Source organism: Geotrypetes seraphini, chromosome 17 (genome assembly GCF_902459505.1).
Source record: "Geotrypetes seraphini chromosome 17, aGeoSer1.1, whole genome shotgun sequence".
Taxonomy (NCBI): Eukaryota; Metazoa; Chordata; class Amphibia; order Gymnophiona; family Dermophiidae; genus Geotrypetes; species Geotrypetes seraphini.
The window spans coordinates 19,721,288-20,742,645 of record NC_047100.1 but is presented as its reverse complement, the minus strand read 5'-3'; the positions used below and the strand labels follow the sequence as shown (position 1 = coordinate 20,742,645).

Below are 1,021,358 nucleotides of genomic sequence, written 5' to 3'. Positions count from 1 at the left end.
TACCCCCTTGTAACTTTTTTTTTGAAAATCGTAATACCCCCCCTTTTAACTTTTTTTTTTGAAAATCGTAATACCCCCCCCTTGTAACTTTTTTTTTGAAAATCGTAATACCCCCCCTTGTAACTTTTTTTTTGAAAATCGTAATACCCCCCCTTGTAACTTTTTTTTTGAAAATCGTAATACCCCCCCTTGTAACTTTTTTTTTTGAAAATCGTAATACCCCCCCCTTGTAACTTTTTTTTTGAAAATCGTAATACCCCCCCTTGTAACTTTTTTTTGGAAAATCGTAATACCCCCCCCTTGTAACTTTTTTTTTGGAAAATCGTAATACCCCCCCCTTGTAACTTTTTTTTTGAAAATCGTAATACCCCCCTTGTAACTTTTTTTTTGGAAAATCGTAATACCCCCCCTTGTAACTTTTTTTTAAAAATCGTAATACCCCCCCTTGTAACTTTTTTTTTGAAAATCGTAATACCCCCCCTTGTAACTTTTTTTTTGAAAATCGTAATACCCCCCCTTGTAACTTTTTTTTTGAAATTCGTAATACCCCCCCTTGTAACTTTTTTTTGAAAATTCGTAATACCCCCCCCTTGTAACTTTTTTTTGGAAAATCGTAATACCCCCCCCTTGTAACTTTTTTTTTGGAAAATCGTAATACCCCCCCTTGTAACTTTTTTTTTGAAAATCGTAATACCCCCCTTGTAACTTTTTTTTTGAAAATCGTAATACCCTCCCTTGTAACTTTTTTTTGAAAATCGTAATACCCCCCCTTGTAACTTTTTTTTTGAAAATCGTAATACCCCCCCTTGTAACTTTTTTTTTGAAAATCGTAATACCCCCCCTTGTAACTTTTTTTTGAAATTCGTAATACCCCCCCCTTGTAACTTTTTTTTGGAAAATCGTAATACCCCCCCTTGTAACTTTTTTTTGGAAAATCGTAATACCCCCCCTTGTAACTTTTTTTTTGAAAATCGTAATACCCCCCTTGTAACTTTTTTTTTGAAAATCGTAATACCCTCCCTTGTAAATTTTTTTTTGAAAATTGTAATACCCCCCCTTGTAACTTTTTTTTTGAAAATCGTAATACCCCCCTTGTAACTTTTTTTTTGGAAAATCGTAATACCCCCCCCTTGTAACTTTTTTTTTGGAAAATCGTAATACCCCCCTTGTAACTTTTTTTTGGAAAATCGTAATACCCCCCCTTGTAACTTTTTTTTAAAAATCGTAATAACCCCCCTTGTAACTTTTTTTTTTGAAAATCGTAATACCCCCTCCTTGTAACTTTTTTTTTGAAAATCGTAATACCCCCCCTTGTAACTTTTTTTTTGAAAATCGTAATACCCCCCCTTGTAACTTTTTTTTTGAAAAATCGTAATACCCCCCCTTGTAACTTTTTTTTTGAAAATCGTAATACCCCCCCCTTGTAACTTTTTTTTTTGAAAATCGTAATACCCCCCCTTATAACTTTTTTTTGGAAAATCGTAATACCCCCCTTGTAACTTTATTTTTGAAAATCGTAATACCCCCCCTTGTAACTTTATTTTTGAAAATCGTAATACCCCCCCTTGTACCTTTTATTTTGAAAATCGTAATACCCCCCTTGTAACTTTATTTTTGAAAATCGTAATACCCCCCCTTGTAACTTTATTTTTGAAAATCGTAATACCCCCCCCTTGTACCTTTTATTTTTGAAAATCGTAATACCCCCCTTGTAACTTTATTTTTGAAAATCGTAATACCCCCCTTGTAACTTTATTTTTGAAAATCGTAATACCCCCCCTTGTACCTTTTATTTTGAAAATCGTAATACCCCCCCTTGTAACTTTTTTTTTGGAAAATCGTAATACCCCCCCCCTTGTAACTTTTTTTTTTGGAAAATCGTAATACCCCCCTTGTAACTTTTTTTTGGAAAATCGTAATACCCCCCCTTGTAACTTTTTTTTTGAAAATCGTAATACCCCCCCTTGTAACTTTTTTTTTGAAAATCGTAATACCCCCCCTTGTAACTTTTTTTTTGAAAATCGTAATACCCTCCCTTGTAAATTTTTTTTTGAAAATCGTAATACCCCCCCCTTGTAACTTTTTTTTTGAAAATCGTAATACCCCCCCTTGTAACTTTTTTTTTGAAATTCGTAATACCCCCCCTTGTAACTTTTTTTTGAAATTCGTAATACCCCCCCCTTGTAACTTTTTTTTTGAAAATCGTAATACCCCCCCCTTGTAACTTTTTTTTGGAAAATCGTAATACCCCCCCCTTGTAACTTTTTTTTTGGAAAATCGTAATACCCCCCCCTTGTAACTTTATTTTTGAAAATCGTAATACCCCCCCTTGTACCTTTTATTTTTGAAAATCGTAATACCCCCCCTTGTAACTTTATTTTTTAAAATCGTAATACCCCCCCTTGTAACTTTATTTTTTGAAAATCGTAATACCCCCCCTTGTAACTTTTTTTTTGAAATTCGTAATACCCCCCCTTGTAACTTTTTTTTGAAATTCGTAATACCCCCCTTGTAACTTTTTTTTTGGAAATTCGTAATACCCTCCCTTGTACCTTTTATTTTGAAAATCGTAATACCCCCCTTGTAACTTTATTTTTGAAAATCGTAATACCCCCCCCTTGTAACTTTTTTTTTGAAAATCGTAATACCCCCCCTTGTAACTTTTTTTTTTGAAAATCGTAATACCCCCCCCTTGTAACTTTTTTTTTGAAAATCGTAATACCCCCCCTTGTAACTTTTTTTTTGAAATTCGTAATACCCCCCCCTTGTAACTTTTTTTTTGAAATTCGTAATACCCCCCCCTTGTAACTTTTTTTTTGGAAAATCGTAATACCCCCCCCTTGTAACTTTTTTTTTGAAAATCGTAATACCCCCCCCTTGTAACTTTTTTTTGGAAAATCGTAATACCCCCCCCCTTGTAACTTTTTTTTGGAAAATCGTAATACCCCCCCTTGTAACTTTTTTTTTGGAAAATCGTAATACCCCCCCTTGTAACTTTTTTTTAAAAAATCGTAATAACCCCCCTTGTAACTTTTTTTTTGAAAATCGTAATACCCCTCCTTGTAACTTTTTTTTTGAAAATCGTAATACCCCCCCTTGTAACTTTTTTTTGGAAAATCGTAATACCCCCCCTTGTAACTTTTTTTTTGAAAATCGTAATACCCCCCCTTGTAACTTTTTTTTTGAAAATCGTAATACCCTCCCTTGTAAATTTTTTTTGAAAATCGTAATACCCCCCCTTATAACTTTTTTTTTGGAAAATCGTAATACCCCCCTTGTAACTTTATTTTTGAAAATCGTAATACCCCCCCTTGTAACTTTTTTTTTTGAAAATCGTAATACCCCCCCTTGTAACTTTTTTTTTGAAAATCGTAATACCCCCCCTTGTAACTTTTTTTTTGAAAATCGTAATACCCCCCCTTGTAACTTTTTTTTTGAAAATCGTAATACCCCCCCTTGTAACTTTTTTTTTGAAATTCGTAATACCCCCCCTTGTAACTTTTTTTTGGAAAATCGTAATACCCCCCCCTTGTAACTTTTTTTTGGAAAATCGTAATACCCCCCCTTGTAACTTTTTTTTTGAAAATCGTAATACCCCCCCTTGTAACTTTTTTTTTGAAAATCGTAATACCCCCCCTTGTAACTTTTTTTTGAAATTCGTAATACCCCCCCCCTTGTAACTTTTTTTTTGAAAATCGTAATACCCCCCCTTGTAACTTTTTTTTTGAAATTCGTAATACCCCCCCCTTGTAACTTTTTTTTTGAAATTCGTAATACCCCCCCCTTGTAACTTTTTTTTTGAAAATCGTAATACCCCCCCCTTGTAACTTTTTTTTTGAAAATCGTAATACCCCCCCCTTGTAACTTTTTTTTTGAAAATCGTAATACCCCCCCCTTGTAACTTTTTTTTTGGAAAATCGTAATACCCCCCCTTGTAACTTTTTTTTTGAAAATCGTAATACCCCCCCTTGTAACTTTTTTTTTTGAAAATCGTAATACCCCCCTTGTAACTTTTTTTTTTTGAAAATCGTAATACCCCCCCTTGTAACTTTTTTTTGAAAATCGTAATACCCCCCCTTGTAACTTTTTTTTGAAATTCGTAATACCCCCCCCTTGTAACTTTTTTTTGGAAAATCGTAATACCCCCCCCTTGTAACTTTTTTTTGGAAAATCGTAATACCCCCCCTTGTAACTTTTTTTTTGAAAATCGTAATACCCCCCCTTGTAACTTTTTTTTTTTTGAAAATCGTAATACCCTCCCTTGTAAATTTTTTTTGAAAATCGTAATACCCCCCCTTGTAACTTTTTTTTTGAAAATCGTAATACCCCCCCTTGTAACTTTTTTTTGAAATTCGTAATACCCCCCCCTTGTAACTTTTTTTTTGGAAAATCGTAATACCCCCCCTTGTAACTTTTTTTTTGGAAAATCGTAATACCCCCCCCTTGTAACTTTTTTTTTTGAAAATCGTAATACCCCCCTTGTAACTTTTTTTTTTGAAAATCGTAATACCCCCCCTTGTAACTTTTTTTTTGAAAATCGTAATACCCCCCCTTGTAACTTTTTTTTTGAAAATCGTAATACCCCCCCCTTGTAACTTTTTTTTGAAATTCGTAATACCCCCCCTTGTAACTTTTTTTTGAAATTCGTAATACCCCCCCCCTTGTAACTTTTTTTTGGAAAATCGTAATACCCCCCCCTTGTAACTTTTTTTTTGGAAAATCGTAATACCCCCCCTTGTAACTTTTTTTTTGAAAATCGTAATACCCCCCCCTTGTAACTTTTTTTTTGAAAATCGTAATACCCCCCCTTGTAACTTTTTTTTTGAAATTCGTAATACCCCCCCTTGTAACTTTTTTTTTGAAATTCGTAATACCCCCCCCTTGTAACTTTTTTTTTGAAATTCGTAATACCCCCCCCTTGTAACTTTTTTTTTGGAAAATCGTAATACCCCCCCCTTGTAACTTTTTTTTGGAAAATCGTAATACCCCCCCTTGTAACTTTTTTTTTTGAAAATCGTAATACCCCCCCTTGTAACTTTTTTTTTGAAAATCGTAATACCCCCCCTTGTAACTTTTTTTTTGAAAATCGTAATACCCCCCCTTGTAACTTTTTTTTTGAAAATCGTAATACCCCCCCTTTTAACTTTTTTTTTGAAAATCGTAATACCCCCCCTTGTAACTTTTTTTTTGAAAATCGTAAAACCCCCACTTGTAACTTTTTTTTTGAAAATCGTAATACCCCCCTTGTAACTTTTTTTTTTAAAATCGTAATACCCACCCTTGTAACTTTTTTTTTTTAAAATCGTAATACCCCCCCTTGTAACTTTTTTTTTGAAAATCGTAATACCCCCCCTTGTAACTTTTTTTTGGAAAATCGTAATACCCCCCCCCTTGTAACTTTTTTTTTGAAAATCGTAATACCCCCCCTTGTAACTTTTTTTTTGGAAATTCGTAATACCCCCCCTTGTAACTTTTTTTTGAAATTCGTAATACCCCCCCCTTGTAACTTTTTTTTGAAATTCGTAATACCCCCCCCTTGTAACTTTTTTTTGGAAAATCGTAATACCCCCCCCTTGTAACTTTTTTTTGGAAAATCGTAATACCCCCCCTTGTAACTTTTTTTTGGAAAATCGTAATACCCCCCCCTTGTAACTTTTTTTTGGAAAATCGTAATACCCCCCCTTGTAACTTTTTTTTTGAAAATCGTAATACCCCCCCTTGTAATTTTTTTTTTAAATTCGTAATACCCCCCCTTGTAACTTTTTTTTGGAAAATCGTAATACCCCCCCCTTGTAACTTTTTTTTTGAAAATCGTAATACCCCCCCCTTGTAACTTTTTTTTGGAAAATCGTAATACCCCCCCTTGTAACTTTTTTTTTGAAAATCGTAATACCCCCCCTTGTAACTTTTTTTTTTGAAAATCGTAATACCCTCCCTTGTAAATTTTTTTTGAAAATCGTAATACCCCCCCTTGTAACTTTTTTTTGAAATTCGTAATACCCCCCCTTGTAACTTTTTTTTGAAATTCGTAATACCCCCCCCTTGTAACTTTTTTTTTGAAAATCGTAATACCCCCCCTTGTAACTTTTTTTTTGAAAATCGTAATACCCCCCCTTGTAACTTTTTTTTGAAATTCGTAATACCCCCCCCCTTGTAACTTTTTTTTTGAAAATCGTAATACCCCCCCTTGTAACTTTTTTTTTGAAAATCGTAATACCCCCCCCTTGTAACTTTTTTTTGAAATTCGTAATACCCCCCCTTGTAACTTTTTTTTGAAATTCGTAATACCCCCCCCCTTGTAACTTTTTTTTTGAAAATCGTAATACCCCCCCTTGTAACTTTTTTTTTGAAAATCGTAATACCCCCCCCTTGTAACTTTTTTTTTGAAAATCGTAATACCCCCCCTTGTAACTTTTTTTTTGAAAATCGTAATACCCTCCCTTGTAAATTTTTTTTTGAAAATCGTAATACCCCCCCTTGTAACTTTTTTTTGAAATTCGTAATACCCCCCCTTGTAACTTTTTTTTGAAATTCGTAATACCCCCCCCCTTGTAACTTTTTTTTTGAAAATCGTAATACCCCCCCTTGTACCTTTTATTTTGAAAATCGTAATACCCCCCCTTGTAACTTTATTTTTGAAAATCGTAATACCCCCCCCTTGTAACTTTTTTTTTGAAAATCGTAATACCCCCCCTTGTAACTTTTTTTTTTGAAAATCGTAATACCCCCCCCTTGTAACTTTTTTTTTGAAAATCGTAATACCCCCCCTTGTAACTTTTTTTTTGAAAATCGTAATACCCCCCCTTGTAACTTTTTTTTTGAAAATCGTAATACCCCCCCTTGTAACTTTTTTTTGAAAATCGTAATACCCTCCCTTGTAAATTTTTTTTGAAAATCGTAATACCCCCCCTTGTAACTTTTTTTTTTGAAAATCGTAATACCCCCCCTTGTAACTTTTTTTTGAAATTCGTAATACCCCCCCTTGTAACTTTTTTTTGAAATTCGTAATAACCCCCCCTTGTAACTTTTTTTTGGAAAATCGTAATACCCCCCCTTGTAACTTTTTTTTTGAAAATCGTAATACCCCCCCTTGTAACTTTTTTTTTGAAATTCGTAATACCCCCCCTTGTAACTTTTTTTTGAAATTCGTAATACCCCCCCCTTGTAACTTTTTTTTTGGAAAATCGTAATACCCCCCCTTGTAACTTTTTTTTTGAAAATCGTAATACCCCCCCTTGTAACTTTTTTTTGAAATTCGTAATACCCCCCCTTGTAACTTTTTTTTGAAATTCGTAATACCCCCCCCTTGTAACTTTTTTTTTGGAAAATCGTAATACCCCCCCCTTGTAACTTTTTTTTGGAAAATCGTAATACCCCCCCTTGTAACTTTTTTTTTGAAAATCGTAATACCCCCCCTTGTAACTTTTTTTTTCAAAATCGTAATACCCCCCTTTTACCTTTATTTTTGAAAATCGTAATACCCCCCCTTGTAACTTTTTTTTGAAAATCGTAATACCCCCCCTTGTAACTTTTGTTTTGAAAATCGTAATACCCCCCCTTGTAACTTTTTTTTGAAAATCGTAATACCCCCCCTTGTAACTTTTTTTTTGAAAATCGTAATACCCCCCCTTGTAACTTTTTTTTTTTAAAATCGTAATTCCCCCCCCTTGTAACTTTTTTTTTGAAAAATGTAATACCCCCCCTTGTAACTTTTTTTTTGAAAATCGTAATACCCCCCCTTGTAACTTTTGTTTTTGAAAATCGTAATACCCCCCCTTGTAACTTTTTTTTTGAAAATCGTAATACCCCCCCTTGTAACTTTTTTTTTGAAAATCGTAATACCCCCCCTTGTAACTTTTTTTTTGAAAATCGTAATACCCCCCCTTGTAACTTTTTTTTGAAATTCGTAATACCCCCCCTTGTAACTTTTTTTTGAAAATCGTAATACCCCCCTTGTAACTTTTTTTTGGAAAATCGTAATACCCCCCCCTTGTAACTTTTTTTTGGAAAATCGTAATACCCCCCTTGTAACTTTTTTTTTGAAAATCGTAATACCCCCCCTTTTAACTTTTTTTTTGAAAATCGTAATACCCTCCCTTGTAACTTTTTTTTTGAAAATCGTAATACCCCCCCTTGTAACTTTTTTTTTGAAAATCGTAATACTCCCCCTTGTAACTTTTTTTTTGAAAATCGTAATACCCCCCCCTTGTAACTTTTTTTTGAAAATCGTAATACCCACCCTTGTACCTTTTATTTTGAAAATCGTAATACCCCCCCTTGTAACTTTTTTTTTGAAAATCGTAATACCCCCCCCTTGTAACTTTTTTTTTGAAAAATGTAATACCCCCCCTTGTAACTTTTTTTTTGAAAATCGTAATACCCCCCCTTGTAACTTTTGTTTTGAAAATCGTAATACCCCCCCTTGTAACTTTTTTTTTCAAAATCGTAATACCCCCCTTTTACCTTTATTTTGAAAATCGTAATACCCCCCCTTGTAACTTTTTTTTTTGAAAATCGTAATTCCCCCCCCTTGTAACTTTTTTTTTGAAAATCGTAATACCCCCCCTTGTAACTTTTTTTTTTTTTTTTTTTTTTTAAATATCATTTTTATTAAACAAGAAACGCATGAACATCCACAAACAACAGTGGTACATCGAGAAACAGTGGTACATCGAGAAATCAATGCAGAAATACAACAGTACTTAGCTATGTACCTGGGGAGCGAAGACACAACCCGAGAGGTCAGTGAGCTCACCCACACAAACAAACAAAGTAAATAAGAGCAGGTGATAAGCATGTGCAGGAACAGAATATGCTCTTGAGAGATAGTACAAAAGAAATGCCCAGCACACCGTGGAGTAGTAAACAGTGGAGAGAAAGAAAAACAGTGAACCGTTCAGCATTCCTCGTTCATAGTTTCTAGGTAATTAAACTATGACAGCAGCAAGGATCCCCAAACGATCCTCCACAAACGCACAGCAGGCATACCACATTCAAGCACACACAACTCCAAGCGAACCACAATCAACCCAACATACGCACTCTTATACTTCAGCATAGTATTCAGAAGAGCTCTAGCCGCCTGAGCAAGAATGGAATGGCATTCGATTATACATAACAATAAGATTCAATGAAGCAGACGTGAACTTGCTGCACCCTGTTCGAGAGAGGAATTAGAGAATGACACGGTGAAAAAATTGGTCCCCGTCACCGCCCCGTCCCCGTCTCACCATCCCCGTCACCGCCCCCTCCCCGTCTCACCATCCCCGTCACCGCCCCGTCCCCGTCTCACCATCCTCTTCACCGCCCCGTCACCGCCACTGCCACCCCATTCACCGCCCCGTCACCGCCACTGCAATCCCATTCACTTTTCTTTATTTACGTATAAAGGAAACATTCTTTAAAACTTTAAAACTTTAAAACTTAGTTAAATATTAGTTAATAACTATACAAAAACAAAACACGCAGAGAAAAAATTAATTAATATAAATTCTCAAAACTGACACATTTTGATCACTAAATTTAAAATAGTTATTTTTCATACAGTTTTTCAATCACTAATCTTCCACCACCCCTGGGGCTAGCAATGCAAAAACAAACACGACATGTACTTTAAATGCTTACAAAGTCCCACCTCTTTACTAGAGATCTTACTGAGCTCCTTCAAACCCCCAAGCTCCCATCCCATACACCTCATTTGGGCCAAAAGGGTTTCCGAAAGTACTTTAGCCCAAAGAATGTAGGGCCTCCCTTTAGGTACAATTATTCCAAGGAACCCCAATGGCCAAAATTAGAACCCATGAAGGGACACAGAGCGTGATCTCTCTCTCACTCCTTCCATTCAGCATGATCCCCTCTCTCACCCCTCTTCCATTCAGCATTATCCCTCTTTCTCCATACAATACACCTAAAGCGCCACTCAACCTCTTCCCCTTATCGCACCATCTCCCTCCCTTCCCCTCACCTTCGTGGACGCTTTCCAATTTCCCCATAGAATGTGTGTCATTGAAACCTGTCTCAATTTTCTGTAACACGTGTATACTGATCCTGTAAGCTCGTTATTGTTCTTGTAACATGTGAGTTGTTGATCCTGAAAACTTCTGTGTACTTATCCTTGTAACCCGTTCTAGGCTCCTGGGGAGGATGGGCTAGAAAATTAAATAAATAAATAATTTCCTTGATCCCCCCCCCCAACGAACCCTCCCACCCCGGAACCCCCTTAGTCTTACTTTCCAAGTTGGACCGGACGGCTCCTCACACGTATGGCCAGCAGGCTTGCCTCCGTCCAAATGAGGCGGGCCCGCCCCTACCCTGCCCAACCCACAGGATCCTAGGGCCTGATTGGTCTAGGCACCTAAAGCCACTCCCGCTATAGGAGGGGCCTTAGGTGCTTGGGCCAATCAGGCCCTAGGATCCTGTGGGTTAGGCAGGGGAGGGGAGGGGCGGGCCCGCCTCATTTGGACGGAGGCAGGCCTGCTGGCCAGACGAGCGAGGAGCTGTCCGGTCCAACTTTGAAAGTAAGACTAAGGGGGTTCCGGGGTGGGAGGGTTCGTTGGGGGGGGGGTCCAGCAGGAGGGGTTGGGTACCCTCCTGCCGGCGATCTTAGGGGAGGCCATTGGGAGGACCGGCAGGAGGGGTTGGGTACCCTTCTGCTGCGATTGTCGGGAGGGCCGTTGGGGGGGTCTACAGGAGGGGTTGGGTGCTCTCCTGCCGTGATCGCTGCCTAACCCACAGGATCCTAGGGCCTGATTGGCCCAAGCACCTAAGGCCCCTCCTATAGCGGGAGTGGCTTTAGGTGCCTAGACCAATCAGGCCCTAGGATCCTGTGGGTTGGGCAGGGTAGGGGCGGGCCCGCCTCATTTGGACGGAGGCAGGCCTGCTGGCCAGACGAGCGAGGAGCTGTCCGGTCCAACTTTGAAAGTAAGACTAAGGGGGTTCCGGGGTGGGAGGGTTCGTTGGGGGGGGGGTCCAGCAGGAGGGGTTGGGTACCCTCCTGCCGGCGATCTTAGGGGAGGCCATTGGGAGGACCGGTAGGAGGGGTTGGGTACCCTTCTGCTGCGATTGTCGGGAGGGGTTGATCTGACAAATGAGGAGCACGGTGAAACACAGGTAAATAGCGGTTCCTAGAAGGGGGTACATTGGCCCGCGGGGACAAACCTGTTCACCGTTTCCGCGGTCGGTGAATGGCCTTGTCCCCGTCACCGCAGCGACTGCTAGTTTTCTTCCCCGTTTTCGGCGGTGACCCGCGGCTTAAATGCGGTGGCCGCGGGTAAACCGTCACCGTGTCATTCTCTAAGAGGAATACATGATATAAACATGACAGTGCATTGTAAGGAGATACAGAGGTATGATACACAAAAGTGGGAGTCTTGAGGGACTAGGATGGAATATATAGGGTCATGTAGTACAGAAATGCAATACAGAAATACTTAAGCACTCTATCCACCGAAAAGCTAAGCAATCCGAGCCAAAGATTCCCTCCAAAGGGAGCAATACTGCTTCCAGTGGGGCTGGGGGCGGGACTCATAAGTGTCCAATTCAAATCGTGCTTGGAGTTGCATCCTCGCTGTCCACATACAATAGGTCGGAACCTCTGCGGCAGCCCAGAACTGTAGGACGAGTTGTTTGCCCACGAGGAGCGCGTGGAGAATGTATTTGTGGGCCGGAAACTCTAGTCCATGGTGGGTAAAATCCGTGATATCTCCCAGTAACAGGGCGGGTGGGTTCCACGGTACGGCATGAGGGGGGTATTACGATAAAAAAAGTTACAAGGGGGGGTATTTCGATAAAAAAAGTTACAAGGGGGGTATTACGATAAAAAAAAGTTACAAAGGGGGGTATTACGATTAAAAAAGTTACAAGGGGGGGTATTACGATAAAAAAAGTTACAAGGGGGGGTATTACGATAAAAAAATGGTACAAAGGGGGGTATTACGATAAAAAAAAGGTACAAGGGGGGGTATTACGATAAAAAAAGTTACAAGGGAAGGAGCCAGGTGCCAAAGAAAAGAATTTTTCATAAATAATGGTATATTATTTTTTGATATATTACAAAAGATTTGCATAATACGGGCTGGTGATGGAGCAGTTGCGATTAGCTACACTGCTGCAAAACATTGAAGGTATAAACCAAATACCTACAGTGGAATAAACATGAGGAATTGTACAATGAACTTGGAGAATCTTGCTGAGTTAATTGACTTATTTTGTTTGGATTTTGCATTGCAGACAGTCTGTGGGTGCGGGTTCCAAAATCTCTGAAAGGACACAGCTACAACTTTACAGGAAGGTTGGCAGTCCATATGTGTAGTAAGATATTTATGACCGTCAAATGATAAAATGAATGGTAGTGATTGGTGAAGGAGAAGTTTAACTTAGGAACCGAATTATACACCAAACGTAGGTCTTGCATCTGATCTTCAGCAGGGACTGTTTGCACTCTTTTTATAGGAAGCATTTTGATAATATCGATGATGCATAGCCTTTACGACTGTAAATGTCACACAGCACAAGCGATCTTGATATGGGGAGAGACCTATCTGTAGGTCTGCTGCCTTTTGTGGAGCTTGAAATATGGGGAGGTTTCAGGTCTTATTAGGAAGCTTTGGTGTGACCAATGATTGGCTCTATAGCGTGTGTTCTCATTCCACGTGTAAATCCATGCGAGAATGAGATTTAAAGGATTTGTCTTTGGTTGGAGTGAGCAGGATTATGATGTGTTGTGCAAAAGCAAGCAGGGTTGACGTTGAGTGTTAACGGGAGTGATCTACCTTACTCTCACATGGCTCTATGCTGTCTGGTACTTGGCAACGTTTCTTGCAGGACTTTTCTTTGTGGTGAAAGAGCCCAAAAGTGTAAATTTTAAAGCTGGGATGGATCAGCATGAGTCTTTAGTACATAAGAAATGTATAAAATGAGCAGAGGCTTTCTCGCTGACACTTTACATGGCTAGAAGATAGTTTCAATTTAAATCAAAGATCTTCAGGTGTAGTTCTATTAAAATCAGTTTTCAATAGCTATACAAAAGATGGAAATAAGGCAATACCTTTTTTGTTATTGGGCTAACTAACTAACTAACTAACTTATTAACTCACTCACTCACTCTCTTGGTAAAAAGGTAATACCTTCTTTCGTTTGTTACGTGAAATAGGCTAAACCTATTTCCTATAAATGGTAGCAGAAATGTATAATTCGGTCTTAAAAGTTGGAGCTCAAAGATAAAGGGGGGAGGGTGTCTTATAAAGTGTCAGTGAGCTTACCTCTATTGCAGAGGAGGTAAGGGAGTGGCTGTAGGGGAGCTGTGGAGGCCACAGTTTCCTCATCCTGATCCACCCCCCACCCCCTTAAAATCTAGCTGATAAAATGAGGCGGTGCTTATTTAATTTCATTAGTCGTCCTCTAAGTTATAGATTATAAAATGTAGCCTCAAATGTATGAGCACATTATGCCTGGAATTCATGCTAATAAATAGAAGAGCTGAAATTCCAAGAGATATGTTGGCCATAAGCCATGTGTGTAAGACTTGTGGTTGGCTGCCTTGTACCGGATGCACTGCCATGATGGGATATGGTTTTTCTTTTCTTTGTGAGGGTGTCGATTCCATGGTAGTTTCTCCAAACTTCAGGTATCTGTTGTGCCTAGCTGTTACGCATGAAGGCAAGGGAGGTGATGAGGGGTTTCCTGCTTGGCCTTGTAGATCTCCAGGAGGAGGATATGAACAGCACGTGGACCGTGTCCTGTTATTCATCTCGGTCGATATGCAATGTAATATAGGAAGAGTAAGGAATTTGTTACTGTGGTCTGCTAGTCAATTTAGCACATGCTAAGCGCTAATGTGCCCATTATATTCCTTGGACGTTTTAGCGTTTAACGCGCACTAATGGCTAACACACCTTAGTAAAAAAGGGGGAAAGTTTCTTGGAGTTAAATATACCTTTTTTGTGCCGGAACAACTTCGGATATTCTTGGATAAGAGGAATCTGGCAAATGGGAAAGTTTAGTAAAATCCAGATAGTTATAAAAAGATAAGATGGGATTATAAATTGCCATTAAGCCTGTTCATTGTATTTTATTTACGTTGTTCCTCACTTATTTCTACGCCCCCTTCTGCGATTGTTATCTAAGAAATAATTGAAATGGTTTCCTGATGGATAAAAAGAATTTACTGTCTTTTAAAATTTTCTTTCTGTATTGCTTGATCAATGCATATCTTATGAAATTATGTAAAAATTCAATTAAGAAATAATAATAATAAAAGGCAGAGCATGCCTGGACTTCACAAACCCACTTTATTAGCAACCAACAATAAAATCTATCTAAAACAGTCTTGTCAATCATAAAAGCATGTGGCAAGTCGTAGACTCGACACAGACCATGTTTCTGCTAAGACACTTGCATCAGGAGTCCCAAATAGGTCAATGACAAACGAATAATGAAATCCAAATCCTTGAGTGTACAAGGTTGAACAAACCGTGTCGCAGAGGGTTTCTTGCAGGATTTCACATGCTTCCTAAAGTAGCAACTCTGCCTGTGAGTTCCAGAGTGTGTGGGCTACTCCTGAGAAGGTTTTTTTATAAGTGTCATATCGTATGATAGCCTTTGGTGAGGGTATAGTTAGACATAGGGTTACCAGATCTCTGGGATTTTGAAATGCTAACACCTCGGGACAGTGTTTGAGAGGGCACCAGCACATGTGCGGATGCAACTTGGTGACATCACATGCATGTGCAGATGTCCTCCCGACGTGGTCCCGAGGACGAGAACAGGTTGATGTGTAGGGATGGGGGGGTCAAGGTGGGGCAGAACGGGGCAAGGCTGAGTGGAACTGGGCAGGCCTAGGGTTGGGGCTATAGGTCCGAATTTTACAGGAGTAAACCTGGTAATCCTACCGTGTTTCCCCCAAAATAAGACCTACTCTAATCCTGGGATTCGCCGGCATCAATTCTTCGACCCGCCCTCCCGCCGCCGCCGCCGCCCCTACTGCGCAGCTGAACCCCCGCTGACCTTCCATCCTTCCTTCTCTGCCGACCTCAAGCGAGCCCTACTTTCATTCAACGCAGCATCAGGCCGTCAGCACTCTAAGCAGGCTGCTTCGGCCTTGTCCGTCGGGGAATTCACTCTGATGATGTACTTGGGGACAACGGGAAGGTTCCGTTCAAAACGGTAAGTATGGTCACGTTACTTATATACACTAAATAAGTGGTGTATCAAATTTTAAATAAACTTGGAAACTAGGCACAGTCTGTTGCAGCAGTCGAGAATTTCTCTTTAAATTACCAGATGCTGATAATTGTACATTTTTTTCTCAATTTATTATGCTAAAGATAAGAGCAGGTCCCTGCTTATAATTATCTTAGAATATATAATGCACAAAGAGCCTTCATAGTGGAAACTGGGAAAATGATTTGTTTTTAACTCTAGATGGCAGCTAAACACAAGCATTTAAAATGAGTAAGGTGGTGTTTTAGAGAAATCAGCAGCTTCTTAAAACCTTCTGATAAAAGAGGAATTTGAGATGTCAAGTGACTCCTTTTTGTATTTGCCTTCAGATGCTGCGAATATGGCTTCTTACATGAAAGCAGTCCTCGCTATCACTAAACTTTTGCAGGGTTACTTTACAGGAGGACGTAGGCACCTACTGAAGTGGTGGTTTTATAACGATATAGAGTCACATATATGTCTCTATAAAATCCTAAGGTTCATAGCAGAAACTGTGCCTTTCTTGCAGGCGTGGAAACATAGAACTGCTCTCAGGTAGGTGGAAATATCCAATCTAGATTACCGGTATTCACATTTGCAAGTAGATTAGCATATTTTATAAACTATGCATACACTTGCAAACTCAGCCCCCTCTACTAGGGGAGTAGCCAGACACCCAATTTAGGGGAGGAACTTGGGCAGAGCAATGGGCATGTTGGGGCAAAGCAATGGATGGGGGCATGCAGGGAGACAATCCTGAATCTCCTGCTGAGTGAGTCAGCCCCTGTGGCAGCTCTGGGCTTAGGACCTTGCAAAGGGTCTATGGTTAGAGCGACACTTTAGCAGGCTGAACCACTGGGAGGGCCATCCCACTTATAGGTGGGGGGCAGCAATTGCAGAAGCGGCACAATGAGGAGAGGGTGGTGTTAGATTTGGGGGGATCCCAAGAGGTGCTTTCACCCTTGGGGAGGATGCTTTAGACAGGTTACGTCTGGTCTGCTAGTGCCTTCAATGAAATGCCTGAGAGCATCAGGTCACACCGTGAGGGCCCGATGCTCCTAGGACGATAGACCAACATTGCTTGCGATGTGACTCACAGGCAACTTTAATCCCCCTTTTACTAAACTGTGATAGCGGCTATTAGCGAACTCTATGAGCTTTGGGAGGAACTCTGTGAGCATCGGGAGCAGCACAGAGCATTCAGCACAGTTCCCTGTGCTAAAAACCGCTATCACGATTTAGTGAAAAGAGGGGGGAGGGGTTCTTTACCATAGAAATCAGCATAGATTTGCTGCCTCTCAAAGCTGTTTTTGACCTATCCAAAAACACTGGGGCATTTGACTTTTTTTTGCTACAACACTATAACAGAATCCTTCCCATCTTGCCATCCTCCCTCCTCCCCCCCCCCCCCCGCCAATAAATTGAATTTATAATTCGTGATAACCAAGAGGGGACATACCAGATAATCTAACTGAAGTAAAAAGCAAAAGTGAAGTAAGGAAATGCCTGACAAAATCCAGCTTAATCTGAAAGATAAATAAGATAAGATAGAGAACCAATCTGGTATAAAATTAAACTCTAAGCAAGACAAATAACAATACTTCAACAGGGATTTTGTGAAGAAAGCAGATTTAAAAAGGTAAAGCAGACATTTTCTTTCAAATTAATTGAACACGGCGTGTCAGGAAAGATTGTTCTGTGTAGCAATGTTTCTCAAAGCTTCATAAGGTCACTAAGATATCAAGGGACACTGATTGGCAGCAAAGAGGAAATATAAACCAAAAATGATCGATAAAATAGGTAATGTGTCAGGCTTTGAAATTCAAAGAGTGGGAAAAAAATGCCTGGGGATTTAAATCCTGTGGCTCTGAGGTCCAGGCGCCTTACAGCTGTTCGGTACTGATTTTAATTGCTGTAGTAATAGACTTGAGCAAATTTCTTTTGCATTTCAAACTTCACTTATAAAATGCCACTGCTATTTTATGACTGTTTAATGTAATAATTAGAAAAACCATGACATGCAAAATGTGCTCTTTAGAGGTGTGAACATTTGGGATTTCCATCTAAATTCTGGGCTATTAGGCTAAATGAAAAACCTGTCTTTTGTATTCTTGTTTAAAAGCTGATTATGAAAGATTTCTCAAATATTATAATGTAATCGGGGGCCAGAGTTTTGTTTAAGTTTGCTTGTATTTGTTATAAATCAATCTTTGGCTTGTCACCTGGATACCTTGTTTCCCATTTTTCTTTGAACCACTCAAACAAGTTCACACGAAGAGTTTGCTTACATTTCCTTCTGTTAAATTATGTTGTTATAAAAGATTTCTTGAGAGAACTCTCTCTTTTCAGGCTGCTAAATTGAATGGTTGGTTTGGAAAAATTATGCTAGGGGCATCTTCCTATTTTGATTTTAGAAAATTATTGAAGACCCAATTATTTGATAAATTTGTATCCTAATGGTATTCTGTCCTCTTTTTAAAATTCTATGCATTTCTTATGTTTTATTATCTGATGTATTTCCATTTTAAATTGTACTCTTCGCTGTATGACCAGTTTTCATTTGTTGTGAACCACCTAGAACCATTCCTGGTTAGGCGGTATATAATAAATAAAATTATTATTATTATTATTGATATTTCAAGCAATTTAACCACTAAAGACGTAGCTGACTATTTTTGTGGGCGGCCTGGGTTTGAATCTGCATTTATGTGGTTAAGTGCCAATATTCAGCTTTTAACTGCCCAAGGTGCCCTTAGGTGCTAACAGCGCAAGTACTGCAGAAAAAATAGAGTACCTTGGGACACCCACAGGCATCCTGGGTGTAACTGCACTGTGTGCAGCCCCTGAGGGTTATGGGGAAACCCCAAGTATGTGCAATCCCCAAGTGTTAGGACTAGGGGAGGTCCTGAGGGTTAGGGTTATGGGGAGATTTTGAATGTTAGGATAAGGTTTTATTTTGGGGGTGTTTTGTGGAATGGATGTTTTTTTTTAAATTATCGAATATATGTCTGGTAATGGAGGGGAATTGTCCATTACGAGTAAGTAGTATTTGACTTAGGTAGCAATTTTCCACGTGGGAATTGGTAGGTGAGAACTGGCAGAAATTGTCTGGGTGGTTACTGACCTAGAATCATCTTGGGCATAGGGTGAGCATTCCTGTGCTTATAGGAGCCTGAACCTCCAATATTGAACAAATGTTTTAACTAAATCTAAAGAGAGATAATTTCTGGTGCATTTAGCATTTCCAATTATTTTGAATGTTGGCTCATATGCCTGCGCTAACCAATTAGCACAACTATATTAACGAAGATTAGACGATGAGTGCATGGATATTTTGTGAGCCCTTACCTCCTACAGAATGAGTGGTGATAAGCGCTCACACTGAAATTTAAAAAAAAAATGGCCGTGTGCTAATAGCAATATTAGCACATGGCCATTAATACCAAAAAAAGAAAAAAATCAATTTCTGTGGCTGTGGTAAAAATAGATTTAGTGCACAAGAAAGACCAGTGTAAGGGTCACTAAGGCCTATTTTTCTTGCAGCTTAGTAAAAGGAACCCTAAGGCCCAGATTCACTAAGGTTCCGTGAGCGATCTGATCCGTGGTCGGGGGACTGATTCACGAATCGTCCTCAAGCAAATGAGGGCGATCAGAATCACACCCCCAACCGACCGCCCGTGGGTTAAAACCACAGGCTTGCACTGCGGGGAAGGGCAGGAGAGTCGGGGCAGAGAGCAGCAAATCGGGGCAGAACCACTGGAAATATATGGACCCAATACGGTCCGTGTTTCGACACTATTGTCTTCCTCAGGGGTCCGTGTAGGTCCTATGAGCAGGCTTGTGGATTAAATACTAAAAACAAACTCGATGAACTAGTGCGCTGATGAGACGTACTCAAAAGCGAAAATGAATGGCTTTTGAGTACATCTCATCAGCGCAGTGGTTTATCGAGTTTGCTTTTAGTATTTAATCCACAAGCCTGCTCATAGGACCTACAGAGACCCCTGAGGAAGACAATAGTGTTGTAACACGGACTGTGTCGGGTCCATAGGTTTCCAGTGGTTCAGGCCCTAGACATTTTTATGTGGATTATTTATTTGATTTTATTGTTATAATAAAGCCTTCATCTTGGACATCAACTCTCCACAAGTTTTTTGTTTTGGTTGTTTTTCTTTTTGTGGAGGAATTGGGGTCAATTCTTTTGCTTTGCCTAAGTTAGAAACATAGAAAATAACGGCTGAAAAGGGCCACGGCCCATCAAGTCTGCCCACTCTAATGACCCACCCCCCTAACTTCTTCCCCTAAGAGATCCCACATGCCTATCCCATTTTTTCTTAAAATCTGGCACACTGCTGGCTTCAATTACCTGCAGTGGAAGATCATGCCAATGATCAACCACCCTTTCGGTGAAGAAATACTTCCTGGTGTTGCCATGAAATTTCCCGCCCCTGATTTTCAGCGGATGCCCTCTTGTGGCCGTGGGTCCTTTAAGAAAAAAGATATCATCTTCCACCTCGATAAGTCCCGTGATATATTTGAACGTCTCAATCATGTCTCCCCTCTCTCTATGTTCCTCGAGTGAGTATAGTTGCAATTTACTCAGCCTTTCCTCATACGGGAGATCCTTGAGTCCTGAGACCATCCTGGTGACCATTCGCTGAACCGATTCAGCTCTCAGCACATCCTTTTGGTAATATGGCCTCCAGAATTGTACACAATATTCCAGATGAGGTCTCACCATGGATCTGTACAACGGCATTATGACTTCGGGCTTCCGGCTGACGAAACTTCTACGGATACAACCCATCATTTGTCTAGCCTTGGATGAAGCTTTCTCCACTTGATTGGCAGTTTTCATGTCTTCATTAATGATCACTCCTAAGTCTTGTTCTGCTGCAGTCCTAGCTAAGGTCTCACCATTTAGGGTGTAAGTTCTGCACGGATTTCTGCATGACCTTACACTTTTTGGCATTGAAGCTTAGTTGCCAAGTCGAGGACCAATGTTCCAGTAAGAGTAGGTCCTGCGTCATACTGTCGGGCAATGTGCTTTTGCCTACTATGTTGCATAGTTTGGTGTCATCGGCGAATAATGTTAATTTTACCTTGAAGCCCCTGAGTCAAGTCTCTTACGAAAATGTTAATTAGGATCGGGCCCAAGACCGAGCCCTGCGGCACTCCACTGATCACCTCTGACGTTTCAGAGAGGGTACCGTTAACCACCACCCTCTGAAGTCTACCGTTTAGCCAGTCTTTGATCCATGCAGTTAATGTTTCAACTAATCCCATCAAACTCATCTTGCTCAATAACCTGCGGTGTGGGACACTATCAAAAGCTTTACTGAAGTCCAAGTGCACGACGTCCAGGGACTCTTGTTACCCAGTCAAAGAAGCTGATTAGTTTGGATTGGCAGGTCCTTCCCTTTGTAAATCCATGTTGATGGGGATCACGTAGATTCTCCTCGTTCAGGATCGTATCTAATTTATGTTTAATTAGTGTTTCCATGAGTTTACTCACTATTGATGTGAGAATCACCGGTCTGTAATTCGCAGCCTCCATCCAGCATCCCTTTTTGTGGAGTGGAATGACGTTAGCTGTTTTCCAGTCCAACGGGACTCTTCCTGTACTTAGGGAAAGATTGAAGAGCGCGGATAGAATTTCCCCTTAAATGCTAAGATGCCCATAGGAATACGTATAATGGGCATCTTAGCGTTCAGCATGCACTAATCATTAGCGCACAATAACAAGGTTAGTGTGTGATAAATCACATTGCACCTGGCTGATGAATTTCCCTCTTAGGCAGTTAAGCGCTGAATATTGCACCTTTACAGGAGAAGGGATAGCCAGCCGTACGAACCCAAATATGCAATGTTGGAATATCGGGCATAACTCTATCTGCAGCCAGAAATAGTCTGACTGCTGCCAGCTGAATATTTGCCTATTGTATTTAAACAGAACTTAATTGTTGATGTTACCAAATAAAGATACTTTTAGATAATAGAAAAAAAATGTATTTAAGTAAAATCTAAATTTTATTCCATCAAACTGAATGGCCTGTGCTTGACGGAGTCCGTCTGCGTATCTAAAATTAACAGGTTTTGAAAATCTGGGAAGCTGTCAGTCCTTCACTCGAGTAAACACTCACCCTGTCACTGTGAATCCTCCTACAGATTTTCTTAGCATTTTGCCTGAAAAGTCAAGCGCGTAATTAGTGGAACGGGGTAGGGGCTCCATTCAGATGGAAGATTTGTTAGTCACCATGCAGTTTAAAATAAGCTGAAAAAAATAAAAGCAAGTACCAGTTATGTCATGTTCGTTAAAGAATGTTGGCGTTTCAAGGCTGATTTGTAGCAAATTTAATACCCTCCCCCCCCCCTTTAAATAAGCGTCAGAGCATTTAGCACCCCGGGCCATTTTAGAAATCTCTATTGTGGCTTAGTAAAAGGGGGGGGTGTTAGACGTATTTTGTACTTTTTGACTAAATTCAACAGACACGAAAGGCTCCGAGGATGCACTGCATCACAGAATATTGCTCATTAGATGCAGGCATTAATAAATATGGCGAGTGTGCTTGGGAAAGGGGATCCCACTCAGTTTGTCCCGACATCAGGGCTGGTACTAGACAGGGCAAAAATTTGACAAGGATACTTCAAAGCCTACCAGGAAGCTGTATCTTCTTTAGCTTCAAACAGGCTTGTGCCCCCTCCGTGGCATGACCACGCCATCCACTTACCAGCCCTGCCTACTGGCGATGGATGTTGTTAGAGACTTAAAAAGATAGGTTTCCTTTTATTAAACTGCAGTACAGGTTTTTACTGTTGGCTGGCGAGGTGAACGCTCCGCTGCTCATAGGAAATGAATGAGCTGGCCCCGCAGTAAAACCCTCTACCGTGGTTTGATAAAAGCCAGCAAAAATGATTGGTGGGCTCAAGGCAGTTACAACATACATTTTAGGGTTATTAGAACTTGTTATAGCGCTTCAGCATACGATAAATCTAAGCAGTTTACAATACAAATATTTTAAAGAAGGAACTCTATTAAAGATAGGAAAGTAAAGAGATAGGATAAATATAGCATAATGGAGGTTAAAAAAAAGTTTCTAAACTGACTCAAAATGTTGAATCGAGTTCAATCAATAAATATGGGAAATACCTGATAAGGATATGTTAGTTCCAAATGACTCCTTAAAGTAGAAGGTCTTAAGCCTAGTTTTGAATGCCTTTATGGTTACTTCTAATCTAATATTCTGTGGTAGATGATTTCGTAATTGTGGACCAATGAAATAAAAGGCTTTATTTCTTGTCGATTCCCATTTTGCTCTCTTTGCTGAAGGGAGGATCCGTTTAAAATCCTCCATTGATCTCAACATTCTGCTAGGAGAGTTAGGTATTATTAAAGAATGTAAATATTCAGGTTGCTGATGATAACTAGAGTTAGTGTTTTGAATTGTATCCTAGAATGAATTGGCAACCAATGGAATTTTAGATATAAAGGTGTAACCCTGTCAAATTTCTTCTTAAAGCCCAGTATTTTAATCGCAGTATTTTGAATTGTTTGTAATCTCCTTAGATTACTTTTTGTAATGCCCATTTATATGATATTATAATAATCCAATTTGGAGATCAGTAAAGCTTGGATAAGAGTGTTCAAAAAATATATATATTTTACTACGTGTTAAACATTAATTCAGACTTCTGATCATGTCTTCTGTGCTAAAGTAGAGCAGCCACACTAGTTATAATTCCACATTAGATGCTTAGATTGGCATGGGCAGGAGCTGGGCATTTGTTCACGCGCCATTGTTTTGTTTCTTTAGACTCCTGAAGCAGACCTAACAGCCGAAACACAGCTCATGTTGAGTAATCATACTTTGTTCATACTTTGGACTGGAGGAAGCCGATAATTAGTTCTTCAGATATTCCTTCTGGACTGTAATTTATTACTACTGCTATTAATTATTTCTATAGCGCACGCAGCACTGCACAGAGTCACAAAGAAGAAGAATCTGTCTGTTTTGGCTGTTTAGATTGTAAGCTCTTTCGAGCAGGGACTAACAGGATGCCATGGATTCAGTTAAGGGGAATGGTTAATCTGCTAGCTGAGTTGGAGGGCAGAGGGGAGTACAGGACAATCAAGCCATTGTGACATCAATGATGAGGTTGGCTCTTATTGATGGAATGAGGCATTATGACATCACAATCTCAGTTCTGCTTTCTAAAGACTGAAACTCTTCACACTATTACTACAACTATGAATTATTTCTATAGCACGACCAGCCGTACGTAGCGCTGTACAGAGTCACAAAGAAGACAGTCCATTCTCGAAAGAGCTTACAATATAAAGAGGACTGTGAAGATTTACAAAGGGACCTGAACAAACTGGGAGAATGGCGAATAAATGGCAGATGAAGTTTAATGTAGAGAAATGTAAAGTCTTGCATGTAGGACACAGAAGCCCGATGTACAGCTACAAGATGGGGGGGGGAGGGGGGTCCTGGTAATGGGTGAAAGTAGCCTTGAGAAAGACAGGGGTACTGGTGGACAAAACAATGAAGCCATCGGCACAGTGCGCAGCAGCTTCAAAGAAGGCGAACAGAATGCTAGGTAAAATAAAGAAAGATATTACAACCAGAATGGCAGAAGTTATCCTGCTGCTATATTGGGCAATGGTGCACCCGCATCTGGAGTACTGCGTCCAATTTTGGTCGTCGTACCTTAAGAAGGATATGGCGATACTCGAGAGGAGAGCGACTGATAAAGGGTATAGAAAACTTATCGTATGCCGAAAGATTGGAGAAACTGGGCCTCTTTTCCCTGGAGAAGCGGAGGCTTAGAGGGGACATGATAGAGACTTACAAGATCATGAAGGGCATTGTGAAAGTGGAGAGTGACAGATTTTTCAAACTTTCGAAAACTACAAGAACGAGAGGGCATTCAGATAAGTTAAGAGGGAACAGATTCAGAACCAATGCAAGGAAGTTCTTCTTCACCCAGAGGTTGGTGGACACCTGGAATGCAATTCCAGAGGGTGTGATACGACAGAGTACGCTACTGGGTTTCAAGAAGGGATTGGATGATTTCCTGAAGGATAAGGGGATTGAAGGGTACTGATAGAGGATTGCTATGCAGGTCCTGGACCTGATGGGCCACCATGTGAGCGGACTGCTGGGCGGGATGGACCTCTGGTCTGACCAGCAGAGGCACTGCTTATGTTCTTAGACAAGACAGACAAACAGGGTGTCATGGATACAGTTAGGGAGAACGGTTAATCAGCCAGCTGGGTTGGTGAGCAGAGGGGGGTTAAGGATCGAAGGCTATATCAAAAAGTTGGTTTTTCAATCTGTTTTTAAGGGAAGGGGCTTGATGGACAAAGTTGGGTAATTTATTCCGGGCATAGGGGGGAAGCTAGATGAATGGAATGAAGTCTGGAATTGGCATTGGAGGAGAAGAGTACAGCTAAGAGCAACTTATCTTAGGAACAGAGTTCTCTGGGAAGTGTAACATAGTAGATGACAGCAGATAAAGACCCGAATGGTCCATCCAGTCTGCTCAACCTGATTCAATTTAAATTTTTTAAATTTTTTGTTCTTAGCTATTTCAGAGCAAGAATCCAAAGCTCTACTCGGTACTGTGCTTGCGTTTCTACTGCCAAAATCTCCGTTAAAACTTGCTCCAGCCCATCTACACCCTCCCAGCCATTGAAGCCCTCCCCAGCCCATCCTCCACCAAACGGCCATATACAGACACAGACCGTGCAATTCTGCCCAGTACTGGCCTTAGTTCAATTTTTAATATTATTTTCTGATTCTAGATCCTCTGTGTTCATCCCACGCTTCTTTGAACTCAGTCACAGCTTTACTCTCCACCACCTCTCTCGAGAACGCATTCCAGGCATTCACCACTCTCTCTGTAATGTAGAATTTCCTAACATTGCCTTTGAATCTACCACCCGTTAACCTCAAATTATGTCCTCTGGTTTACCATTTTCCTTTCTCTGGAAAAGATTTTGTTATATGTTAATACCCTTCAAGTATTTGAACGTCTGAATCGTATCTCCCCTGTCCCTCCTTTCCTCTAGGGTATACATATTCAGGGCTTCCAGTTTCTCCTCATACGTCTTCTCGCGCAAACCTCCTATCATTTTCGTCACCCTCCTCTGGACCGCTTCAAGTCTTCTTACGTCCTTCGCCCGATACGGTCTCCAAAACTGAACACAATACTCCAAGTGGGGCCTCACCAATGACCTGAACAGGGGCATCAACACCTTCTTCCTTTTACTGACTACGCCAGAAGTATTTGTTTAGCACATTTGCTTTTCCCTCATCACTCTCCACATATTGGTTCCCAGCATCTTTTAGTTTAGCAATTCCATTTTTCTTTATCATCCTTTCATTAATATATCTGAAAAAAATTTTGTCTCCCTTTTTTACATTTTTAGCCATTTGTTCTTGTAAAGTTAAAGTTCTGTCCTCAACTGCCCAAGCCTCAAACACTTTCAAATCCTAAGTAGCAACATTCTAGAGCTGAGATTGTGATGTCATAATGCCTCATTCCACCAATGCCTAAGCTCCGTCCTCATCTGCGCAAGCCTCAAACCCTTTAAAATCATAAGTGTTCGAGGTTTGTGCGGTTAAGGCAGAGCTTACAGGAATGGGGCAGGGACAGGGACAGCAACTAAACTCTCAGACATGGGACGGAGAAATTGAGTTCCTGCGGGGATGGGAACAAATTTATAGCCGTGTCGTTCTCTAGCCCAGACAAAAAGAGACTGAAGGTTTTCTGCAGCACGGGAATCCCAGCGCATACTCATTGTGGAAATCTTGAAAACCTGACTGGGATGTGGCTCTCGAGGACCGGAATTGCCTACCCCTGTCATAGCCTATTATGCCCATTTCCAGTTTAAATTTAACCCTAGTTTATATCAATCAGAATGGAAAATATAAAAACACATAACCGGCATTTATTTTTTTAAACCCTTTCTATCCCAGTTGATGATAAGTCAATTGATGCTATGCCTGACCTTTCATTTAGCAAATGTCCAAATCAGAGGTGTTAAATTCAGTGGGACTACAAGTGGAGTATTTCATTTTACCATGCCAAAGCATTCCATTATTAACTACCCATCACTGTCTGTTTCAGGAGTTACTGCAGAAATGGCAGCAGTAACTGAACATTTTAAGGTTTACCTTAAGGAATATCTGTCATTTCACCTTCTCAGCATTTAGACACTTACTTTTCAGATCTTGGCAGCGTTTCCAAGTTTTAAGACAAATGTGTTCTATGGAGCTTGACAGGACCTGCAATCAAAGTACATTTCAAAAAACTGGATGGAAAAAAAAAAAAGTTCTCATGATTCTCTTCTTTTGATCCAGACTATCAATTTAATGCAGCGGACTTAGAGGCAATATTTGGGGGATGTATTAGGAAGGGATCATAGCAAGAAAATGACATTTGTTTTTCACTATATCACTAGGAACTTTGATGACCGATAACGGCACAATCGCAAGCCAGCCCTTTACAAAGCCGCGCTAGCGTTTTTAGCGCTGGCTGCTGCGGTAACAGCTCCGATGCTCATAGAATTCCTCTGAAGATAGAGTTTGTAAATCAACCACGTTAGTCTTAACCTGATTAAGGTCCATATTGAAATGTTCTTTAGTACCTTGGAGATTTTCGCCCATGGTATTAATGGTACTTACAAGCGTTGCAATTTCTTTTGAAGAGTTGCTAACTGTAGTGTTGATCTTCATGAGATCTTCCCATATGCTCTCTAATGACACCGATAGTACTCTTGCAGCTACAGCCCCTGCTGCCGGGGTCTCCCTCATAGATAACTTAACGCGAGACTCCTCCGGCTCAGCCACAGTGGACACCGGGTCGGCAGTGGAGCTGACATGGGGAGGGGAAGAGAGTGAAACCTCCAGCCTCTCTTCCAGCTGGGGAACCGCCAGACACTCCTTCAATGTTACAAGAACCTGCTCTGATGAACTCAAGCATGGAGCGTTGTAAAAGAGTAGATGTTCAAACTGCAGGGGGGGGGGGGGGTCGGCTCAAACAATTCCTTTACGTTTGGAATGTGGCATAATTGTCTCCAGTGAAGATATATCTCAAGAAGAAACCAATTGCTCCCTCAGCAGATAGAAATCAGAGACGCAGTTCGGCTGATTTTTGGTTTATAAAAATGGGAACATATTACTCCCTATTATCAAAAACGACATTGGTTACTGATGGAGGCAAGAGTTTGTTTAAATTTTCCTGTATCTGTTTTAAATCAATATCTGGTATGGCTCCTGAGTATCTGGTCCTTCATTTTTTTCTAGACCGTTTTAACAGGCCTACATGCAGAATCCATATGTTTTCTTACTCAACAGTAAATGCTTGTCGTTTCAAAAGATTTCTGGATAGAACTCTTGCATTTCAGGCAGGCAAATTGAATCACTGGTTGGGTAATATTATTATGCGTGCTCCATCTTATTTTACTGTTAGAAAATTAGTAAAAACATAGTTGTTTGATCAATTTGTAACCTGATTCACTGTTTTTAATCTTTTATCCTTTTATCTTGTATGTATTTCTGATGATTTGTATTGTATTTTTTTCACTGATTGTCCAGCTCTTCAATTGGTGACTTTTCCGACCATGAAATAGAGAATTACGCAGGCCTTAGGCCTCACGGACAGTGGGTTGAAGTCCTTTGTCTGCTTTTCAGACAGCCTCCCCGCTTATTTGGGATTATTCAGGGCTCAAAAGGGGGTGGGGGGTTCAGGAAACCAGAAGCTAGCCGCGACTAACAGATAGTGTTCAGGAAAGAGAAGTTAGCATTGACTAGCTGGAAGAGACTCTAGCCTTGACTAACAGGGACCAGAAGTTAGCTGTGACTAACGGGAAAGTTTCATTTTTAATAAAATTACTCTTGACGTAGAAGGCATTGACTGGCGGTTAATCGTAGCCAGCTTTGACTGGTAGGTAAACGTTTTTTGGTGGTCCAGTGCCACGCATGATGCAGCGCTAAAAAGGTACCTGCTTTTCTGTGATCACATTGCACCATTTTGTAAGTATTCCTTCTTCTCCTTTTTAAGTTCGAAAAGGCCTTTCTTGTTTTCAGTTTACTGTTTCTGTTAATAACAGGATTTTATTTAGCTGCATTTTGATTGCTTTTTATCATGATCCCTTTAGATATTATTTGCATTAATCCTGAAAGGGATCCTATTTCTATCCAAGATCCACGTTTTGATCTAAACCCTCCAGGTCCTGCTATGGACAATCCCATCCCACCCCCTTATCCCATGCCCCCTGCATTTTTCCCTCCCCCCCCCCCCCAGCATTGTAAACCGCCTCAAACTATTATGGCTTTGGCGGTATACAAGAATAAATTATTATTATTATTATTATGCTGCGCCATCTTGGATCCTCTGTAGTTTCTCATTTGCTTGTGTATTTGATTGTAAACCGGAGTTGTTTATGACAGACGCCGGTTAGAGAATTCTGTTTTTAAGTGAAGGACTGGCCCCTCCTTTGCCTAAAAGGTCTTGTTCTGGGCGTTTAGAACTTGGGCAATTTTGTGGTCTAGAATGTGTTGTAAGCATAGATGTAGTGTCAATCTGGGTGATTAAATTGCTGAACGTAGAGGTAGGCCATTCTCATTTTGGACGTTTTCTTTATTATTATTATTTCCCTGCTGCCTACTTTCTGCGCCAAAAGGGGACTTAGACGTTTCTTTATATTATGCCCCTCCATGTGTATAAATGAAACAATAAATTAGATAGAAGCCAACAACTAATATAAATATGTATTATCAAAATCTATCTCAAAGACAAAGGGGCCCTTTGACCATGCAATGCTAAAAAAAAGTAGCCTGCGGTAGCACCAACAGAGGTCTTTCCAACACGCTAAGGCCAGTAAAAGGCAGATTTTTCTATTTTTCCAATAATGGCTATGCTAATTTCTCCATTAGCATGTGAGCCATTACTGCAGTGGCATACTGAGGATGAGTGGTACTGGGGTGGTGGTGCTCCAACCCTGCTATCTTCTCTGTCCTTCCTGACCCTCCCCTGCCCTATGCATGCCACCTTCCCCAATACCTTTTTAATTTTCCAGGCGGGAGCAGCATCACGAATTTGCTGCCTGCATCGCGTTGGCTATCCCTCTGATGTCACTTCCTAGGTGCGGGGCCCAGAAGTGACATCAGAGAGAAGCAACAACGACATGAGCAGCAAGTTCATAATAGTGCTCATGCAGGGAAAATTAATGCGGTATGAGGGGAGGGAAGCTGTGCACAACAGCATTGGGAAGGAGCAGGGGGTAGGTGGAGAGGAGAACGGGTGCCAGCACCTCTACCAAAACCATGCTCGGGTTGCTAGCAGGAGCACCGCAGCTTTCACAGGGTTTATTTTGCAGCTGACTTAGGTCGCTGTATCCCCCGGCTTCCCTGTTTTCAGGGTTCTACACGTTGGGAGTGTTTCAATAGCTTTTGCCACTGTTGAGGTGATATATACCTTGTGTGTGTGTTTTCCCACTTTCTCTACTTGGAAAGACTTATCTACTCTAATTGCAACTGTACTGTTATGCCTCACGGTGCTTAAGAGATTTTACCCTGTGCTCAGCCGCCCAATCTTGTTTTTTTGCAGTTATGGGTCAGCAGAAGGCAAATTGCTGCACAGTGATGTCAGCGGCATGAGAGTACCATGTGTTTCATGCGGGTATCTTCTTGTCTCTCTCGGGGTCCCTGAAGGGTGAGTCTATGGAAGTTTAGAGTTTTTTTTAAATTCTTTGTGCCTCTGTGCAGTGCTGTGTGTGTCTGGTAGCACTATAGAATTGATTCCTGAACGTAGTACGAATAGATTGCGAATTGGGGGGAGTCTTTAGGGTCATAACGGCACTTCACATCTTTCTGTGGGCAAAACTGTCTTTTCTATTTCTAGGATGCCAGGGACTGCAAGTTTCAGATCTTCTCGCACAGATTTCTCAGGTCATCTTCTCGTGGCTCCTGCTAGACAGTCCCTCAAACTGGCAGAAAGAACTGTGTAGCTCCTTCTAACCAGGGACAAGTTACCTATTCTCCCAATCCCACAGAGTAGCAAATGCTGTGTGACTGTTGGAATCATCCCTGAAGCTCTCTTTAGGGATGTGAGCTTTATCTGATAACAATTAGGGTGCAGATTGTTTCCCATGGGATCATGGAGTTAGTACGGTTTTCAGAATTCCAACATACTCCATCTTACATCGCAAAGCTGGATTTTTTGTGGGAAAAGTTCCTTACTATGCCACTGCTTACCACCACCTAGTTTGTAGACAATATGGGCTCCCGCGGCTAATCCTGCTCTAATCAGTTAGTCCGAAGTAATGCCTACATATGTGCAAAAAACATCCAAAAATCAAGTGCCAAACATGGTAATTTTTGAATCGGAGAAACAACTATCTTTTTGGTTTGAAAAGCTTCGTATTTTAGATGTTTTTTTTGTGCTCTGTGCATCTTTAAGAGCCATTTTCAAACCAAAAGCATCCAAGGGAAAAATGAAAAACAAACCCCCTCAACCCAAACAACAAGCCATCGATGTGATGATGTCACATGTGCACGTGATGTCATCACATCGACATCTGTGCATTTCTGGGTGCCCTCCAGCCGCAGCCCCAAGATTAGTGCACCAAAAGGTTTGTGACACGCTGCTCTACTGGACCAACCACTAAGCTAGGCTACTCCTGCGACCTGCTTGCTGCTCTTGAGATGAATGGTCATTATTATATTGTTTATTTATTTTAAAAACTTATATTCCACTTATACCTAAGCAGATCACAGAAAAACCAAAAACCAACAAACATTATATCTGCAGCTGTTATATAGAATATGATATGTACTGTCACTTTCAACTTTTTGGGGGGGTCTTGCCTTTATCTCTCTAGTGGTCATCTGGTCCGTATGGGCATCTTTCTGGCTCTTAGTGGTCTAGCCCAAAATGTTCTTTTTTTTTGGCCTTGGATGCCTTTACAATGTTCTATTACTGCAGAAAAACATCCAAAATCGTAAGCTTGCCCTAGCCCCATCCAAGGCAAAAACAAAGAAAAATCCAACCAATGTGCAGTGAAGGGAGAACACCAGAAACAAAAAAGAAACGGCAGAGAAAAATATACAGGGTACAGGAACCTTTATTAAAAGTCAATAAAATGTTATCTTCCAAAGGATGGCTCTTGTATACATGGAGACCGGATTCAACGCGGTCCATGTTTTGGAGAAGCACTCCTTCCTCAGGGGTCAGAGTTGTTAAGTGCTTCATTAATAGGATTTTATACATTGTTGCATTCCACATTGGTTCTCTTATAATTCATTCAAAGCAGGTAATGCTCCTGTTGGACTGTCGCTCAGTATAAAAACTTTTGCTCTGCAGTTTCTTTTTCTTTCGGCTAGTCCCATCCAACACACCTCTCTCTTGAGTTAGACAAACTGCAGAGAAAAATTAATTTTGAAAATAGCATTAAAAAAAGTCCATCTGCAGAAATAACTCTTTCTAATAGCTCATCAAACTTACTGCAGTCCAAGCCCTTTTTTGTTGTGCTTCAAAATGATGGCCTCCATCGGCAGCTCTTACCTTGCTTCAAATAAGTGCTCATGCAGTTCAAAATTTTTGTTCAATGCCAATTGTCTTTCTTTAAAGTTTAAGGAAGTGGTAGTAAGTTTAAATGAGATGAAGGTTTTTTTTAAAGCCTGTGAGGATGTTTGCAGTAGAGCATTTTTGGCTCACTTCGTAAGGTTGCATGGGTGTGTGCTTGTGACATCAGAGGCATTTTCTTTCACATTTATATTTTTGTAGTATTTAATGGAAGATACATGGTGAATGTTGGTGTATAACTGGGAAGTCTACTGTGAACTGAATATTTTATATCTCCATTCTTTCTGTAGTTTGGTGTTTTCTTACTCTGCATATGTACAAGTAAATCCGGGTATGGTCACTTACACCTGTTCGATGGCAGATATAATTATCCATGTCTGCAAGGAAGGTGTGAATTCTGCCACTTACACTAGTATTTTTATAAAGACATATAGATAAATAAATAGATCCCTTTTAAATTAAACCCCTATCATAAAATTATCCTCTTATATCCTTTATTCAGATGTATATAGCATTGATGCAAAACTCCGCAATCATCCTGGTTAGTATGGGAGGAAGAGACTCAAACCTTTGCAATGACCATAGAACTCAATTCATTCAAAATATTTATTATCAGAACATGATCAAGGAAAATGAGACCCTTAAAATGAGATATTCAGTATTAAACACACTGTTCGGGAAAAATAGCTACACTCGAAGAGTCGCCACCATAGACGGGTTAATGCTCTCAAACTTTGTTCAACATGCTGCCTCTCTTTAATTGGCTCATTCAGAGTTTCCAGTTTCTGGTGCATCCAAGCTGCGGTAAGCTGTGGTAGTTTTCAGATTGGCGTGTGCTTTCCACACACTAACAATGCTTTTTATCTGTGGAGGTGTGTTTGAGGGTGGAGAGTAGGTATGAAAAATGCTACATCATTGTTTGGTTAGCCTGGGAACCCTTAAATCCCAATTCGATAGTCTGTCTAAAGTTAGTGTAATTCTATAATGGGCGTCTACGTTTTATAGAATCGTTGCCAATATTAGTGCCTGCTAAGCATGGTTAGGTCCATTTAGGCACACCATGTTAACGCCCAGGATTTCTTTGCCTGAAGTTAGGTGTCGACGTCGGAACCTAACGCAGTGTGCCCCAAACTTTTTAAATTGCGGCGTACTAATCTCGGGGCTGTGGCTGGAGGAGAAGCGCGGACGTCATCAGGTTGGCATCCGTGGCCAGCGAGGGGGAGGTGTTGCAGAAGGAGCAGAGGCACTGGCGAGGAGGAGAGCTGCAGGCGCTGGCTGACTGACTACGGGACTATTTGGACTATGCCTCCAGTAAGCACTCAGCTGGCGCCAGTGCTACTTCTCCTCGCTGGCATCTTCGGGCACATCTGGAATCTGGCGTGGCACGCAGTTTGTGATACACTGGCCTAACGGCACCTAATTCACAAAGAGGCACCTTACTAGAAAACACACCCACGATCCACCCCCTAACCATGCCCACTTTTTGTGTAGGCACTTTGGTCCAGGCACACATTTTTATAAAATCAATATTTTTGAGTTAGGTGCCTCCCAATCAAGTCCAATTAAAGCCAGTTTTGAGGTGTTGACTGCCAACATCGGCACTGATTAAGCCTATTCATCAATTAAGCGCTGATATCATTGCCTAACTTCAGGCAGATTTTATAGAATCAGGGCCTTACTGCCTAGGTGTTGGTAAGGGCTACTATACTAATGGCCATGCGCTAATTGGGGAAGTTAGTGCGTGGTCATTGAGGAAAGTAAAATACACTTCCCCCTCCCTATTCGCGGTTTCGATTATTTGTAGTTTTTTTCCTCAGGCCTCCCCCCTGAGAATTGCTCATTGGCATAAAAAAAAACCGGCCCTAGGACTTGGATCAGAGGTGGCAGGAGGCGAGCGGAGGGGAGGGGAACGATCGGAGCATGGACCTTACCAGTCTAGCGGTGACACGGGGCAGGAGCGATCTTCCTACACTCCTGCCCCGTGCAGAGCCGTGCTGTGAGTTCCTATGGTCTCGCGAGTCTGCAACAGGGAGTTCCTGTTGTAGTCTCATGAGACCATGGGGCAGGAGTGTAGGAAGATCGCTCCTGCCCTCCATCACCGCTAGACCACAGTTCTTCAACCGCCGGTCCGCAGAAAATTCCTTGCTCTGGTGGTGTTCGTGGAAATCTTCTGTTCCTCCCAGCCTCGGGCGATCAAGACAGGCTGCCGACATCGGGCATTCCCTCTGTCTCGCCTATGCAGAAACAGGAAGTTGAAACAAAATAGGTGGGACTCAGAGAGGGAATGCCCGACGTCGGCAGCCTATCTTGATCGCTGCCCCTGCCGAGTCACCAAAGAGGGCCCTGGGGAAGGTGCAGGTAGAAGGGAGATGGTCAGCGTGCGCGGGGAGGGGGGTCAGCGTGTGGATTGGGGCCATCAGCAGCGTCTGTGCTGAGAGTCTGCCCACGTGCAGGATGCGGCGGGTAGGGGCCTCCGGCTCGTCTTGGGCAGCAGGGCCTGCGGTGGAAAGCTGTTTTTGCCGGCTTGGAGGGGTCGCGAATGTGCAGGGCACAGCCGGAGTAAGATCATGGGGAGCCTTCAACAGTGGCTGTCTCCTCTCCTAGCAGCTCTGTACTTACCAGGGCAGTGATTCACTTCGGCAACTTCCCCTTTCCTCAGAGACGGCAACGGACCCAAGGCTGCCTAAGGAAATCACTGCTGCAGGCAAGTACTGAGAGCTGCTGGAAGGAGAGGAAGCCACTGTTGGAGGCTGGGAAGCTGCTGGATAAAGGGAGAGCTGCTACTGCACCTGGAGGGAGGTAGAAGGAGAGATGCTGCTGGGAGGGGAAGAAGGAAAGGGATGGGAAGAGAGCTATTGTTGGATAGGGGGGAGGAGGGAAGGGATAAGGAAAAAAAAGGAAGGAAACAGCTGGCAGGGAGAGGGGAAAGACAGGAATGAGAAAGTAGAAAGAGATTGATGCTGGAAAGGGGGTCAGCAGAGACACGAGAGAGGGATAGAGATCTGGTGTAGGAGAGATAAAAATGAAGAAAGCAGTGAAGCTGGAATGAATAATGTAAAAAGGAGAGAGGAGGCATAGGCTGGATGGAAAGGGGAGAGGGGCATAGAAAGAAGTCAAGATACATATGGAAGGGGAAGAGGCCAGACAGTGGATGGAACGGGCAGACGCTGGAAGGAAAAGAGTGAAAAGAAGATGAAAGCAGAGATCACAAAAGGTAGAAAAAAATCATTTTATTTCTATTTTGTCATTACAATATATCAGATTTGAAATATATATCCTGCTAGAGACATAACTGGAGACTGCAAAGCCTAACACTATTCCTGTCATGTGTGACTGCAGTATTCTGTTAGCATGATATTTCTGTGTAGCATTCTGTAATAATTTGGCTTGTTCAGTTTTCTTGATAGTAGAGGGGATGTGAAGGGGAGGGGAGACAGGGGTTTTGTTGGCACTCGGAGAAGCTGAAAGGGGACAGGTTTAGAACCAATGCTAGGAAGTTCTTTTTCACTCAGAGGGTAGTGGACACATGGAACACACTGCCGGAGGCTGTGATAGGACAGAGTACACTCCAGGGTTTTAAAGAAGGATTAGATAAATTCCTGAAAGATAGGGGGATTGAGGGATACAGATAGAGGTAGAGATGGGATATAGAGAGAGTTTAGTTAGAGACCAAGGGGATTTAAGGGTTCAGACAATGATCACCATACAGGTCATGGGCCTGATGGGCCACCGCGGGTGCGGACTGCTGGGCGCGATGGACCTCTGGTCTGACTCAGCAGAGGCAACTTCTTATGTTCTTATGGTCCTTGCTCTGAATATTTATATTTATAAAATGACAATTGTACAGAATATTGTTTCTTTTTATACTTTAATAAAATACGTTCAATATAAAATCATAACTGAGGCTTGGGCAGATGGGATCAGATGGTTTGTGGGGACCGAGCTTGCGGAGATGGGGCGGAAATGTGTTTTTTAATTTCGGTCTTAGTAGTTTGCCGGTCCACAAAATAATTATTTTATTTCTGCCGGTCCACGGGTGTAAAAAGGTTGAAAAACACTGCGCTAGACCACTAGGTAATGTCTGGGGGTGGGTCAGAGTCAGCCAAAAGTTATTTGCAAATTTTGCCTATTCGCATGCCCCTAACCCCCGCAAATAGGAAGGGAGAACTGTTCAACCATTTTACAACCATGCCAAAAGTGGCCTCAAGGCACAGGGAACCCACACGCTAGTCACAGCAAAGGCCACTTTTTAGTGTAGGGCTTCTTAACGTGGTAGGAGCCTATTCTTTTAACATCACCTGGGCACCCAGGTTCTGTCAGAGACTACTAGAGCAGTGGTTCCCAACCCTGTCCTGGAGGACCACCAGGCCAATCGGGTTTTCAGGATAGCCCTAATGAATATGCATGGCGCAGATTTGCATGCCTCTCACTTCCATTATATGCAAATCTCTCTCATGCATATTTATTGTGGATATCCTGAAAACCTGACCTGGTTCCGGCTCTCGAGGACCGGAATTGCCAACCCCTGGCCTAAACGCAGCAGGAAAAAATGCAATTTATTTTGTTAGTTATTCCCCAAATTCTAGAAACTGCTAAAATTTGCATGCACAATTTTGGTCATGTACCCAAATTATGTGCACAATTTTATTCAATAATAAGCAAATTAGCACCAATTGTCTTCTTAACAATTACACTGGCCAACACTCATTTTGGGAGAACGAGAGGGCACTCTCTAAAATTGAAAGGGGATAGATTTCATACGAACATAAGGAAGTTCTTCTTCACTCAGAGAGTGGTAGAAAACTGGAACGCTCTTCCGGAGTCTGTCATGGGGAAAACACCCTTCAGGGATTCAAGACAAAGTTAGACAAGTTCCTGCTGAACAAGAACGTGCGCTGGTAGGACTAGTCTCGGTTAGGTTGCTGGTCTTTGACCAGAGGACCACCACGTGAGCGGACTGCTGGGCATGATGGACCACTGGTCTGACCCAGCAGCGGCAATTCTTATGTTCTTTTGGTGCCTCAAATGTTAAGACCTTTTTTTCAAATGTTAAGACCTGCTGATTCCAAAAATGGCACCAGTTTTCTCTTATCTGCTCTACTTTTTGAGATATAAAACATGTGCCATAACTCTTTACTCTGCTCGCTCATTAAAAAAAAATCAATATTTAAATGTAGTATTTAAATTAATATCTTTTAAACATGAAACATATTAAAATTTAAAAGAAAAGTGGACAACATGAAAATCTACCTATTTCATACCAAAAGTTTATGATGCACACTTTACAGTCATTCGCCACACAAGAAGCTCCTTTTGTAAGACTTCCGAGAGTGGGATCTGCCAGGACAGTCCTTCATAAGATTCCAACAATAGTCTGCCGTCGTGTGTGCATCCCATCTTCCTTGGTATCTGGCTGTTATTATTTTTATGTCTTGGTGAAATTTTCACCTTGTTGTTCGCTTAACTCACTAAGGTTCTCTGGAAAGCAATCTAAGTGACTGTGCAGATAATGGACTTTGACATGTTACAGCCAAGCCTGATGAAATGAAAAAGCATATCCTCTACTAATCGTGCGTAGTTGACTGCCTTCTTGTTGCCAAGAAAGTTTTTCACAAGACCAAATAAGGACCAGGCACATGATTCAATTTCATTTATTGATGCTATGAAATGTGGATCATTTATAAGTTGTCTATCTGTGGACCATCAAAAATTCCGGCCTTCAGTTCTTCCATGGTAAGTCCAAGTAACATATGCACTATGCATTCTATGTGTGATCCGTCTTTATTCAAAGCCTATTTTCATCAGGCCTAGCTTTATATGTAGTGGTGGTAGTATAGCCCAGCTATTTACCGTAACAGGAGTTATGCTGGAACAGCATGCAGATATTCTCACATTTGGGTGGTCAACCACAGAGTCGCGGTACGGAAGGGCTTTGTGGATGACTTCACCCTCATGTGAGAATATGCTGCCTGCTTGTCTATGGATAAAGATTCTATATTGTGCTATCAAAGTTTATTATACATGCATAATTCTAGAATGCAGGCATCTGTGCCTAAATCTAGGCACAGGAATTTTCACCATGTTTTCCTTGGTGCAAATGGCTATGCCTAAATTTAGTTGTGGTTCCTGGTTGTAAGCGCCATATAGAACATTCATTTTTTTCAGAGATGATTTTCTTGGTGTCATATATAGAATTTAGCCCTAGGTGTGTAAGTTGGAGCCTCACCTGCGCCTTGCCCATCTCTGCCCTTGTGTATGCCAACTCTGGCATTTTACACAGCTGTGCAAGTTAGGAATGCCATTACAAAGCAGTGCTTAGTTGCCTTGCTGGTGCTTTTATAGGAAGACACCAAAAAGGGAGTCCAAGGAGGCCTCAATGACGAGACAATCAAGGCACAACAAAGAGTCGTGAGGATGAGATGTCAATAATTCAGCCATGGGTATAAAGTTCACAGTTCACTTAACTGATAGTGGCAGTGCGAGGACTCGACACTGACAGTGTTTCAGCATCTATGCCTTTGTCAAGAATGGCTGGTAGTTCTATCACTTAAATAGAGCATTCAATAGAGGTCAAATTTAGAAGGACACCAGAAAATTTATGTGATAGAACTACCAGCCATTCTTGACAAAGGCATAGATGCTGAAACACCGTTGGTACTATCAATAAAGTGAACTTTTTTACTTTACACCCGTGGCTGAATTATTGACATCTCGTCCTCATGACTCCTTTGTTGTGCTTTTATAGGAAGGACACACTTATGTCCATACATGCTACCATTCTATACATTTAAATGTGCAAAGGGGCATGTAAATGAAGCATCAAAATGACAGAACTGCTCTTAAGAAAATGACTATAATAATTCTTTTGTCCGGATGGGAAATCACTGAATTTCACCATTGAACCGTTGACGGATAAAGATATTACTGAAATTATGAAGTACATCAAAAACCATACTTTATTTTTTTATGTATAGCAGTACAATTTACATATTAAATAACACTAATAGAATGATTTTATATAGTTTTTAAACAGAATAAAAACAGAATTCTTCAAGTTACCAAATTAAAAGAAAAAGACACCACATTTTTCAGATGGGTCAATGAAAAACATAATCAGTGGCTGGCTAGGTCTACTCTTATTGCACATACTGACAACAGAAGAAAAGAAATTTCCAACATTCACAATCACTGCCCCAAAGAAAGAACATGTTGAATTCTTCTGGAATGTGATGATAGTCACTACTTCAGTAACACAGAGGTTTTGTATTCACATATCCACCACAAAAACTATGAAGGAGTTGAAACTAGAAAAAAATTAGCTTTATATGAAAATATAAAATTCTATGATTATATACCATAGATACAAAGTTCTCAGAAGATGCTTATCAAAGCAACAAAATATTTACATTTTTTAATGGTTTTCTTTCTGTTGCTATTTAAAAATGCAAGACATGAGTTGTGGGTAAATATGAAGGTTTAGAAACAAAATGGCTGTTTGCTAGTTTCAAATGTTCTAACAAAATCAAAACAAAAAAGTCACTACCCCAAATGTTGGAGAGTTTTGATATAAAATTGAAAATCTCCTTTTCTGGAGATTTTATTCTTAAAACTCAAGCTAGTTTTCTTTTATAGAAAATGTTTCCCTTTGCAAATATCTAACAAAAATACAAAAAAACAGCTCAAGAGATAGGATATCTCATCCAGCACAATTTCTGCTTTCTAATTTTAGCATGGCTCGGGGGGGAAAAAAACCAACACAACTCATCCTTTCATCTAGCTAAGATTTGCACAGTCTCTTTAATGTTATGGCATTAATGAGTACAAAGAATCCTTCAATTGTATTTTTCAAAAAAGGAAGAAAAGAAAAAAAAAACGGAGCTGCTTGAAAGATTTTTCCTTCATATAAAAAATTAAATGGCGTGATTTTGAACATAAACTCTTAGAATGGAGAAAAAAAGGTTTGGAACATTTGAAAACATGATTGCTAAATCTTTAATGCAACTCGTGCTCATTGAGGACCCCTTTTATCACTGCATTAGGGTTTTTATCACAAGTCACTGCAGTAAAAGCTCCAATGCTCTTAGGAATTATATGAGCATTGGAGCTTCTACTGCAGCGGCATGACATAGAGCCCTTACGCGGCTTGATAAAAGGGGACCCAATTTTTTTTTTATCTTTACATTAGTGTTTTTGCTGTGAATTAGTAATCCATATCTTTGGTAAAATTTTGATGTCTTCATTTTAAAACGGGTAACATATATAACACAGGGGAAATAGAAGAAGGCAGATGGACTTAAACACCAAAAACCTGATATTTCAATATTTTGTTCTGAGATTGCAGTCAAAAGGTTGGAAATTTTTCTAAGTATTTAAAAATTCACCCTGCTCTTATTTTACCACCTGAAAAGGCTGCTCTTATTTTACCACCTGAAAAGGTCCTTCATTACATCAAAATGCTGAAGCCCTCCCCACTCAGAAAAATACACAAATGAACCTTAACCTTGGACAGTTTTGAAATTTCATAGCAAAAACAGGCATATTTTATTTTTTTTTTTAAATCGGGAAGTGCTCTGCTGCTGTTTAAGATTATGAATCACTTTACTGCTTAAATTTAGAACATGGCTGTTTTCAGAAGGAAATAGATTTCATTCAACCAACAATATTCTACTTAATTGTTGGTCTTAATCTGCAGGGTTGGGGGCCTGATTTACTAAGGCCTCTTATTTCAAAAGCACCTCCATGTGTAAATAGCAGCATTTAAATGTGTACATCATATACATATGAACATGGTACTTTGGGAAAGATGCTATTTACATGTGGAGATCCACATGCCTGAAAACATAACCTATTCAGCAAGGCATTTGGGGACCAGATGGCTCTCAATAATCCAAAACTTCAAATTCACAGATCCATACTATATTATTTGTTATATCCTTTTGCATTTTTATTTTTATTTTTTTTTTAAATCAGATGCCTTTTGCCTTCTCTTATATTTACGAATGTTGCATGAATGATAGCTTCCTACCTTATTTTGGATTTCCTCTTCAATTTCTTTCTTTTTATTGACTTTATTATGTAAACCACTCTGTGATGTTTGCAGTAAGGGTGGTATATTAAATGAAATAATAAACCTTAAACCACACCACACAGAGGTTTGTGGTGGGATATGGTTTGGGAGGGGCTTTGATGCAGCAAAAATCTATACACATATTCTCTATTTCACAAAAGGAATTTGTTTATGGGGAAAAATTTACATGTTGGTTTTATGCCAGCTTAGACCCACAAATAGATGTTTTAAAAGTGCTCATTTTCAGCCAGGGCTTTGCACGAGGGATGAAGGGAGCCATGTTCTCTATTGTGTCTTTCCACCTCCAAAATGAAACCAAATTACAATTTATAGGCCCACAGGTTTAATTGGTGGCACTTACCTACACATGTAAATGTGGAAAATAGGTCAGTTACCCAGAGAAGTGAGCCAATGCTGCACTCTCACATGGAGGCTGCCAGGTCCATATCATTCAGTTTATCCATGTGTATATTTCTAAAATGGCTATTCTGGCATTCATATAGCAAAGCACTCATGGAGTTGAGCACACACTAACTTGGACATCTCAATTTCCATGTCTACATTCTATGTAAAATAGGCCTTCAAGGCCTTTCCCCTATTCTTTTTAAATGAGACAAACAGCTAGAGTTAATAATGCATGAAATCATTTAACATAAGAAATGAAATCTAGTTACTAATAACATATGCTAATAGAGTAGGTTTGTAACTAGCTGGTAATCTAGCCTCTCAGTTTGTTTCTCTACAGGGGTGTCAAAGTCCCTCCTTGAGGGCTGCAATCCAGTCAGGTTTTCAGGATTTCCCCAAAGAATATGCATGAGATCTATTTGCACGCACTGTTTTCCTTGTATGCTAATAGATCTTATGCATATTAATTGGAGAAATCCTGAAAACCCAACTGGATTGTGGCCCTCGAGGAGGGAGTTTGACACCTCTGCTCTAAGAAATGTGCCAAATTCAGCTCCTGTTCTTAATTTCATTTTGGCTAATAGGCAATACAAGAAACTAGGATGATTTGCAAGTGACAGTTTTACTTTTTGGCTGACTTCTTTTCTACACTTAGGGGGATACATGGGGCTACCATTACGCTGGGTTATTTTTACTGCTCCTTCTAAGCTGTGCAAGAGTCCTCCACCCTACAGCTCTGCCAGTGGGAGGCGCTGCTTCACTACCTCATTTTCAACAAGCTTTGCAGGAGACCAGGGAACCTGCCCGTCTCTATTGATTGAAAACACAGCAGTAAAGCACCACTTGTAGCAAAGCAGTTGGAGGCCTCTTACTCAGCTTACAGGGGGGGTTATTTTACTGTTATTAGTAACTAGGTCCCATTGCAAAAAATGGGATCCATGCTTAAACAGCACAATTTGTGGTAAAATAGCCCATCTTAAAAGTAGATCACGTTGTTAACTTTTCCCTCTAGAATTTGAGAGTACTATTAAATCCTAATTGGGTTAAGGTATGATCAGATCTGAATGAATCCACAAAACTCTAAAATACTTCACAGGGGATTTTAAATCTGAACCTGACACCCCAATTAGAATAAGTGTATGGAACAGACCTGGTTCAATGCCTTCACAGAACCACTTTAAGAGAGCATACTTAAGGGGAACTGAGTTTATTCCACACACTGCGTCACACCTAGGGTTGTCAGATTTTACTATAGCCAAATCTAATTCAATTAGGGAATCATTTACTAATAGCACATGCTAACACTGTTAACATGCACTATTTACTGTAGGGCCCATACCGAATGTGTATTAATGGCATTAGCAACATGTGATTAGTAAATTATCCCCTACCTATTTATTTTGGATTGCGCACGTGTTGAAATTCCCTAGTTGACAACTTAATCATATTATATTTTTGCACAGTAAAAGTGTAAAAACATTTTTCTGGGCTAGTATTGGCAAGTAAACTGGACAACTGTATAGACTTGAATAAGGATATATATATCAGACATTAATAACATAAGACAGAAATCTTTCATCACTTTAAAGGAGCTTGAGTCTGTAGATAGGAGCAGTTCTGAACATGTAGAGCCCTTCAATATCCAACATTTATGTTTGGATTGGATCCTAGGGATATTGCGTTATAAAACAGGATAAATAAATTTGAAACTTATTCAAGAATAATTCATAGGCTGCCGTATAGATGTATTAAATGACTCAATAGTGACGTGAAAGGGGGTGGGGGCAAGACATATGATTTGACATAGCTGTTTATGAATGAAAACTGGTGTAAATAATAATTCATATCCATACTGACTTCTTAACCCTACACATTTCCAATGTTGTAGGTAGCTATTTTAATATCCAACTGGAAAAATTCCATAAAAGGAATCATAAAATGTCTGAGTAAGCTACTTCCCCCATGATCTAAGCTCTATGAATGGTTGAACAGTCAAAGACAATGAAGGTCATTCAAACAAATTAAAGATGTTTTTTATACTAAGACATACTATACATAGACATTGAACCCTGTTCCCCTTTGTAAATACAACTTCTGAGAAGTGGGGTGAGCATTAAAAAAATCGGTACAAGAGCAGAAAAGCAATCCAGAGTTACAGTGCCACATCCATTGTCCTTTTCATTTGTAAAGCCATGTTGAAAATCAAAAGCAATGCATTAAGAAATGGACAATTTTAAATACCCCCCCCCCATTCTTTTGATAATTCTTAAACTAGTATGTTATTGACAGCATTTAAATTTGTTTTTAAGGATGTGGAATATATTTTAAGTAATGAATGCAGTTTGTCTAAGCAATTCATAAAATTTGCGCTTAAAGAAGTTGTGCCACTAGGTAGACTTGAGTGTCTCCCCAGGATGGGGGCAGAAAAGCATCATGCAATCTCTTCACTGTCATGTCCAGCATGCTTTTTCCCCCTGCTGCTCCTACCATTGCATCTCTTCCCAGTCTGCTTCAAAAGTACTCTATGATGGGCAAAGAGTACAGGTTTGAGTACAGGTTCACCATCTTTAAGGGAAGTTCATTAGGGGAGGATGGGATGCAGGGGTCTGAGGTAAGGAAAGAAAGAGATGATGTACTGGACCTGGCTGGGGGATAGTGCGAGATGGAATACTGGATCCACAAAGAGGAATGTAGGAAGGGAAAGGAGAGAGATGCAGATGGGTAAGGAAAGGGAGGGGAAGAGGAGACACTGATGACTGTGAGTTGCCCCCCGGGAGAACACAAGACTGAAGATTCACCTAGTGTGTAAGATACCCTTGAGCTGGACCCCAAAGCAGTTTATGAATGTCTAATTTTATCTAGTTGGATATCAAATCATCTACTTTGTATGGTTAAATTTTGCATTTACCACACAGTAATTGCCGGGGATGTTCCTAACATCCATGCAGTTGCCACAAAGATTAAAAAACCTCTTCTATGCAGTAAGTGCAGCAGTGACAGAAAATAATATAAGATCTTAAGAACAGACATACTGGGTCAAACCAATGGTCCATCTAGCCCAGTATACTGCTTCTAACAGTGGCCAATCCAGGTCACAAGTACTTGGTAGAAACCCATATAGTAGCAACATTCCATACAGAATCCCAAAGAATAGCAAGATTCTAAAATCCCAGAGTAAGTAGCAACATTCTTTGCTTCTGGTCCTAGGGCAAGTAATGGCTTCCTCTATGGCTGTCTAAATAGCAGACTATGGACTTTTCCTATAGAAACTTGCCCAAACCTTTTTAAACTCAATTGCTCTGAGATTCATTGCTGGCAATGAATCTCAGAGCTTAACTATTTGTTTTGTGAAAAATATTTGTTTTAAAAAATATTTTCATGTAACTTCCTTGAGTATCCTCTAGTATTTGTAATTTTTGGAAGAGTACAAAAATCAATTCACATTTGCTCATTCTACATCACTGAGGATTTTGTAGACCTCAATCATAGTTCCCCCAGGCCATCTCTTTTCCAAGCTGAAGAACCCTAGCCTTTCCTCATATGAGAGGAGTTCCATCACCTTTATCATTCTGGTTGCTGTTCTTGAATCTGTGCTAATTCCACTATAACTTTTTTCCAAATACAGTGAATAGAACTGAAAGCAATGTTTTATGTTTCTTATTATTTGCAGCCAAAAATGCAAACAGGATGCTAGGGATTAAGTGTACTGTCTACAGTGACATCTAGATCATCTTCTTGGGTGCTGACTTGCAGGATCAGGTAACTATAATTTGGATTATTTTTCCCAAATGTGCATCACATTGAATTTGTCCACATTCAATTTTAAACTGCCACTTGGATGCACAATCTTCCAGTTTCCTATTTCCTGTAATGTGAATAGTTTTATGTTATCTGCAAGTTGCTGTATACTAAATGCAAGGTTTATACCTATTCCTCACCAACTTCCCTCCCCATTCCATATCTGCTGTTAGCATATGAATTATTGCATGCTGTCATGTCAAATGCACTAACTGCTTACCACACCATAGTAAAAAATAGAAATGAATTCATTCACCTAGACTAAAATATTTGTCTGCCACCAAAATTACTCCTGTAGTCTGTAATATAGAACTGGCTGTGTAGAAGTCTCTGTACCAACAAAAATAATCTTTGAAAAAAACTCTTAGCTCTCATAATGTTAAACCTCGGAGTCAGCAATGTACTTATCTGTCAACTCATAAACCAAACTTAATGACACTTTTCTGTCAGCAAAAACCAAATGCTTTCTAATGGTAATGGATAACTGCTAGACATCTTTGTTTTCAATAAATCTATTGATGCCATGAACAGCAGGAAATACAGTGCTGCCAGATTTTAAGGCATGTAGAAATTAAAAAAAAAAAAAAAAGCTGCACTTCTATGCAATACTGTATATACTTGAATATAAACCAGGGTAACATTTTCTCCCCCCCAAAAAGGGGAAGAAAAGGTTTACTCAAAGATATACCAAACTCAAACAGTCTTGCAAAGTTACTGTGGGAGTGAATGGCCTAGAGGTTAGAGCCTGTTATCTCGAGTCGAATCTAAGTGAGTGGTGTCTCTCCTAAACATAGAAACAGGAATAGACGGCAGATAAAGGCCACGGCCCATCTAGTTTGCCCACCCCAATGACCCTCCCCTACCTTTCTCTGTGAATAGATCCCACATTTGGCCTTAAAATCAGGCACGCTGCTGGCCTCAATAACCTGAAGTGGAAGACTATTCCAGCGATCAACCACCCTTTCAGTGAAAAAGAATTTCCTGGTGTCTCCGTGCAGTTTCCCACCCCTCCTAGCTTCTGATCTTCATCATAATCCAGAAGGACAGTACCCTCAGAAAATCTATTTACTTCTATACTAGTCCTGGATGTCTCTTAGAAGCAGTTCTGGCCTGAGGGACACCATAAAGTTTAAATTTTTCATTTTTTACAACAGAAATTGAGAGGTTTTTAAAAAAATTAGTATTAGCCCTTCTCTCCATGGGCTCAGTTTCTAAATAAAAATGATGCCTATCCAGATAAGTATTATAACCAGTTGGCACATACCGGCTTTTAGTAATTTCAAAATGAAGTAATGTCCACCTCTACGGTAGATGATCACATTTTTTCCAGCTTGATTAGCTTGGCGTAAGATAAGGTGAACAAAGGAACTTTAGAAGTAGTTTGTTAGCAGTTTACCTCCCTGTTCAAAAGAATAGGAACTTAAGTTGAATTTAGTTTCAGACTTTTAAAACCACATGCCTATAAATATGGTGTCTAATTATTAGGTTAAAAATGTCATTTTGCAGGCCACAAATAGGTGGAAAACCCAACATATTGCTCAATGTTTTGCAAGGAGAAGCAAATTAAATATTTAACAGCTTAGCTGTATACAATGTTGCTACTTTTGTGTTTCTCCAAATGGATTTGATTTGGGGCTATAATAATTTTCATTATACCAAAATACGATGCAGATAAATGAAGTTAAAAACACAGTTTATTTTCCCAGTATGGCAGTTTTCAAATATATGAAGGGGAGTTAATAGATAAGGAGACTAAGTACAGCATCAAAACTGTAAAAATTTGTCTTATTTATTAACACCCCCTTATAAAATACTATATTAGCTTATAAAATAAAAGATTGGGGACATCATCCCAGACTGGGCATCCTGCAAGCATGAAGTATTTTACAGACTTACGGAATGTGACTCCAAAATTCTGAAAGACGTTCCGTTTGATGATGTTTTTATGCCTCTAAGAACGCAAACAGAAAGCAAAGAACAACTCTTGCCTCGTTTCCCCACTTTGCACTGTACTAGTAAACACCTGTTACATTTTGTATTAATAATAATAATGAACATTAGAAATAAAGAAAAAGCTATAGGCTGCTATAGTGTTTCTTATACCAAAAAAATACATATCTGTTTTAGCATTCAAGATTTAAGATTCAAACAAAACTTGATTGCATTTAACCAAAAAGAGTCACATGTGTCGGACGTTGTCATGGAACATCCCTTCAGGGTATGCATTTGTATTAGAACATTATAGGCAGTAACACTGATCATATAGTGCAAACTAGATAAACTTGTGTTTCACTGTGTGAAATAAACAGAGGTGCAAATGCTCAGTAGGATACCATTAAGACATAAAATGGCAAAAAATAAATATCAAAACTTTTTATCAGTGTAAAAAAGTAATTGGGTTATTGTATAACCTAGAGTCAGGCAAAAAAGGCCTCCAAAAAGTTCACTCAGTCTTGAGAAGTTTGTACAAAGTAAGTGCCTTTTTTTCAAGGTTTCAGTTAAACAAGAGATTCCATGCTTTCGGCTGGATCCGATTCGTCGGCAACCACTACAGTGCCATTTTTGTCCAGCGTCATGGGGCTGTTTCCATTTTCTTTACTGCTAACCAAGCTGAGCATTGCTTTGTAGAGAAACTGGTACTGTTCCTGAAAGATAAAGTATAGTGATATCACTGAAAGTACATTGCCTTGTGCAAGTAACTTAGATAAAAATTTTATATCTGGGTGCCTCTATTTAGGCGTCCCAAGGCTACTCAGTAGGAGCATATTCCATTAAGGTACCTGGCGCTGCCACCCCCACTGAGCATCAGTAGGCCCTTCCTGCCTAGCTTCTCTTTGGAGGCAGGAAAGAACCCACTCTTCTCTGCCTACTGCTGCCACCGAGACTGTCAAGGGGGGGTCCCAGCAGCCATATTGTAATTGAAGATTGCTCTCACTTATGCCAGTGCCAATTAATATGGCTGCCAGGACTGCCAGCGGCATTCTCATGAGACTACAGTGAGAAGTCTTGGCAGCGGTAATGGGGTAATGGGCAGAGCAGTGGGGGGGGGGGGGAGGAGACTAACGTTCTTTCCTGCCCCTGAAGTTGCGTCAGAGGAGAAGCTTCCGCCCACAGATGCACGCGACTTCAAGCAGGCTCTGGAGGCTTCAACTAGTTACTCTGTAAACTCAAAACTTGTCGCAAAGGTGAGGGAGATGCTCAGACTGCACGAGAGGTGCTGAACGGGCAGTGGAAAGGAACAGATGTTGAAAAGAAATGGGGAAGAGAGAGTGGGGAGAAGACGCTGAAGGAAAATGAGGAACAGAGAGAAGACGCTGGAAGGGAAGAAGACAGAGATACCAGACTATGGGGGGAGCGGAGAGAAGAAGACGGGTGCCAGACCAATGGGGGGAGGGGGGTGAAGGGAGAGGCACAGTAACAGAGTAAATGGAAGACACAGAAGACAGCCAGTGGATGGAAGGAATAGAATGAGAAGATGAGTAAAGCAGAAACCAGACAACAAAGGTAGAAAAAAATTTCTATTTATTTTCTTTAGGATAAAGTAGTATATTAGTTGTATTGATAAAAATTTATAAACAAAGCCCTGCCAGCTGAACATCTCTTTCTCTAGTTCAGCAGCCAGAACTTTGATTTATAAGGAAGGAATAAGCTAAATATTGCAGTACTGAGGCTTGTATGGATGCTGTGGAGTAGTTGTGGGGATGGGGTGGGGACAGCGCTCACGGGGATGGGGACAGGGCGGGGACAGTGGTCGCGGAGATAGGGACACATTTTTCCCCTGTGTCATTCTCTAATGTCAATCTCCTACATGCACTTTAGAAAGCTCCTCTTCCTCAAACAGGATGACCAACCTTAAATTTTTCCATGAATAGACTCCCCACCCACTGACTATTTCACGTTGCTGCTCTAAGACTATAAACATTCCTACCTATGTATTTATCTCCCTTTATGCAATTTATACAATTTTCAGTTCTTTCTCCATTGCTGTAGCACGTTGATTCTCAGCCACTTTTCCTGTAAACTGCCTTAAACCGGATTTTGCAGTATATAAAAGATTTATGTTATATTAAGATATGCAACATGTTGAACACCCCTGCGGGAGTAAGTAGAATGAGTAAAGATTCAGTGCAAAAACCATACAGAATCATGCATTTGGCATGTGGAAATCCAAGGGATGAGATACCAAGTTACATCAACCAGAAGACGTGGAAATGATAATTTTTGATAGTCTCAAGGTAGCAAACCCATGTGATAAGGTGGTGGACGGAAGCAGATAAATGCTAGGTTTTCTAGGGAGAGGAATAACCAGTAGGAAAAAAGGAGACCATAATGTCTTTGCAAGGTCATTTTTAAAACCTCATCTATGGTATATGTCCAGTTCTGGAGGCTGTATATCAAAAAAGAGACAACAAAAACTAAGGAATCCAAAGAAACACATACAAACATTTTAGTAGTTTAACTTGCTAAGCCACTTTGTAGTACATCACAATCAATATACAAATGAAAAGATAAAGATAGTTACAATCATCAGAAAGCTTGAAAGAAATGAAAGCTCAAAAGTAGAAGGAAAAAGAAGAAACTCCTTCTACCACAGAACCTGTAAACACATCCATAAAGCTCCACAAGTTTCCCCAAATATCTGAGAAAAAAAGATGGGCCTTAAGAGCTCTTTTAAATATTTATGGTGTAGAAGACAACTGAATGTGTCACAATAGTATATTCTTTGAAAAAGGGGCTGGCTATTAATTACATTCCAGTCTTATTCAGGCAGGATGGCATATCAGTGATCAATTGGTGGATTGGGATCGCGGAGCTCTAGCTGGAATATAAGGTATAAGAATGCTAGACAGAAAATAGTGCAGAGTCTACATCAAAATTCCTGAGATGAAACTTAAGGACCTAAATATGTAATGCTCTGGTGAAAGGAGAGATAAGAGGGAATGATAAACATCCAAACACCACAAAGGCATTAACACAAGAAGAAAACTCTTTCCAGAGGTCTCAGTATTTTAGAACAAAGGGTCATGGTAAGAGGCTCCAAGGAGACAACATCAGAAAACATTCCAATATGAGCGCAGTGTGAAGAAGTGAGAGGAAAACCAGAGGATCATCCGGAGTCTACAGGATTACACCAGGATTGAAATCGTGCGACTAGACCAAGCCTTATTTTTCTCTTATCCTATGCTTCTATGTTTCAACAAATGTGTAATCATGTCAGTTATCTCGTATTCCAGTATATACAATGATAGCGATACTCAAATAATGAATAATAATTATTTTCTCTAAACACCGGTCTGCTGGCTGAAGAAAGCAGCTGTGCTAAATCACTGGTGTGTGGAATGTAGCAAGAGATTGTACGTAAGCAGTGACTAGTGAGCATGAATCTTACAACCCATTATTATCCTGCTACTTAAGCATTAAGGAAGAATTGTGGGTATAGAAATGCATGGACAAGTCGCCCTATTGGATCCATAATTGACACTAAGGTACATCCCCCTCCACAGAGCAGACTTCTTTTTTTTTTTTAACACGCTCTGGTATTAGCTGAAAATAGGTTGAAGACTGCCTTAAAAAAGGGTTTCTCTTTCTGTCCTTGAAACAATGTAAATTGATGAACAACAGTCACTACACAAGCATATCAGCAACATCAATAACAAAACTCATCAAAACATTGGCCTGCCACGAAATGATTGCAAACCAGAACACGGTACTGGAAAGAAAAATATTCTGTCATTTTTTTCTGGGCTGCATTTTGATGCTATATCACTGGCATGCCACGTGCCTTGTAGGCGGAGCCTGCATGTCTGTTATAGTCAAATAAGATTACAGCTAAAAACGGCTCTGGGACCAAAATAGTTGTCCGTTATATCCGAAAGTCCGTTATATGCGAAAGTCTGTTATATATGAGTCTGCTATATCCGATGATTTTCTATATGTTTTTAATGGTGCTCGGCCGGGATCAGCAGACCTTGTCCACTATAGGCGAGGTTCCGTTATAAGCGAGTCCATTATAACGAGATTATACTGTACCACAAAGCTGCCACTAGAGGACATTGCAGCCGTTTTAGAGAGGCTGTCGCAACAGGCAAGAATGAGTGGGTATCACTCCTGCTCATTTCCCTACTGGACCACCATAGAAATGGGCATGTAAGCCTGCTACCACTGGGGGGGAAGTTTGTATTTCCAAATGGGATAGGAATGGATAGGAAGCAGAAGAATCCAGCAGGCGTTCTTTCTTTGCATCTAGGGGGTCAAGGAAAGCAGGCATCAGAAGGGGCACATCTACTTATGTGGGTCTTAGCCAAGGCCCGTATAAGCTCCAGTGGCTGGCACATGAGGAATTAACCTCAGATATTCAATGCTGGTGGCCAGATATTGCTCAGCAATGAACATCTGAGGCTAATTCTGACTAAGGCTGAATATTGACTGGACGGTGTATAACAGGCTCCCAGAACTCTCTCCCTAGTAGTGCACAAATGCTCTTGCATAAATTCACACATTTATTCACACATAAATTCTGAGAGCTAGGTGCAATTATGTGCATGTACTCTATGCCAGGAAATGTGTGGATGTCACAAAATGTACAACTCTTTTCCAGCTCCTGTGCACACTTACCAGCAAAGCATGCTTTTACACTGGCTGAAATGTTATATAGTAAAAATCCACATATGCATGGAAATATAAAATGTTCTCTTATATCTGGCAAGTCCGTATTCTAGTGAACTCCCTGAAAATTAATTCAATTTTCAATGCTTTTGCTTATAGTTTATTTATTTTCATGTTAAGACTCACAATATCTGTAAATACACCAGGCCTCATAAGGTTGATCATCTTTGCCACCTGGTACACATCAACAGCATTTTCATTTTCCAACTGCTGGGACAAAGTGGTTAGGGCACACAGCATTCCTGCTGAAACCGCTCCAAACCTGTAGAACGAAGATATGCAAATCGTAAATCAGAACGACCACTGGTCACTTTCAGCATGAAACTCTACATTTCTTTTGTTTGTTTAATGTATGCAATGTAAGCCCCTTAGCACTTAATAAAACCTTTTGAAATATAGGCTCTGAAATCAAAGATTATGTCAATGCTAAGAAATATTTTTTAATGTACTTTATTTCAGCTTCAGGTATTGAAGCCTCCAAAGTTAATTTTACAAAGCAATGCCTATTACTGCTACTATTTATTATTTCTATAGCATTGAAAGGCGTACGCAGCGCTATACATTTTAACATACAAGAAGAGCGTACAATCTAATTTAGACAGACATTTCAGGGTTGGGTAGATTATAGTGGGTCTAGGTATCTGACAGCAGTGAGGGAGAGTTAAGAGTTGAAAGCAGTTTCAAAAAAGTGGGTCTTTAGCTTGGATTTTCAGAAGGCGTTCAACAAGGCTCCGCATGAACGACTACTTTGGAAAATTGCAAGCCATGGAATCGAGGATGAAATACTCACGTAGATTAAAAACTGGCTGGAGCATAGGAAACAGAGAGTGGGGGTAAATGGACAATACTCGGACTGGAAGAGCGTCACCAGTGGGGTACCGCAGAGCTCGGTGCTTGGACCCGTGCTCTTCAACATCTTTATAAACAATCTGGACATAGGTACGACGAGCGAGGTGATTAAATTTGTGGATGATACAAACTTATTTAGAGTAGTGAAGACGCAGGGGGATTGTGAAGATCTGCAACGTGACATAATCAGGCTCAAGGAATGGGCATAGACATGGCAGATGAGGTTCGAAGTGTAAAGTGTAAAGTGATGCATGTCGGTAACAAAAATCTGCATGAATACAGGATGTCCGGGGCGGCACTTGGAGAGACCTTCCAGGAAAGGGATTTGGGCATTCTGATTGACAAGTCGATGAAGCTGTCCATGCAATGTGTGGCAGCGGCGAAAAGGGCAAACAGAATGCTAGGAATGATAAAGAAGGGGATCACAAATAGATCAGAGAAAGTTATCATGCCACTGTTCTGGGCCATGGTGCCCCATCACCTGGAGTGCGTACAGCACTGGCCGCCGTACATGAAGAAGGACACGGTACTACTCAAAAGGGTCCAGAGAAGAGCGACTAAGATGGTTAAGGGGTTGGAGGAGCTGCCGTACAGCGAAAGATTAGAGAAACTAGGCCTCTTCTTTCTCGAACAGAGGAGATTGAGAGGGGACATGATGGAAACATTCAAGGTACTGAAGGGGATAGACTTAGTAGGGTTGTTCACCCTCTCCAAGGTAGGGAGAATGAGAGAGCACTCTCTAAAACTATTTTTATATAATTAGTTTCTTTCTAATACTTTATTAAATTGGTATGTATGTTCTATCTTTAATAGTTTGATATTGAAAGTTTTATGTATTCTTGTTAGGATGCTTTATATCTCATTTTCGCTATCTTTATTTTCCTATCTACTACTTACTAATTAAATTATCCTTGGTACTTTAGTTAGATTGTGAGCCTTCGGGACAGACAGGGAATTTCAAAGTACCCATTCTTTTATCTATTTATTTTTCTTATTTTCTTATATCTTTTATCGTATATTTAATGTATATTTCTTTGTAAACCGCTTAGAACTTAATGGATTTAGCGGTATATAAGAAATAAATAACATAACATAACATAACATAAAATTGAAAGGGGTTAGATTCCGTACAAACGTAAGCGAGGGGAGATATCGGGGGGCTTCAGAGCGAATGCACTTGTAAGTCAGCAAGAGGAGTTTAAACTGTATTTGGAAATGGACAGGGAGCCAATGAAGCGAGGAGAGGGTTAATGTGAGAATAGCGGCTCTCATGGAATATGATTTATGCAGCAGCATCTTGAACAGATTAAAGAGGTGAGAGACGGGCGCACGGGAGGCCTGAGAGAAGTACGTTGCAGTAGCCTAAGCTTGAGGTGACAAGAGCGTGGACAAGGGTTTTGGTAGTGTGTTCAGAGAGAAGAGGATGGATTTTGGTAATAATATAGAGGAGGAAGCGACAGGTTTTGGCGGTCTTTTGGATCTGAGCAGAGGAGAGAGAGGAGTCAAAGATCACTCCAAGGTCACGAGCCGATGAGACAAGGAGGAGGATAGCATTATCCATATCAATAGAGAACGACGAGAAGGGGAGCCTGGTTTAGGCGGAATGATAAGGAATTCAGTTTTAGCCATATTTAGTTTGAGATAGCGGCAAGACATCCATGCAGCAATGTCGGCCAGGCAGGCTGAAATTCGGGTCTAAACCTATTCATTTGTCTAGATTTATTAGCCTAGTGCTGAAAATCAGTGCTAACCTATCTTCTTTTCCCTGACCCCAACAGATAGGGAAGCTACCAGGCCAGTTGAGCCACTGGATGGGGAATCTCCCCTTACCTACACTTACTGGTGTTTAAAATTTAAAACCAGAAGCCATAGATAAATCCTGAAAGAAGCAGCCAAGAATAACTAGGCAAAACGAATGGCTTTAAATGTCTTTTACAGCCATCATCTGTTATGTTAGTATGCAGTATTGAACTGTTGAAAATACCACTATGGAAAACTTAATTACAGAGAAGTAGCAGAGTTCAGAAATCAGCTTCATTAGGAAAGGCAAATACAGTATTCATCTAATGCAACATGAAAGAATTCTGGAAGAAGGAATAGTACTTTCATATATCTGTTTAAAAATATAGAGTATAAAAAAGTAGTAACATACTCATCGTGAACGATGGTGGGACCATCCCTTGTTAAGGCCTCTTCCTTGATTACGTTGATAAGTTCAAAGGTACTACTTATGGGAGCATCTGGATTGGGCCATTTTGGACACTGAAAATGCCGTACTTCCAAAACATAATCATCCTAAAACAAAAATGTAGTCATTTTACATGATGATATTTAATACTCATATTAAACAAAGAAAACAGATTCGGATGGCAGATGAAGACCATATAGCCTATCCTATCTGCTTATCCATACCAACTACTCTACTATCCCGTCCTCTCTCTTAGAAATCCTTTATGCTTGTCCCATGTTTTCTTAAATTTAGATAAAGCTCTCGTTTCCACCACCTCCACTGAAAGATTATTCTTTGTAATCACAACCCTTCCCATAAATTTCCTTAGATTACTCCTGAATCTTCATCTTATGCCCCCCTCATTCCAGAGCTTCCTTTCAAATGAAAGAGGCTCTTCACCTGTGACTTTATGCCATGGAGGTATTTAAATGTCTCTATCATATCTCCCCTCTCCTGCCATCTGCCTTTCTTCCAGAGTATACATACTAAGATCTTTAAGTTTGTTAAAAGGTGAAGTGAAAGAGCCAAGAAAACATCCTTTAAAGAATGGAATGGAAAAAGGATCCGAATGAAGAAAATAAGAAGAAACACAAGCACTGGCAAGTTAGATGCAAAGCATTGATAAAAGACAGCTGAGAAAGAATATGAAGAGAAACTTGCAAAAGAGGCAAAAACTCATAGCAATTTTTTTAGTTACATCAGAAGCAGAAAACCTGTGAGGGAATCTGTGGGACTGTTGAATGATCAAGGAGTGAAAGGGGCACTCAGGGAGGATAAGGCCATAGCGGAAAAGACTGAATGAATTCTTTGCTTCGGTCTTTACACAAGAAGATGTAAGAGAGCTACCTGATTCGGAAATGGTTTTCAAGGGCGATAATGCGGAGGAACTAAAAAAATCTCGATGAATCTGGAAGATGTACTGAACCAAATCAACAAGTGAAAAAGTGATAAATCACCAGGACTGGATAGTATACATCCCAGGCCACTAAAAGAACTCAAACATGAAATTGCTGACCTGCTTTTAGTGATCTGTATAACCTGTTGCTAAAATCATCTGTAGTACCTTCAGATTGTAGGGTGGCCAATGTTATGCCAATTTTTAAAAATGGCTCCAGGGGAGATCTGGGAAATTACAGACCGGTAAGCCTCACTTCGGTGCCGGGCAAAATGGTAGAAACGATTATAAAAAATAAAATTGTGGAACACGTGGACAAACATGATTTAATGAGACGGAGTCAGCATGGGGATAGATTCTGTACAAATGTAAGGAAGTTCTTCTTCACCCAGAGAGTGGTAGAAATTTGATTTTAAGGCCAAATGGGATAGACATGCGGAGACTGAGAGGGGACATGATAGAAACTTATAAAATCATGAAAGGCATAGAGAAGGTGGAGAGGGACAGATTCTTTAGACTAGCAGGGACAACTAAAACAAGAGGTCATTCAGAAAAACTGAGAGGAGACAGATTCATAACGAATGCAAGGAGGTTCTTCTTCACTCAGAGGGTGGTGGACACCTGGAACGCACTTCCCGGAGAGGTGATAGGACAGAGTACAATTCTGGGGTTCAAAAAGGGACTGGATGACTTCCTGGAAGCGAAGGGGATAACAGGGTACAGATAGAGGTTTACCTTACAGGACATTGAGCGAATAGGGTATGGATATTTTAGGTTAGGTAGGGAACACTTTCAGGTCATGGACCTGGGGGGCCGCCGCGGGAGCGGACTGCCGGGCACGATGGACCCCTGGTCTGACCCGGCAGAGGCAACGCTTATGTTCTTATGTTCTTATCTATTCACAGAGAAAGGTAGGGGAGGGTCATTGGGGTGGGCAGACTAGATGGGCCGTGGCCCTTATCTGCCATCTATTTCTATGGGTTCAGCTGAGGGAGATCTTGCCTCCTAAATTTGCTTGACTTCTTTGAAGGTGTGAATAAACATGTGGATGAGCCGGTTGATATAGTGTATCTAGATTTTCAGGAAGGTTTTGATAATATTCCTCACGAGAGGCTTCTGAGAAAATTAAAGTGTCATGGGATAGGTGGCAAAGTTCAGTTGTGGATTAGGAATTGGTTATCAGATAGAAAACAGAGGGTAGGGTTAAATGGTGATTTTTTTCAATGGAGGAGGGTAAACAGTGGAGTGACGCCGGCATCTGTACTGGGACCGGTGCTATTTAAATTGGTACGACAAGCAAGGTGATTAAATTTGCAGACAATACAAAGCTATTGAGAGTAGTGAGGACACAGAAGGATTACGAAGACCTACAATGAGACATAAACACACTCAATGAATAGGCTGCGAAATGGCAAATGAGGTTCAACGTAGATAAGTGCAAGGTGATGCCTATCAGTAACAAAAATCATATACACGAATACAGACTGTCCGGTGCTGTACTCGGAGAGAGCCCCCAGTAAAGAGACTTAGGAGTACTTGTAGACAAGACAAAGAAACTGTCTGCGCAATATGCGGCAGAACGAAAAGGTCGAACAGAATGCTAGGAATGATTAAGAAGGGGATCACTAACAGATCGGAGAAGGTTATCATGCTGCTGTACCGGGCCATGGTACGCCCCCACCTGGAGTACTGCATCCAAAACTGGTCGCCATACATGAAAAAGGTCATAGTACTGCTCGAAAGGGTCCAGAGAAGAGCGACAAAAATGGTTAAGGGACTGAAAGAGTTGCCGTATAATGAGAGGCTAGAGAAACTGAGCCTCTTTTCCCTTGAGAAGAGGAAACAGAGGGGACATGATCGAAACATTCAAGATATTGAAGGGAATTGACTTGGTAGAGAAAGAGAGATTGTTCACCCTCTCCAAGGTAGAGAAAACGAGAGAGCACTCTTTAAAGTTAAAAGGGGATAGATTCTGTACAAATGTAAGGAAGTTCTTCTTCACCCAGAGAGTGGTAGAAATCTGGAACGCTCTTCCACAGGCTATTATAGGGGAAAGCACCCTTCAGGGATTCAAGAAAAGGTTGGATAAGTTCCTGCTGGAACAGAACATACGCAGACAAGGCTAGACTCATATAGGGCACTGGTTTTTGACCTAAGGGCTATCGCTTGAGCAGACTGCTGGGCAAGATGGACCACTGGTCTCACCCAACAGTGGCAAATCTTATGTTCTTATTCATTTCCTCTGAAATTTTCCCTCAAACAATATATTTATATTTATAATGAGAAGTGAGCACATCATAACAAATTGGAAGATCAGATCATAGGACCACTTATGATCTGTATATCATTCCAAGTCCACATCCAAAAAAGAAGGCAACACTTAACTCAGGTGAAACCTGCCACAGATCAGCGCCGACCATGGCAGGTTCCACCTAAGATAAGTGTTGCCTTCTTTTTTGGATTTATTCAGTTATAAGGACAATGTCAAAAGGTTTTTTGAAATGATATTTTTGAGTAGGCATAATTGATTTGATGAAAATATTAAGGGATGGGAAGGAGAGAGCATAAATGATTTTGTTTATTAAAAACTTTATATACCGCATAATAGTCAAAAAAGGATCCAAGCAGTTTACAATCCAGATTTCAAAACAATTTAGAAAAGAACTCCATTCTAAAATAGGAAAAGAAAGAAAGAAATAAAGAACAAAAAAAAATGTTTTTAATACTTAAAATTCTATAACAATCAAATATCAATAATAAAATTTAACCTTATTAATACAAACTAAAAATATTCTTAAAAAAATAAATGAATAACTACATAGAACAGATTACAATCCCAAGCTCATTTCTTCAATTTGAAAAAGCTAGTTAAAAATAATGTGCTTTTAGATGTCTTTTAAAGTTTATGTACGATTCTTCTTTTCTCAAATCATTCCATTATGAATAGGAATACACAGGATGTGGACTTGGAATGATATATAGATCATAAGAGATCCTATGATCTGATCTTCCAAATATGTTATGATACGCTCATTTCTCATTATAAATATAAATACATTGTTTGAGGGAAAATTTCAGAGGAAATGAATAATATATACAAATAATTCACTAATTAGCATAGAGGAGTTTCAAATTGCAAGGTTTTTGTAGTTATAAGTAGTTTTGAAAAGATTTCTTGAAAACATAGCTGTTTGAGGAAGTCAGCATTGTTTTCCCAAAGCCCACATTTTCCTTCTGTGTTTTGGCCAAACATGCTTTACCTGCGTGGCTTCCAAGATGAAGTCATGAATGATGATCTGCTCTTCATTCGAGAGGCACAGTCTGTCTTTGCTAATAAGGGTTACCGTAAAGGCCTCGCAGTTCATGGACTCTTCGCGACTCGGCCAATAGACAAACTCATCCTCGGCCTGAGAAGATAAGCAAACAAACTGTGGCAGCATTTACATATATATATATATTTTTTTTACATATCTACTGTACAAAAACATTTGTTTCATTTCATGATCAGAGCTAATCAAACATGCGTCTAAGCAACTGATTTCCAAGTCTCAAATAGTATTCCTGTAATTTGTCAGTATGCTCACCACTTTTCTCCAGTTGACAGAAGACTTATTTTAATGTTAAATTTGAAGGGAAATGGATCATTTGGTGCTTGGATAGTGCAACGCTGCAGAGACACAGCGGCACTGTTTAGACTTGAATAAACTCATTATAGGGAAAGGGATTGGGACTTGATTACTGCCTTTTTGTAGTTTTATAACCACACTCAAACCAGTTTACATACAGGTGCTTCAAGCATTTTCCCTATCTGTCCTGATGGGCTCACAATCTATCTAAATGCACTTGGGGCAGTGGAGGATTAAGGGACTTACCCAAGGTCACAAGGAGCAGACAGGGTTTGAACCCACTACCTCAGGGTGCTGAGGCTGTATCTCTAACCACTACACCACAATCTCCTCCACTACAATATCAGAAGTGAGCCAAGTATAGGACAATGAAACCATTGTGACATCACTGATGAACATAATAACATAAGCAATGCCTCTACTGGGTCAGACCAGGGATCCATCCTGCCCAGCAGTCCGCTCACATGGCGGCCCATCAGGTCCAGGACCTGTATAGTGATCTCTATCTATATCCTTCTATCCCTTTTTTCTTCAGGAATTCATCCAATCCTTTCTTAAACCCTGATACTGTACCCTGTCCTATCACACCCTCTGGAAGCACATCCAGGCATCCACTACCCTTTGGGTGAAGAACTTTCTAGCATTGGTTCTGAATCTGTCCCCTCTTAATTTTTCTGTATGCCCTCTCGTTCTTGTAGTTTCTGAAAGTTTGAAGAATCTGTCCCTCTCCACTTTCTCTATGCCCTTCATGATCTTGTCTCTATCATGTCCCCTCTAAGTCTCCGCTTTTCCAGGAAAAAGAACCCCAGTTTCTCTAATTTTTCAGCATATGAAAGGTTTTCCATACCTCTTATCAATCGCGTCGCTCTTTTCTGAACCCTCTCGAGTATCGCCATATCCTTCTTAAGGTACGGCGACCAATATTGGACGCAATACTACAGATGCTGGCGCACTATTGTCCGATACAATGGCAGGATGACCTCTTTCGATCTTGTTGTAATGCCTTTTTTAATAATACCCAGCATTCTATTTGCCTTCTTAGAGGCCGCTGCGCACTGTGCCGATGGCTTCATTGTGTTGTCCACTATTACCCACCAAGTCCTTTTCTTGGGTACTTTCACCCATTACCAGCCCTCCCATTGTATAGCTGTACTTCGGGTTTCTGTTTCCTACATTTCTCTACATTAAACTTCATCTGCCAACTCATCGCCCACTCTTCTAGCTTATTCAGGTCGTTTTGTAATTCCTCGCAGTCCTCTTTAGTCCCAACTCCACTAAATAGTTTGGTGTCGTCTGCAAATTTTATTACTTTGCACTTCGTCCCTGTTTCTAGATTGTTTATAAATATATTGAACAGCAGCGGTCTGAGTACTGACTCCTGCAGAACATCACTCGTGACCCTCCTCCAGTCAGAGTAGTGGCCCTTCACTCCTACCCTTTGCTTCCTATCTGCCAACCAATTTTTGATCCATCTATGAAGCCTCCTTCCACCCCATGGATCTTCAGTTGCCATAGTAGGCGTTCATTGGGTACCTTGTCAAAGGCCTTTTGGAAATCCAAGTATACGATGTCTATCGGATCCCCTTTGTCCATTTGTTAATTCCTTCAAATAAGTGCAATAAGTTTGTTAGGCACGATCTTCCCTTGCAGAAGCCGTGCTGGCTTGTTTTCATCAGTTTGTTTCTATCTAGATGTTCATCAATGCTTTCTTTTATCAGTGCTTCCGCCATCTTCCCCGGAACCGAGGTCAGACTTACCGGTCTGTAGTTCCCCGGGTCACCTCTCGATCCTTTTTTAAAGATGGGTGTAACATTAGCTATCTTCCAATCCTCCGGGATCATGCCTGTTTTCAGGGATAGGTTACAAACCCGCTGTAGTAGTTCTGTTATTTCCACCTTTAGTTCCTCTGGCTCTTAGGCATTATGACATCAGAGAAAAGGATTTGTATACTGCCTTTTTGTAGCTTTACAATTACACTCAAAGCAGTTTACATACAGGTACTTCAAGCATTTTCCTTATCTCACAATCTATCTAATGTACCTGGGACAGTGAAGGATTAAGTGACTTGCCAAGGGTCATAGGGAGCAGCGGAGGGTTTGAACCCCCTAACGCAGGGTACTGAGGCTGTAGCTCTAAGCACTACACCACACTCCAAGGACATTAACTAATATGATGCCCAGGAACCAGCAAATATCCTCTTCAGTCGTCCTGATGCTAGACTAGACTTATGCTGGTAAATTATGTTACAGAGGACATGGCAGGTTCAGAAGTGCAAGTCTGGCAGGGATATGCATTTTCTCACACAAAAGAAACCGTATGCTGTAAAACCTTCTGATTTTAAATTATGTCTAAGAAAATGGACTTAACGAAAGTCTATTGACATACGTGAAGTGGTGTTTGTCAAAATTCATTGCCTAGCTACACAGCCTAATGCTTTCTTGTATGGGAAGGAGAAATCAGGTACATTCTTGACTGTAATGGAAATAACATACTGACCTCAGAAAATTGCTTTTCTTGTGCAACGGAAACAAACAGATTACTGGAGCAAAAAATGCTGAAAATTATTTTGATCGGAGAGGTGTTTGATTAGTTTTGACCTCTCCAGTACATTGCATGCCATGGCTAAAAGCTGCTAATCACTAGCCATAATCGGCGGTCAGGTAACAAAGGGCAGGGACCGCGTGATCTTAAGCACTGCAACTTCCCGCCTTGAACAGATACAATACCCACAAGTGTTCTGCAAAACAAGATGCTGAATTACGAGAGGCTTGAAGTACTAGAAAGAGCTCCAGTCTAAATAGGATTTCAATTTGAGGATAATGTTCAAGAGCATTTCTGTGTGATTTTATCCATGGAAATGGGATTTTTGAAAGCATAAAGCATGTGTAAAGACAAATTTTATGCAGATCATCTATGTTTATGTTTTTACTGTACTGCCCGTTAGGAAAATTCAAAGCGGTTTACAATGATATAAACACAAATATACATTAGAAAACTGCTAAATGTCCATGCACAGCTCTAAGAGAAGCTTTTACCGCATCAGCCCTCTAGTCTGCACTGTCTCATTCTTTATGCAGTGCCACAGCCAACAGTTGGTCTCTAGGGTTCCTTTTATTTCTTCGCACCTAAGGCCTCTGCACCTATGCCAGGCACAGTTCTTTCTAAAATGAGTGGGCATCCTCCATCTGCAGTCCTGCCGCCAGTGGAGGTCAATGTTTCACTATCACATTTTCAATAGTAAGGGGACAGGCAAGCTCTGCAGGTTTCCTTGGAACCTGCCTACCCTTAGTGATTGACAATATAATATTGAAGCATTCCCCACCTCCCACACACACTGGCAGCAATGCAGTTAGAGGATTCCCGCTCAGCTTAGAGCAGCGGTCTGAAACACGCGGCCTGCAGGCCGCATGCTGCCCCCCCAGAGACTATTTTGCAGCCCGCAATCTGTCCTTGACTAAAGCAGGGGTCTCCAATCTACTTCCCTTCCAACTGCCCTCCCCCAAGCCACCGCAATCGGGGAACAGGCCAACGCCCGAGATCTTACTTCTCCCTGCCCTCCCCAAAGCCACTACCATCGGGGAACAGGCCGCACCGAGGTCTTAACTCTCCCTGTTTATATTCCCCAGCTTGGAGCCGACCAATTCTCGTCACTCAAGGTCAATTCTAACGTCGGGGAGGAAGTTCCGGGCCAGCCAATCGCTGCCTGGCTGGCCCGGAAGTCCCTCCCCGACGTTAGAATTGACTTCGGGTGGCGAGAATTGGTCGGCCCCGCGCTGGGGAAGATAAGCTATACTTTTGTCAACAGTTTTAAACTTAAGCTTTCCGTCAGAGAGAGAAATTACTTGTCATAGCCTACAGCATTAATAGTCTCTGGAAGGCAAAGCAAGGTCTAGTTCAGTCTTCGTGTGCGCCCACCCTCCCCAAACCCCACCCACTCCTAGCACAGGGTTAGAAAGAGTATTGGTCTGATCCGGTATGACTATTCTTATGTTTTTAAGCACTCTTGAACTGCTAATTTTTGTCCTGTCCCCCCCCCCACACACACACACAAACACAGCCACTAAAAGGCCAGTCATGTACCCATTACTTTCATGGAAAAAATGTTTTCTGCCCTTACTCCTAAATCTGTTTCTCTCTCCCACCCCAGAGTTTCATATTAAAGAGAAAGGCACCAGAGGAGGCAAGAACAACATCTATGGGTGTGGGAAATGGCAGGGAGAGAAGGTCCACTCAGCCTGCATGTCCTCTCCTGTCAAGTCACACTAATCTCAGGGTGAGCAGAACTCAAAAATCACTAGATATGGCCATGTGGTGAAAATGGAGACAGCGCATATGAAAAGCTGAAAAAAATGCCATCCATATATATAAATAGTCTGCACCCCCCTCCTCCCGAAAGATCTTGCACGGATGGAGTAGTAGCCCTAGTGGTTAGGACAGACACTTCTTGTAACCTTGGCCAAGCCACTTCACCCTCTATCGCTTCTGATACAACTTGAGCTGGCTTTAGCAGGGAAATAATTTGGACATCCGAATGCAACTTGGATTTGGCAAAGGCAAATCATACATCTAAAAATCCAAACCCTAAAGCTGTTCTGTACCTATCACTCTTTAAAGAAACCTTTTACTTTTCAGAATTTGGCACAATACAACTTTGGATCTTTTTCATGGCTCTTTATCCCTTCACCTATCTTTGTAAAATCAAACTTGTGTACTGATTCCTTTTGGAACATGCTTCTAAAGTCTAGTATGAATGAACAACTCAAGATGGTAAGCTTCTTTATTTTATCAGAATTAATCTATAAGAACTCTGATCGAATGCTTTAATAATATTGATTTTCTAACAACTAACAATAATCCAGAAGGAAGCCCTTCCTGAGTCACATTCAAATTTGCATTCTAGTCAAAGATGATTTCTTTTATTTTATTAGGTAGGAAGTAATTGTAGAAGGGTTAGCTGCCATTTAGAAATATAAATTAGAATCAGAAGTTATTTTATGAGGAAAGTATTTAAAAAAGCTTCATCTGTATTTCTTAATTCTTCACAATTCGATGAGCTGATTAGAGTCATACTCAAAGGCTTCCTTCAGGCTGCACTGGATCTTTCCTTTTCAAAAGAGTGAGATGGGTCAGAGGGAAAGGCTCAGTGCAGGCTATCTTTGAGTATGGTTGCTGCAAAACTGTAGACATGCTTTTCAAAAGGTACACCAAGAAGAGATGGAGACCTGAGAGAGAGCCATGGACAGGCACAGGAGGGGAAGGAGAGATGCTGGACCATGCAGGGGGGTGAGGGAAGGAACTGAGATTGAACCATGGGCAGGGCCAAGAAGGGAGGTAGAGATGCTGGACTGTGAAGGGGGGAGGGGAATTAGGCAGATATATATGCCCAAATCCCTATGGTTGGCTCCATCTTTGGCAGTGTTCAAGGCCCAGTAAAAAGCCCACCTCTTTGAGACTGTTTTCAACTCCTAACTCCTCTCACCTTGGGTTCTGCATCTTTAACTCTATATATCATGTCTGTCTGTCAAAATTAGATTGTAAGTTATTCTGAGCAGGGACCGCCTATTAAATGTCAAAATGTACAGAGCTGCGTACACCTTTCAGCACTATATAAATGATAAATAGTAGTAGTAATACCAAACGGAGGGAGAGAAGGATGGAGGGAGGGAAGTAGAGGGAGAAGAGAGAGGGAGCTATGTTGGGCTCAGAGGGAGGGAGAGTTGACCCTGGGGCAGAAGAAAGAAAGATATTTGATCAGTAGAATAGCCACAGTGGGGGGCTTTAAGACCTGGGCCCTCCACTTTGGACTCAGACCCTTCCAAAGCTGCAATATCTGTTCAATGGCCGGTGGGGTAGCTGAAGCCCCACCAGCTGAAAAAACTCCGCTGCCTGAGTTGCCCTCTTCCTCCTCGTACTATCTCAGGAGCAAGGAAGTCAGCGGCATGGCTTCCAGAAACTGATGTTTGCACTCCCCAAGCTGCTCAGGTCATGCTGGTTTTGATGGCTGCAGGCACCCCTGACTTCCTCGCTCCCGAGGCAGGACAAGGAGGAAGGGGGTGGGCTTTGGTACTGGATTTCTTTGACTAACAGCACAGTACGATATCTAATGTATATGGAAGTGAAGGTGGGGGGAGGGAAAGAAAATGCATGCCCTCTGGTCCACTGCTGACTATGCCCTGCCTTTAATTGCGTGATTAGTTGTGAGATTAAAATTTTTAATTGCACGATTAATCACAATTAAAAATGTTAATGGAAATGCAACCCTAATTTATTTTTTCACAGACAGTCTATGGAGCTCTGTGTATTTCCAGTTCCCACATTACATGATATTTTGGCCTCCACCAGGGATAGTATTGGCATTTGTGTGGCAAAGGTTGCCCTCTTCTGTTCTAGAGGAATGCATTCTGTATAGTATAATATTCCTTGTGGAATCATTTCACACAGGTATGTTAAGAACTGTAGATCCAATAAGTCCAGTCAGTAGGCACTGCTGTGGAGCAACAACTAGCGTTCCCTCCCTTCTCTTTGGCATTACAAGCTCTGGCCAGTCTTGGGAAAGGAAAACCTGACCCGGGAATCAAATGCAGGTCTCCCGAGATTTAAGAGAAGAGTTCTGCACTTACCAAGCTCTGGTTATCGGGTAACATGACAATGATCTGTGCATTGTGATCCCAGATCATGCGCCAGAAATCCTTAGTAGTGTGTGGCAGAGGATGTTGAGTTATAATAAACTCATTGCTCCTGTAATAACCCTGCAAGAGAGTTGTTTAAGGAAGAGAGAATGGAGATATCTTTTAAGCGCTACTCATTTACAACCAAAGAAATTACATCTTATTGCAGGGAAACAACAACTGGCTAGTGGTTTCCTCTCTAAATAGTTTTCACTCTCACAGGAACTAGTTTGATTAGTGATATAGCACAAGAAAAATTATATGCTCTGAAGCATATAAAGGGCTAAATTCACTAAGCAAACTGATTGTGTACCGATCGGTTTGCAACCTGATTTTCCTCTGACCCGATTCACTAACCTCTGTGCCACTCTGATCCGTGCATGCAAATGAGGGAAAATGGCATGCAAAATAGACAGGCAGCAATTTACTAAACAAGTCCAGCCCTGCAGCCCTGAAATAAACCTGCTCTCTGCCGTGACCTGCCCACGTGCGAGCCCATGGGTTAAAACCATGGGCTCGCATTGCAGGGAAGGGTGGCAGAGAGCAGGAAAGTCAGGGCTAGTAATAAACAAAAACACAGCAAACACATGCACAGGTAAAGTAGATGGTCTGCGCATGTGTCGGGATTTCTACCCAGCGATCTATGTCGTCGGATGGGGTGTGTGCCTCCGATCGTCCTCATTTGCATGAAGATGGTTGGTGAATTGGTTGGCCTGCCTCCAATCACCCACGGATCAGACACGGATTGGAAGTGTTTCAGTCAGCCCTTATGCTTTACTAGACTACCAGAAGTCATGCAGACCTATTTCAAGCTGTTGATGCTGGTGTCTAAAGAATTAAATACACAAAACAATTAGACTGTGCTACTACTAGGCTCCAGTAGAATTATCACTTGAGTGGAGTGGAAAAATCACTTGTTTACGCTTTCCAAAGAAAATACAAGAACTAAGACGGGGACACAATGATGATACTAAGTAGTAAATTTAAAACAAATCAGAGAAAATATTTCTTTACTCGCGTGTAATGAAACTCTGGAATTCATTGCCAGAAAAATGTGGTGAAAGCAGTTAGCTTATCAGGGTTAAAAAAAAAAAAATGTTTGGCTAATTTCCTAAAATGGACTTGGGGAAAATCCATTGCTTATTTCTAGGATAAGCAGCATAAAATCTGTGAGGAAGAGGGATTTCACTTTGTGAGGAACTGGACAACGTTCTGAGGCAAGAACAAGCTCTTCAGGAGAGATGGACTACACCTGAGCATGGCGGGATCTAGACTACTAGCAAACAACGTCAGGAGAGGAATAGAGCAAGCTTTAAACTAGGAAGATGGGGAAAGCCAACAGTCGACCAGGCGTCGATGTTTTGGAAGACAGTATCCCAAAAAGATACTGAGTGGGGAAAGTGCTGGGAGAAGACACAAATGACACAAAATAGGAGCTGAAAAACCAACGGAGCCGGACGAATCAAGAGGAGGTTAGGAGGAGTGTAATATTTATTATAAAGTATGTTGTATATGGGGTGGGAAGGGATTAAACTCTTTTCTGTGAGAATTGTAGATTTTCAAGTGGAATTGTATATTATATGAATGATTTTCTGTACACTTGTAAAATTTAAAATGAATAAAGATTTATATAAAAAAAAAGAAGACAAATTGGAATAAGAGGAAGAGAAGGAACAAAAGGAGGAAAATAAGAACGTACCACAATGGGGTGACAGGAGATTCAATAATCAGGAGTCTGCAGGACAGGAAAGGGATGGAAAGAAAAATGAATCGCAAGGGAAAATAACAAGAAGAAAAAAATATCAAGACCTAAATTGCATGTACACTAATGCAAGAAGCCTGAAGAACAAAATGGGGGAACTAGAAATCATGGCCAAGGATGAGAACCTAGACATCATAGCGATCATGGAAACATGGTGGAATGAGGAAAACAAATGGGACATAGTACTGCCAGGGTACAAGCTCTACCGAAGAGACAGGACACACCAGAAAGGCAGAGGAGTAGCACTTTACATAAGGATACCATTCACTCAACTGGAGTGGATGCAGCAACGACAAATGACCAACTGGAATCACTATGGGTTAAAATACGAGGAAGAAAGGGAACCGAGATAAAGATGGGACTGTACTACCGCCCACATGGGCAAACAGAAGCAAGGGATGAAGAACTAAGAGCTGAGTTGAGGCGGGAATGTAAAAACGCAAACACCATAGTTATGGGAGATTTCAACTATCCCTGGATAGACTGGAGCCATGGAGTTTCAAAATGTTCAAAGGAAACGGAGTTCCTTGAGGTTGTACGGGACTACTTCTTGGAACAGCTTGTCAAAGAACCAACGAGAGGGACAGCTGTTCTGGATTTAATCCTCAACGGCTGAAAGGACCTGCCCAGGAAGTGGAAGTAGTGGGACCATTAGGAAACAGTGATCACAACATGATCCAGTTCAAAGTGGAAGTAGGAATGCCAAAGCCATTGCAACAACATTTAACTTCAAGAAAGGGAACTATGATGCCATGAGACTATTGGTGAAAAGGAAACTCAGGAACAGCTCCAGAAAAACGCAGACGGAGCAAGCCTGGACCTTATTCAAGGACACGGTAAATGAAGCGCAAAGCCTGTATATACCCAGACTTAGAAAAGGGTGCAAAAAAAATCAAGCAAAAGACCCAGCACGGATAACCAATGAAGTTAAGAAGGTGATAGGAGACAAGAAAAAATCATTCAGGAAGTGGAAAAAGGATAAAACCGAGGAAAATTAGAAAGAGCACAGGAAGCATCAAAAAGAATGTCACCGTGTGGTCAGAAAAGCAAAAAAAGAGTATGAAGAGAGACTTGCCAAGGAGGTTCGATATGTGAAAGGAAAACAGCCGGCGAGGGAGGAGGTGGGACCCCTGGATGAGGGAGACAGGAAGGGAGTGGAAAAGGAGGTGGCAGACAGATTAAACACGTTCTTCTCGTCGGTCTTCACAAAAGAGGACACGTCCAACATGCCGGAACCGTAAAAATTCTTCAAGAGGAAAAATTATCATGCATGGAGGTAAGCCTCGAGGACGTACTCAAACAGATAGATAGATTAAAAACTGACATATCTTTGGGCCCAGACGGAATCCACCCGAGAATACTGAAAGAGCTCAGAAACGAAACAGCGGAGTTACTACAGCAGATTTGCAACCTATCCTTGAAAACAGGGGTAATCCCGGAGGACTGGAAGATAGCGAATGTTACACCTATCTTCAAAAAAGGATCGAGAGGTTACCCAGGGAACTACAGACCGGTGAGCTTAACCTCAGTTCCGGGGAAGATGGCCAAATCATTAATCAAGGACAATATCAATGAGCATATAGAAAAAAAATAATCTGATGAGAACAAGCCAGCATGGTTTCTGTAAAGGAAGATCATGCCAAACGAACCTACTGCACTTCTTTGAGGGGATAAACGAACAAGTGGACAAAGGTGACCCCATAGACATCATATATCTGGACTTCCAAAAAGCCTTCCACAAGAAACCCCATGAGCGCCTACTAAGTAAACTGTGGAACCACGGGGTGGAAGGGGACGTGCACAAATGGATCAGAAATTGGCTGGCAGACAGAAAACAGAGGGTAGGAGTAAAGGGACACTACTCTGACTGGAAAGGGGTCACGAGTGGCGTCCCGCAGGGGTCAGTGCTGGGACTGCTGCTGTTCAATATATTTATTAATGACCTGGAATCAGGGACAAAGTGCGAAGTTATAAAATTTGCCGACGACACAAAACTCTCCAGTAGGGTTAGTACTTTTGAGGAATGTAAAGAACTGCAAAGGGACCTGAACAAACTGAATGAATGGGCAAATAAATGGCAGATGAGCTTCAATGTAGAGAAATGTAAAGTCTTGCACATAGGGAAAGAAAACCCGATGTACAACTACACAATGGGGGGGATGGTACTGGGGGAAGAAAACTTAGAAAAGAACCCGTTGTTCAACTACAAATTGGGGGGGGGCATTGTTGGGAGACAGCAGACTTGAGAGAGATTTGGGTGTGCTGGTGGATGCATCACTGAAGCCATCTGCACAGTGCGCAGCAGCCTCGAAAAAAGCCAACAGGATGCTGGGCATCATAAAGAGGGGCATAACAATCAGGACGCGGGAAGTCATCATGCCATTGTATCGAGCGATGGTGCGTCCACATCTGGAATACTGTGTTCAGTATTGGTCGCCGCACCTCAAGAAGGACATGGCGGTACTTGAGAGAGTCCAAAGGAGAGCAACGAAACTGGTAAGAGGGCTGGAACACTGCCCATACGCCGAGAGGTTGGATAGGCTGGGGCTCTTCTCTCTGGAAAAAAGGAGGCTCAGAGGAGATATGATAGAGACCTTCAAGATCATGAGGGGCATAGAGAGGGTGGATAGGGACAGATTCTTCAGACTGAAGGGGACAACAAGTACGAGGGAGCATTCGGAGAAACTGAAGGGAGATAGGTTCAAAACAAATGCAAGGAAGTTTTTTTTCACCCATAGGGTCGTGGACACTTGGAATGTGCTACCGGAGGAAGTGATCAGGCAGAGTACGATACAGGGATTCAAACAGGGATTGGACGGATTCCTGAGGGATAAAGGGATCGTGGGATACTGAGGGAGGAGCTGGGATGTAACACAAGTATAGAAAGCTAACCAGGTAATAAGTATAGAAACCCAACCAGATCGTGCATGTGCAAGACCGGAGGGTTAGGACTTCGATGGGAAGATAGGACTTCAATGAGAAACCAAGGTGGCAAGGGAGCCCCTTCTGGTGATTCAGACAGGTCGTGACCTGCTTGGGCCGCCGCGGGAGCGGACTGCCGGGCAGGATGGACCTATGGTCTGACCCGGCGGAGGCACTGCTTATGTTCTTATGACTTGGGGGTTTTGGTGGATAAAACATGAAGCAGGCGGCCTCAAAGAAAGCAAACAGAATGTTGGGCATAATCAAAAAAGGTATCACTACCAGAATGAAGGAAGTTATCCTGCCACTGTATCGGGCGATGGTGCGCCCGCATCTGGAGTACTGCGTTCAATACTGGTCGCCATACCTTAAGAAGGATATGGCGATACTCGAGAGGGTCCAGAGAAGAGCAACAACAAGAATAATAATAATAATAACAGCTTATATACCGCAATACCATGAAGTTCTATGCGGTTTTCAAAGATTAAGCAAAGGTACAAATTGATTGACTTTAAGAGGGGAGGAAGAAAGAGGGTTAATAGGACAGGAAATCCATTTTTGAGGAGAGAGCGATCAATAGAACAAGTTAATCGCTATAGAGGGGAGAGAGAAGAGAGGATCAGTTGTCTAGATACTTTAGGAACAGGTGTGTTTTCAGACGTTTCCTAAATTCCTCATAAGAATGATAAAAGGCATGGAAAACCTTTCATATGCTGAAAGACTAGAGAAACTGGGGCTCTTTTCCCTGCAGGAGGGTGGTGGACACCTGGAATGTGCTTCCAGAGGAGGTGAGCAGAGTACGATTTTGGGTTTCAAAATGAGATTGGACGATTTCCTGAAGGAAAAGGGGAGTGAAGGGTACAATTAGAGGGATACTATACAGAGCAAAATGTTTTTAAGTAAAAGATCATTTGCAGGTCATTGACTTGGGACGCCCGCTGCGGGAGCGGACTGCTGGGCATGATGGACCTGTGGTCTGACTCAGCAGAGGCGATGCTTATGTTCTTATGTTATGTTTTTACTCTATTGGAATCTTGCCAACCACTTGTGACCTGGCTTGTCCACTGTTGCGAACAGGATCCTTAATGGACCTGTCCCATTATAACAGTGCTTATGTTCATTTATTTTCTAGTCAAGGGTGCCGCTTGTTATTAATTTTGACAAAATGTATTGGGCGTAAAAAACCTGTTGGCCAGTTATAGCATTTTTTGGTTATTGCCCCAGTGTTGTGGAATAGTTAACCCATATGATCCACAGTCAATCTAATCTGTTAGCCTTTAGGAAAAATTTGAAGGCTTATGTTGATGAGACCTCAATGATTTTTGTAGCCCGCTTTTTGGGGGGTTGTTTGTTTTATTTTATGTTGCATGTTTGATTGTATATTGCTTTGAATAACAGCTTGTAGATTGATGAATAAAATACAATTGGCAAAATAAAACACATGTTTAACCTTCATTCAGAACAGAGTTAAAAGGATTGCTCACTCACCATGATGTATGAAGCATTAATGTAATCTGTTCCTTTCGTTCCTGGTAATGGTGCAAGTCCCACCCTGGCACGTTCAGCTACCAACAGAAAATAAAAAGCAGAAATAAATTGGCACTGCAGGAAGGGTATCTTTGGTATATGAGAAATAACACCCCTGCCCTTTCACAAAACTGCAAAAGCGTTTTTTAGCTCTGGCTGGTGTGATGAATGCTTTGGGCTGCTCCCGACACTCAGAGCACCAGAGAGCATTCAGCGTGCTGGCCTGCGCTAAAAACCACTTCCACAGTTTTGTAAAAAAAAAAAGGGGGGAGGGGTAAAGTTTCTGCATATCGTGCACATCATAACCAACCATGCCACTGGCTAGTACAGTATAGTGAAACACTTAAATTATGATGCCTTTACCTAGGATCAGTATACAGCAACTTTCAGAGAGCAAATGCTGCTTCTGGAATGTTATAAGACAATCCCATATGGTCACTCTGTCCAGAGCCACAAGAAAATATCCCCTAATTATGATACACCTTATTTGCATTTATCTAGATGCATTGCATCAGTCCATTTAATTAATAAATTGTATCTGACTTTTGAATTCAGACACAGTCTCTGTCTCTACCACCACCCCCCTTGGGCAAGTCTCTCGTTATGAGAGGCCCAATTTCAGGTGTATTCGCGATCGCATGCTGGGCCTTTTAAGTTCACCGACACTGTACATCACTTCAGCATGATGACTGGATTAGGTTGCAAATATGAATCCAAAGTTATTGTCAATATTCACGAATGATAGAAGCAGGGGCAGACTGAAAAATGCATGACACGGCATAATGGAAACCTTACATGGCACAACCGATGAATTCCTGTTCTTCTCCTTGTTACACTCTTTCTGCGCACTGAAGCATTCCATGTATCTTGCGTTACACTGCGTGACCAGCTGAACACAAAACAAAACATCTAGTTGACCTTCACTTTATTAGTCAAAATAAAATGGCTCCATAATATATACATACAGGCAAAATTAGGTTCATGAGACATACCAGACTGATTTATCAGAGGTTTATTTATATTTTGTAGTCACAGGATATATTTTCAAAAAATATGTTGCATACCAGTGCTACGGGCAGGGCTTTGGGATCCTGGGGTCCCCCCATTCCAGGCTCAGGCCCTCTCCAACATTGTAGCTGATGGGGGTGCTTAAGCCCTGCCAGCTGACTAGTTTCCCTGCCAGAACCCAGCCCACATGACCAGAGCAGCAGCAGAAGGCAGGCTGCTCCAGCCTCCGACACCCAGCACTTCTGTGCATTCTCTGTTTACATATTTGCAACGAGCATGTGCGGAAGCATTGGGTTTCATGCTGCAGCACCCTGCCAAGTTTCGATGCTGCTTAGGCTGTGTGGTTTGGGCCCTGGCAAGGAAACTTTGGCTGGCGGGGCTTGAGCATCCTCGTCAGCAAAGGTATGATGGGGGGGGGGGGCGGTGTGTGTGTGTGTGTGGAGGTTGGCAGCAGCAGCAATTGCAACAGTGGTGAAGGGAGGGGGGGGAAGAGGGCAGAGGAAATGCTTGCCCCTCCCTCAATCCACCCTTGGATTTTCCCCCCAAATCAACTGGCTATGCCTCTGTAGCAAACCTAAATTTTAGGTTGATATTTGGGTTTAACTGATAAGGAGAGGCTCCTGGCTGTTTAAAACTCGATGAGCTAGCCAGCTGCCGATATTCAGTGGCACTTACGAAGGCAGAGCCACTAAGTATCACCACTAACCAACCATCCGCTATCTGAATATAATGCCCAATTAACTTCCAGTCAGCGGACGTACTCAAATATTCAGTACTGGATATGTGCATGTGTTATAGTTAGTACAAGTCTGGTTACGGTGTTGAAAGAACAGCCCATATTACACCTGATCTGAAGAAATTGCATTGGCTACCGATTGCATTTCAAGTCCAACAAAAAGTGATTTCTGTAATTCATCAAACTGTCTACCACCAAGCTAGTGTGGTGGTACCTTATCAGCTTAATAGAGTTTTGAGTTCTGAAAATCAAAAGTTGTTGGAACCAATAATGAGAGGAAGATAAGTTGAAAATCAGAGCTGCTGCTGCTTTTTGTATTGCAGGCATGGAACGCATCGGTGAGCCAGTTATGGCTGTGTTTTGACCAGTTAAGATTTTAAAAAATTATTGAAAATGAAATTATTTGTCGCAGCATTTTTGTGAAATGTCCAAGGTTTTTAGTGGCGCAGTGGGTTATTTTAAGAGTAGTTGTTTTTAAGATTTTGCTTTGTGATGTTTATTCCTAAGTTTTTATGTTTGTACTCTGTAAACTGCCTAGCTGTAGACGGTAGATACATTTTTAAAATAAATAAATACCTCCTTTTACAAAACGTGTAGTGTGGTTTTTAGTGTCAGCCACGGCGGTAACAGCTCCTACCCTCATAGGAATTCTATGAGTGTCAGAGCTGCTACTGCCTTGGCCGGCACTAAAAACCGCACTACGCTTTTGTAAAAGGGAGGGCAAATTTGGGGTTAGTACAAACTGCGGCTGGAAGCAGCTTGCTACCACTGGCAGATCCTCGCATGTTTAAGAAGCTGTTTTCACTAAAGTTTGGTAAAAATTTATCGGCAAAAATTAATGCAGTATAACTGCAAAATCTCTGGAGTAATCTAGTATGTGCTTAGCATCTTTCCATAAAGGCAATTTACCCTGTTAACTGCTTTGAATCTACCGAGATGACATTCAGTCATTGTGCTCTAATTGTAAGAAAGTGTCATTGTGGATATCATGGAAATCTTAATGTGTCTCGAGGACTGGCTTAAAAACTATTGCATCTGAAGGATTTAGGGAACCTTCCACTAAAATAAAGAGCTCCTTTTACAAAGCCGTGTTAAATTGCCCTGCGCGCTAGCCGCTACCTCCTCCTTTTGAGCAGGCGGTAGATTTTCAGCTAGTGCGCACTATAGCGTGTGCTAATCCGGTGCATGTGCTGAAACGCTTAGCGCACCTTCGTAAAAAGGTAATTTTACATATACCATACATTTAATTACCAGATGGTAACTGCAAAGCTTCTGTGTTAACTGCTGGGGGTATGCTCATCATCTGATAACTGCCACAGCTAATGCAGCTCCTGATTATGTGTCATAGTTCTAAGATCACTGTATTTGATTCTGATTTATGTAATTTACATTGCCACCTACTTTGAAGTGTAGGTTGCTCAATAAAGTCGGTATATAAATGCGGATAAATAAATAAAATTCACTTGCGTTTATGAAATAGGCTGTGTAAACTGTTAAGGTTGTTTACAGCTATTCTGCATGCTGTTTTAGATTCTTTAATTGGTAATTTTTCAATCTGTATTTTGTATTTATTATCTTTTTGTTCCTTTTTATTCTTTAATTTTTTTAGGGATGCATTTCATTTAAAATTTGCTATCATGATTAAAAGTATATTATTTATTTTTCCCCACTACAGTCTCTTGTGACTCTGAGCAATGCAAAGTTAAGTGACTTGGCCAGAGTCACAAGGAATTGATGGGGGAAAAAAAATAACATACCTTTAATCACACAATTAATTACAATTAAAATTTTAATCAAAATGCAGCCCTAAAATAAAACAATAAATAAATAATGTGTTCTACCCTGCACAAAGTCCACAAAAATGCAGAGGGAGTAAATCTTCAGCTTATCATCTACTATAATAAAACACTAAGTACGCATGTGCACCCTGATTTGTCGGGCTGTGGCCGGCAAGAGTGCACATGCATGCTTACTACAGCACCACACAACAGCCATAAATGGCCTGCACCTTACCTTCTTGAGACCAATGGCCGACATGTCGCAGTCCAGCTCGCGAGACGCCATCAGGCTGCGAGGAGACGCGGATGGCGGTGGAGGGAGCGAATGAGGAGTCCTGCTGTCGCCTTTCCGAGCCTCAGCCATCAGTCTCCTCCTTCCTGCCCGCCTCCGGCCTCTGCCCCTCACCATGGCAACTCGGCTTCACTCTTTTTTTTTTTTTTTTAAATTATATATAATCTTTAAAGTAAACTTTCCGTCCGGAACAAGTTGAGGTGGCGAGATTTAATTATTAGGAGTGCTAAGTCGAGAGGGGGGGTTGGGCGGGCGAAACATGGAAGTTCAGGAGAGATCCGCCTCTAATACGTCACCAGGTGTGCTGTGACCCCCCCCTCGCATCCAGGCTGTCCTGCTAGACGCACAAACCTCCTGGCTCCAGCAGCGGCCGCATCATACTAAAGACGCTGCTTCGCGGCCTTGCCATGCTCTGCTTTCCTCTGCCACATCTCTGATGACATCATCAGAGATACCGGCAGAGGAAATCAGAGCATGGGAAGGCCGCAAAGCAGCGTCTTTAGTGTGATGCGGCTGCTGCTGGAGCCAGTAGGTTTGACGGTTGTTTCGAGGTGGGAAGAGGTGCTGCTGGACAAAGGGAGCAGGGAAGAGGTGCTGCTGGACCAGGAGAGCAGGGAAGTTGGACAGGGGGAGCAAGGAAGAGGTGCTGCTGGATAAGGGGAGTAGGGAAGAGGTGCTGCTGCACAGGGAAGTGGGGTGGGGAGGGAAATGCTGCTGCACAGGGAAATGGAGGGGGATGGTATGCTTCTGCTACTACTGCACAGGAAGTGGAGTGGGGAGGGAAATGCTGTGAAAGCCCATTCATATTTTAATCACCAGGTGAGTAGGGCGGGGGGTAGGGGTGCAAGAAGGAGGGGAACAATTTCAAGGTTATTCCTTCTTATTGTTACCGTTTTAACTTTCTTTTGTAAACCACATAGAACTTTTTAAGGTACTGCGGCATATAAATACATTTTTATACTATGTTGTTATGACAAACTAGCAGAGTTTGTAAATTATCCTCTAATTATTGGAGTCAGGTTCAGATCTGACACGTGGCATTTGGTGCAAAGATTACATTTGTACCTTAAACTGCTTCTCTAATCTTGTCCTTCCTCCTATTGCAGGTGTGAGGATGCTGTTGACATAATTATGCAGCTGGCTTGCAGATACTTCTGTCTCTTTGCCAAGGATGGCTTCTAACAAGGCATCATGAATGAAAACATACTGCTCCTGAACAGAAAAGGTAGGCAAAACAACAGTGAGAAACATTTGCTTTAAGAGGGAATAAAGAACATTTTTCACTATTCATTCTGTTCTACAAAATGAAAGCCGCCATATCCAACTGGTGTATGTTACCTGGCTGCATAATTTTGTAGATTTGGTTGTCATAAAACAATGGTAGGGGTTTTTTTTTCAAAATATATTTTCTTTTTATTTTCACGACTCAAAATATAGAAGACAATTGATTCTGTGTAACTAAAATAAAGTAACCACACACTTATGATCTCATAGCCACCTTACTCACATAAACAATTAAAAATGCATAAATTATACTGATAAGTGCTCAGAAGTGCTCAGACCCACAACCTAAGTGCTCTAATAATGTTACTATTTGACTACAGAACCTTTATTCAGCTAAGTAATTGGAGGGACAAGTGATTAACTCTTTATCTCCTGCTTCGGTTAGTGGGTTTGGCATTCGGGGCATTGCAGGACAGGGGACTTTTTGTCTTCCACCTATATACAGTCAAACCTAGGTTTGCGAGTAACGCGGTTTGTGAGTGTTTTGCAAGTCACTTAATCCTCCATAGCCCCAGGTACGTTAGATAGATTGTGAGCCCACCGGGACAGAGAGGGAAAATGCTTGAGTACCTGATTGTAAAAACCGCTTAGATAACCTTGATAGGCGGTATATAAAATCCTAATAAACTTGAAAACACTAGAGCAAATCGTGCCTCGCACACTGAGCATTGACTTGATTTGCGAGCACCCCTCTAGAACCAGCTTCACTCCCCCTTGCCCGCAAATGCCTTCCCCCCCCCCGTGAACTGGCATCGCCCGCTCACCCAAACACAAGCCCTTACTCTGATCTGGCACTGGCACGCAGCACCAACACACAGGATGTGCTGGTGCCCGAAGATCCTGCCACTTGCATGAGCTGGGCCTTGAGCATCTGCGCATGCTCAAGGCCTTTTGGCTCCCGCTCTCTCTGAGATTCTCAGGGAGAGCGGGAGCCAGAAGGCCTTGAGCATGCGCAGATGCTCAAGGCCCAGCCCAGGCAAGAGGCAGGATCTTCAGTCATCAGCACGCCCTGTGAGTTGGTGCTGCGGGGTAAGGGGTTGTGTTTGGGCGGGCGATGCCGGTTCTCGGGGGGGCGAGGGGGGGGGTAGAAGAACGTCAGTGACCTCGGGGGTGGAGGGGTCTTTTTGGGATGTGAAGGTTCCATTGTATATTTACTGGACATTGTTTGCACTTAATTTGCACTTTAAAGCACACAGGAGCACCCAGATGATGGTGTGCGGCTGGCAAGAGTAGTAATTTCTGCTCAGTGCTTGCTGGCTTTTGCTTTTCTAAGCATTAGAGCTGCTTTATTGAGCTGCTCTTTAAAGCTTTTAAACCCATGCTGAGGATGCTCCTCATTTCAAAAATTTAAATTTGAGGTTTGTATTTTATTCAGTGTGGAGACTATGGAGTCAACTTGCCTGCAGTGCCCTAGGACAAACCCAGTTCATATCTTGGTGTCTTTCAAGGATTTATTTTTTCTCGGGGTTTTTGCTGTACTAATAATGGAAGCAGAGGTTGTACAAGGGACCATCGTAGCTGCTTATCATTCCCTGACCGCTCCTGAAGAAGTGTCTTTTTTTGCAAAACTCGAGTAGAGGGAATGCAATGGTTATAGAGATGCACAAGTGGTTACACAATTTTTGTTGGAAGTGGTGAGTTGCACATGAAGGAACACCCGCTCCAGTGTACAGCTAAGTGAAACTGTTATCAATTTCATTGCCATTATTAAGAACAGTAGGAGCGGTCAGGGACTGATAAGCAGCTATGATGGTCCCTTGGACAACCCACTTAGGCACGAGGTGCCGCTGGGTGCCAAACGATAGGCCCTTATCTTATATAGAATCAGATAGGTGCCTATTGCCAAATTAAATTGTTTCCCCAATTGAAGCAATTAAGGGTGCTTTGCCAATTAACCCCTCCTTTTACAAAACCATAGCGAGGTTTTTAGCACCAGCCATGGGAGCTGATATCTGCTGCGGCTGGCGGTCAAAACCGTGCTACAGTTCTGTAAAAGGGGAGGGGGTACAATAAAGCAGGGATAACCAGATCACATCTTACATAAGGAATCCCAAAAAGGTGAAAATCCAGGGCTTGGTATCTGATGACCCTGGATCACCCATTCATCACTAACCATCCGATGAGGAGGTTTTGGAGGGGCGCTAATCTAATAATATCACTTTGTTCATGTTGTATCTTGTAGTCTGGTGAAGCTATATTGTATTTTTTACTGTTTTGTTCTCTAAGTGTACTGTTCTTGCTATGCGTTGTGTCTTCTGAAAAAACACTGTTTGAACGTTTAAAAAAAAAAAAGGGGGGGGATGGTAAATTAGGTGCTTTTTATAGAATCAGCCCTATGTGTTTGTATTCAAATGGGATATGTTTTAAACATCCAGGATATTATACAAATTCTGATTCTGATATTTACATGAACAGCTTTTAAGTGAACTGAACATCCTTCAAAAAAATTAAAAATACCCAGCCATTAATTAAATTATTCTAGCACATTATTGCCTGGACATTGCTAACTGTCCAAAAGAAAAAAAAAATACATTGGTAAATATAACAATTGTAGTTGTCTTATTAGGCTCAATTGATATGTGATTAGTATTAAAATCAGCTCCCTCTTATACATTTACGCACTCCAAAAAAAAACCTGATATCTAACTGCATAGAGGAATAAAAGGAAAACCATTGAACTTTGATGTGGCGCCCTTAGTTTGTGGGTTCAAATCCCACGTTGCTCCTTGTGACCCCTGGGCAAGTCACTCAATCCTCCATTGCCCCAGGTACATTAGATAAATTTTGAGCCCACCAGGACAGATAGGGACAAAATGACTGAGTACCTGATTTTAAACCACTTAGATAACCTGATAGGCGGTATATAAATACCTAAATAAATAAGTATCACAATAAAGATTTTTTGTTGTAGGAAGCTTACCTCTGTCTGGACGAGGTAGTTGCGCTGTGTCCTGATGTGTTTCAGAAAACCCAGGGCATTGACTGTGCTTTTGTCCTTTATCTGTTGGAGCATGCTGTCTATGACAATGTAGGTACCAGTTCTTCCCACACCAGCACTAGAAAAGACAAAAAGCACAGTTTGGCCCGCTGACCCAAATTTGACTCTGTTACTTCTAAAGCTCTCCATTTTATTTATTCATTGAAAACATTTGCTAAGATTTCTTCTTTTTAGGTCAAAGGTCAATGGCTTCCAATTTCAGCTAGAATTTTAAGTTTTCGTGTATTCTATTTAAGGTTTTGTATGGATTGGCTCCCTTCTATCTTATGGATCATTTTATTTTCTCATTACCACAAGGTCATCTAGTCTTTTTGATTTTCTATCTGCAAGAGTTGGAAACCCCCCCCAAAAAAAAACAAAAACAAAAACAAAACACTGCAATTGCTAGGAAACCTCTTTTCAAGAGAGCGCAATTAGAGCCCCTTTCACAAAGCCACGGTAGAAATGCTGCCCGGTAAATACACCGAAGCCCACAGGAATTGATTGGGCTTCAAAGCATAATGCTACCACGGCTTTATAAAAGGGTCTCTTAGGTAGAAAAATATCCAATACACTATTAATTGCTAAGAATTACGAGGGGCCGCTGAAAAGTTCTCAGAATGATGTGGAGCCATGAAACTTATAAGTTATTCCATACTTTTCTTAATACTTTTCATTTCAATGATATGAAATGAAGATAAAAGTGTCAAGAAAAGTTTGGGATAACGTGTAAGTTTCATGGCTCCACATCATTCTCTTCTTGGCTGGGCTGAAAACGCTTTACGAGCCCCTTCTATCTTGATTTTTAGCCATCAGATGAAAACTTCCATTTCAAAAATTTCTACTTAGTTAAATTAGTTGAGAACAGTATTAGACCAGCAGTCTACCAAATTGTTGTGAACTTTTATCTGTTGTTATTTTATAATTCCGGTAATATAGCCAGCTTCTTATATTGTAATCCGACTAGAAACGTGAGGTTAGGCAGAATATACATTTTACTGTTATGTTTTATTTGTGAAAGATTACATTTTCTGTTTGAGGACAGGAATAGTTTCATTTTGGAATTTATACTCTGCGTAATCCATAAGAGGCCCATGGCTGATTACATTAAAAGATAATGCAAACGATAAAAACAATAGGGTTGATATTCAGCCATTTTTTTTGCCATCTCTCCAAGCCTGACACATCTTATTCAAAGTCTTTTTGCCTCATAATTAGCAGGATTAACCCTCCCTCCCTTTTACAAAACCACAAAAGCAGTTTTTAGCGCTGGTTGGCATGCTGAACACTCTGCGCTGCTCCCGACACTCATATAGTTCCTATGAGCGTTAGGAGCAGTGCAGAGCATTCAGCATGCCAGCCTGCACTAAAAGCTGCTTCTGCAGTTTTGTAAAAGGAGGGGTATGTTATGATGTTCTGCCTCTCCCGCCTTACACTTGTGCATATGCAAATGAGATTCTAGTATCTTATCTTTAACTAGACGCTCTGCATGCATCGTATCCTTTTTTTCTATGCATGTGTGGGAGTGATAAGCAAGAGTGGTAAGTTTTTTTTTTCTTGTTTTCACTTCCCATGTATTCATTTTAGCCCAGGGACCTTTTATTAATATAGATCAAAGCAATTGGATCATTTCATTGTTTAAAGACTAACAATAGTATTTTAAGGTTAGTGTGATAAAATGTAGGTTTTGTTTAAAGCTTTCATTCTCCGTATAGTTTTTAAAAAAATCGCATGTGTATAGCTTTTCGACTTCTACCTTTTATAATCATTTGAGTCTTCGTATAAATACAATAGATACCACTTGAGTGATAATATTTCCACTGAGAGACATCTTTTTGTTTTGATCTCTTCATTAACAAATAGTCTGTTATTAATACCAGATGATAAGTGTGCTCAATACGTTAAGCACAGAGGTGCAGCATTAGATGAGTATGCAATATTTTTAGTAACAATCTCTATCCAGTTTAGTAAGATATATCATTAAAATGGCTGTACTGCTTGAATGACTTCTTAAAAATCTCTTCTAGGATGGGAGTATATCCCCATTTATCTGGTTCTGTCACTGAGTGGTAAAGCCTGTGCAGCAACCATGAGAAGGGTCCTCTTGGTGGCATGTTTGTTGTCATATAGGAGATGGCTTCTTTTATTACCTCTTTGGGCTTTATCATCTTTATTGGGTGTTTATTGGACTCTTGACGAAGGATTTTGTGCCCATGTTGAGACCGTACCACTCAATCATTGTACATCATAAGGTGTTTTAAATAAAATGTTTTATCCTGGAGATTCCTGGATCATCAATTTTAAAAAAAAATGTTTTTCTGCCACTTTTAGTGTTGTAGGAATTCCATTTTTTTGTGGCTTTCCAAGCTCTTCTAGCTCTCCAGTCTTTGGGACCTATGTCCCCCTCCTCTGAGATCTGCTGCCTGGTCTTGTGCATGGCTGTCAAAATCTTAAATTTAGCCCTGAGACTGTTGCTACAGTGGCTGGGTTATATAAGTGGGTGAAATTCTGCATCATTGCTAATGAGTCCCAATGGCACTGGTTCAAGTTTAACTCAATGCAGGCTTAAAAAATAAAAATGGGGTATAACAAAAAGATATCTAGGGTTTGTAGGATAAGCCATTATCACAGGCTCAAGAAATTTGACACAATATTGGACTATTACCACAAATTACACTGGCTACCCATTACCTCTCAAATCTCATTCAAAATATCCATAAACGTTACACCAACTCATCTGAGACTCTACTTCACATATTCTCTTGACGTTCCACTTCTTCTCAACCAGAATATCTAACATCTTGTAGATGATCCTCCCCTCACCTGAAGGAGCTAAATACAAATCGATATTCAGCTTTCTGCTTACTTATGGCGTCATCAAAATCTGGAACAATCTGCCAATAAACACAAGAACAGAATCTGCTACCTAAAATTCAGAAGAAAGCTGAAAACATTTCTATTCTAAGAAACCACCAGGACCGGTCGCATCCTCCTTCAACCCCTTACAAAACCACTAACCAGCTCAGCTCTACCAGCACCAATGATCAAAATTATAATCTTAATCACAACAAAAGACTCCACAGCTAAATCACCAGACCTCTAGCTCAACGGACAAGGCACTACACAAGGCATAATCACTCAAGACTACTTTGAAATGTTGACAGTTATATTGAATGCTGCACCACTTATGTAATGTATAACAGATTTGATTAAATATATTTTATTAAGGTTTTCAAAAATAACACAAAACAGCAACGTAATGTACAACAGAAATGAGAAGTTAGTACAATAGTTCAGCCCATTTCCACTCCCGTTCCCGTCTCCCCCCCCCCCAACAACAGGAAATCACTAAATACAATAGAATTATTCAAGTCCAGCGTGTCTTATACCAGTGGAGATCATACATTCAGTAAATGACTATGGGCTCTGGGTGTCAAAGTATTCCAGAATGGCTCCCAACGAGTACAATACGCTCGCCCCAGCGCTGTGTCCAGGGATGAAATGTGCAGGCATTCCATGGAGGCTTGTTGTAATATCAGAGTACGCCAATGTGCAAGTATAGGAGAGTCCGAAGAAATCCAACAGTGAAGTATCATTTTCTTCCCCAACAGCACCACACGATCCAGAAAACTCCGGAATCCCTTCGGGGATGATCTAGGAAGTGACTCCAAAGTAAACAACATGACCAGGCGAAACGTGTAATGATAGTGCCACCTCGCCATGATATGCTGATGTACATGTTGCCAAAACCTCTGCACCTCACGTAGGACCAAAACTGATGGCCAAGTGTAGCAGGAGAAAAATGACATTTAAGGTATCGGTCCGAGGGGCACAGTTTCGCCTGATACATGTAAGAGGGAGATCTGTAAAGTCGTAACAAAAATTTATAATTCATTTCAATCAGTGTCACTTGTGGTGTCAAACGTGCAACTCTATAAAGCCCTCGTTTAAGTACAAAGGAAGAGACCTCGCAAGACAAATCCATAGACCATTTAGTGGCATAAGAGTTGTAAGAAAGTTTACCCAGACCTCCTGAAGATGATGATGATGAAACCTCAGATGGATCGGTAACTGTGCAGCCAACTTAAAGCTTCAGAAATTAACTCCATGTGCCTATCTGTGAAACAGTCCTGAGGCAGGGAGCGGATATAAGAGGATAACTGAGTGTAAGAGTACCAATTTTGAGAAGTCCAGTCATGCTCCCTCTGAAGTACTTCCAAGGATTTCAAGGTTCCATTAGAATGGAACAGTTGAAAGATATAACGATTAGAGTCCATATGGAGGAGGATTCCGGAGACAATCTGGGGAGGAAGTCTCCACTGTCCAGCAAAGGCAAGTATGGTGTTACATGGTAAGAAATATGAAGGTGTTGACAAATAATCCTCCACAATCGTTGCAACAGCAATAAGAAAAGGTCCTGTGCTGATGATGTCTTCGGAGGCAAATATTTAGTATGGAGTAAGTAACTGAAGTGAAAAGGAGCACAAAGGGAGAGTTCCTGACTGGTAGCTGAAAAATGTCAAGTTCCCCAAAACCAGTCATTGAGGTGTCTCATCTGGCAAGCCTGAGACAACAGTCTAAGACTACACAAACCCAAGCCACCTCTGTCCTTTGGCCGGGCCATATGAGACAAAGACATAGCTTTTTTCCCATTCCACAAATACAGTTGTAAATTTTTCCCAACTTCCTTGTCATGTTTTGCAGATAACAGTATAGGTAGCATTTGAAATACATAAAGCCATTGAGGCACCAACACCATGTTATACAAAGCAATCTTCCCCATCAAGGACAGCGGGTGCACCCTCCAATTTTGCAATTTTTGCTTCGTGGCAATCAAAAGGGGGGTCTATATTTAAAGAGTACAGTTGGGAAATATCAGGAGAAATAAGGCTGCCCAAATAAGTCAAAGATCCCGGGGCCCAAATAAGAAGAAAGTCACCCCGCCAGACATTTGGGAACTCCGGAGATAAGGGCAATACTATCAATTTTTGTTTATTTAATACCAGGCCTGAGTACATTCATCCAGTAAGTCTAACGCTGGAGTAAGGGATCTCTGCGGGTCTCCTAAAATCAATAAGAGATCATCCGCAAAGGCCAGAACTCGCAACTGCGAAACACCCTCGGGTAGACCTTGTAACTCATCATTGAGTATAAGCGTGCATAAAAAGGGGTCCAAATAAAGGAGAAAGAGAAGAGATGATAATGGACTACCCTGTCTGGTACCTCTAGCTATCGGAAATGTAGATGTGCGAGTGCCATTTACCAAAATGCAAGTAGTAGGGTCTTTATATAGCAATCGGACCATCCCATAAAACCATCAAAGCCCATATAAGTATGCACCTGAAAAAAATATTTCCAATTTACTTGGTCGAAAGCCTTAGCTGCGTCCAGGCCAACCAAAATCTCTTTAATGTCAGTATCCTTCACTCTTTGCATAGCAGTTAATAATCTATGGACAGAGTGATGATGTTGTATGAAACCAACATGTTCCGGTACAATTTAGGTAATAATAATGCCAGCAGATTGGCCAAAATTTTGTCCAGGATCTCAATGTCCACATTAATAATAGAGATCGGGCGATAAGATTCAATATCCGCCTCCAGTTTTCCCTGTTTAGGTATTGTTATATGTGCATGATATGCTCCCGGGAGGAACCCACCCCTTTCCAGGTCCGCTGATACTATTGGGGGATTTAAATCAGGTATTTATACATCTGTGCAGATGTCCATACTAGGTGCAATTATAATCTAGGCACCTGCATTTGAGTGTCCCTAATACACGTAAATGTCCGGAATACTAGCGCTCAACTGTGTAAAGTGATAGCAGGGTACCTAAGAGCTACTCTGTATAAAAGAACGTAATTTACATAGTGCATATTTGCAAGGGCGAAATACACAGGGGCATAGCACAAGTGGGCTCCCAGTTGCACTTGTTACTTACTTTCAGTGAATTGCACTTTTAGTTACTTGTGCTTAAGCCAAATCTATGACTGCTAAAACTGAAAGGATGTAATTGTTAGACGTGAATTCTAAAAGGGAATGTTCGGTTGCTCTAGTAGTCTAGAATGGAAACTGGGCACTCAGGTTCCATTGCAGAACAGACTTCTGCTATGCATCTTCAACGCTCTAATTGGAAGCGATCAGTTACATGCCTTACTTAGAAAATATTTTTAGGTGGGGGGTCACTGGCACCTCTCCACCCCTCCCCACACACCACGCTCATGCCCTCTCTCCCCCCCAGTATCTCTTTAAAATCTTTGCTAGCTTGAGCAACTACTCTAGCCTGTTGCTTGTGCTAGCCTGGCTCCCTCTGAAATCACTTCCAGGTCATGGGGCCAGGAAGTGACATCAGAGGGAAAGCCAGTGTGAACAGCAGGCCAGAGAATCTGCTCATGCTGGCAAAGATTTAAAGAGGTATGGGGTGGGAAGGGAGAATGCAAGTGTGGTGTGGGACCTACCGTGCATTTTTGGAGTGCTCATATTTATATTTAGGTACTCAGTTATAAAATTGCCACCATTCTACCCTACCTGCAATGGATAACTACTGGTCCCATATCTGGCATTCTAGTTGCTGATGACCTCCTTACAAAGGTCAGTACTGGCAGGGCATACTCTGGCACACCCATATCAGGCCACTGCGTGTAGTGATACTGGATTACTGTCCTTTCATTCTGACGCCCTTTCGGATTTCCTTTCTGCCCCTACAAATGAAACAAAAACAGAAGTAAAATGAGTGGCACGGTTTGGAATTCTCTGTAATTTATAGTTTTGCAATGCTTAAATTATCGAACAGTTCCAAGAAATCAGACAGTAATCTAAATTCACAGGCATCAGGAATGATATTTTTTCTTACATCTCATGCAGTAGGCTTAATTTAGTTTATGGATTTATAGCTTGCCTAGAGTAGACCAAAGCAGATTATACATATACAGAAGTAAAATCATAGAAGATAACATAAAACAACACACTTCAAACTTAATTAAATGCCACATTTATCTTCAAACATCATTGCTACGTGATGCAAATTATATCACACTACTGTATTTATTGAGTCAATTTATAGCTTTTTACAGCTTCACTTCAGTCAGTCCACTGAATTTGTTTCTGAAGTGAGAAACAACAGCAGGATCTGGATAGGCCCTGCTGTCCGCCTGTATACTCACACCCACCCCCCATCATAACTTTCCCCCACCCATTTTTTCCACAAACAACTACAGTCTTTATGATGGTAAAAATTAGCTGCAGCTCAGTTTATTAATCCATAACACATAAAAACATATCTTAACTTCAATTAAAATCATAACCAAAAGAGCTCCTCCCAAGCTACCAAAAATACATAGTTTCACTGCCCTCGACCCCGCCACCATAGCAAGGGTCAGAGGAGTAGCATGTCCCTCATGCCCCTTTTATCCGGGTCACCTGACCCACCAGGCACAGTTCCCCGCCGGTCCTCTGCTCATCACCTGATGAGCCCCATGACCCAGTAGGAAATGGCTGCATGAGCTCCCGTAGTCTCGCGAGACTACAATGGGAACTCCCTGCAGCCACTTCCTATGAGTGATCTGCACGGGGCAGGAGGGTAGGAAGATCGCTCCTGCCCCGAAAACCCACTAGACCACCAGGTAAGCCTTAAAAATAGATCAAAAAATTAAATTCGGCCCCCCCCCCCATAAAAAAAAAATTTGCGAATAATCGAACATGCGGATGCTGAAACCATGCATTCGGAGGGAGAAGTGTATATGTTTTGAATCCTTCCATCCTTGCTCTTTCCCATTGATATTGCTTTTATAAGACATCCACATCGGCCATAGGTGTCAGCTTTGCAGGTGCTTGAGCGACCCCAGTATTAAACAAATTCCTTTCCTATGTTGAGTTTAGCACTACTGGCGTATTTCTCATTTTACCATTCTTTAATCGTCTTTCACTGAATTTATTTTTTCTTTTCAATGCCCTATTTTCAAATCTACACCATATCTTGAAGTCTTAGAAACTTGTCAACAGATAAAGGCCACATGGCCCATCCACAGCATCCATTATCTCCTCCTTTACTTAAGACATCCCACATGCCTGCCCCATGCTTTCTTGAACTCAAGCAGTCTTTGTTTCTAATACCTCTAACAGAAGACTATTCCAAGCATCTACCACCCTTTTTGTAAAAAAGTATTTCCTTAGATTACTCCTCAGCCTATCACCTCGTACCTTCATCCTATGCCCTCTCATTCTGAACTTCCTTACAAATGAAAGAGACTTGCGACTTATTCACAGTTATGGTTTACTTCAGGTCAGAGTGTTATATTGAATCATATAGTACAATAATCACAAAGTCCTAAACGTTTTCCTAAATGACAGTGCCTTCATTTAAAAGCAAAGGTTTATCTCGTACCTTTTTCGTTTTGGTGTTCCTAACTGTGAAACGGCGAACAGTATAGCATGCATGCACTTTTGTGCTCTTCAATGTGACAATGACATTTCCATATTCTTCACTGTTCTCTGTGGGCCAGTACTGATCGCATTTCCTCTGTAAAGACGACAAAAGTTGCCACAGCAAACCGATTATTAGGGAACAGAATAGTCCATCGACTTATTTGTCCTCTTTTACTCAAGCTACAAGCTTAACAATGGCTCTTTATTTTTCATTATTTGCACTGCAGGCTATTTGCAAAACACATGGGCACAAAAAGTATTGCTTTAAGACACAATAAAGAGAGGTTTTTGGAGTTGTACATTTCCCAATAGACAGTAAACATATAATAGTACCCATTGTGGAGGGGTCAAAATATAAGGTACTGTCTAAATCAGTGAATCGCAAACTGTGTGTCAAGGCAGATTCCATGTGTGCTGCGAGAAGCCGGCGAGGAGAGGCGCCAACTGACTGTATACATGGTGAGAGGCACGTCCTGTAGTCAGTCAGACGGCGCCTGCACCTCGCTGATGCTTCTGCTCCTTCTCCTCACCTCTCCTTCAGTAAAGGCATACCAACCTAAAAACTAAAAAATGTGTGTGAGAGGCTGAAATATGAAGATAAGAAGTGCAAAATTAAACAAAAACTATATAACGTTGAAACAATAAAACAGTATAAGAATAATAAAATATAATAAGAGCAACTTTAAAAAGGGAATTATCAGTCAATGGTCTGTGACAAAACATATCAGAAGATAAAGAACTACTTTAAAACAAACTTAAGAGAGCAGCTGATGGCATGCATAGCCAAATGAGACATGAGTATATGGCAGACATGAGTTTGGAGAATAGTTTTGAATGGGAAGAGAGGAAACACAAAGAAACATGAATATGAATAATTTAAAGTGGTATAAATTACTTAGTCAATAGAAATGCATGACAAAGATGGACAATTGATATAAAACAATGTAAACTTGAATCATAGTGTCAAAAAAACATCATGATACACAAATATATAGATAAATCTATCGATGTCAAAAAACTTCATCAGGTGTCACAAAGCTTAATCTATCGGTGCAAAAATAACTGCACAACATATCCTAAAACATACAATGTACATATATAAAAAGTTGTAAAGTGATGAACACTATATAGAAATCATATATATATATATAGTTTATGTATGGATATATCAAAGCAAACTTGATAAAAGTACATATTGTACAAATTGTATCAATAAAAATATTCTATAATGATGAGTCAGACATTAATAAAAACAGTATACACATAATGAAATGCATGATGAGATGATGAAAAAAGTATACACATGATGGATTACATAATAATGAGATGATAAAAAGATGAAAAAATGAGATAATGAAAAAAATGACACTTCATACATAAAAACAAATACATATTATGAAATATATAAAAATAAGACATTGATACAAAATAATATACCCATCATTGAATACATATATAAAATGATAAAATAATAACTATGCCTGCATTTTAATAAATATATAAAATATTAAATTGAAAAATTTTATTAATAACAATAACACGATGCATGTAAACTTAAAGACTATGGGGTCCTCTTATCAAGCCGCGCTAGCAGGCTTAGCGCGTCGGACATTTCATCACGTGCTGACCCCTGCGGCCGGCTAAAACACTAACGCCTGCTCAATGCAGGCGTTAGCGGGTAGCACTGCAGGCGGTTTTAACGTGTGTTATTATGCGCGTTAAACCCCTACTGCAGCTTGATAAAAGGATCCCTATATCTAAAAGATAAAGAGAGGAGCAACATCCAAGCATGGAGAACCATTGTAGCTCCTTTTCAACCTAACCCTGTAAACCGTGCCGAGCTCTACGCTTGTGGAGATGGCGTGGTATACAAACCTAAGGTTTAGTTTAGTTTAATCAATGTCAAGATTAAGTTCTGCGGGGTGATGGTATTCATTTCAAATATGCCCCTCTGTCCGCTTGTAATAAAATATGGTCTATAACTCCACCTCTCCATCTAAGTTTAAAAGTCTTAAAAACGAAAAAAAATGGAGATCATTAATAGTGTGGCAAAATTCTTTCAAATGTACCACTAATGGAGCTGTTTTAACTTCTCTAAGGATGCAGCTTCTATGTTCTATAATCCTGGTTTTGATTTTCTTCTTTGTTTTCCCGACATAAAGAAGTTTGCAGGGACAAACTATGATGTATAGAACGTGTTCTATATTACAGTCACTGTTGAAATTGAGCTTGTATCTCATGCCAGTCTTTGGATGTACAAAAGTTGTAGGCTAATGGTATGTCTACAGACTGAACAGCTAGAGCAAGGTTTGATGTCCAGTATGGTTGCCTTGAGTACTAGTATTATGAGGAAGGGCAGACGGTACTAATTTATCTCTGAAATTGGAATTCCTGGTCAGTGCTATAGTTGGTTTTGTATTTCTAAAACATTTATGCAATTCTAAAATCCGCCAGTTGTTCATGATGATACGCTTTACATCACCGGAAAGACGTGAATGTCTTAAGACACAAGTAAAGTCTGGTGATTTACGGTCTCTTTTCCGGTATTACGAAGATCTTCTCTATGTAATAGTTTAGACCGAGTGTATCCACTAAAAATGTCTTCCAAAGGATATCCTCTAATGGCAAATCTATGGGCCATGGAGGGAGCCTGCCTTTCAAATTCCTTAGGTGTCGAACATAATCTCTTCAATCGTAATTCCAAGGCCCGAAACTAATTATACTTTCCACCTTGAATCTCATGTACTGACATAATGTATCTTTATTGTAACCCACTTGCATCCCATGTACTGACAAAATATATCTTTACTGTAACCCACTTGTATCCCATGTACTGACAAAATGAATCTTTAATGTAAGCCACTTGCATCCCATATAATGACTAAACATATCTTTATTGTAAACCGTTTCTATCCCATGTACTATCAAATGTATCTTTATTGTAAACCGCTGCGAACTTCACGGTATAGCGGTATATAAGAAATAAATTATTATTATTATTCTTAAGAGATTTTTGATGGAAGCTAGTGTGGTGCAAATAATTGTTCTTATCCGTAGGTTTTTTATAAATAGTATTTTGAAAGCTGTATTGATCCTTGGAGATCATGATATCTAAAAATGTGATATGATTATCATTATGATCCATTTTGAACTTAAGATTCCTATCACAGGAATTCAACCAATCAAGAAAATAATATAGCTTGGTAATACTGCCTTTCCATAAAATAAATACATCATTCTATATAACGTTTATATTACCTAATTTCTTCTTGATATTAATGTGTGCTTAAGAATTTCTTTTCAAATTCGGATACATACAAATTAGCAATGTCTGGGGCCATAGAAGCTCCCATGGCGTTCCCTTAATCTGTAAAAAGAACTTGTCTTGGAAACAAAAATAATTTTTTGTGAGTGCCAAAGTGGCAATTGTGATGATGAATCTATTTGGTATCCTATCATATGCATTCCTATCTCGCAGCGTGTTCTCAATGACTCGTATAGCCTCCATTTGTGGGATGTTGGTATAAAGTGATTCGATGTCCAAAGTTACCAAAATCAAGTCATCTAAATCTCCATCAAACTCATCCAGAATATTGATAATATGCGCTGAGTCATGTACATAGGAGGGTATAAGTAGGACATATGGGCGTAAGAAGAAGTCAGTGAAATCTGATAAGGGTTCTAAAATGGATCCATTGGCCAAAATGATGGGTCTTCCTGGTGGGTTTGTGATTGATTTATGAATCTTAGGTAAAATGTATATGGTGGGAATTACTGGATTTTCATTTAAGAGAAAAAGTTTTTCTTTTAATGTGATATAACCTGCATGGAAAGTGGTGTCCACTAATTTTTTAATCTCTTCTAATAAGCCTGGCATGGGGTCCCGATCTAAAGACATATAGAAAGTTACATCATTAATCTGTCTAAGAATCTCTTGTATATATTTATCCCCGTCCATAACGATGATACCTCCACCTTTATCTGCGGGCTTGATCACTATACTTTGGTTTATTCTAAGATCATTAACTGCTTTTACTTCAAGTGGACTAAGATTCTGTTGGTATTTAATATATTTCTTCTTCCTCTCCATTTTTTCTATGTCCCTGAGAACGCATTCATAGAAAGTAATAATAGTAGGGTCACATTGGTCCGGTGGAATTGATTTTGATGAATATGTAATTTCCGTTTGAATTTAAAAAGGTCAACCCTAGTTTGATATGAGTCATAATGAGTAGTGGGAACGAATGACAGACCTTTCTGGAGCACATTGAGTTTTATATCTGACAGTTCAAAGGAGGAAAGGTTGATGACTGGAATGTCATTCACTAATTCTTCTGATTGTATGTGGGGCATCTCCTGCCCCTGTAAGGGCCTCTGTATGTATCTATCCCCCTCCGAGTTCCTCTTTAGATGCCTCTGTGACCATACATGCCCCTCTGTATCGAGCGTGGACGTGTCGTTGGGTTGGTTACATTCTAAAGTAGATCTAAAAAATGGTTATGGTCATTGTCAATTGGTCTGTCATTTGGAGGACTAGAAACAATAGATGTATTCGTAGGATGGGGGCTAGTAAGGGGAGAAGCATACTGCTCTCTTGAACAGCTTCAAATTTGTCTACGTCCTTGGTAGAGAATGACACGGGGAAAATTTCTGTCCTCGTCACTGCCCCGTCCCCGGACCACCATCCTCTTCACCGCCCCATCCCCTTTACCGCCCTGACCCCATCTCTGCCGTCCCCTTCACCGCCCTGTCACCGTCTTCAGTGTCTTCTCCTCTCCAACCCCCCACCCCCAGCACCCTTCACGCGGTCCAGCAGCTCCCTCCCGCCGGCCAGCCGTGCATCTTTCTCTCTCTCTCCCTCCCTCTTACCTTCTCTTGTGGCAAATCTGGCAATTTGTATAAGGCTATGCGCTGTATTACAGCCGAAGCCTTGAAGTCTCGTCTGGTTGCCTGCTAGAAAAGTCGGAAACAGGAAGTTGCGTCAGAGGAGATTTTTCCAACAGGTAACGCGACGCAACTTCAAAGCTCCAATACAGCTGTAATACAGCTCATAGCCTTATAGAAATCGCCAGTTTCAACAAGAAAAGGTAAGGGAAAAGGAGGGAGATCCATGGCCAGCGGGAGAGAGGGAGCTGCCGGATCGAACGCTCGTTCACCGCACGTGCTAACCATTCACCGCTCCACGGGGTGGTGAATGGCCTTGTCCCTGATCTCGCGGTGACCTTTTTTTTTGGTCACCTTTTTGGCGGATTACCCGCGGCTAGCCGCGGGTAACAACCACCATGTCATTCTCTAGTCCTCGGTTTGATATATTGGTCCTCTGTGGTATGTAAGCATGGTTATTATTTCTATATGGATGACTCTGTATTCTATTATGCCTTGATGTTGATCTATATAATTATCTTTTTTTCAAACCCAAAATTCATTAAAAAAAAAAATGCTTCCATAGCTTTTCAGTGTTTTGGTTACTCTGGCATGTTAGTTGGACCGAGCTTTGTTTTATCCCAGAACTGTCATCTGTGAACATATACGCCACAGTGACCCCTGATGTAGGCGTTCCTCAAACGCCGAAACACAGTGCTCTGTCGGCTCCACAGCTTCTGCTTGTGAACTTTAATGAAATATACAAGTTGGTTTTAAATCAGTGTTCTTCAGTGGAGTGTTCATTGTCCTGTCTTGTATATCGTTATAATCATCTATGTCCACCACCCCCTACCATACCAATTAATTATTTTATTTAAATTTTATTAGCTGTTATTGTCATTAAGTTCTATTGCTATATAATTTATAAAGAATTGATTAAAATAGTCAATTTATTTTCAAGTACTTAATCTTATTAATTCATTTTAATATCCTAAATTTATATTCTATTGGAATTTGATAATTAGATAGACAATAGAAAAGCATGTGAAGAGCATAAAGTACATGTGCCTAGGGAAACTTAAAAAAATAATTTAATTAATTAGTTATTTTGTTTAGATTTTTGAACCTATTATTGTCACTAATCTTTGTTGCTATATACTCTATGAAAGATGAAATAATCAATTTATTTTCGAATGCTTCAACTTATTAGTTCATTTTAGTGTCCTAAATTCAGTTATTGAATTATAAATATAATAATTTAATAAACATAAAGAAACATGTAGAAAGCTTAAAGTGCATGTGTCTAAAATATCTTTAAAATATAAATAGATCGTATTCAAAGAGGCAACACTTTGAATATGATCTATTTATATTTTAAAGATATTTTAGACACATGCACTTTAAGCTTTCTACATGTTTCTTTATGTTTATTAAATTATTATATTTATAATTCAATAACTATGAATTTAGGACATTAAAATGAACTAATAAGTTGACGCATTCGAAAATAAATTGATTATTTCATCTTTCATACAGTATATAGCAACAAAGCTTAGCGACAATAATAGTTCAAAAATCTAAACAAAATAACTAATTAATTAATTCAATTATTTTTTTTAAGTTTTCTTAGCACATGCACTTTATGCTCTTCACATTCTTTCCTATTCTCTAATTATCAAATTCCAATAGTATATAAATTTAGGATATTAAAATGAATTAATAAGATTAAGTACTTGAAAATAAATTAACTATTTTAATCAATTCTTTATAAAGTATATAGCAATAGAATTTAGTGACAATAACAGCTAATAAAATTTAAATAAAATAATCAATTGGTATGGTAGGGGGTGGTAGATATAGATGATTATAACGATATGCAAGACAGGAACCTGGAATGGTATATATCTTAAGAGTTCCCAAAAACTGACGTCTGTATAATTCTATGATATGCCTACCACTGCTTTTATATACTCAATAAGGAACTTAATTAACATTGGTTCTAAAGTAGATATATTAATGTTGAACATACATTATGAATTCATTTATCTAATATATGATTCATTAGATGCTACAATGGCTATTATCAGTTAAAAATTTCATTGAAACTCATTACTTTATTGTATTGTTTATTAGATTATCTTCCCTCTCTCTCTTGTCACACTCCTTGGGTTTTGGTCAGGTACTAGTGACCTGGATTGACCACTGTGAGAATAGGCTACTGGGCTTGATGATACTTAGCTTACGGAAGAACTTAATACCTCCTATTTAGGAAGGAATAAGTAATCCAGCAATATCTGTGAGCTAGTTAGCATGTGTTAAGTGCAGTGCATTCAGTGCCAAACGCTCTCTATGCCCTGCCAAGTTACACCCTTCCAAAAATGGCATTGATGCATGATTTACCACGTCTAATAAATAAACTGAGTGCCCTTAGGATGGGTCCTAAAGTGACGGGATGGGTGAAGAACTGTTGAGTGGAAGGCGACAGAGGGTAGTGATCAAAGGAGATCGCTCTGAGGAAAGGGATGTTACCAGTGGTGTGCCTCAAGGTTCTGTTTTTGGGCTTGTTGGAGAAACTGGGACTTTATTCCCTGGAGAAGAGGAGACTTAGAGGAGATATGATAAAGACTTACAAGATCATGAAGGGCATAGAGAAAGTGGAGAGGGACAGATTCTTCAAACTTTCAACAAATAAAATAACAAGAGGGCATTCGGAAAAGTTGAAAGGGGACAGATTCAAAACAAATGCTAGGAAGATTTTCCTCACCCAACGTATGGTGGACACCTGGAATGTGCTTCCAGAGGGTGTGATAGGACAGAGTACGTTATTGGGGGTTCAAGAAAGGATTTGACAATTTTCTGTTGGAAAAGGGGATAGAGGGGTATAGATAGAGGATTACTGCACAGGTTCTGGACCTGTTGGGCCGCTGCGTGAGTGGACTTCTGAGCACGAAGAACCTCAGGTCTGACCCAGCGGAGGCACTGCTTATGTTCTTATGATATTGCTAAATGGTTGTCGGGCAAGATTTGCCTCTTTGCAGATGATACCAAAATCTGCAATAGAGTAAACACACTGGATGGTGTGAACAACAAAGAAAGATGTGGCGAAGCTTGAAGAATGGTCTGAGATTTGGCAGCTAAAATTGAGCGCTAAGAAATGTAAGGTCATGCATTTGGGCTGCAAAATCCAGAGGGAATGGCACAGTTTAGGGGGTGAAGAACTTATGTGCATGACGAAGAGCGGAACTTGAGTGTGATTGTATGTGATGATCTTAAGGTGGCAAAACTGGTTGAAAAAGTGATGACGAAAGCTAGAAGGATGCTAGGTTGCATAGGGAGAGGTATGGCCAATAGGAAAAAGAAGGTATTGATGCCTCTGTTTAAGACTCTGGTGAGACCTCATTTAGAATATTGTGTACAATTCTGGAGGCTGCACCTTCAAAAAGAAATAAAAAAGATGGAGTCAGTCCAGAGGAAGGCTACTAAAATGATGTGTGATCTTCATGATAAGGCATATGGGGACACTTAAAGATCTCAATCTGTATACTCTGGAGGAAAGGCGGGAGAGGGGAGATATGATAGAGGCGTTTAAATACCTACATGATGTAAATACGCATGAGTCGAGTCACAAGAACATAAGCCGTGCCTCTGCTGGGTCAGACCAGAGGTCCATCATGCCCAGCAGTTTGCTCATCGGCGGCCCATCAGGTCCAGGACCTGTATTGTAACCCTCTATCTATACCCTTCATTTGAAAGGAAACTCTGCAGTGAGAGGGCATAGGATGAAGCTAAGAGGTGATAGGTTCTGGAGTAATCTGAGGAAATACTTTTTTATGGAAAGAGTGGTAGATGTGTGGAACAGACTCCTGGAAGAGGTGGTGGAAACTGAGACTGTGTCTGATTTCAAGAGGGCCTGGGATAGGCACATGGGATCTCTCAGAGACAGAGAGAGAGAGAGATAATAGCTACTGTGGATGGGCAGACTAGATGGGACATTTGACCTTTATCTGTCATCATGTTTCTATGTTTGAAAAGGGAAAATACACATTGTCTTTGAGTACTGTGGGTTCACATACCCCACTACAGTAGAAACTCTGAAAGACACTTACTCTTCCTTTTTCCACAAGGTTTGTGATCATGATAATGACTCCGGTATTTTGCTCCCAGATCATTCTCCAAAAGTCTTCAAATGTAGATTTTAAAGGTCCTTGGGTGGCAATATAGGCCTTTGCTTTGTTATAACCCTTGAAAGGCAAAATAATAGAAATAAAAAAATTAAACAATTTCATGGAAAACATTCATAAACTAAAGGGGCATATGGGTAATTTATCAGGTACAAATTTATAAGCAGGCTTAAGCTGTATTGGTCCTGAAAAAGACATTTAAAGCAACATAAGCATTACCGAAAGATAATACTGTATATGAAACTTTTGAGCACACATGGCCAGCCTGAGAAGTGGCCTACAAAGTCTCAAAAGCTCATGGTGGGAAAACTCTTGTCTCGGTTTCATAAAGAGGTGATACAATCTAGAAAGAATTCAGAGAACAAAGCAGAAAATTCCATGTATAGCATAAAAAAATCTGAGTTCTCAAACTGAACACATTGGATTTAATATTTTCTCCATCATACCAAAGTATTCCACTGTAATCATAATTAACCCATTATTTGGCATTGTTGCTTAGAAGCAATATGTGTCTTCTATGGCACTGTTGCTCTCGTTCAACATCAAGTTACGTAAAGCAACCATTTCACCATTTGCCAATTAAAGGGTTAACAAAATCTCCTATACCTTGAATGTAAAGTAATTTTGCTTGAACCCCATGGCGAAAGATAAGTTGCAAGTGAAGGTTTTGACTGCAGATATATAAGCAACATCCAGACAGCAGAAGGAGCTCATGGATACATGTGTATTGTTATTTGAATAGGTTTATTGCCTATGTTTGGCTTATTCATACTGCACACCACCTTAGTTAAATTCCTTCAAAGAGGTGATAATCTTGTTCTTTGTTTGTATGAAAATTTCCTAATAAATCTTAAATCAGTCAATAAATATGTCCTAGCAGATTGGCTTGTGTTCCGTTATTATCCTTATCATGTAAAAGGTTAAGAAGGAAGGGGGGGGGGGGAGATAGACATACATACATCAACATAATTTGCATTAATGTAGTCACTGTGCTTTGAATCCTTTCCTGGTAATGCCCGAAGTTTCACTCTACTGTGATCATCTACGGATTATAGAAGGAAAAAAAAATACGGCATGATGAGATCAGGATAATAGCTATGCAAAACAGTTTTTCTACTCTTCATAGCATGAATAAAGTCAATGGGGCCAATTTATTAACCCCCCTCTTTTACAAAGGTGCGCTAAGCTTTTTAGCGCGCGCTAAATGCTAACGTGTGCATTTTATCCTATGGACATGTTAGTGGTTAGCGCACATTTTAGCATGTGCTAAATCCGCGCTAAGATACTTAGCGTGCCTTTGTAAAAGAGGGCCTAAGTGGGCACCCTATTGCCATGGAACGAAAGCCTCCACTACCATAAAATATTAGCATAATTCAGCATTAGCACGCTATACCATCCACCTGGTATAACTGTTGATGCCTAAATGTGGCAAGTATCCAGCTAACTTGTAGGAATTCTGTAGGGTACATATGTAATTAATAGCCCCACCCATGCCTCCTGCATTTGCATTTAGGCATGATCTCCCAAATTTATAAATGACACTTAAACTTACGTGCAAAGTTATAGGACAGGGCCAGTTATGTGCATAACTAATTGACAAACTGATCTAGCAAATAACTGGTGATTAACTACCAATGTTTGGCATTATTCTGTAACCAGCGGGGGTGATCATGTGGGAGGGGCATAGGCTTGTGCATGCTATACAGAATAGTTGCATTTAGCTGCTGCCATTTATGCCAGCTATAGACATGGCGTACGTAGTTGTGCCTAAAGTTAACTGCAGAGTTACGCTAGTATCCTAGACCAGATTTGGCGTACAACCCTGCCGTTACACACTACTAGTGTAGTGCCCAGTTTTTTTGTGCCTATCTTCTACCACCACGTCCAGAAATGCCACCTATGCCTGAGTTGGGGAAGCAGAACCCAAGGCCTTACATGATAGCGCTTAGTCTCTTTGCTGCCACTGAAACACATAGGTGTTCAGCTACTGTATATACCTAAATACAAACCCATCCAAAAATAAATCGAGATACCATTTTCCCTTAAAAAGGGGGCAAGCAAGGCAACTCAAATATAAACCAAGGGCTTTTATACCTCCATTCCTCCCCTTACATTAGGCCTGTTTATAAATTCCCTATGATGTCAGGCATTCCTAACACCCTCTCTCCCAGTGGTGTCCCCCCTCTTCCTTATCTGGCCCTCATCCCCCCCACTGGCAGAGTTCTCCAGCCATCAGCGCCCCCCCATGAACCAGTAACAGACTTCCCCACCTCCCCCCCCCCCAAACCAGCAGTGTTCCCTTCCTTCCCTCCTTCTGAACATGATTAACCCCCCTCCTGGACCCTGCTGTGGTTCCCCTGTGGTATAGCAGCGCTTTGGGGCAGGTGTGATTCCCACTCGCTCCTGCCCATGTTCTCTCCATGGTGAAAATGGCTGCCGAAACTGCCTAAATTTAAGTTGTGTGCATATTCTATAAACCACGTCAAACTCCAGACTCTGTTTGTAGAACAGTGCTAAGTATGGATTTTTTTGGCACTTATTTTTTAGGCTACATAAATGGAATTCCTCCCCCCCAATATGTGTGAATTGTTATTTACCCAATTTTGTGTGACATCATTTGAAGTCTAATGGCTGCTTTCTAACCTATCAGATCTCTCAGAGAACTGTTTGTGCAGCAAAGAGTAGATAATTCCTGACTGCTACAGTTGTCTGGGTAGGTAGAACTGACATTTCGGTCATCATGGTCAAGAAAGCCACAGTATGATGGCTGAAATGTCTGAAATCCAAAGGCACAACAGTGGAAAAAACCAAAATGTATCCAGATGAAACCAGGAGTCCAAAATAAATTATTTAGGTCCTGTTTTACTAAGCCGTGGTAGAGGTTTCTACTGTGATCCAGAGCACTAACTAAATGCTCCAACGCTCTTCGGATCAGTGTTGGAGCATTTAGCTCTACGGGCCACAGTAGAAACCTCTACCACACCTACCCCCTCTTTTACAAAGTTGCACTAAGCTTTTTAGCGTGCACTAAACATGCACTAAATGCTAACGCGTGCATGTTATCCTATGGATCTGTTAGCGCACACGTTGATTTATTGCGTGCTAAATCCATGCTAAAACACTTAGCGTGACTTTGTAAAAGAGGGCCTAAGTTAAAAAAAAAAAAAAAAAAAAAAAAAAGGTGTGTGTGTGTGTGTGTGTGGGGGGGGGGGTTATTGAGTATAAAAATATATATAGGCAGCAAAGTCCAGACGCCAAAAGGTATATACAGGACCCAATATGGTCTGTGTTTTGGCAGCTTGTGCCTTCTTCAGGAGTCCTTGTGTTTATATTATGTCTCGTTTACCATATGAGTATCAAATCACAAAAAAAATGTGTATAAAAACACATCTCACATGCAGCAAAGCTAGAAACTGGCACACAAAACAGTGTCGCACATACCAACACATGGCAAGGTATGACAAGACTCAGATGACTGCAATAATCATTCAGCCAGGTGAGGAAATCTAAGAGAACATGGATAATTCCTGATCTATGGGATGCTAAAAAAGATGGAAGAAACCTTTTTATTATAAAAATGTTTCTTTTTTCCCCTTTTATTGTCTTTATAGTACCATATAGTGTGTATGTATACAGTATATATATGTATATATATATACATACACACACACATACAAACTCTTCCCTTGCATTTGGAAGAAACTCTTTATAGGGTGCCATAAATGAATAAAAATGTCAATCAGTTATTTTTATGATGACCTGATATATCATCTAGAAAAGTCCACATGCAGTAAAATATTTCCAAGCAATGTTCCAAGAGCTTACTTTTTTGTGTGCCATCTTTAAACTTTTTAAAAAAAATGGTGCCACTCATTTGTGCAGCAGGATATCTTCCCTTTGGGTTTTTATTTTTTTTTTTTTGGGGGGGGGGGGGTTTGCTCTACTTAAAAACATTCATAGAGATTTGGCTTTGCTACCTATACACTGATACAATACTTTGAAAATGGAGTTTCAGAGATAGTATATAACATGTTTACATACAGGCTACAATGTTGATGTATCTGTTTTTGTGCTTGTTATCTGGATGATTGGAATGTTCTGCCGTGATGTTCATATCGGCTGTACAGCGCTGTACTTCCTGCAAATGGAGATAACACAAACAAATTACTTACTGATGCTGATGACTAGGCAAAAAGGTAGCTTTTCTAAAGTTATCTTATATTACGTTACATTAGTGATTTCTATTCCACCTTTACCTTGCGGTTCAAGGCGGATTACATAAGAATTGCTATGATCTTAAGAAGTACATATTGAAGAGATATGAAGAAGTATTTAGGAATAGATTGAACATTATCTAAATTGCTAAGGGGTAGTTGGTAATGTGGGTGGGATTTAGAACATTATTGGTTGTGTTATATTGGTTTTATGTATTTTTTGAACAGTAGTGTTTTTGTTGGTTTTTTTTTATTTTTTAAGGTTTTCTAGTCTGTGGTCAAAGTCAGCAGGTTGGTGAGTTGTAGGTCCAGTTTCGCTGCTCTGGTGACCAGTAGGTAGTCATACATTTTTCTTCGTTTTACATTTTTGGTTGGTGGGTGTGCAAATATTGTGTGGGTTCTTTTATGTCTGTTTGAGGTGGAATGAATTAGTTGATTGTTCCAATAGGTAGGGTTGTTTCCGTTTATAGCTTTGAATAGTAGGCAATGAAATTTGAAGTGTACTCTGGCTTGTATTGGGAGCCAGTGTGAGTCGTGCTATGCCTCTGTGATGGGGTCGTATTTTCTCAACAAATAGGTTTTGCTGTTTTCAAGGAGGATGAAGTTTGTTTTGTCCGATGAAGATATATTGCAACACGCCATATGTAAACCTTATATTGTAACACTGTGAATGTAAACTGTAACCCATTCTGAGCTCTTTGGGGGGGGGGGGGAAGGGATATAAATCTAAATAAATAAAATAAACAATAAGTTTACAAAAATTATAAAACATTTTATTTGCTTTATAAACTTTTAGGGAGAAATTCTGTAAGAGAAGCTCATAAGTGAAAAAAATAAATTGTATAATAAGAGTCTATCTTCTTAGGTGCGATTCTACAAAAGATATGTGCTTATCGTATTGCACCTAATGGCGTATAACTCCAAAAAGGACGTTTATGGGCGGAGAAGGGTTTAGCTGCTGCTAGGCGCAATGCTCTAAAGGACTTAGGCACGTATAATGTAGGCCTTTAAAACTCTGGCGTACAAAGCTTCTAAGTTTTGAGTTAGGTGCGATTCTGTAATAGGCGCCTTGACAATAGGCACCTTTATTATAGGAGCCAATTTCCTCCCTTAGCGGCCCTTTTCCCAAGTTGCGCTAAAAGGAGGCCTGTGCAGCTCTCCTGTGTGTTTTTAGGCTTTTAGAGGTCCTTTTATTAAGGTGTGCTAACCAATTTAGTGCACGCTAAAGATTAGCGTATGCTAAGGCATCCATTATATTCTATGGGCGCCTTAGCATTTAGCGTGTTCTAAATCAGTTAGCGCGCCTTAATAAAAGGACCCCTTAATGCGGCAGTAAAATAGCCCCATTTTCTATTATTCCATTAATTTCCCTTTTAGTGTGTGTGTATGAACCAGTTGTTTTCTAGGCAGTGAAGGGCTCATGTGCTAATTGGTTAGTATGTGGCGATATAGCTGCGCTAACTTATTAGCACAGAACATGCCTACTCTCCACCCCCAGACAAGCCCCAGTACTAAAAAATAAATTCTAGTTTTTTGAATGCATGGGTAGTGCACGCCGATTCCAAAATTACTGCGGAATGCTTGAGTGCATCCCGCGCTAGTACTTTTCAACCTGCGGTAGCCAAGCATTAGTAAAAGGGCCACTCAGTAGCCTCCCTCAGAGGCATCTGAGAGCAAGGTTACTGCAATATAAACCTCAGTCAATCTTTCCCAAACTCAAATTCTGGAAATTTCACAAAAGGAATAAAGTTTTTCATGATATTCATGAAGAACATTCCTGAGGTACGATTTGGTCTAAGAACCACATTAATTGGCATATTTTTAGTTCTGAAAAATCAAGGTCTTTTTGAGTAACATTTCACATAGCCCAGTGTACATAGAAAATATGTGTGAGAAAATTCACCATTAAGAATAAAACCCCAAGTTTCTGTACTCTAGGGATGTTGATCTAAGATATTTCATTTTATTTCTTCATGGAATGTTACTAAATATGACTAAGAAAGAGTGTGGCAAATTTCCTAATTTCCTTCACAGTAGGTTCCTTGCCTCATGATGCCTTCAGTTCTGGAGATTTAACAGAATTATGTTTCTTGGTACATTTGTAGGGATATGCATATGGAATAGATTTTTGTTTGGGTTTTTTTGTTCTTTTCTAGGATTTTTAGTTAAAAAAATGTTTCACACATTCACTTTGCAAAACAGTGAAGGCAACCCAATATAGCTAGGATGCTTTATTCTTCAAATAAATGACTCTACACCATTGATGGGGAAGGCGGTAAATACAATCAGCTGCATTTGATACCCTAATGTGTGTCGCCTCTTGCCGAAATGCAGTTACAATGTCCTCTTTTTTTAGCAAATCTTTCCCATGCAATGGCTAAACACTGAGCTCTGCAACTAAAAAGACTGGCATCCTTGAGAAGTACCGTCCACTGTAGATGATCCAGACTTGTCCCTTGAACAAGATGGGAGGTCTGGAGCCACCAATGAAGACTGCACTGAGCCAAGCCCGGAAGTGGAACAGGATGATCCAGAAAGAGCAAACTGAAGAGGACGCATGTGGGCCTGAGACCATCTCCCCACATCGAGGGAAGCCACCATCGACCCCAAGACTTGGAGGAAATCCTGCGCCCGAGGACACCGGAACGCCATAAGCAGGCAAATCTGAGATTGCAATTTGCTTACCCGGGCATCTGGAAGGAAGACCTTCCCCCAAGGAGGTGTCGAACAGCACTCCTAGATAATTCCAGATGCTGAGATGGAGATAACCGGCTCTTGGAAAGGTTGACCACCCATCCCAGCGACTGCAGAAACTCCACCACCTGAGCCGTGACCCGGGTGCTTTCCTGGAACGACCGCACGCATCAACCAGTCGTCCAGGTAGGGATGAACCAGAATGCCATCTTTTCGCAGCCCCAAGGTCGTACGGATCCCCACATAGGATCCATCCAAGCTCCGTCCGACACAAAAGGGGAACCCAGGGGTCCAAAACAAATTCCAACAGTACCAATAGAGGAGCCGAATTAATCTTACCTCCTGCTGCTGGAGACTAAGGAAGACTGGATTGCTAGGGGGGAAGCTAGCCTGATATACAAGTTTGTTCTCAGTCTCCATCTGCTGGTAGCAGTGAGGTATATAACCCATTCGTAAAGACTATACCACTGTACGAAGCACTACAGAATTTTCAATTATACAAGATTGAAATTAACACATTTATAGGATTTGAAGAGCATCTCAGTCAACTGTTCGAGGGCCGTAATGGAAACTTCGAGGGCTGCAAACAGCCTGAGGCCACAAGCTGGACACCACTGCCCTAAGGCAGTTAAGTAAAAGGGCCCCAAAGTGACTTGCCCAAGTTCATAAGGCACTATCAGTAGCAAAAGCAAGATTTAGACCTGGGCTTTCCAGGTACTCATTCCATTGCTCGAATCTTAGAGGTTCTAACTGTATAAAAAGAATAAATTGGATTTCATCCTGCTGTATTATATGTCACATCAGAAGAAATATGTTACTGAGCAGTGCAGCAAGGCTGTCTTGCTGGTTGACATTACCGAGATGCTGTTTTTAAGGTTATGAAAATGCCACATGGTTTCATAGTTTCTGCTTCCAAAATGAAGTATTGGATTAAGATAATAAAGGAAGTCATTAGCAGGGCACAGCTGCTGTAGCAAGGAACCGGAGTGGAGTGGCAGGGAAAATTATCAAGAGAAATGTTAAAGGGACAGCAGATGCAATTCATTATACTGCAGAACTTAAAATAGCCATTTCTTTCTGCTTGCCAATGCCACACAATACATTTTCTCTGTCTGGCAGAGTTCTCATTTTGGCCAGTCAGTGTTTCAACGGGAGGAAAACCTTCCAGACTAAAGAGGCCCTGAGAAAATCAAAATAAAGTGCAGGGAGACTAAGAAAAGAAATAAGGTGGAAGCTAACACTATCTGATAGAAGCTTATTTATGCTGAATTCCCTTTTTTAGTTTCCATTTTGACATGGTGAACACTAAGTGTTGACAGTACATTAGCTGTTAACCATCAGACTCCTGAGACAGGCCGCTTGGCTGAAACATGTACGTGTCGAGTCCCTTTTGATGCAATAAAGTACCTTAGCACCTTAGGTTGCCTTGTGACTCTCAAAAAGGGAAAACCTCTTCTTTAAGTAAGCGACAAATATTTGTTTATAACAGAATCATCTGAATATTTTTAATCTAAGCAGAAGAGGGGGTTGGGTCAATGAATGAAGTCTGATGAAAGCTTAAATGTAGGCATCTATTTTCTGCAAGAAAATAAGCACCTAAATTGAAGTACTCAGCATTGCTTGAATAATGAGCTCTAAGTGATATGAAAATGGGGCTTTAACACATTTTTAATGCAGGCATTAGCTGTAATTATAAAAATTTAATTAAAGGGAATTAGCAAATTCAGCATAAAAACTGAATTAATGCTCCTGGCAGGCCTAACATTAAGGTGGTGCATGCATGGGAAAAATGTACTGCTGCAAGGCCACCTTAACATTCTGTGCCACTTTTGATTTAGAGTCCTACCCCATGAGGTTCCTCGTGTGCTGGGGAGATCACCCATAATGATTTCCTGAGTTGGAAGGGAAGTTCTCAGGTAGCTTGGCAGCTGACATCAGCGAGAAGCAGTCTGCCTGAATACTATCTACATCTGTGAGCTTGTTTAGGGGTGAGGTGGCGATGGCTCTAAATTATCTGTTTAACAGCGATTATTTGAGGTCACCATACTACATATCCATGCATCAGCTACCTATATGCATAATGTGGGCATACATCCCGTTTTTAGATCCCCTATCCCGTTGTCCCCACGCACAGCTTCAGGACGCCGAAATGTCCCAATTTCAGGGACAGCGTCCCGAAGATGTGCGGAGGGACAACGGGACAGGCGATCGTGTCCCTTCCCTCCCTGCCACGCCAAAGTCTGCCTGCCTCCTTCCTATGTCATTAATGCCCCCAGTGCCTCCTTCCCATGTCCTTATTGCCCCCAGTGCCTCCTTCCCATGTCCTCAGTGCCTCCTTCCTATGTCCTTAGTGCCTCCTTCCCATGTCCTTAGTGCCCCTTCTTAGGTCCTTAGTACTTCCCAGTGCCAAAGCCAAAGCCTGTTCCCCCCCCAGACCAGCCCCCACTGCAGCTACCTACCCACCGAAGCCTGGCCTACCACCGCTTCAAACACCACCCCCCGGCTGCCGCCCCTGCCGCCCACCGCAACTAAAGAAAAGTAAAGTCCAGGCGCCGGCCCACAACCTTCTTCCTGATGTCAATCTCTCCCTGGCTGGCCCGGAACTTCCTCTCCAATGACAGAATTGACATCGGGAAGAAGGTTTGTGGGCCAGCATCTGGACCTTCTTTTTCTTTAGTTGCGGCAGGCGGCAGCAGACCAGGGGGAGAGGTTTGAAGAAGCGGTAGGTCAGGTAGGTAGCAGCAGCGAAGGCCGGTCCGATGGGGGGGGGGCAGAAGGGAGGGAGGCTGCCTTTAGCATGGAAGGGAGGGAGGGAGGTAGACTGGCTGGATTCGGGGGTGGGACATAGGCTGGAAAGCAGTGAGGGGGGACATAGGAAAGAGCACTTGGGGCATTAATGACATAGGAAGGAGGCAATGGGAGCATTAAGGACAGGAAAGAGGCACTGAGGGCACTAAGGACATAGGAAGGGCCATGAAGACCATAGGAAGGAGACAATGAGGGCACTAAGGACATAGGAAGGAAGGAGGGAGGGAATAGAAAGGGACAATTGTTGGGCTTGAGTGCAGAAAGAAAGGATACACAGTCAGAAGGAAACGCAACCAGAGACTCATGAAATCACCAGACAGCAAAGGTAGGAAATATTTTATTTTCAATTTATTGATCAAAATTTGTCAGTTTTGAGAATTTATATCTGCTGTCTATATTTTGCACTATATTTGTCTATTTTTCTATAGTTACTGAGATGACGTTGGGTATTTTAAAGTTATCTGCCTTGACATCTTTGAAAAAAAATCTCAAATATAAATGATAATGAATATTTTCTCTGCTTTGTGTTGTTTTTTTTTTTTTAATTTTATGGTTACCATTATAATTAATAAGATATGTGTACATGAAAAATGAATGGAAGAAATTGGGGGTGGCACTGACAATTAATAGATGTCCCGTTTTCATGAAAAAAATAAATGGTCATGTTATATATGCAGAGTGGCACTTGAACATGGGAGCTCTTTTTGAATAAGTCCCCAGGTAGATTGCTGTTTGTGAGCATGCTAGCATTGGTGGCTGTGGGGAGGGGCTCAGCAGAGGACAACCTCAGCTGAAGGGGCTTGGGAATCCCTGCCAGCCAAGGTATTTATTTTAATGCATGAACTTCTAGCTATGTTACTGCATCGCACCCTTCTCCAAGGGTCAGCATGGCCAGGAGCAACTGGGAATTGCTCCTGCCCAGATGAGGTCACTAGACCACGAGGGCTTCTAAGATAAGCCTGGCGAGGACCTACAGGTGGTAGGAGTGAGTGGGGCGTTTGTGGTCCTGGTGGGGAGTTGGAGATGAGCAGTTCTCTGCCAGGGTAACCCAGTTTCTGTTGGGGGGGTTGACAGTTTTGGTTTCGCTTCAGTTTCAGCTGAAACCAAGAGGCAGATTTCCGCAATAGATTTGGTTTCAGTTGAAGTCAAAACGCCTGGTTTCAGTCACCCTATGTTTTACACTTCTTACAATAGAAATTGTTGGTAACACCTTCCTTTAGACATATTCATTTAGCTACAATTTGTAATTGTCAGTGTGCAGGGCCCTTCCCTTTCAAATTATCTACTGAATTATTTTACATTTGGAAATATCCCTAAGATTTAGGAGACACCTAAAAGTATTTTTGTTTAAAGATACTTTCATCTTGTAATGTCACTATGTGGAAGCTTGGGGGATGGGCAATTTAAGTGGGTCTTGGAACACATCGTAAACTACGCTTTACATCTTTATCCTTTTTATATAAAATAATTGTAGTTCCTCTCTTTTAACTGTCTTTTATACTGTATGTAAAACACAGTTACTTACCATAACAGGTGTTATCCAGGGACAGCAGGCAGATATTCTTAACTGATGGGTGACGGCACCGACGGAGCCCAGGTACGGACAATTTTAGAGTGATTGCACTCTATGAACTTAGAAAGTTCTAGTTAGGCCGCACCGCGCATGAACAAGTGCCTTCCCGCCCGACAGAGGCGCGCAGTCCCCAGTTAGGATAAGCCAGCTAAGAAGCCAACCCGGGGAGGTGGGTGGGATGTAAGAATATTTGCCTGCTCTCCATGGATAACACCTGTTACGGTAAGTAACTGTGCTTTATCTCAGGACAAGCAGGCAGCATATTCTTAACTGATGGGTGACCTCCAAGCTAACAAAAAGAGGGATGGAGGGTAGGTTGGCCATTAGGAAAATAAATTTTGTAAAACAGATTGGCCGAAGTGTCCATCCCGTCTGGAGAATGCATCCAGACAATAATGAGATGTGAAAATATGAACTGAGGACCAAGTAGCAGCGTTGCAGATTTCTTCAATAGGAGTTGATCTGAGGAAAGCTACAGACGCTGCCATAGCTGTAACCTTATGAGCTGTGACAGAACCTTCCAGTGTCAGTCCGGTCTGAGTATAACAGAACAAGATGCAAGCAGCAAGCCAATTTTCAAATTTTCCCCATCTCTGCAGGATCCCTCTATCCTTGTCCCGTCCCTGTCCCATTTCTACAAGCTCTGTCCTCATCTGTACAAGCCTCAAACACTTTAAAATCATAAGTGTTTGAGGCTTGTGTGGTTAAGGCAGAGCTTATAGGAATGGAACAGGGACAGAACTCACAGGGACGGGACAGAGAAAGGGACAAAATTGTCCCCGTGTCATTCTCTATCACTATGAAGTTTAGGCGCATGTGTTATAGATAGGGTGTAGGGCAGATTCACGTGTTAACTCCAAGCTATTGCCAAGTGCTTCTTAACTCCAACTGATTGTTAATTTATGTGCAGATTAGTGACTAATTTGACTAATTTATGTGCAGATTAGTGATCCATGTCAAAACTTGGACAACATGTACAGAATTTGGGGGGTTTGTGTCTATTTTTGCATGTAACCAAGAATTCAATCTCAACATTGGTATGGTAAAGAAATTATAATAAAATTCATGATGTGTGCCCAGAAAAAAATGTGAATGTGCCCCAATATGTATAGTGTGAATAAATCACACTTATACAGATGGACTGGTGTATTCTCCAATCATCGCACATCAAGGAGACATAAATATACCCATTGGATATTAGCAGATGAAAACCAGTACTTAAATAATACTTCCCATACGCTCCTTGATGAGAAAACAGTGACAACAATGCACTTTCCAACCATAAAGGTTTTTTTCAATCTTCTGTCATTTATATAGAGTCCCGGCACACCAATAATTCAATTACAATTCTTTTCTATTTGTGCTTTCCATATTTGCATATATTTGTCATTAAATGACTGAAGAAGGTGGTACAGTCCATTCTCGTTATTCGTGCATTCCCAAAGCAAATTTTTCATATCTCCGGTTGCATCCATTGTGACAGATATTTCCCCATTTGTGCTGTTATGTTTGCATATTCGCAGACCTGTTCTTAAAAATCCCCCCCAGCTTTCACTTCATGATCTGGCATAGAGAATGACACGGGGAAAAATTTTGTCCCCGTCACCCCCCCATCCACCGTCCCAGTCCCGTCCCCGCGACCACTGTCCCCGCAGCATCCATATAAGCCTCAATACTGCAAAATTTAGTTTATGCCTTCTATATAAATCAAAGTTCTGGCTGCTGAACTAGAGAAAGAGATATTCAGCTGCCAGGGCTTTGTTTATAAATTTTTTATCAACACAATTAATATACTACTTTATCCTAAAGAAGAAGAAAAAAAAAAAAAGAGAAAATAAATAGAAATTTTTTTTCTACCTTTGTTGTCTGTTTCTGCTTTCCTCATCTTCTCATTCAATACCTTCCATCCACTGTCTGTCTTCTCTCTGTGTCTTCCATTTGCTCTGTTACTGTGCCTCTCCCTTCACCCACCCCCAATTGATCTGGCACCCATCTTCTTCCCTCTGCTCCCCCCATAGTCTGGCATCTCTGTCTTCTTCCCTTCCAGCATCTTCTCCCCAATTTCTGTTCCCCATTTCCCTTCAGTGTCTTCTCCCTGCTCTCTGTTCCCCATTTCCCTTCAGCATCTTCTCTTCGCCCTACTGTCTTCCACATTTCCCTTCAGCGTCTGTTCCATTCCTTTCCGCCACCACTCTTTCCTCTCACTACCCCCTTCAGCATCTGTTCCTTTCCACCACCCTTCGTGCCTTCCGAGCATCTCCCTACTTCCCCCTTACCTTTATGGCGTGTTAGTGTAATTTGTGCAAGCCGCCGGAGCCTGCCTGAAGTCGCGTGCGTCTGCAAGTGGAAGCTGCGTCAGAGGAGAAGCTTCCGCCTGCAGATGCATATGATTTCAGGCAGGCTCCAACGGCTTGCACAAATTACACTAACATGCCACGAAGATAAGGGGTAGGGAGGGAGGTTGACAGATGCGGCCAGTAGGTAGGAAGGAGGGAGGTGACCGTGTGCATTCCCTCCCTTAATGTGGAGACAAGGCCATTCACCACTCCACAGGACGGTGGATGGACATGTCCCCATACCCGCAGTGAGCACTTTTTCCCCCCCACCGTTTTGGTGGGTTAGCCGCGGATAACAGCCACCACGTCATTCTCTAGTCTGCCATTTGCTTCCAGATATGGCCCCCAAGGATCCAAAGAGTGAATTACAAGCATCTATAAGTATTCCAAGTACTGTTCCATATAGGAACCTAATCTTATTTTCTTAATAGGGTCCATAGTTCACTTTCTGCAGTATTGAGGCACAATGCGCACTGCTGGAACCTAAACTCTACTTTCCCATAGACTCAGCTTTTCGTTATTTGAAACTTTGCGGTTCGTAAACATTTTCAGGAACTGTACTACTGCGAATAACAAGAACAGACTGCAGCTTTGGAATGGGAGGTGGAAGTGGCCCTAAAAAAATCTTCATCAGTCTCTACCAGCTAAAAAAGATCCTTGTGAACTTTATCTTCAAACACACGAAGAGAATACTAGAAATGTGTGCGCGTGTTTTTTAAGGGACAGGAATCCATTAATGAATGGTTTCTTCCATTGACAATAGAGTGCATAAGAAAATTATCTCCAGTTTCTTTAATGCCAATGATTTTGGCACAGTGAAGCAAAGCCGCTGTTAACACAGATCCAATTTACAGATGTGCAGCTGATTATTTTGAATAATTAAATGGTGTCAAAACCAGCTGTGAGGAATAGCACTGGGGTTTCAATTCATAAATAATTGAGGAGATGGAGCTGCATTTGATCATCCCGATCAGATTGTGCTCTCTGGAGAAATAATGTTTGTCCTGAATACGATCCACACCGTTACATGCTTCAATATTCCTGCTCAACCATGCAACCAGCAGACAATTGGGCTAAATTACTTCAGCAATACACATATTCGAATCTGTCATGAACAAGCAACATATATGGCCTTCTAGTACATTTAAGGGGTCATTTTTTAAATTTTTCCTAAATGTAAGGTATGTCTCACGTAAGGAAAAGGGCTCTTGCAAACTGTGGGACGTAGTACAGGCAGAGTTGCAATGTGTGCTTCTTCGGAGGTGTAAATTTGTGCATCTGTGGTTGTGCACTGTGGGGAGGGTAGTCGAGTCATGGTAGAAGCACCAGGAATGGTGTTAGAAGGGCTGGGGCCCAGGAAAGAAAATAAGGTGGCCCCCCCAGGGCCAGATTAAGGCTAACTGATATCCTAAGCACAGCTCAACAATGGTACCCGGATTAAGGCTGATACCTCAGTCCTGATAAGATATTAATCTAATCTAAGCAGAATTTCTGAATCACATTTATCCAGTACAGGTTCAAGGCGATTTACAAGATAAAAGGCCTATGCAGAGACATGAAGAAGTTTACAATACATTGTAGTGTAAAGTTTACATTGTTGTAAAAGTCAATAAGTGCTGATAAATATGTTAGGTTCAATCATTGGAATTCAAGGCAGGATACAAGCAGCATACATGCTACATAAAATTATACATGCAATGCAAGATAAGACATCTAAGAACAGCAAGTAACCACTAATATTGTTGTTCTATAGATAAAACATTTATAATAAAGTCAGAGTCCCTTTATATATATTTATGCTGATTAGAAACACACTGAAATTCATGTTTGGATAGGCGAGGCAGACGGCAGTGAAAGAGTTTAGAGAGGAGGGAAAAAACCCCCTCTGTGCTGCCCTCCCTCCTTTGGAGCCCTAAGCACATGCTTATTTTGCTTAATGGTTAATCTAAGGCTGGGAAGCCCTAAAGCCAGCCAGCAGATTATACCGACATCTGTTCCAGGGAGGTTTGGGGCCCAGAGCAAGTGCCCTGTTCCCTCCACCACAGCTAACACCAGCTTGGAAAAGCACATTTTATAAAGATACAAAGGAGCTCATGTTGCCTTTATAAAACAGATAAAAAGTTCAGACCCCAATCAAAACCACTAATTGAGCAGTTCTGTGCAAAATGTGAATGAAAAGGATTCTACAAGAAAAGAGCCTTCATAAGCAGATGGGTTGTAAATTTCCAGAGCTATCTCAACCATTAAGAGGTCCCAGATCTTCGAGCTTTCATGAACATTATTTAGGTAAAAGTAATCAAATAAAGCAGCTCATCTTTCAAATGCTGCAAATGGTTTCCCTAAGTGTGTGTAGCCACTTTTGAGGATTTTCAATTGCCTTTATAAAACAGGTATAAAATAAACGTTTTTCAAATTTTTTCTATAGGTGTCCCCTAATAAAATTGTCCCTGTATTGCATACACAGATTTTCATAACAGGATGTGGGGGATAACTTTTTCTTTTCTTTTTTTTAACCCAGGGCAAAGGCCTTTTATAAATTTATGCAGTGGTATATGTGTGTATAAGTATGTTTGGTTACAGAATGATACATGCAAATAAGCCTGCTACATACAAGCATTTTGGAAGGTATTGTTTGGGTTGAGTTGCAATATGCACATGTATGTTATTATACGAGTACACATGTAGAGAACATAAGAACTTAAGTGTTGCCATACTGGGAACAGATCGAACGTCCATCAGGGCCAGTATACTGTTTCCAATAGTGGCCAATCCAGCTCACAAGTATCTGGCAAGACCCCAAAGAGTAAAACAAGATTTTAAGCTGCTATTTCTTTAGCTGGCCCAAAACTGTGTAATGCATTGAATGGACCATTAAGATTATGTTCTAACTTTGTATGATTCAAAAAATTATCAAAAACTCACTTATTTGTAAAAGCCTTCCATGAATAAGGAATTCCTGCTTTGATGTACTTTTCCTAAGATCTTTTTATGTGCTGAATTAATTTTTTTACTGAGTTTGTATTTTAGTATGTTTTAGTTAAATTTGTATTATTTCTAGGTCTCATTTTATGTGCGTTCATTTGTAATCCTTCTGGTTGATGGGCGGAATAGAAATTTTTAAAATAAATTATTTTGCTGTGGATTTTCCCATCTTAATAATGGTTTATGGACTTCTCATGCACACAGTTGCACCTGCTTCGGCACTTGCACACTACAGGGGCTGATTCTGGGTGTTTATTTTATAAAGTGGAGTGGAGGGGTCGCCCTAGTGATTAATGAAGTGGCCTGAGACCCTGGGGAACTGGGTTGAATTCCCACCGCAACGCCTTAGTGACTCTGGGCAAAATCACTTAAAATTTCATTGCCCCACATGCAAAATAAGATCCTGTATGTAATATGCATACTACCTTGATTGCAATCACAGAAAGGCCCATCCCCTTTTGCTAAAGGCACAGAGTTGCCTCTGTGTACTTAAGATAGGCATTTTTTTGGATTTTCATATGTGTCCTGTTATAAAAATAGGCCCTAAATTATTCTGCTTGTCCTGTGTAGGGTTACCAGACATCTGTATTTCTCCGGACGGCTTTTCAAAACCCAGCACTTTGTCTGGGTTTTGAAAAGCTTCCAACAGATAGCTGTCAGGCAGGAATGCATTTATGCATGCGCGCGTGATGCCATCGCGTCGCATCCTGACAAGAGGCGGCAGCAAGGGGGCAGGGATGTGGCGGGACTGGGACGTAACAGGGTGGGGATGGGTGGAACTTGGCTGGCCTGGGGGTGGGTCTAGGGCTCTGGATTTTCCGTTTGGAAAATCTGATAACCCTAGTCCTGTGGAAATAAGAGTCAAGCAACTAAGTTGTAGCTAATACCTTTTTATCGGACTAAATGAGAGAATCTACTAAATTGTGTTAAAACAGCTGGCGAGGGTTTTACCATGCTCTATATGTGTGCTGTCTAACGCATGTTAACATCAGCAATACAGAAGCACTAGCTGCATAGATAGGTTGTAGGTGTGGCTGGCGGTGACAGGTAGAGGTGGGTTGAAAACATTCACTACTCGCTGGCTAAATTTAGCCAGTTTTAAAGAGCAGGCTTAAATCTACTCCCTGGTAACATTCACATACAATTTTATCTGCCCCATCATTTACCCCCTCTGTGGTTTTTAAAAAAAATCTGCCTTATGATAGCATTTATAAAACAGCTGTGCAAATACAAGTTGTGAGCAGGTGTGCCAGCTGTTAAGATTACCGAACTATGCCCCCCCCTTTTATTAAAATAATACTGGGATAAATAAATCAACAGAACCCAGGTGTATTATGCTATACAATAGATATAATAAAGAATCCACTCTAGGCGTATATCAATCTTTTCCATTTACAGAGGTCACTTATTTGGGCTCAGAGAACTGCTGATGGGTGTAAACCGTATAGTGAGCTAGAGAGCCCACCGCTGAAAACGGCTCGTTTCTCAGTCACTGCACAAAAAAAGCTTCTTTTTTTATACTGCTACTTTTAAAGTGACTTTCAATTATTTCAACTTTAAATAATATATAGAGACTTAACTTGATGTGAACTTATGAAATGATTTATAAGCGAGTCTAAAGTCCTGATGCATTGGCCACTGTGGTAAAAGCAGGGCATAGGGTTTGTGTGTTTGGGGTTGGGTTGTTGCTGCAAGGGGGACTGCTTTGTTGGATTGGTGGTGGTGGTGGGGGGGGGGTGCTATTTAGTTGATTCAGGGATGCAGAGCAGTGAGATTATTTATTGAGCTAGAGCAGGGGTCTCAAACTCAAACCCCTTGCAGGGCCACATCTTGGATTTGTCGGTACTTGGAGTTAATGTCTTATTAAAGAAATGATAATTTTGCATGAGGTAAAATCTTTATAGTTTATAAATCTTTCCTTTTGGCTAAGTCTTAATAATAAAGAGACATATGATCAAGAAACGGTTTTATTTTACTTTTGTGATTATGATAAACATACCGAGGGTCTCAAACTCGTGGCCAGGGGCCACATGCGGCCCGCCAGGTACTATTTTGAGGCCCTCGGTATGTTTATCATAATCACAAAAGTAACATAAAACAGTTTCTTGATCGTATGTCTCTTTAGCTATAAATGACAATAGTATTATTAAGACTTAGCCAAAAGGAAAGATTTATAAACTATAAAGAGTTTTACCTCATGCAAAATTGTCATTTCTTTAATAAGACATTACCTATTTTTTCTGAGGCCCTCCAAGTACCTAACAAATCCAAAATGTGGCCCTGCAAAGGGTTCGAGTTTGAGACCACTGATGTAGGGGGTTAACGACTTAGTGGGATCGGATGCTACTGGGGGATTGGAGGAGAGACACAGAAAGGGGGAAGAGTGCTGCTGTGGTAAGGCTAGACTCAATTAGGGCACTGCTGGGCACGATGGACCACTGGTCTGACCCAGCAGCAGCAATTCTTATGTTCTTAGCTGTCCCAGCGCTGAGTTACACATGGAAGCAGGTAGCACAGTTGCTAATGCGCTATCCACACCTGCCCTCTGCTGTAAATACAGGTAGATGCTGCATATACCCCTCCCCCCACTTTTACCTCAAAGGGTTTGCAGTTACCGCACACGAGTTATAGGGTCCTTTTACTAAGGCGCACTAGTGCGTCTTAGCGCGCGCTAAATGCTAACGTGTAACAACGTGTCCATAGGATATAATGGATGTGTTAGCATTTAGCGTGCGCTAAGACGCATTAGTGCGCCTTAGTAAAAGGACCCCTGGTCTGAATATAAGTAGCATCAGCCAACTTATACTCAGATATTCAGCAATGGCTGGCATCCAAGAATTAAAAATCCACAACGGTGGTATTTAAAAAAATTGCTGACTGCTGTGTGGTCAATATTGCCCCCTTTGATTTTTTTACATGCCTCAAATTCTTATAATACAATAAAATGGAACAGCCATTTTCCTTAAATTATTTCACACTTAGGTTGTAATGTGATTTTTTTTTTTTGGGGGGGTGGAGGCAGGGGAGACCTCTGACAGATAAGTGCCGTTAGCATTCTGCAGAAATATCTTAATTACATCGACTTCATTGACCCAGGGAGCTTTTCATTCTTAGATCTCGGTCCCCCAGACAGAGGACACAGCTGCAGAGTGTCAGAGGACTAATTCAGAGCTGGGTAATTTAAGGATGCAGTAACAGGGTAAATCGAACAAAAGGTCCATATAATGCATTATAATGTATCGGTAGCAATGGGGTTAATGCAGCATCACTGCAGCTGTTCAGCATTTCTGATACCTCACAGATGATCCCAGAACACAGTTCACATAGGGGTTGGTAATTATCATAAGAAAAAAAAAAAAAAAGATTTTAATGTGGAAGCATACCTCAAATTCTTCTGAGAATCCGTGCTGGTTATTAGAATATAGCTCAGAGATGTGTTTAACAAACTGTTTGACAGGAATGGCCTCCATGTCGTCTGTAGAAAGAGACACACAAGCAGAGTTGCTAAGAAACAGTTCTCAACAAGAAGCCTATATTGATAAGTAACGCTCAGTAATTAAAGCGAGACATATCAGGTACAATATTAGGATATAATGTGAAAGATAGGATGTCAGCCATGAGGCAGGAGGTCATTATTTTTATGATAAATGTGTGGGCCTCCATTATTTTCAAGTCATCCATTTTACCTCGCCACTCATTAAATTCCAATCCCTTTCTGAAATTAGTCAGAAGGGACAGGAATGTCTCTCCCTTGCCCACCCCCACCCCCACCCTCTAGAGACCCAAGGCAACATCAACTGCTATACAAGCTCTGCTTCACATGAAAGGGAAAACATTTGAACTGGTTGTCAGAAGCCAGGCATCTCATGTAAATTATGAACATAAGAATCGCCTTACTGGGTCAGATCAGTGGTCCATCAAGCCTAGTAGCCCGTTCTCACAGTGGCCAATCCAGGTCATTAGAACTTGGCCATAATCCAAGGAGTAGCAATATTCCATGCGACCGATCCAGAGCAAGCAGAGGCTTCCCCCATGTCTTAATAACAGACGATGGACTTTTCCTCCAGAAATTTGTCCAAACCTTTCTTAAAACCTGCTATGCTATCCGCCTTTTCCACAACCTCTGGCAATGCGTTCCAGAGCTTAACTATTTTCTTGAGTGGAAAAAATATTTCCTCCTATTGGTTTTAAAAGTATTTCCCTACAATTTCATCGAGTGTCCCCTAGTCTTTGTAATTTTTGATGGAGTGATGTATACATAAGGCCTGATATATGAAAACAGGGCTTTTTTTTTTTTTTTTTTACAGTGAGAAAAAATTAAAAAACTAACACGTGGTCACGCGGAATAGTCTGCACAACAGAAAATTGAATGCAGGTCACTACAGGTCACAGTCTTTGTCCTAGAAATTGTCATCATTACTGTAAGCTTCACTGAGAAGAAATCTTTAATAAATGTGGCTTCTTAGTGCTGGCCCTGTGGGTCAGGCTATAGAACTGTAGTGCCGGAAATCTGGTTTAGATTCTCTGTCCATTGTGATCGAGGTAGTGTGTGCAACCTCAGGACAGAAGGATGGCTATCGCTACTACTTCTGTGAGGGCCTCCTGCGGCCAAAGAGCAGCATGAATACCTTGGGTCAGCAGGGGTTTCACAGAGTCAATGAGGCATGGAGTTTGGATAAGGGGGTTAAAAACAGAGGCATGAATAAAGAAGGGGGGAAGATGGAGCAGAAATTATGATTTATTTAAAAGGTTATAACCTGCTGTTTTCAGGATTCAAAATAGTTTGAAATAACAAGTTTGAGACTAAAAACACCAATCAAGATCAGGAGTAATCATAATCAACAGAAAACTCTTAAAAAGTAAAATAAATGTGAAAACAAGGAAAAGGACCAACAGATACGAGGACTGCTCTATGTTATAGCAGCCATTCGTAAATTGTGAACTTTAGATCCTGACCATTTGGTTCTGATGTAGTGTCAAGAAAAATTCTTATGTACAGGACAGAAGTTAAAACACTTTTTGATGTCTTTATGAACTGCACTGCTTTTCCCATGTTCATTTCTGCTCTTTGAAAGTCCACTATACAACAGAAGCCTCCATACGACTGTGATCTTCTTTCCTTCCCTCTATTCTTCTCAATCCACGCAACTAAACCAAAATCACACAATTTTCCTTCAAATATACAAGGTGAAATTTGTGAGATAAACAACGGTCATGGCATTTTAGCGCATTCAGAAAGAAAAGGATTTCTCTTTCAAAGATGATTGTCAATTCAGCAGAGCCTTTCATAGCAAAGAGGACGAAGATTTATATGTGTAAATGAGATTTTACTTTGGCAAGCCATTTAAAGAGCTAGGTGCTAGCCATCTGATTTCTTCAGAGCTTGGTGACAATATCAACTATGCCATAGCTCCCCCACTTTCATTTTATAGAACAGAGTTCGGGACGGGGGTTGGCTTTTTGCATCTATTGACATTATCAAACTCGAGTTGGTCTTAAAACGAAAATATCACCTTTCATGGCTGTCATTTATAAATGACAGATACAAGTGGTATGTTTCCAAAGACATTGTTCTAGTGAATTATTCTATGTAGCAAATTTTTTAATCTTGTAACTATATCAGAAATCCCATTTCCTTTCATTTTACAGTGGAGCAAAACTATTATAGCCAAGGCCCCGGGTTTTTCACAGTTTCAGAGAGGTGGCGAGGGCCACAAAATCCTGACTACCCCCTGTATTTCTCATTCTCTATAGAGTGTCCTTGTACCATTTCCATCTTTCAGTCTTACTCCCATCTCAGTCTATTGGGAAGATGATAACTGTAGTACGATGCCTCAGGTCAGCCATTCCCAACCCAGGCCTCAGGAAACACCTAGTCCCACGAGTTAGATCTTCATGCAATTGAAGCAGTGCATGCAAATCTATCTAGGTAGGGAGAGTGAGGCGCAGTGGTTAAAGCTACAGTCTCACCACCCTGAGGTCGTGAGTTCTACCCACCCTGCTCCCTGTGACCCTGGGCAAGTCACTCAATCCCCCCAATTGTTCCAGGTACATTAGATAGATTGTGAGCCCACCAGGACAGACAGGGAAAAATGCTCAAGTACCTGAATAAATTCATGTAAACCCCTGGGAGAATAGTATAGAAAACTGAATAAATAAATGAATCCCATGCATATTCTATGTAGATATACTGAATACCTGATGGGACTAGGTATGCCCCAAGGACTGGGTTGGGAATGGTTGCCTTAGGCCAGGGGTCAGCAACCTTTTTACAGCAAAGAGCCAATTTATATAAAATGTTTGACCCACGATTCACAAAGGGCAGCAATTGAGGCAGATTCTCTCTCCCTCCAACCACTCGCAGGTCTCGGCACCTCTCATCCCTCCCTTCCCTCAACCTATTGTCAAGGTTCTCTCCCTTCTCCATGCCCCGACCCTTTAATTTCACTCCCAAACCCACGATCCCCCTCCCCTGGGTCTAACGAGGTGCCTGGTGGTCCAGTGGGAGTCTTTGTGGCAGACGCACGGCACTCTTGCTCCTTCCTCCTCATGGCTGACTTCTAAAATGTCTGATGCGACCTCTCATGGCAGCTTGTGGTATTACAGGAAATACAGCAAACAGCTGCAAGAGGTCGTGGCAGCTATTTTAAAAGGCAGCCGTGAGAGGGCCGCACTCCTGCCACAAAGATCCCACGCTGGACTATGAGATACCTCGGCAGCAGGTACGGGGGTGGGGTGGGGATCATGGGGTTGGGAGGGAGATTAAAGGGTCGGGGCCTGGAGAGCTGCATGTATCTCACGAGCCGCAGGTTGCCGACCCCTGCCTTAGGCCATGCTATCTCTGTTGCCAGGCCTGATGTGTTGCAGTTTTAACAGGACAGCAGTGTTCTCCACTGTTTCAAAGGGCAATACCAGCCCCGGGCAGCAAAGGAAGAGGAGGATTTAGTGTGAGCTGCTGCACTGTGATAATAAGATAGAATGGGGGCAACAGTGTGAATGAGAGGATGGAAGCAATGGGGAGAGAGAGAATGAATGAGGGCATAAGAAAGGAAGGAGAGTAAGATGATATGATGAAAGGGCTAAAGAGTGAGGAGATACAAGGGAAGGTAGGGAAAGAGAAAGGGGATTGGAGATGTAAGGGATATGTGAGGGGAATCAGAGGGGCTGTGCGTCAGAAAATAAATTAGCATCAGAAGGGGTTGGAATGGATTGTCCCTTCCTCCTTCAACTGGATCCCAGATCTTCCCTTCCTGATTTACCTTTCTCTCTGCATTTCCTCCTCCTCTCCCTGCATTTCTCCCATCCTCTGCTCCAGAATCCCCTATCTAGAGGACGAGTAAGTACATAGCACGAATCACTAGCATCTAGACTTATCGGGGTGGGTCAGTAGAGTGGGCAGACTTGATGGGCTATAGCCCTTTTCTGCCGTCATCTTTCTATGTTTCTATATGTTTCTATATAGGGACAGATTTAAAGATCTTAATATGTACACTATGAAACAAAGGTGGGAAAGGAGAGATATGACAGAGACATTTAAATAATTCAGAAAAACACCAAAATGTTACCAGCCAGCGGTGGGAATGTCACAGGAGAGACACATTAATTATCAATTGTGGAGAAAATGCCTATATACCAGGGGTTTCAAAGTCCCTCCTTGAGGGCCACAATCCAGTCAGGTTTTCAGGATTTCCCCATTGAATATGCATGAGATCTATGCGCATGCACCGCTTTCAATGCATATTCATTGGGGAAATCCTGAAAACCCGACTGGATTGCGGCCCTCAAGGAGGGACTTTGAGATCCCTGCTATATACTGATATGAGGCTTCGGCAGCAATCACCTCGAATTTCATACTGCACACTTACTTGTCATAGGCATAAAAAACTCCACACGTTTTAAATGGTCATATCACACTGGGGAGAAAAGAGAAAGCTTTCACTTAGCCCCAAAGCGTGGGGTGCACCAACTTCCAGCGTAGTTGCTGTAAACCACAAGCAGAGTAACATTCACGGTCAACATCCATACTGAGCTGGCATCCTACAAGAACCTTGTTTCACTGTTAACCGGCTCCCTCAAGGATTTACAACTGAAGCCCTCTGTTCATAGCCATGCACTAATGGCGTAAGAGGCACCACTTGATCAAATAGGAGTATCACCCTTGATTTCCGGCATGACTTATGGCAATGACATCATCATGCCAGTGAAACACACAGTCCAACAGGGAGTCCGGGCAACAGCTGACAAAGACATACCCACAGCTGACAGAGATTTAAAAAAACAAAAAACAACCACCCCTCATGCCATTCTATGCGCTGATTCAAGCCATTCGGCCACAGAGTGTTCAAGAAAAATATCCATCTCTGTTCATGCTGATAAAAGATCCCTCCCTCCCCCTGTGCCAGCATCTTTGCTTCCTCCCCTGTACTCTCTTCTCCCTAGTCAGACTTACTTCATCGGGTTGCATTATCGGCAGCGATTCTCACATGTTGCCTGCCACTTACCCAGAAACCTTCCCTCTGCCACGTAAAGACTTCTGGGTTAGTGGCATGTGGGAATCACTGCTGATACCACAACCTGATGAAACTGACAGCATCTGAGATTCTACGCGAGAAAAGGGAATTCTGCATGACTCTGCAATTCTGCATAAATTGTGTTACGCAGTCATACAGAATTCCACCAGGAGTAATATATACGTATATCGTTTCTATTACTTATTTCAGGTCACTCACCCCCTCCTCTACTAACGCCTAGTGTGGGTTTTAGTGCCGGCAGCGGCAGTAAATACTCCGATGCTCATAGAAATTCCTATGAGCATCAGAGCAGTTACCGACACTGCCAGCGATAAAACCCACGCTACGCATTAGTAAAGGAAGGGGTCAGTCATTTTGAAGCTGAAAACTCCTCATCTAATCAGGTTTTTCTCAAACAAGAGCTATTCTATCCCCTTTATCACTTTTACTAAGGCCAGTACCAGGCAGACTTGCACGGTCTATGTCTGTATATGGCCTTTTGGTTGAAGATGGGCTGGGGAGGGTGTAGATGGGCTGGAGTGAGCTTTGACGGAGACTTCAGTAGTTGGAACCTAAGAGCAGAGCTTTGGATTCTTGGCCAGAAATAGATAAGAAGAAGAAAAAAAACCAAACAAATTTTTAGATTGAATCAGGTTGGGCAGGTTGGATGGAGCTGAACTGGACTTCCCTTCTTGATACCTCCTATAAGTTGTTTTTTTTATGCACCATCCCTGCCATTAGCTCTACAGTTTACAAAATAAAAGGGTCCTTTTATTAGGGCATGCAAAGCGATTTAGCGCATGCTAAAGATTAGCATGCGCTAAATGCTAAGGCATCCATATATTCTATGGGCGCCTTAGTATTTAGCGCGCACTAACTTGGTTAGTGCACCTTAATAAAAGAACCCCAAAATGAATAACCAAATTACAAAAATAAGCAAAATAAAAACTAACTACACAAAATTATCCTAACAAACAATGCAAAAAAATTTCCTGATTAACATAGTAACATTAGTAGATGACAGCAGATAAAGACCCGAATGGTCCATCCAGTCTGCCCAACCTGATTCAATTTAAATTTTTTTCTTCTTAGCTATTTCTGGGCAAGAATCCAAAGCTCTACCCGGTACTGTGCTTGGGTTCCAACTGCCGAAATCTCCGTTAAAACCTACTCCAGCCCATCTACACCCTCCCAGCCATTGAAGCCCTCCCCAGCCCATCCTCCCCCAAATGACCATACAGACACAGCCCGTGCAAGTCTCCCCATAACTGGCCTTAGTTCAATATTTACTCTTATTTTCTGATTCTAGATCCTCTGTGTTCATCCCACGCTTTTTTGAACTCTGTCACCATTTTCCTCTCCACCACCTCTCTCAGGAGCGCATTCCAGGCATCCACCACCCTCTCCGTAAAGTAGAATTTCCTAACATTGTTCTTGAATCAACCTTAAATTATGTCCTCTGGTTTTACCATTTCCCTTTCTCTGGAAAAGATTTTGTTCTACGTTAATAACCTTCAAGTATTTGAATGTCTCAATCGTATCTCCCCTGACCCTCCTTTCCTCTAGGGTATTGATACAAGGGATTAAATAGAAGGGATGAGGAAGAAAGCGGGGAGATATCAATAGCACTATAATAATGGGGAATTTCAATTACTGTGACATTTATAGCGTGTGATAGAAAACAAAGAATATAAGTATAATCTGCTACTCAATAATATTTCAATGGAACATTTTTAAAACAACATAGATTATATGTTTGATGTGGAGAAAATAACCTCAGTGTAGATATATAAACATTTCTGATGACAAACCGAGAAAAATCATTATAGGGGGAAAAAATAATCCACACTGCGGGCCAGATTTGGCCTGTGAGCCTGAGTTTGACACCCTTGATCTACAGGTAAGAGACCTTAGAACTTGTCTAGGCAGCTATTATAGCTCTGGATAATTTGCTTTCTAAATAATTTGATGAAGAAAATTAACCTGGCTGTGTGCCGACAGTTTTATCTTTTGGGGCTGAGTTTTCCCCAAGCGATTAAGTATTTACAAGACAAATGTAACTTCCTAGAATGTAAGCACTTGAGAACTTATCTTAATGCCAAGATCATCCAGACCTGTAGCTGATAATGCCTAGATTAGTATTACAAGTGAGCGCTTGATAAACTGCCATTGATGGCCAAAGACATAACACAGCAGTTTACTGAATCTGCATAAACAGGAAAAGAGGAAAGCAGAAACCTGATTAGAGAATGGGGTGAAATATCCAGCTTATCAACCAGGAGATGTTTGTTTATAAATGGTCGCTCATATTGTTTGTTTTTTGCTTTGCATTTACTACTACTTGTTATAAACTTTTTTTTTTCTTTCATCATTGATCTTCTAGGATTTTCCATTAGGCTTTCCCCATCTCTTATACCATGGGACATGTAGAAAGCTTCCATCCATTAACAGTGGTAGTTAGAGAATGACACGGATCTAGGGGGGTCTGGATTTTCCTCATCGGCATAAAAAAGTTTCAAAAGGAAGAATAGAAAGATTGCAAAGACCTACAACAAGACATAAACACACTCGAAGAATGGGCCGAGAAATGGCAAATGAGGTTCAATGTAGATAAGTGCAAGGTGATGCATGTCGGTAACAAAAATCATATGCATGAATAGAGGATGTCCGGTGCTATACTCGGAGAGAGCCCCCAGGAAAGAGACTTGGGAGAATTTATAGACAAGTCAATGAAACCATCTGCGCAATGTGCGGTGGCAGCGAAGAGGGCAAACAGAATGCTAGGAATGATTAAGAAGGGGATCACAAACAGATCTGAAAAGGTTATGCCGTTGTACCGGGCCATGGTACGCCCCCACCTGGAATACTGCGTCCAACACTGGTTGCCGTACATGAAAAAGGACATAGTACTACTCGAAACGGTCCAGAGAAGAGCGACTAAAATGGTTAAGGGGCTGGAGGAGTTGCCGTACAATGAGAGGTTAGAGAAACTGGGCCTCTTCTCCCTTGAAAAGAGGAGACTGAGAGGGGACATGATCGAAACATTCAAGATATTGAAGGGAATTGACTTAGTAGAGAAAGAGAGATTGTTCACCCTCTCCAAGGTGAAAAGAACAAGAGGGCACTCGCTAAAGTTAGAAGGGAATAGATTCTGTACAAACGTAAGGAAGTTCTTCTTCATCCAGAGAGTGGTAGAAATCTGGAATGCTCTTCAGGAGGCTGTTATAGGGGAAAACACCTTCCAGGGATTTAAGACAAAGTTAGACAAGTTCCTGCTGAACCAGAACGTACACAAGTAAGGCTAGACTCAATTAGGGCACTGGTCTTTGAACCTAAGGGTTGCCGCGTGAGCAGAGTGCTGGGCACAATGGACCCAGCAGCGGCAAATCTTATGTTCTTACAAGAAATATTTGGAAGTTGTCACTTCTGCTAAAGGTATTAAAAATTACGGAATGAAAGTGCATTCATATTTTTTCACCAGCCATATTTACAGTTCTTTTTACTTTTAATTTGTAAAAAAAAAAAAAAAAAGAACCCCTGCAAATAAATAGTAATTATGCATTAAAATATGCAGAAAGATGTCATATTTTAACTTTGTTCCACACAGAAGTTGTGTCAACTTCTGTTCACTTAGGGATCCACTGAAACATACATTTTGACCAGGAGTACCTAAATGTTTTCACAGACTGTAAATCTACAGATTGATAAATAAATAATGGACATCAGTATGAGCCCTTCGTACATAAACGAACATAGACCTCTGGCTCAGGCGATATCTCAAGAGGTGACCAGCACCAGACCACAGTCTAATTGAGAATTGCCTCATACATCATGTAGTCCATATGTGTCTAAAAATGTAAACTGTGTTATACAACCTCCCAAAACTGGATAGACTTTTTCTCACCAAGGAAAAGGGGGGTTTAAATGGGCAACACATACATACTGTCCCTAAATACACACCTTGTGAGAGAAACAACAATGAATGTAATAAATATAATAATATATATAATAAATATAAACACACCTTGTGAGAGAAACAACAATGAATGTAATAAATATAATAATATATATAATAAACCCTATAAATATATGTATAAAAGAATATGTGTGGTGTACCAGAGTCTATGTGTAAAGTGCGAATGAATAATATAAATGCATAAATGCTTAATAAATAAATAATCATGCAAAATACAAGGTGCTTCATAAAATACAAAGTGATAGAGTGGTAATAGAGTGTATCACCACTCTATCACCTCTTGAGTGGTGATAGAGTGGTGATATTCATGAGTGATTTCTTAAACAGAGTTACTATTGTTCGATTGGGCTTCATTTAAGCTGGTGTATGAGTGAGTGTACTTGTGTATTTGTGTGGTACACGTGTGAATGTCTAGCATTTGCTAGTCAAGTATTTATTATTTACTATTTTTTGCTCGGTGCGTGTGAGTGTGTGTTTATGGTGCTTATAACCTATAGTTAGTGACAAATTGCACTTACATTCTAAATGGTAGGATTTGCATCAGCACTTTATATTTATATTCTTCTTTATATGTACAAGTGTTTTTCTGGTGCTATAGACTGCATTTGCACTTTATATTTCATCCTTGTTATATTTTCTGCACTTTATATATATTTTTGTGATATTTATTGACTAGGTATTTTTCATTACGGTGCTATAGGCATTTGCACCTTATGTTCTTTTTCTGTTATATGCTTTGCACTTCATATATATTTTTATACATATTTTCGTGATATTCATTGACCAGATATCTTTCATCATGGTGCTACAGGCTGCATTTGCACTTTAGATTGTATTTTAGTTACACACTTTGTATTTTATGAAGCACCTTGTATTTTGCATGATTATTTATTTATTTATTTATTTATTAATTATTTATTAAGCATTTATATTATTCATTCACACTTTACACATAGACTCTGGTACACCACACATATTCTTTTATACATATATTTATAGGGTTTATTATATATATTATTATATTTATTACATTCATTGTTGTTTCTCTCACAAGGTGTGTTTATATTTATTATATATATTATTATATTTATTACATTCATTGTTGTTTCTCTCACAAGGTGTGTATTTAGGGACAGTATGTATGTGTTGCCCATTTAAACCCCCCTTTTCCTTGGTGAGAAAAAGTCTATCCAGTTTTGGGAGGTTGTATAACACAGTTTACATTTTTAGACACATATGGACTACATGATGTATGAGGCAATTCTCAATTAGACTGTGGTCTGGTGCTGGTCACCTCTTGAGATATCGCCTGAGCCAGAGGTCTATGTTCGTTTATGTACGAAGGGCTCATACTGATGTCCATTATTTATTTATCAATCTGTAGATTTGCCCCATCTCTTTAGACTTCTTCTCCCCAAAGATCAGGTGAGTTAGCCATTTCCTTTTTATCTTGATTATCTTTTGGATTTTATTGGCTACGATCCAATTAGGGTTTTTCACAGACTGTAGCCATTTTTAAGCTGTCTGAAAAGTTCAAGTACAGCAAGTATTTTTTGTACAGTATAAGAATCTCAGCCTTCAAAGATTCCAGTTTTCTCCAAGTCTACTATAGTTAATCAAACTCTGCTTTACACTGTTGCCCAGTAGATTTTTCTTGTCCAAGACTATTTTATCTTAATTAGAAATGTAAGAGAACATAGATCTTTTGAAAAGATTAATGAAATACTATAATGCCCAATTAGGTCTCCTAAAAGCTCTTTAATGCATATTATACCTCTGTTCCTCTTATCTTTCCTTCAGCAAGCAAAAAACACTTTTGATTTGTCATTTGGACCCTTTCCACCAGGCTTATTGCAAAACCTGTTCAAATTCTTTTGATCAAACCACAAAGTAAGATTATTTCACATACTGGCATGTAAATAAGCAAAAGAAAACGCATACGAAGGGTATAGTTTAATATGCTTAGTAATACAATATCATTTGTTTTTTCTTGATCGGATGCACTAGGAAATGTTTGGGCCATAACGTTGTTATGAACATGACAAATGATGAAAAAGAGAATGGAACTCAATCCCGTCTATGGCAATCATAAAGTGCTGTAAACAAATTATGTTCGAGCAAACATGCTATATGCTTCTTTGGTAACCAGTTCACAACTCAATTTACATTAAAAAAAAAGACCCCTCAAAGAAGAAGTTAATAGTAAAGTTGAAACCATAAGATGAAGTATAACTTATGCAAGGTCAACCATGTGAATGAAGCATGTAAAAATGGGCAGAATTCCTCAATTTCTTGGTAAAAAAATGCTTTTCCAGCCTTCACATGCTGATCCTGCTTTCATCAAAAACACTTTACCGTCCTTGTCCAATCCATCATCCTTTCCAGATTGGACTATTGCAACTCTATCTACTTAAGCCTAACTAAGAAAAACCTTCATAGACTCCAGCAGATTCAGAATGCTGCGGCTAAGCTTATCTTTGCAAAAAGTCAATTTGACCATGTCTCTCTGCTTCTGTCCGAAATTTGTGTATTCTATTCTTGTCTATAGTGATTATGGTGACTAGTAAACTATTTAGTTTTGATCAGGCCTGTTATGCGCCTCTTTTGTAAATAGTTTGCAACTCAACTGGTACAGGATGGGGTAATTTTGTAAGGCATTTATGTTTACAGACAGAAATGCCCCACAGTCATGATAAAACAACTACAAACAGTATAAAACACAGCTCTCAGACTAACCTATTTACTGAATAAATACAACCACATCTGTATACCTAGGCTCACACTGGCTCCCAATACAAGCAAGAATACTATTCAAATTTTACGGCCTATTATTCAAAGCCATGAACTAGGACAGCTCAAACTATTTGAATAACCGCCTTATCCAAACTAACACAACTAGGCAAAAGAGAATCCAGAGACCATTCACTCATCCCCCCCCCCCCCCGATCAGAGGCATTCAGCAAGAGGCAGAGGCATTCAGCAGAGGCAAGAAAATGTACGATGGGGCCTACTGGCCACGCAGGCAGCGAAAATAGACTACCAACTCTCCAATCTACTGATTACAACACCAGACTACAAATCCTTCAGAAGAGAAATAAAAACCCTACTATTCAAGAAATTTATCAAAACATACTAACACCGCATGGATCATTTCTATCTTCTCCAGATCCTATAACTTTCTAGTTAAATTATCTACCTTGTAATGACCCTGAAAAATGCCCAGATCTCCCCTGAAGTAAACTGTTCTACTTTGTAACTCTCCTGGAAATATCCAGATAACCTCTTATGTAATCCATCTTGAACCACAAGGTAATGGCGGAATAAAAGCCTTTAATGTAATGTAATAATAGTGGTAATTTTATCAGGTGTTTGACATATGAAGCAATATCTGGGCAGACTGGATGGTTCAACTGGACTTTTGCTGCCATATTTTATCGAATTATGCAAGAGAACTTCAACTACTGTGAATCATACATTAAAAGGTCCCTTGCTAAAGCAGGTATCTCTCATGAAAAAAAAAAAAGAATTTTTTAAAGGGAGCCATATAAATATTTAGACTTACCGTATCTTTCGCTCTAGCTATAGGGGAGGAAAAACCAAGAAAAAAAAATTCTAAACCAAATGGTGTACCCTGTCGCACCGCCCTGCCCCGTCTCCCCTCTGGTGGTCTAGTGGCAGGCCGGGACAGGGCAGGCAATGGGGTCTGCCCTGGAAGTCTTTTCACCTGTCAAACTGGGACAAGCAATGCAGCATGTAAGATACCATGACATTTTGCATGAATGGTATTCCTGAGGTACCGTAGTTGTGCAAAATCCTTTCCAGTCATCTTGAACTGCTGCCTAAAAACTTTGCAGTGGACACTGGAAGCTTCAAATAAAACAATTTTGCTGCAAGTATAGCCATCATCCCTAGCACCGTGTTGGCCTGTCAAATTCCTCCTGTTCAGTGCTGCAGTCTTTTATATGAATTTGAATGCTCACTTAAGAAGGCTTTGCCTGCACTCCCCTTCCTCAACTAAAGATAAAGACTTTCACAGCCCCACAGTTTTCTTGGGATGGAAAAGCAGACACGTTGTTGGCTATTTTAAGAAAGCAGGAAGCTGATGAAAATTACCATAACCCCCCCCCCCGGCGTACCTTTTTTAAATACCGGCAGTCCAGCGCTCCTGCCCTTCCCTTGCTCTGCCTCCTGCCGCTCTTTGAATGGCTGCCCTTGGTTCTCGTGAGTCCCACAAGAACAGACCGCAGGCATTCAGAGAGCGGCGCGGGACCAGGCAGGCCGTGAAAAGCTCGTGCCTGCCTTGTGCCGCTGACAGAAGAGCAAGGGAAGGGCAGGAGCGCTGGACCACCGGGACTAAATAAAGGTACGGGGGTGGGTGGGTTGTTATATTTGCTCCATAAGACACACTCTTATTTCCATCTACTTTTTGGGGGGGAAAAAGTGCAAATTATGGAGTGAAAAATGCGGTATGTTTTCCTATTTCATTCTTTATTAAGAGGCTTGCTCTTCTTTTCTACCCAGCACTGGATGACAGAGCCAATTCAAGGTTACCTGACACTCTAGAAGAATCTTCAGCCATGGCTCTCTCCTCCATTGCATCAAGTGATTCAAAGCCCCCCCTCCCTCCATGTCTAGCATCTTTTCTTCCTTACCTGTATTAGAGCATGTTTTTCCTTCCCTATCACCCTCAAAGGTGTCCAGCATCTCCACTTCTCTACCTTCCACCTCTGTTCAAGCAAACATGTCATCTCCCCTTCCTTACTTACCTACCTTCTGTCTATAAAGTGTTCAGCATTTCTCCTTCCCTCACCAAAGTGCCTAGCATCTGTTTTTTCAAATTTAATTTAACACACAACAAAACATGTTCCATTTTCAAAATAGTCTCCACGGTTTTTTTTCCATTTCCACCCAAAACATTCTCCTGAAAGCCTCCGTCAAATGTGGCTAAGAGTGTGTGCATTGCACGAAGATAGAGAAGGGGGTTTCCATTAAAGCAAATTGAACTCTTGTGGGAGTTCAATGCAGAAAATTTAAATTTCTGTGGACAATATTTTAGAATGTTGCAAAATTCTGAAGATTTTATTTGCCTACACAACAACAATACTCGTATGATCACTGCTTCCGAATAGTAATTTACAGAAGATGCAATATGGAAAAAAAAACGTTATTCCTCAAAGATGCAGAATATTGTAACTTTTTTCTTTACCATATTTCTGATTATTCTACAATGCTGTTAAAAGTGTTTATTTCTTGTACTATTTTAAATGACCATAGTCCTATTATGACATTTCAATTCACCATTATCAAGTTTACCTCACTGATTGTATTTATGCTTGTATTTGGTCATTTTACTACAGTTATGCTGTTAAGAAACGTTTAAGTTGAACTATATCTGATGTACACCACTGTGGGCAAATCTATATATAAAGGTGGTTAATAAATCTCAATAAATAAGCAAAACTTCTCCTCCTCTCTTCCTAACCACGTTAGAGGTTTCTACTGCAGGCCAGAGCGCTAAATTTTATGAGTGTCAGACCATTTAGTGCTCCAGGCCGTAGTAGAAACATCTACCATAGCTTAGTAAAAAGGGGGGTTGTGCATTAATTTCTCCATCATAAGACCCGATCTTTTTCCTGGTTCTTCCACTCTATTTAGCTTTTCCTTTTCTTGCTCTCCCCCAACACACACATGCACCATCACTTTTAGTCCCCTCTAGATTCAGAAGCCCCCATCCTAAGTTTCTCTTCTGCTCTCACAAGATCATCAGCTCTCTTCACTACTATTTAGCTTTTCCTGTGCCCCGACTTGAAACCTCAGCCCCAGTTTTCTTTCCTCTCCAGCGCTAGCAAGAACCCCAACTTGCTTTGCACTGGCTAGGCTGCGTCTCTGGTTTTTTATCTGCCCCCTCCCCCCTGTTTGTTTTTCTAAGTTACAGACTCTTCCCCAGGCTCAGCAATTGAATAGTCGTACCTCAGTGTTAAGGAGCCAGCAGCAAACTGAATGAACCTGCTCCGTCCTTAAAAGCCAGAAGGGGTCAGGGGTCAGGGCCAGTGCTGGGCTTGAATAGAGGACACAGTGATTCAGGCTGCAGCTCCTTAACACTGAGGTGCAGCTGTTCAGCTCTCATGGAACCTCAAAAGATAGGCAACAGTCTTAAATATGAAAAAGTACATGGGACAAGCTATGCCACAGGTGCTCCCTTTTTTCACTCACTCTCCCATTCACTAGCACAGGCCAACACTACCACTTGCTTGTCTTTTAGGCTGTGCAGCCAACACCGTCACTGCTTGCTGCTACTTCACTTTGGGATGCAGGCGGTCAGATAACAACACTGCTGCTGCTTCTTTGCGGTTGCCCAGCGCCAATGCTGCTGCATCTTGGCTCCCATGCTGAATTTTCCCAGCAAATGCAGAATTCTGCACAAATCCTACATTGCACAAAATTCCCACAGGAATTAAAAGTTACATAGGTAAATCACTATTAACCTATGTAAATGCTTTTGAAAATTGCTCTCTACTAGGGCTGTGCTACTTGCAAGGCCAGAGTACATCTCAATTGTGGGCCCCGCACACAGTATTGAAAACACAAATTGGCTGGCGCCATTAGTACCTGTGGCCGTGGCGCCTGCACTGAAAATGAAATCCTTGTGCGCTGTCAGCTGGTCCCACCCTCCTCCAACCGCCATTTTAGTACAGGTGAAAGTAGTCAGAGCGTGAAACAGTGCCAGCACTTTATTCCACGGAGCAGGATCACAGTTTTCAGCCTCCCAATTTAATTACATTAACTCTTAAGCTACCAGTGTAAAATCCTCTGAAAATCACTCTGTTTTGTGGATTACACACTAACTGGGTACTATGTCCTCTCCTGCTCCCTGTATTCTTACATCTGTTGCTAGGATGCATTTGTTTACTTCAGTGTGTCATCACTAACGGTACCCGCCTCACTGCTTTCTGCACATTCAAAACAGGAAGACTATCTGTAAAACATAAATCGTTTTAACTGAAATAAATGGTCGATGCCTTCGATGACAGCATGTTTTCAGAATGTAAATAATGGCCGATGATCAGAACGCTGTCGCCAGATGATAAATAAAGCCACAAATTAGACTGCTGCTTTCTTCAGACCAGAACCGCCCTGACTTTTGCGTTCAATAGAGATCAGACCGTTTATGAATAATAAAATAAGGTAACACAGTTGGGTTCATCCCAAGAGTCTTCATGCTGCCCACTGAAAGCTCTTTTAAATGTTGGAACCATGCTGACAGCAGTGACCTTAGAAGTACAAAGCTGAATTGCTATTTCTAGGAGTTAACAGGGGCAATAATATCTTATGATTTCTTGAAACCAAATTATATGCGATGGTTAGCATTTCAAATGAGAAGTCTATCTTTTGCAGAAACAGTATGTTTTTAACCAAAAGTATGTGTCACACTTGCTAGACAAGGGCCTCATATGAGTAATGAAACAATGCCCAAAGCATTAGCTTTTATGAGCAGTTTTCATAAAGTCATTACAGCACGTACGTGGAAATATATGAATGTAACATGGCTCCTGTAAAACTAAGAACAAAAGTTAGCCCCCAAAAGAAAGAAAATTCTCAAATATTTAAAAGATACAATCAAGAAAGCTAGAGCATGCCACGTGAGAGCAATGGCTTCCACAATTTAAATAACTCTTAACTAATATAATATAAATTCTAAGGAGCACCCTCAGAGTGAAGTTGAAAGCTCTTTAGAGAGGCTCAAAAGAGCGACTCTGTGCTTTACAGAAAGCAGATCCGGCAACGCAACGCGGGTCAGCTGTACCCCACCACCTGGGCGCTCCCTTGTGCAAATTAGTGCTCAAATCAATCAACTAGTGAAAACCCCCTATATATATCCCAAGCCTTTTTCAATTCCATTACGATTTCAAAAGAGCATGGACAGAGAAAGGAACCAAGCACTGAGCGTATAAATTTGTAATATCCTAGTTGGCTTCAAGCTGTGATTATTTCTGGTCACAAAAAATAACCATGTTTATCGCTTTTTTAAAAAAATTTGAGCGATACACGCATGAGAATTATTTGATGCAATCCTTGGAACTGATTGGATACGTGATTATAAAGAAAGTAGCTGCAACATAATTGTATTTTAACTTCCACAGAGACATGTTTCCATCTAATTAATAGAATGAGTATTAATCATCTAGAAATGCAGAGAACTGCAACAGGGCCATTTAAATGTGCCCTCCTGCAGCATATCGATGAAACAATCACATTGCAGAGACAAGGGAAGGATGAACAACACATCAGACACCTATAAACAGAGCAGTTTGTGTTACAATGGACTCCGCTTACATGGATTGCTTTATCTTCTAATCAGTTATGCAAATTTAATAAAAACCTTGAAACCTGAAACATCTTACGACGGCGAAGTTGTGAGCCATGGGACAATGAATGGTGAGGACGCATTTGGACATTCTGCCCTACCTTTCTGTTCTTTGTCAGTAACTCCTCATTGAAATTTGCTGCAGTGCAGAAAAAAACCTCATCCTCTTTTGCAAACTACAAGAAGCAGAAGTTATTGATGATGGGAACGTTATCGAGAACCAGAGCTTTACTGACCTAGTTGAGAGTTTAGGCCTTTCACCCACAAGAATACTAAGGAACAAGAAATTGCTAACCTAGAGATAATTCCTGTAAACAATGACATAGTGGGGGAAAGAGGTGCCCGGGGCGGTGGCACCCCTCCCCTGCCTCTGCCCCCACTTTTATCCTGATCCCCCTTGCCACATGTACACACCCCCTGTGGTCACAGGGATGAAGCGGGAAACTACAGGCTGGTAAGCCTCACTTCGGTTGTTGGAAAAATAATGGAAGAGTTGCTGAAAGAAAGGACAGCGAACTTCCTAGAATCTAATGGGATACAGGATCCGAGACAGCATGGCTTTGCTAAAGGTAAACCTTGTCAAACTAACCTGATTGAATTTTTTGATTGGGTGACCAAAGAGCTGGATCGAGGAGATATGCTAGATGTAATTTACTTAGATTTCAGCAAAGCCTTTGATGCAGTTCCTCATAGGAGGCTCTTGAACAAACTTGAAGGGCTGAAGTTAGGACCCAAAGTGGTGAACTGGGTTAGAAACTGGCTGTTGGACAGACGCCAGAGGGTGGTGGTTAATGGAAGTTACTCGGAGGAAGGAAAGGTGAATAGTGGAGTCCCACAACGAGAATAGACCTCACTGGTTAGGATTCAATTTCAGAATGGCATAGGAGCCCTCAATACATCAACTCATTATAGTTATTCTTCTTGGGCTCATATCCTAGCCTTCTGGTTAAATGTAGCTGGTGTGCTTACTGCTGTTGAATCTTAGGCTTTTCTTTTTCAAAAATCAAGACTGAAAATAGCCAATAATTCATTTATTACTTATCCTTTTAATGCAGTGTCTCTAGCATGCCCCGACGGGACCCGTTTAGCCCAAAAGGACTTTCTCAAGGGTTCATAGAGGAACTCTGCATAATACAAAAAGTCAATTGAAGCATATATTATTGATACCTTAAAAACTGTGTTTTAACTTCAAATCAGTAGATCACTCATTATCAATATATATCACAACCATTTAGAATACTGTGCAAAACATATACTCATTAGTCTATACTTCATTAATTGAGAATCCTGTAACATTAAAATAGAATTGTTATATGGATAATCTTAATCACCAATTAATTACCTACTTTAAAAACTTTCAAATTATAAATCTTATTACATACATTCATTTACCTTCCTTAAAAATAAATATATATCATTACTATAATTTAAAATACCATGCAAAAAATATATAATCTTCATATTTATACTTAATTCTTTAAAAATCTTATTGTATTATAGTGAAATAGATATTCTTAATCAATCATTAATTACCTATTTAAAACTATCAATTCATGAATCACATTTTTAAATACATTCATTGACTTTAGTAATTAAAAATGAATTCATATCCACCCAATAATTAAAGTGTCTACCATTAGTGCATTCACATATATAACTACATAAGTACAATTAAAAATTTTTAAACCTTTTAAATTTATACTTAATCATTTAATATGAATACTATACTGATAATATAGTGCAATTAACTTTTAAAATCTATTCACTATTCAATTACTTAAAACTTACAGTATTCATTTCTTCATTGAAAAAAACTTTTAAGTTCAAGACATTTCATAGTCATCTACACACATAAAGTTACTTAATACATATTGTCATTCTAGTACTTAATAAAGCTTAAAAATTTTGATTGTCAATCATTGGAGACTTACTCATAACTATTATTAATACAAAGCTTGTCAGACTTATACTATTTTAAATTTCACTACGTTCTGGATAATTTTAAACAAGATAAGCATTATGAGATACGTTTCAACCTAAACAGAATACTAACAATCATATGAATTTTAATTGACTGTTTCAAACTTATAGGCTTAATTAATCAAAATATAAACCGATTGCCTTGATTTAAAATTAAATTTGATCTCTCAAGGTTAGTTCAACTTATAACGATATGTAGTGCTATAAATTGAACTAACCTTGAGAGATCGAATTTAATTTTAAATCAAGGCAGTCAGTTTGTATTTTGATTAATTAAGCCTATAAGTTTGAAACAGTCACTTAAAATTCATATTAATGTTAGTGTTCTGTTTAGGTTGAAATGTATCTCATAATGCTTATCTTGTTTAAAATTATCCAGAATGTAGTGAAATTTAAAATAGTATAAGTCTGGTAAGTTTTGTATTAATAATAGTTATGGGTAAGTCTACAGTGATAGACAATCAAAATTTTTAAGCTTTATTGAGTACTAGAATGACAATATGTATTAAAGTAACTTATGTGTGCAGATGACTATGAAATGACTTGAACTTAAAAGTTTTTTCAATGAGGAAATGAATGCTGTAAGTTTTAAGTAATTGAATAGTGAATAGATTTTAAAAGTTAATTGCATTATATTATCAGTATAGTATTTATATAAAATGATTAAGTAAAAATTTAAAAGGTTTAAAAATTTTTAATTGTATTTATTTATTTATATATGTGAATGCACTAATGGTAGATACTTTAATTATTGGGTGGATATGAATTCATTTTTAATTACTAAAGTCAATGAATGTATTTAAAAATATGATTCATGAATTGATAGTTTTAAATAGGTAATTAATGATTGATTAAGAATATCTATTTCACTGTAACACTATAAGATTTTTAACGAATTAAGTATAAATCTGAGGATTATATCTTTTTTGCATAGTATTTTAATTTATAGTAATGATATATATTTATTTTTAAGGAAGGTTAATGAATGTATGTAATAAGATTTATAATTTGATAGTTTTTAAAGTAGGTAATTAATTGGTAATTAAGATTATCCATATAACAATTCTATTTTAATGTTACAGGATTCACAATTAATGAAGTATAGACTAATGAGTATATGTTTTGCACAGTATTCTAAATGGTTGTGATGATATGTTTTGATAATGAGTGATCTACTGATTTGAAGTTAAAACACAGTTTTTAAGGTATCAATAATATATGCTTCAATTGACTTTTTGTATTATGCAGAGCTCCTCCATGAACCCTTGAAAAGCCCTTTTGGGCGAAACAGGTCCCGTCGGGGCATGCTGGAGACACTGCATTAAAAGGATAAGTAATAAATGAATTATTGGCTATTTTCAGTCTTGATTTTTGAAAAAGAAAAGCCTAAGGTTCAACAGCAGTAAGCACACCAGCTACATTTAACCAGAAGGCTAGGATATGAGCCCAAGAAGAATAACTATAATGAGTTGATGTATTAAGGGCTCCTGTGCCATTCTGAAATTGAATCCTAACCAGTCAGGTTTATACTCATCGTGGGATTTTTCCAATTTGCCTCACATTTTCATCTTCACTATCTTGTAGCATAGTGAAGTCCCTCAGGGTTCTGGCTGGGGCCGATCCTGTTCAATATTTTTGTCAGTGACATTGCTGAAGGCTTAGAAGGAAAAGTTTGCCTTTTTGCAGATGATAACAAGATTTGTAACAGAGTAGACACCGAAGAGGGAGCGGAAAATATGAAAAAGGATCTGCAAAAGTTAGAGGAATGGTTTAATATCTGGCAGCTAAAATTCAATGCGAAGAAATGTAGAGTAATGCATTTGGGGATTAATAATCGGAAGGAACCGTATATGCTGGAAGGTGAGAGGTAGATATGCACGGACGGGGAGAGGAACCTTGGGGTGATAAGTGTCCGAAGATCTAAAGGCAAAAAAAGTGTGACAAGGCAGTGGCAGCTGCCAGAAGGATGCTGGGCTGTATAAAGAGAGGCGTAGATAGTAGAAGGAAGAAGGTGTTGATGCCCCTGTACAAGTTGTTGTTGAGGCCCCATTTGGAGTATTGTGTTCAGTTTTGGAGACTGTATCTGGTGAAGGACATAAGAAGACTTGAAGTGGTCCAGAGGAGGGCAATGAAAATGATAGGAGGTTTGCACCAGAAGACACATGAGGAGAGACTGGAAGCCCTGAATATGTATACCCTAGAGCAGAGGTGTCCAATGTCGGTCCTCGAGGGCCGCAATCCAGTCGGGTTTTCAGGATTTCCCCAATGAATATGCATGAGATCTATGTGCATGCACTGCTTTCAATGCATATTCATTGGGGAAATCCTGAAAACCCGACTGGATTGCGGCCCTCGAGGACCGACATTGGACACCCCTGCCCTAGAGGAAATGAGGGACAGGGGAGATATGATTCAGATGTTCAAATACTTGAAGGGTATTAACGTAGAACAAAATCTTTTCCAGAAAAGGAAAATGGTAAAACCAGAAGACATAATTTGAGGTTGAGGGGTGGGAGATTCAAGAGCAATGTAAGGAAATTCTACTTTACGGAGAGGGTGGTGGATGCCTGGAATGCGCTCCCGAGAGAGGTGGTGGAGAGGAAAACGATGACTGAGTTCAAAGAAGCACGGGATGAACACAGAAGATCTAGAATCAGAAAATAATAGTAAATATTGAAGAACTAAGTGCAGTACTGGGTAGACTTGCATGGTCTGTGTCAGTATATGGCCTTTTGGTTGAGGATGGGCTGGGGAGAGCTTCAATGGCTGGGAGGGTGTAGACTGGCTGGAGTGAGATTTGACAGATACTTCGACAGTTGGAACCCAAGCACAGTTCCGGGTAGAGCTTTGGATTCTTGCCAAGAAATAGCTAAAATTAAAAAAAAATTAATTTAAAAAATTTAAATTGAATCAGGTTGGGCAGACTGGATGGACCATTCGGGTCTTTATCTGCCATCATCAACTATGTTACCTCTACTTGTTCACCATCACGAGCAACAAGAACTTCAATGTGCTCCTCCCCACCAACATGGCGCCCAGGGCAGACCCCCTCCCCCCTTCTATGCCACTGCCTGTCAATAAACATTTTTTAAAGAATGAAAAAGAGCAGACCGCCATGACAAGTAAGTAATTCTTGGCAGTTCATGTTTCAGTCCGGATGAGCCTAACTTTCTGCTAAGTAGAATGCCTGCTTAGATTTTGTTTTCAATTTTGATGTGTAAAACAAAGTTCAAGCTTCATAACTGTTGGGCACCTCCATTCTGTGTCAGTGTCAGTGATATCACCATATCTGCAATTCAAATGAAGGAGGTGAATGAGCATCACAGAGCAGTGTCGACTAGGAATAAAATTAATGCAACTTGCAGTTTCAGAGCCTGACTTGGATTTTTTTTTTTTTTTTTAAACTTAATTACTTGCCTTTGTAGAGATGAGTTACATTCAGATGCACTAGGTCTTACCCTGCCCAAGAAAGCTAACACTTAAGGTTTTATACCTGAGGCATTGAAGGGTACAGTTGCTTGTCCAGGGTGTGTTACAAAGTATGTTAATGGAAGAAGCAGGATTTGAACCTTTGCTTTCTTAGTTTTCAGTCTGCTGCTCTAACGACTACACCACTCCTCAAGGCATTTTACCATCAAAACACACTGAAGAATGCAGAACCTGCCTGAGTGTGTCCTTGTGCAGACAGCGCCCCCTTTGGAGACCAACAGCATTGCCAAAAACTAAGCCATGCTAGATTTCGTTCTTCTTTTAAATTTATGTACTCTACTTACATTATTGTAAACCAAGTCAAGCACCTTTTGGTTGAAGACCCGGTCTTTAAAATTAAGTTTTAGTTTAGTTTAATATGACTGCTGAATGCTCTATATCTTTCACACATAACTCAAAGAAGATTAAACTTGTGTACCACATTTTCTTAAGTACATTAATGTGACACCTTCATGATCAGATATTTCTTGCATTAAATGGATACCCTCAGACATTTTTAAATCTCTTGTAATGCACAAATTATTTAACAACACTAAAATCTATGGTCTCTGTCCAAATTTATACAATGAAAACATGATGAATTACGGTAGTGACAGATTAACTGCTATTCACTGTAATAGGGTCTTCACTTTGCCCTTCAGCTCACAGATTTTCTGCTTGAGGCCTAATATAAAATTTTACTGACCACCAGCAAATTACTAGTTAGCAAAATACTAATTCCCAGCCTTCACTGTGAAAAAACCATGTTATAATTCTGCTCCCCAGCACTTTGCATAGCATTTATATGGCTCAAAATTCTTGGGACAGTGCCATCCTTGAAACATTATAGTGTCATAAAGCCAATGAAGCCATTTATTATTAAAGAATAGAGAAGAGAATAAAGTTGTTTCAGAGACTTAGATCCCTGGAACAGAAGGTTGGTCCAATTAATAATACACTAAGAAGACTGTAAAAGACTTATTAAGAATGGAAATGGGATAATAAAGCTCAGTTTAGGTGTGAGGAATTTGGACAGATTTAGAAGGTGCTTCAAAGCTTTTAATATTTAACTCTGCATAAATTAAGCAACTTCAGTTATAATGTCTAACCTTACATTATACATTTTGGATGTCAGCACCATCATACAAATTTCATCTGCATTTTAATACTTTTTTAATCATTTTTTGAATGAGTATTTATTGATTTTCTATATAGCTTACATTTTAAATCAACAGGATTACTGAAATATAGTAAACCGGTGTCTCTCAACCGTTTTTAGCTCTGGCACACTAAAAACGGAGAAAATGTTTTTTGCAGTACATTAAAATTGAAATTATAAAACTGCAAAACCACCAAAAAATTAAATTTGAGAGTTATTTATTTAAAGTTCTTAAAGTTATATATGGGTAATTGTAACAACAGTGAAACTAAAATAGAATTGCTAATCAAACTTGAAGGGCTGAAGTTAGGACCCAAAGTGGAGAACTGGATTAGAAACTGGTTGACGGACAGACGCCAGATGGTGCTGGTTAATGGAACATAAGAACATAAGAAATGCCTCCGCTGGGTCAGACCTGAGGTCCATCGCACCCAGCAGTCCGCTCACGCGGCGGCCCAACAGGTCCAGGACCTGTGCAGTAAATTTCTATCTATACCCCTCTATCCCCTTTTCCAGCAGGAATTTGTCCAATCCTTTCTTAAACTCCAGTACCGTACTCTGCCCTATAACGTCCTCTGAAAGTGCATTCCAGGTGTCCACCACACGCTGTGTAAAGAAAAACTTCCTAGCATTTGTTTTGAATTTGTCCCCTTTCAACTTTTCCGAATGCCCTCTTGTTTTTTTATTTTCTGAAAAGTTTGAAGAATCTGTCCCTCTGTACTCTCTCTATGCCCTTCATGATCTTGTAAGTCTCTATCATATCCCTTCTTAATCTTCTCTTTTCCAGGGAAAAGAGTCCCAGTTTTTCCAATCTCTCAGCGTATGAAAGGCTTTCCATCCCCTTAATCAGTCGTGTCGCTCTTCTCTGAACTCTCTCGAGTAATGCCATATCCTTCTTAAGGTACGGTGACCAATACTGGACGCAGTACTCAAGATGTGGCAGCGGCAGGATAACTTCTTTCGTTCTGGTTGTAATACCCTTCTTGATTATACCTAGCATTCTATTTGCTCTCTTAGCGGCAGCTGCGCACTGTGCTGTCGGCTTCATTGTTATGTCCATCATCACCCCCAAGTCCCTTTCTTGGGTACTCTCATTCAATAACATCCCTCCCATCGTATAATTATACCTCGGGTTTTTGCTTCCCACATGCAATACTTTACACTTCTCAACATTGAATTTCATCTGCCATCTCTCTGCCCATTCTCCTAGTTTGTCCAAGTCTCTTTGCAATTCTTCGCAGTCCTCCTTTGTCCAAGCTCCACTAAATAGTTTGGTGTCGTCTGCAAATTTTATTATCTCACACTTCGTCCCTGTTTCTAGATCATTTATGAATATGTTAAAAAGCAGCGGCCCGAGCCCCGAGCCCTGCGGAACACCACTCGTGACCTTTCTCCAGTCTGAGTAGTGGCCCTTCAACCCTACCCTCTGTTTCCTACCTTCTAACCAGTTTCTGATCCATCTATGCACGTCTCCGTCGTGCATAGATGGAAGTCGCTCAGAGGAAGAAAAGGTGAGTGGTGGAGTCCCTCAGAGTTTGGTGCTGGGGCCGATCCTGTTTAATATGTTTGTGAATGACATTGCTGAAGGGTTAGAAGGAAAAGTTTGCCTTTTTGCAGATGTAACAGAGTAAGCACCGAGGAGGACGTGGAAAACAAGAAAAAGGATCTACAAAAGTTAGAGTAATGGTCTAAAATCTGGCAACTAAAATTCAATGCAACGAAATGCAGAGTAATGCATTTGGGGATTAATAATCGGAAGGAACCATATATGCTGGGAGGTGAGAGGTAGATATGCACAGACGGGGAGTAGGACCTTGGGTAATAGTGTTCGAAGATCTAAAGGCAAAAAAACAGTGTGACAAGGCAGTGGCTGCTGCCAGAAGGATGCTGGGTTGTATAAAGAGAGGTGTAGCCAGTAGAAGGAAGGTGGTGTTGATGCCCCTGTACAGGTCATTGGTGAGGCCCTACTTGGAGTATTGTGTTCAGTTTTGGAGACCGTATCTGGCGAAGGACCTAAGAAGACTTCAAGCGGTCCACAGGAGGGCGATGAAAATGATTGGAGGTTTGAATCAGAAGACGCATGAGGAGAAACTGGAAGCCCTGAATATGTATACCTTAGAGGAAAGGAGGGACAGGGGAAATATGATTCAGACGTTCAAATACTTGAAGGGTATTAACGTAGAACAAAATCTTTTCCAGAGAAAGGAAAATGGTAAAACCAGAACATAATTTGAGGTTAAGGGGTGGTAGATCCAAGAGCAATGTGGTGGTGGATGTCTGGAATGCGCTCCTGAGAGAGGTGGTGGAAAGATTTATAAACTATAAAGAGTTTTACCTCATGTAAAGTTGTCATTTCTTTAATAAGATATTAACTATTTTTTCTGCGGCCCTCCAAGTACCTCCAAATCCTAAAATGTGGTTGTCGGAAACTGAGTGGCCTTCCTAAAGTGAGCAGGTAGGTGGTGCAAGGTCATTCAACATCAAAGAGAACTCCACATCACACATACTGGGCTCAGCTGCTTAATCTTGTTGATTGGTTTAGATCAGTGGTCTCAAACTCGTGGCCCAGGGGTTGCATGTGGCCCGCCAGGTACTATTTTGAGGCCCTTGGTGATTCTTTATGGAAAACTTGTGCCTTAAGTGTCCGGCGGTTGTGTCTGGCAGTCGCGTTCTGGAACGTTTCCGGCTTCACTGCTGTAATCTCACGCAAACGCTTTCCTGCTTCTGTATGAGATTGTCCTCTCCACTCCACCTCACAATCGTGGACAGACGCAGTAAAGCGCTTGCGTGAGGTTACAGCAGTGAGGCGGGAAACATTCCAGAATGTAAGGTAACCATTGGAGGCAGTGCAGCTTGTTAGTGTCCGGTGCTGGAGGAGGTGAGAGCTGAAGGCAGTTGCAGACGCGACCACAGGACACTTAAGGCACAAGATTTCCATAAAGAATCTTTCTTTATAATACCGAGGGCCTCAAAATAGTTGGTCCAAAATCTTGTCTCCTGCAGTTGATACTTTTCAAATTCTGCAAATTGCACTGCTTTTAGCTGTGTATAGCTGAAATTATCAGAAGCAATTAAGGAAAGATTTATAAACAATAACGGTTATAGTTTATAAATATTTCCTTAACTGATTCTGATAATTTCAGATAATCCACATATTGGATGTGTAGGTACTTATCCCATGCAAAATTGTCATTTCTTTAATAAGACATTAATTATTTTTTCTGTGGCCCTCTAAGTACGTATACATCCAAAATGTGGACCTGCAGATGGTTTGAGTTTGAGACCGTTGTGTTAGATGGTAGGTCCCCTGAAATTTGGAGAAGGAGCTCTTCCTAAATGTACTGTAGAGGGAAAAACAAGGAGTGGAGAGTAGCAAGGGCTAGGAGTTTCCCCCTATTTGGCAGGAGGCTGTGTGTGCCGACCCCCCCTCCAGGTGTCACAAAGGGCTCTCAGGTAAATAGGTTGGCAGCATCAGAGCAGAAGGGCCCAGTGACAGAGGCATCCATGTTTCTCCCAAAATAAGACAGTGTCATATTAATTTTGGGTCAAAAATACACAGAGCTTTTTTTGAGGGGATGTCTTATTTTTTTTCATGTATAACAATCATCTCTTCCGTCCTCTATTTCCTCCCCTCTCACCGATCCCCTTGTGCAGCATCTTCAGATCTCTACCCACCCTCCTACCATGAGACTGACATACCTCTGCTCCAAGGCCTCCAAAAACACCAGCGGCAGCAGCACTCTGAACTGGCTGCTTCGAGGCCTTCCCCGTTGGGGGCCTTCCCTCTGTCACATCAGCGGAAAGGCCGCGAAGCAGCCCGTTCAGAGTGTTGCTGCCGACGATTTAGGAAGCATCGAAGTGGAGGTATTTCAGCACTATAGAAATAATAAATAGTAATATTAGTAGTGGTGGGGGGTCACTGAATTGACGAGTCTGATTTTTTCAGTGAATCAGGCCACATTAGTGTTGGGGACATTCGATGGAGGAGGGGCATTGGGGGTCGATCTTAACTAGGACTTATTTTTGTGGTAGGGCTTATAATAGGAGCATTTTAAAAAATGATGCTAGGTCTTATTTTCAGGGAAACAGGGTAATAAAAACACCCAAAGGATCAGACATCATAGCTAAAGGTAAAGAAGCGCTGACAGTCTTGCTTTATTTGGTGGGCTGCCTGGCAGATCCAACCTCTCCTGGGGGACCATAAAAACAAAGGTCTTCCTGAGCCAAGCAGACATGCGAGCTCCAAGGGCTTCTCCTGGCAGGGGCTGAGGGTAATAGACATTAAACAGGCTAGAGCACTCAAATTAGATTTCATTGTTAGGTATCTAATAAATACTCTGGTTATTATTACTCACTGTACAGAATGTCTGTACATTTGATTTGTCTGGTATATATCTGTGTTTGAAAGGGTGATGAGGCCTGTTATTGCTTTGTTGAAAGTGAAGTATTTTACTTTTATAATTTCAGACTGCTGTAGCTGTACCGATACACATTCCAGCGTGAAACACAATATTGGTGTAATTTTCAGTGGTGATTTTGTGCCAGGTCGTCAGTCTGGAACTTTCCAACATGAACATGGAAGGAACTTGCCTCCTCATCTCTATTACAGATTGATGGGGAACCCTTATCTAGTACTATTTTAATAAAAACTAAGAGAGAAAGAAGTTGATCACTGGCCTTAACTACACTTCTCCCTCCGAATTTGCGTTTTCAGCATTCGCAGTTTTGATTATACACGGTTTTTAGCTTGTTGGCTCCTCCCCCCAAATTACATCAGCTTGCACAGGGAAATCGTTGATTCCAAGCGTTTACAGAGAAAATCACTGATTCCCAGCACTTTCTTCACCATGTTTTGCCTCTCCTTCAGAAACAGGCCAGGTCTCCCACCAGGTTATTCGCGGTTTCACTATATTCACGACGGTTTTTAATAGAAAACAGCAAATAACATATAAAAAAGTTATTCGCGTTTTTTCTATATTTGCGGTTCTGTTAATCTCCTATCACAGCGAAAACGGAGGGAGAAGTGTAGTAATCTCTTCCAAATAAACTACAAGAATGTGAAAGTGTTGCTTAAGAACATAAAAACACTTTCTTCCTCATTCCGTACGAGGTCACTTAAATTTCTGTGTCAATTGTGTATGACAATTTATAGAATACCCTCATCCAGGTGGGCAAAGATACCCTTAGCCTTGTAAATGGCAATATTGTACCTAGCAAACGAAACAGAAAATTTGGCAAAACTTCAAGTCCCCTCTCAAGACGAACCCGGCAAAGATCCAAACATTTTTTTTAAAACAAAGGGACAAATCAGTTTGGGCTGAAAAAGTTAAATAAATAATTAATAAATACTTTTAAAGCCCCAGGCAGGAAACTTATAGGTGACCAGCACCAAGTTTATAACCTAAATAAGTCCTGCCCCATACATCATCTAGTCCAGGGGTAGGCCATTCCGGTCCTCGAGAGCCGGAGCCAGGCCAGATTTTCAGGATATCCACAATGAATATGTATGAGATGGATTTGAATGCACTGCCTCCTTGAGATGCAAATCTATCTCATGCATATTTATTGTGGATATCCTGAAAACCTGATCTGGATCTGGCTCTCGAGGACCGGAATTCCCTGATCTAGTCCAATGCAAAGTGCAATCAAAAGCTGCCAGTGAAGCAAGTGTTCAATGTAAATATTGTACCTAACCAGTATTCTGAAATTAGGTGCTCAAATCACACAGCCTGTAACTGTGAAAGGTGTGTTCATAGGGGAGGGGCATGGGTGGGCCCTAGGTGGGGCCAGCATTAACACAGGCCACTTACAGAACATTTTTCCTTGTGTATATCAATGTATCAAACTTTTATGTGAGGCATAGATCTGTCATAATAATTCACGCCTACATTCCGGTACAATGTCAGTTAATAAGAACATAACATAACAATAGCCTTACTGCGTCAGACCAATGGTTCATCTAGCCCAGTATCTTGTCTTCAATGTGGCCAATCCAGGTCACAAGTACCTGACAAAAATCCTAATAGTAGCAACATTCCAGAGCAATCAATTGCTTCCCTTATGTCTGTCTCAATAGCAGATTATGGACTTTTCTTCCAGGAACTTATCCAAACCTTTTTTTAAACCAGCTACTTTATCCGCTCTTACCACATCTTCTGGCAATGTGTTCCAGAGCTTAAAATATTTCCTTCTATTAGTTTTAAAATTATTTCCCTGTAATTTTTGATAGAATAAAAATAAATAAATAAATCGATCCACTTGTATCCATTCTACACCACCCATGATTTTGTAGACTTCAATCATATCTCCCCTCAGCCGTCTCTTTTCTAAGCTGAAGAGCCCTAATTTCTTTAGTCTTTCCTCATACGAGAGGAGTTCCATCCCCTTTATCATCTTGGTCACTCTTCTTTGAATCTTTTCTAGTTCCGCTTTTTTGAATCAAGGCTCAATACATGCATTATTAGGCCGCTTGAATGCTGTACTTTCTTATAGACTTGCCTACTTATGTAAGATATACTTATGTAAGATCACATCTGAAGTATTACTGTTACTGACCATTTCTAAGCCTCCCGTCTCCTGTCCCGGCCGACTAACAATTTTTTTTGCCTCTCCCACATACCTTTTAGAATCTCTGGAGGTCCAGTGGTATACCAGGCAGGAGCAAGCTTTCCGTGCTCCTGTCCTATGCTGAGCCCCTCCCTCCCTGAATGGCTGCTGCCAGTTCTCATGAAAATTGATGTTAATTGGCACTTATTAAAATTTGCATACACATCTGGCTGCATGCTATTCTGCTAGAGTGTAACTGAAAAGGGGATGTGGGCACAGCTGTGTCAGGATAACTCCAAAAACATTGTGGGGCAGATTCTGTATAGGACGCCGGTCTCAGTAGCTGCCTAAGGAGCGGCTGAGAATCACATACCAATGTCCTATACAGAATCGCGTTTCTCTGTAAAAACAGACACCTTACCCCCCCCCCCCCACCGATTCTATAGTCTTAGGCCACTCCCAGTGCATCCCAGGATGCACTGAGAAGGAGAAGGCCTGCCATTTGAAGAGGCGGCCTTCCGGCCGGAGGGAGTAAACATCCCTCCTGCCAGACTTTCTTACAGGTGTGTCTGTGTATGTGTCAGGGTGGGCGTCTGCAGGTTTGGGAGGAGGCCTTGATGTTCAGGGGGTGTCTGTGATTGGGAGGTGTCTTCAAGAGGGTGATCGGAGGTTCTGGGGGGGTCACAGCTTCGTGGGGGGGGGGGTTGGCAGTAGGGGCATCCCTCCTGCCAATCGCAATGGAGTGGGCATCCCTCCTGCCGATTTTGTTGTGGGTCCCCTTCCACAGCTGCTCAGTTGATCATGGCAGGGGTATTGTCCCCCAGATCAGCTGAGCCAATATGACTTCCCGAAGCCATGGCTTCAGGGAGGCCTGCTGGCTCAGCTGATTGTGGATTCCCTTACTGCAATCAGCTCAGTCGGCCGCTTCTACTTTTATCTTTAGAAATATAAGCCAGAATTTTGCTGGCCTACATTTCAAGGGAGACGCCCAAGGTCACTTCTGGGTGAAACCATGCCCAAGCCCAGCCTTAGGTGAGCTTAAGTGTCCCTAGGTGTTTTCCTGCACCCGCAACAAACCCCTACAGCCTGCCTCTCAGGGTTTGTTTTTTTTTTTTTTTGTTGTTGTTTTTTTTTTTTAAAGCTGTGTCCAGATTAGCTGTCAGACAGTGGTAGGACGCTTACCACAAACAACAATTAGGACGCCCGTTTAGAGAATCAGCTTTTGTCTGCCTAACTTGGGCACCAGCATTTACACCGTGTTTCAGTAGGCATCTAAAGATAGGCATGGTGACAGATCCTAAGTGTAATTCTATACAGGATACTCACTATTTATAGAATTGTGCTTAGCGCCAATTTTTTTTCAGTGAAGAATTTGTGTGCCATTTACTGAATTCCAGTCCAAAGTGCACATATCGTATTTTTCGCTCCATAAGAAACACTCCCCCCCCCAAAAAAAGAGTGGATGGAAATAACCTCTCCCCCCTCCGGAGCCTTTATTTAATCCCGGCAGTCCAGCGCTCCTGCCCTTCCCTCGTTCTGCTTCCTGATCTCTTCTGGCAGCGGCACAAGGCAGATGCGAGCTTTTTGCGGCCTGCCTGGTCCCGCGCCACTCTCTGAATGGCTGCTGTCTGTTCTCACGGAACTCATGAGAACCAATGGCAGCCATTCAGAGAGCGATGCGGGACTAGGCAGGCCGCAAAAAGCTTGCACCTGCTCTGTGCCGCTACCGGAAGAGATCAGGAGGCAGAGCGAGGGAATGGCAGGAGCGCTGGACCGCCCAAATTTAAATAAGGTACGCCGGGGAGGGGGGGGGGGGTAAGGTAATTTTCATCAGCTTTCTGCTTTCTTAAAATAGCCACATACAAAAAGAGAGAGGAACTCCAAAAAAACTGCCAAAAACCTCAAATAGAAACCCACAAAGAGGCAGAGTAGTCTGAGGTTCAGAGAGTGGTCGCAAAAGACCAAATACCTGGAAGACACAACGCAAAGAAGTGAGTAAAATAATGATGAAGTGTTAAGGTGCCCTCAGTGTAAAAGAACAGCGAAAGGAGACAATGCTCCAGCGCTTCTCAATATCAATCTCAAGAAGAGGTAATATACCTCCGCCCGCACACCATCATCGGGCACCAAAAGTGTGCAAAGAATCAACAGTGAAAAATCACAAATCAAAACAGTGAAAAACAGGTAGGTCAATCAACGACCACTCTATGAACCCCCCCAGCCAACTCCCAAAAGCAAAAAATCAAAAGGCAAAAACTTAGCTGAAAGATTTAAAAGTTGAAAATAGTTCATCCAAGGAATGATAGTGGCACAAATGAAAACACCACCGGATACCAGGTCCAACCAGCCTGGTTTCGGGAACACAATCCCTTCCTCAGGAACCCATGATCACAAATCATTAAGCAGCACGAGCCATCAAATTGATGTAAAAGACTGCAGCACTGAACAGGAGGAATTTGACAGGCCGACACGGTTCTAGGGATGATGGCTATACTTGCAACAAATTGCTTTATTTTATGTTTCCAGTGTCCACTGCAAAGTTTTTAGGCGGCAGTTCAAGATGACTGGAAAGGATTTTGCATAACTACGGTACCTCAGGAATACCATTAATGCAAAATGTCATGGTATCTTACATGCTGCATTGCTTGTCCCAGTTTGACAGATGAAAAGACTTCCAGGGCAGGCCCCATTGCCTGCCACTAGACCACCAGAGGGGGGACAGGACAGGGCGGTGGGACAGGGTACACCATTTAGTTTAGAATTTTTTTCTTGGGTTTTCCTCCTCTAAAGCTAGGTGCATCTTATGGTCAGGTGCGTCTTATAGAGTGAAAAATACGGTAGTTTGATTTTTATGGTAAGGGTAATGGGATTTGATATTCCGTCATTGGGTGGTACAGTCAGAAGAGTTTACAATCACTATATGCGGGTACTTTCTCTGTCCCTGGTTGGCCCACAATCTAAGTTTGTGCTCTTTCCTGACAGTACACACCTTTTTTGGCAAACAATTCATCTCAAATGTCAGCTCAGGCCTAATATTAGCTGCCTGAATGCACAATTAAGTCAACCAAAGCAATAACAGACACGTTAACTACTTCCAAGGACTAGAAAATTTGCTGAATGAAACATTTAACGAAGGCAGCTGCTTCTCATATATTTACATATTTAGCGTAGCAAATCAACTCTAACTATTTTATGGTCAACTAAAGTCACAAGGATTCAAAGGAAGATACGTATGACTAAAATTTCCTAATCATTTTACTCTCTCTCTTGTACTAACACAAACTGCTTTTCAAAACATACAATTCAGTATCTTACTATCCTAGCAAAGAAGCTGACTGATTCGCACAGATTCAGGCAGACATACTTTCCCTCGTTTACTAGGTATCCCTTAGGGGTGGGGGGCCATCTGTGAAAGTTTTTGTTGCAGTCAACTGGGATTGTCATTAAAATACACCCCATAGGTGCTGAACCGAGACGGCAGAACAAAGAGAGCAAGGGGAAAATAGAGCACAGAGAAATACAGCAACTCTTTTGAGGGAATGGGATAACTTATACATCATACTAAAATTGCTAGGGTTCAGTTTTACCTCTTTTTCAATTGAACATTCATTCATTTTGCAAACTAAACAGTTATATAAATGATTCCACCCTTATAGAACATCATGAGGTCCTACAAATACATTGAACAATACAAATCAGCAGCTTCGATATTTTCTCAGTACTTTCAGAAAGAGGATTTCTTGGAAGTATTTCAACATCACCGTTGATTTGTATCAGTTTGTACATTATGAAGTTTTCTACTTGGGCAAAAATCTGGTTATCTGCCACTACTGACGCTTTAAGGACAACGACACAAACAGTACAATGTCTCTGGAATGAAAACAATCCACTTGGGGGGGGGGATTAAAAACTTCACAGAGGTTGCATACACCACATCCAAGTAAATGGATAAGAACGTATGCAATACAATACAGTTAATTATTTTCAAATACCAATTAAATGGGAGCAGTCCTCACTCACCTGGAATAGGGATAATGGGAATGCTTTCATTGGGGACCACACGGGGTGAACTGCTATCTTCCACATAGAAATGAGCAGTCTGAAAACACTTTCTGTGGAGGAAACACAGCAAAATGTGGTCAAGGTACGATGATACCAAATAGGCCCTCAGAAGTCATTTCTATCCATAGCTAATATCTGCCGCTGTTATTTATTTTTGTTTTAAATTGATGGTATATACAACCTCGTCTATAATACGTGAGATTAAAACAGTTAAGAACAACAGCGTGGATGTGGCAGCATTTAAACTAAAGCATGCTCTTGAGCAACTTTCAATACAGGCTAAACTATGGCTGCATTTCTAAACTGCCCTGTCATAGTAATTGCACCGTAGCTTAAAACTTGCAAAGGAACATAGCTTCTCTGAACACAAAGGGCCCGATTTACCTTAAGGTTTCTTTTTATCTTACAGTAGCAGAAAGGCAGAGACAAAGCGAGCTCAAAAGGTTTAATGGAAATGACAAAAAAAACACAAAACCCCCCCCAAAAAAACAACCCCTAACAAAACAAATATAAAAATCAATAGATGTGTTTTAGTATCAGGCTGTAGAAGCTGACTGTGCCAAGGCCCAAAAGGAAAAGCTAGATACTAAAACCTAATACAATCAAGCCACATATATTGTATGACAAGAAAATGCTCTTTGGGATTTTTACCTGTACTTAAAGCAAAACAGAGAGCACAAACTGGTCATCACAGCCAGCGCACTGAGCAGGAAAACACTGAGTGCTGGAAGCAGCTTTTGCATGGTGATGCCGACTGGGGCAGGGCTCTCCAGCATCCGCGTCACTATTCATTGCTGATTTAATGAGCTGCTTGAGGCTGGAGCTGAATGTTTAATGAGCCACTGCTCAACGTGAGCGGCTAATGTGAGGAGAAGGGTCTGTTAGTGACTCTCAACAATAGCCGTACCCGGACCCAGAAAGACCCCTTCCACCCCCCCCCACCACACCCTTTTGTGAGGCATGCCTCCTAATGAACTGCTCTGCTCTTCAGCACCTGTCCAGCGACCATGCTGCTCCCTTTATCCGTCCGAGCCGATTCTCTTGCTGAAAATCTGTTATGCAATGGCTTGTGACATTCTGCTCAGCAATCTGTTTTGCTCTCTGGCCACACAGAAGCGCACTCGGTGCAACAGGCACTTGACACAGGCTGCTTTATTCGGGTTGTCACATTAAATAAACACTTGAACAGCGCAGGCCCGACAGGGTGGTAAGCTGAGTGACTGCCAAGGGCCCCACACTTTAGGACACCCTACTAAATTGCAACTAATTATTTGGGGAATGGAAGTTTTGTTCTGTTTTCTTTCTTTTTTTTTTTTCAAGAAGTGCCTTTATTTCCATTTTAACACTGAACTGTGGGGTTCTTTTACTAAGTTGCGGTCAAAAGTGCTCTTAGGCCCGGATTCTGCAAATGGTGCTGTTCTCAAGTTTTCTCTTTATTAAAAATTTGATATACCGTCTTAATATTGTCATGACATTAAATATAAAGTTTAAAACGAATAAAAATCTCACTAAAAATTAATAACAAATCTGAAAGAACGAGAGGGCAATCGGCAGAATTAAAAGGGGACAGATTTAGAACCAACGCTAGGAAGTTCTTCTTCACCCAACGGGTGGTGGACACCTGAAATGCGCTTCCAGAGGGCGTGATAGGACAAGGTACAGTATTGGAATTCAAGAAGGGATTGGACAATTTTCTGAAGGAAAAGGGGATAGGAGGGTATAGATAGAGAGTTACTATACAGGCCTTGGACCTGGTGGGCCGCCGCGTGAGTGGGCTGCTGGGCAGGATGGACCTCTGGTCTGACCCAGCAAAGGCACTTCTAATGGTCTTATGAAAAATCCTAACGCAAGCTCTATGGAGGCGTTAGCGTTTAGCGTTTGCGGCATTGTAGCACGCTCTAAGATCACTAGCGCACCTTAGTTAGGCAGTGGTAGGATGCTTACTGGCACCTAACTTATGATGTGGTTTTTAGAACCAGGCCCTCGGTGTGCTCTTACCCGGGGCCATTTTTACCGCTGTCCTAAAATGGCCAATTTTTTTTGTATTAATGGCCATGCACTAATGCTGTCATTAGAGCGTGGCCATTAAAAAAATTGAGTGTGCCAACCACGTTGTAGATGGTGATGTGAATGTGCTGTTTAGTGCCCTGACATGCTCTTCCCAAATAATACAATAATTTTTAGCAGGTGGATTAAAGCTTGTGCTAATTTGGCAATTACCGCAGGATGTCTGAGTGCGTCCCTCAATATGCCATTTTAAGCTGCAATAGCCATGTTAGTGCCTAATGCAGTTTAGTAAAAGGGCCCCTATACAACTAGTGTAGTTTCATGAGTAGGACAAAATCGATGGTGAGCCCGCCAGGACAGAGGGGGAAAACTGCTTGAGTACCTGAATAAATGCATGTAAACCGTTCTGAGCTCCCCTGGGAGAACGGTAGAGAAAATTGAATGAATAAATAAATAAGTGTCCAGCTTGCTTATATACCATCCAAAGTAAAGCCTTTATGGAGCCCAAATGATTCTCTTGTCCAGAGTCACAACAACCCAAAGGTTGCCTCTAACTTGAATTATTGCAAATTTGCTACCGAACCCCCCCCCCCCCCCCAAATTCCTGTGTCCTAAAACTCCTGTATGGTCAAATAAAAAGAAATGTCAATCTACTATCGAAGAGCAGAAGACGCCCTTACTAGTAATCAAACCACAAGATTGAGGGTCAAACTTAATGTCATGGGTTCTAGAGCCAGCAGCTTAGCGCAAGCTACGTTGCCCCGCGCGCTCGACCATAACGCCAGCATTGAGCTAGCGCTAGTTCTAGAAGCGTAGCGTGCGGTAATTTCCTGCATGCGCTAAAAACGCTAGCGCACCTTAGGAAAAGGAGCCCTTAGTCAATATTTATTAAATGGACCTCAAAATCCACAGGATATGCTTAAGACAAAGATACAGAACATCTTATTGCTAAGTACCAAACATTGATACAGAAAATTCAGATGAGAACTACTAAATTGTACATGATTTAACAGGGAACAGACATATTTAGGTTATCTTATTTTTTTTTCCTTGTAGCTTTGTGAATTGTATTTTAGGGGCCCTTTTTTTTTTTTTTTTTTTTTTACTAAGCAGCATTAACAACTGGCCAGCGCTTTTCCCAGTGCAGGTCTTTCCCTTTTTTCATGGCAGTAAAATGGACCTGTTTCTATTAATTGTATTAATGGCCACATGCTAATTTCACCATTTACAGCACAGCTGATCGTGTACTAGGCCTTACCACCATTATGTAGGCAGTAAGGCCTTGATTCTATAAAATATGCCTACATTTAGGCGCCTAGATTGGCATGCCTAGCCAATCCAGGTGCCAATCTTAATTTTTTTAATTGGCCTAATCAGTGCCGATAATTGAAAGCACCATTAAAAACCAATGAAAAAATTAATTAGCCGGTAGATGCCTAACTCAGTAGGTGCCTACCGGCAAATAGGCATGTTGGGGGTGGATTTGGGCATGGAATGACATAGGTGCACTCATTTAGGCCATGAAACCCCTAGCTGAAATGGCAGTGCGCCTAAGGATGTAATGCCTACTGGTGCCTAAGACACCGCTAGGTAAGAGTCTATAAACAGAACCTAGCAGTTGATTGACAATCGCACCAAATGACGCCTAGAAGTTAGGTGCCATTTATGGAATCAGGACCTAAGGGCCCACGCGCTAACATCACATCATAACATTGTGCTTATTAACCGCGTAACCATAAGTTCAACAATGTTTACAAAAGACTATAAACGAAGAACAATATCATTAAGAACAGAATAAATTATTTAACCAAGTATTTTGAGAAAAGATAAGTTTTCAGCTGAATTCTAAGTAAGCAATAAGTAGGAATAAGCAATAAGCAACAACGATCAGAATTCTTTATCATGGGAAGCTACCTGAAATTCCAAAGTATGGTCAAGAAATTTCTTGCTTTTGCAGCCTTGTACAGAGGGAAAATTAAACAAAGCAAGAAATTTTCGACTATGTTTGTACGATTCTATAGAAAATCTATTAACCAGGTAGAATAGAGCAGTGCTATATAAAACCTTATAAGAAAAACAACCCAACTTAAACAAAACACGAGCCTCCATCGGCAACCAATGTAACCTGCAATAAAACGGCGTAACATGGCCATACTTCTTCAGTCCATAAATCAGTCTAACCGCTGCATTCTGAATCAGTTATAATCTGGCCATGTCTTTCTTAGTAATTCTAATCTAATCTTCCATTTGTGAGTCATACATACCTATACAGGCTCAGATAAACAATGTTACAGTAGTCAAGAAGACTCAATAACAAAGACTGAACCAAAAGTCTAAAAGCAGAAAACTCAAAATATGGTTTGATAATAGGCAATTTCCATAAAGTACAATAACCTTTAAGTACCACCATATCTATCTGCTTTTTTCATGGTCAGGTGCTGGTCCAGAACAACTCCTAATATTTTAATTGTTGGATGAATTGCATACAGTATCATTCAGCTACGCAGATGATATAACTATCCTCCTCCCCTTTAATATTCAAGACCCCTTATCCACAAACCACCTGAAAATGATAATGGAAACGGTAGAAAAATGGATGTCAAGTCATAAACTAAAACTGAACTCGGAAAAAACTAAATTCCTACTACTGGAAAGGGAAAAAAAACCATCTCTCACAGAACTAGAAGTAAATACAATCAAGTACCCAATGCAAAGCACACTCAAGATCCTGGGAATTCTACTAGACAGAAACTGCACAATGCAGTCTCAAATCCACAAAATCATCCAAAGAGCATTCTTCACAATACGTAACCTAAGAAAAATAAGAAAATTCTTCAACAAAGATCAATATAAGATATTAGTACAATCCCTAGTACTGAGTATTGTAGATTACTGTAACAGCCTATACCTATCATGCCCAAATTACATGATAAAACAATTACAGACAGTTCAAAACACAGCCCTCAGAATCATCTACTCACTAGGCAAATATGACCACATCACCAAAGCATACCTAGACTCACACTGGCTACCAATAAAAGCAAGATCCCAGTTCAAATTCTATTGTCTACTATACAAAGTAATACATGGAACAGCACCCAGCTACCTAAACAACAGACTACACCGTAACCTCTCACACAGATTAAGGAGAACTCAGAGCCTATTCACTCACCCCCCTCTCAAAGGAACACGACGAAAGAAACTATATGACAGCCTTTTAGCGACACAGGCAGCAAAGATCGATACTACCATCACCAATCTACTGACCAAATCAATAGACATTAAAGCATTCCGAAAAGAAATCAAAACTCATCTCTTCAAAAAACACTTCCCATCATCATAACCTCACAAAAGTATTAGAAAATGCTCTCATGACTACCCTAACACCACCACCAGCAACACCTCGAATCCGGACAGTATTAGCTCTATTCGTCTAAACAACAGAATCCGGACAATATTATCTCTATTCGTCTAAACAACCTATCACTATCTACTACCAATCTATCCTGGAAAAGTCCAGAATAACAATTGTAACTTAACGCATTCTTGATTATATGTACTGCAATGCTACTGGAAATGTCCAGTCTTCTAACTTGTAATCCGCTTAGAACCGCAAGGCACAAGTGGAATAGAAATCACTAATGTAATGTAATGTAATTTATACTAATAGAGGGCTCATAAGAAATTTTGTAAGGTGACGCAACAAAGAACTTTGTCTTATCTAATCCATTAGCGTGCAGCGATGTAGCTGTGCTAAACAATTAGCACAGAACACGTTTACTATCCACCCCCAGACACAGCACCAGTGCTAAAAAAAAAATCTATTTTTTAGTGAATGGGAAGTGCACGCCAATCTCAAGACTACTGTGGAGTATACTCAGGCGTCCAGCGGTAATGCTTTTTAACCTGCGGTAAACCCATGTTAATGTTTTTTGCAGCTTAGTAAAAGGATTCCTTACAGAAAAAAATGAACATCTTATCAAATATAGAAAACAGCACTTGGCAGAAACATTATGCTCTGCGATTGCCATTTAAAACCCCATCTATATCTGGAATTTTCCCAATTGTGATCATGGATCTCAATTTCAAAACAAAAAACGTAAAAATAAAAAAGCAGACGTTTTAGGGGCCAATTGCAAAAGCATGTTACCGACGTAAAATATACATCATGTTTCTAAAAAGTACACAGAATCGTGCCTGCGAAGACAAGAGGATATTTCTTTTGTGCGAGTTGCAATTGACTCGGTTTCCTCCTTGCCCTACCCTTCTCTTTCAGAGAATGCACACCCTGGGGGAAAGAGGAGAGAATAAATCACGCACATTAAAAGAAGAAGCAATGAATAAAAAATGGGAAGCATTTTCACGGTTTTGCAGCATCTTAGATTTTCTTCTCTGCTGTAGATCCCAAAGAAAATCAGTGTTCTTGCTGTTAAGCTTTTAACAGTGGAAGCCCCTAATGATGTGTGGAAATTTCAGCTCAAGCATGACTGAACACAACCCATGCGAACTGGATTGTGCACCAAGACTGTTATACAAGCTCAGTCTCCCTACACACCAGCATGACTGGCACATTTTTAAAAGGCCAAGAAAAGTTAAGATTAATATTCTCCTATACTGTCCAAAAAAATTTCCATTGAAAGCATATGATGAGACAACTAAGGTTCTATTTCATTGAGGATAGCAGAGACCTCTAGTGGTGTTCCTTAAATACTGCACTTTAACTTATAACTTTAAGTTATACCCTCACAGCTTCTGGAATATGAAAAAGGCTCTCCTGACCAGTGAGAAGCAATGGTGGGAGGAGACCCCTCTTGGAGAGAAACTGTGGCTGGCATAAAACCCCAGCCCTATTTTAATTTGTCTTTGGCTTCCCTGCTTGTCATATTATGTTACAAAGAGAAGAGGGTGCTTGGTTAGCCCAGACATTGAACCTGGAGAAACAAGGACATGGGAACTAGCCCATCACCACCTTCTGAAGAGGAGGATTAAGAAGAAAGAAACAGGATAGATTATTTATCATCTATTTCCATTTATTTGCTATATAGACAACCAGATAATCTGCCTTCTCATTTTATGGTCCTTAAAAATGGGCTGTTTTTTGTTGTTGAAGCTTGTCCGTCCTACCAGTTTTTAAGTCAGCTAAATGGTCAAGCTAGTTCTCCTTTAAATGCATTATTCCCCAGATTTTTTAAATGGTGCACACAATTCTAAATGCAAAATTGCCCATGATCCTAAGAGGCATGTGCTAATTTAATCAGTACAAATCTTATAGGACACAACTCAAAAGGTGATGTGGCTGTGGGAGGGGCATGAGCAGATCCAGGGCATTCACTATAGATACTGGGGATCAAGGCTGACTCAACCTATGGACCAGGTGAGGCCCTGGCCTTACAGCGTCAATATTAGTAATAATAATACATTTTATTTTTATACCGCAGTACTTCTCAGTTCTATGCGGTTAACAATGAAAAGCCGAACAAAAACAGTGATAGTACAGCAATAGCCAAAATCCCAGTCAAGGTTACCTTCAAACTTCTAGACTGGGATTTTGGCACCCTTTATCATCAGTGCCCTCAGGTCTTGCCTCACCTGGTCCAGTGGGACTTAAGAGGGAGGGGGGAGATACTGGATCACCAGAAAGGGGGAAGGACAGATATACCAGATTGTGGGGGAGGGAGTGCCAATGAAAAAGTTGACTCAGGCCACCACAGTCCCTTGAGCTGATCCCGTCATGGATCCACGCCTAACTTACGCCTGGTTTAAGTGGGTGTAAATCCTTGTGCTTTGCCCTAATACATTGAACCTGAAGTGTCATTTATAGAATACTATTCAGCACTGATTTTTTTCAATGACAAATTCTGAGCGCTATTTAACAAATCTAGCCTTATTTGTCTCATCACTTGCTCCCTGTCTCTATCATGCTTTCCTCCAGGGCATACTTATTTAGATTAAGCCTTATTTCAGTGGACTTGAGATGCAGTGCTAGCAGGACTTGAGTATGTCAGGAGAATTCCAATATAATCTAATCTGAGATTTCTGGGTCACACTAAGCCTAACTAGGTTCAAGGTGACTTCCAATGCTATTTAAATGGATACAATTTAAAAAAATAATAATACAGAAAGTTCTTGGAAGTACACGATAATATAGATGTGAGGGGGCTAATACAATCAGAGGGTTAATACTGTCTGTAAGGGCATGGCAGTCCATGGCAGAAAGATGACTTTCACTGTTGTGGTGACCCCCAACAGGTCTTGAAAATAAACCTGATAGGAGACCTCTTTCTAGCTATTGGGACTTGGGAAGTTGCGTAAGCTTGCTGGCTAGACAAGAGCAGAGAACAAAATAAATTTAGAATAAAACAACAACAAAATAGAAGGTGTGTATTTAGCTGCAACAGTAAACCTAAGTCTTAGATGTGTATATACGTAGGACGATTGATTTGGTATAACATGTGTATATAAGTAGGATGATCAATGTGCCAGTAACATAAGTAGGATGATGAATTGTGGCATAATCATGCTGGTATTAATAATTCTGTATCGCAACACCGCCAGAGAGCTCCATGTACTTTGGCATAGAGCCCATGTATTATAACAGCTCTACAGAAGCTCATATATTGTAGTGCCTTTGCAGAGGCTCATATAGACCGTTCTGAATCGACTCCCCAGTCATTAGTTATAACACTCATTCCTACAGCCAGCTAGTTTAACACCAAGCAAATCCAATTTTCAATTCTAAGAAGCAGATAACACAGAATATTCACCAGGTTCCTTTACTAGACATTATAATTGAATAAATCTTAGTTTAACCCAGAACAAACACGTTGCTTCCTTAATCTGCATGAACAGCATCTCTTGAGAAAAGCTAAAGCAATTGCAAAATCTTGTTTGTGAAGACACAGGACCTTGGAATGGTTTTGTAAGTAATTACTCTTCATCTTGACCTTTGCCATGATCAAAAGAAGCCAGAATCTCTTCTACCTCCTCCCCCCAAACCATCCCTCCTTAATCAATACAGAGAACATCTGTGCTGGTTCCACTCAGGAGCTTCAGATGTGACCTACTGGTGTCTCTTATTAGCATCTTTCACATATACTGAACACATTTTTCTGTCGCTGTTGCTTCCTCTCCCTTTAACAAAACTGACTAAAACTCCAGTGAGCATCAAACTATTCCATCTGGTCTGAAAAAGAAGAGAAACAAGACCGACAAATGGTGCTATAGGAAGATAAATACAAGATGCCCCAAATTGGGTCTTTATATCTGCTTTTAGATAACAGTACTATATCAACAGTGGTATTAATTATCTGTTGGAGGCATAGTCCTAGATGTGAGGTTTTAAAACTTTTACCTATAAGTATTCATGACAATGCCATGGCAAAGCTCTCATTTTGGCAGTTGTCTCTCCTCTTGGCTCCACCCCCCACTGTCATTACAGTATCAGCATCCATTATATAAGGGTAGCATTTTCTACCACCTTTCTACTTCCTACTCAATTTCTGAGTCACTTTAAAGCTCACACCATGGGAACTCATTTATTTATAAATCACTTATGTACAACTACGTCAAAAGCCTTGCTGAAATTTAAATACAGCATATCTAGCAGTCTACTCCCAGCCCAAGTCTCTGGCCACCCTATCAAATAAAGTCATCAGATTAACAAGACAACTCTACTCTACTCAACTCTAGTAATGGATTCTGTAATTCGCAGAATTCTAGAAATTTCATTAACCTCTGTTTTGGCAGCCGATTTACAAGAACATAAGAATTGCCATACTGGGACAAACCAAAGATCCTTCAAGCTCAGTATCCTGTTTCCAACAGTGGCCAACCCAGGTCCCAAGTACCTGGCAAGATCCCAAGGAGTAAAACAGATGTTATGCTGCTTATCTTAAGAATAAGCAGTGGATTTCTCCAAGCCATTGTAATATTGGCCTAAGAACTTCCCTTTTAGGAATTTATCCAAACCTTTTCTAAACCCTGCTAACTGATTTCACCACATTCTCCGGCAACAAATTTCAGAGCTTAATTACACGTTGAGTGGAGAAATATTTTCTCCGGTCTTCTTTAAATCTACTACTTAGTAGCTTCATCGCATGCTCCCTAGGCCTAGTATTTTTGGAAAGAGTAAACAAACAATTCATATTTACCCATTCTAATCCAGTCAGTATTTTATAGACCTCTGTCATATCACTCCTGAGCCATCTGTTCTCCAAGCTGAAGAGCCCTAGTCACTTCAGCTTTTCCTCATAAGGAAGTCGTCCCATCCCTTTTATCATTTTTTTGCCCTTCTCTGTACATTTTCTAATTCAGTTATATCTTTTTTGAGATATGGCAACAAAAATTGCACACTGTATTCGAGGTGCGGCTGTACCATATAGTGATACAAGGGCATTATAACATGTTTATCTTTGTTTTCCATTCCTTTCCTGATAATTCCTAACATTCTATTTGCTTTCTTAGCCGCTGCTGCACATTGAGCTGAGGGTTTTAATGTCTTCTCAACAATGACACCAGGGCAGTGATTCCTAACATGGAAACCTGCATTACATAGCCATAGTTCGGGTTCCTCTTTCCCACATGCATCACTTTGCACTTGCTCACATTAAATGTCTTCTGCCATTTTGAAGCCCAGTCTCTCAAGGTCCTCCTGCAATTTTTCATAATCCTCTTGCAACTTAACAACTTTGATCTACTTACCAATGATGTTAGACTAACTAGCCCAGAGGTTCTCTACTTAGTCCTCCAGACATAGCAAGCCAATCTGGTTTTCAAGATATTCACAATGAGTATGCATGAATAAATTTGCATACATTGCCTCCATTGTACACAAATCTATCTCATGCATATTCATTGTGGCTATCCTGAAACCGTTACTGTCCCAAAGACTGGGCTGAGAGCCCCTGAACTATCCTGTAGTTTCCAGCATTCTCTTTATTTCTGCTTTTGTGAAGAACCACTGAAACCACCCTCCAGTCCTCTGGGACCATTCCTAACTCTAAAGAAGTGTTTAAGAGGGGAGAGTGTGGCTTAGTGGTTCAAGCTATAGCCTCAGCACCCTGGGGTTGTGGGTTCAAACTCACACTGCTCCTTGTGACCCTGGGAAAGTTACTTAATCCCCCCCCTCCCCCCCGGTACATTAGATTGTGAGCCCACTGGGATAAACAGGAAAAAATGCTTGAGTACCTGAATAAACTCATGTAAACCGTTCTGAGCTCTTCTGGGAGAATGGTATAGAAATGTCAGTCATCGAGGGCCGCAATCCAGTGGAGTTTTTAGGATTTCCCCAATGAATATGTATGAGATCTATTTGCATGCACTGCTATCATTGTATGCTAAAAGATCTCATGCATAATCATTGGGGTAATCCTGAAAACCCAACTGGATTGCGGCCCTTGAAGACCAACATTTGACACCCCTGGTATAGAAAACTGAATAAACAAATAAAACAGACCCTTCCATGTATCCCAAGCAACCCCAAGTTAGCCAGGTGAATATAGTCTTCTGAACACATGTTCAAGATCAACTTGATTTCCACCTCTTTGCATTTGTTTTCTGTGGTTCAACTCCCAATTTTTCATCTATAAACACAATGAACAGATATATTTATTAAGCAATTCTGCTTTGCTTCATCAGTCTCTATGCATTCCTCACCTTCCTTTTTCAATAATGCCATTATTACACTTTTTCCTTTGAAGTACGTATCTACGAACGTATCTACAAAAATACTGTCCCTCCCTCATTAGCTATTTTTTCTTCCATTTGCATGCTCACTTTCCTGATTGCTTTCTCTGCTTCTTTTAACTTTTCCAGATATTGTTGCCTATCTGTGATCTCTTTACTTTAGGAATTCTAACGACATTAAAGAAACACTCAAAATGTCAATTATTGGGTTTTAAAAAAAAATATGTCTCACTTTTGGATTTTGATTGGGTTATATTCTGGAGGGCTTTCATTATTTCCCTATTTGAGTCACACTCACAGACTGGCGCTAATGCTATGTCTTCTACTGACTGATTTGTCACCGTTATTTCCTATTAAGGATAACTCTAATGCTGCTCATTGCTCAGTGATGAGCTATCATTATAGAACAATATTGGTTCTACCTTCTTCTATTTAAAATATTTATTTATTAATTTATTTTAAATAAAACACCAAGTGCTCTTACCTAGAATCAGGGAGGCCCAGGGAAGGAAGGAACAGGCTTCCAGAGCATGTAAACACTGCTCAGGGACAAGTACTAGATGAATGGCCAAGGCAGGCAAAGGTTCTTGACTGATTACAGGTACTCTAGATCTTGACGGCTTGACAGGAACCAAGCCTTTCACCTGGGTGTTATCACCCACATTTATTTTTATTTCCTGTGCACCCTGTGAATTCCCCGTAGTCTGGCAGAAAACCAGACCCCTTTTATTTGGTGCACAGAGGAACAGACTGTAAATGTTTTCTGTTTGAATCACACTATTAAAAACATTTTTGCTCACTTTAAACTGAGTCCTTGTGTTTGTGAAGGTTTCTTAGACCACACCTGCTCGTGTTATCACAAGCCTATTTCAGTAGGGGGCCAAGCTATAGTCAACTGGAGCAAGCAGGTTTGTCTGCTTAGAATCTAGTTCAGGTCTCCTACTTGCCACAGTATACAGCCTTAGTTGACACCAAATTAAGGAAGAAAACTAAAAAGGTACAAGATATCTAGTACTAGAGAATGACACGGGGCCAATTTTTTCCCTGTCCCCGCAGGAACTCAATTTCCCCATCCCACTCCCATGAGTTTTGTCGCTGTCCCTGTCTCATTCCTATAAACTCTGCCTTAATCCCACAACCCTCAAACACTTATGATTTTAAAGTGTTAAAGGCTTGTGCAGATGAGGACAGATCTTTCAGGAATGAAGCAGGGTCGGGAAAATGAGTTTCCATGGGAATGGGGAAAAATTTGTCCCCGTGTCATTCTCTATCTAGTACTATTATAGAAATATATTGATCTGTTCCATTTTAGTAATAATTTCTTCTACTGCCCTCTTGCAATGTACCACTCACTGTCAGAATCTAACGAACAACCTTTGCTCCCTGGAACATTAAAATCTTATGCATAGAAATATTTAGCAGAAATGATGCCTTACTCTTGCATCATCCATGCATTAATTATGACAAGTTTTTGTCCATGGCAAATGATGAATGAAAATGGCCTACTGGTCAGGTACCCAGAAATAAGCCTCTCCAATATATCTAGAGGAGGTGTTGAAGAAATGAACAGTGCATATAATGCTGGAACATATCCATGCCCCAGTTCAGTTCTTCAACACTTATATGCTGGTCTCGATAAACATGCTTTCAGGGCACCAAGATCAAAAGCACTGCAGTTTTATATGTGCAGTGGATGGAAGTGAATAAGCTGTGTCTGATCATTCCAATTTTGGCTGCAATAAAAGGCAGAGGAGATGATGATGCTGTTTGTTTTTTTAAAAGCAGATAAATGCATTGTATGATAGATAATTGAAGGTAGGTCTTTCATTCCTAAGGAATGAGCCAATTAATATAATATGTGCTGAACTGCAGAGACATATAAGCTTGCAGAGCCCTTTGTCTGTTTGCTGGCGACTGCTTCCTTTCTCCTTGAAAATCCTGCAACAGTTTAGAAAGGCAATCTAGCCTCCTGAGTTCTGAGCATATCTGACACGGCTGCCCTAAATGGACCTTAGGCATGGGCTTAGTTTGCCTATGCCCTAATCTGACCCCCACTGAGACGCCTACATTTACTATTAGCACAGTGAATGAGATTTTACCTTCTACATTCTATAACGAGATACCAACAAATTACCATATTACTCCAATTTGTGCAGAATTCCCCAGGGATGCATAATTACCCGAAGTCTGCGTATTGGTATCGGGTCATACTCCCTCTCCAAATCACTACTACCAACAACTTTGGCCAGCCTGTGTGGACTCTGCAGGCTTCCTTCTACCGTGGCCCTGCCTTCGAAGATGTCACTTCCTCTTTCTTTGGCAGGATTGTGGTAGAGGGAAGCCTGCAAAGCTAGCAGCAGGGTGCCATTAATTGGGGGAGTTAGATATGTTGGCTGGGGGGAGGGGGAAGAAGTTAGAGAGATGTTGGCAAGGGGGGCCAGGAGTGACAGAGATACTGGCTGAGGGTGGGGGGAAGAGATGCTGGCTGGGGGGGGGGGAGCAAGAGTGAGAGAGATGCTGGCCGGGGAGGGGGGGGAAGAGGAGCAAGAGAGATGCTGGCTGGGGGGACAGGAGTGAAAGAGATACAGGCTGGGGTGGGTGGTAGGAGTGAGACAGATGCAGGCTGGGGGAGAGGGGGCAGGAGTGAGAGGGATGAATGAGATACAGATTTGTGGAGAGGCTGGCTCAGGGGTGGAAGATCCTGCACAGTGAAAGGTACAGAAACATAGAGAAGAGATCCTAGATGGGGACTGAGCAGAGAGACAGACAATGAAGCAATACTGAGCAGAAAGAGGGACAGACATAGAGAAGAATGCTTGATGGGGAGAGAGCATTGAGACAGGAGCATAGAAAGACTGTTAGACACAGGGACATTGCTTGAAAAGGGGTGATTCTGAGGGTGGGATAAATGGATGTTGGGAAGTGGCGAGGGACACAAGAGGGGAGAAGCTCAGGATAGAGACGGGGGGACAGATGCTGGACAGGACAGATAGGGACAAAATGTAAAATGGACAGGCATAGGAAGACAGTTATGAAAATAACAAACAAAAACAATGAAAAGCAGAAAAAAGGATCTGGGACCTAAGTGAATGGAAAAATGAACTGCTCAGATAACAAAAGATAAAAAAAGGATTTTTTAAATTCAGCTTTCAGGAATGTTTTTCAATAACATAAAGGCAAAGTGAAGAACTAGGAAAATGGACCAACCAAACTTTACTAAGGTGGGCTTTTACAAAAGTGCTGCTTAGAAGACAGTCACTAATCCCCCCCCCCCCCTTTTATGAAGACGTGTTAGGCTTTTTTTTTTTTTTAAATCACTGGCTGTGGTGGTAAAAGCTTTGATTCTCATAGAATTCCTATGAGCGTCGGAGCTAATACTGCTGTGGCCAGCGATAAAAATGCCTAGTGCGGCTTCATAAAAGGAGGCCTAAATGAGAAAAACTTGAAGGCTCTTTGTTTTCTCGAGTAATTTAATGAAAATACTGAATTGTACTGAAATTCTGAATAATAATTAGCAAAAATATTGTTTAAATAAACTTGCAGAATTTTCAAAATTTCCCTCCCTTTTACTAAGTCATGGTAGAGGATTCTACTGTGGCCCAGAGCGCTAAATACTTCGACGCTGCTCCAATACTCATAGAATTCCTATGAGTATTGGAGCATTTAGCACCCCAGGCCATGGTAGAGGCCTCTACTGTGGCATACGGCCTCATTTACAAAGCCGTGCTAGCAGCTGCCGTGCGGAAACACCCCCGAAGCCCTTTAATTCTTTATGGGCTTTGGGGACGCTAGCGCAGAGCAGCCGCTAGTGCGGCTTTGTAAAAGAGGCCGATAGGAAAAGATGGCCTTTATGTACAGAATTTGGATTTTTTTGGCCCTAAATTTCAAATTTTGGGGCGCAGAAATCCACCAGGAGTATTATATGTAGTTTTACCAATTGTGCAGACTCCCCCCCCCATACGGGTATATTTTTACCAAGATGTGCTATTTGCAAAATTTATTGATTTGTTTGTTATGCCATTTCTTTTTAATTTTATGCAGTAATAACACCTGCAAGAACCTAAAAATAAAAAGCCTTAAAAATGATTCACTATGGGCTCCTTTTACAAAGCCGTTCTAGCGGTTTCATCGCGCGCTAGTTGGAAATCTACCGCCTGCTCAAAAGGAGGCGGTAGCGGCTAGCGCACACGACAATTTAGCACACGCTATTCCACGTGTTAAGGCCCTAGCGCGTCTTTGTAAAAGGAGCGCTATATGTGATAAAATGGAAATGCCAATAGAGATGATTGAACTTAAAAACAACAACAAATAAGCTAATTTTGCAATTAGTACATCTTAGAAAAATAAACAGGGATTTTGCATGTGACTTGTGTTATATTAGTTTAATTTTACACAGACATGCACTTTGCGCACTTGATATGCATGGCACATTATATGCATACAAATATGGTATCTGCTGGTGCCCAGCTTGTAAATCAGTAATTAAAAAATTATAGATTCCATATTCCCAGTTATGCATTAATATTCCTTGACATCACATAAATGTAGGTGATAATCAGATTGCTAACAATGAATAATTTTGAATTCTGGAAGAAATCTTATGACATTCAGCTCAAGATGATGGAGAATCCCTGCACTGAGAGCTAAATGAGATATCGATAAACTGAAGAACATTTATCTTGACTAGATTGTGATATCTAAGGGGCAGGGACTCTTCATTATATGTGTCTGAAAGTACTGTATACATTTTGTAGTACAGGGACAAGATCCTTTATTCAAAATGCTCAGGACCAGAGACATTTCAGATTTTGGAATGATGTGGCCATCGTGATTTGTGATTGTCACCTGCTGTGGTCCTGCCTGCCACCTCCTGCCTTGCTGACACCACTTCCTCTTTTCTTTCCTGGCTGGAAGTGGGTGTGCGGGGGATGCAGTGGGTGACGAGTGCGAGTTGCTGTGGTCACTAGTGACACCTCAGAGATACACCAGTGTGAGGTAAGATGAAGGAACTGAACTTTGAAGTGACTTTGGGGCCAGGTTTCACTTTTGATGCTGAAAGTGAGGTTTTTTAAAGTACATATTAGTAATGCAACTATGTTACAAAAAATTTCAGATTTTGGAGCTTTCCAGTTTTGGAATTTTGGATAAAGGACCTGTATTATACAAATATGAGCACTCACTTAGAAGTATATTCCCTCTGATAATGTTACTTTACAAAGGAAAAAAAAAATATATATAAAAAAATACAGTCTGAAAGAAAACACAAAGGCCAAAACTCTTTAACAAAGGAAATGGCCTATGAAAATTATATGACACCCTATGTAAACTACATTGGCTGCCTATAAAAATCTCATTTTGAATTTTTGTTTTGAAAAATCTTTATGAATTAGTACCAGATTAAGGGGCCTTTTATTAAGCACTAATGCGGGTTTACCACAGATTAAAATGTGCTATCGTGAGGCGCACCACCCATACACTAAAAAATAGCTGTTTTTTTGGCACTGGGGATGGGTCTGGGGACAGAAAGTGGGCGTGTTCAATGCAAATTAGTTAGCGGGTGCTTAACATCTTGGAGGTAGGTGCCAGTATATTAGGTACCTACTTCCAGGGCCTAATTTACCAGTGCTTAACTTGGACACCTAGCAACACCTAAGTCGACCGCATCTCTTCTTGGCTCTTAACCACACCTACTTTACGCATCACTAGGCAGCCAATTACAGCACGTGGCGGTGACCATCCAGGGCGCCATTTATATAATCCAGCCCTTGTCTATAAAATAGGTTACGGTAAGTGCTTAAGTGCTAATGGCCGCATACTAATGGGAAAATTAGTGTGCGGCTGTTATTGCCGAAATAGAAAATTTCCTTGACTAGTCCTTATCAAGTAGCACTGAAAAGGAATTCTCTTCCGCTAGATATACATTTAGAAAGAAATTATCTGAAATTTCATAGGAAGCTGAAAATTGGTGTTTTTGTAAATAATTTTGTTAAATATTAGTAATTTTATAAAAGTGTCATTTCCCTTTACATATTATCAAGTTACTGTGGGTATTCTGTAGGCCCTTTTGATTTGTACTTAGGATTATTTGAAAACTGCTTGAGTAAAAGTACATTCACTACTTTACAATGCAAGTAATTTAACTCAGTTTCAAGGCAAACATTTCTGGAGGTGGGATTAGAGTAGAGACGGAAATAACGTGTTTTAGAAGTATGCCCAAACAGCACTCGCAGAGTATATGTATCTGAAGGTACAGAATGATACGCAAACAAATTTGTCCCCGTAGGAACTCAATTTCCACGCCCCGCCCCTGTGAGTTTTGTTGCTGTCCCTGTCCCTGCCCCATTCCTGTAAGCTCTGCCTTAACCGCACAAGCCTCGAACACTTATGATTTTAAAGTGTTTGAGGCTTGTGCAGATGAGGATGGAGCTTGCAGGAATGGAGCAGGGACAGGAAAAGAACTCGTCGGGATGGGGAAACGGGGAAACTTTTGTGCCCATATCATTCTCAATCTGTAGGTATACTTTCCTTCAGCTATTTTCAAATGTCAGGGCCTTGCATACATTGCCTTTGAACACTGATGCAATGGACTTAGCAGCAATAAAGGCAATGTGCCTAAGAAAACTAGATGTCCGGGTTAACCCAGACATGTCCTCTTTTTAGGAGACTGTCCAGGTGTCTTGATGGATTTAAAAAACCCGGAAGTTTATCCTGGTTTTCAAAGAGCTCAGGGCAGTGTCTGGCAGGTCTCCGAGCATGCGTTGATGCAATGTGATGATGTGCATGTATGTGATGTAATTGTGTCGCATCCGCGCATGCTCGGAGGCCCTCCAGACGTGGCCCGAATGAAAGGGAAGTAGAGACGAGGTTTGTGTTGGCGTGGGCCTGGGGCAGAACGGGTGGAATGGGTTGGGGCCAAGTGTCTTCTTTTTTTTTTTTGCTTCAACAAATCTGATAACCCTTAGTGGCTTCAACATTTTGGAGAAAAACAGTAAAAATAAAGCGCCTGCCGGTGCCTAAATAAAAGATATGAGAATTATGCTTATGTAGGCGCCTTACAGCACTTAATGTCATTATGGGCATAGTTGACGCTGGAAGTGGTGTTAGGCATCATAAAGCGCCTGCGTAGGCGCAAGTCACAGAAATAGATAGGCGCCGCAAATGTAGGCCTGGAAAACCCTGGTCTAGATTTCTGGTGCCTTTCTGTCCCAGAGGCGCGATTCTCTCTGTGGCACCGTCGCGTGATTGACACACGATCGGCAGCTGCTGATATCTGGGCCTTTTGTCTTTTTTCTTGAACGGGGAATCTCTCATATACTAATGATACTCCTAAATTACCTGTAGTTTGTTCATTTGACTTTAATTGGGAGTCTTGCAGCTTGCCACTGATTCTCATCCATCAAGCGAGAGCTCCTTAAGGTCACAAGAAAAAGTAATTAAACAAAGGTGTAGGGAGGACGTTGTGAATGCAGGTGGCGGGGCTTAAATTCTCAGAAACCATTTCCTGGAGGCGCTCTTCTTGATGTAATCATACCTCCTTGGAGAAAAATTTTTTTTTTGGGGGGGGGGCGGTATGAGGGGAATTTCACAAGAAAGCCTATCCAAAACTCATGGGTTGGCACCATGAGATTAGCACAGCCAGCCTCACAGGTTGTGCTGGGCTGGCATTATTAGTAAAAACAGTTACTAGAGCTGAGGCTGAATTGATTGCCTGGTTAGGAGCATTGAAGGGGACAGTTTCATTCATTTTTACAGAATGTGAAATTAAATGATTCAGTTGATTCTTTTTATGCAAAATCTATAAATGGTGCCGAAAGCTGGGTAGACAGAATAGGGTCAGTTACACATAGAACATAATTAGCTACATGGTGCTAAATTAGTACTTAATTCGAGAAAAGTTGGCACTAACTGGCACTAGTTTGCAGTTCTACACATAACTGATTTAGGGGTGAATTCATGAAAGGGCACTAAGGCCCCGATTCTATAAAGGGTGCCTAAATCCCGCGTAACACTGAGCAGGACTTAAGCATCCAAATTAAGAGGTTAATGAGCCATTTAAGTGTCTTAACGAGCGATAATTGGCACATGAACATCCAAAGGATGTGGACATCACTTTGTAGGCGCATCCACAATTTTATAGACACTCATTGGGAAAACTTACGTCTAACGAAATAGGCGTGGAATGGTATGGATGAGGCTTCAATATAGGTGTCCTTTGATTTATTTGCACAATGCTGAGCGACCTAAGGCGTCCATCTCATGCCTACATTGTAGACGAATGAAAACCAGGTCTACTTTTGAGTATTAGAAAAGGTTCAAAGAAGAGCGACCAAGATGATAAAGGGGATGAAACTCCTCTTGTATGAGGAAATGCTAAAATGGTTAGGGCTCTTCAGCTTGAAAAAGAGGTGGCTAAGGGGAGATATGATTGAAGTCTACAAAATCCTGAGTGGAGTAGAATTGTTACAAGTGGATCGATTTTTCGCTCCGTCAAAAATTACAAAGACTAGGGGACACTCGATGAAGTTACAAGGAAATACTTTCAAAACCAATAGGAGGAAATATTTTTTTTACTCAGAGAATAGTTAAGCTCTGGAATGCGTTGCCAGAGGATGTGGTAAGAGCGGACAGCGTAGCTGGTTTTAAGAAAGGTTTGGACAAGTTCCTGGAGGAGAAGTCCATAGTCTGTTATTGAGAAAGACATGGGGGAAGCCACTACTTGCCCTGTATCGGTAGCATGGAATATTGCTATTCCTTGGGTTTTGGACAGGTACTAGTGACCTGGATTGACCACCGTAAGAATGGGCTACTGGGCTTGATGGACCATTGGTCTGACCCAGTAAGGCTATTCTTATGTTCATAGTTTGGGCTTCAGATAGACCTGAGTTCTATGGATGGAACATAGGCACAATTTGGATGTCCTTAATGCAATCTGCTAAATAGCTCTGTGGGTTTTTATTTTTGCTTTATTAAGCTTAAAATACATTTAATAAGGCACCACATAAACAGGGCACATTAAAACATATATATTGCATGCAAAACCTTCTATTTTTGTGGACAAACAGCAATGTTATTTGCTAATTAGAGGAAAACATCCATTAACTGAAGCAGAGCATCTGAAAAAAAAAACCCCACAGCTTTAGTTTTCTTGCTACCATTTTTTTCTGACTAAACAGTGCTCCAATCAGTTCATTCTTGAAAGCACATGAAAATGATATAGATTACATACATAACTTCATTTGCAAAAGCTTACAAACAGGAAAAAAAAAACCCATATACAGACCTTAGCATGGCTTCTACTTCATTGCAAATGGGGATGTGCAGCTGCACAAAGCTGACCTCATTGTGATATCATCAAGTTGCACCTGCAAGGTAGAATGCCACAATTAAAATATGTGCTGGGATTTGAACCCATGACCTCTAGAAGATGAGAACATGGCTTTTACCCATTGAGCTTCAGCCGCTTGCTTTCAGTTGTGGGGGTTCCTACTATGAGAAGATCGTAGCTTAGGAGATCCCTAAGCTATCATATCAGATGTGAGGAAGAAAGACATTAGTGGAAGCTGCTGTGGCTCAATACATAAAAGCCCTGTTCCCATCTTCCAGAGGTCAGAGGTTCAAATCCAAGCATGTATTTTAATTGTGGCATTCTACCTTGCAGGTGCACTTTGATGATCTCACAATGAGGTCAGTATTGTGCAGCTGCACACCCCCATTTGAAATTAAGTAGAAGCCATGCTAATGTCTGTATCTGTTTTTAAGCTTTTGCAAATGAAATTATGTATGCAATCTATATTTTTTTGAGGGTGAGCATTATGAAATTTAGGCACGCATATTATAGAATAGGGCATTGCAGATGCACATAAAACTCCTAATTACTGTCAATTAACTCAGTGCCTAATTGACTAATATATTTATGCATATATCTGGGATCCGTGCACACAATGAAGCACTCAACTTTGAACAACCTTTATCGAATCTTGGAGAACATGGAGAAAAGTACTTGAACACTACCCTCACCGGGTGTCATTTACCACTGCATCACAAAAATGAAAGAATAATGTAAGTTCTTATTTATATTAAAGAAAACAATTTAGAAACCTGAAAAAAAAGAAAAAATTCATCCACACTAACTAGTTAAAAAAAAAACTGTGAGGTGGAAGAAAAGAAAATCAGAAAACTGTACGCTGAAAACAGAACATTAATTTAAGCAAAAACTTTAAAGAAAGGGAAGTACACATCTAAGGAAAAGCTGTTCTAGTGTCTTTGGCATGCATACAAGCCTGTCTTTCAAGTAGCATCCAGCACATTTAAAATAACAGCCTTCAGTGAGTGAATCTTTTCTCGTTTTCCTTTAATGAGTATGAGTTAGTCTGTTCAAAAGCCCAAACAGGCATCTTAGGGCCAATTCCGCAGCGGGGGATCCATCACCATAGCAACTGACAACTCCTGTGAGTTTTGAAAAGGCCTGAAGTAGCCACTGGGGAAAACAGTTACCCAATAAAAAGTTGCAGAGCGCTCTCTGAACACAGCTGCACTTCGCCGTGTGGAGCATTCAGGCACAGAAATAAAACATGTCACCAACCATGAAGAACAGCTGGGGACACCAGAAAAAGCTCCTTTCAGTTGCTAACAGAAGGGAGTAAACCACTACAGACCTAAATGTGAATTGATACTTCTGCAACAAATTGAGTTTTAGCCCCCAAAGACCCCCCCCCCTCAACTGCCAATACATGCTTACCTCCATCTTTAAATGCCAACTACCATCAGCCTGCTTAACTCTGAGTAGCTCAAATGTAAACCTTTTTTTTAATGATGTTTTGGTTAATCTTTGCTCTGTTGGAAGAATGCTAGTTGCAGGATATCAGAATTAACATTTGCCAGCTGCTTTGGGTTTGAAAAAGCCAGATCAAAGCCTGTCAAAATAATTACTTTTTTTTTTTCTTTAATTGAAACCATTTTAAAAATTTTATTATGCAATAGAAAAGGTATAAATTAAACTATCCAGGTTTTTTGACAAATAAAGCTCAATTTTATATAAATCATTTAGGTAAGAATTAAGATGTCCAGGTTGGCTCATTCAAAATTCCCCTTGTCCTATACAAAAAGCTCTTTGTAAATCCAGTAAAGCTTTATGTGGAGAAAAATAACATCCTGCTCTCCCCAAAATCTGCATAGATGAAGCCTTTTGGAACTGCGCATGGATCCTCCCCTCATCCCCTTCCCCACACATCTAACAATGACAGAAGCAACCCCCCAAACTACCTCCACAGCCCCATGACAATAACGCGGGACACCCCCAAACCCCTCTGACAAAGACACAATCACCCTTGAACCCTCATCCCTTGACAATGATTCCTAAGGGAGGGGGGGGTGTCTTCCTGGTGTCTAATGGGGGCAGGAACAATCCCCAGCTGCTGTTGCTCCTTCTTCTGCCAGGTTCAAAATGGCACTGGCTGACCCCTAGTGATATTTCATCCGGCTGCAGGTATGCCACCAATTTTCCGGCACCCCAGTTCCAAACATTTGCCGGATTAACAGTTTTGCCGACCAATGGTGGTCATCTTTAGAACACAGTCTAACCCTGGCACCTCTCCTCTTCCCTTTTCCCTCATACCAAATGATGATACCAAAACGATAGAGTAGACACCCAGGATGGTGTGAATAACGTGAAGAAAGACCTGGCGAAGCTTGAAGAATGGTCTGAAATTTGGCAGCTAAAATTTAATGCTAAGAAATGCAAGGTCATGCATTTGGGCTGCAAAAACCCGAGGGAACGGTACAGTTTAGGGGGTGAAGAACTTATGTGCACGACAGAAGAGCGGGACTTGGGTTTTCCGTACAGACAAATAAAAAAATGATCTTTTTTGGGTTACACTAAACGTGTTGACTGAAAAATCAAACATTGCATGACAAGTAAGAATTTCATCTTGTCATAGTGTGGAGCTACTTTGCTTCATCAGATCCTAGATGGCTTATCTCTGACAGACAGCCACTATATTTAGGAGTCTAAAATCAACAAAATCCTACATGAAATGACCACAATAAAGACATGAATATATAGGCTGTGTTCCAAATAATCAAATAATTGCTGTAGCTCAAAATTCAAAATAAATAATACTCATACAATTGTGGATGTGAGCCGCTAAAGAGTTTTCATGGGGACCATCATCACACTCCCCTGTCCTCTATGAAATGTGTTATAATTCAAACGTCAAAATTAGGTTGGAGCCGGGCACTTATCTGAATGGCAGCAGGTACTCAAACGCCCCAACTTGGAATTGATGGTCACAATCAGGGCTGCCCAAGTCCGGTCCTCGATATCTACTGGTAGGCCAGGTTTTCAGGATATCCACAATGAACACGCATGAGAGAGATTTGCACACCAAGAAGGCGGTGCAGGCAAATCTCTCTCATGCATATTCATTGTGGATATCCTGAAAACCTGGCCTGCCAGTAGATCTCGAGGACCGGACTTGGGCAGCCCTGATTGTGACCATCAATTCCAAGTTGGGGCATTTGAGTGCCTGCTGCCATTTAGATAAGTGCCCGGCTCCAACCTAATTTTGACGTTTGAATTATAACACATTTCATAGAGGACAGGGGAGTGTGATGATGGTCCCCATGAAAACTCTTTAGTATTATTTATTTTGAATTTTGAGCTACAGCAATTATTTGATTATTTGGAACACAGCCTATATATTCATGTCTTTATTGTCATCACTGACGGACCCATAAATTCTGTTCCAAGTCATAACTTATCTCTCAAAAGTGTGTGAAGTAGAAAGACGGCATTCATCAACATTCAGTCCAATCTACTGCAGGATAATGAAGGGAGAGATTTCATGCTTTGGAAGGGCCAAGCCAAAATCTTGACCTAACTTCTGCAGAAAAATTTTGGTTAAGACTCGGTGCAAGCAGTTCATTCAGGGAAAGGAAGCCCTCAAGCACAGGGAAGAATGGTCCAAAATTCCTCAACAATGATGCGAGACACTTTTCAACACTTAAGGAAATGCTCACTTGAAGTTTACTGCTGCCCATGGAGGCGCCAAAGGATTCTTCTACCTTTTTTTTTTTTTTTAACATACTCACGACTGACATTTTGTTGATCATAATACAACTTTTTATGTGAATTATTTATTCATTCCCTCGTCTGGATTTTGGTTAAGTATATCAAATGCAGGCCATACTGTGCAGTTCACAAACTTTTTCTCAGCATTCTAAGATGACTTTTGGGAATTCATTAAGTGTTTCTTGAAAGGGGTGTATGCTCTGGACTGGAATGTCCTGGATCACCTGAGACAAATGATGTCTTGCATCAGTAGTTCAAGCATTTTGCTCACAGCATGCCATGGAAAAATTGCTTTAGTATATTTGTGTCAAATCATCTGGTTGTGATGGCACCACAAAAGCAATTTGACAAGCACACTGGAGAGATAAGTTACTAAATGTGCATTCTATATTGGCTTCTGGGCCTGTAGATTCCGGTTTAATACGTATGCATAAACCTGCATCGGTGCCCCTTATATTTATGCTCCTGCAGTTCAGCAGCCAAAGATCTGGCACAACTACAGGCATCTAAATGCGACACGTATAGTTTACAGTATTTTACAAGCGATCCACTGGATTGTATATCTGCTGCCCAGATTTGGATGTATTGCTAAGATGCAGGTTTTTAAAAATTAGGTCTTCTCCTATCTTTTCAGCGGCCCACCGGAAAAGGATACCCGTCCTACCGCCCGTAGTCAGTGCACTGCCGGCGTAACCTCCAGGGCAGCAGCCGAGCTCGTCGCAGCAGGCAGGATTGGTGACCCGGGGGCCATGAGATGAGCGGAGGGGGATCCATGTAGGAGGAAGGGGACTAGGATTTGGGCCACTCTAAAGTGAGGGCTTCTACTCCTAGATGGCTAATGAGAAACCCCTCTTGGACGGAGGGACACACACCCGAGAAGTGCCCTGCGGTACCCATTCGCTTGACTGGCAAAAGTGGGTAGGAGCAGTCAGCGGGGCTCGAGATCATTGGACGGTGGCTCGGGCCAAGCGGGAGTGGAGCAAGGTTTGAACGGCAGTGCCTACCAGAAACACGACAGCAGATAAAGGCCAAATGGCCCATCCAGTCGGCCCATCCACAGTAACCATTATCTCTTTCTCTCTCTGAGAGATCCCATGTGGCTATCCCAGGCCCTCTTGAATTCAGACACAGTCTCTGTTTCCACCACCTCTTCCGGGAGACTGTTCCACACATATACTACCCTTTCTGAAAAAAGTTTTTCCTCAGATTACTCCTATACAATCAGCTACACGTTCTGAAATGACTAATGTAAATGGCAGCGACCACAGTTTTCCCCTGCTTTGTGCAATAGTGTGGCCTCCCGGGTCTAGATTAGTGATAGATAAATAATTATACCTATAGAGGAATTAAGTTGTATGTTGGTGATAATAACTGTATTGCTTATTGTTATGTAACCATGCTGTGGCCTACAATAAACTCTTAGCGGAAAATTTACCATGGATTCAAACTGCGGTTTGTCAGGAAGGGGGAAGAGGCAGGAGCAGGGTAACCCGGCTGAAATCCCCTCAAGTGCTGTCCCTTGGATTAGTAGCATGGAAATTTGAGACTGTATGGCTACGCTTAGGTTCTTATATTCTCCTTCCCAACAGCATCTCCGGGGGGCTGTTTTGAAGACGCTGGAGTTGAGTAGAGTTTAAAATGGGATACTCAGGACCTGAACACTGTTTCTGCATTTTCTTCTTTCATCAGTATGGAGAGGCACATAGAAAGGATTTGCCTCTGCTCCTTCTGGCTCATCCTAGCCTCAGTCTTCAGTAGGGGCTAGGAATTCTGCAGGTAAGAGCTGGACGTGGGATCGCAGATGACCAGAGGCCTTGCAAACATGTGCGATATGGAATTACTAGAAAACAAATGGTAGGAGCGGGTACCACACTACTAAGGAACCTTTATACTGATGACAGCTCTGTAAATTAGCTCAGGCCTAGAAGTGCTTAAAGTCACCTGGAAACAGCTTTCATCCTCATTATACTAAATGGCCAATTTGCATTTCAAATATGTTAAAAATTTGCACTTTAATGGCAACATTCACTTTTCCCTAAAGAACACTGAAGTAGGTTGTGGTGTTTAGCAGTCTCGACAAATAGGATCAAAGCAGGGAAGGCCCTTGAAAAAGTGCCTGCAACAGCTCATAACCTGTCGTATGCAGGAAACGGCCTCATTTGAAACACCTATTAAGATGGTGGAAAGTGGCACACTTCATCACCTACCTCTCAAAAAGCCATCGCAAGCCTGGCCCCACACTCTGAACAGCAGCAGCTGTGTTGCCCTAAAATTCTCGTCCGAATTGTAAACACATTAGCGCTGTATAAACAGCTTGATTTCACAACCTACCTGTTTCGCCTTCCATCACACCGCGTTAAGCACTGTGACAATTCAAAGGTGAATTAATGTACCCAGTGCAAATAAACATAAAAATAAAACATAAAAAAAAAAGTATAAAACAATCTCTCAACCGCTGCATTAATCTCCCTAGCTAGTTGGAAATGAAAAATGGCTATAATTTAGTTTTCATTTGAAGGTTGCTGTTGGCTAAAACTGGGAAATGATAATGTTTCCTTAATATACTCTTTTCCCCTTTATTCTGTGCACAATGTAGGACGTGGAAAGAAAGATTTATCAGAAGGCAGTGATTAAGCAAGCTGGCACTCAAAAATACACTACGAACACAGCAAAAGTATGTTTATCGCGGGGTGCGCTCGGGCAACCTGCAGTAATTTTTGCATGTGCATGCCCTAAAAGTATAAACAAGTTTTTAGTGCTGGGGTGGGTCGGGAGGCAGAGAGTAGGCATGTTCTGAACTAATCAGCGCAGCTACATTGCTGTACGCTAATCGGTTAGCGTGTGCTTGACATGTGAGCCCATGCTTTAGCAAAACAGGTGTTGGATAAGTGCACTAATGCTAATGGGAAAACTAACGCATGGCCATTAACTTAAAAAAAAACCCAAAACAACCCAGACCACTCGGCCATTTTACCCATGCGGCAAAAATAGCCTTCGCACATGAAAATGACCCAGGTAAGCATGTGCTAAGGCCGCTTTTTTACCACAGTTTAGTAAAAGGGCTCCAAGTTTGTACCTCAGGCAGTGGAATCCTGTAGGGAACGAATGGAACTAGTGCTTAGATGGCAACTCCAATAACTGGGAACAGCCCCTCCCCCGTCCTCTTCTCCACTCTCCAACCTCCACCCCTCTTCTGTCGTGTGCCGCTTCCCTTCCCCCGTACCTCTGTAACATTCCTTGCATGAGCAGCAACCCCCAAACTGCTGTTGCGTCAGCTCTTCTTTTGACGTCACTTCCTAGGCGTAGTTCAGGAGCAGGCCGCACGTAGGAGCCTTTTCCCACAGCTTTGTGCACTGCAGCACTCAGGGAGCCGGCCCGAAGACGGCACGTTGATCGTACCATGGACTGGCGGCTGAAGAACGCTGTCTTGGGCCCCATGGACGTGCCGGCCCTACGGACCGGCACCGGTCCATGGACCAGCAGTTGAAGAACATTGCCTAAGACCATCGGAAATATGTGTTTTCCAATGGTCTTAGGCAAAGGGGTTGCGACCCACAGGTTGAGAACCACTGCTTTAAACCATGAGAGTACTTTACCTTGGATTCCTAAAGAATCCAAGAACTCAAGCAATTTACCATGGTCAACTAGATAGAAAGCGCTGCTCAGATCAAACTGAAGCACCAACGCATTATTACCCTTACTCAGAAGGTTGTTCAGAGGAAGAGCCAACACTGGCACAACAGCAGGTTGGGGGCAGGAAAGGAACGGGAGGAGGGGCGGACGATGCCTGCGCCCTCACTAAGATGGCACTTGGGATGGACCCCCCCACTTACTACGCAATTGACTGGGAAATGAAGACAATGTTAGGTGGATTTCTATGGTCTGTGTCTTGATCATGGCTGGACAAATTTGGATGGGCTGGAGTGTGGCTCTCATGACAACTTCAGTTGTTGGAGTACAAGGCCAGTGATGAGCTGACTTCTACCAGTCTATGCCCTGAAAATGGCAAGGACAAATCAAGGTCAAATATGCATCATTCCTTACGCTATCAGTTTATCTTATTAGGCAAATTGGGTGGCGTGTACAGGTCTTTTACCTGTCGTCATCTACTGTGTTACTGAGCACCTCCAATATGGTGGTGAACATCTCTATATCCAGATTTTAAACACAAATATCTAGACAGTATTAGTACTGAAAATCTGGGTATAGCTTTAAACGCCGTGACTGGCATTGAAGAAAAAAAAAAAAACGCTGACAGCAGATTATGAATTTTCACCTGCCGGTGGTTTTTGTCATCAGGCAACTATGAAATCCAAAAGAACCAGATATCCCTATACAAACTATATAATGGAGGAGTTACACACTCAACTGTACAGAAGCACTGTCTTGAATATCTTATCTTCCCTGTGTCTGAAAGATTAAATTCTTCCTACATTTTCTGAAGCCACGATGCCATTCATCACTAGGGGAATAGCTAGGGTGGTTTTTCCCCAAACCAAAATTGATGAGGCCATTTTTAATTGCATTGCTCTTCTGACTGCAATTTTTGGTTAAATAAATCTACTCCATAACTGTGCATTAATCTTAAATTGCTATTCTTCAATGGTCTCATTACCCTAGCTACTGTAGCAGTGGCATACTAAGGGCGGGGAGAGGGTGGACCACCATGGATGCAAGAATGAGGGGGGTGTTCCCGGCCTTGAAATCATGGTCCGGGAACTTCCCCTTCTCACAGCCTGGCCCCAAGCCTATGGGTGGTCCCCATGGCCCAGCATGTTCTCACCCGATGATGCCTTTAACCTTCCGTCAAGCTGAATAAACTGCCAGCCTCAGCAAGTGATGCTTCCTGGGGCTCTGCTTTCTGCATCTGCCTGGTCTTTCTCAAATGATGCAACTTCCTCTTTCCGCCCAGGTGGACCGCGGCAGATGGAAAGCAGAAAGGGGAGCTGCGGGCAACATCGCTGAATCACTGCCTAGGCTGGCAGTTTTTTCTGCTTGACGGAAGGTAAAGGCGACATTAGTCCGGCCAGGTGAGAAGGGTGAGAACATGCTGGGCCTGGGCTAAATGATTTTTTTTTTTTAAGTACAAAGCGGGGGGGGGGGGGGGGGGAGAGGGGGAGAAGGGGGAGAGAGGTGTTAAAAAATGATCGGCCCCAGAAGCCACATACCCTAGGTATGCTACTGTACTGTAGGATTAGATGTATAGCTTAAATGTCCAAACTGTTCGACAGGCACCAAAAAGACTAGACTATCTACATTTTGAAAACAATTTTAGGATTATTCATAAATCTTCAGAACCTATACAAAACAAATCAGACCTGTACTAAGAAAAAAAATCAAGAAGACTCTTTGGTACAGAAACAGAAACTCATGCATACGTCACAAAGCTAAGTTTCTCTCTATAGACTAATACATTTCCCTAGTGGTGGTAGTGTCAAGATTATACTCTTGAAATTCATTTAATATCAGTTGAAGACAGATATTTTGCAGATGAACTCCAGTTTCCACATCACTAGATAAAAGTTGAATAACATAGTAACATAGTCATATCTATCAAAAATCAACAGAGTAGCCCAGTTTAATTTCTAAATCTGTTACTAATGTGAGATGACAACTAAAATTTTGAGGAGCCCTAAAACAGATTCCATCTTTGAAACATACTATATGATGAGAACTGAGGTTACAGTCATTCAGTGAATTATTCTATTAAAACCCCTGGTTGAAGGGTTGTGCTTGCTATTCTTTTCAGTTTATATTTGTAGATTGGATAATTAGTAGCTTATTGTACCATGATGATTTATTGATCTGCACCTTGACCAATAAAGGAAACATTAAATAAGAAAAAAATAAAAACTGTAGATGATTGGCAGACAAGAGGTAAAATGACAGAATCATAAAATGTATCTGATATGTTCTAATACAGGGATTAGCAACCTTTTTTAAAGAAAACAGCCAAATATCCTAAAAATTTGAACCAAGATTTACAAAGAACCAAAAGGAGTAGAGAATGGAGTTTGAGATATTCCAGGACCTCCCCAAGGTCTAGCTTCTCTCCCCTCTTTCTTCCTTCCAACCCCCTGCACCTCTCTTCCCTCCCTCTTTGCCCGTCCCACTTCAACAATTCATAGCCAAGGTTCTCTTCCCTCTACAGGCCCCGACATTTTAATTTCCCTCCCAATCCCACGAAACCCTCCCACCCACCCCCGGTCCTACCGAGGTACCCAGTGGTTCAGCGGGGTCTTCTTGGCAGAAGCACAGCCCTCTTGCTCAAGTCTCCATGTGGCTGTCTTCTATAAAGGCTGTCATCACTATTCTCGGCTGCTTGCAGCATCTTCTATAGTACCACGAGCTGCCTTGAGAGGCCTCGGCAGCCATTTTAGAAGGCAGGAGTGAGAGGGCCACGCTCCTGCCATGAAAACCCCCCTGCTGAACCACCAGATATCTAAGAAGGTCCGGGGTGGGGAACTGTGGGGTTGGAAGGGAGATTAAAGGGTCAGGGCTTGGAGAGACACAGCCACATGGCAGAAGAGACGGATATGGCTCACAAGCTGCAAGTTGTCGACCCCTGTACTAGTATACCATTGGCATACATTAGTCTTAAATGTTTGCACAGTCAATTATCTCTGCTCCAGAGACCACTTTGTACAAGGACGACAACTGTCAAAGAGTCAATATGAGAGTCAACATAAAAGTAGTTCTTAAAGCCTATTACATGTCTTGTCCTGATTTATACATTCCTCACACAAATGAAAAATGAATCCAGGCACTGTAAAACTGGAAACTGCCACGACGAGACATCTAAAGAAATGACCTAGCTTGGTGGTTTCCAACCCAGTCCTCCTCGACTACCTGGCGAGTCGAGAGAGAGATTCAAATACCAAGAGAGTGGAACATGCTCTTTCTTTATGGATACCCTGAAAACCAGACTGGTCAGGTGGGTCCTTGAGGACTACGTTGAAAGCCATTGATAGTTTACCAGCATTAAGTCGGGCAATGACGTACTAAAAAGCGGAAGAGCACGTTGAAAATATTCTTACAAGAAAAGGAAAAAAAATCATGAATGGAAAACAAGCTCACCTCCAGTACACCAGCACAGCAATCAGGAGAATGAGACACACAAAGGTCAGGGAAGAGACAATAATTAATGGAATGATCCACTCCATCTTGCCAGTGGAAGCGCGGCTCACCATGCTGGAGCTGTTCTCATCTGCTGTGTGGCAAATGCAAAAAAAATTAAAGAGATCTGTAAAATACAGGTGGCTGAGAAACATAGCACTTTTCTATTAACAGATTAGAAGTACTTCATATAACATTTCATTAAAACTCTTTACGCTCACAACAAAAAAAAATAGATCGTATTTCTAAAATACCATGCCAGACATAAGGGAAAGAACACACAGTAGCTAGACACTTAAAAGGATTCATTTTCTGAGACGTGGTGAGCCAAAGACAGCAGGACCATCAGGAAAGCATGATGGCCCTGCGGAGGGGGGTTGGTCAAAGAATAATAGCTGAAATTCTACACGAAAGACTGAACTACAGAAATAGACTACCGTTTACCATTGCCCATGTGCCATCTTACCTGTGCAGTTCCATGCCCACATTCTGTAATGCATTATCAGATCTTCTGCGATAACAGCAAATCCTTACCAGGAGAACACAATTGCCTTTTCTCAGTAGGAAAGCAATGTACTTAGATAATAGGAGCCTCTGGATGTCACATAATATATGAGGCCACAGTCTGTTTTAATAACATTTAGATTATGCTCCTGCACAGACCGGAATAAAATTCAAACAGTATGAATGCAAAGGTTAATTGTGAATGCTTTGGTTGGACAGATTGAAATGGAGCAAGGCTGTAGGCTTTTGCTAGCACAGCAAGAAATCCCTTTTGCTCTTAAAAATCTAGGCCAGTGCTCAGCTGATGAAGGTCTGCCCTTTAGCAGACGAGTCTGGCCAAGGTGCTAACCAGCCTGATGCCTGTAGAGGGGAAATTATCATGTACAATGCTGACTACAGAATGATACGGGGATAAATTTTTCCCCGTCCCCGCGGGAACTCATTTTCCCATCCCTGTGAGTTCTTTTCCTGTCCCTGCCCCATTCCTGCAAGCTCCATCCTCGTCTGCACAAGCTTCAAACACTTTAAAATCATAAGTAGCAACATTCTAGAGCTCAGATTGTGATGTCATAATGCCTCATTCCACCAATGCCTAAGCTCCGTCCTCATCTGCACAAGCCTCAAACGCTTTAAAATCACAAGTTGCAACATTCTAGAGCTCAGATTGTGATGTCATAATGCCTCATTCCACCAATGCCTAAGCTCCGTCCTCGTCTGCACAAGCCTCAAATACTTTAAAATCTTAAGTGTTCGAGGCTTGTGCGGTTAAGGCAGAGCTTACAGGAATGAGGCAGGGACAGGGACAAAATTTGCAAAGACGGGTCCTGCCGGGACGGGGGAAAAATTGTCCCCATGTCATGCTCTAGTGCCAACTCAAGGAAGAGACAGCAGCACTATCTCAAAACATGTAAAGCCTCCATCTCTTGCCCAAAAAAATTACACATTTAACTACACATGTTATAGATGCAAGGGGTAATTTTATAATTTTGCACACAGGTAAAAAGTCCATGCACAGTTTTTTCTAAGCAGAGCAGACTGAATTTTTGAAGCAAAAGTACATGCACACTTCCATTTTGAAATTTACCCCAGGAGAACTATGCACTTAAGAGTGACACCTTCTGTTTTGTATACATATTTCTTTAGGGTTCAAGTATTTAAAAGTATGGGTGTAAACTCCACTCACAGAAGTGTCTCTGCTCAACATGCAAATACATTTAACTGTATATTGAGAACTCAGATTTAGAAAAATAATTTCTGCAGGTTTATTCAAAAAAATGATTCTGAAAATTAGGGGTCCTATTAATAAGCTGCAATAAGTGCTTACAACTGCTTCCTCTAAATTGAACGAGAGTCCTCCAACTGCATTGCTGCTCAATATTTAAGAACATAAGAATAGCCTTACTGGGTCACACACATAAGTGGAATTATAGTCTATAATCTGACAATGACTAAGCACGCGCAACAAACAGTATAAAAAGACCGTGGGATAAGAATAAAGAGATTTGGAACGAAAGCAACAATACAAACAGAGCTTTGTGAGAAGCGATACAGCTGCTGATGCCGCCTGCATCAGCTGCACAAAAAGTGTGCTGTGTTAAAATGGAAAGCATCCACATTTCACTGAAGAACGAAGAGCCTATACACTACGGATTAGCATTACTGGGTTACTGTTACTTCTTAACATTTTAAGAGGACAAGGGGCACTCATTGGGCGGGATTCAATAAAAGGTGACAAAATTTGAGCGCTGCAAAAAAAGGAGCACCGAGGTCCCAATTCTAGAAAAGATGCCCAAAGAACAGGCGCCAAGGAACCCAGTGTCACTCTTCAGTTAAGCTCCATTTATAGAATCGTACCTAGCGATGCCTTAATTAGACTTAGGTGTTGGTAGATATCTAAATCTTAGGCTCTGGTATTTAAGTGAAGAAAACCCTGGCATAAATAGGGAGCACCCCTATTTATGCCAGGATTTTCTTCACTTAAAATAGCAGCGCCCAAGTCCAGTTTAGGCGTCTACTTGCAAAACACGCCCACAATATGCCCATAAATGTGCCAACTTTCTGGTAGGCACCTACTAAGTTTGGTGCTTATGGCCCAATTAATTTTAATTTTTGCCAATTATGATCTCATTAAAGGTGCCGATTAAGCTAATTAAAAAAATGTAAGTTAGGCGCACCAATCTAGACACCTAACTTCAATGCTTTTGCACATAATATCTGAAATGAAATTGGTTTGTGATCTCAGTCATTCAGTAAGTAAGAAAAGATTATTAAAAAAAAAATAAAGAAATTTTGGTGTGTCTCTGTGACCATATTTGAAAAATTGCAGTTGTATACCCCCCTTGTATATGTATACACACACTTGTATACCCCCTTTTTGTGGTTAATATATATATATATATCTCTTTGAAAATGTAACCACAAAAAGGGTGTATCCAAGTCCCACCCCCTTTCCCCATTTTAAGTGAATTTCCATGATTTGACCCCTCCCCCATGCCGCTCCCATGGCATGCCCCCTTTTCACCTGCATGTTGAAAAACTTGCCAGTTGATTGTTAACACCCAATCAATGGCACTAGGAGTCTCGTTACTCAATTAAATTGTGCGTGCAATTTTGAGAGCCACTTATAGAATTTGGGAGATTCCACCAATTTTTTTCCCCCCAGGAAACATACGCATGGACTTTCCTTTTAAAAATTACACCACAAAAAGTAGCTCAAAGAAAATTACATCTGCTTTTGGCACACAAATTTCCCCCTTTTTTGCAGGCAGGTATTCCTGAGGAAAGACAGTAGGTGGGAAGGAGTTGTGATGTACACATGTATTTGATTGGAACAAAAAAAATGTAGGCACACGCAGAGAGTCCATGCGTGTAAATTTGTGCAGGGTGGTTCCGAGAGCCTGTTTTTTAAAGGCTTACAGAAGACTATGTTGCCTTTTTAAAATAAGTACCTTTCTGGACTTTCAACATAGGCACCCTGTTAAAAAATAAACTCCTTCCCCTCATGTTAAATATTTATCAACTTGCATGCTAAATTATTTCTAATGTGAGATTTATTGCATAGGCTGGTATCAAATTATCACCTTGGCCTGATTTGATTCCATTCATCAATGATGTTTCCGTTACACTAAGAAAATCAGCTACTTCACAAAGAATTAAATTTGATAACATACTCTTCCTTTAGACCACAAATCTCTTCTGTAAAGAATCTGCCTCTATAAAGGAATAGCTCAGTTAATAATATATTGAATTTGCATAGTTTGAAGATCCTGATTCACGCTTTTCTTATTTCTAGGAAAGAACACCAAGTACCATCCAGATATGGAAAATCAAATCTTATTTATAGATAGACCCGACACGGGCCGTGTTTCAGCAAAAAAAAAAAAAAAAAAAAACCCAAAAAAATAAAACACCCCATTTCAGGGTCCTTTTAAAATTCTCTCAGCAATGTTCAGGAAGCATCCAAATAAGGAGGCTAAAACTGATACTTTACCACCGAAGTCGAAAAGAGTGAACTCCTTTGAGTATAGCACAAACCAATGATTTTAGCTTCCTTATTTGGATGCTTCCAGAACACTACTGAGAGAATTTTAAAAGGATCCTTAAAGCAGCCATTTTTTTTTTTTTTTTGCTAAACCATGGCCCATGTCAGGTCCATCAATAAATAGGACTTGATTTTTCATATCTGGATGGTCCTTGGTGTTCTTCCTATGTGTGATGCACTTTGAGCCTCTTCTACATGTTTCATGTTTGTTATTTCTAGAACAGACTATTATTAATTCCCCATACAATGGACAATCTCTCAAACGGTTGCAAATAATTCAACCATGACACTCCACTTCTGATTAACCTTCACTGGCTGCCTATTAGCTATAGAATAAAGTTTAAAATGTCACTGTGCATTACATACCAATCAGCCTTTTCATCTCACCTGTAACTCACTCCACATGTTCTTTCTGGACTCTTACAACCCATCCCTGGCTCACTTTCTTGTAATTCCTACCAGCATTATCATTCACTCTAGATTTACTCGTTACTCTGATCTCTCATCTTTAACCTTTTCACTGTGGAAAGTCCATGATGATGGAACTTAGAACTGGATTATGTTTCAGGAAGTTTACAACAAAATTGAAAGCTTGATTCTTCTGAAAGGCCTACAAAGATAGACGATGATGGAGAGCAGTGATAAATCTTCTCTTTTACCTTTAGTTTTTTGTAATCCGCTTTCATGTTGTGGAACATGGTTTCCAAACCTAAATCAACCTCAGAACGTACCTTTTTTTAAAGTCTATGCTTTTCTCCTGCATCTAGAATAAATCCCAACCACATTTCCTTTATTAACAAAACACAGGTTGCTTTAATGCATTTGCACACTTAACAACTTTTTACAGAGTACATGTAATACCTCCAGAATACAGACCTTCTTACCCATTGATTCACTAATGAGGCGATTTCTTTCAAGCTTTAAACAGAAAGGTGAAATTTAATTGTTGGAATGAAGCAATGTAACAGCAATGAGGATAATGTAATTGAAGTCTACCGAGGCAAATTATGTAAGGAGGGGGTGGCTGCCTTGATTTGATGATAGTACTTTCAAGATGAAAGGAAGTAGGTTTGAGAGAAGAACATTTTCTGTCTGGATTTAATCTTGCCCCAAGATGTGGCTGGGAAAAAGAAGTAGAATCGCTGAGCATTTAGGAGGTGGGGTGTTAGCATACACTGTTCACAATTCCAGAAGACGTGGCCCACACCACATGGCACTAGTGTGGAGGAGACAAACCACTGTAAAGAATTCAGAAGATTTTAAAATCTTATGTGGTAAGCAAGGGAAAGTCTCCGTTAGTTTTTTTTTTTCTTTGGATTCAAATAGAGTACTGAAGTACAACAGAGTCACTAAAAGTTGATGGGTTATGGTTGCTAATTCCAGGAGTGGTAACAGGTGTCCATCCAGGTACCAGAGCCAGGAAGCATTTGGAAAAGCAGGATGCTGAGGAATCTGAAGAAAGATTAGGGGAAATGTAAATTGAAAAAGAAGGTGTAACTCTGTTGAGCTTTACAATTTTTCTACTCTAAGGGAAACAGATCAGTTGAGGTCTGCCCTCTGATGGGCAACTCTTGAGAAATTTTTGAAAACTCATTTACAGAATTCTGTTTAAAGAAATGCAAACAGTTTTTAGGTCCATCAATGAATTAAGGCTGGCTGCCACTTGGAATTCATCTCAACTGGAAGGAGAATAAAGACCATGGCAGCATATCAACACATGGAGAACGCCCATAAAATAAGTACAGACTCCTTAAGATGCACTCCAATATACTGGACTGCGCATGTGGCCAGAACAACTGTGTTAGAGAGCCAGAATATCATCAGTGGCCATGAAAGACGGGGCAAGAAATACCTCAAAAACAAAAATATGGGTCTCCCCCAAAATAGTGTTCTTCTGAAAGAGGGAAGAAAGGAGACCTATGAATTATGAATAAGTACCCTGTTTCCCCAAAAATAAGACCTATCCCGAAAATAAGCCCTAGCATGGTTTTTAAAGATACTCCTAATATAAGCTCTACCCCCAAAATAAGCCCTAGTTAAGATAAACTCCCAAATTGCCCCTACACTCCCTGACTCCATCCTGAAAAAAATCAGACTCGTCAAAGTAGCAACCCCCACCCCTGCTGCTTTAGGAGGCCTCGGAGCGGAGGTATGTCAGTTTCTCGGTGGAAGGGTCGGTGGGGTTATGCTGCACAGGGGGATGGGAGGGAGGGAGGCATAGAAAGATGTTGCACAAAGGGATGGGTAAGAGGAGAGGAGGGGGGGAATGAAAGAAGAAGAATTGGGGTTGAGGAGAGGAAGAGAGAGATGATTGTTGTACATGAAAAAAAAAATAAGACATCCCCAAAAGTAAGCCGTAGAGCGGTTTTCGGACCCCAAATTAATATAAGACACTGTCTTATTTTCTGGGAAACATGGTATGTGCATCTTTTCAGAGCTTATGCTTTCCAGCAGCTGTAGATCTAAAAGACATACATGTCTTACTCTTTACAAATAAAATTATTCAATCAGAATTAACAGAGCATGCCCAATAGAAGCAATGTGATTGTATTCTTATTCACTTACCCCCAACAGCCTAAAATATTAAAAAAAAAAAAAAAAGAAATGCATTCATTTTATAGCTATTCATTTACTTACTGGGGAGTCTATAAGCCAAGGTGCTTTATAACATTTAGAAAGCACAAAACATGTCATAAAATAAGTTAGCGGATAAGCTAGAAAACCCAGCAGCGCTGGAGGTCCACATAGCCTGCAAAATTCCCCTGCCCTTTATCTCTACCTTAAGTATCCCCCCTTCACAAGCAGAGATAAAAGCATTAGACACTGAGCACAGAGAATATTCACAGTGCCATGTGCATAATAATACAAGGGTTCCATCGCTGTTTCGTTCTCTTGGCCACTTACACTAAAGTAATAATCAATATCTTCTTTCAGCATGCAAAGCCAGTGTTATTTTGTGATCAATGTCAATGACTCTGGGGAAAATGCCATTCATTAATATCTACTGACTCTGGCTATGATTCATTGATTAAAACTACAATGCGTAATCATATCTTTTGAACAAATACCCTATATATAGATTAATTCATTAAGTTTCAAGTTTCAAGTTTATTTAATTCTTAATATATCGCCTATATAAACATTCTAGGCGATGTACATAATATATTAAAACATAGAAACATTAATATACTTTAAAAACAACAAATTTCAATAATGACTAACAAGAAAGCGGGGAAAAAGGGGACAAAGTTACAATAGGGGCATAGGAAAAAAAGGGAAGAAACAAAAGGTTGGGTAAATTGTTACAAGGCACTCTTTATGAATATTAATTAGAACAAGTAGATACGTTAAAATATTAGAGATCGTAGGCGTCCCTAAACAAATAAGATTTTAAAAGTTTTTTAAAAGCTGAGGTATCATGTTCCATTCTAATATACTGAGGGAGGGAGTTCCATGATTGTGGGCCTGCTACGGTAAAGATGTCTGCTCTTCGCGTACCAATGATTTTTAAAGAGGGGATAGTTAGTAAATTCATTTCTGATGAGCGTAAAGAGCGTTGTGGTTTGTAGGGGATTAGAGATTTTGAAATGAATTGTGGCTCGCTAGATAATAGAGTCTTAAAGATTAGAAATATAATTTTGTACAATATCCTGTGGTTAATTGGTAACCAATGTGCGTCAATCATCAGTGGGGATACATGATCGAATTTTTTTGCGTTGTAGATGAGTTTAATGGCCGTGTTCTGAATTATTTGGAGTCGCCTTCGTTCCTTCTGAGTGATATTTAAGAATAGTGCGTTGCAATAGTCGATTTTTGCAATGATAAATGAATGTATTAAGATATTTATGGAGGAAGGATTTAGAAATTTGGAAATGGCTCTTATCTGACGTAATTTGAAGAAACAGTTTTTGACGACAGAGGAAATGTGATCATGGTAAGATAAGCTGTCATCAAGTATAACCCCGAGAATTTTAATTGATGCTTCAGAACTGATAGGGAAATTATTAAGAAGAAATGGTTTTGCAAGACATATATCTTTTTTCCAGTTGAACAAGATGGATTTGGACAGAGAATGAAGCCTACTACTTTAGAAAAATCCTTAGTTATCAATGGCTAAAAAATACATGATTAAAGGCCCCTTTTTTCGAAGCTGCATTGGTGATGCTGCCGCGGTCATTTCCTATGGGCTTTGGTGCATTTACCATGGCTTTCTAAAAAGTAGCTACTAATATGAATTAAGAACACATATTTGGTTGTTTGACCCTTAGTAATAGCAGCGTGAGTCTACCACTAGGAGTTGACTGGTACCCATTTGAGTCTGGGAGCCCAACATAAAAGGAATGACCTCATATCATGCCTGCTCCACATGTTAGACATCAGGAAACTTCTAAGTAGCTGCTAGAGATCAGAGGTTGGGGGTAGGCAAGGATGTGGGTGGAGGGAGAGCCGTGGGGAAGGGTAAGAAAAATGTTGGGGTGGATAGAGGAGAGAAGGGTGCCAGGGTATATGAAAGATGTTGAGGGGGAGGGGGTTTGAGAAGCATGCTGGAGGAAGGCTAGGGAGATTTTGATTAGTTATTTTTATTTTACACTAGGGGCCTACTATTTGCATTGCTACAGCCAGGAATGCTCTATGATTCCAGCAGCAATGCAAATTTTTATGTATTGCAGGAGTTACTAATCTGCAGTAACAAAATACTTCAGTGACTCCCACAGTAAATATTGATGCAATAAAATACATCAATCTAAGGGTGTTGACGTTTTATCACAAGTACATAATGGGAAGAAACAAGTCAATATACAGCGGAAATAATGTGCATTTTAAGAAGAATTGTATATTCAGGGTCAGTGGGGAGGTTGGTGCCCAGGGCGGTGCACCATGCTGTTATTTGAGCCCCCCCTCCTCCTCCCGTGTGCTTCTTATAATGTTCGTCAGTGTGAGCAACTTCCACCTGCTGCTCATGTTGGCCTTGACTCCCTTCTGATGTCACAACCTGATGCTGCGACCAGGAAGTAGTACTGCCTGATTCGAATCTATTCACCAATTCACTTCGGTGAATTGATTCGTTATCTGAAAAGATCAGACTCACTGATTCAGCAACTAACACCCCTCCACCCATACTTCCAAGGCTTCCTACAGCAGTAGCGGTGGCTGGTCAGCAGCGGCATCACTCTGAATGGGCTGCTCTGTGGCCTGATGTGTCACAGATGATGTGGCAGAGGGAAGCCCTAGCGAGGCAGGCCGTGGGTAGTCCATTCAGAGCAATGCCTCTGCTGCTTTAGGAGACCTTAGGGTATATCAGGTCTCACAGTGGGAGAGTTGGTGAGGTGCTGCTGCACAGGAGTTTGGGAGGGATGGAAAGTTGCTACACAAGGGAATGGGTGGGAGGGCAAGTAAGCTACTGTTTAGGGGGATGGGAGGAGAGAAAAGATGCTGCACATGGGGGGGGGGAGAAGAGAGGGGAAGAATTGTTGGGATGGGGAGAGGAAGGAAGAGAAGAGGTAGAAAGGGTTGAGAGGGTGAAATCCTGCATATGATGGAGGGAGGGAGACAAGCATGGAGAAGAGAGAGGAAGAAATGCTGGACATAGAATGGAGGACGGGGAGAGATGGTGCCTGGGGAGAGAGAAACAAATATTGCACATCGTAATCATAATGAAGGGGAGGGAGGGAAAGATGGTGTATAGAGGGGAATAGAGAGGTTTGACCCAGGGCATAAGGCAGGGAGAGAGAGATGGTAGACAGTGGGGAATAAACAAATGTTGGATATGGCAGTGGAAGGTTAAAAAAAATATATTTTCTATCTTGCGATTACAATATGTCAGATTTGAAATGATTACTCTGTCAGAGCTGGTGTTAGCAAGCATGAGCTAGGACCCAGTAGAGGAAAATATTTTTTTGTTTATTTTGTTTACATCACAGGAGTATAAGTGGGGTGTGGGGTGGAAAGGGTTTAAAATAAACCCGCCAGGACGTTTGAAATAAACTACCCGATTGAAAAAATGAATTAAAAAATTGATTCAATAGGCCAAATCGAATTGAAAAACTTTTCCCTGAATCGGGCAGCACTACCAGGAAGTGATGTCAGAAGGAAGCTGAGGCCTGCATGAGCAGCAGGTGGAAGATGCTGCTCGAGCCAACAAACATTTCAAGAGGTACGCAGGGGGTGGGGAGCAGAAGAGGTGACACCCAGGCCCGTCCACTCTCCCTGGCCCCTTTACTATGCCACTGTTCAGGGTCACTATTTATCTTTCTCTCTCTCTTTCTACACATATACACACCATAGGTGTGTGGTTATGAGAGGGGCATTGGTCGGGTCAGGGGTGTTCCGAAGAATTACATGCAGTGTTATAGAATTCGGGACTATGCTCCCAAGTTGTGCACCAGGATTTACACCAGGTCTCAGTTAATACAAGTCCTTCTGCCCAAAGTTGACAATGTTCTCTGAAGAGGACTGAGCCAAGAGCACCCTTTCCAGAATAATGCTGAGCATGAATTTTTTCCAATGCCTACTTTTCGGGTGTCATTCACTGTCTCTGACCCTTAAGCGTGCAAAGTTGCATGCACAAGTTATAGAACACTACTAGTTATGCACATAACTTAATTGTGAAACCAGCTACCAATTGGCGTTAGAAACCAATATTTGGCTATAATTGAGTCTAACAAACTTACACACATAACTGTCTTTAGTATTCTATAAACCAATTGTGCAAAAACCATAAATCGCAACTGCAAGGGGTGGAGGGGACATGGACTTAAAAGGGTCATAGGCAAGTCAGGGGCGTGCCTAGCACTTATATGAACTTAGACACAGGAACAAAAAAAATTGATCCAGAACATCGGCCACGACACTGAACTTCCGAAAAGGGAACTACGAAGGGATGAGAGTCATGGTGAGGAAGAGGATAAGCACTGTAAATACGCTAGACTAAGCATGGACCCTTTATAAGGAGACAGTCACAGAAGCGCAAAATTTATATATACCGCGTATCAACAAGGGTTCCAAGAGGAAAAAGAACAAGGAACCAGCATGGCTCATTTAGCAGTGAAGGAAGCGATCAGAGACAAGAAGACTTTGTTTAAGGAATGGAAAAGGGCAAAAATGGAAGAAAACTGGAAAAAGCACACGCAACAACAAAGCAAGTGCCATAAGGTGGTAAGAGGGACCAAAAGAGACTACGAAGAAAAAATAGCCAAGGAGGCCAAAAACTTTAAGTCATTAAGGGAAAATGACCCATGAAGGAATCAGTGGGGCCGTTAGATGACCAGGGAATAAAGGGAGTACTAAAGGAAGACAAAGCCATCGTCGACAAACTGAACACATTTTTTGCATCTGTATTTACCGTAGAGGATATATCCAATATAGGGGAAGCCGACAGGCTATACACAGGAAATTAAGACAGAAAACTGACAGGGACGACAGTCAGTCTAAAAGAGGTATGCAGACAGATTGATAGGCTTAAAAACGATAAATCCCCAGGATCGGACAGCATCCACCCGAGGGTAATCAAGGAACTGAAAGGGGTTATAGCAGAACTGCTCCAACTAATAGCCAATCTGTCGATCAAATCAGGAAAGATTCCTAACATTCTGTTTGCGCTTTTTGCCGCCGCTACACATTGCGCAGATGGTTTCATTGACTTGTATACAAGTACTCCCAAGTCTCTTTCCTGGGGGCTCTCTCCGAGTATAGCACCAGACATCCTGCATTTGTGCATATGATTTTTGCTACTGACATGAATCACCTTGCACTTATTAACGTTGAACCTCATTTGCTATTTCGCGGCCCATTCCTCGAGCATATTTGTCTCTTTGTAGGTCTTCGTAAATCCTTCCGAGTCCCACTACTCTGAATAACTTTGTATCATCCGCAAATTTAATCACCTCACTCGTCTTGCCAATTTCTAGGTCGTTTACAAATATGTTGAAGAGCACAGGCCAGATCATCAAACTCTGCGGCATTCCACTCGTGACGCTTTTCCAGTCTGAGTATTGTCCATTCACCCCCACACTCTGTTTCCTATCCGCCAACCAGTTTTTAATTCACGTGAGTATATCACCCTCGATTTCATGGCTCGCAATTTTTTGAAATAAACTTTCATGCGGAACCTTGTCGAATGCCTTCTGAAAATCTAGATATACGATGTTGACTGGGTCCCCTTGTCTATCTGCTCATCTACTCCTTCGAAGACGTGCAGTAAGTTTGTCAAGCAAGATCTTCCTTTGCTGAAGTCGTGCTGGCTGGTCCTCATCAGTTTGTGCCCATCAAGGTGATCGATGATGCGGTCCTTTATCAGCACCTCTACCATCTTTCCTGGTACCAAAGTCAGACTCACTGGTCTGTAGTTTCCCGGATCTCCCTTCGAACCTTTCTTGAAGATCGGCATAACATTCGCCACTTTCCAGTCTTCTGGAATCTTTCCTGATTTGATCGACAGATTGGCTTTTAGTTGTAGCAGTTCAGCTATAACCCCTTTCAGTTCCTTGATTACCCTCGGGTGGATGCCATCTGGTCCTGGGGTTTATCGTTTTTAAGCCTATCAATCTGTCTGCATATCTCTTCTAGACTGACCATCGTCCCTATCAGTTTTCCGTCTTCATTTCCGGTGTATAGCCTGTCGGCTTCCGGTATATTGGATATATCCTCTATGGTAAATACAGACGCAAAAAATGTGTTCAGTTTGTCGGTGATGGCTTTGTCCTCCTTTAGTACTCCCTTTATTCCCTGGACATCTAACGGCCCCACTGCTTCCTGTACACTCTCTCCTGCCAATAGGGTTGCCTCTTCAAAATGGTGGTCCTTCCCCCTCCCAGTGCATCTTGGAATGCACTGGGAAGGGCCTAAGTCCCTAACTCAATCAGGGCTGCCTTAGGCCCCTCCCAGGGCACCCCTAGTCAGCGCCAATTTTTTAGGTGCACTTTAAAGAATTGGGTCCATAGTGCGGTGGTGCAGGGGCAGTGCTGGCACTTACAAATACAGCTTACAGTATTCTAAGTTACACATGTCCTTCTTGTATTTAGTGCGATGGCAGTAATACCCAGACTATGGCTGGCATATCTTTGCAGATGCAATTGTTGGGCAGTGGCGTAGTGAGGGTGAGAGGCACTTGGGGTGTGTCACATGCTCCTTTCATGGGTCCAGGACGCGATGACAGAGGAAGAGCCGACACTGGCGCAACAGCAGGTTTGGGGTTTCTGCTCACGCCAGGAACGTTACAGAGGTATGGAGGAAGAGAAGCGGAGCTCACAGAGGGCGGGGAAGGAGCGGAGAGGAGAACGGGTGCCTGCGTTCTCAGCAAGACGGTGCCCGGGGTGGACCACTTCCCCCTCTTACTATGCCATTACCCACGGGTCCATGCTAATTGTCAGCACATGGCAAAAATTGCAATAGCTGCTTAACGCAGCTTAGGAAAAGGGCTCCAACTTTACAAGGTTGCATATTAAGGATCTAATGAAGGCAATTTGGGGAAATTGAACCAGCTTCCCTCCCTTTGGTCATGGTTCTGCAGTGGAGTATTTGGCCGGTGAACACACTGGCCTTCCAACCAATCGCTTTGCATAGTGGGAACTGCACGCAGCCAGGCTGCTCTGTGATGGGTGGGTGGGGGTGGGAAATAATTTTCTTCACAACAACAAAGAAAAAGAAACCCGTGGAATCTAACACAGTTTTACAACAAGTTTATATGGCATGTGCCAATGCACAATGGTATTACTGTTGCAATGTGCCACACAGGACCACCGCAGTGTGGGAGGAATCCCACACTAGGCGTATTAATTTAGACTGTAAGTTTGCACACTCATTCATGCAGTTCGAGGCAAGAAGTCGGCCTATTCTTTCCGAGAAGAAAAGCTACTGTAGATCTCAGTGAGAGAGAGAATATTAAGTGGCAGTTCTCATAAAAAAAAAGAAAAGTAAATTAGATCACTGCTCTTTTAATCTATGTAAATGGCCTTGGCAAAGATCCAGTGGAAACAAATGACATTCATTATGGAAACAGAACTAGAAGCAGTATAGCAGAGTGACCATAACAAGTCCTGGTTATCAAAATGAATTGTGGCTCCTGTGATTTTTTTTTTTTTGCTTTGCGTGTTACAGCAGTCAAATTCAGCTATAAGTAACTTTTGTTGTTTCTCAGCCCAGAATGTGGCCTAGTGGCTACAGCAGTGAACTGAGAACTGGGAGAGCCAGAGTTTGCATCCTCCTCCTACCTCTGAGACTCTGTGTGCTCTTGGATAAGTCACTTAAGACTGTAAGCTCTTAGTGCAGGCACCTAATGTGCCAGAACACTTGTCACCATTGTACAATGCTGAATACATACAGCAGCTCTAGAAAAATGGTAAGAATTATTACTAAAAGAAAAATCCTGAAGCAACAGATGTATAAACCTGTTAGTTATGGTCCTCGTCTTTTAAATCCTATTTGCATTTGATATGTGCATAAATTGGCGCACTTAAATGTTTATCTTGCATAAACGTCCCCATTTTATAAAGTCAGGATATGCACATATCAAACCCAACAAGGGAAGTGTGATCTGGGCATATCATAAGCGAGATAAAGGCATAACAAGTTCAGCAGCTTCTGTTCTAAATTACTGGTGAAACTTGAGGTCCATAGACCTGCACATTAGAGAATGACATGATGACAAAATTCATCACCGTTCCCGTCCCCGCGGATAACCGCGGGAAATAATCCCATGTCATTTTTTAGTGTCTATTTCAGCCTCAGTCCTTCTACACCAGCATTCTTCAAAGCAAAGCTTTTGGGTCAGTGGTTGTGGCCATTCATACTCTGATTCTTATGGGAGCCAAGGATAATGAAGCCATTGTGACATCACTGATGTGATTGGCTCTTAGGCACTGGTGGAATGAGGCATTATGACATCACAATATCTGCTCTGGATACCAGAGACTGTCATTCTGTAGTGTCTGTTTCAACCTCAGTCCTTCTACACCAGCATTCTTCAAAGCAAAGCTTGCAGGTCAGTGGTTGTGGCCATTCATACTCTGATTCTTATGTGAGCCAAGGATAATGAAGCCATTGTGACATCACTGATGTGATTGGCTCTTAGGCACTGGTGGAATGAGGCATTATGACATCACAATATCTGCTCTGGATACCAGAGACTGTCATTCTGTAGTGTCTGTTTCAACCTCGGTCCTTCTACACCAGCATTCTTCAAAGCAAAGCTTGTGGGTCAGTGGTTGTGGCCATTCATACTCTGATTCTTCCCCTGTCCTTAACGAATGACATGAAGATGATTTCCCGCGGTTATCCGCGGGGACGGGAACGGTGATGAATTTTGTCACCGTGTCATTCTCTACTGCACATCTCAATGGCTTTTTCTATGACCCGTCTACAACGAAGCTGCAGACTTTCATGCAACCAACACAAACCCTCCCCCCCTCCCCCAGATCTCTCACTACTGGTTCAGCTGAGCTACAGAGTCTCATGGCAAGAATTATAATTAGTGCCATGCACACTGGGTTTTTAATAATAATAATAATAACAGTTTATATACCGCAATACCGTTAAGTTCTATGCGGTTTACAAAAGATTAGTGGGGTACAAGTTGAGTTGACGTACAAGTTGAATTAACTTAAGGGATGTGGGGAACAATTGGGAGAAAGGGCAAGAGAGGGAAAGAGGGAAGTGGGTCAGCTGTCTAGGTCTTTCGGGAATAGGTGGGTTTTGAGGCGTTTTTAGGGGGTGGAGGGGGTTCTTTTTATGCATTTCATTTCTGGTTTGGCCCATGCTATTTGGAAATCGCTCAAACAAAAAAAAAATTAAACAATTTGTATTCTTTTTTTGTTTGTTTCCTTTTGAAATGAAGCCAGATTAATTTCACTGCATTTTTTATTTTGCTTCAAAACAAATGCAGATCTCGACACCGGATGGGTCATACTGGTCTTTATCAGTGGCCATTTGCTATGTTGCTATGCGAGCGTCAAATTTTTGATAGAACTTGGTTTTCTGTCTTGCACATCGTGCAGGCTCCAAGTGTTGATTGAGCCGCTAACAAAGACGGACGCCGCTAAATTGGATTTAACTGTGGTGTGTTAATTGATTTAGCCTACGCTAATGGTAAGCGCTCACTAAATACTATAGATGCCCGTTATACTCCTATGGGTGTCTTAACGTTTAACATGGACTAACTCGGTTAGTGCACCTTAGCAAAAGAGCCCCAGAGAGCGATCACCACCGATTTTTGTAAGAACTCCCAGTCTGTACAATATTGCACCAGTCAGGATGTTGTTCTCGCATACTGTGTGCAGTTCTGGTCATCGTGCCTCAAAAAAGATATAGCAAAATTAGGAATGGTACAGAAAAGGTTTGGGACGACTTCCCTATGAGGAAAGGCTAAAGCGGCTAGGGCTCTTCAGCTTGGAGAAGAGACGGCTCAGAGGTCATATGATAGAAGATTTTATATACCGCCTATCACGGTTATCTAAGTGGTTTTACAATCAGGTACTCAAGCATTTTTCCCTATATAATAATGGCGTCTGGTAACCCTATTTGTTGAGATTTTGTATAGTATAGGCGTTCTGACTAGTCTTAGGTGCACGTTATAGAACAGTTGTAGGCAGCCACCGATAGCGCGCTGTTTACAGAATCTGGCCCTAAATGGGTAGAATCTACAAAAAAAAAAAATATACCTAGTATTTCCATAAGTAACCAGACATTTCCAGGGAAAATTTGAGGAAAAGTAAAATTTATTATCTTTATAGAAACCTTGAAAATATATAGTATGCATGATGTTTCAAAGTATAAGCTTTCTTGAGAATGAATTATTTAATGCTTTTTATTCCTCAAGATTAAAAAGACTCCATAGAATATTTATTAAGCAGTTAAATTATAACTGTCTTTCTATTCTAAACTTTCGCACCATACTATTACTTGAACCTCTTTGTGGCCAAAACAACTTGACTTCTCATTGAAATTGGGATTTCTACCAGTCTCCATATTTTATAAAGAAAGATGAAGAGTCAGACAGAATTTTGCAAATATAACTATCAACTTTCTTAGGGCAAACTCTCAAGACGATAGTGGCAGTAATGCGATTGGAGAGTGTGGTGTAGTGGTTAGAGCTACAGCCTCGGAACCCTGAGGTTGTGGGTTTAAATCCTATGCTGCTCCTTATGACCCTGGACAAGTCACTTAATCCTCCTCTGTCCCAGGTACATTAGATAAGATTGAAAGCCCACCAGGACAGATAGGGAAAATGCTTTAAGTACCTGTATGTAAACCGCTTTGAGTGTGGTTGTAAAACTACAAAAGGGTGGTATCCATTTCCCCGATGTCACAATGTCTCATTCCACCAGTGCCTAAGAGCCAGCCTCATCAGTGATGTCACAATGGCTTCATTATTCTATACTTGGCTCACTTTTGATATTGTAGTGGAGGAGAGTGTGGTGTAGTGGTTAGAGCTACAGCCTCAGCACTCTGAGTTTGTGGGTTCAAACCCTGCACTGCTCTTTGTGACCCTGGGCAAGTCACTTAATTACCGTTCTGAGCTCCTTTGGAAGGATGGCCTAAAAAATTGAGGGCTCCTTTTACTAAGCCGTGGTAGGTTTATACTGCGACCTGGAGAGCTAAATGCTCCGACGCTACATTGATGCTCACAGGAATTCTATGAGTGCCAGAGCATTTAGTGCTTTGGCCTGCAGTAGAAACCTCTACCGTGGCTTAGTAAAACCCAGCATGAATAAATAAAATAAAATAAAAAGAACAGCTTGTTGGTTCTAGGCGCAACAAAGACCAAACTGCATGACAGTCTATAATATCATAAATGATAATTTGTTTTAAGTTATTAATACAGAGTGAGAAGATGAAGTACCTAACATGACCCCGTGCGCATTACACAATTACAAGAACAATTTAAAGAATAGGCGTCTAACTTGGTAGGCGAGATGTAGGCGTATCCCGAAAAAAGCTGCCAGACATAAAGGAAAAAGACAAGAAAGCTTGCTCATTTTCTTAAATTTTAGGGAGAAAAAATGTGAATGGAAAAGTACTGAAACGTTTTGTTCTCAATTTCATTTCTTGCTCCTAAAACAAAGGCCTGGTGAAGGTGTAACAGGTCTCTATGAGCATTTTGTAATTCTAATTCGCCAATAGCACATTTGGAAATTATTATAGATTCCTGACATCAAAAGAAAAGAAATTTTCATATTGATTTGATCAATGAATGTGTCCAGTGTCGCCAAGAGAAGATAGTGCTTATACAGCACAACCAAAGAGGAACAACTGCATTAGTAGTTAGTTAGCAGAGGGTTGTTCCAAAAGGTAAGAGAACCAGTAGGAGTTGCTGAGATAAGAAAACTAAAGAATACCCTGACCAAGTGTGGTGGTGAATATAGACAATGACAATATGGTTTTCCCTCCTTAAAAGTGTACTCTACATCAAACTCTTCTACTGAAGCAGTTGACTTGATTTTATTTTGTTAGAACATAAGGTAATATCCAGGATTGACTGATCCCAAGGATCTTGAAACAAAGCACTCCTCTTGACTGAGAATAGACTTTCTCCTTTAGGCTCTAGCCTAAACTGCCCTTTTTTGTAGTAAGCACACAGAAGAATGGGTTATTCCTACTTAAGAACATAAGAATAGCCTTACTGGGTCACACCAATGGTCCATCAAGCTCAGTAGCCCGTTCTTACGGTGGCCAATCCAGGTCACTAGTACCTGGCCAAAACCCAAAGAGTAGCAAGATCTAGAATCCCATGGAGTAGCAACATTCCATACTAACGAAATAGGGCAAGCAGTGGCTTCCCCAATGACTTTCTCAATAACAGAATATGGACTTTTCCTCCAGGAAATTGTCCAAACCGTTGTTAAAACCAGCTAAGCTTTCTGCTCTTACCACAACCTCTGGCAATGCATTCCAGAGCTTAACTATTCTCTGAGTGAAAAAAAGTATTTCCCTGTAACTTCATCGAGTGTCCCCTAGTCTTTTAAATTTTTGACAGAGTTGTCTCCAATCTCTAAATAGAAAACCTTTTTCACAAATAACGCAGTTTATTTTAAAACAACACTCAAGGTATGCTATTTGCAGAACTGTTGCAATGGGATGAAAGAAATTTGGTAGGTGTGATGAAAAGGTGACGTATAGATGATGTTCTTTTTTTCCCCTCTAATCTCATGAATTGCCTTCTTTCCCTAGCATTTCTTGGGCATTGTCTGGTCTCCTGAACAAGGGATATTGATTCTGTTTTCTATGCCATATCAATGCTGCAGGACTTGGATATTCACACTTTTGCCCTAGTTAATGAAATTACAAGTTTCCAAGTTTATTTAAAATTTTCTGTCCCGCCCTAGGGAAAACCGTGAAGGCTTCTTACAATCTAAAAACATGTTCAAAATACACAATGTACAAAAAAATAATCAACACATTATTAAATTCTAAACAAATCTTAGATGTCTAGAGATTGCCAAACACATATTAAACATGGGATGGCATGAACGTATAGCAACAGTGAAACTGCTGTTCCAGAAGACTGAAGGTTTTCGACAAAGCCAACAAAAAATGAAATGTACACTTCTCCCTCCAAATTCGCAGGTTTAGGACTCGCGACTTCGGTTATTCGCAAGTTCTAAACCCTGACCCACATTTTACCATGGTAGTTTAGCAGTGAAGTGGGGCAGGAGTGATCTTCCTACGCTCCTGCCCCATGCAGAGCCATCAAGAAAAATGGGAATTCATGGCAGCCATTTTTGTGGACAGGTCTGCACGGGGCAGGAGCGTAGGAAGATCGCTCCTTCCCTGCTAGACCATCAGGCAAGGTGTGGGGAGGTCTGGGAGGCAGGAGGGAGGTAGGGGTGGATCAGAGTCAGCCCTAAAAGTTATTCACAATTTTTCCATATTCATGGGCTGGCCCTGCAAATATGGAGGAAGAAGTATACCTTGATCAGAAGATGAAGAAGGAAGGTGGTCAAGAAAATGGCAACAAAAGAGAAAGACATACACTTATCTGTCAAAGAGATCAGACAGATGGACAGAAAAAGAGACTTTTGGAAGAAGGTGACAGGAAAAGTTGAAGTAGAAAGGGTGGCTAGAGTTTGATGCTGAAAAAGAAGGGACTGGGATAAACGAGCAAGGAAACAAAATCTTTTAAAGCATTCAGCTATTGAGAAAGGAAATATTCTGATCACTTTGTAAGCAAGAGAAAACTATAATGATCCCAATTGATCCAAGTGGGCTAAGTGCAATGGCTTGATTTTCATCACACATTTTCCTTGGTTTAATATGCTGAACTAGATTCTTTTTTTCAGTTTCTAAATAAAATTTCTATAAATAAGCAATAATGTCAAAACAATCTTTTTTTTTTTTTTTTTTTAACAAGTTTAATACAGAACAAAATAATTTCTATCCTGGTAAAGAGAAGTTCAAATTAGAGACATCAAGCTGAATAGATCTTGTAACAGGAAATATATCACTAACCTGGATCAACTGTGATAAATCTGTTGTCAGGTGAATTTTCTTCTTCCGTGCTGTCGTCTGTAGGCATCTCAGGTCTCCATGGAAATGTCCTTGGCCTGAACTCGCTATCTGTGAACTGCAATGGCACTTCGGTGGGCGTGACAGCATCTGATTTGATTTTGCCTTCACTTTCATCTGTTTCATTTGTCGGAATAACAGTTCCCTCTTGCTCCTGATCAGTTGTAGTTTTGTTTTCTTCCTTTCGTGTGGCCCTTGTAGAAGAAGCAGCGGTTGCTGTAGCCTCTGTTTTATTTTGCACTTCAGCGGCGTCTGTGGTGGTGCTTTTCTCTTTCTTCTCTGAGTCTTTATCTCCCTCTTCATCGTGTTCTCTTTCCCCATCCTCACCTTCACTCTTCTTCTCTTTCTCCCCTTGCTCCGCCCCTTCGCCGTCTTTTGTTGGGGTAGTATCACTGTCTGACCCTGGGGAGGACAAAGGCTCAGTAGTAGAAAGAACTGGCTTTGCGGCCTGTTTACTGGAGGAAGGGGCAGAGGGAAGGCGAGTAGGCCACACAGTGCTAGGAAAGGAAGAAATACCACCACCGCTAAACCCAAGGCCAGCAAGCAATGTGCTAGTCACAACAGAAGCCACAGTCGCTTGGCTTCCGCTGGATGAAGAACCCATTCCAGTTGCCATAGAAACAAAGGAAAAGGGAAGACCAGAGGAAGTCCATGTAGAAGATCCAGAACTGATGGGAGCCATGTCAGCTGAGGAAGCAGGAGAAGCTGTAGGCTTGAAGGGGGTCACCGGGGGAAAAAGATGGGGTGGAGGGGCAAATGGAAGACAAAAGGAAACGAATCAGTGAAAGCACATGAAATGCTACCTTGTCTTTGCTTTCTTTTTGCTCTCTGTTTTGCAGTCATTTCATGCTTCACCTCATTCTGTTTAAATAAGACAAGCACCACTGACATTAGCAAAGGTTAAAATCATCGAAACTAGGAAGGATCAGGCAACATAAGCATTTTGCTGTAACTTCTGCTCGCAAAAATGAATATATTTATTTTTCCATTAAGATATTTTGCTAATTTTTTTGGTATCTTAGTTTTACTTATACTGTATCTTGGTATACCAAGAATATTTAATTTCTCTCAGGTCTGTCTATATTTTCAAATTTAAAAAAGCATAAGTGATGATGTAAACATAACTACTAATTGCTGTTCTCTTGAATAAACAAGACCTTTTAATTGTCTCTCTGACTTGAAGGTCATTTTTTTCAGTATGATGCCTAAATACCATTTTTAAAATGCACACATTATTTTGACCTCTAAAAATACCTTAGGATTTGGAATTATATTTTTCCAGGTATTGACATCATTCCAAGAATAATTGTCTTGTTATTGTGCTTGTCAACATCTAAGCTATTTATGCCCCGAATTAAGGGTTTTTATTCCTACAGATTATACTGGAGTACAGCACAGATATATTATTATGCTATACATTATTAGTGCTGTTATGGGTTATTAATGTAATTGTTAAACAGATTTCTCAGGATCGCTGTCTGTAGCTCACTTGTGTAAGCTCTCAATCCTTTTCAAATCCCATTATGATGTGAATATTCTGAATGGTTTAAAATAAAACCAGAGACATTAGATATCATTTTTTATTTATTTACCCAATGGTTCCCTGGCTTCCAGATTAATCAGAAGTCGCCTCTACTAGACTATAGACATTACTATAAGCTTTCATTCACAATTGCCTGGGGTTATTCTCTTCATTTTGTAATTCATTGACCCAGGACTTTATTTATTGGGATTTACTAATTGCCTTTTCGTGAAGAGATTCACCCAATGTGATTTAAAATACACTGAATAATAATTAGGTACTCTTAAGTATTTTCTCTATCTGTCCTGGAAGGCCTACAATCTAACTCTGGTACCTGGAGCAACAGAGTGCTAAATGACTTGCCCAATCACAAAGAGAAGGTTGGGAGACAGCAGCTAAAACCATTTGGCCACTCCTCCCCTTGACTGTCTTTGGCCAGATCCCACAGAACACAGACTATACTTCCGTACAAAATGTGGTATGTGTGAACCCTGAGTCTGGCCAGCAGGTATCATCAATAAATGACTGAGAATTTCTCCCCCTCCCCCTTACTCCATTTCAACTCCAGTTCCAGCCAGCCTGGAGAGCGGAAGCTATGGGAACACCATGAAAGAGAAAACAATTTTAATATTTGTAAATCAAATGAACAGAATTAAAAAATAAAAAAACAAGGACTACAGATCTCTGAAGTACCATATTTCTAGAATTGTATGGATTCTTCCATATGCTAAAAATTAAGTTTTACCCAGATAAATATTAATACCATTAGAAATGTTATACTTAATTGTATTTTCACAAAGGGGAAATTCTATAAATGGTGTCTTAACTTAGGCACTGGTAGGTGAAAGGTAGGTGCAGGATTTGTAGGCCTTAAACACCCTGGCACCTACCTTTGCCGGAGGTGTGATTCTCTAAAATGGCACCATCACATGACTGACACTCAATTGGCGGCCACTTTTAAGATGGCGCTGCTTAGAGAATTGGGGTGAAATTGCTGAAACCAAAATCCGAGAGTACGAATACCTTAGTATTATATTGATTCCAAGAACAAAAAGTGTTTTGGAATTTCTGTATTTAGGTGGAAGGGGTGGTCCCTGGTTTTGTCTTTTATTAGCATTATATTGGCCATTTCTATTTTGCTTGCTGGTCAAAAAGGACATATCAGCTTTGTTTTTTAAATATGGAATTAATTCAATAATTGTATTATGTTATGCTGCCACCTAGTGATGAGGCTGCAAGAGTAATAAATCCGAGACAAGAAACGACCATCGCAGTTACTGCGCCCAAAACATGGAATTCTCTTCCAGCATTCATCAAGGAAGAAAAATTGATCATTAAATTTAAGGGCCTGTTAAAAGGCTGGCTGTATAAGGATACCTTTGAGGTATAACTCATGCTTGGGATCTCCTTGCTTCTTCATTCTGCAGAAAAATTGGTTCATCCATGCTAGGCCTCGAGAATTTATAGCTCTTTTAATTCTCTTTGTACCTTTTTAAGCTCTTACCCTCATATTGTTTTTGCCTTCTATGTCCTCCTTACTATGCTTATTGTAGATCTTCCCACTTCCCTCATGTGTAAGTTTGCAATGTCTACATTTTTGTTGTATTCAATAATTTGGACCCCATTTTAATTGTAAATCGCTTTGAATTTTTGATATTGCGATACATCAAAATTTTAATAAAACTTGAAAATAATATTTAGGCACAGGCCTACTACGAGTAATATTCACAAACTTACCACTCCAGTCTTTACAATTCTGGTTCCTTCAAAAATCCGTGTCGTGTTAGCTGAGAAACAAAAAAAATATACGTTCTTAAGATGGATAGTGAATATCCTTTGGTTGCAGTATAAATAACTTCAAGTGACCATCCTTCTTTCTGGGGGGGGGGGGGGGGGAGTTGGTCTAGGATTATCACATTTGTCATTTTTTTTAGGTCATAAAAGTTTTATGAAATTTCAGTAACAAAACCGATGCTTTTCAATGGAAACTTAGTTCCACATAAGAAAGTAAACCAAAATTATGTACACACTAATTCTATTTATAGCAAAAGCTGCCCCATGCAGACACATACACTATCAAAGCACATGATGGCCTTTCAGGGGTACCTTGATGACAAATCTATGCAGAGAGTATTCATATAACAGCCATTAATTTTATAAACAGGTACCGTGTTTCCCCGAAAATAAGCCCTAGCATGATTTTTGGGGTAGGTCTTAATATAAGCCCTACCCCTAAAATAAGCCCTAGGTGAAATGCTTCCCCCTGCCCCTCGCCACCCCTTCTATCTCTCCCTCCCAACCTGTCGGATCGCTTAAGCCGCTCAGTGCAGGAAGTTTGGCAAGTCTCGCAAATGGCGCGTTTACTACCTTCCTGCTGCTGCCATTCTGCTCCCTGTTAGCTTAAGAAGTGCGGTGCAAGAAATTTGGGCAGGTCTCGTGGTGTAGAATCTCACGAGATCTGCCTGAACTTCTCGCACCATGCTACTCAAGCTAACAGGGAGCGGAATGGCAGCTACAGGAAGGTAGCAAACGCACCATTTGCAAGGTGAGGAGAGTAAGTACCGCAGGAGATGAGAATGTGACAGGGTGGCTGGAGGGAGGGGGAGAGGTGTGTGTGTGTGAGAGACAGTGAAGATTGGAGAGCAATATAAGAGACTGACAGGATGATTGGAGCGGAGACGTGTGAGTGAGAGACGCGCACGCAAAAAGAGAACACTGGAAGGCGATTATAAGAGAGCGAAACAGGGTGAGTGGAGAGGGATGTGTGAGAGAGATTGGGTAAAGGCATGGGGTATATATCAGAGAAATAGAAACACTGGGTTGAAGGCTGGAGGGGAGTATGGGCGTGAGAGGTAGTGGAGAGTCACAAATGGGTCCTGGTTCACCTAAAATTGCGGTACCTTTGCAATGGCTAGAGGGGATCCCCAAGCCCCACCAGCTGAGAGGTGGGGTGGGGAGAAGTAGATAAGCAGGTTGTTATGAGAAGCACCTGACAATTTTTCATTGTTCAGGTTTTTAATTTGCCTTTGAAATGGCTGCTGAAATACTGTGTTTCCCCGAAAATAAGACTTAGTGCGTTTGTTGAGCTCAAAATTAATATATGACAGTGTCTTATTTTGGGGGAAACACGGTACCTTCTATTCAATGCACAATCTAGGCCTGCAGCTTGTGAGGAATTTAAGGAGATGCATTACGAATACATTTTGGGGAGGGGGGGGGGGCAGTTTTTACAAAACATGGATGACAGATATAAAAAACTCAGTTCTAGTTATTGAAGTTCTGAACACCATCTAACACGGCAGATGAGAAGCTACAGCACTTTCCGAAGTCTCTAAACTCCTCGTTTAGATCCAAGTCAGAGGTTGCCTCGAAAGCAGCAAAGTGGCGACATGGCTTTAGGCGTACACAGGGACTAGTGACGTGGCTGCGAGAGCATGCAGGGACTGGGAGTTATTACCTTTGGCTGAGCTAATTCACTAGGATCCAGATTCACAAACAAGTCACCTTATGTCAGGCGACAGAGGGCACCTTTTACTAAACTGTGCTAAGAAATGGGCTTAGCATGTCCTTATCTGGGATTTTCCCGCATATTACGCCTATTTTTAGGAATTTTTTCCTATTTGTTGAATATACAGTACGACCATGTGCTAATGTTAACATTAGCATGTTGACATTCAAAAGAATTAAAGTGGGATCACTTGCCACCTTCTAGTTAGGGGGTGCTAAGGGCTTCTCTGATATGCATGCAGTGGTGATATTTACTACTACTATCATTTCTATAGCGCTGAAAGGTGTACACAGCACTGTACATTTAAATGCTTACATTCTAATTTGGACAGACAGATAGGACATCTCAGGATTGGGGAGTCTCTGGCAGAAGGGGTAGGTATCTGACAGTGAGTGTTAAAAGCAGCTTCAATACTGATAGAGATGGATTTGAATTTGATATTAGCGAACTAGCTGATCAGTGCATCCATTAGGTGTGTGCTAACGTCTAACACAGCTTAGTAAAAGGGTCCATAATTTTGGTAGTTATTTAGACTGATTGTTTTGTGATAGTATACGTTGGGGGTTTAATATGGGAATTATCACATGAGGGTAGAGAAGCAATAAGGAAAACAACAAGAAGTGACAAAGATCAGGAACAATATTCTACCTACGATCTTCAAACTTCCACGGTTGGCAGCTAAGCTACATCCTCGGCAACGAGAACTAGAGGAGCTTGTCCTTATCCGTCATCATCTACTATGTTAAGTTGCTAAGTTTTAATTTTTCCCAAGATAAAGCCTCCATACGCCATAATCTTCCCCAGGGCCAACAACAGATGTGTCAATTAAGTTTAACAGTTTTGATTTAAGATTCTGGATGAAGACTTGAGTTTTCAGCAACACATGGCCCATTACTCCTCTGTAGGGGCTGGTGATAGAAACCAATCCAGATTAATTTTCTGGTGTTTCATCCATGAACCTATCAACTTTTGCAATCTATCACGCAAAAGAAAGGAGGTGGGGGTGTCTAGTAAATAGGTTTACTCAGTAGATTGGTTTAAATACAGCAAATTTGTTGAGGTTCATAAAAATCATTTCCTTGAGGCTTGGTAGTCCAACAGTTACTTTTACTGTGTAAGTAAATGGAGCATTATCATCTGTAAAGCATAACTCAAGAGACTGCTCACTTTGGGATGTGAAATCATCGCAGTAAATTAGGGCAAACATCATTTTCTTTTGCCAGATGTTTAATTCAACAAGCAGATTTTAAAAAAGCTGTTTGAAACTAGCTGACTTCCAAATGTCAACTAAGTTGAAATATTAACAGGAAAAGCTAGAGATGTACAACATCCAACGGTAAAAATAGCTTGCAAATTTAATTTGTTGACTGGTGTTCGCCAAGGGAGCATTTAATTTCTTGCATGCCAAGTCTCCCCGGACTTTAGTCAAGGAACAACAAAAAGAGCAGCCTCACACTCCTATTAAAACGCCAACAAGATTTGTGCACTGGTAGGTAGGATCATTTTCTTTCAGGATGACTAGGCAGGAAAAGCACAAAGGCGCAGGTGTGGCCCTATTATATAATGGCAACATGTATGTAACATAGTAGATGATAGCTGATAAAGACCCGAATGGTCCATCTAGTCTTCCCAACCTGATTCAATCTAAAATTTTGTTGGAGGGTTTTTCTTCTCCTTATCTATTTCTGGGTAAGAATCTAAAGCTCTGCCCGGCACTGTTCTTAGGTTCCAACTACTGAAGTCTCCGTCAAAGCTCACTCCAGTCCATCTACACCCTCCCCAGCCCATCCTCCCCCAAACGGCCATATACAGACACAGACCGTGCAAGTCTGCTCTTATACAATAACCTGTTTTACAAAATACATGCATGGGTGGCAATCCTGTCCCTGTACCACAAGCTCTGCCTCCACCTCTCCGAGTGCCTACATGATCCTTGATGCTACTGCTATGAGTACCCATAAACCTTATTGTAAGCCACAATGATTCCTTTGCTGATATGATACATTGTACATCAAACTGATGGAAGGTCTCGTAGCAAAAAACTTAGCCTCTTACCTAGAGAATCACAACATACTCTACCTAACACAATCGGGATTCAGAGCCAAATACAGCACGGAGACACTACTAGGAACACTAATGGACACTGCAAGACAACACCTCTGTACAGGCAAGAAAATCCTGCTGATACAACTAGACCTTTCTGCAGCCTTCGACTTGGTAGACCACAACATGCTTCTACAAATTCTCGATTCAATAGGAATCTCAGGCAAAGTACTTGCATGGTTCAAAGGATTCCTACAATCAAGAACTTACAGAGTCAAAACAATGCAAGAAAAATCAGAACCATGGTCCAACCCCTGCGGAGTTCCCCAAGGATCACCCCTATCACCTACATTATTCAATATATACATAGCCTCCCTCAGCTACTACCTAGATAATCATGGCATAATTTCATTCAGCTACGCAGATGACATCACTATTCTCCTACCCTTCGACCAACCAGAACCCGTCATGACAAGCACAATACACAAAACTCTCGATTCAGTTGCAATTTGGATGACAGAGCACAAATTAAATCTTAACCCTGACAAAACAAATTTCATCCTATTAGAAAACAATAAAACTCCAACATTAACTAATCTTGTAATAAACTCGATCTCATACCCAATACAACTTACACTAAAATTGCTAGGAGTCACAATTGACAGAGGCTGCACCATGCAACCCCAAATTAACAAAAATAATAAAGGCATCGTTCATGACCATGAGATATCTAAGAAAAATCCGAACATTCTTCGAAAAGAAGCAATTTCTACTATTGGTACAATCTCTTATCCTTGGGATGATAGACTACTGCAACATACTATACCTACCTTGTCCTGCAACCATGATGAAGCAATTGCAGACAATACAGAATACAGCCCTGAGACTTGTTTATTTCCTAAAAAAATATGACCATATCACAGAGGCATACCATGACTCGCACTGGCTTCCAATAGAAGCGAGAGTGCACTTCAAATTCTACTGCTTACTTTACAAGGCTCTCAACGGAGAAAGCCCAATCTACTGGAATAACCGACTAAATCAATTCTCCTCAACCAGACACAGAAGATCCCACTCACTATTCACTCACCCATCATCCAAAGATGTCAAACGAAAAAAACTTTATGATAACTTAATAGCCTCCAAAGCAGCTAAACTGGACAGACAAATCACCACTCTGTTATCTTCGACTACAGACTACAAAGCCTTCAGGAGAGATATTAAAACCATACTCTTCAAAAAACACATAAAACCTATCCAGCACAACCAATCCCAACCCAAAATCCAACACTCTATTTACCCTTAGATCTCTCTAATACTCTTATCTACCAAACGTTATCTAAAACCCATAATTTCACCCTATTCTTATCTCCTAAAGACCTCCACTTCTCTTTGGTAACTCTTTACCCAACATATATTACCTTAAAAATTCTATGTCATCACTTATTCTAGTCCTTCAAATTTTGAATGTAATTTTTATTTTAGTTTGGATGTAATCCGCCTTGAACCGCAAGGTAATGGCAGAATAGAAATCACTAATGTAATGTAATGTAATGATAATTGCGGGGTATAAGAAACTGTATGGTATGGTACTTCTACGTGCGTATAACCCTGGCAAGTTTCCTAAATGCGGGTCATGCACTAATGCTGCTATTAGCGTACAGTACCTGCATAAATATAGCACAGGAGAACACTTTAGGAGGTACTAAGAGCTCTTGGGTTAACCCTGCGTTATCCAGTTAGCAGGCTATAATGGGAATGCGCTAGCTGGATAATGTAGAAACGTCCACTCTGCCTGTAACATGATCCCTCTTAAAAGATATTTTTTTAAAAAAAATTGTTAATGTGTGCTTATCCCCTGATTCTATATATAGCGCTCAACACTACACACACATTCAGGTGCAAGCATGCAATCTAATTGCTTGACAAGCCAAATAGCAGCAATAATTGGATGCAATCAATAAACTCAGGCACTAGTTGGCAATAAGTTGAATTTACGCGCATGTCTTTAGAGTCACTATTCTAGAAAGATGTGCGTGCAAATTTTTCCATTTGGATTGGAGAAAGAGACGTGGCCGCAGGAGGGGCATGAGTGAGTATGGGATGATTCTAGGCATGCAGTGTTATAGGAGTTGGGATTTACACCAGGGTTTAGTTAAATCTAAATCCTTTTGGATGTTGATCCCAGTACTAAGCATTATTCTACAAATGGTGCCTCAGAGAGCTGTTAATAGACTACCACGTAGGCCTTGATTCCATAAAGTCCGCCTAAAGTTAAGTGCTAATATCAGCACTGATTCTATACAACTTAGACACTCATTATAAAATCACACTTTGCGCTGCTTAAGTGTCCTAACATTTAGGCGTCTCAAATTGTTGCCAGGGGTTTCTCTGCTTAAATTAGGTGATAGGCTCCAGAGTAATCTAAGGAAATACTTTTATACAAAAAGGGTGGTAGATGCATGGAACAGTCTCCCGGAAGAAGTGGTGGAGACAGAGACTGTGTCCGATTTCAAGAAAGCGCGGGACAGGCACGTGAGATCTGTTAGGGAGAGTAGGAGATAGTGGATGCTGAGGATGGGCAAACTGGATGGGCCATTTGGTCTTTATTTGCCATCATGATTCTCTGTTTCTATACACCCAAACAGGAGATTTTACCTCGTCACAGTAGAACAAAAGGAAACAGAAAAGGCGACCTGTGGTGCTCAATGTCTTTATTCACAATCAAGACCCGACACATACGTGTTTCTGCCGTAAGGCCTGACTCAGGAGTCTGACTCTCAATGTAGAGCGCCTTACCACATCAGTCTTCTTATGATCAAAGTGTTCAAGCCAATTATCACAATAGGCAAAACAGATGATCAGAAAATCAGACTCCTGAGGCAGGCCTTAAGGCCGAAACACGTACGTGTCAGGTCTTGATTGAGAATAAAGACATTGAGCACTACAGGTCACCTTTTCTGTTCTCTGCTTCTATAACCATAAAGCTCTATGACTTTCCAATGCAAGTGTTAAGAGACTTAGCCTACAGGGAGAGGATGAGATAGTGTATGCTGCAAATGGGCCATATAGCCTTTATCTGTCATTGTGTTTCTATGATATCAGAGCCCAATGACACCCAATTCACAAAGAGGCACCTAGCTAGAAAACACGCTCAAGATCTGCCCCCTAGCCACACCCACTTTTAATGTTGATGCTTTGAGCTAGGCGCCTACTTTTTACAGAATCGAGGTTTTTGAGTTAGGCACCTCACTTTCAATTAAGTCCAATTAAAGCCGATTGTGAGGTGTTGAGTACCAGTAGTGGCACCGATTAAGCTTATTGCTGAATTAATTTAGGCACCTATATCAGCATCTAACTTTAGGTGGACTTTAAAGAATCAGGGACTTAGTGCACATTTTTGGCACCCAAATTTGGGCTCCATTTACAGAACCGAGTCCTTAGTGTGTGCAAAATGTTTTAATGCGTTTTGCGGTAGCCTGTGTTTCCTGCGCTAAGTGCACGTTAGAGCGCAATGTCCTTCAGTAGAAGGGCCCCTTAGTAACCTATGGATTTAGATCTTGGTGGAATATGCACACTGCACAAACAATACAGAAGACCTGCTAAAATTTGAGTCCCCTCTATCGAAAAACAGTTACTATAAAGTTACTGTCATGAAAAAAGTTGCTTTCATTGATCTGCTGGTTGAAAGTTAATTACTAGGCAGTGAGAAATTAACTTTTTTTTGAACCAGTAGTTCAATAAAATTAATTTAACATTAGCTTGGATTCCCCCCCCCCTCCAAATCTCTTGTGCCCATACAGTAACACATTGAATGATGGCAGAAAAAAAGACCAAATCGACTGACTGGGTCAATTTTTTTCCTGCCATCATACACTCTATTACTGTGTGAGCATAAGAGATTTAGAAGAAAAATTACGAGTTAATGTTGAATTAGTTTTATTGAGCTACTGGTTGAATGTTAATTATATCTGTCTAGGCTGGAACTAAAACCCACAAAATAAAGCCAGGGTTATTCTTTGGTCTTTGGTGCATCTACCGTGTTTCCCCGAAAATAAGACAGTGTCTTATATTAATTTTGGGTCCAAAAAACACACTAGGACATTTTCATAGGGCTTATTTTCAGGGATGTCTTATTTTTTTCATGTACAACAATCATCTCTCCCTTCCTCTCCTCTACCCCAATTCTCCCTCTTTCCTTTTCTCCCCCCCCCCCATGTGCAGCATCTTTCCTCCCCTCTCACCCATCCCTTTGTACTGCATCTTTCTATCTCTCCTTCCCTCCCATCCCCCTGTGCAGCAGAACCCCACCGACCCTCCCACCATGAGACTGACATACCTCCACTCCGAGGCCTCCTAAAGCAGCAGGGCTGGGGGTTACTGAATTGACGAGTCTGATTTTTTCAATAAATCAGGCAGTACTAGTGTCAGGGATGGTGTCAGGGAGTATCGGGGTGGCTTCAGGGGTCAATCTTAACTAGGGCTTATTTTCGGGGTAGGGCTTATTTTTAAAGAAACAGGTACTAACGCTAATAGGCCCTGAGCTATCATTCACCACCTCACTCAAAGACCTATCTTTGAGGATCATGGTTGAGATGACTGGGACAGATTAGGCAGAGTTCTGAATAAAAGCACGGACCGAGATTGTTTATATTCAAACACTAATACAATAACACAAACGAAGAATATGCAGGGAAGAACTGGGCATCTTTTTCAATTTATTTTATTTTATTTTTTACCTTGAAATAGCATCGTTTGGCTAAAATCACTGCGCATGTCATTTCGGCAAACAGCTTGAACTCTGAACAGATAAAGGATGTCAGGTGAAACATGATTAATGATGGCTTTCTGTATAAAAAGGAAAAACAAAAAGCGCTTAGTTTTTGCAAAATAAATTTGGGAGACCGTCTTGCAAAATATAAATTGCGTTGCAGCATCCCTGTGAGCAAACAAAAGATACTTAGCAATGTAGACTCTATAATCCTCCTTCCCACTCACAGGTTAAAATTCTAAAAGGCCCAATTTTGGGGTTTATTTGCCACATACTAAAACTATCCGTCCACCCTTAATATTTTTTTTATTTTTTTAGGGGGGTGGGGGGGGGGAATACAAATTTGGTAAAAAAATAATGGGTTAGACATTGAAAGCTAGTTCTACAGTTAATTCTGGGAATCAACTAGATAAGGGGGGAATTCATCAACACTAAGATACCCATAGGGATATAACCAAGTGTAACCCGGTTAGTGCATGCAAAATTGACTAGCACCTTTGATGAATTCTCCCCTAAATGTTTTGTTTTTAAAATTCATCTCCCCCATCACCCAGAAACACTGATATCCAGCCAAAATTTATCTTGAAGTATGGGAGGAGTAACAGGCATTCTAGGGGTAGAGTCACTATCTGGATAACTTAAACAGATAATTTATGTGCTTCAAGCCTGGGATTGCACATTTATCATTCAAACTTAAATTGGTAAGTGTTTATGCCTGAACATTCCCTGATATTGTGTAATGTGTGTGTGTGTGTGTGGGGGGGGGGGGCACGGACATTTCTTCCCACTCTTTTGATCCTATAGCCCAAGGGTGAGCAACCTTTATACACAGAGAGCTGCATGAGCCTCAGTACAATTTCTGGCAGGCTACAAAATTATGTAGTATTGGAACCAGAAGTGTACAGAGCTCCATAGACCTTCTAGCTAAATAATACATAAACATTTAACAATGGAAACATGCTGCTAGAAGCTATTCTGAAATATTTGTGAAATACGGTATTTAGAATCAGTAAAACTCTGGTTAATGACGTTTTCCGGGAATATTTCCCATGATCTTGTCCACCCCTGCACTAGTGCAATTGGAACCAAGTCATCTTGGCTCCATGAGTTTTAATTGGGAACAACCTAGGAATCTTCTCTGCTATTGTAGAGTCTTTTCACTTCCCTACCATGTAACAAATCTGATCATTCCAATGACGGTCATGCGCAATCCACAAGGTATCATTCCTAAAGGATGACCAAAATCGTTTCTTCCAGGAAGCTGTGGTTGCTGCTTCCATATCACCTTCACTAACCAGAAGAGTAGAAAACCCGAACCCAAGGATCAAATTGAGGTGCTGCCATTAAACCCATATAGTTGATGTTCTACTCAACTTCTCCTCCAGAGCTTTCAGGCAGAAGTGTATGAAACATGCAGTATTTAGTTATATTGCGTAATATTGTGAATCTCTGTCTGTTCTTACTATTTTCATCTCCCTATTCCTGAAATAAAGGCATACAAGTCTTCCCTGTCTTCAACCCTCGACAATGCCTAGGCAAGTCCACATTGCAACTTGCTACAAGTTATCAGGTCTTCAAATAAGCCACAGAGTTAATGATTTATATTTTTTACACAATGCCTCCATTTTTTCACATGGAGTAAGTTTTTGTTGATTAGCATACCAATTTTTTTTTTTTTTTTGGGGGGGGGGTTGCTAACAAAAAAATCTCCGTTAAGCCCATGGAATTTTGATACGAGAAAGGTTTGATTGCATCACAACCTTGGGTGTCATTCTTTCGATTCCTCTTTGATTTCAAGCAGCACATCAACGCCTAATGTGACCCAGATAACAGTGTCTAGTGGGGAAATTGAAAATATAAATGGAAATGAAGTAAAACAATCTTCATCTAAACGGAATATGCAAAGTATTATTCTATAACTGATTGAACAGGCCCAGAGGACTGTGAATATGAAGAAATGATGGGTAACCATCATTAGAAATTTCATTTTGTGCTACTGCATCTTTCACATGCATACAAAATTACCAATTTCATTATTCCACAGGCTTCTTTTGATTAACAATAAACGAAGGCCTTTCAAACCTGAATATGTGACTTTGATTTTTATACGCCAGGAATTTTAAGCACTAATGCGGTACTTACTTTCATTTAGAGAGAAGAATGTTAAACAGACCCAGTCTTCAATTGAAAGGCTGGAAGGGCAGAGCATTTTCACATCACATTAAATCTGCCCTGACCACTCAAAATTTGATATGCATCTTAGGTGCAAAACTGAACCTCTTCTTGCTTAGACAAAAAAATAAAATAAAATCAGTTTAGGAACTATGTAAAGCGGATTAATATATGAATTTGCCCTCCTGAGGGAGCAATATTCTCCAAGTATCTGTAGGCGTTCATTCAGCACTCTCTTTGAATCTCTTTTGAGGGGGCCTAGTTATCAAACGCTTCTGTGTTAACACATACTGTTAGTAAACAAGTCCCACTAATCTCATTATGGTCTATTTACGGACAAGAAGCATTAATGCATGCCATCGCATTTTCATATGTGCTTCAGTTATTGTCTTCTGGGTGCTACATTCTGCAGTGGCATAGCTGAACTCAGTGGGCCCTGGGATGGAGGACCAAGAAGCCCGCTACTGCCTGCTGATTCTTCGCACACTACAACAGTTGAAACGGTGCTAAAGGCCGCCTCTCTGGCTGGCAGGACCTTTCCTCTGCTGAGTCACGCCTACAGGAAGTTGCATCAGAGTGGATGGGAAATAGCGTAGGAAAAGATTCTGCTTGTCAGAGAGGCGGCCTTTAGCGCTGTTTCCACCACCGTAGTTGTTGAGGACCCAGCAGGTGGGAACGTAGCCAAGCACAGGGGTAAGGAGGTGCCAGACCCAGTGGGGCAGTAAAGGAGGGAGAGGCAGACTGCCCCAGGTGCCATCTTTATGGGGAGCACTGGCACATCTCCTCCTCTCCGCATACCACCAACATCTTCCATTTGCTGCTTGCACCACCCCTCGGCTCCCTTCTGATGTCACATTCTGGTCATGGGACCAAGACGTGATGTCAGGAGGGAGCTGGGGCCGGTGCAAGCAGAAGCAAGAAGATGCTGCTCACGCCAGTGAACATTTCAAGAGGTAAGTGGGGGGAGGGGCAGGGGGCACTCAAGCAGCAGGGAAGAGTTTAGGGGGGGTTCACAATGCTGCAATGCTGGACGCCAATGCCCTAGGCACCAACATCCTTCGCTACGCCAGTGGCTGGACCTAGGTGTGTGGAAGGGTTCAGTCGATGACCCGTCAAATGCGCACACGACAATTACGCCCTGACATTTGCACCCCGACAAAATGCACGCACAGTCAAATGCGCCCTTGCCCCAATCACAATCCACAGCGGATACTTTTTTATCTTTTTTGAGGTGGGGGGATCCCCCCTACACTTAAAACATTCACTTGGTATCTAGTGTTAGGGCTAGGGTTTAGATGATGATTATGGGAACCCTTTACATAACTGGATATCTGGAAGGCCCTGATTTGCTCAGACTCCTTAGGCCCCATCCCTTGGGAGGGGCTTGAGGCGCCTCAAGCCCCTCCCAAGGGACGGGGCCTAAGGAGTCTGAGCAAATCAGCAGATTCAGATTGGTGATGGAGTGCAATTGTCGGGGCACAATAGTTGAGCGCGGATTTGTCGGTGTGCTATTCAGTTATAGGCAGCCCCTACCATTGGGTGGCTTTGGGCATTTTGCCGGATTTGCCCAATGGTAGCTATGCCCCTAACATTCTGGAGTTTTCCTGGAATTCATACTTAAAAAAAAAAAAAAAATTATATATATATACAAATCTTTGTAACAAAATAAAATAAATTCTTTGAAGAAAAGGTCTCAAATTAATATATAAACAGAATGCAGCAAAGCATTTTACCATCCCTTATCTTGAGCTTTACAAGGAAAAGTAGTCTAAAATTAAATAAACAAAATAAAGCATTTCCAAATCAGGGGGCTTCAGTTTTACCAAGCTCTTGTCATTGTCCTTGATGAACGTTCTTTCTTTCTCTTCATCATTCTTCGTCCAGCTGTAGGAGACAACGTAATTCATAATAGGAGGGTGGTAGATAGTTTCTGGATGTTTCCAGGTTACCACTAAGGCTGTTCTGTTCACGGGTTGCACTTTCATGTTAACTGGAGGAGTGCTGCAAACTAAAGGAAAAAGTAGAAGAAGACTATATGTTAAAAAAAAAAAAAAAGGTAACTGTGTTCTAGTGATAAATACTTTGAATTCAATTAGAGAATGACATGGTGACAAAATTCATCACCATTCCTGTCCCCGCGGATAACCGCGGGAAATAATCCCATGTCATTTTTTAGTGTCTATTTCAACCTCAGTCCTTCTACACCAGCAATCTTCAAAGCAAAGCTTGCGGGTCAGTGGTTGTGGCCATTCATACTCTGATTCTTCCCTCTCTCCTTAAAGAATGACATGAAGATGGTTTCCCGCGGTTATCCGCGGGGACGGGAACGGTGATGAATTTTGTCACCGTGTCATTCTCTAAATTCAATCTTCATAACAATTTATGGGCAGAAACCTGACCCCTAGTGATAATATTGCAAGACTACCACCAGGGGTCACCTGATGCTACACGGGCAGAAAAGATTACTAAAGTTCTATAAATTAACCTTCACAAGTGCTAATTGGAGCCAATTAATAGCTACACAGGGAAACATCTTACAAGGTATTCTATGAGCACCATGCTTAACTTCAATGGCATGCTACTTCACAGACAGCATGGCCGTGGATGGGTTGGGCAATGAAGAAGAAGTCAGCATGGTGTTTCACAGGCCAAAATTCCTTGGGAAGTAAATATGACCCAAAAGTAATGAATAAACCAGAGAGAAGTTGTTAGGCAAGACTTCGGATCAGGACTCCTGAGGAAAGGCGCTGTATGCCGAAAGACAGACCTTGTTGGGGCCCTTTTCACATCAATTATTATTTTCATTGATCTCGTGCATATATTGATAGCTGCAATCTAGCTTTTTGACAATAACCCCCGTCTTTTACTAAGGCGTGCTAGCCGATTTAGCGCAAGCTAATCGTTTGATTGGGCGCTAAATGCTAACACCCATTATATTCTATGGACGCATTAGCATTTAGCGCTTGAGCTAAATCGGTTAGTGTGCCTTAGTAAAAGGATCCCTAAAGGTTATCTGGATATAGAGTTTTACTTATCCTGCTTCTCCTTTTGCCCATTACCGTATTTTCGCGGATATAACGCGCACCCGTGTAAAACGCGCACACGGGTATAGCGCGCGGGGAACACAAATCTATGTAAAAAATTTTTAATATAGCGCGCACACGCGTATACCGCGCATGCTAAAACCTCTCCCGCCTACTCCGAACCGACATCCTCCCCCCCGCTAGCTTACCCGCGTTTTACAACTTTTTTTTTTCAATCCGATCCGGCATCCCCCTACGAACCGGCATCCTCCCCCCCCCGCTCACGTCACACACCCCTCCCCCGCGATCCTACATCCCCCCCCCCAGCACCGCAAAACATGTCTTACCCGATTGGGCACCGGCACCAGCACCAATGCACAGGATGTGCCAGTGCCAGTGCCCGAAGATCCTCCCTCGTTGGTTTGGGTTGGTTTGGGCTGGGCTGAGCTGGGCGGTGCAGTGCAGGAGAGATCCTCCTTCTTCCTGCGCCGGGCTGAACTAGGCTTTGAGCATTTGCGCATGCTCAAAGCCTTCTGGTCTCGCTCTCTCGAAATCTCGGATCGCGGGGGAGGGGTGTGTGACGTGAGCGGGGGGGGGGGGGAGGATGCCGGTTCGTAGGAGGGATGCCGATCAGATTGGAAAAAAAAAGTTGTATACCGCGCTCACGCATATAACGCGCGAGGGGTATGCGCGGTACGTAAAAACGCGTATAACGCGCGCGTTATATCCGCGAAAATACGGTACATGGATACTTTTGTCCCTTTTTGTTTGTCAGCTAATATTAGGCACTATTTACTGAATCTGACCCTACATGACATTTGCCTTGGATCTTATCGCTTCTTTTGTGCTCTATTCACATTCTCTCTCTCTCCAGTATCCATGAAAATGTCTAGACATAATTTAGGAGTACAGCAGGGAAACAAGGCTTTCCAATCTTTCATTTCTTATACAGTACCTTTACTTACCAGAGAGTTCATATTAATAGTTTACAACTGAGACGCACCAACTTTTACTTACATAAATCAAGAGATTAAATTCTCATTTAAGCTCAGTAGGGAGAATCAGCATCCATGTTTTGCCCATAAAACATGAATGTAATTTACGCTACTCTGAACATCAATTTGCTCTGGTAGAAATTCACAAGCAGTCGGAGCTTTGAAAATAAACAATACCAGCTAAACTTCAATTTTACAAACCAATCTGACGCACCAAATTATTACCAGTAAACAGTTAGTGCCAGGTGTACATAGCTTCAGAAAGAAATTTAAACTTATAACTTGAATTCAAATATAGTTTTAGTAAATATGTATTTCTTTTTAAACTGTGTTTTAATGTAAACCGCTTAGGTTGTTATAAGCGGTATATCAAGCACCGAGAAACTTGAAACTACAAAACCAAATGTACTTGGAGAAATGCTCCAGTGTTAGTTGGTTTAAATGATTTAAAAATGCAAACAAGGTCTCAAAATACCGATTCAAATGTTTCTCCAGGATCCTTTGAAAGTCATAAACATGTTTGTATTTATTAAAAAAAAAAAAAAAAATCAATACATATGGCCATTTCTATGGCAGCTGCTAAGTTATGGGATGAGTTGCCAAATAGATTCCAACAAAAGAAACACGATCTGGTTTTTAGGAAAACACGTTAAGTCATGGCTCTTCTAGTTGGTGTACTTAGCTGGGATTTGTCGGTGAGTCTGTGGAAATAGAGAAGGAAGAGAGTCCATCTTTTAAAGATGTCATTGTTCTTTCATAATTGTATTTAATGTTGTATGTACAACATAGACTGCTTCAGATAAGGCGATTCAGATAGATATAGATGCATGTGTATATTCATTTAGCAATTTGTCACCGCCTATCAAAGCGGTTTACGTCTTTATCAATCATAACAGAAAACAGGAAAAGCTGAATTAGGATGGACAGCAGAGAAGGAACTAACCCAACTGCAGCTGTGGTTGACGACACTCAATTACACCATCAACACTCCAACTAACAATCCTTAAGTGCTATGGGGAAAAAATATTTCCAAGCCCTTTCTGAAATGTTTAAAATGTATTAGCATCTGAGGTCCTGGGAAAGTGCATTCCGCAGTACTGGCACCAAATGGAAGAATGTGGATTGATGTGTGGTCTCAAGGCTAACAGTAAACAGCAAGTTGAATAATGCATGTTTACAGTACAGTGGAGGGGTAGCTTCAGGATTAGAGCACTGAGCTGAGAGCCTGTAATTCAGCTTCAGGAGGAGACCATCTTTAAACTCAATGGAGAATCTCCTATTCTACAGGAAAAAAAAGACCAATGGATTTTCCCACCCAAATCCAAATTTGTGACCAACCGACTTTCCCACCGAAACTCAAATTGGTGACCAATGGACTCTCCAGACTCACCATAAACTGCAGTCATGTGTGCATGGAACTCCTTTTTCTTCTTCCCTTCTTTTGTGAGAAAGGTGCTCCAAATTTAGCAGTTTCTTACTTGATTCACATAAGGACTCTTTTGAGATCCCGTCTCTTGGAATGTTAGACACACTGAGCCGCAACTGTGCATGAGTAACCTTGAGACATGGGGCAAAGGAGGGGTAAGTGACTTGTCCAGTGTCGTAACGAGTTATAGTGGGAACTGGACCCAGTTCCCCATCTTCATTAGGCTAGAGGGTTCTTTTAATAAGGAATGTTAATGGATTTAGCATATGCTAATGATAAGCATGCATGAAGCACCTTGTAGCCCACTGTAGACCTAATTCAGACACTAATTCATTAGCATGCCTTAGTAAAAGGTCCCCAAGGTAATACATATGAAATGCTTGACCCTAACACAGTGTTTCCCCTTCCTTAGTTGTCAAAGTGAGGTATAACTGGGTGAGGGAATTAATGGTGAGAGGCATGGTAATGTGCATCTCAGTAGGTTGGCAGGGGTGTAAGAGGGTAAGAAGCAGGTATATCTGCAGGGGGCATAATGCTGGACATGTGGGAGATTCAGTGTGATAAAGACAGATAAAGTCCCAAAACCGTCCATGCAGTCTTCCCAATAGTTACATGCATGATTAAATTAAATTGTCCGCCCGGTACTGTCTTTAGGTTCCAACTACTGAAGATGCCATCCCAGCTCACTTTATCTAACCATCTCGTCATTTGCGGGATATAGACCGTAAAAGTCTGCCCAGCACTATCCACATGTTCCAAACTACTGGGGTTCCCGTTGAAGCCCTCCCCTGCCCATCCTAAACCGAACTGCCATATACGGGACACAGACAGTGCAAGTCTGCCCACTATCGGCCTTAAACCATTCATGTTCTAATTACAGATCCACTGTGTTCATCCTACACTTTTTTGAATTCCGAACCATTTTCTTCTCCACCACCTCCCTCGGGAGAAAATTCCAGGCATCCAACACCCTCTCCATGAAAAATAATTTCCTAACATTGCTCCTAAGTCTACAACCCCACAACCTCAATTAATGCCCTATAGTTTTACCATTTTCCCTTCTCTGGAAAAGATTTGGTTTTATATTAATACCTATCATATCTCCCGTCTCTTCTCTCTTCTTTTCTCCTCTTGAGCAAACCTATTCTCAAATAACAAGAGAGACTGTTTCACAAAATATATATATATATTTCAACCCCCCAAGCTATGTACCTTTTGTAAGCTCTCTTCAGCATAGGATCAAGATTAATTGTGGCAAAAACATTTTCTACGACATTTTCATTATTTGTAAGTTTGATACACCAATTCCATGGATTTAAATTCACACAATTTAAAATGAAAAACTGGGAGAGGGGGGTTGAGTGGTAAAAGATATGCAAGTCCCTCAATATCTCTCCTCACACACCTCCCAGAGAACTCCATTCCTCAGATAAGTCACTCTTAGCGTTACCCTTCTCCTCCACTGCCAATTCCAGACTTCGTTCCTTTCATCAAGCTGTCCCATATGCCTGGAATAAATTAACCGAGTTTGTCCATCAGGCCTCTTCCCTTGTTTAAAACCCATATTTTTGATATAGCTTTCAATCCTTAACCCTACTCCTCTGCCCTCCAACCTAGCCCATTGATTAACCGTTCCCCTTAACTGTATTCATGATATCCTGGTTGTCTGTCTTGCCTGTTTAGATTAGAAACTCTTTCGAGCAGGAACCGTTTTCTTCCTCTTTGTGACTCTGAGCAGTGCTATGTGTGTCTGGTAGCGCTATAGAAATAATTAATAATAGTTGTAGTAGAATGAGCATTTCACTGCTCAACGTAGACAACTAAGATCTTTCCCCCTTAATATACATTTTTTATGTTAATTGAAGTGGTATTGTGTACAAGCATTTCACATATGTTTTGTTGTCTGTTTCTCACTGCTCTTCACTGTTTGGACGGCAGACCCTGGCCTCAGCACTACCCATGGTTCTTTCTATTGCATCTCTATTACTGCATCTGTCACTGTTTGCATCAATCCATTCCTCCATTTCAAACCTTAACCTGAACATAAGACGTGCCATACTGGCACAGCCTGAAGGCCCATCAAGCCCAGCATCCTATTTCCAACAGTGGCCAACCCAGGTCCCAAGTGCCTGACAGAAATCCAAAGAGTAGCAACATTCCAGAACTAAGATTGTGATGTCATAATGCCTCATTTTACCAATGCCTAAGAGCCAACCTCATCAGTGATGTTACAATGACTTGATGGTCCTATACTTGGCTCACATAAGAACATAAGAATTGCAATACTGGGACAGATTGAAGGCCCATCAAGTCCAGTATCCTGTTTCCAACAGTGGCCAACCCAGGTCCCGAGTACCTAGCTAAATTTCCAAGTAGTAAAACAGATTTCATGCTGCTTATTCTGATGCATGTTTACACATAAGCAAGCAAGCACACATATATGATCTTGTTCCAGAAACGATTTTGAAAAAAAAAGAAAAATAGCAGACACTAGATGGAGCTAATGTACCATTTTGTAAAGTACATTGTAATTCTTTACATCAGAGTCATTAATGTTTCTAGCATTCAAAGCATGAATGAAAACATTACTTCAGCTAGTTTTGAGGCACTATCCTGTAATGTGGATTTAAGATCATGAACATGATTTTCATGATGGCATATTTTATGCACATAAAAGGTTCTAATGCCACAATGACAAAATGGCAACAGTAATACAGTGGTACCTCAGAATCTGAACTTAATCTGTTCCAGAACCCCGTTCGAGTTCCAAGGCAATTTTTCCCATTGAAAATAATAGAAACTGGATTAATCCGTTCCTTGGTCCTATAAACCCAGACAGCAAGATCGGGCCCCCCTGGCATAGATAGCAAGATCGGGCACCCCAACTGGCATAAGCAGCAAGATCGGCACGCAGTGCTCAGCCCAAAGCTTCACTCTGACGCAAACCGCCCAGGCGGAAACAGGAAGCTGCTTCAGAAGGGAAGCTTTGGACTGATCAACGCTTGCAGTTCAGGTACAACTTTGGATTCCAAAGCAGCTTTCGGATCCGGGGCAAAATTTAATTAAAAAAATAGTTTGGATTCCAAGTTGTTCGAGTTCTGGAGCGTTGAGATTCCGAGGTATTTATTTAGATTTGGCTCATGCCTTTTTCTGTTACAGCTAAAGATGAGCTACATTCAGGTGTAGTAGGTATTTCATGTGAACCACAAGTAGGTGTTCAGTGTTGTAATTTGGACTAGGCCTGGGTGGAATATTATGAAGCATAATTTATAAAATTCATAACTACACATATACTGCAGCCAAGTACATCCGCTCTGGAGCTGGTGTAAATGTATACAACTGCAATTTAGTCTAATTGTGACAAGATTTGTCAGCCTATTTTATAAAGGTGATCTTGCTGACCCCTCAGCCTAAGTGAACTGCTCCAAAATTACCCTCCATAAATTGAGGCAGCGTGATCATTTTGTGGGCTTTTCACTACAGGCAGTGGCATTGTAAGAAGGGGGCGGGCTGCCCCAGTCACTGTCACCTCTCCTCATTTCCGCACCCACCCCCCGTCCTTACCCACATAAGAACATAAGCAATGCCTCCGCTGGGTCAGACCTGAGATCCATCATGCCCAGCAGTCCGCTCATGCGGTGGCCCAACAGGTCTAGGACCTGTGCAGTAATCCTCTATTTATACCCCTCTATCCCCTTTTCCAGCAGGAAGTTGTCCAATCCTTTCTTAAACCCCAGTACCGTACTCTGCCCTATTACGCTCTCTGGAAGCGCATTCCAGGTGTCCACCACATGTTAGGTAAAGAAGAACTTCCTAGTATTCGTTTTGAATCTGTCCCCTTTCAACTTTTCCGAGTGTCCTCTTGTTCTTTTATTTTTCGAAAGTTTGAAGAATCGGTCCCTCTCTACTCTCTCTATGCCCTTCATGATCTTGTAGGTCTCTATCATATCCCCTTTAAGTCTCCTCTTCTCCCCTGCCATGTGCTCACGCCTTTCCTTTACCCCTGTGCCTCTAATTCTTCGCCAGCGCAAGCAGCAGCTCCAACCTGTTGCCAACGCCGGCTTTGGCTCTCCCTCCGAAGTCATTTCCTTGTTGCAGGATCAGGAAGTAACATCAGAGGGAGAACAGACTAAAACCCTACAATTTCTTCTCACTATCGCCCTATTGCTAACATGCCTTTATTGACAAAAAATGTTAGAATCAATTGTAGCTGATCAACTTACTGACTATCTAGAGAGATTTTCTTTAGTTTAGTCATTTCAACATGGATTTCGCTCTAATTTTAGTACTGAAACCCTATTGATTTCTCTTCTTTCAAAAATTCAACAAATCCGTTTTCAAAATAAATATTCTATTTTACTCCAGTTTGATTTATCTACAGCGTTCAATATTTTCATGCTGTCATCTTGGGAAACTCTATTCACTTATGCGGATGATATTTTTATTTTGATAGCGATAGATCTGGACATTACTGACTTATCATCTAAAGTAAATCTTTGTATTTCAAAACTTCAAGCCTGGGTTCAGTTTGTCCAGATGAAGCTTAATACAACAAAAAACAAATTATTATGGTTAGGCCCAAAATTGGACTGTCTTCCTCTTTCTGTAGCTTTAGTTTCTGGATCCTCTCTACAGATTGAGTTCTCTGCCAAGGTATTAGGAGTTTTTCTTGACTTCTCTCTCTCTTTTAAAGATCAAATTAACTCCGTGGTCAAGAAATGTTTTTTTTTAAATCTACGTATGCTAAGGAAGGTTAGACATCTCTTTCATCATTGTCACTTATGGTTGGACAGTATATAAAAATAAAGTTTATTTATTATTATTATTTGCCCTAATGAAAGTTTTTGAAGGAAGGAATGGCCTAGTGGTCACAGCTACATCCTCAGCACCCTGAGGTTGTGGTTCAAATCCCATGCTGCTTCTTGTGACCCAGCGCAAACCACTCGATCCTCCACTGCCCCAGGTACGTTAGATAGATTGAGACCCCATGTGGACAGATAGGATAAATACTTGCATACATGATTGTAAAACGCTTAGGTAACCTTGATAGGCGGGCGGTATATAAATGCCTAAAATAAATAAATAAATAAAAGCCAATAAAGATCATCCCTGCACGTTGACATCTGAAAAACTTACACAGAGGGTGCAATCAGTAGTTTGAAGAATATAAATGAGTTGCATCAACGAAGGAAGAACACATTAAAGCTGTTTCATCAAATACCCTATCTGAATGAGACAGCAGATAGAATGAGATTTATAAAATTGGATACTAAGATGTTCGCTGCCTCAACGTCCTTCAATAAGCCCACAAACGTTCTGTGGGTTCTCAGAAGAAGCACCAAATTACTGCCATTAACATCACACACATGTTCCGCCTTTCTCGTACAGCTCAGCAGCATTCACTAGTAGAGGTCACCCACTCCTAGGGCACAAAAAATGTGAATTCTCAGTAAATCCACTACAAATCCAGTCTTTAAACATAGGAGCTTGCTATAAGAAAAACCATTAACCTTCAAATCAACATAAATTCAATTACACAGAGTAAATGCAACTTAACATTTTATGAAACAGCTTTTTAAGGTCCGTTCCTTAAAATGGCAATAACAAGCTACATTTTTTTGAGTATCAACCTCCCCGTCTCTTTCTTCTGGTTCTATTCTTTTCATTTGTATTTCTAGGCCTGTACGTTTCTTCCTACTGACTTCATTTCACAGACATTCTCACCAAGGAGCGAGGGTTAACCCTGAAGTGCTGCATATTTGGGGGGGAATTCTATAAAAAGTGCTTAGGTTAGGTGCTGCTAGGTGCCCTTATCGATGACGCCTAGCTGAAATATGCACGTGACTCCAATTTGTTAACTGAAAATGCCACGAAAAGTTTACAAAAAACCCAACATTAATTAAATGCTGAGGTTGCATGTGGAGTTCAGAGTGGCACCTACTGGAGCACCTCAAAAGCGGGTGTGGTTAGGGGACGGAGAACAGGTGTGGTATGACTTAGGCACTGTTAGGCGCCAGTAAATTAGGCCAGGAAAACCCGGTGCCTAAATTAGGCCCCCGTAGCAAAGCCTAAGTCAAGTTAGGCACGATTCTGTAAATGGCACTGTGGCAGAGTTCAGTCCAGACTCACCCGGAGCACAAAACAGCACAAAAAAACCTCTGTAAAAAGGTGCAACAAGAAAGCTTTTATTTTTCTAGAGAGCTGAGTCTGTTTCCTCACAGACTCAGGAAAGGCACAAACAGTTGCTTAGTTTTCATAGCCTAAGTCACTTCCACATTTATTTTCCTTATGGGCTTGGCTTACAATGCTTCAGTAAAGACCAGTTCCCCCTGGACGTTCTTGAACAAGGTCCCAAACCTTTCCAAGGCTCCTTCAGCCTACAGCTAGGAAAGGGGAAATCTCTCTCCTTCGTTCCTCAGAGACTTTTCTCTCTCGTGGGGACCTCTCTCCAATGATTCTCCTTTGTGGCAGACAAACACCTTCCTGCTGAACCCCGCCCCCTGACTCAGCAGGGTTATCTTGTTAAGGCAGCTCGGCACTGAGATGTAAAGCCCAGTGCAGTCTGGGACATGTAGTCCGCTCAGTCTTGGGCTGGCAGCCCCAGCTGTATGGAGGTGGAATGGTAGCATTAGTGGAAGATGAGCCCTTACTCTTCCATAGGCACCTAGCGGTTGATTGAAGATGAAGCAGAGCAGTGCCTAGGAGTTAGGCACCATCAGATGCTGTTTATAGATTCAGACCAATTTTATGAAGTGCTGCATTCCAGTTCTAGTGTACAAATCTGAAAAGGGCTGTGGCCAGGGGAGGAGAATGCTACAGACCAGTGTATCGCAAACTGTGGGCTGTGGCGAGATTCCAGGTGTGCCGCCAGATGCCAGGGAGGAGGAGAGGCACCAGCACAGGCTAATTGGCTACAGGACGTGCCTCTCGCTGCAAGAGGCATGTCCTATAGGCAATCAGCTGGTGCCTCTCCTCCTCTCTGTGCCTCTTCTTTTTCAGCAGCACCCTCTCCCGTTAGCGTCTGGAGGGCCTCCGCGCAAGCGTGGATGTTAGCGTGATGGCTCACGTTGATGTCCACACACATCTGGATGCCCTCAAGCCATGGCCCCCAATTTAGTATGCTGCCGGCTCGCAACGTTTGCCTAAATTTTTATTTGATTAGGTATTTATATACCCTCTATCAAGGTTATGTAACTGGTTTACGATCAAGTACTCTGTTCCATAAAAGTATACAAACCTCCCATGGGTCATCTTGCTCTTAAATGCGTCTTTCTCTCCTTTACACTCCTCATCCTATCTGAGTTTTAGAAAACGAGTAAAAACAAACTTGTTTAACCAATTTGTAACCTAGAACTCTTAAACCCTTATCTCTGTATTCTGCTTACATGTACTCGACGACTTTTCATTGTGACTATTTTGCTGATTGTCCAGCCTCGAACTACTATGGCTTTGGCGATACATAAGAATAAAATTATTATTATTATTATTACACAACAAGACTTATTGACTAAATCTTAGCCCCCAGTCTGCATGATGATATCCTAGCTTCCTCGCTAAATTTGAAGCTTAATTAATCCTAATTGAGTCAAACAGTAATGTCAACCACTTAGTCATGTGAAAAAATTAGGACACCCCTTGAAATGTTCAGGTCTTTCTTAAGAAACGTACGCATATCGATGCCAAAATAGTTTTTTAAATTTATGTCTGGAAAAGAAAGTGATGCAATTGCAGGTAAACAACAAAAATTTTCCTTGATTTACTCATGAACCAAAATTCTAACTGAGGAATAAATTAGGACAGTGGAGGCATGAGTGATTTTCACTTTTGGATGTCTATGTTACAAGGTGGCTCATGGACTTGTAACAGATGGACCATTTTATGTTTGTGGATTCTAGACCGGTGAATGATGTTGTGCGCATGCATGCAACTTTGTCACGTCAACATCTGCACATGCTCAGAGGCCCTCCAGATGTGGCCCCTAGCATAGGGAAAACCAGATGAGGTTTGTGTGGGGGTGGGGCTGGGGGGATGGGGTTGTGGGTGGGATTGTGAGTGTGCCACCCAAAAATATTTGCTCTCTTAGTGCGTCTGAGCAAAAAAAATAAGTTTACAGGACACTGTTCTAGACATTTATCACAAAATTTTACCACGTTTGCTTTCCCCTCCGTAAAAGCTTGTTCATACAAAAGACCTTTTCATAGTTCATCACCTTTTCAGGCTGCCATTTGGGACAAAGATTTCAGCAATCTGACAGTAAGTTCAATTTCCTATCAGCACTTCAGGAAACCATTGAGAAATTTCTGGAAGGCCTGATTTTGTATGTCACTGTGTTTGTTCAGTTTTCTTTTATTTTGTCAATCCCATAGAACTGTAAGATTTTGTGGTACAGAAATACATTTTAATGTTATATTATCAGATCATTGCCAAATGTGCTAAGGACGTGGTCTGCATAAACAGACAAAATTTAGACTACATTACTGCACTGTTTTCAAATCCAGCTTGCAATCTACTGATGAATTCAGACAACACCATTCCTAGCTCATTTGGTCCTGACCTGAAGAAGGGAGTACAGCTCTTGAAAGCCAGTCACAGAGGTATTGAGTCCAATAAAAAAGGATCACCTGCAACTTGTTTGTTGACCTTTATTTCTGCAATAATTGAAGTAAAGATAAGGATGTTACTTCAACCGGCTTTAGTATAAATCTGTTTTCTATCTACAATAGAAGTCGATATAAAGTGAACTGATAGCACTGTACCAGAAATCCAATAATAGAAAACAGACACTGCAAGGTCTATAGTTGAATGGCAAACATAAAATACTAGGAGAATGGTAAAACGTTAATCTAGTTTAAGTCAGATTATATTGACTAGAGGCCAAGCATTTCTCAGACTCAGTAAGCAAACACTGGGAATTCATGATTGCAATTAAAAAAAAAAAATAGCTCAACACTGAAATAACAATTAGAGGCTATTCTAAGAGTAAATATTTATACTGATTTCTCTTCTTTTTTTTTTCAGTTCAATCACTGGAGATCACATAACTTTAAGCTGCCCCTTCATCTGAGTGTTGTAGGAAGAGTTGAGGGAGACATTGCAAAAAGCATACATTATTCACTTCACAATGATCATTAATTGAAGCGTCTGTAACTCTAGACCAGGGGAGAACTGACGAGAGGGCATGCCACCTTGGACTTGGTCCTAAATGGCATTACGGGTCAGACTAAAGATGTAGAAGTCACGGTCTCGCTAGGGACGAGCGATCACAACATGATCAACTTTAAACTTGACATCAGGAAGGGAAAACGTATCAAAGCCTTAACCATGACCCTACTGAAAAATACTTATCACGGAAGCACAAAATCTCTACATTCTGCAGATATCCAAAGGACGGAAAAATAAAAGCAAAGGAGAACCAGCATGGCTTACTAATGAGCTGAAGGATGCCGTAAGAGATAAGAACTCCTTTAAAAAATGGAAATGCGAAAGAACAACCGAAGCATGGAACAGCCACAAAGACGATCAGAAGAAATGTCACAAGGCGGTGAGGGATGCCAAAAAGGTCTATGAGGAGAAAATAGCGCAAGAGACCAAAAACTTCAAGCCCTTTTTTGGATACATTAAAGGGAAAAAAACCTACAAAAGAGGCAGTGGGTCTGCTGGACGACCAGGGAAGAAAAGGGTACATCAAAGAGGACAAACAAATTGCAGACAGATTGAACTCCTTCTTTGCGTCTGTCTTTACGAAGGAAGACATTACATCAATACCTGAAGCAGTGAAAGTGTTCAAGGGAGAAATAGAGGACAGCCTCACCACAGTAGAAGTGGATTTGGACCAGATATACTACCAGATCGACAAACTTAAAAGTGACAAATCCCCTGGACTGGATGGAATTCACCCGAGAGTATTAAAGGAACTGAAGGTAGAAATCGGAGAACTACTGCAAAACCTTGCTAACCTGACAATTAGAACCGGACAGATACTGGACGACTGGAAGATAGCATATGTCACCCCAGTTTTCAAAAAAGGATCAAAAGGAGAACCGGGCAATTACAGACCAGTGAGTCTTACGTCTGTCCCTGGAAAAATGGTCGAAGCACTGATCAAAGATAGCATAGTCCGGCACTTGAATACACATGACCTGATGAGAGCCAGTCAACACGGCTTCAGGAAAGGGAAGTCATGCTTGACAAATTTACTACAAATCTTTGAAACAGTAAACAAACAAATCGATAACGAGGAACCAGTGGACATAATATACTTGGATTTCCAGAAAGCGTTCGACAAAGTTCCACACGAAAGACTTCTCAGGAAATTACAAAGCTACGGAATAGAGGGAGACATACTAAGGTGGATAGGCAAATGGCTGGAAAACAGAATGCAGAGGGTGGGCATAAAAGGGAAGCTCTCAGACTGGGAGAAAGTGACTAGCGGTGTGTCCCAGGGGTCGGTTCTTGGGCCCACCTTATTTAATATTTTCATCAACGACCTAGAAGAAGGAACGTCCAGTGAAATCATCAAGTTTGCAGATGACACGAAGTTATGTCGGGCAATCAGATCACAAAAGGACAGCGAGGAACTACAGAGAGATTTGAGGCAGTTAGAGAAATGGGCAGAGAAATGGCAGATGAAGTTTAATGTGTAAAAATGCAAGGTAATGCATTTGAGAAGAAAGAACAAGGAGCACGAGTATATTTTAGGGGTGGATTATCAAAATGGCTTATGGTGGTCTTTAGCGAGTTTTCTAGCAGTCTCTGACACTGCCATGCAAATGGGCTCTCGAATACTGAAACGAGCACACCGGTAGATTTTTAAACATCACCGGGCCATTCTCTAAGAGCGGAGTCGGCTTTTGGTGACAAAGATCAGTGACTGTTCTTGGGGTGCCGGTACAGTGACAGCACTGTTAAAAGTGCATCTTGTGGCGTGTGTTTTCAATGTGGCTAATGGAAAAAAAATAATTTACACGAAGAATCAAATTGTCTATTTTTTGTGGGAATAATAAAAGCTTGCTTCCCTATGGGAGGAGCCTTATGTATCTGGGCCAATCAGAGCCTTAGGCCCCTTCCTGTTGCATCCAGGGAGGAGCTTGAGACTCTGATTGGCCCAGGTTGTTTAAGGCCCCTCCCATAGGAGGTTGGGGGGTGTTGGTTGGTGGCAGGAGAGATTGGGCATCTCTCCCGCTGTTGTTTTTTTTTTTTTTGTTTATTCTGCGCATGTGCCCATCACTATCACCTGCGATGGGAACATGCAAATTTAGTGAGTCTTTGCTACTGCCAACCTCATTTGCATGAGTTTTTTTGGGGAGACTTGAATCGCTTTTATAAAATCGCTGCATCAGGTTGGTTTTTTTTAAATGAATCTAGCCCAAAATACAATGACTGAGGTAAGGTCAAAATCAATAAATTGAAACTTAATAATTGGACTACCATGAAATAATTTCAACAGGATACTTATTAACAATGCTGAAATTCAAATAAGAGAGACAGAATACATACTTAAAGGGAGACATAATCCTTATGAAGCATCTAATAAGCACAAATCAGAACATTCAAATAATATAGATATGATGCTAATGGTTTTATAATACAGCTTTTCCTATAACCATGGGGTCAAACGCAAACATTAGATGGGGACCAGATGGGTGGTGCAGAATGCATTGGAATAAACAGATAGGAGACTAAACTCAAAGCAAGTTGTTTAATGTATAAGGAACTGGGTGCCTCAAGCTTCGGCCACCACCTTTCTTGAGAAAGTTTGCCGGACCGTGCAGTAAAGTATTTACAGAATTACTAGCTTAGTGCGCATCTTGCACCTTACTTTGGGTGTGGCACTCATTTATTTATTGTAAAAATTTATAGACCGCCTAAAACTAATCTGTTTACTGAAGAACATACACAATGTAAAAGAAGAAAGCATATAAATCAAGGACATTGTCTATCATAGTCTCCTATCTGTCATACATTACATAACATGGCAATGTCAATTAGCTATCCTCGTCTAGAATATTACATGAAAGCGTCAACAGATAAGCTGAGTTTTCAACAACTTTTTGAAATTCACGCACACTTTGTAAATGTTGGCACGCAACTCACGGCAGCTGGGTGTGCAAATGACCCTATTGTATAACCCTGTGCCTAATTTCTGGGGAATGCCCCTCACCCGCCCATAAACCTCCCATTGCCACGCTATAAAATTTAGGTGTGCATTTCATCGAAAAGGTCTGCACGAAAACTCAAATTACTGACAGTTATCATCAGTTTTTGACTTGATGGCTCATTAACTAGCTAGTTTGCACGTGGATCTGGGATCCGTGCACAACCAGTTTTGGGCAACTTATATATAGAATCCGGGAAATAGTGCAAGCAATTGTATTAAGGCTAGTTTGGCAAATAACGCACTGTTTTTACCCAAATACGTATTTCCCTTTTGAAATGATCCCCTTAACTGTTCTGCCCGAGTTGTACTTAACTTTGCAGCTTTACTTGGGCTACGTTAAACACAGAAGGAAACATTGGATAGTAGATGCATTTTCATGCTTAATGAACTCATTTTAAATATTGCCTTGGTAATTTACATGTGCATTAATGTCAACATTCAGATACCAGAAGGAAAGCTTACATATGAGAAAATTAGGTATATTACTGGCCTTGGTACAAGGTCGTTAGCGTTAATATCTTAAGTTAAAAATGCATCAACTCGTGGTGATTAGCACACAGGCTCGGAGGTAAACAGGCCAGTGAATTTACTCCTTTTTCTATTTATTCATTCAATTTTCTATACCATTCTTCCAGTTTACATTAATTTAATCAGGTATTCAAAGCATTTTCCCTGCCTGTCTTGGTTAGCTCACAATCCATCTAATATACCAGGGGCAATGGAGGACCGCGTGACCTGCCCGAACTCAAGATGTTACCATTTGCAAAAAAGGTTAAAGGGTAAACTTTGTATCTTACCCCAGTTACTTCTGATATGACTACATCCTCTGGCCTGTCATATTTACGACCCATCGTTTGCAAGTCAGAGAGTTTGAACTTTTCTGCTTTACGCAACACGGATCATTTTCACGTTGCTGATGGCTGCCGAGACACTTCGCTATACTGTGAAGCTGGAATTTTAGGTTATTTGCACCGAGTAAAGTCTCTTCAAGAAGGGACAGCAAAGCCATTATGTGTTTCAGGATATCCATCCATGTCACATTTAAAAGGCTTGAATGCAAGGAAATAGCATTTATATATAGAAATCCATGCATTCAAGCCTTTTAAATTGATTTTTATGTATTCATTCCTACAATCTTACAAAGCTGAATACAATAATAATCATAATTAATCTTGAAATAGAAGCCATGCATTAAGAAGAAAACATTCTGCGGTGATGAAGAAGCTAACGATATGCAAATTCAAAGCGTGCAGATCTTGCACACTAATCAGACACACGCACATACAGATTCTGTGGTAATAACGGCATCACTGTGCGAATGCCCAAAGGAAACCAAAAAGCACAGCACACGTCTGTGCGTGAACTAGAATGTTGCTAAAGTCACAAAAATTTCTTGCATATACAATTTTGTTAGGCTAATATTTGTGCACCGAAGATTCTGGTTCATGGCATGCACACAGAGCGATTACCTACCGTTTGTCTTTGAAAATTGCAGGTGTTTGCTGTGGTTGCTGAACAAAAAAAACCCAACAACCCAAAACACTGGCCTTAAATCGTCTCCACTAAGCCTCCTTTGCTGGTGGTGAATTTCAGGTTTATCTCCAGAAAATCTAGGAACTCTTTCAGAAGCACAGAGCTTACGTTATAATCCAAGTTTATTATATAATTTGATTAATCGCCTATTCCAAGTTCTTGGCGATGTACAAATTGTTAAAATAACCAAATATAGGTAACAAATCACACAAACATAAATCTTAACAAATTAAATTTGCAAATACGAACATTCTTATACAAAATTTAAATCATTTAAATTAAATAATTTATACATACGACATCAAAACAAAAGGGAAAATTATTAAGGGATTACAATCAGTGTTAAATTCAATATATTCCTTATTTTCTTAGTATTAACTACATACTGTTATGATGTAAACAGATAGAGCAAGACAATGGCCATCTCTTGTAAAAACCAGGTATGGAAATATTTGGGTTTGAGTATCTCTCTATATGAATGAGAGTTTTAAACATTGCTGAGCCCTCTTCCATTAGAACATTGTCTGAAGAACTGCTGGAAGTTTAAAATAAAGTCCTGAATTCTCTAACAGACAGATCAAAACCATTCTGTAGATGACACCTCCTTAAAAGACATTTCCCGACAAAATCCGTCTCCCATATGGTAAGAAGACATATCAGAGGTGATCAAAGTATGGCCTATGGCTCCCAGCACCATGGGAAATTTCTGTATCTTTCTGCCACATTTTCTCTTCTCTGATGTATTTCTTGGTAGTAGAGGATCTTGTGTCGCTCCACACGATAAGGAGAATCATAATTTGCGATGGCACTTCTATCATTCTCTCCAAGTGATCACAGTTGACTCTGTGTGTGTACATGGGGCTGCTCAGGTAGGACATGCGACAATTTCAATATGAATATTGTTTATAATGACAGGTAGTGTGAAATAGCGAACTTGAATTAAAATGTTCTGCTTGGGTAGAAGTGTGCCACTGACATGATATCTACATTTTATCCCTCCCGTTTACAAAGCCACGTAAGGCTTTTTTTTTATTTTTTTTAAATCGCTGGCTGCCCACAGAATTCTTATGAGCGTCGTAGCTAATACCGCCGTGGCCGGTGATAAAAAAAAACCTAATGCGGCTTTGTAAAAGGGGGAGGGGGGTTAATGATTTATTTCTATTTAGCTTAACTTTTTAAAAATGTATAGTTTATTAAAAGTTTGTACGAAATACAAGCTTCATAACAAAAACATAAACCAAAGAGAGGAAGAAATAGCTAATTAACCCACCTCCCTTTACAAAGGCGCTGACTACAACGCTCACAGAATTCCTATGAGCGTCCGCGCTGTTACCGCCACGGCTGGCACTAATAATGCTAGTGCGGCTTTGTAAAGAAGGGGGTAAATATTTCAAATAAAAACAAACAGATATAAAGGTTTATGGCTAGAGAAAGAGAACCACAATAAGAAACAGGAAAGCAAGAATGCAAAAAGGAACGTGTCCCCCCAAAAAAACAACAATAAAACATTACATTACAAAACCCTGAACGTGTACTCATAGCTACACCATACGTCACCTGTTCAAAGTTAATTAAGAAAATGCCCAAAGTATGAGGGAGTGCTGAAAAGTTTTCAGCCCAATCAAGAAGGGAATGACGTGGATACGGTTCAATCAATGATCTGAAACCATGTCAGAACAGAGAATTTTGTTTCTGCAGATTGGCACTTAACAAAATAAGAAAACGCTCCTTTCAAATGCTCAGAATTTAGGAAGTTGGTTGGCTGGGCTGAGAACTTTCCAGCACTCCCTCGTACATTCCAATTCCTTTTACCAGACATGCAAATTATTGTTCATCATATTGCCAAAAGGGGGGGGAGGCTTCTCTATTTCTAAAAGGTCTCTTATTTATATTATTAAGGTCCACTAACTGTGGAGGATTAAAACAAAAAAAAAAAACAATACACACAGCACTACAATATAGCAGGATATCTTAAAAAAATAGATGTTCCAGTTTTAAAAAGATCTACGCTCTATTTGTCTATAATAAAACTTTAGTACTCAAATGTCTTAGAAATATTTCTGCAGAAAGGTTGCATAAAACATTCTTTATTAGGTTCCAAAATAAATGTAACAAAAAGTGTTTCAGTGGACTTAACATTCTCCAATGATGTTTCCAATTCCCGCGTACGCAACATCTCCGATCATAAGTCTATACGACCCCCCCCCCAAAAAAAAAACAAACAAACAAAAAAATGAAAGTCTTTGCCACAGGTGGAAAAATCTCCCTGGGAAATGCATGGCGGTCCGCATAGTTCTTGAACAATTCCAATCCTGAAATTGCATGCCTAGATCAAAGAGAGTTTTTGAATGGTTTCCACTTTTCTACTCAAATTTGTCATTATCCACATCAATATGGGACAGAGGAGTAGCCTAATGGTTAGAGTTGCAGACTGAGAATCATGGGAGCCTGGTTCAAATCCCAATGCTGCTCCTTGTGAGGTTGGCCAAGTCACGTGATGAAACCCTCCATTGCCTCAGAAACAAACTCAGATTGTGAGCCCTCTAGGGACAGAAAAACACCTACTGCATACTGTTTCAATAGCCTTTGGGCTTGCAGTTGGTACATAAAAATAAAAATACAATTTAATAGACAAACTCAACATTAATCCTCAGCTTTCTCATGGAGCTATTTAATTTTCTCAGAAATTTTCTTAAGAGCCATCTGCACATCCACTTTAATTTTAACAACTCCCACTTTATAATGCTGCATTTGTAAGTCAGGTACAAGAATTTTCTTCAGATCATATATGATAAACCATAATGTCTACAAAAATAATCTTAACAGGTGGAAACACACCTACGTCCATAACAGAAAAACTGCAGTACCTTAGGAGTTCTATGCGGATTACAAAAGAAAATTGAAACAGTGCCAATATAAACAAATGACCTAGAAGTTACAAAAATTTCTTAAATAAGTAGGTTTTTCAATAATTTCCTGAACTGTTGGCAAGACAGAGATAACTAACAGATTTGCAAACTTTTTATCACAAGAAGCTGCCTGAAAAGATAGGAGTCGTTGAAAATAGCTCTTGTGTAAACGACCCTTTAACGATGAAAAAGCAAACAAATTACAATTACAGCTTGGGCGTTGTGAATTAATGAATTAAAAATAATCCACAAAATAATCAAGCGCTAAACCATGTAAGACTTTATAGCATTTACAACCAAATTTAAATAATTAAAAATCTATGAATCGAAAAAAAGAAATTGTGAGTGCTGCAACTGGTTGCATCTCGATTGGTCAGTTAGATGGCAGTAGGATGCCTACCGTTGCCTACAATTGGGATACCATTTTGAGAATCAGGCCTTTAGCCTCTAAACGCAATAGTTTTTATGCTTTTGGCATACTTGAAAAAGGTACTCAAGTCAAAAGGAAAAAGAGAAAGAAAGCCCAAGCAAACCCCGCAATAAGACTCGTGTTGCACTTGGCGCCCATCTTGGTTCCCCTCAGCTCATTTGTTTTCAGTAGTAGTTCAAGGCAAGTTACACATGCGAGGGTGGTTTGAAAAGGTTGGTAAAACAGCAAGCTAAAAAACATAGTCTCCATTAAGGGCTATACACTTCATCCAGCGATTTTCCAGTTTTTTCGTATCGTAGGAAAAATAGCTTATGAAAAAAACTGGAAACTCGTTAAGACTAATTTTATAGTCCTTGATGGAGACTATGTTGTTTAACTTGCTTTTTTTTTTAACCACTTTTCAAACCACCTTCGTGTTTTCCTGGCCCTGCAGGGCTCACACCTCTGGCAATGGAGGATTAAGTAACTTGAAAAAGGTCACGAGGGGTGTCAGTGGGATTTGAACCCTGGCTTTTCTGGTTCTTAACCTGCTGCTCTAACTACTAAATTATGTCCTTCTTTATTAAGATTACTCAACCACCTTTGAAACAAAGTGCAAAAACACTTTAAGAACTTTGCATGACTCAGAATCATTGAATATACCATCAAGGAATGTCTGAACAGGAAAAAGAGGTACATGCAGAGGGATGAAGCAAATCAGCTGAACACTGATTTGGAATCAAGAGACATTAGATGCACTAGTATAGACAGGTCTAATGATTATTTAAGCCAGATATCAGATCATAATGAAAGATGGCACTCCAAGGCCAAAATCCCAGCGTTCGCAAGCAACATCATATATATTAGACACCTGGGAAAAGTAATCAAACACCTGTGGGAGTTTAATCAGACATCTGTGAAAGAGAAATCTGATGTCAAGAGCATATCTCAAGGGGAATTTGTTAAGAAAGTGCTTTTGTTTAATGAGAACTACGTGGATGGTTATAAATATTATATGGTTTCTCTGCAAACTGTCACACCTTAGTAAAATCCTATCGATTGCACAAAAATTGGTACTTTTAGTTGTAAATTTATATGAGAGAGTAAAAGAGACTTCAGGACCCCTTAGAACTAATAGACCTCTTTGTTGGACATATATGTTTAATCCTGTGTATAGGGTCATTTTCAATCATCAGTCTCCAAAAAACTCTCTCAATGAAACTGTGGCTTAATTCAGGTATAAAACATTCAACTTTATAAATTATTAGTGCACTTAGGGGTCCTTTTACTAAGGCACGCTAAAGGTCTGGAGATATAAAAGTCTGATTTAGATTGTTGTAATATACACATATAATTTAATGGGACATTGGTGAGCGTGTATACATTTGAAGAAATGTATTAGCATAAGTGCTTTGAATACGAATTTCCCCAAAAGATAAACAGGGAGTTGTCTAAAAGCCAAAATACCAACAGGACTTTGTGGTACCAATTTCTCTGTTATAAGGGAAAGTATGTGCCTACTTTTCTAATATCATCTTCTTGCCTGCAGATGATATAAAAATCTAACAGAATAGATATTAAAAAAAAAAAATGGTAAAAATAAAAATCATTGAAAGCTCAAAGATCTGGTGAGATATGATACAATTCTACACAATCCTCAGTGGTGCATAACAGGTAAACGTGATTCAATTTTTTTACTCTTTCCCAAGGGTACAAAGACTGGGGGACACCATGAAATTTCATGGTAATACTTTTCAAACAAACAGAAGAAAAAAAATTTTTCATGCCAGAGGATGTTGCAACCAACAGTTAGTGTATTGGGGGTTGCAAAAGGTTTAGATAAGTTCCTGGAGGAAAAGTCCTTCATCTGCTATTAAGATAGACATGAAGAAAGCCGCTACTTATCTCTGGGATTGATAGCACGGGAATCTTTCTACTCTGAAATTCTGCCAGGTACTTGTGACCCAGTTAGGGCGCTGTTGAAAGCGGAACACTGGGCTAAACAGACAGCTGGTCTGATCCGGTATGGTTATTCTTATAGTGTGAATGTTAAATAGTAAAAAAAAATTGGGCATTTTGGTATACAAAAATGAATCAGACACAGATCAACTGAAAAAGAAGAACTTTTAAACAAGACGTACTCTCGACATTTAAGCAGCCAACCAAAGTACTAAAGCACCTGGATAAGCAAGTCTGCTTGGTTGATGAAGTATAAATTTCTCAGAGAGCATCTGCTAAGCCCAACCCCAGGGAGGGGTAGTTATATGACAAAACTACATATAATCTAACCTTTGATTTTGTATCCCAATTTATCCCAACAGGCGGGCTCAACTCAGTTAACAAAATATTAATAAAATTATACAGGTGATTTGAACAGAAACTATATCTTTTACGCCAGAATTTTATCTTTTATGATTGATTATTTGAAAAAGAATCCTTTTCCTAAACCCTGAAGTATAATACCTCTAGCAGGAGAAAAGGAAGCAATACTGTACTTTCTCTGCATGAAACACGTTGCGTGGAGTTCAGTTATCGATACTATAGTTTTGGGAGGACGCTATAAGGACAAGGTTAGAGTGTGGCACAGAGGTTAAAGCTACAGCTTCAGCACCCTGAGTTTGTAGGTTCAAACTCACACTGCTCCTTGTGACCCTGGGCAAGTCACTTAATCCCCCTAGATAGATTGTGAGCCTTCCAAGACAGATGGAAAAATGCTTGAGTATCTGAATAGATTCATGTAAACCATTCTGAGCTACCATGGGAGAATGGTATAGAAAATTGAATGAATAAATAAATAAATAAAATTGTACAGGTAAATGTCTAGAACAGCGGTTCCCAGTCGGGTTTTTGGAACAGCCCTAATGAATAGAGAGATGAGAGAGATTTGCATATAATGGAGGTGACAGGCATGCAAATCTGCCCCATGCATCTTCATTAGGGCTATCCCAAAAACCCGACTGGCTTGGTGGTCCTCCAGGACAGGGTTGGATGAGTAAAAACTAGTAGTGGACACTGCATCTACAGAGCAGCAAGAAAATTGAGCCATGTGGTATTCTAAAGGAGAAAAAACAACAGTGGTAGCCAAACAGCTGCGGAAACGCTGAGAGAACATCTAACCCAGCTCCACGGGGAGAACATCTTTAAACCTACCAGAGACTTTTTCCATTCTATGGACTTTCACAACAAAGCTCAAATTTCTGACCAACTTGACTTTCCCGCCAAATTTCAAATTGGTGGACTGCTCTGTTCCCAATCAGGTCAGTGAACCCACTATTTTCAAAGTCATACTGCAGACTTCAGAGCAGGCTGGAACGTCGGTTTCTACCGCAGCAAGACCCAGAAACCTGCAACAAGTACACACGCCAACCACTTTCTTTCTGAATACACATTGGAACTTCCACAGTAGACCAGTAGAAGTTATCCCTAGCCAAAACAGTGTAGGTAGGGGCAAATGGGCAGAATAGACCTGTGTGTGTCTACGTACAGTCCAGTAAGTACACACACACATATGCATATATGTAACTGAGTTTCACAAAGCTTGTAGTTAGCCCCTCTTCTGGGCATGATGGATATTGCAGTGAAGTCTGTACCATGGCATCAGCATGATAATGGTAAATTTCTCATAAAGTATCTGCTAAGCCCATCTATCGGAACATATGAACATAAGACTTGCCATACTGGGACAGACTGAAGGTCCATCAAGCCCAGTGTGTCCTGTTTCCAACAGTGGCCAACCCAGGTCCCAAGTATCTGGCAGAAACCCAAATAGTAGTAACATTCCAGAGCTGAGATTGTGATGTCATAATGCCTCATTCCACCAATGCCTAAGAGCCAAATTAATCAGTGATGTCACAATTCTTGATTGTGCTATACGTGGCTCACATAAGAACATAAGAGTTGCTATACTGGGACAGACCGAAGGTCCATCGAGCCCAGTATCCTGTTTCCAACAGTGGCCAACCAGGTCCCAAGTATCTGGCAAGATCCCAAGGAGTAAAACAGATTTTATGCTGCTTATCCTAGGAGAGGAGGTTATTTGACGAGACTACATATACTCAAGGTATTGAAAGGAAAAGTATCTTTTTCATGAACCCTGAAAGTCTGAAGGGAGAAGCTCAAGTGAAATTCACAAGAAAATTACATCATATTCTGCATTACACAGGTTCATTATGTTGGAAGTAGCTATATGGGGGGAGTTTTCTAAACCTTTAGACAGTGAAGACATCTGAATTTAAATAAAAAGGGGAGATATTGTGTTTGCAACTGACAAACAAAATTATTTAAAAGACAGAAAGAAAAAAAAAACAACAGAAACACATTGCCAGCAGGGAATGATAAAAACAAGACACTCAAAATGATGATGAATTAACATGAAATAAAGCAATCGGTTTTACTGATTAGGGGCTATCAGTGGGATATAAATACACCTAATTTGTGACAGAAGTCCTTTGTCAATTCTTTAGATGTTTTGAGATAAAAAAAAAAAGGTCTCTTCTCCTTTGTGAAGTACTACAAATTCTCTCTCTGGCAAATATTCGTCTGATGCAGAATAATAAGTTCCCAAGAGCCCTGGTCTCTCTCGACGAAATCCCTTGGGGAGCACATGCTAAGTCGCGTTGTTTATCTGTGGCCAGCTCAAGCAGGCAAGAAAATGTAAGACTTCACACCTGGGCCTGCTCGGCTTAAAAACCACATTTTGTTTTTCTACAGACAAACGATGGCCGTCTTACATTTTCCAGGGCAGGGTCAATGCAGATCCCTAAGGAGATGATGTTAATGCATTATTTTCATATCAAATCAGGATATCAACAGGATGTTAACCTTTTTACTGAGGTTCTGTTACCTATTTGTTTTACTGCTGTTTCCCCAGCTGTGATTCAAAGCTCAGAAAATGGGGACCGACACGGCTTGCATACTAAGAACTTGACAAGAGACTGCATGCCTTTTGGTCACTCAAGGGCTAATTCTATAAGAAGCACCCAAAAGTTAGGAACAGAATTAGGCACTGTTCAGCGCGACCCAAGTAAAACTGGCTGCTTTTTAATGAATTGCGCCGAGTGGCGGCGCCCAGCTCTAGGCACAATTAAAAGTTAGGTGCCTATGCGAGCGCCTAAGCACGCTTAAGACTAGCGATTCTGCAACAAGGCGCCTCACATGTAGCCACGCCCACGCCTAACGTGCACAGTGTCTATTTTTTTGAAGGCCGCCTAAATTTTTAGAGGCGCCTTATTACAGAATCGCTCCTTCTTGATAGGCCACCAAAGTTTCAATTATTGCTGATAAAAAGGTTTGAGCGTGTTAATCAATTTAGACAGGCGCCTATCTAGTTGGGCGCCTACGAAATTGGAGCCTAACATTTGGGCCTCAGGGCCTGATTCTGTAAATTGTACCATAAGTTAGGTGGCAACTGGCGCTGTATCACCATCTAACTTAATTGTTTTAATTGGCACAGTAATTGACCACTCTATTAAAAACCAATTAAAAATGCATGTTAAAAAATTAGGCATCTACACAAAGCCGCCTAATGGCGCCCAAGGTTAGGCGCCAACAGAAGCGATTCGCAAAAGAACCTAGGTGTCTGCTTACACTGCAGACGCCTAAGTTTTGTGGTGGGCGACGTTAGCCGTGATTCTTTAAATGACACCCAAGCGTGATTGACACGCGGCCAGCGTCGGTTCTGTAGGCAGTTGCCGATTATAGAATCTGGCCCTCAAGAGTTCATTTTGGTGCTTTTAGTCAGCAATAAGGGTTTTGAGATTGGTTCTGGGCACCACCATGTTCACCAGAGAAACTCTAATGGCTGTTTCAAAATGCAGCAAAATCAGATATCTATAAATCACACACATGAACACACAGTAAACCCTTAACTGTTCAGTCTCCTGTTTTGTGTTTAACCACTGTTGGCTCTTCGGAATAAAACCTCATTTTGAAAATTGCAAATGTCAATTGTTCAGCTAAAAACAAAAAGAATTGACCCCAAGATATCCACAGAGAAGAAAATCCAGAGAAAACCAAAAAAACTCTGTGGAGTGACAATGTTCCTAAATGGACTTTATTTGAAAGAGTCATAAGAACATAAGAATTGCCATCTCTGGATCAGACCCTGGGTCCATCAAGTCCAGCGATCCACACACGCGGATGCCCTGCCAGGTCTACCCTGGCATAGTTTTAGTCCCCATATCACTATATGCTTCTCAAGGGAGATGTGCATCTAATTTACCCTTACCCGTATCACTCTATGCCACTCTTAAGGAGATGTGCATCTAGTTTACCCTTAAATCCTAGAACGGTAGATTCTGCAATTACTTCCTCTGGGAGAGCATTCCAGGTGTCCACCACTCGCTGCGTGAAACAGAACTTCCTGATATTCGTCCTGGACCTGTCCCCCCTCAGCTTCAGTCTATGTCCTCTTGTCCGTGTCACACTGGACATTGTAAGTAACTGCTTTCCCTGTTCCAAAGTTACACCAAAATCATCTACATAAAAATAGGTCATCCACACAAAAGCCTTAAAGGACCTAGTCCGCTAGGGATACAGGACCCAACACAGTCCGTGTTTCGACAAAAATTCTTCTTCAGGGGTCCCTGGGGGTCCTATAAAGGTGAATACGTGGGAAACAATTGTGTGGCTATAAGAAAAGACACATTAAGGGAAATTCTATATTTTGGAATGTAATGTTAGACGCCTCACTGGCACCAATAGTATGTATTTCCATAGACGCTATTCCATAAAGTATGTAACCTCCAAATTCTATATATGGTGCCTAAAATATCAATGCCAATCAGAACGGCACTTAATGCGATTCTATAAAAAGCACTCTCCATCTATAGAATCACGCTTAAGGCCTGCATGTTTGACTAACATTTAGGCAGACCCAATTAGGCCAATGAAGTCCAAGCCTAACCACCTGCGGCTAAGTTGCGTGCAGATCAGGCGTATTCTATAATAGCGCACCAAACTTTTAAGAATGCCCACGATCTGCTCGTGCTCCTCCCCTTACTATAGTTTCCAAGTTTCATTAAAATTTTATATACCGCCTAAAAAAATAGTCTAAGCGGTTAACATCAATCATATTTCAAAATTTCGGGGGGACATAATTAAGACTCAGCACTAACAGGACTCATAGAAACGAACAGGGAAGGGGAGAGAAGTACAATATATGACAGGAAAGCAGTAAATAAAAGGTTAGTACACGAGGGGGAGGGGAGGATGCTCTATCTTCATTCGTTTTATTCCATGGGTGGGAGTTACATATTCTAGGCATCTTTAGATGAAAATGCTTTAAAGTTTGTTTTAAATCTGTCAGTATTGGTGTCTTCACATCAATGCAAAGACAATGAGTTCCAGAGGCAGTCTGGATTTCAATCAAAACTAACATCTCTTCCCAGTTGATTTAAAACAAAATAAATTTGTAATATGATGCATGTTTCTTCAGTTATAAAGTAATCTGCATTTCCTTGAGTATTTAGTGGTTGGATATTTCATGCCATGGGAAGGACTATTTGAAGTTGGTGCTTGTATATCAGCAGCTTTGGGTTTTGCCATTAGGGTTCTTACCACACCCCATTTTGAGATTTGTGCACTAGAATGTACTCACACCACTTTATAGAATGCACTTAGGGATAGATTCACTAACCTCCATTGCATTCCCAATCCTTGCAGGCCCAACGAATTTCCAAAACAAAAAAATTTAAATGAGGGCAATCGGAGGAACACCCCCTTCTGACCACACAGATCGCTAGCGTGCGATCCCGAAGCATGTGCAGACCATCTGTAGATGGTCTGCACATGCATCTATGAGCCGTCTGAGCCGCGACTTTTAAACAAAAACAAAACTTTAACTTTACATTTGCTAGCCCAGCGAGCCCTTGGTTTTAACCCGCTTTAAACCCGTGGGTTAAAACCACAGACTCGCAGTGCGGGGAAGGGCAGGAGAGATTCGAGCCAGAGCACAAGATCGGGGCAGATAGATAAATATTGTTGAGGCAGCAGAGAGCAGGGTGGAAATGGAGCTGGAGAGTCGGAAAGGATATTTGCGACTGGTCTCCAGCAGTCGCTTCTTGTGTTGATCAGCCAGCCTAGTTGGTTTGCAAGATTTGTTTAGTGAATCAGATTCCTACCTACTTTGCATGCTGTTCTCCTCATTTGCATGCACAGATTGGTATCAGATCGGCAGAGAGGTAAGTGAATCAGGCCGGAGTAAAATCGGGTCGCAAACCGATTGGTACACGATCGGTTTGCTTAGTGAATCTAGCCCTAAGAAAGTTGCGTGTGTAACTTCCAATTAGCACCAATTACTACTTGTTAACGACCTACTTATTGGCATTTATTATCTTGTTAAACAGTTAAGTTGCATGCACAAATCAGCAGTGTGCACCAATTTGCATTTGCAACTTTGGTCACACTATACAGAATCTGGCACTTAGGGAAAAATTCTGTATAGGACGCCAGTCTCAGCAGCTGCCTTAGAAGCAGCTGAGAATCTCAGACTGGCATCCTATATAGAATCACATCTGTCCTAATGGAAAGATGCCTAACCCCACCTAACCACCCCAATTCTCTAACCACCACCCATGTCAGAGGTGCCGGCTACAGAATCATGCATGATCCCTTGCCATCAGCTGATCATGGAAAGGAAATCTCCCTGCTGTGATCAGCTGAGTGGCCGCCTCAGGGAATCCCCGAACACTCACACAAAGTCAGCTGGGATGCCCATTCCTTTTCGCCACAACCTCTCCCCCCAAGAAATCACTCAGCAGGAGGGATTCCCACTTCCTTCCACTGCCGACACCCCCTCCCCCCAAGAAATCACCAGGCAAGAGGGATGCCCTCTCCCTCCTGCCACCATCCCCAGGAACAACCCCCCACCCAGTGACACCCCCTTTCCAGAGCTCCTCCCATCTGTAGACCACTCAGCACACCCCAACCGGTAGAACCCCACAGCACTCCCTGCCTGTTCCGTTTAAGATGAAAGTCCAGTTGGAGGGATGGCTTACACCCTCTGGCCGGTAGGCCCACCATTCTAAAATAGTGGGCCTTTCCCTTCCCAGAGCATTCTGGGATGCACCAAGGAGGGGCCTTAGGCACATACCTGGGCCAACCGGAGTCTTAACCCTTATTCCCAGTGAATCCTATGATGCAGTGGGAGTGGCATAAGACTCTGATTGGCCAGATACCTAAGGCCCTTCCTCGGCACATCCCAGAGTACACCAGGAAGGAGAAGGCCCGCCAATTTGGAGTGGCAGGCTTACCATCGGTGGGTGTATGCATCCTTCCAGCCAGACTTTCATCTTAAAAGGTATGGGGGGGAAGGTGAGTTAGGGGTGGGGGGCTACTGGGGGGTCTACAGGTGGAAGAGAGGGCTCTGGATCATGGGTGTGTAACCATGTGACATGCATAACTTATAGAATACTATCAGTTGGAACGCTTTGCATGTTGCACTTAGGCAAGTCAACTTACACCTGCCGTAAGCTGGTATGCCAAACTTTCAGCGCACTTTTATGTTAGTATTCATGCCTAAGTGCCTAAGTGGGAATAACGCTCTACACTGTGGCATCTATATCAAGTGCCAAGATATACAATTGCCCCATAAAGCCTTTAGATCACAGATAGCCCCAGCATGAGATAAATTATTTTGAGAAACAGAAAGCATTCCCCTCCCCCTGAGAACGCTCTCTTGCTAAAACAAATACCTTTTTAATTTCAAATAACTATTAGTTTATTGGAGAATATCTTTTTTCATACAGCAGAAAATCATATTGACCAAATGTACCTTTTGAGGCTTCTGTGCCAAGTGGGTTTTCTAAGAAGCCGGTGATATCTTGGCTCCAAGCGTCCTTAACTGCAGACTTGAACACCACCCTGCCATTGAGATCTTGCTGGGGCCGGAAGTTGTTCCTCAAGTACTCTACAGACTTGACATGGTCTTGCTGCTCAGTGGTAAATATGGAATAGAATGCCTCCAGCTGAACACAAGAGTTCATATGCAGAAGAAAAAGAACATTTATTAGAAAACAATGTGGTAGAATCTGGACGGCTGATAAGGAGGTAGAATATGGCAGGAAGTTCTGATGCCAAAACTGATAAGTCATACAGGAAACCAAGCTGCCCGCTGAATTTACTGCCAATAGACTGATCTAACAGCTCTGTTGTCCATCCTGCCAGAAACTGAGTGGGTACAGTTCAATCTGTGCACGGATGTATTAAACATAAGTATACCAAAAGCAAAGGAAGTTTCATTCTTGGTTTGATCCCATTAAAACATATTAGATCTGATTTATACAGAGATGTCTCCTATTTAATGTGGGTGGGAGAGAAAAATCTTCCACAAATGAAAACTCATTATCATAGAAATAAGAATTTGTTATTATAAAACTGATGTCTTATTTTGAAGGAAATATGTCCTATTTTGCAGAGAAAATCCATCCAGGCCCGGCTTCTGTAACCGGCACCGTTGCCGGTGGCTGCCGATCACGTGTCAATCAGACCAGTGTTTCTCAACTTGGTGCTTGCCAGTCAGGTTTTGCATATAATGGAAGCAATGCATGCAAATCAAGTTTATGCATATTCACTGTGGATAGCCTGAAAACCTGGCTGGCAAGGGGGTACTCCAAGACTGAGTTGAGAAACACTGAATCAGACGACGGTGCCGGGTACAGAATTGCAGCTCCGGCAAAGGTAAGCACCAGAAATGTAGGTCAGGGTTTCCCAGGTCGACATTTCAGGCACCCACCTCTGATGTGAATTGAACCTCCATAGGCGCTTTAGGCTGCCCAACGCCACTTCTGGCGTTAACCACGCCCAACAGTGATGTTAAGCAGCTTAAAGAGCCTATGGAGGCACAATATTCTGGCGCCAATTTTATAGGCGTCAGTAGGTACCTTAAACTCAGTTATAAATGTCATTTAATCAGCATTTGTTTTACAGAATTGGGGCGCCAGTTAGAGAATCCAGGTCCAAAATTTTCCACTACATCCACATAATTTTTTTTTTTTTTACAAATTCTTTTTCTTGGAAAACATGGGCTATCATATATTTTCTGTTACTTCTCTTATCAATAGAAGAAAATGCATGAGAAGCAAAAACATAACATTGGTATCATAAAGCTGTTGATATAAGGCACCGGTCAGGAAAAGAAAATTAGACAAGTAAAGAGAGATGCAAGAATAACCACTTTAAATCTCACCTGTTTCCATCTATCCCTCCCCTCATTCTTACCCCCCCCCCCCAGTGTAGACTGGTCCCCAATGAGAAAAAGCCTGACCCCACCCCCATCTCTAATGTTACATACAGGCCCTCCTTGAGTACATGACTGAGTTCAAAGAAGCATGGGATGAACACAGAGGATGTAGAATCAGAAAATAATATTAAAAATTGAACTAAGGCCAGTTCTGGGCAGACTTGCACGGTCTGTGTCGGTATATGGCTGTTTGGGGGAGGATGGGCTGGGCTTCAATGGCCGGGAGGGTTTAGAAGGGCTGGAGTAGGTTTTAACGGAGATTTTGGCAGTTGGAACCCAAGCACAGTACCGGGTAGAGCTTTGGATTCTTGCCTAGAAATAGCCAAGAAGAAAAAATTTAAATTGAATCAGGTTGGGCAGACTGGATGGACCATTCGGGTCTTTATCTGCCGTCATCTACTATGTTACTATGTCACTTCCTAGGCGCGGGGCCTGAAAGTGATGTCAGAGAGAGGCAACCCCCAAGTGGGTGGCAAGTTCGAAATGCTGCTCACGCTACGAGGGACGGGAAGGAGCGCGTGGCAGGGGGTTTGGGAAGGAGGGGGGTAGAGAGGCAGATGGACACCTGCGCCATTTAGAAAGACTGCACCTGGGGTGGACTGCCCCCCCCCCAACTATGTTAGTCCCCCCATTTACCTTCCATTTTTACTAATTTTACTTTGATATATTTTAAAAAAAACTTTCCCCTCCCCAACTTCCCTTTTGTTCCATGTAAATCAATGTGAATCCATCTAATATTTTTAATATTTGATAAAATATTGTTTTTATTTACCTATTTTATTGCTTTCTTCAATCTTAGTATATTGTACACAGTTTAGACACTTGTTTTGATAGACGGTATATCAAAAATAAAGAAACTTGAAAATATCTGCTGATGATTTATGTGCCATGCAATTACTATTTGCAGCAGAACATCCATGAAAGGATTATGAACATTTTTTCCTTCGCTCAGCAGAACACCTGTACAGAAATGCCAAGACTGGACCCATCCCAAAGAGTAAGATTTAACGCCTCACAGACTGACACTGAAGGCCACAGAGTAAGATTTTTCTGGCAGCGTGTCCGGGCTATAAATCTAGAAAGACTTAAGTGTCATATTGCTTCGCAAATGGAAAAAGCAACACAAAGTGCCATTTCGCTTTCTTTGGTGCCCATGAAATGATAACAACGAGAACGGAGGCAATACAAGGACCAGTTTCAATTGCTAAGGTTACTAAACGGTTATCTGGGTAAATTCTTAGTCCTGAACAATTTCTTCCATTGGGGGGGGGGGGGGGGGAGGTAGTTGCAAAGTTTTTAACGGAATAATGCATGATATTTGACTCTTAACATGTATTATGGTACGTGGTACATGGAATTTATGGGGTAGTATGGGGAGGAAGACGGACCACCCTGGGCTCTGTCTTGGTGGGGACCCCAGCACCTCTTCGCTCCCCATGCCATGCTTGCACTCTACCTTCTTCGACCTCCCCGCCCCCCCCCCGTACTTCTTTAAAAATTTTTGCCAGCGCGAGTAACTATTCTATCCTGCTGCTAGCACTGGCTTGGCTCCCTCTGAAATTACTTCCAGGTCGCTGGGCCCGGAAGTGATGTCAAAAGGAATGCCAGCACGAGCAGCGGGCCGGAGAAGCTGCTCGCGCAGGTGAAGATTTAGAGGAATGGGGGATGGGAAGGGAGGGTGTGAGTGTGGTGGGGGGAAGGGGCATGGAAGGAGTGGGGGGGGGGGAGTGGAGAGGAGGGTGTGGGGGAACGTCACAGCCCCGGGTGCCTCTTATCCTCGCTACGCCACTGCAAGGACTTGTTGTGTCACTTGGGCTTGCGTGCATCTGAGAAGCTGAAAGCTATCCTGTCGGTAGTTTCACTACCAGCAGGGTCTCCCAAGGTGGATAGGTTTCAGCGGAAATGTCAGACTAACTATGTACCACCCATCTGGGCAGTGCTGGAGGCAGAGGATCACATTTAATGCGACAACGGTGACAACATTGAATTTATACTGCGCAGAAGAAAGGCTTGGCAATCTACCTCTGTATTCTGTCACAAAATCTTGATGATGTTCATCAAGTCGATAGGGCTCAAACACGAGTCAAATGGCAACATTATGAATTATTTACAATACATGTTGGTTTAAGTCACCAAAGGCTGCATAGTAGAGATGTAAAGCGTATAAATGCATGCAAAGCACCTCATTCTTCTGCAAATCGAATAACAAAGCTTGAGTTTAACTTTTCAGGCTATGATATTCTTTTTTTTCTATGTATTGCCTTGGAAAGTGGACGAACACGGCCACCACACCATTTCACTCTAAATAAAACTTGAAGCCTGAATTCCTTAAGTAGCATTGAAAAATGGGCGCCCAGAAAACCAGCGGGCGCCCTTTATGGACCAGTGTGTAGCGTTGATTCCCATGCCTAACTCGGGGCGCCAGACTTACTCCTTCTGAAACCTGGTATAAGTGCTGGCTCGCGTCAGTTGCGCTTACCCGGTATTCTATAACTATGCCCCGCCCATAACCACGCTGCACTTTGGGACACCCGCTATAGGATTAAGGGCCCTGCCTATTAGAACAGCACACAGCCGGGGGACGTGTGCAAATTTTAATGAGCACTAATTAACATCAATAATTGGCTGCAGAGGCACATCCTGCGAGCAGTCAGCCGGCACTGGCGACTCTCCTCCTCGCCGGCGTCTCAGTACGCAGTTTGTGATACATTCCCCCTCTTTTACAAAGGTGCGCTATCCTTTTTAGCGTGCACTTAATATTACCGTGCACTAAACACACGCTAAGCGCTAATGTGTGCATGTTATCCTATGGATGTGTTAACAGTTAGCGCACGCATTGATTCAGCGAGCACTAAATCCACACCTTTGTAAAAGAGGGCCATTGCCTAAATCAGGGGTGTCCAATGTCGGTCCTCGAGGGCCGCAATCCAGTCGGGTTTTCAGGATTTCCCCAATGAATATGCATATTCATTGGGGAAATCCTGAAAACCCGACTGGATTGCGGCCCTCGAGGACCGACATTGGACACCCCTGGCCTAAATCCATTGCCATCGCTCTCTCTTTCCTCCCCATTCAGCATTATCCTGTTTTTATCTCTCTCTTCCATCTGATATTGCGCTCTCTTTCCCCTATCTATTATCCCTCTTTAGCCCATCCCCCCCTCCAAATCCAGTATGGAACTGTCTCTTATACTTTTTTATCTCTACCTGTATCCCCAGAAAATATTTAAACACTTAGGCCTTCTTTTACTAACCGATTTGCGCGAGCTGAACGCTAACACGTGCATGTTAAGTCTATAGACGGACGCATTAGCGTTTAGCGAACCTCAGTAAAAGAGGGCCTTAATTTAGACAGATACATTTGTAAAATGTACAGAATAACCAATAAGAGTTTTCAACATTATTAGTAGGATTAATTTCCATGATTTAAGATATGTTCTTTATCTAAATAATTTAGAGTACAGCATCATTTGATATCAACTCGTATTTTTCATGGCTGCATGTCCAGCTAAAACCACTTTTAATAACATTAAACTCAGCAATTACTTGGCAATCAACAATACTAAGGAAATCCATGTACAATCCTAGCCAGCCAGGGTCAACAGAAAAATAACTTTGAAACTCCCTAAACAGCAACAGCAGAAAATCCATGGATCACTGTCTAGAGCTGGTAAGTCACCTAGTTATACATAGTTTCCAATTTATAGCAGCTCTTCTAATTCAGCGCTCGACTCTTGACTTAGAGAGAGATTTTTCCTATAGGCACAGAATATTTTAGTTCCAAAAAGCATCTTCCCGTGTTCACACACGTTCCAGAGCTAAGCTGATCTGAATGGAAGAATCCTGTTCCTTCGAAAGGGATTGAAACTAAAAATCTCAGAGGCTTATTAAGTGAGAAAGCAGAACTTTTCTTTAAAAAGACAACCTGCTCCCATAATTTAACATATACTAGGAGACAGGATACAACCTTAGATACAAAAGCAAATAGGATATTGCAATGTTCAGATCAACTTTTCATTAACCATTCAGAATGTCAAGGACATAATTTAAATCGTCTTTCTGACTAGTGACTTTAAATCATGATTTAAAGTCAATTTGATTTAAATCAAATCTACCCTGATCAGACATTTAAATCAAGTCTTTCTGACTATTGATTTAAATCATGATTTAAAATCAATTTGATTTAAATCAAATACATCCTGATCAGACATTTAAATTTATTCTGCATTATGTTTAAAATGCGGGCCCAAATATCGTTCATAAATTATAGAGACTATGTAATGTGCAAGTTCAATCTTAACTGGCTTATTTCCCCACATATCAGCAATTTGTAATATTTTCTCAAACACTGAAGAAGTCAGCAATGTGAACAGCTTAATTGTGGAAGAATGGGCTGGTACACCTCATCGGCATTCCTGATCACTGCACTTCAGCCTTGGTGGCTGACAGTACAGGGGTAATATTAAGAAACACACATGCCTAGATGTCTTGGCGGCTTCCCCTCACTACTGCTGAAAGATTTCCCTTGGAATCAGTAAGCATGGAGGAGACATGAGAAGGAGCAGCCATAAAAAGCCCAGAAGCACACGTCTAAGGGCGAGATTCACTAAAGATATCGACTCAGTCGCTGTTGGCCGATTCTCTGGCTGATTTTCCAACAGCGAATGATTCACTATCAAGTTTGCATGCAAATCATTTGCACAGGGGGGGGGATGCAAATCATTTCAATGCAAACCCACCGACTCAATATCTCAGTGAGCGATTGACACAATGCAGAGCCCTAACTGTAATGACAGGGGAAGCAGCCTCTAGTTATTGCTGTCAGGGTGTCTGCTTTTTAAAAAATGGAACAGATGTTCTGCGTGCAATCTGTCCCATTAAAAAAGACACCCACCCCGCCGCGCTAGCACTCCTGAGCCACCGCCCCCATCCCAAAAAGATGGTAGGAGGAATGCCAACTCCCTCCTGCCCAGAAAAACCTCCTGCCGAAGAAAAAGGCACGATGGATACCCACTCTCTCCTGCCCTAAAGGCACCCGTCCGCTCCCTCCCTCTCCCCGAAAAAAACGGCAGAAGGGATGCCCACTTCCTCCTGCCCAGAAACACCTCCCCTCCCTCCCCTGAAGAAAAAGGCAGGGGGGATGCCCACTCCCTCCTGCCACTGTACGCCCCCTCTCCAGGTCTCCTTGCCTTGAAGTTGGGAGCAGGAGGTATTGAAAACACCTCCTGCTCATCCCGCGATGACACTGGGCCTTAGGCCCCTCCCCGGTGCATCATGTGATGCAAGGGGAGGGGCCTAAGGCCCTGATTGGTTTAGATGCCTCAGGTTAGTGAATCGGGTTGGTTAGCAGCGATCGTCGCTAATTTAGCAACGATCGCTGACTTTAGTGAATCTAGACCTAAATCCCTTACCTTCACTGCTTCCTCCACATATTTTCCTTTTGCCTTCCATCTCCAAGAAGGGTTCATATTTTACCAGCTTTCGACAACCATAAACACTTCTGTTGCAAACATAAAATCTTTTACATAACGTGAGGTTGTGGTATGGAAGATTTAGGTGTAACGTCAGGAAATACTTTTTCATGGAGAGGGTGATGGACGCCTGGAATGCCCTCCCTTGTAGAGGCAGTGGAGGCAAAAATGGTGATGAGAGTTCATAAAGGTGTAGAATAGAAAAAGCAAAGCCCTGACACGAAGTCAACAAGATCAACAACTGTAACTTCATTTTGAATGCACCAAGAGTAATGCTTAAATGGAAGCCCCAGTAATGGGAAAGTGAAGTTTCAAGTTTTATTATATTTGATATACCGCTTATTGAAGCCTATGCGGTTTCCATACAAATTTTACAAGAATAAAAAATAGTGGAGATGCACAGGGATTGCTAAAAACCATGGACAGACATACTTGACACAAAAGGGAAAAATGATATGGGGACGCATCATATTACAATAAATGGAGAGAGGGGGGTCACAAGAGAATGATAAAAGAAAAAAATAGAACAGGGGTACCCAGAAGGTTGATTGCGATCAACCAGTAGATTGCAAAGGCAACGTGTTGCCTTTGCGTTCTGTTCTCCCTGCTACCCCGATGCCAGGCCATTCGCATACCAGCGCCGGGCCCACAGCCTTCCCCTTGCCTGGCTGGCCTGGAACTTCCTCTCCGATGTCAGAATTGACATGGGGAGAGGGGGGGGGGAAGGCTTGTGGGCCCGGCACTTATATGTACCTGGCGTTGGGGAAGCAGGGAGAAAGACAGACAGAAAGAAAGACAGAAAGGGGAGGGGGCAGGGAAAGAGGAAGAAAAAGTTGGACTCATGGAGAGAAAGAGAGAGATGTTGGTTGGGGAATGGAATGAGGTCTTGAGGCAGAAAGAAAGAAATATTGGATTTACTGTCAGAAGAAGGAAGTGCAACCAGAGACCCATGAAATCACCAGACAGCAAAGGTAGGAAAAATGATTTTATTTTAAATTTAGTGATCAAAATGTGTCCATTTTGAGAATTTATATCTGCTGTCTAAATTTTGCACTATGGCCCCCTTTTACTAAACCGCGATAGTGGTTTTTAGCATAGGGAGCCTATGAGCGTCGGGAGCAGCGCAGGGCTTTCAGCACAGCTCCCTGTGCTAAAAGACACTATCGCGGTTTAGTAAAAGAGGAGGGTGTATATTTGTCTATTTTTGTATAGTTGTTACTGAGGTGACATTGCATATTTCAAAGTCATCTGCCATGACCTCTTTGACCCCCCCCCCTTGAATATAAATGATAATTAACATTTTCTCTGCATACAATGTGCTTTGTGTTTTTTAAAAATTTTATTGTTGGTAGATCATTTTGTCTTGGTCATTTTAAAAGTAGCTCACAAGCCAAAAAAGTGTGGGCACACCTGGACTAGAAGGAGAAGAGAGAAGTGAAAAAAGGAGAAAAGAGAAAAAAGTTTAAAGAAGTAGATTCTAGTATAAGTGTTGTAATTTAGGTACCAAAAGCATCTTTGAATAAGAAAGTTTTGAGGCCTGATTTAAACTTGCCTGAGGTTAATGCGAAGAGAGTTCCACAATGTTGGCGCTAAAACAGAAAAGATTATTTTTCTGGTGGTGTCGTATACTATTTGGCGCGTGGAGGGAGTGGAAAGAATATATTGTTGGGTGGATCTCAGCTGATGCTGGACATAAGAACATAAGAAGGTGCCTCCGCTGGGACAGACCAGAGGTTCATCTTGCCCAGCGGTCTGCTCCCGTGGCGGCCCATCAGGCCTATTGCCTGAACAGTGGTCCCAGACTAATTTTATAACTTACCTCTAATCCTATCCTTATAACCTACCTCTACTCCTATCTGTACCCCTCAATTCCTTTGTCCTCTAGGTACCTATCCAAACCTTCTTTGAAGCCCTGTAGCGTGCTCCTGCTTGTATGGTCTGTGTCTAGTATATGGCAAGACAGATTTGGACAAGCTGGAGTTAGCTTCTCTCAGTGACTCCAGCAGTGAGGCAGTAGAGCCGATGGGGGACAGATGTCTACGGTCTGGGTCCCGTACATGGCAAGACGGATCAGAATGGGCTGGACTTGGGAATATCTTAATGTGGAACTTAGCAAGTCAAATGAAAAATTACTAGATTGTTGAATCAACATTGCCTTGATAATGAATGGTGACTGTTGGCAGACTGGTTGGACCATGCAGGTCTTTAGCTGCCGTCATTTACTATGTTAATTTCCATCCATTGCTTTAACTTTCCCAATCTGAATTTTCCCCTTCCTTCTTTTGGATACCACTATATATAGGGGATAACATTTGTACATTGACCACATTTAAGTACATTATCATCTCCGATGACCAAATAAGAACTCCAAAGAGGCAGAAAAATCACTAAACAACAAGGACTAGAGCTGGCAACCTTCTGATCCAAGAAGTGGCTTCATTCATCCAACAAAATACAGCCTCTCAGCATCAGTCTTTTTTTCTTTTCAGCTTGTAAGCATAAGGGGGAATCATTACCACTGGCATTAAGGCTTTGAAGAACTGCTGCACCCAGTTGACTCGATAGGCAATTTTCCCTTTTTAGCAAAACAAAAATAGGTAAAGAAGAGAGTCACTTTTCTAAAAGTACTTTTTATATATCACTCCAGCAGGTACTAGTTGAGAGAATTTGGGCCGAAGAAATTGGGTTATAATTCTCGTACACCGTTTAATTGGAAAATCAGTTGACTGCATAAATGCTTGTGCAATATCGACCCCTCAGTTCATACTGGAAGGACGTGAATGTTCTAGTTTTGAAAAGACTATTTCCGTTTTTGCAGTACGAATGCAATACATTTTTTTGCACATCTCCATTCTTCTGCAAACTAACTTCATTTTTCCAACAGAAAAAAAATAATGAGATAGTGGCTTCCATCCAGTTCCTGGCGCACGAATATCCAAATCACACACACAAAAAAGAAAAACATATCTTTGGCACGTTTTCTTTCATTTTAGCAGCACATAAGGACTGAAGGTACATGAAAGCTGAACTTTCTTCATGTCCTAAAGATGGTACCTGCAGTAAACCACAGAAGCATATTACTAAGGCAGAATGGCAGGCATTCTGCTTCTACCGCCCATGCTGTTCTCGCTTTCTCCACAAAGGACAAGAGTTCTCCAGCACTGCCAAGTTGGCACGTCCCAGAAGTCTTAAATACTTTTAAAAAATTAAAAAGCAAATAATTAATTCTGGAATGCTGAAAGACGACAGATTTTATTTTCTTTCATTTCCTTCTAGCGGATGGCCAAGTCGTGATGCGGGCTGCAGTTGGGCAAGCGCCATTTCAAGTTAGTATTGTTAAGACTTAGAAAAGTAAACTGATGGATGTAAACTATTAGGTGCCTTTTTTTTTTTCCCCCCAAACATTAATATAGAACAGAAGGAAGCAGTCATGTGAAAGCAAAATAAAATGTATGAAAACAATGGCTGCACAAGGATAAAGTTGCCTTCAGTTTGTGTAACAGGATTTTAAATGCTATTTTTTTAAATAAATGGATGACTGTGACGCAGTTAAAATCAGTAGAGCTTATTGATGGGGGTAAATTCTATATGGAGCGGCCTGGTTTTAGGTGTGTAAATAACAGGAGTCTGGACACTTGCGCAAATAAATGACTTCTGCAGAATAAGGAAATTCCATGCCACGTTTGCTCATGCATGTAGGTGGAGTTTAAGTAGCGTATCATACCAAGCCACTCCAATCGACTGCCCCCCACAGATTAATGCGTAGCACAAACCTAAACAGGCTCTAGGCGACTTGTAAGAGAAGAAGGGTAGCTAGGTCAAGAGGGGAGGGAGGGGGAAGGAAAGGAAGAGGGCGGAGAGAGAGAAGAACCTAGTCATACTAAGTAAGAGAACATGTGCGAGGGAGATCTTGTAGAAATGAATTGTCAAAGAGTAGAGTTTTCAGTTTCTTCCGGCTTCTGTTCTTATTATCTCTATGAGATTAGATCCCTTGAAGGACTCCTCAGCTTCAGGAAAGCAAAAAAAAACCCATACCTCTTCCCCTAACTCCCCCACTCATGACCGATAGATTACCGATAGATCCTCGGTATGTGTCGCGTTAGGATAAAAACTTGTCTTGAAAAATCTTGCACTGTAACTAAGGCAAATTTAAAACTGTATATTGGTATTAGATCCCAAGTACAGTAAAACCTTGGTTTGCGAGCATAATTCGTTCCGAAACCATGCTTGTAATCCAAAACACTTGTATATCAAAGCAAATTTCTCCATTAGAAATAATGGAAACTCGGACGATTCATTCCACAGGGACCTGGATTGGCTCGCTGTTTGTATTTTGCTGGACTCTGCTCTTCCCCTGGATGGACTCGCTACTTGGGGGTGTTTGGCTCTATTGAACACTTCATTGTTCCCTGTAGTTTTGTTGTATTGTTCTTTTCTTGCCTGTGTTTCCTTGTCTGGACCATTTGCCATTTTCAATAAAAATATAATTTAAACCCCCCCCCCCCCCCAAAAAAAAAACTTGAATACAAAATACTTGTATTGCAAGACCTCACTGATTTAGAACAGTTACTACACTCCTGCAGCGTCAGAAAGAGAAGAACCATCGGCTCAATTGTGATGATGTGATGTGTGTATACTGTATGTACTTGCACTGCAAAACAATGTTTGTTTCTCAAACCAAGTTACTTGCAATCCAAGATTTTACTGTATGTGTCCACTTAGGATAAAATCTTGTCTCGAAAACTTGTACTGTAGATATGGCAAACTGTAACCTAACTGTAACCTGTAACCCATTCTGAGCTCTTTAAGGAGAATGGGATAGAAAATGAAATAAGAAATTAGACATGAATACTGTAAGAAACTCTTCTCTTTAAATCTAGGGCTATCTTATTCTAGTCTTAGAGTTCTGGTTTCAATCAATACCCCTCCCTATTTCTCCTTCCCCTACATGTTCTTCTATACCAGTGGTCTCAAACTCGTGGCCCGCCAGGTCCTATTTTGAGGCCCTCGGTATGTTTATCATAATCACAAAAGTAAAATAAAACAGGTTCTTGATCATATGTCTCTTTAGCTATAAGTTACAATATTATTAGTAAGACTTAGCCAAAAGGAAAGATTTATAAACTATAAAGAGTTTTACCTCATGCAAAATTGTTATTTCTTTAATAAGACATTAACTATTTTTTGTGAGGCCCTCCAAGTACCTACAAATCCAAAATGTGGCCCTGCAAAGGGTTTGAGACCAATGATATATACTATACTCTACTGTAGTTCTTTCCCTTTACTTTCCTGATTATGAAGTAAGTCTAGTGTATGTCTGATTGTATTTGTTCCCGTTTGTTAATTTCTCCCTTTTAATAAAAAAAAAAATATTGTCTATCGCTTAGATAACCGATAAGTGTTCATATCAAATTTTAAATAAAACTTGAAAAAAAAAAACCAAACTTAAACTTGAAATAAATAAATAAATAATTTACATGTGTTGAAGCTAACGTCTAAAGCACCTTAGGTGATCGTACTATCATGAATGCAGGTGCCCAGTTACAGAATTCCCCTTCTAATGTACCACTTCCTCACATCAATTTGTGTCTACTCTATAGCTTTGAAAAAAAAAAAAATGGTAATGACAAGACCCCCTATGAACACCCCCCTCAAAGGGATATTTGAAGGAGGCAAAAACAAGCCTTTCTAATTTTTTTAGAAACCTGTAAAGAGGAAGATGGTGTAGTGACCAAAGAAAACACTACAGTATTATACGGGTAGCTTATCCTATCATGTCAACAAGTACATTTCTAACCATACCACTCTCTGTAGTGGTCCATAAAATTTATTCTTTTTTGGGGGGTTTAGCTCACACCTTTTTCACAAACTGTGGCTTGAGAGGGACTAGTAGTGTGGAAAGTACAAAAATACAAATATCGCATATAAACCGAGATTTTGGGGCTGAAAACAGGCCTCAAAATAGGGGTCTCAGTTTATATTCGAGTCCTCCGATCTGCGCCCTCCCCCTCATTGCAGGCTTCCCGCGGGCCTGCCTTAAGCCCCACATCCTGTCTCAGCCGACTCTGAACCACTCCGTCGTCCAGACCCCTCCACATCTTACCTTTAAAGTCCTTATGGTCTAGCGGTGAAGCGGGGCAGGAGCAATCTTACTCCTCTCCTGCCCCATGCACAGCTGTGATCAAAAATGGGTGCCAGGAGTTCCTGCCCTGCTTCACCACTAGACAACCAGGGTTTTAAAGATAAGGTGCGGAGGGGTTCAGGAGGCGGAAATTATATTTTGAATATTTATACTTTATTTATCAATTTCCATCCGTACTTAACGCAAAGACAGACCTAAAGGGGGGGGGGGGGGGGGGGGGGAAAGATTACAAAAAATAGATCATTTGCAGCTCTACAAGTCCATAATAAGTGGGACCTAAGACATCTTACAAAACAAAAAGATCAGTATTATTGCAGTTCACCAGGAGGAGAGAGTGGCGCAGTGGTTAGAGCTACAGTCTCAGCACCCCGAGGTTGTGAGTTCAAACACTGCACTGCTTCCTATGATCCTGGGCAAGTCACTTAATCCTCCACTGCCCCAGGTACATTAGATAGACTATGATCCCACCGGGACAGATAGTGAAAATGCTTGAAGTATTTGTGTGTAAACCACTTTGAGTGTGGTTGTGAAACTACAAAAAAGGTGGTGTACAAGTCTCAATCCCTTTCCCTTCACCACATATGTATGAAGTTAAATGATATTTTGGTCTTTGGCTGTCAATATGAACTCACCTGATGATAAGAGATTGGAACAGGCCGGCTAAAAACGATCCACTCCACAATCTCACTACACGGAGGGGTTGTCAGTGAGCCTGTATAGCGGTAGTAACTTCCCAGTGATGCTGGCAGCAGATCCCTCAACACAAAGGGATCTAAGAAGGTTTCTTTCTCTGTAAGAAGAAACAAAAAAAAACCCCTTTTAAACTGATGGTTTTGTGTTTCTTTTTATCTCAACCATAAAAAGTTTCTGAACCCATTCATCAGCATTTTATGTGCCTGATAGGGATAGGCTGTTTGCAGTGACATAGGAAGTGTCGATGACATATCAAAAGAAACGAGAAGAAAAAAAATGACATTTTGGATCTAATTCTATAAAGATGCCTAAAGTTAGGTGCCTAGATTGGCATGAATGGCCAATGCTGTGGCCATGGGAGGGGCATGGGCAGGTCACGGGTGTTCATTAAAGATGTGCACAGTATTATAGGATTTGGGGAACCCATATCCAACGGACACTCCCAGGATTTATACCAGGTTTCAGTGGGTGTAAATCCTTGCATAGGCGTTGGAATTTTGGGGGCCATGGCCTCCCCCAAAATTGGCGGCTGCTGGTTGGTGCTCATCTCCCCTCCCATTTAAATCTTCAGGGCAATTGCCACACAGCATCAATGAGCAGGCCTGCCCCCCAACCCTTCATTCTACTTCCGGGGGCAGACCTGCTTGTTGACACTGCACAGTGACTGCCCTGAAGATTTAAAGTACAATGCTGGGAGGAGGTAGGGGTAGAGTTGGAAGTTGGTGAGGGGCCATGCCTCTGGATTCCGCTGGGACTAGGGCAGAGCTTAATCGGCATGGTAATTGACCGCACTGGTTTTTAGCCAATCAAAATAAAAAAAATTAATTGGCACCAAATTCTTAGGATGACTATCAATGTCTAAGTGAAGGCGCCCTCCAATGCCTACCTGAAAAGTGGGCACGGTTAGTGGGCAGAGAATAGGCATAGCTGACTTAGGCATTGCTACACATTTGAGTTAGGTGCTGGTCAATTAGGCCTGGTAAAACCAGGCACCTACCTCTAGGATGCCTAGCAATGCCTAAGCATGCCTAGACGCCACTAGGCATGATTCTATAAGCTGCACATAGTGTTGATTTACAACACCGAGTGGCACCTATAAAATAGGCATGCTTAGGCACAGTTTATAGAATCTAGCTCAGAATGTCTAGGTCTAGATTAGAGGTAGGCAATTCCGGTCTTCAAGAGCCACAAGCAAGTCAGGTTTTCAGGATATCCACAATGAATATGTATGAGATAAAAATCTATCTTGTGCATATTTATTGTGGATATCCTGAAAACCTGACCTGCCTGTGGCTCTCGAGGACCAGAATTGCCTACCCCTGGTCTAGATCAACAAATGGAAATGGAGCCCTTTATAAACAAGCACAAGAACTTGCAGGAGTACATGTCCGCTGAGCAACAGATTAAGAAGAAACAGTCATTTTACAAATGTCCCCCCCCACCCCAAAAAAAAAAGGTCCAAGTGAAGAGGGAAAGAAAATGTAGCATGGACCATGGTTTACAAGATCAGTGAAATAAATACAATGTCCCTTCATTCACCCTTCAAAATCTTAGGTATAAGCAAGTAGTTACCGTATTTTCACGCATATAACGCGCGCGTTATATGCGTTTTTACCTACCGCACATACCCCTCGCGCGTTATATGCGTGAGCGTGGTATACAAAAGTTTTTAAACATAGTTCCCACCCCGCCCAACGCCCGATTCACCCCCCCCAGCAGGACCGCTCGCACCCCCACCCCGAACGACCGCTCGCATGCGCTCCCACCCGCATCCACGATCGGAGCAAGAGGGAGCCCAAGCCCTCTTGCCCGGCCGACTCCCCGACGTCCGATACATCCCCCCCCGGCAGGACCACTCGCACCCCCACCCCGAAGGACCGCCGACTTCCCGACAATATCAGGCCAGAAGGGAGCCCAAACCCTCCTGGCCACGGCGACCCCCTAACCCCACCCCGCACTACATTACGGGCAAGAGAGATCCCAGGCCCTCCTGCCCTCGACGCAAACACCCCTCCCCCCAACGACCGCCCCCCCCCCAAGAACCTCCGACCGCCCCCCCAGCCGACCCGCGACCCCCCTGGCGACCCCCACGACCCCCCACCCCCCCTTCCCCGTACCTTTGGTAGTTGGCCGGACAGACGGGAGCCAAACCCGCCTGTCCGGCAGGCAGCCAACGAAGGAATGAGGCCGGATTGGCCCATCCGTCCTAAAGCTCCGCCTACTGGTGGGGCCTAAGGCGCGTGGGCCAATCAGAATAGGCCCTGGAGCCTTAGGTCCCACCTGGGGGCGCGGCCTGAGGCACATGGGCCCATGGGACCTGAAAGCATGGGTGCAAGACTGGCTAAGCGGCAGACTTCAGAGGGTGATGGTAAACGGTATTCCCTCAAAAACGTCAAGAGTGATCAGTGGAGTACCGCAGGACTCGGTCTTGGGCCCGATGCTATTCAATATCTCTGTAAAGGATCTGACTCAGGGACTTTGAGGCAAAATTATATTATTTGCCAACGACGCTAAACTATGCAACACTGTGGACAGCGCAACCAAGCCGAGCACTATGGAACAAGACCTGCTGTTATTGGAACAATGGTCCAGTACTTGGCAACTAAACTTTAATGCCAAAAAATGTAAAGTAATGCACCTTGGGAACGGAAATCCATGCATAGCTTACACCTTGAACAGGGAAAACTTAAGAAGAACTACTGCAGAAAGGGACCTGGGAGTCCTCATCAGGGAAGATATGAAGGCTGCTACTCAGGTGGAGAAAGCTTCAGTAAAGGCCAGACAAATGCTGGGGTGCATCAGAAGGAGCTTTATCAGCCGAAAGCTGAAGTCATACTGCCGCTATACAGGGCCATAGTAAGATCCCAACTGGAGTACTATGTCCAGTTTTGGAGGCCACATTATCGGAAGGATGTGAAGAGGATGGAGTCGATCCAGAGAATGGCCACTAGGATGGTATCAGGACTTAAAGACATCCCATATGAAGAACATCTGTCCAGGCTGTGCTTATATTCTCTCGAGAAGCGCAGAGAAAGGGGGGACATGATAGAAACATTCAAATACGTCATGAAACGAATTGAAGTGGAGAAAGAAATCTTTTTTTCTAAAGGGTCCCACAGTGACAAGAGGGCATCCGCTGAAACTCACGGGGGGGGGGGGGATTTCATGGCGACACCAGGAAATACTTCTTCACCGAGCTTTTCTAAAATTGTTCCTTACATGTGTATGGCCCTACAAACCACCTAACCCTTTTAAAAATGACTTCCTAAATGTATTTTGAAGTCAGCAGTTCTGCTAGCAAATTAGTCAATTTTGTACTGGAGGGCAAAAAAGAGGACAAGAGAGATATAGGAAAGCAGAGAGCTCTCTGGGGTGATGACATAATAAAATGGTCAACGTGTGAAAACCTAGCTGAAACAAAGAGGAAGTGAAGGACAGAGAAGATGGATGAACCATAATTGCTGATTTCTAGGTTCACAATGGCACATGTTTAACATTCCTTGAAATGGGGCCTATGCTAAAGAACACACTGTAAAATGCCACAAGTGTCCACATCAGTAAAAAGACACAAAGATGCATATTAAAATGTCACTTACCAGCTTATGTAATAATTTTTCATATGTGCAATGTAAATCATTTTCTTAAAAGCAGATACATGCTTTCATCCTTCATTTTACCCCAAAACTACAATGGACAGCTTTTTAAAAAATATTTATGCATTTTTCACATTAAAGACACTTGACAAGGGTCAATTCATATGTTCGTCTCTCCCACACAACTTGGCTGGCACAGAAATTAGGCTGACAGCAAAGAAGAACTACGTTGATGGAGGATCTAACTTCTGTGACCTCAGGAGAGCACCAAAGCTGATCAGTGGTGCATAGAGCAGAAAAATAAGCAAAGGAGTAAGGACAGTGAGAAGAGACAAGAGCGAGTGAAATAGGGAGGAAACAAGAAATGGAAGTAGGGAGAGGAGAAGAGAAGGAGAAAGAAAAAGGGTAAGCAAGGGGAATAGAAGGATACGGAATGAAAAGAAAAGAAAAGGAGGAGAGACAATTTACTTCTCTCTCCTTCTACAGACATACCCAAGCACCCTCTTGCATGCTTTCCCCATCACTACCAAAGCATCCTGTTAATTCATGCACCCTCAGTCATTCAGGCACAACAAAAGAAATCCAACTGAACTGTAGTAGACGTCAAGCAAAAAAATCAAAGAAAAATACTGCAGAGACGATGTACTCGATGCCAAGTCTTTATTTCTATTAATGAACATTGTTTTTTCAATGTGATCCACCCGCAGCCACCCATGCACTATCTCTCCTGAGTCAATGACACACAACTTAAAGTCATATGTAAACACGCATTCACTCAACCATAGCCCTCACCACCACTCACTCAGCAAAACATGCCTTTGTTCAATGGGTTGAGCATGTATTTTTCAACTTGTTTCTTTAAGGTTTAATCCTCTTGCTTTGGAAGTGACTACTATATCATGGCTGTTCCAACTGGGGTAGGTGGCAGGATGCCAGCTCTCACATTTAAGTTTTAGATCTTAGCAAATCGCAAAGAATGGTCTATTTTCAACCCAGAGCTCAATTTGCCTATTATCTTAGCAGACTATAATGAAATAAGGATATGGCAGCCTTAAGACCAACAGGTGATCAATGACGGCATCAATCCTTACAATCATGCTACAGTAATTGATAGTAACTTGCGGTATGACACTTTTTTAGAGATGGAAGAACCTCTGTGTCTACTGTATTCTGTTCATGCTTACTGACAGGAAAGCCTCTTTAGAATGCAGACCAGGTATTGAGCTTTAAGCTGTCAAATAGTAAGTGGAAGAGACCATGTTACATGCAAAAGCCTCAACTAATTATGATATCCCTTAACTTACATGCATGCTAATAAATTAATGACTTTTCCGATTCCTTAAATATGCACATTAAGGCTTCCTTGCATATCCCATTATTAAAGCTCAAAGAGCCAGATGCCAGACAATACAGCCCGAGCTGCATGCACAACTTAATTTGTGTAAGAAGCTAATCGGTGCTGCTAATTGTCATTTAAAACCTAATAATTAATGCTAATTGGCACTAATTAGAAGTTAAACACACAACTTTCCAAGCACAGTTTACAAAGGAATACGTGTAAATTCTAGTGCGCAAATTTCAAAAGGGGGTGTGGCAAGGGCATTCCTAAATGTTAGATGCACTGTTATAATGCTCCACCGCTGCAATCACCTCCGAATCGTTCGAAAATTGTTGCCCTTTCAAACTCTTTTTAAGGTTTGGAAACAGAAATATAGTCAGATGGAGCAAGATCTCATGAGTAGGGTGGATGGTCTATGCACTGAAACTCCAACTGCGTCAAAACATCAATCGTTTCGCCAGACTTGTGAGCAGGTGCATTGTCATGCAAAAAGAGAACACCTTTCCGCAGCTTCCCTCTCCTTTATTCTTTCAATGCCTCTTAATTGGCACAGCAAGTTACAGTAGTATTCTGCAATAACTGTTTGCCCCCTTGGAAGACAATCAGTCATTACATCTTCCTGATCCAATAACAGTGTGGCCCTGACCTTTCCTGCTGATTTGCTGCTGCTGGGTCAGACCAGTGGTCCATCATGCCCAGCAATCCGCTCATGCGGTGGCCCTCTGATCAAAGACCAGCACCCTAACTGAGACTAGTCCTACCAGCTTAAGTCTTTGTTCATTATGAACTTGTCTAACTTTGTCTTGAATCCCTGAAGGGTGTTTTCCCCTATGACAGACTCCAGAACAGCGTTCCAGTATTAAACCACTCTCTGGGTGAAGAACTTCCTTACGTTCATACGGAATCTATCCCCTTTCAATTTTAGAGCATGCCCTCTCGTTCTCCCTACCTTGGAGAGGGTGAACAATCTGTCCTTATCTACAAAGTCTATTCCCTTCAGTATCTTGAATGTTTTAATCATGTCCCCTCTCATTCTCCTCTGTTTGAGGGAGAAAAGGCCCACTTTCTCTAATCTTTCACTGTACAGCAACTCATCCAGCCCCTTAACCATTTTAGTCGCTCTTCTCTGGACCCTTTCAAGTAGTACCATGTCCTTCTTCATGTACGGCGACCAGTGCTGGACGCAGTACTCCAGGTGAGGACTTTTGGGTCTTTACTTTTCTTGGCCTTGGAAAACCTGAGTGCTGCTATTGATTGCATGGATTGTTTTGTCTTGTCTCAGCATCACAGCAGTGTAACAATGTTTCATCAACAGTAACTATTCATTCCAAAAGGTTGGCACCAGCTTGCAGAAAATGCTGCAAAATCAACTTGAAAGTGTCAACTCAACGTTGTTTCTCATCACCATTCAAACATTTGGGCACCCACTTGGCTGAAAGCTTCTGTATAACCAGCTGCTCGTGGATTATACATCCAACATCGCGATCCCGCTGCAGGCTGCTTCTCCACCGTAAATGGTGCGGGGGGAAAATCCGGATGTCGGGGGGGGGGGGGGGGGGGGGGGAACTGGACGCCAAGGCCGAGAGCACCCCCTCAGGGCTTGCACTCGGGAACAGGGGAAGTGCTGCTGCCAGCCAATCCCGGGACTAGGTCTTATTTTCGGGGAAACACAGTAGATACCAGCACTGAATATTCATGCTCTTTTCAGCAGTAGTGAATGTTTTTAAGAAATGCTGACTGCTCTGGCCGAAAACTGACCCATCCCCCCCTTACTTCCCACCTTGTTTGTGCATGTTGTGAGAGGTTAGTATAATTCAGAAAATTATATACACATTTTAGTTGATATGATAAAATATTCTTAGCCTAACTACAACAAAGCTAAACTATTGTCTGTCAAGGAACCTTGAGCCATATGCTGGTTGTACTGTACCTTAATAATTAATTGCTCATCAATGTAAGGGACGAGATAGGAATGTGAAAGCTCAATTCCATATAATTCAAATTAAAACATTGAATAATGCATGACAGTTATATTAAATACACACTATATGACGCAATCTAAATCTCAACTACTTCTTTCTTGTTTCAAATATTTTGAACCACATAATGAATGATCAACCCAGGGAAGCATCTTTAGACAATGGAACAGCTTATTTTAATGCAACCTATGTGAATTTCAGCAGGATTATTGTCTCCCCCCTTATCAATTAGGTACGGTTTTTTTTTCTTCTGAATAATCTGTAGGCACACAGTGAGAATACAGAGCTGTAAAAGGTATTGTCTTTTTCCTGTATCTTTGGTGCAGAGGGAGGGGGAGTGTCAAATGGAAGAGAAAAGCGTGACAATTCCAAAGTAATAGACCAGATGAGATTTTTATTTTTTTTTTTAAATGTAGCTGGTGTGTTCTGCTCCTAAATGCGCCTGCAAAGATTACAGTACTTTGGGACTTGTATACTGCCTTTTTGTAGTTATACATCCACACTCAAAGCAGTTTACCATACTGTATATACTTGATATACTCGAATATAAACCCGGATTTTTGGGCCAATTTAGCCAGACATAATTCTATGTTTCGCAGTTGGTATGAATGTTGAGAAAATGAGCAGGTAGTTATTGATATTGTTGGTATTGTGTAGTATTAGGAGGGAGACCTCCCCTGATTTCAGCTCCTGAAGACGCATTGACTGCGAAACATAGAACTATGTCTGGTGAATTGGTTGATTTGTTCCTGATGACCCCCCCGACCCCCCCCCCCCCCCCCCCCCCCCCCCCCCCCCCCCCGGAGAATATAACAAAATGACGAGATTTGAGAATGAATTCATGATACAGGAGTGAAATCGGAGGACTGTGGTTGAACAAAAAGGCAAACATTTGCAAAAGATTTGCAAAAGGAACTGAACAGTAAAAGAGTGGACTTTGGGGTGATTGAATGGGATGGGAGGGTTTCATTTATAAGAGTGGGGTGAATGGTTATTATATTAAATGTGATTGTAATGATGTAATAATTATAAATATATATTTGAATTATAAATATATATTTGAATTATAAATATATATTTGAATTTTAAATAATAATTGTTGTTGTAATAGCGATTTTGTATATATAACGCATTGGTCAGACCACACTTGGAATACTGTGTCCAACACTGGTCTCCCTATCTAAAGAAGGATATAAAACTGCTCAAGAGGGTGCAGAGACGAGCAACAAAGCTGGTAAAAGGTATGGAGAACTTGACGTCTGAAGAACGGCTTGGAAAACTGGGACTATTCTCCCTTGAGAAGAGGAGACTGCGAGGGGATATGATTGAGACTTTTAAAATAATAAAAGGAATCGACAAGATAGAGCAGGACAAAAAGTTATTTACAATATCAAATGTGACTAGGACAAGAGGTCATGGACTGAAGCTGAGGGGGGACAAGCCCAGGACGAATGCCAGGAAGTTCTACTTCACACAGCGGGTGGTGGACACCTGAAACGCTCTCCCGGTGGAGATTGCTGCGGAACCCACCATTCTAGGATTTAAGGGCAAGTTAGATGCACATCTCCTCGGAAGGCAAATAGAGGGATACCGGTGACTAAGTTTTCGCCAGGTCGCACCTGGCTGGGCCTCCGCGTGAGCAGATCACCGGACTTGATGGACCCAGGGTCTGATCCGGTGATGGCAGTTCTTATGTTAAAAAAGTGAATTTAGCTCCGTGCTATTTGATTGGTCAATGAATATGCATGAGATCTATTAGCGTACAATGAAAGCAGTGCATGCAAATATATCTCATGCATATTCATTGGGGGAAATGCTGAAAACCCGACTGGATTGCAGCCCTCGAAGACTGACATTTGACACCCCTGTTCTAGGTGGTAGGGACTAAACGCTAAACCTGCACAAATTGGTGAGTAAATAACAATATCAACATACCAACCAATTTGCATAGATGCATCCACTCTCTGCCTCGACTTGCCCCTGTACCAAAGAATAAATTGTATTTTATAGCCCATGGATAGCGTACGCATCGGTCAAAATTACTGCAGGATGCCTCAGCTTGCTTCGTGGTAAGAAGGGTCCTTAAATTTGATAAATTACAAAAGTGCAGCTTTAAAAATTTAATACAAGAGAATAGCCAACATCCCCTGAAAGGACAGAAATCACACATCCTTTTTGAGTATAAGCATCAAAATCATGACTTCTCAATCTGATCCTGTTTCTTTCCCATTAACTGAGAGCAGCAGCACAAAACAAATCTCATTACAAATCAATAATTTAACCCACAGATTTCACCTTAACTAGGAATGAATAGTCATTGCCCAAAGGAATCTAAGGAGAACATACAAGATGAACACAGAACACGTATAGGCAGAAGGTTAAAGAATTCCGTACTTTGTACGTAGGCCCTCAAATTCCCAGACAGTGGAGACCTGACCGAGCTTCACTGGGTTTCGGAAAGATCCGCCAGTTAGTCGCACAGTTTAGGACTTTAGATTTAAGAGTAAGGGGCTGCTTCCAGAATCGTGGCTTGGTGAGACCCTGGGCTTGTTTCACAGGCCTATATTTATGGCACTTAGGGTCCCGTCAGAATTGCGGCCGTTGGTTCATCGAAGTCCGGCATCACCCCCTAACCACCCCCACTTCAAGGCTTCGGCGTCGCTATATGCCGCTAGCTGTCAGGGACCTAGGTGCCAGTCCTGAAGGCCATGTAGCGGCACCTTTAAAAAAAAAAAAAAAAAAAAAATTACTTTTTGATTGGTTTTAAACAACATGGTCAATTACCAATTAAAACAATTAAGTTAAGGAGCAGTCGGACATCTACTGCTGCCTAACTTTCAGCATCCCAATGAGAATTTATTATAAAGACAACACTGGCTTCCAGAACCAGCATTAGTCATGCACAGATTCAAACCTGTTCCAAGGCACATGTCTGAAGAGCCATTTAGATGGGCGAAAGGGATACCAGCGGCTTGAAATGGGAACTCATACTTATGCTAACACATAGGGCTCCTTTTACTAAGGTGCGCTAGCATTTTTAGTGCACGCTGCACTGCCACGCGTGCTAACCTCGCGCTACGCACCAAGAACTTAATGCCAGCTCAATGCTGGCGTTAGCGTCTAGCACTCGCTAAAACCATTAGTGCAGCTTAGTAAAAGGAGCCCATAGTTACTGGTATCCTTTACATAAGTATATTGTTCTGTTATTATACAGTGATAACTGTTTTTATCGTGTTTTATATTTTAACACTTGTTCCATTTGATGGGTTTTTTTCATGTTTTTATTGTACATTGTTTTCTTTTATTATGTTATATGCTATGTTTGTTGTGCTTGGGAAAGGTGAGATGTAGGAAAATAAAAAATAACCATAACCAGCATCTCGGAGGACAAATGAAACTTTCAGCCCAAAAAGATGACCTTAATTATTTTGTTTTAACCACTAGATCAGTGTGTCTCAAACTTTTTTTTAGCTCTGACACACTAAAAGGAGCAAATGTTTTTCACGGCACATTATAATTGAAATTATAAAATTGCAAATCCACCCAAAAATTACATTTGAGAGTTATTTATTTAAAGTCTTTAAGCTATGGATGAGTAATTGTAACAACGGTGAAACTAAAGTACATAGAATAGAACTGCTAATCAATGCGTTGGATGTGCTTGTTTTTGAGTGCAAATTAACTCAAAATGTGGCTTGATAGTCAACAAGCAAGCACGCTTTTCATCACCCACCGTCTACAGTCGTCCTCTTTTTCTCAATTTAATTTCCGTCAGAGCTGAAAATCCGAGTTTGCAAAGATAAGAAGATCCAAAAGGTAACAAAGCCTTGACTGCTTTGTTGCTCAAGTTAGGATAACTATTGCATAAAAAATAAAACTAAAATTACTTGCCATTAATTTTCAAGGACCAATCACGTCAAAGAATGATGCTTGTCTGGGCGGTTCTATCCATATGCACACAGATGCTCATCACATGGACAGATTCTTGCGTACACGATGTACATATCATCTATTCTAGTGTATACTTATGGAAGAAATTTTTTAAACTAAAGTAAAAATCTGGCATCTCTCCTGGCACATCCGGAATCTCTTTGGGGCACACTGTTTGAGAGACACTGCACTAGATGAACATGTTAAAACGGCAGTCCTCCCTCACTACCATTCCTGCTTTAATATGGAATAGAAATGACAATGTTAAGAAAATAAAATTCAGAATGACAAGCTAGGTGACCTTCTTTTCACACAGTTATGCTTCCAAAGGCAGATACTGGCCTCCTAAACAATCAGAGTCGAATAAATAGGAGTCAAAAGAGACACACATCTAAAATATATGATCAGGTCAGGCAAGCGTTTCTTCCTCTTGTTCCTTTTCATCCAATACCTATAACTAGTCTCCTGTGTAGCTGCTTCTACCTTTCAAAATGTCAGTGGGTGTTTGTCCTCCAGGCTGCATTTTAAGTACTAAATCCAAAAATAGCCTCTATTCTTTCCACAACTGGCATTCACTCTGAACAGAGAACAAACAGCTTGTCAGGTGGTGTTATGGTCAAAGTTCAAAAGAAAAAAAACAACACCCCAACAACCTGTCACACTGCTAATGGTATTTTCCTTGGGGGCAATTAACACCCCTTGAAACTTTTTATTCCGCCTCTGATGTGTTTTTAGCAAGTTGCCCACTGCCTTTTATCTATGACCCTTCCACTGATTAACAGCTCACCTATTCGCTTTGCCTTTATTTTTTTCTTTGGGTTTTTATTAATAATAATATCAAGAAAAAAAAGATACAATTTTCAAGGCCACATCAGGGGAACCTGGATTAACTTTAAGGAAAATTAACAGGAAGTTCTATTTCCTGAGTTAACCCTGTGTTGGTCAGTTAGGGGTCCTTTTACTAAGCTATAATATAAAGTGGCCCTAGTGCACCCCTTAAGTGGGTTATTTGTCCCCAATGCACTAAGGCTATTTTGCCTCCAGCTGGACAATAGACAATTTCTTTTTTTTTTTTTTTTTTTTTTTACCATTAATGGCCATGCACTAATATTGCAAACAATAAGGGTTTCAACAGATAACAATACTAACTCTACTTTACTGTTGAAGTTTATCCAAGTTTTCAAGATTGTTCGTCACTTGATATACCATTTATCAAGGAATACCTAAACGGCTTACAATGATTTATAATAAAAATAAAAATATGCTTAAAAGAAACATCATATACAAGAATGGCGTGAACAGGGAAGTTAAAAATACATTGACATTGAAAATAAAAGAATAAAGGGGGAGGGGGAAAAGGGAAGGAAAGTACAGTGGGATGGGGGGTCGCTGCAAAAAAGCAGTTGTCATTCGCCGTGAAAAGGATTGAAACCACAGAGAGAGAGAACGACAATCTATTTGCAACGGTAGCAGATGGAGAAAAAAGCCTCAGAATAAAGTGACAAGTCATACACATAAGTGGTATACGGTGGTACCTCGGAATCTGAATGCCCCAGAACTCAAACAACTTGGAATCCAAACTATTTTTTATTTTCAAATTTTGCCCCGGAATCCGAACGCTGCTTTGGAATCCAAACATATGGGAACTGCAAGCGGTGCTTAGCCCAAAACTTCCCCTCTGACGCAGCTTCCTGTTTCCGCCTGGGAGGGAACCTTTGGGCTGAGCACCGCTTGCAGTTGCCGTTGCTGATCTTGCTGAGTCTGTGGGATCAAAGAACGGATTAATCCAGTTTCTATTATTTTCAATGGGAAAAATTGTCTTGGAACTCGAACGGCGTTCTGGACATGGCTGTGGAATCGGTAGATAAATGTTCGACTCCGACTCCTCAGTTTTTTGTTCTTCTGACTCTGAATCCGACTCTAGGTACCCGAAATTTCCTCCGACTCCACAGCACTGGTTAATTTTCAGATCGTTAAAATGGAATGTCAAGTTGAGAGAAATGAGCATTTTCGACACCACCTTCTTTTTGCTTTTAATCAAGGTTCTAAGGCCGCAGAAGCTGCTCGCAACATTTGTGCTGTGTATATAGTGGGTGCTATAGCTGAAAGAATCGCTCGTGATTGGTATGCCAAGTTCAAAAATGGAGTCGGTAGATAAATGTTCCGACTCCGACTCCTCAGTTTTTTGTACTTCTGACTCCGACTCTGACTCCAGGTACCTGAAATTTCCTCCGACTCCGACTCCACAGCCCTGGTTCTGGAACGGATTAAGTTCGGATTCCAAGGTACCACTGTAATGCTGTCATTAAATCAGTCATTGGCATTAAAAAAAACCTCCAACCTGAATGACCAAACCTTGCAGCATAGGCGAAACACTCACAGCTCGGTTATAGGTGCACTAGAGCAGTGGTCCCCATACTTTTTGCCACCAAGGACCGCTTTTATAGAAGCAAATTTTTCCAGGGACCGGTTTGGGGGGGGGGGGGGAGGATTCAGGGTGGGTTCATGGGGTAGTTTTATACACAATATACATTACATTTCTATTATTATTAAGTTAAAATATCATAGTAGAAATTATACAACTTACCATAATGCAGAATCAGTGGGAGCCCTGAGCTTGTTTTCCTGCAACCAAACGATCCCATCTGGGGACGATGGAAGACAGTGACACGCATGCAGAAGAACCCCGATGACGCTGCCAACCCATTTCCCTGCGCAGCACCTTTCCATCTCTCCCTCCCATACACCTCTGTACTGCCGGTGCCCCCAAAAGCTCCTCAAATGGGGCTTTCCAGATGGGATGAAACAGTCCGCTTAACTTGGAAGTAGGGGAAGACAGCTGAAATTGCTCCTTAACCTCAGCAAACTCCAGAATTTTATCCCCCTCTAAAAATTGCCCAAAATACTGCAAACCCAATCTGCTCCACCTGCGAAAAAAACCCCCATCCCTACCCAGCTAGAAATCCGGGGAGTGCATCAGAGGTAAAAAGCAAACGTACAGCAGAACCTCGACGACACCGCTAACCCATCCCCCTATGCACTTTTCCATCTCTCCCTCCCATCTCCCACGTGCAGCAGAATCCCAATGACCTTCCGACCGCGAGGCCCCGACATACCTCCGTTCTGAAAAGCAGCAGCAGTGGCAACACAGGCTGCTTCGCTGCCTTCCCCTCCAGGGCCTTCCCTCTGCCGCCCCATCACTAATGATATCATCAGTGACGCAGTGGCAGAGGGAGGGCCCCAGGGAAGGCAGCGAAGCAGCCTGTTCAGTGCTGCCGCCACTGCTGCTTTTCAGAACAGAGATCGGAGGTCAGCGGGGTTCTGCTGAGGGATGGAGGATCTCTCGTGGCCCGGCTGTCAGACAGCTGTGGCCCATTAATGGGTCACGGACCGGGGGTTGGGGACTCACTAGAGGTCCCTTATCTGGTACGGTCCTGTAAATCCAGGCTTCTTCTCACAGCTATATAGCTTCCAAACGCTGCCCAAGCATCAGTTCCATTCAGATGAAAACCCAACAAAAAATCTTGATTCACTGGTCAAGCTGGCTGCTTCAGGGTAAATCTACCTAGGTGATTGGACCTAGTGGTTAGAGCTGCTGCTCACCCTCCTCAGGTTGTGGGTACAATCCCAGTACCACTCCCTGTGACCCTGGGCAAGTCACCTAATTCCCCCAGGTATCATAGTTAGATTGTGAGCCCATAGTGACAAATCGGGAAAATAGTTAAGAGCACCTGATAGAAAAAAAAAAAACCCTGTACACTGCCATGAACTTCTCCAAAATAGAATGGTAAATCAAATCTTTATAAACCTAAACCTAAAATTATAAACACATAATCCTTTTGGGGAGAATATCATTAATGCAATATTCATATTGTAGTACAGTATAAAAGGGGCGGGGACTTGTATACTGCCTTTTTGTGGTTACATTCAAAGCTGTTTACATACCTTTACAGGTGCTTATTTTGTACCTGGGGCAATGGAGGATTAAGTGATTTGCCCAGGGTCACAAAGAGCAGTGCTGGGATTCAATCCCACAACCTCTGGGTGCCGAGGCAGGAACTCTTACCACTACAACTCCTCACCTCACCGTAAATTTGATTTTAAGCACTGGTTAAGTAAGTATTGATTTTCATATGCTCATATTTCTATCATCATTACTAAGGTCAGCAGCAGTGTGAAGGACACAATTATTTTTAAGTTCCATCAAATTAGGAAGCAATTCAAATCTTCTCACCAAATCTGAAAACTAAAATTGCTCCCTCATTGATGGAAACAGATGTTGACGTTCAGGTTGTCCAGTTATCTTTAGAGGACTGCCTGGAACGGTTATCTCTATATAGAGTATAATCATTTTGCTAACACGATTATGTCAAATAGAGAACGCCAACTTTAAAATATAAAAAAAACCCACCTCCTTTCTGATATTCACGTAGTTTCATGCACAATCTTTAGGAATTCCCTTGACTGGTAAATCTGTACTATTCTTTAAATCTTTTATTTTTAAAAATCATCTTTTCTGTAGGATGAAATATGGGACCTGAATGAGTATGTGTTTAGGGGAGACGCTGGTGGCCTGTTATTATTGTCATGTTTTATGATGGTTGAGATTGTAACTACGTATGTGACTTTTACTTGGTTTGTATTTTGATGTGACCCACCTTGAGAAAGGTGGGATATAAATAAACTATAAACTGACAACTTATCTGTGGTCTTTATTTATAGTCCGCTTTGTACAAAGCGGATTACAAAGCACATATATATTAAAATATATATTCATACAAATGATCATATAAACATACAATATAAAAAAATACCACATTGCCATATTGTAAAATAATGCCATTACACTATTCCCTATGAATAAGCCTCTGGTAAAAACACCTTGCTATACCATATTGCACAAAATAATTAAAATTGCCTTTTTTTTCTCTCTACAGGATTCTGTAACCGGTGTTTTTGACAGATGCCGGTTACAGAATCCTGCTTTTAAGCAAAGGACTGGCCCTTCCTTTCCCTAGAAGGTCTTGTTTTGGACATTTGGGATTTGGGCAATTTTGTGGTTGGGAATGTGTCTTAAGGATGGCAAACATCCCCCCATAAAACCCCCGACCGGACAGCACCCCAGACCTCCCCCTCCACACTCCCCCGCGGACCCTGGTCCCCCCCTCTAACTCCCCCAGTCCCCATCTCTAACATGCAAAGTTGGCTGGTCGGCTGGGTTCTCCCCCCTGGCCAGCCAGCAGGCCTGCTGCATCCTCTGAATGGAATGTCTGCCCCTTCCCAGTGCATTGTGGGATGCACTGGGGAGGGGCCTAGGGCCTGACTGGCCCCGGCACCTAAGACACCCCCATAGGAGGGGCGTAGAGCACCTGGGCCATATTAACAGTGAGTACATTAAAGTATATGAAAGCAGGCTGCAATCTTCAGATATCCCCAATCTATGTGAAACTAAAGATATCCACACCATTGTCCCTAGATTGCAGGACAGACACAAATACCACAGGGAGAAAAAAAAGTCTACTACAGGGGTAGATACTACTGTTTTACAAATCTCTGTCCTATTATTGGGATATTATGCAGCTGTCTTGGGAATGAAGCGGACACACACATCTCACTGACTCAGAACTTAATTAAGCCATTCATATCAGTGGTGATTGCCTGAGTTTTACATCAACATCTCATTGTTATTTGCTGGCTCAAACAGCTCCACCAAAGTTTCAATGAGATTGTATACCCTCCACAACTGCAGAGAAGGTCATTTTAGATGAGAAAAGCATGCTACATGAAAGGCTGACAGTTCCAATGAATGTAGGTAAGCTGAGGGTAGATAGTACAAGGAGAGCTGCCCTTCCCCACAAGTAAAACTGAAAGCGGACCATGGTGAGTTGTATTTGTAACCTCATGGCATCTGATAGCTGCTTGAACACGCAAGACCAATGATACTGGGGTACCAACAACCTGGTGGAATTGGCTAAGTTGGCTCCTGGGAAGTTAGTTTCTTTCTCTGTTTCCAAACATTATACCTCTTCTAAGTGGGTAATATAATATTCAGATTCAAACAATGGCAATGAATAAACACATATACATAATAATAATGTTAATGTACGACCCTGAGCTAGCCTCATTATAATCAAGAAAATCCAATTAAATTTAAAATCTTTCAGGCAGACTTTCTGGGACACCAGGCCGCACAGTGGTATAAAATTATAAGTGAATATGTTAAAAAGAAACCCAAAAATGGTCTTAGAGATATTTGGAGCATTGAGATTAAGCATCAAATTTCAGCATCTCAATGGCCACAAATTTGGTCTTGGAGGATGAGATGTACAGTGTCTGCATCTATGAGACAAACTTGGTTTTTTCTTCGGCATAGAGCGTTTTGGACCCCAGTTAGACTACAAAAGTTAAATAGTTCAAAGTCTAATAAGATGTTGGCACTGTAATCTTGAAGTAGGGACTTTAGATCATCTTTTGTTTTATTGTCCCTTTATCTTAGCCTTTTGGAACTCAATTTGGGATCAAGTAAATTGTTTATTGGAAAAGCATGTGGCATTATCTTATGATACTGTACTATTTGGTATGTCTATGAGGAAAAAGAGCCAAATATCATCACATAACAATAAACTTTTATTGATAATGACAGGAATCGCCATTCAGCATATCACAAGTAATTGGAAAAATTACAGTAGACTCAATTACAATTTCTGGTGGAACTCATTATGTCACATATATAAAATGGAAAGAGCAAGAGCTATACAACAAGGAAGCTATAAGAAATTTAATAAAATTTGGGAGCCATTAACTTCTTATTGTAATGAGTAAACACCATTTTCTATTGTAATATACACCGTCTAATGATTGGGGGGGAGGGGGAGGTATATTTTACATTTTTCTTATTGGGGAAATAATAGAGGGATGATGGGAGGGGAGGGTGGTAATTTTATGTATTGTAAAATAAGTCAGAAAGATTGTCAAGTGATGTGTTTAATTGCATTGGTTTATTGTTTGTGCACTTGATGTAAGATTGAAAACAAATAAAGAATTAAAAAAAATAATAATAATAATAATTTCCTTATAAATTTTATGAAAAATTATAACTCATTGGTTCAAACTCATGGTATTTTGCATCACAAGAACATGTTTCCCCTATATGACCTTTGTATTATTCTTTAGTTTTGAATACCGTGGTCTGGCTGTCATATGAATCCATTTTGATATACAAGATATAACAAGTAAAAAGAGTACAATGGGCTTCCAAGGATGGGTTGGCATCTAAAGTTTATTACAGGACCCAACATAGGCCATGGTTTTCACATAACAAGGTTTTGTTTTTCTTATTTGGTAATAACAAAAATAAAACAATAAAAGGAAAATTCTCCCCCTGAGACCCACTGGATGAGAAGACACAAACACCATGAGTAGATCACCCGATCCCAGGATAAAACATAACATAAAGTTTATTACAGGACCCAACATAGTCCTGGTTTTCACATAACAAGGTTTTGTTTTTCTTATTTGGTAATAACAAAAATAAAACAATAAAAGGAAAATTCTCCCCCTGAGACCCACTGGATGAGAAGACACAAACACCATGAGTAGATCACCCGATCCCAGGATCAACCTGATTGATCTGCCCTAAGAAAAAGTAAAACACTGCACATGTGTGACACTCATCATTCCCTATATCAATAACCATAAATCCCCATGCCCCAGTAATCCACCAAGGCTGGATAAGAGACCCCAATCCCAGCTGCCAATCATTGACTAGCTCACCTCAACCTAGAACTTGACAATACTCATAGAATCCCCTTATTGCAGCCTACATCGTGGAGTGTGTTTCACCAGAGAATTCCTAAATACATGAAGAATGTTTTCTAAAGGAAGGTCTGTGTGATACGAACCATTTAACCCCTATCCTTCACTTTCACAAGATTTACAGGCGTACATAGCTGCAACATTAAGTGATTCTGAAGCCAGACAATTAATCCAACATCCTATTTATTTTAGTCCAAGGCTGTCTCCTGTTCTTAGGTTTCCAGTCAGGAGAGAGGAAAATGTTTCTTGATTTCTGTACTGTCACTGAATGCCTGAAGACAATTCTTTGGAGGACTGTGATATGCGTTTCCAAGCACATTCTCTAACAATATCCAGTGCTGGTTTCCTTGAATTTCAATGCGCCTCTTACAAAGTATACATGGCGGCAATCTAAAATTAAGTTATACTGGTCCTAGACCAGTGGTTCCCTAACCTGCCCTGAAGTTTCCTCAACCAGATATTCACAATGAATATTCATTGAAGATATGCATGCATTGCCTTCATTGCATGCAAATTTCTCTTGAATATTCATTGTGGATATCCTGAAAACCTGACTGGTAGGGGAGCTCCTAGGAAAGATTTGGGAACCACTGCCCTCGACTATAAGCACTTTTGGGTCAATATTCAGATTCTATAGTTGGTGAACATCTGGATATATTGGCAACTGCTGCTCTAATCCAGATCATGACGACTGGAGAGGTGATAGCAAATCATCCCACTAATAGTCTGAAACTGTCGCATAGGTGGCGGTTAAGTCAAAAATAAGTGAGGTGATTGAACAAACAAAATTTTCAGGGCTGAGAAGTCAAAGCAAATATATATAACACAGAAAGAAGACTTCTCAGGAGGAAGGTCACAAACGTATTTTTAGAAAAAGATTCAGTTACTGTGAAGGACACTTAGGCATACACTCAGAATATGTGTAGTCCGACCAAGAGCCAAAGCTCCTATAGCCGAACCCACCGTCCCATCACTGTGTATGGCTATTAAGTGTTGAAAATGAGGTATTGGCTCTTGGTCGGACTACACATATTCTGAGTGTATGCCTAAGTGTCCTTCACAGTAACGGCATAGGTGGCAGTTGCCATAAGTTATTTGCGACTACCTTGACCTTTATCTCTATTGACATATCTCTGATACAGTGATTTCAATTTAAACAAAAAAAAACTTCCTAGAAGAACAAAAAAGAGATCTGCCATGGAGAGAAATAAATCTAGAGATTAACAATCAAAAACCATACCTGCAGATTTTATTTTTAAACCATGAGAAAAAGAATGCCAAAAGCCAAATAACTCCACTATTCAGCCACTCACGGGAGTCATAAATTCTGCAGATTTGAAGCCAGTATATCTAGAGATATTTTCACTGAAAGTGATTTTCTAAAGTATTACAGATAAAGAACTCTGTGGATGCAAGGTTGTAAAACATGCTTACAATACACAGAACTTCTGAAGGAATTTGCTGAAATAAAATGTAGTTTGTTTTGGCTCCACAAAATGCGCCTTTTGCCATTTCCTATTCTATTAATTCATTCATTTAAAAAACATATTTTCCACTTATACCTAAGCAGATTACATAAAACAAAAAACATAATCATAAGGTAACAAAACAAAATATACAGATAGCATTTCCGTTAATCACTTTATTCCTTCAGTTACTGCTTCTTGACCACTTATAAAGCTTATACAGAGATATTTTAAATACATTTTTAAAACTCTAAAAGTTATTATTCATTCTCAGTTGTCCAACCACGTTATTCCAAAGCTTCACCCCTGCCATCAAATTCTGGCAGTAACTGCATATCTCTCATGCTGTAACTCATCGACAGATAAACGCATCGTGTTCTCCATGGTATTTCCTTGGTGAATCGCTTGAAAAATCAGTACCAGCACCTTAAACACTACTCGAGATTTAAAAGATAGCCAATGCGATTTCTGTAGTAAAGGTGTCAAATGATCAAATTTACTACCACCAGAGATTAAACACGCTGCAGCATTCTGAACCACTTGTAAAAATCTACCCAAATATAGGAGTCCTTTTACTAAGGCACGCGCTAATGGGTCCATAGAGTATAATGGACGCCTTAGCGTTTAGCACGCCTTAGTAAAAGGACCCCCTAGTGCATTACAATAATCCAACCTCTGCAATACAACACACTGAACTACCAGACAAAAATCATATGGGGACAGCATTGGTTTTAATGTACTCAAAAGCCGCATTTTAGCTGTTGGACTATGATCCCTGCTGGGTCTTATAAATATCTGACAGAAAGAACATTTGAAAATGCCTCTCTCACAGACAGTAAGTTAGAACAGAAGAATAATTGATAAAGAACTCAGCAGGGTACTTGGTGATGGCACTAGCCAACAACAGCTGGGTGAGTTTAACAATGCCTCATTGCATTACAATTTAATGTCTTACATATATTATGGAGGCAATTTAGAACTGGCGATATCAATGGATGCAACTACTGAACGTAAAAAGGTAAACTATATTCATACATGTTAATTTATTTTTCTCAAATCCTGCTAGATCAGCCTCCTACCAGTAGATGGAGGTAGAGAAACTGAATTCTTCCACTGATTGTCACCAGGGAATTCTGGGAAGGAGGGGGTAGGAAAGGGACAGGTGGAGATTCCACATTGTGTGTTGGGGGAAGGGGCAGGAGGGAAGAGATAGGCAATCTGTGCTGAAATCTATACTAGGGTTACCATATTTCGGGCTGTAAAACCCCAGACACATGGCCACACCCTGTTCTGCCTCCAGCCAGATCCCGTTCCACCTCGGCCCTGTCCCATTCCACCTTCCGCTCCACCCAGTTCTGCCCCAGCCCCTCCCAATTCAGCTTCCAGCCCCGCCCCATTCCTCTCTCACAAACCTACTCTCTTCTTCCCCGACAAGCTCCAGCCGCTTCTGGAATATGCACAGATGTGTGCGACATCGTCCATGCATGCTCAGAAACCCTCCAGATGCGGCCGGAGCTTGTCGGGGCTTTCCAGAGCCCGGACAGATTGCCGGGTTTTGGAAAGTCCGTCCGGGCACCAGGACAGTCCTCTAAAAAGAGGACATGTCTGGGTTTTCCAGGACATCTGGTAATCCTAGTCTATACCTATGAAGAGGGGGCTGTTTTAGCACCTCTGCCTCTCTTGTAGCCTGTTCAACTCCACTGGTCACACATACCTTGCTGTGGCCCTGCCTGGTAAAGCACAGTTACTTACCGTAACAGGTGTTATCCAGGGACAGCAGGCAGATATTCTTAACACATGGGTGACGTCACCGACGGAGCCCTCGGTACGGACCTTTTAACTAGAAGTTTCTAGTTGGCCGCACCGCGCGTGCGCGAGTGCCTTCCCGCCCGACGGAGGAGTGCGTGGTCCCCAGTTAGGATAAGCCAGCTAAGAAGCCAACCCGGGGAGGTGGGTGGGACTTAAGAATATCTGCCTGCTGTCCCTGGATAACACCTGTTACGGTAAGTAACTGTGCTTTATCCCAGGACAAGCAGGCAGCATATTCTTAACACATGGGTGACCTCCAAGCTAACAAAGAGGGAGGAGGGATGGTTGGCCATTAGGAAAATAAATTTTGTAACACAGATTGGCCGAAGTGTCCATCCCGTCTGGAGAATGCATCCAGACAGTAGTGAGTAGTGAACGTGTGAACTGAGGACCAAGTGGCCGCCTTGCAGATTTCCTCGATGGGCGTGGAACGGAGGAAAGCCACAGAAGCAGCCATAGCTCGGACTCTGTGGGCCGTGACAGATCCTTCCAGTGAGAGACCGGCCCGAGCATAACAGAAGGCAATACAGGCAGCAAGCCAATTTGAAAGTGTCCGTTTGGAGACAGGACGGCCCAAACGGTTGGGATCGAAAGACAAAAAGAGCTGAGGGGATGTTCGGTGAGCTCTGGTACGATCAAGGTAGTAAGCAAGGGCACGCTTACAATCCAGCGTGTGCAACGCCTGTTCTCCAGGATGCGAGTGAGGCTTAGGGAAGAAGACGGGAAGCACAATGGACTGGTTGAGGTGAAAAGCTGAGACCACCTTGGGAAGGAATTTAGGGTGGGTACGCAGAACAACCTTGTCATGGTGAAAAACAGTGAACGGTGGGTCGGCAACCAGTGCATGCAGTTCGCTAACCCTCCTGGCAGAGGTGATGGCAATTAGGAAAAGCACCTTCCAGGTAAGAAGCCTGAATGAAGTTGTGGCAAGAGGCTCAAACGGAGGTTTCATAAGGGCAGAGAGAACCACATTCAGGTCCCAGACGACGGGAGGAGGCTTGAGAGGCGGTTTGATGTTGAAGAGCCCTCTCATAAATCTCGAAACCAGAGGATGAGCCGTGAGGGGTTTTCCGAGAATAGGCTCGTGAAACGCAGTGATGGCACTGAGGTGGACTCTGATGGAAGTGGTTTTGAGGCCAGCGTTGGACAGCGAGAGCAAATAGTCCAAGACAGTTTCCACCGCCAAAGAGGTGGGTTCTTGATGATGCCGGAGACACCACGAGGAGAATCTGGTCCACTTCTGATGGTAACATTGAAGAGTGGCCGGTTTCCTGGAGGCGTCCAAAATGAGGCGGACCGGTTGAGATAGATTCTCCGGAGAGGTCAGCCCGAGAGAAACCAAGCTGTCAGGTGGAGGGAAGACAGGTTGGGATGTAGTAGAGACTGATTCTGCTGTGTAAGTAGAGTAGGAAACACAGGAAGAGGAATGGGCTCCCTGGAGCTGAGTTGAAGCAGAAGGGAGAACCAGTGTTGACGAGGCCACCGAGGGGCGATGAGGATCATGGTGGCATTGTCCTTGCGGAGTTTGGACAAGGTCCGCAACATCAAAGGAAGTGGAGGGAAGGCATAGAGGAACCGATCCCTCCAGTCGAGCAGGAATGCATCCGGGGCCAGACGGTGAGGAGAGAAGAGTCTGGAACAGAATTGGGGCAGCTGATGGTTGTGAGGTGCTGCAAAGAGGTCCACCTGCGGAGTGCCCCATCGAGCAAAGATGGAGAGTAGAGTCGGAGGGTCCAACGTCCACTCGTGAGGTTGAAGGATGCGGCTGAGATTGTCGGCCAGAGAGTTCTGTTCGCCCTGGATATAGACCGCCCTGAGAAAGAGATTGCGGTCCGTGGCCCAGGTCCAGATGCGCAGAGCCTCCAGACAAAGGGGGCGAGATCCGGTGCCGCCCTGCTTGTTTATGTAGTACATGGCGACTTGATTGTCTGTGCACAGGAGGAGGACTTGAGGACAGAGAAGATGCTGGAAAGCCTTGAGGGCGTAGAATATGGCTCTGAGTTCCAGGAAATTGATGTGATGACGACGCTCCTGTGGGGTCCAAAGTCCCTGGGTGCGTAGATCTCCCAGGTGAGCTCCCCACGCGTAGGGGGACGCATCTGTGGTGATGATCATAGAGTGGGGGGGCAGATGGAAAAGTAGACCCCTGGAAAGATTTGAGGAGTTCAACCACCATTGGAGAGATTGCTGAAGAGATGATGTCACAGAGATGGGATGAGAAAGAAGATCCGTAGTCTGTGACCACTGGTTGGCGAGCGTCCACTGAGGTGTACGAAGGTGGAGACGAGCCAGAGGAAGGACATGCACTGTCGAGGCCATGTGACCCAGGAGGACCATCATCTGTCGAGCAGGAATGGAGGGATGCATGAGTACCTGACGGCAGAGATGGAGCAGGGTCTGCTTGCGATCGGAGGGGAGAAAAGCCCTCATTAGCGTGGTGTCCAGAACTGCTCCAATGAATTGAAGTCGCTGGGTGGGAAGCAGATGCGACTTGGGGTAGTTGATCTCGAACCCCAGGAGGTGGAGGAGAGAGATGGTGTGATGAGTAGCCTGTAGCACAAGTGGAGACGTAGGTGCTTTCACCAACCAATCGTCCAAATAGGGGAACACCTGGAGGTTGTGAGACCTGAGGAAGGCCGCTACCACTATAAGGCACTTGGTGAAGACCCTGGGTGAGGAGGCGAGGCCGAACGGTAGCACCTTGTACTGATAGTGGTGGTGCAGTACCTGGAATCGCAGGTAGCGGCGAGAATGTTGATTGATGGAGATGTGAGTGTAGGCCTCTTTGAGGTCCAGGGAACATAGCCAGTCGTGTTGAGAAAGAAGAGGATAGAGCGTGGCAAGGGAGAGCATTCTGAACTTCTCCTTGACCAGACACTTGTTGAGGTCCCTGAGATCGAGAATGGGACGGAGGTCTCCCGTCTTTTTGGGTACCAGGAAGTAGCGGGAGTAGAATCCCTGCCCCCTTTGATCTGGAGGTACTTCTTCGATGGCATTGAGAAGGAGGAGGGATTGAACCTCCCTCAGGAGGAGGGGGGTTTGAGATGAGTTTGAAGCAGACTCTACGGGAAGGTTGTCCGGAGGCAGAGTCTGGAAGTTGAGAGAGTAGCCGTGGCGGATGATGTTGAGGACCCACTGGTCCGACGTGATGACTTCCCAACGGCTTGAGAAAATGGTGAGACGACCCCCGATAGGCTGTGGAAGAGGCAGCGAGGGTGGATGACTGGCTATGCCCTGGAGAGAAGAGTCAAAAGGGCTGAGATTGTTTAGCAGGCTGAGGAGGCTTGGAGGGTTGGGTGGCCTGAGACCGAGCCTGGGCATGGTGCTGCTGTTGACGGGGTCGCCGAGATTGTTGGGGAGGCGGATTGAGTGGCCTGGCTGAGAACCTCCGCTGGTAGGATGATTGAGGCCGATAGGGTCGAGCAGGCGGAGCCTTCTTTTTCGGCTTGATTAGGGTGTCCCACCTAGTCTCATGGGCGGAGAGTTTCTGGGTGGTGGAATCCAGTGACTCTCCAAAAAGCTCATCCCCGAGACAGGGGGCGTTGGCCAGGCGGTCCTGGTGGTTGATGTCCAGGTCGGAGACTCTGAGCCAGGCCAAGCGACGCATGGCTACAGCCATGGCAGAGGCCCGAGAGGTGAGCTCGAAGGAGTCGTAGATCGAGCGGACCATATACTTGCGCATTTGGAGAAGGCCAGATATGTGCTGCTGGAATAGCGGGACCTTGCGCTCAGGAAGGTACTTCTGGAGGGCAGACAGCTGTTGGACCAAGTGTTTGAGATAAAAGGAAAAATGGAAGGAATAGTTGTTTGCCCTGTTGGCAAGCATGGCATTTTGGTAAAGCCTCTTGCCAAACTTGTCCATGGTCTTACCTTCTCTGCCAGGAGGGGTAGAGGCATAGACACTGGAGCCCTGAGTCTTTTTTAAGGTGGATTCCACCAGAAGGGACTCATGGGGCAATTGAGATTTGTCGAATCCTGGAATAGGGATGACACGGTAAAGGTTGTCCAGTTTACGGGGAGCTCCCGGTACCGTGAGGGGATTTTCCAAATTTTTGTAGAATGTCTCCCGTAAGATGTCATGTACGGGAAGTTTGAGGAACTCTTTAGGAGGTTGCTCAAAGTCTAAGGCTTCTAAAAAGGCTTGGGACTTTTTGGAGTCAGATTCAAGGGGAAGTGACAGAGCAGCAGACATTTCCCTCAGAAATTTAGAAAAAGAGGACTGCTCAGGTTTAGAGGAGGCATCAGGCGCCGATGGTTCCTCATCAGATGAGGAGGGATCCTCCTCGGTACCGAGAGGAGTCTCCTCCCATAAATCCGGATCCCTGACCTCTGGTGCGTGTCGGGACACCGGGGTGGAGGGTGCGGTGTGGTGAGTTTTGGACAAAGATTTACCAGAGCGCACCGAAACGGCACCAGGGGAGGACGATCGGCGTCGTTCTCGGTCCCGAGAAGAGTGCCGTACCGCCTGGTGCCGAGCAGGATCCACTGTGGTTCGAGAATGAACCACAGGATCATCAGGAAGTTGTTGTGCCGAAAGGATCGGCATCGAGGTGTTTACCGGTACCGAAGGAGTGGACACCGGGGGCTCGGTGCGGGGCTCGGGCCGGTCTGGTACCGGAAGGAGCGGTGCCAGGATAGAGGGTAGCAGTTGTTCAAGCTGTTTCTTCAACTGCTCCTGAAGCTGAGTTTGTAGGATGGCCGAGATACGGTCATCCAGGGGTGGCATCGGAACCGCTTTCTTTTTCTTCGGTTCCTTGGATGCCGCTCCACGCCCCGGCGATGAGGAGGCCGATGACGAGGCACTCACCGTTATCGGGGCGGAGCGTTTACGGGACCGGTGCGATGCCGGTATGGACGGTGTCGTCACCGTAGCTGGAGGGCGCTCGAGGGAAGAGGAAGGCTTCTTAGCCGGCTTACCTGGCGCCAGTGGCGCCGATGCGGGATCGGTCGGTGTCGAGCTGGACGGTGCCGATTTCTGCGGTACCGCCGCTGAGGGTGATGAATCCATCGCCGACTCGGAGCCGAAGAGCAGGGTTTGCTGGATTCTTCGGTTTTTAAGAGTACGTTTTTGTAAAGTGGCACAGCGGGTGCAGGAATCTGCCCGATGCTCCGGACCCAGGCACTGCAAACACCAATTGTGTGGGTCAGAAACGGAGATCGGGCGTGCACACCGCTGGCACTTCTTAAAACCGACCTGCGGGGGCATGAAGGGGAAGATAGCCTCCGCAAAATCGAAGTCCGAGGCCTGTATAATGGCAACAGGCCCCGCCGGGGCAAAAACGAAAGAAACAATAAAAATCAAAGTTTTTTTTTTTTTTTTTTTTTTTTTGTAATTGAAAGAAAAAGGAAACCCGGAGGTAGAGAAAGAAAAAAATATAACAAAAGCGCGAGCGGGAAGGCAAAAAGTGATTTCAACGGCCGTTGAAAAAATACACGCGTCTTCTTCGCTCCGCGGAAACGAAGAAACTGGGGACCACGCACTCCTCCGTCGGGCGGGAAGGCACTCGCGCACGCGCGGTGCGGCCAACTAGAAACTTCTAGTTAAAAGGTCCGTACCGAGGGCTCCGTCGGTGACGTCACCCATGTGTTAAGAATATGCTGCCTGCTTGTCCTGGGATAATATGCATATGTGAAGAAACACACACACATCACACTAGGCATAAACAGACAGAAAAAAATTTGCTTCATGTGACTTCCCATGTTGTTTCTGGGAATGATCATTTTTATGGTTTACAATGGCCATCTTTTTTTTTTTTTTCTGCGGAGTAAAATCATTGAATGCACACTTCTTTCCTAATAGCATGCGAATGCATGATGGCTCACAATGGTACACTATCAGGAACAGTGTGCACATTATTATTGGCAGATGAAAAACATTAATTTTCTTTCTTTTTTTCTGCTCATTTTCAGGTTTTAAGAACATGGGATATGTCATTGTACAGGACAGCCCATCCCTACATCACACGCACACTTCAGTGTCTGGTAATTATAGCATATTTTATCTTTCATAATTCAAAGAAAAGATGCTAATGGGCGAGACAACTGTTTCAGTATAATACCTCTGTATCACTCCATGGTGCAACCTCACCTTGAATACTGCGTTCAGTTCTGACCACCTTATCTCAACTTTTTGATATAGCCTTAATCCTTAACCCTACTCCTCTGCCCTCCAACCCAGACTGCTGATTAGCCGTTCCCCTTAACTGTATCCATGACATCCTGTTTGTCTTTGGGAAGCAGAGCTGAGATTGTGATGTCATAATGCCTCATTTCACCAATAAGAGACAATCTCATCAGTGATGTCACAATGGCTTGATTGTCCTGTGCTCCCTTCTGCCCTCCAACCCAGCCAGCAGATTAACCATTCCCCTTAACTGTATCCATGACATCCTGTTTGTCTGTCTTGGCTGTTTAGATTGTAAGCTCTTTCGAGCAGGGTCTGTCTTCTTCTTTGTGACTCTGTGTGGTGCGCTGTGTGTGTCTGGTAGCACTATAGAAATAATAGTAGTAGCAGTAATAAAGATATAACAGAATTAGAAAATGTTCAAAGAAGAGCGACCAAGATGATACAGGGGATGAACTCTTCTTGTAAAAACTAAAAAAGGTTAGGGCTCTTCAGCATGGAAAAGAGACGGCTGAGGGGAGATATGAATGAGGTCTACAAAATCCTGAGTGGTGTAGAACGGGTACAAGTGGATCGAGTTTTTACTCCATTAAAAATTACAAAGACTAGGGGATACTCGATGAAGGAAATATTTTTTTTCACTCAGAGAATAGTTAAGTTCTGGAACTCGTTGTCAGAGATTTAGTAATAGTGGTTAAGGTAGGTGGTTTCAAAAAAGGTTAGGAGAAGTTCCTGGAGGAAAAATCCATAGTCTGCTATTGAGACAGACATGAGGAAAGCCACTGCTTGCCCTGAAATTGGAAGCATGGACTGTTGCTACTATTAAGGTTTTTGCCAGGTACTCGTGACCTGGATTGGTCACTGTGGAAAAAAGTATACTGAAGAAACACAACCACATCACAGCGGCTTACCTCAATTCACACTGGCTCCCAATAGAAGCAAGAATACTATTCATATTCTACTGTCTACTATTTAAGACCATAAACAGAGACTGTCCAGCCAACTTAAACAACCGACTAATCCAAACAACCACAACCAGACATAGGAGAACCCACATTCCATTCATGCACCCTCTAATCGAAATGTCAAATGAAAAAAAATGTACGATGGCCTCGTGGCCACTCAAGCAGCAAAACTAGACTACCAACTCTCCAATTTACTGATCACGACCCCAGACTACAAAACCTTCAGAAAAGAAATAAAACCCCTGCTATTCAAGAAATCCTTAAAGACAAACTAACACAGCAAGAATAATCTCAATCCCCAATAGCAACCCACTCCACTCCATAATATCGCGAGAAATGTCCAGATAACTCCTTATGTAATCCACCTTAAACCGCAAGATAATGGCGGAATAGAAATCACTAATGTAATGTAATGTACTGGGCCAGATGAACCACTGGTGTAACTCACTATGGCTAGTCTTACGGCCTCTTTTACAAAGCCTTTTAAATCTCTATGGGCTTTGGGGCCATTAGTGCGGCTTTGCAAAAGAGGCCGTTAATTTTCACTCTGCATAACCATGTTTCATTAGCAACTCTCTAAATTAAAATAAAAGATTATTTATGAACAAACTAAACCTTCACCAAGAAGGATTTTTAAACATCAGAAAAACAACCAGTGTGAAATACTAGCACTGTGTAAATATAGCAACATGACTGTTTTGATATATAACTTATGCATTCTAAATCGCAGACGTAAAAAAACAAATTGCTTGCTTTGAACTCAAACCCATTTTCAGGTAACAAATGGGTTTGATCTTTACCGGTCAAATAACAGCTGTAATGCCCTTAAACATCAGTGAATGAAGAATGCACATCTTTCTGCGTCCTTAGAAGGGTGCCCCATTCCCTTAAGGACAACATCCCAGCTATAATACTATTTTTTGCAGAAGGAAGTTGAAGTAGGTTACTTACCATGATGTACGACACCTTTCAACCCATGGATAATAGGACCCAGGGCTGGATTGTTCCTCTGACTGACCTACAAGTGAAGAATACATGATTAGCTAAATCTATTCTGGCATCAAATGGAAGCGATTCAGTTTAATCTTCCAAAGAGAGAAAATAATATGTTATCTGGCAAGCAGCCTATTTCATGTTTTTATGTATACAACAGCACCTAACCAAATGCTAGAAATCTATAACATATTGAAATAAAAATAGATGTAAGGTAGGCAAAAATCAAGAGAAAAATATATTTTCTTCATATTCTAAAAACGAGAGGAGGAGTCTTGTTTTTGTATTTCGAATAGCACACAATTAAATATCAAGAATGCTCTTATAGGCTTCCGTGGCCGGTGTCATGATTAAGAGAATGACATGGGGAAAATTTTGTCCCTGTCCCCACAAGTTTTGTCACTGTCCCTGTCCCATTCCTGTAAGCTCTGTCTTAACCTCATAAGCCTCAAACACTTATGATTTTAAAGTGTTTGAGGCTTGTGCAGATGAGGACGGAGCTTAGGCATTGGTTAAATGCAGCATTATGACATCACAATCTGAGCTCTAGAATGTTGCTACTTAGGATTTTATAGTGTTTGAGGCTTGTGCAGATGAGGACGAAGCTTAGGCATTGGTTAAATGCAGCATTATGACATCACAATCTCAGCTCTAGAATGCTGCTACTTATGATTTAAAGTGTTTGATGCTTGCATAGATAAGGACAGAGCTTTCAGGAATGGGGCAGGGTTGGGGTGGGGAAATGAGTTCCCATGGGGACAGGGAAACATTTGTCCCCGTGACATTCTCTAGTCATGATCATCATAGTAGTCTTATCCAGAATTGTTGAAATCCCACTAACTAGTGTTGAGCTGTGTCTTTGCATGGTGGAAACTGAGAGCTTTTTATGGTGGTTACTTAATAACATTATTGATCGATTTCCCTTTGGATGCTTTGGAAGATCATTCGTCAAACCCTACTTTTTATATACAAGATTCTAAAAAAGGTTAACTTTAAAACAATGAAATAGCTCCAAGTAACAAAGGAGTTAGAAACAGATTAAGGAAGTGCTTCAAACTAGAAGATCCCTGGGCCCTGACGAGTTCCTACTTATTGGCTCAAAAACATCTTCCCAAGACCTATCAAACTGCAAAAATTGCTTAGACAGCCAGACTTACAACTGCAATCACTAATAAGAGCAAGAACACATCCTTCTAATACGACAGAGTAGTAAATTATCACTCACCCATCTATTTGCTGTTCACTGCAACAAATGCCCAAAGCACAATAATATTGATGCCTAGAACATGGCAGTAGAAGAGAAGGACAAAAACAGTGTGGTATATGGACCATAGCTAGTTTTAAGACAGGTCAAAATCTCAATATAACCTGAGTTGACTATAGAAATCTTTTGATACTCTTGGATAATAAATTGCCTAAAATTTACAAAATAACCATGGATTGACTGTATCAAAAGCTTACCATGAATATGTGGCAAATTATACTCTGGTGTAAATTCTATATTTGGTTTCTAAAAAAAATCAGTGCCAATAAAAGCAGTATTCTATAAACTGCACTTAAAGTAAGGCGTAGTTTATGGTATAAAGCTTATACTTGAGAACAGTGCCTAAATTTAGACGTGGCGTTCTGCCCCCATTATATGGGTAATTGCTCAGTTTCTTAATATAAGAACAAGTTTAAGTGTTTTATATTAAGATGTATGAGTAAGGTATGCGTTCTGTGGACTTAATTATCCAGAGGGCTTTGCTTCTCTCAGACAGCTGGCTGAATCCTCAGAGCTGAAGCCCCGCCCTTCTCCTCCAGTGTGAGAAAGAACTTTTTTGCCATATTTGAGACCACATGGTTAGAATTACCAGATATCTGGGAAAAGAGGACATGTCTGGGCTCCTGGACAGACTTTCCAGAACCTGGCATTTGTCTGGATTTTGGAAAGCCCTGACAAGCTCTGGATGTATCTGGAGGGCCTCTGAACATGTGCGGATGACGTTACACATGCTCCAGGCCCTCCACAGATAACTGGAGCTTGTCTGGAAGAAGAGAGGAGGCTTTGTGGGGCGGGGCTGAGGAGCAGAATGGGACAGGGATGGAGGCGGAACTGGTTGGGGCTGGGCAGAATGGGGTGGGGGCTGGATGCGGAATGGGACGGCGTCATATATCTGGGGTCTCCTGGAGAAAATATGGTAACCCTATGCATGGCTGCATGTGAACCTTAGTTCAGCATTGTTCTCACACCAGGTTTTTTAAAACCCTTTATTTCTAACATCTAACACAGTTTGGATTATCTAAGTCTATAGAACAGTGCTATTTCCACAAGGTGTGGACACACTCCTAGCTTGAATAGGATTCAGTGAAATTTGAACTGCCTTGGTGTCATCAATTGTGAGTGTTTATTTTTTATTTCATGTTATTAAAGAAAGTTGCTCAAGAAATACAGAGTCTAGCTGGTAACTAAGATTAGTAAGACCAAATTCTTAGGATGCCTAGTTATGCCTAAATGGAGTTGCCATCCAATACCTAGGGAAGCCTAGCGATGCCTAAGTTAAAAAGTAGGCGTGGTCATAGACGGAGAATAGGTTGACCTAGGTGTCTGATATAGGGGCCGTCAAATTAAGCAAGTGAAAAGCTGGCCTAATGGAGTGGCACCTAAGTCTAGGATGCCTAGCAATGCCTAAGTATGCTTAGGCATTACCAGGTATGATTTTATAAATGGAGCCATTTTTTGATTGATAACCACACCTAGCGCTTATAGAATCTGGCTCTTTGAGCTATAAGCAAGCCTTTAACTCTAAAGATATATTGTGCATTTGCTGTTTGTACATGATTTGAAGCTCTATAGTTCCAATGATTACTGCTTAACAGAACAACTTAAGAAGGATATGTTTTTCAGATGACTTCAAAATAATTTTAGGCCTTTCTAAATGTGCCAATGCAACCTCCATTAAAAGAAAGGTAAGTAAAACTCAAAAAACATTTCACTGATTTAAGACTAACATACAGTAAATGAATTTGAGCAGGATGTACTGAGGCGAGAAATATTTGTTGTGTGCTCCACAAGAAATCTATTAGATATGCAGGAAACCCAAGAGACCATGGTAAGGATGAGTAAAGGTCTCATTTGGAGAACTGAAGTTGTCACTTGTAAGAAGCAAGAAGAAAGCAGAAGCTCAGATGAACGTGACCCTGAATCTCAACATAGAATACTGACAGGTTGACAAGCACACTACCTATGAAAAAAAATGAAGAGATAGAGCCAAGGTCTTTTGATATAAAAAAAATTATGTTTAGAGAAAGCTAGGTGAGCCTAGGGCTACAGAGGCTTGAGTCAGGTTCAACAACTTCAAGGAGAATTCAAGTGAATCATTGCAAACTTGCTGAGGACAATTTGCTTCACAGATATTATTACATATACCTTAATTATTATTATTTTTTTAATACTTTTAAAGGCTTTGATGGGATTTCAATATTTGCCTCTACCACATAGTGGGAACAGCCAATTTAGAAATATACAAGTGAATAAAATGAGGGGCAGAATTTCAGCAGCCTCCACATATAACTGCCCCGTTTTACAAACCTACATATGTTAGGTGCTGCCAAATTGAGGACCCTTTTAATCAAGTTGTGCTAGAGGTTTTTAGCGTGAGCCGGTGCGGTAAATGTTCCTATGAGCGTTGGCGCACTTACTTGCTGACTCACGCTAAAACTCTAGTGCAGTTTGATAAAAGGGGTGTGTGGGGTGGGTTAAGTAGTGAGGATTCAATTTTAATTTGGTTTTGTTCTGGAGGTGAAAATAAACAATGGGCCATAATAAGCACTTAAAAAAAAAAAATCTTCCTATCGCTTTGAGCTGCTGCAAAATCTGACAGAAATATTTTCACTAAAAACTGACTGAATTTTGGTTTCGGTTTTTGACCCTGAAACCAACCTGACATTCATGTTCAGCCTTGTTTCAGTTTCCGCTGAAACTTTAGGGTGGCTCTTCTTGCTCTTCCCTCCCCCATCCCCATATGAACAGAATAAGACCCCCCCATCATGCACAAAGTGATATCCACTCACCTCCACTCCACTGAGAGGGAGTGGTGGCTCGTTCCATGCAGGGGGAAGGCCAGGCTGCCAATTTTAGCTTAACAGCAAATCTTGGCCACAGATTCAGTTTTGGCTCAAACCAAAGAAACCAGTTTTGGTCAGTCTCTAAGTTTCACCCTACATTGTCTGGGCTACTTCTTGGATTGAAAAGATCTGGACAGGGTATGTGGGTTGATCGATAAGGGAGTGTGTCTTAGTACCTGGGCAATCTGAGATAATACATTTAAATACACATAGCCAAATTGATTACCACAAGCTTCAGATGAAAAGATAACCTAATACTTCATTTAATGGATATATTACTGAAATTATTTTCTAACAAGTCCATTGAGGAAAAAAGAACGAGAAGTCCAGATGAAAGGGGACAGACTGATGACAACTTAAGCAGTTCAACAGAATACACAATGGTGGTCATTTTAGACATGTTCTATACATGAAAAGAGCTGCTCCTAAAACAATATGCCTGACACACAAGGATGAGCCTAAGCACATTTTTAAGTGGGAGTTCCAGATATATATGAATACTGCTGGCTTTTCCAGAGCAGGTGAAAATATACACACATTTTTGCTGCTGCAAAATATATGTGCAACTAGCAGTCTTAAAAGGTACCATATACACAAGTGTCCGGATTACGTAACCAGCGCTGATATTGGCAGCTGCTGATCGTGTGTCAATCATGCATCGGTGTCGGTTTCAGAATGGCATCTACGGTAAAGACAGGTCCTAGAAATGTAGGCCAGAGTTTTCCGGGCCTACATTTCATGCGCCTATCTTGGCATGAATAGTGCCTACCTAGGCTCTTTAGGATGCCTAATACCACTTCCGCCATTGGCCATGCCTACTTTGGCATTCAGCGGCCTAAAGCGCCTACATAGATGTGATTCTGGTGCCTTTTATTTAGGCGACAGTAGGCACTTAAACCTTGCCATTTTTGCTGTTTCTAACGGCGCTCTTCAATTCACTTAGCCACCAGTAGGACACCTACTGGTGCTTACGTTTAGACGCTGGTTTCAGAATTTCCCCTATAGTCCCCGATTCTATAAAAGTGCCTAACTCCTAAGCACTATAAAGCATGATTGTCAATCATCTGCTAGGCGCTGTTTAAAGAATCGTACTTAGCGGTACTTAAGCGGTTTTAGCCGGTAGGCATTGAATCCTTAGGCGCACTGCCATTTAGGCCAGGGTTTTCTTGGCCTAAGTCAAACCACATCCAAAATCCACCCTGAATTTAACCCTAACCGTTCCTATTTGCTGGTAGGCACCTTACTGTAGACGCCAACCTCAAAATGCTAGATGCCTACCAGCTAATTAACTTCTATATAATGGATTTTTTATTTTTATTGTTCTTAATGGCGCTTTCAATTATCAGCACCAATCAAGCCAATTAGGAAAATTAAGTTAGGTGCCTAGATCAAATGGGCAAGTTGATATAGGCGCCTTAACTTTAGACGTCTTTTATAGAATCAGGGCCATACTGTCTCCTACAACAGACCATATTTAAATGCTCACCCACTGCATCCACCTATGGGCATGTTAAAGGAAATTGAACAGAATAATAGTATCCTAACCCCCCCTCCAAATGATTGACAAACTCATTTTACCTGAGCAAAAAAACAGGAAAACAAAGTTTTATTTAAAGCAATTTTGATACAATGAGCCACTTTCTCTCCCCAGAGAAAATATTATTTTATACAGCATGCAGCCTACTTATTTAGGCAGCTGTGTGACAGACCTATCAAGCTTTTCAACAGTATAGTGCAATAAATGGAACATCAGAGGGTAACATTTTACAGGGCTGCAGTCTCTCTTAAGAGACAGCCCCAGTAAAAAGCCAGGTTCTCATCAAGCAGTGATATTGATTGTTCTACGACAGTGGCACTGCACAAGGTCCGTTTTTAAAGATAAGCGAGGCAGTATAAACTACAATATTTCACTAAAATAATAATAAAAAGCAAAACAAAACGGAAAAAGGATGGGAAATGATGTAATCAGCGGAGAAGGGATTTACACAGATCAGCAAAGGGATATATTGATCATTCCAGGGGAAAGTCCACGCCTTGTAGCTCAGAGCAAATCAGAAAAACACACACACAATGAAATGATCATCTGCATTTGTTTCAGGTTCCTGTACAGGCTTCAAAAAAGTAATCAAGCATGTAAACTAAGCTGTCAAGATTAAAATTACTATAACAGGGCAAATGACAGCTTGTCCTCACATGTAGAAATAGATGACACAGGTATATAGACACTAGAACAAGAGAGTTATTTTTATGATTTTTTTTTTTTAAAGACACCAAAAAGGGACCCAAAGGAGGCCTCAACGACGAGACAATCAAGGTACAACAAAGGAGTCGTGAGGATGAGATGTCAGTAATTCAGCCACGGGTATGCAGTTCAAAGTTCACTTTATTGATAGTAGCACTGCAAGGACTCGAAGACTCGACATTGACAGTGTTTCGGCATCTATGCCTTTGTCAAGTCTATTGAGCCGTGACAAGTTAAAAACAATAATAAAAATAATAGAAGCACATAATATAAATTACTATGAAAACACATAATAGGGTCCTTTTACTAAGGCGCGCTCTAAAACAGCTAGCATGCCTTAGTAAAAGGATCTCAATATAAACTAATAAAAACTATAATAACATTAATATGAAACACATAATATAAACTAATAAAATCATAACTAATAAAATAACATCAAGCCAAAAAAATGTATGTGTGTGAATTATTGAACAAAGAATGATAAAATCAAAAAGCAAAGACAAATACATTGAAAATGAGATATAACTAAATATATTGTTGGGCATTTATGATCAGATAAACTTCTATTGGAAGTACACCAGTAATAAAGAATAAAATTATGCAGACAAATAATGATACACTTAAAGATACTGACTGTATTACATTCACCTAGCCTTCTACTCTTCTCTACCCTTCTACTTTCTAGTTTCATTTTACTTTTTATGGACAGACACGCGGGGCCAGATTAATCATGGTATAAATAACTGCGCCTAAATTTAGGCGTGGATATACTTATTCTATCATTTTTTTAAAGTTTTATTGATAAGAGTATAATACATATACATATTGGGTCAGGGAGAAGGTAGTAGGCAGGGCATGAATAAACTCATTTGGGTGTTAATTGCATATTGGATTAGGGAGAAGGAAGTAGGCGGGGCATGCACTCATTTGGGTGTTAATTGCATATTGGATTAGGGAGAAGGAAATAGGCGGGGCATGCATGCACTCATTTGGGTGTTAACTGCATATTGGATTAGGGAGAAGGAAGTAGGCGAGGCATGCATGCACTCATTTGGGTGTTAACTGCATATTGGATTAGGGCAGGGGTGTCCAATGTCGGTCCTCGAGGGCCGCAATCCAGTCGGGTTTTCAGGATTTCCCCAATGAATATGCATTGAAAGCAGTGCATGCACATAGATCTCATGCATATTCATTGGGGAAATCCTGAAAACCCGACTGGATTGCGGCCCTCGAGGACCGACATTGGACACCCCTGGATTAGGGAGAAGGAAATAGGCGGGGCATGCATGCACTCATTTGGGTGTTAACTGCATATTGGATTAGGTAGAAGGAAGTAGGCGGGGCATGTATGCACTCATTTGGGTGTTTACTGCATATTGGATTAGGGAAAACTCATTTGGGTATTAACTGCACATTGGGTTAGGGAGAGGGAACTAGGTGGGGCTTGGCTAGAGAACGAGTGTGGACTGCAATGCAGCAAGGGTACAGGACTTAATTCATGCCAACTTTTATTTGGGCAATTAGTGCAGTTTCACTTAGACCTCCTCAATTGCGACCAAGATCTATACGCACTATGAACAAATCTGTGCATTAATCCCCAAAGACATGCCATGCATGCCTCCCCAAATCAGGGCATAGCCTTTGCACATAACGTGCACTATTTCTGCTGTTAGAGAGTGCCAAGTACAGAAACTTAATTCATTGTAGCAAAAGACCCCCAATTTGTTCACTGGGAAAAATAAAGTTACTAGTATGTATATCAAAATATATGTTCTCTGTGTAAGGTCTAGTTATCACAGTAAGAAAAGTAAGAGGTTCAAAAATATACAGGTAGCTTAAACACGTAAGGAATCAATGGAATCCTGAAAAGTCAATATTAGAATTCAACCCCCTGGGTGGGGAGCAGCCAGGTGAAAGACGTTAACAAGACTGATTGAAAAAGAAAATAGACGCACTAAGATCTCAGAGCTACTGGACAGCAAATCACAGACGAGTCAACAAGAAGCCAACAGCAAAATTACAGAGAAAATGCCAAGTTCTTCATCGTTAACCTGCATATAGGAAGAAATGACAAAAACATTTCATTTTACTCAGTTCTAGCTGAAAGCGTCTCAGAGGGGAGCAAAGCCACGAGATAAACAAAGTCAGTTTCTCTAGATAGTCAGGAAAGATTCCACTAAATTGCCAATTTCTCTATTTTCTGCTTTTAGACAACATATTTTAATCTGTTTTATACTTGAATTAATTTTTTTTATTTTGCAAAAAGAAACCAACTGTTTCAGCTTCTGTATATCACCCCCTCCACCTTGCTTCTCCGAGACCCCTTCCCTACTCTTTTTTCCTCTTCCTCTTTGATCTGCTGCCTTGAGCTTGTATAGCAGGGGTGCCCAAAACGTTGATCGCGATCTACCGGTCGATCGCAAAGGCAACACCGGTAGATCGCAGAGCCAGTGTTCTCCCCAGCGTCTTTAGCATGGTCACTGTCTCACCTCTAAAGTAATTACGGCAGCCTGCAGAGCGAACGTAGCAGGCTCCCTTTGCCGCGGTCCCGACCCTGACGTCAGAGGAGGAGCGGGACTGTGGCAGAGGGAACGTGCTACAGAGGCCGACGGCAGCCTGCTATGTTCGCTCTGCAGACTGTACTTTAAACTGAGTTAGGCTCAGAAGGAAGAACGGAGACGAGAACTGACTTAACAGTCACTGTGTGCAGGAAGCAGCAGAGGTAAGGCCCCGCATGCCGGGATAAGACTATGCCTGTCGTGAGGGCCCCGACGGGATAGGTTGCCTTAGAGATGCTGGATCGGGGTGGGGGGGAGAGAGACAAAAGGACCTTGAGGAGGGGCAGGAAAGCAGCCTTGAACCAAAAGGGAGGGGGAAGACAGGGCAGATCCTGGACTAATAGAGGGGTTAGATAGGGGAAACACCCTGAACCGAGGAGAAGAGATGCCAGGCCCTGGGGAGGGGGAAGACAAAGAGAATGAGAGAGACAAAGACCAAAGGTGGGAGGACTCAAAATGTTAGTAGAAGGAAGATAGAGAGAAGGAGAAACCTGAAACAAAGGGGAGGCAGAAGAGAGGGGGCAGATGTACTATGGGAGGTGCAGACAGAAGATACAGGGGAGGAGAGACCCTGAGGAAGAACAGAGAGATGCAAGATCAGAACAGAGGAGGGAGAGAGAGGGAGACATGTTGCCAATAGGGGTGGAGGAGAGAGGAAGAAAAGCTGGACTCCTGGAGGGAAAGAGAGAGATGTTGGTTGGGGGAATGGAACGAGGTCTGGAGGACAGAAGAGGTGCCCTCGGTATATATATAAATAAATATTGGGGGTCTTTTACCAAGGCGCACTAGCTGATTTAGCGCGCTCTAAATGCTAACGCGTCCATAGAATATAATGGACTTTAACACTTAGCGCGCGTTAAATCAGCTAGCGCACCGAAGTAAAAGAGGGAGCATATGTTTAGTATTTTTATTGTTGGTAGATCATTTTGACTTGGTCATTTTAAAAGTAGCTCGCAAGCCAAAAAAGTGTGGGCACCCCTGTTGTATAGGTTTGTGCGACTCACAAATGGAAGATTAGATTAGATTTTACTCTGAGTTTAATTTGTAGACATACATGTAAAGGATGTGCATTTATTTTCCATGCTGTTTCTTAAGTCAAAATGACAGGAAAGGAAAATTCATTGTTTTTCCTGTGCTGTAACCCATGTCATAGCGGGGGGAGAGGGGGGCCGAGAGCTGACCACCCCTGGCACTGTGTTTGAGGCTTGTGCAGTTAAAGCCAGCTTACAAGAATGGGACAGGGCAGAGATAAAACTCACTGAGGAGGGATGGGAAAATTGAATTCCTGAGGGGACAGGGACAAATTTGTCCCCGTGTCATTCACTACAATGGGATTCAAGTAGGAAAAAAATAGGTTTGTTCAATAAGGGAAGGGTCTTTGGATTTACCATAACTCATGCCTTTTTTTACTTTTAGCTCAAAAGAGTTACATTCAGGTACAAAAGGCATTTATGCATGCTGATTCTGTTAGGGCACATCAAGTGCAAAATCTTAAAATGTTCTTTAGTAGAAGACCCCACTGATACTTTTTTCATGCAGACAATGTTCAATCCTTTGGTCCCAACTGAGGAAAGTTGATAGACAAAACTATATTTTTACTTGGAAGACGTTCAAGAGTGGATTGAAGTTAAAACCATCTCAACTTGTCTATTTTGGATTGAGGATCCCTTCCCAATAAGTTGGAGACTCTGTAGCCAGAGAGTTATTGCAGAATAGAGATGCAACACTGTATAATGACAAACGTACAGAATAGTAGGTTGTTGCGGGCTATAGATTTTAGAATAAATAAATAAATACAAATTTCAGCTCCTGCAAGCAACTTCTTTCTGCAATTTTGCCGTATGCATCGGCATCTTCCCTTTTCATCTCAATCTGACCCTTATGGCAGCAATCCATGCATTAATAACTTAGCAATTAGACTGTTCTACTTCTCTTTATGTAAAACTGCCCCTAAAGAATATTAGTAAATTAAAATAATTCAGAATACAGCCAATATTCTTCTGTCAGGCTTTAATTTCAGGAAAATCGGTATGATTTTATAAAACCTACACAGATGACCAATTCATTATTAAGCAATTTAACCAAATAAGGGAAGTCATTTGCTAATGGCTGGAATGTATTATCCACCACAGGGCCACAAAAATAAAATGCACTTCATTATCTCCCAGACCATTTAAGACAGGGGTGTCCAATGTCGGTCCTCGAGGGCCGCAATCCAGTCGGGTTTTCAGGACTTCCCCAATGAATATGCATTGAAAGCAGTGCATGCACATAGATCTCATGCATATTCATTGGGGAAATCCTGAAAACCCGACTGAATTGCGGCCCTCGAGGACCAACATTGGACACCCCCTGATTTAAGAGAATGATTGCTGAGCTATGTCCCACTTGGGATTTCACGATCTTTAGAATGCCATTCTCTTGGATGCTGCTCCAGGAAGTAAAATTAGAACATAGCATAGCAGACAACAGCAGAATGAAGTGCCCAATCTATAGGTAAGTGAGAAGGCTATGTAATGATGTAACAATGGAATATGTCTTACATCATATTTTATTCTGAGTGATGTAGAACAAGTTAAAAAAAAAAAACCCTGATTTTTAACTCTTTTCAAAACGTACAGACTAGGGGGTACTCAATGAAGTTACGTGGAAATACCTTTAAAACAAATAGGAGAAAATATTTTTTCACTCAAAGAATGGTTGAGCTCAGGAACTCATTGCCAGAGGATGCGGTAACAGTGGTTAGCTGGATTTAAAAAAGGTTTGCACAAGTTCCTGGAGAAAAAGTCTATAACCTGCTCTCAAGATAGACATGGGGGAAGCAACTGCTTTTGCCCTGGGTTCAAGTAGCACGGAATGTTGCTACTATCTGGGTTTCTGCCAAGTACTTCTGACCTGGATTGGCCACCGTGGAAACAGAATACTGGGCTAGATGGACCAGTGGTCTGACCCTGTAAGGCTATTCTTCTTCATATTGTTAGGATTGTAGCTGCAGCTATACGCAGGATACCCTCTCTTCCTCCCCGTCTTCTTCAAAATGAAAAAAAAAAAAAAAGTATTTCAACGCTGTTTTGAGAGACGCACCCAATGCTTGGTTGCCATTGCCTTCATCATCTGCTCCATGAGAGCATTCCTGGCATTTAATCTAATCCTTAGGTTTGTATACCGCATCATCTCCATGTTCGTAGAGCTTGACGCAGTTTACAGTAGGAGAAATAGAAAGGAACGACAACAGAGGGTTAGAGGTAGAAGTGTGAAGAAAATTTAGAGGACTTGGGATGCCAAGATTTAAGAGTTTCCTTGATTCCTAAGTTGGAGGGAGACTTACATTTTTTGAGAAAAGCCAGGTTTTCAGATGTTTGCGGAAAACTTGGAGAGAGCTCAAGTTCCGAAGAGGGGAGGTAAGGTTGTTCCAGAGCTCAGTGATTTTGAAGTGGAGGGAGGTCCCTAGCTTTCCTGTGTGGGAAATGCCTTTTAGCGAGGGGAAGGATAGTTTGAATTTGTGGGAGGATCTGGTGGTATTAGGGTTTGAGGAATTCCAAGAAAGAGGGATAAAGGGAGGGAGGATACCATATAGGATTTTGAAAGTTAAACAGGCGCATTTATAGTGGACCCTGGCGATTATCGGAAGCCAGTGGAGCTTGGCCACCCTTTCTGTGAAAAATGTCTTCCTGATGTAGTTCCTCAGTCTGCCACATTGTAGCTTCATATCATGTCTCTTAATTCTACTGTTTCCTTTTCATTGTGAAGGGTTTGTGTCTCGTTCATCAATACCTTTCGAGTAAATTAGATCATTAGATGAGAAAACTCTGTTCAAGATTCTGCTACCTTTGTTTGATTACCCACCAGGGTATACCCATGTAAGTCCTGAAGTCTCATCTCATGTGGCTTTTGGTACAGATTCCTCTCCTTTTGCACTGCTTTTATTACATGGTACAAATGTTTTCTGATGAAAATCATCAAAATGTCCTTAGTGTATCTGATTAAAGGTTGGAAAGATTTATTTAAGAATCATAAGCATCCATACCGAATCTGCTCAAATATATTTATTTGGATTTATCAAATGCTAAGATCCACTCAAGGCAGTGTGCAGTATCAGATTGGAAAGGTTCTCATCAGCATTTGTTTTAAAATGAGATTTCTTAACTTTTTGACAAACCTTCTAGGTTCTTAGGGGTTTACTGAAGTCACCTGAGAATTATTCTTCAAGCCCTTCTTTAGATACGTGAAAGGGAAAAAACCTGCAAAAGAGGCAGTGGGACCCCTGGACGACCAGGGAAGAAAAGGGTACATCAAGGAAGATAAACAAATCGCAGACAAACTAAATTCCTTCTTTGCGTCCATCTTTACGAAGGAGGACACCTCAACAATACCTGAAGCGGAGAAAGTGTTTGCAGGAGAAATAGAAGACAGCCTCACCACAGTTGAAGTGGACTTAGACCAGATATACTATCAGATCGACAAACTTAAAAGTGACAAATCCCCTGGACCGGATGGAATTCACCCGAGAGTCTTAAAGGAATTGAAGGTTGAAATCGGAGAGTTATTGCAAGAACTTGAAAACCTGACAATCAGAACTGGACAGATACCGGACGACTGGAGGATAGCGAACGTCACCCCAATTTTCAAAAAAGGATCGAGAGGGGAACCAGGCAACTATAGACCTGTGAGTCTTACGTCTGTCCCCGGCAAGATGGTTGAAGCACTGAACAAGGATAGCATAGTCCGGCACTTGGACGCACACAACTTGATGAAACCCAGTCAACATGGATTCAGGAAAGGGAAATCATGTTTGACGAATTTACTCCAATTTTTTGAGACCGTGAACGAGCAAATTGATAGTGGGAAGCCAGTGGACATAATATACTTGGACTTCCAGAAAGCGTTCGACAAAGTTCCACACGAAAGACTTCTCAGGAAACTACAAAGCCATGGCATAGAGGGGGATATACAAAGATGGATAGGCAAATGGCTGGAAAACCGAAAGCAGAGAGTGGGCATAAATGGGAAGTTCTCCGACTGGGAGAAAGTGACTAGTGGTGTACCCCAGGGCTCGGTACTTGGGCCGATCCTTTTTAATATTTATATCAATGACCTGGAGGAAGGAACATCCAGTGAGATCATCAAGTTTGCAGACGATACAAAACTATGCCGGGCGATCAGATCGCAGGAGGATAGAGAGAAACTCCAGAGCGACTTGTGTCGGTTAGAAACATGGGCGGAGAAATGGCAGATGAAGTTCAATGTGGAGAAATGCAAGGTAATGCATTTAGGCAATAAGAATAAGGAATACGAGTATACGTCAGGTGCAACTCTGGGGAAGAGTGAACAAGAAAAGGACCTGGGTGTAATGATAGATAGGACCCTGAAGCCGTCGGCACAATGCGCGGCAGCGGCAAAGAAGGCAAATAGAATGTTGGGCATGATAAAGAAAGGAATCTCGAGTAGATCGGAGAAAGTTATAATGCCGCTTTATAGGGCAATGGTCAGACCACACTTGGAATACTGCGTCCAACATTGGTCTCCCTACCTAAAGAAGGATATAAAACTGCTGGAGAGGGTGCAGAGACGAGCAACAAAACTGGTGAAGGGTATGGAGAAACTGGAATACGAGGACAGACTTATAACACTAGGATTGTTCTCCCTTGAGAAAAGGAGACTGCGTGGGGATATGATCGAGACCTTCAAAATACTGAAAGGAATCGACAAAATAGAGCAGAGAAGATTATTTACATTGTCCAATTTGACACGGACTAGAGGACATGTAATGAAGCTAAGGGGGGACAGGTTCAGGACTAATGTCAGGAAGTTCTGCTTCACTCAGAGAGTGGTTGACACCTGGAATGCCCTCCCAGAAGAGATTATTGCGGAATCGACCGTCCTAGGCTTCAAGAGCAAACTAGATGCATATCTCCTTAAGAGAGGCATATAAGGATATGGTGGACTATAAATTACGCCAGGTGTATACCTGGCAGGGCCTCCGCGTGTGCGGATCACCGGACTTGATGGACCGAAGATCTGATCCGGAGATGGCAGTTCTTATGTTCTATTCTCATCCCTTCCCTTTTTTGCTCATGTGGGCTTGAAGGGATCACATATAGAAGAGTTTCTGATAGCTATTATTTGACTATTAATGTTATTGTGGCATATTCTCCAGTTTTTGGATTTGTGATTCCAAATTTTATTTACATATTTGACATCAAAACTTGATGCACTTTTCTACAATAGGGTAAATATTTCAAATTTCTACACCTTCAACAAGAAAATCAAACTCAAGAGCAAATTCAGAAAAAATAAATCAGAAGCACAATATTTGGGATCCAAGAAGAAACCAAAATAAGTGGAGCAAAAGACCATAATTAAGAAGGAAAACAGAAGGCAGCCATCTTACCCAATAAGTATAAAATACCCCAAGACACCTGAGCTAGGCATTAAACAAACTCACTGACACTCCCACCCAGTAAAAATCACAAGTGAAAGACATCCTATTCTCAAGAATATATTTACAAGGGGAACCAAGTATAGAACAGTGAGGCCATTGTGACATCATGATGAGGTTGGCTCTTAGGCATTGGTGGAATGAGACATTATGATATCAGTTAAAGGGACAAACACACTCAATAATTTGCATACAGGCACCTTCTAGCATTTTCTCTATCTGTCCCAGTGGGTTCACAATCTATCTAATGTACCCGGGGCAGTACCCACAATCTCTTGATAAAAAAGGGAGACGCTTAGCTAAGGTGAGCAGCTAAATACTTTCTAAAAATTACATATGCACTGCATTTTCATAAGCAACATTCTTGATCCGTTTCCTATTTCTAGCCCTCTCTGGTATAGCTCTTGAAAGCACTTTGCCACAGGTAATTGACACTATGACAGCTGCATGATATTCTTCATAGGAGAGATGAGCAGGCACAAAAATAACCACTATCTGACAGGTCTATAATACTGCAATGCCCTGGCTCCTTTAAGTATCAAGGCCAACAAATGAGACTGGCATTAAGGAGTCAGTCAAGAAACAGGGCTTTCACCACTGAGACTCTAACTTACCACTCATTGCTGCAAGTGTCATTGGTTCTGTCAAAAGGTTCAAGCTGTTGACTCTGAAGTTAGAGGGAAACAAATGAATGGTTTCCCTATTAATGCAACATAATGAGTTTCTACAACCTTACTTATCTCATTTATATCTGATATACAGTGAAAACTACAGAAAACCAAAATACAAATGGCTCCATATTGCTTCACAGATTTACCTATTCCCAGTGTGGGATATTAATTCTATCCACTGGACTAAGGTAGGCAATTGTGCCAAATTTCAACAAAATAGCTGGCCTGATGATGGCATGGCTAGTTGCTAACAGATGGAAGGGGTGAAACAATCAAATGGATACATTTTGGAGATTACAGAATCCTTGAAGGTTTGTTCTAGCAGTCATGACTGAGAAATTTGGAGCTCTTTTGCTCCTTATCCCACTTTTCATACAACATCTCAAACTACCCCCCCAAAAATGAGACCCCCCCAAAAAACCAAAATCAAGGACTTGACTCTAATGGCTTGCCATCAAAACACGAACAATACAGATCTTAATTGAAGCTAAGTCAGTGCTGGCTGTACTTTTAAAATGTGGCAGAATTTCTATTAAAACTAGATGAGAGAGAAAATTAAACTTGTAGGCCATGATGGATTTACAAGACAAGAATAGAAATGAATTGATCGACTTTTATATATAAAAAAGTACCAATAAATGTGGCATGTATAGTATACCCTTTTCTCTGGTCAAGGTTCCTTCCCAGAAGGAAAAGGAGAGGGGAAACAAACCAGGAGAAAATTCTCCACAATCCAAAACGGAAACGAACAAACCAGAGATGTTGGTGTGCAGTTTATTCAAGCTTGTTCGTATGCATGTAGACTTGGGTGATAGCCTCATCAAAATTCATACTTGGAAGAGGCATTTCATTTATAGTAGACTACATCTTTCGAGTAACTGAATATTCAGATTGAGGCTCCTGAGGCATGCTGTATTGGCCGAAACACGTGCATGTCGAGCCATCGCACAAACGTGTATGATTATTGAATAAACTGCACACCAACATCTCTTTACATCTCCACTGTGGTTTGTTCGCTTCCTTCCCAGAAGAGATTTTGCCTGTGCACTGGAAATCCTTGTAACTACTGCTTTGATTTGACTTTTTTCTTAAACATGGCAGTATATTAAATAAAATAAATCAATATAAAACTAATTGTATAAAATAAGATGAACTTCTTGTTTTCTTTCCAATGTATCTTGACAGTTCATAGACAGTGGAATGGTGTTTCATTACCTATCAGACCAAGAATTTCCTTTATTTGAACCCAAACAGCTGTTAGAGTTTATTGAATCAAAGGAAAGAGGTGTTTCCGTTAACAGATGATGTGTAACTTGCTCTACTGGCTTTAGGTTATGCAGAATATTACCGCTTCCTTAAGTTGTATGTTAATTCTAATTGAGGTTTAATGGCCTGTTGATTCTCTCAAATATTGTGGACTAAATATCCGAATAGTATTGTTGCCTTTTATGATTTTTTTGTTTCCATTATGATGTAATTGATCTGTATTCAAGTTGTATTATGCTTGATTGTAATAAGAAAGAAGTTATAAATACAATTTTTTAATAAAGACAGTGGAATAGTGTAGGCCACTGGGGTCATGGCCAACTAGTATTCTGTCAACAAACAATGGAAGAAGGATCCCACAAAATAAACACAAGTTCATAAAGAGCAGGGATAAACATTGGCACTAGCTGGCAAAGCATCCTTCAATGAAATACTTTGAGTAGACCTCTACTTTCCTTCCAGATGATCTTCATTGACTAGAAAAGACCCAACACGGTCCATGTTTCGGCTCTGAGAGCCTAGCTCAGGGGTCAAATAGTATATCATTAATAATAATGTTTTTAATCAGAAGAAATTGTAATGTGCCTAGAAATATTTCGGCAAAAAGCTGTAGTATAGAAAGCTTTCCAGAAGCTGTGGGGCCAGAGATTGATTTGTTTGGTTTTAACCCTCCAACCCCCATTAACAACAACAAAGGAAAAAGATCTGAATCCAGCGGTGTTCCTTATGCCCCCCAATTGCAGTTCTGGTCTCCTTATCTCAAGGAAGATATAGTGGCACTAGAAAAGGTTCAAAGAAGAGTGACCAAGATGATAAAAGGGAAAGACTATGAGGAAAGACTAAAAAGGTTAGGTCAGACCATAGGTCCATCCTGCCCAGCAGTCCGCTCCCGCGGCGGCCCAAACAGGTCACGACCTGTCTGAATCACCAGAAGGGGCCCCCTTGCCACCTTGGTTTCCCATTGAGTCCTATCTTCCCATCGAAGTCCTAACCCTCCGGTCTTGCACATGCACTACCTGGTTGGGTTTCTATACTTATTACCTGGTTAGCTTTCTATACCTGTGTTACATCCCAGCACCTCTCTCAGTATCCCACGATCCCTTTATCCCTCAGGATTGGACGGATTCCTGAGGGATAAAGGGATCGTGGGATACTGAGAGAGGTGCTGGGATGTAACACAGGTATAGAAAGCTAACCAGGTAATAAGTATAGAAACCCAACCAGGTAGTGCATGTGCAAGACCGGAGGGTTAGGACTTCGATGGGAAGATAGGACTCAATGGGAAACCAAGGTGGCAAGGGGGCCCCTTCTGGTGATTCAGACAGGTCGTGACCTGTTTGGGCCGCCGCGGGAGCGGACTGCTGGGCAGGATGGACCTATGGTCTGACCCGGCGGAGGCACTGCTTATGTTCTTATGTTCTTCAGCCTGGAAAAGAGATGGCTGAGGAGAGATATGATTTAAGTCTACAAAATTCCAAGTGGAGTAGAACGGGTACAAGTGGATCAATTTTTCACTCCGTCAAAAATTACAAAGACTAGGGGTACACTCGAAGTTACCAAATAATACTTTTAAAACTAATAGGGGGAAATATTTTTTCACTCAGAGAACAGTTAAGCTCTGGAACGCGTTGTCAGAGGATATGGTAAGAGCAGTTAATGTTGTTGGTTTTAAAAAAGGTTTGGACAAATTCCTGAAGGAAAAGTCCATAGTCTGCTGTCGAGATAGACATGCGACGACGGTAGAATGGAATACTGCTACTGGTTGGGGATTTTGTCAGGTACTTGTGCCTTGGACTGGCCTCCACGAAGACGGGATATTGGGCTAGATGGACTATTGGTCTGACCCAGTAAGGGCTTACGTTCTTACGATATATCAATGGAAATGTGCATTCTACCTATGATAGTCAACCTATCACCTGCCTCCTCCTAAAATGATTTAACTTTATATTTGGTACAGAGTGCTCTGACACACCAATCTGTCTCATTTTGATTTCTGTTTCAGGATATCTGTCAACAAGTCTTTGCTAGCTCCCTGCTGAATTTTATTCATTATCTAGCTATACATCTCGTAATGCCTTACAGACATTTTATAACAGGTACTGATTTAAAAAAAGAGAAGGAAGAGGTCTTGCGAATGGTAAATTCTCAGGCCACTGCCCCCCCTCCCCATTTTCTTGCATGCTCATACAAGCCAGCAGTCTATAATAATAAGAGTGCTTTATCCACGGTCTCTCAACCCCACAGTATGTCGAGCAAAGCCTGGACGGTTTAATATTGCTCTTTCAGGAAACACCATGGCTCCAACTACATATTAATGTTTGGATACTGCAGTAATATTTCTTTGAAAAAACAATAGCTGATTTTTCATTTGAGCAAAAAGAGAGTTAGCAAGTTCCTGCAAATTAAAGTTAAGGGGCAGGTTTAAAATTCTGCTTAAGTAATTTATCGTATGCTTTCCTACTCTCTAGCCAACATCTTTTTTTATGGCACACAGTACAATTATGCAATCATTCACGAAGAGTTTCTAAACTCCCCTCAGGCTGCATGTCTCATTATGCCGTCTGCTTCACAGAAATCAGTCCATAGAGTTCTGGGGAATGTTACTGAACTTAGAGCATCCACAGAGCTCCGGGTCCCTCCATTTGTTCAAGTTGTTAAAACAAAAGCCTGCATGTTAAATGCTAGAAAAACCTTTATTGGCTGTAGCTGATCTCCTGATGCAGTGAAGCCGACGACGACCCCTGGGGCAGGTGCTCACATTATTTTTGATGTCTGTGGCTATAAATTCAATGTCTCTCTCACCGAACAGGTATAAAACGTACCTGATAGATGACTATGTAATTGGGGTATAGTCTCTGAACAGGCACATAAAACTCGCACTTGGAAAACAACTGAAGGAAGCTGGTAAGAATTAGAATAAAAAGAGAGTGGCACAGTGGTTAAAGCTTACAGCCTCAGCACCCTGAGGTCATGGGTTCAAACCCACTCTGTTCCTTGTGACCCTGGGCAAGTCACTTAATCCCCCCATTGCTCCAGGTACATTAGATAGATTGTGAGCCCACTGAGACAAGACAGACAGGGAATTATGCATGAGTACCTGAATAAATTCATGTAAACCATTCTGAACTCCCCTGAGAGAACATAGAAACATGATGGCAGATAAAGGCCAACTGGCCCATCTAGTCTGCCCATACGCAATAACCATTATCTCTTTCACTCTCCGAGAGATCCCACGTGCCTATCCCAGGCCCTTTTCAATTCACACAGTCTCTGTCTCCACCACCTCTTCTGGGAGACTGTTCCATGCAAAAAAGGTTTTTCTTAGAAAAAAAGTATTTCCTTAGATCAATCCACCTCTTAACTTCATCCTATGCCCTCTCGTTGCAGAGTGTCCTTTCAAATTAAAGAGGCTCGACTCATGCATATTTACATTACGCAGGTATTTAAATATTTATTATATCTCTCCTCTCCCGTCTTTCCTCCAAATTAACAGATTGAGATCTTTAACTCTGTCCCCATACGCCTTATGATGAAGACCACATACCATTTTAGTAGCCTTCCTCTGGACCGACTCCATCCTTCTTATACCTTTTTGAAGGTGTGGCTTCTAGAATTGTACACAATATTCTAAATAAGGTCTCACCAAAGTTTTATACAGGGGCATCAATACCTCCTTTTTCCTATTGGCCATACCTCTCCCTATGCACCCTAGCATTCTTCTAGCTTTTGCCGTCACCTTTTCAACCTGTTTAGCCACCTTAAGATCATCACTTACAATCACACCCAAGTTCCAATATTCTGTCATGCACATAAGTTCTTCACCTCCTAAACTGTGCTGTTCCCTCTGGTTTTTGCAGCCCAAATGCATGACCTTGCATTTCTTAGCATTCAATTTTAGCTGGCAAATCTCAGCCCATTCTTCAAGCTTCGCCAGGCCTTTCTTCATGTTATTCACACTATCCGGCGTGTCTACTCTATTGCAGATTTTGGAATCATCTGCAAAGAGGCAAATCTTACCCGACGATCTACATTGATCACTACCCTCTGTCGCCTTCCACTCAACCAGTTCTTGACCCAGCCCGTCACTTTGGGACCCATCCTGAGGGCACTCAGTTTATTTATTAGATGTCTGTGTATAGAAAACTGAATAAATATCCTTTATTGGACTCTTCCCAAGTTCACCAAAAAGTATAAGGATAGGGGTATGAAAACACTAAGGGGTCTTTTTACCATACAGCAGTAAAAAGCGGCTTTAGTGTTCCCTTGTTTAGGTTTTTCCTATGCAGTAAAGCCATTTTTACTTCTGGGGTCAAATGGCTATACCAGTGGTACCTTGGATTACGAGCATAATCCGTTCCAGGAGTATGGTCGTAATCCAAAATGCTCGTTTATCAAAGCGAGTTTCCCCATAGGAAATAATGGAAACTCGCTTTGATATGTTCCCACCCCCCCACCCCAACCCCCCCTCGCAAATCCCCCCCCCCCCCCGCGTGTTCCGGCACTCCCCGTGAGAACAGGCACCTCCCGCACGACCAACTTTAACTCACCCCCCCGGTCTGGCACCGGCACGAGAACTGCTCCCCCCCCCCGCTCGCAAAGGCCCCCTCCCACTCGAATCGGCACCCCCCTGCAAGAACAGGAACCCCCCGCCCGACCAACTTTAACTCACCCCCCCTTTGGCACTGGCACGCAGCCCACAAGTGCCAGTGCCGCTTGAAGATCTTCTTCTTCCCAGTCTCTGCTGGCTTTGAGCATGCATCTGCACATGCTCAAGCCCTTCTAATTCTCCCTCTCGCCGAGATTCTCTTCCCTGGCCTCAACAGGAAGGATGGACAAGATTAACACCTGCACACCTGACTGCTTTGCCTTCTCTCCCAGAGCCACTAAGTCACTTTTGATACATGACTAGGTTATGGCTCCTGAGGACCATGGTTGTTCACCCCTGCCCTAGTTGGTGCGTCCTTATACATGCTTTTTCACTCTTGGGGACTTTTAGCAGCCCCAATCTCCTCCTAGATACTCTTAGGTACAATCTATTTTTTTTAGACACAGCATAGACTCTGGTCTATCACCTTCCTCACAGACTGTGCAGTTTCTAAGTTCTTGTGGAACGTTTCTATCATCTCTAGGACTTAATACTTCTCACTCTTTATCACATGCTCCTTGTGCTCAATGTCTTTGATCTAGGCAAGCAGGATGCACCCAGGCCTTGGCTTCCTTCTCCTTTCATACAAGCTTCCAAGCATATACTCATAATGCTTTGGGGTTCCATTTCTTTCCCAGTTAAGATGTGGAACAGGTCACATGTTCTCTTGTGTCTCCTTGAGGACAAGACAAGATCTCCCCCCTCCCCTGTTTTCTCCTTTCTCCTCCATAAGACACTTTGTTCCCCATAGTTCAGCTATTTTTTAGATTTCAGTCCTTCCCTGTTTCTTTACGTATGAGAACAGGTCCCATTTCCAATATTTTTTTTCACCACTTCCATGTCTCTAGTCTCTTTGGTAAAAGACTAAGGTCTAAAGGATCCCTGTATACTACATTTTCCTCCATACTAGACCTCTTTACAGATGGAAAACAAAAGTTCCTCTCTAACTTCCTCTAATTCTAAAGGATCTACAGTTTTTAGGCTGCTTATCCACCAACCTTTCATTAGTTTCACTGGCATTACGTTGGAGAAGGAAATCAGAATGTTCTTCCTGCCATTGCATAGGAACTAAAGAGGCTAGCCATCTATAGGAGAAAAGTGAGTCAATGGTCTGAAACAGTAAAGGAAAAGTCAACTTAAAATTGGAACTCAGAAGAAAATTATTGATTGGCCCAAGAATGCATAGGCATGGGGGTCTACTGTTATAGGGCTGCAGTGCTTCATTACCTACTACCAGCTGGCACGGCTCAGGCTGACAGTTGTAAGGGGGAAGGGTTAGGCAAGAGGGCAAAGACATTTCTCGGTTCAAACTCCTCTTACAGACCTACCTCTTTACAAAGCCACACTAGCAGCTGTGCTGCGCTAATGGCCCCGAAGCCCATAGCGATTTAAAGGGTTTCGGGGCTGTTGCTGCGCAGCTTTGTAAAAGAGGCCTTAAGATGCGCTAGCCATTTTAGTGCGCGCTAAACAATAATGCATCCATAGAATATAATGGATATTTAGCACGCACTAAAACGGCCAGCATGTCTTAGTAAAAGGACCTATATGTTTTGTACTGTGCAGTTATTTCAGTGTTCCCCTGCCAAATCTGCATTTTCTTCACAACACAAAGCGTATTGATACCAATTTACTAGTGAAAGAAAACCATACCCTTTAAAAGCGTAAAGCCTCTTAAAAATCTATTTAGTGGTCTTGATGACCTTTTTAAAAAGTGTATACAGTGTGATATTAAATGTGAATAATGTTGGGTTTTACATTTTATTTATTTTTTATTTTATGGTAATTGTCTTATTTGTATCTGCAGCGTGGATTAATGGATGTTTTTTAAGAAAGGAATATACATTTTCCTTAGGGCTATATCTTCTTGGTTACCTGTTCTAATTTCACATCTACTTAGTTCTCTCATTTGAACAATAGCTATTCCTATAATCAGCATTTAAAAGAGTCTGAAGAAGAGTCTCATATCTTAGTTACAATTAGGGTCAATTGTGTTTAAGCACAGTTCATTTCCACTCCATCTGGAGGTTGTTAGAACAACTGCATTTATTTTCCAGAAATGCAGATAGGGAATGCTTATAAAATGCTATTAAGGGCTTCTTACAGCCCTATTCCAATGTTGCTAGCTTCTGTGCGATACTACAGAAAATAATCCTGGACTTCATCTAGCATAACATGATTTCAATATTGCGTTGATTTTGTCGAAAATGCGTTGATTGGTCTAAAATGATGGGATGTATGAAGATAAATATAACTGATCTAAGAGGTGGTGGAGACAAGAGACTGTGTGGATAGGCACATGGGATCTCTTAGAGCAGTGGTCTCAAACCCGCGGCCCAGGGGGTCACATGCGGCCCGCCAGGTACTATTTTGAGGCCCTCGGTATGTTTATCATAATCACAAAAGTAAAAACAAAACAGTTTCTTGATCATGTCTCTTTAGCTATAAATAACAATATTATTATTAAGACTTAGCCAAAAGGAAAGAATTATAAACTATAAAGAGTTTTACCTCATGCAAAATTGTCATTTCTTTAATAAGACATTAACTATGTTTTTTCTGAGGCCCTCCAAGTACCTACAAATCCAAAATGTGGCCCTGCAAAGGGTATGAGTTTGAGACCACTGTCTTAGAGAGAGGAACAGATGATGGATACTGCAGAAGGGCAGACTGGAAGGGCCATTTGGTCTTTATTTGCCATCATGTTTATATGTTTAATCAGCCTAGATACTTTTAAACATCTGTGAACTATTTTCAAAAGCTGGTTTATTTCAGGATTCCAATAGGTCTGCATGGAAACCACTAAAAATATTCAGATACTGATCTTTCCATGGAGTGGGACCATTTTTATCCTCTTCATCTTTTGTATCTCCTTCATGCCCCTTTGTCTAAATTGCTGAGATCCTTAAGCGCAGTCTTCTTTTTCGGTCCTTGTGGATAGCGTGGCACTAGACTCTTCGGTTGTGGAATCAGGACTCCCATGTTAGTGTCCTTTTGCCATTGGTGGGAAATCTAGCTTTTCCTCCGGGTATTGGCCCTTCCGTTTTTGATCGCTGGCGGGCTCGGGGCATGGAGCAGTTAAGACATGTTCTGCAGGATGATGGGTCTCTACTTTCTTGTGCTGCTTTGGAGAGGAGGGGGGTTCCTGGGCTTGGCCTTCCTTTTGCTTATTGTCAACTCAGACATTATGTGGGCTCTCTCCCGGGGAGTTCCCTGAGGGGGATTTTGGGACCCGTTTCTGTGCTTGACAGCGGATCAAGATACTAGGGTCTCCATTTCTTATTTTCATAGCCAGATTATGGCTCTTCGCCCCCCTAGAGTTTTTCCCGGGATTTTGGAAGCTTGGCAGCATGACCTGGGCAGGGACTTGGGGGGCAATTTTTTGCTGAAGATCTTGAAACGTACTGCGGGTCTGGTCTATAGTGCTGAATTGCACGAATGTCACTATCGCACTGTCCTGCAGGCCTATGTTTCCCAAAGTCGGGCTTACTATATGGGTTGTATTGGCACTCAACTTTGTGTCCATTGTTCTGTAGAGATTAACTCTTATTTCCATGGTATCTGGAGTTGTGAGGGGATTCAGCCTTTTGGAAGGCGCTGGCATCCTTCTTACAGGACCTAGTGCAAGTTCCTGTCTCAGTGCTTTCTATGTTGTTTGCCCAGTTTTCTTTACTCTCTGTGTATACTTCTTCAGAAAAACTATTTCTTAGTAAATGTTTTATCTTGGGGAAAAATGTATCTTATGTTGCTGGCTCTCTTTGAACCCCCCTCCTTTTGGCATTGGAAGAATCAACTTCATGAACTTATGGGCTGGGAGGCCTGTTTGGCCTGTTCTTCTCGCCACCGGACCAGAAACTTTGTCAACACTTGGACTCCATACTTGAACATTTTGTCCCCTGAGAGTCGTAGCCATATCCTGAACAGACTCCACCTCGAATTAAGTTTACCTGTTTGATATTGATATTTCCCTGTTTGGGAGTTGTACCGTTTTTCTTGGTGGGGGTGGGAGGGGAAGGGGGGGTTCTTTCTGTGGGGTTGAGGTATTGCTTTTGATCGTGGAGGACATCAAAGTCCAGTCCTCCGCGGTTGTTGGTTGAAATTGTAAACCTTGTTTTCTACTATTATTGTACCTGCTGTTGTTACTGCTTAATAAAAAAGATTTAAATATAAAAATATTCAGATAACCAAATAGCCAGTAATGTACAGGGAGGAGGTGAAACAGGACACAAGGCCATCTAAGTCTAAGCAGAGGCTTCCCGAACCTCTCAAGAGACACCTCTACCCGGCATATTTTCAGGGTCTTCATAATATAGATGAGATTAGTTTGCATATGAAGGATTTCTAGTGCAGTCTTGAATTTTCATCATGGCTATCCTGAAAACCCAACTGGCAGCTGGGACCCTCATGATAAGCCTGGAAAGCCCATCATGAAATCATGGAAATATTAATTCCTTTTCAATTTACTTTCCTAATTTTCATCATCGAACTTTCTGGAAATGGCAGAAAGGTTTGATTTTTTATAAAGGAAAATGACAACTGGCATTCTTAATGATCAATGCTAGGAGACCAGAGGTGAATACGGGTATTTTTAGAAATTAGGCGATAATTAATAAGCCTGGATATGAGTAGTGCAATGTTCATGTCAGTATGCCTCAGTTCTCATAAAAATCCAGAGCACAGAGTGGAAAGTAATTTGTTTAACTTGTTGATTTTAGGTTCTCTGTGCTGAGACTCGTTTCAATCAAGCTGACAACTTTAGCCAACACTCTTTGGTCCCTACCAATGTTCCCTCTAATTTTTCATAGGCTGTGTGCGCAAAAAAAATTCATCTGTGTGCATTTTAAAGAAAAACTAAATTTGTGTGCGCTATAAAAATGATTGCCAGAGGGCCCGGAGTTCAGTTATGGGCATTTATGGGCAGGTCTTTGAGTTTAGTCTGAATTAACGAAAACATAATGTAATTTTAGTTACACTTTATGTAACATAAAGTCTCATTTCAATAAACATAAATTATGTTTCATTGAGCGCTACCTATAAATAAGGTATCATTGTACTTTATACTTAAAATTTAGAAAATAACAGCAATTTAGTTTTCAAAGTTTTTTCCTGTGATCTTTCATATTTATCCAGTCCGAATAAATTCTGTCAAGATCTGTTGAGCCTCCATCTTGAAGGTGACTGAACACGCATCAGCATTTCCAAATGCTCTAAATGTAAACGAGTCCTTTGTTTAGTCTTCAAATTGTTCATTAGACTAAAACCATGCTCACAATCTGAACTAGATGCTAAGAATGTGGCACCAATATCCATCAATTTTGCTAAATCTGCAAATTGATCATTCTGAAATACAAATTTCGTCATATCTGGAAAGCTATTTATCAGATTGCTTTTGATTTTTTCTGCAACAAGGAATTTAAAGTCATTGTATTGCTGAATAATAACACTTTCCTCTGGAAGAAATTATTTATACTTTAAACAAAGAGATCTGATACGTCCATTTCCGAAGTCAGTCGCATTGTGATATTGCTGTACAGTCAAAAGCAGACCATTCCTCAACTTCATTTTCAGGAAATCTTTCACCCAGATGCTAACATAGGATGTTTATGAAAGTTAATATAGCATTAGTATTCGCTGAAACTTTTTCTCCAGACCTCATCCTGTTGTCAAGAAGACTGTTGACTTTATCACTCCACTTAACCTTGTCGCCTAAGTATTGCATTCGAAGTTTGTTCAATTTACCCTGTGCAAGATGATAAGCTTCCAATGGCGTCAAACCACGTTTTTGAAATGCCATGGTTAAGGAAGCCAGTTCTGATAAGACATCATTCAAAACTTCAAGTGTAATATGAAATTGTTCACTGTTCAGCTTCTTATAGCAGTACTTTGTAATAGGATCATTATCTTTGTCTTCCTCAAAATATTTTAACAGGGGATCATAATTTTGAAAAATTGCTTTAAGTGCAAAGTGTCTCGATAACCAGCGCACTTCATTCATAGGTGTGAAAGCAATTGATTCACATTCAGATGCATCTGCTATTTCTTGAAATTTGCATCGTTTAGTAGAAGACCGAAAGAACACCGTGTACACAGTTCTCATTACAGTTTCCACTTCTTTCATCAATTTTACTTCTTTCCATGAATCAGAAAGTCCCAAATCTTCCCGATGTGCAACACAATGTTGCTGCACTAAATGTGGAATGTCTTTTCTCAGCTGTGCTGCAACACCATCTATTTTGCCCAACATAACAGAGGCACCATCAGAGGTGAACATAACCATTTTATTCAGGTCAAGTTCATTTTTCCTATAGAATTCCCTAATTGCTTTTACTATTGATGTAGCATCACATGCTTCCAACTGTAGCATCCCACCAAATGATGGCCTATACTCATTTGAATTGACTGGCCGATACTTAAAGTAGAGTATTAAGTACTTGTTGACAGAAATGTCTATGCTTTTATCAACAGTTAACGTATGATACGTTGCTAATTTAATGTCTTCCATACGATCATCTTGCACGATGCCATTGATAATTTCCAAGAAATTCAAACGCATAGTTTTTGCTTCTCCAGATATCAGGTATACTAACATACTTTGCCATGTGCTCATTGATATCTTGAACAGAGAGCATTGAGATATTCATCTTAATGGCCAGCACAACACTGTCAACAAGGACCTTAATTTCATCAGGACTGGAACGCTTCCGTTCATTATTAATTTGCCTGTTTTCTTTTTTGGTTGGGCTTTCAAGCAACATGTTAACCAGTCCCCCTCTTAATTTCGGATTTTATTTCTGAGTTTCCTAATACTGTCGGTATGAGATTTACTTGATAGATGGCGTTTCAGAAAGTCCAGTTTCCAAACATCATCCCATATTTTTCCAGTAGAGAATTTTCCAGTTGCTTTGGCGTCTTGACAATAACAACACACAACTCCATCATCTTCGTCATAGGTAAATATTTCACACAGTCGAACATGCATTGTATTTCGAGATTCCGGTGTCTTCGTTTCAACAATTTCTTCAAGCCATTCAGACCTAAAAGATGTTGCAGCTCTCTTGCGTTTTACACTTTTCACCATTCGCGGTTTAAACATTTTAAGAGTTATATCTGGTTGCAATTTAATAAACAAATACAGTTATACAACTGCAGTACCACGCTGCACTCTACGATTTCACGAAATAAACAATATGGCGGAATTTTGGGAAGTCAAAGAATCGGAAGTATTTCATATCCTATGGGCCATAGACTATGGCCCTATGGGGCACGTGACGTGTCAAGTTCAACTGCCAAAGATAACAGAATCACGTGAATGACTTAAAATTTATATTATAGTGCTTCAATAAATGTGATAAATGGGAAATCGGAACAACTGGTCTTCTGCAACATTTCATTTTAGCAGTGAAAATCATTTCAGACAAAAATTTCATCCTTCCAGTGATCATCTGGTCAGTTTGGGTATCTTTTGGCCCATATTTGTTTTAAAAACAGGTCTAGCCCAAAATCTAAATTGTGCCCTGGACATTTTGTAAAATGTTTGTCACTGTAAAATGTCCAAGTCTTAAACCTGCCCTGATCCCACCCAAAATACACCGCTAACAAGTTCCCTTAAGATTTAGATGCACTGGAGACAAAACAATCAGAAAGACATCTAGAAAGTGAGCTTCAAAAATGCCCACTTGGAAGGTTTTGACTAGTAAAATAATAATAATAACTTTATCCTTTTATATCGCCATTACCAGAAGTTCTAGGTGGTTTACACTAAGAGGAATTGGACAGTCAGCGAAGTACAGTCATTCAATAAAAATACAAAGTAATACAGAGGTGTGCCACTGGCCCATTTTTCTATTCATGCATTTTATTCTCTCTTAAAATTCTATACACTGCTTTATGCAAAACATGCAAATTGTCCTTTGTAGGTTTTTCTTGTATAGAAAGCAAAATCGCTCGCATACAACATGCAACAAGGCTCAAGTGGGAAAAGCTAGAATAGGTTTATTTGTCCTTGAGAACCCTACAGTTAGAAAATGATGTATTATTAAAAATCCCTTCTGTTAGATTTGGTAAGTTGACAATAAGACACAAAGGACTGAGATTTGACATACCGTTTGGACAAGGTGTATATTAAACGGTTTACAATTAAGTACTCAAGCATTTTCCCTATCTATCCCGGCGGGCTCACAGTCTATCTAATGCAGTCCAGATAATCAGAGAAGGGGACTCTGAGCTACCTTGTTATCTACACCCAGGCACCATGTTCACATTCCTTGTGATTCAGGAGCATCTGAGGGTAAAGGATAACACCTTTGTCATCATGCAGATTACACAAGGGTTCCCAGCATAGCTAATAGGACCCCTACTGAGGTAGCATCTGAGGTCCAGATGCACAGAAAGCTTTTCTTGCAAGTTTTAACCAGTCTTACTTGAAAGGAAACTTTTCTCCCAATGCTCAAAAGGTTTCTCCATGGCTACTACCGATTGTCGGAGCAGTCGCTGAGAACCCTATGCAAATGCATTACAAGAAGCTCATTAGTATTATAATGAGCACTCTGTGTAATACTATAAATGTTTTGTCCATTATTATGGACAAAATTTTCCGGCAGAGTCTGAGCCGTCATAACCTTACTTTCCACTGATTGGTTCAGGCACTGACAGGAAAGTAAGGCTCGAGAGCTCAGAATCCACCCACCCCTAGAAATAATAATAATCAGAAAAGACCCCTCCCTCTTTCCATCTCCCCAGCCATCCATGCCCCCCCCCCCATTTTGCCGGGACCCCCATGCTGAGTACCCCCTCCCCATGCCCCCACCCCTGCCAATCACAGCACTTAAAAAAAAAAAAAATCAGCAGGAGGGATGCCCAGTCCCTCCTTCTGGCAGGCCCGCCTCTTCAAAATGGTGGGTCTTCCCCCTCCCAGAAGTTATTAATTGGCTCAAGTGCCAAGGGAGAAGCCTGAGACGCCTGAGCCAATCAGGGCCTTAGGCCCCTCCCCGTGCATCACATGATTCACTAGGGCGGGGTCTAAGGCCCACAGTGCGCTCCAGGATCTACAACCTGCAAAGAGAGAGAGAAAGAACTTTGTAAACTGTACTGACCCCTGCCAACTTGGTGGTAGGTACTAGGGGTAAAGGAGTAAAGCAATACTGAGATGTAAGAGGAGAGTACATGGACAGACATTGCATATCTTGCTACAGTTATTAATTTGCTTTGAACGTAAAAATAGCCTTACTGGATCAGACCAATGGTCCATCTAGTCCCGCAGCCCATCCAAACAGAGGCCAATCCAGGTCACTAGTACCTGGCAAACCCCTAAAAGTAACAACATTCCATGCTACCTACCATGCAATATACCATGGCAAGCAGTGGCTTCTCCCATATCTGTCTCAATAGCAGACTATGTACTTTACCTCCAGGAAATTGTCCAAACCTTTCTTAAAACCAGCTACACTCTCCGCTTTTATCACAATCTCTGGCAACGAGTTCCAGAGTTTAACTATTCTCCGAGTGAAAAAATATTTCCTCCTATTGCTTTAACTGTCTGCGTGAGCCCTTACCGCCACCCGTTCCAAAGGTGGTAACGGCTCCCACGCTAACCCCACACTAATTAGTAAGTGCACATCAAAGCCCCACAAGCTGATTAGTGCTGTCATGTACACTCTTTCCTCTTTATTATGCGGTCATTTTACCGTGGGATGCCAGCACACATTGTAGGGCAAACCTTTTTAATGTATGGTAAGAACATGCTAGCGCTTATTGTGGTTTTATAAAGCAACTCCATAGTAAGCTGCCATGTTATCTGGACAGCAGAGTAAATACTGTTACTATCTAGACAAATTCTAGGGCTGATCAAATTATCTGCATAGTCTGTGCTAGCCTCTATCTGTACATTGGGTCTGTATATTCAGATATTTATTGACTATGACAGCAGGTGTTTAAAAATAAAAACGTTGACTGCAGCAGCTGAATGCTGACCGTTAGTAAATCAGACAACAGACAAATTCAGAGAGAACATCTTAAGCAAATACATATCCCATCAGCTGAAGCTCTGTGGACTGTTTCCAAAGACACACTTGCGGGAAATCATCCAAGGCAATTGGAAACTCCTCCGCGGCATGAAGAACATCCACCTCTTCAACAGGAACCATTTCATGCTCCAGATGGAGGAGGCAGATTTTGATTTTTCCTTAACCACAATGTACTGGCTACTGTGATATCGAAAGCCAACATTTCCTTAAGTTTTCAACTGAATTATTTCAGTATGGAAATGCTTTCTTTAATCTGCCACTTATGTTCGATATACCGTGTTTCAAAAAATAAAATAAAATTGGGACTGATTTTATTTTTCTCTATAAAAAAATAAATGGCTGGATACGCAATAAAAAAGTTTCATAGTAACATAGCAGATGACAGCAGATAAAGACCCAAATGGTCCATCCAGTCTTCCCAACCTGATTCAATTTAATTTTTTGTTTTTCCTTCTTAGCTCTGCCCGGTACTGTTCTTAGGTTCCAACTACTGAAGTCTCCGTCAAAGCTCATTCCAGCCCATCCTCCACCAACCGGCCATATACAGACACAGACTATGCAAGTCTGCCCAGTACAGGCCTTAGTTCTTCAATATTTACTATTCTTTTCTGATTCTAGATCCTCTGTGTTCATCCCACGCTTTTTTTAACACCGTCATCGTTTTTTTCTCCACCACCTCTCTCGGGAGCGCATTCCAGGCATCCACCACCCTCTCCGTAAATAAGAATTTCCTTACATTGCTCTTGAATCTACCACCGCTCAGCCTCAAATTATGTCCTCTGGTTTTACCATTTTCCTTTCTCTGGAAAATGTTTTGTTCTACGTTAATACCTTTCAAGTATTTGAACGTCTTGAAAGGTATTAAGGTAGAACAAAATAGGCCAAGAGTATCAATCCCAATTCAAAATTCTTCATGTACCACTTAAATTCAAATTGCATAAAAATTCCTCATTCCTAAACAATTCTGGCTTAATGAGTTCACAGCACTTTGTTTATTTATTCATTTTTATAGCCTGTCCTCCCCAGGAGCCCAGAACGGGTTACAAGGATAAATGCACAAAGTTCCAGGAACAGAGATATGCCACTGATTAAAGCCCTGGGTAGCCTTGTGGTGGCAGGCACAGAGTCCCCGTGCCTGCAACACATCAATGCACAAATTGAGTACATGTAACGGTTCATAGACAACCCCGCAAAAGACAAAGGCGCGCGCCGACAACTGAGCGCAAGATGGAGACGTGCGCCGAAGAAAATTACAGTTTTGAGGGGCTCCGACGGGGGGTTTTTAGGGGCTCCGATGGGAGCCCCCCCAGTTTACTTAATAGAGATCGCGCCGGCATTGTGGGGGGTTTGAGGGGTTGTAACCCTCCACATTTTACTGTAAACTTAACTTTTTCCCTAAAAACAGGGAAAAAGTTAAGTTTTCAGTAAAATGTGGGGAGTTGGGGGGTTACAGGGTTCCCCCCCCACCCCACCCCCGTCAGAGCCGTAAAAATAGTGATTTTCTGTGGTGCGCGCCTCCACGCTGCGCTCAATTGTCTGGACGCGCCTTTGTCCTGGCGCGCTTTTGACCTGACACCTATGTAACAGCATGCGCCAACCACTGGATTCCACACTGCATCAGAGCATTTACTTTTTTCTTTTAACTGTATACACACCAGTACCTAAGTTGGCCGGTAACTAGAAAAACAGCTTAGGCGCAGTTAACAGAATCACGGCTACCGGCACCTAAGAAAAAAAGACTTATGTGGCCAATAATGTAGGCCAGGGTTTTAAAGGCCTACATTACTGGTGCCTAGGTTTTTTGGAGAATTCAGGTGCCTACTTTTGTTTAATGAGTTTTTAATTGGTTTTAAATGCCACAATTACCACACTGATTAAAGCCAATTTAAGTAATTAAGTTAGGAGCCGGTAGCCGCGATCAAAGCATGTACCAGTGCCATTTACAGAATATGGTCCCTATTTTTTAAAACCGTGTGTGGTGGGGGCGCCTGTGTATGTTTCCAGAATATTTTGACACTGCCATTTAGGCACTCTATAGATTCGCTCTCACCTGTAGAATTAAGGGCTGCGTCGGTTAAGGAATAGCTACCTAATTCCTTCTTTTATTCTGATAATTATAATCAGCAGATCATCAATCTTTTCTAAACCACACAGAGTGGAAGATTATCTGACTGCTGTGACAGACTACTGTAATTTTAATGCATCAGATACCTAAACACTGTTTGCAAGAATCTGTTAATAAAACTCCCATGGAGCATATGATATTGGTTTAAAGATTTTACTGTAAGCCGAGGGGAAAACCCCCTCCCCCCAATTAATTTCTATTATTTACAGCAGAACCTTTTGCCGACAGCACACAAAAAGGCATTACTATGGTTAAAGCATTGACAGGGCTACTAAGAATGGTTACATATTCACCCAGAGAGAGAAAGAACCAGAACAATTAGGCTTTCCTGATTTAAAAAAAAAAATTACAGTTGAATGCATCACTAAAATAACAGGAACAAAAACATTTGTTTTGTGACTCTGCAGTTGGTGGCTTCCAGTGATAGAATTTAAGCTCATAAAAATACGGGAACCCCCGTTAGGTAAATATTATCTGTAATGAAACCCTGCAATATTAATCCTTCATCATATACAGCTTAAAATAAAAACAACATTTATGCCAAGAACTTATACCAATTCCTTTTGAGCTTGTTCTAGGGATTTAACTCTATGTCTCTCCTCCACCCCCCAAGAGAGTTCTAGAACATTCTATTCTCTGGTCCCCTAGAACTGCATCAGCTGGGGAAGCAAGAGAGGAGCTCTGTAGCACTTGACTTCTTTGGCCCTAGCAGATAGAAACTCAAGTACCCGAACAAGGTTGTCAAACAAAGCTGTGGCTACGTTATTCAATTAAAGGTGTTATATGCTAGGAAAGTAATTGCCTCACTAGGAACAGGAATGCTACGCCAACTGCAAAAGTAGTCAATTAAATTCAATGGACAAAATTTATACACAAATGTCCAGAATGCAAACTTTTAGGCGAGGTCTTGAATTGAATTCAGCTCTGGGTACAGCATCAGTTCATGGCTTTATGTTTCTTTGTAATATGTAAACGATATCGGATCATTGCATGAAAGAGAAAGGTGATTGGCTGAAAAATTGACGCACAAAGGCAGGTACAGTAACACACTTTACTCTCAGAATCACTAGGAGGATGGTGGTGGCAAAAATATCAGCCCACATAGCTAAAATGCACACATGTACTTTCCTGCTATCTGGGGTACAATACTTTGGTTCATAGACAAAACCGCGGAAGACAAAGGAGCGCAACGACAACTGAGCGCAAGACGGAGGAGCGTACCGAAGAAAATGACAGTTTTTAGGGGCTCCGACGGGGGGGGGGTTTGTTGGGGAGCCCCCCCCACTTTGCTTAATACAGATCGCGGCGGTGTTGTGGGTGGTTTGGGGGGTTGTAACCCCCCTCATTATACTGTAAACTTCACTTTTTCCCTGTTTTTAGGGAAAAAGTGAAGTTTTCAGTAAAATGTGGGGGGGGGTTACAACCCCCCACAACGCCCCCACAACGCGGCGCAATCTGTATAAAGTAAAGTGTGTGGGGGGGGTTCCTCCCCCACACACCCCCATCGGAGCCCCTAAAAACAGTCATTTTCTTCGGTGCGCGCCTCTGCGCTGCGCTCAGTTGTCAGGGCGCGTCTTTGTCTTCCGCGGTTTTGACCTGACACCCAATACTTTGCATATGTTCAGATTTTCAAAATCACGTGCCTTCATGCAAACCTGGATACGTCCACATATTCAATACTGGTGCCTGGACATAGCCCTGGAATTGAATATTCAGGCCACCACAAACTTAATCAAGAGAATGGAATCAAGGATAGAGCGTTTCCACTCCAAGCAAACCGTGACCTCCACATTTCATAAAGGGAGAAAACGGTACAGAGCAGCTGCTACGACTTTTACCGCCAAACTGGATAAACTAGATGCACTCTGCTGATCTTTATCTGATATCAATGGCTAATGTTAGTAACCAAGGCCCTAATTCTATAAACGATGCCTAATTCTAGACACCATTGAGCGCAATTGTCAATCATCCATTAGGTCCTATATATAGAGTTGCGCCTAAGCAATCTTAGATGCCGATAGGCATTGAAACCCTTAGGCACACTCCATTTATGCCAAGGTTTTGTTGGCCTGAGTGCATCTACGATAGGCACCTAAGTCAAACCATGCCTAAAATCTGCCCCTAGCCACACCTACTTTCTGGTCGGGTTTTCAGGATTTCCTCAATGAATATGCATGAGATCTAGTATATTTGCATACAATGGAAACAGTGCATGCAAACAGATCTCATGCAAATTCATTGGGGAAATCCTAAAAACCCGATAGGATTGCAGCCCTTGAGAACTGATGTTAGACAACCCTGGTCTATAGTGATAAGAAGTGATTCTTTGGAAAATAAAGTATCAATTCAGCTCCAATATTCTTTGTAAGCTGCAAAGGATTCCTCCCATCTGCATTCTCACCAGTAGGAAGTGGTGCTTCAATCACAGGCCAGCACTCATTTTGGTGCCTCAAATATTAGACCTGTTTCAGGGTATATTTGACCTGCTGATTCCAAAAATGGCACCGGTTTTCTCCTATCAGCTCTAGTTTCTGAGATACAGAACATGTGCCATATACTAATCTTCACTCTGCTCACTCATAACAAAAATCAGGATATTTTAATGTAGCGTTTAAATTAATCTTTTAATCATGAAGAAAACATATTAAAAATTAAAAGAAAAGTATATTACATGAAAATCTACTTATTTCATACCAAAAGCACAAGTTTATGACATAAACTTTCCAGCCATTCGCCGCACAAGAAGCTCTTTTTGTAAGACTTCCGAGAGTGGGATCTGCCAGGACAATCCCACATAAGATTCCAACCATAGTCTGCCATCATGTGTGCATCCCATCTTCTTTGGTATCTGGCTTCCATTGTTTTTATGTCTTGATGAAATCTTTCACCTTGCTCTTCGCTTAAGTCACCAAGGTTCTCTGGAAAGCGATCTAAACAACTGACTGTGCAGACAATGTTACAGCCAAGCCTGTTGAAATGAAAGAGCATATCCTCTACTAACTGTGTGTAGTTGACTGCCTTCTTGTTGCCAAGAAAGTTTTGCACAACAAGAACAAATGAAGACCAGGCACATGATTCGATTTCATTCATTGATGCTATGAAATGTGGGTCATTTATAAGTTGTCTGATCTGTGGACCATCGGAAATTCCTGCCTTCAGTTTTTCCATGGTAAGTCCAGGTAACCAATGCATGAACCAACCCTCTTTATTCAAAGCCTTTAATCTAATCTAATCTAATCCTTAGGTTTGTATACCGCATCATCTCCACGTTCTTAGAGCTCGACGCAGTTTACAGTAGGAGAAATAGGAAGGAACTACAACAGAGGGTTAGAGGTAGAAGTGTGAAGAAAATTTAGAGGACTTGGGATGCCAAAATATAAGAGTTTCCTTGATTCCTAATTGATTACAAATTGTTTCATCAAACCTAGCTTTATATGTAGTGGTGGCAGTATGATTCTATCTCATGCTACCAAAGGTTCATTAATTACATTTTGTCCTCCAACCACCATATATTCCCTCGGAGGCCAATCTTTTTTTTGCCCAATGTTCATGTTTGGTTCTGCTATCCCAAAGGCATATCTACTATCCCATAACCATATCTAAGAAACTAGAGCTGATGTGGTCTTTCCAATGCAGTTTTCTGAATCAGCGCCCCCAAATAACTCTAGGAGCAGGTCAAAAATCCAAGGCACCAATAAATTATTTGTTGTTGGCCTGTGTAATGTATTTTCAAGTCACCCAGCTGAAGATATTTCTTGAGAATAAGCCATGCCTCGTTTCCCCCAAACCATGATTAAAATACAAAAATACTGTGTGCAGGACTGACAGCATGCTTCCTAGACTGAGAATGACTGAAGTCTTTAAATGCACCTGCTTTTTCTTATTCTGAGCAGACTCGCTGTCAGTTTAAGTCTCCCAATGAATTAGTCCCTAGCAACATCTTGCCAGAGCTATGACAATTATTCTCTAACATGTTGGCCCAAGGGAGAGCATGCAGGTCTCATGACCATCTTTTATGCAATTTTTCCAGCCACAGTAGGACATCTTTTAAATCCTGATTTGTCCTTAGATGCATCAAAGAGAAGGTTATCAAAGTCTAACTCGGTAGCTCCGTGAGAAAGAAACAAGCAAGCAAAAAAGATTAAAAAGAAGAAGAGTTCTCTCTTTTCTGTTTTAGTGGTTTTGGAAAAATATGAAGACAATGGAAACTTTTTGCTCCTTGGCTTAATATTTATCTATTATAGATGATGAACCAAGACACCTATACTATACTACACCTATACTATTAAAATTCTAATCTACTATTTAAAACCATAAATGGCGACAGCCCAACCTACCTAAACAACCGTCTCATCAAAACTACATCAACTAGACATAGGAAAACCCACACTCCATTGACGTATCCTCCAATCAAAGAAGTCAAACGGAAAAAACTATATGATGGCCTCCTAGCCACACAAGCAGCAAAACTCGACAACCTAACCTCCAATCTACTAATTACGACCCCAGACTACAAAACATTCAGAAAAGAAATAAAGACTCTACTTTTCAAGAAATTCCTGCAAACGACTTACCAATTCCCAATACCACTTCCCAATACCTTCCCAATTCCCCAAAACAACCTCATCTACTATTTATCTCCTCTAGAAATTACCAGATATCTTCTTCATGTAATACCTTTTTTGTAATTCTTTTGTAATCCGCCTTGAACCGTAAGGCATTGGCGGAATAGAAATCTCTTAATGTAATGTAATGTAATAAAGACAAAAGTCTTGCCTCTGTGTCAGGGAGTCCTCCACTAAGCACACTATTTTTTCACAAACGGACCTTAGAATCCAAGGGATATCACTCACAAAAGCCAAAAGGCGTTAACTTGAACTTATCATTGGTCCACTCCAGGAAAACCGAGACAGAGAGAGAAAAAAAAACTCCCTACTACGAGGGAGGAAAGGTCTCTGGCTCAGAACCCGGGTTAAGTTAAGTACTTACCAATACCAAAAGGAGAACACCCAACACAAAGGGAATTCAAATTGCTAACTAAAGAGGTATATTTATGCGTAAATATCCAGCATTCAATAGGGAAAGGAAATTCAAACTCAGCCTTTTGGCTTTTGTGAGTGATATCCTTTGGATTCTGAGGTCCGTTTGTGAAAAAATAGTGTGCTTAGTGGAGGACTCCCTAACACAGAGGCAAGACATCTGTCTTTATTAGAGTGTTATTAATATTTATCTAATCATGTTTGTTTGAAAGAGTGGAAAAAAGTTGAGGTATCTTCTGAGGAGCATGCTGGGCAGGAAGGAGCACACATGCCTAGAAACCTCTTCCAGCTGTTTCTGAGCTGAGAGAGAACTGAATCCCAGTGCTGCTAGATGTTACCACCCATTTCTGTGGCCGATTCATGCTGCTTGTTGACAGAAAAAAGCAAACTATCTACAAACCGGTAAACTGAAGAATGTGAAAGAACCTAGTTTCACCAGACTGTGTTTACTCAGTCTGATTTCTTTGATCAGGTAACTAGAGAATTAGTTCAAAGATGTGTGCTGGATGTGGTTTATTTGGATTTCAGCAAAACTTTTCAGACTCTTCTACACTGAAAGCTCATTAATTTATGTCCGACGTTTGAATAAAACTTTATGCTTTTTGTAATCCAAAATGTGTTGCATTTTTACCAGAGTAGATTTCATATTGCCATAGGCTAATCAAATTAACAAATTTCTTTCTTTGGGGTATTTTGATCACTTGTGTTATAAGTGTCCACATTGCCTTTCAAATATTTTTTCATATTGATGATTCAGTGGCACTCTTGAGTTCCAAGTATGCTCACATAAATTAACTGAAGCCTTTAGGGAATACTTAATGGAGTAAATTTTTAATACTTCCATGGATATTATTTGGTGTGAAGTTTTTAATGAGTTGCAAGACACACACAGCAAGGAGAAAAATAAGCTGAATGAGCAGGCTTGAAAAACCTAGTAAATCCCCCCCTTTTCTGAAGCAACATTAGGCTTTTATCATCGCTGGCTGCGGCATCTGAGTTTTTACCACCATGGCCACCGATAAAAAAGCCTAATACAGCTTCATAAAAGAGGGGAGGGGGGTAGTGATTATATCTTCTTTGCTTAAAGAGAAATAACAAAACAGATTAAAATAAAATAGCTTAAACGCATCTGTAATCCTAAAAGCACTGAGATATAATTTAATGAATATCAAGAAGTTATAACCAAGGGAAGAGATGGCTTTTGACCTGATAAGCTAAGCGAATAAAAACACAGAAAACTGGATTTTAGCTGTTTGATCTAAGGAGAAAGTAACGATGTAGAAGAAATTAATATGGATCCATTTTAGGATACAATTTAAGATCTTGTTTTTAGTTTATAAAGTAATGAGGTCTAGTTTTGCTACCACTCTAAGTTAATGATGCCTTATGTGCCAGGTAGGGCTTTAAGATCTGATACCTAAAACGTACTTCCTGTTCCTGAGGTCAGCTCTGCCCATTTAATTAGTATACACAATAAATCATTTTTTAAAAACTTTTTATCAAGACCCAATTCTTTGAAATACTCTGGCTTCTTATTTGCGGGAAGAGCATTCTTTAACTTGTGTTCAGAAACAGGTTAAGATACATTTATTTCAGCAAGCCTTTCCAGGTTCACCCTTGGAATTGGTTGTTGAGAGAGAGAGTGTGTGTGTGTAGTGTGTGTGTAGTGGGTGTGTAGTGTGTGTGTGGTTTGTTGGTAGGGATTTTCCTATCTAGGATATGGAGTTATTTTCCAATATGTGATTTTATCTAAAATTGTAAACCACTTAGATTGAATTGTAAGTTTACGGTCTATCAAACTCAAGTTTCAAGTTTATTTGGTTTTGATATACTGCTTTTAAGTACAAAGTGGTTTACAATTAATTAAACAGAAATTTTAAAAAATATTTAAAAAATATAAAATGGTAGCAAACACAATTACATAAACAATACAGACATAACATGCTATGTAAGGGTAAGTGGGGAGGAAACAATGAATGAAACTAAAAGAATAAGCAAGCCCGAGAGCTGGTCTCGACGGGCGACCCTAACGCGGGACTGGGTGGCCCGCTGAGTCGCTCGTCGGGGCTGGCTAGCCGGGGCTAGGAGGGGGGGGTGGGGGGGGGCGGTCCGTTGCCTTGGGATCGCGGCTTCCCCCCTTTATCAGGTCGTCGCAGCCGTGGGGGATTGTGGGTGGGAGGGGATAAAGGGAGGCGTGCTCGGAGGACCTAAACAGTTTGGTCCTCCGAGACTGCTGGGGTCACCACGTGCGGTCCTTGGCTGGGTGCGCGGCCTACTGGTGCGGGTCGACCGGGGTTAGCGGCGCTGCTTCTTCCTGCACTGTCGGTGCATAGTTTCGATGGCGCGCACTCCCACTGCCGCGGCTGTGAAATCGGCGGAGCTATCGATTTTGGCGGGTGACTCCTTCGATGAGGGTGACACAGCCCCGGTAAGTGTGGACGCTGGGGCGGGTCGAGAATTGCCTCCCAGGCGCTCCCGTTCGGCTGCCCGAGCGGCGAAAGCGCTGGAGGTAGGGAGGGAGTTTAATGTAGCTCGGGGATGTGCGGGTTCGACCCGCAGGGGTAGGGGCCGACTTCCTAGGTCGCGCCCACGTGGCAAGGCCGCGGCTGGGGGGGAGGAGGCGGTTGCTTTTCCCGCGGTGGCGTCGGTGCCCAGGGTTGTGTCCCGGGAGGCGGGAGAGGGTCCTGCGGTGCGGGTGGAGGATCGGCATGTTGGGGGTACGTCTCCTTTAGTGGGGCGAGAGAGCAGAGCGAGAGGGTTCCCAGGTGGTCCTGTTCTCCCTGCTACTTCGGGTGAGGCTAGTGGCTCGCTGGGAGGATCGGCGGGAAGTTGGTCCCCTTGGGGTATGTGGGGTTCTCCTTGGGCTATGGGTCCGTGGGCTTCGGTACCACCCTCTTTTCCGGTGGTGGGTCCCTCGTCTCCGTTGGGACCGGGTTTTGTTGGGGGCTTTGGGAGTGGCGAGATCCGTGGTGAGGCTATGGGTTCTGCGGGGTTAACTTACCCTCCTGCTGTTCAGGTTGCTGGCCCCTGTCCGGATTTCTCCCCACAGGCGGTCGCCGCTGGACGAGTTGCCATGGCCGGTACATCTTCTGCGGGACCAGTTCGTGAAGGCCACATTGGAGCGGTGGGGACGAGCGTCGAGGGTCCAGCCCGGAGCGCTCAACGTCCTGCTATGGCGGCAGCTGCGGAGGGCGCCGCTTCTGACGGAGTCGATGGCGGACGTGTACAAGGAGCGGACAGGATTACGGGTAACATGGCCTTAGAGGCTGGGGTTACTGGTCGGGGTAAGAAGGGAAAAAAGAAGGGTAAGGGTAAAAAGCGCCGTAGGGATAGGGATTCTTCTTCGTCCTCTTCCCCCTCTGTAACATCCTCTTCCTCTTCTTCGTCGTCTTCATCTTCTGGGTCCAAGCGGCCGGTATCGAGTGGGGGTCGGGTGCAGGAAGGTGACGATCGGGGGGCGCCGGCATTGGTTGCGTTGTCAGAACTGTGGGAAAAGGTCCCGCGGTCCCTACGGCGTAGAATTAGGAGGCGGGCCTGTGTTGATGTATTCGCGCTTATGGAAGGTCGGGTCCGCAGTAGAAAGAAGAAGAGTAAGAAGGAGGGTGGGAAACCCAAGGTGGGTGTGGTGTCGCGTAATATTGTTAACTGGACGCGTGCGTTTTTACGTTTGGCCAGCGTATGGGGGAGAGAGAAACCTCAGGACTATGGCCTTCTAATGGCTTACGCGGACTCCGTTTTAGATGCGTATCAGCGCTTCGGGGGTTGGGCGTGGCTGAATTACGATGAAGCGTTTCGAGACAAGATGGAGGAAAATCGGCATATGTCCTGGGGCACGCAGGACATTAATCTCTGGCTCACCCATATGGCAAAGCCGGGAGTTTCGGGTCAGGGACCTCCGGGGAAGCAGTTTCAGCAGTCAGCTGGGGCGGGGAGCTCCTCTCATCCGCCCGGGAGCGCCGGTGCCGGGGGAGGTCCAGGCCTCTGCTGGCAGTTTAATCAATCTACCTGCTCCTTTACCGATTGCCGTTTCCGACACGCCTGCTCCCTGTGCGGTCAAGGTCACTCGGCACTTAAATGTCCCAAGAAGGGAGTTGGTGTCCCACCTCCCCCGGGTAAGTGAGTCAGGGTCACACGGGTTGCCCACCCCGGTTATGTGGGTGCCATGCGTCCGTGGCTGGCTTAGTATCCGGATGCGAGGGCGGCGGACGTTTTATTGGGGGAGTTTAGTGAGGGATTTGTAATACCATGTGTGCTGCCTTTCTCGAATGTGCAGGCTGCCAATGCTTCCTCTGTGTCTCATCTTCGGGAAGAGGTTCGCCAAAAGTTGTCTGAAGAAATAGAGTGGGAGCGGATAGCAGGGCCTTTTCGCGCTCGTCCGTTTCCGGTGATGGTGATATCTCCTCTGGCGATCATACCGAAAAAGGAGCCGGGTAAATATCGCTTGATTCACAATTTGTCCAGGCCTGCTGGCCTTTCGGTGAATGACGGCATTCTGCGTGAGTTATGTTCAGTACGCTACGCGTCCTTTGACTGTGCCCTCGGACTCATTCGTCGTGTTGGCCCATCGGCTTTGTTGGCCAAGGTGGACATTGAATCGTCTTTTGGGTTATTGCTGTGCATCCGTCCTCGTATCCGTTGCTGGGTTTTAAAATTGAGGGTGCCTTTTATTTTGATCGTTGCCTGCCGATGAGGTGTTCCGTTTCATGCGCTTTTGAATTATTTAGTTCCTTTCTGCGCAGGGTCACGACTCGGCGTGCGGGGAGGGCCTCGGTAGGGCACTACTTGGACGATTTTCTTTTGTAGGGGGAGCAGCTTCCGAGGATCGCTGGCGATTGAAGACAGTTTTTGAGTCGATGGCTGCGGAATTCGGGGTACCGTTGTCGGCTGACTAGTCAGTGGGCCCTTATACATGTCTCACGTTCCTGGGGATCGAGATTGACATGGCCTATGTTTCTCGAGTGTTTCAATGGTTCGCTTCCCATTCAGCTGCCGGAGGTCACTAATGTGGATCTTGAGCTGCAAGCTGATGCGGCTGGGGGCGTCGGTTTCGGTCTTTACTTCCAGGGCGCTTGGTGCGCGGCGGCGTGGTCAGAGGCTTGGCGGCGGGCGGGCCTTCCCGTAATGTTATTCTGCTGGAACTGTTCCCGTTGTTGGTGGCTTGTGAGTTCCGGACAGGTTGCTGAACAGGCGGGTTGTGTTTTGGTGTGACAACATGGGAGTGGTGGAGGTAGTCAACAGACAGACGGCAAAATGCTTGCTGGTGACTGCGCTGCTGCGTGAGCTTGTCGTGCGCTGTTGGCGACTTAACCTGTTCATTCGGGCGCGACACGTTCCTGGAGTTCAAAATAGCCTTGCTGACGCTCTTTCTCGTTTTCGCCTTTTGCAGTTTCGACATCTGGCGCCAGTAGCACAGCCGGAGGGATTGCCGATGCCGGAGCATTTGTGGAGCCTGGCAGGGAGTGGATCTGGTACCTCCTACAGCGCTCAGTAGCACCATCTATGTGGGTCCGGTACATCAGGGGCTTTGTGACAGTATCGGGTTTTCTTCAGTCGCGGGGATGGCTCCCTGGTCCGGTGTCAGGTTGCTGCTGGCAGAATTTTTGGCCTCGGCGCATCTTCGGGGATGTTCTCGGAGCGCGGTGGTTGGGCATCTGGCGGGCTTCTCGTTCTTTAGCAGAGCATTAGGGTGGACGTGCCCTTCGTCAGGGTTTTTGCCCCGTCGGATGTTAGCGACGTGGGGGTAGGATGGCTCTGCGAGTGCCTGACTCTCGTTTGCCTATTACCCATGCGTTGCTGGTTAACCTTGTTGAGGTGTTACCTAGGGTGACGAGCTCGAGTTTTGAGACATGCTTGGGATGTTCAGGGACTACGAGGCCTGCGGCGCACTCAGGTGTGTATCTCGGGTCCCACGTTGCGAGTTTTCATTGCTCGTTTGAAGGCGGATCTGCTGGGCAGGGGGCGTACGTTGGTCCTAACATCCGCCCGTCGAGTGCGAATCGTATGGATCCGAGGTTTGGGGGATGGGAATAGTAGGTTGCATGGGGGGGGGTCTCGTGTTCGGGGGTGGTGTGTGGTGGTTAGTGGAGTATGTTGGGGGGGGGTGCCCCGGCATGGCTCCCATTTTACTTACTGTTGGTTGTTGGAGGGCTGTGTCGGAATTCCGGGGTTTGCCTTGCAGGTGCTGTGCAGCGGGTCCTGTCTGTCTGGATTTTCGGGCATTCCTTCGTCCACTGGGCTGGGGAGCGTGCAGTGGTCCGACCTGGTGGTCGTCACTTAGGCTTCGGGCATCGCGGCGTAATTGTCTCCTGGTGGGGACAGAGAGGCATGCGATGGCATCAGTTGCTTCCTCTGCTGAATGATCTTCGTCGGCGTCCTCGCCGCCCGGATCTGTTGATTCTTCTCCTGGGGGCAATGATGTTGATGCGCTGAATGGAAAACATCTTATCGACATGGTGATTGGGATTTGGGAGTGGTACAGGGTTTGTTCCCCGAGGCTCGGTTGGTCTGGTCCGATATCATTCCTCGACCCAGCCGACTGGAGTCACGGCGGTGGACCAGGGGGCTCATAAAGGTTAATAGACAGATAGGTCGATGGGTGGAGTCCCGGGGAGGTATTCAGGTGAGACATGACTGGGTAGATGTGTCTTGTGCAGGGTTGTTTTATAGGGATCGGGTTCATTTGTCCGATATAGGTTGGGATTTGTTATTGGATGACTTCGCCACCTGTTGTGAGCGAGTGTTGGTCTCCTAGCCGCAGCTCTGTTCCTTGTGGGGTTGGGCCTGTAACTAGTTACAGGCCTGTGGCGGTATCCCGAGCTACTGGCTACTGGGGCTCATCAAGGGATGAGCGGTGGGCCGGCTGGGCGCCGTGCCTGGTGGGTCGGTTGACCCTGGATAATGGGGCATGTGTGGGACATGCCACCCCTCAGACCTTAGCTTGGATGGCGGGGTCGGGGGCCAATTACTTCTGGTGGTAGCTCGGGATCTGGTAACAATGGTGATACCATTGTTAGGGGTTTTTTGTTAATGTTCTAATTGTGGCTGTTAAATTATGTACATTTAATTGTGTTAATTGTATTAAGAATATGTTATTATTCAATAAACAGGGCTGCGGCCAGGTTTTACCACTTAAGATGTATTGGTCTTCTTGGAATTGGGAAGAGGTTGGACGGGAGGAGGGGGTTATCCTGTTAACTGAAGCGGGTCACTCCAGGTACCGCTGTTATAAGCAAGCCCGAGAGCTGGTCTCGACGGGCGACCCTAACGCGGGACTGGGTGGCCCGCTGAGTCGCTCGTCGGGGCTGGCTAGCCGGGGCTAGGAGGGGGGGGGGGGTGGGGGGGGCGGTCCGTTGCCTTGGGATCGCGGCTTCCCCCCTTTATCAGGTCGTCGCAGCCGTGGGGGATTGTGGGTGGGAGGGGATAAAGGGAGGCGTGCTCGGAGGACCTAAACAGTTTGGTCCTCCGAGACTGCTTTCCCACCCGCCCGCCCATTGGTTTATGGGGGTAGTATCGGTAAGGGTCACGGTATCCCGAGCTACTGGCTACTGGGGCTCATCAAGGGATGAGCGGTGGGCCGGCTGGGCGCCGTGCCTGGTGGGTCGGTTGACCCTGGATAATGGGGCATGTGTGGGACATGCCACCCCTCAGACCTTAGCTTGGATGGCGGGGTCGGGGGCCAATTACTTCTGGTGGTAGCTCGGGATCTGGTAACAATGGTGATACCATTGTTAGGGGTTTTTTGTTAATGTTCTAATTGTGGCTGTTAAATTATGTACATTTAATTGTGTTAATTGTATTAAGAATATGTTATTATTCAATAAACAGGGCTGCGGCCAGGTTTTACCACTTAAGATGTATTGGTCTTCTTGGAATTGGGAAGAGGTTGGACGGGAGGAGGGGGTTATCCTGTTAACTGAAGCGGGTCACTCCAGGTACCGCTGTTAAAGGGAAAGGGAAGAACAAGGAAGTCTTTAATGTTAAGTCAATTGTCTGAGTCTCATAAGCGAAAAGTGAAAAGCCTTAGGAACAGATCTCGTAAGCATCTTTGAAAAGAAATGTTTTAAGGCTAGATTTAAAGTTTATGAGGCTAGTTTCTTCTCTCATAGCCAGAGGTAGGGCATTGTACATTGTGGGGGTAGTTACTGAAAAGATTGTTTTGCGTGTTGTATTGTAAAACAATTGTTGAACGGAAGGAACTGCAAGAAGATGTTGTTGAGAAGAGCGTAGAGACCACTGAGATTTGTAGGGGATCAGCAATTTGTCTATGAATGAGGGAATATGACTAGATTGAACTTTGAAAGCAAGAGGAGTTTTGAAAGTAACTCTGTGGGAAATACGTAACTAGTGAGCTTTTCTAAGGAGAGAGGTGACATGATCAAATTTCTTGAATAACTGTAATCGGTTTACTTGGACTTATGAAAGGATATATTTTTGGTTACGAAAGTTTATCCATAGATCAAGGATGCAAAGGCTCATTTCTGAAAAGCCAAAAACAAGTCTAGTTTTTAGGATACTCCTAATGAATATGCGTGAGATAGATCTGCATAGGTAGCATGCATGTAAATCTCTCTCATGTATACTCATTAGGGATATTCAGATATCCTGAGCTGTTTTGTGCTCTTCAGGACTGAATTTACGCCCTCTGTCATATAGGGCTATCTCCTTTAAAAACTTAAAAAGTATAGATTAGATGCTAATAATCAAGATAAGCTCAAGGCTAGATTATTTTGATCAAGGTACATTAATTTACATTGGATAAGGTTAACAAGGTTAACTCTTAAGAGTTTACAGCCTAATAAATCTCCTGAACCAGATGGTATTCTGATAGAATTCTATAAAGTATTTATGATATTCTTTGTTTTTGTTTTCATGAATAGAAGATACTCTCAATTGAGACATTAAAAGCAATAACTTTTGTTTTTCTCAAATTAGGAGAGGACTCTAAGACTTTGTTACCACCTTTTTAATTAACTAGGCATTTGAATGCTATTACTGAAAATATACAGTATATCAGAACTAATTAGAATTTTTTTCCCATTTAGATCCACTTTTCCCAGTCATGCAAAGGTGTTTAATGAGATGCTATAGAACTGAGAGAACTCTGGAAATGAAAGTCCCGTGCCTGCTGACATGGAGAACGTCTAACTATATATCCTGGTCTTTTCTGTACAAACCAATGAAGAGGTCTATATATTTCTCAATTGGTCTGAACACTGCATACTTCATAGTAAGGGAAATAAATTGGCCTCTAATTAAAGTGTGCATAATTATTTTTTGTTGTTTCAGATTCTTTATCAAATGATGCCAAAGGCTTTATTCAAACCTATGTAGTGCAGAGTTCACACTAATTCACAAATCTGTCTCTCTCTTTTAATCAAACACACAAAAACAAACTCCAAGCTATCATCAAGTGTTCTATTTTGCTTACTACTGCAGGGGGACCTTTTGTAATTAGTCTGCTATCTCTTACTAGTTAACTTGTGGGCCTTTAAAATCAGCTATAAGCTTAAGGTGTCATCGACTCAAGTTCGAGTCCTAGTGACTTGATGAGTTAAAGATCCGAAAAAGAAGTCTGTCAAGCGCTAGTCTGACGAGGTCCTCCAGCATCATCCCTGTCAGCATAGCTATTGTTAGCATTCTTAGTTGGCATTACTAATGTCAGCGAAGGCCTATGGGAAATTATATCAATCTGACTCTGTGCTCCTGCACAGAATTCACATACATTAATCATTCAGCCAGACTGGATTGTTTATCAAGAAGATAGGCTAATGTATGCAGCCACCTAGTTGAAGGTCACTTTCTTCACCTAGTTCCTTCGATCTTCCCAAACATGATGTCCTTCTCCAGTGATCTCTCTCTTCCAACACTGTGACCAAAATAAGATAGTCGTAACTTCATCAGGTGGGTTTCGAGTGACATACCCAGTCTGATCTCTTCCAAAATTGGTTTATTAGTTCTCTTGATAGTCCATAGTACAGTTGGAATTCTTCTCCAGCCCCAGAGTTCAAATGAGTAAGCATTAGTGCATGCTTAATGGAGCAAAAAAATAGACTAATGCAGTACACACTGTTTTCCATGATAGTTTTGATATTTGCAAGTACAGCAATTTTTTTATTTTTTTTTTTCATTTTCTTTGGAGGGGTGTGTCAGAGGCAAAGAATGGGCATGGATGTGTGAATCAGCCAGTGTATGCACATTACCACTGTGCTAACTGGTGAACACATCTGTAACAAAGGGGTCCTTTACGCCTCCTAAACAGAAGGTAGTAAGGGGCAAATTCTGTAAAGACCATCTAAAATTTAGGCGGTTTAGAGTCCAGCAGCAGAATGCTGAGCGCGATTCTATAATACATAGATGCACTATAGAGAATCGTGCTCAGCGGTGCTGAGCGAATCTAAGTACGTTTATATTGTTAGATGTCCTTTACAGAATCGCTTTTTAGGTGATATATAGATGTCCAAATAACGTCTATAAGGTTATCGTGTCTTAGCATTATGAAATCATTAGAATGGCGATTTTATGTTGGTTTTTTTACATTAAAATTGTATGCAGTAAAAGGGTGGCACCACTATTATATTTTACTTATTTATATACCACTTATATCCCTTGTGGTATTTACATTTGGTTCCTTTATAATATTTCTCTTCTGTTATGGTTGCCCAGGGTCATATGGAGCAGTGGGGGATTTGAACCAACATCGCCAGGATACTAAAGCTGTAGCTCCAACCAATGCACCATACACACACACACAAATAGCAAACCGCATGTCAATTTCAAAGCCAAGATAATATCCTCTTGATTTACAAGCAGTCATTTCTCTAGGATAAATATCAAACATGTATTTTCAACACTTGTCCAATTCCTCTTTTGGCCTCTATGTTCCTCAAAGTACATGAAAGAAAAAAAAAAAAAATATATATATATATTATTATTGCATACTAAATCCTCTATTTTTTATTAAGAGGACTGCTTGCAAAAGCAGATCTACTTTTCAGCGTGAGTTGGATGCTAGATAGGCTTCAGTTAAGTGGACGCAACTTAGGTTAAGAAAGAACTGGAATTAAGAACATACAATACCCTTTGGCCCATCAATCTCATTTATGTTGTTAAAGATTTATGAAAACTGCATGCTATTAAGAACATAGATCAGCGATGCCTTTATAAAAAAAAAAAAAGAAAAACATGGCGCGGATCATCAGTTTAAGATTCAACTACTGCAAGGCAAAAAAATATTTTTACTCCCTCCTTTGATAACTTTGCATGGACAGTCTATGCTTGTGCTGTTTGGCTTAGTAATAACAATGTTTTCTCTTTTAGTTCCAAAACTTTCAGAGGTCATGAGACCGATGGCCTCTTTCACAAAGCCGCACGGCAACAGCCCCGAAGCCCTTTAAATCTCTATGGGCTTTGGGGCTATTAGCGCGGCTTTGTAAAAGAGGCCGCGAGTTGCGCGTCTTGAGTCAAACACAACCCCCCCCCTCCCCCCAGGTCCTTCTTGTACTTAATGTTTCTTCTAATGAAAAACCTTTAGGCCGAATATCACAGGGCACAAAATATATATCCCCAAATATCACTGGTTGGATAAAAATGACCTTTGTAAAACATCTATTAAAAATGTCCTCTTACTCTCTTTATGGGGAATTTCAAATCAATAAAGAACATCATGAATCCTAATAAATCATCCTTCACCATAGAATTATTCCTCCCTTGTGACTGTGTATTATAAACCTAATCAGGTAGAGTGCCACTTTCACATAATCCTACAGACAGGACAGAAGGCAGGGCATTAGGTGTCCACGAGTAAACCCCCTTGGGATCATTAAGGTCTGGCTAACAACAGTTGGGGGGGGGGGGGGGGGATAAAATGCAAAAAGCCAATCTGTCAGCTAGAGTGCAAGCACTCAATTTTTCACAGTCCCAGAAAGAGACCCCCCCTCCCCAATATCTAATTTATAAAAATTAATAATGTAGTGCATGAGATGTAGCCAAGGTGGAGAATTTACAATCAAGAAAATATTCCAAACAACATTTGCAGAAGCAATTATTATTTTTGAAGTTTTGCGCATTATTTTTTTCTTCCTGAGGTTGCATGAAATAACATTTTTTTTGCCAAGACACAGCATTTGAAAATTGTGCAAGAAAATAAACTTACAGGCATGCTAGAACCTCTATTATTTTCCTCCTCTTTGCCCAAAACTTAAATCTGGCCCCTTTAAGCCAGTATAAAGCAGTGATTTTCTTCTCAACTAGATGGATTTTTTTTCTGCTATTTTTAACCCCCCCCCCTCCTCCCTGCCTCCATTTTCATCCCAGCCTAATCATTGTAGCAATAGTTATTGTTAGGGGACAAGCCCAAAAGAGAAACAGAAACTTCAGCTCCTTCTAAAACCGGCTAATCTAGATCCCAAGCCTAGCCAACTCTACTGCATCACAACCAGGTCTGTGGAAGCAATTTTAGGTGGGGTCAGAATAGGAGTGAATAAAAATGTATTCACTCCAACTATAGCTTCAAAATAAAATGTTATATCATAATATATGATAAATGTATCATTTTATACTTGCATATATTTTTTTGTTCATGTTCTTTGTTCAAACTTCAAATAAATATGTTTTGTGGTCTAGTAATTCTCATTTTTTTACATAAGGGAATATATTATCCTCGTTATCAAGTCTTGTCCTCTTCTCCTTTCCACTCTGTATCTATTATTTAGCCTGTAAGCTGTCTAAGTGTTTACACAATGGGCAGGATAGCATAATAAACCTAAACCTAGAAGCCTATAATCAATCAGATTTCTCTAAAATTTATTATACATTATTATTATTATTAGTTAGTTAGTTATATACTGACTATCAATGGAGGTTATCTAACTGGTTTACATTCAGGTGCTCCAACATTTTGAAGTGAGTGGCATAGTGTTTAGAGCTAGACTCAGCATCTTGAGGTTGTGGGTTCAAACCCCATGCTGCTCCCTGTGACCCTGGGAAAATCACTTAATCCTCCTCAGCCCCAGGTATATTACATAAATTGTGACCCCACAGGGATAGACAGGGAAAATGCTTGAAGTACCTGCATGTAAACCGCTTTGAGTGTGGTTGTAAAACTACGAAAAGGCAGTATACAAGTCCCAATTCCTTTCCCTGATGTCATAATGCCTGGCAGAAACCCAAATAGTAGCAACATTCCAGAGCTCCTATTGTGACGTCATAATGCCTCATTCCACCAATGCCTAAGAGCCAGCCTCATCAGTGATGTCACAATGGCTTCATTGTTCTATACTTGGCTCACTTCTGATATTGTATTGGAGGAGAGTGTGGCGCAGTGGTTAGAGCTACAGCCTCAGCACCCTGAGGTAGTGGGTTCAAACCCTGCATTGCTCCCTGTGACCCTGGGCAAGTCACTTAATCCTCCACTGCCCCATTAGACAGATTGTGAAGCCACTGGGATAGAGAAAATGCTTGAAGTACCTGTATGTAAACCGCTTTGAGTGTGATTGTAAAAAAACTACAAAAAGGCAGTATATAAGTCCCAATCCTTTTCCCCTGACTGTCCTGGCAGGCTCACAATCTATCTAATGTACCTGGGGCAATGGAAGATTGAGTGACAGCACAACAAAGAAAAATGGGGAGACCCAATGATCCACAGTGAAAACACTCCACCAATGAAAACAAAAACAAAAACTGTGGATACAGATGTTCTGGAGATAATTTATTAAGCACTGACATATAAAACCATGAAAATTCAATTAAAGAAGTACAATGATAAAAAATACAGAACACCGCAGACAAAAAATGCATTGTCTGCGGTGTTCTTTGCTCACAGGTTTAAAGACAATAGAGTGTTTTCAGACCAATTCTTTATATGTGAGTTTGCAAACCATTGGCCCCTTGAGGAAGGCGTGTTCGCCGAAACACGGACCATGTAGGGTCCGGTTGGATTTTTATCACTGTATTTTTTATCATTGTTCTTTTTTAATTGAATTTTCATGGTTTTATATGTCAGTGTTTAATAAATTATCTCCAGAACATCTGTATCCACAGTTTTTGTTTTCATTGGTAGATTGAGTGACAGTGCATGGTTTGAACCTCCAAACTCAGGGTGCTGGGGCTGTAGCTCTAACCACCAGGCCACTCCTCCCTCTAATGTGGGACAGTAGAAAAAATTAAAAGAGTCGGGGTCAGAATCCAAAGTTTTTTTTGTACAGGCTCCAGAGCCCTAATCACAGCTGTCCATCTGAAGCATTCCCAACTCCAGCTGAAGAAGGGAGCAGGTGACCTGACCGAGATATTAAACCCAGTCTTACATATGGCAATGTCCAACACTTGCCCCCGAGCTAGCAAGCCATATTTTAAATTTAGCTCCATAAAGTATGACCTTTACATCGTAATATGAGAAAACATGCAGATTTAACGCTGGATTTATTCTTTGAATGCAGTAAGTGGAGTGGATGACGCTCCTTTGAATTTCCCACGATCCGTTGAGTCGCATGTTTTGATAGGTAAGTTATCAGAAAGATGACGACACCAAATTAAGAATGATACAAGGTTGGCAGCGGGTCTTTCTTAACGGTGCGTGACATTATGGGTTACTAAAAATACACTAGTATTGACTTAAAATTGGATATAATATATATTACGACCAGTATTTTATTCTAATATTCTTCTGATTTTTATTAGTGATTGCTCCTTGAAAAAGCCTATTTGCGAAACGTGGATTCATGTCAGAGCCCCCTTTTCAGCTTTTATATATAAAACATGAAAGATAAGTTAGAGTTTTTTCTACTATTTAAGACTACAAAAATATACAAAACAACTAAAAAAACTAAAAAGTTAAAAAATATATATGGATGGTGGAGGTCAGCTGATGAGGAGGCTAGCTACATTAAGCCTGAACTAAAAAGAAATATTAAGTTCAGATGTCGTCGCTGAGGTTATTCCTCCACTATTAACATTTATATATGTTGATAAGTATTTACAGTGGTGCCTCGCATAACGGACGCCTCGCACAGCGAACGCTGCGCACAACGAACTTCAGGTCTTGCTTCCCACAACGAACTTCGTTTCACACAACGAAGTCACCCGAGCTGCATCTTTAACTGCCCTCTCTCCGCCTGGCTCCCTGTGCAGTGGCGCTACATATTTTAACCCCCCCTGCCGCCGCTGCTGCATATTTTTAAGCCTCTGCCGCCACCGCATATTTTTAAACCTACCCCCGCCGCCACATATTTTTTTAAAAAAGCCACCACTGCTGCAACTTTAATCTCACCCGCTCACTCGTAACTGGTGGTCTAGCAAATTTCCCAGCCAGAAGCGCAGAGATCAAGAGCAAGCCTTCTGTGCTACTGCCTGGGCCTGCACTGATCTCTGAATGGCTGCAGTCAGCTCTCGCGGGACTCGCAAGAACTAACTGCAGCCAGCTCTCGCGGGACTCACAAGAACTAACTGCAGCCAGCTCTCGCGGGACTCACAAGAACTAACTGCAGCCATTCGGAGATCGGCATGGGCCCACACAGGCGTGCAGAGGAATTGCTCCTGATCTCTGCGCTTCTGGCCTGTACGCCACTGGCTGGGAAAGATGGGAGGAATTAAAAAAGGTACCGAGGGGGGATGATTAAAAAGGTACTGGGGAGTACCACAGTCACACATAGCAGGAATAGGGTTAGGGTAGTGCAACTAGGGCAACTGTCCCCCCTGTTCAAAGAGAGCCGTAAGCCTCTGCCTGGACTTTGCAGTCCCCAGTTGTGTCTAACACCAGCTCTAACAAGATAAATTTATCTTTTTTTATGTCATCATAGCATATTTTATGCTACAGAACGAATTATTTTTTTTAACATGTATTGTTATGGGAAAACGCGTTTCACATAACGAACTTTTCGCATAACAAACTTGCTCCTGGAACCAATTAAGTTCGTTGTGTGAGGCACCACTTATATAAATTATGCTATGAAGGTCTGTGGAAGAATATTTAATGATAAAAAATATATACATGAAGAAAATCTAATTCCCTTGAAGCATTTACAACATGTTCAAGTAGAAATTACACGGTGTCAGGTCAAAAGCACGCCGGGACAAAGGTGCGCCCAGACAATTGAGCGCAGTGCGGAGGTGCGCGCCGCTCAAAATTACTATTTTTAGGGCTCCGACGGGGGGGCATGGGGGGAACCCCCCCACTTTACTTAATAGACATCGCGCTGCGTTGTGGGGGGTGTGGGGGGTTGTAACCCCCCACATTTTACTGAAAACTTAACTTTTTCCCTGTTTTTAGGGAAAAAGTTAAGTTTACAGTAAAATGTGGAGGGTTACAACCCCCCAAGCCCCCCATAACGCCGGCGCGATGTCTATTAAGTAAAGTGGGGGGGGGGTTCCCCAATAAAAAACCCCGTCGGAGCCCCTAAAAACTGTAATTTTCTTTGGTGCGCGCCTCCGTCTTGCGCTCAGTTGTCGGCGCGCGCCTTTGTCTTTCGCGCCGTTGTCTATGAACCAATTACACACTAGAGGCTCTTTTTACTAAGGTGCGCTAGCGTTTTTAGTGCACGCAGGAAATTACCACGTGCTACGCTTCTAGAACCAACGCCAGCTCAATGCTGGTGTTAAGGTCTAGCGCGGGGGGAAATGTAGCACCTCAGTAAAAGGAGCCCTAGGTTCCATTAGAGAAGTGCTCTCCAGTCTGTCAAGCAGCAATAAAACCAAGGCAATTGATGTACAAATTCTCATTATGTTTCCAAGCATACTTATTTACATTTTATATCACACATTAGACAATATGAAGTATCCTTCATTAAGGCAGGTGTGAATGAGAAAACATGCAGATTCTCTGTCTGAAACAATCAAGTGAATCAAATAAACTTTGAGCTGATCACGGCCACTTACTTGAAAGAACACAGCTATGGCTCCTATCACCCGTTTTTCCAAAATTGCGGCTCCAAAACTGTCAAAGTCATCGGGGTTGTAAAAATAAATCTGCATCTGCAAATTAATAATAAAAACAGCAGGCATAAAACAACTCATATATGCACTTTGGCTAGGGGCACGTGTGGGACAGACAAGATTCTCATCTGATGATTTATAGAATGGATCCTCAAATGCAGGACCTTGATAAGTAGAAATTTTGTCAACTTAGAGAAGATAACAAAGCCCAATTAAATTTGCATTACTGCAGGTACTTAGACGGGCTCCAAAAAAAAATACTGTATTGCACTCTTGTTTAAATCCCTATACTTCACCTGCACTAAGTGTTATGGAACATTTAATGTTCAGATGGTATATTAAGGATCTTGGCATCTAACGGCATCATCCAGATGGCACCTCAAGCCGTGTTCTGAATATTAGTTCTGTACTGTAGAATCGGCATCTGGGTAGAAGTTCTCGAGAGGGATCAGAATCTATGTTGCTCTGGTTTAGATGTGAAAGTGACATATGCTACCATCTTAGCTGTCATTCTATAATAAAATATTTTCCATATTTGCTAGAGACATGTTTACTTCTGTACAGCAGCTGAATCCATGCATAATAATCTATGCAGGACCAATAACACCCATGAATACTAATAATATTTGTTGTGGTTATGATGCCTTGGCTCTAAAATGTTTACAGCACCTCACCTCTACGCAAAGATCTACCGCAAATAAATTAAAATAAACAAGGGGTTATTTAGACACAGCTACCATGTGTTAATAGAGTAATTGGGGCTTCTTGTTCTAAGATCCATTTTATCCCTATAGGCCCTGTGGCAGATAACTCACAATATCCGCCTTATTGCACATTAACTGTTAAGTCGATGATCCCAAGGTATTTAACCACATCCAGCCATCCAGGTCCTCCATTTTCTTTCCAATCCATGAACAACATGGGTGATGATCAGCCTTCTGTTGCAAGATTCTTACAGAGAGACTGAATGATTCACTACTTTGGTGCTAAAAAAAACATACACCAACTGAGAGGGCTGTAGCAGGGTGTAGGACCCTTTTACTTAAGCTTGACGCACACCAATGAGCATTAACATGTGCTAAGTATCACGTGGCACACTGATATAAAATAAAGAGCTCCTAAGGGGGCCGACCTGCTCAGCGGGAGATTCAGGGTTCCCCCTTCCCCCCTACCGGGCTGCCCTCCGCTCCACTCCATCCATCGCTCCACCCCTGGCACAGAAAATTGTCGGCCACAGGCAAAAGGAGTTGCCTCCCTGTGCTGAAGCAGCATGAAAGGCCTTTTCAGGAAGACATTTCCTGCTGCTGTGGCCTGGGCTATTGGCGGGAGGGAAGGAAAAGACCTGCAAAAGCGGGATACTTAGGTCTGAAAATAGGACACACTGTATTCAGTGCACTCTAACAAGCTTTAGTAAAAGAGCCCCTTTGTGCAGGGGGGGCAACTGTGCAGGGCTCAAGGGCGATGAGGCCCCATCCACTGCCTCCCCTTCTTGGCTATGATGCAGGCGATGGAGCTAGACCGCAGCACCCGATCATGGCAGGGGGATTCCCCCCTCCCCCCATCAGCTGAGCCGCAGGGACTCCCCAAAGCTGCAATTCTGTAACTGGCACCCAGAACTGGGAGAATCCCTGACGTTAAGGGGGAGGGGAAAATTTCCCTGCCGCGATCGGCTGCTGCGGTATAGGCAAAGATAAGCAGCTGAAATGTAGGCCAGGGTTTCCCAGGCCAACATTTCAGCCGCCTATCATGGCGCAATTCGTGGCTGGGTAGCCACTTCAGATCGCCTAACACCACTTCGGGGGTTGGCCACATCTTCTTTGCCATTCCACAGCCTAAAGCGGCTTCCTAGCTATGATTCAAGCAGCCATTTCAGCAGCCTTTTATTTAGGTGTTGGTAGGCACTTCAACCCTATTATTTCTGACCATTGGCAGGGTGCCTACGACGCCTAAATTTAGGCACTAGTTATAGAATTTCCTCCTTATGGGCCCTTTTACTAAGTTGCAGTAAGCACTAAAGCATCCTTACCATGGATTAGAAAGCACTACCGTGGGACTTGCCCAAGCATCCCATAGTAGTTTTATCTTCAATGCATGCTACCCAAATGCTAAAAATAGAATTTGTTTTTTTTTAGCGCTGGGGATGTTTCTGAGGCGGAGAGTAGGCATGCCAAGCGCTAATCGGGTAGTGCAGCTGCAAAGTCATGCACTAAGGCCTGGATTCTATAAATGGTGCCTAACTTAAGTTCAAAACGCCATTTAAAACATTAAAAAAAAAAAATTAATATGTAATATGTGGAATATCTTTTGTTCTTTCGTTTGAATGACACTGTTTTTGATTAAAAATCGATATAGAATTAAAAAAAAAAAAAAGAAACTTATAAGCGTCTACCTACAAGAATCACATCTACAAGAGGCGCTTTACAACACCTAATGCATCAATAGATGTGGCTAATGCCGGAAGTAGCATTAGGTGTCATAAAGCGCTTCCATAGGCACGATTCACGTCACAGGTAGGCGCTGGAAACGTAGGTCTTGAAAACCCTGGCCTACATTTCCAGCACCTGTCTTTTCCGAAGGTGCAATTCTATAAACGGCGCCATTGAACGATTGACATGCAATTGGAGGCCGTTTTTAAGGCGGCTGATGATGACGGCACCGTTTATAGAATCCAGGCCTAACTGATTAGCATGTGGAAGCCTTTACCACCTAGTAAATAGATGACAATAAGGGCTCCCACATTAGTAGCCTCACACTAATTGGGAAATTAGTGTGTGGCCATTAATGGGGGAATGCACTTCAGCAGGCCAATTTTTAGAACGTCTTATTAAAAGTGCCTCTACATAATTAAATTTAACCACCTCACCTAACACCATACTTGCCTTGTGATGACATTACATTTTGCCAGCTGTTTTATGATATAAAATTTGAAATGATTGTTTTTACCTTTGAACCAATGTTCATGCTGCCACATAAATCAGGCGCAGTGGATGACTTAATTATGCTCATTTCTTGAATAGTTTTAAGGAATCTGCCTGCCAAAACACCTAAACCTATCTTTAAATTTGTCAACGTTCTGATGAAAATAAACCCCAAAACCCTAAAGTAGTGGCCTCTTTTTTTTTTTTTTTGTGGACACTGTGTACAACCTAACTACAGATATCCTAGGCAATATACAATGATGAATCAATTACACACACACTATAAATGTGTGACAATACTGTACAGTATTTTGTTTTTCTGATAAACAAAATCGCTCATGAAAACACTACATCTTTTCATCACCTCATCTTTCAATAATCTCCTACCTTCTAGCCCTTTCCCATTTTTTGGCATGGATCAGCAGGGAAGACAAACTATGCTTTACAATTATTGTTCCATGCACACCAGGGATGAGTCTAACTCCAAGGCTTATCTTTATATTAAACCACAGGTGTCAGTCGGTCCTCGAGGGCCGCAATACAGTCAGGTTTTCAGGATTTCCCCAATGAATATGCATGAGATCTATTAGCATACAATGAAAGCAGTGCATGCAAATAGATCTCATGCATATTCATTGGGGAAATCCTGAAAACCCGATTGGATTCCTGCCCTCGAGTTGCCCAAGTCTGGGTTAGTAACTAGAGACAATTAAAACCTGTTCAGCGAAGCACAAACAATAGATCTTTACAAAAACATGCAGATGCAATGATACATGTCATTCACAGTCTGGAGGACAAGGCTGTAAATTCCAGAATCAGGGCTGGTAAAATAATTACACCAATATGGCGAGAAAAATAACTTATTTGTGGACACCTCAAGGTTTAGAATACATGTAACATTGTTGTCAAATTGATATACTGCACAACTGAGAACAGACATAGTTGCTCGGTAAATAGGAACATTCAACTCATACCTCACAATCAAGAAGAGGAAAACAGGAAGAAGAGAGTTCAATTTTGAGAATCCACCAGGGAGATGGAAGCTTCAGAAAAATTGATGTCTGAACTGGCAATACATGATCAAAACCTAGTGTTACTGAGCGGGCTTTCATAGATATTGTTTTTGGATATGTGGTAATTTGGTTATAAATCTAATGTGATAATTCTGAAGTTCAGTATGACACAGGGAATACATGAATGAGACGGATAGGAATGAGGATGGATATGGGGATTTGATATTTGGCCTTTCTCTGGTTACAATCAAAGTGGTTTACATATTGTATACAGGTCCTTATTTTGTACCTGGGGGCAACGGAGGCTTAAGTGACTTGCCCAGATATCTGAAAGTAACCCAATTTTGCATGGCGTCATTTGATTGGAAGAGAAAGGTTGGTGAGAAGGTATCAAAAGTCTGTTTCTCAGCAGTTTGAAGCTGATGCTTCAGATGACCAGGGTTTGATTGATACTGAGGAAGGTGATCGGCTCCATGCAATTAAACAGAAAAAGGAATTCCCTCTGAACGACAACATTATAAAAAGTATACGGCTGAAAGATGAAACAATGTGCTTGGAAGGTACTAGGAAGCAATTCACAAATGGGAAGAAGTACTTCATCTGAAACCTGAGGATTCTATCTTATATGAAATGAAATCACGGGTGCTGATTTCTATGCAGGAAGCATTCCCAGCTGTGCTAACAGCGGAGTTAGCTGTTCAGCTAAACCCATTTTATTGGGAGGAAGACACTGGGACATGCAAAACTTGGTTTAGGAGAGATAACTCTAGCAATCTGAAAATTTCCAAGTAGCTCTGAATATCTGTCCAGTGAACTCTGAGTTATGGAAAGATGACTTGGCCTGGGCAAGACAGTTGTTAGAGAAGCAAAGAAGTCTGAAGTACGAGATAACATTATCTCGTACTTCAGATTTCTTTGCTTCTCTAACAACTGCCATTTGGCAGACTATGATTTTGAAAGTGATGAGGTTGTAGCAGCTTGCGCAGCCATTACACGGAAACAGAAAATGACTTCCGCACATGAAATCGCTATTGTGTCTACATCAGGGACTATGGAAACAATAACCAAGAAGAGGAGAAATGCTTCAACACACGACGATAAGATGTTTGTCAAAGCCTGAGGATTTTAATAGAATTGTTTGCAATCTAACAAATTCTCTGATGTACTTGGATATTGTTTCAGGGGGAGGAAGTGAAATACATGATTACATTTGAAGTTTATTTGATCTACATTTAGAAAGTGGTAACATGCATAGTTTGGTGAAGTGCAGTAGTTTGTACATAATATGTACAATAAGTCAGGTTATTTCTGTGCACCTAAGAGTTTCTGAAACATGCCTATAGCATATGATACCATTCTGTAAAGATGGTGGGTGATATCCAAAAAGATTTATACAGTTAAATTTGGCATTAACCACATACATCTGGGGTTTGTTTGGTTTTTTTATTTGGAGACAGCAAAGACGTGACTTCTGGCCAGACATCAAGATGGCTGGCCAAGTTATACAAATAAAGAGGTAGCAACAATGGGGTTCTAGAGGCTAGGCTTAAATTTAAACAGATAGTAGCGATATTTAGCTGCTATCCAGTTATGTTTATCAAGTCATCTAGGTTAGGAGGCCATGTACGTTTACACCTGTTGGGAGCTGGTATAAATGTACGCAGCAAAGTTCACACAGAGGTGTACTTAGCAATCCCCCAAAATAATATGCGACGATTACAACTAATGCAAAACACTGTGGTCAGACTAATCTTCGGTCTAAAGAAGTTCGATCACGTGACGCCATATTTCAAACAGCTACACTGGTTGCCGATGGAAGCTCGTGTAAAGTTTAAGTTCGTCTGCCTCTGTTTTAAAGTTTTCTACGGTCTGACCCCTAAATACATCACTGACCTATTCTCCTTCTCAGCCAACAAACACAAGAGAAGCTCCCACTCGCACTTCGTTTCTCCCCCGGTTAGAGGATGCAAACTAAAAAAACACCATGAGCATCTTCTCTCACATCAGGCTGCTCCATGGGGTAAAGACCTAGAACAACTCCTATTGCCCACCACTTATGAGGTATTCAGGAAACGCCTCAAAACTCACCTATTCCTGAAATACCTAGACAGCTGACCCACTTCCCTCTTTCCCCTCCCTTGCCCTTTCTCCCCATTGTTCCCACATCCCTTAAGTTAATTCAACTTGTACTCCACTAATGTTTTGTAAACTGCATAGAACTTAACGGTATTGCGGTATATAAACTGTTATTATTATTATTATTTTATAATCTACGCAAGTATTTTGTGACTCTACCAGTGTTCTGCCCAAAGTACACCGCCAAACATGCCTACATCTGGGAAAGAGTGGCGCAGTGGATAAAACTACAGCCTCAGCTCCCTGAGGTTGTGGGTTCAAACCCATGCTAATTCTTGTGACCCTCGGCAAGTCACTTAATCCCCCATTGCCCCAGATACATTAGATAGAATGTGAGCCTGCTGGAACAGACAGGGAAAAATGCTCAAGTACCTACTGTAAATAAATTAAACTGTTCTGAGCTCCCATGGGAGAATGGTATAAAAAATTAAATCTATAAATACTATCAACATCTTAATGTAGGTGGAATACACAAACAGAAAGGGTAAGAATAGTTGGTGGTTTTAAAATCGTCTGGAAGCATTGGATTATTGCAGGTATACAAACTTTAAATGATGTTATTTCAAATGGTAAACTGCTTGATTTTTCACAGTTGAACATAAATATGGTCTTAACAAATCACAAAGTTTTAAATGGTTGCAGCTGAAGCAGGCTATTCAGGAGGGGTTCCCTGAATGGAAAAATCTTAATAATCAGTATAGTCTGGAGTTCTTATGCTTTCAGGCGGATTTCTTGGGACACCAGGCCGCACAGTGGTATAAATTGATATCTGGATATATGAATAAAAAAACAAAGACGGGTCTTAGAGACATTTGGAGCACCAAAGACAGGTTTTAGAGACATTTTGAGCACTGAGATTAAGCATCAAATTTCTGCATCTCAATGGCCACGAATTTGGTCTTGGAGAATGAGATGTACAGTGTCTGCATCTATGAGACAAACTTGGTTCTTTTTGTTGCATAGAGCATTTTGGACCCCGGTTAGATTACAAAAGTTGGATAGCTCTAAGTCTAATAGATGCTGGCATTGTAATCTGGAAGCAGGGACTTTGGATCATTAAATATTCTATTGCCCCTGTATCATGGCCTTTTGGAAATCAATTTGGTCTCAAATTAATTGTTTTTTAGAGAATCATGTAGCTCTATCATATGATACAATTCTATTTGGGACGTCAATGAGAATAAAAAGTCAAATTTCATCAAGCAATAATAAACTTTTATTAATTATGACAGGAGTCGCCATACAACATATCACCAAGAATTGGAAAAATTATAGTAGACTTAACTATACTTTTTGGTGGAATTTGTTGTGCCATATTTACAAAATGGAAAGAACAATTGCCATACAAAAAGGAAATTATAATAATTTTTAAAAGATTTGGGGGCCATTGATAACATATTGTAATGATTAGGCACCTTTTTACACTAAAAGTATAATTATAATAATGGGAAAGGGGGGATATATAGTTATATTATTGGTTTAATCAATATTTTTGAATATAACATGTATGATATGCTTGATTTATAATATTTGTGAAAAGGGAGGGTGGGGGAGGGGCTTAATTTTTGTATTTAAGATGATAATAGAAAATAATTTCAAGTGATGTGTATGATTCAATTGATGTAATATTGTACAGTTGATGTAAGATGAAAAAATGAATAAATTGGAAAAAAAAAAAGAATAGTTAGATTGAAAATACGGGTGACTTAAGGAAAACTAAACATTAAATCAGAAAGGTGCATGAATATGATATCAGCTAGAGTGGGAGCGGATAAGCAAGTCTTGCTATAGAACATGAGGCCAGTATTGGTCCTTGCATGTGTGCCTATCTAGTTAGTTGCTTCTTCCATTAAAGGCTGTTTCCTGAAGTAGAGCTAAAATATGGAGGTGGGATAGGGCGAGATTTTCATCTAACTTTCCAAGCTCAGAGACTACAAATCTCTAGCACAAATGAATGCCAAAGCATTGCACTATTTCTGAGCCATATGATATTCCAACAAAATCCAGTTCTTAACGCATGAGGAGACAGATAACTCTAGCTTGAGTTCTTTAGGGTCAAATTTATTACAAAATTGTACAGAATGCAAAGGGGCTCATAATCGAAACTTAAATACGTCTGGAAACTTGCCCAAGTCAGCACATGGATGATCTAAGAGACAGGTCATCCAAGTGCCAATAACTAAAATGGCTTTTTGGACATATCCTGGGACATTTTAGGCCTCTGAAGTCTGCTGTACGCCCAAAGCTGAAAGGGGTATTTTTGGAGGAGTGGTTAGGGCAAGACATGAATGGGATGTGGGTCAGCTTAGACTTAGCCATCCTGCAGCAATAATCGAACGTTTGATGAAACTTATACGCTCCGAGTTAGATGATGTAAAGACAGGTTTAACTGCCCAAAACGTATACAAAGTGACCAGATAACCACTGCAGAAACAAAATAAAGACCCAAACACACTTCCCCCCGTGTTCACTGACCCCCCCATCACACCCCCACAAAGTTCAGAATAAAAACGTACATACCTACCTCCGAAACATCAGCAACTGGCATAGGAAAGCCTAGTAGAGCTGCACAGAGGTCTGAGGGGTGGGCTAGTGAACCATAGAGAAGAGGACCCAGGCCCATAAGCCACTACATTCTAACCACTACATTCATGGTGGAAAATGTGAGCCCATCCCAACCCAAAACCTACTCTACTGCCATATAGGTGGCACCTGTAGCCAAAAGGGCTACTGGGGTTGTAGACAGGTGGATATAGTGGGTTTGGGGGGGGGCTTAATATAACCTATAAGGGAGTTCTGGTGAGATGTTTATGTGGCACCCTTTTTGTGACGTTCACTGCAGTGCCCTGTAAGGTGCCCCACTGCTCTGTTGCCATGTCTGGGTGGCCAGTCCATCACAATGCTGACCCCTGCCATATCCAAATGGTCTTGTTCTAGGCGTTTGGGACTTGGATGAATTTTTGGTTGAGAAACTGGTAGAAAGATAGATATACTGGCGGTCTGGACGATCAACTGCCTGGACATCCAGATAGAAGATTTTTGGGGAAAAAAATTTTAGACGTAGCTTTCGAGAATGGACATCTTACTGATGCCGACTTTGGGTGACTAGCACCTTACGTCCAAATCGGACTTAAACTTATAATGTTCCATAGTAACATATGTAACTTTGTAAGTCTTTGCGCTTTGAAAATGAGCCTCTAAGGCGCCTATGCATCAGAATGCTACGAGGGGCATAATCAAAACATACGTCTATCTTCTTCGAAAATGAGCACCTTAATGTTTTCATATTGTGAGTCGTAGACCAGTTGAAAATCTATTTGGAAAAAATATTTTATTTACCACCTTGTAAAGGAAGTGGACTTCAACAATATATCTCAGCAACAAGGAACAATGTGAGTATCGTTATTCGGGCAGATAACGGCCATTTCTGTGAAGCTGTATGTCTAAGGTGAAAATAAGGTCACTTAAGCAACAGTCGTTATCGAGTAGATAAACAGCACATAGGAAACTTATTTCTATATGAAACCTTATTCGAGTTATTTTAAAAACGGAAACAAAAATGATCTGCCACTTTTGAAATTTAAATTATGGTCCTCAGCCAGGCGATAAGACTGCTTGATAGAATAAAGGAAGCTTTTTGTCAGCTAGCACGCCACCATGTTTACAACTTTTAAGCAGCGGTGCAATAAATCTGCAGAATAACAGAATTACAGCAGCAACTTCAGGTTTTACAACCAAGATAAACTCTTATGTTTCCTCTAAGCCTCGGTGTTAAGAGAATCTCTAAATAAATCAGTTTTCAATGAATTTCTTCACACTTTGCTTTGCATAGCATTATACTAACAGCAAACCTGATGTAAAACAAATTTATAGTTTCTTGGATGAAAAGCACAATGGGTGTTCACACTTGAAAACTGATGCTGTCAACTACGAACTTATTCTGCTCTCTTTAGCAAAAGCAGGGGTTGATATTGAATTCCGAAGACAAAACCTATCAAAAACCCCATCTGATATTCTACAGTTCCTAATCCTTTCATCTCATGGGGATAATTGTTTTCATTCAAACCCCCTTGATGTACACAAAAGGAAAGATGACAAGCGCCGTTGGAATATATGAATCTCACATTATGGCAGGCAAGAAATGCAACTAAAGTAGACATCTATTATCCTTAACTCTTCTTCATGTGCCACCTACTCAGCTTCTGGAAAACTTCTTAAAGCTATAAGATGGTAGGAAATCATGCAGCGAGCAGACACTGATTTGGGGATGAAAGATAGCTGATCTCAGAGAGTGTGAAAGAAAATAGAAACAGAAAACATAGAAAATAATGATGCATACCCAGTGGGTATTGTAAAGGTAGGGAAGGGGAAAAAATCCTGCAGGGAAAGAATGCCTCGGGTGCAAGACAAAGTAGAAAGTCAATAGAGTGAGAGACATTACGAATGAGAATGGATAGATATTCTGGAGGGAAATAAAGATGGGAAAATTGGGGAGCACTACTGACAGCTCTGAATACAATCAAGGAGCAAGCTAGTTGTGCAATATAGACGAGGAAGCTCTTTTAATAAGCTGTGCAAGCAGCTAGTGTGTTGAATGTTAATTTGAACCCAAGCTAACTTATCATGCATTTAAACATTCAGCATAATAAACAACTTTGCTTAAAACAAGAATTGGCACTGCATGGGCTTGACTAAGGCAGGGTTGGCTGCTGTGACAGCTAGCATGCAGGTTGCCGTGCAATCAGCACTTCAGTAACAGACCCTATATGAACAAGGAGGACTATCGTCCATATGTATTCTCTTGAATCTTCTACAAGTGTCATATCTCAGTGACTTCTTTTATCAGCTTTATTAGCAATATAAGGTAGAGAGTATGCTCCAGTCCCTCTCCAAGATTCAGTCTGGAGACTTCAGTGGTTCTCTTAAGTGGTGTGTTATTAAAAATAGCTTATGCTTTGTTTTTAATGTGAATGTCTTAGACGTGGCTTTGTTCTCAAAATAACCGCTCTACGATTCACCATGAAATGAAGTCTGGAAAATTGTTTTGCATAAATGGAATCATAAATTTAATAGAATTTCAATGACAACTTAGATTGCAATATCCTGCTAAAGTAAATGGTTATAAATCATTGAAAAACCAACACGGACTGAGGAAGAGATCTGAAACAAAAACGTCTAAATCTTCTAGGGGGTCCTTTTACAAAGCTTACACAGTCTTTCCTGTGCATTATGCCCACTTTTTGATGTGGTCTGAAAAAGGCCATTTTTTTTTTTTTTTAAATCTCCGAACTAATGAGCATGGTCTAATATTGTCATTAGTGCACGGCCATTAACAACAATTTGCTTGTGAGCCCTTGCGGCTACCTATGCTGTAGGCATTGTGTGGCAATCTGGCTGCACTAATTGATTTTGTATCGGGCGATGGTGCGCCCGCATCTGGAGTACTGAGTCCAATATTGGTCGCCATACCTAAAGGAGGATATGGTGATACTCGAGAGGGTTCAGAGGAGAGAGACACGTTTGATAAAAGGTATGGAAAACCTTTCATACACTGAAAGACTGGAGAAACTAGGGCTCTTTTCCCTGGAGAAGCGGAGACTTAGAGGGGATATGATAGAGACTTACAAGATTATGAAGGGCATAGAGAAAGTGGAGAGGGACAAATTCTTCAAACTTCCGAAATCTGAAAGAACGAGAGGGCATTTGGCAAAACTAAAAGGGGACAGATTTAGAACCAACGCTAAGACGTTCTTCTTCATCCAACGGGTGGTGGACACCTGAAATGCGCTTCCAGAGGGCGTGATAGCACAATGTACGGTATTGGAGTTCAAGAAGGGATTGGACAATTTTCTGAAGGAAAAGGGGATAGGAGGGTATAAATAGAGAGTTACTATACTGGTCTTAGACATGGTGGGTCGCCGCGTGAGTGGGCTGCTGGGCAGGATGGACCTCTGGTCTGACCCAGCAAAGGCACTTCTTATGGTCTTATGTTCTTAAATGCACATTTCTTTTAAGAAACGGACTGGATGTTCTTCATTGATCCATTTTTTTTTTTTTTTTTTTACAATCTTCATTTTCAAAGTCTTTAGATATTTTCACAGTACACATCTTCAAAAACTTATCGATACTTTCAACTGATCTTGTGTTTTAACTTTGTAGAAAAGTTACAGCAAGGAACAGAGTGACAATTATTGAATTATTAATATTTGAAGCGAGGGCCCAAGGGACCGGAAAGTTCATCTAATACTTTTAATTGGCCCTGAACCTAAAGTGAATATGCCCTTTCATTATCCTCTCCTAAATAACCCTAACCTTAGGCAGGCAATGTAGTCAGGTTAGAAACATAGAAACATGATGGCAGATAAAGGCCAAATGGCCCATCCATAGCATCCACTGTCTCCTCCTCTCCCTATTGACTAAGGCTCTTTACACCTACATTGTGAAGTCATAGGGCTTTAAGGTTATAGAAACATAATGGCGGATAAAGGCCAAATGACCCATCCACAGCATCCACTATATTTTCCTCTCTCTCTTTAGACTAAGGCTCTTTACACCTGCATTGTAATATCATAGAGCATTATTGTTATAAGCTAAGGCTCATAAAACATGATGGCAGGTAAAGGCCAAACGTCCCATCAGGTCTGGCCATCTGCAGCATCCACTATTTCCTCCTCTCCCTAAGAGATCCCCGTGCCTGTTCCATGCTTTCTTGAGTTTCTGAACTGTTTAACCTTCAAAAAATAATGGCTATGGTGCAAGCAAAAAATAATATTATAACTTTCTAACTCATTAAATAAATCACTACAAGGCTTAACAGTATATATCAGTCTACTCGTATCAGGCATTTTTTTTGACTTGTTAACAACAATTAACATCTTTTTTGACCCTACTTACATACAGCACTGAACTATCTGATCTAGCACCTACTTAGCACCATTATAAATTTAGCACATTCAGACTGTTTGTTGTTAAGCTCATTATCGATATGCAAATGAAATGCAATGAATCAACATTTTGTATTCACAATCTCTGTTGTCTTTTCACAAAGGAATTTTAGCATCAGCTGCAGTACGTTTATTTATTAGGATTTATTTACTGCCCTTTTGCAGAAATTCACCCAAGGTGGTATACAAAAAGCCAGATGTAGGCAATACACAATAAAAATAAACAGTAAAAATATTCAAACAAAAGTACTGTATATGTTACAATCTCAACACAAAGGAAGATTAAGTTCTTACCTCAATAATCTTCTTTCTTGTACATAAGAATAGCCTTACTGGGTCATACCAATGGTCCATCAAGCCAAGCAGCCTGTTCTCACGGTGGCCAATCCAGGTCACTAGTACCTGGCCAAAACCCAAAGAGTATCTAGTAGTCCTGAATGCTAGGGTTATGCATCTGAACCTGTAAGTTACTTGCAGAATGATATTACTCATCGTTCAACGCCACCTCCTTCTCAGCAAGCTTGCTCCTAAACCCCTCAGTTTATACAAAATAAGTAAAAAAAAAAACCCACTGTAATGGAATATATCACCAGAAGGAGGGCAAAGGGGAGAACTCCCCAATACTATATTTCTGTTCTGTTCCAAAACAAGTATAACATTATCAAAATTAAACAAAACTGTGTACAACTGGCACTAACATTTATGGAGCTTGTAGCTACTCAAATGTCCTGCTAAGAAGCAGAAACTCAGACTTGATATCCCCCTTTTTTATCCAGCTAAGATGAGAGACAGAAATTCTTCACAATCAGACACAGGCTGAAATCAAGACCAAAGGCAGGTGAAGATCACTCAAAGGATGGGGTTCAGGACTACTAGAAACATCTACAAGAAAGAAGACTATCAAGGTAAGAACCTAATCTTTCCTCTCTAGTGCAATATGTGTAGTAGTCCTGAATGCTAGAGATGCATCAAAGCAGTCCCCTGAGTCTAGGATGGGACTACTTAGCCTGCCTTTAAATACTGAGGACCACAAAGTGGCATCCTTCCTGGCAGCCACATCTACTCTTTAGAATCTGGTAAAGATATGAAGAATAGACCAAGTCGTTGCTCTACAAATCTCTAAAGGGAGACTACCCGAGCCTCTGCCCATGAAGTAGCCACCCTTCTGGTGGAGTGTGCCTTCAATATAATCAGTGGCTGCTTACCAAAGCCCACATACGTGGAGGAAATTGCCATTTTTATCCATCTGGAGATTGAGGCCTTTTATTTTGACCCCATAGGCTGAAAGGTGGGTAAACAGACTTCCCGATTGACCTGAAAGACAGAGACTACTTTCTGTAGAAAGGACTGAACCATGCGCAAGTAAAGCCCTGCTTCCATAATGTTAAGAAACGGTTCCCTATAAGAGAGAGCCTGTAACTCAGAGACTCGTCTCACCACAGTAATAGAAGTAAACACATCTAAGCAACTTACTTGCAGAAGCCTCCTGTAAAGGCTCAAACGGAATCCTATTGAGAACTTACAAAAAGTATTAAGGTTACAGGATGGGAATGGTAGATGCACCAGAGAGCACAATCTGAGAGCCCCTTTAAAGAATCTTGCCACATCTAAGTGAGAGGCCAGAGATGTTCGTTCTCTCTCACTGAGCTTGAAAAACTGAGAGGGCAGGAGCATGCCTACTGGGAAGGAGACGGAGTTGAAATTTGAGTGATGATATTCTGCAAGCAACTTGTGGGTTCAGATGCATAACCCAAGTGTTTAGAACTCCAAAACACATTGCACTAGAATACACATGAAAACACCTAAACAGATAGCATAGAGCAGTGACTCTCAAATTTTCTTGAGCCGGGGCACCCAGAAGTGTGCGTACATCACCGTGATGATATCATGCACATGTGTGACATCATTACGTCGCCATCCATGCATGCGCAGAGACCCTCCAGACAGGCCCTTAAATGCCAGTAGGGCATGCCAGCAGGGAAGTTTAACAAATATCAACTGAGTACCCCCAACCACAAACCTCCTAAACTCCACCCTAGACCCACCCAAGCTCTTCCCCAGATCCAACACCCTTTACTAATTGTAATGCAATTTTTTTCCATTCATTTTTCATATACACACACAATATACACAGCAGCTGTCAACTGAAGTTGTACACTTTGGCTCACAAATATGGTTATTTCCCAGAATATATGTTTATCTTATACTAAGCCAACTAAGGTTTGAATAAGTTCCTGGAAGAAAAGTCCGTAGTCTGCTACTGAAACAGAAATGGGGGAAGCCAATGCTTGCCCTGGGTTTGGTAGCTTGGAATGTTGCCAAACTTTGGGATTCTAGAACCCTGCTATTCTTTGGGGTTCTAGAATGTTGCTGCCATTTGAATTTCTGCCTGGTACTTGAGACCTGGATTGGCCACTATGGAAACAGGATACTGGGCTATATTGACCATCGGTATGACCCAATACTGCTGTTATGGTCTTATGCATCTATGCTGTGAATAATCATAACCTGCAGTGAAGAATTTTCTTCTACAGTAACTAGAGGGGGGTATGGTGGGCACAATTACTGCACAGCCTTTCTGCACTTATCACACATTAATTTTTTGCTGTTTACACCCCTCCCCCTTTATAAAGCCACAGTAGGAGCTGCTGTGTGGCAAATACTCCAATGCCCATTAAAACCCTATGGGTGTTGAAGCGATTACTGCAGCAGGAGCCGCAACTGCAGATTTCTAAAAGGAGCTCTAAGAATGGGAAGTTCAGGAATGGTTAGAAAAAAAGGCCCCTACGAAACATACTGAACACAGTTCTACTACTTTATGTCTATAGAACTAGTTATTAGCTTATGAGTCATTGATTTTCTTCAGGGAATTATTACATTCCATGATTAATATATTCACCTGTACCAATGCACCCATATAATTACACCTACCTAAAAGGATGGACTATTGTTGAACACAGATGAAACTATTCACATAATTTAATTATCCGCTGCTGTAAAATTTAATAGCGAGTTGCTGCTTTGTCAGAAGGATGTAGGCAACATGTAGAAATAGCAGTTTTAACACAGAAGTTAGATCGAAAGAGAATAGCAGTTCCACTCTCCGGGATTGAACAGAACTTTATCTAAAAGTTGTTTTCCAAATATTTATATGAATGTTATAAAAAAAATTGTTCATTTTGGTTTTCAACTTGAGGAAGTTAACGTTAACCCCTGAACGCTAGTCAGCAATCTATTACCTACGACTTCATATTTTAACTTCTATAAATTCTATTGATGGCAAGACTTCACACCATATTGTATTACATCAATGCCTTCAATTTGTATGCTTTTCTTTCATTTCTTTAAATTTGAATTCTATGACTGAGAACAGATGATAAAGGGGATGGAACTCCTCTCGAATGAGGAAAGACTAAAAAGGATAGGGCTCTTCAGAATGGAAAAGAGACGGCTGAGGGGAGATATGATTGAAGTCTACAAAATCCTGAAGTTGAGTAGAACAGGCACAAGTGGATCGATTTTTTACTCCGTCAAAAATTACAAAGACTAGGGGATATTTGATGAAGTTACAGGGAAATACTTTTAAAACCAGTAGGAGGAAATATTTTTTAACTGAGAGAATAGTTAAACTCTGGAATGCACTGCCAGAGGTTGTGGTAAAAGTAGATAGCATAGCTGGTTTTAAGAAAGGTTTGGAACGAGCAATTTTGATGGGAAAGAAAGCGATCCTTCATTGTTGGATATCTTCTGATTCTCCTACCCTAGCTCATTGGCGTACACTGATGTTAGAACTTGCTTCCATGGAATGTCTCCACGTTCCTTCTTTGGGCACGATGCTGGGGAGGGTGTATTGTTTTCGCTGGGAGCCCTTTTGGTCTACTCTGACACCCAGAGCTCGCAGCCATCTTTCGAATGTTTGACTTTTTCTGTTGCTGACACACTGGAATTGGGTTTATGGAGGGTGGGGGGTGGGATGCGTCAGAATTTGGGATTCATTGGTTTGGATTGTACACTGTGTTGCTCTGCATTTTCTTTTCCTTTGCTTTTGAAAATCAATAAATATATTATTCATAAGAAAGGTTTGGACAATTTCCTGGAGGAAAAGTCCATAGTCTGTTATTAAGACATGGGAGAAGCCACTGCTTGTCCTGGATCGGTAACATGGAATGTTGCTACTCCTTGGGTTTTGACCAGGTACTAGGGATCTGGATTGGCCACCGTGAGAATGGGCTCCTGGGCTTGGACCCATTGGTCTGACCCAGTAAGGCTATTCTTAAGTTCTTACGCACAAAAAGTAAGAAGCCCACTGACATTTATTTTGCACATTCAGTGTTCTTGATGTAACTAATATGCGGGAGATAATGGTGCTGGGGCCACCTGATAACATTTACTCCCCCCCTCTTTTTTTTGCAAAACCGCACTAGAGGTTTATAGCATCGGCCAGCGCACTGAATGCTTTGCGCTGCTCCGATGCTCATAGGAACTCTATGACCTTCGGAGCAGTTTAGAGCATTCAGCAAGCCGGCCGGCAATAAAAACCCCTTAGGCGGTTTTGTAAAAAAAAAGGGGGGGGGGGCAGTTAATGTGAGCAAGTGCAAAGTGATGCATGTGGGAAAGAGGAACTCAAACTATAGCTATGTGATGCACGGTTCAATGTTAGAAGTCACCATCCAGGAAAAGGATCTAGCTGTCATCGCTGATATGTTGAAACCCTCAGCTTAATGTGCAGCAGGGGCTAACACTGTGTCTGAATTCAAAAGGGCCTGGGACAGGCACGTGGGATCTCTCGGAGAGAGAAAGAGATAATGGCTACTGCAGATGGGCAGACTAGATGGGCCATTTGGCCTTTATCTGCCGTCATGTTGCTATGTTTCTCTCAGGAAAGAAATGGAAAGCAAAGATGAAAATGTTATAATGCCCTTGTATTACTCTATGGAACGGCTGTACCATGAATACTGTCTGGGGGGGATGGAGGGCTATGCTGAAATGATGCTTTTAGACAAAAATTAATTGGCTAAATTAAAGTTAGTCCAGGAGTTAGAATGTTTAATATAATTAATTTGCTTTGTAGATAGGAGAGGCCAGATTAAATCAAACACCTTGTTGTTTGGTGCTGTGCATTTACCTACCACCTGAGGGTTTCTGACACAATGGTACTGCCGGTCAACCTTTTTACTGCTTTCCTACAGAGAACAACTGCTGATCAAACTCGGTTTAAACAGAAAAAATAGTTCCTTGTTGTTGTTTTTTTACCAGCTACATCTTGGAGAGTCTATTATATGTCTTAAATGTTGTGTATTTTTTTCTTTCAGTTCAGAAGGGGAGCACCTTTTTTTATCCAACAAAATAGCTATAATTGACAATGATGGAGAATAAACCACAAGACAGCATTATGTACAAATCATTCATACATTTCCATTTGGGAAAACTCTCGAAATGAATTATAGTTTTGTAAGGTGAAAATGGATTTCTGCTATTTTAAGAAATATTAAAAGGATACAAATATAATCAACTACAAAAGCCATTAATTTATCTCAATGTAACACTTTTACTTTGAGAGTAGTATGGTATATAATCCTTTAGAAATCAGTAGTAATGATAGTAGGAGGTCAATCTTTCCCCTGGCCACATCAAAACATGATATCTTCTGTTTACTGTATAGAAAGAACATAGAAGGGCAATATCTAATCTAATCTAATTTGAATTTCTGAATCACTCTTATCAGGAGCGGCCCAAGGCAATCTGCTGCTCAGGTGCGCCTCCCTCCCCCCATTCTATCTTTAATTGTTCCAGAGATTGGCGATTCACACACACTGCCCATCCAAGGTCAGCCAAACATTTTCTCTCTAATGCGGCCCACTCAAGCAGAAACAGGTAGTTATGTCAAAGAAGGTGGGCCGCGGTACAGAGATGATGTTGGGCTGGCCTCAGATGGGCTGCGTGTGTGAATCGCCAACCTTTGGAACAATTAAAGGTAGAATGGGGGGGGGGGGAGGAAGGAAGAGAGAAGAACCCTGCTGAAGGGGAGGGAATGTAAGGGGAGATATGCATGGCTTGGATGTACTGGGGAAAGAAGGGTCTCATGCCTTTACATTGTGCTGGTAATTAATGAAGGTGATAGGATCAGTCAGGAGTGGCCCAAGGCAACCTGCTGCCTGAGTTGAATGATTCCGATTCTATCTTTAATTGATCCAAAAGTTGGCGATTCACACATGCTGCCCGTCTGAGGTCAGCCCAATGTCTTCTCTGTACTAGGGCCCACCCCAGCGGAAACAGGAAGTTATGTCAAAGAGGGTGGGCTGCAGTACAGAAGACACTGGGCCGAAAACCCGACTGGCTGGGGATCCGCCAGGACAGGTTTAAGAACCACTGGATTAGGATATTGGTTTGGATGGGCAGTCAAGAAATAGAAGGGGGCCTTTTACTAAGGCACGTTAACCAATTTAGCGCGTGCTAAAGATTAGCACGTGCTACATGCTAAGGGGCCCATAGAATATAATGGGTGCCTTAACACTTAGTGCGCGCTAATCAGTTAACACGCCTTAGTAAAAGGACCCCTAAATTAGCAGTAACTAGAAATAAGAATTTGAGGAATTGGCTCCAATTGAATGAAGTTACCTCTCACAAGGGTTAATCGAAAGGGATCATGACATCGTTAAAAAGAAACAAAAACATTGCTATTCTTTAACTGAGTTATACAAATATAATGACAAAGGAGGTCTGCAATCGCAAAGAAAAGAAATGTCTTAGTTTTTTTTTAGATATTTTATAAGTGGACACATGACTGGAACTGAGATTACACGAATAGTTAACTGATTGTCTAGTTGGGCAATAATTACTTGATCTACCCATTATATTATTCCAGTCCTCATTCTCAATTTTGTAACCTACCTTGACTTTCATGTTGAAAGAAAAGCAAGATGAAAATGCCATATTAGATTAAAATATTAAATTCTATGGTGCTGATGATAGCTAGCCTTAGAGATCAGAATTAATCATGTAAGAAAATGAAATAGAGCATATTGTAATTGAAACCAGACCCCTTAACAGTAGAGCAGTTCAGTAAAGCTGAAAATATTTCTGCAACATCGGGCTATTGGTTTAAATGAATTTATCGAATCAGAGACTTTAGAAGTGGTGCAAGAGGAGGACAATGAGAATCCAGAAAGCAATCGAATTAAAGGAGCACTAAGTGTAAAGGATTTATTTATTTGATATACTTGTTTAATAAAAGAGGTCACAGACCTTGCCTCAGAAAACAGAGACATTATTCAAATAAGAATGGTTTAACGCCAATGAAAAATTGCATTTGCCTTTGGCTCATGAAATATAGATAGATCCGGGAATTAAAGCTATGAGAATATGTGCTTCAGGTGGCTCAAATTCTAGGGTTACACAGCAACTAGAAAAAAAAAGAAAAACAAGTCTTTCAATATATTTCGTAGTAGTGTTTCATCTCTATCGATCAGACCATAAAACTATGGGCCTGTTTTAGAAAACCACACTAGCGGCTGCAGCGCGGTAACGGTCCCGAAGCCCATAGAGATTTAAAGGGTTTCGGTGCTGTTGCCACATGGCAGCCGCTAGCGTGGCTTTGTAAAACAGGCCCTATGTATTGGAAGCTAATCTCCAAATAATTTAATAAGAACATAAGAATTGCCGCTGCTGGGTCAGAACAGTGGTCCATCATGCCCAGCAGTCCGCTCACACGGCGGCCCTCTGGTCAAAGACCAGCACCCTAACCGAGACCAGCCCTACCAGCGCACGTTCTTGTTCAGCAGGAACTTATCTAACTTTGTCTTGAATCCCTGGAAGGTGTTTCCCCTATAACAGCCTCCAGAAGAGCGTTCCAGCTTTCTACCACTCTCTGGGTGAAGAAGAACTTCCTTACGTTTGTACGGAATCTATCCCCTTTCAATTTTAGAGAGTGCCCTCTCGTTCTCCCTACCTAGGAGAGGGTGAACAACCTGTCCTTATCTACTAAGTCTATCCCCTTCAGTACCTTGAATGTTTTGATCATGTCCCTCTCAATCTCTTCTGTTTGAGGGAGAAGAGGCCCAGTTTCTCTAATCTTTCGCTGTACAGTAGCTCCTCCAACCCCTTAACCATCTTAGTCGTTATTCTCTGGACCCTTTCGAGTAGTACCGTGTCATTCTTCATATACGGCAACCAGTGCTGGACGCAGCACTCCAGGTGAGGGCGCATCATGGCCCGGTACAGCAGCATGATAATTTTCTCTGATCTGTTCGTGATTTCCTTCTTTATCATTCCTAGCATTCTGTTGCCCTTTTTGCTGCCGCCGCACATTCCGTGGTTTTCCAACTTACTGCTAGGAACAATAAATTAAGAGATCGCCATGAAACTTTCAACCACTATAAAAGTAATATAATTTGCTCCATTCGGAAATCAAAATAGGACTGTCAAGTGAAGGACCCAGGAAACTACTCATAAAACTCCAGGCAGTACACCAGAAAGCTGCTCCCCAAGCAGCGATGCTGGAACTTCCCCGCTCACCTTGACAGCTATCCATGGGCTGACCCCACAACATTCCAGCATCCCCCCAAAATGTCACAACTATAGCACCAGATTACTCCTTTGCCAAACCTCCTGAACTCCTTCACCCAGACTAGGGTTGAACACAGAGGTCCGTATTCCTCAAGACTTGGGTGACGTCCACAGCTTGAGAAGATGCCATTTTTTCTCCCTGCCAAGGAAAGCTCCCAGTGGCTGGCTTCCCAAGGGCTTCTATTGGACCAGAGGGATGCTGCACAAAACTTATCTAAAAGGCCAACCATCTTTTCAGTGGTTGCTCTCAACTCTTTGAATGTTCTACCACTCCATTTCATGTCTGAACTATCCCTAAATAAATTTTAACCTTCATTAAAAGTTTTTTTTTTTGTTCTCTGATGCATTTCATTCTATGCCTTCATTTACTGTATATGATTAACTTTTTGATTCTTCACAGTCATTTCACTTTTACGCTCTCCAAGCTATTCCTCTATCAATCGACAACATAACAACATCCCCTTTTCCCCTTCCCCTTTTTTCTGTCAAAATAATGGACTTTTCATCCTTATGTTTTCCTCTCATTTATCCCTTTGAATTTGTTTTACTATTTTTTACATGATATTTTATCGTAAACTGCTTAGATATTTTAGATAGGCAGTAGATCAAATTTTAAACTTGAAACTTGAAGGTTTCAGGTTGAAGCCCCAGAATTCGATGGTGTTCTTTCCTCATCGGAGAAAATGTGGTCAAAGGCAAACAGTTGCAGCTCAATAAAGCAGCATGGTATGATCTGTAAGGCTCCACATTGACTTGCAAAACCTCGTTCAATTTTGTGGTCCTGTATTGCAAACACCACTACAGAAGTTCTTTTATTATACAGTAGAATCTCAGTTATCTGGGTCTCAGTTAACCGGGACTCACTGGTAAAAAAAGACCCAAAGACTTATCAACAATAAATATTAATTTATAGTCTAATAAGACTTGATATACCATTCTTTCCACAAAAAAAAAAGTGCACGGACAACCAGGAAATAGTACTATGTAAACAAAAGATCTAGTGAGTGCTTAGCTGCAACTTAAATGCTTCATGGCCTGGTTAAAAGAGTGGATTCCTAGTAGAGAATGACACGGTGACAAAATTCACCGGATAACCGCGGGAAACCATCTTCATGTCATTCTTTAAGGAGAGAGGAAAGAATCAGAGTATAATTGGGCACAACCACTGACCCGCAAGCTTTGCTTTGAAGAACGCTGGTGTAGAAAGACCGAGGTTGAAATAGACACTAGAAAACGACATGGGATTATTTCCCGCGGTTATCCGCGGGGACGGGAACGGTGATGAATTTTGTCACCGTGTCATTCTCTAATTCCTAGCATTCAGCAAGGTTGGGGACTGGAGCCATTGGACCTCCACTGACAACATGTCTGTTTTCTCTCACCATGATTTACCTGAATATAGTTCTGCTAAGCATTTCTTTGAGAATACCACTACATTCTCTAATTGTGAATAAATGTCTCATTAAGCAAATGAAGAGAGCATAAAGGTTATACAATACCAGCAAATTATTAAATGAGGTGCATTTCTGTGCCGTTCCTTTGACATAACCTTGCGCTTCTACAACTAAAAGATGGCAACTTCATAGACCCGAAAAAGAAATTTCCACCTTTTTAGCAACCAAGTGAAGACTGTACTTGCAGCTCCAAAGACATGTTAGATCACAATGCTTTCAGCATCTATGGTGCTTAATATCTCAAATACAGAGCACTCTTTCAAAGGGGGGGGGGAATCTGAAGCCTTCTGGGGTTTTGACACTGGAAGACACCAGTTCCATATAATGACAAACGATGCTATCATGATAAAATGTGAATGACTTCCCACCCTTTTCCTTGCATTAATAAAGCAATTGAAATAGTGATCATGTGGGTCTATGAACGTCAGTAGCGAGGGTTTCAAATCTGTCACTCTGCTGTAATAAAAGGATCTGCAAAATAGTGCTGATACTGAACTAACCATGACCAATTATTTTTCCATCTAGTTAAGGCAAGACAGTGCATATACACAGAGGAGAAAACGGAGGTGATTCCAATTAATCATCCCTTATATTCCCCGGCCCCTGTGACAATTTAATGCATTATTGGAACAATTAGCCCAAAATGTCCTCGAAGGATTACCACACACCTGCCATATTCACGCTTTACTTTTCTAAGAGTGAAAGTTTAACAAGGCCACCTTTTGGACTAGTTTCATAATATTACGCCACCTTTTTACACATTACCTGCTGCAAAGGTATGACACACAGGGTCTTCAACGTGTCAGCCTTCCCTCCCCTCATACACGAAGTAATAATAATAATAACAGCTTATATACCGCAATACCGTGAAGTTCTATGTGGTTTACAAAGATTAAGCAAAGGTACAAATTGATTGACTTTAAGAGGGGAGGAAGAAAGAGGGTTAATAGGACAGGAAATCCATTTTTAAGGAGAGAGTGATCAATAGAACAAGTTAATCGCTATAGAGGGGAGAGAGAAGAGAGGATCAGTTGTCTAGATACTTTAGGAACAGGTGTGTTTTCAGACGTTTCCTAAATTCCTCATAAGTAGTGGGCGAAAGCAATTGTTCTAGGTCTTTACCCCATGATGCCGTTTGGTGCGAGAGAAGATGTTCATGGTGTTTTTTCAGTTTACAACCTCTCACTGGGGGGGAAACGAAGTTGGAATGTGAGCTTCTCTTGTGTCTGTTGGCTGAGAAGACGAAAAGGTCAGTTATATATTTAGGGGCAAGTCCGTGTAGTGCTTTGAAGCAGAAGCAGGCAAATTTAAACTTTACGCGCGCCTCCATTGGCAGCCAATGCAGCTGCTGATAGTAGGGCGTCACGTGGTTAAACTTCCTCAGCCCAAAGATCAGCTTGACCGCTGCATTTTGCATCAATTGTAAACGCTGCATGTTCTTTTGGGAAATTGCTAAATAGGCGATGTTGCAGTAGTCAAGTAGACTCAGTACGAGGGATTGGACTAGGGTTCTGAATGCCGTTGTATCGAAATAAGCTTTAATGGATCTGAGTTTCCAGTGATAACCTTGGAACTAAATAAGTAAAAATTCCTCTTTTCAGAAAAACAGCCAAGTACTCTCTAGTTAGACTTTGAGATAAGGGGAGTGAATATAATTATTAAAATATATTCAAAGTTGCTTCTTGCCACCTTTTTAAAAATTTGATTTCAAATTACAATTTTGCCTGTATATTCTCTGTTCATGCCTTCTTTGTAATTTAATGCCAAAACATTGTTCATTTAGTGTTATTGTATATATACATTTATAGAGGCCCTTTTACTAAGTGAGTAAGCACTAAGGCATGCTTACTGCTTCCTAAAAATGGCAGTAGCGGGTTGCACAGGAGTTACTGTATTTTTCGCTCCATAAGACACACTTTTTCTCCCCAAAAAAGTGGGTGGAAATAAGGGTGCATCTTATGAAGTGAATATACCCCCACCACTCCACCACCACCCCTGGCGGTACCTTTAAATTTTGAAGGTCGGTGGCCGGCTGCCTGATGCTTGTCAGGGCCCGTGGCGCACAAGCGCGCTAATGCCTGGGCCCGCGACACTTCCTAATTGTGCCTGTCGCTGGTGCTTCGCAGGACAGCTGCCTGCTGATTACCGGCACGTCGGGGCCAGCGGCGCACAAGTGCGCTGCTGTGTGGGCGCATGCCACTTCTGAATGGCTGCCTCAGTTCTCATCTCGAGAGACTACGGGAGCTCACGCAGCCATTTCCTATGAGTGATCTGCATGGGGCAGAAGCGTAGGAAGATAGCTCCTGCCCCGAAAACCCGCTAGACCACCAGGTAGGGATTCTGGGGGAAAGCGGGAGGGAGGCAGAGAAGGTCCGGAATACAGCTTTAATTTAGAAATAATATATAAAAAAAAAATCACAAATAACCGAATTCGCGGATACTGAAACCATGGATTCGGAGGGAGAAGTGTATTTTCAGAACAGAAACTGTGTGCGTCTCTTATAATATCACAGTCAGTTAGGCCCACATTTTATAAATGGCACTTGAAGTTAGGCGCCTAGATTGGCGCACCTAGCCGATAGGTGTCTAACTTAATTATTCAATTAGCCTTAATCAGTGGCCTTAATTGAGGGCCGCAATCCAGTCAGGTTTTCAGGATTTCCCCAGTGAATATGCATGAGATCTATGTGCATGCACTGCTCTCAATGCATATTCATTGGGGAAATTCTGAAAACCCGACTGGATTGCGGCAATCAAGGAGGGACTTTGAGATCCCTGACCTATTTGAACATAAAGTACTGTTCTCCCATGTACGGCTACTACTACTACCACTAATCATGTCTACAGCACTACTGCCATTGTGTTCCCAATCACGACATATGGCTGCGAGACATGGACACTCACAAAAGCAGATAAACGAAAAATTGATGCCTTTGAGCTATTGTGCTGGAGAAGACTTCTACAAATCCCATAGACAGCTAGGACCACCAACAAAGATGTTCTTGATCATATAAACCAACAAATACTTTCCTAGTCTTGCAACGGAATATGTATAGACCTGAAAAATTTACTTGTGTAACAAGGTACATCAAACTTGAATGAAGCCAAAGGTGTGAGTGGTATTAGGTGCTGTAAATCATTTAGGCACACAGTTTTTTGCTTAGATATGAGTGCATTGAGTTCACAAGCACTATAAATTTTGTAGAGTTGCTCTAGAGTTATTGCATTGTACAAGGCATTAGGTTTACACTTCTCCCTTCGAATCTGCGGTTTCAGTATCCGCGGATTTGGTTATTCATGATTTTTTTTACACAAAAACTATTTTCATTTTTTGGCTATTTTTAAGCCGTCCAAGCCTCCCCGGAACCTTACCTGGTAGTCTAGTGGTGAAGCGGGGCAGGAACGATCTTCCTATGCTTCTGCCCCGTGCAAAACCATCATCAGAATAGCTTTCGTGAGTTCCCGTTGTAGTCTCGATGCGTGCAAATCATTTGGACACTTGATAATTCAAAGGTTAATGCACACTGATTTGATTTTTGCATCCAATAATTTTTTTTTTTACAGCATGCTAATCCGTATAACTCCTGGGACAGCAGCTCATGTCTCACTGTCAGTTCTCTGAAGCGCCTTAAAAAGTGTAATTCCATTCTTGTTTTATTTCTTAGTCATAAGCTAATAGTCACTGCATAATATTTATTTGGAAAGAAAGTATGGAGTTTAGGTGAGAAATTATACTTCTTTTGTGTAAATAATTCAGATTAAAATCAAATAAACAGGATCTAATGTTGAACAATGTCTGGGCCCAGAGCAAAAATTTAGAAAGGAAGGCCACAAGAGGCTGTACCTTTTTCAGATTTAAGTAGATTTGGCGTGCCCCCCCCCCCCCCCCCCCCCCCCCAATATCATCCTGAACATAAAAGTGGAAGAGAAAATAACCCACCCAGATGGAAGGGAAAGGAAGGGGGATAGGATCTGATATACAGTACTGCATGTGCTCTGAAAACTGAGCACACAGCTTATGAAATACCAATTAAGGCCAGTTATACACATAACTAGCTAACTGGACCTATTTTTGCTTATTAACACCAATTAATGGATCATTATTTCATGAGCTAACCTTATTCTATTATCGCAAATTTGGGCATGCAATATAGAATAAGGAGGTTAAGTCTCTATTGCTTCAGGTACAAACTTAGAGGTCCTTTAACTAAGCTGTAGTAAAAAGTGGCCTTAGCATGCTCTAACGTGGGTTTTTTTCCCATGCATTAAGGCCATTTTCACAGCAAGCAAAAGTCACAGAACTAAAGGTAGTTTTATTATTTGCTGCATTTTCCCCACCGACCTAGACAAACCTGAGCAGTGAAATTTTTCTCCCCTCTCCCCAAAGGCCAATTTTTATAAGAAAGCTTTTTTCAGTATAGCAAAGCCTTTTATTTTCTAAGGTAGTCACGAAAATAAACTCATTTCCTTTTCATAAGTTTTGCAAACATTGCTAGCAAGTTGCTTCCACCTGAAGGCCGAACTCACCCCGGACGTGGCCAAGCCCCTTTCGAGATACACACTATGGCAGTTACAGCATGCAGCAAGATGAAAGCGCAAATCTAATTGGTGCCAATAGCAATAATCATTAACCCCCAATTACTGCCATTAATTGGCTCATTAATCAAGAACCGTATTTTCACTCATATACCGCGCACCCGTGTAAAACGCGCACACGGGTATAGCGCACGGGAAACTGTAATTTATGTAAATAAATTTTTATATACCGCGCACACCCCTATACCGCGCATGCCGCCCCGACTCTCCTCTCTCCCTTGAAGTCCTGTCCCCCCTTGAAGTCCTGTCCCCACCCTGAAAGCCTGATGCCCCCCCCCGACGTCCGATTCACCCCCCCCGCAGGACCGCTCGCACCCCCACCTTGAAGGACCGCTCGCATCCCCACAACCTCCACCCCCCCACATCATGTAGAAGCTGCCTACCGTCGTCCTGCTGCTTCCTCTGCCGGCGGTCCTGCCCCTTCTCTTAGCCCTGCGTCTATGCTGCTTCCTCTTTCGGCGGTCCCGCCCTTTTTCTGATGTCAGAGAAAGGGTGGGACCGCCGGAAGAGGAAGCAACGTAGACGCAGGGCTAAGAGAAGGGGCAGGACCGCCGGCAGAGGAAGCAGCAGGACGACGGTAGGCAGCTTCTACATGATGGGGGAGGGGTGGGGAGGCTGTGAGGGTGCGAGCGGTCCTTCGGGGTGGGGGTGCGGGTGCGTGTTCGAGCGGTCCTTCGGGGTGGGGGTGCGAGCGGTCCTGCGGGGTGAATCGGACGTCGGGGGGGGGGGACGACTATGTAAAAAAAAAAGGGGATAACGCGCTCACGAATATAACGCACATGGTTATACTCGGTTTGTAAAATCGTGTATAAGCGTGCGTTATATGCGTGAAAATACGGTAAGTTGCACAGGCTTTTCAGGATCCCATTCAAATTTCAGCACATAAATTTGGGTGACTTTTACAGAATCTGGGGGCAATTGTGCATGTGAGTTATAAACTAATAGCACCTACAGGTGCAATTGGTGTGTAAGTGCTAGGTATTATTTTATAATATACGCACCATCACTAAGGGGGGGAAGATTTTAATGGGGTGCTAACTGATTTAGCACATTTGATCTTTCTACCCTCCTGAGCCGTTGCTTCAGTAGTATTAAACCCTTATAGTACCATCGCCTGTCTAACTGCTCTACACCTTCAATGACGTGCCATTGTGACAGGTCATTGAAGGCGTAGAGCGGTCAGACAGGCAATGGTACCATAAGGGTTTAATACTACTGAAGCAACAGCTCAGGAGGGTAGAAAAGGAAATGGATCAAATGTAGAACAGAAGAAATTAAGCAAATTTGCAAAAGCACATAAAAATAATACAATGCTGAAATCTGGAACGCAAAAAAACCCTGCTATACTAAAAAGATAGAAGAGACTGAAAATAAAAATAAAATGGACCGTATGTTTTCTCTTCTGAATGGACTGGTTGGAACCACTGACAACAAAGAAGCTAATAATGTACCAAAAGCAGACTTTTTCCATACAAAGGTAATTAATTTAAGAAACATTTTACCGCCAAATTACACATTGATTAATCATCAAGAAGGAGAAGATCACTGACTACCTATCTCAGAGTTAGATCATTTTAATCCATGCCCATTAATAATTCTGGAAAAAAACTCATAAGGGGGATTAAAAACCCATGCCAATCTTTGGATCCTGTATCAGTGAACTGGTCATTAAGCTCAATACATGCATTAAGTACAATATTCCTATTGATGGTTAAAGGGATTGTGTCAAAATGCTGGAAATGTGCTAGTGTTAGACCAATCCTTAAGATGCAACAAACATCTACCACTGATGTTCAAAACTATTGCCAAATCTCAAACTTATGTTTACCAGTAAAATTAACTTAAATCAGCTGACTGACTCTAGAGAAAAACTAACGTGATTCACCCTGGACAATCAGGGTCCAAAAATGTCACAAAGACTTTGAGCTTGGTGACATCTGGGACATTATGAATAGGGGACAACTAGTGCTAGCAGTATCACTAGATCTTACCACAGCTTTTGATCTTGTGAATCGTGGCATATTATTGTCAAGGTTACAAGACATTGGAATAGTAGGAACAGTCTGGACCTGGTTCAAATCATATCTGACTGATAGAACTTTCACCGTTCAGCAAGGACTTCATGTCTCCAAAGAAACACACTGTTATTATTCTTAATAACACCACACTCAATTTAGTTCCCTCAGTTAAAATTCTTGGCGTTTTAATTGACGAAAAATTCACTTACCACGATCATATTTCTCTTACAGTCAGAAACTGCTTTTTCAAATTACGTCGTATTAGATCAATATCCAAATTTCTAACTCCTAAATCTGTTACAATACTAATCCATTCGTTAGTAATATCTAAACTCGATTATTGTAATGCTCTATTCCTTAACATATCATCGAAAGAAAAAAGGAGATTACAACTGATTCAAAATACCGCAATAAAGTTAATATATAATGCAAAGAAATACGATCATGTTTCTCCGCTGTTAAAGGATTCTCACTGGCTGCCAATCAGCCATAGAATCACATTTAAAATAATGCTACTTATCTTCAAAACCTTAGCTTGTGAAGAACCCCAATTTATATCTAGACTCTTGATACCCTATAATACACAACGCTCACTTCGTTCCTCTAACCAAAATCTTCTCTCAGTTCCTTCCTTGAAAATTATTGGTACTAGAAGGGCAGATATTTTTTCCGTGACAGGTCCCCTATGGTGGAATGCCCTTCCCCAATATATTCGTGATGAAAAAGATGTTTTAATATTTAAAAAATCTTTAAAATCTTATCTATTTAGAGATGCCTTCAACGTCTAAAGCAGATTATGTTTTTAATAGCTGAGATTTTTATGTACCCTTACCTATTGTTTTTTTTCCACTTTTTTATTTTAAACGAAAATTGTAACTTTTATTGTTTCCTTCCCAACTATGTTTGTTTTAGTCAAATGTTTGTTGTTAAATTGTGAACTTCTTTTTACCTTATTATATATTGTAATGTACATCACTTAGTGATTACAATAAGCGATTAATCAAATTTTGTTAAGAAACTTGATAAACTTGAAACTTGATATGCGGTGTCCTTCAGGGCCCAGTGTTGTCCCCTGTTCCTTTTAATATCTTTTTGAGCCCATTAATCTAATTGATTCAAGAACAGGGTTTAAATGTCTATTGCTATGCTAGTGACATATTGATCCTTGCCAAAATTTCTCCAGATGCCTTGCATCTGACAGAATTTCAAAGGACGTTACATATGATCTCAATTTGGCTTCAAGAAAATAACTCTTCCCCCCCCCTCCTTTTTACTAAGCTGCAGTAGAGATTTCTACCTTGGATGGAGTGCAAAATGCACCGATGTTGCTCCGATGCTCATAGAATTGTATGAGAGTCAGAGCATTCAGCGCCCCAGGTTGCGGTAGAAACCTCTACTGAAGCTTAGTAAAAGAGGGCCTCAAGTTAGTTCTGAACACAATTAAATCTCTGGCTTGATGGTTCTCAAGATTTAATAAATGCCCAAATGCAATACCTATATCAGGAAAGCCTATCTGCTTTGAGAGCAGTTTTAAATATCTAGGCTTAATACTAGAATCAGCCCTAACCTTTGAAAATCAAATAATTATAGTAGTTAAAAAGGATTTTCTTACCCTTATACAGTTATATTCAGTTTAAAAATATTTTAAAAACTTCAGAATTACAAACATTATTGCATGCTTTGTCTCTAGGCTAGACTATGCAAGTTTCATTTATTTGGAGATTACACAAAATATGTCAAAACGACTCCAAACATTACAAACTACAGGCATTATAGGCTTTTGGGAAACGCTAGCATTTACGATCATGTTACACCTTTATATAAAAGTTTTCATTGATTACCAAATATCTTTAGATGCAAGTTTAAACATTATGGGAACATGAGCCAGATTATCTGAATAGATGGGCAACTCTACATACTCCTGCAAGGTGTTTAAGATCACTACAAGATTTAGATTTGCATCTCCTCCTATTAAAATAACCCACTGGACCTTTACCAGAGAAAGAGTGTTTTTTCTGGCTAGCTCCAAATATGTGGAATTCTCTACCAAAAGACATTAGAGCAGAACTAAACCATAAAAAGTTTAAGTCCTTATTAAAAACATACCATATATAATCAAATATAAACCAAGATTTTTAGGACAAAAAAAATGGCCCAAACATGGGGGATCTCAGTTCGCTGCCACCAACCCCCACAAACCGGCAGACTTCAGTCCATACCTCCATCTGCACCCCTAAGCCCATCCCCACTGGCCGGCAGCTAGCATTCCCTCCTTCCCTATCATGACTTCCTGGTGGTTTAGCGGCACACTGGGACAAGAATGATTCCTACTCGCTCGTACCCATTCTTCCTCCATAGCAGAAATGGCTACTGGGACTTCCAGCGGCAGTCTTGTAAGGCTTCAATTGCTGGAAGTCTTGGTGGCCATTTTTGCTGTGGAGAATCGCTCCTGCCCCAAGACTACCAGGAAGTCACAGTAGGCCTGGGGTGGGGGGATTACTCTTGTTTGGGAGGGAACGGTACATGTGGGCCAGTGGAGATGGTACACACTGAGGTCTGTTGGTTCTGGAATGGGGGGAGGAAGATTACTGGGAGGGCACCACAGGGAAGGCAAGGAGAAAAATAGTATGGTAATTCTAACAATATAAGAATTGCTGCTGCTGGGTCAGACCAGTGGTCCATCATGCCCAGCAATCCGCTCATGCATTGGCCCTTAGGTCAAAGACCAGTGCCCTAACTGAGACTAACCTTACCTGCATACGCTCTAGTTCAGCAGGAACTTGTCTAACTTTGTCTTAAATCCCTGGAGGGTGTTTTCCCCTATAACAGCCTCCGGAAGAGCATTCCAGTTTTCTACCACTCTCTGGGTGAAGAAGAACTTCCTTATGTTTGTACGGAATCTATCCCCTTTCAATTTTAAAGAGTGCCCTCTCGTTCTCTCTACCTTAGAGTGGGTGAACAACCTGTCTCTATCTACTAAGTCTATTCCCTTCATTATCTTGAATGTTTTGATCATGTCCCCTCTCAGTCTCCTCTTTTCAAGAGAGAAGAGGCCCAGTTTCTCTAATCTCTCACTGTACAGCAACTCCTCCAGCCCCTTAACCATTTTAGTCCCTCTTCTCTGGACCCTTTCGAGTAGTACTGTGTCCTTCATGTACGGCGACCAGTGCTGGATGCAGGTGAGCGGCAGAGGCATGATAACCTTCTCTGATCTGTTTGTGATGCCCCTCTTCGCTGCTGCCGCGTATTGCGTGGACAGCTTCATTGACTATATTTGTATAGGATTATATTCAAGTATATATGGCATTTAAGAACATAGGAATAGCCTTACTGGGTCAGACCAATGGTCCATCAAACCCAGTAGCCCATCCTCACGGTGGCCAATAGCAACATTCCAGAATCCCAGAGAGTAACAAGATTCTAGAATCCCAAAGAATAGCAACATTCCATGCTACTGATCCAGGGCAAGCAGTGGATTCTCCCATGTCTTTCTCAATAACAGACTATGGACTTTTCCTCCAAACCTTTCTTAAAACCAGCTACACCAGGGGTGCCCACATTTTTTTGGCTTGCGAACTACTTTTAAAATGACCAAGTCAAAATGATCTAACAACAATAAAATTTTTAAAAAAACACAAAGCACACTGTACACAGAGAAAATATTAATTATCATTTATATTTGGGCTTTTCTACAAAGAGGCCAAGGCAATGCCACCTCAGTAAGCAACTATACAAAAATAGGAAAATATACCCCCTCCCCTTTTACTAAACTGCGATAGCGGCTTTTAGCACAGAGAGCTGTGCTGAATGCCCCATACTGCTCCTGAAGCTCAAAGGCTCCCTGCATTAAAAACCATTATAGCAATTTAGTAAATGTGGGCCATAGTGTAAAATATAGACAGCATATATAAATGCGGACATATTTTGATCACTAAATTTAAAATAAAACGGGCACATTTTGATCACTAAATTTAAAATAAAATCATTTTTCCTACCTTTGCTGTCAGGTGATTTCATGAGTCTCTGGTTACACTTCCTTCTTCTGACTGTAAAACCACTATTTTTCTTTCTTTCTGCCTCCTGCATGCTTCCTCTGTTCCAGACCTCATTCCATTCCCCAAGTAATATCTTTCTGTCCCTCCCTGAGTACAACTTTTTCTTCTTCTCTCCCTGTCCCCTCCCCTTTCTTTCTTTCTCTCTCTCTCCCTTCCCCCCAAGCCACCACCGCCAATTTTTCCCTACTTTCCCGATGTCAGGCCAGGCGCATACAAGCACTGGGCCCACAAGCCTTCCTCCCCCGATGTCAATTCTGATGTCGGAGAGGAAGTTCCAGGCAGCCAGGCAATGATTGGCTGACCCAGAACTTCCTCGCTGATGTCAGAATTGACGGAGGGGGGGGAGGCTATGGGCTCGGTGCTTGTACGCACCTGGCGTTGGGGAAGCAGGGAGAACAGAACACAAAGTCAATGCAAATCTATCTTTGAGCCCAGGAAGGGCTCTGCGATCAACTTTTGTTGCCTTTGTGATCTATTGGTCGATCGCGATTGATCTTTTGGGCACCCCTGAGTTATGCTATCTTCTCTGGTAATGTGTTCCAGAACTTAACTATTCTCAGAGTGAAAAATATTCCCTCCTACTGGTTTTAAAAGTATTTCTCTGTAACTTCATCGAGTGTCCCCTAGTCTTTGTAATTTTTGACGGAGTGAAAAATCGACCCACTTGTACCCGTTCTACTCCACTCAGGATTTTGTAGACTTCAATCATATCTCCTCTCAGCCTTCTCTTTTCCAAGCTGAAGAGCCCTAACCTTTTTAGTCTTTCCTTATACGAGAGGAGTTCCATCCCCTTTATCATCTTGGTCGCTCTTCTTTGAAACTTTTCTTGTGCCGCTATATTCTAATATATACAGTATTTCTTTAGAATGGTGTTTGAGAACTAAACAATTGAAGGGAGTTTTCGGTGAATGTTGTAAAAATCTCCAGAAACTATAACATTGTTTTAAATTATGTTTTAATTGTTTGTATGATTATATTCTTGAATTATTGTGTCTTGAATGACTGGGATAGGTCTTTTCTATTAATTATTTGGAATTCTTGTCTACTGAACTATGTTTTATGCTATTGCAAACAGCTTTGATTTGTTAAGTATATCACGTTTTTTAAATAATAAACAGAAACATACATAATGATTAGCGCGTGCTAAATGCTAAGATGCCCATTAAATTTCTATGATTTTATAAGCACAGGACTGGATAATAAACGTTTTTCACCAAAATTTTATAGGTAAGTAAATGTGAACGCCTCAGTCCCACCACTCCACCGCCGTTCTATCTTACAACTGCGGGAAGAATTACGTGGCAACCTTTCCTCATTGGCTGTTCTGCATTCACCAATTTAAAAAAATTCTATATGACTTTTTATATAGCGCTTTATTATATATTTCTTCTTATTTATACTTTTCTGTATCCATTTAATAATGCTGAAATGCACTTATCTTTGCATCCGCCAAAACCTGGGAGCCAGACCCGACATGTTTCGCGCTGTGGAACAGTATCAAGGGTCTCCCAGGTGGCTGCTGTCATCCGACTCCACAAGAAAATCTTTCTCCTTTAGAACGGCGGTGGAGTGGTGGGACTGAGGCGTTCACATTTACTTACCTATAAAATTTTGGTGAAAAATGTTTATTATCCAGTCCTATGCTTATAAAATCATTGAAAACTGTCGGACGGATGTAAAGGCAAGGTATTAAATAGCCGATCCTATATAGAGCATTAAATTTCTATGGGCATCTTAGCATTTAACGCACGCTAAGTTGTTTAGCACCCCTTAATGAAATCCCCCATTACCCCAGATTCTACATAGGTCACTCATTGCAAATGCACACAGAAATTAATTAGTTAATGAGATGTCAACAATCGATCACTGAGCTAATTGTCAACAATTTGAATTGGCTTGTGCATCTATCCTAGTCTCTATTCTATAACATCCAAGCCTAAATTTCATTGTGCACAACTCAAAAGGGACGTGGCAATGGGAATAGCATAGGCAGATCAGGGGGTGTTCCCAGAATTTAGGTGCAACGCTACAGAATACCATAACTTGCATGCCCGTCTGTCGTAAATTGGGCACTCCCAATATAAACGACTGGGTTAGGTCAAAAAACCTAGTTCCAAAAAACGAGAACACTAATAAACAGATAGAGGAACCAGTTCAAAAAATACTTTCCACTTTTGACGGTGCTCAGAATCCAAGATGGAATTGAAGAACTCAGAGTGGGGGATTAACCCCTACCAGAACTCTTATGGTATCTATCATTGCACCATAACTGTTGTGAAAAGATGATTTGAATCACTAAGTAAAATAAGTGGTACTATGTAGCTTGCACACTTTCAAGTAGCTTGTAGAGTATGAAGTAGCTTGTATTCATACTCTACAAGCTACTTGAAAGTGTGCAAGCTACATAGTACCACTTATTTTACTTAGTGATTCAAATCATCTTTTCACAACAGTTATGGTGCAATGATAGATACCATAAGAGTTCTGGTAGGGGTTAATCCCCCACTCTGAGTTCTTCAATTCCATCTTGGATTCTGAGCACCGTCAAAAGTGGAAAGTATTTTTTGAACTGGTTCCTCTATCTGTTTATTAGTAAATTGGGCACTGGCATTTACAAATAGGTTTTGGCAGGTGTAAATGTTGGCACCAACTACAGCAGTGAATTGCAAATTCTGGATATGCTGCGAGAAACACCCTGAACACGAGTCAGTCGGCGCCGGTGCCTCTCCTCCTTTACGCTTCCCCCCCATGGTGTAGCAATTTCAGGGTTAGCAGATAGAAGAATTTCCAAAACCCAGCAGTTTGTCCGGGTTTCGGAAGTCCCCATGCACAGGGCCTGCATCTGGAGGGCCTCCACGCATGCACAGACATCAGTGTGATGATATTGCACGTGCACTTGATGTCATCGTGCTGACGTCCATGCGTGCACGGAGGCCCTCTAGACGTGGGCAGAAAAAAGTTTGCGAGACACTGCACTACAGAAAAAACATTTTCCCCTAGCAAATTTAGAAGGCAAAAATCAATGATTTAATGCTGTACCTATTTTGTCAAAGATTAAAGGGATTCAAGTGACATGAAATATCAAATATCAATTTTCTAGGAAAATATGGAATTACACAGTAGTTTCATAACACTAACAACAAAAATGGAAGGGCTAGAAGATAATTGGTAGCGAAAAGCTGGTTTACTGGAGAGAAAAAGATTTGACACGATTCCATTTAGCAATGTATCATTTTGTTTGCATAAAATGAACAGTTTAAATGGGCCAGCTTAAAGCACCAAATTGGAGAAAGACATCACTTAGAAGTAATTACATATTTGCTCACAGCATCTCAGCTAAGTTTAAAGCAAACCGCACGATATTATCTATGTCAAAAAAAATAGTACAGAGTAATTCCCCTCCAAATTGTTAAAACTACCTAAATGAGTCAGATTCCAAAGCAAGTCTAAGAGACAGAAGCTGCTCTTAGCAAAATCGATTCAGTAATCAACAAAAGTGCCCAGCATGTCTAAACACAAGTTTCCTGCACTAAAAACCTGGACCGCATAAGATGTGCCAAATGTATAAAAGATCCAACTCAAATCACAACACCTTGCCAGCTCTGATCTCCAGCTTTATTTCCCCTCCGTGATCAGTTGTTTCAATTGAACAAAACCTACTTAGTGGGAAAAAAAAGTGTTCAACTTTCCGGTTCCAGTCAAAGTACACAGGAAAAATCATTCGGGGCTGCCAATCAAAATGTTAAAGAGAGTCCATGATAATGACAGGAGGTGGCAATGCATTTTCTAATATAATCAGACAATTCTCTGCAGGGCCTCCCAGTTCTGCAACTTGAACTGAACTTCCAAGTTTATTTAATTTTTGATATACTGTTTATCAAATATATACCTAAACTTCATGATAAATATGTTACTTTAATAAAACATAGTGCTCTCTGACACAGGTAAATACATATAGTGAATATAATGCATAGCTCCTATTTATTTTATATAGATAGATAGATAGATAGAGAGAGAGAGAGAGAGAGAGAGAGAGAGAGAGAGAGAGAGAGAGAGAGATGCATTTTGTGCTAAATTATAGGAACAGCCTTACAGACTGCCAGTTGAAAAGAAGTTGACAAAGGTTTGCTGAAACAAAATGGACCCAAGTATTTACCTTGGCATGCCGGTTTTTCTGCTTTGATATGCCTGCTTTCAGACAACCCATAAGCATTAGGCACAGCCTTTCAGTCAAGGAGTCAAGTTTTATCAACATCCAAAGTAATAAGCTAGACGTTTTTAAGTGTGTGATCTGGCCCAAGCAGAAATATATTTCAAGAGTGAAGAGGAAGACAGGGATGGGATTCCTACTGCTCAGGAACTTTTTACATTTTAAAGAGGTAGGGAGAGAGGGCAGGACAGGAAGATGACATATTGAACTGCACAATTTTCCATATGCAAAATTTGAATCTGATGATAGATATTAAGGTGGCTACTCAGGTAGCAAATACAAAGGTAAAAATCAAAAGAATGCAGACGTATTCAAAGAGGAGTGGCCAGCATGAAAACGAAAGTGATAATGCCTCTGCATAAATCTGTGATTAGACTTCATTTGGAATATGGTTTACAGTTCTGGAGACAGTACCTTCAAGAGGATACAGACTAGATATGAAAAACAAGATTGAACTGAGTTACATTTAGGCATACAAACTATTGCCCTGCCCATGTGGACTCACAATCAAGTTGTGTCTGACATAATGGAGGATGAAATGGCTTGCCTACAATCCAAAGATCAACAGTGGGAAGAAGAGGATTTGAACTCTTGTTTCCCTGTTTTGCAGTCACCTTCTCTAGCCTTAACTCCCATGAGTTAACTGTCTTCATCATATAACATCTAGGGACATACAAAGGTATAAATGTACACTATGGAGAACAGGTGGAAAATGGAAGATATGATAGAGATATTTAAATAATTCCAAGGAATAAACATACAGGAGTCGGCCTTTTTCAGTGGAAAGAAGAGCCAGGAATGAAGGATCATTAAGATGAGGGTGAAAGTGGGTGGACTCAGAAGTAATCAATAAGAATATTTGGAGGTGGTGGGGACAATAATTGTATCTGAATTCAAGCCTAGAGGATCAATGGGTGGAGAAGAGGAGGTTGGACAGTTATATGTTCTCTTAGGCTTCCACTGCTGTCTGGGTCTTGCCATGTCCGATTAAGCAGATCAAGCATTTCAGCCATCGTCCTATGGCTTTCGTCAGGGTAAGATGCGAGAGCTGCAGTTTGCCTCAATATAGTGGGTTCTCAAATTTGATTGATTGAGGTGGGTAATTTCCTCAGGAAGATGGGAAATTCCATTGGTCAAAAGCTAAGAGGAAAATAAATAGGTTTACTTATGTATCTTCAGTATTATAGAAGGGCAGAGCTGTCTATAACCATTCCCATGCCAGCTAATAGTTTGAAAAGCAGAGGAGGAACAGCCAGGATTTAACACACATTTTAAATTTAGAGAACGAATTACAATACATTCAACACAATGAATCTCAAGCAAAGTTCTCAAGGCCATGATGACTCTGTCATAAGCAAAGTTGTATAAAACATGGAAACACAGGAACATGGAGCAGCATTTTAGAAAGGACATTCAAGTCATTTCATCACATATGGATATCCATTACACAAGTATCTTAAAACAGAAGATGTTCAGCATGACCATAAATTTTACAAAGTGAAAAATATTCAAATTATGAATGAAGTAAACAAGAGATGTTGACATCTGTGGCAGCACGACCACATTACAGAGGCATACCTCAACTCACACTGGCTTCCAAACCAGGAAAGAATACTATTTAAGTTCTACTGTATACTATTTAAAACTATAAACGGAAACAGCCAACCTACCTGAACAACCGTCTCATCCAAACTACCTCGATCAGACATAGAAAAACACACACCTCTTTCAAAGAAGTTAAACGGAAAAAACTATTTGATGGCCTCCTAGCCACTCAAGCAGCAAAAATAGATAACCAAATCCCCAATCTACTGATAACAATCCCAGACTACAAGATGTTCAGAAAAGAAATAAAAACTATACTCTTCAAGAAATCCCTGAAAACGGCTTAATACCATTAGTACCTTCCTTCTTCCCATCTTCTCCCTAACTCACCTATACTACCTGATCTACTCTTTACCTTCACAAGAAATGACCTGTGATCTTACTTTGTAACCCTCCTTATATAACTCTTTTGTAATCCACCTTAAACCGCAAGGTAATGGCAGAAAAGAAATCCTTAATGTAATGCAATCTTTTAAAATGAATCAATATCAACTCCCCACAGTAGATGAAGTTTAAATCAGGATTAGTAATTTCAAATTTCTATCAACTTCTCTTCAACACCATTCATTCAATAATTGATCATAGAGTTCTCATATAGTAAAATTTTAGTATGGGTAGAAAGAGACCTCAGCGGCTACATCTGTACCTGATTTAATCAACTAAGGTAAAAACCGAAGTGTAGCTAGCCTCCTCATTAGTCTCACTCCAACCACCATTATATTATTATATTAGTTTTTTTGTGCTTTTTATAAATATTTTTAAATTTCTTCTTATAGTTATATAACTTATCTTTTATATATAGCTGAACGGGGCTCCGACATAGATCCACGTTTCGCTAGTGCTGTTTCAAGGAGTAGACTGGTCTCCCTTGCCAATTTCACATTTGAGGGAGAGGAAATGGGACAGCATCCATGGGGGAATAGGGAGGTGATGTGCTTTAATCCCTCCAGTGGACAGCTGCTCAATCACACCATCTGTCTGAAACCTGGATGTGCCAAATTGTTGCTAGGTCCATCGACTCATGTTTGAATTCTAGAGACTTGATGATGATATTGAGTTTTTGTGGCAGAATACAGAAGTAGATTGCCGGACCTTTCTTCTGCACAGTATAAATTTGTTGTTGTCGCCGTTGTCATATCAAACGCGATCCTCCGCCTCCAACAATGCTCATCTGCTGCTGCCCAGATTGGTGGTACGTCATTAAGTCTGACATCTCCACTGAAACCTGTCCAACTTGGGAGGCCCTGCTGGTGATGAAACTACCGACGGCATAGCTTTCATCTTCATAGATGAACACAAGCCCAGTGGCATGACAGGCCCATGTATCATGATTGAGGTGCCAAGTACCAATAAATAACATAATCTATATTTTTAGACTTAAGGCGTCCCTTCTGTTTCTGAGATTGGAGTTGGATGTCCATATTTTGAACCCTGAACTCCATAATCCCACCCAGACTGTGCCCCCCTTGGCATATGGACATACTACAGTTTTAGATGTACGTATCTTGGCTTTATAAAAACAGGATTTCGACGTCCATGCAATATAGATATCTAAATGCCAATTTTCAAACAGCCAAAACAAAAATAGGGCTTCTAAAATAACCATTGTAATATAATAATACAGTAACATAGTAAATTAATTTCAGCAGATAAAATGGAACCTGACAGCAGATAAGGACAAGGTCCATCTAGTCTACCCAATTTAATCCCTACTGTAATACCATACACATCAAGGTGATCCAATGCCTTTCATCAAGGCTCCTCTGGACTTAACCTATACCTTCTTTTATTTTTGTACCATTTTCATCCCCACCACCTCCAATCCCTAGTCATGGAAATTAAAATTATTCAAATGTTAATGTAACTGAAAATATGGGATACATTAAAGTGATCTAATTAAAGCTTGAAGGCAAAAGCCTGAAATCAGATATTTAAATTCCCAGCTTTCATAACTTTATCAAAGACCATCACAAAGCTTGTTGTTTCGCTTTTCCCACAAGGGACATTACTTATGCATTTTCCTGTTTTCATCATTTCCTGATACTCTATTTCTGTTCTAGTTATGAAATTCTCTCATATCTATTCTTTTTTTGCTAGGTGGTGAGAGAAATGCATGGAAATAACCTAAACATACAAATTCATTTAATTTTTTATGTTCACAATGGCTGTTTGTTTATTTCCCTTTACATTTAATATACCCTATAGTACTAATCTAAAATGTATTTAGTATAAATGATAACAGTAATAACCATGGCAAAATACTATATAGATTATACATATAGATCTACTCCTTTTAACTTTGAAAACATTATATAAGATGAAAATCCAAACACAAAAAGTCGTAAGGAAGAGATGTCACCAGATATTATTCAATTTTTTGAGCTTTATTAGATCTGGACTCGACACGGCCAGTTTTTCAGCAGCCTGTGCCTTTTTCAAGAGTTAATATGCCTCAGTGAAGATCCATGTTTAAATCGATATATATGAAGATATAACTTCCATGAAGGGCAGCCTAAGGGATCTGGCCAATCGGAGTTTTAGGCCACTCTTATGGGAGGGGTTTTAGGTACCTGGGCCAATCAGGGCCTTAGGCCCCTCTCCGGTGTATCCTAGGATGCACTGGGAAGGGGGAAGAGCCACCATTCTGTAGAGATGGACCTACCGGCCAGAAGGAGTAAGCATCCTTCCAGCCGGCTAGTGAGAAATAGGTACAGGACGGGGTCCGTGTGGGCTTGGGGGTGTCTGGGTGAAGGGCATGTCTTCAGTAGGGGTTCTGGCAAGAGAGCATGGGCATCGCTTCTGCCAGTAATCGATTAAGGAAATGCAAGAGGCCTTTGCTGACAAGTATCCAGGAACAAAGCCACCAGCTAAACATTGTATTCAGAGTCTGGTTCGGAAATGTGGTCAAACCAGCTCTGTCGCACGGGCTCATGAACTGTTTACAGAGGAGCGAACCGTGAGCAAGGGGTTATGGCCACCAAGTTCTCGGACTTGTCCACATGTGATTTTTATCTGTGGGGAAATTTAAAGCAGAAAATGTATGCCAACAATCCACATATCCTGGATGAACTCAAAGGAAAACATCACGAACCCTCTCTGCAGCATCACTGTTGAAGAGGTGCAAGCAGTATCAGCCAACATGATCTGACATGCCCAAAGGTGCATAGACGTGAACGGGGACCACTTTCACCATCTGTTGTAACTTGTGGGTAAATGAATAAAAACAATCCACTTGCTCGTTCATCTTGTCATAGTATCGCCAGAGGTGGGCTACTTTTCCTTGGCCCATTCTGTATAATCAATGTGCAAATGGTGCTTACATTTAAGCGCTAACTCTCAAATTATAAATACAGTGCCCAAACAATTGGTGCCGACTAGAACTCCATTTAACATGATTCTACAAGGTGCACGTACCTTTTGAAAAACTGCATTATTTGTGCATCACATAGCTTTAGGTGCACCCATTTAGACTAGCTGGAACTTATATGCCTGCGTCTAAGTTATGCGCAGATCAGGCATATTTCTAAAACTCTGCTTATAACTTTTAGGAATGCCCACAATCTGCTCCTGGCCACGCATCCTTTTCAAATTCATGCACTTCTACTGCACATACTTTTTATAAAATCACATTTTAAATTGTGCTTGCAACTTTTAATTAGTGACGATTAGCATCTATTACAAGCTGTTAATTACAATATTGGTACCAATTAAGTTGTGCGCGCAAATCAGCTGAGGTATGATTATAGAATTTAGAGGGATGGTGTTTTCTAGGTCCTATTTCTTATTTGAAAGAGTATTTTGAAGTTGCATTTAGAAGTTTGTATATCCAGGTATCTAACTTTAGTCTAAATACACATGAGAGAGACTTGCATGCACACTGCACTTTAGCAGGGAGGGCCTGAAATCTTAAACAATTTTTACCCCTCAAGGATGAGAGTTGACTTGATATCCTTGGGAGTAAAGCCCGTAAAATAAATACAGACAAGAAATCTGACCATACAACCATGAAGCAGTACGATTGAATATCACTCAAGAAAAAGTGGGAAAAAAAATCAAGGCACTCTCTCTAAAAGTTGGCAATACAATAATGGTGTTTTTTTGGTGTCATTAAGTTTTAACATTTCTTCTCTTGAGAATTTAATTTGACTGATATTTAAACTTTTGCTTTGCTTGTCCCCTGGCACAAGTGATCTAATTAAAGAAGAGATGACCTATAAATTACATCTGGATAGTCAAGTGTAATCATTTCAGTGAATCAACTGCAATTATTCATAGCCATTAAAGATTAGACTTCTAAAAGTGGAACAGAGGACGATCTAATCAGTGAAATCAGATATCAGAATTTCATTAGAGAGTTTGGTGTTGGGTTAGTAAGTAGAAAAATATAAAAATCTTTCTTCCTGAAAGAAATAAGCTACAATATCAAGCTATCATGAGGGTGTCTCCAAACAGATGCTGTGAAAAGTCTCCATTCCTACTTTATAATACCTCTCTGATAAAATTCCAGAATTGTTTTGTTTTATTCTACTTTAGCACTGTTTCCTGGTAATATTTACAGCCATGAACAGATCAGGATTTTTCCAAATTCTATTTTATGGCAAAAATACTTACAAGTACAACACAAAAACTATCTGAATTTAGGAAAGCCTGGGACTAAGGTGTAAAGAAGGGCAAGCAATGTTACACTGATTTTTTTATAAAGTATTCCAGGGGAAGATCGGGGAAACAACACATTGGTAAGTCTGACTTTCAGTACTAGGCAAAATAGTGAAAACAATTATAAAAAATAAAATTGTGGACAAACATGATTTAATGGGACAGAAACAGTATGGGTTTAGCCAAGGGAGATATTGCCTCACCAATTTGCTTAACTTCTTTGAAGAAGTGAATAAACATGTGGATAAAGGTGAGACAATTGATGTAATATATCTAGATTTTCAGTAAGCTTCTGGCAAAGTTCATCATGGGAGGCTCCTGAGAAAATTAGAGTCACAGGATAGGAGGCAATAATCAATTTTGGATTAGGAATTGGTTATCAGATAGAAAACAGAGGGTAGGGTTAAATAGCTATTTTTCTCAGTGGAGGATGATAAATAGTGGAGTGTCGCAGGGATCTGTCCTGGGAGCAGTGCTATTTAACTTATTTATAAATGATCTGGAAATTGGAATGACGAGCGAGGTGATTAAATTTGCAGATGACACTAAACTGTTCAAAGTTGGTAAAATGCATGCAGACTGTGAAATATTGCAGGCAGACCTTAGGAAATTGAAAGACTGGGCACCCAAATGGCAGATGAAATTTAATGGGGACAAATACAAATTTATGCACATGCACATTGGGAAGAATAACTCAAATCGTAGTTACCAGATGATATGGTCCACCTTGGAGGTCAGTGCACAAGAAAAAGATCTGAGTGACATTGCAGACAATACGCTGAAACCTTCCACCCAATGTACGCCGGTGGTCAAAAAAGTACACAAGATGCTAGGAATTACTTAAAAAAAGGGATGGTTAACAAGACTAAGAATGTTATAAAGCCTCCGTCACTCAATGGTGTGACCTCGCATTGCAAATTGCATTCAATAAGATAAAGCAGAACTAGAAAAGGTTCAAAGAAGAGTGACCTAGATGATAAAGGGGATTGAACTCCTCTTATATGAGGAAAGGCTAGAGTGGTTAGGGCTCTTCAGCTTAGAACAGAGACAGCTGAGGAGAGAGATGACTGAAGTCTACAAAATCCTGAGTGGTGTAGAATGGGTATAGTTAAATCAATTTTTTTACTTCATCAAAAAATATAAAGACCAGGGGTCACTCGAAGTTATAGAAAAATACTTTTAAAACCAATAAGAGAAAATATTTTTTTCATTCAGAGAATAGTTAAGCTCTGGAATGCATTGCCAGAGGTTGTGGTAAGAGCAGATAGCGTAGCTGGTTTTAAGAAAGATTTGGAAAATTTCCTGGAAGAAAAGTCCATAGTCTATTATTGAGGAAGACATGGGGGAAGACACTGCTTGCCCTGGATCTGTAGCATGGAAAGTTACTACTATCTGGGTTTTTGCCAGGTACTAGTTGCATGGATTGGCCACCGAAAGGATGGGCTACTGGTCTAGATGGACTATTGGTCTGACCCAGTAAACCTATTTCTATGTTCTATAAAGAACAAAGAACTTCTCTCATATGAGGAAAGGCTAAAGAAGTTGGGGCTCTTCAGCTTGGAAAAGAGATGGCTGGTGGCATATGATTGAGGTCTACAAAATCCTGACTGGTGTAGAATGGGTAAGAAGAATAAATTGAGTTTTCACCCTTTCAAAAGGTGCAAAAACCAGGGGACACTCAATGAAATTACATTGAAATACTTTTAAAACAAGTTCACTCCTCCCTCAATATTCGCGGGAGTTAGGGGCAGAGCCGGCCCATGAATATTGAAAATTTGAGGATCTTTACAATATGGAAGGATTAACGCCCTGCCAAACGACTTCATCGAGATACATGGTTATGTTATAACTATTTCCAAAGCAGTTCCTTTTAAAAATGAATAAATTCTATTCATTTGTCTATTCTGGTTGTGTGTAAGCATGCACGTACTGTGTACTTATATGAATTTGTATTAAATCTGAGATGATACTGGTAAATTAAATGTTCAGTCTCAGGAAGATTAAATCCTTTCTAGAGTTTCTACTATTCACAAACATAATGAACCTAGAAATAAAATGAATATTGATTTGGACTGACATACTCATATCGGCAAAACAAGGAAAAAAAGGGAGAAAATTAAATGGCACAATCAGCTAACCATATCAAAGGCTTAGAGTTATCATCTGAACTGTAGAGGAAGGTATTTTTAATAACAGCATCACATTTAGAGTTCGAACAACTGTTTCAAGCAACTTATGAAAGCTAGTTGAGGAACTTAATTGAAAAACTCTGAAATGGAAAAACTCGTATCTATAGCCAATTAATTCAAACTATGAATCACCAAAAATATGATCTAGACAGGCTCCAATGAAGGAAATCAATTAATGTAGGCAGCCTTACCAACTAACACATTAGCTGTAATAATAAAAAAACAAACAGTGCACTTAGACAATAGGGCTCTGCATTGTATGTGGCATTTCTCACGAGGTTTTATAGAAACCAAGAAAACAGCAACAATCAGTACTTGTCTCAAGCTTTCTTGAATTCAGATATACTTTTGGTCTCCACCCCACCAGGAGGCCATTCCAAGCATCTGCCACCCTTTCCATGAAAAAGTATTTTCTCAGGTTACTTATGAATTTATTCCCTTTCACCTTTATCCTATGCCCCCTCATTTCCAGAGTTTTCTTTCAATTGAAACAGACTCATCTCCTATGCATTTATGCCACATAAGCATTTAAATGTCTATCATATCTCCCCTCTTCCACCTTTCCTCCAAAGTATACATATTAAGTTCTTTAAATCTGTCCCTGTATGCGTTATGATGATTGGTGCCAAGTGCAAATTATATCCTGGCGATTAGATGTGTAATGGTTGTTCTAGAATAAGAGCTTAAATCCATAGAGGGGCATAATCAAAAGAAACGTCTAAGTCCATTTACGTCCAACTTGCAAGTCGTCCAAAGTAAAAAAAACAGCTTAAGACACATTTTGAAAAATACGTCCAACTTTTTTTCGTTTTGAAAATCGTCTAATTATATGTCCTACCGATCTGATCGTCCAAGCTGCTAAATCGTCCATCTTTATACCTCATTTTCGTCCAAGTCCAAAATGCCTAGAACAAGCCCTGTTGAACGTAGGAGGGGTCTCCAAAGTGATTGACTGCACACCCAGACATGACACCTAAATAGTGGGGTGCCTTACAGGGCACTGCTGTGAACTTCACAAAAAGGGTGCTGTGTCTTCTCCTCCCTACAGCTCCCTTATAGGTTACGGTGAGGCTCCCAAACCATCTCTAGAATCCCCTAGACCCACTAATCTACCATCCCAATAGCCCTTATGGCTGCAGGAGCCACTTATATGCCAGTAAAAAAGGGTTTTGGGGGTGCATAGGGGAGTGCACATGTTTAAGTATCAATGCAGTGATTACAGGGGCTTATGGGCATGGGTCCTCCTCTCTGAGTCCCTAACCCATCCCCAAGCTGACTTAAGCCGACTCTGTGCTGGACGACTAGGCTTTCCTATGCCAGGTGGTCAGGTGATGATAGTCTGGAGGCTGAATTTTAAAGGTGTCATTAATATTTTTATGGGGATGGGGGCGGTGATGATCATTGGGGTAGTGTGTGGGGGTCTGTGTTATGTGTTTTCAGTGCTTATCTGGTGAGTTTAGGTGGGTTTTTGTGACTTAGACCATGTTTTACATGGTCTAAGTCACAATGTCCAAGTTCCGTCGATCGTGGGCTGTATAACTTTTGCTTATACATGCTGTACGACTAAGTCTAAGCCGGCCCATGTCCTGCCCATCTCCCACCCTCAACACTCCTCCCGAAACGCCCCATTTAGCTTTGGACGTTCAACGGCATTATGAAGGCCTAGGTCGTTTAGAAATACGTCCAAAACCTGTTTTTAGTATCGGCACTTGGACGTTTTTGAGAAATGTTCATCCAAGTGCCGACTTAGGCCATTTTTTGGACGTATTTCTCTTTCGATTATAAGCCCCACAGTTAATAGCTTAACATTGGGGCATGATCACTTAAGTCAGCTCATTAGCTAGAGTACATGCTCATCTTTGGTAGTTATGCTCTCAACTAGTATTCTAGAACCCCTAACTTGCCTATGCCCCTCCCAGGTCCATGTCCCCTTACAGTTGAACTTCATGGATTTTGCATACACAATTTGTAGAAGACCAACTAAAGGCAGTTACTCATGTAGCATTTTTCCTTGCTTTAACTACTGCAATAGCCTTTTAGTGGGAACCTCAAAGAAGCATCTGACAGTCCTACAAGTTGCTTAAAATGCCACAGCTAGAATCATCACTACTACTGGGAAATCTGACCATATATCTCCGACTTTAATCTCACCTCACTGGCTTCCAATTAAACAGCGAATCATCTTTAAGCTTCTCCGCCTAATTTACAAAGCTCTTCATAACTTAGCCACCTCCCCCCCGCCCCCCGCCCTCCCAATTTCCACATTGTTGAAGCGTTACCAACCTACCAGGATGCTACGTTCCTCTGGTGATTTTCTTCTGGTAGTTCCTTTCATACAATCGGTTTGACTAGAAGCTTATAGAAGATCTCTCTTCAGTGTTATGGGACCTAAACTTTGGAACACAATGATTTCAACTCTCCATAACCGCATAGAACTTAACGGTATTGCGGTACATAAACTGTTATTATTATTATAAATTGTCCAGCTTTGGATCTTTTAAGAAGAAGCTTAATACTATTCTTTTCCTTCGTGCCTTTGGGGTCTTCATGAGTGTATCCACTGTCTATCCATCTTGGTTTGGTATTTGTGTTAATTATCACTAACTGTTCATTGTCTATTGTTTCATTTAATGATATATATGTCTGTTGCAATCCGCCTAGAACTTTGGCTAGTGCAGAATAGTAATGAAGAAAATAAATAAAAATGCAAATTAGAATCAATTAAAGCTAATAATTGGTTACTACCAAATAGCAGCTAATTATTAAATTAAGTTATGCACGCTACTGATACTATTCTGTAACACGAGCAAGCATCTTTGTGTCCCAAGTACAAAATGGTGCACACGAGATTACAGAATTAGAGGACAATTTTCAATGCATAGGGTTTTGGGTGAAAACTACTAAAAATATATGAAGTCTTCCATTCAGTGCAAAAAAAACAACAACACATCATTGTGAGGAGTTGTTCCAAGAGGTGTTTAAGCTGTGAGGATAATTATGCATTTATACGGCATTTTCACAAGATTGTAGACTTTACTTACTAATCCTTCACCATTAAGGACTGAGAAGCAACCTGTCACAGCAATTGACTAGATTTCCCCCTCTCCCCTTTCCCCTTCCCAATATCCTATCACGTAATGTATCTTCCTCTTTAACCCACTCTACCTTCCCCTTTCTATCCTTTTTTACTCTCCTCTTGCTACTATAGATATTACCTGTATTTGTGAACCGCTCAGAAATTCCACAATGGGTGGTATGTCAAAATTAAATAAAACTTGGATATTTTCCCCTTTGTTGCTGGATATAGAAAAGCAATTGTTTGGCTGACTATCCAATAGCCAGAATCCAATATATCTAATTCAACATCAAAACTTGCAGCACTTTAATCAATTAGTGATCAATTAAGACCATACATAATGAAAATTTGAAATAAGAATGATCCTCAGAGGGCTAAACTACCCCAATGATTCGTGTGAAACAGATCACAAAATCTGATCTTCACTGGATCATAAATGATTTAATTACATTTTAACTTTTGTTTTAATCTTTTTAAATTTTTTCTACTTTTTTTCTTTCCTTCATAAATCATGTTATTTATACTCCAACATGTCCATGTTTCAAATAACTTCCATCAGGGTTTGGGGCTCCCAATGTTAGATTATCATGCATACGAGAAACCGCTCCTCTCCATAAGGGATCATGCTTTTATACGAAAGAGCATTTTACACGGCTGCTTTTAGCATTCACATTCCATACATTTACTTACTCGCTGAAAATTACTGTAAAATAAACATGGTAAGAGTAGCTGCAGTTGTTAACATCAGGCAAGTTTATTTCAGAAGTGCCACCTTAATAAGATATTGAAACAAAAGTGAAATTAATTTCAAATTTATAAGCTGTCTAGGTTTTAAGGTCATGTAGTAAGTTGATCACATGTGCATGGTTTTTTAGTCTTTAAATTGTTCTCTTACCTCCACGGGAAACCTCTTGCCATTGATGCTGTGCTCAGAGCCAGCTGAAGCATTACTCTGCCCCCAATGGAACTCCACTTTTTCTGCTTTGAACCTGCCTGGCAGCCCGGCACCGCTGATAAAATAATCATCCTTCAGAAGAATAGCAACTGCAAACAAGAGGAGATGGGGGGCATCAAAGAATTGACAATTACATTTTAAAGTTCATATCTGAGCACTCTAGGGGCTCCTTCTACAAAGGTGCACTAGCATTTTTAGTGCACACACGTGCTATAGCGTGCGCTGGCCAAAAAACTACCCCCTGCTTAAAAGGAGGTGGGTGCTAAAACCTCTAGTAAAAGGAGCCCTAGATTAAGAGAATATGATATTTGACACACAATTAAGAGAATGACACGGGGACAAATTTTCCCCCATCCCCACGGGAACTCATTTTCCTGAGTTCATTTCTTGTCCCTGCCCCATACATGCAAGCTCCATCCTCATCTGTACAAGCCTCAAACACTTTAAAATCATAAAAGAGAGCTTACAGGAAAGGGACAGTGACAAAACTCGCAGGGACAGGACGGGTAATTGAGTTCCTGCGGGGATGGGGACAAATTTGTCCCCATGTCATTCTCTACACACAATCTTTTTATCTATATCTATAGATGGATAGAGTTGCTTTTCTTAGTTTTCGTTTCATACGCTGGCAGTTTGAGCCCCACCCAAGGGCTTGGAAACTGGAGAGGTAGCATCAAAGTATGAATACATGAAGCTGCCATAGTAAAGACAAATGTCAAAGACATTTAATTCCCTGGCCAGAAAGCATTTTTTTCCATGGAAATGGACTTCAAAAACTGTAATCAATTCAAAACCAACTATTTGTTTGAAAGGTGCCTAAAAAATGTGCATTAAAATACAGCGAGAAAAGACCTCAGAGCTACTATTACCCTTTACAGCAATTCTGCTGCCTAATCTTTCCAGGGTTAGGAGTTAAAATACATCAGGAAAACCCCTCACTAAAATCAAGCAATTTTTCCTAAACATTGAAAGGGTACTTATGTTAATAACTCAAACTATTTCCTGCATCTTCCAATGACATTTATATGTCCTTAACAAAGGTCACTGCCTCAGTAAGATGTTGAGGATTTCCTCAATGAAAATGCAGAACTGTTTGCATGCACTGCCTCCTCTATAGGCAAATAGATCTCATGCGTGCAAACCTCTAATTGTAACCCCAAAACTTGACTTGATGAAGCTGAACACCCCCCTGCACTACGGAAATCTAGAAAAGGAACTTTAGAATGAAGCTGCTCCAGGTTTCAGGTTCAAGTCTGCCGTGGATTGTCTCTGCCATGGATGCAATATCTTAGATAGCCCTGCTTTAAAAATAGTATTGTGCTTCTGCTCCTATATATGACATTTACATACTAGGCAGATACCAAAAGGAAATGGGGACTTCTGTATGTTCCTACAAGCACCATCATTAAAAAGTGTTTTAAAATTCCATTTGGATACAAGACACTACATAATATCCAATTCTTATTGGGTTTACTATTAATCACAAAGAGCTTCACCAACTGACTATAGATTTGAAGAACTGAAGCAAATGAATACAAATCACATTAATCTCTTCCATGCTCAATGAAAAATGGAATATTCATTACAGAGAAAATATAGAGAATTACAAAAAAGGCCAACACATCTTAATAGGTGTCAAAATAGCACAAAATGAATTACTTCCAAACAGAGCATGCAATGGAAGCTTTCCATTTTAATTCTCCATCCCTAAAAAACATGCACTTGCACTTTTGATAGCACGCAAAGTGTGAAGATCTAGTGACTGTTTATGCTAAACAAATCTGTAATGCTATAAGAATAGTCTTACTAGGTCCAGTCCAGTAGCCCGTCCTCATGGTGGCCAATCCAGGTCACTGGTTCCTGGCAAAAACTCAAATAGTAGCAACATTCCATGCTACCGATCCATACTTACCTTTTTTCAAAGTACCTGGTGAATTAATTTATATGCTTCTTGTTATTTTATTATTAATCTTTTGTTAACCGCGTTGAACTTATGGTTATGCGATTTATAAGTACGATGTTATATTATGTTATATTTATTTATTGGGATGTATTAACCGCCTTTATGAAGAGAGATTCACCCACGGTGATGTATAGCAAGTTTTTAAAATCAAATACTCTTAAGTATTTTTCCTAATCTGTCCTGGTGGGCTCACAAACTATGGTACCCAGAACAATGGAGGGTTAAGTGACTTGCCCAGGGTTACAGGAAGTAGCACTAGAATCAAACCCACAACCTCAGGGTTCCGAGGCAGCACTCCTAACCAGTGGGTCGCATCTCCACTCCATAATGCACTGGTACAATGGACACTGCAGATATAACCAGATCCATGTGTACAGTCATGAAGTATTACTGTATATATTCTGAAGAAAGAAAGTAAATTTGTGTACGCCTTAATATATAAGGCACAAAGGTATTCAGCAGAGTCTTATAAAAACTTGATCAATTATAGATCATTTACGACTAGGGGGTAGTTTATATGGTTTTAAATGACTAATTAAAATGATAATTATAAGGATGCACAAGTCAAAATATTTATATAATTTATCTAGTTTGCAGTATTTTACTTCTTACTGTGCTATGCCCCAGGGCAAATACCACAGTGTCACTGCATTAGCTTCTATACTCTGCTTGAAAATAAAATGCAGACAGCTGATATAACAAAGAAATCCTAAGCAGGAGAATCACCACTAGTAAACTGTATGGAAAGTGTTGCAATTTCATAACTAATTGAACCGCGAATGTTTATGGCTCCCTTCTTCACCTAGTCTATATAAGAGGGCATTTGAGAAAACATGAATTTGTATTTCACTTACTTTTGCAAAGATAAAGTTGAGAGTTAGGTTGACTGAAAATATAGTTATGACAAGAAAGGCACTTTAAAACAACTTATTCGTTGCATGTTTGAGGCTCTTATCTTTCATCAATCCAGTTTAGAATATGCTATCACTCAGATTCAAGATGAGAAATCAACAGATGACATCATGAACTACAACCAAGGTAGGACATGAATTGAGGTCGCAGGGTGCAGGATGATAGACTTAGAAGTAACATCAATAATAATAACAACTTATTTTTATATACCGCCATACCACAAACAGTTCAAAGCGGTTTACAGGGGAAGAGACTGTATACTGACAGTGACATTACAGAGAACTTTCAAAATTATATTGGCATGTTAAGCTTAGTCAAGTTTATCTGGAAGTGTTTTGGAAGTGCATCAAGGTTGAAGTGGGGTCAGAGAAATTTGTCAAAGATAAGTTTTGATTGACTTCCTAAACGTTTGCTATGAAAGAAAAATTTTTTCATAGAGAGGGTGGTAGATGTCTGGAGTATCCTCCTGGGCAGTGGCATAGTAAGGGGGGGGGTGGCGAGGGGGGTGGTCCATCCTGGGCACCACGTTGGTGGGGGCGCCAGTACCCTTCCTCCTCTCTGCCCCCTCTGTCTCTTCCCACTCCTCCCCTCACCACGCGCATGCCCCCTTCCCTTCCCCGTACCTCTAGATGTTCACCACCATGAGCAACTTCAACATGTTCCTCACGACCGCGTCAACTCTCCCGCTCATGTCACTTCTGGGTGCTGCACTTAGGAAACGACATCAGAGCCGCTGGAGTCACGAGGAGCACGTTGAAGTTGTTACTTGTGGCAGTGCACAACTAGAGGTATGGGGGAAGGGAAGGGAGGGCACGCACGGCAGGGAGGGGTGGGAGGCGGAGTCTCCGCCCATGGGGCCTCTCACCCTCACTATGCCACTGCTCCTGTGGAAAGTGGTGGAGGCAAAACCAGAAATGAAGTTGAAAAAAAATGCATGGGATAAACACAGAAGATTCCTAAATAGAAAGAGGATGGAATCAAAGCAAACCTTAAAATAATCTTCACACTTTAAACAGGGTATAGAGGGTTGTAACTTGCACAGAGTGGCAGGTACAACTCTGGCTGTCTTGTTAGGCAGAATGAATGAACCATACAGGTCTTTATCTGCACTCAATTACTACTGTATGTTACTATAGAACAAGCATGAAATTTATTTCTACAGTTCACCTTGGATGCTCTCACAAATTTATCCTACTTCGCTTAAATTGTTGGGTTTCTTTAAAATTTAAATGTGGACCACTAATAAATGCATATTGTTGAATTAATTTACTAGTTAATATTCAGTCTACAGCGGTCATCTTAAAAAAAAATAAAAAAAAGGCCATTACAAGATAATTGAGAACCAGATATTCAGGGCCAGGTCATACCCAAAGACAAGTATCAAATATCTGGTTCATCAGTGAGCACCAGAAGTTTTCTGGGTATGCCACTGGTGCTGAATATCAGCAGTACCTGGATAACATCTGGTTCCTTTTTAGCTCTATCCTCGGTCCACCTGATAATGCTGAGGCAGTCAGGCCTGATATTCAGTAGCACTTTCTGGTTATAAGCCAATGAATCACCAGCCCAGGATCAGCCCAAGTAGGTGCCACTTCTAGTCATCTCATGCTGAATACCAACTCCTTAGTTTACTAGTAGGTCCACCAAGTGAGGTCCCTTATGGCTTACCTGTCTTCCCTGTGTTTTTCATCCAAGTTTTATTGGAGGACTCATTGTCAAAGCCATCAAGTCGCAGTTCTTGGTATTCATCTCCAACCTGCGTGTTCCAATCGGAAATATCTATTGGAGATTGGTGGACGCCTCCACAGTCTATACTTGATATTACCCAGTTTTCAGGCCCATATAAACCTGTTCAAAAGAGAAATCATCATTTTCATTACTGAGGGTCACAGGTCAGGACAAAATCAAGTAAGCACAGCTAAATACAAAATTCCAATTGTCTTCATAAAATTTATTCTCAATCTATACATATTTATACTTTTATTTACTTTTCAAATGCAATAAATGTAATATTTCCTTGAGCGGTAAAGAACAATGCTCGGTTTTTAAAGAGTTTTCAGAAATGCTCTCTCCATAAATTCATTTGTTGTAAAATTGCAAGATACACATACTTATAATTTTACCAGTACATGAAGGTTTCAATTTTGTGTACAAAGGAGTGTTGTTTCTTTCGAAATAAAAACTGCAAACCAAATGCTGCTGTATACATGGAAAATAATAACAAAATCATTAATGGATAAGTAATTTTAATGGCATGACCCCCAAACAGTGCATTTTTGTTTGATCTCACCATTGACCTAGAGCAGCAATATCAAAGTCCCTCCTCGAGGGCCACAATCCACTCTGGTTTTCAGGATTTCCCCAATGAATATGCATGAGATCTATTTGCATGCACTACTTTCATTGTATGCTAATAGATCTCATGCATATTCATTGGGGAAATCCTGAAACCCCGACTGGATTGCGGCCCTCGAGGAGGGACTTTGACACCCCTGACCTAGAGGAAAGAGGATAATTATGAGTTCCTCTTAGATTCGTGCAGGGCTGCAAGGGGATTTTACAAATTGATTTTAAAGGCCTATATTTCAGGGGCCTAGGCTTTTGGAGAATTGCACTTAACGCCACCTAACTCACACTGTGCCCATAAAAACACCCACTTAGGCATTAGGTGCCGCTAAGCGCCATGCGATAGGTGCCTTTTATAGAATCGGGTAGGTGCCTATCACCCAATTAATTTTTTTCCAATTATTGAAGCTATTAAGGGAATTTTGCCAATTAAGTGTGCCTAACTTTGGGCACCCATTAGAGCAGTGTATCACAAACTGTGTGCCGCAGCAAAATTCCAGGTGTGCCACGAGATGTCAGTGAGCAGGAGAGGAAACGGCTGACTGCCTACGGAATGCGCCTCTCGTGGCAAGAGAACCATCCTGTAGACAGTCAGCCAATGCTTCTCCTCCACTTCCAGCACCTCCCTCACTGGCGGCTCAGGACCCTGTCTGGAGGGTCTCTGCACATGCACGGATGTTGACATGACGACATCACACATGCACGTGATGTCATTGAGTCGACGTTCACGCATTTCCGGATGCCCTTTAGCCGCAGCACCGAGTTTAGCGTGTTGCAGTTCCGAAGAGTTTGCGAGACACTGCATTAGAGAATCTGACCCCAAGTGCTACCGGTGAATACAGACTCTCCAGACTAAATTATACTGAAAAGAGAATGACACAGGAACACATTTTCCTTTCCTGTCCCAGAGCGTTCTTTTCCTGTCTCTGCCCCATTCATGTAAGTTCTGTCCCTCATCTGCAAAAGCCTCGAATACTTTAAAATCATAAGTGCCCGAGGCTTGTGCTGTTAAGACAGAGCTTACAGGATTGGGGCAGGGACAGAGAGAGCGACAAAACTCATGGGGATGGGGGGGGGAGGGCAGGGAAATCGAGTTCCTACGGGGCAGGGAAAAATTTGTCCCTGTGTCATTCTCTAATACTGAATACACATACCAGAAAAATACACAATATGCAGCTCAAAGACTTAAAAAAAAATATATATATATAAGAAATTGTTCACTGTTCCACAAACTGAAAATATTCTTTTAGAAATTAAAATGGATTGATGTTTATTAATAGGAAGGAAAGAACCGAGTCTTACTGCAGGTTTATTTCATGTAGTACAAGGAATTTAAACAGACAAAGAAATTCTACAAGTAAGGTCTGTGTGTCAAAAGTGTGACACACCGTGTCTCTCAATCAGGTGACAAATACAGACCTACTTTCAGGAAAACAGTTGCTGTCTTGCCTGTTAAACAACATTCCTTAACAGCTATTCAAACAGCAGCACTTACTAAAGTCATTCCCACAAAATGCATTTCTTGCCTTTTACATACTTACCAACTTTAAAATGATAGAACTGACTTTCTTCGGTAGCTAGAATATAAGGTTGCTGGAATTCTAGCTGAATTAGGGCTAGATTCAATAAGTCCACCGATCAACTTCTGACCACTTTGTGATCCCTTTGCGACCCAATTTCCCTCCGATTAAAAATGGCTACGGACCTTTATGTGAAGAAAATAAATAAAAACAAGAGAAAAAGGAAGCCGATATGGTTCTCCAAACTAGTGGTGGAGAAAATAAAGGCGTTCGTGAAATATAAAAAAAACCAAGAAGAGGAGTGCAGAAAGGTCTAGAGGGTAAAACTGAAAGAAGCCAAGAGATACATCTGGCGAAAGCATAGGTGGAAGAACAAATGGCTAAAAATGTAAAAAAGGGAGACAAAATTTTTTTCTGATATATTAGTGAAAGAAGGAAGATGAAAAATGGAATTGCTAAACTAAAAGATGCTGGGAACCGATATGTGGAGAGTGATGAAGAAAAAACAAATGTGCTAAACAAATACTTCTGTTCTGTGTTCACAGAAGAAAATCCTGGAGAAGGACCGAGATTGCCTGGCAAAGTTACACGAGAAAATGGAGTAGATTCTGCGCCGTTCACGGAAGAAAGTGTTTATGAGCAACTTGAAAAACTGAAGGTGGATAAAGCGATGGGACCAGATGGGATACATTCCAGGATACTAAGGGAGCTCAGAGAGGTTCTGGCAAGTCCTATTAAAGACTTGTTCAACAAATCTCTGGAGATGGGAGTGGTTCCCAGGGATTGGATAAGAGCGGATATGGTCCCTATTCACAAAAGTGGTCACAGGGATGAAACGGGAAACTACAAGCCGGTGAGCCTCACTTTGGTTGTTGGAAAATAATGGAAGTATTGCTGAAAGAAAGGATAGTGTACTTCCTTGAATCTAATGGGTTACAGGATCCGAGGCAACATGGCTTTACAAAAGGTAAATCGTGCCAAACGAACCTGATTGAATTTTTTGATTGGGTGACCATAGAGTTGGATCGAGGACATATGCTAGATGTAATTTACTTAGATTTCAGCAAAGCCTTTGATACAGTTCCTCATAGGAGGCTGTTGAACAAACTTGAAGGGCTGAAGTTAGGACCCAAAGTGGTGAACTGGGTTAGAAACTGGCTGTTGGACAGACGCCAGAGGGTGGTGGTTAATGGAAGTCGTTCGGAGGAAGGAAAGCTGAGTAGTGGAGTCCCCCAAGGTTCGGTGCTGGGGCCGATCCTGTTCAATATCTTTGTGAGTGACATTGCTGAAGGGTTAGAAGGAAAAGTGTGCCTTTTTGCAGATGATACCAAGATTTGTAACAGAGTAGACCCCGAAGAGGGACTGGAAATATGAAAAAAGGATCTGCAAAAGTTTGATGAATAGTCTAATATCTGACAACTAAAATTCAATGTAAAGAAATGCAGAGTAATGCATTTGAGGATTAATAATCGGAAGGAACCATATATGCTGGGAGGTGAAAAGCTGATATGGACAGACAGGGAGAGGGACCTTGGGGTGATAGTGTCCGAAGATCTAAAGGTGAAAAAACAGTATGACAAGGTGGTGGCTGCTGCCAGAAGGATGCTGTGCTGTATAAAGATAGGCATTGGTGAGGCCCCACTTGGGAGTATTGTGTTCAGTTTTGGAGACCGTATCTGGCAAAGGACGTAAGAAGACTTGAAGCGGTCCAGAGGAAGATGACAAAAATGATAGGCTTGCGCCAGAGGACGTATGAGGAGAGACTGGAAGCCCTGAATATGTATACCCTAGAGGAAAGGAGGGACAGGGGAGATATGATTCAGACGTTCAAATACTTGAAGGCTATTAACGTAGAACAAAATCTTTTCCAGAGAAAGAAAATGGTAAAACCAGAGGACATAATTTGAGGTTGAGGGGTGGTAGATTCAAGAGCAATGAGGGGTGGTATATTCAAGGGCAATGTTATGAAATTCTACTTTATGGAGAGGGTGGTGGAGAGGAAATGCGCTCCCGAGAGAGGTGGTGGAGAGGAAAACGGTGACCAAGTTCAAAGAAGCGTGGGGTGAACATAGAGGATCTAGAATCAGAAAATAATATTAAATATTGAACTAAGGCCAGTACTAGGCAGACTTACATGGTCTGTGTCTATATATGGCCGTTTGGGGGAGGATGGGCTGGAGAGGGCTTCAATGGCTGGGAGGGTTTAGATGGGCTGGAGTAAGTTTTAACGGAGATTTCAGCAGTTGGAACGCAAGCACAGTACTGAGCTTTGGATTCTTGCCCAGAAAAGCTAAGAATAAAAAAATTAAATTGAATCAGGTTGGGCAGACTGGATGCTCCATTCATGTCTTTATTACATTACATTAGGGATTTCTATTCCGCCCTTACCTTGCGGTTCAAGGCGGCTTACAAAAGATTTATAAACTGGGTTACAATGGAGGAACCGATGATAAATTAGGGTGGTAAATAGATAATTTCGGGCAAGGATAGATACCGTTTACAGGAAGTGTGTTAATGGAGGTTACATTAGTAGCATAGTTATTATTGCTGGTGTAGTGAGGGTAGATTTTTTGTCTATTTTGGCGTTGTTAATAGTAGGTGAAGTTAGGGCTGATTTAGGAATTTCTTAAAAAGTATTGTTTTTATTTCTTTTCTGAATGTCTTATAGTCTGACGTGGTCATCAGCAGGTTAGAGATCCTGGTATCCAGTTTTGCGGCTTGAGTGGCTAGGAGGCCGTCATGAAGCTTTGATCTTTTTACTTCATTGATCGGAGGAGGTATGAATGGGGAGTGCACTTTTCTGTGCCTGAGTGTGGTTGCTTGGTTGAGGCGGTTATTCAGGTAAGAAGGACTGTCTCCATTTAGGGATTTAAATAGCATGCAGTAGATTTTGAATTGTATTCTTTCTTGGATTGGTAGCCAATGTGAGTTGATATAAGCTTCTGTGATGTGGTCATATTTTCTCAATGAGAAGATGAGTCTCAAGGCTGCATTTTGGATTGTTTGAAGTTGTTTGATCATAGTAGCAGGGCATGGGAGGAAAAGGATGTTGCAGTAGTCTAGCAGTCCTAGGATTAGGGATTGTACTATAAGCTGGAATTGATTTCTTTCAAAGAATTTCCGGACTTTTCTCAGATTTCTCATGATTGTGAAGGATTTCTGGATTGTTTTGTTTATTTGTGGTTACATGGTACAGCATCTATCTATGGTCATTCCTAGTAGTTTTATGGTGGATTGGATGGGATAGTTGATTGAGTTGAGTTCTAAATTGGTTGAGGTTTGGATTTTGTCATTTTCGAAGAGGATGAATTTAGTTTTGTCTGGATTGAGTTTAAGTTTGTGATCTTTCATCCATAACATAACTGTATTAAGTGTTCGTTGTAGGATGTTTGGCGTGGTGGGTTTAGGCTGATCATAAGGTATGAGGATGGTAATGTCGTCCGCGTAGCTATAGGTGCCGTCATCTACTATGTTATCTACTATGTTACCGTTATCTGCCGTCATCTACTATGTTACTATGACCCGATTCACTAACCTCTATCCAGATCATCCTCCAAACTGCACATGCAAATAAGGAGGAATGGCATTCAATTGATGGCGGGCAGTGACTCACTAACAAAAAACCTGCAACACCGACTGGGCTGGCCGATCACAAACAAGCAACTGCTGAGGACCAGTCTCTCAGGTCCTTTCTGGCTGCCCTGCTCTCTGCCCCATCTCCTGCTCTCGCCCTGAATCTCTCCTGCCACCCTGATTCTCCTGCCCTTCCCCGTAATGCAAGCCCGTGGTTTTAACCCATGGGCTTAAAGCGGGCTAAAACCACAGGCTTGGGAAGAAAAGAAACAGCAAAAAAAAAAAAAAAGAAGAAGAAATTTCCTACTCTGCCGGGCACGGAGGGCCAGCGCATGTGCAGACCATCTACAGATAGTCTGCGCATGCGTTGGGATCGCTATATAGCGATCCAGGAGCTCGGTTGGGGGCATGATTCCGATCGCCCTCATTTGCATGAGGGCAATTCGTGAATCAGCCCCCTGGACACGGATCGGACCCCTCACAGATCGAATCCGATCCATGCCCTTAGTGAGTAAAATGGTGTGGTAGACTTGTTAGTGAACTTTTAAAGGTAATATAAAGAAATAAAATAAAACAAAGCATAAAGGAGATAAGCGGATACCTTTTTTATTGGTAGCCCTTCCTCAGAAACAAGCACATGTTGACAAATATCAATATATGTAAGTAAAACCTGAAAGCATTCCAATGACAGTGTCACAAGAAGAGGGAGGGGTGAGCAAGGTGAGAAGCAAGAGGGCTAGGTGGGTGGGAGACAGAGATACGGATGGATGATAGGAAGATGACAAAGCAAGTTCAATTCATGATTTGTAATGCAAAAGTAAACAAAGGTCTTTGTTACATCCTGTCTGGTGTGTGTCGATATTTTGACTATGATAGTTCTAGATCTCATAGCCATTTCTAAGAAAACAGCAATAAGATGGACGGAGTAGGATAGTGGTCAGTGCAGTGGACAGTAAACAATGGGACACGAGTTCGAGTCTCACTTGAACTCTCTAATTTCAGTGCAAATACGCGAGTCTTCCTAGAACATAAATATATCTCTTCTACATGCATATATAAGTGACCTGCGAGCCTGAGGGCTTTTGTAGTGGTGGATGTTTAGGTATAGTAGATGTTCTCTGTTCCTGGAGAGCTGAACATACAATATCAAGGAGTTTAGGTAGCATTTGTACCCTTTACTTAATGTCCACTCCAATGACCACTAGCCCACCCCCTGCACTGCTGAGATGTCTGTGTGGACAGTTTACTAGGAATGCTTCCCCAAAAGACCCCTTAATGTGCTAAAACTATTAAGTGCACAACTGCAGCGTAGCTATAGGTGGGCTCAGGCCCACCCAATTTCAAAACATCTATAAGAAGCATAGAAACATGATGGCAGATAAAGGCCAAATGGCCCATCTAGTCTGCCCATCTGCAGTAAACATTATCTCCGAGAGATCCCACATGCCTATCTCTATAAGGTAGAAGGTAGGGAGTCCCAAGCCTCACCAGCTACAAAATACCCCGAACTCTCCTCCCACGTACCTTTAAAGGGATGATCTTTGCCAGCAGCGAGCAGCCTGACTGAAACACCCTGCTCACACCGGCCCCGTTGCCTTCCTGCTGACGCATTTCACCTCTGCGGACACAACAGGTTGCATCAAAAGGAAGGCTGTGGCGAGCGGCACATATCGGTGGCCTAGTGGTTAGAACCACTGCCTCGGCACCCTGAGGTTGCAGACCGCAATCCCTGTGCCGCTCCTTGTGACCCTGGGCAAGTCACTTGACCTTCTGTTGACTGAAGTTCCATAGAGCCCGCCAGGACAGATAGGGAAAAATAGAGTACGTGAATGTGAAAACTGCCTTGATGGTCTTGTGAAGGGTGCTATATAAGTATCTTAACATAACTTAACATCTTCCTGTATCACTGCAATAGAAAGTTTTTTCCTTCCTATTTTATAAGCTCTTTGATTCTGTCACAAAGATCAACCGGCACCTGAACATACACAACAGCAGTTGTGATACTTCTCAGCATCCTGCTTAATTAGAATAATGGATTTTGTGATCCAAAAAGTCACATTAATCTTTCAAACCATTCTACATACACTTTTCAAAGCACAACTTTAAAGACATCCAACTTTCTGGGTTTTTTTATGCCATGATAAGTAGATAACACGGCATATTGTCCCCTACACATTTCATTTCAACACATCTTTCACATCAATGCAAATATAACCCACCAACCGCTAAACCATAATATAATAGCTTCACGCAAATAGAATTCATTTGTAGCCGGCAGAAAATTCAAGTGCAACCCTCTTGCTTTTTCTCTCCTAAACCGCACGATCAAGTATAGTTTTAATCGAAACTGATCTTCCATTATGAATTTCAAATTAATTCTTCTTCTAAGTGACTCATGCATCAGACACTCTAGCTTTGCAGAAACCCTGCATCATTAGTGAAGGAAATAGAACTCTTTTTTTGCACTTGCAGGTATTGATTAGCTTATATTCTACATGAAAGAACAATTGCCACTCTGCACTATATAAATCTCTTCAGAGTTGGACAGTTTATGAAGTGCACAAAATTATACCATTAATCATTTGCAACTGTTCTTGTCCTGATGAATTCTTTGGTGGGTTTTTTTTAAAAATCAGGAATGAGTACTTTAAAATCAAGTTCTTAAAACAAAAACTTCATTTGGAATAGAGAAAAAAAAAAGGCCTTATGTCACTCTTTGTGTACATCTAAACAAACTGATAAGATTTTTTTGATTCGTATAAACCAGTGTATCACAAACTGTGAGATTTCAGGTGTGCCGTGACACAATGGCGAAGAGGAGAGTCGTCCACTCCGGCTGACTGCCTTCAACAGGGCTGCCCAAGTCCAGTCCTCGAGATCTACTGACAGACCAGGTTTTCAGGATATCCACAATGAATATGCATGAGAGAGATTTGCATACCAAGAAGGCAGGGCAGACAAATCTCACTCATGCATATTCATTGTGGATATCCTGAAAACCTGGCCTGCCAGCAGATCTCGAGGACCGGACTTGGGCAGCGAGAGGCACGTCCTGTAGGAAGTCAGCCGGTGCAAATGACTCTCCTCATCTCCCGTACTTCCCGGATACCTCCACCGAAGCCCTTCACAGCCAGATGGCCTTCTGCACATGTGCCAGCAGTGACGTGACGACATCACACAAACGTGTGACATCATCGCGTCAACATTCGCGCATTTCCAGGTGCCTTCCGTCCGGGGCACTAATTTTAGTGTGTCGCCAGCTGGAAAGTTTGCGAGACACTGGTATAAACCAATACAACAGCTTTAATCAAGAAAATTAGCCTGAGAATAAATCCAAAACACATAACTAAACAAAGTAATTCTAAACTAAAGTTTCAAGTTTATTGGTTCCCGCCTGCATATCACTTTAGGGCTTGACCTGTATATTTCCTTTTTGTAATGAAAAAGGAAATATACAGGTCGTTGTTATGTCTGTTTGCTTTTTGAATAAAAATATTTCAAACAACAACAAAAAAAATCACTTTTGCAAAATTTCAAAGTGATGTACAATTTAAAATGAAAGGGAGGACAAACAACTTAAAATAATATACAAATACAAGAACATGACATTGAACAAAAGTAGAAGGGGAAGAACTACAGTCGTTATAGGAAAGGGCGATAAAGGATTCAACACAAGGTAGGGATATACCTTGCCTTGTTTGCTTTCCTAAGATTCAAATGCATCTTTAAACAGAAAGCTTTTTAGTTTTCCTTTGAATCTGTCTAGATTTATTTTCCTCCCTCAAATATGCCGGTAATTAATTCCAGGATTATGGGGCCATGACTGAGAAAATAGTGTCCCGACGGGTATTGATGATCCTCAATAATGGTACAGAGAGAAGGGTTTTTTTGGCTTCTGATCTTAGGGCCTGTTTTAAAAAGCCAAGCAGCAACAGCCCCGAAGCCCTTTAAATCTCTATGGGCTTCAGGGTTGTTACTGCAGCGGTTCTTGAAGGAGTGTATTTTTTCTAAAAATAGAGGGACTTTTAGACATTTGGACTTTAAAAGTTAGTAAGACTATTTTATATGTGATTCTGTAAATTATGGGCAACCGGTTTGCCTTTTTTTTAGTAGAGATGTGACATGGCCATATTTTCTAGTTTTAGTGATGATTTTAATTGCGGTGTTTTGGATAATTTGGAGTCATTTAATTCTTTTAATGTAATTCCCTTTTATAATGAGTTACAATAGTCAAGTTTTGCTATTACTAGAGAGTGCATTAAGGTGTTTAAAGAAGATATGTCGAGAATATTTGCCAATGACCTAATCATCCACAGTCTATGGAAACAGCTTTTAACTACTGCACTGATTTGTTTGTGGTAGTTTAGTTTTTGATCTAAGAAAATGGCAAAAATTTTGATATTATGAACCTTTTCAAGAGGAACATGATTAAGTCTGATTGGTGAAGAGAGACTACAGGGAAAAATATGGTTTCAGTTTTTGTGACGTTCAAGTAACAGCCACCGTGTCATTCTCTACATTCAACCTTTTATTTTAGTAGCAAGATTTCACACATTTCCCTTTTAGGCACTGTTACTGGCACAAGGTATTGAGTGAAAGATATTACAGTCTATCCTCCAGAATACTCACTCTTATTTCTTTTACACTCTCAGAGATCAATAGACTGGCTTCCTATTTAAACCAATTAACCCCCTGCTAACAGTAGGATGCCTTACCAAAGAGACAAGAGAAACAGGAAAACATACTGAGGAAAGCATAACCACCTCAAGAGGAACAAAACAGATTTCTAAGACTTTTTCCCATTTATCTACTATGGCTTTGGCACAAGCCTCCGATACAAATGAGCGTTTTTATCCATTTTTGCTTATCAAGCTGCAACATCATGGAAAAAGCTTGCCGCCTTCAGTTATCTCAGAGTAATTGGTTGAAAGACAGAAAACAGAGAGTAGGTTTAAATGGTCAATATTCTCAATGAAGGGTAAATAGTGGCGTTCCCCAGGGGTCTGTGTTGGGATCTAGAGATGAGAATATCTAGTGAGATAATTAAATTTGCTGATGACACAAAGTTGTTCAATGAGGACTGTGAAAAATTGCAAGAGGACCTTGTGAGAATGGGAGATTGGGCGTCAAAATGGCAGATAACATTTAAGTGAGCAACAGCATAGAGTCAAGTTGATGTCTGTAGCGGTGGTCCCCAACCCTGTCCTGGAGGACCACCAGGCCAATCGGGATTTTAGGATAGTCCTAATGAATATGCATGGATCAGATTTGCATGCCTATCACTTCCATTATATGCAAATCATTAGGGCTATCTTGAAAACCCGATTGGCCTGGTGGTCCTCCAGGATAGGGTTGAGGACCACTGGTCTATAGCATAGGCCTCTTGGAACTGGAACTTCTAACAAAAGGCCATCATGAACACAAGTAGAAACGTTAAAATAATTGGGTTAGTAATTCTAAGGAATAAAAGAACTACACTGCCTACCAATAAAAAAAAGAATACAGGTCAAGGTGGCATGCATGACCCACAAAACTATATTGTATATAGCGAAACCTCCTACGGACTCACCAAGTTATATCCTCCTTCCTCAACTCAAGAACAATGCAACAGTTCATGATCCCCTTGCCGTCTCTGTAACTACTCCATCGGAAAAAGCTGTTTGAGTCCATTTTTTTAAATTCCAAGCTCCGTACATTTGAAAAACTCCCAACAGCTCTTTGACAGATTCCTTCTTACTTCTGCTTCCAGAAGACACTAAAGACATATCTCTTCTTATAAGATAAGCTGACTCTGGCCAGTATATCTGTCTTTACTGATCTCTATTGCCTCATTAACTGTTTCTACTGATGAACGCTCTACAAAGTTTTTTATTAGTGCAATGAGTCCTTGATGAAAAATTGAGGGGTATAGTATAACATAACATCCTTATTTATATACCAAGAGTGCCTTTCGGTTCAAAGCAGTTTACATAAAAATGGCTGAGAATGGTCAGAAAGCTACATTAGAGTATAGCATGTGGAAAACCAGACAGATAACTTTAAAAGCAATAGGTGCTTTTAGAGGAAGCCAATTAAGTCTCTGAAAATATTCAGAGACACTATCATATTTTTAGATGAAAAATTAATTGCACTGCCATATTTTGTATCAATTGTCTTGTGTCGGTCTTCTTTTCATGCAGTTACTGTTTGTTGATATTGCAGAGATATTACTCATCATTGGGGCATGGGTTTGTTTCCTTGTCCCCTAACTGTAACTGCTCTTTTCCTTAATAAAAATGATTTTATACATAATACTTAACATGGGGTGTCAACTACACACACGTGAGTAGGTCTTTTCTCTCTTCAGCATTGCATGCTTATGGATTTATGTATGATCTAACTCAGGGGTCTCAAAGTCCCTCTTTGAGGGCTGCAATCCAGTCGGGTTTTCAGGATTTTCCCAATGAATATGCATGAGATCTATGTGCATATTCATTGGGGAAATCCTGAAAACCCGACTGGATTGCGGCCCTCAAGGAGAGACTTTGAGATCCCTGACTGGTCCATTACTACTTTGTAGAAGAGGTCCGACTAAAAAGCATATGGGTTTTCTACATTTTTGCATCCTAACATATTAAAAAGAAATATAATTCAACTGCAATGAGAGGCCATGGTTCATACTAGATTTTAATTCAAATCTGCATTAAATTGAACCACTTAATATGATCAAATGTACATGCATTACCAGGCAATTCCCGTACTTCTTTTACACTTCCCCAGGACCTCAATTTCTATTTGTCTTGAAAGAATATTCCTCACTCTGAAAAACCAATTGGAGTCCGCATATATTTTTAAAAGACTGTGAATGGGTCTTAACCATTTCAGAGAACAGGCACATAGTAGGCAGCCGAACTCCAGTCTTGAAATACAGTGGAGGAAAAAGAAAAAGGTCAGTAAAAGGGGTTAGTTAGTACAATGTAAATTAAATGTTATTTAGTGCTACAAATTATCAGCTGCATGAGCTGTAAAAATGACATTTTTTTTGTAATTCAAGGCCTGAAAAAAAGCTCTAGGAAGTACCACATTACATCTAACAGAATGCTTACAACTCTAGACACGCTAAAAAAAGGAGAAAAAACATCCTCACCAAATATGAAAGAAAACAAACAAACAAACAAACAAAAAAATCAAGCTTGAAAATAAATTTTAGTCAGAGTCCAACGCATACAAAAAGAAAACAATGGTAGATCAAGGATCTGACACAGGCCGTGTGTTTTGGCTAGTTTGCCAGCATCAGGGGTCCATGAGAATCTCAATATGTTCCACTAAACCAAGCATGTCAAACTCACAGCCCACAACAAACTTCTTTGTGGCCCAGTCAATGTAATCCAATAAGTCATAAGTAGAGTCGCAAAATTTCTCCCACAATCCATCGGCGCCAAGCAGTCATCTATCTACGCCAGTCAAAAACAACGGTACAACGTAGAAGTATAACCAGTTGCTTATTCTTATTAAGTACTACGATGTGGACGCCTTTGGTACCCGAGACTAGTTTTTCTCTCTAGTCATAATGCACCATTTCCCTCCACTAATACCAGCAGTGAATCAGACGATAATAATACCTACCATGACATTAGTCTTGTATTGACTTGCTTGGTGTGCCTAACAGGAACTATTTTGCCTTTGGAGTATAATAAAAATACGAAAATAGGTTTATTTATGTTACACTTATTAATTTGTGCAATTATTCTGTGTCTGGTAAGTTAATATTTAAGAAGAGATACTGATTTTTATTGAAATGTTTTATTTTTTTGTGTTAACGATTACTCATTTATTTCAGCTCCTTGCATTCAGTATGTCTTTATCGAAACCAAGTGGTAGTAAAACTAAATGAAAAATTGTTGATGAACATGGAAATTTCCAAGAAAAGTGGGAATTGAAGTATTTTTGCTGTGAAGTAAAAGATATGGGGAAGGGGAAAGAAGGTACCAAGCCTTGAAGCAAAGCAAATCCAACAAGAAGAGGCACTGGAGATGTCAAATCCAACTGAGTGATCAAAGTTCCTTTATTAGCAGTTTGTATCAAAGCAAAAATACCAAAAGTCAAAGTCCCACTATGAACAGCATAAATCAAAATATGACAATTACGAAGGATTAAAGAGACAAGAAAAGTTGAAAGAGCTCAAGTTGGAACTGAAAAAAGCAATGTTACTTACCGTAACAGTTGTTATCCAGGGACAGCAGGCAGCTATTCTCACTAGTGGGTGATGTCATCAGACAGAGCCCCGGTACGGACGTCTCACAAGCACGTGTTGCTTGTAGAAACTTAAAAGTTTCTAGATGCCCGCACCGCGCATGCGCCGGTGCCTTCCCGCCCGGAGGTCCGGGCGTGTCTCCTCAGTTCAGGTAGCTAGCCTGAGAAGCCAACCCAGGGGAGGTGGGTGGGACGTGAGAATAGCTGCCTGCTGTCCCTGGATAACAACTGTTACGGTAAGTAACATTGCTTTATCCCAGGACAAGCAGGCAGGTATTCTCACTAGTGGGTGACCTCCAAGCTAACCTCAGTGGGATGGAGGGGGAGTTGGCGACTTAAGAGAATAAATTTTTCAATACTGTTTGGCCAAACTGTCCATCCCGTCTGGAGAGAGTATCCAGACAATAATGTGAGGTGAATGTGTGAACCGAGGACCAGGTGGCAGCCTTACAAATTTCCTCGATTGGTGTTGATCTGAGGAATGCTACTGAGGCTGCCATTGCTCTGACCTTATGGGCTGTGACCTTACAAGGAAGTGATAATCCAGCCTGGGCATAGCAGAAAGAGATACAAGCCGCCATCCAATTAGAGATGGTGCGCTTTGATACGGGTCTTCCCAACTTATTAGGGTCGAAGGAGACAAAAAGTTGAGGAGTGGTTCTGTGTGGCTTGGTGCGATCCAGGTAGAAAGCCAGCGCACGTTTACAGTCTAGAGTGTGAAGGGCCGATTCTCCGTGGTGAGAATGGGGCTTAGGGAAGAATACTGGAAGTACAATGGATTGGTTGAGATGAAATTCTGAGACCACCTTAGGCAGGAATTTCGGGTGAGTGCGGAGGACCACCTTGTCATGATGGAATACTGTGAATGGTGGATCCGCCATCAGTGCCTGGAGTTCGCTGACTCTGCGAGCGGACGTAAGGGCTACCAGGAAAAGCACTTTCCAGGTGAGATACTTAAGAGGGGCCCTGTTGAGTGGTTCAAACGGGGGCTTCATGAGACGGGAAAGGACTACATTGAGGTCCCAAACTACTGGGGGTGGTTTGAGAGGAGGGTTAACATGGAAGAGTCCTTTCATAAATCTGGCGACCACCGGATGGGCCGAGAGGGGTTTCCCTTGTAGGGGCTGGTGGAACGCCGCAATAGCGCTCAGGTGGACTCGTATGGATGTAGACTTGAGCCCGGATTGAGATAGGTGTAGGAGATAGTCCAGCACGGAGGATAAGGAAGCTCGCTGAGGTTCCTTTGATTTAGAAACACACCATGAGGAGAATCTAGTCCATTTCTGGGAGTAGCATTGTCGAGTGGCGGGCTTCCTGGAAGCTTCCAAGACCTCCCTCACTTCTTGAGAGAAGTGGTGAGGGGTTACGTTGAGAGGAACCAAGCTGTCAGGTGGAGAGACTGCAGGTTGGGATGAAGCAGTGATCCTTGATGTTGAGTAAGTAGTGAAGGAAACACTGGAAGTGGTACTGGTTCCCTGCTGCTGAGTTGAAGTAGGAGGGAGAACCAAGGTTGTCTGGGCCACCGAGGAGCTATTAGGATCATGGTGGCCTGTTCGAGTTTCAGCTTGACCAGAGTCTTCTGGATCAGCGGGAATGGTGGGAACGCACATAGAAATCGTTTCCCCCAGTTCAGTAGAAAAGCATCTGCCTCGAGGCGATGAGGGGTGTAGATCCTGGAGCAAAACTGAGGCAGTTTGGAGTTGTGGGGAGCCGCAAAGAGGTCTATCTGAGGCGTCCCCCACTGTGTGAAGATTTGGTGAAGGGGGCTGGAATGGAGAGTCCATTCGTGCGGTTGTAGTAGACGACTCAGTTTGTCTGCTAAGACGTTGTTCTCCCCCTGAATGTAGACTGCTCTGAGGAAGGCGATGTGGCGCACCGCCCAGTCCCAGACTCGTAGAGCTTCCTGGCAAAGGAGGGCCGAGCCCGTGCCTCCTTGCTTGTTGATATAATACATGGCGGCCTGATTGTCTGTGCGAATGAGGATTACCATGTCGTGAAGTAGGTGTTGGAAAGCTTGGAGCGCATTGAAGATGGCTCTGAGTTCCAGTAGATTGATTTGGTGTAGTCTTTCCGCACTGGTCCAGAATCCTTGGGTGCGGAGACCATCCAGGTGGGCCCCCCATGCATAATTCGACGAATCGGTTGTGAGAACTTTCTGATGGGGGGGAGAGTGCATCAGCAAACCTCTGGATAGATTTGAAGAGGTCATCCACCAAAGTAGAGACTGCCGAAGAGCAGGTGTGACTAAGATGTGTTTGGATAGTGGATCGGACGTCTGATTCCACTGTGATGCCAGGGTCCACTGGGGGATCCTGAGATGGAGTCTGGCAAAGGGTGTCACATGTACTGTGGAGGCCATATGGCCCAGGAGCACCATCAGTTGTCTCGCCGGTAGGGTTTGGCGAGTAGACACCGACTGGCAGAGATGAAGAAGAGACTCCATGCGTTGCAGAGGCAGGAATGCTCGGAGTCGGGTGGTGTCCAGGACCGCTCCGATGAAGGGGAGGGACTGGGTGGGTTGTAGATGAGACTTGGAAAAGTTGATCTCGAAGCCCAAATTCTGGAGGAAGTAGGTTGTAGCCAAGGCCGCCGAAGTGACCTCTGGGGCTGACGGGGCCTTGATGAGCCAGTCGTCGAGGTATGGGAACACCTGTAGACCCCTGTCCCGGAGTGCCGCGGCCACTACCACCAGGCACTTTGTGAAGACTCTGGGGGACGAAGATAGGCCGAATGGTAGCACTCGATATTGTAGGTGCAGATTTCCCACCCGAAATCTGAGGAACTTTCGGGAGGCCGGGTGAATGGGGATGTGAGTGTAGGCCTCCTTGAGATCCAGGGAGCATAACCAGTCGTTCTGCTCGAGGAGGGGGTATAGAGAAGCCAAAGTCAACATGCGAAACTTCTCTTTGACCAGAAACTTGTTGAGGGCCCGAAGGTCTAAAATGGGTCGCAGGTCGCCCGTTTTCTTCGGGACGAGGAAGTACCGGGAGTAAAACCCTCGGTTCAATTAGTCTGACGGGACCGGCTCGACAGCCCGAAGCTGAAGTAAGGTTTGGACTTCCTGAAGAAGAAGGGCGGTCTGCGTCGAGCTTGAAGGATACTCTCTTGGAGGATGGTCCGGGGGGACCCGATGGAATTGAAGGGAGTATCCTTCTCTTATGATGGTAAGGACCCATAGGTCCGTGGTTATGGCCTCCCATCGATGGTAAAAAAGATGGAGGCGGCCCCCTATGGGAGAGGCTGAGTGCAGAACGGTGTCGGTTATGCTCCCGGGAGGGGAGTCAAAAGGGCTGGGGAGCCTTAGGTGCAGCCGGTGGCTGAGGTTTTTGCTGAGACTTCTGGGGAGGTTGTCTCTTCGCAGGTTGTCTCGCAGCAGGCGTTTGTCTGGGCATGTAACGCCGCTGGTAAATCAGGGGTGGCCTGGAAGGTCGAGACTGTTGAGGTTTGGGTTTGGGCCGCAGGATGGATTGAAAAGATTTTTCATGATCCGACAGCTTCTTGGTAACAGTTTCGATAGACTCATCGAACAGGTCAGCTCCAGCACATGGTACGTTGGCGAGTCTGTCCTGGAGGTTGGGATCCATATCGATTGTACGGAGCCATGCCAGGCGACGCATGGCTACCGCGCTTGCGGCAGCACGTGCCGAGAGTTCGAATGCATCGAAGGAGGATTGCATCAGCTGGAGGCGTAATTGGGAGAGGGAGGCTACCACTTCCTCGAACTCGAATCGAGCTTGGTTGTCTATGAACGGAGTGAACTTGCGGAGCACCGGCAAGAAGAACTCCAGATAGGAAGAGAAAAAGAAATTGTAGTTCAGCACCCGTGACGCCATCATGGAGTTTTGATAGAATTTTCTACCAAATTTGTCCATCGTTCTCCCCTCTCGGCCCGGCGGTACAGAGGCGTAGACCTGGGAGGGATGAGAGCGTTTAAGAGAGGACTCGACCAGTAGGGATTGGTGGGAGAGTTGAGGGCCCTCAAACCCTTTATGGTGCACGATGCGGTATCGAGCATCGAGTTTGCTGGGAATCGCCGGTATGGAGTACGGTGTTTCGAAACACTGCATGAAGGTCTGATCCAGCAATTTATGCAGGGGGAGCCGAAGCGACTCCGTTGGAGGGTTAGGTAAATGCATGGTGTCCAGATACTCTTTGGAGTATCGGGAGCCCGTGTCAAGGGTCACATCCAGATCATCCGCCATTTGTCGGAGGAATGATGAGAAGGACAATTGATCCGCCAGCGTCGGTCTGTGGGACGGGCTGGAGGAGGAGGAGGCCTCCGGGTCCATGGACATCGGGGAGTGGCAAGGAGAATCGGGCACCGGTGTCTCCTCGTACTCCGGGCCCTCCGGAGGGGACACCTCTGATGAGGAGTATCCCCTACGTTGCAGTTTTTTCTGCGGTGACACCTCCGAATGGCGTGCAGAGTGCCAGGATGAGTGTCTTGATCGGTGCCCGTCTCGGTGGCGGGACGGGGATCGGGATCGTCTGTGCATAGCATGGTCTCCCGAGGCCCCCAAGTGATGGATAGGGCTGGAAGCGGTGGATCGCAACTGGGGTTGCGATGCGGATTCTTGCGATGCTACCCAAGTCTGGTAAGGAGTACGGAAGAACTCTTCCTGACTATGCCCAGGGCTTTGAGTATCGATCGGAGGTCTGGTCCCATGTTGGCGCGGAGGCGTAATGGGTTCTAATGGCGGCATATCGGTAAGCGAGGCTTGCCGCATGGGCATCGCCGCCCTCCCCCGTTCGTCCTCGTCGGTTTTCGAGGTCGAACGGCGTGGAGGAGGGGGAGGGGGGCGGACCGCCCCTTTGGACCGGTACTGGGAGGTCACCCTGTATGGCAGCGATGAGCCCGGGTCCGATGGTCTGCATGAGCTCAACGAATTGAGCTTCCAGCACGGACCGTAGCGAAGCCGATAAGGAGGGATCCGCACCGAAAGGGGGTCCTCCTGCACGGTCATCGCGCTCCTTCGAGGCCGAGTGCTTCTGCTTAGTAGCTTTCGGCACTTTGATGACCACTGGTGGCACTGTGGAAGGAAGAGGTACCTGAACCGAGGAGACCGGGGCAGGCACCGACGTCGAGCTCGTGGATGGTGTCGGGATGAACGATGCCGGTTTCACCACACTCGATGCAGGAGGGGTCGATACCGGTTTCGCCCGAACCGGGGAGGTATCAGATGAAGTGGAGGCTGAGGGATCCTTAGCTGCGTCCATCTTGAACATCGATTCCCACAATAGGCAACGCCGCTTGAATGAGCGTGCCGTAAGGGTAGAGCAAGGCCTGCACGATTTCGGAATGTGGTCAGGGCCCAAACACTGCAAACAGCGCCGGTGAGGGTCCGTGAGTGAAATCGCGCGTTGGCACTTGCTGCACTTTTTAAACCCGGTGATTGGCCGGGACATAGGCCGGAAAATCTCCGCCGCGAGGTCGAAGCCAGTGGGCCTGAGCCACGTGGCCGGCCCGTTCGACCCGCCGGAGGAAATAATCTTCTTCTTTTTTTTTTTTTTTTTTTTACTGAAAAAGAAAAGTACTGTTAACTGTAATTAAAAGAAAGCGAAAACGCGGACAAGGAAGGCAAATTTAACTGAATTCAGCTAGCACATGATGAAGTTGAACTTCTCAGCTCCGCGGAAAGAAAAGAACTGAGGAGACACGCCCGGACCTCCGGGCGGGAAGGCACCGGCGCATGCGCGGTGCGGGCATCTAGAAACTTTTAAGTTTCTACAAGCAACACGTGCTTGTGAGACGTCCGTACCGGGGCTCTGTCTGATGACATCACCCACTAGTGAGAATACCTGCCTGCTTGTCCTGGGATAACAACAGTTTATGTTTACTAAAGTATCACAAGAAAGTGAAGCGGCGGTGCATGCAAGCTACACTTTGTCGGAGTTGATAGCTAAACACTCGAAACCTTTTACCGAAGGTGATTTCACCAAGGAATGTCTAATTGAAGCTGCAGAAATTGTTGGTCCTGGAAGTGTGAAGATTTTTCAAACAATCTCCGTCTCGAAATACAGTTGCAGAAAGAACTACCGATTTGGCCAGCAAAATCATCTAGTTTCGAATAGAGAATGACAAGGGGAAAATTTTTGTTTCTGTCCCATCCCCGTGGGCTTTGTTTACCCCTCCACAAGAAAAGTAGAAGACAATGTTAGGAGCAAGATCATTTCAAGCTACTCATTACATATTTCCATTTGCTTCTCTTGCTCAAAGACTGGGCAGCCTAAACATGAGCTATTTTATTTGCATTAAATTAAGAACGTACGCAGGTAAGGCTAGACTCAGTTAGGGCACTGCTCTTTGACCTAAGGGCCGCTGCATGAGCGGACTGCTGGGCACAATGGACCACTGGTCTGACACAGCAGCGGCAATTCTTATGTTCTTATCTCTCACTCATTAAGAGTGTATCAAACTCATTTGAAAGATCTCTCGCTCTCACACTCTTTGGAGGCCTATTTCTAACTCAGAGCTTCAGTACCAGTCCATTGATTTTGATCACTGCTTTCATGAGGGAAGCCTTAGAGAAACAAACCAATGGTCCAACCAGTAGGAAGAAATCTGAGCACACCTTCCTGTCTACTGTCTCCCCCTGCCCTGAACCCTTACAGCAAGTACATGTGCTCTGTACATACTATTAACTACAGGGTGGAAGACAATTTTCACCACTACAATTCACTCCTTCATATGGTAAATCTCACTCTTTGGGATGGTTTTCCCTTGGCATCTCTGGGACATGGAGAGAAAAAAAAGTGCCATATGGACAAGGAGATTCTGACGAGAGATAGTTAAGAGAATAAACAGGAAAGCAGAAACCAGAGGCTGGAACCAATGTCATTAGAAAAATGTGCATCTGCCAAAACTGGTTTTAAACCTGGTGGGGGCCCACAAGAAAAAAAACAACAACTAACTGGCTTTCAATTTCCAGCATAGTGGTGGTAAATCTCCAGCTTTGGGATGGGCCACCCTTGGTGTCTGTACATTCACCAAAAATCCCAAAATTGTTCTACATCTACTAGTAAGAACAAGTAGGAGCACATAACGGTATATGCATGGTTCACCCTCCCTCAGCACTCCCTGCTGGGAATTATTCCACAGAGTTTGTTTGTTCATTTATATCCTGCCCTTACCCAGGGCGGGTTACAAACTTATATACAAAGCTATAACATTACATCCGGCATTACATCAAATATTACATCAACATTACATTAAACATTACATACACCATCAACAATACAAAACCCCCATTATACAAGTACAAACCATGAAAACAGAGGCGACCTGCACCTTATTATCTTCTTCTCCTTATTATTAATAACACAGTCCTAAACCTTACCTTTCATCTGGCAGAAAAAGTGCCACTTTAACAGTTTTTTAAAGTTTTGTATATTCTGCTGCAGTCGAATATACGCGGGAAGCTTATTCCATTCCTTAGGCCCTATACAATGGAATATACTGTCTCTAGACACTGTCAGTTTCAGCTGCCTGACCAATGGAATTTGTAACTCTAATTGTTCTGCCAATCAAAGGGGACATGGCAGAACCCATGGCAGAATGCTCTCGATGAGATGTTTGGATGCCATATTGAGCAAGCTCATATAGATATTTAGCATTAGCTTAAAATGAATCCTATCAATCAACCTCAACCAATACAAGCTCACACAGCACTCTGTCACGGTCTCACGTCTTCCCAGCCTAAACAACATTCTGATCACCAAATTTTGGGCTACATAGAGGACACCTAACGCTGACATCGGCACCCCCAGGAGTACCAAAGTACAGTAGTCAAGAACCGCAAGAATTGTTGCTTGCAGAACTAATTTAAACAGATGAACTAACAGATAGGCCCCAAGTCCATTCACCAGACGAAATTGAAAGAATACTTTTGGTACTACTGGCAGCCCCTTGAATGTAAGCCCCGAGTCAACAAGAACCACCAAGTATTTCACCTTCTGCACTACCGGCACAGACTCACACAGAAAATCAAGAGAAACTGGCACATCTGGGCCAAATGACCTCCCGATACACATTACCCTCGTTTTAAGCCTGCTGCAGTCCATCCACATCTGTTAAGCTGTGAGGTGGGTGGCACAAACTGTAATCACTTATACCAGCCTCTAAGCTGGATGGGCAGACTAGATGGGCCATTTTTCCTTTATCTGCTGTTATGTTTCTATAATTATAAAGCTCTATGACATCACAATGCAGGTGTAAAGAGCCTTAGCCAATAGGAAGAAGAAATGCAAATGTTAAGAGTCTTAGCCAATAGAGAGAGGAGAAGATAGTGGATGCTGCAGATGGGCCATTTGGCTTTTATCTGCCTTCATGTTTCTATGATATAGGCAACTGGAGGGGGGTGAGGGGACCTGTCCTTTGTGAAAGTGGCAGAAATGTGTTATTGGTGACCTTGGGGGGTCAGGTAAATGGGGAAATGTTGCATTTGGGTTTAATTAATGCACACTCTGTTAAGGCAAGGGCGGTTGTGATAAGTGACATGATTGAGGAGTATGATTTTGAATGTCTTAGGAGTGACTGAGTCATGGTTGGAAGATACTGATATGGTGATTGTGAATGAGTGTTGTCTAGCTGAGTATGCATGGGTTGGCAGTGTTATGGGATAAAGAGGGGTGGAGGTTTACTATTAGTATCTTGGAGAAAATTTGAGTCTTAACTTATTGAAAGAAGTTATCCTGCCGTTGTATCGGGCGATGGTGCGCCCGCATTTGGAGTACTGCGTCCAATATTGGTCGCCGTACCTTAAGAAGGATATGGCGTTAGTCGAGAGGGTTCAGAGGAGAGCGACACGTCTGATAAAAGGTATGGAAAACCTGTCATATTCTGAGAAGCTGGGTCTCTTTTCCCTGGAGAAGAGGAGACTTAGAGGAGATATGATAGAGACTTATAAGATCATGAAGGGCATAGAGAGAGTAAAGAGGGACAGATTCTTCAAACCTTCTAATAACAAAAGAACAAGAGGGCATTCGGAAAAGCTGATAGGAGACAGATTCAAAACAAATGCTAGGAAGTTCTTCTTTACCCAACGTGTGGTGGACACCTGGAATGCGCTTCCAGAGGACGTAATAGGGCAGAGTACGGTACTGGGGTTCAAGAAAGGATTGGATAAATTCCTACTGGAAATGGGGATAGAGGGGTATAGATAGAAGATTACTACACAGGTCCGGGACCTGTTGGGCCACCTGGTGGGCCACCTGTTGGGACTGCTGGGCATGATGGACCTCGGGTCTGACCCAGCAGAGGCATTTCTTATGTTCTTATCTGTATTATTTTATAGGTTGGATTATTTGATGTTTTTTTTAGATGGATTATTGTTATTTTCTAAGGTTGTGGAATTTGTTTTGTTTTAAATTGGTATACTTTTATTGCCTTTTTGGTTAGATAAATTTTTTATTTTGACTATATATGTACTTTTATCACTTTTCATGGGTGGTTTGAAAAGTGTGGTCAAAATGCAAATTAAAAAAACAGTCTCAATCGAAGACTATACACTTAGTCCAGTGAGTTTCCAAATTTTTGGTATCGTAGGAAAATTAGCTTACAAAAAAAAACTAGAAACTCGCTGGACTAAGTGTATAGCCCTCAATGGAGTCTACATTGTTTAACTTGGTTTTCTTACTAAACATTACAAACCAGCCTCATATGTTTGTGGATTTATTGTGAATGTATCTCTGCAACCTGTTCCGGGTTTCTTGGGAAGACGGGCTAAACAATGAAGGAAACAAATATATAAGGAGAGCCAATGGCATTTAACAGTGGGTTAGTAACCCTGGCAGAGCCGTAAACGGGGCAGTTGGAAAGGATAGTTTTTATTGGGGGGGACAAAAAAGAGCAAGTGCTGACAGGTGAGAAAATCAGGAGATGGGTACTAGGCAGAGGTGAGGAGTGGAAGGAGGCCACATTAAAGAGCTGGATCAGTGGATATGAGTTAGTGGAAGGGTTAAGGCTGGGGTGCAGATCAGATGGTTGTTGGATGGCAGAAGGGATGGGGATAGTATGTAGAGGAGTAAGAGTGAGTGTGAGTGTAGGTATTTACGCTTGGAGCGGAAAAAGTGTGGTATGCAATTTGGGGAATTAAATACTCGGGGATAATGTCGCTTCAAGCAGAGGTAAGGGCTTTGTATGGGGCCTAGGTCATCACCAAAGAGACTTAGGGAAAGGGTGGAGATATTGTGTTGAATTTAAAGACGCTCTGGAAGAAAGGGTTGCTTGTATTTGTAGTTTATATCAATTACTTTACTGTTGTTCAAATAAAGCTGCAGGTGAATTATTTTTTGTTCTGGGTGTTTTGTGGGAGTTTCCTGGGTGCAGTGTGAGTGTGAAAGTTATTGGCTATTTTTAACATGATCCCACAGAAAAAAGATAAACCTGATATTCAGGAGCTGCTACTGCTGTGCCACAGCAAAAAGTCACAGGGCAAGCGATAGCCAATGTCCTGGGTCTGTCGTGATACCAACGCCATTTAGATATCCACAGGCTTTAGTCAGGGTTTTTTGGGGTGACTTCTCTTAAAGGGAGACATCTAAGGGACTGGTTACAGTTGATTCAAATGATGAAATGGTACGTCAAGCAGTTAACCCTGAAGACCAAGAGGTCCATGAATATGGAGGGATGACCCCACCAGTCACTGGCTAGGGAGGGTGGGCTGCAGTGCAATTTCAAGATAACTAGAACAATGCAAGCTGGTAAGGGATGAATAATGTAACAGCAGGTGGTACCGAGTAATATATATGTGTTGTATTATTTGGTCCTCTCTTAATTGTGTATGTGATGTTGCAAACTTCCCAGAAGTGTAATGATGGCCGGGTATAAATTTATAAGAGGATATTAGGTGTCAGTCTGACCATGCACAAGAGAAAGTCCAGCTAGATTTCAGTTTATATGCTGCTCAGATGTTAATGAGAATTGTATTACGTCTGCATCCTCTACTAATTGCGTTTCTAATATTTTCTACTTGTTTTAATTGATGTTCGTCTAAAATAGCTATTAAGTATACCATTCTTGCTGGATGGCTGTTAAGGAGGAAGGGCTGTGGATCACTGGTTGAGCTGCTTCAGCTGCTGCCTCTGCACCCAGAGGTTGTGAGATCAAATCCCAGTGCCGCTCCTTGTGACCCTGGGCAAGTCACTTAATCCTCCAGGACCCACCACTTTGAACGTCAGCTGGGAAATGCCAAAGCCACAAAAAAGCAGTACACAAGTCCCCATTCCCTGTCATCAAGCCCAGTATCCTGTTTTCAACAGTGGCCAACCCAAGTCATAAGTACCTGGGTGTCTTGCAGTAATTTTAAAATCTACGCTTGCTAACTGCATGCTAAAATGTTTTTCTAATTTCTTTTCGGGGAGGGGGGTGTGTGTGTTGTGTCAGGGGTAGAGAGTGGGAGCTCCTGCGTTAATCAGTTAGCGCAGCTACATTACCGTACAATTGCTGGTTAGTAAGCAATCACGTGAGCCCTAACCACTTAGTAAGGGCCCAATTCCATACAGCTTGAGCACTCACTAGTGTGGCGCTAAGCACAATTCTCTAAAAGTTAAGTGCACTATACAGAATCACGCTTAACGCCGCATAAGTGGCATTAGGAATCTTAACCTTTAGGCACACCTTATTTATCATTCTCTCCGCTACGGCCTTATTCCTCCCTGAGTGTCCCTTTTGCTCCTTGATCATCCAATGGTCCTATGGATTCCCTTCACAGGTTTCCTGCTTCTGATGTACCGTATATACTAAAAAATAAGTCAATCCGAATATAAGTCGAGACCCCCCTATCCCCCCCAAAAAAGGAGGACAAATGGTTTACTCGAATATTTGGGAGAACCGTTAAGGAAGCCGCTCAGCACTGAGCAGCAGCACCAAATCACGCACCCGCTCTTGCTTCTCAGCGGCCGAAGACACTCACGGCAGCCAATTGACAGCGGGGCAGGAACTTGGAAAGTTCACAACTGCCCGCTGCACCTCCACTGACAATTGGCAGTAGAGGTATGAGGCTAGGACAGGGAGGGCGGCAGGATGCGGAGCCTGGCGGCGGCCTGCAATAATTTTGGAATGGCATGTTTGAAACTCAACAGCAACGCAAGGAAGATGGAGTCTGTTGAAAAAGCCTGGTCTCTACTCAAGGGCACGGTGCATGAGGCACAGAACCTGTACATCCCCAGATTCAGGAAGGGGTGCAAAAAAAATCGAACAAAAAACCCGGTGTGGATAACAACTGCAGTGAAAAAGGTGATAAGTGACAAGAAAGCATCGTTCAAAAAATGGAAAAAGGACCAAACAAAGGACAACCAAAAGGAGCACAAAGAACACCAAAGGGAGTGTCACCGTGTGGTTAGGAAAGCTAAAAGAGAATATGAGGAGAGACTGGCGGGGGAAGCGACAAACTTCAAATCGTTCTTCAGATATGTGAAGGGGAAGCAACCTGCAAGGGAGGAAGTGGGGCCTTTGGATGATGGAGACAAAAAGGGAGTGATAAAGGAGGAAAAAGAGATAGCTGACAGGTTAAATAAGTTCTTCACGTCAGTCTTCACGAGGGAGGACACATCCAATATTCCAGAACCGGAGGACATCGTAAATGGGGATCGGGATGAAAAGCTGGCCCAACTAGAGGTAAGCCGAGAGGATGTCCTCAAGCAGATAGACAGACTAAAGAGTGTCAAATCACCAGATCCGGACGGCATTCACCCAAGGGTACTCAAGGAACTAAAGAACAAAATAGCAGAGCCACTTCGCCAAATATGTAACCTGTCCTTAAAAACTGGAGAGATCCCGGAGGACTGGAAAATTGCAAATGTCACGCCCATCTTCAAGAAGGGTTCAAGGGGGGACCCGGGAAACTACAGGCCGGTGAGCTTGACCTCGGTCCCGGAAAAGATGATGGAAGCGCTGATTAAGGACAGCATCTGTGAACACATAGAAAACAATGGACAGCTAAATCCGAGCCAGCACGGCTTCTGCAAGGGTAGGTCATGCCTCACAAACTTATTGTACTTCTTCGAGGGGGTAAACAGCCAGGTGGATAAAGGGGAATCCATCAACATCATTTACCTTGACTTTCAAAAAGCCTTCGACAAGGTACCACACGAAAGGCTGCTTAAAAAGCTGTGGAAACATGGAGTGCAAGGGGAGGTCCACCGATGGATCAAAAACTGGCTGGCAGGCAGGAAACAGAGGGTTGGAGTAAAGGGCCATTACTCAGACTGGCAATGGGTCACGAGCGGAGTTCTGCAGGGGTCGGTGCTGGGACCGCTCCTGTTCAATGTATTTATTGATGACCTGGAAGCGGGAACAAATTGCGAGGTTGTTAAATTTGCAGATGACACCAAACTCTACCGCAGGGTAGAAACCATGGAAGACTGCGAAGATCTGCAAAGGGACCTAACGACACTAGAAGAATGGGCCAAAAAGTGGCAAATGAGCTTTAACGTAGGGAAATGCAAGGTCATGCATGTAGGGAAAAAGAACCCGATGTTCAGCTACAAAATGGGGGGATCACTGCTAGGGGTAAGTAACCTTGAAAGAGACCTGGGAGTGATGGTAGACACAACCTTGAAGGCATCGGCGCAGTGTGCCACAGCCTCAAGAAAAGCAAACAAAATGTTGGGCATCATTAAGAAGGGTATCACGACCAGGACGAAGGAGGTCATCCTGCCACTGTATCGTGCAATGGTGCGCCCGCATCTGGAATACTGTGTCCAGTCCTGGTCGCCGTACCTCAAGAAGGACATGGCGGTACTTGAGGGAGTCCAGAGAAGAGCAACTAAACTGATAAAGGGTATGGAAAACCTCCCATATACTGACAGACTGAAAAAGCTGGGACTGTTCTCCCTGGAAAAGCGGAGACTTAGAGGAGACATGATAGAAACCTTCAAGATCCTGAAGGGTATAGAAAAGGTAGACAGGGACAGATATTTCAGATTATGGGGAACCACAAGTACAAGGGGGCACTCGGAGAAATTAAAAGGGGACAGGTTTAGAACAAATGCCAGAAAGTTCTTTTTCACCCAGAGGGTGGTGGATACATGGAATGCGCTTCCGGAGGCTGTGATAGGCCGGAGCACATTACAAGGCTTCAAAGAAGGTTTGGATAGGTTCCTGGAGGATAAAGGAATTGAGGGGTAAAGATAGGAGTAGAGGTAGGTTAAGGGATAGTCTGAGACCACTGCTCAGGCAATGGGCCTGATGGGCCACCGCGGGAGCGGACCGCTGGGCGAGATGGACCTCTGGTCTGCCTCAGCGGAGGCAATTTCTTATGTTTTGGCTCGAATATAAACCAGGACCCCCATTTTTGGCCCCAAAATCCCGGTTTATATTGACTATATACGGTACCTAAAAAAAGCTATCTATGTTTAATTTATTTGATTAAATTCCCTCTTTGACATACAGTGCAACCCCTCCCCTCCAATTTCATTTACTTTATACTTGTGATATAATTTGTATTCAGGTAATACAATGTCCCATTGATTGTCCTCTTTCCGCCCGGTCTCTGAGATGCCTATTATACGAGTATCTACCTCATCATTCAGTGCTATATACTCTAACTCTCCTATTTTATTTTTTAAGGCTTCTAGCATTTGTATAGACACTTCAAATTGTGCTTTTCTTCCTTGTAACTACAGGCTCCTGAAAAGACAGGGAAAATTTGAGTCTTTTACTCTGCCTTCCTCTTAAACCTACCAAATTTTCTTTCACCGTTATCGAAACCTCTCTACTGGGACTCCCTAAATATCCTGTTTCAACAGTATCCTTCAAGGAGACTTCACACCAAGCCATCTTTTCCGGGGCGACTGTCGGCTTCCCCCCCCACATCTCAGTTTAAAAGCTGCTCTATCGCCTTTTTAAACGTTAGCGCCAGCAGCCTGGTTCCATCCTGGTTAAGGTGGAATCTGTCCTTTCGGAACAAGCTCCTCCTTTCCCGGAAGGTTATTTAATTCATTCTCTAGCCCGTTGCCCCCAAAGTGTCCAGTTCCTAACAAATCTAAATCCCTCAATCCTTGCACCATCATCTCAACCACACACTGAGATGTCGGAGCTCTGTCTGCCTCTTAGGCCCTGCGCGTGGAACTGGGAGTATTTCTGAAAAGGAAAGGGATGGGGACTTATATACCACCTTTTTGTAGTTTTACAACCACACTCAAAGCAGTTTACTTCAATCGTTTCCCTATCTGTCCCTGTGGGCTCACAATCTATTTAATGTACCTGGGGCAGTGGAGGATTAAGTGACTTGCCCAGGGTCACAGAGGGCAATGCAGGGTTTGAACCCACTACCTCAGTGTGCTGAGGCTGTAGCTCTAACCACTGCGCCACACTCTCCTCCAATACAATATCAGAAGTGAGCCAAGTATAGAACAATGAAGCCATTGTGACATCACTGATGAGGCTGGCTCTTAGGCATTGGTGGAATGAGGCTTTATGACCCATAACATCAGGGTGCCAAGGCTGTAGCTTTAACCACTGCTCCACATTCTCCCCCCTTGCCAGCAATAACAGATGGCTCACATACTGGTTCACTTCTCTCTCTCAGTTTGTTTTTAAATAAGATAGTTAAGACACACATGCACTGGCAGCACGTTGTTAGCTGATTTTAAAGTTACACACCCTGGAGCAGTGTCAGTAAAAAAAAAAAAAAAAAAAAAGAAGTGTGCAAATAAATTCAGTTTCAGAAGGTTTCACAAATTTTTATGGAAATCTAGGCTACAATAATTAGCTCATTACTACTCCTCACTCACCAGGGTGGATCTGATCTAAATCAAATTGATTTAAATCACAATTTAAATCACTAGTCACAAAGACTTGATTTAAATCGTGCCTGGGACATTATGAATGGATTAATGGAATTCATTTACCAAAAAAATTTAAACATTGCATGAATATATAGCCTCATGCTATATCATTAAAAACTAATCCTTATTTCATGATGAATAACTTTTGGACTATAATGTATTTTACACAGAAAACTTTTTAGATAGATTTTTTTTCCCTCAAAAAGCATTTTATTAAATAAAAAAATCCAATTAAATTTTTAAAAATCAATTTTTAAAAATTATTTTTTAAAGAATCATTAAATTTTATCTACCGTCACCAACTACATTGCAAACAAGTCAGGTAACGCACCTTGCTTGACCCTCTCATTCTACATTAAAATTGTACGTACATACCTTCCCAAAAGAGGCCACCTCTTTTTTTAAAATTCATTATTGATTTTCCAAACTGCAATAGTGCAACATACAGATTTATAACATACAATAAATCAACAAAAGCACATTCAACTTACAAATATATATAACCAAATCATTTTCTCCCACCAACCTACCCAATGATTATTCAATACAACACAGAAACATAGATTTTCCCAATAGCCTTACCCTACACAAATTAATAATGCTCTTCCATCCTCCCATCCACCCCAAATGTAAATACTCAAAAGTCAAAATTAGAACAGAAAAATCCCCCCCCCCCACCCTTCCCTGGATGTGCACAATAAACAAACAAAATAAACAAAAGCTGACTCATAATCAAATAACTTCTATAGTGAAATAATATATGATGTCAACGGACCCCAAACCAATTTAAATAAATTACTGTGCATTCATTTTTTCCATATCTAAGGAGGCCACCTCTTCTAATGAATGGCAACAAATCCTACCATATAATAACCCATGCAAATTTAAACACTTAAGACCCAAGTCACTGCTAAGTAACTTTCCAGAGAGAAGCAGATAAGGAAGGAGACAGAGTCAAGTGCTTCATAAAGACAAGTGACAGCAGCTGACTGGGGATCCAAAAGATTTTATTACCTGCATCAGAAATGTCACTTATAGCGCTAATGACAAGGCATTAGCATACAGATTCTAAGGTTCAACTGACAAGCCACCCGAATGCTTGCTTCTCAGCTATGTTATACAATAATTAAAGACAATGAACATTCTATAGCCCTTATATTTAAATCAGATTCTCACCATTAATGAAGTATCAGCAGCAGTCAGAATAAATGATGAGTTCGCTAACATAATTGTACCTCGGGCTTTTCAGGTGGTTTTACGAATTTAGCTCTTGCATCAGGTGTGACTGCCTCCCATATCTAGTGTAACGGCATTGAAATTCATCTAGCTTTCTTGCCTCACACAATCTCAGTGGAAACATGCTTTTTGAATGGTAATTTAGATTGATTAAAAAATATATAAGTGTTCAGCAGCAATATATATATTTCTGCTGAACTTAGGATTCCAGGATTCTGAACAGTTGAAATTTTTTTTTATCCCCCACTATTCCAGTTTAAAATACATGCAGTCAATTTTGTATGCTCCTGGACCATCATCATCTATAGATGGGACTTGGGGGGGGAGGCAGGGGGGTGATTGCAGGTGGGGATTGCTTTATGCTCATATGTGAGAACACTGTTTGCATTTTCTGTTTGTATTTCTGGCACTTCTTTGAAAACTTTAATAAATATATTTAAACATAAAACACATGCAGTCATAAAATTTACATGCCCAAAATATGTTTACAATGGTACAAATATTTAATGCTAGATAAATGTAAACAAATTAATTTTTTCATTTTCCTTCCTGTTTAAATACAGAAAGTCAATAAACCTTTGTTGATAAGCGATTAAAGATACTTTACCAAATAATACCTTGCAGCTGACTTCTCAAGGTAATATTTCTATCGCACAGTCATTTAAAGCACCGATGAGGAGCATTTAAAACTCACTGAATTATTAGCAGTATTATCAATAGTATAAAAAAAAAACATTTAGGAAGGATGATAATCTCTTTTCAAGATTTACTAATAATTTGGCTTGATCAACACTGCTTTTCCACAGGTTCATAATGAAATGGTTATCACTAATTTATCAATAAATTTTATCCTACTCATCATCATAGGCATAGTTTGCTTGCTTTATTTGGGGGGGGGGGAGTGAAAGATTAGGAGAGGGGATGAACCTCTTCACCTTTCCTCAAACTGTCATCAATTAGCTTTCCCTTATCTTCCCCTGTCCGCCTGCTTACACTCTCTCATGTGCACACACACACCTACTCTACCACCATCTCCCACCAGACAAGCCATCCCCAGTCTCAACCATGACAACTATTCAGTTGTACCAGGGTATATAAGAACATAAGAATAGCCTTACTGGGTCAGACCAATGGTCCATCAAGCCCAGTAGCCTGTTCTCAAGTGGCCAATCCAGGTCACTAGTACCTGGCCAAAACCCAAGGAGTAGCAATATTCCATTATCTCAGAATAAGCAAGATTCCGGAATCCCAAATAGTAGCAACATTCAATGCAGAATCCCCAAAGAGTAGCAACATTCCATGCTACTGATCCATAGTCGGTTATTGAGAAATACATGGGGGAAGCCTTCGTATTTCTTAATTATATCATCTTCCTTTTTTATTCTTCTATTTACATTTATTGTCCTCTGGCCTTTCCTTACTACAGTGTATCGCAAACTGAGTGCCGTGAGATGACGGCGAGGAGACTCTCCTCCTCCAGCACCCTCCACTGCTGTAGTAATTGCAGACTCAGAACCCCATCTGGAGGGCCTACGCACATGTGCGGACGTCAACACGATGGTGTCACACATGTGCATGACATCATTGCAATTCCTTTTTCCAGGTTTCCATTAGCATGTCAGACTTGTAAAAATACTGACATGGAAGCACTTACCATCTCCTATCTGGAGGCACTAACCTCAGGTTCTACATATTGCGTCCAAAGTTGGCCATGCAAATTTGGACATGTGTCCAATTTACATACACAATGTAATTTACAAGCCAACTAAGGCCAATAATTTTATCTTTTATCTCTATTCTCTTCGAACTTCACTGTATATCATTTCTTTCCTTTACGTTTTATTAATTTGATTGTAAACCATGTTGAGCTCTGTTCCTATAGAGAAGATGCGGTCTATATGCTTAAGGTTTAGTTTAGTAATCGATTGTTGACGTTATTTGGCAACAATTTGGATGTGTGTGTGCATCTTTCTAAGTGCTATCCTAAAAGATGTGCGCACAATTGTTTTATTGCATGACTGAAAAGGAGGCGAGGCAATGGAAAAGGCATGGGTGGGTCAGGAGCTTTCTTTCACTAAAGATGAAAACAGTGCTACACAATTCAAGGGATCCACAAACTAATTTACATACAAGGATTTACACCATTGTTTTTCATTGTCAGGGGGTATGTGGCGCCGGCACTGTATATCTCCCAACTTACTTCCACCATCAGGTATCTCCTGCCTTCCTTGTCTTCTCTCTCCTGCCTCCCCCTCCCTCCCCTCCCCCCCCCCCCCCGGACCAGCAGCGGCAGCTCACTGTGTGCTTTTAACTTCTTCACAGAGCTTCCGCTATCGTTAGTTTTACCAGCAATTCTATCAGGCAGCCTTGGCCTCATCGGAGGCGGGCCAGCCTAGCAAAGGCCCCGAGGCTGCCCGATGGAATCGTCAGCTCAGCAGTACCTCTCCTCTCTCTAGTGCCAGATCACTGTGTGTTTTTAACTTCCCCACACAGCTTCCGCTAACAGAGAAAGTTGCATCATTGGGGGCAGGCCAGCCTAGCAATGGCCCCAAGGCTGCATGATGGAATCGTGACTAAACTAACGCTAGTGGCAGCTGTGTGGGAAGTTAAAAGCACACAGTGAGCTACTGCTAGAAAGAGGAGAGGTACTGCTGGACAGGAAGAAGAGGTGCTGCTGGACATGGGGGAGGAAAAGGGTAGGGAGAAGAGGTGCTACTGGACCTTGCAGAAGGGGAGGGGACGGGGGAAGTGTGGCTGAACTTGAAGGAGAAGGGGAGGGAAAGGAAAGGTGCTACATGCTGGTGAATGGGATTGGGGACAGATAAGACTGGGGGGTGAGGAGGGATGCCACACTTGAGGGAAGGGGTGAGGAGAAAGAGAGAAAGCGTGCAAAGGCAGAAAGTGGACTCATGGAGAGAGAGAGAGAGAGAGAGAGTGAGAGATGGATGGGGAGGGCAGAAAGGAAGGAAGGAGAAATTTCACACTGAGGGGAAGGGGAGGAGAGGGCAGAGAGTAAAAAGTTAGACTCATGGAGGGAGAGAAAGATGTTGGTTAGGGAGAGAATGAGGACTGAAGGAGAGGAAGCATGCAGGAGGTAGAGAGAATGAAATGTTGGACTGATGGAAAGGAGGGAGAAATTTTTGATGTGATAGTAGAGGGAGTGGGAGAGATGCACCCTGAATCTCTCTCTCTCTTTTCCCACACCCTTTGCAGCAAGGGAGGGAATAAGAAAAAGACAGTGAGAGAGAGAGGGAGACGTTGCCAATGGAGGTGAAGAACAGAGGAAGAAAAGTTGGACTCATGGAGGGACAGAGAGAGATGTTGGTTGGGGAAGGGAATGAGGTCCGGAGGAGAGGAAGCATGCAAGAAGCAGAAAGAAGGAAATATTGGATGCACAGTCAGAAGGACGTGCAACCAGACACTCATGAAATCAACAAGGTAGGAAAATGATTTTATTTTCAATTTAATGATCAAAATGTGTCAGTTTTGAGAATGTATATCTGCTGTTTATATTTTACACTATATTTGTCTATTTTTCTATAGTTGTTACTGAGATGACATTGCAAATTTTAAAGTTGTTTGCCTTGACCTCTTTGAAAAAAAATGAATAAAAATGATAGTTAACATTTTCTCTGCGTACAGTGTGCTTTGTGTTTTTTTTATTTTGTGGTAACTATTATGTATTAATAAGATTATATTGTCTCTATATGAAAAATGGATGGAAGAAATTGCATTACAATTAGTACTATCATTATGGGGTGGGGTCTGGGGCGGAGCTTGGGCAGGTCTGGGGCAGAGCTTGTGTGGGGGTACTCGGCTGATATTTGTTAGACTTAGGGGGTACTTGGCTTGAAGAAGTTGAGAGAAACACTGATTTACACCATGTTTCAGTTTAATGTAAATCTTTGCACCCAAAGTTGAGCATGGATCCTAGTGCTATGCGCTATTCTATAAATGGTGCCCAACTTGGAGCATCATTTAGAGACTAGCACTTAGGCCTAAATTCTCTATTACTGCGTTTAACTTAGGCGTGCTTTGGACGTCGGATATAAGTGAATAATCATGGAGTTAAGGGTCTTAATTAATGTTAATTGGGTAATAGACGACACATAGACGTCCCTAGGTAGTACATAAGGAACTAACGTCTATCGAAAGCATAGTCCCGTCTGCAGCTCTGGACGTGGGCGTTCCGTGGGCGGTCTATGGGCGTGCCAAGTGGGGACGCTGGATAGGCGCTACTTGGGCGAACGCGTGCGTCTAACTCTCGTGAATTATGTAGACGTAAAAAACCCTGGTCTAACTTGGATTTCAATGCCGTTTCAACTATCGTAATTGCGGCTCTTTGTTACACGCGAGGCAGACGTCTGCTGTATTTTGTATCAATAATTCCAATAGTAAATTTCAATAGGTATGTTTCATCTTTTCTCTGTCCTAATAAATAGAATGACACCATAACAATGGAACACATTATATTGCATGGATAACAAACCACATTTCAGCCCAAACCATAATATAATATTCCCATGGCTTTTACAACCCCCTTTTTTGTCTCAACAAACAGCACTGCAATCGGCTCTCTTTTGAAAGCAAAGAAAAACCAGCACACATTATCAGCACTTAAAAAGAGAATAAACAGATACACACCTTAACATTCCAGCTTCCCTCATTGCAAAATGGAGGTGTTCAGTTGCACAAAACTGACCTCATTGTGACCTCATCAATCTGCATCTTCCAAAGTAATATGCCACAATTAAAAGACGTGGTGGGTGTTGAACCCACAACCTCTGGATGTTAGCAGCATAGGCTGGGCTCCTAACTGATAGAGCTACAGCTGTTTGACTGAGCTGTCTGTGCTTCATTAGGTATCATATCAGGATGAACTCAAATAAGTTTAAGCAAAGGAATGCCTAAAGATTTGGAACGTTTTCAAGTAGAAAACAAATATGAAATATGTATTAAAGAATTGCAGCACAAATAACGCCTAAACGGAACAGATTATTTACAGTCCTATATGCATTAGTACAGTGCTCAGAATGAAGATTAGCGTGTAAGAAAAACAGAGCTCCACCTCACATGCATTCAAGCACACTTGGGAATATGGGTTTGGGGCTCAGTGAAAGCAGCGCTTTTAGCCATTGAGCTAACACTCTTTTGTCTCAGCCTACTATGACATTATAGCTAAACTCCTTTTCCCTTAGCACTTCACTAAGATATGATATGACAAGGGAATGAGAGGAATTGGAGGTGTGGGTCAGTGAGGAAAGGCACTCTCTACCAATCGTGCGGCCTTTAAGGGTTCAAATCCCAGCCTGTATTTTACTTGTGGCGTATCAGCTTTCCAGGTGCACTTTGATGATGGTTTCCACTTCTTATAGGAGTTGAATATAACATTTCTCCATTTAAACATGGCATACGTTGTTAGTTTTGATCGTGGTAAAGTATACATTTCTGAAATGGTGAAGAAACAATAAGCGGTATAAGCAAATCCAAACTGCTATAAGCGCAAGAAAGCATTTGTAGCTCAACACGCTAATGCTCCTTTTCTGAGCTTTGCCATCTAAAACTCCCCGGTTTGACTCCCACCTTTGCTCATTTTAATAAGGTCCTCGTTTTTTCCTATTAGATCTTATAACATTTCCCTTTGCAGGCAAACCTATTTTCAACTTACCATGGCTCGGACATCCTAAGCAGTGATAAGCAGCAAGATGACATTTGTGGATCGCCTGGTTAATGTGCTCTCATCACTGCGTAGGATGTCCGAGCCATGGTAAGTTGAAAATAGGTTTGCCTGCAAAGGGAAATGTTATAAGATCTAATAGGAAAAAACGAGGACCTTATTAAAATGAGCAAAGGTGGGAGTCAAACCGGGGAGTTTTAGATGGCAAAGCTCAGAAAAGGAGCATTAGCGTGTTGAGCTACAAATGCTTTCTTGCGCTTATAGCAGTTTGGATTTGCTTATACCGCTTATTGTTTCTTCACCATTTCAGAAATGTATACTTTACCACGATCAAAACTAACAACGTATGCCATGTTTAAATGGAGAAATGTTATATTCAACTCCTATAAGAAGTGGAAACCATCATCAAAGTGCACCTGGAAAGCTGATACGCCACAAGTAAAATACAGGCTGGGATTTGAACCCTTAAAGGCCGCACGATTGGTAGAGAGTGCCTTTCCTCACTGACCCACACCTCCAATTCCTCTCGTTCCCTTGTCATATCATATCTTAGTGAAGTGCTAAGGGAAAAGGAGTTTAGCTATAATGTCATAGTAGGCTGAGACAAAAGAGTGTTAGCTCAATGGCTAAAAGCGCTGCTTTCACTGAGCCCCAAACCCATATTCCCAAGTGTGCTTGAATGCATGTGAGGTGGAGCTCTGTTTTTCTTACACGCTAATCTTCATTCTGAGCACTGTACTAATGCATATAGGACTGTAAATAATCTGTTCCGTTTAGGCGTTATTTGTGCTGCAATTCTTTAATACATATTTCATATTTGTTTTCTATGAGTTAAATCAAACTTCAGAGGGCTTGGACAGGTGTTGAAGAATGATCCAGTTAGGGGGGGATGTTTTTGGTGGGGGGAGGGTGTTCAGCATGAGAGAGAACAGGTTGCATTAACTATTAGACAATGGGCTGCACATAATAAAAGCTGAAGCAAAATATTGATATGTAAAGGCAAGGCTAAAGAGTTACCAGGTGTCCTGGCTGAGAAATGAATATAACCTATTTGCTAACCTTACTCAAGACTTGAACCCCCTGATGTATGGACGATGAAAAAAAGCAATGCCTTAAGGCATAGAGCTATAGAGGTAACTTTGTTTAGAACATAGAGCTTAGAGATGTGAAGGAAATGACTACAACGTCACTACAGCTGTATATTGCAAAACCACATCCAATGCACATCCAATTAGATTTGAATCCTAACGGTTTCTATGACGTCCGCCGCTAATGAGGCGTGCTTAGTATATAGAAAGCTTTGGCACAGCCATTTTGCCTATGTAAGACCCCCTCATGTGAGTTGGTGTTTGTGGTGTTCTGTTTCCTCAATGATGAAACTTTGTGCTATGACTTGCCTGTTCTCCTTTATACTCCCTTCTGCCTTTGACACTCCTCCCCTCCCCCATTATCTGTATTTCCTTAGTTTATGGATTTTTCTGGGTGTTGGTGTGAGGGATTGTTGGGGACTTAAATTTTGTGTTAAGTGTGGAGGGGAATAAATTGTTAGGGAAAAGAAGGGGCCAGGTCAGGTTACACACAGATGCCCACACCCACCACTCTCCCTGCTTTCATAATGTCATTGTCTGCCCCACCTCCATTTTCCATAGTAGCAGAGTACACCAAAAAGAAAGAGCAGAGGGGGCCTACAACATTCAATTAACTCCATGTGGAATGGATGGGAACCTTTGTTTAAATATGGGAAATATGTCATCAACCAAGGCAGCTACTGCACCAGATGGGATACATATTAATGAGATTCTTAAGTTGAATGCAGGAGAGGTGTCTAGATATGGCCAGACTTGGAGGAGGGGGGAGCAGAGATATGCTGGATAGTAGTCTTGAATGAGAAAAGATAAAAGCAAGAGGTGGAGGATGTCATGGAGGCAAGGAGAGATTAGGGATGCAAGGGTATTTGCTAACAGAAAGGGTGAAAGGTTGCCACTGGGGATGGAAGGAGATTAGGGAGTAACACTAGGTTTTGAGGTGGAATGGAGAGATGGCATGTAGGTTCCAGCCCTCTCCTCCCCTCCCCTGGTATGCATCAAGGAAAATAACAAAAGAGAGGGACAGATGTTGATGCATAGGGAGCTAGGTTGTGAAAGGTGGGATAAGAGGATTGTAAGGGATAGCGCTAATGAGCATGCATGAGAGACCTGCATCTAATGGAGGTGTCAGCCATCAAATCTACCACGATGCATATCCATTAGGGGTATCCTCAAACCCTTAACTGGCCTAGTGGTCGTTCATGACACTGTTGGGACATACCTCTGTAAACCACATGATACAGCAATGTAGCTCTGGGAAGCACCTAACGAATACAATATAAGCTGAAACACAAACACACTGTCAGCTATATATGTTTCATTTATTTGATGGATTTTATTGTAAAACATAAATCCATTGACTTGCTGTTGTACATAATAGATGGAAATATGCATAATATAGGATGCAACCACAAAAAACAAAAGGGAACAAGCCTGAAGAAGTATTTAATACCTTATTTAACTCAGATGGTGCTCAGAATCCACGGATGGAATACAAAAAACTCAGGATGGGGAACAAACCCCTAAAGAGATTGGTCATTGAAAGTGCTTCATTCTGTTTAGCATGTCCATAACATAGGTGAGTATTCAATGATTCCAAAAAATATACTTTCAAAACGTGCAAGCAAACTTAACTTAAAAGTCCATACAGCGATGGTCCGGCAGGGTTCAGACGCGTTTTGCCAAGGAGGCTTCTTCAGAGAACCCGCTGTGCTGTGTGCAATTAATTATTAAATGCTTCCTGGTTCAAAGAAAAAAGTTTTTCATTTCCTGTGACAAGGATGAAGTCAGGCAAATGTCCAGGCTGCCAACAGATGGCAACGGGTTGCACCTTAAGATGAAGTCAGGCAAATGTCCAGGCTGCCAACAGATGGCAACGGGTTGCACCTTAAGATGAAGTCGGCAACATGGCTCCTGGAGAGCTACAGATCCTTGGAAGGGTGTAATAGTTATTATCCAACTATGATGCCCTCGATGGGAGTTGAAGCTGATGAAGATTGGCACTCAGGCCAGGATGCTATCTGGATGAAAGATCTGCAGTGACTGAACCGTGATATAGAGGCTGTGGCGTGTACATGCAGAGGAGGTCCAGCGGAGCCCCAGGGTCCATGCGGCATGACTGGCCTGGGAGTGTTCAGAGGACATAGTGGGTCCTAATGGCGGTCCTTTCCTTTTCCCTTTCCCCGGCCACGGCCTCGACTCCGGCCACGGGTGGCCGGGGGGGAACCTTGCCTGGTGGGAGCCTGGCTGGAGGAGGTCTGGGAGGTGGATTGAGGTCCAGGATCCCCATGGGAGGCAGTCTGGGTGATGAGCTGGGGGAGAAGTTGTGAAAGAATGCCACACATGTTCTCCAGCGCCCGGCGAGTCCCTGCCTGTTCTTCCAGGATTGCAGTCTGCACAGCACGTGTTGCAGACTGCTCGGCCACCAGGGAGGCCAGGTGCTGGTTCATTACATGTGTGGCTTCTTTTATCTCAGCCACCTCCCTGATGAGCAAAGTTTGTCTTTGGTGGAGGTGGTTACCCACCTCCACCAATTGACGGTGGAGCTCATCAGGGGGGGCCTCCAGCTCATCACCCTGATGGAAGTCTTCCTCCCCCAGGGCTCCAACCTCATCCACCTCTTCTTCCCCCTCCAACTCTTCCCCCTCCTCTACTGCCCTGTTGTCATCGTGGGGATGAAGGGGGGGCGCCGGTGCAGCTTGTGTAGCAGTGTTCTGAGGAGGAGGGGTGGCGTATGATGTTCCAGCCACTGCTTCCTCCTCCTCCTCCTCCTCATCCCCTTCATCCCTAGCAGCAGCAGAAGGAGGATGGGACGCCTCTGCAAAAAGACAAGAAAATACACATTGGTATTAGTTGAAAGCGGTAACATCTGAGAACATCATTTGAATTGCATCACAGGTCACAATACTGTACATCTGGTCATTTACAAGGTATTATGCAGGCTAACATATGGAACATTAGCAACGTATTCCACATGTTAGGCTTCCAAGAGTATCAAAACAGGCAATGGCTTTTATTATATTACTATGAATTGCATTGGTTGTATAGTACTGTTGTAGTTTAGAAAGATATAAAATATGAGTAAAAACACCAACAAGTCAATGGCTTCTATGTAAAGTGATGTTACCTTGGTGCCCCAGGGAAGTATCAATGGCTCCCACAACAGGACCTATTCCAGGACCCACTATGTCCATCACCTCACTCTCCAGGACAGTCAGCTGGAGGTTGCCGCAAGGACCCTGCGCATTAATTCGTTCCTGCTTCCGCCGGACCTCTCTCCGCAGGGCACGCCACCGTTTTTTCAGAGCCTCTATATCACGGCCCTGATGGTATACAGCATCTATGTCACTGCAGATTCTTCTCCAGATAGCATGCTGGCCTTCTATCCCAATCCTATCAGCTTTCCTCCCAAAGAGGGAATCATAGTTGGCCCCAACTTGGGCCACAAGGATCTGCAACTCTCCATGCAAGAAATTCGATTTTCGCTTTGAAGCCATGTTGCAAGGTGTAGCCATCTTTTCAGGCTACTTATAGAACACGTTCAAAAACACCCCCTGTACAACACCCAATGAGGTGTGATGGGCGTGGTTAGGAAGCGGGCTAAGGAACCGCACCCGAACGGCGCCCAATGGGCATAGAGAAAGTTTTCCCACCATGATGACGTCTCACGCTACATAGGCGTGCATGAGTATAAGAAGGTCCAGGTGAGCAGCGTTTCCTTTCTATACTATCCTATCGCTTATGCAGATGTTTCAGACTTTACTCTGTCTTAGTCTTTTACATTTCTTTCCCTATCTCTGCCTCCCATTTCCCTCTATTCCACAGAGCCATTAATACTGGCCATTCTAATATGTGGTTTTATCTTTTCTAGAAGCAGCTCAGATAGTAAGTCCAGGTGAGAATGATATTTTGTAAGCTACTTTGAACTATCATAGAACTAAAGAAACTAACCAACCAAAAGTGACTTCTCTTTATGGCCTTTCATTGTGTGCTATTGTTTATACTAGTTATTTTATTTCTGATATCTCCTACTCTCCATTCCACAGGGCTGATAAAAATGACTGAGAAGACTGATAAAGACCATACTGGTATATATTTTGCTGGTACACAAATGGATATGTAAGTAAAATGGATGTGTTCATACATCTGAGAGGGTTTACTCAGAGTTAAAGTTAATTCTTTGTAGAATCTAATTACAGGCAAATTAAAATCAGGTGAGGAATGGTTCTGTGTACTAACTCATTGATAAGAATAGGTCGGGTATGTTGGGGGGGGGGGGGGAACACTGCCATTCAATGGATATCCAATCAACATGGTTCAGGTGGAAAACTCCTAATGAGTGCCTAATGGCTGCCATATTTAATAAGGATTCTAAAGGTATGTTAGCAGCTCTGTTACTTCTAGGTGTGTGTTCTGCCACAACTTCAGTGTTTAATTTAGGAGACATAGGTCTTTGTTAACAGTTTCTCTGTATTCTTCATTTCAGACCAGAGCAGCAGCTCAGCACACCAGTTTGCACCTAGCCAAACAGTTGTAGGTGAGAATGATATATGGTAACCTTTATTTGCTTACTCTTGAGTCACTCTTCACACAGGTATCCTTAATGACTTTCAGGAACAATAGTAAATTGATAATGTTGGCCTCATAGAACACCATGGCACGCATTCCTGCTGTTATATGCACACAAACTTTTTGTTTTCAGTTAGTCTATTCCCTCACATGAGTTCTAAACAGTAGCAGTGGAGGATTACAGGTGATACTAACCCACACCATCAGCAAGTTAAGGTTATTGCCTTAACACCTATACCACAGTGACATCTAAACAGCTCAACATATATGAGGTTAACACATTGCTTCAGGGAAGGGAGGACCTTGGGGGTTGAACCCCCCTGTTTGTGAACGTTGTGTAAACCAGCTTCTCCTCTTTTCTGTTTTCAGGTGTCTTAGACAGGCAAGTGCAGTATTGTCAGATGGAGTTTTTATAGTACTGAGAGCAGTGCAGCTGTGAGCATCTTTGTGGTTTCCACACCTGAACCAGGAGGATAGATTGAGGTATCTGGCCTTTACTTCCATCACCTTCCGTGAAATGAAGAAAAACCCACATGTCTCATTTGGATTCTCCTGGTGTGGAGCCAACTCTTACTAGAAATAACCCTATTCCTTAACAACAAATCTACCAGAGTGACTTATATTCTCTTCCTTATGTAGCCATTTACTTTGGAACAGGGACTGGCTTACTTTGCACATCATAGCTGAGATGTTGTCATCTACCTACAGTTGCATATACCCTTGCATTCACTTACTTTTTTCCTAGATTCTGCAATGATTTGACATCAAAGTGGCTAGCAGGTAATAGAATGAATGACAGACCCCAATAAAGATTGTCAAACTTTCTATATGTCACCTTGTTGTTATATTGAAAAGGGCCCATTCAGCAGTCCCTCCTGAACCCCTATCTACCTTGGACTCTGTCCACTAAACTTCTGATGCTACAAGGTTAAAACCACACAGGAAAGTTTAAACCATAACCAACTTTTTAATTAAAATATAAACTTTTTAAAACTTGGAAAACTTTTTTTTTAAATAACTATTTACATACACATAACACAGGGAAAGAGGGTGGGTGCCCCCCAAGAGCAGCTTGAGCTACCTCAGGCGAGGGGGGCAGAAGAGGTGCAGTCATTGAGAGGGTGTATGGCTGCTGGCACCATGCCCTCTTTCGGCTATCAGCCGCAAGAGGGCATGTTCCATCCTCTCCACACACCCTCTCAATACCTGCACCTCCTCCAAGATGGCAGAGTAGGCTGCCATCTCCCTGGCCACCCCCTCCTGAGGCTGGTCGGGCTGCTCCTGGGGGGGAACAGCAAGGAAAGGGGGTGGGATGGGAACAGGAAGGGCAGGAGAGTGAGGGGAAGGGCTATGGGTGGGGGAAGGGGAAGGTCCAACAGGGGATGGTGGTGGTGGTCCTGGAGGTAGTGGTGGGGCAGGCGGTGGGGGTCCAGGGGGCAGTGGTGGGGCAGGCAGTCCAGGGGGCAGTGGTGGGGGCAGTGGTGGAGGTCCAGGGGGCAGTGGTGGGGGCAGTGGTGGAGGTCCAGGGGGCAGTGGTGGTGTGGGCGGTCCTGAGGGCTGCCAGGCCTCCTCCTCCTCCTCCTCTATCTCCTCCTCTATCTCCTCCTCTTCCTCCTCCATCTCCTCTTCCTCCTCTTCCTCCTCCATCTCCTCTTCCTCCTCTGCCGAGGACCAGGGTGGGGCTCCCTCCATCACCTGCGGGGCCTCCTGAGGGGGTGCCTGCGCTGCTGCTTGACAAGAGAGAAATAGGATACAGTCAGATATGTCCACAACACTTTTGAACATGACATTATTTACTACGTTATTTTCTTCAAATGCTAATAACAGGATGCAAAGCACCTACTCCACTGTAAACATCAAAATGTAGCGTAAGTAAGTGAGGCAAGTAGAACACCATAAAGCCATTGTGACATGATATCACAATAGCAGCTTTACTGCAGATTTTATGATTAAGAATGGTTTACAGCTACTCAAGCATTTTCATCTATTTATTCTGGTGATCACAAAGAAACACACACTGGACTCATTACTCACCGGCTTGTGCACGCATTTCCTCCCTCACCCCCTCAAGGAAGGCCCGCTCCTGGCGCCTCAGCAGTCGCCCCCTTTTCCTGAGATCCTCAACCTGGATAATAGAGAGAAAGAAAGAACAGAGAGGGAGGGATATGATGAGTGCCATCTAGCACTATGGCATAACATGTTTACTTAAGTATTGACCTCTATAAGCACAAAAAATGGAGTACACTGCCCTCCAAGAGCCCCTATCCGCTTTGGTGTCTGCCTCCACCCCCTTCTGCCACATGTTTTACATGAATTTATTCACGTACACCAGCATTTCCCCTTTCTGTGCTGGAGGCATCGCTATCTCTCTACTGTACCTGGGACAGTGGGGGGGGGGGGGGGAGGGGGTGTGTGAGGTGACATGGACAGCATCACAAGGAGGAGGTGGGATTGAACTCACAACCCCAGGGTGCTGAGGCTGTAGCCTATCAGCACTGCCCCACATTACAGCATGTCCTGGTGAGCTTACAATCATGCAGCAGGGGCAATAAAATAGTTTGGTCAGAAGGAGCAGCGTGGCTTGAAACCCCTGACGTCAGGGTACTGACGCTGTCACTTTAAACGTCATGCCACTATCTCCCTAGACCAGCAGATTGATACAGGAGTGTTTAAGGTATTTGAAATGACATAGCAGCACTTTGGGAAAGTTGATGTCAAGATGTTTCGATTACAAATGTGAAGCTTGTGACCCAAAAATTAGTTGTGTGCATGTTGTGAATGGAATAGATGCCTTCTAGGAGCTGAATTTGTCATTTGAAATCCTACTACTGCTCCTTTGGGATGTGCTTTAATTTCAGTATTCAATGTAAAAGATTTATTATGCACAATTGTAGTTTTTAAAAGGAATCAAAATTTACCCACAAAAACATGAACAATTTGATTGAGACAGGTTTCCATCATTACATTTTACATGATTATTTGTGAGGGCCTGACTTGGAATACTTACTTCCCTGGGACAGGAGGCTCTACGATTGTAGCGCCGGGTCAGGCGGCTCCAGGAGTCCCTGAACTGCAGGTATGACCTGCGATGGCCTGCCACTCTAAAATAGTGGTGCTCATGTACCAAAAAGAGCCTGGCCAGCAGCCTGGAGTCCTCTGTTGAGAAATTTGGCTGTCTCCTGGCAGCCATTTTAGGAGAAATAACTGCGTATGAAGAACGGGCGATTCTATGACGTCACAACGCATAAAAACGCGATGACGTGTTTGTGCCGCTTGGGCGTGCTTGCAGCAGCCGCTCCGCGTTACATCAACACTATAGATTATATCCTAAACCACGCCGATATAGCTGTTATACAAAAAAGTACAGCAGAACGCTTAGAAGCTTACCATGTAAACCTAATGAAACTTCACCTCCCCCAAACACAATGACAATTTGTAAATTAAATAAATGAAGATTGGGAAGTGAGGTTCACATATTTTAGCTTAGCTATGCATGGGTGGGTGGAAAAACAAAATCATATTCTGTTTTTGGTAACCTTAGTCAGGACTTGAACCCCTGACCTTTGGGGAAGATACAAGCAGTGCTTTTAAGCACTGAGCTATGTTGGGGACTTGGGAATGGGTGTCTCCAGAAATGGCTATAGGTACAAGCTTTGAGAAAGGGTAATCATTGCAAGTATTTACAGGTGTATTTGATCTATGCACACCCAATGACTGTGCAAATAGATTTCAAAATTGTAACGGTTATGACGTCAGACGCTACATCGGCGTCGAGAGTATATAAGGATCTTTAAAAAATCATTATTTTGTCTCCTTTAGACTCCCGTGCGTTCGTGCTTCTGGTGGTTGATTTGTGATAGTGTGACTTTGTACTGTGATTGTATTGTTTCTCCTTTCCCCCATCTTCTCCCTTTTGTTGTGTACTTGTCAGTTGTGTCTTTGGTCTGGTATTGGTTTGAGAGATGATTGATGAGTTTGAGTTTGTCTTACATGTGGTGGCCCATGATAGATTGCTGCGCAGAGGAAGGGGTCTGGTGGCGGCCCCGGCCCCAGCCCTGGCCCTGGCCCCGGCCCCGGGGCGTGGGCAGGTTAGAGGTAGAGGAAGAGGTCCGGCTGTGGCCCTGGGGCGTGGCCAGGTTGGAGGCAGAGGCCCAGGCCGACGCCGACGCCAGGCCCCCAGGGTATATAGGCCCAGGGCAAACTTCCTTGATATGACAGATGAGCGGTGTATTGGTCTCTTTAGATTTAATCGGGAGACCATAGTTCATCTCTGTGAGCAACTGCAGGTGGATTTGGAGCGCACCACTCTTAGGGGACATTCCCTTCCAGTTTATGTACAAGTAACTACAGCCCTGGGGTTTTTGGCTACAGGAACCTTCCAAAGGCCCCTGGGAGCTGGGGCTGGCATCAGTCAACCGTCTGTATCCAGGATAATCAATAGGTTTTTGGAAGTCTTTTTAAGGCGTATTGCTATGTATATCCAGTTTCCAATGAGTGAGGCAGAGCGGCAACGCACAATGAGGGGTTTTGCTCAACTGGCACGTTTCCCCTCTGTCCTGGGAGCTATAGACTGCACACACGTAGCACTCAGACCACCTGCTGAAACTGAAAGGCAATTTAGGAACCGGAGGGCATATCATTCCATGAACATGCAGGTGGTCTGTAGTGCTACCATGGAGGTGACAGATGTGTGTGCCAGCTTTCCAGGGTCCTGCCACGACGCTTATATCCTGGCCCACTCTGGCCTAGGTGGCAGGTTCCAGAGGGGTGAAATCCAAGGTGGATGGCTGGTTGGTGAGTTAACGTACTACTGCAGATAAAGCTTTGCTACATTAACCGCCTTTCTCTCATTTTACCACAGGGTCATGGCTAACTTTGGAGGTGATGCAGAACAATGGACAACAGATATGTGCCCCTTTTCTAATATTGTTTCTCCTTGCAGGTGATCGTGCCTATCCCCTGAGGACATGGTTGATGACCCCAATTGTGCGTCCCCAACAGCCAGAGGAGGAGCGATATAACCGGGCCCTGAACACCACAAGGACCATCGTGGAACGTGCGTTTGGGTTGCTCAAGTCCCGCTTTAGATGTCTACACCGCTCAGGAGGGCAACTGCTGTACAGGCCCGACAAGGTGTCCAGGATGTTTGTTGCCTGCTGCATGCTACATAACCTAGCGCTGAGAAGACGGATGCCAGACCCTCCTGAGCCGGTCCAAGACAGTGACGATGATGAGGACATCCAAGCTAGACGCAGGCCTCTACCTGAGCAAGAAGAGCGTAGGAGAGGGCAGGTGGTCAGGGACAACCTAATAAGAGCCCATTTCTTGGGATAATGGTGAGTATATTTATGTGAACCCCAAACAGCTTCTCTCTCTCTGTCTGTCTCTGTCTCATGTGAGTGAATGTGATGATGCCTCTTTCTCTAGGCTGAAGTTAAAGTTCAGATGTCCCTGACCAGCAAAGCAAGAAGTTATTGGTAGCAGCTCAAGTATTAAAGGTAGAATAATAGGTAAGCTATCTTTGTTTTTGGCCTCATTCACTATGTTGCTCCTGTATATCATTCCATTAGCAGGCTTTATGATGAATTGCCCACATGTCAAATAGCTAACAGCTTTCATACTCTTGTTGCAGGTTGGATGTCCAAGACTTTCATCGTCACCATACAAGGGCATCGTAATGTGCTTCTCGATGGCCTGGTATGAGCTAGCAGTTTAGGACCTCTTGGTTTTTTGTTGTTTTACCAACAACAAATTGTATATCGACACATGCTGGTGTTAGGTTAGCATGTGTGTTGATTGAACACCCCCTTAGTTTTAGGTATAAATGACATCTATATTGGGAGCTCAGAGAAAGCAGATTGGATGAGTTATACTGCTAAAATGTTAAAACTATGGCTATCAGAAGCCTATATGCTGCTCAGCTTTCCACACCTTGTAGGAGTTAATGATGGTATGGGTCTACAAGTTTCTGTGTAGAATAAGACTAGCACCCCCCCCCTCCCTTCTCCATGCTGGTACTTCAAGTTCAACTGAAGCTATAGGATAACTGTAGGTATTGTAACAGTTTGAGGTGGGGGACTTTTCCAATGTATTAACATGCTTCCCCTCTTTGCAGGTGTTCGGGCCCAGCTGATCTCCTCCTCCTCCTCATGTGGCTAGCATCTCATCGTGAAGCTGTTCCTGTGATACGGGCGGATCCTGTGACGTATTCCTGATACTTGTGCATAGGTAGGTATGAGACATTTGTGCTCACTTCTACTAACCTTCAACATTCCAACCAGTGTGTGTAGGTTATTAGCTCACATATGGACTCTGTAACAAGGAGGATGGCTTTTATTTCCCTTGCTTCTCTGGCATAAACCTCTGGCCTTTATTCTCTGACCTCCTTACTTTCCTGTCTTTTTCCTACATCCTGCCTTACCCTACCATGAGCAAATCTTAATATTTCACATGCACTGACATTGTACCCTTTCCTCCTGTAGGCTGGGAGTTGATTTGGACCTAGGAGGGGCTTACTCTGTATACCGGTGTAGCTGTGATCCATCTCAGCAAACTGCAGTTGCATGTGTTACAATTTCACACCGCTTTTCTGGACTTTTGAGTGTCAATGAAATGACATAATATTCTACAATAAAAATCTTAAACCACTTAAGGATGTTGTGATTACTTACCAAAGGAATGCCATTATTGTAGCATATAGGACGGCGAATGTTAAGCGCCTAAACGGAATAGATTCATTCAGTAGTACAGTTCGGTTTTAACACCCTCAACTCCTTCAGCTGACACAATACTCATTTGAATAAAATTACAAGATACACACCAATCACATCTCATTTTCATCTGAAACAGCACATTAGCAATACCAGATACAAAACATTTGAAAAGTTGAATTTGTGTGTGATCAAGACAGCACTTTTGAACTATGTATTCAACCATACTTGAGAATATGGATTTCGAGTCAGTGAAAGCAGTGCTTTAAACCATTGACCTACCACTTTTTTGTGTCAGCTAATTGTGATATGATAGCTAAGCTGATTATACCTTGGCACATCACTAAGGTATGCTATGACAGGGGAACCAGAGACACAGGTGTAGGTCAGTGAGTAAAAGCACTATATCGATCATCTGTAGGTTGTGAGTTCAAGTCCCGGCTTGTCTTTTACTTGTGGCATATCTACCTTCCAGGTGCACCTTGATGATGTCACAATGAGATCAGCATTGTGCTGCTTGCTACTTCCTCTTCCTGTGAACTGGAAGCCACATTCAGGTTGAATCAGTGTTTTGATTCTGTTTCTTGTTGTGACGAATGAGCTGATTGTTGCAATGTTTTAAGACCAGGAGAGTCTTCTTTTAAGCAACCTCTCTGAAATAATGTCTCTGGCAAATCGAAAGAAAGCTTATTGCATGACTTAGGTGCCTTTTCTACCAGTCTTTGTGGAACCTAAACGAAGTTTATATGAGGTCTATATGGTGTTCAAAGTCCTATCCTTTCCACTTCCCTGGGACATGAGGCTCTTCTGTTATACCACCAGGTCAGGCAAATCCAGGAGTTTCTCAATTGCAGATATGACCTGTGATGGCCAGGCACTACAAAGTAGTGATGCTCGTTTGGTAGGAAGAGCCTGGTTTGGCTGTGTCCTGGCTGCCATTTTATAGGAAATAACTGCATGTGAAGAACAAGTATAGAAAAAAACATCGATGACGTATATATGCCTCATGAGCGTACTTGAAGCAGCTACTATACTCTACATCAATACAGTTCATTACATGCGCAACGACGCCGATATCGCTGTTATACAAAAATGTACAGCAGAACGCTTAGAAGCTTACCATGTAAACCTAATGAAACTTCACCTCCCCCCCAAACACAGTGACGTTATAAATTAAATAAATGAAGAGGTTCACATGCTTAGCTATGCATGGGTGGGTGGAAAAACAAAATCATATTCTGTTTTTGGTAACCTTAGTCAGGACTTGAACCCCTGACCTTTGGGGAAGATACAAGCAGTGCTTTTAAGCACTGAGCTATGTTGGGGACTTGGGAATGGGAGTCTCCAGAAATGGCTTTAGGTACAAGCTTAGAAGCTTACCATGTAAACCTAATGAAACTTCACCTCCCCCCCAAACACAGTGACGTTATAAATTAAATAAATGAAGAGGTTCACATGCTTAGCTATGCATGTTTGGGTGGGTGGGTGGAAAAAAAAAATATTCTGTCTTTGGTAACCTTAGTCAGGACTTGAACCCCTGACCTTTGGGGAAGATACAAGCAGTGCTTTTAAGCACTGAGCTATGTTGGGGACTTGGGAATGGGAGTCTCCAGAAATGGCTTTAGGTACAAGCTTAGAAGCTTACCATGTAAACCTAATGAAACTTCACCTCCCCCCCAAACACAGTGACGTTATAAATTAAATAAATGAAGAGGTTCACATGCTTAGCTATGCATGTTTGGGTGGGTGGGTGGAAAAAAAAAATATTCTGTCTTTGGTAACCTTAGTCAGGACTTGAACCCCTGACCTTTGGGGAAGATACAAGCAGTGCTTTTAAGCATTGAGCTATGTTGGGGACTTGGGAATGGGAGTCTCCAGAAATGGCTTTAGGTACAAGCTTTGACAAGGGGTAATCATTGCAAGTATCTACAGGTATATTTGATCTAAGAACACCCAAGGAACGTCCAAAACTATTTCAAAATTCTAACGGCTTCTATAATGTCAGATGCTACTTTATGGTTAGGGTTAGGGCTACAGTTAAGTAGCTTGGTAGCTCAGTTAGTAAACAAGCTGTACCAGTTATCCATAGGTTATGAGTTCAACTCGCAGCTTGTCTTTTACTTGATTATAACATGAGGGGTTTATGCTGCAGGAGGGTGTTGCAGGGGTGTCTAGGATGACACAGAATAGTCACTTGCATTTTCTACAATGCATTTGAATTTCTTAAGATGAAACCTTAGTGAGCCGGGGAGCAAGGTCACCGCAGCCTCACACCTCAGATGAAAAGGTTAATTTATGAGCGATCTGGGACAGTCTTCAGCGACTCGGAGCCCTCCTCCCGCCTGGCCAGAAGGAGGAAGCTTTGGCGGTGGTGATTTTGGTGGTGAGGGAGGGAGGGAGGGAGGGAGGGGGGGAGTCACCTGGCTGCTGCATCTGCACTCCTGCTGGCCACAGACCTACTGATCACAGAGCAGAGATCACAGAAGCACGCAGGTATGTGCGCATGCGTGGCTAGGGTTTATATATATACACGTATCACATCTAATTTTCATCACAAACACATTAGCGAGACTATACACAATACATTAAAAAGTTGAGCTTGGGTTTGATAAAATAAACAGCATAATTTTGACTCTGTATTACATTTATTGAACCATACTTAAGAATATGGGTGTTGCATCCGTGACAACAGTGCTTTACACCATTGAGCCTCAACTGACTGTGATATGATAGCTAAGTAGAGTATACTTTAGCACATTACTAAGGTATGCTATGACAGAGGAATTAGAGACACAGGTGTAGGTCAGTGAGTAAAAGCACTATCTCGATCATCTGTAGGTTGTGAGTTCAAGTCCCGGCTTGTCTTTTACTTGTGGCATATCTACCTTCCAGGTGCACCTTGATGATGTCACAATGAGATCAGCATTGTGCTGCTTGCTATTTCCTCTTCCTGTGAACTGGAAGCCACATTCAGGTTGAATCTGTGTTTTGATTGTGTTTCTTGTTGTGAAGAATGAGCTGATAGTAGGAATGTTTTAAGACCAGGAGAGTGTTCTTTGGAGCAAGATATCACTTCTAAACTATCCTCTCTGAAATAATGTCTCTGGCAAATCGAGAGAAAGCTTATTGGATGAGTTAGGGTGCCTTTCCTGCCAGTCTTTGTGGAAGTTATACGAAGTTTATAAAAAGTCTATATGGTGTTCAAAGTCCTATCCTTTCCACTTCTAATAGGAGGTGAGTATGACATTCCTGTATAGCTTTCTGTATAGCTTTCTGTATAGCACACATCTACTGGTTCCCACCTTCCATTACTGATAATGTAAGTTCAACACCCACTCGGTACGTTTCATTTTCTAGTTTTCCTTTGAAACATAACATATTTCTTTTCCTTGTATTAATGGTAAATTGTACAATTCTGATACAGTGTTTTAGTTATGTTTTTCATCATCCTATACTTATCAATGCTGAATGTGTGATAATAAAGAGTATATATAAAGTATAATTTTTAAAAAAAAAACAAATAACAAAAAACAAACCCGTACTCACGTCTATCACGGGTCCATGAAGGACGTCTATTTTGTGCGACGAGGGACGTCTATTTTGAGGGACGTCTATTTTGCGCGACGAGGGACGTCTATTTTGCGCACGTCTATTTTGCGGGACGTCTATCTCACGCCTAAATATAGTTAATTGTTATTTACGTTTACCGGACGTCCAAAGCACGCCTAAGTTAAACGTACTAATAGAGAATTTACTCCTTAGCGACCATTTTTTTGGCACCCAAATAGTTTCCAAGTTTTCTAAAATTTTTGATATATCGCCTTATCAGAATTCAAAGCTGTTTTTTTACAAAAGTAAAAAATATTATTAAAAATTACAGTACAAGGCCATTAAATAAAGACAAACAAATATACATGACATACTGTAACGAGAGGAGATGGGGAGGAACTACAAAGTTTGGATAATAAAGAACAAAAAACGGGAAAAACAAAATAGAGAAGCCAGAATGGCCAGACTAGTATAAAATTTGAAACATCCTTAAGAGGACGATCAAGCTTCGAAAGCACCTTTCAAAAAAAAAAAAGTTTTTAAAACTGGATTTGAATTTATCTAGGGATGTAATCTCTCTTAAATAGCTGGGAGCTGAATTCCAAAGTGAGGGGGCAGTAACTGAGAAGATATTAGTTCTCATGGTATTGATATACCTTAACGAGGGGATTGAAAGCAGTTCTCGGTTAGAGGATCGGAGAGAATGCTGAGAAGAATGCAGAATCAGGAGTCTGTTTATAAATTCGGGCTGACCTGCAACTCTAGTTTTAAATGTCAACAGCATGATCTTATAGGTGATTCAATATTCGATGGGAAGCCAGTGTGCTTTAACTAAGAGTGGGGTGACGATCAAATTTTCATGCATTAAAGATGATTTTTATTGCAATATTTTGAACAATTTGTAAGCACATGATTTCTTTCTTGGTGATACTTTTCTATAGGGAGTTACTATAGTCCAGACAAGAGATGACTAATGAATGAACTAGGGTGTTCACAGAAGAATAGTCAAGCAACTTGGCGAGTGAATGAATCATACGAAGTTGGAAAAAACATTTCCTAACCACAGCGCTTATTTGATCATGCAAAGATAGTTTCTCATTGAAGAAAACCCCCAGTAACTTAGAATATGGGCACCATTTACTGAATCTAGTCCAAACTGCTCCCATATTAAACCTGTGTTATCCAGGGAAAAGTCATATTCCATATATGGCGCCCAAAAAAAATCAAAGCTGACTAGAACGACGCCTAGTGTGATTCTATAAAAGTACACACACCTTACAGAATTGTGCTAAATACCATTGAATAGGCTAGTATGATTAGCATGAAGGTCACTCCAGTATCAATATATTGCTAATCAATTTCAATTCTTATCACAAATGTATAGACATGTAGACATAAGTTTCATATAACATGCAGGCATAAGGTTGACAGTTATCTGATGATCCATTTGAAACTTATGCCTGTGTGTTATATGAAACTTATGTCTACATGTCTATACATTTGTGATAAGAATTGAAATTGATTAGCAATATACTGATACTGGAGTGACCTTCATGCTAATCATACTAGCCTATTGATATTTTTGAGTAGGACCTTTAAGAAAACTTGAACTAAATACCTACGCCTAACTTTTGAGTAGATTGTGAATATTCTATATGAGTGCATATAAATTTTAGGAATGCTCCTTCTCTAGCCATGCCCCCCCCTTTTCAGATTCACACAGTAGAACTGACACATGGCCAATTAGCATCACTTATGAATTATTAATTGTCAATTATCAGTACCGTTTAGGCTAACAATTAAGTTGTGCAAGCACATCAGCAGAGCGCTCCAATATACATGCACAACTTAAGGCGCCATATACAGAATTTGGGGTATGTGCGCTAATATAAACATATTAGCTAGATAACATTTCCATGGCTTTTTTCCTGCATTAAGACCCTAATTCTATAAACAGTGCCTAACTCCTAGGCACTGATGCATGTAATGGTCAATCATCCACTAGGTGCAGTTTATAGAATTGCACCTAAGCAGACTTAGGCACAGGCAGGCGTTCTGCCATTTAGGCCAGGGTTTTCTTGGCCTAAATGAGTGAGCCTAAATTAGGCGCCTACTGTGTCTAAATCAAACCTTGCCCATAATCCACCCCTAACCATGTTTACTTGCTAGTAGGTGCCTTGGTGTAGACGCCTACCTTGAAGTGATAGGTGCGTACCAAGTTAGGCGCCTACAAGCTAATTATATTTTTTGTGTAAATATATATATTTTTTTAATCAAAGAAAATCCATCTGTACAATCAGGAAACACAGTCATTTAAGAAAATTAAGTTAGGCACCTAGATCAACTAGGCACACCTAACTTTAGGCTTCATTTATAGAATATGTGCCTTCGTGCATATTAGCACTTAATGCAGTTTACTACAAGGGCTCCTAATTAACCCCCCACCTTTTACCAAACCATGACAGCAGTTATTAGCGCAGGCAGCCACACTGAATGCTCCACGCTACTCCCAACGCTCATAGGAACTCTATGAGCGTCGGAAGCAGTGCAGAGCACTCAGCATGACTCCCTGCGCTACAAAACGCTATTACAGTTTAGTAAAGGGGAGGGGGGGGGTAAGTTAAAGATAAAATAAAAAAAACTATGCTTTAAAAACCCATATTCTGCTCTCACTAAGGAATGAATTCTGAATTTACCATGAAAAAACCCCCAAATCAAACCAAAGTAGTTTTTTTCTGTCATCTGAGGCATCTTCAGATCATTAAACTGAATAAATCTGATCTATAATCAATCTTTTGTCTGAGGGACTAGCCTTCCTATCAGTGCACAGCCATACCTGGCTCATGCGTATTATTAATTCCCCCGCTGTTTGCGCAGACTCATCCGCAACCCAGTCTCTGATGCCTAAAGTGAAGCTTCATTCTTCCACTCATTGGAGCCTTGCTGTTTGCTGTTGCCTCACGCTGTGCACACAAGTAATTAAGTTACCATGCTTCACTAGCTCCTGACATTACTTGGCAAGGAGAAATTCACCAGCAAGGTAGATAAGTATATAACGCATTTACAGTCAATCTGTAACTTCATAACAAAGAATTAAAGGAAAAGGGCAAAAGTATAGTTTGTATCATTTCATACTATACGAAGCATTCAAAGTTATCATTTCAAGTGCAGGGTGCCTTGGAATAACAATTACTATTGTTAAGTCTCTTTTTTTCAAACATAAGCTGCAATTATTAAGGAGGAATTTTTAACCTGTCAAGAAGTCAGTGCTTTTCAAAACAATTGGCAGTAGCACCATTCTGCATAATTTCAGGCTTTCCACATAAAAGCCAACCCCCCCCCCCCAAAAAAAAAAAAAAACAACAACAACTTACTGGCACTGCAAGGGATGGCCTTTTGTGGCGGGTGACAGGTTCTCTAGGCCGAGGAATATTTTCTTATGGAATTGTACACTATGGTAATTTTAGACTGTGATCTGCTTTGCAGCTTCTTAAGAGAGAAAGCATTTAATAAATTAGAAGTCTGCGGAATACCAGATCCTCCCCCTCCCCCCAGGATCAAGCAAAGATCATACAGCCCCCAGGTAAATTGAAGAAAGTGCTTCTCACTATCACTAAACCATGGCGATTACTCAGACTTATTTATTTTTTCTCAAAAGCAATTTCATCTCTAAAGAAGCCCCTTTGATTGAAATACAGTAAGATTCTGCACTTACCCTGCAACTAATGTTCCCAGCTGTGCGGGAGGTCCCTCAACCAGGTTCCTGCTGGTGGACGGCGATGCTTCAATACTATGGGCTAGACTCACAAAGCAAACCGATCGTGTACCGATCGGTTTGCAACCCCTTTGCGACCAGATTTCCTTCGGGCCCCTTTCACTAACCTCTCCTACAATCCACTTGAAATCCGTGCATTCAAATGAGAAGAAAGGCATGCAAAGTAGACAGGGACGCAATTCACCAACCAAATTTTCTAAACCGACTGGATTGGCCGATCATCCCAAGAAGCGACTGCTGGGGACCAGTTGAAAACGACTTTACGACTCTCTGAAGCCCTGCTCTCTGCTGCCCTGAATCTCTCTTGCCTTCTGCCCCGATGCTCTTCTCCTGCTCTGCCCCGAACTGCCCTGACCTCCTGCCTGCCCCAAATGCCTCCTATAGCCCCTACTCTCCTGCTGCGCCGGATCGCCTGCCTGCCCCGACTCTCCCACCCTTCCCCGCAGAGTAAGCCCGTAGTTTTAAACTGTGGGCTTAAGCGGGTTAAAACCACGGGCTCCAAAGTTTAAAAAAATTTAAAAAAATCTCTGCCAGGCCCGGAGGTCCAGCGCATCCGCAGACCATCTAAAGATAGTCTGTGCATGTGCTGGGATCGCTATAGAGCGATCCGGGCAGGCAGATGAGTGTTCCTCCAATTGCCCCCATCTGCATGTTTTAGTTTAGGGAATCCATCAGACTTGCACGGAGGGCAGTTTGTGAATCTAGCCCTATGTTTCCTATGGCTCTTATAGGAGATCTGCATCTCCAAATGCCTGTTACTTGGCACTGTTGCTCTCGTTCAACATGAAGTTGCATAAAGCAGCCTTTTCACCACCTGCCAATTAAAGGGTTAACTGCCGTCATTTACTGTTACTATGTTATTAGGGAAGCTGAAGTAGCAAGTTAAAAAGTGAATAAACAGCTTTGCAAATGTGGTTATGTGCAGGAAAAATGACAAACTAATGTTGTAAATCATGTTTGCAAGTTCCATTTTGTCCATATTACACTGTAGATCCCATATACCATGAACTTATTTATATCACAGTCAAGGACCTTGGATTCCAACATTCACAATTATATGGTATACTTTTAGAAGACTTAGAGTTATTCTCGAGTATACCGTATATACTCGAATATAAACCGAGATTTTGAGGCCAAAACATTGGCCCAAAAATGGGGGTCCTGGGTTTATACTTGGGCCAGCACCCACTCAATCACCTCCCAGACTTACTGCAGGCCTCCGCCGGGCCGCCTGGCTCTTGGACCCTGTCCCCACCTCCCTGCCCTGTCCATCGTACCTCCTCTGCCACCGGAATCCCTGGTGGTACAGAGGTGTAGCAGGCAGGAGCGAGCTTTCTACACTCCTGCCCCGCTGCTAACCCAGTCGATTACTGACGTGAGTTCCGTCTTCAGCCACTGAGCGGTACTGAGTAGGAGCACGCTTTGGCGCTGAAACCACTGCTGCTTGACGTTGTGCAATTTCCTGAATGGCTCATGACGATCCTGGCAGGGTAGAGCACTTGAATATTAAGCCGCCCGACTTATATTCGAGTCAACCGTTATTCTGCCTTTGGGGGGGGGAAATGGGGGGTCTCGACTTATTTTCACATCAACTTATTTTAGAGTATATACGGTATATTCAGGTCAGGGGAAAACACCAGCTCATGGCTAACTCTTAAGCAAATAAATTGAACTAGAAGCTTCCATACCGAATTTATAATTTATCATGCTTTCACACTGCCTTTACAGTCAGACTGTGAATCAGTTTATGATGATATTAAAACAGAAGGTATTTCTGCTTCACTTGTTATCTTCTCTTCAGCAATAAAAGCCAAATGCAATAGAAGAAATAAATAAAGGTAGTCTCAGTTATTAGAGCTTTGTTGCAGTTCTTTTTCAAACTGGCTTTAATACAGACTTTCTAACTATTTTACAAATAAGATTTTTGATCTATATAAAGATTAAATTTGAATTTAGGAACTTTCTGCAACCTCTGATTATTCAGAAATGCAAACAGATTTGCTGTGGGACATCAGGAATGATACAGGAACTAATGAACACAATGAAGGCATTTTTTTGTTCACTTGAGAATGACCCTGAAAAACTGCATAAGGTAACCATTTAGAATTTAATTATTTGCTCAGTTCAGGGCAATGTCCTTCCTGCTTTAAATTGGCCTTAATGTGACCAGTTCTTTGGGTGGGCCTGAGTTCTGTTTTCATTTTATATGATTGCTCACGGAAGCTGAATAAAGTTTGCTTTTGATGAAGACCTGGCATTCACATTTTGAAGATAGCTTTTGTTATCCAGAAGCCATCTTTGGGAGGGTTTGAGTTCTGTCTGGACCATACAAAAATGCATGAGTATGCTTAACAGTCCTTTTTCTTTTAACTTTTCTGGGTCAGTAACTTTTTCTGTTTTACAAATATTTGCATATGTGGTAGTCCTAAATCCTTGAAGTGGCGAGTTGCAAAATGCTGACCACCTTTGGTAGGATTTGTGCCTGTCTCAAGAAATGTTTGAAGCTAAAAGTGCTGTTTTTTTGATAATATATTTTGGTTTTAATATTGCTTAACACATAATTATTATTTTTTAAAATATTTATTTAAACTCAATTTAGTATTTGGAAGGTTTTTTGGACCTGTAAAATCATAGAAACTGGACAGAAGATAAAGGCCAAAATAGCTCATCCAGTCTGCCCATCCATAGCATCCACTATCCCCTCCTCTCCCTAAGAGATCCGATATGCCTGATCCATGCTTTCTTGAATTCAGACTCAGTCTGTCTCTATTACCTCTATTTCTCACATCTACCACCCTTTTGGTAAAAAAAGAATTTCCTTAGATTACTCCTGAGTCTATCACCTCAACCTCATTCTAAGCTCTCTCTCCCTAGAGTTTATTTTTAATTGAAAGAGACTTGCCTCATCTGCATTTATGCCACATAGATATTTATAAAAGGCATGGAAAACCTTTCATATGCTGAAAGGCTAGAGAAGCTGGGGCTCTTTTCCCTGGAAAAGCAGAGACTTAGAGGGGACATGATAGAGACTATAAGATCATGAAAGGCATAGAGAAGGTGGAGAGGGACAGATTCTTTAGACTAGCGGGGACAACAAAAACAAGAGGACATTCAGAAAAATTGAAAGGAGACAGATTCAGAACAAATGCTAGGAAGTTCTTCTTCACTCAGAGGGTGGTAGACACCTGGAATGCGCTTCCAGAAGAGGTGATAGGACAGAGTATGATATTGGGTTTCAAAATGGGATTGGATGATTTCCTGAAGGAGAAGGGGATTGAAGGGTATAGGGTTACTATACAGGATATTAAATGATTAGGGAATAAAAGGTTTGGGTAAAGGATCACTTACAGGTCATGGACCTGGAAGGCCGCCGCGGGAGCGGACTGCTGATGATCCGGCAGAGGCAATGCTTATATTCTTAAATAATAAAATTATTTGACACCTACCAAACAGGACTCTGGCTTCCTATCACAATACAGGCCATGCATTTTTACTGCTTTGCCTCCTTCTTGTCACCTGCCCATGTCTCTCACCCACCCAACCCCTTCTGTCTTTCACCATACCCACCCCTCCTCCTCCTCCTCTGAGACTATCACTTAAATGCTTTAATGGTTCACTTACATATACTGGCAGCTGTCAACATTTGCTTATTTATGATCTGAAGAACAATGGTTACCTTTAAAGGCTAACCAAACATGCAATGGCTGCCATGCGGCAAAAGCCCCAAAGCCCTTTAGATCTCTGTGGACTTTGGGGCTTAGCGGCAGCTGCTAGCGTAGCTTTGTGAAAGGGGAGGGTAAGTTAGTCCAATCAAAAAAGGCATCACCTTTATTCCTTTTGTTTTGTTTTATTTCTATATATTAGTGTTTCACAAATTTTTCCAAGCCACAGCACACTAAACTCAGGGCCGTGACTGGAGGGCCTCTGTACATGCGCAGACGTTGACACGATGACATCACGTGCATGTGCAGCATCATCACGTTGACAAGCTCTCCAGACGGGTCTCTGAGCTTGTAAAACCCTAAAATGACTACGCTGGTGGGGAGGCACCTGCGAAGAGGAGAGGTGCTGGTGCCGGCTGACTCGCCTACATGACGTGCCTTTCGCAGTACACCCGGAATCTCGCCGTGGCACATAGTTTGCGATACACTGCTATGCATTATAATAAAATATGAAAACCTGACTGTTCTCTATTCCAATCTGCATGGTGACATTCTAATATATTTTAAAGTTTAATGGAACTCATGCCTGAAACATTAGGGGCTTGATTTGCCGATTTCTGTGCTCAAATAGATGTTTAGGTATTGTTCTTCCACCAAGAAACAAATTAGCCCCAGCAACTCTTTCCAACCTCTCTCACACATAGCTTTTTAGGTAATGGCCAGACAGCCAATACTTCCAATTATCGAACCTATCCCAGATCTCAAGGGGAGAGGGGTCAGAAAATAGGTCAATGCTGCTAAGATAGTTCAAGTTATTAACATGCACTATTGTGTTACTGCTCAGTAATGAGGTCAGTGAACGTTATTTTACAACAGGTCTCATTTATGTAATGAGGTCTATTACCTCGTAACTACTAGAGGTGTGTAGGCCATAAAACTTTGTTTTAATTTCTTTTTTCATTTCATGGCCAATGTGATCAATAGTGTACAGTATTGCACAATAGGGCAACTTTTCAAAAACAAGGTGCATTAATGAGTAATAGGATGTATTATTGCAATACAGGAAAGAAACTTGAATTTCAAATTGTATCCTGTCATTTTGGTTTAAAAACAGGAAAATGATGTGGGAAATGTTTCAAATGAACTAATGCTGCATATTAACATATTTCCACAACAACAGGGACAATGTATCAGCCAGAGTCAGAAAAAACATTAAATGGCAAAATAAAGACTGACTCACTCAGTATAGCCAACATATGAGAAGGACAAGCACTACTGTCTCAAAGCTCAGAGACTTGTAACTCTGAAGAGGGGAAAATGATCCTCTCTTAGGAAAAGAGTTTTACATCCAATCATGGCTAGAAATGCAGTAAGAGCAAGTCCAACTCAAGAAGGCAACTGTTTGTAATGCTTGCAATACTAATATGTAAGTTGATTCGTTTTTTTGAAAAAAAGTAGGAGATTGCATTCAGGTTGTACAGAGAGTGTACTTATCTTGTAAGCATAAAGCTATATTCAGGGTCCCGACGCGGCCCCGTTTCGGCGTCTGCTTCAGGAGACCCCGCCACACACACAAAATACTTGCAAAAGAATCACACTAATAAAGGTGTTCAAACTGCGGTCTGAAATACAAAAACCAAAAGACAAAATGAAATGCTACAGATACAGCCACTGACGCTCAAAAAGCTGCTGGACCTGTGCAAATTTCATAAAAAGTTAACAGCTGAAGCGCATGAAAGGCACATAAAGCATACGTACCGGTCAAACAATAGAAAACTTCTGTGCTGCTTTTCTTTGACAACACCTGTTCGTGCAGCACGTTTGACAGTTTTTTTCATGCATCAGCTGTGAATTGATGACGTCATCACGTCCGTGCGCACGGGGCACCCCTCCCCCTCCTGCTTTTAAATATCGGAGCGGGAGGTGGCGTTCCTTGTTGCACAGAAGTTTTCTATTGTTTGACCGGTACGTATGCTTTATGTGCCTTTCATGCGCTTCAGCTGTTAACTTTTTATGAAATTTGCACAGGTCCAGCAGCTTTTTGAGCGTCAGTGGCTGTATCTGTAGCATTTCATTTTGTCTTTTGGTTTTTGTATTTCAGACCGCAGTTTGAACACCTTTATTAGTGTGATTCTTTTGCAAGTATTTTGTGTGTGTGGCGGGGTCTCCTGAAGCAGACGCCGAAACGGGGCCGCGTCGGGACCCTGAATATAGCTTTATGCTTACAAGATAAGTACACTCTCTGTACAACCTGAATGCAATCTCCTACTTTTTTTCAAAAAAACGAATCAACTTACATATTAGTATTGCAAGCATTACAAACAGTTGCCTTCTTGAGTTGGACTTGCTCTTACTGCATTTCTAGCCATGATTGGATGTAAAACTCTTTTCCTAAGAGAGGATCATTTTCCCCTCTTCAGAGTTACAAGTCTCTGAGCTTTGAGACAGTAGTGCTTGTCCTTCTCATATGTTGGCTATACTGAGTCGGCATATTAACATATTGGCACACATTACTAACTCTAGCTGAGAGCAAGCTTTTAAATTTACCTGGAGAATATTTAAGGTATGCCAATTTTAAAAAAGTGAAATTAATACAATTATAGAATATACAGAAGATTTGAATTTGGAGATGTATTTCCTATTCAGGACTTAAAACCTTTATTAGATTAGATCATTACCATTTAATCTAAGTTGCACAGACATACTGGAGTCAAAATACTTCTTTGAGATCCCTTTTAAATAATGAATACTGAAATACTGCAAAAATAGATGAACACATTCTAAATAGATCCAAGCTTCACACCTATCCAAGGCCCTGATGCTCCAAAGCTTGCCGTGCAAGTAAGAATGTTTTAGCCATTCTTACTTACAAGATAGTTCAGCCTCTAATGCACAAAAGGGTTTTATTGATTGTGGCAGCAGCCACTGAGAGCCAGATGCACTAAACAGGATCGGTAAGTTCGCATGGGTCCGCAATGATCCAATTTTTGGCCGATTTTAAAAGAGCTATTGATGCATTAAAAATTTTGCAAATGATTCACACAGAGATTCGTCGTAATTCCCTACTCTCCCGTCCGATTGATCGTTATGAGAGTTACTCTCATACATGTGCAGAGCTGGCAGGAGAAGCCCTTATAGCTGAGAGGCAGGGGAAGCCCCAAAGCAGCCTCCTGCCACTCAGCTGTTCAGGGCAGAAAACTTTTCTTTTTCAATGGCACAGATGCTGTGTGTTACACATACAATATCTGTCCCCCCCAAAAAAGAAAAAAGCCCCCCCCCCCACCTGCCGATGACAGCCCTCCCCAATGTACCAGCACTGGGGAACAACCCCCCCCCCAGGAAAAATCAGCAAGAGGGAGGTCCACTTCCCTCCTGCTATGCTGCCCCTCCCCCTCTGTGTTAAAGAAAATTGGCAGGAGGAATACCCACTTCCCTCCTGCCAATGGAGACCCCCAAACTATCCCCAACGTGCTACTCATAGGGGTCCTTTTACTAAGGTGCAGCAGCACGCACTAATCTGTAGCACGCCTCGGAAAACTGGGACTGTTCACCCTCGAAAAGAGAAGACTGCGTGGGGATCTGATAGAGACTTTTAAAATATTAAAGGGATTTGATCAAATTGACCAGGAAGCAGCATTACTGACATTTTCAGATGTGACGCGGACACGAGGTCATAGCCTAAAACTGAATGGCAGCAGGTTCAGGACAAATGTCGGGAAGTTCTGTTTCACACAGAGAGCGGTGGGCGCTTGGAATGCTCTCCCGGAGGAGGAGGTGGCAGAAAATACTGTGCTGGGTTTCAAACGCAAATTGGATGCACACCTTCTTGCAGATCATATTGAGGGATACGGGAAATCCGGGTCTCCAAAAAGGAGCACCTAAATGGGCCTCCGCGTGTGCAGATCGCCGGACTAGATGGACCTTGGTCTGATCCGGTGAAGGCGTTTCTTATATTCTTATATCCTATGGATGCGTTAGAGTTTAGTGCGTGCTAAATTGGCTACTGCACCTTAGTAAAAGGACTACATAGTGGATTACATGAAAAACACTGCACAAATATCAGTATTTCAATCATCCTATTCTCTATTTTGACCGAGATATAAATCTTTATCTCCTGCTCTACTAGCTGCAAATGTGTGATCAAATCCATTGTTAAGTGAAGTTACAACAGTACAGATTCAAAAGGCAGAGCTGACCTTGAATTCAAGTATTTCAGCAGTTTAACAGCTAGTGCACTTATTCCAAATTATACACCAAGACAAAACATCTATGAGGTTTTCTATGGGATTAGCAATATTAATGAATCTGGATCTGGGTACATGTTCTACGATTCCTTTCTTTTCCACTCAGATTTTAGCATACTGATATATCTGGGGGGAGAGTGTGGCGCAGTGGTTAAAGTTACAGCCTCAGCACCCTGAGGTTGTGGGTTCAAACCCACCCTGCTCCTTGTGACCCTGGGCAAGTCACTTAATCTCACCACTGCCCCAGGTACATTCGATAGATTGTGAGTCCACCGGGACAGACAGTGCTCGAGTACCTGAATAAACTCATGTAAATCGTTCTAAGCTCTCCTGGGAGAACGGTATAGAAAATTAAATGAATAAATAAAATATGCAAACACAGTTTGCCCAGACTTCTCTACTGCCAACTGGTTTGGACCACAGGAATGAAAATATGTTTTCTGGTGCTGCAATTAGCAAACATCTGTGTATTTTTTTTTTTTTTTTCCTATGCAACTGAACTTGGAACTAAGAAAGTAAGCTCGGTCCAAACATTTGACATTTTTCATAGCAAAAGCAAAATCCAGCCCTCTCAGACCATGCTTCCTTTTTACCGACACCTTTGAAAATTAATTTAAGCCCTGAACAATAGATTTACATCTACCCCCAAGAATAAGCTACCAGCGACCCCATCCCTCGTTGGTGTTTCCCTTGCTCGTTCTTTCTTTTAATGAAATTGTAGTTCTTCCCTTTTACCCCACTTTCTAGTTTGTGATGTTTAATTATATATTTCTATTCTGCCTATTTTATCAATGTATATCGCTTTGAAAATATTATATAAGCGTTTTATCAAATTTTAAAACCAATTTGGAAATTTGGATGTTCTCTCTTCCTAAGATTTATTTACTTGCATTAATTATTTTCTGTAATGTACACTGACAAAAAAAAAAAAAAATGTGCATGTTAGGTTAGCAAATTATTACCTTATCAACATCTCCAACCTATAAAAGATAATTGAAAGATGAGACTCCTATTTCTCATTGAAAGAAATACTTCCATGCCACATTAGCACATGGCAACATTTAGGGGAAATTCATCAAAAGGCGTGGCATGCATTGACCGCTACAGATGCCTACAGGGATATAATAGGAATCCTTAGTGTTTATCATTCAGTAACAGGATTAGCATCCATTGATGAATTCCCCCCTTAGTGAACATGGCCCTCAGTTAGCTAGATTATAAGTAAAATAACAGCTAGATTATAAGTAAAATAACAATATTGGTCATAAGCTATCTGCATTACTCCTAATGCTTAAATTTAAACATATAAATGCATTTTTACATGCTCAAGCTAACAAAATATAACTGTTTTATTGTTCAGAAGATCCTGACTCACAGAATTATAATAAAATTTATGTTTTACAAAAAGTAGCGAGGTGTTTTTGTAAGTCTTCTGAAATTCCCTTAACTTTGATTTATTTCAAAACGCAACCTATTGGCATATAGTCCCCTACTCTTACGAAGCAGAGTAATTTTCCCTTAATGCTCCCAGCGTCAATAGCTTACAAAAATGCAAAGTTCATTAGAGGAAATTCTGCAATAGTTTAAGCTTATTTATAGTCAACCCATATAGTACTGACACACAAGGTCAGTACTTGGCCTTGCTCCACAATATTATCTTGGATGAGTCGCAGAAATGTGCTTGTTAAGAGAAAACACTTTTTAATGTGCCTGAATATACTTTTGATTATAAAACTATTGAGCATCTTGAAACGAACTGTGAATACACAAACAACCGGACAGATTCTGTATAGGACGCCGGTCTTAGAGAATCACACACCGGCATTCTATACAGAACCCCGCCTGACCGTATATCACAGGTGCTGGTTAGAGAATCACATTGCCATCAGCTGATTATCGCAAGGGAATATCCCTGTCATGATCAGACAAGTGGCAGCGGCAAAGACCGCCCCCCCCCCCCTCCGAGAATGTCCGAGACAGAAGAGATGACTAATCCTTCCTGCTGCCATCCCCAAAACAACCCCCCCAACCATGCTAGGCAGGAGAGATGCCAACTCCCTCTTACCAGCAGGACCACCCCCAACTCATGACCCCCCAAATCACTGATACCCCCCACCCCAGCAACCCAGATTAGACTTAAATTTAATTATATAGGGTTCTTGACAAAGGTATGATGAAAGAGCATTCCAAAGAGTGATTGGAAAAAATGGTCATACACGTAGAGTCATAAGTTATATGCCTTGGAGATGGAATGGTTAATACATTTTGATGACTGGAGCAAAATGTCCTAGTCAGAATGTATGGGATGAGTAGTTGATTTATAAATCCTAGGGAACAAGTTTGTCTAACTTTAAATGTGAGAAGTAAGATTTTAAAAGCCACTCTGTGTTTGATGGGCAACCCTCGTGCCTTGTGTAGTAGTGGGATGACGTGGTCATATTTTTTGGCCTTAAAAATAAGTTTATCTGTAGTTTTGTATTATCTGTAGTCTTCACAGTTCTTTTTGAGTAATTCCCTGATATAATGCATTACAGTAGTCTAAATGAGAAGTAATAAATGAATGAATCAAAATACTGAGAGATGAATGTTTCAGTAATGGAGATATCAATCTAATCATTCATAATTTGTGGAAATATTTTTTGATGAAACTGCCGGATTCTCTATATGACGCCAGTATCAGCGGCTACTGACCACATATCAATCATGAAATGGTGCCGTATTGTGAAATGTGCCTTCTGAGAAAGACAGGCGTTGAAAATGTAGGCCAGATTTGTCCAGAGCTACATTTCTGGCACTTATCTTGCCATGAATCACATCTACGTAAGCACTTTACAGCACCTAATGTCATTTCTGATATTAGCCATGCCCATTATGGTGTTAGGCACTATAAAGTGCCCACAAAGGCATGATTCTGGAGCCTTTTATTTAGGCACTTTAAAGTTGCATTTTTTGGCCATTTTAAATGGCGTTTCTTAACTTAGGCGCCAATAAGGCACCATTTCTAGAATTTTCTCCAAATCTAATCTAATCTAATCTAAACCTTAAGTTTATATACCGCATCATCTCCATGAGAATGGAGCTCGACACGGTTTACAAGAACTTAAAATAGTGGGTAGAGAAGAAGAAAAAGGGTTACATGAACTTATGTGTAGAAGGGGGGAGAGAAAGGGGGGAAGGATAGAGCTACAATTTGCTGAAAAGCCAGGTTTTCAGTTGTTTGCGGAATAACTGTAGGGAGCTCAGGTTCCGCAGCGGGGTGGTGAGGTCGTTCCAAAGACCTGTGATTTTGAAGAGAAGAGATTTTCCCAGTTTGTCTGAATAGTGGATGCCGCGTGGATAGGGGAAGGCTAGTTTAAGCCTTTGGGCAGTTCTGGAGGAGTCGGGACTGGAGGAGTTGAAAGACAGTGGGATAAGAGGAGGCAGGATTCCGTGAATGATCTTGAAAGCCAGGCAGGAACATTTGAAATGGATTCTGGAGATTATTGGGAGCCAATGAAGTTTGGCAAGGAGTGGGGAGGCATGGTCAGACTTGCGTTTTGAGAAGATCAGTTTGGCTGCAGTATTCTGGATTAGCTGGAGTCTTAGAATACTTTTTTTTGATAGATTTAAGTAGATGGCGTTGCAGTAATCTAGTTTGGAGAGGATGATGGATTGGACAAGGATGGCAAAGTGTTGTTGGCTGAAGTAGGAGCGTAAGAAGTTTGAGAACCACATTAGGACGGTGGAGTCGATTCCAATCTCGGAAAGTTGGTAAAGTAGTATGTCGTGATGGACGACATCAAAAGCAGCAGAAAGATCGAATTGTAGTAGGACAGCGAATTTGTTACGTGAGTGTAGTTGTTGTACCTTTGAAATTAGGGAAACTAGGAGGGATTCAGTGCTAAAGCAGGGTCTGAAGCCATGTTGGTAGGGGTGAAGAATGGAGAATCTCTCGAGATAGGAGGAGAGCTGGGTAGCAACTATGGTTTCTAGAAGTTTGGTAAGTAGAGGGATATTTGCTATGGGATGGTAGTTTGATGGTAGGGAGGGGTCGAGATCGGCTTTTTTCAGAATAGAAATGGCCCCCATACAAAGCCACAGTAGCAAGTAGCATGGGAATTGCTACTGCAGCACTGTAAAAGGTGTGCAAAGTATTTTAAGTTTTTAAAATTATTATTTTACATTTTTTAAAGCAATAATCATTTCTTTAAAATATTTATAGCTCACATCTGAAAATCTATGTAGTTCAAAATAAAACAGCAGCTAAATGTCTCACATCAATATATTTTCATGAGAGCCCTGCAAGTTACTAATATTGGATCTTATCAATTCATATAGTATTACTACGAGGATCCTAAGAATGCCATGCGAGTAGCTTAACTTACTAAAGGCTCCATTCTTCATTGATCCTCACATTAAATTTTTTTTTTTTTTACATTTTTGAATTTCTGTATAAATATATATATATATTTTACATTAAAATAATATATACAGCAATTCAAAAATATAAAGAAAAAATAATGTGACGATCGATTAAGAATGGAGCCTTCAGCGAGTTAAGCTACTCACATGGCATTCTGAGGATCTGTGTAGTAATATGAATTACTATATGAATTGATAAGATCCAATATTAGTAACTTGCAGGGCTCTCGTGAAAATATATTGATGCGAGGCATTTAGCTACTGCTATTAAATGATTAGCCAGACGTGAGGGTGACTTGTCATTAAAAAAACATGCATAAATAAAACAGAAATAAATATATTACCATCCCCCCACTCTACACAGGTGTGCTTGTCTTTTAGCCTGATAAAGCCTCATTCTGTTTGCCATATTTTAAATGATGCTTCCAACTGTGGCCACAGGCACTATTATGAGATGTTTGTCCAGTCAAGCAGTGAGAAGTCCAGTCTTTTCACCCTGACATCAAATAAGTGAGGGCAATCGCTTCAGGCTAATGCTGACTTCCAAGGGCACTACCTCCATTAGAACAGAGAAATTGGACAAAGTAAAACCTACAGACGAGACTCAGGATAAATGTGTACCAGGTTCCAAGCGACTGCTAGTATAGTAAGTACATAGTTAAGTATTGATTTCATTTAGGAACAAGATAAAAATCAATCTCTGAGCTTAAAATGTGTAATATGATAATGAGCCTTCGACTCTTGACATCATTTGGCAGCATTTAGCACTAAGTAAACCTATGAGAACAGCAGACATCCATACAGAATTTAAGGAGAGGGAGAATGTTTAGCGCAATGGGCTGAGAATTGGGGGAGCCGGGTTCAATTCCCGCGGGTAAGTCAATTAACCTTCCGCTGTACCAAGTACAAACCTTAGAATGTAAGCCTACTAGGGACAGAGAAAGTACCTCTATATAATGTGCTAACCACTTTCGTTGGACACTGAACCACTGAAAATGGCAGATAAATACAACAAATCTCTCTTCTACTCTAGCACTCATTCCAGCTCAAGGATAAGCAACTCCTAACATTCATGAGATAAATTTGCACGCAATACCTCCATTGTATGCAAATTTCTCATTATGCATATTCATTGGGGATATGCTGAAAAACTGACTCATTATAGGACTCGAGGACTGGAGTTACCCAGACATGTCCTCTTTTTAGAAGAGGGTCCGGGCATCCGAATGGAATTTCAAAACCCGGCACTTTGTCCGGGTTTCGAAAAGCTTCCAGCTCAGGACCATGTCAGAAGGGCATCAGTGCATGCGTGGATGCAACACCGTGATATCATGCACACACATGGGTGGGCCTGGGGGCAGGGCCATGGGTCCAGATTTTACAGTAGTAAAATCTGATAACCCTAACCAAGCATGCTACTGCTTCATCAGACCATATGGGACAATCCAGCCATCACAGCTGCTTGTCAGATGTGCTGAACAACTTAGGTTAAAGCAGCAATGAGCTACCAGATACCGCATGACAATGCAGGAGCTGTTGCATCTCATGCTGCAGCAGCCAAAAGGCATACCCGCCATTGGCCACCAACAGACTTCAGCCTATGTTCTTTGCAACGTAAACACGGAAATTTATGGAGCCGTGCATAAACTGCAGGTTAGAATAATCCAAAACTCTAGCATGCAGGATCCAAAAGCCCTCATATACATCTTGTTACACTCTTGTGGTCTCATAAGTCACATAAAGTTTGCAAACTTTTCGTTAATTTAAACCAACTCTACCATGAAGTATGCTAAATATCACAACAAATTTAAATACAATTTGTACATTACCAAAGTCATTAGCTAATGGATTATAACTTGCTTGGGAACACTAAAAAGCATTAAAATTCAATTTGTTCATCATTTACTTCTCATAAAAGAAAAATGTAGCAGTCATCATATTCTGGCAACTATAAGGTACTCTTGAGGGTCACATAACAGATGAGGATCAGGTCTCGGCTATTCTTATGTGAAATCTAATGATCTACAACTATACCTAAAGCCAACAATTATCATTAGGCTGAAAAACAGCGAGAATGATAGTTCATTTCCAAGAGCATATATAGGGCTTAATGTGATATTAATCTCTATGCTCAGTCACAGTGCAGATACCATTAGATATAATTCATGTACTAGTAGCCAATTTATCACATCTTCATTCAGTTATCAGAAAAGTTTCAAAGCCTTCCTAGAGCCACGTTTATATTGTTTAATCAAACCTCTGATGAATGCATTCTTCTCAATTGAATCTGATCTGTTAAATACTGGCGGAGCCTATGTCTTGTTGATGAGAGATCCCTTGTGTTTTCATTCTGTTTATGCTTTTTCCTTGACATTTCAAGGTTTGATATCGGATTGTTTTCTTCAGTGGAGATACACTGACACAGCTTAATGTCTGCACTCTGACATCTACCAGGAACATCGTGGCTAATCTCTTTCATTTCACTGTCCTCTGAGTTAGGGCAAATGTGGCACACAATTAAATATTGCAGATGTAGAGAAATTAAGTGGATTCCAGTACTTAACTAGAATGCTTTATTGACAAAATCTTTTGTCAATAAAGCATTTGATTATTTAAGTAATGGGTTCTGCTTCATATCTCTGCGCCAACAGGACAAAATATTGCTACTTAACAAAGAACATCTTTTGGAGTCTCTAGTTTATCTCTTATTGCTGCAGAGATGCCAAGTAGATAATTTGCACAGAAACAGAAATTTCACCCATCCCCACCTGTTCCCACTGGAATCAAACCCATACTTACCCATTCCTGCTAAGATCCTTTCCATATTCACCCATTAATTTCCTCCATTTCCACATGTACCTGGATGGGGATGAAGAAGATTAACATCGTCTTAGGCCAACTAGAGCTGCCCTTGCCTTCCAGCTTCAAGGTAGGCAGTTTTAGCTTTTCCTGTAAAGCTTTTTGTGTAGAGTCACTTGTTCTGGTGCTCCAAAGACCTCCTTAGTTCATTCAAAGACTCGTTTTGTCACTCCAATTGCCACAGGAACAAATCTGTCCTCGTCCCCTTGGGATCTATCTCCATCCCCAACCCTTTCACACAAGTTCCCTCCCTATCCCTGCCAGCTCTGTCCTCATCTGCACAAGCCTCAAACAGCATTACAAATGCGTTTGGTGCAAACCAGGATACTCTCAATTTCCTCCCTTATAAGTTCCAGTCAATTTTCTAATAAGCTTTTCAAATCCAAAATAATAATAACAAAAGAGCCATTAGGTCAGTTGGACATGTACCATTCAGAAGCAAGCATTGAATTAAGATTTGCTGCTATATATAAACAAAAACTATAAGGAACCATCTCAACTAAGCAAACTAAAAGTACCAGTTATTTTCATCCTTCAAGTCCTTCCACTGCTCAGACGCTTTCAGAAAGTCCTGCTTTTTCTCCAAATTCTTCTCTAGGGACAAGATCTAGCTCATCAAATCACACTGCATTAACTCTTCCTGACGTGGTAAAACTGAGCCTGGAAGCTCTGGGTCCTAATGCTATCTACCACCAGAGTAGGGTTACCAGACATCCAGGAAAACCTGGATATGTTCTCTTTTTAGAGGACATGTTTGGGTTCAAGGATGGCTTTTCCAAAACCTAGCAGTTTGTGAAAGCCCTGAGCTCCGACTGCATCTGGAGGGCCTTCAACAAGAACATGCGGATGACATTACATGCATCCACTCATGCTAGAGGCCCTCTAAACGCAGCCTGGAGGTCAGGAAAAAAGAGATGATGCTATTTGGGGGTGCGGCTGGAGGCAGAACAAGGCAGGACCATCAGTCCGGATTTGTCAATTATTAAATATGGTAACCCTAACCAAGAGCAAAGATTGTCAGCTTACCTAGTCAGTTCCCATAGTAAACCCACCTCTATAGATAGAGGTCTCCTTTTCAATCAGAAACCAAAGAAGAAGAAAATGTGGATCATTCTGGCTTTGTCCCCATGCTCAGTAGATGTTTCTGTTCTTTGACAGCAAGGTGACCTAGTTGCTTCAGGATACACGACATGAGAGGGCACTGAAGCATACACAGCTACAAACATAAGAATAGCTTTACTGGGTCAGACCAATGGTCCATCAAGCTCAGTAGCCCATTCTTAAGGTGGCCAATCCAGGTCACTAGTACCTGGCCAAAATCAAAAGAGTAGCAATATTCCAGCATCTCAAAGAACAGCAAGATTCCAGAATCCCAGAGAGTAACAAGATTCTAAAATCACAAAGAGTAGCAACACTCCATGCTCCCAATCCAGGGCAAGCAGTGACTTTTCCCATGTCTCTCTCAATAACAGACTAAGAACTTTTCCTCCAGGAAATTGTCAAAACCTTTCTTAAAACCAGCTACACTATCCGCTCTTACCACATACACCATACATATCTCCAAGTTAAGGAACCGTTTATAGAATATGGACCTTTAAGCTCATCCACTAACCACATACTAATTGGTTAGTGCGCAGTGCTGTAGTTGCACTAACTGATTAACACAGTGTGCATCTCCTCTCTGTCTCCAGCCCGCCCCAGCACTAAAATATAAATTTTATTTTTTAGCGCATGGGTAGCATACATACATGCAAATATTACCACAAGATGTGTGAGCGCACCAGTGGTAATCACTCTTTTTTTTCTGCAGTATGCATACATTAGCGCTTAACAAAGCTTAGTAGAAGGGCCCCTAACTTATTAATTTTTTTTTATTTAGGATGTTCAGAACTCTTCAATACAAGTATATCAGTCACTTTCACTACACTGCTAGTAGTAGAGACAGAGCATAGTATTTAAGTAAATTAAACCATGCTGCATTTCCTTTTGCATTTTTAACTTGTTTCTACCTGCAATATACTTGTTTTGTCCTCTCCCTTTAACTTGGGGTCTAATGAAAGACCTTGTTCTCTTTTGCTTCCATGGCTGGCATCATGATTGTTGCTATTATATGGGTCTCACCATGTTTCAGCAATCATGCTGTGGCTTTCTTCAGGGTATGCTGTGAGGTCTGCAGTTTGTGTTTATATATAGTGGGTTCACTGACCTGAATGTGGCGGGAAAGTTTGTTGATCACAGATTAAATTCTGCCTCGAAATTTGAATTTTGGTGGGAACATTCATTGAACCCAATTTTTAAATTCTGGTGGGTAAGTGTGTGGTCACATTTTTTAAAATTCTGACATTCAAAAGGGGGGTAGAAACTTTTGTATTCAATTTCTTGATGTAATATTATTTGTTCTTCATATTTCTGAGAACAAATGGATACTTGTGAAATATTTTTCAAAATATTAAAATAAGAGTTTACAAAAACATCCTATAGCTATGTTTCAAATATCTGTGAAACTAGACTAGCAGAGGTCGCATGGACAATGAATGAGGACTTAAGATGCAGTGGGCACCCTATTTTTGGTAAAGTTGATGAGCTATCCATGATCTTTATAATCCACTTTATGGTATTTTTCTGAGGATTGCTTGCATGTTTATTTTATCATGTTTTATTTTATGTTTTATCATGGTTTTATCATGTGTCTATTTTAAATATTATGTATGTAAATTATGTAAACTGTTTAGTTTTAAACGGTATATAAATTTTTAAATAAATAAATAATCATGCAGATAATTTTATAACAGGTTGCCTGGGTTTGGAAGTCTAGTACAACTATTTTGGATCTACTTTATAAAGACGCAGAGGTGCCTGGATGTATTTATAAAACAAAAATAGCCACGATCGTGGCTCAAATGAAGATGCAAACATTTTCTCCATCTCAGAAATAACCTGCACAGAGAAAGAAACAACCCTAAAAATCTTACTAGGCAGCCTGCATGGGCCAGCTAGTCTCTCATGGTGATCAATTATCTATAGTGCATCCACATCAAACAGGTTTCCACACACACCATAGTACTGAACCACCATCACAGCTTTTCTTAGTGAACTTCATTCGTCACTAGATGGTGGTGACATTGTTCTAGTTGTTTCTCTTGACCTATCAGCAGCATTTGACCTAGATCACTCTCTCCTACTTTCTCAACATCAACAAACTGGCCTATCAAGTACAGAGTTTAATTGGTTTTCTTCTTATCTCGACAACTATACCTTCTTTGTTTTCACTCCTTGCACTTCTTTCCCTGACCTGCCCTTACCTTCTGGATTTCCTCAAAGCTCGATTCTTTCATCGTTGCTATTTAATATATTTTGAGCCCCTTAGCAATCTTTATCCAAGACTTTAATATCCAATTTTTCTTCTATACAGATGACATCCAATTGGTCTTTCCCACCTCCCTGATTTTGGCCCCTTGAAAAATTGTTTGGATGCAATTGGCTCCATTTTGCACAAACTGGTTTTGAATTCTACTAAAACAATCACATGGTGAATCACTGGCTCCCATCAGAAATCCTGTTATCCCAATGATTTTCAATATGCCCGTTCTTATAGTAGACTCCTTTCGGTATTAAAGAGTTATATTTGATTCCAACTCATTTCAATTTCAATTAATTATTTCTAGTCCGCCTTTGTTCGAAGTGGATTACAAAATACATACATAATAAAACAATAATAATACATACAAACATATTCACAAAACAGAATCTGCTGTCACTTTGAAACCCAACATTACTGAGCACCACATTTCATATTGCAAAAAAAAAAAGATGGGTTTTTTAACATGCATTTATATTTGTGCACATGTGTCAGACGTCTTAAATACACACGCAGCTGTGTGCTTTTCATGTTTGAAAAGCAGATTTTCCCAATCATAAAGTCTAGTTTACTATCCTTAAGAAGACTCCATTTAATTTGTAACTATCTAGAATTTGCTTTCTTGCATATCTCAATTCATGCTTTTTTAATATATAGATGTGATTATCATAATACTGTTTCAGTGTTATCATCCGCAAACTCCTCAAAACTCAGTCACCCGATTATTGTGTAGAGCTTGGAAGCACGATCATATCTCCCTTTTACTGACTCAACTCCCTTGATTACCAACCGAATATGCAAGAGAAGTGATAACTTACCAATTCACTTGCATATTAGATTCAAAATTCTATGTTATTCACCCATAAAATATTCCACCAAGGCACACCTTCATATCTTTTATTACCGTGTATTCCTTACACTCCTATCTGTGCTCGTAGATCTTGGACATACATTGACTTGTACTCCCACCTAAATATATATATATATATATATATATATATATGCAAGAAAGCAAATTCTAGATAGTTACAAATTGAATCGAGTCTTCTTAAGTAAAGTAAACCAGACTTTATGATGACTTAACATAAGAATAGGTTTACTGGGTCAGAACAATGGTCCATCTTGCCCAATATCTCATCTTCTTCTTTGTCTTAGTCTTTGGACTCAAGGGATGAGGAACGAAGACAGTCCTACTTGGATATACTCTTTAAATCTGCTACTATTCTTACTCTAATCTCTACTGTCTCCCTATAAGATGTAATATTAGCAATCCTGATTACCATTTTATTATGTTCTTTTCTAGATATTGTGTTTTATTCTAGTATTCTTATTTTTTTCTTTTAGCTTTCTTTTAATTTTTATTACATTTGCTTTCCTTCCCATTCCATTTTTTTCTTTACTGTCATTTAGATTTGATTGACTGTAGCGTGTGTAGTGGAAACTTGTGTATGTATCCTCGTAACCCGTTCTGGGCTCCTGGGGGACGGGCTATAAAAATGAACAAATAAATAATAAATATTTGTTTTATTATGTGATCCGCTGTGACCTGGGCCCTAGATATTAAGTTTTTAAAACACACATAAAAATCTATCAACATTTACTATGCAGAAGTGGTTGAATATTTGAAAGGATGCCAAGGAGAAGGGTTGAAAAGGAGAGGTCAGGGGTCAGGGGAAAGAAAAAGTGGAGATGTGAGAGAGAACAGGACTGAAACAAAAGAAAGGATTATCTCATTCCACTCAAACCCCCCCCCCCCCCCCCCAATTCTGTCCCTCATAAGAACATAAGAGATGCGATACTGGGACAGACCAAAAGTCCATCAATCCAGGTCACACAAGTACCTGGCAAAATCCCTCTCCCTTCAAAAACCTACAGCCTGTCCTGAAGTCTAGATTTTGTTATAAGACTCACTTAACAAGAAACCATATTGACAGAAGTATTGATGCACGAAACATATTAATTTTACAAGAGAGATTTTGCTGGCTTTAGTCAGTCAACCAGCAACAGGTAGAGAGATGCATGTTTCCTGAAGTCTGAAATTAAAAAAAAATTACATTTACAAATTGCGTGTTTAGATCATCAATGACATGGTCTCATTAATATTTTATCATTCAATCTGGCACTGATTATATATGTTTTTAGTTTTGTTATTTTTAGTTATAAACTAATTGACTAATTACCTTTATGAAGAGATTCAGCTGAGGTGATGTGTAACAGGCATTTATTATGCTGCTCCCAGACCGTCATACATTGTGTATAGATAGATCATAATTGTTGCACAGATAGTATGCACTTTTAAACTGATTAGAAATACAATTTTCTATTACAACACACAGACGAAAAACTTTCCTCTTCACAGAAAAAAGCAGTTGCTGAATAGCCTATTTTAAAATTATATAGCATACACCAAGTTTCCACCCTGGCATCTGCCCAGGTTTTTATGTTTTCATATGATCAAATTAAATCTTGTTTCTATGGTACCAAATTACTGTCTGTTAGTTAACAGAATATTGTATCATAGAAATACTTTATATTGCACAAAATCTAAGATCTCCAATTAGAGGGGGGGGGAATTATCAATGTGGGCTACCATTAAAAGACAAGAAGTCATACTATACTATACTATCACAGGGTCTCATTGTATAGATTAAGAGATCTAGATGTCTTAGCCGATGGTACATGGAAACCCTCTGTTCAGTGTGCTGTGACGATGAAGAAAGAAAATAGAATATTAGCGATTATTATGAGGGTCTGCTGAAAAGTTCTTAGCCCAGGCAACAAAGTTGGGACAGTCTCCATCGAGGGTTATACACTCAGTCCAGCAATTTTCTGAGAGATTGCCGGTCAACCAAATCATGCAAATGAGGGTGAGTGGAATCACACCCCCAACAGACTGCACGGATCGCTGATTGAGCGATTGAGTCAGGGAGAGCCCTGATAGTAGTGATAGGAGAAGTAGCCTCTTGTCACTGCTGTCAGGACTTCTGCCGGCTGTTTTTTAATGGGCTGTAAAGTATCAGGCCTATAAAATAAATGAAAAAAAAAAAAATCCTCCCCCTACCTGACAAAGCACCCCGTGCTGAACACCCCCCCCCCCCCATGGCAGGAGAGACCGACCCGAAAACCCCCACCCCCCGGGACCTAAAAGTTGGGAATAGGAGGGGTGCTCAGTCCCTCCTGCTCCTTAGGCCTCCAGCAAAGTCTTTAGGAGCAGGAAGAACCACAAAGTCCTCCTGCTCCTCCTTCTGACGCAATGCGAATTTGGGCCTTAGGCCCCGCCCTGGAACCCATGATTGGGAGGGGCCAGAGGCGCTTGAGCCAGTCAGGGACTTCCTTATGGTTGAGCCTAAGTAAGTCCCTGATTGGCCAAAGCAATAGCCAATCAGGGATTTACTTAGGCTCAACCCTAAGGAAGACCCTGATTGGCTCAGGGGCCTCAGGCCCCTCCCAAGGGAGGCCTGAGGCATCTGAGCCAATCAGGGCCTTAGGCTCCTCCCCTTGCAACACATTTGCATTGCATCAGGGGGAGGAGCAGGAGGACTTCGGTACACGATCGGTTTGCTTAGTGAATCTAGCCCTAAAGCAGCTAGGGCTCTTCAACTTGAAAAAGAGACAGCTCAGGGGAGATATAATAGAGATCTATAAAACACTGATTGGAATGAAATGAATAGATGTGGATTGCATGTATACTCTTTTCAAAAATACACGGACTAGGGGACATGCAATGAAGATACTAACTAGTAAATATAAAATAAACTAAAGAAAATATTTCCTCACTTGATGTGTAATTAAACTTTGGACTTCATTGCCGGAAAATGTGGTGAAAGCGCTTAACTTAACAGAGTTTAAAAAGGTTTGCTTTACTCTTTTGAGATCTTGTGACCTGGATTGACCATTGTTGGAAACCAGATACTGAGCTTGATGGACCATCGGTCTGTTCCACTGTGACAATGCTTATGTTCTTATGTGAGCCAGGTATACAATAACCAAGCCATTGTGACATTACTGATGAGTTTGGCATCACTAATAAGGTTGGCTCTTAGGCATTGGTGGAATGAAGCATTATGACATCACAATAGCTCTAGAATGTTGTTACTGTTTGGGTTTCTGCCATGTACTTGGGACCTGGGTTGACCACTGTTGGAAACAGGATACTAGGCTTGATGGACCTTCAATCAGTCCCAGTATGGCAATGCTTATGTTCTTTTGCCATTTTTGCTGTTCACAAAATCACATGCACTGACTATCTCAAAAATTTTTTTTTTTTTTTTTTACATATAATAGACTTCCATGAAGTAGCTGCCAAAGGGCTCTTGTATAGTTACATCACTGCCATAGAGAACTACAATTTAAGAGATTACTGCCAGCTATAATAATAGCTTGTATAAGCCAACTAATTAATTCATAGGCATTTTGTACCCTCAACATAAATGATACATAATTGTCTTGACTTTGATTTGGATGCCATAAGTCAGCATCTCCCAAATTTGCCATGGAGACACATCTAGATTGCCATAAAAAAATATACATGGGATTGCAAATGTATTGCATTATTTATTTATTGTTCACCTTATACAAAGTGAATCATAGGTTAACACACATAATAAACTTTAACATACAAATTGTACAAACAGCAATATAAATCAAATAATAAAATACAAAGCATAAAAAATGATCATATACAGCAAGACCCAAAATCAGGTGCACTGCGCCAAACCATCATTCCTAGAGGACACTACACAAAGCGCACAGTAAAATTTACATCAATCATCACGGTACCTTTATACAATAAGTTAAGACTCAAATTTTCTCCAAGATACTAATAGTCAACCTCCACCCCTCTTTATCCCATAACACTGCCAACCCATGCATACTCAGCTAGACAACACTCATTCACAATCACCATATCAGTATCTTCCAACCATGACTCAGTCACTCCTAAGACATTCAAAATCATACTCCTCAATCATGTCACTTATCACAATCGCCCTTGCCTTAACAGAGCGTGCATTAATTAAACCCAAATGCAACATTTCCCCATTTACCTGACCCCCCAAGGTCACCAATAACACATTTCTGCCACTTTCACAAAGGACAGGTCCCCTCACCCCCCTCCAGTTGCCTATATCATAGAAACATGAAGGCAGATAAAAGCCAAATGGCCCATCTGCAGCATCCACTATCTTCTCCTCTCTCTATTGGCTAAGACTCTTAACATTTGCATTTCTTCTTCCTATTGGCTAAGGCTCTTTACACCTGCATTGTGATGTCATAGAGCTTTATAATTATAGAAACATAACAGCAGATAAAGGAAAAGTGGCCCATCTAGTCTGCCCATCCACAGTAACCATTATCTCTTTCTCTCTCCGAGAGATCCCACGTGCCCATCCCAGGCCCTCTTGAATTCAGACATAGTCTCTGTCTCCACCACCTCTTCTGGGAGACGGTTCCATGCATCTACTGTCCTTGTCCGATAACCGCCGGGGTCTTCTGCATGTCTGGACTCACTGATAGTCCCAACCACAGTTCCAAATACAGGTCCAAACAAAGGAGCAAACCAAGGAGCTCCTTCGTTGATCTATCTTAAGCACAGTCACTGTGGAAAAACCAACTTGCTACTTGTTCCTTCAGGAAAGGGCTGAAGAACACTGCCTGAAATAAATTAGCCCAGTCCTCAAAATCAACCACTGAAGGAAGGACTCAGGTCTTCACAGATCTGTCCTGTGACTGCCTTCCGATTTCTACTGAAATACAAAGTCAAATTTTGAACTTTTAACCAAGAATCATCATCGAGCTTTAATCAAGAAAAATCTAAAACGTGATCTTTTAACCACAAAACCAGTGAAGAACAAAAAATTCTTTACAAACATCAAGGGCTCCTTTTACAAAGGTGCGCTAGCTGTTTTAGCACGCACTAGCAGGCGGCAGTTTTTCGGCTAGCGTACACTATAGCGCGCTAATCTTGTGAGTGCACTAAAAACACTAGCACACCTTTGTAAAAGGAGCCCCAAGTCAGCATAGTATATGCAAATTTAAGTAGATCATAGCAAGACTCATGGACAGGGACTCCTCCATCAAACTAACCTCAACGGAAAGGAACTTGATTTATATATTTTTTATCTTATATAACATTTGTTGGGGTGATGCTAAAAAGAATATTAAAATTGTATCTTCATCCCCCTCACAGAGCTATAAGCAGGAATGATTTCATAAAATAGGGATTACATTCTAATTTAATTTAATTTTGACTTAGTTCATATTTTTTCATTAGAAGCTCAGGGTGAGTTTAGGTACAGTAGATTTTTACCTATCCTTGGAAGACCTGAGGATTAGATGTTATTGTATTCTTTATGTGCTGTCACTGCTGCAGATAACGTTGAGAAAATATCATCACTTTTCAATTTCACTTATAAAACTACATATTAGCTATTTGGTTCAATCATTTGGGTTTTGTTTGCTTCAAAAGAGAAAATAAAAAGGCCCTTAATGCATGATCAGGTTAAGGGTTTTTCAGTAGTTTGCCTGTTTCCACATTAATCTGTACGCTACTGCATTTTTCAGATTACTTTCCTTCAGGGGTGTGGCATAGGTGGAGACTGTTCAGGGAAGTGTTAGCCAGCTAGAGTGTTACACTAACTGCCAATGCAAAGTTAATGTAGGGCCGGTTAGAGGCAGTAATTGGTCCTGCATTCATAGATGTTGGAATGGGGGAGGGCCACAGTGGCCATGGCCCCCCTAAATTGTGTCCGCATGGTGCTCTCTTTAACGGGCGAGCGGCAGAGCAGCCATGGTTGAAACCTTTACCGTGGCTTAGTAAAAGGGGGGAGGGGGTATTTACTCTTTTCTCTCTGTGTATTATTGCACTTTTCACATTGAATATGTATGGTTATCATACTGCTTTGGTTCTAAGTTTCAAACCATAACCCCTCCTCCCCCCAAAAAGAAGTAATAAACCAGAAAATATTAAAAGGTAGAAAACTGGCATTAACATTTTTATTCCTGAAAACGTTAATCAAAATCTGAGAAATACATGTGAAAAATTATAGACCACCCACTACCTAAAGTTTGAATGATATGGAAAAACTTCTGTTAGTGTTACAAGTATAGCACACATTAAACCAACAGCCTCACAAGATCAGAGTAAAATCTGTTGCTATCATTAGCAAATACAGAATTTTTTTTAAAAAAATACTTCTTCAACAATACCAGCAGTTAAACAGACAGATTTCACTTTGATTGTGCAAGGCTGTTGATTAAACATTGCCATGCCTATAACATAAAATAAATTAACGGATATAAGAATAAATTGTTAAAGCTACAGTGATAGCTGCAGATTGTTCATAAAGGGCCAAATTCTCCAAACGGCATCGTGAAGTTAGGTGGCGGTATGCGTCCTATTGCTGTCTAATGAACCAACTGGGAAGGAAACATGTTTTTTTAAAAACGCAGACACCATTCTTAGGCGCCTGTCTCGCACCTATGGAGGTGCATAGGGATGCCTACGGACACCTAAGGCCGGTGTGGGCGCAGTTTGTTCTAGAAGTGCCTTAAGCATCCATAGACGTCCCTATGCGCCTCCGTAGGTGCCTTAAATGTAGACCTTTAAAATGCTGGCCTACATTTAAGGCACCTATGTAAAAAAAAAAAAAACAACAACAACAAAAGACGTGATTCTGGATACGGCGCCTACTGGTGATTGACACATGACAGGCACCACTTCCAGAATCAGGCCCAAACTGCCTTCTGTTACACCATGCATTATAACACTGGACCACTGCTAAAATGCATTAAAAGATTTACATTGGCTTTTAAAAAGCCGCAGTACATGCTTCTACCACGGACTAGTGAGGTAAATGCTCCGATACTCACAGAATTCCTATTAGTGTCGGAGGGAGAGAACATTGGATTCACAGTGCACATATAGACTGATTTTAAGTCATCTAAACAGCATAATTCAGTATTACTCATATATGGTAGGTATCATTACAGGTTTGTAATTTCAAAGGTTAGAAATGGCACAAATTTCAAGAAATTTCCAAGAAAAATGGAACTGCCTATGAATAGCATGTGGTTCTATACTCTGGAGAAAAGGCGGGAAATGGGAGATATAGACGTTTAAACACCTATGTAGCATAAATGCGCATGAGTCAAATCTCTCATTTGAAAGGAAGCTGTGGAATGAGAGGGCATAGGATGAAGTTAAGAGGTGATAGGCTCAGGAGTAATCTAAGCAAATACCTTTTTTTACAGAAAGGGTGGTAGATGCGTGGAACAGTCTCCTGGTAGAGCTGGTGGAAGCAAAGTCTGTGTCTGAATTCAAGAAAGCATGGAAAAGGCATGTAGGATCTCTTAGGAAGAGGAGGAGATAGTGGATGGGCAGACTGGATGGGCTATTTGGCCTTTATCTGCCATCATGGTACTATGTTTCCATAAACTTCTTTACAGTTACTACCTGTAACATTAAGTTAGTCCAAAGACAGATTATTTTCTTTTATGAAATGTTAATTGCTACCATTAAAGTAAAAAAATAAAAATAAAAAAGTATTTTAAATGTTTTATAGAAATATATTGCTTTGATCATTTTATTGTTGAAATTCTACTCTGACTCAATTTAGAATTAGTGAAATTAAAGACATTAACAATTATACATTAAAAGACCTCTACCATACAAACTATATGCAAATATTCAGCCCTGGCTTCAACTGAAACATTTGCCCTTCACAAGCCTCTAAATGGTTCTTTTCTTACCCAAGAAAGAATATTAAATCTTTTTTTATTTTTCTTTTTAAATAAAAGTCATGTAACACCAAGAATACAACTAAAATCTCAGCTCCTATCATTCTTCACAAAAACGGAGAGCAGCAACAAACCAACCTTCAAACCATTACAAATTCATTCTGAATAAAGTCTACATAACCCCACTCCCCTAGGAAATTCACATCTCCACTACAAGACACTACTAAAAGTGTCAGTTACAGGTAAAGTTCAGTCCTCAAGAATGGGTTGTACCCAATAATTCACCTCTTATTTTGAAAACTTGAACACACCTCATGTTGCAAAGGGGGCATTCATTCTTCTCCAATCATAAAGCAGATCTTTTTCACGCATATTAAAGATATCCTGAAAACCTCATTTGTTGTCAGCCCTCGTGGACTGAGTCTGGAAATCCCATCACACCAAATCCACAATAATTCATTTAAAAAATGTTCACTCTTCAATTATTGATAACATATTTATGCTTTGGAGGTGTATATTTTTTAAAAAAGAGGTTCTGGTAAGAATCAGCACTTCTTGAGTCGCTTGAAAAGATGCATGGAAGTCACTGTCAAAACATTTCATACAATGTGTCTTCACAATTAAATAGGTAAGGAAAAACGTTTAAATTTTAGGCCCTCTTTTATGAAGCTGTGTTAGGCTTTTTTCATAGGAATTCTATGAGCATCAGAGCTTTTCCTGTTGCGGCTGGCAATAAAAGAGCCTGATGTGGCTTCATAAAAGGGAGGAGGGATAGTTAGCTATTTCAAAAGAAGCCTGGGTATAAGCTAAAACAAGGGGGGGCAGGATGAGCAGGATAACACCAATACTGGAAAATTTGGGCCCTGGCCACTGTTCCTTCTAAGAGAAGTGGGAGTCCTCCACTTACAGCTGTATGTCCTCTCTAAACTGAGCACGTGAGCAATTGCTCATACATTCTAAGAGTTTCGCTCACAGATCTTACATGGTCACTCAGAAAAATAGTCGCAAGTCGCAAGTTTGCTCAAACAAAAATTTTTTTTTTAGAACTTGTCACTCACGGGGAAAAAAAAAATTTTTGCATGTGGGAGAGGGAGAATTGGTGGCACTGTTTCATTATAACATTTAACAGCGAGGATTCAGGCAAGCTCTTTAGGACCTCAGAGAACCTGCCTATCTCTAGCAATTGATCACACAATATTGAGGCACCTCACTAGCAATGATGCAGCGGGAGGACGCCCGCTCAGCTTAGAGCAGTGGTCTCAAACTTGCGGCCCGGGGGCCACATGCGGCCCGCCAGGTACTATTTTGAGGCCCTCGGTATGTTTATTATAATCACAAAAGTAAATTAAAACAGTTTCTTGATCATCTGTCTCTTTAGCTATACATGACAATATTATTATTAAAGACTTAGCCAAAAGGAAAGATTTATAAACTATAAAGAGTTTTACCTCATGCAAAATTGTCATATCTTTAATAAGACATTAACTATTTTTTTCTGAGGCCCTCTGAGTGCCTACAAATCCAAAATGTGGCTCTGCAAAGGGTTTGAGTTTGAGACCACTGGCTTAGAGGGAACAGTGGCTCTGGCATATCATTAGATCACAGGTCACAAGAGCCACAGTACCCTGCACCTAATACAAGCAGCTAGACACTACTATGTAGCAAGCTCTTCCCTTCCCATTATCCCACAATGTGGTAGGAAATAGGACATTGAGGAAGTGGTCAGGCTATATGAGGCACAAAGGGCAGAATGAGTCCTTCCTGCTACAAGAAGTTTACTCAATTGACTGCTGCAGCCAGATTTCAAGATGTGCTCTAAACACTGCTTTAGCATGTTAATCTAGATTAGCCTGACAGGAACTTACACACATCTTTGATTCAAAACATTATTTCTTGGCGATACCATATGATCACAAAGTTTTCAATTTCCTGCTTTTAATTCTTGTCACTAACTTTCCTACATACTCTTTCCCACCACAATTCAAATTTGAGTACCACCAAACTTTCCTGCCAAAATTTAAATCTGGGACCAACAAACTTTCCTGCCTCAGTCACCTCAAACCCCAGCCAACCAGGTTAGAGGACCCACTATATATAAAGGCAAATTGCAGACCTCACATCATACCCTGAAGAAAGCCACGGCACAATGGCTGAAATGTCAGGTCTACCTACCCAGACGTGGTGAGAACCAGACAACTGCAACCATCATATTCTTTCACTCACAAAATCAGTGAGGTTGATGTTCATAGAAGTTTAACCAGCCAGAAATGGCTCATGGCCCGTTAAATCACTTGTTCAGTGGCATTTAACTGGTTAGTGCTGCTGAAAATGTCTGGTTAGCGTCAAACTGAAAACTGGCTATTTAGGGAGTGTTCCAGAGTAGTACTGCCTGATTCACCGATTCACTTTGGTGAATCATAAGAATAGCTTTACTGGGTCAGACCAAAGGTCCATCTAGCCTGTTCTCACGGTGGCCAATCCAGGTCACTAGTACCTGGCCAAAACCCAAAGAGTAGCAACATTCCATTATCTCAGAGTAAGCAAGATTCCATGCAACCGATCCAGAGCAAGCAGTGGCTTCTCCCGGGTCTGCCTCAACAGCAGACTACAGACTTTTCTTCTAGGAACGTGTCCAAACCCTTTTTTAAAACTAGCTACACTAACTACTATTACCACAACCTCTGGCAACGCATTCCGGAGCTTAACTATTTTCTGAGTGAAAACATATTTCCTCGACCAACACCCTCTGCCCTCCCCCCCCTAGTGAGACCTGGCTTACCTCCAGGCCTCCTAAAGCAACAGCAGTGGCCAGTCAGCAGAGGCAGCCCTCTAAATGGGCTACTTGCAGCTTGCCCTGCCGGGGCCTTCCCTCGCACATCCGATGCATCCGAGGAAAGGCGCTGCCAGGGCTGGCTGCGAGCAATCTGTTTTGAGGCTGCCTCCTGCTGACCAGCTGCGCTTTGGATAAAGAAGGAAGAGAGGGAACGAGGGGGTTTGCGGCTCACAATTGCTGCCTGCTTCTGTCACTTCGGGGTTCAAGAGAGGGAGGAGGGCTTTGCGGCTGAGGACCATTGCTGTGCTGGTGATTCAGGGCAGGGGGAGGGGGGGGGGGGACTGACACATTTGTATAGGGATGTATGTGGGGGAAAAAAATCTGTGCATTTCCAGATCAATTTTGGATTGTTTTGCCAATTTTCAGGCATTTTGGTCAGAAAAAGAAAATTTTGTTAAAAATGTCATGCAAACTAATTTTCCAAAGCAGAAAATTTAATGCCCATCTCTAAGCAGCTGGCTTGCCACTGCCTGCATCATATATACAAAACTGAATCTCATCTGCTGTTGACAAGATATATTAATATAATGAGATTTTCTGTTGTGCATGTTACAATCTCATCCATAATACGGTGCTACACAATAACAGCGTTTGTGTTTTACTTTTTCTACTGTTGCAGGTTTATAGATAATGTTAAAAAGCAGTCACAGTCTGTCTGCATAACTCTTAAAATACCAATCTATAAAAGGAAGAAACACTTGGTGTGACACCCCTCGCACAGTGTGCCAAATCTGCATAACAGGAATGCAGAACATCATACAAGAAACCTGCAAGACCAAGACATTGTGGTTAATGCAACTATCTGCCCAGCATGCTCGGCATTTAAACACTCCATTTCATTCTGAGGTACCAAAATGATAATAGACTCTATTCTAATTGGATTGTCTGCAATGAGCCAATTTAAGTGCTAAATGCTGCAAATTATTCAGCCTGACATAGCAATGCAATGATCTGAACCATTGCAGGGCAGGAGGCTTTGTTGAGAGCTAGCGCTCTTGAAGGATAATAAGAAATTGCAAGACTCAGTTGGCATGGGGCCACCAATCAAATTCATATTGTCTGAACAGTTGCAACGCTCCCACGGAATATTAGCTAATGCTTTAACCTGAATTTCTGCTGGCTTACATGCCTGTTTAAAAGAGAGTTCTCCTTGCTATCTATGGCAAAGATTCATGCTATGATAATTATGGATTTACTGGATTATAAGCATCTGTGATGTTGGATATGAAGCTGTGTTGTACGTACTCAAGCAACAACAGCTTTCAGATTCAGTTGTCCATGTTGCACAGTCAAAACAAAACTAGAAACATAGAAAATGACGGCAGAAAAGGGCTACGGCCCATCTAGTCTGCCCACACTAATGACCCACCCCTAACTTCCTCAATGAAGAGATTCCACATGCCAATCCCATCTTTTCTTAAAATCTGGCACGCTGCTGGCCTCAATTACCTGTAGTGGAAGATTATTCCAGCGATCTATAAAGGGAGCGAGAACAAAACTTTGCAGAACATTCTATGCAATCTCTTCTGAGGCACAGAGGACGGCCACTGTCATACACCAAAATCTAGGCACCAATTATGCGTCTAACCCAGGGGTGGACAACTCTGTTCCTCGAGGGCAGGAATCCAGTCGGGTTTTCAGGATTTCCCCAATGAATATGCATTGAAAGCAGTGCATGCAAATAGATCTCATGCATATTCATTGGGGAAATCTTGAAAACCCGACTGGATTCTGCCCCACTCCTGGTCTAACCTTTCATGCTCAAGTGGAAGTGCCAAAACGGGAGTGAATCAACAGTTACTCAACTAGATGCACTTAGGCCCTACTCTATAACTTGACTCCTAAGTGTTTTAGCACATACCATATATACTCGAATATAAACTGAAATTTGTGGACCAAAAAAAGTAGTCCAAAAATGGGTGTCTCGGTTTATATTCGGGTCAGCGCTGACCCCCCCCCCCCTCCTCCCAAACCTGTTTGCAGGACTCTGTAGGGCCTGCCGTGAGACCTGGTGGCCAGAACAGGAGATCCCTCTCGCCTCATGTCCCAGCCGATTCTAATTATTTTTATCTCCCTCCTGCCTCCCCCACATATCTTTAGTATCCCTGGTGGTCCAACGGTGAATCGTGGCAGGAGCGACCTTCCTTCACTCCTGCCCATGCAGAGCTGCTAGCTGATAGGCTGCGTAGCAATCCAGGTCCAATCTATGACCCACCAGGCAGAAACACAGGCTCAAAACACAGAGGGAGAGAAGGCCTCGAAGAGAGTGAGTCCAAAGGAGGAAAAGTGACCATTCCAGCCAAAACTAGAGCTGGCCCAAAAGGCAAATCTACCGTGCTCGTGGCCAGTCCTACACTTAGAGCCTCCATGCTGTTGCTGAAACCCTAGCTCCGACCCTGCTATCAACGCGATTCCCATCTGAGAGCTAAAGCTAGCCAATTACCATATTTTTCGCTCCATAAGACGCACCCTAGATTTAGAGAAGGAAAACAAGAAAAAAACATTCTGATCCAAATTCTCTCTGCCAGGCTCTGCACCCAACACTACACTCCTTGCCAGGCTCTGCACCCTGTCCCCCTTTCCTGCCAGGCTCTGTACCCTGTCCCCCCTCTGGTGGTCTAGTGATAGGCCGGGACAGTGCATAGGGCAGGCAGGGACAGGGTACATATGTCAAGGCAGATGACTTTTTAAAATATGAAATGTCAGTAACAACTAAAGAAAAATAGACACATATAGTGCAAAATACAGATAGCAGATATAAATTCTCAAAACTGACACATCTTGATCACTAAATTGAAAATAAAATAATTTTTCCTACCTTTATTGTCTGGTGATTTCTTTCTTTCTTTCCTCAGGCCCAACAATTGTCCCTTCCTCCCTCCCTCCTTCCTATGTCCCCCTCAATGCCTTCCAGCCTTTGTCCTCTTCCTCCCCACGTTGTCTACTGATTTCTTTCTTTCTTTCCTTCCTCAGGCCCTTCCTCCCTCCCTCCTGTTCCCCTTACTGCCTTCCAGCCTCTGTCCTCTTCCACCCCCCCAAGCCTGCCCACCCACCCACTGGATTTAAATACCTCCCGCTGTTGCTGTGAGGATACACTGACAAAGCAGCAGCAGCAGGGGGTGGGGGGACTCCTGGCTTAGCAGCACGGCCCCCGGAACGGAAGGAATTGCTGGGAAGGGCCAGGCGGGTGCAGCGATTACACGCCGCCGGCCCGGAAGCCTTACCCCCAACGTCAATTCTAATGTTAGCGATAAGGTCAAAATTGACATCGGGGGTAAGGCTTCTAAGCCGGCGGCGTGCAATCGCTGCACCCGCCTGGCCTTTCTCTTCTTCTACTTTCGGCAGCAATGAGCAAGCAACAGGGGTGGCGGCAGGCCTGCAAGGTAGCGGGGGAGGGGGAGGAGAGAGGATTTGGGTATTCTCTCCATAGGACGCACCCTTTTTTCTACCCAAGTTTTTGGGGGACAAAGTGCATCTTTTTATGGAGCGAAAAATACAGTAGCTAGCGGTTCTGCACAAGATCCTGCCATAATTCACCGCTGGATCACAAAGGATACTAAAGGTACTGTCTGGGGTAGGGGGTGGGAGGGATCTCTCCTATCCTGGCCATCGCTGGACCATTAGGTCTCAGGGCAGGCCCAGTGAAGGCATGCAAGGCATCGGAAAGGAGGGGGGAAAGGTTACAGAACTAGGAAGGGAGGGGGGCTGGGCGCACAGACTGGCAGGACAGGGAGGGAGTGAGGGGGCTGGATCAAAGCAGTGAGGGACGGGGAACAGGGTGCAAAGCCTGGCAAGCCAAGGCAAGGCAAGGCACTTGAATATTAACCTCTCCAGCTTATATTTGAGTCAACCTTTTTTTTTGGGGGGGGGGGAGGTTACCTTGGTTTATATATGGGTCAGTTTATATTCGAGCATATACGGCAACTGTAAAAGGGCATTCATATGGGAGAGGGACGGACAGGCCATGGGTGTTCTGACTATTAAACACACACTTTATTGAATATTGTCAGGTAGAGAATGACACAGAGACAAAATTTGTCACCATTCCTATCCCTGCAGATAACCGCGGGAAATCATCTCCATGTCATTCTCTAAAGAGAGAGGGAAGAATCAGAGTATGAATAGGCACAACCACTGACCCTCAAGTCTTGCATTGAAGAATGCTGGTGTAGAAAGACTGAGGTTGATATAGACACTAAAGAATGACACAGGATGGTTTCTCGCAGTTATCTGCGAAGACGAAGACGGTGAGAAATTCTGTCACCATGTCATTGTGCCATACTGGGCCAGACCGAAGGCCCATCAAGCCCAGCATCCTGTTTCCAACAGTGTCCAACCCAGGTCCCAAGTACCTGGCAGAAACCCAAACAGTAGCAACATTCCAGAGCTGAGATTGTGATGTCATAATACCTCATTCCACCAATGCCTAAGAGCCAAAATCATCAGTGATGCCACAATGGCTTAATTGTTCTATGCTTGGCTCACATAAGAACGTAAGATTTGCCATGACTATTCTCTGTCCCTAACCACACCTACTTTTCAGGTAGGTGTCAGAGGGCACCTTCACTTAGGCACTGCTAGGTGTCCTAAGAGTTTGATGCTGAACTCTTGTAATTTTTTTTTTGGGGGGGGATTAGCTGAAAACTGGCGCAGCCAATTACCATGCCAATTAAGCCCATTAAAAAAAAGGATTTGCACGCCGATTGCAAACTTAGGTGTTGCTAGGTGGGGCCTAATGGAGGTGTCATTTATAGAAAATCTAGCCCCATGACTTCACAGATAAAAAGTCTATTCTTCTTTACTGTCTCAAATGTCTTAAAACCCTTATGGAGCTGGAAATTCTAATTCTAGAACAGAATGCAAAATTAGCTTGTGCTATTCAGCCGGCAGCAGGAAATGCAACAAGAGTTGGCTGAAGTTCAGCAACATTATATCATTGTTCTCTTTCATGCACATGTTACAGTATGCAACATTAAATCGAAACAATGAAAATGTAACTGCTGTGTAAATTTTTAATAATTTCCCTAAACACACAAGTTTCCACACAGGGAAATTAATTTCCTTTCATTTTCAGTATCTAAGAAAAATCAAAGAACCACAGAACAAACAGTTTCTGTAGTGCCCCAAATTTCAGAACACAAAAGGACCTCTGCGACCCATCTGCTGTCTTATCAAAGGCTCATAACACAGGCAAAATTAAGCCACAGAATAAAGTTTCTTTTGAAAAGTTATCATTACAAAGCAAGTCAAAATATGAACATGCAAAGATATGGGAAAACAAAATATTACCTGCAGTAAATTTTCCACTAAAACTATTTTAATCACTGATATTAAATGATTCCAACATTAAAACATAACATAGTAGATGATGGCAGATAAAGACCCGAATGGTCCATCCAGTCTGCCCAACCTGATTCTATTTAAAAATTTTTAATATTTTCTTCTTAGCTATTTCTGGGCAAGAATCCAAAGCTCTACCCGGTACTGATGCTTTACTGTATGTTAAATAACAACGAGGCCCTTCTACTAAGCAGCCTTAGGGGCTAACAAGTGCTTAATGCAGCTTAAAATTGTACAGTGTGGGACACACTCGGGTGTCCTATAGTAACTGACAGGTGATAAGCCCCATTCCTCAGCACCTTTTTTTAGGTCCTGCTTATAGAATTGCGGCCTTACTGCTTACAAAATGAGTGGTGGTAAGAGCTCACGCAAAAATTATTTTCTTAAATGGTGGCAATCGAACGGCAACATTAGCACACAGCCATTAATACAAAAAATAAAAACTTGTCCATTTTACAGCTACTGTAAAAAATGGCTTTAGAATGTAGGAAAAATCTGTATACGGGTGCAATAGGGCCACTTTTTACTACAGCTTTCTAAACGAACGGTGTTTTTTTTTTTTTTTGGGGGGGGGGTGGTTTGTGTACTCCGGCACTGTGGAATCAATTTTCAGAAGATATAAGAACATAAGAATTGCCATACTGGGATAGCCGAAGGGCCCATCAAGCCCAGAATCCGGTTTCCAACAGTGGCCAAATACCTAGAGCTAGATCTCAAGTAGAAACAGACGTCAATTTAAATAATTTAAGGTTAAGTTGAAAACCTATTTTTTTTCCAGAAAGGGGAAAAACCATGCATGACGGTAACCTGCAAAGAGAGAATGGTCTAGGTTTGTATTGCTTTTTCTATCATTTTTCGGAATTCTTTTCTATTAAGTATATTTTATTGAGAACCACTCTGGCCATTGTTCAATCAGCATTTTGTTCCTCCACAAACTAATCATTTATTTTACTTACTGCACAGAAGTTTGATTCTGCACGCTTAAGACTGGCATCTTGCTGCGTCTGTTCCAATAGCTCCCCAATGAGAGTGTTCAGGAGACTGGTGAACCAGCAGCACAGGATCAGACTCACTAGTGTGAAAATGAATTGCTTCCTTTTCCTGTTCTTTGCCCAGAAATAGACAATGAGAGGAAACAAGAGAATTAAAGTTTGACAGGACGATGATTTATGCCAAAATCTTTTAAGGGGCTCCTCTTTCTTTTAACGTAGAAGAGATTGTGGAATAGGAATAGGTTCTTGAGAAGTTGCTATATCAGGAAACAAACAGAACGGTGGGAGCTTAAGAGAATGCACAAAAGGCTAGCTTGGAAAATACCATATTTCTGTAGTTGCTTCTCCTAGTTCCTAGGTGTTCAACTTTATACTGCTGCCTCAAAGTGAAAGTGAATGAGAGTGAAATCTGCCAACAAACAACAAAGATTTTGCCAACTAAAGTTGCATAGGGGAAAACACCCTCCAGAGATTCAAGACAAAGTTAGACAAGTTCCTGCTGAACCGGAACGTACATAGGTAGGGCTAGTCTCAGTTAGGGCGCTGGTCTTTGACCAGAGGACTGCCGTGTGAGCGGACTGCTGGGCACGATGGACCACTGATCTGACCCAGCAGTGGCAATTCTTATGTTCTTATGCACTTACTGCTCTGAGAAGAAAACGTTTAAATGGGAAACTATTTTCAATAGTTTTAGAAGGCTTAGACACTGTTTACACATAGAATCGGGGCTAACACCCCAGTTCTATATACTGTGCTCAAATTTTCACATGCACTTTAATTGATAAGCCAATTAATGGCAATAATTAGATGCTAATAATCGTTGCTAATTGTCATTAACTTAAATTTGCACACATATCTTTAGGCGCTAGGAGCGACTCATAAACTCCATGCGTAGATCTGAAAAGGGGTATGGGTGCATCAGGAGTATTCCTGGAATTTATGTGCAGTTTTACTGAATAAGGAAGATCTGCACATAATTTGCGTGTGAGAATTTATAACAGGTTTTAGTCGGTGCAAATCCTCGCACCCAAAACTAGGCATGAATCCTGGTTCCAAACATTATTCTCTAAACAGCGCCATACTCTGAGTTCCATTTATAGTCTAGCACTTAGCACCATCTACAGTGGTGTAGTAAGGGGGGTGGACCACTCTGGGCGTCATCTTGTTAGAGGTTCCGTCACCTCAACTCCTTTCTGCCCCCCTGCTCCTCCCACCAGTGCGAGCAGCATCTCCAACTTGCTTCCCATGCTGGTGCTCCCTCTGATGTCATTCCCAGGTCCAGTAACTAGGAAGTGATGTCAGAAGGAGCACCGATGCCGGCGATTGCAACAAGTTGGAGATGCTGCTCGTACCAGGGAAGCTAAAGAGGTACAGGGGATGGGAAGGGGCACGCATGCAGCAGGGTTGGTGGGGGCGGAGAATTCGCTCTACCACTGACCATATACAGAATTCAGAGGGAGTTACTCATATGTCTACATAGTAGCACATGGAGATATGAAGATAATATTATGGGCATAGTTTGGGTGATCCTGAAAATATACGCGTCTTCCATGTTTTAGAAGGCAAACACAAGCAAAAAAATCCAAAGGATAGTATGTCAAACAAAAAAGAAAACTGCAGAAATGATATACAAGATGCCACGCCTTTAATAAAAAAGCAAAACTTTACTTTAAAACGCAATACTTCCATTCAAAAGAGGGGGGGAATGGGGGGGGTGTAGGGGTGGGAAGAAATAGGTCATATTGAAATGTATATTGAAGGAATGATAAATTTCATTTTATATTATAGTTTTATTAATTACTTTAATACAATGTGAATAGCAGGAGGGAAAAAGGGAGGAGGGAAGGGGAGAGGGGAAGTGGGTGAAGGGAGGTTAGGGTAGTAGGGGAGGGTTGAATAATAAAACGATTGAGTGGACTGAAAAACAAGATGGGTAAGCACTAAATTGTTTTATTATTCAGTTATAATCCGTATGGTTCCCTTGAAAGTGGGTTTAACACCTTTTAGGACCCCTGAGGAAGTAGTGTGCTTTTGAAACACAGACTGTCAGGTCCCAGTTTTCCACACCATTGGACCATATTTTGGATACACACTGTTCATTGTTCCAAGTATTGCGTTTAAAGTAAAGTTTTGCTTTTTGATTAAAGACTTGGCATCTTGTACATCATTTCGGTAGTTTTCCATGTTTTAGAACAATTCCCAGAAAACAATTATGCAACTTATTTTTCAGTTGTTCAAATCATTATTAATGAAGTACAAGGTGAGAATCTGGTGCAAATGCTCAAGCACTCAACTCAGATGACTAAAGAGTAGTCTATAAATGTTAATGATGGCTTAATTAAAATAAAGAACATAAAAATAAATATTCATTCTTTAGACCTTAAGGTCTTTTTTTTAATCTGTTTGAACCATCATGGCTACTATTGTATAATTAATTGGTGTATTGCAGAAGGCCTCTAGTCACCAGAAAATTATCCAATTTTTCCTTGGATTTTCTTAAATTACCAGATCTAATTATTCCTCCAGCAGCACAGTCCATATTCTCTTTATTTGGTGTATGAAGAATTGTTAGTATCTATTTGTTATCAGCCTCTTTGTCAGCAAAGTGATCATATCATAGATATACTATTCTCACTCATATTAAAGATTAGGATTCCCGATTGATTCAGCCCCTTTAAACTGAGACAACTGAATATCTAATCTCTCCAAGCAATCTATTAAAAAATTCCACATTCAACAGCCTCTGCTGGCAAATGTGTCCCTCATCCCCCTAATTTCTTCCTAACTCTATTAGTAAATTTCCAGCTGTGCTATGTCATCACTGTTGGCGAAATGTCAGGAACTTCATACAGAACTGCGAATGAGGCTTGGCCATGGAACCAAAGTGCCTTAGGGACCTGCTTACTAAAGTAAACTACGTTTTTCTTTTAGTACGTCTAAAGTGAAAAACTCAAAGTGTGATAAAGCGCAAAGCCTGTGCAGAAAACGAAATGGATGTGGGAGGAATCTGCCCTGCATTTACTGCACGTGACTTATGCTAATGCTATTAATGTACATCATTTTACCACAGTCCCCGTTTATCCAATGTGATCTAGTTATTAATAATGTGCATTGATGATTTTAGTTTTCACTAACCTAGTTACTGTAGCTGTAAATTTACAAAACAAAGGATGGTAATAAATTGTAAAAACATCTCTCGATTAAAACAAATGTATCTTGTAAGTACACATGCAAATCTTTTTTACATCATTTCTGAGGCTGTTGAGAATTATTTGTTAGTTGACTATAAACATTTTAAAGCAGTGGATCATCTGTTGTGTACAGCACAGAGAGGAAGAGTTTGAAAAGCCAACATTTCAAACATTTGCCAACTTGTGTGTTCCACAAGGGGTCAATATTCTTATACTGTGATACAAAGCATTACAACAAGAAACTGACTCCCATAAACACATGCTGAGAGAAGAATGCTAAATTCTTATAAATAGCTCCCTGAGAAATTAAAGGACCACTAAAAGAGGTTGTTAAAACGGAACAGAAGATACTTATTTGAAATTGTGATGCAGTGGCAGACGAAGCTTTTCAATACCCATTTTCAACATGTACAGAAATGATTTTCAATTTAGTCTGAACAGAAGCATATTACATTGAATTTCTAATTCAAGGCTGACTGGATATTTAGCTCATATTTTTTTTCACTGGTAGAGAAAGACAAGTTATACTCAGTATAGTATAACCCAGTGTCCTGAGGGCTATATTTACCAACCTGTATTAGGTCCCACTGCAAAGAATGGAACTTTTGTTAAAAATCACATTAACATGTGTTTATAGATCTAGCCTTTAGACAACAGGAAGTGCCCTGACTAGGGTCACAAGGAGCTTCAGTGGGATTTGGACCCTGGCTTCCTAGGTTCTCAGCCTGCTTCCCTAGCCATTAAATCATGAGAAACTGGCTACGAAGATTTCTAAAGAAAAGCAAATCATAGCAACACAGTAGATGACATAAGAACATAAGAATAGCCACACTGGGTCAGACCAATGGTCCATCTAGCCCAGTAGCCCGTTCTTAAGGTGGCCAACCCATGTCCCTAGTACCTGGTCAAAACCCAGTCCAGCATCTTAAACAATAGCAAGATTCCGGAACCCCAATGAGAGCAACATTCCACAGCTGAGATTGTGATGTCATAATGCCTCAGAGCCAACCTCATCAGTGATGTTACAATGGCTTGATTGTCCTATACTTGGCTCACATAAGAACATAAGAATAGCCACACTGGGTCAGACCAATGGTCCATCTAGCCCAGTAACCCATCCTCATGGTGGCCAATCCAGGTCACTAGTAACTGGTAAAATCTCAAAAAGTAGCAATATTCCATGCTACTGACCCCAGTAGCCCGTCTCACGGAGGCCAATCCAGGTCACTAGTACCTGACAATCTGTAAGATTTTCCCACTGACATGGCGTTATTGCCGATGCCTAGAGTTAGGAGCTAAAACATAGATTTATGTTAATATTCTATAATGGCAACTACATGAAATATTGCTCTTACAGAATTGGTGCGTAGTGCCCAATTTTTGGCACCTAAGACTTGGTGCCCTTTACTGAATTGAGTCCTTAAGAGGAATCTATGTTGCCTAAAAAATCAGCACCTAAACAATCCACTCTTAGCGCTATTCAATAAACCACACCTGGAGTTAGGCACGGATTATATAATGCATGTAGCACACGTCCACATGACGAAAATTTAGGCATGGCCATTTATGCCAATGAAAACCTGGCATAAATGTCTGTGCCTAAATTGTGCATGGATTGGGTTTATTATATACAAGTGCACCTAACTTTTAGGAACTACCATGACCCTCCCATGGCCATACCCCCTTTAGGATCCAATAATCCACAGTGAAGATACGAAAAAGTGTTGGTGTGCAGTCGACCATGATCTATTATTAGCCTGTTTGGAGGCCATTGGAATCATTGGAAACATTCAGAGGTGGTTCAAAGGTTTTTTGCAAAGTAGATCTTACCAAGTATATTCCACTGGGACATACTCATCCACATGGAGTAATCCCTCTGGCGTTCCTCAGAGATCCCCATTGTCGCCTACTCTTTAAATATCTACTTGATCTCCTTGACTAATTTATTGCACAACCTAAAAGTCAAGTTTTATATCTACGCAAATGACATCACCATACTATTGCCTATGTCATCTTTCACAGAGGACATAAAAGATCAGACTGCTGTAATTCTGGCAAAGATAAAACTTTGGATGTTTAGATTGAAACTTAAACTTAATTCAGAAAAAAACAAATTTTTTTCTTGCTAGTCCTAACGATATTATTTTAGATAAAAAAAACTTCTAATTAATGATCAAATTTTTGACATCATCCCCTCAATTAGGATATTGGGGGGTTACATTAGATTGTCACAAAATAAAAATCCTAATAAAATCCTTCGATGATCATACAGATCTTATGATAAAGAAATGTTTTACAATCCTCTGTAAACTTCGAACTATTAAAAGATATTTTGACTTTGCTTCTTTCAGACTTCTGGTACAGTCTTTAATTCTGTCTGCTCTTGACTACTGTAATATTATCTATTTGGCATCCTATAAGAAAAATTTAAATTGTATTCGATTATTACAGAATACGGCAGTTCACCTAATTTTTGGCCTAAAGAAATATGACCACATCAGTCCTTTTTACCAGCGATTGCATTGGTTATCTTTCGAAGCACACATCCTTTTTAAATTTGGCTGTTTTTGCTTTAAAGCTCTTTTTGGTCTGGCCCCAGGGTACTTATCCTCCCAATTTAACTTTCACAGATCATCAAAAAATACCCGTAACGATTTTATGTTTATGTACCCTTCTTTTAAGGCTTGAATAAGACATTTGCCTTTCAATTAGGAAAAATGAATTTTTGGTTAAGTCCTTTGATTTCCCAAATGTATTCTTATAATGTTTTTAGAAAGTTTTTAAAAGCATACCTGTTTGATAAGTTTGTTGTATAATTGTACTTTTACTTTCTATTCCATTATTATGCTCTACAGAATTTAATGTATACTTCACTGATTGTACAGTTCTTCTTTGTGAACCACTCGGAACTTTATGGATGGGCGATATACAACAATAAAGTTATTATTTATTATAAAAAGGTCTGTGCGGCAGCTCGACATGCAGGTGTTTTGGCCAATGTGGCCTTCCCCAGGAGCCTTATTTAATATATTCAATAACTTGAATGATATGGCCTATAGTAAATGAAACACCGCATGAAAGTGTTATGGATTCGAATGAAGACACCACAATGGTCTCTGCACACAAAGGTGTTTCATTTACTACAGGCTACATCATTCAAGTTATTGAATATATTAAATAAGGCTCCAGAGGCAAGCCACATTGACCAAAACACATGCGTGTCGAACCACCGCACAGACCTTTTTATGACTGTTGAATAAATTGTACACCAACACTTTTTCGTATCTCCACTGGATCTTGTCTGGATTGTTGAGAACCTTCTGGTTTTTCTAATCATACCCCCTTTAGGCCATACCCCCTTTAGGGATCTGCACACTAGAATTTACACACACATATAATATGCTTAGAAAGTTGGGATTATAAATTCTAATTTGTGTCAATTATCTGTTACAATTACATCTGGTAGTAGCAGCAGTACTTGGAAACTACTGGTGCTGATTGGCTTGTAAATCAATTAATTTGCACATGCAAGTAAGAATGCGCACAGATTTGCATGTGCAATTTTAGCTGCAGTATACAGAATCTGGGGGTTAATGTGTAAATCAGTGCACTGTAATACCACTGTGGTAACAACTGGCACACTTAAATGTCAACTGCTTAATCCACTTTAGTAAAAGAAAAACCTTATATAAGTTTACTTCAGTTCTGATGTCTGAGTTCCCAACTCAATCCTCCACCTCCCACCAAGTTTTGCATGAAGTATAGCCAAATGTTAAAGCAGAATAAAATGAGACACATTAAAAATGTAGACAGCTCATTTGTGACTATTGCACCTTCATGTTTTATGAAATTCTATTTTCTAACAAATTATCGCTTGCACTCAAGTCTTTGTAAGAATTATAGACAAGGCCCATTTTCAAATGGCACATCATTAGTAAGCTTTCTTCTGCATCTTTCCCTTATTAAATATTGAAAACAAAAAAGGTTAAAAAAGTACTTATTCCTTACTGTATATCTTGACTTGGTTTTGCTATTAATAAAAAATGTAACAGTACAGGAACACATTTTGGGGAGTTGATTTACAATATTCGGTTTTATAAGTTAGAAATATGAGGATCAATTTTAAGGTTTCTGGCCTAATCAAGAAAACAATTTTTTTTTTTTTTTTTGGGGGGGGGAATGATATTTATTTTCAACATAATCTCCTTTTACCTCAATACATTTGCCCCAATGTTTTTTCATGCCTTCAGTAAAATATGAAACATCTAAACTGAAAAAATAGCTATTTACAGCATCTATGACCACAGAATTGGAAGAAAATTTTTCTTCTCAGCCATTTTTTCATATTCAAAAACAGAAAGAAGATGCAGGGGGCCAAATTTGGAGAGCAAGGTGGATAGGGAATTAATTCAAACTGCAATTCATGCAATTTCGCTATCACAATTGTTGACGTGCGAGCCAGTGCGTTGATCTGGTGAAAGAGAACTTTCTTCTTGGCCGAATGAGGATATTTCATCTTGATTTCTGCACTTAGACATTGTAATAAGCCAACACAGTATTTGCCATTAATGGTTTTTCCCTTTTCCAGATAGTCAATAAAAATTATTTTGTGGAAATCCCATTACCTTCCCAGCCAACTGAACTGTTTTCACTTTCTTCGCAGTTGGTTTATCTGTTGTTGCCCATTGTTTGGACTGATGTTTTATCTCAGGAGTACGAGATGAACCCAAGTCTCATCCATAGTCGCACGATGCCACAAAAAGTTATTCTCATTGTGCTTAAAGTGCTCAAAATGTCCAATTTAACTTGTTTTTGGTCGACTGTTAGCAAACATGGTACCCATCGTGTACTCAACTACTTCTTGTCTAAATATTCAGGTAGGATGGTGTTCTAATGAAATGCCAGCAGCATCTGCTATCTCATTTAGGGTCAATTAGTGATCTTCCATCACAATTTGTTGAACTTCATCAAATATTTTGTAAGTTGCTACTGTTTTTGGATTTCTGTCTTCTTCATCAACAAGGCTTGTCTGGCCATATTTAAACCCGGTAGCCCAAGCTTTCACCATTGAAAATGAAGGAGATGCATCACCATGCACTACGTCTAACTTAGATTTAATTTTGGTACACAGTTTTCCCTTCAAATGAAGGCATTTTATCACTGCACAATACTTAGTTTTATCCATTTATTTTTATAAAGTGGAGCAGTTGTTCACTTTAAAATGTTCACTGTAGAAAACTCCTTTGAGATGGACATTTGTTCTGCTTTCTGAATTTGCAAACGTGAAAAATTGTTAGCTGGCACCTCCTGTTCTCTTCCTGCTGAAGATCTGTATGGAAGTGTCCCTTGTGGCAGAAAAGTTATCGCTCTCTTTTCTTTATTTTTGAGTTTTTTGCTAAGATATTGAAGTGCTTTCAGAGTATCATGCGTAAGTGTTACTTGCTAATAAGAAGTGAAGTAAATTTGTTTGAACTCAACTAAAAAATCTAAGTAGCGAGTGAAGTTTTTTTGAGACCAAGGAAGTGTCTTCAACTTCAAACTGATTTTTGAAGTCGATATTTTGAAGGATTACATTACATTACATTACAGATTTCTATTCCGCCATTACCTTTCGGTTCAAAGCGGATTACAAAAAGAGTTATGAAAGAAGGGTTACAACGTTAGATCAGAGAAGGTTTCCAAGAGAGGGAAAAGTAGGATCTGGGGTTAGGGAGGGGATGGTAAGAGGGGAGTTAAGCTTTATCATGGTATTAAGCTTTTGTATAAAATAAATCCAATGTGACACTGAGGTCTTTTTCTCCACTATTTAAAGAAACCACAGTGACATCTCTGCAGGACAGTCTATTTTGAATGCATGTTGTGATTTATTCATTTTAAAATGTTGACCTGACAAAACTAGACATCAGACTGACTTAAAAATCTAGCTGTAGATGTTTGTCCATGCCATCTGTCAGACAGTTATAGAATTGTGATGCTAATTTTGCTCTTTCTTGGGCAGGTCAGAAATTTTTAAAATGGCCCTTGCATTCGTAAAAGTTACTAAATACTCCCACAGAACAGGGTGAATGAGCTATTCACCAGACGTTTCTATGAACTCCCGCAACATGTATACGTGCTTGAAATAAGATATCTTAGAAAATAATTGTAAACCACTCTGAAGTTTTTTCAGTGAATGGTGGCATATAAACAAACAGACTGTGAAAACCAGAAATCATAACAAAATGAATATTTAATAATTCAGATACATTTGTTTCCATTTAAGCCATCTATTCTTTCATTAAATTCCAGGTGGTATACAATGAAAGAATAAAGGTCCTTATTTTAGAAGCTCTATTCATGTTTTTGTCCAAATCACAAAGTCAAGATATGGATGTCTAAAATTGTGGTGCGCCTATATAACAAGAGGATGTGGACTGGGCATATTTTAGGTGGGACTAGGGAGGGTCAAAATATGGACATCCAACTCTGACTTCAGAAGAGGGAAGTTTAAGCCCATGTCTAAAAAAAAAATAAATTAGAATGTTGTTACAGGAGTCCAGATGAAACCAAAAGAAATTGTGGAATGACAATGTTCCTTAAAGGACTTTATTTGAAAATGTCAAAGTTCCAAAGGTACACTAAAATCATCCATATAAAAGTAAAGTAATCCACAAAAAAAGCCTTAAAGGACCTAGTCCGCTAGGGATGCAAGCAGCGTCTCACTTCCAGCTCACCACATATTAGCTTTCCCATGTATTCACCATTATAGGATCCCCAGGGACCCCTGAAGAAGACTTTTTGTCGAAACGTGGACCGTGTTGGGTCCTGCATCCCTAGCAGACTAGGTCCTTTAAGGCTTTTTTGTGGATTACTTTACTTTTATGTGGATATTTATGTGGATGATTTTAGTGTACCTTTGGAACTTTGACATTTTCAAATAAAGTCCTTTAAGAAACATCGTCATTCCACAGAGTTTCTTCTGGATTTTCTTCTCTGTGGATATTTTGGGGGTCATTTTTTTTGTTTTTACAGGAGTCCAGATTACAGAAAGGTGCTTTGATTGAACAGCTGTCCACTGGAGGGATTAAGGCCAGGCACCTCCTTAATCCTCCCACTGGTTGCTGTCTTCCTCCCTCCCCTCCCTGAATGTGAAACTAGCAAGGGTTATATGAGTTCTATGACAGCATCAAGAACTACAAATTTAACTATACACCTTCATGGTACTAAAACCTTTATTAAATTACTCAATAGACCACTACCCAGCGTTGAGGAATGGCCTTATGACTAATGCAGTAGCTCGAGAATCAAGTGACCCAGGCTCAAATCCCATTTCCGCTCTTTCCCCTGGATTCCTAGCATCTTGTTTTTATAGCCACCACCGCACAATGGGAGGAAGGTTTCAGTGCATTATCTACAATAACATCCAGATCTTTTTCTTGTGTTCCAGCTCCCTAAGGTGGACACTCGTATCTGGTAACTATGATTTGGGTTATTCTTCCCCAATGTGCATTACTTTGCATTTGTCCACATTAAATTTATCTGCCATTTGGATGACCAGAATTCCAATTTTCTAAGGACTTCCTGCAATTTTTCACATTCTGTATGCATCTGCAAAGTGAATTAAACTTCTACCTCCGTATTCACGGTGGATGCGGGCGGAACACAGCTGCGAATATGGAAAAACCGCAAATTACTTTTTATATTATTTGCAGTTTTTTGTAACAGCCAGTGTTTTTACTATTGAAACCTCAAATAACTTTTCAACTGTTATTCACAATTTTCAGTCTGATAGCAGCAAGCAGCGATTCCCAGTGATTTTCAGAGTAAAAGCGATTTTCTCCATGCATGCTGGGAAGCATCGTTTCTCTCTATGGACGCTGGGAAGCAGCATTTTTCTCTGTGCACACTGGGAAGCAGCGATTTTGAGGGTGAAAGATTTGAAACAGCGATTTTGTGGGAGAAAGCATGGAAGGAGAAATTTTCAGAGTGAATGTTGATAAGCGCTAAACTTTTTTTTATCGGTACAGTAAAGGAAAAGGAACTTCATTCATGATGTAATTTTGGGTGGCAGAGATAGCATATGAAAAATCACGAATAAGAGAAAACCAAGAGTGCAGAAATCGCGAATACGGAGGGAGAAGTGTACCTCACTTTTCATTCCAATTTCCAGATCATTTATAAATATGTTAAATGGCACCAGGCTCAGTACAGATCCCTGCAGCACTTCACTATTTACCCTCTTCCACTGAGAAAAATGGCCATTTAACCCTACCCTCTGTTTTCTGTCCGATAGCCAATTCTTAATCCACAACTGAACATTGCCTCCTATCCCATGACTCTTTCTCAGCAGACTCTCATGAGGAACTTTGTCAAAAGCTTTTTGAAAATCTAGATACACTTCAACCAGCTCACCTTTATCCACATGTTTATTCACACCTTCAAAGAAGTGAATTGGTGAAGCAAGAACTCCCTTAGCTGAACCTATACTGACTCTGTCCCATTAAATCATGTTTGTCTACGTGTACCACAATTTTATTTTTTAAAATTGTTTCCACTATTTTGCCTGGCGCTGAAATCGGACTTATTGGTCTGTAATTTCCTGGATCTCCTCCTGGATCTCTTTTTAAATACTGGTTTAACATTGGCCAGGGATTCAAGACAAAGTTAGACAAGTTCCTGCAGAACCAGAACGTACGCAGGTAGGGCTAGTCTCAGTTAGGGCACTGGTCTTTGACCAAAGGCCGCCGCGTGAGTGGACTGCTGGGTATGATGGACCACTGGTCTGACCCAACAGCGGCAATTCTTATGTTCACCCTCCAATCCTCAGGTACTACAGAAAATTTTAGTGACAGGTTACAGATCACTAACAGCAGATCAGTTGGGCATTCGTGAAGTTTGAGGGGCTCCTGCTCATTGTTAAGAACATAAGAACATAAGAGCATAAGAAGTTGCCTCCGCTGAGTCATACCAGAAGTCCATCCTGCCCAGCGGTCCGCTCTCGCGGCGGCCCATCAGGCCTAATTGCCTGAACAGTGTCCCCAACTAATTTTGTAACTGCCTCTAATCCTCTAATCCTATCCCTATTACCTACCTCTACTCCTATCTGTACCCCTCAATCCCTTTGTCCTCCAGGTACCTGTCCAGACCCTCTTTGAAGCCCTGTAGCTAAAAAAAAGGGTTAACAACATCATTAAAAGCATTATCAAAATAAGCAGTTCTTTATATAATTGACTGATTTAAGTCCTTTATACGACTGACTGATTTGGATTAGTGTCATTTTATTGAGAGTGTTATATTGTTTGGGTTTCACTGACTCACACAAGCACTATGAAACTACCTGATGAAAGATGCAGACCCCCAGATTCTGTAACCAGTGCCCAAGTCGGCGGACGCCTTAAGCGTGGCCGCCGATTGTGTGTCAATCACTCAAGCGCGCTGGTTAAAGAATTGCACCTGATTCAGCCAAGATAGGCAGCTGAAATGTGGGCCTGGAAAACCATGACCTATGTTTCAGCTGCTTATATTTGCTGCTAGACCGCAGCAGCCATAACCTGATTGCGGCAGGTGAATTTCCACCCCCCCCCCCCCACCCCCATATGACTCATTCATACATAATTTTTTCTAGAGAGATAAGTAGAATGTTCCCCAAAAAAAATTTTCGGCCCCTTTTATCAAGCTGCACTAGAGGTTTTTAGCGTTGGCCGGTGTAGTAAATGCTCAGATGCTCGTAGAATTCATATGAATGTTAGAGCACTTACCTTGCCGGCCCTTGGTAAAAACCTCTAGTGCAGCTTGATAAAAAAAAGGGGGGGGGGGTTGTTGTTTTTAATTTTAATTATATATTATTTAAATGAACAAGCATTAGCATTTCATCTGGTTAATTTTGACATAAACTCTACATTAGGTTTGGACTGTCCTTCAGGTTTGCTTGTTCTAAGCAATTATCAGACTTGACAATCCTGATACAGAGTTATCCCAAAGATCATTCTCTTCTTTCAGTAGCATGATCAACTTACAGAGACTTTTCAGAATGGTTTTCCTTGTGGATGAGCCTTTTCTATCATCTCTTTCTGTATGAAAGGCATCTCCATAGTGTGACCAGCTTTCCTGTTACCCTCTGCAATAATACCAGGTTCTACTACACTTCAACAATCCAAATACGTTTGAAATGCTTTTGTCAGTAGAAAAAAAAAAGTAGAACATGATTCTGTTGTGTCGGTGTTGAAGGCAGCATTAAGTTAGAACAAATCTGGAAGAAGTTAAGCAGAGCAATGCTAATTTCTTCCAGTTGTTGGAGGAGCATGTCTGACTCTTCAGAAGGAAAAGAAAAGGCTAATGAACACTACTCAGTCTACTGTTGGATTGGTCAACTAGTTGCAAAATGTATTTAATAGAGGCACCAGGTATTTCACAGTTCAATGGAGCTTCAGAAGTGTATGCTTTGCATACAGATTTTGATTCTTGACCATTTTTTTAAATACAGGATATAATTGAGATACCAAAGTTGCTGGCATTCTCATTTCTACTACATGGCCAGGAAAATCACCCAGTATAGCAATTGCTACTGCTTGATATTAGAAGGTAATTTGTTTTGTGCTTAAGTGAGACCAGCATGCTTCTGTTGAGTAAAGCAAGCTAATTCACAAAGATGCTATAGATTGAGGAATGCAAATGCTTAATTAGATTTTTAATTAAAAATATTGAAGCAAAGAAGAACCGTGGTGTGCAAATTTTCCTTTTTGCTAAATGTTTTTTTCCAGCAATGAAAGACACATCTTTCTACCGTCTCATGCAAGTCTAAACTGTATTTAGGGGTTTATCAAGCACTATTCAAGAGAATGTAAGAGTGTTCTAAAGCAATGAGAAAGGAGAATACATCATGTCATAAGACCAACTGCTATTATTATTTAATTTCCATTTCATTTGTTTGTATTTTGGTCCATTGGTTTCCTCCATTCTAGTTCAACTGGGCTTGGTTTCTATAACAAAATATAGGATTTCTAGACCGCATAACCATAAATTCAATGCAGTTTACAAAACATTATAAAATGAAATGGAAAAAATGCATTAAAGTCTAATCAGTCAGATATGTTGAGAAAACAAAAGGTTTTCAACTGATTTCTGAAATGTTTGTACGAACAAGATGTAATCGGCAAGAATCGAAAGTCTTTGTCATGAAAGGCTGCTTGGTACGAAAGCATATGATCAAGATATTTCTTGCTTTTACACCCCTTAACAGGTGGAAAGATGAAGAGGGCATGTGATCTTCTGCTGTTCTTATTTGATGCTACAAGAAATCTGTTGGCTAGATACAGCAGGGCAAAACCAAAGGCAACTTTATAACTGAGACAGCACAGTTTGAAAATGACACAAGCCTCGACAGGAAGCCAGTGCAGCTCAAAATATAACGGGGGGTCACATGATCATAGTTCTTCAAGCCATATTTCAATCTAACTGCTGTATTTTGAATCAATCCCAGTCTATTTTGGACAGATTACCATGAGCCTTCAATCAGTTACTTTGAGATTCCCTCCATTGTTGAATGCCACGGATCTATTCAAGACTTCTATGCAGCCACATTTGCTTGGTTTGAGGCTGATCCCAAATAAAGAGCATAACTTAACTCCACATTCTGAGGTAACTCTTAGAAGTGAAGGACAGACTTACATGCCTTTGTCAGAAAATAATGGTAAAGTACTGCAGAATTCGACATACCTCATTCAAAATATGTAATTATGCTTCCATTACTCTTGCTGAGAAGGAAGGAGGGCTGGGGTATCACGGAGACAACAAAGAAGCTTTAATATGACAAATAGAAAAAAACGATACTCATCAGGAGATACTCAGACCTCAGAGTTGGGAAAACAAAGAACATTATTTTTAATTTTGGCAACTCTATATTTCTATCCACAGTAATATTAACAAACAACCGAATTAAACAATCACTTATTGAAGTAAAGATCAAACCACGCCTGTTAGAAACACTGTAGTTGGGTAAATAGTGGGCCACCACATCTTGATCTTTCACAATGTAAGTGTGCTCTGCCTTTTAATTATCAACATTACTCCTCCATTATTCGCATACTAATCAAAAGCTCTCTGGCTGTTTGACAGAGGAAATCAGTAGGAGGTTAATGAAAACTGTCTTTTCAAAAGAAGAAGCAGCAGCAGCATTCCCTAGAACTGAAGCTACTCTGAATCCTCAAAAATTCTTGCTTATTCATAAGATTACAAAAAAGATTAGCCTGATAAGAGACTAACATCTAGAATTACAGACACATGTGCTACCAAAATTGGATGGAAACTTTAGTGAAAGAACATCTTCTCTTTCAGATTTAAGTCTTGGTCTGCATACAGAAGGATGGGGCTTAGAAATGACTATATCAGTGGATATATATCTATAGTTAATAGCCATCTGCTGGTAATATTTATACAGAATCACACTAATATCTTTTTGGTTACAGTCCCCTCTCTCTGGAATGCCCTACCAAGTTATTTACGAGAAGAATCTACCTTAATCCATTTTAAGTCCAAACTAAAAACCTTTCTGTTTAATGACGCATTTGGAACATGAAGGTCCTTCTCAGGACAATTGGAAGATCTGATACTTTCTTCCCATCCTTTTGTTTTTTTTCCCCTTTCATGTTTTTTCTCTTATAATTGTAGTTATCCCTTTTTACCCTTGTGTTTATGTACATATAAAGAACGCCTCAGAAAACTGGGACTATTCACCCTCGAGAAGAGAAGATTGCGAGGTGATTTGATAGAGACTTTTAAATTATTAAAAGGATTTGATAAAATAGACCAGGAAACAGCATTACTAACATTTTCGGAGGTGACACGAACACGGGGTCATAGTCTGAAACTGAGTGGCAGCAGGTTTAGGACAAATGTTAGGAAGTTCTGTTTCACACAGAGAATGGTTGGCGCTTGGAATGCTCTCCCGGAGGAGGTTATGGCGGAGACTACTGTTCCGAGTTTCAAGCACAAGTTGGATGCACATCTTCTTGAAAATCATATTGAGGGATACGAGAAAACCTACTACACCCCACCTACCACCCCAGTAGTCCTTATGGCTATAGGTGGCACCTATATGGCAGTACAGTAGGATTTTGGTGGGCTCACATGTTCCACCATAAATGTAGTGATTAGAGTGGGATATGGGCCTGGGTCTTCTTCTCTTTGATTCACCAGGTTACTCCAGACTCCAACTTACTGTTCTACTAAGATTTCCCATATCATGTGCTGCTGTTATAGAGACAAGTATGTACTTGTTTCATTCAGATCTTTGTGGAGTGGGAGGGGGTCAGGGACCATTGGGGGAGTGTTGTGGTTGTGGTGGGGGTCATGCCTTAATCCCTCCAGTGATTATCTGGTCAGTTTGGGTAACTTTTTGACCCTTATTTGCTTTTAAAACAGGTCTGGCTCCAAATATCTAGATCAGTAGTCTCAAACCCTTTGCAGGGCCACATTTTGGATTTGTAGGTACTCAGAAAAAATAGTTATTGTTTTATTAAAGAAATGACAATTTTGCAAGAGGTAAAACTCTTTATTTGGCTATTCTCTAAAATGTAACTTTTCTTTCCCTCTCTGGTACACTAAGCCCTCTAACCTCTCTTTATATTTACTTCTATAATTCCATTGGAGTTCCTTTCTATCCCAACCCCTGTAAACCGTGCTGAGCTCCACGTTTGTGGAGAAGATGCGGTATATAAACCCAAGGTTTAGTTTAGTTTAGTTTATAAATCTTTCCTTTTGGCTAAGTGTTAATAATAATATTGTCATTTATAGCTAAAGAGACATACAATCAAGAAACTGTTTTATTTTACTTTTGTGATTATGATAAAATTCCGAGGGCCTCATGTGGCCCCCGGCCACAAGTTAGAAACCAGTGATCTAGATGGTGCCCTAGTCATCTTGGTAAATGTTTATCACCACAAGATGTTCAAGTGCTAAGCACAACCTAAGCCCATCCATAGCACGCCTCCAACATGCCCCCTTGAACTCTGGATGCACTGCGGACAAGAAGTCTAGTAAGACATCTAGAAAGCCTGTTTCAAAAATGACTTGGACATCTTGGCCGGTAAGATGTCCCAAGTGCCACTGCATGCTTTTTTTTGGTCTTTCTTTTTCCAAAAATGAGCCCCATAATCTTCACTGTAAAATCCTTATCCAGTTCCAGAGCACATAAACAGGGCAGATACAGTTAATTGTTCAGGACCAAATCTCTCCAGGAATTCTGTTAATTCCAAAAACTGGGCTGGCTGACCTGATTTCTCTGCTTCTTTCCACTTAGCTTGAGATACTAAAAAGCTCTAACCAAAGGGGACACAGACTCAGGAGGAAATTCAGGCAATTAATCATTTCATACAATTCCGAAGGTAAAATAGATGGCACTCATGGAAAGTTTAATAAAACTCTGCCATCACGCTAAGGATTTTATCTTCCTGTGAAGTACACCAGAGTATCTCACAAAAGCTCCTCTCTATATTGTGAAATCTTAATTATTTCTTCAACATTGACTCAATGCTTAACAGTTGTTAAATCCTGTTGTAGCTCAGAAACCAACGAAAATCAGTCCTGACAATATTCGTCAACCGGCCTGATAGTGAACGTTTCAACACTAATCCTTCCCATAATGTTTGAAAATCAAATTGATTTGGTATCACTAGAGATGACCCAGCTTTAAAGAGGACTAACATTCCCTGAGGGCTGCTCTTCTTACAGTGCACGCTATACCGTCTTAAACCTAGACAGTTTACAAAATATTACATACATAAAATGTAAAACAAATCAAAAGACAAATTAACATCAATCATTAGATCAGCAGATAATCTACAATCAGAAGAAATCAGACCCTATAAAAAGGCATTTACAAACAGTTGCGTTTTTAAGTAGTAATTGAAGGGCCTTTGCACATGCACTGACGTCGGTGCGCTGATGTCACGCATGTGCATGACATCGCACTTCTGGGTGTCTCAAGCCGAGGACACTAGGTTTAGTGTGGCCGGCTCAAAAAAGTTTGTGAGACGCTGCACCAGGTTATCCCTCTGACCTTTGAGTCCTGGAGATTTGCAGATAAAGTTTTTAAAATCATAAAAATGTCCAGACACGTTAGCCATCTTTTTAGCTTCCCAACATGAATGCAAAAATCAATAGAATCCAAAAATAACCTACGGCCACACCATCCTGAGTGTGCCCGATCTCGTCTTATCTCGGAAGCTAAGCAGGATTGTGCCTGGTTAGTACTTGGATGGGGAAAATCCAAAAATAAGCCAGATAATTCTCAATTCTAAACACCTGAGTACATCTGACAGACCTCCTCTAAACTTTGGACCCTAGATATGTTTCTGGTTTGCCAAAATCTTAAAGTTTATCTGATCCTACGAAACCCATCCAGCCTACCTACAATCTCAACATGCACCTCCTACTACCTGTGCAATCCACCCTCTTCCCTCTCCTTCTCTAAACCTATGCTGTAATCTCCCTTTTCTCTTCACCTGTGGTATCCACCCTGTATTTCTACTTTACTGTATACTGTCTTGAACTGAAAAGGTATGACGGGATATAAATAAAACTATTATTATTATTATTATTATTATTATTAATAATCAAGTCTTACCAAGGCAACATAGCAACCAATTGGAAAGCAGTATAATTCATTTAGAAAGTCTAAAAGCAGAAACAAAGAAAATTAAATAATTTTAACTCCCTACCCCTTTTTTTTTATAAAACCGCAGCATAGTATTTAGCACCGGCTACAGTGGTAATTTTTAGGAAATACCTATTCCAAATATCCAGTAATGCAAGAAATACATAATAAAATTCCAACAATTGTTACGATTACATTCTGCAGAGAAACTAATATACCCTATTTTCCATCTCCAAATTATAAGCTTTAAAAAAATAATAATGTTTTCAATAATGCGTTACATTTTTAAAAATTTGCCTCAGCACACATTCCTTTAGGTAATGCATTGTACACAGATGAGTGTTAACCAAAAAAAAAAAAAAAAGCTTTTGAGCAAGTCAACTCCCATCTGAATATTGACCCACAAGGCAAAACAAGTTTATTATCCTATAAAGATCTCAATAGATGAATAGGAGCATATGGGATCACCATATCATAAAGATAAGAGGGTTGGCATTCATAATAAGCCCTACGTACAAAAACCCAATAAACCGAGTTCAATAAAAAAAAGAATAGTAAACAGTGGGATTTAAGAACAAAGGAGTAATAATATGATCAAACTTTCTCAGCTTACCTAATAATCTCAGACTATCATTCTGCATCATCTGTAATCATTTAATATTACCTTTTGAGAACCCTACATAGGCAATATTACAATAGTCTATTTGAGAAACAAACAATGCATGAATTGGAGGCCCTTGAAGACATTTGAGGCAGTCTGTCATCATTTTGGCTTTTTCCAGATACACTCTTGTCTCTTTACCCAAGCTCACAGCAGAAAAGGGGAAGTGGATAGAAAGAAGAGCCACACTACTTGAAGGACAAGGCATTTCTCAGTAGACAAAGATAGTGCATTTGGAAGCGCTTACCTCATTGAGGATAAATACCCAATGCAACGTTTGAAAACAGGCTGGTGAAGTGGATGCTATTGGCACACACTAATTAGCAGTGGCGAGGACTCACGTGGGAAGATATTTGATGGCTTTCCTTCAGCTCATTTAGATCCAAAGTGGCCCCCCCCCCCATTAAAAATTATGGAAAACCACTGAATTTGATGGTAGGGCAATTGCAGATTAAGCAGTTTTTGGGCATGGGAGCAGTTTTTAGGGTGATGGAGTAGTTGTGGGGGGATAGCTTCTGGTGTGGGGGCAGTTTGCAAGGTGGTGGAAGAGTTGTGGAGGAGTAGTTGGGGGGAGGGTAAGATCAGTGGTGGGTAGTTTGTGGGGTGTAGCAGTTTGCAAAATGGTAGGGTAGTTGCAGAGAGATAATTTAGGGTATTACAGTATGTTTAAGGGAGAGAAGAGAACAGGGAAAAAGACATGTTAAAAGCACCAAACTCCTAGCTGTTATGTTTCATTGTATATAAATTTCTATGCTACAGAACAGGAGTGCCCAATATGTCGATCACGATCGACTGGTAGATTGGGAAGGCAACGCGTGTCGATCACAAAGCCCATCCCGGGCTCCGTGATAGACTCGTGTTGCCGTCCCAATCAGCCTTCCTCTCCCCGACATCCCCCACCGCCGCCTTAAGCTCTCCCCGCAGAAACGTCAGACCGACCAGCATTCCGCTCCCCGATGTCAATTCTGACGTCGTAGAGTAAGTTCTGGGCCAGCCAATTGCTGCCTGGCTGGCCTGGAACTTCCTATCAGACGTCAAAATTGACATCGGGGAGCAGAATGCTGGTCAGCGCAATGCTTCTGCATGGAGAGCTTGGGGCGGCAGTGGCTTGGGGGCCTGTTCCCCGATGGCGGCAAACCTAGTGGCTTGGGGGAGACCAGGCAGAAAGAAAGAAAGGGGGCAGGCAGGGAGACATAGAAAGAAGGGAAACAGAAAGAAAGGGGGACCAGGGAGACAGAAAGAAAGGGGGCATGGAGAGAAAGAGAAAGAAAGGGAGGCAGGGAGTCAAAGAAAGAATGGGGCAGGGAGAAAGAAAGAAAAAGTTGGGGGAGCGAATGAGGTCTGGAGGAGAGGAAGCATACAGGAGGCTGAAAAAAGGGACAAAATATTGAATGCACAGTCAGAAGAATAAAATGTAACCAGAGACTGATGAAATTACCAGACAAAGATAGGAAAAATGATTTTATTTTCAATTTAGTGATCAAAATGTGTCCGTTTTGAGAATTTATACCTGCTGTCCACATTTTGCACTAGCGTTTTTTAACGCAGGGAGCCTATGAGCGATGAGAGTAGCGTGGGACATTCAGCGCAGCTCCCTGCGCTAAAAACTGCTATTGCAGCTTAGTAAAAAGGGAGGGGGTATATTTGTCTATTTTTGTATGGTTGTTACTGAGGTGACATTGCATAGAGTCATCTGCTTTGACCTCATTGAAAAAAAACCCAGAATATGAATGATAATTAACATTTTCTCTGACTTTCAGTGTGCTTTGTGTTTTTATTTTAATTTTATTGTTGGTAGATAATTTTGACTTGGTCATTTTAAAAGTAGTTCACAAGCCCAAAAAGTGTGGGCACCCCTGCTATAGAAGCTGAAACCCCTTCTCCCAAAGAAATGCATTGGGTTACTGTGGAGGATGGCTTATGATCTGGCCCATTTTCTAATGCCATATGACACTTTATCAGTTTCTCCCACATACCAAGTTTCATCCCATTCCATTAAATTTTCACAAAGTTACTCTGCCCCCAGGCAGACATCCTTGACCACTTTTGTATAATTCTTTCCAACTTCCATTGGGCTGGAAAGAACAAGCACAATACAACTACCGAGTAAACCCTCAATTATAAAGACACCAGGCAGCATGAATCATATTTAAATCATAAGCAAGAAGGCACAATTTATATTTCTAAGCAGGAGGAAATATTCAGGAGTCCTTGGCTTCCTGTCTTATTTTCTTTTCTATCAAGTCTAGAAGATGCACGGGGTCATTTTTTTTTCTTTCATGATCTCAATGGAAGCCCTGCAATCTGATTATAAGGATATATTACAGCATAGGTATAATGTATAATGGAAGCGGGAGCCAAGACACATCAGTTTTATAAAAGTGCTATGAAAGCAATGTAATGATAGTCAAGCATTTATTTAAATGGGATTGAAGAACAAAGACTAGAATGTGTAAGACAATTTGATTGGAATAATGGTTTACGCCCAAAAAATAGTGCTGGAACACTTTCATTGCTTTTTTACAGAAAAGGCTTAGATGGCATAGCAACAGACAATAAATTCATAGAACAAACAAGAGGCATTGGCTAAGATTTTGGGGGGAAAGGGGGTGAGGAAGTAATGTATTTTCACAGCTCCTTCTTGGCCAGCCCATTCATAAGGCAAGACTAGGCAGTGACCCAGAAAGCAGCTTTGGGGAGGAGGAGGGGTGCTAAAGAGCTGCTGCAGTCACAGCAAACAACACTTCTCCCTTCGTATCCACGGGGGTTAGGTGCAGAGCCGGACCGCGAGGAGTGAAAAACCGCAAATAACTTTTAGGCCGGTTTGACCCACCCCCACCTCATTCTGGACCTTCCCGCTTCCCTCCCGCATCCCAGACCTTACCTGGTGGTCTAGCAGGCTTTCGGGGCAGGAGCAATCTTCCTACGCTCCTGTCCCTTCCAGATCACTCATAGCAAATGGCTGCCGTGAGTGTCCATAGTTTCTCGAAACTACGACGGGAACTCACGGCAGCCATTTGCTATGAGTGATCTGCATGGGGCAGGAGCGTAGGAAGATCACTCCTACCCCGAAAGCCCACTAGAACACCAGGTAAGGTCTGGGAAGCAGGGAAGTTCTGGAATTAGCTTTTTTTTTAAATAAAAAAAATTGCAAATAACCGAATACGCAGATTTGGAGGGAGAAGTGTATAAGGTCTTAAGAACCACAAAAACCTCAAGAAGCAACATGAGGTATTGCTACCAGATGGGAGAGTGGGAAAGGTAGGCATTTATCAAATAGCTTGTTTACCCAGATTATTCTAGGAGAGGTTGGGTGATCAAGATTTTTTGGGGAACCAAGAGGACTAAAGCTTAACTCCTCCCCCCCCTTTAGAGCCACAGTATATATAAGACACCTAAACACATACAGAGCCAAATTTAAAATCATATGTTTTTTAATAAATAGACCTCTGATGCAGGCAAACGCCTGAAACATGGGCTGTGTCAGGTCTTACAATAAAGATGCTTCCCTGCAATTGTGACTCTGCCAGTTTGTGGCTATCAGTGGCCCTGTACACTCTTCTCATATTGTGGACTTTTGTGTCACATTCTACTTCTCATATGCTAAGTTTGTCATTAGCCCACAGTCATCAGAACAGTCTTACTGGGAACAAAACCAGGAAAACTACCACAAACCCAAGTAACCTAAAAAACAAAAAACACCCTACTTTCCCAGAATGGAGCAAACCTCACCAACCTCACAACCCAACACAGGTATCAAATTTTACAAACCTGAATCTGAACTACTTTTTTTCCAAACATTATAACTAGCTTTCGACCACCCCCAACCACCATCTTACTACCTTCCTGCTCCCAGGCTCAGCTAATGTTATCCAACCCCGAATGAAAACTAGGGGGTGGTCCCTTACTAAAACCACACCAAACAAAAATAATAATGCTGAACACTCAAGTGTGTGCGCTCTTTTCAAAAAAGAATGTTCAATCATCTGGATTTTCCATTATCCGGACTGCTCTCTGCAGAGGTTAGTTCAGATAATCAGCATCCTATTATATTTCCTGTTTGACTACCTGATTTTCTACTTTGTATGTCATAATGTTTTGTATGTCATAATGTAGATTAGGATATGTTTTGTTTGAATTAATAGGATATATTTTGTTTGAATTATTTTTTAAAAATTGTAGGCTTAAAACTAAAAAAAGAAATTTCTAATCAATAACTCTGTGTGATATGATAGACAAAGCTTCTCGACATTATGGAAACTAAGAACTATCAGAAAGTACTTTGATGCAGCATCATTCTGTTTACTGGTACAATCTTCCATTTTAAGCATGCTCGACTACTGCAACATCATTTATTTGGGGTTTTTCAAGAAAACCATTCAAAGACTTCGAATTATTCAAAATTCAGCAGTTCAATTGATTTTTGGAATAAAAAAATGGGAACATAACACTCCTTATTATCAAAAACTTCATTGGCTGCCCCTGGAAGCAAGAGTTTTGTTCAAATTTGCTTGTCTTTGTTTCAAATGTATGCTTGGTTCGGCCCCTTTGTACTTGGTTTCTCATTTTAATTTGGACTTCACATAGAGTTCATATGTTTATCCATCCAACTAACTCTTGCTTTCCAAGCAGGTCAATTGAACAATTGGCTGGGTAACATCATTAAGATCTCCTCATAAATTTTAGAAAACTAGTAAAAACAAACTTGTTTAACTGATTTGTAACCTAAGAACTCTTAAAGCCTTACCACATTATTCTGCTTACATGTACTCAACGACCTTACATTGTGACTATTTCCCTAACTACCTCTTTTCTCTGATTCTCTTTAGTCTGCTTACATGTATTCGACGACTTTACATTATGACTCTATGATATTCCCCTCTGTAAACGCTATTACAATCTCTCAGGAAGCTCCAATTTTCATGTATTCTTTACCCATGGAACTTAAATTAGTATGTAACTTTTCTATTTTAGGCTTCTTGTTATTCGCTGACTGTCCAGCCTTCTTTCAATGTGAACCGCCTAGAAGTCGCTTGACTATGGCGGTATAGAAAAATAAAGTTATTATTATTATTTCTCTGATTGGCCAGCTCTTCTTATTGTGAACCGCCTCGAACTACTATGGCTTTGGCAGTATATAAGAATAAAATAATTGTTGTTATTATTATTATTATTATATTTCCCTTGTCCCTTCTCTCCTTCAGGCTACATAATCAACTTCCAAACCAGTATGCCGGTATACCGGAAACCTAAGAGACTTAGGGCTAGATTCACTAAGCAAACCGATTGTGTACTGATTCCCCTCTGACCCAATTCACTAACCTCTGTCCCGATCCGCGCATGCAAATGAGGGGGGAATGGCATTCAAATGATAGCAGGCAGCGATTCACTAACAAAAAACCCTGCAGCACCGACTGGGCTGGCTGATCACAAACAAGCGACTGCTGGGGACCAGTCATTCATTGCTTTCCGACTGCCATCTCCTGCTTTCTGCCTGCTGTCTACCCTGACTTTCCAGCTCTCTGTCCTGACTCTATGCCTTTTTCTCATGCCACCCTGCTCTGCCCAAAATCTCCTCTCCTGCCACTCTGCTCTGCCCCAAATTTCCTCTCCTGTTCCTTTCCCTGACTCTCTGCCTTTTTTGCCTGCCACCCTACTCTGCCCCGAATTTCCTGCGTGGCTCTCTACCCCTGACTCTCCTGCTCTCTGCCTCAAGTGCTGCCCTGGCCTTCCTCTGCAGTGCGAGCCCGTGGTTTTAACCTGCGGGTTTAAAGCAGGGTAAAACCATGGGCTCGCTGGGCTAGGTAAAAGTAAAAAAAAAGTCGCTGTTCTTTGACGCATGCGCAGACCATCTACAGATGGTCTGCGCATGTGTCGGGATCGCTACAAAGCGATACAAGAGGTCTGTTGGGGGAGTGATTCCGATCGCCCTCATTTGCATGAGGGCGATTTGTGAATCTGCCCCCCCGGACACGGAGCGGATCCCTCACGGATCGGATCGGAACCATGCACTTAGTGAATTAAGCCCTTAGAGCTTGTCTCTATCCCCACCCCTACCCTGCCAGAGCAACCACAGGGTATCTAAAGGCTTTAGTGTTCATTTATCCTAGAAGGAAAGTTACCTCTAAATGAGTTGCTAAGTTTTCAAATACATCAAAGTTCGTTTTTCTAAGATTAAACACACACCAATTTAGGAGTCTTCCAATTAAAGCTTCTTCATCCTACATCATCGTGTCTCGAAGGCATTTACTCTGCACTTTATCAACAGTTGTTGATAATAATGTGCCACCTATCAACATATCACTTTGGATGTAATAACATCTGTTACACTTCTGTGTTAGGAAACTGGGAACATAGTCCTTGAACACATCAAATCTAAACTTTTAATTACCGCACTGAACCTTCTGTTCAGTTATTAGCCAATATTAACCCTTACAGTCATTTGGAAGTCATTTTGTGGAACAGTTCTGTGCATAAGAGAGAGGATTATATGCATAAAGAACTTCTTTTAGACCTTCCCAGACAACATATGTGTAAATGTGGATGCATATGGCCTGTAAACGCATAACTTTTTTTCCACACTGAGTGGAGGCCTTCCAAGGGAAGGGTAGAGGAAGGGTTTACGTTTACATGTATTCCTTCTTCTTCCATGACCAAATTTGCCACTACAAGAGACTGCACCTTTTTTTAGTCCCAACTTTCTAGAATGCTTTATCGAAATCACTTTGCTTTGAACCTTTTTTCCCTCCCCCCAAAAAATTTAAATCAGCTCTCAACACATATCTATTTCAAGAAGCCTATGGATTAGAGCTGGGTTGAGAGGGTTTCCACCAAAAACTATGACTCAGTCCACATTCCCCTGTTACCCATCCTATTTTTAGCCACTATACTATACCTAGCTTCTCCAGTAGTTTCCCATTTCTTCTATATCCTATGCATTTTATTGGTGGTCCTTTCCTTGTTCTCATTCCTTATTTTTATGCAATTGTTAACTGATTTGCTGTGCAACTCATGAAGAACAGTGTAAGAAATTTTAACTATAAACGATGGGGTCCTTTTACTAAGGGGCACTAACGATTAGCGCAAGCTAAATGCAAGGCGGCCATTCTATTCTGTGGGTGCCTTAGCATTTAGCGCATGCTAATCGATCCCTCCTGTCTCCTGCCCCGGCCGACACTAACAATTACCATCCTCCCTCCTTCCTTCCCTTGCATACCTTTTCCCTGGTGATCCAGCGTGTATCCTGTGCTGTGCGGATCGGATCGTGCAGAAGGCTAGTGAATCGGGTCGGGGTCGCAAACTGGTCGGAACACAATCAGTAAGCTTAGTGAATCTAGGCCTATATCAGTTATTACTTGGAACCACTATACCGCCATGATGCCAAGTGGCAAATGATGATGTAATAAATGACACACATACATACAGAAGTAAACAAACAAATCTGTTAATTTGTGACATTTTTCCTTGTGAAAAGGACCTAATATGCCCAAATCCCAGCTGTAAGAAGAGATCTCAGGAAGTATTCCTCTGACTTAATGAGCCTTGGCAGTTGCTCAAATTAAACACTCTATTGTGCAAGGAGCTAATTATGTTGAGATTAAACCTAGAGAATGATGGCGATGTTCATTGTACTTCGCAGCAATTATAACAGCCCTCCATGCTGGAGAGCATATATTGTTATTTCATAAATTTTAAAACACGTTACTGCTTATCCAGTAAAATCATGCAAGTTTCTGATGTTTAAATCCTCATTGATGTTTTGCTATCACGCTGTATCAAACAATATTACTATTACAACCATTACACATCTAGGGGTTTTGCTATATTCATACCTCGGCAGATTCACACGTGTCATGTTACCATTTCTTGAAAGACTATTAAAAACCAAGTAATCTATTTCCCTATAAAAGGCTTTAATAATAGCAGACTATTTGTCCACTTAACATTTTAATTAAGGATATCTACTGATACACTGTGTTAAGTCACAGGAAATAAGTCATTTCTTCTGTTTCCTACTACTACTAATTAGCAGTCTTACAGTGGCTAGATAATTCATCTGAATTATGTACCTCTGGGTGCTAGAAACCCTGTCCAATGCGTAAAAAAATACAAATTAAATTATGCATACTTTAGTGACTTTTTTTTTTCCCTATTGCCTGTATCGCCTATTTCTACACTCTGACATATGCAAAGCTTAAGTTTTTCACATTGTGTTATCTCAAAATAAAATTTATATCCTGTAGAAAAGCTGCATTGCAAGCTCAAATCCAATGTGAACTTAACAGAAATTGAGAACAGGGAGAGCTTCCCTCCACAAAAAGAAAGGACCAGACCAGCCACAGTGAGGGGAAATCAAATGGTAACCTTCTCTTGGGCTGAAGCTGTCTTAAACAGATAATGGTGGCAAGGAGATCCCATAAAGGACTATCCCATGAGGTACAGTTCCCCATCCAAATTTGCAGTTTCAGTACCCGCAGATTCGGTTATTCGCAATTTTTTTTTCAAAAACAAAACTCTACATCAGACCTTCTCCAGACCTTACCTGGTGGTCTAGCAGCGACACGGGGCAGGATCAATCGGTCTTTGCTCTTGCCCCGTGCAGAGCCGTCATTAAAATGGCTGCCATGAGTTCCTGTTGTAGTCTCAAGACTACAACGGGAACTCAAGACAGCCATTTTAATGATGGCTTTGCACAGGGAAAGGAGCGTAGGACGATTGATCTTGCCCCATATCGCCGCTAGACCACCAGGTAAGGTCTGGGGAAGGTCCAGGACACAGGAGGGAGGCGGGGGTAAGTCAGAGCCGGCCCTAAAAATTATTAGCGATTTTTCAATATTCGCAGGCTGGCTCTGCCCCTAACCCCTGCAAATATTGAGGTTCTGCTGTATAAGAATACAGTGGTGTAGTAAAGGGGGGGAGCAGGGAGGCAGTCCGCCCCAGGCGCCATCTTGGTGGGAGCACCAGCATCCGTCCTCCTCTCTGCCCTCCTGCTCCTCCTCCCTACTACCGCACGCGTTCCCTTCCCTCGTACCTCTTTAGCATTCACAATGCAAGCACTAACCCCACAATGCTGCTCTTGCTAGCGTTGGCTCTTCCTCTATGTCACTTCCTGTTCCCACGCCTAAGATGTGATGTTAGAGGAAGAGCCAACACTGGCAAAAACAGCAGGTTGGGAGCATTACAGAGGTACAGGGGAAGGGAAGGAGCATGTGGCAGGAGGGGTTGGGGAAGGAACAGATTGGGGCGGTATATTGGATGGAGTATAGGGGAGGGGCGCCACCGCCCCAGGTGCCTCTCACCCTCACTATGCCACTGTAAGAATAATATATTAAATAAACCTTGTACTAAAAATTTAAAACAAATTTTCAAACATGACATTAAAAACCCAATACATCTTTCCAGTGGCTATGGCGTTAGTAATCAGTTGCGTGGTTTGCTGAGTTCTTAATGGCTGGGGTTGTTGCATCAGTAAAGATATTTTTCAGCTGCAGATGGTTCTTAAACCTATCCTGGGGGACTCGCAGCCAGTTGGGTTTTTAAGATTTCCCTAATGAATATGCATGCGGCAGATTTGCATGCCTCTCACCTCTACGATATGCAAATTTGCCACATGCATATTCATTAGGGATATCTTTAAAACCCAACTGGCTGGGGCTCCCCCAGGACAGGTTTAAGAACCACTGGTGTAATAGGAAGGGCAAGGTGAATAGTAGAAATTATGATGGTTGCCACTTGTAGTGCTGACATTGTTTTGGGCTAACTGTTGTGATTACACCGCTTAAAACATTTTGGCATGAGTGGTATATCAAAAGAATAAATCCAATCCAATCATTGTTCTCAATGTATCCTATTGTGCTGACATTTTTAGCAGTAAAACATTGTCATTTAAAAAAACACCCACCACAGCCATGTTTCAAGCTCATACCTGCATTGGGGTTAATTGTATCATAGCGATGCAGCTTTGAGTGAGTGGTTTATACCACCCTTGTAACTGAAGTTCTCTCTCTCATAGGATATCTATATCTTTAGTGTCATTTAGGTCCTTTCACACAAACTAGTTTAGATTTAGGAGTTTCATTTTTCATTTTGATTTTTTGCTCCTCGGAGGATTGTGTGTTGTTCTATATAACGAATTATATGACATGAGTTTCAAGTAGTTTAGTTCATGAAAAACTAACGAGCTGTCTGTGGAAGAAAACCAAAGCCTTAGGAGGTGAAGATGGAACCAGTTTTAGAAATGAGCCCTGGGATGAAACTCAGGATATTCTTCCCAGGCAAACCATTGGTCAATAAGAAGGTATCTGTCAACAAGGTTTGGCAGTAGAAATGCCTCCTTTTGTTCCTTACATACATCCTTTACAAATAGAAAATTATGATGGAGATTGAAATCAGCGCAGAATTTTGAGAGCTGTCACAAGTACAGGCAACGGAACACTGTTTGGTTTGAGGTGAGGGGGGTGCCCAGGAGCTTCGCCCCAGCAGAATCTTGCGGCACGACTCGTCATCAACTACCGACTCCACCCCCTACCTCCTCTTGGTTTGTACTTTAAATCTTTGGGGCAGCCCCCACACCTCGTCAACAAGCAGGCCTGCCCCAGAAGTAGAATGAAGAGTTCCGGGACAGGCCTGATTGTTGACGAGGCGTGGTGGCTGCCCCAAAGATATAAAATACAACAGCAGGAAACGGGCAGACATCAACCAATTTTTAGGTAGGCCATGGCCCCTGCGGCTCCCCTGTTCCGACACCTATGATCACAAGTAACGTTTGCAGAAGCAAACCAAGTGCAATGAAGTGAAACCAGAGCGATTCAATCTTTCAAACAGCAGGAAACTGCTTTCTCCAGTTCCTTCTTCTTGAACTATATGCCTCCTAAAGGTCTTTAATAGTTCACCGCACTGTCCTATGCATCATTATGCATCACAGTTTAGAAGAGTATAGCTATCAAGAAAAATAAAATGCAATGCTTTACTTTATGAAAAGGAACTTAATTATCCCTCAACTAATGAAACCCCAAGGAGCCTTTTATTAAGCTGAAATAAGAAATGGCTTTAGCACACCCTTAGGCGGGTCTTTCCTACATGCTTAGGCCATTGTTTCCATGACCAAGAAACAGGGTTAATTTCTACTTTTTCAATAAATGGCCGTGTGCCAATGTTAGAATTAGTGCATGACCATTTATTGTATTTATTTATTTAAAAGACTTATAGTCCGCCTAAAAACTAAGAAGATTACAACCATACATACATAAAATATTAAATAAACACAGTAACTTTAAAAGCACAAACAATATTTGGGCTTGGAGGATGAGATGTACAGTGTCTGTATCTATGAGACAAACTTGTTTTTTTTCTATTACATAGAGCATTTTGGACCCCGGTTCGTTTACAAAAGTTAGATAGCTCTAAATCTATTAGATACTGACACTGTCATCTTGAAGCTGGGACATTAGATCATTTGTTATTCTATTGTCCATTAATACTTGCTTTTTGAAAATCAATATGGGGGTCAAATACATCATTTTTTAGATAATCTGGTTGCATTATCCTATGACACCATATTGTTTGGCATGTCAATGAGGGCAAAAAGCCAAATATACTCTAATAACAATAAGCTTCTACTCATTATGACAGGGGTTGCCATACAACAGATTATGAATAATTGGAAAAATTGGGATAGGCTGAATTATAGCTTTTGGTGGAACTCTGTGTCACATATTCAAAATGGAAAGGATAATTGCCATGCAGCATGGAAATTTTAAGAAATTTCAGGTTATTTGGGAGCCATTAACAAGATACTGTAAAGACTGAAGTTACTGCATAGACTAAATATAAATTTTTTCTTTTTTGTTCATACACGTCCAGGGTGAGTTGGGGGCTGGGAATATTTTATGATTTCTTTTGCTTATGAATAACTGTTGGGTATAAGGGAGGGGGGATATTTGATATGAGTTAGAATTTGATGATATATTAAGTGATGTTAAAGAATAAATGTTTGTATTATTGTGTTACACTTATTGTGAGTTTTAAAAATGAATAAAGATTAACAAAAAAAAAAGCTCAAACAAAATTTAAAATCATATTTTGCTGCTTGTCTCTTATTTTTCTGCTATACAAATTTGACTATATGTTTAAGAAAACACTTTCATAAATAAGGTTGATTTCAGCAGCTTTTAAAAATTTTGTATACTGTCCATCATCCTTAACTGTCCAACTAAGTTGTGTCACCCCTGCTATCGAAATCGCCTTCGTCCCAGTCTCAGCATGTTACACTTGCTGCATTCCTTCTAGTGACAAGCGCATGGCCATCTCAGATCTTAGCGGGTAATGTGGGTGACACAATGTCATAGCTTGTGATAAAGACCAAGTTTTCCATTACACACTGCCTGAAAACTTAACACTAAAACTTTAAACAAAATTCTACATTTAACAGGAAGCCAGTGTAGTTGTCGCAAAAATAATTCATGCAGCACCATTTTGGACTACCTGCGTGCTCTACACTTTAGAGGATCCCATCCCCAGGTAAAGGGCATTGCAGTAGTCTAATTTCTCTAATATGCATTAAACTATTATCTGAAAATCATATTTTGATAATAATGGCTTCAGTCTATTCAATAGCCGCATTTGGAAAAATGAAGATTTCACTGTAGCTAACACTTGATCTCTCATTTATAATGTTGAATCTAAGCAAAATCCCAAAACTTTAATTTTCTTCCTTACTGGTATTCTCGTGGTATCTACTATGATCTCTTCAGACCATGCTGGATCTTTTTCTGTTCTCCCTACCATCAATAATTCAGTTTTTGCCAAATTCAAGATCATTTTTTGTTGCATCATCCATGCCTGTACTGTTCTCAAGTATAATACCACTTTACTTTGTAATTCCCAAAAACTATGGTGGGAGCACTTTTCACCACGTATTGGAGGCAGTAAGGGTTCCTGCATTAACTTTGTCCTAACCCGTTAGCACATAGTAATGAAGATGCACTAACCGGTTAGTGCAGAAACGCCTCATCTACATCTCTGTCAATTAACGCGTGCTTACAGCATACCAATGACAAAATTAACATGAGACGTTCACCACATCCTGCATTAGTTCATTTTTGCTGCGTTAAGCAGACGTCAGAACCTAACCCTGCTTTATATAAAGACTCCTTACTATTTTATGAACAAGGCAAAACTTTCTCTACTATGAAATTCCACATTAAGCTTTAGGAACAGAAGCAGCTTTTTTGTTGTTGCTGTTGTAAAGTTCAAGTTTATGCAAATCAGTTCTCAAGCTGTGAGAGGTTGTTTTTTTTTCTAAAGCACTATTAGGCTCAGTCAGGAGCAATCAAATATATTTGGTTTGCTCAAACTGTGAGAGAAATAAAAAAGTTTGTAAACAGAATGAGTGCTGAATCGCGACTCGGTGATTTCTCTCCTCTTGCAGTGAGCCATTTCCCACATCTGGGGGCCACACCTGGCACTCTGCATTTAGCATCTGTTTCATGCTCTTAGGGGTTGTGGTTCTAATCCTCAGACACAAAGGGGATAATTCTACAACTGGGTACAACAAAGCAGGTGCCTGAAAGCCACACACTGAGCACCAATTCTATAAAGGCATTTGAGCACCAATATTCTATTATAGAATACTAGTGTGATAGGCATTGGTCAACTCTATTTTATTGCGCCTACTAATGCCACGTCACTTGCAAGTATAAGCAGATGCACTTAAGTACAGCATGTTAGCCCATGTAACTTACACAATTCTATAAGTTAAGAACAAAGTTTAAGACACGCCTCTCCAATGCTCCATGTATGTTGTTAAAGGGGAGTTTTTTCAATTAAGCTTATTGTCGAGAGTGAGAGATATGATTTCTAGATAAGATTTTCAAACTGTAGTACAGAATATGGTGCTGGCCAGGCTGGACTTCTGCAATTCTTTAATGATGGGTGTTGCAAAAGGCAGTGGCGAGAATGATCACAGTGGTAGCCTGGAACGATCATATCTCACCAGTATTAAAAGGCCTACCCTGGTTGCCAACCATAGTTTGACAGTGGTATAGTCTCATGCCTGTCACATTATTAACATTATACAACCATCTTAAGTGTCTCATCTTTCTCCTTTAGTCACAAGATCCCTTTCTCCAAATCAAAAACAAATTAAGATATGGCTTTTTCAGCTTACATATGAACAATCCAGTCAACTGATCATCCCTTATAGATTACACGGAGCAGCATGATCATTTCATCTGTCTTCCTTCTTCTTTTCCTCCCCTTCGCTCCCTCTTTTCTTTGTTTACTTTTCCACTCCTTTGTGGATGCTTTAGTATTTTTTGTCTTAGTTTGTTATTTTGTAAATTGCTTTGCAATACCTTGGTGCAATCAGGGATATATTTAGACTTAAAAAAATAAATTAATAATAATAATAAATACTGTTTTTAAATTTCTGGTTTCTCTTCCACCCCTAAGCAACTTTCTTTGCCTGGTTGCACACTGCAACACCCTGGATCTTAGGTTGTCCAGGTAGGCTGCAGGGCCTGACGCTCCTCACTGGGGTAATTTCTGAAGCAAAGACAGAAGCCAGGCATCATGAAATGTCTGCCCAACTCCTTGTTTAATACATAATTTATTTTGCAAATGTTATTCAGAGCTGGGATATTTGATTGTGGGTTTAATTTTTTGTAAAGCTGGTAAATATGTAGTTAGTAACAACAGTTTATAGCTAATTACAGAGAAAGGCCTTTAATTGTTACAACTCAAAGGGATAGTTGTAGGTAATTAAATTTTTTTATGAAATAAGCATGCATTCAATGTTCATTGAAAATTAAAGTACCTTGTTTTTTTTCATATCAAACCTAATATTAGAAATTTGTAAAGATGTTTTCACAGAGTAAAAATGTTTTACTAATGTTAATTACAGGCTGTTGAACAACTATATGACAAGAAATACACTTAGTAAAGATACGAGTTCATGTCCTTCATGTATATTAAATTAGTGGTTTATGGTTTTAGGGACATTTTTTAAATTATAATTCAAACATGTTAATATGCATGATCATATTCATAAAAGCATGCATTAGAGCTGCTATAAAATACAGAATGACCTATAAGGCAACTTGTCAATATTCAGCAATGAACATAACATAAGAATTGCCGCTGCTGGGTCAGACCAGTGGTCCATCCTGCCAAGCAGTCCGCTCATGCGGCAGCCCCTAGGTCAAGACCAGTGCTCCAAATGAGTCCAGCCTCACCTGCGTACGTTCCAGTTTAGCAGGAACTTGTCCAGCTTAGTCTTGAATCCCTAGAGGGTGTTTTCCCCTATGATAAGACTCCGGAAGAGCGTTCCAGTTTTCTACCACCCTCTGGGTGAAGAAGAACTTCCTTACGTTTGTACAGAATCTATCCCCTTTCAACTTTAGAGAGTGCCCTCTTGTTCTCCATACCTTAGAGAGGGTGAACAATCTGTCTTTATCTGCTAAGTCTATTCCCTTCAGTATTTTGAATGTTTTGATCATGTCCTCTCTTAGCCTCCTCTTTTCAAGGGAGAAGAGGCCCAGTTTCTCCAATCTCTCACTGTACGGCAACTCCTCCAGCCCCTTAACCATTTTAGTCACACTTCTCTGGACCCTTTCGAGTAGTACTGTGTCCTTCATGTACGGCGACCGGTGCTGGACGTAGTAATCCAGGTGAGGACGAACCATGGCCCGGTACAGCGGCATGATAACCTTATCCAATCTGTTCTTGATCCCCTTCTTAATCATTCCTAGCTGTGGGGGGATTTGATCCAGGTTTCCCTGGTTCTCAGGCTGCTGCTCTAACCATTCGGCTACATCTCCACACACAGACACATACATTAGCAGCAGAGAAATACTGTTCTAAAAGGTGAATCTGGAGCCAGATTCATTTTTCCCACCCTTTACTGAAAAGACCCCTTAGGAGTAAATGCAAGGTAGGCAGCATTGGGAAACAGCAAAACTATAAATGTACTCAACCATTATGTTGCTAATCTGACTGAATAAATTAAAAAAACAAACAAACCCAGAAGCAGGGAAGGAAAGTTTATCTTTTATCACTGGAAGAAACTTGGTGGGGCAACGTCTTTGCTGTGCATAAGAAACTGTTTGTAATGTGCCGTCGGTAGATAACAGGATCCCAGAACATTCCAAAACGGATTCTTGACAATGATGTGCTCCTGGGTTCGAGTTCAAGGAGCATTCAATTTCGGTGGCTGTCAAGAAATTTGGAAGAGATAACTAACGCCCTTCAAATATTCCAGAGATATTCAGATAACAGAATGAAAAACTAATTGAGCTCCTGCCCTTCTTCGTGGCCATCCAAAAATGAGGTCAAACAGATGTTACTAAGATTTGCGTTTTGCTCTCATGCACTTCATCTGGCAGTAAACCTTTTGGATTCTATTTTTTTTTTTTTTTTTATTTCTTCAGTGTATTCCAAGGCAAGATATATAAGACCTAAAAAATATATGAGTCAATATTCAGCTCCCCAGTCAGCATTTTTTTTTTTAAAGAAACTAGCCAAAGTGTTTAGAAAATCTATAGAATCAGGAAAACTGATTAAACTGACTTTTGAAATATGCAGCCACTATAGGACTAAATTCAGTAGATGGCATCCAAATTTAGGCATTCTATAAATCAATGCACTGAGTTAGGTATTGTCTATAGCAGTGTCTTGCAAACTTTCTGGCTGGCAGCACACTAAATCCAGTTCCCCGGCCGGAAGGCACCTGGAACGGGTCCCATTTGGCTGTGACCCGTTTTGGTAGAGGGATCTGGGAGGTGTGGGGGACAGAAGGAGAGACGCCAGCCTGGAGGAGAGTCATCTACGTCAGCTGACTTCCAACAGGAGGCACGTCCTGTAGGCTGTCAACCGGCTTGGACGATTCTCCTCCTCGCCAGTGTGTTGCGGCACACCTGAAATCTCAGGCGGCACACAGTGTGTGATACACTGATCTATAGAAAAGCATTTAGCGACAGGATCTGAGAACAAGGATTTACACCAACCGAACTCTGGTATAAATTCTCAGACCTAAATTTAAATTATTATTATTGTAATCTCCTTTGCGTATGACAGTATATGGAGTTCTTTTCTTAATTTTTAATTAGCATTTGTTCATCGCAATGACCCATTTGTTGGAAATTAGAGTATATCAAGAAACAATAAAGCATAACCATAAATTAGATACAGATCTTCCAAATTGTATAATACTGAAAACCCTTAACCCGTCCCTCCCATGGCCACACCCCTTTTCATCCACACACTGAAAATTTACAAAATAGCACCTAGAAAGATGTGTGTAAATTCAATTTGTTGCCAATAGTGCCCAATTATTTGAGCTAATTGGTTCATTATTCAATTAAATTGAATACATAATTCTGAGCACCATTGATAAGCTTCTACCTGAAATGGTTGAAAATGACAACGTAAAAAGGAGCATTGAGCGAGAAGCAGAATCTATACCCTCACCCTGCAAATCCAAGACCTTTAGGAGAGAAACTGGAAGGGGGTTTGGCACATCCTTGGGAGAAAAGCCATGAATAGAGATTATTAGGGGCAAAAAGATACAACTCTATGAGAGGAGGGAGGGAAAGATATAATGGGGGTCCATAGTATATTCCTGGCGCAATACAGAATTTCTGCACAGAATCTCCTTCCTCTGTGACATCCATTCCTAAAGTGCTGTTTCTAAAGGTCAAGGCAGCGGCAGCGATTCCCATACACTGCCTGCTGCTAACCCGGAAGCCTCTCCTTTGCTGAAGAGAGGCTTTTGGGATAGTGGCAGGGATAATGTGACCCTATGTCCCGTTTTGAACAGGGTCCTGTCTCGTTTTGAGGAAAAAAAATAAATGGTCACATTAGGCAGGAAGCATGTCTAAATAGCTGCCATTGCTAGGACCCATTTCTCAAAGTGGATTACAAAGCTTCCTCAGATTGTCGAGGGTGAACGTTTTAGAGCAGTGGTCCCCAACCCTGTCCTGGAGGACCAGCAGGCCAATCAGATTTTCAGGCTAGCCCTAATGAATATGCATGAGACAGATTTGCCTATAAAGGAAACGACAGGCATGCATGCTCCATGCATCTTCATTAGGGCTGCCCTGAAAACCCGATTGGCCTGGTAGTCCTCCAGGACAGGGTTGGGGACCACTGTTTTAGAGAACTTCTTCAAAACAGACTGAATAATTGGCAAAAGACTTGGAATACACCCATTGTTCTACTTACACAAGTTTCTTCTACTTTATCAAGCCACGTTAGGGTTCTTTATCGCAGGCCGTGGGGGTAAAAGCTCCGCTGCTCATAGAAATTCTATGAGCGTCAAAGCTTTTAGCGCAGCCGCCAGTGATAAAAAAAACCCTAACGTGGCTTGATAAAAGGGGGTCTTAATGAAAATACTGAATTGTACTGAAATTCTGGAAAATAACTACCAAAGTATTGTTTAAATGAGGTGAAATAATCTTGTAGAATTTTGCAGTACTTGCAAATTTGTGTGTGCAGAATTTGGATTTTTTTCTGCAGAATTGGAATTTTTTTGCACAGAATCCTGCCAAGTAGGGACCAACAAGAGCCCAATGTAGCATTTATCAAGTCAAAGTCTTCTTTCCTCCTCCTTTTCCGACTCATCCTGAGAAAGAGAGGTTAGTGCCCGACGCTGGCCATAAAAATATATATCAAGTTGGAATTTTTAGACTTTGATCTGGCGCAGATCTTTTCATTTAAACCAAGGTGAAGCTGTCACTCCTGTATCTATTTATATTTTTGCTATTTCTTGGTGAATCACAGTTGATGAAGATGGCACAGTCCATGGACTCATGAAAACAGAAAAGAATAACATTGCCATAATCAACTTCACAGCAGTGATGCCAGTTTAAATGGAGGTGCTGCAAGGATTTCGGCGAAAGACAGGTAAATGCCATTAAACTGCAGGCGTGGACAATTTGGGCCAGAATCTATAAACAGTAGGTGCTGGAGGAAAAAAACACTTTCTACATGTCAATCAAAATCAGGCGCCATTTGTAGAATCGAACCTAGCGGTGCTTAAATCGACTTAGATGCAGTAGGCAGTGTTTTCTTGACCTAAAATACTGGCACCTGAATCCATGCCCAAACTCTGCCCAAAACTGCTCCCAACCATGCCTATTTGCTGGTAAGCACTGGTAGGTGTCTTGGTGTAGATGCCTACATTGAAGTTGTAACCTACTAGCTAATTCATTTTTTTAAAAATTGTTTTTAATCATTTTTAATGGTGATTTCAATTATCTGCGCCAGTTTAAAAAATTACCCCCCTCCCGCCCCTTTTTATGAAGCTGCGTTACAGTTTTTATCATCACCGGCCTCGGCGATAAAAGCTCCGACGCTCACAGGAATTCTAAGATCATCGGAGCTTTTACCACCACAGCAGGTGATTAAAAAACCTTAACACGGCTTTATAAAAGGTTGAGGAGAGAGGGTAAAATAGGCATCCAGAACGGTAAAGCACTCCAATTTATGCACCTACCTGTAGGCATCTTTTATAGAACCAGGGCCTTTCCGTACACCTACGTAGTTCTGCATGTGGATGAAAACAAGGCCTACAGCACTCATTCTGTTAACGTTTAAACATCATAACAGCAGTACATGATAAAATGTAAATACTATGCAAAATGTCATATACTTCTGTTATGATGTTTAAACGTTAACAGAATGAGTGCTGTAGGCCTTGTTTTCATCCACTTACAGTACGTTAAAATAAAAAAGTAATTTCTTTCCACATAAAACTTTTGTGTCTGTATAAAATTTAACCCACTGTGAGGTCCCTTATTTACAGATCTGCAATACAATTTTGCCTTTAATGCATATTTATTGTAAGTTAAAATACAGTATAAGCAAACCTCTGTTGTAGCTGATAAGAGGATTTCTACACATGCATTCACAAACAACGCTCTCAAACCTAAATCACGGAGGCACTGGATTTATCACATCACACTAATACATCCCACAAGATATACAATCCTTGTAAAACCCACTGGCTTGTGCAATTACAGATGCTTCAGAAGCCTTGATTCGCCAAGTAAACTGCTCCACAACCATAGGAGAATTTGCCTAGCAATCACATCAGCGGAATATAATTTTTGCCCGGCAATGTCGTGCCGATGTGAAATTGAATACTTTTATAGTCATCAGTCTTCACAATGAAATATTTCATCATCTACCAACAATGAGAATATGGGTACAGCGTTATCTTAGGCCCATTCAAGCTTGCTACAAGTGCAGATGTCAAATTATCTCAGCAGCCCACTGTAGACTCATTTTCATACTGAGGCCCATCTATTTATATTTATAGATGTTTACTATTGGCATTTCAGTAGTCACCGAGCAAGACGTTACTTTCATTACAAATTGGCATTTAAATAAACACAGCTATATGTTAAATATTTTACTACCAGCTGTAAAAACTTAACTATTACAGACAGCAGCATAATATTCGTATTGCATCTTTAAATACCATTCTCGCCAGAAGATCTTAACTCATAGCATTATTGAAAACACAGACTCCAGCAAAACTCTTGCAGCAGCCCAGCATTAATCCTGATAAGATTTGTAAGTTAACTTCTGATTGGTTTTTAAAGAGAGTAGGGTTGGACAAACGACTTCCAATAGCTAGGCCTATATAACCAAAGGTTTATTGACAAAGCACCCAATTTTAGAAAGACCCGACACAGGCAGTGGCGTAGTAAGGGAGGAGGGCAGTCCACCCCAGGCACCGTTTTGGTGAGGACTTAGGCACCCCCCCCCAGCCCCTGCCACGCGTGCGCACCACTTTCCTTTCCCCATACATCTGTAACATTCCTGGCGTGAGCTGAAACCCCCCAACCTACTGTTGCGCCAGCGTTGGCTCTATCTCCGACATAACTTCCTGGACCTGCACCTAGGAAGTGACATCAGAGGAAGAACCGCCGCAGGCATGACAGCAGCTTGGGGGTTGGCAGCTTACGCAAGGAATGTTACAGAAAATATGGAGGAAGGGAAGCAGCGTGCGTAGCAGGAGGGGCAAGGAAGGAGTATGTGGAGGTGAGGGGGGTGGAGAAGAGGGTGGGGGAGGGGCACCATCTCCCCAGGCACCTCTCATCCTCGCTACGCCACTGGACACGGGGCTGTGTTCTGGCAGAGAGGATCAAATTGCTCCGTCAACTGTAATTTGAAATGGAAAAACTGATGCTGAAGAAACAAACAAATCCAATAATAAAGCAAAAGTCAGGCAGCTCCCGACACCGATAAAGCCTGGGAAAAACTGGTAAAAACCTGGCTGCATCAAAGGGATGGGAGCCCACAGATGCTTAAGGCCCAGACTGGCCCTACTTGCAGCTATTTTTGTGTCTGTGTCAGCATCCAGACTTGCCGGTAAGTAGAAATGCTACTCACCATGGAAGGTGTAGGGGGGAAGGGGAGGGCAGATGTGTTAACTCGACTATAAGCTGAAATCCCAATTTTTGGCTTTTTTTGGCCTAAGAATCTCAGCTTATAGTCGAGTTTATAGGATAAACATGCATGTTATGTCCAAAAGGCGAGAAAGATAAGCTAAAGCCAAGAGCTAACCCTTATTTATCCATTTGTCTATTTTGATTAGATTGTAAGCTCTATAGAGCAGGGATTGCCTCTTACATGTTTAATGCACAGTGCTGCATAAAAGCTAAATACAGTAGTAGTACAAGAGGTGGCAGTAAAGAGCTGATTAAACAGTTTCACAGGCAGGTCTATTCTTGATCATGCCCCCCCCCCCTCAAGTCCTAGCCTCCAAATGCTGATGTTAAGAAAGCCATTCTCCTTAAAATATCCAGAATGAACTTAAGCAGAAAATATGAGGATGAATCTCACCACACAATGGTACACAATATTATACTCTCTTGTCTTTTAGGAAAATGAGGAGAGTAGCCCCATTAGACTTCCACATACTTTATCAGTGGCCTTAATTTCAATTCATTCAAATACGTTAAGAGCCTAATCTCTTGCTAATTCATACATGGCTTCATATTACAGAATATATTACCACCCTTTTGCTTACTTAAGTAAATTTAATAAATACATGGCTATTCAGCTGTAAATAATTCACCTCATTTGTCTCCAACAAGAATTAAATTAAGAACGGGGACAGTTATTGAAGCAGTCTGAAACTTGAAATGCTTCAGACACTTTCAATGTTTTATATACAAATCAGAACATGTTCACGTGTGGAAAAAAAAACATAAAAATTGTTATCTATTGTCTGCAGTGATGCTGGTGAGAGAAAACAGAACAAAGGCCTCTAGTGGCGAGCACAATGAATTCTTACACTTTTCAATGAAACCAAATTAGAAGACACTACATGCTGAGCTGAGCTGCACAGCTAAAAAAAAAAAAAAAAAGTCAAAACATAAACAAAACATAAAATAAAATTACAGCTGTGTGTTGACTTTTTCTTTCCACCTGATTCAGGTGAACCCCAAAAGGCTGAGCCAAGTCTGGGTTTACTTCACTATATGCATGGAGATGCAAACTAGAGAATGACACGGGGACAAATTTTTCCCCATCCCCACAGGAACCCATTTTCCCATCCCAGCAAGTTCTTTTCCTGTCCCTGCCCCATTCCTGCAAGCTCTGTCCACATCTGTACAAGCCTCAAACACTTTAAAATTATAAGTGTTCGAGGCTTGTGTGGTTAAGGTAGAGCTCACAGGAATGGGGCAGAGACAGCGCCAAAACTCGCAAGGACAGGACAGGGAAGTTGAGTTCCTGCATCATTCTCTAATGCAAAAAAGGGCATTATTGTCAAGCTGGTTCTGGAATCAACCTATTCTCTGTTTTTCAAGATAATTACAAGGAATATACACAGGTCAGATTTGCAAGCAAGGCCACCAATGAAATAGCACAGTTACTTACCGTAACAGGTGTTATCCAGGGACAGCAGGCAGATATTCTTTACGCATGGGTGATGTCACCGACGGAGCCCTCGGTACGGACCTTTTTACTAGAAAGTTCTAGTTGGCCGCACCGCGCGTGCGCGAGTGCCTTCCCGCTCAACGGAGGAGAGCGTGGTCCCCAGTTAGTATAAGCCAGCTAAGAAGCCAACCCGGGGAGGAGGGTGGGACGTAAGAATATCTGCCTGCTGTCCCTGGATAACACCTGTTACGGTAAGTAACTGTGCTTTATCCCAGGACAAGCAGGCAGCATATTCTTTACGCATGGGTGACCTCCAAGCTAACAAAGAGGGAGGAGGGATGGTTGGCCATCAGGAAAATAAATTCTGAAGTACAGATTGGCCGAAGTGCCCATCCCGTCTGGAGAAAGCATCCAGACAGTAGTGAGTAGTGAATGTGTGAACTGAGGACCAGGTGGCCGCCTTGCAGATTTCCTCAATGGGTGTGGAACGGAGGAAAGCAACAGAAGCGGCCATAGCTCTTACCCTGTGGGCCGTGACAGCACCGTCTAGTGACAGACCGGCCCGAGCGTAACAGAACGCGATGCAAGCTGCAAGCCAGTTGGATAGCGTTCGTTTAGAGACCGGTCGACCCAAACGGTTCGGGTCGAAGGTCAGGAAGAGCTGAGGGGACAAGCGGTGAGCCCTTGTACGATCAAGATAGTAAGCCAGGGCACGCTTGCAGTCAAGACTGTGCAATGCCTGTTCCCCGGGATGCGAATGGGGTTTCGGGAAGAAAACAGGCAACACAATGGACTGGTTGAGGTGAAAAGCTGAGACCACCTTGGGGAGGAACTTTGGATGGGTGCGCAGAACCACCTTGTCATGGTGAAAAATAGTGAACGGTGGATCGGCAACCAGTGCATGAAGCTCACTGACCCTCCTGGCAGAGGTGATGGCAATGAGGAAAAGCACCTTCCATGTCAGAAATTTGAGCGAAGTTGTGGCAAGCGGCTCAAAAGGAGGTTTCATGAGGGCAGACAAAACCACATTCAGGTCCCAGACGACTGGAGGGGGCTTCAGAGGTGGTTTGATGTTGAAGAGGCCCCTCATGAATCGGGAAACCAGAGGATGAGCCGTGAGGGGTTTTCCTAGGACAGGCTCATGAAATGCCGTGATGGCACTGAGATGAACTCTGATTGAGGTAGACTTGAGGCCTGCGTTGGACAGGGAGAGCAAGTAGTCCAGAACAGATTCCACCGCTAAAGAGGTGGGATTGTGATGATGACGGAGGCACCAAGAGGAGAACCTGGTCCACTTCTGATGGTAACATTGGAGGGTGGCCGGTTTCCTGGAGGCATCCAAGACGAGACGGACAGGCTGAGATAGGTTTCCTGGAGAGGTCAGCCCGAGAGAAACCAAGCTGTCAGGTGGAGCGAAGACAGATTTGGATGTAGTAGAGACTGATGCTGCTGTGTAAGTAGAGTAGGAAACACAGGTAGAGGAATGGGCTCCCTGGAGCTGAGCTGAAGCAGGAGGGAGAACCAATGTTGACGAGGCCACCGGGGAGCTATGAGGATCATGGTGGCTCCGTCCCTGCGGAGTTTGGATAAAGTCCGCAACATCAGAGGTAGAGGAGGAAAGGCATAGAGGAACCGATCCGTCCAATCGAGAAGGAATGCATCCGGGGCCAGACGGTGAGGAGAGAAGAGTCTGGAGCAGAACTGGGGCAGCTGATGGTTGTGAGGGGCTGCAAATAGGTCCACTTGCGGAGTGCCCCAGCGAGCAAAAATGGAGAGGAGCGTGGGAGGATCCAAGGTCCACTCGTGAGGTTGCAGGATGCGACTGAGATTGTCGGCCAGGGAGTTCTGTTCGCCCTGGATATAGACAGCCTTGAGGAAGAGACTGCGGGCTGTGGCCCAGGTCCAGATGCGAAGAGCCTCCAGACAAAGGAGGCGAGATCCGGTGCCGCCCTGCTTGTTTATGTAGTACATGGCGACTTGGTTGTCCGTGCACAGGAGCAGAACCTGAGGACAAAGAAGGTGCTGGAAGGCCTTGAGAGCGTAGAACATGGCTCGTAGTTCTAGAAAATTGATGTGATGTCGACGCTCCTGTGGGGTCCAAAGACCCTGGGTGCGTAGGTCTCCCAGGTGAGCTCCCCATGCATAAGGGGAGGCATCCGTGGTGATGATCATGGAATGCGGGGGCAGATGAAAAAGAAGGCCCCTGGAAAGATTTGAGGAGTTCAACCACCATTGTAGAGATCGCTGAAGAGACGATGTCACAGAGATGGGATGAGAAAGAAGACTCGAGGTCTGGGACCACTGGTTGGCCAGAGTCCATTGAGGTGTCCTGAGGTGGAGTCGTGCCAGGGGAAGCACATGCACCGTCGAGGCCATGTGTCCCAGGAGGACCATCATCTGTCTGGCAGAAATGGAGTGATGAAGGAGCACCAGACGACACAGGCGGAGCAGATTCCGCTGTCGGTCGGAGGGGAGAAACGCCCTCATGAGTGTGGTGTCGAGAACTGCTCCAATGAACTGAAGGCGCTGTGTGGGAAGCAGATGCGACTTGGGGTAGTTGATCTCGAACCCCAGAAGATGGAGGAGAGAGATGGTTTGATGAGTGGCTTGTAACACAAGCGGAGACGTAGGTGCTTTCACCAACCAATCGTCCAAATAGGGAAACACCTGGAGGTTGTGAGACCTGAGGAAGGCCGCCGCCACAATGAGGCATTTGGTGAACACCCTGGGTGATGAAGCGAGGCCAAAAGGTAGCACTTTGTACTGATAATGGCGATGGTGCACCTGGAATCGTAGGTAGCGACGTGAGGATGGATTGATTGGGATGTGAGTGTAGGCCTCCTTGAGGTCCAGGGAACATAGCCAGTCGTTCTGAGAGAGATGAGGGTAAAGCGTGGCAAGGGAGAGCATTCTGAACTTCTCCTTGACTAGACACTTGTTGAGGTCCCTGAGATCGAGAATGGGACGTAGGTCTCCTGTCTTCTTTGGAACTAGAAAGTAACGGGAGTAGAATCCCCGGCCCCTTTGTTCCAGAGGTACTTCTTCGATGGCATTGAGGAGAAGGAGGGATTGGACCTCCCTCAGGAGGAGGGGGGTTTGATTTGAAAGAGAAGCAGACTCTACGGGTGGATTGTCTGGTGGAAGAGTCTGGAAGTTGAGAGAGTAGCCGTGGCGGATGATGTTGAGGACCCACTGGTCCGATGTGATGACCTCCCAACGGCTGATGAAGATGTGGAGCCTGCCTCCGATTGGCTGAGGAAGAGGCAATGAGGGTGGAAGACTGGCTAAGCCCTGGAGAGAGGAGTCAAAAGGGCTGAGATGGTTTGGCAGGAGGAAGAGGCTTGGCAGGTTGATTAGACTGGGCACGAGCCTGGGTGTGCTGGTGTTGGCGGGCCCGCCTAGGTTGCTGTGAAGGTGGATTGAGCGGCCTAGCGGAGAACCTGCGCTGATATGAGGTCTGTGGTCTGTAAGGACGAGCAGGTGGAGCCTTTTTCTTAGGTTTTATGAGAGTGTCCCATCTGGTCTCATGGGCAGAGAGTTTCTGCGTGGTGGTATCCAGGGACTCTCCAAATAATTCATCACCAAGACATGGAGCGTTGGCTAATCGGTCTTGATGGTTGACGTCCAGATCAGAGACCCTGAGCCAGGCCAGGCGGCGCATAGCCACAGCGATGGCAGATGCACGGGAGGTGAGCTCAAAAGAGTCATAGATAGAGCGCACCATAAATTTTCTTAGTTGAAGCAGGCTGGAGACGTGCTGCTGGAAAAGTGGAACCTTATGCTCTGGCATGTACTTTTGCATGGCGGAGAGTTGCATTACCAGATGTTTCAGGTAGAATGAAAAATGGAACGAGTAGTTGTTTGCCCTGTTGGCAAGCATGGCATTCTGGTAGAGCCGCTTGCCAAACTTGTCCATGGTTTTGCCCTCTCTGCCAGGAGGGGTGGAGGCATAGACACTGGAGCCCTGAGTCTTTTTTAAAGTGGACTCTACCAGGAGAGACTCATGAGGCAGTTGGGGTTTATCAAATCCTGGGATTGGTATAACCCTATAGAGGCTGTCCAATTTACGGGGGGCCCCAGGGACAGTCAGCGGGTTCTCCCAATTTTTATAAAAAGTTTCCCGTAGGATATCATGCACGGGCAACTTGAGGAACTCTTTGGGAGGTTGATCGAAATCCAATGCCTCCAGGAAAGCTTGTGACTTCTTAGAGTCAGATTCCAGTGGCAAAGACAAAGCACCCGACAACTCCCTGAAGAATTTAGAGAAGGAAGATTGTTCAGGTCTCGAGGTGGTATCGGGTGCCGAAGGCTCTTCGTCCGACGACGATGCATCCTCCTCGGTACCGGTAGGGGATTGTTCCCATAGGTCCGGGTCTCTGACATCGGTATGTGCGTGTCGAGAGACCGGAGTGGAAGGCTCGGTATGGTGAGTTTTAGACAAAGACTTGCCTGAGCGTACCGAGACGTTACCGGGTGATGCAGACCTGTGTCTGTCTCGGTCCCGGGAAGTACGGTGCCGGTCAGGGTCGTGGGAAGACCGGTGCCCTGCTCGGTCCCGAGGAGGATCGGTCGTCGTCAAGGCCATAGTCTCGGCATGGGAATGGAGATGTGGTGCCGAGAGAATGGGCATGGAGGAGTCCATAGGTACCGATGGAGTGGATACCGGTTGGACGGTGCGGGGCTCGGGCCGGTCTGGTACCGAGAGCAGCGGTGCCAAGATAGAGGGTAAGAGCTGCTGAAGTTGCTGGTGGAGTTGTTCCTGCAACTTGTCCTGGAGGATGGCCGCAATGCGGTCATCCAGGGGAGGCACCGGAACCACTTTTTTCTTCTTTGGTTCCATGGGTGCCGCTCTACACTCCGGCGATGAGGAGGCCGATGACGAGGCACTCACCGATATCGGAGTGGAGCGTTTTTTGGCTCGGCGTGGAGCCGAAAGGACTGGTGTCGTCCCCGAGGTGGGAGGGCGCTCAAGGGTGGAAGGCTTCTTAGCCGGCTTACCTGGCGCCGGAGGCGCCGATGTCGTCTCAGGCGTCGTCGAAGTGGTCGGTGCCGATTTCGACGGTGCCGCAGATGAAGAGGTCGAATCCATAGTCGGGCCGGTGCCGAAAAGTAGATTTTGTTGGATTTGACGATTCTTCAAAGTGCGTTTTTTTAAGAGTGGCACAGCGGGTGCAGGAGTCCGCCCGATGCTCCGGTCCCAAGCACTGCAAGCACCAGTTGTGTGGGTCAGTGAGGGAGATCGGGCGTGCACACCGCTGGCACTTCTTAAAACCGGGCTGCGGGGGCATGAATGGGAACACGGCCTCCGCAAAATCAAACCCCGAGGCCTGGATCGTGACAACAGGCCCCGCCGGGGCAGGAACGAAAAATAAAGCAAAAAGAAAAGTTTTTTTGTTTTTTTTTTGTAAATTGAAAGAAAAAAGCACCCGAAGGTGGAAAAATCGAAAAAATAACGCGAGCGGGAAGGCAAAAGGAGGATTTCAACAACGTTGAAAAACACACGTCTTCTTCGCTCCGCGGAAACGAAGAAACTGGGGACCACGCTCTCCTCCGTCGAGCGGGAAGGCACTCGCGCACGCGCGGTGCGGCCAACTAGAACTTTCTAGTAAAAAGGTCCGTACCGAGGGCTCCGTCGGTGACGTCACCCATGCGTAAAGAATATGCTGCCTGCTTGTCCTGGGATAACCTAGGCTACCTGTACATACTTCTAGAAGCAGGAAAAATCCTGGCTCTTCCCTCAACCCTTTAATGGTTGTGACAAATGACCGCCCACTCATCCCCTTAATCTAGCCTTCTATTTATTGATCCCAATCCCTTTGTCTCACCCATCTTGTCTATGTTCCTACTGTACTTGTCCCTTCCGCTGTCTTTGAGATGTTTCATTTGTATTGTGCCTATATTGTAAGCATCATATCTAGAGTTGCCCACTAGATTCATATTCACCCAAGAGTTGGTCCAGTCCTGGGTTTACCCCACTGCATGCTGGGACCTGTAGTCTTACTTTTCTTAGTAAATGCAATAAGGATATCAGAACAAATCCCTGCATACAATGGGGTAAACACAGAACTGATCAACCATATTGGGCAAATCTGGATCCAGTTGGCAACCCTAATCACATCTATCCAAGTTTATTAAAAATTTTCTATTCCGCACCCAGGGGGTTGCCTTCAGGGCGGCTTACAATCTAAAATCCGTGTATAATAAAACAAAATTCAAATTCACAAAATAAAGAGAAAAGGAAATGAACTACAACTTATGATAGAAAGGGTAGAGGTAAACATATTAGGATTTTCCTATTTTTCATGTTTCCAGAAGCGCTGCGCAGCACCTCGCAGCATTTTCCTGTTTTAATATTTGGACCCAGGTTGAGCAGCAGCTCCTAACCAGTTTTTTTAGAGCATTCAATTATGGTTTTATTTCCTGCTCGACGCCCTCTACTGGACCTTATCTACATACACCCCTGAGGAAGGCTTTTATAGCCAAAACACGAACCATGTACGGGTCCACTACTATAAAGATTGAAAGACTCTTTTATTAAATCAACATACCTTTGTGTATTACATTACATTAGGGATTTCTATTCCGCCATTACCTTGCAGTTCAAGGCGGATTACAAAAGAATTATCCAAGATGTATTACAACAAGAACTTACAAAAAAAAAAAATTGGTCATTTTCAAAAAGAGTGAGAAATGGGTAAGGTTATTTGTTTGGGGTAGTTGGCTTTAGTGAGAGGTGGAGTTTGAGACTTGCGGTATTATTTCTTTTTTCAGAGTTTTCTTGAAGAGTATGGTCTTTATTTATTTTCTAAAAGTCTTGTAGTCGAGGGATGCCATCAGTAGATTGGCGATTTGGTTGTCTAATTTGGCTGCTTGAGTGTATATGTTATATATGTATTATTTTATTTATGTATTTTCAATAAACTGTTTGCCCCTAAGGTTGACTGAGCGTGTCCCTTCCTCACTCTATTTTTTAAACATATTTTCACTCATGGGGCTACATTTCCTTTTTATTGTGGGATATATTGACATCCATGTGAATTCACATCATGCCAAGACCATGAACTTTGATGCATTTCATTGATCAATCGCAAGTAGACCTCACCTCAGCTACTGAGTGGTCAGATGAGGGTCATGTCACTGTCAGCTTATCAACAGTTCATTGCCAGTGCTTGCAGTTTGGTCTGCAGGGTTGCAAAGCATACAAGCTACTGACGAGACATTCAAAGGTAAAACTGGATCGAGTGGGCAAGGAAGCACTCAATCTAGACATGTGAAATGTGGGCAAAGGTGCTTTTTATCAATGAAAGCACCTTCTGCTTATTTGGTTTTCAGACCAACACCTATGTGAGGAGGTTTTTTGGAGAGGGCTTCAACCTCATTGTGAAGCATCCTTTGTAGGTTATGGTCGTCGGGCTGCATGGCTGCCAGACATCTGTACATTGTCAATGGAATTGTCAACGAGACTACATCACAATACTGCAAAAGTGCATGATGCCATCAGCTTAGCAGCTGTTTCCAGGCCAGTTCCTGTTCCAAGGTAACACACATTGACATCACTCCAAACAGGTGATCAACTTGAAGCGTCAGAACGAGTCAATCGACTGGCTTGCTCAATCTCCAAATCTGAACCTGATAGAGAATGTGTGGCAGAAGGTGGTATGGGAGATATCCAAGAGACATCCAACATCAAAACATGTTTTATTGAGTCACTCATTGCAGCCTGGAACCATATGGTCACCCATGATCACCTCATCAAACTGGTTCACTTAGTGCCAACAGAACAAAAGGTAGCCCACCAAATACTGAACCATCACAGACACACAAAACAGACTTTTCAAGGCCATCTACATGATATGAAGGATAGATGATACTTATGTGCACTTTTTTGGCCAGTGAAATACATTACTTGATTTAAACAGAAAAATGATAAACATGGCAACTTTAACAAACTCAGAAATTTAAGTCCTTCTCGTAACTAATGCTATAGGTCCACAAGAAGAAAAAGGAATACTACCATTCAAATAAAGCCATGAAGCAGCGGTTAATAACTTTTGAACTGTGAAACACAGGCCACGTTGGGACAAACAGAAGCGGCTTAGCTATTAGAAGTGCTGTGTGTAAATCTGAAGCGGCTAAAGATGGAGGCCAAAAATTTTGAAATACAGCCGATAAGGACCGTCACTAAGCACGGAGAATATAGTAATGTGCTTAATCTTATGGAAAGTGCTTCTCGTAGAAAATAATATTATACTGCCCACTAATTTGAATAAGTGAGGTGAAAAAAACATAAGTGATAGAGCATTGTGAAATATGTACATGAATTAAGAAAGAAAAAGAGAAGATACAAAATATAGCTATATAGAAATATGGACACTTGAAATATGTTGAATATCTAACAAAAATGCTATATATAATGATATATTATTAGAAAAATATATGAGAAAACGAGTTGCAGCACTATAGAACCTATGCATGAATTTAGAAGATAAAGAGTATGATGAAAATATTTGAAAGGTGATAGAAACTACAAATTAAAATAATATAATACTAATATGGATGGATGGTGGAAAAAAGCCAGTGACTGATATTCAGAGCGCATGAAACATTTATTGTTATAGACGCTCTAAGTCTGAGGCAATTTTCCACCTAGTATTAGAAATAGTTTTTAGGTGGGTCAGTTAATATTATTAGGATTCAATGGAAAAGTAAGAATACTTTTTAGCTTTACTATGTTTCTATAACCATAAAGCTCTATGACATCTCAATGCAGGTGTGAAGAGCCTTAGCCAATAGGGAGAGGAGGAGATAGCGGATGGGCCGTTCAGCCTTTATCTGCCGTCATACTTCTGTTTCAAATTCTGGCACCCAAATGCGGGCGCCCTTTACAGAATAAAGGGAAAATTGTGTAGAAATTGTGGTAGACATTAAAGTATGCACAATCCCATGAATGTAGACATTGCCAGTAGTGTAGTCTGGGCACAGGTGGAGACACAAAGTATATGAACTGATTACTGAAAAAAACAAACAAAAAAAAAACAACCAACCTTCATCTATGACTTGTTTTTAATTTAATTTTTGATGGGCTAATAAGGTAGTAACAATAGCTGTCCTGTTAAAACAATAACTGACCTGCAAAAATCCCTCCCGAGTGTTCTAAAAGAAATATAAATCATATATAGCATAAAGTTTTCATTCAGCTGCTGGCAATGAATAAGGAAGAGTCCCCACCAGATAATGTAAACAAACTGGATGCACTTACAAATCAAAGGATCTGAGAAGAATGTTAAGTATCAGAGGGAAAATGATTCACTTTGAAGTGAGAGTTACAGGAATACTGGTGACCTGAAAAGAAAATCCAAGCAATAGATTAAGCTTGGACAATCCCACAGATGATAGACTGACCTATAAATATGGCAAGAGGCCTTATTGGTTTACAGTAGGCTCATGAGAAAGGACAGCTGTGCAAATCTGACACAAGAAAAGGCTGGATCCGCGGTTCATTCAGTTCCTGAAGCCTATACTGCTTATTACACACACAAATAAGTTATTTACTTAACTGGATGAATACCAATGACAGAGTGGCCCCTATATTGTAAAATTACAATAAATCAAATCCCGTAAAATTTCTAAAAAGCACAAAGGGTCCTACATTAATAGCGCTAGTGTTAACTTAATCCTTACATTCATTGCCGCTATCTATATCAGTAGCAGAATTAAATAAATGGATACTACAGTGACTCTACCAGCACCATCCATTTAGTTTAGTATTACTATTTGGTGTTCTAAACTAAAAATAGCCTTAGAGGTGAGGAGTGGCCTAGTGGTAGAGCTGCTGCCTCAGCACCCTAAGGTTATGGGATTGATCTCAGCGCTGCTCCTTGTGACCCTGGGCAAGTCACTTAATCCTCCATTACCACAGGTACAAAACAAGTACCTGTATATATGTAAACTACTTTGAATGTGTAATCACAAAAAAATTGTACACGAGTCCCGTTCTCTTCCCTTCCCTTTAGTTGGGCAGTGGCTGAATATCACCATTATCTGGACATACGACCTAACTCTATAAATGGTGCTAAAAATTGCACACACCCAATTTCTGCATGCAATTTAACTTAACAAGCGAAATAGTGATAATTGGGTGCTAATCATGATCTGTGCTAATTGGTATCAATTAAAATGTACACATGCAGAAGAGAGGAAGACTACAACTCCCAAGAGCCTAGAGAGCTGTCAGTCAGAGATAGGTGGCTAGGAAGGAGAAGTTTAATAGACCCAAATATCTGGTCATACTCAAAGATCTGAAGTAGAGTACTCCCTCTATTGTGAAATTAGCGTAGAAATATAGCCACAACATGCTCTAACAAATGAGAATGGCAATAATCTGTAGCTTACCTATTTATCATTTATTAAAACCTGATATACCGCCCAATTAAACAAAACAGAGTTCTCAGTCCAACCTAGAAGAGAATGGCGTGGATATGGTTCAATCAATGATCTGAAACAATGCCAAAATATAGAATTTCATTACTGCAAATTAGCACTTAATGAAATAAGATAACACTCTTTTCAGCTATAGTGGCAAGATAATGCTCAGAATTTGGTAAGTTGGCTGGTTGGGCTGAGAACTTTTCAGCACCCCTTCATACTATTTGGTTTTCTGCCAGGTACTTGTAACCTGGATTGGTCACAGTTGAAGACAGGGCAATATGGACCATTGGTCTAACCTAGTATGGTTATTCTTATGTGAGCCAAGCACAGGACAATCAAGCCATTGTGACATCACCGATGAGGTTGGCTCTTAGGCATTGGTGGAATGAGGCATTATGACATCACAATTTCAGCTCTGGAATGTTGCTATGAGGGGGAACTAAAAAGTTCTCAGCCCAACCCAGAAGACAATGACGTGGATATGGTTCCATCAATCATCTGAAACAATGTCAAAACAGAGAATTTAGTTTCTTCAACTAAGATAACACTCTTTTCAGCTACAGTGGCAAAATAACACTCAGAATTTAGGAAGTTGGATGGCTGGGCTGAGAACTTTTCAGCACCCCCCTCATAAACATAACATGGAAAAGGTGGGAATGTTGCACCTGTTAATTTTTTTTTCCCCATAAAAGCTGTTGTACAGAAGCTCCAGTCTCCAATTTAGAAAATGCAAAACTAATTGAGTATGCTGCCGCACGTCCTTCCCATCTCTGATTAATTAGCACCACTCTAGGTCCTTGCATCAATCTTGTGAAAACCACTGTGACTGATCTTATCTCACTTGAAGCTGAAAATTACTTTGCCAATAGCATAGCATAATACATCTTCGTATAAACAAAAACAAAGCCAAACCTCTTTGGTGGCCTCAACGCATGAGTTTCCAGGATGCGCATTTCTCTAAAGAAACTGAAAACGCAGGGCAGGCCTTCAACCAACAGTAGGCGACAGGCTTTCTTCACTGAAATCATTATAGGGTATGTGGCCCCCTAGTCAAAAAAGTCACTGCTCTACAACTTCCAGTGCCGTACCATTCCGTTCCATTCCACTTTTTCCTACCACTTTAACAAAAGGTGGAGGAAAAAAAAGTTTACTCCAACAACCCACTGGGGTATAAAGTCACAATGGTTAAATCCAGCTGAAACAACTCACACAAACCTTATTTCCCCGTGTGCTTCGCCTTCATATTAAGGGGGGGGGGGTGGGGAGAGAAGAGGGAAGAGAGAGAATGACGATGAAAAAAGGAAATGCTTTTGAGAAAAGGGTTATATATTTGTTTTCAAGTAGTCACTTTCACTTAGAGGAGAAAACAATGGCTTTGGTAGTTCTCAAACTTTATTTTACTTTTGTTCTTTTGAAGAGGCAACCTAAACAAAAGCCAGAAATGGTATTAAAAGAATGCAGATTAAAAAAAAAAAATCTGAAGCTAGGCGGGCAGGATTTCCTCACCACTCCAGTTTGTTTGTTTCTTTTTTAATCATGTATATTTCACCTCCCTGATTATCCTGCATATATTACATAGCACAAATTTCTAGCCTTGATTGTGCACTCCATTAACCTGACCCCCCCTCAAAAAAAAAAAAAAATCTTCTAAAATATCACAGGCCAGATTGGATTACCTGAAAATCTTGCTATATTTAAATCAGTGGGAATATGGGTCAACAAGTTGTAGGCAATGATTATTACTGGCCTAACTTCATACACCTGGGACTACACCGAATTCCCCTCCTTTCATCAGGTCAGCCAGGAAAACAGCTAAGTCGTTGGTTATCAACAATTATGATCATACCAATAGGAGGAATTTTTTTCACTCAGAGAATAGTTAAGCTCTGGAACGCATTGCCAGAGGTTGTGGTAAGAGCGGATAGCGTAGCTGGTTTTAAGAAAGGTTTGGACTATTTTCTGGAGGAAAAGTCCATAGTCTGTTATTGAGAAAGACATGGGGGAAGCCACTGCTTGCCCTGGATCAGTAGAATGGAATATTGCTACTCCTTGGGTTTTGGTCAGGTACTAGTGACCTGGATTGGCCACCGTGAGAAAGGGCTATCGGGCTTGATGGATTGGTCTGACCCAGTAAGGCTATTCTTATGTTCTTACGTGATCCAAAAATAGGACAATTAAGCCATAACATCACTGATGAGGTTGGCACTGAGGAATGAGGCATTATGACATCACAATCTCAGCTCTGGAATGTTGCTCTCATTGGGTTCCAGAATCTTGCTAGTCCTTGGGTTTTGGCCAGGTACTAGTGATTTAGACTGGCCACCGTGAGAACGGACTTCTGGGCTGGTTGAACCATTGGTCTGACCCAGTAAGGCTATGTTCCTTATGTACCTTAATAAAGACAAAAAGGAAGAAAGGAATTGACACAGGTGATGTAAACACAAATACTTAGAACTTAAAAGGTCTACATCAGACGTATGTGCAGAAGTGATGTCGATAGAAGCTGAAGCATCCTCCTGCCAGCTTCCTTACTGCTTCAACAGTATGAGTACAACTCTGGTAGAGAATCTCTTCTGTTGGGGTGGCTTGAGCATTTCTGCTATTCAGGGGAAGAAGGGGGGGGGGCAAAGAAGAACTGACAGGAAATACTTGGCCTGACTTTTCTCTCTAAGCTGAGAGGGTCTTCCAACTGCATTGCTGCCAGTAGGGTGTGGTGTTTCAACATTATGTTTTCAGTCACTACAGATAGACAAGTTCACTGAAGTGCTGCAGAGCTTGCCTGTCCCTCACTATTGAAAATGTGATAGTGAATCCGACTGGTAAGATTGTAGGTGAAGGACTCCCGCTCAGCTTAGAGGCTTGGCCTCTCAAAAAAACTAAGTTCTGGCACACCCCTAATTTAAAGTACCTTGACTATTAAGATTAAGGAAATGCACAAAAGCCTCACCCCTTGCCTGAAGGAAACCTAAGGGTCTAGATCAGGGGTGCCCAAAAGGTCTATCGCGATCGACCATCCCGGGCTCCGCAATTGACTCGTATTGCCTTTGCATTCTGTTCTCCCTGCTTCCCCAACACCAGGCCAGGCGTGTACAAGCCAGACTGGAATTTCCTCTCCAACTTCAGAATTGATGTCAAGGAGGGGGTAGGCTGTGGGTCCGGCGCTTGTACGTGTCTGGCCTGGCACTAGGGAAGCAGGGAGAAAGAAAAAAAGACAGAAAAAAAGAGTTTTGGCAACCATGTCACTTTTGTACATATTAAATACCATAAATGTAGCTAATTTATTCCACTATAGGACCTAGATCAGGGGTGGGAAACTGTGGTCCTCGAAGGCCAGAATCCAGTTGGGTTTTCAGGATTTCCCCAATGAATATGCATGAGATCTATTTGCATGCACTGCTTTCAATGCATATCCATTGGGGAAATCCTGAAAACCCAACTGGATTCCGGCCCTTGAGGACCGGAGTTGCCCACCCCTAACCTAGATTATCATAACTTCTCATTCTTTGTATCTTCGCACCTAGTCGGATCATATCAGTGTGCCACCAAGTGTCAACATTAGTTCCATAACGCCACAGAACAATATGTCAAGTGGTCCAATATTAAAAAATTATCCCCACTTGACCTCCTCGAAATTGAATAAAATTTTGTGTGGATGTTCCCTACAGCCTCAAACGAAACCACTGCCTGTTTCGTGGCTGGGACACCTCTGCCTCAGGCCCTCAAGTGAAATCCAGGTTAACTGTTTGAAGATACTGTAACTCCCTCTTCAAACAGTTAGCCTGGATTTCACTTGAGGCTCTGAGGCAGTGGCATACCAGCCACAAAACGACTGTCGGCCTTTGTTTTTTTTTTCCCAGTATGCTTTACTGCAATTAGTGGTTTTCCACATTGATATTTCTTGCTGGCTATTTTTCTGTATAGTCCTTGCCTGCTATAATTAACCAGAAGCGAAAGATTTTTTGGCTATGATGCTTGGGTGGTAGAGTACGGGTTCACCTCTCCTATTATTTGAGGCTTTTTCTTTTGCTGGTTAATATTGTTTTGGTGCATAGCGATTTTCATTAATGGAGTGAGTTTTTTGTATTTTTCCTCCATTCCCTAATTCGTTAGTATTGTAAGTTACAGCTGTGATTTATGACACTAAACATAAAAAATTTCTTCAACAATCTTAATACAGATTTCTCTCAAAAGAAAAGCGCCTAAAAGTTTATGGGGCAGTTAACTGGTTATAATCTCCTCATGTTCCTAAAATCTGAGCCCTATTCTGCTTTCTGTTCAGGAACTATGTTGGGCCAAATATTTGCCTGTGCATTCCACAACAAGCTTTTTCATCAACTTTGAGGTCCCTAAGTGATACACCAAAGCATGCACCAATGATCTGAGTGGTGTATTTGGCTTCAGCACCAACAGTTGCTTGGTCGAGCAACTATCCTTTCCACAATCTGAATCCAAAATTGATGTTTTGGCACTATCTTCCATGGAATGAGAAAAGTGGCCCCAATAACAACCGCCCTAACTTTGGAAGGCTTTGCAAATATTCATTGCATATCCTATTGTTACTTCCACTATAAATTTCATTAACTTCTGAGATGGTCAGGTGGGGATGCCTAGACCATTTGACATGGAATGACCCATTTTGCTCCATCCTGTAACATTTTAAACTAGAGAATGACACAGTGACAAAATTCATCACTGTTCCCGTCCCGCGGATAAACACGGGAAACCATCTTCATGTCATTCTTTAAGGAGAGAGGGAAGAATCAGAGTATAATTGGGCACAACCACCGACCCACAAGCTTTTGCTTTGAAGAATGCTGGTGTAGAAGGACTGAGGCTGAAATAGACACTAAAAAATGACATGGGATTATTTCCCGCGGTTATCCACGGAGACAGGAATGGTGATGGTGATGAATTTTGTCACCGTGTCATTCTCTATTTTAAACACTGTTGGGTCTGCTTGTCAAAAATGAAGATATTGTTTATTTAAAAATTTTTTTAACCCAGTTAAACCTAAGTGGTTCATAATATACATACATAATCATCAAAAAAACAATACAACATACATTCATCTAAAAACTCTCAATAAATCTTTCAAGAAAAAGCCTCTACAAATAAAGTTGTTTTCAACACCTTATTAAATTTCTGGATGCCTGAGAGTGGTCCTGTTATGTTCCTTAGCTGTAACCCCTGCCACCGAAATTATCGAGGCTCTTGTTTTTGCATAATATACACTTAACAGCTCTTCACTTACTAATCGCAACATCCCCTCTGACCTTAAAGACCTAAGCGGCTGATACACTTTCAATACCTGTGTCAAATACCAAGGGATCTTATAATGAACTTTGCAAACAATACAAAATTTCACTGGTAACCAGGGAAGCTGTTTCAGTCCATTCCACTGTAATCATCTTAGCCTATTAACCCATGCATGTAACCAACTTCTAGTATGACATTTTACGCACCAAAATAATGTTTCCTGCCCCCTTAAGGCTCATATGCATTGAATAAAGTATCAGGGTATCATTAATAAAATAAAGAGAGCAGAGGAAACATTTCTATTGGCACAAGATGCATGGATAAAAACAACAGAGCTTGCTACACTCTTGGCATCCTGGAATCTATTTACTATATCACCATGAAATGGGTTGTTAATGTGGGCTGATGTGCAGATTTCAACAGGGATTTTAATACAGGACTTAAAATCAGGTTTCTAAACTTCATTTTTGCAAATGAGAATTACTACAGAACTGTTATGATGTTCAATTTGCATACCTCAGAATGTCCAAACTCAATGTTAAGCTGACATTAACACACCCAAAACATGAACAGCCCCCCACCCTCAACTCCAAAAGGGAGCCATGTTAAGTCTTGCTTCAGTCCTCCACTACCACTATTTATCACTTATATAGTGCTGAAAGATGTATGCAGCGCTGTACATTTTTAAATTTAACAGATGGTGCCTGCTAAGAACTTGCAATCTAACTTGGACAGGAAGACATGACATAGAGGGTAGGGGATGCAGACCCCAAGGTAAGAGGAGTTAGGAATTGAAAACAGTCTCAAAGAGGTGGGCTTTTTACTGGGCCTTGAACACTGCCAGAGATGGAGCCAACCATAGGGATTCAGGCAGCTAGCTCCAAGCATACGGTGCAGCAAGGTAGAAGGGACGGAATCTGGAGTTGATGGAGGAAGAGAAGGGCACAGACAGGAAGGACTTAGCTGAGCGGAGTTTGCAGTGGGGGGCGGGAACACAGGGGGAGATAAATAAGAAAGATAGTGAGGGGAAGCCGAGTGAGTGTATTTGTAGGTCAGTAAGAGGAGTTGTATTCGGAAACAGATGGGAAGCCAGTCAAGTGACTTTAGGAGAGGGGTAACGTGAGTATAGCGGCTCTCACGGAATACGAGTCATGCAGCTGAATTCTATATGGATTGGAAAAGAGTGAGATGTCTAAGTGGAAGGCCTGACAGTAGCGAGTTGCAGTAGTCTAAACGTGAGGTGATGAGGGCATGAACAAGGTTTTGGTAGTGTGCTCCGAAAGGAAGGGTCGGATTATGGTAATATTATAGGGCAGGGGAGCCAAATGTCAGTCCTTGAGGGCCGTAATCCAGTCGGGTTTTCAGGATTTCCCCAATAAATATGCATGAGATCTACTAGCTTACAATGAAAGCAGTGCATGCAAATAGATCTCATGCATATTCATTGGGGAAATCTTGAAAACCTGACTAGATTGCAGCCCTCAAGGACTGACATTTGACACCCCTGTTATAGGAGAAGAAGCGGCAGGTTTTAGTGATATGTTGTATCTGGGCAGTAAAGGAGAGAGAGAAGTCAAAGATGATTCCTAGATTGTGAGCAGATAAAACAGGGAGGATGAGAGTGTTGTCCACAGAGAAAGAACACAGGGGAAGGGGGGAGGCAGGTTTAGGTGGGAAGATGAGCAGCTCCGTTTTAGCCATGTTCAGTTCATGTTCCAGATGGCATCTTAAGGGTTAGGCTTCGAACAAAAGAGTTGGCTGGAGATGTTTGCACTTGGTGGTTTGTTGGGAAGAGAGTTTGGTCATGGGGCACAGAAGAGAGGATTTATGCTTAAGTGTTATCACTTCAGTGAGTATGGTCTACAAAGGGAGTTTGTCAGAGAGGATCAAGGTCTATTACTGTCTTATTTATCACTGGGTGGGGCAAGGGTTGGAAAAAAAGAAAACTAGGAGCACTGAAAACCCATGTGTTCATGTTGAGCAAGCACAGGGAATTGAAGTCTCCAACAGGGCTATGGGTTCATTGCTTAGGTTTATATAACATAACATCATACTTATAAACCGCATAACCGTAAGTTCAATGCGGTGAACAAAAGATTAAAAACAACATAACCTAAGGATGATCTAAATTAGTTCCCTAAATATTTTGAAAAAGATGAGTTTTCAATTGAGTTCTAAAGTGCTTGTAAGAACAAGTACTACGCAACAGTGGCCTAAATTCCCAGTCAAAGAAAACAGCCTGAAATGCTAGTGTATGTTCCAAGGATTTCTTGCTCTTACAACCTAGAGCAGATGGAAAATTAAACAATGCATGTGATTCTCTCCTATGTTTATGGAATGCTATGAGAAATCTATCAGTTGTATAGTTTGGAGCAATACCATACGCAACTTTGTAATAAAGACAACCCAGCTTAAACAAAACACGTGCCTTCACTGGAAGCCAATGCAACTCACGGTAGAAAGGAGTCACATGATCATATTTCTTTAGACCATAAATTAATTTGACCCCCATATTTTGGATCAGTCTAAACCTAGCCATCTCTTTCTTGGTACATGTCAAATAGACAATGTTACAATAGTCGAGAAGACTTGAAAGTAACGACTGAACTAAAAGTTTAAAGGCCGGAAACTCAAAATATGATTTTATGGTACGCAGCTTCCATAATGCTAAAATTTAAATATTTATGTTTACTAAAATATTTATATACTGCCATTCACTAGAACATCAAGGCAGTTTACAATACACAGAGAAGAAAATAACTACATTATAACAGGACAGCAGGAGGAAAAGAAGAAAAAAATTCAGTCTTTGTGCTGCAACCCCCGGAGCAATTCGACAGACTCAAGCATCCATCATAAATGCCAGGGAAACCAGGTCAGCATTAAGTAAGGCACAAAACTTTAAATAAGAGAATTCAGAGTAGATTTCATCAGGAAGAGAATTCCAAAGTATTGGCACAGTTGGGAAAAAAAAAAAAGGCCGAGTGTTGTATAGACACAGTTTTGCCCTAATTTGGATTAACACAAATCGTGGGGTAGAAATGTCGTTTACACGCATCTGTATACTAATCAGTTAATTTACATTTTTCCATTAGGCTGCATTATATCTGCATTGAAGCCAAAATGCAACTTTGCAGAAGTCTCTGAAACTGTGCATTACCTTTTGCAGCCACTAGCAAGGAGGCCAAGTTCCTGGAGGTGCTAGGGGATTGCTTCCTGGAGCAAATGGTAAAAGAGCCGACAAGAGGAGACGCCACCTTGGACTTGGTCCTAAATGGTCTCACCGGACCGATAACAGAAGTAGAAGTCATGGTTCCACTGGGAACGAGTGATCACAATGTAATCAACTTTAAACTTGACATCGGGAAAGGGAAACATACCAAAACCTTAACCACCACCTTAAACTTTAAAAAGGGTAAATACGATTGCATGAGAGCCATGGTAACAAAACGACTCGAGAAGATGGTGGACAAACTTGAAACAGTAGATCAGGCATGGTGCCTATTGAAAAATACTATTGCAGAAGCACAAGATCTCTACATTCCGAGGATTTCCAAAGATCGGAGAACTAAAGGCAAAGGAGAACCGGCATGGCTTACCATACAGGTGAAGGAAGCCATAAAAGAAAAGAAGGACTCTTTCAGAAAATGGAAATGCACGAAGACAACCGAAGCCTGGAACAAACATAAAGATGAACAGAAGAAATGTCACAAGGCGGTGAGGGATGCAAAACAGGACTATGAGGAAAAAATAGCCCGGGAGGCTAAAAACTTCAAGCCCTTCTTTAGATACGTGAAAGGGAAAAAACCTGCAAAAGAGGCAGTGGGACCCCTGGACGACAAGGGAAGAAAAGGGTACATCAAGGAAGATAAACAAATCGCAGACAAACTAAATTCCTTCTTTGCGTCCGTCTTTACGAAGGAGGACACCTCAACAATACCTGAAGCGGAGAAACTGTTTACAGGAGAAATAGAGGACAGCCTCACCACAGTTGAAGTGAACTTAGATCAGATATACTATCAGATCGACAAACTTAAAAGTGACAAATCCCCTGGACCGGATGAAATTCACCCAAGAGTCTTGAAGGAATTGAAGGTTGAAATCGGAGAGTTATTGCAAAAACTTGCAAACCTGTCAATCAGAACTGGTCAGATACCAGACGACTGGAAGAAAGCAAACGTCACGCCAATTTTCAAAAAAGGATCGAGAGGAGAACCGGGCAACTATAGACCTGTGAGTCTTACGTCTGTCCCCGGCAAGATGATTGAATCACTGATCAAGGATAGCATAGTTCAGCACTTGGACACACACGACTTGATGAAACCCAGTCAACATGGATTCAGGAAAGGGAAATCGTGTTTGACGAATTTACTCCAATTCTTTGAGACCGTGAACGAGCAAATTGATAGTGGAAAGCCGGTGGACATAATATACTTGGACTTCCAGAAAGCGTTCGACAAAGTTCCACACGAAAGACTTCTCAGGAAACTACAAAGCCATGGCATAGAGGGAGATATACAAAGATGGATAGGCAAATGGCTGGAAAATAGGAAGCAGAGAGTGGGCATAAATGGGAAGTTCTCCGACTGGGAGAAAGTGACTAGTGGTGTACCCCAGGGCTCGGTACTTGGGCCGATCCTTTTTAATATTTATATCAATGACCTGGAAAACGGAACATCCAGTGAGATCATCAAGTTTGCAGACGACACAAAACTCTGCCGGGAAATCAGATCGCAGGAGGACAGTGAGGAACTCCAGAGCGATTTGTGTCGGTTAGAAAACTGGGCGGAGAAATGGCAGATGAAGTTCAATGTGGAGAAATGCAAGGTAATGCATTTAGGCAGTAAAAATAAGGAATACGAGTACAGAATGTCAGGTGCAACTCTGGGAAAAAGTGAACAAGAAAGGGATCTGGGTGTACTGATAGATAGGACCCTGAAGCCGTCGGCACAATGCGCGGCAGCGGCAAATAAGGCAAATAGAATGTTGGGCATGATAAAGAAAGGAATCTCGAGTAGATCGGAGAAAGTTATAATGCCGCTTTATAGGGCAATGGTCAGACCACACTTGGAATACTGCGTCCAACATTGGTCTCCCTACCTAAAGAAGGATATAAAACTGCTGGAGAGGGTGCAGAGGCGAGCAACTAAACTAGTGAAGGGTATGGAGAAACTGGAATATGAGGATCGACTTAAAACACTGGGATTGTTCTCCCTTGAGAAAAGGAGACTGCGTGGGGATATGATCGAGACCTTCAAAATACTGAAAGGAATCGACAAAATAGAGCAGAGAAGATTATTTACATTGTCCAATTTGACACGGACAAGAGGACATAAAATGAAGCTAAGGGGGGGCAAGTTCAGGACTAATATCAGGAAGTTCTGCTTCACACAGAGAGTGGTTGACATCTGGAATACTCTCCCAGGGGAGATTATTGCAGAATCGACAGTCCTAGGCTTCAAGGGCAAACTAGATGCATATCTCCTTGAGAGAGGCATATAGAGATATGGTTGGCTATAGGGTAAGCCAGGTGTATACCTGGCAGGGCCTCCGCGTGTGCGGATCACCGGACTTGATGGACCGAAGGTCTGATCCGGAGATGGCGCTTCTTATGTTCTTATGTTCTTAGTGTTGCACAATTCGAACCGATTTACATCGCTGAATCAATTTAAATTAATGTTTTCTTTTAAAAATTGAACTTTCCGATTCAATGACCAATCCTCCCCCCCCACATACCTTCAGGCCTCCTAAAGCAGGAGCAGCAGTGTTCTGGCAGCAAAAAGCCTGTCCTAAGCGCTGCCTCTTGCTGGGCGTTCACCGTCACTGCTGCTCCTGCTTTAGGAGGCCCGATGTCAGAGCTCACGGTTAGGGAGTGGGGGTGTCGATCAGGAAGTGCAGCATAGGCGCCAGCGATGTGGATATCCTTGGCTCTGTTGCTTTAGGGGATTCCACAAAGGCCGGCATGATTTCCCTTTCTCCCCACCATTGTTCGGCTTCCCGCTGGCCTCCCAGTCTGACTTTAAAAATGAATTACGGCCTACTGATGATCCCTGGTGATGTAGCGATTCTAGCAGGCTGCCGTCTGCCTCCACTGCACGTTCCCTCTGATGCGGTCCCACCCTTCCTCTGACATCACATCCTGTTTTGGTCTGGGATGGACCACAGCAGAGGGAACTTGCAGCGGAGGCTGATGGCAGCATGATAGAATCGCTACATCACCGGCGATCCTTTGCAGACCATAATTTGTTTTGAAAGTAAGACTGGGAGAGGCCAGGGGGAAGTCGAACAATGGTGGGGAGAAGGGGAAAAAAATGCCAGTCTTCGGGGAACCCCCTACATCCGCAGAGGGGTGGGGTGGGTGAAGAGGCTACAAAATAAACATCCAATTGGGCAGGACAATCAAATCGAATCTAAACATTTTTCCCTGAATTGGGCAGTACTAGCAGTCAGTCGTATGTGTTAAGTCCTGGTTTCGCCTTATTGCCGTTTCATAAGCAAATCCATTTAAGATGTCATAAAACATGCATGGCTCAATGCAAGTGTGGGAAGAGTTGCTGTATTATTAGATCCAAAATGTCTTGGTTTGTTTGCATCTAAATGTTGTATTTTATTTTTAACTTTTTCCTCCATTATTCAAGAGTTTCCTACTCCTTCCCTCTCCCCCAGTTTCACAGACTAAACTTAATACTTCCCAGGCATAAAGTTATAAGGAGGTAATGCAGTCATAAATCTTTTCTTGTCGGTGCAACTATTGTACTGTGCAGAATGCTAGAAACTAAATATAGACATTTAAATATGTTGCTGTAACTTTGTTTTAGCAAGTCTGTTGATTGCATTACTGCATTCATGTGAGGAAAGAGAAAATTGAATAACACCCTATTGTAATAAGCTGTAGACATGAACTGTGGTGCGGTATATATTTTTTTTTTTTTTCAAGAATGTTATCTATTTCTATCCTGCACAAATTTAGGAAAAACTGTGGTTTCCTGTCCTAGGGTGTTGTCCAAAATCTGCTCAACAGAAGCCTGCCAAAATAATCATTTGAGTTTTGTTTGAACCCATGAAAAAAAAAAGCATCAGTTGGAAGGCTGCCCATCCTGAAAGGAAGTAAACCCATTTCAAATTTCACAAGCAGCTCATGCTCATTATTAACTAAAAAATAAAAAAATTAAAATTAAAACACTCTTTCACAAGTCAAGAAAAATGCACTGCACACAGAGTGGCCTTTGCAAACCTGAGCACCTTATTAAGCAGACAAAATAGCCCATGTTCAGAACTCCAACACAGAAAGGAGCAATGGCAAAAAAAAAAAATGTTCAATGCTAATAATATGCAAATCATGTGTGTGTTCTTAGCATTGAACATCAGGAAGTTAACACGGAGGAACGTGCCGTGGCATAGCAAGAATGAGAGGTGCCCCTCCCCTGCCCTCATCTTCATCCCCCTCATCGCGACCGTGCCCCCTTCCCCCATAGCTCTAGTTGTTCACCGCCATAAGTAACAACTTCAGTGTGCTCCTTGCGACCCCAGCAGCTCTCCCTCTGATGTCACTTCCTATGCGCGACACCCAGAAGCGATGTCAGCTGATGTGCTCGAGAGGAATGCGTCTAAGTTGTTTGCAGCGGTGAACGACTAGAGGTACAGGGGAGAGGAAGGGGGCACGCGCTTAGCGAGGGGAGGAGTGGGAAGAGGCGGAGGCGGCAGAAAGGAGGAGGGGTGCCGGCACCCGCACAAACATGGCCCCCTCACCTCCCCTTACTATGCCAGTGAGAATGTGCCCTGGGGGGAGGGTCTGCTCGTACTCCTTCTCCGACAGCACCACATTGCAGGCAGCATAGCCGATTAAACACAACCCCTCAGCCTTATCCCTACCACCAATCCCCACCCCTCACCCTGCCAGAACCTCAAGTTCATTTGTTTAAAAATGGGAAGGACTTTCCGATAGGAAGCTGAGAGCTAAGAAAAAGCTGCATGAGTAATCAGAAAAATGCTACAGACGTGATGTATGACAAGGAATACACGTGGCCAAGGAGGTCTGTAACCATTTCCCTCTGATCTACACATCAATTCCAGTTCTGAGCTGGCAGTAAGTTTTACGAGTTAGTGGGCAGGGCTTTTCTGTGCTGTTTCTCTGGACATTGGGATGAAGAACCTAATGACTTTTACATCCATTTTCCTACATTTAAACACGCTCATCTTTGGTGGGCAGGTTGTTTCCCGTGCTAGTGCCCTCTAAACTTTCTGTATATACACTTTCTGTATATACCAGCCTTAAACTATATAGTTTAAGGCTGGTGCTAGTCCGGATCTAATTGGCTTTAGCACCGGTGTTAGATTCTGAGTAGAGAATGACACAGGGACAAATTTGTTCCCGTTCCCATGGGGTCTATCTCCTTTCCCATCAAATCTCTGTGAGATCTATCCTTGTTCCATCCCTGCAAGCTCTGTCCTCATCTGCACAAGCCTCAAACACTTATGATTTTAAAGGGACAGGGGACAGAACGCGAGGGGAAGGAACGAGGATGGAGATAGATCCTGCGGTGATGGGGACAAATTTACCCCCGTGTTATTCTCTAGTGAGCATCAGCCTGTAGTTGTTTAGGAGCCTTTTTACAGAAACAGAGAAAAATGAAGGCGGATAAAGATTGTATGGCCTACATAGTCTACCTAACAATGGCATCTACTATCCCCTCCCCTCTCTTCAAGATACAACATGCTTGTTCCAAGCTTTATTGAATTTAGATACACTTTTTTCCTCCACCATCTCCACCAAAAAGCCATTCCAAGCATTCACCGCCTTTTTTATAAAATAAGTATTTCCTTAGATTACCCTTGAGCCGATCAACTCTTAACATTATTCCATGCACTCTCATTCTGGAGTGACTCACCTCATGCGCATATATGGTACATAGGTATTTAAACATCTATCACATCTCCCCCGTCCCGCCTTTCCTCAAAAGTATACACACTGAGATTTAAGTCTGTCCCCCAAATAACTTAGGACCAACCATTTTAGTAGCCTTCCTCTGGACTCACTCCATGTTTTTTGAAAGTGTGGTCTCCAGAATTGTACACAATATTCTAAATGAGGTCTCATCAGAGTGTTTTGAACGTCTACTAGCCTTTGTACCCTAGCATCCTTTTAGCTTTTGCAATTGCATTTTAAACCTAAAGATCGTCACATATTATCACACCCAAGTTCCATTCCTCTTTCGTGCACAAAAGTTCTTCACCCCCTAAACTATACCGTTCCCTGGGATTTTTGCTGACCAAATGCATGACCTTACATTTCTTAGCATTAAATCTTAGCCACCAAATTTCAGACCATTCCTCAAGCTTCACCTAGGTCCTTCTTCATGTTATCCATACAATCAGGAGTGGCTACTCTACCGCAAAGAGGCAAAACTACGGGATCTGTGCTCAACGCTCTTCTATATAAGGCAGGCATCCTTTCTAGAACAGTCCTTAACGCTGAATTTTTACACCACCATTTATTGAATTCTCACCAGAAGTCTAAACTTACTTAACTAAAAATAGCTACATCATAGATTTCAGCATAACATGAAAGCACTTAATTTTCTTACATGCATTTTAATAGGAATTACAGTTATTTTTTTTGTTTCTGAGCACCAGAGGTTTTGTATTTGTTGGCAACAGCCTTCCTTTGGGCTAAATGTTTCACCAGGAAATTTAAAAAAACAACAACAAATCAATCTACTTTACAACAGTATTTTCAAAACCTCCACTGTCTCTGTTGCTGATTCTCTGCACGTCCCCTATGAGCTAGTGTGGTCACATGCAAACCTCTTATCTAAAGCAAAGAGAGAGGGAAAAAAAAGAACTAGGATTAAATTTACTGTATGCTCACTGAGGATGTGAAGTATAAGGAGCAAGAACTTTCCGCAATAATTCTTTACTGTGGAAAAATAACTAAAGAACAAAACCCATAAATATGTAGACTCTGCAGAAATGTTTACTTTCCGGAAAATCTCATATGTCTATGTTTACCTCTTCTTTTAATATACAAACTACATCAAATGTATTTACATTTGGGGCTTAATATGCTTTTCCTAACCTCTAGCTTGAACTTCTGCATGAAATCCTGCTAATAAGGTGAGACACATCATCTCTTCCCACAGTTCTCCAGGTTATTGTAGTTGAATGCCCCATTAGCCCACTTAATGGGTTCCTGACTGCAAGTCATTTTCAGCTCAAGTCAAGGAACAGAAAAATTACACACACACACAAAGAAAGTACAAAGAACAAAGCATTCCTGTTCTACTGTACAGTTTATTTCATTCCAAAGCCTCTAAAACCCATTCAGAGCTGAAATATGACCTTAGGACTTTCTCAAGGCTACTACGTGGGAACTGATGACAGCCATAAAGGAACATCAATGATGTCTCTTCCATTCCCAATTCATTCTGAGGGCAGGGAGGGAGTGGCCCGCTGATCTTGTAGCGAACGCCAGAAAAGACAGGTTTCGAATCCTGTTTCTCCCACTGTTGCTCCTTGTGGTCTTGGGCAAGTCACTGAAATGAACTGCCAGAGTCACATGATTTAATACAGGGAACTAGTGCCATTTATTTAATTCGTTTTCTATCCCGTTATCCCCAACGAGCTCAGAACGGGTTGCAGGTTAACATATATAACATTTCTCTTTCTCGACGCTTTTGATACCTAACTGTCCTATTAAGGACAACCTAGCACTTAGAAGGAATCTTAATACCTGTTCCCCTTCCTATTGTTCTTTCCTTTATATGTTTCCTTTTTCTTTACATATTGTAGTTCCAGCCCTCTTTTCCTTCTTGTTTGTTAATTTTTTGTTAGTTTATAAGTCTTTTAAAGTTAGTATTTGCCCTAGTGTTGTTGTGTGTTTTTAAACTATATTTTAGTTAGTAGACGGTTTTAACATTTTTGTACACTGTCTAGAAGGTTTGATTAGGTGGTATAAGAAATTTTAAATAAACTTGAAACATAACTTGCATTAAAATATAGTAGATTGCAAGCCCTCTCAGACAGGATACCAACTACCTCTTGTTTATGCATAGAACAGCATTCCAGTGCATTTAGAGACATCAGTAATGTAGCCAGCCCCTTTCATACAACTTCCCCTTGTTAAGAGATATCAAAAAGAAATAAAGATTTTACTTTTTTACACCCATATTCAACATCTCTCCCCTCTCTCCTCCTCACATTCCAACATTTGCCCTATGATCTCTCAAGTCTCCTCGGTATCCCTTACATGTGTCCCCGGTGCCTGCAGTGACCCATTTTTACTTGAAGGCTTTCCTCTGCTTCAACCCACCAGACAGGAAACAGGAAGCGACATCAGTGAGGCTGGAAGCCTTCAGGGTGGATGCCAGCAAAAATGAGTTGCTGTTGGTGCCAGGGTCGCATATAAACTGAAAATGGTTTGTCGAAAGTGAATCTTTGTCCCAACTTAGAGCTTTCAATATAAAATTCCACAATATATCACCCTAAGTGCAATTTTTTAAGTACAACTCTTCAATTCTTTTTTATGTCATATATCATCTTATCTTAACTCCAACTGAAGACCTCAGAAACACCACTCCTCCGTCCCATGTGTTAGATTTTTTTTTACCGAGTAGACTTATGTATTAAATCCTCATAGGTCAAAGTTAACTATTCTCAACCCAATGAAAGTTTTTGTATATACTTTTATGTTATTATTTCTTCAATATTATTTATTTCTTGTTACTTATCTTGTAGTAGTTAGTCTTTGCTGTATGTAGATAGACTAAGTGGCTGGACCCGACATGTTTCTTGTCAAGGATCCGTCCATAACCGCTGTCATCCGACTCTCATAAATGTTCTTTGTATGCAAGGCATATTGGGGAAGATGGGCTTGAGAGATGGCAGATGTCAAGACTCTGCAGGGTGGATGCCAGCAAAAAATGAGTTGCTGCTGGTGCCGGGGGTAGGCATATTGGGGAAGATGGGCTTGAGAGAGGGCAGATGCCAGGACACTACAGAGGAAAGAAAGCACTGTTGAGTCACTGCTGGGTGGGCTTGAGCCCATCTAAGTCCACCTGTAGCTACACCAGTGGCACAGATACATGCATGCAACTTTGGGTGCTGATTGGTGTGCCAGATATAGCTGCCCCTAGCGCAGACCTGTGTGCATATGCAACTATAATGAGCCCCAGTACTTGGGGGGGGGGGGGGGGGGGGGGTTTCAGCATACCTTGCCCTCTTATTTTTAACCTATGATCTTTATGGAAGCCAAAAAAATGTTGCAGGTATTATATTTTTTGCAGTAAAGAGAACCGACAGGCCCAAAATCCTCACTAGCACTGTCTCCAGAATTCACTGATCTTTTATACATCTTCAGACCTTTTGGCAGAAGTCCTCAAGGTTTATAACCCAGCCTGGTTTTCAGGAGTTCCACAATGAATATGTATGAGGTTTATTTGCAGTGTAGAACTTGTACATGTTCATTGTGGAAATCCTAAAAAAAAAAACAACAAACAAGCTCAGTTCTGAAAACCTGATGATTGGGTTTGAGGACCCTCTGCCTTAAAGTCCTAGCACTGTATTCAACATTTTGGTCTTCTGTTCAATTCTCTGCCATCTGTTTTAGATAATTAATATCCTGGATTTAAAGGTACTATGTGCTGGTGTCTTCATGAGGCTTTGCGCATGGTTTGCTCATGTACAAAACTCATTTACATGGTACGCCATAACCCGTGTGCTAAACTGGGCTAATCAGTGTGCAATACCTAGCACACTTCACTACATCAGTATCACAGTATTGGGAAAAGCATAATCCTTTCAAGTGACTGCTCAAATCCCCAAGGTAAATATTTTCTTTTGAACAGAGAAATCTAGTTCGTCAAAAAAAAAAAAAAAAAGCATGTTTTTTCAAGACAGCTGCATTCAACCTTAGGAAGTTCCTCCCTGATTTAGTGATATTTTCTGCTTGCCAGACATTCTCGTACACATTAAGATCAAAACATTTTTCTTCTGGAAATTATCCCGTAAATCATGAAAGATTTGACCAACAGTCCCCAGGCTCAGAGGCTGATCGGAAAGCCATTACAGGTAGAAGTGTGCAGTTAACGAGCATATTATGTGCACGTTACCAGCCACAATGAAGAAAGTTAACTTGCACGATAGACATTGGCACATATAAATGGTAATGAAGCCTTTAGATATTCCTCCACAATGCACAGAACTAACTAGGGATTTCAACAAAAGCATCGTGCAAGAAAACTATTGCCACGTGTAAGACAGCACACAAGAGTTGGTTGGCAGGATTTAATGCTAGCTTTTGGAACTTAAAATGTGTTTTTCTTTTTTCTACAACCAGATCACTGCAGGTAATTTTAAAAGACAGAATTAGAGGTAAAAGCACTGTGCGCACATCCAGACAAAAGCTAAAGTTCCAGCACATGTGCACACATGTTTTGCACATAAATATCTCAGCCTCACTAAAATTTTATAGGCAAGAAATTTTTGCAAAGTTAATATTTATGCACACAATATTCTAGTTCACGCACAGGTATGTTCTGCCAGCAGTGCCAAAGCTGGGATTCAGTGGGCCCTGGAGACGAGGATCAAGATGGGGCCCCCTCATGTGTGCCCCTAGGTCTGGGATCTCCTCCATATGCCTGCTTGGCACCTCTCCTCCCCCCTCCCTTCTCCATGCCCAGCTGCTTACCCACTCACTGGGTCCTCCAAACGCTACGTCATAAGGCATACGAGGTAGACAAAGTTCTCAATATGTAGGAAAGGTAGGAGAGGGGAGATATGATAGAGATGTTTAAATGCATAAATGTGCACAAGGCGAGACTCTTTCAATTGAAATGAAACTCCAGAGCGATAAGACATGGGATGAAGGTGAAAGAAGACAGATTCAGAAGTAACGTCAGGAAATACTTTTTTTAAGAAAAGGGTGGTGAATGCTTGGAACAGTCTCCTGGTAGAGGTGATGGAGACAAAAAGCGTATCCGAATTCAAGAAAGCTTAGGACAAGTAAATGGCATGGTTAGGCAGACTAGATAGGCCAAATGGTCTTTATCCGCCTTCATTTTTCTGTTTTTGATCTCTTATCTGTACCCAAGCTCCTTGGCTCTATTAATTTTACTGAGTTTAAAGGTGTTATCTGGGTTGGGAGATCATCATTTTACTGCATTTAAGCCACAGCTTCATTCCGACAACAAACTGCATATTAATATTATTTGAAGGATAAGTCCCATTCTCTGTGCAAGGCACCACCATACTGTGTGCTCTCTTTTAGGCAGAGCAACCCTTGCTGCGTGTGATACTCCAAAAGGTCTAATCCTGAAACCTCAATACAGGCTAGCACCACCTTCGACAGAAGGAATTTGAAATATATTACAGGAAAACTGTTTGAAGCCACCTGAATCTCCTTTATTTTCTTTTCCAATCCTCCAATGACAAATAAAAACTGGGGATATCAGTGCAGCATGTAATATTTACCATATGTAACGCTTTACACAGATGAAATGGCCTATAAGAGGAACATATTCCTTGCCTGCCACACAGAAAAACAAATCTCTCTCAGTAACACCATGTTTTGTGATAAGTATACTGGTACGTGCTTACTTTATTTAAAATTCATAAAAAAATAAGGTTCATCTAGATCCTTAACAGATGGAATCTAATCTGTGAAGGAGCTTTTTTCACAATAATATAACATTTGTTCATAACAGATAAAGATATCTGCAAGAAGCTAAGCTTCCTCACTTTTTCCTTTTATTCTGCTTGGTGCATGCAGCTCAACAGGGACAGGATAAGTGGTTTGAGATTTGCAGGGGGCATGAAGGTAATTAGAGCATACAATTAAGAAGTGAAAGGGGACTATTTACCTGACCCTTTCAAAATATCTTGGGTACAGTGCTAGGCGCAAAGCCAAAACTTAAGTGACTCAACATCTAAGAAATGTTATCTAATAAAACAACACTGCACACGTTGGAAATGCCATAAAAATGCATCATTCATTTTACCATTAGCTTGGGAAAACAAACGTTATATCTTATGGATATACTGTCTCCTGGATTCTATATATGGAGCCAATTCAAGGTGTGTGCAAACTGGATAATGGGCCATTAACAATCAATAACTCAAGGCTAACAACATTAATTTGGCACCAATTAGGATTTGCGCATGCATCTGTTTGAACGCTATTCTATAACCCTGGGCGCCCAAATCCCTTAGCATGCAACCCAGAAAAGGGCATGGCCACAGAAGAGGAATGGATGGGAATTTTGAAGAGTTGGGCACGGTGGGGAGGGAGGGGAGATCCACACCTAACTTATCTCAAAAAAGATATTGTACAGAGAAGGGCAACAAATATGATAAAAAGAGAAGAGACAAATTCCCTATGAGGAAAGGCTAAAGCATTTAGGGCTTTTCAGCTTGGAGAAGAAGAGACAGCTCAGGGGTGATATGATAGAGGTCTATAAAATACTGAGTGAAGTGGAAAGGGTAGATGTGCATCACTTGTTTACTCTTTCCAAAAATACTAGGACTAGGGGGCATGAGACAAAGCTACTAAGTACTTGATTTAAAACAAACCGGAGAACATATTTCTTCATACAATGTGTAATTAAACTCTGGAATTTGTTGCCGCAGAATGTGGTGAAATCAGTTAGCTTGGCGGGGTTCAAAAAAGGTTTGTATAATTTTCTAAAAGAGAAGTCTATAGGCCATTATTGAGATAGCTTGTGGAAATCCACTGCTTATTCTTAGGATAAACAACATAAAATCTGTTTTATTATTTAGGATTTAGCCAAGTTTAGGACACTGACAAATTTAGCTCTTAGGCATTGGTGGAATGAGGCATTATGATGTCACAATCGCAGCTCCGGAATGTTGCTACTCTGAGTTTCTGCCAGGTACTTGGGACTTGGGTTGGCCACTGTTTGAAACAAGATACTGAGCTTGATGGATTTTCAGTCAGTCCCAGTATGGCAATTCTTATGATTCATACCAAGTTTCGGCTGGCATGAGACCAAAGCAGAGTTAGGTGCAGGATTCTGCTCCGTGTGCTCTCTTATAGTGCTTAGTGCACTTGGTGTCAAATTTTGAATATCATTTATAGAATCTCACTATATTATTTAGAGTCCTTCATTTGCCTCGGACCGGGAACATCATATCTTCAACTCTTTAGAATATACTGTTGCGTCAAATATGAATTTCAAGTACTTTAATATGGTAAGAAGTAAAATTTAAGCTGATAAATATTGTGACAACCTATCAGTATATCTTTTTGGCTATTTCAAAATGGGGATTATATCATACAGTAGAAGCAACAATCAACTTACAGTGTAATTTTCGCACAGGATCATTCACTAGTCCGATCACATAACGCAGGGATAGGCAATTCCGGTCCTCTAGGTTTTCAGGATATCCACAATAAATATGCATGAGATAAGATTTGCATCTCAAGGAGGCAGTGCATGCAAATCCATCTCATACATATTCATTGTGGATATCCTGAAAACCTGGAGGACCGGAATTGCCTATCCCTGACATAACAGGTCAGAAGCAGCACTCAAACTTTTAAGATGCTTTTCTCCAAAGTCTACTAGTAACCTCTACTTCAATTCAGTTTTCGATTCTTCTTCTAAAGCAGATCTGTATAAACATGAGCACCTTAGGTTGTCGAAACCAGATAGAACAAGAGGCCTAATAAGGGCAATATGTCCACTACTGAAAGCTCACATTGGCAATCAAGGGATGTTGTTTCATTGCAGGCTCCGTCGTTTCTACTGTTTCTGAAGCCTGCAATCACTGAACAATTCTTTTAGATTCTGTTTGAAAATCCTACATCACAAAAGGCACTCAAAGTGACTGCGGTGTCTGGCTACGCAACGTTGCACAGCTGCAGCATGTTCAGCTGTTACACATGGTCCCCTTTCTATCTTAACGGTTCATTAGCGTTGTTAAAGTACCAATGAAGAAGCCCCAACCTTAAGAGAGCCGCACCGTCTAAATACCAGATAGGCCTGAATAGCACTGCTGACCAGGGTGGTAATTTGCTTTAGTAGCTCTTAAAATTTGATGTCCAAAAAAAGAATGATGAATTTCAAGGCCATGTTTTATACATAAAATTTTACATAACTGTCTCCCCCCCCCATGAAAAAGAAGTAAGTGGTTTCTATTGGTTTTATAATATAAAAAATGTTTGGCACTACAGGACTAAGAACTTAAAAATAGTCATACTGGGTCAGACCAGTGGTCCATCTAGTCCTGTATCCTGCTTCTCTAGTAGTGGCCAATCCAGGTCACAAGTACCTGGCAGAAACCGAAATAGTAGCAATATTTGGTGCCTTCGATCTCAGGGCATGCAGTGGCTTCCTCCATGTCTATATTAATAACAGACTTTTTTTCCTCCAGGAATTTGTTCAAATCCAGATATGCTAACTACTGTTACCATTCCAGAACTTAACTATTATCAAGTGAAAAAAAAAAAATTTCCTTCTATTTGTAATTCCATTGAGTGTCGTCTAGTCTTTGTACCTTTTGAAAGAGTAAACAAATCTGATTTACTTTTACCCATTCTACACCATTTAGGATTTAGAAGACCTCAATCATATCTGCCCCCTCCCCTCGGCATCTCCCATGCAAGATGAAGAGTCCTAACCTCTTCAGCCTTTCCTAATATGAGGAGTAGTGCTGCCCGATTCACGATTCAAATCGGTTCACCAATTCACTTCGGGTGAACTGATTCGAATCGATTTAAAACAATAAAAAAAAAAATTGGCTTCCCGATTCGGACCCTCCCCCCTTGCCCACTAAAGCAGGAGTGGCAGTGCTGCTCTTGCTGGCGAGCCGCTGCCGCTCCTGCTTTAGAGGGCGAGGGGGGAGGGTCAGTCGGGAAGTGCTGCAGTGTCCGGCTTCCCCCCTGGCCTCCCGGCATCAAGATTTCAGTGCATTGTCCACCTAGGACTTTTTCTTGGGAACCGACTCTTGTTGTGGACCCCAGCATTAAGGGGTCCTTTTACGAAGATGCGTTAAGCGTTTTAGCGCATGCACCGGATTAGCCTACGCTAGCCAAAAATCTACCACCTGCTCAAAAGGAGGCGGTAGCGGCTAGCGAACACGGCAATTTAGCGCGCGCTAAGGCCCTAATGTGCCTTTGTAAAAGGCGCCCTAAGTAACTATGATTTGTATTATTCTCTAAGTATTTTCCCTAGCTGTCTCGGCAGATTCAGAATCAGCTCCGATCCCCATAGGGAGGAGCGGTGGCAAATCGGCCGAAGCCGTTGCCACTAGCAGGGAGGGGGGGGGCGGAGGAAAGGGGGGGGGTAGATAAAAGAGGAGTGGGAAGGGGGATGCACCCTTTTTCGGCGACGCAAGAGCTAGGAGAAGGAGGCAGCATCCCTCCCACCCACCCTCGACTATCGTCGCAGAAGGAGGCAGCATTGTCAGCCACAAAACAATATAATAACCAAAAAAAGAAATAAATAAATATATATCAACAAAACTAACCTTCTGCATCGCCAGGTAAGAATCTTCTGCATATAGCGGCCACGCGGCAGCGGGCCTCATCCTCCCTCCCGATACACGCGGCTGCAGGCCCATGGGTGCCGATGCAGGCCCGATGTTAGTCGGCAGCCCTGCGAGCCAGCAGGAGTTCTCTCCGTTGTATCTACTATGCCCTTCCGTTCGTGGCGGGGGGGCCCCTCCGTCCGACGACCGCTGCGGGAGGGGAGGGAGGGCTCGTCGGCGGGGTCGGCTGGCCTTGCTCTTGTCCGCCGTTCTCTTCATCCCCTCCGCAAGCTGGACTTCAAGCCGCCGCCCTGGCGAGGGGGGGGGGCCGCCCGCCCCACACTCGCGTTGCTCCGGCTGGTGAGGAGTCGCGGCGTCGGCCGCGCCGGCTTTCAGTGCCGCCGACTCCCTCATCCCTGGCCGCATGTTGCCGTTCGGGGACGGCTAATCCCTCTGCCCAGGCCGCGGGCCGCGTGGGAGCTAGCGGTTCGCGGCATCGGGGGGGGCGAAAATGGGGCGGGCCGCCCCAAACAGTCACGCTGGTCCGTCTCACCAATGGCCGACCGCACCAGAACGGCGCTCCCCTCCTCCCAGGCCGCGAGCCGCGTTAGGGCCAGCAGCTCGCGGCGCAGAACGCTCGGACCGGCGCTCCCCTCCTCCCTGGCCTATAGGGGCTATTGGCGGCACCGACCGCACCAGACCGGCGCTCCCCTCCGCCCAGGCCGCGGGCAGCGTTGGGGTTGTCGGCTCGCGGCTCCAAGCGCATTTGGTCGGCGCTGCGGGGTGCCGGGGCGCTGCGGGGTGCCGGCGTTCGGGGCCAGCGATTCCCTTCCTCGAGGCTCAAAGCCTCGTGGCTGGCCAAGCGCTTTTGGTCGGCGCTGCGGGGTGCCGCCGTTCGGGGCCAGCGATTCCCTTCCTCGAGGCATTGAGTCCGACCGGTGCTCCGGGGCGGCACGCCCCCTGCCTGCGTGTGAGGCGGCCCAGCCCCCTCTTAAAAAAAAAAATAAATAAAAATAAAATAATTTATGTCCCCTGCCGTCGCAGCTTGAAAGTATTTTCCCTAGCTGTCTCGGCAGATTCAGAATCTAACTGGACCTTTAGTGAGCAAGTCCCATACAAAAAGCCATAAAACCCCAACTAAAATGACGTTTTTTAATCATCTTACAGAACTAAGCAAATCCCTTTTACATTTGGTATAACTTCCCAGAAGCCCTCCACTATCTGTGAAAGGATTTCATTTTCTACTGCATGTGCTGTAGTCTTAATAATAATAATAAATTTATTTTTATACCACAATACCTCACAGTTCAGAGCAGTTTACAATAAGTAAAAAAGCTGTAAAGACACAATAATAAATACATTGAAAACATATAGTAGAAACATCACACTCTAAAATTAACAAGTGTCACTATACAAATTTAGCAAACATGTAGGTTTTCAAAGACCTTCTAAAAGCCTGATAAGACGACAAAATCAGTATCAAACCACTTATACTCATTCCATTTCCCTGCCTGGAAGGATAAAGTCCTATCAAAAAATCTTTTATATAGACATAACCTTTTAATGATGGAAAAGATAACAGGGAGATACTACGTGTACGGAAATTAATTTCAAATAATTCAAAGTGATTTACAAGATAACTTGGAGCAAAGCCAAACAGTGTCTTAAAATAGACAAGCAAATTTAAAAACTAGTCTCGCTTCCACTGGAAGCCAATGCAGTTTTTGATATTAAGGTGTCACATGTTCCGATTTTTCAAATTAAAAATCAAGCGCACTGCCGTGTTTTGGACGATTCTCATCCTCTTAATGGGTTTTCTTATAAGAACCAGGATGATTAATATTACAGTGGTCCAATGTGCTTAGAATCAAAGATTGGACCAGTAATCTGAACCAAAATAACATTTGATAGCACGAAGTTTCCACAATAAGAAGAAACGTTTTTTTAACCAACATCAAACGTTAATGATCGATCTACAATAACTCCCAGTATTTTAATAGTGACATTGATAGGGTAATCAATTCCACTTCATCTCAAAGAGTTCTCTTTAATTCTATCTGTTGCGCTGTAAAACTTAAGCAGCAGTTACAAGGCCTGTGGAACGTACAAGTTGCACTTCATAAAATAATGGCCAGCCTCCTGTAGATTTTCCTGCAGACTCTCTCTCATTAGTCTTAACGTTTGCAAGAGCTGTAACTTTCTAGTTACAGAACGGTTAGTCAATTAAGACTGACAGAGGCCAAACGGAAAGAGCAGGGACAATGGTAAGCATGACAACATAGGTTGAGCACAATCTCATTTAATTTCTCGACAGCTCAACACAAGTAATATTTCTTGCAGCAGCTACCCAAGACCTCACCAAAGCACAATCCAGTTGAACTGCTTCTCATGTCGAGCTCGCAGGAAGTAATAAAATGCAAAGACGGTGTTTCCCAAGTTGATACTGGAGTACCCCCTTGCCAGTCACATTTTCAGCATATCCACAATGAATATGCATGAACTTGATTTGTACACACACTGCTTCCACTCTACGCATATTCATTGTGGATATCCTGAAAATGTGACTTGTAAGTGGGGTACTCTAGGACTGACAGGAAACACTGATTAAAGTCATGCATGCTCCTTGTGAGCTTCAAGTACTCCTTAAAGCCGCATCTCAATCCATTAAAAAAAAAAAAAAAAAAAAGATATCCTGTCAATTCTACTGAGAAATCTAGTGATGGAAACCATAGTGTTTTCTCAATGATTGATATATATTGCGACACCCTAGTAACCGACTAGTGTAGATTGTCATGTGGGAGAAGAACATAACGTAACATAACTTTATTCTTCTATACCGCCATAACCGGATGATTTCTAGGCAGTTTACACTTTAGAAGGCTGGACAATCAGCGAAATACAAGAGTTTAAAAAGTACAAAATATTTCTTAAAAGTACAATCCAAACTTTTACTTAAAATACAATTCATTAATGATAATAATTCACATTAGGAAATGCCTCTTGTCTTTGTCTGAAATCTATTAACAGCGATATATAATGACTAGACATTATACTTGGTTTCATTTTATTATTATTCTGTCCAAACCAACAAAATGTTTGGAAGCTACTTCTTTTAAACCACCCCTCCCATTCCATCTTCCCTCCATGTCAAAAACACACATCACACAAAAACAGATGCAGAGAGGATGTAGATTAGTTCATGAAGAATGCTCAGTGTTTTTTACACCATGAGAAAAACACCTGCCATGACCAGCTCCACTGGGCTAACTCTTAGGCCAATGATATCGCAAACTGTGTGTCCCAGAAGATTTCGGGTATGCCGCAAAATGCTGGGGAGGAGAGGCACCAGCGCACTGCCTAGAGTGCGTGCCTCTCACGGCAAGAGGCACGTGTCGTGTAGGCAGTTAACTTCTGGAATGCACTGACAGATGATATGGTAAGAGCGGTTAACGTAGCTGGTTTTAAAAAAGGTTTGGACAAGTTCCTAGAGGAAAAGTTCATAGTTTGCTATTGAGAAAGGCATGGGGGATTTTTTAGGAAATCTTTTGGTGGGGTGGCTGATGCTGGCGTTAACGGGGAACCCTTGATAAAGCAAGGCGCGAAACATGTTGGGTCCGATCCTCCTAAACGGCACATAAATTAAAGCCAGAATATCGTTGAAAAAATAAACACTTCATTAAGATAAGTTTCACTAAGGTAAGATTTTTGATCTAATTGAGATGAAATACCTGATACTCTATTTTTTGGAAAGTTAAATTACTGAGCACTTAAAGAAGATTATATTTTTATTTATTTAAAATTAATATATGAAATATTAGAAGAAGAAAAATTGGTGTTATGAGCCAGTGATGATGTGACCACATAAAGCTCACCACGATGAAAGTTTATTGAGGCGGTGGAATGATGGGGCTGAACAATAGAATGTAAAAAATTAGTGTGGATACTTTTTAGAGGAACTGTTGTAGATTTGTGAATTCATCACCTCTGGAAAAAGAACAGTTAAAGTACATCCTTTTGGACTGTGGATACTAGTGCTTAATTACAAAAAGAGAGAAAGGGTAGCCTAATAGCCAGTGCACCGGCTCGAGAACCAGGGGAACTGGGTTCAATTATCAAACAATCACAAATAAGATCCTTGAATAACCACAACAAGTGATATATTGATGAGAGGAAAGGGATCTCAGAAACCTAGGGCTCCTTTAACAAAGCTGCGCTAGCGGTTTTAGTGCACGCTAGCTGAAAATCTACTGCCTGCTCAAAAGGAGGCGGTAGCGGCTTTTGCGCGCTATTTCGCATGTTAAGGCCCTAGCGCGGCTTTGTAAAAGGAGCCCCTAGTCAATATAATTGGAACTCAAACGGTCTGAGACTTACTAGTTCCAGATTTCGATCACTGACCCTAAAAAAAATAAACCTCTCAATATGTTCTTTTAACCAATTCAGTGCAATAATATTCTTTAAATGTGGTGTAACCAACACTCTTTTTATGTTCACGGACTAAAAAAACTTCTTTAAATCCCGGCCTACATTACAGGCTCCACCAAGCGTGATTCTGTAATGGGCACCTGTGATTGACATCTATCTTTTTAGGAGCCTGTTACAGAATCCGGCCCCTAGTTCTGTGCATTAATGGTTTTGTATCAGTATTTATATTTATTGTTTTATGTATTATTATTTTACGTATTTAAGTTTACATGTTTATTAAAATTTTGATATACCGCCTTATCCGGTATTCAAAGCAGTTTTACAGAAATTAAAATTACATTAAAAATATAGGACAATGGGCAGTAAACGAGGACAAACAAATATATATGACATACTGGAACGAGAGGAAATGCGGAGGAACTACAATGTTTGGATAGAACAGAAAATGGGAAAAACGAAAGGAGGGGAGAAAGAAATAGCAAGGTCAGGATGGCCAAGTAAGCATAAAATTTTTAAACGTCCTTAAAAGGACGATCAAACTTCAAAGCATCTTTAGTTGCTTATATATATATATATATATATATATATATATATATATATATATATATTTTTTTTTTTTTTTTATGTGTTCAGACCCCCAAGGCAGGCCTTCTGACTGAAACATGATTTGTGTTGAGTCATATATTGCTGAAACAATATTTTTTTAATGCGACCCCCTTTGATATCAGCTTGTTCTCCCATCTACTCTGCTGCTTTTGCCTTTGTAAAATATTTTGAACAAGTTCAAGCTTGGATGGCCACCACATGTCAGCAAGTTTTTAGTTTGCCTTAATCATACCGGCTTTTGAGATATCCCTAGCCACTTCAGTACTGGTGATACCATACTAGCTTTATTATCTGAGATGTAAAATTTGGCCCCTATGCTCAATTCATGACTTTCAGTAACCTCTCAGATTAGAGCAGGGGTGTCCAATGTCGGTCCTCGAGGGCCGCAATCCAGTCGGGTTTTCAGGATTTCCCCAATGAATCTGCATGAGATCTATGTGCATGCACTGCTTTCAATGCATATTCGTTGGGGAAATCCTGAAAACCCGACTGGACTGCGGCCCTCGAGGATCGACATTGGACACCCCTGGATTAGAGGGAAGGTAAAGCAAGGTTTGGAGTTCATTTATTTGTTTTAAATCAAAGCTTGAGGCCTTTATGGCCAAACTATGTTAGAATGTTGTTGCAAGCTTTAATCCTTTATTTAGCAGACTATTGCAATGTCCAAGATATTTTGGCTTATACAAAATGCAGCAGCTTGTGTGCATTTGGCAGCTTTCACGGGATCAATCTCACCTGGAAATCCTCACTGGTTAACTAACACTGATAATCACATTTAAGATCATAACTGACTTATATGCTCCTGGGTGTCCTTGCACCGTGCTACTAAAAGGTTCTCCTTAGCCTACACATCCCACTGCATGCTTTATGATTTTTATCGAGGTCCCTGCTTGAAGTACAGTAACAAAAATTGCCATCTTTCAGAAAACCCTACAAGGGCTTTTTGCACAGCTGTGCTACTTTTGTGGAATAAATCACCTCATGGGTTGTGCCAAATTGATAGCAATCTTCTGTTTTGGAAGTGGGAAGCAGCCATTATTTTTACTTTTGCTTTCAAGATAAGCTGCCGAAATATTTATGCGTTGATTTAGTCTCATGATTTTTTTTTTTAATGTATTTATGTTTTGTTCTGTTTGATTTTGTATTGTATTGAATGTTTTAACATTGTAATTCACTAGGAATGAGATTTCTGAATTGTAGAAAGAGATATATGCAGTGCATGTGAATTTATGGAGACAGCTCTCAGGAAATTAAAAAAGTTGTGGGACAGGAGAGTCACGACCTCTTGTGAATAGGTAAATGATTAAAAGATAGAAATCAGAGAGCAGGTCTAAATGATCAGTTATTACAATAGAGAGAAATGAGCAGTGGAGTGCACCAGAGGTCAATTCTGGGACCAGTGACGAACAACATTTAGTGATCTAGAAATGGAATAATAAGTCAGATGTTCAAATGTGTAGATGGCAAAAATTTTCTCCAAAACAGTTTAATCAGAAGCAGATTGTGAGGAATTGCTAACAACCTTGTCAAAACTGGGGAGCTAAACGTCTGAATGGCAAATGAAAGCTTATGTGGAAAAGTGCAAAGTTTCTACAGTGTTATTGTCCTATTCTTATTTAAAAATGTTGTTTTCCTATATAGTAATCTTGGATCATTAAGTTTTTAGTACGATGTTATGCAGGGGTGCCCAAAAGGTTGATCAGAATTGACCAGTAGATCGCAAAGGAAACACGAGTCGATCGCAGAGCCCATCCTGGAAGGAGGAAAGGCGTTGGCTGACTGCCTATAGGACGCGCCTCTTGTGGTGAGAGGCACATCCGGTAGGCAAGAGCTGGCGCCAGCACTTCACCTTGTCTCTGAGCGCCTTCCCTGCCAGCAAGTTTCCAAGTTTATCCGTCACTTGATATTCCGTCTAGCAAGGAATACCTAAACGGTTTACAATACTTTTACAATAAATAAAAAAAAACAACGCTTAAAAGAAACAAAAAAAGTAATATTGAATAAAATAAATTATAATTAAAATGACTGGGGGTTGACAAATTGAAAAGTATTAACTGTAACAGTGGGAGAAGGGGGGACAGGGGAGTAAAAAATACATCGAGATTGAAAATTTAAAAAAGTGGGGGCGGGGAAGGAGAATACAGTAGGATGGGGATCGCTTCTAAGGAAATGTTTGCCATTCTCTGCTGGAGTGTTTTTCCATTCTGTGCACGATAGGTCTCATCTCTCAAGCGTTGTAAGCATCCTTAAAGAAGGTGGTTTTTACTTTGGATTTAAATTTGTCCAGTGAGGGCTCTAATCTGATGTCTAACGGTAGTACGTTCCATAAAGAAAATAACTTTACAGGTTGCGTCTTAGAATATCTCCCGTATGGGTGGAATTGCTAGTAAGTTTTGATTATTGGATCGGCGTGCCCACGAGGGAATATAGGGAATCAGATGTTTGTCGATGAAAGCTGGGATATTAGTGTGTTTGGTTTTTAAAGTAAGCGGAAGTATTTTGTATGCTATATGGTGTGTGACAGGCAACACAATGGGCTTTGCGGAGGAGGGGGCTGTGACATGATCAAACTTTTTTGCTCTGTAAATGAGTTTAACTGCTGTGTTTTGTAAGATTTGAAGTCTGGACGGCCTTTGCTCATGTGCGTGATGTCATCACGTCGACGTCCACGCACTTCTGGATGCCTCGAGCCGTGGCCAATACGTTTAATGTGCTGCGGCTTGTGGAACGCTGCTCTGTATTACCATCTCCATGTGCCCATCACTTCTCTTCTGTTGATATCATCACTATTAGAATTTCTGATTTTAGGTCGTTACCTTTGAACACTAATAACACTCCCTGCTAGAGAAAATACTAAAATAGATATGTAGAGGCTGATTCTATAAAAGGCGCCTAACTTAATTGGCAAAATACCCTTAATAGCCTCATAAACTGGAAAAAAATACAAATTGAATATGGCATTAGGCGCCTATCGCATGGAGCATAGTAGCATCTAATGCGAAAGTGGCCATTTCTCTAAAAACATAGTACTTTATAGAATACGCCTTCCAAGTGGTGCGCGTAACTTTTAAACAGCTATCCTGTGCACACAAATCAGTTGCACACAAAGTGAGGTGCCACGTATAGATTTCTGGGAAGTATAGGATGACACGGGGACAAATTTTTTTCCCGTCCCCACAGGTACTCAAATTTTCCCATCCCTGCAACTTATGTCGCTGTCACTTTGCTGTAAGCTCTGTCTTAACCGCACAAGCCTTATGATTTTAAAGTTTTTCGAGGCTTGTGCAGATGAGGACGGAGCTTGCAGGGATGGGGCAGGGAGAGGAAAAGCATTCGCGAGGACAGAAAAATGAGTTCCCCTGGGGACGGGGAAAAATTTGTCCCCGGGTCATTCTCTAGTATAGAAATATCATTCTGCCTTCACCTAACAACTTGTAAATTTTCCTGTATCCGTTTTAAATCATTTTTTTCTAGACCGTTTTAACAGGCCTACATGCAGAATCCATATGTTTTCTTACTCAACAGTACATGCTTGTCATTTTAAAAGATTTCTGGATAGAACTCTTGCATTTCAGGCAGGCAAATTGAATCACTGGTTGGGTAATATTATTATGCATGCTCCATCTTATTTTACTTTTAGAAATTTAGTAAAAACATAGTTTGATCAATTTGTAACCTGATTCACTGTTTTTAATCTTTTATCTTGTATGTATTTCTGATGACTTGCATTGTATTTTTTCACTGATTGTCCAGTACTTATTGTAAACTGCCTCAAACTATTATGGCTTTGGCGGTATGCAAGAATAAATTATTATTATTATTACAGCACACTGTTGCAGAAGACAGACTTCCACACTATGCTCTATGGCTACAAGGGAAACAAACTGACTGTGGTTCTTCTAAGACAAATTACCCTTCTTCCCTAAATTGCCTGCGACAACCATCATGAGTTTGGCCCTCAAGAGAGCCTGACATGCATTAAAGAAGAATAGGCAGGGGCCTGAGGAGCACTCATTTGAAAGAATGGGGAGAGAAACCTTTTAAATATATATCAATTCCAGAAAATCTTCAGGGAAAAGGGGCAATGCAGCCGGTTCTTCAAAAGCAGAATTTGTAGGCAAAGCAGTGAAAGCTTTTACAGATCTAGCAGTGGCCAAATAAAAGACCGTGTCTTTTCCAAGACTACTAGTTATCGATTACATCAGTGAGGAGCTGCTGAAGCTTAGACTCAGTTACAAACACGGCATCTGTCATTATCTAAAAACCAGTCACCCTTACTAAATATATCTGTGCGAGGAAAATTTCCTGTTTGGAGTTTGAAGGAGGACTGGACATAAGGCTCACGTTTATCAGTTATATCAGCAGTATATTTACAATTGCTTTGGCATGGACTCCTGCCCATTAAAATTTAAAATCCTTCCCTAACAAGGAAAGTAGCTAACATGTGTACCTACAGCCAATACTGCAAACAAACAGATACAGCAGCCAGAGCACACAAATTATGCTCCCATGTGGATAAGCCTTGCTTTGTAAATAGACAAATACTACTACTATGCCATAAACTGACCGTTACTGACTTTGGAGGAAAATTTTGGTCTTTTCCAAAACATTTTATAAGACTTGTCTCTGCAGATCTAGAGGTTGTCCTAAATTGATTTGTAGTGTTCGACATATCGTGGGTTTTGTGCCATCAGTGTCAAACGCCAAAGCCTAGAATTAGCAGTTCAAATCTAAATTATTTTTTAATTTCACATATTAATGCATATTTACATGAACGTAGAGGACGACCAACCCAGTGAATAAAGCCATGGGTTGAGAACAAAGGTTCAAATCTGAATTCTATTACAGACACTCCTTGTGACCTTGGACAAATCACTTAAGTCCCCTTGGCCTCAGGTATAACAAGTCAGCGGATATTTAGCCCTCTTAAGCAGCCAAATACCCAGTGAAAAAAAGGGATGGAATACATTCCTTGTGAAACCCCCCCCCCCCAAAACCCCCCAAAACTTTAAAAAAAACAAAACTTTAAACAGGCTAGGACTCTTCAGGCTGGAGACAAGACAACAGAAAGGATATGAAAGGTGTTTGTAAAATCATAAGTGGGGTGAAACAGTAACATAGTAAATGATGGCTGATAAAGACCTGAAGGGTCCATCCAGTCTGCCCATTAGTTATTCTCATTAGAAATACATGATTAAGTTAACTTGTCTCTTCTTTGATATTTCTGGGATGGAAGCCTGAGGAGTCTGAGCAAATCAGGGCCTTCCAGATATTATAATAATAATAATATGCCGCCATACCGGGCAGTACATACATACATATAAGGCAGTACATACATTTCAATAAAATTGATCAGAATAAAAGATACAAAACATTTCAATAAAATTGATTAAGATGAAAAAGCAAACCATGCAGGTAAGAAAGATATCCTTGACGGAACACAATTGTCATGTGTGCACTTGTCCTTGCATGCAATTGTCGGGGTAAATTTGTTGGAGTGCAATTGACGTGCACGGATTTGTCAGTGTACCCAGAAATAGTGATATTTCAGCCACTATCTGCATAGTTATATGGAGAAAATTTAGGCTAGCAAAAAAGCTGTCCTAACTTGACCTGCACAATTTTAAGCGCTAAATAGAACTATTACCCACAGACTCAGATGCAGTTACCATCCTCCGCCCAAATTCAGAACTGCTTCTGAGTGGCCAATGTTAACATTAACACTCTGAATTCCATGTTAAGTCTAACCATGACGATGACAGGTGTGGACCACTACTCAATATGCTTATTTTGTTGTTAACAGACAACTTTCTTAGGGAAATTTTTTAGTATATTACTGAATAAAGATTTTTGTGTCTGCTACTAAAATTCTTACACCTCATGCGTAAAATATTATATATGAACTGAATGAAGAATATTATACTTTGTTCCCATTTCTACCTTATATTGTAGGACAACCCAATTATACATACGGCAAGGATGATGGATTTGGTAATTTTAAAATGAGGAATTTTTTTTAAAGCCCTATACACTAAAACCCCCTTTTTTACAAAGGTGCATTAGCATTTAGCACATGGTTAATGCATGCTAAAACACTTAGCGCGCCTTTGTAAAAGGACCCCCCAAGTCACATTCCCTGTATTGCATTAGATCTTTAAGAAACATTCTGTCATTCACATCTCCTAAGCCACTCGCAAGATCTGCACTAAATCTGATACATCTACTGGCAGCATTATCCACAGAAATCCATCCCTTGTTTCAGTGAAGTTCATCAATATGAAAACCTTCCTTGGAAAGGCATGGCATTACATTGGGTTTAGAATGTAATAAAATTTCCAAGCCTAGTTAACTCATTCAGCTTATGAATCTGAAGACACATTTTTCAGTTCATATAAGTAATACATTCACTAAGTCCAACCTATGTTTCTTCGAGAGCTTTTTTCCTGAGCACACAACGTTGATTCCCTGGTGCGAGCCACTTGTGTCCCCTGAGGAAGGTGTCGCTTGGATGCCAAAACTAGGATCCTTGTTGGGATTGGACTCCTCCCTTGCCTCTTCTACTGCACCACTCCTCTAAACTGAGCACATGAGAAATTGCTCATACGTTCAAGAAACGTCGCTCACATGAGAAAAAATTTGCACATCCCTGGCCAATCCTTAGAGGGAGCATTGATCCCATCAAGTGAAATTGAGCAGTAGATATTCTAATTCAAACCTGCAAGTGCTTTGGGGGTTTCTTTTCTTTATGTTTAATATCCATCAAATTAGTACAAATAATTCTACATAAAGGAGATTTTTCACATAACTTTTTTTGTTATCCAAATGAAGATCTGACAATATGGAATTTTCCCACCATGGAGAAAAATGGTATTTGGGGGAGGGTAGATAAACAGGGAATTTTTAAAAATGTATTTCCATGCAAACTGAAGAAATGAGTTTGGTATTGTAATCTGTCTTTATGTAATGATTGATATTTTTATGAAATTTTCAATTTGTATTAATTTAGTTATGGTTTATTATTGAGCTTTTGATTGTTATAGTATTTTATGAATTCAAAAGCAAAACAAAAAAAAAATAACTTTTGCTTTTATTCTTTCCTTTTCTATTTTTAAATGTTGTTCTTTTCTTATTGAATGTGAAATATATATTGTAAACTGCTTTATTTAGGCTGTTATGCGATATATACAGTTTTTAATAAACAAACATAAAACAAAGGCTTAGGCATGGAAATAGTTTCCATAATTTTCAAAAAGCCCATCTACTTGTAAAACTGTGCATAATTGCAAAAGACATTCTGGGGTAGAGCTGAGACAAGTTCCTATGTATGCATACCTTATAGATGCAATATAAATCAAGAACCAGGCATCCCACTATCGGTAAATTACTCGACATCGTTGGTGGAATTTATTTTTTAATCAATAGTGGTCTGTTGTCTTGATAAGGTCTACCTCGACAGGTGGAAAGGCCATGTTTGAAAGAAATATGGAAATCACAGAAAAAGGGTTAAGAGATTAGGTAGAAAAGATAGGGGCAGGAGAGTGGCAGAGAGAAGGTTGCCTGGATTCTTGCCCAGAAATAGCTAAGAGGAAAAATAAAAAAAATTTAAATTGAATCAGGTTGAGCAGACTGGATGGACCATTTGAGTCTTTATCTGCCGTCATCTACTATGTTACTATGTTACTATGCCTGTATTAGGATGGTTATCAGAATTTATAAGCTTTTCTATTCAAAGAACAACTCAATCAACTGGGTGAACTGGATGAGCCAATTCAGTCTTCATCTGCTGTCATGTATTGTTATTATGTTACTATAAAAATCTGGAACCAAAGAGTTCCTAAATAATTTCTCTGGATTTGTCCTCAACTTTTGACACCATTGACCATACTCTTCTTCCCGATACTCGAAGGTCTTATTCAATAACTCTTCCTCAGAAAAATTCACCACTAAGTATGGAATTCCGCAAGGGCCCATCCTTTTATCACTTCTGTTTAACATCTTTCTGGCTCCCCTAATGATCCTCTGCCAATCGATAGGATTCAATGCATTCGCATATGCCGATGACATTTAACTATCTGATAATCCACAAGACATCCAAGTGATCATTAGTAAACTTGAACAGATACATCAGTGGTTGATAACAACAGGCTTTCCCTCAACATGTCCAAGTCGAGGGTAATGCATTTTCCATGGAAAGATGGCCTTAAATTTGAATCCCCTATCACACTTAAAGGCACCATTCTTGAATCGGTCAATACCATTAAGATCTTAGGTGTCATATTTGATCAAAAACTTTCCTACCACGAACACATCAGCAGTGTAATCAAATCAACTGTTTACTGACTACATCAAATTCAGTCAGTCTCAAAGTTGTTAGAGCCCAAATCACTCAACATACTTTTTTCTCTTTTCTGTTCTTCTTTCCTATCCATTATTGTATTTCCTACCCTCCTCTCCTTTTGGGCACTGTAAGTCCTGTACGTCTTTTTTTAAGTCTGTCAGTTGGTTCCCCTTGAATGTTGTCATTTAAAAAAAAAAAAATGTTAATTGCTTAGAATTCTGATTAAGTGATAAATCACATTTTAAATAAAACTTAAAATAAACTTGAAACTAACCCCCTCTTCTATTAAACTGTGCTAGCAGTTTTTAGTACAGAGAGCCACTGCTCCCAACGCTCATAGGAACTCTATGAGCGTCGGGAGCAGCGTCGGCCATTCAGCGCGGGTCCTCATGCTAGAAACTGCTAGCGCAGTTTAATAGAAGAGGCCCTAAATAGCATTAAAGTAAAGAGCAATGAGGAGTTTTATTGTGGACCATGCCACATTTCTCAAACAATTAACCCTTTTAGGTTCATTAATGTTACTAAATGACAAGATCGTCAGTAACACAGAAAACAATGGCTCTTATATCATTATTGACTGAATAATTTTCATATTGACAATGGATCCAATACGAACTATAGTGAGTTTGATAAGCTAAGTTTTATAGTACGTTAAATCAAACCACTCTGGGACAGTTATTAGTGTGATTAATTGCTACTGATTTTGGCTTAGATATCAGTGGCAGGTCAGGGAAGAAAAATAAAACATTCAGTTCTATACTAGCTGAACCGTACTAGCAAAAACTACTCATAGATCAATAGAGAATTATTTTCAGAGAGAACCTTAATGAAGAGAATGGCGCAGTTCCTTAAGTAGGCTGCAGATGACGCCAAAAGATCCATACAAAAAGAGGCAGACACTGCTATCGTGGGGTTATGTTGATGTAGACAAATGTGATGCCTATCAGCTTGTAAACCCTGAAATGTCCCTGTAGTAAGAAGAGCCATTTTGTGCAAATGAGGTCTTGAAATTGTCTATTTTGGACAGCTTTGTGGTGTCCAGGTCAATCTGCTCCACTTATTGCTTAACAATTGCTTTGGGCTGCCAACCAATGAAAAACAGGTTTATTGTGATCCAGGTGACCTCTTTTCCCAAGGTGATGTGAAGATAGTTAACAACTTCATCAGATGACGCGCTGTAACCTCAAAGAAAAACATCTCAAATTTTAGATTCTATTCTCATCTTGTAGAAAATAACTGCTTGAAACACACAACTGAGTTGAATGAACTAAGCATATCTTAGGAAATCATTCAAAAAAGCTCCATTTTAAAGTGTAACATTACTGAATTATATATGTGTGTGTGTGCGCGATTGCTTTCAGGGGGTGGTGGAAATACATAGCGAGTATACTTCTTCCCAGGAGAGAATACATATTCCATTTCATATCACCCCAGGTGCAGGCAGTTCTGGCTCTACCCTCCATATCCCAGACCACTTATTTGCAGTCTTTTCTTCCCCATTCAGGAACAAGCAGCTTTCTTACCTCATGCCCTTACCAACTCATGTCCCTTTCCCCTCTGTCTCTCGGGTCCTAAGACATTTCATTCCTAACCCATCTCTGGGACATTTCCTGGATCTGCACTTGCTCAGGTACTACAGTTCAGGTCCTCTATACAAGAGGTTCCCAGCACATGGTACGTGAACCTCAACCAGCGGCCCTCCTTCCTTGTCACTCCCAAACAGCTTTCCCTTTGTCCCTTCCAAAGTCTCTCTCTACTTGCCTACAACGTTGCCAGTACATCAGTGCAGCGATTCAGCCAGCCAACCTGCTTCTGGGACTTCGCTAAGCCATGCCCCGCCTCCAATGATGCAACTTTCTCTTTTCTCGGAAGCGGGCCGCAGCCTAGCATAGTCTCCGAGGCAGGCTGGGAATGGTGGTGGAGAGAAGCCCTTCCCTCCTCATTCTATAATCTTGCATGCCCAATCTTATGCCTAAAATGCCAAATTGTACATACACATTATAGAGTACCTACAGTTGTGTGTGTAACAGTGACAATTAGCAGCCAAACCCTTCTAAAATGATTTCTTAAATCTATTATTATGGAAACATGAATAAGATGCCATGTCAATTAAATGTTTTCAATCTAGAAGAAAGGTGCAAAAGAGAAGTCAGACAGAGCCATGAGATGATGTACAGAAAGACACGACAAGATGTAATTGGATAGGGGTACAGAAGAACCTAGATATACCTGGGAAATTTGGGGGTTCACCAACTCCAATTAGTAAGAAAATGGAGAGTAGTTGTATGAAATTTTGGGATCATGCCAAATACTTGCGACCTGGATTGGCCATTGCTAGAAACATGATATGGCAACTCTTATGTTCTTATGTAGTTAGTTACTCTATTTCCTGATATGCATAATTGTGCCAGATGTGTAGATGTTGATGCACCCTTCTAGCCAATGGATGCCAGTAGATAAAGAATAAATCTGGAGAAATGTTTTTATTGTTTATTGAAAGCTTCTATACCATTGCTAATGACTGGGGGAGTCAATTCGGAGAGGTTTATATGAGCTTTTGTAAACGTGTTACAATAGTGTGTGCGTTTCCTGGGATGATTTCAATACAGACATTATTAAACCTTAATCAATACTTGTGCTTTTGTAAAAGTGTCACAATATAGAGTTAGCATTTTCTGAGTTGGTTGTCCACCTTGCTGATGGTACCAGAAAGGGCACTTTGGCAGCTACACTCACACTATATGTACCATAGTGAGCCAATCCACATCCTTTTCCCTCCCCCAATAATCTCGAGTTAAGAAAATCTAGTGAAACTTTTTTTTTGCCTTTAGAGTGGCCTGAAGTTTCATTCCGTTTTAACAAGTTGCTCCTTTTGAACTTAAGGAGGACAAATCACTACAAAAGTTACTATTTCTCAGACAAATGATGGTGAAAGCATACCCCAAGTCACCAAATTTTCATTACTGGAAAACTACAAATTTAAATCTCTCTAATGTAATAAATCTTTGTGGTCTCTATGAAGTTTAATGTAGCCCTTTCCAAAAGCAATGGAACCTTTTTCACAAACTCTATCCTAGTTCTTACACTGAGAACAATAATCACAATTAAAGAACACAGGACTTCTATGTTAACGAAGGCCTTCCCACACACTGCTACCAGCATGAGGTATTCCTGAATATTCTTAATCATTCTTGTACAGCAGGTTATGTCAGGTTCTCAGAGGGAACTGAATATCGGTGTGACAAATGTAATGGAAGAAGCAGATTAATGCTGTTCAGAATACAAACAAATAAATGCAGACATTTTTCCACTGTGGATACCGCAGAGATGTTCCTTTTTGCAAAATGAATCACAATTGGCTTTAAAATGAATTATGCACCCTAGTATCTATGTAAGCACTGTTTTCTCTAAAGGTTTTCCTTTGCCTGATTTCAATTTCAGATTGGAATACGTTAAAAAAAAATAAATAAAAAAGAAACGTGTGTGCCACAATAAGAGAATCAGAATACGGCCTGGGAAAAGAAAGCTCTCAGCGCAGCTGGCATCATTTTAAAGTAAGACTTGACACCATCGTACCTTCGGTCCGTGAAGAACAAAAACGAGATCTGAAGTGTGTTACTGAAAACTGCCCGCTGTTTCGTCTCCTCGCCATCATTTAACAGGGTTCTTTAGAGTAGGGAGCGGGGGCAACCAAGATTCCCACAATGAACATGCATCGGACTGATTTGCATACAGTAGAACAGTGTTCTTCAACCTTTTTACACCCGTGGACCGGCAGAAAAAAAATAATTATTTTGTGGACAGGCAAACTACTAGGACTAAAATTTAAAAATCCTGTTTCCGCCCCATCTCCGCGAGCTCGGTCCCCACAAATCATCTGATCCCATCCACACAAGCCTCAGTTATGATTTTATATTGAATGTATTTTATTAAAGTATAAAAAGAAACAATATTCTGTAGAATTGTCATTTTATAAATACAAATAATTCAGAGCAAGGATCAACAAAACCCCTGTCTCCCCTCCCCTTCACATATATCCCCTCTACTATCAAAAAAACTGAACAAGCCAAATTATTACAGAATGCTACACAGAAATATCATGCTAACAGAATACTGAAGTAACACATGACAGGAATAGTTTTAGGGGAGTGCAACTAGGGCAACTGCCCCCTGGTCAGAGAGCGCCCTAAGCCAGCTGAAAGCTAAAGAAGCACTGCCTGGGTTTTGCAGTCCCCAGTTATGTCTAACACCAGCTCTAGCAGGATATATATTTCAAATCTGATATATTCTAATCACAAAATAGAAATAAAATTATTTTTTTCTACCTTTTGTCGTCTCTGGTTTCTGCTTTCAATCTTTTTTTCACTCTCTTCCTTCCAGCGTATGCCCTCTCTGTCTCTTCAATCCAGCATCTGCCCCTTCCATCCACTATCTGTCCTCTCCCCCTTCCATATGGTATCTGTCTTCTTTCTATGTCCCTCTCCCCTTTCCATCCAGCTTGTGCCCCTCTCTCCTATTTACATGATTCATTCCAGCTTCACTGCTCTCTTCATTTTTATCTCTCCTACACCAGATCTATCATCGTTGTCCCTCTGCTTATTTTTCTGCTGACCCCTTCCTATCATCAATCTCTCTACTTTCTCATGCCTGTGTCTCCCCTTCCCCTCCTCTAATCTCTCTGCCAGCTGTTTCCTTCCTTTTTTCATTCTCCCTTCCCTCCTCCTCCTGTCCAGCAGTAACTCTCTTCCCTTCCTCCCCTCCCAGCAGCATCTCTCCGTCTCCCTCTCCAGTAGCAGCTGTCCCTTTTTTTTCCTTGCCCAGCAGCTTCCCAGATTCCTTTCCCTCCTCCCCTCCCAGATGCATCTCTCCTTCTCCTTCTCCCTCTCCAGTAGCAGCTGTCCCTTTTTTTTCCTGGCCCAGCAGCTTCCCAGATTCCTTTCCCTCCTCCCCTCCCAGATGCATCTCTCCTTCTCCCTCTCCAGTAGCAGCTGTCCCTTTTTTTTCCTGGCCCAGCAGCTTCCCAGATTCCTTTCCCTCCTCCCCTCTCAGATGCATCTCTCCTTCTCCTTCTCCCTCTCCAGTAGCAGCTGTCCCTTTTTTTTCCTGGCCCAGCAGCTTCCCAGATTCCTTTCCCTCCTCCCCTCCCAGATGCATCTCTCCTTCTCCCTCTCCAGTAGCAGCTGTCCCTTTTTTTTCCTGGCCCAGCAGCTTCCCAGATTCCTTTCCCTCCTCCCCTCCCAGATGCATCTCTCCTTCTCCTTCTCCCTCTCCAGTAGCAGCTGTCCCTTTTTTTTCCTGGCCCAGCAGCTTCCCAGATTCCTTTCCCTCCTCCCCTCCCAGAAGCATCTCTCCTTCTCCCTTTCCAGTAGCAGCTGTCCCTTTTTTCCCCTGCCCAGCAGCTTCCCAGACTGATAGTGGTTTTCTCCCCTCCCAGCAGCTCTTCTTACTTCCCAGCGCAGCGATTCACGAAGGCAGCCTCGGGTCCTTTGTTGGGTCGCGCCGCCTCTGAGGAAAGAGGAAGTTGCATCATCAGAGGCAGCCGCGACTCAGCAAAAGCCCCGAGGCTGCCTTCGTGAATCGCTGCGCTGGGAAGTAAAGGAGAGCTGCAGAGAGGGGAGAAAGCCACTGTCGGAGGCTCCCCAAGATCTCTCCGGCCCAGCGCACGCTTCCGATGCTGATCTTGCCGGTCCTGCGCGGACCGGCAGGAAGTTCAAATGAGTCAATCTTGCCGGTCCTGCGCGGACCGGCAAAAATTTCCTGCGGACCGATACCGGTCCGCGGACCGGCGGTTGAAGAACTGTGCAGTAGAATATTCATTATGAAAATCTTGGAAACCCAACTGAGGTTGTGGCTCTCGAGGACCATGGTTGCCCCCACTCCTGCTACAGAGCAATGCTTCAACCCCAGATTAAGAGCGATTGTCCTTAATCCCTTCTAGTGTCTGCTAAGGCCTGTTTTTTTTCCTGCCACAACTTAGTAAAGGGACCCCTAAATAAATACATGTTACATCATGCAACATTGTATCCTGTGAAATACTACTTTTGGTGTTAAAATTTTGCCCTTTGGAAGGAAAGTTCTCATATCAGTTTAAAAAGGTCAGGGATGAAGCTTGTGATAGGCATCCAACTTTGCTCCCCAGACAAAAGTACCCCGGGTTTTTCCCCCCCATAATAATGATAGTTTTACAGTGCAAATGTTTTTGAACATGAGAAAATCACAGCATAGTTAATGCTAAAAAGTCTAACCACTTTGTTTAAATATAATCTCATTCCACTCGGCACATAAACACAGATAGTAACAAATAAAGCTGTAAAATTTCACATTGAAATTTTATGTGTCTGAAAAAATAGCAATAATCTCTAGGGGATTACTTTTATTTTGCCCACCTTTTTGATATAGCCTTCAATCCTTAACCCTACTCCTTTGCCCTCCAAGCCAGCCAGCTGATTAACCATTCCCCTTAACTGTATCCAGGACCTCCTGTTTGTCCGTCTTGTCTATTTAGATTGTAAGCTCTTTCAACCAGGGACTGTCTTCTTTGTGACTCTGTACAGCGCTGCATACATCTGATAACGCTATAGAAATAATTAGTAGTAATGTGAAGAGTTTCAGTCACTGGGAGGCAAAGGTGGGATTGTGATGTCATAATGCCTCATTCCACCAATAAGAGCTAACCTTATCAGTGATGTCACAATGGCTTGATTGTCCTGTACTCCCTCTGCCCTCCAACCCAGTCAGCAGATTAACCGTTCCCCTTAACTGTATCCATGACATCCTGTTTGTCTTTGGGAAGCAGAGCTGAGATTGTGAAGTCATAATGCCTCATTCCACCAATAAGAGACAATCTCATCAGTGATGTCACAATGGCTTGATTGTCCTGTGCTCCCTTCTGCCCTCCAACCCAGCCAGCAGATTAACCGTTCCCCTTAACTGTATCCATGACATCCTGTTTGTCTATCTTGTCTGTTTAGATTGTAAGCTCTTTCGAGCAGGGACTGTTTTCTTCTTCTTTGTGACTCTGTGCAGTGCTGCATGTATCTGGTAGTGCTATATAATAAACCTATGTCTTATGATGCACATATCTGCATTCATGCAGTCACTGCCAACCTATGTATTAATGCTGCTCAGAATACAAACAAATAAATGCAGACATTTTTCCACTGTGGATACCGCAGAGATGTTCCGTCTGTACCGTTGCATATGTTTACAAACTAGAGAAAAGTACTGGTAAAGTCTGCATGCATGACATTCAGCTGAACTGACAACAAGCAAGCTACATTAGAGTATCTCTACAGGAGCAGGGTGCCTCAAAAAAAACAACAACTAAGATGTGATGATAGCTGAAGCGCAAAATGTACAGTGAGGCAATAAGAGCTTTTTCAATACAATCATCGATTCTACCCAAGAATCCAAACTGTTGGCAGCAGTGAATCCTTAAAACATTGCTCTGGCAAGTTTCCCGACTTAGAATTAGCTCCCTTGAGGCTTGCAATACTAAGATAAAGATTATTTTATAACACAGTTTCTTATATCACAGCTGCCACACCGAGAACCTCTGACACTTTAGATTTACAATATAAATAAATAAGGGGGAGAGTGTGGGGCACCCGTTAAAGCTACGGCTGCTGCTTGCAACCCTGGGTAAGTCACTTAATCCCCTCATTGCCCCAGGTACATTAGATAGATTGTGAGCCCACCAGGACAGACAGGGAAAAATGCTTGAGTGCCTGAATAAATTCATGTAAACTGTTCTGGGCTCCCTAGGGAGAATGGTATAGAAAATTGAATGAATGAATGAAAATACAATATAATACTTTGATTGCTTTATGTATTGTGAGTATTTTGGCCTTGGTGCACAGATTTGCTTCTTTAAATGTGACTAGAAGTAACACAAGGAAAGTGTATGGAACACCCAGAAGTAATCCTCACCATTTCCACAGTGTCTCAAAGATTCATATCAGCATTTTGTCTAATTATAAACCTATTGAAAGCAGTGCATCTGATTGAAAAACGCCGGTCAAAGCAGAAGAAATACTGTACAATTGTGAATCAAAGCACATTTACGTGGATAAAAGTTGTGATGTGTGGCTTGTGCAATTCGTATCACACAAACGCGCACAACAGTGATTTTAGAAACTTTACACTTTATAGGAGTGTAAACTTTATAGGAAGAAATATTTTTTTTCACTCAGAGAATAGTTAAGCTTTGGAACGCGTTGCTAGAGGTTGTGGTAAGAGCGGATAGCGTAGCTGGTTTTAAGAAAGGTTTGGACAAGTTCCTGGAGGAAAAGTCCATAGTCTGTTATTGAGAAAGACACAGGGGAAGCCACTGCTTGCCCTGGATCGGTAGCATGGAATATTGTTACTCCTTGGATTTTGGCCAGGTACTAGTGACCTGGATTGGCCACCGTGAAAACGGGCTAATGGGCTTGATGGACCATTGGCCTGACCCAGTAAGGCTATTCGTATGTTCAAAGCAGTGTCTTGCAATCTTTTCCTGCCACAACACACTAAACTCGGGGCCGCGTCTACAGGGCATCTGAGCTTGTGTAGATGTCGACCGGTGATGTCACATGCATGTGCATGATGTCATCATGTTAACCCGGGGGGGGCAGAGAGGAGGAGAGGCGCCAGTGCCAACAGTGTCCAACTCATTTCTTTCACAGCACACCTGGAATCTCACCACGGCACAGTATTGTGCTGCGGCACACAGTTTGCGATACACTGGTTTAAAGAATATCATATACCACCAGCATATGTGCTCAATTTTAGGCATGAGGATTACATCGGGTGTAAATCCTCATGCCTAAATTAGGCATGGATCTGCCTTATTCTTTAACTCTACATGCAAATTATAGGAATGCTCCACCCATACTCCTCCCACAGCCATGCCCCCTATTCAGATCTGTCTGTAAAATTTACATGTGCATTTTTAAAGAACACCGACTACAAAGATGCGCTCATAAATTCAAATTAAAACTGCTGAAATTGTCAATTAAGTTGTGAACAATTATGGAATTTGCCTAATGTGTGCTGAATTTCGGCAGCCAGGTTTGGGCACTACCGATTGAATTCTATAAATGGGGCAAAGCACTCACTAAAAAACACACTAAATGCTATTCTATTAATGGCGCTCACATTTAAACGCCATTTTTAGAATAGCATTTAGCACCAAGATCATCATCTAACTTTAGGTCCAAGGATTTAAACTAACTGAAACCTAAATTAGGTACAAATCCGCCCTTATTCTACTCTATAACAGCATGTATAAATTACAAACACATGCCTCCAATTCACCCATGACCATGCTTCCTTGTGGAGCCACACAAGATCCCAGTGCCTAAAACTACTTATGTAAATCTTAACTGATGCCAATTAGTGCTGCCAATGGTACTAATTGGTACATCTGCATTTCCCTCTCACCGCAGTCTGGCTGCAACTCTGAGGCTACCACGGGCAGCAGGATTAAATTTTGGGTCACCTGCTTGACCAGGTTTCCCCCCACACCTGATGTTGGTTTTACTCTTCCTTTTCCCCTGGTATTTCTCATACTCCTACGATCACAATTGTCTGCTAAAATATTTTTTATTCCAGCTCAGGCAGAGGTCCTGCTGTGCCTCAGGGTATTATTGCTAATTTAGCTCTTTATTCTTCTGATGCATTCTTTCATGACATGAGAAACCTTCTCTCCAATAACTGAGAGAAGTAATTACTATACCAAGGCAATTCTCTTTGGTGCCTTCTTATTTTTGTGCCTCATCCTCCTCCAGCACTCTGTCTCATGACATTTGAGTGCATCATTAGAAGTCAAGGCTCCTAGGAAGTTATACTGTATGATTGAAACCCCCCCCCCCCCCACCCCCCGGTTCATTCCTGAATTTAGTGACAGGCAAAATAGTGGAAACAATTAGAAACAATAAAATCGTGGAACACAGACAAACATGATTTAATGGGACAGAGTCAGCACGGGTTCATCCAATTAAGGTCTTGCCTCACCAATTTGCTTGATGTCTTTCAAGGAGTGAATAAACACGTGGATAAAGGTGAGCCGGTTGATGTAGTGTATCTAGATTTTCAGAAAGCTTTTCACAAAGTTCCTCATGAGAGACTTCTGAGAAAACTAGATTCATGGGATAGGAGGCAATGTTCAGTTGTGGGTTAGGACTCTGAGTTGGTTATCGGACAGAAAACAGAGGGTAGGTTTAAATGGTCATTTTTTCTCAATGGAGGAGAGTAAATAGTGGAGTGCCACAGGGATTTGTACTGGGACTGGTGCTATTTAAATTCTTCATAAATGATCTTGAAATTAGAAAGGGTGAGGTGATTAAATTTGCAGATGACACTAAATTGTTCAAAGTTGTTAAAATGCATATGGACAGTGAAAACCTGTAGGTAGACCTTAGGAAATTAGAAGACTGGGCTTCCAAATGGCAGATGAAATTTAATGTGGACAAATGCAAAGTGATGCACATTGGGAAGAATAACCCAAACCAGATGCTAGAGTCCACATCATGGGTCAGCACACAAGAAAAAGATCTGGCTGTCATTGTAGACTATACATTGACATCTTCTGCCCAATGTGCAATGGTAGCCAAAAAAGCAAACAAAATCCTAGGAATTATTAGAAACAAGACTAAGAATGTTATAATGCCTTTTTATCACTCCATGGTGTGACCTCACCTTGAGTATTACATTCAATTCTGGTTTCCTTTACTCAAAAAATATATTAGAAGATTCAGCCCTCGTATAACAGAACTAGAAAAGATTCAGTGACCAAGATAAAGGGGATGGAACACCTCTCATGTTAGAAACGACTAAAGAGGTTAGGACTCTTCAGTTTGGAAAACAAGACAGCTGCGGGGAGATATGATTGAAGTCTATAAAATCCTTAGAGGTGAAGAACGAGTACAAATGGATCGATTTTTTACTCCAGCAAAAATTACTAAGTCTAGGGGACATTCGAAACTACAGGGAAGTAATTTTAAAACCAATAGGAGGAAATATTTTTTTCACTCAGAGATAGTTAAGCTCTGGAATGCATTGCCAGAGTTTGTGGTAAGAACGGTTAATGTAGCTGGCTTAAAACAAAGATTTGGAAAAGTTCCTGGAGGAAAAGTCCATAGTCTGCTATTGAGACAGACATGGGGGAAGCCACTGCTACCCTGGATCGGTAGCATGGAATGTTGCTACTATTTGGGGTTTTGCCAGGTACTTGTAACCTAGATTGGCAACAGTGAAGATGGTATACTAGTCTAGATGGACCATTAAGGCTATTCTTATGTTTTCCTTAACCTTTTTATTTATTTTTTCTTTTCCTCAGGTACAGTTGGTAAGGGGTAGAATTTTGTTTTCCCTCTTCATAGTAGTAGTTTTGCCCCCAGAGCGGTAGTCTTTATTCATTTTTTAAGCTGGGGCCATTTTGGATTCTGATAAGCTGAAGGAGAGCCTCCAAGATCTTCCTATGACATTGCTGACCAGTGTGCTTCAATGACATCCATCCCCACCAGCCCATCTTCAAGTTTCATTGGGAGCTATCCTCAAGGTTGCAAGCATTTGCAAATCCATTCTCTTTTGACTATTGAGAAATGCTTTGCACTTCTAGCATGTGGCTTTTCCACCATCCACTTCCCCCTTTCTGTCTTTAGCCTCAGTAGAGATGCGGAGAACCAGAAAAAAAACCCCAGAAAGACAAAAGGAAGCCACCCCAGAAATTGTCACTGGACCCCATGCCTTGCATTGAAGAACACTGCCCTAGAGGCGTTATAGTCTCTGAGGCAAAAGAGGGTTAAGTGACTTATCCAAGGAGCAGCAGCAGAACTGAACCCTGGTTTCCCTGCTTCTCAGCCCTCTGCAGAATTCTAAAAAACCACCAACAGGCTATCCCTCAGGCTACTGAATAGGACACTGTGTTGCATTCACTATCTGTCTGGTTCTTGAAATTTAATTACTAAAGTGCACCAACTTGTTCTATACCTAAAAAGAAAGTTAGATTTTGGGGCATCCAGAACAGAGCCCCATGATATCTATTTAAAACTTTACAAGGCCTCTTCTGCCTGGCTAATTTTTAAAAAAAATTGACCTCCAGATTTTTATGATTTATTGCTTAGGTCACATTTTGATTAAAGCTGTCTTTCCAAATGCGTTCATTCTTCCAACATGTCCACCCACAATCTTCAGCACACAAGGTGACATCTAATAATGATGTTATTCAATGTGTGTGCATATTGCTCCAACAAGAGATCGTTAGGAAGTACAGCCTGACATTCATGTCGATGTAGATGACACTTGGCTGTATTTTTTCTTTCCCATGAACTGCCAGAGTGCTGTCTTTGTGACTACAGGGACTCTCTAACAGAGATTTCTGCCTGGATGAGAAACAGCTGGTTCATGAGAAACAGAACAAAGTCGAGGTAGTGCTAGATAGTCATTAAAAATGAAAGGGATTTAAGAGGTGGCCAGCTTCCAGTCACTCTCTGTTTTGGATGAGGAATCTAGAAACAATGTACAATGAGGCAAAAACATGGAGTGCTATAAGATCAAAATTTGTCAAGGCAAATCACAAACTATAATTCTAAAGAGTGTATATTATTTATTTATTCATTGGGAGCTCAGAACGGTTTACATGAATTTATTCAGGTATTGAAGCATTTTTCCCTGTCTGTCACGGTGGGCTTGCAATCTATCAAAGACTCCTTATCATCCAAAATTCGGCAGTTCAACCAATTTTTGGAATAAAAAAATGGGAAATAACTCCCTATTATAAAAAAACTTAATTGGCTGCCCCTGAAAGCAAGAGTTTTGTTCAAATTTGCTTGTCTTTGTTTCAAATCTATGCTTGGTTCAGCCCCTTTGTATTTGGTTTCTCATTTTAATTTGGACTGTTCTATTAGGCCTTCACGTAGAGTTCATATGTTTATCCATCCAACAATAAAGGCCTGCCGTTATAAAAGATACCTAGACAGAACTCTTGTTTTCCAAGCAGGTCAATTGAACGATTGGCTGGGTAACATCATTAAGCTCTCCTCATCCCATCTAAATTTTAGAAAACTAGTAAAAACAACCTTGTTTAACTGATTTGCAACCTAAGAACTCTTTAAAGCCTTACCACATTAATCTGCTTGCTTGTACTCGACGACCTTACTTTGATTACCTCTTTTCTATGATTCTCTTTATACTGCGTACATGTACTCGACGACTTTACATTGTAACTACTTCGCTGATTGTCCAGCTCTTCTTATTGTGAACCGCCTCGAATTACAATGGCTTTGGCGGTATATAAGGGTCACAAAGAATAGCATGGGCTTGAACCCACAACCTCACTGGTCTGCAGCAATTCAAAAACAAAAACACAAAATAACTTTGCTATCATACATATTTTCCCTCAAGCAGCACTTCCCAAGTATCTTCTGAAGGCATGACATGCAATCTTATGCCAATCCTGAAAATCTAGCTGGCTAGCTGTGCCTCCAGGAGAGGGATGGGAATCAATACTCTACTAGCAGCGTTTCACAAACCAGTCCTGTAATGCCTGTCTGGTTTTCAGGATAACCAAAATATGCATGACACAGATCTGCATGCAAGGAAGACAATGTGTTCAAATCTCTCTAAGCCAGTGGTTCTCAGTCGATGCATTGGGACACACTACTGTGCCCCCAAGAAATTACTGGGAAGATCAGTAATCTTGAGTCAGGTTCTTGAAATCCCTGTTAACTGACCCCTATTTCTGCTTCCCCCTTACCCCAATTATAACCCTGTGTCCTCTTCGCGTCTCTCATTCTCCTCAAGACAAAGGAAAGCTCTAGGTATGGACTCATTCTTCTCGCAGGGCTCGGTGCTTGGGCCGCTGCTATTTAATATATTCATAAATGATCTAGAAACAGGGACGAAGTGTGAGATAACAAAATTTGCGGACGACACAAAACTATTTAGTGGAGCTCGGACTAAAGAGGACTGCGAAGAATTGCAAAGAGACTTGAACAAACTAGGGGAATGGGCGACGAGATGGCAGATGAAGTTCAACGTTGAGAAATGTAAAGTACTACATGTGGGTAGCAGAAACCCAAGGTGCAGCTATACGATGGGAGGGATATTATTGAAGGAGAGTACCCAAGAAAGGGACTTGGGGTAATGGTGGACATGACAATGAAGCCACCGGCACAGTGCGCAGCGGGCGCTAATAAGGCGAATAGAATGCTAGGCATAATCAAGAAGGGTATTACAACAAGAACAAAAGAAGTTATCCTGCCGTTGTATCGGGCGATGGTGCGTCCTCATCTGGAGTACTGCGTCCAATATTGGTCGCCGTACCTTAAGAAAGATATGGCGTTACTCGAGAGGGTTCAGAGAAGAGCGACACGTCTAATAAAAGGGATAGAAAACCTTTCATACGCTGAGAGATTAGAAAAACTGGGACTCTTTTCCCTGGAGAAGAGGAGACTTAGAGGGGATATGATAGAGACTTACAAGATCATGAAGGGCATAGAGAGAGTGGAGAGGGACAGATTCTTCAAACTTTCGAATAATAAAAGAACAAGAGGGCACTCGGAAAAGTTGAAAGGGGACAGATTCAGAACAAATGCTAGGAAGTTCTTCTTTACCCAACGTGTGGTGGACATCTGGAATGCGCTTCCAGAGGACGTAATAGGGCAGAGTACGGTACTGGGGTTCAAGAAAGGATTGGACAATTTCCTGTTGGAAAAGGGGATAGAGGGGTATAGATAGAGGATTACAGTCCAGGTCCTGGACCTGTTGGGCCACCGCGTGTGCGGACTGCTGGGCACGATGGACCTCTGGTCTGACCCAGCGGAGGCACTGCTTATGTTCTTATGTTCTTACCATATCTATATCTGCACCGAGATCCAAACTGTTTATTTCTTGAGTTCTCCTTATATCGCCTCACCTGTATTGTATTCGACGTAGACCTACCACGATCCTTTGTTAATTACAGTCCTATGTTACTTGTCATTATACCCTCTCCTCTTATGTACAATACTCTGTTTAACCCCGGTTAACTGCATCGAACTTCATGGTGCATTCCGGTATACAAATGGTGTATGTTAAATGCTATACAGTGGTGCCTCACACAACGAACTTAATTCGTTCCAGGAGCAAGTTTGTTATGCGAAAAGTTCGTTATGTGAAACGCGTTTTCCCATAACAATACATGTTAAAAAAAATAATTCGTTCTGTAGCATAAAATATGCTAAGATGACATAAAAAAAAGATAAATTTTTGGTTATTATTTTTATTTAGATACATCTAAAAACATAATTGTTTTTTAAAACAACACACATTTTTTAAATTTAAAGACAGACTAAGTAGAGTCTAATTTTACAGTGAGAGGGCAGAGTCTCAGCGGCAAAAACTGGGACTTAACTGTTCATTTTTTTTTTTTTTTCTACCGTGTTTCCCCGATGATAAGGCAGGGCCATCAAATAAGACAGCCCCCCCTTTTTAGAAAAAAATGTAAAATAAGGCACCGCCCCGCAAATAAGCCACCCACCGATACCTGCGCTTACCCGAATCGGGTGGTACGGTGGGTGACTCCGTGTGGTCCCTGGCACCCCCGACACGATCGGGGCAAGAGGGAGCTCAAGCCCTCTTGCCCCCCCGACTCCCCGACACGATCGGGGCAAGAGGGAGCTCAAGCCCTCTTGCCCCCCCGACTCCCCGACACGATCGGGGCAAAAGGGAGCTCAAGCCCTCTTGCCCCCCCGACTCCCCGACACGATCGGGGCAAAAGGGAGCCCAAGCCCTCTTGCCCCGCCGATTCCCCAACTCCCCGACAATATCGGGCCAGGAGGGAGCCCAAGTCCTCCTGGCCACGGCGACCCCCTAACCCCACCCTGCACTACATTACGGGCAGGAGGGATCCCAGGCCCTCCTGCCCTCGACGCAAACCCCCCCTCCCCCCAACGACCGCCCCCCCCCAAGAACCTCCGACCGCCCCCCCAGCCGACCCGCGACCCCCCTGGCCGACCCCCACGACACTCCCAACCCCCTTCCCCGTACCTTTCTGTAGTTGGCCGGACAGACGGGAGCCAAACCCGCCTGTCCGGCAGGCAGCCATCGACAGAATGAGGCCGGATTGGCCCATCCGTCCCAAAGCTCCGCCTACTGGTGGGGCCTAAGGCGCCTGGGCCAATCAGAATAGGCCCGGGAGCCTTAGGTCCCTCCTGGGGGCAGGGCCTGAGGCACATGGTCGGGTTGGGCCCATGTGCCTCAGGCCCCGCCCCCAGGAGGGACCTAAGGCTCCCGGGCCTATTCTGATTGGCCCAGGCGCCTTAGGCCCCACCAGTAGGCGGAGCTTTGGGACGGATGGGCCAATCCGGCCTCATTCCGTCGTTGGCTGCCTGCCGGACAGGCGGGTTTGGCTCCCGTCTGTCCGGCCAACTATAGAAAGGTACGGGGAAGGGGGTTGGGGGTGTCGTGGGGGTCGGCCAGGGGGGTCGCGGGTCGGCTGGGGGGGCGGTCGGAGGTTCTTGGGGGGGGACGGTCGTTGGGGGGAGGGGGGGTGTGCGTCGAGGGCAGGAGGGCCTGGGATCCCTCCTGCCCGTAATGTAGTGCAGGGTGGGGTTAGGGGGTCGCCGTGGCCAGGAGGACTTGGGCTCCCTCCTGGCCCGATATTGTGTGGGGAGTTGGGGAATCGGCGGGGCAAGAGGGCTTGGGCTCCTTTTTACCCCGATCGTGTCGGGGAGTCGGGGGGGCAAGAGGGAACCAGGCGGAGAGAGGGCAGTTAAGCGCAGTGCCTGCGCGGAAGGATGCAGCTCGGGCGACTTCGTTGTGTGAAACGAAGTTCGTTGTACGGATCAAGACATAAAGTTCGTTGTGCGCAGCGTTCGCTGTGCGAGGCGTCCGTTATGCGAGGCACCACTGTATATGTTATAAATGCTATATATGGTATATATGTTAAATGCTATAAATGCTAAATCTATATATGCTATATATGTTATAAATGCTATATATGTTAAATGCTATAAATGCTAAATCTATATATGTTATATATGTTAAATGCTATATATGTTATGTTATGTTATGTCTGCTGCTTTCAGCCCCAACATGTTGCAGGTCTGCCATCCATGGGTTCTGTTTGCTAGTTTCTGAGTAGCATATTTGCAGGTTTTTATGTTGCTATTACTAAGGTGACACCAGAATGTGAATATATGTTTTGCTGTACAAGTGAGAAATCTGGGATTGATGTGTTGCATAAAGCTTTCTTTATGGAATAGGAAAATTCATTCTAAACTTGTAATTAAACAATTAAATATTTAAGTGTGCTCTGTTCAGCTATGAGTTTTAGTGTTCGGCTGTCACATATATGAACACCGAGAGGTATGTCATAACTGAAGAAAGGTTGAGGATCACTGCTCTAAACATATTGGTTGTGGCTCTCCAAAAAGCTCACTCTAAAGCAGGCTTGCACAACTTCGGCCCTCGCCAGGCCAAGTTTTCAGGATTTCCCAAATGGATATGCATATTGATCCCATGATCAATATGCATACAACGGAAGCAGTGCAGACAAATAGATCTCATGCAAATTCACTGGAGAAATCCCGAAAATCCGACTGGATTCGGCCCTTGAGGACCGGAGTTGTGCAGGCCTGCTCTAAAGGGTACTCCAGGACTAGGTAAGAAAAAAAAACTCAGAGAACATATAACCCAGATTCACAGGAAGAACATCTTTAAACTCACCAGAGACTTTTCCATTTTATGGGAAAGCGAGACCAACTGATTTCTCACCAAAATTCAAATTTATGACCAACAGTCTTTCCTGCCTCATTCACCTCAAGCCTCAACCAATCAGGTTTGAGGATCTACTATATAAAAAGACAAACTGCAGACCTCACAGCATACCCTGAAGAAAGCCACAGCATAATGGCTGAAGCATCGGTTCTACCAGACAAGAAGCAGTGAGACGCAGAAACCTGTCCTGCACCAAGCATTAACTCATGACCTAAAATGTGAACTCATTACCTGGCTCTTTTGCATGGTGAATTAGCTAAAATGCATCAAGTAGGTGAATATCTTCATAAAAGCAGTTAATAAACCCCAATAAATATGAAATAAGTAAGGAATATGGGACAGGAAGCACCTGACAAACCCCCAAACAGGATGCTGTGCTTGAATCCTCACGCAAATATTCAAATCTAACTAGAGAGTTTGTTTGCTTTAATAGAACAATAAGATCGTAGATAAAGGGTACAGCAACTTCTGTTCTTCATATTCCTTATAAACTGAGCTCAGCATACAGCCAAGTGAAAAAAAAACACCCTAAGTTTTAGGATCAGTAGAATGCACAACTCCCAACACCACTTCACAATACACATAAGTAACTAAAAGCCTTCTGGCACAGTTCCATATACTTGTATGCCAGTCTTTTGACTGAGCCCCGCCATACCTTCTCCCTAGCCTACTGAGTAAAATGAATGTAAGGCTAAATCCATTTGATATTTTCCAACACACTTGTAAGTGGTTAAAAGGAGAATGGAAGCCATTTTGGATTTAAAGCACACTGATTTTCAGGAGCAGCTCAAGATGACGGCTCACAGTTTAAGTTTGCATCTGAGGCAATGTAGAGTTAAGGGGCCCTTTTACTAAAGCTTAGCATACACTAGAAACATAGAAACATGATGGCAGATAAAGGCCAAATGGCCCATCCAGTCTGCCCACCAGCAGCAGCCATTATTCTCTTTCGCTAAGAAATCTCATGTGATTATCCCAGGCTTTCTTGAAATCAGACACAGTCTGCACTAAGGGGCCACATGATCCAAAGGTGCAAAATATGAAACTCAGCATTTAGGGCCTGATTCTGGAAATGGCACCTGCTGCAGTAGCTGGCTTCAACGTATCAATCATCGGTAGGTGTCGCATGTAGAATCGTGTCCATTTTTTGTACAGATGCTTTAAATGTAGGACATTGTTTTACAGGCCTACATTTAAGGTGTCTTGACTCACATCTATGGAAGCACCTAGTCACGCCTATGGACGCTTAAAGCCACTTCTAGCATAAGCCATGCCTATACCAGCCTTAGGCATCCGTAGGTGTGTCTAGGGACTTCCGTATATGCAAGTCAGACACCAACATAGTAGGCGTCGTTCGCCACATCAATTTTTAAAAATCATTTGCCATATCGATTGGTCTGTTAGATGGGATAGGATACCTACTGCTGTCTATAATCAGGATGCCAATTTGAAAATCAGGCCCTTAGTGTGTGCTGATGTCCATTAGTGCATGCTAAGCTTTAATAAAAAGGCTCCTAGGCAATTGGACCGAGATCGCGAGGAGGAACGATTTTTAGCCTTACTGCTATAATTTAAGCTTATACGATTTTTGAACAGCCCCAAAAGGATTATATAAATATGAGCTAAGTTGAAAAGAAAGCACTGCCCTAACTTTAAATCAGTTCAATACCCTAAAAAATAAAATAAAACAAAGCAAAAATTTACAAACCCACAAAACTGCACAAAGCTTTCCCATGAACTACAACACCCTTTACTCCCAACTGATTCGAGGTCCACACAGGGACAAATAATGAAATGATTTGTTTGAGGATCTTGGCAAGAAACAACAAAATTCATATTTTCTACTTCTGCCTTCCCAGCTTATTTATCAGATATAGTGACCGCAAGTTTTTAATTGGTCAACACCTAGTAGAAACATAGAAATAGACGGCAGATAAGGGCCACGCCAGTGTTCCCTCTAAGCTGCGCTGGCGTGCGCTGGCGCACAAAATATTGCCTCGCAGCGCACAATGTCACGTCACAGCGCACGGCGTACGGAGATGGCAGGCCGCGGCGAGAGGAGAATCGGGCGAGTTGGTGCTGGCGCCCGATATTTTTAGCGCACGGGGAAAAAATTTTGCTCACACCACCCGCCCGCTTAGAGGGGACACTGGCCACGGCCCCATCTAGTCTGCCCACCCCAATGACCCTCCCCTACCTTTCTCTGTGAATAGATTCCACGTGTCTATCCCATTTGGCCTTAAAATCAGGCACGCTGCTGGCCTCAATAACCTGAAGTGAAGACTATAGATGCTAGGGCATGTGATTGATGGCTGAAAAGTGACTCTCTTTCCTCTGCAAACATTCTTGCTAAAATTCACTGCATAAAGCGAGAAATAAATCATCAATAGACAAAGCGATGCATAAAACTGATATAGTTAAGCTGTAATTATAGCTCTGGCCTATACATTGTAAAGTGACTTAAATCTGAAAGGATTAGTGGGTGGTCAAATCCGTTTTTCCTGATTTAATGATATTATTAACTACAGAAAATCTCTGAATTCATGCTAAAATAGGGCACCATGGGAAAACTGTCAGCTAATCTCATGCCTCCATACAGAGACATTTGCAAGGTTTGATATTAAACATCAAGCATCTACCAACCATTGCAATATAAAGGTCTCCGTAAAATCATATACTACAGGCTAATTTCAGCATGCATCTATTTGCTTTTTCGTAAAAAAATTACGACTTATTTAGAAAACTCTTATTTTTTCAGTTCAAATATTTTATTAGTTTTATAAAATAAGTAAACAAGGTATACAAATGTTAACTAAGATATGAAACAATCCAGTTCTACAGTCCATGAATAGTATACAAGAAAAGAGTTATACTTTTTTTATATATATATTTATTCAATTTATAGATATACAATAACAATATCTATATAAATGGAAAAAAAGAGAGATTACATATAGTTAAACAGGAAAATAAAATAAAGTATATTCCCTAGGGATTAAACAATCTCTCTAAAATAAGTCCACAATTTGGGAGAAGTAATACATATATTATCATGGGATCTGATAGTTCATCAAAGTAATACAAAAATTAACCATACAATAGTGAAGTGTACATCTTCTAAATTATTAAGGACTAAGTCTGTGTGGAGGTACTGGGAGGGGTTACTCCTTTTCCCTCAAGGAAAAACCTTAACTGGGAAGGGTCAAAAAAAGTATAAGAATGTTGATCCAAAAGGATCAAACATTTACAAGGGTATCTAAGTTGAAATTTAGCACCCAAAGACAGTACAGATTGTTTCAATTGCAGGAACTCTTTCCTTCTAGTCTGGGTTATCTTTGAAACATCTGGAAACATATAAATCTTTGAATCCATAAAGGTCACCTCTTTAAGCCTAAAAAAAAGCCTAAGAAGTGCCTCTTTATCTTGTTGGAAAACAAAAGTCACCAGAAGTGTACAATATGAGATGGCTTCATCCATTGAGGTTTCCAATATTCTTGTTAAGTCCATTGCACTTGTCGAATCAAGTAATGCCTCTGATTGTGAAGCCTTCTTAGATGTTGGAAGGAAATACATCTTATGTAGAGGTGGAAGTCCAGACTCAGGGAATTTAACCACTTCCTTTAAAAATTTATTAAATAGATCTCTTGGAGACATTGCCAGTACCTTAGGAAAGTTATGAATTCTTAAACTGAGCATTTTAGTATAGTTTTCCATATTTTCAACTTTCCTTACTAGCAATAGTTTATCCTGCATTATGGTAACTTGAGATTTTTGTATCCCTTGAACTGTTGGTCCAAGGAGTCCACTCTTACCCCCTGTGTCTTCATTCCTTCCTGTAGTTCTTCAATCTTTTTTCCATAATCCTTGACTAGGGATAGAGTTCCTGTACAGAGCTGGTACAAAGAGTATAAAGCCTTCCAGATAGACTCCAACGTGAACTCTGCTGGCCTTTCCAGTGGGGGAATAGGTGGAATCTGTCCTCCCTCTGGGATTGGCTTGTCTGCCCTCTCCTCGATCTCTTCAGCTGCCAGGTGTACATCCAGGAACACCGGTAAGTCCTCCAGCTCAAGAAGGGAAGTAGTTTCCTGTCCCTTCTGAGCCGCCGTAGTTCCCCCTTCTTGTGGCTGCTGGGGAGGGACAGGTCCTTCTGGGCTAAGCGATACCTCGCTCCGTGTGCTGAGACCGCCTTCCAACTTGGCATAGCCAGTTCGCCCCGGGGCGAAGACGTTAGGAAGCTGTCTATCGTCCTCCGTTGTCGCGAGGAGAGTTCGGATTGCCGGGCTGTGGCAGCCGCTCTCCCCCTCCTTTTCGGCATCGGGGAAATCCTCGTTCAGAGGTAAGAATAATTTTCAGCAGGAGGACAGAAAGTCGGCGTCTTCACTGCACCGCGGCCATCTTGCTTCTCTCCGTCGGAAAGAGTTGTACTTTTTATGTCAGTGTGCAGCGGCCGCTAAGAGAGCGAATAGAATGCTTGGTATAATCAAGAAGGGAATTGCGAACAGAACGAAAGAAGTTATCCTGCCGTTGTATCGGGCGATGATGCGTCCGCATCTGGAGTACTGCGTCCAATTTTGGTCGCCGTACTTTAAAAAGGATATGGCATTATTCGAAAGGGTTCAGAGGAGAGCGACACGTCTGATAAAAGGTATGGAAAACCTTTCATATACTGAGAGATTGGAGAAATTGGGTCTCTTTTCTCTGGAGAAGAGGAGACTTAGGAGGGGTTATGATAGAAACTTACAAGATCATGAAGGGCATAGAGAAAGTGGAGAGAGACAGTTTCTTCAAACTTTCAAAAAATAAAAGAACAAGAGGGCATTCGGAAAAGTTGAAAGGGGACAGATTCAAAATGAATGCTAGGAAGTTCTTCTTTACCCAACATGTGGTGGACACCTGGAATGCGCTTCCAGAGGCCATAATAGGGCAGAGTACGGTAACAGGGTTTAAGAAAGGATTAGACAATTTCTTGCTGGAGAAGGGGATAGAGGGGTATAGAGGATTACTACACAGGTCCAGGACTTGTTGGGCCGCCGCGAGAGCAGACTGCTGGGCTCAATGAACCTCAGGTCTGACCCAGCAGAGGCATTGCTTATGTTCTTATGTCTCTGTTATCTGCTTTGAACCTGGCTTTTAGGGATCTGGCAGAATATAAGAACTATTACCATTTTCTTGGTTGCGCCTCTTCCTTCTACATAATTACCAGTGGTGAAATTTTGCCATATTTCTTCAAAATACAAAATTTGTCAGATTCCTTATTAAAAGATTATAGCTACCACAATTTCTCACACAAACTTAGGGCAACGCAGCACATCCATTTCAATGTGAAGAAGACTACATGAAGCAAGTTGACAGTCTTGGTCCAGTTCCTTGTGAACAAGTACCCACATCACTAACAACCACCACCACCACCCTCCCCCCCCCCACATTATCACCATAACCATAAGAACATAAGAAGTTGCCTCCGCTGAGGCAGACCAGAGGTCCATCTCGCCCAGCGGTCCGCTCCCACGGCGGCCCATCAGGCCCATTGCCTGAGCAATGGTCCCAGACTATCCCTATAACCTACCGCTACTCTTATCTGTACCCCTCAATTCCTTTATCCTCTAGGAACCTATACAAACCTTCTTTGAAGCCTTGTAACGTGCTCTGGCCTATCACAGCCTCCGGAAGCGCGTTCCATGTGTCCACCACCCTCTGGGTGAAAAAGAACTTTCTGGCATTTGTTTTAAACCTGTCTCCTTTTAATTTTTCCGAGTGCCCCCTTGTACTTGTGGTTCCCCGTAATCTGAAAAATCTGTCCCTGTCTACCTTTTCTATACCCTTCAGGATCTTGAAGGTTTCTATCATGTCTCCTCTAAGTCTCCGCTTTTCCAGGGAGAACAGCCCCAGCTTTTTCAGTCTGTCAGTATATGAGAGGTTTTCCATACCTCTTCTCTGGACTCCCTCAAGTACCTCCGGAGAAATAAAGACGTTCACATTTGCGGTTCATGTTGATATATGTGGTTTGAAAAGTTTGATAAAACAGTGAGCTAAACAATGTAGCCTCCACTGAAGGCTATAAACTAGCAAATTTCCAGTTTTTTTCATCCCGTCTGAAAAATAGGTTTTGTCAAACTCTGCAAAATATTAATTGATTACATCAATGACTTAATGAACTCTGACATCATCTCATGGAAATTTACCAAACTTTTCAAACCACCTTCATAAAATGTCAAGCATTTACTGTAGGTTGTAAACATTGAAATACTCGGTGAACTCAAAATGCTGCTGTAAATTGTGTTATAACAACTTAGCTAGGAATAAAAAAAAAAATTAAGTTATCTCTCATAATAAATGCACATTTTACACATAATAAAGTCGCATAAATGAAAATCTGGTTAAACTTCATATTAAACATTTTGCCAAAAGGACTTTTAGCAAATAAAGGTACCCACAGGGCCTTGAAATGCTTATTTCGCAGTTGAAAAAGTCAAAACTCAAAGAAAAGGCACAGACACCAAGCAATGTTGAAAGAAACATGGCTCATTATTTAAAAAAAAATTATTACGCTACTATTCAAGGTCAACTCACCTGAATAAGCCCAATATGGATCCCCTGATGCTTTACGCCGTCGTATTTGTACAGAACTACCATGTCTGCCTTCATGTAGCGATCCAACGTAACCTTCCGTCAAAGCTAACAAGGCAAGAAGCGTCAAGTTAGTCAGATTCATGGCAAGACAGGTCCATTTTCTTGCAGCATTAGAGCAGAAATGTTTCGTTATAATATAAACAACCACCAGATACTCAGAGACTGTCCCAGTGGGATGGTAATATCAACATACACTGCTGTGCTAGAAATCTTTGGAAAGAGTTTGTGCAACTAAGGGACATACAAAAGAAAAATCATCTGTTGGAACTGAGGCAACGTATTGCCATTTTGTCAGTCATCCTGGAATAGATGGAACTGGTACAATGTTTATGTCATTGAATAGAGGTAAGAGTTGATCAATGACAACAAACTAGTAGCTGGACTTAGTGGCTTTAAATATTTAGGGTTACCAGATTTTCCATCGTAGAAACCCGGACATATGTCCCTGCCCCATTCTGCCCAGCTCTGTTCTGCCTTCAGCCCCGCCCCCACAAAGCTTCATCTTTCTTCGGCCTCCAGGCCATGTCTGGAGTTGTCTGGAGGGCCTCCGAGCATGCGCAGATGCGTGTCATGTCATCTGAGCATGCTTAGATGCCCTCCGGACGCAGCTGGAGGTCAGGGCTTTCCAAAACCCAGACAAATTACCAGGTTTTGGAAAGTCCGTCCAGGCACTCAGATAGTCCTCTAAAAAGAGGATATGCCTGTGTTTTCCCAGACGTCTTGTAACCTTATAAATGAAATAAAGGTGGCCAAACAGGTTGAAAAGGTGACTGTGAAAGCTAGGGTGCATAGGGAGAGGTATGGCCAGTAGGAAAAAGGAGGTATTGATGCCACTATATATGACTGATGAGACCTCATTTAGAATATTGTGTACAATTCTGGAGGCACCTTCAAAAAGATTTTAAAAGGATGGAGTCAGTCCACAGAAAGACTACTAAAATGGTGCGTGATCTTCGTCATAAGGCGTATGGGGACAGACTTAAAGATCTCAATCTGTATACTTTGGAGGAAAGACAAGAGATGGGAGATATGATAGAGATGTTTAAATACCTATGTGATGTAAATGTGCATGAGTCGAGTCTCTTTCATTTGAAAACAAGCTCTGGAATGAGAGAGCATAGGATGAAGTTAAGAGGCGATAGATTACTCCTGAGCCTAAGGAAATACTTTTTTACAGAAAAAGTGGTAGATGCGTGGAACAGTCTCTTGGAAGAGGTGGTGGAGACAGAGACTGTGTCTGAATTCAAGAAAGCCTGGGATAGGCATGTGGGATCTCTTACAGAGAGGAAGAGATAATGGTTACTGTGGATGGGCACACTGGATGGATGGACCATTTGGCCTTCATCTGTCATCATGTTTCTATGTAAATACAAGAAGCTAAAGATATCATGCAAAGTACTTCAGAGTAAGGGACTCATTATCAAAACTTAAACACGTCTATAAACCAGCCCAAGCCAGCACTTAGACAACCTAAAAGATAGGTCATCCAAGTGCCGATATAATCAAACTGACTTCCTGGATGTGTCGCAGGACTTTTTATGCCTCTGAATGATGCTGTGCACCCAGAGCTGAAAGGGGCATATCTGGAGGAGTAGTTAGGACAGTATGTGGATAGGATGGGGGCCGACCTAGACTTAATCATCCTACAGCGGTAATCAAATGTTTTATTAGACATCCTGGACAAAACTTAAATGTTGTGAGTTAGACAATGTAAAAACAGGTATAAGTGCCAAAATGTTATCCAAAGTGACCAGATAACCATTGCTGACACAAAGTAAAGACCCCCACATACTCCCCCAGTGTTCACTGAGCCCCTCACACCCCTAAAACATAAAAAAGTACATGCCTGTCTATAGAACATCAGCACCTGGTATAGGAAAGCCTAGTACAGCTGCACACAGGTGTCTTAATTAACCTGGGGGGTGGGATAGTAAACCATAGAGAAAAAGACCCAGGCCCGTAAGCCACTCTAACTACTACATTTATGGTGGAACATGTGCGCCCACCAGAAAACCCCAAAACCCTACTATGCTGCCATATAGGTGCCACCTGCTGCCATAAGGGCTATTGGGGTTGTACACAGGTGAGTGTAGTGGGCTTTGGGGGGCTCACCATAACCTATAAGGGAGTTTTGGTGAGATGTTTATCTTGTACTCGTGTTGTGAAGTTCACAGCAGTGCCTTCTAATGTGCCCCACTGCTCTGTTGCCAAATCTGGGTGGCCAGTCCATTACAAGATTGGCCTCTCCCAAGTACAAATGGTCTTGTTCTTGGTGTTTGGGACGTGGACAAATTTTGGTCGAAATGTGGTATAAACATAGACATCCTGGCAGTCTGGACAAACAATAACCTGGACGTCCAGATAGATGATTTTCGAAAAAAAAAATATATATATATTCTAGACTTATTTTTTGAAAATGGGCATTTTCCCACTGCTGACTTTGAGCATCTAGTGCCATACACCCAAATTGGACTTATGCTTTGATTATGCCCCTCTAAATGTTTTCAGCAATTGTCAAAATCTCAGTGTTATTTCAAACCACTATGTTTTGTTCACACTACCATAACAGTTGAGTATTAGCTATAGTGATACATGCCAAGATGAACAAAATTTCTTATCAAAGGGTACCAGCTACCTTTACTCTACTGACTGAACACAAACATCTTTTCATAAAATAATTTAACAAGGAAATGTCCAAAGTATATCACTACTCTGCACCACCTGAAAATTTCGACTAGTAATGACTTAAGAACATAGGACATACCAATACTGAGAAAGACCAAAAATCTATTGGGTCCAGCATTCCCTCTTTCTCAGCAGCAAATTTAGATCTCTAGACAGGACCCAGTAGATCAAATGAGAAAATCCATTCCCTGTTGTGATTTGGTAATTGATAATGCATCTTCCTTACAAAAACTTTTGCAAACCTTTGTTTAAAACTACAGAACTTGTGTGTTGATGGGTGGGAAAAAAACCTACTAAAATTTGCTTTTGCTCTGCTACCACTTGGTTTCATGGAGCGTGCTAATCCTAATACTGTTCAAGAGAGTAACCACATTCAATGTCACATATAGATTTATAAATCAATTATACCAATTCTTCATCATCTCTTTTCTAAAGTGTAACAGTGCTAATTTTTTGACCTTTCTTGCCAAGAAAGCCATTCTATATTTGTGGTCCTTCCCTGTAGCTTTTCCAGTTCTCCTATTTATTTTTTAGGGGGGGGAACGGACGACATAGAATTGGAAACAAAGCTCAATATATAGGAACATCAGTGATCAAAATAGAGGCATTAGGGATTCAAAGCTGTTTAACTGAAAAATATAGATATTCCTTAATGTATAAGACAGTAATTCAGGTTGGGGTAAGTAGTGGTTAAAATATCAGATAAAGTTTTAAGCATATAGTATAAAAAAATATATATATAAGTGATTAACTATGACCTTGGGAAGCAGAATGATAAAATAAAATTATGTTCTAGCCACAGGAAAAAATGATTATGTATTAAAGAAAAGCTTCATGGTTGAAGCAACACAACTCATCCAACCTGATCAACCAAATGAACGAGCTTCATTTCTACCCAAGAAGTATTTCCTCAAAGGAATTTCTACTTTTAACATCTGCTATTTGTTTACTTTCATGCTTCAAATACTATCTGCAAATGCAAATTTCATTTGTTGCACAGCTACACTTGACAGAATCAAGTATAGGCTTTATAAAAGTCACAGATGCTTAGGAAACTAGTCAGGAAAAATAAATGTGTTACCTTAAATCTTACTATGTATGACAGATCAGCCCTTTGGAAGTACGGGGTGCTGCCATGTAGAAGGTCCTGGGTTCAATCCAATTAGGGCCCTCTGCTTCTTGGGATGGTTAGGGCTGCTGGATTCTACAGAAGCACAACCTAAGTACTTGAGTGAGGAAGCCATGGCCATTGCTCAAGAGCATCACCTCATGGTCAAATTTGGAGTCCATGATGACATGATTATCACTATGACCTCTAGACTAGAGAATGACATGGGGACAAATTTTTCCCCATCCCCGTGGGAACTCATTTTACTGTCCCGTTCCCGTGAGTTCTTTTCCTGTCCCTGTCCCATTCCTGCAAGCTCTGCCTTCATCTGAACAAGCTTCAAACACTTTAAAATCATAAGTAGCAACATTCTAGAGCTCAGACTGTGATGTCATAATGCCTCATTCCACCAATGCCTAAGCTCCGTCCTCATCTGCACAAGCCTCAAAAACTTTAAAATAAAAAGTGTTCGAGGCTTGTGCGGTTAAGACAGAGCTTACAGGAATGGGGCAGGGACAGCGATAAAACTTGAGGGGATGGGATGGTGAAATTGAGTTCCTCTGGGGATGGGGGCAAATTTGTCCCTACTCTATACTATATATGCTGGAATAATTTAAACAGGGAGAGAAATCATATCCTTGGCTGGTTGCAAAGGAATGCTCCTAATCTCAAGAAAGAGTTAGTCCAGAGAGCTGCCACAAAACTGGACAATGGTCTTTGTCATAAAACATATGGGGACAGACTTATAGACCTCAATGTGTATACTCTGGAAAAAATGTGGGAGGGGATATGATAGATATTATATATCTAAGTGGCATTAGTGGACAAGAGGTGAGTCTTTTTGAAAGGAAGGAAAACTCTGAAATGAGGGCATAGGATGAAATTAAGAGATGATAAGCTCAGGAGTAATCTAAGGAAATACTTTTTTACAGAAAGGGTGGCATTTTGGCACTGGCATTTAAAGAAATGCTGATGGTCCCAGCTGAATATGGACCCAATATGTATTATTTTTGACAGGAAGAAGGAATGATTTACTATTCAAATGGAAGGCTGAAGTAATTCCTCAAGGTAGTAGGCTAAGGAGATGCCTTTTTGGAAGCCCAAACTGCAGGGTGATTAGCAATGTTCCCTGTCTAAGGTCACTACTAGGTGATGTCAGGTCTCTTCAACCTAACTTATGTTGCTCTGCATATTAGAATTAAACAATTTATAGATTCAAAAAAAGTGAAGATATTTCAGCACATAATATATCATAAATTCTAAATTGTTTTGTTCTCTTGGCGCAAACAGTCAAAACATAACAGGAGGCAAATACATAGTACTGCTATGAATCACATTATCGATTTCCAATGTCGTCTCTGCAGAAAATTAAATTATGCAAATCCTTGGCTTTGCAATCTTCAGCCTAATTGCTTATGCCAGCATCTTATTCATGCAAATGAAATTTAACATTGTTTCAAAAATGCCTACTTTTATGTATTCCTTGTCAATAATATATTTTAAGTACAGAGAAATGATTTTCTGTATCCACTTTGAATAAAGAGTGGCCAAATTCTACTGGATGACATTTAAGAGGCAGTATTTGGGGCTTTAGCACATGTATCGAAATTTCTTGTCTACTCAAGTATAACAAAACAATTGAACCCTTCCAGCTTAAGAACAGAAGAATTGCCATACTGGGACAGACCGAAGGTCCATCAAGCCCAGTATCCTGTTTCCAACGGTGGCCAACCCAGGTCACAAGTAGCTGGCAGAAACTCAAATAGCATAATATACTTGGACTTCCAGAAAGCGTTCGACAAAGTTCCACATGAAAGACTTCTCAGGAAACTACAAAGCCATGGCATAGAGGGGGATATACAAAGATGGATAGGCAAATGGCTGGAAAACCGAAAGCAGAGAGTGGGCATAAATGGGAAGTTCTCCGACTGGGAGAAAGTGACTAGTGGTGTACCCCAGGGCTCGGTACTTGGGCCGATCCTTTTTAATATTTATATCAATGATCTGGAGGAAGGAACATCCAGTGAGATCATCAAGTTTGCAGACGATACAAAACTATGCCGGGCGATCAGATCGCATGAGGATAGAGAGAAACTCCAGAGCGACTTGTGTCGGTTAGAAACATGGGCAGAGAAATGGCAGATGAAGTTCAATGTGGAGAAATGCAAGGTAATGCATTTAGGAAATAAGAATAAGGAATACGAGTATACAATGTCAGGTGCAACTCTGGGGAAGAGTGAACAAGAAAAGGACCTGGGTGTACTGATAGATAGGACCCTGAAGCCGTCGGCACAATGCGCGGCAGCGGCAAAGAAGGCAAATAGAATGTTGGGCATGATAAAGAAAGGAATCTCGAGTAGATCGGAGAAAGTTATAATGCCGCTTTATAGGGAAATGGTCAGACCACACTTGGAATACTGCGTCCAACATTGGTCTCCCTACCTAAAGAAGGATATAAAACTGCTGGAGAGGGTGCAGAGACGAGCAACAAAACTGGTGAAGGGTATGGAAAAACTGGAATACGAGGACAGACTTATAACACTAGGATTATTCTCCCTTGAGAAAAGGAGACTGCGTGGGGATATGATCGAGACCTTCAAAATACTGAAAGGAATCGACAAAATAGAGCAGAGAAGATTATTTACGTTGTCCAATTTGACACGGACTAGAGGACATGTAATGAAGCTAAGAGGGGACAGGTTCAGGACTAATGTCAGGAAGTTCTGCTTCACTCAGAGAGTGGTTGACACCTGGAATGCCCTCCCAGATGAGATTATTGCGGAATCGACCGTCCTAGGCTTCAAGAGCAAACTAGGCATGTAAGGATATGGTGGACTATAAATTACGACAGGTGTACACCTGGCAGGGCCTCCGCGTGTGCGGATCGCCGGACTTGATGGACCGAAGGTCTGATCCGGAGATGGCATTTCTTATGTTCTTATGTTCTTAGCAGCAACATTTCAGAGCTCCTTTTGTGATGCCATAATGCCTCATTCCACCAGTGCCTAAGAACCAAACTCATCAGGGATGTCACAATGCTTGGCTCATATAAGAACATAAGAATTGTCACACTGGGACAGACCGAAGGTCCATTAAGCCCAGTATCCTGTTCCCAACGGTGGCCAACCCAGGTCACAAGTACCTGGCATGATCCCAAGGAACAAAACAGATTTTATGCTGCTTATTCTAAGAATAAGCAATGGATTTCCCCAAGTCCATCTTAATAATGGCTTATGAAAATGACAGTGTCACAGAATTTGTCACCGCCTCTACAGGAAACGATCCCCTGTCCTTATTTAGTGTCTATTTCAACCTTAATCCTTCTTCAATGCAAGGCTTGAGGGTCAGTAGTTGTGCCTATTCATACTCTGATTCTTCCCTCTCTTCTTAAAGAATGATAAAGGGATGGTTTCCCCCCGGTTATCCACGGGGACGGGGACGGGGACAAATTCTGTGACCGTGTCATTCTCTGGACTTTTCTTTTAGGAAGTTATCCAAACTTTTTTATAAACCCAGCTAATTCTGCGGCAGCTTTATGAAGGTTTTTCCTGCTGTCATGGTACGGGAAGACAACGTAGTGGGAGATTGCGGCTCAGCTGTGGGACTGCAGGACAAGATCCACAAAAGAAGGTGACTTGACAGGTCTGTTCTGCAGTTAGGATAATTTGGTGGCAGTGAGAAGAGCCAATGGGGATCATGTGCCCAGGAGGCAGATAACGTGAATGTGGCATTCTGGTTTTCACAAGACCCTATTCATTACATTACATTACATTAATGACTTCTATTCCGCCTGTACCTTGCAGTTCTAAGCGGAATACAACAAAAAGATAACTGGACATTTCCAGGAAGAGGAATACAATTAAAGACGTTGGGCCTGATACATCAAAACGATAGCTGGACGTTTTCAGGAAGAGGAATACAGTTAAAGGCGTTAGGTCTAAATCACATTTTGAAGGGAGGATCCTAAGAGGGGGAGAGAGGGGAGAAGAGTGGGGTTAGGAAATTAGGATGAATTTCTTGAATAGTATGGTTTTGATTTATTCATCCGTTTCTTATGCCCTCTTACATAAGAACATATGAATAGCCTTACTGGGTCAGACCAATCATCCATCAAGCCCAATAGCCCATTCTCTCGGTGACCAATCCAGGTCAGTAGTACCTGGCCAAAACCCAAGGAGTAGCAATATTCTATGCTACCGACCCAAGGCAAGTAGTGGCTTCCTCCATGTGTTTGTCAATAACAAACTATGGACTTTTCCTCCAGGAATTTGTCCAAACCTTTCTTAAAACCAGCTACGCTATCCGCTCTTACCACATCCACTGGCAACGCGTTCCAGAGCTTAACTATTCTCTGAGTGAAAAAATATTTCCCCCTATTGGTTTTAAAAGTATTTTCATGTAACTTCATCGCGTGTCCCCTAGTCTTTGTAATTTTTGACGGAGTGAAAAAATCGATCCTCTTGTACCCGTTCTACTCCTCTCAGGATTTTGTAGACTTCAAGTCCTGTAAGCCCCAGCATACTACATATACAGTAGTAACTCAGTCTGATTTTCAGCTGGCAGCAGGCTTTAACTGTGCTACAGCCACAGGCAATGAACTCGGATCTTTAATACCAGGCCATTTCCAGCAACTAGCATTTTTGGCGACCAGCTGATAACTGCTTAAACCGATAGTTAGTGCTATCTGGCCATTGGGGCTTGAATTGGTTGCCGGTACAATTGTGTATAGAGTTTAAAATGTTATGTCTAAATTTACTAGGTGTTGAATGATAATGGCTCATTTGTTTCAATTTCTTCGTTTCAACAATATCATTCTTCGTGCTCTTTGTGTTCTGCGGACAAAGTTGTTACTGGAAATTATACCCTTCAAGCATGTGAGGTTAGTGACCAACCGGCGGCGTTCTAGGTTTTTATGCTTGGAATGCCTTACCTGTACAGGTTAGAACTTTGCCTGGGGTTTTACAGTTCAGAAAGCATTTGAAGTTCTTTCTGAATATATTTATTAATGAACTACAAGACAAGTTGGTGTCTGTTTTTCTGATGATATATATATATATATATATTAGTTATGCTGCCCGATTACTGATTTCTTGTCATATAGATTTTTTTCTGTTATTTTATTCTGCATATTTTTATTGTAATCTACACAGAAGTGGTGGATGCAGAGGGTAATACATTTTTAAATAAATAAATCAGTAACCGCATAAGGACAGGTATTTATGTCATCCTATTTATGACTAACCTTGCCCAGTTAGTGCTGAATATCAGGTCCTGTGTGTGACCCACCTCCAAAACGCCCCAAGAAAGCAACCAAGATAGGCTTTTCCCGGTTATGTGCTAACCGCAAATATTGCATAGCCAGTTATATGCGATTATCGGGCCCCCTGTTGTTTCTTTGCCTCAAAACAAACTATTGAACAATGTGTCACTTAAACACCAGTAGACAAACTCTATAAAATGCAAATTTCTCTCATGCATATTCATTTGCAATATCCTGAAACCCAGACACTCTTGCCTCTTCAAGGACTGGGAGTGAGCACCACTGAAAATATATCAATTTTTATGTATTCACATGGCATTTTTAACTTTTGTTTTTGTATGGCTTTTACATTTTTTGTATGTCTATAGTTTTTATTGCTTTATATGGATGATTAAATATGTATGATGTCATGCATGCATGTGATGTCATTGCATTAACATCCGCGCATTTCTGGAAGCCCTCCAGCTGCATAAGTTGTAAGTTTGTAATTGTTTTTAATGTCTGTGTCATAGTTTTACCGCTGACGCAGTCTTAGGGTAAAACGTGATCACACCGGGTGCTTGAATTGAATAAACCGCATACTTCCACGTTAGTTGGACTGTTTCACGTGTTGCTGTCTAATATGTGTGCACAGCCATTAAAAATAATTAATGCGCGAGTACATATCACCTCCTATTTTCGGAGGCGGTAAAACCTTTCATATTAAAGCTGCATTAATTAGTGTGCGCTGTCAACTTTCATGCCCATTCACCACCCCTAACATCTCTAAAAAATGTTTAAAAATAGTTATCACAAGGTCAGCACACCTGCAAAAGTAATGCAGAATGCTTTAGCGTAGTGTCTTGCAAAATCTCCGGAGCTGCGGCACACTAAACTCATGGCCCCGGCTGGAGGGTATCCAGAAATATGCAGATGTCAACGCAATGACAACATATGCATGCATGACATCATCACGTTGACATCCACACACGCGCAGAGGCCCTCAAGACGTGATCCTGAGCCATCAGTGGGGGGTGGGGTGGTAGGTGTGGAGAGAAGAGGTGCCGGCGAGGAGGAGAGGCACTGGCTAACTACCTACAGAATGTGCCTCTCGCCGCGGCACACAGAACATGCCTACGGCACACAGTTTGTGATACACTGCTTTAGTTATGTCCCACTTAAGCTATTTTTTCCTGTGTTATGTGTGTGTTAGCGCCTAATACAGCTTAGAAAAAAAAGTCTCCTATATTAGGATTTATGAGTTCTGCAGAATAGTAGATGAAAGGGAGGCTTATATGTTATGGAGGTTTCAGCCACAGAGCCATACTCTTCATCACATGAAAATTCAGACTAGGCTGCTTGTTCTGGCATATTCTACACTGATCTATGACATGCATTCTATGAAACAATATCTTATTAGTCTATGTGATGGTGTAAGGGCAATTAGCAAGGTGCTCAATATATTCTGTGAAGTTTCGCAGTGAGAGCAGTTCAAGATACTAAAGGGTGTGGCACTGGACCAGAAGCACCATCACCTCATTAGCATAGTTCTTTAATTAACATGTTTAAAGTAACTTGTCTGTGCTTCCAATGCTGATAAATTAGCATCGATTGCTTGCAACCATATTAACGCTTTAGTACATTGATCCCATCGGATTCTAAATGCACTGGTGCCCAGTCACCCAGCCAGTCAGGGTTTCTCAATATGCACACTGCATATGCACAAGATAGATCTGAATGCATTGCTTCCACCGCATTAAATGTATCGCTTGCATATTTATTGTGCTTAAACTGAAAACCCGACTGGCTGGAGGCCCCCCCAAGGGCAGATTTTGGAATCATTGTTCTGTTTCTTGAGAAAAAGCACAGCACAGCTAAGCTATCTAAAATCTATTTCAGAAAAAGAAAAAGGAAACCACCAGGATGGTGGTAATTCTCCTTCCATCTTAGGTAGGATCTCTTTATGTAATGGTCTCAGCCTTGTATCTCTCATTATTCTTTTCCCCTTTTTCTGGATCAATATATTGTATTCTGTCTTTCGCAATCCTTATTTGAAAGGCTTAGGTGTACTCTGAAAACTGCAAAAGCAAGCAACAATGAAAGAAATATCCAAGTCTCATCTAAACCTCATACATAAAGAATTTTACAAGAAATACATTTAAAAATAAATAGCCCAGAGCCTGTCAGACATCTCTTGCCTAGTGCAATTGTCTTCCAAATTATCATCTTTACACATTCCCGGGAGAAGAGCTTTAAACGACAGACGACAGAAATATTCAGTGGTATCACAATGTCTTATTGCATGAAGCAAAGATTACAATATGTCAGGGCTATTGCAAGGTATGTGCGAGCAGTGCGGTCTCACAGGCCGTAAGAAAGGCGTGGGCACTAAAACTATGTGGGCACAGGCTACAGTACAGAGTGCCTCCCTTCTCCTTCTCCCAAGCACACAGTGCAGAGTTTCCACTTGTCCCTTTCCTGCCCCCTGCTTCCTGGGCTCCTCCTCCCCTCCAGACTTCCATATGTAAGTGGGGACCATATTAAGTGGGGAGGGCAGTGCTCCATGAAGCGTCCTGCTCAGACGTGTTCCAGACATCGAGTCCCACCCCTTTTGATGTGCATTTCCTCTTCCTGTGCCTGCAGGTTAGGGGTTTGGAGAGGTGGATTTTGAGGGGGTAGGATATGAGGGGGATAGATGGTGTTGCGGCATTTTGTGTTTGGGTGAGGAAGTCTGGGGGGGTTGGGGCGAGGCACCATAGTGAGCAGTTGCAAGGTGCCCAGTTCTGGCTTGCTAGGGCTCCTGCAATATATAGGTCTATTCCAATGCTGTAAGTAATTTAAGATAGGAAGGTTCTTTGTCTGTTGTTGTTAGGTGCCATCGACTCATGTTGAATAGCAACTTGATGAATTGCGGATCTAAAATGAAATAGGTTTTGTGCTAGTCCAGAAAGGTCCTTCAGCGTCATCCCCATGGTTGTTTTCAACATGTCCAGGCATCTAATTACAGGTTGCCCTCTTCACCTGGCTCCTTCCGTCTTCCCAAACATGATGTCCTTCTCCAATGATCTCTCTCTTCTGATGGTATGACCAAAAAGCACAGTTACTTACCGTAACAGGTGTTATCTAGGGACAGCAGGCAGATATTCTTGACTGATGGGTGATGGCACCGACGGAGCCCCGGTACGGACAATTTTAGAGTGATTGCACTCTAAGAACTTTAGAAAGTTCTAGCTAGGCCGCACCGCGCGTGCACGAGTGCCTTCCCGCCCGACAGAGGCGCGCGGGTCCCCAGTTAAGATAAGCCAGCTAAGAAGCCAACCCGGGGAGGTGGGTGTGACGCAAGAATATCTGCCTGCTGTCCCTGGATAACACCTATTACGGTAAGTAACTGTGCTTTATCCCAGGACAAGCAGGCAGCATATTTATTAGTGTCTAGCGCAGCCAGCAGTTTAGCGCACGCTATTATGCGCGTTAAGCCACTAATGCGGCTTCGTAAAAGGAGCCTTAAATACGAGTCAACTACATAATTAACTGCCCCATGAGCTGATGGGAGCTATCGTATATACTTGGCTAAGTCAAGAGATATTAGGGCAAAAAAGCACCAGAAAAACCAGGGTCATCTTATTTACACAAGCCTACCCAGGCAAGCACTCTCTCTCCCTTCCCTCCACCTCAGTGGAAACCTATTCCTTCCCTCCACTCCTTCCCCATAGCCTCTGGAATCTCCAACACGCTCCCTGTGTACTTGTACCCAATAAAAAATTAGCTTCAGAGCCACAGCAGCAACCTTAGAAGGCTGCTTAAGGCCTACTCCAGAGCACTCTCTATGATACTTCTTGCCAACAGGAAGTGAGTCAATGATTGATGAAAATCTTCGTTATTATGAAAGTACAGCATAATCATGACTAATAGCTCATTGAATCTGCCAAAAATATCCCTGGGAATTTTCCTATTCAATCTAGGTCTCACGAGGTCTAGGGCTGGTATAATATACATTTTGCACCCAAAGAATTTCTGAATTTCCTTCTACTTACTCGGTTACTGCATTTCCACTTCTTACTGTTTGGAAGTTTAGCATTCCTGCTACAGAGATGTCAGGAGATAAACTGTTGAAAGTAATAAGCTGATATTTCTAAGTTCATACCTGGGTACTACTTTTTAAAAAAAATAATTTATATTCTGCATATCCTACAATTCTATGTGGATTACAAATTATTCAGGTTCTCAAGCATTTTTCCCATATTGTCCCGGTGGGCTCCCACTCTATCTAATGTACCTGGGGCAAAGGGGATTAAGTAACTTGCCCAGGGTCACAAGGAGCAGTGTGGGATTTGAACCCACAACCTCAGGGTGCCAAAGCTGTAGTTCTAACCATTGCACCATACACTTTAATGGTATAATAGGAAAGTTTGGTATGATGGAAAAGTTTGTCAGAAACAGTATTGCCTTTCATTCTGTTTGTTTTTATTCACATCCAGGTACAACACCATGCTTATTAAAAGATTTTTAGAAATACTATCCTGTTTTTGTGCATTTAAATGCTGGGAATGAACTAGCAGAGTTTATACTGTCAGGAAAGATTTGTCTCTGCGGATGATACCAAAACCTTTATAGAATAGGCACCCTTGATGGTGTGAACAACGTGAGGAAAGACCTAGCAAAGCATGAAGAATCATCGGGAATTTGTCAGCAAAGGTCACACATTTGGGCTGCCAAAACCCGAGGGAACAGTACAGTTTAGGAGGTGAAGAATTTTTGTGCATGAAAGAGGAGTTGGACTTGGGTGTGATAAAGCACAGTTACTTACCGTAACAGGTGTTATCCAGGGACAGCAGGCAGATATTCTTGACTGATGGGTGACGGCACCGACGGAGCCCCGGTACGGACAATTTTAGAGTGATTGCACTCTAAGAACTTGGAAAGTTCTAGCAGGCCGCACCGCGCACGCGCGAGTGCCTTCCCGCCCGACGGAGGCGCACGGTCCCCAGTTAGGATAAGCCAGCTAAGAAGCCAATCCGGGGAGGTGGGTGGGACGCAAGAATATCTGCCTGCTGTCCCTGGATAACACCTGTTACGGTAAGTAACTGTGCTTTATCCCAGGACAAGCAGGCAGCATATTCTTGACTGATGGGTGACCTCCAAGCTAATAAAAAGAGGGATTGTGGGAAGGTTGGCCATTAGGAAAACAAATTTTGCAAAACAGATTGGCCGAAGTGACCATCCCGAATGGAGAATGCGTCCAGACAATAGTGAGATGTAAAAGTATGAACTGAGGACCAAGTAGCAGCCTTGCAGATTTCCTCAATAGGTGTGGAACGGAGGAAAGCCACAGATGCTGCCATGGCTCGAACTCTATGGGCTGTGACAGAACCTTCCAGTGTCAGTCCGGTCTGAGCATAACAGAAAGAAATGCATGCTGCGAGCCAATTGGACAGCGTACGTTTAGAAACAGTCACAGATATGTGTCGTGAGCAAGGATCCGTCGCTTGGGACCACTGGGTCGCTAGAGTCCATTGAGGAGTGCGCAGGTGGAGACGTGCGAGGGGTGTGACATGAACTGTGGAGGCCATGTGACCCAAGAGTATCATCATTTGCTTGGCAGAGATGGAGCGTTGATGAAACACCTGCTGACACAGAGATTGGAGAGTGTGAAGACGGTTGGACGGCAGAAATGCTCTCATGAGGACTGTGTCCAGCACCGCTCCAATGAATTGAAGTCTCTGAGTGGGGATGAGATGAGATTTGGGTAGATTGATCTCGAACCCCAGAAGTTGTAGAAACAGGATGGTCTGGTTGGTGGCCTGGAGTACTGTCTGAGAAGAAGTGGCCTTTATCAACCAATCGTCCAGGTAAGGAAACACCTGAAGGTGGTGGGAACGTAGAAAGGCAGCCACCACAATCAGACATTTGGTGAACACTCTTGGAGAGGAGGCAAGACCGAAGGGTAGCATCTTGTATTGGTAATGACAATGGTTGATCATGAAGCGGAGGTACTGTCTGGAGGCCAGATTGACCGGTATGTGAGTGTATGCTTCTTTGAGATCTAGGGAACATAGCCAGTCGCCTTGATTGAGAAGAGGATAAAGAGTAGCCAGAGAAAGCATCTTGAATTTCTCTTTTACCAAGCATTTGTTGAGATCGCGAAGATCTAAAATGGGTCTGAGATCTCCTGTTTTTTGGGGGACTAGAAAGTAACGGGAGTAGAATCCCTGCCCCTTTTGATCTAGAGGAACTTCCTCTATGGCGTTCAGAAGAAGGAGGGATTGAACCTCTTGAAGAAGGAGGGAAGACTGAGGAGTGTTCAAAGCAGACTCTCTTGGCAGACTTTGGGCAGGAAGAGTCTGGAAATTGAGAGAGTAGCCATGGCGGATGATGTTGAGGACCCACTGATCCGAGGTGATGATTTCCCAACGGCTTATGAAATGAGTAAGGCGTCCTCCTATGGGCTGCGGAAGATAGGGAGAAGGAAGGAGACTGGCTATGTCCTGGAGAACCAAGTCAAAAGGGTTGAGTTGATTTCTGTGAAGGGGGAGGTTTCACCTGCTGTTGCTGCTGTGCTGGTCTAGCAGCTTGCCTCTGTTGTTGCCTCTGACGCCTGGGTTGTTGCTGGGCCTGAGGTAAAGGACGAGCCACAAATCTACGTTGATAGGCCGATTGCTGGTGAAAAGGCCTGGTAGGTGGGGTCTTCTTCTTTGTCTTAAGGAGAGTATCCCATCAAGTCTCATGAGCTGAGAGTTTCTGAGTAGTGGAGTCCATGGATTCTCCAAACAGCTCATCCCCCAAACAAGGTGCATTGGCCAGTCGATCTTGATGATTGACATCGAGTTCTGAAACTCTGAGCCAGGCCAGTCGTCTCATAGCCACCGACATAGCCGTGGCCCTAGAGGTCAGCTCAAAGGTGTCATAGATTGATCTGACCATGAACTTGCGAGTTGTAAGAGCGATGAAGAAGTTTGGCGAAAGGCGGATCTTTTACGGTCAGGGAGGTATTTCTCAAAAGATGACAAAGTCTGAATGAGATGCTTAAGGTAAAAAGAAAAATGGAAAGCATAGTTCCCTGATCTATTTGCTAACTTCGCATTTTGATACAACCTCTTGCCAAACTTATCCATGGCCTTACCTTCTCTGCCAGGAGGGACAGAAGCGTATACACTAGCCCCCGTGGATTTCTTTAAAGTAGATTCCACCAGTAAAGACTCATGGGGGAGTTGCGGCTTGTCAAAGCCTGGAATAGGTATGACCTTATATAAGGAGTCCAGTTTGCGGGGAGCTCCTGGGATGGTCAAGGGTGTCTCAAGATTTTTGTAAAATGTCTCTCTTAATATGTCATGGAGAGGCAGTTTGAGAAATTCCCTTGGAGGCTGGTCAAAGTCCAGAGCATCTAGAAATGCCTTGGACTTTTTGGATTCAGCCTCCAAGGGAATAGAGAGAGAGTCACACATCTCTTTGAGAAAAGAGGTAAAAGAAGTTGAATCAGGTTTAGAGGAGGGATCTAACCCAGAAGGATCCTCTTCCCCTGATGAACACTCTCCCTCCGAGAGGAGAGGGTCCTCCGAATCACCCCACAGATCAGGGTCCCTCACCTGAAAACTGCGGTCCCGGGATAGAGAGTTGCGCGGGGACAGAAATCCCACCCGTCCCCACCCGTCCCCGCCAAAGTCCCACCCATCCCCACCCGTCCCCGTGAGGAATCCCTCCGTCCCCACCCATCCCCGCGAGGAATCCCCTCCGTCCCCACCCGTCCCCGCGAGGAATCCCCTCCGTCCCCGCCCGTCCATATAAACTTCAGAAATAGTTATTTCATTTAATTATGCTACTGAATTAAAGGCTCTGGTAGAAACCCATTTACAAATAAGCAAAAAGACTTTATTAATTTGAAAATATTAATTGGGAAGAATACATACTTTGCAAATGGGTTTCTACCAGAGCCTCTAATGTTTATAAATTTTTATCAACACAACTAATATACTACTTTATCCTGAAGCAAAATAAAAAAAAAGAAATATAATTCTTTTCCTACCTTTGTTGTCTGGTTTCTGCTTTCCTCATGTTCTCATTCAATTCCTTCCATCCACTGTCTCTCTTCCTTCTGCATCTTCCATTTGCTCTGTTACTGTGCCTCTCCCTTTCTTCCCCCTTCCAAATTGGTCTGGCACCCATCTTCTTCTCTCTGCTCCCCCATAGTCTGGCATCTGTCTTCTTCCCTGCCAGTGTCTTCTCCCTACTCTCTCTTCCCCATTTCCTTTCAGAGTCCTTCTCCACCCCCATCTTCCCCATGTCCTGTCAGCGTCCTTCTCCCCCCTCTGTCTTCCACATGTGCTTTCAGTGTCCTTCTCCCCCCTCTGCTTCCCCATGTCCTTTCAGCGTCCTTCTCCCTCTCTGTCTTCCCCATGGCCTTTCAGCATCCTTCTCCACCCCCCCCCGTCTTCCCCATGTCCTTTCAGTGTCCTTCTCCACCCCTTTGTCTTCCCCATGTGCTTTCAGCATCCTTCTCCACCCCTTTGTCTTCCCCATGTGCTTTCAGCATCCTTCTCCCCCCTCTGTCTTCCACAAGTGCTTTCAGAGTCCTTCCCCCCCCCCCCGCCCTTCCCATGGCCTTTCAGCGTCCTTCTCCACCCCTTTGTATTCCCCATGTGCTTTCAGCGTCCTTCTCCCTCCTCTGTCTTCAAGTGCTTTCAGAGTCCTTCCCCCCCCTCCTCCCGTCTTCCCCATGGCCTTTCAGCGTCCTTCTCCCCACTCCTTCTCTACCGCCCCGGGTGCAGTACAGCCGGCCAGGTCCCCTTACTTTTGTGGCACTTCCCCGACCGACTGACAACAGCCCCGGTCCGACAAACCTCCCTGCCCTTAACTGCGAATCTAAATTACCTTATTACAGCTGCTGTAAGAAGATAATTTAGATTCGCGGCTACAGGGCAGGGAGGATTGTCGGACCGGGGCTGTTGTCGGTCGGTCGGGGAAGTGCCACAAAAGTAAGGGGACCTGGCCGGCTGTGCTGCAACCGGGGCGGGGTGTGGCGGGGCGGACCGCCCCCTCCCTTGGTAGCCACTCGAACCGCGAGGCTACTCTCCTCCTTACCTGCACTGCCTGCAGCACAGAGCCGAACGGAAGTCTTCCCGACGTCAGCGCTGACGTCGGAGGGAGGGAGGGCTTTGTTTAAGCCCTCCCTCCCCTCCGACGTCGGCGCTGACGTCGGGAAGACTTCCGTTCGGCTCTGTGCTGCAACCAGAGAAGGTAGGGAGAAGAGCCGCGCGACTGAGTACATCCAGCTTTGTTTAAGCCCTCCCTCCCCTCCGACGTCAGCGCTGACGTCGGGAAGACTTCCGTTCGGCTCTGTGCTGCAAGCAGAGAAGGTAGGGAGAAGAGCCGCGCGACTGAGTACATCCAGCCCCGCAGGAACCTCGCGACCCTCGGAGGCGTCCCCACGGGATCCCCGCGACCCTAGGGGGCGTCCCCACGGGATCCCCGCGACCCTAGGGGGCGTCCCCACGGGATCCCCGTGACCCAAAGGGGGAACCCGCGGGATGCCCGCGGGACCCGCGGGATTCCCGTCGTCCCCGTTCCCGTGCAGCTCTCTATCCCGGGAGTCCGGTGTGGAGGGTTCTAGGTGTCGAGTTTTATGCATCGACTTACCAGACCTCTGTGAAACGGTACCGGGAGATGTTAAAGGCTGAGTCGGCGCCGAGGTTTGAACAGCCTGGTGTAAGGATCTCGGTTCCGGCGCTAAGACCGGCATTGATACCAAGGAAGTGGTATGCATCGGTACCGACAAGGTGGATGCCGATAAAGGAGGCTGCTCCACTGCCGGTACCGGCGGCTCAGACCGGACCGGGACTGGAAGGCTCGGTGTCAAAAGAGCAGGGAGCAGCTGTTGGAGTTGTTCCTTGAGCTGGACCTGCAGGACGGCGGCAATGCGCTCGTCCAGCGAAGGCACCGGTACCGCTTTTTTCTTCTGCGGTACCTTGGGTGCCGCTCTACACTCCGAAGAGGAACCCGATGTCGAGGGGCTAACCTCAATCAGAGCAGAGCGCTTCCGTGGGCGCCTCGAGGTTGGCAGGATTGGGCTCGCTGCCACTGAGACCGGAGGACGCTCCAGCGGGGAAGGCTTCTTAGCCGGCTTACCTGAGGGATGTGACGCCGGCGCGGTATCGCGCAGTATCGATGAAGTAGGTGCCGACTGCGTCAGGGCCGAAGCCGGAACCGGTGCCGCTGAATCCGACATCTCGATACCAAATAATAATCGCTGTTGGATTTGGCGATTTTTTTAAAGTTCTCTTTTTAAGAGTGGCACAGCGGGTGCAGGTGGACACTCGATGGTCAGGACCAAGACATTGCAGACACCAGTTGTGCGGGTCTGTGAGTGAAATTGGTCGAGCGCACCGCTGGCACTTCTTAAACCCGGGTTGAGGGGGCATGAAGGTAAAAACGGCTTCAGCCAAATCGAAGGCCGAGACCTCGATGGTGGCAACAGGCCCCGCTGGGGCGAAACCGAAAAAATGAAAGAAAAAACTAATTAAGTTTTTTTTAATTTTTTTTTTTTAAACAAAGAAAAGAAAATAAAATGAGGGAAACAATATTTCCCAACGAGTTTACGCGAGCGGGAAGGCGAAAGAGAAAAAAGTTTTCAACAGCTGTTGAAAAGTGCGTCTTCTTAGCTCCGCGGAAACTAAGAAACTGGGGACCGCGCACCTCCGTCGGGCGGGAAGGCACTTGCGCGTGCGCGGTGCGGCCTGCTAGAACTTTCCAAGTTCTTAGAGTTCAATCACTCTAAAATTGTCCGTACCGGGGCTCCGTCGGTGCCGTCACCCATCAGCCAAGAATATCTGCCTGCTTGTCCTGGGATAATATCATATACATTATACGCAAATATATGATGATCCAAATGTAAGTCGAGGTACCCTTTTCCTCCCCAAAAAGGAGAAAAAAGGTTGACTCAAATATAAACTGGAGGGCATGGTTAATATTCATGTACCCTGCCCTGTTAGGCTCTGCACCCAGCCCTCCTCACTCCCTGCCAGCCTCTGCACCCAGCCCCCCTTCGCTCCCTGCCCTTCCAGGCTCTCCACCCTGTCCGGCTCCGTACCCTGTTCATCTCCCTGCCCTGTACCCTGTCCCCCCTCTCTCCCTCTCTTCTGCAGGCCTCCACCGATTCTGCCTTATGTCCTAGTGGTCCAGTGGTATGCCTGGACAGGAGGGATCCTTCTAGTCTCTTGTCCCGGCCAACTCTGACAATTTTTTAATCTCTCTCCCGCCTCCCCCCGTGGATTCAAAAAGGTACGCAGAGGGAGGCAGGAGGGAGGTAAAAAAAAATTGTCAGGGTCGGCCAGGACAAGAGACGGGAGGGTTCACTCCTGTCCCGGCCCACTACGTCATACAGTGGGGGGGGGGGGGGGGCATTAGCATGAATATAAGACAAAACCCCCATTTTGGGGCCAAACATCTTATATTCAAGTATATACAGTATGTGATGATCTGAAGGTGGCGAAACAGGTTGAAAAGTTGACGGCAAAAGCTAGAAGGATGCAAGAGTGCATAGGGAGTGGTATGGCCAATAGGAAAAAGGAGGTATTGATGCCCCTGTTAAGGCTCTGGGGAAACCCCATTTAGAATATTGTGTGCAATTCTGGAGACCACACCTTGAAAAAAAGATATAAACAGGATAGAGTCAGCTCAGAGGAAGGCTACTAAAATGGTGTGTGGTCTTTATCGTAAGGCATATGGGGGACAGACTTAAAGATCTCAATCTGTATACTTTGGAGGAAAGGTGGGAGAGGGGAGATATGATAGAAACGTTTAAATACCTACGTGGCGTAAATGCACATGAGTTGAGTCTCTTTCATTTGAAAGGAAGCTCTGGAATGAGAGGGCATAGGATGAAGTTAAGAGGTGATAGGCTCTGGAGTAATCTAAGGAAATATTTTTTTTACAGAAAGAGTGGTAGATATGTGGAATAGTCTGCCAGTAGAGGTGTAAGAGGATGTGTATTAATGGACTGACACCCCCCTAGATGTGTAAGGACAAGGACAAAAAATAAGTGCTTATAGCATTCAGCAATTGTAATAAAGCCATTCAACACACACTTTGGATAATATTGCTGCACTTATATTCTTGAATTACAGCTGCTGAACAATCAAGAGAAATTAAAATGTTAACAATTGTTTATATAAGCCTTTTTAAGGTGACTGTTCAGCTATTATAGTTTACAAAAAAAATGGTGAAAATAGGCCACAGTGATTTCATCAAGCGGTCATGTCACTGACTGATGTGGTCTATTTTGTTGATTACACTGTCATTACATGATGCTTCCTGACAAATACCGATGAGTGAATTTCAAATTCTTCATAGAAACAATTTTACAAGCCATGCCCAATGTATAACATGTGTGAAGGAAAAAGAAAGGGGAAAAGAAAACTATGAGGGGCCACTGAAAAGTTCTCAGCCCAACCAAGACGACAATGATGTGGAGCCATGAAACTTACAAGCTATTTGCACACTTTTCTTGACACTTTTCGTTTCAATGATATGAAAGGAAACAAAAAAATGTGGAATAACTTGTAAGTTTCATGGCTCCACATCATTCTCTTCTTGGTTGGGCCTGAGAACTTTTCAACAGCCCCTCTACAAATGTCAAGAAAAAGAAAATCTTTATTCACCAACCAAGTTGATTATTGACTGGTGAATAAAGATTTCCTTTTGCTTAACATTATAGATTTATTTGCTTCCCCCCCCCCCCACCCCAATTTACTGGGTTTTGTGATGTAGGCCATTTTTTCCCTGCTAGTTGGACAAGATGCTGTACAACAAAGGGGTACAATGAAACATATTTTGTTTAAATGAGACAATGGAATAAGGGTTTCATAAGAGCCTAATAGTAAACTGATGATGACAGATCTCATTCCTTTATACAGACACCTATCCAAATCTAAATGACCTACTTGAGTCAAGTATTTTATTCAGTTGGGACAGCAAATACATCTATAAGCATGTCACGCTAACAGCCCACTTTTATTCCACACTGCTTTCCAACCAAGACCGCTGAACCACTGTGCCAAGGATCTTGTCAGGTTCAATTTATATCTAGTCAAACTAATAAACAGCATTATATTATACTGGAAAATAGAACATTTACAGTAACGAGATACAGAAGATACTAAGGGAGGAGACAGTTTGGCAATAGCAGATGTAGTGAAACAGATGCTTTTTTTTTTTTTTTAGCTCATGAGCTTTATGCTAATTTTCAGACAAAGTATGTACTTTGTACCAAGAGTTTTACGCAGGCCACCAAGGGAGAGAAAGCAGCATGTGTCAGTGCAAGAATTTCACATATTACACATTAACCTCCAAATGCTATAAAAAGCTCTAAAACTACGCATGCAATTTTGGTCACATACCCAAATTGTTTGCACAATTTAATTGATCAACAAGCTAATTAGTACCACTAATGCCACACAAGCAGCAAAACTCGACAACCAAACCTCCAATCTACTAATTACGACCCCAGACTACAAAACATTCAGAAAAGAAATAAAAATTCTACTTTTCAAGAAATTCCTGCAAACGGCTTAATACCGCCAGCTCCTTCCCACTTCCCAATACCTTCCCGATTCCCCAAAGCAACCTCATCTACTCTTTATCTCCACTAGAAATTACCAGATATCTTCTTCATGTAATACGTTTTTTGTAATTCGCCTTGAACTGCAAGGCCATGGCGGAATAGAAATCTATAATGTAATGTAATTGGTATTTTAACATGCAATTATTGGTGCTGAGAATCAATTGTAAGCTATGCATGTAAATTTAGGTGTGGGATCTGTACCCAAATTTTACACACAAGTCAATAAAAGGGGAGTATGGAAATGGGCAGGTCATGGGGGTGTTAATTTAAATTAAGCATGTAATTACAGAAGAAGGACATTCAGGCCGAATTTTCCCCCCTTATGCTATGCCGCGATAAGAGATTTCTACCGTGACCTGAAGTGTTAAATGCTCTGACACTCATAGAATTCCTGAGTGTCGGAGCATTTAGCACTTCTGGTCACGGTAGAAACCTCTACTGCTGCTTAGTAAAATAGGACCTTCAAGCGCACTTAAATTTCTTCATGATTCCTGAGTGCTAGAGCTATTCTCTAAACCGCGCTTAAGCATAGATTATAGAATGGTGCTTTTTTTGTGCTGATTTTTTAGGTGTGATATATAGATAGCCTGGTTTCCTCCATCTTTGAAACAGCTGATGTATGGAAACTTCATGAACAAGTATCCCCTGTCGACGCAATTTGCTAATTTTTGCAAGTGACGACTGCAACTGATGAACGAAGGCTACTTTGAGAGTATAATGGAGAAGTTATGATTGGCGTATTTACTGCCTGCATATTTTTAATTGGAGACTATATATTATAATCTATTCTTGATGTTGCAACTAGTGGTGTTTTGTTTTGTTTTATTACCAATGATTAGGGTGAGCCTCAATAACAGCGTTGCTGAAAGCAGCAGTACTCTGGTGACACCGAGGCCTTTAATCTCTACTAGTTCCTCTCCTCAGTGGAAGAGTGTTGATGTTTTTGTATGTGAATTTGAAATTGGAATCTACTCTGATCCTTGATTTGTACTTCATTTTGGAAGGTAATTTCATAAACTCATTTGGCCTCTTATAAAATACTGAGCAGTGTAAAAATATGCAGAGTGATAAAATGATGGGTACTTTGTTGGTAGGTATATACAGGGTAGAGTTTGGGTGTATTATGGGCAGAGTTTGACTGGTTGAGTCATATGGAACGTTATACCAGGCCATAGGCAAAACCGGAAGCTACATTAGATGGAAGGACTCTGGTGGCAGAGGGAAAGCCTGAACGGGTCTCTAGCAAGGGGGCCGATGAATCAGTAAGTTTGATTTTTTGCCAAAACAAATCAATTTGAATCGATTCACCCGAAGTGAATCATGAATCAATTCAAATCGCAAATTGGGCATCACTACCCCCACCCCACCTGTGAACTCTGTTCATCAGGCAAGTCCCTCCTATCCATACCCTTCTCTTCCAGAGCAAACTCCAGACTCCATCCCTTCTATCTTGCTGTACCATATGCATGGAACAGAGTGCCTGAGACATTACATCAGGATCCTCCTCTAGCAGTATTTAAATCCAAGCTAAAGGCCCACTTTTTTGAAGCTCCTTTCAACTCCTAATTTCCACTCACCATAAAATTACCTATATCCATTCTATCATTTCCCCTATATGTCCTGTCTGTCCAAATTAGATTGTAAGCTCTTCCAAGCAGTGACCATCTATTGCATGCTACGTATACAGCACTGCATACGCCTTTCAGTGCTATAGAAATGAAAACATAACTATTATTCAAATTTTGTTGTCTACTATTCAAATCCCTGAATAGCACTACCCCTACCTACCTGAACGATTGCTTTATCCGGAACAATTCAACCAGGCCATAGAGAACTCAGACTCCATTTGCATACCCCCCAATCAGAGGCACACAGCACAAGATGTATGACGTTCTACTAGCAACTCAGGCAGTTAAACTAGACCACCACCTCGCCTACTTACCGATAATGCCCGATTATAAAACCCTCAGAAGGGAAATAAAGACCCTTCCGCACCTAAATTTATCCCTGATCTTGTAAATTTCTGAATAAGTCACAGTCTTGTAATTAGTACCTGATCCTGTAATTCTGGAACTGTCCAGTTTACCTCTTTTTTAATCTGCCTAAAACTGCAAGGTTAAGGAATAAAAGTCACTAATGGGTGACAAAAAAGGACGATGAACAGCCCCCCCCCCCCCTGTGGAAAAAAGCTAAGGAGATTACTACAGTTCAGCTTGGAGAAGAGAGAGAGCTGGAATGTGATAAGATAAAGATGTATTAAAAATATGAGCAAGGAAGGAATAGATAATAGGGCATGATTATATTCCCTTTGAAATAGCACAGACTAGGGGAATACTCTATAAAGCTAACCAGTAGCACTTTTAAAACAAACCAGAATAAATATTTTCTTAAATCAATGCAACACTAGTTGTAGAATTTTATCAGAAGATATAATGACAGCATCTAACATGCCTAGGTTTTCAAAAGTGATGACAGGTTACTGGAGGAAAGTCTATAAATCATTAATTGACAGACAGCACAATAATATAGTAAGTGATGACAAATAAAGACCTGCATGGTTCATCTACTCTGCCCGACACATTCATTATCAAGCCAACATCCAATAGTATTATTATAAATTTTACTAAAGTCTGCTTTATGATGATTCCCCCACCCCGAGATGCACAGTATCTATACTCATAGCATAGGATCCTGATCTATCGTTGCCAGTTTCAGGGCTCCAGACCCTAGAAAAGTCTGCTCTGCTTTTCAACTACTGAAGATGCCATCAAAACCCACTGCAGCCCATCCTGATCCGTCTTGCAATATATCGGACACAGACGTTAGTAAGTCTATCTGGCGTGGACCTCAATTCCTCACTGCTGAAGTGGATTTGGGAAAGCCACCGCTTATCCATGGATTTACAAAAGAATGAATACAGATACTCTCTGGGAGCCTAACGGGTACACTCGTGACCTAGATTGACAAGTATCGGAAACTATGCTGAGTTTATTGGTGACCCGTCAAATGAGTGCAGGACAATTGCGCTCCGACAAACGTGCCCGGACAAGTGCGCGCATGGACAATTGTGGCAGTGTATACTATTTTGGTTTTTTTGAGGGTTACAGAGCCACCCTCTTTTTTGAGGGGGGGAATGGGGGAATCCCCCCCACTACACTTTAAATATTCACCTGCTATCTAGTGTTAGGGTAAGATTTATATCATGATTATGGGAACCCTTATCATGATATAAACCTTAACCTAACACAAAGGCCCTGATTTGCTGAGACTCCTCAGGCCCCATCCCTTGGGAGGGGCCTGAGGAATCTCAGCAAATCAGGGCCTTCCAGATTCATAGGCCGCAATTGTCCTGCGTGCACTTGTCCCTGAGCACAATTGTCAGCCTGCATTTGTCAGAGAGCAATTGTCCTGCATTCATTTGTCAGTGTATCAAGTTTGTTAAGACTTTTGGTCTGACCCAGTATCTCTCTTAGTCAGCCTTTCACTTTTCTAATCAGTAACTTGCTGACTGATTTCAGATTCAAATCTCTAGGAACTGCCTCTCGTTTCCCATCCTCCCTCTGTGTTTCCTTTATCCCTTGAAGTAAATGACATCCAATGATCTTCAGTTTCCTGTTTTCTTTGATAGTATGAGACTCCAACTGGTCTGCTCATTTTTCCTTTTCACACAGCAGCATCACAGTTGCCTCTGTGCTTCTGGCTGTTTAACATCTCCCCATCTGGGCTGTTCTCAGCTGAATGATAAATTCTGCTCTTCAGTTGCCTATCTAAGAAGTGCTGTGCCAAATGGAAAGAAACACATGTTTTATGTGTGCTTGCTGAAAACCGACCTTGCATCTCTCCTCCCTTCCCTTCCCCTTCATCCAACAGCTCTGACACGCCTATAATTGTCCCACGACCTCTGATATCCACCCATACTATCCATGGGCACAGCTATATGGCGCTGTGGTGTATTCTGCGCATGTGCCGATTTATCATCAGCAACTCATCTCATGTAAATTTAGTGAACCTTTGCTAGTCTCCTTCAATCTCATTTGCATGCACATTTTTTTGAGAATGACTCATCTTTCTGAAATCGTTACAATAATGGCTGTGACAATGGCCCATCAGATTTTACCACAAAGTTATGAGAATCCAGCCTTAAAACTGTAAAATCTTTTAAGCTTAAAAAAATATATATTTAGCTATCATCAAGGGGTCTCATCACCGATACTGTCTATTGTATTGATTAGACTGCCATAAAAATGATGCTTCCTGACAAATACTAATGAGTGAATTTCTTCTTCCATAATAACAGCAGTTTAATAAAGCACACCCAGGTACAAGATACATTAAGGAAAGAGAAAGGTGCGAAGAATGTGACAATTGTAAATGTGCAAATCTTTCCAGCCTGAAAGTGTTGTTGAAAATAATTAATCAAAGGATAGAATCCCCCCATCTTCATAAGAACTTGATGTAGGGCCATCAGGACTGTCTTTAGTAACATAATAGGAAGACTCAGGAGGACAGACGGCCACTTCAGGAATCATGCAATAAAGATTTAACTCTAGCTGAATGGGACAAAAGTAAAGTCTTCCAATGGATAAATGCTTGATTTCCTGAATAAACTCATGTAAACCGTTCTGAGATCACCTGGGATAGGGGTAGGGAACTCCGGTCCTCGAGAGCCATATTCCAGTCGGGTTTTCAGGATTTCCCCAATGAATATGCATTGAAAGCAGTGCATGCAAATAGATCTCATGCATATTCATTGGGGAAATCCTAAAAACCTGACTGGAATACGGCTCTCGAGGACCGGAGTTCCCTACCCCTGCCCTGGGAAAACAGTATAGAGCTGGTATTGTGACATCATAATGCCTCATTCCACCAATGTCTAAGAGCCAAACTCGTGAGTGATGTCACAATGGCTTGATTGTCCTATAATAGGCTCACTTTTACTACATTTTGATTTCTAGAGTAGCGCAGTGGTTAAAGCTACAGCCTCAGCAGCCGGAGGTTGTGGGTTCAAACCCACGCTGCCCCTTGTGACCCTGGGCAAGTCACTCAATCTCCCCATTGCCCCAGGTCCATTAGATATGTTGTGAGCCCACCAGGACAGACAGAGAAAAATGCATGAATACCTGAATAAATTCATGTAAACTGTTGAGCTCCCTAGGAGAACGGAATAGAAAATTGAATGAATGAATGAATAAGGAAAGAAAGCTATGAATGTAATGAGAAAGGAAATCTTTATTCAGCAAGAAGACTGCTGCATAATATTGCAACCCCATAAAAACCTTCAACTTCTAGTGTTTTTTTTTTTCCTCCCTTTGACCAGTTCAGGCATATTCAATTTTCTCGCATGGCGATCTCTTACTGTGTGTATAATTGTCTGCATGTCTTCAAATATTTCAAAACAGAAGCCAGACAAAATAATTGTAAATGAGCACTCCTTTTTCAGGATACAGAGATTATGCTTAATGCTATGCAGCTTAAGGAAGAATTTCAACCCAGCTGACTTTGAGACGAGAGGTTGAAATGCCTTTTGTAGGGTGGGTGGTAGGGTGGAGAAAATGATTTTTCATGTATTTACTGATGGATGTAAGTGCTGTTTTTCAAATTATTTGTATGTATTCCTTTATGCACCGTGTTTAGAACAAAAAAATAAAGATATATACAACCAAAAAAAAAGTGTAATTTCTACTTTAGAAAGCTGTAGTAGTTTTAGCCGCCATAGGGACTTTTGAAATGCTGCCTAGTACATGACAACTGGCCCATTGTCTAACAGCAGACAGCTGGTGACTAGCTGGGCAACTGTCCAAGAAAACATCCAAATTGCAACTGAACTTCAGGAACTTAGTTCCTCCCTACCGACAGTGGGATGCAAAGGGACTCACAGACATATCTAGTAGCTTCTTACAACTAGTTAAAATAGAATACTGTTGTGACTAGGCTGGACTAAGTGCTAGATTCACTAAGCTCACCAATCACGTCCCGACCTCAACCTACTAACCTTCTGGTCGATGCCATCCGCACATGCAAATGATGGGGAACGGCATGCATAAGTAGGAAGGCAGCGATTCACTAAACAGAAGATGGAACACCGACTGGGCTGGCCGATCCACATTTGAGTGACTGCTGAGGACCAGTCACTCACGTCCTTGCCGGCTGTCCTGCTCTTTGCCGCCCTAAAATCCCAGCCCTGAAATCCTAGTATCAAAAAGTAAAAACAACTAAATAAAATTAAAAAGCGCCCTGCTCTCTGCCACCCGTGATTTTAACCCATGGGCTCAAAGCGGGGCTGAACTATTATGGCGTGTTCTGTTCCCCTGATTCTCGTGGGGCCCACGAGTGCAGCCACCCCTCCCCCTTTAATTTTGACCTCAAACTAGTGCGGAGAGCAGGAGCATGTGCGGATCGCATTCTCCAGGCAAAGAGGATGGTCTGCACATGCGTCTGGATCGCTCTAATTCGTGGGGTTGCTAAGGGGCATGCGTCCGAACACTTCATTTGCATGAGGACGCTGTAGTGCAGGCCTGCATAACTCCAGTCCTCGAGGGCCAAATTTGGGTTCGGGATTTCCCCAATGAATATGCATTGAAAGCAGCGCATGCAATTAGATCTCATGCATATTCATTGGAGAAATCCTGAAAACCTGGCCTGGCGAGGGCCGAAGTTATGCAGGCCTGCTGTAGTGAATCAGTCGCCCGCTGAGACTCAGCCACGGATCACCCACGGATTGCAAAGATCAGTGAGCTTTAGTGAATCTAGCCTTAAAACCACTTTCTCTCATTCTAGTTGAAATCTCAATAAGGCCATGAAGGTAGTATGAATGTCGACAGCTGAACATAGTATAGAATGGGGTTTGCAAGTCAGCTAAAAAATGGAACAGAGAGGAAAAAGAACCAAAAGCATTTTTTTTTTAAAGCAATCTAATGGAAGACTAAAGCTATTAATCACAAAGAAGACAGTAGCTCCCACCGTGCACGGAAACAGCGACATGCAGGAAACCTTTCATGGAAATATTACAGCTCCCATGCACTGGTATGTTTATGTTGATATTTACTGGATTTGATAGGCTGTCTTTTAGTGCAAAATATCAAAGCGGTTTACAACATAAATTGATTAGAAAAGAAAAACTCCAGTCATCATGACAGGAAAGTCAAGATCTCCAGCTATCTTGAAGCATAACTAGCTATAAAGAGATACCATAACGAGAGGAAAGAGAGAAGTGCATGAATTATAGGAGGGACTAAAGCTCCCATAGTGCTTTAGAACAAGGTTTGAAGGCTATTGGTTTAATACCAGCTTATAAGAGTCTAACTTGTGAAAAGATGGAACATTCATTAGAAATGGCAAAGTTTTCAAGAATAAAGGAATTAAGACAGTTTTGAATGAGGATAACTTTATGACCTATTCCTTATCAATGAGTTTCTTCCACAGCAACAAAGTAACAATCTATGAGTCAAATGTCCCTTTAATGAACCAATGATGTTGAATGGAAGACGTCTTCCCTTTAATTTATACCAAGAAGAGCAGTTGGTAGCTGGAAAATACTTGAATATTAATAACATGTTTGCAAATAAGCTACCTGTTTTAGAACAAGATTGGGATATTTGTTTAAAAAAAAAAAATACATACAATTGTTGCATGCATTTTATTTATTTTTAAATTTTCTATACCATCTAGTTCCTAGGCGTTTTACAGAATGTCCATATGCACAATACTTTAAAACAGTACAAAAGAGGGACAAATCATCAAAAATTAAGTTCAATCAAGACAAATCAGACCCTATAAAAAAAGCATTAACGAGCAATTGTGTTTTGAGGAGTTTTCCCTACCATCGAATTCCATAATTTCACCCCAGCACGACAGAAATTCATTTCCCAGGTTGCTACATATTTCAAATTAACACTGGCCTTTAACAAAGCAGAATTTTAAAATGCAACAATCTTTTGGGCTGATAAGTGGTCATCTTACTCTTGAAATACTCTGGAATTGTACCATACAAAAATTGATAACAAATCATCGCAATCTTATACTGCACTCTAAAATCCACTTTTTTTTTGTTTTCTAAACTGTTATGCCTGTCATAAAATTTAAGAGTGCATGATTAAGACTGAGCTAGAACAGGTCAATGAAGGAGGCTAATTACAGTTTTAAGTTACCATAAAGGCTGTTAGAACCATTTGCCTTAGAAATGAGATGTATAGACAGGATAAATCCTATGTACCTTCTTTTCAGTGGAAGTTCTGAGAAAAGAGGAAGCCTCATCGGACAAGTAAATATTACTTTGTTGGGCGACACTGTGACTTAAAGCTTAGAATGATAGATGATAATTTATAGGTTAAAATCTGTTTTAACTCCTTTAAACAAAGCAAACAGTAGGGTTTTCAGGATTTCCCCAATGAATATGCATTGAAAGCAGTGCATGCAAATAGATCTCATGCATATTCATTGGGGAAATCCTGAAAATCTGACTGGATTCCGGCCCTCGAGGACCGGAGATGTCCACCCCTGAGCTAGGACCTAACAGAGAGAGGAAAAGTATTTTTTGTTTATTTTGTTTACACCACAGCGCCAGTGTAGGGTTGGAGAGGGCAAAAATGGGTGGGTTGGGTAAAGAGGCTATAAAATAAACCTGCCAGAATGTTTGGAAAACCCCCCCACAAAAAAACCCCAAACCATGATTGGGTAGAAAAAGTGAATCAAATCGAAAAATTATTCAATAGGCCAAATCAACTTGAATCTATTTTTTTCCCCCCTGAATCGGGCAGCACTACTACAGAGGTAGAGGAGAGCAAGGGACAAGAACAAAGTAATGGAAGAGGAGAACAATGTTGGGGTGAGGAAGGAATGTAGGACATGCAGAATGATGGAAACACGGCCCTGGTGGGGTAAGGGTGCAGGAAATGGTAAGATTCTTGAGAGTAGACTGATGAAGAATATGGAGAGTGTAACAGGGAGACCACAGAGAGTGGATGCATGACATTAATATTGGTTGCACATGGAAGCCAATGAAAGAAACTACACTTCTCTCTCCGTATTCGCGGGGGTTAGGTGCAGAGCCGGCCCGCGAATAGGAAATCACGAATAAGTTTTTGGGCCGGCTCTGACCCACCCAGCCTCCCTCCTGCATCCCCAGACCTTACCTGGTGGTCCAGCGGTGATGCAGAGCAGAAGACTACAACGGGAACTCAGGGCAGCCATTCTGATGACGGCTCTGCACGGGACAGGAGCATAGAAGATCGCTCCTGCCCCATGTCACCGCTAGACCACCAGGTAAGGTCCGGGGAGGTTCGGGCAGCTTGTATATAGATGAAAATTAGAAGAAACTTAGCAGCAAAAAAAACTGCAAATAATTGAATTCGCGAATAGGAAAACTGCAAATAGTGAGGGAGAGCTGTATATCGACCATAGTGTCTGTAAATAGAGATTAGGAGGGATAGGGAATGGTATTTGTATACCACATTTTGTGGTTACACATTCAAAGTGGCTTACACATACAAGATCTTTTCATAATGTTCTAGGACTGATTTTATAAAAATGTATTAAACAATCTTGCAACTTATTCCATTGGGTCCCCTTCAAATGCACTTTTTCCCCCAAGGTCATTTCCACTTCTGGAAACAGTCCTTAAAATGCATATTCAGGAATTGACAAAAGATGTTGCGTCAAATTATCTCATAAACAAGTATTTATTTTGTACCTGGAGCAATGGAGGATTAAGTGACTTGCCCAAGGGTCACAAAGAGCAGCATTGGGATTCAATTCTACAACATCTGAGGTTGAAGCTCGGCCACTCCTCACCTCACCTGGGTATGGTGAATGGGTAGAGTACATAGGTGAGGGGATTGTAAGTGAGTAGGGTGAAATGCAAACTTTTTTCCTTCATTGTTCACTTGTGATGGTTTCAGTTTCCCTTTTCTATCTCCTCTCCCTACTTGGATTTTTGGTTAAAGAAAAGGACTTAAGTTTTATGATAAAAACAAACAAACAACCTCCTACTTTCTTTGTGGCAATTTTCAACAGCATCATGGAGTCACATGGATAAGATCACTTCATTTTTAAAAGTCTGCAAAAGTTTATCAGTCAAAGGAACAGATGAATTCAGGAAATCTGAAAACCTGTTGCTCATTATGTAACCCAGGTACTGTAACTAGGGCACTCTAAATTTCATTCGCACTTTTTCACGGACAACTCAAGAAGATCTGTTCTCAGGTACACTAGGTAATTCCTTGTCCACAATCTAAGTTTATAACTGAGGCAATGGAGTGTTAAATGTATAGGGTTACCCGATTTTCCAAACGGAATGTCTGAACTCATGGCTCCGCCCCATTCTGGCCGGCCACACCACGTTCCACCACTAGGCCCGCCCCCACACCTTGTCCCCCTCGGCCTGCACAAGCAACAAGAATGTGCGAATGCCATCCCAACTTCACTCGTTGCCAGAAGCTTTTCAAAACCCGGACGTCTGTTAATCCTATGTCTGCCAAAATCACAAAGAAAACCAAACAATAGAATTCAAACCCTGGCTTCCCTGTTTTTCAGCTGCTGTGGTAACCGTTAGATCTATTCCTCACTTCAACCTTATTTTGTCCAACTGTGCTGTATACGAGTCAGTTATGTTTATGAAATGGAGATGTATACAGAAGTTGTGAACTCTATTATATAGGCATTTTTCATTTTTGTAACCATTTACCACAAGGAAAGTGCTGGTGCGTTTCTGGATGCACTTTCAAATGTGTAGATCACTGAAGGGCACAAAGAAACAGAAATTGCCTTAAAAGGTTAAGCTGTTTTGCAGATCAGCATTCTGCCTATGTGTATATAATCAGTAGGGAACAAAGTGAGAGAACTGCTAATTTAAGGAAAAATATTTTTTCAACTGCTGGATTTTCAATTTACCTTGCAGGGAAGCAAAGCTACCAGCTAATACCTCAGCACAAAATGCAAACCAAAGACTAGATTTACTTAAGTGCTTACCATGAACTCATGCAGTTATTTGCACTATTAATAAAAATTAAAAAAAAGTCTCATTGCATAAAATGTGACCTGCAGTAAATTACACACATTTAGGGCCAGATTCAGTAAATGGTGCAAAAAAGTATGCACTGGGAAAAATTAGCACTCAGCACTACACTTCTCCCTCCATATTCGTGGTGGATACGTTCCGGCTATAGGTGCAAATATGAAAAATACACAAATAACTTTTCAATATGTTATTTGTGATTTTAGGAATCTGCCACCGTTTTTACTAATGAAACTGCAAATAACTTCCCAACAATTTGGCTGCTTTGTGGCTCTCGGTTTTCTTGGGCAGTAGCACAGCCTGGATAATAGGCAAGATGCAGCCCTGCGTGATGGTGACTTTCCCCAGCAGCTTATTCAGTTCTTCATCGTTGTGGATGGCCAGCTGCAAGTGTCTGGGGACGATACGAGTCTTCTTGTTATCACGCGCGGCATTGCCAACCAGCTCTAATATCTCATTCGGATCATTGTGGGGTGGAAGGGGGTCAGTGGCCACTGAGTGAGTGTAGGGGGGAACATACTTTCATCCTTCCAGTGGTCATTTGCGTACCTTTTTTGCCCTTAGCCACTATTAAGACAGATCTACCTGTGGACATCAAAATGGTGTCTTGAACGACTTGGGAAATGTTTGATTATCCATACAAGACATCTAAGTGCTAAGACGACCCAAATTCTACCCAAAACATGCCTCTAACGTGGCCCTTAACATTTAGACACCCTGGAGAGTAAATGACCTGCAAGACATCTAAAAACTTGGTTGCAAAACTCAGCACTTGGATGTTTTGATGAATGTAACGTCCAAGTGTCGGTTTAAGTAATTTTTTAATGTTTTATTTTTTGAAAATGAGCCCCTATATGTAGTTCTTTGGAACATCCCTGACCCATCCATGCACCTCTCTTAACCATGCCCCCTTTTGGGTTGCATGAAAGAGGATTTGGGTGCGTATATTTATAGAATCCATGTGCAAATCCAAATTAGAGCCAATTAATGTCAATAACTGATCATTAATGGCTCATTAACTAAATTTATTTACGTGCGGATCTCAGGATTATGCGCAATTTGGGGGAACCATTTATAGAATCTGGGAATTAATGTATTAATACAGTAGCACCATTTAACTCTAGCCTTAAGACTGCTGAAGAACCTCCTATATTACAAGAACAAAGTTTTGCTACCTTTAACAGACTCAAATTAATCTGAAGGTTCAACAAACATCAGATTTGGGCAGCCTGCGTATAAAAGATTTTCTGTCATTCTGTGTCTATTCTCAGTGCGACAGACCACAGACAAGGACTTTTACACTCCAAATGCAGACTTAAGTCATGACCAAAGACTTCAACATCAAGTTTTACATATGACATTTTAACCTCCACTTTCAAAGAGAATTATTCACAGACCTTCAAAGATTAAAAAGGTAAAAGTCAATGTTAATTTCCTAGATAGAAATCTTTTATATTATATATATGGTCATGCACCATGACAGATCTCCAATGATTGAATTCCATTTATTCTATAAAGAGAATTTTTAAAATAAATTATAGAATATTCATCATTACTGCCAGCTAGCATTACCAACCATTTATACTTGACATCCCCACCAACACCTGCCCAATGGTCAAAGGCCAGCAATCATGTATTTATGTATTTTGATTAATATCCTCCATCTTCCCAGAAAACTCAGGATGTGTTACAAGTATAGTGCATTCTTGCTATTCGCAGCAGTATGGTTCCCGAAAATCTTCATGAACCACAAATCCACTACACAACAATGCATCTATGGGAAAACAGATATTAGATTCCAGCAATGCATGTGGTTCTTCAAAACCGCAGAAGGATCCTATAGGAAAAACAGGGTTTGGTTCCTGCATGGATCAGCACTTGAAAAACATATATAGAACATTCAGAATGTTGCAAACATTTTTGTTTTTTTTGCAGTACTGCTTGGTGGCCATTTTCAGAAGCGAAAGTGAAAGCAAAGAAGGTTGATTTTTAAATGTGCACATCCATACATACACGAACACAGCATTGAAATGGTAAATAGTGGTCATAATTCATACACCCACAGATACGTGAAATGAAATCACAAATATTGGATACACAAATTGTGATAATACACTATATCACCCTGCAAACTAAATGTGGAATTTAAAAAAAAAGGGGAGGGGGGTGTCATAGGATGCAAAAACGCTTTTCCTTTCTACACATTGTTCATCTTCTGTGGCTTTTTTTGCTATGCCTTTGTCAACTTACTGCACATATTTAAAAATAAACCAATTTGGCATCTTTTCCCTAATATGGTGTGGAAAATGTTAACTTGAATATAAACGGAGGGTTTATATTTTAGCATCTTCTCTTCCCCTCTCCCATGGTGACCATTATCTCTTTCTACCCCTCTCCCCGCTTCCTAGATCACCAGCATTTTTCTCCCCCCCCCCTTGATAAGCAGCATTTCTCTCCTCTCTCCTTCCCCTCCCCAGGGTGACAGGCATTATCTGCCTCTCACAGCTGATGCTAACACTGAAATCATCAAGGACAGCTGGTATAGGGTTTCTTGAAGGGGGGGGGGGGGTACTGGGAGACAGAAGTTTATGCTCTAGCTCAGCAGTCTCAAACTCAAACCCTTTGCAGGGCCACATTTTGGATTTATAGGTACTTGGAGGGCCGCAGAAAAAAAATAGTTATTGTCTTATTAAAGAAATGACAACTTGGCATGAGTATTATAGTTGTAATATAGATTATAAATCTTTCCATAATTGCTTCTGATAATTTCAGCTATGCACAGCTGAAAGCAGTGCAACATACAGAAAGTGAAAAACTATCAAAGTATCAACTGCAAGAGACAAGATTTTGGACCAACTATTTTGAGGACCTCGGTATTATAAAGAATGATCCTTTATGGAAAACTTGTGCCTTACGTGTCCGGCTGTCGCATCCACAACTGCCTTCAGCTCGCACCTCCTCCAGCATCGGACACACACATAAGCTGCACTCCCTCCAATGGTTACCTTGCGTTCACTGCTGCAACCTCACGCAAGCGCTTCCTGTGTCTGCACGCAATTGAACATAAGAACATAAGAATTGCCGCTGCTGGGTCAGACCAGTGGTCCATCATGCCCAGCAGTCTGCTCATGCGGCAGCCCTCTGGTCAAAGACCAGCACCCTAACCAAGACTAGCCCTAACAGTGCATGTTCTTGTTCAGCAGGAATTTGTCTAACTTTGTCTTGAATCTCTGGAGGGTGTTTTCCCCTATAACAGCCTCCGGAAGAACGTTCCAGTTTTCTACCACTCTCTGGGTGAAGAAGAACTTCCTTACGTTTGTACGGAATCTATCCCCTTTCAACTTTAGAGAGTGCCCTCTCGTTCTCCCTACCTTGGAGAGGGTGAACAACCTGTCCTTATCTACTAAGTCTATCCCCTTAAGTACCTTGAATGTTTCGATCATGTCCCCTCTCAATCTCCTCTGTTCGAGGGAGAAGAGGCTTAGTTTCTTTAATCTTTTGCTGTACGGCAGCTCCTCCAACTCCTTAACCATCTTAGTCGCTCTTCTCTGGACCCTTTTGAGTAGTACTGTGTCATTCTTCATGTACGGCGACCAATACTGGACGAAGTACTCCAGGTGAGAGCGCGCCATGGCCCGATACAGCGGCATGATAACCTTCTCTGATCTGTTCGTGATCCCCTTCTTTATCATTCCTAGCATTCTGTTTGCCCTTTTTGCTGCCGCCGCACATTGCGTGAACGGCTTCATTGACTCATCAATCAGAACTCCCAAGTCCCTTTCCTGGGAGGTCTCTCCAAGTACCGCCCCGGACATCCTGTATTCGTGCATAAGACTTTTGTTACCGACATGCATCACTTTACACTTATCCACGTTGAACCTCATCTGCCATGTCGATGCCCATTCCTCAAGGCTGATTATGTCACGTTGCAGATCTTCGCAATCCCCGTGTCTTCACTACTCTGAATAACTTCGTATCGTCCGCAAATTTAATCACCTCACTTGTCGTACCTATGTCCAGATCATTTATAAAGATGTTAAAGAGCATGGGTTCAACCACCGAGCCCTGCGGCACCCTACTGGTGATGCTCTTCCAGTCCGAGTATTGTCCATTTACCCCCACTCTGTTTCCTATGCTCCAGCCAGTTTTTAATCCACGTGAGTATTTCACCCTCGATTCCATGGCTCGCAATTTTACGAAGTAGTTGTTCATGTGGAACCTTGTCGAACGCTTTCTGAAAATCCAGATATACAATGTCAACTGGATCGCCCTTGTCTATCTGTCTGTTTACCCCCTCAAAAAAGTGCAGCAAGTTCGTCAAACACGATCTGCCTTTGTTAAAACCATGTCGACTGGTCCTCATCAGTTCGTGTCCGTCAAGGTGATCAATGATGCTGTCCTTTTTATCAGTGACTCTACCATCTTTCCCGGTACCGAGGTCAGACTCACAGGTCTATAGTTTCCCAGATCTCCCCTCAAACCTTTCTTGAAGATCGGCGTAACATTCGCCACCTTCCAGTCTTCCGGAATCTTTCCCGATTTGATCGACAGATTGGCTATTAGTTGAAGCAGATCAGCTATGGTCCCTTTCAATTCCTTGATGACCCTCGAATGGATGCCATCCGGTCCTGGGGATTTATCACTCTTAAGCCTATCAATCTGCCTACATACCTCCTCTAGACTGACCATCAATCCTGTCAGCTTTCCGTCTTCGTTTCCAGCATATAGCCTGATGTGTTCCGGTATGCTGTGTCGGTAAATAGACGCAAAAAATGTGTTCAGTTTGTCGGCAATTGTTTTATCCTCTTTTAGCGCTTCCTTTATTCCATGGTCATCCAACAGTCCTACCGCTTCAATCGCGCACAGACGCAGGAAAGCACTTGCGTGATGTTACAGCGACTGCCAGATGCTACCGCCGAACACTTAAAGCACAAGTTTTCCATAAAGAATCATTCTTTATAATACCGAGGGCCTCAAAATAGTACCTGGCGGACCGCAAGTTCGAGACCACTGCTCTAGCTTGAATATAATCCAAGCCTAGATGTTTTAGAGAAGGAGGAAGAGGAGTTTGGACCCAAAAATTTTCTTAGTTTGCATTAGACTCTAGAGTACATGCAGTATTTTTATAAGGTGCTTTCCATAACATTAGAACAGAAACAAACAGGGCAGTTTAAAGCTACAACAGACACTTAAGTACAAATAAAGTCAAAAGAAAATCCTTTTCATCACCTCCAGCCCACTCAATGGATACTTATCTTTTGAAATATTGGCTCTAGCAGACTTTCGGGTATGTTTATAGATTATTAAAGTGCAGTAAAGCAAATTGCACATGCAAAGAAAAAAATACAAAGAGGGGCAGGATTCAAGACTCTTTAGCATTGTATGAAAAGCAAGCTAATACTTGAGAGTTCAAAGACTATAAAATACATGATTCTGATTCACAAAAGATGACACAAAGACTATCACAACAGCCAAGCTTCTCCTACAGCAGCAACATGAAAAACATATTACAAGTGTTACATAATCAGTTAAACGTTTTCTTGTTCCTCCAGGATTTCATTTAACAGGAGAATCTTTTCCATGGTTTAAAAATTCAGGTTTGAGACTTGAGTGCACCTCTTCCTAAGCATGCAGGAGTCAGCTTTCAAGGAGATAGGTGGTCACCTGGACAGAAAGCCCTTTCCAAACTATGCTTCTAAGTACCAAGGGTGGGAAAACAGAACAGAGCAAGAAAAGGGGGTGGGGGCTAAAATCGTTCACCAATTGGGAATTTTATTTTTAAACTACTTGGTACTTCCTGGATGGAAGTCTAAACTTGCAAACTCTGTAGGTATCCATATCAGAATTCTGAAATCTGGTCCACTATTACTTCAGCAAGGAAGGGATTTCAGAATGGATAATCAAAGCTGTACATATTTCACCTTGAGCTAAATCTAAATAAATACAATATTCAGATAGTTTAATAAAATAAATTGGCCGCGAGTATGGCCGCGATGCGGTCGTCCAGGGGAGGCACCGGTACCGCTTTTTTCTTCTTCGGTACCATAGGTGCCGCTCTACGCTCCGGCGATGAGGAGGCCGATGATGAGGCACTCACCGAGATCGGAGCGGAGCGTTTGCGGGGCCGGTGCGGTGCCGGGAGGGCCGGTGTCGCAACCGTGGCAGGAGGGCGCTCAAGGGAAGTGGGAGGCTTCTTAGCCGGCTTACCTGGGCCCAACAATCCCGAGGAAGGGTCCGGTGGTGTTGATGTCATCGGTGCCGACTTTTGTGGTGCCGTCGACGTCGCAGCCGGTTCCATGGCAGATCCGGTACCAAACAAAATATTTTGCTGGATCTGCCGATTTTTCAAAGTACGCTTTTTAAGCGTAGCACAGCGGGTGCAGGTGTCAGCCCGATGCTCTGGACCCAAGCACTGGAGGCACCAATTGTGTGGGTCGGTGAGGGAGATCGGGCGTGCACACCGCTGGCACTTCTTAAAACCCGGTTGAGGGGGCATGAAGGGAAACACGGCCTCCGCAAAATCGAACCCGGAGGCCTGTATGGTGGCAGCCGGCCCCGCAGGGGCCGGCCTGAAAAAATAAGGAAAACTCGATGAGTTTTTTTTTTTTTTTTTTAAACAAAAATAAAGGGAATCCGATAAGAAAAAAGGAAAAAAGTGAAAAAATACGCGAGCGGGAAGGCAAAAATTAGTTTTTCAACGGCCGTTGAAAACACATGTGTCTTCTTCGCTCCGCGGAAACGAAGAAACTGGGGACTACGCTCTCCTCCGTCGGGCGGGAAGGCACTCGCGCATGCGCGGTGCGGCCAACTAGAACTTTCTAGTTAAAAAGGTCCGTACCGGGGCTCCATCGGTGACGTCACCTATGCGTTAAGAATATGCTGCCTGCTTGTCCTGGGATAAATATTAATACTACAACTAAAATTTCTCCACTAATCACATTAGAAAGTTACTAACGTTCCTCAGATTGCCACACCAATCAGCAGTGTGGTAGCATATCCTCACCGGAACAATTTTTTGTAACTTTGTGTGAGCTTTATATTTTTCATATAGTGATACTTTTTTATAACTTATAACTTATTAAAGCTAATATGTGCTATAAAGAATAACTTATCTTTTTTTGCACCGGGTCTGTTTCATTCCCCACCGACGCGTTTCAGATGTTTCCTCAGGGTCGGGGACATGAATCACTGGAAAAAGTGAGAACCCCGTTAGTTCAATGAACCGGCGCCAAACAATACTTACAAACAATTATATGCTAATATAAATACCAGACTTATCCGGAATGCAGCATAACGCTAATCCATGATAGAAGTCCAAGGCAAGGACATCACGGGTCACATGTCAGGGGGAGGTTGCTTTAAAAACTCCACTATACGCCGCGGCCATCTTACAGCCTTGGACTTCTATCATGGATTAGCGTTATGCTGTATTCCGGATAAGTCTGGTATTTATATTAGCATGTAGTTGTTTGTAAGTATTGTTTGGCGCCGGTTCATTGAACTAACGGGGTTTTCACTTTTTACAGTGATTCATGTCCCCGATCCTGAGGAAACATCTGAAACGCGTCGGTGGGGAATGAAACAGACCCGGTGCAAAAAAAGATAAGTTATTCTTTATAGCACATATTAGCTTTAATAAGTTATAAAAAAGTATCACTATATGAAAAATATAAAGCTCACACAAAGTTACAAAAAATTGTTCCGGTGAGGATATGCTACCACACTGCTGTTTGGTGTGGCAATCTGAGGAACGTTAGTAACTTTCTAATGTGATTAGTGGAGAAATTTTAGTTGTAGTCTTACGGTGAGAGGCACGTCCTGTAGGCAATCAGACAGCACCCAGACTTCTTTTCCACTCGGTGCCTCCCCAGCTGCAGCACCCCGCACTGGCGACTCAGGGCCCCATCTGTAAGTTTTCAAGTTTCAAGTTTATTAAAATTTTTGATTAAACGCAAATCAAGATTTCTAAGCGTTTTACAAGTTATGTTAAAAAGAGGGAAACAAAATTGACAAATGTCCACTTAACAACACTTAACTGACAAAAACATTAGGAAAGTTGGGAGAACTACAAATGAAAAGTAAAGAATACAATAGGGAGGGGAAGCAGGCAGGATTATCGAGCAACTCTGGCTATTATCACGATCTATTTAGGAGTCACATGCATCCTAGAAAAGGTAGGTTTTTAAGTTTCTCTTAAATTTGGCTAAGTTTTTCTCCAACCTGATATACAGAGGTAAGGAGTTCCATATAGTAGGAGCTGTAACTGCGAAGGAAGTAGCCCGACGTCAGCCAATAATTTTCAATGATGGTATATGGAGAAAATACTGCGAAGAGGATCTTAGGACTCGTGTAGGTTCATGCAGGATAAGAAGTTTATGGATAAAGGCCGGTTCTTTAGAGTCTAGAGATTTAAAGGAGAGAAGTGCTATTTTATAAATGATACGGTGTGGAATTGGTAGCCAGTGAGCAGATTTTAGCAGAGGAGTGATATGGTCAAATTTTTTCTTTTTTGCAATAATTTTTAGGGCAGTGTTTTGTATTAATTGTAACCTTCGTGCATACATGTGACATCACGTCAACGTTTGCGCATTTCCAGGTGCCCTCCAGCCACAGCTCGGAGATTACTGTGCCACAGAGTAAAAAGGTTTATGGAGCACTGCTCTATGTCAATCCACATTCAAACTCTGCCCTAACTATGCCTAATTTCCCTGTAGGTGCCAGGTTTAGATGTCTACCATGAGGTAGTAGGCACTTACCGGCTATTTATATTTTTCTAATTGTTTTTTTAAAGTTTTAATTGTGCTTTCAATTAACAGCACCGATTAACCAATTAAAAAAAATTAAGTTAGGCATCTTTTGTAGAATCACGATCTATGTGTATGATCAAAATAATCTGCAAAGTAAAAATCTCAAGAAACTTATCAAGTTAACATTTAAAAGTCCCTACCACTTATTCTGCATTTCAGTGTGATGCCTAATGACTGGCCATCACAGCATGTGTATTAACACTTCTGCTGTATCTTAATGCTTAATTCACAAGCTACAGTATACTCTATTTCAACCTAATACAGTATATCAGCATCTATAAAAATCACTATATACCTGGATAATCAGTAACATTTAAAAGGAAACTAATTTATATAAAGCAAGCACTGCACTAACAAGGATGACCCCCTACTGGGCAGTTAAAAAAAAAAAAAAGAGAGAGAGAGAGGCTTTCTTTCTTACTGTCAGAATCAATATTCTTACAGCCATCTTATCACTCTCTCTCTGCAGGTATAATAATGAATCCCAAGATGCATCTCTTTAGCTAAGGTCAGAGTGGTGTCTTATCTTTAGTGTTCATCGAATTGTATTGCTGTTGCTGGCAATTCTGTACAAACATTTGTGGCTTTTCCTGGGGAAATACTGTATATGTACAAGAAACATATACATTTGTATACCAGATTCCTCAATTTGGAGAAGAAAAAAAAATGAATGCATGATACCTTTTCTTAAAACAGCATTTTAGGCTGCTAGCTCTCTAAGCAATAATGAAGACAAGACACCAAGGAGTCCTTTTACTAAGGTGTGTTAACTGATTTAGCACCCGGTAACGATTTGTACATACAGATCTGATTCTGCAAATGCGCATCCCGATGGTAGGCAGCGGTAGGCATCCTCCCGTCGCGTCTCAGCCAATTGGGATGCACTTTTTTTTTTAAAGGGGAAGGGTACTTTCATTGCAGGTGCGTCGCATATCTATGGAGATGCGTAGTGACGCTTAAGCATGCTTAAGGCAGGGCAGGGCATAGGGGTAGTTAAGTGGCCTTAGGTGTGCTTAAGCATCTCTACATGTCTTTGGCCTATATTTAAGGCGTCTGTTCAGCAATTCAGATGCGATTCTGTTTAGGACACCAATACATGATTGGCATGCAATCGGCAGCCGCGTCTTAGGCATCTGCCGAAATCCACATCCTAAAGAAAATCAGACCCCAAAGGTTAGGACACCCATAGGAATATAATGAGTGTCTTAACAATTAGGGCGTGCTAATCATTAGTGTGCACTAAACTGGTTACCGAACTTTAGTAAAAGAACTCCTAAGATTTGTCTCTTAAAATCTGTTGCAAACACACCACAGAATGCTTGAGCCTTAAAATTAATTTATTTATACTATAGTTTTAAGTGTTTATCATAATTAGAGAAGGACACGGGGACAAAAATTCCTCTGTCCCCGAGGGAATTCATTTTCCCGCCCCCGCCCCATTCCTGCAAGCTCCATCCTCATCAAATCATAAGTGTTTGAGGCTTGTGCGGTTAACGCAGAGCTTACAGGAATGGGGCAGGGACAGGGACAGCAACAAAACTCAAGGGAACGGAACAGGGAAATTGAGTTCCAATGGGGACAAATTTGTCCCCGTGTCATTCTCAAATCTTAATCATGAAGCAGGTGCAATGGAGCCATTTTACTAAGCAGCGCTAAAAAAATGACCTGCACTGTCCCCAGAGTGGGTCTCTCTCACATGTTAGAGCCATTTTCAGGAAATGGTTGAATTTTCTATTTTGGCAATAATGGCTACATATTATTTTTCCCATTAGCATGTGGTCATTAACACATAAGCACTTACCAATACCTAGTTTGTAGGTGGTAAGTGCTCATGCAATAACCATATGCTAATTAGTTAGCCTGTGGCAATGTAGTTGCGCACACAGAACACACGTATTCTCCCACCCTGAATTTTTAGTGCATGGCTAACACAAGCACGTGCAAAAATTACTGTAGTATGCCTGAACACACTCCACGGTAGCGAAATTTAACCTGCGATTAGTGTTTACTGCAACAGAGCAAAAGGACCCCAAACACAAGAATAAAATACAATTCTCAATTTATTACAACTATCCTATGATTTATTCAAATGAATCTTCACAATCAGCTGGGAGCCAAAAGATCAATTGGTATAAGACTGTGTAATCTTAAAAAGAAAAGAAAAGAAAAGTTAAAAGCCTTTTTCATTTTGTTTCTTAACAAAAACCAAACCAATTCATATCTTCAAAAAAGATAAACTAAACTAATTTAATCCAACTCCCTCTACGCTGGAAAAATATGCTTTCATCAATATTATCTGACTTTTCTGGCAAATAAACAAAATGAAAGTCAGAAAGGATCAAAGAAAACCTATATGACAATTTCCTTCAAAATTCTGTATTTACAAGAGTATATTCTAATTTTCAAATGCAAAAAGAGCAAGCACTTTACTTTGCTTATGGGAACATTCATATCCATCCCTGCTCAGATATATACCTAAAGGGCCTCTATGTTTCTTTTACTGATGTACGCTAATAGAATGTGAATTAGCAATTGGTAACTTAATGCATGTCCACGGTGACCATTATCACACTGGCATGATAGTTAACAAGTGCTAATTCATGCGCTAAGGGCAGGATTCAGTAAATGAAACTTAGATGCTGAAAAAATTCTACACTAAGGGGGGAATTCATCAAGGGGAGCCAATGCTAAGATGCTCATTATATTCCTATGAGCGTCTTATCATTTAGTGCATATTAATCCTTAGCGTGCACTAAATCAATTAGCAGTCCTTGATGAATTCTCTCCTAAGCGCTATGCTATAAAAAGTGCATGCCTTATATAGAGTAGAATTTAGCGCATATCCTGTGCCTAACTTTGGGTTGTCGGACTTACGCCTGCTAAAATCCAGTGTAAATGCCGTCACCCAAGTTAGGTGCAGTTAAGGATTATTCTTTAATTCCATGTGCAAAATTCTGGAAAGCCCCTGACATACCTATGGCCACACCCACTTTTAGATGCACGCCTTGGAAGTTCGGCACTGTGCCTTATAGAATAATGCACAGACAGATGCATGTGCAAATTTTAATGAGTGCCAATTATCAATAATTATTTGTTAGATCCAATTATTGATGGTTTGGAACTCACAATCAAATTATACAACACAATTTTTATTTATATGCCGCCAATACCTCCATTAAGTTCACAGCAGTTTACTAAATAATTATGAAGATGCAAATTATTAATTATCTGCATTGCATCTTGGAAGTGCACCCAAAGGTGGGCGTGCAACTTTGGGCACGTTACGATCTGGAAGTAAATTGTCTACCATCATACTATGAGGTAGAAAATTGGCACTTACCTCCAAATTCTGTATATGGTGCCTAAAGTTGTATGTTTACATTAGTGCATATAGCCAATGTATATCCACAACTTAGTTCACTGGCACCAATAATTAATGTTAATTGGCACTAATTAAAAGGTTTGCATAGAACTTCAAAAGTGAAATTCTATGAGAAATACATGCATGTTGCAGTATGCAAATTTGAAAAGACAGCGTGGCCAGGGGTGGAACAGGGGCTTTCCTAAAAGTTAGGTGCTTCATCATAGAATATGCCCGACCTGCGCAAACCTTAAGCGCAGTGTTCAAAATAAAATGGCTTAAAAAGCAATGCTATTTGATTATTCTTCAGCACATGTAAAAATGGCTGCTTGAGGAATTTCTCCACGAGGTGCAAGAATTGTTATATAAATGAGGTGGCAAAGGAAAAACTGAATAACTGGAATTAATGATTTTAGATTAGTGTATATTTCGTCAGAAGAATAAATATAAGATCATAATGGTTGGGGGGGGTTGGTGGTTTTGTTTTGTTTTTACAATTTTAATATTTAGCTCATACTTTGTGTGTCACACTCAGGTGCCAAGTGTGATTCTATAAAAGGTACAAGCATGCTGCAGAATTGTGCTAAGCGCCGTTCTAATCAGTGCTGAATTTTTAGGCGTCATGTATAGAATATGGCCCTTATACTGTACATTGCACACAGTCACTTTCCACAGATCATCACTTTTGCAGATAATGTACATGCACTTCCTGCAGCTGGTAGAGATTTTTTTTTTTTTTTTTGGGGGGGGGAGGGTTCCAGTTTCTGTGTGGTAACTCCATGGAAAGATGCTTGGAACACTCAGTTACCATACCGGTGACCAAAACGGTCTACAATTCTCAAGATATACTTAACTATAGATCTATAAAATGACATTATGAGATTTTTAGTTTTATATTCCACGTCTTTATGAATATTCTATTTGCTTCTTTGTTCACTGTTGTACACCGAGTTTAGGATTAAAACATATTGTCAACAATGAAGTCAAGATCCGTTTCCTGGGTAACTCCCAGAATGGAAACTAGCAATGTACTTATACTTAGGATTATATTTTTCATAAACGATTCTTTGGTTTTACTCTGCACAATCAGTCTCATGGGTGTATAATTAGTTGTTACCTTTAGAGCTCTTTTCAAAAAGCGATTCTATATTGGTTTTCCTCCAGTTTTACAAGACAGAGAAAAATTTGAATATAGGTCACATATCAGGAACAGGTTTGCAATTTCACATTTGAGTTTCTTCTGAACTCTGGAATAAATACCATCAGGTTCCTAAGATTTGCTGTTATTTAGTTTGTCAATTTTGCTTCGTACCCCTTCCTTTATGAATCAACTCAGCTGTTTTAGTTCCTCTCAATCACTGCTTATAAAACTAGTTCTAGTTGCATTCTCTACAGTAAAGGCCAAAGCAAATAATTAGGGTTTTATGCTATGACCTTATTTTCCAAGTGCCCTAATTATTCCTTCTCATCCCCCCCTTCCCTTGACATCTAATGGCCCAGTGTTCTTGGTTTTAATGTACTTGAAAATGTTTTATGTACCTCTTTGATAAATCTCTCCTTAAATTCTCTGTTTTAATCTGATCCAAAAAAATTTAGCTTCCAATGCTTACAAGTTTTTCTTTTCTTTGTTAGGTCACCTTTCTGTAGTTTAAAGAATCCTTTTATGACTTTCATAGCACAATTTAAACATGTTGACTTGTTATTTCAGCCTTTCCAAGTTATGGAGTTCACTTATTCTGGGCTTCCAAGATGGAAATTTTGAATCATCTCCATTCCTCACGAAGACTTTTAACCCTTGAATTACTTCTGTTAGTTTCCTTCTAGTGATTAAGGGGCCCCTTTACTACCATGTGGCTCAATGGTATAGAAAAGGATATCAAATATTTAGCATGCACTAATGTCCAATAGCATGCACTAGCTTTAGTAAAAGGGCCTCTAAGTTGGTGATTATATTTACTAAAATACACCAATGTGTTGTTTATTGTTTTACACATTATGTTCCATTGTAAGCTACTTTAGATTCTTAATGGAATTACTAAGGCCATTGTTTTAGTCTAGGAGAAGTGGTCTTCAATAATTTTTAAGCTGGGGCCACTTTGGTTCTAATGATCTGAAGAAGAGCCGCCAAATATCTTCCCATGTGGGACCATAACACTGCTGACCAGTGTGCATCAATGACATCCATCCCCACCAGCCCATCAAACTTCATCAGGGGTATCCTCAAGCTTATGAGCATTTCCAAATGCATTCTCTTTTTTCTATGGAGAAATGCCTTGTCCTTCAAGCATGTGGCTCTTTACTCCATCCATTTTCCCAGGCAGGAGGGAGATAAAAATTCTTAAAAATCAGCTGGACAGGAGGCGGGAGGGATCCCTCCTCTCCTAGCCACCGCTGGATCACCAGGTCTCACGGCAGGCCAGACCTGCAGAGGCCTGCAAACAGGTTCAGGAGTGGGGCGGGTCAGCGCTGAACCGAATATAAACTGAGACTCCCATTTTTGGGTCATTTTTTAGTCCCAAAATCTCAGTTTATATTCGAGTATATATGGTAAGTATAGTGATTAGAGCACCAAGCTGGCAATGAGAGAAGGTATGGTTCAAATATTGCTCTACTTCTTGTGACCTTGGGCAAGCCACTTAACTCTCTGTTGCCACATGTGCAGTAAACTTAGATTAAGTCCTCTGGGAACAGGAAAATAAGTACCTGAATGTAACTCACCTTGAACTATTACTGAAAAGCTGTAAGATAATATTAACATTTTAAAAAAGCCCAAGCATCATCTTACATTTATTCTTCTGACGAAATATGGACTAATCTAAAATCATTCATTTCAGTTATGCAGTTTTTCCTTTGCCACCCCTTTATATAACAATTCTTGCACCTCAGAGAAATTCCTCAAGCAGCCATTTTTACATGTGCTGATGAATAATCGAATAGAATTGCTTTTTAAGCCATTTTATTTTGAACACTGCAAGTTCTTGGTTCATCTCTTGAATAGCCTGTGCTGTGCAACCTGCATTAACTTTAATACATTTTATAAAAGAAGATTCTGCTGCTAAACAGCAAACACATCTTGTCACTAGAAGAGCTACTGTATTTGCAAATGATCCTTGTGTTTTAGACTCTCTTGTGGATAAAGCTGCACTGCTTAGCAACACCAATTCCCAGTTACTGTAGGCAGTCATTAACTCAAAAAAAAAAAAAATCTCTTTGCTTTTTATTTACACAGTTCTCTCTTGTACTATGAAATCCACGGAGGACAGTGAATGGGAACAGTTTACATACTTAAAATATTGCGCAGTAAGCAAAATGTAAAATAAATTTTTTTTAAAAAATCAGGCCATCTAGAATCCACTAGCTAGTAACTCTGGCAGACTGATATGATGTAAAATAAACTAGGTATGGGACTAAAATTTCTGTGCCACTTAATCGGACCGTGTTGAAAGCAAATGCATGGATCATATCTTGCATATTATTAATAGGACAGTGTCGCAGATATCAATCCCCCTCTTTCCTGGTGGACACAGGTGTGAGAAATTTCATGCTGGGTTACTGTATTTGCACTGACACGACCACATGCAGCTGCAGTCCCTAGAGAATCACAGATTTTAGCAGGCAATTAATCACTGGAGGAAGAAGACCAGCTGGTTCAATGCTACTGCATGCCAAGTGTACAGTGGGGAATCTGTAGCCCACAGCAGTCGGAGCAGAAAAAAAAGTGGGTGGCTGGAGTCAAACAATAATACCCAGAACACAAATACAGACAGACGTGTCTTAGTCATAGACTAATGCAAGTTTTAATGATCAAGTATAGATTCTGTCTAGATGGCTGAAACCAATATTCTTCTTTTCCTCTCAAAGATTATTTCAGCTGTTTATTGATTTTTAGATGGCAATACAATAAAATTTTGGCTTATTACCATGACAATTTACAATCTTTATCCAGAGTTTTAAAAATATTGAAATAGAATTCAGAGGGCAGTTCAGCAGCAGCAGGATGAAGGCTATCCCATATTTTGTACTTAGTGCCCCCCCACCCCCCACCCCCGTACCTTATCATCCTGTGTAAAGAGGTTGTATGTGTGCAGCCAGTGCAAAAAGCTCCTGGCACTCTAAGAACAAGCATGGCTTCAAAATACCAAGCAGCTGATCTGAAAGCAGAGGCTTATAGAGGAAAACAGTCTAATGCTTAGAGCAAGTAGCTGAGAACCAGGCAAACCAGGGTTCAAATCCCACAGCTGCTCCTTATGACCTTGGGCAAGTTACTTCATATTTTGTCATCTCAGGCACAAATTTAGGTGGTAAAAAGTAGCCTCAGTATATGGAATAACCCACGCTAAGGCTATTTTCACCACTTGGGTAAAAGAACTGATTTTCAATTTTTTTCAATAATGGCCACATGTTAATGTTCTAATTAGTATGTAAGCCCCCAGCACCGCCTATTTTTTAACAAAGTGGACCCACATACTACACATGCGCATTTAATCAGTTAGCACAAGGCAAATGTGCCTGCATTAAACAATTGAAACAGAACACGCCCACGCTCCACTCTGAAACACCTCACTGAGACACAAAATAAATTTTATTTTTTAGTGTGTGGGTAATGTATGCATTTGAGCATTCTTTTTATACTTGTAATGTTATTATGTTGTTTAGCAATGTCATTTGATTTTTTTATCTTATCTTTATTATTCACAAAGTTGTTTTAGAATATATTATGTAACTAGTTTTTTAGCCCGTTACATTAATGGGTGCTAGAATAGATGTGTAGACTTAGGCATTTCTTTCTCTCTTTCTTTCTCCCTGCCCCCCTTCCTTTCTGTCTCTCCCCCCTGTCCAGCAGTAGTCTTTCCCTGCTCCCCCTATCCATCAGTAGCCCTTCTCCCTTCTTTTTACCTACCAATATTTCCATTTCCCCTTTTACCTTTCCTATTTCCTATTTCCACCTTTTTCACCCCATCCAGCATCATTAGAGTACCTGTTGCATTGTTGGTGTTCCAGTGTTTCCTCTGCCTTGGGTCTGGGCCAACTATTGTGGGCCAGGATTGCCAGGGGTGCCCTGTGGGACAGGCAGGGGCAAGGGTCAGCAGAGGTGGGGGAGTTCTGGGTGGCAGCATGAGTTCACTCTGGTGCGGGGCCTCTGCCGGGCTGCGGGAGCTGGTGTCTGCACTTCTAGCCACTTTCTCCAATCTCTCTAGAGTCCCTACTGATCTTCTGTCTCACTCCTCTCTGTGTGCAGCACGCAGGCGTCGCCTTGCGCAGAGGTGACGTCCAAGCCTCGCACTGCCACGTCTCTCCTGGGCCGCGATGGAGAGGGCAGGGGGTGCTGGCGGCTGGTAGCCGCCCCGCCTATCGCCTCGGCGGCCTCCTCCCAGCAGCCACTGCTCTGCACTGCCTTTGCACTGCCTTTCACCAAGAAACTTCGGCCGGTAGAGCTGTATTGTGATGTGGAGAGCAGGGAGGCTTGTGTGGCACGCATGCGCACTCGTGCTGCCACATCCCAACAGATCAGGGAACACGCGACACGCGTAGCGTTTTATTATTATAGATTCTTTAGATTTTTGTTTGTTTTCAATTGTAATTTGTTATGATGCATTATCCTAATATTGTATTTGTAGACTCTTGAAAAAGGCAATCTCGTGCTGAAACACTGGTCGTGTTGAGTCCAGATAAAGACTTCTACTTAATGGAATACACTCTTCTTCATGACTTTTGTGTCTGACTTTGTTCATTGTGGAGGTATCCTTCTGGCTTTTCTTTGATGATTAAGGCCTCCTTTTACGAAACTGCGATAGCAGTTTCTAACACAGGGAGCCACGCTGAATGGCTCACGCTGCTCCCGATGCTCATTGAGTTCCTATGTCTTAACATTTGCTTTGATGATCCAATAAAAATGTTTATAGAGGATTTTTTCAGTAAAGAATTACAAGTAAAACAACATTTGCGTAACTACAGAAATTATACTATATTTGTTCTGTAAAGAGTGATTAAAATACCTCCCCCAAAAAGAAAAGATTATTACAAACATAAAAGGAAATCCTGTAGCACATTTTGGGGATGCAAGTATACAGGCATGGGGGGGAGGGGGGAAACAATGGTGCTCTCAGAATACTACAGCTATCATCTTTTTCTACAGAAGAATGGGGAGTTTCAGCCATGAAGGGCATTCTCTTAGCACAGAAAGTATCTCTCAACCATAAAGGCAACACATTTCAAATAGCAGCTACTATAAAAAGCTTAGTCATACACTGTGTCTGGACGCACCGCAGCAAAAGGTTCACACCGATCCAGCCACTTCCAATAATCTAAAGGTCATATAGGACTTTTCTTTGCCCCAGGAAGATTTCCTTGAACAAAAACACACTCCAGAATCAAACAAGGAGCTCTTTGCCTTTTATATTCTAAGCTTTCCTTACCATCTCTACTCAAGAATCAAAGATATGGACAGAAAGAGGAGGGAACAATTACAGCAAAAACCTTAACATTTTTTTTTTTTTAAATAAAAGTGAAAATAATATTTTAAAAAATCGTTTAAACTAAATAAAAAAAATCTTTTGAAAAAAGCATTAAATCAGCCTATCACTGAATAATTTTCCACATCCGCCTACAGAATGACCAGTCATTTGCGCACAGCCATTTGAAAAAAAATATTAATGCACATGGTAATGTCAGCACACCAGCTGGTTAATGCTTCCATATCTACCTTCCACTCCCGACATGCCCCTTCTAAAAAATTTTAAAATAAAAGCCCCAGAGAATGTGGTAAAGGTTAGCTTACCAGGGTTTAAAAAAGGTTTCGATAATTTTCTAAAAGAGAAGTCCATTTCGGTACCAAGACAGGGAGCCAACCCTGAAGTACGGTAACTGAAATGGGAATGGTAAAAGACCATTCCTAAACTATGTAAAGCAACTCCTGGGACAAAACAAAGACCCAACAATGACCTACCTGTTATTGTAACTACTGAATATATCTGAAATTATGACCTAACTGTATTAATAGTTGTACTGATCTACCTATACTAGCAACCCTATTCGTGTCAAGCTGTCCATTGTAACTTCCTGGGTAACTAACCCAACTTCTTATAATGTAATCCGACCTTGAACTGAATAGAAAACCTGATTAAAATAAGATAACATAAGCCATTATTGGGAAAATCCACTGTTTATTCCTAGGATAAGCAGTATAAAATCTGTTTTGCTCTTTTGGGATCTTGCCAGGTTCTTTAAATTGGATTGGCCACTGTTGTAAACTTGATACTGGGCTTGATGGACCTTCGGTCTGTCCCAGTATGGCAGTATGGTTCCAAAATGTGTTCTATTTGGTTCCCAGGATTTCATAATGAATATATATACTTGGCAATAATCAGTCTTAATGGGAAATGTGTTTTTAAACGCTGGCCACCATGGTTTGAATAAGATTGCCAACTGGATCCAGATTTGCTTGCCAGGGTTGATCTAGTTCTAGATTTACCTCATTGCAGGGATAGTCCCAAAACACAAATAAGACAGTCGGTCCAAAAGGGCCAGACATGCAAGGGGTAAGGAGCAAACTAGAACTCAAAGAGTCAAGTAGAAAAGTCCAATCATGCTCCATTAGCAACAGTGATGGAGAGGTAAAAAAAATGGGGCTTTTTTTGTTAACCCTCCCCTAATGTTGCTAAGCCCTAGACAGAGATCAATCAATATTAGGAAACAAAGAGTTAATTATGGGGAAAAAAATACCTAGATCGAACTGGAAGCCAGTCCTTAAGGCTCAACAATATTCCACAAGTATGGTAAATTGCAAATCAAGTCTTTCACGCATAGAAATCACAAATGTGACCTCATAAGGCTACATTTTAATTGCCCTATGAATCATGTATTAATTTCCACTAGGGACAAGCAGCTCATTACTATCAGAACTGCGGCCCCTTGGGGATCAATGCAGCTGCATCTGAAAAGGAAAACAAGGGGAATATTAGAAGATTCTTGCCTCGACACGTTTTCACTATTAAGGCTGGTTTCTTGACAAGACTGTACAAGAATACGTTGATAATGTGATTGAAGGCAGAAGAGGTACCCAGGCTCAGAAAGAATTTTAATGTGCAAGGAAGAACAGTAAGCCAGTCCACTATTATCTGGTTATGGAAAGGCCAGTAGTTCAACACATTCCAAATGATTAAAATCACGGTTTACCTGTCTTATTCTTTTGCAAAGGGTTTTAACATATTATAATACATTTTCTGCTCTCTGCAAGTATGCAGTTGGAAAAGAAATACTAATATAAGATATTATGACAGGGTGCATATGTTTAGTGGGCATGAAAGCACCAATTTTGGCCCTGTCTTTTAAAAAGTACCTAGCTCCTAAGTTAGGTGAACAACTGGGCAAACAGTTCTACGACAGGGCCAACTGCACACATTAGCATAACTCATTGGCACTAAATTGGGTATAAATACCAATAATTGGCATTAACCAGCACTAACTGGTGCTAATTTGCTGTTGTGCGTGTAACAGACTTATGCTCCTAGGGGGAAATTCTACACACATTGCCTCAACTTAGGTGAAATGGTAAATAATGTAAATTTAAAGCCACCTAACAAAAGAAAAAGGACATTGGAATTGTACCCAACACCACTATGGGCGTGGCTGATGTTGGAAGTGGCATTAGGCTCCGTAAAGCACCAGCACAGGTGAGATTTACAACCAAGATAGGCACTGGAAATGTAGGACTGGAAAACCCTGGCCTATATTTCTGGCGCCTTTCTTTCCCAGAGGCGAAATTCGGAATAAGGCACCGTCACATGATCAACACACAATTGACAGCCACTTTTTAAGCAGCCGCCGATATCAGTGCCATATAGAGAATTCAGGCGCAAAAGAGGGGAATCTATAAATGGCGCTCAAAACGCAGTTCCAAAAGGCACCAACTTTTAGCATTCTTTTCTACATTAATTTTATTTGTAAACTGCTTTGATCTACTTGTCGGCAAAAGCAGTATATCAGGACCAAATAAACCTAAAAACATTCTATAAAGGGTGTGCACCCTTTATAAAATTGCACTTAGTACCTATTCCAAAGCCTAACTTTAGACACCGGCATTTATGGTGCAAATGCTGGTGCACATCTTGGGCTTGGTGAAGCCGCATTCCATAATTCTGCGTGTCACTTTTTGGAATGCCTCAACATTCCCATGGCCATCCCCCATTTTGAGTTATGCCATGCCTTATAGAACCATGCAGAAGTCAAAAACTCAAAAATAGGGAAGAAACCAAAATCAGTGAAGAAACTAATCTTCCCCGATCCATAAACAAGGGTGAAAGGGAGAGACAGCTGTATCTGCGGCAAGCACTCAAAACCAAAAGTAAAAATAATAATACTGATAATACTAACAATGAATAGTGAACGGGGAGCCCTCAGTCACACAGCTCGCTCCGGGGTGAATACAGGACCCCTAAAGCGCTAGCTGTCACAATATTGTGCCACTATTCATTATTATTATCATCAGTATTATTATTTTTACTTTTGGTTTTGAGTGCTTGCCGCAGATCCAGCTGTCTCTCCCCCTCACCCTCGTTTTGGGTCTTCAATGCCTTATAGAACAGCATGTAGCCAGCGTGTGCAAATTTTATTCAGTTATTCACATTATTTCTTGGGCACCCGCTAAAATTTTATTATAAAATTATCCCTAAAAAGCTCAAGTTTTCAAGTTTTTATTAAAATTTGATACTGTCGCTTATCCAACTCTAAGCCTAACCCTGTTCTTCCATAAGAATAACCTTACTGGGTTAGACCAATAGTTCATCTAGCCCAGTAGCCCGTCCTCACAGTGGCCAATCCAGGTCACTAATACCTGGCAAAAAAACCAAATAGTATCAACAATCCAGAATTTCAGAGTAGCGAGATTCTGGAACCCCAAAGAGTAGCAACATTCTATGCTACCGCTCTTACCACAACTTCTAGCAACGCCTTCCAGAGCTTAACTATTCTCCAAGTGAAAACATATTTCCTCCTATTGGTTTTAAAAGTGTTTCCCTGTAACCTCATTGAATGTCCCCTGTTCTTCAGCTTAATTAAGCATGATCATATTCAATACTTAGAAGTAAAGATTATTCTGGTAGGTAACAAAGTACAGACCTTTATGAGGAGACAGGGGAAGGAAATAGAAAGCAGAGGAAATTCATCACCAGTGAATAAGTAACTAAGGACTCAATTCTGAATAGCGTCTATGACAAAAATATGCTCTTAAGGAAGTGCAAGGTATTCCTAGTTCCTATGACATCACTGATTGATAATACAATGTGTATTTTCATGGTCATTTCTATAATAAATTAGGATATCATCAAAAATATTAAATTGCAAAGATAAAATGCATAACAATGAAATAAAATATGAATCTCTCAATAATGTAACAGTGGCATATTTGTAAAGTCTGTATAGCCATTTATTACTGATTATAAAGTAACCTTCCAGCAAGGTTCAATATTATAATATTTTGTTATACTATTTGGAGGTTTGTTTTTTTTACACAAGCAATAAAATATTGCATGCCTCTATTGTGGCCTGGCAAGCCTCTAAATTATCTCATTAATCAACCCAAAATATATAAAAATTAGTGAGACTAAGTGCCGTTTGCTGAACAGGTATTAGATTTATTTTCTACAACTCATGGCATACGGTTATTGATTTTCTGCTCTCCATTTCATTCTGTCCTCTAAAAAAATACAATTTAATAATGTTTGCATTAAGGCTTGAAAAATGTGCCATATAAACCACCGACACAACCGGAATCTTTCTTTCCAAGAGCTGTGGAAAACAGGTACATGAACAAAAGATATTTGCAGACATGGCTAATTTCGTGGTCTTTTTACTAAGCTGCAATGCAGCAAAAAAAATAAAATAAATACCCTAACACAGGGCACGCTAAATATGGTTATGTTAGTTTTGGAATGTCCTTGTGGTAACTGCATAGTAAATGTTTTTAGGGAATTCTTTCAGGTACCTCTTTAAAATCTTTGCCAGCGCAAGCAACTACTCTAGCCTGCTGTTTGCATCTGCCTGGATCCCTCTGATATCCCTTCCAGGTCACAGGGTCAAGAAGGGATGTCAGAGGGAAAGCCAGCGTGAAACAGAAGGCTGGAGAAGCTACTCGCGCTGGCAAAAATTTAAAAAAGTCATAGGGGTGAGAAGGGAGGGTGTGAGTGTGACATGGGGGAGTGGAAGGAGCAGGGGGGGGCATGGGGGGGTGCCACCGACCCAAGCAACTCCTACCCTTTCTACGCCACTGATGTTAGGTATTGTAAAATATTTGAGAACTGCACAAAATAAATAGAGATTTTGAACTATTATAAAAGGTTTCTTAGAAAAAATGGCTACTGTTTTTTAATGTAAGTCATTTCCTTTTTTTGCTTGTTTGTTGATTAAATGTGTTTTTTTTCCAAGCCATGGGAAACATTCACTTGCCAAAAATAATCTGCCTTTATAATAGCTGCTATTCACGTGTTTTCCACTCTGTGCCCACCAGAGGCAAAATGAATTTGAAAGAACCGAGCTCACAGGTTTCTATTCTATGATACCGCTACATAAAAATAAATTACTCAAAAGAAAACCTTTGCAGAAAAAAAAAGGCCAAATGCCTATCCTAAGAGCCCTAGAAGTTTGGGGTGTTTTTTCCCCATATTTTGCATAGAATATGGCATAATGAATAGTCAAAAGTCTCTAAAATCTATATATATATAAAAGAGAGAGGCCAGGAAGACTAGCAGAGGGAAACAGGCCACACACATTTATATAAATACATCCCAATGAATATTCCCCTGTAAAGCCAGCCTCTCCAAAATTTACTGCATAGAGCTGGTTTTAAAAGCCAAGATAATGAGGTCCTTTATCATTGTATTATTCTTCATGTGTTTGGTTTTAAATTAAATTTCTAGCACTTTTCAGCATTATTTTGCAAGCTTAGTGTGAACAGGAAAGTGGGTGTAAATGCTCATGGGGGAGTCATTCTGCAGAATTTTTTTTGTCCTTGGCTGCCAATACTGGTAAGTGGGGGGGGGGGGGGGGGGGATACCTTCTTGTCAATATCCTTTTTTTTTTCTTTATTCTACAGAAAACCAGGCACCATACAATTAGAAAGCCAATTTTACTATGTTTAGCATAGAAGCAAATGTGATGTTCAATGTCTCACCTGTTAAAGCAGCAGTTTCTTTAATTTACCCTGGCTTTTACCGCAGTTTGGCAAGGTAAATGCTCCAATTTCTGATCTCCTTCCTGATTGCCCATTATTTTAAAATCCTACCCACTCTCTGCCCTTGTGCAAAATTCTGTCACTAAGTTCAAGGTCCCTCCCCAGAACCCCTCCCCTCTGATGGGATCCAAACTAGCCCCTAAGACCCATATATATGGAAAATGCTCCCTAGGGGTAATACCTTAAGACTACTGCTAGGGTTATACAGCCATCTTGGATCCCGGTAGAGAACTGGGTCAAAGCAGTGGGGGATTGCTCTCATTCAAGACCATTGAATAATAATGAAGACTTCTGCTAAATCTCAGGACTGGGAAGGGGGTCATTGGAAGAATTTCAAGAGAAAGCATCAGAGACTGAGGGGGATGTCAAGGGGTGGGGGCAATGTCTGGAAAGCAGTATACTGTATACTAATGCTCAAAGTATGGGAAACAAGATTCTAGATCTAGAAGCTGTGGTGGAAGAAGATGAGCTGGATATAGTGGTGATCACGGAGATATGATTCATGGAGAACCATGACTGGGATGTAGTTATACCGGGCTATAATCTGTTCTGGTCTCCTTATCTCAAGAAAGATATAGCTGCACTAGAAAAGGTTCAAAAAAGATTGATCAAGATGATAAAGGGAATGGAACTCCTCTTGTATGAGGAAAGACTAAAAAAATTAGGGCTCTTCAGCTTGGAAAACAGACAGCTGAGGGGAGATATGTTGAAGTCTACAAAATCATGAGTGGAGTAGAAGAACTAGGGGATACTCAAAGTTACAGGGAAATACTTTTAAAACCAATAGGAGGGAACTTTTTTTTCACTCAGAGAATAGTTAAGTGCCGGAACTCATTGCCAGAGGTTGTGGTAAGAGCAGATAGCGTAGCTGGTTTTAAGAAAGATTTGGACAATTTCCTGGAGGAAAAGTAGTCTTGAATTGAGAAAGACATGGGGGAAGCCACTGCTTGCCATGGGTCGGTAGCATGGAATGTTGCTACTCTTATAGAATTTGTTGCCAGAGGATACGGTCACTAATTTCATAGCTGACTTTGAGAGGTCTGGACACAGTCCAGGAGGAACACTCTACAAACAATTAGCCAAGTAGATTTGAGAAAGCTACCACTCATCCCTGGGAGTGAGCTGCAAAGAATGATCTATTCTTTTAGATCTGCCAGAAACTTTGTGACCCAGACTGGCTACTATCACAGACAAGACACTAGACTGGATAAACCTTTGGTCTAACCCGCTATGGTATCTTTTTGATTGGAAAATGAACTGAAGTTATGCCTGCTCTTAACCCCCTTTTTACAAAACCATAGAGTGGTTTTTAGTGCTGAACACAGCGCTAAAAACCACAGAAATTCTATGAGCGTCTGAGCTGATACCACGCTATGGTTTTGTAAAAGAGAGGTGGGGTCATTTTTCCCTACCAAGCATCTACCTGTAAATTTAAACCAGCAAGCATGCCCCCAATGGACAAGCCAGATTGGATTAAATATGCATCAGAACTATTCTGTCAGTTAGATGTATAAAGCTTTCAGTAAGGTCTTACAGAAATTTCAGATGAAGCATTTGTATGACTGAGTGAGGCTGATTAATGAAAGACTGCAGCTAGTGCAACGTATTTTTAGCACAAGAGAAGATACATCTGGAAATGCTTTGTAAAAATGGGCTGCAAGATCTTCTCGGATCTCTCTAGCTGTCGGCAAAGTGGTTAGGATTTCAGTGGAGAATAATACAACCTAAAATAACTGATGAAATATAAACTACTCTTTAAACATCTTATTGATTTTTTATTTCTTTAAAACCTTTGTTCTATTCATTTTCAGGGCTGACATAAGAATTTAGACCTTGCCCTTTTTTTGTTTCTCCATTCCTTTTCTTCCAAGCCTTGGAATTTAGTATTCTCTTCAATGCTAGGGGCTCAGGAGATTTTATATACATAAATAAAATATTTACCTCCCATCACGCCTTTTAGTGCCAGCAGCGGCGGTAACAGCTCTGAAGCTCATAGAATTCCTAGTAGCATCGGAGCTGTTAATGTCACAACCAGCACTATAAACCACGCTACGGTTTTGAAAAAGGGCAAGTTAGCAATTGGTGGATCTACACCCAACTTGCACTTCAGGACTCAGACCAGGTTTCAGTTGGCATAAGTCTTCACATCCGAAGTTGAGCGTGGAATTTTGCACTCAATGATATTTTTAAAAAATTGCTCATTCCGGAGCACCCTTTAAAGTTAACGTTGATTGCTGATTTTTAATTGGTGTCATTTTATAGAATATCCCCCAGTGTATGTTAACGTGCTGTGCACTAATTTCAAACACAGTTTGCATTCATTCCTTGCAAGTTATGCAGTTAACACATGAATTAGTGTGCACTGCCATGCCTGTATAATAATAGCTAATGTGCTCATGCGCCAACATGTAATAATTCATGCACTAATTCAGTGTATCACACCCTAGTGTACCTCCTGAGATTTCAGGTGTACCTCAGTACACTGGGGAGGAGGAAATAGTGCCGGTGCAAGCTGACGTGTCTCTTGTGGCGAGAGGCACGTCCTGTATGCAATCAGTGGGTGCCAGCACCTATCCTTCTCTCTGGCCTTCTTCCCTTCTGGCCTTCTTCCCCCACTGGCATCTCAGGGCCCGCCTGGAGGGCCTTCACACACACGCAGACATCGACATAATGTCATCACAGCAATATCCACGCACTTCCAGGTGCCTCGAGCCAAGGCCACTACCTTTAGTGTGCCGTGCCTCGAGAAAGTTTGAGGGACATTACACTAATTGCTTAGAACAGGCCTCAACAAGTTTTCAATAAATCTAGAAGCCAGACCAAATAATTAGAAGCCAACAGCCGACACCTCTACCCCTCCAATGCTGTCCTTAGTGAATTTGAGGGAATGGGGGCAATCCCCTCCCAGGATCAGCAATGGCTCTTTCAGAAACAAATTTACTCTCTTCTATTTTATCTGTGGGCAAAGAAACTTTAGCAAATCAGTTCCTTAAGGTGCCTCTGGAAATCTCACTTCCCAAAGCAAGCTGTCAGCTGCATGATAACACTCCCTTGATAGCTGAAGCAAAGACACAATTGACTCTCTCGCATAACCCCTTCCCCCCAGGCTTTATTCAGTCTCTCTCTCTCTCATAACTACCTCCCCTAACCTTCACCCAGTCTCACTCTCTCACACAAACACTCTCATATCTGTCACTCTTAACAACTCAATGTGTTTGGGAATCTGCCACCTATTCTCCTTGACTTGCTATTTGCAAAGCTGCCTCAACAGCCCATCATCTCCCACTGCCACACTGCAATTCAGTTCTTTGTAAGCTCTAGCTTTATAGCATAGAAAGTTCAGGCTAATTTTGCCGTTTCAAGAACCCATCAGTCTTGAAATTGTTAGATATTTCTAAACTTTATGCACTGCATAGCTCAAGCTTACAAATCAAGAAAAGGAAGTAGGAGATGCACCATTTGAGAAAGCTATGCAAAAGAAAACCATTTGGGGACCTGAATCCCCGAGCACAGGGCTCAGTTTCTAGATGAAAAGGTGGCCTGGTCCCCAATATGTGTCAAACCTTGGAACAAAACTCGCTCAACTAAATAAAATCAAACAAAACACACCGAGACATACTGATATCACTGATGAGCGAGACTGTGAACTTCAAACACCCATAACCAATCGGTGTTTACTGGGGAATGAATATCTAAAAAGAGGACATGTTTGGGTAAATCAAGACGTCTGGTAATCCTAGGTATGGGACAAGATGGGTGGTGCAGAGCGTTTTGAGATAAATAGATAGGAGGCTAAACTCAGGGCAAGTTGTTTATACAATTAAACAAGGTATAAGGATGATTTTGAAAAGTTTATTTATAACAGCCTCTTAAATCTAGGCTTATTAAATGGATTCTTTCAACAGTTCATACTCAGACATTTCTATGTTTATATGCTCAATAATGATGTCATACTACCTAGAAACCCCTCCCCCCTCCCCAACGATATACCCCAAATCTTTCCTTCAAAGACCATCTTGATGGCTTAGCAACAGTGCTATACAGTACCATGAACATTATACAAGGCCTCTAGCTGAACTCCATCTCAGACTCTCTACTCCCCGATTTGATGGGGTTGAGGATGTTGCATTCACAGCCTATAGGAGGAAGAGAGAGGGACTTGGAGATGGTCTACTGCTGAAATGGTTCCCAGCCTCAGGACTGCTGCTGTAATGACTAGCTGAAGAAGAGTAATGGGAGGGGAAAATCTATTGAAATAAGGGGTAAAGATCCCCAGAGAGCCATGGATAAAGGCTCCAGCATGGATTCCCACTGCAGCTGAATAAAAAGCAGAAAAGAGGAACTACTCTGTCAGGAACCTTTACCCTTTAAATTTACAAAAGCATTTCATACAATTAACTTATGAACATAAAATAAAGTCAAGAGTCATTGCATTAAAAATAAAATTTCAAATCACTGGGCGCTAAGATGGAAGCTACAGGAGCTCCTGAACCCAAAGTGAGACCCCTCTAACTTGTTTCATATTTAATTCACAATTGGGGAATTCAAAATGCAAAAATCAAACCTTGTCAAGTAGAACCTTCATAAACCACTCAAGGTCTAATTTATTTTGTTCAGGCTGATCTGGTATCAAGAAGGTGGGCCCTAGAAACATCCACATGTCACCAACTCCAAGGTCTCAGCAATTTGCAGACCATCACCACCAAAGTTAATGGAGCCAGAACGCCCCAAGGTTGTAAGAAGAGTGTTTCAAGAGGAAGGCGTACAAGAACAAATAAGCAGAAGAGGCCAGTAACATAGAGAAAAAAAAAATCTAAGGTCTAAGATCCTGGGTCTCTGTCAAAACTGAAAAGCAACAGCTCCTGATCCACATACCCTTCAGAACCTGGATGAAGAAGAGTGTTTACACTGTCATTATTAGTCTAGCTTGAATTTGGGGGTTATGGAAATGGTACCCACCTCCCCAATAAGGAACATCAATTTGGAAGAGATCTGGTATATAGTCTGTGGGACAGAAGGTATAGTCTTTAAATGTCTGGAATAACTGCAATTTCATAAAAGAAGCAGCCCACAAAAAGACCAAAGACTAGGAGAGCATGACCAACAAATTGGTGACTTAACTGAGGGCACCCCCACATTACAGTCTGCCAATATGACTATAAACAACAATTTGGTATTCCATACTCAGAAGAACACCTGACAAATATGGTTCAACACTAATTTTTGAATTTCCATAGTCTCAGTTTTCAAGATGAGATATTCAAGAATCCATCTCTCCTCCAGGAAGCCTTTCGGCAAGTCTACATAAGAAAGTATGAAGAGGAGGATAATTTGGATCTATCTGAGCCACCTGGAAGTTGATATATAAAGTAATAGATCTTGATTTTCAAAATTGCATGTCGCCAGATCAGGCAAATATACCCAGTTAAAAAAAATGGTAGAGAAGCATTATGTGGGTGCAGTTCTACTTTAGTTATCCAACTAAATTATCAACTTAGCTCGAAATGCTAAGGTTGAGTAATAGCCTCTAGAAATACACTGGAAAGGACATGGGAGATAGATACATGACTAATCATTTGGGTTCTGAAACCAGATTAAAAAAATAAATAAAAAAAAAGACTCACTAAAGAATTACAGTGCACTTATTTCTTTTGTTGGTCCAGAACAATTAATGTTCCCTGATTTTTTTCATAAAACTCCAGTTTAAGTGGAAGATTTTCCAGCAAATGTGTACTTTGTAAATGTATACAAGTGAATTCCAAATATCACAGTTAAAATGTAAACAAAGTTTGTAATTATTTCCATAAATTCTATATTCCCCGCACTGCAGCAGTAGAACCATCTCAGAACATAAAGCTAAAAATGAAGAACGCACTCCTCCTTCTAAATTAAGATGCAATATTGCTTAAAACAATGTTGGGTGGTATTAGCCTGAGTTGTTGACATTTGTTGCAGTATTTCCTGACGAAGTTAATATCTTTCAACTATTTAGTCTGGAAAACTGGGTGGAGCGGATGGATGTGGAGACAGAAATTCCCTACTGAACCTTCTGAGAACAGAGAGCAAAAGCAGCTTGTAATCATATAAAAATGACCATCTACAAGTGGCTGATTTATACTTGGCTAACCAACGCCCACAACTCTGTATGGAATGCATTGTACCTGTTAAATCTAATGTGACTTAGTCAGGATGCAGCTAAGACTATTTGGGTGTCTGCATGGCTCAAGAACATTCAGGCTTTTTTCATTCTACTTTCACACCAACATGTGCAGCTGTAGCAACCATACCAGTCCTGCGGAAGAAATGATGTTTTACTGCACTGACCCCATTTACGAGTAAAAAGGCCCAAAACAAGAAACAATTGTGCTTAAGCTCTCGACACTATACTAGTTAAGAACATAAGAATTTGCCTCCGCTGGGTCAGGCCAGAGGTCCATCACGCCCAGCGGTCCGCTCCCGCAGCGGCCCTCCAGGCCCATTACCTGTGTAATGGTCCCTGACTATTCCTATAACCTACCTCAACTCCTATCTGTACCTCTCAATCCCCTTATCCTCTAGGAACCTATCCAAACCCTCTTTGAAGCCCTGTAACGTGCTCTGGCCTATCACGGCCTCCGGAAGCGCATTCCATGTGTCCACCACCCTCTGGGTGAAAAAGAACCTCCTAGTGTTTGTTCTAAACCTGCCCCCTTTTAATTTCTCCGAGTGCCCCCTTGTATTTGTGGTTCCCCACAGTGTGAAGAATCTGTCCCTGTCTACCTTTTCTATGCCCTTCAGGATTTTGAAGGTTCCTTTCAATCTGTTGGATATTTAAAGATGGTATAGCCAGTGATCATTAGGGATGGACATTCAGAAAATGTGTACTTCGTGTTGTTTCCCATGCCATCATCAATAATTTTTTTTCATTTTTTTGTTTTCATTTGTCCATTGTGTCCGCTGCCCATAATAGTCCATGGATATAGTTTGAACTATGTGGAAAGAGTATGCACTCATCTCAATAAGGCGCACGCATGTAGCCTCATTGCACAAGCACCACTATCAGGAAAGAGTATGCCCTCTCTCTACATAATCGTTTCCTTTGGTAAAGTCAGGGATAATAAGTAAGAAAAGGAAGTCTGAAAAACGTATATCAAACAACACAGAAACTGACTTCTTATTAAAAATGCTGCCTACAGAGAGTAATCAAAACAGTTTTTTTGAGCACTCATAGATATGAAACTCCAAAGGGTGAACTAATGAAAGCCAGCCTGCACAAGGAGTTCACCTTCCAATCATAGCAACTTCTTGAAACATTGATCACTTTCTGAGACTGGATGTTAAAGTCATGTTGATCCAATTCAAACTGCAGTAAAGCTTCTCTCCTAATAGCAGTACACGAAATGCATAAGTCACTGAGATGCCAAAGTTAAATTGCTGATCACTTAGCTTTGAAAAAATTCTTTAGGGGGTCCCAACGTGGCCCCGTTTTGAGTTCTGCTTCAGGAGACCCGATAATTCTTAGAAGCTCAGCAGCGACGCGAGTGCATACCACAAAGTTAATTTAATTTTGCAGCACTGTCGGGTCTCCTGAAGCAGAACTCGAAACGGGGCCACGTTGGGACCCCTAAATAACTTTTTCAAAGCTAAGTGATCAGCTTTTAAGATCATTCATGGCATGGGCAGACTTGATGGGCTATGGCCCTTTTCTGCTGTCATATTCTATGTTTCTATGTTTACTACTCCGCTGCGGAACCTGGGCTCCCTCCAATTATTCCGCAAGCAACTGAAAACCTGGCTTTTCACTAAAATGTAATTCTATCCCCCTTACTCTTCTCTTCTATATATAAGTTCATGTAAACCTTTTTTTTCCTTCTCTTCCTATATTTTAAGTTCTTGTAAACCGTGCCGAGCTCCACAACATCCGTAGAGATGTGCGGTATATAAACTTAAGGTTTAGTTTAGTGTATGGCAGCTTCAGGTATTATGGGCATTTTAACGAAGCAGGAAACAAGTCTGAGGAGTAGCCTAGTGGAGTGCAGCGGATTGTAAATTAAGGGATCTAGGTTCAAATCCCACTTCAACTCTTTTTTTGGTAATTGTGAGACCATCAGAAACAGAAAAATACTTATTGTACCCAAATATATAAGATACCTGCAAGCCTGAAGGCTACTGAAGTGCTGTACATTCAGTTCCAATAGGTATTTTTCTGTTCCTGGAAGGCTCACAATTACAAAAAAAAAAAAAAAAAAAAAAGAGTTGAAATGGGATTTGAACTTGGGTCCCTTGGTTTACAGTCCATGGCACTAACCACTAGACTCTCCCTCTACTCTGCATGGATGACTGTGCGGCCATTTTTAAAGAACTGCTATACAGATAGCCATGCATCTTGTTTTCCCCATTCATAAGAACATAAGCATTGCCTCTGCCAGGTCAGACCAGGGGTCCATCGTGCCCGGCAGTCAGCTCCCGCGGCGACCCTCCAGGTCCATGACCTGAATGTGTTCCCTATCTAACCTAAAATGTCCATACCCTATTCGCTCAATGTCCTGTAAGGTAAACCTCTATCTGTACCCTGTTATCCCCTTCGCTTCCAGGAAGTCATCTAGTCTCTTTTTGAACCCCAGAATTGTACTCTGTCTTATCACCTCTCCGGGAAGCGCGTTCCAGGTGTCTACCACCCGCTGAGTGAAGAAGAACTTCCTTGAATTTGTTATGAATCTGTCTCCTCTCAGTTTTTCTGAATGACCTCTTGTTTTAGTTGTCCCTGCTAGTCTAAAGAATCTGCCCCTCTCCACCTTCTCTATGCCCTTCATGATTTTATAAGTCTGTATCATGTCCCCTGTAAAATGGATGTTCATGCTGGACATTCCCAGTGTATGGACGTCTTATCTGAAGTATTTACTGAATAGGTTGCATCCTTTTAAAAATATATGCAAGATGGATGTCCGTACGGGATATTGCAATTTTTGAAAATGCTGGCATTTCCTATGTTGCTGCAAACAACAGCCTGTCCCTAGTACCTGCACCTGTTTTTACTATTTCAGTCTTCATGAAACAAATGCATGCTATTAATTCTGCTATTAGTGCTCAATATAAATGAAAAATAATGCTCATAAGCAGATGATAAATTATACCACAAAGCCATCTGACAGCTCATCTATCCTATTTTACACCAAGTCAAGTTACACAACCTAAACTACCTGCCTAGAGATAGTTGCAAGTCAAACTGCATAGAGACAGAATTTGACTCTTAGAATGTCTTCGTATATCATGCAGAAAGAAAAACATTTGAACAATATTTGCTATAATTCTTAAGACAACGCAGTTCAAATATCTACTATCAAGTTTCAAGCGGGACTTTGTCCTGACAAGTAATGATGTAATTTGGGTTTTCCCAACCTACTGTCTCATGCTCTTTCCCTCAGTCCACCATTTTCTCACTGACCTCTCCTTACATTTCACTCCCTCTAGACCTGTGGTCCCAGGCCAGTCGGGTTTTCAGGATAGCCCTAATGAATATGCATGAGAGAGATCTGCATATAATGGAGGTACAAGGCATGCAAATCTGCTCCATGCATATTCATTAGGGCTATCCTAAAAACCCAACAGCCCACCTCGCCCACATTAATATTTCTTGTTGCATCCTTGCAATTTAGCTCCTCCCATGACAAATAATCCCACCTCTAGCCTCCAACACCTGCACCCTAATTACAAGATTGTCTCCATCTCACCAACCCTTCTGCTACCCTTCCCCCCTACCTTTTCTCTAACCTTGAGGTCCATAAAGAGAAGGGGCAGATGCATATCCCTAGTTGCTTCTGCCTTATCACTGCCATACTCCAAAATAGCATTTCCTGACACTAGGCTCCAATTTGCTCCACAGAACAAACTGAAGGTCTGCAGCACAAAGTAAGCACTGCTGTTTTAAAATCAATCATTTTCCTATTTAAGGTTCACACAGTTAAATTAACTTCCTTAGTAGCTTTTAAAATTATGCACATTTTGAAAAGTTTATTAAAAAAGAGACACAATGAAAACACAATCTGAAATATAAATGTTGCATTTAGATTAACAAATGTCTAGTTTTATGACCATTGTGCTGTTAGCATATTAATGATTTCAATTAAGCTACTACGTTTACAAAATGCAACAAGGACAATGGGATATGATGAGCTTGCAAAATACATTATTTTTATTAAACAGAAGCAACTTGCACTGTTCCATACACAGAAAACAAAGGAAAAATAAGAGAAAAGGCAAACAAGCCCTATCTATCTTGCCCTTTCCAGTTACAATACCATAGTAGCCTATTTGACTAAAAAACCTTTATGTTTATCTCTAGGGGTGTGCAGGCCACATTTTTAAATTTTGTTTAGTTTCCAGTTTTGTTTACAAGGTTTTCATTTTTTGCAGGCTTTAATTTTTTTTTTTTTTTTTCATTTCAATTCTGGGAGTGTGTGGTGCAGTGGTTAGAGCTACAGTCTTGGCACCCTGAGGTTTTGGGTTCAAATCCTGCACTGCTCCTTGTGACTCTAGGCAAGTCACTTAGGGTCAGATTCACTAACCTGCCCGATCGGGCCCGATCCAGGCAGATCCAACAAATTCACAAAAGACAAATATGCAGATGGGGGCGATCAGAGGAATGCCCCCGTCTGCCTGTCTGGATCTCTGGTGTGTGAACCCCACGCATGCGCAGACCATCTGCTTTCCCTGCAGATGGTCTGCACATGCGTTTTGTGTCTTTTTTTTTTTTTAACAGGGTTTTTTTTTGGGCCTGACTCTCCTGCTCCTATCTCCGCTGATGGCAGCCTATTCCCAGCAGCCTCTTCCCTCCTTCCCTGCAGTGCGAGCCCGTGGGTTTAAAGCAGGGCTGCACTGCGGCATGCAGCTCCACTTTAAACCCGCGGGCTGGCACTGCAGAGAAGGCTGCTAATACTGATTTCTGCTAGATGCAGCATAATTGGAAGTCAGGGAGCCAACAGGCACTGCTCTCCCCCCTGCCCCAGGGCTTCTGCAGCCCATGGATCAGGCAGCAAGATCGGGGCAGCAGAGAGCAGGGCAGAGTGCAGGGTGGCAATGGAGCAGGAGAGTCGGTAAAGAGGTGTGCGACTGGTCCCCAAGCAGTCGCTTTAGGAGTTGATCGGCCAGCCCAGTCGGATCGAGAATTTTGGTTTGTGAATCGCTGCCTTCCCTACTTTTGAATGTCCCTCACCTCATTTGCATGCGCGGATCGGAGGATGGTCTGCAGAGAGGTAAGTGAATCGGGCCAGAGGGGAATTTGGTCACTAAGAGGTCACAAACCGATCAGTACATGATTGGTTGCGAATCTAGTCCTTAATCCCCATTGCCCCAGGTACATTAGATAGAGTGGGAGCCCACCAGGACAGTTAGGGTATCTGAATAATTGAGTATCTGAATAATTTGTAATCTGCACAGAATTGTAGGATATGCAGAATATCAATTATTATTTTAAAAAAAGAGTGCACCTTGGATTGGTTTAACATGAAATGACAAGGGAAATGACAAAAACTGTACATTCTTACTCATCTTATGCTTTCAAAAAGACTCCATGTTGCCTTCACTGCCAGCACTAGTAGACCATTCCATGTATCCACCACCCTTAATAATAATTTCCTTATGCTATTTTTGGTCTATACACTGCATTTCAAATGATGACCTCTTGTTCATGCTCTCACTATAAGAAAAACGCTTGCTTCTGGAGAACCGATACATCTTTGAAGTATTTCAACGTCTACCATAGCCTTCTCTCCCTCAAATCATTTTACGAGGTTTATGGCAGACTATACCATTTTGCTAAACCTTCTCTTGGACTTTTACTCTCTTTATATCCTCCAGGTGATATAGACTTCAAAACTGGAGATAAAACTTATGATCAATAACAAGTTCACTATAATAAAAACAGATCCTACCACTCAAAACTTCAACTGACGTGTACAGACCCGAGTCTAACAGCTAGCAATAAGTCAAATCACAAAAATACAATCTGCATTTTTAAGATATAACTCAGTTCATGTAAATTATTATCTTTATAACAATATTAAATCAGTAAAACCTTGGATTGCAAGCAACTTGGTATGCAAGTGTTTTGCAAGACAAGCAAAACATTTTATAAAATTTTAACTTGATAAACAAGCAAGGTCTTGCAATACGTGTACATACAGTATACATTCCACAGTGCCTCAGAGTCAACCTCAGTGATGTTACAATGGCTTGATTGTCCTATACTTAGCATACATAAAAGCATAAAAACAGCCATACTGGGTCAGACCAATGGTCCATCTAGCCAAGTAGCCCATTCTCACGGTGGCCAATCCAGATCACTAGTACCTGGCCCAAACACAAAGAGTAGCAACATTTCATGCTACCGATCAAGTGGCTTCCCCTATATCTTTCTCAATAACAGACTATGGGCTTTTCCTCCAGGAACTTGTCCAAACCCTTCTTAAAACCAGCTACGCTATCTGCACTTACCACAACCTCAGGCAATGCGTTCCGAACTTAACTATTCTCTGAGTAAAAAAAAAATTCTTCCTATTGGTTTTAAAAGTATTTCCCTGTAACTTCTTCGAGTGTCCCCTAGTCTGTAACTTCTGACAGAGTGAAAAATAGATCTGCAACTAACCCCACTGTCCACATTTTAAGGGTCTGCTCAGGATCCCTGGAGTGTTTGCCAGGTCTGATCTGCAGTGATGCTACGACACCTGTGTTCCTAACCTATCCTCAAATATACTTCTTTTTCCATGTTCTATATTCTGTGTTCTAATTTGTTTGTATTGATTGCAAACCGTCCTGAAAAGTTCCTCTGCAACGTTATGTCAAATATGTAATAGACTTAAAACATTCTCAACTAGATTACAACTTTAAATATCTACTTTGTTATATTACTTGTTTTAATATTGTTTCTTTAGGGATATAACAAGCTGAATAGATGATCACTGAAAACTGGTAGCAAAACCCGACACACGAAAGCAGAAATTTCTCCCAGCAAACAGGAAATAAGCGGAACCCTGTAAAGATGAAAATATTCTCCTATGTAGTGCATGCTGCTCAAGGTAGTCAAAACTAGCTAAATAAGTAGCTTTCAAATGAATCAATGTTGCATTGTAAAAATCTAGGAGCCATGAATTATTAGCAACAAATCCAGGCATCACCATGCTGTACCGCTCTAAAAAACCTAAAAAAAAAGGGGGGGGGGGGAACCAGAAAATGAGTGCATTTAAACCAGCGATTCTCAACCAGGTCCTTAGAGACACCAAGCAAATCAGGTTTTTAGGATACCCACAATGAATATGCATGATTACCACAGCTTAAAAGGGTTTTCCTTGGGATATGCTCAGGCATGTTTATTATGTTATTTGATATCCCGCAAATGCTTAAAAAGGTCTACGCAGGTTACAAATGAAACAATATAAAATTGAACAGAAAAGAACACCAATTGCAATAGAAAAGACTAATCATTCAGTATGTTACAAGAATTCTCCACCAATAAAATATATTATAGAGAAGGATAATATTTTATATTAAATATAAATGTTAATTTGGGGAATGGAGCTATCTGCCTATAATTTAGCTCTGCATGATATTTAACAACATAAACTTAGGGGTCCTTTTACTAAGGCGCGCTAGTGCGTCTTAGCACGCGCTAAATGCTAACGCATCCTTAGGATATAATGGACACATCAGCACGTATTAGCATTTAGCGCACGCTAATTTTTAGCGCGCCTTAGTAAAAAGACCCCTTTAGAGTATTTGAGAGGAACTAGAACAGTGTCTATCAAACTTTATCAAGTCACGGCACACTAAAGATAGTGGCTGCGACTCAAGGCATTATCATGGGACCTTAGGCACCAGTTGAGGATGCCGGAAGGGAAGACATGCAGAAAGGAGAGGCGCTGGTTGACTAAGTACAGGATGTGCGCGAGAGGCATGTCCTGTAAGCGGTGAGCTGGCGCCTCTCCTCCTCCCCGGCATCTAGCGGCAGTTTGCGATACACTGAACTAGACTTTTATTTTTTACAGAGAAAATTTATTTATAAGATTAGTCAGGCAATGCAATAAATTTTAGTTATAGTTGAGGAATCTTTGAACAAGGGAAATGTGCCACAAGATAAAATATTGTTATAGAAGCAGAATGATTAATTTAAGCTGGATTAAAAGTAACTCACTCTGACAAAGGCCTTGCTTGTAAAACAGTTCTTCAGGAGCACATGGCATCTTGATTACAGCACAGTGTGTTCAGTGAGGATCCCAAGATAAGGAGAGCAAAGGTGAATTTCCCTTTTTATGAAGTCTGGTAGGCAGAAACCTAGGAGCAATATCCAATCTCAAATCAGGACCTCTAAGTTTCTGTTTCTGGATGCATGAGGTTATCTGGACCTAGGAGCAATGTCCAATCCCAAATCAGGATTTCAGTTCACACTTTTACTGCTTCTGGATGCATGACGTTATCTGGTTTGTCTTTTGGCTGGTGAGGGCCTGATTGAATTGTAATAGTGTTTTTGCAAAGAATTGATAAGATTAAAGACAGTCATTGTTTTGAAATTGCAGGTGAATGATTATCCTTTCAGCCTCGAATGGCTTAAGTTCTTTGTCTTTTGTTCTGCTCCAGCCTTTGTGTGCTGCCCATGGCTTGGAGAATATAATTCAGTTTAACACCTGAAGAGATACTTCGGCAACACCCCTGCCATCCACTGAATAGGTGCTTAAACTTACAGCAGATGGCTGGAGTTTCTCAGAGTTCAAGTCAGGAAACACACTTTATAATTCTAAATCCAGCAAAAAATCAATCATATCTTGATTCAGATAATAATTTTATATTTTATAATTGTTAAATCCAGCCAAAATTAATTATTTCATGCTACAAGTATAGATAGACAAAGACAAAAATGTGGCAGAGAATGAACATTCTGTGCTAAATAGTGCTTTTTTTGTGCAGGATTAGCATTTGAGCCCTTATGTCCATATTCTATAAAAGGTGCCCTATTTAGGAGCCACTAGACATCCTAAATGCAGCCATCTAGCGACACCTAAGCTCAAGGTCTATGCTGAAGTTAAATCTTTTTTTATTGGCTTAATCGGCATGGTAATTGGCCATGCCAGTTTTCAGCCAATCAAAAAAAATAAAATAAAAATTAAGCTATTTAAGAGTTTGACACCAAACTCTTAGGAAGTTTAGGAAGAGAAGGCACCTTCCAACACCTAGGGATGCCTAATGATGCCCATATTAAAAAGTAGGTGTGGTTATGGGCGGAGAATAGGCAAGGTTGACTTAGGCATTGTTAGGTGTCCGACACAGGAGCAGGCAAATTAAGCAAGTGAAGAGCTGGTCTAATGGAGCGTGCCTATGTCTAGGATGCCCAGCGACATATAAGTCTACTTAGGCGCCTATAATATTGGCACTATTGAGCATGGTTTATAGAATTTGGCCCTTACCACCTACAAAATAGATGGTGGTAAAGGCTCACATAATTTTTTTTTTTAATGACTATGCACTAACAGAAAAATTAGTGCATGGCTATTAATAGTGAAAATGAAAAATCAGCCATTTTCTAGCAGTCTTACTAAAAGGAACCCTCAGACTGTGAGACCTCCAAGCACTAAAAAATACATACTATAACTGAATGTACTCTGCTTTGAGTGCTTTTGTCTTAAAGGCAGTATATGAGAAAATTATAAATGTGTTATTTTGCCGTTTATCAAGATATCCGAGTGGTTTACATGGAGTCAAACTGCAACTGGATCAACTCACTACGTGCAATAGAGGACACGTTTCCCTGTGGCATGCAGTGGTGTAGCTAGATGTTCAATTTTGATTGGGCCCAAATCCAAATTGGGGGAGGGCACAACATTTTGCCCCCCAAGATCTCTGTTTCTATCTTCTGCTCCCTCCCAACAACCCCTAACTCAAGTTAAAAACACTTGAGCTAGCAAGAGATCTCCAAGCCCACCAGTGGCAAAGGTCCTCCTTCAGATGCCAGAAACTCTTGTACACTCACAGTTGGTGGAACTTCCCATGGGCCACAGCTCTGCCAGTTCCCCCCCTGAACATTTTCAGTGTTTGCACAATGGCAGTGGCCCATAGAAAGTGTCACCAACTGTAAGCATAGGTGAGTTTCTGGCTACTGGAGGAGGACCTCTATCACTGCTGGGACTTGGAGATCTTTGTCAACTATAGCAACAGTGCTACAATTTTGGGTAGTCCTGAGCCCACAGTAAGAGAGACCTTCCCCTCCCCATGGCTGTGCCACTGGTGGCATGTTTCCAAATTATTTTTGTAGTTAAATTATGAAATATGTAGAAATAAACATAGGTGCTTTTTTTTTTTTTTTTTAACAAGCTGAGCTGTGGTTAGTTTACTTAAGAGAACTAGTGGATGAGTATAAGAAGGTGCAAGGCATCAGTCATTGTCCCCCCTTATTCTAGAATTCTGCATGCACAATTTTATGCTTCTTTTGGAAAATTCTGTGTGCAGTTTACTCTAATAATAATCGCCCACCTCCAATAATCTACCAACCTCTGCTTCAGGACTCAAACCCCCCTCCCCCCCCCCCCCCAATTAGAGATTCCTACAATATCTCCCACCCAGACTCTCGAGGTTATGTTGCTGGGCTGGTGCAGGGCCTAGGGGATCATGGAACAGAAGCATGGAAGCAAGACAGACAGGATCTCTTATGTTTTGCACAATCCCACAGACTCTATATAGGGTGCCTAAATTTGGGCACGGATCCCACAACTGCAAGCAAACTACTTAATGAGCTCTTAATCAATAATTGTAGTGAGTTTGTCACGCATATGGGTTTACATGCAGATCTGCCCTGCTCCCTTGTCTATGAAATGTTTACCTAAATTGTAAACTGCACAACTCAAAAAGGGTGTGGCCATGGACACAACCATGGGCGAGTCAGAGGCATTCCCAGAATTTAGGTGTGATGTTAGAAGGTAGGGTCATTTATAATGCCCAACTGTCATTACTTATGTGCCAGCCTTTGCACCAGGTTCCAGCAGTAGTAAGTACGGCATCTAACATTACACACAAGATTATACTAACTAGTATTCTAGAAAGCATGTGCGCCCTTTGCAAAATACTATCTTGGTGCATATCTTCCCAGTTAGAGTTACCAGATTCTACTGGAGCCCTAGCCCCACCTCCCAATCCCACCCATCCCCGCCCAACACGATTTTGAGGAAGTTTTTCATAACCTGGACAAAGTGTCAAGTTTTGTAAAGCCGCTTGGACCCCTGGATATGTCCGGGGCAATCCAGACATCTGGTAACCCTATTCCCAGTGCCTACTTTTGGATGCCATTTATAGAATTTGCCCCAGTATGATTTACTGCAGTTCTCTCAAGTAACTTGAAAACTTATTTTATTTTTATTGTTACAGATCATCAAATAAGAAATGACACTGAAATTCACCACTGAGCAAATTGGAATGATGTGAAAAAAGAAGCTCTACGTTATTATCAAAATATCTATTCAATTATAACAAAACACCATATCTATTCAATTAAAGACAATGAAATAGAATATTTCATTTCCAAATGCTTATTCGAACATAAAAATGCAGCAACGTTGTATACTCATATAACACAACAAGACATTGTTATTTAACAGAAATGGCTCAGCAAAAGTTAAAGTGCTCAATAACCCACTGCAAAATAGAAGTATCGTGTAATACAGCGGCAGAAAGATTAAAAATAATATTCAAACTGGTCCAGTCCTCCAAGTGGCCACAGTGGAATCTATCATTCTACTGAAAATAATGACCTTCCGTTAAAAAAAAACCCAAAACAAAAAAAGCCCATAAGGACATTCAACCCAATCCATGTATACCACCTATCAACTTTATCTAAGCAATTTTACAATCAGGTACTCAAGCATTTTCCCTATCTGTCCCGGTGGGCTCACAATCTATCTAACGTACCTGGGGCTATGGAGGACTGAGTGACTTGCGCAGGGTCACAAGGAGCAGTGTGGGGTTTGAACCCACAACCCCAGGGTGCTGAGGCTGTAGCTTCAACCTCTGCGCTACACACTCCATCCATTTAACATCAAGCCATATTGAATGAACTCTGTTTGTAAACGCCCTTCCTCCCACTGTTTTAATGTTTTTCATTCCCTGGGATTGTGATTATTGTCAGTAGGACTATTATTGGGCTTGTTGAAATAAAAAGAAAATACAAAAAAACAAACCTCTCTTTTTTGTTTGTTTTGCTGTTTCTTTGTGTGAGTTTGCCAATGGTCCTTGTTATTGCTTTGACTGTTGTAGAAATGTGCCAGATGTAAAATTCTTTGGGGTCCTTTTACTAAGATGCATTAGGTGGTAAAGTGCCTTAACAAAGAATAAATTGCCACACATAGGACACGCTAAAGAGTTGTGATAGTTTTGCCATCTGCGCACAGGTAAGATCTATGTAATGGCCCACCAAACCCACTTACTAGCACAGCTTAGTGAAAGGGTCTCTTAGTGTATTTTTTGTGTGGGCATTACTACTGGAAGCACAAACAAAATGTAGCCCACCAAGGAAAGAGAAACAACTTACTTTGAACTCCTACCAAAAAGGCATGAATTACATAAAAAATGTAAAAGGGCCATGTATGATGAGTTTTCTCTGAATAATGGCAAATATCTCTTTCTATGACAAAAGCCAAAAACTGCTAATAAAGGCAGTCCCCGATTTAAGAATGCCCCACTTATGTCAAACTCGTACTTACAAACCGGGGTCCTGCTTCTCCCTACCTGTGCCTAAATATATATGAGAGAGATCTACATGCCTGTTACCTCAATTATATACAAATCTCTCTCAGGCATATTCATTAGGGATATCCTGAAAGCCTAACCTGTTGGTTGCCCTTAAGGACCGAGAGTGAAGAAGCCTTCTAATAAACCAGAGTGTCTCAAACATTTTTAGCTCCAGTACACTAAATGGAGCAAATGTTTTTTGCGGCACATTATAATTGAAATTATAAAATTGCAAAACCAGCAAAAAATGCAAATTACAAAGCTGCAGCCATGTGGCATAAGCCCCAAAGCCCTTTAAATCACTATGGGCTTTGGGGCAGTTACCGCAGCAGTGGCCTCTAGTGTTGCTTTGTAAAAAGGGAGGGGGGGTAAATTTAAGAGTTATTTATTTAAAGTTCTTTAAGCTAAGTTTGGGTAATTGTAACCACAATGAAACTAAAGCAGACAGAATAGAATTACTAATCAATGCAATGAATGTGCTTGTTTTTGAGTGCAAATTAACTCAAAACGCGACTCGATAGTTGACAAGCAAACACGCATTTCATCATCCACCATCTGCAGTTCTCCTTTTTTTTATTATTTAATTTCTGTCAGAGCTGAAAATCCAAGTTCACAAAGATAAGAAGACCCAAATGGTAACAAAGTCTTTATTGCTTTGTTGCTCAAGTTAGAATAACTACTGCATAAAAAATAAAATCACTTGCCATTAGTTTTCAAGGACCAATGAATGATGCTCGTCTGGGCAGTTGCATCCTTATGCACACAGACGCTCATAACTTTGACAGACTCGTGGCACACCATTGTGCTATGGCGCACACAGCTTGAGAGACACTGTAATAAACCTATGTGTACCTATTTTCATCAACTGGACTCCTCTATGTGCAAATAAGATCATAAGCAAAACATCATAAGACTATTTCTTGCAGACCCTAAGGTGATGCCATCAGACTATGGGGCTCATTTTCAAAAGAACTTAGATGCATAAAGTACCAAAGAATCCTTGAACAAGGCCAAGATGTGAGACTGGCAGTTATATAACAAATAAAGTACTTGACCTTAGCTATATAACAAAGGATAACTTGTACTAGGAAGAAATGTTATTATTTAATTGGCTTTAAGCATAGTTTTGTTCATTGAGCATGCATTTTCCCTCACTTATCTACTGCAAAAACATTTACTGTTGCCAGTTCAAGGAAGTTCTCCTATTTCCACTTGCGTGCAAAGTCAGATTTTGTTCATGATATATTCTGTCTGGGTATGCTTATGATACTTTTTGCTTTGCTTTTTTGTAAAGCTTTTCTTTTTACTAAAATTGGCAGCTATCACTGTAGCTTAGTAAAAGAAAGCGATGCATGTGGGAAAGATGAACCCAAATTATAGCCAGGTACTGGTGACCTGGATCGGCCACAATGAGGACAGGCTACTGGGCTTCATGAACCATTGGTCTGAACCAGTAAGGCTATTCTTACATTCTTATGATGCTGGGTTCTGTGTTTCGAGTCACTGCCCAGGAAAAGGATCTAGGTGTCATTGTTCAGGTTATGTTGAAACCCTCAGCTCAATGTGCAGTAGATTTGGTCGCCGTATCTTAAAAAAGATATAGCGGAATTGGAAAAGGTAGAGAGAAGAGCGACAAAAACGATAAAATGTTTGGGACGACATCCCCATGAGGAAAAGCTAAAGCAGCTAGGGCTGTTCAGATTGGAGAAGAGATGGCTCAGGGGTGATAAGAGGTCTACAAAATACTGAGTGGAGTGGAAAGAATAAATGTGAAACACTTGTTCACTCTTTCCAAAAATACTAGAACTAGGGGACATGCGATGAAGCAACCAAGTAGAAGAGAAAATATTTCTTCACATATTGAGTAATTAAACTCAGTTAGCTTAGAGGGGTTTTAAAAAGTTTTGGATAATTTTCTAAATGAGAAGTCCATAGGCCATTATTGAGATGGCTTGGGGAAAAGCCACTGCTTATTCCTAGGATAAGCAGCATAAAATCTGTTTTACTACTTGGAATCTAGCTAGGTACTTGGAACCTGGGTTGGCCACTGTTGGAAACAGGATACTGGGCTAGATGGACCTTCGGACTGTCCCAGTATGGCAGCTCTTATGTTCTTATGTGAGCCAAGTATAGGACAATCAAGCCATTGTGACATCATTGATGAGTTTGGGTCTTTGGCATTATGACATCACAATAGGAGCTCTGGAATGTTGCTACTATTTGAGTTTCTGCAGGTACTTGGGACCTGGGTTGGCCACTGCTGGAAACAGGATACTGGGCTTGATGGACCTTCAGTCTGTCGCAATATGGTAATTCTTATGTTCTTAAGACATGCTTACCGCAGCTTAAAAGGACTTATCACTAGGAGCACTTAGGTGACCCGTGGTAACTTTCAGATGTGCACACACTACCCACGCACTAAAAAATAGCTTTCATTTTGTGGCCACGGCAGCTTGTCTGGGAGCACAGAGCAGATGTTTCTGCACTAATCATGCACCACACTATAAGGATCCATAACCTGCATGCTCTGCTACATAACACCAGGGAATTGGAACACAGCAAGACCAGAATGCGAAGATTTTATATACCGAAACTCACTAACAGCAACTTACAACCTAATCCTAGGAGATCTAAACTTTCATCTCGAAGACCATACCTCTAAGCAAGTAGAAAACCTACCATATTACCTCAAAGCCTTAACCTACAAGATCTTAGACCTACAAACCACACACGAGAAAGGTCACCAACTAGACATTGCAGCCTTCATGACCCAACAGCCCATTCTACCAGAGATTCAAACCTCAAATGGAAAAAGGTCCAGATTCATCTGTTCAGGCCATTACACATACACCTTCAATATCAACTGGGCCAAAGGCAAAACCAAACCAAAATCCCAAAGCTTAACCTACAAATCACTTACATATATTGACCCCTCCAAATTCTGGAATAAAACAAATGCTACAATCCAAGAATGTGACCCCAAAGACTTCATCTCACAATAATGCAATATAAGTACAACTACCCTAGACGAGCTAGCCCCAATACAAACAAAAACCAGAATCAGCAGACAATCAGACAAATGGTTCGACAACAAACTACTCCTACTCAAAAGACAATGCAGACGACTAGAAAGAAAATGGAGAAAAAGTAACCAAGAACACACAAGAAGAGCAGCATGAAAAAAAACTTAAATCAATAATACAAACGAAAACTAAAATAAAAAAGTAAGACATACTACACAAGCCAAATAGGCATAGAAGTCCAAGACACAAAAAAAACTATTCCAATTACTAAAAGAACTCAGACACCAAACCCTACCTAGCCAAAAAATGACAACCCTCCCCCTTCAGCCACCCTTTTAGCTGAATACTTCAAACACAAAATTACAACTGCCAGGACAAACTTCACAGGAACCCCAACCCACCTAGAAGAGATCACAATGCCACCCCCCCCCCCCGAAAGAAAATCAGCTGCAGCAGATAGAACGTGGTCCCACTTTTCCACAATACAATGGTCCAACCTTAACAAACTATAAAAAATACAGCCACACAGTTTGTAACCTCAACCAATGCCCTCCATACCTATTAAAAACCTCCAGCCTAAAATTCCGCACTCTCCTCATGCAATGGATACAAACCATGCTCACCGATGGCCCTTTCCCACAAGACCTCTCCGAAATCATCATCACCCCAATTTTAAAAGACCCAAAAGGAGCAACAGATCAACCATCCAACTACAGACCCATAGCCTCAATTCCACTATATGTCAAGCTAATGGAAGGCCTCGTAGCTAATCTCCTCACCAACTACCTAGAAACTACAATTTGTTCCACCCTACACAGTCTGGATTCAGAATCAACTTCAGCACTGAAACACTACTAGGCTCCCTTCTGGACACAGATAGACAACACCTCAGCAAGGGCAAAAAAATGCTGATTATTCAACTAGATCTCACCGCAGCATTTGACCTGGTAGACCATGACATCCTACTACAAATACTATAAACAATAGGAATCACAGGCAAAGTACACACATGGTTTCAAGGATTCCTATGATCCAGGACCTACAGAGTAAAGACAAACAATGAAAAATCAGAACCATGGTCAAACCCCTGTGCCATACCACAAGAATTGCCATTATCCCCAACACTCTTCAATCTCTACATTGCATCCCTTGGCACCTGCCTAAATAGGCTTAACCTCCTATAGCTATGCAGACAATATCACCATTCTCCTTTCTTTTGATCAGCCAACACCCACCATGACAGACACACTACACAAAACTCTAGAAACAGTGGCAACATGGATGAAAGACAACAAACTAAAACTAAACCTAGACAAAATAAAATTCATACATCTCGAAAAAAAATAAAACCCCAACCATAACAAACCTAGTAATAAACTCAATCACATACCCCATTCAACCCACTCTAAAACTTCTGGGAATGACGATAGACAGATGTTGCACCATGCAACTACAAATCAACAAAATAATACAATTTGCGGTCATGAGAAACCTAAGGCAAGTTCGAAAATTCTTTGACAGAAAACAATTCCAGCTCATGGTCCAGTCCCTAGTCCTAGGTCTTTTTGACTACTGCAGCATCCTATATCTCCCCTGCCCCGCAACAATAGTAAAACAACTACAAACAGTACAATACACAGCCCTGAGACTAATTTATTCAATAAGAAAACACGACAACATCACCGAGGTATGCCTCGACTCACATTGGCTCCCAATTCGAGCTAGGAATACTATTTAAATTCTATTGTCTATTATTTAAACCCATAAATGGTGACAGCCCAGCCAACTTGAACAACCGCCTAATCCAAACTACCACAACCAGACACAGGAGAACCCAGACACCATTAACATACCCTCCAATCAGAGACATCAAACAGAAAACACTGTACGATGGCCTTATAGCAACACAGGCAGCAAAACTAGACCACTAACTCTCCAATCTACTAATTGCGACCCCAGACTACAAAACTTTCAGAGAAGAAATAAAAACCCTGCTATTCAAGAAATCCATGAAGTCTAACACCATATGAAACATTTCAATTCTCTGAAGCAACCTGCTCTTCTCTTTAATATCTCTGGACATGTCCAGAAATCCTCTTCTGTAACCCACCTTGAACTGAAAGGTAACAGCGGAATAAAAATCATTAATGTAATGTAATCAGTTAGCATATCAGCACTATTGCACACTTATTAGCGCAGGATTACTTTGTAAGCACTTATCACCTACAAAATAGTTGGCAGTAAGGGCTCAAGGGCAACATTAGTATATGGCCATTAATTTGGAAAATTGGCCATTTTTCAGCAGCAGTAGAAATGGATTTATTGCGTGTGAAATACCAGTGTAAGGGCACACACCGCGGTCTACTGCAGGCTTATAAAAGGACCCCCCAAGTCATGTATTTTGGCTGTGTACCAATGTTAAGTACTTTGCTATTCAATTTGATAATAGAGGGCCTGATCACAAGCAACAGAATGGGGGGGGGGGAGCCACAGATGCCAAGGCATCCCCAAAAGTTTCCAACTTCCTCATTTCCCTGCCATCACTCCCGATGTTGCCATTTCTTTAGACCAGCAGGAGTGGGCGAGGGCGCATTTGCCACGCAGTGCATGGGCATGGCTGTTGACCATGCCCTGGAACAGGAAGTGACATGAAGGGGCAGGGTAAGGCCGCACCTGTGCATCCTGCTGCCTGGGTCAGTGGCAATGTTCTAGGATCCATCTCCTCTGGGGGAAAAACCCCCAACTGCTGCACCTCTTCAACCATGAGAGCTTCTGTGTATAAATTAAGCACTTCTATCCCAAATCCATGATGGATATTCTGAAAACCCAACTGGATGGGTGAGCCTCAAGAACAGGGTTGGGAATCACTAAGCTGGGAGACTCTAGATTTCCAGTTAAGAAACCTGAATCTAAAGTACAGAACTGAAATACAAGCCTGTAATTCACATTTCACCCATTGCTAAAATGGAAGAATTCAAAACCAGATAACTTGGCAGGTTGAACTTTCAGAAACCTATCACAGGCTCAAAAAAGTCTATTTGTGTTTTGCAAGGTCTCTCTCATTCCCTTGATGAACCTTTTCTATTATAAATACAGGGTTTATTTTATATTTATCCATGCTTTGAGATAACTTATAGTGCTGACTATTTGCAGGGTAAATTAATATAATCAGACGCTAAAGCTTGATGGAGATTAGAGGGCTGCCAAGGTCTTCGCTATATCAACAGCTCCAGTCCAGCTCGTTCCTAAAAAAAGTCTTGTCAGAATTACCTTAGTAAAACAAGCGCATTAAAAACAAATTGTACCATTGCTGCATGAGTCATAACTTTAAAAACTTTAGTTTCCCTTTACCTTCTGGAAACAACTTCTCTGGTTACATATTTATAAAGTAATTTCCAGTGGACCAGTATACACCACCTTCATTATAACCAAACACTAAGATAACTCTAAAATGATTCTGTTGAGAGCGATAAAAAACATAACAGATGTTAATGCAGCTGAGAGCAAAATGACAGCCATCCTGGGAGTGAGTTTTATTAACAGTCTTAACATTATGGACGACGATACTAAAATGTTTATCAAGAGAGGTTGCTTATAAGGGAAGTCAAACTATTTATAGCCAAATGCCAGTAACAGTTTACCTTTTAATGAAGAAGAGCGGATTGCTAATTTGCTTTGCTATTTTTAAGCACATTTGCTAAAATTAAAGGCAGACCACAATTTATCAGCATTGTTTAACCGACCTGCAATAAATACTTCTCAACCCAAACAGCCACACATTCAGGAAACAAACATTTATATTAACCTCTATTAGGATGTTCATGGCCATTGACGGAGTTGCAGTGAATGAGAAAAAAAGGATTTGTTCTGTCACGGAATTTGCTGGCAGTAGCACACAGGAGTTTTGTACAGCATAACAGTATTTCTTAGTTTTCTAGGTTTCTTCAACCAACATGATAGGCCATCGTTCTCAGGCTTTCCACTCTTTCAAATCTGCCCGACATTCAAATATGTCTCCTCCAGCTCTATCGACTGAAATGCAACATGGGAGTCTGCAATGGAGCTCTTAGAAACAAAGAGCAAATCAATCATTACTGTCTCACACAAATGAGGCATCAGAAAACAATTCAAACAGCCGAGACACCTAACAAAGGGTAAAGAAATGTTTTTATTTCTGAGGTTTGTCATTTGCATGAACTCGTCTTCAGCTACCAACTTGCATTTTTTTTTTATTGTAATGTATTCAGAGACTATATTTTTTAATTTAAAAAAAAAAAGCAGTCTTAGATTCTGTAGAAGACATTAAGCTGATAATCAACAAATTAAAGAGCTATAGGATTACTGCTTCAGCTTCAAGATGTAAATGGTTTTAGAATTCCCTTTGGAAATTAGACAAAACAGCATTGTTTCATGAAGTGAGATTTGGGCATATGCATTCATGTGCACCTAAAATTTTAAAGTGCATACAAATCACCAGTATAAAAATTGAGAGCATTTTGTTTTTAAACCAGCTAGCATGAACCAAAAATTTTTATTGGTTGTTTACTTTAACCCTTGGTTCACGTTCTCAATTTCAATCACATCAAGTTTTATCTGTCATCTATCCCTACTTAAGAGCTAAATTTGCCTGTCTTAATTAGAGTAAACCTTTGGCCCTTTTTCTCTCTTTCATACCTTAAATTACAAAAGCAATAGAAGCTAGAAAAGGATATTTATTGTTCTCACAAAAGGTATCACATTCTTTACATCAAACAAACCTTTGCAGCTTCCAGGTTAAGGTTGCCTTTGCTGATGCATAAAACATCCTTCTCTATAAGCAGGAATGTGGAGCTGTGTCAGGGTGGGGGAATGCACCACTGCACCAGCACTTGAGTGCGCTGCTGGCAGCACAGCTGCACTTATTGCTTCTTCTTGAGGCGATTGTAAATTCAACTGTGCTAATCGGCAATTCTGACACCTAGTACACAGTAATGACCCGTGCGTTAGCCCGTCACAGCCATCCACACTTCCAGCTGCTCATGTCATATCCACATAAAGCCCACTCCCACGTTAAAACAGCTAATGCCAGATTTATACAGCAGCGGCTGCCTTTTTAGAGCAGGAGATAGTAGTGCAGGTCTGCACCACCGTCTACTGCACATTAATCCTTACATTAGCTGCTTAACGTAGCTTAGTAAAAGGGCCCCAAAATGTCTTTACCGAGCGTCAAATATATTGGAAGTTAGGAGTCAATTCAATAAAATGACGCTAACAGTGACGTAACTAGGGTGAGACGACACCAATGTGGGTAACAATTTGCGATGCTGCTCGCGCTGGGAAAATTAAAGAGCTACGAGGGAAGAGAAGGGGCGAGCAGCGGTGGTCGGGAAGGAGCGGGGGTGGAGAGGTCGATGGGGGCCAGTGCCCCCTCCAAGATGGCACCCAGGGTGGACTGCCCCCCCACCCCCCCCTTTACTACGCTACTGGACACAAACTGAGGTGACAAAAATTTGAGTGCTCAGCTAGTATTCTATAGCAGCACATTTGCGTGCTAAATCTGTTATAGAATATTAGCATAAGGACACAGTAATGCAGCCAACTTTACGCAAGATTACTTATGCAATCTCTATGGCTGGGGTAAAAAGTTGTGCCTACATGCGGCAGTTGCATGTGTAAATACAGAAATTCTGTGAAGCGTGCACAAGAATAGTGGGAACACCCGTGCCTCTCCCCGGTGAATGCCCCCTGCACCTATAGAATAGCGCCCATAGCGCCTAAGCGTGCTTTCACATCATTCTGCTCCAATTTTAGAGCTCAACTACCGCTATGTGCCGTCATGAGACCTACAGTTAGGAGCCCAATTGGCGCTTAATTTATGGCGCGCTATGTAGAATTATCTCCTTAAGGTTGGATCCAGTAAATAGCACTCAAAATTAGGCGCTGAATGGCATTCTCTAATGGGCACTATGGGATCAGCAACCTTCATAGAACAGCAGGTAGCACTGGTATCCACGCCCGAAGAGTTACACCGGCTTAGGCTTACCAGATGGCCAGGAAAACCCGGACATGTCCTCTTTTTAGAGAACTGTCAGGGTGCACAGAAGGATTTCCTAAATCCGGAAGTTTACCTGGGCTTTCGAAGTCCCCGACCTCAGGGCCACATCTGGAGGGTGCCTGCACACACACAGACGTCATCACAATGACATCATAAGCAAGCTTGCATGCATGTGACGTTATCATGTTGACATCTGTGTATGCGCAGATGCGATCCCGAGCTCAGGGAGGTTCGTGTGGGGGGGGGCAGAATGGGGCAGGGCTGGGAGGGGGAGCTGTCCTCTTCTTTCACAGAGGAAATCTGGCAACCCTACACCAGCTGAAATCAGGTGTACATCCCAATTTCTGCACTATTCTATAACACTGCGTAAATTTTAAGAGTGCACCCCTGACCCAATCAATGCTCCTCCAGTGGCCAAGTCCTCTCTGCAAATCCATAAACACTTCAGTATTATTCTATAAATCGGAACATAAGTGTGGTTTCTTGCAGATCTGCCATTTCTGTCCTATTTTGGTGCCCAGCATCTATTAGAATGCTTTTTCCAAGCTGAAAATTCAGCACAGATGAAGCACCGTATATAGAATTTCCGTTAGTGTGGACATGCTTACTGACCTTATTTAAGAGGTGGAGCATGCACCCATGCAATTGAAACAGTGACTGTGCGCTAACTGCAATGCAGTTCATACCCATTCCCTGTTCTTATCATGCTATACCAGTGTGTCGCCTCAAACTTTTTTTTTACCTCCAGAACACTGAACAAAGCAAATTTTATTGCGGCACATTATAATTGAAATTATAAAATTGCAAAACCAACAAAAAATTAAAATTTGCAAGTTATTTATTTAAAGTTCTTTAAGCTATGTATGGGTAATTGTAACGACGGTGAAACTAAAGTACATAGAATAGAATTGCTTATCAATGTGATGGATGTGCTTGTTTTTGAGTGAAAATTAATTCAAAACATGGTTCAATAGTCAACAAGCAAACATACATTTCATCATCCACTATCTGCAGTCGATTGCTTTTTTTCAATTTAATTTCTGTCCGAGCTGAAAATCCAAGTTTGCAAAGATGAGAAGATCCAAACAGTAACAAAGCCTTGATTCCCTTATTATTCAAGTTAGGATAACTACTGCATAAAAAATAAAACTAAAATTACTTGCTATTAGTTTTGAAGGACCAATCACGTCCAAGAATGCTGCTTGTCTGGGCGGTTGTATCCTTAAGCACACAAATGCTTATACAATTCATAGACTCTTGTATATGCGACGTACACATCATCTATTCTAGTATATACTTATGAAGGGAATTTTGAAAAAAATAAAGTAAAATTCCAGAATCTCTTGTGGAACATCTAGAATCTCTTAGGGGCATACCACTGTTCCATGAGAAAGACTGCACTATTCTGAATAGCTAGGCTCTGATTCTATAGTTTATTTCAAGTTTCAAGTTTATTAAAAAAAAATTTTTATACTGCTTATTCAAATTTCTAGGCAGTGTACTGTAATAATAATTTAAAAAATATATCTTAAAAGGAACAAAACAGTTGGAGTTAAAATATTATACAAAACCGTGTTAGGTTAGTAGACACATATAAAAACATATATACTAACTGCACAGAATTAGGAAAGAAGGGTAGAACTACAATCTTTGAGAAAAAGCACATTTAGGGATAAAACAGTAGGTAAGGGTAGAAGCTGTAATTGTTTTAGTCCTGAAAAGGACAGTTTTTATCCAAAAGCATCTTCAAATAAGAATGTTTTTAGTTTTGCTTTAAATTGCTTTATCGTGGATTCGATTCGTAAATGATTAGGCAGCGAATTCCAAAGAGAGGGTACAGTGACAGCGAAGTTGTTGGATCTCAACGTGTTAATTAGTTTTAATGATGGTACGAGGAGATTTTGTGATGTAGAACGAAGAGAGTTAGTGGGATAATAGGGAATTAGGAGTCTATCAAACTCTGGTTGATTATTTGAGCGAGTTGTAAAAGTTAATAGTAAAATTTTGTAATTCTATGTTCAACGGGTAGCCAATGTGCGAAAAATCAGTGCCAACTAGTGTGGCACTAAGCATGATTCTATAGAAATGAGGCGTTAGGCATCGCAACTTGTAGGTGCACCTTATTTATTCTAAGGTTTTCTTGGACTAAATGCCTGCACCTAAGTCAACAACACACCTACTTTTAACTATGCGCTTTGTACTAGCTGGGGAAAATTCTATAAGAGGTGCCTAAACTTAAGTGCCCTAAATAAACAGGCGCCTAACTTAATTAGTAAATTGTTTTAACAAACTATGATTGGGAAAAAATGATAATAATTGGGCGATAGGCACCTAGCTAGTTAGGCACAATTCTACAGAAGATAAGTGCCTATTGCTTGGTGCCTAGCGGTGTCTAACTCCAAAGTAGGTTTGTTTAGGGGCACAGAGACTTAGGCGTCAGCATGCACAATTCTCTAAAGGACTTAGCCAACTATAATGTAGGCCTTTAAAATCCTGGCCTACATTACAGGCGCCTAAGACTTAAGTTAGGCATGATTCTGTAATAGGCGCCTAAGTGCAACTAACATGAGGTAGGCACCTATATCAAAACTGCTTATCTATATTTTTAGACACTGTTTACAGAATTTCCCCCTAGGCACATAACTTTTATAGAATCATGCTTAGCAAGCTGTGCACCTAACTTTCAATTAACTCCAATAACGTCAATTATGAGGTGTTAAGTGCCAAAATTTGATACCAATTAAACCTACTCAATTAAGTTAGATGCCTATATCAGCTAGGCACAGCAAAGTATGTACCTAACTTGATACAGATTTTATAGAATCAGGGTCTTAGCACATAAATTAGCGCTTGCTTACCATCACACCATCATGACAACAGTGTGTTAGTGTGCTGACATTACACTGCACTGCAGTAAAAGGGCTCTGAAAATTCGGTTCTAAATAGTCATGTTTTTGTGAACAAGCTGTTTTCATGTCTAGTTCTCGGTTCAGTGTCTATTCAACTTAAAGCTTGACAATATTCAATACAGATGTCCATGCAACACGTTATACTGAGTGATTAAGAGTCATCTTGATACACTCCATCCATAAGCAATTTTGGACTATGCATTTCTACATTCACTTTCTTTGAAGCGAGAATGAGCCATTACTGGAGCTGGAAAATTGATTTTTTTTTTTAAAGCAACCAGAGAATGAGCCACACCGAAGGACTGTCACATCTGCAAAGCAATATAGGATAGCAGTAATTTAACCACACACTTGAAATCCACTCAGCTATATTCCAATTATGACTTATTTTAAAAGGCAGGTACCTGCTCGTACTATTGCTGGCAAGAATAATCACTTCAGTGGTTTGCTGCTGTACATGATCACTTGTTAGAACAGAAAAGATTTATTTAAATAAACTATTAGACAGGTCATATGGAACATGACTGTAATCTCTAAATCCCATATAGGAGAAAGTTTGATGAATAAAAACAAAACACAAATAGAAGGTATTTTTTCCCCACAAAGAATCTGACCTACCAATAGATTTCCCTACAGACATACGAGAGAAAAATGTTCATAAATCTAAAGGAATTTACTTACCATGAGGTCCAAATCGACCAATTTAACTGGCTGAATTGGGCATAAGAAACCCATTTTAAGAGGGTGATGTGTCTATTACCTGGAGTTTGACTAAGACACAATAAGGTCAACACAATTAATAAGCTTTCTTTGAGGAGGAAGGGGGGGGAGAGAGGGAGGAAAAATCCCCAAGTTCATACTGTAGGATACGCTAACAAGAAGATTTCAAGTTTAAGGGGCATTTTGCTTTTCACTGGGGGTAGGTTCCTAGAAAACCCCGTAAATACCGAAAATGCGAAAACGGAATCATTGATCCTATGGGAAAAAGAAGGGTAGGTTCCTGTGCGACTCTGCTTATGGTTTATTTTTGCTGCCTAAAACCATAAAATCATTATGTACCATTCTTGTAAAGCAGTGTTCCTCAGTTCTGTGCTGGAGTACCCCCTTGCCAGTTAGGTTTTCAGGAAAGCCACATGAATATGTATGAAAGAAATTTGCACATAATGGAGGCAGTGTATGCAAATCAAGTTTATGCATATTCATTGTGGATATCCTGAAAACCTGACTGGCAAGGGGGTAACTCCAGGACAGAGTTGAGAAACACTGTTGTAAAGAACAGCTTGTTTATTATATTCTGTATTTTATAAATGTATTTTATACACCCTTTGTTTTGTAAAAAACAAAACAATCTTTTGGCATAACAGTACTCAAGCACAATTCTACAATTATCTTCATCCTCGTAGGAACACGCACTGCATAACCGTAAATAAGCAAAAATGGGGTACACTATTTTGTGCAAATAAGTGAATTCTTGAATGCGGAACATGCAGATAGCGAAGAAGCATTCTAGCCCCTCCTATTTTTCCCTAATTGTTCTCTTTTACCTTGACTATTGTAGTTCTTGCCTTTTGTTCCCATTTGTCTTTGTTTTTAAAAGTCTTCAAAAAATGTTGTTATTGTTTGGAGATGCTCTGTAAGCTTAAATTTGTATTTTAGCTAAAGTATGTTTTTGTGTTTTTCTGATTTTGTGCACCGCCTAGAAGGTTGATTGGGCGGTATAAGAAATTTTAAATAAACTTGAAACTTGATTAATATTTCATTTTACTGTCTTCCAGAGGCCTTTCAATGCACTTTACAATAATAGATTGTGAGCCTGCCAGGACAAACAAGGAAAAATGCTCGAGAACCTGAATAAATTGATGTAAACCATTCTGAGCTCTTCTGGGAGAACAGTATAGAAAACTGAATGAATAAATAAAGAAAAGAAGGTAAATACAATTTAAGATAGGAAAGTCTCCTTTAGGTTAGTTCATATTGGATTGATATGCATTTGCTATATGTGAATTACCAACTAATCCTCCCAATACTTTTTATTTTGATTGAAAAGATTATCTCCTTTGTTCTTTTCACGTCTAACATTTTTGCTCCTTTCTTGTGGACTCAGACAGGCATTGATATTTAATTGCTGATATAATTATTCTTTTCCTTTTAAAGTTTTCATTGATATATTCTCTTATACCTGTGTATTTTCTTTTGGAAATTTGCAAAATTAAAAAAATATATGTATATAGGAAAGTCTAGGGTTACCAGATGTCCAGGAAAACCAGAATATGGCTTCTTTTTATAGGACTGTCCGGGTTCCCGAATGGACTTTCCAAAACCCGGCATTTGTCCGGGTTTTGGAAAGCCCTGACGAGCTTCCAGCCGCATCTGGAGGGCATCTGAGCATGCATGGATGATGTCACACACATCCGGCCATGCTCCAGGCCCTCCATACGCTACTGGAGCTTGTCGGGGAAGAAGAGAGGCTTGTGGGGGCGAGGCTGGAGGCTGAACTGGGAGGGGCTGGGGCAGAGTATAAACATGGGATTTTTTGAGCTCAGGTAGCAACTCATAGGTGACCAGCACCAGACATAAGTCTAAATGAGCGCTGCCTCATACATCATTTAGTCCTTAATGTGCAAAACCTGTGAATCAAATACTTGTGAAATCAAGGTCAAACAATCACTCCGGGGGAGAAAAAGTATTAAGCATATGTTCTGTAAACTCCCTGAAATGTGCCCTATCTATTGCATTAATTTATATTTAAAGCACTTGCACTTTAGATAGGATTTTTCATAGAGTATAGATAGGGCACATTTCAGGGAAAGGTTGGGAAAGGGGGTGGGGGAACTGGGGAATTTTCAGGAAGGGATTTAAGAATATGAAACAAAGATTGGCATCTACTACCAACCCCCAGGGCAGTCAGAAGAAATTGATGGAGAAATGATGGACGAGATTAAACACAACTGCAAGGGAGGCAATGCAGTTATCATGGGTGACTTCAACTATCCTGGGTTTAGACTAGAATCTAGGCACCTCCGGCTGCACTAGGGAGACCAAGTTCCTGGATGCTGTAGGCGACTGCTTCATGGAACAGCTTGTAAAGGAAAATACAAGAGGAAATGCAATTCTGGACTTAATTCTAAATGTACTGCGAGGACTGGCACAAGATGTAGAAGGGATACTGGGAGGCAGCTATCACAATATGATTCACTTCAGCCTGGATGCAGGGGTGAAACATCGGTCCAGAACGAAGGCCACGGCGCAGAACTTCCGAAAAGGGAATTATGAAGGGATGAGACTCATGGTAGGGAAGAAGATTGACAAAAGGATAAGCACTGTAAAAACGCTAGAGCAAGCTTGGTCCCTTTTTAAGGACACAGTCACCGAGGCGCAAAATCTATATATACCGCGTATCCAAGAGGAAAAAGAACAAAGAACCAGTGTGGCTCACTGTAGAGGTGAAGGAAGCGATCAGAGACAAGAAAACTTCATTTAAGGAATGGAAAAGGTAAAAAACGGATGAAAACTGGAATAAGCACAAACAGCATCAATGCAGGTGTCATAAGGTGGAAACGGGGCTAAGAGAGACTATGAGGAAGAAATAGCCAAGGAGGCGAAAAACTTCAAGCGGTTCTTTCGATATATTAAGGGGAAACAACCCGCGAAGGAAGCGGTGTGACTGTTGGATGACCATGGCATAAAGGGAGTGTGCAAAAGGAGGACAAAGAAATCGCAGACAAACTGAACACATTTTTTGCGTCTGTATTTACCGAAGAGGACCTACACAACATACCGGAACCCATCAGGCTATATGGAGGAAACGAAGATGGGAAACTGACAGGGTTGACGGTCAGTCTAGAAGAGGTATGCAGACAGACTGATAGGCTTAAGAGTGATAAATCCCCGGGATCAGAAGGCATCCATCTGAGCGTCATCAAGGAACTGAAAGGGACCATAGCTAAACTGCTTTAACTAATAGTCAATCTGTCGATCAAATCAGTTAAGATTACGGAAGACTGGAAAGTGGCAAATGTTACGCCATCGAGAGGAGATCCAGGAAACTACAGACCGGTGAGTCTGACCTCGGTACCAGGAAAGATGGTAGAGGCACTGATTAAGGACCGCATCATTGATCAATTTGACAAACACGGTTTAATGAGGACCAGCCAGCACGGTTTCATCAAAGGCATATCTTGCCTGACGAACTTGCTGCACTTCTTTGAGGGAGTAAACAGACAAAGGCGACCTAGTCGACATTGTATATCTGGATTTCCAGAAGGCGTTCGACAAGGTTCCACATGAACGACTACTTCAGAAAATTGTGAGCCATGGAATCGAGGGTGAAATACTCACATGGATTAAAAACTGGTTGGAGCATAGGAAACAGAGAGTGGGGGTAAATGGACAATACTCGGACTGGAAGAGTGTCATCAGTGGGGTGTCGCAGGGCTAGGTGCTTGGACCCGTGCTCTTCAACATCTTTATAAATGATCTGGACATTGGTACGATGAGTGAGGTGATTAATGCTTGAGTACCTGATTGTAAAAACCGCTTAGATAACCTTGATAGGCGGTATATAAAATCCTAATAAACTTGAAACTTGAAGTTTGTGGACGATACAAAGTTATTTAGAGTAGTGAAGACACAGGGGGATTGCGAAGATCTACAAAGAGACATAATCAAGCTTGAGAAATGAGATTCAACGTGGATAAGTGCAAAATGATGCATGTCGGTAACAAAAATCTCATGCACAAATACAGGATGTCTGGGGCGGTACTTGGAGAGACCTCCCAGGAAAGAGACTTGGGGGTTCTGATCGACAAGTCGATGAAGCCGTCTGCACAATGCGCTGCGGCAGCAAAAGGGGCAAACAGAATTCTAGGAATGATAAATAAGGGGATCACGAACAGATCAGAGAAGGTTATCATGCCATTGTACCAGGCCATGGTGCATCCTCACCTGGAGTACTGCATCCAGCACTGGTCGCCATACATGAAGAAAGACACGGTACTACTCGAAAGGGTCCAGAGAAGAGCGACTAAAATAGTTAAGGGGCTGTAGGAGTTGCCGTACAGTGAGAGATTAGAGAAACTGGGCCTCTTCTCCCTTGAAAAAAGGAGACAGAGAGGAGACATGATCGAAACATTCAAAATACTGAATGGAATAGACTTAGTAGATAAAGACAGACTGCCCACACTCTCCAAGGTAGGGAGATCGAGAGGGCACTCTCTAAAGTTGAAAGGGGATAGATTCCATAAAAACATAAGGAAGTTCTTCTTCACACAGAGAGTGGTGGAGAGCTGGAACGCTCTTCCAGAGTCTGTTGTAGGGGAAAACACACTCCAGGGTTTCAAGACTAAGCTGGACAAGTTCCTGCTAAACTGGGACATACACATGAGGCTGAACTCATTTTAGAGCACTGGTCTTTGACCTGGGGGCTGCCGCATGAGCGGAGTGCTGGACACGATGGACCACTGGTCTGACCCAGCAGCGGCAATTCTTATGTTCTTATGTACAATCTGTAACGTTTTCTTTTATAAGTCACCTAAACCTTTTCAATAAAATATTCAATTACTAAAAAGAAACTGGCAGAGTTCAGAAGTTCCTGGCTTAGATTCCTTTTGCTAATACATTAAATGGTAGGAGATCGTGATTGATATGCATCTCTAAAGAGAAAAATTTTAAGATCTCTTTTAAAGTTTTCAAAGGAGCGTTCTAAGTTTAAGGTTGGTGAAGGACGTTTTAGAGGGTAGAACCAGTGATAGTAAATATTTTTTGTATGCATAAAATCAAAAGCATATGGTGCTGAAAGATGGGACTACGAGGTTATTCGCTTGGGAGGGACTTAGATTTCTAGATGGGAGTTATGGTATAAGGAATTGAGAGAGATAAGAAGGTGTCCCTAAACAGTGTGCCTTGTATACCAAGGAGAGAATTTTAAAATTGATTCTGTAGCCAATATTCAGTGAAAAGTTAAGGGGGGTAGTGTCATCATATTTCTTGGAGCCTGTTAATGTTTTAATAGCCATATTCTGTGTAATCTAAAGGCGGCAGCTTGAGCATCTGTAGAAAACATTACAATGACAGGATTATTATGCCTCCAAAAACAATGCATAGGTCACAGTCTCCGCTATCAATAATTTCAGCTAGCTAAAATGATTTAGAGACCCTATTACATAAACACACAAGCTACTACGGCTTGTAAGCTTTGAGCTCCAATATAATAACTGTGCTCTGGAAATCACATTATAATTGCATCTTCCAAAAACAGAAAGAGCTGAAATAAGACTTCAGTGTAAGCTGCACCCTGGGTCCAGCTCCCTAGCTCAGTACTTACTCTGTGGATTATTCCTTTAGTTAAGATTCAAAGAGCTGTCCATCCCTTATCCAAGGACTTTGGTTTACAAGTAGGGTGGCCATATAGCTTTAAATCAAAAAAAGACAGCCTTTCATCCTAGATTCAGTAAGGGATCAGTGTATAAATGTGACCCTTCTGACTGGAGCTGCTACATATCACTGGGGGGTGAGGGGGAAGTGAAAACGACACACAGACGATACTTATTTTCAAAATGGGAACATAAAACAGTAAAGTATTATCCAAAACAATCTTAATGTTGCCTTAGACTAACATTGGACACACAAACTTATATGCATAACCTAGGGTTATATATGCAAGTGTGTATCAGAATGTAAAACTGCTGGAAGAAACAACGATTGGCCATTACAAATTCATTTGGGTTACATTATCATCAGTTCAAATCCCATTTTCCCTTGGCAAATTCAATTCCCATCAATAGCCCCATACATCACTGGCTGCCCGTGTTTGCAGCCTCATTTTTTAGCTAAGAAAAATTGAAAGATTACTGCCAACATGTAATAGGCAAACCACTATTTCAATTCCCTATACATGTGCTTCAGGGGGGAAAAATTACTAGGTAAGGGAGAAAAAAAAATGCAAATGAAAGCAGTTATCTTCTGGAGGTTACTCCCATGCCACTGCCACTTATTTCTCCAGTCACATACTTTTAAGAGAAAGTGTGCTGTCATTTCTAAATAGTGAAAGAGCAGACTAGTTAAAACAAAAGACTGTGAACCAGGGAAACCAGGTTCCAACCTCACAGCCTGATCCTGTGACTCTGTGGAAATCACTTAATCCGCCCTTACCTCAGGTACAAACAAGATTGTAAACCCCTCTGGAGACCAAGAAATACCTGGTGGTACATGATGTTAACTCAATCTGAGCTATTATAGAAAAGGCAGGAGTTAAATTTTTTTTTTTTAAAGTGTCATACTGCTAAATATTAGCTGATCATTCTCTTAATGTTCCAGGCTCTTTAATACCAACAAAGACAAAAACAGACATAAAAAGCAAGCAGGCAAGCAGTCTACATCAGTGGTCTCAAACTCGTGGCCCAGGGGCCACATGCGGCCCGCCAGGTACTATGTTGAGGCCCTCAGTATGTTTATCATAATCACAAAAGTAAAAGAAAACAGTTTCTTGATCATATGTCTCTTTAGCTATAAATGACAATATTTTTATTAAGACTTAGCCAAAAGTAAAGATTTATAAACTATAAAGAGTTGTTTTTTACCTCATACAAAATTGTCATTTATTTAAAAAGACATTAACTATTTTTTTTCTGAGGCCCTCCACAGTACTTATCTCACAATGCATCAGCATGGATGTTCTCAAACATAGTCCATCATTCGTGCTATAATATTGAAAGCTCTACAGAGCTCTGTTTCGGAAGAAACCCTCCTTCCTCGGGAACATTAGCACTAAAGTTCTCAAGGTATGCAGGGAAGTGTGGAGACGCAGAAAGTTAAGCTGAATCTCAAGTAGAAAATAGTGCTGCACTTCCATGCATAACTTGAGAATTTCAGTGCTAAGGCTCCCGAGGAGGACACAATATTTTCTTCAATTTATATAATCTGACTACAGCCAGAGAGAATTTTGATTTTCTTACTTTCAAATTTGCTTTGTTTTTTTTAATTATTATTAATTTTTTTTTCTAGTTATCTTCCTTTCCATTTTATTTTGGGATTTTTTTTTTTTTTTTGGGGGGGGGGTTAGGGCGGAAGGGTTGCTTGTTTGCTTTTATCACTTTTTTTCTTTATATCCTTCTCCACCTACCGTTTCCTTTCTCCCGCTCCCCAAAACCTGCCTGCCTCTACAGTAGAGAATGACACGGGGACAAATTTGTCCCCGTCCCAGCAAGAACTCAATTTTCCCATCTTGTCCCTGTGAGTTTTGTCCCATTCCTGTAAGCTCTACCTTAACTGTACAAGCCTCGAACACTTAACATAAGAACATAAGAATTTCCGCTGTTGGGTCAGACCAGTGGTCCTAACTGAGACTTGCTCTGCGGGAACTTGTCTAATTTTGCCTTGAATCCCTGGAGGGTATTTTCCCCTATGACAGACTGCAGAAGAGCGTTCCAGTTTTCTACCACTCTCTGAGTGAAGAAAAATTTCCTTATCTTTGTGCGGAATCTATCCCCTTTCAATTTTAGAGAGTGCCCTCTCAATCCCCTTACCTTATGATTTTAAAGTGTTTAAAGTGTTTGAGACTTTTGCAGATGAGAACAGAGCTTGCAGGAATCGGGTAGGGACAGGTAAAGAACTTGCGTGAACGGGGAAAATTTTGTCCCCGCATTATTCTCTATAGGTCAAAGAGACTTGTCCTTCTCAATAAGGGCCTGGGTTATAGCATGACAAAACATTGATTCTTCTTCATGGAAGTCTAGCACCAGAAGCTGTACTGGGCCTCAGGGAGCAGCTGAGCAACCAGCTTTCTTCTACCCCATATATCAGTAAGCGCCCTTAAGTTTTCTTGCAATACCTTTTGCTTCTTAAAAAGAATACTGGGCTTTAAGCTGAGGTTAACCACTCTATTTGGAAACTATCCAGGCCCACCAAACACTTGGAAGTTGGAAAATTCCCAAGGAGGCTGGTTAGCAGTTTAGGAATTGTAGAAGACCAGAACTTAGGTTTCCTCTTTTATAAGCAGATTTGGAACTACAGCATGACACTAGATACAGACCTGACAAAACCTCTGATCTCTCCCCAGTAACCAACAAAAGGTCCAAAAGGGTAATTAAGGTATAAAGGATCATAAGAAAGGAAGAAAATAGCTTAGGAAACAGCTAGCTAGGAAACATGCTGAAATGGTACAGCAGCTCTCTTACTCTGTATTATACAGGCAGTCCCCAAGTTACAGATGCCCAACTTAAGTACAACTCGTACTTAAGAACGCGGTTGCGGCTTCATTGATTTCACTGAGCAGTATTTCCAGTGGCATAAACTCCTACACTTCTCCTATAGCAGATCCATGGATGATGCATGGCTACAATAAGAACAGTATGTGGTTGAGGGAACCCTGGTAGAGATAGTTGGCCCTTTTGTCTGCTGGGAGCAGAGGTAAGCAGCAAGAATCTTAAAAAGTTTTGAATTACATACAAATCCGACTTAAGAACAGCTTTAAAAATGTAACTTATTCTTAACCCGGGGACTGGCTGTAGTTACATTATTGTGTAAACCAGTGGTCTCAAACCCTTTGCAGGGCCACATTTTGAATTTGTAGGTACTTGGAGGGCCGCAGAAAAAAAAATAGTTAATGTCTTATTAAAGAAATGACAATTTTACATGAGGTGAACTCTTTATAGTTTATAAATCGTTCCTTTTGGCTAAGTCTTAATAATAATATTGTCATTTACAGCTAAAGAGACATATGATCAAGAAACTTTTATTTTACTTTTGTGATTATGATAAACATACCGAGGGCCTCAAAATAGTTCCTGGCGAGCCACATGTGGCCCCTGAGCCATGGGTTTGAGATGACTGGTGTAAACTGATAGACAATCTGACTAACAAACCTGGGGAAATGGAGTGTTAAGTGACTTGCCCAGGGTCACAATGAGCAGCACTGGGCTTGAACCTGCATTCTCAGGGTGTTGAAGCTGCAGCCCTAACCACTATGCCACTCCTCCACTAAGCTACAGTAAAATGTGGCCTTAGCATGTCCTTAAAATGGCTGCTTTGGGAGGTTGTTTTTTTTTTTTCCGTAAAGTCCATGTACTAAGGTTGCCATTAGCAAACGGCCTTAAAAAAAAACAGTAAACTCCCCGCAAATTTGCAGTTCACGAATCGCGGACTCAGTATTTTCTGACTGACACTTCCTTGTACTAAAGTCATGGTTACACCAATTAGGAGCTGCTTTGACATGCTATCTGGCGTGTCAAAGCAGCTCCTGATTGGTATAGCCTGATTTTAGTAACAGAAAGAGGCGGTCGGCGTACACCGCGAGTGATTTTCTGCAACCGCCAGCGCCCCAGCAGCTCTCTGCTGCCTTTTCACAGGTGAAAAACTGTATTTGTAGCTTCTCAAAATTTGCAGGGGATCAGTCTCAGCTGCCCTCTCCTGCCTTTTGACAGGCGAAAAAACGTATTCGCAGTTTCTTGAAATTTGCAGGGGTTCCTTAAATGGAACCCCCACAAATTTCAGGGGAGTACTGTATTACCATGTAAGCACTCGGGCTCAGATTCTCTAAATGGCGCAGTTGCCTGTGGCTGCCTTAAAAAGCAGCTGCCGATTGCATGTCAATCAGGTGATGGTGCCATTTAGAGAATTACGCCTCCGTTAAAAGGTAGGCCTTGGAAATTTAGACCAGGATTTTCAAGGCCTATATTTACAGTGCTTACCTTTGACGTGAATTGACCCTACGGAGGCACCTATATGCGCTTAATACCACTTCTGGTAATAGCGACACCTACAGTGGTGTTCAGAGAGGTGCCATTCTGGCGCCATTGTTTTAGGCACCAGTAGGTAGGTGCCTGGAAATCTCTTTTAAAAGAACTAAGAACATAAGAAATGCCTTTGCTGGGTCAGACCTGAGGTCCATCGTGCCCAGCAGCCCGCTCACGCGGCGGCCCCAACAGGTCCAGGACCTGTGCAGTGATCCTCTATTTATACCCTTCTATCCCCCTTTCCAGCAGGAAATTGTCCAATCCTTTTATAACTTCAACAGCATTTCTCTCTTAACTAGGGCGCCTATCGGCACTTAAGTTAAGGCGCAGTTTATAGAATATTTGCCTTATTGCCACTAATTTTGTAAGCAGTAAGGCCCAAATTCTCAAAGCTGTGCTGCATCACTTCCTAACTTAAGTGGTTTGATTGGTGATAAATGACACTTTTATTGACCATATCGTTTAAAACCAATTAAAATCAAATTTTTTAAAAAAATGTAGACACTTGCAAATGTACACAAACAAATGCAGCCTATCCATAGAGGTATCTACCGGCACCTACGTCTAAAATTAATGTGGGTTATGTCAGAAGTTGACATCGGCACCTCAACGACACAATTCTCATCTAAAGTAGGCGCTGGAAATGTAGGCCTGAAAAACCCTGCTCTATATTTTCTGCTCTACATTTCGACATGGTTGCAGTTCTCTAAATAGCGCCATCGCGTGATTCACAAGCAATCGGCGCCACAATTTTAAGCGGCTGCCACTAGAGGCACTATTTAGAGAATCCAGCCCCAAGGGCTCACATGGCACTCCTGCACTAACTGGATAACGTGCATTAATGTAGATGTGTCAATTAGCACAGGAACACCAGCTCTCCGCCTTCCCTTACCTGCCCACGCCAAAAATTTTTTAGCATGCATATATTTGAAAGCTACTGTAGAAAGCACAAGCGTGTCACACACAGTATGTCATTTTAAGTGGTATTGACTTCCAATAAAGCTTAGTAAAACGGCTCCCAAATGTAAAAACAAGCCACTGTTTGGTGAAACTTTCTCCCTTAGGAAAGCCTGAAATACACACCACTTTCAAACTTTTAACATCCAACCAATCTATATTTTCTGAATATGTTTTTCTCCTTTCTGGATTCTTCTTGCTATGAACCTCTAAACCAAAGACTCCAGGGTGGAGTTTACAATCACAATCATGAATACCCATTTGCAACACCTACTGTAGAATCAAGCTTCACACAACTTTGTCAGCTGAATGCCTCACAGAAGTAGCCATTTGGGAAACAACTTTACTGGTTTTATTCGTTCTGAAGGCTGTACAGGCTTCGACTAAGACATTTTTGAATTCTCGGTTCACAATAAAATGATATTATACTTACTGAGCTTTAAACAATTTAATGCTGTTTTCCCAAAGGCCACAGATTTCATCTAAAGAAGTCTGAAAATACAACATTATTAAACCTGGTTTTTAAATGGTATATAGTACACAGATTTAAAATCTAAGAGGCACAATTTCAAAAGAAAGCCATGGGAGCAATCATGGAAAGTAAAACACTGATGTGAATATAGAAGTGAGATTTAGGGACCTGTTTACTAAAATACAGGAAAGCACCTACTGTTGAGTTAAATGCATTAACTTAAACACAAACGCCCCGTTTCTATAAACGGCTCCTAAAACATAGGCAACGAAGAACTTGGTGCACAGCGAACGTCACTCATGAGTTAGGCGCCATTTTTAGAATCATAACAACATAAGAACTGCCATACTGGGACAGGCCAAAGGTCCAGCAAGCCCAGCATCTCGTTCCAACCCAAGCCACAAATACCTAGCTAGATCTTTATGTTGCTTATCCTAAGATTAAGCAGTGGATTTCCCCAAGCCATCTCAATAATGGCCTATGAACTTCCCTTTTAGGAATTTATCCAAACCTTTTTTAAACCTCACTAAGCTAATTGATTTCACCACATTTTCCAGCAATGAATTCCAGGGTTTAATTACACGTTGTATGAAGAAATATTTTCTCCAGTTTGTTTTAAATCTACTACTTAGTAGCTTCATTGTGTGCCCCCTAGTCCTGGTATTTTTGGAAAGAGTAAACAAGCGATTCGCATCTACCCTTTCCACTCCACTCAGTATTTTATAAACCTCTGACATATCACACCTCTGAGCCTTCTCATCTCAAAGCTGAAGAGTCCTAGCCACCTTAGCCTTTCCTCATAGGGAAGTCCTCCCATCATTTTTGTTGCTCTTCTCTGTACCTTTTCTAATTCCACTATATATATTTTTTGAGATAAGGTGGCCAGAATTGCACATAGTATTCGAGCTGCAGCCATACCTTAGAATGATACGAGGTCATTATAACATTTTCATCTTTGTTTTTCATTCCTGTCCTGATTATTTGTAGCGGCGCCTACATTGGACAGGTGCCAGTAGGCGTTAAAACCTTAGATGATCCCTAGTTATGCTAGAGTTTTCTTTGCCTTAATATCTGCACCTAAGTCCAATTTAGGTGTCTACATGCAAAGTACACTCATGATCTGCTCTTAACCACACCCACTTTCTGGTAGGTGCCTTGGACTAGGCGCCTACCAATTTAGGTGCCTAGAAAGCAATTAATTTTAATTTAAGCCAGTTATAGTGGTTATCAGCACTGATTAAGCTTTATAAATAATTAAATTAGGTGCCTAGATTGGCTAGGCATTCCGATCAAGGCACCTAAGCCTATAACTAACTGTTGAGGGCATTCCCAAAATGTTTTCATAGTTGCTACACAGAAAAATTAATTTACTGCCCATTCAAGTGGAAATGTTGTACAAAGTGTGCAAGGTTAGGCACCAAGAAGATCTGCCCTACGCTAGTATCCTGCACTGAGCACCAACTTAGAGAATTCCACTTTAGCGCTGATCTTGAATCTAAATTTGGAAGCAGCCTTTATGTCTGCTGAAACCTGGTGTAAATGCTGGTGTTTTCCTTTTGGCCACGAGTCCTCCACCCACGTCCACAATGCTTAGTCCACAGGTTACCGAGCCACAGATTTTTTGAAAACTTATGTGTGCCTTGGGCTTGACGAGATCGATCATCAGACACAACCTCTAGTGTTAAATCTTTGTTATCTGCCTGCCTCAAGAAAACAGTCAACAGTAACATAAAACAAGGAGAGAATGCTTACTGTGGATACACTCATGAAAACAGCAGTTTCTCTCTCATTTGCTACTGTTCTATTTCTGATGAATTTTGCTAAAAACAACAATTTAAGCTGGGAAAACATATACTTAATTCTTCCAGTGCTGTGAAAACCTAATAGCTGCTCTGGATGAAATTGGGCATGAGCTCCAACTGTTCAGCTTTGCCTCCATGTTTCTAAATGTACACTGTATCTGGAAAAAAAAACAGGACTCCATACATCAATGGTCTCAAACTCAAACCCTTTGCAGAGCCACATTTTGGATTTGTAGGTCCTTGCAGGGCCTCAGATAAAAAATAGTTAATGTCTTATTAAAGACAATTTTGCATGAGGTAAAACTCTAGTTATATTACATTGGTGTCTTCTATCCCGCCAATACCTTTCAGGTCTAGGCGGTTTACAACAAGAGTTGGCCTGGGCATTTCCAGGGAGAATACATGGTTAATAGATGTTGTAGGCGTCGGGATCTGCGGAGGGTCGATCAGGTTTGGTTAGATCATTTGCCAAATTTCTTTAACAGAAAAGTTTTAAGTTCTTTCCTGAATGTTTTATAGTTGGGTGTCTAGTTTCGCTGCTCTGGTGGCTAATAGTCCGTCGTTTCTTTCTTTTTTTTTTTTTTTTTTAAGGCTTTAAATAAATAAATAAAACTGTCAACAGTCTGAAACCCGGACCAGATGTGTGTGCTCTCAAGACAAGCCTGAAAACCGCCACCAAGTCAATAAGGCCCTAAGACTATTGAAACAATCAACCTCTAGTTTGGCTATGTTGAAATGTGCCTTTAAAAAGAAAATGTGTCTACCGCCTACTTGGTTAAAAGCAATCAAGATTTTTGTTGAGTGCCTAGAGATTCATGATATACCCTGTCCTCATAGTCATAAACAAAGGCAATTGTCTCGTATTGATTTTAATTTAGGAAGAATTACTTACTGCTGTCCTTACCATTCCAAAAATGGAACAGCTAGGAAAGTACAAGACGTGGTACATACTGATCGTTTTCAGCAATTACAAATAAATGGCTTCTACCAAGGCCACAGTTAATAAATGTATCCATCTTTCATAGGAAGGCTTGATAAATGGCTTACAACCACCTTTCAACATCAGCACAGCTAAGCACAGAAATCTGAATCCCTTTGGATTTTGTTTTGTCTCTTTTCAATGGGGAATGAGGAAGCCGTTCACTACTACTTATTTCTATTGCGCTGCTAGACATACGCAGCACTGTACGTGTCTTCAAAGAGCTCTGTGGGCCGATATTCAGAGGACTTAAACCAGGCAGTGCTGCTAAATATTGGATTCTCTCCGGCAATTTTTGCAGTGGGCCGGAGAGGGGCTTTATGAAAGCAACGCCGGGGGAGGAGCTGGCTGCCCTGCAAGGGCCAGCAACATTCAGCGCTGGCGCCTGCAAATAAGGAAGGAGTGGCCTAGCGGTTAGCGCTGCAGCCTCACCACCCTGAGGTTATGGGTTCAAACCCCATGCTGCTCCCTGTGACCCTGGGCAAGCCACTTAATCTTCCACTGTCCCAAGTACATTAGATAGATTGTGAGCTCGCAGGGACTGATGGGGAAAATGCTTGAGTACCTGATTGTAAAATCGCTTAGATAACCTTGATAGGTGGTATATAAATATCTAATAAAATAAGACCACATAAAAAAAATGATCCTAGCTTTGGTCACTTAGCTGTGTGAGTGCAGGCACTGAATACTGGCCAGCACCCACATAGCTTCCAAGTAACAGCCAACCTCTTTCGATATGCTTCCCTGCCACCCCTGACAATTCTGACACTACCCTTCCCCCTCTACTGATCAGAATCCCTTCCTCCCCCTGTTAGGGTCTACCAACATCCCTGGGCAGAAGTGATCCCTATTTCTTCCTGCCCCTAGGGGGCTGCCTGACATGTACAGCTATCAATAGCTCTAGTGCAAAAACTGCCACGAGAGGTCAGACTTCCATATACTGTATAAGAAATAATGCAATGTTTTAAAATTCTGTACGCTTTCACAACACACAATATTCACCGTTATTCAAAGATGCATTTTTTTTTTAATGATGAATTCTCTTCAGGAGTACTGCAATGATACCTCAAGACACTAACCCTGCCCTTTCATGCTCTACCCCACAGCCACTGTATTCCTCCACTCTCTCTCTCCCTGCTGCAACTAGGCCTAACCTCCTATTCCATCATTTCTTCTCCCAGGCCCATGCACCCCAGCCCAACCTATAGGAGCAACCTAATGGTTAGTGCAGTGGCCTGAGAATAAGTAGGAACATGTTTGATTCCCACTGCTGCTCCTTCCAACTCTAGGTAAGTAACCTAACCCTCCCACTGCCCCAGGTACAAAATAACCTACCTATATATCAAGGATTCAATTATATAAATGGCACAGAAAAATCAGCACCGAGAAAATAACATGCTATTCTATAAACACAATGCTCAAAATTAGATGCCATTTATAGAACACTGTTTTAGACCAGGATTTACACCAACTAAACCCTGGTAAAAATCCTAGCACCAATCTGCCCATGACCCTCCCAGAGCCACACCCTCTTTTTGGAACTGAACATAAAATTTACGCACCGATCCCAGCACCTAAATATACACATGCAAATTATAATCTATGCCAATTAGCCCTGATAATGCAGTATTAGCACTCAATTATTGGCGCTAATTGACTTGTTTTAGCGCTATTCAGAGAATTAGGCCAAATATGTAAACTGCTTTGATTGTAACCACAGAAAGGCTGTATTATCAATTCCCATCCCCTTCGTCTCCTTCCTGGCAATATGGGTCAATGCTCCTGCAGGCCTCATCCCAATCCATACAGGCAAATACAAATATCTTTGCCATCTCTTCCTTCTGGCCCACACAGGCCACACGGGTTGAAAATGTCACAGAGGCCTTGTTCTAATCTCCAAGGGCCAATGATGCAGCTGCCTCCCTTTGTTCCAAAACGTTTTGGGCACATTGAGGTTTTTGCTTTAATTTTTTTAGATGCGAGTTGTGAAAAAGGATTCCTTCTGATAATTCCCTCATGCAGATCATTGTTGTGTAAAGCAATGCTATACCAGAAGTAGATTGTGAGCAATGACAGGTTTATTTAGCAGTTTTCTAACAGTTCTAGCTTGTTTTCTTTCTTTTTTTACAAAATTGATAAATTGACACAAGTCTGACTTGGCATACCCCAAGGGATAGGCAGGCTTTAAATAAAAAAAAAAAAAATTTAAACCTGTGAAGTTCTTAAGTATGATTGATTGTAATGAAAAATCACAGCACACTTCACTTCCCAGGCTATCAGTATCTGACTTTATTCCCAGATGTGGTTTGATATGACCACACATCTACTGCTTGCCTCCTGTTTTAAACCCCGTTGTAAGGTTCAGAGCCATCATAGATTTTCTGTGATACAAAGGAATAGCTGGAACAGCTGGTTTGTGACTGATTTTGTTTTTTCAGATTCATTCAAAAACAACAACAACAACAAAAAAGGTCTTTTAATGACTCATTATTTGTGCCCTGATAAATGTCTTATTCGTTCATCCTATGTAGTGGTCTTAACAGATTTCAGAACTTATATTATCAAAAAATTACCAATTTCAGTTTATCTGGCCAGATATTGCAAGTTTTAAAGGATTTGGACAAAACATTTAAAAAAAATATCAGTATAATGAATTATTTAAGAGAGGGATTCTATAAATTGACCCCCAAAACTGGGTGCTAAGGTAGTATTCTATAATGGCAGAGTTGCACACCAAATCTGTTATAAAATAGTTTCAAGTTTATTAGGATTTTATATACCGCCTATCAAGGTTATCTAAGTGGTTTTTACAATCAGGTACTCAAGCATTTTCCCCATCTGTCCTGGTAGGCTCACAATCTAGCTAACGTACCTGGGGCTATGAAGTAGAGGTCTGCACGGGAACGGGGATCGCGGGGATCCCGCGGATTCCCCCCCCCGGCCCACAGGACTCCCACGGGGACACCCCCTGGCTCACGGGACTCCCACGGGGATGCCCCCTTGACCCACGGACTCCCACGGGGACGAAAACGTCCTACCTAAATTCTGGCGATGCAGGCATGCAGCTTACAAGTCCGGCGTCGCGGCAGGAAATAGCCATGCTGAGCAGTTAGCTCAGCACGTACACAGATGAAAGCCTTGCTTGCTGATTGGTCTGGCGGCCCCGCCCCGCCGTGCCGCCGGACCAATCAGCAAGCAAGGCTTTCATCTGTGTACGTGTTGAGCTCACTGCTCAGCATGGCTATTTCCCGTCGCGACGCCGGACTTGTAAGCTGCATGCCTGCATCGCCAGAATTTAGGTAGGCTGTTTTCATCCCCGTGGGAGTCTCGTGCTCTATGGCTCTAAGTCTTCTTTAAGTCTTCTTACTCTGGGGCACCAGACCTCCCTCATACAAAGGCTGGGAATGCAGAGTTGGTTCCATTCTCGGTAGGGGATGCCTTGGTAGGCTCATTGCTCAGCCACTGGGAACCCAGATTCGGTCCTGCTCTGGGTGGAGGACACTTGTGGGGTGGGGTGGGGGGGTGGGGAGGGGGGCTAATTTGTGCTATCGTGCAGGCTCACCACTCTGCCTCTGCCGGCAAAAGCACAGTCTGTCCCATTCTAGGGGGAGAAAACCTAGCAGGGACCAGGCTGCACCACAATACTGGCTTCTAGAAAGCACAATGGACCTTGGGGGGGGGGGGTCTAGCAGTGTGTGGCACCATTTGGACCCATGTAGACTTGCACGGCCATTCAGATGCTGACTTGAGGTCCCTTTCCATCCAGCATCTGCTCCTCCCCCCTCTATCCATCCAGCATCTGCCCCTCTGTCTGCTGCTTCTGCCCAGCATCTGATCTGTCTCCTCTCTTCCTCCTTTCTGCACCCTCTGTCATCCCATCCATCATCCACCCTTCTTTCTCCCCCTTCCATCCAGCATCTGCCCATCTTTCCCCCCTTTCAGCCCAGCATCTGCTTCATTTCTCTTTCTCCCCCTTCTATTCAGTGTCTGCTCCATCTTTCTCTTTCCTCCCTTCCATCCGTATCCTCCCCTTCTCCTCCTTTCCATTCAATGTCTTCCTCCCCTCTCCTTTTCTTTACATTCATCATCTGTCTTTTTCTCTCTCCCCAGGCATTCCAGCTTGTCTTATCTTTCCCTTTTCATCCAGTGTGTCTGATCCCTCCACATTTCTATCTACAGTCTGTCTCCTCTCACCTCCTACATCCAGTATCTACCCCTTCCCACCTGACACTTCAGCCGCCGCCAGACTGATGCAAAGCCTTCCCTCCGATGTCAGCTCTGACTTCGGGGGAAGACTTCTGGGTCGGCTACATATGGCTTGCTGCAGGCTGCCTCCAACCCCTGCTGTTATCTGGACTCGAATGAAGTGGTGGAAGGGAGTGCATTTTTGGACACAGAAGTCATGAACTGGGGCGAGAGGAAGGGAGGGAAAGAGATGCTGAGGTGGGGGAGGGAATAGAAAGAGAGAATTGAGTGTGGGTGGGTCAATGAGCGGGAAAGAGAGATGGTTGTGTACACACGACAAATGGAAGAAAGAGAATTTTTGGTCGTAGGGAGGAAGGTACAGAACATGATAGGGAAGAAAAAGATGAGAGTGAGAAATGTGGCAAGGGAACAATGGGACAGATTGAAAGGGATGCAAGAGGGAGGAATATTGGACAATGGTGAAGGGAATGGAGGGAGAGATGTGGCATAGTGCTGGAGAGGGGTGATAGAAGGAGAAATGTTGGGCATGGGGCTGGTGGGCAGGCACGAAAGATGAGAAAGAGATAAATGCTGGACCATGGTAGGGGGAACCAACGGACAGCAACAGAAGAATTTACAGAAGATGGGAAAGCGGAAAAAAGAAACTGGGACCAACTTTATGGAAAAATAAGTCTCCAGACAACAAAGGTAAAAAACAGAATTTATTGACTAAAATATGTTAGCTTTGGGAAATGTATATGGCAGATGTCTTTGTTTTGTGTTCAAAAGAAAAGGAAACACATTTCTGGTTTTATTTCTACAGTGTTGAAGTACTTGTTGACCCTTGTTGTGACTGGTGGGGATCCCCCAAGCACCGCCAGCAGAGGACTTCCTCTAGAGATGGCCAGAACTCCCCTCCACCAAGTGCAGCAGTCGCTGGCAGCATCCATGAGCCACTGAGATGCCAGCATCTGTGACTCAGGGACGCTACTGCTGCCTGCCAAGCTTGGCAAAAGAGACCCCCCCGGTCAACTGCAAAGGAAGTCCTCAGCTGACATCATCAGCTGAGTATTTATATTTTATATTTACTTTAGAGGTTCTGGTAGAAACCCATTTACAAAGTATGTATTCTTCCCAAATTAATATTTCCAAATTAATAAAGTCTCTTTGCTTATTTGTAAATGGGTCTCTACCAGAGCCTTTAATTCAGTAGCATAATTAAATAAAATAACTATTTCTGAAGTTTATAGGGAAGGGTGGTGACTGAGGGGATTCCTCGCGGGGACAGGTGGGATTTTGGCGGGGACGGGTGGGATTTCTGTCCCTGCGCAACTCTCTACTATGGAGGACTGAGTGACTTGCCCAAGGTCACAAGGAGCAGCGTGTAAATCCACAGATACACGCCAAACTCTAGGCACAACCATTTATACAATGTCTATGGCAGGTTTAAATGCTGGTGCCAAAAAAGCAGCAGTTAGATGTGCAAATGCAATTGTTCTATAAAGTGTGGGCAGGAATCATCAGGACGCCCGTGATACACCCATGCCAATACCCCCTTTGCATCTGTACACGAAAGAAGTTAAGTAGAACTAAAGCATGCAATTGCTAATTAGTACCTATTAGTGCTTGTTAACACCAATTATTGGAACTTCTCTCCAAATAAGTACTGCACATAAGACTAGCCATATGGGGAGCAGGGGAGTGATCAAGATGGCGGCGGCTTGCAAGTCTTAATCAGGTGAGCGGTTACCTCGCTAGCGGTTTCGCTAGATTTTCCTTTAGAGAATGCCTCACACAAAACGGAAAGATGCTGTCCGGATGGGACCTCCACCAACGGATACATCAACTCCTATGCGCCAGACCCTACTCGACTTCACCGCCAGAGCCCCTCTGGAGACTGGAGAGCGAGGCTTGCTTGCGCTGGCACTTGGGGAATCAGTACCAGTGTTTTAGCTGAAGTTTCTCTATCGCCTCCAGCTCCCATTGTCCCTCCGTATCCAACAGTGCAATCACCTGAGACTCAGAGTCAGCCTGATACCGAAGAGGTTGCAGGTCTGTACTCTTTGGAGGTCCAGTGGTGTATGCACGCACTTGGAACACAAATGGGCAAATTCCATATAAGTTAGGTGCCTATATAATAGACTTAATTGGTGCAATTGACAATTAGCACCGTGTAATTGACGTAAATCAAACTCAATTGGATGTTAGGTGCCTAACTTGGTAGGTGCTTACCATTGAGCCAGGTGCCTTCGACTACGCACCTACCACACAGCAGGAGTGATTAGGGGGCGGATTGTGGATATATTTTGCACGTAGGTGCCCGTTTTGAACTTCGTCCCTTAGATGCAAGTATTTGGGCCAAGAAAACCCCAACATAAAGACGATGAGCCTAAATGTTTGGATGCCTAGCAATTCCTACGGCTGCTTAGGTGACGCTACGTGTGATTCTATAAAGTATATAGAATCATGCCTAGTGCCACACTAGTCTGCGCCTAATTCTCAGGTGCATGGCACCATATATAGAATCAGACCCAAAATATCCACTTCTCTTGGTTTTTTTTGAGCGGGCTCAACGTAGAGATCCTGTTCCTAAAATACAGGTGAAACTTAAGAGGTGCTCACCTGCATTTCTCAATTTCTACTTCTACAATCTGTCTAAAATGGGGCTTTAAAGATTTAATGTGCGAGCAATACAGAAACCAATACTGTAGATTTTTTTTTTTTTTAAGAAAGTTTCAAAAGCTGCTGTCACAGACCCTATATATTTAACACTTACTGAAACAGCTAAAAATTCACTTAGTTGTTACTATGGAATGCAAACAGTTGTACAGAAGCCATAATCTGATGCAAAACCCTTGGGCATAAGAAGAAAGAAAAAACAAACTAATTTTAGATCCTGTGCACACCATTAGCAAATCTCACCAATTATAATATGATGCAACTGCTGTCAACACACAGCAAAAATTATTAGTTAAATTTTACCTAATATACATTATAAATCATTGGTTTTGCTATTTGAAAAAATAAAAATAAAAAAGCCCTCAAACTATTTAGACTATTGTTTCCTAAATCGGTCATGGAGTACACCCTTGCCAGTCAGGTTTTCAGGATATCCACACTGAATATGCATGAACTTGATTTGCATACACTGCCTCCATTATGTGCAAATCTCTTTCATGTATAGTCACTGTGGATATCCTGAAAACCTGACTAACAAGGTGGTACTCTAGGACCAACCTGGAAAACACCGATTTAGGGCTAGATTCACTAACCTTACCGATCCGTGGGTGATCCGATCTGTGACCGGCTGACTTATCCACTACGCCTCCTCATGCAAATGGAGGCGATGACACAGATCGCTGCAGAGCAATCCCAATGCATGCACAGACCATCTTCTTTGCCTGTAGATGATCTGCGCATGCGCTTACTGTCCGTCTCCGCTCCCGTGCTCACACAGTAATGTTTTTCACCACAGCTCGAACGGAATACTCCCTTCCCCAAATGAGCGTGGTGGGAGAGATGGTGCCCAGCGAGGAGAAGAACCACCTCGTGCTCAGAGAGGTGAGGAAGGCGGGCGAGAAGGTCCTCGGCCCCGAATGTCAGAATACTGACCGACCCCCTAGTTAAACGCGCTGCTCTTTCTAGTAACCCCGTTTCACATAACTAACCTGCAGGTTTAAAGCAGGGCTGCACTACAGCTTCAAAGGGCGGCAGAGAGCAGGAAAGTGACTGGTCCTCAGCAGTCACTTCTTTTTTGGTTGACTAGCCCAGTCGTTGTTCCTGATTTTTTTTTTTTTTTAGTGAATCGAGGCCCTTCCTACTTTGCATCCCATTTCCCCTCATTTGCATGCACGGATCGGATCGAAAGGTTAGTGAATCGGGTCGGGGTTGCAAAGTGGTCGGGACATGATTGGTGGGCTTAGTGAATCTAGCCCTTAAGACTACAAAGAACCTAAATAATGAAAATGTTTTCTTATGGAACCTCTTCACTGTTACCAAACTCCTTTGAGGCATCAGACAGATGTTGCATCCAACAGCTGCATGTATCATAATGCTCGTAAGGTTATAGGTCTTACTAATGTTGGTGCCAGTTTGCCCCCTGGTGTCCCTAAACAAGCTATTTGGATACAGGTCATGTGCACTGCAAGACACTTACTGTCCATCAACAAGATAAACCAGGCAGATCTTACAATGCTACTGTACTTACTGCAAGAATCTTTAAAGGGTTTTTGATGCAAGTAGAGCAGCCAGGTACGATAAACCTACCTAAAAATGTACTTAATGATCAACACATATGGTTTATGTCTGTCTACTTTGACAATTTGCCTTTCGAAAACAGCAGCATTCATTCTGCCTACCAGGAAGATCAAATTACTTTCTTCCCGAATGGTTTTAAAAGCATTCTGTGGAACACACCGACAAGACCAAATAACATCCAGCATTCTCAGCCTTAAAACAAGTAAGGCACAAGATTTCCTTTGTTAAAAGAACACTACAAACACCATGCTACAGGAATAGTACCGATTTCGAAGGATGTAAATCAGAGACCATAATCGCACCACTTTCAGAATGCAAGTTCAGAGCCAAGCTGGTAAAAAAGTCTTCCTCCTGGAAGTAGGTAACTTGAAAGCTATGGAGGGATTTTCAAAAGCAGTTTTTAAAAATACTTAGGCCAGGGGTGTAAAATTGGCATTTGTCTTTCCAGGATTACAGTCAGATTGTCAGGATAACCCTAAATAAATATGCATGAAATATGCTTATAATGTTGAGAGCACAGGTAAATATAGCACACAGAGCCACTAGGGATATCCCTGCAGTCTGACACCCCCTGGTCTAGTCTCTATTAATAGGTTTCTAGAATGTGAACATAAAAATCCTTCAAAGTACCTAGTAGATTTTACACACAAATATTATATATTGTATATACATAAATGTACAGCACACATAGAGGGGCATTTTCAAAAGGACGTCCAAGTCAGAACAGCCCAGTCTTCCATTTCACATGTATATTTAAACAGGATACAGCAGTAGCAGAGAGAAAGCTACCAGGTGACCCTACGGCCGAAGAGTATCACCAGACAACAATCTAATCTAATCTAAACCTTAAGTTTATATACCGCATTCTCTCCATGAGTATGGAGCTCGACACGGTTTACAAGAACTTAAAATAGTGGGTAGAGAAGAAGAAAAAGGATTACATGAACTTATGTGTAGAAGGGGGGAGAGAAAGGGGGGAAGGATAGAGCTACAGTTTGCTGAAAAGCCAGGTTTTCAGTTGTTTGCGGAATAACTGAAGGGAGCTCAGGTAGGAAAAGGTAGGAAAAGTGATTTTATTTTCAAATTTACTGATTAAAATGTATTAGTTTTTAGAATTTACATCTGCTGTCTATATTTTGCACTTTTTATTTATTTATTTATATTATCAAACATTAAACAATCAAGCATTTAATATCTTGTACAGAAAATTAGATTAAGATAGAATGAAATCAAATCCAAATATGAAATTAAACATAATAAAAAAATGAAAGCATTTCTTAATCCAGCTCAAGTCCTCAATGAACATCAAGATCTAAGATTAACCAGAGTGATTGCAGGACAAAAAGAAATATTAAAAATAATTAGGAAAGCTGTAAAGAAGAAATATATTTCTTTCTATTTCTCTGGTGTTCTACTGCATGCAGAGTCTGGCATTTTAGGGTTTCATTAGTGTATATTAGAATTTTTAGTTTGTGGTCCTGTATTTGCATGGGGTTTATCTGTAATTTGCAATTATGACCAAGGCTAGGTTTTCTGGTAGGAATGAATGTTTTGAAGCATTATTGGTGTCATGGCCACAGGTAGGAAGATATTTATTGGCAGTTTGTCCAGGAAGGCCCCCAAGCATGGGGCCACATCTGGAGGATCTCTGTGTATGTATGGATATTGCTGTGATTGAGATCACACACACATGTGCATGAGCGTGATGTCATCACGTCAACATCCACACATGCACAGAGGCCCTCTAGACACGGCCCAGAGCTTGGGGAAGGAGACACAAGGTGTGTGTGAGTGGGGCTGGGGTCAGGGCTGGGAAACGTGTCCTTATTTTTGAAGAGGAAATCTGGTAACCCTATGGACGCCCATGTGCTGGAAACGTCCAATATTAGCTTTCATTTTACAAACTGAAATGTTCAAATTTTGAATGAGGATAGACAAAGGTTAATCTAGTGGTTAGTGCAGTGGTCTGTAAACCAAGGGATCCAGGTTCAAATCCCATTTAAATCTTTGATTTTGTAATTGTGAGCCCTCAAGGAACAGGAAAATACCACTGTACCTGAAATGTACATCACTTTTATAGCCTTTATGCTTGTATGTGGTTTATTTATTTAGGTATAATTTGTATTTTTCTGTTTCTGGGGGATTCTCAATTGAAGAAATAATAAACTGAAGTGGGATTTGAACCTGGGTACCTTGGTTTATAGTCTAACACTTCAGACTTACTTCTTGCTCCATTAAAAAAGCCCATAATACCTGCAGCAATCATAGGGCCTGGTATCCCCTTTTGGTTTCACTTTCAGGAGAAAGGGAGGGGGGGGCAGTAACCACTGAAGGAATAAGGAAACTTCATGTCTTAAATCCCTCCAATGGACAATTGCTCTTTGAGGGCACCTTTCTGAAACCCGGACATTCCTGAAACTGGCCGACTCGATTGAGAGTTACACTTAGTTTTAAACAGTCCAGCCAATCACAGGTTATCCGCCATCGAGCCGATTAAGATAAGTGCTATCAGTTTATATGGATTTACCAACTTTAGCACATTTATGGCGGTGAGAGACAGTGTCTGCCATGATGGTCCTTCCTGTGTCTCAAGCTGTGTTTTAATACATGTTGCAATAGGTTAGGGTCTGAGCATTCAATATATATCACCATTGATATTATATTAGAGTTATACATGATTTTTGAATAATACTCTGTGATTATTTTGTGACATTGTTAAAGTTATTATCACAGATTAATTTAGTATGTTCCCCACAACAGTGAGTCTAAATAAAGACAGTTTTTTCTTTTTAAATGTGGGCATTTCTTTCCCTTCAGTAAATTATTGCTGTATGTCCAGATTTCAGGTCCTCCCTAATCCCACCTGCAACATACTCCCTTGCTATTTGGGCCTACTGCAATGTTGGATGCCCCTTTCCTGCTTTGCAAAATTGGTACTTGCATAATTTAAGCGCATGGACATCCATACATTTTGAAAATGAGCAGAAAAGGCAATGTGACTGTATACACGGAGGGTAATTCTATAATTGTGCGCCTATAAACAGATACCCAGAGGGTCACTGATAGAAACCAATTCTATAAAGGAACTTAAAACGACTTCTTCCTTTTATAGAATACTAGTGTAACAGCAAAAATATATACCTATAATATAGATGTGAGAACATATACCAACTATATATGTGTAAACCAGAGCTGTGGAGTCGGAAGCAATTTTGGGGCTGAGGCATTGGAGTCGGTGAAATGTGCCAACGCCAACTCCTAACAGAGTTAAATTGTATGTCATGCAAATATTACAATGCTTAAATTTCTTATTTCACAGATAATAAATTTAACCCATTTACTTCAGGATATGTTTTTACTTTTAGAATATGTTTTGGGTATCAAGTTCTCTGATGATTACAAAATGCAATATATTTTATGATATTTATATTAGTGAAAGTGGCACCTAGAGAATGAAACGGGGGCAAAGTTTGTTTCCGTCCCTGCAAACTCCTATATAGATATATAAATAAAAGGAGTTGGAAGGTTTTGTGTACTGACTCTACAATCCTGGTATAAATGTATGCTACTAGATTCTAGTGATATAGAAAACTATAAATTATGAGCATAAGTTATGCATGTAAGATTAAATTCCACCCATATGTATGCCTACCTCTAAAATTCATGCATACTTACAGAATAGTGCTTGGGCAGGATTTTGTCATATACGTACACCCACATATACGCTTCTCCCTCCAAATTCACAGGCTTAGGACTTGCGACTTCGGTTATTTGTGAGTTTCTAAACCCTGACCCATCCCCGCCTCCCAGACCTCTCCATACTGTACCTGGTGGCCTAGCGGTGAAGTGGGACAGGAGCGATCTTCCTACGCTTCTGCCCCATGCAGAGCTATCAACAAATATGGTTGCAGTGAGTTCCTGTGGTCTCACGAAACTACAGCGGGAACTCGCGGCAGCCATTTGTGTTGATGGCTCTGCACTGGGCAGGAGTGTAGGACAATCGCTCCTGACCCGCTTCAACGCTAAGCCACAAGGTACAGAGTGGAAGCAGGAGGGAGGCAGGGATGGGCCAGAGTTGGCCCTAAAACTTATTCATGATTTTTCCATATTTGTGGTCTGGCTATGTCCCTAATCCCTGCGAATATGGAGGGAGAAGTGTATTCTAATAAAATATTCACATAATCAGCACTATAGCAGCAGCATTTTCCATATACAGTATTTTCAATGAAACTTGTTTAAAACTTGATGGCAGGTGTTTTCTTGAAAGACAAACAGTACTACAAGATATCAAAGAGATAATTCTGTACAAGATGCCAAAAGTTAAGCACTTGAAGTATGTGCCTTAAGCGTTTACTTGCCAATATAGTACAACTTTAGACACTAGTATATGTCAGGTTTAAATGCCCCCCTGCCCTGCCTATAACCATGCCCCCTCACAGTTATGTGCTATAGAATTTAGACACTAATACTAACACTTATCTCCGCTGCAGGGGTGTAGTCTGGGTGCCTGGGCCCCCTCTCCACTTTAGGTTTGGGCCCCCTCTAAAACTTCAGAACCAGATGCCTGGCTGGCAGGGATACTGAAGCCACACTAGCCAAAAATAATTCACCACCCATGCCTCCGTCCCAGCTGCATGAGAAGCAGGAAGTCACTGGTGTGCTCCAGCCACTTATGCCAGCACTTCATTGAACTGAGCATGTGCAGAGGTGCCAGCACCCTGCCAGCTTTCTCATTGCTCAAGCAGCATGCGTGGGGCCTGCAGCAGAGAATCTCTTCAGCTAGTGCAGTGATTCCCAACCCTGTCCTGAAGGACCACCAGCCAGTCAGCTTTTCAGGATAGCCCTAAATGCATGGGGCAGATTTGCATGTCTGTCACCTCCATTATATGTAACTCTCTCTCATGCATATTCATTAGGACTATCCCAAAACCTGACTGGCAGGTGGTCCTCCAGGATAGGGTTGGGAACCACTGAGCTAGCTGGAATTGAAGGTAAGATTCAGCTGTGGCAGTGGTGTGGGGGGGGGGGGGACAAACTGAGAGGAAGTAGTTGGCACTTCCCTCAATCTACTCCTGGGCCCACCCAAAATTCAAGTTCTGGTCATCCCTGCTCCACTGTATGCAAATCTCTCTCACGTATATTCATTGTGGATATCCTGAAAACCTGACTTACCTGCAGCACTGGAAGACCAGAGTTGCCTCTCCCTGCTTCATAATACGAGTTTTGGCTACTTACTGCAACTTAAAGTGGATGCTCCTGATATAAGAAGAAAGAAACCCCTTTGTGCTCTTATTAAAAATGTATAGATCATAAACATATGTCACCCATATTATCTATATGGAATTCCTCTTTCATTTGCAGCATGAAATGGAATCTCTGCTGCACTGCTATGCCAGGTCATGATGCAAGTGCAAAAAGAAAAAAAAATAATTTGTAAATCAAACACATATTTTCTATAGCTGTGGCAAGATATTTTCTCTGTTTTTCCAGTTTTAAGCAAGAGTATGTAATTATTGAAAGTGCAACATGTGGTAAGAATGTCTCATCTGCTATTGTATTTCATGGCTTACATCCAAAAAGAAGTATCGCTTATTTGCGTAGACATGCATAATGGGTGAGAATAATAAAAAGTATTTCCTTTCTCATGGTGTACATAATTCTCCACAAGCACTTAACATTTTCTGAGAGCCTACACACAAGCTTAAACAGAGTCATGGGAAATACAACGGCCAAACAAGTTTAACTCCTAAGTAAACAATTTTATGGCCATAATGCATAAAGCTAATATAGATAACTTAGGGGTCCTTTTACTAATGCTAACATGTCCATTATAGTCTATGGATGAGTTAGCGTGCTTTTGTAAAAGGATCCCTATATCTTGAAAAAAGCATTTGTATCATTTACAATAATACACTAAATCATTTTACTAAGGTGCGCTAGCGTTTTTAGCGCGCGCTGACCCCACGCTATGCGACTAGAACTAATGCCAGCTCAATGCTGGCATTAGCGTCTAGCGTGCGCAGCATTGTAGCGCGTAGTATTCTGCATGTTAATGCCTTAACGCAGCTTAGTAAAAAGAGCTCAAAGATATTATCTTCTAGATAGAAAAATTGCCTGTGACATTATGAATGGATGAATGGAATTAATGTAATCTCCAAAAATGCAAACATTGCATGAATATATATCCTCATGCTATATGATTTAAAATTACTCCATAATGAATAGCTTTTGGACTACAATGCATCTTAAAAAGAAAACTATAGACTTTTCCCATCAAAACGCATTTTATTGAAAAGTCTTTTTTTTTTTTATTAAATCATATTTTTATCTGCCCTGGTAAATAGGCATCATAGATGCTTGGTTTTGCAATTCTCAAAACTGTGAATTTGTGTCTGCAGAGCTAGCATGCTTCTTCCCAGCAGAAATGTTATAAAAACATACAAAGTTGAGAAAAAGACCTCAGCACTATTGTTCCTTTGCAAACTAATATACTCATAGGATTACCAGACGTCCAGATTTCCCCGGACATATCCTCCTTTTGAGGACATGTCTGGGGATCCAGATGGCTTTTCAGAACCTGGCACTTTGTCTGGGTTTTGAAAAGCTGCTGGCAACAAGCTACGTTGGGACGGCTTTCGCGCATGCACAAATACAACACAGTGATGTCACGTGCATGCGTGTGACATCATTGCATCACACCAGCGCATGTGCAAATGCCGTCCGACATCGCTCACTGATCTTGCAGGTTCAGGGAGTGGGGCCAGGGGGCAGAAAGGGGCGGGCCATGGGTCCAGATCCGGATATTCCATTTGAAAAATCTGGTAACCCTATATGCACAAAATCAATCCCTGACCTCTTAAGTGCTAATTTTATATAGCAGCACAAAGAACTAAGTGTGAGGAAAGAGGGACAAGCAGTAAAAATGAAAGTGAAACCTTTAGAGCAGAATACTTCACAAGTCTTGGGATCTTTGTGCGTATAGCCCTAAGGCAGTGTGCCACAAACTTTTTGAAGCTGCAGCACAGGGCCATGGCTGGAAGGCATCCGGAAATGCGCAGACATCATGCAAGTATGATGTCATGAAGTCGACATCCACACATGCACAGAGATGCCCTCCAGCCAGCACCCTTAGCCTCCTTTTACCACTGATGGGAGAGAGTTGGAGAGGGAGAGGTGCGGAGAGGAGAGGTGCCGGTGCCAGCTGACTGCCTATAAAACTGCCTCTTGCCACGAGGTACATCCTGCAAGCAGTCAGCCAGAGTCTCTCCTCTTTACCGGCATCTCACAGCACACCTGGAATCTGCCACAGCACACTAGTGTGCTGCGGAACACAGTTTGCGATACACTGGCCTAAGGTTTATCATATTATTCTCTCCTTGGAGGAGGAAACCTACCTTGACACAAGGTTATAAAAGAGACCCACTTTGGAAATATTTTAATGAACTTCCTCTACCTATGGGTAAGGTAAGGCAGGTATGCGTGCAAAATGTATACACTGCAACAAAGAAATGCAGAGCCTAGTGACCTGCATGAAACATCATGAGAAGTGCTTTGATGAAGATTACAAAAGGAACATGTTTGAACAGGCAGGATCTTCAGGTTGGTAAATGTTTTGATTTCATCTAATTTCTTAAGAGACTGCATTGGGGAATTCTCATATTTGAGCAAAAATATTTGTTATTATTATTATTGTATTTTATGTTACCATCATTTTGAGACAGCTGTCATGAAGAAATAAAGAGTTGAAAACAAGAAAATATTCTTTTTTTGGGGCAGTACTGAGTGGCAGTGAATACAATGAGAAAACCATGATTTAAATCAAATCTTTCTTTCTAGTGATTTAAATTGTTATTTAACTCATTTTATTTAAATCAAATCCTCCCTGAAAGGAAATATAGGCGACTATATATTGAAAGAACATTTGATACTATTTACAATAATACACTGAGATGCTCATTTACTACAATATTCTAACCCCCTAAATCTATAAACACTGGCACAAAACCTGAGGCTTAGAATAAAAAGCTGCACATGCAATTTATAGAACAGTGCCAGTTATACACATAATTTAATAGTTAAAATAGCTGCTAACTTGTTTTAAGCAACAATTGGTGTTAATTGGCGCAAATTTACAGTTACACATGTAACTGCCCTTAATCCAGGGGTATCAAAGTCCCTCCTCAAGAGCCGCAATCCAGTCTGGTTTTCAGGATTTCCCCAATGAATATACATGAGATCTATTTGCAAGCACTGCTTTCATTGTATGCTAACAGGTCTCATGCATATTCATTGTGGAAATCTTGAAAACCTGACTGGATTGTGGCCCTCGAGGAGGGACTTTGACACCCCTGCCTTAGTCGATATAGATATTTCCCCTGGATTCCATATATGGCGTCCAAATTGGGCATGCGACCAAGACGTGCATGCAAATTAATTGCTTAACAAGTTCTTAACTCTCAATTACTGATGTTAATTGGCACACATTAAAATTTTGGCAGTGCGTTTTTCTACAAGGCAGGGCACTTAACTCTGAGTATGTATCCCAAAAGGGGGCACAGCCATTGAAGGGGTATGGGCATTTCAAAATATTATATGCGTAGTTGTAGAATACTGGGTAACTGCACCTAACTTGGGCACCAACATTTACACCAGGTTTCAGTAGGCCTAAGTCTGGCACCCAAAGCTAAGGGGGGAGTTGGCGCTACACTTTATTCTATAAAGAGCATGTACCCTTTAGAACAGGGGTGTCAAATATTGATCCTCGAGGGCCACAATCGTCGGGTTTTCAGAATTTCCCCAATGAATATGCATGAGACCTATTAGCATAGAATGAAAGCAGTGCATGCAAATAGATTACATTACATTACTGATTTATATTACGCTTCAACCTTGCAGTTCTGGGCGGAATACAAAAGAGACAACTGGACATTGCCAGGATAATTACAGAGAAAATTCATGCATATTCATTAGAGAAATCCTGAAAACCTGACAGGATTGCGGCCTTTGAGAACCAACATTTGACACCCCTGCTTTAGAGAATGGCGCATAGAGCCAATTTTTTTCAGTTCGCATTTTTAAGCACTATTTATAGAATTCCCCCATTAGTGACTCAATTTGTAGAATAATACAAAATTGCAAGGAGAGCTTGGACCTAGGAAGGTCCCCACAAGTTGCCCAGGTATCTCTGATTATCTAATGTGCAATTTTTATTTTTATAATCAAAATGAATGTTTACAAAACCTGAAAATCAGGGGAAAAGCTTAGCATATAAATATCTGTGCCCTGTACATAGTCTTGTTACTTAACATGCTGAAATTGGAAGAATGCATGCCACTACATTCTGTTAAAGATAAAACTTTCAATGGCCACAAATCAAAATAAAAGTTTAAATTAAAACTACATTACTGCACACTGCCACTAAAAAAAAAAAAAAAAATCCTAAACAATGTGGATTTCTGAAGTCAATTAACTTATCAGTTCATTTAAAAGGTCCTCCCAAGGAGTATCCCTAACCACACCCTTTCCGAAGGACATCCAACGAGCCTTCTCCGGAGAAGCCCACACACTCTGGAATGCACTCCCTGAAAGGCTTTGCTCAACACAAGACTATCTCTACTTCAGTAAACAGGTGACATCTTAATTTTTCACCCAGGCCTTTAATGGAAAAAATAAGTCTTGCTAGTCACACACACACACACCAGGCGTGACACCGGCTGCACATACTCTAGCGGAACATGTTTATCAACTCCTACCCTAGCTAAGATAATATTCAGAAACCCAAGGACAAAAGGCAAAAGAGATGTCAGACTATCAACCAAAGATATACTTTATTGAATCAACAATAAAATGCTATAAAAATAGACAAAAGTCTATAATATAATGTCCATCTAGTATAATTGAACCTACGTCATGCCTAGGTTGTCCCATAGACACAGTCTATAGTATAATGTCCATCTAGATCAGGGGTGTCAAAGTCTCTCCTCGAGGGTTGTAATCCAGTCGGGTTTTCAGGATTTCAACAATGAATATGCATGAGATCTATTAGTATAGAATGAAAGCAGTGCATGCAAATAGATCTCATGCATATTCATTGGAGAAATCCTGAAAACCCAACTGGATTGCGGCCCTCAAGGAGGGACTTTGACACCCCTGATCTAGATGTAGGTCATGCCTAAATTGTCCCAACTAGAATCCCAGTTTCGGCATCTGTAGATGCTTTCATCATGGGATGAATGGACGCGTGAGTGAGGGACAGCAAAAACCGGCAGGAAACTGACAAATGTCAAAGCACGGTAAAAGCATCTGTGAGGGCAAAAGCACGCCAAAAGAGTCTACCAACATATTCTGACATCTCTTTTGCCTCGTGACTTGGGTTTCTGCAATATTTTTGAGGCAAATTCTTCTTTCCCCTGTTTTGTTTGCATATTGTAAGATAATATTCAAATACTTTTCTGACATCATGTGCAACTTTCTCTGGAGAAAGTCCTCTTACTTTCTAACTCTTGTTACACTGTCTTATCTATTTATATGTTCAATCTTTGCTTACACCCTAAGCTGTCTATTAAAATGTTTTATAGCATATTGTGTTGACACTGTAATTAGATATTTTTACTGCTGTTACTTATGTTAGATTTATTATTGCTATACACTGAGGCCCAGATTCTGTAAATGGTGCTGTTATCGGAAGCCGCCAATCATGGATCAATCACACAATGGCACCATTTACAGAATCGCAGCTACATGAAACTTAAGACACCAGAAATGTAGGCCTACATTTCTGGTGCGTACCTTTTATGAGCATCGTGTCTAGGGAGGTGACTTATGGCACCTAACGCCACTTCCAGCATTAACCACGCCTATGGTGGTGTCAGGCGTCTTTAGGTGCTTCTGTAGGTATGATAATGGTGGTTTTTTGGAGGTGCCCTTAGGCCCCTCCATTTTAATTGGTTTTTAATCGGCACAGCTAATTATTGTGCTGATTAAACCAATTAAAACCAATTAAATTAAGCAGTAATAGGGTGCCATTTTTAGAATCAGGCCCCGAGTGAATTCCTTCAGAAAGACAGCAAATAAATCCATAAAATTTATTGGGAAAAGCAGTTTCAATGCCCCAGAAACTAATGTTACCATTAATGCCATGTTTAACACACATTTTTGTGGATATCTTTTGTTTCATGAGTAAATCAAGGAAATTTTTGTTGTTTACCTGCAATTACATCACTTTCTTTTCCAGAGATAAATTTAAAAAAAGATTTGACATCGATATGTGAACATTTCTTAAGAAAGAACTCAATATTTCATGGTGTGTCCTAATTTTTTCACATGACTCTATATGCATGAAATAGATGTGGTTAGCCTGAAAACATAACTGGTTAGGCGTGTCCTGGGGACTGGGCTAAGTACCTTGCACTCACAACATTCTTCCAAGAGCGTAACATAGAAACATAGAAATAGACGGCAGATAGATAGACGGCCCATCTAGTCTGCCCACCCCAAACAACAAAAACAAAAACCCCATTAAAACCAATGCCATAATATTAATTCTACAACTCGGATCAGCTGGTTTCCACCTGTGAGATATGAAATGAAAGTAGTCCCTTAGCTAAAGTCACCCAGTCCTTGTAATGAGAATGTTCTTTCAAAAGGGAGTCTGTATTCATCTTCCTTAAGATTTCTGTTGGAGGAAGAAGGCTCCAGGGTGCCCTTGTCCTGTGCAAAGCATTATTTATTGTCTGATTTTTAACACACCTTTGAAAGAAAACCCAAGATAATCAAGGACCGATTCTCAAATTCTGACTCTTCATCACAATTGCACCCTTAAATCATGTGACAGAGCACTACAGGGATATTGTTAGTAAGTGTTCTATGTGAACAACTGAGCTCTAGGGATAGCAGAATAATAAGTCGCGTTCTTCTTTGAAGTAGGAAAGAGAGAATGGTACTTTATCATTTGTTTCAGAACATTTATCACCACATGGGTAAGAAACTTTCTTAAAATATAATTTTCCTCAACGCTTATACAACAAAAACACGGATCTCTTTCAGTTAGGACAGGGGTAGGCAATTCCGGTCCTTGAGAGCCGGAGCCAGGTCAGGTTTTCAGGATAGCCACAATAAATATGCATGAGATCGATTTGCATCTCAAGGAAGCAGTGCATACAAATCCATCTCATACATATTCATTGTGGATATCCTGAAAACCTGACCTGGCTCAGGCTCTCAAGGACTGGAATTGCCTACCCCTGAGTTAGGAGGAGAGATCAAAACACCTAGCGGTCGTTTTACTAAGGCATTTTAGTGCGCGCTAAATATTATTGCACGCTAAACACTAATGCGTTCATTATATTCTATGGACGCGTTAGCATTTAGCGCACACCTTAGTAAAGGATCCTCTAATATTTGTTCTGGTAAAGGATGGACACCTGCAACATACTAAGGACCAGCTAATAAGATTTTTTTTCCTATTTTGAGAGCAATTTTGATAGCATCTTATTTAAGGTAGGAAACAGGTTCCTACATAGAAGAGGCGTGAAGGGGCATTTTCAAAAGGACGTCCAAGTCAGAATAGTGACATCCATGCTAGAACATTCCAAATGGACATCCATGCTAAAAATGTCCAGTATGGACATCCACTTTACAAACTGGATTGTCCAAATTATGAACAGGGGAAAACAAGGGACATGGACATCTGTATGGTATTATTCTTTTAAACTGACCACACAGATGTCCATGTAGAGCACAAGGGCTGCCCACTAGTTAGTGCAGTGGACCTATAAACCAAATGACTCAAGTTCAAATTTCACTTTTATTTGTAACTGTGAACCCTCCAAGAACAAAAAAAATACATACTGTACCTGAATGTACACCACTTCTATAACCTTTAGCAGTGTCTCACAAACTTTCTGGCTAGTGGCACACTAAATCCAGTGCCCTAGTCAGAAGGCACCTGGAAATGAGCGGCCATCCACACAATGACATCACGCACATATGTGATGTCATCACGTCGACAGCCATGTATGTGCAGAGGCCCATCTGGCCACGACCCACCAGTGGAGGGATCCAGGAGGTGTGGGGAGAGGAGAAGATACGCCGGCCAGGAGGAGAGTCATCCGCACAGGCTGACTTACTACAGGACATACCTCTCTTCGCAAGAGGTACTTCCTGTAGGCAGGCAGCCGGCGTGGATGACTCTCCTCTTCGCCAGTGTGTCGTGGCCCACTACAAATATCAGGAGTTACACTGGTGTGCCAGGGCACACAGTTTGCGATACACTGACCTTTAGCCTGTCAGGTGACTTTTTTTTTTTGGGGGGGGGGGGGTTTTGGAGGGTTCACAATAAAAAAAAATGACAAAGAGGTGGGATTTGAACCTGGCTCCCATAACTTACAGTCCCCAGAGCTGACCACTAGACTCCACACTAGGGTTATCAGATTTCCTCTTTAAAAAAATGAAAAGACGACATCTGGCCCTGCCATGTTCCACCCCCAACCCCACCCAAACCTCATGTCTCCTTCACCGAGCTTGGGGCCGCATGTGAAGAACCTCTGCACATGCACGGATGTCACCAAATGACATCACACATATGCAACTGAGGAAGGGAGGTGGTAGATAAAATAGAAAACAGTTCTGAAAATCAGTACAGTACAGTATGCATGCATGCCATTTTTCTTCCAACCTAAATACCCCTAGAAACCCCTCTTTTTAATCATTCTGATGGCTATTTTCAAATCAGGTCAATTTACCCAGTGCATACGTAATTTTAGAAACTACATTTTTATGCCTATATGGCCAGTTGTATGTAAAATTCCAACCAGCATAAAAATATACATGACAAGATGGTGCCACAGCCCACTGGAAGAGAGTACATGCACATAAATGCACATATTTCCATAGAGTACATGCACATATTTCCATAATTTAGGTTAATGTTTCCCAAGTCAGTCCTCCATGGTATGAAAGTCTCTTTCATGCATATCCATCGTGGAGATCCTGAAAATCTGGAAGGGGTTGTACTCCAGTCTGCCTTAAACACTGAGCTAGGCGCTCGTACATCAGCAAAGGCAGACTGTTGATTTTCATTGCCTACACTAGTATAAAGTAAGTAATTTAGTTAAATTGGTTTTTATGGCGCTTTCAGTTATCTGTGTCAATTAAGCCAATTAAAAAAAAAAGGTAGGTGCCTAGATAGGCTAAGCATCTTTTGTAGAATTGGGGCTTAAGTGCTCCTGTGTTAGTCAGTTAGCATATGCTATTGTGAATATGCTAGCTGGTTAATGCTTTCATGATCATTCTCTGCCCATGACACCCATGTCAATAAATAGGTCATACAACTAGACCAATTAAAATATGCTTAAATGAACATAAATCATGTATAAATACTCATAATGCTACCACACCTTTGCTGCAGCATTGGATGAGGAAACACCATAGTATTTCTGATATTAAATAGTGCATCACTGATTGTCTAAAGTGCGGGTGGGAAGGTGGTAATTATGAAAAAAAAATGGCCAATGGAAATTCGCCTGTCGTGATGTTTGCTCGGACTAAAGGCAAGAATCTTAAGTAAATTTTTTCAAATTTATGACATACTGGAGATATGGATATGACCATCACTATTCTTTCTAAGCTGAGCAGGAGTTCTCCAACTGCACTGTTTCTTGTGAGAGGTGGTCTTCAATATTGTACTTTCAGTTGCTAGGGATGGGCAGGTTCAATGGATGGCAGTTTCTTGGGGGTAGGGTTGCCATATTATTCTCCGGAAAACCCTGACATGACTCCGCCCCGTTTCACCTCAGCCACACCCCATTCCATCCCAGACCCACCCAGTTTCGCTTCCAGTCCCACCCCCACAAAGCCTCTCTTCTTCCGGACAAGTTCCAGCTGCGTCTGGAGGGCCTGGAGCATGCGCGGATGTGTGTGACATCATCCACACATGCTAAGAGGCCCTCCAGATGTGGCCGGAGCTAGTCTGGGCTTTCCAAAACCCAGACAAATGCCGGATTTTGGAAAGTCCACCCAAGAGCAAGGACAGTCCTCTAAAAAATGAGCATGTCCAGGTTTTTCTGGACATCTAGTAACCCTACTTGGGGGGGAGAAGGCCTACAGGATGGAAGCGAGCTTGTCTCTCTCACCATCGAAAATGTGAGAGAGAAACAGCACTCCCCACTGGCAGGACTGTAAGGGGAGGACTCTCACTCGGTTTAGAAGGAACAGTGAGTTGCCATCCAATCCTGCATTTCCAGAGGAAAATACCTGTTTATATACATACTCCTTATCTGAGTTTATCGATTTAATAAAACTGTTCAGAAGAGAAAAAGAAAGGAAAACAAAATGAGGTTCCCTAAAAAAGTTAAAAAGAAAAGAAACTAGAGAAACATTTTGGTATTCCATTTTCTTCAAATGGTATCATTTTTATAGAATTTCTCAATTTAAAGTGTAAGCTTGTTCTCCTGAAAGTTAAAATAAAGTAAAAGCTTCTACTCCTGCCTCTGCTGAGACTAGTTTGTACGATGCCAGCCATTGCAGACATAAAAGTGGAAATACCAGTGTTAGGAGAGTAGTTACTAATGTGTGATAAGGGAATAAGGCACAATATGCGCCTCTTAACTTGCTTTAAAAATGCAAAATCATACATTAGCCTACCATAACACATTATATAATGAAAGGCAAAGCAAATAATGTAGCTTCCACTGAACTATTTGTGAAAAAAAATAATGCTCAGCCAGATGGTCCTAGGGATCTGTCTTAATGGGACCAAAACTCCCCATCTTGCATGCCTTAGGAATATTAACCATACACCAAGGTGTGCAAATGAATTTAGTACACACTAGTGCTGCCTGATTCACAATTCAAATAGATTTAAAACAACAACAACAAAATTGGCCTCCTGATTCAGTAATTGATCCCCCTTGCCTCCTAAAGCAGGAGCGGCAGCACTGCCTCTTGCTTGCCGGCTACTGCTGCACCTGCTTTAGAGGGCAAGAGGGGGGGGGGGTCAGACAGGAAGGACTTGTGTCCGGCTTCCCCCCTGATGTCAGAGGCAGGACTGTGGCAGAGAAAACAGCTCCGAAGACCTATAGCAGTTTGCAAAGATAGCTAGCACCAAGGTCTTCTCTGCAGGCTGCTATTAGGTAAATGGTGCACGGGAGGCCAGGGGGAACACGCAGGCCTTCTGGGTGGGGGGGGGGTGTGCAATCCTTCAGGGAGGGGGACAGGCAGGCCTTCAGGGGGGGATGCAGGGCTTCAGCAAGGGGGGGACAGACATTCAGGGGTGGGGGCCCCTGGTGTAGAAGTACATGGAAGGAGGGAGGGAGGGAGGTTCAAAGAGATGTGCATATGCTGGACTTTGGGGGGAAGAAATAATGGGTCTAAAAACAGAGGAGAGGGAGAGAGATGGTGGACAATGGGATAGTGGGGAAAGAGTGAGAGATGCTGGATGAAAGAGTAGTTGAGAAAAGGTGGATCTGTGGATGGAGACGAAAAAAAGGGAAGGGAAACGGAAGGAGGGGACAGAGACAGAAGATGGATGGTTAGCACAGAGAAAGAAGAAAGAAAGACCCTGGCAAGCAAGTTATCAGAAGACAACCAGAGCCAGGGACCAACAAGATCTGAATAATGACCAGACAACAAAAGGTAGAGAAAATAATTTTATTTTGTTTTGTGATTACATTATGTTATGTCAGATTTGAAATGTGTATCCTGCCAGAGCTGGTGTTAGACCGCAAACGTGAGCTAGGATTTAACAGAGAGGAAAAGTATTTTTTGTTTATTTTGTTTATACCACAGCGCCAGTGTGGATAGGAGAGAGCAAAGGGGGTGAAGAGGCTATAAAAGGGGTGAACAGGATATAAAATAAATCCACCAGGATGTTTGAAAAAAAATACACAATTGAGCAGGAAAATTGAATTGAAAAATCAATTCAAATCAAAAATTTTTTTTTTGAATAGGGTAGCACTAGTGCACACTAATGAATAACAAATGCTACATGCTAATAAGCGCATAAGTATAATATGGGCTTCTTAGTAGGGTTACCAGATTTTGTAAAGCTAAAACCTGGACACATCTCGTATGGGCATACTAGTGTGCTGTGGCACACAGTTTGTGATACACCAATTTAAATAGAGGAATTACAGCATGACTTAGTAATTTATTAAAGGGACTCATCCCTGCTTGTGTAATTTTTGCTTGTGTGTTACATTTTATCTTCCTTTTCCAACCACAGGACATGCTGTCTAGAAGCAGGACTGCTCGAGGGAAAATCTTCACTTGCTTAAGATAGTTTGGCTGGTAGAGGCTTTCAGGTTGGAGGGACCCATGAGGGAGTCTATAGTCTATAGAAGGGGTGCCCACACTTTCTTGGTTTGCGAGCTACTTTTAAAATGACCAAGTCAAAATGATCTACCAACAATAAAATTAAAAAAAACAACCACACAAAGTACACTTTACGCAGAGAAAATGTTAATTATCATTTATATTTGGGGGGTTTTTTTCAAAGAGGTCAAAGTAGATGACTTTAAAATATGCAATGTCACCTCAGTAACAACTATACAAAAATAGACAAATATACCCCCTTCCCTTTTACTAAACCGCGACAGCAGTTTTTAAGCACAGGGAGCTGCGCTGAATGCTCCATGCTGCTCCTGACACTCATAGGCTCCCTGCGCTAAAAAACGCTATTTTGGTTTAGTAAAAGGGGGCCATAGTGCAAAATATAGACAGCATAAATGAATTCGGACACATTTTGATCACTAAATTTAAAATAAAATCATTTTTCCAACCTTTGCTGTCTGGTGATTTCATGGGTTGGTTGCACTTCTTTCTTCTGACTATAAATCCAATATTTATTTCTTTGTCTCCAAACCTCATCCCATTCCCCAACCATCTCTCTCTGTCCCTCCACGAATCCAACTTTTTCTTCCTCTCTCCCTGCCCCTTCCTTTCTCTTTCTTTGTCCCCTTTTTCTTTCTTTCTTTCTCCCTGCCCCTCCCCTCTTTTTTTTTTTAACAAGTTTTATTGAATTTTCACAATGGCAAATACACCAGATAGCCAAATCCCCACCCCAGAACATAAGCAATACTTTCCAACCCAAAATTTCCCCCCTCCCTCTCTTTCTCCCTGCCCCCCCTTTCTTTCTGTCTTTCTCTCTCTCTCTGCCCCCCCCCAAGCCACCACCGCCGATTTCTCCCTGCTTCCCTGACACCAGGCCAGGCGTGTACAAGCACAGGGCCCAAAGCCTTCCCCCCGACATCAATTTTGACGTCAGAAAGGAAGTTCCGAGCCAGCCAGGCAGTGATTGGCTGGCCTGTAACTTCGGGGGGAAGGTTGTGACCTGACCTGGCATTGGGGAAGCAGGGAGAACAGAACGCAAAGGCAACGCAAGCCTATTGCGGAGCCCATCAACTGGCATTGCCCTCACGATTGACCTTTTGGGCACCCCTGGTCTATAAGATGCTACCACTCCCCCTGCTAGACACTCCTTCACAGTGTCAGAGATACCTTAATTTCCATAGCCCCTCCCAAGAGGGAAGTGGCACAAGAGGGGTGGAGAAAGGAAAACAGCTGCCAGAAAGTATAAAAGGGAGGGCCAGAGTTGAGTTACGGAGGTCCAGGGAAGGAAGGTGTGATTCCCAGTATGCTTTGACTACATAGAAACATAAAAACATAGAAGATGACGGCAAAAAAGGGCCATAGCCCATCAAGTCTGCCCACTCTAACGACCCCACCCCCTTGATTTTACCCCCCTAGAGATCCCACATGTGTATCCCATTTCCATTTTTACCCCCCTAGAGATCCCACATGTGTATCCCATTTCCATTTTTACCCCCCTAGAGATCCCACATGTGTATCCCATTTCCTTTTAAAATCTGACACGCTGCTGGCCTCAATCACCTGAAGTGGTGCGCATGCGCCTGCTTGGCTGAGGTATGTCAACCTTTTTCCTATGAGCACTTGGAAGCCCTATTTGATATCCTGGCTGAGGCCAGACCTTGCACCCCAGACAGCGAGAGAAAGATTTTACAAACTGTGCTTGGGGCATTTCAGCTAGAGGCCTGCCTTCAGACTTTTCTCTCTGCATTAAGAAGCTGTCTCCTTTTTTTAATTTTTTTCCTGATCCTGCCTTTTTTTTTTTTCCTGATCCTGGGAAGTATCAGGCCTCAGGGTTTTGAGTTATAAAGAGTATGTATTTGCTACATTCTCACAACAGAATCTGACTGTGTATTAAGAACATAAGAATTGCCATACTGGGAAAGACAGAAGGTTCATCAAGCCCAGTATCCTGTTTCCTAGGTAGATCACAAGTAATAAAACAGATTTTATGCTGCTTATCCTAAGATTAAGCAGTTTATTTCCCCAAGTCATCTCAATAATGGCCTATGGACTTTATTCAAACCTTTTTTAAACCCTGCTAAGCGGATTTCACCACATTCTCTGGCAACAAATCCCAGAGTTTAATTACCCATTCTACGATGAAATATTTTCTCTGGTTTGATTTTAAATCTACTACTTAGTAGCTCCATCGCACGCCCCCCTAGTCCTAGTATTTTTGGAAAGAGTAAACAAACAATTCACATCAATGCTTTCCACTCTACTCAGTATTTTATAGACCTCTACCATATCACTTCTGAGCTGTCTCTTCTCCAAGTGAAGAGCCCTAGAGCTCCACCCTTGCTTATATCACAGGGCCAAACAGAACCAGTCTCAAGACCAGATTACAACCCATTTGCTGATGTTATATAGGACAAAGTCAAGAAATGGCCCACTGGCATACCCCATTCCGCTATCTCTCATAGCTGCAGTCATGTTCCCTCACTCCCCAGGATGCAGCATGTCATCTCTGGAGTGTCTCTCCCTACTAGCTCTGTTGGAGAGGACTCTAAACATCTCCTGCGGTCTGAGTCACAGAACAGCCCCAGTTGTATCTTTTATCATGACCTTGTCACAAGTTAGCCATGAGGTGTATGGCAAGATTCACAGATTCACAGCAATCTTGACAAGCTTGGTGATGTTACTTGCTTTTGCTAAAGCCCTTAGAACTGAACGGTCATTTCACAGTGAGTACCTGAGGATAAGTATTAAACTTTCTGATGAATGAAATGGCTTTTCTTATTGTACTGACATTGCATGTCATCATTATTTGCAAGCGGTGAACATGCTAACATACATGAACCTAAGCCCTGCATCAATCTTACAGCAATCTGCTGTGATACTATGTTAAATAACTAATTTCCTATTAATACAGTGAGAAAACACATATAATTAAAAATGAACAAAATGTAATGCAGGTGCACTTAATGAAAAAAACAAAAAAAAACTACACCAGCTGCATTAATGTGAATACTTTAGTTTATTTAATGTGTGCCTCATTTGTATGTTAACATTGGCCACTGATGTATATAAATGCAGTTTTCACTCAAAAAACACAGGAAATAATTTATAAAACAATGCACCCTTTAACATACTTTACTTCTCAATTCTAAGTGCTCTAAGATTTCACCACAATTATAAAATTTTAAAAAAAAATACTCAATAATACTAATGATAATATTATTATGCGAGTGTGCTCAATGCTGCCATACACCAGTCATTTGAAATGAAGGTTCCATAACAATCGAGCGCAATACAAAAGCGCTCTGACAAAGGTGTGCAATTTGTGTGGATGTATGCGTGCCTCTGTTCCCGCCACTTTAAAGCCTTACCGGTAGTATTGTACAAGTCCTCATGCTCCTGTTAGGGAGGGGTTGGGGGGGGGGGAGAACACTGAAAACTCTCATTTTCCTTTCAGTTTTCAGTGGTTGGGAGTTTATCAGTGTAGTTCACTCCCCCCAACGGGAGCGTGAGGACTTGTACATGTAGTGGAGGGTCCCCCCCTCACAGTGCTAAAGCTACATTTTGAAAACGGTGGTTGTGGAAGCATGCATATGTCCTGGTACAATTGTCAGCACGCCAAAGTCTTGCGCGCTTTTGACGGGTTGCCAAAATGAAGACCACTCGCAACTTGGCAAGTTCATTCCTCCTGAAGAAGATATTTGAAACTCAGCCGGAGTTGAGTGATGTCAAGTGAATTTTTTGATAAGGTTTTTTATATGATGGCGTTGAACAATTAACAATTGAATTTACACAGGTTTTTGGATTTTCTGAATAGAAGAGCATTTGGGGCGCAGCCTTCAATTGAGCAACCGGTTCCACTCCATGATCACTGAGATTTGTTATTGAACTGTTTTACGTTGCCTTACCGCAATGTTGCAATATGAAAGTTTATTTTGGCTATAAGATACAAAATATCAAAAGTTAACTTAGGGGTCCTTTTATTAAGGCGCACTAACCGATTTAGGGCGTGCTAAATGCTAAGGCGCTCACACAATATAATGGGTGCCTTAGCATTTAGCGCATGCCAATTTAGCATGCTTTAATAAAAGGACCCCTTAATGGATAGAACAGAGTGGAGCTATGATGGGTCTCTGTGCCACTGGTCTTCATTTCAAATGGCCAGTGTGTGGGAGCATATTATCATTAGTATTATTATGTATTTATTTTTAATTTTATAATTGTGGTAAAATCTTAGGGCACTTAGAATTGGGATATAAATGCAGTTTTAACATTTGTGTTAACAGCCAGTGTTAACGCATTTCATACATCAGTGCCTTTTAGATTCCTACTTACAGAATAAAAGGTATCCTCCCTTCATTCTAGTAATGGAGTGCATAGAAGAGCACTCTTCCAAAATTCATTCAGTCCATCAGCAAAAGTTTTGAGAAAAACAGGTAGCGTGGATTTTGGACTGAGTTTTGCATAGAGCAGGGGTGTTAAATTCAGTCACATTAAAGGGACAAAATCCAACACAAGTTAACTCGCAGCCCGCCCAATCTCTGCCCCATCTCCGCCCCCATAATAGTACTAATTGTAACACCATTTATAATCTTATTAACCACACATAATGTTGTGATGTCAGAGAGAAGGCTTCCAGTTCAGGAGCAGGACAAGCATAGGAGTCACCACCTTTGGTTTTGTGCACACTGGGGCTGTGAGGAGGAGGGAGCCGGCCAGAAGATAACATCAGGGGCAGCAATGAAAACACCGCATCATACTGCAGGCTGCATACATACAGCCAGGTGGGCCGGATTCGTCCCATGGGCCTTGAATTTGACACCTATGGCATAGAGTATTCAACACAAAAGTGTCCTTTTAATCTGTGATAAGCACTAGCATGTGCTTAAAAAGGCACTGCCATGGGATGTAGTTTTGGGATCGACGTGTATTTCCAACGTGCTAAAAAATACTATTTTTTAATACGAGGAAGGGGGTGTTTGGAGATGGAAAGGAGCGCCCAGCATTAATTAGTTAGCATGTGGGCACTGGCATGTGCTGACCAATTAGTGCTTGGTTAGTGTGGGAGCCCCTACCACCCAAAATGTAAGGGTTCACATGCCATTGGCCACTCATTTATTAGGACATTAGTGCATGGCCAATAAAAGTAGGAAAAAAAAACAAACTTACAGTCATATTAAAACTGCACTAAAAGTAGCCTTAGGGCTCCTTTTATGAACCTGCATTAGTGGTTTAACGTGTGTAATAGCGCGCGCTAAACTGCCGGCCGTGCTAGCTGCTACCACCTCCTCTTGAGCAAGCGGTAGTTTTTCAGCTAGCGCAGGGGTTAGCGCGTGATAAAAAGTCATGTGCAATATAGCCGCTAACGCGGCTTCGTAAAAGTAGCCCTTAGTGCATGGAAAATCCATGTGCTAAAAATAACACAAGTCACTATTAAAATTCCATGGACTTAGGGGTACCCAAAACAGTAGCAAGATTCTGGAATGCGGCAGCCTATCAAGGAGCGACGCAGGGCTGGCCTGGAGCACAAAAAGCTCGCTCCTGTGTGCCAGCGCAGGTACTAGCTTCGAAATCGGCAGGAGGGGTTCAGCGCGGGATACACCGCTGGACCACCAGGGAAAAGGAATGCAAAGAAGGAAGGGTGGTAATTGCTAGTGTCGGCTGGGACAGGATATTCCTTCTGCATAGCTTACCCAGATTAACTGGGCAGGCTCAGAAAGAACTAGCCTAGACACTTTGCATGCCCTTTCTGTGCTCAAACTTAGGTTGCAGGCACTCTGCGGCAGGAACTTTACAAACAAATGATATGATAAAGCACTGTGTGTACAGATACCACTATGTAAATACTGCATACCTGGAAGCGACTTACTGTACTTTTCAGCTTTTAAATTCTACAATGCATATTTGTGACACAAATATTACCGCTGGTATCTGTAATGTTTTTTTTAAAAACAGCGCACCTTAAATGGTCAGCACCAAGGGATATGCCAAGGCTAGGCAGGGAGTAATTAAGAGTGGTGAGAAGGACATGTGAGAAAGTTTCCCAGGACATAAATAAAATCATTTGTATTCTTGTGCTTTCCAAACATCCTCAATGAATTGAAATTAAAAGCTGTTCAGTGACTCCCTCGGAACTATTTTCTCAGCGCATTTGTTCCTCTACAGTGTATTGAAAAGCAGCTATTAGACTATGTCAACCATTAGGACCCTCTCTGGCACACAACGAGAAAAGCATTAAGGAATTTTCATACTTGCCATACCACCCCAGAAGCCTAGAGAAGGTAAATTTATAGCAGAGTGCCTAAGTTACTAGGGGCAGGAAAGCATCTGTGTTTATCCTATTTTATAAAAAGATGTAGAAGATGAAGAGAGGGGAAGGGGTTTGATAAACCAAACCACATTTCTGCGGCTAAAATCAAAGCAATTTACATATTATATTCAGCTGTTTATTTTGAAAGAACATAAGAATTCTATAACAGTTTTCTATGGGAACCACTTAATATACTAATAGGCACTCTAATTTCAATAATTCTGCCAACACTAATGCCACTATAATTAAAAATTCAATCTTCTTATATTTAAAAATTGAAATCATGACCAAATAGCTACTTTGCCAATATAAATAAATATGGATAAATAATCAAAGTGCTCAGTGCCACCACCAGGTCATTGCTAATGCAGATCAGACCACGATAAGTCAAGGAACCATCATTGCACTTTATTGTTCCCTTCCTTCCATAAAGTGCAATGGCTCAAAAAAAAAAAAAAAAATTGCTGTTATTCCAATTACTTATACAGTTATTGTTAAACTTCCTACCAAAATTATGTACTTATCTTGTTAATCTTGTTGCCATCCATGTTCAGTATTTAACTATCCCGTGTCATGAGCCGCTTTAAATTAATCTGTGCAAAGTGTGGTCCTGTGTCACATTAAAATTACATAATCATAATGTGACACTGGGACAGCACTTTATCACACAAGCACTTTACACGGATTAATTTAAAGCGGTTCATGACACGGGATAGTTACTGTATTTTTCGCTCCTTAAGACGCACCCTAGATTTAGAGGAGGAAAACAAGAAAAAAACCATTCTGAACCAAATTCTCCCTGCCAGGCTTTACACCCAACCCCACACTCCATTCCAGGCTCTGCACCCTGTCCCCCTTCAATGCCAGGTTCTGTAGCCTGTTACCCCCCTCCCCTCTGGTGGTCTAGCGGTAGGCCAGGACAGGGCAGGCAGGCCTAGTGGCAAGCAGGTCCCGTACCCCCCCCAGTACCTTAAATCATCCCTTATACCCCTCACAAACACCCCAGTACCTTAAATCATCCCCCCATACCCCCAAATACCTCCCCAGTTCCTTAAATCATTCCCCATACCCCCGTATCATTTTAAACACCCCCTACCTTTTTTTAAAACCCTGTACCTTTTTAAATTCTTCCTTCCCTCCGTCGACAGCTCCTTACTATTTCTGGGCAGCAGGCACACAAGTCAGAGGCATGGAGGTCAGGCGCGAGCTTGCCATGTTCCCACCTGGCCCCGTGCCGTTTTCTGAATGGCTGCCAGCAGTTCTCGCAAGTCCTGCGAGAACTGCCACCAGCCATTCAGAAAGTGGCAGGGGCCCAAGCAGGAGCATGTAAAGCTTGGTCCTGACCTCCGCGCTCATGACTTCTGCGCCTGCTGCCCAGAAATAGTACGAAGCTATCAATGGAGGGAAGGAAGAATTTTAAAAGGTACAGGGTTAAAAAAAAAAAATAAGGTATGGGGGGTATGATTAAAAATGTACAGGACCACCAGGATACTTGAAAAAGGGACAGCAGGGGCGGGGTGTTTGTTTTAAAAAGGTGGTACAGCTGGGGGGGGGGGGTTGTGGAACTGTACAGGGGCTACAAATTTTGTATCTTCGCTTCATAATACGCATCAAGATTTCCACCCACTTTTGAGTGGAAAAAAAGTATGTCTTATGGAGCAAAAAATATGATAAATGCTGAACAAGGATGGCAACAAGAACAACAAAATTTTGAATTATAGTGGCATTAGTGTTAGCAGAACATAATAATTATCATACTGGGACAGACCAAAGGTACATCAAGCCCAGAATCCTGTTTCCAACAGTGGCCAACCCAGGACCCAAGTACCTAGCTAGATCTCAATTAGTAAAACAGATTTTATGCTGCTTATCCTAGGAATAAGCAGTGGATTTCCCCAAGCCAACTCAATAATGGCCTATTGACTTCTCTTTTAGGAAATTATTCAACCTTTTTTTAAACCCGCTAAGCTAACTGATTTCACCACGTTCTCTGGCAACAAATTCCAGAGTTCAATTACACCTTGTGTGAAGAAATATTTTCTCCGGTTTGCTTTACATCTACTACTGGGGCAAAGGAGAGTTAAGTGACTTGCCTAGAGTCACAAGGAGCAGTGTGTGTGTGGGGGGGGGGGGGGGAGAGGATTTAAATCCAAGTTCCCCTGGTTCTCAAATAACTGCACCAACCATTAGGCTGCTCATGCACTCCTCAATATATTTAACTGGATTTTTGCACACATCTTTTTCAGTAGTGGCTCACAATCTACGTAATTTTGTACCCGAGACAATATTGGATTAAGTGACTTGCACCAAGATCACAAGGAGCTGCAGTGGGATTTGAACCAGGTCAAGTCCAGAGCTCTAATCACTAAGCTAGTCCTCCGACTATAGATGCCTCCATTCAGGCAGCCTAATACAACAGATAGTGAACGTATTCTATGAGGACATTTGAACATGTCTAAGTGCCCTTACAGAATACTACTGAAAACCCAGCATCAGCCTATCTAAATGTAGCTAAGAATATTTTTGGCAAGTCTATAGCTCACATAAATGTTTGCACCTAAATGGGCCATGAATGCACACCAAGAAAAACAGTGAAGGCAGCCTTAGGTGCTCAATCTCTTTATTATTATTATTTATTTTTTAAAATAATTTATAATCCGCATATCGTACAATTCTATGCGGATTAAAAATTATTCAGGTACTGAAGCATTTTTTTCCTATCTCTCCTGGTGGGCTCCCCTCTAACTAATGTGTCTGGGGCAATGGGGATTAAGTGACTTGCCCACGGTCACAAGAAGCAGCAGTGCGGGTTTCAAACTCACATCCTCAGGGTGCCGAGGCTGTAGCTCTAACCCAGGGTCCCACAAACGAAAGTCGATATGTGGCACACTAAAGGCAGCGGCCGTGGCTCAAGGCACCTGGAAATGAATGGATATCACCTTGATGACATCACATCAATACATGACATCATCATGTAAATGTCCATGTGTGTGTGAAGGCCCTCCAGGCAGGCTCTGAGTTGCCAGTGGATGGGGGGGGGGGGGTGTCAGAAGGAAAGAGGGCCAGAGAGAAGGATAGGTGATAGGTGCTGGTGCCCACTGATTGCCTACAGGATGTGCCTCTCGCCACGAGAGGCACATCCTGTAGGCAGTCAGCTGGCGCTGGTGCCTATCCTCCTTCCCAGTGTACAGCAGCACACCTAAAATCTCAGGAGGCACACAGTTTGAGATACACTTCTCTAACCACTGCACCACAAACTCCCACATTATATCTATTTGGACTTGACATGTAATGGTTTTGGCCTGTGGCCTGCTTTAGGAGTCTTTTTAACAATGTCCTTGATATTGAAATACTAAAAAGAAGAGCATGCTGACCACAACCCTCCTTTCGCCTTTCAGAAGATCACATGACCCAGTGGCTTATGCCCTATCAAGTGACCAGCAGCAAATCAGAGCAGCCTTGACAACATGAACACACACAACATACAATTAAATGAATTCTCCTCTCATAGTTACATGCCGTGCCATTTGTGCATGTAAATACAGCACAGCATTTAGGAGTGATGCTGCCATTTAGCCGGGAACGTCTACAATGCATGAATGGTGGTATTCCTATATATTTATGAGCATAATAGGTGCATAATTTTCAGCAAGCAGGGGGTACCTTTCTTTAACACAAATCCTGTAGAACCTGCACTCTTTTGGGTGGTGTAAACAGTGAATTAGATTCAGTAAATGAGCACTGAGCATTATTCTATAAAAAGGCACGTTACTACTACTACTATTAATTATTTCTATAGCACTACCAGATGTACGCAGCGCTATGCAGAATCATGAAGAAGATATTCCCTGCTCGAAAAAGCTTACCATTTAAACAGACAGGACAAACAGGATGCCAGAGTGGAGGATACCGTTAGGGGGGATGGTTAATATGCTGGCTAGGGTGGTGGGCAATGGTTATGGATTGAAGGCTATATTAAAAAGGTAGGATTTCAGTCTGCTTTTAGGTGCTGCTTAAAGAATACCACTCAATGCCAGGATCTATGCACAATTTTGGCCAAGAGAATTTACACCAACTGGTGTAAACCTGGTATAAATCATCACAGTCTAAATTAGACACAGATCCTCTCAAATTCTGTAATACTATGTGCTTCTTTAGTGAATGCTCTGACCCATCCATTCCCTTCTCATGGGCAAATACCCTTTTTAGTTGTACACTAATTTTTTTTTTTTTTTTAACATACTGTGACTGGGCATGGCCCTAACTGGGGCCTAACCTGGAGCACACGGGCCTCAGCCGAGCAGTGAGGCAAGGCCTGGAGTAGGTGGAGTGGAGTAAAGGCAGCAAACACATAGGTGTTTAAGGTGGGAAAAAAAAGAGCTTTGTTGGTTTACACAGTTCAGCACTTGTTATAGTTACATAAACTTTCAATAATGGTGCACAAAACCTATCATACAAAATTCAATATATTTATTCTTTCTGCTGCTTCTGGCTTTGTCCCAATGTATGAAAACCCGGTAAGTCATGAGCAATGAAAAACAAAACATAAACGGCTTGCAATTCTGCTGCTGTGCCCAATATCCCAATTAGCAGTGCTTGAGGGGGAAAACATGAAAAAGAAAAAACTCTTCCCCAAGCCAGAGATTTCAAAACAGAAGGAAAAAAAAATACAGTTCAAAACCAAAACAATAGCTGGGACTTAATCAGCTGTAATAAACAATTTCAGCAGAGAAAAAAAAAAACCCCCCATCAAAACTTATTTCTCTTTTTAGCAAGCTCTGTTCCAGCAATGGCAGCATTTAGCAGACCTCCATTCCTCCTAGGTCAACCCCTCCCCACACTCTGCAAACTCCATGCTGCAAAATTCTGGGGCTTTCACAAAAATTAGGATCAAAATGATAGGACTGTACCTTAGCCTTGGGTGACTGCTTGCTACTTTCCTGCCCTGCAGTAGACTTTCTTCAGAACCATTCAGTCTGTAGTTGGGAGCTAGGATGAGCTTCCCTTGGAGAGCTCTCTTTTCAGGTCCCTGGGACTGATTAGCATTCCAGTCACCTGAGCTCCCCTGGCTCAGGCTATCCACACTCAGGGTTGTTTTGGGCTGATTACAACGCCTTGCATCTGAGCTGACTGGGCTACTCATTCCAGTCCTGGGATGTCTTGTTCCAACCTGGGGCATGCTGGGACTGGTAGTTCATGCTCTTTCTCTGTTGGCTTTTTAGGGAGATTAGAAGAGGCTTTGACTACCTTACAAGTTTTAGAACTGATTGGTAAAGGATTCTGCTGTGCTCTGGACTGGTATTGCATCTCCTACAGTCCAGTCCATGCCTCCATCCCCGTTTCTTGGGCACTGCAGGGTTTCCTTTGCCAGCACAGGGGTGACACTGTGACATAACGTATCTTTATAAAACAGCAACTAGCAAGATTCATATGTAAATCTGAATTGTCGCCAATTAATATCAACAATTGTTAGCACCAGACTATTGGTGCTAATTGTTTCAATACTCAATTAAATTGTGCGCACAAATTTTTGCACACCATCTATAGCATTTGGAGATAAAGCATGCCTAAGGGCAGGTGTACTTATAATATGCAATCGTGCAAAGTAGTTACCCAAACTGTGCCTCCACTCAAGCTCTGCCCCAAACATACCTACAAGTACACACTATCTTGCTCTATGTGTACTTTTTATATGTGACCTAATTTTACATGTGTACCTCATCATTTTACATGTGATATTGGTTTATAAATGACCCTCAGAAGGGGGGGGGGGGTTATAGCAGGGCCCAACTTCCAACCCTAGTGCTAAAAGGTTTTTTTCTTTGGCATTTTATCCAGAAATAGACACCAGAATGGCAGCAGGAGCCGGTGTATGAAAATCATGGGACTAAAGAGTGTCTTTATCAAATGTGGGCCACTGTTAAGACGTGTTATTTTACCACTAATGTGCTATTTTAGCACAGGTCTCATTTTATATAATGAGAGCTAGTTACACACTAACAACTGAGGTTAACAGTAAAATAACATGTCTTAATGGAAGCTCACATTGATAACTGCCCTCTTAATTAAAGAAAAAAGAAACATCTCTTAGAGACCGATATCACTGCTATCTGTAAAGAACTGAGCCACGTATAAAACAATCCAGCCACTGTGACATCACTAAGGTTGGCTCTTAGGCATTGGTGGAATCAGGCATTATGACATCACACTATCAGCTCTAGTTACCAGAGACTGAAAGTCTTCACACTAAGGAGGGAAGCTATCAATGTGGAACTGTTAAAATGGGTTATTTTATCACTAACGTGTGATATGATCAATACAAGGCAGTGGCATTGGCCTATAAGGGAGAAATAAATGGCAATCCTGTACATTGTCAGCGCCCCCCCCCCATCCCCCGTCCCCATCTGCTGCAGCCATTAGACAAGTATCCAGGAGGAGAGTTTATCATTAGCTATGCTAAAGGAGCAGGAAGCAGTGAACACCAGAAAGAAGGCAGAAGTTGGGGAGTTTGGGGAGAGTATTTTCTGGTGTTTACGGTTGAGGTTTAACATACTGCCTTTATTTAACAGGTCAATGTGCTGAACTGTGATTTGCAACTCCCCATATTAATATGATATAGTTAGATATAAAGGCTGAGTTTAGGTTCACCTACCTGTGTGGGGTTCAAAACTGTATTTATGTTATAGTGGAGGCTCCCTATATATTTGTTTGCCCCCTAAAGGGTTAATCCTGCCCAGACAGAGCTAGCACTGCCACACAGGAGACCTGAGTTCAATCTCATCTATGGCTTCAACTTCTTAAAGACACCCAGGGAGAAGTCTCAGACAATATACCACAGCGACACCTGGTAGCCAGACTCAGGGGGCACATGGCCCAGGTCACAAGACTAAGGCTTCTTGTCAAGCGCTGTCAGTGTGATGATATAGTCCAGTGTTCAACTGCTGGTCCGCAGAAATTTTCTGCCGGTCCACAGGGCTGGCACTTCCATCGAGCCCAAGAGATTGTTCTGTAGCCACCGGTCCTCAGTACGATCAATGCGGGGTCTTTGGGCCGGTTCTCTGAGTGCTGCAGTGCACAAAGCCATGGGAAAAGGCTCCTATCCACGGCCTGCGCCTGACCTGGAAGCCTTCTCTCTGATGTCACAACGTCAGAGGGAAGGCTTCCAGATGAGGCAAGGAGCTGCTTCCCACAGCTTTGAGCAATTCAGCACTCAGGGAGTCAGCCCGAAGACCCTGCGTTGATCGCACTGTAGACCAGCCTGAAGCTAACACTGGGGAGCAGGCCAGAAGGCAAGGCACATGGAGGGAGAGAGACAACAACGGTAGGGGAAATGCTTTTATTTGTTTTTATTTAGTGATTTTACATCTGCCCTAATTGTCTGTCTGTCTGTTCAGGAAGAAATGCATTTGTTTCTTTTCCTCTGGGGTTGTACTACTTGAAGTCTTGCATTTTAGGGTTTGTTTATGAATATTAGTAATTTTAGTTTTTGGTCCTGCATTTGCATGGGGATATCTGTTTTCTGGTAGGAATGAATGTTGAAAAGCATAAAGTGTGCTTTATGTATTTTAATTTTATGGTTAACCATTATGTGCTGTTAATACGATTATATTGTATGTATATATATATATATATATATATATATTGTATGTATATATATATATATATATATACAGTGGTACCTCGGTTTACGAGTGCACCGGTTTGCGAGTGTTTTGCAAGACGAGCAAAACATTTGCAAACTTGGTGCCTCGTAAACCGAGCTTGCCTCGCTGTACGAGCGCCCCCCCCCCCCCCCGCGATCCGGCATCCCCCCACTCGCGTTGCCCCCCTCTCCACCGCGATCCTACTCCCCCCCCGAGCAAATCAATAACACTAACTTTACCCCGTCTTGGCACCAGTGCTGGTGCCCGCAGATCCTCCCTCTTCTGGCGCGGCCTGGGCTGGGTGGTGCGTCAGAGATCCTCTCTTTTCTGGTCTGGGCTGGACTGGCTTTGAGCATTTGCGCATGCTCAAAGCCTTCTGGTCTCGCTCTCAATCTCGGAGAGAGTGAGACCAGAAGGCTTTGAGCATGCGCAAATGCTCAAAGCCAGTCCAGCCCAGCTCAGACCAGAAGAGGGAGGATCTCCAACGTACCGCCCAGCCCAGGCCGCGCCAGAAGAGGGAGGATCTTCGGGCACCGGCACTGGTGCCAAGTCGGGTAAAAGAAGTGTCATTGACGTGCTCGGGGGTGGGGGAAGTAGGATCGCGGTGGAGGGGGGGGCAACGCGAGTGGGGGGAGGATGCCAGTTCGCAGGGGGGGGGGAAGCCGGATCGTGGGGAGGGGTTTGGAACAGCGTTGGATTCCTCAAGGGGGGGAGAATGGAGCAGCGCCAGTAGCCTCAGTGGGGGGGGGGGGAGGAGGTGGAACCAATCAAAGCAGTTTCCCTTACTTCCTATGGGGAAACTTGCTTTGGTTTACGAGCATGCTTCTGGAACAAATTATGCTCGTAAACCAAGGTTCCACTGTATATATAATTGTATGTATATAGATATATATATAATTATTTTATTTCCGCCGGTCCATAGGTGTCAAAAGGTTGAAGAACACTGATATAGTCCAAGTGGATGCTGGTTCCAGTTGAGCTGAAAGCCAAAACTAACAGGAAGAAAATGTTGAATGAAAGGAAGGAGGGGGGGGGGGGGAAAGAGAAAATGATCTGCTCTTATAGGTCATTCCATCAGTATAATGTAACTCATTTCAAGCTACTACAGAAAAAGATGAGAACCAAAGCCAAATTAATAAATAGTACTGCATTGAGGTCTGCTTTAAACTTATTTTTCTATCTATATTAAACCCACATCAGAGTAGTTTTTCCTGAAGTACTTGCCAAGCCTGCCTCCTAGGTGTACCAGTAATTACTGTACAGTATCAGAGCCAGCGAGAAGGACTTCAGTCTCCAAGCTGAAATGGAGAGGAAAATCAATACAAAAAGATAAATGTTTCTTCTCAAGTGCTACAGAATTTCAAACAGATGTGAATTTTTAACCCCCCTCCTTACTTTCTTGACATTTATTTATTTATTTTGTACACAATGCACTTCACTGTCTCAGAGGCAAGACTAGAGGGTTGCGACAGGGCTATATACCCTGCTCGAAGGTCTCTGTCACTTTCAATCAACTATTTAAGGGAGGGAAAAAAACTTTATAGTTCTTATACTGAACTGTTACATGATTAAGTCACAAATATTCAAGTTATAGGCTATAGAAACATAGAAACATAGACGGCAGAAAAGGGCCATCGGCCCAACATGTCTGCCCACTTGAAGAACCCTCCCCCCTAAGCACTTCCTCAAAGTGAACCCACATGTTTATCCCATTTTTTTCTTAAAATCGAGCACATTGCTTGCCTCAACTACCTGAAGTGGAAGATCATTCCAATGAGCAACCACCCTTTCAGTGAAGAAATGCTTCCTAATGTCACCATGAAATCTCCCACCCTTAATTTTGAACGGATGCCCTCTTGTTGCCTTAGGTCCTGTAAGGAAAAAGATATCTTCTTCCACCTCAATACGGCCAGTAACATATTTGAACGTCTCTATCATGTCTCCCCTCTCTCTGCGTTCCTCGAGAGAGTATAGCTGCAACTTACCTAGACGGTCTTCATATGGGAGATCCTGAGACCATCCTAGTGGCCATTCGCTGAACCAACTCCATTCTCAACACATCCTTTTGATAATGTGGCCTCCAAAATTAAACACAATATAGCAGTAGAATACAAATTATTTTTTTGAATTATTCAACTAACACATAGCCACCAATGCATATTGAACTAACGGCATATTTGAAATATTAATAAAGTAAAAAAAAAAATTCTTCCTACTATAGCTCTCAGTGAAAAGATTTGATTACTTTTAAAAGCTCAAAAATTAAACATTCCATTGAGACAAAAAAAATCTACAAAGCACATCTTAAATCTAACCAAATATTTAAGTACACTGTACACATTTTATTATATATGTTGTGGTGCTTCGGTTATGATCCCAGGGTACTTAAGTCCCTCTGTTCCCCATTTGGAATGGCATAGGGAAGCCGTAAGAGGGAGTAATCCATCCAGAATTCGGCTGCATGACTCATATTCCAGAAGAGACACTACACTCATGTTACCCCCTCTCCTAAAGTCACTTCATTGGCTTTTCATCCATTTCCAAAACCAATTCAAACTCCTCTTACTGACCTACAAATGCACTCACTAGGCTGCCCCTCACTATCTCTCTTCATTTATCTCCTCCATTGTTGTCCCCCCTCCCTCCCGGAGCTCTGATCAGCTGATAAGTCCTATCTGTGCTCTTCTCTTCAACTGCCAATTCCAGACTCCGGCCCTTCTGCCTTGCTGCACCATATGCTTGGAACAAGCTGCCCTACAGTGTTCAAAATAGAGAGCTGCACGGGAACGGGGATGACGGGAATCCCGCGGGACCCGCGGGGATCCCGCGGGTTCCCCCTTTGGGTCACGGGGGATCCCGTGGGGACGCCCCCTAGGGTCGCGGGGATCCCGTGGGGACGCCTCCGAGGGTCGCGGGGTTCCTGCGGGGTTGGATCGCAGCGGGGTTGGTCGAGCCGCGAGGGTAGTCTCCTTCTCCTTACCTGCCCTGTCGCAGCACACATCCGAACGGAAATCTTCCCGATGTCAGCGCTGACGTCGGAGGGAGGGCTTAAGCAAAGCCCTCCCTTCCTCCGACGTCAGCGCTGACATCAGGAAGACTTCCGGTCGGCTGTGTGCGGCAGGGCAGGTAGGAAGAAGGCAATGGCGTACGAAAGAGGGGGGAGGGGGCGGTCCGCCCCGGAGAATGTGCACAGCCGGTCAGGTCCCCCGATCGACCGACAACAGGCCCGGCCGACAAATCTCCCTGCCCTGTAGCCGCGAATCTAAATTACCTCTTACAGCAGCTTCACTACTCCAGCTGCTGTAAGAAGGTAATTTAGATTCTCGGCTACAGGACAGGGAGATTTGTCCGACCGGGCCTGTTCTGTTGTCGGTCGGGTGCAAAAGCGCCACAAAGGTGGAGGCAGGGAGGGAGGAAAGGTGGAGTGGAGAAGAAAAGACGCTTAAGGGGGGAGAAGGCCGCTGAAAGTACTGGGGAAGACAAAGGGGTGGAAAAGACCGCTGAAAGGACATGGGGTAAACGGGAGGAAGGGGGGGGGAAGGACCCTGAAAGCACTGGGGAAGACAAAGGGGTGGAGAATGCCACTGAAAGGACATGGGGAAGACAGAGGGGGAGAAGGCCGCTGAAAGGACATGGGGAAGGCAGAGAGGGGAGAAGGATGCTGCCTGACAGGACATGGGAAAGATGGTGGGGGAGAAGGACACTGAAAGGAAATGGGGAAGAGGAAATGGGAAGAAGACGCTGGCAGGGAAGAAGACAGAGGTGCCAGACTATGGGGGGAGCGGAGGGAAAAAGATGGGTGCCAGACCAATTTGGGAGGGGGGAGAAAGGGAGAGGCACAGTAACAGAGCAAATGGAAGACACAGAGAGAAGAGAGGCAGTGGATGGAAGGAATTGAATGAGAACATGAAGAAAGCAGAAACCAGGCAATAAAGGTAGGAAAAAAATTATTATTATTTTTTTTTTTTGCTTAAGGATAAAGTAGTATATTAGTTGTGTTGATAAAAATTTATAAACATTAGAGGCTCTGGTAGAAACCCGTTTACAAAGTATGTATTCTTCCCAATTAATATTTCCAAATTAATAAAGTCTTTTTGCTTATTTTTAAATGGGTTTCTACCAGAGCCTTTAATTCAATAGCATAATTAAATGAAATACAGTAACTATTTCTGTAGTTTATAGGGACAGGCGGGGACGGAGGGGATTCCTCGCGGGGACGGGTGGGGACGGAGGGATTCCTCGTGGGGACGGGTGGGAGTCCTCACGGGGACGGGTGGGGACGGGTGGGACTTTGGCGGGGACGGGTGGGGACGGGTGGGATTTCTGTCCCCGCGCAACTCTCTAGTTCAAAACCCCGTTAAAAGCCCACCTCCTTGAGAGTGATTTTGATTCCTAACTCTTCTCAGCTTGGATGCTACATTCCCAAGCCTATATGTCATGTCTAAGTTAGATTGTAAGCTCTTCTGAGCAGGGACCGTCTATAAATGTCAAAATGTACAGTGTTGCATATGCCTTTCAGCGCTATATAAGTGATTAGTAGTAGCAGCAGCAGCTGCAGCAGCAGCAGCAGAGTAAGAGCTCAGAAAGGGAAGGAAGACAACAAATAGCAAAATCCCAGTGGCTGGAAGGAATTGTAGTGACTTCCCTGTTCTTAAGAGACCACTACAATTGGAGAAAGTGTCCATTATTACTAAAGTTCTAGTTGCCACTCAAAGGGAGGGGCCCCAGGGGACAGACTGAAGTTCTGTTACAGCTAGAGAGGAGCAAGAGCTAGGTGGAAGAGGCAAGGCCAGAGAGGAGAGAAGGAAGTAGAGAATGACATGGGGACATATTTTCCCCCATCCCCACGGGAACAAATTTTCCCGTCCCATCCCCGAGAATTCTTTTCCTGTCCCTGCCCCATTTCTGCAAGTTCTGTCCTCATTTGCATAAGCCTCAAACACTTTAAAATCATAAGTGTTCAAGGCTTGTGTGATTAAGACAGAACTTACAGGAAAGGGACAAGGACAGCACCAAAACTCATGGGGACGGGGAAATTGAGTTCTTACGGCCTTTTTTATTGCCTGTCGTGGCAGTATTAGTTCCCGTGTCATTTTCTAGAACAGGGGTGTCCAACCTGCAGCCCAAGGGCCGCATGTGGCCCAGTGAAGTATTTTGTGTGGCCCCGGTCGAGGGCGATGCAGTGTTTTCGTCTGCTGGCCCTGGGTGTTTACCGTCTTACTGGCTCCTTCTTCTGTCTTGCTGCAGCATTTGCATGTTTGTGCGACCCCAGAAACATTTTTTTTCGGCCAATGCGGCCCAGTGAAGCCAAAAGGTTGGACACCCCTGCTCTAGAAGGAAGCTTCCTCTCAGAGAGATGGCCAGCCAGAGTCAGCAGGCTACCCAACACAGGACAAAGAGGATCCCAGAATCAACCCTAGTCTAGGAAGCTATGAATAAGAAGGGACTGCAAGAGTAAGCAGGTTACCCAGCCCAGGGCGAGGAGGACCTCAATGTAAATGCTGAGCTAGCTAGCAGTGGAAAGGCTTAAAGTCCGTGGAAGTAGGGGAGAGCAAAGAATAGCCCTCAAACTGAGGAGGAAACTCAGCAAAGAAGTTTTAATTGAGCTTTGGAATCCTCTGCTCTGTAGAAGGACTTTGGGTGTTTTGTTAACAAGCCAGCTGCAAGTCGGCCAATGTGAAAAAACACACATGGGTGGAGGCTGCTCCAGCCCTTACAGCTAGAAAGTAGAAAAGTCAGGACTGTGTTTTGTGTTGTTTGTTTGGGACCTTTAAGTGCACAGAAGATTGGAGAAAACAAAGTTTCCCCTGAACTGTGAAAGAAAAAAAAAAAAAAAAGGAAGGGAGGGAGGGGGAGAATGAAGGCCTGGTTGACCAAAACTTACATGAATGGAAGGAAGCCCAAATAACTATTGCTAACCTCGTTTGGGATATTGCATAGATTATTGGGTGGTGGAAGCTCAGTCTGTGTTTGGATATTTAAAGTCCTAATAAGTGCCTTAGTTAGTAATGATAAAGAGTGGCTCAAGAGAATTGTGTTTCATAAGAGGAGGAAGTGATGTTGCCAGAAAGAAATGGGTGAGAGGCAGCTAATTGGCACCAGAAACAGCCTGCCTGGGAAAATATATATCCAATCTTTTACATACTAACAGTTTTTGTTTTATTACCGATTAAAATGTTCAAATAAATGATCCTTAGAAGGATAAAAACAGGAATTATCGTGTAAGCTTTGCAATAGTGTCCTAAGAAGAAAAGGAGTACAATTTGTACAGTAATCTTCTGAGATAGGAATTGCAAAATAATAATAATTTTCCAACCACTGTATAAAGCAACCTTTCTTTTTTGAAAAAGCCAATGATAAAAACAAGTATGTCATTTAGGTATCCCTTTTAATAATATGCACTATAAGTTGTAGATCGCACTAAATTCTAAGCCCATAGGTATAAAATGAGCTTCTTAACATTTATTCCACCCCCGTTTTACAAAGCCACGTTAAGCTTTTTTTTTTTTTTAAATCACCGGCCACGGTGATGTTAGCTCTGACACTCACAGGAATTCTATGAGCATTGAAGCTAATACTGTCGCAGCAGGCAATAAAAAAGTCATTTAGCACACTTTAGTAAAAGGACCCCTTAATTTTTAATTTCCTCATGTCGCACTGCAATGTCTTTATCGACAAAGTGCAGGATATGTGGGGGACTAACTTTATAATTAAACACCTTTGCTAAAGTTCCAAAAGGCACCTAGTTTTTATAAAGGTATATAATCAATTTATACACTTGGTCTGAAGGTGATGTTTTTAAGTTGGTGTACTTTATAAAAGTGTGCATACATTACAGCTCCTTCCAACATATCCCTGGGAATATCTGCATACAATATATGCATATCTACACATCATCTTGTTGATGAATGGCTGAATGTGTATACGTTAGTATATGTAAGCCTTTAAAAAAAAAGGATGTCCACATATGAAACAAGCTTGACAAGTGGAAATGCTCCATAGGATTATTCCCTTAAAATCTATTCTAGGAAGTTAAACAGGCAATTCAGCAGCAGCCTTCAAGGAAAGCAAGTTTGACTAAAAGCTGTACAGGCAAAGGTGAAGAATTGAGGACCCAGTGCAATTATCAAAAGTCCTGGAAATCCCACTAGAGAATGACACGGGACAGAATTTGTACCCGTCCCCATGGATAACCGTGAGAAACCATCCTGTGTTATTCTTTAGTGTATCTCAACCTCAGTCCTACACCAGCATTCTTCAATGCAAGGCTTGAGGGTCAGTGGCTGAGCTCATTCATACTCTAAATTCTTCCCTCTCTCCTTACAGAATGTCACGGGAATGGTTTCTCACAGGGACGGGGGACAAATCCTATCCCCATGTCAATCTCTAGATCCCACCAAATTGCATCAAAGTCTTCTCTGACATCTTGGGGAAAAAAGAATAGGATTACATCATATAGCTCCTTTATTTATTACATATATGGATGATTCTTATACTGGTTCAAAAGGCATTGTAATCTACAAAGCCAAACCTGACCCCGATCCCTACTCCCCCATACAAACATCTTATCCTTTTTTATATTCACAAAATACAATTAAAAAATGTAGATTGAAGTAAAAAGTATCAATTGAATCTTATTTTGAAATAAATGTGCATCCTTAGAAAGTCAGAGAGTCTAAAATAGTATTTAACTTAATGTAAATTTTCACATGGAAATTGCTTTATGCAAAAAAAGACCCAAGCTTTGCTCATGCATGAAATTCAGACTACTGTATATAGAGGATAAAGTCATATTTAGTTTGTCACACAGAATAATCTTAACAAGATCCATGACAGAAAGGCTACTCTTCCCATAAAATGCATGAACACAATTTTCTAACATTAAGATGGGGCACTGTAAAAGGTTATGCGAAACAGGAAACAAAAGCCTGCAAAAGCACTCCGTTTATATGTAACAAATGAAATGCTGAATCAGATCCTAAGCCCTGCTGCAAAAATCTTAAATGAAGGCTGGATTTCAGAAATCCCGGTACAGACACTCTACGAATTGATGACTTGCAATCAATACAAAACCCGTTGCACGTCCTACAGAAATCAGTGAATGCAGACTGAGCTAACAAAACGATCCTATCAAAATGGAGCGTGACACAGACACACACACACACAAAAAAAAACCCACCTATTAGTCAATCATTCTTTTCAGAGGCCAACTTTAGGTAGAAAATGGATACTCTTCCTTTAAATTCGGACATCCTATTTCACCATTCACTATTAGGTTATGTGCAAGATGACAACTGACTATGGCAGATAAAACCTGGCCAGTGCCTTTGTGTACTTGAATTATTGCACACATATAAAGCTGAGAATGGCACACATCCACCAGCGTGACATTTCACCTCTCTGGCATAAGAGCCTCTGATGCTTCTTCTCAGCAAAGGAAGAGCTTACAATAAAAAATTCCCTATGGGATGCTTTCTCTTTATGATTTTCTTTTACCATTTCGCTGTATAATTTTTATATCTTTTCCAGCTGAACGCCAAAAGTAAAACATAAAGAAACGTGACAACCAGAGGACTACAGCTGCAGTGAATTAAAATACAGACAGGACTGGGATTCGAGCACCAGAATATGAGAGATCACAGCCTGAACAATAGGTTGCTGTTAATGCATCCTAACAGCTAGGACAGGAAGTGTTGCTTTCATCCATAGTTATTAGCAAAATGAAGCCTACTGGAGCCTTAGAACACATCAGGAAAAAGGAATGCTTCTCAAAAGCTTTCAAGGTCAGTGTAATGGTAGGGGCATGTATTTCATGTTGCCTTAGGGATGCTGGGGGGAGGGAAGGGGTAGGAGAAGTGAGGAAGAAAGAATGGAGGGCCCACAAGTGACAAGATTGGCATTTACAAGGGCAGTGGTCCACAAAGTTTTGGGCCTTTATTACATCAAGACAGTAATTAAAAAAAAAATCCTGAATACACTTCCTGACACAAACGCTCAAGTTACATAAATAAGAAATTAATTCTGCTGAAGAGGGGGTTGGGGGAGGGGGGGACTTTCCAGATGCACGGGCGATAACTTTGACTGCATTGTGCGGATGTGACTGGAGAACGGCAAGGAGCCATTTATGCCGGGCGTCTAGGAGAGCCGGTCCCACGAGCTCGGGCAATTCTCAAAAAAAATCACAAAACAGGCCGATCCTTTTTGGAAAAGAGCGCGTTTTCTGTTGGACCCTCCTTAACCACTGCCCTCCCCAACCCCCATATATTCCTTCTTAACCCCTTCTCAGCGCTGTTAGATCATTAGCTGGACCATAAAGTGCATGTTCTCCAGGATCAGTTGGACTCTGCTGGCTTTTCTGCTTAGGGAAGCACTGCGCCAAAAAAAAAAAAAAAAAGGGCAGCAAACAATATTTTCCCTGGGGTGGGGGTTAGGAAAAGCCAGACAGATTCAAAGAGATCCCTGAAATGATCGCCATCCTAGCAGACGTGTAATTAAAAGGCTGTCTTCTGCGCCCCTTCCATTATGGCCATTTCAAGTGCACTAATCTGCTGGTCCTATTCTCTGCATGTGCCCCACAAAAGGGCAAAGCGAGAAAGGTGATGGAAGCTCCGTGAAAGCAATCTAGGCAGCCCGGCTGAAAGAATCAACTCAAATCCTCAGCATTTAGAAGCAGCCCTCACAAACGGAGCAAAATGGGATTTTTCAGCACATGAAAAGAGTAAGTTGGGGCAAGTGGGAATTTCCGCCTCCAAAATATCTCGTTTGTGCTCTCTCTGGTCTTCCCTTCTTCTCGTCTGGCTGTGATTTTTCCAACCCCCCCAATTCCGCTTCACACAGATGCCAGAGGTTGCGTTATGTGTATTGAGAAAGAGAAAGAAAGAGGTCCGAGATGAAAACGGGGCAAAAGCCTCCTCTTTCGCCACAGCCTTCTCTTCCCAAACAAAGACAGTTCAATCAGGGAGGTAGGGGGGGGGGGCAACAGACAAGCCCACCAGTGCCCCCTCCTCAGGGCTCGTCATTCCAGCTTGGCCCACTCTCGTAAAAAAAAAAAAAAAAAAAAAAGCAAAACAAAAAAGACATTTCTTTCCCCCCCCCCCCCGCCAAAATAAAAAGACATTCCCCTCCCCACCAAAATAAAAAAAAGACATTGCTCCCCTCCGCCCCATCACACTTACCGGGAAAGCAGAGCACATAATGGAGCGCCAAGGCTGCGAGTTTCGAGAATACAATCCACCAACACGGTTCCAGGAGTCTCCGCATGACAAAACGCACATCGGGAAGCGATAAGGAACTTGTTGAGGAAGTTTCACCGCCGCCTCCGGAAAGTGCGGGCGGCGAGGGCGGCTAGAGAAGAGCTCAGGAGGAGGGGGGGCAGCCCGGGAAGGGGCCAGCCCCGCGGCCTGCGGACGACGAGGCTCCCGCGCGCAGCGATCTCGGAAGCCGGAGCGGCGCGGGATCCTGCCTCATGCATGCAGCAGCTGCAGCTGCCCGCGCGGCGCTCCCACGGGGTGGTCGCTGGGACTGGCCGGACGGAGGCGCGTGCGTGCGTGCGCGCGGCGGCGCGAGGGGGGCTTCACTCCATGGCCGAAGTGGCGGCGCGGCTCGGAGAGGCGCTGGCAGCGCTTTCCATTTCTGCCGTGCAGGGAGGGGAGCCCGCGCCTGGCTGAGACTTTAAAGAGCAGAGCGAGGAGGAGGGACAGAAAAGAAAGGAGGGCGGAGGAAGCTCGGGAGCGCGCCAGGAAGAAGGTGCAGCGAGCGAGGAGTCTCCGCTCTCTGCTCCTGAGTTTCCGAAGTTGGGGGTTCAGGGGTTCAGCCAGCCTCAAAGCTCGTTGAAAGGCGGTGGAGGAGGAAGTGCAGTGCTTTCTGTTCACAGGGAACAGAGGAATCTTTTGCTCTCCGTCTTTACCTTAAGCTGCTATGCAAAAAACACTCCACAAAACACCCAGGCTACTTGTTATTAATCTGGGGTTTCTCCCTCCCCTGTGCTTCCACTTTCTGGGGGTTGCTTGGAGTGGCTCCCCCCTACACCCCCAAAAGCCTGCCGTTGTGTGTTTTTCTTGACTCTCTCCTCCATTTCCTAGCTGGCCCCTCCCAGGAAGCCCAGCCCAATCTTCCAAGCTTGCCTTCTCAGGACGAGAGGCAGCTGAGTGCATGTAAGTGCTTATTGCTTTTTACAGTGTGCTCTGGGCTGCCAAGTTACTCAGGTATAGGACAGAAATCTGTAGTCCAGGCCTGGTTATGAATTTACATCACAAAGCATCTTGGTATTGCTGGTCTCTGATTCTGCCTATTGTATTAAGACCTGCACCACTCACTTCAACAGTAGTCTGTTGTTAGACATCCACGATTGGCTTAAATCTTCCTGGAATGAGTTAATTTGGTAGTTCTGTAGGTTTCATTTTGGCTTCCTTCCCCTTTGCTAACTTCTGGATTGCAGATATCTCAGTTAAAGTTCATTTGGTCTGCACTGTGTTCTGTCCTCCCACATCCTCTGACAGTCAATTCATCTCAATGGTAACTGTAAAAAGCAGAAATTAGGCTTGCCTTTCCTTGGGGTTTTTTCCCCCCCTTTAAAATTATTTCCTTTTGATTTCCACTTTATAAAGTTGTGCTTCTGCCTCTCCTTATCTTGTTTTTCAGGAATTTTTTTTTTCTCTTCTCAGTGAGGTGAGTTTCCTCTTCCTAGGACAGGACCTGTGAATTTTGGGGGGCTTTTTTTCTCTCCCTTACCTGAAGAGGAGGAGGGGAGATGGGGTCAAGGATAGTCACTCTAAGACTTGCAGATGACCATATCAGAGCAGCTTCAGGGCCTAAGGGGAAGATTCTAGCTGTAGGCAGTAGTCCAGAGGCTGACTGCAGTCTCCCAGCCTTTGACATTGAGCAGCCCTTGCCCAGAATCTTAATTAGTGTACTATCCCTTTCTACAGGCAGTTGGAGGGTGCATGGAGTAGTTGTGGGGCCACAATTCGCCTACATATAGTAACATAGTAGATGACGGCAGATAAAGACCCAAATGGTCCATCCAATCTGCCCAATCTGATTCAATTAATCTTTTTTTTTTCTTAGCTATTTCTTAGTAAGAATCCAAAGCTCTGCCCTGTACTGTGCTTGGGTTCCAACTGCCAAAATCTCTGTCAAAACCTACTCCAGCCCTTCTAAACCCTCCCAGCCACTGAAGCTCTCCCCAGCCCATCCCCCACCAAACGGCCATACATAGACACAGGCCATGCAAGTCTGCCCAGTACTGGCCTTAGTTCAATATTTAATATTATTTTCCGATTCTAGATCCTCTGTGTTCATCCCACGCTTCTTTGAACTCAGTTACAGTTTTACTCTCCACCACCTCTCTCGGGAGCGCATTCCAGGCATCTACCACCCTCTCATTAAAGTAGAATTTCCTAACATTGTTCTTGAATCTACCACCCCTCAACCTCAAATTATGTCCTCTTGTTTTACCATTTTCCTTTCTCTGGAAAAGATTTTGTTCAATGTTAATACCTTTCAAGTATTTGAACGTCTGAATCATATCTCCCCTGTCCCTCCTTTCTTCTAGGATATACATATTCAGGGCTTCCAGTCTCTCCTCATACGTCTTCTGGCACAAGCCTCCTATCATTTTTGTCGCCCTCCTCTGGACCGCTTCAAGTCTTCTTATGTTTTTGCCAGATACGGTCTCCAAAACTGAACACAATACTCCAAGTGGGGCCTCACCAATGACCTGTACAGGGGCATCAACACCTTCTTCCTTCTACTGGCTACGCCTCTCTTTATACAGCCCAGCATCCTTCTGGCAGCAGCCACCGCCTTGTTACACTGTTTTTTCGCCTTTAGATCTTCGGACACTATCACCCCAAGATCCCTCTCCCTGTACATGCATATCAGCCCTCTCCCCGTCCGTGCATATCAGCTTCTCACCTCCCAGCATATACGGTTCCTTCCGATTATTAATCCCCAAATGCATTACTCTGCATTTCTTTGCATTGAATTTTAGTTGCCAGGCATTAGACCATTCCTATAACTTTTGCAGATCCTTTTTCATATTTTCTACTCCCTCTTCGATGTCTACTCTGTTACAAATCTTAGTATCATCTGCAAAAAGGCACACTTTTCCTTTTAACCCTTCAGGAATGTCACTCACAAACATATTGAACAGGATCAACCCCAGCACCGAACCCTGAGGGACTCTACTACTCACCTTTCCTTCCTCCAAGCAACTTCCATTAACCATCACCCTCTGGCGTCTGTCTGACAACCAGTTTCTAACCCAGTTCACCACTTTGGGTCCTAACTTCAGCCCTTCAAGTTTGTTCAACAGCCTCCTATCAAAGGCTTTCCTGAAATCTAAGTAAATTACATCTAGCATGTGTCCTCGATCCAGCTCTCCGGTCACCCAATCAATTCTGCAAGAAAAATATCCACCAACACGGTTCCATGAGACTCTGCATGACAAAACGCTCATTGGGAAGTGATATGGAACTTGCTGAGTAAGTTTCACAGCCTCTGGAAAGTACAGATGGAGAGGGCAACAAGAAGACAGAGGACCAGATGGGTGCCAGGCCCAGGCCTGCCAAGGAGGAGGCTCCTGTTTGCAAGAATTTTGGAAAGCAAAGTTGACCATGATTAACAGCTTCAAGGAGGGTTCCTAAAGATACAGGGGTACTGATGTCTTCTTTACAGGAGATACACCCAAACAGGAGATTTTACCTCCAAGTAGAACAAATTAAAACAACTGAGTGAATAAAAAGATTCAGCACCACAGGTATCCTCTTTTGTTTTCCTTTCTTTACATGGCTGAACGGGTGCAATGACCACTTTGTTCAACCCAATCCGGATAGCAGAGGTTCTGGACATTCAATCCATGGTGCTGGGCTAGATACTTCAACTCCAGGTGAAGAATGCAGGCAGTTACACTCTGAATCCAGTCAATATATGCAACCCAAAGGGTCACATCTGAAGGCTGGCCTTCTTTTACCATGTGGCGAGTTACCTGGACACCCCAGAGCCCCAAGAAGGAATTTACTCACTAACTGATCTTTAGATTTAGGAGATGTAGCACAGCAAGAGTGGCAGCAGTGGCATAGAATCAAACATTCTGCATCTACTCATGCAACTCCTTGGGAGGGGTACTAGAGGAGGATACAGAGGTGTGCAAGAGGCACTGCACTTAGTCCATGTCCAAAGTTGCAACTCCTGGGACAGGAGGGAGAGAGGGGAAGGAACTCGGGAGCATGCCAGGAAGGGGTGTTGTCAAGCCCAGTGTACAGTCCCAAGGCATTTACATGATCAAATTTCTAACCTCTCTCTCTGTCCCCACCCCTCCCCACACAGACTGTACAGGTAAAAGTGGCCTGCCCATGCACAGCTAAATCTGTTTAATCTGCCTCTACCTTGCACACAAGTCTTAGACACTAATTTCCTGATAGCAGAAGCTGTACTTTTGTTTACTGTCATGGCCTTACAACATAGCTAGAGAATGACACGGGGGACAATTTTGTACCCACAGGAAATTAATTTTCCTGTCCCGTCCCCTCCCCATGAGTTTTCTTGCTCTCGCTGTCCCTGCCCCATTCGAACACTTATGATTTTTTAAAGTGTTTGAGGCTTGTCCAGTTGAGGACAGAGTTTGCAGGAATGTGGCAGGGACAGGAAAAGAACTCGCAGGGGACAGGATGAAAAAATGAGTTCCCGCAGGGACAGGGAAATATTTATCTGTATGTCATTCTCTAAACAGAGCTTCTTAACCCAGTCTTTGAGACACACCAAGCTAATGCGGTTTATGAGATGCCCACAAGGAATATATGCATGAGATAAATTTGCATACACTACCTCCAAATCTATCTCAATTCATACTTGACCTGAAAACCTGCCTGACTGAGTGTGTCCCCAAGACTGGGTTGAGAGCCCCAGCTTTACAGTATTCAAAATAAGATCAAAAGAGTTGTGAATTTTGCTGAAGGGTAAAGTCTCCTGGCTGCGGATTTCTTAAGGGATGCTGCTAGTTTTCTAAAGGATGGGCCAGAGGGAGGAAGGGGGAGGTGTCTATCGGAGCTTGATCCAAGACAGGGCATACTGATCATAGCAAAGCAAAGCTCAAAGGCTAGGCTGATCTCTGGCAGATATCAGGGAGCGATTTCCTTTTAGCCCTGCACTTAAATAATAAAGCAATCTGTGAGAGGCGTTCCAGCAGAAATGGGAGCACAACCTTATCTGTAATGAGTTTTGTCCTTTACTTTAGTCTGGAAGATTGTATCTGTTCAGTTGTAAGAAATGCATTTTTGCCTGCATGCTACTGCTAACTATACAGGGTAATATTTGATCAGATGTGTAACTGAGTCAAGATCATTTGCCATTAAATTTTTACACTCTTAATCTCAATTGTATTGGTTTAAAGAAACATGTTATAAACCTCATTCACCAAACCAACTTCATGTATTTACCCCGATATCTAACATAACAAAAATGTATCCAAAAATTATATATAAAATTGTGAGCCCACTGGGACAGATAGGGAAAATGCTTGAATACCTGATTGTAAAACCGCTTAGAAAACCTTGATAGGCGGTATATAAAATCCTAATAAACTTAAACTTAAAATAATAATGTATTAGAGTGACTGCTATGAAACAAGTAGGGCTGAACAATGGACTTCCAGTAGGAGCTAGGAAACTAGCCAGGTAACAAATTTATTGTATAAAGCCACAAAAAACAAGTATATGCAGGAAACTCAACACGGCACTGTGTTTTGACAAAAAGTACACCTGCCTCAGGGGTCAAAACACTCACAGGACTCATAGAAAACAACACAAACAAGGTTTTGTGGACAATATCTAAGTTGAAATAATGCGACTGATAATAGATATTGTCCACAAAACCTTGTTTGTGTTGTTTTCAGTGAGTCTTGACTGAGAGTGTTCTGACCCCTGAGGCAGTTAAGTTCAGGAATCAGTACTAAGTGCTATTCAGCACATTTTTGAGTGGCATTTATAGAATTACTCCAAGTGTATCATGGGAGCTGTGATACGTGCTGTGCATTGCAGTACAACAAGCACCAATATTTGTCTTATCATTCCCTCTGTAATTCCTCCACCTGAGCACAGTGTATTGATTCACCTTCTCCAGTTTGACTAGATTGTAAGCTCTTTGAGCAGGAACTGTCTCTTCTGTACTTTGTTGTACATTGTTGCGTATATCTAGTAATGCCATAGAAATGATTAGTGGTGGCTGTTTGTGCGCGAGAGGCTACGGTGCGGGCGAGAGGAGCAGCAGCCAGAGACACCGGAAGTGGAGAGGGGGGAAGCCAGAGCCGCCACTGCTGCCATGAAGTTTGTTTACAAGGAGGAGCACGCCTTTGAGAAGCGGTGCTGCAAGGACAAGAAAATCCGCAAGAAGTACCTGGACCGGATGCTGGTCATTGTGGAGAAAGCTCCAAAGGCATGGATAGACCTGGATAAGAAGAAATACCTAGTGCCCTCAGAAATAACAGTTGGACAGTTCTATTTCCTGATTCGGAAGAGAATTCACCTCTGGGCAGAGGATGCCCATTGCCCTGTTCTTTTTTGTTAATTCATCCCTTCCCACCAGTGCAACAATGGGACAGCTATATCAGGAACACCATGAAGAGGATTTCTTCCTGTACATTGCCTACAGTGATGAAAGCATCTACAGAATGTGAAAATCCCATTCCGGCAGGGGTTCCTGCAGCCCCTGCATTCACAAGGACCTGCATTTTCAGATTATAAAGCATTTGTTCTTTTTGGGTTTGTTTTTATTAATCCACTTTAGTATCATCTCTGCCCTTCTGGAGAGACAAATAAGAGAGGGGCTGGCAAGACACCTGAGCAAACCTAATCTCCCCCCCCTAACCATGGCTCCCTCCCTCCACATGTAAAGATCTCTCCTATTCCTCTCTTACCTTCATCCATGCTTTAATTTTTCTTTTCTCTTGGGGAGTTTCCAATTCTCTCCTGGCTCCCTCTCCCCTTCAAGAAGCGGTGAGTTGGATTGTGGCATTACCTCACCTGCCACCAACCTGGTGAATATCATCTTGCTTAGTGTTGTACTGGAAGATTAATAAAATGGAGGTGAAGATGCTGGGAAAAAAAAAAGAAAGAAAGAAATGATTAGTGGTCGTAGTAGAAGTTATCTGAACACTGTGACATCACAATGCATCTAAGTCATATCCAGAATTCTTGATGACATCATAATGCAGTTGTTTATGGTTCCTCCACCTGAACATTGTGTATCGACACCTTCTTGTGCAGTTTGGCTGTCTTGACTAGCTTGTAAGCTCTTATGAGCAGGGGCTGTCTCTTCTGTGTTTTGATGTAGAGCGCTGCATTTGTCTAGTAGCACTATAGAAATGAGAAGTAGTAGAAGTAGTAGTTCTACAAATACTGTATGCTATATTGAACTTATGCAGTTGGTGTAGAACCACTTACTGCCCCTTAAATAAGAGGCACCAGATAGTTCTGCGTTAACTCCACACAAAGTATCCCCTGAATTCTATAAATGGTACTTTAAGCATGATCCCAAATTTGTGTACACAAATCAGTATGTGTGTGCAACTTAATCGAATAATGAGCCAACTGTTACTGATAATTGACTTAACATGCAATTATTATAATAATAACTTTATTCTTCTATACCGCTATAGTTAGATGACTTCTAGGAGGTTCACATCGAAGAGGGCTGGACAATCAGCGAATTACAGAATGCAAATAGTGAAGGTACAACATATTACACAAGAAATAGACAGAAGGAAAACATAAATTTAGTGTGGCTTCTGTTTAGGAGATGACTCTGTCAAACAGTACGGTTTTAATTACTCTCCGAAAGGCGCCGTAGGTCAGCCTGGCTCCATTGATGTAGTTACCCAACCAGGACTGCTGTTTGCTTGCTTGAAACATGAAAGACCTGTCCAAAAAGGATTTGTATTTACAGCCGGTGATCCTTGGGTATGCAAATATGTTACAGTTTCTGGTTGACCGTGTGGGGTTGTGTAGTACGAAATGTGGTAGAAGATATCCACTTAGGCAGAAAAAATAAGGAACACAAGTATAGTATGTCAGGTGCAACTCTGGGAAAAACTGAACAGGAAAGGGACCTGGGCGTATTAATTGATGGGACCCTGAAGCCGCCGTCGCCGCAATGCGTGGCGGCAGCGAAGAATGCAAATAGAATGCTAGGCATGATAAAGAAGGGAATTACGAGTAGATCAGAGAAAGTCATAATGCCGCTTTATAGAGCGATGGTCAGACCACACTTGGAATACTGTGTCCAACATTGGTCTCCATACCTAAAGAAGGATATAAAAATGCTGGAGAGGGTGCAGAGACGAGCAACAAAGCTAATAAAGGGCATGGAGAACTTGGAATACGAGGAACGACTTAAGAGACTGGGATGAAGAGGAGACTGCGAGGGGATATGATAGAGACTTTCAAAATACTGAAAGGAATCGACAAAATAGAGCAGGAAAAAAAAATGATTTACAATATCCAATGTGACACAGACAAAAGGACATGGACTGAAGCTAGGGGGGGACAAGTTCAGGACAAATATCAGGAAGTTCTGCTTCACGCAACTAGTGGTGGACACCTGGAATGCTCTCCCAGAAGAGGTAATTGTGGAATCCACCGTTCTAGGATTTAAGGGTAAGTTAGATGTACATCTCCTTATGAGTGGCATAAGGTGACATAGGTAAGGGTAAGCTCAATGCACATCTCCTTATGAGAAGCTTAGAGTGATATGGGGACTAAAACTATGCCAGGGTACACCTGGCGGGGCCTCCGCGTGTGCGGATCGCTGGACTTGATGGACCTAGGGTCTGTTCCGGAGATGGCACTTCTTATGTTCTTATAGGAAGGCGCTAGTCCCCAGGCCTGCTTGAAACAAATACAGGCAAATTTGAACATTATTTGCGCCTCCATTGGCAACCAGTGTAACAGTCTGTAATAGGGGCTAATGTGGTCGCTTTTCTTCAATCCGAATATCAAGCGAACTGCCATGTTCTATACTATTCTTAATTTTCGTACTGTTTCCTTTGGGATACCCAGATAAACTGGTTTTCATTTAAATGTATGCATGCAAATTTAGGTGTGCAGTCAAAAAGGGGGTGCAGAAATTGGAGGGTCATAAGTGGATTGGGGATGTTTCTCAAAGTTCTGTGCATAATTATAGAATAAGAGGCACCCGTGGCTAACATTAGGCATGAGGTTTGTCCAAATGATCACCCCTAAAGTTAGGTGATTAAGCATTATTCTATAAACAGCATCTAATTTTAGGCATAATTTCTAGAATAGCACTTAAGCTTTTTTTGGGGGGTCACTGCTATTTTTACACAATGGGCCTGATTCTGGAAACAGCACCTGTCGCAGTAGGCACCTGCAAAATGGGCACCTACCACGTGTCAGTCACCAGTCTGAGTCGCGCCTATGAGAAGCGCCTAGCCACGCCTGTGGCCTAAGTGGGTGCCTAAGGCCACTTCCAGCATAAACTATGCCTAAGCCAGCCTTAGGCATCTATAAAGGTGCTTAGATGTCTCTGTACAAGTGTGAGCAATACTTACATTGTAGGCATCCTTCACCCTATCAAATTTTTTTACTGTGTGTCCTGATTGGTCTGTTAGCGGTAGGACACCTACTGCCGCCTACAAGTGGGATGCCATTTTTAAAATTGGGCCCCAATATATAGAATTCAATCTCAAATGCCAGTAAATGCTAGGACCTGTAAAAGACAAATGCTGAGCATCCTAATAGTTGCTATGTTAAATTTGAAGCTACTGCACTGTAAATTCCCATATTAAGCCATGGTAACTGCAAAGGACCAAAAAATTACTATCGAGTTTCCCTGAAAATAAGCCCTAGTCGTAGGCAGCCACACTTCCCCCGCCCCAACTTGCAGCTGAACCCCCGCTGATCCTCCATCCTTCCAACCAATCCCCACCAACTGTGACCATAAATACCTTGCAGCAGAGGGCCCCAAATGAATATAAGACACTGTTTTATTTTCGGGGAAACACGGTACTAACTGGAGTTAACAAAAACCAATGGAAGGATTTTTTTTTTTTTTTAACTTATAGTTATGCTCTGGAACTTGTTGGATGATGTGGTAACAGCAGTTAATATAGCTGGGTTTTAAAAAACCCAGGTTGAACAAGTTCCTGGAGGAAAAGTCCATAGTCTGCTATTCAGAGAGACTTGGGGAAAGCCACTGCTTACCCAGGGATAGGTAACATGTAATGTTGTACTATTTGGGATTCTGTTAGGGACTTGTAATCTGGATCAGCCACTGTTGAAAACAGGATACTAGGTTAGATGGACCATTGATCTCTCCCAGTATGGATCTTATTACACGACTAAATACAACCCGCATTGGTAACTGTGCCCCTGAGTGTTCCAGCCTTATGAAAATATGTATTTTATGCAAGTTTTTCTTAAATTCCAAATGGATTGGCTTTTTAAAGCATTCTCTATTCAATACTGAGCTGCCAAGGTCAACCTTTTTTATTACTCTTTGAAAATTTACATTTCCCATAATCAACAAAAAAAAATACAGAAATAAATATAATCATTAGGAAGATACAACAACCATAAAGAAAACAAATGTACCAATTTTAGCCCACATCAAGGGAGAAGAAGGACACTAAGGTTAAAGAAATACTACAGGTATTTCCAATATCAAAAATCAAAGTAAAAAAAAAACAAAAAAACACCTTGATATACCTTGGCCTTTAATTAAATGACTCCTTATCTAAAAATATACCACAGCTGTATTTCAAGAATCAAGCTCTTGTAAAAATTTCTCCAGTTGCAAAGACTCAAAAAATATATATTGCTCTCACTATAATATGACCATGTGCTTACAGGGAAGGCGAAGAAAAAAAGTAGCATTTTTAGCTATCACTCTGCTTTTTAGGGCCAGGAAAGTTTGCCTTTGCAGCTGGGTAGTATATGAGAGATCTGGGAAGACTTGAACTGTCCTACCACAGAAGACTACAGATTTCTTCTTGAAATATGTAAGGTCAGCATTTTGTTTGTTTGCTTGTTGTGTTTTTATGTTTTGTTTTTAATTGGCATGCAGATGGAAGTGATATTCAGTCTACTACTACTATTAATTATTTTTATAGCGCTACCAGACACACGCAGCGCTGCACAGTCACAAAGAAGAAGAAAACCATCCTTGCTCGAAAGAGCTTACAATCTAAACAGACAAACAGAATGTCATGGATACAGTTAAGGGGAATGGATAATCAGCAGGCTGGGTTGGAAGGCAGAGGAGTAGGGTTAAGGATTGAAAGCTATCAAAAAGGTGGGTTTTCAGACTGCTTTTAAACAAGGGAAGGGGCCTGATGGACAAACTCGGGTAATTTATTCCAGGTATAGGAGGTAGCTAGATGAAAGGAACAAAGTCTGGAATTGGCAGTGAAGGAAAAGGGTAACGTTAAGAGCAGCTTATCTGAGGAACAGAGTTCTCTGGGAGGTGTATAAGGAGAGAGAAGAAAGGCGAGATATTAAGGGGCAGCAAAATGAATACATTTGTAGGTCAGCAATAAGATTTTGAACTGTATGCGATGGCAGATAGGGAGCCAGTGAAGTAACTTAAGGAGAGGATTGACATGAGCATAGCAAGGTTGGTAGAAGATGAGCCTACTCTTCCAGATAATTCCTGGGACTCCCATTGCTCCATTCTGGCTCTATCCAGATAAGTAAAAAAAAAAAGCCCAATTATTAAAAGCACTTTAAGATTTTATTTTATTTTCTTGCATCTTCTTTCTCCATATGCAGGTAATGAAAGTGCCTGTTCACAAGGCCACAGGTGTCTAGTAACTCAGATGACACTGACGTGCTTCAGGAAATCTTTGAAAATGTTTTCCCTAAAGAATTCCAGCACTGTCCCCAATGAACACGTGTCTAGGCATGCTTTAATTCTCAGCCTATTTCCAGTGCAAATATAGAAAGCAGGAAATATAACTTGTTACAACAAAAATTTGATTTAACAAGCATAAAAGCACCACAGTTCAATTCAAGTCAGAATTGCTACATGCTATAGGAGGCAACTTCTTTAATGTGACAATTTGGGGAAGGAAGTATCTTATAGAATCAGCAAGGAAAATGAAGCACATAAAGATCTCAACTGGTGGGGGATCGTTGGTTAATGAGGGGGTTTAATTTATTTCTTATTCTTTGGGATGGAGTAACTGAAGGGGGATAGGGATTGTACAATTGAGGGAGTGGGAGGAAATCTCACAAAAAATTGAACCATGCAATTTATTGTTCTGATGTTCAATTAAACTATTTTCAATAGAGTTCTCCAAAGCCTCCATTTTGTGAAGTATCGTCTCTTTATCATCAATCTATGCTGCACGGCATTCAACATGTCCTCCAACTGATGTTTCAGTTGACCCTGCCTTTCCTCCTGAGCCCTCAGAGCTGTTCCCTGAAAAATGAACTTGGCTGCCAAAACATAAACGCTTGTAGCCCCCAAAACGGTATTAGTTTTGTTCATCAAGGACTCTTCTACTGTAAAAGTAGCCTTTTGGAGTGAAGTTATTGTAGCTTCCTGTGGCTTCAACTAACCCTTGCACGAAAGCTCCAGAAAATTAAAGTTCCTTTTTTTTTTTTACCTCAGCAGCAGAGTCAGACCATCCAGTAGGCAGGACTAGTCAGTTGCCTAGGGCATCAGCTATTTTCAAGGAGAGGGTTTGTCAAAGAGCATCTGCACGCAAGGCAACTCAGGTCCATGCATCTACTACCCTTTCTGTAAAAAAGTATTTCCTTAGATTACTCCTAAGCCTTGCACCTCATCATCCTATGCCCTTTCATTCTAGAGCAGGGGTGTCCAACCTGCGGCCCCGGTCAAGGGTGATGCAGTGTTTTCCTCTGCTGCCCCCAGGTGTTTACCGTTTTGCCGGCTCCCTCTTCTGTCTTGCTGCAGCATTTGTGCGGCCCCAGAAACATTTTTTTTTGGCCAATGTAGCCCAGGGAAGCCAAAAGGTTGGACATCCCTGTTCTAGAGCTTCCTTTCAAATGAAGAGACTCGCCTCATGAGCACTTAAATACCTATGTGGCATATCTCATGTCCCTTTTTTCCTCCAAAGTATGTATATTGAGATCTTTAAGTCTGCCCCCGTATATCTTATGATGAAGACCACAAATATTTTAGTAGACTTCCTCTGGACCGACTCCATCCTGTTTATATTCTTTTGAAGGTGTGGTCTCCAGAACTGTACACAATATTCTAAATGAGGTCTCACCAGAGTCTTATGGAGGGGCATCAATACCTCCTTTTTCTTACTGGCCATTCCTCTCCCTATGCATCCTAGCTTTCACTGTCACCCTTTCAACCCATTTGCTCACCTTAAAATAATCATATATGAGGGGGTGCTGAAAAGCTTTCAGCCCAAACAACTTCCTAAGTTCTGAGCATTATTTTGGCACTGTAGCTGAAAAGAGTGTTATTTTATTTTGCAATGTGCCAATTTGCAGAATTGTAATGCTATGTTTTGACATTGTTTCAGATCATTGATTGAACCATGTCAACGAAAAGTGTGGAATTTTCAAGTGTGGAACTCTGAGCCGTCATGAAGTTCCTATTCTTGCAGAAGAAAATGTATAATGCAAACATTGAGTGACAAATGCCCATCATACTCCACAGTGAAGTGGTGTGCAATTTTTCAACATGGAGATTTTGAGACCGAAGAGGTAGCAAGATCTGGGAGGCCTCAAATGGTGCCTGCTCCTGAAACTGTTGACCATGTCCATGACTTGATTATGGCAAATTGTTGAAAATCAGCTAAAATAATTTCTGAGAAACTACAGATATCTAGGGAATGTATTGTGTGTATAATCCATAGGCAGCTGGGTATGCAGAAGCTGTCAGCCAAGTGGGTGCCCAAATGTTTGAATGCTGATGAAAAATGACATCAAGTGAACACTTCCAAGCTGATTATGCAGCATTCTCAGTGAGCTGGTGCCAAATTTCTGGAATGACTAGTTACTGTTGATGAAACATAGTTACACCACTATGATCCTGAGACAAAACAACAGTCCATGAAATAGTGGCACTCAGGTTCTTCAAGACAAAGGAAATTCAAGACCCAAAAGTCTGCAGAAAAGGTCATGGCCACAATCCTTTGGAATCAGGAAGGTGTTGTAATGACTGACTATCTTCCAAGGGGACAATCAGTTAATGCAGGATACTACTGTAACTTGCTGTGCTGATTAAATGAGGTATTGAAAGAAAAAGGAGAGGGAAGCTGCAGAAAGTTCTGTTTTGCAAGACAATGCACTTGGTCACAAGGCTGGCAAATCAATGGATATTTTGATGCAGTTGGGGTCTCAGTGCAGAGACCAGCCACCCTACTCACCAAATCTTGCTCCATCTGTCAGACACAATGTGCCAAGTGTGTTGAACTTAGGGGTGAATATGTGGAGTAAAGTTTCATTCCCTTCTTGGTTGGGCTGAGACCTTTTCATCACTGCTTCGTACTATCACATCCAAACTCTGCTATTCTTTCATGCACAAAAGTTCATCATTCCATCAGGATTTTACAGCCCAGATGCATGACCTTGCATTGCTTAGCATTAAATCTTAGCAGCCAAATTTCAGACCATCCTTCCTCATGTTCTCCACACCATCACAGGTGTCTACTCTATTGAAGACCTTGGTATCATCCGTAAGTATATTAAATTAACAAATAAAATGAAAAATGCAAGACTTCAATTCCAAGGGGAAGAACATTGTCATAACTGAAAGGAAATTAAAATGAAGAATATTCAGGAGTTAGGGAGGGTTTGTATGTAAACCGAAGTCCCCAAAATGAAAATACCTTTTTATTATCCTCTTTACCCAATTTGCCTTACCCTCCCTACTTTATCTATAATACAGCACATCAAGATGGAAGAGTCCTCCACAGATCATGCATAACTGATTTTTTTTCTTGACGTTCTTTCTTTTTTAATGCTCCGAAGACAGGATGTCCTGAAAGCTCATATCTGCACCAAACAAAACAATGTAACAAGGAAAAGGAAGGGAATATAGAAAAGAATGCACATTTGCCTTATACTACTAAAGCCTTGTTTAGCTTTTAGAACTTACTTGAAAGACACTCTACAAGAAAGGCAATATAGACTGGATCCTAGCACACAAACAAATATGCATCATCTTATGAACCCAAGGATAAGTTTGAAGAAAAGTAGTTAAGAACTTTTGACTATATCCTGCAAATAAACTTCTTGCGTTTGGTGTTGCAATTTCTATCAGAGATTCAGAAAGTTGATATACTGTCTCTTGTGTGTAAGTGATATATGGCTTTTGGAAGGTGCCCTTGGGTATGTGTATGAGCACCCTGACTGCCAATGCATATTTGTGGAGCAACAGAACAAATACATTTTTTTTTTTTTTCTGGATCCAGAGAGTGTGGAGGAGAGAATCTATCTCCAGGGTCCTATGTGACTACTTGCACAGCAAATAAACCTTCCCAGTACCCCATGGAGGTTTCCAGAAATAACTTCATAGCACATCCCTGGCATATAACTGAAACTCAATTTTACTGAAGAAAAAGCATTGGTCAAGAGTTGGTGTATGATATCTTCTTCGTAGTCAATTCCCAAGTACTATTCACATCTTCTACACACTAATGAGGTAGATATTTTTTTCTTATGGCCTTTTGGTTGGTTTACCTTCATTCTCCAAAAGGTTCTTAATACAAACTTTCAGGCACATGTGGACTCTTCAACACACCTGAAAATCCACTGATTTCCTACTCCCTGCTTTTCACCTGTCCTTTTCTCTTCCAAGGTTCTTGTAGAATCTCTCTTTCTATGAGCCTCTGCTATGTTAATGCTGGATGGGTCCTCTTCAACATATCTCCAGTCCCATACCACTGGGTTCCAAACTGGACTAGGCAACAATAATACCTCTTGAGAAAGCCTCCTGATTCTCTGGTTGAGATGAAGCCTAACAGCATTAATGCTGGCATGAAGGTAGTCCAAGGTAGTTTTGCGAAGACAATCATCACCGTCCCCAATGAGAAAAGAAAATTACTATCACTTCCATTTGAAGTAAAATGAGGAGTGCTATCGATGGCATGCTACACCAGATTTAAATGAACCTTGAGAACAAGTAAACATATACAGTAGACTCTGTTAACCATAACTCAAGCAACAAGCAAAAAAAAAAATATATATATATATATACATATATATATATATCAAAGAAATACTATAAAACTTTAAATAAAAGTAAAATAGAATCAGTTTCTGACAGGAAATTAAGGGTAAACTTGGGATGCCACACCTGAGTATGCCCACCACATGTCCAGTAGTTTGGAACACTTCATGGTATGGCATAGTTTGGGGTATAGTATTAGTCTATTTTTAATAGTAATTCTCGAGCAACCAGAAAATATATTTATCCGGCAACTACCAATCCCTATAGGTGCTGTTTAACCGAGAGTCTACTGTATATAAATATGAAGACTCTGGGTCTAATGCAGAAAACAACCGCGCACTTAGCCGCGGATTTTTCAAATGGTTTATAGTTCATTATTCGTATTCCACCTTTATTCAAAGTGGATTACAAAATTCCATACATAATTATAAAACACAATACAAAATAACAGTCTTACATCACTACAAACTGTAAGAACTGGGGTTCTGTCTTGTATAGGGCCTGAGGAATGGAACAAGCTTTCATTATGTGTTAGAAGCCAGGGAAATATAAAGATGTTTAAAAAAATTATTGAAACATCATCTATTTTATCAAATGAAATACTTGAGATGAATTTGTTTTATAGTGATAAGGAGGTTTTGTGGCTGCGTTAAAGTCTTGCTTAGGTGTGTTATATGATGCTTTTAGAAATGGATGTTCGTTTTGTTGATAGTCCTTGTATGTGTGTAGTCAATATTGTGCATGTTTTCTTGTTCTCCACTTTGAATTGAAAGCAGATTATAAATAAACAAACAAACATACATCAAAACTTAGCATCATAACATCTTCTCAAAACTTCCAAAATGTGAAAGAAGATACTGAGAACCCATTGAATCAAATGGGTCTTAGGTTGAGTACCAGTTCTATGCAACAAGCAAAGCAGAGGAAGACTTCTGCATGGCTGTTAACTCATGCAGAAAACACATGTTATGCAAAATGTATGCTGATGAGTTATGCAGGCACACTGTGCTATGCAGGAGTACACTGCCCACTTCTGATGTGCACAATGCGAGAAATTTATCTCAAGGGTCTATGGTATTATACATGGTTTTGCAGCAAAGACTTCTTGTCAATATTTCATATTTAAGTGCTGTTATGCAAGCTGAGGAAAGCTCATGCAAGTTTTAAAACCAGACAGGAAATATTTTTTCACTTAAAAAAATAGTTAAACTCTGGAACTCGTTGCAAGAGGACATGGTAACAGTGGTTAGTGTTTCTGGGTTTAAAAAATGTTTAGATAAGCTCCTGGAAGAAATGTCCATATTCTGCTATTGAGATAGGCATTTTGATAGCATAGAAGGTTGCTACTATTTGGGTTTCTGTCAGGTACTTGTGACCTGGATTGGCCACTGTTGGAAGAAGGATACTGGGCTAGATGGACCATTGACCTGGCCCAATATGATTATTCATATGCTAAATATGTGCATGTGTCCAAACCAAATAAAGTGAAAGCACACATTGGCGCTTGTACCTAAATACATTATGAGCATCTCAGAGTTTTCAAGTGCAAACAATTTTGGAATGGCTCACATTTAGACACTGAAGAACAGGGGCCAATGTGGGTTGACACTTTCAGTTCAGACAAGCACAGAAGAAACCACACTTACTACAAAACCTTGTGCACATGTCCAGCATACTCCCACCCCATTTCTGTCACACATAAAATCTGCATATGATTAACTTGCTGCATTCTGTGTAGAGCAGGGATCTCAAAGTCCCTCCTTGAGGGCCGCAATCCAGTCGGGTTTTCAGGATTTCCCCAATGAATATGCATTGAAAGCAGTGCATGCACATAGATCTCATGCACATTCATTGGGGAAATCCTGAAAATCCGACTGGATCGCGGCCCTCAAGGAGGGACTTTGAGACCCCTGGTGTAGAGAATGACATGAAGACACATTGTTCCCTGTCCCCACAGGAACTCAATTTCTCTGTCCCTTCCCCGTGAGTTTTGTTGCTGTCCCTGTCCCTGCCCCATTCCTGTAAGCTCTGCCTTAACCACACAAGCCTCGAACACTTATGTTTTTAAAGTGTTTGAGGCTTGTGCAGATGAGGATGGAGCTTGCAGGAAAAGAACTCGCGGGGATGGGACGGGAAAATGAGTTCCCACAGGTACGGGGAAAAATTTGTCCTTGTGTCATTCTCTAATTCTGTGCTCTTACGCAGTTCTACCATAATAAGGGCTCTACATTTTCCTCTCTTTGAGGTAAACAAAACATACTTATTCACTTGAGTGAATTTCTTTTCTGTGTGCATATCTATAAGTGGAGGGTATTAAGGGTGTGCCTATGGTAGCTCCTCCTTCCATGAAAATACCTTTCCTTAGGTTCTAATGAATGTTTTGCCCTTTTCTGTTATTTTAACCACTAGTCCTCTAAGGATATTGTTTTTTTTCAGATCAGCAGTTCTGTTAAGAACAAGACTAGAGATGTACTACAAAACACTGGATTAAACAAGGTTGAAGAGTGACAATAATCAATAACTTCAGTATCACTTTGCCCAAGGCACATTGTCCATGAATACTGTTCAGGTGAAATTTCTTTTGAAGATTACTTGCTCCCCAAAGAAAACCTACCTAGATGTGTAGAATTCTACTTATTGCCTTGAATACTATCTGGCTTTACATGGTCCTTGTTTAAATCTTAGAAATGGAGTAAGCATGTGCATTCATTAGCATGCATTTGCTTTCCTAACACCTTAAAATTATAGTGCATGCAAAATTGATTTCATGCACATTAACCTATGAATTAATACAGCTCCAATCTGCGCATGTTAGAAGTTCTGATGAATGTTTAACATGTTTATTAAGCCTAATGTGGGAAGCAAACTGCAAAAATGGCCAAGCGCTGGGCAAGAATTCTGAAATTTGCCTGAAAATGAACCAGCATGTTTCAGTCAGTTTGTTGTATGGGAGAATGCTACTGTTCCTGTATTTCTTATTTTGGAAAACTTAAAAATACCAATACAAATGAGAAAAATATTTTTATTGTTCACGTTCCTGAAAATATACAGTAGGATCAAAATGCTGTTTTCAAGTGACTTTTCATCTCAACTACTAGTGCACTTGAAGTTGAAAAACAATCTGAACTAGCTGTGCTCCCCCCTCCTTTGATGATTTTTTTATGTAGAATTAATTTCTTACAAACTTGTACCTTTATCTATTTGCTCAGTTTTCTATACTGTTCACCCAGGGGAGTTTACATTAATTTATTCAGCTACTCAAGCATTTTTCCCTGTGTGCCATTAAACAGCATAAAGCGTCTATGTAGGTGTCATTCCAATGCTTTTATACAGGCACCAGTAGGCACATTAACTTTAATGGGGGGGGGGGGGGAACGGGTCTTGTTTTAAATAGTGTTTCTCAATTAACTTAGGCATCAATAGGGCGACTACTGGAGCCTAAATTTAGGTGCTGTTTATAGAATTTCCCCCTCAGGGCCCACAGGTATAAAACAGGATGTGCTCCATTTAGCATACACTAATTCCATTAGCACATGCTAAGTTTTAGTAAGAGGGCCCCTAAATAAAGTGGCCCATGTGTTTAATTAAAGTCCACCTATTAGCTTGTTCTTGAGATTTTAAATCTTTTCTCCGATTTTTCATGGGGCTCCTTTTACAAAGGTGCGCTAGTGTTTTTAGCGCACGCTAAGGCGCGCTACCGCCTGCTCAAGAGGAGGCGGTAGCGGCTAGCGCGGTATTTTAGCGTGCACTATTCTGCGCGTTAAGACCTTAACGCACCTTTGTAAAAGCAGCCCTTAATTGTCTCATCTATGCATCACAGGTACATTGCAATCAAGAAGGAGCATCTGTATAGTGCCGCACATCCCTTGTAGCACTATAGAAATGTCTAATGATTGTAATAAAATGAGAGTCAAATTGGGTTAAGAAAAAGCACAGTTAGAAATTGAAGAAGCAGTCAATGATAGGATGTGTTTGTAGGTAGTTTTTTTTTTTTAATTAGAAATAAAATCATCATCAATCTGTGATCTACATACATCTGGTAACAACACATTATGACTCCTGGAGCACTGGAAGCAGAAAGTAATAAAAATAATAAAAAGCAGGTGAACAAATGTTTTTGTAATGCAGGAAAAGGCTGGAGAAAATAAATCGACTGGGAGGCTGTAACTCAGCTCACATAATGTCAAATGAATTATAAGCTTCCAGGTTATTCAGACATTCTTCTGTTGCTGTGTAGTACTGCATAGATCTGGTGAAATGGGCAACGCTGAATTTGGAGTTTCATAAATTATTGCAGCAACCAAGTTGCCTTCCTCTAGCCTCGGGATGGATTCATTTTTCTTTAAGTGTGTTGTGAGGCATTAAAAGTCTTACATTACATTTGAGAACCTACTGAGAAACTAACCTGCAGGGCAAGTGTAACAGTGGAGAGAGAGAGAGAGAGTTTATTTCAGTCTAATCGCAGAAACATGCATTACTGTTTGACTGTGAAGAAAAAAAAGATGAATTGAGAAAGATGGGTAAAGGAAAGTAAGATATGGACTGTTGATATGCAATGACTAGATATGAAAATATTACAGGTCATAAATTTGCAGAAAGCATTACAACTGCACTAGGAAGTATCATTTAGAAAGAGTTATAATCATCTTACATTTTTCACTATGTGTGTGGTAATTGTTCCATTAGAAGGTCAGTCAGATGTCTTTATGATGGTTACAAAAAAAGAGACCCGTGTTCTAACACTTGAGAGAGAGCACATCTCAAGGGCACTGACTTTCTATGCAGAAAATTGTACAAAGAATATATTCCACTCTTTAGAATTTCCACTATTTTAATTTCACATCCTTGCATTAATCTTTAAAGTGCCCTTTATTAAGCTGCAATAAGCACTAGCATGCATTTAGCACACCTTAAAAAGGCTTACTGCGGGACACACTCATGCTTCCTGCAGTAATTTCCAGATCTGCATGTGCAAACTGAGCGCTAAAAAATATTTTTTTAGTTTTAACATGGAGGGGAGCATGTCTGGGGGTGGAGAGAGGGTGTTTCTGTGCTAATCAGCTAACACAGTTATATTACCATGTGCTAACTGATTAGCACAGGATTAGTGCATGAGCCCTTAAGCCTTGATTCTATAAAAGACACCTGATGTTTGGCACATAAATTGGCACAAATAGCCAATTTAGCTGCATTAATTATTTAATTAGATTAATTGACACTGATACGTGGATGAATCAAAAATTAAAGTCAATTGTTAAATTATGCGATAACAAGAATACAGCTAGCAAAATGCAACATATGTACTCGTACATTGCCTGTTGGATGGTTCATCCATGCACAGTGCAGCGCTCAGCCTTTAGCCATGTGGCAGACACAAGGTCAGAAACATGGATGTTCCATTGCAAGATTGCACCAAAGAACAACATGCAGTAATGCGCTTTCTTTGGGCAGAGGGAGTGAAACCTTTGGAAAGTCACCGTCAGATATTGACCCAGTATGGACATAGTACCATGAATCAACAAAAAGTTTATGAGTGAGTAAAAAAGGTATAAAGCGGGAAGAACATGTGTAACCGATGAAGGTTGTTCTGGTTGCTCATCAACACTGAGCACACAAGAGCACATTGACAGGGTGGATGCCTTGATTAGAGAAGACCAATGGATAACTATGTCCATTTGTCTGCAAATTTGGATATCAGCTATGGATCTACATTTTCCATAATGCATGATAACTTGGGATACAGGAAAGTCTGCGCACGATGGGTTCCCAAGGAGCTTACTGATCTGCACAAGCAACAGCGTGTGGAGGTTGCGACCCAGTTCCTGAGACGATATGAAGAAGATCTGAGCATTCTGGAGAGAATTGTCATTGACGATAAAGCATGGGTGCATCACTGCAACCCAGAGAGCAAAAGACAAAGCATGAAGACCTGGCTTCGGGAGTAACCGAAAAACTTCTCTGCATTAATGCAGAAACTAGTTGGACAATACAACAAATGCGTCATCTTGCATGGGGACTATGTGGAAAAGGTAATATGTCAATTGCTCATAGTTAATTCTATTAAAGCTGTTAAATTTATTTGGCTTTTAATTTTTGATTTATCCTCATAACAAGCTTAATTGGCTTAAATTAAAATTAATTGCTAGATAGCTGCCTAAATCAGTAGGTTATCTACCAATTTCAGGTAGGCGCCTAGCCAGTTAAGAGTGGATCATAGCATTAGGACTAAATTTCTTATATACTGTATTTGTATTTTTTATATGAATTTTGGGATAACAGGGGATCTTGGCAATAAATTTATACTTTAACTCCAGGAAAATTAATCATATCATGCTACAATGTCCACATTACCACATGGTCATGAATGCAAAAATGTCAAAATCACCATTTTACTGCTGTGATAAAAATGGCCTTAAGTCAGGAAAACTCACATAAGTACACACTAAGGTCACTTTATACTGCTACATTAGGGGCCCCTTTTACAAAGCTGTGGTAGTGATGCTGCCACAGTAAATGTACCAAAGTCCATTCAATTCCTATAGACTTCAGCACATTTACTGCGACTTTATAAAAGGGGCCCTAGATAATGCATTTGCATTTGACTAGCCAACAAAATGGATGAGTAAATTATCTTGTGGATGACCTACATTTTGGAGTATTTTCTCCCTTTATATCTTACTGTGTTAAGCTTATGAACCACAGAGAATTTATTTCATGGAAACATAGTAACATAGAAACATGATGGCAGATAAAGGCCAAATGGCCCATTCAGTTTGTCCATTTGTAGCATCCACTATCTCTTCCTCTCCCTAAGAGATCCCACATGCCTGTCCCATGCTTTCTAGAATTCAGACATAGTCTTCATCTCCACCACCTCTTCCGCAAGACTATTCCACACATATACCTTCCTTTCTGTAAAAAAAATATTTCCTTATATTACTCCTGAGCCCTTCACCTCTTAACTTCATCCTATGCCCTCTCATTCCGGAACTTTCCTTCAAAAGAAAGACTCACCCCATGAATTTTTAGTTCCAAATGTGTATAAATAAGCCGCAGGGAAATGGTCCTCTCAAAAGGAAACTAAGGCCTGAAATGCCTAGGAATAAAACTTAAGGTAACAAGGAATTTGTCTTGGTTACTACCTTTGACTTTTGTAAGTTGCATAGGTGGTTCTCTGTTTCCTGAACGATCAAAAAGAATCACTGTGTGGAATAAATCGGAGGAGAGGTTTGATTGAGACAACCATGCCAGTGTCAAACCTTGTTACAAAGGCGGCGGCTGAAAAAGCCACAATCAACTTAAACCTTCCAGGCAATTTACCATTAACTTTAACCCTTTCTGGGGCAGAATTACAACAGTTCAGCATCACCTACCAGTCCCATAACCTTGACGTGTTCAAACTGAATTAGACATAGAAAACTAGGAATAAACTAATTATGATGGGATTTTATGGATTGTACCAACTAATATTAACCAGCAATCTAATTTTAAACATTTCTAAAAAGACTTAAATACCTATCTATTTCATGAATTTGTTTTGTTTTTTTTTATTTTTTTATTTATTTATATTTTCAATTTACAATTCAAGTATCACTTGTACAGAAAAATAAAGATAAGCCAATAAAGTACTAATATAAACATTTCTACTCCCAGACTTTTTACAAGAAAAATCATTATAGCTTAACTTCAACTCTAGTCCACTATATGGATCCAAGGCATGGAAAGCGGATGATTAAAGTAATTTAAACAAACTAAGTTGTTATATAAAAGAAAATAGGCCCTTTAGGCAGAGACAGGTCAACAAAAATCAATTATCCTCTTATTCCCCCTTAAACCTGAGGTGCTGTAGACAAAAATGTTGTCAACTGGCTTGGATCAAAGAAAACATATTTTTTCATACTATATTGTATAACACATTTACAAGGGTGTCGAAGATAAAAAGTCGCCCCCAAAGCTATAACCCCTGGTTTTAAGAGAAGAAATTCACGTCTCCTTTTTTGTGTTTCTCGAGCCAGATCTGGAAAAATCAATATTTTAAGTCCCATAAATTTCTTAAGTCTATTTTTGAAGAAAAGCCTAAGCAACCAGTTTTTATCTGGTGCTAAGGCTACTGTAATCAACAGTGTCGCTGGAGAAACCATTTCTATATCAGAACGCTCCAATATTGCGGTAACATCTAACGGTTGCTGGTCCTTTTCTTGTAAACGCTGCTGTTCCTCTCTTTTAATAGGTAGATAATAAGCCTGCGTAAGAGGTGGCAACATATCTTCAGAAATTTCCAATATTTCCATCATGTATCGTTTCACTATGTCTCTCGGTGATATTGTTGCAATCCTCGGAAAGTTAATTAATCTGAGGTTATTATTTCTAGAAGAATTTTCTAAGGATTCCAGCTTCCTTCTCAAATTAGTATTATCTTTTATTAGTGTTTCTCTAATTTGTTTAGAAACTTTTAACTCCTGATGAATATTTTCTATGGAGCTTTTAGACTCATCAAATTCAACTTTTAAATTCCCCATTGTAACCTCTTGAACTTTAAGTCTTTCTTCCAACTGACTCAGTTGGGGTTTCACAGATTTTGCCAAATCTGCCACCAGATCCCAAAGAGAATCCAGGGTTACCTCTCTGGGTTTTTCAATGTGAAATGCATTAGTAAAATGAGAAGTCTCACCAGTTGAAGTTGATATTCTTTCTTGAACAGCATTTCTCTGATTCCAAACCCCTTCAGTTGTTGAACTCTCAGACTCTTCCAAACTCTCCTGAAAAGAAGAGTTAGTCTCCAGTCTCCCCTCTCTGATATCTGTGGCCTCCGGGGGAGAGCACTGCTCATGCTCCAACAGCACTTCCTCTCGTGGGGAGCTGGTTACCTGAGGCGGAGGGGGAGGTACTCTGGCGTCGGGGCTTAATGTTGTTTCTAAGCCCAAGGAGTTAGCGTCCGTTCCGCTCCGGCGCAACTCCAGCGGGACCCCCGACGCCCGGGACGTCTCCTGCATACGTCGGAGGATCTCCTCAATGTTGCCGAAAACCGCTGCACCGGGCTGCCGCGAGGCTCCAGCGGCACTGCGTCCTCTTCGTTTCGGCATGAAGAAGGAAGAAGATATCTCGGGCAGCAGGTAAAAAGTTGTTAGGGGAGAGACTTCGGCGTGTTACTCAGCCGGTTGGGTCTGCGGCCATCTTGGATCCTCCTGAATTTGTTACTAATAATTCCTAAATATTGTAACATTAGTTTTTAATTTGTATTACCATAATTACTTATGTAAACCGCTGTGAACTTCATGGAGGTATACAAATAAAAAAATTGTGTTGTATTGTATTCAGAATAAGATATATGAAAGTGGGGGAAAAAAGTGCAGAACATGCGAGTGGATTCAAAAGAATAAAAAAGCAGATGTAAGATTTTACGATTTAGCAGCAGTAACACTATTTCAAGGCTTCACCTCTTGCTACCTTTCTGTTTTCTCACCATTCCTAAGTGTTCATGCTGCAGGTTCAGTAACAACAGACAATCAAAGGTATTGAAGCTCAGAAAGCTATTGGGTGAGAGATAGCTATTTTAAGCTCAATTGTCTGATTTTATGTGGAAATTTTAACTTTACTTGTGGGCTACTCCTTTTCTCAGAAGGAAGGAAGGAGAGAAATAGAAGGGAACAGGAATTTATATATATACTAGTGTTTAAGCCCGTTACATTAACGGGGTCCTAGAATATATGACTGGCTGTCTGTCTTTATTTATGTCTCTCTCCCTGCTCCTGTCTCTTTCTTCCTTTCTTTCTGTCTCTCTCCCTCCTGCAATTTTTCCCTAGCCTCCTTTGTCTGTCTGTATTTTTTTCTGTCTCTCCCCTCCCCCACTTTCCTTTGCAGAAGCAGCAGCGGTATTTCCCTTCCCCTCCAGGTCCCTGCTGAAGCAGAAGCATTTTCCCCCACACCCCATTCCCTTCTCTTACCGTGAGCTGCCCTGCTCCGTTCGGCCCCTCCCACTTCCTTTCCAGCGTGCTGGCCTGCTGTGGCTGAAGGTTTTTTTTCGGCGGCTCTTCTCACGATCCCCGTGGTGGCAGTTCCTCCTGTTCAAAGCGGCCTGCTGAGGTTCGCGGCCGGCTGTAACGAACCTCGCAGGCCGCTCTCCAACTTGGTAGCATGTTCCCTCAGACGCGATTACGTCAGAGGGAACGTGCTACCATGTGGAGAGCGGCCTGCGAGGTTCGTTACAGCCGGCCGCGAACCTCAGCAGGCCGCTTTGAACAGGAGCGGTAACGTTTTTTGCGGGAAGGGGGGAGTCTAGTAAGTACACAGGGCCGGACGCAAGAGGAGCCGCCACCGCGAAAAACCCCAGCGAGACCGCGAGTGTGGGGCCGTTGCAAAGAGCTGACTTCTGCAGCGCCGTAGTCAATTTTGTTTTGAATGTGTGAGCAAGCAGTGAGTTTTTTTTTCCTGCAGGAGTGTATGAGCGGTAGTGGTTGTTGCGGGAGAGGAGGGGGTAGTTGGAATTTGTCAGCTTCGCGTGGGGCCGTAGTAAGCGCGGGGCATGCTGCAGTCTTGGCGGCCACGGACATACGGATCACGGAAGCACGCCGATAAGACTGCGCATGCGTCGCCTACGGTTTTATTATATAGATATATATATATATATATATATATATATATATATATATATATAATCTGGGTATGAGATAAAGAAAGTTGAGGGAAGAATGACTGAAAAAGATAATACATGAAAAGAAACAGAATTTGCCTTGGAGTCTTTCACACTTTCCACTGTGTCTATGCATATACCGCCTTGGATGAACTTCTTCAAAAAGGTGGTAAATAAATCCAAATAAATTCCTTTCAAAACTATATATATATCTCACTCTTGAATGCTACTTAAAAATGTACTAACCAGCCCAATACAAGATATTCTAAATCTATCCTGAGGATTCCACAGTTAGTCAGGCTTTAAGGATATCAGAATTTGCATGCACTGGATATCCCATTTAGGTAAATTTATCTTATGTCTATAGATATGGCAATCCTGAAAACCTGATTGGCTGTAGGCTCGCTAGGACAGTTTTGGGGTGCCCTGATCTTACCTATCCAGGTATATTAACACAACAATTATCATGAATATAAAGCTACTGTTTAGGTGTTGATATTTAGCTGGTGGCAATCAGCTTTATAATGATTGCCGCGGACATTATGCTTGGACATTCAATGCTGGGTCATATCCAGGCTTCGACACTGAATTTTGAAATTTTCAGAGCCAGCTACAGCATAACTGGATAAGTTCAATATTAATCACTTATCCCCCCCTCCCTTTTACAAAACCACAATAGTGGTTTTTAGCGCAGGCCGGCGTGCTATATGCTTTGTGCTGCTCCCGACGCTTATATCAGCACATAACCAGCTCCTAAATAGCTAGTTTTGAATTTGGTGCTACCGTATTTTCGCGGATATAACACGCGCGTTATACGCGATTTTACCTACCGCGCATACCCCTCGCGCGTTATATGCCTGAGCGCGGTATAGAAAAGTTTTTAAACATAGTTCCCACCCCGCCCGACGCCCGATTCACCCCCCCAGCAGGACCGCTCGCACCCCCACCCCGAACGACCGCTCGCACGCGCTCCCACCCGCACCCGCATCCACGATCGGAGCAAGAGGGAGCCCAAGCCCTCTTGCCCGGCCGCCTCCCCGACGTCCGATACATCCCCCCCCCCCCGAAGGACCGCCGACTTCCCGACAATATCGGGCCAGGAGGGAGCCCAAACCCTCCTGGCCACGGCGACCCCCTACCCCCACCCCGCACTACATTACGGGCAGGAGGGATCCCAGGCCCTCCTGCCCTCGACGCAAACCCCCCTCCCTCCAACGACCGCCCCCCCCAAGAACCTCCGACCGCCCCCCCCAGCCGACCCGCGACCCCCCTGGCCGACCCCCACGACCCCCCCACCCCCCTTCCCCGTACCTTTGGAAGTTGGCCGGACAGACGGGAGCCAAACCCGCCTGTCCGGCAGGCAGCCAACGAAGGAATGAGGCCGGATTGGCCCATCCGTCCTAAAGCTCCGCCTACTGGTGGGGCCTAAGGCGCGTGGGCCAATCAGAATAGGCCCTGGAGCCTTAGGTCCCACCTGGGGGCGCGGCCTGAGACACATGGTCGGGTTTGGCCCATGTGCCTCAGGCCGCGCCCCCAGGTGGGACCTAAGGCTCCAGGGCCTATTCTGATTGGCCCACGCGCCTTAGGCCCCACCAGTAGGCGGAGCTTTAGGACGGATGGGCCAATCCGGCCTCATTCCTTCGTTGGCTGCCTGCCGGACAGGCGGGTTTGGCTTCCGTCTGTCCGGCCAACTTCCAAAGGTACGGGGAAGGGGGGTGGGGGGGGCGTGGGGGTCGGCCAGGGGGGTCGCGGGTCGGCTGGGGGACGGGCGGAGGGTCTTGGGGGGGGGCGGTCGGTGGGGGGGGGGGGGGGTTTGCGTCGAGGGCAGGAGGGCCTGGGATCCCTCCTGCCCGTAATGTAGTGCGGGGTGGGGTTAGGGGGTCGCCGTGGCCAGGAGGGTTTGGGCTCCCTCCTGGCCCGATATTGTTGGGGAGTCGGCGGTCCTTCGGGGTGAGGGTGCGAGTGGTCCTGCCGGGGGGGGGGGGATGTATCGGACGTCGGGGGGGGGCATCAGGCTTTCAGGATGGGGACAGACCTTCAAGGGGGGACAGGACTTCAAGGGGGGACAGTGCACGGAAGTCAGGGGGGGTGAACGGAGAGTCGGGACAGCGCACGGAAAGTCAGGGCGGGCGAAAGGAGCGTCGGGCATCATGCGCGTTATATGCCTGAGCGCGGTATAGAAAAGTTTTGGTACATATCATCGTGATTTCTGCGCGCTATACCCCTGTGCGCGTTTTACACAGGTGCGCGTTATATCCGCGAAAATACGGTAATCGGTCATTTTTGGTGGCATTTTAAATGCCGCTGAAAATGACTAGTTAGCTGCGAGTTACTGATTTAACCAGCCAGGAGCCGTTTTCTTGCTCATTAAGTTTTGACTATCAACCCTTTAGCCTTTTGTTAGTCTGGTTATTAAGAGGTTAAGGGATAACTTTTGGATTGATATGACCTGTTGGTTTATTATTTTCATTCATATTAATAGAATATAATGGAAATGAAAAAACAAAAACAAAACAACTTACACTTTACAAAGTCAACGAGATATCTTTAATCAAATGAGCAAGAATGAGTCACAAAAGATTTAATACAGGCAAGTTAATATACTAGGAGAAAAGAATGGATAGGTGGTGTATACTTTTAAAATGAAAAATTCAACAGTAATCTCTCTATAAGCCTCTGGTGAGAACTAACAGTAATGCACCTTCAAAAAAATATGAATAGGATGGAGCTGAGAGTGAGTGGTCTTTGTCATAAGAGATGGGGGGAGAGGAACCTTGGGGTGTTAGGCCTAGATTCACTAAACTCACCGGTCTGGATCATTGTTGGGTGTTTCATGGCTGAGTTATGCCGGGCAAACGATTCACTACAGTCATCATGCAAATGATCTCATTGGACGCACGCCCCATGGATCATTGCAGAGCGATCGTGATGCACGTGCAGACCATCCTGGTTGGCTGTAGATGCGATCCGTGCATGCACTTGCTCTCCACGCAAACGAGGTTAAAACAAAGGGGGAGGGGTGGCTACAGTTTACTTGCTGACCCCACGAGTGGACATTCAAAGCCCTAAGGTGTAGTATATGTGGCAAGAAGCATAGACACATGAAAAAAAAAAAGGTCAACATATTATGCAGCTCCCCAAAGGAATCATTTCAATTTGTGCAGGCAGAATGGAACAGAACACGCTTTGTAGCCAGATTTTAAACCCGCAGGTTAAAACCACGGGCTCGCACTGCACTTTTTGCACGATATATTAAAAGATAGGAGTATGCATATGTACAGTTACTTTTTATTTGGATTTTATTTTTTTTAATTTTGATACTGGGATTTCAGGGCGGCAGAGAGCAGGAGAGTCAACAAGGACAGTAAGTGACTGGTCCTCAGCAGTCGCTTCATTTTGGATCGGCAAACCCAATCGGTGTTCCTCCTTCTGTTTAGTGAATCGATGGTTTCCTACTAATGCATACCATTTCCCTTCATTTGCATGGGCGGATCGGATCGGGTGGGAGATTGATCGTCCAGAAGGTTAGCGAATCGGGTCGGGGAATACTCATAAACTGATCGCGAGACGATTGGTGAGCTTAGTGAATCTAGCCCAAAGTGTCCAAAGATCTAAAGACAAAGAAACAGTGTGACAAGGTGGTAGCTGTTACCAGAAGGAAGCTAGGCTGTATAGAGAGAGGTGTAATCAGTAGAAGAAAGAAGGTGTTGATGCCCCTGTACAGGTCATTGGTGAGGCCCTACTTGGAGTATTGTGTTCAGTTTTAGAGACCGTATCTTGCAGAGGACATAAAACAAAGTGGTCCAGAGGAAGGTAACGGAAATGGTTGGAGGTTTGCACCAAAAGACGTATGAGGAGAGAATGGAAGCCCTGAATATGTATACCCTAGAGAAAAGGAGGGACAGGGGAGATATGATTCAGATGTTCAAATACTTGAAAGGTATTAACGTAGAACAAAATCTTTTCCAGAGAAAGGAAAATGGTAAAACCAGTTGGGCAGACTAGATGGACCATTTGGGTCTTTATCTGCTGTCATGTGCTATGAATATGGGAACAAAAAGATTTTAATATCAAGCAGTAGAAGAAAAGCAGGAGAGAAGGAGATATGATAGATACATTTAAATATATCTATAGCATAAATATACAGGAGGCAAGTCTCTTTCAACTGAAAAGAAGCTCTGGAATGAGAGGACATAGGATAAAGGAGATACACTCAGAAGTAATTTAAGGAAGTGCTTCTCTACAGAAAGGGTTTGAATGTGTGGACTAGCCAACTGGTGAAGGTGCTGGAGATGAAGACTGTATCTGATTTCAAAAAAGCATAGACAAATGCATAGGATCTCTAAAGGAGAGTAGATGGTAGGGATGGACAAACTGGATAGACCATATGGTCTTTATCTACCATGTTTGTGTTTCTTAAAAGGATGTGAATACAACATCAAGAAAGGATAGGTCAAAACTCCTTCTACCATTGATTTTCTTTGACCTTTCACTGGTTGTTTTACTTGCTTATACATTTCAGAATTTGGCTGAAACTAAGATATTTGGATTAATGTGATGATTGGTCAACAAAGCTAAAATTTGGAACTATTTCAGTCAAACTTTGGTATATGATATAAATTATACAGATAATAAACATTAAGCAAATAAAGTTGACTTGGTTTTATCTAATTTTGTTCTCAAACTGGCTGCCTAGATTATGACTGAAACGTATCTTATGAACATCTTTCGCAACATAACATGCTCTACTTACATCTGCATCCACATTGCTGATTTAAAGGCTATGAGCTTATCCTGACAATACTTTGAAAGCTTTTTTGTCCATCAGCAATGTTGAAAGATTCCGGAATCAAGCAGAGTTGCCAAAATATGGCTGGGTCAAGTCATATGAACTTATGGACTTTATTGAGTTATAACAACTTGTGAATTTTATATTTACTTAATAAATATTTTATGTCATTACATCTGGTTCTCTGGTGTTTCACTGTAACCGCATCCACTATCTCCTCCTCTCCCTAGGAGATCCCTTGTGCTTGTCCCACACTTTGTTGAACTCAGACACAGTCTTTGTCTCCACCACCTCTACCAAGAGACTATTCCACACATTTACCACCCTTTATGTAAAAATGTATTTTCTTAGATTACTCCTGAGCCTATCACCACTTAACTTTACCCTATGCCCTATCATTCCAGAGCTTCCTTTCAAATTAAAGATATTTGCCTCATGCACATTTATGCCACGTAAGTATTTAAACGTCTTTAGCATATCTCCCCTCTCCTACTTTCCTTCCAAAGCATACATATAGAGATCTTTAAGTCTGTCCCCATTCGTCTTATGATGAAGACCACCAACCATTTTAGTAGTCTCCCTCTGGACTGATTCCATTTTGAAGGTGCAGTTTCTGGAATTGTGAACAATATTCTAAATGAGGTCTCATCAGCGTCTTATACAAGGGTATCAATACCTTCTTTTTCCTACTGACCATACCTCTCACTTTGCATCTTAGTGTCCTAGGTTTTGCCATTGCCTTTTCAACCTGTTTGGCTACTTTAAAGTCATTACATAAGTACTATCACACCCAAGTTCCACTCCTCTTTTATGCACAAAAGTTCTTCCTCCCTTAAACTGTACGGTTTCCTCAGATTTATACAGCCTAAATGCATGACTTTGCATTTGTTAGCATTAAATCTTAGCCACCAGATTTCAGACCATTCTTCAAGCTTCGCTAGGTCCTTCCTCATGTTATTTACACCATCAGTGGTTTCTACTTTATTGCATGTTTTAGTATCATCCACAAAGAGACAAATTTTACCCGACAACCCTTCAGGAATATCGCTTACAAAAATGTTAAAAAAAAAAATGTTTATGGTGGTTGTCTATTAGCTCTTTAAAAATCCATCCCTTAGTGCCTTGACCCTGATTTCTTTGACAAAGGAATTTAAAACTATTAATAGAATACTGTGGAGATCACAAAGGGATCCTTTTACTAAGGCGTGCTAACCGATTTAGTACTCGCTAAAGATTAGCACACACTAAATGCTAAGGCGCCCATAGAATATAATGGACACCTTAGTATTGATCAGCACACACTATATCAGTTAGTGCACCTTAGTAAAAAGGACCCCTAGCTTTTTACTTGGTATGCTGCTTTAGTGACAGAGAGAGAGAGAGAGAAAGAGAGGGGGGGGGGGCAAGAGGGATGGAATTGGTTTAAGGTGGAAACAACCGGTGGATTTTTTTTTTTTCACTATTTCCTGAATTACCTGCTAAGGTATGTATTTGACAATTAGGTTGGACTTGATGGTTGTCTGCTACATTTTTCAACCTCATCAGCTTTGTAATTATTCAACAATGAACACAATGGTGTCGAAGTGTGTGTAGACAAACAGCAACTGCTTTGTGTGGAGATGCATATCCTATTACAAAAAAACCCAATTTAACAAGATCCGACGTTAGAACTCGCAAATGATACATGTGAAAATATAATTATTTTATCATTTGTTTAAAGTGTTATCCACTAAACAAAACACATTTAAGAAATGAGAAGTTGAAAATTAAGGTATAAAATTAATCCTTGCAAAGAAAACAAGAGGCATTTTAGTGCATCACTAAGATATGCTTGGTGAACCACATAAAGAGTGATTTTATCAGAGGCATACCAAACCAGTCTGAGAATCTCCTGATAGGGGGACATTTTGATAACCAAAAAGTGGAATGAGAGGTACCTACTGCTAGTGTAAATTCTTTCAGATTTTTCTTCCAAATATGATACAGTGCTCCATTTTGCACTGGAGCTGCATCTAGGCCAGGAGGTTCACATTAGAGAATGACACAGGAACAAATTTGTCCCCGCAGGAACTCAATTTCCCCATCCTGTCCCTGTGAGTTTTTTCACTGTACCTGGCCCATTCCCGTAAGCTCTGCTTTAACCACACAAGCCTCAAACACTTATGATTTTAAAATGTTTGAGGCTTGTGTAGATGAGGATGGAGCTGGCAGGAATGGGGCAGGGACAGGACAATGAATTCCCGCGGGGACGGGGAAAAATTTGTCCCCGTGTCATTCTCTAGTTCACATTCCCTACGCTGAGTATGGAACCTTTTATACTTTTCCCCCTTTTCACAAAACCGTAACATGGTTTATAGCGCTGGCTGCAGCAGTAACAGCTCCGATGCTCACAGGAATTCTATGAACGTTGGAGCTGTTACCGCCATGACTGGTGCTAAAAATTATGTTACGGTTTTGTAAAGGGGGGGAGGTTATGTCTAAGGACAGGCAGGAGCACTAATGTATTTGTCAGCCTGTAAAGCAAGGTACATCCCATTTTATAAACCTAAAGATGCAGAAAAAGAGCAGTATCACCAGGGGGCTTTACATATGTAGGTACATGTTTTGCAACGTATACATGTAATTGTTAGTGATTTCATATGCATATGCTACATTTTTAAAAGCTGCACATGCAGGCCAAGAGGAGCCAGTTCATTTATTTCACACTTTTTTTTTCAGTAGTAGTTCAAGATGAGTCACATTCGGCTGCACTATGGATTTCCCTGTCTCTGTTGGGCTCACAACTGAATTTTGTATCTGAGGCAATGGAGCCAAGAGGAGTGAATTGCCGAAGATCACGAGTGTGTGAGTCCTCTATGACTTCTTACTTCTATACATTGACCCCCCTCCCCCTTTTATGAAGCCACGTAAGGCTTTTTTTTTTTTTTATCACCAGCAGTGGCGGTATTAGCTCCAATGCTCATAGAATTCCTATGAGAGTCAAAGCTAATACCGCCGTGGCTGGCGATAAAAAAGCCTAACGTAGCTTCGCAAAAGGGGGCCTGAAGTTGGGAAAGGAATAATTTGTGGGTGAAGTTGAATATCAAATATAGACACAGTATATACAGGGTGTCCACAAAGTCTCTTTACAATTTCAAAAAAAATGACTAAAAAGGCGATTGATGAGATATGTTAATCAAATTTGTCCCATGTACTCAGTCGTTATGAAAGTTTGTAATTGTATTGCATTTGGGTATTTCAGGTACCCTGTTGATGAAACTCCTAAAAAAATGGCTACCCCTCAAGAAAAGGCACTAGGTGTATCATGGTTTATTGAAACAAAATCGGATACACAGACTCAGCAAAATTACAGGACTAACCCCTTCTTTTACTAAGGTGTGCTCGACGATTAACACACGCTAATCGATTTAGCATGCACACACAATTAGTGTGCACTAAACGCTAATGCGTCCGTTATATTCCATGGATGCATTAGCGTTTAGTGCGCGCTAAATCAGTTTGTGTATGCTAAATCGGATAGCGCACCTTAGTGAAAAGACCTATAAGTATGGAAAATATCCACCGTCACGTCCGTCAATTCGTGCATGGCACAAGAAATTTATGGAGACAGGGACAGTATTGGATAAAGAAAGGAGTGGACGACAAATAATATCAGAGGAAAACGTCCATTGTGTAAGACAATCCTTTGCTCGTTCTCCTTCAAAATCCATCCATATAGAGGTGCATTAAATGAGGCAAAAAAAACCAAAAACCTTTCAATATCTACTCCTCATTTTGTAATACTTTCCACAAATTTGTCTATTCATTTGTTTTTTTAATAAAATCTTGAAATTGTAAAGAGGACTTTGTGGACACCCTGTATATTTTTATACGTTTCAGAAATACATTACATTAATTGCTACATTATTTCCATAGATGCATTGAAATGTACACATTCTTCCAATGCCACTTGAGAAAATGTGTTTTGTTTCTGTGTTGTGGAGCTCCAGCTCCTACCGTCATAAAACCTTTATATATGTGAAGCATAAGAAATAATCAATCCCAGGGGTTGCACACTTTTTTTGCTATGCATTATGAATAGCTATATAACTTTGTCAGTTCTGTGAGCAAAAGGAATACATAATTTAGGCATACAACACATTTATTACACTCCTTCATGTGATCTACTTCCAATTTGTATCTACACTCAATTAACACTCTGCTGCACACAGACATTTTTTTCCTTTTGTGCAACACTATTATCTGGGAACTGGGTCAGATGGAACACTAAGCTAGTTTGAATAGTTATGGTGATTCAGCAAGGATGTTAAGATCTAGCATTTATCAAAGCCAAAGCCTCATCTCATAATGTAATTTAATTAGCCTGAACAAAAGTCTCCATCCGTTGTCATTAAACCCTTATCTGGAGCTAAATTCTCGTTTCCAGTGAATACTTCTCATAGGTACGGAGAGAAATCGCATGGCACATCGAACAGCTCTTTGGGAAAAACAAGTTAGTACTTACATATCCTTTTTCACCTCCTACTCAGCCTTTAGAAAAATGTTGAAAACATATCTCTTCAGGAAATACCTAGACTATATTCTTATGATATGCTATAATGTTAGTATTTCTTAATTTGTAAACCACACAGACCGTAAGGTTTAAAAGAACTTTGATGCCATGAGACAAATGGTAAAGAGAAAACTCAAGAACAGCTCCAGGAAGGCACAGACGGTGAACTAAGCCTGGACCTTATTCAAGGACACGGTGAACGAGGCTCAAAACCGGTATATACCCAGATTTAGAAAAGGGTGCAGAAAGAATCAAGCTAAAGACCCAGCATGGTTAACCAAAGAAGTTAAGAAGGTGGTAGGAGATAAGAAAAAATCCTTCAGGACGTGGAAAAAGGACAAAACCGAGGAAAACTGGAAGGAGCACAGGAAGCACCAAAAAAAATGTCACCGCGTGGTCAGAACAGCAAAGAGTGAGTATGAAGAGAGACTTGCAAAGGAGGCATGGAACTTTAAACCCTTCTTTCGATATGTGAAAGGGAAACAACCGGCGAGGGAGGAGGTGGGACCCCTGGACGAGGGTGACAGGAAAGGCGTAGTAAAGGAGGAAAAGGAAGTAGAGGACATATTAAACACGTTTTTCTCGTCGGTCTTCACGAAGGAGGACACAACCAATGTTCCGGAACCGGAAAAATTCTTCAAGGGGGACCAAGAGGAAAAATTATCGTGCATGGAGGTAAGCCTTGAAGACGTACTCAAACAGATAGATAAGCTAAAAACTGACAAATCTTCGGGCCCGGACGGAATCAACCCAAGAATACTAAAATAACTTAGAGACGAAATAGCGGAGTTACTGCAGCAGATTTGCAACCTATCCTTGACAACAGGGGTAATACCGGAAGACTGGAGGATAGCGAATATTACACCTATCTTCAAGAAGGGATCCAGAGGCGACCCGGGGAATTATAGACCGGTCAGCTTAACCTCAGTTCCGGGGAAGATGGCCGAATCATTAATCAAAGACAGTATCAATGAGCATATAGAAAAAAATAACCTGATGAGAACAAGCCAGCATGGTTTCTGTACTGGAAGATCTTGCCAAACGAACCTGCTGCACTTCTTTGAGGGGATAAGCGAACTTTTGGACAAAGGTGACCCCATAGACATAGTATACCTGGACTTCCAGAAAGCCTTCCACAAGGTACCTAACGAGCACCTACTAAGGAAACTGTGAAATCACGGAGTGGAAGGGGACATACACAGATGGATCAGAAACTGGCTGGCGAACAGGAAACACAGGGTAGGAGTAAAGGGACACTATTCTGACTGGAAAGGGGTCACGAGTGAGGGTCATACAAGGGTCAGTGCTGGGACCACAGCTATATTTATTAATGACCTGGAAACAGGGACAAAGTGTGAAGTTATAAAATTTGACTTGGGGGCTGCCGCATGAGCGGATTGCTGGGCACGATGGACCACTGGTATGACCCAGCAGCGGCAAGTCTTATGTTCAAAGACCAGTGCCCTAACCAGTGCCCTAGCTTTACCTGCGTACTTTCTAGTTAAGCAGGAACATGGCTAACTTTATCTTGAATCCCTAGAGGGTGTTTTCCCCTATAACAGCCTCCAGAAGAGTGTTCCAGTTTTCCACTACTCTCTGGGTAAAGAAGAACTTCCTTACGTTTGTATGGAATCTATCCCCCTTTAACTTTAGAGAGTGCCCTCTTGTTCTCTCTACCTTGTGGAGGGTGAACAACCTGTCTCTATCTACTAAGTCTATTCCCTTCTTTATCTTGAATGTTTCGATCATGTCCCCCCTCTCAGCCTCCTCTTTTCAAGGGAGAAGAGACCCAGTTTCTCTAATCTCTCACTGTACGGTAACTCCTCAGTCCTTTAACCATTTTAGTCACTCTTCTCTGGACCCTTTCGAGTAGTACCGTGTCCTTCTTCATGTATGGCAACCAGTAGTGGACGCAGTATTCCAGGTGGGGGGCGTACCATGGCCCGGCACATCAACTCCCACATTCTATATATCATGTTCAAATTTCCACATATATTATTAATGAGTTGGAAACATCATTAGTTTTGTGTTAACAACCAATTATTGATATTAATTGGCTGTCTTAAAAATTTATGTACTCATCTCTTTGCACACTATTCTATAAAGCATGGCGCCTAACTTAAATTAGATGTATCTGAAAAAGTCACATGGCTGGGAGCGTGTTGGAGGCATTCCAAAAAGTTGCACACAGATTTAAAGTATTCACCTGAAATGTCTTAAGTTGGGTGTTGAATTTACATCTGCTTTTAGCAGGCAGTAAAGTGCCCAAAAGTTTGATATGGGATCTGTACCGAATGCTATTCTAAAGTACAAAGAGTATGCTCTCTTCTTGGAATAGCTTAGCATTCCATTTTTTCAGTGTTGAATTATTTATTGAATTCCATCTGAAATTCAAATCCTACATTTTACCAATGATTGTACATCGTGACTTGACACAATTCCCATCTGTGGAGGCTAGATATTAAGCTCAGATAAAATCTTTCCCAACAGCCTGATCCTATAATTCCCAACTTTGAAAGATATAAAACATAAGACATTTCACAGCAAATCATTCAAGTACCAAATAGCAAAAATGTGGAACTCACTTCCCATCATCATTCACAGAACTACAGTATACGAGGGTGGTTTGAAAAGTTTGGTAAAAAAGCAAGTTGAGAGCTATATACTTAGTCCAGCGAGTTTCCAATTTTTTTTTTTTTTTTGTGAAGACTATGTTGTTTAACTTCATTTTTTTAAAATCAATCTTTTCAAACCACCCAGTGGCGTATTAAAGGTAGACGGGAGGGTGGTCTGCCAAGTGTGCCATCATAGTGGGGGCACCGGCACCCCTCCCCCATTCCTCTAGTTGTTCACCGCCGCGAGTAACAACTTCAACGTTCTCCTTGCGACTGGATTGGCTCCCGCTGATGTCACTTTTGGCTGCCGTGCGTTGGAAGTGATGTCAGAGGGAGAGGATGTGGTTACGAGGAGCGCGTTGAAGTTACTCGCACAGTGAACAACTAGAGGTATGGGGAAGGAGGAGGGGGAGGGGTGCCACCACCCCAGGCACCTCTCACCCTTGCTACACCACTGAAACCATCCTCGTATACATTGTTTCACAAAAAAAAATAAATCTAAAAACATGTTTTTGTAAGACATCCCTACCAGGGGTCCAAAAAAATCAGGAGCTATGAATTGGGAATAAATCCAGGACTAAACAGGTTCTTTTTTTGACATGGAGCAATATAATCACCCCAGGCTTCCTGCTACTTTTAATAATATTAACAGCAGCATCACTTAAGCAACCAAGCTTGGGGTTTTGGTCTTTGGATTATGTCCTGCTCCTTACCCTCTTTATGTGTCATAGCGTTGCACAACTAACATAGAAAAACCTTAAAAGGCCATCAATCTCAAAGGTGACTGCACTTACTATATTTTGCTGAGATGCATGATACTAATGAGTCAAAGTGGGACTGAACGATGAAGAGAAGATACTGTGCTTGATCCAAATCAGCTAATTAATTTAAGGTAATAATTAGTTGAACCACAATTGCTGGCTACTGTAATTATATGTCTACTCTTCAGCACCACTTTCTGCTGATATGTGGAAAAATAAAAGGTTGCCTTTTAACATCTGAAGTACCTTAACCCAGAGGGTTTTTATTTTTTAGGTCTAATTAGCTGCCTCTGACTTCTGTCCTTCTAGTTCAGTTGAAACTTACTTTAGTTGCTTTCATTATTGGTCATAAAGGGGAAGTCAGAGGGTTTTTTTTGTTCTTTTCATTAAACACTAACAAATCGATTCTGGAAGAGGTCAAACTAGCTATGTCACTCAAAGCCCAAATGATGAAGTTGCAACTGTCTTATTTTGGTCACACTGTTAGAAGAGAAAGATCATTGGAGAAGAACATCAGGAGAAGAAACCAGGAGAAGAGGGTGACCTGCAATCAGATGGCTGGACATGTTGAAAACAACCATGAGGATGACGCTGGAGGACCTTATCGGACCAGCACAAAACCAATCTCTTTTTAGATTTGTATAATTAATCAAGTCACTAGGACTCGAACACGAGTTGATGGCACCTAAGTAAACATCTCCATCTTTCCGCACCACTATCAAAACAACAAAACAACATTATTTTCACCTAGATGCACGGAACATTCACATTTCCTTCATCCTGGTGACTGCCACTGTTCCCTGCTAAGCAGGAGTCCTCCACCTACACTCCTACCAGTGGGAGAGAGGATTGTTTCACTATCATATTTTCAACAGTGAGGGACAGGCAAGCTCCGCAGCACTTTCAGGGAACGTGCCTGTCTCTAGTGATTGAGGACACAGTATTGAAGCACCACCCCCTACTGGAAGCAATGCAGTTGGAGGATCCCTACTCAGCTTAGAGCAGTGATCTCAAACTCAAACCCTTTGCAGGGCCACATTTTGGATTTGTAGGTACTTGGAGGGACATACAAAAAATAGTTAATGTCTTATTAAAGAAATGACAACTTTGCATGAAGTAAAACATTTTATAGTTTATAAAACATTCCCTAATTGCTTCTGATAATTTCAGCTATACACAGCTGAAAGCAGTGTAACATACAGAAAGTGAAGTTTAGATAGTTTAGGGGAAGCTGATGCCAGTGCGAGCAGCAGGCCAAAGAAACTGCTTGCACTGGAAAAGATTTAAAGAGGTATGGGGGTGAAGGGAGGGCGCTAGTGTGGTATGGGAGAAGGTAAAAGAGCGGGAGGGCGCAGGGGTGCACTGGAGGGAGGGAGGAGGGTGCAGCGGAACACATTTTACAATAATTCAAAACAACTTAAGAAGTGCAACCTGAGGACATCACTGTCATTACAGGTGCATTTAGAACAAAACCCAAGGGGGCAATTCACAGATATGCTTCAACAAATAGCTTTGTTTTAAGGAATCTCATAAAGCTATGATGATCCAAACATAGTAGATTATTCCATAAAGAAACACCCATACATGAGAACATTTTTAATTGTATGGCCACGTACCTTATAGTCATAGCCGATTAAGATATCAATCACATACTACCATCTGATCTGAGAGCTCACGATGGTCTATAAACCTCCCAAAGATCCTGAAACCAGTTAGGCACAGAATGATACACAGACTGATGCACCATTATGTTTTTGTTTTATTTCGACATACTGTATTACCTTGAAGAGTGGACTAACACGGCCACCACATTCTTCTAAAATAAAAAAAAGAACCTCTCTTCAGCTACCTAACTTACAGGAAGTAAGACTTCCATCAACTAGAGAGTTTTTTCTTATGCAGGTCCAGCTCTCCAGAATCCAGAACTCTTGCCTAGACAGTTTTCAATCTGATCTCTCTTATTCTGCCTTCTGGAAATTGATTAAAAGAGTACTGTTTCAGTAGTATCATGTAAACATCTAGGATCAATAATCTGTGGGGAGGCAGTCATCAGCTAATATAACCTTAGTATTTTTCTTTAAATTATTTTTTATTGTATGATCCCTACTATTTGATCTGATTAGAGATTGTTGCATATCTTTTTTTTTTTTTTTGTACATCGCCCACTTATGTAAATGGTGGTATATCAAATCAAATAATTCTGATCCAATCTAATCATACTTTTGACTCTATGTGGTGGTGTTTTGGAACAGATATAAGTGTCTGAATGTCAGTGTAACATTCAGAGGAGCCTTCAGCAACAGGAACAAAAATGGATTTTTCATTTCGACCATACAGTCTTTAGGGCTTAAATACCATGATAAAATGACCAGCATTCCTTTTTTTGATTTGCACACCAGGGATCGTGTGTTTTGTGGGGAGGAGATAACTGACATCAAATTTTGACATTTGACATTCTTTTACCATTTTGGAAGCTGCAGTTGAGACAGAGCTGTGAGATTTCTCTTCATGCAGCACTATGTGAAAGAGGGATTCTCTGTCAGGATAAATACCTATCTGGCAAGTTAAAGATTGCCAATGAAGTTGCCATTGAAAAGTATTTACATGTGACCAACCTCACCACACCCCCTTTTATCAAGCTGCACTAGAGATTTTTAGCGTGGGCTGGTGAGGGCTCCAATGTTCATAGGAGTTCTATGAGCATCGGAGCATTTACCACGCCAGCTTACACTAAAAACCTCTAGTGCAGCTTGATAAAAGGGTCTCCAAGTTTGGAAAGATGCTATTATGAGCTGCTCTGCTTTAAACCGTGTAAGGAGCAAACAGTATTCATATTTACATTTAAATTTGAAATATTTATTTTCAGATAGTAAAACTGTGGATTTTGTTTTAATGGTGGTATTCATTCTTGTTATCATTGGAGGAGTCAGAATGACGTTACGGAGATCTTTTATTCCACCACATTCCCCCCCCCCCTTTCATCAAGCTGCGCTAGAGGTTTTTAGTGTGGGCTGGCAAGGTGCTCCGACGCTCTTAGAAATTCTATGAGCATCAGAGCTATTACTGATGCGGCCAGTGCTAAAAAACACACCTTGGTTTTGTAAAAAGGGGGGTGGGGGGGTATGTATACCTATGCTCCACTCTACTATTAAATCCTTGCTGATTTAGGCTGTGCTAGAGGTTTTTAGCATGATCCCAGTGGCACAGTAAGAGGGGATGGGGCGGACCACCCCAGGTGCAGTCTTGGTGGGGGCGCCGGCACCCATCCTCCTCTCTTCTCCCCTGCTCCATCCCACTCCGTTACTTTCCAGCCACCGTAACTCTAGTTCTTTGCCGGTGCGAGCAACAACTCCAACCTGCTGCTTGCGCCAATGTCGGCTCCCCCCTCTGACATCACTTTTGGGTCCCATGCCTAGGAAGAGACATCAGAGACAGAGAAAGCTGACACTGACGTGGGCAGCAAGTTGGTGATGCTGCTTGTGCCGGGAAAGTTAAAGAGGTACAGGGGAAGGGAAAGGGCAAGCATGCGCAGCAGGGGGGTGGAGAAGAGGGCAGGAGAGGTACGCCATTCCGTAGGGCGCCTCTCACCCTTGCTACACCACTGCGTGAGCCAGTGTAGTAAATGCTCTGATGCTCATAGTATTCATATGAGCACTGGAGCACTTACTTCACCATCTCATGCTAAAACCCTCTAGTGCAACTTGATAAAAGGAGGTTGGCGAGGGCTAAAATGATCCCCACTCAGTACTACCGGGGTATGAGCATCTTACCGAATGGTAGCAGGTGATCCTTTCCTCCACACTTAAGAACATAAGAATAGCCTTACTGGGTCAGACCAATGGTCCATCAAGCCCAGTATCCCGTTCTCAGTGGCCAATCAAGGTCCCTAGTACCTGGCCAAAACCCAGAGTAGCAACATTCCAGCATCTCAATGAATAGCCAGATTCTGGAACCCCAATAAGAGCAACATTCCAGAGCTGAGATTGTGATTTCATAATGTCTCATTCCATAGTGCCTCAGAGCCAACCTCATCAGTGATGGTACAATGGGTTGATTATCCTATACTTGGCACAGCCATACTGGGTCACACCAATAGTCCATCAAGCTCAGTAGCCCATTCTCACAGTGGCCAATCCAGGTCACTAGTACCTGACCAAAACCCAAGGAGTAGCAACATTCCATGCTACCGATCCAGGGAAAGCAGTGACTTCTCCCATGTCTTTCTCAATAACAGACTATGGACTTTTCCTCCAGGAACTTGTCCAAACCTTTCTTAAAACCAGCTATGCTATCCGCTCTTACCACAACCTCTGGCAATGCATTCCAAAGCCTAACTATTCTCTGAATGAAAAAAAAAAATTCCTCCTATTGGTTTTAAAAGTATTTCCCTGTAACTTATTCAAGTGTCCCCTAGTCTTTGTAATTTTTGACGGAGTGAAAAATCGCTCCACTTGTACCCGTTCTACTCCACTCAGGATTTTGTAGACTTCAATCAAATGCCGGCACAGTTTTGAAAACAACCCCCATAGATATATATATATATATATATATAAAATCTTCCAGAAATCAAAGTTCAGCTTTTGCTTGACAGAAATGTTTTCCAAAAGCAGGTAAACAAGAAAAAGGAAGAATAGGACATCAAGAGAATATTATCTGGGCTGAGGGAAAATGTGCTAATTGCTTTCTCTCATTACTGGTGACCTTTCATCAACCACTGGTGACTGTGCTATGACACTCTTGACTCCATCACATCAACGGTAATTGATAATGTATCTCCCATTGTTCAGCATCTATAATGTTATTTTCTAGCTAAAATTGCAAGTTTGCAATAATGCAGTTCAGCAATAACAGATTTATCAACATTTTGTTCCAGTGCACACAAAAAAACACTCTCTAGTTTTCCTCAGATGGTTTCTATTATATGCAGTGAGGTACATGCATAGTTTTCAATCCTTGTTTCTCCCTTTATATCTCTGTCCCTGTCCCAGATGATATGCCTAGGTGATACTGAAACCCTTGTTGCATAAAGCCTGGAGGGAAAACCTTTTTCTAAGACTCTCAGTGCTGTTTGTTTGGCAGACAGAGGTTCTTACTTTAGAAGGAGCCATCGTAACAAGTGGGATGTCATCACTGATAAACCTGCAGCCCAGCTTGGTCTGAAACCTAGCTGGAGCAACAGTTTGATAACTATGGTCTACTGTGACTTACAAATTAGCAAATAAACCCACCCTGATAAATACTAAGAGGGGCATTTTCAAAACATATGTCTAAATCCGATTTGGACGTATGATGCTATGATGCTGAACATCCAAAGTTGGCAGTAAGAAAATGCCCATTTTCAAAAGGCAAACCAACATATGTCTAGAAGAAATATCTCCTTCTCAAGCTCTAACATAAGAACATAAGAATTGCTGATGCTGGGTCAGACCAGTGGTCCATCATGCCCAGCAGTCCGCTCATGCGGCGGCTCTCTGGTCAAAGACCAGCACCCTAACTGAGACTAGCCCTAATAGCGCACGTTCTTGTTCAGCAAGAACTTGTCTAATTTTGTCTTGAATCCCTGGAGAGTGTTTCCCCCTATAACAGCCTCCGGAAGAGCGTTCCAGCTTTCTATCACTCTCTGGGTGAAGAAGAACTTCCTTATGTTTGTACGGAATCTATCCCCTTTCAACTTTAGAGAGTGCCCTCTCGTTCTCCCTACTTTGGAGAGGGTGAACAACCTGTCCTTATTTACTAATTCTATCCTCTTTAGTACCTTGAATGTTTCGATCATATCCCCTCTCAATCTCCTCTGTTCGAGGGAGAAGAGGCCCAGTTTCTCTAATCTTTTGCTGTACGGCAGCTCCTCCAACCTCTTAACCATCTGAAATCAACCAAACATGAAGCAACCAACCGCTACATAAAATCAGTAAGTAAACGGCGAAGAAACAATAGACCACAGTGGTTCTCTGCGGAGATCTCAGACCTCATAAAAAAGAAGAAAAGAGCGTTTATCTTCTACATACAATCAGGGAAGAAAGAATCTAAGGAAGACTATCTGGCCAAGTCTAAAGCAGTTAAAACAGCAGTCAGAGAGGCCAAACTCTGAATGGAGGAGAATCTAGCGAAGAACATCAAGAAGGACGATAAATACTTCTTCAGGTATATTAGTGACAGAAAAAGAAACACAGATGGGATAGTACACCTTAGGAAACCCGATGGGAACTATGTAGAATCGGACTCCGATAAAGCCAAACTTTTAAATGAATACTTCTGCTCAGTCTTCAGTTGCGAGGCGCCGGGATCCGGCCCTCAGCTGCAGATAAGGGAAAGCTCGGAAGACCCGTTTCGTAATTTTGAGTTTATGCCCAGCAGTGTCTACTATGAGCTATCAAGACTCAAGGTGAACAAAGCTATGGGACCAGACAAACTACACCCCAGGGTGCTCAGGGAGTTGAGTGACGTCCTGGCGGAACCGTTATCTGCGCTCTTCAATCTGTCCCTAAGTACAGGAAGAGTCCCGATAGACTGGAAAACGGCTAACGTCATTCCACTCCACAAAAAGGGATGCAAGACGGAGGCTGCAAATTACAGACCGGTGAGTCTCACATCTGTCAGCCTAGAGGCCTCTGGGAGATTATATCAATCTGACCCTGGCATGGGAACGCAGATAGACCCTTAGTGCAGGGAAACTGTTTTAAGTAGCCCTGATTGATATATTTTAAGTTTCAAGTAGCCCTGATTGAATCATGGCTAGCTAAAAGGTGTTAATGTCTGATTAAGAGGGTGCTTAGGACAATGGTGCACAGATCAAGCCAAAGACTTAATCCCATTACCATGCTTACCCTCCTTAGCAATTAAATTAACCATTGTCTCAAACAGTTTACAAATTCTAAACAGAAAGATACTGGGAGATACAATATTTTCTCTATTCAGAATAAGATTCCAAGGTATAAAAGCCTGCTCTCTGCAACACACAGGTAGCTCTCTTTTTCTATCAAGCTATAGCTCTCTTTTTCTATCAAGCTATCAGGAGAGGGGTCTTGGCTCTCCCTCTCTCTGTCTATCCTTCTCTTTATCTATGGAACAACGAAGCTTAGACCATCCCCCTTGTCTCTCCCTCTCTGCCTTTCCCTGAAACTTCACGCTTCCTTCTGGACACTGTATGGCAGGGAAACTGCTCTGCTCTCTATTTAATTCTAATGCTTAATTGTAATGCTTATGAATATTACTTTTCTGTAAGCCTATTTCTATATATATATATTCTTTATGCAATCACCTCTGGTTGTGTCTATTATTCTACTTCCTGGTGAGTCATCTGTGAGGGAACTGAACCTGGGACCTGGCGTTTGTCAGTACGCCTTTCACTTAACCCCTACCACCTAATATTGTGGGGGCCACTTTCAAACTGACAACATCGATAGTGAGTAAACTTACGGAAACACTAATCAAACGCCAATTAGATGCAATCCTGAACCAGGAGAATCTACGAGATCCCCATCAATATGGTTTTACGGAGGGAAGGTCCTGCCAATCAAATCTGATCAGCTTCTTCAACTGGATAACAATAAAGCTGGATATAGGGGAGTCCCTGGACGTCGTGTACTTGGACTTAAGCAAAGCGTTTGATAGCATCCCACACCGCAGGTTATTGAGCAAGATGAGTTTGATGGGATTAGGTGAAACGTTAACTGCATGGGTTAAGGACTGGCTTAGAGGTAGACTTCAGAGGGTAGTGGTAAACGGTACCCTCTCCGAATACGACGGAGGTGATCAGCAGAGTACCGCAGGGCTCGGTCTTGGGCCCGTTCCTATTTAACATCTTCGTAAGAGACTTGGCTAAAGGGCTTCGAGGTAAAATTACATTATTCGCCGATGACGCCAAACTATGCAATATAGTAGACAAAAGCACAGTGCCCGACAAAAGCTCAATGCCCGACAGTATGACGCAGGACCTACTCCTGCTGGAGCATTGCTCAAAGACTTGGCAACTAAGTTCCAATGCCAAAAAATGCAAGATCATGCACCTTGGTGGCAAAAATCCATGCAGGACTTATACCCTAAATGGTGAGATCCTAGCAAGGACTGTAGCAGAACGTGATTTGGGGGTGATCATTAGCGAAGACATGAAGACTGTCAATCAAGCGGAGAAAGCTTCATCCAAGGCCAGACAAATCATGGGTTGTATCCGTAGAAGCTTCGTCAGCCGTAAGCCCGAGGTCATAATGCCATTGTACAGATCCATGGTGAGACCCCATCTGGAATATTGTGTACAATTCTGGAGGCCACATTATCAAAAAGACCTGCTGAGAGTTGAGTCGGTTCAGCGAATGGGTAAGTTGCAGCTATACTCACTCGAGGAACGCAGAGAGGTGGGAGACATGATCGAGACATTCAAATATGTCACGGGCCGTATCAAGGTGGAAGAAGATCTCTTTTTTCTTAAAGGACCCACGGCAACAAGAGGGCATCCATTGAAAATCAAGGGAGGGAAATTTCATGGCGACACCAGAAAATATTTCTTCACCGAAAGGATGGTTGATCGCTGGAATAATCTTCCACTACAGGTAAATGAGGCCAGTAGCGTGCCAGATTTTAAGAAAAGATGGGATTGGCATGTGGGATCTCTTCATGAAGGAAATTAGGGGGTGGGTCATTAGTGTGGGCAGACTAGATGGGCCATGGCCCTTTTCTGCCGTCATTTTCTATGTTTCTCTGGACCCTTTTGAGTAGTACCATGTCCTTCTTCATGTACAGCGACCAGTGCTGGTCACAGTACTCCAGGTGAGGGCGCACAATGGTTCGGTACAGCGGCATGATAACCTTCTCTGATCTGTTCGTGATCCCCTTCTTTATCATTCCTAGCATTCTGTTTGCCCTTTTTGCTGCCGCTGCACATTGTGTGGACGGCTTCATCGACTTGTCGATCAGAACTCCCAAGTCCCTTTCCTGGGAGGTGTCTCCAAGTACCGCCCCGGACATCCTGTATTCGTGCATGAGATTTTTGTTACCGACATGCATCACTTTACACTTATCCACGTTGAACTCATCTGCCATGTTGATGCCCATTCCTCGAGCCTGGTTATGTCATGTTGCAGATCTTCGCAATCCCCCTGCGTCTTCACTACTCTGAATAACTTTGTATTGTCTGCTGATATTGAGTGTCACGCTGCGGAGGTTTGAATAGAAGCAACGCCAATGAAAGATAAACGTAGGTAGTAAAAGCAGTGCCTATAAGAAATGGATAACAGCGGAGATTGCAGTCCAGCTGCAACACTGGATAATTCACGTCTGAGCTAAGTCCTATTTTTCAATTTATGATTATGTTTTCTAATTTTTTTCATTATTTTTGTTAACTTTGCTGTGCACAGTAGTGGATGGATATCCTTGTTAGATCTGGACATTTATATGGGTGTGAGTTTTTTATGCCAAGGACAATAAGAACACCAGCGTGGAAATAGTTATACTTGAGGCTTTTCTTCCACCCTTTTTGATTAATGTGGATCTTCTAGGTTAGGCCCACTGCTGGTGAGTAACATTTTTGAGAATTTTTGAGATTGAATTGCTAGTACTAAATTGTTCTTGAGAGATGTTTAAATACGTATGTGGTGTAAATGTACATGAGTTGAGTCTCTTTCATTTAAAAGGAAGCTCTGGAATGAGAGGGCATAGGATGAAGTTAAGAGGTGATAGGCTCAGCAGTAATCTAAGGAAATACCTTTTTAGAGAAAGGATGCGTGGAACAGTCTCCCGGTAGAGGTGGTGGAGACAGAGACTGTGTCTGATTTCAAGAAAGCCTGGGATAGGCAGGTGGGATCTCTTAAAGAGAGGAACAGATAATGGTTACGACAGATGGGTAGACTGGATGGGTCATTTGGCCTTTATCTGCCATCATGTTTCTATGTTTCTTACTTAATGTGTGCAGTGGTCATCTGGTCAGTGTGGGCACCTTTGTGGCACTTAGACCCGTCTAAAACAGGTCTAGTTCCAAACGGATAAGTTCCATCCAGGAAGTCTCGCAAATTGTTTGATTAGGCATGCAAGATGTCCATGTCTAACCCACCCTTGACACTGCCCAAAACATGCCTCCACCATGCCCATTTTGTGCTCTGAATGTACAGAGGCTGGAATACCTTACTAGACGTACAAAAAGACGATTTTGATTATTGGCACTTAGATGTCCTGGCAATTAGGACATCCAAGTGCTGATTTTGGATGCTTTTTGTTTTTTTTAAATTTTGCATATTCTTCAATATTAAAGAAAATAGTTACAATTAGAAATTTCCAAGGAAATATGTAATCAACTTAACAAATAACAAGTCTCTATATTAATCCCAATCTAAGGAATTATAAGGGAGAGAGACAAGATTACAGAAAAATCATGGGGAACCAAACAAAATATAAAACAGAAAAACAGGATATTTTTTAAATTCGACTTAGGCAGGAGTTCATTTTCCTTCCGCAACATTTGTATTACCTTCTGAAGGAGTGGATATAGCTATAACAACTGGAGGTTGCCTTGCTTCCAGGAAATTCTTTAAATGTTCTGTGTCAAGAAATACGTAAGTTCTCTCCAATATCTTAACAACAGATTGACATGGAAATTGCAAGAAAAAAAGTTCCATTGAGATCCAAGACCTGAGATTTAAAAGCTAAAAAGGCTTTTCTTCTCAGTTGCGTGGCTCTACAAAGGTTAGGAAAATCATCACCAAGTGTTCCAGAAACTTACCATCTTTAAAATGAAAATACAATTGAAGAATCCAATTTCTATCATATTCCAAGGAAAAGTTGCAATGAGGGTTGCCTTAGTCACTACCGATCTAGAATTTTCTAGGAAGCCAGTAAGATCAAAACTGGCTCGCTCCTTCTGTTCGTGTACTGATTTTACCATTGGACTTTCAGAGTTTAAATAAAAGGCTTTGGTAATTGGAGGTATTTTCAAGCCTGCTTAGGTATATGCGACGCAGAAATAGAAGATTAGATTAGATGGTATTTGTAGGTTTTCCCTTAAATACTTCTTAAGCATCTCAATAGGTGACAACATAGGAGATTGCAGAAAATTGAACAACCTCAAATTCAACCTAAGCTCATAATTTTCCAACCTTTCCAATTTTTTATGGATATTCACATTATCTTTCACCAAAGCCAGTTGAGTAGATTGTACCTTCTCAATAATTTTCTCCATATGTTGAGCTCGAGTCTCTAAATTGTTGACTACATCTCCACATTTCTTTACGTGAGTTTGTACCAATTCTGGAATTTGCAACACATTATCTAATACATTTACAGCATCCCATGTCAAAATTTTGTAAATCCGTGTGTCAGCACGGATCTTAATTAATGGATGTGAACTGCCTAGAACTTCTTGGGTGTGGCGGTATACAAGAATAAATTATTATTATTATACCTCCTCCAGTGTTATCTTCTCTGGTCTTTTCTTCAGCCTGGGAATAATCTTAACTCCAATGTGGGGGCCCCTGGAATTCTCAGGTCCGGTTCCAAACAAAGACCTATCCTCAGACCTTCCGCCCTCAGCTTCAGCATATTGCTCCTTCATTGGGTGTCCCATCTCCTCATGTGAAGAAGCAGTCAGCATCCCAGCTTCAGTGCAAGACCCGACAATTAGGATGCTTTTTGGACGTTTATGTTTATTGATTATGGGCCCCTAAATGTAATTTATTGTGCCTTAAAACTGTTCTGATGCTACTGAATGATTCTCAGTAACTGAAATGATATATTAATAAATCACTATGAGGGCCTTTTACTAAAGCTTTGTGTAGACTCATGGACATGAACATGTGCTAAGTGTCATGTGGCTTATAGGTTAAAATAGAATATTTAGCATGAGCTTATATCTATTGGCATAGAAATTCTAATAAAATGTCTGATTTTATAACATGTGAGAAGTCCAAAAGCTGCCTGTCTTCTGCAACAGACTCTCAGAGCTACATCCTATTGAAGTCACCACCCATGAAAAAGATTTAGGCATCATTTAGACCAGTGTTCTTCAATGCAAGGCCCGGGGGGGGGGGGGGCAATGGTGGCCCCTGGAGACTTTGGGGTGGCCCTCTATCATTCATGCTTTTTTTCTGCTATGCTTTGTCTTTCTGCTCAAGCTCGAAACTCATTTTATAGTCTTAATAATTCCTCACAAAGAAATGCAACCAAGATGACTAAGCAAAACTAATTTTATTCAAAATTTTTTATATATTACCAATTGTTAGCTTAAGCAAAATGTAGGACATTTAAAGTTGTTCTGCAATTCATTAAAGAGTTGTTCTGGGCACCCTGTATCAGTGTTGTGTAGAGAGATGCGATGAAGCAAAATAAATATGTACGTTTTGTAATTGGATAACCCTAAAAGTACTTTTCTAATTAGTGAAGATAAAAAGGAGTCATCAAATAAGCAACTCAAACACACCAGAAATTTCAAAAATTGCTTCAGCTGTTTCCATTTTGATTTCTCCTCATTTTTCAATTACCAGTCTGGTTTTCATTTGGATGCATTGTATTTTATTTTCTTATATGTTTTATAACTTAAGAAATTCTAGTTTTTTTAAAGTCAAATCTTTTTATTAAAGAAAGAAAGAGCAACAGAAACATACAGCAAAATAAATAATCAACAATAAGAGCAGCAGCAGAGCAACACGACATAAATGATGTTACAGTAAGATGTTACAATTCTTAGCAGCACCAGGAAATATGATAAGATGGTCTACAGGCATATCAAACATAGCAAGCAACGGAATCACAGTAGTATTTTAGTGGAGACCAGATGTCATGAAAGGATCTTTGGGAGCCTCTGCACTCAGCCAATCGCAGTTCATACTTATAGCACAAAAGTACCATATTCCACCACTGAGTCGTTGGGATTGGTGAGGTACATTTCCAGTGAAGAAGTATTGTCTTAATGGCTAGTCCCATAAGAATGTCGTAGAGAACAGAACATGGGCGAGAGAGTGGAGGATCTAGTAAGGTAGATCTTAATATTACCTGGCAATAAGTCATCGTCGGAGATATAGAGAAAAGTTGACCAATTATTGCCCCCACCTCAGACCAATATGTAAAGGCAATATGGCAATCAAAGAGCATATGCTGGAAAGTTCCCAGATGGGTCTTGCACCGCCAACATTTGTTAGAAGAAGTTGGGGAAGCCCGATGATGTTTGACAGGAGTCCAAAGCGATTTATGAAGAACAAAGAATAAAGATTGTCTGAGAGACGCCGAGTGTGTCGGTCTGTTACAGGAACTCCACACCTGTAGCCAGTGTTGTTCGGATACAGGAAAGTTAAGATCCTGGGCCCACTGTCGCTGGATCGGTAGGGAAGTATCTGGACCAGCACTTTGTATTATATCATAAATCCTCGACATCAAATGAGGCTTAGTACTCCATGTATTTAGTAAATTGGTCATAGGGAAAGAGCTCCTTAGCAAACGCTCTAAAGTAGATCCAAATGTCGCATACATACTGTGACACAGTTGGAGGTATCTGTAGGCCTGATGAGAAGGTAAGTTATACTTGTACTGTAGTTGAGCGAAAGTCATTAAGGTATGCTTGATCAGAATGTCTCGTATATGCCATATACCCGCATTGATCCAAGTCGTCCAATGTACCATATTTGATCCAACAATAATGTTAGGGTTACCCCAAATATTAGAAGAGATAGTGGTATAGATCGGATGCTTTAGAGTAACACCCAGGTCCAGAACCGCCTTTTGGGTGGTGTGTAAAACCTCCCATTTGGTAAAACATGTAATAGTTTTAGAATAGATGGCTTCACGTAAGGTATATGGTAATACTAGGTCTCTTTCTAGCTTATACCAGTAAGGTAAAATAGCCCTGGTGGGAGATATAGTCCATATGCTAGCACCCCTTAAGATTATTGCCGTAGCATATCGACTATATTGAGGAAAATTAACTCCACCCAGTGAATATGGTTTCTTGAGAGTGGATAAAGCTATACGGGAGGGCTTTCCAGACCATAAAAACTTGGTCAAGATACGGTCAATCTGTTTGAATAAAGTAGGTGGTAACGGCAATGGTAACATTTGAAGCACATATAATACTTGGGGGGTCACCATCATTCGTATGGTCTCCAATCTACCCCACCAAGTCAAGTGCAAAGGGGACCACTGTTGACATATGGAGTGAAGCTTGGAGAGCAGGAGTTTGCCATTATGATCAACCGTATCTTGCCAGGTATTACAAAATTGAATTCCTAAATATTTAAGAGTCGTGGAACACCACGTAAGACCATACGGTGCAATCATATCTTGTGTACAGTATATGTTCAGAGGTAGCACTTCAGTCTTATCCCAGTTGATGGTATATCCCGAAAGACGACCAAAACTGGAGAGAAGATTGAGTATCGCCGGCAATGATTCAGTAGGGTTGGATACATATAAAAGTACGTCATCAGCAAAGGCCGACAAACGCACTTCATTGGGTCCTATCATTATACCAGTGAAGGTTGGGTCAGAGTCCAGTCTGCGCAACAAGGGTTCCAGGGCCAGATTGAATAGGAGGGGCGACAAAGGACATCCTTGTCTAGTTCCCCTAAATAAGGAGAAGTAGGAAGAAAAATACCCATCCACATTCAATCTGGCCCTAGGATTTGTATAAAGTATATGGATCATATCTATGAAATCCTGACCCAGTTGAAACCATCTTAACGTGTAGAATAAGTATTTCCATTCCACATAATCAAAAGCTTTTTCTGCGTCCAAAGACATCACGCATGTCGGAGTGGTAACATTGCGAGCAGCCTGTAAGATATGACAAAAAACTCTAGAATTATCTGCTGTCAGTCTGCCCTTTACAAAGCCACATTGAGTAGGATGTATAAGCAAAGGGAGGACAGTAGCAAGTCTGTCTGCAAGAAGTTTTGCATATATTTTACAATCATAATTGAGTAATGATATGGGTCTATAATTTTTTGGAAGCATGGGGTCACGCCCCGGTTTGGGAAAGACTACTATATCTGCTTCAACAAAAGTACCTCCACCTGAGTTGTTATCCAAAAAAGTAGAGTATAAGGCTGATAGTTTAGGAATCATAATTTTCCTAAAGATTTTATAAAATCCCAGTGAGAGCCCATCTCCACCCGGTGCCTTGCCAGATTTTAAACCGTCAATGGCATCACCAATCTCCGTTTCAGTTATCTGATTATTTAACTTTTCTAACAACTGAGATGGTAAATCAGGAGGAGACATACCCTTGAAAAAATCGTCAAAATCAGCCTCAGAAGGATCTACTCCCGAATTATATAAGTGCTCATAAAAAGACCTAAAAGAATTTGTTATGTCAGTAGGATCTGTGATAATAGATGCCGCTGGTTTAAGAGCCCTAATGCGGCCTGCTCTTTTCTTCTGCTTAAGGTAATTGGCCAACATTTTCCCTGCTTTGTTACGATGTTCATAGTAAAGGGCTCCCTCTTTCACCAGTAGTACCCCAGCTCGTTCTGATAGTATGGAATTATACTGAAATTTAAGCTTGCGCAGCCGAATTAAAGCAGGAGCAGAGGGAGACACATGGTATTCAGTCTCTAGTTGTTTTATTTGAGTGTCCAGATTTGTGAGTTCACTTTTCCTTTTTTTGTTTAAATGCGCTGAATACCCTATAATTCGTCCTCTCAGATATGCTTTGTAAGCATCCCATACTATTTGAAATGATAATTCCCGTGTATCATTGTGTGTAAAGTATTCCGTCGTCCAAATGTCAACCTGGGATATAAAGTCTGTATCTGATAGTAAGGCCGCATTAAGGCGCCAGACCGGCTTAGGAGGTATAGAAGCGTTTAAAGAAAAAGAAACAATGATTCCAGAATGGTCAGAGAGTAGACATGAAACGATGGAAGTAGAACGAATACTATCCAATAGAGAATGAGATAGGAGATAATAATCTAGTCTCATGGCAGAGGCGTGAGGTGCAGACCAGAAAGTATATTCGAGATCCGTTGGATGATAAAGACGCCAAACATCCCTTAGTCCATATGAGTGGATAATGTGTTTGAGGATAGAGACCGTAGGAGGAGGACGGTAAGTAGATTGGGATCTCCTATCTAGATGGGCATCAAGTACTATATTCCAGTCCCCACCCATAATATAATGATCAGTAGATATTGTAACTAGTTCTTTAGCTAAAGAATTGAAAAAGTCAGAGTCAGGGATATTGGGACCATATACAGTGAAGAAAGTATATCGGACTGTATTAATTTCTAGAGTAACTGTAACCCAGCGTCCCTGTGAATCATGAGATGAATGTATAACAGAGTAATTAAGACGTTTGGACAATAATATGGCTACCCCTCCCTTGGATTTTACTGCAGGGGAAAAAAAACACTGTGAAACCCAATCACGCTTTAGTTTAGCTGATTCAATTAAATTCAATTTAGTTTCTTGCAGAAAGACTATCTGTGCTGAGTGGTGTTTGCAGTACATTAATACTTTTTTTCGTTTGATAGGATGATTGAGACCTTTAATGTTTAGAGATAATACCTTACATGAAGCCATCAGAAACTATCAGGGAAGCAAAGATGATAAATACAAGAAAACCAGACAAGTATAAACCATAACCTGTACTGCAGCTGTGAAGTCGCAACAAACTCAGTAGCAGGATTTGCATAGCCATGATGCTAAGAAACATATGCCAAGTACATGCCAAAGTCGTGTTCCACTGTCTAGAGCTAAAGCCAATATTAAGAATAGAAATAAAAAGAAAAACCCCATGCATACCCACATACATAGAACCCCTCCACCCTCCCCCATACATAACAACTCCCACCCACCCACAAGACAGAAGCCTTGTAATCAACCCGCCCAAAAGGCGACCCGAAGGCCTGCGGAGGGGAGGAGACACAGCAACAACATGAAGGCTCAGAGTCCTCTCACCCCCCCCAGCGAACCCCTTGTAAAAGGATGAGGTAACAGTAAACATCAATGGTGTAAACACAGCATCTACAGCCACTACAGCTGTGCTAACATTTACCCGAACAATTATTTAACCACTTGCAAATACAACATCATGTGTAATCACACTAAGCATATTCATGAGCAGAGACAATACACAACAACAATATCAGGTATCCATACGCAGAAGATCTTCTTGCTCCTTCAAAAATTTATCCACTTCGGCCGGATCTGTGTAAGTTTTGGTTCTGTTTTGATAAGTAATTTTAAAGCGTGCAGGAGCCAAAAGCCCAAAACGGGCCTCCAGCGCACGCAGACGAGGGCGCATGGATAAGAATTTTCGACGCTTCTCTGCCGTGTCTTTGGTGTAATCTGCGGAGATATATATCAACTGACCTTGCCATTCAACTTTTTTCATAGATCTCATTTTGTCCAGGATCATGGCAACATGCGGAAAACGCAGCAGTTTTAAAACCATCGGACGCGCACGCTGTGAGCCCGAGGACATCTTAGTCGGCACTCTGTGGGCTCTCTCCACCTCTAAAGCCCGATCAAACTTAAGGGAGAGTACCTTGGGGAGCCAGTCCTCAAAGAATTTGCAGGCATCCGACCCTTCCGTTCCTTCATGTAATCCGTTGACACGAAGGTTCTGTCTCCTGCCTCGGTTCCCAAGGTCTTCCAGCAGGCTCTCCAGCGCGCGCACAGCTCGGCGATCCATCTTTTGATTAGTGGCGACTTCCTCTATAACCTGGGTTTTGCGTTCCAGGGCAAGCAGTCTGGTATCCATTGCCGAAAACCGCTCAGTTAAGTTTATGATTTCGTGCTTGATGTCCTTAATATCGTTCTTACTCTCTGACATCATGTTTGATATTAGTTGTAGTTGCTCCGAGACGGTCAGGTCAGGATCACCACGTGGTCGGGCCGCATCTCCCTTTGTAGGTGTTGGTGGGTCCTGTTTAGGCCTTTTTGCACCCGAAGTGCCGGCAAAGGCAGCCTCAATTTTACCCTGCTTAGGTTGAGGCATCGTTTCGTAGCGAAAGAAGCAGTTTGTAAACGGGTAAAGTTGCTGATTTTATGCTGTGTAGCGGGATCGCTAGCGGGAGCTCGGGACCTAAGCCTCCATCTTGTTCGGGCTCTCTAGCGCCCCCCCCCCAAGAAATTCTAGTTTTGATATACAGCATCAAGTGTGATAGAACTCCTCATTAACTGGAAAAGATACATGTTTCGACCAGTGGCGTAGCGAGGGTGAGAGGTGTCCAGAGTGGTGGTGCCCCTTCTCCGCCCTCATCTCCACCCCCACTCCTTCCCTGAACCCTCCTGCCACGTGCATCCCCTTCCCTCCCCCGTACCTCTCTAGTTGAAGTTGTTGCTTGCGGCAGTCAACCACTTGCTCCTCGTGATCCCGTTGGCTTTCCCTCTGATGTCACTTCCTATGTGCAGCACCTGGAAGTGACATCACTGGGAGAGCTGACGGGGTTGCAAGAAGTATGTTGTTGACCGTCACAAGCAACAACTTCAACTAGAGGAAGGGAAGGGCGTGCGCACGTGGTGAGGAAAGGAGTGGGAAGAGGTGGGGGGGTGAAGAGGAGGAGGGGTGCTGGTGATCCCACCAACATGGCGCCCGGGGCAGACCTCGCACACCGCCCTTATTATGCCACTGCTTTGACAATCACAGATTGCATATAATAATAGATCTGACAAATCAGAAGGCCATCAAGGATTGTCCAAAGTCTGCTACCAGAATCCAAGAAAACAGATTAAGGGTGCTCTGTTCAAGTTCAGTCCTTGAGAGTTGCAAGTCTAGACAAAGAATAGCCTGGAAGTACAGATAGACAATTCTCAAAAACAAAAATAAAAAAAAAATTAGACATATTTTTCGAGAATGGACATTTTCTCACTGCTGATTTTAGGCGTCTAGTGCCATACGTCCAAATTGGATTTAGACATATCTTTTGATTATGCCCCTCCGTGTATTCAATGCACAAACTGTCTTTATTCAAAGCCTTTACAAATTGTTTCATCAGGCCTAGCTTTAAATGTAGTAATGGCAGTTTGATTCTATCTCATGCTACCAAAGGTAACAACACAAAAAAGTAGGTAATTTTAATACATAAATTTTCCATTCAAAAAAGAAAGCTTGTTATGACATCCCAATTCTACAGAAGAGATCTTTTAAATAGCAGTAAAAAAAATTAATAAATTCAACCATATATAAGAAACTAGAGCTGATGTGTTCTATCCAATACAATTTTCTGAATCAGCATCACAGATAACCCCAGGAACAGGTCAAAAAACCCAAGGCACCAAGAAAATTAGGCAGGATCCGGCAGTTGCCTAGGGCAGCAGCTTCAGGGAGAGGAGCAAAGAGCAACAGCAGTCAAAAGAAAGTAGTATAAATCCTGTCAGCCACACAAATTTAGGACCCCTCCTCCCCCATCAATGTGTACCTTTACCCACAAGAAGTGTGGACAGTTTAAAAAAAAACACATCTGCCTTTTGGAAACTGTACCAATCTACTGAAGGAGAGGGGATTAAAGATGCAGTAAACCAGCTCAACAAGAAGAAAGCACAGGGTTGCCTCAAGAATATGGGTGCTGAAATGAACTTTACTGAGGGACCCAGCGTGAACCGTGTTTCAGCAATCTGCCCCACTTCAGGGGCCAACAATGTGTTATTCCGACTGAGTGATCCAATGAAGTATGGAACCAACATATGTTTGTACTGGGTGAAGAACACTGTGAGTTGAATCAGCAGCCAAATAAAAGCACGCCATGTGAACAGCATGTCAGAAATGAAAGAAATCTGTGGACGGCAGTGTTCCCAGCTCCAGCACAGGTTTTTCAGGTTCACACTGTTGTGCTTTTGTTTAGCTGCAGACTTGACTCTCAGAGTCGTCTAACCCACGCCAGGTCCCTCAGTAAAGTTTGTTCCAACACTCATATTCGTGAGACCACCCCCCTGTGCTTTCTTCTTGCTGTGCTTTTGGAAACTGCACTCATATGTGTATGTGTGATATTAAACTATTTATTTCTAAAATTTCTAGACTGCCTATACCTAAGCGGTTAACAGGTAAAACATTCACAATATTTTGAGGACAGTACAATTACAAAATGCATTCAATTACGGTAAATCACAATCACATAATAATTTAGTCTACTTAAGTTACATCAAAAACTCGAGGAATCTACATATTATCTGTCCCCACTTAATAAAGTGCAATATGTGCAATTCGGATTTAATTTACTGTGTATATGTGTAAGTTTAATATTTAAAAGCATGGGAGGGGGCAGATTAGGGGCTTAAAAGTTAATAGAGGAGAAATATAAGGCTGAAGATTTGTCTAGCGTGCCAATATCCTTCCAGCAGCCCAGTATAAAGGCCTTCCAAATGTGAGAGAAGAGTTGCTTTGTTTCTGTTTGGTCTCACTCTTTTTTCTTTTTCCTTCATGTTCCATAGCATGACGCCTACCTCCAGTTCCCGGAAAACACACATTTGCCAACCGGTAACTGATACTTAATGAGAGTAGTGGGGCTTTGTCCCCTGAGGAACAATTCAGTAAGCTTTTATCATATAGACACAGAATCAGAGAAAAGCTTAGTGACTCAGCCTCGAATTCTGGAGCACATCTTCCCAGAAGAACAATTCTTACTTCATCTGGTACCAGCTGTCCCATAATATGCATTATTGAGTGGTGAATACTTAGCTAATACTATTTTATGATGGGACAGTTTTACAAATGATGGGAGGGGAGGGAGAGATTCTTAAAGTGCAAAGGGAGTCTGCAAAGTGCTTGCGGACCAATGAGCTAATTTTCAGACGGAAGAGCCTGCAGGGTTGAGGGGCAAAGGAATGTGTTCAGATTTACAGGATAGCGAGCAAATGAGATTAATATGTTTTCAGACCAGCTGATTCTACCTTTGATTTGATCTATGCAGGGTCACTTTTTGAGTCATGGAAGGTTCATGATCTGTCTCAGGATCTGTTGTTGAACAGAGTCTGCAGAAGACATTGCATAGGAGCAGGGGTTCTCAACCCAGTAAGTCAGGTGTTTGGGATACCTACAGTAGAGATAAATTTGCATGCACAGTCTCTACTGCATACAAATTTATCTGATTGCATATTCATCTCAAGGATGAGAGCCCCTGTATTACAGCCAGGCATATAATTGCTTGACAGTACTTGTACAGCAGAAACAATTAATGCTAATAATGCAGGGTTATTGCCTTTTTTAAAGGGATCCTGGGCACGGGTGTGGGGTGGGGGTGGGGAATCATCATAAAACAAAAATGCAAAAAAATAATGCGGTCAGAAAAGTTGCTCTCCTTTAAAACACTGTCTTTCTACCATTCTTAAAGGAAACCAACTTCCCTGATGCAGTATCAGCGAAACATGACTCATATCAATATTTTTAGAAGAACCAAGGGACCAGTTAAGTCCTTTATTACACAGTATAAACTTGAAAGTAAAAATGCTATAGACAGACCTTGTTAAGATATAAATAGATTTTGCCACAATATAAAAGAACCGATGATGATATGTCATGAAACTTGTTCTTAATACTAAAGTGGCTCACTAAGCTTAGTCAATTCTGATGGTCCACAAAAAAAAATTGTTGCTAATTGTGGTTATACCTGCAGTCAGTGGTGTAATGAGGGTAGGAGGCACCTGGAGAAGTGGCGACCTCCAGTGCCCTTCTCTCTGCCACCCACTCCTTCTGCACCCCTCATTCTTTCTACACCCCAAATGCAACACTCACACTGTCCCTTCCCACCTCCATACTTTTTAAAATCTTTGCCAGCGCAAGCAGCTTTTCCAGCCTACTGCTCGCACTGGTGTTGGCTTTTCCTCTGACATCACTTCCTGGTCCTGCGACCCGTAAGTGATTTCAGAGGATGCCAGACTGGTGCGAGCAGCAGGCTAGCATGCTTGTGAAGATTTAAAGAGGTACAGGGGAAGGGAGGGCACAAATGTGGTGTGAGGGGGCAGAGAGGTGCCAGCACCCCCCCTAGATGCCACCCAAGGCAATTAGCCACTCTCCTCCCCCCTTACTACGCCACTGCCTGCAGTTTTGTATTGGGACTTCTTTATCATTTTCTAAACACACATTGATACCTACATAACCTTATACCATCCTATGGGTAAACTGGTAGAAACTGTAACTACGCTGGAGTCATATCAGCTGATATTCAGCATTATTTGACCAGGAATGGCTCCTAGCTGGCCAAAGAACACATACGTGGCTATCTCCTGCTGAATATCCGAGACGTAGCCAGTCACCAGCAATATTTAGAGGTTGGCCAGCCTAAAAAGCAGGTCTGTCTTTGGCTGCTAGGACTTAGCCAACCAGATGAATACTGACTTATCCAGCTATGTCTCAGCTGGCTCAAAAAATTCCCCGACATTCAATCCCGATTGTTGGACATAGTGCCGATGCTAAATTTCCGGTTTCGCCACCGACCACAGTAGATAGCTGGCTGTCTCCTACAGCCTTAATATCGAGCAGACAGACTTTTAAGCCTGTGTGAAAGCATATGTAAAGGTTGACGGCTGGTGTACTGTTTGTGTGCAGATGCATGTATTTTATAAAGAATGTGCATACTTTGTGAACCTGCACTCCGCCCAAACTGTGCACAACTCCCCTGGATCTACAAAGGGCACAGATCCCAGATTGATACCCACCATAATTAGTTATTGGTCTCCAATGGAGTTAACAAGCAATTAATTGGCACTACCGTAATTATGATTTGGGCAATGATCTGGCTGTAAGCTATTGAGTAACAATGGGTGCCTAAGTTGGATCACGCATAACTCAAAAGGGGGCTTGGCTGTGGGCATTACAGAATAGTGGGAATCTGTGCCCAGCTTGGAGGCCAGGATTTGCACCAGATTTTAGCTGTCATAAGCAGGGCTGTGGAGTCGGAGACAATTTTGGGTACTGGAGTCAGAGTTGAAGGATTTATCTACCAACTCCACATCACACCCAAAGCTGAGCACAGAATTTGGCATTCAGTGCTATTCTATAAAAGAGAGTTTGTCCTTTTATAGCAGTGGTTCCCAACCCTGTCCTGGAGGACCACCAGGCCAATCAGGTTTTCAAGCTAGCCCTAATAAATATGCATGAGAGAGATTTGCATATAATGGAAGTGACAGGCATGTAAATCTACTCCATGCATATTCATTAGGGCTATCCTGAAAACCCGATTGGCCTGGTGGTCCTCCAGGACAGGGTTGGGAACTACTGTTTTATAGAATAAGAAAACATATCAATTCACTTATATACCGCAACTACCTCTCAGTTCAGTGTGGTTAACAAAATAATGAAATACTGAACATTCTCAGTGAATTATAAGCCCATTTTTAAAACAATTTATCAAATAGATAAGATTTATCAATTTTCTAGAAGTTTGATAGGAGTTGGAATTTGTTAACAAATTGCAAAACATTTTGTCCCATGTGTCAGTCTGACAAGATAAAATTCTATGGAAACATCGCTTATACAAGCAACCTTTTACAGAAGAAAATGCAGAGTCTAAAATCCAGAGAAAAAACACTTTCTATTGACAAGTTTAAAGTTCTCAATAAGGTAATCGGGTACGAGACCAAAGAGTGTCTTATAACAAATGCAACCAAATTTGAATAATATTCTTGCCTCAATTGGCAACCAGTGCAATTTCCAGTAGTATTTCAGTACATGATCAAATTTTTTCAGATTAAATATTAGCCAGACTGCGGTAAACTGAATAATTTGCATCTTTTTAATATGCTTTTTGAACGAGGCCAGATAAATAATGACCAATTTTTTCAGCACTGTTTATAGAATTTCTCCCAACTTGCCTATATGAAAGTTGTATAAAAGTGCGGTTTAGTCACCATTATAGAATTTGCGCTTAGGGGTCGATATTAAAAGTGATTCAACTGGCCGGCTAAATTGCTTGTTTATGGCTTTCTGCTGCTATTCAATGGCACAACTGGTTAGCACTGCCAGATGTGTTGTGGGTGGTCTGGAGTCAGAGTCAGCACTTATCTGGCTATGTGCTGATATTCAGCACTTACAGTAAGTGCCTAAGTCTAGCGGTTAAATTAGACTGGAAAGATGTCATTTCTGTGGTGTTGCTTATGCAGTTAGGCCCGGATTCTCTATAGGGTGCCAACATTGGCGACCGCCTAAAAAGCAGCTGACAATTGCATGTCAATTATGCAATGACATCCTATAGAGAATAACACCTCTGCGAAAGACAGGCACCAGAAATGTAGGCCAGGCTTTTCTGGGCTTTTCCACAGCATCCTCCGGGCAGACATTGAAGAAGTGCCCAGCTTGGCAAAAACCATCAATATGTCATAGAAGGGGTGGTTCTGAATGATGTTCAGGACAGACGTGTGGATTTTATTCTTAAATTACTTTTTGATTTGGCTGCGGCCGGTGTCAAGGTGGCGACAGCCTGGTCCTTTATTGCTCGGATGTGCCACTCCATGCTACTCTGACATTGACATTGTGGTGCTGCATGATTTGGACTCTCTCATCTCCAGGGTGGATTATGTGGCTGATTGAAGGTTTTCGCCAAGCTGGGCACTTCTTCAGTGTCCACCCGGAGGATGCTGTGGATTGTGGCATTAGGCACACCCATGGTAGCGTTCAGGGGCGTAAAACGCTCCTGTAGGCGTGATTCTGGCATATGCTATTTAGGCACCAGTAGTCACTTTAATGGTGCTGGTTTTTGAATTTTAAACTGTGTTTATTAAGTAACTTAGGTGTCATTTCTAGAATTTCCCCTTTAAGTGCTGTCACACTTAATCACATAAGAGACAGCCGACTACATAAACCTGGATGACTTGCCTAGGCATGACCCAAAATTGAATAACCAGGAATAACGTCACTGGCATCAAAAAACGCCACCACTGGCTGAATATTGACCCCTTCGTGCCCAAATTTTCTTAGATTACTCATAAGCCTAAATTTTAGCTCCCTTTACTGAATTGGACCCTATCTTTTGCATTTATCAAACAGAAGCAGAAGAGTAGGATGTGCCAAGAGCCTTTTCAAGCCCCTCATAACCTATCTTGAATAAAGATTGTGGTTGAATCCCGGGTTTCCATGCGTCCTACTCTTCTGCTTCTTTTGGGACACTACTCATGGGACACTGTATTCCTTTCTTCTTTGCATTTATTAAAAAAGGCTTAAAACTGGCTCCAATTTGAACTTCTCATCTAGGTTTCCTGATAGAAACACTATCACACTTTCACCAAAAAGGTGCGCTGAACGCAGTGAGAAAAACTCCACAAGAGCCTAAAACTTAACATGAGCCTAAAACAAGAGCCTAAAACTCCACAAGAGCCTAAAACTTAACAGAGATTTCGGCAGTTGGAACCCAAGCACGGTATCGGGTAAAGCTTTGGATTCTTGCCCAGAAATAGCTAAGAAGAAAAAATAAAAAAAATTAAAATTGAATCAGGTTGGGCAGACTGGATAGACCATTCGGGTCTTTATCTGCCGTCATCTACTATGTTATTCAGGGAAAGGAGTGCACAAGTAAATTCAAATGTGAAAAGGAGGAAAATGCGTAAGGCCTGCCTGGACAAAACCACCTTTTCGTCGCATTAAAAATGACACTGTGCAATGCAGTCGTGCAGTGCAAGGAGAAGTGCTTGTTTAGTGCTCTCTGAGTAGGATCAACTAGCGATTACACCCTGAGGCAGCATGAATTTGTGAGATGCTGGCCATCGTTAGGGTGCCGATCCTTCAATTTGAGATAAGTAGTTTTTTACTATTATCTGGAACTTCTTTCTCATTCCCACTGCATTGCACAGTTATTTTTAATTTGACGAAAAAGCACAGTTACTTACCGTAACAGGTGTTATCCAGGGACAGCAGGCATATATTCTCACATGTGGGTGACGTCATCTACGGAGCCCCAGCGCGGACAGCTTTTCAAGCAAACTTGCTAGAAGTTTCAAGTTTGCACACTGCACCACGCATGTGCTAGCCTTCTTGCCCACTAGAGGGCGCATCCCCACCTCGTGGTCCTCAGTTCCATATCATAGCAAAGAAGCCATCCCCGGGGAGGTGGGCGGGTTGTGAGAATATATGCCTGCTGTCCCTGGATAACACCTGTTACGGTAAGTAACTGTGCTTTATCCCAGGACAAGCAGGCATGATATTCTCACATGTGGGTGACCTCCAAGCCAACCAAAAAAGGGCAGGTGGGAGGATGGCAAATTATGAAAACAGGTTACGTAACACCGACTGGCCAAACCGGCCGTCGCTTCTGGACAAAGTGTCCAGACAGTAGTGGGAGGTGAACGTATGAACCGAAGACCAAGTGGCAGCTTTACAAATGTCCTCCATAGGTGTAGATCGGAGGAAAGCCACAGAAGCTGCCATCGCTCGGACTTTATGACCCGTAACACGACCCGCAAGCGGGAGTCCAGCCTGAGCGTAGCAAAAAGAAATACAAGCAGCTAACCAGTTTGACAAGGTGCGCTTTGAAACCGGGTGTCCCAAACGATTAGGATCAAAGGACAAAAATAATTGAGGAACCTTCCGATAAGACTTGGAGCGTTGGAGATAAAAGGCCAACGCCCTCTTACAGTCAAGGGTATGAAGCGCCGCCTCACCAGGATGAGAATGGGGCTTCGGAAAAAACACCGGAAGGACAATAGACTGATTGAGGTGGAAATCAGACACAACTTTAGGTAAAAATTTTGGATGGATGCGAAGAACCACCTTATCATGATGAAACACCGTGAAAGGAGGATCCGCCACCAAGGACTGTAGTTCACTGATCCGACGAGCAGACGTGAGTGCAATCAAAAAGACTACTTTCCAAGTAAGAAACTTAAGATGCGACTTGTCGATGGGCTCAAAGGGAGGCTTCATCAGCTGAGCCAAGACCACATTAAGATCCCACACCACCGGAGGAGGTTTCAGAGGAGGATGGATATTCACTAGCCCCTTCATGAAACGAGTCACCAGAGGATGAAGAGAGAGAGAACGACCCTCAAGATGCCGATGGAATGCTGCAATGGCACTGAGATGTACCCGAATGGAAGTCGTTTTCAGGCCAGACTCAGACAAATGCAAAAGATACTCCAGAACCGAAGCCACAGGCACCGAATCCGGTTCCAGACGATTCAAAGAACACCAGGATGTAAACCTGGTCCATTTCTGAGCATAGCAAAGCCGAGTCGAGACCTTACGCGAGGCCTCTAAAATGTCCCTCACGGCCCGAGACACCGGAATCGAAGTCAGGGGGAGAGAAACCAAGCAGTCAGATGCAAAGACTGAAGATTGGGATGCAACAGCGAACCCCGACTCTGAGACAGCAGAGAGGGAAACACCGGCAGAAGCAGAGGTTCCCTGGTACTGAGTTGAAGAAGTAGGGAGAACCAGGGCTGCCTGGCCCAACGAGGCGCAATGAGGATCATGGAGGCTCCGGTCGATCTGAGATGAACCAACGTTCTCAAAATCAGTGGAAACGGCGGAAACGCATAAAGGAACTTCCCCTCCCAATCGAGAAGGAAGGCATCCGCCTCGAGACGATCCGGAGAGTAAATCCGAGAACAATAGAGGGGCAGTTTGTGGGTCTCCGGTGAGGCAAACAGATCCACCTGAGGAGTTCCCCAGCGGTCGAAGACCATGCGAAGGACCCGGGAATTCAGAGACCACTCGTGCGGCTGAAGAAGACGACTGAGCTTGTCCGCCAGCCGGTTTTGCTCTCCCTGAATGTAAACTGCCCGCAGGAATATGTTCTGCGAGATCGCCCAGTCCCAAAGGCGGAGAGCCTCGTGACACAGAGGCCAAGAGCCCGTACCCCCCTGTTTGTTGACATAGTACATCGCTACCTGGTTGTCCGTCCGCACGAGTACCACCTGGTCGTGCAGTAGGTGGACAAAAGCTCGCGCAGCTAGAAAAATGGCGCGAAGCTCCAGCACATTGATGTGACAACGACGGTCCTCGGCCGACCACAGAGCCTGCGTCCGCAGACCGTCCAGGTGAGCTCCCCACGCGTACTCGGAGGAGTCCGTCGTCAAGACCTTGGTGTGAGGAGGAACGAGAAACAGCAAACCCCCTGACAAATTGGAAGAGTCGGTCCACCAACGGAGCGATCGACGTAAGTAAGGGGTCACCGATATCCGGGAAGACACCGGGTCGCGATCCTGTCGCCATTGCGACGCCAGAGTCCACTGCGCGAGCCTCAGGTGCAAGCGAGCGAAAGGCGTGACGTGAACCGTCGACGCCATGTGACCCAGCAAAACCATCATGTGCTGGGCCGACACCTCCCGCTGCCCCTGACAGTGGCGGCACCACCAAAGCAGGGTATCCCGCCGAAGAGGGGGGAGAAAAGCGCGGAGGCGAACCGTGTCCACCACGGCTCCGATAAACTGGAGAGACTGTGCCGGGCACAATTGAGACTTGGGAAAGTTCACTTCGAACCCCAGGTCTTGTAGAAGATTGATAGTCTGTCGGGTTGCTAAGATAACCCCCTCCCTGGACGGGGCCTTGATTAGCCAATCGTCCAGGTAGGGAAAGACCTGTAGACCCCGCGTGCGCAGGGCCGCCGCCACCACTACCATACACTTGGTGAACACCCGAGGGGACGACGCCAGACCGAAAGGAAGAACCCGATACTGCAGGTGCAAATCCCCCACTTGAAAGCGCAAGAACCTGCGGTAAGCGGGATGCACCGGAACATGGGTGTATGCTTCCTTCAAGTCCAGGGAGCACATCCAATCCCCCTCCTCCAACAGCGGATAGAGAACCGGAAGCGATAACATACGGAACTTCTCTCGGACCAGGAACTTGTTGAGCTTCCGTAGGTCCAAAATGGGGCGCAAGTCCCCGGTCTTTTTTGGGACCAAAAAGTAGCGGGAGTAAAACCCCCGTCCCCTCTGATCGGGAGGAACCACTTCGACCGCCCGGAGGGTCAACAAGGCCCTGGCTTCTTCCTGGAGAAGGGCCAACTGGTTCCGATTGGGAGGGCAAGCCCCGGGTGGCAAGTCTGGAGGCTGACTGGAGAAGTTGAGCGAATAGCCCTCTGAGATTGTTCGGAGCACCCATGCGTCCGACGTGACGGCCGACCAGGCCCCGGCAAAGGTCGTCAGCCGACCCCCGATGGGGAGGGGATGGTGCGATATTGCGGTGAGGGCCCGCCCCAAACCGCCTATCCCGTCAAAAGGACGGCGCGGTCTTGGCGGCCCCCTGCGCGGCAGGTTTAGAGGGGCCACCCCTACTCTGTTGGGGCTGTCGTCGTGGCGGCGGTCTGGAGAAGGCCGGCGTCGACTTCTGAGGGTACCTCCTCGGGGGCTGCCGGAAAGGACGCTGGGCAGGAGCCTTAGGTTTCGGCCGTACCAGAGAGGCCAGGGAGCGTTCCTGTTTGGACAGTCGCTCCGTCGCCGCATCCAAAGAGTCATCAAATAATTCCACCCCAACGCAAGGCAAGTTTGCCAGGCGTTCCTGCAAATTTGACTCCATCTCGAGGGTACGAAGCCACGCCAGCCGGCGCATGGCCACCGCACAGGCTGACACCCTCGAGGCGAGTTCAAACGCATCATAAACGGCGTGGAATAAATATAGGCGCAGCTGGGCCAGATTCGAACTAAAGGTGGCGAACCGGTCCCTATGCGACTCAGGCATCACCTCACGAAAAGAGGGGAGGTCCTTCACCATCGTACGGAGGAAGGAAGAGTACGAAAATGCGTAGTTCAGGACCCTTGTAGCCATCAGAGAGTTCGCATAGAGACGACGCCCAAATTTGTCAAGGGTCCGGCCCTCCCTACTCGGCGGGACCGTCGCCGAGACCCTGGAGGGCTGCGATTTCTTGACCGCCGACTCCACTAGGAGCGAAGTATGGGAAAGTTGGCCCTTCTCGAACCCCTTGATGGGGAGGGTGCGATACTTAGACTCCATTTTGGAGGGGACCACAGCGACCGTCAAGGGAGCCTCAAGATTCCTCAGGAAGGTCTGACAGAGGACCTTGTTAATCGGAAGGCGCGGGGACTCCCTAGGGGGGGCAGGAAGATCCTGCTCCTCCAAGAACTCCTTGGTGTAAGTGGACCCTTCAGACAAGTCAACACCCAAAGCCGCAGCCATATCCTGCACAAACCTCGTAAAGGATGAGGGTTTAGCCGGAGGAGAGGGAGACCGAGACTTCCTGGCGGAGCCGAAGGGAGAGGCCTCGTGGGAGTATCTGGGCTCCCTACCTGACCCCGACCCCAACGAGGCACATTCCTGCGACCTCGACGGAGTCGGAGACCGTGTGCGTCGGAAGGAACCCTTCGGGGATCCCCCCGGGGTCCGAGGCACCGAGGCCCGACCCTTCGGCCCCGGCGAGGAAGCCCGGGAGCTCTCCCTGGCCGGAGACCGGAACAAAATGGGGTTATCGACCCGCAGGTCCCGCACCTGCAAGGCATCGGCCCCGGCCGGCGACGAGCGACCACGCCGCCGAGGCGAGGTCCGAGACCGCTTGGCCTTCCTCGGGCGGCGCCTCGCCCGAGACCTGCCCGAGGGCGATGAACCTCGCGAGGACCTCGAGGACGAAGACGAGATTCTTCGCACCCGGCGCACCTTGTCCTTTGGGCGCACGCTACGCTCCGGCGGATCCCGCGAAGCCGGGTCCGAGGGTACCGCCGAGGTCGAGGCCGTGGGCGCCTCGGGAGCCGAAGCCCCGGTACCCGAGGCCGAGGTCGCCAACTGCGGGGCCACCGAGGCCGAAGCAGCCGAGGCCGAAGTAGCCGAGGCCGAAGCTTGCTGCAGCTGGTCAATGGCCCCGGTGAGCTCCGAGGCGATTAACGCCCGGAGCAATTCTTGAAACACGGGGATTGTCATTCCCTGTGGCAAGACCTGCCGCTGCTCCTCAGAGGGCGACCTCGGTATCGAGTATTCCCTCGGGGCGGCGGACGCGGGCATCTTGGGCTTAACCGAGGCGGACCCACCCGCCGACGAGCCCGAGGATGGCTTTTTGGACGATCCCGGAGCTGAGGAGGGAAGTGGAGACTTACCCGAGGCCTTGGAAGAGGCCAGCTACTTCGAAGGCATCGAGGCCCGAGGCGAAGCCGATGGTCCCGAAGCTGAGGTCGAGGCCGATGTCGAGGCCGAGGTCAAGGCCGGGGCCGAAGCCGAGGCCGAACTCGAGGCCTTCCCCGGAGGGGACTCGACCGAGAAAAGTTCTGCCATGCGGGCTTTGCGGCGTTTAATGCCCGCTTCTGGAAAGTGGCACACTTCTCGCAGGACGCCGTCGGGTGTTGGGGCCCCAAACACCGCAAACAGCACCCGTGCGGATCAGTAATTGATAAAAGCCGATCACAGCGCCCGCACTTTTTAAAGCCCGTGACGGGCCGGGACATGGGCCCAAAAGAGAGCCGGGAACAAGCGAGGTTCCTCGGCCACGGCTACCGGGAGCCCCCGGTAGCTACGAAACGAAACGAAATTTAATTTTTTTTTTTTTTTTGGAAAAGAAAGAAAATAAAGAAAGAAGAAGACAAAAAAACGCAGCGACCGTGCGAAAAACCCTACACAGCCGCGGCGACAGAAGGCACAATTTAGCACAAATTCTCCACAGGGCTTCTGGCTCCGCGGATGAAAATGAACTGAGGACCACGAGGTGGGGATGCGCCCTCTAGTGGGCAAGAAGGCTAGCACATGCGTGGTGCAGTGTGCAAACTTGAAACTTCTAGCAAGTTTGCTTGAAAAGCTGTCCGCGCTGGGGCTCCGTAGATGACGTCACCCACATGTGAGAATATCATGCCTGCTTGTCCTGGGATAATGAGTTTTTTTATGCCCATGAATTTTGTCTAGGCAGGCCTTACGCCGCTGCTGCGGCTGGCTTGCGCTGCATTTTCTGAGGCTTTTTCCCCTTTTTCACATTTGAATTAACTCATGCACTCCTTGCCCTGAATAAGTTTTAGGCTCTTGCGGAGTTTTTCCCACTGCATACAGCGCACCTTTTTGGTGAAAGTGTGTATTGTATATTTTCACTACACTAAGGTTTCCCGATATAAAACACATTTATCTTTTCCATCAACATCTCGGTAAATGCACAGGTATGGATGAATTACTAACAGCCAGTGGAGTGGTAATGATTTGGCAATGCAGAAGACCAAATGATTTGTTGACTTTTACTAAATTATGAACATTGACAGTAAAATTGATCTGTGGTAACTGATGATATTTTTATGATTTTTCAGATCAAAAGTTAATAATTTACAATTATAATAGACATTCTGAGATGAATGTGGGATTGGGCGATTTAAAACATTTTCCATGCAGGCAGATAAAGTATTGTGGTCATACCCGCCACACATTCATTTTGATAATAGTTCTTGGCAACACGGTGACAATTGAATGTAGAACACAAAATCACTGGGAAACTAATCACCCAGGTGGTAACTGGCTGCTCTTTTTCTGCTGGCAACCGGACTGTTGATGCAACGCCAATAAACTGGCTGTGAATTTCATGGAGGTCCATATCGTATATCTACAACCGAGCGTTTCCAGCCTCGCCAACTTTTTGATTGACTACGCTGAGATACTGCTTTCAAGATCCCATGGCACACTTCTGAAGAGGAGGATGTTAAACCTCCTGTTCTCAGATTCCAAGACAAATGTTATACAATCTGGCCTGTCTAGTTTTTTTTTACCCAATCTAAAAGTTTATTAGAAACTGGAGAAAAACTCTCTCATCCAGCTTTATATGCTTTAATAAAACCATGGTGCAAACTGCAATCTAATACTGCATAAAAAACCCACCACCACAGATGCAGTTCAGACAAAAAGGGGAAGAACAGGAAGCCATCAATTTAGCAAAAGTGAGAGTACATTTAAGAGTTTCCAAGTCAAATCAAAAATAGATCTCCATAAGAGATGGGTGCCTTGACACTTAGGACTTAGCGCATCACTAACATGGGTCTTTCCTAAGCACTAAGGCTACTTTTCCTGGGGCTGGAAAATAACTGATGTTTCCATTTTCCAAATTAATAGCCACATGCTAACTTTATAGGTTTATTTATTTGATAACCCATTTCACTACACAAGGAAGTATATGCAGTAGATAACATATAAAAAGCAAATAAGATGAAAAGAACAGCATCAATTAATAGTAAAGACCCACCCAAAAGAATTCCAAGATAGATAAAAAAAACCATCTTCATTATACAAATTAACATGATTAAAATCAAAACAATATACTTTGATATAATATAATGCTCTCTGTATCTACAAACCACATTAACCCTCCTTAACATCAGTTCCATAGGCCTGATAAAATAACTAGGCCTTCAACCTCTTTTTAAAACAAGGGAAATAATTTCTCCCTCATATATTGAGGCAAAGTGTTTCAGATCAGGGATGCCACATAAAATAAAGCACCTCATCGAGTACTTTCCAATTTAGAATGTTTAACTTCAGGAACTTTAAGGAGAGATGTCCGACTAGAGCGCAGGAGGGATATACAACTGTAGTAGTTTCCTAAGTATCAAAGGCAAACCCTGATTTTAAATTCTAAATACAATCACCGTAAGTTTGAATCTTGATTATATACTGGCAGCCAATGACCATGAATCAACAGTGGAGTGACAAATTCCCAATGGCTGCTTCCATGAACTAAACATATAGCTGCAATCAAGGTTTGCAATTTCAACAAATTTTGCTGGTAACACCAATCAACAATGCATCTGCCTACACTATTTTGGCTATAAACAAAGAATGAATTACCGTATTTTCACGCATATAACGCGCGCGTTATACGCGTTTTTACCTACCGCGCATACCCCTCGCGCGTTATATGCGTGAGCGCGGTATACAAAAGTTTTAAAACATAGTTCCCACCCCGCCCGACGCCCGATTCACCCCCCCAGCAGGACCGCTCGCACCCCCACCCCGAACGACCGCTCGCACGCGCTCCCACCCGCACCCGCATCCACGATCGGAGCAAGAGGGAGCCCAAGCCCTCTTGCCCGGTCGACTCCCCGACGTCCGATACATCCCCCCCCCCCCGGCAGGACCGCCGACTTCCCGACAATATCGGGCCAGAAGGGAGCCCAAACCCTCCTGGCCACGGCGACCCCCTAACCCCACCCCGCACTACATTACGGGCAGGAGGGATCCCAGGCCCTCCTGCCCTCGACGCAAACCCCCCCCCCCCCCCCCCCCCCCAAGAACCTCCGACCGCCCCCCAGCCGACCCGCGATCCCCCTGGCGACCCCCACGACCCCCCCACCCCCCTTCCCCGTACCTTTGGTAGTTGGCCGGACAGACGGGAGCCAAACCCGCCTGTCCGGCAGGCAGCCAACGAAGGAATGAGGCCGGATTGGCCCATCCATCCTAAAGCTCCGCCTACTGGTGGGGCCTAAGGCGCGTGGGCCAATCAGAATAGGCCCTGGAGCCTTAGGTCCCACCTGGGGGCGCGGCCTGAGGCACATGGTCGGGTTGGGCCCATGTGCCTCAGGCCGCGCCCCCAGGTGGGACCTAAGGCTCCAGGGCCTATTCTGATTGGCCCACGCGCCTTAGGCCCCACCAGTAGGCGGAGCTTTAGGATGGATGGGCCAATCCGGCCTCATTCCTTCGTTGGCTGCCTGCCGGACAGGCGGGTTTGGCTCCCGTCTGTCCGGCCAACTACCAAAGGTACGGGGAAGGGGGGTGGGGGGGTCGTGGGGGTCGCCAGGGGGGTCGCGGGTCGGCTGGGGTGGCGGTCGGAGGTTCTTGGGGGGGGCGGTCGTTGGGGGGGAGGGGGGTTTGCGTCGAGGGCAGGAGGGCCTGGGATCCCTCCTGCCCGTAATGTAGTGCGGGGTGGGGTTAGGGGGTCGCCGTGGCCAGGAGGGTTTGGCTCCCTTCTGGCCCAACTACCAAAGGTACGGGGAAGGGGGGTGGGGGGGTCGCCAGGGGGGTCGCGGGTCGGCTGGGGGGGCGGTCGGAGGTTCTTGGGGGGGGCGGTCGTTGGGGGGAGGGGGGTTTGCGTCGAGGGCAGGAGGGCCTGGGATCCCTCCTGCCCGTAATGTAGTGCGGGGTGGGGTTAGGGGGTCGCCGTGGCCAGGAGGATTTGGGCTCCCTCCTGGCCCGATATTGTTGGGGAGTCGGCGGTCCTTCGGGGGGAGGGATGTATCGGACGTCGGGGGGGGGGGGCATCAGGCTTTCAGGATGGGGACAGACCTTCAAGGGGGGACAGTGCACGGAAGTCAGGGGGGGGTGAACGGAGAGTCGGGACAGCGCACGGAAAGTCAGGGCGGGCGAAAGGAGCGTCGGGCAGCATGCGCGGTATACCCGTGAGCGCGGTATACCAAAGTTTTTGTACATATCATCGTGATTTCTGCGCGCTATACCCGTGTGCGCGTTTTATACGGGTGCGCGTTATTTGCGTGAAAATACGGTAATATCAAAAAGGAAACTATGTTGACATAACTTTTAATGAAACCTAACTTGTGCAACACTGCAAAACCTTGCCTTACAACATGCTTTATTTGCGCCTCGAAAGACAATGCAGAATCAATCATTACCCTTAAATATTTGAATGGCACAATTTGTAAAATCTCTCTAAACAATTGGACTGATGTCGAAGGAGGATTTAAACCTTTATGAATCCAGCATGACACCATTTTTTTTCCAACTCAAGGACATTCCATGGTTTTGTCCTGAACCACCATTGAACACGATTCAACTGGAGTAAAATCAAATTGTGTTCTGAGTTTGAAACACTAACAGCAAGTCATCTGCATACATGAAAGCATTTACTTTGAATGTCTGAATCAAATTCATTAAAGAATGAACATAGAGGTTAAACAAGATTGGTGATAAGGGGGACCCTTGAGGTAGCCCACAAGTTAGATGTCGAACTGTCCTTCCTGTGAAAAAACTCTTGATCCAGGATAACACTGTGTCATAGGTGTCGTAACGGTGGTGGTGGGGGGGCCATGGTCTCCCCAAAAATTGTAGGTCGGGGATATGTGGTCTGACCGGTGCCCGCTGCCACTCCATATCCCTCGCCGCTGCAACTGCAGGAAGGGAAGGGCCAGGCGCGTGCAGCGACACCGGCCCACAAACCTTCACCCAACGTCAATTCTGACGTCAGAGAGAAGGTTATCAACGTCAGAATTGATGTTGGGGGAAGGCTTGTGGGCTGGCATCAGTACTTGTACCTGGCCCTTCTCTTCCCGGATTTGCTGCAGCAGCAGGCAGTGAGCAGCGGTAGACCGGGAGGGGGGAGGAAGAATCAGTGGCGGATAGGCCAGGCTTCGGCATGGGAAGGAGGGAAAGAGGCAGGGATGCAGGCAGGCTGGCTTCGACGTGGCAGGGAGGGAGGCAGGCTGGCTTTGGGGGTGGGACAAATGCTGGAAGGCAGTGAGGGGGACATAGAACATAACACAAGAACATAAGTGACATCTCCGGAACAGACCCTAGGTCCATCAAGTCCGGCGATCTGCACACGCGGAGGCCTCGCCAGGTGTACCCTGGCATAGTTTTAGTCCCCATATCACTCTAAGCTTCTCATAGGAAGATGTGCATCTAGCTTACCCTTACCTATGTCACTTTATGCCACTCAGAAGGAGATGTACATCTAACTTACCCTTAAATCCTAGAATGGTGGATTCTCCAATTATCTCTTCTGGGAGAGCATTCCAGGTGTCCACCACTCGTTGCATGAAGCAGTACTTCCTGATATTTGTCCTGAACTTGCCCCTCCTTAGCTTCAGTCTATGTCCTCTTGTCCGTGTAAAATTAGAAATCGTAAATAATTTTTTTTCCTGCTCTATTTTGTCGATTCCTTTCAGTATTTTGAAAGTCTCTATCATATCCCCTATCATATCCCCTTGCAGTCTCCTCTTCATCCCAGTCTCTTAAGTCGTTCCTCGTATTCCAAGTTCTCCATGCCCTTTATTAGCTTCGTTGCTCATCTCTGCACCCTCTCGAGCATTTTTATATCCTTCTTTTGGTATGGAGACCAATGTTGGACGCAGTATTCAATGTGTGGTCTGACTATCGCTCTATAAAGCGGCATTATTACTTTCTCCAATCTACTCGTGATTCCCTTCTTTATCATGTCCTAGCATTCTATTTGCGTTCTTCGCTGCCGCCGCACATTGCACCAACGGCTTCAGGGTCCCATCAATTAATACACCCAGGTCCCTTTCCTGTTCGGTTTTTCCCAGAGTTGCACCTGACATACTATACTTGTGCTCCTTATTTTTTTCTGCATAAGTGCATCACTTTGCATTTTTCCACATTAAACTTCATCTGCCATTTATTTGCACAATTCTCCAGTCAGCTCAAGTTGCTCTGGAGTTCCTCACTGGGAGGGAGTAAGGAAAGAGAGAGAGAGAGAGGCAGAGAAGGGGGGGGGGTGTAAGCAGAAGAAAGACAGAGAGAGAAAGGCCTGGACCAAAGGGAAAAGACAGGAGGCAGATGTTGGACTATGGGAGGTGCAGACAGAGGGGGAGATCCTGAGGAAGAACAGAGAGATGGAAGATCATAACAGAGGAGGGAGAGAGAAGGAGACCTGAAACAAAGGTGTTGGTAGGTACAAAGGAGAACTGACACTGGATCTGGGGAGGGTAAGCAGAGGGAAAAGGGGATGGGGCTGGATTGTGAAAGAAATGTTGGATAAGAAAGAAAGATTGGATGCACAGTCAGAAGGAAGTGCAACCAGAGACTCATGAAATCACCAGACAAAAAGGTAGGAAAAATGATTTTATTTTCAATTTAGTGATCAAAATGTGTCAGTTTTGAGAATTTATATCTGCTGTCTATATTTTGCACTATATTTGTCTATTTTTCTATAATTGTTACTGAGGTGACATTGCATATTTTATAGTCATCTTCCTTGACCTCTTTGAACCCCCCCCCACCAATATAACTGATAATTAACATTTTCTCTGTGTACAGTGTGCTTTGTGGTTTTTTATTTAAATTTTGTGGTTACCATTATGTATTAATAAGATTATATTGTGTGTAAATGAAAAATGGATGGAATAACTGCATAACAAATAGCATTATTATTATGGGGATGGAGTCAGGGGCGGAATTTGGGCGGCGCTTTTGGGCCCCCCCCCAAAACAAAAAAGCGTTCCGCTGCCTATGACATTGTTCATTGAATACCTAATTTGCACAATTCTTTACTGAGTACTGACAAATCCACCATGTCAAATGCTGACATTCTATCCAATGATACTAATTAAACCACTCCACCCTGATATAAAGAATCTCTTATTTCACTCACAAGTTCCACAAAAGTAGTCTCAGTACTACAGCCTTGCCTATAAGCTGACTTCCTAGGATACAAGACTGCATTTTCTATCATACAATCTCTTAGTTGTTCAGCTACAATCTTTTTTGCAAGCTTAGTAACCAAAGCTAGATTTTATATAGGTTTATAATTGATTGTTGCAGTTGTTTGGGTCTTGCTGCATCTGGGTAGGTAGAACCAGACATGGCAAGACCAGGACAACTGCAACAATCATGACTCCAGCCATGGAAGCCTAAGAGAACATAGGTCTTTAATGTTCTGGTTTCAGGGGATCAACAATCTGTATTGGGTTTTTTTCAGTACAGAATTAACTACTGCATTCTTCCATATATTGGGAACCCTTCCTTCCAATAAACTCTAATTTATCATGGTTCTCAATAGCGGTGTCAATCTATGTTTTTGGCAGTATAATCTACTGTAAAGGAATTATATCTATAGTGGAGTTAACACTCCTGCTATCCCTGAACTTCCTTTCTAATTCGACTAATGAAACCTCCTTAAACTCCACCCATTTTGGCTGAACAGCAGGCACTAACATTTTGCAAGAGTCTGAGACCTGATGTGCCCCCCCCCCCAACATAAATGTAGATCGTCAACTTTATTAACAAAATAGTCATCCAAACATTCTACACCAGGCACAATATTTGGCAATCTTTGATTCACCTTTGTCCAAGACTGCAAAAGCGAAAAATGTTTTCTTGTGGAATTTTTCTCCTCCTCTACTGATTTTGAAAAATATTGATATTTAACTGTACAAACTGCTCTACGATAGAAAGATCCATTGGTCTTACAAATATTTAAAGATTCAGTTGTTTGTGTTTTTTTCCAAACAAATTCTGCTCGCTGCACCTGTTTCTTCAACAAATTAAATCCTAGATGATACTATTTACATTTTTTAAATATTTTGCCTGTTACCCTGTTACAAAAGATTCTCTTATCTCTTTCAATGATTGTTCCAATAAAATAGCCTTCTTAACTACAGATAAATGTAGAAAATTGGAAGGAAAAACCTGAAATAAGGAAGGTACTGAGACTGTGTCTACTGCTCTATAAGCCTAGACCAAAGACTCTTCACTATCAACCACCACACATGAAGGCTGGGCTAAATGTTTCAATTTAAACAAAATAGCCTTATGATAGGACCAAGCCACATCATACGTTGTTATATAAGATACTATTAAAAATGATAAAATGCCTGAAACAAATCAGGTGTAAATAATGACCATCCTTATGAGTTGGTTGATGCAACCGTTAGATCATGTCCAATACCAGTAATTGGGAATGAAAGGGTATTGGGACAAGCCAATGCCAATTCCATAATAGTTTACAAAATTTTTTCCCACTCTAAGGTTTATATACCTGGGATACAATAAAACAAAGCTATACACATAGGTGGTTTGCCCTCCCACTTTAATAATAACACCTCTTTATAAGGAAACTTAGGGCCTCTTCTATCAAACTGCGCTAGCAGTTTTTAGTGCAGAGAGCCACACTGAATGGCCCGCATTGCTCCCGACGCTCATAGGAACTCTGAGTGTTGGGAGCAGCACGGGCCATTCAACGCGGCTCACCACGCTACAAACTGCTAGCCTAGCTTGATAGAAGACGTTGACAGATAATCATTGGCCATTCTGTAATAATAGCTAACCCACCGCCTGTCCTTCCGAACCTAGAAGATGTATAAATAAAATATTTCTGAACCAAACCCTCCTCTCCTTCCTTTAACCGCATTTCAGTCAGACAAATCAGGCTTTACCTCTTCCAAAAGATCTAAAGCTTCAGTCTTAGTCCTAACTGCACAATTTAAAGCAAACTTCCTTCAAAAAATTTGTTTGGATGTGAATTAGATTACCCCCCTTAACATTCTTTCCTCCAATACTTCTCTCACCAGTCATACCCACTCTAGTGAAATCTATAGTAATTAACCCCTCTTTTCGCATACTAAGGCGTGCTAGCCGATTTAGAGCACGCTAATTGTTAGCATGCACTAAATGCTAACACGGCCATTATATTCTATGGATGCATTAGCGTTTAGTGCGCACTAAATTGGCTAGCACACCTTAGTAAAAGGACCCGTAAATCTTTAGTCCCAACTCTCCTATCCTTCTTACCCCTAAGCACTCCAAATATTCCAGATAAAATATTAAAATTTAAAATTAGAATTAAAATAAATCTCTTCTAAACCTCTATCCTTATTGTTGATCACCCTAAAGAGTATGGCTCCATGCAGCCCCTAACACACTGTCTCTCAAACTTTTTTTTTAGCTCTGGCACGCTGAATGGAGTAAATGTTTTTTGCAGCACATTATAATTGAATGATAAAATTGCAAAACCAACAAAAAATTAAATTTGAGAGTCATTTAAGTTCTTTAAGCTATGTATGGGTAATTGTAACAATGATGAAACTAGATAGAATAGAATTGCTAATCAATGCAATGAATTTGCTTGTTTTTGAGTGCAAATTAACTGAAAATGTGGTTCGATAGTCGACAAGCAAACATACATTTCATCATCCACCATCTGCAGTTGTTCTCTTTTTTTACAATTTAATTTGTGTCAGAGCTGAAAATCCAAGTTTGCAAAGATAAAATCCAAACAATAACAAAGCCTCGACTGCTTTGTTGCTCAAGTTAGGATAACTACTACATAAAAAATAAAAATAAAATTACTTGCCATTAGTTTTCAAGGACCAATCACGTCAAAGGATGATGTTTGTCTGACAGACCTATGAAAGGAATGAAAAAAAAATAAAGTAAAAATCTCGAATCTCTTGTGGCACACCCAGAACCTTTTTGGGGCACACAGTTTGAGAGATACTGCCCTATCTCCTCCTATTTTGGAGACAGTAAGGGCCCTTGTTAACCCCATGCTAATCAGTTAGTTCATAGAAATGCCCCATGCACCAACAAATTGCGCTGTCATGCCTACTCCTCTGTCTCTGACACTCCCGCTTTAATAAGAATAAAATTAACGGCTCCTTTCACAAAGCCGCGCTAGGGCCTTAATGCGTGGAATAGTGCGCGCTAAATTGCCGCACGCGCTAGCTGCTACCACCTCCTTTTGAGCAGGCGGTAGATTTTCGGCTAGCGCGCGTGATAGCACATGCTAATCTGGTGTGCATGCTAAAACGCTAAGCGCATCTTCGTAAAAGGAGCTTTAAGTTTTTTGCCTGCACGTAAGTGCACATTTTCCGCAGGATGCCAGAGCACATCCTGTGGTATGCCTTTTTAATCCTCGGTAAGCATGTGCTAGTTCTTGCTGCAGTATAGTAAAATGTCCCCTTCGATAGCAATTCTTTAAATTGATGCTTCATTTTGAGAGCGACAAGGGGGCATGCATAGCACTAAGTCTACAATGACTTAAGGTACATCTAAGCCACTGTAGAATATTAGCACAAAGCAGCATTAGTGCATCAAAAGTTAGGTGCATCTACTTGCTCGGCTAATTTTGTTGTTAATCTAATAAATTGTTGTAAATCTGCATGTCAATGCGGATCCTAACCTAATTGATGTGAACCGCCTAGAACTTGTTGGGTATGGCGGTATATAAGAATAAAATTATTATTATTATTATTATTATTATCACAAGTCAATGGCTGGCACAAGTGGGCATGCCTAAGTGCACCATGCAATCCACACACGTGATAGTATTCTATAACTTGCATGTGCCACTTGTTGTTATGTCCATGATACATTCATGCTCTGCCCACATGTGGCCTTTTACTAGAGTTGCAAATCCAATTTTATATGGCTTTTAGTGGACGCTAATGTCCATTAGTGCATGCTAAGCTTTAGCAAAAGGGCCCCTAGTTGCACTGTTTATAAAATAGTGATTAGCACTTATATATGTAATTGCCAATTAATGATGTCAATCAGGTATGTAAGTGCTCTTATTCTATAAACATGGATGTGTTGAGTTGTGCTTAGATGATAATAATAATAATAATTTTATTTCTTGTATACCACCCTGCCAGTAGTTCTAGGCAGTTCACAACAGTGTAATTAACAAAAAACATTTCAATTAATAAATACAATCACATACATACTTCTATGAGCAAATGAATACATCATGGTTAAAATTTCAAATATACAGTTATTAATATCTCGATAAAATACAACCTAGATAAAGGAAAAGGATACACACCCAACCCAATAAAAATACCTAGAAAAACTTGTAATAAAAATCAGTATTCTTGTTTATCAAATAAATAAGTTTTTAATCATTTCCTCAATATAGGGTAAGAATGAGCCTGAGCGATCAACGGGCTTATCAAGGAATTCACTTTTCCCGCCTGTCAAAGAATGTTTTAGAGTGACATGCCTTTGGGGTAGGAAAGATAAACGTAACTGAATTTCTGGTATGTTTTCTTGAGTTAAACAGTTTCAGATATGATACCAAATAAAAGGGTAATAGTCCGAAAAGAGCCTTATAACAAACATACCCAAATTTAAAAAAACACTCTGGCCCGAAAAGGCAGCCAATGCAGTCGAGCATAATAAGGACTTACGTGAGCTGTGAGAACAGAAAAATTGCCACACTGGGACAGACCGAAGGTCCATCAAGCCCAGTATTCTGCTTCCAACAGTGGCCAACCCAGGTTCCAAGTACCTAGCTAGATTCCAAGTAGTAAAACAGATTTTATGCTGCTTGTCCTAGGAATAAATAGTGGATTTCCCCAAGCCATCTCAATAATGGCCTAAGGACTTCTCTTATAGGAAATTATCCAAACCTTTTTAAAACCCTGCTAAGCTAACTGATTACACCACATTCTCTGGTAACAAATTCCAGTGCTGGACCAGAATTCTATAGTCTGTGTCCCATATATGGCAATTTAGTGAAGTAGACTGCAGATGAAACACCGAAGTGGGGCCAGGAGTTGAAGAAAGAAAGCAGATTTATTAAAAGACCCAACATGGCTTTCACACAGCATATGTTGTAAAAAGTTGTCTTTGGTCCACTGGACATTTTTAGATTTTGATTGACAAAGCTAACAGGAAGCATTGTACTGCTTTGATATACAACAGGGGCTCCCTACGCAGACATATGCTGAATCAAGGGCCGTGTCATGTTTTTAAATAAATCTGCCTTGCTTGATACTCTACTTCAAAATTGGTCCATTTTTCCCCTTTCCGTGTCGGGATGGGTAGCCCTGTATAATATGGTGCTTTTTCCCAAATGGTTGTACCAATTTCAGGTACTTCCTTTATTATTATCCCATACCCACAACGCCCAACTTACTAAGGGATTACAATGTTTTCTATGGGGAGGGAAGACGTTGCCCTCGCATGACACTTCCTCGAATGTGCATCCCTAGTGAAAGGGGAGGATATGGCTTGTTGAATATTCGCTGGTATGCCTTGGCCTGCCAGATGCGACACATTAATGATTGGTTTAGAGGCGCTTCTCACTTTTCTGCAACTCCAATAGAATTGTCATTATTGGCTCTTTACCATGTTAATTATATGTTACATGTTTCCGACTTGTCGCTCCTCCTGGTAGCAGCAAATTTCCCCCCAATTTTGCTCTGGCTAGGCGGATGTGGCGGTGGATTTGTAAAAGTGCTAAACTGTCTTCTGTGGTTTCTCTGTATTTACCTATTCAGGGCAATGGTGCATTTTTGCCAGGACTGCAAAATATTTCATTTCAACGATGGGCTATTAAGGGCCTCCAATATTTATTTCAGTTGTACTCGGAGGATGGAATTTTGGCTTCCTTTCCCACTTTATGTCGTACGTTTGACCTACCAGCTACAGACATATTTGCTTATTACCAGATACGACATTATGTTCAGTCTTTGCCAGTCAAGCATCTTACAGAGGACAATCGTGGAGCCCTTTCTGAGCTCTTTAGTCTATCAGCTCAACAGAGGATCCCTCTTAAATTTAATTTAATGGGCCTCCAAGATTGTCAAGTGGGTCCTAATCTGGACATTTTGGCGGCCGCGTGGGCGGAAGACCTGCAATGCTCTTTGATAGCTCAACAGATCCAACAGGTGCTGAAAACCATCAAGAGAGTGTCTCCCAATGTTACACACTAGGAATTACAATTTAAGGTGGTTCTGCGGCTCTATATTCCCCCTGAAAGGGCAGCTCAGATGGGAATTACTCTCACTCATAATTGTCCCAAGTGTGCACAGGCTCATGCTTCATTGGGACACATGCTTTGAACTTGTCCTTTGATTCTCCAATTCTGGCGTGATCTGGGCAACTATATCACCTCCCTCTGGGGCAGACGTTGGTCTCCTATGCCCAGAACCTTATTTGGTTATTATACAATAGCAGCACCAAAATTGAAAGGAATGACAGCCTTTGTAGCGTGGACGGTGCTTTTGGGAAAGAAAGCCATCTTGACAAACTGGTTATTACAGGATCCCCCGACTTATAGTCAATGGAGATCTATGATGATAGTGCAAGCCTCTTTGGAGCGGTGACAGGCCGGTTACCTTGACCTGGGCCCGGGTCGCCGCTTGTCAGATTTGGGAACAATTTTGGATGGACCTTACACCCCAGGCCCGTGGGGATTACTGAACTTGTGAAGGGAGTCACATGCCACTTATCAGATTGTTGGAGGTTGTTACTACTGTTTTGGGTGGGAGGGGGGAGGGTATGGGTGGAGGGATGGTGGGGTTTGAATTGTGCACATGTGAGAGTTTTTGGATTATACTGCTATGACTTTTTACTTGCACCTTTTTCTTGTAAACTTTAATAAAGATATTTAAACATAAATAAATCTGCCTTCTTCTAACTCCTGGCTCTGTCTTGTTGTTCCATCTGCGGCCTACTTCACTGATTTGCTTCACGTTTCATTTTGTGTTGCTGGTTTTCTCTGATCCGCTTTGTTTGTCCTGTATATGGCAAGACAGATTTCAATGACAACTTGAGTAGTTGGGACGTAAGAACAGTGCCAGGCAAACTTCTATGGTCTCTTTCCTAAAAATGGCAAAGAAAAGCCATAATCAAGTATCCGTCTTATATATCACATTCATTGTTGGTTTAATCTAGTGTCTCCCAAACATTTTTAGTTCTGGCACAGTGAATGGAGTAAATGTTTTTCGTGGCTCATTATAATTGAAATTATAAAATTGCAGAACCAATAAAAAAAATAAATTTGAGAGTTATTTATTTAAGTTCTTTAAGCTATGTATCGGTAATTGTAACAACAGTGAAACTAGATAGAATAGCATTGCTAATCAATGCAACGGATGTGCTCGCTTTTGAATGCAAATTAACTCGAAACACAGTTCGATAGTTGACAAGCATCTACAGTCGTTCTCTTTTTTTTCGATTTAATTTCTGTCAGAGCTAAAAATCCAAGTTCACAAAGATAAGAAGATCCAAACAATAACAAAGCCTTGATTGCTTTGTTGCTCAAGTTAGGATAACTACTGCAAAAAACAATAAAAATAAAATTACTTGCTGTTATTTTTCAAGGATCAATCACGGCAAAGAATGATGCTTGTCTGGGTGGTTGTATCCTTACACACACAGACTCTCATAACATTGGTAGACTCTTGTGTATATACATATCCTCTATTCTAATGTAAACTTATGAAGGGAATTAAAAAAAAAAATAAAGTAAAATTCTGGAATCTCTTCGGGGTACACTACTATGCCTTGGCACACAGTTTGAGAGACACTGGCTTAATTAATTGATAGTGAATGTTACTGTTGAGCAGACAGGATGGACCATTCAGCTCTTTATCCGCTGTCATCTACTATGTTACTATCCCCCTCTTTTACTAAGGTGCACTAGCCGCTTTAGCGTGCGCTAAAGGCTAATGCGTTCATAGAATATAATAGACGCATTAGCATTTAGCGCGTGCTAATATTTAGCGGCTGGTGTGCCTTAGTAAAAAGACCCCATATGTTAACTAGGTTCACCACTGCCACCCAGATGCCAGTTTATAGAATTATCTTTCATGATTGTAAGGCCTCCAGGGTCAGGGAAATAACTTATTTGCTTGAATGCAACTTGCCTTGAGCTACCAATGTAAAGTGTGTGCTAAATCTAAATAATTAAAAATCTAATCTAGAAAATAGAAGAGACATAATCTGTTTCTGAGCAGCACTGAAGGGAGAATAATATTAACCATTTTGAATATTGCACAAAAGGATGTGAATATTTGGCAACTATATCTTGTCATTATGGAAAATATACTTTTTTAAAGTTGGCATAGCAAGTATTATTTAGAAAGAAGATGCATGTATTCATATCTTATCTTGTATACCTTGTATTATGTTCCAAGTTATGATTTTTTTTTTGTTGGCCTGGGAGGCTCCTTTGGGCTTTTAGTTCAAGCCAAAACCAGGATTGGAATCCTGTTGGCATGAGCCATCATTTGCAATTATTTGGGGATTTTCTCTACTTTACATCTTTTCCCCCTGCACCACTCCTTGAAAGTACTTAATCTGATCATTGCTGCAACAATCCTTGGTCAGGGGCAATGCATTAGCTTTCTTCTTTCTGGAACCCTGCAATTCTAGGCCCTGAATCTGGCCACCAGGTGTCACTCTTGTACAACATAGAAATACAGAAACTGGAAAAAATGGTAGATCAAGGCCATTGGTCCATCATGTCTGCCTATCCATATTGTCTACTATCTCTTCTCTCTTAAAGAGCCTACTTTTTTTTGCCCATTGCTGTCTTGAATTCAAATACAGTCTTCTACTCCACTACCTCCACTGAAAGGTCGTTCCACATATCCACCACTCTTTTCACCTTCATCCTATACCCCCTCATTCCAGAGCTTCCTTTCGATTCAAAGAGACTTGTACTCTGTGCATTTATGCTAAAGAGGTATTTAAATGCTTCTATCATACCTCCCCTCTCCCATGGCTCCTTCCTTCTCCCAAATACTGTGAACATTGCTGCCGCAGTATCCCCCACTCTAATTTGTAGATTATTAATAAACACTTTATGTTGTAAAGTGCCGATGCTTGTAAGTACCCAGCACTAGGAAAAGAGTCTCATTAAGTAAAGATTAAATTACATGTATGCGAATTTAAAGGGTTATCCTCTCGTGATGGTGGAAGCTTAATAGGAAATAAATTGAACTATGTTAAACTAATATTAAACCTTTGCATTCTCACACAGGTCACGGAGTAACTAACTCCAATTAACCATGTTGAAGGCTCTTTCAGTGTCTAATGACATAAAGAAGGACCAGCTTAGGCTTATTGACTTCACAGATAACATTTAACAGTTGTTTAACATATAGATTTCCTCCTACCAACAAAGACAGGCTGGTTAGACTAAATGAGCAGGGAGAGAACCTATTCAATTTTCAGGTAAAAAAAATCTTTGTGGATTTCATATTTCAACTGGAGATTTGGTAAAATGGAATCTGGAAAATATGTTTGTTTATAGAGAAAGTATATAAATAGCATTAGCCTAGGTTGTAACAGGGAATTAGGACTCTGTTGCATCATTTTGGCATATCTGTGCTGTTAAGTCCGTAGTTATAAGCAAAATGCCATCCTTTATGGTAGGGGTATCAAACTCTGGTCTTCAAGGGCTGCAAAACCAGTTGGGTTTTCGGGAAATCTCTGGTAATTAAGATTTGCATACACTGGAGGCAGTGGCAATGCAAATCTCTCTTGTTTTTGATAGGACTTCTAAGTCAAAGTTTGGACGTTTTGGGGAAAAAGTCCAGAAATCCAGTAGAGAAAATGTCCATTCTCAAAACAGCAAGATGTCTTTTTTTAAAAAAAATGACCTATGTAGACATTTTGGTCCTTAGTATATCTATCTTTTTTAGCCATTCTCAAATATAAATATGCCCACATGAAAAATGCACAAAATAAAGTTTTTGTCTAGGCAGCCTGCATTCTTAGCAAACTGTTCAGACTGCTGAGCATTGGAGAGGAGCTCTTCTAAGTACTGTAGTGAATTTCACATTAAAAGTCCCAGGAACAGATGTCACTATATCTTGCTTATATTGTATGGGGAGCCCTCCAAAACCCACCCAAAACTTACTGTACTCATCTGTACACCACAACAATAGCCCTTATCACTGCTAGTGTCATTTTTATGTAGGTACAGTAGGTTTTGGAGGGTTCACCATACAATATAAGCAAGATGTGGTGACAGCTACACCTGGGACTTTTAATGTGAAATTCACTGCAGTAACCTCTGCTCTCTTTGCTCAAATGTCTCTTAATATCTGAAGCTGCTTGAGCTGAGCATTTTTCAGCACCCTCTTGTAATACAGGCTAGAATGTACTGTGGGTTTTTTTTTTTTTTTTAGATCTTTGGGTAGTGGGAAGTAAGGGGGGAGTCATGCCTTAATCCCTCCAGTGGTCATTTGGTCAGTCTGGGCACCTTTTTAGTATGTAGACACTTTTAAAACCGGTCTAGCTCCAAATAACAAAAGCCCAGGAACTTTTGCTAAAGGTTTGATTATGTCTGATGAGCGTCCAAATCATAAGCTCGCAAAACATGCCTCTAACACGCACCCTTAAGAATTGGATGCACTGGAGACAAAACAAACCAGAAAGACATCATGAAAGTCTGCTTTAAGAATGCCCACTTGGATGTTTTGACTAATAAGATGCTGTACTTTGGACGTTATCTTTTTTGAAAATGAGGCAGGGAAGGCACAGAAAACAGAGCCTATCCCCTATTACACCTTTCCCAGAGCTAGGGAGAAATGTGAAACCAACGCAGAAGGGGGTGGAGTCAGCCAACGTGGTCTGCAGGCTCGTAAGTCTCAAGTAGCAAGACTGCAGAGCGATCAGGGGGACATAGCTGATCCCAATTGGAGAAGCACAGCATCACACAAGGAGGGCAGTTTACAAAACTGCTGCCGGCTGCCCGAAGATTCAATTACAGTGACCGGGCCCAGAAAGGAGGTAGGTGGAAGTCAGGAGAGCTGACTAAACCTGAATGAATTCCCCTATTTAAAAAAAAAAAAAAAGCATCAAGGCATCCAGAGAGTCCTTGAAAAAGAGGACATGTCTGGGTTTTCCTGGACATCTGGTAACTCTGTTATAAGTGGTGCTTAAAGTTTAGGCAGTGGCGCCCCTCCCACCCCCCCCCCCCCCACTGCCATGCGCATGCTCCCTTCCCTTTTAAACTTCTCCGGCGTGAGCAGCATGCTGCCCATCTCGGTGTTGACTCCTTTTGACGTCACTTCCTAGGCTCGGGTCCCGGAAGTGACATCAGAGAAAGCGCCCAAAAGATATGGGGTAAGGCAAGGGGTGCACGCAGCAAGGAGAGGAGCAGGGAGCGAGCGAGGGCGGCAGAGAGTAGGAGGGGTGTCGCCGTAAATGGTAAAATTAGTCAGAGACCACTGTTCAGGCAGTGGGTCTGATGGGCCGCCACGAGAGTGGACCGCTGGGCGAGATGGACCTCTGGTCTGCCTCAGCGGAGGCAACTTCTTATGTTCTTAGAAAGACTAAGCCCGGGACGGAACGCATCCCCTGCACCCTCCCCCTTACTAAGCCACCAAGTGTAGGCTACAAAACAACAAAAACAAACCAACATACGTATCGGCAGGAGTAATTGCTCATACAGATTAAATTTTAAAAAAAGAGGATGAGAACTCCAGCCCAGAAGTCAGAAGCGCAACACATCTCATCTCCTTCACAAGCAAAGACATTTTGATAGTGTTGAAGGCATTTTAAGTCTGTGCTATGCTGCCCCCTCTCCCCCCCTTTTCTCTCTCTCTAAATTACATTTCAGCTTGTCAAAAGCTGGGAACAGCTAAGATATTTAGGGCAGTGGAGGGAAAGGTTTCGCCCATCAAATGTACCCTCGAGGATCACTGTTTTGTTACTAAGAAAAACCTTCTGTGATACAGTGACAGTAGAATCCACTAAACTGGAAGCAGAATTATTTGATAGCAAGGATTAAACTGTAACAAAGGAGTTCATTGGGGAATACATATTGAATGTTTATGTCGATCATGAGACAGTATTCTTAGATAAATAAAGAAGATTTGAATACATATCTAGAGTGGCTGGACTGGAAAGTTATTCCATACAATTTGGTAAGGACTGAAATAGTCACTTTTATTGGTCTAAGAAAGTACAGTAGATCAAATAGCTTTTTAAGAAACTGACAGGAAAAGAAATATTTAGTTTGTGGATGTTACAAAAACAAGTTTCCCCCATGCTCACTTCTTCAGGTTTCTACGAGTACTATCACATGCGATCTGGGAAATAACCACTGAATTGACTGATGGCTTAGGTGGGTTAGGGTTAAAAAGTCCACACTCTTCTGGGGACTATGAGGAAAAGAACTCCAAATTTACAGACTTAAATAACAAAAACGAAACAAAAAACCTCTACCGCTGCTCAGCAAGAAAGGGCCTTGGTTGCAGGTTCATCTTGGGTCAGCGCCCAAATATTGGCACTCAGTTTTGGGCAAAAAACCCTAAACACAACTGTGTGGGGAAAAAAAGGCCAGTATTTGGATGAACAGAAGATAGTTTATTAGCACCTTATAAGACAACCCAAAAGAAACGAAACTGTGGAAATCTAATGTTCTTGACAGTTTACCTCTGCAGCGATTTTCAGTTTGGTTTGCCAAGACATTTGTCATCCCACATTTGCAAAAGGTTGTGTATTCATTTTCTCGGATCCCTGAGGAAGCCGTGTTTTGCTGAAACACAGCCCATGTTGGATCCTCCATGACAAATATGGACATTGTTTTTTAAAGAATTAACTGAATAATAAAAGAAGCGTCAAGAACATTGGATTTCCGCAGTTTTGTTTCTTTTGGGTTGTCCTTTTCTCTGGATTTCTGCATTTTCGTTTCTTTTGGGTTGTCCTTTTCTCCTGTGGAAATTTATAAAGGATTAACTGAATAATAAAAGAAGCGTCAAGAACATTGGATTTCCACAGTTTCGTTTCTTTTGGGTTGTCCTTTTCTCTGGATTTCTACAGTTTTATTTCTTATAGGTTGTCCTTTTCTCCTGTGGAAATTTGGGTCTTCTCTTCTTGTTCTAATTTAGCACATTATAATCCATGCCAAACTTCCAATGCAGATAAAGTCCATGTGGCACAAAGAATAAGGACCCAACACGGTCCACATTTCGGCAAATTGCCTTCCTCAGGAGTCCCAATAAATCCACAATGTATCAATGAGCACTGGAATCAACAAATAGTTGGGGAAATCTAGCCGCCAGCCTAGCCAGGAAAATACCATATATAGAATCCAGGGGAATGTGGGCAGATACAGGCTCTTTTAGATCAGGGGTCCCCAAAGTCCCTCCTTGAGGGCCGAATCCAGTCAGGTTTTCAGGATTTCCTCAATGAATATGCATGAGATCTATGTGCATGCACTGCTTTCAATGCATATTCATTGGGGAAATTCTGAAAACCTGACTGGATTTGGCCCTCAAGGAGGGATTTTGGGGACCCCTGTTTTAGATCGTTTATTTTCAAAATAAAAATATGTGAATACATTTTTTTGAATGATGATTCACTGCCTCATTCAGTACTTCTGATTCATGGCTTCTGTCCTTGTTACATGCTGGCTGCAGATACCTTGAGCATATAACAGGGAGTTCCATTTATGAAAGTAAAGGTCTTCTGCAGGCTTATTACATACATGCTACCTTCAGTATGTTCCAGGAACATATGTGCAACCAGCATGCAGTGAGTTTGTATTTCTCTTGGGGATGTCAAAAGGAAGCTTAGTGGGGAACAGCAGATGTAGGTTAAAGGCCGTGAGAAACTGTGAAAAGCACAAGGTATTTTAACCCCCCCCCCCCCACACACACACACACTTTTTATCAAGCTGCACTGCTGAGCAGCACAAGCTAAATGCCGAACTGCCCATTTCTATTCCTATGGGTGGCTCAGCATTTAGCTTGTGCTGCTTAGCAGCCCGTCATGATACAAAAAGGCCTTAATGTCTAATTTAATTCTGAGAATGTGTTTTGTACATGGATGCATGAAATAGATTCAAGATGTTTTTAGTAAACAAAAATCCGCAGATAAATATGTAGAAAAACTTGTAATGTGAAGAGTATAAGAAGCAGAGACCTCTGCATTCAAATTAGCTACTGAATGTGGAATTTACTTAACATTAACAGAGAATGTGGGTGTGTGCTTTCTCAGCTTCACATTTGACAAATGTATGTCCCTATTTCCTTTGACACTAATTTGTATTCTTTAGTTGCTGAACTCCACTGAGCTTTCTACCTGATAGGCTTTCCTGAGCAAATCTGAACTGCTCGTGTAGGTCAGAATTCAACATATAAGAAAGGTAGAAGGACGGCAAGCACCATTTCAGCTAATTAAGTGAGATAAGATCAACAACCAGCATACTGGTTAAACAGGGATGTTGCATTGCTATCTGGAAGGTACTTAATTCAGTCCATGACTTTGATCCTCTGCTCCCTGGCTAGTTGGATTGAGAGGCTGGGAATGAGTTCAGGTTTTGGCTTAAACAGGCTTTACATTTCTCAGTTTTTCTGACTTTTCTAATCCAGACTTCCTGCCCGGCCCAACTGCATCCAGGGTACATAAGAACATAAGAACATAAGCAGTGCCTCCGCCGGGTCAGACCATAGGTCCATCCTGCCCAGCAGTCCGCTCCCGCGGCGGCCCAAACAGGTCACGACCTGTCTGAATCACCAGAAGGGGCCCCCTTGCCACCTTGGTTTCCCATTGAGTCCTATCTTCCCATCGAAGTCCTAACCCTCTGGTCTTGCACATGCACTACCTGGTTGGGTTTCTATACTTATTACCTGGTTTGCTTTCTATACCTGTGTTACATCCCAGCACCTCTCTCAGTATCCCACGATCCCTTTATTCCTCAGGAAACCGTCCAATCCCTGTTTGAATCCCTGTACCGTACTCTGCCTGATCACTTCCTCCGGTAGCGCATTCCAGGTGTCCACGACCCTTTGGGTGAAAAAAAACTTCCTTGCATTTGTTTTGAACCTATCTCCCTTCAGTTTCTCCGAATGCCCCCTCGTACCTGTTGTCCCCTTCAGCCTGAAGAATCTGTCCCTATCCACCCTCTCTATGCCCCTCATGATCTTGAAGGTCTCTATCATATCTCCCCTGAGCCTCCTTTTTTCCAGAGAGAAGAGCCCCAGCCTATCCAACCTCTCGGCGTACGGGCAGTGTTCCAGCCCCCTTACCAGTTTCGTTGCTCTCCTTTGGACTCTCTCAAGTACTGCCATGTCCTTCTTGAGGTACGGCGACCAATATTGAACGCAGTATTCCAGATGTGGACGCACCATCGCTCGATACAATGGCATGATGACTTCCCGCGTCCTGGTTGTTATGCCCCTCTTTATGATGCCCAGCATCCTGTTGGCTTTTTTCGAGGCTGCTGCGCACTGCGCAGATGGCTTCAGTGATGCATCTACCAGCACACCCAAGTCTCTCTCTAGACTGCTGTCTCCCAGCAATGGCCCCCCCAATTTGTAGTTGAACAACGGGTTCCTTTTCCCTATATGCATGACCTTGCATTTTTCCACGTTAAAGCGCATTTGCCATTTGTTTGCCCAGTCTTCCAGCTTGTCCAGGTCCCTTTGCAGGTCCTCACACTCCTCCCTGGATCTAACTCTGCCGCACAGTTTGGTATCGTCTGCAAATTTTATAACCTCGCACTTTGCCTCCTTTTCCAGGTCATTGATAAATATGTTGAAGAGTAACGGCCCCAGCACCGATCCCTGTGGCACACCGCTCGTGACTCCCCGCCAGTCAGAATATTGTCCCTTTACTCCGATCCTCTGCAGTCTACCCGACAACCAGTGCTTGATCCATCTGTGCACATCCCCTCCCACCCCGTGGTTCCACAGTTTCCTAAGCAGCCTTTCATGTGGCACCTTGTCGAAAGCCTTTTGAAAATCGAGGTAAATGATGTCTATGGGTTCCCCATTGTCCACCCGACTGCTTATTCCCTCAAAGAAGTGCAAAAGGTTCGTTAAGCATGACCTTCCCTTACAGAATCCGTGCTGGCTTGTTCTCAGTAGGCCATTTCTCTCGATGTGCTCGCAAATACCATCCTTGATCATAGCTTCCACCATCTTCCCTATAATTGAAGTCAGGCTCACCGGCCTGTAGTTCCCGGGGTCACCCCTCGATCCCTTCTTGAAGATAGGTGTGACATTCGCCAGTTTCCAGTCCTCTGGTACCTCTCCAGTTTTCAAGGATAGGTTGCAAACATGCTGGATTGTGCCCGCTATTTCATGTCTTAGTTCCTTCAGAACCCTTGGGTGGATCCCGTCTGGGCCCGGCGATTTGCCGCATTTTAACCTGTCTATCTGTTTGAGGACATCCTCCTTACTTACCTCTCTGTGTTCCGATTTTTCAGCCTGTTCCCCACTTATGAGCTCCTCTGAATCCGGTATGTTAGATGTGTCTTCTCTCGTGAAAACTGACGAGAAGAACGTGTTCAACCTCTCAGCTACCTCTTTATCCTCCTTAATCACTCCCTTCCTATCCCCATCGTCCAACGGCCCCACCTCCTCTCTCGCTGGTCGCTTCCCCTTTACGTAACTGAAGAATGCCTTGAAGTTCTTCGCCTCCCTGGCCAGTCCCTCTTCGTAGTTCCCTTTTGCTTTTCTAACCTCCCAGTGGCATTCCTTTTGGCATTTCCTGTGCGCCTGGTGATTTTCCTCCATTGGGTCATTTTTCCATCTCCGGAAGGATACTTTTTTGTCATTTATTGCCCTCTTTGCTTCAGTTGAGATCCAAACCGGGTCCTTTGATCGCTTGTTCTTGCCGCTTTTCCTGAAACTGGGGACGTACATTCTTTGTGCTTCCTGCAGGGTGTCCCTGAATAGGGTCCAGGTGCTTCCTACAGTCTCCATCCTAAGGATGTTTCTGAGCTTTCTTCCCACCATTTCCCTCATAGCAGCATAGTTCCCTTTCCTGAAGTTGAGCGCAGTTGTTGCGGTCCTCCTTACTGTGGGTGTCCCCCTTTCTAATGTGAATCTGATCGCATTGTGGTCACTGTTGCCTAGTGGTCCTCCCACTTCTACCCCTTTTGCAGGCCCCCCTAATCCAACATACAAAGTTCTCCCTTTTAGGTGCTCTAATCCTCAGTAGTACAAATTGTTTTATGGGCTTTAACCTGCCATACTCTGTTAGTGAGCGGACTGCTGGGCCAGATGGACCACTAGTCTGACCCAGCAGCAGCAAGTCTTATGTACTTATGTTCTCCCAGGGGAGCTCAGAACAGTTTTACATGGTTTTATTCGGGTATTCAACATTTTCCTTGTCTATCCTGGTGGGCTCAGAATCTATCTAATGTAACTGGGGCAATGGGGGGATTAAGTGACTTGCCCAGGGTCACAAGGAGCAGCATGGGTTTGAACCCACAATCTCAGTATGCTGAGGCTGTAGCTTTAACAACTGTTCTACTCTAGAAATCAAAATGTAGCAAAACTGAGCCAAGTATAGGTCAGTCAAGCCATTGTGACATCACTGATGAGGTGGGCTCTTAGGCATTGGTGGAATGAGACATTATGATGTCACAATACCAGCTCTGGTTTTCAGAGGCTGAAACGTTTCACACTATTCAGTTTTCTCTACTGTACTCTCAGGGGAGCTCAGAACGGTTTACATGAGTTTATTCAGGTACTCAAGCATTTTTCCCAGTTTGTCCTGATGGGCTCAATATCTATCTAATGTACCTAGGGTAAAGGGGAGATTAAGTGACTTGCCCGTGGTCATAAGGAGCAGTGTGGGTTTAACCCACAATGTCAGGGTGCTGAGGCAGTAGTTTTAACCACTGTGCCAAACTCTCAGTATTATGTCAGTCAAGCACTTATACTTTACATTGGGCACCCCTGATAACTAAGCCCATTTGCTTTATTCTTCTTGTCCATCCTACTGCTTTGTACATATAATTTGGCCATTTTATTCACTAGCAGATTTCCAAACTGGGTCCAGGTTAGGCAGTGGCATAGTAAGCGGGATGCGGGTGGGATGGTCCACCCTGGGCAGGTCTTCCTAAGGGCGTGGCATCCCTCCCCCTCTTTGCCCCCGCTCCTTTCTATGTTGCGCGCAGATGCCCTTTGCCTTCCCCCATACCTTTTTTACTTCCTCGGCGTGAGGTGGCTGCCCGCATTGGCTTTGGCGCTCTCTCTGATGTCACTTCCAAGACCCGCACCTAGGAAGGGACGTCAAAGTGCGAACCGACACAGTGGTCATACTGCTAACACCAGAGAACCAGAGAAGTTAAAAAGGTACGGGGAAAGGGAAGGGGCGAGGGAGAAGCGTCCCTGGTGCTGGTGCTGCTCACCCTTTTACTACGCCACTGAGGTTAGGGTTACCATATGGCTCCAAAAAATGAGGAAGGATCGAAACATATGGGTTTTTACTTCCTTTGAAAGCAATGAGGCCAGATGAGACATCTGGGTTTTACTTCCATTGCATTCAATAGAAGTAAAACCCAGATGTCTCAATCCATCCTCCTTTTTCTGGAACCATATGGTAACCCTAATCCAGGTGCTCTTCTTCTGTCACCTCTGTTCAGAACCCCAGCTACTTCTGCACTACATCTCCCACAGTTCAAGACCCTCAAGTACTACATCTTTGAGGGTAACCATGAACTCTCTTCCCTTCAGAGTTTTTGTGTGCTCTAATGAGCTCCCTCTGCTGGTGAACTCTCTTATAATCTGTGACAAGCTAATACATTACAGTAGAGAAGAAATCTCCAAGTAGTTAAAAGATACCAGCACCGGTTCTACAAAGGAGCAACAGGTAAGTTAAAAAGAAAGATGGAGCAAGTATTTCAATATCAGAAAAAGCAGCATTTCTAGAAAATAACATTTAGTTTAATATGTATGCTAATTAAAATTAAATTATTTAGTAGTCATACTGAGGGTAATTTTCAGAGCCATTTCCAATCTGTCTGTAGGTGAAAACACATGCATGTTTGAAGAACTGACATACTTTTACCCGTGGACTGCAGGAGGTTAAATGAGACACTTTGTTTTGACTAGTCAAAATTATGCATGATGTTTCTTATTGAAAAATTGCATTCAGAGAAAGTAGGTGTAAATTTCTTCATAATAGTTCCTTAGGGCTTGATTATGCTTTCTGATTTAAGCAATAACCACAGGAAAAAACACACTTGATCCAAATAAAATAATATAGAGGTTTATTGAATAAACAGCGGACAAACATTATTTGGATTAAAGCTATGCTAATGTACATCTTCAGCTGTTTTGCTTTGAGACTGTTGTAAGTTATTATTTGTTGAAATTCTAATAAAGATATTGAAACAAAAAACACATTACTTTCCCTAGTATTCTCTTACCCCTCTCTTGGCTTGTTTTGTATGTACTTAGGTTTGTGTCCCTGATGATGGAGCCTACAACGGTCAGGTTTTGTAAACACTGGCTGCCATGGGCAAAAGAGCTGAATATTATTCAACAGTATCTGGATAGTGACTGTGGCCAATATTGTGGTCAGCTGGTCACATTTTCTCGATAGCAGTGATAGTCACCTTTATGTATCCCAGCACCATTTTTGCTTCCACCACTTCTTTTGGGAGAACTTTCCATATATTCACTACCCTTTCTGTAAAAACCTATTTAAGAACATAAGACTTGCCACACCGGGACAGACCGAAAGTCCATCAAGCTCAGTATCCTGTTTCTAACAGTGACCAATCCAGGTCCCAAGTACCTGGCAGAAACCAAAAGAGTAGCAACATTCCAGAGCTCCTATTGTGATGTCATAATGCCTCATTCTACCAATGCCTAAGAGCCAACTTCATCAGTGATGTCACAATGGCTTGATTATCTCATACTTAGCTAGATCCCAAGTATTAAAATATATTTTATACTGCTTATCCTAGGAATAAGCAGTGGATTTCCCCAAACCACCTTAATAATGTCCTAGGGACTTCTCTTTTAAGAAATTAGCCAAACCTTTTTTAAACCCTGCTATGCTAACTGTTGCCTTTGACTTTATCTCACTGTGGTCCCTAATCATGTCCTCTAGCTCTAGAGATTCTCCATATTTGGAACAGGCTTGCTTGTTCAGTAATTCCTTTCAAAAAGGTAAAGGTTTAAATAATATCTCCTCTGTCCCTCCTCTCCTCTAGAATATGCATTTTTAGGACCTCCAGTCTCGTATATATTTTCTGATTGAGACCTCTTACTCTTTCCGTCGCTTTCCTCTGCACTGGCTCCAGCCTCTTTACGAGTAAGATATGGCCTTCAAAAGTAAACAGGAACACTCCAAGGAAGGCCTCACTAATGTTCTGTATAGGGGCATTATTACCTCCTGCTTTCCGCTTAATATGCCCCTCACCTTGCAGCCTGGCATCTTTTTGGCTTTGGCTACCACCTACTTATTGATTTGCTGCCTTGAGGTCCTCAGACACTACCACCCCAAGGTATCTCTTGTGATCCATGCTCTCTATTCCTACTGCATATAATTCTGTGGGTTTTAACACTTCCAGAATTTCCAGTCCTAATATCAGCACGTGCCTGGTTAATTTACGGGTCAGTGTACATGCCTAAATATTCAATGCCAGGAGCTGCGCATGCCATAGCATTGGAAATCTGTGGTTAGTCCAGCCCATAGCCAGGAGCAACTTACAAGCGATTTACAGTGGTGAGTTGAATATTACCCCTATTATTTATATTTTAGCATTTATATAGCATCTTCAACCAGAGTGTTATTCAAAAGTTATATACTCAATAATGGGCTATGGACTTCTCCTTCTAAATGGACAGCAAACAACTGGAAAAAAATCACAAGGACTGTCTCTGGAAGAGGTAAGATTTGAATCTACAGCTAACATATATATTGTACACATTAACACAAACAGCTAGTATAGATGGAGTGGGATATAATGGCTTTTCTGCACCATAGAGGTATTCTGTCTCTTCTATTTCTGTCCTGCAGTGAAAATGGAGGGTCCCATTAAACATTATATTACATTAGTGTTTTTTATTCCACCAATACCTTGGGGTTCTAGGCAAATTACAAAAGAGGTGATCTGGACATACGCAGTAAAATTACAAGATAGATTATTAGATGAAGCATTAGGATCCGGGGACAGATAGAAAAGGTCAGTTAGATCAATTGCTAGATTTGATGAATATCTTGAATAACATTGTTTTTAATTCTTTCCTGAAGGTTTTGTAGTCAGATGTTGTGATCAGCAGGTTGGAGAGGTGGTGGGCTAGTTTTGCTGCTTGGAAACGTATTAAAAATTAAAAGAAAAGTACACAACATGAAAATTTACTTATTTCATAACAAAAGCATAAGTTTATGATACAAACTTTCTAGTCATTTGACACACATGAAGCTCCTTTTGTAAGACTTCCGAGAGTGGGATCTGCCAGGACAATCCCGTTTAACATTCCAATAGTCTGCCATCATGTGTGCATCCCATCTTCCTTGGTATCTGGCTTCCATTGTTTTTATGTCTTGATGAAATCTTGCACCTTACTCTTCGCTTAAGTCACCAAGGTTCTCTGGAAAGAGATCCAAGTGACTGTGCAGATAATGGACTTTAAACACTCATGTTACAGCAAAGCCTGTTGAAATGAAAGAGCATATCCTCTACTAATTATGTCTAGTTGTCTGCCTTCTTGTTGCCAAGAAAGTTTTCACATCAAGAACAAATGAAGACAAGGCACATGACTCAATTGCATTCATTGATGCTATGAAATGTGGGTCATTAATAAGTTGTCTGAACTGTGGACCATCAGAAATTCCTGCCTTCAGTTCTTCCATGGTAAGTCCAGGTAACATATGTGCTATGTATTCAATGCATGAACCATCTTTTTTCAAAGCCTGTTTTCATCAGGCCTAGCTTTATATGTAGTGGTAGCAAAGGTTCATTGATTACATTTTGTCCTCCAACCACCCCTTTTTGGCCCAATATTCATGTTTGGTTCTACTATTTCAAAGCCATAAAAAGCTAGGATACTTTGTGTAGCTACCATATCTAAGAAACTAGAGCTGATGTGGTCTATTTAATGAAATTTTCTGAATCAGTGCCCCAAAAAGTCAAAAACCGAAGGCAATAAAAAAAAAAATAAAAAAAATTGTTGGCCTCTGTTATCTACGGCCTAAAACTGTTTTGGTCAAAAAAATTAGCCATCATCAAGATTCCTGTCCCATGGCCTTGTAACCAAGCCATCCATAACCTTGTAACCAAGCCAACACTCTTGACGTTGGTGAAAAGAAATTCTTTCATAGTTAAAATATGGGCATTTTCTCATCTTGTATGCCTCAGTGCAAAAGACAATAGAGATGATAAGAATCTCAAACTCATCTTTCCATTGTTTACCCCAACACTATTCAAGACATCATAACTGCTGCTCTGCAACAGTCAAATGCTTATTATATCAAGCAGCAACCTTACTCCATTTCCAACTGACCTTTCTTCCACTTGTAATACAATACTTTCAGAGGGGAAGCTAGAAATAAATTCTCTGTCAGTTTCAGTATGGTGCTCTGCAAATAGGTATCCCCCCCCTCTTTTCTGGAGAAAGGGAGTCCAAATATTTCAGTAAAATGGTTACAGCTTGTTATAATTTTGTCTCCTGTGTCTTTTCTGCTAGGTTTAATGGTGCAGGTGAATATACTTGAAAAGTATCAGTCTAGGACTATGGTTTCATAAGTGTGGTGCAGTGGTTAAGGCTACAGCCTCAGCACCCTCAGGTTGTGGGTTCAAACCCATGCTGCTCCCTGTGACCCTGGGCATGTCACTTAATTCCCCCATTTCCCCAGGTCCATTAGAAAGATTGTGAGCCCACCGGGACAGACAGGGAAAAATGCTCGAGTACCTGAGTAAATTCATGTAAACCATTCTGAGCTCCCTTGAGAGAACAGTATAGAAAATTGAATAAAATAGTGTGAAATGTTTCAGCCTCTGATAACCACAGCTGGTATTATGACATCATCATGCTTCATTCCACCAGTGCCTTAGAGCCAACCTCATGAGTGATGTCACAATGGCTTGACTGTCCTATACTTGGCTCGCTTTTATTCAAAATTTGTTATACCGCTAAATAAAACTTCTTACTACATTTTGATCTCTATAGTGGTACCGTGGTTAAAGCTACAGCCTCAACACCCAGCTTCTTGTGACCCTGAGCAAATCACTTAATTCCCCTATTGTCCCAGGTCCATTAGATACGTTGTGAGCTCACCAGGACAGACAGGGAAAAATGCTTGAATACCTGAATAAATTTGTGTAAACCATTCTGAGCTCCCTTGGGAGAACAGTATAGAAAACTGAATGATTAAATACATTGTGGGTGCAAGTAGTATATCTTTATACATGCATGCATAGATTTGGTTTGAAGGAAAACAAGGGGCATGTGTGGTTAGCAAGGATCCTTTTACTAAGCTGCAGTAAGCCCTAATGTATGCTTATTGCAGCTTAAAAAACATCCTGTAAGTTTGGAATGTGCATGCGATACCTATGTGCTAAAAATATTTTTTATTTTTTTGATTGAGGGGGGTGTGTTTGGGAGGCAGAGAGGGGGCATTTCTGCACTAATCATTAGCATAGGATTAGTACAGAAGCCTTTACTGCCTACAAAATAGGTACTAGTAAGGGCTCACACGCTAAGTTTTGTTAATGGCTGCATGCCAATGGCAACAGAATGTGGCCATTCACTTGGGAAATGGAAAAATCAACCATTTTCTAGAGATCAACATGTAGAAGAAGTGAGCCAAGTATAGGACAATCAAGCCATTGTGACATCTCTCATGAGGTTGGCTCTTAGGCATTGGTGGAATGAAGCAACATGATGTCACAATACCAGCTCTGGTTATCAGAAGCTGAAACATTTCACACTATTTTATTCAATTTTCTATACTGTTCTCCCAGGGAAGCTCAGAACGGTTTATATGAATTTGTTCAGGTACTCAAGCATTTTTCCCTGTCTGTCCCGATGGGCTCACAATCTATCTAATGTACCTGGAGCAATGGGGGGATTAAGTGACTTGCCCAGGGTCACAAGGAGCAGCATGGGTTAGAACGCACAACCGAGGCTGTAGTTATAACTCCTGTGTCACACTCTCAGATATACAGTAGTGGGTAGGAGATAGCATGGCAAGCAAAGTCAGACAAAGATGGCTGACAGTTATCAAAGTATGGCAAACATGGTGTGGTGACACATAGCACGGTGAGTATAGTATTGCAGAACATAGGACGGCAAATGTGGTATTATGAAACATGACTAACATTGTATGACGTGACTTGACAGAAATGGTATGGCAATTGTGCATGATGAAGCTTAGCATGGAAGACATGGAATAGTAGGACAAAGATGGTGAACAGTATGACAGAATTCAAGAGCAAGTTGATGGCATTCTAAGAACTGTAAAATCATCGCTGGCCCACCCCTGTACAATTAATGGTTCCAAGTATTCCTACAATCCAGGAGCTATAGAGTAAAAACAAAGAAAGAAAAATCAGAATCCTGGACCAACTCCTGTGGAGTACCCCAAGGTTCTCCATCTGCCACGCTCTTCAATCTCTACATAGCCTCACTTGGTACCTGCTTGGATAAACTAGGCACAACGTTTGTCCGAGTTTTGGAAAGCCCCTACAAACTCCGGCCACCTCTGTAGGGTTCTCTGAGCATGTACGGATGACATCGCATGCATCCGCACATGCTTCAGGCCCTCCAGTTGCGGCCAGATCTCATTGCAAAGAAGCTTTCTGGGGGTGGGGCTGGAGGGTGGAATGGGGCAGGGCTGGAGGCGGAACAGGGTGGGGTCATTTGGTGGGGGGTTTTCTTTTTTATAAATATGGTAACCCTATGGGAGAGGCAAATAGACGATGCCAAAATATGTAGAAATATAAAAGAAAGTGCATAGATTCTATTTTGTTCTTCAGAAAGCTACTAGCATAAAGGACTTGAAGGCAAATTATGAACTGTGATGCATTAAATTCATTAATGAACAAATAATAGATATAGCCAAATATATCTGACAACTTCTTTCTTCCGCAATGGTGAAAAGCTTTACGATTCTCCAACAGATGGAGTACGCCTTTTCACTGTAGTGATGTAGACAGGGCCATGTGCTCTCCTGCGTGAATAAACAGCTTGTCAGTATCCTGGCAGAGCCGAGAGAGACAGAGAACATTTGTCAGGATTTTGAACTAAAGAAGGGAAACTTAAAATGTCAACTTTCAGCTCAACCATCCAGCAATACGTCTCAAACATGTCACAGTGAAAAGAGCAGTTTACAAAGACTGCAATAGACATGAAAACTTTCAGGGCTGCTGCTAGGGTTGGATGAAAGAGGCAGTCGCCCAGAGTGCAAAACCCTCCAGAGGCAGAAAAATGTTTCAGTTTGTAAGCTGTGCCTTTTGCCTTTACTTTCAGTATCACTCCACCTGGAATCTTCCTTTTCAAAATATAGGACACTGCTGGAAACCCACCTTTTCTTTATTTAAGGCCTGTCGTGGTCATACACAGAGTTGAGCCTCCCAGTTGGAGCATGGTCTAATCTTAATCTAATTTAATCTAATCTAATCTAGGATTTTTGGATCGTTCTATGCCTGTAAAGGTTCAAGGTGATTTACAAAATATAAAGAGGATGCAGATCATTCAGAATACTGCAGTAAGGCTGATTTTTGGATTGAAACAAACAGATCACATTTTGAACTATTATTATAAATTGCATTAGTTGACAGTTGAGGCCAGAGTGATTTGCAAGTTAGGCTGCTTATGTTTTAAGGCTTTGAATGGAATACTGCCTAGTTTTCTTTCCGATTCCTTCAAATTTGTTGATAGGAAACATTTATGTAAAGTACGCCACTTTAATTTTCCATCAGTAAAGGGATGTGTCTATAAACATTTCCTTGGTGAAATGTTGGCTTTTCAGGCAGTTTTATGGGAGAAAGAAATTTGCATTTATATATCAATTCTTACATCTTATTCAGACTTTAGAAAAATGTTGAAAAACATATATTTTTGGTTAACATCATGATTACTATAAGATCTACCTTCTATAGAACACCTATGCACCTAGAAGAGATTACAACACCCTCCAGAAAAGAAGCAGTTGCAGCTGACAAAATATGGTCCCACTTCTCATCAATACAATGGTCAGACTTCAACAAACTCTACAACAAATACAGCCATGCAACTTGCGACCTTAACCACTGCCCCCATACCTATTGAAAGCCTCCAGTATACTATTTCGCACCCTACTCTTGCAATGGATACAAATCCTACTCACTGATGGCCTTTTCCCACATGACCTCAGCGAAATCATCATCACTCCAATCCTGAAAGACTCCAAAGGAGAAATAGACCAACCATCCAACTACAGACCCATAGCCTCAATACCACTTTATGTCAAGCTAATGGAAGGCCTCATAGCCAAAGTCCTAAACTCATACCTAGAAAACCACAACCTACTCCACCCAACACAATCAGGCTTCAGAACCAACCTGTCTTAAAGATGTCATTCCTTTCTATTTTAGTGGTGTGTTTTGTAATCTAAACTGACAAATGAAAACTTACTATAAACCAAATATCCCCAAACCGGTGACAAAACAGTATATATTGTGGTATTTATCTGAAATTGTTAAAAAAAAAAAAAAGTCACAGGAAAAAGACCTCAAACACCAAAGTGTCTGAGAATTTTAATACACTATATATGGGCTTATGAACATCATTATAGTCTACAACCCCTGATTTATGATTACTTATTATTTTATTTTATAAATGCAAAAAAATATACATCACTCGAGTGCATAACTTTTTCAATGTTTTTGCAGTATGTTGGTGCAAATATCAAATGAGCAGCACAAAAAACAAGTATAACAATCAATAAGCACTTAACTTGTTCCCGAGCGTTCATTTACAATCATCCTACATACATTAAGGACACAACTCATGTTTTAAACATTTTGCAAGATGTGGAGAAGGAAGATGTACCTTTCTTGATGGTGACAATAGATATTTATTTTATTTAAAAATTTTTTCATCGCTTAAAGCCTAAGTGGCTTACAACGTAAACATACACAATAATGTACACACACGTAATCAATTAAACATTTTTTTAATCTAATCCTCCCAACTCTTCTAACTATTGCTAAAACTGGCACATAGCTAATAAAACTTAGATAATATAGATTATCAAAATCTAAAACATCGCTACCTAGTAAAACGCTTTCACAAATAAATATGATTTTAGTTGCTTCCTAAGAGGACATCCTATCTTTACATAGCCTCAAATATCCCAGTAAAGCGTTCTATTTCAGAGGACCTTCCACAGAAATGGCTGTTTGCGTCTTTTTGTAGTGAGTTTCACCAAGAAACTCCATTGATATATCAGCACTATACGCATCTGTACCACAAGATGAGGCCCCATCAGTAATCAAAGAATACTTAGAAGCTCAAATTCAGCCTCACAAAGTACCCACTGTATTTATCATACATTTGGCACAACTAGCCATGAAATAAAATTTCTTCTATTTTTTGGACAAGTTATATTTGCAAAATTCTGGGGCATCCATGAGTGCCAAGAAACAAAAAAAGGGCCATGGAAGAGATGTTCCCGATGCAGTCTTTATTGAGTCAATCAGTTGTGACTTGTTTGTCCTTGTAGCCATGGGTGCAACATTTGCCCCATCAGTAGCATATCTTTTTATGAACAAATTTGAAGATGAATGGATGCCCAGTTTTCCCTTTCAGAATAAAATACAAGCATAGCATCGTTATATTGATGATGTTTTTATATTCTGGGGCAGCAATATCATGGAATTTTCTTCTTTTTATAAATGGCTGAACTCGTGCAATTCCAGAGCTGAGATTGTGATGTCATAATGCCCCATTTCACCAATTAGAGAGTCAACCTCATTAATGATGTCACAATAGTTTGATTGTAAAGGGTAAATGATTTGATATACTGCTTTTTCTGTTTGGTTACAATGAAAGCAGCTTATACAGGTTCTTATTTTGTACCTGGGTAAATGACATTTCAAGTGACTTGCCCAGAGTCGCAAGAAGCTGCAGTGAGAACCAAGCTCACAAGCTCAGGATGCTGAGGCAGCTGCTCTAACCACTAGGCCACTGCTCTGCTCCACTGACTGTTACCTCTGAGCTGATGATTTTCAGCTGATTCTGCTGGTGATCAGTGGTCATCTTTCTGCTGTTTAGACTTTGAGTGACTGATTGCAACAGTTTGTGCCATGGTCAGGAAATGCTGACCTGAAACTTAATCCAGATAAGACAGAGATGCTTCGGATTAGCCACTATTTTGCCAGTCAATAGCAGGTTTTCTTTACAACCTCTACAACTGGGTTGTGAAATTGTCATTTTTGACTTTATCAAATCAAATGAGTCACAATTGTAATTGCGGAGTGAAAGAATAATAGCCATATAATATATCACACCCAGGAACTAAAACTTACTTATGAACTGTTATCTGTAGTGCATGTTTTAATTTTGTCATACATTGATTATTGTCATTCTCTATATTATGGATGTCAAAGCTGAAAGCTTTATGTGAAATACAATAGGGAAAGTACTTAGAGATAGAGAGATACGAGGGGGGGTGCCAAATTTTCTCAGCTCAACCAAGAAGAGAATGACATGGATATGGTTCAATCAATGATCTGAAACAATGTCAAAACACAGAATTTTGTTTCTGCAGATTGGCACTTGAAATAAGATAACACTCTTTTCAGCTACAATTACATTACATTACATTAGATATTTCTATTCTACCATTACCTTGCGGTTCAAGGCAGATTACAAAAGAAGGATTACAAAAGAAGATATCTGGTAATTTCCAAGGGAGATAAAGATTAGATTGTAGGGTCATGAAATAGTTAACTGTTGTTTAAAATATTGCTCTGGCCTACATAGCTGAAAACAGTGTATAATCTATTGACTGCATCTGCCTGAAATGTATGTCCTTGCCCTACCACATTGTAAGCTGAATAGATAAGAGTTTGAGCAATGATGTGCCCTGCCCTTCTGTACATGTAGCATTTAGACCTGTAAGATTTAGATAAGCAGAGAAATGAGCTAGTTTCCTATAGGACTATAAGTTGTATCCCTGAGCCTATCATAAGTGCTGGCTTAGGACCAATAATAATTGTAGAAAGTTATAGAAGTAACAAATGAAAATTGTAGTTTTTGCATATATTAGTTTGCGAAAAGGGCATAAAAGTCCGTGTATTTCCTGTTTCTGACACTCTAGTAGGCAGGCTATTAACTGCACTAGAGTCCCGGCATGCTGTGAATAAAAAAACTCTTGTACTTTCTTCACGCCTCTGACTTTGTGTATCCAAGTGACCTTTCAAGATCAGGTTGCTTCAGGGAATCAGCAATGGCAAAATAACGCTCAGAATTTAGGAAATTGATTGGTTGAGCTCAGAACATTTCGGCACCCCTTTGTATGTAATAAAAGTGAGCCAAGTATAGGAAAATCAAGCCATTGTGACATCACCAATGAGGTTGGCACTTATTGGTGGAATGAGGCATTATGACATCACAATCTCAGCTCTAGAAAGGTGCTATGAGGGAGTGCTCAAAGTTCTCAGCCCAACCAAGAAGAGAATGACGTGGATATGCTTCAATTAATGATCTGAAACAATGTCAAAACACAGAATTTTGTTACTGTAGATTGACACTTAATGAAATAAGATTACACCCTTTCCAGCTACAGTAGCAAAATAATGCTCAGAATTTAGGAAGTTGGTTGGTTGGGCTGAGAACTTTTCAGCACGCCCTTGTATCTGATTCTATTGCTCCTTTATTATTTTTTTAAGGTGTTTTGATATACTGCTGTTTACACTAGCAACACAGTGGTTTACAAGACCAAGAGAAGTTAACAGAACAATCATAGCCCGATATTTTCAACTTTTTCTTTAGACAAACATAAGGCAAGACAAGGGAGGGAGGGACAGCAATAATTTATCCAGATGACAACACAAGGAGCTGAACATACGAAGTCATGCAAGAAACAAATGATGAAGCTCATAACATAACAGCAGATTTCCAGACCGCATAGCCATGAGTTCAATGCGGTTAACAAAAGATTACCATATACTAAAGAAAAAAATAGAGAATATTGTAAAGAATGTGAGGATATCTAATTAATCAAAAATTTAGAGAAGAGAAAGGTTTTCAACAACTTTCTAAAATGTTCATTAGAAATAGATCTAACAGTGGTCGGAAATCTTTATCATAATACGCCGCCCGATAAGCAAGAGTGTGTTTGTGATATTTCTTACTTTTACAGCCCTTGACCAAAGGAAAGGTAAACAGAGCATGTAATTTCCTACCATTCTTCTGCGCCACTATATCAAACTTGTCAACAAGTCCAAAGGCTACTTTATATGAGTTGGTGAAACTGTAGCCTCAAAGGTGAAAGAATATTCCAATAAATTTTGGTTTTGTAACCATTTAAAATCAAGGAGTGTTTTCATAGGCACTCTGTATAATTTTGAAAGTTACTGATTTTCAAAACTATAGCTTCTGGATAAAGACATGTTGTCCACCCTCTCCAAGTTAGGGAGAACGAGAGGGCACTCTCTAAAGTTGAAAGGGGATAGATTCCGTACAAATGTAAGGAAGTTCTTCTTCACCCAGAAAGTAGTGGTAAACTGGAATGCTCTTCCGGAGTCTGTTATAGGGGAAAACACCCTTCAGGGATTCAAGACAAAGTTGGACAGATTCCTGCTAAACTGGAACGTACGCAGGTGAGGCTGGACTCATTTAGAGCACTGGCCTTTGACCGCCGAGTGAGCGGACTGCTAGGCACGATGGACCACTGGTCTGACCCAGCAGCGGCAATTCTTATCTCTTAACCAGAATTCATTAATAGACTTCTGATCCCTCGAACTTGCTTTCGGTCCCCTTCTTAAGACACATTAATACTATGCAAAATAATATTTTCTCTGTAACTGCCCCTATACTATGGAATGCTGCTCCACACCATATAAGAGAAATTACCTCCTTAAACACCTTCAAATCGGAGCTAAAAACATTCCTGTTCAAAGATGCCTTTGAGCTTTGATTGTCCTTTTAAGGATGTCCTACATGGTTTTCAGTCCATTTTTGTCAGCTTTTAAATCCTCCCATCCTAATATCCTTCCCTTTTTTAAAAAAAATTACTTTGCTATCTGAATATTGCAGTTCTTCCCCTATTCCCCCTTTGTTTCTGTGTGTTTTGATTAGTATTTCTGTAATTTGTTTGTTTGTTTGTATATTTCATGTATTCCCCGTTGTTTTTAATTATGTAAACTGCCTTGAAGACTGATAAGGCGGGATACGCTGGAACGCTCTTCCAGAGTCTGTTGTAGGGGAAAACACCCTCCAGTGTTTCAAGACTAAGCTGGACAAGTTCCTGCTAAACTGGGACATACGCAGGTGAGGCTGGACTCATTTAGAGCACTAGACTTTGACCTGGGGGCTGCCATGTGAGCAGACTGCTGGACACGATGGATCACTGGTCTGACCTAGCAGCGGCGATTCTTATGTTCAATAAACTTGAAATCGCAAAAGCCTTTCAGTTGTATGTGGTTTACAAAAGAGGTTGTCAGTGAGCAACAATAGATAGAACACTGGCATTGTGTGGGTGGTCTGTGGGTAGAATCACAGAAGAGTTTGCCCTTATCTGGGTAAGGGCTGATATCCAGCCCTTAACTCTCCGAATAGCACCGCATAAATAACAGTCCTGTCTGTGTTCAGTTTAACTTATCTGTATAAAGGTTGACTATTAGTACTTACCCGGTTAAGTTCTGGCCAGCCACATATACCCTGAAATTTAATATCAGTACCCATGTACTCTGTCATGTGCTCCTGCCCCACATACTACTTTGCCTCAGCGCTTCCTCTGTCACTTCCTGCTCTTGCAAACAAGAAGTGATGCTAGAAGGAGAGCCAAGACCAACGCAAGCAGCAAGTAGGAGATGGGCTGCTCACTGCCGGTGATTTGAAGAGATGGGCGGGTGGAGAAGAGAAGAGGTGCCGTCAACCCCAACAAGATTGCGCCCAGGCTTATCTGCTCCCTTGCCCCCTTGCTACATCAATGCCTAGGCACAATTTCAATGGTGGTAGTCAACATTAAAAAAAGAAAAAACAGTGATTGCCAGCAGCTGAATATTACCCCTTAGCTTTTTGAACCGTTTTAAAGAAAAAAGTTCATCTTAAAAATGTAGCACCATTATAAAATAACTGTAAAAATACTATTTTTAAATTTTCATGGTAAATATAACTTTTGCCATCAGACCTTCCTGAACTTAATTTCTCAGCACAAACATACTCCTGGTAAAGTAGTTTCTGCATGATTCATCAGCAGTGAGCTTGTAACTCAGCAGGAAAATAGAAGATCTGATTTATAAAGAGATTTTTCTCCTGTTGTTCCTATGAGAGAAAGCTTTTATATGTTTAGAAATATGAGCCCATTCTTGTTTCCATCTATAACGTTCATGAACCACAAACATTCTGGTGCAAATACGAGTAGAAAGGTATTCAAATGTAATAATACTTGCAAAAATAAATCCCCACTTGGAATGATACAAATGTTCTTTTATAAAATGAAATCAATTGTGGAAAAATAATATTCATTCATTGTTCATTCTAATAGGATGAGCACTCAGACCAATGCAAGAAATAGTAGCCTGGTTTAGGTAGATTTTCTCTCTCTCTCTTTGGGGCCTCATGAGATAAAGCATGGAGTGACAATAGAAGAGTTCACATTGTGTGAAAAATAGTTCAATGTGTAAAGACAACAAATATCAGGTGTTTCACATTATAGTTCATGAGAAATGCTCTTTGCAAACATACATTCTGTGTTAATACATTTTCATGCAAACTACACTTTTTAAAGAAAGTTTATTTATATTTAAGGGACAGAACTTTGGTTGAGAGAAGGTTTATTTTGGTGATTTTTGCTCTGTGTCAGACAGAGATGGGAATGAGAAGGCGTAGGATGAAGTTAAGAGGTGATAGACTCAGGAGTATACAGTATAATCTAAGGAAATATTTTTTCACAGAAAGGGTGGTAGATGCCTGGAATAGCATGGGACAGTCACATTGGATCTCTTAGGGAAAGGAGGAGATAGTGGATGCTGCAGATGGGCAGAATGAATGGGCCATTTGGTCTTTATCTGCTAACATGTTTCTATGCTTCTTTCAGGAGGATTAGGGAGCGTCTAGCCTTTTGTAGGCCCCAAGTATAGAATTGTTTGACATTCTGATTCCTGTTGTTTTCTGACACATTCTGTCTCTTTCCTTAATGTGGTCTATTGAATATTTTTTTATCATTATTTTTGATAACATGAAATTGTACTTTTTTAAAATGTTGTCATGGGAAGAATACTCATTTCTTTTTAATTTGTATGAAATATATATTTGAAGTATAGAAAGAAAGAATTCCTTATTTTCAAAGCTGACATATCTCATTCTTTAAATATTAAAAATACATTTTTTGTAACTTGTTTTGTACCTGGTCTCTCTGTTCCAATTCTAATTCTTATTTTTCCCCCTAGAAACTTATTTCCATTTTCTGCTTCTTCACTGCCATATCTTGTTTCTTTCCTTTCATATACAAGCAGTCCCTGTTTTACGAACATCCAACTTATGTCAGACTCGTACTTATGAACCTTCTACCTTCGGTGTTCCAATGCACACTCTCCATTCTTCCTGAATCCCAATGTGCCCCTCTCCCTCCAAGTGAGCAAGTGTAGATTGAGAAAACGAGTGGTCCCAGGACAAAGCCTTGAGGTACACCAATAGATAGTGGGAAGGCTGTGGAGGAGGAACCACCACTGCATACTCTGAAGGTGTGATGAGAGAGATAGGAAGAAAACCAGGAGAGGGAAGAACCCTGGAATCCCAACACGGACAGCGTATCAAGGAGTAGATGGTGATCAACTGATACAGTATCAAAGGCGGCAGACAGATCAAGAAGGATGAGGATAGAGTAGAGGCCTTTGGATCTGGCCAAGAACAGGTAATTGGAAACTTTAGTAAGGGCAGTTTCCGTGGAATGCAACAGGTGAAAATCTGACTAAAACGGATCCAGAATAGCATGGGATGAGAGGAAGTCCAGGCAACAGCGGTGAACAGCACGTTCAAGTAACTTGGATAAGAAGGGCAGGAGGGAGATGGGGCGATAGTTGGAGGGACACGTAGGGTCCGCTGAGAGATTGGAGAAACTGGGTCTCTTTTCCCTGGAGAAGAGGAGACTTAGAGGGGATATGATAGAGACTTATAAGATCATGAAGGGCATAGAGAGAGTAGAGAGGGACAGATTCTTCAAACTTTCTAAAAATAAAAAAACAAGAGGGCACTCGGAAAAGTTGAAAGGGGACAGATTCAAAATGAATGCTAGGAAGTTCTTCTTTACCCAAAGAGTGGTGGACTACTGGAATGCGCTTCCAGAGGGCGTAATAGGGCAGAGTACAGTACTGGGGTTTAAGAAAGGATTGGACAATTTCCTGCTGGAAAAGGGGATAGAAGGGTATAAATAGAGGATTACTGCACAGGTCCTGGACCTGTTGTGCCGCCGCGTGAGCGGACTTCTGGGCATGATGGACCTCAGGTCTGACCCAGGAGAGGCATTGCTTATGTTCTTATGTTCTTATTTTTTGTACTGCTCAATTGTGTGCTTTCTTTGCCCTTTAGACACTCACCTGTATATATTTGATATATACTAGTACACTTTAATTAAAGAAGTAAAAAAAACAAAAACAAAATTGAATGTGGCTATGTGTTCTAGGAGTCAATTATTTGTTAAAAAGGGAGAATTAAGAATTGCCACTAAGAAACGATAAGCATCTGAGAACCTTTCTATGACTAGTAGAATTTTTGACCTTATACAAGAGATTTGAAGGTTCTTGTCCCCAGAAGGACACTTATTTATGAGGTACATAACACTAAGGGGAAAATTCATCAAGGGGTGCTAACCAATTTAGCATGTGCTAACCCATATAATGGATGTCAGCACTTAGCATGCACTATTATTGTTAGCATATGCTAAATTGGTTAGCACACCTTGATAAATTCCCCCCTTATATACATGAACATCTAGCTATAATGTTTACGGACAGAGGAGAAAGAAGATTTTGGCATAAGATCAACACAGTAAGCAATGTAGCTAAGAAACAAGCAAGTTGATTTTTATTTTTAGATTTGTCAACTGCTTTTCCAAACTGGCTTATAACATACCACACGTAAAAACTTAAAGGGCTTAAAATAGGTAAATAGAATAAAACTTTGATATTGGAGGATCTTTGGTATGGATTTAAATATTGCTGAAACTCAGCAGGCAAGCCAGTGATTAAATGCCATTACCTTAAGGCCTCTTCTTGAAAGATGCAGTACATTATAGGATAGGCCAAAGATGAACAAAGGTAACAATTTTGGGTTTTCCCTCTATTTTTTTTTGAGATTTTCTCTTTCTCTTGCAGTTGTCATTACTGGGTGGATCTGTGGTGTCACTTTCAGGATCTAAGGTTGAAAGGACACCTCTTTTGAGGTGCTCCCTCATTGCCCCTTTTTGACTGGAAGGAGGGCAGCAAAAGCAGCGACAGGATCTAAGGTTGAAAGGACACCTCTTTTGAGGTGCTCCCTCATTGCCCCTTTTTGACTGGAAGGAGGGCAGCAAAAGCAGCGACAATCATCTCTTTCTTCTTAGCCATGGGTGGACCAAACCTTGAGCCTGTATAACACCAACTCTGTGGAATATTTAAGGCCAACTGACATCATTGTCAGAGTATCTGAACCCAGAATCTATTCCCACTATTATGGAGAATAGCTAGAGACATGAGGCTTGATCTGTTTACATTAAAAAATATATATATTTTCATTTTATTAGATTATTAGATATTTTTTACCCGCTCAGGTCTTTTCTTTTCTATTTCAATAGTTATTATTTCATCAATTTCTTTGACTGGGTGACCAGAGAATTGGGTAGAGGGAAGGCACTAGATGTGGTGTACAGTGGTACCTCGGTTTGCGAGTGCACCAGTTTGCGAGTGTTTTGCAAGACGAGCAAAACATTCGCAAAATCAGCGCCTCAGAAACCGAGCGTGCCTCAATTTATGAGCAGCCTCCCGCGATCCGGCACCCTCCACTCGCTTCGCACCTCCTCCCCGCCGTGATCTGGCATCCCCCAGACATCCACCCACCCACCCAATCACATTTCTTACCCCCGTTTGGCACAGACACCGGCACCAACGCACAAGACATGCCGGTGCCAGTGCACGAAGATCTGCTTCCTTCGCGCTGGGCCTTGAGCATCTGCGCATGCTCAAGGCCTTCGGGTTCCCGTTCTCTCCGAGATTCTCGGATCAAGGCCCAGCGCGAAGGAGGCAGATCTTTGGGCACCGACATGTCCTGTGCGTTGGTGCCGGTGCCAAACGGGGGTAAGAAATGTGATTGGATGGATGCCTGGGGGATGCCGGATCACGGCGGGGAGTGGGTGCGACGCAAGTGTGTGTGTGTGTGGGGGGGGGGGGGGTGTCGCCGGATCATTCAAGAAGGCGTGGGATCGGCATGTGGGATCTCTTGGAGAGAGAAGAAGTTAACAGTTACTGCAGATGAGCAGACTGGATGGGTCATTTGGCCTTTATCTGCTGTCATGTTTCTATTTCCCTTTAGCCACTCTTTCTCATTGTGGAAATCTGTCCTTTTTAAACCTAAGATAAAAGTGGCAAAGAAGAATTTTGTCACTAAAGAGAGAAAAGATGGGAGAGCTATAGTTTTTAAAGGCCCTTAACACATTTGCAGTGGCTTCAAGATAAGAGTAAGAGTAAGCATGACTGTAAAACAACAAAATGCCTTAAAAAGGCTTCTCTAACACTCTTCCTTGTTGTTTTAACAGTGTTAATTGCATATGGATTCAGCGTCACCCTGAAATGAGTGCTTTGAACATGAGCTGTCAAAATGGGATAAATGTTCAGTATTAAGTATGGGGAATTGGGTATGCTGCTCCAATAACCAGAAATGATGGTGATCTACTAAATCCGTTAGCCTGTTGCAATGAAATTTTTGTATTCACAGGACACATACCTCAGTCAGTTGCACTGCCTAGATAGTTTGTTACTTACTGCAGCAGGGTAGAGTTCATGCTAGGAATAAACATTATGAGGACAAAATGTGGGCTAGTAAGATAGTGAATCCTGAGAAAAGACTAACTTCTATGGAGGAGGAAAGGTGACTCTGAAAGAGGAACACAGTTCCCCTAATTCTATAAACTTGTGACTGAATTTTTGACTAGGGTGCAAATTTGCATGCCCAGCTTATAGAATAAGGTCAGTTGCATGCATAACTTAATTGCTAATTGGCCTTATCAACCAATTATTGACTTGTGAAAAGTCTTGGGGGTTCTGGGTCAGATCAAAAGTCCATCTAGTCCCAGTATCCTATTTCCAACAATGGCCATCCCAGGTCACAAGTACCTGGCAGAATCTTTTTAAAGAGTAGCAAAATTCCATGCTATTGACCTCAGGGATAAGTAGAGGCTTTTCCCAGGTCTATCTTGATAACAGTTTATGGTCAGAAGGAATGTCAGGTATGGAAGCAAGATTTAAATTCTGGATTACTCTGGTTCTCAATCTATTACTCTAACCACTAGGCCAGTTAAGAGGTAATTCTATAGGCACCAAGAATGCTATAAATGACCAGTATACTGGTATATATGTGCATATGTAATCCAGCTATGCAAAAATCTATAAAAATGGTGCAATGACACATAATTTGAAGGTGGGCATATACTCGGGCAAAGTCTAGGTGGAGAGTAGGCGGGGAGCACAGTTACTTAGGAAAATTATGGAATAATATAATTTACCTCATGGGCGTCAGAACGGGGGAGGCCACAAGAGTCCATGGCCTTCCCACAAATTGCTGTAATTTTAAGTCTTTGGGGAGCCGCTGCACAGCATCAATGAACGTCGCTGCAGAATAAAGACTTATGCATGTTCATTGGTGAAAGCAGTGGCCTCTTTGGGGAAATCAAAACCAAATGGGACAAGACTTTAACGGAAGAACAACCAACTAGCTAGTCAAACACACAGAGACTTAACACCAGCTGCACATATTGTACAGGGTCTCATAGGAACCAGGTCTGTGGGTACTATGGGTACTTGAGCACCCCTATATTGAACAAATTCCTTGACTGTGTCCAGGGAGGGAGAATTTCTGTTGGGTTTAGCACCCAATAGAACAGTTTCAAAGGCAACTTTTCCAGGCTGTGTTCTGCCAGCTTATAGAACAACAAAAATGGCTTTTCAGAACTTTGCAACCTGCTTGCACTACTTGGTCAGGTTGCACACAATCTCAATGCAATTATTCATAATAACCACTTTAAGTCTTAACTTTTCTGTTTACTAGGTTTTGGTGAGGCAGCACCACTTTATTTGAAACAACACTCTTACAGGTCACAGGTTACTTATGTGACCATTTCTTCAAACTCATTGAACTCTTCAGGCTCCGTTTCTATATCATTCAAAAACAATTCTTCTGGCATTTTAATATCTCCATAATCACCATCAGAATTATTAGAAGCTTCATTCCAGAGGTTTCCTACCTGCCTTACTTGTGAAGTACTGCTTTCTGTGCTTAGAATCCTTAGCTGCACAAGTTTGCTTCTCTCAGAAAATTCAGGACTCTGTGAGTTTGTGGCTGCCTCCATTGCCTAGATGATACACCCTTTTCACTGGCTTTGGGTTGATTGCCTCTAGAACCAGCTGAGTTTCTAGCTCTCTCGGCGGTTTCTTGTCTTCTCTTCAGTGCCGAAAATGTGATTGTGATTGTGGGAAGATCGATGTGTTTTTGGATCACGATCCTGGTATTTAACAACAGCTGTGAAGATAAGTGAAACTTTACTTAAGGTTCTTTTTCCTGTTCCCTGTGCACAGTGGTGAAATATGTCTCCATTTTGAAAGACTACATTTTGAGAAGTAGTGGAGTTTTTTGCCCATGATACAGATTAAGAACGGCTGAAAAACTCATTGGGTTGCCGTCTGCATAAAAAAATTGAGTTGAGGCTTTTTCTCCACTTTACTTAAATGGTTTTTCAATGGCTAATAACATTTTTTGGAGTAATTAATTTATAGACTGTTATTATTAGTATTGTCCTAGTGAGAGATGTTTAAATACCTACATAATATAAATGTTCATGAGTCAAGTCTCTTTCATTTGAAAGGAAACTCTGCAATAAGAGAGCATAGGATGAAGTTAAAAGGTGATAGGCTCCGGAGTAATCTGAGGAAATACTTTGTTTACAGAAAAGGGTGGTAGATGCGTAGAACAGTCTCCCAGAATAGGTGGTGGAAACAGAGACTGTGTCTGAATTAAAGAGGGCCTGGGATAGACATATGGAACCTCTCAAAGAAAGAGATAATGGTTACTGCGGATGGGCAGACTAGATGGGTCATTTGGCCTTTATCTGCCCATCATGTTTCTATTGGAATCATTGCCATCACAGACTTTCTGCTCTTTCCACAGAGATACATGTCCACTAAAACTTCTTCACCCAAACTCACAGATTCCTTTTATTCAAGTCAAGTCCAGAGGCCCCCCATATACTAACATATTTATTATAAGGCCTTTTCACTAAGGTACGTTAAGACCTAAGATGGGCTTGGCACACCGAAAAAGGTATTTCCCTGGTTTGTGCATGTTAATCATGTGTACGCTATTTTTTCATTATTTTTTTAGAGTGGGCCTGTCATGGGTGGAAAGAGGGTATGAAAGCGCTAACCAGCTGGGAGGCAGCACGTGTTCCTGCATTAATATTTTTAAAAATCTCACAAAAATAAAATACAAAAAAGCCTTATTTTACTACCAGGGTAAAAAAAATAGGCTTAGCATACTGGAAAGTCCCATGTTAGGACTTAGCTCTCTCTTTTTTTTTTTTTTTAACTGCAAGCTTAGTAAAATGGCCTCCAAATTAACCAATATGGATTGAACTGAGATACTGCTTGCCAAATATATCTCATAAAATGTATTTAGTGGCAGCACATATGCAATAACAGAAGTACTGCCAGTCAAACTCATTTTTATTTTGTTTTCAGAAATATTTTTACTGCTATATATGTTGTGAAACAAAGTTGCACATTCCACTGTTCACACTTCTTAATCATGCCTTCATTAAAACAAATATAACCCAGTTGTAACAGAAATAATGTTAAATGATCATCACAGTGTTTTATCAAATGAATATCCAGTAAATGGTACATATGGTGACAAGAATATATGAAACAAGTGTGAGCTTAGAGATGATTAAAAATGAGTTGGTCTCTCATATTCTCTACGTTCTTTGCTGCAAAATGTACAGGGCAGGACCAAACACATGAGAATGAACGGCTTCCTTGCTTTGATATTTATTTATTTAGTCAAATTTCTAGCCCGTCTTCCCAGAAGAGCCCAGAACAGGTTACAAGTTTACATACAGAGTAGAAGGTTTAGCAACAAGATTACAACTTCATATACTGCAGATAAACAGAACAACTAATCTAAAGGATGAAGAGCAGTGGTAGAAATCCCTATGTACATGTTTTGGGTACTAAGCACAGTAGCATGGCAAAGGGCCAACATATAAGATATTCAGAACAGCAGATTAAAGGGAAGAACAGCAGCAGAAGGATAATTCTTATGAACTGTATGGAGAGATGAATACAAGATTTGGGGGCTGAGTGAAGTAGTATGGCAACTGATAGGCCCTATAAGTAAAGTAGCTAGAATTATATTTGAAGTATAGGACAGTTTTTGGCATTTATGGTTTGGGTACATGTAGTAGGGAGATAAGATCTTGCATAGTTTCGCACTGAGTATGCTCCTCGAGTCTAAGTTCTGCTTGTAAGTCAAATAGAGGGCACATTCAGTGTAGCAGAATAATTTTGCTGAGGAAGAAATCGAGGTTAGGTGCGTGTTTGCAAGAGTCAGGAAAAAGGTGGGTTTTTACTGCTTTCCTGAAGTTTAGTAAGCCTGTCAGTAACATCTGCAGAAGATTGAGATGCATCTGGTAAACCATGAAGGACCCAAACTACAGATGTCATAAGAACATAAGAATTGTCGCTGCTGGGTTAGACCAGTGGTCCATCGCGCCCAGCAGTCCGCTCACATGGCGGCCCCCAGGTCAAAGACCAGTACCCTAACCAAGATCTGCCCTACCTGCGTTCATTCTGGTTCAGCAGGAACTCGTCCAACCTTGTCTTGAATCCCTGAGGGTGTTTTCCCCTATAACAGACTCCGGAAAAGCATTCCAGTTCTCCACCACTTTCTGGGTGAAGAACTTCCTTACATTTGTACGGAATCTATCCCCTTTTAACTTTAGAGAGTGCCCTCTCGTTCTCTCTACCTTGGAGAGGGTGAACAACCTGTCTTTATCTACTAAGTCTATTCCCTTCATTATCTTGAATGTTTCGATTATGTCCCCTCTCAGTCTCCTCTTTCAAGGGAGAATAGGCCCAGCTTCTCTAATCTCTCACTGTACGGCAACTCCTCCAACCCCTTAACCATTTTAGTTGCTCTTTTCTGGACCCTTTCAAGTAGTACCTTCTTCAGGTATGGTGACCAGTGCTGGACGCAGTATTCTAGGTGAAGTTTTTTTCCTTGGTCTATGGTTGGAACCAGGGTCTCCTTCCTTGGTTGTTGCTTTATTCTTATGGTTCCTGTACATCTATCCTCACCTTTAATGGATTGTAATTTATTCTTCTCTTGTATTGTTCTTATGATGTTTTTGCCTGATGGCTTCATTTCCTCCTTTTACCTACTTTGCAAGCTACCTAAATAAAAATAAATTGATCAGCTCATTTTCGAAAGCATCTCTTTTGAATTATTTTGTAACTGTGTGTAACCATTTCCAGCCATCTCTTCAGCCTATTGAGACAATCAGAGGATCTGTTTCTTAAAAAAAAAAAAAATACTGCCTAGCAAATACAAAGTAATAAAATTAGCTATTAATCAAAAATACGAAAAGATAGACAGATACACGATTTGTTGCCATACCAACACAATACAGCTGCTCATGTTGTATTTCTCTTTACTTCAGATCATTCTGCAGCATAGGTGCTTTTGTTGAATTTTAACAAAACCTTTTTAGTTAATTTGAACGGTGGTAATCACAATAGTGGCTTTTTTCTTTCCATTGCAATTCTTGTCATTAGGAAATATGAATATTTCAGTTTTTTCACCTTTTTTCCCTCTTAAGCCTACATAGAGCTATTTAATTTTTTTAATCACGATCAATCAACATAGTGCCATTAATTATAAACCTGTGGAATCCCAAAATATTGAGTAACACAATCCTGTCAAAATTGGTATCATTATATGTAAACCAATATGGCTGCCAACCAATAACAGCAACATTAACAAACTCATTTCACATTCCTATATGTAAAGTTTTTTTTAATGTAACACTAGAAGTTTGCTTGTATCTATCTTGTTTGAAAACAACTTGACTGATAGGTTTCTACTTCTGTGTTTCTCAACCCTCTCCTGGAGACACCCCTAGCCAGTTGGGTTTTCAGGATTATCACAAAGAATGGGCATGAGATAGATTTGGATACAATGGGTCTCCGCATATTTATTGTGGTAATCTTGAAAACCTGACTGACTGAATGCATCTATTGACAAGCACCATTCAAGGTGATGGTAAACTTTGTTCTTAAGGTGTCCTCCCCATGACTTTGTGTTGCACGCCTATGTAGAGTAGCATGTATGTTAAAATAATGACATGTATGTCCATAATCCGCTATAATAATACCCATAATGTGCATGCACACTTCAGTTGCCGTGGTGCCGTGACTCTCTGGTGCCATGCATGCACAGTAGGCTGATCTGTCTGAGAGGGCAGAGTAGGGCTAAGCATGACCATCCCACAAACAGAAACATCTGCGCGTACAGTGTGTGCACTGAAGAGGAGGAAAAGTTGGAAAAATTTATGTTGCTTTGTCACTGAACGGGTCTGGCAGAGCCAGCGCACAGTGGGGTGAGGTGGGACACAGCTGAGAAAATGGGGGTGGAGGGGTGGGGAGTCAAGCACAAACTGTTGGGGAGGTTGGACATTCGGCAAAGCTAGAGCAGATCATGAGCTCCCAGCCCTTCAGTCGCAGCTGTCTCCTATGAGCTGTCTGCCCCGAGCAGCCACTTCTTCCCCGGGGCTCTGAGAAAGAAGCTGTTTACCAGGAGCAGAGGGCAAGTCTGAAACGCTAACACCGGACTCAGAAAGGGAGAGTGAGGGATTACAGGAGAGGGGGCTGTGGAAAAAGCAGCAAGACAGGTACTGGAAGAGAAAGGGAAAGCGAGGCAGAAAATGGGTGAGAACAGGAGATCAAACCAGTGAGAGGGGCAAAAGGGGAAGGGGAGGAAGAGTGGGAGAAACCCCAGCCGAAACCAAAAATAAAAACAACCACTGCCGCAGAGGGGAAAAGGGATGTTTCCGTTTGCCGCAGGGAAGGGTGGGGTTTCTCAGTGATGGATAGGAGCCAGGGACATGTGAGAAAAGGGGGCTGGGACTGAAAGCTGAAAAGGAAAAGATGGGAGAAGGGGGCTGGGGGGCTAAAAAGGGGGTTTGGAGCTGGGGCTGAATATAGGGAACATGTGAGGGAAGGAGGCTTTACTAGCACCCATTAATGTAATGGGCTTAAACACTAGAATGAGAATAATTCTTTTAAAGGTACCATTATGTCCACTATACAATGAGGGGTAGATTCAGTAAATGGCGCCAAATGTTGGATTCTGCTAAGATGCATGCCAAGTGCAAACTCTGTAAAGGTAGTTAGTTCCACATGGAACTGTGTTTATAGAACACTAGCTTAAGCCATTTTCACACCTAACTTTAGGCAAGAGCAAATTAGGTCTGCCCAAGGCTGATGTAAATGCTGGCAACCAAAAAACTCAGAGAGGAGCACTGAAAGGTAAACGGAGAAAAAGTCTCCTCTGACCAGTCGAGGGAGGGGGAGAGACAGCCCTGAGAAAGATACCTAATAAATTAAAGGCAGACGTTTCACATGCTGGGCTATGATTGTGACAGCTGTGCATTAGGGGCCATGTTTCCCATTGCGGGCTGTGGGACTGAGGACTTCCCTATTCATCTGCCCTTAATTTATTAGATATCTTTCTCAGGGCTGTCTCTCCTCATCCCTCGACTGGTCAGAGGAGACTTTTTCTCCGGGCATCTAACTACTGTCAGGAATGGAAAGCAGAGTTTTCTCTGAAGGTTATTAATATACGACACACTGATATTTTTTCAGTTACAGCCCCCCAAATTTGGAATTTATTACTTGTCTATGAGAGAAGACTTCATTAGACAGATTTAAAAGTTCACTGAAGAGCTTTCTTTTCAGGGATGCTTTTGAAGACTAAAAATTACATATTTTGACAGCATTAGATTCTTTCTCAGTTCTTTTATGATTTTAATCATGATTCTTATCTTATTCCTGCCCCTATGTTCTTACCTTATATGTCTTCTGTCCTATTAAGCTCTGTACTTCCTTCCTTTATCCTGTTTTTGATTAGTCAATTGTTTTTTGTTTATGTGAAATTTAATATGTATGTTTTTGCGTTCTCTTTTTTATTTGTACATCGCTTAAAAATATTGATAAGCGTTTGAATCAAATTTTAATGAAACTTGAACTTGAAACTTAGAACTCTGTGCCTAAATCTTGGGAATTCTCATTCCCTATCTGTGCCCCTCCCTTAGCCATACCCCTTTGGAGTAAGACACTCAGTTTACAGAATAGGGGTGTGAATGTGAATTAGTGTATGTTAATGCCAGTTACAGGTACCTATCTCCAATTAAGTGTCAATTAGTTAATTGTGTTATGTAAGTAACTGACTCTATTCTATAACTGGGCGCACCTTTGCACACCCAATTTTAGGCACCATTTATAGAATTTGGGTATCAGTGGGCAATTCTATAAGTGGATATCTTCATCTAGGTACTCTGATGTTGTACGGTGAGAGCTTCTTCTATAACGGCATCTGGGCACCTACATTTTGTTATAGAATTCTAGTGTAACTTAGTTCCAGAGGTTCTGATTCTAAAAAAAGATGCCTACAGTTAGGCACCTAGATCGGTGTGCCTAGCCAATCTAGGTACCTAACCTAATTTTTAAAATTGATTTAATTGACACTGACAATTGAAAGGGTCACGAGAAACCAATTAAAAAACAATGACAAAAAGTAATTAGCCAGTAGGTGTCTAAGTTGGTAAGCGCCTACAACTTTGATGTAGGTGTCTGCACTGAGGAGCTTACCAGAAAGTAGATGTTGTTAGAAGCAAAGTTGGAGTGGAGTTTAGGTGCTGGTAGGCGCCTACCTTAGGTGCTGGTATTTTAGGCAAGAAAACCTTGACTTAATATACTGGCGCCTAAATCAATTTAGGTCCACCAGGCATGATTCTGCAAACTGTGCCTAATTTTGATTGAAGAGAGAGATGCATTCATGTTGGGACTATTGGAGTGGGAGAGATATTGGATACAGGGGCAGGGAATGGGAGATTCTGAGCTACTAGGGTTCAGAAGGGCCTATCCAAGTTAATTCTGGGTCCTAACAAAATAGCAGGCCTGGCTACAGTACTGCAACACCTACAGTATCTATCTCCAATATATTTCTATTTATGTACTGTATGTAGTAATGCTAGTGTCCTTTCTGGCCCTGTAATTCCAATTCACACATCCAGGACAAACTTCCCGATTTAAAGACCGGTGCTGTGTCATAAATGCATTAATTGGTATTAAGCATCACTCTGTTCAAACTAGAGATCATAAAGTGTGAATTAGGCTGCTTTCTGGAAGAGTAAATTCCATAACTCATTACCATGTGTTAATATACAACAGAAGATCAAGGCCTTAAGCGTGAAAGCCTTCCAGACTTGTAGTAATGGGAATATCAGCAAAAAAAAAAATGAGTATGAAAGTTAACATCTAGGCAGTGACAGAAAAATGATGGCTTTGCATAATGTTTTAGCTTTAAAACGTACAGCTATGCACTTGTCAACATAAATCATCTGGGTAAGTAAGGCTATTCACAGTATGCTCACTGAAGGCATTTATATACTGGAATGTCTTGCTTTCAAGGTGCCGGGCAGCTGTTTTTGTTTGTTTTGAGCATGCTTTACAATAAGGCCATCCTATGTTTGCTGATGTTCCAGCTTCCTTCAAGAACCACAAAATAGAAGAAACATAGAAACATGATGGCAGATAAAGGCCAAATGACCTATCCATCCAGTCTGCCCATCTGCAGTAACCATTGCTTTCTCAAGTTCAACAGGGCCATTATTAGTATTCAGGGCATATAAATGAAGAGACAGGCAGACATCTGTGAAGTGACCTGTAAAGCTATACCTCTGAAGAACTCCTAGCGATGTAATAAGAAATTTAACAGGTGAAGGGGAATTCGGTGACTGGGCACCGGCAGTTACACGCACCTTGGCGAGAGACTTAGGCCCCGATGCACGACGCTCTGATATCACAATAAAAAATACCATGGTGGGAGTGATTTTTCTTTATTGGGTGATGCTCAGCATGCTATTTGTGCGGAAGAGCCCCCGTAAAAGGGGAAGGAACTGTACCTTTCGCTTGCTCAGAAGAGGAATCATTAATGGCACCTAAGCTCTGACCTTAGATGTTGTTAGGCATCATGCCTACTTTTTAAATGTGCTTTTAATTGGTTTTTAACAGCACGGTCAATTGCTGTATCAATTAAAACCAATTAAGTTAGATGGCAATAGGGCACTTACTACCACCTAACATACGGGGACATTTCGAGAATCCGGACCTTAGTAAAAGGCACATGCCATAAATGGAATCACGCTTAGTGGCCACACGCATTACTAACATTTAGGTGCACCCATTAAGGCCATAGAAAACCTGTGCCTAAGTATTGTACAGATTGGGCGTATTCTGTAACTTCTAAGAATACCCATGATCCTCCCCTGACCACACTCCCTTTTGAGATTCACGAGTGTGAATGGATTTGAGAGCGTGTGGTTTGCCGAGGAGCTATATGAGTATAGAGAAAAGTGGGGTCTAGGAGAATGGGCCTTAGTATACTTAGGTTGTTTCATATGTCTACCTAGCCATGGCTCAGCTTCCTAAGTTAACGTTTTTCATTTGAATAGCTGTATTATGTTATTCGGGAGGCTCTTACATGGCAGCAATTGTATTATGTATTATCCGATTTGTCTTTTTATAAGCATATATTTTGATATTGTTGTTTCTGTTCTCCGTTGACTCCTTAATAAAGATGATATTAAAAAAAACAAAAAAAGAACTGATGCACACCACTTTATAGAATGCACCCACTAAGTTGTGTGCATAACTTCTAATTAGTGCCAATTACTCTACCATCAGTTATTTTATTTATTTATTTATATTTATTTAGTTTTCTATATCAATCTCCCAGCTTAAAATGGTTTACATGAATTTATTCAGGTACTCAACATTTTTCCCTGTTTGGCCTGGCAGGCTCACAATCTATCTAATGTACCTGGGGAAATGGTGGGGGGGAATTAGAAGACTTTCCCAGGGTCAAAAAGAGCAGTGTAGGTTTGAACTCACAACCTCAGGCTGTAGCTTTAACCACTCTAGAAATCAAACTGTAGTAAAAGTGAGCCAAGTATAGGTCAATCAAGCCATTGTGACATCACTGATGAAGTTGGCTCTTAGGCATTGGTGGAATGAAGCATTATTATGTCACAATACCAGCTCTGGTTAACAAAGGCTGAACCTTTTCACAGTATTTTATTCAATTTTCCATACTGTTCTCCCAGGGGAGCTCAGAACAGTTTCCATTAATTTATTCAGTTACTCAATAATTTTTCCCTGTCTGCCTTGGTGGGCTCAAAAACTATTTAATGTACCTGGGGCAATGGGGGGATTAGGTGACTTGTCCAGGGTCACAGGAAGCAATGTGGGTGCTGAGGCTGTAGCTTTAACCACTACACCACACTCTCCCTTGCTAATTATCAGTGCATTACATGTCATAGGTTAATATTTTTATTAGGTTAGATAAGTATTATCTAAACTAATAATAATAGAGATAAGTATTATCTTGCCTTTTTAGTAATGTCTAATGATTTCAGCTTATTGCAGCAGCAGCATGAAAGACAAGGTACTGTGAACCCCAGAACTACCAAGGCATGAAATAACAGACTATCTCACCACTGAGGACCATATTTAATAAGGACCTTGTGATGTTCTGGCTAAAAATATCTATTACTATCTCTCTATATTTATATCTGTATAGATACAATCCCATCTAATTCAGTTTCACACAGGTTCCATCTCAAACCATGTATTTTACTGACAGATCTTGTAAGGCATTACATCAACGAGACTGTTTTTGAAAAGCCTTTTTCACAGTAATGATGTTAATAAATGAGTCATATTGAAAGCTGAAATAGAGATTTTTTTGCTGTTATTATCCTTAAGGACAAGACTGTCATTTCTGTGAAGAATGAGGGATAAACTATTTTATATCACTGGATACAGTTATAGTCATTGACATAAAGGCTAAAACATTCCTAAGGGTGCGCCTAGGGTTGTATCCAGTATAAAATGCCATATAGCAAATAAAAAAAAGCTTAATATAGAACCAGTGCAAAGCAGAACAGAGGATGATATAAGATCTCAGTGAGCTGTGGAAATAGAAAAAAGAGAGCATGAAGATTTAATCACTGTAGATCGATGGTCTCCAAAATGTGGCCTCCGAAGTCCTCCATTGTGGCCCTCAAATAATTGGCTGAAAAGCTCTTCAAATCCTGTAAATGCATTAATTTCAATCTTGCTCATTTGATAAAGTAACTGTAAACAATTTCTTAAGTGTGTTACGCAAGTGTCTCATTTATGGAATTTGCTATCGTTGACAATCCACAGTAAAGTGAATTTTTAAAAATATATCCTTGAAGTGCTGTAGAGAGTGTAGTGCAGTGGTTGTGGGTTTAAACCCACACTGCTCCTTGTGAGCCTGGGCAAGTCACTTCATCCCCCCATTGCCAGGTACATTAGATAGATTGGGAGCCCACCAGGACAGACAGGGAAAAATGCTTGAGTACCTGAATAAAATTCATGTAAACCATTTTGAGCTCCCCTGGGCAAATGGTATAGAAAATTAAATAACAGCATTAATGTTTAAAACCAGTCTGAACAAGCAGGTCAAGAAATTTTACAAAATTAGTATGTGTAAAATTGAAATCTTTTGGTGGACCGGAGAGCTTTATCGTTTTCACATTATGGCCCTTTACATGAAAAAAGTTGGAGACCACTACTGTAGATTGACGAATGCATCGTATTGTGCAGTCTTCGTAACACCTCATGCTTAAATGATAAATACAGTGCTTAAAATCTACAATTTTAACGAGTCCACTGATTTAGTGCTGCTAATCCCCAGTCTTTGGTGTTGCTGACAAATGTCCCAGTTTCATTTCCACCTACTCTAATCTAGTCTAAATCTAATCTAAACTAAAGTATGAGGTGTTATGAAGATTGGTCTTCTTGGATTCCTTCCCCTTTTGGATCTCATCTTTGTTACTTGTTGTTTGACACCCATTAAGACCTCCATCTTCTTTTCTTCATCATATTGTGCAATGAAATGAGTTCTAACATATAATCTAGATCAGTGTTTGGCACTCCAGTCCTCATGAGTATCAACTTGTCAGGATTTCTGGCTAATCCTAATGAATATTGTAACCAGGTCTGTGGCCTGAACAAGCCTCCACAGCACCTCACAGTGATTACACAAGCAACGACACCTGCGTGTGACCCAGACAGGAGTCACCCTGCAGACATGGAATGACACCCAGAGTAAAAGCAAAAATAAACCACAATTCTTCAGAAAAAATAAGTAAATCAAAACTCAGGATTTATTTTCTTTAAGGTAATAAAGTCAGGATTATTAGTAGTCCTACCAACAACAGGTAAGTAGAATGTCTTCAGTTCAAATTCAAATAGCAGAATAATGAACAGTCAAAACATAAATTCAAACACCAAAAAAAAATATATTTTCCTTTTTTTCACCTCACTGGGCTTTATTCTTTCTTTAGCAATCCATTAAACCTGCTCCTAAGCAGGGCATTCAGTTCCTTACAAACTCTGACAACTCAATAGGGCAAAAGGCACTGGGTACCCTATTGTTAATGCTTCAAAAAAAAAAAAGGAAGCCTCTGGCAGCCAAGCATTGCACTGCCAGGAAAAGGAGAGTGCCTCAGGTTTGCTTTAAATTCAGCTTATAATAGCTTCAAATTTTCCCTCCCAGATAATAGCAAACCTCTCCCTCAGTTCAGGCACTATCAGCTTCAACCAAAATGCAAAACAGTAAAAAAGAAAGTCCTCCAAGGTTCAGCTTCATTCAAACAGTCTCTCAAACAAAGAAAGCTGAACAAAATGCACTCACTGTTTCTTCAATGGTTAGCAGGTACAGCTGGTGGACAAACCAACTTCCATGGCTTCCTCAGCCAAGCTCATTTCTTCTGGCAGGTTGTTAGTCTCCATTGGAAGTTCCAGCTCAGCTACAGATTCTTCCAGGATATCTCCAGCCTCTTGCACCTCCATGGGTGTAACTGGTTCGCTCTTGCCTGGCCCAAGGAGACTCTCAGGGAGGAAAGGTCCCAACCTTCTCCCTAACCTGCTTCCTTGCTTGTACACAGCTGCTGGTTTTATACTGATTGGGCTACGCCCTAGCCTGGCTGATTCAGCAGTCCTCAAGGCCGCTCTAGAGCTCCTCCTGTGGTGCCCTGGATATTGCAGGTCTAGGGAACTATCAGGAATTTCCGGCTCCCTCTGGTGGTCAGTCTGAGAATCAGCCAGATCCTCACTAGGACAGCTTTTACCTACTCTCTTCCAGGTTTTGCTGGGAGTCTTAGTAGAAACACTAACTGGAACCAGGTCAGGCACAAAGTCTGTCTGGTTACATACCCCCTCCCTTAAATGATGCTTATCCCTATAAGCATGGGGTTTAATAGCCTAGCAAAAAAAAAAAAAAAAAATTATTTGCGTCTCCTATTTTTATATCTCTTTTCCTCCGGACGTGGATTGGGACACAAATTTTCAAAATCTTCGGGCCAATGCAAGACCGGAGGTTCTGGAGATTTAGCCTCGTTCCCTTCATTCTGAGGCTCAGCCTCCTCCAACTCTTCTATCCTATTCGAAATTGCAGTCATGACTTGAGCAATTTCCTCAAAGCGTTCTTGTACTTGGTCCTGTAGGTGTGTAACACTACCCCCTACATGTTTTACCGAGTCTTTAACGGTTCCCAATTGTACGGCTTGTTGTTCTAACTGGGCTTTGTTACTCTGGCTTTGTTTGACCAGAGTGGCTGGTTCCACTCCTTGGCCAGCCCAAAGCTCCTGTTTAGACTGTAAATTTTTCAACTGAGATAGTAACTCCTGCTGTTGAACTTGACTACTGGACACTCTAGCCTCTATTTCCCTAACCTGGCTCTTCATCTGGTCCAGAAGTTTCTCAAGAGTGCTAGCCTGCTGCTGTCCCTGTATAACCATCTCCTGTTTCAGTACTTCCTTTAATTCAGGCATGAAACTATTAGATATAGGTTTTTCCTTTACAGGCTGTTTAAGGCACGCCTCCACACATGCCTGCCGGACAGCTTCTAGTTCCTCTTTCCGGTTGGCCACCTGGGTGCTTGCTATCTCTTGTAATTCCTTTTTTAGAGACACTACTTCTTGTTGAAGGAGGGCAATACTTTGATCTGCCTGAGTTATCCTGCCCTCACTAGAGCAATGAGAATATCTTTCTTCACAGACATCTCTTTCCCTATCCTGTGAAGAGTTCAGTTCAGGCCTTTGCGTATTGTCCGGGCTGGCTATCCCTGTAGAACCAAACCCTTTTGACCCCCTATCGGTGTCCCTCAGGTGAACCCACCGCTCTAACTTAGGGAACCATATTCGCTCACAAATCAGCTGTGCTATCTTATCTCCGGGACGAACCTGGTAATCTGCCTCTCCTTGATTAACAAGGAGCACAGAGATGTTGCCTCTGTAATCGGGGTCAACAATCCCTGCTGCTACATCAAGGAAGTGTTCCAATGCTAGACCAGATTTGGCTCCAATCCTAATGTATGAACCCGGCGGAGGGGAAATCTGTAAATCAGTCTTAACTAAAGACCGGCCTTTAGCTGGTATAACCTGTTCATGGGCTGCATAAATATCTAAGCCCGCCGCTTTAGAGTACGCTTGGGTGGGAGCCCGAGCGTTCTCAGACAGTGGAACCCACCTAAGTGTGGGCCGCCACCCCTGTCTAAAAGTAGACGAAGGAGATTGTCTTTTCTTCCAATTTTTCCTATCAGAACTCCAACCCCCCTTAACCTGAGTTCCGCACACTAGTTTAGGAGTCGGTGAAAACTTAACCTGCATTTTATTAAAAACTGGTCCTGTTTGTTTCACCCACCTCCTCCATCCTGGCCAATCCCTGCCTAAAATTAGTGGGAACGGGCAAGTATCCAGGATGGCGACTTGTAAGTTATATTTTTTTCTCCCATGTTGGAGCTTTACCATAGCCAATGGGTAACGTTTAGAATCTCCATGCACACATCTTACATCCACACTCTTCATTTTCCCCTTCCTTAAGGATGAGGCCTCCACCCGATTCCAAAGTTGGCGTGAGATTACCGATTGTTCTGCCCCTGTGTCTAATAATGCCTCCACACTTTTCCCGGCTACCCACATTGGGACCTGACACCCTGACAGGTCAGGTCTGTTAGACTCCAGAGAAATTACAAAATCTCTCCTCTAATAAAGTACTCCAACAAAAATTAGGCTTTTTCAAACAAATAATTGGTCAATAGTTCAATAGTCCAATTACAAAAATAAAGGATAGTCAAATATGCCTTTCCAGCACAAGTTCAAAATGGCACCAACAAAAAAAAAATTTTTTTTTTTTTTTTTCAAAATTGCAGTACCTTGGTGTCGCCTGCAGGAGGTGCACGATCCCACTTCTGACACCAAATATGTGTAACCAGGTCTGTGGCCTGAACAAGCCTCCACAGCACCTCACAGTGATTACACAAGCAACGACACCTGCGTGTGACCCAGACAGGAGTCACCCTGCAGACATGGAATGACACCCAGAGTAAAAGCAAAAATAAACCACAATTCTTCAGAAAAAATAAGTAAATCAAAACTCAGGATTTATTTTCTTTAAGGTAATAAAGTCAGGATTATTAGTAGTCCTACCAACAACAGGTAAGTAGAATGTCTTCAGTTCAAATTCAAATAGCAGAATAATGAACAGTCAAAACATAAATTCAAACACCAAAAAAAAATATATTTTCCTTTTTTTCACCTCACTGGGCTTTATTCTTTCTTTAGCAATCCATTAAACCTGCTCCTAAGCAGGGCATTCAGTTCCTTACAAACTCTGACAACTCAATAGGGCAAAAGGCACTGGGTACCCTATTGTTAATGCTTCAAAAAAAAAAAAGGAAGCCTCTGGCAGCCAAGCATTGCACTGCCAGGAAAAGGAGAGTGCCTCAGGTTTGCTTTAAATTCAGCTTATAATAGCTTCAAATTTTCCCTCCCAGATAATAGCAAACCTCTCCCTCAGTTCAGGCACTATCAGCTTCAACCAAAATGCAAAACAGTAAAAAAGAAAGTCCTCCAAGGTTCAGCTTCATTCAAACAGTCTCTCAAACAAAGAAAGCTGAACAAAATGCACTCACTGTTTCTTCAATGGTTAGCAGGTACAGCTGGTGGACAAACCAACTTCCATGGCTTCCTCAGCCAAGCTCATTTCTTCTGGCAGGTTGTTAGTCTCCATTGGAAGTTCCAGCTCAGCTACAGATTCTTCCAGGATATCTCCAGCCTCTTGCACCTCCATGGGTGTAACTGGTTCGCTCTTGCCTGGCCCAAGGAGACTCTCAGGGAGGAAAGGTCCCAACCTTCTCCCTAACCTGCTTCCTTGCTTGTACACAGCTGCTGGTTTTATACTGATTGGGCTACGCCCTAGCCTGGCTGATTCAGCAGTCCTCAAGGCCGCTCTAGAGCTCCTCCTGTGGTGCCCTGGATATTGCAGGTCTAGGGAACTATCAGGAATTTCCGGCTCCCTCTGGTGGTCAGTCTGAGAATCAGCCAGATCCTCACTAGGACAGCTTTTACCTACTCTCTTCCGGGTTTTGCTGGGAGTCTTAGTAGAAACACTAACTGGAACCAGGTCAGGCACGAAGTCTGTCTGGTTACAATATGTAAGGTAGATGATAATCTAGCAGAACTGATATCTCCATAAATTCACAGTGCCAACACCTTACCAACAGAGTACCTCTTGTTTGACCTCAGAAGTAGGCAAACAGAGTAATATTTGATCATCTGGACATTCTGGCCTCTTCTAGAAAGAGGGAGAAGCTACGAGAAAAGAAAAGTCTATAAGCCATTATTCAGATGGACTTGGGGGATTCCACTGCTTAATCTTAGGATACTGGCAAATTTTTATCTTCCAATATTTGCATCCAGCCTAAACGTCAATCTTCTTTCAAATGTGGTATGGGCTGGATTCAATGTAATCCTCCTCTATTCATTGTTTATCTTCAAGGACGCCTCAGCCCCACCACTCCACTGCTGTAATAGTTTGCAACATAATTCTTCCCGCAGTTGCAAACTATTACAGCGGTGGAGTGGTGGGGATGAGGCATCCTTGAAGATAAACAGTGAATAGAGGGGGATTAGATTTAATCTTAGGATACAGCATCAAATCATGGGATCCTGCGAGTTACTTGCGACCTGGATTGGCTACTGTTGGAAACAGGATACTGGCCTTGATGGACCTTTGATCTCTCCCTGAATGTCAACTCTTATGTTCCAATGCAAATTTCTTCCAGCAGATTAAAGAGACAGCCAAAGGTACCTCCATAACATCTGATATTGCAAATCTCTCCGTTACTCATTGTGAGAAGACTTTCTAAAAAAAAAACTATCCTTTTAATGAGGAGATCAGGTTTTACGAGGGATATATTAATGATATATTTCTACTTTAGAGAATAGATTAAAGAATAGAATTAGATGAAAATAGATGAAAGGAGTTTCATCTTTGGCTTAATACATGAAAGGAGTCTTGCTTCTCCAGCTGATTCATTCAATGTTAGAAGCATGGATATTCTTTTTGTTTGGTTTGTCAAACAAATAGAAGCACTTTTTTGTATATTCTTAGTTCTTTAGTGTTTTAGTGATTGACCTCACTGTGCTACTCAAACCAGCACTCTAAACAGTCAAAAGAGTTGTCAAGACATGTAGGTGACCAGAACTGCTGAAGTTGCTAACCTAGTGAATAGCAGAGGACATGGGGAACCCTCACCACCGTCTTGAATTGGTGAGTAGAAAGAGAGACTTTATATGCTCAATAGCCTGGATCTTACCCCAACTACTGGAGGTCCAGAAACATCAGAAATCTGAAGGAATTACATTTACTGGGTCCTGCAAATCCCAGCATATTTTAGTGCAGTGTTTTTCAACCTTTTTACACCTGTGGACCGGCAGAAATAAAATAGTTATTTTGTGGACCGGCAAACTACTATGACTGAAATTTAAAAAACCCATTTCCGCCCCGTCTCCGCGAGCTCGGTCCCCGCAAATTAAACGTAAACCAACAACAAGCGAAACAAAGCACTACACTCATTAGAAGGAACTAGTTTTCTTTTTACTGTTTTTATAAATTACAAAGCTGAAAGATCCCAGGGCAATCAAAATTACGACCTCAGCAGTACAAACAGGGACACACGACACATGCTTTCCTTTCAGCGACCATTTTTTTTTTTTAAATGACACTCAACGCCCTGCCCAACCTGCCAAAGTGGGACATACAATTTCCTGGAGATGGGAAGTGCTCAGAGCCACGGACGCATTTAGGAAGAGAAGAGAAACGTCTACCAAATGCATCTAAGCTCTTGCATGAGCAGCCCGAGCCACAGCAACTAACTGCCATGTATGGAGGTGCTCGGTAACCACGCGGTTACTGCCCCTAGGGCAGACTGGGGTGGGGGAAGGGAGAGAGCGAGGGGTGGCTGACAACTGAGCCTTCCAGAAGAACATCCCCTCATAGCACACTCACCACAAACACCGCCTAGGGGATGCCCAAAATGAGTCTTCTTCACTCCGGCCGAGTTGTAAGTCCGACCGGTGGTTGCCATCTTGGCCGTCTGACGTACCCGAGATTCAATCCTTCAAACCTCAATGTGTATAACGTCATAACAACAAAATGCTGGGAGGAGGAGAAGGCATGGCAAGAACAGGCTCACCCGCCCCTCCCCTCTACCTTGACTGGCTGACAGGCTAGGCAGATGCCGCGCTTAATTAAGCATGTAGCTCTTTCTAAATTCAAAGCTCAAAAGACTGGGAAGGGGAGGAGGAGGCATGGCAAGAATAGGCTCATCTGCCCCTCCCCTCAGCTGTAATTGGTTGATAGAATTGATAGACAGTACATGTTTGTAAGAGTTTAGCACTTAAATGAACAGCTACTGTAAAGCTCGGGGACACGCCAGATACTACTTAACTAATCCGATCTCGCCGGCCCTGTGCGGACTGGCAGGAATTTTCTGTGGACTGGAGGTTGAAGAACACTGTTTTAGTGGACTTTTAAGCTGAAGGAACCAGTACTTGAGTCTCAGATATCTCTGAGTCTCAAGGCAAACAGGTCCTAAATTGTAAATGGAATACAAAATTGGACCTTGTTATCCCCTTATGCCTACTGCAGCAGGCAAGTTCTAAGGAGAACAATGTTTAATTCCAGATGTACAAATTATGCAGTGCTTTTACCGGAGGGATTAGGGGAGGTCACCAGTGTTTTTTGTTCCTTCAAAAATCAACCTTGGAAAAGATATCATAGTAACATAATAAATGACGGCAGATAAAGACATGAACGGTCCATCCAATCTGCCCATTAGTTATATCCATTAAAAATTGATTAAATTAACTTGTCTCTTCTTTGATATTTCTGGAAAATAGACTGTAAAGTCCACCTGGTATTGTCCTAGATTCCAAATGCTGAAGTTTCCGTCCAAGCTCTCTCCAGCCTAGCCAACCATCCTGTTTGCAATATATCTACCATAAAGTCTGGCCAGTAACATGCTCGTGTTCCAAGTTAGTGAAGTTCCCATTGATGCCCTCCTCAGCCCATATTGGGTACTGTGACAGCTTTCTAAAATGACAGACATTCACATATATGTGCCAGCACATATACAGTATATGTATGTTTTGAAATACTGACTGATAACCTCCCTGAATAATGTGCTTTCTTTTTTTTCCAATGTCAATACATGCCAGCAAACGCTGACCTCACGGGATGCGTGCATTTATCAGACCATAAAAAAAGTTTATTTCAAATTTAATTAAGCACACAACAAAACACAAGCAGAAAGAAAAAAAGTAAAAAAAAAAAAAAAAAGAAGTTTTTGTGCAATTGAAATTTGTTTACAATGAGGTTTTTTTGACCCCCCCCCCTTTCAAGTGTTTTCACAAAAGAAACTTTGTTTTTTGACAGGGGGTGTTTGAGGTCTTTTTTCCTCATTTATACAAATTTGATATTAATTACCCCTGTGTGTCCATTTTCTCGGTGTTTTGGAAATACCAACATACATGTGTATGTGCCAGCACATACACATATAAGTTGTAACATTGACCCTGTTGATACTTTAGATGAAGACAGTTCCCAAATTGGATGTTGACACTGCATGTAACTGGTACATACGTGTCCAATATAGCAATTGGACATGAATGTTAAGAAAATATCTCAGTTAAAGCAGTAGGCAATATTCCCAGGGAATAGCTATTTCCGCTACTTTACTGACTAATTAAATTTATATGATTTACTGCTTTATAATGTAGATTAAAAAAGGTAGACAAGGGAGAAAGGCAAAGAATAGTTAGGACCGAGCTGCCACAGTGTGAGGAAAGGTTGGAAGCATTAGGGAAAAAATTGCTCTGTACATTTAGATAGCAGAATTTGTCACTTTGGCCAGAAACAATGACATTTATTATCACCAGGCTTGTAATTTAGCAAGATACAAGACTGATTACAAGCTAGGTTACTTGTTATTGACTTGTTGAGTCAGACACTACCCTTCTAATGACTTCCGCCAACCTTATTGTGCAATTTTTACAAACTGGAGCTCATGCAGTAGAAGCTGACTGATAACATCCCTGAATAATGTGCTTTCTTTTTCTCAATGTTAGTACACAACTCATTATAAATGACCAGCTACAGAAGCTCACTTATTATTGTTATTTTTGATATAGCCTTCAATCCTTAACCTTACTCCTCTGTCCTTCAACCCAGCCGGCTGATTAACCGTTCCACTTAACTGTATCCATGACATCCTGTTTGTCTGTCTTGCCTGTTTAGATTGTAAGCTCATTCGAGCAGGGACTTTTTTTCTTCTTTGTGACTCTGTACAGCATTGTGTATGTCTGGTAGTGCTATAGAAATAATTCATAGTACGGTAGTAGTAGTGTGAAGAGTTTCAGTCTTTGTGAAGCAGAGTTGAGATTGTGATGTCATAATGCCTCGTTCCACCAATAAGAGCCAACCTCCTTAGAGAAGAGCGACTAAAATGGTTAAGGGGCTGGAGGAGTTGTCGTACAGTGAGAGATTAGAGAAACTGGGCCTCTTCTCCCTTGAAAAGAGGAGACAGAGGGGACATGATCGAAATGTTCAAGATAATGAAGGGAATAGACTTAGATAAAGACAGGTTGTTCACCCTCTCCAAGATAGGGAGAACGAAAGGGCACTCTCTAAAGTTGAAAGGGGATAGATTCCGTACAAATGTAAGGAAGTTCTTTTTCACCCAGAGAGTGGTGGAAAATTGAAACGCTCTTCCGGAGGCTGTTATAGGGGAAAACACCCTCCAGGAATTCAAGACAAAGTTAGACAAGTTCCTGGTAAACCAGAACGTACGCAGGAAAGGCTAGACTCAGTTAGGGCACTGGTCTTTGATCTAAGGGCTGCCGCGGGAGCGGACTGCTGGGCACGATGGACCACTGGTCTGACCCAGCAGTGGCAATTCTTATATTCTTATGTCACAATGGCTTGATTGTCCTGAACTTCCCTCTGCCCACCAACCCAGTCAGCAGATTAACTGTTCCCCTCAACTATATCCATGATATCCTGTTTGTCTGTTTTGGCTGTTTAGATTGTAAGCTCTTTTGAGCAGGGACTGTTTCTTATTTGTGACTGTGCAACACTGCGTGCGTCTGGTAGCGTTATAGAAATATTTAGTAGTAGTAGTAGTATTGGGGAGCTGCTATCTTGCCTCAACCCTGGGACACCTGGAGGAGACTTTACCTTGCTGCCCCGAGTCTCCCACAGCAGCGGCAGGCGCTCGTTGGTTGCATCGGGCAGGCACTAGGAGAGACGGACCCCCTGACATCATCAGGTCTGTCTCCACAAAATTACTTTAAATTCAACACTGTTGCTGCGGTTGCGGACGAAGGGGCGTGCCCAAAGGGGCAGATTCCACCCCTTGGAGCAACGAGGAACTGAGGAGCAGGAACTCAGGTTGTATAAATATTAATAAGCCAGGTCATGGGGAAAAGAAAGATTAAGCCTAAGAGTTCAACACCTGCTTTATCTGGTCCCATGGACAGGCATTTGACATTTTCCATAAATAATCCTTCACAAACTTTATCGGATACGACATCTCCCATATCAGGGGCATCAATGAGTCCTCTCGAAAGAACTCCCCCCCTTCATCCAGTATCAGATGATAGCGGGAAAGATATTCCCGCTATTTCCACTGAATATGTGGGATCCTCTACTCAGATAAGTAAACTAGCTTTTACTGAAATACCTAAACCACTTGAATTTTCAAGTGTAGTAGAGGATCAACCACCTGCAGTGGAAACACAGGATATTACCCTTAAAGATTTGTGGTTAGGTATATCTAGAGTTGAAGGGATTCTCAGAGAAACGGTGAAACAAACACTGGACTTTTCACAGTCTGTGTCTCAAAAATTTGAAAATGTGGATTCCAATTTGAATTGCTTGATAAAAGATTAAGTGTGGTTGAAACTCAAAGTAATACACTTCAAGCTATCTCAGTATCTGCTGTTAAGGATTCTACGGTGTTACATTCAAAAATGGAAATGATGGAAAATGTTTATAGAGCGAAAATTGCTGCTTGGTTAATTTCCCAGTAACTCATTTATTGTCTCCTGAAATTCTGTTAAGGAAATATTTTAAAGAAATACTGGGATTACCCAATGCGGAAATTTTCCCAATAAATAATTATTATTATGTTCCGCAAAAGAAAATACAATCCGCCCAGGAGGTGGACCACCTGGTTACTAATGAAATCAATTTGACAGAGTTTTTGGAAGATAGTCAGGATGTGATCCAGAGTAGGTCCACTCTGGTAATAACATGCATGAGTGAGATAGATAAAATGTTAATAATGAAAACTTACTTTAAAAATAGGTTGACAAAATTTTGTGGAGATTTGGTTAGAATTTGTCCTGATGTATCAAGAGCTAGGCAATTAAGGAAATAATTTTTAAAATGAAAAACAAGAGTTTTAGCTCTTGAGGCATCATACTACCTAAAATTTCCATGTAAATGTCTTGTTAAATTACAATAAGCTTCCACAAATATGGCTATAGTGGTAAGTGTTCATACCAGTCCCAAAATACTGAATAATCCCATCCCCGTGAGTTGTTTTCCTGTCCCTGCCCTATTCCTGCAAACTCCATCCTCATCTGCACAAGCCTCAAACACTTTAAAATCATAAATGTCCGAGGCTTATTCGGTTAAGGCAGATCTTACAGGAATGGGGAAATTGGAGTTCCTGTGGGGATGGGGATGGGGAAAAAAATTGTCCCCGTGTCATTCTCGAAGAAAAAGCTCCGAGGGCCACCAAAAGATTTCAAGCCTAAACATACTACTCGTTTTGTAAACCTCCTTGATCTGCTTGTTCAGACTGGGAATTAAACATTAAAAATTCATACTTATATTAATTATACAATACTTTAAGGTAGTGGTATAGCGAGGATGAGAGGCCCCCAGGGTGGAGGTGCCCCTCCCCCACTTCTCCTTTCCCAATCCCCCTGCTATGCGTGCCCCCATTTCCTTCCCTTACCCCATACCTCAAGGTGTTCACCACCGCAAGTAACAACTTCAATATGCTCCTTGTGACCCTGGTGGCTCTCCCTCTAATGTCACTTCCTAAGTGTGACACCTGGAAGTGACGTCAGTAGGAGAGCTGACACGGTTGCAAGGAACACGTTGAAGTTGGTGCTTGTGGCGGTGAACAACTGGGGGAAGGGAAGGAGGGCTTGTGCATGGTGAGGGGAGGAGTGGGAAGAGGAGGAGGGGTGGAGAGGAGGAGGGGTGCCGGCACTCCCACCAACATGGCACCTGGGGCAGACCACCCCCCTCGTTCCCCCCTTACTATTCCACTGCTTCAAGGGGTATATTTTAAAATCTCACTTTATTTTGGATTGCTAGCAGAAGCAAATTCCATCAATGAGATACCTCACACTTAAGAGGTTGTTTGCAATTACTATATCAAGTGGACAAGATTGAAATTAAGAGGAAAAAAAGGACAAATGTTCCAACAACACTGTTGGAACAACACAAGTTGGAACAATGGTCTCTGGATATGTCAGGAACTTTTGATGATTCAAAAATATTTAATTGAAATGAATCTCCAAATGCCAAAATTATCAATTGCTCACAAGGATAATAGCCTCTAGCGGGCCCTACACGGTCTGTGTTTTGGCTCCTTGTCCTTCATCTTTGTCCATCACTTTATTCAAAATACCAATTCCAGAGGAGTTAAATCCGAGATTATTCCACCAATATATTTGAATAAATTTTTCTCCTGTTTGGGTCCATTTATTCATTCTCTGGTCCACAAAAGCTTAACCACCGCTTACGTCCCACTCTCTTGGAAAACAACAACCATTACACCCATAGTAAAAGACCATAGAATTAGTCTAGAAGAAATCTCCAACTACCGACCCATAGCCAATATTCCTTTTCTCGCTAAAATCACCGAAAGACTTGTCTTCAATCAACTTTCTGACTTTGTAGAGGCTTCGAACGTTCTTCACCCGAACCAAACTGGTTTTTGGAAATTTCACAGTACTGAGCTATCACTAATTGGAATGATTAACAACATCCATTATTTTTTAGACCATCAAAAATCAGTTGTTCTATTCTCACTAGATTTGTCAGCGGCTTTTGACACTATCGACCATGCTCTTTTATTAGAACGTCTTGAATCAATTGGCATCAGTGACGAAGTTCTGAAATGGTTTGAATCTTTTCTCTCTAATCGTTCCTCAACAGTCTATTTCAACAATGAACATTCTAAACCTTTCTCAACCTCATACGGAAATCCACAGGGCTCTATTCTTTCCCCTCTTCTCTTCAATATTTTTTTGTCACTTCTAAACATCTGTCAATCCATCGGTTTTACATCTTTCGCTTATGCCAATGATATTCAACTATTGCACCCCATTGATCCAGGAAACCCAGAGGAAATACTGATAATCAACAAGAAATTAGACTCAATAAAAAAATGTCTGAACACCAACAAATTAGCCTTAAATATAAAAAAAAAACAAAATCTATGCTATTCCCTTGGAAAAAGGATATTTCATTGGACACTGCCTTTGTCCTAGACAACATCCCCCTAGATTCCGTTTCCTCATTAAAAATTTTAGGTATCATCGTGGACGACAAGCTTTCACTTCACGAAAACATAGGGAATACAGTTAAATCATGTTTCTATAAATTACGCATGATTCGTTCTATTTCCAAGTTTCTTAAACCTAAGTCTATCAATATATTGATCCACTCATTGATTATTTCCAAAATCGATTACTGCAATTCCCTTTATTTCAATATACCGCAAAAAGAAAAAAGGAGGCTACAAATCATCCAAAACACTGCATTCAAGCTAATTTACAACGCAAAGAAATTTGACCATGTCACCCCTCTGCTGTTAGACTCCCATTGGCTTCCCATTGCTCATCAAATTTCGTACAAGATATTACTGCTAGTTTTTAAATCTATGATTTATAATGAACCCCAGTTCATCACTAGACTGCTCATACCATACAACGTTTCACGAACTCTCCGTTCAGCTTCAAACAATCTGTTAACAGTTCCATCTTTAAAAGTTATTGGTACTAGAAGATAAGACATGTTTTCAGTAATCGTCCCTACCTTATGGAACTCATACCTCAGTACATTAGAGACATAAAGGACCTCATTTCTTTTAAAAGAGCTTTAAAAACCTATTTTTTCAAGGATGACTCTTAGTTTTATAAATTTTTTTTTTTTTTTAACCCTAGGTTTAATATCCTATAATTTTGCTTTTTTTCCCTTCCCTGAGTTATTTCTCCTTTCAATGTATATTTTCTTCTTCAAATTTATTGTAACTCTTCCCCTCTACCCTCATGTTTCATGTGTGTTAATCCAGTATGTTTTTTTTATTTAAAAGTCAGTGTATTTGTATTTCAATTTTAATTGAATTGTACATCGCTTAGATATTTAATAAACGATTTATCAAGCACTAATAAAACTTGGAAACTTCTTCAGGGGTCCTGATAATGTCCTAGGATGTGGAACAATATGCCTTGTGATGAAACCTGATGAGCAACCCAACCAAAATCTCAGCCAAGCAGAGTATCTAAGGGTTCTAGTCAAGATGTATACGGGAATCACATCCATCTCTTCCTCTCTCTTTCCTGAGCCTGCATTTACAGAATTTGAAGAGCATTTCAGTCAACTGTTTGAGGGCCACAATGGATAGGGTTACCAGATGTCCAGACTGCTTTTCAAAACCCGGCACTTTTTCCAGGTTTTAAAAAGCTTCCTCTTCAGATTGCGTCAGGAATGGGCATCCACACATGCGCAAATGCTCTCCTTACTGACAAGAACAGGCTGAGGGAGGCGAGGCTGTGGCGTGGGCATTACAGGGCAGGGTTGTGTGGAACTGGGCGAGCCTGGGAGCGGGTCTATGGGTCCAGATTTTACGCAAGTTTAATCTAGTATTCCTAACAATGGAGGACTTTGGGGGTCTGGACTTTGGTGATCACTGCATTAGGATAACCTTCCCCGTCTACTAATGTTATTGTTTTTGATTAATTGTCTAGTAATGTTGTTTGTACAAGTATATTTCGTGTTATGTCATTCACGTAGAGCCTTCATTGGGAAGGCAACTTTATAAATATAAGTAATAAATCAATGGTTTTTATGTAAAAAGTGATTCTATTAAAATGTTGCTTTATTTTCTGAAATGAAAATAAATGCTCAACTTGCTCTATTTTGCAAAGGCTTTTGTGAGCCATTTTAATATTGTTAATAGCATGCCCCAGGCTGGTATTCATATATTCAGATAAAGAATTAGACAAAATTAGTACAAAGTTAAAACTGATCAGAAATCTTGCCTTACCAACCTGCTATGTGTATTTTCCACATAAAAAAAATATATATATATTGGAGAAGCAGCCCTATATGGTTGAATTGAGAATAGCCCTAAATTCACAGTTCTCTGAGTAGTAGGGATAGTAGCCAGTCATCAACATTTCCTGTAACCAGCAAACAAAAATGCACAAGAAAAACATGGCATGTTGTGTTATTTTTATTTGCCATTGACAGGAGGCTGCCTGCTGCCTATTGATCTAGCCAAAGTCGATAATCAGCTCACCACATGATTAACTAGTGTGTAGCAGGCTGAATGAAAGACTCGTGAAGAAACTAAAAAGCATATGCTATTGTATATTGGGAAATGGTTAAAAAAGAGAAAGCAAAGAATAGGGTTAAATGTCTTAATTCTCCTCGGAGGAAGGCAAATAGTGAAGTACTCTAGGTGTCTTCACTAGAGCTGCTGCTTTATAACATATTTATAAATGATCTGGAAATGGGAATAAAAGTTGTTCTATATATGTGGGTTGTGAGAAATTGCAGGAGACCGGAGCATCTAAATAGTAGATGAAATTCAATGTGGACAAGTGCAAGGCGATGCACATAGGGAAAATAGCCCAGGGTCCAACATTAGGGGTTCATCACTTTGGAAATAGGCATCACTGTGGAGAATAGGTTGAAATCTTCTATTCAGTTTACAGCAGCGACTGAAAATACAAGTTTCAAGTTTATTTAATCATATATTCAAGGCAATGTACAATACTAAAATTATTTTACAAAGTATAAGGGGAAAATACAAACACTACAAACATGACTTATGGGACTGACGGAACCACTAGGAAAGAAGGCAGGGATAGAAATACATTAATTGATAGTAAATAAGAATTAAGGGAAGCAACACAAAGAGGGGTTTAAAAAAAAAATCAGAAATCTTAAGATGGGTTAAAAAACATGTACCTAAAATAAAGCGTGCGGTCTTGACTAAGGGAAATAACAGTCAAAAGCATTTTTAAAAAGAAAGCATTTTAACTTGCCCTTGAATCTATCTATATGTCTCTCTTCTCTTATATATATAGGTAAGGCATTCCACAATTGAGGGGCCGTAACTGAAAAGATGTATTGTCTGTGGGTATTGATGAATTTAAGTGAAGGAACAGTCAATAAGTGTTGATCACTGGATCGAAGTGTTCTGGTAGGGAAATTATTAGGAAAGTATTAGAGAATAAAACAAATACCATATTGCCTCTGTACCACTCCATAGTATAATAGTATGTTGAGTGGTATATACAGTTCTGGTTGCTGTATCTCAAAAATATATACATCGGAATTAGAAAAGGAACAGAGAAGGGTGATTGAAATGAAAGAAGGGATGGAATGATTTTTCTATGAGGAAAGGCTAAACAGGTTAGGGCACTTCAGCTTAGAAAAGGGATGGCTGAGGGGGAGATATGACAGAGGTCTATAAAACCTGAATAGAGTTGTACAGATCAATGCAAACTGATTTTTTTATTTTCTCAAAAATACAAGCCTAGGGGACATGCCATGAAATCAAAGTAATACATTTTAAATAACTAGAAAATATATTTTTTCACACAGTGCATAGCTAAGTTTTAGAACCTGTTGCTAGTGGGTGTGGTAAAAACAGTTAGCATAGCTGAGTTTAAAAAATCATTTGGACAATTTCCTGGAGAAAAAGACAGGATGTAGATGTGGGGAAAGCCACTGCTTAACCCTTTAATTGGCAGATGGTAAAATGGCTGCTTTACGTAACTTGATGTTGAACGAGAGCAGCAGTGCCAAGTAACAGGCATTTGGAAATGCAGATCTTCCATAAGAGTAATAGAAGCACACGTTGCTTCTAAGCAACAATGCCAAATAAAGGGTTACCCATGGGCATAAGCAGTATGGAATCTAGCTTCTTTTTTGGACCCTGCAAGGTACTTACGATCTGGGAATGTTGTTGGATCTTTAGTCAGACCTCTTTCTCAAGGGCAATTTCTTTAAATGGGTTAGGTTTGCGTATAGCATGACAGTCATGAACATCACTCCTAAGCCAGGGTATATGGCTTAGGGTATGTGATACATAGGCGATACATATGTGATATATGAACCCAGTCTCTAAAATTCACTCACCATAATGAGTAAATCATGCCAAAGAGAGCATCCTTCTGGAGTCAATGAGACAACCTATCTAGGTGTGCTTAGAAATTATTTTAAGCAAGCCTGTGGAACCCAAAACAACGGCAAATATTTCTGCCATATTTTCTTGGACTTGGATTACATTTCTTCATAAATGATTCAAAGAGTAATTGCTTGAGACCACTGGCATAGCAAGGGGGGATGGGGAGGTGGGGCAAACCTCCCCGAGTGACGCCTTGGTGGGGGCACCAGCACCTCTCCTCCTCTCTGCTCCCCACTCTTCCCCTCCAGTGCACTTCCCCCTCACATACCTCCAGCTCTTCGCCGGCACAAGCAGTAGTTCCAACCTGCTCCGGGTCCTGCGACTAGGAAGTGATGTCAGAGGGAGAGCCGACACCAACATGGGCAGCAAGTTGGAGAAGCTGCTTGCGCTGGGGAAGTTAAACAGGTATGGGGGAAGGGAAAGGGTGCATGTGTGGTGGTGATGAGGGGGGGAAGGAGTGGAAGGTAGAGCAGAGGGTGAGGGGGGGCATCGCCACCCAGTGTGCCTCCCACACTCACTACGCCAGTGCTTTGGACCGACGTGTCTATGCCGGTCTGATGCATTTCTCTTTTACGTACCACTATGTCTGGCTTCCTTATTTCCAGTTTCTTATTGGTCAGGATGGGGATGTTTCAGGTTATCATAACTGACCCGTTATGGCAATTGTTATGTTCTTAGCTTTTTCGTAGTGCTGGATACAAATTTATAATCCTATACTTCCTGAAAGTTTTTCTTCATATTTTGGGGTAGCATCTAGTGTATGTTCTTTTTAACATTTTTATAAGTGATATTACTGAAGGGTTGTCGGGTAAGATTTGCCTCTTTGCAGATGATACCAAAATCTGCAATAGAGTAGACACCACGGATGGTGTGAATAACATGAAGAAAGACCTGGCGAAGCTTGAAGAATGGTCTAAAATTTGGCAGCTAAAATGTAATGCTAAGAAATGCAAGGTCATGCATTTGGGCTGCAAAAACCTGAAGGAACGGTACAGTTTAGGGATGAAGAACTTATGTGCATGACAGAAGAGCGGAACTTGGGTATGATTGTATGTGAGGATCTTAAGATGGCTAAACAGGTTGAAAAGGTGATAGCGAAAGCTAGAAGGATGATGCTAGGCTGCATAGGGAGAGGAAAAAGGAGGTATTGATGCCTCTGAATAAGACTCTGGTGAGACCTCATTTAGAATATTGAGTTCAATTTTGGAGGCTGCACTTTCAAAAAGATATAAAAAGGATGGAGTTGGTACAGAGGAAGGCTACTAAAATGGTATGTGGTCTTCGTAATAAGGCATAAAGATAAAGATCTCAATATGCATACTTTAGAGGAAAGGCGGGACAGGTAAGATATGATAGAGACTTTTAAATACCTATGTGGCATAAACGCGCATGAGTTGAGTCTCTTTCAATTGAAAGGAAGCACTGGAATGATAGGTCATAGAACGAAGTTAAGAGATGATAGGCTCCAGCGTAATGTAAGGAAATACTTTTTTACAGAAAGGATGGTAGATGTGTGGAACCAGAAGAAGTGGTGGAGATAGAGACTGTGTCTGAATTCAAGAAAGCATGAGATAGGCACGTGGGATCTCTTGGAGAGAAGTTACTGCGAATAGGCAGACTGGATGGGCCATATGGCCTTTATCTGCCATCAGTTTTCTATGTGTCTGGTTGATCTCTTCATCCCATCTAATCCTTTGGATCCAGACCAAATATAGTTTGGAGACAGCATTCAAGTGAGATAGGTTTCTGATGGGAATCTGGCAAGCATTTTTGACCTCTTGTCCTTAGTTCATACTGGCATCACAGACTGGGCATGTTCAGTGCACTTTTTTTTCTGTTATAGAAAGGACCAATATTTTGCAGGAAACTACAGTCCAAAAATAGGATAATAAGATTTATAAACATTGTAATGAAGATGCTATGCATTCTACAACTTCAGGTTCCACAGATCCTGAATACCTCATTAAAATGCTCATGGTCAGTTTGTTCATTGCTGTATGGTTCTGCATTCAGTGTTCTATCTTTACAGTTTGATCCCTGAGACACCTAGATCAGCGCACCTAGTGGTTCTAGTCGCCTCATATAATTTTTTAAAATCAGCTTAGCACTAATAATTGAAAATGCCATTAAAAACCAATTTAAAATTTAAATAGCTGGAAGGTGCCTATTTCAGTAGTGTGGTGTCTACAACAAGGTGCCTACTGGGAAGTAGGTATGGTTAGAGACAGATTCAGGGCGAAGTTTCGGTGTGGATTGACTTAGATGCTGGTAGGCGCCTATTTTAGGCACATTCATTTAGGCGGTTTGCATGAGCTTCAGTAAAGGTGTTACAATACATGAGTTAAATATATGTATATCTTACCTATATATACCATCTATGTACATATAATATTATTACAGTTTCTGTATGTCATAAGAACATAAGAATAGCTTTACTAGGTCAGACCAATGGTCTATCAAGCTCAGTAGCCCATTCTCACGGTGGCTAACCCAGGTCCCTAGTACTTGGCCCAAACCCAAAGAGCAGCAATATTCCCTTCTACCGATTCAGGGCAAGCAGTGGCTTCTTCCCCAATATCTTTCTCAATAACAGACTATGGACTTTTCCTACAGGAAATTGTCCAAACCTTTCATAAAACGAGCTTCGCTATCCGCGCTTACCACAACCTCTGGTAATGCGTTCCAGAGCTTACCATTTTTCTTTGTATTATTTGTGAGTTCACCCTTTCATGTTCCAAGTGGGTAGTAGCCTGCTGTTCTTTCCATGTTGCTCTTCCACCTAATTGTTTCTTTATTTGCTAAAGTGTTCTGTGAAGAGTATCGTCTTTATTCTTTTCTTGAACTTTTTAGTGTATTGGGCATGTGTCAATGGATGGTGCGCCTAGAGGTTGATTGACCACTGCCGCTGGCTAGCTGTTTAGATGCCGTTTATAGAATCAGACTATGAATGGATAAATGGAGCCCGGCATGTGTGATAGTAACTATTTAAACTCGAGCCCATAGAAAAGGAAAGAGAGATGTTTCTTCTGTTTCTGGTGTCTTTTTTTGTCCTTCCATTTCTTCTGCAATATAAATCTTTGCATTATTAGTAACGACATGCAATACAATTAAATTCTTGCACTTTAAGCTTCTAAAGTGCAATATTTGTAATAATTAGACAAGTTTCTACCTGTAACAAGATATAACCATCATTTATTTTCAAATATGTGATTTCATTGATCGAAACAAGACATGCCTGAATATTACTTTCTATGAAGTAGAATGTTTGCCACTTAATCATTTTAAACTGCACTACTGAAATGTCTAATAGAAACACCATAGTTAGTACCTCACTGACTTTATTACTTTCTCTCAGGCAAAATGTGTCCTATTCTGAACACACTGTCCTGTTGATTGTGCCACCTGATTCATTTGCTTCTAAACGTGGTTTTAGATGACAGTACTGTGTACACATTGCATCATTGAAAACTTGTTTTTTTGTTTTTTACAGACTGCTAAATATGTTTCCTGTTGCTAGGGATTGATTCATCTAATGCTTTCTCCTATTCTATACACATAGGAAAACCCTCAGAGAACTGTGTCCAAGGCTGCTCCTTCAATTATTTTTTAATGTGGAAAAGATCACAAAAATTATGCATAAGGAGGGGAGGAATAGAAACTATGACACCACTCGGAAAAAAATATTTTCAGTTACTGCCCCTACTACCCTTTGGAACTCACTTCCTCTATACTTATGGGAAGAGAAACAACTCGATAAATTCAAAGCAACTTTAAAAAACATTTTTATTTAGGGATGCATATGACCAGTGGCATCACTATCCCTTTGAGACCCCAATGAAGGAAGAGCTTCCCCTCCCCCCTTGCCCCTCTTCGTTCTCCTTTCCTATTATAATTGTAGTTCAGCCCTCCTTTCCATTTGTTCCTTTACATTTTGTAATGTTTTTGTCTTAGTCATAATTCCCCCAAAGTTTTTAGATATTTTTATTCTCTAGTTTTGAACACCGCTTAGACAATTATTTTAAGCGTAATATCAATTTTTAATAAACCTGGAAACTTGAAAAATTCATTATGTCTTAATAATGCCCAGTTTCCAAAGTGATTGGATTGTCAACTGATTTTTTTAGAACTTGACCATGGTTTGCAGTATTTTGATGGATGAAAATGTTGACAGTCAGTCCAGCCCTTCCTATCCTTGCACCAGCTTACATATACTTTATAACTTTACTTTGTACCTATCTTCGCTGATTGTCCTGCTCCTCTTATTGTAAACCGCCTCGAACTACTACGGCTTTGGTGTTATATAAGAATAAAATTATTATTATTATTATTTTACTTGTTCTTAAGATTCATAATGAAGTGAACAATCAAATGAAGACCAAAGTTGTGATCATTCAGGCTGAAACTTTGATGCTAATTTCTAAAGCTGAGATTGTGATATGGTACCTCATAGAAGGCATATGAATAAACTGCCCTAGTGCATGCACTAACTTTTCCCAAGAGACCACAGAGGAGAAACCCTCATGTTTAGAGTTTTTCTCCGATTGCATTCTAGATTTGCATTTCTGTAAAAGCGGTTCATTATATTTGATTTCTACATATGCGTCATTAAGAAAAATTGAGGGTCCTAACAAGAAACTGACTCTTGAAAAAGGCATGTGCTGCTGAAACACTGGCTGTGTTGAGTCTGGATTGATTTGTGACCCAATAAAGATCTACAAATTGAACAACATCTTAGTTGGTGACATCTCTGCCTCACAACTCTTTTATTTGGATTTTCATCCCCGTTGCAGAGGTTCTGATTAAGTTATATTTGTATGAATGACTGAGCAGCCTGAAGAAGGGTCTCAAAGATGTGGGCTGAATTAGGAATTGGTTGTCTGACAGAAGACAGAGGGTGGTGGTAAATGGAAAGTCACTCAGAAGAAAGAAAGATGAGTAATAGAGTCCCTCACAGCTTTCTCCTGGGACCAAGTCTGTTCAATGCCCTTGTAAGCAACATTGCCAGAGGGTTAGAAGAAAAAGTTTGCTTTATCATTGGATGACATGAAGAGTGGTCAACAAGTGAAATGGTCTACAAAAAGAGAAATAGACAAACTTATTGCTTATCCAAAGAAATATCTTAGCAATAACACTTTTATAAGTTCTTCAAGACCATTAGAAGTGACACTCTCAAAGCAATGTCAATGGGAGCCTATTTCACCATTTATCTTCACCAGTTCAAAGAGTTGTATTTTATATTTCTTTTTAACTTATTTTAAACTCAAGGAAGATTAAATTATAAAGAACAAATGTGGATAATTAAACTTAATACGATCAAGCCTTACGGCTTGAACAAAGAAGTGGAATGGATGACATTGTTTTAACCATTCTAATTGGTGCTTTACCTCACATGACCCTGGCATCTACAGCTGTTAAATGAATGCTATGGCCATGTTTTGAATTATGAAGAACCTGGAAAGGAAGATTAACATATAGGGTGAGACTGTCAGGGGCGGTATTTTTAAAGAAATATCTTGAAGTTGTTGTTTCTCAAAGAATAACTTATGTTTTTTTTGCAGGGGGATACTGCTTTGAGACAGCCTTTATTGGCGAAACATGGATTTGTGTTGGCAGAATGTACCCCCCTGATACGATTACAGACAAGTGCTTTAGCTTCTAAACTTTTATAATACAGATGCTTTGATACTAAAGAATTTCACTACAGAGGGTGTTACACATAAAGAAAAGTTTAAAATAAGGCAAAAAGAAATGTGAAATACAACTCTTTAGACTAATGAAGACGTACGGTGAAATAAGCTCCCATTGACATTGCTATGAGAATGTCACCTCTGATGGTCATGAAGAACTTATAAAAAGTGTTATTGCTAAGTTATTTCTTTGGATAAACGATATGTTAGCTTATTCTGAAATAGTGCCTGGAGTCCTGTTTTAGCTGCAAAAAAACAGAAACATAGGTTAATGCTTGTCAGTTAAGGTTTAATGCAAAGAAATGCAGAAATACAGTGGAGTTATACATGTTAGGATGATAGAGACAGATGTACATGGACCAAGAGAGGGACCTTAAGATTTTTGTATCTGAGGATCTCAATGTGTAGAAACAATGTGGCAAAGTGAAGACTATAGCCAGAAGAACGCTGAACTACAGAGAGAGGTGTAACCAGCAGAGGGGAAGAGGTGATAATGCATCTGAACAAATCATTGGTGTGGCCACAGCTGGAGTACAGTCTTCAGTTTTGGAAGCCATATCTTGCTACAGATATGAAAAGACTTAACCCCTCTTTTACTAAGGTGTGCTAACAGATTAGCGTGCGCAAACTGATTTAGCACACGCTAAACGCTAACACGTCCATTATATTATATGGACGTGTTAGTGTTTAGCATGCGCTAAATCAGTTTGTGCGCGCTAATCGGTTAGCGCACCTTAGTAAAAGAAAGGGATAAAGTGGTTCAGAGGAAGTCTGAGCCAGAAGATGTATGAGAAGAGACTTGAAGACCTGAATATGTATACCCCAGAGTATAGGTTCTTATCCCAATTCTTGGGACACATCTAGCTAGTATAGTTTTCAAGATATCCAACAATAAATATGCATGAGAGATTTGCATACAATGGAGGTAGTGCATGCAAATTGATCTCATATATTTTCATTATGAGTCTACTGAAAATCTGACTGGCTAGGTATGTCCTGAGGCTCAGACCCCATACCTTGTCTACCTCTGAACCACTTCAAGTCTCTTTTGAGAACCCCTGCCCTAGAGGAAATGAGAGATAGGGGAGATATTATAAAGAATATAAGAAGCGCCATTTCCGGATCAGACCCTCGGTCCATCAAGTCTGGCGATCCGCACACGCGGAGGCCCCGCCAGGTGTACACCTGGTGTAATTTTTAGTTACCCATATCCTTCTATGCTTCTCGTAGGAGATGTGCATCTAGTTTGCTTTTGAAACCTAGGATGGTCGATTCCGCAATAACCTCCTCTGGGAGAGCATTCTAGGTGTCAACCACTCTCTGCATGAAGCAGAACTTCCTGATATTTGTCCTGAACTTGTCCCCCCTTAGCTTCATTCCATGTCCTCTTGTCCGTGTCGAATTGAACAATGTAAATAATTTTTTCCACTCTATTTTGTCGATTCCTTTCAGTATTTTGAAGGTCTCGATCATATCCCCTCGCAGTCTCCTTTTCTCAATGGAGAACAATCCCAGTTTCTTAAGTCGATCCTCGTATTCCAGTTTCTCCATACCTTTTACTAGCTTTGTTGCTCGTCTCTGCACCCTCTCCAGCAGTTTTATATCCTTCTTCAGGTTGGTGGACCAATGTTGGACGCAGTATTCCAAGTGGGGTCTGACCATTGCTCTATAAGGTGGCATTATGACCCTCTCCGATCTACTTGTGATTCCATTCTTTATCATGCCCAACATCCTATTTGCTTTCTTTGCCGCCACCGCACATATTTCTGACGGTTTCAGGGTCCTATCTATCAGTACACCCAGGTCCTTTTCTTGTTCGCTCTTACCCAGAGTTGCACCTGACATGCTGTACTCATATTCCAGAATATCAGGTGCAACTCTGGGTAAGAGCGAACAAGAAAAGGACCTGGGTGTACTGATAGATAGGACCCTGAAACTGTCAGAGATATGTGCGGTGGCGGCAAAGAAAGCAAATAGGATGTTGGGCATGATAAAGAATGGAATCACAAGTAGATCGGAGAGGATCATAATGCCACCTTATAGAGCAATGGTCAGACCCCACTTGGAATACTGCGTCCAACATTGGTCCTCCAACCTGAAGAAGGATATAAAACTGCTGGAGAGGGTGCAGAGACGAGCAACAAAGCTAGTAAAAGGTATGGAGAAACTGGAATACGAGGATCGACTTAAGAAACTGGGATTGTTCTTCCTTGAGAAAAGGAGACTGCGATGGGATATGATCAAGACCTTGAAAATATTGAAAGGAATCGACAAAATAGAGCGGAAAAAAATATTTACATTGTCCAATTCACATCTATCCTGCAGAGAGCAGCAGGTACAAAGGCAAAGAGGGAGAGGGAGGTGTAACTAGTAGCATAATAAGGGGCAGGGCAGACTGCTTTGGGCACCATTTTGGTGGGGACACTGACACCTCTCCGCACCCATGCCACCCTTGTACCTCTTTAAATCTTCACCAGTGTGAGCAACTTCTCCAGCCTACTGCTCATGCCACCCTGGCTCCCCTCTGAAATCACTTTTTGGTCGCGGGGCCAGGAAGTGACATCAGAGGGATAGCCAATGCCAGCATGAGCAGCAGGCCAGAGAAGCTGCTCACACTGGCAAAGGGGGAGAGGGAGGGTGCAAGTGTAGGGAAGGAAGTGGGGAAGGGGTGGGGAAGGAGCAGGGGACAGGGGGTGCCACTGCCCCGGGCGCCTCCTACCCTTGCTATGCCACTAGGTGTGGCCCTACTGTAACTATAGGTATAGAAGTTTATAACTTGCAAGGAGTGCTGGGTACTCATTTTTCTGTATGATTGAAACATTCAAAGATATAAAATAATTTAATAACATATTAATAGGAGGTTTTTCTGATCTAGGATGGAGAGCTGGTGCCCTTTTCAGTCTGCATAATTTTTGCTAAGGACATAAACCTCTGAGGTCATATCTTTCTCGTTCACATTAATTTGTGTGATTTGCTTTCATCAGTTGAAATATATTTGGTTGTGATAGTTTTCAGCTGAGCATCTTAGGAATACTTTGCAATATTTTTGGCCATCTCTTCCAATTTATTAGGTGCATTGATGGAATTGCCTCTAATGCCTGATGTTTAAAATGCTATCACAGCTTGCACTGCAAAAAGCCTTTGGTTTGTGTTTTTAGAAAAAATAATCATAAATTTGCTGCATATGGCCTCAGCCTGGAAATACAGTCCGACAATTTCAAGTGAAAATGAGAAAGATATAGATATTGACATTTTAAGATGCTTTGGAGATGCAATAACTCATGCTATCATTTTCAATGTCAAATTTTGGAAGCTACTATTTATAATATGTCCTGTTAACGGGCCTGATATATTCAAAATTTTACCCCAGTCTGAATCTATAGTGAAAAAGCTTAGTAAGCCAATTTCTCAGACACATAAATGGAAAACCCATATAGGTAGCAATCCTCAATAGATCATCTAAAGTTAGACACCGGGATGATGTGCGTTAAAGTGTGGATTCTAGAATGGCAGTTTTGCGTGCAATTACTGCTATAGAAAATTAGCATATAAATCAATTTCAAGCAGTGGTGGTGTGCGGCGGCAGAGGGCACTTCGTTGGGGCCTGGCTTTTTTCTTTTTATTGGGCAGTTATTTTGCGTGTGTAATACAAGCAAAATATCTGCCCAATTAAAAAAAAAAAGAAAAAACCTGGCAGAAGTGCTGACAGCAGTGAAAGGAGGCTGCTTCTTCTGTCAGGGTTCTGCCCTGACTCAATCACTTTGAGTTAGGAGTTTGCATGCAAATGATTTGCACCTCCGTGGAAATCATTTGCATGCTAAAAAGATAATGAATCAATTGCTGTTTTAAAATCGGCCAACAGCGATTGAATCTATATCTTTAGTGAATTTGGGTCTAAGTGACAAATAAGTAACTGAAAAGAAATAATAACAGCTAGTACAAGATCTTTTCAAAATGAAAGAGTAACAATAGCGAGTACTTAATCGTGTATAATACAAAAACATGTATTAAGCCTGGATGTCAATCAGGGAGAACAAGAGCAAGGTAATATAGACAAGTATATACTATATATGGCTGATGCCGGCAATTCAGGTAATCGAGTAAACAACCCATTCCGATAAAGGTGAAAATCAACCTAATGCATTGTAAGGAAAAAAGGACAGGTCAAGTATAGGAGTCCAAACCCTCTCAAATTTCCTCGAGTATAAACTTCAGCTGCAATATGTTCATATTTGGCTACAAGGCAAACCATATTCCACCACATCCCATGTTTTGATAAAGTCCAATGAATAAATTCAAAAATTAAATGAAGTGTGATCAGAGGTATTGAGAATATTAACTGAGTGACTTTCTCAACTGGGTTTCAAACTCATTCAATCATAGCCATAGACGCCAACTTCTCAAAATTATTGGGGGGTGCTAAACGCAACAGAAATGACCTCTCCCTGGACATAGTCAAGGAGTTTGTTCAATATTGCTGATGTTCAGGCACTCACAGCACCCACAGAGCTGGATCCTATGATCACAGCATACTGATGATTTAACTTTGCTCTAACTTATCTTGTCATTAGTTCCGGGTCCCATTTTCAAGGACCATGTCCATTTGTTGATGGAAAGAAAATTAAGGACTAAGTAATAATGTCAGAAAACATTTCTCCATGGAAAGATTGAGGGACACATGGAATGATAGCAGAGGTGAAAACTGTAGCAGAATTCAGAAAAGCATAAAATAAGTGCAGGGGATCCCTAGTTCTGAAGAAATGGCAGAGATTGACTAGGGATTACATCATTACACTAGGAAGGAAATTGGAGATTAAATAGTCCTTTCATCATATACTGTGTTTTTATGTAATGGTAAAACTAATGAAGTTCAATTTGTAGGCTGACAGTTTTCTGGGAGACTTAAGCCCAAAACACCACTATTTTGGGACAGTTGAGCCAGAGTCAGCATAACTAAAATGGAACCCAACAGATGTCGAGTGCTGTATGCCATTCAGGAGAGAAATTAACTTTGGGGAAAAATTGGAAAAAGTTATTAACCCCATAACCCCATAATATTCTGGGTTTATGCTAGACCTTGCTTTTCTGACTGCTCTCTAACCCTGCGATGGTTCCCATTAGTGAGCTTCTCATGGAAGACTGACTTTCTGGTATTTCCTGTGCAAGGTTAAAATATCACTACGAATGGAGCAGAGCTCTTAGTGCATGCTGTTTGCAAGTTTGCAAAAAATAATTGATTTTAAAGTTAGCTGTTTTGAACTGTTTCTGTGGCTGCTATGTGGTAGAACCTGGGTTCAGTACTTGGAACCTGGGTTTCACTCCTCAGGCTGGCAGGGGTGGGGCATTGTATAGAATCTTACAATAATACCTAGAAATGGGTCCAGGGTGTACACATACCTACCGGTAGTTCTTAAGGAAGCAGTTAATTTATTTTAGTTTCTATGTTTCTATTATTTTACCTGCAGTCCCAAAATGAAGGTATACAGTATATCTATCTAACAAGAACTGTAACCATGACAACTAGATTAGAGGATGGTAAAGAAATAAAACCTTTTGCAAATGAAGGCCCAGGGCACTTCACCTTTTGCCCTTTCCTGTCATATGAGCACTCTGCTAGATATGTTTGCCCAGGCCTTAATTTGTGAGGGAACAGCCTGGAATGCAGTTCCACCTCTTATATTCAGACTCCAGACAAGCAAAGGCATTCTGTTCTAGTCCCTTCCTTCCAAGCAGCATGCAGGTAAAAGGAAGATAAGATTTTGATATCAGCTTACCTTGGGCCTATCTGTATCCTCTTACATTTTTTTCTTCCCCAACCCATTTTTTTTTTATTTTGTGACGCGATGTAACCCTAGCTGTTTCCCTTCTATCTCCTGTGAAGTCTCACCTTTCATTTTAAAGAGTTTGCGTTAACCTCCCTTGTAAGTTTATTTTTTTAAACCATGTTTTATTGCTTAGGCTGTTAAATGCGGTATATCAAGCAAAAATAAACTGGAAACTTGAAGATACATTATGAGCCTGGAGTAAAAGAGAACACTTACGGTAATCCCTAATCCATTCCCTCTTTTCCTGTTGCTCCTGAACCACCCAAGCCTTTCCTGTCTCCACAGTTCTCTTTCCTGTTAATCTGCAAATTAAGCCCCGTGTTTGTCGTTTTGCATTTTTCCTTGAAAGTGGCAGGTTTCTGTATGTTACAAATCATCAAATCTTCAACAGCAGCAAGCAGGCTGTCTTATGCACTGTTCACTCTGGCCCTGTCCCTCTCTCTAACATCACTTCCTTTTCGCAGGACCAGGAAATGACATTAGAAGGAAGGTGCAGTTGATGCGAGCAGAAGATACGACAGCCTGTTCACTGCTGGTGAAGATGTGATGAGGTACACAGAGAAGAGCAGGGGGTGGAATTGGTACGGTGATATCGGGGTAGTGGGGATGAGTGTGGTGGGGCCTGTCCCCGGTGCCCATCCCCGGCACCCATCCCTGACACCAAACTCCCTCACAAAGAAACAGATGATATCCCCCTTTATTTTTAATATAGATTTTTAACTATATATTGTAAACCGCTTAGACTTTACGATAGGCAGTATATCAAATCAATAATGAAACTATCTCAATAATGCTGATGAATATCTATCTCAGTTGTCCGAGTTACAAAAACATAGATTGTGAGTCCACTAAGGAAAGAGAAAGTACCTGTGTGACATATTAAGAATCTTATAAATATAAACACAAACTTATCCAGGTACTAAATACTTGGAGACGTCCTTATAAATACTGAGCCTGCTGTTTAAATATTTTCCCACATGTTTGCTAAGGATGCAATTTCACAGAGAGGTTTTGTTTAAATGTAGTATATTATCTACAAACGTTAAGAACATAAGAATTGCCGCTGCTGGGTCAGACCAGTGGTCCACGTGCCCAGCAGTCCGCTCACACGGCGGCCCTCTGGTCAAAGACCAGCACCCTAACTGAGACTAGCCCTACCTGCGTACATTCTGGTTCAGCAGGAACTTGTCTAACTTTGTCTTGAATCCCTGGAGGGTGTTTTCCCCTATAACAGACTCCAGAAGAGCGTTCCAGTTTTCTACCACTCTCTGGGTGAAAAAGAACTTCCTTACGTTTGCATGGAATCTATCCCCTTTCAACTTTAGAGAGAGTGTCCTCTCGTTCTCCCTACCTTGGAGAGGGTGAACAACCTGTTCTTATCTACTAAGTCTATCCCCTTCAGTACCTTGAATGTTTCAATCATGTCCCCTCTCAATCTCCTCTATTCGAGGGAGAAGTGGCCCAGTTTCTCTAATCTTTCGCTGTACGGCAGCTCCTCCAACCATCTTAACCATCTTAGTCGCTCTTCTCTGGACCCTTTCGAGTAGTACCGTGTTCTTCTTCATGTATGGCAACCAGTGCTGGACGCAGTACTCCAGGTGAGGACGTACCAATGGACCAGAACAGCGGCAGGATAACCTTCCCCGATCTGTTCGTGATCCCCTTCTTTATCATTCTTAGCATTCTGTTCGCTCTTTTCACCACCGCCACACATTGCGTGGACGGCTTCATCAACTTGTCGATCAGAACTCCCAAGTACCACCCCGGACATCCTGTATTCGTGCATGAGATTTTTGTTACCGACATGCATCACTTTACACTTATCCATTCCTCGAGCCTGATTATGTCACGTTGCAGATCTTCGCAATCCCCCTGCGTCTTCACTACTCTGAATAACTTTGTATCGTCTACAAATTTAATCACCATGCTCATCGTACCTATGTCCAGATTATTTATTAAGATGTTGAAGAGTACGGGTCCAAGCACCGAGCCCTGCGACATCCCACTGGTGACACTCTTCCAGTCCGAGTATTGTCCATTTACTCACACACTCTGTTCATTCGTGTTTTCCACATATATCTCAATACAGAATCCTTTGACCCTTGAGACAGACATATTTTGCCTGAAATATATAAGAACATAAGAATATCCTTACTGGGTCAGACCAATGGTATATTCAGCCCAGTATCCCGTCTTCACAAAGGCCAATCCAAGTCACAAGTCCCTGGCAAAATAACCAAATAGTAGCAGCATTCCATGCCACCAATCCAGGGCAAGCAGTGGCGTCTCCCATGTCTGTCTCAACAGCAGACTATAGACTTTTCCTCCAGGAACTTGTCCAAACCTTTTTTAAAACCAGCTACATTAACTGCTCTTACCACATCCTCTAGCAATGCATTCCAGAGCTAAACTATTCTCTGCGTGAAAAAATATTTCCTCCTATTGGTTTTAAAAGTATTACTCTGTAACTTCACCGAGTGTCCCTTAGGCTTTGTAAATCTTGATGAACTAAAAAAAATCAATCCACTTGAACCCGTTCTACACCACTCAGGGTTATACAGACTTCAATCATATCTCTCTTCTGCACATATTTGTTTTCTTTTTTAAAAAATATCTTTATTTATACAGTAATTGTTTCAAAATATGTACATATTTGGATTTATACAATAAACTATATGTCACTCCCAGCATTCTCCTTTTTTTGTACCGCAAGTCCCTTGTTCAGCCTTACTTTTTCCACTACTTGTTTAAATCTGTGAACAGGAGTATAGACACTGCCCCCTAATTCTGCATGCAATGCTCAAAATAGTATGAACAAATTAATCACTTAATGAGCTAATTAGCACTGATAATTAGACACTAACAATCAATTCTTGGCAATAATTAACATTTACATGTGCGTCTTTATAGTTGCTATTTCATGAAGATTTGTGCGTAAATTTTTCTGCACAGGTCCGAAAAGGGGTATGGTCATTGGAAGGGCGTTTCTACGCTTTGTATGCAGCGATTTAGAACTTAGGGGATCCATATCTAATTTAACCCCCTTTTGTGAAGCCACATTAGGTGTTTTTATCACCGGCTGCAGCGATATTAGCTTCGATGCTCATAGAATTCCTATGAGCGTCAGAGCTAATACCGCTGCACGGGTAATTAAAAAAAGCCTAACACGTCTTCATATAAGGGGTGTGGGGGAGGAGTTAGGCAAGGGGGATTTACACTAGAGTTCACTTGATGTAAATCTTTGCACCCAAAATTAGACAGGAATCCCAGGGCTAAGTGCTATTCTATAAATGGCGCCCAACTTGGAACGGGATATATAGAATAGCGCTCAGCACACATTTTTATGGGCTCCCAACTTTGGGCAACATTTACAGAATTGAGTGCTATCATTTTTATAGCATCTTCTAAAGGAATTAAATGCTAGTGTTACTGTGAGAAATAAACAGAATAAAATTAATTGTGCATCTTGACGTGTTAAGAATTATGTGACACCAGTTAGAAAGGAAAAAAAAAAACCTAATTTAAAATAAAGTACCAGCCAGGCTTGTTCTGGATAATTTATGTCTTAGCTGGCCAATTGGCCACATTAAGAAAGTAAATCTTGTGAAAAAAGGACAAGCTGCAGAATAAGCTAGTTCTCATTATAAAGACACTTCGACGAAATATTGTGGCTGATTTTAGACAGAAGAAACACTATTTTTCTGAATAAAGCAAGCTTATATTTATTTAATATTATAGATCAGGGGCTCTCAACCCAGTCCCTGTGATATACCAAGCCAGTCTGGTTTTTGAGATACCCACAATTAATATGCATGAGATGTATTTGCATGTGTTGCCTCCATTGTATGCAAATCTAACCCATGTATATTTACTGTAGGTATCTTGAAAATCTGACTGGTTGGTGTGTCTCGAGGACTGGGTTGAGAAACCATACCATACATTTTCTTCTATACTGCAATTTTCCGTTAGGATTCACTACAGTTTACAAAAGATTTAAGATCAGGATATGTACATTGGATGTAGAATTGGGGGAATCAAAGGGTTACAACAAGATTTCGGGACTGGACGCGAGGAAAAAAATGGGGTTAGACACTTGGGATTTCACTTTAGGTCCAATGAGAAAAGATGAATCTTAAGATTCTTTCTTAAGGGCTTCTACTGGCATTGTTGTCGTAGGTGAAGGGAAGACCATTCCATGTCCTGGGTCTCTGATATGCAAATATTGAGTTGTTCAGCTTCTTCCTACGTATGCCTGAAGGGGGGAGGGGGGAGGACAGTTTGTACCATTGGAGTATTCTTGCCTTGAGGAAGGATGTTTGACTGTGATGCCTGTGACAAGTCCTGTGGAGTTCTCCCCGTAGATGACTTTGGGTACCATGCAAGCTGTCTTGTACTGTATTCTCTTCACAGGGAGCCAGTGTAACTTCTTCAGGAGTGAAGAGATGCTTTCATATTTGCCATTTTGGAAAATCAGTCTTGCTGATGTGTCCTGGAGTACTTGTAATCTTTTGTAATCATATTCTGAAATGCCTGCATATAAGGAGTTGCAGTAGTCTAGGTAGGGGAGGAGGACCACCTGAGTGATTGTTCTGAAGTTGGATTGGCTCATCAGTGGTCTGATTGCTCTCAGCTGCTTAAGCCTGAACAAAAATTTTCTGACCAAGGAGTTTATTTGATCTTTCAACGCCCATAACTGACCTTGCTGCAGCATTTTGCACTAACTGTAACGCTATCCCTCTCATTTTATAAATACTGAGGTAAAGGGTGTTACAATAATCAAACCTCAATCAAACCATCCTTTGAACAACAGTCCTAAAATCAAAATGAGAAATCATTTATTTAAGAATAGCCTTATTGGGTCAGATCAATGGTCCATCAAGCCCAGGAGGCCGTTTTCATGGTGGCCAATCCAGGTCCCTAGTACCTGGTCAAAACCCAAGGAGTAGCAACATTCCATGCTACCGATCCAGGGCAAGCAGTGGCTTCCTCCATGTCTTTCTCAATAACAGACTATGGACTTTTCCTCTAGGAAATTGTCCAAACCTTTTTTAAAACCAGCTACACTATCTGCTCTTATCACAACCTCTGGAAATGCGTTCTAGAGCTTCACTATTCTCTGAGTGAAAAAATATTTCCTCCTATTGGTTTTAAAAGCATTTCCCTGTAACTTCATCGGAGTGAAAAATCAATTCACTTGTACCCGTTCTACTCCACTCAGGATTTTGTAGACTTCAATCATATCTCTCCTAAGCCATCTCTTTTCCAAGCTGAAGAGCCCTAACTTCTTTAGTCTTTCCTCATACACGAGGCATTCCATCCCCTTTATAATCTTGATTGCACTTCTTTGAACCTTTTCTAATGCTGTTATATCTTTCTTGAAATAAGGAGACCAGAACTGAACACAATACTCCAGGTGAGGTCGCATCATAGAGCGATACAGGGGCATTATAACATTCTTAGTCTTGTTAACCATCCATTTTAAAAAATAATTCCTAGCATGCTTTAGTGGTTTTAACTAGCTGCCATTTCATAACATAACTTTATTTTTCTATACCGCCACAATCAACAGAATTCTAGGCGGTTTCCACAGAAGAGAAAAGCTAGACAATCAGTGAAATACAAAACAGTAATGGTACGAAAACAACCTATTAGTTAAAAGACATTAAAAAAATTTAAGTTAATACAATAAAATTTTTATGTTGAGAATAAAAAATGCAAGAGAGATAAATTTATCAAATAATACTGTCTTAATTTCTTTTCTGAAAGCGCCATAGGGCAGCATGGCTCTGCTAATATAATTACCCAACCAGGACAGTTTGCTCGCTTGAAATGCAGGCAACTTGTCTAGATAAGACCTGAGTTTACAACCTGAAATCTTTGGGTATGCAAATAAGTTACAATTCCTAGTTATCCTCATGGGGTTATATAGCACAAAATTAGAAAGCAGGTAGGTAGGTACCAATCCCCAAACTAGCTTAAAACAAACCTGGGTCAAATACAACCCCGAATACCATCATTTCTTTCTTCACAGGTAAATGCATCCCTCAATTAATCTCCTATATCTACATCTGTACCTACAGGAGCTGATGCTCACAGTCCTCTGTTTCGTCCCAACCCCAACAGCCTCCCTTGTTTTTTTTATGGAATTCACTATTCAACCAATGAATGTCCAAGCCTCAGTCTGGTGTTCCAGCTGTCTCTCTGGCAGCCTTGTTCCGGCACTTCAACTGCCACTCTCAGTGCATTCCAAGCCTCATTTTGGATTTCCCAGAGATTTGGCTACTCTCCTGTAGGAATCCCATGGTAACTTCTTCCATCTTGTGGGAATCATGTGGGTTCTGTGGGATTTCCAGAATTCCCATTACTATACAACTCTCTACTGGGAATCCCAACATTAATCTAGTTCTTAGGATATCCAAATTAAATAAGCATGAAATCAATTTGTCTGTACAGAATTTCCATTGCATGCAGATTTATCTCATGCCTATTTATTGTGGATATCCAGGAGATGGTCAGAGCAATCAGCAAAGGCAGGACACAAAGGGAGAGCACTTGCCAGGGACTGCAGGTAGGGTGTGAGGAAGGGTGCATCATCAGAAGGATAGGACAGGATGGGTCCAGGGACCAATCGGAGAGGCCAGAGGGGAGGGTTATGAGAGGATCAGCTAGACATGAAGAAGATCCAGTCCTCTGACATGGCCATTTCCAGGCGTGCCAGGGATCAATCGAGATCGCTCTGAGGAAAGGGATATTACCAAAGGTGTGCCTCGATGTTCTGTTCTTGAGCCTGTTCTTTTTAACATTTTTATAAATGATATTGCTGAAGAGTTGTCTGGTAAGATTTGCCTCTTTGCGTATGATACCAAAATCTGCAATAGAGTAGACACGCCGGATGGTGTGAATAACATGAAGAAAGACATGGCGAAGCTTGAAGAATGGTCTGAAATTTGGCAGCTAAAATTTAATGCTAAGAATTGCAAGGTCATGCATTTAGGCTGCAAAAACCAGAGGGAACGGTACAGTTTAAGGGGTGAAGAACTTATGTGCACGACGGAAGAGTGGGACTTGGGTGTGACTGTATATGATGATCTTAAGGTGGCCAAACAGGCTGAAAAGGTGATGGCGAAAGCTAGAAGGATACTAGGTTGCATAGGGAGAGGTATGGCCAGTAGGAAAAAGGAGGTATTGATGCCTCTGTATAAGACTCTGGTGAGACCTCATGTAGAATATTGTGTAGAATTCTGGAGGCTGCACCTTCAAAAAGATAGAAAAAGGATAGAGTCGGTTCAGAGGAAGGCTACTAAAATGGTGTGTGGTCTTCGTGGGGACAGACTTAAAGCTCTCAATCTATATACTTTGGAGTAAAGGCGGGAGAGAGGAGATATGATAGAGACGTTTAAATACCTACGTATTATAAATGTGCATGAGTTGAGTCTCTTTCATTTGAAAGGAAACTGCAATGAGAGGGGATAGGATGAAGTTAAGAGGTGATAGGCTATGGAGTAATCTGAGGAAATACTTTTTTACTGAAAGGGTAGTAGAGGCATGGAACAGTCTCCCGGAAGAGGTGGTGGAAACAGACTGTGTCTGAATTCATGAGGGCCTGGAATGGGCACGTGGATCTTTTGGAGAAAGAAGGAGATAATGGTTGCTGTGGATGAGCAGACTAGATGGGCCATTTGGCCTTTATCTGCCGTCATGTTTCTATGTTTCTAGATTAGGAATTGTAAGCATCCTTGAATAGAAAAGTTTTGATTTTTGACCTAAATAATGTTAGGGAAGACTCTTGTTTTATGTGCAGGTGAAGAGCATTCCAGAGCAAGGGCACCATAACAGAGAAGATGGATTTTCTAGTGGTGTCGTAAAAAAATTTCTCAATTGTAAGGGATAACTAATAAATCTTGATAATTCAAGCGCAAAGTACGGGTTGCAGTGTAGGGAATTAAATGTTTGTCTATAAACGCTGAGATTTTATAGGTGAGGAGTAGAATCTTGAATGTGATGCGGTGTGGGATTGTATTTGTGAACATTGTTGTAACTATGCTGTGGCCTATAAAAATCAAACAACACTATGGGGTGGGTCTATGCCATAAGCGTGTTCCTACCTTTCACAGAAATGGACCTGGGTGCCACAAAAGCCAAATGGTACAGAAGTAAAAAGTGGAACCAGATCCCGGACTTTCAGGAGTTAAAAATGTTGAAGTTTACTAATGTCTTGAACAAATAAATATCACAATTTTATAAAAAGCAGACAAATGCCATTAGAATAAAAACACAAATAAATGTTACTGCATGTAAGATGATCATCTTACATTAATAAACATTTTTAACTCCTGAAAGTCCAGAATCTGGTTCCACTTTTTTCTTCTGTACCATGTGGCCTATAATAAAAATTTTTCCTAGCAAAAGATATAACGAACTCTGACTGCAATTTGTGTAGGGGGTACATGTAGGGTGGGGGAAGGGAAAAAGTGGGGGTTGGGGGAATTCAGGGACCAGTCAAGGCCTCCCCATTTTGTAAAACCCGGACTTGCTGTGGAACCCCAGGACAGGTTTGGGAAGTCCTGGCTTCGAGTTTGAATGTAGAAGTGTAGCAGCAGATTTCTTTTATCGTTAACTTTGGAGCAATGCCTGCTTGTTTTAATTTGAGCTTTATAAAATGCACTTCATTGCTTTCTCGTTATGTTTCAGATGGCAGGGCTTGCAAATGGTACTTTATCAAAGAAAAGCCTGATTGGCTTTGGAATGTACTAATTGCCTTGCAGAGTTTAGAACATATAGTATTATTACTTCATCTGAATTTTTTATGCAAGAAAGCTGACTGCTTAAAAAAATATGTGAAAAAGGAACTCCTACTAGTCATCTCCTGGGCAAGGCTTCATAAAACCCATATGGCTAACTTTCACCCTCACCTTATATCAATTAAAAATGTGACTTAACTTTATCAATTAAAAATGTAACTTAACTTTCTACAAATCAAATTATTGGCTTATTTTCCTCAAAATTCCTGTAATCTTTTGAGAGTGCCTAACCAGTAAGCTTTACAAACTGGGCTATGTAAGGAGGAATGATATTGGATATATGTTTGAGTTGGGTCATAAATAATGAGATCATATGTCCCGTTTTTAGCTTGTCTGTCCTGCTGTCCCCACACACAGCTTCGGGATGCCAAAATGTCCCGTTTTCAGAAAGAGCGTCCCGAAGCTGAGCCCAAGCCGCCGCCTATTTCTCCAAGCCACCGCCACACTAACAGATCATCTTCGTGCAGTGACTGCACAAGCCTTCCTCCCTGATGTGTCAATTCTGACTTCAGAGAGGAAGTTCCAGGCCAGCCAATCGCTGCCTGGCAGGCCTGGAACTTCCTCTCCAACGTCAGAATTAATGTTGGGTGGGGGGAGGGGCGGGGAGCTTGTGCAATTGCTGCACGAAGATGATCTGTTAGTGTGGCGGTGGCTTGGAGAAGTAGGCGGCAGCATCTTGGGGGGGGGCGGGGGACTGGGAGAGAGAAAGACAGAAAGGTGGGCCAGGGAGAGATAAAGAAAGGGGGGCAGGGAGAGAGGAAGAAAGAAGGGGTGGCAGGAGCGAGAAAGACAGAAAGAAAGGGGGTAAGGAGAAAGAGAAAAAGGAAGAAAGGGGGCAGAAAGAAAGACAGAAAGAATTGAAAGAAAGAAAGGATGCATAGTTAGAAGGAAGTGCAACCAGAGACTCATGAAATCACCAGACAACAAAGGTAGGAAAAATGATTTTATTTTCAATTTAGTGATCAAAACGTGTCAGTTTTGAGAATTTATATCTGCTGTCTATATTTTATACTATATTTAACGTGTTCCGGGGGAGGGGGGATGTTCTGGGATTCGGGGTATGGATCATGTCCAGTTTTGAGGAAAAACATAAATGGTCACGTTAGTCAGACTGATCTTGGTTCCCTTCACCCCAAAAACATCCTTACATCTACATTATTACCTCATGCTAACTAGTTAGTGCAAGGATAACGTAGGAACCCTTATTGCCTATCAGTGGCATAGCCAGACCCAGTTTTTTAGATGGACCCACAGTTAACTTGGATGAGCCCTTCCTCCCTCCCAGGAGATATGAAAAAAAAATGACAGGTTTTTATACCTACCCCGCATCCAGCATCTCTTCTCCTCTCAACTTTGTGGCCCTCCCAGCATCTGCCCTCCTATCTCCGAACCCCATCTTCCCTGGTGCTCCTTACAGGCATCCCTGGTGCCAGCAGTGATTAATTTTTGCTGTTGATGCTGGCCCCCTAGGCTTTCCTCTGCTGCATCCCGCCCTCGCTGATGTCACTTCCTATTTCCTGTCAATGGAGGCATTTTGACTCATACGCTTCTAAGTATCAGCACATATATATATTATACATGTGTATGTTCTCTCATAACTGCTATTTTAGGAACCTAAATGTCTATTGTTTCATTTGACAATATTGATTTTGGTGGGCCAAAACACTGGGGTCCACAACCAGCAATTTTTATAAAAATTTGACAATCCCAAGAGCAGGTGTAAATCCTAACATTGGAATAAAGCAGTGTGTCTCAAACTTTTTTAGCTCCGGCATACTACATGGAACAAATGTTTTTCGTGGCACATTATAATTGAAATGATAAAATTGCAAAACCAACATAAAATTAAATTTTAGGGTTATTTATTTAAAGTTCTTTATGTATGAGTAATTGGAACAACAGTGAAACTAAAGTAGATAGAATAGAATTGCTAATCAATGTGATGAATGTGCTTGTTTTTGAGTGGAAATTAGCTGAAAATGCAGCTCGATAGTGGACAAGCAAACACACATTTCATCATCCGCCAACTGCAGTTGTTCTCTTTTTTACATTTAATTTCAATCAGAGGTGAAATATAAATACAATTACCCGCTGTTAGTTTTCAAGGACCAATCATGTCAAAGAATGATGCTTGTCTGGGCGATTGTATACTTGCGCACACAGACGCTCATAACATTGACAGACTCTTGCATACATGATATACATGTTATCTATTCTAGTGTATACTTATGAAGGGAATTTTTAAAGTAAAATTCTGGAATCTCTCGTGGCACATCCCAAATCTCTTTGGGGCAAACCACTGTGCCGTGGTATACAGTTTGAGAGACACAGGAATAGAGGAATAGCCTAATGATTCGTACAGTGGACTGAGAACTTGGGGAAATGGGTTCAATTCCCACTGTGGCTCCTTTTGACCTTGGGCAAGTCACCTAACCTTACATAGCCCCAGGTGCAAAACTTAGGGCTCCTTTTACTAAACTGCGTTAGGGCATTAACACGCGGAACAGTGCACACTAAATTGCCCCGCACGCTAGACCTTAACGCCAGCATTGAACTGGTGTTAGTTCTAGCTGCGTAGCGTGCGGTAATATCCTGCATGCGCTAAAAACGCTAGCGCACCTTAGTAAAAGGAGCCCTTAGATTGTGAGCCCATTGTGGACACAAAAAGTACCTGCATATAACAAATGCTTGCACTTAACTACCATTATTTGAAAAAAGAAAAAGGGGTACTAGCTTACCGTTAGTGATGTCATAATGATATAGACTTTTGTAAACAATAATATGAATGTGAATAATTTGTATTCGATAATGACAATTTACAGATTTATTTCAAAGCATTTTGGATCCGATGGCAATCATGGAAAAGGTGTTGGCAGATGATCTGGGACAGCATGCCACAGGGACCAATCAACAAGGTGTTAAGAACATTCCAGAGTGATTGAAAGCCTGTGTTAAAGCTGGGGGTGGATGTTTTCAGCACTCACAGGGACTGTGAAATTCTGACACATTGTTAATTGCATCATTTAAATGACATTCTTGTACTGTGTTTTAGCTTGAACATTTTTAATGCGCAAGAATCACTAGGTAGTAACAGTAAAATGTCATTTAACATCAACATAGCTTGAGATAATTAAATGTTATTTAATAGTAATGTATAAGTACAATGACCAAAAAAGTACATACAATTTCTCTTTGAAATTCAAAGTGGTTGTTGAGAAAAAGTCAAAAAACCAAACCAAAACAAAACAACCAAAAAAAAACAACCTATTGGGGTAACTTTTTTTTTTTTTTTTGCCTCATTCTATCTTATCCATCTCTCTGACTAGGTATTTATTTATTCAATTCATTTTCTATCCCTTCCTCTCCAAGGAGCTCAGGACGGGTTACAGGTTAACATACATAATATACACTTAACAGGTCACAATTTCCCATAGTTACAGTACATGTTTTTTGTTTTCTACTACAAGTTTTTATCCTAACTCGACACATTCTAAGTAGAGAATGACACGGTGGTTGTTACCCGCGGCTAGCCCACCAAAACGGGGAGAGAAAAATTAGTGGTCGCTGCGGGCGGTGAATTGTCTTGTCTCCGCAGTGAAGTCAGCACGGATCGTGTGGTCTAGCATCCCACGTCCTGCCATGTCCCTCCCTCCACCTCACCTTAGGTGTCTGCCGAGTCTGACTTTAATTCTTCTCCCAGCCACACGCTTTCAATAAGCCGTGTGTGCGCAGCAGCTTGAATTGTTGAATATCCTCCTCTGACGCAAACAGGAAGTTGGGTCAGAAGAGAAGATTCAACAGCTCAAACAGTCACGCGCGTGGCTTATCAAATGCGTGCGGCTGGAAGAATTATTAAAGTCGGACTCGGCAGGCACCTAAGGTGAGGAGGAGGGAGGGAGATGGCAGGACGTGGCAATCAGGCGGGAAGGGGCTTCTGGACCACACGATCCGTGATCGCGCATGTTCCCTCACACTAGGAAGGAGGGAGTGGACAGTAGTCGCAGGGACGGAGCGGGCACAGTGGGGATGGGGTGGGGACAGTGGTTGCGGGGACAGTGGTCGTGGTGGCAGGGACGGGGACAAATTTTTCCCCGTGTCATTCTCTAATACTAAGGATCTAATACCAATATACATAATATACAGTTCAGGTTGCAATTTGCCATAGTTACAGTTGTAAATTATATTTGTAGTTTTATATATTGGATATGAATATGATTGGTAGGTCAGAGTGTAGTTTCAAGTTTCTTGGTGCTTGATATACCGCTTATAACAACCTAAGACAAATTCTTTTAATCTAGAGGGTGAGACTTCAGGAGGGAAATTGCAAGGGTTACATCATTTAAAAATAAAAAAAGGACGGGGCAGGGAAAAACATAGTAGAGTACAGAGCTAATGTCATAATCTTACCCCATCTTCTACAAAGCCGTGCAGTAACGGCCCCCCAAAGCCCATAGAGATTTAAAGGCTTTTGGGGCTGTTTCTGCGACTTTGCAGAAGAGGGGGTTAGTCTATGTGATGAAAGCATTTCTAAAAAGAAAGGTTTTTAGGTCAGATTTGAATTTAGCGGTATTTGATTCTTGTCTCAGGTTTAATAGAAGAGATTTCCACAGCGTGGGAACTGTAACTGAGAGCAAAGTACACATATATTTGCAGAGTTTTTCTTGTGCAAATAAATGATTTAATTTCACAGTTAAAACATTTTTGTGATCATGAGACGGATTGCACAAACGCAGAACCATAAAAAGGTTCTTTGTGCTTTATTATCGACTTGTATTCCACAGATTTTCCTCAGTTGGGTACTAATTAGCACATGGCACAGTAACATCAATGTTTGGTTTGACTGGGGTTGTTTCTTTTCTCTCTTTCTTATTCCGAAAATGTGCAAAGAAATGAATTTAGGATGCGCTTCAGCTTTCAAAGGCTTGGTGTCACTTGTTGATTTTACCAAGATAAAGAGACAAACTCTTAGAATTTCCAGTGTCCTTGTTCATTAACATTCACGAGGAATAATGAAGAACCACAAGATGATTCATGGATGAAGCAGCAAAGTACAGCTAATTGTACTTGTCAACCAGATAGACAGGAATATTCCTGAAGAAACTGGACTTCTGGTAAGTGCATATTTCTAAAGAACTGAAGATGAGGGAGCTGGGGGGAGGCAGGCAGGAAATTGTCATTTCAGCAGAACTAATGAACTATACCCGTCTGTAAATATTTAATTTTCCATTTGTATTTCACTGACATTCCGAATGAATAAGGGCATTGCCCTATTTGAAAAAATAGAAATCTAAACAATCACAAATTTCATGGTTAGTCGGAGCAGTAGAAATAATACAAATCATTTGGAAAACAAAAAACTTATATATTGATCTTGGGGTCAGTTTTCAAAATGATTTTTCCAAATACAGCAATGCTATCCCCCAAATTCTAAAAAAATTGGTTAGCGTGATTCTATAAAATGCAGTCACGATACATAGAAGTGTTTTTCGAAACACGGACCTTGTGGGGTCTGGTACGCTCTACAAGAACCAGTCCTTGGATACAATTATTTTATTGATGCTTTTATATATGTTTTTATGACTTATTGAATAAATTCCTGCAGCTTGCACGTATTCTGCAGTTTTGTTTTGGTTTCTTGCAGGTATAAATATGCATATGCATTAAAGTGGAGCTTTAGCACATAACTTATATTTTTCTGTAAGTTATTTTTCTGCAATAAATGGTGTTGAAAATTGAGCGCTGGATAACTTGAACACTAAGGCCTGGATTCTGTAACCAGTGCCATTGTCGGTGGCCGCCTTAAAAGTGACTGCTGATCGTGTGGCAAGCATGCGATGGCGCCGGGTATAGAATCGTGCCTCCAGCAAAGGAAGGTGCTGGAAACGTAGGCCAGGGATTTCCAGGCCTACATTTCTAATGCCTACTTTTGATGTGAATTGCATAGGAGCCAGCCAGAAGGAAATGAGACGCCTCCAAATAATTCAAAATGCTGCCAGCAAACTCATAACAAAAGCTAGGAAATATGATTACGTGACCCCCTTTCTTCATAATGCTCACTGGTTGCCAACCAAACATCAGATTCTATATAAAATATTCCTATTGACTTTTAAAACGATGCAAACAAAATCACCCCAATTTATAGATAAATATATGATTCCCTATGAGCCGTCCTGCTTCCTTAGATATTCCAACTGTAAATTACTCACTGTACCCTCTCTACGTATAGTAGGCACTAAAAGACATGACATTTTTCAGTGGTTGCCCCTTAACTGTGAAATACGCTTCCAACCCCAGTAATAGAGGAAAATAATCTTATCCGCTCCAAAGGCCTACTTAAGAGACATTTATTTAAGGATGTTTTTAACATTTAAGCCCTCCTCAAATTCCCTCCAGTCTTTTTTTAAAAGAAGCAAGTCTCAGAACTCCTTTTCCTGTCATTCTTTCCTTAATTGTTTCCTATCCTATATCAATTGTATTTCTTCCCCATTATCCTTTTGTCTCATGTAAGTCTTGTATTAGATGTTCCTGACTAGTAACACCATTTGATTAATGTTGTTTTTTACTCCTTTTTAATTGTATTGTTATTGGCTTTTAAAATTTTTTTATCTGTTCTCCCCATTATATTTTAATCTGTATCTCGCTTAGAAGTCGAATAAGTAACAGTATCAAATTTTAATAAAAACTTGATCTCTGTAGGTGTTTTAGGTCGCCTAACATCACTTCTGGTGTTAACCATGCCCACAGTGGTGTTAGGCGGCCTACAGCGCCAATGGAGGCGCAATTCTGGCACCAGTAGGCACCTTGAAACTCAGTTAAAAACATTGTTTAAATTATGTTTTTTTACTGAGCTTGGGCTCCTGCCAGTGTCTAAAAAAATTGGTGATGGTTAGAGAATCTGGGCCTAAGCACCAATCTATAAAAGGTGTGTGCCCTTTAAAGAATAGCATTCAGCAAAGATTCCGCACCTAGCTTTTGGAAGTAAAAGGAGGTAGAAATGCTGGCGTCCAATTTAGACCCATTTTGGGCAAATTCTATAAATCTGCATGCAACTTACTGGGTGGTAGCGATGCCCCTCAGCTTTTGCCCAAGTCAGTGCCATTGACCTCTAGTGGTGATCTCTTGGAACCACAACTAGGGATCATCCTTCCATTTATGGAGATTCATTTGCATCTCTTAGTAAATGAATACATGCCACAGTGGTGGTGAGATGTTTCATGTTTTATGGTACCACCACTACTACTACAATTTATCACGTATGTAACGCTGAAAGGTGTACGCAGTGCTGCACGTTTTGACATTCAATAGACTGTTCTTGCAATCTTACTTGGACAGATGAACATGACATATAGGGCTGGGATGCAGAACTCAAGGTGAGAGGAGTCAGGAGTTGAAAGCTCTCCTGAAGAGGTGGGCTTTCAACTAGGTCTTGAACACGCCAGAGATGGAGCCCACTGTAGGGATTCAGGCAGCTTGTTCCAAGCATACGGTGCAACAAGGTAGAAGGGACGGAGTCTGGAGTTGACAGAAGAAGAGAAGGGCACAAATAGGAGGGACTTATCAGCTGAGCGGAACTCACGGGGAGGGGGGAGGAGGAAACATAGGGGGAGATAAGTGAAGAGAGATTGTGAGAGGCAGCTGAGTGAGTGCATTTGTACGTTAGACTTGAACTGTCTCTAAAGTAGATGCATATATTGCAGGCATGAAAGTACCCATGGTACTGGCCAGTCCTCATGTTTTTAAAGGGGAAAATTGTAAGAAATTCCCCTTTGAAAATTCTCTTGCAGGCTGGCGTGTGCAACAAATCCATAGGTTTGCAAGCAATAGAGAACTTTTAATATTTCTCCCCTTGACTGGTTAGTGAAAAAAAGGAATGGAAACTAAACACATATGCACAGTAGTATCTGATCAACAGCAGCAGCAATTTATTATTCCTATAGAGCTGCCAGGTGCACGGAGCACTGTACATTGTACACATAGGAGACAATCCCTTCTCAGAAGAGCTTACAGTCTAATTATGACAGACACACAGGACAAAAAGGGAGTCAGAACAAGTGCTCATGTAGGGAATTAGAGGAGGTGGGGCTGATGAGGTAGAATCACATAGGACAAAGAGGAGTCAGAACTTAATCCTTGGAGGGGGCTGAAGAGCTGGTAGAGGACCACTGAGATTCAAATAAGTGGGCCTACAGTCTGGATCTGAATCCCACCAGAGAAGGAACCTGATGTAACGAGCCAGGCAGATTGTTCCAAGCAAGATAGAAGGGACGGAGCCAGGAGTTGGCAGTAGAGGAGAAGGGCACCAACAGGAGGGACTTGTCTGCTGAACAGAGTTCCCAGAGGTGGGGGTGGGGGGAACGTAAAGTTTCTCAAAGAGGCAGTAATCCCCCAGACTTCACAATAGCACTTTGCCCTTCTCAGAAAAGAGCATATCTTGTTAAAGATTTATAGCATTTTATTAATTACTATGTTTCTATTCAATTCAACATTATCATCAGTGCTCAGAGGAAAGTCCAACTACTGGCACTGACTGTGTCAGAAAACATTTAATTGATACTTAATCCTGAAGTACCAATATTCCTCTTTCTGAGATTTAATTTATGTATATTATAGTTTGCAAATGAATTTGTTCTAAGTATAATTTACAACACTCAAATAGTTGAGGAAAGCAAATGAAAATGCAAAACCAAGACTGTGTTGGGAGCGAATGTGCCTTGGTTTATCCTCTGCCTCTATGTTGCTAATGCAATTACATTGGGCAGGCAGACAATATGTAATAGCAGTTAATACGAGAGTTGTTTGAAAAGTTTGGTAAAAAAAAACAAGTTAAACAACGTAGTCTCCACTGAGGGCTATATACAATGCAGCGAGGTTCCAGTTTTATTCATAAACTACTTTTCCTATGATATGAAAAAAACTGGAAACTTGCTACAATAAGGGCTGGATTCTACAAATGGTGCCGATATCAGCAGCAGCTTAAAAAACAGCCACGCAATGGCATCATTTTGCAGTTACCTCAAACAGGCCAGGGTTCTGAAGGCCTATGGTTGATGTGAATCGTATCTATGGAGGCGCCTAAGGTCATTTACAGCATTAACTACGCTACTTCAACCGCAGGCATTCTAAGTCACCCCCATAGATGCGATGAAGGCACCGTTTTGTAGATACCTCTTGGCGCCTTATTTTTGAAACAATTTTTAATTGTTTTTTTTTTAAACTGTTTTTGACAATTAACCACCCCGTTTTACAAAACCATAGCGCAGTTCATAGTGCCGTCTGCAGCAGGAACAGCTCCAATGCTCATAAAATTCCTATGAGCGTCAGAGCTGTTACTGCGATGGGCTGGTGCTAAAATCCATGCTACGTTTTTGTAAAAAGGGGGCGGGAGTAAGTTAGGCACTGGTAGGGTGCACCATTTACAGAATATGCCCATAAGTGTTGTTTAACTTGCTTTTTTTACCAAACTTTTCAAACCACCCTTGTAGTAGACAGTACATATTTTAAATGGCTTTAACCAGGAAGGGGCAGTCTTTGATGAGTCTTGCGGTAGGAGGTCTAGAGTGGGCAAAACTCATGCCCAGGGCTTGATAACTATTTGATACCATATTTACCATGCCATACACTTTGTTTTACTCAACACAATCTTCTCACGATTTCACCTGTACAATATATTACATATACATCCACTAGAGAACATATTGTTTCAGTTAATGGCCCAGAACTTTGGGAAATGCTCTTCCAAATCATAGCCAATCCGAATCCAGTTTTGATCATTTTATATCTCTATTAAAAGCCTTTTTATTTTCGGATGGTTAATAGCCTCCGTCTATTTTCTTCATTTTTTATGCAGGACTCAGTGAGGATCAATATGGATTTAGTAGCACCTACTTAACTTTTATTATACGTTACTTGTCTTTACTATCAATTATGAAGTTCCATTTCTACTATATTTTCTATTGTAATCTTCTAATTGTATCAGACAGCAACCTGAGCAAACATAAAAAAGAAGAAGAAAGGGGTGCACTGACTGATTTCTTTATTTCTGTGTCTTGATGTGATATAAGGTGATTGTCATATACAGTATTTGATCTTTTGTAATTTGTTTTACATAATATGATTGTTTTGCTTGCATTTGTTTTCTCTTCCCATTTGTAGATGATGTTTATCATATGTTTTGATGATTTTTTGTTGCATGTGTGTTTTATCCTATGTTTTTATTCATTGTTTTAATCAGATACAAATGCTGTGTCCATTAAATGGATTGATTTAAGTATTTTGGTTTTTAGCAATGTTTTTTAATCATATTTGTTTTTCAGATTGTGTACACATTGTTTTTCATTATTTTTGTGTATTTATGGTTTAAAGACTCCTGATGCAGGCTGGTTAGGCTGAAATATGTACACTTCTCCTTCCGTATTCATGGTCTCAGCATTTGCGGTTTCAATTATTTGTGGTTTTTAGCTTGCTGGCTCCTCCCCTCCTTACATCACTTTGCATAGAGAAATTGCTGATTCCAAGCGTTTACAGAGAAAATCGCTAATTCCCAGCACTTTCTTCACCTTGTTTTGCCTCTTCTTCAGGAACAGGCCAGGTCTCCCATCATGTTATTCATGGTTTCACAATATTCACAATGGTTTTTAAATATAAAACAGCGAATAAAGTTATTTGCGTTTTTTCTGTAATCGCGGGTCTGTTAATCCCCTAGCACAGCGAATACGGAGGGAGAAGTGTACATGTCAAGTCACTGTGTCATTAAAAGTATTGTTGAGTGAATAAAGTATAGTCGTGAAACATAACAGCTCACATATTTTCTTTTGGACATCTCTACTGTTTGCTTGCTTGTGATTGATTCATGGAGGCGACTCTTCTGTTCTGCACACATAAGATGAGGAGGCTCATAATTGAGGGAGCAGATCCACCAGTGTGTGTTAACAACTATAGAGTTGGTCTTTGGCTTGACAGTGAGCCACCTGCTGTGCTGTTTGTTGAAAGAGTAGCAGAGCAAAAAAAAAAAAAGTGATGTGTAGAACAGATATGGTTATTCATCAGTGCCATACCATTATGGCTAGGGCTTGTGGTGGGAATAAGCATGGAAACGTTGATAGCTGTGATGCAGAAGAACAGGAGGAGGGATGTGTGTAAAGAGGAGCAGAAGACATAGCCAAATGTACGGGGCTATTGTTGATCGGTGAAGTAGATGGCCAGGGCTGGTGAGATGCCCTCAGGAGCTGTGCTGTGTTTGTTTGATATGTGGTTTGCAGACAATACCATGCGCTAAATACACTCAATTTATGCACACACTGTTGGCTGTGAAACACAAACATCAATGTCTGAAGCCTTTTATATTGAGCATTTTTTTTTTCCTTTTTAATTCCAATCTGCCTCCTACTCATAACTGTTTACTTCAAAAATGCCATATTGATGAACAATTTATGCTTAAAAATTTCAGGTAATTATTTTAAATACTAGTGGCAGTGACTTTTCTGTTCATTATTTATTGTCAAAGAAATTAGATCTAGCAGTTACATGGAACAATAGTTTTGGTTTGGTTTGCCGCCTTCTCACATCTTTGGAATTGCAGCTCCATTGAATCATGTCCTACAGTATCTGGAGCTATGATGCTATTACAATCTCCAGAATGTTTTCTCCACTCATATTCACTGCCTTCCTCCTTTCTAGCATGGTTGTTGACGTGACACTCCTCCGTCTGGGAGGCGTCGTTAGCTCTTCCAGATTCTGGTACAAGACTTTGCTAGTCTGTAAGGCAGAGCTCTTCAAATCCAGTCCTTTAGGTTCATAACCCAGCTTGGTTTTCAGGATTTCCATAATGAATATACATGGTATGAAATCTATTTGTATACAAAGGAAGCAGTAAATACAAATAGATCTCAAACATATTCATTATGGAAATCCTGAAAACAAAGCTGGGTTATGAACCTCAGGGACTGGATTTGAAGGCCTGCTGTAAGGGTTACCCTTTGATGGATCTCTCTTCCATTCTGGGGTTATCGATTATTGCTCCAGTGTTCCCAGTTCCTACTCAAAGAGCAACAAGTTAGGTTGGGTTGCAAGCACTGTTATATCCAATACTGCCAGAAGGCTACTAAGTTGCCCCAGGGACCTCTGTCTTGCTGAGATCCTTTATGACCATCTATTTATTACCAGATTCATTTTTTTCTGTTATTTTTCTGAAAGAGATTATCTTTTCCTAGTGCTTCGTTGGTTCCCTCTATATCAGTGGTTATCTCCCCAGTCCTTGAGACACAACCAGCCAGTCAAGTTTTAAGGATATTCACAATGAATATGTATGAGATAGATCTGCATACAGTGGCAATAGATTTGAATTTTCATTGTGGATATCCTGAAAATCTGATCAGCTGGGTGTGTTCTGAGTACTGGGTTTAGAACCTCTGCTCTATACTTTTTTGGATTTTTGGCAAAATTGGAGTGTAATTGTTGTGTCTATACTTTTACTGGACTTAATTTAGTAATTGGCTGCTAATTGGTATTAACAACTAATTATTTACTTTAATTGATGTTAAGTGGTGCTAATGGGTACTATTAGTTATGCAAGTAACTACTCTTAGGTCTGCATGCACTAAAGATAATAAGTAATACCGACTGGATCGCTGTTGGCCAATTCTCTGGCTGATTTTGCACGAGCGATCGATATGCTACCAAGTGCAAATCATTTGCATAAAAAACCCAACAGATCAATCGATCAGTGAGTGACTGACACATGCGCAGAGCCCTAAGAGCAGTGACAGGGGAAGCAGCCTCCTCCTGTCACTGCTGTTAGGGCTTCTTCTTTTTCTATTATGGCACAGGGAAAGGGGGATTTGTTCAGAGATGTTTGGGGGTTGCATAGAAGAAAAAATATAAACAGGCACTGGTATGCTAATCTTTATTGTTTGTTTTGAATTTTAAAATAAAAGAAAAAAAAAAGAAGTCAAATATAAAGAAATAAATAAGACAACAGATATAAAAATGGAGGTGGGGCAGGCCCAGGGGTCCCAGTGTACTTGTGTGCCTAGGGTCCCTCATAGAATTATTACTGCCCTGATGCCAGAGTGGCCTTAGGGATCTGGCCTAAGACTCCAGTTGGCCTAAATGCTTAAAGTATGTCCTATGGGAAGGGCCTTAGGTTCCTGGGTCAAACAGGGTCTTAAATCCCTCCCTGGTGCATCCCAGGAAGGGTAAGGCTTGCCATTCTGAAGAAGGTGGGTTTCGGAGTGGTGCTGGCAGGAGGTAGTGGGTATCCTTTCTGCTGGGGATTGGGGGGGGGGTGGCAGGATTGGGGATCCCTCCTGCCAGCCAACTTGTGGTGGGGTTTAGGGGTTCCCTGCTGCGGTCGCTCAGCTGATTGTGGCAGGGAGATTTCCTTGCCATGATCAGTTTAACAGCCATGTCTATTTGAAATGGAGGCCAGCATTTTAAGGCACTTATCACGCTTAGGGCCACTTAAGCTCACCTAAGGCCACTTCTGGACAAAACCACACCCATGCCCAACCTTGGGCGAGCTTAAGCGTCCCTAGGTGCCTCCCTGTACCCGTGACAAACACCTATAGTGTAGGTAGCCTGCCTCAGGTTGTTTTTTAAAAAAAAACATGCGTCCCAGTTGACTGGTTAAAGAGCGGTTAGATGCCTACTGCTGCCTACAATCGAGATGCTCTTTATAGAATTTGGCCCAATGTGCCAAGTGTATTGAACTTAGGGATGAATATGTAGAATAATTTGTAAGTTTCATGGCTCCACATAATTTCCTTCTTGATTGGGCTGAGAATTGTTTAGCACCCCCTCATATAAATTAGTGTAATGTTCAAGGACTTTGTAAATTGCTTTACATTCATACGAGGCAGAACATTTTTCTAAATTTCAGCTTGCCTAGTTATGAAGGGATAATAATAATAATTCTTAATTCAACCTAACTTACTGTAGAATCAAAGGATATCAACAGTAATAGCTAACTGTCCCTCAGCAGTGGTTGATAATATATATCTGAAGCACTTAAACTGTAAAAAGTATTAAGATTTAATTTGAATGAAAGAGCCACTTAAAACCAGACAATTATTTTTAATCAGGCTTTGGGCTTTGAGTAAAGTGTTTTGTTTTGGGTTTTTTTTTGGTTTTTTTTGTGTGTGGGGGGGTGTTTCCCAAGTGATAACGATAAAAAACACATATATATTTCAAATTCTAGTGCTTCAAAATAGTTTTCAATGCTATTAAAATAAATGATTTTATAGCACATCAACCAGGCGACACATTTAGGGGTCCTTTTACTAAGATTCGCTAACTGATTTAGAATATAATGGGCACCTTAGTATTTAGTGTGAGCTAATCTTTAGCGCATGCTAAATCGGTTAGCGTGCCTTAGTAAAAGGACCCCTTAGAGTATCTAAAGGTTATTTTCTTATTCATACAGCATAGTAACAGGACGCAAGAAAAACTAAATGCCACCTAAAATTAGCATACTCTGAAAACTGTTAAAAAGGCAAGTTTTATTTTGTTTCATTGCATTTCTGGTCTTTCTCAGCAGCACATTAAGCAAATGAACTATCTATAAAATCTCGCTGATGGTGGATGTCAAAACAAACTCGATCTGTCACTGTAGTAATCATATTTACTGTCACAAATCTGTTGCTATGTTGATTTAAAGGCAAGGCTGTCCATTGAGATTGTGTAAGCAGCATAACATAGGTACCAATGTACTAAACTGCATTAACGGTAATTAAAGAATTTTGCAACAGAGTTAAATCACATAAATTGCCTTGTATTTATACCAGGGAAAGAACTAGATCAGTATCTCTCAAATGTGTGCCCCAAAGAGATTCTGGGTGTGCCATGAGGGATTCCAGCATTTTACTTTATTTTTTAAAATTTCCTTAAGTATACGTCCGCTAGAATAGATGACATGTATGTACGTCGCATATTCAAGAGTCTGTCAATGTTATGAGCATCTGTGTGCATAAGGACACAACTGCCCAGACAAGCATCATTCTTTCAATGATAGGTCATTAAAAACTAACGGCAAGTAATTTTATTTTTTATGCAGCAGTTATTCTAACTTGAGCAACAAAGCAATCAAAGCTTTGTCACCATTTCTTATCTTTGCAAACTTGGATTTTCAGCTTTGACAGAAATTAAATTGAAAAAGAGAGAATGCAGATATGGATGATGAAATGCATGTTTGCTGGTCGACTATCAAGCTGCATTTTGAGTTAATTTGCACTCAAAAGCAAGCACGCCCATTGCATTGATTGGCAATTTTATTCTATCTACTTTAGTTTCACCATTGTTATAATTACTCCTACATAAGAACATAAGCAGTGCCTCCGCCGGGTCAGACCATAGGTCCATCCTGCCCAGCAGTCCGCTCCCGCGGCGGCTCAAACAGGTCACGACCTGTCTGAATCACTAGAAGGGGCCCCCTTGCCACCTTGGTTTCCCATTGAGTCCTATCTTCCCATCGAAGTCCTAACCCTCCGGTCTTGCACATGCACGACCTGGTTGGGTTTCTATACTTATTACCTGGTTAGCTTTCTATACCTGTGTTACATCCCAGCACCTCTCTCAGTATCCCACGATCCCTTTATCCCTCAGGAATCCGTCCAATCCCTGTTTGAATCCCTGTACCGTACTCTGCCTGATCACTTCCTCCGGTAGCGCATTCCAGGTGTCCACGACCCTTTGGGTGAAAAAAAACTTCCTTGCATTTGTTTTGAACCTATCTCCCTTCAGTTTCTCCGAATGCCCCCTCGTACCTGTTGTCCCTTTCAGCCTGAAGAATCTGTCCCTATCCACCCTCTCTATGCCACTCATGATCCTGAAGGTCTCTATCATATCTCCCCTGAGCCTCCTTTTTTCCAGAGAGAAGAGCCCCAGCCTATCCAACCTCTCGGCGTATGGGCAGTGTTCCAGCCCTCTTACCAGTTTCGTTGCTCTTCTTTGGACTCTCTCAAGTACTGCCATGTCCTTCTTGAGGTACGGCGACCAATATTGAACGCAGTATTCCAGATGTGGACGCACCATCGCTCGATACAATGGCATGATGACTTCCCGCGTCCTGGTTGTTATGCCCCTCTTTATGATGCCCAACATCCTGTTGGCTTTTTTCGAGGCTGCTGCGCACTGCGCAGATGGCTTCATTGATGCATCCACCAGCACACCCAAGTCTCTCTCTAGACTGCTATCTCCCAGCAATCCCCCCCCCCAATTTGTAGTTGAACAACGGGTTCTTTTTCTCTATATGCATGACCTTGCATTTTTCCACGTTAAAGCGCATTTGCCATTTGTTTGCCCAGTCTTCCAGTTTGTCCAGGTCCCTTTGCAGGTCCTCACACTCCTCCCTGGATCTAACTCTGCCGCACAGTTTGGTATCGTCTGCAAATTTTATAACCTCGCACTTTGCCTCCTTTTCCAGGTCATTGATAAATATGTTGAAGAGTAACGGCCCCAGCACCGATCCCTGTGGCACACCGCTCGTGACTCCCCGCCAGTCAGAGTATTGTCCCTTTACTCCGACCCTCTGCAGTCTACCCGACAACCAGTGCTTGATCCATCTGTGCACATCCCCTCCCACCCCGTGGTTCCACAGCTTCCTAAGCAGCCTTTCATGTGGCACCTTGTCGAAAGCCTTTTGAAAATCGAGGTAAATGATGTCTATGGGTTCCCCATTGTCCACCCGACTGCTTATTCCCTCAAAGAAGTACAAAAGGTTCGTTAAGCATGACCTTCCCTTACAGAATCCGTGCTGGCTTGTTCTCAGTAGGCCATTTCTCTCGGTGTGCTCGCAAATACCATCCTTGATCATAGCTTCCACCATCTTCCCTATAATTGAAGTCAGGCTCACCGGCCTGTAGTTCCCGGGGTCACCCCTCAATCCCTTCTTGAAGATAGGTGTGACATTCGCCAGTTTCCAGTCCTCTGGTACCTCTCCAGTTTTCAAGGATAGGTTGCAAACATGCTGGGTTGTGCCCGCTATTTCTTGTTTTAGTTCCTTCAGAACCCTTGGGTGGATCCCGTCTGGGTCCAGCGATTTGCCGCATTTTAACCTGTCTATCTGTTTGAGGACATCCTCCTTACTTACCTCTATGTGTTCCAATTTTTCAGCCTGTTCCCCACTTATGAGCTCCTCTGAATCCGGTATGTTAGATGTGTCTTCTCTCGTGAAAACCGACGAGAAGAACGTGTTCAACCTCTCAGCTACCTCTTTATCCTCCTTAATCATTCCCTTCCTATCCCCATCGTCCAACGGCCCCACCTTCTCTCTCGCTGGTCGCTTCCCCTTTACGTAACTGAAGAATGCCTTGAAGTTCTTCGCCTCCCTGGCCAGCCCCTCTTCGTAGTTCCCTTTTGCTTTTCTAACCTCCCGGTGGCATTCCTTTTGGCATTTCCTGTGCGCCTGGTGATTTTCCTCCGTTGGGTCCTTTTTCCATCTCCGGAAGGATACTTTTTTGCCATTTATTGCCCTCTTTGCCTCTGTTGAGATCCAAACCGGGTCCTTTGATCGCTTGTTCTTGCCGTCTTTCCTGAAACTGGGGACGTACATTCTTTGTGCTTCCTGCAGGGTGTCCCTGAATAGGGTCCAGGCGCTTCCTACAGTCTCCATCCTAAGGATGTTTCTGAGCTTCCTCCCCACCATTTCCCTCATAGCAGCATAGTTCCCTTTCCTGAAGTTGAGCGCAGTTGTTGCGGTCCTCCTTACTGTGGGTGTCCCCCTTTCTAATGTGAATCTGATCGCATTGTGGTCACTGTTGCCTAGTGGTTCTCCCACTTCTACCCCTCTTGCAGGCCCCCCTAATCCGTTTAGGATGAGGTCAAGAGTAGCACTCCCTCGCGTCGGTTCCCTGACTAGTTGCTCCATGAAGCAGTCCCTCACAGCTTCTACAAATCTTGTTTCCCTAACGCAGTTGGAGTGACCCGTACTCCAGTCTATCCCCGGGTAGTTGAAGTCCCCCATCACTGTTACACTTCCAGTCCTACATTCTTGTCTCAGTTCAGCTTCCAAGTCGTGTCCGACTCCTTCCGGCGTACCAGGTGGGCGATAGTACAGCCCCAGTTTTATGCCTGCACCCTTGTTTCCCGGCAATTTGACCCATAGTGATTCCAGCCCCTCTGCCTTCGTTGCCATATCCATCCCGACAGAGTAGATAGAGTCCTTTATATATATTGCTATGCCTCCCCCCTTCTTGTGGGTCCTGTCCCTCCTGTAGAGCTTGTACCCCGGCAGCGCCACATCCCATTGATTCTCCTCTGTCCACCATGTTTCTGTAATTCCAATTATATCCAGGTCCTCCCCCTTGGCCACGACCTCTAGTTCACCCATCTTGGCCATGAGGCTTCTTGCATTTGTGTATAAGCACCATAGGTCCCGTCGTTTTTCTTCCACTTCTGTATTTACCTGGGCCGCCTCCCCTTGAATTTCGGGCAGTTCTCCTGTTCCCTGTGCTTCTGCTTTGCCCTCAGCCTTTACCCTCGTAGCTTTCGGTTTCCCCACATTCCCGCCACCCCACTTCCCCGCTTTTCCTCTGGGTTTTCTAGCCCTACCGGCCCCCTCCTGGGCTATCATCTCTTGAGCCTCCATTTGATCCCCCTCGCCTTGTGGCACCTCTATATTGCCCTCAGCTTTTGCCCTCGTGCCACCCAGTCCCCTTGTGTCTCCATGCCCCTTAGTCTCCTCCCAGCAAGCTCCCCTTACCTGATGTTTCCCTCGCTGTCTGATCATAAGATCCACCGGTCTCTCTACTTCCTCCTTGCAGTCAGCCCATTCAGCATCTGTTCTGGATACTGTTGTCCGAAGTGTCAACATCAGATCAGCTGTCGGCTTTCCCCCTCTCCTCAGTTTAAAGCCCTCTCGATCTCCTTCCTCACATTGGCTGCCAGTAGTCTAGTTCCTGCTGTGCTCAGGTGCAGGCCGTCCCGCTGGTAGAACTTACTATTTCCCCAGAAGGACGTCCAGTTCCTCACAAAGTGGAAGCCCTCCTCCTGGCACCATCTCCTCAACCATGCATTCACAGCCTGGAGGTCTGCCTGCCTCTTTGCATCTGCTCTCGGTATAACTTAAAGAAATTTAAATAAATAACTCTCAAATTTAATTTTTTGTTGGTTTTGTAATTTTATCATTTCAATTACAATGTGCCACGAAAAACATTTGCTACGTTTAGTATGCCAGAGCTAAAAAAGTGTGAGAGATTCTGAATTAGATGGAAAGGTAATGAATAATAATTGTGCATTGGAATGCACAAAGTAACTCAAATGCAATAATACAAAATAAGTTAACTGTGCCTTAGGAAGGTGTAATTCGGATATTGGGTTGCTCTGTGCATGAACATGCATGCTTAACTGTCTGTGTTAATACTTGCCTCATTTGCATCTCATCAACATCAGTCATTAAAAATGCATTATACCCCGCTTTAATGAATTATAATGGCCAGTGTTAATGCAGTCAACCGATTAATTTAGGTAAAACGACTTTTACCTGTGTAACTTGATTTGAAAATTGATCTTAGGCCTTTAAAACTTCATGTTTGCATTGCAAATTTAGGTTGATACATAAGTATAAATACCTGTGTATATTACTGAGGCATATATTGCGAGGGTATCAGTAAAAAGAGATTCCAGTCCCCTTGAATTGATAAAGAACTGAGAGGTCCTTTTACTAAGGCACGCTAGCCATTTTAACGTGCTAAATGTAATGCGTCCATTATGTCCTATGGACACATTAGCATTTAGCATGCGCTAAATTGGCTACTGCACCTTAGTAAAAGGACCTATGAGTGTTAATCTCCTTACTATGTTCTGTAATTTTTCTTCCCTAGTTGGAGTAAAATTGGAAGTAGAGGCAATACTGCTTGATAGAGGAATCAAGCAGATCCTGCAGCTAGCTGATGGCAAAACAAGGACTGGTTTCATTTCGACCAACTCTGTCCTGGAGGACCCCCACGCCAATCGGATATTCAGGCTAGCCCTAATGAATATGCACGAGAGAGCTTTGCATATAATGGAAGTGACCCGATTGGCCTGGGGGTCCTCCAGGACAGGTTTGGGAACCACTGACAGATTATGCCAGTGGAACTCAAGGAAGTTGCTGGATTCACTCTGCCCCTGCTGGCAGTGACAGGGTTAACTTCCATAGTCTGCTTTCTCTGGGTTGCCTCTGACGCAGCTAGAGTGAAATACTACTACTACTTATCACTTATATAGCACTGAAAGGCCTATGAGCACTGTACATTTTGATATTTATAGACGGTCCCTACTTAGATGAGCTTACAATATAACTTGGACAGACAGACATGACATAGAGGGTAGGGGATGCAAAACCGAAGGTGAGAGGAGTCAGGAGTCGAAATAGAGACAATGGAGATGAGTCTTAAGAATCCCTTATTTTCTGGGACCTAAAGATAGTAGAGGGCATTATAGACCTTTTTTTTTTTGTGTGTGTGTGTGTGTGGGGGGAGTTATCAACCTGAGTACTATTATGTCAGCTTCTTTTTTTTTTTTTTAACCACTGGTCCAGTTATTTTAGCACAGAGTCCCATTTGAAGCAACAAGATATTGTGCTAAAATAACCTGAATTATCAGTAGCTCACATTGATAACTTTCCCTCTCTGGGCTATATTAGAAACATAGAAAACATAGAAAAATGACGGCAGAAAAGGGCCAAAGCCCATCAAGTCTGCCCACTCTATTGACCCTTCTCCTTGATTTTGCTCACCACCCCCTGCCCTTACCTCATTAGAGATCCCACATGAATATCCCATTTATTTTTGAAATCTGACACGCTGTTGGCCTCAATCACCTGCCGTGGGAGTTCATTCCAATGATCGACCACCCTCTCAGTGAAGAAATACTTTCTGGAGTCACCATGAAATTTCCCTCCCCTGATTTTCAGCGGATGCCCTCTGGTGGAAGAAGGTCCTATAAGACGGAAGATATCCTCTTCCACCTCGATACGACCCGTGATATATTTAAATGTCTCGATCATGTCCCCTCTCTCTCTTCGTTCTTCAAGTGCCAAATAGGTGCAATTTATTCCGCCTTACTTCATACGGAAGATCTTTGAGCCCCGAGACCATCCCGGTGGCCATCCGCTGAACTGACTCCATTCTCAGCACATCTTTCCGGTAATGTGGTCTCCAGAATTGAACACAATATTCCAAATGAGGTCTCACCATGGATCTGTACAGTGGCATTATGACCTCTGTCATCCTGCTGATAAAACCTCTACGGATACAACCCATCATTTGCCTTGCCTTAGAGGAAGCCTTTTCCACTTGATTGGCAGTTTTCATGTCATCACTAATGATTACTCCTAAATCCCGTTCTTCCGTGGTCCTAACTAAGGTCTCACCATATTCAGTAAATGGTGCTCAAAAGCTGGCACTGAAAAAAAATTGGCATGTAGAGGGAAATTCTATAAACAGCACCTAAAAACAGGTGCCAAATAGGTGCCTAAGTTAGGCACCTAACTTACTCCCTTTTTACAAAACAGCAAAAGTGGTTTTAAGCGCTGGTTGGTGTGCTGAATGCTCTGCGATGCTCTGTCGCTCATACAGTTCCTATGAGCATTGGGAATAGGGCGGAACATTCAGCCCACCAGCCGGCGCTAAAAATCATTTCCACAGTTTTGCAAAAGGCCCCATTGGCACGCAGGAAGCAGCGCAGGTCTGGGATGGAGATCAAAAAGATTTTTCTTGCCCTGCACCAATGGCCGCGATTTGAGGCAGCAGCAATTCAGGCTGTCCAGCGAGGGAGGTAAGATGGAGGTGATTTTTAAAACTTGTATAAGCCGCCCCAGTTACTGGTAGATAAGCTAAGGCTAATACAATGGGGCTCAATCAGTATTAGGCACTATAGTAGTAATATAACATTCAAGCCAAAACTCATTATAATTCAGACAGATTCCAATCTCAGAATCCACCTCTCTATGAGTGTTATATTGATCCCCAGATGCACCACTCCACGGATGGCGATAAGTAACTAGGTAAAGAACTTTTTGGAGATATAAATGGGCGATTTTAAAATTGTTTAGATTACCGTATTTTCGCGGATATAACGCGCACCCGTGTAAAACGCGCACACGGGTATAGCGCGCAGAAATCACAATGACATGTACAAAAACTTTTGTATACCGCGCTCACGGGTATACCGCGCATGATGCCCGACGCTCCTTTCGCCCGCCCTGACTTTCCGTGCGCTGTCCCGACTCTCCGTTCACCCCCCCCTGACTTCCGTGCACTGCCCTGACTTTCCGTGCGCTGTCCCGACTCTCCGTTCACCCCCCCTGACTTCCGTGCACTGCCCTGACTTTCCGTGCGCTGTCCCGACTCTCCGTTCACCCCCCCTGACTTTCCGTGCACTGTCCCCCCTTGAAGTCCTGTCCCCCCTTGAAGGTCTGTCCCCATCCTGAAAGCCTGATGCCCCCCCCCCGACGTCCGATACAGCCCCCCCCCCCGGCAGGACCACTCGCACCCTCACCCCGAAGGACCGCCGACTCCCCAACAATATCGGGCCAGGAGGGAGCCCAAACCCTCCTGGCCACGGCGACCCCCTAACCCCACCCCGCACTACATTACGGGCAGGAGGGATCCCAGGCCCTCCTGCCCTCGACGCAAACCCCCCTCCCCCCCAACGACCGCCCCCCCCAAGAACCTCCGACCGCCCCCCCAGCCGACCCGCGACCCCCCTGGCCGACCCCCACGACCCCCCCACCCCCCTTCCCCGTACCTTTGGTAGTTGGCCGGACAGACGGGAGCCAAACCCGCCTGTCCGGCAGGCAGCCAACGAAGGAATGAGGCCGGATTGGCCCATCCGTCCTAAAGCTCCGCCTACTGGTGGGGCCTAAGGCGCGTGGGCCAATCAGAATAGGCCCTGGAGCCTTAGGTCCCACCTGGGGGCGCGGCCTGAGACACATGGTCGGGTTGGGCCCATGTGCCTCAGGCCGCGCCCCCAGGTGGGACCTAAGGCTCCAGGGCCTATTCTGATTGGCCCACGCGCCTTAGGCCCCACCAGTAGGCGGAGCTTTAGGACGGATGGGCCAATCCGGCCTCATTCCTTCGTTGGCTGCCTGCCGGACAGGCGGGTTTGGCTCCCGTCTGTCCGGCCAACTACCAAAGGTACGGGGAAGGGGGGTGGGGGGGTCGTGGGGGTCGGCAAGGGGGGTCGCGGGTCGGCTGGGGGGGCGGTCGGAGGTTCTTGGGGGGGGCGGTCGTTGGGGGGGGAGGGGGGTTTGCGTCGAGGGCAGGAGGGCCTGGGATCCCTCCTGCCCGTAATGTAGTGCGGGGTGGGGTTAGGGGGTCGCCGTGGCCAGGAGGGTTTGGGCTCCCTTCTGGCCCGATATTGTCGGGAAGTCGGCGGTCCTTCGGGGTGGGGGTGCGAGTGGTCCTGCCGGGGGGGGATGTATCGGACGTCGGGGAGTCGGCCAGGCAAGAGGGCTTGGGCTCCCTCTTGCTCCGATCGTGGATGCGGGTGCGGGTGGGAGCGCGTGCGAGCGGTCGTTCGGGGTGGGGGTGCGAGCGGTCCTGCTGGGGGGGTGAATCGGGCGTCGGGCGGGAACTATGTTTAAAAACTTTTGTATACCGCGCTCAGGCATATAACGCGCGCGGGGTATGCGCGGTAGGTAAAAACGCGTATAACGCGCGCGTTATATCCGCGAAAATACGGTATGCTTGTGTGCCCTAATAACAGGTTGGGTTTTTTGCTAGGGACTCAGCCTTGAAAAAGTGCCGTAGCGCGAAACATGTTGGCAAAAGACGTCCCTACACTGATCACGAGTTAATATAAGTTGTTTATAAACTGATTTAACTTATTTAACTGCTAATATATTTAAAACATATTTAGAACGATATAAAGACAACAAAATTAAGTCATTATACTATAAAATAAGATTGATCCAGGGAAGATTCTGCACATCAAGCTTAGCATGGTGATAAAAGTTTGAACATGGAGTGATGCATCTGAGGATCAATATAACACTCATAGAGAGGTGGATTCGGAGATTGGAATCTGTCTGAATTATAATACAATGGGGCGGCTTATCTACCAGTTTTTAAACTCGTATAGGATTTTCCGGCCTATATGTAGGTAAATACATGAAATATATATATATATATATATATATACATACATGAAAAATATATATATATATATATATTTTTTTTTTTTTTCATGTGTTTTGCTTAAGTAATGCATTATTAAACATTAAAAAATAGAAGCCCCATTCACCTATATGCAGACGCCTCAAGCACACCTAAGTGATGCCTAAGTCACGCCCACCCAACTCACGATGCTTTTGCAAGCAATCCTCTTACTAAAAAATAGAGGATCTAATATGCAATATACTCATATATATATATTTTTTTTCATGCACTTTGAGGAACACAGAGGCCAAAAAAGGAATTGGACAAGTGTTGAAGGTACATGTTTGATATTTATTCTAGAGAAATGACTGCTTGTAAATCAAGAGGATATAAGCTTGACTTTGGAACTGACATGCAGTTTATTATCTGCGTGTGTGTGATGCAATGGTTAAAGCTACAGCCTTAGCACCCTGGTGTTGTTGGTTCAAATCCCACTCTATATTCCCTATGACAGAAACAAACTAAAAAAAAAAATAAAAAATATAATATAATATAATATAATAGTGATGCCAGCATTTGACTGCATACAATTTTAATGAAAATTTGCATACAATTGCCATTCTAATGACATCATAATAATGAGACATGCAAATGTTATAGATGTTTTATAGACATCTATGTGACACCTAAAAGGCAATTCTGTAAAGGATGTCTAACTATTTAGACACATCTAGACTCGCTGAGCACCGCTGATCGCAATTCTCTATAGTGCGTCTATGCATTATAGAATCACACTCAGCATTTTCCTGCTGGACATTTAAACAACGCCTACATTTTAGATGCCCTTTACAGAATCTGGCCCATAGTTTCTACTGCAAAATTAAAATGTGAAATATAGCAAGCTAATTTTAGACATGCACAACTTGCATGCTAGTTGGGGGAAAAAAACCCTATTAGACACATGTTCAAATAGGTTCTGTGGTGAGGGTGACTCACTCCCACTCCCCAGGTTCTACATATAGCTCTGAGATTTTGATGCCAAAATTTGTGAGTGGATCTTTGAATTGTGCACAAATTAATTAGCAAATGAGTCAATTCATTGCAATTAATTGATGCTAGCAATTGATTATTGCAGTTAACTGGAATTGATTGAAATTTGAGTGCACAAGATCCCACACCCTATTCTATAATCCTGTGTGCCTAAATTCCCTAGTGTGCAATTCAAAAGGGGAAGTAGCAGGGGCATTCCTAAAAGTTGCATACGAAGTTTCAGAATTGCCCCATTTCTGTGTCAATATTCCCAGAGCTGGGTGCCAGCATTTATATCAAATTTCAGCTGGCCCAATTGTTACCATGGAAATGGTCTTAAGTGCTATTCTTTAAATTGTGCTCAACCCAGAGCGCCTTATGAAGAATAGCACTCTGTGCTGACTTTTTTTTTTTACTGAAATTATACTTTTTGACTCTAAAATGTTCCACATTTTGTTGATGACACTTTTTGACAATTCACCATGGGATTGTCATATACCACTATTTTATGATTAATACAATTATCCTCCATATAACTGGGGGAAACAAAAAGCTTTAAGGGTCCTTTTACTAAGGTGCGCTAACTGATTTAGCGCTGGCTAACGATTAACGCACGTTAAATGATAACGCGTCCATAGAATATAATGGACATGTTAGCATTTACCGTGTGCTAATTATTAGTGCATGCCAAATCAATTAGCACGCGCTAAATAGGCTAGCACACCTTAGTAAAAGAGGGGGTTAGTGGATCAAGTCTTACCACTGATATGAGGATAAATATTGTTCTTTTTAAAGCTTATTTGAAAGCATTCATTCTACAGGAATAAAGAGAAATAATTCCAAATGATAGCTAAGATTCTCATATTCATTATTTTAACAATCTTTAAGTTGTTCCATGCACAATGAAGCCAGTTTAACATCCAAAAAAGCTTTTTCAAAAAATGAAGTAACCCAAATGCCAAACTATGACAATCTTTTATAAAAATATTTTCCTTACTAGTCGTGAATCAAATCGATGAAGCAGAAAGAATAGTTGACATCCTTTTTTTTTTTCCACTGACCGCATGTTTGCCCCAAATTCACAAAAGTAGTGTCACCACTGAGGTATCTCGTCACAGGAGGCCCTGAGATGCTGACAAGCGGAACCTGTTGCTTTATCTCTCAGTGCTCATCTGTCACAGAGAACTGCTTGCAGAGTTTTATTGCATGAATGAAGTATGAAGAGGAATAGTTTCTTTTGCTGGTGACTTTTGAGCTAAAAGAACATAACAGAACCAGACTGGGATAGTAGAGAAAGCAAGAAAATGGATGGGTTTTTGCCTTGCAGTGTATTTCAGGGTTTAGAACAGGGTCTCGCTAACTTTCCGTCCAGTGGCACACTAAATTCAGTGCCACAGCCGGAAGGCAACAAGATGAGTGCGGGCGTCGATGTGATGATGTCACGCACATGCCTGATGTCATTGCATCGACGTCTGCGCATACATGGAGGCCCATCTGGCCGCGACCTGCTTCGATGGAGGGATCTGGGAGGTGCAGGGAGAGGAGGAGATTCACCAGCCAGGAGGAGAATCATCTACGCCGGCTGATTTCCTACGGGGCATGCCTCTCGCCACGAGGCATGTCCTGCAGGCAGTCCAGCTGGCATGCATGACTCTCCTCCTCGCCAGTGTGATGCGGAACACCAGAAATCTAGTGGCACACAGTTTGCAATACACTGGTTTAGAACAAAACAAAAGAATGAAGAGATCTTGCCTTAACGTATAGCAAAACATAAGAACATAAGAATTGCTGCTGCTGTGATAGACCAGTGGTCCACGTGCCCAGCAGTCCGCTCACGCGGCAGCCCCTATGACAAAGACCAGTGCCCTAACCGAGACCAGCCCTACCTGCGTACATTCTGGTTCAGCAGGAACTTGTCTAACTTTGTCTTGAATCCCTGGAGGGTGTTTTCCCCTATAACAGCCTCAGGAAGAGCGTTCCAGTTTTCCACCACTCTCTGGGTGAAGAAGAACTTCTTTATGTTTGTACGGAATCTATCCCCTTTTAACTTTAGAGAGTGCCCTCTCGTTCTCTCTACCTTGGAGAGTGTGAACAACTTGTCCTTATCTACTAAGTCTATTCCCTTTATTATCTTGAATGTTTTGATCATGTCCCCTCTCAGTCTCCTCCTTTCAAGCGAGAATAGGCCCAGCTTCCCTAATCTCTCACTGTACGGCAACTCCTCTAACCCCTTAACCATTTTAGTTGCTCTTCTCTAAACCCTTTTGAGTAGTACCGTGTCCTTCTTCATGTACGGTGACCAATGCTGGACACAATGTTCCAGGTGAGGGCGTACCATGGCCCAGTACAGCGGTATGATAACCTTCTCCGATCTGTTTGTGATCCCCTTCTTAATCATGCCTAGCATTCTGTTCGCCCTTTTTGCCACCACCGCACATTACGCGGACGGCTTCATCGACTTGTTGACCAGTACTCCCAAGTCTCTTTCCTGGGGGGTCTCTCCAAGTACTGCACCGGACATTCTGTAGTCGTGTATAAGATTTTTATTACCGACATGCATCATCTTACACTTATCCACGTTAAACCTCATTTACCATGTCGCAGCCCATTTCTTGAGTGTGTTTATGTCATGTTGCAGGTCTTCGCAACCCTCCTGCGTCTTCACTACTCTGAATAACTTTGTATCTTCTGCAAATTTAATCACCTTGCTCGTCGTACCAATTTCCAGGTTATTTATAAATATGTTGAAGAGCACGGGTCCAAGCACCGAACCCTGCAGCACTCCACTTGTGACACTTTTCCAGTCCGAGTATTGTCCATTCACCCCCACTCTCTGTTTCTTACCCGCCAGCCAGTTTTTAATCCACGTGAGTATTTCATTCTTGATTCCATGTCCATCAAGGTGATTAATGATGCGGTCCTTTGTCAGCGCCTCTACCATCTTTCCGGGTACCGAGGTCAGACTCACCAGTCTGTAGTTTCCAGGATCTCCCCTTGAACCTTTCTTGAAGATCGGCGTTAACATTCACCACCTTCCAGTGTTCCGGAATCCTTCCTGATTTGATCGACTGATTGGCTATTAGTTGAAGCAGTTCAAACAAACAGAAAAAGGCAAGCGAGATATCTATGTCAAACAACAGTTACATTTATTAGTATAAATAGTCCCAGTATGGTTTCTTGACTTGGTAACAGAGCTGAAAAGCTAAGGTCCCTGCTAGGATTCCAGTTTCAGCAATCTGGAATGCCTTCCTCAAGGGACACACAAGTAACAAAGAGTGACTGGTTACTGAAATACAAAGAATGCTTTGTGGATGTTGAGAATCAAATCGTGTTTGCGTTTTCAGGAGCTCTGTGTGCCAAAACAAGCAATAAAAATATACCCTATAAGAAAGTTTAAAAAGTTGATAAAACAAAAGTAACAAACTAACATAGTAAATGATGGTCCATCCAGGCCCATGAAGGTGGCCAGAGCTGCACCTGCCAGTCTGTGCAGGTCACACTCCTTCATGACTAAACACTGGCATCATGAACAGGACACTCAAGTATTCACCACAATGCCACCTACAGAAACTACATCCCAGTCATGGTTCTCTGAGAACCATGTCTCAGTGATCGCCACTATATCCAACTCCTCTTCTTCCATCACAGCTTCTAGATCAGGGGTAGGGAACTCCAGTCCTCGAGAGCCGTATTCCAGTCAGTTTTCAGGATTTCCCCAATGAATATGCATGAGATCTATTTGCATGCACTGCTTTCAATGCATATTCATTGGGGAAATCCTGAAACCCGACTGGAATATGGCTCTCGAGGACCGGAGTTCCCTACCCCTGTTCTAGATCTAGAATCTTGTTTCCCATACTTCGAGCATTAGTATATACTGCTTTCTAGACATTGCACCCTTTTCCCATCCGTGTAAAGGTATTCAGTGATTTACAAGCCCTCAGGTAAGTGGAAACCTGAAAAATGCTCTGAGAAATTGAATAAGGGACAAAAGTGCAAACATACCTGTACTAGGGCTTACAGTCTCAACTGTGGTGTGTATTGTAGTTATGTTCTTCCTCATGTCATGTGTAAACAGAAAATGAGTTCAAATGGGAAATAACTTGATAGTTGCAGAAAATACCCATGCAGTCTTTCCTTTGTCCCATTTTCATTTTGCTCCCTTTCTCTATTCTGCTATGTTTCTCCCAGTAAGCTTCACTTTCTGAAAACAGATAGAAAAACAGGCAAAACATCCTTAATGACCTTTTTTAAATCCTTGGGAAACTGAGATCATCTTTATCTCTTCACTGCTAACAAAGAATGCTTTTTCCCCTTACATTTTCTTTTACCCATCTGGTCAAAACTACTAGAAAAGAGAGAGAGAAAAAAAATATCTAGCCGTTGTTATTCCAGTCATGGGTTTGGTTTTGAGAGTTTTAAAATCACTTAGTAGAATAAAACTTTGAAGCAGTGTAATGACCTGGACAGCTTTATCTTATTTAAGGTACTGAGGCAAAGGAATCAACAATAACACTCTGGCTACTGTTATTAGATTAACCGTTACAAAAGCCTCATAAATTATATAATCCTTGAGTTGGTGTTCACTTGAATTTGGTTGGTTAAGCTTTGATGGAATTTTAATTTAACCAAATCCCTTTGTTTTCAAGAATAAATGATTTTGTGATAACTTTAAATATTACATGCCAGTCAGTCTCCAGGTCTGAGACTTTCAAATACATTTTCTGTATTTATGCATGTCTTGAAAATAGATTTAAAACTCTCATCTAACTAATATATTATGACTAAGAAAGAAGCTCTCTTATTTATACAGTAGCTTGATCCTTCAGTAAATATGCATGGATGCATGGATACTGGTAGTAACAAGATACCCCTACATTTGGTTGGAAGGAAACATACGCCACCTACCTGCAGGGGGTTGGGTTAGGCATGTCACTTTTTTGTGCATTTTAGGGACTGGGGTGACCATGAAACATGGAGCAGAAGTACACTGCACATTTGCCATGTCATATTGTATGGGGGGAAGGTGTGGCTCACTGGTAGAGCTGCTGTCTCTGCACCTAGAGATTGTGAGATCAATCCCAGTTCTGCTCCTTGTGACACTGGACAAATTCACTTAATCATCCAGTGCCCACCATTTTGAATGTCAGCTTTGAATGCCAAAGCCACAAAAAAGCAGTGTACAAGTTTCCATTCCCATTTTAATTCTGGGTCTGTTAGCCATGAAAAACATGTTGGACCCAACATCACCCACCCTATTTCAGGTTCTCCAAGGAGATGGCAGCGCCAGACATGCCCCTTAGTATATAGCTTTGCAGCCTGATTGTACCTGCTAGGAAAGCTAGAGGCCAGCAACATGGAGGATAAAAGGATCACTCTGTTAATAATTCATACTATGCACCAGCCCAGTTCTATTAGAATAGTTGTAATTGTCTAGCCAGACACATTAAATAAATGACCGTATAATTATGTCTTATGTAACTGATGAAATAAAGTCTATATAACCAGTACTAATGGTTCTACTTAGTAGATACTACAAGTTGTGATTTGTAATGGTTGGGTGACATATCCAAGCCTGGAGGGGAGGATTTTGGTTAAGAAGGGGCCGATCTACCAGGATGAAGAACTTCCTGTGCATACTTGGGATCTGGCTGCTATCTTGAACTTTCTAGTCCTGGTTTGCCCTGATTTGTGATGCAAGTAACTACCGTACAATGGCTTGGAGAGCTGCCAACCTTTCTTGAAAGCCATTGGTTGCCCAGTAATGCCTGATCATGATTTCATTCAGAGCGGACCATGGCCTTATTTGTTTACAGCAGAACGTGGGAAGGGGAAATTTCTTCATATTACAGTATATTTTTCAAAAAAAATTTAAAAACTCATTATTTTAATTGATTTATTGTAAATTTGCTAAGAACTTTGTTGTATTATTTTTAAATATTTTTATCTACCTATATGTATCTTTTAAAAATATTGTTATCTGCCTAGAATCTGTTTGGAGTTTGGAGAGGGCTACATACATACTATATAAAATAGAATAGTAATATGTTAAAGTGTTGGAGCTAATTTTGCTATAAAATTAAGAGAATCCAGGAGAATTTCTTGAGTTCCCCACTAGCTAACTGGGAGAGTACCAACCTGACCCCTCCCATATACAGATGTATGGGACTCAGTGTGGCCACAGAAGAGATTCTTGAAAAGATTATAGGAGCAATAATGCTGACATCCTGCTCCCTCATTTCTTGCTGGTCAAAATTAGTGAAGTTTACAAACAGGGGCCACTAATAATTTTAACATTTTTTTCTCAGATGAGATGTTGTAAGAGCTAGATATAAGAACTCGTCACCCATTAGGCAAGTCTTAGCATAAGGATACAGATTCTTTCTTGTAGCTCAGAGATCCAGGAGGCTGAGGGGGGAGAAGTGTTCTCTACAGACTGCAATGCAGGAATAGGGGTGTTGTAACAGAGAATCATGGTGTTATTTATTTGAAGTGGCACCAAAGGATGGTCCTAATGTAAGTGGGAGAAGACTTATTTTTGGCCTGAGTAGTTGCCCTCTTCAACAATTGGAACAGTTGTTTAAATTCATGCCTGGCTGCTGCCAACAGCACTAAAAATGACTGTGGAACATCTCCTGCTGTACAGTGGAAAATTACTGCCTAGTAACAAGTATTCCATTTTTGAGAAAGCTTGTAGGACAGACAGCCTGCATGCAACTTAGAGCTTAGCTGGAAGGGCTTCAGTGCCAGTTATGGAACAAAGATAGTTCTCATCTCCCTGCTGAATAATCTCCACAGAAACCATGCTGATGCTGCTGGATTTCTCATCAGTATTTCTTCACAGAGAGAGTGGTTGGTCATTGGAACAAGCTTCCAGTGCAGGTGATCGAGGCAGACAGCGTGCCAGACTTTAAGAATAAATGGGATACCCATGTGGGATCCCTATGAGGGTCAAGATAAGGAAATTGGGTCACTAGGGCATAGACAGGGGGTGGGTAAGCAGAGTGGGCAGACTTGATGGGCTGTAGCCCTTTTCTGCCGTCATCTTCTATGTTTCTATGTTTCTATATTTGACACTGTTATATATGTTATATATCAGTGGTCTCAAACTCAAACCCTTTGCTTGGCCACATTTTGGATTTGTAGGAACTTGGAGGGCCTCAGAAATAATAGTTAATGTCTTTTTAAAGAAATTATAATTTTGTATGAGGTAAAATTCTTTATAATTTATAAATCTTTCCTTTTGGCTAAGTCTTACTAATAATAATATAATTTATACCTAAAGAGTCATGATCAAGAAACTGTTTTATTTTACTTTTGTGATTATGATAAACATACCGAGGACCTCAAAATAGTATCTGGCAGGCCAAATTGGCTCCCGGGCCGCTGTTATATATGCTATATATGGTTCACAGGAGTCATTAGTGATTAGATACATGGAGGGCCATAATTAAAAAAAATGCATCTAAGTCTGATTTGGACGTAGGGTGCTAGTCACCAAAAGTTGGCAGCAGCACGTACGTCTAAAATATGTTTTTAAAAAAAACTTGTCTAGGCGTTTGATTGCCGAGACCGCTAGTACGTCTATCTTTATACCACATTCTCGACCAAAATTTGGTCTAGGTCACAAATGCCCAAAACAAGACCTTTTGGACATGGGAGGGGCCAGCATAGTGATGGACTGACCACCCAGACATGGCAAAAGAGCAGTGGGGCACCTTACAGGGCACTGCTATGAACTTCACAAAAAGGATGTCACATAAACATCTCACCAGAACGCCCTTATAGTTTATGGTGAGCCCCCTAAAACCTACTGTACCCCTGCCTACAACCCCATTAGCCCTTATGGTTGCGGGTGCCACCTATTTGGCAGTAGAGTGGGGTTTTAGGGGGGTTTGGTAGGCTTACATTTTCCATCATGAATGTACTGGTTAGAGTGGCTTATGGACCAGGGTCCTCCACTCTATGGTTCACTAGCTCACCCCCCAGATTACTTAAGCCTCCTCTGTGCAGCTCTACTAGGCTTTCCTATGCCAGGTGCTGACGTTCCGGAGGCAGGTATATACATTTTTATTATGAACTTTGTGGTAGTGCAATGGGGCCAGTGAACACAGGAGAGGGGGGGGGGGTGCGTGTGTGTGGGTCTTTACTATGTCTCTGCAGTAGTTATCTGGACACTTTGGATACCTTTTGGGCACTTATACCTATCTTTACATTGTCTAACTTATAATGTAAGTTTCATCTAGGCTGTCTCGTCAAACATTTGATTATCCCTGCAGGACAACTAAGTCTAGGTCGGCTCACAACCCGCCCACGTCCCCCTCTAACTACTCCTCCAAAAATGCCCCTTTCAGCTCTGGGCACACAGCGGGATTCAGAGGCCTAAAATGTCCCTGAATATGTCCAAAAAAGCCATTTTGATTATCGGCACTTGGTTGATCTGTCTTTTAGGATGACCAAGTGTTGACTTGGGTGGGTTTTTAGACATCTTTAAGTTTCGATTATGATCCCTATAGTATTAACTTGGATGAGCTCCTAACAATAAAATATGCACTCATCCATACAGGTCATTGGCCCTCCATCTTCAAGACAGGTCTTGACCTGTAGAATAATACAGGGATCTATAAAGACGCTTATTCTGTTCAAAAGTTACTAGCTCTGAAGATTCAATCTATGACCTAAAATTCTATATGGACAATATTCAGTCCATGGTGGTCAGTAGTTTTAAAGCTGCTGACAATCATGGGTAGAATTAGTATTGAATATCTAGATCAAAATACAAAAGTGGAGGAAAAGGAAAACTAACCAGGGATGGTATTTTCTGGGCAAACTTTACTGTTGAGAAAATATTACATTACATTAGTGATTTCTATTCCGCCATTACCTTGCGGTTCAAGGCGGATTACATCCAAACTAAAACAAGAATTACATGTATACGTTATTGAATATCCAAGTCATCTGAGCATCCAAAATTTATGGGGATATGGGCCAATATTCAATGCTGGTACCAATAAACCTAACAAAGATAGGAGTGCTTTGAATATTTATCCCTATGTTCATATGGATGATGGCAGCTTCTCATACCTATAGATTTTGATTGTTGATACTAGTCTAGCCATGACGATGTAGTTGTACTCAGCAATCTCCTCTGTCAGTATGTCACAAATGTCTTATTAGGTCACAACAGTGTCGACTGTTCTCTTATTGCCTGACAAATATATATGTGACTGATTTACATGGGATCCTATAGGAATAGATTGACCCAACCACATTTTTTAGATCCATAAGTTCCAGCTCTGCAGGTGCACTGGGTATTTGAGCATTTCTTATACTGAGTAGTTTCCTTTATTTATTTAATACATTTTTAATCTACCTTTATCCAAAGCAGAAAAAGAAGCATACATCACATACAGAAAAATACAAAGGTACCATCATTCTTCAATTTAATAAACCATTTACCTGTAAAAACGTAACTCAACCACTGTTATCTATTCACAAAAAAAAAAAAAAGCTTGAACAACCAGGTAGATTTTAAGCAACTTCCTAAATTGCAGAAGGTTTCTACAAAGATGTAACGTTCCTGACAAGGCATTCCACATCAGTGGACCGGTTAAACAAAAGCAAGAATTCTTCGTTCGTACATACCAGATATTATTCTCTCTCTTTGTGTCCAGCAATAGACGATTCTCAGATCTCAGCTTCCGTTATGGAATATACAGCAATAAACATTTTTCCAAATAATATGGTACAAAATCATATTACTGTATCCAGGATAATTTGTGTTGAGTTTAACATCTCCAACAAACCCAGAATCCAGAAGAATTATGGGAATAGGCACCTGATTGAGCAACATATTATAGCTAAGCTTTTTACTATTTAGTATTCTGCTAAATTAAGACCTGTACTACTTTTTATTCTGCAAAGCTAAAGATGCTATGGGTCAAAACTGAAAGAAATGTTTGATCATCAGTGTTATTCTTGGAGAAAAGAAAGTGCGTCATTGTTGAAAATTGCACGTCCAGAAACCATATGGCGATAAAAAACGGGACCCCCTTGCAAAAAGTAGGAATACTCTGGTGGTCTCTGAACTTCACAGCACAAATCTTACTGTGTTTGAACAGCATATTTCTACCTTTATAACAAACATCATAAAAGTGAACTGCTTTTCATTCCCGTTGAGCTAATCAACTGGTCTGCCTTTTCATTTTGGCCTGTACACAAAGAGATAAAGAACTGTGAAAGAGGTATTTCTGCTAAAAGGAACATAAAAGCCCAAAAGGTAGAAATAGCAGACCTGCATAGATGGTACTTGACAAGATTATTTCAGCATCATATTTTTTCTCAAAATCAGAGCTATAACTAGAGTTTGATAACAAGGCAGTTGCCCCCAACATAAAGATTGTTGGGTGTGGACCCCCCTTCCCCTCAGAAATGCAAGTATGGTGTGGCAACAGATGGAAAGTCAAGATTGGTGGTCATTCTACCATCCCAGTTGGGCCCCATTATAGTGCTCATGGTTAGCCCACATTTGCAGTAACAACTGGGGGAGTGTGGGAGTGTCATTAATTAATCCCTCCAGCACTCATCTGGTCAGTTTTGGTAGTTAGATGCTCATAAAACATGTCTAGTTCACAACATCTGAGTTCCATCCAGGATGTTCTGGAAAAGGTGTGATTATTGCTGCAAGATGTCCAAGTGTAAGCCCACCCAAAGCATGCCCAGAGCATGCTTCCTTTTACTCTTGGACGCACAATGGGTAGAACAGCTTGCAAAATGTCCAGAAAGAAGGTTTTGAAAATCAGCACTTGCATGTCCTGGTGATCAGGAGGTCTAAGTGCCAGTTTATGCTATTTCTTAGAAATCTTAGAGTTTTGAAAATGCCCCTAAATGTCTGAGGACCTTGAAAATTAAACATAGCTCTGTAAAGAACTGGAACTTTAACCTTCTCTTGATTTGTCATAGGGAATGAAAATGTGATTAGTCCTAGCTGTCTAACATATTATTTCTCTTTATTGCTATATCAATCATAAAAAAAATAATAATGAAAAAATTAAAAGGTTTTATTGTATTTAGGACTTGAATTTATTGTACATTACATCAATAGTTTATGAACAATACATATGCAAGTATATATTTACTCAAATCAAGGTAGCCACTTCTTGAGCCAGGAGGCATTGCTATGGGTGCCAATGGGTGTTAAGCAACCCTGATAATGAGCAAGCTCCTTTATTGTGTCCAGAGAGTAGTAATCTGTATTGTATTTGGCACTCCTTAAAATGACCTACAGTATATGACTTGAATGCTCTCTCCATATGCTAACAATGGACTACATTTGATTGCCCAGATTATAGAACAATACCATCTGAAACAAGGGAGACGTAAAACACACCACAGACTTCCATGTAAACCCCCCCAACATTTTCATTAAAAAAGGTATACAAAAAAAAAATAATCAGATTTACACGTGAAACTTCAGAATAATTAATCCATAAATTCAGAACATGAATCCTATTATCCATAGCTATTAGCTACACAAAAGGCTACGTTTTACCTGCTGTTTTGCCAATTATGTTCACTTGGGGCTAATAACACAAAAATACTGAATATTAACAAAGAACTCAAAGCACAGCTCAATTTGTAATAATTTTAAAACAAATTTAAAACTACCTGCTGTGTTGAACTGCTTGGCTGTTGAATTACTGTGCGTCATTTTGTCATGTTACTTTTGAAGGGAAAGTGTTTTAAAGTAGTTATTGCTCTATTTTCTTTTACTATATAAATTGTATTGATTTATTCAAAGCATTAATAACAATGGCAAAAGGTAAAACAGAGAAACATTTATGTGAAAGCAATAAAGAAATAAGGCGCGTGGACATTAAACATGACAATCATTTAGTCACTCATTTTTATGTATACAGTAAAACCTTGGTTTGCGAGCATAATTTGTTCCGGAAGCATGCTCGTAATCCAAAGCACTCGTATATCAAAGCAAATCTCCCCATAGGAAATAAAGGAAACTCAGACGGTTCGTTCTACATCCCAAAAACCTTAACGCAAAATACTGTACGTTGTGAGCACTTGAGCTATGGATAAATTGGGTATGGCATGCTCAGCCGCGCTCGGCGTAAGATGCACATATGCTGTGCGTGCTTGAACTGTGGGTAAATTGGGCGTGACACTTTTATTACATTCAGCTTTTATTACGCTTCATCTGTGGGTTTTGATGATGTGACGCGTGATATGTGCTCGAACTGCAAGACAACGCTCGTTTATTGAATTAAAATTTAATACAATGTTTTGCTCATTTTGCACTGCCATTGTGAATATGTTTTTGTAAACTATTATTGGCTTTTCACCTTGTCAGTTATTTATACATTGCTCATCTCGCAAAACACTCGCAAACCACGTTACTCGCTATCCAAGGTTTGATTGTAATTTTATTTCAGCTTAATTTTTTTCAGCTCAATTCCTTTTTCTCTTTCTCCAGTAATAGTCTAGCCAAGATTATTGCTATTTCTGTACTTTACCCTGAATTTGTGATAGCCATTTACTGGTTTAAGGCGACTTTGAGGATAATAATAATTTTATTTTTATGCCACAGTACCTCGTGGTTTAATGCAGTTCACGATAAGAAGAAAACTATAAAACACAGCAACTTTATATCAAAGATATGTGAATTCATAAGATCACATTATAATAAGATTGACTAATCTGATTATACAAATTTATCAAACAAATACGTTTTTAATAATCTTCTAAAAGCCTGATAAGAAGAAGGAGTCAAGATCAAACCATCAAAGCTTTTATTCTATTTCCCTGCTTGAAAAGATAGAGTCCTATCAAGAAATCTTTCATATATGCAACCTTTTATTGATGGGAAGGGAAACAAAGAGAGATACTACATGTAGAGAATGGATCTCAAAGTCCCTCCTTGAGGGCCGCAATCCAGTCAGGTTTTCCCCAATGAATATGCATTGAAAGCAGTGCATGCACATAGATCTCATGCATATTCATTGGGGAAATCCTGAAAACTCGACTGGATTGCGGCCCTCAAGGAGGGACTTCGAGATCCCTGATGTAGAGCGATCAGTTTCTGATAAATCAAAATATTTTAGAAGATAGTTTGGAGGACAACCCAACAATGTTCTATAACACAGACAAGCAAATTTGAAAATTATTCTCGCCTCAACCAGAAGCCAATGCAATTTTCGGTAATAAGGTGTCATGTATTCTGATTTTTTTCAAATTGAAATTAAACAAACTGCCGTGTTTTGGATAATTTGCATCCTCTTGATAATTTTCTTATAGGATCCTAGATAAATAATGTTACAATAATCTAATGTACTTAAAACTAATGACTGCACTATCAACCTTGAAGGACAAAAAATCAAAATAAGATTTTATAGTATGAAAGATCTGGTATTAAGGGAGTTTTTTTACAAACCCACGTTGTAGCAATGTTGCTGCGGTAAATGCACCACAAACCCTATCCAATTCCTCTAGTTGCCTTATGTGGCATTAAATGATCATGAAAATTATGCATATTAGTATTCATATTTACTCTAGAAATACATTTTTAAAATTGAAATTCACTCGCAGAGCGGTTTTAAGATGGGTATCCTAACCTGGGCGTTCTGTATGTAGGGCTGGGAGAGCATTGGTGAGTACTGGTGGGGTGGGGTGGAGAGTACCATTGAGAGGGGAGGAGGGATAGGTGAGGGGAGGGGAGGGGAGGTGGGGGGTATTGGAAGGTTCTGGAAGTTAGTTACGGATATGATAAATGGGGTTAGGTGGGGGAGAGGAGTGGTGTGGCATCTTCGGGGCTCATAAGAGTCCAGGACCTTGGAGTGCCTTTTCGTCCTCACTAGTCTCGCTTGCCCTATGTAGAGTAGGTAAGGGGGGGGGGGGGGGAATTTGGTTACTGTTCCTTATCTTCTGTACATGCTTGTTCTATTATTGTATATGATGCATCATTGTTTGTACTGTGCACCCTTGGGGTGCCCTGGTGTTTTATTTGCTGTTTGCATCAATAAAAATTGTTTGAACCTAAAATTGAAATTCACATGAATAGTTTCCAACCATACCTGTGAAACACCGCTGGTCCTTCTTCCTTATATAATCTTCCATAAATCCCAGAATGCCTCTTTTCTATGTCACAGCTACTTATCCACCTAGCTGGGTATGTTTTTGCATGCGGACCCTCGGGTGGTATATAGGAAAAATGTGCTAGACAAACTAGATGCGGTTGGAGCGCTTTGTAAGAGGTGGATGGACTTTCCGATTTCTTTTCTCGGTCGCGTTGCTCTCTTTAAGATGGTCCTCTTGCCAAAGTTGCTCTATCCTCTGCAGATGGTGCCTCTGTGGGTCACGTGTAGAGATATTAGGAAATATAAAGGTATTGTTTCATCTTTCATATGGCGCTCTAGACGGGCGCGAATTGGTTTCCAAAAGCTTATTAGAGAGCGGTCTCAGGGAGGAGTAAATCTCCCGGATCTTCGTCTTTATAACGTGGCGGCTCTGCTTCGTTGGGTGCACGAAATCTACACGGGTGGGACTAAGTTTGCCCCGCAGGGATTTTGGTCCATGTTGGCGGACTCGGTATCAGTGTTCAATATCTTGAGACCCGGGGCTGGCGCTTGTGCTTCCTTGTTACGACCTTTGCGGACCGCATGGGGTTGGTGGCGCAGGGAATTGGGGGGGCTCGTCAGGCCCCTCCCCTTTTTTGGAGTTCGTGGCTAACCCTGCTTTCCCTGCGGGTAAACATGTTTTCTTTACGCGGGCTAGTCGATCCGGGTGCCGATTTGTTGGTCAGCTTGTGGAGCTGGGTTCGGGGCGACTGCCGGATTTTTTTGCATGTCAGGAGCACTGGGCGTGGAGTGCAGGGTCCGCACTGTTCTATCTACAACTACGCAGTTATTGCTCTTCGCTTCGGTTGCCGTCCGGGGAGTTACCTACCTTTTCCCCGCTGGACAGGGCTTTCCTTTCCCTCTCGCTTGATTTTAACTCGCTATCGGCTTGGTACAAACTGGGGAGAGACTGGAGGCCTGCTGAGGTTTTTCTGTCCAAAATGGCAGATGACTGGAGCTCTGAGTTGGGTGAAGAGGTTACGGTTGATGAGTTGTCACAATGCTTTGTGGATGGTGCGGGGGTGACTCCTAACGTAGCTTTACATGAAATTCATCTCAAGATCGTGCATAGGGCGTATGTAACCCGCTGCGTTGGACACACTATGGGCCTGTGGCCTGATGCCTTTTGTACCAGGTGTCCTGCTCTCAAGGGGACGCTGGTGCATCATTTTTTGGAATGCTCTTTGGTGGGACCGCTGTGGGTACGGGCACTCCAAGAGGTGGAGGATGTTTTGGGGCGCTCCCTGGAATGGTCGTACAAGACTCTGCTGCTTGGTGTCACGGGTCCCCTGACTGAGGCTGGTATTGCTGCGCCTTTGCAACGCTTTGTGCTGGTGGCTCTAGGGCTCGTTAAGAAGCTAATTCTGCAGCACTGGGTGGGAAGTGTGTGCCCTACGTTCCAACAATGGAGAGCTAGTATGTCCCAGATGGCGGTCTGGGAGAGGCAACGCAAGAAGGGTGCCACTAGCTGGCAGTCAGTGGCTTACGTGGAGTGCTGGGACTCGTTCTAAGCTGGGTCGGTTCCTCAGGATGCAAGGGGAGGGGGGTGGGTGGTTTTGGGGCGGGGGGAGGGAGGGAGGTTTGTTTTCCTGTTGTTCTGTTTCAAAAATGAAAATTGTGAACTTTCATGAGAAGGCTATGTTTGAGTGCCTGATCTCGGGCCTAGCTGTATTGTATACCTGATTATTGTGTTTATGATGTTATTCTCTTTTGGCTTGGTGCTGATTGTACCTCTCGTGATTGGTTCATTCAATAAAAATATATTCAAAAAAAAAAAAATTCAAATGTACTTCATAATTTAATAATTGAAAAGCATAGATTACAATCATCTTTGTGCTATGGCTACTGAAATTTTGTCCTCTCATCATTTTATTTAAAAGTGTATAGCCCGCCTAAACAAAAACAAATTCCAAAAGGCAAAAAAGGAGTAAAAGCATTGAATTTTTTAGATCTCCTTTTTTGTTTGTCATAAGGATACTGTGAAAGAATATAACTGATTTCTCTCTTTTCTTTTCTGCATACATCCACACTTTTTATATCTCCAAAAATCCATCCCTTCCTTTCTCAATATACTGACAGAACTTTTATCTTTCACTTATCTCCAGTTTAGACCATTGCAACTTGCTCCTCATGGATCTAAAGCTGAAAGATCTTTCGGCATAAGTGTGTTCAGAATTTAGCAGCATGCCACATCTACAGATTATACCATTAAAATTAAATAACACTTAAAATTACCACATTACTTCCCGGCTAAATTTCACACAAAAATTCTAAGTTCTTGTAATTACCTCGGATATGTTCACTCTGCAGGCCTCATTGCCTCTCCTCTATCCCCTTACATTACTCTTCATCCCTTTTTTATTTTTCATCAGGCCAATCTCTCTATCACCAAATCTCAACTCTGTACTATCTACCTTGTGGTGCTAAATACCTGAAATTGCCTTACATAAGAACAGAAAAGTTGCCATACTGGGACAGACCAAAGGTCCATCAAACTCAGTATCCTGTTTCCAACAGTGGTCAACCCAGGTTTACAAGTACCTGGCAAGATCCCAAATGGTAAAACAGATTTTGTTCTGCTTATCCTAGGGATAAGCAGTGGATTTTCCCAAATCCATCTTTAATATCATATGGACTTTTCTTTAGGGAAATGATCCAAACCTTTTTTTAAACCCTACTAAGCTAACTGCTTTCACCACATTTTCTGTCAACAAATTCTAGAGTATTTTTACATGTTGAGTGAAGAAATATTTTCTCCAGTTTGTTTTAAATTTACTTAGCAGCTTCACTGCATGCCCCCTAGTTCTAGTATTTTTAGAGATAGTAAACAAGTTATTCTCATCCATTGTACTCCACTCAGTATTTTCTCTTCTTCTTAGGTGCCATCGACTCATGCTCAAGTCTTAGCAAATTGATGGATTATAGGGAAATTGTTTTACATACATGCAGAGGTATATTCCCTACAATTCACATGTAGATTTTTGGCTCGTGCATGCCACACGCTTTTGCAATTTTGTGAATCTCCACATGTATACATGAGGTAGTATTTTGAAAGTGCCATTCCGAAATGTATGATCTTCATATTTAAGAGGGGTAGTCATTAACATGGGCTGCTGTTTAGAGATGTTATTTAATGTTAACCTGGGTTAACATAAAATGGTCCCTGTTCTAAAATAGCACAAGTTAGTGGTAAAATAACATATATTAACAATAGGCCATTTTGATAACCTCCTTCTGCTGTGTGAAGACTTTCAATCTCTTGTAATCAGAGCTGCTATTGTGATGTCATAACACCTCATTCCACCAGTGCCTAAGAGCCAACCTCATCAGTGATGTCACAATGGCTTCACTGCCCTATACAAGGCTCACTTTTATTACATATTTCTTTTTTCTTCAATTAAGGTGGGAAGTTATCAAGGTGGGCTACTGTTAAGATAGGTTATTTTACAGTTAACCCCACTAGGTTTCATGGCATAAAATGGGATCTGTGCAAAAGAAGCACAAGTTAGTGGTTGAATAACATGTCTGAACAGTAGCCTATTTTGATAACTTCTCCCCTAAATGTAGAGATGCTTTTAATTTAAAAACTATAGGTATCTGTATCTTATGAAATAGATTAAAAATAAGCACCTTTATGCCTCATTAATCTGGGCAACATGTTGCTCTGTTTTCCCTTTGTTATCTCTTTTTTTTTGTCTTGAAACATAAGGTGAAATCCAATGCAAAGCATCAAGAAAAGGTAAGTATATTCATTGTTTTGCATTGACAAACATTGCTTTACAGAATTGATTTTCTTTCCTGTATTGTCCCCTAGGAAACTGAGTAACTTGGATTAAGGAGATAGCTGACTGGACAACTTCTTTAACCATTCACCTGTCCTATCACTAAAGAAATGCGGAGTCATGGTTGGGAAAAACATAAGGAGATCAGTGGAAATGCTGAGGATGGCCAGTTGTGATTACTGATCTGCCCTTTATTCACAACAGTTAAGATATTCCAGAGGGCAGGATTTCCCAAGATTAATGTTAGATAGGGGAAAACAGATATTGTGCTGTGGGTCAATCATTGCATAAAAACCAACTGCAAAAATCAAACATTTAAAACAGAAAGCAGAGTGGCATTCTAATTGTTTTATTGTGATTGCTAGTCACAACAGTGTGTAGCTTCTGGCTCTGCAAGAGCAGCCTTTTTTTGGATACCTTTATGAATAAACTAGTGTTTAAGCCCGTTACATTAACGGGTGCTAGAATATATGGCTGTCTGTCTTTCTTTCTTTATGTCTCTCTCCCTGCTCCTGTTTCTTTCTTCCTTTCTTTCTGTCTTTCTCCCTCCTGCAATTTTTTTCTCTCTCTCCCTGGCACCCTTTGCCTGTCTGTCTTTATTTCTGTGTCTCTCTGGTCCCCTGTCTGTCTTTATTTCTGTCTGTCTCTCTCCCTAGCCTCCTTTGTCTGTCTGTATTTCTTTCTGTCTCCCCCCCCCCCCCACTTTCCTTTGCAGAAGCAGCAGTGCTATTTCCCTTCCCCTCCAGATCCCTGTGAAGTAGTAGCAGCATTTCCCCCCACCCACCCCCCATTCCCTTCTCTCCCCCCCCCACTTTCCTTTGCAGAAGCAGCAGTGCTATTTCCCTTCCCCTCCAGATCCCTGTGAAGTAGTAGCAGCATTTCCCCCCACCCACCCCCCCCATTCCCTTCTCTCCCCCCCCCCCCCACTTTCCTTTGCAGAAGCAGCAGCGGTATTTCTCTTTCCCTCCAGGTCCTTGCTGAAGCAGTAGCAGCATTTTCCCCCACCCCCCATTCCCTTCCCTCCCCCCCCCCACTTTATTTTGCAGAAGCAGCTGTGATATTTCCCTTCCCCTCCAGATCTCTGAGAAGTAGTAGCAGCATTTTCCCCCACCCACCCCCCATTCCCTTCTCTCCCCTACCACCACTTTCCTTTGCAGAAGCAGCAGCGGTTTTCCCTTCCCCTCCAGGTCCCTGCTGAGTAGTAGAAACATTTTCCCCCACCCCCCATTCCCTTCTTACCTTGAGCTGCCCTGCTCCGTTCGGCCCCTCCCCCTTCCCTTCCCGTGTGCTGGCCTGCTGCGGCTGAAGGTTTTTTTTGGCGACTCCTCCTGTTAAAACTCCCCCCCCTCCTCCCGCAACCGCTCCTGTTCAAAGCGGCCTGCTGAGGTTCGCGGCCGCTGTAACGAACCTCGCAGGCCGCTCTCCAACTCGGTAGCATGTTCCCTCTGACGCGATTGCGTCAGAGGGAACGTGCTACCATGTGGAGAGCGGCCTGCGAGGTTCGTTACAGCGGCCGCGAACCTCAGCAGGCCGCTTTGAACAGGAGCGGTAGCGGCTGTTGCAGGAGGATTGGGGGGGGGGGAATTCGTGAGCGGCGGCAGGACCATGAGGCGGGATTGAGTTTTTCGGCTTCCCCTATCTGGGGAAACCGCCGTGCCGAACTGAGCTGCACGTGGGGCCGTAGTAAGCGCGGGGCATGCTGCAGTCTTGGCGGCCACGGATATACGGATCACGGAAGCACGCCGATAAGACTGCGCATGCGCCGCCTACGGTTTTATTATATAGATACAAGACAAGATACGATCTTTGCAGTTACAGTGCCCAGAATATGGAATTCCTTACCATCATTTATTAAGGAAGAAAAATCACTAAGTAAATTTAAAGGACTGTTAAAACGCTGGTTGCACAAGGATGCTTTTGAGACCTAGTTACTGGAGTCTCTATTGATCCCATTCATTGCTAAAAACTCATTAGTCCTCTGTCTTAGGCTCTGAGAAATTGAATTAAAAAAATAAAAGTTCTTAATTTTCTATTATACTTTAATCAATACTTTTAAAGATTCTTACCCTCCGTTTGTATTTTCCTTATATGTATCCTTTACTATACCCATTGTAGTTCTCCCTACTTCCCTTATGGTCCATTTGTTAGTTTTAGTTAATAATTAAGACCCTGTTTTAAATTATAAATTGCTTTGAATTAATGATATTGCGATACATCAAAATTTTAATAAAACTTGAAACTTTTGATTAGTCACTATAGCTTTAGGTAGACTTAAAAAAAAAATGGCAACCCTCCCCCTAGAGCTATTTTGGATGGTCAAGCTACAATAATCATCTTTATGCAATTTTTTTAAAACATTCTAGTTTTGTTTTACATAAATTAATTTTTCTCTTTTCTAACTGTGTTTGTGAATCTATAACTCAATATATTGTTCCTTAATTTGCAGTTCAAATTAAAATAGTTCATGCAGAACAGAGAAATTAAATAATCCATTTTGGTATGTTACAGGGTTGCAGTTTCAGCAAGAGATTTTTTTGTCTAGGTTAAAATGTATGACCCTTTATTTATGAGTTTAGGTTGCGATGCGAGTTTTGTTGCAGAGTATCTCCTTCATATTCAGGCAATTTTCTAACTTTGCACCTCAAGCTAGGTGCCTGATGTACGCAATGATGTGCTGATTCAATAAATGTAGGGTTACAAAATGTCCGGAATTCCCCAGACATGTCCTCCTTTTGAGGACATATCCAGGGGTCTGAACGACTTTTAAAGACTTGGCACTTTGTCCGGGTTTTGAAAAGCTTCCCGACAAAATTGCATCGGGAAAGGGCATGTGCGCATGTAATGCAGTGATGTCATGTGCACGCATGCATGCGCGTGATGTCATTATGTCTCGTCCGCGCATGCGCAGATGCTATCTGGAAGCAGGGCTGGGGGGCAGAACAGGGCATGACAGACGGAACTGGGTGGTCCTGGGAGCATAGCCATGGGTCTGGATTTTCCCAAAGGAAAATCTGGTAACCCTATATAAATGGCACCTAAACATAGGCACCAGGTAACAAGGTACATAGCACATGTCAATCATAGGTTAGGCAACATGTATAGAATTGCACCTAGAGGCACTTAAATTGGATTTAGGTGCTAGAAGGCGTCAAAAACCTGAGGCACTTTTTATTTGTGTCTAATACCAGCGCTTAAGTCCAATTTAGGTGTCTAACACACCCAAGGTCCACCCAGAATGTGTCCCTAACCACACCTGCTTTCTGGTAGTGCCTTGGAATAGGCGCCTACCTGAAATCTGTAGGCACCTACTAAGTTAGGCACCTACCACCCAATTAATTTTATGAGCTTTTTGTTGCTCATTATTGGCACCAATTAAGCATTTTAAATATTGAAGTGAGGCGCCGATCTAGGTGCTTAACTTCAGGTGCCCTTTATAGAATCAGGGATTGAGTACCAATTCTGTTACAGCATCAGGGTATCAAGATGCCATTTTAGAATACAGGCAGTCCCTGAGTTACAGATGCCCAACTTAAGATGACTTGTACTTAAGAATGCGGTTGCGGCTTCATTTGATTTCATTGAGCATTATTTCCAGTGGCATTGACTCCTAAATTCTGTAGGAGATCCAGGAATGATGGATGGCCACATTAAGAACAGTGTGTGGTTGAGCATGCTGTGCCTTTAGAGGGAACACTGGTAGGGACAGTTGGCCCTTTTGTCAGCTAGGAGCAGAGGTAAGCAGCAAGAATCTTAAAATCTACATGTTCTAAGTTACAAACAAATCCAATTTAACAGCTTTAAAAACAACTCATTCTTAACCTGGGAACGCCATTGTGACATCACTGATGAGGTTGGCTCTTAGGCATTGGTGGAATGAGGCATTATGACATCACAAAATCAGCTCTAGAATGTTGCTACTTCTTGGGATCTAGCTAGGCACTCGAGACCTGGGTTGGCCACTTTTGGAAATAGGATACTGGCCTTGAAGGACCTTCGGTATGTCCCAGTATGGCAACTCTTATTTTCTTATATTATTTTACCTGCAAACTGGTTGGGCATTATGGAAGCCCTGATTTCCATGAGTAAAATATTATTTTAGCTGTGGAGAGAGCTTCCATTATTGCTCTTTCTTTGTGAAAAGAATATACCAAGCTACCTTGAAAAATTTCAATGCAAATTACCAAACTATTCAATTGAAAATAATGGCATAATATAGTTAGACTAAAGGATTCTTTATACATATACTGGATTTTAAACTTCTGAATGCCTCATGTCAGATAGAAGATGAGCCCTTTTTCACATGCATGCTTTGGGAAACCTCGAAGCATACAATAGATTAGTCATGCACACTTTGGTTCATTTCTACCATGAACTCTTTCCATCAAACTCTACCAGTTCTAGCTCTTGCTCCATCCTTGTGTCCTGTTTTCTGACTCCAGTTCTTTTTGGTTCTTTTACAGTCCTTACTCCAGCCTTGAAACCTACTAAATTAACTCAAGTTCTGATCCAGCTCTTACCATCTATACTTCTGATTCTTAATTCCATTTAGCACTTACAGATGAGGTGGACAATAAATTTCAGCACATACCCTGCATCAAGGTATGTTTAATTGTTTGATGCATTTGATGTTAGTTCCATACCTTTATGTAAGACTCTTTTTTTTTTTTTTCATTTGGATTTTCCTCAGAGCTTTTTCAGTAATAACTCATAAAAAGGAAGCTCTAATGATCCAGTGGTAATTTAGTGGAGGACTAGCCTAGTAGGTTGTGCAGTGGCCTAAAAACCATGGGGAACTGGGTTCAATTTCCATTGTAGCTCCTTGGGATTCTGGGCAACTCACTTAACTCTCCAATGTCCCAGGTACATAATAATTACCTGTACATAATATGTAAACCACTTTGATTGGAACCACAGAAAGGCGGTATATCAAGTCCCATTCATTTTCCCCATTTAAACTTGACCTGTTGGTGGCCTTTGAATGCTGGGAGTGAACACCAAGGTCTTAAGCTATTCACATTGTATCCTGTAACTCTAGCTCATCATGAGAAGCTGTTGAAAAATGTGGAAAAGAGACATTGAAGCATCCCTTCCCAGACTTAATTTGTGGGGGAACAGCCTGGAACAGAGTTTCGCCACATTATTTTCAGAATCCATTGCAGCAGGGCTATCTGCTCTGTCCTTCCCTTCCAAGCAGCCTGAAGGGACCTGAAAGGGAGGTGTGGAGCCTGGAGCAGAGCTTTCACTGCTCCTAACCTACCCAAGTCTCTCCTGTCTCAACAGTTCCACTTAACTTTTTATCTACAAATTAAGTCCTGCCCCCATCATCTTTAAAAGAAATCCATTCAAAGTCTGGCTGCCTCATTTTCAATATATCTGAACAGCAGCTAAAGGGAAGAAAATTTAATAACACAGCGCAAAAGTTTGTGAATTATTTCTTCATAACCTAGTTCAATAAATGTTATAGTAAGTTAAAACTCAGACAGGAAGACTTTGCAATGAAAATAATAATAAAAATATTGACCAGGAAAATACAGTACATTGTAATATTTCATCTTTGTACTCCATGTACTGCTCTTAAATTTGGTAACTTTGTCTTGGGAGCCATCTGTACATATTCATTCATACCTAAACATAGTAAGTTTTTAAAATATTGCTTTATTCCATTCCTCCAGTAACAAATTTATTCAGGACTCAGGGTAATACCAGCTTTATTTTCAAAGCAGACACTACAAGCTACTGTATGCGGCCTGGAGACCAACATGAGGTAATTCTGAAAAGGTCGCTGAAATTTAGGCGCTAGGATGCTGTGCATTAATGCAAATTCTATATTGGCAGTTTATTGAATAAGAACATAAAAATAGCCTTACTGATGGTCCATCAATCCCAGTAGTCCATTCTCACAGTGTCCAAGGTCACTAGTACCTGGCTAAAACCCAAAGAGTAGCAACATTCCATGCTACCGATCCAGGGCAAGCAGTGGCATAAGTTAACATTTTGGTGCAGTCACTTACTCCATGCCAATAGCTGGTGAAATGGCTAAAACTAAATGTTGCATGCATTACTGACACTATTCTAGATTCTATATATGGTACCCCAAAAATTGGTACCAAAAAAACCACTATTCTTTAAGCTGTGCTTAAAGATAGGTGCAGTTTATAGAATAGCGCTTATGCCTAGGAACGATGCCTAAATATAGGCGTGGCTAATTGCACCAGGGAAAACACAATGCAAATGCCTGTATCTAAATTTTTCCAGCTATTAAGGCTTTTTCAGGAAAGTCTCCCCTTCTGACACTATAGAAGTTGATTCGGGGTAACACTAAAGAAGTTGAGTTGGAATGGTGCACAGTGAAACAGAAGGTGGGACTTCCTTGAAGATGGCGTAAGGCAAAACCTTTAGGAATGACAGGTCCCTTCCCGACATTGACGGAATGTTTATGCAATGATAAGCTAAGTTTTTTTATGAGTTTATTTGAAAGAAAGAAAATTTATATATAAGAATTGCACAAAGAATTATATCCCATATGATCCAAAGCACAATATTTGAAACAATTAAGCAGACCTCATGATGATGCGAGTGCTTACATTCTTATGTAGCTATAGCTATTGGGCTCATAGCAGGTACTTCTGAAGATCTTGCAGAGTTCACTTTGAGATTTTCTGAAAATAAGCTACTGATACTGTTATATATGTTGGATATATGTTGAACTGACAGTACATTAATCTAAAATTGGCTATATTGATAGTTCCATCTAAATTTAGGCATGGATGTCTGTATTCTATAATTACAAGTGTAACTGAAAGTAATACCCCTGATCTGTCTGTTTCCACGCCCCCATTTTTGACTTGTAATTAGCTCTACTAATTGTTTGTTAAGCCAATTACTGGTGCTAATTAGTTTGTTTAATTAAATTGTACATGCAATTTTGGAACACAAACAAAATTGCATGGACAATTTTTAGTGCTTTTATAGATTTTTTTTATTTTTTTTTGGGGGGGGTTAGCCCACTTCCCTTGCACCTACATACCCTATCGCAGTTATTCACTCTCTTAGCTTTTGCATGCCAAGTTTCTAGAACTGCAACTTAGTACAGTTATGGGTGTAATTAGTGCTTATTAATGCCATTTAACTCCATCTATTGGCAATTATTGGTTCTAAGTACTAATTAGAGTATTTGTTTGTTCTATTTTTTATATTGTTCTCCCAGGAGAACAGCTTAAGCATTTTTCCCCGTCCATCTCAGAGGGCTTACAAGCTATCTAATGTACCTGGAGCAATGGGAGGATTAAGTAACCTGTTCAGGGTCACAAGAAGCAGTGTGGGTTTGAACCCACAACCTCAGGGTGCCAAGACTGTAGCTTTAACCACTGCACCACTCTAGAAATCAAAATGTAGTAAAAATGAGCCAAGTATAGGACAATCCAGCCATTGCGACATCACTGAGGAGGTTGGCTCTTAGGCATTGGTGGAATGAGGCATTATGATGTCACAATACCAGCTCTGGTTATCAGAGGCTGAAACGTTTCACACTATTCAGTTTTCTCTACTGTTCTCCCAGGAGAGCTCAGAACGGTTTACATGAGTTTTATTCGGGTACTTAAGCATTGTTCTCTGTCCCGCAGACTCACAATCTATCGAATGTACCTGGGGCAATGGGGGATCAGGCAACCCACCCAAGGTCACAAGGAGCAATGTGGACTCAAACCTCCAACCTCAGGGCACCGAGGCTGTAGCTCTAACCACTGTGCCACACTCTAAGACAGTATGGTAAAAGATAGCATGGTAAACATTGACAAAATGGCAAAACAGTTAAAGTATGGCAGAAACATAAGATGACAAAATATGGTATGGTGAAACATACAAGCATGCATGATGAAACAAAGCAAGGAAGATGTGAAATGGCAAACACTGTGCGACAAACATGGTATGAGAGATTGTAGCATGGCAAGCATAGCATGGTAAATATGGTGTACAGTAAAGTATAGTAGGACAAGGATAGTGAACAGTATGGCATAGTGTGATAGGATATTGTACGACAGAACATGGCATGGTCAAATATAGGACAAATCACATCAGTGTTTGAGATTCAAGACAGTGGAGGGTTGGGGTCCTTTGTCAGATTGTCCAGGGAGTTTGGATTGGTGCACTCTCTTTCATAAGGGGTCAGGGGACGAGGTGAGTTTTTATTGCTTTCTTGAAGTTCAGTAGACCTTTTAGTGATTTTGTATGTGCAGGTAGTTTGTTCCAGAGGCGCGGTAGATAGTGAAAGATCTTTTCAAGGAGTTCTCAAGGTGAAGGGCACATCTTGAGGGCACATGTAATCACTTTTCTTCCTGTGAGCGAAGGGAGTTGGTTTGAGGCATAGGGCGGAAGGCCATATAGGCCGGTACCATGTCGTGAAAGTGTTTGTATGCCACTACTAGGCCTATGAATATATACATCGTTTGTCGATCGGCAGCCAGTGGGCAGTGCGCAGTGCCAGGGCAATCGGGTCTCGTAGCTAACTTGCCAATTACATAATGCACATAACTGGAACTATTCTATAACCAGTGCGTGCAATTTTGCATGGTAAGCGTGAAAATGAGTGCACAAGATTACAGGATAAAGGGGATAATGTGTTTCTATTGCAACTCTCTCCTTCAGAAGACTGACTGAATAGATTACAATTCACCTAACACTTTCCTCAGTGTACAGAGATTCTGCTTTTAAAATTAGGCTTGCGATTCTTCGCATGCTTATTAGACTTTAAATAAAAATTAAAGTTTAGCACCTCAGGGCTACCATCTTTCAAACAGAACAAACTCATTTAAACTTCACTGGACACCAATGGGATGGTTCCTGCTATGTAGTTTTCTGGGACTGAATCACAAAGGATAAAATGAGGGAGCCACTGAAAACAGTAGTATTTTTAATGCGAGTAAACGCAATGCCATTTTTCAATGTCTTCCTGATGACAAGCTAGTTATTAGGTTGTCAGAGGTTTGTGACAAAATGTGGTGTTGGACTACCTAATTAGATTGCTTCAAAACCCAATAGGTTGCTGCTATTTTTCTAATAATTTCCAGGCTCAGGTTGTTTTTTCATAAAGAGCAAATTACCAAGCATGTGACATGTTTGCATTTAAGGTTCACAGATCTGCTCCAAAAATGAGAAATCATGTTGCCTGGTGCTCTCAGGCAGAAGTACTGTATGATATAAAAACATTCTCAGAAACAAGAGTAGAAAACAAGCATTTAAAGATTACTCTGAGGCAGTGCCAAAAACATGCCTAGGTTAAGGTTCCCACATGCCAAGCTTGGACTAGAGGAGTGGGAAGTGCACACCTGCTTTTTTGTCATTCTGTTTTGGGGGATTTCCAGGGTTTTCTTTTTGTTATATGCTTTTAAAAAAAAATTCAGTCTTAGCATTTTATTCACTAAATACAAAATTACATAAAAAATGGAAAATATTCCATACTGAATGGATAAATTGACCCTCTTAAATTTATAAGGTGGGCACATTTATTTGGCTAAACATGGGATGACTCCAGGCAGTGGCGTAGCAAGGGTGAGTGGCGCCTGGGGTGGTAGAGCCCCTCCCTTGCTCTCTTCTCTGCCCCCCCTCCCCGCTCCTTCCCTTCCCCCGTACCTCGTTAATTTTCCTGGCGCGAGCAGCATCATGAACCTTCTGCCGATGCCTGCATTGGCTCTCTGTCTGATGTCACTTCCTAGGCACAGGACACGGAAGTGACATCAGAGGGAGCCAACACTGACGCGGGCAGCAAGTTTGTGATGCTGCTTATGCTGGGAAAATTAAAGAGGTATAGAGAAAGGGGGCGCACATTCGCAGCAGGGGGGTCAGGAAGGAGTGGGGGGCATAGAGGATGGGTGCCTTTGCCCCCACCAAGAGAGCACCTGGGGTGGACTACCCCCCTTACTATGCCACAGACTCCAGAAGAGTTTCAGGGGGCATCAGCTGTCGTTAAATTTCAGTTTTAATAGCTAATTTTAGCTAGTTGGAAATTCATTCACATATATCTGGTTAAAATTAACTGAATATCTCATTTCCTCAATTGATCTTTAAAAATTGATCCCTGGTTGAATACAAATAACTTTATTGCACAAAGACAGCTATTTTTTTCAGTCAATGAGTTCTTTATCACCATCTATTAGAAGGACTCTTGAAAGCCTTTTTCCCCCTATAGGACCTTTTCTCCCACTGATTTATAAGCGAGGGAAGATCAGGGCAGGAGGTGGCTGTGGTCAATGCAGTGAGAGTGGTCCAGACCATGAGTGGTCAGAAAGATACAAGTGAACTATGAGAGAACTATAATAGAGATGCAGATAGTGTGGAGATTTTGCAAAAGAAGGGAATGATCAATTTGAAGGCTGAGGAGAGACAGAGGGAGACAACCACTACTGAGGATTGTTGATCAAGAGAAATTTGGATGGTATTGCAGAATTCAGGCTGTGCTGTGTCTGTTTCTGAAACCAGCCTGATGTGGGTGTAGGAAACTGGTCTATAACAGAGGAGAGTTGTGAAAAAAAAAACAAAAAAAAAATTTTTTTTAAGAACCCTAGCGAAGAAGGGCAGATTGGAGATCAGGTGCAAAGTCTGTGAGGTCGTGCAAATTAAAATTTATTTTTTTCAAAGCAGGGTAATTAAAGCATGTTTCCACAGGACAAAGCCTGAGGAAAGGGTCTGCTGGAATAATGGAAAAATCTGTACCATTACATTCTCTGAAAGGTGCTTGAAGTGGTGAGCTGGCTAGGGATCTAAGGCAGAGGAGGTCGAGATCTGTCAAACTGTTGATACTTCCAGCCAATAAAACAAACAAGAAGTAGTAATTTATTTTTATTTCCAAAGGCTTGAAGATACATTATCCCTGTATCAAATCTCTTCTTCAGAGTCGAGGTGGTAATCTGTTATAACAATGCCTAATATGAGTATGGCATCATCAAAACTTACATAGACACTCACTATATTTACACTTTGCACAAACAGGACCATCTTGAAGCTTAAACATATCTATAGGTGAAATTATCAGATGTTTTCTTACCGAGAATTCAGCATTTTCTCTTCAATCTACATTGGTTGCAGTGTTAATTTGTTGTTCCCATTAAGAACGATCAGCTAATCAAGACATCACTCTTATCCAAGCGCATCAAAGCACAGCAGTGCTGAATTATCGGTAAGAAAACATCTGATAATTTCACCTATAGATATGTTTAAGCTCCATAATTTTAGACATTTCTGTTTCCTTTGATTCCTAGTGATTTAAATATTTTAGCTTGCAGGATCACAGTTCAAAGACTTCTCTTGATATCACCTTGGCTTTGTGGTTTATTCAGATCATCACTTGCTCTGTACATAAAGTTGAAAAATGACAAAAGAAAAAAACTGCAGAGATGATGTACAAAGTGTCAGGTTACTTTATTAAAAATAAATCAAATATAGTAATCTCAATAGTGGTTCTTATATGTGAAGTACAGGGGTTCGGGTGAAATAGAATCACAATTATGGAGAACCATGGGTGTTTAAATTTATTAATACATTTCAGTACAATAAATCGGTGGACAGTGAATATTGGCGAATTATGTCCTGCTGCAGCTGCACATACATATTCACTATCCACCGATTTATTGTTCTGATTTTTCAACACCCACGGTTCTCCACAATTGTGATTCTATTTCACCCGGACCCCTGAGGAAGGAGTGTTTCTCCAAAACACGGCCCATGTTAGGTCCTGTACTTCACATATAAGAATCACTATTGAGATTACTATATTTGATTTATTTTTAATAAAATAACCTGACACTTTGTACATCGTCGCTGCTTTTTTTGCTTGACTGTTCACTGCAGACTGGTTGGATTGTTTTTTAGTTTTGGCCTACACATAAAGTTGCACACATTCAAGATGGCATATTACTTTCAGAGGATGGAAATATACCATCAGTTGGCCTGTTAGACATTTATTTGATCCCACAGATGGACTACTTTTTGACTGAATTCTAATTGCATTTAACTAACGTACTTATCAAACTATCTGGTCCAACTAAAGTGCTCTAAGAAGCTGCTGACTTCAGAAAACTTTTTGTTTAATTTGTCACGTCTTCAATTACAACCTAAAACTTACTCTGTCACTGAGATTGTAAATACATGGAATCAAAAGGTGGTTAAGGGTTTGGATATTATTGCTCCTTTGAGAATACATACCATCTCTGCTCTCCACTGGGCTCCTCATTTAACTGAAGAGGTGAGAGCTCTGAAATGTAGAAATAAATAGTTGGCGAAGTGGCAGCGTAGAACAAGCATTGAACATAGCCTGGTTGCTTGGAGGAATCAACTTATCTATAATAAGAATTTGATAAGATCAACTTAGGGGTTATTTATCTTAGATAGGATTAGTGCAGCTATGAATAAACCTGCAGAAATCTTGCTGATAAACTTGTTACATTTAGATGGTGCAGGCAAAGTGATGGAAGTGTCTATGGCCTGTTTTGAGGTATTTGCTGCATTTTTTTTTTTTTTTTAATTAATTAAGTACAATCTATTAGAAAGGGACTGGAGAAAGAATTGTTCTTTCTTCCAATTAGGAGTCCAGCTACAATTTCATTTAGTTACTATCAAAAAGGTAGAAACTGCATTATCAGCTAAGCTCCCTATGTTAATGCTAAAAAATGCAGGGTACTTGGGATGCAAAAATCCAGGAGAACAGTATAGTATAGGAGGTGAAGTACTTCTGTGTGCAGAAGAAGAGTGGGGCTTGGGGATGATTGTGTCTGATGATGGCAAAGGTAGAAAAGGTGATGGTTAAAGACAGGAGGATGCTTCGGTGCATAAGTAGAGGAATGGCCAGTAGGAAAAGGGAGGTGATAATGCCTTTGTATAAGTCTCTGGTGAGGCCCCATTTGGAATATTGTGTGCAATTTTGGAGACCCCGCCTTCAAAAAGATATAAATAGGATGGAGTCAGTCCAGAGGGTTAGTGGTCATTGTCATAAATTGCATGGGGACAGACTTAAAGACCTTAATATGTGTACTCTGGAGGAAAGACAGGAGAGAGGGGATATGATAAGACGTTTAAATATCTCTGTGGCGTTAATGTGCAGGACGCGAGTCTTTTTTCAAATGAAGGAAAACTCCAGAAGGAGAGGGCATAGGATGAAGTTAAGAGACAATAGGTTCAGAAGTAATGTAAGAAAACACTTCTTTACAGAAAGGGTGGTAGATGCGTAGAATGGAGGCATTGGAGATGAAAACTGTATCTGAATTCAAGATAGCATGGGACAGGCAAGTGGGATCTCTTAGGGAGAGGAGGAGATAGTGGATGGGCGGACTGGATGGAACATTCGGCCTTTTTCCGCCGTCATGTGTCTATGTACATTAGTTGTGACCCACCTAGGTCTTACGTAGGAAATAATTTTTTAAAATAAAAAAAAATAAAACATTAAATAAAGTTGTGTGTGAATTTCAGCTAGGTATCAGTAGGCGCTTGGTGATACCTAAACTCAGACACCTTGCCATGCCTAATTGAAAAGCAGACGTGATTAAGGCGTGGAGTATAGGCATGGTTTGAGTTAGATGCTGTTGGGGGCCTAACTTAGCTGCCTATATTGTAGGTGAGAAAAACCCTGGCTTACTTTATAGGCTTATGGTGACTAACTCAGATTTTGCGCCTCTAAGCACAAGTTTATAAATGGTGCCTAGACTTGATTGAAGTGCAGTAGATACCATTTTTTCAAGGTGCCGTTTAAGAACGTGGAGATGATGCGGTATACAAACCTAAGGATTAGATTAGATTAGAATCTAGCCCCAAATGATCTATAAAATTATCCTCCATTTGCATTTCTTTGGCTTTTGTAGCAGAAACCTATAGTTTCCTAACATTGGGGTCCTTTTATTAAGGTAAGCTAGCTGTTTTATCATGCACTAAACATTAACATGTCGATTATAGTCTATGGATGCGTTAGCGTTTAGCATGCGCTAAAACGGCTAGCATACCTTAGTAAAAGGACCCCATTGTCTTCCATCAGCTTCAAATTAAACCTGGGTTACACAACTGTGGTTCTCAAATGCACACACTGTTAGGGTTTTCAGGATATCCACAATGCTGCATGAGAGAGTGCATACAAATGCATCCATACACATTCAGTGTGGCCATCTTGAAAACCTAACCAGCTTGCGGCACTTGAGTTTGGGAGCTGCCTAACCCTGCATTAAGCCCAGCAATGGAGGACTAAATCCCCAGTGATGAGCATATATCAAAGATAATGACCCGATGGTGAAGTGTGCGGGGAATGTTATTTTATGGTGGTTTCTGGAATCAGTCTTTGCTAATGAGTATCTCACAGATGGAAACACTTTCAAAATCACAGACATAAGGAAGCCAACCATAATTCAGTTTCCCTTCTAACAGGACAAGATTGTAATACCACTAACTACATTCTGGAAGAAACTTGGCAGTGAAATTCATGGTAGGTAACTTACTTATCTTCCCATTTATTTATTTAAAATATTTATCCAAGCATTGACAATGAAATGCATTAAATAACTGGCAGGGATTTTTTGTGCAGAGTAAAAGCAGTCTACATGGTTCTGGAAGTGAAGGCAGATTTAACCTAATTCAAATAGAGGGACTGGCAAGTACATAATAATATATATCAATCAAAAGCTGACATTCCTTATCAAACATTTGTGAAGATGCGGTCTTGCAGAGGCTCGATGCAAATCAAATTAAACAAGGATCCTTTCTAATTCTACCTTTCCAAATTATCTATTATTGACATGAAAAGTAGGTCTTAATTGGTGTGCAAACATGCTTTTTTTTTCCTGCTGAAAGGTTTGCTCGGCGTAGTACAGACAATCATCTATCTCACTAAAAGTCATAAGCTGTTGTCCTAACATCCAGCACTTAATGATTGTCCAGTTAGATATTAGGTTAGACATGTGGATGTGTGTTACAGTAAAACATGCTTGCTATTAGAGTTCTAGGTTTATTAAAAATTTCTTATACCGCTTAATCCAAAATTCAAAGCAGTGTACCATAAAATCCATTATCAGCGTACAATGGCACAAAACAGAAGATAAAAAACAAAACATATCATATCTGGGGATTGGTTAGTAAAAACAAAAACACATACACTAGACAAACAGAAGTAAAACAAGAGGGAAAAGGGAGGAACTACAATAAGTAAGAAAATAAGAAAAAAACAATAAGGAAAGGGTTAATCTGATGAACAACAGTGAGATTATTGCCCTTATGAGGGCAGTTACATATCAATAGCGTCTAAGAATAGAAAAGTCTTCAACTTTATCTTAAAAGGGTCTACGGAAGTTTCTTCCCTTTCGTAATTGGGAATGGAATTCCAAAGGGAAATTATTGGATCTTAAAGGGTTAATATACTTTAAGGATGGAATGTTAAGGAGATTTGGAGCTGCATTAAAACTTTTGAAACCTACCGACTTCATTCTTTACTCATATTTCCTAGTTGGTTTGATTGTTTAACTGTATTTTATGTTCTCTACCCTAATTAATTTTTATATTTACTTATTTTAAACTTTGATTGTAAACCGCTTAGATTTACCATTGGTTTTATATTTACGGTACAGTATATTAAATAAATTGAAGCTGAACTATATAGAGCAAGGAATTTTGTTTACATTAAGATCAGGGCTTTAACTCTTTGGTCTTGGTTGCACGGTGGCCATCATGACCAGAATGTGCCATTTGCTTGTTTCAGCTTTTAACCTACTGTCACAATTGTTAAAGCAAATGATAACAGTACATGTATTTTATGCATAGCTGATTTATAAGAAGCTGTTCAATTACTGATGGTGCTGCAGAGGAGGTCAATTGTATTCCATAGCTGTCATTTACTGGTTCTACTCATAGTAGGAACATTTTAGTCCAGTCCTGGATTTCTGATAGCCTTGTTCTGGTGCATCATGTGACCTGCAGCACTGATTTCAGTGGGTATAATCAAAGACTACAAATACTACATTATACTGTGGGTAAATTGAAAACCAAGACAGGCCCAAAATGTCTCTTGTGAAGATCTGCAACGTGACATAATCAAGCTCGAGAAATGGGCATCGACATGGCAAATGAGGTTCAATGTGGATAAGTGCAAAGTGATGCATGTCTGGAACAAAAATCTCATGCATGAATACAGGATGTCCGGGTCGGTACTTGGAGAGACCTCCCAGGAAAGGGACTTGGTAGTTCTGATCGACAAGTCGATGAAGCCATCTGCACAATGTGCTACGGCGGCGAAAAGGGTGAACAGAATGCTAGGAATGATCAAGAAGGGGATCACAAACAGATCTGAGAAGGTTATCATGCCGCTGTACTGGGCCTTGGTGTGCCCTCACCTGGAGTACTGCGTCCAGCACTGGTCGCCGTACATGAAGAAGGATACGGTACTACTCGAAAAGGTCCAGAGAAGGGCGACTAAAATGGTTAAGGGACTGGAGGAGTTGCCATACAGCGAGAGATTAGAGAAACTGGGCCTCTTCTCCCTTGAAACTGTGAGGGGACATGATCGAAACATTCAAAATGCTGAAGGGAATAGACTTAGTAGAGAAAGACAGACTGTTCACAAACTAAGGAAATTCTTCTTCACCCAGAAAGTGGAAGAAAACTGGAACGCTCTTCCAGAGGCTGTTATATGGGAAAACACTCTCCAGGGTTTCAAGATAAAGTTGGACAAGTTAATGCTAACTGGTGAGACTGGATTCATTTGGAGCACTGGTCTTGACCTTGGGGCTGCCGCGTGAGCAGATTGCTGGGCAGGATGGACCATTGGTCTGACCCAGCAGCGGCAATTCTTATGTTCTTCTGGAACTGTTGGTTGGCCACTTTTGGAAACAGAATACAGGGCTTGATAGACCTTCATTCTGTTGCAGTATGGCAATTTTTTTTTTTTTTTAGTTATAATTATTTTATTGATTTTCAAATTACATTCCAAGTCATCACTTGTACAGAAAGTAAGTTAGTAGGATATGAACTATATCCGATATAAACCTTAATCAAACCAAGTTCAACACAATACAAAGAAAATTATTTCAACTAACTCAAGAAATATTAGATCCAAGATTACATTAAAGTGAGCAAAAAGAAATAATATTAGAAGATAAATTACAGACAGAACTGAGGTGTGGGCAGTTATATAAATTATAGAGCTGTTGATTTCTCTTTATCCATATTTAACTGAACGGTAGCATAGGAACATAAGAATTGCCTCTGCCGGGTCAGACCAGGGGTCCATCGTGCCCGGCAGTCCGCTCCCGCGGTGGACCCCCAGGTCCATGACCTGTAAGTGTTCCCTACCTAACCTAAAATGTCCATACCCTGTTCGCTTAATGTACTGTAAGGTAAACCTCTATCTGTACCCTGTTATCCTCTTTGCTTCCAGGAAGTCATCCAGTCCCTTTTTGAACCCCAGAATTGTACTCTGTCTTATCACCTCTCCGGGAAGCGCGTTCCAGGTGTCTACCACCCGTTGAGTGAAGAAGAACTTCCTTGCATTCGTTATGAATCTGTCTCCTCTCAGTTTTTCTGAATGACCTCTTGTTTTTGTTGTCCCCGCTAGTCTAAAGAATCTGTCCCGCTCCACCTTCTCTATGCCTTTCATGATTTTATAAGTCTCTATCATGTCCCCTCTGTCTCTGCTTTTCCAGGGTAAAGAGCCCCAGCTTGTCCAACCGTTCGGCAAATGAAAGGTTCTCCATGCCCTTTATCATCCTCGTTGCTCTCTTCTGGACCCTCTCGAGTATTGCTATGTCCTTCTTGAAGTAAGGCGACCAGTATTGGACGCAGTATTCCAGATGTGGGCGCACCATTGCTCGATACAGTGGCAAGATAACTTCCTTCGTTCTGGTAGTGATACCTTTTTTGATAATGCCCAACATTCTGCTTGCTTTCTTTGAGGCCGCTGCACATTGCGCCGCCGGCTTCATTGTGTTATCCACCAATACCCCCAGATCTTTTTCTTGGTTGCCTTCCCCCAGTACCCTCCCTCCCATCGTATAGCTGTACATGGAGTTCCCCTTCCCTATGTGCAAGACCTTACATTTCTCCACATTGAAGCTCATCTGCCATCTTTTTGCCCACTCACTCAGTTTGTTCAGGTCGCTCTGCAGTTCTTTGCATTCCTCAACAGTTCTGACCCTGCTGGAGAGTTTTGTGTCATCTGCGAACTTGATAACTTCGCACTTCGTCCCCGTTTCCAGATCATTAATAAATATTTTGAACAGCAGCGGTCCCAGCACTGACCCTTGTGGAACACCACTCGTGATCCCTATTCAGTCAGAGTAGTGCCCCTTTACTCCTACCCTCTGCTTCCTGTCCGCCAGCCAATACACTTGCAAGGATATCTCAAATAAAACATTGCTCCCAGTGAAGTGACTTCAGATTTCAACAACAGAAATTCTCTACGTCGCTTTTGAGTTTCTCTGGAAAGGTCAGGAAACATTTGTATTTTATCACCAAGAAACTCTTTCTGTCTATTTTTAAAGAAAAGTCTCAATAACCATATTTTATCTATTGCGAGAGCTACAGTCAATATCATTGTAGAGGGTACAACTGTTTCTCTGTCTGAAGTTTCTAAGATTTCAGAAACATTCAATAATGCTTGATTTGATGTTTTAGCCTGCGATTGAGCCCCTTCTTTATTTGGCAAGTAATACACTTGAACAAATGGTGGTAAAGTTTCTTCTGAAACTTGCAAAATTTCTATTAGGTATCTCCTTAGCATTTCCCTAGGAGTAACTGTAGTTAATCTAGGGAAGTTAATTAATCTCAAATTATTATTCCGAGAGTTGTTTTCAAGTGTTTCCAATTTCTTTCTTATGTTAATATTATCTTTGATTAGGGACTCCTGTACTTGTTTAATCATAGAGATATCTTGGTCAAGCTTTTGAATTGTAGCCTTTGAAACAGTTAAATCCGCAGCCAAATCTTTCAGCTCTCTAGAGTGTTGAATCAATTTCCCCTCAATATATTGGAAATTGGGACTAATAGTCTTAGTGAAATTTGCAATCAGATCCCATAAAAAGTCTAAAGTCATTTGCGCTGGTTTCTCCCAAATTGGAAAACTTTGCTGGGTGTAAAAGTGCTCACCATTAGAAAAGGAAAAGTTTCCCTGGTTAAGTTCTGGCTCGAATCCTTCACCTCCGGTTGCTTGTCCTACCCCTGCTTCTTCTGCAGTTACTCCCTGGTCAGAGAGTACTGCTTCCTCAGTCTCCAACTATGACCCTACTGCCTCAGGGGAAAGTACCACCCCCATCTCCGGGGTTTCCTCCACCCCTGGAGAACTGGTAGACTGGGGTCGCAGAGGTGGAGCTCTCAGGTTGGGACTTAAGGTGGTCTCTAGCCCTGGAGAGACAACCCCAATCTCACACTCTTCAGGTGCTCTCAACGGGCTTAATCCCGACTCAGGCAAGACTGCCTCCTGCAACCGCCGCAACATCTCGTCGACTCTTCTGAAGGAGGGCACATCAGAGCGCCACGAGGCGCTAGCCACACTCCTGCCCCTTCTCTTTGGCATCCCAAATGTAACTTAGGCCGCAAAGCTGATTAAGAAGAAAAAAAAAAGGTAATTGAGTGGAGCGGTCAGAAGCATTGCTCTCAGAGCGCCTATACCACGGCCATCTTGGATCTAAAACCCCTTCCCAGTATGGCAATTTTTATGTTCTTATGTTATTGCAGGCATCAAAGCCCCACCCACAGCAATGGCATAGTTTATAGCAGAATTTCTCAACAAAGTCCCCGGGGAATCCCAAGTCAGTCTGCTTTCCAAGATATTCACAATGAATTTGTATGGTATGCAAATATGTCTTAGTATCCAATCTCAGAATATGTGAAAAATCTGAAATGTGTCAACAAACACTTTCACAACAATGTAGTGGAAGGTAAACACACTACAACATGAGCTAAAAGGTACCTCATGGGGAGGAAAAGCCTCAGACAAAGCTCTCCCACTGCCACAACAGTGGCTAAGGTGTTCAGGCGGGGAACCTCATCAGCATAAAAACCTCCTGTGGGGACCACTATGGTTCTATATTGTGTTGTAAGTAAACAGATGAATAAATAGTGAAATTAAAGGCTGGGTCACACTTTTAAATGCAAAATGACTCAAAATCGTCACTAAAAGTGACTTAGAACTTATCTTTTGCTTGAGAGCTCGGTCGGAACATCAACGGTAGCCAGCGTTTCACATAATGCTGCCTCAGGGTGTAATCTCCGATCATGAGCTTTCAAAAACGGACACGTTGACTCGTGTCTCAATGCACAAAATATGGAGGGCTTTGTCTGAGGCTTTTCCTCCCTGTGGGGTACCTTTTAGCTCATGTTGTAGTGTGTTTGCCTTCCACTACATTGTTGTGAAAGTGTTTGTTGACACAATGCAAATATGTCTTATACATATTTCTGCTTTCTTCTGAAAGTGTTTTGAATTTTATTGTAAGCCACTCTGCCTATATGTCAGAACTGTGATTTATCAAGTTTGAAATAAAATGTAAACCAGAGTTTTGTCAATTCAGTTCTTTAAGAACCCCAAGCCAGTCTGTTTTCAAGATATCCACAATGAATATGTATAAAATATAGTTGCATACAATACATATTCATTGTGGATAACTTGAAAACAGACTGGCTTGGGGTTCTTAAAGAACTGGGGTGAGAAACCCTGGTTTACAGCTTATTTCAAACTTGATATATCACAATTCGGACATATAGGCAGAGCGGTTTACAATACAATTCAAAACAATCTCAGAAGAAAGCAGAAATATAAAATAAATTACAATCTCCAAATAGGATAGAAAAGAAACAAGCTGTGGTTATACTCTTCACCCACTCACCCAGCACTGACTATTTAATGGGGCTCAAAGTTAACATGGGTGGGCACTAGGCAGTGTGGATGATAACATCACTCCTCTCACTAAGCCCATGCCTCTGACACTAATCGGATGAGCCTAACTCTAAACCTTACCCAGTCCCACCTAGGGCTATGACCCTGCCCCACAATGGCAGGCTGTAAATATACTTTAAGAAAAAAAAAGAACTAGAAAGTCATCTTATTCCTGAACAAGAGAGACAGTCCTAGATCATTTCAAATGGTAACCTTTTTAACTTACCCCCTCCTTTTTAGCGCTGGCCGCCACGGCTTTGTAAAGGTTAGTAATTGATTGTTGTTGTTTTTTAGGTTTCACTGCATCTGAGAAGGTAGATCATTGATGGCTGAAACATCGGTTCTACTTACCCAGACGTGACGAGACCCAGAAAAACAGCAACAATGATGATGCCAGCCGCGGAAGCCTAAGAGAACATAACTTAGTAACTGTTAGAAATTAGTTCAGGTGGAGAATCAAGTCAAATCCCCGGACTACTAGGGAAACAAGCCAAGCCAGTACATAAACAGACTCATCATATCCTGGATCTGATTTCATACGGAGCTTCTTTCAAGAACTGTATAATGCACATCTGTTTAGTTCAGTTCAAATGATTTTTCTCAGAGTAAATACAATTTACTGCTATTACGTTCATAGTGACTGAGTAAAGAAAATCATGACTGGGTGCCCTGCTCAATGAAATGAGAAGGTATTTGTTCCAGTTAATAGATTCTGAATTTATTAAAACTACATCGATTGGACTATTGTTTTGAATTAACCGGTCGATTTATGGTAACAATATACCCAGCGTCCGAATGGCATTTGTTCTCTTATTGCTCACTGGATTATATTTTAAAGCAAAATGCATTAGTTTAGTTTAATTTTCAATTGGTCCAAATGGTACTGTATTGATTTTTTGAAAATAGTTTCAGGTTTACTTATATGTAGCCAAACTTAGAAACAACTTGTTTTGTTCAGAAAAGTCTTTCATTTACTTAGACTATAAGGTCATCATCAACTTTATTTACAGTAATATGCCGCAAAGTCAAAGACTATATCTAAGCAGTTTACAAGATTTAAAAAATAAAAAAAATTCTCAGACACACTGGTTCACATTCTAAAAATAGGATGTATTAATGTAAGGAATAAAATGGGACCTGCAGCTGCTAGAATGCACTAACACTGTTAGCATATGCACTGACCATTAGTAAATTACCCTTTAAGTGTTCTACAAGTTAAAAACACATAAAAATAGCCATACTGGGTTCAAACATTGGTCATCTAGCCCAGTATCCTGTTTCCACAGTGGCCAATCCAAGTCACAAGTACCTGGCAGAAACCCAAACAGTAGCAACATTCCAGAGCCGAGATTGTTTTATTTCTACATATACTGTTACCAAAATGGTAAGTTTTATGTTAAAACTGTATCTGCTGTACACTGCCTTAGGGAAATCTCTTCATAGAGGTGGTTAATAAATCCCAATAAACTTAGCCCATGTGCATACCCATCAAGAAAGATGTATACTTTTACATTGGTTATGATTTTGCAAGAGGTCATTTATGCATGTTTGTTACCGCATGTGTCTTATCTCCCCTTTTACTAAGCTGCGGTAGAGCTTAATTCCTATAAGCTTTGGAACAGCATCGGAGCATTTAGCACTCCAGGCTGTGGTAGAACCTTTACCTTGGCTTAGTATAAGAGGGTCTTAATGACTAAAATTAACTATGGTTAGGCATGTACTTGTACTTAAAGATACATGTTCCTTATACAATTATTCTCCATCCCCCAAATTATATAAGGTCCTCCTAAAGTTAGGTGCCTATATTACCGCACCTAGACAATGTAGGTGCCTAACTTGATTGATAAATAGGCTAAACTGGTGCCGAGAATTGGCACTTAACTCATAATTGATGTTAATTGAGTCAATTGAATGTTAGCCACACAACTTATTTATTCTATTTATTTTAAATATTTATAAATCGCTTAAATCTAAGCAATGTACAAAACATTTACATCCATAATTTCAAGCACAAACATTTTAAAATGCAGTAAACAAATTTCCTCAATACGGAATTATTTAAATCTAAAACAAATAGTAACCACAGAGTTAAAGAAAGGCATCCACAAATAATTGTGTTTTTTACATTTTCTTAAGACGCACAATCTTTGCATAATCTCATTATACCTGGAATTTGAATTCCAGAGATTCTTACCGGCAAGTGAGAAAATCGATATTCTAGATTTAACATCTATTTTCTTTTAAACTGATGAGCAACATCCCTCCCTTAGATCTCAAACATCTTGTGGGTTGATAGATTTCCCACAAGCTTTGAAAGCAAGTCGGAGAAAAGGAGTACAATATTTGATGAACGACAGACAGAGCTTTAAAACAAATTCTCTGTTGAACAGTGGAGAGCTTTTAAGATTGGAGTAATATGGGCAACCCTAGGAATGTCCATTATCAATCTAGCCGCTGAATTCATTAAAAGTTGGACAGGTTTGCATGTTTTCTTTGACAATCCGAGATACAAAAGATTGCAGTAATCAATTTGACATAATAATAAGGCTTGAACGACAGAGCGAAAATCCACAGGCGGGCGCATCGGTTTTAATCTAAATAAGATGTGAAGTTGTGCATATCCTCTTTGTACCACTTTAAATGTGTTGTTTCATCGAGAGCTGAAAATCTAACCATACCCCAAGAACCAATATCTCAGGCTTTACCAATAATTGTGAGCCCATAACAGTAAGTATTGTAGGGCTACCCACAATACCAAAGTCCCCCCCCCCAATCAAAACCTCAGGGTTTTTTTTTTCCATATTTAACTGCAAGCCATGCTGCCCCATCCACACCGTTAGTAGGCACAATTACATAAGTTAGGCACCTTGTCCAAAGCGCCTATCTAAAAGTAGGCATGGCTAGGGGTGGATCATGAGTGTTTAGAGATATGCGCATGATTATAGAATATAGGCCAATGTTCGCACAATAAGGCGTATGTATTTAGGCCAAGAAAAACCCTGGCATAAATAGGATGCGCCTAAATGTTAGGATGCTTAGCGATGCTTAATGTTGCTTAGGCGGTGCTAAGTATGTGCCTAACTTTTACAGAATTATGTTTAACGCCAAACTAGTTGGTGCTGATTTTTCAAGTGACATATAGAGAATTGTGCACCAAATGTATAAATTAGCATATGCTAAGTTTCAAGTCACCCCAGTGTTACTGCGACAGTAAACTAGCAGCATGTGTTAATTCCCATATTAATTGCTTAATACACTTTATTAAAAGATACCTTAATATCTACCTCGACTTCAGAAAATTACTCAAACTCACCTATTCCGAGACCAAGACCCTTAATGCCCCTTTCCAATCCTCTTCCCCCCCTTCAGATCCTCGCCCCTCCCCCATTCTCCCTCCTCTTCCCACTACTTCTCTCCTTGCTGTTCGCAACTCTATGATCAATTTTAATATGTAATCACTTGTAAATACTCTCTCCTTGCTGTCTGCTACTCTATGATCAATTTGATATGTAACCACTTGTAAATACTCTCTCCTTGCTGTCTGCTACTCTATGATCAATTTGATATGTAACCACTTGTAATCTCTGTTTAACTAATGTGAATCGCCTAGAACTCTTCGGGGTATGGCGATATACAAAAATAAAGTTATTATTATTATTATTATGTGATCCAGCTGAAATGCTCTGCAGTACTGTACTGGAAATGTAGGATGTACACCCTAGCAATAGCTGAAGTTTGGGCTCCTTAAGGAATCAAATGCTGTAATTTTCAAGAGATGTTAGGGACTTCTATGTAAGATCCCCTTGTCATATCAGCTCGTTTGTAAGCTCTCTTCTTCATTGTAATCTGCTACCGCGGTTCTTCTGTAAGCTCCCCGTGTTTCTATGGGCACTTGTATAATTTATAAATCGCCTTGAACCTTTATAGGCATAGAACGATCCACAAGTCCTAAATTAGATTTGACTCTTTGCCAGCACTGACATCGTATTCTAGGCAGTGACAAATGGGGAAGAAGAGAAAATGTAATATTTTGTTTATTTGGAGAAATTTTATTTTGACAAAGAGCATGTGGAAAACCATCTGTTTAGATGAAAATGGTTAGAACAGTTTATTGCTATCCACATCAACGGTTTCCTTTATTTATTTAAAAAAAAAAAAGTTTTCCATGTACTCTGGCAACTCTGAGGATTGTGAAGGGTATCATTAAGACAGGCTTGAAACTTTTGTAACCGGTTCTTTGGAATTACAGCTCGAGGGAAAGTCAATAATCTTTGATTCACAGAATTAATGCAATTCTGTTGATTTTTCTAACTCGTTCTCGGGAAGGCCATAGTAATGTAATATCAGATGCCTGAAAGCAATTCAGAAATCTAGCATCCCCTATGATGGCATTCAAATGTTGCAATGCTGGGGGGCGGAAAGAATAATTTTCTCTAATCTCATTAGGGATGAGATTATTAGAGAGACAAATGTATGGGGAGCATAAATACTGGAAGAATCCTATAGGCACAGAAAAAGGCATTAGGTTGCTGTTATTATGAAAGGTTTCATTTTCCAGTAATCTTCCATTATTTTCTTGTTTTCTGTGTTCACCATTTTTCTTGTTTTTATGTTCTGTCCTTTTCCTCTTATCTGTTCTGGAAGCTCACTAAGCTGACTCCTTCAGCGACTGTACCATGTTTTGTAATGTTAGATGTTATTATAGCAGTTTGATTTGGTTCATTTACTGCATGCACACATTCTCTTCTATGAGTTCGGACGTACTAGTGAAGGATGGATTTCAAGATTATCTACTGTTGGCAGCATGCTGGAATTAGAAACTTTTGCAGCATTGTCAGTCCAGATGTGCTACATTTCTAAATTCCAGCTTAACTCTTGTCGGTGATGTATTCTTGTTGGAGTTATTGCCAGTGCATTTAATGGCTGCCTACATCCTGGGGGAAATCAATACATTTCCCCAAACTTAGGTGCTGGGATGCTCTGGGTTAAGGTAGTAAATAGTGTTTTGGGTGCAACAACCTTTAAAGAATACACCTTAGCATGCATAGTGGCTAAATCAGTAGGTGCCTAGGGAAACAGCACCTACTGTGTATCAGCCAAATTTAAGTGGTGTTTATAGAATCATGCCTAGCAGCGCTTAACTTGAATTATGTGCTGGTAGGCATTAGAAACTTAGACACGGGTATGTTAGTCCAGGGTTTCCTTAGCCTAAAATAGCAGTACCTACTTTAAGTTACGTACCTACTAGCGCCTAACTCACTCCATGTCCAGACTCTGCCCCTAAGCATGCCCACTTTTTGGGTAGTCTCCTCGGTGTAGATGCCTACATCATGCCTACTGCCTACCTGAAAATTAATTTTTTAAAATAATTTTTAATAGTGTTGTTCAATTAACAGCGCCAATTGAACCAATTAAAAAATTAAGTTAGGCCTGTAATCGGCTAGGTGCATTGTTCTAGGTGCCTAACTGTAGGTGATTTTTTTTTTTTTTAATAGAATCAGGACCTTTATACCTCATTTTGGGTGCAAGCATTTATGCCTGCCAAAAATTGGTGTCCAAACTCATGCTCAACTGATGGCAGTTAGGCATGCAACTGCTGGTACCGTGATCTGCAAGGATGTGACCTCGGGATACAAAACTGGAGGAGAATCTAGCTTGGGGAGTAGTGAACCCAGACTGGATCCTGTTTCCATCTTAGACAGCCTGGTTCAGGGGAACAAAACCCTGAGGTTGGAATCCTCCAGTACCACAACCATGTCAGCAGACAGTGTGAGATCCAAAATGCTCTTGGGGGCGGGGTCTCTGCGTGAAGCAGAACTTCCTGATATTTGTCCTGAACTTGTCCCCCCTCAGCTTCATTCTGTGTCCTCTTGTCCGTGTCAAATTGGACAATGTAAATAGTTTTTTCTGCTCTATTTTGTTGATTCCTTTCAGTATTTTGAAGGTCTCGATCATATCTCTTCAGTCTCCTCTTCTCAAGGGAGAACAATCCCAGTCTCATAAGTCGATCCTTGTATTCCAGTTTCTCCACACCCATTACTAGCTTTGTTGCTCGCCTCTGCATAGTTTTTTCTGCTCTATTTTGTTGATTCCTTTCAGTATTTTGAAGGTCTCGATCATATCCCTTCACAGTCTCCTCTTCTCAAGGGAGAACAATCCCAGTCTCATAAGTCGATCCTTGTATTCCAGTTTCTCCATACCCATTACTAGCTTTGTTGCTCGCCTCTGCACCCTCTCCAGCAGTTTTATATCCTTCTTTAGGTTGGGAGACCAATGTTTGACGCAGTATTCCAAGTGGGGTCTGACCATTGCTCTATAAAGCGGCATTATAACCCTCTCCGATCTACTCGGAAGGGAAGGCTAACTTACATCTTTGTGTGTTTCTCAAATGGCAAAGTCTAAGGGTATTACAACATAAGGCGACAAAAGGATCAAATATTTCATAGAGAAGCTTGAAGATTATGCATGCACATTTAAACTTGATCCTAAAGCAAACTGGGAGCCAGTGAAGCTTTATTAACAAAGGGGAAACATGATCATACTTTTGTTTCCCAAAAATGAGCTTAGCTGCAGTATTCTGTATTAACTGAAGTCGTTTTAGACTGCTCTGCTTAATGCCCAGATAAAGAGACCAGAATTGAACGTAATACTCCAGATAAAGAGACCAGAATTGAACGTAATACTCCAGATAAGGTCGCACCATGGAGCAATACAGGGGCATTACAACATTCTTAGTCTTGCTAACCATCCCTTTTTTAATAATTCCTAGCATTCTGTTTGCTTTTTTGGCCCATTGGGCAGAAAATTTCATCGTATTGTCTACGATGACACCCAGATCCTTTTCTTGGGTGCTAATCCCCAAGGTGGACTCTAGCATCCGGTAACTGTGATTCAGGTTATTCTTCCCAATGTGCATCACTTTGCATCTGTCCACATTAAATTTCATCTGCCATTTGGATGCCGAGTCTTCCAATTTCCTAAGATCCGCCTGCAATTTTTCACAATCCGCATGCGTTTTAACAACTTTGAAAAGTTTAGTGTCATCTGCAAATTTAATCACCTCACTCGTCGTTTCAATTTCCAGATCATTTATAAATAAGTTAAATAGCACCGGTCCCAGTACAGACCCCTGCGGCACTCCACTGTTTACTCTCCTCCATTGCTAAGGGCATGGTGCCCCTCCTCCTCTCTGTCCCCCCACTTCTCTCCGTGCTTTCAAGCACACCCCTAGCCTTTCCCCATAACTTTTTTACTTCCTCAGAACGAGGTTTCTGCCTGAGTTGGCATCGGCACTCTCTCTGACATCACTTCCAGGACCCGTGAGCAAACACCGACGTGGGCATGCTGCTCACGCCGGAGAAGCTAAAAAGGTACGGGAATAGGGATGGAGGCGTGTGAACAGCAGGGGGGCAGGGAAGAGGGCGCATGGGTAGTGAGGGAGGGGTACCACTGCCCCAGCTGCTGCTCACCTTTACTACGCCACTAGGAAGAAGGGTGAAGTGACCGAATGGGAGTATGGTGCAAGTTTCCTTAAAGGGAAGGAACCTGGGAGAGGTGAAATATTAAGCGGTTTACAATCAGGTACTCAAACATTTTCCCTATCAGTCCTGGTGGGCTCACAGTCTAATCTAAACATAGGGGCTTTGAACTGGATCTACACTGTTGACAGCCAGAGCTCAGAGGGGGATACCTGGACTCTCCTTTTTCTCTTAACCATATTAAGTCAGAAAGCCCCATACTGAGCCTGCTATGCTACCACCATCTTGACCGTATCACCAAAATGTTGATTTTAAATGCAAATGAACTTTTAAGAACAGAACCCATGCAGAGACAGAGCAAGAGGTAAGTATATTTATTTAGATAATCTAGTTCCTGTTTCATCTAGCTGCCAAGGAACAGTGTGAAGATACTTTATTTTGTGTGTACAAATTGAATTTAAAAGTAAATTTACATGGCTTTTTCTCTGAAGTTCACAAATGACCCCTTCTGCTAATTTTCTGCGTTTTCCTCCAAGTGGACATGATTAGTCAAAAATGTCTAAGAGCTCTGCAATCCAGTACTGGAAGACAATAAATAGTCTGGTACTGTGGTCTTTCAGTACAGCAGCTACAGGACTTGACAAACCTTGATTTAATTTCAGCTTGTCTTCTGGGGAGAGCCCCCATTTTTTTTATTACTGAGAAAGGCTCCTGTCAGGTGCAATGTGAAATCTATCACATTATCCTTTCAACTTGCATGCACGGGATCAAGATTCTCCACCATAGAGATATTGGCGTACAAGCTCCGAAGTGTATTTGGCCAACGTAGCAACAGGACAGATCTTTTTTTCTTTTCTCACAAGCAACACAAACATGAATGTTAAACTAATGAAAACACTAACCTGAAGGTATGAAAAACATAATTTGCCACAGGAATTATTTCCAATAATGTACAGGTCCTATTATCTCATGATTGCTCTCTAGAAAGAATAATTGCTTGTCTGAAAAATTTAGTTTTATTTTGTCATGTTGCCAGAATAATTTTTTCTGGAGACTTAATTAATTTTTCAAGCTAATGCTAACACAGTGGGAATGTGCAACGCAAAACCTCTTGGGAATATTTTGTGTTTGGTGATTCTGCATGTTTTATGTATGTCGCAGGGCTAAACAATACAAGATAGCCAAACGAAAATGACAGTCATACACGCATCAAGTCATTTGCAACGCTCTCCCTTCCACCGTGGTTTAAGTGGCGGCCTCTCCACAAGAGACAGCTGTCAGTACACTTTCCTCTAGTGATTACTAGACATACACATCATACATAGTAGACAAGTGACATGGTAATTAAAAATAATCAATATTAACAAAACTCATTATCAAATACCACGATGGAATGCAGTCTCTATTCCATGCAGATTTGTTTCCTTTTCAGATGCTGTCGTCTTCTTGCCTTTGATTTATATAGACATTGACGGGTCCAATAAATAACTAAACTTTGTGCTTTTTGCTGGCGATCCATGCTGGAGATCCCTAAGCAACGGTTTGTGGCAGTCTCATAAACAGTCTTTGCTTAACATTTTGTACTTGACTTCGAAGAGTTTGGTACGCGGTTCATTAAGCTCCATACTCATGTGACAAATATTTATGCAAGAATTAGTTGAAAATACTCTGGGACCATGGATACTTTGTAGCTTAAAGCGTATTTTCATAGTCAGTTGCATGAATGACTAATAGAAACTGCATGTGCATATAATTGCTGTTAAGATTCGGTGCCAACATGCAGAATAATAGCTTGTCAAACTGTCATATGCAAGTGAGAGCCTAGACTTTATAGTCCAAATTAGGTTGTGTTCTTTCTCTTTTTTGTCAGGTCACATTTTAATAACCATATTGTGCATTAAACCCTGTGATTATCTCAACACTTGACAGATGGTGGACTGTTAATTTGCGTGCAAGAGACAGTGATTGTCAATGCTGCAACAGTATGCAGCAAAACATGGTGTGCCAAAATTCACCTTTTGATCATGGCTGTGCTTATTTTAGCGAGATAATTCTAAAAAAGAGTATTTTTGCCTAGCTCAGCACATGCTTTGGTTTCTTGCGCTGCTAATTGACATGATTCTTTGTGTCTGTTTGTAAAAAGAACACTTCTGTGTTACATTTCAGAAAGCAGAAATTTATGATCCTGGAAATGTTTGCAAGAATATTCAAAAGGGACATCAGAAAATAAGGCAGAAAATTGAATCTTTGAAGTATGTTTCTAGTGTCAGCATAATACTGCTGATATTGGCTTTTAAATAGCTGAAGAAGTACTTCACAGTGATTAGACATCTTCTTTAAAGAGTTCATTTCAATCTCCTTATCTGTTAAAAATTCTGGAGGAGCTACTCTCCCCCTTACATTTCTGATATTCCTTATCAGGATGTTTCAGGAAAAAAGCTACACTTATGGCTTGATATTCAAAGAAATTTATTTATTTATTCCATTTTCTATACCATTCTCCCAAGAGAGCTCAGAACGGTTTTAGAAACACAGAAACATAATGGCAGATAAAGGCCAAATGGCCCATCCAGTCTGCCAATCCGCAGTAACCATTATCTCTTCCTCTCTCTAAGAAATCCCATGTGCCTATCCCAGGCTTTCTTGAATTCAGACACAGCCTCTTGTCTCCACCACCTCGTCTGTGGGAGCATTCCATACATCTACTACTCTTTCTGTAAAAATGTATTTCCTTACATTACTCCTGAGCCTATCACCTCTTAACGCCATCCTATGCCCTCTCATTCCAGAGCTTCTTTTCAAATGAAAGAGACTTGACTCATGCGCATTTACACCACATACGTAGGTATTTAAACATCTCTATTATATATTCTCTCTCCCGCCTTTCCTCCAAAGTATACAGATTGAGATATTTAAGTCTGTCCCCATAAGCCTTATGATGAAGACCATGTACCAGATCCTGAAGACCTGGCCTCTCTGTGGATATCAAGGACTGGAATTGAGTAGCCCTTTTATAAAGAGTGCCAATGTCATATTTTTACTAAATGCAGCCCTTAGTGTGCATCATCCAGGCACTTAAATGTTGTCGTTCTTTTTTGAATCTACCCCTAAATATTAAGGGGAGCCCTTTCAGATATGTTTTGGAGGTTAGAGTTGCCATTTTCTTTCCAGATTTTTGCAAGAATGATGGCTAAAGTATTTGAAAAATGTCTAAAACATAGACCTCTAACTGAAGCTCTCTAAAATGCTCCATATTTCTCCATCTGCATGAGGAAGCCTCCACTCCTGGTTAGCAGCACCAGTAAGCTAAGAAATAAAAACTGCCAGATTGGGTCAGGCCAAAAGCTCATCAATCCTAATATTCTGTTTCCAACAGTGGCCTATCTAGGTAGGATTACCAAATTTTACTTTAGTATAATCCAGACCCCTACCCCTACACCACCCAATTCCATTATGCCCCAGTCATGCCCCAATCTCATCCTAGCCCCACCCCCACTGTCTGCCCATTGCGATTTTGAGGAAACTTTTCAAAACCATGGCAAAGTGCTGGGTTTTGAAAAGCCGTCTGGACCCCCGGACATGTCTGGGGAAATTCAGACGTCTAGTAACCCTATATCTAGGTCCCAAGAACCTGGCAGGATCCCAGCTTTCTGATGATATTCCCAGTTCCATTCATCAACCCAATGAAGGAAGGACTTAAGGCAGTGGTCCTCAAACCTATTACAGGAGGCACCCCAGTCAGTCAGGTTTTCAGAATATCTACAATTAATATTCATGAGAAAGCCAGTATTTGGGTGTGTGTGAAATTATTGAAAAAGGGTAAGAATAGAAGAACGATGGGAAATAGTAAGTGTGAGGGGGCTTTTTCAAGCTGAGGAAAAGTGTTGTCAAAAACTACAAGAATTTTACATAATGAGGAACAGAGAGGTTGAAAGTTGTTCAATCACAAGAGGACTGTGAAAAATTGCAAAAGGACCTTGTGAGACTGGGTGTCAAAATGGCAGATGATATGCAATGTGAGCAAGTGCAAAATGATGCATGTGGGAAAGGTGAACCCGAGCTATAACTACATGATGCAGGGTTCCACATTAGTAGACACCACCTGGGAAAAGAATCTAAGTGTCATTGATGAGGATACGTAGAAACCCTCAGCTCAATGTGCATCTGCGGCTAAGAAAGCAAATAGAATGTAATGTAATGTAATGTAATTTATTTCTTATATACCGCTACATCAGTTAGGTTCTAAGCGGTTTGAAGAAAATATACATTAAGATTATAAATGAGAAGTAAGAAGGTACTTAAAAAATTCCCTTACTGTCCCGAAGGCTCACAATCTAACTAAAGTACCTGGAAATTAATAAAGAAGAGAAAATAAAGATGGTTGAAAAAAGAAAATTCTATGTGAACTTATAGGATGGAAATTAAACTGACAGTGATGAAAATGTTAGGAGTTATCAGGAAAGGAATGGAAAACAAAGATGAAAATATTATAATGCCTTTTTGTCGTTCTATGGTATGGGTGCATCTTGAATACTGAGTGCAATTCTGGTCCATAGGCCATTATTGAGATGATCTGGGAAAATCCACTGCTTATTCCTAGGATAAGCAACATAAAATCTGTTTTGCTACTTGGGATCTTACTAGGTACTTGGGACCTGGGTTGGCTACTGTTGGAAACAGGATACTGGGCTTGATGGACCTTTGGTCTGTCCCAGTATGGCAATTCTTATGTTCTTAAGTTTTTATGGGATGGGAATGAGGGATGGGGGGAGGTGGGAGAGGAAGAGGCATTCATACAAACAGCAGGCAAAAATATACCTCGTGTTTGTCTCTGAAAAGTGAGTGCATATGTTTGTGCCTGTGTGTAAAAAGCAAGTGTGTGCACATGTGACTCCATGTATGTGTATGTTTCTATATCCCTGGTGAGAGCAATTTCAGCTATATAGTTCCCCATTGAAAATTTGGATTGGAGAATTCCATTGGTAGAGTGAGGATTTCAGCCTGGGGAATTTACCCAAGAAACTCTTCAGTTACCTGGGTAAATTCCTTTGAAAACTTTCCTAATAATGTGTAATCCACATAGAATTATAGGATATGCAGAATATAAATAATTAAATAATAATAAAAAAAAACACAATATATCTGCACTCTGTCTAGATCTTTTCAGAAGCAGCAAAGGAAGATAAATTGTATTTCCTATTGCTCCTTCCATTTGTGAAGCCTTTTTGATGGTTTGATTTATACCTTGAGTTCGTTGCCTGCAGATCGATTCTTGGGCCTTCAATCTTACTCTTTGAGGTAGTTCATTCTCAGCATCTCTGATTTGTAAAATGAAGGGTGAAAATGGCTTGCACAGCTTCCCTGATTCTCGGTCCACTGTTCTAGCCACTAGGCTACTCCATTCAAAGTATGTGTGTGAATTGTTTCCATGCTCAATCACAACCTGCCATAGAACTACAGTGTTTCCCCAATAATAAGACACTGTCTTATAATTTGGGCCCAAAAAACGCATTTTTGGGGTAGGTCTTATTTTTTTCCATGTACAATGATCATCTCACCCTTCCTCTCCTCCACCCCAATTCTTCCTCTTTTTTTCTCTCCCTCACATGTTCAGCATCTTTTCTCCCCTCTCACCATCTCCTTGTGCCTTCCCTCTGCAGCATCTTTCTTTCCCTCCCTCCCATCCCTTGTGCAGAAGGACCCTTGCACAGCTTCTATCCCTCCTTTCCTCCCATTCCCCCATGCAACATCTTTCTATCTCTCCCTCCCAACCCTCTTGCCACACAGCCAAACCCCTGCTGAACCTTCCCTCTCTCCCTCCCATCCGAACCTCGTCAACCGTGAGACCAATATACCTTCTTCCAAACAGCAGCAATCTAAACAGGCTGCTTTGCAACCTTCTCCACCTGGGGTATTCTGTGTGCCGCGTCGCTGATGACATCATTAGTGATGCTGCAGAGGAATGCCCTGGCAGGAGAAGACTGCGAAGCAACCTGTTTAGATTGCTGCCAACGCTGCTGTTTGGAAGAAGGTATATCGGTCTTGTAGTTGGCGGGGTTTGGATGGGAGGGAGAGATGGAAGAGTCTAGGGGGGTTTGGCTGTGCAGTGGCGGGGGGAGGGGAGTGCTGCTGCCGGTGAATCCAGTGCTTTAACTAGGGCTTATTTTGGGGGTAAGGATTATATTAAGACCTACCCCGAAAATCATGCTAGGGCTTATTTTCAGGGTAGGTCTTATTTTTGGGGAAACACGGTAGGACCCACAGCTTTCCTTTTGCTAATTTTGGAAAGTTAAAGAAAGGCCACAAACAAAGATACTGTAGCAAAGGGACAATGATCCTGGTGGGGGAGGGTTGAGAAAAGTAGTAGATAGGGGTTCACAAATGTGTATTTGCTGAGGGCCTAATATAGTATTAATCTAGTTCTGTCCCAAGAACAATTTTCTCACTAATAAGGACTTCAGAAGGAAACAAAATTTAGCAGAACAGTTCTGAAACTGTTAAAAAATATTACAATCATAGTTTTAAAATCCAAAAAATGTTTTATAAAAGCGATGATGCCATCTAGGGTTGCATTTTTCTACTGATAAAATCCCTGATGGGTGAAAAGACCAAGATTTTGATCTCATGCCCTCAACTGCTCATTCCATGTCATTAGAGTCCAGCAATTTCCTTCCTGGATTAACTGTTCATCACAATAAGCATTTGCTTACAACACCAAGTGAAGGGGGCACTACAGAGGTCCCCCCCCCCCCCAGCTATCATGCCCTAAATTCTTTCACACCCATTATTCAACATGAATTTCAGGGTTTTTTCTAATCATTATAAATACAGCATATATGATACTTTGTTCCATACAATAATATTTCTGAACACTTATTGAGCCAATGCCTTTTTATTTAACAAAGGAAGGATCATGGGGTACCATTATTGGGTTGTGCTTAGGATATCAGTTAGACTTAATCTGACCCTATTTACTAGTTGTTTTGCAAATGTATGGGTTATTTGAAAATTGCCCAAAGCTTTTGTCAAGGAATCCTATTTCTCATCCTATTTCTCCTGGTATGTAGGTAAACAGTAGGGATGTGCAATAGTTTTTGGACAAAATAAGCCATTTCCAATTAGCATGCTTCTGAACTAATCCAACAGATGTGGGCAGTGACGTAGTGAGGGTGACAGGCACCTGGGGCAGAGGCACCCCTCCCTCACCCTCTTCTCTGCTTTCCCACTCTTTCCCCATCCCCTTGCCACGTGTGTGCACCACTTCCCTACCCCATACCTCTTTTAACTTCCACAGCACGAGAAGCATCACCAACTTGCCTGCATTGGCATTGGCTGTCCCTCTGATGTCATTTTCTAGGTGCAGGACCCAGAAGCGACGTCAGAAGGAGACCCATAGCTGGCATGAGAAGAAGGTTGAGTTACTGCTCGTGCCGGCAAATAAACAGAGGTACTGGTGGGGGGAAGGAGCGGGGGCAGAGAGGAGGAGGGATGCTGGCGCCCCCACCAAAACAGCGCCTGGGTTAGACCGTCCCCACCAACCCCCTTACTATGCCACTGGATGTGGGTCTCAAATGACCTGAAAATTAATTGTAAGTTTTTAATTGTATTATTTTAGGCCCCCTTTTACAAAGATGCAGTAGAAATTATATGAGCATTGGAGCATGTACCTCATTGGCCTGCAGTAGAAACCTCTACCACGGCATTGTAAAAAGAGCCCTTAGGCCTGGATTCTCTAACCAGTGCTGATTTTTTAGGCGCTGGTAGGTGTCCAACTCAGTTAAAAATGCCGTTCAAATGAGGTTTTTAAATGTGTTTCAAGCTAGATATCGGTGTCTATAATTTCACCACCAGAATCATGCCTATGTTGGTAGTTTAGACCAGTGTTTTTCAACCGCTGTTCCGCGGCACACTAGTGTGCCGCGAGATGTTGCCTGGTGTGCCGTACGGTCAGGGCCGCCATCAGGGCAGTACCACCAGTCTAGGGAGAGGGGCGGTCCGCCCCACGTGGACAGGAGAGAGCTGGACGGGGGACCCGCGGAGTTCAATACATCTCGAGCCGCGAGGCTCGTCTTCTGTTCCTGCCTGCCCTGCAGCTAACATATAGCCGATCGCAAGCGTTCCCCGATGTCAGCGCTGACGTCGGAGGGAGGGCTTAAGCAAAGCCTGCCCTCCGACGTCAGCGCTGACGTCGGAGAATACTTCCGTTCGGCTATTTGTGCGCGGCAGGGCAGGCAGGAAGCAGAAGACAAGCCTTGCGGCTTGAGCTTCGTTTTGCTGAGAAAGTTGCAAAGATGGGCTGGGAGGCAAACACGGAACACAAAAGGGGGGAGGGAGTGCGTTTTGGACACAAGGCATGAACTTGGGAGAGAGAAAGGGAGGAAAAGAGATGCTGAGGTGGGGGAGGGAATGGGTTTTTGGACACAGAAGGCATGGACTTGGGAGAGAGGAAGGGAGGGAAAGAGATGCTGAGGTGGGGGAGGGAATGCGTTTTTGGACACAGAAGAAATGGACTTGGGAGAGAGGAAGGGAGGGAATGAGTGTTTGGACACAGAAGGCATGGACTTTGGAGAGAGGAAGGGAGGGAAAGAGATGGTTGTGTACACGGGGAATAGAAGAAAGGAGAATTTTTGGTCATAGGGAGGGAGTGAGGTATAGATAGTGGCATACCAGGGTGGGGGGGGGGGCGGTCTGCCCCACACCGGGTTTACGTCCCAAGGGGGTGCACAGCTGGCCACCCTCCAGTGTTGTCCCTAGGCCGGCAAACTGCGGCTCTTTAGCCACTTGAGTGCCACCGCCACCAATGGTGTTGTTGGCGGTGGCAGCATTATAAAATATTTTCTTTGTGTTTATTTGATTCCTATTCAAGAGAATTACTTTATATATAGTCAATATAGGCACAGAGTTAAATTTTTTAACATTTTCTAATGGTGGTGTGCCTCGTGATTTTTTTCATGAAACAAGTGTGCCTTTGCCCAAAAAAGGTTGAAAAACACTGGTTTAGACCACCTAATGCCACTATGAGAATGGCTAATGCCAGAAGTGGCATTAGGCGGCTTTAAGTGCCCATGTAGGCACGATTCATGACAGATAGGCACCAGAAATGTAGGTCCGGAAAACCCCTGGCCTACATTTCCAGCACCTATCTTTTGCAGAGGGCACCGTTGTCAACAGGCAAATGTTTTTGTCATCTATGGTCTTAATCGTGTTCACTTGTGATTATGAACCAATGGCTGATTTTCAACAGTGTTTTTTCTAAAGGTGATTTTTTTTTTTTTTTTTTACCAACGCTGACTTTCTCTACTATGTTTTTCAGTTGTGGTTTCTCATCATGTTTCCTTTTACTTTGTCAATCGCAAGTGTTTTTTTGCTGCAATAAATAACTACTGGCTTGATATTTCTGCTCTGTGTTTGGCCTATATTTAGACTGCAGCATTCGGGTCCTCTAATTTTGTTGTGCATCTAAATATAGCTATCGGTTTATAGAATTGCTATATTTAGACTATTCTAGATCCAGACAGTTGCTCCCTTCCCTGTAGCTTAAAATGATATGCACTTATCATTAGAATGCAGTAATTAAAGGAGGAAGTGACATTTCAAAGTTCTACTCCCTGGTGTTTCAATGTGAAATGTTGCCTGACTCATAGTTGTTGAAATGCATGCCATAGGTGAGGCTCAAACAATCCTCTGTGTTTCACATTTCATGCTGATTTGTTATGTGATCTGTTAGATTTCTTTCCCCTCTTATTGTACTTTCTTTTAATATAAAGTGGACAAATAATGTTATCTCAGTCTAGCATGTGTCAGATACCATCAGAAAGATTTGTATTGATGAAAAATATACAGAACACCAGCAGAAAAGAAGTTGGGAGCAAAGACACAGTGCTTTCCTTTAAGCCATGCCAAACTTGAATTGAATAACTGTCTGTCACTGCAGAGCAGAAAATGTCACTCTTGTTGGGCTTAAAGATTTAATAGGGCAAGAAAAGGTTTGCAAATGCACCTGGCAGTAATAATTGGCATGGACAAGCACATCATTTGAGTTGTTTTACACAGGTCTGTATTCTTCTGTGGGTGCTCTTTTGCAACATCACGGCAGTGTGCATTGTTTATTTAATTTGATAAGCAACAGCCATCCAAATACAGTTGTTGAAACTATACATTGACAAAATAACAAATATATCACATGGCTGAACGGAGATATGACTGAAGTCTACAAAATCCTGAGTGGAGTATACAGATTGAGATCTTTAAGTCTGTCCCCATACGCCTTATCATGAAGACCACACACCATTTTAGTAGCCTTCCTCTGGACCGACTCCATCCTTTTTATATCTTTTTGAAAGTGCGGCCTCCAGAACTGTACACAATATTCTAAATGAGGTCTCACCAAAGTCTTAAACAGGGGCATCAATACCTCCTTTTTCCTACTGGCCATACCTCTCCCTATGCAACCTAGCATCCTTCTAGCTTTTACTGTCAACTTTTCAACCTGTTTGGCCACCTTAAGATCATCACATACAGTTACACCTAAGTCACCCCTAAACTATGCCATTCCCTCTGGTTTTTGCAGCCCAAATGCATGACTTTGCATTTCTTAGCATTAAATTTCAGCTGCCAAATTTCAGACCATTCTTCAAGCTTAGCCAGGTCTTTCTTCATGTTATTCATACCATCCGGCATGTCTACTCTATTGCAAATTTTGGTATCATCCACAAAGAGGCAAATCTTACCTAATAGCCCTTCAGCAATATCGTTTATAAAAATGTTAAAAAGAACAGGCCCAATATCAGAACCTTGAGGCACACCACTGGTAACATCCCTTTCCTCAGAGCGATCTCCATTGACCACTACCCTCTGTTACCTTCCACTCAACCACTTCCTAACCCAGCCCATCACTTTGGGACCCATCCCAATGGCACTCAGTTAGATGCATGTGTGAAACACTGTCAAAGGCTTTGCTAAAATCTAAATGCACCACATCTAGCGCACATCTTCTATCCAATTCTCTGGTCACCCAGTCAAAGAAATTGATCATATTTGTCTGACAAGACCTACCTCTAGTGAATCCATGTTGCCTCCAGTATGGCTGTTCTTATGCTCTTACGTGTGCCAAGTATAGGACAATTAAGCTATTGTAACATCACTGATGATGTTGGCTCTGAGGCATTGTGGAATAAGGCGTTATGACATCACAATCTCAGCTCTGGAATGTTGCTCTCATTGGGGTTCCGGAATCTTGCTATTCTTTGAGATGCTGGAATATTGCTACTCCTTGGGTTTTGGTCATGCACTACTGACCTAGATCAGCTACCGTGAGAACGGGCTACTGGACTTGATGGACCATTGGTCTGACCCAGTAAGGCTATTCTTATGTTCTTACACACAATTCCTCCAATTCTAAATGTAGGTGTCATTTGCAAGCTAAAATTAGACAGTACTAGCCTGTAAATGGACAGCTAGAATCACCAACAAAGATATTGTTATGTAAACCATATAGGATGACCTATTTTGGACAAGTGATGTGGGCGACTTCACTAGAAAAAGAGGTGCTACTCGCAATGGTCAGTGGTAAAAGGAAGTTGGGGAGACCAAAGGTCTGTTGGCTGGATACCATTAAGAATGATACGGAAATGAACATCAGCAACTGAAAGAAGCCATGGAAAACAGGGAAGCATGGTGAGGACTGGCCTACAGAGTATCCAAGTGTCGGACATGACTGAATGGACAGTCATATTCACATAGAAACATAGAAATAGACGGCAGATGAGGGCCACGGCCCATCAAGTCTGCCCACTCCAATGACCCTCCCTATCTATCTTTGCAGATAGATCCCACATGTTTGTCCCATTTGGCCTTAAAATCTGGCACGCTTCTGGCCTCAATAACCTGAAGTGGAAGACTATTCCAGCGATCAACCACCCTTTCTGTGAAGAAGAACTTCCTAATGTCACCGTGCAGTTTCCCGCCCCTGATTTTCCACTGATGTCCCCTTGTTGCCGCGGGACCCTTGAAAAAGAAGATATCCTCTTCTACTTCGATGCGACCCGTGAGGTACTTGAATGTCTCGATCATATCTCCCCTCTCTCTACGTTCCTCGAGTGAGTAGAGCTGCAACTTCCCTAACCGCTCCTCGTACGGGAGCTCCTTGAGTCCCGAGACCATCCTGGTGGCCATTCTCTGGACCGATTCCAGTCTCAGTACATCCTTGCGGTAATGTGGCTTCCAAAATTGTACACAGTACTCCAGGTGCGGTCTCACCATGGATCTATACAGTGGCATAATGACTTCCGGTTTACGGCTGACGAAACTCCTGCGTATGCAACCTATGATTTGCCTTGCTTTGGATGAAGCTTGCTCAACTTGATTTGCAGACTTCATGTCTTCCCTGACAATCACTCCTAAGTCTCTTTCTGCTTCAGTTTTTGTCAAGATCTCGCCATTTAGGGTGTAAAGTTTGCGTGGATTTCGGCTTCCCAGGTGCATGACTTTGCATTTTTTGGCATTGAAACTGAGTTGCCAGGACCTAGACCAGTGCTCCAGTAGAAGTAGGTCATGCATCATGTCATCTGCCATTGAATTATTGTCTGTTGTGCTCTTGTTCACTACATTGCTTAGCTTGGCATCATCGGCGAATAAAGTTATTCTTCCTCGGAGCCCTTCTGTCAAGTCTCCTATGTAGATGTTGAACAAGATCGGGCCCAGGACGGAGCCCTGTGGCACTCCACTTATCACCTCTGACATTTCGGAGGGGGTGCCATTAACCACTACCCTCTGAAGCCTACCTCCAAGCCAGTTCCCAACCCAATTTGTCAATGTGTCGCCCAAACCTAAAGAACTCATCTTGCTTAGCAACCTGCGGTGTGGTACGCTATCAAATGCTTTGCTGAAATCTAGGTAGACAATGTCCAGGGACTCACCAGCATCCAGCTTCCTCGTCACCCAGTCAAAGAAGCTGATCAGGTTGGATTGGCAGGATCTCCCCTTAGTAAATCCATGCTGGCGGGGATCCCTTAGTTTCTCCTCGTCCATGATTCTATCCAATTGGTGTTTGATTAGGGTTTCCATTAGTTTGCTCACTATCGATGTGAGACTCACTGGTCTGTAATTTGCCATCTCCATCTTGGAGCCTTTCTTGTGGAGTGGGATGACGTTAGCTGTCTTCCAGTCCATCGGGACGTTACCTGTACTAAGGGAGAGATTGAAGAGCGCGGATAGCGGTTCCGCTAGGACATCACCCAACTCCCTGAGCACCCTAGGGTGTAGGTTGTCAGGCCCCATTGCCTTGTTGACCTTGATTTTTGACAGCTCGCAATAGACGCTGCTGGGTGTAAACTTGAAATTACTAAACGGGTCAACTGATTTAACCCTTGTCTGTGGCTGAGGGCCGATTCCCGGCTCCTCGCGGGTGAAGACTGAGCAGAAGTATTTATTTAACAGTTGGGCTTTTTCCGAGTCCGTTTCTACATAGTCTCCGTCTGGTTTTCTTAGACGTACTATCCCTCCCGAGTTCTTATTTCTGTCACTGATATACCTGAAGAAAGATTTATCTCCTTTCTGGATGTTCTTTGCTAGAGACTCCTCCATGCGGAATTTGGCCTCCCTAACTGCTGCTTTGACGGCCCTTGACTTGGCCAGATATTTTACTCTAGAGTCCTGTGTCCCTGATTGTTTGTAGGAGATGAATGCTTTTTTCTTCTCTTTGATGATGTCCGAGATCTCCGTAGAGAACCACTGTGGCTTGTTGTTCCTACTCCGTTTGCTTACTGATTTAACATAGCGGTTTGTTGCTTCCTGTATGGTGGCTTTCAGAGTTGACCACATTTCTTCCACGCTGTCGGTGTCTGCTTGGCTTTGTAGCGCCTGGTGAACGAAGTCTCCCATGTCTTGGAATTTTGTGTCTTTGAATTTGAGAACCTTGGTCATTGATGTAGATTTCGTGAAACCTTTCCTGAGATTGAACCATATCATATTGTGGTCACTGGAGGCCAAAGTTTCACCCACCGAGACCTCTGTGATACTTTCCCCATTGGTAAGTACTAGGTCCAGTATTGCCTGATCCCTTGTTGGTTCAGATACCAGTTGCCTGAGTCTTGCTCCATTCAAAGAGTTTAATAGCTTCCTGCTGTTGCCGGAAGAAGAGGAAAGTGTGACCCAATCCACATCAGGCATGTTGAAGTCACCTACCAATACTGTGTCACCTCGTAAGGTGATATTCTCTATATCTCCGATTAATTCCTTATCTAGGTCATCTTGATGTCTTGGGGGTCTGTATACTACGCCAAGATACAGGCATTTGTCCTTCCCTCTGGCCAAATTTACCCAAAGGGATTCCCCAGTGTACTGTACATCCGTGATTCTGGTGACCTTAATGTCATCTTTAGTATATAATGCTACACCTCCTCCCATTTTACCCTCCCTGTCCCGGCGAAGCAAGTTGTAACCTGGTATGACCATGTCCCACCCGTGGGAGTCTGTGAGCCAGGTCTCAGATATCGCCACTACATCCAGGTCAGCATTCCTCATTTCTGTTTCTAAGTCTAGGATCTTATTTCCCAGACTGTGGGCGTTGACGTACATAGCCCTCCACGTTGTGTATTTGTTGTATCTCAGTGGGGACGATCCCTCTTTATCAACTAGGACCCCATTAGCATTATTCGCATGTCTCTTACACTCCCTAACATTATTTGCCTGTCTCTTACACTTCATAGACCCAGAGCTAAAGCTTGAACCTGTCTCGGACTCCCCATGACTATAGTGTGCTCCTATCTCAGACTCGGTAATGTGTGTACTCTGTGGGGCTATTCCCGTTTGGGCTACTCGAGCTCCTTTAGTGCGATTTGCAACGTGTGCACTCTCTCTGGACCCAGAATTATAATGTGTACCCCGTCTAGACCCAGAATTGCTATGTATCCTCCCCCTAGACCCAAAATTGTAATGTGTCCCAGAAATACAGTATTTACTTAGCTCGTCATGTGGGTTGTTTGTGCCCGTACCCTCCCCCAACTTACCTAGTTTAAAGCCCACATGTGTCAGTACTTTTAGTTAGGCTGTAAAATAACCACATTTTTCATTTATTTTAGTATTTATAGACCACTTATATCATAAGTGTTAATCTCTGATTTCTAAATGGATAGTAGTATTATTTGCAGTTCAGAACAATCCAACCTTCAAGGCTACAATTTTTCCCAGCTGGGTTCTTCACAGTCTGTGGCTTGACCTCTAAATTATACTTTTTTAAAAAATTGGGTTAAAATAGTATTAAACCACTGAAACTTCAGACTGAGTGCTGTAATCAAAACCTTATGTTTTGTAGCAAGTCATCCTAATGAGGGCTGCAATCCAGTTAGGTTTTCAGGATTTCCCCAATGAATATGCATGAGATCTATTTGCATACAATGGAGGCAGGGCATGCAAATACATGTCATGCATATTCACTGGGGAAAACCTGACTAGATTGTGGCCCTTGTTCCCCACCCGTGCTCTAGACTATACCCATTACCTTCTGTACTGTAAGAGACATCCAGAGGACTCTTTTGTTTTGGTGGAAGGAATGCCATTTTATTTCAGGCACCAGAAGTTGCCTACTATCTCTTGTCTTCACAAACATATATAGCTATCAGGGTATCTGAAACACTTGAAGAAGAGTATGGGAACCATTGAAGAGGACCCATGAAAGGACACCAAGGTAGGCCTGCTCAGGTCGATCATCTATAAAATAATTGACAGCTGGAAGAATACCAAGCTCTGCAGCAATGATGGGACAACAGTGCTTTGGACTGGGGTCCATTCCCATTAGGTTTCAATGGATAACAGGAGAAGGCAAGACTTAGGACAGAAAAAAATAGGATAAAGGTCATAAGACAAGCTGGCTGGGGCTACGAGTGTTGCTGAAATAATGCCTTCACTCACAGTCCTTGGGGAAAGGTTGTGCACAGTACTGTTTGTACAGCAACACAAATTGTTCAAAGAGCGGCAATGTAATTAGCTCTCCAGGAGGTTATGTCACTGTCTTACAAGTAAGAACATGCTGGAGAAAGAGGAAAAGGTGGACCACAATGATTTCCTGCCAATAAGTAACTAAGAGGAAGACAATGAGACATTTCAAATCAGCAGCTATAGGTTATGCCCAAATTAGCTTTTGTTTGATCATTACCTCCCCACCCCTGACCCCTAGGGTGAAAAAACATTTTAGGGACCTTTTAACAAAACATGCTAAAATTTGCAGTTACTGTGTCTTAACATGAGATTTTATGATGCAGTAACTGCAATTTTTATGTGACATCTTTTGAAGGCGTTCCCCCATATTTTCTAACAGGTCATGCATTAATGTTGAAATTAGTGCATGGTACCTGCTGAGAGTTAAAGAAAAAACACTGAGGAGGTGGTAAGTTCTTCTATGTTAACGGTGCGTTGGGCAGTTAGTGCATGCTAAGGACTGAATTCTATATATGGTATTCCAAAAGCCCTATTCTATATGCCAACTTTAAAGTTTTGCGGAGTTTACAGAACAGCGCTTATGCCCGGGAACCATGACTAAATTTAGGCGTGGCCATTTGCACTAACAAAAACGTAGTACAAATGTGCAGCCCTAATTTTGGTCCCCTTTTACGAAGCTGCATTAGGCTTTTTGTATTGCCAGCTGTAGAATTCCTATGAACGTCGGAGCTAATAGAAACATAGAAAGATGACGGCAGAAAAGGGCTATAGCCCATCAAGTCTGCCCACTCTACTGACCCACCCCATTAAGTCTGAGTACTAATGACCTATTTCCTAAACTCGACCCTCGTAAGGATCTGCCACAGCCGGTGATAAAAAAGCCTAACGTGGATTCTTAAAAAAAGGGGGGAAGGGGTTGTAATTATGTGCATAATTTAAAATAATGCCCTGATCCACTCATGAACCACCCATTCTGTACCCCCTTTTTGATTCCTGTGTAAAATTTAGGTGCAGATTCTGTGCCTAAATTTACATGAATAACCCTTAATTGATTCTAATCACCGTCAATAATTCCTTAGTACAATGACAATTATCTGTGCAAATTAGCTTGTTATTCAATTAAATTGCACGCTCAATTTGGGTACATGATCAAAACTGTGCAAGTAATTTAGGCACTTTTTAAAGAATTAGGGGGTAAGTGCAGTGAGTTATCTGCCAAACATATTCCATGTCCACTCCGCCCATGCTATGCAACACCAAAAGCACTTAGGCTCAATTTCACTAAACCTCCAAACCGTGCACGATCCGTTTCCGGCTGACAAATTCAATAAAGGCCTGCATGCAAATGGGGACGATTGTTAATATGCCCCACACCCACGGCCAGGATTAGTAGGGAGCAGGAGGGGGTGCCCGTTCACTCCTGCTCCTAGGCTTCCATCTTTGGGAGCAGGAGGAAGCGCGAAGTCCTCCTGCACTCCCGCCAGCCACTGCGCAACAGATGCCTTAGGCAGGCCTGTCAAAAAAATGTGCCCCCCACATACACAAACATGCCCCCGAAGAAAAAAGCAAGAGGGATGGCCAACTCCCTCCTGCCATTGGTGATTTAAAAATAGCAAAAAGCCATGCTGTCCCCCATCCTGCGTGAATACGGCAGGAGGGAGGCCAATTCTCCCTCCTGCCGCTATCCCCTCCGACTGGCACGGCCCTTCCCCCCCCCCCCCGCTAGACTGGCACGGCCCCAAAAAGTTGGGAGCAGGAGGAGTGCTCAGTCCTTCCTGCTCCCCAGGCCTCCCATCCCTCCCCTGGCCCCCCAGTACCTCATGTAGGGAGCAGGAGGGATGCTCAGTCCCTCCTGCTCCTCTGGGTCCAGCGACGCGTCTTCTGAGCCTTAGGGCCCGCCCCGACCCAGAATCTGATGCATGGGGAGGGGCCTTGATTGGCTGTAGTGCTTTGGGTTCCTCCCCCCTTGGGAGGGGCCTGAGGCTCATCCCTGTGCATCACATGATACACAGGGGCGGGGCCTAAGGCCCAGAAGATGCGTCGCTAGACCCAGAGGAGCAGGAGGGACTGAGCATCCCTCCTGCTCCCTACATGAGGTACTGGGGGGCCCGGGTGGACTGGGGGAGGGGTGGGAGGCCTGGGGAGCAGGAGGGACTGATCACTTCTCCTGCTCCCAACTTTTTGAGGTCATGCCGGTCGAGCGGGGGGGGGGGGGTGAAGGGCTGTGCCATTCATGGGGGGATGGTGGCAGGAGAGAGAATTGGCATCCCTCCTGCCATATTCACACGGGATGGGGGCAGCATGGCTTTTTTGGCTTTTTTTAAAAATCGCTGATGGCAGGAGGGAGTTGGCCATCCCTCCTGCTTTTTTCTTCGGGGGGCACATTTGTGTGGGGGGGGGGCAGGGAAGAGGTGCTGCTGGACAGGGGGTAAAAGAAAAGGAGAAGGCCTACTACTGAACAGGGGGAGGAGGTGATGGTGGACAGCCAAGGAAAGAGAGAGACAGAAAGAAAGACAGACATATATTCTAGCACCCGTTAATGTAACGAGCCATAAGACTAGTATACTATAATATTACTATCCAAATATACTAAATCTCAATGCTTATCAGATGTTTATCCAATATTTCTACTCAAAAATTCATCGAAAACGTATTACAATTTCTTGTTAGGTTGGTTGAATGATTCACTAAAAAAGGGAACTTTCCCTACACAGTTAGGAAAAATAATTCTGACCCCAGTTACAAAGGATCAGAAAGGATATATGAGTGATGTTAGGAATTTTAGACCTGCAGCTTCAATTTAATGGTGGGAGTGTGTAGCACGGTGGTTAGAGCTACAGCCTTAGCACCCTGAGGTTCTTGGTTCAAATCCCATGCTGCTCCTTGTGATCCTGGGCAAGTCACTTAATCCCCATTGCCTCAGCTCCATTAGGTAGTGTATGAGCCTGCCGGGATTAAGAGGTGTATTAGTATTGGCTAACAACTACTACTTGTGAAGTAATGCAAACCCTGCTATACCAAAATAGTTTTAAAATAAATAATCCGCGTTCTCCTGTCTTTTTTATTTCCATATCTCTATCTTGCCCTGACATTTATCACTCCCTTTTTCATCTCATTTTATTTATTTCTCCTCCAAGCTTATACTCAAGTTCTCCGTGTTCCAGTAATTTACCTTTCCAGTTTTTTCTTTCATCGTCCCCTCACTGGTTTGCTCCCCAATCTCTTGCTATTTGAATCCTTTCTTTTCCAAAAGCTGTTCCCCCAACTACTATCTTACTATCATTGCCTTCAAACTCTTTCTTTCATTCACTTCATCCCTCCAGTTTG

General features: G+C 41.7%; 1 protein-coding gene and 1 pseudogene across 3 annotated transcripts; one reads left to right on the top strand and one right to left on the bottom strand.

Annotated features, from left to right (window-relative positions):
- Positions 1–46,740: 46,740 nt before the first annotated feature.
- On the bottom strand, positions 46,741–767,376 carry PTPRG (protein tyrosine phosphatase receptor type G). Of its 3 annotated transcripts, XM_033925774.1 has the most exons (30): positions 766,522–767,375; positions 612,871–612,975; positions 405,835–406,014; positions 401,232–401,380; positions 350,845–350,940; positions 294,826–294,892; positions 264,794–264,951; positions 251,083–251,275; positions 220,682–220,866; positions 216,655–216,763; positions 208,102–208,151; positions 205,646–205,703; positions 204,786–205,244; positions 184,262–184,394; positions 152,383–152,474; positions 117,742–117,833; positions 101,793–101,889; positions 98,711–98,793; positions 97,677–97,811; positions 88,667–88,801; positions 86,812–86,984; positions 80,228–80,363; positions 77,089–77,235; positions 73,005–73,098; positions 72,171–72,247; positions 65,951–66,079; positions 58,965–59,111; positions 54,732–54,874; positions 51,857–51,992; positions 46,741–47,709 (listed from the first exon to the last, which is right to left on the bottom strand). In XM_033925774.1, the coding sequence occupies exons 1-30, from the start codon at positions 766,604–766,606 to the stop codon at positions 47,563–47,565; spliced, it is 3,990 nt and encodes a 1,329-aa protein (XP_033781665.1). In that variant the 5' UTR covers positions 766,607–767,375; the 3' UTR covers positions 46,741–47,562. The 3 variants fall into 3 exon arrangements, with proteins under 3 accessions (XP_033781665.1, XP_033781664.1, XP_033781663.1); XM_033925773.1 differs by lacking the exon at positions 205,646–205,703 and having other exon boundaries at positions 184,262–184,391; positions 204,786–205,554; positions 766,522–767,376; XM_033925772.1 differs by lacking the exon at positions 205,646–205,703 and having other exon boundaries at positions 204,786–205,554.
- A 5,287-nt stretch (positions 767,377–772,663) lies between these two features.
- On the top strand, positions 772,664–773,018 carry LOC117351441 (annotated as a pseudogene).
- Positions 773,019–1,021,358: the final 248,340 nt, after the last annotated feature.

Bases quoted from the DNA above. Each gene is read 5' to 3' on its own strand.
- PTPRG (XM_033925772.1), bottom strand. From the start codon at position 766,606: ATGCGGAGACTCCTGGAACCGTGTTGGTGGATTGTATTCTCGAAACTC. The intron at 152,475-184,261 runs GTGAGCTTGTTT...TTTCCTCCACAG, and splicing joins GCTGTGCTGGTGTACTGGAG to AAAGTGTTTTCAGACTGCTC. The intron at 88,802-97,676 runs GTAAGTGTCTTT...TCGTCTTTACAG, and splicing joins ACCTTGTGGAAAAAGGAAGA to AGGAAATGCGATCAGTACTG.